The sequence below is a fragment of the Homo sapiens genome, chromosome 5 (genome assembly GCF_000001405.40).
Source record: "Homo sapiens chromosome 5, GRCh38.p14 Primary Assembly".
Taxonomy (NCBI): Eukaryota; Metazoa; Chordata; class Mammalia; order Primates; family Hominidae; genus Homo; species Homo sapiens.
In genome coordinates this window covers 31,399,146-32,498,779 of record NC_000005.10, presented here as the reverse complement: position 1 = coordinate 32,498,779, position 1,099,634 = coordinate 31,399,146, and the positions used below count along the sequence as shown (strand labels likewise).

The window sequence follows — 1,099,634 nt, the reverse complement described above, 5'->3', positions numbered from 1 at the left end:
AGAGGAACTAAAAATAATGATATAGCTTTACTGGGACAGGAGTGTGAGCAAGTTAAATCCTTATCTTTGTGAGCAAGTTAAATCCTTATCTTTCACAAGAGGAAGTCAAGAGATAATGTCTAAAGATGATAAACCAGGAAATAGCAAGCAGTGTAAACATAGTATTTAGACACACAGAGGTAATCACTAAACACTGAAACCAAACTGCTGGATGACAGACTGGGCACAGGCATAGGTGGATACCTCTGTAGAATTTAATTTTTTTTTTTATGTCTCTCCACCTTTTCTATTGGGTTCCATGAATAAAAGATTCTTGTTGTTGTTGTTGTTTGTTTGTTTGAGATGGAGTATCACTCTGTTGCCCTGGCTGGAGTGCATGGTGCAATCTCGGCTCACTGCAACCTCTGTCTCCCAGGTTCAAGACATTCTCATGCCTCAGCCTCCCCAGTAGCTAGGAATACAGGTGCGTGCCACCACACCCAGCTAATTTTTGTATTTTTAGTAGGGATGGGGTTTTACCATGTTGGCCAGGCTGGTTTGAACCCCTGACCTCAAGTGATCCACCTGCTTTGGCTTCCCAAAGTGCTGAGATTACAGGTGTGAGCCGCCACGCCCAGCCTGTTTGTTTTTGAGACGGGGGTCTCATCATGTCACCCAGGTGGGAATACAGTGATGCAATCACAGCTCACTGCAGCCTCAAACTCCTGGGCTCAAGCACTCTTCCCACCGCAACCTCCCAATTAGCTAGGACTACAGGCACACGCCACCATACCCCACTAATTTTTTTTTTTGCTGTAGAGATTGGAGGCAGGCGGCAGTCTCGCTTTGTTGGCTAGGCTGGTCTCAAACTCCTAGCCTCAAGGAATCCTTCTGCCTCCCAGAATGATGGGATTACAGGCATGGGACCACCATGCTCGGCCAAGAAAAAGCTTCTTAAGCTTCTTTTCTTCTCTTTATTCCTTGAAAAACTCATCAATCTAGTCCCTTCTTCCCCCAAAAGCACTAATTTTAAGGGTGTTCACCAAAATTAGGGACGTTCAGTGTATCAAACTGTGTAGGGAAAAACTCTCCTGAAACCATGTTTTTCCTCTACTCTCACACCACAACAATCATCAACACAGAAGATTTCTGTGACCAAATATATGGGGCTTTTTCCCCACACACCAAGCAACGGACACCAGGGAGGGTCTTCTCATTCAGTTCCAACCGTGTCTGCCCAGAGATGGTGTCAGATCCCACAAGCTGAGGACTCAGTCCCTAAGACTGCCTCCTGAACCCCCACTAACACACACCAGTTGCAAGGTCGGCCCTCCAGAACCTCTTACTGACCAGCTTCAAGTTGGGGTTCCCATGACCCCCCTATATGGGTTCAATAAATTTGCTGGAGCGGCTTATAGAACTCAGGGAAACACATTTACTGGTTTATTATTAAGGATATAGTAAAGGATACACGAGAAGAGATGCACAGGGTGAGATATTAGGGAAGCGGCGCAGAGTTTCCATGTCCTCCCTAAGCGCCACCCTCCAGGAACCTCCAGGAGCTCAGCTACCCGGAAGTTCACTGATCCATGTCCTCTTGGGTTTTTACAGAAGCTTCATGACATCAACATTCTTTCCCCCATGGTATAGGGTGGGAGCCCTCTCATGGGAGAGTCTTAAGATCCATCACCTGATCAGGCCGGGTGCAGTGGCTCATGCCTGTAATCCCAGCACTTTGTGAGGCAGAGGTGGGCAGGTCACTTGAGGTCAGGAGTTCGAGACCAGTGTGGCCAACGTGGTGAAACCCCCGTCTCTACTAAAAGTAAAAAAATTAGCCTGGGCATGGTGGTGCATGCCTGTAATCCCAGCTACTTGGGAGACTGAGGCAGGAGAATCACTTGAACCCGAGAAGCAGAGGTTGCAGTGAGCTGAGATCGCGCCACTGCACTCCAGAATGGGTGACAGAGTGAGACGTTGTCTCAAAAATAATAACAATAGTGATGAAGGGGGAAGGGGTTAAATATCTGAAACAGTCTAACAGTGCCTGGTACATGGGGGAAATTCATTAAACATTGATCCAGCACATGAACAAGAGGAACAATGTTCTATTCAAGCTGGAAATCCTTGATACCCTTGTTTCTCTTATTCAATTCAACCTACTCCTATTGATTGTACATTTTCCCTCTCTCTTGAATCAGCCCTTTTCTATCTCCAAGGCTTCTTCCCCATCCCAGTTGCCATTATTTCTCACTTGGACCATGCAGTAGCCCATGGCCAGAATTTCTGTGGGCCTGACCTAAACAGCTTCCTCAACCCCTAGACTAAGGCGGAACAAAACTCAGAAGACAAAAAAAGGACAGCCGGGGACCTATGGAGCAGCATATGAGTTCATTACAGCTAACAAATTTAAAACAACAACAACAAAACCCTGTCTTCCACACTAACCATATTGCATGACTTCATCTAGCATGAAGTTAATCCAGGAAAGTGGCTGTTTCATGTCAAAAACAGGAAGACGGGCTCTGAGGCACTTTTGAGAGAGCTCTAATCTTGGATTTTCAGTGTCAGAAATCAGAGGGAGAATAAAATCTATGAAAGAAAGCCGACGGGAGAAACATAAGATCCAAGATGGAAACTGAGCTGGGACTAACAGATCCTCCAAAGAACCCTACAATTTACAAGGTATTATCAATTCTCCAGAGCAGGAGTCCAGTAGGTTTCATGGGTGTGTGACCTGCACAGTTGCACATTTCTGTACAGAGAAGGGCCCTGCACTTAGTTAACATTTTACAGTCAATATCTTGAAATTCTTAATAATTTTCGAATAAGGGCCCAAATCTTTTTATTTTGCACTGAGCCCTGAAAATTATGTAGCTAGTCCCGGCAAAGAACCTACTGTACGGAACCTGGAAAACAGAAGTTCTAAGTAGTTATTTCGTTTTTCACTTTATGTAAAGTGAATTTCCTTCTTGAAGGAGAGATTTTCTTCCCCTTCTCAAATCACATTGATTTTTTTTTTTTTTTTTTTTGAGACGGAGTCTCGCTCTGTAGCCCAGGCTGGATTGCAGAGGTGCCATCTTGACTCACTGCAACCTCAGCCTCCTGGTCCCCAGTTCAAGCAATTCTCTGGCCTCAGCCTCCCAAGTAGCTGGGGTTACAGAACTGCACCACCATGCCCAGCTAATTTTTGTATTTTTAGTGGAGACGGGGTTTCACCATGTTGGCCAGGCTAGTCTTGAACTCCTGACCTCGTGATCCACCCGCCTTGGCCTCCCAAAGTGCTGGGATTACAGGCGTGAGCCACCACGCCGGCCCTAATCACATTGATTTCACACTGGAGAATAAATTAGAGGAGAACCGGCATGGATGAGTGCCCTGCCCAGATCCCCCTGACACTCAAGGCTACACTCTGAAGGCGGCTCACATCTGACACCCACAAATCCTCTTGAAGACTCTTTTCTGGCCACAGGAAGCTGCTTGGCCTGCAGCTGGGGCAATCCTGAAGTGCTGGAGGGTGAACGCCTGTAGAAGCAACCTTTGGCCAACAAAGAGTTGGTGGTTATGGATCTCAACGTCCTCGATCCTCAGGAAGGATGATGCTCGCAATCATTCTGAGGCACACCCTGCCCAACTCCCAGTGCTTTCCCCAGGAGTGAGCTCCAGCTGCCCATGGGAGAAAGGTGCTTGCTCACTCACCTGCACACTTTACTGGCTTCCCTTACCTCCCCATCTTATTCTCCATTCCCTATTGGAGTTTCCTGCAATTATCTCCTGAATCAGCGATTCATACTTGCACTCAAACCCTCATTTCAGGATACTTCAGCGGGAACCTAAATAAAGACAAGTCATTTCATCAAAGTCCAGGGCAGGGTCAAAGAGTGACATGAATGACAAGCTGTAGACACCTCAGGACTACTTTCTCTTCAGTTGGCATCTGAGCCGGCAAACAGAGTGCCAAAGATATACACGAGGATTCAAGTAGGTGAGGGGATGCATCCTTAGCTCCTCTCTGAGGTGTAGCCATAGAGGTGGGAACGTGCAGGGTGGTCGGGAGCTATGGATTCACTGCCTTTTATACCACTCAGTAAGGGAGAGGCCTAATCAGTGCTCAGGGATCTATCTCCTACCACGTGTGGAAATTCTTTTTTTTTTTTTTTTTTTTTTGAGACAGTCTCACTCTGTCGCCCTGGCTGGAGTGCAGTGGCACGATCTCAGCTCACTGCAACATCCACCTCCTGGGTTCACGAGATTCTCGTGCCTCAGCCTCCTGAGTAGTTGGGATTACAGGTGCGCACCACCATGCCTGGCTAATTTTTTTTTCTTTTTTTTTTTTTTGAGATGGAGTCTCGCTCTGTCACCCAGGCTGGAGTGCAGTGGCATGATCTCGGCTCACTGTAACCTCCACCTCCCGGGTTCAAGACATTTTCCTGCCTCAGCCTCCTGAGTAGCTGGGACTACAGGTGTCCGCCACCACGCCCAGCTAATTTTTTTGTGTTTTTAGTAGAAACGGGGTTTCACCACATTGGCCAGGCTGGTCCTGAACTCCTTACTTTGTGATCCGCCCATCTCGGCCTCCCAAAGTGCTGGGATTACAGGCGTGAGCCACTGCGCCCGGCCAATTTGTTGTATTTTTAGTAGAGACAGGGTTTCGACATGTTGGCCAGGATGATCTCGAACTCCTGGCCTCAGGCAATCTACGCGCCTCTGCCTCCCAAAGTGCTGGGATTACAGGCATGAGCCACCGCGCTCAGCCAGGTGCAGAAATTCTTGCTTTGCTATAATTACATTACATTCGGCAAGTGACAGAAAATCAAGCACGTGGCTTAAACAAGTAGGAAGTAAATTTGCCTTTCACATGACAGATTGGTGATCGAGGGTTGCTATAGCACTCCTTCCAAGTTTTGCTTCACTATGTATGACCTCCATTCCCAAAGTCTCCTCATTCTCCAAAATGACTGCCCATAGTCCAGTCATCTCATCCATGCTCCAGACAGTAGGAAGAAGAAAATAAGGAAGAAAAGCCCACTCTCGGCCTTTAAGGCCCCATAATGGATGATTTTTATATATATATATTCTCCACCGCCTATATCCCAGTGACCAGACTCTAGACTCGTGACTCCACCAAGCTGCAAAGAAGTCTGGGAATTGTATTCATTATTCTGGATGTGTGCCCAGCTAAAAATTGAGTGTTCTGAGCCAGGCACAGTGGTGTATACCTGTAATCCAAGCTACTTGGAAGACTGAGGCAGGAGGATCCCTTGAGCCCAGGAGTTCGAGTCCAGCCTGGGCAACATAGCAAGAGCCTGTCTCTAAAAAAGTAATAATAATATCTAGAGAAGAAGAGAACAGACATTGGGGGCAACTAGCAGTCTCCACCACCCCAACCTCAAATAATTTATTGTGTCCTAGGATGGCCCAGGAAGAACAGTATAATTCCTGCTTGTTCCAGAAAGGTGCTTATATACCCACAACAGCGGCTGGCTCTCATGGAGCCCTGTAAACTGAAATGGGGTAGGCAGACAACCGCAAACAGATGGATGTCTCAAGACATGCCAACCTGAATAGATAATGAACCAGGTCCAGGAATCATCTACTGCCATGGCATATGTGAGTCCTCCTACCACCTCCATAGATGGAACCCAGGGAAAGAAAGGGATGCCAAATTGACTCAGAATGTGCTTGCACTGCCTTAGTGAAATGAGGATTATGGTGGACATTAGGGCTGTTCACAAATGTTCTGACTCTTCTCCTTCTGGGTAGATGGTAGGATTTGCATTTCTCTGCCCCCTTGAAGTTAGATGTGGCCATGTGATATACTTTAGTCAATGACCCATGAGCAGAAGTCAGATGTGTCCTGTCCAGGTTGAAGATTAAGAGCCTGTGATAGTTAATTTTATGTGTCAACTTGGCAAGGCCATGGTACCTAGTTTTTGGTCAAACATCAGTCTAGATGTTGCTGTGAAGGTATTTTGTCCTTGTTCAATTTCTTTTGCTTTATTTCATATTTATTACCTTTGCCTCCCCAAATCAATGTTGTGAAGGCATTTGGATGCCTTCCTTAACATTTAAATCTGTAGACTTTGAGTAAAACAGATTACTCCCCATAATGTGGGTGAGCCTCATCCAGTCAGTTAAAAGCATTAAGAGAAAAAGACTGAGGTATCCTGCGGAAGAAATTCAGCCCCCAGACTGTCTTTGGACTATGGCTACATCAACTCTTCCCTGGGTTTCCAGCCTGTCATCCTGCCCTGCAGATTTCAGACTCGCCAGCCCTGACATTGGCGTGAGCCAATAAGGTCTCTGCCTCTGTCTCTGTCCCTCTCCCTTTGCGTCTCTGTTTCTCTCTGTATCTCTCTTCATGTCTCTCTCTGTCTCTGCAACTCTGTCTCTCTCTCATCATGTTCATTGTTTTTTTTTGAGATAGGATTTTACTATATTCCCCAGGCTGGAGATACATATGTGTAGATAGATAGATAGATAGATAGATAGATAGATAGATAGATAGATAGATAGATAGATAGATAGATGGATGCAGAGACAGAGAGAGACATGAAGAGAGATACAGATAGAGACACAAAGTGAGCACGTGTACAATTCCAGTAAACACACTGTGCATGCAGCCCCTACCAAGTGCTGGCAGGCCGCTGCACATGCGGACAGCCCACCCCAAAGGAAGAATCAGGGGAGAAGTAACGCAAGACCCCAGAAGTATGCCAACATATAAAACCCCAAGTCAAAAGGTCAAACCACGTATTTGATCCCTGAAGTCCCCTGCTTGACCCTCTTCCAAGTGTACTTTCCTTCCTTTCATTCCTGCTCTAAAGCTTTTTAATAAACTTTCACTCCTGCTCTAACACTTGCCTCAGTCTCTCCTTCTGCCTTATGCCCCTTGGTCAAATTTTGTCTTCTGGGGAGGCAAGAATTGAGGTTGCTGCAGACCCCCACCATTACGCCACTGTTAACAGGCTGAAGTGTTCCTCCTGTCTCGGCCTCCCAAAGTGCTGGGATTACAGGCATGAGCCACCACATCTGGCGTGGAATTAATATTCTATCCCCATTCTTCTACCCCTTAAGCTTCCCTGGGCTCTAAAATTACCTCTTTTTCTGAATTCAACAAAAATGTTTCATTTGCTTCTTAGGGTAAAAGATCATAACTATGTAATGAGAGGTAATAAGCAAATCTTCTCCAAGGTCTGAACAAGAGCTCCATTTTCCCAAGGGGATTTGCACTTAAAAAGAAGATCTAAAAACAAAACAAAAATCCCACACGAATCAAGCTGTATTTGGTGAAACTCTAGGAAGTGCGACTAAGGAGTTTTCCCGCACTATGGAAAGTAATTTTTCAGAGGTGCTCTGCAGATAGAATCAACACTGTTGGGCATTGCACTTGGGGTTTCTGGGTGTTTCTAAGTGGCAAAGAGCAGGGAATCCTCAGATTCTCTTCCAGAGTTTCCATTTCTCCATCTAGATGGCTCCCAGCAGTGCTGAGTCCAGCTTCTGTAGCTCCCAGTGGGGCTGAGTCCAGCTTCTGTAGCTCCCAGTGGGGCTGAGTCCAGCTTCTGTAGCTCCCAGTGGGGCTGAGTCCAGCTTCTGTAGCTCCCAGTGGGGCTGAATCCGGCTTCTGTAGCTTCACAGCCTCTCCTGTCCATCCTCAGGCCCAGCTACTGGCTGCTTTGTTTTCCACAGGGCAGCTTCCTGGGCTATGTGACCTTTGTCTCGGGGTAAGGTCCTGCCTGAATCCTGGTGCAGAAATATTATCCCTGGGTGTCACATCTCCCCTCTTGCCTCGCCCCAGGAGGCTTACCTCTAATCTCAAATGTAATGTATAGCCATAAGAAATCAACTAGGGGACCACGTGTGGTGGCTCATGTCTGTAATCCCAGCACTTTGGGAGGCCAAGGCAGGTGGTTCACTGGAGGCCAGGAGTTTGAGACCAGCCTGGGCAACAAGGTGAAACCCCGTCTCTACTAAAAATACAAAAATTAGCCGGGCATGGTGGCGCACACCTGTAATTCCAGCTACTGGGAGGCTGAGGTGGGAGGATCACTTGAGCCCAGGAGGCAGAGTTTAGCTGAGCTGGGATCATGCCACTGTACTCCAGCCTGGGCAACAGAGTGAGACCCTGCCTCAAAAAAGAAAAAAAAAAAGAATAAAGAAATCAACTAGGGAACTTATTAAAAATGCAGATTCAGGATTCCAGATTCTGATTCCTTAGGTTGGGATGCAGGCCAGAAAGCTGCATTTTTACAAGCAGCTCAGATGCAGGCAGGAGGCAGTCTTTACTTGGAGAAATAGTGCAAAGGGAGATGGGGTGAGCTATTAGCATCACCCACTCTCTTAAATCTCCGCTCTTTTCTAGTAAGCTCTGACTCTGTTATTGATGCAGCTGGGCCATCTGCTCACAACCTCAAAACGAAACAAATGAAACCAACAAACAAAAGATGGAATGCTGCTTCTAGGAATTTCTGTGCCATTTTTCTCTTTTCTTTCTGTTTACAAAGGGATGGGCCTTTTTTGTGATGTAGTCTTTAGTGACAAAACTGAGGACAAATGATACCCTCCTCTCCCACTCAGTTTTTGCCATATTTGCAGAAGGCTGATGATGTGGCCTGAAAGTAAACACATAAGAAAGAAGCAGCAGCCAGCTCAAAGAATTATCAAATGAAAGCTAGGACAATCAAGAGTTAAACGCAATTGTTAACGCAGTGACTGTTATAAACTTGGGTTAGAACCAGCAGCCGTAGGGGAGAATCAATAGTCAAAATGACATAATCTATTTGGCCAATTGAAGGGTTCATTTCTATGGCCTCTGGGAAGAGGCACAGAGCCCCCCACACCTGGAAGTAATTATCCCAGCCTGGCCTCCTGCCCAGGCCCAAGTCACTTCTCTGACCGAAATCCATGCGCCCTCTCGTGGTGGAGGTAAAGGACGATAGAAAATTGAGAGTTGTTATATTCTTGCATTTCACCGCTCTTCCATTGGACACCCAGACAGAGCTTTTTTAAGGATCTGCAGGTGCAGAGTCCTCCTCGAAGCTGCAGCAGGACCGTGTGAGGTAAAGAAGCTGCAGCAGGACTGTGTGACAGGTAATAGTGTCCTCGCTCTGGTGGCATCCCCAGATTTAGTCTATGCATGTCAAACATTAGTTGGGTACTTTGATACTTCACAAATGCAGACATTGAGCAGCTGTGCTTAAAAGCACAGTTCTTTCTGGCCCAATTCTATACATTAAACCCAGTCAACCCACCGGTGCATGTCACAGAAAGCAGTGAATAAAAATCAAGCCCCGGCCAGGCCCGGTGGCTCACGCCTGTAATCATAGCACTTTGGGAAGCCGAGGCAGGCGGATTGCCTGAGCTCAGGAGTTCAGGACCAGCCTCGGCAAAATGGTGAAACCCCGTCTCTACTAAAATACAAAAAAAAAAAAAAAAAAAAAAATCAACTCCCAAATTCAGCCTGGCACCCAAACTTCAATCCCAATCCTGCCTGCCCAGCTTCCCCAATCCTATGCGGGGTCTGCTTTTCTAGCCCAACACTCAGCCCTCATTATGGATCCCAGAATCTGCTCCCAGGGCAGGAGCTTTCATTCACCCTGCAGCCCTGGGTTCCACGTGGCTGGCATATCCATCCCTCCTCTCCTACAATCCCAATCAGGGAAAATCTCACAACTCATAACCTGAAAATAATAGAAAAAGACCTCAGAACCTTCAAAAGGGGCTATCCATTAGTCAGACACTCTACTCACACACATGATTTTTTCATTTTTAACTGTAAATTACAGAGACATATTCTACTGTTTTAAAAATTCAAATCCAACATACAGAAGCCATTGTTATTCCTGAACTTTCTATATGTTTTCACATACATAAATGTACTAGAGAAATATTGAGTTTTATTGTTTGTGGAGCTTTTTATTAGCATAAATAGGATGATATTATATCTGTCTTCTTTTTCTTTTACAGCTTGATTTTTTTCTTTATATATAAATATATATAAATATATATATATATTTTAAACAGGATCATGCTCTGTCATTCAGGCTAAAGTGCTGAGGCATGATCATGGCTCACTGCAGCCTTGACCTTCTGGGCTCAAGCAATCCTCCTGCCTCAGCCTCCTAAACTGCTGCAATTACAGGCAGGAGTCACCATGCCCAGCTTACAGCTTGACTTTTTAAATTAACAATAAGATATGTTTTATCAATAAACCTTTCCATGTACATTTCTCTGAAGCCATTTAGTTCTTTTTTTTCTTTTTCAGATGGAGTCTCACTCTGCTGCCAAGGCTGGAGTGCAATGGCATGATCTTGGCTCAATGAAACATCTGCCTCCCGGGTTCAAGCAATTCTCCTGCCTTAGCCTCCCGAGTAGCTGGGATCACAGGCACATGCCACCATGCTCTGCTAAATTTTTTGTGTTTTTAGTAGAGATGAGGTTTCACCATGTTGGCCAGGCTGGTCTTGAACTCCTAACCTCAAGTGATCCACCCACCTCGGCCTACCAAAATGCTGGGATTATAGGAATGAGCCACAGCGCCTGGCCTACTTATTTCTCTTTAACTGCTGCATACTACTCCATAGTGCTTAGAAAGCCAAAATAATACTTTTTTCTGCCTTTCCTAAGTCTGGAATCAATGGAGGAATAAGAAAATGGAGGCAGACAGATATAAATCAAAAGCTGACAGTGTTGTTAACAAGCTGATGGGAAAACATAGTTTAAGGGTGCATCTAGAAGGACTTGCCAATATTTTACCCCTGAACAAATACAGACTTACCTGTTGGGCCACAGGCATCCCTGGACATCCAACATGTGTGTGAAACAGGCTTCAGAGCTTGCCACAGAGCAGGGCAAAGGCCAGAATGATCTCCAAGCAAACATCGTGGAAGACGGCAGGGAAAGAACTGAGCAAAGGTGCCCAGGCCCTTGTACTTAAGTCACCAATCAAGCAAATTAGTCCTCTTCTCATAGAGATGAGTGAGTGGATAAGGAGTGGGAGAGAGAACAGGAGTGTTACTCTAGAATATAACTGAGGCCAGGGAAATGGAGATTCCCCTAAACATTTTCCAGATTTTCAGTCGTGCAACCCTTTCAGCTCAAAAATCTGCCAGAGCACAGCTAACTCCCCCTTCCTCCTGGGAGAAGAGATCAGGCATGTACCAGAACGTTCCTGGCTTCTACATTCATGAATCTATTCCCTCAATACCAGCCACTGCTCTTTTGTAGATCTGTCTCGCGGACAGTTTATATTTTGGCCTCAGCAGACTCTAATATGGGTTAGAGCAGCCCATTAACTTCCAGACCATGATATTACCTAAGCCAAAAATGTGCTCCATATTCTGTTTCCCATCAAAAACATGCCCGGTCATATTGTCCAATGTAACTCACTAAAGGTTATACAATTAAATAAAATGACCGCAAAAAGCTACTCCTTTCAAAAATGCAATACCTAACACAATATAGCCCATATATGAAAAACTCACACCTGGCATCATATTAAATAGTGAAAGACTGAAAACTTTTCTTCTAAGATCAGGAACAAGACAAGGATGCATGTTTTCACCACTTCTGTTCAGTAGAGTACTGGAAGTTCTACCGGACCAATTAGGCAGGAAAAAGAAATAAAAGCCATCCAAATTGGAAAGGATGAAGGCATCTGTTCACAGATGATATAATCTTACACTTAGAAAATGATAAACACTCTACAAAAAAACAGAACTAATAAAATCAGCAACATTGCAGGATACAAAATCGACATACAAAAATCAGTTGCATTCCTGTACATTAACAATAAACAATCCAAAAAAAATTAAAATAATTTCACTTACAATAGCATCACAAAGAATAAAATACTTAGGAAAAAACTTAACCAAAGAGATGAAGCACTTGTATATTGAAAACTACAGCTGGGCATGGTGGCTCATGCCTGTAAGCCACCAGTGAGCAAAGATGGTGTCACTGCACTCCAGCCAGACCTTGTCTCAAAAAAACGAAACAAGGCCCGTGCAGTGGCTCACTCCTGTAATCCCAGTACTATGGGAGACTGAGGCGGGTGGATCACCTAAGGTCAGGAGTTCCAGACCAGCCTGACCAACATAGAGAAACCCCATCTCTACTAAAAAATACAAAATTAGCCAGGTATGGTGGCACATGCCTGTAATCCCAGCTACTCAGGAGGCTGAGGCAGGAGAATCGCTTGAACACGGGAGGAGGAGGTTGCGGTAAGCTGAGATCGTGCCATTGCACTCCAGCCTGGGCAATAAGAGCAAAAATCTGTCCCAAAAAAAAAAAAACAAAAACAAACAAAAAAAACCTACAAAATGTTGCTGAAAGATTTAGATTTAGACATAAATAAGTAGGAAGACATCTCATGGATTGGAAGACTTAATATTGTTAAAATGTCAATATACCCAAAATGATCTACAGACTCAATGCAATCCTTATCAAAAGCCCAATACTGTTTGTTTCCTTGTTTGTTTATTTTTCAGGAAAAGAAAAATCCATCCTAAAATCCCTATGGACTCTCAGAAAACCCCGAATGGCCAAAACAACCTTAAAATAGAAGAATGAAGTTGGAGGTATCAAACTTTCTGATTTTAAATGATAGTAATCGCTGCTACAGTAATCAAGACAGTGTGGTACTGGCACAAAGAGAGACATATAGACCAACAGAATAGAATAGAGAGCACAGATATAAACTGTAAGCCCTGGCCGGGTGCGGTGGCTCACACCTGTAATCCCAGCACTTTGGGAGGCCAAGGTGGCCGGATCACTTGAGGTCAGGAGTTCAAGACCAGCCTGGCCAACATGATGAAACCTCGTCTCTACTAAAAATACAAAAATTAGCTGGGTATGATGGCGTGTGCTGGTAGTCTCAGCTATTCGGGAGGCTGAGATGGGAGAATCACTTGAACCTGGGAAACAGAGGTTGCAATGAGCTGAGATCATACCACTTTACTCCAGCCTGGGTGACAGAGTGAGACCCTGTCTCAAAAAAAAAAAAAAAAAAAGAATTAAAATAAACTGTAAGCCCTTACATACATTAATATAATCAAATGGTTTACAACAAGGATGGGAAGACCATTCAATGGGAAAGGGACAGTCTTCTCAACAAATGGTGCTGGAAAACTGGATATCCATATGCAAAAGATTGAAGTTGGAGCCTTCCCTAACACCATACACAAAAATTAACTCAAAATGGACCAAAGCTCTAAGTGTAACAGATAAAACTATACAGCTCTTAGTAGAAAACACAGGGGGAAAGCTTCATGACATTGAATTTGGCAATGATTTCTTGGATATGACATCAGAAGCACAGGGGCCGGGCGGGGTGGCTCATGCCTATAATCCCAGCACTTTGCGGGGCTGAGACGGGTAGATCACCTAAAGTCAGGAGTTTGAGACCAGCCTGGCCAACATGGTGAAACCCCATCTCTACTAAAAATACAAAAATTAGCTGGGCATGGAGGCACGTGCCTGTAGTCCTAACTACTCAGGAGACTGAGGTGGGAGGATCGCTTAAACCTGGGAGGTGGAGGTTGCGGTGAGCTGAGATCACACCATTGCACTCTAGCCTGGGCAACAAGAGCAAAACTCTTTCTCAAAAAAAAAAAAAAAAAAAAAAAAAAAAGCACAGGTAATGAAAGGAAAAATCAACAAAAGGGAGTATATCAAACTTAAAAACTTCTGTACATCAAGGGTCTCAATTAACAAAGTGAAAAGGTAATATATGGGATGGGAGAAAATACTTATAAATCATCTATCTGATAAGAGATTAATACCTACAATATGTAAGGAACTCCTACAACTCAATAGCAAAAGAACAAACACCTGATTAAAAAATGGACCAAATCCCAGCACTCTGGGAGGCTGAGGCAGGAGGATCACAAGGTCAGGAGATCGAGACCATCCTGGTTAACACAGTGAAACCCCGCCTCTACTAAAAATACAAAAAATTAGCCAGGCGTGGTGGCGGGCACTTGTAGTCCCAGCTACTTGGGAGCCTGAGGCAGGAAAATGGTGTGAACCTAGGACGTGGAGCTTGCAGTGAGCCGAGATCATGCAAAAAATAAATAAATAAATGTAACACAGGAGGCCAGGTGCGGTGGCTCACACCTGTAATCCCAGCACTTTGGGAGGCCAAGGCAAGAGGATCACTTGAGCCCAGGAGTTTGAGATCATCCTGGGCAATGTGGTGAGACCCCGTTTCTACAAAAAAATAAAATATTAGCCAGGTGTGGTAACAGGCGCCTATAGGCCCAGCTACGTGGGAGGTTGAGGTAGGAGGATTTCTTGAGCCCAGGAGACCAGGAGATCAGGGCTGCAGTGAACCATATTTGTGCCACTGCACTCCAGCTTGGGTAACAGAGAAAGACCCTGTCTCAAAAAAAAAAAAAAAAAAAAAAAGACAAAGGACTTCAATAGACCTTTTTCTGAAGTGGATATACAGGGTTGGGCAAGGTGTCTCACAACTGTAATCCCAGCAATTTGGGAGGCCGAGCAGGTGGATCACTTGAGGCCAGGAGTTCAAGACCAGCCTGGCCAACCTAGCAAAACCTCATCTCTACTAACAATACAAAAATTAGCTGGGTGTGGTGACACACACCTATAATCCCAGCTACTCAGAAGGCTGAGGCATGATAATTGTTTGAACCCAGGAGGCAGAGGCTGCAGTAATCCTGCCACTGAACTCCAGCCTGGGAGATAGAGCGAGACTCGGTCTCCAACAAAAAAAAGAAGAAGATATACAGAAGCCAATAAGGACATGAAAAAAATGCTTAACATCACTCACTAATCTTCAGGGAACTGCAAATCAAAATCTTGATGAGATAGCACCTCACACCCATTAGGATGGCTACTTAAAAAACAAACAACAATCAGAATATATATTGACAAGTATGTGGAGAAGTTGGAAACCTTGTGCATTTCCAACTTCTGGTAGGAATGTAAAATGGTGCAGCTAAAATGGAAAAGAGTCTGGGCTCCTCAAAAAATTAAAAATGGAATTACTGGCCAGGTGCGGTGGCTCGCACCTGTAATCCTAGCACTTTGGGAGGCCGAGGCAGGTGGATTGCCTGAGCTCAGCAGTTCGAGACCAGCCTGGGCAACGTGGTGAAATCCTGTCTCTACTAAAATACAAAAAAAAAAAAAAAAAAATAGCTAGACGTGGCGGCTTGCACCTGTAGTCCCAGCTACTCAGGAGGCTGAGGCAGGAGAATCACTTGAACTCAGGAAGTGGAGGTTGCAGTGAGCCGAGATTGCGCCACTGCACTCCAGCCTGATGACAGAGTGAGACTCTGTCTCAAAAAAAAAAAAATTAAAAATGGAATTACCACATGCTCTACCAATTTCACTTCCATGTATATACTCAAAAGAATTAAAAGCATTGATTCAGATTTTTCTTTTTAGACAGAGTTTCACTCCCGTCGCGCAAACTAGAGTGCAGTGGCATGATCTTGGCTCACTCCAGTCTCAACTCTCTGAACTCACGTGATCCTCCCACCTCAGCCTCATGAGTAGCTGGGACTACAGGTGCACGCCACCACATTCAGCTAATTTTTTGTAGTTTTTGTAGAGACGTGTTTATGCCATGTTGCCCAGGCTGGTCTCTAACTCCTGAGCTCAAGTGATCCACCCACTTTGGCCTCCCAAAGCACTGGGATTACAGGCTTCAGTCACCATGTCTGGCCTTGTATGCACATGTTTATAGCAACATTATTTGCAATAGCCAAAAGGTGGAAACAATGCTAATGTTTATTGATAGATGAATGAATAAACAAAATGAAGTTTATGCATACAATGGAATATTATTCAGCCTTAAAAGAGATGGAAATTCTGACAAATTCTACTACATGGATGAGCTTTGAAGACATTATACTAAGTACTAATAAGCCAGATGCCAAAGGACAAATACTGTATGATTCCACTTACATGAGGTACCTAGGATAGTCAAATTCATGGAGACAGTAAGTAGAGTGTTCACTGCCAAGGGCAGGCTGGGGAGAGGAGGAAGGAGAAGTTATCATTTAATGGTCATGGAATTTCAATTTGGAAAGAGGAAAAAAGTTCTGGAGATGGTGGTGATGGTTGCACGGTGTGATGGTTAATTTTACGTGTCAACTTGACTCTGCGCTAAAGGATGCCCAGATAACTGGGTGACATTATTTATGTCTGGGTCTGTGAGGGTGTTTCTGGAAGAGATTCCCAACTGGTGAGTTGGGAATGCAATTGGCTCTCCCAAGTGTGGGTGGGCATCATCCAATTTGTTGAGGGCCTGAAAAAAACAAAAAGCAAGAGGAAAAGTGAGTTCACTTTTTCTGCTTAAGCTGAGACATTCATCTTCTGCCAACATCACTGCACCTGGTTCTCAGGCATTTGGACTCCCATGCATTCTCAGACCTTTGGACTTGGACTGAATTACACCACTCACTTTTCTCGTTCTCCAGCTTGCAGATAGCAGATCGTGGGACTTCTTGGCTCTATCTACCTAGCTACCTACCTATCTATCTATCTATCTATCTATCTAACTCTTTATCTATGATTGTGTTAGTCAGAGTTCTACAGGGAGACAGACCAATAGGAGATAAATATATACATGAGAGGGAACTTATTAGGGGGGGTTGGCTTACATGATTATGGAGGCTGGGAAGCACCACAACAGGCCATCTGCAAGCTGGGGACCCTGGGATGCTGGTAGAGTGGCCCAGAACCAGAGAAGCTAGTGGTGTAACTGGCAGAGGCCAAAGGCCTGAAAACAGTTGTTGTCCAAAGGCAGGAGAGGAAGGGTATGTCCCAGCTCCAGGAGATAGTTCAACATACTTGTCTTTCTCTCTGTTTTTGTTCTCTCTGGGCCCCCAGCAGGTTGGATGGTGCCTGCTCACACTGAAGGCAGATCTTCCCCACCTTGTCCACTCAGACTCACATTGCTAATCTCCTCTTGAAACACCATCACAGACACACCCCAAAATATAATACTTTACCAGGCTTTTTTTTTTTTTTTGAGATAGAGTGTTGCTCTGTCACCCAGGCTGGAGTGCAATGGAGCGATCTTGGCTCACTGAAACCTCTGCCTCTTGGGTTCAAGCAATTCTCATGCCTCAACCTTCCAAGTAGCTGGGATTACAGGCACACACCACCATGCCTGGCTAATTTTTGTGTTTTTAATAGAAACAGGTTTCCCCATGTTGGCCAGGCTGGTCTCGAACTCCTGGCCTCAAGTGATCCAAACACCTCAGCCTCCCAAAGCGCTGGGATTACAGGATTGAGCCACCGCACCCAGTTCTTAGTATTCCTTAATCCAGTCAAGTTGACACCTCAAATTAAGCATCACAATGATACATGTCCTATTGGCTCTGTTTCTCTAGAGAATACTCACTAATACACACAGCAACATGAATGTACTTAATGCTGCTAAACTTGTATGCTTAAAATGATACATTTTATATTACATATGTAACATATTTTACCACAATAAAAAATGCTAATATCTACAACATAAAGATCTGAGTATACTCCCCTTCCTATATGACTATCCCAGAGAAAAATTATTAAGTCCAAAAATTGAATTCCCTTACCTTTATAAATTAAAATTTAAAGGATTAAGTGTCAAAAATATTTAGATAAAATCCAAAACTCTTCCTCTCCAATTTCTTACTATGCTCAGCTTCCGCCTGAGGGTTCTCCAACTTGCATCTGATAGAGTCAACGTATTTCAGCAAAATGCTTTCTCGCTGATGTCCACTGGAATGACTGTAGTTATTTTAAGACCTCAGACACTGAATTTGTTTAACAAGACTCTACGTTCCTCTCTTTTAAAGACTCCAAAGGGCCAGGCACGGCGGCTCATGCCTGTAATCCTAGCACTTTGGGAGGCCGAGGCAGGCAGATCACGAGGTCAGGAGATGAGACCATCCTGGCCAACATGGTGAAATGCCGTCTATACTAAAAATACAAAAAATTAGCTGGGCGTGGTTGTGGGCACCTGTAGTCCCAGCTACTCGGGAGGCTGAGACAGGAGAATGGAATGAACCCGGGAGGCAGAGCTTGCAGTGAGCCAAGATCTCGCCACTGCACTCCAGCCTGGGCAACAGAGCGAGACTCTGTCTCAAATAAATAAATAAATAAATAAATAAATAAATAAATAAATAAAAATTAAATTAAATTTTAAAAAAAGACTCCAAAATAAATAGGATTCACAAGATTGTCATAGCACCAGTCCCATACCTACCGTATTTGGAAACTCAAGCAATCCCAAATCCTACCCCCACACACACACCATGATGTTTCTACATATATAAAACTTAATCTAGAAACGTATGATTACCAAAGATCCAGACCGTGGCATCTGAAAGAAGGAGACTAGGTAGAGAAATCCTTTTATTCCCAGCCCTACAAGAAAGCTGGTTATTCCTTGTCAGCTATCTGGAGATCATAACCTGAAAAACCACATTGGGAAGAACTCCCACCAACAGGTGAATTGGAGAACCAGACATGTAATATATCTAGAAGAAAAATGGCTTCTCCTTTGGAGGGTGGCATTTGAGACATTCCTGCCTTCTTGCAAAGTCACTATGTTTATTTAGGTCAGGCACAGTTGGTTCACACCTGTAATCTCAGCACTTTGGGAGGCCGAGGTGGGCAGATCGCTTGAGGTCAGGAGTTCAAGACCAACCTGGCCAACATGGTGAAACCCTGTCACTATTAAAAATACAAAAAGTTAGCTGGGCATGGCGATATGTGCCTGTAGTCCCGGTTACTTGGGAAGCTGAGACAAGAGAATCGCTTGAACCTGGGAAGTGGAGGTTGCAGTGAGCTGAAATTGCACCAGTGCACTTCAGCCCGGGTGACAGTGTGAGACACTGTCTCAAAAAAAAAAAAAAAAAGGTCACTATGTTTATTTGGTGTTCCCTTCTTCGCCATCCAGTTGATTTCAAACTTTTTATTTTTTTCCTTTTTGAGACAGAGTCTCCCTCTGTTTCCCAGGCTGGAGAGCAGTGGTGCAATCTCAGCTCGCTGCAATCTCTGCCCCCCAAGTTGAAGTGACTCTCCTGCCTCAGCCTCCCGGGTAGCTGGGATTACAGGTGCCCACCACCATGCCAAGCTAATTTTTGTATTTTTAATAGAGACAGGGTTTCACCATGTTAGTCAGCCTGGTCTCGAACTCCTGACCTCAGGTGATCTGCCCGCCTTGGCCTCCCAAAGTGCTGGGATTACAGTTGTGAGCCACCACGCCTGGCCAAACTTCTTAATTTCAATTTCCCCCTTGTGTTCCTGGTCACTCAGTTCTCTGTCTAGTGACATAGCCTCCACATGCTCTCCTAAGCAGACCCTTTTAGCCCTGAGCTCCTCTTGCAGTAGAATTGTTCAGGCCTATGCAAGGCTGAGATTTCACAGAATGCCCCAGGAAAGCCATTCTCACCACCAATGTTCACTGGAAACCACCCTGGGCCTTTGAAATCTGCCTGTTTCCCCCACATTTGTTTCAGCTGGAATCACTCCCGGCCGACTGTGAACTGAAGCATCTCTCGTGATCCTAGAGCCCCACGGAAGGCCTGCATCTCTGCCATCTGTTCTTCCACAAATCCTAGGCTTTCTTCCCTTTTTCACATTTTTCAGTCCCCATATTTGAATTTCAGGTCTTGAATTACTTTCTTCTGCCATGTCTTTTTCTGCATAGTGGAATGATGTGCCTTTGGGGCTCCAAATCCTCCTGTGGCTCCCATGTCCCTCCGGGAAGATTTTAGGCAGTTTTGCCAGCTACTTATGTTGGTTCACTCTCTTCTCTAACTGGTTCACCAGTTCTGAGTGCTTTCACCTCCACCTACCTTTTGCTTTCTGGCCCAGATGTTTACCTTTCTAAAATAATCCTCTGCAATTTATTTTGGGGGGTCCCAGAGAGAGAGACATAAAATCAGTGAGTTCTGGTTTTCCGAAAGTGTTCATTTTCAAACAAACTACAAACAAATAAATTCTAATATGTTCCTGCATCAAGTAATTACATTCTAGGGGTAGGTATTCTCTATTCAAAATATTTAACAAAGCCTAACATGATTTATTATCGTTCTCTCTGGCTCACCTTTAATGTTTCATCTTCCCTAGGCCTCCTCTAAATTCTGTGTATATTTCAGGCATGTTCCCTCAGGGCCAGACCGTTTTCCACCTATAGCCAATAATATTCCCCCAGTAATGTTCTGGTTATGTGGAGGTTTATTTTTCTGATTTTTTTATTATGGTAAAATGCACATAAAAATTAATATTTTAACCATTTTTAAGTGTACACTTCCGTGGCATTAAGTACATTCATATTGTTTTTGGTTTGTGCTTTTTGATTTTGAGACAGGGTCTTGCTCTGTCCTCCAGGCTGGAGTGCAGTGCCACAATCATAGCTCATTGCAGCCTGGACCTCCTGGACCCAAGCAATCCTCCCACCAAAGCCCTCCTGAGTAGCTTGGGCTACAGTCACACCAGCAGGCTGGACTAAGTTTTGTATTTCTTTGTAGAAACAGGGTCTCACCATGTTGTCCAGGCTGGTCTCAAACTCCTGGGCTCAAGGAATCTTCCCTCTTGGTCTCCCAAGGTGCTGGGATTAGAGGTATGAGCCATCATGCCCGGCCCATTCATGTTGTTGTGCAACCATCACCACCATCCATCTTCAAAACTTTTCAATCATCCCAAACAAACTCTGTGCACATTAAACAACAACTCTTCATCTCCCCTTCCCTCTGCTGCGGCCTCTGTCAACCACCATGCTACTCTGTCTTTTTTTTTTTTTTTTGAGATGGAGTTTTTGCTCTGTTGCCCAGGCTGGAGTGCAGTGGCATGATCTCGGCTCACTGTAACCTCTGCCTCCTGGGTTCAAGCGATTCTCCCACCTCACCCTCCCAAGTAGCTGGGATTATAGGTACCCACCACCACACCTGCCTAGTTTTTGTATTTTTAATAGAGGCAGGGTTTCACCATGTTGGCTGGGCTCGTCTCAAACTCCTGACCTCAAGGGGTCTGCTCGCCTCAGCCTCCCAAAGTGCTGGGATTACTGTCGTGAGCCACTGCACCCGGCCTATTCTCTGTCTCTATGACTTTGACTACTCTAGGTACCACATATAGGTGGAATCATACAGTATCTGTCCTTTTGTGTCTGGCTTACTGTATTTAGCATAATGTCTTCAAAGCTCATCTATGTAGTAGCATGTGTCAGAATTTCCTTCCTTTTAAAGGCTTAATAATACTCCATCCTGGTTGTGGGTGGTGGCTTACGCCTGTAATCCCAGCATTTTGGGAGGCCAAGGCAGGAGGATTGCTTGAGCCCAGGAGTTCGAGACCAGCCTGAGCAACACAGTGAGACCCTGTTTCTAAAAAAAAAAATACAAAAATTAGCTAGGTGTGGGGGCACATGCCTATTGTCTTAGCTACTGGGGAGGCTGAGGCAGGACGGTCACTTGAGCCCAGGAGTTTGAGGCTGCAGTGAGCTATGATTGTCCCACTGCACTCCACCCTGGGCAACAGAGACAGATCCTGTCTCTCTAAAAAAAAGAAAAAAAAAATACTCCATCCTGACCTTCTAAATCTATCCCAATGTTCATATGTGATTCCCCAGTTGTTCATTATGGATTCTCCATCTAAAGATTAAAGAGCACCGTTCTCAATAGTTTCCTGGACCTGGCTCCTTCTGGGGAATCCCTTTGATCTGTTGAGATTGTATCTTTCTAAATCTGATTAGATTTCCCTGAGTCCAGGGTAATCTTCCTGATCTGGTAATAACAAGATAATTCCCTTTTCTAATCTCTTCCTTAAAGACTCTTTCTAAAGGAGTGATAGCAAAGAGCACACATAAACAGGAAAGGAGAAACTATTGTGTTGCATAAGAGTAGACATAGACAAATATTCTGAGTCTTTTAGAAAAGATTAAATTACATCCAAGACCCTCTGAATTTTTTTTTTTTTTTTTTTTTTTTTTTTTAGACAGACTCTCACTCTGTCACCCAGGCTGGAGCGCAGTGGCACAATCTCAGCTCACTGCAACCTCTGCCTCCGAGGTTCAAGTGATTCTCCAGCCTCAGCCTCCTGAATAGCTGGGATTACAGGCACCTGCCACCATGCCCAGCTATTTATCTATTTTTAGTAGTGACCGGGTTTCACCATGTTGGCCAGGCTAGTCTGAACTCCTGACCTTAGGTGATCCTCCCGCCTTGGACTCCCAAAGTGCTGGGATTACAGGCGTGAGCCACCACACCCACCTGACTCTTTGATTTTTAAGACGGGTAATAAATTATATATTTTAGAACAATTTTGATTTTTTTTTTTTTTGAGACAGAGCTTCGCTCTTGTTGCCCAGGCTGGAGTGGAATGGCGCGATCTCGGGTCAATGCAACCTCCGCCTCCTGGGTTCAAGCGATTCTCCTGCCTCAGCCTCCCAGGTACCTGGGATTACAGGCATACGCCACCCACTCGGCTAATTTTGTATTTTTTGTGGAGACCGGTTTTCACCATGTTGGTCAGGCTGGTCTCAAACTCCTGACCTCAAGTGATCCACCCACCTTGGCCTCCCAAAGTGCTGGGATTACAGGTGTGAGTCACTGCACCCAGCCTAATTTTGATTTTTTTTTAAGTGCTTAAAATAAAAACACTGTGCTGTGCTACTTGAAGGGACAAATTTCCATTCAAAGGAAGTATCAGTTATGTGTAATCTTCATTCCCCACAATATTGGATAAACTAAGTGTTACCCAAATTCTTAGACATGAAAATAAGTCACCACAGAACCAAGCTCAAAAATGCAGAGCAAGGAAGATCTAATCTTATCTGTAATTTTTAAAAATAGAGACGGGGTCTCACCTGTTGCCCAGGCTGGTCTGAACTCTTGGGTTCAAGTGATCCTCCTGCCTTGTACTCCCAAAGTTCTGGGATTACAGGCATGAACCACCATGCCAGGCCTCATCTTTAATTTTAAACAAACCTGAAAAAGACAGGTGCCTTCTAGTCTCATGTCAGGCCCGGGTGCTGCATTTCACTGCAGAGGTGTGTGGCCCTACAGGTTACAAGCTCTCTGCTCGAGTTCTCAGCCTTGTTGCTTCCTGCCAGGGAGAGATGTTCATGGTCCTGTAATTTGAGCTTCCAAAGGCTCAAATTTAGCCTGAAGGTAAAAATCAAGGAGGCTCAAAATTTTAGCCTGGAAGGTGCAAATCAAGGAATATGTATCAAAGTAATAGGAACAAAGGAACAATCTTCTGCTTCTTGCCCTTACCATTGAGTTTCTCCCTTCTCATTCAAGATGTCGCCATGGTAACTCATGTGTGCCTCCAAACAGCCGTGATGGGCCCCGTGGGAGACTGGATTACTACTCTCAATTTTTCACTCCCTCCCTGTAACAGAATTCAGCATCCACAGCCTTTGCCCCAGACTTTGCAGGGTCCCCCACTGGAGTCCACAGAGCACATTTTCATAACCCACTGATGCTAGTCTTGACTATGTGATTTGTTTGCCAATGGAATTTTTTTTTTTTTTTTTTTTTTGGCAAAGTCTCACTTTGTCACCCAGGCTAGAGTACAGTGGAATGATCTCGGCTCACTGCAACCTCTGACTCCTGGGTTCAAGCAATTCTCCTGCCTCAGCATCCCAAGTAGCTGAGATTACAGGCGCCCACCACCAAGCCCAGCTAATTTTTGTATTTTTTAGTACAGATGAGTTTTCGCCATGTTGTCTAGGCTGGTCTTGAACTCCTGACCTCAGGTGATCCGCCCTCCTCGGCCCACCAAAGTGCTGGGATTACAGGTGTGAGCCACTGCGCTGGGTCTTGCCAATGAAATATTAAAGGATGTCACCCGAGCAGAGGTTTTCAATGAGTTTGCATGGTCTGGGCTGCCTTCTCAAACCTCTGCTAGCTGCCAAGAGAAGCTGCTGGTCCCAGCGTGAGAGCCGTGTGGGGCAGACGTGATCTGGATCCACAGCCTGAAGCAGAACCACCACAGCTGACCTGAACACCTATAGGTGAGATACATAAATGTGGTGTTGATGTTGTAAGTCGCTGAAATTCAGTGTGTTTTTCAAGTAGAATCATTGCAGTAAAACCTGACTGACCCAGCCTCCTTCTTTGGCACGTCCCCAGTGCTTACCGTGCAGCTCCACGTCACTCCAATGGTCACTCCTCACCAGGCATTAACTGTGACTCTTGCTGCCCAAGTTTCCACCCTCCCTGCTGTGGCTGGTGCCCTGTTGGTCACCCCTGTGACATGTCCCGTTTCTCTGGAGTCAGAGGCAAGGTACAGCTCCCCTCTGTTGCTGCTGGAGTGAAATACCTTTTTCCAATCTGGGTTAAACTCTTTGAGGCCATAAAACACAGCTCCCTGTGCTGTTATCTACAGCTCTCAAGCTTGACTGATTCGTTTTTCACTTCAGTAAATGATCCTTCTCCCCAGGAGACTGACACAAGACAACTGGGCCAAAGATCATTTGAGACGCTCCTCAGGGCTACATTCAAACCATATCCCCTACCGACCCAGGAGAGAAAGCTCCCTTGCTGCAGTGAGTGAGGTATTCTAGAATACTGCCAGGAGGAGAAAGGTAAATGTGGGTTATATCCCTCCAGGCCAGCTGACCGGCCCCTGCACCAGGCATCAGGCTCTTTTGAGAAAAGAATCCCAGATGGCCCAAGTGGAAATTCACATGAGCTCCATGGCATAAGCCTACACTCTGGGACTCTACTTAAGATAAGTGGCTGGTAAATGATACGTTTACCTTTCCATTCTCTAGAGAAGATAGTTCTGTATCAAGCGAGTCCTGGAATAGTCATTATCCATTCATCCAACAAATATTCAAATACGGAGCTAAGCACCAGAGACACAAAAGTGAAGGAGGCAAAGTCCTTGCCCTCATGAAGTTTATGTTCCTGGGAGGAGAGTAAGGAAACAGAAAATAAGGAGATAGACATATAAAGACATCATTTTCAGTAGTGATAAGGGTTATTTTAAAATGTAAGGTAGCCAGATGCGGTGGCTCACACCTGTAATCCCAGCACTTTGGGAGGCCTAGGAGGGAGGATCACGAGGTCAGGAGGTTGAGACCATCCTGGCCAACATGGTGAAACCCTGTCTCTACTAAAAACACAAAACATCAGCCAGGCATAGTGGCGGGCCCCTGTAGTCCCAGCTACTCGGGAGACTGAGGCAGGAGAATCACTTGAAACTGGAAGGCGGAGGTTGCAGTGACCCCAGATTGTCCACTCCAGCCTGGACAAAAGAGCAAAACTCCACCTCAAAAAGATAAATAAATAAATAACGTAAACCATGGAAAAAGGCCTCTTTTACGTACAGCAGCGGGAGAATGTCTCTGAGAACCTACGTAGAAAACCCTAAGTAGACACCTGAATCCAAGGACCCCACCATCCCCCTGATTAAGGGACGGAACACACCATAAGAAGTATGAAGAAAGAACAAACTACAATAGGAAGAACAAACACAAGGATCCTGAGACTGGAGTAAAAGTCACAGACCATCATGAATGCCAGTGACTGGAGGAGAAGGAGCCAACAGGAGTCGGAAGCAGCGGGTGGCCAGGGGCCAGCTCACGTAGGGGCCTGTCCGCCACGTAAGGAATTTGAGTTTTGTTTTGTTTTTATTTTATTTTATGAGACAGAGTGTCACTCTGTTACCCAGGCTGGACTGCCGTGGTGTGATCTTGGCTCACTGCAACCTCTGCCTCCCAGGTTTAAACAATCCTCCTACCTCAGTCTCCCAGGCAGCTGGGATTACAGATGTGCGTCACCACGCCTGGCTAATTTTTGTATTTTTAATAGAGACAGGGTTTCACCATGTTGGCCAGGCTGGTCTTGAATTCCTGGCCTCAAGCAATCCCCCAACCTCAACCTCCCAAAGTGCTGGGATTACAGATGTGAGCCACTGCTCCTGGCCTTGTTTTGTTTTTGATTTTTCTTCCTTTCTTTTTTTTTTCTTTTTTTTAGAAATAGAGTCTTACTCTATCACACCCAGGCTAGAGTGCAGTGGTGCCATCATAACTCACTGCAGCCTCCAAATCCTGGGCTCAAGTAATTCTCTCACTCTGGCCTCCCAAGTAGCTGGGCTTACAGGTGTGTGCCACCACACCCAGATACTTTTTCTGTCGAGACAAGGTCTCTCTCTTTTTTTTTTTTTTTTCTGGAGACAAAGTCTCACTCTGTCACCCAGGCTGGAGTATAGTGGCATGATCAAGGATCAAGGCTCACTGCAGCCTCGACCTTCCAGGCTCAAGCAATCCTCCCATCTCAGCTTCCTCAGTAGCTGGGACTACAGGCACACACCACCACACCTGGATAATTTTTGTTTTTTTGTTTTCTGGTTTTAGAGACAGGGTTTCATTATGTTGCCTTGGCTGGTCTTGAACTCTTGGCCTCAAGCAATCCTCCTACCTCAGCCTCCCAAATAGCTAAGATTACAGGCAGGAGCCACTGTGCCTGGCAGGAATTTGAGTTTTCTTAGAGGCGGCTTGTGATCTGATGAATATATTTAAAATCTAATCTACACTGATACAGGGGATGAAGGAGGAGGCAGCAAGACCAGTTAGAAGGTTACTGCAATAGCTTAGATGGGAGATACCAGTGGTTTGGATGAAGTGGTGGTGGTAGAGGTGGTAAGACGTAGTCAGATTTTGGGTATAGTTTGAAGGTAGAATCAACAGGACTTGCTGAGCAATTGGAGGTGATAGGTGAAGAAAAGAATCAAGAATAACTTCCTGGGATGGGCAGACTAAAGTGGGAGTGGCTCTGGCAATCATCCCCCCAGCCTGTTTCACATGGTAACACAGATCCCCCACTGTCATTTATGTAAGAATGTTGTGAGGACAGCTGGATATGCCAGTTGGTGGCAGTCAAGGGACAGTCCAGGCTGGCAGTATAAACCTGGGAATCATTAGCTTTTAGATAAATTTGAAGCTGTGAACCAGGATGAATTCTCAAGGAAGAAAGTGTAGCAAGAGAAGAGAAGGAGCTGAGAACAGATTCTGAGGCATTCCGGTGTGTTTAGAATCCTCCATCTAGAAGATGCCTTCAGACATGTGGGTGGTTCTCCCTTTGGATGTAACAGGGGACCCATGTTCTTGGGAGCAGAGGCCTCAAGGGTCTTGGTGACCCCCTCCAGTTTTTGCATGGGCCCTGGTGTCTGGCCCCTGTTTCTGCAGCAAGGAGTCTCAACTGAGGCTTCAGCTCTAAAGAAACACAGCCAAGTCAGGGCTGAGTTACAGGCAGAGACTCCAAGTAAACTGATAATTCGCTTTGTGTTGTACATGGTTTCACATAAGTTCTGTGGCCAGGAAGTCACTTATGTTGTGTGGGAAGAGCAAAATTGGGATGAAGATTTGTTAGCATTTAAAATTTTCAACTTATCTTTTAAGCAAACTACTAAGTTTTTAAAATAATTCTTTCATGGTTGCTAGGGTAGATATGGTCACTTGCAATCAAACTGTGCTGCCATATCTTAGTTTTTAAAATCTTTCCAATTATGGAGAATGTATAACTTACACAAAAGTAGACCAAATGGTACGATAAGTGCCCCACCCCATATTCATTATCTAACCTCCAAAACCATCAATCCATCAATCCATGGGACAATCCTGCCCCAACCAAACCCTCACCCACTTCTTCTCCTCCCAAACTATTTCGAAGTAAATTTCAGACATGACATCATTTCATCCATGAATATGTGAGTATGTTTCTCTAAAAGACTAGGTATTTTTGGTTTTATTTGTTTGTTTTTAGAAGAAGATCTGGCTATATTGTCCTGGCAGGTCTTGAATTCCTGGGCTCAAACAATCCTCCTGCCTCAGCTCCCAAGTAGCTGGGACTACAGACATGTACCATCATGCCTGGCTAAGATTAGTTTTTAAAACGTAACCACATCCAGGCCTCCCCTGGCCTCAATCCCACCACTTTTAACCCTTGTTTTGAACAGTAAAGGGTACATACAGGCTGGGCACGGTGGCTCACGCCTGTAATCCCAGCATTTTGGGAGGCCGAGGTGGGTGGATCATTTGAGGTCAGGAGTTCGAGACCAGCCTGACCAACATGGCGAAAACCCGTCTCTACTAAAAATAAAAAAATTAGCCCGGCATGGTGGCACACACCCGTAACCTCAGCTGCTTGGGAGGCTGAGGCGTGAGAATCGCTTGAACCTGGGGGCGGAGGCTGCAATGAGCAGCGAGCGCGCCACTGCAGTCCAGCCTGGGTGACAGGGCAAGACTGTCTCAAAAAACAAGCAAACAAACAAACAAACATACAATGGATTATCATTTAGCCTTTAAAATAAGGAGGAAATCCTGCAATATGTTACAACATGAATGAAACTTGAGGATATTATGCTAAGTGAAATTAAGTCAGTCACAGAAGGACAAATACTGCATGATTCCACTGCAGTGGTATTTTTAAATAGTCAAATTCATAGAATCAAAGAGTGGAATGGTGGTTGCCAGGGGCTGGGAGAAGGGAAGTAAGGAGTTGCTAATCAACAAACAGAAAGTTTCAGTTAAGCAAGGTGAATAAGTTCTACAGAACCTGCCACACAATCTTTTCCTTATAGTTAACTGTATTGTACACTTAACAATTTGTTAAAGAGAGTAGATCTCATGTTGTGTTCTTACCACAATAAAATCAAATTTTTTTAAGAATGATTTGCTGGGCCGGGCGTGATGGCTCACGCCTGTAATCCCAGCACTTTGGGAGGCTGAGACGGGTGGATCACCTGAGGTCAGGAGTTTGAGACCAGCCTGGCCAACATGGTGAAACCCCATCTCTACTAAAAATACAAAAATTAGCTGAGCACGGTGGCAGGTGCCTGTAATCCCAGCTACCTGGGAGGCTGAGGCAGGAGAATCGCTTGAACCCAGGAGGCGGAGGTTGCAGTGTGCTGAGATCATGGCATTGCACTCCAGCCAGGGCAACAAGAGCAAGACTCTGTCTCAAAAAAGAAAAAAAAAAAAAGAAGAAGGATTTTCTGTGCAAGTTCACTGTGGGATTCTGAAGGAGTCTATGATTCTCATTAACAGCCTGATGTTAGAATTCCTACATGACACCTCCAAAAGGAAAGTTCAAGATAAATGAAGGCTGTACAAAATCGTGTCTCCACATAATCATGTGCTCACACCCTGACTCTTTGACGCGCCCTCCTGCTCTCCACCCATACAATGTGCCTGTATCTGTCTCCTTCACTTCTGTTGCCTTTTTGATTGTGAGCCCTTGCTCAAAGAGTCTGCTTCAGGGTCTGTGTTTATCTGTCTGGCTTATATGAGAGGTAATGCCAACATTTAAATTGCCAACATTTAAATCCCAGCTCTGTCTCTTTAAATAGCTGTGTTACCTTGGGCAAGTGCCTTAAACTTTCTGTGTGTTAGTTTCCTCATCTGTAAAATGGAGATAGTAATAGTAACTCCCATAATGGAGTTCTTACGAGGATTAAATAAGATGGCACGTGTACAGTGATTAGAACAGACTTGGCACAACAGTAGTTGTTGTTTTTTATTAAAATATATACAAAGCAAAAGTCTCTGTTTCCACTGCTCTATACCCTGTGGAGCTGTTGCAGTCATCAGTGGCCCTGAATTGCAGCCTCTTGGTCTTGTGGCTGTGCATTGCACCTTTTCAGGTAGCTTCCCTGGGAGCACTGGATTTCCACACTGCTAAGCCCCCGGGCTGGTTCCTTATCCATTACACCCAGTTAGTTGGGCACCTTCACTGGGAGAAGAGATGCATAAACCCTTGCCTGTTCCCTGCTCAGCTGTGGGCCCTGAGGTCCTTTCTTGGCAGGCTGAACTGACCTTGAACAAGAAGGGAGGTGCAATAGGCACACCTGAGGCACCACAGTAGGGGTCTGGAATCAGTCAGGTTGCTGGGGGCGTAATGTCTGCTATGCTTGAGCTTCTCAAAACCCTAAGCCACAGGAACGTGCCACCCTCCAAACCTCTAGGTTCTACCTCTGTTTCCCATTCCTGGTCTGGGCCAGGAGTCCTCCGGTCCACAGGCCTGGCTTGTGTTTGACATCTTGCCCTGCTCTCTCTGGCCCAAAGGGTCTCTGCTCAGTCTTCCTCTAAAGGCTTTATTGATCTTCCTTTCACATTTAAATCTACAATCTACCTGAAATTGATCATGTCTCTAGTTTGAATATTCTGCAGAGAATTGAAGTGACAATGATTGGCATTCGTTCATTAGGCAATGGTGTCTGTCCAGACTGTTCCTCCAGGTCCTGCTTTCTCACCCTGAAGAGCTGACTTTGTTCCTGCCCAATTCCAAGCCTGATCTCCCAGCATTCCCACTGAGTCTAGGCTCTCTATGGTCTCCCCTAAAATCTCCTGTTTATCACATCAGCCAGAATTGGTTTCCATTTCTTGCAACCAAAGGTCCCTAATTTTTATACCCTCAGAAAAGTGGATGGCTCAGCTCCAGCTGTTTCGGGTGAAGGTGCTGGAAAGAAAGACCTATTGGGATATCAAAGGAGTAAGTACATAAATTACTATTGGTAAAACTTAATTCGTCATATTTACTTCCTTTGTGCAGAAGACTTGAAACACCCATCCTAAGGCTTTGCTTAGAAATTGGGCAACATGGGTAGCCATGAAGTCATTCATGCTGGAGACACTGGGCATAGGCAGACAAAGGTTGCATGCATGGGGTACTCAGGAACCTGCCAATAGGCTCTAATATATCTTCACAGATTTTAGATTATTTGAAATAAACCAAGTCTTGTTATGACAGAAGCAACGCCCTACCCATACTCGGCCTGCCCCATAATGTCTGAGATGATCAAGGACACCTTTTGTGGACAGAGCCCATTAATCAGGAATCTCAAGCTCTGGAGATCTCTGAGGGAGCATGTGGGGGGAACGTCTGGCTCTCAGGTCTGGGTGACTAGTGACATGTGATTTCACCATTACTAAGATTATCGTAAGCATATCTTTCGTGTCTCTTGCAACCAACATAATTCCCAGGTTGCTACCCAAGCTGAGACTACCGAATCACCCCACGAATAAATGGCAGATGTTGTTTTATTGCCTACTTGGCAGCTGTTATGGACTGAATATTTGTGTCCACTACAATTCATATGTTGAAGCCCTAATCCCAGATGTGATGATAATTGCACATGGAGCCTTTTAGATGTAATTAGGGATCTAGAGCCTTAACCAAAAATGGAACCCCATCAGGCCTTGATCTTGAACTTTTCAACCTCTAGAACTGTGAGAAAATAAATGTCTATCGTTTAAGCCACTCAGTCTATGGGGCTTTGTTATGGCAGCACAAGCTAAGACCATAGCCATCCCCTTTCTTTCCTAACAGCACCCTAATTTGGTAATGGTTGAAACCCCTGGCAACAGAACCCCAGGGATAAATAGTGATTTGTCTAAGGCAATCATCATATTACCTACCATTCCCCTTTTCCAACAACAGGTTTAGGAGTAGGCATGTCAATCAGTTATAGTCAATGAAACCCAAAAGAAAGTTGGCTAGGGATAAAAAGCCATTAAAAGTCCTTTTTCCTCTGCTCCTTGCTCCTTCCTTTCTCTTGTGCAATTGGAACTGCAGCAGCCATCTCATGGCAAAGAGGTAACACATGAGAAGAAGAAAAGCTAATATCCTGATGATTGTGAGGCTGAGAGTGCTTAACAATATTAGTGAGCCATTCAACCAACCTTGGGGCTTCACATTGAATAAGTAATAAATGTTCTTATTGTTCAGCCTTACTAGTCAGCTTTCTATTACTATTTGAAGCTAAATGCAACCTCACTGATATAGGAATGCACCAGACTTCTCCTAGGCAGGCTGATTGCCAAAAGGTATTTATCCAACGTAAGGCTATACCATTTCTCTAGGCCCAAGATACAGCTTCTTGGCAAGTGTGTCCTCCTACATTGGAGGCAGAATGCCCTAAATGGTTAAAAACTCCAGTTTTAGAATCAGAGGCCTGGGTTCAAATCCTGGCTCTTTAGCTTATTAACTATGTGACCCTGAGAATGTTAGTTAACTGCTCTGTGCCTCAATTTCCTCATGAAAACCTCCCCCCCACGCCGCCATGAGACAGAGTTTCGCTCTTGTCGCCCAGGCTGGAATGCAGTGGTGCAATCTCGGCTCACTGCAACCTCCACATCCCGGGTTCAAGCGATTCTCCTGCCTCAGCCTCCCAAGTAGCTGAGATTACAGGAACCCACCACCATACCTAGCTAATTTTCTGTATTTTTAATAGAGATAGGGTTTCACCATGTTGACCAGGCTGGTCTCGAACTCCTGACCTCAGGTGATCCACCCACCTCGGCCTCCCAAAGTGCTGGGATTACAGGTGTAAGCCGCAGCACCCGGCCAAAACCTTATAAACACCAAATGTGTGTTTATCATGGTCTGAGCCTAGAATCCAAGTCAGCATTGACAAACAAACACAAAGTCTATTTGCCACGTTTTAGGAATAATAATAGTACCTACCTTGTAAGGTTGTTCTGAGAATTAAATAACTCCTATAAAATGCATAGCACTGGGTTAGTATATAGCCTAGCATATAATAATCACTCAAATGTTAGCTATATCCCATGACAGAAGATGAGGTACAAGGTCTCCAGTATTTAGTGGACAATAATGTCCAGCATGGATTCCAACCCTTGATTGTACAAATTGAGAAATCAATGGAGCCCTCTGCTCTAGAACATCTTTTTTTCTTTTTTTTTCTTTTTGAGACGGAGTTTCGCTCTCGTTGCCCAGGCTGGAGTGCAATGGCGCGATCTCAGCTCACCCCAATCTCCGCCTCCCAGGTTCAAGCCGATTCTCCTGCCTCAGCCTCCCAAGTGCTGGGATTACAAGCGTGAGCCACCACGCCTGGCCCTTTTTTTTTTTTTTTTTTTTTTCCAGATGGAATCTAACTCACCCAGGCTGGAGTGCAGTAGTGCAATCTCAGCTCACTGCAACCTCCACCTCCTGGGTTCATGTGATTCTCCTGCCTCAGCCTCCCCAGTCACTGAGATTACAGGCACGCACCACCACGCCCAGCTAATTTTTGTATTTTTAATAGAGATGGGGTTTCTCCAGGCCGGTCTTGAACTCCTGACCTCAGGAGATCCTCCCACCTTGGACTCCCAAAGTGCTGGGATTACAGGTGTGAGCTACTGTGCCTGGCCCTGCTCTAGAACATCTGAGGAGTCTTATTTATAAAGGAAGTGAAATCTCAATGCAGAGATAGGAATATAGTTTGAAACATTCAGGCATAATTTCCACCTGTTTGTCCAGGAACATTACCCACATCTTCTGATAGACTCTTGAGGTCAGTCACCAACCACAGAACATCCAAATGTTCATTAAGCTGAGACTCCAGGGAGCCTAATTTGGAACAGATCTATAGTACAATGAGTAGAGAGGCCTTGAAGACGTGAGAGAGTTGGCTCAAATTATCAAGCCCATCAAATTACCTTGATGGCCATGGATCATCTAGGGTTTCATGAATGCAAACATAAATGGCTTACAGCCTGGAAGTTATCCTCTATATTGATGGTTCTTGATCAAAGTGACAGCACCTCCTAGAGGAATGTTGGAAATTTGTGGTGTTATTTTTGGTTGTCACAGAGAGACTACTAGCATTTGATGGTCAGGGGCCATGAGTGTTAGACATCCTACAATGTGCAGGACAGTCTTGTAAGACATTGGATTGTCCTACATCCACCACGACTTTATAATATCAAAATGGACATTCATGTATAAGTAAGATACATTTTTAACAATCTGAACCTAGAATCTAAGTCTGCTTTGACATATAAACACAAAATATTTTTACCTAGTTTTAACATACTCTAGATTTTAAAGGGATGTCATTATTGTATAAATGGAAGGGTGGTTGTACTGTGCTCTGTTTATCACTTTTAGCACAGATTGTTTTACCACTTCAAAAAAATCGCATCATCACTAGGTAATTAAGAGCCTTCTTCAGCCGGGCGCAGTGGCTCACGCCTGTAATCCCAGCACTTTGGGAGGCCAAGGCAGGCAGATCACCTGAGGTCGGAAGTTTGAGACCAGCCTGACCAACATGCAGAAACCCCATGTGTTTTTTTTGAGATGGAGTCTCACTCTGTTTCTCTGTCTCCCAGGCTGGGGTGCAGTGGCGCGATCTCGGCTCACCATAACCTCCGCCTCCTGGGTTCAAGCAATTCTCTTGCCTCAGCCTCCCAAATAACTGGGATTACAGGTGCCTGCCATCATGGCTGGTTAATTTTTATATTTTTAGTAGAGATGGGGTTTCACCTTGTTGGCCAGGCTGGTCTTGAACTCCTGACCTCAAGTGATCCACCTGCCTCAGGCTCCCAAAGTGCTGGGATTACAGGCATAAGCCACCGTGGCTGGCCGGGGCTATTTCTTTTTAAGTAAGCTTTAGGTTGAAGTAAACATACATACAGATAAATATACAAATCATGAGTAGCCATTTAATGAATTTCTATAAATTACCCATTTCTTACTCAATTTATACATTTATAAATTAAATGTTATACCATCTCCTTGGTTGGACCCTAATACTATCATCCCCTTCCCAGCCACTTCCCACCCACTATCCTGACTTAAAACAATAGAGATTAATTTTGCTTAACTAGAACCTCATGTAAATAACCATACATAATTTTTACTTACGTCTGGCTATTTTTTTTTGGCCAAACATTATATTTGCAAGAATCATCCATGCTGTTGCATGTAACAGTAATTCATTCATTTTCGTTGCCAATAATATTCTATTTTATGAAGAGGATATAGCTTATTCATTTGACTATTGATAAATGTATTAAACTATTTTCACACTGCTATAAAGATACTACCTGAGGCCAGGCACAGTGGCTCACGCCTGTAATCTCAGGGAGACCAAGGCCAGCGGGTCACTTGAGGTCAGAAGTTCGAGACCAGCCTGGCCAACGTGGTGAAACCCTGTCTCTAACAAAAATACAAAAATTAGCTTGGTGTGGTGGTGCACGCCCGTAATCCCAGCTGCTCAGGAGGCTGAGACAGGAGAATTGCCTAAACCTGGGAGGCGGAGGTTGTAGTGAGCCGAGATCGCGCCACTGCACTCCAGCCTGGGCAAAGAGGCTCTGTCTTAAAAAAAAAAAAAAAAAGATGCTACCTGAGACTGGGTAATTTAAAAACAAAAGAGGTTTAATTGACTTACAATTCCACACGGTGGGGGAGGCCTCAGGAAACGTACAATTATGGCAGAAATCAACAGGAAGCAAGCACCTTCTTTACAAGGTTGCAGGAGAGAGAGAGAGCTCAGAGGTAAACTGCCACTTTTAAAACCATCAGATCTGGTGAGAACTCCCTCACTATCACAAGAACAGCATGGGGGAAACCACCCCATGATCCAGTCACCTCCCACCAGGTCGCTCCCTCGATACATGGGGATTACAATTTGAGATGAGATTTGGTTGAGGACACAGAGCCAAACCATGTCAATGAACACTTTGGTAGTTTCCAATTTTGGACTAATAGGAATAGTTGCTCCCATGAATATTTGTGTACTTATCCTTTGGTAAACATATATACACATTTCTGAGATAGATCCGAGAATAGAATTGCTGGATTGTATAAGTATGCACTGCTGAGCTTTAATAGACTCTGCCAAACAGTTTTCGAAAGTAGTTGAAACAATTGGCACTCCCACCCTAGTAATGACAGTTCCACTTGTTCCACACTTTTGTATTTAGATATTTAAATGTTTTTTTCTAACACCGTGTCATAAAGAAGCTTGTCTACATGACTTTGAGAAGTTGCTATGTGAAACTACAAAGGTGGGAGTATGGCCACCCCAGCACAGAATTCCTGTTCCACATCATGTCTGAATGTACTCAAGGTTGGGTGCCACTTAGTGGAATTGGTGGCACCAAGGAGAAAGGCCTTGGTTGAGTCACAGCCTAGCCCAGCAGTCAGCTCTGGGGCTCTGCCTCATACAGAGGATGATTCACTCCATGCCCCTCCTGGTAGAAGAAGAGGTTCTTCAAGTGTTCCTTCCCTTCAGCCCAGTCAGGGCAGCTGGAGTAAAGCAGGGCTGACTGTGCACAAGTGGAGGAGTCTGGAGTAGGCAGAGGAAAGGGAAATGAGGGGGCTGTCTGACAGCTAGAAAGCAGATTCAAGGTAGGTGGGAGTGGGGGAAGCTAGGGTACAATGACTATATTTCTAAGACGTATGCAAATCAGATGTACTCAGAACTAGGTTTTTATTGAAAAATTATTCATCATATGGGGAAAATGTTTCCCTAACCATCACAAAAGGGCATATAATGAAAAAATAAAGTCTTTTTTTACCTCTTAGATTCACAGTTCTCCAGGCTGTTTCCCCTAAGACAGGCACAGTCCCTCCAGAAGCAGTCTGTACTTACACAAGCGTAAACACAGGTATCTTCAATAAGTTATTCAACTTCTTTAGGTGTCTTAGTCTATTTTGTACTGTTATAACAGAATATCACAAACTGGCTAATTTATTATAATGAGCAGAAATTTATTGGCTCACAGTTCTGGATGCTGGGAAGTCCAAGATCAAGGTGCTGGCATCTGGTGAGGGGCTTCTTGCTGCGCCATCACATGGTGGAAGGCAGCGTACAAAGAGAAACTGTGTCCTCACAAGTGGCATTAATCTATTTATGAGGGTGGACCCCTCAGGGGGGCTTAAACACCTCCAATTAGGCCCTACATCCCTATACTGTTGCCTTGGGGATTAAGCTTCCAACACATGAGTTTTAGAGGGGACAAAAACTGGGCTTCAGCGTCCTCATCCTTAGAATTATGAGGCTGGGCAGAACGTTTCCCAAACTTACTTGCTGGTAAGACTCATTTGGGAGGACTTGTTTAACATATGATTTCTCCAACCAAAGGCCCTGGGATTCTGATTTAGTGAAAACGCAGTGGGATTTAGGAATTTGTATAATTGGAAGAATCTCTAGGTGACTCTTATTATTAGGAATTTGGAGAATCACTGGATTTAGAGAGTCTCTAACAGTTAAAAATTTTCAAAAGCCTATAATATTCTGCCCTTTAGAAATCCTAATATGATCTTATGTTGTAGAAATCAGAACTAATGAAGAAAGAAGAAAGGTGCCTTTATGGGAGCATAGTAAAATGACTGAAAGCCACCATGTGGGCCCTTTTCCAGTAACAGTGGGGAATGTTGGCACCTCTCCTTGGTCTTGTTGCTTTTGCATGCATGGAAGCTTGTAATTGTGATTTAGTTCGCTCTGATGACATGGACTTAAGGAAAGGGGCATCTTTTCTGGGCAATTCAGTGAAGATTAGAGAGCCTGGATCAGTCGGGAGAGGAATGTATGCGACTTCTTCTGTAAAAGCTGGGAAGTAAATGGAGATGGCTACAGACAACAGAAGGCAGTTAAAGCCTTCCCCAGATGGGTATGACTGGGTTTTAATCCAGATCTCAGCTTGAATGGATAACATGACCCAAACACTTGGAACTTAGGACTAGAAATGTAGCCCCCTACAAAAGGACTTCTTACAGCTGAAGAATCTCTCAAGTAGTGCCAACAATCTCTCAAGAAGATGCGTTCGTTTCCCTACATGGACTGTACCTTTTGTAGGGCCTTCCCTGGCTTGAGTGTGTTTGTGAGCACAGGCACACACGTGTGCATGTGCACATGTGCGTGTCTGTGTATGCAGGCCGTATTAGGCCATTCCTATGTTGCTATAAAGAAATACCTAAGCCTAGGTCATTTATAAAGAAAAGAGGTTTAACTGGCTGATGGTTCTGCGGGCTGTACAACAAGTGTGGTGCTGGCACTTGCTTCTGGTAAGGACATCAGGAAGCTTTCAATCATGGTGGAAGGCAAAGGGGGAGCAGGCATGTCACACAGCAAAAGCAGGAGCAAAAGAGAGAGCAGGGAGGTACCACACAGTTTTAAACAACCAGATTTTGTGATAACTCACCATTGTGAGGACAGTACCAAGCCACTCATGAAGGATCTGTCCCCATGACCCAAACACCTCCCACCAGGCTCCACCTCTGATATGGTTTGGCTCGATGTCCCCACCCAAACCTCATCTTGAATTGTAATCCCAATGTGTCAGGGGGAACCTGGTGGGAGGTGATTAAATCATGGGGCAGTTTCCCCTATGATGTTCTCCTGATAGTGAGGGAGTTATCATGAGATCTGATGGTTTAAAAGTAGTTTCCCCTGCTCTTTCTCTCTGTCCTGCTACATGTAAGACATGCCTTGCTTCCCCTTCCCCTTCCGCCATGATTTTAAGTTTTCTGAGGCCTCTCTAGCCATGTGGAACTGTGAGTCAATTAACCCTCTTTCCTTTATAAATTACCCACTCTCAGACAGTTCTTTATAGCAGAACGAAAATGAACTAATACAGAAAATTGGTACTGGGATAGCACGGTACTGCTATCTTTATAATAACCTGAAAATGTGGAAGCGACTTTGGAACTGGGTAAGAGGCAGAGGTTGGAACAGTTTGGAGGGCTTGGAAGAAGAGAAGAAGATGCGGGAAAGTTTGTAATGTCCTAGAGACTTATTGAATGGTTTTGACCAAAATACTGATAGTGATATGGAAGTCCAGGCTGAGGTGGTCTCAGATGGAGACGAGAAACTTATTGGGAACTGGAGCAAAGGTCACTCTTCCTCTGCTTTAGCAAAGGGACTGGTGGCATTTTGCCCCTTCCCTAGAGGTCTGTGGAACATTGTTTTGTTTTGTTTTGTTTTGAGACAGAGTCTTGCTCTGTTGCCCAGGCTGGAGCACAGTGGTGCAATCTCAGCTAACTGCACACTCAGCTTCCCAGGTTCAAGCTATTCTCCTGCCTCAGCCTCCCGCGTAGCTGGGATTACAGGCGTGCACCACCACACTTGGCTAATTTTTTAAATTTTTAGTAAAGACAGTGTTTTGCCATGTATCAAACTCCTGGCCTCAAGTGATCCACCTGCCTCAGCCTCCCAAATTGCTGGGATTACAGGCATAAGCCACCATGCCCAGCCAAGATCTATGAAACTTTGAACTTAAGAGAGATGATTAGGGTATCTGGCAGAAGAAATTTCTTTTTTCTTTTTTTTTTTTTTGAGATGGGGTTTTGCTCTTGCTGCCCAGGCTGCAGTGCAATGGTATGATCTCAGCTCACTGCAACCTCTGACTCTCAGGTTCAAACGATTCTCCTGTCTCAGCCTCCTGAGTAGCTGGAATTACGGGCACCCATCACTCCACCCTACTAATTTTTTGTATTTTTAGTAGAGATAGGGTTTCACCTTGTTGGTCAGACTGGTCTTGAACTCCTGACCTCAAGTGATCCACCCACTTCAGCCTCCCAAAGTGCTGGGATTACAGGTGTGAGCCACCACTCCCCACCAATTTAGGGTATCTGGCAGAAGAATTTTTAAGCATCAAAGCATTCAAGAGGTAACCTGGCTGATTCTGAAAGCATTCAGTCGTGTGTGTTCACAAAGAGTTTATCTGAAACTGAAACTTATGTTTAAAAGGGAAGCAGAGCATAAATGTTTGGAAAATTTGCAGCATGACCATATGGTAGAAAAGAAAAACCCATTTTTCTGGGAAGAAATTCAAGCCGGCTGCAGAAATTTGCATAAGCAAGGAGGAGCTGAATGTTAATAGCCAAGACAATGGGAAAAAATGTCTCCAGGGCATGTCAGAGACCTTCATAACAGCCCCTCCCATCACATGCCTGGAAGCTTAGGAGGGAAAAATGGTTTCTTGGGCCAGAGCTTGGTCCCGCTGCTCTGTGCAGACTCAGGACTTGGTGCCCTGTGTCCTAGCTGCTCCAGCTCTAGCTGTGGCTAAAAGGGATCAAGGTACAGCTTGGGCTATTGCTTCAGAGGGTACAAGCTCCAAGCCTTGGCAGCTTCCACATGGTATTGGGCCTGCGGGCCTGCAGAAATCAAGAGCTGAGGCTTGGCAGCCGCTGCCTACATTTCAGAGGATTTATGGAAATGTCTGGATGTCCAGGCAGACGTCTGCTGCAGGGGTGAAGCCTTCATGGAGGACCTCTACTAGGGCAATGCAGAGGGAAAATGTGGGATTGGAGCCCCCACATAAAGTCCCCACTGGGGCACTGCCTACTGGAGCTGTGAGGAGAGAGCTACCATCCTGCAGACCCCAGAATGGTAGATCCACCAAAGCTTGCACTGTACACCTGGAAAAGCTGCAGGCACACAATGCCAGCCCATGAAAGCAGCCACAGGGGCTATACCCTGCAGAGCTGCCCAAGACTTTGGGAGCCTACCCCTTGCATCAGGGTGTCCTGGATGTGAGACATGAAGCCAAAGGAGATCATTTCAGAGCTTTAAGATTTTATGACTGCCCCATTGGGTTTTGGAATCGTATGGGGCCTGTGGCCCCTTTGTTTTGGCCAATTTCTCCCATTTGGAACAGGAACATTTACCCAATGCCTGTGCCCCCATTGTCTCTAGGAAGTAGCTAACTTGTTTTTTGTTTTACAGGCTCATAGGTGGAAAAGACTTGCCTTGTCTCAGATGAGACTTTGGACTTTGACTTTTGGGTTAATGCTGGAATGAGTTAAGACTTTGGGGGACTGTTGGGAAGGTATGACTGGTTTTGAAATGTGAAAAGGATATGAGATTTGAGAAGGACCAGAGGTGGAATGATATGGTTTGGCTCTGTGTCCCCAGTCAAACCTCATCTTTAGTTCCCCACATGTTGATGGAGGGACCTGGTGGGAGGTGATTGGATCATGGGGGTGGTTTTCCCCATGCCGTTCTCATGATAGTGAGTGAGTTCCCAGAAAATCTGATGGTTTAAAAGTGGCAGTTTCTCCTGCTGTCTCTCTCCTGTCACCATGTAAGCTGTGCCTTGCTTCCCCTTCGCCTTCCACCATGATTGTAAGTTTCCTGAAGCCTCCCCAGCCATGCAGAACTGTGAGTATATTAAACCTCTTTCCTTTATAAATTACCCAATCTCAGGCAGTTCTTTATAGCAGTGTGAAAACAGACTAATACAACCTCCAACATTGGGGATTACATTTCCACATGAGATTTTGAGGGGACAAACATCCAAACTATTTCACAAGCTAATTTCCACAGTCATTAATGAAAGATCCTTATATTTTTACTTGGTTTTGGTGGTGTTGGGGGAAGGCAGGGTGCAGGCATTAAAGAACCAGCATCTATTTTTTCTGCTATTCCTGACATAAAGAGGAATAAGGGCACTTAATTTAAGTTTATTTTACCAATTTGGGAGTTGTTATTACTCACACTGATCATCAATAATAAATATATATGATGAAATGAAATGGCTTTGGACTGGAAATCAGGTATGTCTTGATGTGGCACTGCCACTAAGGAGCTATGTGACCTTAAGCAAGTCACTTACATCTCTAGACCTGATTCCTTATGTAAATAATGAAAGTGTAGACTAGGTGGTACCTGATTTTGCTTATTCTAAGGTGTGCTTTTTTCACATTTTAATATTTCTGAACTTGGGATGTATCTTATAATCAATGGGTGTCTCACAATTATTATTGGCAGAGTTTTCTTCTTGGCTGCCTTTACAATCTACAGCATATTAGATTCAATTAAATACTGTACTTAGCTCTATGAGTAGCTACATAATAAAGCCTTATGTTTGCACATTAATATAATACTCCGCATCTTCCAATTATGTTCTAAATACTCATTCATGCATTTCTAGAGGACCCCAGGTTGGTGGTTTTCAACTTTGGCTTCCCAGAGAAGATGTGAGCTGACTCTTATAAAGGAAGTGTCACTTACCTGGCAGGCAGAAAGGAATGAACAGAAGACACAAAAGGAGGAAATATGTGGGAAGTCACAAAGATGTAGAAAAACAAGACACATTTGGAAAATGTCAAGTGTCTTGTATGGCTGGACAACAGAGTACACATTGGTAGCTTAGCAGATGAGGCTTTAGGAGGACATAGGAACCAGATTGCAAGGGTTCTGGGTAACATCCTAAGAAGCTTGGATTTTATCCTCAGGGTTAAGGGTGCTGAAGGTTTATCAACAAAGAGGAGATCTATCCGGATTCACATCTGAAGTTCAGGAAAATCACTCTGGTGGTATGGGAGATTGTCATTTAAAAGGGTGAGGGAAGTAAGATGAGTTAAGAGGTTGTTGACATATTCAGACAAGAAACGATGACAGCTTTAACTGACAACCGGTAGGAAAATGAGGGAGAAGAAATGAAGCTGAAAGATATTTGTAGAATGTTGACCAAAGAGATGCAGAATATGAGGGAGGGATCAAGGATGATTTCAAAGTGCAAGCATGGGGCTCACGCCTGTAATCCCATCACTTTGGGAGGTCGAGGTAGGAGGATCACTTGAGCCCAGGAGTTTGAGACCAGCCTGGACAACATAGGGAGACCCTGTCTCTACAAAAAAATTAAAAAATTAGCCGAGCATGGTGGTTGCACCTGTGGTCCCAGCTACTTGGGAGGCTGAGATGGGAGGATGGCTCGACTCTGGGAAGTCAAGGCTGCGGGGAGTCATGTTCACACCACTGCACTGCACTCCACTCCAGCCTGAGTGACAAAGACTGACCCTGTCTCCACAAAAAAAAAAAAAGGGGAAAAAAGAAGTATAATTCCCAGATTTCTGGACTAGCTGCCTAAATGAAAAATAGTGCCATATAAAGTTGGGGGCTTAAGAAGAGAAGAGGGTTTGAAAGGCCAGAGTAGTTATGTTTTGCTTATGTTGATTTTGGGGTGCCTGAGAGAAATATGCAATTGAAGATGTTCACAAAATAAGTGAAAAATAAGTCTAGGTCTCAAAACAAGTTTAACTCTTATGATATCTTTAGGTAAAAAAACTTCTATTTATTTGCTCCTCAAAATCCACTCTCCACCATTCTCCACCCTTCTCTGTGTCCTGGGAGGCTGAATTGTATGCATTACAGACGCTTCTTGTTAAGGTTGGGCAATTTGGAGCCCTGGCAGATCAGAGAGAGAGAGAGAGAGGATAGTCAGCTTGAGGTATTTGTTGTCTCCTGTCTCCCTCCCTTCCAGGTCAACAGCTCCTGTCTGGTGGCCTTCTCCACACAGCTCTCTCGAGTTCCTCAACTTATCCCTTCCCTTGATAGTTTAGGCCAAATTGCCCAATTTGAATATACCTTCTGTTTCCTTTTGGGGTCCTGATTAGTACCCCAGGAGTGGCTAAGGAAGAAGAAATGGAAAAATAAATTGGTTTGCACACATATTTAAGGAGTGCATGGCACTTCACCTTACCCAGGGGAACAGGAACATGAATACTGCCAGGCATGCGATGGTATCACGGTTTCTCATATATGACTGGTGCATGGCATGAGATGAAGCGAAGGGGTAGGACAAGGCATTGGGAAATCAACTGACTCCAACTGAGAAAATACGTGGTCATTCAGAAATCTTCAGTGGCAGTTTTGACGAAGTCCCCCATCTCCTATGAGGTCACAGGGAAAGAATGGCTGAAGACCAACTTTTTAGGGCCTAACGGTTAATGGTAAGAGCTGCAGAGTTTCAGCACTAATTAAAAGCTGAATGTTGATAAGTGTTTAAGTCTAGGACACCAGTGGGGAAAGGGTGGAACCTTGAGACATGGGATGGGATGGGACCTATGGGAAGAGATAATCAAGGCTAAGAACTCTGAACCCAAGTCCCCCACACCACCCTTGGTTGCAGAGCCAGCCTTCCCTGCACAAAAGCCCTTTAATGCTGCATTTTGGGACAGCTGCCTTATAAGCCAATGCCTCTTCTGAGGGCCCACATCTGCACGCCTTATTGCCTCAAGGCACAGGGCTTGGTGGACATCTTTGGATTTTTAAAAAATCCTTCAGCTGGGCACAGTGGCTCATGCCTGTAATACCAGCAGTTTGGGAGGCGGAGGCTGAGGCTGGTGGATCACCTGAGGTCAGGAATGCGAGACCAGCCTGTCAACATGGCGAAACTTCATCTCTACCAAAACTACAAAAATTAGCTGGGCATGGTGACGCATGCCTGTAATCCCAGCTACTTGGGAGGCTGAGGCTGAGGCAGGAGAATAGCTTGAACCTGGGAGATGGGGGTTGCAGTGAGCCGAAATTGCACCATCACACTCCAGCCTGGGCAACAAGAGCTAAACTCCATCTCAAAAAAAAAAAATTTCGTCTCTCCCCTCCCTCTGATCTTTGGATTTTTGAGGTAATATGGACCACATTTGGGCATGCTGCTCTAATCCACTTAGTGGGCAACTCATAAGGCTACTGATTTTGAGTGTAGTCAGTTAAGCAAAGACTCTGAAGCAAGTCCAGGCTGTTATCCCAGCTTCCCTGTAGCTGGGCTTTATAACCGAAGGATACAGTGGTCCTGGAAATGTCTGTGTCAGCCGAAAATGCTATATGTAGCCCCTAGCAAGCCCCAACAGGAAAATCAAACACAAATCCCTAAGGTTTTAGAATTGGAGGACCATGTCTGCCAACGAGTATTCTTCTACCTGAAAAGTAGCTTTTAAGAGGCTCCTGAGCCCTTGTAGAGACTTAACACCTGAATCTGGGACCCCGTGTGCCTATGAAAACTGCCCATCATGAACTGAGTATTCATGAAGGGTAGTTAACTCATGATCCATCAAATCATATAATTAAACATGCACAGTAGCATTCCAAATAGAAGCGATCATGTATGAGACCAGGCTGAAACAGCCCAGAAGGCACCATGAACTATCACAAGCAGGTGGCCCAGAAGCCCACAGTACCTGCTCCTGGTACCTTCCTCCAGCCGTCCTTACGCCCTCATAGGGAGTTCCCTGTGGCCAGTTAATGAAAGAGGCAGACAAGGAGGAATCAAGGACCTGCATCATTGACCAATCTGCATGGCATGTTGGTACGAGCTGAAATTAGAAAACTGCTGCCTTACTGCTCCACTCAAGGGGGCCCTGAAATATAGTGGTAAAGGACCGGGTTAGGGGAGGACACTTTATTATCTACTTCATGTGTAAATACAGGTAGGCTGAGTATGGATCTGTACTTATAAATGGGGACTGGCTGGTGGGTTGTTAGCTGATCAGGACCTGGGAAAGAATTAGGCTAGAAAATTGTGACAATAAGATCTGGAGGGTGGAAAGTACATGAATGGACCTTTCAGAATGGTCACAGAATGTAGAGCTATGTCCCATATATCTTAGGCCCTCAAACCTAAGAATATGTCATCTTACATGGCAGAAGGAACTTCGCAGATGTGATTAAGGATTTGAGCCGGGAAGAGTATCCTAGATTATCCAGGTGGACCCAATGCAATCACAAGGATCCTTTTTTTTTCTCGTTTTTCTTTTTTTCCAAGACATGGTCTCCCTCTGTCACCCAGATAGGAGTGCAGTTGATGCAATCACAGCTCACTGCAGTCTCAAACTCCTAGGCTCAAGCAATCTTCCCACCTCAGTCTCCCACGTAGCTGGGACCACAGGCGCATGCCACCATGCCAGGCTAATTTTTTATTTTTTGTAGAGGCGAGATCTCGTTATGTTGCTCTGGCTGGTCTTGAACTCCTGGGTTTAAGTGATCCTCCCGCCTCAGCCTCCCAAAGTGCTAGGATTACAGGCATGAGCCACAGTGCCTGGCCATAAGGATCCTTATAAGAAGAAGACAGGAGTGTCAGAATCAGAGAGAGATTTGAAGAGGCTATACTGCTAGCTTTAAAGAACAGTTCATGGCTGGGCACGGTGGCTCACACCTGTAATCCCAGCACTTTGGGAGGCCAAGGCGGGTGGATTACCTGAGGTCAGGAGTTCAAGACCAGCCTGACCAACATGGTGAAACCCTGTCTCTACTAAAAATACAAAAAATTAACCGGGCTTGGTGGCAGGCACCTGTAATCCCAGCTACTCAGGAGGCAGAGGTAGGAGAATCGCTTGAAGTTGCAGTGAGCAGAGATTGCGCCACTGCACTCCAGCCTGGGCAACAGAGCAATAGTCCATCTCAAAATAAAATAAAATAAAATAAAAAATAAATAAATAAAAAAGAGTTCATGAGCCAAGGAATGTAGGCAACCTCTATAAGCTGGAAAAAACAAACAGACAAACATGCATCCCTGGGGGCAATTTGTTTTGTTTGTTTGTTTTTTTGAGATGGAGTCACACTCTGTCGCCCAGGCTAGAGTTCAGTGGCACAATCTCGGCCCACTGCAGCCTCACTTCTCGGGTTCAAGCGATTCTCCTTGCCTCAGCCTCCTGAGTAGCTGGGATTACAGGCACCCACCACCATGCCTGGCTAATTTTTGTACTTTTAGTAGAGACGGGGTTTCTTCATGTTGGTCAGGGCTGGTCTTGAACTCCTGACCTCAAGTGATCCACCCCACCCACCTCAGCTTCCCAAAGTGCTGTGATTACAGTGAGTCACCATGCCCGGCCCCTGTTGCCAATTTGATTTTAGCACAGTGAGGCTTCTAAACTACAGAATTGTAAGATAATAAACGTGTAGTTTTAAGCCAGGAATTCTGTGGTGATCTTTTGCAGCAGCGATAAGAAACTGATATACCATGTAAATGCCCATCAGAGAGTGTTCCCAGTGGAGGGGGCACTTCATCAATCAGGTGGGCCGATGACTTGTTTTATAGATGGCAGTCAGCCTTTATTTTTTTTCTCAATTAGCAATAATCGCACTTCAGATAAACCCCATTGTCTATGATGTTGCTGCTGCATAAAGCTGGCCTTTTTTATTTTTTATTTTTATTTTTATTTTTTTATTTTATTTTTTTTTTTTTTTTGAGACGGAGTCTCGCTCTGTCGCCCAGGCTGGAGTGCAGTGGCGCAATCTCTGCTCACTGCAACCTCTGCCTCCTGGGTTCAAGCAATTCTCGTGCCTCAGCCTCCCAAGTAGCTGGGATTACAGGCATGTGCCTCCATGCCTGGCAAATTTTTAGTATTTTTGGTAGAGATGGGGTTTCACCATATTGGTCAGGTTGGTCTCCAACTCCTGGCCTCAAGTGATCTGCCCACCTTGGCCTCGCAAAGTGCTAGGAATACAGGCATGAGCCACCATGCCTGGCCGCAGTCAGCCTTTTAAAAACAATTTTATTTTAAATAGAGACAGGGTCTCACTCTGTTGCCCAGGCTGGTCTTGAACCCCTGGGCTCAAGCGATCCACCCTCCTCGGCCTCCCAAAGCATTGGGATTACAGCTGACACGCCTAGCAACAGTCAGCCTTTTTCCCCAGCCACCTTAGTGCTAGCCTGATGGGCTCATGTACAAAATATGTATTTAGTTTTTTAATCCTCATGTCAAATTATGAGGTTAGTACTATTATTATTTTTTCTGTTTTGTAGATGAGACCAGGGCATGAGAAGGTTAAGTAAATTCGCCAAAGTCATATTGTCAGTAAGTAGTAAAACCAGGATTTGAACATAGGTCATCTGACTCTGGTACTATACTATCCAATATAGTAGCCGCTAGCCATGTACTAGCGGTTTTTAAACTAGGGTTTTTAAAATTAAATTAAATTAAAATGTAGTTGCTGTCATACTAGCCCCATTTCAAGTGTTCAATAGCCACATGTGGCCAGTGGTTACCATATTGCACAGTGCAGAGAGAGAACATTTCTATCTTTGAAGAAAGTTCTATTGGACAGTGTTGATCTAGAGTGTGGGCTTTAAACCAATATGTCCTTCAGCATCTCCCATTGATAATCATATCAAGCTCTAAATCAGGTCACAGTGTGGCTGAGACTCTTCTCCAAGCTGCTAAACAGCGACTCCTATGGCTGCCTTGAGTCCTGTAGGTTCTTCAGGTTCCTATGAATATGTTACTGACACAAAGAAACCCTTATAACATTGGTGTTGGGGGTTCAAGCTTGGTAGCAAATAGCATTTTCTAGAATGTCAAGGGAGCTGCAAGGACTAAAATAGGTTGGCATCTGCATTTGTGGCTGGTACCATGTCAGATGGTACTTGGGGGAGGGGGAAGAAAGATATTAAAGACCTATATCATAAAACCATTACCCTCAAAAAATGGACACAAGACTAATTTCATTCATCCCCAAAATATTTATTAAGTGCATACTGTGTTCTTGGAATGGTTCTCTCTTTTTAATATTTTATTTTTTGAGACAGCATCTCACGCTGTCACTCAGGCTGGAGTGTAGTGGCATGATCTCGGCTCACTCCAACCTCCACCTCCCAGACTCAAGGGATCCTCTTACCTCAGCCTCCTGTAGCTGGGACTACAGGTGCATGCCACCATGACCAGCTAGTTTTTGTATTTTCTGTAGAGACAGGGTTTCACTATGTTGCCCAGGCTGGTCTCGAACTCCTGAGCTCAAGTGATCTGCCCGTCTCGGCTTCCCAAAGTGCTGGGATTACAGGCATGAGCCACCATGCTCGGCCGGAATGGCTCTAGGCATTGGAAATTCATTGGCAGATAAAACAGACATGGTTCCTGACCCTGTGGAGTTCATGTTCTTTCCTGGGGGAAGAGAGATATTGAGTAAGAAATGACCAGTCTGATGAGTGTTACAAAATGGGAACTATAGGATGCCCTGGAATGAAATAATTAAAGAGCCAATAATGTAAGTGCTCTAGGAGTTCATAAATGAAAAATAGCCATGTGCACTAAAACTGGAAACACAAAGGTGACTCTAGTGACCCACCAGTAATAGGACGTGTTCTTACTTTAGGCAAGTGTGAATCTTTACGAGATTTTTAGCAGGGTAATGACATGTTCAGATGTGTTTCAGGGAAGCAGTATGTCGCAGAGGTCAGGCATTCTGGAAACAGGTAGGTATAGTTTAAATCCTGCGTTTGCCACTTATCACCCTTATGAACTCACTTTTACTATCTCTAAATGGGATAATCATGATAGTACCTACCTTGTAGGTTTTTGTAAAGAATAAATGAGACAATGCATTATAATGTACACTGTTATTACTACTACTTTTTTTGTTGTTGTTGTTACAGAGTCTCACTCTGTTGCCCAGGCTGGAGTGCAGTGGCGCGATCTTGGCTCACTGCAACCTCTGCCTCCTGGGTTGGAGCAATTCTCCTGCCTCAACCTCCCGAGTAGCTGGGATTACAGGTGTGCGCCACCATGCCAGGCTAATTTTAGTATTTTTAGTAGAGATGAGGTTTCACCATGTTGGCCAGGCTGGTCTTGAACTCCTGACCTCAGGTGATCCACCCTCCTCAGCCTCCCAGAGCGCGGGGATTACAGGCATGAGCCACCACGCCCAGCCCTATTTATTTATTTTTTTAATCTTAGATCCTTGATCATTGTGTAGAGGACAGATTTGAGAGGATTAGATTACTGGGAAGAGAGACCAATTAGTGGGCTGTTGAAGTCGGCTTGGGCAAGAGATGAACTAGAGTAGTGGTTGTAGAGAGGAAAAGAATTTCAGCTATTCAGAGAGTTTGGGGGAAAAAAGGTATACCAGCAATTCCACTCCTAGGGATATACTCAGGAGAATTGAAAACATCTGTCCACACAAAAACTTGCATATCAGTGTTCATAGTGATGTTATTCATAATAGCCCAATAATGGAAGCATCCCAAACATCCATCAACTTATGAATGAATAAATAAAATGTGGTATATCCAAACAATGGACGATGAAATTTGAAAACATTATGCTAAGTGAAAGAAGCCAGACACAAAAGGCCACATTATTGTATGATTCCATTTATATGTCCAGGATAGACAAATCCATAGAGACACAAAGTAATTTTGTGGTTGTTAGGCATTGGAAGGAGGTAGAAATGGGGAGTGACTGCTAATGGGTACAGGATTTATTATGAGATGATGAAAATGTGCTTACAGTGAGCCAGGCACTGATCTAAGAGCTTTACATCTAGGAAGTCTTTAACCCCTACCAACAATCCCCTGATGAAGATACTACTTTTACCTCTCTATTTACAGAGGAGGAAGAAAAATGAAGCAGAGAGATTGTGGCTGAGGTCACAGAGCAGAAAGTGACAGAGCTGGGATTTGAAGCCAGGTGTGTCCAGCTTTAGAGTCCTTGCTCTTATTCACCTCACTATACTCCTCTTGGTATAGAGTAGCTAGTATGATGTCCTTTCTGGCTAATTTATCCGTATTTTATCAAGGTCTTTCAGGATACCACACCTTGACTCAAAGGTGTGACGGAAGACAACTATTATAGATTTATTTTTGGTGAGTTTAGGGGCTGGCTTTGTCAGGCTAGCTCTACCTTGTGGCTAATTGACTGCCAATGACATTTCCTCTTTTACCTTCAGATCCTAATTGAGGTTCATAATTATGACCCTGAGGCACTACAGGTTCTTGAACTACCTTCTGAATCATGAAAGAAAGATTAAACTGTGCACAGCGTGGTTCATTCATTCCATAAGTACTTATTGGGTGCCTACCAACAGGCACCCAATACTGGCAACCTGCCCTCGTGAAGCTTATAGTTTGATGCGAGAGAGAAATATATATTAATCATATAATCACACAATAAGTATAAGATTGCAACTGTGACAAGGGCAACTAAGAAGAGATGTCTGGTGCTCTGAGAGCATAGCAAGGGTTTGACCCATCAAGGTCACGAGGGGTTGAATGAGTTGCGATCCCCAAGCATGAGGGTAAACCAGGTAAAGGGAAGAAGGGAGAACATTCTAGGCAGGGAGAACATGCAAAGCCCCCTGGTGGGAGGGAGCATGGTGAACAGGAGGCCAAGATAGCTGGGATAGAGTGAATAAGGAGGAAGATGCTGAAAAGGCAGGTGGGCCAGGCCACAGAGTCTCGTGGGCCACATGGAAGAATTTGCTTTATCCTGAGAGATGAAAGCACAGAGGATTTGATCAGATTTGCATACCAAACCAGTTCTGGACATGAAGGATGACAATCCCTATTATAATTGGTTGCTTCTGGTCAAGTATTTCATCTTTAATTGTTGACCCAGAAGACTACGTACAGCCATGTTGCCTAGACCGGGTACTCTAGAACATAAACTCTTCCAGGGCAGAGCCACCTACTTTTGACTTGTAGGTGTGATTTGCACAATGCATTCACTTATTAGAAGGTTGATTTTAAAAGACTGACAATCGGCCTGGCACAGTGGCACACGCCTGTAATCCCAGCACTTTGGGAGGCCAAGTGGGTGGATCACTTGAGGTCAGGACTTTGAGAACAGCCTGGCCAACATGGTGAAACCCTTCTCTACTAAACATACAAAAATTAGCTGGGTGTGGTGGCGCATGCCTGTAGTCCCAGCTACTTGGGAGACTGAGGCAGGAGAATTGCTTGATCTTGAGAGGCGGAGTTTGTAGTGAGCTGAGATCGCGCCATTGCACTCCAGCGTGGGTGACAAAGCAAGACTTTGTCTCAAATAAATAAATAAAAATAAAGAACTGACAATCATCTAGCCTAGTCTTTTTACATGAAAAAGCTAGGCGTTAGGCCAGGCATGGTGGCTCACTCTCACCAGTAATCCCAGCACTTTGGGAGGCCGAAATGAGCAGATCGCCTGAGCTCAGGAATTGGAGACCAGCCTGGGCAATGTGGCAAAACTCCATCTCTACAAAAAATACAAAAATTAGCTGGGCATGGTGGCATGTGCCTGTAGTCCCAGCTACTCAGGAGGCTGAGGTGGGAGGATTGCTTGAGCCCAGGAGGTTGGGGCTGCATTGAGCTGAGATCACAACACTGCACTTAGCCTGGGCGACAGAGTGAAACCCTATCTCAAAACAAAAAAAACTAGATGTCTTACATAAATGCTGCCTCATTTAAACCCCACCAGAGTCCCATCAGGAAGATGTTATTGTTATTCTTGCCGTATGGGTTCAGATAGGTTAAATAACATGTTCAGGTTACTCCACTACTAGATGCCCAGGAAAAATATTCAAGACCCTCCAAAACTCCTTCCTTAAAGGAGCCCAAGTCAAGGGCAAGTAGGTGCGATACTGAAAGGTTGTTCCTACAGGCTGCATCTTTGAGAGTGCTGTTGTAAATAATTTTCACTACTGCCACACCTACTTTGACCCCTAAGAACCAGGGGAGAGGCCCCGTCTTCCTCTTTCTAGTTATGTGCTTGCTCATTGGGGTGTGCCAGTAGCACGCCGGCCTCCAAAGGCCTGCCAAGCAAACAAGCATAAAACTGGCCTACACAGACTCTTTTTAGGCAAGTAATCAACACCTGTCTTTTCTCCTCCAGTTTTATTCAAATAGCCTAGTAACTAATAGAGCCGGTTCATCAAAGCAGTTACAGTCAGTGTCTTGAAGCTTGACTGCTCAATGAAGTTCAAGGCAAAATACCTTTAAAATACAGTTCTAATGTCCTATGTGTAGGAGGTATTTCTTCCTAGCAACATCCTTGGGGCACAAATAACTTTTGCCTGGGAAAACATCAGTATTCTCAAAAATAATGACACTTAACTTTTCTCCAAGGTTCTACATTTTCTCTTTCTGAAATGAGTAACAGGACAAATCAGACAGGTTCTGAGAGCCTGTACTTTTGTAGGAGGCGTGGGGAGCAAGGTTGGCACAAAAAAGAATTGAGGCATTGTTTCTGCTCTGGCACAAGAAAGTAGGACAAAGCCCTGAATTTCATGGGTGGGTTCTGATTCACCCTTTGCATTTCTTTTTTTTCCTTTCCTTTTTTTTTTTTTTTTTAAGACGGAGTCTCGCTCTGTCGCTCAGGCTGGAGTCCAGGGGCGCGATCTCGGCTCACTGCAACCTCTGCTTCCAGGGTTCAAGCGATTCTCCTGCCTCAGCCTTCTGAGTGGCTGGGACTACAGGCGCCCGCCACCACGCCCGGCTTTTTTTTTTTTTCTTTTTTTTTGAGACGGGGTTTCACCATGTTGGCCACTGACCTCACCTCGTGATCCACCCGCCTCGGCCGCCCAAAGTGTTGGGATTACAGGCGTGAGCCACCGCGCCCGGCCAGCATTTCCTTTTAATGTTCATATCCAACAATGAGGAGAGATGAGGAGCAGGGAGTCTGGGGGATGGGCATGGAGAAGGTAAGGAAGAGGTGAAATGCAGGCAGTACATATGTACTTGATGGAAGACACGAAACATAAGGCCAGAGAAACTAGACGATCAGAAGAGGGACTGGAAGAGGAAAGAGAATGGTTGAAAACGAACTGAGAAACTAAAGGGAAGAAAGCGAGGAAACAGAGGGAAAGAGGAAATGCTTACATGGGGGCAAGTACTGTTCTGTCCTTACCACTAAAGATCTGGCACGTGATCTGGTCTCCCTCTCACTTGACTCCAGCCAGACTGATCTTCTTGCTCTTGAACATTCATTCCTTCATCTGGACCCTTCCACTTGCTGCTCTTCCTGCAGGCATCTCCCAGGCCTGTCCTTCCTTCCTTCAAGTGGTCTCCCTAACCACACTCTACATGAAATAGCACCTCCCTTACCCTTATTTTCCTTACTCTGCTTTATTTATGCTTGAAGCTCCAGTCACCATCAGACAGAATTTCTGTGTTTTGGCTACCGGCTGTTGGCTGACATATACCCGCTCCTAGAACGTAAACTCCACGGGAACAGGGACTTTGTTTTGTTCTCTGCCGTATCTCCAGCACCTACAACACTGCCTGACACCCTGCTGGGTGACCGATATACGCCGGATGGCTCAGGGAGTGGGTGCAGGTCGAGGAAAGGGTATAGCAAGAGGTATGTCCGGGAGGGATGTTTAGGGTGTGCTTTTAGTCCAACAGAAAAGCACTCTCCATCCTTTTTCTATTTCTCTCCTCTCCTTCTCCCTCCCTCCGCACTTCAGAGGTTGGGGAAAAGCTGCGGGAAAGCAGGAAATAAGGAAAAATCCTAAATTGCCCAGCTCGAATTCCAATGAAAAATTAATGAGCGAGGAAGACAGGGAGGCAGGGAATAAGTGCACATGCAAAAGTTAAGGAAGCCAGTGGAAAGCAAAGAAAAAGGCGAACAGACGTCACTCTCTCTGGTCACGCTCCCCGACTCCCCAGAGGACAGGCGAGGCGCTTCTGGCACACGCCCCCGTCGCCCCGCGGCCGCGCGGCGTCACCACCACTTCGGAGAAGGCCAGGCCCCTCTTCCCCCGCGGGCTTCCCCGCGCCCGCACCGCCGAGGCCCCGGCACGCGCCCGGGGGAGCCGCGAAGACGGCGGGGACTACAGCTCCCAGGATGCCGAGCACAGGCGCGCCTGCGCAGTGCGGTCGGAGGCGGCGGTCTGTTCTCCGCTGAGGAGGAGCGGGGCAGAGGAGGGAGGCAGCGGGTGAGAGTTCAGAGTTCAGCAGCAGCAGCCCGAGCCCATGATTCCCATATGCCCTGTAGTTTCTTTCACCTATGGTGAGTCTAATGTGGCCCGCGAGGCCTCTGCCCGGCCCCCTCCCTGGCCCCGGGCAGCGGGGAGCCGCGGGGGTTGGGGCAGGCTCCGGGGAGGAGGCGGCGGCCGCCACCCGGGCGTGCGAGTGAGTGAGGGAGTGCGAGGCGGGAGGGGGAGGCGGCGCGGCCGCGGCCTGGGCCCCGCCAGGGCTGCTCTCACGGCGCCTCTCTCTTTCTCTCCCTGCCCTCCCTCGGCGTCTCGGCTCCTCTGTGTCTCTTGTCCCGCCATGGGACCCGACTCTTCGTGCCCGCCGCAGTGCCCAGCCGGCTGGGGGAAGATGCCAAAATGGCGACCGGCAACTACTTTGGATTCACCCACAGCGGGGCGGCGGCGGCGGCGGCTGCGGCCCAATATAGGTAACGGCATCCTGCCTTCTCTCTGTTCGCCCCTTGCTCTCCCCTCGGTCCGGATCCTGTCGATGCGACGCCCCCGCGCCCGTCCCCAGCCATCCCAGAGCCCCGGCCCGCTGCAGGCCTGGCCCGGCCCAGCCCGGCGGCCTCTCCCGCCCCGCCCCGCCCCGCCCCGCCTTGCCCGGCCCGGCCCGGCCCGCGGCGGGGAGCGGCCCCCAGTAGGGGGGAGGTAGAGACGGCGGAGGTGTAGGGACGTGGAGGCCTCAGGGCCCTTCAGCGGCCCCTTAACTAAAATGGCCTCCTGCGGCCGCCGAGCGGAGCCGCCACCGCCGCCCGGCAGGCCCCCCAGTCCCCGCCTCCGCGCGTCCAGCCCCCACCTCCCATCTTCTTCCCACTTGGGGGATGGAGAGGGTGGCTGAAGGGACCTCACGGGGAGTGCCGTGTCGCAGGTCCACTGGCTTCTCGTGCGACGCCTCTCTGCGTCGTCGCCTGGTGCTTCAACCCCCGGAGCCCAGATAACGTGTCGTTGTCTCGGGTACCTTTTCCTCCGCCGTGGGGCTTCTTCCCCAGACGCTCCATCGCTAGCGAGTCCTGCTGACAAACTGCGGGTGTCACTGTGTTCATCGGGTTCCTTTAGTTTTTCCTGCAAGGAGAGAGATTCACATACCAACCACCTGTAAATTGTGTAGTTCTTAGACTGGAAAAGATGTGCGAAGTTTCTAGTGCTGATAAATGAGTGCCCAGCCTTGTTTGAGCTATGGAGTTTAGGCCCCAGGTGGGCCTGTCATTCTCCTTGCGGGGGTCTTTCCCCTGCGGGGAATGGTGGGGAGGGAAGAAGATGCAAGTGAGATTGTACTGAGTCATTGTAATGCACCGGATGAAATCCCTGCTTTAAGGGAAGCTCTCATTTCTGAAGTCTGTAGTTCATTATACATCTTACCAAAGACAAACACAACAGTGGATTGTTAAATTGTTACTTTTGAGTCAATCTGAGACTTTTGATTCAGGCCATAAGCGCACACGGCTCCTGCGTGATATGCTTTTTATGTATGTTAGATGTTGGTTAAACCCAGGCAGTTTTTTTCATTTGATTTACTTCAGGAGGCACGGTGTTTAATGGAAAGGGCATCATTGGGAGCCAGAAGACCCGAGTTCAGTCTCTTTTGCTCTTGATTTTTTTTTTTTGAATAAATAATTTTTCTTAGAGAGAAAGGACCTATGTTGCCCAGGCTGATCTCGAACTCCTGGGCAGAGTCCTGCCTCGGCCTCCCAGAGTGCTAGGATTACCGGCATGAGCCACCACACCTGGCCTCTTTTGCTCTTGATTTTATGACGTTGGGAACATCATATAGTTGGGTTTTCATGTTCATCATCTGTAAAATGAGATGCTGGGCAAACTATCTTTTTGGGCTGAAACTTGTGGTTTTGAGAAACCAAGTTACTGTTTTCCATGGCATCCTAAGATGCCATTTGTTGTAAAAGGTACCATTATTGTATGTAGCACTAAAAAAAAATGCTGCCAGTTAAGACACTGCTTAAGACTCCATTAAGAGATGTCAAAATGTATAAATGTGCATCATATTGGTGAAACTAGATTTTACTAATTGTTGAATGCCATGTGGCATTTTACAAGTGTTTTTTCATGAGGCCTGCATTCCAGAAAAAGCACTGAGATGACAAATTATTACAGCAAAATCTTGGGGGCATTTCAAGTATTAGCAAATCGTTTGCTTATAATTTTTGATAATTAGACAAAAAAAGTTTCAGCTACTTTGATAAAACTTTTTAGGACTTTTAAAAAATTCAACAGCTTTTTGGGGTACAAGTGGTTTTTGGTTACGTGGACTAATTATATAGTGAATTCTGAGATTTTAGTAGGGCTAATAATTTTCAAGGAGAGGAAAAAACCATCTTTTTCTCAGAAGAGATAGCTAATCAGCATCTGTGCCATAAATCTGCTGGCAATTACTAGTATTCCGTCTAGAAAAGATTGTGTTTAACCATTAAAATTTTACTTGTTTTACTCAGGTTTTTTCTGTTTTCCTCATATGGGCTGAGTGATAAGATTTGTTGAATTACTAACTTTATTTACTGTAAAGTGGTGGGTTCTTTGTGGCACTTCTGAAATGTTTTTCCTAAATGCAGACCTACAGATAGAAATGAAGAAAGGAAATGCTGATTTAAAGATAATTAATAATTTTTTGATAAAATATTTATGTGATTGTTTTATCCCAGTATAGGGAACTGTGACAGAATTTCTGTTTCTAATAATTTTTTTTTTGGCCTTGAAACTGAAAAGTTTAAACTGTAACAACAATCCAGGTTACTAAATTGATTAAGTGTACATCTGATGAGAAAAGACTAGTCTTTTGACATTACTTATATTGCTAAAACTTAGGCACTCTTGTACATAAGGCCTTGTATATAAACATAGTACATGAAAAGTGTTTGCATTTAATGGCAAGAAATCAGGCCCAATAATACTGGGAATTTTGGCAAGGAAGATGAATGAATAACATTAATAACAAAAGCACATGCAAAAAGTGTGGTGGTGATGCTAATTTTTCTTCCTGGCTGGAAATAATTATAATGGAACTTTTAGAGATGGAAGACCAAGGTCTACTTTACTAATATTTTTTCAAATTTGAAGATCTCAAACTCAGGAAAATCTTAAGTACAGTTCACGCCTGAAAACATATGCAGTTTTTTTTTTTTTCCAATCAAATTTGGATAGAAAATAGAGTATTCATGGAGGGCCAACTTTTTGTATTCGCAGGTTCCACAGGGCCTACTGTGGGACTTTATGTATGGATTTTTGTATACGTAGCGGTCCTGGAACCAATCCCCTGCTTATATGGAGGGATGACTGTATTTATGTGTGAATGATGTGATTGAATTGCTTCACCTATCATTGAATACAGATAAAGTAAACATCCTACACCTAAATGTAATTCCAGAGGCCAGGCGTGGTGGCTCACGCCTGTAATCCCAGCACATTGGGAGGCTAAGGCGGGTGTATCACCTGAGGTCAGGGGTATGAGATCAGCCTGACCAACATGGCGAAACCCGGTCTCTACTACTAAAAATACAAAAGTTAGCTGGGCATGGTGGCGGGCACCTGTAATCCCAGCTACTCTGGAGGCTGAGGCAGGAGAATCGCTTGAACCGGGGAGGTGGAGGTTGCAGTGAGCCAAGATCGCGCGATTACACTCTGGCTGGGCAACAGAGACAGACTCCGTCTCAAAATAAAATACAATAAAAGTAATTCCAGCTCTTAGTTTTCTTGATTACAGTTCTGTAAGATATTTGATTAAATTTATTTTAGATTTAGACTTTTTAGCTTGTTAATATTTGAGATTCATAATGGCACACTAAAGATCAGATTCTTTAAGATGTAAAGACCTGTAATAATGAATTTGTCAAGTATGGCTACTAGTAACTTGTAGATTAGTTACCACATTTTTCATTTGTGTTCATGCATATTAGACAATTTTGTGGTAAGCGTTTCTCAGTCTTGTGTTCTAAGTCCCATAAACTATGGAATTTTTTTTTTCCTGTTTTGTATTTTTTGTTTTTTTTTTTGTTTTTGAGACAGAGTCTCCTTCTGTCACCCAGGCTGGAGTGCAATGGCACGATCTTGGCTCACTGCAACCTCTGCCTCTCGGGTTCAAGTGATTCTCCTGCCTCAGCCTCCTGAGTAGCTGGGATTACAGGCGTGTGCCACCACGCCTGGCTAGTTTTTGTATTTTTAGTACAGACGAGTTTCACCATGTTGGCCAGGCTGGTCTCAAACTCCCGAACTCCGGTCCTCCGCCCGCCTCAGCCTCCAAAAGTGCTGGGATTACAGGCATGAGCCACCGCGCCCAACCTTGTTTTGCATTTTTTTAAGTCAAGTAAATAATGTCAGTTAAGTATTCGTTTGTATGTGTTTACATGTGTACGTTTCTGATAGCATGTTAATTTGAGGGTGCACAGGATAAAGCAGATTTCAGACATGGTGAAAATGTAAGGATGGCTTCATGGCCAAAAGGGAACTTGGTTAGGTAGATAACCTGTTAAGAGTAGAGTACCTTTTTTGTTTGAGGAAATGCACTTACATAAATCTAGTTTTATTTTTAAATAAATCTTGCGGAGAGAACTATTATGACAGTTCTAAGGACTTTAGGATAGCAAAGAATATGAGGAAAGGTAATTCTCAGTAGAAAAAACTTCCTAATAGTTTCATAGGATCAAAAATCATTTTTTTTAACTTCTTCATTGTCAAAGATAGAGAAGTTCTGATAGGAATTCTTCAGTTTTTGAGGAGAATTCGTGGCATATACATTTATAAAAGCATATGTAATAAACGTTATAAAATAATCCCATTATATCCCACAATTAATGAGACATAACCATTTCTTTGAGGCTTTTTTTTTTTTTTTTTTTTTTTTAAAGACATGGTCTCGCTCTCTCACCCAGGCTGCAGTGTAGTGGTGATCATAGCTCACTGCAGCCTTGAACCCCTGAGCTCAAGTGATCCTCCTGCAATGGGCTTCCAAGGTGCTGGGATTACAGGTGTGAGCCACTACGCCCAGCCTCATTGAGAGTTGTAAACAGCCACTTTTTCTTTATTTATACTTTAGAAAAACCTTGGACATAGCAGTAAGTGGATTTTGACTATTGCTGTACCTTAAGCATCTGCCAGTCAAAAGAAGGCATCTCATCTAATGATTTTGAGATGTCTTAGGGACTTCCGTTCCTAAAGGATGAGATAACTCGGGTAGGGTAACAGTAGCTTGGATAGGCTGATAAGCTAATGAGTTTTCCTTTTTTCCTTTCTCTTTTTTACTTTTTATTTGAAAGTAGTGTTAAGAATATTGTGTCTTGAATTCAGGAAAGAATAAAAGTAACACTAGTAAGGTAGAAAAGGATTAAACACTGAGAAAGTAAAAAAACCAGGTGAACAGGTTTTTGAAACCAACCTTGGTGATGGAAATTTACTGGCTTTACAAGAAAAAGAAATATTGCAACGACTAATAACATCAATCCTTCCATTGTTGAATCAGAGACCTTAGGATGTACACTGCATGGATAAGCTTGAAATAAGATAATTTTCATTCCAAAAGGATTGTTGCTATTACACTGATGATAAAATGGCTATTAGTCTTAATAGAGTAGGGTGAGCCAGAATATCCCTGTATAGAATAGGTATCTGCTTGAGTATGCTTTTGTAAACTGCCTTATAGTACACTATGAACAAAAGGACATAACTTTGGAACTATATAGAGTTTGAATCCCAGCTCCATCCCTTCAGGCACCCTGGCCAAGTATCAGCTTCTCTAAGACTTGGTTTCCTCACCTGACTTGCCTTGAGGTGAAGTTTAAATATAAAATTTTCTAGCCTAGTGCCTGATTATCAATAGGCATTCCTATCAATGCTGTTTCCTGTAGAGATTTAAGTAATAATATTATAAGGGTTTTAGAAGGATTCCTTGGTTAATATCTATCATATATTTATATAGAGAGTTTCATAATCTCACAGTAAAATGTTTTAAAACATTTGGAGTCCTCATTACTAATAGAGAAAGAAGGAAAGTTTCTATTTACAGGTAACATGATTGTTATGCTTGTCAGGCAAGAATATGAGAAGTAATAAGAGTACAGCAAGTTTTCTGGATCTATGATCAGGCAAAGGCCGGGAGCGGTGGCTCATGCCTGTAATCCCTGCACTTTGGGAGGCCGAGGTGGGCAGATCACTTGAGGTTGGGAATTCGAGACCAGCCTGACCAACATGGAGAAACCCCGTCTCTACTAAAACTACAAAATTAGCCAGGCGTGGTGGTGCATGCCTGTAATCCCAGCTACTCGGGAGGCTGAGGCAGGAGAATAGCTTGAATCCAGGAGGTGGAGGTTGCGGTGAGCCAAGATCGCGCCATTGCACTCCAGCCTGGGCGACAAGAGTGAAACTCCGTCTCAAAAAAAAAAAAAAAAAAAAAAAAAAATTTTCAGATAAAATCAGTAGCATTCTTGTTTCATCAATATTGAATTAGATTATTAAATTTCAAATAAGTCCTGTTTATGTATAGCCACCAAATCTATTAAGTAAGCAGGAATAAAACAAATGAAGTATTCAAAACACTTTGAAGAGAAAATACAATAGGATAAAAAAGTCATAAAAGATGACAAAGATGGACTGTGTTCATGAGTGAAAAACCAATGCCATCAAATTATTATCTCCTATATATATTTAGCATTACTCCAATAAAAATCTCATAGGATTTTTGGTATAACTTGATAAAGGGATTTTAATGTATATAGTGAGGAGAGTGTTCAGCTAAAAATATCATGAAAGTCTTGCAGAAATGATAAGGAAGGACTTGTAATATCAGATACCAAAATATTATTAATAGAAAAATGTGGTATTGGTACAGGGATAGACAGATTATTGAGTTAAAATAGAGATCCCAGAGATAGACATGCTTATATAAGCAGTTGGATTAGAGTATATATCTAATATATGTCTGTTTAAATAGATGTATTTGTTAAAAAAAAAATCAGCTACATTTTTACTCAGAGACATAGATCATCAGGTTAATCAGAAGACCATTCAGGCTTATAAATGTTGTAATTGATGAAGTATGTTAGTATTATTTGGATGGATCTTTAGTCTACTTATTAAAGGTTGCTTGACTATTAATTGTCCATGACACCACTCTGTCAGAATACAGGATTAGAGTGATTGTTCTGAGTATATCATTTCTTAGTATTTCATGAAAGCCATGTACAGTACAGCTTTTATTCATACAGAGATAAAATGAATGAAATAAACTTTGGGTTTTTTTTTGTTTTATTTGAATATTAGTCTTGTATACACTTTATATTAAAGTGCATTTGTAGGGAATAATTCACTTATTTAATATTTTATGAGCATCTACAATATGCATAGTCCCTGCTTTCAGGGAGTTTACACTTCTGGGGCATGAGGGTGGAGACAGATGAGTCTACAAATAACTATGCCATTATAATTAAGTTTTAATGAAATACTAAAATGGGAAATTGGAGGATTTTGACTATGGAGTTTGAGGTAGACTTCGTGTTCTTTCATTCTGAAAATCAAGGGAAGGTCATTTTAGACAAAGGAAAAGTATTGAGCCAAGACAAATATCTGGATTGCATGATATAATAGAGACTGGGTTGGCTCTGAAGTCAGACTACCTAAGCTGAATCTGGCTCCTCCTATTACCTGCCATGTGACCTTGGGCAAACAGTCTGTTGTTAGTTTTTTTATCTATAAATTGAAGATAATATTTTCTTTGCCTCATAGGAAAACTGCACATGTAAGAGAAAATGAAATGTCATAAACCGAGTGTACCTGTGTAACTTGCACTTAAATTAAAAACAAAAACAGAACATTATCAGTATCCCAGGAGGTTTTTACATTCTCCATTGTGTTGTTTCGAGGATTCACTATTATTTGTAAGGTGGACCTGGCAGTGACTCACACCTGTAACCCTAGCACTTTGGTAGGCCTAGGCTGGAGGATTTTAATCCCAGGATTTTGAGACTAGCGTGAACAGCAAAGTGAGACTCTGTATTATTAATAAAATGAAGAAAAGAAAACATTATTTGTGAAGTGTTCAGAACAGTATCTGGCATATATTATATCTCTATCAATGTTAGCCATTATTCAGTAGGTGGCTGGTGAATATGGATGAAACTAGAGAAAGTACAGTGCCTGGCATATATCAAGCATTCAGTAGACATGTTTTAAATTATTTATAGAAAAATAAAGAATACAACTATGGGGCCAGGCACGGTGGCTCACGCCTGTATTACCAGCACTTTGGGAGGCTGAGGCGGGCAGATCACAAGGTCAGGAGATCGAGACCATCCTGGCTAACACGGTGAAACCACGTGTCTACTAAAAATAAAAAAAAAAATCAGCCGGGCGTGGTGGTGGGCGCCTGTAGTCCCAGCTACTCGGGAGGCCGAGGCAGGAGAATGGTGTGAACCCAGGAGGCGGAGCTTGCAGTGAGCCGAGATCGCGCCACTGCACTCCAGCCTGGGCGACAGAGCGAGACTCCATCTCAAAAAAAAAAAAAAAAAAAAAAAAAAGAATACAACTGTGGTTACCAACTTTAAGGTAGGACCAGGGAAAGAAAGAAATACTGTGTGAACAGAGAGCCAGGAGAATTTAGGGTCATGAAAACCAAAAGATGATAGCAAGGTCGTCAGCTTTAGAGTTGCTGGATTAGGGATTTAGTACAGTTATCAAGTTACTGGTGTAATTTTAATGAGTAGCCTTTATAAGGAAACTAGAATCTGATCACTTGGAGCTACAGAAAAAAATAGCATAAAATTTTGCTTAAAATAAGTTTGTAGTCTAGTGTTCACATAGATACTTAAGAGCTCCAGAGGTCACATGGGCTTAAAGTATTGGGAAGCACTGTGGTTGAAATCAATCAAATGAAAATAAATTTTTTGAATTCATATTTCTGGGAAAAGCTATAGTATAAAATACACTACTAGTATGGTAGTCAGCATTAAATGGGCAAGGCATGTCTTTGAAAATAGGCTTGAAGAAATATGACCCTTTTTGATGGGAAAAACAATAAAACTGTTTAAACAATAACCATGTAGATGAGAGCAAAGAGTGCTGTGATTTATGAAAGTGGCTTTATAGCTTCTCTTACTTCCCCAATCCTGCCCATTCCCAAACCGTTTTATACTATAAGCATAATGGTCTCTATGAAATGTAAATTTAATCATAACACTCTTCTGTTTAAGTTACTATCAGAATATCTGGTTATCCTAGTTTTATATTTAGAAGTCTGTAATGTTTCACCCACATTTACGAAATTCACACACTTCCGAAAATATTCGTAGTAAGCTTGTAAAAGCTTGACAGTAAAAACTGAATTGACAGAAGGTTAGCTTTTTTCCCATCTCACTCAGTGTGAATATTCATACCTTTCCTTGAAGAAGTGTTAATACATTTGAGAAATGATGAAGGATTTATTTTTCGTGAGTATAAAAAGTTACAGAGGTCGGGTGTTGTGGTTCATGCCTGTAATCCCAGCATTTTGGGAGGCTGATGTGGGTGGATTCCTTGAGCCCAGGAATTGAGGTCACCAGCCTGACCTGAAGCAATCCACTTGCCTCTACAAAAATTAACCCCCCATCATGGTATACACCTGTGGTCCCTGCTCCTCGAGAGGCTGAGGTGGGAGGATCACCGGAGCCTGGGGAGGTCAAGGCTGCAGTGAGCCTTGATTGAGCCACTGCACTCCAGCCTGGGTGACAGAGTGAAACCCTGTCTTTAAAAAAGAAAGAAAGAAAAAGTTACAGAGTACTTCATTTTAATTAATTTATGGTATCCTTCAGGGTTTATTGTACCCAATCAATAGTGAGTTTCTTTTTTGAGTAGTTCTAGTTACAAGGATTGACATTCCATGACTTTTATTTCTTAGAGGCCTTCCAAAGAGCAAAGAAAACATTTCCCTTATTTTTCAAAATGGAATAAAATTCATCCTATCTAGCAAGATTTACATCATGGGATCTTAAACATTTTGCTGTTTTATCATTCTGTGAATTATTTCCTCTATCACGTATTCCCAACTATGTTAAAGACTAATATAATTGGAAAATGGAAGAATGTTGGAATCACCTACAAGGGTGGTACAGTAGTGAAATAACTAGATGATATTGCATTGCCCAAGTATCATATCTTCTTTCAAAAAGCTAGAAAAGAAAGTAGAGACACTAACTTCATAGTTGGCTTTTAGTTTTCCTTCAACACAGTTGAGAATGCAAAATTGTTCATTCTCTGCCCATACCAGCAAAGGAGAAGAAAGTTGACACAGGAAAATGTTTCCCAATTATCAGATAGATCATAAGATGAATGCAAAAAGCACCGCTCTAGACCAATGATAATGTTGAAATTGTATAAGCAGAAAATCTCAGGCTACAAGTCTTCAGCTGATAATGTCCTACATGAATTTTTCAAACTGAAGAATCAATACATAATACATTTCTAAGGATTAAAAAGGAAATATGCCATTCTCATTCAGTTAGTCATTCACTAGAAGGGACTTCGTTTTATAATATTCTGTGAGGAGAACCAGAATATCCTATTTTGCTAAGCAGATACTTGGCAGAATTCTTTCACCTTTTTGTTGTTGTTTTGAGGCAAGGGTTTCGAACTCTAGCCCACGCTGGAGTGCAGTGGCACAATCTTGGCTCACTGCAAACCTCTGCCTCCCAGGCACAGGTGATCCTCCCTCCTCAGCCTCCTAAGTGGGACTACAGGCATGTGCCACCGTGCCCAGCTTATTTTTGTAGAGATGGGGTTTTTGCCATGTTGCCCAGGTTGGTCTCAAGCTCCTGGATTCAAGCGATCCGCCTGCCTTGGCCTCCCAAAGTGCAGGGATTACAGGCCTGAGCCACCGTGCCTGGTGAATTCTTTCATCTTTTGTGAAGTTTGTGCACTAAAATATACTTGATATGGTTCATTAGTGGACAAATGCTGAAAACAGATGCTTTATATAAAAGTGATTGGAAAAAAGTAGTTGGTGTAGAAATGAGTTATTAGATTAAACATTCCAAATCTAAAATTGAAAATGTTTTGCAGGTAGGGAGTAAAGAAGATGGCCATCTCTTTAACAAAATAGGAGCCATCAGACATTTCAGAAAAAATTTTTATGGATTGTATTTTGACCCTGCAAGTGCAGGAAGAAGAACCAGAAGTAATGATGAACCAGATAGAACTTGTTAGAGATATATTTCAAATCTGGAGTCAGCATTTGTGAGGTGGGCATGTTCCAAGTTTGTGCATCAAAATTGAGCAGTTAGCTGTGTTTAGAGAACATGGTCCATATACCTTTGAAGTCAGGGCAATATGGAATAAAAATTCGGGTTTACTATAATTTTTTAATTACTGTAATTCTTATTTATAGAAGTTTCTAATCATTCTTTTTCATTATCCCTTATTTTAATGGAAATTATTTGTTAAATGACTAAAATTAAAATAATTTAAAAGATCCAGTGGACGCAGATGGGAAATGGTGATAGCTGTCTTTCCTGGTGAGTTAAAGATTACAAGAAAATTAACAATTTTCATACGACATTTAACCACCTCGCTCCCCTGTGGTCTACACCATTCTAGTGAGTTGGTAGGAATTGTAGGATAAGCTGTCTTATTCTAGTGTTTAAGAAGAAATCAAGCGGCAGGGCACAGTGGTTCATGTCTATAATCCCTGCACTTTGGGAGGCTGAAGCGGGAGGATCACTTGAAGCTGAGTTTGAGACCAGCCTGGGTAGCATAGCAAGACCTCATCTCTGTTTAAAAAAAAAAAAAACAATTAGCCAGGCATGGTGGAGTACACCTGTGGTCCCAGCTACTTAGAAGACTGAGGTAGGAGGATCACGTGAGCTGGGGATGTTGAGGGTGCAGTGAGCTGTGATTGCACCACTGCACTCCTTCCTGGGTGACAGAGTGAAAAAAATAAAAAGAAGAAATGGAACCTAAATTTAAATTTCTTCTAAAATCTATGGTAATAAAATTATTATTATAATAACATTGCAAAGATAATGGGAGCATGACATTACAACATCAAGAATAAGGAATAGCCAGGTGCTGTGGCTCACACCTGTAATCCCAACACTTTGGGAGGCTGAGGGGAGAGGATTACTTGACCTCAGGAGTTTGAGACCAGCTATATATAAAGAACTCTTAAAACTCAACAAAAGTCAAATAATCCAATTTAAAAATTGGCAGAAGACTTAAATAGAAACTTTACCAAAAATGACATACAAATGGCCAAAAAGCGTATGAAAAGACGCTCAACATCACTGACTACCATAGAAATGCAAATCAAAACCACAATGGGCCATCACCTCACATTTAGTGAGCTATTACCTACATTATAGTAAACCCAATTTTTTATTCCGTATTGCCCTGAAAGGTATATGGACTGTGTTCTCTAAATACAACTAACTGTTCAACTTTGATGCACAAACTTGCAGTGGCGCAATCAAAGTTCACTGTACCCTCAACATCCCCAGCTCAACATAGCGAGACCAGCATCTCTGCGAACAATTACCCGGGTTTGGTGGCAGGTTTCTGTGGTCCCAGCTACTCAGGAGGCTGAGGTGGGTGGATCGCTTGAACCTGGGAGGTTGAGGCTGCAGTGAGCCACGCTTATACCACTGCACTCCAGCCTGGGTGACAAAGTGAGACCCTGTGTCCAAAAAAAAAAAAAAATAGCTGGGCATGCTGGCACACATGCGTAGTCTCAGCTGCTACTCGGGAGGCTGAGGTGGGAAGATCATCTGAGTCTAGTCTGCAGTGAGCCATGATCTTGCCACTGCACTTACTGGGAAACAGTAAACCCTGTTGGGTTAAAAAACAAAAACAAAACAAAAAGAATAAAGTTGCTTTGTCTTTGGGGTGATTCTGTGAGGAAGTTTGTCTTTTTTTTTTTTTTTTCAATGTTATATCTAATTTAAAGACATTTAAATGTCAGTAGTTTCGTAGATACATAAAATGCCACAATTTGTCCTAGAAAAGTCCAACACTGTTGAGCATTAAACTTGGACTAAAGGGAAGGTCAGATTGTGTTTCATGTGCCATGAAAGAGAAAGAAATGTTGTATCTATCAATTACTTTGCTGTTTTACCCAAAATTGAAACATGCACACACACAGTATGTTTTCTAAGGTACGAAAAGCACATTTAATGTGAATAACAGAAGCTGTCTATGTTTTCTTTAGATTTTTCCCACTTCATTCTTTATAACTGCAGAAATACAATATTCTGTTTCCACCTGGTAGTGGTTCCTCTAGAAATTTAACATGAATATTTCACTTAGTCTAAAGTTAGTCATTAGTTTTATTCCCCTAACCAATAGACTTAAAATATTTTAAACTTGATCAGTCCTCCTGATTTTGTGTTCTTGTTATATGATAGCTCAGATTTTTTTAACCCCGTGACCAATTACTGTTGGACACAATTACTTGTTTTATATGGTCAATGATTATTTAAGTTTACCTTCATATTTACCACTCTTTTTGCTCAACATTCATTCATTCTGAGATCATTTTTATTCTTTCTAAAGTAAATCTTTGAGAATTTCCATTAGCGTGGGTCTAAAAAAACAGGTTTTCCTCTTGCTTTCGTTTTTTGAGACAGGGTCTCACTGTGTTGCCCAGGCTGGAGTGCAGTGGTGCAATTTCAGCTCACTGCACCTTCAACCTCCCGGGCTCAAGCAGTCCTCCCACCTCAGCCCCCTGAGTAGCTAGGATTACAGGCACGCCACCATGCCTGGCTAATTTTTGTATTTTTTAGTAGAGACAGAGTTTCACTGTGATGCCCAGGCTGGTCTCAAACTCCTGGACTCAAGAGATCTGCCTGCAATAGCCTCCCAAAGTGCTGGGATTACAGGTGTGAGGCACCACAATCAGCCTGAGAGTTTTTTGGGTTTTTTTTCTTCATCTTAAAATATCTTTGATTCTACCTCCTTGAGTAGTCATCACTTAATCTCTGTAGGCAGTTTTTTCCCTCTGGCTGCTCATAAGAGTTTTTCTTTATCTTTCATGTTTACAGTTTCACTTAGATATATCTTACTGTGAATTCTTCTTTACTAGGGTTTCTTGGGACTCCTGAATCTGAACATTGTTATCTTTCATTAATTTTAGGGAATCTCTTGACATTTTTTTTCTATATTCTTTCCTAGTCTTTCTCTCCATTTGTAATTCCAATTAGATGTAAGTTAACCACTTTTTATTTTATCTTCCAAGTATTTTAATCTCTTTAATGTTTTTCATCTCTTCCTCTCTCTCTGTGCATTCTGGGTAATTTTTACAGATAATTTTCTCATTCACCAGTTTATTGCCAGCCATGTTTAATTAGTTATGCAATAACCTTTCTGAGTTCCTGACTATAAATTTGTCAGATGATTTAGTTTTAAAAGTTCATTTGGTTGTTTTTGACCCATCTTGTTCCTTAGTCTTAGTTTTGACAATCTCTTTTACTTCAAGTGTGCTTAAACATTTTGTATCCAATAATTCTAATGCCTGTGGTCTCAAAAAAATTTTTTTCTTTTAATTCTGTACACTTTTGCTTATATTAGTGTATTTCCCTTGGGTTTTATCGTGATTTTTTTTTTTTTTTTTTTTTTGAAATAGGGTCTCACTCTGTCACCCAGGCTACATCCCAGGCAACATCACCCAGGATTGCGGTGGTGCAGTTGTAGCTCACAGCAGCCTCAACCTCCTGGGTTCAAGCAGTCCTCCTGCCTCAGCCTTCAGGACCCCACCATACCTGGCTAATTAAAACAAAAAAAAATTTTTTTTTAAAGGCAGGGCCTCCCTTTATTACCCAGCCTAGTGTCAAACTCCTAGCCTCAAGTGATTCTCCCCCTTTGACCTCCCAAAATGCCAGGATTACAAGCATGAGCTACTGCGCCTGGCCTCTTAAGATTTTTTTGATTGAGGTTTCCTGTTTGTTGGAATGTTATTTGCAGCATTTACAGAAGAATATGTGTTTTGTGTGACCTGGAAGCACTGTCAGCCTTGAGTTACAGAGGTTAAGTATTTTCGGGTTAGGCTTGCTCAACAGGTAAGTGTAATGCAAATATTCCAAAATCGGAAACTTCTGGTCCCATGCATTTCAGATAATAGATAGTCAGTCTGAATTAAACTAACTTCTTGGTTGGGAATTTGCCTGGTCAGATAATGTGAATTCTAGAGTCCAAACCTAGGGGAAGACTGTCTTGTGCCTAAGAACTGTCAGGAAAGTATTTTCTCTTCTTTACCCACACCTGGCTAATTTTTGTATTTTTTAGTGGAGACAGGGTTTCACCATGTCTTGTGCCTAAGAACTGTCAGGAAAGTCTTTTCTCTTCTTTACCCAGAGCAAGACTGATATAGGAAAAAGTTTCCTTACAGTTCTCCCTTAAAAGATGGAAGAAGAGGCCAGACGCAGTGGCTCAAGCCTGTAATCCCAGCGCTTTGGGAGGCCAAGCCGGGCAGATCACGAGGTCAGGAGATCGAGACCATCCTGGCTAACACGGTGAAACCCCGTCTCTACTAAAAACACAAAAAAATTAGCCGGGCGTGGTGGCGGGCTCCTGTAGTCCCAGCTACTCGGGAGGCTGAGGCAGGAGAATGGCGTGAACCCGGGAGGTGGAGCTTGCAGCTAGCCGAGATCACGCCACTGCACTCCAGCCTGGGCGACAGAGCAAGACTCCGTCTCAAAAAAAAAAAAAAAAAAAAAAAAAAAAGATGTAAGAAGACTTTTTTCTAATTCACCTACTGTGGTGGTTCGTTTGGTAGCCCCAAAGTTGTGAGCTGTTGCTTTCCAATTCTTCCATGTCTCTGCTAACACGGAAAGTGATATTTGTGCAGTAGCTTGCTGTGTAAGCTGAGAGATTGGAGCCTTGAATAAGGGATATTGCAGCTGCAGGCAACAGAATCGGGGCCTCCCTCAGGCCACTCATGCACTGTGCATTCTCCCTGAGAACTAACACCAACATCTGGTGGGACGCTCTGCTTTTATACTACTCAAAGTGTGGTAGGCAGACTGGTGCTGCTCTGTGACTTCTCTTGTTACTGCCTCATAAAAGGTATTTGTAGGATGATGTAAGTCAACCAACTGCTAAACGTACTATAATTGTTTGTTTTTAGACAGAGTCTTCCTCTTCACTCAGGTTGAAGTGTAGTGGTGCAGTCACAGCTCACTGAAGTCTCGAACTCCTCCTAGGCTCAAGTGATCCTCCTGTCTCAGCCTCTTGAGTAGCTGGGACTATAGGCATGTACCTACAGGCTAGACTAATTTCTTTTTTTTTGAGACAGACTCTCTCTGTTGTCCAGGCTGGAGTGCAGTGGCATGATCTCGGCTCACTGCAACCTCCGCCTCCTTGGTTCAAGCGATTCTCCTGCCTCAGCCCCCTGAGTAGCTGGGACTACAGGCATGTGCCACCACGCCTGGCTAATTTTTGTATTTTTAGTAGAGACAGGGTTTCACCATGTTGGCCAGACTGGTCTCGAACTCCTGACTTCAGGTGATCTGCCCACCTCGGCCTCCCACAGTGCCACACAGAGTCGCTGCACTCAGCCACACAGAGGTTTTTAATTTTGGTGTAGTCTCATTTGTCTAATTTTTTGCCTGTGCTTTTGATGTCACATCCAATAAATCATTGCCAAATTTCATGTCATGAAGCTTTTTTCCTTTGTGTTTTCTACTAAGAGTTGTATAGTTTTAGCTGTTACATTTAGATCTTTCATCCATTTTGAGTTAATTTTTGTATATTTTGTAAGGTGAAGCTCCAGCTTTTTTCCTTTTCGTGTGGATATCCAGTTTTCCTAACACCATTTGTTGAGAAGACAACGCACTGAATGGTCTTGGCATCCTTGTCAAAAATTATTTGACTGTATATGCAAGGCTATATATCTGGGTCCTCTATTCTATTTCATTGGTCTATATGTCTGTATGCCAGCACTATACTGTTTTGATTATCATAGTTTGAAATTAGCAAGTGTGAGACTTCCAACTTTGTTCTAATATTTTAAGGTTGTTTTGCTATTAGGGATCTCTTGAGATTCCACAGGAATTTTAGGATAGATTTCTTTTCTGGCAAAAAAAAATCACTGGGATTTTTATAGGAATTTCACTGAATTTTTAGATCACTTTGGGTAGTATTAACATCTTAACAATAGTTTGCCTTCTAATCCGTGAACATGGGATGTCTTTCCATTTATTTGTGTCTTTAAATCTTTCAGCAGTGTTTTGTAGTTTTTAATACACACGTTTTTCACCTTCTTGGCTAGGTTTATTCGTAAGGTTGTTTTCTTTTCTTTTCCTTTTTTTTTTTTTTTTTTTTTTGAGACAGAGTCTTGCTGTGTTGCCCAGACTGGCACGATCACGGCCACCTGCAGCCCTGACCTCCTGGGCTCAGGTGATCCCAGCCACCCAAGTAGCTGGGACTACATGCACGTGTCATCATGCGCCACTAATTGTTTTTTGTATTTTTCGTACAGATGAGGTCTCACTATATTGTCCTCCCAGCTTAGCCTCTGAAAGTGCTAGGATTACAGGCTTGAGCCAGCCACAGTGCCTGGCCCGAGTTTTTTATTCTTTTTGACGCTATTGTAAGTGGAATTGTTTTCTTAATTGCCTGTTTATTGTTAACATATAGGAATGCAACTGATTTTTGTATCCTGTAACTTTGCTTATTTCCTTTATTAGTTCTAACAGTTTTTTGTGGAGTGTTTAGTGTTTTCCATGTATAAAATGATGTCATCTGTGAACAGATGGCTTGATCTTTTTCAATTAGGATGCTTTTTTTTTTTTTTCAGAAAGAGTGTTTCTTTGTCATCCAGGCTGGAGTGCCGTGGCACAATCTCAGCTCACTGCAACCTCCGCCCCCTGGGTTTTCAAGCAATTCCCGTGCTTCAGCCTCCCAAGTAGCTGGGGCTACAGGCACATGCCAGCATGTATGGCTAATTTATTGTAGTTTTATTAGAGACAGGGTTTCACTGTGTTGGCCAGGCTGGTCTCGAACTCCTGGGCTGAAGTGATCCACCTGCCTTGGCCTCCCAAAGTGCTGTGATTACAGGTGTGAGCCACCAGCACCTGGCCTAATTTGGATGCCTTTTATTTTTCCTGCCATATTGCTTTGGCTGGAACTTAAGTACTGTGTTGAATAGAAGCAGTAAAAGCATGCAGCTTTGTCTTCTTCCTGATCTTAGAGGAAAAGCTTTCAGTGTGTCATCGAGTGTGAGGTTAGCTATGGGCTTTTCATAGTTTTTATTATATTGAGGTTATTTCCTTCAATTCCTAGTTGGTTGAGGTTTTTTTTTTTCTTTTTTTAATCATAAAAGGATGTTGACTCTTGTCAAATGCTATTGAGATGATCGCTTGGGTTTTGTCTTCCATTTTATTAATGTGTATTACATTGATTTATATGTTGAACTTGTCACCGTATTTTAAACTGTTAAAGAAAACACAAATGTTGTAGAGAGTAGATGTGATGGTTAAGAGCACATACACACTGGGGCCACACTGCTTAGGTTCTGGCTTTTACTCTGCCACTTACTAGTGATTTCATATCTTGGGTTTAGATTAAACAATTTTCTGCTAGGTTTCTATTAATTATAAACCTTATTTTACTGTAATTAGTAGTTTTTATTAATGAATTAAGCAATTTCATTTTCCTGTTGCGTGACAGAAACTTTTTGCATAAAGGGATAATAAATAGAGACCAAGGAAATAAATGGTGAATAACCATTACAGACTCAAGTTAATGGTCTGCATCATGAAATGAAGATTCTCAAACTTTTGGGTTTCAGGATTCCTGTAGCACTTCTAATTATTCAGAACCCCAGAGTTTTTGTTTATTTGGGTTATATTGGTATTTACTATATTAGAATTAGGCTGGGCACGGTGGCTCATGCCTGTAATCCCAGCACTTTGGGAGGCCAAGGCGGGTGGATCACCTGAGGTCAGGAGTTTGAGACCAGCCTGGCCAACATGGTGAAACCGTGTCTCTACTAAAAATACAAAAATTAGCCAGAAGGTGGCAGCTGCCTGTAATCCCAGCTACTCGGGTGGCTGAGGCAGGGAAAACTGCTTGACCTAGGAGGCGGAGGTTGCAGTGAGCCGAGATTGTGCCACTGCACTCCAGCCTGGGCAACAGAGTGAGACTCCGACTCAAAAAGAAAGAGTAAAAGTATTACACATTAACCAAAAATATGCTTATGAAAAATTAGTTTCAAAAACAGTGAGATGAGAGGCATTGTTTTACATTTTTACAAATCTTTTTAATGTCTTAAATTAAGAATATTCTAAAATTTGCTTTTGCATTCAGACTGTTGCAGTAAATTATTTGGATTAAAATATATGAAGGCAGCCTGGCCTCACACCAGTGTGTAATTAAAAAGAGAACAACCTTGTGTGGACCTCCTGAAAGGGTCTCAGGAACCCTTAGGGGAGTCCCTGGATCACATTGAGAACCACTGTTGTATACAAATTAAAAACTCCCCAGAGACCTTTAAAGCATTCTGGTTTTATTTCTTTTGGTGCTAAGCTCCACATCACTGAATAGTATTCCTCTTTTGCTATTTTGTAACTTATCAACTTTATGCATATATTTTTATTTCCTACAATCACAGTTTAGGACTGTATTGCATATGCTCTCTTCTCATTTCTCCTCTTCCCAAATTCAGACTATTTCTGTTAATTTAGAGAGTATACTCCATTTCTAGTTCCATCAAAGCTAGACAGTATATGAGTACTCTGTAGTTTTTAAAAATTCTTGAAACTCTTGTGTTTCACTCCTTCTCTTTCCCTACTTCACTCCCCAAACTTAATGTATACTCTTATTTATGATAACGTTTACATTATATTCTGTAATCATAGTTTATCTTCTCTAATTTAGATTGATTCTAAAACTTTAAAGCAAAAACTGTTTTATCTTATCAATAGTATTTATTGTGGAGCCTAGTACCATTCTATGATTATGATTTCTAATGTGTTCCATTTTACAATCCTGTACCGCTTATTAGAAAATCTTCCTAGGCTCAAGTTCAAATGGATTTTTTCCTCTTTTATACCATACTGATTGCTCACCTATAAAGTCTTTTATTGGGATCATGCCTTTCTTGAGCAGTTTACATTTCCTGAATTCATTCATTACCTTTTTTCTTTTTCTTTTTTTTTTTTTTTTGAGACGGAGTCTCGCTCTTTCACCCAGGTGAGACTGCAGTGGCGCGCGATCTCGGCTCACTGCAAGCTCCGCCTTCTGGGCTCACGCCATTCTCCTGACTCAACCTCCCGAGTAGCCGGGACTACAGGTGCCCGCCACTGCGCCCAGCTAATGTTTTGTATTTTTAATAGAGACGGGCTTTCACCGTGGTCTCTATCTCCTGACCTCGTGATCCACCCACCTCGGCCTCCCAAAGTGCTGGGATTACAGGCGTGAGCCACCACGCCCAGCCTACCTTTTTTTCTTAATCATGTTGTCATTTCTTAAAATTTGTCTAGGCTCCCTGTCTACTGGCTCTGTGCCGAGTCCTCTGTTTTTCTGGATATCTTTCTCTGAGAGGCTTCTGTCCTTCCCCTAATTCCAATCTATACTCACTTCTCTCTGGGCCTGCTGCCACCACAGCTGCTGACCTAGGCTTTCATCTGTTTGCAGGATCCCATGTTTTCTTGGTTTACTTTTTGTTTTAGCTGGAATATATCTTCATGTAGCTTCCTAAGAAAAGGTTGTAGTAGGTAAACTCCTTCCATCCTTGAGTGGTTAAAAAATCTTTATTCTGCCTCCATAGTTTGGCTGGGTACAAAATTCTACATTAGTAATCATTTTCCCTTGAATTTTGAAGATAATACCTTATCTTCTTGCTTTAGTGTTACCAGTAAGAAGTCTAGTTTTCATTTAGTTGCAGGTGCCCAGTTTTTCCCTCTCTGGAGACAGGATCTTTTTGTCTTGAAAAGTAAAATGCTATGTCTCTAGGTTTGTTTTTTTCACTCTGTTTTGCTCTCTGTGAGCTTTTTGAATTTGAAAACGTGGTTCACGTCAGGAGTGGGAAATTTTATTTCTTAATTTTTTTGATCTTTTTTCTTTTCTGTCATTCCTTCAGGCAGGACATTGGGCCTTCTAGACTTATCCTTTCTTTTGTATTTTTCATATATTTATCTTGTCTATTTCTCAACTTTATCTTCTCTTCTAGGTAGTATAAAGTTCTTGTTTTATAGATACAAATTAGAGTTTTTGAAAATTCTCATCTGTGGCCTTCATATGTTCATTTCCCACATGGTCATTCTTACTTGTTTTGCAGTTTATAGTAGGCTTTCTTCAGACATGTGGTGATTTGTGTTGTCTGTTCATTTTTTAAAAATTTTTTTAAATTTAAAAAAAATTTTTTTTGAGACAGGGGTCTCACTCTGTTGCTCAGGCTTGCAGTGGTATGATCTCAGCTCACTGCAACCTCTGCCTCCTGGGCTCAAGTGATCCTCCTGTCTCAGCCACCCAAATACCTGAGACTACAGATGCATGCCACGACACGCGGCTAATTTTTGTGTTTTTTGTAGTGATGGAGTCTCACTATGTTGCCAAGTCTGGTCTCAAACTCAAGATCCAGCCTTCTTGGCCTCCCAAAGTGCTGGGATTACAGGTATTCCGTGCCCAGCTTGACTGTTATTTTTTTAAGCAGTAAGATTGCCTGGAAGTCTTGAAAGTCTTATTTTTTGTAGTGAGTCCCTGGCTCACTTTTTGTTGTTGTTGATAAGTAGGTAAGGAGCTGGCCATTTCTTGAGTAAGAATATAGAGTGTGTGTACTCTGTAATAATTGCTTACGTGCTTTCTTTTCCTGTTTCTCCTCAGGGAAAGTACTCTTCCATTTATGTCTGATGCTTGAAGTGTTTCTTGGCTTCCTTTTTTTTTTTTTTTTTTTTTTTTGAGACAGGTTTTACTCTGTCATCCAGGCTGGAGTGCAGTGGCACAATCATGGTTCACCGTAGCCTCAACCTCCTCTGCTCAAGCGATCCTCCCACCTCAGCCTCCTGACTAGCTGGGACTACAGGCACACACTACCATGTGTGGCTAATTTTTAAAAAATTTTCTGTAGAGATGTGGTCTTTCTACGTTGCCCAGGCTGGTCTCAAACTCCTGACTTCAAGCAGTCCTGCTGCCTTGGCCTCCCAAAGTGCTGGGATTACTGGTGTGAGCCACCATGCCCAGCCTTCCTCATGCTTTTGGTAGAAGATATGGTTCCAGTCCAGATGATGGTTAGAGACCTGGCTATACAGAGCAGAGTTAGACAATGCCAGGGATGTGTAAATAGCAATTGCTAAATCTGCTGGCATCTTTTTCATATTTCATCTTTTCCTGGGACTGGTGACTGTATAATTTATTGTTCAAACTGAGACATGTAGGAGAGTGAAAAGTACTAAAAGTAATAATTACACCGGCAGTAGGCATTAACCAGAACATATGGTCATTCCTTCTTGAGTCTCATGGACATTTAGGGTGACGATCAGAGGCAGTATAAGTTAAATTGGCTTCCTGGTTGACTCAACATTCCCATCCTATTCCCACCTGCTTTTTGTCTAATAGGACATGTTTTGGGGACAAATACTAGATAAGGAGCAGTGGGATGAATAGAAACAGTCTTTTATATAACCAAAATTACTCTTAGGTGGTTTAGTCTGGATGTATTTAATCTTATCCTGTTAGTAAATGTTAAATACAAGTTTCACAGACCTGTTGTATTTGTATTTTAAATAGTATCTTTTTTTTCAGTTCCAGGAATTTTGGAAAAGTATGACCTGTTACTGGCATTTTCTTACAGATATGGAGTTGTTCCTAGAAAATGTTATTCCCAAACAAGTTTTTCACTGTTTTAATGTAAACTTTTCCTGTCATATTGGCATATATGTAGAAAATGTTAGTTTTATATCAAAATATGGAAACCTCATCCAGATAGAAATTCTATGAGTTTCTTTGGACTCTGTTCTAAGTTTTTTTTGTTTTTTGTTTTTTGTTTTCTTTTTCATATTGGACTGAAATCTGCCACCCTGTAACTTCCAACTATTGGTTCTAGTTCTGTTCTCTGGAGCAGCATGGAGTAAGTGTCTTCTATTAGAAGGCATCTGTCACCTTTTCTAGACTGAATTTCTCCAGGTGTCCTCCCCTTTTTATATGAAATTAAAACCCATATCTCTGACCTTCACATTGATTCCCTTTGGAATCTTACAATCTAATATGAACTTCCTAGTTTATCAGTGTTTTCCCTAATACAGTTAAAATATGATAGCCCCAAATTTTAATTTAATTCTATACTATATTTCTATGTTACTATGCACACCAGTACAGAATACCTTGTACTATAGACCATTAATCAGAGACTGAGTTAATTAGTGCAGCTTCAACATTTTTTTTTTCTTTCTCTTAGCTATTCTTAGTTGTTGGCTCATACTAAAATGTGGTCAGCTAAAACCTATCAGCTAAATAACTGTTGGGGCTCTTCTTTTTTTAGTAGGTGTTTCTGCCTTAGTAATGTGGCTTTACCTTGTGGAATTGAGTGTATTATTCAGAAAACCTAGAACAAGAAATACACTTTTATATGCTAACATCTGTAGGCCTTTGGTTTTAGTGATATAGGCTTTCAGTTTAAAAGTTAAAATAAACATATTCCTGTAAGAACTTTAGCTAGAAATTCATTTGATTGCTGTTTTGGAAAATGTTTTTGTCTCTTTGAGGTTTAAATGTTTTTAATTGCAAAGCATCTGATTTGTGTCTTCTTTTACAAAACATGCTATTATATATTTAAAAGTAACTTTGTATAATGAAATGCTCCCTGTAAGCTGGAAAATGTATCTAAAATAATAGATATTCCATTGTAGGTTTTGTACCCTGGAACAGAACTTCTCAACCCTCAGCACTATTGACATACTTTAAATAATTCTTTGTTATGCACGGCTGTCCTGTGCATTGTAGGATTTGTAACAGCATCCCTGGCCTCTATCCACTGGATGCCAGTAGCTCACATATCACCACCTCCTCTGCAGTTTGGTCATCAAAAATATATGCAGATATGGCCATATGTCCCCTGGGGGAAAAATTCCCCCAGTTGAATACCAACTGTCCTAAAGCAACAGAAGTATTTTTTAATCAGCTGGTCAGTAGTTTCTACCTTAAATTTCTTTCTGTAATTGGGCTAGAATAGAATATTTTTCTTATGGTTTCTTTGTAGAGATTTGTAAAACTGTACAACATAATAAAGAACTTCACATGTAACTAACACTAAAGTTCCTAATTTGGTCAGTTTTTTCTTTTCTTCCTAATACTGTTTTTTATCCTAGTTTTTAATTCCTGTTATGTGATACAATCTATGATCTGAAACGTGTGACTATATAATGTATTGAGATTAAAGAATGAAAATTTAAAAAAAAAAGAATGAAAATTACAGAACAGTAATAAATATGATATTGAATAGGAAGTTTATTGAGTTCAAGTACTTGACCTTTTGTGGTCCGTCATTAAATTACTTGAAAATGTGCTTTTTATTTCAGTTGAATAGCTTTTAATTGAAGTTGGTTAACTCCTGGATATTAAAATTGTATTATATTTATTCTTGTACTCCACAATGTAGCCAGCAGCCAGCTTCGGGTGTAGCCTATTCTCATCCAACTACAGTTGCTAGCTACACTGTCCATCAGGCTCCAGTAGCTGCTCACACAGTTACTGCTGCCTATGCACCAGCAGCCGCCACAGTTGCAGTTGCCAGGCCTGCTCCAGTAGCTGTTGCAGCTGCTGCAACAGCTGCTGCTTATGGAGGCTACCCCACTGCACACACAGCAACTGACTATGGTTATACTCAGAGGCAACAAGAAGCACCACCACCACCACCCCCAGCTACTACACAAAACTACCAGGTAAGAAAACTACTAGTTTTGGTAGCCTGAATGTGCGGGTTTCTTTGTCTTCAGTGTATAATGTAATGCCCTAGCCATTGCTTCTCAAACTTGGGGCTTCCAAAATACACATGTACTGATAGAGAAAAGTAAATGAGTATTCCTTGGTAGTTTGGGACATACCAACCATTAAGGTTCCTTGCCGGCTGGGCGCGGTGGCTCATGCCTGTAATCCCAGCACTTTGAGAGGCCAAGGTGGGTGGATCACCTGAGGTCAGGAGTTCAAGACCAGCGTGTCCAACATGGCGAAACCCCGTCTCTGCTAAAAATACAAAAATTAGCTGGGTGCAGTGGTGCGCACCTGTAGTCCCAGCTACTCAGGAGGCTGAGGCACGAGAATCACTTGAATCCAGGAGGCAGAGGCTGCAGTGAGCCAGGATTATGCCATTGCATTCCAGCCTGGGTGACAGAGCGAGACCCTGTCTCAAGAAAAAAAAAAATTCCTTGCAATGAGCTTTGTATTAATAATCCTTCCTCTCACCCCCCGTCCATTTGACTCTATTATTTATAGCTGTCTGTTAAAAACTTTCACATTAATTGCTAGTTAAATATTTCATTGTTTACCCCAAGTTTGTTTGTTTGTTATTGTTTTAACTGAAGACATAGAAAAGACTTCCCTTGTTTGTACTAGAGCATTATTCATCTGGAACACAGGTATGTCTCCTATTTTGAGAATATTTTGAGAGCAGGACAAACATATTACATATTTTCTTCTTGAAACTTAGCAAAGGTGGAAATTCTGTCCCCTTTACATTTATCCTGTCAAGATGTTCTTTTTTAATACATATTATAACAAAAATTGATCATGCCCTTATTCATCCAGTTGCCTCTTACTCAGTCTTATAGGAATTCTACATTCTCCTTATTATGTTTGAAAACAGTGCTAGATTACTACTTGCTTATTTAAATTAAATTTGGTCCTAATTTCTTTAATCTGTTTTTTTGCTTATTTGCTTTTAGGATCTGTTTTTTAAACTTTGGTCCTTCTGAACTTTCCCTGGTTTTGCTATATTCTTTCTAAAGCATAGAAATTTATGCAGTAAAAAATTGAAATGTAAATCAACAATATTAGTATTTGCTATTAATTTTAGGCAGGTTACTAAATGAAATTCCTTTTGAGGTGTGATTATTTATGCCCAGAGACAGAATATAATAAATTTTGTTGTTTTTAATAGTGTCTGTGAAACCCAGTGTTTTCTGGGCCCTACCTGCTACTTCAGCCATTTCACCTACATACCTTTCTACCCCTCTTTACTTCATGGACTGCCAGAATTCACTCAGCTCACCTTGATCTTTCTTGAAAAAGAAATACTGAAAAGGAGCAATTACAAAGTTTAGTAACACAAGTGTTCTTTTGTAATATTGTAGGATCCATCTTTAAGGCAAAACTTCTGTGACTTTTTTAATAAAATTAATTTTTACTTAAGTATTATTTAGAAATGTTTTGGTGATTGTTCTGATTGTAAAAGTTCAACATGCTGCTTGAAATGCTTTTGATTTTTTTTTTTTCTTTTTTTTTTTTGAGGCAGAATCTCTCTCTGTCGCCCAGGCTGGAGTGCAGTGGCGCAATCTTGGCTCACTGCAACCTCCGCCTCCCGGGTTCATGCCATTCTCCTGCCTCAGCCTCCCGAGTAGCTGGGACTACAGGTGCCTGCCACCATGCCCGGCTAATTTTTTGTATTTTTAGTAGAGACGGGGTCTCACCGTGTTAGCCAGGATGGTCTTTATCTGCTTACCTCATGATCCGCCCGGCTTGGCCTCCCAAAGTGCTGGGATTACAGGCGTGAGCCACCGCACCCAGCCTTGATATTATTTTAATGAAGTACAAAATGAATCTTCTGTGTATTTAATTTGATTCTTTTATGTTTAGGTCTGTCATGAAACTACGTATTTAGTGTTTTGTTTTCCTTTATTGCACTTCTATACAGTAAGTATTTTTTTCCTTCCACTTGTCTCATAGCAAGATTTTCTTTCATTCCTTTTCTTTAGGATTCATACTCATATGTAAGGTCCACAGCTCCTGCTGTAGCTTATGATAGTAAGCAATACTACCAACAACCAACAGCAACTGCTGCTGCTGTAGCTGCCGCTGCCCAACCTCAGCCTTCTGTTGCTGAAACTTACTATCAGACAGGTGGGTTTTCTTAACCTACAGAGTTTCTTTGTAAACTATTGAAGTATATGACTTACTGCGTTTAATGAAGATAAGCTTTTGAGTCCATCTAAACTCATATCACATCATCTTAGGAGGCAGGTTCTAGACCTGTCCTACTAAATGCCTTGGAGTCACAATTCATAATCATGCCTTTCTCTCCTGGAAATGTACTCCATTTCTGGACTTTCAGCCCACAGTCCATTCCTGCTGAAATAAGCTGTGCAAAAGAACCTGTGATGATAACTTCTGAACACATTTTTATCTTTGCCAGAAATGCCCAGAACATATGATACTGCCAACAAACAGCCTTTGTAACCAGTGGAGACCCTTTAATGGGCCCATATTTTTAATTAATCTTTCTCTGATCGCTAATGACAGTTGGTTCTGTTATCAGCCACCAATCATGTTAAATACAGTATGTAGAATGGTTCAAATCTAGGAAGCATTTCGTTTGCAAAGAAACCTGTATATTTACAGACTTTAAAAGATGGATTTTTTTTTTTTTAGAGAGAGACTTGATAATTTTTAAAACAAAGCTTTTGAAAAGTGGGCAGTTCTTGGGGTGGGGGGAGGGAAAGCACTAGGAGATACACCTAATGTAAATGACAAGTTAATGGGTGCAGCACACTAACATGACACATGTATACATATGTAACAAACCTGCATGTTGTGCACATGTACCCTAGAACTTAAAGTATAATAAAAAAAAAAAGAAAAAAAATGGGCACTTCCTTTAATTATTTTTGAAGGGTGTGAGGGTGTGGGTAGAGCGTTGGATTGTAAGAGAGTAGAATTGGCTTCCAGTACTGGCTTTATTGCTAATGTGGGCAAGTGATTTTTTACCTCTCTTATCTCTGTTCTCTTACCTGTAAATGAGGTAGTTGACCCAAATTTCAGTAGGGCCCCTTCTAGTTGTAAGATTTTATGAGTCCCTTAAAAGTGGTTTTAACATGTTTTGAATTATAGTGACTATCTGACTATTCCTGTGGTCTCTTCTCTTTTTTTTTTTTTTGAGACGGAGTTTCACTCTTGTCGCCCAGGCTGGAGTGCAATGGTGCAATCTTGGCTCACCGCAACCTCCACCTCCTGGATTCAAGCGATTCTCCTGCCTCAGCCTCTCAAGTAGCTGGGATTACAGGCATGCGCCACCATGCCCAGCTAATTCTGTATTTTTAGTAGAGACAGGGTTTCTCCATGTTGGTTGGGCTGGCCTTGAACTCCTAACCTCAGGTGATCTGCCCGCTTCGGCCTCCCAAAGTGCTGGGATTACAGGCGTGAGCCACCATGCCCAGCCTTGTGGTCTCTTCTCTATTGATTTCCGTGTATAATAATTTATAGTAAACTTCCTGTTTAATTACCAAGCTTAGGTTGTGCTTGAGTGCTAAATTATCTAAGAGAAGATCTTGATTTAGTCTAACTCTGGTATTGCTGTGACTTGTGTAAGTTGTTTAGCTCTTGGATATTAGTCTCATCTCTGTAAAGTATTATCTTTTTGTGTTACATGGATCAAATTTCATAAGCAGATAAGTTCTACTTGAGTGGCTGAGGTGGGAGGATCACTTGAGTCCAGGAGTTTGAGGTTGCAGTGAGCCATGATCACACCATCATACTTCAGCCTGGGCAACAGAGTGGGACCCTGTCTCAAAAAAAAAAAAGATAAAAGTTCTAATGTACTTTTACTTAACTGAACAAAAAATGAGCTTGGCCCCGTGATTTTGGGCCTTTTTCAGAAATAACATTTATGTGCTTTAGTGATCATTTACAAGTGATTATTAATTTAGTCATAAGGCTTCTAAGACTCTTTCAAAATATACATTGTTTTGAGTATGTCAGAGGCAGCAAAGAAGTTGACAGACATCAGTGGCAGCCATTTAAGAATAGCTGCATTCAAGTTATTGACATTTGAAAAATTATGTAGTACCTTGTTAGATTGTAGTTCACTATGGAAAAATCAGTTAAAATGCAATGAATGGTATATGAACAAGTTTCATATGATTAAACATTGAAGTTTTTACTGTGAATTGAAATATGTACATTGTAACTCATTCTGTCCTGTTTCCAATATTAAGCCTAACTGAAGTAGACTGACTAGTGCGCGCGCGCGCGCGCGCACACACACACACACACACACACACACACACTCCTTTTCAGAAAAGTTTGTTTAGTGGTAGCACTGCTATTTCAGTTAGTTGTAAGTTTTGCCAAAATAATCATTTTGGAAATACATAGAAAGCATTTGGCAGAAGATAGTATATTTATTTGTATATTCTATTCATATTGGTAATAAGAGTTTTATGCCTTTTGCTAAGGAGAAATTGCTGGCATAAAATTTATAGTTAATGATGTTTGTACCTATTCTTTCCAGCTTTTTAAGGATACTGGTACAGTAACTATAGTGGCTTACTCTTCTAATTTTCTGATGTCTCTTTCCTACTTCAGCCCCCAAAGCAGGTTACAGCCAAGGTGCAACTCAGTATACTCAAGCCCAGCAAACTCGACAAGTGACAGCCATAAAACCAGCCACACCAAGTCCAGCTACCACTACTTTCTCCATCTATCCTGTATCCTCCACCGTACAGCCAGTAGCAGCTGCGGCTACTGTGGTGCCATCCTATACTCAGAGTGCTACTTACAGTACCACAGCAGTTACATATTCTGGTAAGACTGATAAACTGTGTTTAAATGAGTAAACAAATTAGGAAGAGACTTAGTAGAAACTATCTTGATTGTCTTTGAAATTACCTTACTCCCAATAATAGGAATTAAATTAATTGATAGACATAAATATAGGTACATAATGTGACTGTTCTGTAAATTGTATGCTTTTTTGGGGGCGTGGGGAGGAGAAGATCTTAGAAGAATATAATATGTTCTTGGGGGTTTTAAGGCTCATTATGAGTCTTGGGCTTAGCATTGCAATTAAAGGAAGTAACACCGAGTTTTCTACAGGATTGTTTACTTTCCTGCTTTTCCAAATGAAATTGAAAACTCAAGGTTAATACTCAGGGAATACCACAGACAAATTATTTCTGTTTATTTTGGCTCTCGAAGAGCTATTTATTATCAGAAATAGTTCATCATGGAAATGTTGGGTAGCCCTTTCTAAACATCCATAAGATGGTGGTTATGTAACACACCTTTTTTGGAAGAACAGAGTACCTTTATTTTCCTTAAATAATTATATATTTCTCCCAGAGAGGTACAATGGCTAAAACCTTTTTGTGTCCACTGCTGTTGCCAATTTCTAGCTGAGGAAGTTTGCATTTTCACAGTGATTAAGATCACACATTGCCTTTTTTGTAGAGACTCAGCTTTTGTATTCCTCCCAGAAGATATGCTGTGAATGACACTCTTTTATTTCTCAGAGATTTCTTATCTCTTACTCTAGGGTGCTAGGGATACAATGATGAATTAGGAATGCACGGAGTGTTTGAGAACTGCAGTTCATTGTGGCTGGAATACAGGATACATGGGGTAAATGTCAGTAGATGAGGCTAGAAGTGCCAGAGTATGTAAAGCCATGTGTGCTCTGCTATGGTGTGTGTCTTTATCTTGTGGGCAGAAAGGGAGCTGCAGAGGCTATATTAAGAAATGGAGCGGTGTGAGCAGATTTGTAAGTTAACCGGACAACCAGGTGGAAATGAATTGAATGAGGAGACATTAACATCTGAGAACTCTGGCTGGAGTGGTGAATGATGAGGACCTGCTCATCATTCACCAGTATGAATGATGGTAGAAAGACATTTTATAATCTATTAAAGGCATAGTACAGGAGATTCCTTATTTAGGAAAGAAATCTTTTGTTAAGATCTCAAGAAAATACTGAATTTATGATTCCTAGATCTGTCATTTAAGATAGATAGGACTTTACTGTCTCTCCCTATTTGGTTGACTAGCTATAATTGTAACTAGGATTATATTACAATGAAATCTGATTAGTCACATTTTTTTTAAATGTCCACATTAGCTTCAACAAAATAGGAAGTACCAGAGTAGCTTTTCCTGTTCATTGTTTCTCTCTTATATGTGCTTCCTTTCCTTTCTCTTTCTCTGGTTGTCTATACAGTATGAAGATAATTTTTATTTACATGAGTAATATATTATTATTTATAAATTAGAAACTATTTTTTTAGAAAGAGAAAAAAAGTTAAACCACTAGATTTCTACTCCTAGACACTAATTGTCATTAACATTTTAGTGCACGTCTCTGTCTACTTTTCTTCCATGGAATATACATGTGTAAATACGGTTTATAAAAATGCATTTGTCTTATACGTGCTATTCTGTAAACTGCTTTATTGTTACTGTGATTGCCTTTCGTGTCACTAAGTATAGATATATACCTCTGATTAATGTTTTTTCCCAACTTTTTATATCAGGTTTTTTTTGTTTTGTTTTGTTTTGTTTTTTGTTTTGTTTTGTTTTGTTTTTTTTGAGATTAAAAGAGTCTCACTCTGTCGCCTCGGCTGGAGTGCAGTGGTACCAGCTTGGCTCACTGCAACCTCTGCCTCTTGGGTTTAAGCGATTCTCCTGCCTCAGCCTCCCAAGTAGCCGGGACTACAAGCGTGCGCCACCACGCCTGGCTAATTTTTGTATTTTTAGTAGAGACAGGGTTTCGCCATGTTGGCAGGCTGGTCTCGAACTCCTAACCTCAAGTGATCCGCCCACCTTGGCCTCCCAGAGTGCTGGGATTACAATACAGGCATGAGCCACCGTGCCCGCCCCAGAAAATTTTAATTCTCCAGAAAAGTGGAAAAAAATAGTTCCAAGAACTATTTTTTATGCCATTCACCTAGGTTCACCAATTATTAATAATTTTTCAAATTTGCTTTATCTCTCCTTTCTCTTAAAGGCTATTTTCAAATGGCTCAGCAATATAAGTTTATAAGCAATATGCTTTACAAGTTGTAGATGACATGGTACTTTGCCCTGAATTCTTCAGAAGGTATTTCCCAAGAATAAGGACATTCTTTTATGTAGCCACAATGGCAACATTATGAAAAGGAATTGAACATGGATACTATACTATCTAATACATAAATTTGTCCAGTTGTCCAAAAATGTATTTAATGGCTGGGCTTTGTATGTATTTGGTGTATGTATGTTTGTGCTTGTGCTTTGTTTTTGAAATTGAGAATCTAGTCAAGGATCATGGATTGTATTTGGTTGCCATTCTTTGTTAGTTTGCTTTAATGTAGAACAGTTCCTTATTTTTATCTTGTCTCTCATGATAGTGATATTTTTGAAGTGTTCAGGCCAGTTGTCTTGTAGAATGTCCCATATCTGGATTTATCTGATGATTTATGTTTAGATTCAGGTAACTTTTTAGACAAGAAAATTACTTGACCAGCCTTCCATTTCATCACATCAGAAGCATGTAATAAGTAATGTTTGTTTATTCCTATTGATGCTGGCTTTACTGGTTAAAGCTGTGCCTATCAGATCTCTCCATTATAAAGATACCTTTTTCCTTTATAATGAACAAGTACTCTGTGGGCCTGTTGCTCAACTGTCTTTCACCCTGTGGTGGTAGATCCTTTGAAAACTGAATGAATTTCTACAGTGGTAGTTGCAAAATCCTTTCACATTGATCCTTAGGCATTCTTCTCTAGAGTTCCCTCCTTCCACTTCTTTTTTTGTTATTACTATGAACTTACTCATTTTTATTCAATGTACAGTCATCCCTGCTATCCATGGGAGATTGGTTCCAGGGCCCCCATTGATACCAAAATTTGTGGATGCTCAAGTCACATATATAAAATGACATAATATTTGCCTTTAACCTACGTACATCCTCTTAAATATGTTAAATTATCTCTAGATTACTTACAGTACCTAATACCATGTAAGTGCTATATATAAATGGTTGTTAAGCTGTACTGAGTTTTGTATTATATTTTCTATTCCCCGCCCCCCCTCAATTTTTTTTTTTTTTTTTGAGACAGCATCTCACTCTGTTGCCCAGGCTGGGGTGCAGTGGCGCAATCTCGACTCACTGCAACCTCTGCCTCCCAGGTTCAACCGATTCTTGTACCTCAGCCTCCCAAGTAGCTGGGGTTACAGGCGTGTACCACCATACCTGGCTCATTTTTGTATTTTTAGTAGAGACGGGGTTTTACCATGGTGGCCAAGCTGGTCTGAAACTCCTGACTTCAGGTTACCCACCTACCTCGGCCTCTCCAAGTGCTGAGATTACAGGCATGAGCCACCGCACCTGCCTCCGAATATTTTCAGTTCATGGTTGATTGAATCCATGGTTGCTGAACCGATGGATACAGAGAGCGACTATATTATAATCTGTTACTCTCATTTCTCTCTTTGAGGCTCACACAGTTTTAAATTTGCCCAGTGAGATCTGCTCAAACCAGCTCCTGAGTCTTTTTGACATATTCTCATTCGTCTTTGAACACATCTTTCCTCTTTGCCACTGAAAGTTATTACAGATACACTTTGAGCTTTCCCTGCCCTAGAGTCACGGTCAGCCATGTCACACAGGAGCCATGATTTCTTATAAATGCCAGTGGTATTTAGAAACCATTCTAATGGCCACAAAGTATTTTATTGTATGGATGTACTATGTTTTAAAGTGTGTATTTGAGGACATTTAGTTGTATATGAGACAGAAACTGGAAACAGCACTAGGTAGAACATCCTTACATGTAAAGATTTGTACATTTGCCCACTTGTTTCCCTAGGATAAATTTCTAGTTCTGGAACAGTTATAAAGTATCTGTTTTTTAAAGACTATGTGATACACAGTCCAGAGTTGCCAAATCAGAGAAACCATTGTTAAGGCTTCTGAGTTCTTTATCTGCAATTTTTGGCAGCTACAATTTTGGTCAGCTGTTCTCTTTATCTTAGTAAAATGAGTTCTAGAGTATTGCTACCTACCAAATGATGACTTGTAGCATGATGAATTTACTACTGAAATGTTAATTTTTTTTGTTTCTGGTATCATACATTTAAAAGCTATATGCCAGCTCTTCTAATATCATAGCTTACTAATTAATTTTTTTTTTGAGACTAGGTCTCATTCCATCACCCAGGCTGGAGTGCAGTGGCACCATCTCAGCTCACTGCAACCTCCACCTCAAGAGATCCTCCCACCTCAGCCTCCCAGGTAGCTGGGACTACAGACGTGAGCCACCATGCCTGGCTAATTTTTTATTTTTGTATTTTTTGTATAGATGGGGTTTTGCCATGTTGCACAGGCTGGTCTCGAACTCCTGAGCTCAAGCAATCTGCCCACCTCCGCCTCTCAAAGTGTTGGGATTACAGATGTGAGCCACCACGCCTGGCCTTGATAATGAAAGTACATTTTTTTTTTTTTTTTTTTTTTTTTTGGAGACAGTGTCTTGCTGTGTCACCCAGGCTTGGAGTAGAGTGGCACAATCCCAGCTCACTGCAACCTCCACCTTCTGCGCTCAAATGATCCATCCTGCCTCGGTGCATGCCACCACACCGGGCTAATTTTTTGTATTTTTAGTTGAGATGGGGTTTCACCACACTGCCTAGGCTGGTCTTGAACTCCTGAGCTCAAGTGTTCCACGAGCCTGACCTAGTAAAAGTACTTTTTAAGTGAAACTATTTTAGTTTTCAAAAACTGTGCTTTTACTTAATTTATAGACACAGATTTCTTTTTTTCTTTTTCTTTGAAACAGGGTCTCATTCTGTCACCCAGGCTGGAGTGTAGTGGCACTATCATCATGGTTTACTGCAGCCTCAGCCTCCTGAGTAGCTGGGACTACAGGCACACCACCACGCTTGGCTAAGCTGGTTTGAGCGGATCCCATTGGGCAAATTTAAAACCATGTGAGCCTCAAAGAGAGAAATGAGAGTAACAGATTATAATATAGTCACTCTCTGTATCCATCGGTTCAGCAACCATGGATTCAATCAACCATGAACTGAAAATATTCGGATGCAGGTGCGGTGGCTCATGCCTGTAATCCCAGCACTTGGAGAGGCCGAGGTAGGTGGGTAACCTGAAGTCAGGAGTTTCAGACCACCCTGGCCACCATGGTAAAACCCCGTCTCTACTAAAAATACAAAAATGAGCCAGGTATGGTGGTACACGCCTGTAATCCCAGCTACTTGGGAGGCTGAGGTACAAGAATCGGTTGAACCTGGGAGGCAGAGGTTGCAGTGAGTCGAGATTGCGCCACTGCACCCCAGCCTGGGCAAAAAAAAAAATGGGGGGGTGGGGCGGTGGAGAATAGAAAATATAATACAAAACTCAGTACAGCTTAACAACCATTTATATAGCACTTACATGGTATTAGGTATTGTAAGTAATCCAGAGATAATTTAATGTATTTAAGAGAACGTTTTAAATTTGAAAGCTGTGGATTTTACTTATAAGCCTACCTGAAAACTGGTAAACTGACCATTTCTAGACTAAGATCTCTGGAAATTTGGTAGACTGCCTATTCACCATATTTCAGTTAAATTTCCTTATTCCTGTAAGTGGTAATGGATGGGCAAAGAGTGATATAAAGCTTGAGAGAGATTCCTAGTTGACAGAAAAGCACAGAAGAACTGCTTACAGAGAATTAAACTTTTTGGTCTCTCAAATGCAGACTGCAATACTGAAAGACTTAGGACCCCCTAACTCCAATATGTCTGTACACATAGGGAAGGAAAAATAAATTGGAATGGTGAGAGCTAAAATGCGTGGAAAACCAGACATATCCAGGAGAAAAGTAGTCAGGCAACTTTTGAGAAAAGCCTTCTTAGACTTTTATGTTAGGCTACTATAGTATATAAAGTTTTAAGATAGAAAGTGTGATAATAGACAAGAAAACATCTGAAATGAAAATAGAAACAGGTAGCTGTATATCAGTGATAAAGCATGTATATGATCAGATAAAATTGAGAAAACAGTTGAGATAATTGCTTAAAACAAAATTTCTATAAACTAATAAACTCTACTGGGCAGTCCTACAAACGTCCTCTATTACTTACGAATGTGATAAAAGAACACAAGCTCACAGCCAAATGTTTTCAAGCTTACAGGCAAAAACATGTATAGTTTAAATTTTACTGTAGAGAAATGCCATAAAATTGTCCAGTTACCAATAATGAAGATGTTTTTAGATTTATTACCAAGTAGGATCATGATTTTTACATAATATCTTTATAACAGATATTTTCCAAATGACTTCAGTTCTTCTATATAGAAACTATACAAATGCCACAGAAATGTAACTTTATGAATTATCTATTAAGAAAATATGAAGCAGAATAAGGACAACAGAGGCCAACAGTGCTGAAAGAATAGTTCTTCTAGTTTTTTTTTTTTTTTTTTTTTTTTAATCAAACGTTCACAATACAGGAAGCAGTATGCCAGACACAGTGTAGTTTTTAGAACAGATCTATAAGGTAAGTATCACTATCCTTAAATATGAGAAAAATTAGGTTTAGAAATTGCAGTATCCTTTAAACACTGATCAAATTTAACCATAAAAATCACCAAGTTAAGCTTAATATTCATAAAATAATCTCTACTTGCACATAGGTAGTGTAAAACTAATAAAAGGCAAGTTTAGTTATAACTTACTACTTAGTTATAAAAATAAAGCATGCACTGAAAGGTGGGCTAAAGATTCTGGAACTCTGTTAAAGGGCATCTTAAATTCTCCTATAACTACTGGCAAACAAATGTACATTTCTTATAAAAAGCATTGTAGGAAAACAGATACAAGGCTGTGTCTGTGTCTGGCCTAGGCAACGTGGCGAAACCCCGTCTCCACGTTCACAGATTAAAAATCTGTAAATCACTGAACATAAGCAACATGTATATATTATATAAACAGCTTGCATAATGTACTTATTCACTGGAGTCTCTGAACAATGGAAATGGGTAGAATTCATACATTTAACCAGAAAACACAATGCTTTTTCATCTTTTGGAAGATGAGAACCAATGTATTGGTCCCTAATTCCTAAATCTTTAACAGTTGTTCTATATTTTCATCTGAACTTCAGTTCCACATCACAAACTTCTGCTAAACTTTATTTACCTTGCCTCCCCAGACTAGCATCTGTCAGCTTCTTGATTCTAGCAGTTGCACAGCCCATCAGTTGATCACTGGGGCTCCAGATTTTAGTGTCACATTTGTATGTTTTCCTCTTCTTTTATCTCTTTTGTCCTCTTAGCTACCAAGCATGTCAAATCTTACTTTCATGAGTTTTTGTTTTTCCTATCTAGTATCCTACTTCAGATTCTTCCTCAAATCCAACACTTCCTAAATTTTGTTCACAGGATTTTATTTGGGGACATATTAGCAGATTCTATAAACAGACAAGTTTGTCAAACACACTATCACATCTCTCCAATTAAACTATAAGGTTCTTCAAGGCAGGGACCAAATTTTACACTGTCTTTATACCTCTATAACACCTGGCATATATTGAGTAAATACTAGTTGATGACTTTCTTAGAAGGAAAATAAGCTTTTTTCTGGTTCTGTGAGATATACGTTTGTAAATATGCACATGTAAATCTATCTTTATTGGCAGGATTAATTTAATTTAAATTTGTAAATTTTAACTTGTCCTTCTATAAGTATGTAACATAATTTTTGTTTGATTTTTATTTGTAAGGTACGTCTTATTCAGGTTATGAAGCAGCAGTGTATTCAGCTGCATCTTCCTACTATCAACAGCAGCAGCAGCAACAGAAGCAGGCAGCAGCAGCAGCTGCTGCTGCTGCTGCAACAGCTGCCTGGACAGGGACCACCTTTACTAAAAAAGCACCATTCCAAAATAAACAACTGAAACCAAAACAGCCTCCCAAACCACCACAGATTCACTATTGTGATGTTTGTAAGATCAGCTGTGCTGGACCACAGGTACTTACGTTGTATGTTTTACCTTGAGTCTTCAGTGGTTATTAAGTGTAGTTGGTATTCTAACTCCTGAGCCTACTAAAAGAGGTTTACATTTTTTCCTGTTAGCTTTTAGCCAGTGCATTTTTTAAGTTACTTGTATTGTGGCATGAGAATTTTCAGGGAAAAAAAAACTGTAAAGATGATTGTGACTGTAAATGATAAATAGGCAAATTGAGCTTTTTTTTCCGGAAAGAGACTTTGTTCTTTAAAACTTAAATTTAGTTTTAAAATTTTGTAGTCAAATTAATTGCGACTTGGGTAAGATTGAATTTTTATTTCGTTGTGTTTTTAGCATCTGTAACTTACTTGCCAAAGCCTTTATTCAAAATTCTTTAACTTAATATAGCAGGTTACTGATAATCTATAATTTTCAGGATTGCATTTCTAATGAGACTGACTTTGATATATACTTTATAGTATGTTAGTTATTTCTGTAATCTCATAAGGGGAGTAGGAACTTCGGGAACAAGGAAGGTGTAAAGAAGTGTCTTTTTCAAAAATACCAATTAGTGAGGCATGTAAATGTAAAACCCTTATTCCTTTTTCGGTATTGTATTGTTTCTGGTTGCTAAACATTAAAACGGGTGATTATGACATGATTCTATTTATTAAAATTAATGGATTCAACTCCCAGCCTTATTATTATGCTTAAGAGTGTCAACTTTTTATATTAAAATTTGATAAACAGCTTGGCAGATAAAAGGCATGTTATTTGGAAACAACCAATTTTGACTCTCTACTAGCTTCTCCAAGTTATATCCATCTCTCATTTGCCCTACCTGTGTAACACGTTTACTTTACTGGATTAGTTTTCTCTACTTCTGAATTTTGGGGGGTATTTTCAGTTTCTAACATTCCCTGAGTTATACCAAATTACAGAACATTTTAATATATGTGGCTAGATATATAAAACCCTCTTTTCCCCTGTTTTGAGTATGGCAGGAAATAGTTTTGTTGTGGATTGCTTGGTTGGCAGGAGGTGACGGGAGGCAGGTGTGGCACAGGTAGGAAATGTTTGCAGGGACCTGGAGTAAACATGAAAGCGAACAAGAATGATGGGCGGTCTTAGTATTTAAGGAGCATTTCCTACTCTATGTTGACTGTTCAGAGGGGTTAGTGTCATGAGTGCCAGACTTGGACATAAGAAATTTATTGATTACCTGGCTTATATGAAAGTATACAGCGTGACGCTTGGGTGATAGATTAACAGCAGCATGTGGAATGAGTGCATATAAGGCTGGCTATTTTTGCTGTGCTGGGTGGTTAACAAAAAGAACAGGCCACAGGTATTTCTGCAAGTCAGTGTCAGTACCTTAAGGGGGTGGTTAATGAGCCTTAGCGAAAAATATCATTGAGATTGAGTTAGAGTTCTAGATGCGTACATAAGAAGGAAAAGAGTAAGTTGATTCAGCTTTTGGGGGCCAAGATTGCAGTCCTGGCTCTGCCACTAGCTATATAACCTTGGGCAATTTAGAGACCTTAACTTCTTTGGGCTTTTATTTCCTCACTTTTCTATAACAGGACTTGCCCTAAATAATTGAGGCTCAGACTGCTTGGTGGAGCTATTTCAGGCCACTGCAGATAATGAAAGGAAAGTCCCATCCAGCTCTGAATTGTATGATGAACATATAATTGTATGCTAATTATTTGTCAGTTTACAACTGTCTTTTAAGAGGCAGTTTTTAAAAAGAGAGTTTGAGACCAGCCTGGGCAACATGGCCAAATCCCATCTTTACCAAAAATATGAAAAATGAGCTACGCATGGTGGCAGGCACCTGTGGTCCCAGCTACTCAGGAGTCTAAGGTGGGAGGATCACATGAGCCTGGGAGGTGGAGATTGCGGTGACCCAAGATTGTGCCACCGCACTGAAGCCTGGGTAACAGAGTGAGACCCATCTCAAAAAAAGAGTAACAGAGGAACCATTTGGTCCTACTCACAAAACTGTCCAGTTGTTCTTACTAATATCCTCTCGTATTAATTAACAGCCTTCCTCAATCATGTGCATTCACAATGATTTTTAATATGTAATTTCACTATTTATTGGCTAATGTAACTATAATACTATTTTTGCTTGCAAGTATATACCATATTGGCCCTCATGTATTTTAAATAAGCATTCATTTAAGGGCCATGGATTCTAATACAGATTCTATGTCAAAATGTATTCTGAATTAGAAAAGTCAGTTTTATAAACATAGCTGTTTGTAAAGAATCTTGTTCCACCATACAGTAACTTTTTCTTTCTTCTAATGGTATAGGCACATCTCCCCCGCCTCATCTTAACCCTGTAACTAAATATAATTTCTTTATGGAATGATCACTGTCTATTATTCTCTGTCCAACATTTATATAAGCAACAAAAGATAAAATTTTTAAAACTGAAAGCCATTGCCTTATATTATGGCTATATATGAAAGTACTTTGTAACTCAGTGTTAGATAATATTCTTGATAAACAAGATACAGAGAACCATAGATATGTCACATATGTAACGAATGCCACATGCCCTTTTTCAACTTAAAAAGTTTGTTTTGGTCTCATTTTTAGATGAGTATTAGAGATTTCTTGAGAATTGAATAATCTTAATGTGTAAAGAAAATTAGTGAAGCAAAATGTTTCCTTTTTATTTGAAACAGACTTATAAAGAACATTTAGAAGGACAGAAACATAAAAAAAAAGAAGCTGCATTGAAAGCCTCACAAAATACCAGCAGCAGCAACAGTTCTACTCGTGGGACTCAAAATCAGCTACGTTGTGAGCTCTGCGATGTGTCTTGTACAGGAGCAGATGCGTATGCTGCCCACATTCGTGGTGCTAAGCATCAGAAAGTAGGTGTTTTTTTCCCACACACCCTTATGCCTTGATTCTGTTATCTTTTACTTTTTCAAAGGGGGTTAGGTAAAGGTAACTTCAAAGTTCGAAAACTTTTAAGTGCATTATAAGCCTTGCTTATGTGCTAATAATACATAAAGGTGACATCAAATAATCATTGCTAAAAGAGGGAAAGACTGGAGACCTGTCTTTAAATTGAACTAAACCATTTATTTCACTAACTGGGAATTGTCATGTGATCATTTTTAATGTAGCCAAGTCTGTTCATCTTTCTCTACCTCAGTTTCCTCACCTAATAGTAGATGGAATATGTATGCATATTTGCTTCACAGAGATTATCTTGAAAGTAATGAGTTTTGTATATGTGTGTATATACAAAAACATATAGCAGAAAAAATACAACAAAGAAAAGCATGGTTTAGATTTTCATTTTATAATGTTCCAGGCAGACTTTTCAAAATCTATTTGAGTTTCCTGACAAATAAGTGTGCTTTTGTTTTATAGGTGGTTAAGTTACACACAAAACTTGGTAAACCCATTCCATCAACAGAACCAAATGTTGTTAGCCAAGCTACTTCTTCAACAGCTGTATCTGCTTCAAAGCCGACTGCCTCTCCTTCAAGCATTGCAGCAAACAATTGTACTGTGAATACGTCATCAGTTGCAACGTCTTCAATGAAGGGTCTTACGACTACAGGAAACTCGTCTCTTAATAGCACATCTAACACTAAAGTATCAGCAGTGCCTACAAATATGGCTGCCAAGAAAACATCTACCCCCAAAATAAATTTTGTTGGCAAGTACTGATATTCTCTGTCCCTGCTGACTCTGTCAAAGTGTTGTTTCTTCTCCATTGCAGCACTAACCCTTCTCCCTGTGTTCTTGGACCTGCCTCCTCCCTTCTCTCTGGGACCTTGTTTCTTCACATATCTGCCTAGTGTGTGTGTATTTTTAATTTTTATTCCATCGTCTACTGGTTTCTTCCCTTCAGCCATACAGATATATCTGTGTCTTCCTCTAGTCATTTAAAAAAAAAAGATCTGCACACACAAAGACCCTTTTCCCATTTCTCTAATCTTAAGGTAACCTGATTGGTTTTTTTTGTTTTTTTTTTTTTCATTTTTGAGACAGAGCCCCACTCTGTCACCGAGGCTGGAGTGCAGTAGCACGATCTTGGCTCACTGCAGCCTCAATTTCCAGGGCTCAAGCGATCCGCCCACCTCAGTCTCCTGAGTAGCTGGGACTATAGCTGTGCTCCATCACACACAGCCAGTTTTTTTTTTTTTTTCTTTTTTTTGGTAGAGATGGGGTTTCACCACATTGCCCAGACTGATCTCGAATTCTCCTGAGCTCAGGTGAGCTGCCTGCCTCAACTTCCAAAGTGCTTGGGTTATAAGCATGCACCACAACGCATGGCCCTGATTTTTTCTCTACGTCTGTACTTCCTACCCAATCCTCAGTCTGCTATAGTGTTTCTACTCTGCCTTTTTCTGAAGCTGCTTTCAGTAGTCACCAAAGACCTAATTGCCAATCCAGTGGCCAGTTTTCAGTTTCATCCTATTGACTCTCCTAATACTTGACACAGTTGACTGCTACACCTTTAGGCTTAAGATACATCTCTGTCTCTCAATTATGTGTCCATCCACCCCTTTCTCAGTTTTCCTTATTGGTTCTCCTGCCTATGTGTTCATTAAATGGTAGTGTTACTAAGATTATAACCCTGGCCCTCGTCTCACTGTCCGCCTCTATTAATGGGTGGTCTCATTCATTCCCATGTGGGCAGTGACTTTTAAAATCTTTCTGGTAAATTCAAAACCCCCACCTGAGTTGGACAGCCACATTTTAAATATTCCCTGGACATCTTTTATATGGCGGTGTGGATGCCTCCCAATGTGTCTCATTCTAACCCATTAATTCATGAGAAGAGTACCATGAAATAATGTCATAAAATTGCAGATTTCTGAAGTGGAAAATCCACTAACATTATTTCTTTGTTTTTATTGCCTTCTCCAGCTGTTTACCTAGTCTTGTTTCTATCTCTATAATATTTCTACAAAAACTTCTTCGTTGCCATTGCCCTTTTTTAGGCCTTAAAAGTCTCTTCCTTGGAGCTTTATTTCTTACTGTACCCAATCTCAACATATTCTCCACACTCTTATTTCATTAAAATACATATCTATTGTGTTAGTCTTCTGCTCAGCAGCCTTCCACTGCAATAGGATAAAATCTGTAGTCCTCATTTGTCATATAAGGCCCATCATTACCTGACCCATGCCTACCTTTCCAGCCTCATAACTCATCCATGCTACCTGTGTAGTAATTCATATTGAATTACTGGCTCTTCCTTGAGTTTACCATAGCCTTTTTCACACCATGTTGCTGTGCTTTTATGTACATGCTATTTTTTTCTTTTTAAACGTCATTCTTTTCTTTCTGACCAGTTCATATTCTTTCAAATCCCAGTTCAAGTGTCACACCCTTTGTGAAACCTTTCCTTACTGGATCATGTTAAAGGGTGGTGGCTCCTTCTAAATTTCCGCAATATTCAGTCCATACTTCTTATAGTGCTTATCACATTGTATTATCGTTATTTGTATCTTCCCATAAATTGGACACTTGAAAGGCAGCTACATTGTCTTCTCTTTACTGTATTACCAGAACTTAGCGCCGTATCCAGATTGTTGTAGATACTTAAGAATATTTTTGAAAGAAAAGTTTAAAAGTAGGAGATTCACAATTAACATGCTATTCTCTTGGACAGTTAGTTGAAGTGTTAAGTTTAATTGATGATAAAAATGAAAGCTATTATTTATAGTCACTTCTACATCAGTTTCTGAGGTTCTTCATACTTTCAGTTTAGAACAATAATAGAAAATCTTTTGTAAATAAGTTAAAGGAAATAAACAGTGATAAAACCTAAATTGGTTCTGTTTCCTTCCCTGGTGGGAAACTTTGTTTGGACTAAGTTTGCAGAGAGACCTAATCATTGAACTTAACTTTTTTTAATTTTTCTAAATTGTAGGGCATGACCTAGATGTTACCCCCAACTTTTTTGGGAGACAGGGTCTGACCAGGCCTGGAGTGCAGTGGTGCGATCTCAGCTCACTGCAGCCTCTACCTCTTAGGCTCAAGCAGTCCTTCCACCTCAGCCCCACAAGTAGCTAGGACTGCAGGCATGCACCATCACATCCAGCTAATTTTTGTAGTGACCAGGTTTTGCCATGTTCCCCCGGCTGGTCTCAAACTTCTAGGCTCAAACTCCTGGGCTCAAGTGATCCTCCCACCTCTGCCTCCCACAGTGCTGGGATCATAGGGCATAAGCCATCACACCCAACTGGAAGTTAGCAGTTTTTAAGGAACAAATACTACTCATTTCAGTCACTTGCCAAGAAACTAGGGCTACAAACATCAATTAGGCTTAGTCCTTACCATTTCAGGTACTTGCTATTCACTTTGAGGGGGGATGAGGAGGGTGTTGGGTGTTCCAAGATGGAAAAGAGAAAAATTCAGAAACGTATTTCACTAATAGGGTAAAAAAGCCAAGTAGTTTATGTAGTTCTTCAAAATTCTCATCTGTTGTATGTCAGTTAGGAGTTTGACTATTAGCAGAAAAGAACTTTATCTGAAGTTTTCGTCTTATCAGGTATATATATTTATACAAAAATAAAATTTTTTTTAACTTTTTGATACTTTTCTAGGTGGTAATAAGCTGCAGTCAACAGGAAATAAAGCAGAAGACATAAAAGGAACCGAATGTGTTAAAAGTACTCCTGTCACTTCTGCTGTGCAGATTCCTGAAGTAAAGCAAGACACAGTGTCAGAACCAGTCACACCTGCATCTCTTGCTGCTTTACAGAGTGATGTGCAGCCAGTGGGCCATGATTATGTGGAAGAGGTAATTGATTTGAGAATACCATTGCTGTGAAATTGGATAAAGGGAAGAAGTGCATTACGAGCATATGTTACGTGTAAAATTAAATATACTTAATTGTATTTTAGATTTAGCTTACTTAAAGAATATTAAAGGAATCTTTGTTATAAGAAAGCATGTCCTTTAAGCCTGCCTAAGTGACATCATAATGATTTTTTTTTTGCTAACTTTTATATTATTTTCCCTGTGTATTGCCACTGTGGTGTGCAAAGTAACTTTCTATTTACTAGCAAGCATTCTTGTAATACATCCTTCAACTATCATAAAACTTTAAAAGTTCTGAGCAGCAAAAATGTTGATAAAGAGAACCAATATATTTATTTTTGAATAGTCAGTTTTGTGATAAAATTAAGTTTGCTGATTTAACAGAATATATTCATTTGGTTTCTCAAGTGGAGTAGAAGACTGTTGCTGTTTTACAGGTAAAGTAAACTCAGTAAAATAAAGGAGTGAAGGGATATCAGAGGGGACTGGATAAATACCTGCTGTTAGCAGAAAGACATACAGTGGCATATGACTACTATTTACTTTGACTTTAGAGCATATATGTTTTTTGAGCTTCAGTGTCGATATCTATAAAATTGGGATATTCCCTAACAAAGTTGTGAAGAGTAGATGAAATAAAGTACCTAGCATGGTGTCTAGCATCTAGGAGAGTTTTTGTTTTTGTTTTTGTTTTTGTTTTTGTTTTTGTTTGAGACAGAGTCTTATTCTGCCACCCAGGCTGGAGTGTAGTGACACAGTCTTGGCTCACTGCAACCTCTGCCTCCTGGGTTCAAGCAATTCTTCTGCCTCAGCCTCCCAAGTAGCTGGGATTACAGGTGCATGCCACCACCCCCAGCTGATTTTTGTATTTTTTTTAGTAGATGGGGTTTCACTATGTTGGCCAGGCTGGTCTCGAACTCCTGACCTCATGATCTGCCTGCCTCGGCCTTCCAAAGTGCTGTGATTACAGGCGTGAGACACTGCGCCTAGCCTAGTAGGTTTTAAATAAATATTTGTTCTTGCATCATTTTTCCTATCAAGAAAAATTATCTATGGATGGCCAGGCACAGTGGCTCACGCCTGTAATTGCAGCACTTTGGGAGGCCGAGGTGGGTGAATCACTTGAGGCCAGAAGTTCAAGGCCAGTAGTTGCGCACACTTGTAATCCCAGCTACTCGGGACGCTGAGGCACAATCACTTGAACCTGGGAGGTGGAGGTTGCAGTGAGCCGAGATCACACAACTGTACTCCAGCCTGGGCAATAGAGTGAGACTCTGTCTCACAAAAAAGAAAAGAAAACAAGAAAAAGAAAAATTGTGTATTGAATTCTTTGTTTACAAGGTGGATAGCTGGGTTATGGAATTTATAATTAGTTCAGAAATAATTCTGACTTTTAAGTTTCATCTCTTAAAGGAGTAAGATTTGATTATCTCAAAAAAAGCTCTCAACCAGAACACCCAATTTTTGATGATACTGTTTAATCCTAAACTTCAGAGAATTACATTCAGAACCTATCTTAAAGCTTGGACAATTTGAACTCAGTATTCATAATAGACTTCATAGTAAGACTCAAGTTTACTTGTCCTCCTATAACTGTTCAGTTAGAAAAAATTTCATCTTAATTTTCCATAAAGTTACATATTATAAAACCTTGAGCTTTGAGAAATTTTGTATACCAAAATAATGCTATTATTCGTCGTTATCTTCATTTTCAAGAACAATACTTGGCCAGCAGCAATTATTCAGTAACTATTAGAAAATTTAAGACATCTAGCTACATTTAAATCTAAATGCTTACATACATACAAAAATATTAAATTGAAAGATAGTGGCCAGGCATGGTGGCTCACGCCTGTAATCCTAGCACTTTGGGAGGCCGAGGCGGGCGGATCACGAGGTCAGGAGATCAAGACCATCCTGGCTAACACGGTGAAACCCCCATCTCTACTAAAAATACAAAATTAGCTGGGCGTGGTGGTGGGCACCTGTAGTCCCAGCTACTCGGAAGGCTGAGGCAGGAGAATGGTGTGAACCCAGGAGGCGGAGCTGGCAGTGAGCCGAGATCGCACCACTGCACTCCAGCCTGAGCGACAGAGCAAGACTCCATCTCAAAAAAAAAAAAAAAAAAAAAAAAAAGATACAAGAGCAAACACATGCTATCACATCTTGCATGCTAAAATTCCAACTTTTCATTCCCATTTCTACAGTTTCTATCCTTTTAAAAAGTAATAGGCCAGGCGCAGTGGCTCATGCCTGTAATCCCAGCACTTTGGGAGGCCAAGGTGGGCGGATCACAAGGAGTTTGAGACCAGCCTGGCCAACATGGTGAAACCCTGTCTCTACTAAAAATACAAAAAACAAATTAGCCGGTCGTGGTGGTGTTACATACCTTTAATCCCAGCTACTTGGGTGGCTGAGGCGGGAGAATCGCTTGAACCCAGGAGGCTGAGGTTGTAGTGAGCTGAGTTCAAACCACTGCACTCCAGCATGGGCGACAGAGCAAGACTCTGTCCTGGGGAAAAAAAAAATGTAATAGACATTGCCACTTCTTTCTAACTGTGTACAACTTCATCAAATAATATGTGGGGGTTTATGAATGATATAATCTTCAACTATGATGATTCTTGAATTTTTTTTCCACACCAAGGTACGAAATGATGAAGGAAAAGTAATTCGGTTCCATTGTAAATTATGCGAGTGCAGCTTTAATGATCCCAATGCTAAGGAGATGCACTTAAAAGGGCGAAGACACAGACTTCAATATAAAGTGAGTAAAATTTCAGCTATTACCTTCTTTAAAACAAAAAACAAAAACAAAAACACCCAGAGCATTCTTTATGTAAAAGAAAGCATCTAAACACAGCTTGCCAAGTCCATGATGTCCCATTCTAAGATTAGCATGTCATGTTGGTAGACTCAGATGGATGTTTGGTTTTTATTTATCCATTTTTAAAATAAAGAAGAATAACATTCTCATCAGTTTTAGTAATTGTGGCAAAAACTGAAGCATTGCCTGGACCAAGCAATCATGTAAAGATAATTAATTCACATAAAATGTTTGAAAAAAGTCTCAACTATTTATCCACCTTCTTTATCTGGTAGAATTCCCACCAAAATGAACTTTGAGATGAGTTGATATGTTGGAAAATCCCTTCACTTATCTTAGCGTAGGAATTCTTCACTGAATACACTTCAAATGTTAAGATAAATCAGATATTGTATTTGAAGTTTTTTTTTTTAATGAGATGGAGTCTCGCTCTGTAGCCAAGGCTGGAGTGCAGTGGCATGATCTCGGCTCACTGCAGCCTCTGCTTCCTGGGTCCCTGTTCAGGCATTTCTCCTGTCTCCGCCTCCCGAGTAGCTGGGATTACAGGCATGCACCCCCATGCCCAGCTAATTTTTGTATTTTTAGTAGAGATGGGGTTTCACCATGTTGGCCAGGTTGGCCTGAACTCCTGACCTCATGATCCGCCCTCCTTGGCCTCCCAAAGTGCTGGGATTACATGCGTGAGCCACCGTGCCTGGCCTGTATTTGAAGTTTTTAACTAGGCTAGATTGATGTACTAGATCCATGTTTTCTGTTTTAAACACGGAGGAGGTGAAAATTAAAACAGTGTAAAAGGGTAGTACTTAAATATGTAAAGAAACTTTTTAACCCCAACATAGACATTTAGAGTCATCTGTTTATAAACAGTTACAGTTGACCCTTGAACAACATGGAGGTCAGGGGCCCCTCACGCAGTCAAAAATTTGCCTGCCTTTTTTTTTTTTTTGAGATAGGGCCTTGCTCTGTTGCCCAGGCTGGAGTACGATGACATGAACATGGCTCACTGCAACCTCCCGGGCTCCAGTGATCCTCCCACCGCAGCCTCCCAAGTAACTGGGACTACAGGCATGTGCCACCATGCCTGGCTAGCTTTTGTATTTTTCTAGAGAACGTTTCACCATGTTGGCCGGGCTAGTCTGAAACTCCTGGCCTCAAGTGATCTGCCTTCCTTGGCCTCCCAAAGTGCTGGGACTCCAGGCTGCTTATAACTTTTGACTCCCTAAAAACTTCTAAAAGCCTACTAATGACCAGAAGCCTTACTGATAACATAAACAGTTATTTTTATGTTAACACATTTTTGGTATGTCATGTATCTCATATATACTGTATTCTTAGAATAAAGTAAGCTAGAGAAGAGAAAATATTATTGAGAAAATATGAAAATCAAAATATTTACTATTCATTAAGTGGAAGTGGGTCATCATATAAAGGTCTTCATCCTCATCATCTTCAAGTTGAGTAGGCTGAGGAAGAAGAGGAGGGGTTGGTCTTACTCTCTCAGGGGTGGCAGAGGGAGAAGAAACTCAGCAGCATAGATGTAAGTGTATTCATATACTTCAAACCCCTGTTGTTCAAGGGTCAAATGTAAAGTAAAATTAAATATCCATTAGTTTTTCTAAGGATTTCATGACTTTTTGTTGGTCAGCACTAAGTTACATACTTTTTACATAATTTTTATTAATGTATTTTGAATCTTTTCTCTGATTTACCTTAATTATATTGATTTTACTCTCTAGTGGGAAACTTGCAACTAAAAGCCTCCGTGATTAAAGAATAAGTGTAATTGTATGATTAAAAATACATGTAGATTGTTTTGGGGCTGCTGTTTTTTAAATGTCTTATTTATATTAATAGAAAAAAGTAAATCCAGATTTGCAAGTAGAAGTAAAGCCTAGTATTCGAGCAAGAAAGATTCAAGAAGAGAAAATGAGGAAGCAAATGCAGAAGGAGGAGTACTGGCGAAGACGAGAAGAAGAGGAGCGTTGGAGAATGGAAATGAGGTAATATCTTTAACTTTTAATAGCCTGGTAAGTGGTTCAGCCTTTCTTAAAAACTTAGCCATTCTGAGCATGTGACTCCCATTCAAAGCAATCCAGATTTATTTACTTCCAATTTTCACTCTTGAGGAAGATCCTAGGTCTAGGAAAGACATGCATTAAAATTGTTACTGGCTATACTAATATTTTACTGTGGCCTTGGTATTAGAGTTATATGTTTAAGTGGCATCTTTTATAAATTAAACATATGAAGAAATAGTTTCATATTATAAATAAGTGCCTCGGTTTCAAACAAGCAAAATAGACATACATTTCCTGATAGAAGTATAAGATTTGATAGATTCTACATGTTAATAATGTCCATAAAGAAACTTTAGTGGCTACAGGGAAGGAGAATTGAGAAAACATATTTCAAATATTTGTTTATATATATATAAAGATACAAATGTTAAGTTTTATTGAAATATAACATATCTTCTAAACTTATACAGTGACAGAGTTGTGTAACAATCACCACAATCAATTTAGAACAGTTCATCACCCTCAAAAGAAATCACGTACCCATTAACAATAATTCCCCATGTGTCCCACATACCTAGTATCTCCCCCAGCCCCAGCCCTGGACAACCTCTAACCTTTCTGTCTCTATAGATTTGCCTATTCTAGAGATTTCATATAAATGGAGTCATATTAGGTTAATGCAAAAGTAATCGCGGTTTGTGCCAGATGACGATTTGAATTAATAAATTCATTTGGTATAAACCGCGATTATTTTTGCATCAACTTACTACAGTCTATGGTCTTTTGTGTCTGGCATCGTTCACTTAGCGTGTTTTCATGGTTCATCCAGATTGTAACATGTTTCAGTATTCCATTGTCTTTTATGACTAAATAATACTGAATAATACATCCTTATGTACCACATTTTGTTTATTCGTTCATTAGTTGATGGACATGCAACTTGTTTCCACATTTTGACTATTATGAGTATTGCTGCTGTGAATATTTTTGTATAACTTTTAAAATACAGTTTTAGCAGAAACATACCATACACGTATTTTCATAATCCACTTTTTTCATTTACATACCTTCAACTTTAAAAACTAAATTCGGATTATTTTGTTTTTCATGAGGACATAGTAATTTTTGTGCATATGTAAAATTTTCTTCATAACCAATCCTTGTTGTTATTGTTTAGATATTTAGGTAGTTTCCAGTGTTTCCTTATTATAGTTATTAATATCTTGACCCTCCTTGAGGCACTTTTTTGTTTCTTTCACCAAGTATGTGAACCTATTGAGGCGATATTACTGCATACATTATCGTTAGTTGCTAATAATAGAATATGGGAAATGGAAATGTTTGAAGGATGCTCACATGTCTGCCTATACTGGATAGCATAACTCAGTGGTTCTCAAACTTTTTGGTCTCAGGATCCTTTATCCTCAATTATCAAGGACTCCAAAGAGTCCTTATGTGGGTTATACCTGTCAAGACTTACTGTATTAAAAATTAAAACTGGCCGGGCACAGTTGCTCATACCTGTAATCCCAACACTTTGGGAGGCTGAGGTGGGTGGATCACCTGAGGTCGGGATTCAAGACCAGCCTGACCAACATGGAGAAATTCCCATCTCTACTAAAAATACAAAATTAGCCGGCGTGGTGGCGCATGCCTGTAATTCCGGCTACTCAGGAGGCTGAGGCAGGAGAATTGCTTGAACCCGGGAAGAGGAGGTTGCGGTGAGGCGAGATCGCGCCATTATACTCCAGCCTGGGCAACAAGAACAAAACTCCGTCTCAAAAAAAAAAAAAAATTTAAAACTAAGAAATTTAAATATTTGTTAATTCATTTTAAAATGACATTTTAATTATTTTTTGAAATATGGTTACATGTATATTTGTTAAAATATTACACGATATATTTAATCAATAAAATACAGTAAAAAAATTATTCCACAGAATAGTGGGAAAAGTTATGCTATTTTACATTTTTGTACATCTCTTTAATGTCTGGTTTTAACAGAAGGCAGCAAGATTCTCATGTTTGCTTTTGTGTTCATATGTGGTGAATAACACATGTTGCCTCTGGATAATTTCACTGTACATTTAGAATGAAAGAGCAAGTAAGTGTCTTTAGTATTTATTATGAAAATAATTTTTTTTTTTAAACAGAGTCTCACTGTGTTGCCGAGGCTGGAGTGCAATGGCACGATCTTGGCTCACTGCACTCTCCACCTCCTGAGTTTAAGTGATTCTCTTGCCTCAGCCTCCCAAGTAGTTGGGATTACAGGCACCTGCCATCACGCCTGGCTAATTTTTGCATTTTTAGTAGGGATGGGCTTTCACCAGGTTGACCAGGCTGGTCTCAAACTCCTGGCCTCAAGTGATCTGCCCGCCTCGGTCTCCCAAAGTGCTGGAATTACATGTATGAGCCACCACGACTGGCCTTATTGTGAAAATAATTTTGACCCCATGGATCTCCTGAAAGGGTCTCCGGGACCACTTGGTGTCCCTGAATTGCACCTGGAGAACCCCTGCTACAGCTTAATAAAATCTCTACCAATTAAATGTGATAGCCATTTTGTTTCAGTTTGAATTGTTTTCATGTTTGGCTATTTATACTTCTTTTGTGGTAAATTGCTTGTTTTTTCTTATGTGTTGATTTGTACAGACGTTTCTTACGTTGTTATTATTAATAATCCTTTTTATGGGTTACCTTTAAATAGTTTTTACTATTATGTATGTGTTGGTTTTAATTTTTACACATTTATCAGTTATGTCCTTTATGAAGTTTCTGCCTTTGTAACATATTGGGAATTCTCTTCTATAGCTAGATTATACAGTGCTTTCCTCTTTCACTGATAATACCAACTATTAAGCATCCACAGTGTGCCAGGAACTGTATTAGGTAGTGAGCACAAATTGGTAAACAATGGATAAAGGTCCCTGCCCTTATTTGACTTAAACGTTGTTAGCAACAACAGTAAACTATTAGAAACTGAAACGAACAGGATTTTCCAGAACGTTTAAGCTGTTTTTATTCATTTTTTCCTCAAAGCCTAAATAACATAGATAGAAGAATGGTTTCTATCAGTCCCTAGTTGGTTAATCCTAAAAAGCACTGCTGGCTGGGCACGGTGACACACTGCCTGTAATCCCAGCACTTTGGGAGGCCAAGGCGGGCAATCAGTTGAGCCCAGGAGTTTGAGACCAGCCTAGGCAACATGACAAGACCCCATCTCTACAAAAAATACGAAAATTAGCTGGGCGTGGTGGTGCACACCTGTATTCCCATCTGCTTGGGGGGCTGAGGTGGGAGGATCACCTGATCATGGGAGGTCAAGGCCACTGCAATGGGTGACAGAGTGGGACTCTGCCAATTTAAGGGAAAAAAAAGCACTGCTTATTCCCAACCTGAGGAAATTGGTAGTTTCTGTAATGGTAGTCAGGAAGCGCACTTCTTTCTTATATGTTAACAGATGACATTAGTAAAACCTTAACCTAATTGTTAACAGAATTTGCTGTAGACACATGGTTTCCCTTGGGAATTATTGGTATCCTAGTTTGAAGTTGAAAATGAGGAAAGAACTGGGAGGGCAGAGGGGAGGAGATGGTAAAAAAAAAAAAAAAAAAAGAGTAGATTTCGCATATGTTGGTCAGTAAAGCAGAGGCTGTACACTAGCTGCCCACATTCTGAGTTCAGCTCAGAGGTGTTATATTTGGTATGCATAGTATTTTGTAATCTGAACCAGCAACCGTGAAGTTTCACAAAAATCCTGATGACCTCAGCAACACAGCCTGTGCAGTAGTCCCTCCTTGTCCAAGGGGGTTACGTTACAAGACCACCAGTGGATACCTAAAATCGCAGGTTGTACCAAACCCTGTATATGCTATATGTTTTCCATCTGATAACGGTGTTAGTTACTAAGCAACTAATAGGCTAGTAGGGTGTATACTGTGTGGACATGCTGGACAAAGGGATGATTCATAGGTGGGATGGAGCTGGACAGCGCAAGATTTCATCACACTGCTCAAAATTGCACAAGATTTAAAACTTACGAATTGTTTCTTTCTGGAACGTTCTTTTCTATATTTGTATACTGTGGTTGACCATAGGTAACTGAAACCACGGCGATGAGAATGGTGGGGACTATTGTATTCCCTTATGGCAACAATTAATAGGAGCTGAGTTGCAGCAGCTGTTATCTCTAGCCAGGACAAGTTCTTTACCATAATTCCCAACACCCTTAATGTGTCCCCAACAGTAAGACTGACTATGACTTGCCATTTATCACTGCCTTGCACTGTTTTTCTTCATAGTAGAGACATAGGAAAGAGCATGTTTCTTTGAGGACATGAAGAAAATTCCCAAATGTTGATCTGTGCACTTCAGGTCATTTACTCACAGTGTTGGCCTGCCTCCTTTAGGTGGCATTGGGTTTCTAATTCATACTTAAAGCAGGAGAGAGGTAAGAAACTGAGGTTTCTGATGCCTGTTCTTTTTACTTTTTCCTCAGGCTGAAATTTTCTGCTTTTCATGCTCTTTTCTCTTTCATTTACTTCGCAATGAAAGCAAACATGGAAAATCAGATACATTTGGGAAGAAATTTTAGCTAGGCTGATGTTGGTGGGGTTTTTTATTGCTTTTTATGTCACTATTGATGCAAGTTCTTGGGCTGTATTTTTCCTCATATGCTTATAATGTCATTCTTTATGTTTCAGACGTTATGAAGAGGACATGTACTGGAGGAGAATGGAGGAAGAACAACATCATTGGGATGATCGCCGCCGAATGCCAGATGGAGGTTATCCTCATGGTCCTCCAGGCCCATTAGGCCTTCTGGGAGTCCGACCAGGCATGCCTCCTCAGCCTCAGGGGCCTGCAGTGAGTGTCCACGTTGGTGATACAAGGGGTGAAAGTTTGACTGGTTCAGCATTAGAAGAAAACAATTTTGGAGGGGCTAATGTTTAGACTTAATAATCTTGTAATCTTGGTAGTTTTTTTGAGACAGAGTCTTGCTCTGTCGCCCAGGCTGGAGTGCAGTGGCGTGATCTCGGCTCACTGCACGTAACGTGCGCTTCCCAGGTTCAAGCAATTCTCCTGCCTCAGCTTTCCAAGTAACTGGGATTACAGGTGCTCACCAACACACTTGGCTAATTTTTGTATTATTAGTAGAGATAGAGTTTCGCCACGTTGGCCAGGCTGGTCTTGAACTCCTGACTTCAGGAGATCCGTCCGCCTGGGCCTCCCAAAATGCTGGGATTATAGGCATGAGCCACCTCACCCAGCTTGATACAAGTTTTTAATCTGATTTAGAATCTTTCCTCCATTTTTTATAGGAAGGGAATATGTTTCCTGTGTCTTCTGTATAAGGACCTCATAGAATTTCTGGGAATCTTTCTTATTTTCGGTATATGCTAAACGGGAACGGAGCTTTTTATGCCAACTGTTCTTTCACATGAGACTCTTGCCTTTGGTTTTCCTTACATGAGCAGGAACAACTAATTTTTTTTCTTGTTTCTTTTCTTATTTTTCCTTTGGAGTGCAGTGGCATGATCATAGCTCACCGAAGCCTCAGCTTCCCGAGTAGCCGGTACACAGGCATGAGCCTCTATACCTGTCAGAAACAACTGATGTTGAAGGCAACTGCTTTGTATTTAGATTTATTCTTACTGGTCTGGGTGCAGTGGCTCATGCCTATAATCCCAGTACTTTAGGAAGACCAAGGTGAAAGGATGGCTTGGTGCTAGAAGTTCAAGACTAGCCTGGGCAACATGGTGAGACCCAGTGTCTATAAAAATTTTTTTTTAATAGAAAGAAATTTATTCTTATTTTTCCATTACCAGTGGCTTAGAATCTTTTTTCCTTCTTCCAGTTTTGACCATCCAAAACCTACTACTTCTAAATTGAGTGAAAGATAAGGGGTAGATAAAATGGTTTTAAGATAAGCCCCAGAGTTGATGTGTTATTAAGACTATAGGAAAAATCTGCATCTTGAGAGATGCAGAAGCTGGGTAAAAGGGACATCTTGTGTAAGTTCAGTCTACCAAAAACAAGATTTGTTTCTCTATAGAGCAGTTACAAGAAAAAAGTAGACTTCTCTTCCTTAACCTGTTCTCTCATTTATCTTTGCTCAGAGGGTTGGCAGTTGTAAGACTTGAATTACTGAAAGCAAAGAAAGTTTCAGAATCACTGGTTTCTAAGGTTGAGTAAAGAGCATTTTCATAGCTTTAGGTTTATATGTATTAGAAATGTTACTTGTTTTGAGGCAAAGTGGGTGTACATGCATGCATGCATGCATACATACATATAGTCTTGATGGTATAACTTTCCATAGTTTGCATTTTCGTTTTTACTGAAATGGAAAAAAGAAGATAAAGGCTTTCTTATTGAAAAGATACAACAAATATGTATAGTTGAAAAATATAATTTGCTTTTGCTCAGGAAACTTTTTTTTAAATTGAGCAACTTTGTTTCTCTGTAGCCCTTACGTCGTCCTGACTCATCTGATGACCGTTATGTAATGACAAAACATGCCACCATTTATCCAACTGAAGAGGAGTTACAGGCAGTTCAGAAAATTGTTTCTATTACTGAACGTGCTTTAAAACTCGTTTCAGACAGTTTGTCTGAACATGAGAAGAACAAGAACAAAGAGGGAGATGATAAGAAAGAGGGAGGTAAAGACAGGTGTGTTTTGAAAGTTATTTACCATGTGTAATTTTGGTTTTTCTTATGTGGACTTCTTACATTTGAAATATAGCTTATGACTGGTAACTCTGGTGTGAGTTCTATGTGTTTTAACCATGCCTGTGTTCGATATTTCATGTATTCTGCAGCTGCTTGCAAAAATAGAAATACACAAGTTCCACGGACACATGTAGTGTCTAACCTCGTAATTGTACTCATTTTAAGTTTATATAAACTATTTTGAGTCTATTTCAAAGCAGCCATTATAGTTTTACAGTTGTACTCAGCTGCTGTTTTTCTGTTCTTATTTGTTTGTTGCTTCTGCCCCACACTCAGTCTTTGTTTTAATAACTATTTCCTTAAAGCACTGACTGTAAAGCATGATTAAGCCTAAGCTTTAGTAATGTCTTTATGTCAAGTTTGCATTATTAGCTGTAACTTTTTATTTTCCTTTTACCATTTGGAAATATTTTTGTATTACATTAAACATAACTCCTATTATTCTGACTTGTGAAATAAGAAACAGAAGTGTTAATGTCCATTGCTTTGCAGTTGTCTTTCTGTAAAGAACTTAGCTCTTTATTATTTTTTTTTTTTATCCACATTGCTTAAATGAAGTATAGTTCTAAAAATGCTGGATGTCTTTCTACTGCGGTTGATGGAAATTTTAATGGCACAAAAGTTATTTCACTTACTATTGTATGTTTACAGAATATCATGCTTCTGGTTAAGCAGAGAAATATCATAATATAATTTTATTTTACTGCAGAGCTTTGAAAGGAGTTTTGCGAGTGGGAGTATTGGCAAAAGGATTACTTCTCCGAGGAGATAGAAATGTCAACCTTGTTTTGCTGTGCTCAGAGAAACCTTCAAAGACATTATTAAGCCGTATTGCAGAAAACCTACCCAAACAGCTTGCTGTAAGTATTATGGAAATGTTCATTTTTACCCCTTGTCTGGTTCAGAAGTTTTTGGCGGGACTGACTGTGCTTCGGTTTAAACCTAAGCCAGCCTTTAAAATTTTGGCTTGACTTTCTGTATTGAGTTTTTTTGTTTGATTGTGCAAACTGATGAAACTATTTTCTACTTCATCTTTTTTAGGTTTTATAGTGATTATATTTGGCATGAAGCCATCTTGCTGATTTATTTAAAAATGTAAAATTGCAGCATATGCCTTCCTTCTCTTGTTCTTTTTCCAAGACTTGAATCATAAGAAGGCAGTTGTTAGGACAAAGTGATTTTTTAAAAAAAAAATCCCATGTGTAGCAAGGTTAAATTTTTTTAATTCATGAATCTCTTGCCTATTTAGTTTAATGCTTTTAATAAAATGTAGTAACTAAAATAGTGTTTCTGATTTTAATTTCCCCAGTTTTATTGTGAATATTTTCAGTTTTCTACATGTTTATAATGGTAGGAAATACTTCTCGTCTCCATCCAGCAAAACATGGCAATGCAAAACTAATAGAGTATTTTATTTGGGTCCTACAAAAACAAACTTTTTTTAAGCTTAAATTTATAAAAATTTTATATATTAGCTTGTCAGAATGACTGAGATTTAAAATAGTGATTCCTTTCATAATTGAGGGTATAAAACTAGCAATTTAATAAAGCATTCTAAATTCAAGGAATCAGCTTTCATTGGTAACATGTATTCTACAGTAGTGAATTAGAACAGTACCTTACTGTAGCAGAGCAACTGATGACAAAAGGGACAATGAAGCACACTATTAAACTTAAAACTGACAACTCTGCACTTACTGTTGCTTGTTTTATATTACCATTATTCCAGATGGGAAATTTTTTATTGTAGATGAGTCTTTTTTTTTAATTATCGGGAGCCAGGAGAATTGGCTGTGTTGTGTGTTTACTTCTTACTCCTGTTGAGGCTGCTAGGGCAATGAAGGGGGAAAATAAAAGGTTTGGAAGCCTTGGAAGAATCATAGAATTTGCGAGAAACATCTTGATCCTAATTGTGGTGCTTAGTAAAACTGCAAACCAAGGAATATATCATAACTAAATAACTAACAACCAGTTAAGCTAAAAGTGGAATACTCTTCAAACCCACCTATATAAGTGGATAAGCAAGTGAAATAAAATTAATTTATAGTTAATTTATACTATAGTAAGTGCTTTATATAGTTGATTCATTTAATCTTCCAGCCACCCTATAGGTTAGGTACAATTATTTTCTCCATCTTACAGAAATAGGTGCAGGATAGTTAAATAATTTGTCTATCATCGCATCACTGTAAAGTATCAGAGCTAGGATTTAAACCTAGATACTATACTGGAAATACTGTATGTAGTTTCTGTAGAGTCTTCATTTGTTCGTATAAAATGGAGCTTATTACCTGTCTACCAAATTACAGCAAATCCTGGTTTTTCTGGATATTGACTGAGACTTTCTGCTCCCTGATAAAATGTGTATTTCACAGAAAATGTACAATATGGGAATAAATTGTAGCTCCTATTAAGGTCAGGTAGCTATTTTAGCTTCATTCAAATTATGCAAATATATGTTATAAATATGGCAGTGTTTCTTTTATCCAAGAATTTATTATCTAAGAGAGATAGACCTATGTACAAATAACTCACAATACAAACAATGGTAAATATTAGTTCAACACAGAATTCTGAAAGTAGGGAGTAAGACTAATAATACTGGCATGTACGGCAGGGCTTCCTAGAAGGAGCAGTATATAATCTGGTCCTCATATAGAATGGTTAGGGTAGTAAGAGAGTGAAAGAGCCATAATGAAAGTGCTTTTGTTTGTTAATACAACAGATCCAATTTGTTTCTTATCATCTTCATTACACAGGTTATAAGCCCTGAGAAGTATGACATAAAATGTGCTGTATCTGAAGCGGCAATAATTTTGAATTCATGTGTGGAACCCAAAATGCAAGTCACTATCACACTGACATCTCCAATTATTCGAGAAGAGAACATGAGGGAAGGAGGTTGGAAAGCCATTAAACTTTCTACTTTCTATTAACTTTTTTTTTCATTTATCTACTCTTTAAGATGGCATTAAGCCCTAGAAGGCAACATGCTGGCATTACACGTGAATTTGATAGATTTGACTTATTTAGCAACCGGTTTTGCCTAAGATAATTTCCCACAGAGTAAATGCTCTTTTTAGTGATGTATTTTTATATAAAACACTATGGTATGATTGATTTTCTTGATTTCTTTCTTTTCTTGCTAACCTCAGATTTCTGGAAAAAAAACTTCAAAATTATTTTTACTGGCATAGTCAATGCATGAAAAAATGGTTTTAAAATGTTGCTAGTGACTAGGGGGACACAACTTTAAGTTGGATTAAGAAGTTTTTGCTCTTGCCTTGTCTTACAAAAAAGACAAGAGTTTTCACAAACAAAATTGGCTAAGTATTCGTAACACATTTTTAAGAGGCATTTTTATACATATATATATAATAATGGATTTGGCTTGTCCTGTGGTAAATATTTCTAGTTCTCTGAGGTTGCTCTTTGGCTTGGAGCACTTTCATAAATGCAGAACATCCTAAAGCAGGAGGATTTGGACATTTGACCCTAATATCACACTTAAGATACTGAAAAATAAACTGTGTAAATGTAGATAGTGAGTCACAGCACAATTCAGGGTTTTTAAACTTAATTTACAACTATAGAATATGAAATCCTGCTGGTGCCAGCAATGTTGCTTTAGGGACTATTCTGTAACATTTTCAAAGCTTCAAAAGCTTTTAAGCTGAAAAGCATGATCAGTGTCTGCAGTATGTTGGTTCTGTTGTTTTATGGGTCAGATAAAATTTACTTTGTTTCCTTTCATGTTTTTATACATCTTGTTGAGTATGGAATAACAGTCTACACTAATATTTCTTTGTGATACAGGTTGAGGAGGAAGAGGGTACTACATACTTAATATTAAAATTCATTTGTATAAAATAGCATCAGTAGTCTCTCAATTACTGTTTCTTTAAATTTGTTTGCTTATAACAAAGCAATTTTTTAAGACACTGGGCTTTTCACAACCCAGGAAAAGAACATTTTACCAAAAATGTCATTGGGAGCTATGTCTAATTTTACATACTTTGCATGTATACCATAATCAGATGATATTTATATCTTAAGCTTTGCATCTTAAATGAGTTTTGTGTAAAGGGTTTTCTTATGTGAACGTGAGTTTCTACTCAAGGTCTGGCCATGGGTGTTGCTGGAGAAACAGTTCCTGAGTCAATCTGGTCAGGTCATATACAGCATATGGGATTTGATAAAACTAATATGATACATTATAAATGTTGCTGTATTTAGTGTAAAATGATAACCATTTAACTTTATTTCAGAATACATTTTGTTCAGTTATATTTAGACTTAATTAAATTTATACAGTATCAAGCCATTTTATTATGTTGTAAAAGTCTAAAGTGAATAGTGTCATATTTGCAGTAAATTATTTGATAACCTATCCCTTCTAAAGGAAACAAAATTATATTTTTGTCTGACCCAGACTTGAGTTAGAATTATTGTTCTGAATTTCATAAATATTATGATGAGGAAAATGGTCAGTCCAAAATGGAAAGATTTTGCTTCAAGACACTGAGCTGAAAAGTTGGATGTGCCAAAGTGTAGAAACACTGATAGTGTTCCTTGCTGCAGATAACTGCAGTAAACCATGTCTTTAGCTTCATTATGAAGATTGCTTCTTTCTTGCTGCAGAATAACGGTATGTATTCTCTCTCACTGCAGCTCCCAGTGCTCTGTGTCTTAAAATCATTTAAAGCCTATAGCTTGCTTTGGGGAGTTAGTACAGGGGTTAAGGAAGGCTTTGCCGGAAGAACAATTGTAAATCATGAGAGTTACTACTTGCGCATTGTGTGGTAGTCTCTTTAATGCATAATGGTCCTTTTTAATACCAAAAATTAATTAATAAAGGAAATGATTACATTGTCCAAATAACTGTTAAACACATGACAGATCTGTTTTATGATACTGTGTTTGACAGTTAAACATTAAGTAAACATTTAATTGACTTTAAGCTTGAAATGTTCAGAATGCTCTAACCCTTGCTACAGAATCTTTTCTGCAGCAAGTTAAGTATTTTGTGTGTTTTTTCCCACCTGTAGCTTATCAGGCCCGGTCCAAAGCCTTCTAGCAGAGGGGATTGATCCTGTCAGGGGTTGCTGCCAAGACATCGGAAGGATTTTTGACCAAGGTTTTCAAAAGCTCAGTGTCACATCTGCCATTTGATAAAGGAGGGATTTTGGATGCAGAGCCTGGCATTTATTGTCCTTTGTGTGGCTGTTTTGTTTGTTTTGTCTTTGTCTCTTCTAGAATTGAGCAGTGTTCACACTAGTTTTTAAATGGTTGAGTGGGTTATATATTTTACATGACCATGTTAATTTGAATTAATATATTCCCATTAACGTTTAATCTTAAAATAGTGTGGACACAGCATGTCTTCTAATTGGTGATTAACCCCTTAAAATCTATGAAATACATTCACATAGAATAAGAATTAGCATTTTGTTTTTATAAATTAACTGATTTTTTTTTGCTTTGTTAACTGGGTGTTAGGCAACAAGTATGATTTTAGCAGAATATAAGGGGTTAATCTACTTGAAATAGAAAATGGGTACAAAAATCCACACTAAATTTAACAAAAATTTTCTACTTATAGCTGTAATTTGTTTTTAAATTGCAATAGGTATTAGCTGGGCGTGGTGGTGAGTGCCTATAATCCCAGCTACTTGGGAGGCTGAGGCAGGAGAATTGCTTGAACCCAGAAGGTGTAGGTTGCAGTGAGCCGAGATCATGCCATTGCACTCTGGCCTGGGCGACAAGAGTGAAACTCCATCTCAAAGAAAAAAAAATTGCAATAGGTGTCTTGGCATCTTTGAATTTATATCATGAATTACAATTTCCAAAGTTATGAATGCTTATGTGCAAAACAAAATTTTCTTGCATATCGGAGGAAATAAAATTGTGAATTAACATTAGAAATTTAGAAACATTTTAGAGATTGCACATTGTCACCTATTTGCATTCTAGCTTTAGCAAATGTAAGTAAATAAGGGACATAGAAAGAGGTTCTTTAGCATGTTATAATACTGCTTTGGGGAAGTCAGCTTTTTCTTTTTTGTGTGTGTGAGGGGTTTGGTTTTGTTTTGCTTTGTTTTTGAGACAGTCACTCTGTCACCCAGGCTGGAGTGCAGCAGCACAATCTCGGCTCACTGCAACCTCCACCTCCCAGGTTCAAGCAATTCTCATGCCTCAGCCTCCCAAGTAGCTGAGGAGCTGGGACCACAGGCATGTGCCACGACACCCAGCTAATTTTTGTATTTTTGAGTAGGAATGGAGTTTCACCATGTTGGCCGGGCTGGTCTCGAACTCCCTACCTCAGATGATCCACCTGCCTCAGCCTCCCAAAGTGCTAGGATTACAGGCATGAGCCACTGCACCTGGCCCTTTTTTCTTTTTTAAAACTTCATAGTTAGCTGTCTCTTGTGTCCCTTTTCTTTATCTATTCCTGACAGAATAGTTCATTTCTTATGTTCAGGTTATTTCTAGGTTCAATAGTTGGTCTTATAAGTTTTGAGAGAACTAATATTTTTGTCTTGATAACTTCTTTTTAGCACCAAATTCCTCTTTTAGTATTTATTCTCAAAATGTCACACAGTTTTCCTTGATTATCTGTCTTTCCTCTAAATGTGTCTTCTGAAGAATCTGTGTCCATCTGATTACTCGAGGAGTAAAAAACTAAGAAAAAGAAACCTTAGAGAATAGAATTCTCTATCAGTTTCAAAATATGTTTTTTATATGTCATCTACTCAAAATAAGAACAAGTTATCCTTTAAGATATCTGAATGCTTATGAGATATGAGTAACTTGACCAGAACTGCAGCTAGTACTCTTAAGATAATTAACTTTTTCATACTTTTATCATGTATTTTTTCGTCCATATTCATTTTATATATTCGATTATTAAACTGTATTCTAAATGCCCCATAATTTCCAAAGGACTATTATATTTAATAGATTATATAATTTTTCTATATTGAGAAAATATTCATACTATTTAAATCACTGAGAGCTGTGAATTAGATTGGAATAATTGCCATTTGCTTACTAATAGCTTGATTAGCAGATTTGCTGTTAATATACACATTTTACAGATGTTTAGATGGATATAAAGATAGCCCTTTGTCTACTTTTATGAATGATATATTAATGTAAAGTTAACTTCTTGTCCTGGTTTAGTTTCATATATTCTCAAGTTTTGTGTAGCTCATTTATGTTTTAATCAGCTTAAAGACCCTACACATCTATCGTCACAGGATCAGCATCTTTTCCACTCTTAATTCTGTTTAACCATACTAGTTCCTATTCGCTGTTCTGCTTGCCTATTGTTTCTCTTTTATCATTTTTTGAAATACTTTATGGGAACTTTAAATTTTAAAGGGCATTTCATACTCTCTGATAACTAAAATTTTCATGCGGAAGGGAGAGCATTAAACTTTTAGAAATGCCTGTTTTGGGCCGGGCGCAGTGGCTCACGCCTGTAATCCTAGCACTTTGGGAGGCCGAGGCGGGTGTATCACTTGAGGTCAGGAGTTAAAAACCAGCCTGGCCAACATGGTGAAACTTCGTCTCTACTAAAAATACAAAAAATTAGCCTGGTGTGGTGGTGCACACCTGTAATCCCAGCTACTTGGGAGGCTGAGACAGGAGAATCGCTTGAACCCAGGAGGCCGAGGTTGCAGTGATCTGAGATCGTGCACTCCAGCCTGGGGGACAGAGTGACACTCCGTCTCAAAAAAAAAAAAAAAAAAAAAAGAAATGCCTGTTTTGGGTTCTTCATTTTTTTCCTATAACTGTAACTATATTGAGCATTCTATATTTATCATCAGTTCTTTGTTATATTAGCTCCAGAATAACTTACGACCATTTAGAGTACTGAACAAACTCAGTAGTTTATTGTACATACTCATTAAGGTGGATTTTTGTGTTCCCTCTTGTCTTGTTGTCTTTGTGCTAGTGCACTGTGTCCAGTAATCTTTCCTTCGGATTTCGTTTTGGTGGGTAGGGTTTATATTTCCAGAAATTGTTTATTATATTACTAAATTAATAAGTTAACCTTTTGTTCCTCATATTGGATTATGTAAATTTATTGAAAATAACTCCGTGGATATATTAAAGTGCCAACAAGCTCTCAAATGGCTCATGTGACACTGATGCTACCTTAAGGAAGTGTCTTGCTCACCTGGTCAAACACCCATTCCTCACTGCATTTTGCCAATTCAATCCATTTTAGATGTAACCTCGGGTATGGTGAAAGACCCACCGGACGTCTTGGACAGGCAAAAATGCCTTGACGCTCTGGCTGCTCTACGCCACGCTAAGTGGTTCCAGGTTCGGAACATCATTTTACTTTTTTCTTGTAGCCTTATGAGAGAAGTAGTTCAGTACAACATGTTTAACTGTGCTTAAACATTTCAAAAGACTGCCCAAGCAATACTATTTTAAATTAAATATCAGAAAATATGTTAACATAGAAAGCTGGGTATGATGATCTGCATATTGCAGTTATTATTAATTTGACAATGAACTTAGGTTTGGGGAGTGTTTTGTAGTTGGGGTTTTTTTATTTTTTATTTTTAGTGGCTATATTTAAAGTTGACTTGTTTAGGAACATCACATGTTTGTGTATATATATTATATTCCATAAGGCTGCAGATTAACTTTGCTTTAAATAATGGAATATGTGTTTAAAGCTTTGTGTATAGTTTTAAGATTTTTTTCCCCCTCTTTCTCTAAGTTAATAAGTGTAGGGAGTGAAAGGTGAGGAAGCAGCTGTTTGGTTTAGTGACTTTGCAGTCATGCAAAGGCACAGAAGGGAAACCAAACAGATTTCCTTAACCTTTCAGTCCCTAGACAAACTTTTTAGCTCTTTACTTTTTCTTTTATTTCTAATGTAGGCAGACTTTTTTTTTTTAAGTTTACTGTTTTAAATGAACACAGGTCAAGGTTCACAGGGGATCAAGAAATATTATTCTTGTATAATCTGTTTACTTTGACCTAAATACCAGCTTTTAAATACTAACCCTGGCATAAAATACTGCTGTAAATGGCAGCTCATTGAATCCAATTTTAAGTGTGATTGTTTTTGTTTTTATCTGAGCTTCCATTGAACGGTGGTATTTTAACTTTTTTTCATCAAGGGATATATTCAGTATTTCTAAGATTAATTCAATTGGTTTTTATGTTGCTCTCAAGGCTAGAGCTAATGGTCTGCAGTCCTGTGTGATTATCATACGCATTCTTCGAGACCTCTGTCAGCGAGTTCCAACTTGGTCTGATTTTCCAAGCTGGGTAAGTAGTACGTAACTGTATGGTGTAAAAACATGTAGGAAATAATTCTGCAGCTTTTATCCTCTCAGTTTACATGTAATTATCAGCCTTATTTGCATTTACTAAATATAGTTTTTCTTTTCTGATGAAAAATCCTGGGGGAGTCTTAGAATGTTTAATTTTCTCAGATGTGACTAATTAAAGAATTTTCATTGATGTTTCTCTTTGTGTGTTTTTTTCTTTTTGCTGTTTTCACAGTGTTTTTTTTTTAATATTACAGCATTTATTAGTTGGCTTTTACATATAATATACAAATGTATAAAGAAGACTTTGAAGAACTGTTAATCTCCTTATGCAGGGACATTTTTTAAAATAATGTATGTGGTTGGGAACTGTAAAAATTCAGAAATACATATTATTCAAAAATAATACAAAAAAAATAGGAGATTCAGTAACGCAGAAAGCTACAAAATAACCAAAAGCCTTCTTATTTAAAGGCAGATTATCTTAACAATCTGCTGTGATTTCTTCTAGGAGAAAAAAATTATACCTATATACAGTATATGTTTCTATCTTTATGTACATTACTGTTTGAAACTTTGATTCCTGAAGAGCAAGGATTCAGATAGACAGGGATTCATCAAAAAATAAAACAACCTATTGACTCCAGAGTTTAATTAATGAGAGTTAATAGGCAAGATTACCTTAGTTCTTTTTTTTTAATCTTTTTTAACAAAAGCATGGCCTTGCTATCACAGTTTAAAACTGTACAATTTAAAACTTTCTTAACAAATCTCATCTTAGAGTTCTTTGAAAAGGCAGTCACATCTGCATTCTTTCTATGGACATGCCGTATTTTATTTAACTTACATTCATTTGATAGACATTTAGGTTTACAATCTTTTGCTATTAAATCCTTATTATACCTCATTGTATATATTGTTGTCAAGCTTTTGAGGGCGGAATAAATTGCTAGGGCTGAAATATCAAGGTTAAAGAACATGTACTAATTGTTCACCAGAAGGTTGGGTCATTGAAAATTTCAAAAAAACTATTAGACTAATTATATTCTTTACACTGTCATAGTTCTGGGATATTATCACACTTCTTAATAGTTAACAATATGATAGGCAAAATATGGTATTCGCCAAGCACAGTGGCTCATGCCTGTAATCCCAACACTTTGGGAGGCCGAGGCGGGCGGATCACTGAGGTCAGGAGTTCGAGACCAGCCTGGCCAACATAGTGAAACCTCGTCTCTACTAATAATACAACAATTAGCTGGGCATGGTGGCGGGCACCTGTAATCCAAGCTACTCGGGAGGCTGAGGCAGGAGAGGAGAATCACTTGAACCCGGGAGGTGGAGGTTGCAGTGAGCCGAGATTGTGCCACTATCTCTAGTCTGGGTGACAGAGTGAGACTTCATCTCAAAAATATATATATATGCTATCTAATTTTTTGTATTTCTTTAATTGCATAATGGTTGGCATTTGTAATTGTTTTTTTCTTAACTGCCAGTTTCTTATTCATCATTTTATTATAGTAATTCTTTTTACAATAATTGGCCTTTACCTGTGTTGGAAATTGTGTTCTCCAGTTTTTCATCTACTTTTCAGCTTTATGATGATTTTTGCTATATGAAAGTTACCACATTTTGCCGGGCACGGTGGCTCACGCCTGTAATTCCAGCACTTTGGGAGGCCGAGGCGGGTGGATCACAAGGTCAGAAGATCAAGACTGCCCTGACCAACATGCACACCTGTAATCCCAGCTACTCAGGAGGCTGAGGCAGGAGAATCGCTTGAACCTGGGAGGCAGAGGTTGCAGTGAGCCGAGATCACGCCACTGCACTCCAGCCTGGCAACAGAGCAAGATTCTGTCTCGAAAGAAAGAGAGAGAGGAGAGAGAGAGAGAGAGAGAAAGAGAAATAAAGAAAGAGAAGGAAAGTTACCACTTTTTTTTTTTTTTTTTTTTTTTTTCAGATGGAGTCTTGCTCTGTTGCCCAGGCTGGAGTGCAGTGGCACGATCTTGGCTCACTGCAAGCTCCGCCTCCCAGGTTCTTGCCATTCTCCTTCCTCAGCCTCCGAGTAGCTGGGACTACAGGCGCCTGCCACCACGCCCGGCTAAATTTTTTGTATTTTTAGTAGAGACAGGGGTTTTTTTTCAGACAGCTTGTCGCCCAGGCTGGAGTGTAGTGGCATGATCTCAGCTCACTGCAGCCTTTGCCTCCCGGGTTCAAGCGATTCTCCTGCCTCCGTTTTCCAAGTAGCTGGGATTACAGGCAGGGGCCACCACGCCCTGCTAATAATTTGTATTTTTGGTAGAGATGGGGTTTCATCATGTTGGTCTCAAACTGCTAACCTTGGGTGATCTGCCCTCCTTGGCCTCCCAAACTGCTGGGATTATAGGCCTGAGCCCCACTGTACCTGGCATTAAATTTTGATTCATTAATTTTTTTTATCATTTCTGGATTTTGTATTTTGACAAATTAGTTCACACCTGCTTTCTTTTTTTTTTCTTTTTTTTTGACACAGAGTCTCGCTCTGTCGCCCAGGCTGGAGTGCAGTGGCAGCTGTAGTACAGTACGGCTATCTCAGCTCACTACACACTACAGGCATGCGCCACCACACCTGGCTAATTTTTGTATATTTTAGTAGAAACGGGGTTTCACCATATTGGCCAAGCTGGTTTCAAACTCCTGACCTTGTGATCCACCCGCCTTGGCCTCCCAAAATGCTGGGATTATAGGCATGAGCCACTGTGCCTGGCACATCTCCTTTGTTTTAGAGCTTTTTTTTCATCGAATTTTATTTTCTATAGATATGTATATGTAAATTTAAATACATAACAAAATTTTTGGTAGGATATATTCTAATTTACAGTAGTGATTATTTCTGAGGAGTGAGAGGAAGAGATGACTAGTATAGAGACCTGTAATGTTTAATTTTTACCAGGATAAATTATACATGTGCATTACTTAAAAACTAATTTAAAACTGGGCATGGTGGCTCATGCCTGTAATCCCAGCACTTTAGGAGGCCGAGGCGGGTGGATCACAAGGTCAAGGAGTTCAAGACCAGCCTGGCCAAGGTGGTGAAACCCCATCTCTACTAAAAACACAAAAAATTAGCCAGGCTTGGTGGCAGACGCCTATAATCCCAGCTACTCGGGAGGCTGAGGCAGGAGAATCACTTGAACTCAGGGCGGAGGTTGCAGTGAGCCGAGATCGTGCCACTGTACTCCAGCCTGGGCGACATAGTGAGACTCCGTCTCAAAAAAAAAAAAAACTAATTTAAAAACTATAAATCGATAGATGAAAGATCAACCGGTCATGGTCTAGTGGCTCATGCCTGTAATCCCATTATTTGAGAGGCCCGAGGCAGGAGGATCGCTTGAGTCCCGGAGTTGGAGACCAGCTTGGGCAACATGGTGAAACCCTTTCTCTAGAAAAGATAGAAAAATTAGCCCGGCATGGTGGCATGTGCTTGTGGTTTCAGCTACTGGAGAGACTGAAGTGGGAAGATCTATTGAGCCCAGGTCAAGTCTACAGTGAGCCATGATTGTGCCATGGCACTCCAGCCTGGGTGACAGAATGAGACCTTATCTCTTTTTTTTTCTTTGAGACATATCTACAAATGATATTTTGCCTTCTTTCCAATACTTGTTTTTCTATTTTAATTAAAAGATAATTCTAGAGTAACAAATACGGAATAAAAGAAATACTGCTTGACATGTATGATACGTTACTGATTGTATTAAAAATGTTTCTGGTCTATAAACTGTATTAAGCATGACGGTATATAGCCTTTTATTTGAGATATTTACTTGTCATGTTGAATTATCAATCTTTTTCCAGTTTAAGTAATTTTTGAATCAGTAACGGAAGTTGAACTTTCATCAATTTTTTAAGTCTTATTAACATGAATGTATAGTTTTTCTCCTTCAACCTTTTAATACTGTGTAAATAGATTTCTTCATTTTGAGCTACCTTTGCATTCTGGGAATGATTCTTCATACATATGAGAATAGTGTTGTAATGAACTCTTAAGTTCTGCTTGCCAATAGTTTGTTTAAGAATTTCTCAGTGACGTGAAACAAATTTTTTATGTTTTGTTTCTGTGCTCTTTGTCAAATTTAGAAGCAGTGATCACTAACTCTGTAAAAATAATTTGGAAGCTTTTCTTTGTTTAAACTCTGAAGCAGTTTTAGTAGCATCAAAACTTTGTTTCTTGTCAGTTTATAAAAATTTATGTGACATCATCACTTCCCAATTCCTTTTAAGGGAATAGTGTTTTCTCAATTTCTCCTATTGTAATTAGTCTCTCTCTGGTGGTTAATTTTGGCAATTTATATTTCCTTTAAAAAAATCAACCCATTCAATAGAGTTATGCTATTTTAGGATTTTTTTTTGCTTGTTTGTTTGTTTGTTTGCTTTTAATTCTTCCTTGTGTCATTGATTAGACTAGCCAGTAAAGTATTTGCCAGATGGGAGCAAAATAATAATGTGGGTGTTTCAGTATTTAGGTGTTTGGAATTTATTAGATTCTTAATAGATTTTAAATACAATAATTTGTAGGCATTGTATAGCTTCAAATTTTATTTATTTATTTATTTATTTAATTATTTATTTTTGAAATGGAGTCTCGCTCTGTACCCCAGCCTGGAGTGCAGCAGTGCTTTCTTGGCTCACTGCAACCTCCATCTCCCAGGTTCAAGCGATTCTCCTGCCTCAGCCTCCCGAGTAGCTAGGATTACAGGCATGCACCACCACGCCTGGCTGATTGTATTTTTAGTAGAGACAGAGTTTCATCATGTTGGCCAGGGTAGTCTAGAACTCCTGACCTCAAGTGATCCGCCCACCTTGGCCTCACAAGTTGCTGGGATTACAGGCGTGAGCCACCGTGCCTGTCCCAAATTTTAAAAATGTATGGAAATACAAGCATTGTACATCATGATCCTGCTTCCTGCTTTCTTAAACTTTGGTCCCCTCTACCCACCCAGGGTGTCCTTGAAGCTATCTCTGTTGTAGTAAGTCCACGTTGTTACTTGTATGAATAGACTCTCAAGACCACTGCATCTGGGCCACTCTTGCAGTCTGGATTTTCAGCACTGCAGATTGGTCCTACCCAGGCCTTCTTTGAGAGAGTCACCCATGCACTTCACAGGGTGTGTTCTTCTTTGAGGGTAGAGAGCCGTAAGAACTGAGAAGAAAAGAGAATGCACAGGTCAAAGGAATTGAAGGAGCATTGGCCATGGCAGGGAAAATGATTGTGAAGAAAGTCAAAAGTGAAAAAAGCTGCTGGCTGATCTTTGAAATCATTTACATATAACAACAAATACATTAGTATTTTGGTACTTTAAAAAAAAACACCAAAATGTCAGTATTTTGACATTTAAAATTCGCTCCTAGTATTGTATTCTTCAGGCAGTGGTTTATCTGTTTTATTGCTTTTTTGTCTCTTCAAAATCAGCTCTATTGTAATCCTCATTAATAACTTATTACCTTATGATTTTACCTTTCTATATTTATTTTCCTTGGGGTTTTCTGTTATTATTTTACAAATTTCTTGAGTTAGATGCTTGATTCATTGATTTATTCTGTAGTTACAGAGGTTTTAAAGCTGCAGTTTAAAGACGAACACAAGAGTTTTGGCTGCATAGGTAATGCTTTGTAATTTGTTTTCATACTATCTTTAAACCAACAGTAGTTTTGAGGGAATTTTATTTCCCCACCCTTTCCCCGAGACAGAGTGTTGCTCTGTCACCCATGCTGGAGTGCAGTGGCTCAACCTGGGGTCACTGCAACCTCCACCTCCCAGGTTCAAGCAATTCTCCTGTGTTAGCATCCTGAGTAGCTGGGATTACAGGCATGCACCACCACGCCTGACTAATTTTTGTATTTTTAGTAGAGATGGGTTTTCACCATGTTGGCCAGGCTGGTCTTGAACTCCTCATCTCATGATCCACCTGCCTCAGCCTCCCAAAGTGCTGGGATTACAGGCGTGAGCCACGGCACCCAGCCAAGGGAATTTTTATATTCTGCACAGTTGAAGGAGGGTTACTTTTGTTTTGGTAAATAATAATTTAGTTTTTATGGCATCGTGATTCGAAAAATGTAGTCTGCTATTTGCAATTTTTGGAATTTAAAGGGTTTTTTTGTTGCCTAATATATGTTCAATTTTTATTAACTATGGTTATTTAAAAGAAGAGATCTGCTCTCAACAAGGTATAATGTATACCTCTTAATTTTTTAACTTCAGTCATTTTGTTCCTTTTTTTGTTTGTTTTGTTTGTTTTTTTGAGACCAAGTCTTGCTGTGTCGCCCAGACTAGAGTGCAGTGGTGTGATCTCAACTCACTGTAACCTCCACCTCCTGGGTTCAAGAGATTTTCCTGCCTCAGCCTTTCAAGTAACTGGGATTACAAGCGCGCGCGCCACCATGTCTGGATAATTTTTGTATTTTTAGTAGAGACGGAGTTTCACCATGTTGGCCAGGTTAGTCTCGAGCTCTTGGCCTCAAGTGATCTGCTCCCCTCGGCCTCCCAAAGTGCTTGGATTGTAGGTGTGAGCCACTGTGCCCAGCCCTCAGCTTCTTATTGAATAGGCTAAGGGTGAGGAAGGAAGATTGATGTTGCTGTCTCTGGTGGCAGAGATGGAAGATAACTCCCATATAAGTGGATCTGTGCAGTTCAAACTCACGTTTTTCAAGGGTCAACCATATAGAGTTCCCACATATCCCCTGCCCTCACACATACACAGCCTCCCCGACACTAGAGTAGTATGTTTGTTACAATTAATGAACCTACATTGACCTGTGACTATCACCCAAAGTCCCTACAGAATATATTTTTATCACTAGTTTTCATGCTATGTTCCACACAAGTACAAAGATGTCATGCAAATCTATTCTCACCTTTTTTGATAACTCTTCTTTTCCTTCCCCTGTGAGATATGATTGGAGGATTGCTTATGAAAAGGAGTAGGATTTGGCTACCTGCAGCCTTGTTAGCAAATGTAGGCTACACTCTCCTGTGTCTTCATCAAATATACTATGGCACTCCAAATGTGATGGATTTTATTGCCACCCCTTCAGTTTCAGGTTTCAATCCAAGAATGGACTCCTAGAGCTTTTGTCTTTGCAGGATTTGCTCCATTTGTTTCCTGAACCTATTTTACCATTTCCTTTCACTAACAATTTATATTCCCCTGAACCAAGAGAGCATTTGGGTATGTGAAGCTAATTTGGGGCTCTATGAAGTTTTTTTTTTTTTCCCTACCTCTAATTCCTTTGGAAGATCTTACCTTTATTTTTTCTTTTATCTGCATTTTAGCCAAATGCATTTATTATTGGAAATAGTTAGATGTGAATGATTACCATTTTTCTGCTCTTTCCTGATTTCCTGATTGCTTCTGTTCTTTCCTGGTTTTCAAAGTCTTCAGGATAGCAAATTCTAGTGTTTTTCTTTTTTCTGGTGAGATAGAAGATGGTCAGATGGAGTTTTTACGTTTAGGAAAATTTCTTCTGAAACTGCTTATAATGTGATTCATTTTACCTTTCTCCAAATTGAAAGTTATTGGTGAAGTTTTTGGGATTTGTTGAATCAGCTGTCATCCCCACCCTCATCTCTGGAGAGCCAAGCTTAAGCAGGGTAAACACTCTGTTCTTAAGGAATGTTCTCTGTCACTGGCCTTTTCCTCTGTTTGATTCAAGCTATTACATTTTTTCCTGAAATGCAGTAGTGTGTATATTCTATCATTTGTTTTTGAGACAGGGTCCTGCTCTGTCATCTAAACTGGAGGGCGATGGAGCAGCCCTGGCTCACTGCAGCTTTGAACTCCTGGGCTCAAGCATTCCTTCTGCCTGAACCTTCCTAGTGCCTGTGATGATAGGCACATGCCACCATACCTGACTAATGTCTTTATTTTTAATAGAGATGAGATCTCACTATGTTGCCCCAGCTGGTCTCGAACTCCTGGGCTCAAGCGATCCTCTTGCCACGGTCTTCCGAAGTGCTGGGATTATAGGCATGAGCCAACATGCCTGGCCCTAATATATTTCTTAATCATGTTTTGGAGGCAAGAGATCTTCAGTTTCTGTCTGTGCTATTGTCATAAACAGGAGTAACTTTTTTTCTGTTATCAAATAAATTTGAAATTCTTATGAACTGTATTATGTTTAATTTTATTTAGCATTCAGATTACTTTGAACAAATCCTTAAGTAACAATGCCTGCTTTTGTGGCCTTTCCTTTGCCACTGCAATGAGGATTGAAAATGGTGTTCTGCCTTCAAATTAGTTGTTCTTCTGTCATGAATCCATGGTGATGAAATAAAATATAGGTAGAGTTCTGTTGTAATGTTGGTCTGATATCAGAATTGCTGTGTGCTATCTAAACCTTTAGAATAGTATAACTGCAGTAACTTATAAAAGGCATGTAATTTTTTTAATGTTTATTATAGACCTAGCACAATGGCTCCTACCTGTAATCCCAGCACTTTAGGAAGCCAAGGTGGGAAGGTCACTTGAGGCCAGGAGTTCAAAACCAGCCTTATTTGTATAGCAAGACCCTATGTCTACAAAAGACAAACTTAAAAATTAGCTGGATGAGATGGCGCACACCTGTAGTCCCAGCTACTCAGGAGGCTGAGGTCAGAGAATCACTTGAGCCCAGGAGGTTGAGGCTGCAGTGAGCTGTGATTGCACCACTGCACTTCACCCTGGGCGACAGGGCAAGACCATGTCTGTCTGTCTGTCTGTCTGCCTGCCTGTCTGTCTGTCTGTCTCTCTCTCTCTCTCTCTCTCTCTCTCTCTCTCTCTCTCTCTCCCCCCACAACACACAATGTTATTATATATTTTATTTCTAGACAGTGTCCTATGATGAGTATTTCAGCAAAAAAATCTGTTATTGTGCTGGGCACAGTGGCCCATTCCTGTAGTCCCAGGTACTCAAGAGACTGAGGCAAGAGGATCTCTTGAGCCCAGGATTTTGAGGCCAGCCTGGGCACATCGTGAGACCCTATCTCAAAAAAAAAAAAAAAAAAAAAATCTGCCACTGTATTGATTAATGTTGAAAACAGTATGCTAAGTGCAAGAATCCAGGCTCAAAAGGTCACATGTTGTGTGATTCCATTTATATGAAATATCAAGAATATATAAATCCATAGAGACAGAGTGCATGTCTCTATGGAAATAGGGATAAGTTGCTTAATGGGTAAGGGGGTTTACTTTGCGGTAATGGAGATGTTTTGGAACTTGATATGGACAACATAGTATAATAATGCTGCTGAATCATTCGTTTTAAAATGTTTCATGTTATCTTTTTTAAGACAGAGTTTCACTCTGTCACTCGGGCTGGAGTGCAGTGGCATGATCATGACTCACTGCAGCCTCGACTTCCCAGGCTTAAGCGATTCTCCTAACTCAGCCTCCCACGTACATAGGACTGTAGGTGCATGCTACCATGCCTGGTTACATTTTTTTTTTTAATTTTTTGTAGAGATAAGGTCTCACTATCTTGCCCAGCCTGGTCTGAAACTCCTGGATCCAAGGGATCCTCCCAACTTGGCCTCCAGAAGTGCTGGGATTATAGGCGTGAGCCACCATTCCTGACCAGTTTTTTGTTTTGTTTTGTTTTGTTTTGTTTTGTTTTAAAGAATGATATATCAAATGTAAAGGAATCATTCTCAAAGAAAGGTGAAGAAAACTGCTATAATTATTCTTCCTGCCCAAATAACAGTTGAAATACGTTAACATTTCTTTTCACGTATTTTACTGGCTTTCAGAGGTATTTGTAAGTAATACAGATTTTAGTGGTGGTGGTTTGTACTAAAAGTTCTCCCGGCTGTTGCTGATAGAACCAACAAAGAGTTCTAAAATGATAGGACACTGACATCTCAGGGCAAAGAACAAACAGTCTCAGCTTACAAAAAAAACAGCAAACGGTACATGAACTAACTCAACATTTAGATACCCCTTAACAAAAATCATCTATTTAACTGTATGCACACCCCTAAATCACTAAAAGCTGTAAGTAAATCTTTTCCCTGCAAGACATGACCATTTTTATTAAGACTTTCATACATTTCACCATATAAAATAAAGTGCTGTGAGTAAATATATTACAAAAATGCAACAACCTGCAAATGGGCTTACAAATCAAAGTCTGTTGTGCATGTGTCAATAGTGATCCATGTCAACTGGACTATGTAAGTGGCTTTTGTATGTACAATTGCCCATTGTTGTGGTATTCATAAAATCCTATTTTAAGAGCATAAACATCTTAATTTGTAAAATGGGAATGATAGTCATATCTACCTTCAGAATGTGATTATAATGGTTAGAATTGGTTAATATATGTGAAGACTTAGAGCATCACTTAGCGAGGATAAGCACTCAGTAAGTGGTAGCTATAATGAAGAGGATAACTGCTACTACTGTTATTTAGCCAGAACTCCTAGTGCTAGAGATTGTTTCCAGTCTGTTACAAATTAAGAGCTGGGCAGAATATTTTTTGTGCTTTTCTTATGTAGTAATAGCCCTATTGTAAATCTTAGTACTGCCATTGCTGGGCTAATTAATGTGTGTCTTTTAAAAATTTGTGGCCAGGTGCAATGGCTCACACCTGTAATCTTAGCACTTTGGGAGGCTGAGATGGGCAGATTACCTGAGGTCAAGAGTTCAAGACCAGCCTGACCGATATGGAGAAACTCCCATCTCTACTAAAAATACAAAATTAGCTGGGCGTGGTGGCTCATGCCCATAATCCCAGCTACTTGGGAGGCGGAGGCAAGAGAACCGCTTGAACCTGGGAGGTGGAGGTTGCGGTGAGCTGAGATCACGCCATTGCAGCCTGGACAACAAGAGTGAAACTCCGTCTCTTGTTGGGGGGGGAAAAAAGTTTTGATGCAGTTTGCCATTTGTGCTTTAAAGGAAGATTTTACTGGTTTACACTCCCACCAGTGAAAGTGCCTGTGTTACTGAAATCTCATCAGGTGGCTTTGTTTTATTTGTTTTACATAGGTCTTTGTCTCTACCAGAGCTAGAAACTAATATTCATGGAAACTAGTTAATGTTTTCTCTCTGGATCACCCATTGATGAAAGATACTTATTGAAACATAGTAGGAAAGAAAACATAAGGGAAAGAAGAAAAAAAAAAGCATTATTTTGATTTCAGAAAGACCTGGGTTCAAATCTCAGCTTTATCACCTAGCTACATGACCTTGGACAAAACTATTTTTAGCTTCTTAAATTTATGGGATTTTTTTTCCATCTTGAATTAAATTATGCATATAAGTGATCATTTAGCATGGTGCCTGCCACTTACTAAGAGTTACTCTTATTATAACTGGAGATGGGATGGGAAAAAATACACTTCATGAGTGTTTTTAAAAAGCAAATAAGGCTGGGTCCAGTGGCTCACGCCTGTAATCTCATCACTTTGGCCTGTAATCTCATCACTTTGGGACACGAAGATGGAAAGATCACTTGAGCCCAGGAGTTCAAGACCAGCTCAGGCAACATAGCAAGACCTCATCTCTACTAAAAATAAAAATTAGCCAAGCATGGTAGTGGGTTCTGTAGTGCCAGCTACTCAGGAGGCTGAGGTCAATCACTTGAGCCTGGGAGGTCAAGGCTACAGTGAGTTATTTATTTATTTATTTATTTATTTACTTTATTTATTTATTTATTTATTATTTTTGAGATGGAGTTTCACTCTTGTCGCCCAGGCTGGAGTGCAGTGGCGTGATCTCAGCTCACCGCAACCTCCGCCTCCCAGGTTCAAGTGATTCTCCTGCCTCAGCCTCCTGAGTAGCTGAGATTACAGGCACCTGCCACCACACCCGGCTAATTTTTTGTGTTTTTGGTAGAGACAGGATTTCGCCATGTTGGGCAGGCTGGTCTCAAACTCCTCACGTCAGGTGATCCACCCACCTTGACCTCCCAAAGTGCTGGGATTACAGACGTGAACCACCACACCCAGCCTGCTACAGTCAGTTATAATCACACCACTGCTTTCCAGTCTAGGAAACAGAGCAAGACCCTGTCTCTCAAAAAATAAATAAAAAGCAAATATTACAGTGGAGTGCAGTGGCATTCACTTGTAGTCTCAGCTACTGGGGAAACTGAGGTATGATTACTTGAGCCCAGGAGTTCAAGCTCGGCTGCAGTGTGCTATGATCGTGCCTGCGAATAACTACTGCACTCCATCCTGGCAACATAGCGAGGGCCTGTCTGTAAAAAAAAAAAAAAAAATTAAAAAATCTTTTAAAGCAAATATTACAATCCTTGATTTTTTTAATCATTTAATATGGGGAGCTTTTTCCATCTCCAGTTATAATAATTCTTAATAAGTTATTCTCTTATATAATTATAGCCTCCAAGACCCTTTACATCAAAACCTGAAGTGTTGTAATCCTTAATTTGATTCTATTTATTTTTGATATTATCTTTTTACTTTTGAATTATATTCTTCTATTTTCATTGCTCTTTTAACTGTAGACATGTGCTTGGAGAATAGCTATGTTCTTTAGAAAATTAATATGTTTTAATTGCTTAGTTCACAGTAAATGGTGTCAGAGGTAGTTGATTAGTTTTATTGTGTGTGTTTAAGTGTATTGACTTTTTTGTGTTCCATAAATAATTGATTTCTTTCTTGACTTTTAATTAATTTCTGCTTTTACCTGCTGGTATAAATCAGAAATGCCTGATTCTTAAAGCCAATCAATAAACAGATTTTGAAAAAGCTTTGAGTTACTTGAAACACATTTTTATGTCTTGACGTACCTGAACTGTAGCTGATTACTTAATGCTCACTTTTCTCATAACATTTGCTAAAAGTACTCAGTAAAAATTTGAGGCATTTATCGAAAGTTACGTATTTTATGACTTCAATTTTGTGTTTTAATCACAACATCAATATTTTGCTAATTATTACTCTTGGTTTATTTTATCACTGAATTGTCAGGATTATTCTCACATTCTTTCCAAAATCATTCCATGTCATCATTTACTAAGTATTTACAAAATTCTGGCTACTTGTACTAGGCAAGTGGGTTCAAGATGAGTAACACTGACCTTATCCTCAAGGGTCTCAAGTCTTTTCGCATCTTAAAATATTCCATACACATGCATATTCCATACATACACATAGAGTTTTCTAGATGACTGAAGCTTGTCCCTTAAAATATTAAAACTTAACTTTAAAATGAAAATCCGTAAAAAATGAAAAATGTCTTGAGGGGCTGTTGCTGTGATGCCTGTAATCCCAAGGCTTTGGGAGGCCAAGGCAGTTGGTTTACATGAGTCCAGGAGTTCAAAACCAGCCTGGACAGCATAGTGAGACCCCATCTCTACAAAAATTAGCCAGGCATGGTGGCTGCGCCTGTTGTCCCAGTCGTACAGCGGCACGACCACAGCTCACTGCAACCTCAAGCTCTTGGGCTCAAGTGATCCTGAGCTGAGGTGGGAGGATCACTTGAGCCCAAGAGCTTGAGGCTGCAGTGAGCCATGGTCATGCCACTGCATTCTAGCCTGGGTGACAGAACAAGACCCTTTCTCAAAATAAAAAAGAATCTTGAACATCTTCCTGCATTCTTCAACGGAATAAACTGAGCTGTCTTAATTTTTTTAATTGTGACTTACATTTATCACTATTAATATTCATTATTTTCAGGTTTTTTCCAATCGTGCTGGAAGCTATCATTTATTTTTCATAGTTGTTAATGTGCGCTATTTCTTTAAATTCTCATCTCTTAAAATGTAAAGAGATTCTGAGAAATGGCCTTGGAGTGAATAGGTTGACGCAGTTTTTACTTCTGATAAATAAGTCCATGAGCTTTTTTAGTGTATAGCCAAAAGTATGGATTCTCACTAATGTCTTTTCAGCTTTCATTATCATCTTAAGGATTTCATAGTGGTTCCAAACTAGTTTCTTTGAATTGCTGTTGGTAGTCTCATTTAAACTTTTAAGTAAAAGCTACAACATGGATAAGCCTTAAATATTATGCTAAGTGAGAGAAGTCAAACACAGAGCCACGTATTACATGATTCCATTTGTATAAAACGTCCATAGTAGGCAAATCTGTAGAAACTGGAAGTGATTTAGGGGTTGCCAAGGGCTAAAAGAAAGGGAGAATGGAGAATGACTACTAGTGGCTATGTGGTTTCTTTTGGAGATCATGAAAATGTTCTGGAATTAGGTAATGGTGATTATTGAACAACTTTGTGAATATACTAAAAACTACTGAATTGTACAGTTTAAAAGGGTGAATCTTACATGTGAATTATATCTCAATTTTTAAAAATCTAAATACAAATTTTTATCATGAGACCCTTCAAAACACCACTCCCTGCATTGGGTTTTTGTTTTGTTTTTTTTGTTTTTTTGTTTGTGAAGAAAGATGGTCTCACTCCATCACTCAGGGTGCTAGAGTGCAATGGCGCAATCTCAGCTTACTGCAGCCAGTAAACGATCCCAGGCTCAAGCGATCCTCCCGCCTCAGTCCCCCAAGTAGCTGGGGCCACCAGCATGTGCCACCACATCCAGCTAATTTTTGGTTTTTTGGGGTTTTTTTTGTAGAGACGGGGTTTTGCCATCTTGCCCAGGCTGGTCTTTAACCCCTGAACTCAGGCAATCTGCCTCCCAAAGTGTTTGGATTACAGACGTGAGCCACTGTGCCCGGCCTATTCCTTAATTTTGAATGTTTTTATATTATATGTAATATTTATTTTCTGTTTTTGTGACTTGTTCTATGTAGCTTTTTCAGTCTTTAAAATTTTTTCAGTCTTTAAAATTTTAGTTTGAAAATGAGTAATTCCTTTGGTAAGCTGTTAAACACATTTTTATGTTGTATTTTTAGGCTATGGAGTTACTAGTAGAGAAAGCAATCAGCAGTGCTTCTAGCCCTCAGAGCCCTGGGGATGCACTGAGAAGAGTTTTTGAATGCATTTCTTCAGGGATTATTCTTAAAGGTAACTCTTACTTTGTTTTTAATGAAGTAAAATGAAGTTTACTCATTTGCTGGTTGAATAATTTTTTTTATAAGTGGACAATGCTAATAATTTCCTCTCCCTGTGGTGATTGCTGTAGGTAGTCCTGGACTTCTGGATCCTTGTGAAAAGGATCCCTTTGATACCTTGGCAACAATGACTGACCAGCAGCGTGAAGACATCACATCCAGTGCACAGGTACTGGTATTCCTAAATTCAGAGCCCTATTGGGTTACTCCATTAAGGTTTTATTTTTCTGTTATTGTCTTAAGGAATATTATAAGTCACTATATAATATTCGTTCTTCTGCTTCTGTAGTAAGCAAGCCCCTAGAAAGGATATTAAAATAGCTTGCCCAAAACTAGATTTCACTAATAGAGTTTAAAATTTTATTATTTAATTATATGGGCATTTCTAAGTAAGTGTATTGTATATTATAAAAATACAGCAATATTTTCAGTGTCTCATTAAATCTGGGTAATAGGTTATGTATCAAGATCAGCAGAAATTCTTATGTCCTCTGGTTGTACAAAAGTAATTTGCTGTGGTGTTTATGGTCATTATTGTTATAATTTAACCTTTCCTGCCACTGTCAAATAAAGTAAATAAAAATGTGGGCTCTGGAGACAGACTCCCTGGATTTGACTACCAACTCTGCCATCTCATCTGTAATATGGATATAAAAGCAGTATCTGTCTCAAACAGGATTGTTGAGAAGATTAAATGAGTTAATATGTGTAACCATCTTAACACCTGGTATATGGAAGGATCTTAAATGTTAGCTAGTATTATCATCTTATTAACCCTATTGAATAATTATGAAAAAGAAAAAACATTGAACCTAATGAATGAATGGAAAAAAATCAACCTAAGATTGGTACAGCTTCCCTTTGTTGATTCCAGAAATGTGCTGAGTAGGGGAAAAAAGCATACTAGCTATGAACAGTAATTCACTCTAAGATGCTTGGGAGTTGTTGGATTTAAGATCTTGATTGGTTATCTTGAATAATTTGGAATTTGAAAGATGTCAGGATCAAAGTAAATTGTTAGGCCAGAAATGGTATTGGGGGAGAGAGAGTAGTAATAGAATATTATGGATATCTTACAGACTCAAAATATGACCAAATTCTTATGCATTCGCTGTTTTTATTTCTTTCATTTTATATTCTAGGGAAGAAGATAGTTGCCTTAAGTGTCTGTTCTTTCTCCCTTTAGTACTTAAAGGAATTAGTTATAAATTTAAGGGAAAAGAAATTCAAAAGGAAACACTTGAAAACTAACAAAATTCATCATTAAGAAGAATGCTTACTTTTCTAAAAATGTGACCTTAAAGAAAGTGGTCTGGTTTTAAGAGGACGTTTAGGAGAACATTTAGAAGTGTTCTTAATAAAAGTGAACGAGTTACACAATATACAATGCATTTATGTAGCACTCATGACGTAATACTTGGATGAGGAGGAAAACAGATTAGTGTTTCCTAGGAGTGTTTAAGGATAGGAAGAAGGAATGGCATGGCTCTAAAGGGGGTCTTTTGGCAACAGAACAGTTACCCATCTTGATTGTGATGGTAGTTACATGACATAAGGCGGCATGTGTGATAAAATTGCATAGAGCTATACACACATGCACACATAAATTAGTGCATATATAACTGGTGAAATCTGAAGTACCAGTGTCAATTTCGGTTAGTTTTTCGGTGGCCTGTAGCGCCCATGTTAATGTCCCTCTTCCTTCCTTTGTCTCTGGAATGATTCCATATTTCCTTCCACAGTGTCTACCTTTATTCTTGTATGCCACTATATGTCTTTTCTCCAGTGATCCTTTTCAAGTTGCTTCTGCCAGATACAGCCTTTGTCATTTATTAAAATTCCTTCCTATAGGTAGGCGTACATAGTTTAACATACCTTTAATAAACAGGCAAAATTTATAGGGTTAATCATCCCTTCCCAAGAAGCAAATGGATTATAAAATAAACCTTTAATCCTCGATGATGATTAAAATTCCAAAATGTCTTTGGGAATGATTTGTATCAATCTTCAAATTTAGTTTGCTGCTAAATAATTGCCAGTAATATGGTAGAATTTTCTCTTCTTGTCAGACCTTAGAAGTACCTACAAACCACATGCAGAACAAGAGATTATAGGGTGCTCACTCAAACCTCAAATGCTATATTGGTTTTACTTACTGGAGTATTCCTTCATTTAGAAACTCATAAAATATTAGCATAGGCTGGGCCGGGTGCAGTGGCTTCCACCTGTAATCCCAGCACTTAAGGAGGTCAAGGCGGGCGGGCCACCTGAGGTCAGGAGTTTGAGACCAACGTGGCAAAACCCTGTGTCTACTAAAAATAAAAGAATTAGCCGGGCGTGGTGGCATGTGAGTGCCTGTAGTCCAGGCTACTTGGGAGACTAAGGCACGAGAATCGCTTAAACCCAGGAGGCACAGGTTGCAGTGAGCCGAAATCGCACCATTGCACTCTAGCCTGGGCAACAGAGTGAGACTCCATCTCAAAAAAAAAAAAAAAAAAGAATAGGCTGATGCTTAGTAAGAATATCTCTGTGGTAAAAATGTATAAATATTCATTATTATATATGAGATATCTTTTGATATTTTCTGTTAATGTAGAAGAAAACACTATTATGTTATCTTTAGGAAGGACCTTTTATAAGTCTCTCTGAATAAAGAATTAGTATATTATGATGATAAATCTTCCTAGTTCTCACCTGGGAAGTTAACAGTCTTATAACTTAAGTGAAGTAGAGAAACGGTACTGGCAAAAGTCCCTAATAATTGTAGATGAAGTAGAATGCTGTATCAAGTCCTGACTACAGATGACTTTGAGACTTTCAGGATTTTCAAAGCAGGTGTATGAGCCAAAATTCTTAGCAACTAGAATTATCTAACTTGGGGGAAAAGTTTTGGAGCAATAAATTCCCATGTGGATGACTAAACCAGTAACTATCCTTTATCTCAAAATCAGAGCAGGGATTTAAAATAGTGTGAACAGCAGTCACTTTGAAAAACAGGTTAGAGCCAGGCACAGTGGCTCACGCCTGTAATCTCAAGACTTTGGGAGGCTGAGGCAAGAGGATTGGTTGAGCCCATGAGTTCAAGAACGACCTGGCAACATAGCATAACCTTATCTCTATAAAAAATTTTTTTAATTAGCTCTGGGCATGGTGGCGTGCACCTGTAATCGCAGCTACTCAGGTGGCTTGAGGTGGGAGGATCACTTAAGCCCAGGAAGTTGAGGGTTCAGTGAGCAATGGCTCATGCCTGTAATCCGAACAGTTTGCGAGGCCGAGGTGGGAGGATCTCTTGAGCCCAGGAGTGCATTACCAGTTTGAGCAACATAGCAAGACCTCATCGCTTAAAAAAAGGAAAAGAGAAACAGGTTAGCAGCTCCTCAGTAAGTTAAACATGGATTGCTGTATGCCTCAGCAACTCTTTGATATCTAGATATATACTTAAGAGAATTGAAAAAAATATGTCCCCACAAAAACTTGTACACAAATATTCAAAACAGCATTATGTGTGATAGTCAAAAAGTAGCAACAACCTAAATGTCCATCAATTGATGAATGGGTGAATAAACAAATACAGTCATACGTTAGAATATTATTCAGCCAGACATTAAAAGAAAGTACTGACACATGCTATGATGTGAATGAACCTTAAAAACTTTATCCTAATTATCTCGTTTATATGAAATATTCATAATAGGCAGTGGTAGTTCTCAGGGCCTAAGGATAGAGGGGTTGGGGAGTAACTGCTGTTGGGCTTGGGGTTTCCACTTAGGGTAATGAAAATGTTCTAGGATAAGATAATAGTGATAGTTGAGTAACTTTGTAAGTATTCTGAAAACTTCTGAATTTTACATTTTAAAGGTGTATATTTTAAAGGTATGTGAATTTTACCAGAAAAAGAGTCCAGTTACATTGAAGGCTATAACTATGTAGAGAAAGTTGCTGTTTAATCAAGTGACTGTAAAATTTCCTTGAATTAGGTTAAGTGGGTATATCCCTAGAAATGGAGGGATAGATTAAATCATGTCTCTGAAGTCCCCCTAGTTTCAAGATTTTAAGAAATCTTTTGAAATTGGTGCCAAAGATATTCTTACATACACATGGTCATGTAGTGAAAGTTTATTTTTATTCATGAAGTAACAAGGAATTTTTCTTTCTTTTTTTTTTTTTTTCCTTAAGACGGAGTCTCGCTCTGTCACCCAGGCTGGAGTGCAAAGGCGCAATCTCAGCTCACCTCCGCCTCCTGAGTTCAAGCGATTTTCCTGCCTCAGCCTCCTGAGTAGCTGGGATTACAGGCATGTGCCACCACCCCCCGGCTACTTTTTGTATTTTTAGTAGAGACGGGGTTTCACCATGTTGGCCAGGCTGGTGTCGAACTCCTGACCTCGTGGTCCACCCACCTTGGTCTCCCAAAGTGCTGGGATTACAGGCGTGAGCCACCGCACCCGGTCAAGGATTTTCTTTCCTAATCATAGTGATTTCAGTCATACACAATGTTTCTATACTGATGCACATTTTTTTGTGTTCTAAGGAAGGAATCTTTTGGCATTGGCTGCTGTTAGGGAGCAACTTAGACTCATTGAAAACCAGCTACAGTATCAGTACATTTTTAAGATTGCACAGTGAATGCCACATTCTTCTGGCTGAAAGTAAACAACCCATTAAATAGATATTAGCATATCTTTAAGCTTTAGGGCAGGGGTATCCAGTCTTTTGGCTTCCCTGGGCCACATTGAAAGAAGAATTGTGTTGGGCCATGCATAAAATACACTGACACTAATGATAGTTGATGGGCTAAAAAGAAAAAAAAAAATCGCAAAAAAATCTCATAATGTTTTAAGAAAGTTTATGAATTTGTATTGGGCCACATTCAACACTGAGGGCCACGGATTGGACAGACTTGCTTTAGGGGTTTTTTGGTTTTATTTTTTTGTTTTTTTGAGACGGTTTCACTGTCACACAGGCTGGAGTGCAGTGGCACCATCTGGGCCCACTGCAGCCTCAACCTCCCCGTCTCACACAATCCTGCCTTAGCCTTGCAAGTAGTTGGAACCACAGATGTGCGACACCATGCCCAGCTAATTATTTGTAGAGACAGGGTCTCCTTATGTTTCCCAGGCTGGGCTCAAGTGATCTTCCCACCTCCACCTCCCAAAGTGCTTAGCCACCATGCCCGGCTAAGCTTTAGAATTTTAATAGATTTTAATAAATTTTAATAAAAGAAAAATGAAGTAAAAGCACAAGATAAGATGATATGATTCAGTGCCAAAGTTTGCCTTCCCTTCCCTTATCTTGGAAAACAGTAGGCTCTTTTTGGCTCTCAGTTCTGCTGATAGTTCGATATGCCCTTCAGCCAAGACGATTAATTAACATTTGGTCTGAACTTCCCCCCTCCCCTTTTTTTTTTAATTTAAAAAAAAAGTTAATTAAAATTTCAGAGGGAGAAGAGGATAGAACTTTAAAAATTGATTTAAATTTTTTTTTTTCTTTGAGACGGAGTCTCGCCGTGTCGCCCAGGCTGGAGTGCAGCCGCCTCCGGGGTTCATGCCATTCTGCCTCTGCCTCCCGAGTAGCTGGGACTATAGGCACCCGCCACCAAGCCCGGCTAATTTTTTGTATTTTTAGTAGAGACGGGGTTTCACCGTGTTAGCCAGGATGGTCTGGATCTCCTGACCTCGTGATGCGCCAGTCTAGGCCTCCCAAAGTGCTAGGATTACAGGCTTGCGCCACCGCGCCCGGCCTTAAATTTTCTTTTTTTATTTTTTGAGACAGTCTCTCTCTGTCACCCAGGCTGGATTGCAATGGCACAATTTTGGCTCACTGCAACCTGTGCCTCCCGGGTTCAAGCGATACTCCTGCCTCAGCCTCCAAAGTAGCTGGGACTACAGGTGCATGCCACCACACCCGGCTAATTTTTCTATTTTTAGTAGAGATGGGGTTACACCATGTTGGCCAGGCTGGTCTCAAACTCCTGACTTAAGCGATCCTTCCACCTTGGCCTTCCAGAGTGCTGAGATTACAGGCATGAGCCATCACATTCAGCCAATTTTAATTTTCATTTGGAATTGGAAATACAAGAGAATTGCTAAGAAAAGTTCAACTCTACCAGATATCAAAACATCCTATAAACCAACAGAAATTTAAACTGTAGTTATGGCACAGAAGTAGACAGATAAACCTTTGGAATGGAAGAACCTTGAAGTAGACCATTAGATATAAGGGAATTAATGTATGACAGACCTGATGCTTCAAATCAGTGGAAAAAGATGAATCATCAGCAAAGTGGTATTGAGATAACTGGCTAATCATCTAAGGAAAAAATTAAGCTATACATACATACAAGTAAATGCCAGCTGACTTAAGGAGCCACACATAAATTATCAAAGTATTAAGAAAAATATAATTTTTACATAGGCAAGATCTTTTTAAGAAGGCTGTAAATACAGGAAGTCATGAAGGATATTATTGGAAATTTCATATGGTATCTTTAAACTTAGGGAAATGAGCCAGCAAAAATATGCTGCACCTCACTGATTGATTAAAAAATACAAGTTGGCTGGCCCTGGTGGCCCACACCTGTAATCCCAGCACTTCGGGAGGCCAAGGCAGGCAGATCTCCGGAGGTCAGGAGTTCAAGACCAGCCTGGCCAACATGGTGAAACCCCATCTCTACTAAAAATACAAAAGTTAGCCTGGCGTGGTGGTATGCACCTGTGATCCCAGCTGCTTTGGAGGCTGAGGCAGGAGAATCACTTGAACCCTAGAGGCGGAGGTTGCAGTAAGCTGAGATCGCGCCACTGCACTCCAACCTGGGCAACAGAGCAAGACTCTGTCTCAAAAAATAAATAAATAAATACAAGTTATAGCCAGTCATGATAGCTCAAGCCTGTAATCCTAGCAGGTGAGCAGAGTTCAAGACCAGCCTGGGCAACATGGCGAAAATACCCCGTCTCTACAGAAAATAGAAAAATGAGCCAGGTGTGTTGGTGTGAGCCTGTGTTCCTGGCTACTCGGGAGGCTGAGTGAGATCTGAGCCCAGGGAGGTCGAGGTTGCAGTGAGTTGTGATGGCACCACTGCACTCCAGCCTGGGCAACAGAGTAAGACCATGTCTCAAAAATGTTGTAAATAACAATTAGATACTGTTTTGCCCATCATACTTGTGAGAATATTTTTCTGTTTATAGTATCCAGAAGGGGGAAGCAGACTTGCATACATATTACTAGTGGATATATTAATCAGTATAAATTTTGGGGAGCTTCATTTGTTAGTACTCATCACTTTTATATGTTCAGCGGTCCCACTGATTAATAAAAGTTCTTTCTCCAGAACTTGTCACATTAAGTGCACAGAAACATCTTAAAACAAGCATTCATTGTAATACAGTAATAAAAATACTTGGAGGCCGGGCGCAGTGGCTCACGCCTGTAATCCCAGAACTTTGGGAGGCCGAGGCGGGCGGATCACGAGGTCAGGAGATCGAGACAATCCTGGCTAACACAGTGAAACCCCGTCTCTACTAAAAATACAAAAAAAAAAAAATTAGCCAGGCGTGGTGGCGGGCACCTGTAGTCCCAGCTACTTGGGAGGCTGAGGCAGGAGAATGGCGTGAACCCGGGAGGCGGAGCTTGCAGTGAGCCAAGCTCGCACCACTGCACTCCAGCCTGGGCAACAGAGCGAGACTCTGTCTCAAAAAACAAAACAAAACAAAAATACTGAAACCAGCCTAGTGTTTACCAGTAGAAAATTAGGTAAATAAGTTTGGTACATCCACATGAGTATAATTACAGTTCTTAAGTTACATACTGTCTACCAAATGCCTAGGAAAGCCATCAGCAACCATTCTGTTAAAGCAGGTAGCTCCCATTTTTCTTTGTTTTCAACATCCTGCTTGTTTCTTTGATGTCACTTCTCATAATTTTTGTAATTTTGTGTGTGTGTTAAAGTTTTTTGGTTTTTTTTTTACTTAATGTTTAAGATAACAAAATGGCATGCACACAGAAAAGCTAGGAAATAAAAACATGAGAACATACAGATTATTTCAGTTGTGAAAGTAATTCCTTTAAATGTTTCTTTCATTACACATGCTTTTTTAGGTTGCATTTGGAGGGAGGTAAATGTAGTAAGTATTACTACTTGGGGTTTTTCAATTAACTCAAAATTCTGACTCTCTTTGTTGCAGTTTGCATTGAGACTCCTTGCATTCCGCCAGATACACAAAGTTCTAGGCATGGATCCATTACCGCAAATGAGCCAACGTTTTAACATCCACAACAACAGGAAACGAAGAAGAGATAGTGATGGAGTTGATGGATTTGAAGCTGAGGGGAAAAAAGACAAAAAAGATTATGATAACTTTTAAAAAGTGTCTGTAAATCTTCAGTGTTAAAAAAACAGATGCCCATTTGTTGGCTGTTTTTCATTCATAATAATGTCTACATTGAAAAATTTATCAAGAATTTAAAGGATTTCATGGAAGAACCAAGTTTTTCTATGATATTAAAAAATGTACAGTGTTAGGTATTATTTGAATGGAAAGACACCCAAAAAAAAAAATGTGCTCCGACTAGGGGGAAAACAGTAGTTCCGATTTTTTCCCATTATTTTTATTTTATTTTCTGGTTGCCCTAGCTTCCCCCCCTATTTTTGTGTCTTTTATTAACTAGTGCATTGTCTTATTAAATCTTCACTGTATTTAATGCAGGATGTGTGCTTCAGTTGCTCTGTGTATTTTGATATTTTAATTTAGAGGTTTTGTTTGCTTTTTGACACTAGTTGTAAGTTACTTTGTTATAGATGGTATCCTTTACCCCTTCTTAATATTTTACAGCAGTACGTTTTTTTGTAACGTGAGACTGCAGAGTTTGTTTTTCTATATGTGAAGGATTACAACACAAAAAGTTATCCTGCCATTCGAGTGCTCAGAACTGAATGTTTCTGCAGATCTTGTGGCATTTGTCTCTAGTGTGATATATAAAGGTGTAATTAAGACAGAGTTCTGTTAATCTAATCAAGTTTGCTGTTAGTTGTGCATTAGCAGTATAAAAGCTAATATATACTATATGGTCTTGCAACAGTTTTAAAGCCTCTGCATAATTGATAATAAAAATGCATGACATTCTTGTTTTTAATAGACTTTTAAAATCATAATTTTAGGTTTAACACGTAGATCTTTGTACAGTTGACTTTTTGACATAGCAAGGCCAAAAATAACTTTCTGAATATTTTTTTCTTGTGTATAAGTGGAAAGGGCATTTTTCACATATAAGTGGGCTAACCAATATTTTCAAAAGAACTTCATCATTGTACAACTAACAACAGTAACTAGCCCTTAATTATGGTGACAGTTCCTTATTGGTGTGTGTGAGATTACTCTAGCAACTATTACAGTATAACACAGATGATCTTCTCCACACACCCCATCACCCAGATAATTTACAGTTCTGTTAACAGTGAGGTTGATAAAGTATTACTGATAAAAAATTATCTAAGGAAAAAAACAGAAAATTATTTGGTGTGGCCATCTTACCTGCTTATGTCTCCTACACAAAGCTAAATATTCTAGCAGTGATGTAATGAAAAATTACATCTTACTGTTGATATATGTATGCTCTGGTACACAGATGTCATTTTGTTGTCACAGCACTACAGTGAAATACACAAAAAATGAAATTCATATAATGACTTAAATGTATTATATGTTAGAATTGACAACATAAACTACTTTTGCTTTGAAATGATGTATGCTTCAGTAAAATCATATTCAAATTTATTGAGTACTGCATCTTGTTATTCCTGACAAATGTTTGTTGTCTAAGCACATAATTTTCAGAAAATTTTGTAATTCAATACTATATTGGCTTAATTTCTTTCTAGGGTCAGAATCTACCCCCAAAGTCTTAGAGGGTCAGAATCTTCCCCCAAAGTCTTAGAGGGCCAGGAAACTGTAGGAGACCACAGGGGAAATAGAACAGGAGACTCAGACTTTTCTCCCAGATTCATCACACACAGATTATCTAATCTAAAAATCTGAAAATTGTCAAAATCTGAAACTTTTTGAGGGCCTACATGACATTCAAAGGAAATGCTCATTGGACCATTTCAGATTTTCAGATTAGGGATACTCAACTGATAGAAATATTCCACAATCCAAAACACTTCTGGTCCCAAGCATTTCAGCTAAGATATGCTCAACCTGTACTGTCTGTTTAACTTGGACAAGGCTTTTTTTCCCTTTGTAAATTTCTCTGGGCCTCATTTTACTCTCCTTTAGAATTTCGTTCCTCAACAATTCTCTTGGAAGAATGCTGGCCTGGCACAATGGCTCACGCCTGTAATCCTAACACTTTTGGAGCCCGAGGCAGGCAGATCTGCTTGAGCTTAGGAGTTTGAGACCAGCCTGGGCAACATGACGAAACCCCGTCTTTACTAAAAATACAAAAATATTGGCTGAGCATGGTAGAACGTGCCTGTAGTCTCAGCTACTCGGGAGGCTGAGGCAGGAGGATTGCTTGAGCCTGGGAGGTCAAGGCTGCAGTGAGATCACACCACTGCACTCCAGCCTGAGTGACAGAGTGAGAGCCTGTCTTTAAAAAAAAAAGGAGGGGAACTGACCTTTACTACACGTTGATTCTGGGCGCCATGCTAGGTCTTTTTATGTACTTTCCCATTTAAAACTATCGTAAGTGAATTGTAGGTAGTATACATCATATTTTTTCGATGAGGAAACGAGCCCAGAATGGCTAAATGAAGATTATACACCTTATGTCACTGTTTAAGTGACAGTTTCAAAGTTCATGGTCAGCACTTTGCCAGGCTGCTTCCTTCACCCTCCAATTATGTACTAAAGATGTTTTCAGCCCATCTGGGACCAAAATTTTGCATTTGGTTTGAGTGTCTTCATCCAAAAATGCAATTGGTACCATTTAAGTTTTTTACTAAAACAATTATTTCTGTATTTTCTACATAGCTTGTTTTCATAGCTGTGGCTAGACCCACATTAGTTATATGAAAGAGTAACTTGGATTGAATATTCCTTAGTATCCTCTGACAGTTCTTTTGTTTGGTTGTTTTGCTTTTTGAGACAGGGTCACGCTCTGTCCCCCAGGCTGGGGTGCAGTAGCACGATCATAGTCACAGCAGCCTCGAACCCCTGAGCTTAAGCAATTCTCCCGCTTAAGCCTCTCAAGTAGCTAGGTCTAGAGGTGTGCGTCACTACACCCAGCTCTTTTTTTGTAGAGATGGAGGCCTTGCTGTATTGCCCAGGCTGGTCTCAAACTTGTGGTCTCAAGCAGTCCTTACCCACCTCGGCCTCCTAAAGCACTGGGTTTACAGGCATGAGCCACCACACCTGGCCTGATTTTTTTGTTGTTGTTTGAGACAGTCTCGCTGTTGTCACCCAGGCTGGAGTTCAGTGGCGCTATCTTGGCTCACTGCAACCTCTGCCTTTCAGGTTCAAGTAATTCTCGTGCCTCGGCCTCCCGAGTAGCTGGTATTACAGACGTGCACCACCACGCCCAGCTAATTTTTGTATTTTTAATAGTGACAGGGTTTTGCCATGTTGGCCAGGCTGGCCTTGTGAACTCCTGGCCTCAAGTGATCCACCTGCCTTGTTCTTCCAAAGTGCTGGGATTACAGGCTGGCCTGATTTTTTTAAGTCAACAATATTGTAAATAATTTTTCTGCTTACTGAAAAAAAGCAGAAGTCTTGTTTTTGCATGGTCATTACATTATTATGTTATGAATTTATAAGCAGTTCCTTTAGAGGAGCCACCATTTTTTGAATTTGACAGAGCCGTTTTATTAAAAAAAAAATTTCCCAGTAAAGGACAAATACTGGCCAGGCACAGTGGCTCACGCCTGTAATCCCAGCACTCTAGGAGGCCGAGGCGGGCAGATCACCTGAGGTCAGAAGTTCAAGTCCAGCCTGGCCATGGTGAAACCCCGTCTCTACTAAAGATACAAAAAATTAGCCGGGCGTGGTGGTGCACACCTGTAATCCCAGCTACTCAGGAGGCTGAGGCAGGAGAATGGCTTAAAACCAAGAGGCGGAGGTTGCAGTGAGCTGAGATCATGCCATTGCACTCCAGCCTGGGCAACAAGAGCAAAACTCCGTCTCAAAAAAAACAACAAAAAAAAGGACGAATATAGGTCATACAAAGATGATAATGTTCATAGCAGTGGTCTGAAACTTGACTGTTCATGAGTCATCTGAGGAACATTCTAAAAGTTAAGATTTCCGGCCAGGCATGGTGGCTCATGTCTGTAATCCTAACAGTTTGGGAGGCCAAGGCAGGCAGATTCCTTGAGCCCAGGAGTTCAAGACTAGCCTGGGCAACGTGGCAAAACCCTGTTCTAAAAAGTTAAGAGTTCTAAATCCTAACTGCAAAGATTCTTATTGAGATAGGCCAGAAAAGCCTGAGAATCTGCAATTTAAGATGACTTTATATTAGGTAATTTACTTGAATGGGTGGTTCATACACATGATATAAAAAAAGTTGACAGGTATAAAGTGATACATAGCATAAAACAAGTATTCTCCTTTACCTTGCCTTCCAATTATGTTACTTCCCTTCCAAGAGATAGTGTCAGCTCTTTGTGTGTCCTTCCACAGATGATCACTGTATGTGTTAGCATGAATGGATGCATCGTGTTTGTTCTTTACAAAAATGATAGCATACCGTGTATGATCTACACCTTGCTGCTTTTTATTTAAGGTATCTTGGAGTCTTGGAGGTTATTATGTATCAGTACACATAGAGAAACTGCATTTTTAACAATCACTATAGGATCATTCCAAATTAGATTTTTTGTTTTTCTTAAATTTTATCTGGGAGACTACGCCATTGCACTCCAGCCTGGGTGACGAGCAAAAATCCATCTCAAAAAAAAAAAAAAAAGCTGGGCACGGTGGCTGATGCCTATAATCAACACTTTGGGAAACTGAGGCAGGTGGGTCTCCTGAGGTCAGGAGTTTGAGACCAGTCTGGCCAATATGATGAAACCCCCTCTCTACTAAAAATACAAAAATTAGCCAGGCATGGTGGTGGGAGCCTGTAATCCCAGCTACTCGGGAGGCTGAGGCAGGAGAACGGTGTGAACCCAGGAAGTGGAGCTTGCAGTAAGCCAAGATCGTGCCACTGCACTCCAGCCTGGGTGACAGCAAGACTCTGTCTCAAAAAAAAAAAAAAAAAAAAAGCCAGGGAGCGGTGGCTCACGCTTGTAATCCCAACAGTTTGGGAGGCTGAGGCGGGCAGGTCACGAGGTCAGGAGTTCGAGACCAGCCTGACCAACATGGTGAAACCCCATCTCTACTAAAGATAGAAAAATTAGCCAGGCATGGTGGCGCGCACCAGTAATGCCAGCTACTCGGAAAGCTGAGGCAGGAGAATCACTTGAACCCAGGAGGTGGAGGTTGCAGTGAGCCAAGATCGCACCACTGCACTCCAGCCTGGGCAACAGGGCGAGACTCCGTCTAAAACAAACAAACAAAAAATGTACATGGTTCTGATACAAATTGTGGATCATGCTTTAATAAATGCTTTATAGCAGTGACCATAATGTACTATACAATGCAAAACTAAACTATATTTTAAATTTAGTATTAAGTGTATTTTGTCATCAGCCAAATCGTGTATATATAGTTATCAGTATGTTAATCGGAATATTAAGCAAATCGTAATATCCCCATTCCCTAAGGAATTTTTTTTTGATACTTCAAGTTTTACGGTACATGTGCACAACATGCAGGTTTGTTACATATATATACATGTGCCATGTTGGTGTGCTGCACCCATTAACTCGTCATTTAACATTAGGTATATCTCCTAATGCTATCCCTCCCCCCTCCCCCCACCCCACAACAGGCCCCGGTGAATTTTATTGATTACCTGTAGTCTCGGTAATTTTAGTCTTCCTTTATCTTGCTTAGTGTAATAATATTGGGTGTAAAATAAAATCTGGAAATATGAAACAGTTATATTACTAACTTAAAGCCTGAATTTTTTTTTTTTTTTTTTTTTTTTGAGACAGAGTTTTGCTCTGTCCCCCAAGCTGGAGTGCAGTGGCACAATCATGGCTCCCTGCAACCTCTACCTCCCAGGTTCAAGCCATTCTGCTTCAGCCTCCCGAGTAGCTGGAATTACAGGCAAGTGCCACCACACCTGGCTAATTTTTGTATTTTTAGTAGAGACAGAGTTTCACCATGTTGTCTAAGCTGCTCTCCATTTCCTGACCTCAAGTGATCTGCCGGCCTTGGCCTCCCGAAGTGCTGGGATTACAGGTGTGAACCACCGCGCCTGGCCTGAAAAATATTTTTTAACATTAATTAAGCTGATTCTATGTTAAATACAAAGCTAATATATTCACCTCATTCTAATATAATCCCAAGTGAGACATGCTATTTAATATTAAAGAAATTGGGTCTTTAGTTTGGAAAGGACTATTCAGTTTAGCAACAAACCTAATGTGAAAGCCTTTTTCTAAAAAAAGGAAGCAACCTATGGAATAAAAGTATGAAATTGATTAAATTTCATAAAATTTAATCAAATACGGAATAAAAGTATGAAAAGATTAAATTGATTGTAGGAACTGATTACTCTAAAAATACATGAAGATTAAGAGTTCAGGCTGAGTACAGTGGCTCACGCCTGTAATGCCAACACTTTGGGAGGCCCCAGTGGGCAGATCACCTGAGGTCAGGAGTTCGAGAACAGCCTGGCCAACATGGTGAAACCCTGTCTCTACTGAAAATACAAAACTTAGCCAGTGTGGTGGTGCATGCCTGTAGGCCCAGCTACTTGGGATGCTGAGGGAAGAGAATCTCTTGAACCTAGGAGGTGGAGGTTGCAGTGAGCCAAGATCATGCCACTGCACTCCAGCCTGGGCAACAGAGCAAGACTCCATCTCAAAAAAAGAAAAAGAAAAATGAGAAAACTTGATGACACAGGGCTTGTGTTTCTACATGGTAACAATTAGCTAAAGCTGAGAGTAGGGGCCACTCCCTTTAGAAGATAAATTTTAGACATAACCTGTTCTGAACAGTTTACCACAGCCTCCATCATTTCCTATTTGTCTACCAGGCTAGCCCTGTTGGCATTTGATTTTATTATATCTCAGACCCCAGACATTTTACCTATGTATTCTTCCAACTTTAACATGGAACCGTATCTGTTAAGTTTGGGAACAATCTCTAGTTATTTTCCATTCTAAATTTTTAAATTCTGTAATCAGGTATTTCCTATACATTAGGATATTTAATGCTCCTCTACTTAATGTAACAGACAGCCACAGAGAAACACTTGCACTTTCTTCACTGATTTTTTTCAAAAGAAATATCAGGAAGAAGGCCTGAAATTTAAGCAAGCTACAGCCTTAAGAAAATCCATCCTTTCATTGGAGAGACCAAATCCATTACCTTCTGAAAATCTCAGTCACGTTGGAGTAGCCTGCCTGTCATCCTGTCTGCTCTCTGGACTAAGAGAAAGAGGTAGAAGAAAGGGCATTGGGAGTTGAAGAAGAAGAAAACATAGATGAGCTAAAAGGAAAATAAGATATTTCTAGATGACAAAATTTCTAATTGTATTGTTACTGGAAAGGGGTCCCAATTTCTTGGATCTCACATGAGAAAGAATTCAGGGCAAGTCCATAGAGTAAGGTGAAAACAAGTTTATTAGGAAAGTAAAGGGATAAAGAATGGCTACTCCATAGGCAGAGCAGCAGCCTGGGCTGCTCAACTGCTTATACTTATTGTTACTTCTTGATTATATGCTAAACAAAGGGTGGATTATTTATGAGTTTTCTGGGAAAGGGGTGGGCAATTCCTGGAACTGAGGGTTTCTCCCATTTTTAGACCATGTAGGGCAACTTCCTGACATTGCCATGGCATTTGTAAACTGTCATGGTGCTGGTAGGAGTGTCTTTAAGCACGTTAATGCATTATAATTAATGTATAATGAGCAGTGAGGATGACCAAAGGTCACTTTCATCACCATCTTTGTTTTGGTAGGATTTGGCCAGCTTCTTTACTGCATGCTGTTTTATCAGCAAAGTCTTTGTTACCTGTATCTTGTGCCAACCTCCTATCTCTTCCTGTGACTACAAATACCTAACCTCCTGAAAATGCAGGCCCATAGGCCCATAGCCTTATTTTACCCAGCTTCTATTCAAGATGGAGTTGCTCTGGTTTGAATGCCTCTGACATATTTTCCCCCTGCCTTTTATAAGAAAACCCTTAATCCTGAGTTCTAGAGGGACAAAGATCCATCTTCTGTAACTTCTTCAGGGTGAGTAAGGGCAATGATATTCCTGGTTAACAAATTAGGGTCTCTTGTATTTGTGGTAGAGAGGCACTCAGTAAGAAAGCATCAGTATGGTGAGGGCCATTCATAACTTTGAGTTCCAACAAAAGGTAATATCTAGAAGATTAATAAGTGTTCAATTTAAGAAAACATTCAGTAAGCTTATCCTGCATTCCTACACAAAGAGTACAACAGCAATATATTCCACAACAGTAAAGCAAAATAAGTAAAATTATCCCAAGTAAACTAAATAGAAGACTTTCCATGAACTGGGCAACTGTTGGAACCAAGCTGATACAGGGTTGCCAGCTGATTCCAATATGTGCCTAGAATTAGAATACTTATCCAGACTTTTTTCACAGTACCCATCCATCTCTCTTGTTTCTTCTAAGCTGTAGCCAAAGATCACTGGTTGGTTCACAGGAATAAGCAGTCGGTCTAAATTGCAGAATAAAAAAAAACTTAAAAAATACTGATGAGACTAGAATCTAATCACAGGTGTACCATTGTTCTTGAAACCTGATTTTTTTCTCTTTCCAGTCTTCCATTTTTACTAAAGACAAATCATACTAAGACCGATTTGCTTGCAAAAATAAGCTTTTTTGAAAAGATAAATCAGGTAGAGAGAAAACAAATATACTCCAAATTTTGTTCATGGGAATATACTTTACTCAATTGTTAAAAGCTGTAAATAGCTCAAAAGAAAAGTTGTCTTGACTCCGAAAAACAAAACAAAGGATTAGCAATATTTTAAGCAAAAGGTCAAAAAAGATTACTTCAGTCTTCCATTAGTTCAGTCCTTGAAGTTAACTCCTGTTGATATTCATGAACATTTCAACTCTCCATGAGAGTCCTGAAAGTTTTTTCCTCTATTCTAGTGTAACAGTCTTCAAAGTTGTCAGGAACCTGCATTCAACAGCACTTGTCAAAGTCCTACAGCTAATTATACACCACCTTTTGAAGAGGATTAAAACAAAACAACAATAGTCTGTGGATGACAAAAACTCTTAGACCAGCCATTATTTAAGCCACAATGGATTAGGAATTTTGGTTACCTCTATGGTACACAATAATTTTACATAACAATTATAATTATTAATAACATACACTATGTCATATCAGAATTATAGGAGTTTCCCATAATTTTGGAACACATACCAATAATGTATTTATACAAATATAGTGCAAAGAAAGCCACCATTTCATATTTGGCAATGCTTCCTATATGATTTTTATACCAAATAAACCAGTTTCAGCTTTGCATTAATGTACTATTAATGTTAAACCCAATTCTTAATAAAACCTTGGCTGGGTGCAGGGGCTCATGCCTGTAATCCCAGCACTTTGGGAGGCCGAGGCAGGCGGATCAACTGAGGTCAGGAGTTCGAGACTAGCTTGGCCAACATGGCAAAACCCCGTCTTTACTAAAAATAGAAAAAAATTAGCTGGGCGTGGCGGTGGGCACCTGTAATCCCAGCTACTCAGGAGGCTGAGACAGGAGAATCTCTTGAACCCGGGAGGCAGAGGTTGCGGTGAGCCAAGATCACGCCATTGTACTCCAGCCTGGGCAACAAGAGTGAAACTCTGTCTCAAAAAACAAACAAACAAAAAACAAAAAACAAAAAAAAACATTAATTTTTCACAAACCTTCAGATTTATCCTAACTTGAAACAATCATTTAACCCTTTAAGCAAAAAAAAAAACCCCACATTCCCATGCCTTCTTAAAATATTTTACTTGGGGTGGGTGCAGTGGCTCATGCCTATAATCCCAGCACTTTGGGAGGCTGAAGCAGGCAGATCATGAGGTCAGGAGATCAAGACCATCCTGGCTAACACGGTGAAACCCCATCTCTACTAAAAATACAAAAAATTAGCCAGGCGTGGTGGCAGGCACCTGTAGTCCCAGCTACTCGGGAGGCTGAGGCAGGAGAATGGCGTGAACCCGGGAGGCGGAGCTTGCAGTGAGCAGAGATCACGCCACTGCACTCCAGCCTGGGCCTGGCTGACACAGCGAGACTCAGTCTCAAAAAATATATATATAGATAGATATAGATAGATAGATGATAGATAGATGATAGATAGATAGATGATAGATAGATAGATAGATAGATAGATAGATAGATAGATATAGATAGATATTTTACCAAAAACACATTTCACTTTTCTTACACACCTTGCATGTAAAACTGTTTTTACTTCCCAAAAATTACTTAAGTCACATGAACTAAAAGACATTGCACCTTTTACTTTTCTGACGAAATATTTGAATTAAGCTCTTCTTATTTTATAAGCCAATTAATCAGCTCTTTCATATATAAACATCACACACAGCACATATAAATAGGTAGAGAGAAGAAGATCCAGTAGTTGTAAGATTTTTCATTTGCCAGTTTCTTTTTTTTTTGAGACGGAGTCTCACTTTGTCACCAGGCTGGAGTGCAATGGCACGATCTTGGCTTACTGCAACTTCCACCTCCCAGGTTCAAGCGATTCTCCTGTCTCAGCCTCTTGAGTAGCTGGGATTACAGGCAAGTGCCAACACGCCCAGCTAATTCTTGTATTTTTAGTAGAGACGGGTTTCACCATGTTGGCCAGGATGGTCTTGATCTTTTGACCTCATGATCTGCCCGCCTTGGCCACCCAAAGAGCTGGGATTACAGGTGTGAGCCACTGAGCTTGACTTTTTTTTTTTTTTTTTTTTTTTCGAGACAGAGTCTTGCTCTGTCCCTAGGCTGGAGTGCAGTGGCACCATCTCAGCTCACTGCAACCTCCACCTCCCAACTTCAAGCGATTCTCACGCCTCAATCTCCTGAGCAGCCGGAATTACAGGCGCTTGCCACCACGCCCAGCTAAATTTTTTTGTTTTTTTTTTTGAGACAGAGTCCTGCTCTGTCTCCAGGCTGGAAAGCAGTAGTGCGATCTCAGCTCACTGCAACCTCCACCTCCCAGGTTCAAGCAATTCTCCTGCCTTAGCCTCCCAAGTAGCTGGGACTACAGGCATGCGCCACTACGCCCAGCTAATTTTTGTATTTTTAGTAGAGATGGGGTTTCACCATGTTGGCCAGGCTGGTCTCAATCTCCTGACCTCGTGACCTGCCCCCGCCTCAGCCTCCCAAAGTGCTAGGATTATAGGCATGAGCCACCAGGCCCAGCCAATTTTCTGTATTTTTAGTAGAGACAAGGTTTCACCACGTTGGCCAGGCTGGTCTCAAACTCCTGGCCTTAAATGATCCACCTGCCTTGGCCTCCCAAAGTGCTAGAATTACAGGTATAAGCCACCTCACCCAGCCTCATTTGCCAGTTTCTTAATTGGATTATGGGCTTCAGGGTAGAGCCCTTGGAGGGAAAGGCCAGGAAAGCATACAGTTTCTATGACAGGCACAGCTGGAAGACAAAAACAGACCCCCAAAATGAAGGGTCCCATTTTTATACTGAATCCTGGATCCCCAAAAGAGAAACGCAACAGAACAAGACAATGCAAAGATTTTACCGTGCATTTCTTTGAGTCTCACTCTGTCGCCCAGGCTGGAGTGCAGTGGCACAACTTCGGCTCACTGCAACCTCCACCTCCCAGGTTCAAGCAATTCTCATGCCTTAGTAACTGAGATTACAGGAACGCACTACCATGCCTGGCTAATTTTTGTATTTTTAGTAGAGATGGCGTTTTACCATGTTGGCCAGGCTGGTCTCCAGCTCTTGACCTCAAGCAATCTGCCTGCCTTGGCTTCCCAAAGTGCTATAATTAACAGGCGTGAGCCACCATGCCTGGCAACTTACATTTCATTGCAAAACAATCTGAAGCCAGTTAGCCCATTCCCCATGGGAGTCTTATCTCTCAGTGTTGGGGTTGGGATATTGCCCTACCTTCCAGGTGGCCAACAGCATGCTTCTCTAATCCAAACGTACAAAGAGCTGAGTATCCTCCCATAACTGCCATTAGCCATCCCCAAAGTATATTTCCTACCTAGCTATTACATATCAAAGCACTCTCATAATGTAAAATAATTTCTGATACCCCCCAAAATAAAAAACGACAGATAATGCAAAGCAAAACAGAACAGAGCCTTAGATTTTGAGAAGGATCTATTCACTTCTAATTCCCGGGATTTCATGAGGAAAACAGATGTTTTTCTCAAAACAGGGTCTGTAGCACCTCCTCTGTTTTTCCCAAGGAGTCCCAGACTGTTACAGCTTGAATAAGCTGACTTTTATCCATAGAGCTCTTAAAAAAAAAAAGTCCTCTTAAATCTCTTATTGCCTGACTTTAGCCAGGCTACACTGCCAATATTTCTGGCTTTTGAATTTTACCAAAAGTAACCTCACAGGTTACAGCATTGGGCAGTTGCCATTGCTCTTCCCAGAAGGGGCTTAGAGCAGCCAATTTTGAGCTTGCAATGACTTTTAACTGCTCAAGATAATCTTTAGAGCTTACTATGACATGAATTCCAAATTTGTGGTCCACTGAATGGCAGAGACCAAAAGAAAGTGCTGCCACATGGTTACAAACTCAAGCCACTCAGAGTGGGGTGAAATGACCTTCTGACCAGGAATTTCAGCATGTGGTCTCTGGGCAAGATCAAAGAGCAGACAATTGCCCTCAGTAATAGAAAAAATAGAGAAAGGGAAAAAAGCATTGCCTGCCGCAGGGTGGGGAAGGCAAGGTCAGAGAAACACCCACCCTCTGCAGCAACGCTGAATCAAAAGTCAGACAGCCACTTGTCACTAGCAAAGAGATCTTCTCCAGCATCCCATTAGCTCTCAAGTTTCCCCCTTTGGGAAGAAAAAGGTTCTCTATGTCCCATGAACCTGCACATGCCTAGTCCCATCACCCATAGGTGTCACTTCCCATTTTTGTCTATAAATCTTCTTCCACCACTTGGCTGTGCTGGAGTCTCTCTGAATCTGCTGTGATTCTGGGGGCTGCTCGATTCGTGAATCATTCATTGCTCAATTAAACTCCCTTAAATTTAATTTGGCTGAATTTTTTCTTTTAACAGATGGTACCAGAAGTGGATAATTACTTGGCTTGGATCCAGTGAGATGCCTCTTACAACTGACTGAATCAGAAAGAAACTGGTGGTAAATGGTAATATTACAGGGGGTGTAAGATTTGACTTTTAAAAATTCACGGGGATGTTTGCGTTCTACCCCTTTGTTTCATTTTTCTTATATGCTCAGGTAGCAAAAAAAAAAAAAATCATTGACTGAGTTAATCAAGGGCACCTGAGAGTAAAGCCAATATTTTAGGTAAAGGTGGGATCCTTAATTTCTGGAAAACTGAGCTCCTTCCAACTTACACGTTAAACACAGAAAACAGCATAGTCTTACAGAAATGATGAAATCTTACTAAAGGTAACTTACAGTGGAACATTCTGAATGAACCACGACAGACTGAAGTACATTTAAAAATGAGGACTCCCAAAAATTAAAATCTGCTAACCTTTTAACTTAGTTACTATCCCCATCTAAAGGAAATAGACTGCAGCACCAACTGACTGACTTTGAATAAGTAATGGGGTACATTTTACCCGAGTAAAGAATGGCACTGGGTTAGAGGCCCTCCGCTCAGTAAAGTCCCTTTTGGTTAAAAATGGGTTAAAGATGACAGAGCCTTGCCAGTTTAATATTTGATGCCTCCATGCAGCCACTTGGGTGGCAACTTGCAAAATTGAGAGGCTTTTGCCTGTGGTTCCATGAGACAGAAAAAATATTATTTTCCTTTGTGTTGCAGCTTGGCCCCCAGGGCCGTGGTGCAGCCAGCAGGTCACTAGGGCCACTTGGGGAAAGGGAACCCGGAAGCCCGACATGTCAGCAAAAGAGTAAAAATTTCTTACCAGTCAGACTGCTGCCTCTCTCTCCCTGTACAAACTGGTTGAATGAATGATAAAAATCATTATCTCCTGTGAAGTTTTGATTAATGAAAAAAGGATTTATGAGGCTACTCTTGAACTATAGCCAATCTGGTAAGCTTTATGTGTCTTCCTATATCGTTCTGTCATAAAGAGGAGTTCTTTTTTTTTTTTTTTTCCAAGATGGAGCCTCGCTCTGTCACCCAGGCTGGAGTGCAGTGGCGCGATCTCAGCTCCCTGCAACCTCCGCCCCCCCGCAGGTTCAAGCGATTCTCCTGCCTCAGCCTCCCGAGTAGCTGGGATAACAGGTGCGCTGTAATTTTTGTATTTTTAGTAGAGATGGGGTTTCACCATCTTGGCCAGGCTGGTCTTGAACTCCTGACCTCATGATCCACCCGCCTTGGCCTCCCAAAGTGCTGGGATTACAGGCGTGAGCCACCGCGTCCAGCCAAGAGGAGTTGTTTAGGATAGAACATGGGCTTAAAACCCCATAAGCCCGCTGCTCAAGATGGCTCAACAAACTGGTTAATAACAAACTTTACTGAAATAAACAAACAAGAAAACTGGATGAGGTCTCCATCTTGTTTTATGTCCTCGGGAATTTGACTTTGTGAGAACATGGCGGTACTTTCTCTTGGTCTCCGCCTTCCAAGGAAGAAGAATTTTAAAGTTCATGTCATAGTTAACTCTAAAAATTACCTTAAGTAGTTAAAAGCCTTTACAAGCTCAAAATTAACTACTCTAGACTCCTTCCGGAAAGGGCAATATAAACCACCCAGTGCTGTAACTCAGTAACTAAGATTTTGTCCTTTCATAGTGACAGCCCAGGTTCAATTCCTGACTTAGAAAATAAGTCCTTTCTTGTTTAATATCTGCATAACCATTACCATTTGTTGATTGTCTTCCCCTTCTGTAACCATCTTGAATTTTCCTTTCTCAGAACACCTGTAAGGTTACTTGGTAAAGTTTAAAAGTCAGAAATATTGGCCATTTGACCTGGCTAAAGTAGGGTAATTTAAAAGAAATTTAAAAGGATTTTTTAAAAAGAGCACTATTGTTAAAAGTCAGCTTAATTAAAAACAGATATTCAAGCCCTAACAGCCTGAGACCCTTTGGGAAAAACAGGAGATGCTAGAGATCCAGTTTTTGGAAAAACCTGTTTTCTTCATGAAATCCCCAAAATTGAAAGTGGATAGACTCCTTTCAAAATCTAAGTCTCTGGTCTGTTTTGTATTACATTATCTGACATTTTTTACTTTTGGGGTTATCAGAAATTACTTTACATTATAAAAGAGATTTGGTGTGTAATAACTAGGTAGCAAATATATTTTTAGGGGTGTCTAATGACAGTTATGGGGAAACACTCAGCTCTACACATTTGTATCAGAGAAACATACTCTTGGCCACCTGAGAAGTATGGAGATGTCTCCACCCCCAGTGAGAATGAGACTCTCATGGGAGATGGACTAATTACAAAATGGATTGATTGGCTTTAGGTTGCCATATAATGAAATACATAGTAGTAACATTACACTGTCTTCTCCAATAGCATTTCGCTTTGTAGGGGGATCCAGGATACAATATGAAAATGAGACCCTTGGCTGGGCACAGTGGCTCACACCTGTAATACCAGCATGTTGGGAGGCTAAGGTGGGAGAATCATGAGGTCAGGAGTTCGAGACCAACCTGACCAACATGGTGAAACCCCATCTCTACTAAAAATACAAAACATTTATCTGGGTATAGTCGTGGGCACCTGTAATGCCAGCTACTTGGGAGACTGAGTCAGGAGAAATGCTTGTACCCAGGAGGCAGAGGTTGCAGTGAGCTGAGATTGCGCCACTGCACTCTAGCCCAGGCGACAGAGTGAGACTCCATCTCAAAAAAAAAAAAAGAGACCCTTAATTTTGGGGATTTGTTTTTGCCCTCCATCTGTGCCTACTTATTAGGCCATAGAAACTACATGCTTTCGTAGCTGTTTCTTCCAAGGACTCTACCCAAAAGCCAGTAATCCAATTAAGAAACTTAAAAATGTAAATGAAAAAATATTACAGCTACTTAATCTTCTTCTGTCTGTGTAGTTATATATGTGTTGTGTGTATAATGTTTATATGAAAGAGCTCTAATTAATTGCCTTAAAGAAAAGTAAGTACGTAAATCAAATATTTTGAAAAAAATAAAAACTATAATGTCTTTTAGTTCACACAACTTTAGTGCTCTTTGGGAAATAAAAACAGCTTTAAAGATTATTGACAAAATAAAAACATTTGATCTAAATTATACAGATTGGATATTAGCTTTACTAAATTCTTTAAGGTCATAAACTGCTTCCTTGACTTTTAAAAATTGTTCAATTTATTTTGGAGTGTTAGATTCTACATAAGGCCTGCAAACATGTGGAATTAACAGTGCTCCCTAACTATACGAAGAAGGTTATAAAGAAAAGAGATTTTATATAAGAAAGACCTTGTATAGTAAATTATTGTCCTAAAATAAAATAACTGGTTATTTAAAAACAGAGATGTTCAGGACAAGTCAAAGTCCAAACATGTCATAGATGGTCTGTGTAAGTCGTGAAAGGATTCATGAAAGGAAATTTGTCCACCAAAAGTAAAAGTTGTTAAGAGTTACCAATAAAACATGTAATTGAGACTGGAGAAATAGGTTCATGCACAAGGTGTGAGAGGAAAGTAAAATATGTTTTTCATAAAAGATTATAAAAAGGCATGAGAATGTAAATTTTTGCCTGATTTAAAGGATGAAAAGATTTTTAAATTAGATAACATAAATCTAAAAGTTGAAGCAAATTGTGGAAAAATTAATCTTGTAAAAAAAATTCTGTGTGCAGCCAGGCGCGGTGGCTCACGCCTGTAATCCCAGCAGTTTGGGAGGCGGAGGTGGGTGGATCACGAGGTCAGGAGATTGAGATCATCCTGGCTAACATGGTGAAACCCCATCTCTACTAAAAATACAAAAAATTAGCTGAGCATAGTGGTAGCTGCCAGTAGTCCCAGCTACTCAGGTGGCTGAGGCAGAAGAATGGCATGAATCCGGGAGGCAGAGCTTGCAGTGAGCTGCGATCACGCCACTGCACTCCAGCCTGGGCAACAGAGCAAGACTCTGTCTCAAAAAAAAAATGTGTGTGTGAACATACTGGCTAAATTTAAAGGGTTATTATTTGGTTTTCCATAAATTGAACATCGAAAAAAAAACACAACAGGGTTTTCTTAAAAACCTGATTTACTCAGCTGGGTGCAATGGCTCATGCCTGTAATCCCAGCACTTTGGGAGGCCAAGACAGGCAGATCACCTGAGGCTGGGAGTTCGAGACCAGCCTGACCAATGTGGAGAAACCCCATCTCTACTAAAAATACAAAATTAGCTGGGCACAGTGGCACATGCCTGTAATCCCAGCTACTCGGGAGGCTGAGGCAGAAGAATCTCTTGAACCTGGGAGGCGGAGGTTGTAGTGAGCCCAGATTGCACCATTGCACTCCAGCCTGGGCAACAAAAGCAAAACTCCATCTCAAAAAAATCTTTCACAAACATTGTAAAGGGTTATAAAAGGTTTATAAAAATCTCACCTCATGGTCAAACTGGTTAAGCATAATATAAAGTGTTTTAAACCTTTAACATCTTTAACAGACTCCCTCAAATCAAATTGCAGCTTCAAAATTGTCTTATCTAACCTCTAACTTTGGGATACTACAGAGGGCCCCAAGACATCCAAAAGAAAGGTAAACAGGATTATTTAACCTACGAAGTTACATGGGAAACATTGTCAAAATAAAAATAATGTTTAACCTTCTTCAGGTTATGTTTTAATGAACAATATTAACATATGTTCCAAAATTGTATGGGATTTCTAAAATTCTAATGTGTCTGAGTATATGCTATCAATCATAATTAGTTATTATGTTAAGTCATCATAGACCACAGAAATAACCAAATTTCCTTGTCAATTGTGTCTTTTTTTTTTTTCTTTTTTTTAAGACGGAGTCTCGCTCTGTCGCCCAGGCTGGTGTGCAGTGGCGCGATCTTGGCTCACTGCAAGCTCCGCCTCCTGGGTTCATGCCATTCTCCTGCCTCAGCCTCCTGAGTAGCTGGGACTACAGGTGCCTGCCACCACACCCAGCTAATTTTTTGTATTTTTTAGTAGAGATAGGGTTTCACCGTGTTAGCCAGGATGGTCTCGATCTCCTGACCTCGTGATCCGCCCGCCTCGGCCTCCCAAAGTGCTGGGATTACAGGTTTGAGCCACCACACCCGGCCTCAATTGTGTCTTTAACTATAACTATCTAAAGTCATTTCCACAGTTAATTGCTTAATACTGATGCAGTTTCTGAAAACTTTACAAACACACAAAATCCCAGAATATGGTGTCTTTTAGGAGATTCAAGAAAAGATAAAAAGGACCCTAAAAACACTCTTAAGTACAGGTTTCTAATAACTTTAGAATCATATCATTTAAACTGGGGAAGAATTCCCGGTTTGATGAAAAGACTGACTGGTTTATAAAACTACTAACCTAAATAGACAAAAATTAATTGAATACCAAGAAAATACTTTACCAGATTTTCATGGTAAATCAACTGATACTGAAATCACTTAAATATACAATTCAATAAACTCCATGGTCTAAGTCAAATTACCCATGATAATCCATCAGTTATCAGTACTATGCACCTAATTTAGAAAAACAACTGGTATTCAAGAAGACCTAAGTCTAATATTAATTAAACATGGACTTATGGAGAACCAAGAAGCCCACCTTGTCTTTCCTGAGTTCTTAAAACTTTTGTTACTAAAAGTTATGCATTCCATGACTCATCATGGAAAAGATTAAATAATCCAAATTAAATATATTGGTGTGGTAACTTATAAATTGCTAAAATAGTTTATAACCAATGTTTGGTTTGTCAAACGCATATTCCTGTGAAGACAGTCAAAGCTTCAGGTACACTCAACTACCTGATGGGTCATTTAAACGTTTATAAAGAGATTTCATTAAATCATCATTTTCAATACATGTTTTCTGATTATATAAAACCTTTCCCATACAAGAGGACTGATGTTATAACACTAAATTATTATGCCACAGTATATTTTCACCAGGTAAAGAAAACTTTTTATGATTCACTGAGGACAATCAACTCCTTCACAATCTAGAACCCAAAGATTGCAAGAAAGACCCTACTTGCCATTGAAGACTAAGCTCTAATTTTTTTATCTTGCCCAAATTCTTATCCAAGGGGTCTGAGGAGTCATGCCCTACAAACCATAAATTCTCATCAGATGGGTTTTATTTAACCCTATATTCATGACTTACTTTCCAACCTGACTCTGGCATTACAAGACAAAGAAGAAAATCAAAATATTGTACCCCAAAACATGTTTCTTTGCCATATCTTGAAATGGCCCTGAAAAGCTGTCCTTTGTGGGGGAAAATTTGCATCTGTAAAGAATCTCTATTAATATAGCTAGATTTTTTTCTTCCAGGCTCTCCCAATCCTAAAGAGATTAACTGAAAGTCTAGCACCTTTTAAAGATCTGAATAGGCAACACTTGTCATCTATTGTCTCTAAGGGCAGCCACTATAAGACTTCAAAAGAACCTTGGTCTTCACAATCTTTTATCTTAACCTGAACGTTTATTTTCTATTGATCCTAGGTCTTTAGACAAACTCGACCAGTTGTTAACCAGAAAATGTTTAAATTTACCTATAGCCTGGAAGCCCCCCGCTTTGAGTTGTCCCACCTTTCTGGATCAAACCAATGTATTTCTTAAATGTATTTAACTGATGTCTCTATGCCTCCCTAAAATGTATGAAACCAAGCTGCTCCCCGACCACCTTGGGTACATGTTCTCAGGACCTCCTGAGGGCTGTGCACAGGCCATGGTCACTCATATTTGGCTCAGAATAAATCTTCTCAAATATTTTACAGAGTTAGACTCTTTTCATTGACACCATCCACACTGCAACAAAACTTCAAGACCTTGAACTTTGAGTTTATAATCTTACAACTGAGAAGAGTCCCTCCACACTCTTGGAACTGTACACCCATTAGAACCCTGAAGGTAAAACTAACCAGGGAAATTTATCCCCAGAAAAAGATGAAATCCTTGATGTGAACAACTTTTCCCAAGATCACAGATCAAGACTTCCACTATCATGAGACTCTTATCTTTGAATACTTTTTCCTTATTTATGCCTCTATAAACAATAGAGATGAAAAGGGGATGTTATGCACACTTATGGGATATACATTTATTTGTAAATGATTTTACAGCCAGCCTTATACACAGATAACCTTATACCTTGACAGATAAAAGATAAAGACCCAAGGTAGGTGAAAAACTTTAATGGTACATACGTTGCCTCATAATCAGTCAGAAACAGAACATTGATTCATTCCTCTTAATCCACATCATCGGTTAAAGATAACATTGCCAAGAGGCCTTCACTCTCCTAAAAATACATCATTTGTTAGGTTCTTTTCCCACGGTTTGGAATAAAAGAAACAATGATTAGAAATCTATCCCTTATGATAGGCTCTATAACGAGTTCTACTGTAAAGACTATAGTTACCCAACAGACTTTAAACTCTCTCGTAAAAATTATGCTAAATTGTAGAATTGACTAAACAGAAAAGTATCTGTACAGCTACTGGCACTTGTGGCCTATAGAGAAATACATCAAATGTAAATTATCAAAATTCAGTTGTAGGGAATTAATGAAAAGACCACTTAAGCGAGTAGACTCTTCATGTAACTCATTCTTCGATCTATTTGATTTTAGCTGGTTTCATTTATAGAGACCCTGAATAAAGAACATACTCCAAACTCTTGGTATTATCCTCCCAATAGTCATAATAATAGTCTCCCTGGTACACTGTATTCTCTCAGAGGCTTTAAATGTTTACATACAGCCATCTCTAAAATGTCAAATTGTCTCTCTTCAACTGGAATGACAAAAACTGAAAGAAGTATACGGCCATGAGGACACTATAACCTATGAATGACATACTGAGATCAGAAATGCAAAATGGTAGTAACTGAGAGTGACGCTAAGGCCCTAAATTGTGGTCACACGCTCACCTAAGTGAGAACCTGACCAAAAAGGGGGAATTTTTAAACAAAATTATGGGAGGCCATTGTTTTGGACTGAACTCATATACTAGACCCCAAACAGACCAAACTAAACAAAAGTGGAGTCACTCATGCTAAACGTGACATAATCAAACTAAAATTTTAAGGAAACACATAAACACTAAACCAGAACACACCAGGTTTTGTTTTTCTTCTAAAAATGGGACCTTCCAACATAGGTAGATACCCTCTACTCAGTCCTTGCTCCTACCTTTGCAAAACTCACTGTTCTGTTTCCCAGTGGGTTTCAAAATCAAATAAATACATTTATGATGGTGATAGTGACATCAATGACTAAAGTTTTAGTCAATCTTTTAAAATTGAGAAAATGACCAAAAGGAGGGAATTGTTAAAGCAAACTAAATATGGCCCGAGAAGGACTCCATTCTTCTATATTTGAGTCCTTGCAGATGTACTGTAACCTAGCTTAATAGACAAGATTGAAAACCTAATTCAGGAGCATGAGCGCTTATAACAATAGCTGAGTCTTGGCCAATCCCAGTGGCCATACTTCAACCACTCATAGACTGCTGCATGTTCAGACTGTGTTCAAATAGGACAAACGCCAACCTGTAACCATTCCAGCTGTTTTTTTGTTTGTTTGGTTTTGGTTTTTTTTTTTTTTTTTGAGGCGGAGTCTCGCTCTGTCACCCAGGCCGGAGTGCAGTGGCGCGATCTCCGTTCACTGCAAGCTCCGTCTTCCGGGTTCATGCCATTCTCCTGCCTCAGCCTCCCAAGTAGCTGGGACTCCAGGTGCCCGCCACCACACCCCACTAATTTTTTGTATTTTTTAGTAGAGACGGGGTTTCACCGTGTTAGCCAGGATGGTCTCGATCTCCTGACCTTGTGATCCGCCCGCCTCGGCCTCCCAAAGTGCTGGGATTACAGGCGTGAGCCACCGTGCCCAGCCCAGTCCAGCTGTTTCTATACTTCACTGTCCATTTCTGTGCATCATTTCCCTTTTATTGTCTATAAATCTTTTTCCACCATTTGGCTGTGCTGGAATCTCTCTGAATCCACTGTAATTCTGGGAGCTGTCCAATTCGCAAATTGTTTTTTGCTCAATTAAACTCTTTTAAATTTAATTCTGCTGAAGTTTTTCTTTTAAAAGTGTACAGAATTATAAATTCATGTGTGTGTGTATATATATATATATATATACTGAAGCATTATTGGCAAGTGTGCAACATTAAAAACAATTGAAATTGTCCCATAAGGACTTTAATGAAATACAGCCCAATCATCTAAATTAATATATAGACCAGTAAGTCAAAAGGAGAGTGCTGGCTGGGTGTGGTGGCTCACACCTGTAATCCCAGCACTTTGGGAGACTAAGGCAGGAGGATCGCTTGAGCCCAGGAGTTTGAGACCAGCCTGGGGGCACAGTGAGATGTCATCTCTTCAAAAATTTTAAAAGTTATCTGGGCATGGGTTTATGAACATATAGTCCTGGTTACTGGGGGACTGAGGTGTGAGGATCCCTTGAGCCCGAGAAGTCGGGGCTGCAGTGAGCCATGATTGTACCACTAAACTCCAGCCTGGATGACAGAGTGAGGCCCTGTATATATATTAATTAATTAATTAATTAAAGGGGAGTGCCTCATTTTTAAATATCATTCCTTTTTCAATCCCTGTTACTCATGAGATGTGTCAACTCCTCAGGAATGTTAGGTCAGGAAAAGACGAAATAACTATGTAGGCGAATAACACATGAAGAAATCTACTTTATAATGTTTGATGAAAAAAAATCAGGTCATAAAACCAGGTGTAGGCTGGGCGCGGTGGCTCGCGCCTGTAATCCCAACACTTTGGGAGGCCGAGGTGGGTGGATCGCTTGAGGTCAGGAGTTTAAGATCAGACTGGCCAACATGGCGAAACCCCGTCTCTATTAAAAATAAAAAAATTAGCCGGGCGTGGTGGCACACACTTGTAATCCCAGCTACTCGGGAGGCTGAGGCAGGAGAATTGCTTGAACCTGGGAGGCAGAGGTTGCAGTGAGCCAAGCTCGCACCACTGCACTCCAGCCTGGATGACAGAGCCAGACTCCATCTCAAAACAAACAAACAAACAACCAAACAAAAAAACAGGTGTAAATCATTATTCTTTTTTGTTTGAATAGACATGAATATACATATAGACCACTCTTCCCCAAAATGTTCTTGTGTTTACCCTGTGTAGTATGATTATGGCTTGTTTTCTTTGGGATTTTGATTTCTATTTGATTAAAATTGCTAATATCTAGTTTCTAGGATTTCTGTAATTATTTTTCCTACTTAATAGTGAATTAATTAATAATTCTTAAATAATGATGACTTAATAATTCTCTTTTTTTTAAAGCTGTAAGCTGGGCACAGTAGTGCATGCCTGTAAGTCCCAGCCATTCGGAAGGTTGAGGCAGAAGGATGGCTTGAGGCCAGGAGTTCAAGACCAGCCTGGGCAACATAGTGAGACATTGTCTCAAAATAAAATATAACATAAACTTTAAATTTAAAAGGCGTAAAACTTATCCTAAGGATAAATTGCAACATGCTTAAGGATAAATTGCAAACTTTTTAGCATGGTATTCAAAGCCCCATCAACTGTGGCTCCAACCCGTCCTTCTTGTCTTGTCTTTGACTTCTCCCTGTGTTATAACCAACAGTAACCTCCAGAGCAAAGTCCTTGCTCTCACCTCCCCACATATATGCATGTCCTGCTTTTTTTCTGAGTTCAGCCTCACAGACCTTTGTGAGATGCTTCTTCTCTGACCGAGTGTGACAGAGTCTTTCCTCTGGGATGGGGAAAGGTGTTGTCTTGGTGACATGAAGAGACCAGTAAAAAAGGAGAACAGAGCTTTCTAAAAATGAATGGATTACTTCTCTGCCCCTACGTTGTTCCAAACTGAGTTTCTCTTGTCATTTTCTTTTCAGTTGATGTCGTCTCACATGAGGTGAGAAAATAAATGGACTCCTCCCGCTCCCCGCCCCCTTTCTGGCTCCCAGTTCAGCTAAGCCATAAAACTTCTTTTCAGACAACTTAAACGTGTGTAAGATATTTGCAGTGTCTGAGGTTGCCTTGTTTGGTGCTGTACTTGGCTGCTCTCAGAACCCGTTCCAGAGGCCAGGTGAATGAATGGTGAATAGACTCCAGTGTTCTGGAGGGAGGTAGGGGGACAGGGAAATGGCTGATCATGAACAACGCCCAAGCAGAAAAGTTAGTCTATAAAATACAGAGATGTTTCTTTGCAGCTTAACAATTTCTATTCCTTATGTTCTCTTTTTTACCTTTGGACAAAAAGGATTTTTAAAAAAATTGTTTGATTACATTTTAACCTTGAGGCAGATGACCTTTACAAATATTAAACAGTGGGCCTTTCACAACCTCCGGGTTCTTTTACAGCCACCTGAACAATAAGCCCTTCAGCTCTTCAGTGAGTAGGAACGGTTAGCCAAGCCCAAAACAGGTCTAACTGCACTTTAAGCAAAGATCCAGTATCCCAGCAGGGAGGCACGCCTGGCCTGTTTTTATTTGAGAAGGTTCTCCCAACCCCTAAGTCAGCAACAGCTTCCTTCTTTCTAAGATCATTAGGCTCCAAACACCAGCAGCCCTCCTCTGCGGAAAAGAGGCGTCTTCTCATTCTTCTTCCAGGTTTTCAAACCCTATTCAGCCCTGAACAAAATTTGGAAGGAAGAGAAGATTGTCTCAGTGTCATCTTCCTTCAACTTGAAGAACAGACAGCCTGGTTGTTCTCACCCTTCCCTGATCAGCTCAGCCCAGCCAGAAATTCTCAGATCTAAACTTCATGCTTTGATCTCAGATAAAATCCAGAAGAACACATTATTTTTATTTGTGATGCGCAGCCTTTGTTTGATTGAATGACATGTAAAGCATTTAATTGTGTCAATCTTAATAATTTGAGACATCAACAAGCTTCTTCATTCCTCCCTCCTGGATGGAGATCATCCCTAAGTCAGATGCCTGAACTTGACCTCTATTATCCTGGAATGAGTCAAGAGAAATTTAAATGGGGAGCACAACAGGTTTTTCTAGCTGCTACTTCCCTCTCCTACATCCCAACTCTCTTCCCTCCCAACATGACCAGGCACACATACACATACACGCACCATGAGGGCTCTGAGCCAGGAGAGAGACAGGTCTGGAAAGAGCGCAGGGAGAAGGAGGTAGTGTCATTCCACTTATCACCTCCCCACAGTTTGCCTGTCATTTGGGGGATATGAGAGAAGAAGGGGCCTGAGTCCTGCACCTCTGTCTGAGAGTTTTGTAGCTGATGGACCTCCTGACCAACTCCCTCGACCCTGCCACACACGCACGCACACACATACTTGCATGCACACACACACACACATGCATACGCATGGTATGGAGTGGTTGAAATGGAGCCATGGTCTTTCCAGGTGCTGCAGAGCTTGTCTCTATGTCTCCCAAGTTTTCCACGGCCCTCAAGTGAGACACAGCAAGTAATTAGGAGAGAGAGCCAAGGTGCAACTGGGAGGCCGCCCAGCAGAGGAAATGAGCACACCGGTTCAAGGACATGGCATAAGCCAGCCAAAGGGTGAGAAAGGACTTAGCTGCATCTCTGAGGAAGCAGCGAGCTGCACGGGAGCAGGAAGGAGTGATGGCAGGCCTGAGTTAGCACCCTCCAAGCCAAGCACCTTCCCTGCCAAGGAATGGACAAGCCCAGCCCTGGGACCCAAGTCAGGGAGATGGGCAACCCCACCCATCCCATCCCAAATAGAGGCTCTGCGCACTCCTAGAGCCTTCAATTCAGCCCAAAGGGGAGAGGGAGGAAAACAGAGAGAGGAGCTGGAAATGAACTGTGACTGGCTCATAAGGCCTGGATTGACAAAGAAAAAGCTCAGAAATAACCACATTCAGTTGCCTACATCAGACCACTTGGCTTAGAATCAAGGTTCAGAAGTTACATGGTCGGAGTAAGTGTCAGGGTGGCACTGACCAGCACTGTGATCCTGGGCGAGTTGTTTTACTTCTCTGGGCCCTGTGACCCCACCTTCAAAATGAGTTTTCTCCCAGCCCTGGGAGTTACAGTTCTATAGCGCCCAGGTGGCCTGCAGCTCAAGCCGAGTTTCCACTCCATGCCTGATGTGGTTGTGGGCCCAGTAAGTGTGCCCAGAGGAGGCCTGGTGACAGAGGGCAGGGAAGGACCAGGCCCAGCCTCCTTTGTCATTTTCCTTTATGCTGTGCAGCTACGTGGGAGAATTTCCCAGTCTGTGCTGAGAATACCTTTCTTGCCACCACTTTTGAAATCGTCCTGTAGAGGGCACAGTGTCCTCGTCCCCGCGGCTCCCATGGTTCAGTCAAGTCCTGAAGGCTTTTCTGTCCATCTGCTGATCTACTCAAAGCACTGAGGACGGCACTTTGGGAACAGGGCATATTGGGGAGCGCAGGAGGGGACTTTGACCGTGAGGAGCTCGCAGTAGCTCTCAAGAAGAAAAGACACGGACCTATACCAGTCAATCCGAGACATATTCACGTGGACAGACTAAGATAGCAAACAGATTCTAGATGCTTAAGAATTCAGAAAGAGGCCGGGCATGGTGGCTCAGGCCTGTAATCCCAGCACTTTGGGAGGCCGAGCCAGGCGGATCACCTGAGGTCAGGAGTTCAAGATCAGCCTAGCCAAAATGGTAAAACCCCATCTCTACAAAAATACAAAAATTAGTCAGGCATGATGGCGAGTGCCTGTAATCCCAGCTACTCGGGAGGCTGAGGCAGGAGAATCGCTTGAACCAGGGAGGCAGAGGTTGCAGTGAGCCGAGATCACGCCACTGCACTCCAGCCTGGGTGACAGAACAAGACTCCATCTCAAAAAAAAAAAAAAAAAAAAAAAAAAGAATTCAGAAAGAGGGCAGGGCGTGGTGGCTCATGCCTGTAATCCCAGCACTTTGGGAGGCTGTGGCGGGTGGATAGCTTGAGGCCAGGAGTTCGAGACCAGCCTGGCCAACATGGCGAAACCCTGTGTCTACTAAAAATACAAAAATTAGCCAGGTATGGTGGTACACATCTGTAATCCCAGCTACCTGGGAGGCTGAGGTGGGAGGATCGCTTAAACCTGGGAGGCGGAGGTTGCAGTGAGCCGAGAACACGCCACTGCACTCTAACCTGGGCAACAGAGCAAGGCTCTGTCTCCAAAAAAAAAAAAGAATTCAGAAAGAGTCTAACTCTAGACCACTTCCAACAGTCTCTAAGGAAGATATTAAAAGAGCTGGTAGCACTGAGAGTAGACATTTGGATGGGATGACTTGGCGACCCACGCCAAGACAGGCAGAAACAGAAAATGGTAAAGTTCTTGGTAAAGGCTCATGTTTTAATGTTAAAATTTAGATTATTTTAATTCCTACTATAAAATGGCTAATATTATCTTATACAACTTTCACCTCAGTTAAAAAAAGCTACACTGAGACAGCAAAAAAAATTAATTTATTTACTGTTGGGGCTAGGAAATAATTCTCATGGCTCAAAATCCAAAAGTTTAAAAAGGGCATTTTTTTTCCAATAATTTCTCCAAACACCCAGTTTCCTTTTGTTTGTTTGTTTGTTTGTTTGTTTGTTTGTTTGTTTGTTTTGAGAGAGAGGCCTACTCCGTCACCCAGGCTGGAGTGCAGTAGTGTGATCTAAGTTCATTGCAACCTCCACCTCCTGGGCTCAAGCAATCCTCCTGCCCCAGCCTCCCAAGTAGCTAGGACTACAGGCATGTGCCACCACGCCAGGCTAATTTTTGTATTTTTTGTAGAGATAGGGTTTCACAATGTTGCCCAGACTAGTCTTGAACTTCTGAGCTCAAGCGATCCACCCACCTCAGCCTCCCAAAGTGTTGGGACTACAGGCATGAGCCGCCGTGGCTGGCCCAGTTTCCCTTTCTTTTCTTTTTTTTTTTTTTTTTTGAGATGGAGTCTCACTCTGTCACCCAGGCTGGAGTGCAGTGGCGCGATCTCGGCTCATTGCAAGCTCTGCCTCCTGGGTTCATACCATTCTCCTGCCTCAGCCTCCCGAGTAGCTGGGACTACAGGCGCCCGCCACCACGCCTGGCTAATTTTTTGTATTTGTAGTGAGACGGGGTTTCACTGTGTTAGCTGGGGTGGTCTCAATCTCCTGACCTCGTGATCTGCCCACCTCGGTCTCCCAAAGTGCTGGGATTACAGGTGTAAGCCACCACGCCTGGCCCCAATTTCCCTTTCTAAAAGCAATGAATGTTATAGTTCCCTTTGTATATATCCAAAGACGTTCTATGCAAATATAAAGAGATAGGTACCACTGTGGGAGGCCGAGGGGGGAGGATCACCTGAGGTTGGGAGTTCAAGACCAGCCTGGCCAACATGGTGAAACCCTGTCTCTACTGAAAAATACAAAAATTAGCTGGGCATGGCGGCATGTGCCTGTAATTCCAGCTACTCAGAAGCTGAAACAGGAGAATCATTTGAACCCGGGAGGTGGAGTTTGCAGTGAGCCAAGATCGTGCCATTGCACTCCAGCCTGGGCAACAGAGTTAGACTCTGTCTCAAAAAAAAAAAAGAAAAAGAAAAAGAAAAAAAGAGATACATGTAGTCTATAATCCACCCGTTTTTACAGATGCATACTGCTCTGCCCCTTGCTTTAATCACTCACTGTATCTTGGCTTTCATATAATATATGTCAACACTCTAAACACGTTATATTTATTAACTCATTCAATCCTGTGAGGTAGTTCCCATTATCATCCTCACAACCACTTTTATAGGTGAGAAAATTGAGGTCCAAGAAGATAAATGCATCATTAAGGGTCACATATTTAGTAACTGGTGGAGGCAGGACTTGAACCTAGGCAGTCTGAGTCCAGAATATCTGCCTCCAACCATGAAACTTTACAACCTTTACACATGTATATCTGTAGGCTAAACTTTTAGAAGTCAAAGCCCTGAGATGGTTTATTTATTTATTTATTTTGGAGACAGAGTCTTGCTCTGTCACCCAGGCTGGAGTGCAGTGGCCCAATCTCAGCTCACTACAACCTCAGCCTCCTGGGTTCAAGCAATTCTCCTGCCTCAGCCTTCCAAGTACCTGGGATTACAGGCACACACCATCATACCTGGCTAATTTTTATGTTGTCCAGGCTGGTCTCAAACTCCTGACCTCAAGTGTTCCCCTCAACCTTGGCCTCCTGAATTGCTGGTATTACAGGCATGAGCCACTGCACCAGGCCGTGAGACAATTTTTGATGTACATTGCAAAATTACCTTTCCTCTTGTCCCATCAGTTGACACTCACACCCTAATGGATGAGAGTCCTCATTTCTGCAGTCCTCACTGAGGACTCACTTAATATTGTAGTGTCAGTGGTTGGTTAGGTGCTCGTGATAAAGGAGACCATCCCTGCTCTTGAGAACTTCCAGTCTTATTAGGAGAGGCTAAGAGGTGAGTCACAGTGACCACTGGTAACCCCTACTTGATGAATAAACCAACCAGGTCATTAACTTGTGCTTTGAAGAAGGCAGAATACAGATCACAAAGAGTAGGCTCCTCAAGTCTCCCACCATGCGACCAGCTTAGGTTGTGTATTTTTTGAAACAGCAAAAAAATGAAAGCAAACAAACAAAAATCAATAAATCACCACAAAGTCTTCCCAGCAGGCCCTCATATTATGACACCACAAGATTAAGAACAATCCAAATGCTTTTTCATCCAGGTCTGCTCCTCACCATCTTCACAGGAGGGCTGAAAGACCCTTTGTTGCAGTAAGAGGCTAAGAAATTTTCTAGTTCCAGTGAAAGAAGAGAGAAGTCTGCAGACACCAGACCATTTGCTAAAGGTGAATTTTGGCAAGAGGCATTTTAGTCCTTGAATATATATACAAATTATATATACATAAAAACAGGTCCTAGTTTGTATCCACTTAAAAGTGCAGGCAGGAGGCCCGGTGCAGTGGCTCACGCCTGTGATCTCAACACTTTGGGAAGCCAAGGCCAACAGATTGCTTGAGCCTAGGAGTTTGAGACTAGCCTGGCCAACATGCTGAAACCCTCTCTCTATAAAAATTAAAAGAAAAGAAAACTGCAGGTCTAACCAGGGTGCTAGAGTTTTGGTTTCTGGTTTTTTTTTTTTTTTTTTTTTTTTTGAGATGGAGTTTCGCTCTTGTTGCCCAGGCTGGAGTGCAATGGCACAATCTCGGCTCACCACAACCTCCACCTCCCAAATTCAAGTGATTCTCCTGTCTCAGCCTCCCGACTAGCTGGGATTACAGGCATGAGCTACCACGCCTGGCTAATTTTTGTATTTTTAGTAGAGACAGGGTTTCTCCATATTGGTCAGGCTGGTCTTGAACTCCTGACCTCAGGTGATCCATCCGCCTCAGTCTCCCAAAGTGCTGGGATTACAGGTGTGAGCCATCACACCTACCTAGAGTTTTAATTCTTGCTTCTGTGCTGAGTCAGTCACTGGCCTCTCTGCGTTTCATCTAATGAATGCCATTTCACTCACTCAGGTGAAAATATTTATTAAATTCCTGCTATGTGCTAAGCACCTGTTAGATACATATGAGTAAGACACACAAATAGGCTGCTTCAAGTGACTCCCAAGAGGAGGAAATGCAACTGGCTATGCTTCAACCATCTGCCACAGTAAAATGCTCCTCGCCACAGCTGGGAGTGTGCTGCTGCCTGTCAGTTTCAGTTGTCTGTGGGAAGAAATGGAGCTGCCTTTGGTCTGGCATACATTTCTACGTGAGCTAAGATTTGTTCCTATTTATAATTCTCCAAGAAAGCTTAGGGAAGCATTAAGAGAAAGAAATGTTCATGAAGTATTTTCTGTAAAGTAAAATATTTCAAAGTCCAGGGGCTTCCATCCGTGTTTATGAATAGATGGAAAATTATTTGACCTCAGCATACAGGAATTTGTCAATCAGTTGGGAGACTCTCCCAAGGAGATTTGACCCCACACCCTAAAGACCAAGTAAAAATATGCTGATAGCTGGAGAACCTTAAAAGCAAGATGGAAAAAAATATAAATAAATAAATAAAAAGCAAGATGGAAGCAGATCTCAGTTTGTCCTCTGTACTCATTCCATTTCTGTTTTTCTTTCTTTCTTTTTTTTTGTGAGACGGAGTCTTACTCTGTCGCCCAGGCTGGAGGGCAGTGGCACGATCTCGGCTCACTGCAAGCTCCGCTTCCCGGGTTCACGCCATTCTCCTGCCTCAGCCTCCCGAGTAGCTGGGACTACAGGCGCCCGCCACCAAGCCCGGCTAATTTTTGGTATTTTTAGTAGAGACAGGGTTTCATCGTGTTAGCCAGGATGGTCTCGATCTCCTGATGTCGTGATCCGCCTGCGTCGGCCTCCCAAAGTGCTGGGATTACAGGCGTGAGCCACCGCGCCTGGCCCCCTTTCTGCTCTGTAAAGAAAGTGTGGGAGCCAGGCGCGGTGGCTCATGCCTGTAATCCCAGCACCTTGGAAGGCTGAAGCAGGTGGAACACTTGAAGTCAGGAGTTCAAGACCAGCCTGGACAATGTAGTGAAACCTCGTCTCTACTAAAAATACAAAAATTAGGGGGGCGTGGTGGCGCATGCCTGTAATCTCGGCTACTCAGGAGGCTGAGGCAGGGGAATGGCTTAAACCCGGGAAGCAGCGGTAGTAGTTAGCGGAGATTGAGATCGCGCTGCCACACTCCAGCCTGGGCGACAGAGCAAGACTCCCTCTCAAATAAAAAAAAAAGAAGGAGAAAAAGAAAAAGAAAAAAGAAAAAAAAAGCGTGGGTTTTCATCACTGCATCAAAACTGATTCTGGAAGTGAAATGGGAAAGTTCCCTTGTCTCCCTCGAAGGGCGTGCGATGGGGGTGTGGCTGTCTCTTTGGTGCCCCACTGCTCAAACCCCTAGGGGGAGCATGCAGATGGGCAGGCTGTGGGGCTCCGACCCCACGACAGTGCCTAGGGCTGAATGCTTACAGCTCCTGAAGCCCTAGTGGGCATGTGTTACAGGGAGCTCCTTTAGTTTAGCCATCCATAAGTGGCTTGTGTAGTCAGCTCAATTAGACCCTCTGCCTTACCGCGAAGACAGAGGGCTTTCTGTATCCTGGGGTTTCTTGCCTTGGTGTACCAGAAGAATCAGATCACACGTAGGCTTGGAGAATGAGCGCAAGGTTTTATTGAGTGGAAATAGCTCTCAGAAGATGGGGGACCCAGAAGGGGATGGAGTGGAAAGGTGGTTTTCCCTGGAGTCAGCCACTCAGTGGCCTGGCCTCTCCTCTGACCGCCTCTGCCAAACTCCGCCTCATTCTGCTGGTTGATGGCTTGCTGGCTTGCCGGTGTCTGTCGGCGTGCTCTTACGCCAATGCGTTCCTCTCAGCGTCCAGCCGCCTATGTCTTCCGCTGGTGTGTTCCTCTCATATCCAGCGCCTTTTTTTTTTCTTTCTTTTTTTGAGACAAGAGTCTCGCTCAGTGGTCCAGGCTGGAGTGCAGTGGCGTGATCTCGGCTCACTGCAACCTCCGCCTCCCGGGTTCAAGCTATTCTCCTGCCTCAGCATCCCGAACAGCTGGGACTACAGGCGCCGGCCACCATGCCCGGCTAAATTTTTTTTTGTATTTTTAGTAAAGTCGGGGTTTCACCACATTGGCCAGACTGGTCGGATCTCCTGACCTTGTGATCTGCCCGCCTGGGCCTCCGAAAGTGCTGGGATTACAGGCACAGGCCGCCACGCCCGGCCGATGTTCATCCACTTATGTGCATGCTCACTAGGGTCTTGGGGTTTTTATAGGCACAGGATGGGGGCGTGGTGGCCAGGGTGGTCTTGGGAAATGCAACATTTGGGCACAAAAACAGAAATGCCTCTCCTTACCTACGTCCATGGGCACAGGCCTGGAGTGGAGCCCTCACCAGCATGCCTTAGTTCATTCCTACTGCTCTACCAAAATGCCTTCGACTGGGAATTTATAAATATTAGATATATTAGAAATTTATTGGCCGGGCGCAGTGGCTCACGCCTGTAATCCCAACACTTTGGGAGGCTGAGGCGGGTGGATCACTTGAGGTCAGGAGTTTGAGACCATCCTGGCCAACATGGTGAAACCCCGTCTCTACTAAAAATACAAAAATTAGCCGGGCGTGGTGGCACGTGCCTGTAATCCCAGCTACTCCGAAGGCTGAGACAGGAGAATCGCTTGAACCCTGGAGGTGGAGGTTGCAGTGAGCTGAGATGGTGCCACTGCACTCCAGCCTGGCGAGAGAGAGAGAGACGCCGTCTCAAAAAAAAAAAGAAAAGAAATTTATTTCCCATTGTTCTGGAAGCTGAAACTCCAAGATCAAGGCGCCAGCAGATTTGGTGTCTGGTAAGGGCTGCTCTGCTTCTGAAACTGGCCCAAATGTCCTATAAAACTGATGTTTATGGTTTCTTTGAATAAACATAGAAATTGATCTTCTCAGTCTGTTTTTTTTTTTTTTTTTTTTTTTTTTTGAGACACGGTATCTCTCTGTTGCCTAGGCTGAAGGCTGAAGTGCTGAAGTGCAGTGGCACGATCATGGCTCATTGCAGCCTTGATCTCTCAGGCTCAAGTGATCCTCCCACCTCAGCCTCCGGAGTAGCCAGGACTACAGGTGTGTGCCACCATGCCTGGCTATTTTTTGTATTTTTCTAGAGAAGGGGTTGTGCCACGTTGTTCGGGCTGGTCTCAAACTCCTGGGCTCAAGGGATCTGCCTGCCTCAGCCTCCCCAAGTGCTGGGATTACAGGCCTGAGCCACAGCATGGCCACATCCTCCCAGTCTTAAAACTTGAGAAAGTTATATTTGTCTTATCTGAGTTCCTTTCTCAGGAAACCAACCATCAGTCCTCCCAGAGAGTAACAAGGAACTGAAACTTACCAGATCACCACCTCTGGACAATGAGATGCCAAACTCCTCACCTGTCATGATTGCCTAACTGACCACTTGCTTCCTCTTAACCAACTTCTCTTTCTTACCCCTCCCTAATTCCTGTTTTCCCACACGTGGTCACATTTTTTTCCCCACTATATAAGCCCCTAATTTTAGTTGGTCAGGGACATGGATTTGAGACTGATCTCCCATCTCCTCGGCTGCAGCACCTGAAAAAGCCTTCTTCCCTGGCAATACTCACGTCTTAGTGATTGACTTTCTGTGCTCCAAGCAACAGAACCTAGACCAAACCCCTGGCATTTTGGTAACACTTCAAGCTGGTGCCTTCTTGCTGTGTCCTCACATGACTGAAGGCAAGGCAACCCTCTGGGTCCTCTTCTATAATGGCATGAATCCCATCCCTGAGGGCTCTGCCATCATGATTTAATCACCTCCTAAAGGCCCAGCTCTTTTTTTTTTTTTTTTTTTTATTGAGACAGAGTTTCACTCTTGTCGCCCAGGCTGGAGTGCAGTGGCGCTATCTCAGCTCACTGCAACCTCTGCCTCCCGGGTTCAAGCGATTCTCCTGCCTCAGCCTCCCTAGTAGCTGGGATTACAGGCGCCTGCCACCACGCCCAGCTAATTTTTGTATTTTTGGGTTGGCCAGGCTGGTCTCAAACTCCTGACCTCAGGTGATCCGCCTGCCTCGGCCTCCCAAAGTGCTGGGATTACAGGTGTGAGCCACTGTGCTGGGCCAGGCCCACCTCTTAATGCTATCATATTGGCAATTAAATTCCAACAAATCAATTTTGGGAAGGACACATTCAGACCATAGCAAAGCAGCTGGCCTTTCAGTCTTTAAAAACTTTCCTCACTTGTTAGCTATAGTTTTCTGGAAGTATATGGATCTAGTAGTAGTGTTGATGGCAGCAGCGGGCCATCTGGAGCAGCCACTGCCATCACACCGGCTGGGACTGGGGGCATTACAGGCAGTGGCGGCAGGAGTGGCTGTGAGAGTGGCAGGACCCCTGTGTCCCTGAGGCAGCCGACTGCACTCCCCCACCCTCAAACAGCCAGGCAGAACCCACTCCCAGGCTCGGAGCCTCCACTGCTCTGGCTCCTGGCCCCGTGTTGCCACTCTCACCTGCCACCACTGTGGCGAGGGTGTGGGAAGGAGGCAGATGGTTCCCAGAGCCCACCCCTAGGAGCACCCACCCGTGCCACAGCCTGCTGCCCACTGGCTGGGGAGCAGCATGGTCGGGTACAGAGGGGCGGGCAGAGAGGGGCCCTAAGGCAGAGCTGGGCCCGGGGTGGTGCTGCACTATAGGGAGCTAGCAGGAGCCAGAAGCAGGCAGGAGCCCCACCCTCCCAGGAGTGGCTGCAGCCACCCAGGTTGCGGCTGCGGACCCAGGCATCTCTGCACTTTTGGCGGGCCCAAGAAGGCCCCCTTTTCCCGTGCAGGTGTCTGCTCCTGCTTCCTGGCCTCTTCCTGTTGTTGGCACACCCTCTGATCATGGGGTGGAGTTGAGGCTGACCATGGGTGCTGTCACAGCCCCGTTGGGTGTGCACACTCTTGAAGCAGCACTGACACACCAGCCCTCTGCCACCTCGGCCCCCTCCAGACTTTGGGTACTGACAAGCATGGGAAAGAGGCCAAGGAAGTGCTGAGAACAGGCCCAGCACTGGCCTGCAGGTGCCCCTTGGCATGAATAGCCTGGGCGCCATGAACAGCAGCAGGAGGCAGGCAGGCTCCTGGGCAGAAGGGGGTGGACCCTGGTGAAGTCCCACCTTCAAACCAGGGAGGGCCTGAAGTCTGGGGGCCAGGCCACCAGGCCCCTGGACCACAGGGGGAACTTGTGGTACTTTTTCCTGGGCCTGCCCATGGCCTACCATGGACCAGTCAGCATGCACTTCCTCTCCTTTGAGGCCCATAAAAATCCCCGGACTCAGCCAGACTCCAGCAGAGGATGGAGAAATGATGGAAAATGACGGGGTGACCAGCTGCAGAGAGAAGCTATTCTCTCTGCTGACAGCTGGACACTCATCAGGACGACCTGCACAGCAGAGAAGAGCTGCCCTGTCTGCTGAGAGCTAAACACTCATCGGGACACCCTGACTATGGAGAGGAGCTGCCCACTGTGGATCTCCTCTGAGCTATTTTATTGCTCAATAAAGCTTCTCTTCGTCTTGCTCACCCTCCACTTGTCTGCGTACCTCATTCTTCCCGGATGCAGGACAAGAACCTGGGACCTGCCAAATGGTGGCGCTAAAATAGCTGTAACACAAACAGGGCTGAACCATGCCCCTTACCATATTGTGGGCCACAAGGAGGAGAGAAGAGAGAAGGAGAGAAGAGCTGTGGCCCTGCAGGGAGCCTAGACCTGGGAGATACCCAAGCCAGGGCTGTGACTCCTGCTTTGGGGCCAGTGGTTCCCGGAGCCTCCAAGCTTCCAGGCACCGCCGCATTCCCTGGTGCTAGCTATGGAAGCTGCTTGCAGTGCACCTGGTTCAGCTGCAGCCTCACAGTGAGCTGGCACCTGGAGCCACCTGCCCCACTGCAGCAGCCAGCATGCCTGACTGTGCACAGTGGCTGGATCCCGTGCTCGCTCACTCACACACCCCTAGCCACTCCTCTCCAGTCTTTTTGAAGGCGGGGGATCGAGGCTGGTAATGCAGGCCTTGAACAGCCTGCCAGGATGAGTGGGCCCAGGGGACCCGAACCAAACTCAGGCAAAGGTGCTACCAGCCACAGAGGCTTCTGGCCAGAAAAGCAACACGCCCGAGGATCTCATAATAGCGTCAAGTTATCAGAATCATCACATTGCAAACTAACCTGACCACAAATGGATGTTGAAAGTCAGGATAAAGTAATTATATAACACAGGATGATTTGAAAGATGGGAAATTTGGTGTCGTGAACTAGAAATTTGAAATCTAGGGCTGGGCATGGTGGCTTACACCTGTAATCCCAGCACTTTGCAAGACAGAGGCAAGAGGATCACTTGAGTCCAGGAGTTTGAGACCAGCCTGGGCAACATAGTGAGACCTCATCTCTATAAAAAAACAAAACAAAAAAAAAAATTAGCTGGGCGTGGTGGCATGTGCCTGTAGTCCCAGCTACTTGAGAGACTGAGACGGGAGGATCTTTACCTGAGCCCAGGAGGCTGATGCTGCAGTGAGCCATGATCGTACCACTGCACTCTAGCTGGGGCAATAGAGTAAGACCTTGTCTCAAAAACAAAAACAGGCTGGGTATAGTGGCTCATGCCTGTAATTCCAGCACTTTGGGAGGCCGAGGCAGGTGGATCATGAGGTCAGGAGGTTGAGATCATCCTGGCTAACACGGTGAAACCCTGTCTCTACTAAAAATACCAAAAATTAGCCGGTCGTGGTGGTGGGCACCTGTAGTCCCAGCTACTCGGGAGGCTGAGGCAGGAGAATGGCGTGAAGCTGGGAGGCGGAGCTTGCAGTGAGCAGAGATTGTGCCACTGCACTCCAGCCTGGGCGACAGAGTGAGACTCCGTCTCAAGAAAAAAAACCAAACAAACGAACAAAACTGTGAAATTAGAAATCTAGTCCAAGGTTTGGGCCAGAAGTTAAAGACAAACAAACAATCAAACTTCTTTCTTTAACCAAGTCCCATAGTTAATTAGCAGGGAGGAGTCACTTTGCTTTTCCTTCTATAATCCCTGAAACTGAGTAAGTTACGTTCTACTTGGTGAGATCATACAGAGGATAGCTATCACCTATTTAGTTCTTGCTGTGTACCAGACATCACCTGAATCAACTTGTTTAATCTTCCGAACAGTCCCTGTGATGGTTAACACTGAGTGTCAACTTGACTGGATTGAAGAATACAAAGTATTGATCCTGGGTGTGTCTTGGGGGTGTTACCAAAGGAGATAACATTTGAGTCAGTGGGCTGGGAAAGGCAGACCCACCCTTAATCTGGATGGGCGAAATCTAGTTAGCTGCCAGCGCAGCTAGCATATAAGCAGGCAGAAAAATGTGAAAAGAGAGACTGGCCTAACCTCCCAGCGTACATCCTTCTCCCTTGCGGGATGCCTCCTGCCCTCGAACATCAGACTCCAAGTTCTTCAGTTTTGGAGCTCCGACTGGCTCTCCTTGCTCCTCAGCCTGCAAGACGGCCTATTGTGGAACCTTGTGATCATGTGAGTTAATACTTAATAAACGCCCTTTATATATAATTACTAAGTATTAACTCACGAGTTAATACTCGTGTATTATATATATACACGTATATATATATATATATATATATATATATATATATATCACATTAGTTCTGTCCCTCTAGAGAACCTAATACAGTCCCCTAACCACCGTGAAGTAGTTATTATTGTTGTTGTCACCCTCATTTTGAGGTGAGGAAATAGAGGCACAGAGAGAGGAAGTTCTTTGCCCAAAGACACAGAGATAAGACAGGGAATAGGCTGGGCTGGCTGCATCATTTGCAGGGTCAAGCACAAAATGAGAATGTGGGGCTCTGGCCAGGGGGTGGGGAAGTCAACTCCCCTTCTCATAGTGGATGGGTGAGCCCTAAGGGATGGCTGCCTCTGCCACCCAGGCCATATTTGGTACCTTGATGGGGGTGGGCGGAAGCCCCTGCCAGTCACTGAGGCACTGCCAACCTAGGGCAGAGACAGCTGCCGCCTTAACCCGGAGACACCAGAGAGGGTCAGGGAGCTGTGCCTCACCCTGATCCTCTGTGAGACAGTGCCCAGGCACCCACCGGGAGGATGGATGGTGACGGCAGCACAGGAAATTCCACCCGCCCACACCTCTGGGCAATGAGACCTGGTTGCTGCCCTGGGTAGAAGTGGGCAGCAGTGTGGAGTTGGCTAGGCAGAACCACAGTGCAGTGGGGTAGCAGGCACCCAGGAGGATAGAGGCAGGGCTGGGAAGTGAGGCTGTGCATGAGCTGAGGCGCCAAGACCCCTTGTGTGTGCCCCATTGCTCATCAACCATTAACCTTCACTTAAAACACAAACTCAAAGATAAAATTACTAAGAAGCTCAAGGCCGGCCAGGTGCAGTGGCTCACACCTGAAATCCCAGCACTTTGGGAGGCTGAGGTGGGTGGATCACGAGGTCAGAAGTTCAAGACCAGCCTGGCCGAGATGGTGCAATCCCGTCTCTACTAAAAATACAAAAATTAGCCAGGCACAGTGGCAGGCACCTGTAATCCCAGCTACTCAGGAGGCTGAGGCAGGAGAATCTCTTGAACCCAGGTGGCAGAGGTTGCAGTGAGCTGAAATCAGGCCACTGCACTCCAGCCTGGGCAACCGAAACTACAAAGGATTAAACCCTAAGTCCCTCGCCCCCCGTTCTTTTTTTTTTTTTTTTTTTTTTTTTTGAGACAGGGTCTTGCTCTGTCACCCAGGCTGGAGTGAGTGGCATAATCATGGGTCACTGCTGCCTCCAGGGCTCAAGTGATCCTCCCACCTCAGCCATCCAAGTAGCTGAGATTGGGACTACAGGTGCACACCACCATGCCAGGCTAATTCTTTGTATTTTTTGTAGAGACTGAGTCTCCCTATGTTGCCCGGTCTGGCTTCAAACTCCTGGACTCAAGTGATCTGCCTGCTTTGACCTCCCAAAGTGCTGAGATTACAGGTGTAATCCCACTGCACCCGGCCTCCAAGCCTTCTTAAGTATGAGATTCTGTGTGACTGCACTAGTTTCATGTCCAAAGAAGCCAGCCTTGGACATAGTCACATTTACTAACAACTATGGTGAAAGGTCATGGAAATTCAAAATACTTTGAAAAGTAAGAAAGGAAACATTTTCTCAGTGTCTAAAAATCTGCCCTGCCATTCTACTTCGAAAAGTGAAGACTGCTGCAAAATATAATGATATTAGTCTTGACAAAGAAAAGTATTCTTTAACACTCCCATGAAGAATATCTTTTTTTATGAAGCCTTACTTTGTAACTATAATAGGTTTGTTGCCCAATGCACTGGACAAGTCAATACACCAAGGCACCAGGTTACAGCAGTGAAAGAGGTTTAATTGTAGGGCTGCTGGATGAGGAGACAGGAGGAAACCTCAAATTCATCTCCCTGAGGAGTCAAGGAGTTTGGGGCTAGGGTTTTTTTGCGGGGGGATGGTTTTTGAGACAGGATTTTGCTTTGTCACCTAGGCTGGAGTGCAGTGACCTATCAGTTCACTGTAACCTCAAACTCCTGGGCTCAAACAATCTTTCCACCTCAACCTCCTGAGTACCTTGTACTACAGGCTTGCACCACCATGCCTGACTAATTTTTTAATGTTTCATAGAGACAGGGCCTCACTATATTGTCTGGGCTGGTCTTGAACTCCTGAACTCAAGTGAGCCTCCTACTTTGGCCTTTAAAAGTGCTGGGATTACAGGTGTGAGCTACTGCACCCTGCCTGGGGCTAGGGTATTTAAGGGTTTTGAAGTGGACCAAAGTGTGGAGATCATCAATTGGTTGAAAAGTGCAGGGTAAAGTCATGAGACAGAGAGATGAAGAAATTGTATTCTCGCACTGATTCGGTTCCTGTGTGTGTGTGGGTGTGTGTGTGTGTGTGTGTGTGTGTGTGTTGGGGCGGGGGCGGTCTTTAAACTGGTTGATGTCGGCTGTTCTGCTGGAACGTAGGATCTGCCTAAGCAATTCTTAAATAAAACCCTTATGATTCCAGAGCCAGAAATCCTACCTATTGAAACAACAGGGATGCAAATGGTCAGTACCTAGTGTTACCTGAAGTTATTAATACAAAGAAGCAGGCCGAACTGCAGCCTGATTAATGCTTAGTTATAACTCTATTTTTGTGCAGAATTCTTCTCAACCTTGTAAGGATGGCCTCAACTTGGACTCCCCAAATAGAATTGACCACACTTTCATTGTGCTCCTTTCTAATTTGTATAATTATAATGTTAAGAACTTGGGATTTCGAATGAGACAAACCCGGGTTGAAATCCCAGCTCTCTCAGTGACTAGTTGTGAGACCTGGGCAAATTACTTGCATCTCTGTTTTGTCACCTGGAAACTGGGATAAGGAAACTCAGAGGCGGCTGCAGCACAGCTATACCAAATATTGGCTTACAGGTGGCAATCTAGCTGGAAACGGAGCTGCAGGACTTGCGTTGAAACTATGTTTGCAAAAGCAAGCACATTTGTTTTCACTAAGATTTTATATTTACTTGGAGTGTATTTGGGAAGGGGGAGCACATGGAGATTAAGAGGGTAAAAATCAAGGTCACCAATGAGAGTACTTAGCACAGTGCCTGACGCCTAAAAAATTAACTGCAAATATTTATGTTTTTTTCCACTAGATTGAATTTCTTAAGAGCTGGATTCTATCTTATTTATCTGCAACTAACAACGCTTGGCACCAAATGTAGAACTGAAATGAATTTTCTTTGCAATCTTGACTAAAAAATGAGGGTTTTATCAATAACTTCGTAGAGTAAATAGAAGTCTCTTAAGGGCTCTTGATATTCTTCCTGTTGGAAACACAAAGAAGGGAAAGGTTTGGAAAAATGAAGTTGACAAAGTCTTTTATTATCAAACGCTCAAACTTATTCCTCACTGCCTTGTTAACACTTGATTTGACACTTTTTTTTTTCTGTTTGAGACACAGTCTTGCTCTGCCACCCAGGCTGGAGTGCAGTGGCGCGATCCTGGCTCACTGCAACCTTGGTTCAAGCGATTCTCGTGCCTCAGCCTCCCGAGTAGCTGGGATTACAGGCGCCCGCCACCACACCAGGCTAATTTTTGTATTTTTAGTAGAGATAGGGTTTCTCCATGTTGGCCAGGCTGGTCTCAAACTCCTGACTTCAGATGATCCACCCGCCTCGGCCTCCCAAAGTGCTGGGATTAGAGGCGTGAGTCATCGTTTGTCTCATTTTTGTTTACATTTAAAATAATAAACCTTGAGGTCGGGCGCGGTGGCTCACGCCTGTAATCCCAGCACTTCGGGAGGCCGAAGCGGGTGGATCATCTGAAGTCAGGAGTTTGAGACCAGCCTGGCCAACATGGTGAAACCCCCGTCTCCATTAAAAATACAAAAATTAGCGGCATGGCGCGGTGGCTCATGCCTCTAATCCCAACACTTTGGGAGGCTGAGGCGGGCGGATCACGAGGTTAGGGGTTTGAGACTAGCCTGGCCAACATGGTGAAACCCCGTCTCTACTAAAAATACAAAAATTAGCCGGGTGTGATGGCAGGCGCCTATAATCCCAGCTACTCGGGAGGCTGAGGCAGGAGAATCGCTTGAACCTGGGAGGCAGAGGTTGCAGTGAGCCTATACTACGCCATTGCACTCAAGCCTGGGCGACAGAACGACACACACACACACACACACACACACACACAAAATTAGCTGGATATAGTGGCGGGCGCCTGTAATCCCAGCTACTCAGGAGGCTGAGGCAAGAGAATCGCTTGAACCTGGGAGACGGAGGTTGCAATGAGCAGAGATCGCGCCATTGCACTCCAGCCTGGGCGACAAGAGCAAAACTCCGTCTCAAAAGTAAATAATAATAAAATAAAAAACCTTGAACGTCATCGCTGTAAGTTGGGAACTCCTATAGCAAGATTCCATACATCCCATTTTTGGACGTTTTATTCCAAAGACACAAGCAAACGGAAGAAAACGACTGCCGTGAACCCCTGCTAACGACAACTTGGTGACTGCAGGATCATTGGACGACGGTTTTATCCTCGCCATCCAATCGTTGGAAAGTCCGGAGAGAACGCTCTCTGGATTGGTTGGAGGAAACATCTCTCCAAGTGCACTCAAGAATGGGTTGGGAGCGGGGTTCGGCCGGCAGCGCCTCGGGCCAATCAGAGAAAGCATGAGGGCGGGCTCTGCCGCAGGAAGGTGGTGAATCTCGGCGGGTCAAACTCTCCTGACGTGATGGGGGGGCGTGGCCTCCAGTTGCGGTCTCCCGGCTCTCTGGGCCCGCGCACGGGATGGGCGGGGCCCACGGGCCTGGGCGGGGCGAGCGGTGTCAGCGGCGGAGCCGGATGCGGGCGGCATCGCGGCGGTCGCGGCCTTGGGGATGGGCGGAGCCCCAGCCGCTAGTGCTGGTGGCCGCCGCTGCTGCCCCAGCTGGAGCCCGAGCCGCCGCCTCTGCGTCCGCGCGTCGCTGCTTCCCAGGGCGGCGGTATGCTGGGGAAAGGAGTAGTCGGCGGTGGCGGCGGCACCAAGGCCCCCAAGCCCTCCTTCGTGTCGTACGTACGCCCTGAGGTGAGGGGGCGCCGCGCAGGCGGGGCGTCGGGCAGGGGCGGCCGGGGCGAGGGGCGCCGGGAGCCCCTTCCTTGCAGCGGGGAGCGCCGCGGAGCGCTTCCTGCCCTTGTGCCGGGCGACGGGGCAGCCAGGCGGGCTGAGGCCGCAGGAGCGCGCTGGGGCCTCCGCGCGGGCCGGAATGGGGACCCCGGCGCAGGCAGGCAGGTGCCTGAGCGCAGGGCCCGAGCGCTGGAGGCTGGTGGAGGGGCCCGAGCCGAGAAGGGATTGCGGCCCGGAACGCCCCTGGGGATTCTGGAGAGGACCTGGGGTTGTGGGCACTGCTGGGAGGGGTAGGGCCGTGGGTCGGAGCCCCCAACGGGGCCTGCTCGGAGCCCGCGTGGGTCCGTCCTGCCTCTGGACTTTCTCAGTGAGCCCAGAAGCCCGCCGGCCTCCGCTGCCTGCGTCTGAGTGCCTCGGGTGCGGCTGGCGGGATGCCCTGCACCTACGTCCGCCTCCCGTCAGCGCTGCGGGGAGAAAAGGGGGTCGGCCTGGCCTCAGCCAGTCTCTGCTTGTCTCTCCCTTGGGAATTCTCCGCTGTCGCTTCTTTCTCCTCATCCCCTCACCATCATCCTTTCCACCCACTTCTTACTCTTCTGAATCTTCAGGTCAAGAAATTTGTTCATTCATTCAGAAAATACTTCTCGAGCTCCTACTGTGTGTCAGGCACTAAGTGCTTGTGATAGACATCAGTGAACAGGACAGAGATCTCTGCATTCCTGGAGCTTATTTGAGGGGGAAAGGAGAAACGGGGTGAATTATAGATAATTAAGTAAATTATACGGTGTAGTAGGAGGTGATAAATATCATGGGAAAGAAAAGAAATCTTTTTCCTCCTCGCAAAGGTGGCATTTGAGCCGAGACTTGAAGATACGAGAGGTCTGAGAGAAGAGTCGTCCAGGTAGAGGGAACAGCCCCCGGGAAGGTCGTGAGGTGGGAGTGTGTCTGAAGGGTTGGCGGAGCGTCAAGGAAGCCAGCATGGCAGAGGCCCATGGACAAGGGGGACAGTCATAGGAGAGGAGGTTAGAGAGATCAGAACTTGTAGGCCTTGCTCAGGGCTTCTTGAGCAATAGTTCTTAATCCAAATGCCTAATGAGAAGCCTTCTTGTTTTGCATCTGTAAAGGTTTTTTTCTGCCCTTCTCTCCAGCAGAAGTGCAGAAGCACCGCCAAATTTGTTGCAGATGTCTTCCCACCTCTGTAATGCAGAAGCACGTGGGCTGTGGATGAGAGATCTGATCAGGGACTGCTTCCGTAAAGACCACCTGGGGCCTGAGGCATTTGCATATGTATCTTTAAATTCAAGATATGTGTGTTTTCTCCAGGGGAAAGTGCTCTTAAAATGGGTCTTATTTTTAGTCCTAGTTGTAAAATACAAACCATTTCCTCTGTTAGCACTTGATGTGGAGTCAGGGTCATCTTAAAGTTTCAGCGGGCTTCCCTTGTGGTATCACATTTAAGCAATGTGGTCAATTTCTCTTTGTGTCTTTTTAAAACATTTAAACATTTAAAAAATTTTTGTGGGTATAGTAGGTGTATATATTTAATGGGATACATGAAATATTTGGGCTGGGCATGGTGGCTGACACCTGTAATCCCAGCACTTTGGGCCGGCTGAGGTGGGTGGATCACCTGAGGTCAGAAGTTGGAGACCAGCCTGGCCAACATGGTGAAACCCTAAAATTAGCCAGGCATGGTGGTGCGCACCTGTAATCCCAGCTACTTGGGAGGCTGAGGCAGGAGAATCGCTTGAACCCAGGAGGCAGAGGTTGCAGTGAGCCGAGATCGCGCCACTGCACTACAGCTTGGGCGACAGAGCGAGACTCCATCTCAAAAAAAAAAAAAAGAAAGAAATCTTTGGATACAGGCATACAATGCATGAATGGGGTATCCATCACTGCAAGCATTTATCCTTCCTTTGTGTTACACACTATCCAATTATACTCTTTAAGTTATTATAAAATATACAATTATTGTTGACTGTAGTCACCCTGTTGTGCTATCACTTACTAGATCTTATTCTAACTGTGTTTTTGTACCCATTAAACATCCCCACTTCCCTTTCCCCTGCTACCCTTCCCAGCTTTTGGTAACCATCATTCTGTCTCCATGAGTTCAAATGTTTTAATTTTTAGCTCCCACAAATAAGTGAGGACGTGCAAAGTTTGTCTTTCTGCGCCTGGCGTAGTTCACTTAACATAATGACCTCCAGTTCTGTTCATTGTTACAAATGACAGGATCTTATTCTTTTTTATGGCTGAATAGTACTCGTGTGTATGTACCACATTTTCTTTATCTATTCATTTGTTGATGATGGACACTTTGGTTGCTTCCAAATCTTGGCTGTGGTGAATAGTGTTGTAATAAACATGGGAGTGCAGATTTCTCTTCCATGTACTGATTTCCTTTCTTCCTTTTTTAGAGACAGGATCTTGCTTTGTCGCTTAGGTTGAAGTACAGTGGCGTGATCACAGCTCACTGTAGCCTCCACCTCCTGTACTCAAGCCATTTTCCCAAGTAGCTGGGACTACAGGTGCATGCCAGAGCACCTGGCTAATTTTAAAATTTTTAGTAGAGGTGATGTCTTGCTGTCTTTGCCCAGGCTGCTCTCAAACTCCTGGGCTCAAGCAATCCTCCTGCCTCAGCCTCCCAAAGTGCTGGGATTGTAGGCGTAAGCCACCGTGCCTGGCCCTGATTTCCTTTCTTTTGGGTGTATACCTAGCAGTGGGCTTGCCGGATCATATGGTGGCTCTATTTTTAGTTTTTGAGGAACCTCCGTACTGTTCTCCACAGTGGTTGTATTGATTTACGTTCCCACCAACAGCGTATGAAGGTTCCCTTCTCTCCACATCCTTACTAGCATTTGTTATTGCTTATCTTTTTTGGATATAAGCCATTTTAACTGGGATGAGATGATATCTCATACTTTTTTTTTTTAACATTTAAGGGTTTGTTAAAAATATGAAACGCTTCACGAATTTGCATGTCATCCTTGCGCAGGGGCCATGCTAATCTTCTCTGTGTCCTTCCAATTTTAGTATATGTGATGCTGAAGCGAGCACTCATTGTAGTTTTGATTTGTATTTCTCTGGTGATCAATGATGTTAAGCACGTTTTCATGTACCTTTTTTTGCCATTTGTATATCTTCTTTTGAGAAATGTCTTTCAGATCTTGTCTCCATTTTTAGGTGGATTATTAGATTTTTTCCTATTGAGTTGTTTGAGCTTCTTACATATTCTTGTTATCCCCTGTCAGATAGATGGTTTGTAAATATTTTCTCTCATTCAGTGGGTTATCTCTTCATTTTGTTGATAGTTTCCTTTGCTGTGAGGAAGCTTTTTAACTTGATGTGATCCCATTTGTCCATTTTTGCTTTGGTTGCCTATGCTTGTCGGGTATTCTTTATGTCTTTTTTTGATAGAACCCTGGTTGAAGTGCAACTGATCTTTAAACTTTTCTCTTCAGGGAAATTAAACTACAAGTGGAAAGTCTTCTGAAATGTGGCCAGAGTTCAAGAATGTTCAAATTCTTCGTCCACCAAGTGCACATGTTGTAATTAGACATGTTTCCCTCTTTGCCCACAGTGCCTGATGTATTTCCTTTGAGGGATAATTAGGGAAGGGGAGTGGTTCAGTCTAAAATAAGCCTGAAGTGGTCACATTTTTCAGATCCTTATAGTTGGCAGCTTTGTTTTCTTGCATTAAAATAATGCTGTGCAGACACTATGCCTCGTTGTTGTAGTCTGACTCTAAACATGTTTTGTAACAGAGGATAAGGCTCTGTCCTAAATTGTGGATGGTTTTTTAAAAGATAAGGGTAAGGCCGGGCGTGGTGGCTCACGCCTGTAATCCCAGCACTTTGGGAGGCCGAGGTGGGTGGATCATGAGGCCAAGAGATCCAGACTATCCTGGCCAACATGGTGAAACCCCGTCTCTACTAAAAATACAAAAATTACCTGGGCGTGGTGGTGTGTGCCTGTAGTTAGTCCCAGTTACTCGGGAGGCTCAGGCAGGAGAATCCCTTGAACCCAGGAGGCAGAGGTTGCAGTGAGCCAAGATCACGCCACTGCATTTCAGCCTGGCGACAGAGTGAGACTCCATCTCAAAAAAAAAAAGAAGATAAAGGTAGGAAGGGGTGAGAAGGCAATGTATTTTTAAGTATATAGGTTTTGCCAGGTAATCATATTACGGGAAATGCAGGTGAGCAACATCGAGGCATGGCTTATGTGCTTCTGAGAGCCCTGGGTCTGGTAACCTTCTCTTGGCTTACCCAGTGGGAGGAGTTCCTCAGGACACTCTTCTGAACTGTTCTCTCCTATTTCCTACACTGCTTTCCCTCATGTTGCCTTTCTCTGAACTGCCTTGGTGTATGTCATGCTGTTGCTTCTTTCTTTTTTTTTTTGAGATGGAGCCTCGTTCTGTCACCCAGGCTGGAGTGCAGTGGCATGAACTTGGCTCACTGCAACCTCCGCCTCCCAGGTTCAGGCGATTCTCCTGCCTCAGCCTCCTGAGTAGCTGGGACTACAGGCGTGCACCACCACACCCAGCTAATGTTTGTATTTTTAGTAGAGATGGGGTTTCACCATATTGGCCAGGCTGGTCTCGAACTCCTGACCTCGTGACCCGCCCACCTTGGCCAACCAAAGTGCTGGGATTACAGGCGTGAGCCACCCCACCCAGCCAACTGTTGCTTATTTCTTCATATGGGTTTTGGTAGCTGGGAAATCTCAGTTTCTTAGACACCTGTTTGTTGGTAGATGACTGAGCTGCCAGAACAACCTTTATACCTTATGATGTAATGATACCTGTACCTGGTGATAAGCTTGTTCTTGGCTAATCAGATAGGTTCAGCAGTGGTGGCCTTCAGTATGCCAGAGAATCTGTCAAGAGTCAGCACTTTGTGGTGGAAACAAAAGTGCTTAACTGGATAAAGTATTTTAAGATTATGCTTTTAAACACGGTGAGCTTATTTTTTTTTCCTCATGATCAGAAAGGACTGGCATCGGACAGCGTAAAATGAGGACGAGTAGTTAACTCTGACTTTTAAAATTGGATTGCTGCCAGAGTAAAATGGATTCTTCTATCCTTGATTATTCTAAATCAGTGAATGTGACAGTTAAAACCATAATTTTGTATATAGGACCATAATTTTGGACCTTTGATTATGTTTTGAAAACTCTGCTCAGGGGATTACATGTTGGTAAAGCTAGTTAAGTGGGCAGCTGATGGCTCTGAAAGTTGAGATGAATAGGAGGGAGGGATCTGGGGCCATCTTGATGGTACCTGATGGCTGGTACCTAAAAACATCGCAGCACCCCCACCCCAGCCCAGCCCCAGACACAGGGTGCAAAGGATGTCGGTGCCTCTGTCGGGGGACCTGCTGGGTGCTGAGCTCTGCTCTAGGGAGGGATATGGTTATAGTTTGGGTACCAAATCCATCTTTCTTGTTAAATAAAACACCTGTTTGAATTATTTCAGAAGCCATAAGCATTCTTTGTAGAAAAATAAAGGTACAGATAAGCGAAAACATTTTTTAAAGAACGATTATAAACATAAACAACTCGGAGTGTATTCTGTACACTTCAAGCAGATATATGTGTAGGTATATATATATTTTAACCAAATTGGGATTAATATTGCTGATCATATTTTGTAATCTGCCTTTTTCACCAAAAATGTATATTGTAAACATCTTTCCATGTCAGTTGCTATCCCACAATGTCATTAAAATTAGACCTTTGAAACTGGCCAGGCAAAATTTAGCTTTCAGAGGGTGGCTGTACTTGTACCCATTTTGTGGGTACAAGGGCTAAAATATACTTTCTAAGAGTTTAGGTCAGTGTTTGACCTGAATGAACTAATAATAGTTAACGGGCACTTATTTGTGGATTTTTAGCTTTGGAAGAGAATTTAAAGATAATATACTCTGCCTCCATTATACTCATCCTCCATCATACAGATGTGCAAACTGAGGCCCTGTAAAGTTTAATATCTTGCCCACGGACACAGTGTTATTGCAGAACAGAGATAAAAACTCTCTCCTACTAGCCAGCAGTGCCAGTGCTAAACCAGGGTCACATGAGCTCAGGAAAGGTTTTATTTACATGTGGGAAGAAAAGTCAAGAGAGATGAAGATTGAGAAGAGTAAAAAATATATATATATGGTGTTAATAGCTATTTTTTTATTTTTTCATTTATCCCTCAGGAAAAAATGTATTCTGTTGCCTAGTTCTTATTTAAGGCCATTTCTTTTGGTCAGGAGAAGTGAATATATGATCCTGTAGTCTTCCCAGAGATATGACTGTGGGTATATACAAAATGAAAATGAATAATTACTAGTATTTATTAGGCACTTCTGTGTTCCAGGAACTACGCATATCTCATTTTCCCCTTTCAACAAGTTTCATGAAGGGAATACTATTATTACCCATCTTTTTTGTTTTTAGATATGGAAACTGAGACTCAGAAGTTGAGTACCTTGTTTAGGGTCATGGAGTTTGTCCCAGGGTTTAAACTAGAGCAGTCTGATCTCGGGGCCCATTCTCTTATTCTTACATTTATGAATGTAAGGAATATTACTAGTGAAACATGCTTATATCATGATTAGCCTTTGTACACTAGAGTACTTCCTTAGTAGTGTTCTCTAGTAGCAATTTCTTTTTTGGCTTTTGCTAGATTGTCAACCAGGTAACTGCTGAGCAGATACAGGGATCTCTTGGTTGTTTTCATCTCTAGAGCTGGTGTTTTTGAAAGATAGAATTAATTAGTTCAGCACATATTTACTCAGCACTTGCGGTATCCCAGATTTTTTTTTTTTTTTGAGACGGAGTTTCACTCTTGTTGCCCAGGCTGGAGTGCAATGGCGCAATCTCGGCTCACCACAGCCTCCGCCTCCCGGGTTCAAGCAATTCTCCTGCCTCAGCCTCCCGAGTAGCTGGGATTAGAGGCATGCACCACTACACTCTGCTAATTTTGTATTTTTAGTAGAGACAGGATTTCTCCACGTTGGTCAGGCTGGTCTCGAACTCCCAACCTCAGGTGATCCACCTGCCTTGGCCTCCCAAAGTGCTGGGATTACAGGCGTGAGCCATCGCGCCCGGCCGCGGTATCCCAGATATTGTTCTAGGTATTGAGTGGGGATACATCAGTTTGCAGAAAAGATGAAATTATTGGGATGATTTTTATTGGACCACTAACTTTGATGTCTTTGGCGGATAGATGATAACAAGAAGAGATTGGCTTGTCTTAAACAGACCTCCTGCCTTAGTCCTAGCGGTAAAGATAACTTTAAAAACAAAGTCTAGATCCTTTGCCTTCTTTTTTTAAGAATTCATAACCTGGCCAGGAGCGGTGGCTCACACGTAGTCTCATCACTTTGGGAGGCCGAGGTGGGTGGATCACAAGGTCAGGAGTTTGAGACCAGCCTGGCCAATATGGTGAAACCCCATCTCTACTAAAAATACAAAAATTAGCCGGGCGTGGTAGCGAACGCCTGTAATTCCAGCTACTCAGGAGGCTGAGGCAGGAGAATCTCTTGAACCGAGGAGGCAGAGGTTGCAGTGAGCCAAGATCGCGCCACTGCATTCCAGCCTGGGCGACAGAGCAAGACCCCGTCTCAAAAAAAAAGAAAGAATTCATAGCCTTTTCTCCATTCTCAACTAATTTTTTAAAATCTCCCAGAACTCACCCAGCTAATTTCTTAATTGCAGAATTTTCTCTTTGAGCGTGGAGGTCATTGGTAGGCCATCAGAAGACATTAAAGGTCTCTCCAGAGATGGTCACTTTCTTAGCTGTGGCTTTAGCCCGATGATCTGTCCAAAGCTTCTGCTTTTTCTCTCCTGCCCGTGCTTCCTGCAGCATCTCCCTGAGTCTTATCCAACACCACACAACTTCTGCAGATGGAGCCTCAGAAAGCATCATGAGGCTCTGTCAAGCAGCACTTCCTGCAGCCTGATCAAACAGCTGCCACATGGACAGCCACTGTCTAAGAGCACATACTTCTGCACCCTACTTCTAGCTCGAACGTTAAAATCAGGGCTACCATCAGAATTTTAGGCTGTGGGGACCCCACACTTAGAAGTTTAAAGTTCTGGATCTTTCTCTAAACATCTTAAACAGGATGTTGGGTGTTCTTCCACATTAAACCACCCTATGTGATGGTGTGCTTTGGAGAAAATTCCATTATCATAAGGGCTAAAAAACTTCCTATTGCTACAAAAAAATGTATACCTTATTATGATAAAGACAATATAGTAAAGTTGCAGAGTTTGGAAGTTAGAAAAATAAAAGTGCCAATGATGGTACCTTAACCAAAGCAATGATTCCATTTATAAGTATGTCTGTGTTTTGTTCGTGAGTGTGTATCTCATATGGTTGCATTTCTTTTCTTTTCTTTTTTTTTTTGGAGACGGAGTCTCACTCTGTCTCCCAGGCTGAGGTGTAATGGCGCGATCTTGGCTCACTGCAACCTCTGCCTCCTGGGTTCAAGCGATTCTCCTGCCTCAGCCTCCCGAGTAGCTGGGACTACAGGCACGTGCCACCACGCCTGGCTGATTTTTGCATTTTTAGTAGAGACAGGGTTTCACTGTGTTAGTCGGGATGGTCTTGATCTCCTGACCTTGTGATCCGCCCGCCTCGGCTCCCAAAGTGCTGGGATTACAGGCGTGAGCTACTGCGCCCGGCCTATGGTTGCATTTGTAATTGTGTAAAAATTTATAGCCTACATGTGGTTGTCATGTGTGAAGATATTATGCTTGATCCATATTGGTAGATTATATAGGTTAAGTTTTTCCAGTAAATACCCACTCTCAGTTTCTCATCAAGTTGTGCTTGTGACTTCTGATGTGTTGTGGTTTTTTTTTTTTTTTTTTTTTTTTGAGATGGCAAAGAGGGCAGTGAGTTTGTAGCCATTGACAAGAGAACATGCAGGTTCTGAAAAGGGCTCAAGCTGAGATCTTGGCTTTGTTAGGATGATGCCCACGGTAGCCACCTGTGGGGGCCTACATGAGGTTTATAAAAAAGCAGTGGTAGACATCCCTGGTAGATGGAGTTTTGATCAACTACAAATTCAGCAACATTGATAAGCCAAAGTTGTCTCAGCCTAGCACCATGAGTTTATTCTCACTGAATCAAGTTTATGATGGATGAGTGCTATGTAAACGTCTTCTAAGCTTTCAAAATGAATCATTTGAAATAAACCTCTTGAGATTGGGAGGCAGGATTGAACTGAAATAATTCTTTTAATCTCTAATCTCCTGTTGGCTTTGGGAGGAGGAATAGGGGAGGTGGAAATAGAGAGGGATTCTGGGGGGGAGTACAGTGCTGGGAGAGATGGAAAGGCCTCAGGGCCTCACCCTTCCTTTATTCCCCTTTGCTTACCTCCCGTATCGCAACTCTAAGGAAAGCAAGAGCTTGTCAGTAGCTCTTCATACTAGCTGTAATGCCAGTTCCTTTAAGCTTCAGTTATATTTCTACCTCGAAAATGGGAATAATGATATGTCCATGTTATATAATAGACATGTATGAACATTTATTAATATCAAATGCCATTATGCATGTAAAGCCCCTAGCACAGGATACTTAGATGTAGTTAACCTTTAAGAGATGTGGGCCATTATTGTTGTTATTCAGAAGTTTCGTCAGAGCCACTTGGATGGCTTCAGAAAGTGCTTAATCATTAATCTTAAGAGTGCATAAATCTTTCCCAGCTAAGGTATTAATAAAAGGGGAGTATTTTGTTGTGATTGTTGCCATGTTGTCATGCCAGGAAAGTTCCTTGTGTGGTAACTCTTTCTTAGAAAATTTTTTGCTATCTCTAAAAGTTTCTTTTCCTTGTTCCTTTATACATTTGCGAATGATTTGGTTATATTTAAAATTCCAATGTAATGAGAACACTTAGTTATTGACTTTTTTCATTATTAACATTTGGCCTTTGACATTTTGCTAGTTTCATTGTGTGGACTTATTTTTCTTCCCTCTTCCCTAATTTTTTTTTTTTTTTTATACGGAGTCTTGCTCTGTCGCCTGGGCTGGAGTGCAGAGTGCATTGGCATGATCTTGGCTCACTGCAACCTCCGCCTGCCGGGTTCAAGCGATTCGCCTGCCTCAGCCTCCCAAGTAGCTGGGATTACAGGCTCGTGCCACCATGCCTGGCTAATTTTTGTATTTTTGGTGGAGACGGGGTTTCACCATGTTGGTCAGGCTGGTCTCGAACTCCTGACCTTGTGATCTACCCACCTCGGCTTCCCAAAGTGCTGGGATTACAGGCGTGAGCCACCGTACCCAGCCCCTCTTTCCTAATTTCTAATGGTCTCTCTTCAAAGGTTAAATTTTGTCCATTTATCACATCTCTTTAGTGGTTCATTTAAGATATGAGTAAATCAAATCAAGTAAAATCATAACTAGCATAAATAAAATCAAATTGTCTCTGAAACTAATACTCTCTTTATTTCAAAGGCAGTTGTAAAACCATGCTGTTTTGATTTCATATTTAAATGCTTTTCCTAAAATAATAGCCATCACTTTTCCCTCTCGTACCCTGTCCTTCATTTCCTATAGGCCTGGCTGGTGCACAGGCTTTCAGAGGTGGCATGCAAAACCTCAGTTGTTTTGGGAAGGGAGGGATTTCAGCCGTAAGATAGGGCTTATGTATAAGTGGGGGCAAGGGAAGCCCTGGCCACAGTGATGAAATATGTTGAAGATGACCTTCCTCTTGTGACAGATTGCCAGCTCCTGTTTCAGACAATGTTTTTTGTTTTTTGTTTTTGTTTTTGTTTTTTTGCTTTTGCTAAGAGTTTTTTTGTTTGTTTTTTATTTTTTGTTTATTTTTATTTTTATTATTATTTTTTGAGATGGAGTAGTCTCTGTCACCCAGGCTGGAGTGCTGTGGCACAATCTCTGCCTCCCAGTTTCAAGCGATTCTTGTGGTATCTCAGCCTCCTGAGTAGCTAGGGTTACAGGGGTGTGCCACCATGCCCGGTTAATTTTTGTATTTTTAGTAGAGACAGGGTTTCGCCATGTTGGCCAGACTGGTCTCAAACTCCTACCCTCAGGTGATCCACCCACCTCGGCCCCCCAAAGTGCTGGGATTACAGGCATGAGCCACTGCGCCCAGCCTTTGCTAAGAGTATTGAAGTATTTGAGAACACTTGAAGTGAATGAGTCCTGTTTTTCAAATAAAAAAATCTATGTTCCTCCAAACATAAAATTGAATCCCTTGAGATCAACTTCCCAATGTGTCCCTGTCCTTGGAAGAAGTAATGATTCTCTTTCACTCTTGGTCTCCCCGTGAATATTTGCCTCCTGTCTATGCAAACCACTGGGAATAGCACTTTCCCTAGGGGGTCAGTCAGTCTGTGGTATTGGGTATCTTGCTAGTTAAAGAAGGGAATCTGGGGTTCAGATCCCAGGGATGAGTTGTTTGGCATCAGCAAGTACCCCTGTTTTATCTCTGAGGGACTCCTGGGCTGGCCTCAGTGTTTATACTTTGTGCCTTCTCCTTTGATGCCCAAATGTATTCTCTTGGCCCCTCTTTTTTCACTCTTTACCTACCTACCTACCTGTCATCTGTCTGCAGCCCCCAGCCCCACCCCAGCTTGCCTAGTTTAGCTTCAAGTTCACTTGCCCTACAAATCTTTTTCTTTCTTTTTTTGAGATGGAGTCTTGCTCTGTTACCCAGCTGCAGTGCAGTGGCGAGATCTCGGCTCACTGCATCCTCCACCTCCCAGGCTCAAGCGATTCTCCTGCCTCAGCCTTCTGAGTAGTTGGGACTACAGGCGCATGCCACCACACCCGGCTAATTTTTGTATTTTTAGTAGAGATGGGGTTTCACCATGTTGGCCAAGCTAATCTTGAACTTCTGACCTCAGGTGATTTACCCGTCTTGGCCTCCCAGAGTGCTGGGATTAGAGGTGTGAGCCACTGTGCCTGGCCCCTACAAATCTCTTTATGCAGCTTTACGTTCTGGAGAAGAGAAGTGGCTGCTTTTTCTCTTTTTGTTTTAATGATCACTTTCTGCTACCTGCTGAATAAAGATGATCTATGCTAAAAGGGTGACAGGAAGAACCTGATGTACCTATAAGTAGTACCTGAGGAGCGCAGTAAGTATGGCAGATGTAATCTGGGTGGCAGACAGAGAGGGGGTATGGGAGCTCTGGGGTGCATGAGAGAGGCCCTCAGTGTGGTGAGGGTGTGGCTGTCTCTGTGTCTGGTCCTGTTACAGAGGAGCAACTGAGGAATAAACCAACCACAGTAGGAGTCTGGGGATGGAAACAAGGTGCCATAGCATTGTGGAAGAGACTTTGATTTTGCAAAGTTCTGATCCAGGCTCAGCCACTTGGTGGTGACCTTAGACATGTAACTTCACCTATCCGAGACTTCCTTTTCTTACCTGTAACGTGAATAGGTGTCTTCCCTGCAGGCTGATTTAGAGGATGAGAAGAAATAAACCATATAAACCCAGCTAAGGACTTGACACATGGCAGATACTCAACAACTGCTAGGTGCTGTTATTATTAATAACTTGAACTGGAAGATTTGTTATTTAAGCAACATTTTTATGTATCTACCATTTGCTAAGCACTATTAAAATTAGGAATGCAAAGAAACAGTCTGTGCACTCAGGAGCTTCACCTTCTCTTGGGGAGATGGCTGGTCACCAGAGTTCTCTGCACAGAGGTCGGAGCTGCCTACTTATGAGGGAGGCATGCCCAAGTGCTCTGGGGGCACAGAGCAAGACCCACTGCAGAACCCAAGGCAGCATCTGGTCTTATGCAAAAGCTGTGTAGGACTTGGAAAGGTCGACATTAAAGCGGGATTTGGTGTGGGGAGGAGGGGGATAATGTAGCAAGCAGGCAAGAGGGGTGTGAAAGGCTCATAGCTGTGTTAGGACTGGGTGACATCTTTCCCCATCTCTTATGTAAGGTGTGTGCACACATGTGTGATGGTGAGAGAGAAGTCTTGAGGAATAGAATCCAAGGGTCGCTGCTCGGACCTGCAGGAGTATCTCCAAGATTCTATGAGGATTCCTTCTTTCTGTGACATGCTGCTGTACCATAGATCAGTCTGGCCCTTAGTGAGCCTGTGGGCACCTCTCATCTGTCCCTGGTTCCTCTTGCCTTCTTCCTGCTCCAAGCCTTTTAACTTCTCCCAGCTCTTCCCCTAACTTAATGTTTATAGAGCAGTTTTGGAGGCGGTGGTAGAAGGGGAGGCACAGATGGCAATGCCATGTGTCTCTGCAGCTGCTGTCAGTCACATCCGTTAGCTTAAATCATAAAGCAGTGACAGCCCCATAACTGCCACCTGACACCTTTTTTCTGGCACTTGTACATATCCCAGCACAACAATCTTTACTTTCAGTATAATGTGGTAGTTAAGAGCATGGCTTTGGTGTCACACAGGGCTTCCTACTTGCTAATGGTGAATTTGGGCTGGGTGTTTAACTTCTCTGAGCCTCAGTTTTCTGATCTGTGAAATGGGAATAAAATAAAAGCCCGTAAGGTTGCTGTTAGTCTTAAGTGATGCAATCTGTGGAAAGCTGTTTACACAGTACCTAGCAGGTAGTGAACATTTATTAAATGTTATTTAGTTGCTATTATTCCTCACCACCCCAGAAGCTGCAGGTATGTGTGTGTGTGTGCGTGTGTGTGTATGTGTATGTGTGTGTGTGTGCGCATTCATGTGTGTGTTCTTTGGGCCACCAGTGCAGGTCCTGATTGTGGCAAGACTTGACCTCATTTCTTTCCAGCATTGTTCTTTTTTTTTTTTTTTTTTTGAGATGGAGTCTCGCTCTGTCGCCTAGGCTGGAGTGCAGTGGCGCGATCTCGGCTCACTGCAAGCTCCGCCTCCCGGGTTCGTGCCATTCTCCTGCCTCAGCCTCCAGAGTAGCTGGGACTACAGACGCCTGCCACCACGCCCAGCTAATTTTTTTTTTTGTATTTTTAGTAGAGACGGGGTTTCACTGTGTTAGCCAGGATGATCTCGATCTCCTGACCTCATGATCCGCCCGCCTCTGCCTCCCAAAGTGCTGGGATTACAGGCGTGAGCCACTGCGCCTGGCCTCAGCATTGTTCTTCTCTGGCACTCTAAGTGTGTGTCTGGAGCCAGGCATGCTGTCCCTCTTATAGGACTGCCATACCCACCATGGGTACCTTTACAGTCTACCTGGAGGGCCTCCCTTCCTGCACAGTTTTCTTTTTCAGTGAGTCGTTTCATGGATTTCCTTTCTGTCCTGTAACAGTATCTTCATCTGTCTCAAGGGCTTCTAGGAGGACTTGGGGTTTGGGCAGTATGTTAAGTCCAGAGCTTGATACCTGCAATTCAGCTTGGCTTCTCTCTCCTTTCAAGTGAGCCTTCCCAGCTTCTGCCAACAGCACCCTTCTTTCCCTAATCACTCATATGCCCAACCAATCACAGCCCCCACTGTGCCCTTTGTGGGGCCCTCTGTGGTGATCCGTCTGTGTTTCCATGGCCACCTTCTGTCTAGCATCTCCTGGTGCATGCAACCACCTACCACAAGAGCTTGACTGGCCTCTCCACTTCCCACTGCTCCCCGTCTGCACCACCCCCAGATGCCCACACACCACAGCCAGCCTTCTGCTGAACGCGGCCTTCATGTTGTCATCTTCCCATTTAAGAGCCCTCCACGCTTCTTGCCCCTTCCACTGATCCAAATCCTAACTAGCTTTCAAGGCACAGCCAAGATCCTGCCTGCTTCTGGTTCTGTTGAAGGAGCATTAGCTTGGATTTGGGAGGCCTCTGCCTCTAGCCATTTCTTTTCTTTGTGACCTTTTGCTTCCTGAGGCAGGTCCTTATCCCATCAAGCTTGCCAACCGTCTTTGGGTGTGGTTCACCGATAATAAGAGAATCAAGCCAGTTAACTGTTTGGTGAGATCAGGTCTGTGGGATCTGAGGCTTATACTGGTATTTGGGTCCTAACATTTATTTTCTAATGTAAGTTTTATTTATTTCTTTCTTTAATAGGGAGAGTTTAATGAGGTATTGGGATTGTTTAAAGGCCTAGTGAATGCCTGGTGAGAGTGATCCTTGCTAAGAATCATAAATGAGTAATGCTTTCACTGCACTTCAAGAAATGATGAGCTGTCAAAACAGAGTGAGGAATTTAGTTTGCATCTTAATGAGCAGATACTCTCTTCCTTCAAAAAAAAAAAAAAAACCTGAGGTCAGGAAAAAAGCAGGGTCTAAATGTGAAGAAAAGGATTTAGAATGGCCAAGTGAATAAGTATTGCTTAGCTGTTGGGGGTAATGAATTGTCCAAGGTCATTGCCTGTTCCCCTGCCCTGGAGACTTGTTACAACTGAAAGAACATTTGTAGGTATTACTTTGTAATAGGAAAAAAGTTGAAGATTTGTGGTTGCCTAGGGTTAGAGGTACAATGTAAACAGAGGGATTGAGTGGGGAATAACAGGTCAGCTTTGGTATGAGGTGCTTTGCCTTAGAATATTCCTTTTGGGATGATGAAAATGATCTAAAATTGATTGTGGTGATGATTGTACAACTATGAATATACTGAATACCATTTCAACACTTTATATTGTTAAACATTATATTAAATACTTTGGTGAATTACATGGTTGGTAAATTATATCTTTTTTTTTTTTTTTTTAGACGGAGTCTCGCTCTGTCACCCAGGCTGGAGTGCAGTGGCGCGATCTCGGCTCACTGCAAGCTCCGCCTCCCAGGTTCACACCATTCTCCTGCCTCAGCCTCCCAAGTAGCTGGGACTACAGGCGCCCGCCATCACGCCCAGCTAATTTTTTGTATTTTTTAGTAGAGACGGGGTTTCACCATGTTAGCCAGGATGGTTTCGATCTCCTGACCTTGTGGTCCGCCCACCTTGGCCTCCCAAAGTGCTGGGATTACAGGCGTGAGCCACCGCGCCCGGCCACTTTTTTTTTTTTTTTTTAAAGAGAATGTTTTCCTCTGTTACCCAGGCTGGAGTGCAGTAACATGATCATAGCTCACTGCAACCTTCAACTCCTGGGCTCAAGGGATCCTCCCACCTCAGCCTACTGAGTAGCTGAGACTACAGGCACGTGTTACTGTTCCTAAGTTTTTTTTTGGTAGGGACAGGTTTCACTGTGTTGCCCAGGCTAGTCTCAAACTCCTGGCCTCAAGCAATCCCCACTCCCCCACCACCTCACCCTTCCAAAGTACTGGGATTACAGGCAAAGTGTAAATCGCCATGCCCAGCCAATTACACCTTTTTTTTTCTCGTTTCTTTTTTTGGAGACAAGGTCTTGCTCTGTTGCCCAGACTGGAATGCAGTGGTGTGATCTCAGCTCACTCCAGCCTCAACCTCCTGGGCTGAAGCAATCTTCCTGCCTTAGCCTCCCAAGTAGCTGGGACTACAGGTACACACAACATGCCCAGGTAATTTTGTTCATTTTTTGTAAAAACAAGGTCTCACTATGTTACCCAGGCTGATCTCGAACTCCTGGGCTCAAGAGATCCTCCCACCCTCGGCCTCCCAAAGTGTTGGGATTACAGACGTTAGCCACTGTGTCTGACCTCAATTATATCTTAATAAAGTGTTTGTTTTTTTTTTTGAGACAGAGTCTTGCCTCATCGTCCAGGCTGGAATGCAATGGCGTGATCTCAGCTAACTGCAATCTCCACCTCCTGGGTTCAAGCAATTCTCCTGCCTCAGCCTCCCTAGTAGCTGGGATTTCAGGCATGTGCCACCATGCCCGGCTAACTTTTTTTTTGTATTTTTAGTAGAGATGGGGTTTCACCATATTGGCCAGGCCGGTCTCGAACTCCTAACATCAGGTGATCTGCCCGCCTTGGCCTCCCAAAATGCTGGGATTACAGGAATGAGCCACCATGCCCAGCCTTAATAAAGCTTTTACAAAGACAGAGTTTAAAGTTCAAAAGTGTAAGCTTGGTGTCAGAATTGATACTGAGTTCTGGCTTTACCATCTATTTAGTTCTGTGAACCTGGGTTTATTATTTAAACCCTTAGTGCTTCATTGGCCTTATCTGTAAAGTGGGGATGAAAATACCATACAGATTGTTGTCAAGATAAGTGACATAGGACATTGAAAGTGGACATAGTAAACTCCTATGACATATTTTTATGTGTTTAATTTAGGCATATATCATTGTGGATAATAGATTCGTAGTCTGAAATGCTCTGTTGAGTTTCCAAGTAGCCCTCTGAAATGAATACAGGTTGAGTATTTCTAATCTGAAAATCCAAAATCCCTTGAGTGTCATGTTTGGATTAAGAATACTCAGCTTGTCCATTTTAGGGCTGAGAACTGATTTGCATAACGCGTAAACAGCAGAATACTGAAAGACCAGGTACCAGGTTGAATTTGTGTATGTGGTTTGTTACCTTGAGACCAGACGTTGTCAGTTAGCCTCTTACTGCATGTCTGCCTCCCTGGCTTCAGATGCTGTTCTCTTGGTTTGTTGTCAGAGTAATTGTTGCTTGTAACTGCCGAAAGTATATAGCTAGTGGAATAGAGCTGTGGTCAGCAGCAAAGCTGCCTCCTGTCATGCTTTCAGAAGCATGGGGAATGAGCCTGCTAGTCAGGCCTGCTCGGAGGGAGCCAAGCCTTCTGGCCAGGAGTGGGGTACCAGCAGCCTTGGGAATCAGCTTCAGGAAACAAATCCTGTTTTGGTTTTTAGCTTCCTACAGCTGGATAGTAGATGGATTCATTCAGTCTTTAGTCTGTATTCTCAGTGAGAAAGCTCCAAATTAAAAGTCTGACCTTGGCTATGCCCCTACTCTATTAGTGAGACCAGAATGTGTTTCTGGAAGCCAGCTAAGGGAAGAATGTGACAATAGTTCGGTGATACTTGGCACTAATACACTTAGGTAGGAATTTTTAATAGAGCAATTTTGTTAATTTCACAAGAGCTATGCATAGGATTGAAGAATATTATCCGGATCAAGAATTATTGTCTCTATGTATGTTTTCATGTGTCCATTCTTTCAGCAGACTTACTGACAATTTACTGTCTTGTCAGGAATTATATGCTAGAAGTTGAGGCTAAAAATCCATAAAGGTACAGCCTCAGCCCTCAGTTTGTATCATTGGTTGGCAAGACAGACAAGGTAAGAGACTCTTGCAGTTCAGCGTGAAAAGTGCTATGCTTGGCCAGGTGCGGTGGCTCACACCTGTAATCTCAGCACTTTGGGAGGCCAAGGTGGGCAGATTACTGGAGGTAAGGAGTTCAAGACCAGCCTAGCCAACGTGGTGAAACCCTGTCTCTACTAAAAAAAAAAATTAACCAGATGTGATGGTGGGCACCAGTAATCCCAGCTACTAAGGAGGCTGAGGAATGAGACTCTTTTGAACCTGGGAGGCAGAAGTTGCAGTGAGCCAAGATTGTGCCACTGAACTCCTGCATGGGGGATAGAGGGAGACTCTGTCTTTAAAAAAAAAAAGGAAAAAAGGAAAAGTGCTGTTCTGGAGGCATATACAGAGTGTGGTTTGGGTATCTAGCAAAGGGGCACCTCAGTGTTCTGATGGAGAGAGTTTTGACCACAGAAAGCCTCACAGGACCTGAACTGTGTGGACAGTGGATTTGACAGTGAGTTGGATGGACAGGAGTGGAGACAGTGGGTTGGGTGGTCCCAGAGGATGCAGTAGGGGCCAGTTGGAGGCAGTGCGACTGGCAGTCGGGAGCATGCGAGCTAGGAAATGATGGTGGCCCAAAGTCAGAGCGACAACAGGAATGGATAGACGTGGGCAATATGGAGCAGAGCACAGGCTGTGAGAGGCAGGGAGTAGGTAAGAGTGACTCTCAGGTTTCTGGTGTGGCCAGCTGGATGGCTGGTCCTGAACCAGAGCTCAGAGCATTAGATTTGGCAAGGGGTGGCGATGAGCTGATTTTGAAATGTCAATTTGAAGGATATGAGGGACATTCTGGTGCAGGTGGCCAGGAGGCTGTTGAGGTGTCCAGGCCTACAGCTCTGAAGGCAGATCTGGAGTGAAGTACCACTTGGGGATCATCAGCCTATACTGTTGAAACACCTTTGAGTGAGAGAGCTCATCCAGGGAACACAGGGTTTGTGAGGAAGTAAGAGGACCCTGCCCAGAAGGGAGACTTGACCAAGAAGAGCCCGAGAAAGTGAGTGTTAGCCTGTATTAGGATTCCCTAGAGGGATAGAACTAATAGGATATATATCTCCTATATATATCTGGAGTTTATTAAGTATTAACTTACATGATCACAGGGTCCCACAACAGGCTGTCTGCAAGTCTGAGGAGCAAGGAGAGCCAGTCAGAGTCTCAAAACTGAAGAACTTGGCGTCTGATGTTTCAGGGCACGAAGCATCCAGCATGGGAGAAAGATGTAGGCTGGGAGGATAGGCCAGTCTCGCCTTTTCACCTTTTTTTTGCCTGCTTTATATTCACTGGTAGCTGATTAGACTGTGCCCACCAGATTAAGAATGGGTCTGCCTTTCCCAGCCCACTGACTCAAATGTCAATTTCCTTTGGCAACACCCTCACAACCACACCCAGGATCAATATTTTGTATCCTTCAATTCAATCAAGTTGACACTCAGTATTAACCATCACAAGTCCACCCCTTGTCAACTTGAACCCATACACATCTCCTGAGATCACACATAATCTTCAAATAAAGACAATAGTAAGGTCATAATTACGCCTAACATAACACAACTATCCTTCATACAACTGGAAACTCACCAATCCCCAACCCAAATACCATTACATAAAGTTAACAATACTTAAATGCTGATATGAAGTCAATAAATCTTATATGATAAAGGAAAAGGAAATAAAACATGTATATATGCACAAACATGTTTTTAACAAAAGAAGGAGGAAATACTCATGACAATTACAGTTCTCATTTCTGCAGCTGGTCACGTGGTCGTAGCTGGTATTGATGACTGCCTTCTTCTACTACTTATTCTGTATTCCCTTTGCCTTCAGCAAACACCTCAGCAGGTCGTGGTTTTTTTTCCCTAGTGGAGTGACCCAAACCTTTATTCCTGAGGGGTCTGGACCATTTGTAGTCCTGCCTGGACTGGGCTGTTGTCGTTTCCCATTGACCTTAATTGCAGGGCATGGTAATACTAAGAGACGCCCTAATGGATCTCCTGTATTCCATGCATACTCTTCCTTACCTCCATTATGGAGAGTAGACTGTTTTCATTTTGATAGTCCAGGTCAGTCACCCCGGCCAACACTGTAACTCCCTTCTTAGCCTATTGACTTAAAGGTAGGAGGGGCCCAAAGTGTCCGGGTAGCAATCTTAACTTCCAGTTTAATGGAATTGTTGTGTCTCCTGGTGGCAGCGTTCCTCCCTCTGGAACTAAGACCTCTAGACCAGCAGAAGATAATGTTGCAGGAACAGGAGGCAAAAATTTTGCTAGTGGATCACTAGGGGTGATGGTGAGTGGTGCCACTTCCACTTCCACCCTTTAATTCCTGGACCCGTGAATCCTGGCTATGGGAGAAACAGTACCATGTATTGAACGCTGATTCAGAGCATACATGGCCTTCTAGAGAACTTTGCCCCAGCCCTGCAAATTATTGTCACCTAGCTGGCATTGTAATTGTGACTTCAAAAGGCTATTACACCATTCTGTCAATCCAGCTGCTTCAGGATGATAGGGAACATGGTAAGACCAGTGAATTCCATGAGTACGAACCCACTGCCGCACTTCTTTAGCCGCAAAGAGAGTGCCTTGGTCAGAGGCAATGCTGTGTGGAATACCATGATGGTGGATAAGGCATTCCGTGAGTCCATGGATGGTAGTCTTGGCAGAAGCATTGTGTGCAGGATAGGCAAACCCATATCCAGAGTGTGTATTGCAGTGAAGACAAACCTCTGCCCTTTCAATGATAGAAGAGGTCCAATATAATCAACCAGCCACCAGGTAGCTGGCTGATCGCCCTGAGGAATGGTGCCATATCGAGGGCTCAGTGTTGGTCACTGCTGCTGGCAAACTGGGCACTCAACAGTGGCCGTAGCCAGGTCAGCCTTGGTGAGTGGAAGTCCATGTTGCTGAGCTGATGCGTAACCTCCATCCCTGCCACCATGGCCATTTCGTTTATGGGCCCATTGTGTGATGACAGAGGTGGCTGGGGGAAGAGTCTGAGTGGTGTCCACAGAACGGGTCACCCTATCTACTTGATTATTAAAATGCTCCTCTGCTGAGGTCACCCATTGCTGAGCACTCACATGAAGATATAAATATCTTCACAGTTTTTGACCACTCAGAGAGGACCATCCATATAACTCTTCCCCAAATTTCTTTGTCACCAATTTTCCAATCATGCTTCTTCCAAGTCCCTGAACATCCAGCCAAACCATTGGCTACAGCCTATGAATCAGTATATAATCGGACATCTGGCCATTTCTCTTTCCATGCAAAATGCACAACCAGGTGCACTGCTCAAAGTTCTGCCCACTGGGAAGGTTTCCCTTCACTGCTGTCCTTCAGGGATGTCCTAGAAAGGATCTGTAGTGCTACAGCTGTCCACTTTTGGTGGTGCCTGCATGTCTTGCAGAACCATCTGTGAACCAGGCCCTAGTTTTCTCTTCCTGTCATCTGATCATAGGGAACTCCCCATGAGGTCATCGGTGCAGGCTGGGGAACAGAAGGTACGGTGGCAGGTGTGGAGACCATGGGCATTTGAGCCACTTCCTCATGTAACTTGTGCCTTCAAGATCTGCTCGAGCCCAGTCATGTGTATACCACTTCCATTTGATGATGGAATGTTGCTGTGCACGACCCACTGTATGGCTAGATGGTCAGAAAGTGCCCAATTCATGATGGGCAGTTCAGGTCGCATGGTGACTTGACCCATAGTCAAACATTCAGTTTCTACCAAAGCCCAGTAACGGGCCAAGAGCTGTCTTTCAAAAGGAGAGTCGTTATCTGCAGAAGATGGCAGGGCCTTGCTCCAAAATCCTGGAGGCCTCCACTGTGATTCACCTATGGGGGCCTGCCAAAGGCTCCAAATGGCATCCCTATCTGCCACTGACACCTCAAGCACTATTGGATCAGCTAGGTTTTGTGGCCCAAGTGGCAGAGCAGCTTGCAAAGCAGCCTGGACTTGTTACAGAGCCATCTCCTTTTCTGGACCCCACTCAATAAATGGGTCACTCAATAAATGGGCTGGAGTAACACACTCAAACGAAGAATATGTTGCCTCCAAAATCCAAATAGGCCCACTAGGCATTGTGCCTCTTTCTTGGTTGTAGGAGGGGCCAAATGTAGCAACTTATCCTTCATCTTAGAAGGAGTATCTCAACAGGCCGCACACCACCGAACCCCTAAAAATTTTACTGAGGTAGAAGTTCCCTAAATTTTAGTTGGATTTAGTTCCCATCCTCTGACATGAAAATGTCTCACCAATAAGTCCATTGTGTTTGTTACTTCTTGGATAATGTCATCAATGTAATGGACCAGTGTGATACCTTGTGGAAGCAAAAAGCGATCAAGGTCTCTTCAAATAAGATTATGACACAAAGCCAGAGAGTTGATATGTCCCTGAGGTAGGACAGTGAAGGTATATTGTTGGTCTTGCCAGCTGAAGGCAAATTGCTTCTGGTGGGCCTCATGGACAGGAATGGAGAAAAAGCCATTTGCCAAGTCAATGGCTGTATACCAGGTACCAGGAGATGTGTTAATTTGCTAAAGCAATGAAACCACATTTGGTACAGCAGCTGCAACTGGAGTCACCTCTTGGTTAGGCTTATGAGAATCCACTGTCATTCTGCAAGATCCATCTTCTGCACAGGCCAAATAGGAGAGTTGAACAGGGATGTGGGAATCACTACCCCTGCGTCTTTCAAGTCCTTGATGGTGGCATTAATCTCTGCAGTCCCTCCAGGGTTGTGATACTGTTTTCGATTTACTATTTTTCTAGGTAGAGGCAGCTCTAACGGCTTCTGTTTAGCCTTTTCCACCATAATAGCCCTCACCCTACCAGTTAGGGAACGAATGTGGGGGTTCTGCCAGTTGCTAAGTATGTCTATGCCAATTATGCATTCTGCCACTGGGGAAATAACAGGATGAGTCTGGGGGCCCACTGGACCCACTGTAAGTCAGACCTGAGCTAAAACTGCATTAATTACCTGACCTCCATAAGCCCCTACTTTAACTGGAGGACCACAGTGACACTTTGGGTACCCCGGAATCATTGTCAGCTCAGAACCAGTGTCCATTAGTCCAAATGTCTGATCATTTCCCTTTCCCCAGTGCACACTTACCCTGGTAGAATGTCAGAGGTCTCCTTGGGGAAGGATGAGAGAAAGATCCACTGCGTAAATTGTTGGTAATGTGGTGGGGTCCTTCCTCAAGGGGACCCGGCCTCCCCTTCCTTCAAGGGGTTCTGGGTCTGTAAACTGGCTCAAGTCTGGAAATTGATTGAGGGGCCGTGATTCTCTGTTTTTATAATTCAAACTAGTCTTTTGTGCATTAGACCTGGAAGTTTTCTGTTTATATAAATTAAGTAGGAATGCAGTAGGCTTCCTATCAGTTTCACTTCTAGGAACAGCATGATTAATTAGCCAATGCCAGAGCTCTACGTGAGTCAGACTATTCTGATTGCTGCTTTGTCTCTACCATCCATTACAGTAGCTACGAACACCTTGTCTTTGACAGTTGAGTGCCGCCACTTGGCCCCTGCCACCTAGGGATCCAGTTATTCCCATTGTATTTAAATTTTGTAGTTGAGTGATTGCAGTTCCCACTGTTAGATTTGACATACAGAGACAAGCAATTACAGGGCTCTTCAAAGATGCAGATGCTGCCCTCACAAATCTGTTTTGCAAAGCATTGGTCAAGGATATATCTTCTGGACCCTCCCAGCTGGGATGAGTAGGTCTAAAGTGCCTAATCCACTCCACCATCCCAATCTCCCTAAGCCTTTGGATCCCTTACTCTACATTAAACCAAGGGAGATCAGGCATTTCCAGCTCACTCATAGTGGGCCATCTTTTAATCCATATTTCAGCTAACCAAGCACATAAACTATTAGAACCTTTTTTAACTCCCCGAGCTGCAACATTAAAAGCAGAGTCCCTACTTAGTGGGCTCAAATCAATAAATTTAGCCTGATCCAACTCTATGTTCCTTCTACCATTATCCTATACCCTTAATATCCATTCCCATGCCTATTCTCCAGATTTCTGTTTATATAAATTAGAGAACTCAAGCAGTTCTTTTCAAGTGTAGCGCACCTCATCACGTGCCACAGTCTCAACCTCACCTCACCTGCTGGGACTTTAGTCCAGTTATAGGTCTAGAAGCAAACAGGGGTGTTGGGGGTGACTCCTGAGGAGAATCAACATTATCTTGCCTGGCAGCTGCCTCAGGGGAGGCCATCAGTGTTGCCTCAGGCAGTGCAGAGTTTATCTCAGACAAAGGTGGAAAGGCTGATGGCAGTATGGGTTAGGGAGGGGATGTTGCCACTACTGGGGATGGGGAAGCTGTTCCTTCTGGCAAAAAAAGTTCATCAGAGTTTACAAGCTCAGTGTCCCCAGCTTCATCAGGGTCCTCCCACACGTTCCCATTCCAAGTTGCAGGGTCCCATTCTTTTCCCATGAATGCCTTCACTTTAACAAAAGACACCTGGCGAGGCTGTGCATGCACCTTTTGTTGCAGGTCAGCCACTCACATGATAAGAGCTTGTATCTGTTTTTCCACAATTTCAGCTCTTTCTCTGCCAGAGATAAGACTCTCACTCAGGACAGTCTTAGCAGATTTGAGGCTCGGTGTCTGCTTCTGAAGGGAGATTCTACCCAGGAGGTAGAATCCCTGAGTTCGTCATTTTCATTCATCACTTTGTCCACTGAACTTAGGAGCAACCAACCAGCTTCATTATGTCCCTTGGTTCTCCACATATGGTCAAAGGTATTATGTATAGAGTCACTAAACTCCTTGCCTCTCATGAGCGATGAATCAGGAGTGTCAAATGTGTTTGTTTTGCATAACTTTCTAAACAGTTCATGCCAAGGACTATCAGTGTTCTCTACTTCCATTATCAGTGGAGGCCTTAGCATTTTTGGGTCTAATCATATTAAGCAGCCAACTCCAGAAACCCCACGACAAATGAAAGAATGCCATCCTTACTATTCTGTTCCTCTAGAACCACTCCTGGTACCAAAATCCGTATTAGGGTTCCTAGATGGACAGAACTAACAGGATGTATGTATGTATGTGTATATATATAAAGGGGAGTTTATTAAATATTAAATTACATGATCACAAGTTCCCACAGTAGTCTGTCTGCAAGCTTGAGGAGCAAGGAGAGCCTGTCAAAGTCTCAAAACTGAAGAACTTGGAGTCTGATGTTTGAGGCCAGGAAACATCCAGCACAGGAGAAAGATGTAGGCTGCGAGGCTAGGCCAGTCTCACCTTTTCATGTTTTTCTGCCTGCCTTATATTCACTGGTAGCTGATTAGATTGGTCCACCAGATTAAGGCTGGGTCTGCCTTTCCCAGCCCACTGACTCAAATGTTAATCTCCTTTGGCAACACTCACAGCCACACCCAAGATCAATATTTTGCATCCTTTAATCAAGTTGACACTCAGTATTAACCATCACATGGCCATTCTGCCTGGAACTAATTTCTGCTCATTTTCAGGTCTCAGTATAAATAACACTTGCTGAGTGCAGCAGTCTTCTTTGACCCTTTCTGAATGCAGTTCAGTGTTTCTAAGTGTTCCCATTGTACCCTGTATTTCCTCTAACATATAGCACATTTCTACCAAGGCTGTCAGACTCCTGTGTTCTCTGAGGACTTAGGTGCTGTGTGTTGTGTTCATTCCTGTGTTTGCTGTGCGTGGAAGAGAGCAGGTGCATAAGAGATGATCATTCAGTGAATAAAAGAGCATGTGAACTCGAGAGGAGCAGTGCCCAGAAGGAGGAGGCATGGTCGGCCAGGGGAGGCAGGTTGGATTGTGGTTGAGAGTACAACCCTCGTCAGATAAACCCTTGTCAGGTAAAGCCTTTCAGGTAAAGGCTTGAGACCCATTTCTTTTAACCTGGCTTACTCTCATTTTCCTCATCTCTAAAATGAAACAATAATAGTAGTTAACTAAGCTCTGAATAATAAATGAGATGATGTGTAGAGACAGAATCTTTTGTAGCCTTCTGGTACTTACAGCACTCATTACTTAGTATTCTAGTTATTTTTTGTCATCTGAATTTCGTGAGGGCAAAAGTCAATCCTTTTTTTTTTTTGAGACAGGGTCTCACTTTGTCGCCCAGGCTGGAGTACAGTGGCACAGTCATGGCTCCCTGCAGCCTCAACTTTCAACCAATCCTCCCATGTCAGCCTCCTGAGTAGCTGGGATAAGTGCATGCCACCACGCCTGGCTAATAAAAGTCAATTCTTATTCATCATTTTATTATTTATTTTTTGGAGACAGAATCTTACTGTCACCCACACTGGAGTGCAGTGGCATAATCACAGCTCACTGCAGCCTCCACCTCCTGAGGTTCAAGGTGATCCACCTACCTCAGCCTCCTGAGTAGCTGGGACTACAGGTACATGCCACCATGCCCTGCTAATTTTTATATTTTTTATAGAAACAGGGCTTCGTCATGTTGCCCAAGCTTGTCTCGAACTTGGGCTCAAGTGAACCACTTGCCTTGGGCCTCCCAGAGTGCTGGGATTATAGACATGAGCCACTGTGCCTGGCCTTATTCATCATTTTATCCTTAGCGTTTGGTACTTAACATGTTCAGGAGCTATTTGTTGAAATGAATTGGTATATATTAGAGATGGGTCATTTTGCAACTCTGAGTAACCAGATACACAACTTAAATATTGACTCAGGCCCATTGGAGACCTGTGATTTTGGGCCACTCCTCAGAAACATAGTTCTGAGAAGCGATTAGGTTGGCAACTTTTTTGATGCTAGACCAGCTGTGTGATATGGGTTCCAGCAGGTGTGTCTCCTTTGGGCCATAAGCTTGCTAAAGAATGGGTGGCAGTTCTCAAATTCTCATCTCTTGTCTGGCCTAGACATTGCCAGAATGGGAGTGCTTCTGGCTCAGCATGGGTGAGGTTCTTAGATAATGTGGGGGTAGACACAGCTGTGGGTTCTGGGAATTGCTGATACTCGCAGTGGGATCCAGAACAGATGTAGCCAGTTTCTTTTGAACTGTAGGGGAAAACTTGCGGAAACTGGAAGACTTATTTTTCATGTCTTCATCTTTTTTTAAAAAATAAAATAAACAAATAAAAAGTAGCCATAACATTGGAGTAAATGTTGAAGTAAGGAATTAACAGTGGCGGGGCAGGGGGCTCACACCTATAATCCCAGCACTTTGGGAGGCCAAGGCAGAAGGATCACTTGAGGCTGTCATGCTTCTGTTCCCTCTTTTTTTTTTTTTTTTTGAAATGGAATCTCGCTCTGTCACCCAGGCTGAAGTGCAGTGGCACATTCTTGGCTCACTGCAACCTCCGTCTCCCAGGTTCAAGGAATTCTCCTGCCTCAGCCTCCCAAGTAGCTGGGATTACTGGTGTGTGCCACCACACCCGGCTAATTTTTGTATTTTTAGTAGAGACGGGGTTTCACCATGTTGGCCAGGCTGGTCTCAAACTCCTGACCTCAAGTGATCCACCTACCTCGGCCTCCCAAAGTGCTGGGATTACAGGCGTGAGCCACTGTGCCTGGCCCATGCTTCTGTTCTAATTGAATTTAAGCCCCACTGAGATATTCTAGTTTAGAAAACCTGGACGTGCTGTGATCCTGGTGCCAGCAGTTTTTGCCTTTCCTTTGTGCCATAATGGCAAGCTTTGTTCAAATTCAAATGGAGCAGCAAGAGGTGGTATACAAAGCACAAAGACCATTTTTAACTGATGCATTTGTTGAAAATTTCCATAATTTTCAGAGTTAGTTTTTTAAGAAAAGTCTGTCAGCCTAACCAGTAGAACCAGTTCTGCTTGAGTATTAAAGAACTATACCTTTTCTACCTTTTTGCTGCACATTGAACATGATAGTTAGTGGAATAAGTGAGGAATGTTACCTCGTGTTTCACAGCTGCAGAAGTAAGGTTGTCAACATCTACTAACTAGGTAGTTGGTAGGGAGTGTCAGAGTTAAAGGCGCAGAGGCTTAAGGGCAACTCTAGACCCTTCTGTAAAACTAGTTTATGGTTTAAGAAGCTCCCACCACCCCAAAGAATAGGGATAGTACACAGGCAGCTCTCACTGGATGCTGATTGAATTGGCTGTTAGATCCTGGGATGTGCTGGGCCTATCTACTGCTCTCTCTGAAAAGGCTTCACAAGTAATAGTCTTTCCATTAAGCTTTAGAGGAATCCTCCGTTTTTCAGTATATTGCAATATGAGTAGAGCATTTGGTGATGCCATCCATATTAGTGGCTAAGCCTAGCTATTGTTTCTTTTCTATTCTTTTTTTTTTTTTTTTTTTTTGAGACAGGGTCTTGTTCTGTCACCCAGGCTGGAGTACAGTGGTGCAATCATAGCTCACTGCAGCCTTGACCTCCCAGGCTGAGGTGATTCTCCCGCCCCAGCCTTCTGAGTAACTGGGACTACAGGCACATGCCACCATGCCTGGCTAATTAAAAAAAAAAAAAATTTTTTTTTGTGGAAATGGGGTTTGGCCATGTTGCCCAGGCTAGTCTCGAATTCTTAAGCTCAAGTGATCCGGTCCATCCACCTTGGCCTCCAACAGTGCTGTGATTACAGGCATAAGCCACCGCGCCTGGCCAAGATTATATACTCTTGAAAGGAAGCAAGAATTGCTCAGGCATACATACCAGTGTTATTCATGGTTAGAGCCTTTCCTGGAGTCCCATTGAACTCTTGAGTCAGTTGGCTTGAAAATTAGAGACTCATGCCTCAGAGGACCCAGTGGAGTGAGTCATAAGAGGTAACACTTTCAGTAGGTGTTGAGGAGCCTCAAGGTTCTTCTCCATGCAGCTGGCCAGTGTCACTTAGGTTGGGTGTAGGTGTCTTTTGTTGTTGTTTTCCCTTTAGCTTCCCTTGGCCTCTCTATAACTCTCATTCGAGGCTTTCCCTGGTCACTTTGTGTTGCTCGCTTTTACCTGGTTTCAGGTGGATCTAGCAGGTACTTCACTGATCATTCTGCCTTGTTTTTCCTTTTTCCTTTCATTCCTTCTTTCCACATGACAGTGTGGCATTGAATAAGAATGCAGACTGGGCCAGGAACGCAGACTGCGCACAGGGTTTGACTTTCACCTGTGCCACATACTAGCAGGGTGTCTTCATCTGTAAAATGGAGACAATCATGGGTATAATAACTCTATTGCAAAGGTTTGCTGTGAGGATTAAATGAGTTAATAAATAAATACAAAGCTTTTTAGACAGTAGCTGGCACTTAGAGCCCAAGAAATGTTTGTTATTATTCACTTCTCAACCTCAGTAAGGGCTGGCCCTGTACCCACTTTGGAAAAAGGAACAGTAGACTTTGGCGTTCACAGATTGGACATCTGTGATGTCTACAGTCCACAAGTGACTCTTGGTCACAGTGTAGTAATTTGTAATGCCACTAAGAAAGAGATTATATTTACTCATTCAATTGTAAAGTTTGGACAGCCTTTAATCACTCACCCAACAAATTTGCCAATGAAAACAACAGCTTATACACATTCAGAATACAGCATGGTTAGGAGTAGGATGCACATAGGGGAATTTCAGGGGAACCCACTCCAAGATCCACATGTAGGACTCAGCACATCCAGATACGGGTGCTCTCGTACCTTGTTGGTATCCACCTCTGCTCTCCTTCATTCAGCTATGTTCATTCTCCTGTGATCAACAAGCAAAGAATGGTAAATCCGTTTTCTCTTAAGAATATTGAAATATATTAGCTCCATATTTGTCAGTTCTTTCTTTGTTTTTCTTGTGGAGTTCAAAAAGCGATTGTGAAATATAGGGATGAAGAGACTACAGACATTGCCAGTGAATACTCTCCGTTCCGTCCTTCCTACCCACCCAAACAGGTAACTTGTGAAAATCAAATTCAAAGAAAAACTCCAATTAAACTTATTTTTGAGGCAAGGATTTCTTTATGATTCTTATTTGTATACCCTGATTTTTTGGAGTCCTCTAGGTTATTTCTCTTCTTGGGACTGGTTTGGATTTTTGTTTGAGGGGGGAAGCAGTTGATAGTGGTGATGATGGTTATTTGTTTTTTACCTGAGTTGATTATCTGTAAGACTTGCATAGTGTATATTTATAATTTTTTTGAAGTGTTAACCAGAAAGGATTAGATACTCATGATGATTTTTATTTTTTATTTTATTTATTTATTTATTTATTTATTTATTTATTTATTTATTTATTTTAGATGGAGTCTTGCTCTGTCGCCCAGGCTGGAGTGCAGTGGCACAATCTCGGCTCACTGTAAGCCCCGCCTCCCGGGCTCACGCCATTCTCCTGCCTCAGCCTCCAGAGTAGCTGGACTACAGGCACCCGCCACCACACCTGGCTAATTTTTGGTATTGTTAGTAGAGACGGGGTTTCACCAGCTAATTTTTTGTATTTTTAGTAGAGACGGGGTTTCACCATGTTAGCCAGGATGATCTCGATCTCCTGACCTCGTGATCCGTCCGCCTCGCCCTCCCAAAGTGCCAGGATTACAGGCATGAGCCACCGCACCCAGCCTGATGCTCGTGATGATTGAGTACAGTGTGGCACCTTAAATTCCAGTGCTCCAGTGGTTATATAGGTTTCTATTCTCAATTTGTTACCACCTTTTAGCAACTTGATCTACTGTCAACAAAATTAGTAGCTGAGAAAGCTTTTTTGTGTGTGCATGCCCAAGCAGGTCCTTCCTCTCGGATGTGGTCTCTTTTTTTTTTTTTTGAGACGGAGTCTCGCACTGTCTCCCAGGCTGGAGTGCAATGGTATGATCTCAGCTCACTGCAGCCTCCACCTCCCAGGTTCAAGTGACTCTCCTGCCTCAGCCTCCTGAGTAGCTGGGATTATAGGCATGCATCACCATGCCTGGCTAATTTTTATATTTTCAGTAGAGACGGGGTTTCAGCACGTTGGTCAGGCTGGTCTCGAACTCCTGACTTTGTGATCCACCCGCCCCAGCCTCCCAGAGTGCTGGGATTACAGGCATGAGCCACCACGCCCGGCCCAGATGTGGTTTCTTAAGAAAGCCATTGGTCTACTTTTTTGGTCTTGCAGAGGGTTCAAAGTGCTTTCTATTGCAAAAGATAAGATGCATAATGACCAGACATAAATCATGGTGTGCTGCTAGAAGATAAATCCTATTAATAGAAAAATGCTATTTCCTTTACCCTGGCTTCAGATATTCCTAATGTAGTTAAAGTCTTACAGATTTAGGGCCAACTTCAGTGTTGCTAATTTCAGGAATTCCTGATCCACAGAAAAAAGAATTGTGAGCCTGAGTAGAGTCAATTTAGTTTAATATGGGAAACAAGATTGGGAGAAAAGTAGAAGTTACTAGTCTCATGTAACAGTTTTTTTTGTTTTTTTTTTTTTTTTAATGATAGAGTCTCCTTCTGTTGCCCAGGCTGGAGTGCAGTGGCACGATCTCAGCTCACTGCAACCTCCACCTCCCGGGTTCAAGCTATTTTCGTGCCTCAGCCTCCCGAGTAGCTGGGATTACAGGCACATGCTGCCGCATCCTGCCAATTTTTGTATTTTCAGTAGAGACGTGGTTTTACCATGTTGGCCAGGCTGTTCTCAAACTCCTGGCCTCAAGTGATCCACCCACCTCAGCCTCCCAAAGTGCTGTGATTACTGGTGTGAGCCACCACACCCTGCCGAGAGATTCTTGAATAATTCCCCTACTCTTTGTTTACTCATGAAAGGAAATCAAGCAGAAGCACAGATCCTGCTACCCCCAACAACTATAACAAATTACATGACCAAGTACCTGTGTCACCGAAGTTATGTATGTATCTCTTAAAGCTCTCATACTAGGTAGTATTGTTTCCATTTTAGTATATCGGAGGAAACTGAAACTGACACTCAGTCAGTTTAAATGACAAGACCAAAGTCACATCTGTGGATGCCAGAGCCATATTTGGACTGTGGCCCCAGGTCGGTATTCTTTCTGTTTTTAGTACATGCACAGAGAAAATATTGGAGAAACATAGAGAAAGACAAAAACTTAAATTATTAGTACTATGCTGTATAAAAAATACAACTTTCTACTTAAAAAAATTTTGTTTTAAGATATACATGGATACCTACCTAATATGTAGATGCAAATTCATTTTTCTCCCTCAGATTTTCTACTTAGCTGGAAAAAAATGAGTATTAAGTGTTCATTCTAGAAAAGTAGGGCAGCTTTTAGGAAATGAAATGTCTGTGTTATGTCCTTTTAGCACTGTGTCAAATGCAATGGAAAGAAATTGTTTTGGAACCTTTAGAGATGTTGCTTCTTAGAGTTTGTCCCTCTGGCTGGATAAAATTAATCTGAGAACAACAATTTCAGTTTTTGATTTAAAGCTGATAGGAGCATTTATAAGCATTTTGACCTATGAGAGCTTCATTGTACCCCCACACACCCTAGTTCTTTTCAAGATCTTTCTGGCAGGGCCCTACCCTTTTTCTACCTCTCCTAAGGTGCCCCAGGATCATCACACATTTGAGATGATGTGCACTCTGAATGTGAACTTGGTAAGAGTCCAAAGAATTGACTTTTCAAGAACCAGTGAAGTAAATACCACCAGGCTGCCTCTCAGCAAGTCCTCAAGAGTGGTAGTTGACTTTAACATCCATGTGCTTTTGTCCTGTATGTCCCCAGCCCCTAGACTGCGGACTGGTACTAGTCTGTGCCAGCACTGCAGGAGTTGAATGTAGGAGTAGGGGGCAGCAAGGATTACCTCCTGAGTTCCACCTCCTGTGGGATCAGTGGCGGCATTAGATTCTTATAGGAGCATGAACCCTATTGTGAACTGCACATGCAAGAGATCCAGGTTGCACGCTCCCTATGAGAATCTAAGTAATGTCTAATGACCTGAGGTAGAACAGTTTCATCCCAAAATCATCCCCTGCCCCCCTGCCAGGTCCGTGGAAAAATTGTCTTCCGTGAAACCAACACCTAGCTCCAAAAGTTTGGGGAATGCTGCTGTGTGTGGCAGATCCTTGAATGTGAAGTAGTTCTCCTAACGGAATTTTTCTTATTTGTTCTGATCAGTTTTGTGGTAAGAGTTTCCTTTACAAGCAATGGATGCTACATTGATTTTCTCTTTTGCAATGGGAAACTGGAGACCATGTTTGTTAGAATTGGTACATAGCAGCGAAGAATGTAGGCTCTGAGTTCAATGGAGCTTGCAGATCCTTGGTTAGTAACTTTTTTTTTTGAGACACGGTTTTGCTCTGTTTCTCAGGCTGGAATGCAGTGGTGCAGTCATGGCTCACTGCAGCCTTGACCTCCTGGCCTCAAGTGATCTTTTCACCTCAGCCTCCCAGGTACCTGGGACTTCAGGTGTGTACTACCATACCTGGATGATTTTTTAATTTTTTTGTTTGTTTGTTTTGTAGAGATGAGTCTCACTCTGTTTCCTAAGCCCGTCTCAAATTCCTGGGCTCAAGCAGTCCTCCCACCTCGGCCTCCCAAAGTGTTGGGATTGTAGGTGTGAGTTGCTGTGCCCAGCCATAACTTACTTTTTTTTTTTTTTTTTTTTTTTTTTTTTTTTTTTTTTTGAGACAGAGTTTCGCTCTTGTTGCCCAGGCCGGAGTGCAAAGGCACAATCTCGGCTCACTGCAACCTCTGCCTCTCGGGTTCAAGTGATTCTCCTGCCTCAGCCTCCCGAGTAGCTGGGATTACAGGCATGCACCAACACCCCGGCTAATTTTGTATTTTTAGTAGAGACGGGGTTTCTCCATGTTGGTCAGGCTGGTCTGGAACTCCTGACCTCAGGTGATCCGTCCACCTCGGCCTCCCAAAGTGCTGGGATTACAGGCGTGAGCCACCACACCTGGCCAAGAATTTTTAAATTACCAAAACAGTCGTAGCTTTTAACATGCAGGAATAGTTCCTCTTGCTTAAGCCCCAGACCAGTACATCAGAATCATCTGGGGAGCTTTTTACAAAATCAGAGAGCCAGCCTGCATCCCTGCACTATAAGTCCGCAGGCTTATGGGTGCCAGAGAGTGTTTAGATAACAAGCTTCCCACGTGATCTGACCACACTGCCTCAGAGGGACTTGGTTTACTGGCATCTTAGTCACCTCCAATTTATACCATGCTCAAAAATGAGTTCTCAGGAAAAGCCCTAACATTCTTCTTCAGCCTCAAGATAGGCTGTACCCAAGTTTCTTCTAATGCCATATTTCAGTCTGAATTAACAAATTCAGAAAATTTCCCACCCAGGGCCTTCTACCAAAGAAAAAAAAAAATCTGATTTTATTTGTTGACAAAACTGGTTGTGTCTTGTAGAATTTTTCACAGTCAGAATTTGACTGATTATATCCCCACTGTATTATTTGACATGTTTCTCTGTCCCAGTGTTTCTGATACATTGGCTGATTGCTGTGGAAGTTCAAGGAGACTGAGGTTAGATATTTTGGCAAGAACACTTCCTGGATGGTGTGGCACACTTTATTAGGAGGCCCATGGTGCCTCTCTTTGTTATGTTAACAGCCATATATGATCATTGCTTTGGTCTATTCATTCATTCATGTTTGTAATTAATTATCTTTGAATATCCCATAAATACTGAGCCCCAAGTAGAGGCATTTGAATATATTTTTACTGAGAAGCAGTGACCCAGAAACTGGCCTTGATTCTCTGTTAGAAATGACTGTATCCCTTGGCACTGTCTTGTGGTTTTAGGTAACTTTGAATGGACAAAGAATGTCCCAGCTCTCTTTACTGAGCCCTGGTGTGCTGTAGATTAGCTGGATCAATACTGACTTGATACATTCATGTTTTCCTATTCTTACCTTTGGGCCTTATTTATGTGTCCATATTCTTTCAAGAACACATCATCTTTTGCTTTCAACCCTTGATCCTCACTGGAAGGAGAGGGGATCATGCTGTGGCGTGTTGTCTCTTTTCTTTCTTTCTTTTTCTTTTTTTTTTGAGACAGAGTCCCACTGTTACCCAGGCTGGAGTGCAGTGGCATAATCTCGGCTCACTGCAGCCTCTGCCTCCCGAATTAAAGTGTTTCTCCTGCCCTAGCCTCCCAAGTAGCTGGGATTACAGGCACTCACTACCATGCCTGGCTAATTTTTGTATTTTTAGTAGAGACGGGGTTTTGCCATGTTGGCCAGGCTGGTTTCGAACTCCTGACCTCAAGTTATCTGCCCATCTCGGCCACCCAAAGTGCTGGAATTACAGGTGTGAGCCACCACGCTGGGCCATCTCTTTTATTTCAGATTCTGTGTTTGAGCAGCCTTGCTTTGCTATGTGACACTTCAAGTTGTTCCTTAGATAAGGAGAGATAAGGAGTGCCCACCTCACCCCCTCTACTTGGGACAGCTACTAGTTATCAGTCCTAAATAATTAGTTTAATACATTAAATATCCATAACTTGGAGTTTTCTGTCTTCCTTTAGTTAGAACACTTCCTGTTTTTAAAAAGTATCTAGCTTGGGCCAGGCATGGTGGCTCACGCCTGTAATCCCAGCACTTTGGGAGGCTGACGCGGGCAGATCACAAGGTCAAGAGATCAAGACTATCCTGACCAACAAGGTGAAACCCCATCTCTACTAAAAATACAAACAATTAGCTGGGCGTGGTGGCACACGCCTGTAGTCCCAGCTACTTGGGAGGCTGAGACAGGAGAATCACTTGAACCTGGGAGGCAGAGGTTGCAGTGAGCTGAGATCGTGCCACTGCACTCCAGCCTGGCAACAGAGTGAGACTCCATCTCAAAAAAAAAAAAAAAAAAAAAAAAAAAAAAAGTAGCTTGTAACATAAACGAAAAGCTCCTGAGGGTATGTGATATTTTAGTGTGTATTCTGAAAGCATGGCTTAATGTTATTCATTTTAAACCCTTAAACAAAGAAAAATATCCTTTGCTCTTCTCTTTTAGGAAATTCACACAAACGAAAAGGAAGTAACAGAGAAGGAAGTAACTCTTCACTTGTTGCCAGGTAACTGTCATGTTAGCATAGTAACTCCTATGCAAGGCAAAGCCAATGATAAATTACATCATCCCTAGCCTTGCTATATTTAAACTCCTTTGTTTTCATCTTCTCACATATAACAGTAATGAATTGAAAAAACATATCAAGGTTTGTAGTTCAATAACTACACACCTGGGTCTGAGTATTACAACATCTGCAAAGAATTTTTCTTGTTTCCTCTTCCCCCAAACTGATGAAAATAAACCTGGAATGTTCTCACTGCTTTCACAAGCAAATGAGGACTTTTTCAGGCCATTCTAATGGCCTCTTCCAGTATGCTGATCCCCAATCTGTAGGGAATTGAGGAAAACAATTCAACTGCTATGGCCTCCCAAGGCAACCATTGGTGGGTGGCTTTACCTCTCAGTCCATACCCACTTGTGCATGTGAGCACGTGTACTGGGGATGCTGGGGTTTACCAGCCTTGGGGCTGCCAGCACTTCGCCCTGCAGTCATTGCGAAGGAGCCTGGATTGGTTAAATATTTTTGAGGTAGAGGACAGTGACTTTAGCTTAAGTTAAGTTTTAGTCATTTCCATGTTCAGGAGTAGTAACTACTTGGTGGTGTATCCTCTCCATATATGGGATATTCTGTGATCCATGTATTTAATTCTTTTTCTACTTTCTTTTTCTTAATTCAAAATAGCTTTTTTAAAATAAGTTCTTTAAGGTACATTTCCCCAAAACAATACAGGCTTTATTCTGTTGCTTTTTATTTTATTCCAGTTTATTGAGGGGATATAAATCTGTGCAAGTTTCTGACTGATCCACGTTATTTGGTAAAAGAATTCTATAACTTTTTTTGATGTTTTTAAATGTCAAAGGCTTTTTTTCTATAGTGATGACTTAAACCTTATCTCCTCTTGTTTTTCTCTTCTTGGTGTTATAGATTCAGAAATTTTATTTTTAGCTTAGCATTATGCATATTCTCCCCCCTCCTGAATTACTTCACAGTCTCATCTAGGTGTGGGTGTGCAGCGGTGAGTTCACAGTTAACTTCTCTGAGCCTAGTTTCACAAACTAGACAAAGATCATTTCTAGCTCCCAACTCTTGTGCTTCTAGACTCTGTGATCTGGTATAAACCAGCTGATTATGGCACAACATGCCATGTTTGCAGAGGGCCTCACCAGGAATGTTGTATTAGCTAGTGCATGCTAATTTCTGGTCGCTAGTACATGAGCATGGGACGGGGCTGGCCTGGTCTTGGGGAGAGCCTCACCATTAAAAGTATTTCACCATTAAAAGTATTGGGAGGTGAAAGCACAGGAAGCCTTGCTTACATGTCTTCCCCCATGGACTTGGCAGAGACACTTTTTCTGGGACTATTTTAAACCCTAATGAGGCCCTGTCTTCATTATTTCCTTCAAACTGTGATCTCTTGAGAGGCTGACCTAGTGACTGAGCCATCTTCCGGTATTTCCTTAGTGTTTCAGCCAGAGGTAATTAACCCCTTGAAAGATGAGAGAACAGCACCATAATATTTGTCCCTTCTGAGTGTCTGAAACTGTTCGTTTTCATATTGAAGGTAGACTAAATAAATTTTGAGCCAAAAAGTAAATTTAAAGACCTTGAAGGAGCTATCAAGTGGGAGATTCCAAGGAGAAGATGGTTATCTGTTGCATGAGAAGAAAAATCCTTTGGGTTTTTTTTGTTGTTGTTGCAAAACATTTATACTTAGTTTTTCATTTCCCCCATAGTCTTCTCTTTTGCCTGCCCCCGTGAGCTCCTCTGCTTCCAGATGGCAGAGAATACTGACCTATTCCCTAATCCTCATCTTTTTGACTGCAAGGAGGGATACTTTCTGTCTCCAGGGGCTGCAGCTTCTCACGTCGGCTGGGTGCTGCAGATGGAGGAGGAGAGGTGACGCATTGAAAGGAAATACGCTTAACTAAGAAAGAGAGGAAACACGTTTTTTCCCCACAAACCTCTGACCTCTGTTTTCCCAGCGTGGAGCCAGAACGAGGGTGGTCATGCTGTGGAAGGCGGCAACACCTCCTGGATCTATGGAAGCTGCCTGGAAGTCCCATGGCCAGGGAGGCACTGTCACTCTCTCTCAGCACTTCCAGTATTAGAAGCTGCCCCCTCTCACAGGAAAGTGGGCTTGGGATCTGCGTTTTTTTAGGGCAGACTGGGGCAAGCCCATCTGTGTTCACTTAGGGTATTGCTTCTATGGAACATCTGCTTGGGTCAAAGTAATGAAAACACTAAGATTTCTGCGTGAAAGTGCAGCTCAGATCATTAGTACCTATTTGGAAATTTCCATTATTCCCAGTGAGAAGATAGAGAAATGTCCTGCACAGAGGTGTATCTGAGCCATTTCAATTTCACTTCTTGGTGGTTTCCACTCTGCCGCATCTTCTCTCTTATGTTTTTGCAGCTCCTGCCATGCTGAAAAGTGTAAAGTTCTAAAGCCCTGTGTTGTATTGTATGTTTGTCCTTATGTAAATAGGGCTGGAAAGCCTTTAGTGTTTGCATATCGTATGTTCCCTGAGAACTCTAAGGAGGACCTGTTTTGGTTTCTACCAGGTGAACAGCTGCTTTGTGAAGCCAGCACAGTACTGAAGTATGTCCAGGAAGATTCCTGTCAGCATGGGGTCTATGGGAGGCTTGTCTGCACAGACTTCAAGATTGCCTTCTTGGGTGATGATGAATCTGCATTGGATAATGATGTATGTATGGGCTGCATTTGGCAGAGTTTGTGGGCAACAGTGTGGTTGTGGTTCCGTTGTCTTTTTTTCCCAGCTTCTCAGTTACTCTACCCCCTAACACACATAAACACAAAGGACAGAAATCCTGAATGTATGAACTGCATTTGGTGAAGTTTGGGGGGAATAGCACAGTTGTAAAATAGCTCTGTTGTCTTTTTTCCCCCAGCTACTCAGTTACTCCACTTCCCATCATCCCCACCCTCCCCACCATCCCACATAAATACACACAAAGGACGGAGTCCTTCTCATCACTGGCCTGCTCTCTGTCGTTCAGGGTCTCCTTTCCGTGGCAGGACCGTTAAGAAATTTCTCACCCGTGCCTCATGTCATACTGGCTTACTTTTGACCTCATGTGTCAACTTTCAATTTTCTTCTGTATTTCAGTGCAATATATATCACTCACTGGAATAACATCTTCCAAATATACTAGTTCCCCACGTTTTCTCTATACTAAGCTCTTCCTTAAACCCAGGAACTGAGTTCAGTAATGAAACCGATGGTGAATGCAGCCTTTGAATTTGGGTTCACTCTGTTTTTGTTTTGTTTTTTATTTTTAATTGTTTTTGAGACAGAGTCTCACTCTGTCATTCAGGTTGGAGTGCTGTGGCGTAGTCGTGGCTCCAGTAATCCTCCCACCTCAGCCTCCTGAGTAGCTAGGACCATAGGCGTGTGACATTCACGCCTGGCTAATTTTGTTATTTTTGGTAGAGGCAGGGTTTTGCCATGTTGCCCATGCTGGTCTCGAAGTTCTGAGCTCAAGAAATCCACCCGCTTTGGCCTCTCAAAGTGCTGGGATTACAGACATGAGCCGCCTCACCCGGCTCACCTTATGTTTAATCTGAACCTAGTAGCAGTAGCCTTGTGAAATTTGTTCCTATTCATGAAGAATGAGCAATCAGGTAAGGAGAGAACTGCCCATACCACTAGGAGAGCACCATATGTTAGTGGAAACCCAACCAAGGCACATCCTGGCCCCAATGTGCCAACTGTCCCAGATCACCCTTGTTTTTTAAACAGCAGCACCAGTACTGCCTCTTCCATCTGGCCTTGGGCTTGGTTCATAGTCCTGTACAAAGAGAGCATTCACCAGAAACTTGAATCTCTTGTTCTTCCTGAAGCTGACTTCAGGTAGCTCTGTCAATCCCCTGTTCACATTTGTGTGGAGAAATGTTAACCTGTACATAACTTCCCCACACTTCTCAAAGTGATTGTGTGTGGCATGGTGGGTTTGCCTAGGAGGGGCCCAGAAATGGCATGTTCTGGACCACGCGCGGTGGCTCTTACCTGTAATCTCAGCACTTTGGGAGGCTGAGGCAGGTGGATTGCTTGAGCTCAGGAGTTCAAAACCAGCCTGGGCAACATGTGGAAATCATGTCTCTAAAAAAACACAAAAATTAGCTAGGAGTGGTGGAGTGTGCCTGTAGTCCCAGCTACTCAGGAGGCTGAGGTGCAAAGTTAGCTTGAGCCTGAGAGGTGGAGGTTGCAGTGAGCCAAGATTGCCCCACTGCACTCCAGCCTAGCCTGAGTGACAGAACTAAACCCTGTCTCAGAATGAATCTCAGGAGCTTTTCTCACATACTTCATCGTCCCTTTTTTAGGAATGTCGCTGCATTTCCCCATTTATTTTTATTTATTTATTTATTTATTTTTGAGACAGAGTCTCGTTCTGTCACCCAGGCTGAAGTGCAGTGGTGCGATCTCGGCTGGCTGCAAGCTCCACCTCCTGGTTTCACGCCATTCTCCTGCCTCAGCCTCCCGAGTAGCTGGGACTACAGGCGCCCACCACCAAGCCTGGCTAATTTTTTGTATTTTTAGTAGAGATGGGGTTTCACCGTGTTAGGCAAGATGGTCTCGATCTCCTGACCTCGTGATCCGCCCGCGTCGGCCTCCCAAAGTGCTGGGATTACAGGTGTGAGCCACTGCACCCGGCCCCCCATTTTTCTTAATATCCAAGTAGAGAATGGTGATTTACTCTGCCTATAAATGTCTAACAGTATGCAGAGGAGTCACAGTTGTTTCCTTTTGAATCTTCTAGGAAACTCAATTTAAGAATAAGGTTATAGGAGAAAATGACATTACACTCCACTGTGTTGATCAGATTTATGGAGGTAAGTATCTGTTTTTCCCTGGGGTGTTGGCAACCTTTGAGAGTATAGGTGATAATGATAATAATATTTTTATGACCATTTATAATTTTTAAAAATTTTTTCACATATATCATCTTGTTTAAATCTGTTTTATAGATGCTAAAATTGAGATGTAAAGTGGTTTATATAAGGTCACTTAGCTAGAGGAGTTTGGACCTGAACTTGGAACCTGTTCTTTTTAATACTTCACACGACACCATTATATGCTAGATGTTGATCAGACTTTTTGATATCAGAGTTAGCTGTGTAGGTTTTACTTTATAGGCTGCTCTGATAAAAAGGTCTGTTGTATTGCATTAAGATGTCTTTTCTGCTGACTAAACAAGCCTCTCCTGCCAAGCCTCTCTCTGTTCCACTTCCGAATGTTTTTGTATTCGGGGCATCTTCAGAAATCATTCAGTGATCATTTATGATGTTCTCCAGACTACTAGGTGCTGAGTGGGTCCACATTCTGGGACAGTAGGGGGTCTCAGCAGGGGTCCTAGCTGTAAACCCAGGAGTTGACTGTCATGAAAGCATGTCTCTAGTCATTTCCCTTTCATCTTTTATAAGCTCAACTTTCAGAGTGGGTTTTCTTTGGGCCACTGGAATCAGTTCTGCCAACAGTGGCCAGTCTGTTCTTGTGCTTACTCCAGAGGAGTGAAGCACGCTGACTGCTCTCAGAGAGCCAGGGCCCCTGCTGGAAGAGATTGGGCTTCCTTTGGCAGTCACTTAAAAGTCAGGCAGCACCTTTCCTCTCATTCTTGGGAAGTATCCCTAGAAGTTGATCATCTACTTCATTTCTTTAGCATTCACTTATTGCTGTGTAACATAATTTCCCTTCCTGATTTCATTGCTGATCTGTAGTGTTTGATGAGAAAAAGAAAACTCTCTTTGGACAACTGAAGAAATACCCTGAGAAGCTCATCATCCACTGCAAAGACCTTCGAGTGTTCCAGTTTTGTCTGAGGTACACAAAGGAAGAGGAAGTCAAAAGGGTAACTAGTTGCATGTGTTTTTAGGTTTTATTTCCCATCAGGTTTTCCCCACTAGCTCTAGTTTTTGCTTACGTTGCATGAAGGTTGAGGGGAGGCTTTCACTCTGTGAACTTGAAATTGGTTGTAATCCCATATTCTTTGATTAGAACGTGAAAAGTAATTTGATAAAGCATGCGTGTGTATCATCTTGGCACATGCTACCTTTAATACTTCAATTCATAATGTTTTTATTCCTGGAGCCACTAAATGGTGGGAGGTGGTAAACCAGGTCAGTAGGCGGTAGGGGAAAATGAAGAAAGGATGAGACAGCTAAAAGTTTATCCCTATTCTCCCACCTCTGACAGTCTTTCCAAAAGACAGTAGTGTTGGAGAATTCCAACTTCTATGAGTAAATGAGTTTACCTCTGGGAGGTAGTAGTTGTGCATGGAAAGGAGGAAGTACACAGGTCAGATGAGCAAAGCCAAATAATCAGACATGCTTTTAGAGACTAAATAAACATAATCTCCTGGTCGCCACAGCAAGTTGAGATATGCAACTAGGTGAACTCAGAAAGTGGTTGTATCAATTTGATGTTTGTTGTAATTTCCAAGATTTTTTTTTCTTTTTTTTTTGAGACCGAGTCTCACTCTGTCACCCCGGCTGAAGTCCAGTGGTATCCAAGATTTCTCTTACTAAGATATTGATCTCAGACTTTTCCCTCTGATGGTATAAATACATCAGGGGAAACCTATCAGGAGGCCTGTTCATGTATACTGTCTTGGCTGCAGTGAGTTTGCACACTTAGTGGTAACTCCTTAATTTCCTTTAAGTAGTGTGGTAGTTCAGTTAGAATAATAAACATAACTGATATCTATTCTGAGCAACAAAAGAGTATAGATATAGAAAATTTCCTGAGAAGGCAGAAACTTCAATTTGAACAATGGTTTTAGTCACTTAACCAAATATACTTTAGTTTCACACGAAACAGCGTGATAGATTGATTTCTTTCCCTTATCTTCCATAAGAAGATCCTAAAGGCCTCAACAATGGATCAGAACAGCTGTGTCTTGGTTATAATCCAATATCAGCTGTAAGTCTTTGACATGTCAGAGTTTTGGAGTATCTGACTTAATGTGGCACTTACGTTTTTTAGCACTTTGCTTTTGAGAAATTAGACTATGTTTTAAAATTTTCCCTAGAAATTCAGAGTTCTTAGAAAACCTGACACACTGGGCTGGGCACGGTGGCCAATGCCTGCAATCTCAGCACTTTGGGAGGCCGAGGTGGGTGGATCACCTGAGGTCAGGAGTTCGAGACCAGCCTGACCAACATGGCGAAACCCTGTCTCTACTAAAAATACAAAAAATTAGCCGGGCGTGGTGGCGCATGCCTATAATCGCAGCTACTCAGGAGGCTGAGGTAGGAGAATCACTTAAACCCAGGAGGTGGAGGTTGCAATGAACAACAAGAGTGAAACTCTGTCTCAATAACAATAATAATAATAATAATAGGCTGGGCAGGATGGTTCATGCCTGTAATTCCAGCACTTTGGGAGGCTGAGGCAGGTAGATCAGTTGAGGTCAGGAGTTCAAGACCAGCCTGGCCAACATAGCGAAACCCCGTCTCTACTAGAAATACAAAGATTAGTCAGGCGTGATGATGCAGGCCTGTAATCCCAGCTACTCTGGAGGCTGAGGCAGGAGAATCGCTTGAACCCAGGAGGCAAAGGTTGCAGTGAGCCAAGATCATGCCACTGCACTGCAGCCTGGGCAGCAGAGAGAGCTGTCTCAGAAAAAAAAAAAAGTTAAAAATAATAAAAATTTTTAAAAAAGAAAGAAAACCTCACAAAATGGTTAGCATCCTGTTGATTTGCCATTATTCCAAAAAGCTAATGTCATAGATACAGATCTCAAATGAGAATTAATATGTTGTCCATTGGAACCCCTTTGGCATGACTAAGAACTTAGACACCTTGACTCTTGTCTTTGTTAGTGTTTATCTGTCAAAACCATAACTATATCCATTGTTCGATTCTTTTTTAGATTGTCAGTGGCATAATTCATCATACCCAGGCTCCTAAACTGCTTAAACGATTATTTCTGTTTTCCTATGCGACTGCTGCACAAAACAATACAGGTAAATATCTTCTGGGTTCTAATTTGAGGGTAAGCAGAAGCCTTCCAATTCCCACCTGAAGCCAGTGGGGGAGAACACATCTATGGGTTGTTTTGTTTTTTCCTGTCTCCTCTACCAATTGGTCACCCCTTGCTTGAGTGATTCATTTAGATATCTACATTTTCTTTCCTGTGATCTTTTTTTTTTTTTTTTAAAGATGGAGTCTCGCTTTGTAGCCCAGGCTGAAGTGCAATGGCATGATTTTGGCCCACTGCAATTTCCGCCTCCCGGGTTCAAGCAATTCTCATGCCTCAGCCTCCTGAATAACTGGGATTACAGGTGCCCACCACCATGCCTGACTAATTTTTGTATTTTTGGTAGAGATGAGGTTTCTCCATGTTGGTCAGGCTGGTTCCAAACTCCTGACCTCAAGTGATCCATCCACCTCGGCCTCCCAAAGTGCTGGGATTACAGGTGTGAGCCACTGGGCCAGGCTTCCTGTGATCTTTGTTTACCTTCTTTTAGGTTTGTTTGCTTGCTTTTTGCAAGGGATTGTTTGATTGGTTGCGTTTTATGAAAGATAAGATCAAGGTCCAGATACAGTTGCTCATGCCTGTGATCCCAGCACTTCAGGAAGCCGAGGTGGGTGGATCACGAGGTCAGGCGATCAAGACCATCCTGGCAACCTGGTGAAACCCTGTCTGTACTAAAAATACAAAAATTAGCTGGGCATGGTGGCGCATGCTTGTAATCCCAGGTACTTGAGAGGCTGAGGCAGGAGAATCGCTTGAACCTGGGAGATGGAGGTTGCAGTGAGCCGAGATCGCACCACTGCACTCCGGCCTGGCAATAGAATGAGACTCCGTCTCAAAAAAAAGAAAAGGAAAAATAAGATTAATATATTATAACTAGGAATGTGAGACTATAGGGAAACAAAATTGAGAAAAGTTTAAAATAACCATGTTTGTCCCTGGGTTTTTCTGTTTAAATATGCTTGATTTTATTTCATAAGACCATAGAGAATTTCTTGCATTCTAGAAAGTTTTTAAACAACCAGAGCATACTTTATAGCAAATATTTTAGGGGAAATGGGACAGTTATACATAAGAAGAGCACATCCAGCAACTAATTTAGTAAGACAAAACTTGAAGTTCCAAATGTTTTTCATTCAGTTTGGTGAAAAAGAGAGCAATCTTTTAAGAACAAAACTGGTCATCTGAATTAGCCATTAACAATGCCTAGCATTGGACATGTTTTCACAGATGTCTGTTTTCTTCCTCTTGTTCTTTCACCTCAGTCTGTTCACTTGGTTCTGTCCATTACTCTTTTTTTTTTTTTTTTTTTCTGAGATGGAGTCTCCCACTGTCGCCCAGGCTGGAGTGCAGTGGCACGATCTTGGCTCACTGCAACCTCCACCTTCCGGGTTCAAGCAATTCTCCCACCTTAGCCTCCCGAGGAGCTGGGATTACAAGCACACACCACCACGCCCGGCTAATTTTTGTATTTTTAGTAGAGACGGGGTTTTACCATGTTGGCCAGGCTGCTCTTGAACTCCTTACCTCAGGTGATCCACGGCCTCGGCCTCCCAAAGTGATGGGATTACAGGTTCAAGGGCCCGTCCGTTACTCTTTTATTTTTCTTCAAGACAGGGTCTTGCTCTGTTGCCCAGGCTAGAGTGCACTGGCGTGATCTTGGCTCACTGCAACTTCTGCCTCCCAGGTTCAAGCAATTCTCCTGCCTCAGCCTCCTGAGTAGCTGGGATTACAGGTGTGCGCCACCATGCCCAGCTAATTTTTTTGTATTTTTAGTAGAGACGGGGTTTCACCATGTTGGCCAGGCTGGTCTCTAACTCCTGATCTCGTGATCCTCCTGCCTTGGCCTCCCAAAGTGCTGGGATTACAGGTATGAGCCAGCTCGCCCGGCTCCATCCATTACTCTTAACATGAAGCTGATGTTTAGTGATCCTGAGTCCTATGTACTTTTTGTCAGGGAAGTGGCAGTTTTTTTTTGTTGTTGTTGGTTGTTTTTTTTTTTTGAGACGACTCTCACACTGTTACCCAGGCTGGAGTGCAGTGGCGGGATCTCGGCTCACTGCAACCTCCACCTCCTGGGTTTAAGTGATTCTCCTGCCTCAGCCTCCTGATTAGCTAGGATTACAGGCGCATGCCACCACATGTGGCTAATTTTTGTATTTTTGGTAGAGACAGGGTTTCACTATGTTGGCCAGGCTGATTTCGAACTCCTGACCTGAAGTGATCTGCCCGCCTTGGCCTCCCAAAGTGCTGGGATTACAGGCATGAGCCACCGTGCCCAGCCTAGCAGTTTCTTTTAAAAAGCACACAAGGCTTTGTCATAAGGCTTTCTGGAAGGCAGAGTTGCTTTGTCACTATCCATTCTTTTAGTAAATATGTATTGACTGCTTGCTGTAAGCCGGGTTCTGTGGGTATATGGAGATAAACAGGACTAAATCCTTGCCCTCAAGAAGCGTAAAGTTAAAAAACAAAACAAAACAAAACAAAAACGTAAAGTCATATAGGAGAGGAAGCTGAGTGATGTGTCCTCTGTGGAGGCGCCCACCCTCTGGGGGAGGGTGGACTATCGAGGGGAAAAGTCTGGGCCTTAGCAGATAGTGGAGCATCTGGTAGGCTTAAAGGAGTATTTTGGGCAGAGGGATTGGCGTGTATAGAGATGTGGCTATCTCAGAGAGCATGCTGCATTTTGGGAGCTATGGTGATTTCATAGAAAAGGTATAGATAGATTTTGGTGTCCATTTGACCTGTGTTCAAATCCTGGCCTTGCTGTTTTCCAGCTGTGTGATCCTGGGGATGACACTTAACTCTGTTAAAATAAGAAAACCTCTGCTTTCTTATTTTAAAAATAGCAGCAATAAGTCTTGTGAGAATTATAAATTGTTAGTGGGTGGCACATAAGGTGCAGTCATTAATTGGGAATTAATTAAGAGTAAAACTGCATATTATTGAGGACAGATTATGCTTAGAGAATTACACTGACATAAAATACACTTCCCAGTAATATTAGGTTGAACATAAAATTTATCCCTTAATTCATTCAGTTTATCTTTGTGAATGACAGATTTTTACTGCAACTATATATACAAGTGCTGATTAACTGGGTGCTGTCTTAGAGTTTGTGGCAATATGACATATACAAATATGACTTGTTGATTGCTATAATTTGTATAAACATTTATTGAGTGCACATTTGCAAAATCATATCTATTTTCAGGAATTCTGATTTTCCTTGTATCCTGATTTTTGTTCTGTACCCAGCATAGGACACTTTCTCGGCCTGCCAACATATGTGGATTAGCATGCCAAAACCCTTACCTTGATCGACCTTGGCAGTTTCATTACCTTCTGGTGGCTTTTTGTGCCAGAGGCCCAGGATATGTATTAATAGCATCTTTTATTCTGGTTTAATTCCACTCTTCTTCTACTTCCTTCCAGCCCTCATTTGTTTTGAGAAGTAAAGGTTATAACTCGTAGATGCTAATTGACCAAATAGCTTTTTCATTGAATAGGGGTTTGTAGAGGTGGGTGTTTCGCAATTTGAATACCTTTAATTATTCCCTGGCTTCATAATTCACAAATGTGTTTTGGTTGGAAGGTCCTAAATGTTTATGACATGGCATTTTAGGGAAGGACTTCCTTGCATTGCCTAGAAGATGGCCTACTGTGGTAAATGGGAATGTTGTTACTACCTTATATCCATGGGGATTTTTTTTTTTTTGGTGGGGTTTGGAGGGGCAGGATTAGAACTTTATGGAAATTTCTTTTATAGTTTCCTGGGTTTGAATCCCAGTTCCATCATTGCCTAGCTTTGTGACGTAGGCAAGTTACTTGACCTTTCTGTGCTATATCTGTAAAATGGAGGAAATGATCTTACCTATTGTATTATCTATTCTATAGGGTTGTGAGGATTGAGTTAATAAAATGTAATATAGGCTGGGTGTGGTGTTGCATACCTGTAATCCCAGCACTTTGGGAGGCCGAGGTGGGTGGATCATGAGGTCAGGAGTTCAAGACCAGCCTGGCCAAAATGGTGAAACCCCGTCTCTACTAAAAATACAAAAATTAGCCAGGCGTGTTGGTGGGTGCCTATAATCCCAGCTATTCAGGAGGCCGAGGCAGGAGAATCGCTTGAACCTGGGAGGCAGAGGTTGCAGTGAGCTGAGATCACGCCGCTGCACTCCAGCCTGGGCGAAAGAGCGAGACTCCGTCTCAAAAAAAAAAAAAAAGTAATATGCTCAGAACAGTACCTGGTACCTAGTAAGTGCTATATAAGCACTATTATCATCATCATTATTCTTATTTTTGCTATGATCTGGTTTTATGAAAAGGAGCTGGGGTAGTTTTTGTAAACCCTTCGTTTTTCCCAGAAGGCTTGGTTTTTTAGATGTGCAAAGACTTGAACTATTTGTGATAGAATTTGTGTATATACTCAAGACTATTGTGGTATATGTATAAATACCCGGCAAGCAGTGCTGTGGCTTGGGAGAAGACCAAGGACACATCTGCTAGGCTGCAAGAGCGGTGCTCCAGGGCATTTTGTCCTAGCAGGTAGTGGCAGGGCCGGGTTGGGGATAGAAGTATGTACCCATAACCATGATTCAGCCTTGGCTAGCAGGCCCTGATCCTCACCATGGCCATCATCTGTTTATGGCCTTCAGGAACCGGTTGTCACACTAGACAAATCCTCTTACAAGCAGTGCATCTTCAAACTGAAGGAGGATTTACATTGAAGATCCTGAGATACTATTCAAATTAGTTGGCCGTCTTATGCACACATTGGCAGGGCTAAAAATATTTTGTCACTTTAGCATTTGTGCCAAGCCTGTCTTTTAGTGCTTCACATGATCTTTTTGTGTTATATAAATTAACTCATGGTCAGATGACTAGAAATGGAGCTATAAATTACTTTTCCAAGGAATGGAACTCAGTTCCTACAATGTAAAAAGACAGCTGGCCTGGCGCGATGGCTCACTCCTGTAATCCCAGCACTTTGGGCACCTGAGGCAGGTGGATCACTTGAGGTCAGGAGTTTGAGGCCAACCTGGCCAACATGGTGAAACCCCGTCTCTACTAAAAATACAAAAATTAGCCATATGTGGTGGTGCGTTCCTGTAGTCCCAGCTACTCATGAGGCTAAGGCGGGAGAATCACTTTAACCTGGCAGGCGGAGGTTGCAGTAAGCCAAGATGGCACCACTGGCCACTGCACTCCAGCAGGGGCAGTAGAGCAAGACTCCATCTCAAAAAAAAAAAAAAAAGAGACTCAGTCATAATTTTGGATTAATGACAAAAAATGGAACAAGGTTAGGATTAAGCAATCAATTCATTCTGCTTGGATAAAAATGGGCTTAGTGGAGGAAACCAAAACCTAAGGAGGGACTTTCACATAATAAAAGCACCAGTGCTTCATGGAAAGATTTTATTGTCTTTTACATTTTGTTCTCTTAGTCACTGATCCCAAGAACCATACCGTAATGTTTGACACACTTAAGGACTGGTGTTGGGAACTGGAACGGACCAAAGGCAACATGAAGTACAAAGCAGTGAGTGTCAACGAAGGCTATAAAGTCTGTGAGAGGTAAGCTTTCCATGCTGGGCACATGCTGTACAATTCACCCATTAAAAGTGTACAGTGTTTTTTAGTATATTCACAGGGTTGTGCAGTCATCACCACAGTCAATTTAGAACATTTTCATCCTCCCAAAAAGAAACTCCATACCCATTGGCTGTCACTCCCCATTTTCCCCGAATACCTCTCTTTCTTCCCCAGTCCTAGACAACCACTAATCTACTTTCTATCACTATAGACTTGCCTGTTGTGAACATTTCATATAAATGGAATCATATCATATGTGATCTTTTATGACTTGGTTCTTTCACTTAGCATGATGTTTTCAAAGTCTGTTTATTTTGCAGCTTGTATCAGAATCTCATTCTTTTTTATTGCCAAGTAATGTTCCATAATGTGGATATAGCACATTTAATTTATCCATCTATTAGTTGATGGACTATTGGATTATTTTCACTTTTTGGCTCTTTGAATAATGTTTTTTGGTTTTTTGTTTTTGTTTTTGTTTTTGTTTGAGACAGGGTCTTGCTCCGACACCTATGCTGCACCATGCTGGAGTGCAGTGGTGCCATCTCGGCTCACTGCAACCTCCGTCTCGGCTCAAGTGATTCTCCCACCTCAGCCTCCTGAGTAGCTGGGACCACAGGCGTGCACCACCATGCCTGTCTAATTTTTCTGCTTTTTGTAGAGATGGGGTTTCACCATGTTGCCCAGGCTGGTTTTGAACTCCTGGGCTCAAGCGATCCTCTCACCTCGGCCTTCCAAACTTCTAGGATTACAGGCATGAGCCATCATGCCTGGCCATGAATAATATTGATATGAACATTCAATTATAAATTTTTGTGTAGATGTATGTTTTTATTTTTCTTGGGTATATTACCTAGAAGTGGACTGCCAGATCCTGTGGAAATTTGTGTTTACCCTTTTGAGGCACTCACAGACTTTTTCACAGAGACTGTTCCATTTTATATTCCTACCAACAGTGTATGAGAGTTTCTTCCTCCACATCAATACTAGCTTTTTATTATGTACTTATTTATTATTCATTTTAAGATGGGGTCTCTCTCTGTCCCCCAGGCTGGAGTGCAGTGGCGTGATCTCGGTCCACTGTAAGCTCCGCCTCCTGGGTTCACGCCATTCTCCTGCCTCAGCCTCCTGAGTAGCTTGGACTACAGGCACCTGCCGCCACGCCTGGCTAATTTTTTGTGTTTTTAGTAGAGACAGGGTTTCACCCTGTTAGCCAGGATGGTCTTGATCTCCTGACCTTGTGATCTGCCCGCCTCGGCCTCCCAAAGTGCTGGGATTACAGGTGTGAGCCATTGCGCCCGGCCTTTTTCTTCCCTTTTATTGAGCACTTCTTTTATTCATTCACCAAAAATTTTTGACTGCCTTCCATTTGCTTGGCAGTGTCCTAGCTATTAGAGATGGCAGCAGTCAACAGGGCACCTGAAAACCTCTGCCCTCTTGGAGCTATCATTCTGGAGGGAGGAAGATGATGGTAGAATAAAGAAGTAAATTATAGCATGTTAATAGATAAGTGCTATGGAGAAAATCAGATCCAGCACATGGTTAGGGAGTGCTGGAGGTGATGGTGGGAGGGTTGGTCAGGAAGGTTTTACATGGTGGAAGTAAGGTTTTGCATGGTGGCTTGTAAGCATAGTCGTAAAGGAAGTGAAAGCTTGAGTCAGAGGACACCCGAGGGAGGAGCATTCCAGGTGGAGGGAGGAGTAAGAGCAAAGGCCTGGGGGAGGAACAGCAAGGTGCCCAGGGATGGGGGAGGAGCAAGCTAGGGAGAGGAGTGGGAGATGATGGGCCCAGAGACTTTGATGGGAGGACAGTGAGAGGGAGGCTGAGTAGAAGCAGACATGATCTGACCTACATGTTTTTTTGAGACTGAGTCTCACTCTGTCACCCAGGCTGAAGTGCAGTGGTGCTATCTCGGCTCACCGCAACCTCTGCCTCCTGGGTTCAAGTGATTCTCCTGCCTCAGCCTCTTGAGTAGCTGGGATTACAGGCGCCTGCCACCACGCCCCACTAATTTTTGTATTTTTAGTAGAGATGGGGTTTCACAATGTTGGCCAGGCTGGTCTTGAACTCCTGACCTCAAGTGATCTGCCTGCCTCAGCCTCCCAAAGTGCTGGGATTACACGCGTGAGCCACTGCGCCTGGCTGACCTACATTTTTAAAGCATGACTGTATAATCTGTTTTCAGAAACTTGAATGTTATCATTTTGGAACATACTCCCTAACACCCTGCTAACAGATTCATACAACTTTGTATTTTTGTAGAGCTCTTTGTATCATGGTTCTGATAGGCCTCTTCAGTAATCAGTTTTGATTCTGATCACTCTCAGTATTTATCAGGTTGCTGCCACTGGTCCCCCTCCCCCCCGCCCTGCAGTGCCTTCACAGTGTGAGCTGTGGTGGCAGTGGGGAAGGGCCTGCCAGGGTCCTGACCCCCACCAAGAACCTCATTGTCAGCCACACCCTGTTCTTTTCTCTTTCCTGGTTTTAAAGCTTGAAAGGATAAAGCTAGCTCTTGCTCAGAAAGAAGTTAGAAACCCCTGCTCCTAGGAGATGATAGTTTGTAATAAGATGTTGATACTAACATAAGTTCCCAGAATTGTTTTTAAAAAAAATCCTGCCACATACTAATCAGTTGGCATTTGCATAGGTGTTAGCATGTCAGAAATATACAGGAAAAGCTGTGGTTTGTTTCACTCCAGACCACTGTAGTCGCTGCTCCGTGGTCTCCCCCATCCACTGGTGCCCCAGCATCCATTCTCCATGTCGCATGCCAAGCAGGCTACTCCACATGCATCTCATGGCACTTGTCCCTGGCTTCAGTGGCTTCCCGCTGTTCTTGGTATAGAACAGAGCCCTCAACAAGCACTCTCAAGGCCCTTCATGGTTTGACTGCAGCTTTGTGTCCCACCCCTCTGGCCATACTGACCTCCCTGCCACAGGTCTTACCCACAGGCTCCTGTCTGGAAGTCCTTTTTGCTTCTAGCTGCACAAGTATAATTAACTCCACTTCATCAGTCGGATCTTACCCCAGGTACCGCTTTTTTTTTTTTTTTTTTTGGGAGACTGAGTCTCACTCTGTCACCCAGGCTGGAGTGCAGTGGTGTGATCTCGGCTCACTGCAACCTCCGCCTCCCAGGTTCAAGCGATTCTCCTGCCTCAGCCTCCCAAGTATCTGGGATTACAGGCATGCGCCACCACGCCCAGCTAATTTTTGTATTTTTGGTAGAGACGGGGTTTCACCATGTTGGCCAGGCTGGTCTTGAACTCCTGACCTCAAGTGATCCGCCTGCCTCAGCCTCCCAAAGTGCTGGGATTACAGGCTTGAGCCACTATGCCCAGCCCCAGGTACCACTTAAGTTGCAAGCTTTCCCAAGGCTAAGTCAGGTGTCCTTGTGAGTTTTCATTGCACTGTCTGCCCCTCTTCACAGCGCTTCCTGCAATGGCAAGTTTGTTGTTATTTTGTATCATCATTTGGTTAATGTGAGTTTCTGCAACCTACAGCTCTGTGAAGTTAAAGGATGCTGTTTTTGCCCATTGTTATGTCCTCAGTGTAACACGGTGGCTGGCTTCTAAGAGGAGCTCAATAAATAGGAGACAGAAGGAAAAGCCCCATTTGTATTTAGAGGGGGACCTGCGTCAGTTTGGGTAAGAACAAGGAACTGTCTACTTCACTTTCCCACAAGGTCAGAGCTGGCTATTCTGGTACCACAGGTCTCTTCCTTCTCTTTTTCATTCTCCTCCTAACAAACCTTTCTCCCATCCCACTTCCCTGTAAACGCATAGGATGGTATGTGGCCCTGTGGAGTGTGTACCACACAGAGGGACCTAGGAGCTGTTGCTGGCACAGGAAGACATTGCTGTTCTGGGAGGTTGTGCCTGAGTAGATACACAATTTTCCATGAGTAAAGTCATCTGGTATTTGCAGGAACTGTTTACTTTGTGTTCTAAGCTCATCTTAATGACTGAAATGACTGCTTTCCAAGGAGGGAGGATTGATTGCTTGTGTCCAATGGGAATGTCACAGTGGGGACTCCATGGAATCCACCTGGAATTAAGTGGTCAGGAGAGGACACCCTCCACACCTCTCACTGACTGCAGTGCTCTTCGTCTCTGTACAGCCTTCTCTGCTCGGTGATGGATGGGATATTTGCCAATACATTTGGTTCTGACTTTTTTTTTTTTTTTTTTTTTTGTGAAAGACCATCTATAAGAAAACTCACCGATGAACTAACAGTGTAAAATATTCAACCTCACTAGTTGGGGAAGACATGGAAATTTTTTAAAACCATGGGGCCCCAGTCCAGCTTTATAGCATGAGCCACTGAGGAAGGAGCTCAGGATCTGGTTTAAACAACTGCACAGATGACTGTCCTGAAAAGGTTGAGAAACAGTGGCCTGTTTGTAAGCTACCATCTAGAGCAGTGCGTCTCCATTTAATGTGTGTCTAATCGCTGGAGGCTCTTGTCTAATATTCAGAATCTGACTCAGTAGGTTGGGGGAGGCTAGAGCGTCTGCAGTCCTCATCAGCTTCCAGGTCATGCTGCTGAAACTGTGAGTAGCAGGATCTTCTGGAACAACAGTGTTCATCCCAACTGCTTACCTGGAGAGCTTTTAAGCTTCTGATTTAATAGTTCTTGGATGGAGCCTGGACATTGGTAATCTTTTAATCTTCCCACTTGATTTGAATGAGCAGCCTGAGTTTAAGAGCAGTTGATCTGCGGAGAGGTTTTTACTTCAATGACTACACCTGAAAAAGGGATGCCTTACCAGTCACCCATTCAGTCAGACTTATAAGAAAATATTTCAAGTACTTCAGAACTTCAGAAGGCAAACATTCTTCACAGTTTTGATGGTTTGAAGTGTCTTAGTGACCATTAGTTTCCAAACCTGGTTTTCTATCACAATCTTATTGGAACTTTTTCTTCATTAATTACTTTTAAGATTTTTTGGTTTTGCATTTTTTTTTTTGAGACAGGGTCTCACTGTGTCACCCAGGCTGGAGTGCAGTGGCACGATCTCTGCTCACTGCAACCTCTACCCCCTGGGCTCAAGCGATTCTTCCACCTCAGTCTCCTGAGTAGCTGGGACCATAGGTGCCCGCCACTATGCTCGGCTCAATTTTTTATATTTTATATGACTACAAAAAACTTATATCTACATTTTATTTATATTTGTATTTTTATATTTTTAGTAGCGAGGGGGATTTTGCCGTGTTGCCCAGGCTGGTCTTGAACTCCTGAACTCAGGTGATATTACAATGTGAGCTACCATGCCCAGTCCAAGTTTTTTGTTGTTGTTTGTTTGTTTGTTTGTTTGTTTGTTTTTTTGAGACAGAGTTTTGCTCTGTTGCCCAGGCTAGAGTAGAGTGGCGCAATCTTGGCTCACTGCAAGCTCCACCTCACAGGTTCAGCGATTCCTCTGCTTCAGCCTCTCGAGTAGCTGGGATTACAGGCACCCGCCACCATGCCCAGCTAACTTTTGTATTTTTAGTAGATTCAAGGTTTCACCATCTTGGCCAGACTGGTCTCAAACTCCTCGCCTCATGATACACCCACCTCAGCCTCCCAAAGTTCTGGGATTATAGGTGTGAGCCACCATGCCCGGCTGATGATTTTTTAAATGCAAAATTTCAAGTAGTATAAAAGGAAAGAAGATATGATGAATTCCCATTTACCCTAAAATACCCAGACTCAACAGTTATCAACTGATGGCCAATTTTGTTTTCTCTATACCCCCACCTGCTTCACCCTCTCTTGGATTATCTTGTTTTAATTTTAATTTTTTAAAGACAGGGTCACCCAGGCTTAAGTGCAGTAGCACAGTGATGGCTCATTGCAGCCTTGAATTCCTGGAGGCTCAAGTGATCCTCCCAAGTAGCTGGGACTACAGGTGTGTGCCACTTCGTCCAGCTAATTTTTTTTAATTTTTTTGTGGAGATGGGGTCTCACTATGTTGCCAAGGCTAGTCTCAAGCTCCTGGCCTCAAGCAGCCCTCCCACCTTGGCCCCCCAAAGTGTTGGGATTATAGGCGTGTGCCACCATGCCTCAGCCTCCCAAAGTGCTGGATTACAGGTGTGAGCCACTGCGTCCAGCCGTGTCTTACAAATTTTTAAACCCTTTCTCTGTCATCTTTTTAATCTTTTTTTAAAAGTAATCAAGATTAAATGAGATTGGTAGGTTTGTTAAATTGCTTCATCTATAGATTTTCAAGCCATCATATTTTTCTTGCAATATGTTGAAGAAACTTGACTGACAGTTTTCCACAGCCTGGGTTTTGATGATCACATCCCCATGGTGATATTTATTTGTTGCCCCATCTCCTATGAACTGATCTACATCACACATGCAGCATGCATACAAATGCCATTGATTATTTTCCATTGTAACTTAACACCATAAGCACCTTATTTCTTGTGAGGCTTTATTTCAAGCTCTTTGAGGGAAAGATGCTTACAGATTCTTATAGCTTCACAGTGATAGAAACTTAGGCAGTTTTCTTGTTAACAGAAACCTACATCTGCTGCCTGAGAGATGATGTCCCCAAGTAATTTTGATCTTTCATTCTACCATGTCCTACTACTTAACAAGTTTGTTCTTTTTAGAGACTAAATTTTCTCCTATAGAAGTTGAAGTCCCAATGCTTGGGTTCAGGTCCCAGCTGCACTGTGTGCTAACTAGTTGTGTAACCAGGGAAGAGTCTTAGCAGAATAGTGTCTCAGTTTCTTTATCTGTAAGATGGAAATAATATTACATATCTCATAGAATTGTTGGGAAGATTAAATCGATAAGTAATGTTCAGTACTTATTGGTAAGTATATTAGATAAGAGGTGTTAAGTAATTAGAACAGTGGTTGGTACACAGTAGCACTTAAATGTTCTTGTCAGAGCACTTGATAAAATGTCTGGGCAGCAAACCTCATAATTACTGTTTTTCCTATTAGTTTAACTGAAAACAACACAGGTGCTTATATGGCTACTATATGAGAACAATACTCCCAATTTCAGAATTCGATGCTTTTAGGTATCATATTTTCCTATCCCCTCATTTTTGAAAGAGGAAACAGACCCAGAGAGGTAGAATAACTTACCTGGGGTTGTACAGAATTGCAGGCAGAGCCACAGTTTGAACTTAGATTCCCCACTGATTTGTCCAGAGTACTTCACGCCACACCGAAAGCAGCAGTTCCTCTGAGCTGGTTCTGAACAGGGAAATATGGTCCCATCTGCTTAACACTCTGCTTGTATTCATCGTATCCATTGAAGTTGAGCTTTCATATTTTGTGAATTAAGTGTTGTACTAAAACTTGATGACATTTCTTTCTTCTAGATTGCCAGCATACTTTGTTGTCCCCACCCCTCTTCCTGAAGAGAATGTGCAGCGCTTTCAGGGTCATGGCATACCAGTAAGTGCATCTGGGAACCCTGAAAGGTGTGGGTTGTGCATTGGTCTATCCTGGCAAAATGATCCTACTGAAAGCCCTTGGCTTTTGTTCTAGAGTTTGTTTTCAGTCCAAGAACAATCCAGAAATATCTTAGGGACTCCCTAGAAGAGTCTGTTAAAGGTCATTGGGACAGAGTTCTAAAGTTTTCACAAATGCACTTGAGTTTTTAGAAGAGACATGAACAGAGCTTTAAGAGGATCATAGATCTGTCTGGTGTTGAAAGCAAGCCCGGTTTAACACTAAGTCATTTTGAACCTGAGCCAAAGCACGCCAAGGGTAGTAGGATTTAAGCTTCTTTTTGGCCCACACTGTTAATCTTTGTATGGGCATGGTGGTGTTTTCTCCCAGAGACAACATGGAGTGCTGCTTAGTTTTCACAGAATAGAGTGGGATTGGAGCCATATTTAATGTGTCACTGATCAAAGAAAGCAAGACTCTGGCAGTTACTCCGGTTTCTAATTGGTGGTTGGGAATTGCCAGGCCTGCAGGGTATTTAGTAAGGAATGAGAATTATAAATAAGTGCTGTGCTGTGTGCACAGCTGGTTCACCAAAAGGGTCACTCCCATATGGGTGGAGGTATGGTTAAGCAGGGTCACGTGCCCAGAAGCCCATGGAGTCCAAGCAGGTAATGAGTATGACCTTGTGGTGAACCAGAGGCCCTCCGCCTGGTCTAGGGGGACATCTCTTCAGTGCTAGGCAGTATATGCCACATGGGAATATGAGCCAAGTGTTGCCAGATGTCCTGATTTTTCAGGAGAAGCCATAGATACAGATTTTTGTTTTGTTTTGTTTTTATTTTTGTTTTTTTTAGACGGAGTTTTGCTCTTGTTGCCCAGGCTGGAGTGCAATGGCCCAATCTCTGCTCACTGCAGCCTCTGCCTCCCAAGTTCAAGCAATTCTCCTGCCTCAGCCTCCCGAGTAACTGGGATTAGAGGCACCCACCACCAGGCCCAGCTAATTTTTTGTGTTTTTAGTAGAGACGGGGTTTCGCCATGTTGACCAGGCTGGTCTCAAACTCCAGGCCTCAGGTGATCCACCCGCCTCGGCCTCCCAAAGTGTTGAGAGCCACCATGCCTGGCCTAGATACAGATCTTTATGTGAGTTTTCCTAATTTCTAAATATATGCCACTGATTCAGATGTTTAAAAGCATGTTTTGGGGACAGAGTTGGTCACAATGAATAAAATTCATAATTTTTAGCTCTTTATTAAGGACATTCTGAAGGGAAACTTTTTATTTTCTGCTGGTGTGGCAGTGAAGAATACAGTGAGCATCAGTACAGTTGGGTGGCCCTGCCTTGATTGGTACTGTCACCAGCAATTTTACCACCACTGCTTTTGTACCAAAAGTCACCACGGTACATATGACAAATTATATCTTAGCGTTATTATGAAAATAGCTGTGGCCTCTCAGACCACCTGAAAGGATCTTGAGACCTCCCAGCGTAGTGTATACTACACTTCGAAAACGGATGCTTTAGAGGAATGAAAATGAGAGTCTCTATCTTTCAGTCTTTCATAGAGGGGTCTGGAAAAGAGGATATGCTCTGTGGGAAGAAACAGAGGTGAACTGTTCACATATGTAGGAATAGGCTGCTTCTCCATCCCTGCAGTATATGAAATGTAGATACTCTGCATTCTAGCCAGGCCTTGGGCCTGAGAAGTAGCAAATATTCTGATAAGATTCGAGTGAGGAGCCTGAGGCATTACTTTGATAGAAACTGTGGGAAATGCAGGGCGTAGTGGCTCACGCCTATAATCCCAGCACGTTGGGAGACCGAGGCAGGCAGATCGCTTGAACCCGGGAGTTTGAGATCAGCCTGGGCGACAAAGCGAGACTCCATCTCTACAAAAAATTTTTTAAAATTAGCCTGGTAAGGTGGCACATGCCCATAGTCCCAGCTACTCTGGCGTCTGAGGTGGGAGGATCCCTTGAGCCAGGAGTTCGAAGCTGCAGTGAACTGTGATCGTGCCACTGCACTGTAGCCTGGGCAACAGAGTAAGACTCTGTCTCAGAAAGAAAAGAAAAGAAAACTGTGAGAACGTGTTCTCACTTCATTAGTTCTTCCCATATTTATACGTCCCAAAAGTTACAGTGGAGTTTGTGTGAATGAACAGCAAAAAAGTATTACACAAGATGGAATTTATACATCTACCCGGGAAACATAGAGCCCTCAATCTCTCTCTCTCTTTCTCCCTCTCTTTTCTTTTAACATAAAATTTTCATTTGACTGGAACATTTAGATCACCAGAAATGGCCTTAAGCAAATTAAAAGGTAATTTATTTTATATTTGGAATCGGTGAAATTATGTACCTTAACCTAGAATACCCAATCCTTTTAAATGTACACAGTACCACTATAGCCTCTTGTTTTTCATTTTCTTTAAGACAGGCTTTCTTAACCTAGGCACTATTGACATTTTAGGCCAGATAATTCTTTGTTGTGGGGGGCTGTTATTGTAGAATATATAGCATCAGCACTGCCAGTAGCATTTTCTGAGGTGCCAGTAGCACCCCTATCCCGTGAGTTGTGACAACCAACAAATATGTCCAGGTATTGCCAAATGTCCCCTCGTGGGTGGGGTGGGGGCACAAAATGCAGGTTGAAAACCCCTGCTTTAGGTGATCTGGACTGTTTTCTGTTTAGCATGTGTCTTCTCTGACTCTTAAGAGACTTACAGAAAATGTGACAACTAGTTGATGTGAGTGTCCGTAAGCCCCTCTCTGGCTTTGTCTTTACCTTGTTCTTCTTTCTCTCATTCCTATTGAACCTACTCATATTTACACTTATTCTCTGTGCTTATTTTTGTTGTTAAGAGATAAGAACATCAAACTGTTTTCTCTTAAACCAGATATTTAAGAGATTTGCAAAAACATAAAACAAAGCCGTTTATCTTCCTATGTGTTTTTGGGTGGAAAATATTATTTACAGTAACAGGTAATTGGTAATTATTGTTTTAAAATGAATTAGTATTTAAAAGTTTCTCAGTTTTAATTTCTAATGTGGTAAATATCAATAGCTATAGCTTATGTAGACACAAGCTCTTCAGGGTCCTCAGTAATTTTTAAGAACATGAAGGGGTCTAAGATCAAAAAGTTTGAGAACCACTGATCTGCAAGATTGCATGTACATACATTTTCTCTAGGACCTGGCATATAAGCACTCAAATCAATAGTAACAGGTAATTTGCAGTAGGTGCATAGGAAGCTAAGATTGAAGAGATAGTTTGGGGCTAGATTATGAACAGTCAATCTTTCATTTCATTCACAGAATCTTTAAAAATTGTGGTAAAATACACATAACATAAAACTTCCCATAGTGACATTTAGTATATTCTCAGTGTTGTGCAAACATTACCACAGTTTGTTCCAGAACATTTCCACATCTCCATGCTGTCTACCCTGGCTTTTCACCCAGTCTGTTCTTCCCTGCCTTCACTTCTTTTCAAGGAAGACCTGTATAATTGGTCAGTTTATTCATGTCCTTGCCGCTATTCTAAAGGCTTTGGCCGCTGTTCTTCAACCCTGAGTATCTTTTTTTTCCTCTGGGACAAATGAATATTGTTATGGATTATTCAAACCAAACAGCAAACTGTGCTTAACGGACCGTGAAAACCACTGGTGATGCTTTGTCCCGCCCAGCAGTATGCTATTTAACTCTTTTTGGTTCCTATATCATTGTTCTCTGCGTGAACAGGTTTTCATCCCTTTAAGTTTTTTGTATCATTCTTGACTCCCAGTGACGACCTTTTCCCTAGTCCAGTGGGATCCAGGACAGCGACAAGAACTCCCTCAGCTTCCTTCTACTCAGCCTCCTGTTGTTTCTCTCTGGGCTCCCGTTTCCTTCATACAGAATCTGGGTCTCTGGGCTCTTGATTGCCTTGTTTGGAGTCCCGTTCCATGGGCCTTCCCTCTTCTATGGTTGCCTTTCCCAAGTCTATTCTGCTATGTCTGTTTTTGAAGACATCCTTCTGTCTCCCTTAACCTGAGGCACTTCCTTCGTAGTCAAGCGGCTGTCTTGTTCTTCCTGTACTGCCAAGTATATTTAAAGAGTCTATACTTGTTTTCTCTACCATTTCTTCTTGTAACATGACTTCTACTCCCCACACACTGTGGACATTTCCCTCCCAGAAGTCCTTACGTCGTGTGCAGCCCCAGTTCCCTACATGACTGCAGTGTTTGACTCTGATGACATTGTCTTTTAAGTTCCTGTCCTGGCCTTGGAAACATTGTACTCCCTTGGCCTGCTGACCTCCTTCATGGTCCTTTCCTGCTTATGCTGCCTTCTGCCTCAGACTGTAGATGTTCTATTAAAGCTCTGTTTTTGACTCTATTAAGAGAGGGACCTTAATCCCAGCACTTTGGGAGGCCGAGGCGGGCGGATCACGAGGTAAAACGGTGAAACCCCGTCTCTACTAAAAATACAAAAAATTAGCCGGGCGTAGTGGCGGGCGCCTGTAGTCCCAGCTACTCGGGAGGCTGAGGCAGGAGAATGGCGTGAACCCGGGAGGCGGAGCTTGCAGTGAGCCGAGATCCCGCCACTGCACTCCAGCCTGGGCGACAGAGCGAGACTCCGTCTCAAAAAAAAAAAAAAAAAAAGAGAGGGACCTTAAAATGTACCGAATAATGAGTAATCCTTTTTTTAAAAAAACAAATAAGATTAACAAACTGTGATTCTTGCCTATGAAGTCACTCATACTAAGAATTCTGGCCCTCACAGTTCCCAGAGAGAAATTGCAGCAACAGAAGACTTTTTGCTAAATTTCTGTGAGAAGCCTCTTTGACCAGGAACTTTGTTTTTTTCTATTTACTGTTTCACGCAGAGAATAGTAAGGGAGTTGGCCCTTCACGCCTCAGATGAGATGAGACAGTTATGATTAGGAGTTATTACATGTGCCCCAGATGGAAAATGAGTTATAGTTGGATATCACCAAGGGACTATGCTTTCTGCCCTTCTGCTCCAGAAGAGGAGATAAAAAGGGTTAAGAACACTTAGTTTCTTAGAACTCACCATCCAGTCATGGCTAAGAGTATCTCCCCCTTTATCCAAGTGAGCTGCGCCAACTAAGGGGGGCACAATTGCCTGGGCACCAAAATTTCACCACCTTAGGCAGAGAGCTGAAAACTGTATGGTGGTTTCTGCACATCGCTTAGCATGGCATTGAGAAAGGGAATGCAAGAACAGCAAAGGGCCCTTTGATTATCTTACGTTCTAACACTTCCACCTCATCATGAATCTTAAAGTGTGGCTTGGCCCCAAGAAAGGAGTTGTTGCTGTTTACAGCAGTTCCTAAAGCAGTTCTGTGTCACTCTGTCCTTGCTCTCTGGCTGGGCTCATCAGCTCCCCCACTGCAGCAGACCATCAGCTCCCATTTCTAGAGTGCCAGGCCTGTTTTCCTCTCATTTTAGGGGCCTCCTGAATATCTCCACATGGAGGTCCTGTTGATGCTAGACACCCAATATGTGCTGATTCCATCACCTTCCCCAGAAATCCCGAACCAGTTCCCCTTTGTGATTTTCTAAGTGTAGTGCACAATATCACCTGGATTGTCATGCCGATCTCTAACTCTCGGTCTACGCCACTGCTAGCATATCCAACACATGGTTTATACCTGGCAGATGAATGGCAAAAAGGTGCTCCCTCTGGGAAGCCGAATTATAAAAGGTCTTTCCTCCAGGTTTATCTTTGAGCCCAGGCCAATGGCTTGGTCAGCAAAGCAAGGGCTGGACCTTAGCCACTCTCAAGCACTTAGCCAGGCCTTTATGCAGGACTCAAAGTCCACAACTGTACTCACCCGTCCAACCAGTCTGTCTTTCTTCTCCATTCTAGCTTCCACTGGCAGATTACTTTGCCCCAAGATCAGTTGTAATCTCCTTTTGTTCCTGAAAAACAAACAAAACCCCCCACTGTAACCTGAAAAAAGCCTGAACACCTTAACCTATTGCCAAAGCAGAAGAAAGCCTAAACAGCCTCACCTGCCACTGTTGGTCACTCGTGTGACTTCTTTCTCCTTGCCTTGTTTTTGTTGTGCCTTGAAATTTCTTTCTTCAGTTATATAATACATTCTACCTTATTTTATATTCCTAAGCTTATTTCCCTTTTGAAACGAAGCTCTGAAGGTAGACACAGTATCTTAGTATCTTTGTGCCCTCTCACAACCTAATGTGGTGCCTTGCATGTCACAAGTCTTGAATTCAGTTATGTCAAATAGCCAACATTCCATTCTTCCTAGTGTGGATTTTCTCTAATGAGAGTTGCCCCCTTTTTGCCATCCATATACAACACAGCCTTTAGAGTCACACTGCAGCTACTTTTGTACAACTTGGGAAAGTCCTTCCATCTCTCCAAGCCTCAGTTTCTTGCTGTTAAGGGGGATAAATAATCATACCCATCACAGAGAGTTACCATAACAATTAAATGAGTTAATTCATGTAAAATACCTGACATGTAATAAGCTGCACTTGAATGATAGCTACTATCCTAATAATAATAATGTTGTTGTTGTCATCATCTGGGTTACCAGCTGATGATAAGTCAAAAGGTATATGTTAGACCATAAGTCTGTGTCTGACTACCTAGACCTGTTTTATTTTTTAAAACTAAATCATTCTTTTTCATTGTGACTAAATACTCCCAGGCTTAATAAAGTTAAGTATGTCCAGCCATTTCATACTGAAGTTACAGATTTCCCTGTATGCATTTAAATGCTAAGCTTATGTGTCCCCTGTTGGGTTGTGTTTATTGTATCTGGTAAAGCTTTATTTGTTTCTACAGATATGGTGTTGGTCCTGCCACAATGGAAGTGCCCTTTTGAAAATGTCAGCACTGCCCAAAGAACAGGATGACGGCATTTTACAAATCCAAAAGAGCTTCTTAGATGGGTCAGTACTAGTTCTACATTTTGTTCTTGTTCAGTTCTTGTTTTCCAAGAAGCAGGGAACAGCTCTTAGTAGTATGTCTATTTCTGTTTACCTACTGGTAGCTTAATGCTAGGGGAATACAACTTAACAGTGATCATTTTGAGTTAATTTGAAAGGAGTCAGTATAACATAATAATTAAGAGTGTCACCTGCGTCGTTTTTAGAGGTGCACGCTAAAGTCTTCAGTGGGGAGGTGACATGATGTCTGTAATGTTAACAGTTGTCAAATTTAGGTCATGGTACATGTCACAATACTATTCTACTTTCTACATGTTTCAAATTAAACAAAACAAAGCAAAAAAAACCCAAAGTAGATGAATTTAAAACAAAAAAGAAGGAATAGACTCAGAGTTACATTGCCTTGGTCCAAATCATGGTTCTATCAGTTTATAAATTGGATGATCTTGGGCCAGGCAGTTTTACTTTATGCACCTCCATTTCCACACCCATTGACTGGGAACAGGAGTCCTGCAGCAATTGCCTGGTAGGTGAAGATTAAATGGGAGAATGCCTACTGAGCCCTTAACACAGATTGTGGCACGTAGTAAATCCTTAAGCAAAATTTGAGTTTGCTCTTCTAATCTCATATTCCTTTTTGATACCTAGAATTTACAAGACCATCCACAGGCCACCCTATGAAATTGTTAAAACGGAAGACCTGTCAAGCAACTTCCTGTCCCTGCAGGAAATCCAGACTGCATACTCTAAATTTAAACAGCTATTTCTGATAGGTGAGAAGAATACTGAGCAAAAACTTTTGTGTTATATGGGGAAAGACATGCCATGCAGATCAGGTGAAAGTTGGTGCCTTTTCCCTGGGTTCCTTACGTTAGTACGCAGAGCCCAGGGCTGTGATGTCATGGAGCCAGGGGTCTGGCTGCCATTACCACACTTCCCTCTCCATCTCTCTCCAGGCTTTCCCTCCCCGCCTCCTTATTGTGGCAGTGATCACACGGCCACCCTCCTCTTCTCCCCTTCCTCAGCATACCATTTGCCCAGTGGTGAGCATTTTGGTTTCTTCCTTTAAAAGTTTTTGAACTATGTAGTATTTATATTTGTTGACTTGCAGTAATTTATAAAGTGAATAATGTTCGTTTTCCTCTGTAGACTTTTTCCCAAAGTGGAAATACTTTAATTTTTTCCCCTGATTGGGAATATACAGTTTCTAACAATATTAAAAGTTCTACCAGAAATGTACAAAGTAGAAAATGAAATATGCCTGTCCCAGCTACCCCCATTTTCCTGCCCAGGCTGCCTACTGGTGCCTCATATTTAACACTGCTCAGTCACTCATTGATTCTCTTCATTCTGGAATGAGTCTTTACGCTCTGAGATTTGTCATGCCTATAGATAACTTTTCCTAACTTGGACATTGTTTTTTGAGACAGGGTGTCACCTCTGTCATCCAGACTGGAGTGCAGTGGCATGATCACAGCTCACTGCAACCTTAAAACTCCCAGGCTCAAGTGATCCTCCCACCTCTGCCTCCCAAGTAGCTGGGATTACAGGCACACACCTCCTCACCTGGCTAATTTTTGCATTTTTTGTAGAGACAGAGTCCCATCATGTTGCCCAGACTGATCTTGAACTCCGGGGCTCAAGCAATCCTCCCACTTTGGCCTTGCAAAGTGCTGGGATTATAGGCATGAGCCGCTGCCTGGACTAACTTGGACTTTTTAGCCTAGCAAATTCTTAACTGTTTTGGGATTCGTTCAGTGACATTTATTGAGTTTCCATTGAACAAGGGGTCTTCAAAAAGTTCATGGAAAATGTATATTATGAAAAAACTACACATGAATTCCAAAACTTTTTTACCCCAAAATAACTCATACTAACTTACTATAACATGCCTGAGCAGGATCTGGTTTGAGGAGCTAAGAAGGGTAAGAAATTAGTTTGAAAACAGGCCCTATTAGAGCAACATGAATTCTGCTGAAATTGAAGCAAAAACAAATATTGAATTTATGGTGAAGCTTGGGTGGAAGAATGGTGAAATTATTGATGCTTTAGAAAACGTTTACGGGGACAGTGCCCCAAAGAAATCAGCAGTTTACAAATGGACAACTCATTTTTAAGAAGGAGCAGATGATGTTGAAGATAAAGCCTGCAGTGGCAAACTGTCCACGTTAATTTGCGAGGAAAAAATTAATCTTGTTTCTGCCCTAATTGAAGAGGACCGACAGCAGAAGAAACAATAGTCAACTCCATAGACATCTCAGTTGGTTCAGCCTACACAATTCTGACTGAAAGGATAAAGTTGAGCAAACCTACTTGCTGGGCGCAGTGGCTCATGCCTGTAATCCAGCACTTTGGGAGGCTGAGACGGGCGGATAACTTGAGTTCAGGAATTTGAGACCAGCCCGGCTAACATGGCGAAACCCATCTCTGCTAAAAATACAAAAATTAGCTGGACGTAGTGGTGGGTGCCTGTAATCCCAGCTACTTGGAGGGGCTGAGGCAGGAAAATGAACCCGAGAGGTGGAGGTTGCTGTGAGCCAAGATCACGCTACTGCTCTCCAGCTTGGGTGACAGAGCAAGACTCCATCTCAAAAAAAAAAAAAACTGTCTACTCAATAGGCACCGAAACCATTGTGCCCAGATCAGCTTCAGATGAGAGCAGAGCTTTCAACAGAAATTTTAAATAAGTGGGATCAAAATCCTGAAGCATTTCTTTGAAGAATTGTAACAGGAGAAGAAACATGGCTTTGCCAGTACAATCCTGAAGACAAAATACAATCAAAGCAATGGCTACCGAGAGGTGGAAGTGGTCCAGCCAGGGCAAAAGCAGATATGTCAAGAGCAAAGGTCATGGCAACAGTTTTTTGTGATGCTCCAGCCATTTTGCTTGTTGACTTTTCTGACCAAAGCACAAAAACATCTGCTTATGAGAGGTTTTTTTTTTTCTGAGACAAATTCTCACTCTGTTGCCCAGGCTGGAGTGCAGTGGTGTGATCTTGGCTCACTGCAACCTCCACCTCCTGGGTTCAAGTGATTCTTGTGCCTCAGCCTCTTGAGTAGCTGGAATTACAGGTGTGCACCACCACACCCGGCTAATATTTGTATTTTTAGTAGAGGCAAGGTTTCACTATGTTGGCCAGACTGGTCTTGAACTCCTTACCTCAAGTGATCTACCCTCCTCGGCCTCCCAAAGTGCTGGGATTATAGGCATGAGCCACCATGCCCAGCCATAAGAGTGTTTTAAGAAAGTTGGCCAACGCTTTTGTAGAAAAATGCCCAGGAAGACTTCATCAGAGGGTCCTTCTCTACTGCTCATTCCTCCTATCAAACAAGGGCAATTTTGCAAGAGTTTTGATGGGAACTCATTAGGCATCTACCTTAAAAGTCTGATTTGGCTTCTTCTGACTTCATTTTCTAATCTTAAAAAATCCTTAAAGGGGGCTGGGCGTAGTAGCTCACGTGTATAATTGCAGCACTTTGGGAGGCCGAGGTGGGCGGATCACCAGAGGTCAGGAATTCAAGACCAGCCTAGCCAACATGGTGAAACCCCATCTCTACTAAAAATACAAAAATTAGCCAGGCATGGTGGTGGGCACCTGTAATGCCAGCTACTCCGGAGGCTGAGACAGAAGAATCGCTTGAACCCGGGAGGCAGAGGTTGCAGTGAGCTGAGATTGTGCCATTGCACATTGCGCTCCAGCCTGGGTGACAAGAGCAAAACTCCATCTCAAAAAAAACACAAAAATCCTTGAAGGGAACACATTTTTTTTTTTCAGTTAATAATGTAAAATAGACTGCAATGACATGGTTAAATTCCCAGGACCCTCAGTTCTTTAGAGGGGGTTGAGAGTGTCTTAAACTTGATGGAGCTTATGTTGAGAAATAAAGTTTATATTTTTTATTTTCATCTTTTAATTCCATGTTTTCACATACTTTTTGAAGTCCCCTTGTATATATTAACTATGCTAGTCGTTGGTGATAAAGAGAAATATAACACCAAGAGCTTATATTCTTGCAGGGGAAACAGCAATGTATGACTCTTAACTCAAACTAAAACATTACAATACATGTTTACTATTTAATCAAGGACACTCATTCTAGTTTTATTTCAGTCACTCAGGACTTTCAGGGATATCTGTCTTTTATTGATTTGAGTTTGCAACTTTTTTTTTCTTTTTTTCTTGAGATGGAGTTCTGTTCTTGTTGCCCAGGCTGGAGTGCAATGGTGCGATCTTAGCTCACTGTAACCTCCGCCACCCTGGTTCAAGCAATTCTCCTGCCTCAGCCTCCCAAGTGGCTGGGATTACAGGCATGGGCCACCACCCCCAGCTAATTTTTTTGTATTTTAGTAGAGACGGGGTTTCTCTGTGTTGGTCAGGCTGGTCTCAAACTTCTGACCTCAGGTGACGCGCCCACCTCCGCCTCCCAAAGTGCAGGGATTACAGGCGTGAGCCACCACATCTGGCCTTTTTTTTTTTTTTTCTTTTCATTTTTTAGAAACAGGGTCTCACTCTGTTGCCAAGGCTAGGGTGCAGTGGCGCCACCATAGCTCACTGCAGCCTCAAACTCCTGGCCTCAAGTGATCTTCCTGCTTCTGGGATTATAGTGCTGGGATTATAGGCATGAGCCACAGCACCCAGCCTGAGTTTGCAGCTTTTAAATATATTGGATTTCTGTAAGATTTAAGGTTCTCTGTTTTATAAGGCATGTAGGAGGAGTCATGTCATGGTATGCTGGGTGGACGAACTTGTGCATTGAGATTCTAATGAAAGTTAAGCCTGACCCTTAGGCTTCCGTGGCATCAGGATGGATCCAGTTGCATTTTCCACTTCTAGAATTAACAGCCTGGATGTCAACTATTTCTGCCTAAAGCATGTTACTCTCTGTCGACCTACAGGATGAACCATGGCTTTGTGTATGCATTGTAGGAATTTCTTATTTCAGCAATAAAGATCTCTTTTTGACCACCACAATCTTCTAGGGGCCTACAGCTCAGAAACCATTTCAGCTGAAGTTTTGAAATGACCCTTACTCAAAATAGAGTCCTGTGCCTGGATTCTGCAGTTTGAGTCAGGACTGTTAATCTGAATGACACAGTTGAGGAGCACAGGATTTTTGTGGCAAGTATGTCAGTGAACAATGACCTGACGTCTTTACTCCTTTTTCTTTTTTCAGATAACAGTACTGAATTTTGGGACACAGATATAAAATGGTTTTCTCTGTTGGAAAGTAGCAGCTGGCTTGACATAATCAGGTATTTCAAACCATTGTTTTACTCATGAATTTTGTAATTGTATAACTCAGGGTAGTAGATCAAACCGACAAATAATTTAACTGTTTGATATTTGACAGTTAAATATTCTTAGATCACATGTTCTACAGCTAGATTTTATATTTGCTACTTATTTCTGTGCACATTTGATAGGAATTTATGAACATGCCACCTGCTTACAAGGAGATGTACTCTACAGACAAGGCATTGAAAAAACACAGAAAGAGTGTGACAACCCAGAATTATTATTGAGGCAGCAGTGCTGGCCTCCAGGGAGGAAACTGAGGGTGAGAACAGGAGTGATACTGACTTTTCACTGAATACCTTTTTTAATCTTGTGTCTTACGCATATATTATCTGTGTTTTTAAAAACCATGATTAATGTCAGTTATTTTTGGTTTGGGAGTTAGGTTGAGAGTTCCAGAAAACAGTTATATTGCCTTTCCTACTTTCTATATTGAATAGCTCTTCTCTGTTGCCATTAAATAGAGGATATGGCAGAGAAAGGTGCAAAACAGAAATGATGATCAGGATGACAGAGTAGCTCTAATGCTAGGCTACATTTCAGGAGGGAGAGCAATGCTTCCTACTGCCTCACACACATTCTCCCTCCATTCTGAAGTGAGTACTGCGGAAAGGAGCCTTGGCCCTCCAGACACTGAACTGTGCTCCAGACATCCTGCTACACGTCTCATAATTTGAATATATAATGGCAGACAGGGATAAATGTTATGGAAGCAAAGAACCCTTCTTTGTGTGGGGTGGGCAGAGAAGGGTGAGCATCTCTAGCCAGATGAAGAGTCGGGGTGTGGGAAGGGAAGGTGGCTGGGGGGTAGGAGAGGACACGTCTGCAAGCAGAAGACAACAGATGTGAAGGCCCCCAGTTATACAAGTCAAAGCTGGGAATAGCGGCAACAGTCGCAAAGGGAATAACGTGTAGAGAGAGACAAAAAGGATTTCTGAGCATATTGGAGCTTTTTAGCCATTCTGATACATTCAGCAGGTCACCTTAAGTAAAGCAATCTGGACATGTCTCACATTCTCCAGGTATGGATTTTTATGAATCTTGCTCACCAGCAGACTCAGGCGTGAGTTTTTAATAAGAATGTCTAGTTTAGAAATTACCTAGGAGCATTTTCACATCAACTTTAGGATTCCCTCCTGAAAATTTTCAGTTTCTAATGGGCAGGAATATATCCCAGTATCTAAATAATGTAAATGGAAGTTCGTTTCTTTTCTAGAGGATTTTAGCGTGGAAAAAAAAAAAATAAGAGAGAAGACTGAAGATCAAGTCAGACTCTCTCTCAACTACGTAGTGTTTGTGTTACCAAGCTCATGAACTAATGCCCCTTTTTCTTGTCTCTTTCCTATTCAGACGTTGCCTGAAAAAAGCAATAGAGATTACAGAATGTATGGAAGCACAAAACATGAATGTTCTTCTTTTAGGTAATATATAGGAAGCACAAAGGATGATTTCCATTTTCCTTCACTTGAGATTCAATTTTTGTATATGTAGCTTTATGTATTTGGAAACAAAAGGAGTGAGTTAGTGTAGAAATCCTTCCTATTCCTTTCTCCCTAACCTTGGAATCCTTTGCCTTGGATTTCAGTGTTAGAGTTTAAAACAAAATTCTTTCACTTTGCACTTGGCAGACCTATTCACAGTCCACAAAGGAATTGTTGGTATCTTTACCAAAGCTCACATTTCTTAATGTTTTGGATTTTGTTTTATATTAACTGAGCTTGGTTAAATTTAAAATCTTTTTAGAATCCCTCTTATATAAAGAGATCCATGGATGACTTGGTTGTTATTTTTATATCTTTGTGGTTGACAACTTTATTCAGTTACCATAGAAACTTGGTGGCCTGTGAGTTCCTTTTCCTCAGTGGGCTTAACTCGCTGTACATGATGCAAACATTCAGAATGTGCGAAAGCAAGTGTGAACCACCATGCAAGGAAGATTGGTGCTGTAACTAGTTACATATGAGCTAAAATATTACCTGCTGTTTAGAAATACTATGTTTCGTTTAGCCCCACACTATAAATTAAGTAGATTGTCTCATGCTTTATACCCCCAAGCTTTTATCATTCTCTGAAACTCTGTAACTGTTGGCCCTGGGTTCTAAGGGCAGCCTGGAAAATGTATCTTTCTGTGGCTTCTGTCCATCTGATATTGGCTGACCGACTTAGATTTGAATACATTTATTGAGCCTCTGCCATGTGCAGGGCTCTGTTCCGCCTTCAAGAAGTTTGCAACCTAATGAGAGAGTTGCCTTAAGTGTGCTATTGAAAAAGACCTAACCAGCCGTGACAGAACAGAGCATTATTTGAGTACTGAGCAACTAGTGAAAAGGGGGAGGGATAAAGATTGGAGGTCTAAGAAACGGAAGGACTCAGGGCCAGAACACATTAATCACAGAGTTGCATAGAGTGAAATTTGAATCTTTGACTGATAGAACTGAGAAATCCTTCACTCCTGGATGGACTACTGAATTGTCTCACCTTGGAAATCTCTTTTAGTCCTTCATTCCATTACCCACAGGAGTATCATTAACACCCTTCAGATCCAAGAAGAAAGAGTTCCTTAAAAATGAAACTTGTGGCTGGACACGGTGGCTCACACCTGTAATCCCAGAATTTTGGGAGGCCAAGGCAGGCAGATCACTTGGGGCCAGGAGTTGGAGACCAGCCTGGCCAACATGACGAAACCCTGTCTCTACTAATAATGCAAAAATTAGTCGGGCTTGGTCCTGTGTGCCTGTAGTCCTGGCTACTCGGGAGGCTGAGGCACAAGAATTGCTTTAATCTGGGAGGCAGAGGTTGCAGTGAGCCAAGATTGTGCCGCTGCACTCCAGCCTGGGTGACAGAGTGAGACTCTGTCTCCAAAAAGAAACTTGTTTTGAAAATTGATAGCACTAGAAGACAAAAATGAAAATCTGTTTCTCTGTAACCCATGTCATCCCATAGTTGAGGCTTGTTTCCTGGAGGGAGAAGTGTAAGCTTGGACCCATAGTGCTCTGTGATTATAGGGGTCAGGATGAAAGAGTTATCACAATATGAGCACCTCCCTAGTTACAATTCATTCCTTTTTTTTTTTTTTTTTGAGACGGAGTCTCCCTCTGTTGTCCAGGCTGGAGTGCAATGGTGCGATCTCAGCTCACGGCAACCTCTGTCTCCCTGGTTCAAGCGATTCTTCTGCCTCAGCCTCCTGAGTAGCTGGGATTACAGGCGTGCACCACCATGCCCAGCTAATTTTTGTATTTTTAGTAGAGACGGGGTTTCACCATGTTGGTCAGACTGGTCTCGAACTCCTGACATCGTGATCCACCCGCCTCGGCCTCCCAAAGTGCTGGGATTACAGGCATGAGCCACCGCGCCCGGCCTACAATTCATTCTTAAGTTTCTCTAACACCAATGATACTAGCACCATCCTCCTCATGGACATTTTTTAAAAACAACTCGAGTTGCACCTATTTTTGTGAAAGGGAAACTATGGGGATGTAGACCCTGACTTTTAGGATCTTAAAACTCTTAAGACAAATGCACGGATAAAGATATGTGGTTCTTTTGCTCTAAGTCATGAATGTTAAACAAGTATGTGAGTGGACTTTTCATCAAATGAGTTTTGGAAAGTGCATGGCAGGTGGGCATGTAGAAGTAGACCAAGGAGAGTTTGTCTCCTAGGATAGGCAGGAGAAGCAGGCACCTCTGTGCCCCTCAAACAGAAAAGGACAGAGCCTTAGAGCTGAAAATAGAAATAATTTTGCTACAGTCAAGAAATATTAAACTTTCTCCAAAGTAGAGTTAGTGGAGGACTTAGGAGTGGAGGAAGGGATGTCTGAGGTGAGTTTGAGAAGCAGCTGAGCCATGAAATAGTGAGTTCAGTGACGGAGGCGTCCACACCCCAGGAGGAGTTCAGTGACGGAGGCTTCCACACCCTAGGAGGGAAGAGCTTTAGTCTTGGCCTGCGGAGCCTGGCAGGTCATCATTATGTGGGTGATTCTCCTGTCTCTGTGTGGCACACCTAGACCCCCACAAGCTGAAAGTAGCTTTGCAGTGCTGCATTTATTTATTCAGTATGCAAATCCACATTTAGTACCAGCGTATGCCAGAACCTGTACTAGACATGCTAGAGCAGTTCATGTCTCAGTCTGAAAACATAACCCTTTGTTATTGGCCCTTGCCTTTAGGGAATAAGAACATGACTGTTAATAGTAGACCTTGGTGTTGGGAATCCTACTTTTAACTGTGCAAGTGAGAGCATTCTGAAACTTTTTAACATTTTATGCCCTCCTTCCTCTTTGCACTGCTGCTGGGGCCTCTCCTAGAGGAGAATGCATCCGACCTCTGCTGTCTCATTTCCTCTCTGGTGCAACTGATGATGGACCCCCACTGCAGAACCAGAATTGGTTTCCAGAGCCTCATCCAAAAGGAGTGGGTCATGGGTGGCCACTGTTTCTTGGATCGCTGCAACCATCTCCGCCAGAACGACAAAGAGGAGGTGAGTTCCCTCACTGCAGACTGTTTCCGTCATAGGGAGAACTACTGAATCTCTTATTTAATACCTGTCATCAGATGTAGTAGGATTGCTGCTTGCAAAGTGTAAGCCAAACAGGTTTGTTAAGAAAACTAGGATCGTTTCATTGTGTGATGACTTTGGATACTTTAAATAATAGTGAAACCTTTCCCAGAGGAAAGAGATATTAACAAGTATGTTCAGAGTTTTCTAAATTGTGTACACCAAGGGTGTATACATATTTCACAGTGGGAATAATATTTATTAATAAGACTTAAATATAAAGTAACTCAGTGAGGGAGACTCCTACCTTTTCTACAAAATTAGTCTTTGCAATAAAAAGATATTCAGGGTGCAGGTTTTCTACAGAAAATATAGGTTGAGCATCCCTTATCTGAAAGTCATGGGACCAGAAGTGTTTCAGATTTCAAATTGTTTTGGATTTTGGAATATTTGCATTCCATTACTGGTTGAGCATCCTTAATCCAAAAATTGGAGGCCTGGCATGGTGGTTTGCACCTGTAATCCCAGCACTTTGGGAGAACAGGAGTTTGAAACCAGCCTGGGCAACATAGACAGACCTCATCTCTACCAAAAATAAAAATAAAATAAAATAAACTGGGCATGGTGATGCCTGACTACAGTCCCAGTTACCAGGGAAGGTGAGGTGAGAGGATTGCTTGAGCCTGGGAGGTCAAAGCTGCAGTGAGCCATGATTGTGCCACTGCACTCCAGCCTGAGTGACAGTGAGACCCTATCTCAAAATAAATAAAGTTTTAGATTTTGGAACTGAATGATTTCAGATTTTCAGAGTCAATTTTTTTTTTTTTTTTTTTTTTTTTGAGACGGAGTCTTGCTCTGTTGCACAGGCTAGAGTGCAGTGGTGCAGTCTCAGCTCACTGCAGCCTCTGCCTCCTGGGTTTAAGCTTATCTCCTGCCTCAGCCTCCCTAGTAATTGGCATTACAGGTGTGCGCTACCATGCCTGGCGAATTTTTTGTATTTTTAGTAGAGATGGGGTTTCGCCATGTTGGCCAGGCTGGTCTTGAACTCCTGACCTCAAGTGACCCACCTGCCTCAGCCTCCCAAAGTGCTGGGATTACAGGCATGAGCCGCCACACCTGGCCATTCAGAGTCAATTTTCCTTGCACATAAACCTTTTTGAAATAAAGCACAGGGGCCAGGCACGGTGGCTCCCACCTGTAATCCCAGGACTTTGGGAGGCCAAGGCAGGTGGGTCACAAGGTCAGGAGGTCGACACCATCCTGGCTAACACGGTGAAACCCCGTCTCTACTAAAAATACAAAAAATTAGCCGGGTGTGGTGGCACATGCCTGTAGTCCCAGCTACTTGGGAGGCTGAGGCAGGAGAATCACTTAAACCCGGGAGGCAGAGGTTGCAGTGAGCCAAGATTGTGCCACTGCATTCCAGCCTGGGTGACAGAATGAGACTCCATCTCCAAAAAAAAAAGAAGAAAGCACAGGGTTATGTTAATGCCATCTGTTACCAGGGCCTTAGTGGTAGCGTGGGTGGGAATGTCCCCATAGCCTCTTCTGCTTCTGTCTGGACTAATCGCTCCAGGCCTGGACCTCCAAGTTCAGGCACAGGAGAGTTAGCATTTTAGGTCACCTGGTGAAAATGAGTCCCCCAGATTGTGGTGTACATGTCTAGATGACAGCTGTACACACTCCCTTGGCTGCCTTATTGATGATTGTTGGAAGGAAAAATGAAAACACACAAACTTTCTTTAATCAACTCACCTGCAGCGCTGACGTATGCTAGCAGTGTTACTTGTGGTTTTTCATACTCCAGGTAGTCAGCATGTCTGTCTGTGGTACAGAACAGCTTGACACAGAATGCTGTGGGCACACAGAGCCATGGCTCCTGATCGTAAGGGCTTGGCAGGTTCCTTGGGTGATCCAGGTCTCTCTCACTGAGCAAGATGGTTTCTTTCAGGCCTGGCCTGTACTTATCTGTGTCCCATTGAGCTGAATAGAAATCACATCTTTCAGTCCTGGAAGGGACTTGAAGAAACTAATTTGAAAGGTTGATGGCATTTACATAACATGGGAGGCAGAGAGAGCTGATACTTTGTGGAGACGAGTATGGTTGTTTTTTTTCTTTTCTTTTCTTTTCTTTTTTTTTTTTTGGAGAAGGAGTTTCGCTCGTGTTGCCCAGGCTGGAGTGCAATGGCACAATCTTGGCTCATTGCCACCTCCTCTTCCTGGGTTCAAGTGATTCTCCTGCCTCAGCCTCTTAAGTAGCTGGGATTACAGGCATTCCCCTCCATTCCCGGCTAATTTTGTATTTTTAGTAGAGACAGGGTTTCACCATGTTGGTCAGGTATCGAACTCTTGACCTCAGGTGATTCACCCATGTCAGCCTCCCAAAATGCTGGGATTACAAGCGTGAGCCACAGCGCCTGGCCTTGTTTTGTTTTTGAGACATGGTCTCTCTCTGTTGCCCAGGCTGGAATACAGTTGCACAGTCATGGCTTACTGCAGTTTCAACCCCCTGGGCTCAAGCAATCCTCCTGCCTCAGCCTTCTGAGTAGCTGGGACTATAGGTGTACACTACCATGCCTAGCTAATTTTTGTATTTTTTGCAGAGATGGGTTTTGCCATGTTGCCCAGGTTGGTCTCAAACTCCCGGGCTCAGGCGATCCATCTGCCTCAGCCTCTCAAAGTGCTGGAAATACACACATGAGCCACTGCGCCTACCCATATGTTTTTGTATATCTTGAGAAAAGGGGGACTGGCAGGCACCATGTCTAATGGGGAAAGAGTCTGAGGTCTAAGAAGAGACCTGATCTGCTGCTGTTCACCCAGCCCTTGGAGAAGTCACTTGTATTTTCTGAGCCTATTGCCCTGCCTATACATTGCAGTTCAAATATTTTCCACTCTATTTAATGATATTATGCATAAAATGAAGTGTGAAATAAAGTTGCTGTACAAATGTTTCTTAGCATCTCAACATGGACATATTGGAGTTTTGAAGGAAAATTGAAAAGAAACATGAGCCCTGTGTGAGACCCTGGGGACCGGCCTCCAGGCATCTCCAATCTTCCCTTTCCTCCTTTGTAAGGGAGAGACTAACATAGCTTCTCTTAGCCCCCTGGCAGGATCACTGGTTAATCAGGGAGGATAAGCGCTTTCTAAATGATAAAGCACACTAGAAACTACTCTCCCTGCTCATCAAGGGCTCGCCTCTGGGAGCTAATAAATGAGGCTTGTGGATTTGTAAAGATGCATTTTGAAAACATTTTGAAACTCACTTTCACTGCTTCTCCCTTGTCTCCCATCCCCGTTGTCTTCTGGGCCCTCACTGCGGGGTGGACAGGAGGCTTCTCCTTCCACGTTGGTCTCCAAGATCAAACCCTGTCAGTTAGTGTGTGGGCAGGTGGGGAATAGAAGTTCCCTCCCACCCCCCGTAACTTTTCATTGACAAAATTCAAAGTAGCACTCATAATTAAGTACATTGTTTGGTAATACAGTACTACTAATGGAAGAATGGAATTTTTTTGGAGGAGATAATATTTTGCTTAATTGGGGTTCTAAGTTAGTGTTTTCTATTATCAGAATCAATTGCAGATGCTCATCTGTAACACTGATCCATAATGAGGTTTTTACATATTTCGTCTTTGAAATGTCTTTGACACAGATAGGCATGTAAATCGCAAGCATGTGATTTCAGTTGAGCATATTTCTCACTTGGGATGGTATGGAGTATTCTGTGTTTCCCAGAGAATGAAGTCCTCAGAAGTGCTTATTCCACAGCTGTTGAGGTGGCTGCCCCCTGAACTCAGGATGGCTTGCTCTGGGCTCTGCCCACCAAGTAACGTATCTTGTTTTCATGCAGGTTCCTGTGTTCCTGCTTTTCCTAGATTGTGTCTGGCAGCTGGTGCACCAGCATCCCCCGGCATTTGAATTCACAGAGACTTACCTGACTGTTTTGTCAGATAGCCTGTATATACCTATTTTTAGCACCTTCTTCTTCAATTCACCTCATCAAAAAGATACTAACATGGTAAGAGTCCCTCTTAGGAACCTGTGTATTAAAGAGGCTTCTTCTCACAAGTAGGATGCAGTAATACTGATGCTACAAATAAAATGGTGCTCACTTGGCAGCACATACACTAAACAAAGTTGGAATAATACAGAGAAGATTAGCATGGCCCCTGCGAGAGGATGACATGCAAACTCATGAGACGTTCCATATTTTAAAAAAGATATTGAACACTAACTACATACCAAGCATTGGTCTAAGAGCTTCTTAGGTATTAATACTTACTCCTTACAGCACCCTATGGCATATGCATTTTTATTATCCTGGAGGAAGCTGAGGCAAAAAAAGGATAAGTAACTCACTCGTGGTCACATGGTAAATATTGGAACTGGAAGCAAGTGTTGAAGCTGGGGAATTAAGCAAAATTCAAAGCTGTCCATTTGAAAGACAGTTAGACCAGATGTCCTCCGATTTTGCCTGATGCCTGGAACTCCTCTGTGAAGAGAATGGGGACCAGCAGATCAGGGAAGCTAGCCTTTTCCTTCCATCTTAACCCTTTTGGCCCTTCCTGGACTGTGCCCCCAATTAGATAATCTCAGTGCTTCTGAGCAGCCTCCTGAGGGCTACAGGCTTTGCTTGAGCTGGGAGGATTACCAAATCCCCCAGTGAAGTAGGAGCAACAGCCCTGCTTTCAGAGCTCAGCCTTGTGACTCACCAGCTTTGTGACCTTGGGCAGTTCAGTTTTCTGAGCCTTGGTTTCCTCAAATGTAAAATTGGAAAAACAACAGTTGCCTCGCGAGGCTGTGGAAGCACCCAGCACAGCGGCTGGCGTGTAGACTGCTGGAAAGGAAGTGTCCTTGTTCTTGCCCTCCTCCCACACCAAAAGCTTGTAGTGAATAACCACAGGTAGCCTCAGCCTTAAATGCCCATGATTATTCATTCTCAGGGCAGAGCAGGAGCATGCTTCCTGGTGCCTGTGTCCAGAAGTATGTGTTTGCCTTCCTCAGCCCTCCCTGGAAAACAGCATGACCTGTGCTTGTTTTGGCAGGGTAGAGAAGGCCAGGATACACAAAGCAAGCCTTTGAATCTGCTCACCGTGTGGGATTGGTCGGTGCAGTTTGAACCCAAAGCCCAGACATTGCTCAAAAACCCTCTTTATGTGGAAAAGCCAAAACTGGACAAAGGCCAACGGAAAGGAATGCGCTTCAAAGTAAGATGTCCACATGTCTAAACCCCCTTCAGCTGCCCAGACCCCGTGCATGTAATGATAAAAGGTACTTACGGATTCTGTCTGCCAGCATTTTCTACCCCTCGAAGCAGTCTGCAGAGTTGAGACTTGTGATGGTCAAATTGTCAAGGGCCATTAGAATCCTTTGCTTTCAGCAAATCACCTTTGCCCTGGTACAACAGGGCCATTTGCCAGATGTCACTGTGGATGCTGCCACCCTGGTCATACTCCATGGAATCGTGCCTCTTGTCCTGCCTGTGTGTGTGTGTGTGTGTGTGTGTTTGTGTGTGTGTGTGTGTTAGTAGAGTAAAAGGAACATTGATTGTGTGGGTTTTACTTGGCCGATACCAGTTCATTTATTATAATAAATAGTAAGACTTTTCTTAATGAGCTGTGCCTGTAAACCACAGGTTGCAAAACTCTGTCAAGGGCTGCAAAGTCTCTGTCACAACTACCCCTCTACTGTTGTAGTACAAAAGAAGCCTTAGTCTGCTCTGCCCTTGGAGTAGCCATTCTTTATTCCTTTACTTGAAAAAAAAAAAAGGAGCCTTAGTAGGTGAACAAGTAGGCATAGCTGTGTTCCAGTGTTTACGAGAACAGGCGCCAGGCCAGATTTGGCCGGAGGGGTGGCCAGTTTGCTGACCTATGCTATGAGCCACAAATGTCAGAAAGTCATTTTAGTTGATAATCCCAAAGTTCCCTAACTGATGAATTATTTAACTGACATTTCCTAGCTCTGTCTCCAGGCCCAGAATTTCTCCCCCACAGAGTCCACAAAGGAGAGAGCAGTGATGGTAAGTCTAAGTCGATGTGTGTCACTGCCTTCTCCATGCCATCCTTATCCTGCCTGATCTGGAGGGCTTCAGAAAGCCTGGCCCTTTCTGGTGTCAGAGTTGGTTCCATTCTAAAGAGGACTGGGGACCTGGGTGAGCCACGGCCAGCAGAGACGATGTTGGCTGCTGAACGACTCAGAATGGCCACTTTGCCCTTTTAGGGGCCGCAGGCCCAGGGTGGAGTTTCCCCTTTCTGGCTGAGCCTCTTCTGCCAGTTTAACCAGAATTGCCCTGAGCCCCAGAACAGCTTGGCCAGAAATTGGTTTTTCTTCAGTGTGTTGTGCCCCCTGGTGGCTGCATGCACATTCTCATGAGAGCTGGATTGGCACCAGAGAAACTGCCCTGTGCCAGAGTGGCAGGGGACCTCAGAGACAGCGAGGACAACGTCTGTTGTGTTACGGGAGGAACCTAAGGCTCCCCCTTCCAATAATGGATTTCATTTCTCTCCTCAGACCTAGCTTTTCTAATCATCTCTTTTCCTTGGGAGATAGGGACAGACAGCCTAAGCTCCAGGAGTTGGCAGGTGGGAAAGGACTGAGCTGAAGGGGTGGAGAATTTCAGGTTGCACTAGCTAAATCACAGTTGGGACGGGGGCGACAAGAAACCTTGAAGCCTTTGGGTAAGAAGACCAGATATCAGGTGGAGCAATGTGTTGAGCGGCCTGGTGGCCTGGGGGAAGTTCTGCAGAGACTCTGAGGAAGCAGGGGCTGAGCAGCATGTGGTGCTGCCGTGCAAATGCCACACGGTGGGGGGGACCCATTCCAGTGTGCAGCCTCGGTGTCAGCCGCAGGCCCGGGCCAGGCTTTGGCCTGCAGAGCTGCTGGCATGTCAGCTGGTCTTGAGTGCTCCCTTTGCTTAGGAGATAGAGAGAAGGGGGCTTCCAGGACCAAGGAGAGCTCAGTAGAGAGCCCAGGCTCTGGAGCCAGACTATTTGAACCACCTTTGGCACTGAGCAGCAGTGCCTTCGGCAGATTGCTTACCTCTGTGCCTTAGTTTCCTTGCTTGTAAAGTGGGGCAATAATAGTGACTTTGAGAATGAGGTGCTCAGTGAATGTGAGTACTGAGCACAGAACCGAGCAGGCAGGAAGCACTGGGTGGTGGTTCAGTGTAGTCCCTGCCCTGCCTGACACATCTTCACGATGGAGAAAAAGAGAGGCCACTGAATCCTGGCCTTCATCTTTCCTGACCCTGGATGGAAAGTCAAATCCTGGTCACCTCCGAGCTGTGGTCTTGTGGATGGTTTTGTTTTCTTTTTAATATTTTTATTGTTATTCCATATTTCATAATAAGGAAATAATTTTCTTTACAATAAAGAATATCTTTTTACAAGGAAGAACCATTGATGGAAATATGTTAGAGAGTTTTAGAGTGAACCTGAAAATTAAGTTGTTATCTCTTCTTACTTCAAATGAACAGTAGCAAAAGAGCTGGACAAACAGCTTCTCCCCACATGTTTTTACTTCTGCTTTGGGCACTGGGGAACCCTCATGACCTTCCGACCACATCCATCTTTTACAACCCTTTTTTTTTTTTTTTTTTTGCGAGCCAGAGTTTTGCTGTCATTGCCCAGGCTGGAGTGCAACGGCGTGATCTCGGCTCACTGCAGCCTCTGCCTCCTGGGTTCAAGCAATTCTCCTCCCTCAGCCTCGGGTGCCCACCACCACACCCTGCTAATTTTTTCTATTTTTAGTGGAGATGGGGTTTTGCCATTTTGGCCAGGTTGAGGTTGGTCTTGAACTCCTGGCCTCAGGTGATCTGCCCGCCTCGGTCTCCCAAAGTGCTAGGATTACAGGCATGAGCTACTGCGCCCAGCCTCAAAACCCTTTCTCAGTGCACCCCCAAATATAATACTCTGCTCTGGCCACAGAGAGAATGACCAAGGGGGGAAATATGAAAATGTGAAAATGCTCTCCCATTTTCTACTCCATGCAGGTTGCCAGACAAGTCTGGTCAGCTTAGCTGGCTCATCACATTTCTTTGCTCTCACCTGCCTGTTTTCTGTATCTAAAAGAATCTTTATGACTTCGGCTTAAACTCCCACTGGATGCCTGATAAGCTGCTATTTCACCCATGTGATAGTATCTTCTGGTAGTTAGCAGTGCCTCCTTGCAGTTGTTCAGAAGATTGTAGTGGTTAACAGCCTTAAAGTTCTCAAAGAAGAAACATCTTTTTCCCTTTAGAACATGAATGGGCCTGACCCACAAGTTCCCCTAAATCATTAAACTATCTTAAGTTAAACAGCTTTTTCAGAAGTGCTTTGTGTCCTGTGGTGCCCCTGTGACAGAGGAGGAGGGCACCAAAAGCTCCTTTCTCTGTGTCCCAGCATGCCTTTCTGCACAGCTGCCACGTGCACCTGCTTCCCCATTTGTTTCTGGTACAGTGTGCACCATGGCAATACACAGGAATACCCCACCTCTGGATGTCACAGCGTGTTAATGAGTGTGCATTCACATGGCAACACTGATGTCTCTTGGAACTTGTTAAAGCAGGGTTATGCTCTTTTTGTTATGGTAACAGCTGTTAACTGTGCCTGTTATGTTAACCAGTGATTTTTATTTGTGTTTTCTCTCAAAGCATCAACGACAACTTTCTTTGCCACTTACACAATCTAAGTCATCTCCCAAAAGAGGATTTTTCAGGGAAGAAACAGATCATTTAATTAAAAACCTTCTGGGCAAGAGAATTAGCAAACTTATTAATTCTTCTGATGAGCTCCAAGACAACTTTCGAGAGTTCTATGACAGCTGGCATAGCAAGTCCACTGACTACCATGGTTTGTTGTTACCGCATATCGAGGGGCCCGAAATCAAAGTCTGGGCCCAGCGCTACCTACGTTGGATTCCAGAAGCCCAAATCCTAGGTGGTGGCCAAGTGGCCACTCTGAGCAAACTCTTGGAAATGATGGAGGAAGTCCAGAGTTTACAAGAGAAGATCGACGAGAGACACCACAGCCAGCAGGCCCCCCAGGCTGAGGCCCCCTGCCTGCTGAGGAACTCTGCCCGCCTCTCGTCTTTGTTTCCTTTCGCTCTGCTCCAGCGACATTCCTCTAAGCCCGTCTTACCCACCAGTGGCTGGAAAGCTTTGGGAGATGAAGACGATTTGGCCAAACGAGAAGATGAGTTCGTGGACCTAGGGGATGTGTGACCTGTTTGTTGAGTGATTGTGAAAGAGGAATGTGGGAGATTGGGACAGCTGATCCCTGGATTTGTGTCACGCTACAGCTCATGCTGGCTGGGTCCTTAGCCCGGCACTCCGTTAGAATAAACCTGGGCCTTCGGGAAAAGAGGTGGCTCTCATTATTTTTCATGATTCTAAAAGACTATGCAATTAAAACCGCATCTGTAGTATTACTAATTGGAAGGAATTATTACTTGACCCGTAATAGGGTTGTGGCCGTTTTCTGATGCCTAAGTATTATACAGAGCCCACAATGGCCAGTTTACTACCAGAAAGGGCTTCAGTAAGATATTCTTGGACTTGATACTTTCTTCAGATCCTCTTTGTGCCAAGATAATTTATCCAGTCATTGGGAATAGTAAGTTTCTGTGTAACCCATCTCAATTATAGAAGCAAGTTCAGCTTTATGTATTTGTATGGGGAGTTGAAGATTCAGATAGAGGTATTAAGATGTGTGGCATTTACTTAAACCATCACATTTTTTTCTTTCTACGCCCCCTTGCCTGTAAAACACCTGGGAAGTTCCACTGGTGTCATCCATCCTGATGCTTCAGACCACCCTCCCTTCTTCACAGACCGTGTCACTTTGCCTGTGGGTGGGGGCTAGCCAGCCACCACCCTCTTTTCTGTGCTGCCAGCCCCAGGTCTTCCTCCGCCTGCTCCACACCACTCGCCGCTGTCCCTCTGCACTCCCTGCCTTGGTGCGTGTAGTCCCAGTGTCTCACTGCCAAACCTCTTGGTTACGCTGCGGGGATCTGTTTCTTTGCCTGAGATCCTTCCTGAGGAGCGTCCATTCCTCTGGAGTCTCTCCTTGTTTGGAACAAATCGCTTCGCCTTTTTCTACTTGCCTGCTGAAGCTTTGGAGCACTTGTGATTGCAGTTTTCTGCCGCAACCCCTGAGCCGAGTTCCTCACATTCTTTTACCTTTATGGACTGATGGGATTGGGTCACTTTTGAATGTGGCTTTCATAGGAAAGCAGCTTAAACATAAATATCAGAAGTGATGATTATCATATGATACCTCAGTGATTTTAAAAGCCATAGAAGAAACTTGACTATGCCTGGTCACCTTCTTGGATCTGCTGTCTAAATGATATATATATGATATATATGTGATATATATATATCATATATATGATATATATATATATATCACATATATATGATATATATATGATATATATATATCACATATATATGATATATATATCATATATATGATATATATTTTTTTTAATGCAGGAAAGTATACTTTGTAAGGAGCAGATTTTTTTGTTCTCAGTGGAACCCTGTCAAATCGCATAAAAGAGGAAAAAAACAAAACTCATTAGAATGTTTTAAATTGAATGTTCGCCTTTTACATATATTTGCTCTTCAGTATGGATCCCAATTTGAATGTTACATGTTCGGAAAAACTTTCAGTTGCTCAAGGGCAATAAGAAAATTTGAGGCCGGGTGTGGTGGCTCACGCCTGTAATCCCAGCACTTTGGGAGGCTCAGGTGGGCGAATTGCTTGAGCCCAGGAGTTCGAGACCAGCCGGGGCAACATGGCAAAACCCTGTCTCTACTAAAAATACAAAAATTAGCTGGGTGTGGTGGTGCATGCCTGTAGTCCCAGCTACTCGGGAGGCTGAGGTGGGAGGATCCCGTGAGCCTGGGAGGTGGAGTTTGCAGTGAGCTAAGATCGTGCCACTGCACTCCGGCCTGGGTGATGGAGCAAGACCTCGTCTCAGAAAATTGGAAACTATTGACTAAGAGAAGTTTCTAGGTTTGCACTGAATTGTCTTTTGTACATACAGTGAATTGTTTTGCTGTTCTCCCCACTCCATATTAATGCAGGAGCCAGGTTGGTCTGTTAGGATGAACAAAGGTTGAGGGGAGGGCAGGATTCGTGCATCTGGGGGCCAAACACATGTTCCGTCTTGATTGCCTTAAGAGTTACTAGCGAGGTCAGTGTTAGGCTTGCAATAGGGATTTTAAAATACACTAACTAGTTCCTTAGCTACCTTCACATACATTCTATAGGCCTTCTTAAATTAGCACTAACCTCCACTTCCTTCTCTGCCCCATTGCCTCCCAAATATGCTATGGAGCTATTTTTGTTACCACGTTATAACGTGAATATTTATACAGTAGCCTCTTCAGGCTTTGTAATTTTCATTCCAAAAATGCCCGGTGTGATGCTTTACACTCTACAAAGTATGGTTTAAAGGCACAAGGTCATGGCCTTTGTCATAGCAGTTGAATGTGCATTGACATATTTTTCTATGATTTTTTAAAATTACAATAGAAAAATAAGCTGTTGTAACGTGTAAGGTCATGACAATTTTTGTATTTATATTTGAAATCAGATTTCTATAACTCGTATTTGTGTACAGAATTCTCAATGGATTTATATATTGTGAAATTTTTATCTGAGATTGGGATGTGGATTATGCTTAACAGTGAGAGCTGAAATGAGACCATTTACTTTGTTTAAAATGCTGTACTGTGCAAGTTTGGAAATGTAAATTAATTTACTGTATATAATATCTTGAGTTTGTTTATACCTCCAAGTTTTTACACTGAAGATAAACTAGCTTTAATTCAAAACTTTTTTTTTCTTTATAAGGGAATAAGCTGTTGAGCTAAACCTGTATACTTGTGCTTTTTATTTTCTGGATGCACAATGAAAGTTTATACTTGTATCTCACTGCATCATATCTGATTGCAGAAATTAAAGCACAATTTACAAGCAATACTGTACTTGGTGTGGTTGGTATAACACATGGAGTAATCCGTTTCATTCTTTCAGGAAATATTGAGCATGTACTGGGTACTTGGCAGGGCCAGTGGGGACAGCAGGGAAGAGTGCAGTTTGCGTTCTTGTGGGGCACAGGGAGGTTTGGTGGTGGGAACCGATAACCAAACAAATATTTATAATAGGTGATTTGCAGTTACATGTATATCACAGCACTATTCACAATAGCAAAGACATGGAATCAACCCAGGTGCCCATCAGTGATGGATTGGATCAGGAAAATGTGGTACATATACACCATGGGATACTATACAGCTATAAAAAAGAATGGAATCACGTCCTTTGCGGCAACATGGATGCAGCTGGAGTCCATTATCCTAAGTGAATTAATGCAGAAACAGAAAACCAAATACTGAATGTTCTCATAAGTGGGAGCTAAACATTGGGTATTGGACGTAAAGATAAGAACAACAGACACGGGACTCAAAATGGGGAGGGAGTCAGGGAAGGGTTGAAAAACCACCTATTGGGTACTGTGTTCACCATTTGAGTGATGGGTTCAATTGAAGCCCAAACTTCAGCATCACGCAATATACCCATGTAATAAACCTGCACATGTACCCTCTGAATCTAAGGTAAAAATAATAAAAAATCTAGCTGACACTGTGGCTCACGCCTGTAATACCAGCACTTTGGGAGGCCGAGGCGGGCGGATCACCTGAAGTGTCGGGAGTTCAAGACCAGCCTGGCAACGTGGTGAAACCCTGTCTCTACTAAAAATACAAAATTAGCTGGGTGTGGTGGCGCATGCCTGTGATCCCAGCTACTTGGGAGGATGAGGCAGGAGAATCGCTTGAACCTGAGAGGTGGAGGTTGCAGTGAGCCAAGATAGCACCACGGCACTCCAGCCTGGGCAACAGAGGAGGGCTCTGTCTGAAAAGAAAAAAAAATCCCAGGTGATGATAAAATGCTGAAGAAAAAATAGGGTGGGGATAGGGTGATTAAAAGAAAAGAGTTTTTAACCCTGAAATTAAATATTATTACCTCTCTGCTTTTTGTGGGGATCTGTAAAATTAGAATTCTGTTACTCTGGAATAAAAATTGCTGGAAGAGATCTGAGTACATTTAAACCATGAAAGATAGAAAAAGGCTTTGTTTTTGCTTTCAGAGAGGTTAAGTGAGCGAGCACAGGGTAAGATGGCTTATGAGAGTAGGATTTGTTTCTAATTCGTTTTAATACTTAACTAGATTGAGACATAGCACTTTGTATGTTCTGAGAAACAAGGCTCATATTTCTTTGACCTTTCCTACCTACAGAGGAGGCTTCCCACTCTGCTGCTTGTCCCCATCCCCCTTTCCTATCTGGCCAGCACACTATGTCCAGAAAGCTAGCTCTGAGACACCCCTGGAATTTAATAAGCTCTCATGGATGCCACGTGCTTTTCAGATGTTTTGCTTCTTTGGTGTTTGTATTAAATTCCCAAGTAGTAGTTGTGACCGTAGAGTTTAGCAGCTTCTCGTCTTATTTTCCACATTTGTTTAGCTCTTGTACTTTTGGTGGACTTAGCTGTCTCTCACTCTTGATTTTGCTTGTTCCTTGATGTCCAGGTGAGGGCATGGAGGGACTTGGGGAGTAAAGAGTGGAATGTTCTCCGTCCAGTGTGAAACAGGGTGGGGGGTCGGCTCCTGTTGGGAACTAGCCCCTGTGCCTTCACGTCCCCTATCATTAAGGGAGTTGGAGGCAGAGGGGGGCCTGTCTATAGCCTGTTTTCTGGCCAGGCGCAGTGGCTCACACCTGTAATCCAGCACTTTGGGAGGCTGATCACAAGGTCAGGAGATCAAGACCATCCTGGCTAACATGGTGAAACCCCGTCTCTACTAAAAATACAAAAAAATTAGCCATGCGTGGTGGTGGGCGCCTGAAATCCCAGCTACTTGGGAGGCTGAGGCAAGAGAATAGCATGAACCTGGGAGGCGGAGCTTGCAGTGAGCAGAGATCACACCACTGCACTCGAGCCTGGGCGACAGAGCGACTCTGTCTCAAAATAAATAAATAAATGAATAAAGCAAGCCTGTTTTCTGAGCCCTTCCTGTGGTCGTGTGCTGGGCTTGTGTCCCACTGTGGCTCTAGATTATTTATAAATGTGTCCCTGGGGCAGGACAATTTGGGGCTGAGCACGCAGGATGCCCCTGCCCTGCTGCAGAGACAAGAGCTATAGAGATGCATGGCCTTATTGGGTCCACCTTCCACACACACATACAACACCCTGAAAAGTACTAGCATGAGGGTGGGAGAGGCAAGACCCTGTTTGTACCGTGGGTTCCAGTGTAACCAGGGATGTGTCCAAGTGCCTACACTTGAGTTTGTTGATAACCAGGCTAGCTGTGGGTAGTGCAAAATCAGTGTTTTAAATATCATGTGTTGAAAAGTAATTTGAGTGGCTTTATGTCTGAAAACAGACATCTCAGCCTGTTTTGTGGTTCAGACCCAGGTTCTTTTCTTTTTAAATCCCCTATTACACTGTCTGCCCTTAGCAATTAAAGGATATAAAGTGTGTTACTATATGAAAATATGCACAGTAAGCTTTTTTCAATATATAATCTGTAGGTTCACACACAGTAAGCTTTTTGGACTTGTTTTTTAAAAACTTCCATTTTGCTAGCCAGTTTCATAAAGGGCTGTCTGGACCTGAATGTTTTTATGAAATCCTGAATGGAGGACTTTTCAAATTGTCTTCGCAGAAGTCTGGGGCCCAGTGAATGTTGTGCTTACTCATCCCCAGCACTGAAAGGGCACAAGTGCATGCCATTCCTGGGAAGGAAAAGAATGCAGATGGATGGCATTTCATCCCTGGACTGACCCTGAGGACTCTGCTTGGAATGCTACTGCAGTAGCCTCCAGGAGAGGATGGAAAAGACCTCTCCTCTCTCCCCAGCTGATGGGGGTGGGGTGGGGGGAAGCAGTAGAGATTGGTGGGGGTGGGGCAGGGGTGGACTGGGAAGGTGCACAAGGGAATGTTCTGGAGTGATGGTAGATGGTAGCATTGTATATCTTTTTTTTTTTTTTTTTTTTTTTGAGACAGAGTCTTGCTCTGTCGCCCAGGCTGGAGTGCAGTGGCACGATCTTGGCTCACTGCAACCTCTGCCTCCCGGGTTCAAGCAATTCTCCCACCTCAGCCTCCCAACTAACTGGGATTACAGGCGCCCACCACCAGGCCCGGCTAATTTTTTTTTTTTTTTGGTATTTTTAGTAGAGACGGGGTTTCACCGTGTTAGCCAGGATGGTCTCGATCTCCTGACCTCGTGATCCGCCCACCTCGGCCTCCCAAAGTGCTGGGATTACAGGCGTGAGCCACCGCGCCTGGCCAAAAAAAAAAAAAAATTTTTTTTTTTTGAGACAGGATCTCATTCTGTTGCCAAGGCTGGTGTGCAGTGGCGTGACCACAGCTCACTACAGCCTTGACTTCCATTTTGTAGAAATGGAATCTCACTATGTTGCCCAGGCCGGTCTTGAACTTCTGAGCTTGAGTGATCCTCCTGCCTTGTCCTCCAAGAGTGGTGGGTTTGGAGGTATGAGCCACCGTGCCTGGTTCTGGCTCTCTGAAGCCAGACTGCCTGAGTCTGAATCCCTGCTTTGCAGCTTACAAACTAGGATAACATCCCTCCATCTCTGTTTCCTCATCAGTAAAATGGCACCATGCCCAGAACCCACCTCACTGGAGAGTTGGAGGTTTAAGGATAAGTGTCTATTATAATGTAAATATTCAATACATGGAGCTATTATTATCTATGTGTGTGGTCATTTACATACATCATGTAAACAGAGGGATGTGTGTGTGTGTGTGCGTGTGTGTGTGTGTGTTTAAACTTAATCTGCACCCCAGGAACAATTAACATTTGAAGTATCCTAAACAGGAACCCAGGTTCCAAAGGTGGCTACATAAGCACTTCAAATGTTTTCAAAATCTATCCCAGAAGGTTTGTTGAACAGCACATGGAATGTTAAAAATCATCTTTCAAAGGTGCAATGAGTGGGTACTTGAGGTATGTGGTTGGCTAGAAATGTCAAAGAGGCCTCACTTTCACACCTAGAGGATATACAAATCCATCAGGCCCAGCAGTATAAACACATCAGAGCAGAGAACGAGGCCTAAAAACCCTCCACATCACCAGACGGACTGCAGGGTTAGCTGGTCCTGCTGTCTCGTAGCATCTTTTTGTTTTTGTTTTGAAACAGGGTCTTACTCTGTCACCCAGGCTGGAGTGCAGTGGCACAGTCATGGCTCACTGCAACCTCCGCCTCCCAGGCTCAAGTGATCCTCCCACCTCAGCCTCCCTGGTGGCTGGGACTACAGGGGCGTGCTACTGTGCCCGGCTAATTTTTGTATTTTTAGTAGAGACAGGGTTTTGCCATATTGCCCAGGCTGGTCTGTAACTCCTGGGCTCAAGTGATCCACCTGCCTCAGCCTTCCAAAGTGCTAGGATTACAGGTGTGAGCCACCACGCCCAGCCTGTATCTAACTTAAGAGTAAAACTTTCATGCAAGGTATTGTGTGGAGGCCTGAGGACACAGAGTGGGAATCCTCCACAAAGTCTAAGAACAGGAAATACGACTATTTTTTTTTCTTTTGAATTTTTAATGACCAAAACAAAGCATCTAAAACCGCAGCTTCTGGAAGAACCACTTGTTCTTGCCTGTCTTATATCTCTCTTCAAACTTGACCTTGGCTTCTCGTGGGGCCTTGCGTTTAAGAGCAGGGTCTCTAAAGACATCCTTATTGATGACAGTTTTGTCTAAGGGAATAAGATACCCACAGAATACCTTGTGGCCATTAGGTGATTGTAGTTATAAACTTTCACAAAAGACTTGATCTTTGACCTCTTGGAGATCTTCTTCTTGCCCATGGCAGCTGTCACTTTGAGGGGATAGCGGTCAATTCCAGCCACCAGAGCATGGCTGAAGGGGCTATCTGAGGTGCCATCATCATTGTTCTTCACAATGATGGCTTTGCGTCCAGCGTAGCCTCCAGCCAGGACAAGCACCACCTTCCCAGGTTTCATGAATTTGCCCATTTTGGCAGCAATCACTCGGGCCTACAGCAAAAAGGCGGAAATTTTGGGCTGTTAACAAAAGTCCAAGGCTCCCGCTGTCATTGTAAAACACCACTGCTGGGGAGGTGGTGGTGATGGAAGCAGGGAGCTATAGCTCTGCCTGCCTCTAACTGCCAGAAGCTACTGACACCAGAAGGACATCACCATTGCCGAATGGCCAAGTTGACTTAGGTCAATCTATGACATCCTACCAGATTTACTGGAAATTCTATCATAATTACATTATAGTTGATTTACTGGATATTCATGGTTATATCTGGGGGCCTCCTTGCTCATTCCTTAGAGCTGTGCGGGAGCCCAGGGCATATGAATTCTGCTGGTGGCCTTCTGTCCACCATGGCTGCTGCCTAGGAGCTCTTTGCCTGAGGTCTATATGTGTTAGTTTGGATTCCCCCAGAAGCAGGCTCTGGATCAAGGATTTGGGTGCAAGTGGTTTATCTGGGCAGTGTTCCCAGGTACCACTGTGAAATGATGGGGAACGGAGAAAGGGAAAACAAAGAATAACAGATACAGTAAGGAACGAGTGATTACTGTGGGCAACTGGGGCCAGCCCCCTGGGGACTCCCGAGAGACCATGTGGAGCATGTTTGGAATAGTCCCACAGAAGAGTGAGGAAGCTGGGGTACTGACAACAACTCCTCTCCCCACTAGTTGAGGGCGGGTTGCTCCTGGGAATCTGTTGGTGTGTGCAGGGACTGCCAGAGATGTGGGCAAGGGACCGCCTACTGCAGTCCATAGGGTCTGCTGGGAGATGGACAGCCTTCCTGCCACAGCAGTTTGGGGACAGCATCTCTGACAAAGCCGCCAAGCCAGGCACCTGGCTGGCTTGGTCTAGCCTAGCCAAGCACACTGTGTAACAATCCCCCACCCAGGGGCCAGGCCTCTGCAACATGCAGTAATGCCCAAATATTTAGCTGCTCATTCAAGGGGGTGGTACATCAAAATAAGAAAACAGCCAGGCGCGGTGGCTCACAACTGTAATCCCAGCACTTTGGGAGGCTGAGGCAGGCAGATCACCTGAGGACAGGAGTTTGAGACCAACCTGGCCAACATGGTGAAACCCTGTATCCACAAAAAATACAAAAATTAGCCGGGCATGGTGGTGGGTACCTATAATCCTAGCTACTTGGGAGGCTGAGACAGGAGAATCGCTTGAATCTGGGAGGCGGAGGTTGCAGTGAGCTAAGATCGTGCCACTGCACTCCAGCCTGGGCAATGAGCTGTCAAAAAAAAAAAAATTCCGTCTCAAAACAAAAAAAAAAATAGTATCATGGCTAGTTCAGGGCCTTGTATTTTTAAAGCAATTGTGTCAACAGGCTATCATTTTTTCAGTCAAGGCAGAATTTTTAAATGTGGGGCTGATAATTTTCGGTTTCCACAAATTCTAAGTAATAGTCTCCCTCTTCTTCTCTGAGGCAGCTACAGTTTCTTACCTGTTTATTTTGAAAGGGATTACAGTGGCTCATGCCTGTAATCCCAGCACTTTGGGAGGCCAAGGCAGGTGGATCACTTGAGGTTGGCAGTTTGAGACCAACCTGGCCAACATGGCAAAACCCCACCTCTACTAAAAAATACAGGTCGTACACAGTGGCTCACGCCTGTAATCCCAGCACTTTGGGAGGCCTAGGCGGGCGGATCACGAGGTCAGGAGATCGAGACCATCCTGCCTAATACGGTGAAACCCCGTCGCTACTAAAAAATACAAAAAAATTAGCCGGGTGTGGTGGCAGCCGCCTGTAGTCCCAGCTGAGGCTGAGGCAGGAGAATGGTGGCAGAGCTTGCAGTGAGCCGAGATTGCATCACTGCACTCCAGCCTGGGCGACAGAGTGAGACTTGTCTCAAAAAATAAAAAATAAAAAAAAATTAGGGGCCGCGCGCAATGGCTCTCGTCTGTAATCCCAGCACCTTGGGAGGCTGAGGCGGGTGGATAACCTGAAGTCAGGAGTTTGAGATCAGCCTGGCCAACATGGTGAAACCCCGTCTCTACTAAAAATATAAAAAGATTAGCCGGGCGTGGTGGTGGGTGTCTTTAATCCCAGCTACTCCGGAGGCTGAAGCAGGAGAATTGCTTGAACCCAGGAGACGGAGGTTGCAGTGAGCCAATATGGTGCCACTGCACTCCAGCCTGGGTGACAGAGTGAGACTCTGTCTCAAAAAAAAAAAAAAAAAATTAGCCAGGCGTGGTGGTGCGTGCCTTCCTGCAGTCCCAGCTACTCAGTTGCAGTGAGCCAGGATTGCACCACTGCACTCCAGCCTGGGCAACACAGCGAGACTCCACTTCCAAAAAAAAAAAATATATATATATATATATATATTAGATTCCCAACATTTAACCATTTTGAACCAATACGACACTGCCAACATTTGACCACTCTTTACTACAAAAATGACATTTTCATGTGGTTCAAATTAAACATATGAATTTGAGGTGGGACTGGGATATTGTTTACACCACATCTCTTTATCTTGCTTTTCTCAGTCTGCATTGTCTCATGGAAATTGCTCTGAATTGAGGTGGAGTTCTAATACATTTATTTATTTATTTATTTATTTTTATTTTTATTTATTTTTTTGCTCTGGCACCCAGGCTGGATTGCAGTGGTACAATCAGGGCTCACTGCAGCCTCAACTTCCCAGGCTCCAGCGATCCTCCTACCTCAGCCTCCTGAATAGCTGGGACTACAGGCGCGCACCAGCACGCCTGGCTCGTTTTAGTATTTTTGGTAGAGACAGGGTTTCACCATGTTGCCCAGGCTGGTCTTGAACTCCTGAGGTCAAGCAATAGCCCCCTCCTCGGCCTCCCAAAGGGCTGGGATCACAGGCGTGAGCCCCCGCGCCCAGCCTCTAGTGCATTTTTCCATAGCTTCTCAAAGGGCACGTGCAGGGAATTGTGACAGTCTTGTCTCAAGCCCATTCCTCACTAATGCTTTCAGCTCCCTCCTACCTCAACAGAAACTGCCTGATTTCTCCCCAGTCCTGCCTGTGCCTCCCCTTTACGAAGGGGAATAATTTTTAGATTCGCAAAGCCTGGGGGCCATGTCTAAATTGCCCTTCCTATTTCTACCAGGGAATCGAGTTTCATCCTGTCTTGGGGCTTCTGGGTATGGGGCTGATTTTCCAGAACTCTTGAAGATTTGACCCACACCGCCCCTTGCCTCACAGGAAATGGCAAAACTAACTAGATGATTATGTGATTCAATCCTTAATGTGGAGTTTTTATAAAATTAAAAAAAAAAAACCCACACAGTGCCTTGAATATACAGAGCACCTCTCCATTCATCTCAGTTCAAGAAGTCCTGCCAAGCCTTTGAAGTACAGTAACATTCTCAAATGTGCACCCCCCGCCCAAAATCGTTCACACTGCAGAACACTATTCAGGAAAGAAATGTTTCGTGATTTTTTTAAAAAAAATGAGTGAAAAGCCAAGAAATTAAACAGCCTCTGTTTATGGCAGGTGGTAAGAAAAATGTAACGTAACACATACCCTTCCCTGCCTTTTGCATAACCAGTTTGATGCATAGTTCTACTGTGCGAGCAGATTCAAAACTTGCTGGTTTTCTTCGTAATAACATAGCACATGCCAGGGAATAAGGGCTCAGTGTGTTCTAGGCACAAGGAGAACTTATTCTGGACTGACTCAAGCAGAAAGAAGCCAAATTGTCAAGACAAAGAGCAGCTTAGACGCGTGAATTCCAGCGCGACAGCCATGGCTGCTCTGTTCAGAGATGTAGTTCTGTGGTTAGGCCCCAACGGCTCGCCTTTTTGGGTATTCCTCTACTTAAATCAGGTGGTTGAAGGTATTCGTGGCTCTCAGAAAGGACAGGCTGGGGAGAGAGAAGTTGTCCCGCAGCTGCAAGTTTCTTTGAGGCCTCTCTTTCCATTTTGGCTGCTGGCCAAATACTCATTTTAACTAGGGACCTACTGTAGGACACAGAAGTGATTGCCCCGGCGTGGTAGCCCTGCTGTCTACTTTTCACTCAGTAAATACATGCTGAAGAAGCTAATTCAGGAGGTTGAATTTAAACCATTAGGTTCGAGATTTGTTATATTATTATAAAAAATCATCTTTAATATTTGTGGATAGAGCCATCACCAGAGATAAAAAGGGCAGTTTGGGCTGGGCATGGTGGCTCATGCCTGTAATTCCAGCACTTTGAGAGGCCGAGTGGGGAGGATTGACGAAGGCCAGGAGTTCGAGACCAGCCTAGGCAACATAGCGGGACCCCCATCGCTACAAAAACAAAAACAAAATTAGCTGGGTGTGGTGGTGCAGGCCTGTAGTCCCAGCTACTCCGGGAACTGTGAGGTGGGAGGACTGCTTGAGTCCAGGAGATCGAGGCTGCAGTGCACAGAGATCGCACCACTGCACTCCAGCCTGGGGGACAAAGCAAAACCCTGTCTCCCAAAATAAAAACCAATAAAAAATAGATAAAAGGGCAGTTTTATTAATAAAGAGGATAGGAAAGAAACTCCTCCCGAGCCCTGCGGATCTAACCGAGCACTGTCAAGGGAGGCTGTGTCTCCTGCTCCTCTCTCCGCACCAGTCCAGGCTCCATGGCCCCATGGCCCACCATTCTCCCGCAGTCCCACCTGTTCCGGGGGAAGTCTCGGCCTCCTTCTCCCCACACCCAGGCCCTATACCTGTGCCCCCCACCCTCCCAATCCCCCCCTCCATTATCCCTCAGGAACCTTTTGCTTTCTATTATGTTCTGTCTCCCAGTCCTTTGGTCTCTACAGACCCCGCCCGTTCAATGTGCCCTGGTCTAGCCTATCTCAAAACAAAATGAATGCCTGGATCCTACCTTCCTCTTCAAGCTACACTCCCCACCCCTATTCCCTGTCTTTATCAGCCTGACAGACTTATTATTTATTTATTTATTTATTTATTTTAAGAATAATCTAGCCAGATGCAGTGCCTCATGCCTGTAATCCCAGCACTTTGGGAGGCTGAGGCTGGTGGATCACTTGAGGTCCGGAGTTCGAGACCAGCCTGGCCAACATGGTGAAACCCTGTCTCCACTAAAAATACAAAATTAGCCAGGTTTAGTGGTGCATGCCTGTAATCTCAGCTACGTGGGAGGCTGAGGCAGGAGAATTGCTTGAACCTAGTGGGTGGAGGTTACAGTGAGCCAAGATTGCGTCACTGCACTCAAGCCTGGGCAATGAGAGTGAAACTCCATCTCAAAAAATAATAATAATAATATTTTTATGTGTTTATTTTTAGAGATGGGGTCTTGCTATGTTGCCCAGGCTGTACTTGAACTCTTGGGCTCAAGGGATCTTCCCAGCCTCCTGAGTAGGTGGGACTACAGACACGCACCATTGCGCCTGGCCAGCCAAACTCCTTAAAGCAGTGGTCCCCAACCTTTCTGGCACCACAGACTGATTTCTCAGAAGACAATATTTCCACAGACCAAGGAGGAGCAGGGGTTGGGTTGGATGGTTTCAGGATGAAACTGTTCCACCTCAGATCATCAGAGAATCATTAGTTAAGATTCTCATAAGGAGCGTGCAACCTAGATCCCTCGCATGCACAGTTGACAATAGGGTTCCCGCTCCTAAGAGAATCTAATGCTGCTGCTGATCCGACAGGAGGCGGAGCTCAGGCAGTAATGCTCCATCACCCTCCCCTCACCTCCTGCTGTGCAGCCCAGTCCCTAATAGGCCACGGGCTGGGGGTGCCTTAAACAGTCACCTTCATTTGGGTTTTCACTGCCCCATGTCACACTCACTTGTCAGTCCACTCCAGGCCACCAAACCCAAAGGACAGTGTTCAGGACAAGTTCTCAGCTTTTCTGTCAATTAGAACTGAGTGTGACAAACCAGGAAGAAGAGAATAGACACGGGAAGGCTCCTGTCAACGTCTGTCAGACCCAGCTTGGCTCCCTCTGTGGCCAGCTCTGTGGGCCACTGCCTTCTTGAACGCCTCTCTTCTCCTGATCTCCATGATCTTGTACTTCCTGGTTTCCTTTCCGTCCCTTTGGCTGCTCCTTCTCGGCCTCCCTGGGAGAATGGTCTTTCTCCTGCCCTCCGTCGGTCTCTGTTCACTCTTTATTTATTTTTTTTTTTTTGAGACAGAGTTTCGCTCTTGTTGCCCAGGCTGTAGTGCAGTGGTGCCATCTCAGGTCACCGCAACCTTTGCCCCCCAGGTTCAAGTGATTCTCTTGCCTCAGCCTCCCAAGTAGCTGGGATTACAGGGATGCGCCACCACACCCAGCTAATTTTGTATTTTTAGTAGAGACAGGGTTTCTCCATGTTGGTCAGGCTGGTCTTGAACTCCCCCCAACCTCAGGTGATCCACCTGCCTCAGCCTCCCAAAGTGCTGGGATTACAGGCGTGAGCCACCCCGCCTGGCTGTGTTCACTCTTAACCCTCTTCCTGGGGGAGGTGGCCTTCATTACCTCGTGTGCACAAATGACCTCTAAATTCTTACCTCCTGCCTATACACAGATGACCAACAAATCTCATCTCCTGCTTCGACCCATATCACAAGACTCAAATGTCTAAAAGCACTGCAAACTCAACACATCCAAAATTAAACTCATTTTATTCTCTCCAAACTGGCTTCTCCTTCAGAACTCTGTGTCTTATAAAATGTGTGTGCCGTTTGCTCAGTTGTCTAAACTAGAGATCTGGGAACTATTCTAGATGTCTTGTTTCCCCTCACTCCCTAGCCCTAATTGACCCCCAAGGTCCACTGAGTCCACCTGCTGCCTGTCTTGAGTCCTTCCACTTCTCTCCATCCCACTGTCACCACCCTGCGCCCTGCCGTCCTGTGCTGTCACCTGGACTCCTCTATCAACTTCTCTGATTGCATCCTTCCTGTTTCTCTCCAATCTGAGCCCCACTTTGCAGCCAGAATCTTTCTAAAATGCCAACCAGATCATGCCACTTACATACAATTCTTTAAGGCCTCTAGTTGCCCTTAGGATAAATGTGACTCCTCAGCCCCTCAGGTCCCAGCCTAATAGGACCCTTCATCACTAGGCCCCTGCCTGCTTCCACATAAGAAAAGCAATGATTAGAAAAAGCTTGAGAAAGGAACCCAAGGATAGAAGCTATGGTGCATTGTTCAGCATCAGTTTTCAGGGAAGTGAAGGGGGTCTCATGGTAAAGCAATGTAATCAGACCTTGGCTTTGACCTTGTACTTTATCTCAACTTTTATATTAACATAATACTAGTTTTATTATAAATATTGTATCTAGTTTATTGCAGCACTATTTATAATAGCAAAGACTTAGAACTAACCCAAATGCCTATCATGATAGACTGGATAAAGAAAATGTGGCACATATACACCATGGAATACTATGCAGCCATGAAAAAGAATGAGATCATCTCCTTTGCAGAGACTTGGATAAAGCTGGAAACCATAATTCTCAAAAAACTAACACAGGAACAGAAAACCAAATACCATGTCATGTTCTCACTCATAAGTGGGAGTTGAACAATGAGAACACATGGACACAGGGAGGGGAACATCATACACTGGGGCCTGTTGGAGGTTGGGGGCAACGGGAGGAAGAGCATTAGGACAAATACCTAATACATGCGGGGCTTAAAACCTAGATGATGGGTTGTTAGGTGCAGCAAACCACCATGGCACATGTGTACCTATGTAACAAACCTGCACATTCTGCACATATATCCCAGAACTTAAAGTAAAATAATAACAATAATAAACAAACAAAAGATTTGGGAACCAAAGAACTAACTGTTGGGACCTTCAAGATGCAGACATTTAATTTTATATGTGTCAATGAAGCATGCATGAAAAAGACAAAGATGAAACAGTGTGTAGTATTAGGAAAAATTGTCAATATGACCCAGGAAAATTCACAAAAAGAAAAGAGAGAAACTGATTATTTGGTTTGTACTGAAGTGGACTAATTATGGGTTATTTATATAAACTGCCAGTCATGTCTAGTTACCCCATGGCAAAACAATGATTATCATTAAACATTAAACCATTAAAAATAAATAAATAAATATTTTATCTATTGAGTACCCCTATTTTATTTATTTGTTTATTTATTCATTTTAAGAGATAGGGTCTTGTCATGTTGGCCAGGGTGGATTCAAAATCCTGGGCTCAAGCAATCCTCCCACCTTGGCCTCCTGAGTAGCTAGGACTATAGGTATAGTCTAGCTATGCACCTGGCCAGCAAAACTTATATTGATGTCGTTTCTCTTGCAGTAAGTATCAAGAGGGGAATTTGAAATACCCATTTTTTGACTAGATATTACATATAATTACTTGAGTATTTTAAAAAGCAGTCCATGAAAGGTGCATAGTACAATGTTGGTCATAGGGAGTGCTTAGTAAACGTTGACTTTTTTTTCTAAAAACTATTTTTATTTCTAGAACTACTTCCTTGTGTTTGGGTAAATGGTAAAGGAGAAAGAAAGAGTGGCTTTTATCAATGATCAGTTTTCAAGGAAATTACATTATGCAAATACTTTATTCTTTATCTCATTTAGTAGAAATCAATATCGCCCCTCCATGTTAGCCATTTTTTCTTTCCTATTAATTACATCACAGATCTTATTCTCAGAAATAGATCAAATCAAACTGAATTTGTCTTTGCACTCATACTACAAGAATACATTTACAAAAATCTCATAAACACAAATCGTCATAATCATAATAATTATATTGTGGGCCAGGCGCAGTGGCTCACGCCTGTAATCCCAGCACTTTGGGAGGCCAAGGTGGGTGGATCACAAGGTCAGGAGTTCGAGACCAGCCTGGCCAACATAGTGAAACCCCATCTCTGCTAAAAAATACAAAAAATAAGCCAGGCGTAGTGGTGGGCACCTGTAATCCCAGCTACTTGGGAGGTTGAGGCAGGAGAATCGCTTGAACCCAGGAGGCAGAGGTTGCAGTGAGCTGAGATTGTGCCATTGCACTCCAGCCCAGGCAATAGTGTGAGACTGTAAAAAAAAATAAAAATAAAATAATAAAAAAATCATATTGTGAGGTATATTAACTGACATAAGAAAATGTCCATAATATTTTCTTTTTTTTACATTAAAAAATGTTTGTGGGTACACAGTAGGTATATATATTTGTGGAGTACATGAGATATTCTTTTTTTTCTTTTTTTTTTTTTTTGAGACAGAGTCTCACTCTGTTGCCCAGGCTGGAGTGCAGTGATGCGATCTCTGCTCACTGCAAGCTCCACCTCCCGAGTTCAAGTGATTCTCCTGCCTCAGCCTCCAGAGTAGCTGGGACTACAGGTGCCCACCACCACGCCCAACTAATTTTTTGTATTTTTAGTAGAGACAGGGTTTCACCGTGTTAGCCAGCATGGTCTCCATCTCCTGACCTCGTGATTCACCCACCTCGGCTTCCCAAAGTGCTGGGATTACAGGCATGAGCCACCGCACACGGCTGAGATGTTCTGATACAGGCATGCAATGTGAAATAAGCACATCATGGAGAATGGGCTATCCATCCCCTCAAACAGTTATCCTTTGTGTTACAAACAATCCAATTAGACTCATTTAAAAATGTGCGATTAAGTTATTATTGGCTATAGTCACCCTGTTGTGCAATCAAATAGTATGTCTTGCCACAATATATTCAGTGAAAAAAGTATGAATTTAAAAATCATGGCCGGATGCTGTGGCTCACACCTGCAATCCTAGCACGTTGGGAGGCCGAGGCGGGTGGATTGCCTGAGCTCAGGAGTTCAAGACCAGCCTGGGCAACACAGTGAAACCCTGTCTCTACTAAAAATACAAAAAATTAGCCAGGCCTGGTGGTGGGCACCTGTAGTCCCAGCTACTTGGGAGGCTGAGGGAGGAGAATTGCTTGAACTCGGGAGGTGGAGGTTGCAGTGAGCCGAGATCATGCCACTGCACTCCAGCACTCCAGCCTGGGCCACAGAGTGAGACTCTGTCTCCAAAAAAAAAAAAAAAAAAAAAGTCAAAATTCTAGTTTAATTTACATAAATGCATGGAAAAGTAGCAGGAAAACATTCCCAAATGTTAAGATAAGTTATCTCAAAGCAATGGATTTATTGGTCATTTTTTTCTCCTTTTTATATATTATTTTATTTTTATTGACACATTAGATGTTCATATATTTGGGGTTATATATATATATATATATATTTATTTATTTGAGTTGGAGTCTCGCTCTGTCACCCAGGCTGGAGTGCAGTGGCTTAATCTCAGCCCACTGCAACCTCTGACTCCCGGTTTCAAGCTATTCTTCTGTTGCAGCTTCCTGAGTAGCTGGGACTACAGGCACCTGCCACCACACCCAGCTAATTTTTGTATTTTTAGTAGAGATGGGGTTCTCCATGTTGGCCAGGCTGGTCTCAAACTCCTGACCTCAAGTGATCCACTCGCCTCAGCCTCCCAAAGTGCTGGGATTACTGGCATGTGCCACCACACTCGGCCTCTTTATATATTTTTTAATTGAACTTTTTCCCTACAATGAACTTGTGAGTTAGCTATTGATTTTTTTCCCTTTGGTTGCGAAAGAGAGAAACCCAAATTGATTGTGCTTTAACCAAAGGGGGAAGTTGTCATAAGGATCCTGTTCTATCTCAGAAACTCAATGACAGGAAATAGCAGGGCCTCCCCAGTTACTGGAACCAGAAATGCAAATGCTGCCTACGTTCTTTCTCCATCTCAGGGGCTCCTCTCAGTTTGTTTACTCTGTTTCCTCCCCACTTTCTCTCTGGATCAGTTTTCTCTGGTCCAAGTGAGGGAAAATGTGCATCCTAAAGCCCCTGACTTAAAAATTTATAACCCTGGGACTTTCAGATCTAAATCTCCAGAGTAAGGATTGAGAGTGTCTCAGCTGGGATAAGTACACAGCCCTGAGGCAGTCACCTGCACACGGGCAGAATCATGGCGCACTGACATGGCGGCTTCCATGGTAATCATGTGTGGTGTGCATGTGCGTGTGTGTACAGAAGAGTACATGTACTGTCCACACACACACACGTACCCCCCACACTATTTACAAAGCAATAGTCTTCACAACAACATGGAACTTTATCAAAATTAGAAAAAAAATCTTTAAAATCTTATAAATTGTGTATAACATTGTAAATCAGCATTTATTTCTACCTCTCATTTTTAAACACCTAAACTCATACTTTTTTTTTTTTTTTGAGATGGAGTCTCTCCCTGTCACCCAGGCTGGAGTGCAGTGGCTCGATCTCAGCTCACTGCAACCTCCACCTCCTGGGTTCAAGTGATCCTCCTGCCTCAGCCTCCCGGGTAGCTGGGATTACAGTTGTGCACCACCATGCCTGGCTAATTTTTCTATTTTTAGTAGAGATAGGTTTCCACCATGTTGGCCAGGCTGGATAATACACTCATTCTTAATTAGTGGTCTCACAAATTCTCTCTACTAGTCACAAAATGTAGAGAGTATCTTCTTCAACCATGTCATTTTAGAGAGGATAAACTCAAGCCCAGAGGGGTGAAATGACTTGCCAAGCCACCCCCCCCAGGGGGTTCACGGAATGTCCTCTCAGCAGTTTTCGTGCCAAGTGCATTTCTTCTCCCCTGCCCAAACCACCCATCCTTCATTCACCCTCTCCACACCGAGCTTGGGCCCCAAGACTATTCAGAACAAAGTCTTGGAAGCACAGTGGACCTGGTGGTCCCACAGCACTGCTGCTCTATTCAGCTGCATTTCCTAGACCTGGACACCCACTGAGTCTCTTCAGTCTCTTTTCATGCATAATTAACTCTAACTCACAGATCATAGGCAGGGCAAAGGTATACCGGAGGGGGGTAGGCATATTCCAAACAAAGGGAGCCTCCTACCTCCAAATGTTACAGATTGTTCATCTGGGAGTCCAAATACCTGAACACATACCTCCACGTATGTATTTTTAGTAGAGATGGGGTTTCTTTTTATTATAACATTTTATTACAACAGGATGGAGACCAGGCGTGGTGGCTCACACCTGTAATCCCAGAACTTTCAGAGGTCAAGGGAGGAGGATCACCTGACCCGGGAGTTTGAGACCAGTCTGGGCAACACAGGGAGATCTCATCTCTACAAAAAATTTAAAAAATAGCTGGGCAAAGTGGTGCATGCCTACAGAACCAGCTACTCAGGAGGCTGAGGCAGGAGGATTGCTTGAGCCCGGGAGGTCAAGGCTGCAGTAAGCTGTGATCACGCCCCTGCACTCCAGCTGGGCAACAGAGCAAGACCCTGCATCAAAGAAAAAACAAACCAGGATGGCAAAAATGCTAATTTTTTTTTTTTTTAATTTATTTTTTTATTGATAATTCTTGGGTGTTTCTCACAGAGGGGGATTTGGCAGGGTCATGGGACAATAGTGGAGGGAAGGTCAGCAGATAAACAAGTGAACAAAGGTCTCTGGTTTTCCTAGGCAGAGGACCCTGCGGCCTTCCACAGTGTTTGTGTCCCTGATTACTTGAGATTAGGGATTGGTGATGACTCTTAACGAGCATGCTGCCTTCAAGCATCTGTTTAACCAAGCACATCTTGCACCGCCCTTAATCCATTTAACCCTGAGTGGACACAGCACATGTTTCAGAGAGCACAGGGTTGGGGGTAAGGTCACAGATCAACAGGATCCCAAGGCAGAGGAATTTTTCTTAGTGCAGAACAAAATGAAAAGTCTCCCATGTCTACTTCTTTCTACACAGACACGGCAACCATCCGATTTCTCAATCTTTTCCCCACCTTTCCCGCCTTTCTATTCCACAAAGCCGCCATTGTCATCATGGCCCGTTCTCAATGAGCTGTTGGGCACACCTCCCAGACGGGGTGGTGGCCGGGCAGAAGGGCTCCTCACTTCCCAGTAGGGGCGGCCGGGCAGAGGCGCCCCTCACCTCCCAGACGGGGCGGCTGGCCGGGCGGGGGGGCTGACCCCCCCACCACCTCCCTCCCGGACGGGGCGGCTGGCCGGGCAGAGCGGCTCCTCACTTCCCAGTAGGGGCGGCCGGGCAGAGGCGCCCCTCACCTCCCGGACGGGGCGGCTGGCCGGGCAGGGGGGCTGACCCCCCCCCCACCTCCCTCCCGGACGGGCGGCTGGCCGGGCGGGGGGCCGACACCCCCACCTCCCTCCCGGACCGGGCGGCTGGCCGGGCAGAGGGGCTCCTCACTTCCCAGTAGGGGCGGCCGGGCAGAGGCGCCCCTCACCTCCCGGACGGGGCGGCTGGCCGGGCAGGGGGGCTGACCCCCCACCACCTCCCTCCCGGACGGGGCGGCTGGCCGGGTGGGGAGCCGACCCCCCCACCTCCCTCCCGGACGGGGCGGCTGGCCGGGCAGGGGGCCGACACCCCCACCTCCCTCCCGGACGGGTCGGCTGGCCGGGCAGAGGGGCTCCTCACTTCCCAGTAGGGGCGGCCGGGCAGAGGCGCCCCTCACCTCCCAGACGGGGCGGCTGGCCGGGCGGAGGGCTGACCCCCCCACCTCCCTCCCGGACGGGGCGGCTGGCCAGGCGGGGGGCTGACCCCCCCACCTCCCTCCCGGACGGGGCGGCTGGCCGGGTGGGGGGGCTGACCCCCCCATCTCCCTCCCGGACGGGGTGGCTGGCCGGGCTGAGGGGCTCCTCACTTCCCAGTAGGGGCGGCCGGGCAGAGGCGCCCCTCACCTCCCGGACGGGGCGGCTGGCCGGGCGGGGGGCTGACCCCCCCACCTCCCTCCCGGACGGCACGGCTGGCCGGGCGGGGGGCTGACCCCCCCACCTCCCTCCCGGATGGGGCGGCTGGCCGGGCGGGGGGCTGACCCCCCCCCACCTCCCTCCCGGACGGGGTGGCTGCCGGGCGGAGACGCTCCTCACTTCCCAGATGGGGTGGCTGCCGGGCGGAGAGGCTCCTCACTTCTCAGACGGGGCAGCTGCCGGGCGGAGGGGCTCCTCACTTCTCAGACGGGGTGGTTGCCAGGCAGAGGGTCTCCTCACTTCTCAGACGGGGCGGCCGGGCAGAGACACTCCTCACCTCCCAGACGGGGTCTCGGCAGGGCAGAGGCGCTCCTCACATCCCAGATGGGGCGGCGGGGCAGAGGCGCTCCCCACATCTCAGACGATGGGCGGCCGGGCAGAGACGCTCCTCACTTCCTAGATGTGATGGCGGCTGGGAAGAGGCGCTCCTCACTTCCTAGATGGGATGGCGGCCGGGCGGAGACGCTCCTCACTTTCCAGACTGGGCAGCCAGGCAGAGGGGCTCCTCACATCCCAGACGATGGGCGGCCAGGCAGAGACACTCCTCACTTCCCAGACGCGGTGGCGGCCGGGCAGAGGCTGCAATCTCGGCACTTTGGGAGGCCAAGGCAGGCGGCTGCTCCAAAAATGCTAATTAACAGGAAGAAAAAAATTACTCGGTAGGGCAGACAGCCTCTAACATGGCTCCCAGGGTTCATGGCTGTGTAATCTTCTCTCCTTGTGTATGGGTGAACCTAGTCACTTGCTTCCAACAAACAGGACATGGCGCAAGTGATTAGATCACAGAAGACTGTGATACCTCTTTCCCTTTTGTGGAGCCCTTGGTTTGAGAAAGGGAAGCTGTCATTTTGTAGAGCTGCCCTATGGAGAAGTCAATGTGGCATGAAAGTGATGTCTCCGGCTGACAGCCATTGAGGGCCTCAGGCCTCCCAATGGCCGCACGAATGAGCTCAGAAATGGATCCTCCCCCATTTGAACAGTGAGCCAGAAACCTGGTCTACAGCCCCACACCAAACCTTGACTGCCGTTTTGTAAGAGATCTGGAGCCAGAGGATCTGGTTAGGCCATCCCGCCTTACAAAAACTGTCCCACAGAAACTGTGAGATCATAAAAATTGTTTGGTTGTTTTAAACTACTAAATTTGGGGGGTAATTTGTTATGTAGAACAGTTGGCTAAAACACTTAGTCAGCAGCCGCCTCACGTTGAGAAGATGTAAATTTCATGAAGGAAGGTTACTTCTTGCTGAGCTGGAGACTAAGCTGAAAGCGAAATTTAAAGTGGAAAGATCTAGCAGAGCTGTGCCTACACATCTGGTGGCAGGTAATTTTGCCACAGTCCTTAGTAGATCACCAAGGGTTTCCTAATACAGAATGTAATCTATTTTTATTTTATTTTTCATGATTCTTTTGGAAACAAGGTTCTTTTTAAGGAAATGGGTGTGCATTGAAAATTATTTTTGTTCTGTCAACAGAATTGTTAAATAAAATATGAGTCACTAGGCATGGTGGCTCACGCCTATAATCCCAGCACTTTGGGAGACTGAGGCGGGAGGATCATTGGAGTCTAGGAGTTCAAGATCATCCCGGCCAACATAGTGAGACCCGTCTGTACAAAAAATAAAATATTAGCTGGCCTGTAGTTATTTCCAGCTATGTGGGAGGCTTCAGCCCAGGGAGGTTGAGTTTGCAGTGCGGCATGATCACACCACTGCACTCGGCATGGGTGACAGAGTGAGATTCTGCCTTAAAAAAAAAAAAAGATTCTGAGCCTATATCTGTAATTGTTTAGGAAAAATGGATTTCCTCCATTTTCAGCTAACACAGATGTTTTTGATCATAGTAGCATATTGTAGTTATCAATAGCATAAACTCGGACCCCAGACTACCTAGGTTCCAATCCTGGCTTTGTGACTTTCTAACTATAACTCTGGGAAATTAATTAATCTCTCTTTACCTCAGTTTCTCCATCTGGAGAATGGGGATAATAGTGGTATGTACCTCATAGGGATTTTATGAGGATAACATGAATTAATACATTTAAAGTTAGCCTGGGCAACGTGGCAAAACCTTGCCTCTACAAAAAATTCAAAAAATTAGCTGGGCGTGGTGGCACACGCCTATAGTTCCAGCTACTCAGGAGGTTGAGGTGGGAGGATTGCTTGAACCCGGGAGGCAGAGGCTGCAGCGAGCTGTGATTGCACCCCTGCACTCCAGCCTGTGCAACAGAGTGAGACCCTGTGTCAAAAAAAAAAAAGCTTCAAACAAAATAGTGTGCAGCATACAGTTAGTGCTATGAGGTTAGCTGCATGTTAGGAGAAGGTCAGAGAGGCACACTGGGTGAACCAGTTTGCAGAATCTACCCTAGGAACACTGCACCATGCGGTGAAAGTTCATGTAGCAAACACCCTCCCTTCCAAGTGCTGGACAGACTAACACCTTAAAGTTTACACAGAAGAGAAACCGTGCTTCCTCTGATTCCAACTTTGGAAAAACTCAGTCATGGGTATTTTAAATAGTTAATGTGGCCAGGGACAGTGGCTCATGCCTGTAATCCCAGCACTTTGGGAGGCCAAGATGGGTAGGTCACCTGAGGTCAGGAGTTCAAGACCAGCCTGGCCAACATGGTAAAACCAGTCTTTACTAAATATACAAAAAAGTTTAGCAGGGCATGGTGGCAGACAGCTGTAATCCTAGCTACTTCGGAGGCTGAGGTAGGAGAATTGCTTGAACCCAGGAGGCGGAGGTTGCAGTGAGTGGAGATCATGCCGTTGCACTCCAGCCTGGGCAACAAAGCAAGATTCTGTCTCAAAAAAAAAAAAAAAAAAAAAAAGTTAATGGATGTGATTTCTTTCCTGTGTAATGCTTTTAATTTGTACACCATCATAAAAGACACTACAAGTATTTTTTGTTTTGTTTTGCTTTGTTTTGTTTTTAAGATGGAGTCTCACTCTGTTGCACAGGCTGGAGTGCAGTGGAGTCATCTCGGCTCCACTGCAACCTCCACCTCCTGGGTTCAAGCGATCCTCCTGCCTCAGCCTCCCAAGTAACTGGGAGTACAGGTGCCCACCATGCCTGGCTAATTTTTGTATTTTTAATAGAGATGGGATTTCTCCATGTTGGCTAGGCTGGTCTTGAACTCCTGACCTCAGGTGATCCACCCACCTCGGCCTCCCAAAGTGCTGAGATTACAGGCGTGAGCTCAGCATAAGGCACTGCAAGTATTAAGAGCAGAGCAGGGCCCTGAAGGACTCCTTGTTCCCTTTCCCCCACCTCCCTTTACTAAAGCTCCTCTGGGAAGAAGAGTCTGTGGAGAGCAGGGCAGAGGCAGAGCCCCTTGCTCCCTGGGACTGCCCCTGAGTCCCCTGAATATGTGCAGAGGAATGTCAGCATTCCTGCCCTGCAACCCATAATGTTGACTTGGGAATCTGAGTAGAGGAGACCTATGTCTCACTCCCCATTGGTAGCCCCCAAAAGAGCACATTTCGTAGAATTCCCCACACACCATGGAAAGGGCTGGTAGGGTAGATGATGGGGTGGCAGGGCCGGGGGGCATATCATAAGAGAAGTCCGAGGTGGTCTAGAGTGGCAGGGGAGAAGAGCAAGATGATGGTTTCCATACCCCCAAGAGTGGTCTGGAGGAGCGGAGAGAGGGTCAAGGAATCCAAAGGGTCTTGTGCAGGACGGGGACACGCAACCGCAAAGGCCAGGAGAGAGCCGCCTTCTACTTTTCTCTCATCTGGTCCTGAGGTCTTCCTCCAGAGAGTGGCTGTAAACTAGCCGAGCCCTGACAGGTCTTCAGGAGATTTGATCACGATGTTTATGATGTGCCTTTTAGGGGACTCCTCTCAATTTTAGCAGCTGACCTGATGCCTGTGTCCAACTCTCTATCAGCTGTCCCTCTCACAGGATAGACTTGTTTATCCTGGCAGACACACTTGCGGCTCTTGTCTGACCTCTGTCCAGTTTATTCCTGCCAAGACCACCACTCCCTAGGAGAGCCCTGGCCGGGAAAGGAGCTGGGTTCTGCGTGGCAGTTAGGTGAGATGTAAAAGCGACATCTCAATGAAACATATGAAATAACAGAAGTAGTTTATGACTTACAGATCCCAGAGGGAAGCGGGTGACTGCCTCACACACAGGGCTAATGGAAGGAGGGTGCTATCTTGGGACATGTGCGCTCCATCAACAAGTGGGGAGCAATAGACAGACAGAGAAACCTGTGGGTTTGGGCTCCAGGATGTTCCTCAGGTGAGTTTCCTGCAGGGAGTTCTACCTGGCAGGTTAACAGCAAGCAGGTGGCAGATCTCCGGAGTCACAATGGGACTGCAGCATATGTACAAAGTGCAGTGCGGGGATCAGTGGGACCAATGAAGTGGGTTGTATCCTGTTGTCCCTGGGAGGGAGTGGTCACCAGGTAGTGGTTGCATAAGGCAGACATCTGGATCCATTGCATTGAGGAACTGGGCAGAGGCAGAAAATGGGAAACTGGCCGGGCGCAGTGGCTCACGCCTGTAATCCCAGCACTTTGGGAAGCCGAGGCGGGCAGATCACGAGGTCAGGAGATCGAGGCCATCCTGGCTAACACGGTGAAACCCTGTCTCTACTAAAAAATACAAAAAAAGTTAGCCGGGCATGGTGGTGGGCGCCTGTAGTACCAGCTACTTGGGAGGCTGAGGCAGGAGAATGGCATGAACCCGGGAGGCAGAGCTTGTAGTGACCTGAGATCAGGCCACTGCACTCCAGCCTGGGTGACAGAACGAGCCTCTGTCTCAAAAAAAAAAAAGAAAATGGGAAACTGTGTCAAGGGTGACTAAACCTTGCCTCTGGTATGGGGAAGTCCACTTGTGTTCAAAATGAATGCAAAGTAAAATTATAGGAATTCACTACAAAGCTCCTTTCTCATGCCACGTCTTAGTATGGTTTAAGAGGATCTCCCCTTAAAGCCTATATGGGACGCTAGAAAGAAGTGGGAAAACCCGGAAATGACTGAAAACATCCTGAATTGACAGTTTCACCCAAATTGACTAAAATTAAGTTTTCATACAAAAGCAGAGTGAAGGCTTTAGATAGAAATTAAAGGCTGGGTGCGGTGGCTCATGCCTATAATCCCAGCACTTTAGGAGGCCGAGGCGGGTGGATCACTTGAGGTTGGGAGTTCGAGACCAACCTGGCCAACATGGTGAAACCCCATCTCTACTAAAAATACAAAAATTAGCTGAGCATGGTGTAGTGTGCCTGTAGTCTCAACTGCTCTGGAGGCTGAGGTGGGAGAATTGCTTGAACCCAGGAGGCGGAGGCTGCAAAGCCGAGATCTTGCCATTGCACTCCAGCCTGGGTGACAGAGCCAGACTCTATCTCAAAAAAAGAAAAATAAATAAATAAAGTCTAATTATAGACACACAAGATTATGTTTTTGCACACCTAACTTTGTATTCTGGATAATAAACTGGCAGGCTTTACTTAGTCATACAAGCTGAAATGTGGTTGGAAAACCATAAATTATACCATGAAATGTTCATTATATAAGAGGTTAAAAAATTCAGATTAGGATTTCTTCCCTAGTTCTATTTGGACCATGTGTGGACTTGGTGCAATGCTGGGTGGATATTTCCCTAAAGTATCATCAGTATTTCTAAACACACATTTCCACCCAACAACTGATCTCATCTACTGGAATGATTTCTCTTGAACTAACATTGGTGTTCATGAAATAAAACAAAAAGTCTTAGTCATAAGTGTAGCTGCTCTTTGGAGGGCAAAATCAAATGGTTGGGAGCAAATAAAAATTAAATTTTAGGCCGGGCATGATTTTGAATAATTCCAAACGTAAAGAAAAGTTGCAAAAATAATAGAGAACTCTCATATAGCCATGATTCAGATTAACCAAATTTTTTTTTTTTTTTTTTTTGAGATGGAGTCTCGCTCTGTCGCCCAGGCTGGAGTGCAGTGGCACAATCTCCGCTCACTGCAAGCTCTGCCTCAAGGGTTCACACCACTCTCTCACCTCAGCCTCCCGAATAGCTGGGACTACAGGTGCTCGCCACCACGCCTGGCTAACTTTGTTTTTGTATTTTTAGTAGAGACGGGGTTTCACCATGTTAGCCAGGATGGTCTCAATCTCCTGACCTCGTGATCTACCTGCATTGACCTCCTAAAGTGCTGGGATTACAGGCATGAGCCACCGCGCCCAGTCCAGATTAACCAACTTTTTTACATTTTGCCACATTTGTTTAATTATTCTCTCTTCTTCCCTCCCTCTGTATTTATTTTTTCCAAACCATTTGAGGTTATAAAGATCATGCCTTTATTATACTCTTAATACTTCAATGTGTAGTTCCTAAGAACAAATATAGTTTCTTACATAATCCAAATACAATTATCAAATCAGAAAATTTAACCTTGATACGTACTTTCACCTACTCTATAATCCATATTCCAATTTTGTCAATTATACCAATAAAGTTCTTTACAGCATCCCCCCAGTCCAAGTTTCAACCAAGGATCACATATATGCCTGAAGGGGTCATGTTTCTCTAATCTTCTTTAATCTGGAATGGTTCTTCAGAATTTCTTTCTCTTTCATGACATTGATATATTTAAAGAACACAAATCGGTTGTTTTATAGAATGTTCTTCAGTTGGGCTTGCCTGGTGTTTCCTCGTGACTTAATTCAGGTTTTTGGTCCCCTGCCAAACTATGAAAAAAGTGATGTTATATTCTTTTCAGGGTACCTGGAGGCACAGTGTGTCAATCTGTCCCTGGGTTAATTTTAGTCACCTGATCCCAGTATTGTCCAGTTTCTTCACTGATAAGTTACTATTTTTCTTTTGCAACTAATAAGTAATCTGTGGAGAGCCACGTTAGGACTGACTAAATATCCTGTCTTTCATCAGACTTTATCTCCCTAGATTTAGCAATCAATGCTATTTCTTGCCCAATTTTTTGCTTTGATGATAGCAAAACAGTGATTTTTCAACTCCATCCCTCCCTCCACATGTATCAATCTAATGTACATCTCACTATAAGGAAAGCCCTCCCTTACTACCTCCATCTATTTATTTACCTACTTATCAGCTGCCTGAATTGATGATTAATTTTTTTTTTTTTTTTTTGAGACGGAGTCTCGCTCTGTTGCCAGGCTGGAGTGCAGTGGCGCGTTCTCGGCTCAGTGCAACCTCTGCCTCCTGGGTTCAAGCGATTCTTCTGCCTCAGCCTCCGAAGTAGCTGGGATTACAGGCATGTGTCACCACGCCCGGCTAATTTTTTTGTATTTTTTTTAGCAGAGATGGGATTTCACGGTGCTGGTCAGGTTAGTCTTGAACTCCTGACCTCGTGATCCACCCGCCTCGGCCTCCCAAAGTGCTGGGATTACAGGTGTGAGTCACCGCGCCTGGCCTGATGATTAATGTTTTATTCAATAAGTTGTAATCCTTTACTGTCCTGATTTATTTTTAGCTCAAAATTATCCCAGACTTGGCCAGCGGGCTCTCCTTCTCCTTCAAACTAGCTCTTGTCCTTTTGACATGTCCCGATATTTTCCTTCCCTTCCCCTTCCTTCTCCTCCCCTCCCCTCCCCTTCCCTCCTTCCCCCCTCCCAACTCCACTCCCCTCCCCTCCCCTCCCTCCCTCCCTCCCTTCCTTGCTTCTTCCTTCCTTCCTTCTCACTTTCTTACTTTCTGGCATATCAGAATGTTCCTGTGTTCCTGGCTAACCTTGTGCTTTTCCTGCCCCAGCCCCGTATCCAGCCATTCTTCCAAGGAGTCCCAATTTTTTTTAAAGATAGAATAGGACTTAGAAAGACATGGGCACACCTCTTGCATTTTAAATGAGGAACTCATTGACCCCCAAAAAACATTGCTCATGATTGAATTGTTGGTATTCTGTCAGGTTAAGATTGTATTTTTCATTTGTTCCAAAATAAAGTAGAAGTATCCCTTGCCATTTCTTCTGAATATAAAAGCAATATATAATCACTATGAAAAATTCAGAAAATAAAAGCTAAGAACATATTAAAAATCACTTGTTGTTCTATCACTTAGAGTTAACCACCTTGAGATATTAATGGTGATGGTCATCATTAGGCAACTGTAATACTTCCCAGTATGAATGCACCAAAAATAATATATTTCACCAAAATACAATTGTTGGATATTCCCAGTTTCTCTGTGTGTGTGTGTGTGTGTGTGTGTGTGTGTGTGTGTGTGTATTTCTTCTGGGTAAAGTCCCAGAAATGTAATTGCTGGGTTAAAAATGTATGCATATTTATAAGCAAAGAAAATGTGCTCAACATTATTAATCATCAAGGAAATGAAAATTAAAACCACAATGAGACAGTGCCTTCATGTTTCCATGAAACATGCTCATAACACTCCACATATTTTATATATTTACACAAATATGTAAAACATGTTTAGCCAGCAATACCAGTTGTCGGCAAGAATGGAGAGCAACGGCTGGGCGCGGTGGCTCACACCTGTAATCCCAGCACTTTGGGAGGCCAAGGCGGGCGGATCACCTGAGGTCAGGAGTTCGAGACCAGCCTGGCCAAAACGGTGAAACCCTATCTCTACTAAATATACAAAAATTAGCCGGGCCTGGTGGCGGGTGCCTGTAATCCCAGCTACTTGGGAGGCTGAGGAAGGAGAATTGCTTGAACCTAGGAGGCAGAGGTTGCAGTGAGCCGAGATCGTGCCCCTGCACTCCAGCCTGGCGACAGAGTGAGACTCCTTCTCAAAAAAAAAAAAAAAAAAAAAAAAGAATGGCGAGCAACTAAAACTCTCTATACCACTGGTAGAATTGTAAGTCCTAATAACCACCTGTAAACACACACACACACACACACACGCACATAACTGAGCTACTTCCATGGAAATAATTTACCTGGGGTAGGAGAAAAACAAAAGTGATAATTGTGGAGTGTTATGAGCATGTTTCATGGAAGGGGACAGGGAGGGAAGTAAAGGATGGTAATAAGTTTCAGAAATGAAAGATGGAGGGACCTCCCTGCTTCCATCACGCCACTTTGTTACTCTCCCTACTTTACTCCTGATGAAATAGCACAGTGGAGAGACCACGGGGGCTGGACACTGGTACTTCATCTTGTCTATTTCAGTCATTTAAATCCCATCAGCCAAAGAACTGATCTCTTCAATCTCATCTTTCTAGATCGTAATTTCATATCATCCCTGTCTTAAGGTTCAACTCTTAGTTCAAATTCTAATAGCCTTTATAGGCTTATTTTTCTATTGCAAACCAAAAACATTCTTTTATTTTTGAAGTTAGGCAATCTGAAAGATGCCTGTCAATGAACACACAAACCACCATTGAAAAGAAACTTTTTGTCTGGGCGTGGTGGCTCACGCCTGTAATCCTAGTATTTTGGGAGGCTGAGGCGGGTGGATTGCCTGAGCTCAGGAGTTCAAAACCAGCCTGGCCAACATGGTGAAACCCCCGTGTCTACTAAAAATACAAAAAACATTAGCCGGGCATGGTAGCGCATGCTTGTAGTCCCAGCTACTCCGGAGGCTGAGGCAGGAGAATTGCTTGTACCGGGGGAGGCGGAGGTTGCAGTGAGCCAAGTTTGCACCAGTGCACTCTAGCCTGGGTGACAGAGGGATACTCCATCTCCAAAAGAAAGAAAATAAACTTTTCTCATGAGGAACAAGTGGGAGATGTCAGGTCAGTGGTAACTGGAATAGAATTGACACCCCAGCCCCTTAAGAGCTTGGTTAAGAGTGGGAGCACATCTCAGACTGGTGGGTGTGTCTTTGATGTAGCTGGAAGAATTGCCACTGTTTTACTAACATGTCAGGTGCAATACAATTCAGTGTGTAAGGCCCATCTGACATTTATGTTCCTCTTTGCCCAGTGATCTGGCCTTTGCAGAAAGCAAACCTACTCATTTCTCCCCTTTCCCCTTTTACTGAGACAAATAAATAAATAAAAATAAAACTGACAGGACAGACCAAAAGGCTGAAAAGAGCTATGATTTCAGACTTAGCTAAGGCTATATTACCTCAAAGTGGGTAACGACCTTTGGAAAAGATATTAAAATTTCCAGGTCATGAGGTACCCATTAGTATAATCAGGCAAAATGTATTAGCAGAGGCTAATAGGATAAAAGAATCAATGATGGGCCGGGCGTGGTGGCTCACGCCTGTAATCCCAGCACTTTTGGAGGCCGAGGCAGTTGAATCATCTGAGGTCCGGAGTTCAAGACCAGCCTGGCCAACATGGTGACATCCCGTCTCTACTAAAAATACAAAAATTAGCCGGGCATGGTGGCATGCACCTGTAAACCCAGCTACTCGGGAGGCTGAGGCAGGAGAATCGCTTGAACCTGGGAGGTGGAGGTTGCAGTGAGCTGGGATCACGTCACTGCACTCCAGCCTGGGCGACAACAGCAAAACTTCGTCTCAAGAAAAAAAAAAAAGAATCAATGATGCTTCCATGTTGTCTCCAGGGTGGCTGTCTATAGTGAGAGATGACTAATTCTAATGGAAACTTTCTACATTTGTGTTATAAGCCTTCCTTTCTTTCATTTTTTTATTTTATTTTTTATTTTTTATTTTTTTGAGATGGAGTCTCGCTCTGTCGCCCAGGCTGGAGTGCAGTGGCACCATCTCAGCTCTCTGCAACCTCTGCTTCCCTGGTTCAAGCAATTCTCCTGCCTCAGCCTCCCGAGCAGCTGGGATAACAGAAGCCTGCCACCACGCCTGGCTAATTTTTGTTATTTTTAGTACAGGCAGGGTTTCACCATGTTGGCCAGGCTGGTCTTGAACTCGCGACCTCAGATCAGCCTGCCTCAGCCTCCCAAAGTGCTGGGGTTACAGGCGTGAGCCACCCCGCCTGGCCTTCTTTTATTTTAAAAGCCTATAATATAACCGAGTATTAACTTTACCCAAGGAACTAAAAATAGTAGAGTTACCAAGAATGGTAAACCTATTTCAAGGCCACTTTCATTAAGAAACTCTTTGGGAGAGTGAAATTGCTTTCCAATTGCTCGTCTCAAATTCTAGGTCTTACTTAACCTCAGCTTCGGAATCTTAATTTTCCTGCCACTAGGGTATTCTGTTTCCTTAGTGAGTAGCCATTCTAAAGTTCCTTAGGAGAAGTCACTAAAGAAACAGTTAAAGGAGGCTGGGAGTGTTGGCTCACACCTGTAATCCCAGCACTTTGGGAGGACGAGGTGGGCGGATCACCTGAGGTCAGGAGTTTGAGACCAGCCTGACCAACATGGTGAAACCCTGTGTCTACTAAAAATACAAAAAAGTTAGCTGGGCGTGGTGGCGGGCGCCTGTAATCCCAACTACTCAGGAAGCTAAGGCAGGAGAATCGCTTGAACCCGGGAGGTGGAGGTTGCAATGAGCCGAGATAGTGCCATTGCACTCCAGCCTGGGAGACAGAGCAAGACTCCATCTCCAAAAAAAGAAAAAAAAAAGAAACAGTTAAAGGCAAAGGAAAAAAGGATGTCAGAGAGTATGTTTCATGTCAGTTGGGGAAATCAAGACATAAGCTGTGGCTGAGCGCAGTGGCTCACACCTGTAATCCCAGCACTTTAAGAGGCCAAGGCAGGTGAATCGCTTGAGTCCAGAAGTTCGAGACCAGCCTGGGCAACATGGTGAAACTCCATCTCTACAAAAAAATGCAAAGATGAGCCAGGGATGGTGGTGCATGCCTATAGTCCCTGGTACTCGGGAGGATGAAGCAGGAGGATCGTTTGAGCCCAGGAGGCAGAGGTTGCTGTGAGAGCCAAGATCACGCCATTGCACACCAGCCTGGGTGGCAGAGTGAGACCCTGTCTCAAAACAAACAAACAAACAAACAAACACAACATAAGCTGCTTTGTTCAATTCATGTTTAATTAATAACATGGAATGTATCTTATAGAAACACTCAGCATGCAGTTGTTTGTAAAAGGGTGTTTATGGCAGAACCACTGGAATAGTGAACATTTTGACATAAGTTAAATGTCCATCGCAACAGAACTGATTAAGTTGTTTATCTATACTGTGGAATACATTTCAGCCACTAAAAAGAGTGAGGTATATGCCATATATCCATGTAACAGAATTGTATTTGTACTCCTTAAATTTACACCAAAAAAGACTGATGTAGAGGTAAATGAACTGATAGGAGGAGATCCCCAATACATAGTTAAGTGGAAAAAGCAACTTGTAGAACAATGTATATGGCATGATCGTTTTACACTAAAAATCTCTATGATATATGTGTAGGTGTACGCATGTAAATGTGCAGAACGGAGGTGGGAAGACTGGGCACCAAACTCCAGTCCTGGTTACTCTGGGGGAAGGAGTGGACATGGCAATGAGGATAAAAGGTGATATATATTTTGCTCTCTAGAATTCATTCTCTTTTTTTTTTTTTTTTTCTGAGACGAAGTCTCACTCTGTTACCCAGGTTGGAGTGCAGTGGCATGATCTCGGCTCACTGCAACCTCCACCTCCTGGGTTCAAGTGATTATCCTGCCTCAGCCTCCCAAGTAGCTGGGATTACAGGCATACACCACCATGCCTGGATAATTTTTGTATTTTTATTAGAGACAGGATTTCACCATGTTGGCCAGGCTGGTCTCAAACTCCTGACCTCAGGTGATCCACCCACCTTGGCCTCCCAAAGTGCTGGGATTGCAGGCGTGAGCCACGGTGCCTGGCCTAGAATTGATTCTTGTTTGAACCTTTTATAAGAATGTGCTCAGGTTACTTGAGTAACTTTTAAAATGTACTTCAGTCTCTGAGCTTGTATACTTGAGTAGCTTTTGAGAGATCGTTTGATGCGTTCAATCCCTCTTGAAGACAAGAAGACTGAATTTATGATGATTTGCTGAACTCCTTGTGTGAATAGCTCCTTGGCATCTGACTCCATCCCATCCTCCTTCAAGAGCTAAGAAACCAAGAGATGATTTCCGTGACAAATCCTCAAATTCACACTTAGGTCACTTAACTAGTTTGATTTTTTTTCCCCTAACCTGACAGGAGGGGGGTTCTCTCCTGGCTCTTGAGAGCAGATATCCTGTCTCCTCTTCATTACTGCTGTGTTAACCTGAGTATTTTTCTTTTTCTTTTCTTTTTTTTTTTTTTTGAGACGGAGTCTCGCTCTGTCACCCAGGCTGGAGTGCAGTGGCGCGATCTCGGCTCACTGCAAGCTCTGCCTCCTGGGTTCACGCCATTCTCCTCCCTCAGCCTCCCGAGTAGCTGGGACCACAGGCGCCCGCCACCACGCCCCGCTAATTTTTTGTACTTTTTAGTAGAGATGGGGTTTCACGGTATTAGCCAGGATGGTCTCGATCTCCTGACCTCGTGATCCACTAACCTCAGCCTCCCAAAGTGCTAGGATTACAGGCGTGAGCCACCGCACCCGGCCTTGTCCATCAGATCTTCTATAGTTTGGTTGAAAATGAATTTTTCCGAAACCCAGAAATACTTGCCTTCAAAAGTAAATGCAAAAAACAGCAACAACACAATTTTTTAGCCTAACTAATCAAGAAGAAACTCTTCAAAAAACCAACCAAATTCAATGTCAAGTTAAGGTTATTTATTAGTTATTTGACATTTTGACTTATTTAAACCTTCTCTTTCATAAGAGAGGGAAAGAGATAGTTAATTATGTCGCATGATCCTATTTATTTATTAAGTGGTGCAAGGTAAAATTTTACTGGGATTTTGAGTAAAATAAGATATTGTAGTAATTACGATTGTTATGTACATAACTATGTCATCTATTAGAATAACTTTGCTGCATCCTCATCTTATCCTATTGGTAGGAAGAAAAAATTCAGTTGAAATCATATTTTACATTTTTAGTAAATCGTATTTTGGTAAAACCCTGCTGCTTTTTCTTATGGTTTAAATATACTCTATTCAGAAGAGCTCTCACTATTCAGTTACAAATTCGTTTGGCACATGTATACATATGTAACTAACCTGCACGTTGTGCACATGTACCCTAAAACTTAAAGTATAATAAAAAAAAAATTCGTTTGGAATACTTTCTGAATTTTCTTAGTGAATTGATGGGGAAAGGTGTTGGCACTGAGAAGGTGACAGAGTGGGAACAAGTGTGGAAGGAGTACTGTCGTGGCAACCCTCAGGAGAGTGTTGTAAAAAGTGCCATTGGGGGCTGAAGAGCTTCCAGAAAGGGGGCTATATAAATGCAAAGTAATAAAACGATCGTATCTTTTAAAGTTGAGCAGGAGATGAGGGGAGACCAGAAAGTCTGCTGTCCTGGTGATATACCTTGAGAGGCGCTCCTCTGCCCTGTGGCAGGTAAAGCAGAGGCACAGAGTGAGCCGTGCTGGCTTCTTTAGGAGCAGAAAACTGCTTAGGAAATTCCACGGTGGCTAGGGACAGTGGCCATGGGCAGCTGGCAGAGAGCCACTCATTACTGACGTAGAGCATTTATGGGAACAAAGCTAAATAAAGTATGGTAACAGTTGGAGAGGGAGATGTTTGGATTGGCACCGGGCCACAGTGAGCAGAGGTGGCGGTAAGTGAGGAAATAGATTAAATGTGTGCATGGAGAAGAAAAGAGGAACCCACACCCACAGAGCAGGGAAACAGGCAAATCGACAGAGACAGAAAGTAGATTAATGTTTGCCTACTGCTGGAGGACCGAGGTGAGGGGCAATGGGAGATGAATGCCAGCGGGTAGGCATTTTTGGGGAGGGAATGATGAAAATGTTCTAAAATTGATTATGGTGATGGTCGCACAAGTTTGTGAGTATACTAAAAACTATTTGTACAATTTAAATAGTGAATTAAATATCAACAGCTGATATTTTGAAACAGTAAATTTAAGGCCGGGTGCAGTGGCTCACGCCTGTAATCCCAGCACTTTGGGAGGCTGAGGTGGGAGGATCACGAGGTCAAGAGATCCAGACTGTCCTGGCCAACATGGTGAAACCCCGTCTCTACTAAAAATACAAAAATTATCTGGACATGGTGGCATGCACCTGTAGTCCCAGCTACTCGGGAGGCTGAGGGAGAAGAATCGCTTGAACTCGGGAGGCGGAGGTTGCAGTGAGCTGAGATCACGCCACTGCACTCCAGCCTGGCAACAGAGCGAGACTCCGTCTAAAAAAACAAAAACAAAAAACCAAAAAACCAAACAAAAAAAAAAGTAAATTTGAATTTGAATATAAATAAAAATATATAGATGTGTAGATTTTTAAAAATTCATGCTGCTTGGAACAAAGTAATACACCTTCTACATGTCCATTACTGCGTCCCTATTCTTACTCTCATATCTTGCAGTTCCTTTTGTTAGTTTCTTTTGTGTCTTTCCAAGATTTTAAAAAATGTATATATAGGCCGGGCGCGGTGGCTCACGCCTGTAATCCCAGCACTTTGGGAGGTCAAGGTGGGTGGATCACAAGGTCAGGAGTTCGAGACCAGCCTGGCCAATATGGTGAAACCTCGTCTCTACTAAAAATACAAAAAAAGTAGCCAGGCGTGGTGGCACATGCCTGTAATCCCAGCTACTTGGGAGACTGAGGCAGGAGAATTGCTTGAATCCAGGAGGCAGAGGTTGCAGTGAGCCGAGATCACACCACTGCACTCCAGCCTGGGTGACAGAGCAAGATTCCATCTCAAAAAAAAAAGATATACATAAACAAATGTGAATATGTACTCTTTTGTTCCCCTCATTCTTACACAAAAGGCAGCACATTATAGAAACTGTTCTGCTTTTTGTCTTTTTCTATGCAATATATGCTAGAGATTGTTCCACGTTAGCACAGAGAAAGCTTTCTCATTCATTTTCAGTGTTCATGGTCTTCCATTGTGTGGATGTTCTACAGTTTATTTAACCAGTCTTCTATTGATGAACCTTTGGGTTATTTTCAATCTTTTATGTCTATAAACAATGCTACAACAATCATGTTGATATGTCATCTCATACACTTTCAGATCAGTCTGGAAGATAAACTCACAGAAGTGAGATTGTTAGTTCAAAAGGTAAATGCATTCGTAATTTTGGTAGATATTATCAAATTGCTCTCCATTTTGCACTTCTACCAGCAATATGTAACAGTTCTGTTTTATCCATACTTTTGTCTACACGGTGTAGTCAAAACTTGCAAAACATGCTATGAGCCAAACTTGTCAATCTAATTGCAGAAATGGGCCAGTCGCAGTGGCTTACGCCTGTAATCCCAGCACTTTGGGAGGCTGAGGCAGGTGGATCACCTGAGGTCAGGAGTTAGAGACCAGCCTGGCCAACATGGCGAAACCCTGTCTCTACTAAAAATACAAAAATTAGCTGGGCATGGTGGCACATGCCTGTAATCCCAGCTGCTCAGGAGGCTGAGGCACGAGAATCACTTGAACCCAGGAGGCGGAAGTTACAGTGAGCCGAGATCACAGCACTGCACTCCTGCTGGGGTGACAGAGCAACACTCTGTCTCCAAAAAAAAAAGCAAAAAAAGAATAAATCTAGCAATATTTAACACTAATATGCAAAGACATCCATAAATAACAGGTGACTGTACATAAGCAAAGATTAATGAACTACTTTTAACAATGATAAACATTAAATACCATTATATTTCTAACCAGTTAGTATATCATTTTGTATACGAAGAATAATATTTTGTGATAGTTATAGGGTAAATCAAAGTGCTCTCAGGTTTGAACTTTGCATAATTCTAGAAAGGAAAAGAGATGGCATCTATTTGTCCACTCATTGAATCTGGGGGTAACTTGGGCTTACTTTGACCAATAGAATGTGGCACAAGTAATACTGTATCACTTCTGAACCCTGCATCTTCTCTTCCTCTTGGAAGCCAGATGCCATTTGAAAAAGACTGGGTCATCCTGCTGAAGACATGTGGCATAGATTATAGCCAACACCAATTCCCATACCTGTGAGTGAGGCCACATCAAACCAACTAGCTCAAGTCAAGCTGCAGTTTGACTACAGTCATATGAGTGACCCCATGAGAGACCATAGGAATAAGCGCAGCCAAATTGCTGAACCACAGCCTAAGAAGCAAATAAAATAGTTGCTGTTTTATTTGAGGGGATGGTTTGTTATACTGCAATAAATAATTATAAAACTGTTTTGGGGAGGAGCTATGAATAGAGAAAAAGATAATGTAAAATAATGAAGGCCGGGCGTGGTGGCTTACGCCTATAATCCCAGCACTTTGAGAGGCCAGGGTGGGCAGGTCATTTGAGGTCAGGAGTTCAAGACAGGCCTGGCCAACATGGTGAAACCTGGTCTCTACTAAAAATTCAAAAGTTAGCCAGGCGTGGTGGCACGTGCCTATAATCCCAGCTGCTCAGGAGGCTGAGGCAGGAGAATCGCTTGAACCTGGGAGGCAGAGGTTGCAGTGAGCCGAGATCACACCACTGCACTCCAGCCTGGGTGACAGGGCGAGACTCTGTCTCAAAAAAAAAAACGTAAAATAAATAATGAAAGATAGGTTTGCTTTTGTTCATTAATATGTTTAATCACATACTCTCCATCTCCATACAGAAAGGATTAAAGGCTGCTCTAGTGGGTAGACCCTAGGGTGACCCCTGTTAATGATACCTGCCTTCTGGCGTTCACTCTTCTTGAGTATGGGATGACAGGTTTCTAACCCACAGAATACAGCAACAGTGATGAGATGTCATTCCTGTGATTTTATTGCGTTATCTGAAACTCCATTGTGCCAGCAGATTCACACTAGGGATTCTCCTTGCCGGCTTGAGTCGGCGGCCATGTTGAAGAAGCCCACATGGCAAAACACTATGGGAAGCCTCTAGAAGCTGAGTGCAGCCTCCAGCCAATAGTCAACAAGAAACACAACCCCTCTACAAGGAAATGAATTCTGCCAATCCAAAGCAAGCTCTGAAGCCAGCTCTCTCCCAGTGGAGCCTTCAAATGAGATGCAACTCAGCTGACATCTGGTATGCAGCTCCTGACTTGCACGGCTGAGGGTCCAGCTACGCTGTGCCTGGACTCCTGGCCCACAGACATGGCGAGATTAGAAACATATGCTATTTGTTACATAACACAGGAAACTAATGTAGCTGCTCGGGATGCTTCAGCATTCAATCCTTTTAAAGGAAAGCAACCTTTATTCGTAGAAGAAAAATGTTTGCTTTGTGAAAAGACAAAGGCATTCTTTTTTTTTTTCTTTTTTTTCTTTTTTTTGAGACAGAGTCTTGCTCTGTCACCCAGGCTGGAACGCGATGGCCCGATCTCGACTCACCACAAGCTCCGCCTCCCGGGTTCACGGCATTCTCCTGCCTCAGCCTCCCAAGTAGCTGGGACTACAGGCGCCCGCCACCACGCCCGGCTAATTTTTAGTATTTTTAGTAGACACGGCGTTTCACCATGTTAGCCAGGATGATCTCCATCTCCTGACCTCGTGATCCGCCCGCCTCGGCCTCGCAAAGTGCTGGGATTACAGGCGTGAGGCACCGCACGGAAGACAAAGGCATTCTACAGCTTTAGAAGGTCATTTCTTTGTTATCACACTCTGATTTATTTAAAATCCAGGACAAGAGAGCATTGATTTTCGAAGCTGACTCAAGGAACTGAGGATAATTTACTTAGGGAACGTGAGGCAGAAAACGAATTAAATGTATATACAGGGCGTGGTGGCTCACGCCTGTAATCCCAGCACTTTGGGAGGCCGAGGCGGGTGGATCACCTGAGGTCAGGAGTTTGAAACCAGCCTGGCTAACATGGTGAAACCCTGTCTCTACTAAAAATACAAAAAATTAGCCAGGTGTGGCGTTGCACGCCTATAATCCTAGCTACTCAGGAGGCTGAGGTGGGAGAATTGCTTGAACCTGGGAGGCGGAGGTTGCAATGAGCCAAGATAACGCCACTACACTCCAGCCTGGGCAACAGAGCGAGACTTCGTTTCAAATAAAATAAAATAAATAAATAAAATGAAATAAAAGTGTATACATAAGCTAGGAGATTTTTCCAGATAACAATGAATAAGCAATTCCATTTCCATTTCCACTGAGCCGAGAAAAAGGGGTTGTCAAGTACAACAGAAGGTAGAGGATCATACATAAACCTGAATTAAACTTCCAGAAGATAGCTTTGGCTAAAACTTCTGGATCACAGGAGAGACCCTTACTAATAAGTTGGGAGATCCCTGATCTTTCTTTGGGTCAATTGCACTCCATATTCTGTGTTATAGAAACTAATAATTAAGGATGTAGCTTAGAAGTTTATAAGACTTCTTTTTGTTTTTTGGAGATGGAGTCTTGCTCTGTGGCCCAGGCTGGAGTGCAATGGCACCGTCTCAGCTCACTGCAACCTCTGCCTTCTGGATTCAAGAGATTCTCCTGCCTCAGCCTCCCAGGTAGCTGGGATTACAGGTGCCCGCCACTATGCCTGGCTAATTTTTGTATTTGTGGTAGAGACGGGGTTTCACCATTTTGCCAGGTTGGTCTTGAACTGCTGACCTCGTGATCCGCCCACCTCGGCCTCCCAAAGTGTTGGGATTACAGGCATGAGCCACTGTGCCCAGCCTAGAAGACTTCTTGATGATCATGGTAGAAAGACTTAAAATTTACCTAGTAAAATCATGAAATCTTGTCTCTAGATTTCTAGGAATAATGAATAGGCAGTTAGAAAAGTTTCAGAGTTGTGAACTGTTTGATCTCTTGAGGGTTCCTTAAACTATATAATTCTGGAATTTGTGTGACAGACTGCTATGTAAACAAATAACTAAAATAATTTTTTTAGTTTATCTAGTCTGTGTATTCCTTTGATATTCGTTTCCTCTCTATAATGCTCAATGAAGGTAAATAAAAACATCATGTTCTGTATTTCTCTCAAATTTTAAATCATTGTACAAACTTATTGGCTAAAAATGTATAGTTTATTATCCTGAAAGTATGTTTGTTTCTTTCACCTCCCTACGAGCAAATCTTGTTCAAAACGTTATAACCTAAAAATGAAAAGCACATATTACAGAAAATATATTTTTAGTCTAAATCTTTTTTACTCAATAATATATTATCTTGGGACATACTCCTAACCAAACCTAATCCAAAGATGCATAATTATTGTTAATAATAGATTAAAATGTAATTTACATACCATGTGATTAACCCCTATAAAGTACAGAATTCAGTTCCTAAGTCTTTAATTCATTTTGAGTTGATTTTTGTATATGGTGTGAGATAAAGGTCTAATTTAATTTTTTTCCATGTGGTTATCTAGTTTTTCCCAACAACATTTATTTAAAACACCATCCTATCTCTATTGTGTATTCTTGGCACCCTTGATAAAGATCAGTTGACTATAAATACACAGATTTATTTTTGGACTCTCTTACTTTGTTATTGGTTTATGTCTGTTTTTATGTCAGTACCATACTGTTTTAATTACTGTAGCTTTGTAATATACTTGAAATCAGAAAGTGTGATACCTCCAGCTTTTTTCTTCATGTTCAGGGTTGCTTTGGCTATTTGGGGTTTTTTGAGAGGTACTTTTGGCCCCATATGAATTTTAGAATTGTTTTTTCCATTTCTATAAACAATTATGTTGGGACTTGGATAAAGATTGTATTGAATCTGTAGATCACTTTGGGTATTATGGATATTTTAACAATATTAATTTTTCCAATCTGTAAACATCTAATGTCTTTCCATTTATCTGTGTCTTTAATTTCATTAACAGGGCCAGGCACAGTGGCTCAGGTATGTAATCCCAGAACTTTGGGAGGCCCAGGCTGGCGGATTGCTTGAGGCCAGGAGTTCGAGACTAGCCTGGCCAACATGGCAAAAAACCCCTCTCTCCTAAAAATACAAAAATTAGCCGGGTGTGGCAGTGCATGCCTGTAATCCCAGCTACTCAGGAGACTGAGGCAAAAGAATTGCTTGAACCTGGGAGGCGAAAGTTGCAGTGAGCCAAGATTGCGCCATAGCACTCCAGCCTGGGCAAAAGAGCAAGACTCAAAAAAAAAAAAAAAATTGGCCAGGCGTGGTGGCTCATACCTGTAATCCCAGCACTTTGGGAGGCTGAGGCAGGTGGATCACAAGGTCAGGAGTTTGAGACCAGCCTGGCCAATATGGTGAAACCCTGTCTTTACTAAAAATACAAAAATTAGCCAGGGGCGTGGTGGTGCACGCCTGTAGTCCCAGCTACTCGGGAGGCTGAGGCAGAAGAATTGCTTGAACTCTGGAGGTGGAGTTTGCAGTGAGCCGAGATCGCGCCACTGCACTCCAGCCTGGGTGACAGAGTGAGACTCCATCTCAAAAATAAATAAATAAATAAATCATTCATTAATGCTTTATAACTTTCAGTGCCTACTTTTAAATTGAGTTGTGTTTATATTATTGAATTGTGGGAGTTCTCTCTTTTTTTTGAGACAGGGACTCAGTCTCATTCTGTTGCCCAGGCTGGAATGCAGTGGCATTTGCTCACTGCAACCTCCACCTCCTGGGCTCTGATGATCCTCCCACCTCAGACTCCCAAGTAGCTGGGATTACAGGCACACACCACCATGTCCAGCTCATTTTTGTATTTTTTGTAGAGACGGGGTTTTGCCATGTTGCCCAGGCTGGTCTCGAACTCCTGGGCTCAAGTGATCCACCTGCCTCAGACTCCCAAAGTGCTAGGATTACAGGCATGAGCCACTGCACCCCACTTCACCCCCCCTTTTTGATGGCTTCCTGTTTTTAGGGGGAAGAGATGCTGCCTGACTTCAAGGCCAGGGTCTTCACTGAAGGTGGTAGGTCTGGGTCTCCTGGAGAAGGCAATAGCTCCCAATCCTTTCCTTTTTTATTATATTTCATTGAAGTTTGTTTCCTCTTTGTATTTTTTGCAGAGATGGGGTTTCACTATGTTGCCTAGGCTGGTCTGGAATTCCTGACCTTAAGCAATCCTTCCACCCCAGCCTCACAAAGTGTTGAGATTACAGGCACCTTACCCAGCCTGTGAGAGCTCGTTATATATTACAGATTCAAATCTGTATTAGGCCATTTTTTGCATTGCTATAAAGAAATACCTAAAATACAGGCTGGGTGTGGTGGCTCACGCCTGTAATCCCAGCTACTTGGGAGGCTAAGGTGGGAGGATAGGTTTAGTCTAGGAGGTAGAGGCTGCAGTGAGCTGAGATTGTGCCTCTGCACTCCAGCTTAGGCAACAAAGCAAGACCCTGTCTCAAAACAAGACAAAAGAAAAAGAAAAAAGGAAATACCTGAGGCTGGGTAATTTATAAAGAAAAGAGGTTTTACTGGCTCACAGTTCTGCAGGCTGTACAAGCATGGCACCGACATCTGCCGGACTTTTGGTGAGGACCTCAGGAAGCTTACAATCATGGTGGAAGGTGAAGGGGGTAGCCAAAGTATCACATGGTGCAAGTGGGAGCAGGGGAGGGAGAAGGGGGAGGTCCCAGACTTTTTTTTTTTTTTTTTTTTTTTTTTTGAGACGGAGTCTCGCTCTGTCGCCCAGGCCGGACTGCGGACTGCAGTGGCGCAATCTCGGCTCACTGCAAGCTCCGCTTCCCGGGTTCACGCCATTCTCCTGCCTCAGCCTCCCGAGTAGCTGGGACTACAGGCGCCCACCACCGCGCCCGGCTAATTTTTTGTATTTTTAGTAGAGACGGGGTTTCACCTTGTTAGCCAGGATGGTCTCGATCTCCTGACCTCATGATCCACCCGCCTCGGCCTCCCAAAGTGCTGGGATTACAGGCGTGAGCCACCACGCCCGGCCGGTCCCAGACTTTTTTAAACAACATATCTCTCATGAACTAACTGAGCAGGAGCACACTTATCACCAAGGGAATGGTGCTGAACCATTTGTGAGGGATCAGCCCCCTGTGATCCAATGGCCTCCCACCAGACCCCACCTCCAACACTGGGAATCAAATTTTAACATGGGATTTGGAGTGGACAAACATGCAAACCATAACAAAGTCCTTTATCAAACATATGATTTATAAAGTTTTTGCCATTACATGGGCTGTCTTTTCATTTTCTTGAGGATATCCTTTGAAGTACATTTTCTTTCTTTCTTCCTTTTTTTTTTTTTTTTTTTTGAGACAGAGTCTTGCTCTGTCGCCCAGGCTGGAGTGCAATGGCACAGTCTTGGCTCACTGCAACCTCCACCTCCCAGGTTCAAGTGATTCTCCTGCCTCAGCCTCCTGAATAGGTGGGATTACAGGCATGTACCACCATGCCCAGCTACTTTTTGTATTTACAGTACAGACGGGGTTTCACCATTTTGGACAGGCTGGTCTCAAACCCCTGACCTCGAGTGATCTGCCCACCTTGGCCTCCCAAAGTGCTGGGATTACAGGTGTGAGCCACCGCACCTGGCCCTAAAGTACATTTTCTTGATGGAGTTCTTTTTTTTTTTTTGAAACGGAGTCTCACTCTGTCGCCCAGGCTAAAGTGCAGTGGCATGATCGCAGCTCGCTGCAACCTCCGCCTCCCGGGTTCAAGCAAGTCTCTACCTCAGCCTCCTGAGTAGCTGGGATTATAGGCTCCCGCCACCACACCCAGCTTATTTTTGTAGTTTTAGTAAAGGCAGGGTTTCACCATCTTGGCCAGGCTGGTCTTGAACTCCTGACCTCGTGATCCACCCACCTTGGCCTCCCAAAGTGCTGGGATTACAGGCGTGAGCCACCACGTCCAGCCTTGATGGAGTTCTTTTAATGATGTCAGATTTATCTCTTTTTTTCTCCTGTTGCTTGTGTTTTTAGTGTCATAGCTAAGAAACCATAGCTAGGCCAGGCGCAGTGGCTCATATCTGTAATCCCAGCACTTTGGGAGGCCGAGATGGGTGGATCACTTGAGGTCAGGAGTTTGAGACCAGACTGGTCAACATAGCGAAACCCTTATCTCTACTAAAAATACAAAAATTAGCCAGGTGTGGTGGCATGTGCCTGTAATCCTAGCTACTCAGGAGGCTGAGGCACGAGAATCACTTGAACCTGGGAGAAGGAGGTTGCAGCAAGCCGAGATCGCGTCACTGCACTCTAGCTTGGGTGGCAGAACGAGGCTCTATCTCAACAACAACAACAACAAAAAAAGAAAGAAAGAAAAGAAACCATAGCTAATTCAAGATCATGCAGATTTACACCTATGTTTTCTTCTGTGTGTTTTATATTTTTAACCCTTACATTTAGATCTTTGATCCATTTTGAGTCAATTTTTGTATATAGTATGAGGTAGGTATTCAACTTTATTCTTTTGTATGTGGATAAATAGTTCTCCCTGACCTTGTTTGTTGCAAAGACTATTCTTTCCCCCATTCAATTGTCTTGGTACCTTTGTTCAAAACCAATTAACCATAATGTGAGGCCGGGCGCGGTGTTTCACGCCTGTAATCCTAGCATTTTGGGAGGCCGAGGCGGGCGGATCACTAGGTCAGGAGATCGAGACCATCCTGGCTAACACAGTGAAACCCTGTTTCTACTAAAAATACAAAAAATTAGCCGGGCGTGGTGGTGGGCGCCTGTAATCCCAGCTACTCAGGAGGCTGAAGCAGGAGAATGGCATGAACCTGGGAGGCGTAGCTTGCAGTAAGCCGAGATCACGCTACTGCGCTCCAGCCTGGGCAACAGAGTGACTCTGTCTCAAAAAACAAACAAACAAACAAAAAACCCATAATGTGAGCATGTATTTCTCTTAACTATTTTTTGTTGTTTTAAAGTCTACTTTGTTTGATATTAGTATAGTCACTCCAGGTATTTTGTGGCTGCTGTTTTTTACCATCTTTTTATTTTCAACTTACTTGTATTTGTGGCATAACAAATTGCTATAAGTTCAGTGGCTTAAAACAACATATGTTTATGATCTCACTTCCACAGGACAGAGTTTGGCATGGCTTATTGGGCCCTCTGCTTAGGGTCTCACGAGGTTGTAATCAAGGTGTTGGCTGGGTTACACTCTCATCTTGACCTAAGGGTTTTCTTCCAAGCTCATCACGTTGTTGGCAGATTTCGGATGCTTGTGATTATAAGAGGAGACCATTAGCTCTTAGAGGCCACCTTTCTCCATAGGCAGTTCACACATGGCTGTTTTCTTCTTGAAGGCCATCAGAAGAGCATCTCAGCTGACTCAAGTCTCCCTTGTTAGGGAAGGGTTAGAGCCTCTTTTAAGGGTCCACCCGATTATGTCAGGCTCATTATGTCAGGCTCATTTAATGTCTTAGTTCATTTTGTGTTGCTATAAGGGAACACCTGAGACTGGGTAATTTATAAAAAAAAGGTTTATTTGGCTCATGACTGATTCTGCTGGCAGGAAGACCACGCATCTGATGAAGTCCTCAGGCTGCTTCCATTCATAGTGGAAAGCAAAGGGGAGTTGGTGTCTGCAGAAATCACGTGGTGAGAGAGGAAGCAAGAGCGAGTGAGAGGGGAGGTGTCAGGCTGTTTTTAGCAACCAGGTCTCACAGGCACTAACAGAATGAGAACTCACTTGCTCTGCCCCCGACACAGAGGGCCTTAGGCCCTCTGTTTGATCCTCCAACATTGAGGATCAAATTTCAAATTTCTTTTCTTTCTTCTTTTTTTTTTTTTTTTTGAGACAGGATCTCACTCTGTTGCCCAGGCTGGAGTGGACTGCAGTGGAATGATTATGGCTCACTGCAACCTTGATGTCCCTGAGCTCGGGTGATCCTCCCATCTCAGCCTCCCAAGTAGCTGGAACTACAGGCACACACCACCATGCCTCACTAATTTTTTGATTTTTTGGTAGAGAGAGGGTTTCACCATGTTGCCCAGGCTGGTCTTGAACTCCTGGGCTCAAGTGATCTGCCCACCTCAGCCTCCCAAAGTGCTGGGATTATAGGCATGAGCCACCGTGCCCAGCCAGAAATCAAATTTTCAACATGAGACTCGGAGGGGACAAACATTCAAACTATAGCACCCAGGAGAGTTTCTCTTTTGATGAACTCAATATGAATTTATTAGGGGCCTTTTTTTTTTGAGATGGAGTCTAGCTCTGTCACCCAGGCCGGAGTGCAGTGGTGCGATCTCAGCTCACTGCAAGCTCTGCCTCCCAGGTTCACGCCATTCTCCTGCCTCAGCCTTCCTAGTAGCTGGGACTACAGGCACCTGCCACCACGCCCGGCTAATTTTTTGTATTTTTAGTAGAGATGAGGTTTCACCGTGTTACCCAGGATGGTCTCAATCTCCTGACCTCGTGATCCGCCAGGCTTGACCTCCCAAAGTGCTGGGATTACAGGCGAGAGCCATCGTGCCCCACCTATTAGGGGACTTAATTACATCTGCAACATTCTTTCACCTTTTGCCACATTCTATTAGTTAAAAGCAAGACAGAAGTTCTGCCCACACTCAGGAAGAAGGGACTAGAGAAAAATGTAAATGCCGGGGATAAGAATCATGGGACTATCTTAAAATTAAGGCTACAATCAACGGACATGGGCCAATGTAGAACTTCTCTGTACAGGCCTTTTATCTGTTTTGATTTTGAAGTACATGAATTTATTACTTACTCAAAAATAAAATAAAATTTAGTCTTTGTATTTGCCTCAGACTTTTATGTCTTTTACCACAAGGACCTCATTGTGTAGTTGTTTTGGCCCTAAAATCATTAAGTTATTATCAGGTCCTGGTTAAGAACATGGACTCCAGAGCCAGGCTGTGTAACCCTGGGCAAAATCTTGAATCTTTCCGTGCCTGTTTCTCTTTTCATAAAATGGGCTAATTACAGTACTCCTAGCTTAGGTCTCTCTTCCCCTTGTTACAAAGTCACCAGTCCCACTCCCATGATAACCCATTAATCCATTAATCTGTAAATGGATTAATCCATTCATGAGGGCAGAACCATCATGACCCAGTCACCTCTTAAAAGCTGTACCTCTCAATACTACTACATTGGGGCTTACATTTCAACATGAGTTTTGGAGGCACAAATATTCAAACCATAGCAACCTGAAAACATTTACAGCCTTCTCTGGAATATATACATGCTTAATAAATATTTGCAGCAGATTTTTTTAAAAAGAAGATTGTTGAAAGCCTCTGGAAGATTTGCTAGTTAGTTCAATAATGCTGCTGTGTTTCAGAATAAAGCTAGTGTGGAAATGTAAAATGATGCAGCCACTCTGGAAAACAATTTCCCAGTTTCCTTTTTTTTTCTCTGTTTTAGATCCAGGTACAGACTGGATCTCAGTTTCTTAAAACAAACAAACAAACAAATTAAACACATATAATTACCATATGATCCAATTGCACTCCTGGGTGTTCATCTCAGAGAAATGAAAACTACATCCAAATAAAAACATAGGCCAGGCGCAGTGGCTCACGCCTGTTATCCCACCACTTTGGGAGACTGAGTAGGCGAATCACTTGAGGTCAGGAGTTCGAGACCAGCCTGGTCAACATGGTGAAACCCCATCTCTACTAAAAACACAAAAATTAGCAAGGCATGGTGGCACGTGCCTGTAATCCTAGCTACTCGGCAGGCTGAGGCAAGAGAATTGCTTGAACCCGGGAAGCGGAGGGTGCGGTGAGCTGAGATCGTGCCACTGCACTCCGGCCTGAGTGACAGAGCAAGACTCAGTCTCAAAACAACAACAACAACAACAAACAAATAAAAACATGTACATGAACGTTCATCGCAGTTTTATTTGTGATAGCCCCAAATTGGAAACAACCGGAAAGTCCTTCAATGGATCCATGGTTAAACAAATATGGTACCTGAGTACCATGAATTACCACTCAGCAATAAAAAGGAACAAACTATTGGTGTATGCAATTTGGACAGATCTCAAGGGAATTATGCAGAGTGAAAAAAGCAAATCTCAAAAGGCTTCATAATGTATGATTCCATTTATATAACATTCTCAAATGACAAAATTATAGATGGAGAACAAAGTAGTGGTTGCCAGGAGTCGGAGATAGAGTCGGGAGAGGGGCTGGAGCTGCCATGACTGTAAAGGGGCAACATGAGGGATCTCTGTGATGATGGAACAATTTTATATCTTTTTTTATTTGTTTATTATGTTTTTTAGAGACAGGATATTACTCTGTGACCTAGGCTGGAGAGCAGTGGCACAGTCAGAGCTTACTGTAGCCTCAAATTCCTGGGCTCAAGTGATCCTCTTGCCTCAGCCTTCCAGGTAGCTGGGACTACAGGCATCGCCACCATGCCTGGCTAATTTTTTTTAAAAAGTCCGTAGGGACGGGGTCTCGCTATGTTGACCAGGCTGGTCTCCAACTCCTGGGCTCAAGCAATCCTCCTGCTTCAGCCTCCCAAAGTGCCGGAATTACAGTTGTGTGCCACCATGCCTGGCTTATTTTTATATGTTGATTGTGGTGGTATTGACACAAATCTACATGTAGTACAATTGCATAGAATGACACACACATAAATCAATGCACATAAAACCCATGAAATCTGAATAATGTCTGTGGATCATACCAATATTAATTTCCTGGTTTTGATAGTGCTATAGTTACATGTTACTACTGGGGGAAACTAAGGGTATACAAGCTCTCTCTGCACTAATTTTGCAATTCCTGTGAATTTATTTCAAATTTTTAAAAATCAGATTTTGAGTCATGATAATAAAGGCTTCTTCTCTCCTTGATTACAAAAGAATTTACCCATAGTTTTCTTCTGGTGCCTTTCATTTTCTAGGCATTTTGAAATTTTTATTGGGTTAAAACAGAAAGACTCTGGGCCGGGTGTGATGGCTCACACTTGTAATCCCAGCACTTTGAGAGGCCGAGGCAGGTGGATCACGAGGTCAAGAGATTGAGACCATCCTGGCCAACATGGTGAAATCCCACCTCTACTAAAAATACAAAAATTAGCTGGGCGTGGTGGCGCGTGCCTGTAGTCCCAGCTACTCAGGAGGCTGAGGCAGGAGAATCACTTGAACCCAGGAGGCAGAGGTTGCATCGAGCCAAGATCGTGCCACTGCACTCCAGCATGGTGACAGAGCAAGACTCCATCTCAAAGCAAAATCAAAACCAAAAAACAACAATAAAAAAAACCCAGAAAGACTCTGTACATAGAACTACCTACACAACAAATTCTCTTGGAAGTTTTATATACTTCTTAAAAGCTTAACTGAAATAAACTCACGCAAACCTGGTCATTGCCCAGCGATCCCTATATCATCCTCTCCTACACAAGCCAGAAGTGGGAGTAATCCTCGACATCTCCGCTCCTTTATGCCCCAACACTCCGTAGTCAGTCTTTCATTGAGTTGTGTCAGTTTAACTTACTAACTATCTCTTGAATACATTCACTTACCACCCTTTCTTCTTCCACTATTGTGGTCGAACTTACCATCAGGTTCTGTAGGACTACTGCAAAAATGAGCTGCTTCTGTATCCTATATCCATGCCTTGGGTATATCCTGCAAGCTTTTCAAAATGCAAATCTGGTAACATCTCTCACCCACCCATCTCCTCTTCCCCCACGGAGGGCATTTAAAAGTACCCTTGATAGCTTCCCATTGAGTTTGGTTGGATAAAGACCAGATTTTGGCCAGGCACGATGGCTCACACCTGTAATCCCTGCACTTCGGGAGGTCAGGGCGGGCGGATCGCTTGAGCCCAAGAGTTCAAGACCTGGGCAACATGGTGAAACCCTGTCTCTACAGAAAAAAACAACACACAAAAAAACAAAAATCAGCAGTGTGGTGGCATGCACCTGTAGTCTCAGCTACTTGGGAGGCTGAGGTGGGAGGATCGCTTGAACCCAGGAGGCAGAGCCAAAATTGCGCCACTGCACTCCAGCCTGGGCAACAGAGCGAGACCCTGTCTAAAAAAAAAAGACCCAAATCTTAAAATGGCCTTAAAATGGACAGCACTGTATGATTTGGACCTTGTCTGTAACTATTGCTTTTGCCATCACTCCCTCCCTCAGCCCAGGTAAAAACTCTTCTACTTGGTTCTCCTCCATCCCATGATCTGTCTTTTGCTACAGGGCCTTTGCATATTTCCTCTCAGGAATGTCCTCTACCTCCAACTTGGTTAACTTCAGTTCATTCTTTGGCTTATGACTTCTTCAGAGCAGCTTTGAGTCCCAGATAAAAACTTAGGTTTCTCACATATATGACAGTACATGATCTCATAGGACTGTATTCCTTCTTTCAAAGCATTTCTACATTTCTACATTAATTAGCATCAGGATTTGCTTAATATCTGTGCCCTTCATTAAACTGTCAGTTTCATGAAAAGTATGGCTATGTCTCTTTTGGCTTAGTATTGTATCTTTATTGCTTATGACAATGCCTGGCATGCAGCAAACATGTAGAAATATACTTGTTTGATACTGAATTAAGGACCAGGGTTCTAATCCAGGTCTGTGATTTTCCAGAAGTGTTAAGTTGGGCAGATTACTTAACTTCTCTGAACTGTTTCTTCATAGGTAAAATGGGCATCTTAATCTGTGTTCCCTAGGAAGCAGGGCCTAAGACAAAGTCTTTTGTGCTTTATTAGGGAGTGCAACAGCTGGGAGCAGAAGCTAGTGGAGGGAAGCGAGGAGTGAAGGGGTCGTTGAGCTTGCTGGAGCTAAATGCTACTGAGAAGTTGTATAAACGATCTCAGGACAGTTCATGTGAGGAAAGAAAGGGGTCCTGTTATCCACCTGCTTGAAGTGCTTACTCTCCCACACTTGTAGGTAGGCATGGAGGTGCTGCCAGACCGCACTGCATGAGATGGTTGCAGTCCATGTGGAGCTGGTCAGCACAGCAGCAGCACCTAACCTGCAGGGTCCTGGTGGGGGTTGCTGGAGACCGCGCCTGGCACATCTCAGCAGGCAATAAACAAACAATCAAGGCCAGGCGCGGTGGCTCATGCCTGTAATCCCGGCACTTTGGGAGGCCGAGGCTGCTGGATTGCCTGAGGTCAGGAGTTCAAGACCAGTCTGGCCAACATGGTGAAACCCCGTCTCTACTAAAAATACAAAAAAATTAGCTGGGCGTGCCAGGCGCGGTGGCTCACGCCTGTAATCCCAGCACTTTGGGAGGCCGAGGCGGGCAGATCACCTGAGGTCAGGAGTTCGAGACCAGCCTGACCAACATGGAGAAACCCCGTCTCTACTAAAAATACAAAATTAGCCAGGCGTGGTGACACATGCCTGTAATCCCAGTTACTCGGGAGGCTGAGGCAGGAGAATCGCTTGAACCTGGGAGGCAGAGGTTGCGGTGAGCCGAGATTGCGCCATTGCACTCCAGCCTGGGCAACAAAACTCCGTCTCAAAAAAATAAATAAATAAATAAATAAATAAATTAGCTGGGCGTGGTGGCATGTGCCTGTAATCCCAGCTACTCGGCAGGCTGAGGCAGGGGAATTGCTTGAACCTGGAGGTGGAGGTTGCAGTGAGCCGAGATCACGCCACTGCACTCCAGCCTGGGCGACAGAATGAGACTCTGTCTCAAAAATAAATAAATAAATAAATAAAAATTTTTTAAAAAGTAACACTCATTGTTGTAATTAGGAATATTCTCATTCCTAAAATTCCTTCTTTTTTCCTTCCTAAAATATCCTTTCTTCCTCTTCCTGTTTTTAAAATATCTCCTTCCTTCCTCCCTCACTTCTTCCCCAGCTGCCCTCCACCCCCACCCATCATGATGGCTGGGGGTGGAGGGCAGCTGGGGAGGAAAAAAGCTGCATAGACTTTCATGACCTGAGAAGTGCCACACAGTCATGTTGGCCACATTCTATTCATTTCAAGAGAGTCACTAAGTCTGGCCCACACTCAGGGGGAGGGAAATTAGGCTTCACATTTTGAGGGGAGGAGTATCAGAGGATTTGTTGGCATTAAAACCTTCAGGAGAGAAAGGAGAACAACTGGGTGAACAGGGGCAGAGCTGGGAGGGAGATTTTCACTACACATATCTTTGTACTCTTTGAACTACATACTTGACTATATTAGTCAAGTAATTTTTTTTTTTTTTTGAGACGGAGTCTCGCTCTGTCACCCAGGCTGGAGTGCAGTGGCGCAATCTCTGCTCACTGCAAGCTCCGCCTCCGGGGTTCACGCCATTCTCCTGCCTCAGCCTCCCGAGTAGCTGGGACTACAGGGGCCCGCCACCACGCCCGGCTAATTTTTTGTATTTTTAGTAGAGACGGGGTTTCACCGTGTTAGCCAGGATGGTCTCGATCTCCTGACCTCCTGATCCGTCCGCCTTGGCCTTCCAAAGTGCTAGGATTACAGGCGTGAGCCAACGCGCCCAGCCAATTTTTTTTTTTTTTTTTTGAGACAGGGTCTTGCTCTGTCTCTCAGGCTGGTGTGCAGTGGCACGATCACCCTCATGGCAGCCTCAAATTCTGGGCTCAAGCGGTTCTCCTGCCTCAGCCTCCCGAAGACCTGGGACTACAGATGTGGGCCACTACTCCTGATTAACTTTTTTCACATAATAAATTAATTACATTTATTTTACAAAGAAATATTTCAAGCTACAACATTTGGTAAAATCAGAAAAGATGAAGAAAAAAGGTCCAAAGAGGGTGTGGGCTGGCGCGGTGGCTCACGCCTGTAATCCCAGCACTTTGGGAGGCCAAGGCCGGCGGATCACGAGGTCAGGTGATCGAGACCATCCTGGCTAACACGGTGAAACCCCGTCTCCACTAAAAATACAAAAAATTAGCCAGGCGTGGTGGCGGGCGCCTGTAGTCCAGCTACTCAGGAGGCTGAGGCAGGAGAATGGCGTGAACCCGGGAGGCAGAGCTTGCAGTGAGCCGAGATTGTGCCACTGCACCCCAGCCTGGGCAACAGAGCAAGACTCCGTCTCAAAAAAAAAAAAAAAAAAAAAAAAAAGAGGGTGTGAATGGGAGAAATTGGTTGAGGTGAAATCGACCTTCACCAAGACAGGTGGGAAAAAGGGAAGGTCTACTTGGTGTGCCCCCTGGACCCTCTCTTCCCTTCATTTAGCACTGTCACTTTCCAGGGCATGGGATGGTAGGCAGCAGCAGTTCTGGATAATGGATTTGTGGAAGAGAAGAATCCATCTAAAGCACTCTTTAGCCACAGCCCATGATCACTTTTTTTAAAAAATTTTTATTTTTTGCTTTGCTGTTGTTCCACTCTGTCCATACATTGTTTAATACAGGATGGCACACAATACCATTCCTGGTTAAATGTTTCACTTAACAAGCGCCACCCTCTACTCCTCCAACTCCTGTCTCAGGTTTGACAGCTATTTTTTTAACCTAATTTGCGCACGCCAAGAGGATTTCACCTAGTAACTACACGGAGAGACATCCGATGCGTACAAAGACGTGGCATGAAACGCTGCAGGTTTATTGTCTCTATAAAAAGATCGTTAAGGTCGAGCGTGCTAACGTGTGCGGTACTAACTGTACTCACTACGCCCTGGTCACTTTATAGCACAAGTCCGAGGCAAGGAAAGAAGTTTTACAAACAAAACTGGTCAACTGTTCTATCTTCTTACTCCTGGAAAACAATAAAGGTCCACTTTCAAACCATTTGGACGCACTTGCTCCTTCTAAAGGGTTAGGGAGTCCCGGCAGATAGCGTACCCCTCCCCGCCCAGCAGCAGAGAGCAAAGTCCTTCCTGCCGATCCTGCAGACCCCGGAGTCCAAATGGGACCCCGTCCACACGACCGCGGAGTCGCCTCCGAAGACGGCGGTGTCTGGGGCGTGGAGGGCACGGCTGGAGGCTGAGTGGGGTCCACCTTCGCGTGGCCCAGGCTCTTCCATTCACGGGGGGCCCCGCCAGGTTCAGGCTCCAGCCCTGGGTAGTGAAGGGGAAACGGGGAACGGAAGGAGGGAGGGCACGTCACGGGAGCAGGACTGCAGGACCGCGGGTCAGGGGGCGCAGGAACGCCAAAGAAAAGACAAGCACCGAGGGCCGGGAAGGGTGTAGGCTGCAGTGGCAGCGGATCCCCGGCCGCCGCTTCCGGCGCCTCCCGGCCCAGCTCTCCCGCGCCGACTCTGCCACATCCTCCGGTGACGTCAGCCGGGGCCGCCATATTGGAAAGGCGCCGCCGCCGCCTCCGCCTTGGAGCTCGGGGTGTTTCGGGGACTGCGGCCACAGGCAGGAAGGCGCTCCTCTCCTGCCCCGCCGACGCCCGGCCAGCCCGCTTCGCCCTGACCTGTTTCCTCATGACTGCCCCCGGCCCTGCTGCCGACGGACGTCGCCCCGGCGTCCGGATTTAACACGGAAACCCGGATCGGAGGCCGCGCGGGGAGGAGGAGGGCGACCCGGTCGGTCCTGCGACCCTCTCGGCCCGGCTCGGCGCCTCGGCGGGAGCCATGACCTCGCTGACCCAGCGCAGCTCCGGCCTGGTGCAGCGGCGCACCGAGGCCTCCCGCAACGCCGCCGACAAGGAGCGGGCGGCGGGCGGCGGCGCCGGCAGCAGCGAGGACGACGCGCAGAGCCGCCGCGACGAGCAGGACGACGACGACAAGGGCGACTCCAAGGAAACGCGGCTGACCCTGATGGAGGAAGTGCTCCTGCTGGGCCTCAAGGACCGCGAGGTGCGGGCGCGGCGGGCTGGGCGGGGGGCGGCGGCGCGGGGCCCGGGCGCCAGGTGAGCTCCAGGTAGGTGCCAGGTGAGCGCCCGAGGCTTCCGGCCCGCGCACCTGCCCTCGCTCCGAAGTCCGCGCCTGGTGGCGCCCAGCTGACGCCGAGCGGTGTCGGAGTTGGTTGACCCCCTGGCGCGGCTGGTGCTTTCTGGATCCTCCCCGTAGAGATGGCTTGGATTTTTCCTTACCCCTTTCACAGTCGCTCCTTTCATTTCGACACCCTGGCAGTTTGTATTTCTTCGTCGCCTTTTTTCCGCGTTTTTAACCCGTGTAGACCCCAGGGTGCAAATCCAACCCGGAGACTGCCCGGGAAACTAACAGCTGGAGCCACCAGCGCCACGAACTCTTTGGGTTTTTGCAGGCTTTAGGACCTGGGAGGGGTGCCCGGATCTGCTTGCTGGGGATGTTTTTTTTTTCTTCTTCTTCAGTTAAAGCTTACTGTTGGGAATTACGAAAAACGTAGGCGAAGTGGTAATAGAGGGAAAAGCTCTTTTACTGAGTAAAGTTAAGTTAAGTTTCTCATGAAACCTCCTGGTAAATGACTTTCTAGGTGAACTTACATTAGGTGAGAGATTATTTTTAGTATCGCTTTTATATTTTATCAGTTGATGAATCTCAAAGTCTTGCCGTCTTAAGAAAGGGCTTTTTCATCGAGTGCTTGAAATGTAGGTTTGTGAGTTGATCAGAGGCCTCAAAGCTTCAGGTGGGTTGAAGTTGCAATAGATAATTCTTTGTATTCTGACTTTGAAAGCGTTTATTTTCACTTCAGTGTCCAAAATTTTCACACACAGAAAAGTTGAAAAAGTGATAGATACATATGCATATATACTCTTTCTAGATTCTATGACGTTTTGCTGTATTTGTTATATTTGCCTACAAAAATGATTATTTATTTATGTGGAGACGGAGTTTCGCTCTTGTTGCCCAGGCTGGAGTGCAATGCCGCGATCTCGGCTTACCGAAATCTCCGCCTCCCGGGTTCAAGCGATTCTCCTGCCTCAGCCTCCTGAGGCAGGCATGCGCCACCATGCCCGGCTAATTTTGTGTTTTTGTTTTGTTTTGTTTTTGAGACGGAGCCTCAGTTTGTCGCCCAGGCTGGAGTGCAGTGGCGCGATCTCCACTCACTGCAAACTCCGCCTCCCGGGTTCAAGCGATTTTCCTGCCTCAGCCTCCCGAGTAGCCGGGACTACAGACGTGCGCCGCCATGCCCAGCTAATTTTCATACCTTTAGTAGAGACGGGGTTTCACCATGTTGGCCAGGATGGTCTCGATCTCTTGACCTAGTGATCCGCCTGCCTCGGCCTCCCAAAGTGCTGAAATTACAAGCTTGAGCCACCGCGCCCAGGCCTGATTTTAAGAAAGTTTTCCAAATTCAGGAAGGTGGGCAAAAAAAAAAAAAAAGTCTTACAAAACAACGTAATCTTTCTTGGTCACTGAAACTTACTAGATATAGGCGAGTTTTATATGGACCGTTTATGGACCTTTCTTATTTAGAAATCTAATGAACTAACGGTTAGCTTGATAGATACGTCTGGGGCATTTGCCATATCTTGGTTTCCCATTTCTCAGGTTTTAATAACAGTAACCTTGAAAAAAGTTGATGTTCCTCTGGCTGTGAAAGGGCTGCTGTACCTGTTTAATTATTGAGTTGTGATGATAAAGCAGGCTGTATGTGCAGTTCCTTGTTCTTTGGATGAAAAAGTAAACTAGGGGTATAGCGTCCTAGTAATGTAATTTTTAGAAAATATTCAACTTTAGGTTTCAAAATTGGAAATCTTGATTATAAACATTTGTCTTTTTTTTTTTCTTTTTTTAGACGGAATCTCGCTCTGTCGCCCAGGCCTGGAGTGCAGTGGCGCCATCTGGGCTCACTGCAACCTCCCCCTCCCGGGTTCAAGCGATTCTCCTGCCTCAGCCTCCCAAGTAGCTGGGATTACAGGCATGCACCACCACGCCCTGCTAATGTTTTTATTTTTAGTAGAGACGGGGTTTCACCATGTTTGTCAGGCTGCTTTTGAACTCCTGACCTCAAGTGATCCACTTGCCTCGGCCTCCCAAAGTGCTGAGATTACAGGTTTGAGCCACCACGCCCGGCCATAAACATTTTTCTTTTTGGACAAAAATAACATTATTATAGACATTTTAGAAAATACAAAAAAAAAGAAAAGCAAAATTAAAACATATTCCTGAGTGAACATTTTGGTTTATAGTTTTTGAGAGTTTTCCGTGTGGATAAAACTCGGTGGAAAACAAAAACCTGAAAAAAAAAAAACTAAAAAATAAGCTTTTGGTGTTCTGAGTCACACTGAGAAATTATAGTGAGGAAATACCTATTTGTTTTTTCAAGTACATGTTACTCTAAATCAAGCTTTTCCAACCCGCGGGCCAAATGTGGCCCAGGATGGCTTTAAATGCGGCCCAACATAAATTGGTAAATTTTCTTAAAACATTATGAAATTTTTTTTGCAATTTTTTTTTTTTAAAGCTCATCAGCTATTGCTAGTGTTAGTGTATTTTATATATGGCCCAAGACAGTTCTTCCAGTGTGGCCCAGGGAAGCCAAAAGGTTGGACACCCTTGCTCTAAATGTTTAAGGTGAAGCATATTAACATGCTGTTTTTCGGTGATTGGGTCTTAAGAAGATAATCTAAATAATTTGTTGAAGTTTAACCATACTCACATAATTTAAACAATTTAAAGTTATTTGGCGGGTAATTGAAACCATGTGTTCTGTTTATTTTGCATCAAGAGTCACTCATTATACTTTGCTAGTCATGGCTAAGGTCCAGATGCTTGCTAGCTTATTGTGAGCATTTCTTCCTGATTTCAGCAACCACATGGGGAAATTTTTTCTCTTTTTTTTTAGGCAAGTCCAGAGAGTTGAGGGGTGGGGTTGAGACTACTGGGATTTTGTATTGCTTTAGGTTTTGGTTTTAGGGATTAGCCTATATATTTTTTCCTTTCATCACATCTTTAAAATTTTTTTTTTTAAGAGATGGAGGTCTCAAGATGTTGCCCAGGCTGCACTCAAACTCCTGGGCTCAAGTGATCCGCCCTGAGTAGCTGGGAATACAAGGTGCATGCCATCAAGCCAACTCATCATGTCTTTACACTCTAATAACCAGCCCTGTCAACTTATCTGTTGGTATGTTTTTCCCTTGGGAGGCTCGCCACCATGTTTTTAACCTATAGTACTCTTTTTAGGAGGCAGGAATTGCTGTCTTACCCTGAGCCCAGGCGTTTATGCTAACTCATTGCTTTAACTGATTTTTACTTCAGCATTTATCTTTTTAATGTCTGGATTCTCCTAAGAACTTTAAAAGCTAAACTTTACATTTAAGCAAATCATTAATGTTGGAAATATTTTATATATGTGAGCTAATAACCTTATGTGAATATACTTGTTAAACCAGTACCTAGAGCAAGAAACAGAAGCCCTAGCCCTCCACTTGAGTATCTTTCCAGTCACTACCCATTCCTCAGGGGTAACCACTGGCTTAATATTAGAATTCAGCATAGATTAATTTTGCCTAGTTTTTTGTACTTTGTGTCTGCTTTTTGTTCAATGTGAGATTCATCCATATCGTGTGAGATTGTCCTTTGTTCTTATTGTCTTACCAATTTATTTTTAACATGTTTATAATCTATAATATTTAAAAAATTACTTTGACATATTCTGAGTCAAGTCTCCCTCTCTTTTTTGCTGAACAGAAGGTTCAGTTTTTGAATAAGCAGATGGTCTGGCTTCAGATTACCTGTTAGGAGTGAGTCTAAAGTCATTGTGATTGATTTTTTTTTTTTTCTTTACACATTTCAGATTTTTTTTTTTTAACCAATGATATTTGTTTTTTGCTTTTATAAAACAGGGATGGCTAGTCCCCTCAGAAGATTTTCATGCTCACTTGGGCAGAGAATCAGTGCATAAGTATTTAAGTAACTCTTTAAAGACCACAGTAAGGATGGCAGATAGTTTACACCTAAATTCAACTGCCAAGTAATTAGCAGTATTTCTTTAATTGACCCAGTGTTTGAGGGGGAGGGACAGCAAAAGTGCCAGGTATTTTCCTTTCCCTGTGTGTGTTTATTCTATAGATGCTTTCCATAGAATATTTTCAGGATGCTTTATTGAGAATTACCACAAATAACTGGTGTCATATATGTTTGAATGTCTTCATTGGTGGCAAATCTTAGTCTTTTAAGGTTAGATTTAATTATTTTCAGTGGCCAAGTATAATTTGGAGTATGCCTATGGAACAGCAGAAGCAGAGAGAGGCTCTATAGTCCTGTCCAAAGTGTATTCTTTGGCTTTTACATATAATTTAAGCCTTCTGAGCTTCAGTGTTTTCATGTATAATGGAAAAGTAGTCATTCCATATGATGGTTCTGATTGTACTGCTGTGGATGTTTATTAACTCCTCCCCAGGTCTTCGCTTTATTTTGTATTACTTTAGGGTTTCCCCATAGTGTGTTGCCTGTTTTTGAGACAGGGTCTTTCTTTGTCACCCAGGCTGGAGTGCAGTGGTGCGATCTTGGCTCACTGCAGCCTCAACCTCTTGGGCTAAAGTGATCCTCCTGCCTCAGCTTCCCGAGGAGCTAGGACCACAGGCACACACCACCATGCCCAGCTAATTAAAAAAAAATTTTTTTTTTATAAAGACAGGGATTTCACCACATGGCTCAGGCTGGTCTTGAACTCCTGGGATCAAGTGATCCTCCCGCTTCAGTCTCCCAAAGTGCAGGTATTAGAGGCATGAGCCACCGCACCTGTTTTTTTTTTTGTTGTTGTGTTTTTTGGTTTTTGTTTTAAGACAGATTGTGCTGTGTCGCCAGGCTAGAGTACAGTGGCGAGATCATAGCTCACTGCAGCCTCGAACTCCTGGCCTCAAGTGATCCTCCCGCCTCAGCCTCCCAAAGTGTTGGGATTACTGCGACCGGCTCTAGGATGCACTCTTGAAGCATATTATTCCCCTGCTGTTTTGTCATGCAGCCAGACTTGTCCAATCATATGTTTTCTTTCAGGGCTTTGGATCTTGAGAGAATAACGAGCTGTAGGGTTTTTTGGAGACCTTTCCAGAGTCATGTCAGCGTGTGGATCAGACTGTTCTTTGGCATGGTTCTTTGAGCTGCTTTCTCTGGTCTGTTGGCACTGTTTTTTTCCAGTCTGATTTTCCAGTCATCTTTCAGTGTTGTGAGTTTCAACAGCCTTCCAGTAAAGTTGCTTTTTAAAGATAGCCAGAGTCAGTTACTAATGTTTCTAATGCTTGTAGACAAGAACTGTAATACAGTAACTTAACTCTATGTCTTGAAAAATAAGTAGGTACTTGAGGTAAATAATATGTAATGGGGTAAAATACTTAAGATTAACCAAAATGATAGAACTGACTTTTGTGTGGCTTTTACACAGGCTCCAAAGATGTTTTCCATTTTTGGAATAAGGTTCCCAAGGTCACTACTTTGAAGTATAATAGTGATGAAGATGTATAACTTAACAAAAATTGTTTTCCTTTCTATACGTGTGGTGATGTCCACCATCTCTACATATCAAATCTGTAAATCAGAAATTCAGTCAACAAGTATTCAGAATTTCCAGATGTGCTGAGTTTTAGTAATTTAAAATATAATAAAGGCTTCTGAGTTTTTAATGAATTTTCGTTGTTTCTAAGACAAATGATATTTCCTTCATATTTTTTGAAGTTTTGAATTTTTATCTATTTTTTTCAGGTGTTTAAACACAGGTATGAGATATACAGGATCTCAGAAATTACTTTTGAAGTTCATTAAACTATTTGATTGTACTTTTTTTCTTTTGAGACAGGGCCTAGCTTTGTCTTCCAGACTGGAGTGTGGTGGTGTGATCATGGCTCATTGCAACCTCGACCTCCTGAACTCAAGCAATCCTCCCTCCTCAGTCTCCTGAATAGCTGGGACTATAGGCGCACCCTATCATGCCCAGCTAATTAAAAAAAAAAATTTTTTTTTGTAGAGACGTGGTCTCACTATGTTGCCTAGTCTCGAACTCCTGGCCTCAAGCAATCTTCCCGCCTTGGCCTCCCAAAGTTCTGGGATTACAGGTGTGAGCCACCACGCCTGGTCTGCTTATTATACCTTTTCAACAAGATTTTATACTGTTGAAATTACTTTTTAGTGCTTTGGGATTCTTTTACAATATGGTCAAAATATTCACTAACTCATCTCATAAGTTATACTAATATTTGATATTTGTTAATTTTGGACTACCTGAGAGTTCTTGTATGGAGCATTTGAATTACGTTTTAGAATTGTATTTTGAAGGCTGGGTGCGGTGGCTCACACCTGTAATCCCAGTACTTTGGGAAGCCGAGGTGGATGGATCACCTGAGGTCAGGAGTTCAAGACAAGCCTGGCCAACATGGTGAACCCCTGTCTCTATTAAAAATATAAAAATTAGCCAGACATGGTGGCGAGCACCTGTAATCCCAGCTACTCGGGAGGCTGAGGCAGGAGAATCACTTGAACCTGAGAGGCGGAGGTTGCAGTGAGCCAAGATTGCGCCACTGCACTCCAGCCTGGGCGACAAGAGTGGAACTCCATCTCAAAAGACAAAACAAAACAAAAGAATTGTATTTTGAAGTTATTTTGATAGATTTTGAAATATTTGGGGGATTTTTTTGATATTTAAAGAAATACACTTTTATAATATCATCTTACATGTAAATCTTAAATACCCTGGAGGCATCAGGCATTATGCTTGTTCTGGTACATAATGTTAAGCTTTTGGCTGTACACTTTTTTATGTCTTTGCAAACTCCCCCCCCCTTCTAACAGCATAACTTTTCTACTGCCATTAATCAGATTAAATAGTATAAAACTATGCTGTAGTCTTTGTTTAGAGGATTTATCTTCATGTTGTGAGTCTCCCTTTGAAGCAGCACAAAAAGACAGTGCTTGTCCTCCTCCTGCTTTTTTTTTTTTTTTAAGATGGAGTCTTGCTTTTATCACTCGGGCTGAAGTGCAATGGCACCGTCTTGGCCCACTGCAACTCCGCCTCCTGGGTTCAAGTGATTCTCCTGCCTCAGCCTCCCAAGTAGCTAGGATTACAGGCGCCTGCCACCATGCCCAGCTAATTTTTGTATTTTTAGTAGAGATGGGGTTTCACCATGTTGGCCAGGCTGGTCTCGAACTCTTGACCTCAAGTGATCCGCCCACCTCGCCTTCCCAAAGGTCTGGGCATGAGCCACTGTGCCCGGCCATGCTGCTGCTTTTTAGTAAGTGTCCTGACAAGTGCCAAAAGTGGAAACCTGGCTTCATTTTGAAATTGATGTTTTTGGCTTCAGGTTTCTCTTATCAAAGCTGGGAAGACTGCAACCTGTTTTAATAGCATTGTACAGTATTACAATGTAATCTAGTACATTTTGAGGTTTTTGACTTAGGTATTACAAATATATTTAGAACATAGGCTATTTCTCTTCCCGTTTGGTAAACCTCTCATCTGCAAAAACACAACTAATATTAAAGTACAGTGTATTGCCAACAAGGATGTTTCTGGTCACTTTTAAGAATAACATTTTAAACAACAACAAAAAAATTTACTTATTTTTAAACTTAATGCATTGTATTTGATTTACATATTCCTTTAATGGAGAAGTTCTTAAATTGGAGTGAACAGAGCTGAGAAACTTTGTGAATTCTCTGCAGTTGTGTGTTTTCTTGGGGAAAGAGGACAGAACTTTCATTAGATACTCAAAGCATTTAGTGAATCAGGAAGGTTAAAAATTACCAAACAGGAACTGTTTGTTTTAGCTTAAGGTTTTCGTCTTTTCTTTTTCCTTCCTGAAAATTAACTACAGAAAATTCCAGGTTTCCAGGGTTGTAGCGAGTTGAATTTTAAGTGATTTGAGATACGAAGTCCACATTTCTGTGGCCTGTCTAGAGGTTCTCATCTTGCTAAATGACATTTAGAAGCAGCATAACTGCTTCTAATCTAGGATTACCACACATCTAGGATTCTAACAGTTTTCATCCATTCATCAAATGTTTACTGAGCACATGCTCTGTGAGAGGCCCTTTACTAAGTACAAATTCACTGAAGAACATGTCTGTCTTCAAGTTCATTCATTTTAGTTCTGTGTGTCAAAGCTCATATAGTAAACTACAAAACTAAATTATGTTGCTGTTCTAGAATTTTTTTTTTTTCTCTTCTGAGACAGAGTCTTGCTCTGTTACCCAGGCTGGAGTGCAGTGGTGCAATCTATGCTCACTTCAACCTCTGCCTCCTGGGTTCAAGCGATTCTCCTGCCTCAACCTTCTGAGTAGCTGGGATTACAGGCACTCACCACCACACAGGGGTACTTTTTGTATTTTTAGTAGAGACAAGGTTTCGCCATGTTGGCCAGGCTGGTCTCAAACTCATGACCTCATGTGATCCACCCACGTTGGCCTCCCAAAGTGCTGGGATTACAGACATGAGCCACCCTGCCTGGCCTGTTCTATAATTTTTTGATGTCATATATTTCAGGCTGGCATTTGGCAGTCACTCAGTACAATGACATTACTCACATTAAGAATACATAATTTACCTAACCCTGGCAGGTGTGGTGGCTCATGCCTATAATCCCAGCACTTTGGGAGGCTGAGGCAAGGGGATTACCTGAGGCAGGGAGTTAGCGACCAGCCTGGCCAACATGGTGAAACTCCATCTCTACTAAAAATACAAAAATTAGCCAGGCAGGGTGGTATGCACCTGAAATCCCAGCTACTCGGGAGGCTGAGGCAGGAGAATCACATGAACCCAGGAGGTGGAGGTTACAGTGAGCTAAGATCATGCCACTGCACTCCAGCCTGGGCAACAGAGCAAGACTATCTCAAAAAAAAAAAAAAAAAAAGAATACATAATTTACCTTATTAAGTAAGCTAATATTATTTATTAAAGTAAATTTACTTATTAAATAAATTTACTTAATACATTTACTGTATTAATTAAGTAGATTACTGGCTTTATTAAGTAAATTATGTATTCCCAGTGTGGTAATGTCATTGCCAAGGGAGTGAAACTTGGTTCTGGGCGTGGTAGTGAAAGAATCGTACTCTTGGCCGGGCGCGGTAGCTCACCCCTGTAATCCCAACACTTTGGGAGTTGAGGCGGGTGGATCACGAGGTCAGGAGATGGAGACCATCCTGGCTAACATGGTGAAAGCCTGTCTGTACTAAAAAAATACAAAGAAATTAGCTTGGCGTGCTGGCGGGCTCCTGTAGTCCCAGCTACTCGGGAGGCTGAGGCAGGAGAATGGCGTGAACCCGGGAGGCGGAGCTTGCAGTGAGCCCATATCGCGCCACTGCACTCCAGCCTGGGCAACAGAGTGAGACTCCGTCTCAAAAAAAAAAAAAGAATCTTACTCCTCTTATGTATAAAAAGGCACACTTACAGTGTACAAACAAATATGTATATTCCATCATATTAAAATTTCATGGGGGAGAAGATAATGAGGAAAAAATCTGGAAGTACTTCTTAAGGGAACAGTGATGAAATAAAGGGTGAGAAACATTGAAATAAGTCACTATGGAAAATTATAAGCTTGTGCTTAGTTGAGGTTTAGAAATCTTTTTCTCTGATAGGAATTTTTATTGCAATAGAATTTGGCTTGTAGTTCAGTAGGAAGAGGAACAATTTTAGCATACTGAACTGCGTGTAGGAACTTATGAGTTAAAGTTTTAAGGTAAAAGTTATTTTTATTGATAATATATAGGCAAACTTTGTATTCCACCACTACCTTCTGGGACAGATTAGAAATTAAGAAACTGTATGTAAAAGTTGCTAATGGTTATTTTTACTCTGGTTTCATTTTCTAGTTCCAGTTTCTTAAATGGAAATGCTAAACAGTTTATACCGTATTAACAAAATAACCTCAGAAATAACACTTAAGAACTTAAATTTCAGTTCAGTCACTGAATGGAGTATACCATTTAATTTTTGTCTATACCATGTTGTGTAGCTAAAGTGAAATTAGAGGTTATTTAGTATTTATATGTTCCGTTTAATCCAAGTATTGAACAGCTTCTCTGTGCCATTCATTCCCTTTGCCAGATGCTGGGGTTACAAAGAAAAAAAATATATATATATATGTATATATTTTTGAGACCAAGTCATGCTCTGTCGCCAGACTGGAGTGCAGTGGCATGATCTTGGCTCATGCAACCTCCTCCTCCTGGGTTCAAGCAATCCTTGTGTCTCAGCCTCCCAAGTAGCTGGGATTACAGGCACATGCCACCATGCCCAGCTAATTTTTGTACTTTTAGTAAAGACGGGGTTTCACCATGTTGGCCAAGCTGGTCTTGAACTCCTGGCCTCCCAAAGTGCTGGGATCACAGATGTGAGCCGCTGTGCCCCCGGCCACAAAGAAAAATTTTTTGCTTTTAAGGAGCATTCAGTCTGCATAGAAGACAGATTTGCGAATGATTTCAATAAAGTGAATTATTAACTTTATCCTGCCTGCCTCTTCTGAGTTACTAACTTTTATGGGAGTATGTGTTAGGTGCAGTAAGGATGTACATAGGGAGGATGCTTTGGATCAGGACCTGCAAGACTGCTGTGTTCTTGACACCTAGCCTTGCCCTTGAGTAGTTGAAAGAATTAGAATAAATATTTTGAATTTTAGAACCTTAGTTTTCTCCTGGGCAAAATGGGCCTACTTTTTTATTTTTTATTTTTGAGACGGAGTCTCGCTCTGTCACCCAGGCTGGAGTGCAGTGGTGCAATCTTGGCTCACTGCAAGCTCTGCCTCCCGGGTTCACGCCATTCTCCTGCCTCAGCCTCCCGAGTAGCTGGGACTACAGGCGCCTGCCACCACACCCGGCTAATTTTTTGTATTTTTGGTAGAGACGGGGTTTCACTGTGTTAGCCAGTATAATCTTGATCTCCTGACCTCGTGATCCGCCCGCCTCTGCCTCCCAAAGTGCTGGGATTACAGGCGTGAGCCACCGCGCCCGGCCATGGGCCTACTTTTGTGTTCTGTCCGAAAGCCTCTAAGTTGTAGGGATCCAATGTGTTGGCATATGTGAGTGCTTTGAAAACCACATGGTGCTGAACAAATGCAAATGGGTAATTACCTAGCCTAGAGAAGTAAGTTAAAGTTTATAGTGGTCTTGACAAGTGACAAGTATTTAATATTTCCATTATTTTTACTATTTCTTGATTCTCTTGCACTTTATATGCTGGGCTTACTGAACGTTTTACTCAAATTCAGATGCTCATCTATGCGTGTATTTTTTTAAAAATTTTAATTTTTTTTTTTTTTGAGACGGAGTCTTGCTCTGTTGCCTAGGCTGGAGTGCAGTGGCCCAATCTCTGCTCACCGCAAGCTCCGCCTCCCGGGTTCATGCCATTCTCCTGCCTCAGCCTCCTGAGTAGCTGGGACTACAGGCGCCTGCCACCACGCCTGGCTAAATTTTTGTATTTTTAGTTGAGACGGGGTTTCATCGTGTTAGCCAGGATGGTCTCTATCTCCTGACCTCGTGATCCGCCCACCTTGGCCTCCCAAAGTGCTGGGATTACAGGCGTGAGCCACCACGCCTGGCCTTAAAAATTTTAATTTTTATGGGCACATAGTAGGTGTATTTATCTCTACCTTTGTTCTGAACCTCTGGTCAGTTTCCTTTTTGTAATTCCTGGCAAAACTGGTTTGGGAAATTTGGAAACTTGAAGTACCACTTGACTTCTGATTTTTATTTTTTTATTTTTTATTTATTTATTTTTCTTTTTTGAGACGGAGTCTCGCTCTGTCGCCCAGGCTGGAGTGCAGTTGTGCGATCTCGGCTCACTGCAAGCTCTGCCTCCCGGGTTCACGCCATTCTCCTGCCTCAGCCTCCCGAGTAGCTAGGACTACAGGCGCCCGTCACCATGCCCTGCTAATTTTTTGTATTTTTAGTAGAGGCGGGGTCTCACCGTGTTAGCCAGGATGGTTTTGATCTCCTGACCTCGTGGTCCGCCCGCCTCTGCCTCCCAAAGTGCTGGGATTACAGGCGTGAGCCACCGTGCCTGGCCCGACTTCTGATTTTTAGGTCAAGCCCAGAGTCTTCCTTAAAGAATCCTTGGGATTGGTTCCATGATTCCTCTTTTCCAGATACTGCTTAGCCTCCAGACGTATCAGTAGCCTCCAAGCCTCCAAAATGACTCCAGTCACAATTAAATAAAATAGCACATGTAAAGTGCCTGATAGTTGGTGCACAATAAATATTAAGTTTCATTACGCCTTGATGCTCCAAATCAGAAAACTCAAAAGGCCTTGACCTCTTCCAGCCCTTGTGGTCAGCAGTTCTCTCCACCTTTCCATATTCTCAGCTTTGGTTTTTTTTTTTTTTTTCCTCAGCTTTGGTTTTTTTTTTTTGAGACAAGGTATGCTCTGTCACCCAGGGTGGAGTCCAGTGGTGTGATCTCTGCTCACTGCAGCCTCAAACTTGCTGGGCTCAGGTGATCCTCCCACCTCAGCCTTCCAAGTAGCCGGGACTACAGGCGTGCGCCACTATACCTGGCTACTTTTTGTATTTTTTGTAGAGATGGGGTTTTGCTGTGTTGCCCAAGTTGGTCTCAAATTCCTGGGCTCAAGTGATCCTCCCTCCTCGTCCTCCCAAAGTGCTGGGATTACAGATGTGAACCACCGGGCCCAGCCTCACCTTATCTTTTTGATGCCACCCAATTTTTTTTTTTTTTTTTTTTTTTTTTTGAGACGGAGTCTCGCTCTGTCACCCAGGCTGGAGTGCAGTGGCGCGATCTCGGCTCACTGCAGGCTCCGCCTCCCAGGTTCACGCCATTCTCCTGCCTCAGCCTCCCGAGTAGCTGGGACTACAGGCACCCGCCACCACGCCTGGCTAATTTTTTGTATTTTTAGTAGCGACGGGGTTTCACTGTGTTAGCCAGGATGGTCTCGATCTCCTGACCTCGTGGTCCGCCCGCCTTGGCCTCCCAAAGTGCTGGGATTACAGGCGTGAGCCACCGCGCCTGGCCCATGATTACTTTTTTAGGTCTTCATGTTTGTGTTAGTGGATCCTTATATGTAAGGCTCTGCCTTTTTCTACCTAGCAGCCAATTCTTAGTTATTTCTTACTGCCTAGTGAGACTCTTCACCTTAATCTAACTTCTTAGTTGCTCTCACATCCTTTTTGCCTACCATTGTATCTCTAGCATCTAGCACAATGCCTAGTATTGCACAAGTGTTTGTCTTTAGAATGAGTGAGGGGACACCATTTTATTTATATCAGTATTATGATAATCACATTGAAATTGTAATTATTATTTCTTCCTTTTCATTCTATGCCTTTGTATATTAGTCATCTTTATCACCTCTGTTTAGTAATGTCTTGGCACTCAGTAGAGTTTATTGAGTTAAAATTATTCTTGAAATATATTACTTCCAGCTGGGTATGATGGCTCATGCCTGTAATCCCAGCACTTTGGGAGACCAAGATAGGAGGATTGCCTGAGTCCAGGAGTTCGAGACCAGCCTGGGCAACACAGCAATACCCTGTCTCTATTTTAATAATAAAAATGTATATTAAACAAATAGAAATTTATTACTTCCAATAATTTTTTTTTCCCCAGAGTCTCATTCTGTCACCCAGGCTAGAGTGCAGTTGTATAATCATAGCTTACTGCAGCCTTGAACTCCTGGGCTCAAGTGATCCTCCCACCTCAGTCTATTTTGAGAATTTAAATAATTACAGTTTTTGCTTTATGCAGCATTATGCCTCAGCCTCCCAAGTGGGAATGATTTTCTGCTTTTAGAAAATAATGCAGAGGCCAGTATCTAATAAATGTTATAGTGACTTGATATAAAACTTACATAGGACTTGTCAAAATGTCCTCAACTTAAAATACTTACCCACAGTATGATGCAGTAGTAAAAGTGCTGTATCTAGAGTCACAGCTCTGGGGCTCGAGGTATCACTGCTCTAGAGTGTGAATGTAGTCATATTTCTTACTTTCTCTAAACCTCAGATTTTTCAAATGTAAAAAGGTGATGATATTTTACTAGGTAATTGTAGAACCTAGATGATAATTTATAAATGGCTTTGCAAACTGAAATGTTATTCTCTTGTATTAAAACCTTCGTGTTTCTTACAGAAGAATAAAGACTGTAGCTTATATTTAGGTCTTACTAACAAGATGCTGTTAAATATACTTTAAAAAACCACTAGTGAAAAACCCTTAAAAATTCATTTGCTTGAGAGGGAGTGTCTGCTCACACTTTGTTTTGTGCTCTCTGCTGTGAAGTGATCAGTGGCAGGTGTGGAAAGAAAAAAGTGATACCAGTCAAGCACCCCAGTCTGAAAATCTGAAATTTGAAATGGTTCCAAAATTTGAAACCTTTTCAGTGCTGACATGATATCACAAGTGGAAGATTCCATACCTGGCACACTTTGTTTCATGCTCAGAACTATTTAAAATATTGTGTAAAATTACATTTGGCTATGTGTATAAGGTATATGTGAAACACAAATGAATTTTGTATTTAGACTTAGGTCCCATCCCTAAGGTATCTCATTATGTATTTGCAAATATTCCAAATCTAGAATCTGAAACACTTCGGGTCCCAAGTACAGGGATACTCAACCTGTACCCTCTTCTGTTTCAGGGGGCTGAAAGGAAGCACACCTAGATCATGCATTAAATAAACAGGTCTTGGAAGGCAAGACAGAAAAGGAGCCAGGGCTTTGGAGCCAGGCAGACCAATTTCATTCCCTGCTTTGCCACTCAGTGCGTGGCAGGTCCTCTGAGCCTCAGTTCCATTATCTTGTGAAATTGGAAGAATAGCACCTACTTTACAAGGTTTCCTAAGAATTAGAAAGAATGTACACTGAATGCTTAACACAGTTTTAACAGCATAGATACTCAGTGTATGGCAGAGTATGACTGTGTGCACTTTAAAAAAGGATTTGGAAGGATACATTCCAAATGTTAATGGAGAGTATCTTGAAGAGGGAATGTGTGAGGGATGGAAGCGGAAGAGAAAGTAGAGACTTTTAATTTTCTGTCATGTATTTCTATTTGAATTTTTTTTGAAAATAAGTGAGAGTACCTGAGAAGTCTGTGTAAGTGGCCAAGAGCACTCCGTTGGAGGAATAGGCAGCAGAAGAGTAACCTGACAAAGAGCCCGAGCAGGAGCTGCCAGAAGAGGGGGATTGTGGAGCCAGCAGGAGGAAGAGTGAGGAGTAGTGGAGATGGACTTGCTGATGATACCTTCGAGTCTGCTGTGAATGGAAAGGAGATAGGGCAGGGTTGGTCCGGGTCTGTCTCTTGTATGATGGTAACTGTGAGAATATTTGAAGGCCAATAGGCAGGTGCTAGTATACATGTTAGAGATTTAAGGTATTTTAGGAGGGCAGGAGTTGTGAACAAAGGGAAGTAGGAGAGAATGGGTAGGATTAGCTTTAGGCAGACTGCACTGTAACGAGACAAAAGAGTGGGTATGTATGAAATTGAGTTTATTGAGTTGGTTTGTTTTTGTGAAGTAATCTGCTGAAAATGAGCTGAGCTTTAGAGGTTTGGGGAGAATGGGGTTTTGAAATATCTGATATGGAGAGTGGTAAGAGCTCTGAGTAGGGAAACTGATTTTGCCGTGTGTGTGTGTGTGTGTGTGTGTGTGTGTGTGTGTGTGTGTATTTTATTTATTTATTTATTTATTTATTTATTTATTTATTTTGAGACAGAGTTTAAAGCTGATTTTGCCCAGTGTGTGTGTGTGTGTGTGTGTGTGTGTGTGTGTGTGTATTTTATTTATTTATTTATTTATTTATTTATTTATTTATTTATTTTGAGACAGAGTTTAGCTCTTGTTACCCAGGCTGGAGTACAATGGCGTGATCTCGGCTCACTGCAACCTCCTCCTCCTGGGTTCAAGCGATTCTTCTGCCTTAGCCTCCCAAGTAGCTGGGATTACAGGCATGCACCACCATGCCCGGCTAATTTTGTATTTTTAGTAGCGATGGGGTTTCACTATATTGGTCAGGCTGGTCTCAAATCTGCTGACCTTAAGTGATCCACCCGCCTTAGCCTCCCAAAGTGCTGGGATTAGAGGCGTGAGCCACTATGCCCAACCCCAGTATCATTAAAGGTTTAGTTTAAGTTGGAGACAGTACATTTATATACTGAGATTTCAATATTTTTTTACATCAGCAGTTCAGAAACACAGGTACAGATATGGAAAAAGTGACAGTTGGATTGATCCGGGGCTGGAGTTTTGCTAGTTGAATGCAGTGGGAAACAATGGATGTGTTTAGGAAACTAGTAAGGGTGTAGTTGAAGGTAGTGTACTCTGGCGTTGTTTGCCCATCTTTGAATTGGGATTGATAATAATAGCACTTAGTTCAGAAGGTTGTTGCGAAGGTTGAAATGAGCTCCCACAGTACTTAGTACTCAGAACAGTGCTTTGCACATGGTATGTGCACAGTAACTTATTGTGCTGGGTGGGGATGAGGGAAAGAACGGAGGAGACTGGTGGGAAAAAGGGAGGAAGGCTGAGGATTGGAATCCCCATAAGGATGATGAAAAGTTACTTGTGGATTGAATTTCCGAGTTGGATTTGGTTCTCATCAAAAGGTTGTGGGTTTAAGGATGCTGATGTCCAAGTTCCCAGGGAGTGGCAGATAAGATCCCTGGTTTTGAGTGAAGACCATGAGAATAGAGGCCCTGAGGGCCCTGGCTGTTACTTCTGTGAAAAAATACATTCTGTGTTACAAATTGCTTAAAAGGGAACTTTTAAAACGTAATCATAACTTGATTACTACCAGTAACTTACACATGTGGATGGCACCCAAATCCAATCATTATTTAGTTACTTTACTGGTTTTGTTATCTGTCTTAGTTTATTTGGGCTGCTGTAAAATACCATAGACCAAGGATCTCTAATCTCCGGGCTATGGACCGGTACTGGTCTGTGGCCTGTTAGGAACTAGGTTGCACAGCAGGAGGTGAGGGGCGGGCAAGCGAGCATTACTGCCTGAGCTCCGCCTCCTGTCAGATCAGCAGCAGCCATTAGATTCTCATAGGAGTATGAACCCTGTTATGAGCTGCGCATGTGATGAGGGATCTAAGGTAGGCGATCCTTATGAGAATTTTAACTAATGCCCGATAGGATCTGAGGTGGAACAGGCTCATCCCAAAACCATCCCCCCCGCCGCTCCAGTCCGTGGAAAAAATTGTCTTTCCTGAAACCAGTCCCTGGCACCAAAAAGGTTGGGACTACCACAATAGACAGTGTGACTTATAAACAACAGATTTTTTTTTTTTTTGAGACAGAATCTCGCTCTGTCACCCAGGCTGGAGTGCAGTGGCGCAGTCTCCATTCACTGCAACCGCTGCCTCCCAGGTTCAAGTGATTCTCTTGCCTCAGCCTCCCAAGTAGCTGGGATTACAGGTGCACACTACCATACCTGGCTCATTTTCTATTTTTACTAGAGACAGGGTTTTATCATGGCTGAGACCACCAGGCTAGTCTCAAACTCCTGACCTCAGGCGATCCGCCCACCTCAGCCTCCCAAAGTGCTGGGATTACAGGCATGAGCTACTGTGCCCAGCTAACAACAGGAATTTATTTCTCACAGTTCTGGAGTCTGGGAAGTTCAAGAACAAGAAATTGGTGAGGGCCTGCTTCCTGGTTGTCTTCTCATTGCATCCTCACATGGCAGAAGGGCATAGGGACTCTCTGGGGCCTCTTTTATAAGGGCACTAATTGCATTCATGAGGCTTCTGCCTTCATGACTTAATGACCTTCCAGAGACCCTGTTGGGGGTTAGAATCTTTTTTTTTTTTTTTTTTTTTTTTTTTTTTTTTTTTTTGAGACAGTGTTTCACTCTTGTTGCCCGGCTGGAGTGCAGTGGCTCAATGTTGGTTCACGGCAACCTCCGCCTCCTGGGTTCAAGCAGTTCTCCTGCCTCAGCCTCCCAAGTAGCTGGGATTACAGGCATGCGCCACCATGCCCCACTAATTTTATATTTTTAGTAGAGACAGGGTTTCTCCATGTTGGTCAGGCTGGTCTCAAACTCCCGACCTCAGGTGATCTGCCTGCCTCGGCCTCCCAAAGTGCTGAGATTATAGGCATGAGCCACCGCTTCCGGCTAGAATCTTAACATGAGAGTTTTGGGGGGACACAAACATGTAGTCTATAGCCTTACTCTTTTGCTAATTAAAAAAATCAGAAAGCTGAGGGCTTTCTTTAGTCATTTGAAATGCTTAAGGGGAGTTTTTGGCTTAGTTTTTTTGGTAACAGCTTTATTGAGATTTAATTGACAATTCACTTATTTAAACAGTACAATCCAGGATTACATGCCTGTAATCCTAGCACTTTGGAGGAGACCAAGGCAGGAGGATTGCTTAAAGCCAGGAATTTGAGACTAGCCTGGACAACGTAGTGAGATCCCATTGCTAAAAAAATAAAAATAAAAAGCCGAGTGTGCTGGTGCCTGCTTATAGTCTCAGCTACTCAGGAGGCTGAGGTGGGCAGATCATTTCAGCCCAGCAGTTCAAGGTTGCAGTGAGCTATGATCAAGCCACTGCACTCTAGCCTGGGTGACAGAATGAAACCCTGTCTTTAAAAAAACAAAGTAAAAGGTAACAATGCAGTGACTTTTAGTGTATTTAGAGTTGTGTATCCATCACCATAATACATTTTAGAACGTTAATTTTTTTTTTTTTTTGAGACAGAGTCTTGCTCTGTCGCCCAGGCGGGATTGCAGTGGTGCGATCTTGGGTCACTGTAACCTCTGTCCACTGCAACCTTTGTCTCTTGGGTTCAAGTGATTCTTCTGTCTTGGCCTACCAAGTAGCTGGGATTACAGGCGCATGCCACCACGCCTGGCTAATTTTTGTATTTTTAGTAGTGACAGGGTTTCACCCTGTTGGCCAGGCTGGTCTCGAACTCCTGACCTCGTGATCTGCCCGCCTTGGCCTCCCAAAGTACTGGGATTACAGGTGTGAGCCACTGCACCCAGCCAAGATGACTTCTTAGATAATCCTATGTGTTTTCATGTTCATTGCATCAGGAGTCATCCAGTGTCTGGTTTTAGAATTTGAAGACCAGTGAGTTCATTTGGTGACAGACCTATCTGCCTGTTGGAAATTTCCCCTACTTTTCATCTAATTTAGGGATTCTTAGCTTGGGGTCACTGTAGAATTCAGGAAACATTTGAGAGGGGAAAAATTAATTTATTTTTAGTGACCTATACCTGAAAGTTAACATCTACATCAACTATAATTGTAGGCCACAAGCCAAAGAAGTATTAATAGTATCTGTGAGTTTGTCACCACTAGAGAGACCAGAGATACTTTCATATCACATCACAGTTATTGCAGATATCTCAGAATACTGTCTTTGCTCACTACTACATTGGAATTATAATAGTTATTAGATCTGCCACTAGAACTTGTTTAATCTGCTAATAAAGCACATATATCACAAATTCATTTTTAATATTTTGATGACTGATTTGGTTTCCTTTATAATCCTGTGCATTTTATGCACTTAAAAGGCAGGATAAACACTTAATTTCATTTTAATTACTAAGTTTTGGGTTAGGAGTTTGTGCCTTAGCTACTTCCAGTGGTATCTAGTGAGGTATGGGCTCTTTTCTTTTTTAAAATTATGACTTGCGGTTTTATATATATTCATTGTGTTTCATTCACTTATATTAATTACTCTTCTTGATGTTTAAATTGTCTCACTTTTAGCCTATGGGAGTTATTTTCTAAGTTGGTTTCAGTGTTCTTTGTGATACAGGTTATTAACCTTTGATAATTTCTTGCTTTTTGGCAAGGCCAACACAATGTCCTGGACTCAACTCGTACATTTCCTGTTTCAGACTTATAATCAGTCATTCCTTCAAGGAATCCTGTTTTCCATCTGGTGGGGAATGGACCACACTCTGGTGTGAGTACACTGGGTGTACTCAGTGTTACTGAGTTGTTACTGCTTGTAGGACTCTTTCGTATACAGAGATAGGATATATTTTCCTCAAGGGACAGAGCTAGCAAACATTTTAGAGGAAAAAAAATCTGTTTACGTGGTTTTTGGTTCAAGTTTAACATTATAGATTTTTATTTAACTTACTGGGTTTTATATTTATCTTTTTTCTTACTGAAAATTTTGGTTCTTCAAATATTTGCATTGGCTTACCGCTTGTATTAAAACAGTTTCAAAATAAAAATGTCAACATTACTACTAATTGACTTGAGTTTGGCTTACAATTTCTTTGTAGTATTTTTATTAAGAATGTGCAGTCAAAATACTGTATTCTAAAGTTAAAATAGCTTTTCTTTGTGGCTCTATCACTAAGTAGTATACGGTTGTTTTCATTCTTCAGGAGTTTTTTTTTTTTTTCTGTTTTCAGTGCATATAATTATATTGCAAGTTATATTCAAAAGTCTCATTTCCATCTTTCTTCTACCTCATTCTTTCCTTCCCCCATTAGTAGTTCTTGAAAAGTTAGAGTTTATCTTTCTGATATTTTGTTAGCAAAACTATACGTATATTCATATCATTGCTCCTCTCCTTCATATACAAGGTAATGGACTACATACACTGTGTGCACCTTGCTTTTTACATGTTATATTCTAAAGATTGTTCTCTATCACTATTACTTAGAAATATTTTATGGTTCTGTAGTATTCCATTATGTGGTAGATATATCTTTGTATATTCATCCAGTCCCTTATTGATGGATTTATGGGTTGTTTCCAAACTTTTGCTCCTACAGATAATATCACAATAACCATATGCATATACTGTTGCATATTTATGGGGCTGTTTCTTCATAGTGGATTCCTTAGAAGTAGAATTGTCAAGTTAAAGGGTAAATCTATGTGTGATTTTTCTAGATCCCCAAATTTCCCTCAGTAAAAGTGGTGTCATTTTGACATTCCCATCATAGTTATGAGAATGCCTGTTTCCCTCATTTTTGCCAACTATGCTGTCAAGCTTTTGGGTTTTTTTTTTGTTTTTGTTTTTGTTTTTTTTTTGAGACTGAGTCTCACTCTCTTGCCCAGGTGGGAGTGCAGTGGTGTGATCCTGGTTCACTGCAACCTTGGCTTCCTGAGTTCAAGCGATTCTCCTGCCTCAGCCTCCTTAATAGCTGGGATTACAGGCACATGCAACCACGCCCAGCTAATTTTTGTATTTTTAGTAGAGACAGCATTTTGCCACGTTGGCCAGGCTGGTCTCGAACTCCTGACCTCAAGTGATCCGCCCGCCTCGCCTCCCGAAGTGCTGGGATTACAGGTGTGAGCCACTGCACCCGGCCAAGCTTTTGGATTTTTGCCGGTCTGATAGGTAAGCATGATTTCATGTAGTTTAAAAAAAAAAAAAAAGGCTGGGGGGGGCAGGCGCGGTGGCTCATACCTGTAATCCCAGCACTTTGGGAGGCTGAGGTGGGCGGATCACGCGGTCAGGAGTTCGAGACCAGCTTGGCCAACGTAGTGAAACCCCATCTGTACTAAAAATAGAATAATTAGCCGGGCATGGTGGCGCACGCCTGTAGTCCCAGCTACTTGGGAGGCTGAGGCAGGAGAATTACTTGAACCTGGGAGGTGGAGGTTGCAATGAGCTGAGATTGTGCCACTGCACTCCAGCCTGGGCAACAGAGTGAGACTCTGTCTCAAAAAGAAAAAAAAAAAGGTAAAATATGCATAACATCAAGTGTACCATTTAAAACATTTTTAAGTGGTACAGTTTAGTGGCATTAAGTAGATTCACACTGTGCCGTCATCACCACTATCCCTCTCCAGAACTTCTCCATCATTTCATACCGAAACTCTATCCATTAAACAATAGCTACTATTTCCTTCTCTCCACAGTCCCTGGGAACCACTGTCTCTATGAATTTGACTATTCTAGGTACCCCATATATGTGGAACCATAGAGTATTTTGTCTTTTCATGACTGGCTAATTTCACTTAGCATAATGTCTTCAGAGTTCATCCATGTTTTGTAGCTATGTATCAGAATTTTACATAGATCTGTGTATCAGAATTTTAATTTTTAAGACTGAATACTGTTTTCTTGTATGCATATACTATATTTATCCAAATTCATGGTTTGTATATACATGTTTTGCCTTTTTTTGAATTAGGTGGGTTTCTTTTTGCTGTTAAGGTCTCATGTATTTTAAATGTATATTTTTATTATGAATGACAAAGCATCTTTTGGTATGTTTTAGCAGTTTCCATTTCTTCTGTGAACTTCATCATCTGTTACCTTTTAAAAAATTGAATATTTCAAAATATATATTTTTTTGAGACAGGATCTTGCTTTGTCACCCGGTTAGAGTGCGTAAGTGCAATTATAGCTCATTGCAGCCTCAACCTCCCAGGCTCAAGTCCTCCCGAGTAGCTAGGTCTACAGGCATGTGCTATCGCACCCAGCTAATTTTAAAACATTTTTTGTAGAGACAGCTCTCGCTGTGTTACCAGGCTGGTCTGAAACTCCTGGCCTAGGTGATCCCCCTGCCTTTGCCTCCCAAAGTGCTGGGATTACGGGTGTAAGCCACTGTGCCTGGCCTCAAAATATTAAAAAAAAAAAAAAAAGCAACTTTATTTTTAGGAACTAATTGTATACTAGAGATTTATCTGTGATATAAGTGACTTTGCTATGATTTTTACCCTGCAAACTTTACCAAAAAAATGGGTAGTCTCTTTTATTGCTCCTAGATTTTGAGAATAGCTGGGAAGTTTTTTCTTTCACTCCCAGATTATAAAGGTTTTCACTCTTATTTTGTCTTCTAGTACTTACGTTATTTCACTTTACATTTCAGCCTCTGATCCATCTGGAATTTATATTGATGTATAATAAGGAATTGATCCAATTATGTTTTTCCTAATGACTATCTGGTTGTCCCAACACGTTTGTTTAAAATGTTCATCTTTCCATGTTACATTGATTTGTGATGACATTTTTATCGTGTACAGATTGAGAATCCCAATTTCGAAAATCTGAAATTGTAAATGCTCTAGTATCTAAAACTTTTTCAGCACCAGCGTGAGAATCAAAGAAAATGCTCATTGGAGCATTTTGGATTTCAGATTTTCGGATTTGGGTATAATGCAAATATTCCAAAATGTGAAAAAAAATCTTAACTCCATAACATTTCCAGTCACAAGCATTTTGGATAAGGGATACTCAATCTGTATTTGATTTCAGTATGTTCTTGGGTTTGTTTCTGGAATTTATTCTGTTGGTCTGTCTATTCATGTGCCAGTGTGACATCATTTTAATTTTAGAGACTTTTAAATCTATTTTAGTATCTAGTAGGACAGCTTTCATTTCTGTTCCCTACATATGTTGCTATCTCCCCAAGTTTTCCTGGCTATTTTTTTTTTTTTTCTTTAGGAACTTTTATTTGTAACTTGTATAGCTCCAGGGAAAATCTGTTGCTATTTTTATTGGGATATTACATTTATTAACTTAGGAAGAACTAATAATAATGCTGAGACTTTGTATATAAGAATGAAATATCTTTCTATTATTCAAGTCTATTTTTAAGTCTTTCAAGAGACTTTAAACTTTTCATATAGGTTTTGCCATGGTATTTTTTGTTCTTTTTGTTGCTGTTGTAAAGGTCTTTTCAATTATATTTTAACTTTTTAGTATTTTAACATGTGTATTTTGTTTGTATATGACAACTGGTGTTTAATTTTATATAATCTGGCTACTTTACTAAACTCCTATCTATAGTAATTTTTCCATTTACTCTTATGAGTTTTTCTAAATATCCAACAATATCACCAGCAAATGCAGTTTTACTACTTTTTTTTTTTTTCTTGAGACAGTTTCACTCTTTTGCCCAGGCTGAAGTGCAGTGGCTCACTGCAGCCTCTGCCTCCCAGGATCTAGCGATTCTCCTGCCTCAGCCTCCCGAGTAGCTGCTATTACAGGCATGAGCCACCACACCTGGCTAATTTTTGTATTTTTAGTAGAGATGGGGTTTTGCCGCCTTGGCCAGGCTGGTCTTGAACTCGTGACCTCAGGTGATCTGCCCGCCTCGGCCTCTTAAAGTGCTGAGATTACAGGCGTGAGCCACAGTGCCCAGCCTTACTACTTCTTTAACAGTTCTTATATCTGTAGATACCTTTTCTTGTCTAGTCTTTTTAATCTGCTTTTACCTGAAGTCACCTTCATTCTCTTGATTAGTTATTTTTGTCAAGAACTTTTTGATTCTTAATTTTTGACATAATCAAAATTTCATGTAAGATTTCAGAAGTGACTTTATAGAATGTTTTTTTGTAACAGCTCTGAGATATGATTCATATGCCATATAATTGTCATTTGAAGTGTACAATTCAAGGTTTTCAGATTTGTACAACCACCACCATAATCAATTTTAGAATATTTTTATCACTTCCAAAAGAAAGCTCATCCCCTTTAGCCATTACCTCTCCCTTTTCCCATTTTGCCAGCCCTGGGCACCCACTGTATTAATTATCTTACTGCATAACAAAACATAGCAGGTTAAAACAACAAACATGCTATTCCGTGTATGTGCCTGTCTGCCTCTCTGTCTCTGTATGTCTTGGTTTGCCTCACATTGCATCCTCTCTCATTTCTACTCTGCATTTGTCTTCTGTTTTCCTTTCTGTTACCTTCATTCTCTGCATTTGTACCCAATGGCCAGTAGCTTCTGAATCCACACAGCCAGTACAGCTCCAGTGCCATGCCCATATAACTGATTCAGTATGGCAAGTTCAGATACTCAGGAGGGAGACTTAATTTGTTCATCCTGGTCCATTTAGATTTGGCAAGTACAATCACCTTTCTTTTTTTCTTTTTTTTTGAGATGGAGTTTCGCTCTTGTTGCCCAGGCTGGGGTGCAGTGGTGCGATCTCAGCTTACTGCAACCTCTGCCTCCCAGGTTCAAGCAGTTCTCCTGCCTCAACCTCCTGAGTAGCTGGGATTACAGGCATGCGCCACCACGCCTGGGTAATTTTGTATTTTGTATTTTTTATTTTTTTTGAGACAGAGTCTTGCTCTCTTGCCCAGGCTGGAGTGCATTGGCGCGATCTCGCCTCACTGCAAGCTCCGCCTCCTGGGGTCACGTTATTCTCCTGCCTCAGCCTCCCGAGTAGCTGGGACTACAGGTGCCCACCACCACGCCCAGCTAATTTTTTATATTTTTAGTAGAGATGGGGTTTCACCGTGTTAGCCAGGATGGTCTCGATCTCCTGACATCGTGATCTGCCCACCTTGGCCTCCCAAAGTGCTGGGATTACAGGCGTGAGCCACCATGTGGACCTGGCCTATATTTCTATTAGAAAGCCATTTCCAAAACATTGGTCACACCAGAATTCAACCTTATATAGAAAATATAGTGTTTTTAGTGATTTCATTTTGAAATATTTTGTACATAAAAACAAAATGAAACTATTTTGAGTACTTTATGCCTATACAGACTACTAGTAACTGAACATTCATATAACGTAGTATGTTTTGTAAAATGTTTAGCGGTTGCAAACTGGTTTGCCAGATATGTTTTGTTTAGTAAAACTTGAGTTGTAATCCTTTCAAAGATGGAAGTAATATATAGAAACGGACGTTTCTGCCCTCTTGAAAAAGATGTGGCAAGAGCAGGCCCACATTTTACATGGCAACAGTTGATAAGGGCTAAGCTGTCTTCCCCAGATAGATGGAAGAGGACATTGTCCAGCTTGCTGCAATCCACACCTGGGTCTCTTTATTCAGTCATGTTCTTTGTACTTTCTAAGTAACTGAGTTTGCAGTCCTCCATCCCCATTCCATTCTAATTGTACATAATTAAGTAATTACTAATTGCCAGGGGTTGTGCTTTATATATATTATTTAATCTTCACAACTTGTTTTATATGAAGAAAACTAGTCTCAGAAATTTAACTATATAGTATGTGGTAGAGCTGGAGTTGATTTGAATCGCCAGGTGTTTGTGCGGTCTGGGCTCTTGAGCACAGTTCTTTACTACTTCACAAATATGTTTTACTTTGTGGTTCATAGTTATTTTCATGGAGAGTTTTTAGTTCTTCTAGTGTTTTGCCTCTGTCAAATTACTGCCACTATCATAACTATTGCCTTTTAAGCTTGAACAACTATAACTATAGTTGATCAGTAAGGAAAACCTTACTTATCTCCTTGCCACGAGTTTTCCTTTACTATATACAGAAAAGCCTAAAGAAAATAAAGATCACCATAATCACCAGACATTACTGCTGCTAAAACTTTTCTTCTAATCTCCCTAAAAAATGGGACTATTTTCTGTCTCTCTACACACACACACACGATTTCATAATAATTTTTCATGTTTTGTAATAACCTCTGCACCAGGATTTCTTTTCTTTTTTTTTTTGTTTGAGATGAAGTCTTGCTCTGTCACCAGGCTAGAGTGCAGTGGTGCAATCTCGGCTCACTGCAGCCTCCGCCTCCTGCACCAGGATTTTTAAAACTGATTTTCATAGAATTGTAATATTCTGTAGGCTGTTAAAAGTATACTGTAAATTAAAATGCTTCAAGGTCAGGAAAGTTTGGGAAGTGCTGAGTTTATTCCCTTTTTTTTGCTTTTAGATTGTTTTTGTGTTTTACTATGATAATGATGTGATCAATATATTTGTACATATATTTTTGTGCACAGTATTTTCTAACTAAAGGCCCATAAGAATTGTGTCAAAGGATGTGAACATTTATAAGTTTTTTTGTAAATACAAACCTATGATATACATACGTATTAATATTTATGTAACTTCAAAATAAGATTACACTTTAGATCAAGCTTGTCCAACCCGTGGCCTGTGGGCCGCAGGTGGCCTACGGCTTTGAATCTGGTCCAGCACAAATTTGTAAACTTTGTTAAAACATGAGGTTTTTTTTTTTGTTTTCTTTAGCTCATCAGCTGTCATTAGTGTTAGTATATTTTATGTGTGGGCCAAGATAATAATTCTTCCAGTATGGCCCAGGGAAGCCAAAAGATTGGACACTCTGCTTTAGATAATATAATTTTTTATCTGTTTCTCATGTAGAATATATATTATGAGCATTTTCCCATGTTGTAAATGTTTTTAATAACATATAAGGAAAATCTTATACTTCCGGTTATATCCCTGTTATGATCTTTATACAAAATATTTTTATTACATTTCATTTTGGGTTACCAACCTTTTGAGTTCCTTCTTAACAAAAAGCTTCTGGGTAAGTAGGCAGTTGAGAGCAGAACAGTAGCTCTTAACTGGAATGGTGAGAACTCTTCTCAGTGTTGGCAGTTTTAGGGGACTTAATAAACAATACCCTTTTCTACCATTCAAATTGAGCCACTTGAAAGAATAAAGGGAATCAGGCAGATGGAGGTCTGGTAGTGTATGGCCCAGCCTACTTGGGGTGTCTCTGTCCTCTCCCATCCTTATATTTTAGAACATAGGAACTAATTATGACTACAGTCATAAGCTGCTTGATGCTGCCAGTTACTAACCTTCCCCACATATTTTATCTTTTTTTTTTTTTTGAGATAGGGTCTTACTCCTGTCATCCAGGCTGGAGTGCAGTGGCATGATCATGGCTCACTGCAGCCTCAAGTTCCTGAGCTCAGGTGATTCTCCCACCTCAGCCTTCCAAGTAGCTGGGACCACAGACGGGTGCCACCATGCCCGGCTAATTTTTGTATTTTTTGTAGAGATGGGGTTTCACCATGTTGCCCAGGGGTCTGGAATTCCTGGGCTCAAGCAATCTGCTTGCCTCTGCCTCCCGAAGTGCTGGGATTACAGGTGTATGTCACTGCGCCTGGCCACCCTATGGTTAATTTTTGATCCTGCTTTTATGACATGGATTTTAGCAGGAGGGTATCAACATACTGTACTTTTCTGTTGTTTGGTGTGTCTTTGTTGGCTTCATTTATCTTTGGAATATTGCTGACGAGTCCCAGAAGCTGTGGTACAGAACTGTCCGTTCCCATTCATCTACTTTCCCATGTGAATCCAATTCTGTTTAAGCATGTGTCTTTCAGCGATGATGCCTAAAGCCATTCACTAAATTTAGATCTCTGAAGTCTGTTACTAAAGACCCCATTTTGCTAATATCTCTGGGTATGCCATTACTCTAGGAGCAATTGAGATTGAGACATATTTTAGTTCTCTGCTGTCAAATGTAAGCCTCCAGGTACTGTTCAGCTGGAGTTTGCAGGCTGTAGGGCTGTTCACGTCCATTATTGCTTTATGAGGTGTTCTCTGTTGTTTACAGTTTGTAGAGGCTCATTTAGGAACTCTGTCTATATGTCCAGGCCAGTCAAAGCCAGATATCTGTAACTTTAATTTCATGTGGAATTCATTCTCAGGCTTCCTAGGGCTTTAATTTCATGGACACAGAAGCCACGCATTTTACCTAACCTCTATAAAGTACTGGTATTATTAGCCACTTTGCTAAATCTCTGGTAATCTTCATTTGATCAGGCCCCGACCCTAAGTTTAAAGTGACTCCCTAAAATCCAGTCAGTGTCTGCTACTTACACCTCACATTTAAATTGATCTCTTAACACTGATGTTTTTGTTTATCCGCTTGTGCCTCCTTTAAATTGTTATTTTCCCAAAGGTCACATTCTCAGAAGTGGTAGCTTGGTGAGGCGAATTTAACTCCTTGTATCAAAAATGAAGTTTGATGGACCTCAATGGTCAGTCATCTTCTGAAACACAAGCTCACTACTCTGGCCTGACAAAGTGCCAGGATTGACCTTGGAAAAGTGCCAGAGGTGAGGGCCAGGCCTTCCTAATCCTGGGCCCTCCATTCTTTAGAGATTCAGTTGGCCTGTTCTCCTACCAAAATTGTGTTACCCTGTTCTGAGCCTTAATGAGAGTTATTTATAGCTTCTGCTGTCTCATGAGAACTGGGTATCTTAAATTGATAGCTGGCAATCCTGCTGGCAAGATTTGTGGCTTTATAATTTGAACAACCCCAGTTGTTTGCTGTTAAAGTGTCCTGACCTCATCTGGTGATGCCTGCTTGACCAGTATCCCAGATCTCTAGATGTCTATCAACCTCCTTATGTCTGGCCGTTCTTCCACTGTGGATGCTGCCCTTACATTCTCTCTTGGGGCCAATCTGATTGTTATACTGTTTATTATTGAGAATTTTAGGCCTATAGCCATCCATTTGTTTGTGGGCGCATGTGTGTTTTTCTAATATCTTCTTACAAAATTAACAGTGTGTGTATTTAAGAGACAATGTCGCACTGTTTTGCCCAGGCTGCAGTGTGTTGGTGTAATTATTGCTCACTGTAGCCTTGAACTCTTGGACACAGTGGTCCTCCTGCCTTAGCTTCCTGGGTAGCTGCGACTACAGGTGTGCAGCACCACACCTAGCTAATTAATTTTTTTTGGTAGAAACAGGATCTCACTATGTTGTCCAGTCTGGTCTCAAACTCCTGGGCTCAAGCCATCGTCTTGGCTCAGCCTCCCAAAGTGCTCGGATTAACCTTGTGGTTTTATCCTAAACAGCAATAAATGAATGGTATTCTAATTCTCTGTGAAGCTAACTTGGCTAGGTTGTCTTTGCCTGAGCTTCTTAACTTGTCCACATAAATAAATCACTATAATCTGGGGTTAACTGAGTATTCCTTGGAGTTTGCAGGGTTCTGAAAGAACCTAATAAACACACAGCTTGGTGAAATGTGAGTTATGTTTCTAAACTTATGACCTCTAAAGTTATTTGTTGTTTGTATGTAAGAATAAGTGGTGGAAAGATAAGCCCCCGAAAATTCTCGATTAGTAATTTATGTTAATTGTATTTTTTCAGTATATTATTATAGAAAGACAGGAAAGGTAAAAGGCACCAAATATGACTTTGGCTGATAATATTTCTGTTTTTTACTCTGAATTCAAGGTAAATTAGCTATTTTGTTTTATTTCTTCTTCTTTTTTTAATAGGGTTACACATCATTTTGGAATGACTGTATATCATCTGGATTACGTGGCTGTATGTTAATTGAATTAGCATTGAGAGGAAGGTTACAACTAGAGGCTTGTGGAATGAGACGTAAAAGTCTATTAACAAGAAAGGTAAGAGGAGTGCTGAGTAACATTCTTTTTAAAGAGGTTGTACTGCTTAAAATGTATGTTTTTACTAGTAGCCTTCAAAAATTAAAGTGGAAGTTGATATTAAAGTTGTCTTTCTTCAATTGTATTTCCATATCTTTTTTGCATTCTTGGTTTCCTGGTTCTTTCACCTACAATGAGTAATGTAATTGATTGTTAAGGTAACCGGCCACTGGATCTTACAAATTCAGAAAGATTCTAGACTTCATTTGCAGCTTTTATTTATTTATTTATTTTTAATTTTATTTTATTATTATTATTTTTTATTGATCATTCTTGGGTGTTTCTCGCAGAGGGGGATTTGGCAGGGTCACAGGACAATAGTGGAGGGAAGGTCAGCAGATAAACAAGTGAACAAAGGTCTCTGGTTTTCCTAGGCAGAGGACCCTGCGGCCTTCCGCAGTGTTTGTGTCCCTGGGTACTTGAGATTAGGGAGTGGTGATGACTCTTAAGGAGCATGCTGCCTTCAAGCATCTGTTTAACAAAGCACATCTTGCACCGCCCTTAATCCATTCAACCCTGAGTGGATACAGCACATGTTTCAGAGAGCACAGGGTTGGGTTTAAGGTCACCGATCAACAGGATCCCAAGGCAGAAGAATTTTTCTTAGTGTAGAACAAAATGAAAAGTCTCCCATGTCTACCTCTTTCTACACAGACACGGCAACCATCCGATTTCTCAATCTTTTCCCCACCTTTCCCCACTTTCTATTCCACAAAACCGCCCTTGTCATCATGGCCCGTTCTCAGTGAGCTGTTGGGTACACCTCCCAGACGGGGTGGTGGCCGGGCAGAGGGGCTCCTCACTTCCCAGTAGGCGCGGCCGGGCAGAGGCGCCCCTCACCTCCCGGACGGGGCGGCTGGCCGGGCGGGGGGCTGACCCCCCCCACCTCCCTCCTGGACGGGGCAGCTGGCCGGACAGAGGGGCTCCTCACTTCCCAGTAGGGGCGGCCGGGCAGAGGCGCCCCTCACCTCCCGGACGGGGCGGCTGGCCAGGCGGGGGGCTGATCCCCCCACCTCCCTCCCGGACGGGGCGGCTGGCCGGGCTTGGGGGCTGACCCCCCCACCTCCCTCCCGGACGGGGCGGCTGGCCGGGCAGGGGGCTGACCCCCCCACCTCCCTCCCGGACAGGGCGGCTGGCCGGGCAGAGTGGCTCCTCACTTCCCAGTAGGGGCGGCCGGGCAGAGGCGCCCCTCACCTCCCGGACGGGGCGGCTGGCTGGGTGGGGGGCTGACCCCCCCACCTCCCTCCCGGACGAGGTGGCTGCCGGGCGGAGACGCTCCTCACTTCCCGGACGGGGTGGCTGCTGGGCGGAGGGGCTCCTCACTTCTCAGACGGGGCGGCTGCCGGGCGGAGGGGCTCCTCACTTCTCAGACGGGGCGGTTGCCAGGCAGAGGGTCTCCTCATTTCTCAGACGGGGCGTCCGGGCAGAGATGCTCCTCACATCCCGGACGGGGCGGCAGGGCAGAGGTGCTCCCCGCATCTCAGACGATGGGCGGCCGGGCAGAGACGCTCCTCACTTCCCAGATGTGATGGCGGCCGGGAAGAGGCGCTCCTCACTTCCTAGATGGGATGGCGGCCGGGCAGAGACGCTCCTCACTTTCCAGACTGGGCAGCCAGGCAGAGGGGCTCCTCACATCCCAGACGATGGGCAGCCAGGCGGAGACGCTCCTCACTTCCCAGACGGGGTGGCGGCCGGGCAGAGGCTGCAGTCTCGGCACTTTGGGAGGCCAAGGCAGGCTGCTGGGAGGTGGAGGTTGTAGCGAGCCGAGATCACGCCACTGCGCTCCAGCCTGGGCACCATTTTGAGCACTGAGTGAACGAGACTCCGTCTGCAATCCCGGCACCTCGGGAGGCCGAGGCTGGCGGATCACTCGCGGTTAGGAGCTGGAGACCAGCCCGGCCAACACAGCGAATCCCCGTCTCCACCAAAAAAATACGAAAACCAGTCAGGCGTGGCGGCGCGCGCCTGCAATCGCAGGCACTCGGCTAGCTGAGGCAGGAGAATCAGGCAGGGAGGTTGCAGTGAGCCGAGATGGCAGCAGTACCGTCCAGCTTTGGCTCGGCATCAGAGGGAGACCGTGGAAAGAGAGGGAGAGGAGGGAGACCGTGGGGAGAGGGAGAGGGAGAGGGAGAGTCATTTGCAGCTTTTAAAAGCCATAATTTTGAAAGACTTGACATTAAAAACTCAGAAGTGTTATTGTGCAATTTACGCATAGGCTATTGATCTTTTCATCAGATTATGAATACTTTTCAGATACCTGTCTGTTGAAGGTCTGTGTAGGTGCTTCTCTTAATAGAGGTAATATTGGCTAGTTTTTAGAAATTTAACTTCAACCTCAATCTCAAATATTTAATACTGTTTTTCTTCCAGTTTGTTGTTGTGTTTCTTGAGCATGGTGTTTCAAAACTAGTTTTTTTCCTAAATCAGTGTCCTAATGAATCTAAAAGTTTTAGATCAGAGCGGAATGCATCTTGATTAATAAGCTATAGAGAATAATAGTTCTGTAGGAAAGAACACCATTCATGTATCTTTTTTTTTTTTTTTTTTGAGACTGAGTCTTGCTCTGTCACCCAGGCTGGAGTGCAGTGGCGTGATCTCGGCTCACTGCAACCTCTGCTTCCCTGGTTCAAGTGATTTACGTGCCTCAGCCTCCCAAGTAGCTGGTACTACAGGCGTGTGCTGCCACACCCAGCTAATTTTTGTATGTTTTGTAGAGATGGGGTTTTGCTATGTTGCCTGGGCTGCTCTCGAACTCCTGGGCTCAAGTGATCCGCTCGCCTTGGGCCTCCCAAAGTGCAAGGATTACAGGCGTGAGCTATCATGCCCAGCCCACTGTTTTCTAGTATACAGAGTTGCGGTAAAGTCTGGTGCCCTTCTGATTTTCTTTTCCTTTTTTTTTTTTTTTTTGGAGACAGAGTCTCACTCCATTGCCTGGGCAGGAGGGTGGTTGGTATGATCTTGGTTCACTGCAACCTCTGCTTTCCAAGTAGCTGGGACTACATAGGTATATGCCACCATGTCTGGCTAATTTTTTTTTTTTTTTTCTGAGACTGAGTGTCACTCTATCACCCAGGCTGGAGTGCAGTTGGTGCCATCTCAGCTCACTGTAACCTCCGCCTCCCTATCAGCCTCAAGCGATTCTCCTGCCTCAGCCTCCCTAGTAGCTGGGACTACAGGCATGCACCACCACACCCGGCTAATTTTTTTTTTTTTTATATGTTTAGTAGAGATGGGGTTTCACCATATTGGTCAGGCTGGTATTGAACTCCTGACCCCAAATGATCCACCTGCCTCCCAAAGTGCTGGGATTATAGGCGTAAGCCACTGTGCCCAGCCTCCTGGCTAATTTTTTTTGTTGTTTTATTTTTGTTAGAGATAAGGTCTTACTTTATTGCCCAGGCTGGTCTTGAACGCTTGGGTTCAAGTGATCCTCGTGCCTTGTCCTCCCAAAGAGCTGGGATTACAGACGTGAGCCACTGTGCCGGGCCTCCTTCTGTTTTTTCAATCTTATTTTTTTTTTTTCCTCTAGAAGCATTTGGGATCTTCTGTTATCCTTGTTGGTTTTCTGAAATTGTACGATATGCCTTAATGTGGGTCATTTTAAATTCATTATGCATTAATTTTTTCAGTCTAGAAATGTGTATATTTTGGTTTTGAAAACTTGTATTTCTGATATCTTTTGCCCTCTTTTTCTAGAACTCTGTAAATTGGATACGGACTTCTTGGCTACTCTTAAAGAGTTGTCTTCTAACCTTTCTGTTGAGATTTTATTGTGACTCTCCTGTTTTTGATTTCCATGAGCTTCCTTTTTAAAAATCGTAGTTTGTTTTATGGATGTAATACCTTCTTTTAGATTTCTGAGGGTATCACACCTCTTTTGAAAATTTCCTTTATCTGTATTATATCTGTTTCTTCAGAGTTCTTATTTTCTCTTTTTGATCTCTTCTGTGTTGGAAGCTTTCTTTCACGTTATCCGTGATTGTCTGTTTATATTTAGGAATGGTTCCCGTCCCCCCAAAAAAAGAAGCTAAATAAAAATGATATGTTTGGATAGAACATATTTATTTGTGAACCACACTTACTACTGAATTTTTGAAAGGAATTTAGAACTAACTCGAGTCATTGAAAAGTTGTAAGCAGAAGCAGTGGAATGCCATGGTAAGATTTGTCTGTTAGAAAGATCAGTGAGGAGAATGGATTGAAAAGGCTAAAACTTGTTTAGGGAAATTAGTTAAGAGGCTTAAATTAATCCAAGTGAAAAACAGCCAGATTAGGCAGACTAGAATATAGTTGTTCCTCAGTATCTGTGGGCGATTGGTTCTAGGACTCCCCTCAAATATCAAAATCTGGATGCTCAAGTTTCTTATATAAAATGTTGTAGTGTTTGCATATAACCTATGCACATCCTCTTCTATACTTTATGTCACCCCCAGATTACTTACAATACCTAATACAATGTAAATGCTGTATAAACAATTGTTATACTGCATTTTAAAATTTGTATTATTTTTCCTGGATATTTTTGATCCTCAATTGGTTGAATCTATAGATATGGAAGGCCGACTATATTGGCAAGATGATGGAGAAAAGTGAAACATTTCAGAAAGATTTAGAGGACAGAACTTCATAAGAAAAAGTGATTCACTATACCCAGGCTCTGGTGTCCCTGACATAAGATCCGTTGCAAACGGATGTGCGTGGGCGAGCTTTGAGGCCAAATTGCAATAAATATAAAGAATGAGTGGGACGTAAGAAGTGGTGGCAATGGCCACCATATTTAGATGTAACTTTTTCTCCTGAGGCTCTGCTTTCTTTATTTTCTTGTGCTCTCTCACCCTTCACTGAAAGCATGGTCTAGAATAGCACTGTTTGATGGAACTTTGATGATGAAAATGATCTGTATGTTCAATATGGTAGCTACTAGCTACATACATCTATGAGCCAGACACTTAAGCACTTGAAGTTTGGCTACTGCACATTGACACATGGTGTTAGTAAAAACATACACTGGATACACTGGATTTTTGGTCTTAGTATGGAAAAATATATTAAGTACCTCAATTTAAAAATACTTATTACATGTTAATATTTTGGTTGTATTTGGTTAAATCAAAATATTAAAATTAATTTTGCCTTTTTTTCTTTTAAAATATAACTACTAGAAAATTTAAGAGCGGGGAGGGATAGCATTAGGAGATATACCTAATGCTAAATGACGAGTTAATGGGTGCAGCACACCAACATGGCTCATGTATATATACGTAACAAACCTGCACGTTGTACACATGTACCCTAAAACTTAAAGTATAATAATAATAAAATAAAATAAAATTGAAGAATAGATTTGTGACTTGTACTGTGGTTTTTATATTTCTGCTGGTCATGATGTCACAGAGATAGATACTGTATGTATATATTTTTAATTTTTTATAAGATTGACAAAGTAAAGGACACTTTGAGGACAAGTTTAAGAGAGGACTCTCAGCATTTTAAAAGTGATGTTAAATTGGTGGGGCACGATGGCTCATGCTTGCAATCCCAGCACTTTGGGAGGCCGAGGTGGACAGATCACAAGGTCAGGAGTTCAAGACCAGCCTGCCCAACTTGATGAAACCCTGTCTCTACTAAAAATACAAAAATTACCCGGATGCGGTGGTGTGCACCTGTAATCCCAGCTATTTGGGAGTCTGAGGCAGGAGAATTGCTTGAACCCTGGAGGCGGAGGTTGCAGTGAGCTGAGATCACGCCATTGCACTCTAGGCTGGGCAACAGAGTGAGACTCCATCTCAAAAAAAAAAAACAAAAAAAACCGTAATGTTAAATTTTATGACATTTAAATAGCTAACATTATAAAATAATACAATACAATGGATTTAATTTTGATATTATGGAATTTTAACTAGAAACTTATAGCTTAGCCAACAACGTGAATGAAGGCTATAGGGTTCTAATACTTGTCTACAGCGGTGTAACATTTTCCCTCCCATCTCTCCCTCTGGATTTTTCCACTTTTAAAATGGATTCTATATCTCAATGTAGCTTTCTGTTTGGAAACAGATTTTTGCTCTTGTCGCCCAGGCTGGAGTGCAAAGGTGCGATCTCAGCTCACTGCAGCCTCCACCTCCTGGGTTCAAGCAATTCTCCTGCCTCAGCCTCCCAAGTAGCTGGGTTTACAGGCATGCGCCACCACACCTGGCTAATTTTTGTATTATTAGTAGAGACCGGGTTTCACCATGTTGGCCAGGCTGGTCTCAAACTCTTGACCTCAGGTGATCCACCCGCCTTGGCCTCCCAAAGTGCTGGGATTATAGGAGTGAGCCACTGCATCCAGCCTCAGTGTAGCTTTTTTTAAAAAAAAGTTGCAGTATTTAAAAAATTTATGTAATCAACGCTATTGATAATTTCTTTAAGCTTTCTGCTAGTCGGGACAATTTTAAAAGAAACCTTTCAGGGCCAGGTGCAGTGGATCATTCCTGTCATCCCAGCACTTTGGGAGGCCGAGGTGGGTGGATTACCTGAGGTCGGGAGTTTGAGACCAGCCTGACCAACATGGAGAAACCCCATCTTTACTAAAAATACAAAATTAGCCAGGCGTGGTGGCACACACCTGTTATTCCAGCTACTTGGAAGGCTGAGGCAGGAGAATTGCTTGTACCGGGGAGGGCAGAGGTTTGCAGTGAGCCGAGATTGCGCCACTGCACTCCAGCCTGGGTGATGAGCAAAACTCCATTTCCAAAAAAGAAAAAAAAGAAACCAAGAAACCTTTCTTACCTCTATAATTTGTTAGCAAGTTTTAATGACATTTGTTTAAAAATTTGTTTCTTCACTGATGTGAAATACCACCTTTATAATATAAGATTGAGTATCCTATATCTGAAATGCTTGGTAACAGAAATGTTTAAGATTTTGGAATTTTCTGGATTTTGGAATATTTGTATTATACTTAAGCATTCCTGACTTCAAAATTTAAAATCCAGAATGTTCCAATGGATGCATGTTGGTGCTCAAAAAGTTTCAGATTTTGAAGGAGTTCGGATTTTCGGATTAGGGACGTTCAGCCTGTACTGAATTCTTAAATATAATTTAGTCTTATTTCTGGGACTAATAATAATGCTTAAATGAATTTCTGGATCACATAGTCCAAGGTTCGGTGATGAGTCAGTGAGTATAAACTGTCCTAGTATGTTGCTTTACTAATTATTGCACAGTAGCTTTTTTTTTTTTTTTTAAGTCGGAGTTTTGCTCTTGTTGCCCAGTCTGGAATGCAGTGGCACAATCTCGGCCCGCTGCAACCTCTGCCTCCTGGGTTCAAGCAATTCTCCTGCCTCAGCCTCCAGAGTAGCTGGGATTACAGGCACCTGCCACCACGCCCAGCTAATTGTTTGTATTTTTAGTAGAGATGGGGTTTCATCATTTTGGCCAGGCTGGTCTTGAACTCCTGACCTCAGGTGATCCACCCGCCTCGGCCTCCCAAGGTGCTGGGATTACAGGAGTGAGCCACCATGCCCGGCCAGTAGCTTGCTTTTCTTTTCTCTTTGAGATAGTCTCACTCTTTCGTCCAGGGTGGAGTGCAGCGGCGTGATCTTGGCTTCCTGCAGCCTCTGCCTCCTGGGTTCAAATGATTCTCCCACCTCAGCTACCCGAGTAGCTGGGATTACAGGCGTGCACCACCACACCTGGCTAATTTTTGTATTTTTAGTAGAGACAGGGTTTTGCCATGTGGGCCGGGCTGGTATCGAATTCCTGGCTTCAAGTGATCTGCTTGCCTCAGCCTCCCCCTGGGATTCAGGCATGAGCTACTGAGTCTAGCCAATTTTCATTCATTATTATATCTAATCTGGTTAGGTTAAATATTGGATTTCCTTAACATAAAAGTAATTTAAAATCTGAACTTTGATACTACATGAAAGCTTGAGGCTTTAAGCATAATGAATTATTTATATAATTGTTTGTTTTTCATTTAATGAGATCAACTCAGAAAAGGCATTCGTGGATCCTTTCATTCTTTTTGCTTTCTTTTTAGGTAATCTGTAAGTCAGATGCTCCAACAGGGGATGTTCTTCTTGATGAAGCTCTGAAGCATGTTAAGGAAACTCAGCCTCCAGAAACGGTCCAGAACTGGATTGAATTACTTAGTGGTAAGCTGCTGTGAATAAACCAAAAACCAACTTCTGTTTAAAAGATTGCGAAGTTTAAATCCTTTTGAAAGGAACCTACACAAAATAGCCAGAAGCTTGTTTAGTTATTTAGGCAAACTTGAAAGTTATCAGTCATAGAGTGGGGAAGTAATGGTTTTTATAAAATTTCATTCTCTTTAACAATACTGAACAGATATAGAATGCGAAGATAATACTCTTAGAGCTCCCATGTTCTTTATCAAAATTACCACATGCTACCTTAATCTGGATAGGCTAGGTTAAGCTGTGGTGGTAACAAACCCCAAAACCTCAGTTGCTTAAAACAACCATTTATTTCTCATTCAGGCTGTAAGTCAGTCACAGGCTACCTCATCCTCACTCTGGCAGCCAGGCAGATGGAGCCACTGCCACCTGGAGCAGTATCAGTCACTATAATAAAAGGAGGAATACCATAGCACATCACTCTGGCTCTTAAGTTTCTGCTTAGAAATGACATGTGGTTCATGTTTCATTGATCAGAGCAAATCACACAATCTCCCCTAACTTCAAGGAGACAGGGAAGTGCAACCTTAGGGAGGAGAACGTGAAAAGTTTGGCTGATAGCATGGAGGACTGTGACGTTTATATTAAAGTTATTTGTGTATTAACATGATGTGAGTTTTCTTACAGATAAGCAGAATTTATAAAAGTCCTATTGGATTATTCTTCTGTCAGTAAAAGAGGTTTTTTTAGGGGTTGGGGGACTAGTCAAGTGAAACAGTGGGAGTGGGAGGGAACAAAAAAATCTAACTTGTGATCAGTTAGCTGTAAATAACTGCTGTACTTGGACCAGCTGATTTTATTTATATGTATACATAAATATTTTTCTTTTTAAGAGACAGGGTCTCACTCTGTTGCCCAGGCTGGAGTGCAGTGGCATGATCCTAACTCACTATAACCTTGAACTAAGTCCTGGACTCAAGTGATCCACAGCCTCTGCCTCAGCCTCTGGAGTAGCTAAGACTACAGGTGTGTGCCACCATGCCTCGCTGAGTTTTTTTTTTTTTTTTTTATTTTATTTTTTGGCCAGGCATGGTGGCTCATTACTGTAATCCCAGTACTTTGGGAGGCTGAGGCGGGTGAATCTCCTGAGCTCAGGAGTTCAAGACCAGCCTGGGCAACCTGGTGAAACCCTGTTTCTACCAAAAAACACAAAAGAATTAGCCAGACATAGTGGCACATGCCTGTGGTCCCAGCTACTTGGAAAGCTGAGGTGGGAGGATCGCTTGAGCCTAGGAGACGGAGGTTGCAGTGAGCCAAGATCATGCCACTGCACTCCAACCTGGGTGACAGAGTGAGACCCCGTCTCAAGAAAAAAAATTTTTTGTAGAGATAGGACCTTGCTGTGTTGCTCAGGCTGGTCTTGAGCTCCTGGCCTCCAGTGGTGCTTCATCAAGGCTTCCTAAAGCCCTGGGACTATAAGCATGAATCACCATGCTCAGTCTATATTTATTTGTTTATTTAAAAATTAAGTACATACACTCCATTTTTAGCTAACGGCAATAATGGGCACTTTACACTTAAGGCAAGGTTCATTATTTTTTCTTATTGGTAAGAACGTAAACGTATTCTTGATAAATTTGCATTTTTGTTGGATAACCCTCTTCTACCTCTGATAATTTTCCTTTTTATCTCATTGAGAGTAACTCTGACTTATACTTTCCCCCCTTTATGCTTATTAGAGTTGTCTTCAGTTGTAATTTCTTTTGCAAGAATCTTTTAAAATTGCTTTGCCCATTTGATGAGGGCTTGTTTGGTTAAAACTAGATTATATTATCAGCAAATTCACTTAATCATCACAAATACCCATCACATTGTCAATGCTGTCTGAGTTAGCCTCCCATGTATGCCTGTCAGTGACATGCAGCCATCTAACAGAGACTCAGGGCATTAATGTCAACTCTATATGTTAAATATTAGTAAACATAATGTTTTAAAATAGAAATAGAACTGCTAATAACGTTTATACTGTGATGGATCATTTTGTACATTGTTTTCAGAGCACTGGCTTAACCAGTCTTTGGATCTTTCTCATGTTGTGCTGCCAGTGTTGGCCCATGACTGCTTCTGGTGTTGCAAATTAGAATTTGTAATTTGGTTCCCAGCTGACCAAAAGAAGGGTTTCTCAAAGTTGTGGTGACTTTTTTTGTTAGATGTGTTACAGTGTTAAAGATTCTTTTTATGGAATGTAGAGTGGGCTTTGCCTTCACTTTCCTGTTACTGAAATGCATCTTACACTTAACCTGTTAAGTAACATTTTGTAAATGAAGCTTATCAATATAAATGCTAACTGAACTTGGTTCTCACCTATGGCTGCTGTTGCACTGTCCCCACTTGATTAAGCAGTGAAAAGATGAGAAGTCTAAAAGCTTTTCTCACAAGTATGTAAACACAGTTAGGATTTTGTAAAGCACTGTCTGTTTGGATTAGAAATTTGGGTAAAATGTGAAACTAATACTTAGCAAGGTTTTTTAAAAAACAATGTCCTGTGAGTTTTAGATTGGCTGTTGATGCCAGAACATTGCCTGTAGCACTTGAGTTGCTTGCTCTTGACATACATTGGGAATGCTGCTGCTTCAGAATAAAGGAAGGGAATCCAGAGTGGGAGAAGGAGGAAAAAGGACTTTTTTTAAAGTTAAAAAAATTAAAAAAAATCTCCTGGCAAATAACATGTAAAAAGAAGAAAATAAAAAATATCTATTTCCCACCTAATTGAAAGTATCAAGATACCAGCTTGCTGATTTTTTAATTGTAGTAAAATATATATAATGTAACTTTTACCATTTTTACCATTTTTAAGCATACAGTTCTTTGGCTAGCTTGCTGATTTTTAGATTTTTAAAAATTTTCTGTTGCTTCAATATAATATGTGGTATCAAACACCAGTTATTGCACCAATAATGACATATGTGCTATGAAATTTAAAATGTGCTCTCAGACTGAAAGAATCTTAAAATCCATTTGGGGAACAGTTTTATACATCTAATAATTTGATAGAACAGATGAGAGTTTGACAGTATGGTTCTCTGAAAGTTCAGTAGTTCAGAGAAAAGAAAAATCCTTGGGAACTTTAGTAGTTACAAGAGGAAGTGGAGCTTAGATTAGGCCTTTGAAGGGTAAGAATGAGATGCAAAGAAAGAAATATACTTGTTCAGAGGGATTCCTTGCCGTGAAGCCAAGGAATGTTTTAATAAAGAACAGTTTCTTTACCTGGGGTGGAGGATACCCAGGGGCTCATTTTATTATTATTTATACTGTACATGTATACATGTTAAAACTCTTGATAAATTTTAAACATTTTCTAATAATTTAAAATTAGTATACATAAGTTTGAGGCAAGTCGAGAGACTACGTATTTTGTTTGTTTTGTTTTGTCTTTGGGACAAAGTCTCGCCATCACCCAGGCTGTAGTGCAGTGGTGCAGTCACAGCTCACTGCAGTCTTGACCTCCCAGGCTCAGTTGATCCTCCTGCCTTAGCCTCCCAAGTAGCTGGGACTACAGGCATGTGCCACCACGCCCAGCTAATTTTTGTATTTTTTTGTAGAGATGGGGTTTCATCATGTTGCCCAGGCTAAGACTACTGTTTAAGAATAGTTTTTAGCTTCTGAAATCTTAAGGCATGGTTGATCAGTTTGGTCACAAGGAATCACTACACTGCCAAATTTATGGCCAAAGCTGCTTTTAGTTTTGTAAGATGATGTCAAGGAAGATAAGTGTTCTTTGCAGTGAAATGATTTAGGTACCTGTCAGCATGTCATTCTCCACCAAAGTGATTGTTGGGCAGTGGACATGAATAATCTTTGAAGAACTTTTCCTCTCCGTATTTACTTCTCACAATTTCCTTTACCAAAAAAAGTAAACTATGAATAGATTCATTACATTTTAAATTTGCTTGTATAACTTGTAAAGTCTTTTCACATATATGGTGAATAATTTAGGGACTGAGGACTAACAGCATGGATCGCAGTAACGTCTTTTAATCTAGAATTCAAGAACTATTCATTTATCAAGCATTTATTTCAAAGTATTTAAAAAGTATTCACTTTTAAAAATTGAAGTAGCTAAATCTTTAGAAGCTAAACTTTTATTGCATCTTCTCCTCAGAAATCCATCTATTGTCTTCCTATCCCACTTATACTGATGTCTTACTTACGCTAAACTCAGGTGTGACTTTATTCTTTTGATTTAGCTTAGTTCTTCGAAAATAAAAGGCAGAAATTCCAGAATACCAAGATACTTTGACCACTTGGTTATTACTTTGTGCCTTTTTTCTATACCACAAATACTATTAAACAACATTTGGGATATTTCCTCACAGTTTTAGCCTTCTGCTCGTGAGATTTCTTTATTTTTCTCTAATACTTGAGGAGATCTGAATAACCGTCTATTTGTTGGAGTGAGCACACGGGGTTTACCCTCTTCCCAGGGAATTGCTACAAGAGAAGATGATAGCTGGGTCCCTTTTTATTGCTTCCTTTGAGTCAGAAATGATTGCCAGTAGGAAGGGCCAGTCATAAGTGGAATACTTTATTTGAAGGTGGTCTGTGTTTAGGCTCTTCTAATTTTTAGTAGAAACATTAAACTGTAAGTTAGTATACTTTGGAATTGGGAAATTTCCACAGGAACTTCTGTAAAATTTACTAAGCATGTATTTCCACTGGTTGCAATATGTAAGTTTTAACTAAGGATAAGGTGAGGATAAACCTTAGCATAAGTTCAGTATAAGAGACAGTAGTCATAAACTATTAATCCCACTTAATTCCCATGAGAAAAAAAAATATTGTAGAACAGCATTAGAGGGATGTGTGTATAGGGGAGGGGGTGTTTTTTTTGGGTGGGGAGTGGAAAGCTGCAAAGAGAAGTTTAACTGTAGATCTCTCAGAATAATTCGTTTCTTGACTTTTTTTTCCCCTCTGTTGTTTGGCAGTAGATGTTGTTTGGCTAAGATGTCTCTGGAGTATAGAATTCCTTCCTATTTGACTTGGGAAGGTAAAATAAAAATGGATAGCTTGGGAGTCATTTATTCTGCTATACTTAGGTTTTGTGACAACATAAACATATTAAGTCAGTGATACCAAATTAGAGTTGATAGGGGATAATACTTCTTTGATAACAACAAATTATTCTTTACATAATTAATTAATCTTAGGATTGAACTGTAGTTTTTTAAATAGGCTTTTATGTAAGTTTGGCTGTTTATTATTTTATGTTGCATTAGTTTAAATTTCCCTAAGTCGTTTAACACAATAGTTACCCAATTCCAGCCTAGTGTCTTAGGCTGCCTAACACCTGCCATTGACATTAGAAAAAGCAAAACTCATACTAGTGAAAGATGCAGCAGTTATTTATTGGTGGGACATTGGGTTTACACAATTATAAAAAAATGGAAGTGGCTGGGTGCGGTGGCTCATGCCTGTAATCCCAGCATTTTGGGAGGCCCAGGTGGGTGGATCACGATGTCAGGAGATCGAGACCATCCTGGCTAACACGGTGAAACCCCATCTCTACTAAAAATACAAAAAATTAGCTGGGCATGGTGGCAGGTGCCTGTAGTCCCAGCTACTTGGGAGGGTGAGGCAGGAGAATGACGTGAACCCAGGAGGCGGAGCTTGCAGTGAGCCCTGATCACACCACCGCACTCCAGCCTGGGCGACAGAGTGAGACTCCGTCTCAAAAAAAAAAAAGGGTGGAAGTTACACACTTTTGAAAGATGTGTGCCTCTACTCCAGGGCTTATTCTATTCTGCTGCCTATGTACTTTGTTGTTTCTTTTGCCTGGAATTCAGGCTTCTCTCCCTTTCGTAGGATGTGGTGAATCCTGCTGGATTTCGAGATTTAGCTTGAAGATTCTTTTTTTCTATAACTTTCCTATGAAATACCCCATAACATTAAACCAGAGTCATTTCTTACTCCTCTAGGCACTTTGTTCATTTTGTTCTTATGGCCCTATTCCCATTTTCTTCTGGCCAGTATAGTTAGTTCTAATATGTAATATATTATGAATGTTATTTTCACTTGATTTTAAATTCCTACAGGGTTAGAAGTATATCCTAATGTTTGTATTCTCAGTACCTAACAGGATTCTTAGAACATTATAAATACTATAAATTCTGCCAGAATGTTTATTCTGCACATGGGCAAATAATAGCTAACATTTACTGAGAGCTTACCATGTGTTAGGCTTCGTTCTAAGAACTTGATATTTAATCCTCGTAATAGCCCTATGAGCTTGATAAATTTGTTACTTTCACTTTATAGATGAGTAAATGGAGAAATAGATTAAGATGACTTGCACTAGGACACTAGGGTTTTTTTGGTTTTGTTTTTTGGGGGTTTTTTTGTTTTTGTTTTTGAGACAGTCTTGTGCTTGTCACCCAGGCTAGAGTGCAGTGGTGCAATCTCGGCTCACTGCAACCTCCGCCTCCCGGGTTCAAGCGATTCTCCTGCCTCAGCCTCCCGAGTAGCTGGGATTACAGCCACCTGCTACCATGCCTGGCTAATTTTTGTATTTTTAGTAGAGACAGGGTTTCACCATCTTGGCTTCCCAAAGTGCTGGGATTACAAGCGTAACCCGCCATGCCTGGCCCCGGCTAACTTTTGTATTTTTTGTAGAGACGGGATTTCACCATGTTGCCCAGGCTGGGACTGTTTCTGTTGACTCCCCCCTTACCCCTAGTTTTAGGTCACTTTTTTGCTGCTTTGCAAGTTTAGTGATTTTTTTTTTTTTTTAACTTCGATGCTGGACAGTGTGAATGTTAAGTGATGAATTTTATGGTCTTTCTTTAAAGAGTGTTGAATTTTGTCTTGGTAGGCAGCTAAGTTACTTGTGGATCAACTTGTTTTTAATTTTTTGTTTTTGTTTTTAAATTGTGAGATGGAGTTTCACTCTTGTTGCCTAGGTTGGAGAGCAATGGCACGATCTCGGCTCACTGCAACCTCTGCCCTCCCCCGGTTTAAATGATTCTCCTGCCTCAGCCGTCCGAGTAGCTGAGATTACAGGCAACTGCCACGATGCCCGGCTAATTTTTTGCAGTTGTAGAAGAGATGGGGTTTCACCATGTTGGCCAGGCTAGTCTCGAACTCCTGACCTCAGGTGATCCACCCGTCTGGGCTACCCACAGTGCTGGGATTACAGGTTTGAGCCACCGCGCCTGGCCGCTTTTAATCTTTATTAGGGCATGTCTAGGGTGGTCTATACTCTAGGACTGGTTTAGCCCTACTACTAAGATGTGAATTTTCTAGTATTCCTTCTGAATGTCCTGGTTTTTAGTGAGGCTTTTGCTCTCTGGCTAGTTGGCAATCACATTTTTCCCAGCTCTACTGAACTCTTAGAATTGTTCACTTTCTGGTAGGTGTTCTTTGCCTAGCTTTGTGGAATTTCTCACCCTAACACATGTAGCTTTAGCTTTCAGCCCAAGACTCAAGGAACACCTTGCAGATTTCTAGACCTCTTTATCTGTGTAGGTCCCCCTTCTCCAGTAGTCTGCTTTGCACACTGCAGCTGCCTTAGCTACCCTGAACTCTGATCTCTGCTGCCTTAACGTGATGGGACTGCTGTGCTCTGCTTGGGTTCTTCCTGCCTGCTCTGCTGCCTGGGACGTGCCTCTAGGTGGTAAGCTTAGGCAGTTGTCAGGCTCACATAGGCTGCACTCAAGTGTCACAGTTCTGGGCTGCTTTTGACTAGTGTCTGAAAACAGTTTTTTCGTATATTTTATGGAGATTTCTAATTACAATGAGAGGGCAGCTTTAGGAATGATTACTTCATCATAGGCCTATGTTGTTTAGTATTAAGTATAGGAAAATAATTGTGTCTCTGTCCAGTTGAATGGTAATATATTTTAAGACAGCAACTTAAAATTTTAAGATAGTCCGCTAGAACTTTCTTTGATGATGAAAATGTTCTGTTCCTGTGGGGTGTAGCCACTGGCCATACGTCACTATTGTATACGTGAAATGTGGCTAGTGCCACTGAAGAGATGAATTTTTAAATTAATTTAAATAGCTCTATGTGGGTAATGGCTCCTGTAATGGACAGTGTGGCTGAAGGTTTTCTCTCAGTATTAGAAAATCTCGACCTTACAACGTTTGCATTTAAAAAAGATGCCTGTGGTTGATCTTTAACATATTCTAATTTAGAAAAATATAGTTTTTTTAAGTATAAAAATAGTTGCATGTTCATTGGAGATCATTTGGAAAATGCAGAAAGCACAAAAAAAGTTGAGCACACATAATCCCAAAGATAAGTAAGATTAATATTTTGGTGTATTTCCTTCCAGTTTTCTATAAAGAAGAACCCACTTTAGTGAAAAATCGTTTGGTTTTATTTTAAATATTTCTCTCTCAAAAGGAAATATGTATGGATGGCAAGGTTAAAATTGTGAAAATTTGTATCCTTCCAGAATTAGCTTTATATTGTTATCAAATAATAGCATGGCCTAAACAGGCTTTCCTACCTCTATAGGCTGTATATGTGTAGCAGTTTCAGGAATAACATATTAATCAGGAAGCTTTTTTTTTTAGTCTATTAGTTGCAGACTGGTGTTTAATAGAAAACTTATTTGGCTATTGGCTGCTTTTTGACTTCAGCTGGAAGGAAGCTCAAACATAATATTTGGCTCATTTCCACATAAGACTAAGGGTTACTGACTCTGGTCTGAAGACTGCTTGCAGTTTAGTCGTCTGAGTGACTCCTGTGGCTGAGGATGTGCTGGGTGCTTAGAATCCAAAGGTCTGGCTAGGCTTAAGGGGTTCATGGTCTAGTTAGGGAGAAAAACATGGCAGATTTTCTTCTGTTTTTCTTGGGGCAAAATCAGATTTTACTGTTTAATAGTACAAAATTTTTGCAAAATTAGCAGATAATACTCATCATTTCTAACTTCTGAAATCTTTTGTTTAGGTGAGACATGGAATCCATTAAAATTGCATTATCAGTTAAGAAATGTACGGGAACGATTAGCTAAAAACCTGGTGGAAAAGGGTGTATTGACAACAGAGAAACAGAACTTCCTACTTTTTGACATGACAACACATCCCCTCACCAATAACAACATTAAGCAGCGCCTCATCAAGAAAGTACAGGAAGCCGTTCTTGACAAATGGGTGAATGACCCTCACCGCATGGACAGGCGCTTGCTGGCCCTCATTTACCTGGCTCATGCCTCGGACGTCCTGGAGAATGCTTTTGCTCCTCTTCTGGACGAGCAGTATGATTTGGCTACCAAGAGAGTGCGGCAGCTTCTCGACTTAGACCCTGAAGTGGAATGTCTGAAGGCCAACACCAATGAGGTTCTGTGGGCGGTGGTGGCGGCGTTCACCAAGTAACTCTGCTCGGGGTGAACCATTCTCCTTTCTCTCAAGTAAACCAGTAGTTTTTCTTCTGTTGACTTCTGGTTTTCTGTAATTTGTACTTTCCCACACTATAATTGGCTTCTGTTTTACAAAATGGTGGGTGGCTTTTTCTTTTTTGTACGTGTACAGGATTCTGCTGGTACGAGAGGCCTTCCTCTTTCTGTTTTTAAAAAAAGTTTTACTGCCATATTGGCATTCCATTCCCTGTTGCCATCCTCACTGTTACCTGTTTTGGGTTTCTGGTCTACTTTGACTTTCAAAGTACCTCCAGCCTCCTCATACGCACAGCTTTTGGATGACCTCAGCTTGAGTTTCTCCATATGTGCATGTACATCTAGCATTCTGCCTACAGTTCAGACAGAAGTCACAAAAAGGCCTTCAACTCACCAAAGGTAAATATCTGTATCTATTAGGACATTTTTTACATAGACTTCAGTTGAGATGTATACTTAGCAAAATTATTTTTAAATTGAAACAGCACAGTAAATACTTAATATAAAATGTCCCTTGGATTTTGCTTCCCATGTAAATCTATTGTATTATTACACTTGTTATAATTTTAACTATAAAGGTCCAATTGTTTCACAGAGCCAGTTTGGGATGGGCTGCATTCCATTTATGCTGTATATAGTTTGAATTATATATAAATTACCCCTTCTTCTGGCCACCCCTGCTCCCATCTTAGTATTTTGCAAGATCTAATCAGTTGTACACCTGGTGCCCCTCGCTTGCTTCAATCATGGTTATTTGATGGCAAAATCGACCTCTTGTCGCTGAAGGAGAGAGAAAAGATGTGTGTCTGATTGGTCCTGGGATTTTTTGAGCTGTGCCATTTATGGTACTCTTTGCCTATGCATCCCCTTGTTAGATTTTTTTTAAATTTTATCTTACTGTTTTTATAATTTCTATTGGGAAGAGGCTTGTGACCAGTACCAATCTTGAGTTTCTTTTTCTGTCCACAAGTAAATTAATATCTGCTCTGAAATGTCATTTATCTACTCACACATTCTTGGGGAAAAAAATCAAATGTCAGTCCTAGCAGATGTTGCATGTAAATTGGTAGCAAGTAATGATTACAACCCAGAGGATTAAGAATTTTGTAACAGAAAGCTCTATGTTTTAATTTTTTATATACAATTAGGATAATTAGCATTGTCAGACTATAAACCTTTGCTTTTTAAAGTTTATTTTTACTATTTCTTTATCACTTTATTGTATCATCACCATTGGTTTCATAATGTAAATACTATATGTTGAACAAATTAAATGTCAAAATTTTTTATTACCATAGTCCATGTTAATAGTGGGGCTTTCAGGTGTTTAGAGATTTTTTTTGTTGTTGTTAACATTCATTGCAAAAGTACTAGATGGTGTATAACTCTAGAGTTGAATTTTAAGGGATTCCCTAATATGTATACTATCTTTTTATCTGAAGTAATAAATAAACAATGATCTTGAAAGTGCCTGAATCAGAGCAAGCATGTCATTTGTGTTTTTGTATTCTCATTTAGTTTTCTTTCAAATGAAATGTTACTTACTGTAGCATTGTAATATTTTAATGCAGGGCTTGGGTTTCTTAAAGGGCCAGATAGTAGATATTTTAGGCTTTGTGAGCCGCCAGCTGTGTCAGTTGCAACTACTGAACTTTACTGAATGAAAACTGTTATAGATAATACAAATAAATAGGTTAGACTGTGTTCCAATAAAACTTTATTTGCAAAAACGGGGCTGGTCAAGGCCCCAGTTTTAATGCATGGAAAAAAGACAGATTTTTCTATCCATTGGAGTAACCTTCTTTACCTTCAAAAATGATACTGCTGGTGGTAACTACATGTAGGAACTATTAAAGTGTCTTCCCATAAAGTAGATATTGGGAAACTGATACCAGTATACTGGAATTTCTTATCGAGTGAAAAGTTCCTGTTTTTCACTTGAGAAGATGTTAGAGGTGAGGTAATAGATTTCTGAGGTATTCACTTCATCAGCAGCATCAGTATTCCCAAGCAAGGGGGAAAAGGACCTCACCTGAACTTCTGTCAGTGTTTGCATTAGACCAGAGTGCACACTTAGCTCTACCTGTGTGCGGCCCCAGCTTCAGTGTGTTTCTATTTCCAGAGGAGGAGAAGAGTAGTAAAATCTCGGGGGGGTTGTAGTGGTGTTATCAAGAACTCTTTGTCCTATGGAATATTGTTGCTTTCAGTCCTCTTGAAAGCAGGAATGATGTGACTCCATGGAAATAAGTATTGTCTGTGTTAAGAGCAGTACTTCCACGGGTTTATGCCACTTTGATTAAAAGCCTTTACATAGATATCTATTGTGTAGAGAAGTAGTAGTTGCTGTTTCTTTTTTGGTGGCTTCATATGTTTTGTAATTGGCTGAGTGTTCCTTAAAATAACCTGATTGGTACAATGTACTAACAGAAGCTTACTAAGCGCATGCTATTTTATATCTCATTTTTACCTCCCCAAATTCCAGTTACTATCTTCACTTTGTGAAGAACAATCTCAGAGGAGAATTCGCTCAGTGTCACATTATCTACTAACTGTTCGAGCTTTTAATGCTAAGGCGATTGAGGAACAGTGATGGCATTCAGCTACAATTGTTTCTTTCTTAATTGGGCACTTCCTTTCCCTGACAGAGACAGAATAGGCATGCAAAATACTCTCATGGCATTGCAAAATAAAAAGATTAAAGAACATCTCTATTCTAATATCTTGGTATAACTTGCATAAATTATCTTTTGGGGATGAAAAAGTTGACCAGTTCTGTGTGTTCTCAAAGCAGAATTGTCTAATGACCAGGAAAGTCCCTGGCCTCCTGAAGCAAGGTTGACCAATGATCTCTGACTCGTTCCACCACTCAGCCGTTCTTACTGTTTGTGAACAGATAGGTACAATACTCTTTCTAAGTGTAGTAAACCGTTGAATTTGGTTATCTCCCAAAAGAAAGAGAAAGGGGCTAGGGCCTGAATGGTTCAGTGACACATGGGACCGACCAGTAAGTAGTGACACCTAGCCTGATACTGTCAAGGGCCCATGGCTGCCAGGTGTGGCTACTCCCACCCAGCAGTTGCAAGTTTATGTGAGGTATTTATGAAGTTTAATTTCCAACTCTGTGGCTTCTCTATCTTGTATTAACTTATATATTGTGAGATAATACTGCTCCATTTCACTTTTGTCCAGATTAAGATGACTGACAAACTGAGGTAGTTCCAATTCATCTCAGCCCATTGGGTCCCAGGATGATATGCTTGACTGTTGTAAATTCTGCACAAATGTCATATATTCTGTAACAGCATCAGTAAAGTGGTGGTATTAATATTCATGACCTTGCGGGCTATCCTTCAAAGGGGTATGGACGGTAACATGGTTTAGTTAAGCCGGTAGTCATACTTTCTCAGCCCAGAATTATATAGATATTTACTCCTGATAGAACAATTGGTGTAGTGTGGCTACCTTATACACTGATGTGCATTTTACTTTTTGCACTTTTTGCACAACTTTATGTTGTGGAGAGATTTCAGGGTAAGTACACATCATTCTTTTGAATGGCTTTGTTGTATAGCTTAGTTAAATCTCCCATTAATGGACATTTAGATGATTCTCATATTTTACATTATTACACTATTGTAGCATACTTTTTTATGTCTTTATTTCTCATTTCTCTAGAAGGATTTAATAGAAATGGATTTGCTCAAATAATATACCTTGAAAATGTAAAAGATAAAGCCAAATTGATTTCTAAGCTTTATGGTAACTTACACTTCTGACAGTAAGGTGAATGCTGGTTTTCCTATACCCTAGCCAATACTGCAGAGCAGTGGTCGCCAACCTTTTTGGCATCAGGGACCAGTTTTGTGGCAGACAGTTTTTCCATGGACCTGGGGTTTGGGGGGTGGTTTCAGGATGAAACTGTTCCACCTCAGATCATCAAGCATTAGTTAGATTAGGTGCACAATAGGGTTCGAGTTCCTATGAGAATCTAATGTGGCTGCTGATCTGACAGGAGGTGGAGCTCAGGTGGTATTGCTCGCTTGCCTGCTGCTCACCTTCTGCTGTGTGGCTTGGTTCTTAACAGACCACCATTACTGGTCCGTGGCCTGGGGGTTGGGGACCCCTCTGTGGAGGATATCATCACTCCTAGTCTATGTTCATTATTGAGGGGTTATCATTTACTGCCTTTTGGTAATTTGTATTTTTCCTGTGAATTACCTGTTCGTGTTCTTTATTCATTTTTCTGAAGGGCATTGATCTTTTTATGTACTGATTCACGAGGACTTAAGCCTATGATGCAGTTGTTTTCCCAGTCTTGGGAGCTGGCAGATGGTAAGTTTTGCTTTTGCTTTCTTTAACATTCAGAAAAGTGTAAGGTGCAGTGCTTGAGCATGCAATTTGTGGAGATCCTTCTTCTAAAGAGATGTCTGGTGGTCAGATTTGATATATATTAACTTTGGGAGGGTATGATCAAATTTAAAAATGGAAAAAGTCGAAATGTCTAGGTTAAGAATATGTATATAAGCATTTCATTAAAAGTTTTTATGATTAAAATATAAATGGAAAATCTCAAATATTTACATTAATTAATTTAAGGCACCCATGTTTACAGCCATTACCCAGGTCAGGAGATAGAACCTTGCCAGCTATACCCTGAAGCTGTTCAAGTCTTTCTCCCAATTACAGTCTTCATAAGAGTAAGTACTGTCCTGACCCAGTGTGAATCTTTAATTGTATTGTTTTGTTTCATTTGATATGTCTTTTAAGTTTTTTTTGAATCTGTAGGTTCTTCCCCCATCTCTCTCTTGTTTTTCCTTTGCAAAATATTTGTTGATGAAATTGGATCATTTGTCCTGCAGAGTTTTCCAAGGTTTGGATTTTGTTGATGGTTTCCACAAGGTGTGATTTAAGGTGTTTGACTTCTACACTGCATTTCCCAAGAATTGGTAATTGGCTCTAGAAGCTTAGATTCAGGTTTGTTTGTGTAGGCAACACTAATCAGTGGTGGTGTATGCTTCCACCAGGAGGCACATAATGTCTCATATTTTCCTTTTGTGATGTTAGCAGCCTTGCTTTTCAATTCTTATTTATTGGGGTTGCAATGTGATATTTTAATAATTCTTTTTTTTTTTTTTTTTTTGAGATGGAATCTCGCTCTGTTGCCCAGGCTGGAGTGCAGTGGCCCGATCTCAGCTCACTGCAAGCTCTGCCTCCCTGCCTCCCAGATTCACGCCATTCTCCTGCCTCAGCCTCCCGAGTAGCTGGGACTACAGGTGCCTGCCACCATGCCCGGCTAATTTTTTGGTATTTTTAGTAGAGATGGGGTTTCACCATGTTAGGATGGTCTCGATCTCCTGACCTTGTGATCTGCCCGCCTCGGCCTCCCAAAATGCTGGGATTACTGGGATTACAGGCGTGAGCCACCGCACCCGGCAATTATTTCTTTTTCTTTTTTTTTTGAGTCAGAGTCTCACTGTGTCGCCCAGATTGGAGTGCAGTGGCGTGATCTCTGGCTCAATACAACCTCCGCCTCCTGGGTTCAAGCAATTCTTATGCCTCAGCCTCCCGAGTAGCTGGGATTACGGGCGCCTGCCACCATGCCCGGTTATTTTTCTATTTTTGTGTTTTTAGTAGAGACAGGGTTTCACCATATTGGCCAGGCTGGTCTCAAACTCCTGACCTTGTGATCCTCCTGCCTCAGCCTCCCAAAGTGCTGGGATTACAGGCTTGAGCCACGGCGCCTGGCCCTCATTATTATTTTTTTTTTTTAGCTAGAATATTTCTATAAAGAGACGTGTTATCTACATTACGTTTTACTATAATTCATAGAGGGAAGGTAGAATAATTCTTACAGTTTATTTACCTATTTTCAAAATACAGCTGATTCCATGGCACCCTCCAAAAATAACTTTAATTTTTAAAGTATTATGAACTTATGGAAACACATTCTGTTTAAATTGACAAATAATAATTGTGTATATTTATGGGTATAATGTAATGTTTTAGTCTTTGTACACATTGGAGATTCAGTCAAGCTTATTAAAATAACCATCACCTTACCAACTTATATTTTTGTGGTAAGAATACTAAAAATAGTCCTTTTTAGCAATTTTGAAACACAATACATTATTAACTGTTGTCACCATGCAATGCAATAGATCACTAAAACTTGATTCCTCTAGTCTGAGACTTTGTATCCTTTGAACAACGTTTGTTTCCCTATCTCTCCCCTTCCCGTCAGTTTCTAGTAACCATTTTTCTACTCTTTTTCTATGAGATTGGCTTTTTTAGATTACACATATAAGCGAGATCTTTTTTTTTTTGTCTTTTTTGTGCCTTATTTCACTTAGTGTAATGGAATAATCATTCTTTTATGTGTTTTGGTCTACAGTTATTAGCCCTATTAATGCTCAAAATGCCCTATCTTTGGCCAGTGGAACTCTCTTCAAGGATCTGGAGTCCTTTTGATAGTTTTAGTAGTCTTTGATAACTTCCTGGTATGGCTCAGATGTTTCAGGTTCATTTTGTATATTTCCTACCCTGTATCTGGAATCATCTATTTTTCCAACAAGCCATGTTTCTTTTAGCATGAAATGGTACTTCGAGACCGTAATTTGGGCTTTCAGAATACTTGTTACTACTGCCTTGGTCATTGCTTCTGGGGGAAAATCTTATGTGTGTTTGTGTGGTGTATGTATGTGTTTATGAAAAGTACCTCACAGAGTTTCAGTGCGGGAAGTTAAAGTGGCAGGGATGGGGCTGGGTGTGGTGGCTTACGCCTGTAATCCCAGCACTTTGGGAGGCCGAGGTGAGTGGATCACCTCAGGTCAGGAGTTCAAGACCAGCCTGACCAACGTGGTAAAACCCCATCTCTACTGAAAATACAAAAATTAGCCGGGTGTGGTGGTGGGTGCCTGTAATTCCAGCTACTTGGAAGGCTGAGGCAGGAGAATTGCTAGAACCCGGGAGGTGGAGGTTGCAGTGAGCTGACATTGCACCATTGCGCTCTAGCCTGGGTGACAGGGCAAGACTCCGTCTCAAAAAACAAACAAAAAGTTGCAGGGATGGATGGTGGTGATTACACAATGTCAGTAGACTTAATGTCACTGAACTGTGTACTTAAAAAATGGTTAAGATGGGCCGTGCGCAGTGGCTCATGCCTGTAATCCCAGCACTTTGAGAGGTTGAGGCGGGTGGATCACAAAGTCAGCAGTTCAAGACCAGCCTGGCCAAGATGGTGAAACCCCGTCTCTACTAAAAATACAAAAATTAGCTGGGCATGGTGGCGGGTGCCTGTAATCCCAGCTACTCGGGAGGCTGAGGCAGAGAATTGCTTGAACCTGGGAGGCAGAGGTTGCAGTGAGCCGAGATTGCGCCACTGCACTCCAGCCTGGGTGACAGAGCAAGACTATCTTAAAAAAAAAAAAAGTTAAGATGGTAAACTCCATGTATATTTTGCCACAATAAAAAATGAAAAATAAAGTGCCTTATGATTTTACATTGACAATTCAGATGGAAATGTATTTATTTATTTTTTTGAGAACAAGATCTCACTCTGTTGCCCAGGCTAGAGTGCAGTGGCCTGATCATGGCTCGTTGCAGTCTCAAACTCCTGGGCTCAAGTGATCCTCCTGCCTCAGCCTCCCAAGTAGCTAGGACTACAAGCATGTGACACCATGCGTGGCTAATTTTTAAATTTTTTGTAGAGATTGAGTCTCACTATATTGCCCAGGCTGTTCTTGAACTCCTGGCCTCAAGTGATCCTCCTGTCTTAGCTTCCCAAAGTGCCGGGATTTTAGGTGTGAGCCACCCCACTCAACCCTCAGATTCAAATTTACAATTTATAGGGTTTTTCTGTCTTCTACTTTTCTATATCAAGAATGATGGAAATTACTGACAATAAAATATCACATAGTTATTCATTTGCTTCCACATAAGACATTCTCAAAATAATAGTATTAGCACTATACCAACAATTTGATTACTTAAAAATGAGTTTTTAATAAGACTTTTTTATATGCTTGCTCCGTTCACCTCCGCCACCACCCTTTTTGTAGTTGGGCTACATCTACATTGTAAGAACATGTAGTCATTATATACTTTAATCTTTTCCTTTTAACCCTTCCTTTAGTCTCAGCTCTTCAGGTAAATACCTATTTAGTGCTCATCACCATTCCCAGTGTCACTGCCTGGCCATCATTTTGATTGCCTTGCTCATTTGTTGTTGGATTCTTCAGAAAGGGTTTGTGAGAATAATAGTCCTGAATTTTTGTATGCTGATGGCAGTTTATCTGCAGCCTTTTATTTGAAAGTCAGTATGTCTGGATAAAATTCTTTTTTTTTGAGTTGGGAGTCTCACTCTGTCGCCCAGGCTGGAGTGCAGTGGCGCGATCTCGGCTCACTGCAACCTCTGCCTCCCAGGTTCAAGCGATTCCCCCGCCTCAGCCTCTAAGTAGCTGGGATTACAGACATGCGCCACCACGCCCGGGTAATTTTTGTATTTTTAGTAGAGACCATGTTTTACCATGTTGGCCAGGCTGGTCTTGAACGCCTGACTTTGTGATCCGCCTGCCTCGGCCTCCCAAAATGCTGGGATTACAGGTGTGAGCCACTGTGCCCGGCCAATAAAATTCTTAAGTCACATTTTCTTTGGGTAACCAAAGTATGTTCTTAGCATAAAGCATTGCTGTCAAACAATACTAGGATTATAATATGATAATGATTTTCTTTCTCTCATAATTGCCTTGCTGTTTTTGCCTGGATGCTCATGGGATATTTTCTCTCCGGTATTTTTCCAATGTTACTAGAGTGTGTTTTTGTCTTGGTTGTTCTGGATCAGTATTCCCAAGTACATGGTGTGATCTTTCAACATGTAGTGTTGACCATTTTTTAATTCTCAATTTCAGGAAAATTAAAATATTTAGTCTTCTGTTCACTTGTTCAGGTTTTCCTTTTGAGGGACTCATTTTCCATCTTTGTGTTTTGCTGGGGTTTTTTCCTCTATTTCTTACTGATGTTTAAACATTTGTCCCCTTTTTCTCTTCTCTTTCTCTGAAGGCATTATTGTGGTTTATTCACTGGAAATGATCTTTCCACATGACTCATCTTTTCTGAAATTATCTTAGATTTTTTTTCCTGAGTTTTAATACCTGATTTCTGAGTCTTTCTGGTTTCGGTTTATATTATTCATATTCCAGGTCATTTTCTTGATATATTTTATTTTAGCTCATTCTTAGGTACTGAGTTATAGTTCTCACTGGTTTTGTGGGCATAGCTTTCTGGTGTGCTTTTGTTGTCTGTAGGGATTATATTTGTTCCTTATACTTTTTTTTTTTTTTTTTTTTTGAGATGGGGTCTCACTCTGTTGCCCAGGCTGCAGTGTAGTAGTGTGGCACAATCATGGCCCACTGCAGGCTTGACTTCCTAGGTTCCAGCGATCCTCCCACCTCAGCCTCTTGAGTAGTTGGGACCATAGGCATGCACCACCAAGCCTGGCTAATTTTTTGGTATTTCTTGTAGAGAAGGGGTCTCGCCATGTTACCCAGGCTAGTCTTGAACTCCTGGACTTAAGCAATCCACCTGCCTCAGCCTCGCAAAGTGCTGGGATTACAGGTGTGAGCCATTGCACTCAGCCTCTTTTTTCTTATAACTACTTTGTATGGGATCTAACCCAAGATTATCTGCTGTTACTCCTTCTTACATGAAATTGCCTTTCCTGTTCTTTTAGAAGAGAAAGACTTGAGTTGGAGTAGCTTAACTTTAGCCTCTCCCTCTTCTGTTTTGTGGAGTGAAAAGACCTGTATCTGCTCCCCTCATATACTTTTAACTGAATCTTATTTTTTATCCTTGCTCTTGTCCTGCTCAGTTTGGATTCTATTTCCCATAGTTTCTCCTTAGCATGGGGTTTTGAGAGTTCATAGCCCGCATCAGCCCTTTCCTCCTTCATCATGGACTTCACACACTTGCCCACTAGGAGAAGATGAAAACTCTTCCACGCCCAGCTGCTGCTGTCCTGCTGGTCCACTGAGCTTTCCTGGTGATTTTGCGAGGTCATGGGGCCATCACATGCTGTGTTGCTTCCTTCTACTTCTCTTGTACAGATGGTGATTTCAAATTGGTCTTGGTGGTGGTGGTGGCATTTCCCCCACACACTTGTATATTTTGGAGTTTGTGGGGATACCTTTGTATCTAGTTTTATTGTGGATGTTTACTGTGTTTTTCTATATTAACTGTGTGTGTGTGTGTGTGTGTGTGTGTGTTGTGTGTTTCCCGGGTGTGTTAGTGGGGATATGGGGAGAATAGAAAACTATGCCAGTGTTCCTGGCATCTTGCTTGAATCCACTGGGATAGCCCCCGGTAGTTTTTAGTTTGTATATAGTCTGGTTAAATTGTGAGTCTATTGCTTTGTAGATTCTGAATTTAGCTTCATGCTTAGAAGAGCTTATTCACTTTATGATTAAAGGAATATATTTAGGTTTTTTGGGATTGTTTTTGTTTTTGTTTCCTTTCTTGCTTTTAAATCTTTGACCCTTCTGGAATTTTATTTTGATGTCAGGGATTTTGTTGCAAATGGACTAGCTTTTTCCTCTCTCCAAAATACCTAGCCAATTTTCTCAACACCAGTTATTGAATATATTGAATAATCGGTGTGTGTGGTGTTTTGTTTTTGCTTTGTTGCTGCTGATTTAAAATGCCCCTTTTTTTTGAATTTGGAATTACTATATATTTGGGTCTGTGTTCTAGTGGTTTGTCTGTCTAGTTCTATAGTAGAGGAGCCAACATTTTAATTATTACAGCTTTCTGATAATATTTTAATACTAGTTCCCCTCTTACTCTGTCTTTTCAAATTTCTTGTGGCTATTTTTGTGTGTTTATCCTACCAGATGAACTTTAGGATAATTTTGTCAGGTTAAAGAATTTGAGATTATGATTGGACTTATAAATTAGCTTGGGGAGAATTGAGATCTTTATAGTATTGAGTCATCCTGTCCAAGAAGCTATACATATATTTACCCCCCTTTTTTTAGTTATCTCTTACATCCCTTAATAGAGTTTTATAATATTTTTAGGTCTTGGCCAGTTCTTGCTAAGAATAAATTTATATTTTCAGTTGCTGGCATTCATAATAGAGTATTTCTCCCATGGTATATTCTAACTGGTTATTATTTATAGAAGAGCTGGTGGTGGCTCACGCCTGTAATCCCAGCACTTTGGAAGGCCGAGGTGGGCGGATCACAAGGTCAGGAGATCGAGACCATCCTGGCCAACATGGTGAAACCCCGTCTCTACTAAAAATACAAAAATTATCTGGGTGTGGTGGCATGTGCCTGTAGTCCCAGCTACTTGGGAGGCCGAGGCAGGAGAATGGCATGAACCCATAAGGTGGAGGTTGCAGTGAGCTGAGATCGCGCCACTGAACTCCAGCCTGGGCAACAAGAGTGAGAGTCCATCTCAAAAAAAAAAAAAAAAAGCTGGCCGGGCACGTTGGCTCACTCCTGTAATCCCAGCACTCTGGGAGGCCAAGGCAGTTGTATCACGAGGTCGGGAGATTGAGACCATCCTGGCTAACATGGTGAAACCCTGTCTCTACTAAAAATACAAAAAATTAGTAGGGCGTGGTGGCAGGCACTTGTAGTCCCAGCTACTCAGGAGGCTGAGGCAGGAGAATGGTGTGAACCTGGGAGGCAGAGCTTGCAGTGAGCCGAGATGGCGCCACTGCACTCCAGCCTGGGCGACAGAGCGAGACTCCGTCTCAAAAGAAAAAAAGAAAAAAGCTGTTGTTTTGGTGAATGTTAATTTTTGTGGCCACCATACTGAATTTTACTATTTTAATAGTTTTTCAATTGGAACTTTTGTGTTTATATGTACCCAAGTTTTGTCATGTGCAAATCATAATACTTTTGCTTTTGTTATTTATAGCTGTTTTTAAGAATTTTACATAATTGGGCCTGGTACAGTGGCTCACACCTGTAATCCCAGCACTTTGGGAGGCTGAGGTGGGAAGATCACCTGAGAGGAGTTCAAGACCAGCAACATAGAGAGGCCCTGTCTCTACAAAAAATAAAATAAAATGTTACCTAGTTATATTGGCTTATACCTCCAGAACATTGCTTTTCAACAATCATACTTTTGAGCATCCTGTGCATGTGTATTCCTGACGAATGGGAATGTTTCTGGAGTTCCTCCATTAGAGCATGATGTAGGCTTTAGTGTCTGTTGACATCATCCATTCATTCAGACAGAGCTTCGCTCATCACCCAGGCTGGAATGCAGTGGCACGATTTCGGCTCACTGCAACCTCCACTTCTCGGGTTCAAGCGATTCTCCTGCCTCAGCCTCCCGATTAGCTGGGATTACAGGCGCATGCCACCACGCCCTGCTGATTTTTGTATTTTTAGTAGAGATGGGGGTTTCACCATGTTGGCCAGGCTGGTCTCAAACTCCTGACCTCAGGTGATCCACCCGCCTCGGCCTCTCAAAGTGCTGGGGTTACAGGTGTGAGCCACTGCACCTGGCCTCTGGACATCTTTCATGAAGATTCTTTTTCTCTTTTGTCCTGTTAATGTAACATACTACATCTATAGATTCTTAATTTCAAAGTGTTCACATATTCCTGGAATTAACATCAATTGTGCATATTTTCTTTAATGTACTGCAGAATTCTATTGGCTAACATTTAATCAGGATTTTTCAAGTTCATCTTCAATGTCACTTAGATGTCTACAATTTTATTTGACTTGTTGCTTCTAATGTGGCTTTGGTTTGGTAAGGTGATTGTTTTAGTTTTACTTCTACCAGATCTGTATTAATCTCATTAAGTTTTCTTACTGCTCTTTTGAACTTGTGCTGCTTAGAAGCCACGTTTACTTAAGTACATTGAGAGTACAAAACAGTTTATATTTAGAATTTTCCCGAGTCATCTTCCAAATTATATATTTACTTCTTTTTTTTTTTTTTTTGAGACAGAGTCTTGCTCTGTCACCAGTCTGGAGTGCAGTGGCGTGATCTCAGCTCACTGCAAGCTCCGCCTCCCAGGTTCAAGTGATTTTCCTGCCTCAGCCTCCTGAGTAGCTGGGACTACAGGCACGTGCCACCATGCCCAGCTAATTTTTGTATTTTTAGTAGAGACGGGTTTCACCATGTTGGCCAGGATGGTCTCGATCTCTTGACCTCGTGATCCACCCGCCTCGGCCTCCCAAAGTGCTGGGATTACAGGCGTGAGCCACCGCGTCCGGCCTCCAAATTATATTTTTATCTGCCTTTTGCATAATTGTATTTCACTCCTTGTATTCTCCTCCCTTCTCTTCACCTGTTCTGAATTCGTAAGTAGGACCCTTGCTGAATTTGATTGTTCAGTGGGGATAAGTGAATTCTACTAAGCCTGCCATTTGCCCAAGATTGATCAGTGGTGGATCCTTTATAGCTCTCTGTGTTTAAGCATTGTTCAAATCGTCTCTTAGGACAAGAGAAGGAAGTTGGGGACTAGCTGATTTTAATCTTTGAGATACCCAGCTGTTTTGAAGGGATCAGGAGGCTGTGTGGAGTGATGGTGGCCATGGCATTTATGGGGTGAGGGCGAGCTGGGGCAGCTAATCTCTTACTGAATCAGTTAACTGCAGGTTCCTGTTTGGTGGGGGCTCCCCTCAAATCTGGCCTGCCACCCCTGACCTCAAGTGATCCTCCTGCCTTGGCCTCCCAAACTACTGGGATTACAGGAGTGAGCCACCGTGCCCAGCCTGGTTTTACATCTTACACATGGTATGTAGTTTTCCATTTCATATAATGGGTTTGTGGCTATTTCCATTTTAAAACTACCAGAGTTTCCCTCTGTATTTGTTCATTTCATTGGGTTTCGAGGAGGGGAATTATGCAAACAAGCACTCTGTCTCCTAGGAAAAAGCTCTACCCAAGTAGGGGCAGGGAACCAATCAGAATTTCAATTTTGGGAAGTATATAGAAAATCAGGCAGGCAACAGCTTGTTACGTCCAGAGAAACTCTGTGGTATTGAATGGGGCCAAAATGATGACAAATGGCTTTCACAGGAGATTTCTAGGTAAAGAACCGGTAAGGACTGGGGATTAGGATGCTGTGACCAGCAGAAACAGACCTGAAGTGGGGAGGGTGCTAGGTGAAGCAGAGTTCCTCCCGTCTGAGGCCAGGTCACATGCTGGGTCCTGTTCTGAGATTCCTGCAAGAGGCCATCTTGCCTTTTTCCTTGCGTTACTGTAGGTTGGTATCTCCATCTTAAAACCAGGGCACCTAAATAAAGTAGATGCTTTTTTTTTGAGATGGAGTCTCGCTGTGTCGCCTAGGCTGGAGTGCAGTGGCACGATCTCTGCTCACTGCAAGCTCCGCCTCCAGGGTTCACGCCATTCTCCTGCCTCAGCCTCCCAAGTAGCTGGGACTACAGGTGCCCGCCATGACGCCCGGCTAATTTTTTTTTTTTTTTTTTTTTTTGTATTTTTAGTAGAGACGGGGTTTCACCGTGTTAGCCAGGGTGGTCTCAATCTCCTGACCTCGTGATCCGCCTGTCTCAGCCTCCCAAAAAGTGCTGGGATTACAGGCATGGGCCGCCACGCCTGGCCAAGTAGATGCTTTTTATTGAGCTCTGTGAGGTAGGATCCCAGATCATCCAAGTAGGAGGGGGAAGGTGAATGGGTAGGGTTTTTGAGAAAAAGAACATTATTGTGAAAAATGAGAGGAAAAACTGACAAGGAAACAAGTGCTGAGTGGCAGCGAGGGTCCAGTTAAGGCTGGAAACTGTGAATTTACAGCAGCAGCGTTCTGTCTAGTTGTGGGATTTTCCTCTAGGAATACGGTTATAGGAACCAAGATGCTGGCTATTTGGAAGGGTCCAGAATCGCCTGGTAAGACACAACAGTGGGGCAAGGGATCTAAGCCTGTGGGCTGGGCAGAGTTTGCTGTGCTACGCTAGGGTTCTGGTCTGAGAAGGGAATGGAAGGGTGGAGTTCTGATAGGGAGAAAACTGTCAAGGGCTTTTTGAAAGTGAAGACGTGGGAGGAAGTGACCAGGAGGCTGGGAGCGTGTGGTAAAAGAGTAGGATGTTCAATTGTAAGAAAGATTTAGAGGTGGAAAAGTTTTGGATTGTGTCAAGATTGTGAGTGTGGCCTGGAAAAGGGTGGCTAATTTGAGTTCTATTGCCTTTGTACCTCTGATGCATTTAGGTGACAATAAACATTTCTCATCTCAATATTACTCTATTATTAACAAACAAACAGCCAAAAGAGAAAAAAAAAATCAAGTAGTAAGCAGAGTGTTTATTTTTTTTAAAATTACTTAAAAAAGGTTGTTTACAGAGATGTGGATTTATATAACTTGGTGACAACATTTTTAAAATGTACAGGCTATTTCATATTATTGCACTTACTCTTTAATATATAAGGCATTTTACTTTACATAAATAAAGGTTAATGTATAATATCATACAAAGTTATGGTGCCAATTAAGTCAACCATCAAATTCAATGAGATGTGTGGGAAGATGGAAATGAAACCCAGCCTACTTTAATCTTCATGGTATATTCTTGCAACTACGGTTTACTTGTTATAACACATATTTATTTACCCTCATAGCTTATTGTGAATGACTGACCAGTTAAAAAAAAAGAAACAATGACAGTTTTAGTAGGACAATACCATTAGTGTTCACTTCAGAAAGTGTGGGAATTTATTAGGCTAATTAGAAATACTAGTCATGCCTTGAACACTGAAGACAAATAAATAGCTTTCTATCTATCTTAGGGTCAAAGACAGTTTAGCTTTTGCTTCTTCCCTTAAATTTCAACTGTTTGTTGGCGAGGGAAACCTTCTGGCAAGATGTAGTAGCAGTGGCTGATGACTTTAGCATAGTGTATGTGGTAAGCCAGAGGTCTACCCTTGTACTCCAGATATGAGGATTAAAAAGACTTGCGGAAGGAGACCATTCCATTTGCTCCACATTGCACAAGAAATTCCTGTCTGTTCACATAGGGCTGTGCGTTTATTAATTAATTATTATTAGGCACAGCTGTAAGAGTGGAGGCGAAAAGCAGTTTTCAGTGTTGTTGACTTGAAATAGTCTTTGATTTAGGCAAGAAAGCAGAAACCACAAAACTGACCCCAGAGACTGAAAAACAATCAATCAATATCTATCAATCAAGCATGCACCTTGCACTGACTTCCTACAGTATTCTACCTGTAACTGTAGTGAAAAGTAGAAGTAAAATCAATAAGACCTTTCTAACTAACTCCTGTACCATATTTTCCTTTGTATTGCCAGTTGATGAGAAATCTGGACTCAGACAAGCCAGCTATTTCTCTCTCATCTGAAGGACCTCTCTAGGCCGACTTCAAAGATGTTTAGTGGGATTGGTCATTCAGAAAAATGATGATGTACAAAGCTGATGGCTAAAGCCCCTCCATGAATCTGGGGGTCACAGCCATAGACCCAAGCTGTAGGTTATTTAAAGAAGTATCTCCAACATAAAATCTTAGTGTCATGCACACAGGTATGGCAAATGCACTCTCCACTCATGTTGTCAGGGCTCAACGGGTTGGTTTGTGCCACTGAAGACGACCTGGCTTGTAACTACATTTCTGCTCCTTTACCTTGACTCACCCTGTTTCTCCTCCTCTTTATGACCCGATGAGAGTTTGGAATTATTTACCTAAGAAAATAAGGTACATCATGAGGAGAGAAAAGCCAGCTATGTGACGACGAACGGAATATCCAATCGGAATAGCTACTGGGAAGCAGCTCATGCCACCAGAGGAGGAGTGGCCAGAGTGAGTTTCCCAAGTAGCGTGAGTCACGACAGTCTTCTGTAGGAAAACATTTTTGGCAAAAGGAGGAAATTGCAAAGCGGGAAAACGAAAACAGCAAAAACTTAAGTCACTGCAGTTGTCATTATACTAGGTCAAGAAAAGAGATCCAATACTTAGAATGTTACATTTCTTAAACATGTTGGGAAAGAGGGAAAAAAACCAACCAGTCTCCTAAAAGGATTCCATTAAGCTCCTCTATTTGGATTGTACATACATTGTCTATAAATCCAAGGACACTTAGAAAGATACTTGATTTCTAAAAATTTAGTTTAAATTCATGGTTGGAGTGCATAAAATTCAGAAATGGAAACCCAGTGACTGACTGACTTGTGATATTTTTGTCTGCTCTTGGACTGACCAGTCTTGAATTCAAGCACTTATCAAGACAGGTTCAAAAACTAGTTGTAAGGTGCTTTTAGATGTTGACCTTTCTGCTCCCTCTAAGCAGTGAAGCTCATGGCTATTTAATACAGCTTATCAGAAGTGCTATTCTGTAAAACAGCCTTATGGCTTACACTTTTGAGATAGAAAATGATCAATACTTCATGGTGATCAATAACCTATTGAGTTGAACTTTGCATACGTACATTATACATTACACTCACTAAAAAATACTCTCAATTAATTATTTTGCTTTTTCCTTTTTGGACAATTCCTGAGCTCAGCCTAACAGGTCATAATTCATTTTTTTAAGTAAGTCTTATTCTCTTTTCAGGGTAACATATACAGACCTACATCTCCTCCTTCCATTGAATGTGCCTAAAAGCATTCTGTCATTTACTTACAAAATCATACAAAATGATTGATTGTCCTCTTAGGTGTGACATTTGTGTCCCCCTCAGACTTTTAGTTCCCTGATCACCAGGATTGGGTATGTTGGGAGAGCTGGCAAGAAGGAAGCAAAGGTCTAGCTAAATGTTTGTTTGTTTCAAATAAAGAAGGGTGTGTCACATCTTGTATCCCCATCAGTAAACATAACATAAAGGTAGGGGACAGGCACTGGAACGAAGGAACCCTCCCGGCCTGGGTGACGCAGGTGGAAGGCTTCTGGAGTTAATTTCATTGCTGTTGCACATACAGTTAAGTCAGGCTTCATGTGTAAGCACAAGCTTGGAGATTTTTATAGTCCGTGTCTGTACCAGTGTTGGCCATTTCAACAACCTGTGGTTTAAAGAAGTCACTCTGATTTGCTAAAGAAAGAAGAGAACTGAGAAAATGATTCTTGTTAAAATTCATGAAGAATTCCTATGCTTTCTAATTAATAACTGCACAGGTCCTTCTGGGACAGACTTCATAATATTCCAGGCATCAAAGTGCATGAGCCCAACCAGAGGTTTCCCATTAATAGCAAGAATTTCATCTCCAGCTTCTATTATTCCAGCTTGTTCAGCCGCACCACCTACGAGAATAAACACAGAATAATTAATAGCTTGGCAGTTTCATAGTATTCAAAAATCCTAAGTAAACTAAAAACTTTTAAGTGATAAAAATATCTAAATAATATATTATTGAATAGAGAAATATTTCTTAGAACACAAAAAGCATATATCCATAAAAGTAAACTGGTCTACAGAAAACAGTGCAACTCTAGCCCTCCTGCCGCCCCTCCAAACATAATCTGTAAGATAAAAATAAACTGACAAGGGGAAGATACTCTCTATGTATTTAATCAACAAATGGTTAACATCCAGACTAAAGAGCTACAAGTCAACAAGAATAACACAAAATAAAGTTGGGGTAAGGAAATCAACAGCTGAACTCCAAACAGCCAGTAAACACAGAAAAGCAGGTTCAACTTTTTTTGTTGTTGTTGAGACGGCCTCACACTGTCACCCAGGCTGGAGTGCAGTGGTACAGTTTTGGCTCGCTGCAGCCTCCGCCTCACTGGGCTCAAGCGATCCTCTCACCTCAGCCTTCAGAGTAGCTGCTACCACAGGCATACACCACCATGCACAGCTTTTTTTTTTATATTTTTGGTAGAGATGGGGTCTTGCCATGTTGCCCAGGCTGTCAGCTTCTAATTGTTAACAGATTCTGGCTGATATATGCAAGTTCTGAGAATCAGTGATTATGTGCTCATTAGTGACCATGGGGACTACTTACTTACAGAGTTTAGCATGTTCACATTATAGCTTTGTCTAGCTTTGTATGAGCTTTGAAAAAAATGCAAGTGTAAACCCTCCATTTACGTTCTCACACATATACTTCTAAAGGTACACCAGCTATGGAGGCATCTTATGGAAAAAAAATGGCATTGAAAGAAAAAGTCCCAAGTGTGAAAAAAATTTTCTCAGAAATTTTGATTAGACCTCAAAAGACTGAGCAGATGTATCGATTTCATCCTAAATTACTGAAAGTCGTTATTGAAATTATTGAAATAAATATTATGTGATAAAAATACAGCTTGGAAGAAATCCAGCCCACACAAGGACAAAAACATTTTCTGTGGTAAATGATAGAGGCAGTTAGTTACATTAGAAGAGAGACCTCACCAATATCAGCCCTGTAGTGGGCCCCAGGAAAATGATTTGGTCCCTAGTCCTTGCTTTTCTTGAGATAGATACATTTTTGGAAGGACCAAAGAACCAATTATATTTGTGTTAACTTAGTACCCAATGTCCTATTCTAGCATATTAACCGAAGGCCTTCAGGTTATGTGAAACAAAAGAATTTTGTGAGTGTTCACCTGGGCTTCAGGACATGGGAGGTTCCAGGCAACCAGAACAGCCTGACGCACACTGAAGGAGCAATCAGACTGGGTTTGGTCTCAAATCTGTGACTTCAGGCAAGTTACAGATTTCTCCAAACTCCAGTTTTCTCATCTGCAAAATGGTGATGATGATATCTGTCTTGTTATCTTACTAGGTTGTTAGAAGGACTGAATGAGATGAAGTAGAGGAAAGTCTTCTAGGACAGGGGTCCTCAACCCTTGGGCCACAGACTGGTGGCAGGAGGGCTGCACAGCAGGTGAGCAGTGGGTGAGTGAGCAAAGCTTCCTCTGTTCACAGCCTCTCACCGTCACTCACACTACCACCTGAGCTCTGCCTCCTGTCAGATCAGCAGCAGCATTAGATTCTCACGTGAGTGTGAACCCTATTGTGAACTGCATATGCGAGGGATCTAGGTTGCATGTTCCTTATGAGAATCTAATGCCTGATGATCTGTCATTGTCTCCCATCACCCCCAGATGGGATGCCTGGTTGCAAGAAAACAAGCTCAGGGCTCCCACAGATTCTACGTGATGGTGAGTTGTATAATTATTTCATTATATATTAAAATGTAATAACAGAAATAAAGTATACAATAAATGTAATGCACCTGAATCATCCTGAAACCATCCCCCACCCAAACCCTCACCATGGAAAAATTGTCTTCCACAAAACCAGTCCCTGGTGCCAAAAAGCTTGGGGACTGCTCCTTTAGGAAACATTCAGTGTTGTACAAAGCAGAGGTTTGCCAGCTTTTGGACTTTTTACACAAGAGAGAAATAAATTCTCTCGTTTAAACCACTGCTATTTTGGATTTCCTATTACATGAGGCCAAACTGAATCTTAACAGATTTGAGCAGGATATGTCTCTCTCTCCATTTACTCATAGATTTTTTAAAATTGTCCTTTAGAAAGCTTTTATGCTTTTTCCCAAAAAGGTCTTGCATAGCTTTTGTTGAACACATTCTTAGGTTCCTTATGCTTACCATGAATTGGTGTCACACAGTGCACAATCTGCATTTGGCTTTTTTTCATTCAACACTGTTTTTGAGCCGGTCCCAGTTAGTATATAGAGAGAGGTGTAATTTATTTTTTCAACTGCTATTTAGCTTTCCTTTAGATGAATATATTTTATTCTGCTACAGATAGAAATTTAAATTGTTTCATAGCTTCCATTTTCGTAAGCACTGCTAAAATTTTCCTTAAAGATTAACCAGTAGATACTTGCACGAGAAAAAAAATGTGTTTTCCTTTCTCCACATCCTTGCCAACACATCATAGTATGAGATTTTTTATTTTTGGCCAACTTGATAGATTAAAAGAATGATTTATAATATTTCTAATTTTCATCCAATACATTTAAGTTTGAGCATCTTCCTGTGTTTCTTGGCCACCTAGGTTTTAACTTCTGTCCATTTGCTATTGCTTTCTTTACCCAAACTTTCTCTCTTGTATTTTTCTTACTGAATTATATAGTTCTTCATATATTCTGGATTGATTGATTGATTGATTGATTGTTTTTTTTTGAGACAAGGTCTCCCTCTGTCACCCAGGCTGGAGTGCTGTGGCACAACCATGGCTCACCACAGCCTCGACCTCCTGGGCTCAAATGATTCTCCCACCTCAGCTCCTGAGTAGCTGGGACTATAGGTGCGTGCCGCCACACCCGAGTAATTTCTGTATTTTTTGTAGAGGTGGAGTCTCGTCATGTGGCCCAGACCGGTCTTGAACTCCTGGGCTCAAGTGATCTGCCCACCTTGGTCTCCAAAGTGCTGGGATTACAGGTGTGAGCCACGGTACCCTGCCTATTCTGGATATCAACCCTTTGTTTATTAAATATATTGTAAATATCTTCTAATCACTTACTTTTGAATTTGCTTATAAATTTTGCCATATAATGAACATTTTATATGTTTTTTTTTTTTTTTTTTTTTTTTTTTTTTAGATGGAGCCTTCTCTGACCCCAGGCTGGAGTGCAGTGGTGTGGTCCTGGCTCACTGCAACCTCCGCCTCCTGGGTTCAAGTGACTCTCCTGCCTCAGCCTCCTGAGTAGCTGGGATTACAGGCATGCACCACAATGCCCAGCTAACATATTTTTAGTAGAGACGGGGTTTCACCATGTTGGCCAGGCTGGTCTCTAACTCCTGACCTCAGGTGGTCCACCCACCTTGGGCTGCTTAGGAGGCTGAGACACCAGATTCACTTGAACCTGGGAGGCAGAGATTGCAGTGAGCAGAGATTGTGACACTGCACTCCAGCCTGGGTGACAGAGCTAGACCCTGTTAAAAAAAAAAAAATTCTTTATTATTCAAATGCTTGTTCTGTAATAACCTTACTCAAAGAAATCAGTCTTGCTATATTGTTTTCTAATGCTTGAGCTTAAAGACACAGGAAAACAAAATGAACAGAAAACCTGTACTCATGAAATTTGTAAATATGAAATACGAGATAAGGTGAATCCTGACCTCAAGTGATTCGCCTGCCTTAGCCTCCCAAAGTGCCGGGATTACAAGCATGAGCCACCATGCCCGGCCAGATAATGACATCTTTAGTCTCACTAGTTTCCAAAGGTGGGATCTGCCGTATCATACTCAGAAATACTTGAATGGCTTTCCCCAAGAACAAAACCACAGGCTTGCACACGAGAGCATCTAAAGCGCTAGTCTGTGGGACTGACAATTTTCTTCTTCTCTATCCATTTCCATAGCAGTTTTCACAGATTTGTGGCCAGATGCTAGAGACAAAGGCTGAGAAGTTGTCCAGGACGTCATATTCTTGCTTTGCTGGAGGCAGATCTGAAGGATGTCATCTCTCCTGTGGCTTCTTCTAGTGTGGGGTCCCGAAGCCTGGCTTCCCCAGCCGATGTGCTGCTTTAGTCAGCGTCTGCCCTGGTCCTTCGGTTCGCAGGCTCACACGCTTTTTTGGGTTGTGTCCCTTTGGACTGCAGAGGCTACGTGTCCTGTGACCAACCACGAAGGCGGCCACTCCCGCTCCCCTCAGGAGTGTCTTAAAATACCTCCATTTTAGCTACCCTATTGAATGACAGGTTAGCTGGGTGCTGGGTTTTCAGGTGATGGACATTTTCCCTCAGTCCTCTGAAGGTGTTGCTGGCTTCAGGCATTGATGCCGCCACTCTGATTGTTGTATGCAGTGAGCAAACTAGAATTTTCTCTTGGCTTTCTAGATTTTCTTCTTTATATTCTGAAACTTTATTATATCAAGGTTTGAATTTTATTTTTTTTGGAGACAGGGTCCTACTCTGTCATCCAGGCTGGAGTGCAATGGTGCAGTCCTGCTCACTGCAGCCTCCAAGTCCAGGGCTGAAGCGATCCTTCTGCCTCAGCCTCCTAAGTAGCTGGGATCACAGGTGTGCACCACTCTGCCTAACAAGGCTTGTTTTTTGTTTGTTTGTTTGTTTTAAATAAATACATTCAGATTGTTTTGCCCCTTGATGAGTTTTTCAGTCTGCATAGTCCTGTCATTTTTTCACTTCTGGAAAATTCTTAGTCATGATTTCTGCAAATATTTCCTCTCATTCTGTTTTTTCCTTCTGGAACTCTTTCATTACCTTTTTGTAGTCATCTCTTTATTTCCCTATACTGCATTTTTTAATGGTTTCTTCTGTTCTGTTTTTACAAATTCTATCTATCTTCACATGGATTTAGTCTATTTTTTACTTTTACTCATTAATTTAAAAATACATTTAACTCCATTTTCACTAATGAGGGTGTATGTGCATTTAGTTTTTACTTTTAAAGAAGCAGGGTCTTGCTCTGCTGTTGAGGCTGGTATTGAACTCCTGGGGCTCAAGCAGTGCAAGGAGCTGAGACTACAGGCATGCGCTACCACACCCAGCTTGCATTTTGTTTTTTTTACATATTTGCTTGCTCCTTCTGAATACCCTCTTCGGTCCTGTTTCATGGGTAACATTCCTGCCTCTGTCATGAATGGGGTGTCCTGTTTTTCGGGTCTGCTGGCAATGGATGTTGCCCTGTACCCTTCGTCTGAGAGCTTTCTGTTGTGAGGGCTCTTATAGTCGAGTTGCCACATGCTTGCCTGAGCCTAGTTCTCCTCCTTCTGCTGCTCTGTCAACTTGAACAGTTAACTTGATGAGTCTGAGGTTTTCTCTTCACCCTGGTACCATAGGTTCACACATAACAGAGACCTGACTCCTGATTTATGCCTGTCTTCTGCTTGCTCCGGGCGTTGGGAGCAGGCAGCCTATCCTGGCTGCCACTCGAGTAACGCAGACCTGTTGTGACCACAGTTTACTGGCAAAAGAGCAGGTCCCAGGCCTCTGCATCACGAGATGCTTCGCTCTGGCTGCCCACAGGGGTGCTGAGCCCCTGCTCCTGGGTGGGCACTGAGTCTGCAGCGCCCCTGCTCCTGGGTGGGCCCCAGCCTGCAGTGCACATTTCTCTGTCATCCTCCGCTTCCTCTGGGCCCCAAGGATGCAGCGCTGCTTACCACAGAGGCTTCATTTCCACTTTTGATCCATAGAGGGGTTTTTTTTTAAGTGTAACTATACATTTTTAAAAGTATTTTTTCCTATTAACACTATAGGTCAAGAGTGGAGAGAGGTTTTGGGATTACTATGCAATTGTAGAAATATCTCAAGGTCATTAACTAGATGGTCATTTAAAGAAACAACAATCCTTAGCTAAGAAGAATTGACCTTGTTATTTGCTGACCTACTTACTCTGTTACATACTGTAACTTTAAATGGGTTTCTGATCTATTTGCAAGTATAATTACATATCAATATTGTTCATACAATTATACTGTTAATATTATTAGTACAATTATGAGTTAATATAAGATTTTGAAAAACCGCCCAAGACCAAAAAATGAATTATGCAAGTTGATAAAGAGATGGATATTTACCAAGCATTTCAATAATATCTATCCCCCATCTTTTTTTTCCCACAAAGGCTATGCTTGGACTGTATTCCTTTCTTGCAGTCTAGCATTTACAAGTGTAGTATTTTAAGTCAATGAGATCTTGGCCAGTATTAAGTACTCCTGACTGGCAAGTCTAGTGATGTTACTTAGTGTGGTGTGTTCACATCAGAGAGAGGGGCCCGGAGTAAGGAACTGCTGCAGTACAGGGGTCAGGGACAGATGCTCTGGGGCCAGACTGCCTGGGCTGGAGCCTGGTTCTGCCACTTACAGCTGTGTGACCCTACGTGCCTCAGTTTCTCCTTTTGTAAAATAGGGATAATGATGACACCCACCCAATAGAGTTGCCACGTGGATGGCATGAGTTAATACATGTCCATACAGAATAAACCTTGTATGTCACAAAGCATTAAAAACAGTTTAGGTTTTTTGATTTCTAAATGGAAGGCATTTTTTTCATTGAGACATCCATGGAAAAATGACAGGTGAGAGAAGGCTGACTGAGTTGTCTAGAACATTACCTTTGTACACTCTTTTAATGACCAAGGGCCCATCTCCCGTCACCGATGATTTTCCCCCATCCAGACTCAGTCCCAGCCCAGCCGAGGTCTTCAGCACTTCAACACACAGAGCATCGTGTACAGCCACACTTCTCCCTGCAGCCGCAGCGTGCACCAAGATGAAAATGACAGGGTTGTTCATCATGCCACATGTCCAAGTCCCCCAGGATGCATCGCCTCCAGCCCCATGTACTTCTGGCACACTCAAGTCCCATCTACCCTGGGGCACTTACTTACTTATAACAGCACTTGAGCCCAGTAGCACTGTTGGCCTCCCAATTCTGGGGCTGCCCTCCTGGCTGTGTTGCTGCTGTACTTGCATCCTTTGTTCTGTGTTTTCTGCAAGCATTGGCAAATGCTTTTATGCCCAAGCAGAAATCCCCAGAAAGCAAAGTGCTCTTGTTAAGCCCCCCACACCGGCTGTGCACTTCTCAGTGAGGACTGAAGTCACACTTGGGGACTCCAAATTTGATTTTCTGCCAACCCTGGCTGCTAATGGCAGCAGCAGATCATCCTCTGGTACCAAGACTTGGCAGCACCAAAATGCCCAGTCTCATGTGAGACTGTTAGAATGGACTCCAAAGCCCCCAGGAACCCAGAGAGCTTCCTGCCTCCCCGCTCCTGCCACTCCTGCTCCTGCAAAGGGAAACCCTGCCCCTGGCTATGGCTGTCTTCACAAACACACTCGCTGCCTCTACTGGCATCTTGCTCCACTGTGAGGAAATGTGTTTCCATGGTGATGCCGGCTCTGTGTGCTGGTTTCGGGATAGTGGGCTGGTTTGAATCAGGATTGTAAACTTGCCTTGTACTTCCCTCCCTTGCCTGCCTACCAGCCAAGGACGTCAGAGTTGACTGCAAAGGCACACTTAGTTAATTGGGAGGCAGAGGAAGGACCACGGATGGATTAAACTGCCTGCTTCCTCTGTTCACTGTTCACTAGGGCTGAAGCCAAGCTAGCATTGTCTCCTTTGGACATAAAGGCCAGTCCATTGTCGTGGTTTAAAGAAGGCCACTCCACAGGGTCTGAAGGACATTTACTAACACTGGGGGGAGCATGATTTTTCAACAGGAAAATGGGTCTATTGCAGTGGCTCGAGTCTGGCTGCATACTGGAGTCACCTGGGAACGTGAAACGGTGTCTGGCCCCCACTGCGGCATTTCTGATTTAATTAAGCTGGGAATTTCCTGGGCATCAGGAATTTAAAAGCGTCCCAGCATCTCTACTGTGCAGCTTACTGCACCGGGCCCCCAGCTGGACGCTGTCAGTGTATGGTAAGGAATATAACTGCATAGGACCGGGTAGACCTGGGTTAGGGAGACTGAAGAACAGGAAACTGAGCGAGGTTAAGCCCTCCAGGCGCTCAGCGTTTGATTGATTGCTCTGCAGGGTCTGCTTCAAGACCAGAGGCCCTGAAGTTGCTGCAGGAATACTGAGTGATTGATTATAAATGACAGAAGGACCATCCAGATCTGAGTTCACGAGGCTTAAAAACTGGCAGCTGTGAGGATGAAGTGGTTTCCTTTGACAGTTTACAAGGATCCCACTGAAAGTCCACCAAGTGGTCGAGACAGTTTTGGGGCAAAGGCAAGCATGACAAGATCTGATGACCAAGGTGTTTCCCTGTATTGAGGAGGGCCTCAGCCCTCTGGAAGAGGGAAAGTGAAATGACACAGAAGGAAGACTGGGGACCATGGAGGCATCTGGACAAGAAGTGTTTCTCATTTGTTAAATGGAATCGGAGCCATTTTCAGCAAGGACTACAAACAGCTCAGGCCACAAGGAAGCCAAGTTGTAGAAAGGAATCCAGCTACCCTTATCAGGGAGAGATGTGGAGAAGGAACAAAAGGCCCCTCCCAGAAGGCACTGCCTAACCCATACCCTCTGCTTTGCCCTCTCGAATAAAAAAAGACGTCACCCCTGAATGCCAAGATGCACGGCACTCCAGACATCTGCAGTACTTAACAGGGCATTAAACAGCTCGCACTGCAGAAACAGACGCTGCACGTGGTTCTGAGGCTCTGAATATGGACGGAACGTAGAAAATCTGTTTCTAAACCTCTTCCAGTGAGTTCTTCTTGGTTGACTAAGGCTGCAATTTCTGTTTTCAGACACAAAATACTCTTGCCCCCTCATTTCCTTCTTTTCTTCTAAACCAGGAAAGAATACAACCTTGCTGTTTCCCAAGGATAAATCTTAGTTCTGGAATTTCTCCTTCAACACTGCTCGCCCCGTCACGTAGTTTCCTGTTTTCCTTACCAGTCCTAACAAGAGGCTGTGAATGTAAGAGATTCCTTCTTAGGACACTTAGGGAAACTGTTCTGCAGTCATTTTAAATCTTCCACAGTACAGCTTGAACTACTGGGGGGATTTTTCTAATTTTCTAATTTTTTTCTAATTTATTTGTAACACTGCTTTTGTAAGCAGCATCCAAACACACTAGACTTCGCTACATTTAATTTTTCAGATCTAGAAGTTAGTTAGCTGTTATTTTCCTTCATGTTCAACCAGAATCTCCTCTTTCTGCAGTAGCTCACAGCCTGCTGGTTGTTGAAATGATCATCTTACCAATGCCAGGCTCCAGGGGGATGGTCTTTCTGGACAGCAAACCCTTCCCATTGGCTGTGGGAGGCTCCTGCCGGGCAGAGGGCCTGGGCTGATCCATCCCTTTCTTGATGACCACGAGGGCATCTTTGTGCAGCTGTGCCTGGTGCAGAACCTTCAGGACATTCCCGTGGGCTAAGCCAGCCAGTGAGGCGCCGTTGACTGACAGAAGGAAATCCCCTCGGTTCATAGTCCCTTCCTGAGAAGCCGCCCCCTGAGAAAACACCCTGTGGACCTGGGATGAGGAAAGGAAAAGGGAACAAAAACCAGATCCACTTACGATTTCCGGTAAAAGGGAGATAGTAACTAACTGCGTATCTGTAGTAAAGGAACCTTCCTTTTTTATTTTTATTTTTTGAGAGGGAGTCTCGCTGTGTCACCCAGGCTGGAGTACAGTGGTGCAATCTCAGCCTCCCGGGTTCAAGCGATTCTCCTGCCTCAGCCTCCTGAGTAGCTGGGATTATAGGCACACACCACTATGCCAAGTTAATTTTTGTATTGTTAGGAGAGACGGACAGGGTTTCACCATGTTGGCCATGCTGGTCTCAAACTCCTGACCTCAGGTGATCCACCCGCCTCGACCTCCCAAAGTGCTGGGATTACAGGCGTGAGCCACCGTGCCGGGTCTTGTAGTAAAGGAACTTTCTAAGGTAGACACTTGCTTTATAAAAAAAAACATACATTCAGTGCGGGGGATGGAACACAAATGTCAATGCCAGTGTCTCCACACATTTTTTTTTAACTCCTTTTTAGTGTCTGACATGGGCCTGGCATCCAGGAGGCAATGGGAATACGAAGATGAATGAGGCCTGGGCTCGTGCAGTGAAGGTGACCCTCTGGATGGTCCTGAAGGCTTTTGAATGATGTAAAATTTTGAGTGACTTTTTGAGACGGGAGTAATTGTATAAACACAAGTTTGGCCAGTTGATTCTAATGTTTTCTACTGCTTAAAATATGGAGGTAAATTATAAGGCTATAGCGAATTGTGTTTATAGGGATTGGAAATGGCCTATACATGTCAGCTCTGTGTTAAAAATGCTTGTCTTTTGTCAACGAAAACCTTACGTACTACTTCTCCCACTTCTCCCTTTTTATGTTGGTAGCTGGGAATGAAATCCAGCAATCTCTGAACCCGCTGATTGGAATTTGTGCCCTGATCACATTCTGAGGCTGCTTGAGGGGGGATTTTCCTGAGAGCCTAATGACTCTGTCACTTACCGTGATTGATTTTGGCTCCACATCTGTCCCTCCTGCCACACTGAATCCCAGACCTGAGCCTTCTTTTCTATTCAAGACTATGAAGCAAACATCTTCTTCATTCTAGTGAAAACAAACAAAAATTATCCTTTGAGCTACAGCTGCAAAAAATTAAGAAAGAAAAACATATCCCCTTGGGCCAGGAGTAAGGAAGCTCTGATGTCAGTCCTCTTGGAGGGGCTTTTCACCACAGGCCCTAAAGGTTCTTTGGCTCTCAGCCAGGCATGGTGGCTCACGCCTGTAATCCCAACACTCTGGGAAGCCAAGGGGGCGGATCTCTTGAGCCCAAGAGTTCGAGTCCAGCCTGGGCAATGTGGCAAAACCCTGTCTCTACAAAAATCAGCCAGGTGTGGTGTTGCACACTTGTAGTCCCAGCTACTCAAGAGGCTGAGGTGGGAGGATTACCTAAGCCCGGAAGGTCACGGCTGCAGTGAGCCATGATCACGCCACTGCACTTCAGCCTGGTTGACAGAGTGAGACCTTGTCTCAAAAAAAAAAAAAAAAAAAAAAAATCATAGTACATAATTTGATCATGATGGGAATCCTTTATTCTGTAATTCTTTAAGTCTACAATTTAGCAAAGCCAGTCCTAGCAACAGCAGAAAGATAAGCGTCAGTGGCAAGAGGCAGGATAAGAGCATATCAAGGCCATGTTTTCTACATCTCCCTCCCCATCATTGGATTTCAGGTACAATTAATTAACTGATGCCAAAAAAATAGCATGGCTAGGCGCAGTGGCTCACGCCTGTAATCCCAGTGCTTTGGGAGGCCAAGGCGGGCGGATCACCTGAGGTCAGGAGTTCGAGACCAGCCTAGTCAACATGGCGAAACCCCGTCTCTACTGAAAAATACAAAAATTAGCCGGGCGTGGTGGCGGACACCTGTAATTCCAGCTACTTGGGAGGCTGAGGCAGGAGAATCGCTTGAACCCAGCGGGCAGAGGTTGCAGTGAGTGGAGATCATGCCAGTTGCACTCCAGCCTGGGTGATGGAGTGAGGCTCTGTCTCAAAAAACCCCCAAAGTTCACTCAAACCAAAACCTAGACTGTCCCGCAGAACTTTTGGGGGAGTTGGGAGGTTGACTTCATGGGCACCTTCAACCATATGTATGCTCACACACGGATTGATGGGGAGAAAGAGGTTGACTAAGCTTTCCAAACAAAAATGGGAATACGGGACCCAGTAAATGGTCTTTGTCCAGCTTCTAGGAGGTAATGTGGTGCTGAAAATAGGAACACTTCTCAGATATTTCAATGTCTTATGGGAGCAAAGAGACAATATTTGAAAATGAGGCCTCCTACGCCGGGTGCGGTGGCTCACGCCTGTAATCCCAGCACTTTGGGAGGCGGAGGCAGGTGGTTCACATGGTCAGGAGATGGAGCCCATCCTGGCTAACACGGTGAAACCCCGTCTCTACTAAAAAAAAAAAAAAAAAAAAGCCGGGCATGGTGGCGGGCACCAGTAGTCCCAGCTACTCGGGAGGCTGAGGCAGGAGAATGGCGTGAACCCAGGAGGTGGAGCTTGCAGTGAGCCGAGATCACGCCACTGCACTCCAGCCTGGGCAACAGAGCGAGACTCCATCTCAAGAAAAGAAAAAAAAAAAGGAGAAGGAAAAAAAAAAAGAAAATGAGGCCCTCCTGCATTCCAGGACAAGTTAAATCACAAAAATTTCAATGTATTCACATTTTTTTCCAGTGGTGTTTAAGGACACAGATATGCTAGAAGCTGACTATTGCGCCAAATTTTGCCTCTGAGAGCCTCAGCACAGTCTCAGGGCGGCCAGATCAACCATCAAGAGCTCTCCAAGGTTTGGGTGTGTTGAAGTCAGGAGGCCAGGGTTTGTTTTCAGCCTCGAAGCCTCGAATCTCTCACAGCACTGCCAAGGACACAGAAAATAGTTTTGTGCAGTTCTATTTTTAGTACCTGCAAACCATACTCATTGGAAAAAGCAAGGCAGGAAGCTTCTAGACTGAGGATGGCAGAGTAAGGATAGCCCTGCTCAACGCTCCTCTCTGAAGACAGTGAGAAAATAAAGGGAAAAGAACGCCGTGTTCTGATATGTAGGAATGATCTTCAAACCAAACCACAACCCTGCCTCGTGGTGAGCGTGAGTAGTAGGGGGTGAGGAAGGCCCTAGAATAAGCCACCCTCGGGCAGCACTGTGGCATGCTGGCCATACTTTGTTTGAGGTTCCTGAAGATGTACATCTTGCTTGTGGTTGGCTGGACAGTCTGGTCTTCTCCTCTGACATTTCATCTAACACTAAAATGTCTGGGGTAAAGGGGGCCTGGCAACGTGTGACCCCACCTGTGCCCCCTTGACTGGTGGTCTCAGAATGAGACTTTCACACATGAAATCCTTCCTTATTGTAATAACAAGTGGGAGGAGGAAGAGAGATGAGGGGCTATTCCCTTTTACTGAAAGCGGAAGTGCTTAGCATCTCAAGACATTTTGTTTTTCTTTCAGAGACAGGGTCTTGCTCTGTCACCCAGGCTGGAGTGCGCTGGCACGATCATAGCTCACTGAGCCTCAAACTACTGGACCCAAGTGATTCTCCTGCTTCAGATTCCCATGTAGGTAGGACTACAGGCATATACCACCACGCCTGGCTAATTTTTTAAATTTAATCTTTTTTTTTTTTTTTTGAGAGATGAGGGGTCTCACTATGTTGATGAGGCTGGTCTCGAACTCCTGGCCTCAGATGATCCTCCTGTCAAGGCATGTCTTAACTGCACAGACCCAAATCAGCGGCTGAGAATCAGAAGGGAGTGGAACCTGAAGGGACTGGTCTCCTTTATTCCAACCTCTCTCCTCGCCTCCTGGCCAACTCCTTACTAGGTGCCAAGGCTGGCTGTTGGCTGAGAAACCACACAGCCCCTCTATATTTGAATTTCTGGAACAGCATTCTTAGATGACTTCAGTGACCCAGGTATACTACCACTAAAGAAACATTCATATTTATTTCTCTAAATAGAAAATATTCATTCATTAGGGTTCAAATCTCTACGTATAGCCCCAAGAAATTGATCTTCAGATTAGTATCCTAGATGTGAACCTGTGGTTTCTTCTGTCAATGTTTATTGTCACAACTGATTTACTGAAAGATTTTATTTGTAATTCCTTGTACTCCAGGGTTCAGATGCTCTTCTACAGGTGACATTTGAACAACACAGGCTCAAACTGTACAGGTCCACTCACACTCAGGGTTTCTTCAGCCTCTTTATCCTTGAGGCAGCAAGACCAACCCCTCCCTCCTTCTCAGGCTACTCAGTGTGAAGATGACAAGGATGAAGCCCTTTATGATGAACCACTTCCACTTAATGAATAGTAAATACACTTTCTCTTATGACTTTTTTTTTTTAATTGAGATGAAGTCTTGCTCTGTCACCCAGGCTGGAATGCAGTGGTGCAATCTTAGCTCATGTCAACCTCTGCCTCCTAAGTTCAAGCAATCCTCTCGCCTTAGCCTCCTGAGTCGCTGAGACTACAGGCACCCACCACCATGTCCAGCTAATTTTTGTATTTTTAGTAGAGACAGGGTTTCACCATATTGGCCAGGCTGGTCTTGAACTCCTGACCTCAAGTGATCTGCCCGCCTTGGCCTCCCAAAGTTCTGAGATTACAGGTGTAAGCCACTGCACCTGGCCTCTTAGGATTTTCTTAATAACGTTCTATTATCTCTAACTTACGTTGTTGTAAGAAGACAGTATATAATACATATAACTGACAAAACTTGTGTTAATTGACTGTTTATGTTATCAGTAAGGTTTCCGGTCAACAGTAGGTTGTTAGTAGTTAAGTTTTTGGGAGAGTTAAAAGTTATATGTGGATTTTCCACTGCTCGAAGGTCAGTGCCCCAACCCTCATGTTGTTCAGGGGTCCACCATATTTCAGGGCAACGGCGGGACTACACCAATGTAACTCTTCTCTCACCAGCAGGTGGCTCCCTTGACTAGTTTATGTCCACAGTTAGGTGGCGAGAGGTATTTCCGAGATGACTAGCTCTGCTTTGAGGACTCTCTGCAAACAAACTCCACACATAGGAGTTAGGAGAATGGTAACTAGTTGCTACTTGGGGGATGAAAACAGCAGTGACACCCATCTGGCACCTGAACATTCAAGACAAGGTCTAGCTTCTGAAGCTGGCTAGCAGCACGTGAGGCCAAAGTCAGACTGAGCTGTGAAACTCGCAACCCAAGGCAGTCCTCCCTCTCCAGGACTCGGGGCGGGCTCTCCTCGGCTGTCTGGGCAGGCAGCACATACCTGGGCACTCACGCGGCCGCAATTCATGTTCCTGAGCTTTCTGTGTTTCACTCACCTCTGATTGTGCTTTCGCTTCCTGAATGAGAGTTAGGATGGTAGATTTCGATCCCACTGACGATAAAACAGACTGTAATCTTTGCTGGTCCCCCGCTGAGACTAGAAGTTGATCCAAACTAAATAATATAAATATATTTGAAGAACATTAAAGAAAAAAGCAATTTCTTCATTTTATAAGAATGCATTTAAAATGATCTCCTTTCTACTATACAAAAGAGAACAGGTATTTTCTGCTCTCTTTTGGTCAAAACTTCCATTCCAAACTAATGGAAGAATAAATCCTGAGTGCTGAACAGAAATGTCATTCACTGCCAATGGCAAGGGGAACTGCTATGAATTCAGAGATCCCCTCAAGAAGTTATGGGACCAATGCTGGAGCTTAACAGGACACTTCTGACATGTTTTAAAATATTCAATACATATGTTCAAGTGAAATATTTTTATTTTTATTGAGATGGAGTCTAGCTCTGTCACCCAGGCTGGAGTGCAGTGGCACGATCTCAGCTCACTGCAACCTCTACCTCCTGGGTTCAAGCTATTCTCGTGCCTCAGCCTCCCGAGTAGTTGGGATCACAGGCACCTGCCACCACGCCTGGCTAATTTTTTATTTTTAGTAGAGATAGGGTTTCACCATATTGGCCAGGCTGGTCTTGAACTCCTGACCTCAAGTGATCCGCCTGCCTTGGTCTCCCAAAGTGCTGGGACTATAGGCCTGAGCCACTGGGCCTGGCTTTTTTTTTTTTTTTTTCGAGATTGAGTCTTACTCTGTTGCCCAGGCTGGAGTGCAGTGACGCGATCTCAGCTCACTGCAACATCAGCCTCCTGGGTTCAAGCGATTCTCCTGCCTCAGCCTCCCAAGTAGGTGGGATTACAGGCGCCTGCCACCATCCCCAGCTAATTTTTGTATTTTTAGTAGAGATGGGGTTTCACCATGTTGGCCAGGCTGGTCTTGAACTCCTCACCTTAAGTGATCTGCCCGGCTCAGCCTCCTAAAGTGCTGGGATTACAGGTGTGAGCCACCACGGCTGGCCTCAAGTGAAATATTTTTAAATATGTTAGAAATTCTCCGTTTAACTCCAGCCACCTCCAAAGTCCAAATTCCCCCGTGCTGTGCTCTCTCTTCCTCTGCATGCCCCTCTCATGTTGCTTTTGCTTAAGTGCCATGTCCTCTAGAAGCCTCTCCTCAGAGCGACACTTTGGTAAACATGTTTCCCTGCAGGCACTTTTATTTTTCCAGCAGTGATATTAAAAACCAAGGGCACTAAAATGGAATGTAGTATCCTGGATCCTGGGACAGAAAAACGATATTAGCAGAATTTATTCAGCAAAATCTGAATGAAGTCTGTAGTTAATGGTATTGCTCCAACATTAATTTCTTACTTTTGACGAATGGACCGTGGTTATGAGAGATGTGAACATTAGGAAGAGTGGGTAAGAAGTGGCCGGGTGCAGTGGCTCACACCTGTAATCCCGGCACTTTGGGAGGCCGAGGCAGGCGGATCACAAGGTTAGGAGTTTGAGACCAGCCTGACCAACATGGTGAAACCCCGTCTCTATTAAAAATACAAAAATTAGCCAGGTGTGGTGGTGCACGCCTGTAATCCCAGCTACTCAGGAGGCTGAGGCAGGAGAATCGCTTGAACCCGGGAGGCAGAGGTTGCAGTGAGCCGAGATCGCGCCATTGCACTCCAGCCTGGGCGACAGAGCGATGCTCCATCTCAAAAAAAAAAAAAAAAAAAAAAAGTAAGTGGGAACTCTGCATTATCTTTGCAACTTTTCTATAAATCTAAAACTATTCCAAAATGAAACAAGTTTATCTGAAATAAAAGTAGTGGGCAGATACTTACTTAACTGACCAGCTTCTTCTAAAAGGCAGATCCTGGGCAGCTTCACCCGTATCACTGGCTGAACTGGGTGTCTCAGCAGCACTGGTTTTAGGGCCACTTCCTCCTGGACAGGCCCTGTTCCCGCCCTTCTCGGGACACGAAACGCCTCCAGCAGGAGGGCCAGGTGACCTCCTGGGGGTGATCTCCAGCTCAGTTTTGAAGAGCACGGCGCTCGGCCCTGCTGAGTAATCCTCGCTGCAGAGCTTGTCAAGGTCAGGCATGCTCAAGGCTCTCAGCTCCTGGAGCTTGGAGCGGGACACGGGCGAGGGCTGCGTGTGGCGTACCGAGGACTTGTTCCTCTTAACAGGAGAAGCCAGGGTCATCGTTGGGGTGGGAATTCCCAAAGGACCAAGTGATTTCTTTAGTTCCGAATCAGAGCCCTTGCTACTGGTCTCTGGTGGGTTCTGCCGAGAGATGGTCAGTGTCATGATTGAGGGAGACTTGGCCATCTGGGGCAGGAGGGTGCCGGCTTCGCTTTGGTTTTCGCTGCAGGAACTCAAGCTGCGTCTCAACAACCTTGCTGCTGCGTCACCTGGGTGGCCCAGGCTCCCGGAAACAATGCTGCCGGAAGACCGCCTCCCAATGGGAGGCTTGGAGCTCACCGACAAAAATGGGGAAGCCCCGGACTTGGCTACAGGCCGGTCAGCATTGGCCAGGTTCTCAAAAGACTTGATCCGCTGCTTCACAGAGAAAAATGAGGTAGATTCATGGGGCCAGTTCTGCTCATAGCAGTAGTGTCGTCTGGTGACTTTGATTTTGTCTGTGACTAGGCAGCTCGTCTCCTGGACTGAAATGATATCCCCTTCATCTGTGGCTGGAAGATTCCTCGATGTGTCCAGCAGCGGCTTTACACTATATATGCCCTGTCCATTAGCCAGGCTGGGAAGACCACCTCTGGATGCCTTTGCCTCGGGGACAACACTGCTTGTCACAGGGACCTGGCTGTCCCGAGAGCGACCCAGGCTGTGTGGGGGGTGACCCTCCCGTCCAAAATGGCTTGAGAACTGGGCTGGCATGGAGTAGGTCCTGGTCGCTGGCCTTGGGGTGAAGTAGAGATGGTCCTCCCCCGAGGGGCCCCCTGGAATGCTGTTTCTGGGCACCCCTCGGGAGTCTGACATCAGGCTTGATTTTCCCTGGGAGTATTCTGCCTTTCTAATGGCTGTTTGAAGGGAGGAGGAGGAGGACGCCAGTTTTGCCATGCTGAATGATCGTGACATTTCCTGCTCTGCCTGGGAGGCATGAGATGGGAGTGAGGATGGATGACTTGTGGATGATTCTGCGACCTGGCGATAGAGCCTGATTTCACTCTTCTCCTGACAGTTGCCCTGGGCCAAGCACCCTCCCCGTCTGTCGCTTTCAGCTGGCTTGTTACCACATACAGTCTCTGACACTGCTTCAGCAGAAATCTCCACGATTTTCAGCTGGTTTGTTCTTTCGAGGCGATCGCTGGCCATTATGTTGCCTCCTTTTTCGCCAGTCGGCCTGGGTTGGGCTGTGTCTGCTGCCACATGGCTGGCCAGGCGCGGCTCACTCTGTCTGTTCCCTGCCACGGACATGCCGTTCCTAGACGCTGCCGGACTCACCGGCCCGGAGTCAGCACGGGGCGCCCTGCCCTCTGCTCTACACTTAGGAGATTTAGGGGTGGTTGGGCAACCTCTGTCGGGTTCAGAGAGGACAGCCATGTGGAACCTGCTCCACATGCCTTGCTCAGGAACAGGCTTGGGAGAGGTCAGGGGCGAGACAAATGTCCTGATGCTCGTGTCAGACACTGAGGGTTTCAGTGGCCCAGAGGTGGCAAGAGGTGGCTTGCTTTCCAGCACACACTGGGGGGACCTGGGGGCAGCTGTGGTGTTTCTGTCAGGGTCCTCGTGGTCGGCTACATGGAGCCGCTGTGACACTGCCTTAGAAAGTGTTTTGTGGGAGGTCTGGGGTGAGATCAAGGGTTTCCTGTGGTCCGTCCCCCCAGCCTTCACAGCATTCGCAGCAGGGGCCTCAGAGTTGACTTTGGCCTTGCCCTTGAGGCTGAGCCTCTTCAGCTTCGGACCACACTTTGCCTTCTGACCATTAGTCAGAAGCATTTCTGCCGGACTCTTCTTAGACAGGTCCTTATTTTCCAGGTTTGTTTTCGGCTGAGGAGGGCTATGAGGCACAGTAACGCCCTTTTTTTGGCTTGAACTCACCATCTGAATCTTGGAGTCGGGACTTCTGGCAGGCATTAGAGGTTGTTCCTTCTCGGTTTTGCTCCTCAAATGTGTGCCTTGGTTATGTTTATTTATTTCTTTAAACCAGGCCATGATGGGCCTCCTAGCGATCATTTTTGGTTTCTGTAGCAAGTCATCCAGGTCTTGACTTTCAGAGATGTGGAGGTTTTCCAAAACAGATTCTCCATTCTTAGGGACATCCACACTGAAGGAGGACAGACTGGCAGCTGCATTAATGCTTGTTTCGTATTGATTCAGGGTTTCGTCATCTAGCAGGTCATGTTCCAAGCCATTTACCATGTTGGGGGAGCTGAGAATGATGGGCGGACTGTGAAAATGCCTGGCTACTTTAGACAGCGGACTGTTTTCCATGGCTGAGCTAGCGCTGGTGACTTCTGTGGTTTCTTCTGCACACGAGGGCCTGTGGTTCTGTGAAGTGCTTATGTCCGCATGAGTTTCATGCTCCTGAGAGCTCATCTCCAAGAGTGATGATGGCTGGGAAGAGTCTGGGCCTGAAGTGTATGAGCCTGGCAAGCAGGCGGCCTTCTCACGGGGACTGGCCACCGACTCTCTCGGAGTGCTGTATTTTAATGACAGAACTTTGGCTGAGGCAGGACAGATGGCAGCCTGGGTGGGAAGATGAGCAGGACTCGAGGGTGGATTGGGGCAGCCACGTGTGGAACAAATCTCAATCTGTTCCTCTTCTGACTCCGAAGGATCTTCCTTGTGCAAAGACACACGGGAACGAGGAGGGGACCAGCCGTCCCTGGCAGAAGCTCGTGGGGCTTCAGTGAGTGACTCAGGGTCAGAAGAAGAATCCTCAGCATCGCCATACATGGATGACAGAGACGGCTCCGTGCTGTCACCCAGGCCTGATAGGGAGGTGCTGTCTTCATGAAAACTGCTAAAATTTCTAGAGTAGTTGCTCAGAAAGTTTTTGTTCACAGTAAAATGTTTGTCGGGATTAATTGAATCTAAAACCGAAGGCTGGGAGGCCCATTGTGGGTAGGCGGGGGCACCAGCAGCCCAGGCCCTCCTCGGGGAGGAGGTCTGGCCCCCCGGGACTGGTTCGGCACGGCAGGAGCTCCCACCTCCAGCCCCGGCTGGTGGGTGGCCCTGAGCACTGCCCTCCTGAGAGCCACTGTCCCCCGTCTGGGAAGACGGAGACCTTGCTGCAGAAGCATCCAGCTCCTTGATGAAGCTGTCAATGTCCGTCACAGGGCTCTCTCTACTCCCCCCTGGGCAGCAGTGCCCCGAGACATGGCCACATGCTTCTTTGGTGTTGTCAGTGGATGGCAGCATGGAGAGGCTGGCCTGCGGTGCCCTTGAGGACACAGAATCTGCTCCCTCCAGCAGGGAAGGCTCCTGGGAGCTTTCAGGTGCATGGATTCCTGTCATTTCCAGAGCCTTACTGTGGTTACCTGGAGCTCCCTGTCTCTGCTCCTGGGATGTGAGGGGGTCTCCTGGCAGGACAGCACCAGCTGGTGTCATTCCCTCTGCTCCAGGTCCCGCTCCCCTGAGGGCAGCCACCCTCCTGGTATTGTGGGGTGTGCTGGTTTCCGATGCTGATCGAGTCTTGCTGTAGTCAGGGGGAGCCGCTGCTTTCTCCCCCGGGGAGGGGCTGCCCTCATGGGGGAGCCTGACTGGAGACCTGGCCTTGCACTTGGTGACCCTGGGCGATGCAGGCTGGCTGGGATTCTCTGGCCGACTGACTTGCCCTGTGTCTACAGAGGTCTTGCTGGGGTCAGGATGAGCGGCCCCCTTCTTCCCTGGGGAAGAGATGAGGTCTGAGGAGCTGTCCAGTTCTACGTGGGGAACGTAAACAGAAGGTACATACACAGGAGAGGTTGTAGGGGAGATAAAAGGGATAATATAAGAAAGCAGCCCCTCAATTATTAAAAACTAGAAAATTATAAACAACCTCAAATATTTTTTTCTTTTTCAGAAAGCTGGGCGTGGTGGCGCATGCTTGTAATCCCAGCACTTTGGGAGGCGGAGGCGGGTGGATCACCTGAGGTCAGGAGTTCGAGACCAGCCTGGCCAACATGGTGAAACCCCATCTCTACTAAAAAAAAAAAAAAAAAAAAAAAAATTAGCTGGGCATGGGGGTGGGCACCTGTAATCCCAGCTACTTGGGAGGCTGAGGCAGGAGAATTGCTTGAACCTGGGAGGTGGAGGTTGCAGTGAGCCGAGAATGTGCCATTGCACTGCAGCCTGGGCAAAAAGAGCGAAACTCCGTCTCAGAAAACAACAACAACAACAACAACAACAAAACGGCGTTCTGTGGCCTAAATGGAGGCCCTTCTTGTCTTCCTGGTTTTCTCTCTAAAATTATAGAGTACCCACATCTAACAAATACCACCCTGCTTTAGACGCTCTAAGAGAACTCAGATTAGCCGGCAGAAGAAACATTTACATCTGCCCATTTTTCTCTCTTTTGGTATTTCTATGATGGCAGATGTTCCTACCACAAAGAAATGATACATTTGATGTGATGGATATGCTGATTACCCTGATTTAATCATTGCACACTTGGGTCTCTTTATGCCATTCACCCTCTGATGGCAAAGCCGCAAGCGTCAGGCTCTTGTTCTATTTGGTTCCCTACTCCTGCGTGGATGCAGCAGGGCCCTCATGGACCTCTCAGTCCCAGTATCTGGCCAGTGGTGTGTGGGTTTGGCTCACACTGGGGGATGTGAATGATGTACTTCAGTGTAAAACAGTCCAAGTGCCGAGCTCAAGAGGCTTCCTTTTTAGTGCAGGGGCTGAGGCTAACTAGGGAAAACATACAGAATACGAAAGCTGGGATACAGGTCTACACCGAGCTCTGGCTGTCTTGACGAATTCAGAGGAGTGGGAGAGTGAGAAGCCAGATTATCCCAGGAAGACTTGACAGAGGAGGTGGGGACATGAATGGGGCTGACAAGGGGAGTTTGGCCAGAGAGTGAGGAGGAGGAAGGTAAGGAAGACAATGGAAGAGTACCGTTAAAATGTCCATACTACCCAAAGTCATCTATAGATTCGGTACAATTCCTACCAAAATTCCAATGACATTTTTTACAGAAATAGAAAAAAAAAAAACAGTTGTAAAATGTGCATGGAACCACAAAGGACTCTGAATAGCCAAGGCAGTTTGAGTGTAAAAAAAACAAAAGACAAAACAAAACAACAACAACACAACAAAAACAGGGCTGGGCATGGTGGCTCACGCCTGTAATCCCAGCACTTTGGGAGGCCAAGGCGGGTGGATCACCTGAGGTCAAGAGTTCGAGACCAGCCTGGCCAACATGGTGAAATTCCCGTCTCTACTAAAAATACAAAAATTAGCTGAGTGTGGTGGCACACGCCTGTAATCCCAGCTACTTGTGAGGCTGAGGCAGGAGAATCGCTTGAACCTGGGAGGTGGAGTTGCAGTGAGCCAAGATCATGCCATTGTATTCCAGCCTGAGTAACAGAGCAAGACTCCGTCTCAAAAAAAAAAAATAATAATAAGGTATTGCATTTATTGAAATAGCTAGAAGAGAGAATTTGGGATGTTCCTACCACAAAGACATGATACATTTGATGTGATGGATATGCTAATTACCCTGATTTAATCATTGCACAATGTATATATGTACTGAAGTACCACTTTGTGCTCCATAAGTATGTACAATTATGTGTCAATTAAAAAAAAAAAAAGGCAGCTGGGCACGGTGGATCACGCCTGTAATCCCAGCACTTTGGGAGGCCAAGGCAGGTGGATCACTTGTCAGGAGTTTGAGACCAGCTTGGCCAACATGGTGAAACCCTATCTCTACGAAAAATACAAAAATTAACCAGGCATGGTGGCATGCACCTGTAATCCCAGCTACTTGGGAGGCTGAGGCACGAGATTCGCTTGAACCCAGGAGGTAGAGGTCAGTGAGCTGAGATTGCACCACTGCCTTCAAGCCTGGGCAACAGAGCAAGACTCTGTCTCAAAAAAAAAAAAAAAAAAAAAAAAAAGGCAACAGAATGAAAGCAGAGAAGCAAGAAAGAGCCTGAAATCTTGGAGGTGGCAGGGCAAGGGGATGTGTGCCAGTGGACAGTGGGAAGTCATCTAGGAGGTGGGTTCCAACAGCCACTCACTCCTGAAAGTGCCTGTTCATAAGGCCCTGCATAGTCTTGGGCTAATCTTCCACCTCAGACACACAGCATCTTGCAACAGGGAAAAAAAATCTGGCATCAGAAAGAACAAAGCTATTTTCTTAGGAACTATGGGTCTGAGGTTGGAGTGAAAAATGAAGTTCCATGAAAGCTCTTGGTTTGAGAATTAAGTCAAACCAACTCTTCCCCAAATATTATGTTCGTTCCACAGCTCTCACATAAAATCATCTTAATTGCATTTTTTTAACCTGCTGACCTTGCTATGTGAATAATTAAGAACTAATTATTAGGACTCAGCCCTGTGCTAAGAGGTTTTCCAATAATTAAGGAGTTAACACTGTGCTAAGAGTTTTGTACACATTTAATTTTCCTCCTAACACTGAGGTATGTCCTGTGACCATCTGCATTGGAAGGATGAGGACGGAGAAACAGCGTGGTTAAGCAATGTGTCTGAGGTCAGAGTTCACAGGTGGCAGAGCCAGCGGTCGCCCCAGGAAGCTGGCTCCACAGCCCATGCTACTGCCTAAACCCTGACTATGTGGCCTCTGTGTGGAGAGCCCTTGGCAATCAAAAGGTTGGATCGTCGAGATCCCCATGGAGACCGTACTAGCTACTAGCTTTCCAGGCCCACTGTGGAAGGCCAGGGGCCTGCCAAGACTCAAAGCCACGTGCTCTTCTCCTTCTCTGCTCAACCTTTTTTGAACTTCCCCTTAAGCATAATGTTCCTGCTTCTGGTGACAGCAAATATGGGCGGTAGTGCGGGTGGTGGTGGGGAGTAGCAATGACACAAAAGGAGGGGATTTAAACTCTGTTTTTAAATTTCATATTCAGGCCGTGGGCGGTGGCTCATGCCTGTAATCCCAGCACTTTGGGATGCTGAGGCCAGGCAGATCACTTGAGGTCAGGAGTTCGAAACCAGCCTGGCCAACATGGGGAAATCCCATCTCTACTAAAAATACAAAAATTAGCCAGGTGTGGTGGTGCACGTCTGTAATCCCAGCTGCTTGGGAGGCTGAGGCAGGAGAACTGCCTGAACCTGGGAGGCGGAGGTTGCAGTGAGCCGAGATCGAGCCACTGTACTCCATCCAGCCTGAGCGACAGAGCAAGAATCCGTCTCAAAAATAAACAAATTTCATATTCGCTCACTGAATAAACCTAAACAGGCAATTCATGTTAGCAATTTGACTTTATTGCAAAGTCTGTAACTTAAAAGGTCTTCATCTGAGGGAGACGAGGTTACACTGAGGCAGCCTTTGGTTGTCACCTTTCAAGACAACCTTTTCTCTGGAAACGTTCGAAATGCCCAATCATGGGAGGAAGGTTGACTCGTTACAGCACATCCGTGGGGTGGAAGGCCCAGCAGCCTCTCCAGGTGATGTCGGGTGTAGAAGAGCCTGCAGGATAGCAGTGCGGTTTCCTAGAGTAGGCTATGGGTGTGCTGACAGCAGAGTGGTCAGTGCGAGGGACAGCCTGCTAGGTCAGGCCCATGGGCTGAGGAGCAGTCTTACTGATGCCAGCAGGCTGCTCAAATATTATTTCGTGTGGATGTATGAGGTTTAAAAAGGTTGTTAGGTACTGGTGACTACCACAGTGGATTTTTTTTTTTTTTTTGGCAAAAAGACAAAAAAAGCACAGGACTATATATTTATTCACACCCATATACGCACAAGACTCAAATGATACAGACCAAAATATTAACAGAGGTTTTTCACTTGGGCTTAGCTGATTTTTATGCTATCTTTCAAAACTTCCCTCTCAATTGTAATTTCTTAAGTTTCTAGAATAAACATGTATCCCGTTCATAACAGAGTTAAACATTTAGTGACAAACAGGGGGCCTGGATTCCCCACACTGCTTCAGTTTCTCACAACAGCTTTGACAGCTTTTCCAACAGCTACCACCTCCTCTCGTTCTGGTTTCCAAGAGCCACCATTTAACAGACAGAGTCAATTGCTGCCAGAAAGCTAAATGGCTCTAAAATCAGACCTCACAATCAACACATCTTGGTCGGCCATTTGCTCCTGTGTTTCTAAAGTTTCTAAAACTTTCTTAGGAAAATCATGTGTGTAGGTATACATACACACATACATACACACACACGTATCTTACTGTGTATCATATACTAGGCAGATATATACACACATATATGTTTCTCTTAGGAAAATCACATACACACACGTAATATAACTTATTCAACATATTAGGTACCAGATTGTGTTCCAAATGCTACACATGAAAATGTCATTGATTCTTCCTCAACAACCCCATGAGGTGTGTAACTTAGGACAACAGTGACTAATCCAAGGTCCCTTCCCTGGTCAAATGTTGGGGCTCAGATCTGAGCCCTGGCAGCCTGCGTATGCCCCTGTGTGCTTAACCACCGTGCAGTGTACGGGTCATTTTGGATTTTTTTTTAATGATAAGGTATTCCTTCTTTGATCACTTATGCATTTTTGGATATTTCAGTTTTAAAAAAGATATGTTTTGGCTAGGCGCAGCGGCTTATGCCTGTAATCCCAGCACTTTGGGAGGCTGAGGTGGGTGGATCACTTGAGGTCAGGAGTTCGAGACCAGCCTGGCCAACATAGTGAATCGCCGTCTCTACTAAAAACACAAAAATTGGCCGAGCGTGGTGGTGGGCGCCTGTAATCCAAGCTACTCAGGAGGCTGAGGCAGGAGAATTGCTTCAACTCTGGAGGCAGAGGTTGCAGTGAGCCAAGATCGCGCCATTGCACTCCAGCCTGGGTGACAGAGGGAGACTCTGTCTCAAAAAAAAAAAAAACAAAGATATGCCAGGCGCGGTGGCTCACGCCTGTAATCCCAGCACTTCGGGAGGCCGAGGTGGGCAGATCACGAGTTCAGGAGATTGAGACCATCCTAACACGGTGAAACCCCATCTCTACTAAAAATACAAAAAAATCAGCTGGGCGTGGTGGCGGACGCCTGTAGTCCCAGCTACTCAGGAGGCTGAGGCAGGAGAATGGCATGAACCTGGGAGGCAGAGCGTACAGTGAGCCAAGATCACACCACTGCACTCCAGCCTGGGCAACAGAGCAAGACTCCGCCACAAAACAAAACAAAACAAAACAAAGACATGTTTTGAAGAACATCCTTCTTACATACTGGAAAGCAGCTATTTGTAATAACACTGGAAGAAGAACTGCTACGAGCACTCAAGTACTCAGCAGGACCAACTGGTCACAGATAGCCTTTTCATTGGGAAGGAGAGAGAAATACCTAAACAAAAGGAGACAGAAGCTCTAAAATCTTTTAGAGATCCGGTAATCGGGTATTTCAGATACACCCCAAAAGCCCTTGAGGGTGCCAGTGTGTCACTGCAACTCGATCAATCCTGACGAGGACCCTTAAAGAATTAAATGGTAACTAATATATTATGTTTTGACATGTTAACTAAATATAGCACATATATCATTGCCTGTTAAATATAATCAGTTCCTGGTCTAGCATTCCTGGCTGCTCAGTGGGTGTAAGGGACACATAGCTGCACCTTTCTCAAGGCTCATTATCTATGGGAAATCCAGAGAGGGCAAGGCAGAAAAGCATCCAAACATCTGCACCCACCGGGGTCAGTACAGTCACAGAGGTGCACAGAGCTCCAGGGAGTACGGGGCTGGGAGACGAAATTCTCTCTACACTATAACACAAGAGAACTTGACATGCAGCAACCCACTTACTTAAGGTACAAACCCGCGGTATTTTTTTTTTTTTTTAAGTTCTGGGATACATGTGCAGGATGCGCAGGTTTGTTACACAGGGAAATGTGTGCCATGGTGGTTTGCTGCACCTATCAACCCGTGACCTAGGTATTAAGCCCTGCATGCATTAGCTATTGATCCTGATGCTCTCCCTCCCCCCACCACCCCATCCGCAACAGGCTCCAGTGTGTGATGTTCCCTTCCCTGTGTCCATGTGTTCTCATTGTTTAGCTCCCACTTATAAGTAAGAACATGTGGTGTTTGGTTTTCTGTTTCTGTGTTAGTTTGCTGAGGATAATGGCTTCCAGCTCCATTCTTGTCCCTGCAAAGGACATGATCTCATTCCTTTTTATGGCTGCATAGTATTCCATAGTGTATATGTACTACATTTTCTAACACTGATGAAAACCTCAGTATTGACAAAAACTGGCCTACCTAGAATAAGAAATTCCTCAGTGGCAAGAAAGGAAAGAATGTACTGCATGAGGTTGCAAATAGGAAATGTTGGTTTAGTGAAAAAAACCAACCCTTTGCTGTCCCTCTTCTATTCCAAAGCAAATCTGGATTCCAAGAAAACTTCCAGAGGACCATTATGTAGAACATGCACTCTTAAAATGTATGAAGATACTGGCCTCAAATGAAGCCTTACTTTGAAAGGTGACATTGAAGGCTGCCTCAATGTAACTTCATCTCCCTCAAATAGAAACCCCTCACCCCCCACTTTTTTTTTTTTTTTTTTTTTTTGAGATGGAGTCTCGCTCTGTTGCCCAGGCTGGAGTGCAGTGGTGTGATCTCAGCTCGCTGCAAGCTCCACCTCCCGGGTTCACACCATTCTCCTGCCTCAGCTTCCTGAGTAGTTGGGACTACAGGTGCCCACCACCACGTCTGGCTAATTTTTTGTATTTTTAGTAGAGATGGGGTTTCACTGTGTTAGCCAGGATGGTCTCGATCTCCTGACCTTGTGATCCGTCCGTCTTGGCCTCCCAAAGTGCTGGGATTACAGGTGTGAGCCACTGCGCCCGGCCAAATAGAACCCTTTTTAACACTCTTTGCAGTAAAGTCAAATTGCTAACAAAAAAATGCTTGTTAGTGTTTGTCCAGCAAGTGAATGTGAACCCGAAAGAGAAACCAGAACCCACAGTAACAGCCTCATCACTAACAAAGGAACAAAGAGCCTCGGATCACAGAACAGAGACATCAGGGGCCTGTATTTTTTCTGTGAGTAGCCATCAGGGTATGGGATAGATATTCTGGGGTTTCACTTTTTTCTTTTTTTTTCTGAGACGGAGTCTCGCTCTTTTTGCCCAGGCTGGAGTGCAATGGCTCGATCTCGGCTCACTGCAACCTCTGCCTCCTGGGTTTAAACGATTCTCCTGCCTCAGCCTCCCAAGTAGCTGGGATTACAGGCGCCCGCCAACATGCCCAGCTAATTTTGTTTTGTATTTTTAGTAGAGACTGGGTTTCACCATGTTGGCCAGGCTGGTCTCGAACTCCTGACCTCGGGGGATCCACCCACCTCAGCCTCCCAAAGTGCTGGGATTACAGGTGTGAGCCACGGCACCCGGCCCACATTTTTATTTTGTAGGACAGCCCTAAAAAGGAAGGCTATCTTTTTTCTGTCTACCACCGTAGTTTGCTAACCAATCAGAAGGCAGGCGCTGAGACAGTAACAACCAGCCGACAGTTGCGGAGGACTGCCGGGACTCCCACAGAGCTCGACAAGTGGGATCACAGTCATCACCAGCCACTGAGAAGAGTGTCCCCTACCCACAGAGTGCAAGTTTAGAATCCAGATTTCCTTTTTTTTTTTTGTTTTTTTTTTGTTTTTTTTTTGAGACAGAGTCTCACTCTGTCCCCCAGGCTGGAGTGCAATGGCACAATCTCAGCTCACTGCAACCTCTGCCTCCTGGGTTCAAGCAATTCTCGTGTCTCAGCCTCCTGAGAAGCTAGGATTACAGGCATGCACCACAACACCCGCTAATTTTTTTATGTTTAGTAGAGGCGAGATTTCACTATGTTGGCCAGGCTGGTCTTGAACTCCTGACCTCAAGTGATCGGCCCCCCCTTGGCATCCCAAAGTGCTGGGATTACAGGCATGATGAGCCACCGCGCCCCACCAGAATCCAAAATTTCAATAAAGGTCTCCACTAACAAGGAAGCAAAGTCACTTAATTCAGTTGATTTTTAAAAATCATGTTTTACAATATTATTTTGTTCAACTACTAGATGATGGGTAGCCAAATTTTACATACACACATACACACCCCACACTTTTTTTTTTTTCCCAGAGATTGGGTCTAGTTCTGTCACCCAGGCTGGAGTGTAGTGGCGTGATCATAGCTCACTGCAGTCTCAAACTCCTAGGTTCAAGTAACCCTCCTGGTCTTAGCCTCCAAAGTATAGCCACATGCCACCACATCTAACTAATTTCCTTTTTTTTTTTTTTTTTTTTTAATTTTTGAGACACAGTTTCACTGTATAGCCCAGGCTGGAGTGCAATGGCATGATCTTGGCTCACTGCAACCTCCACCTCCCGGGTTCAAGCAATTCTACTGCCTCAGCCTCCTGAGTAGCTGGGATTATAAGCGTGCTCCACCATGCCCAGCTAATTTTTTTGTCTTTTTAGTAGAGATGGGGTTTCACCATGTTGGCCAGGCTGGTCTTAAACTCCTGACCTCATGATCTACTTGCCTCAGCTTCCCAAAGTGCTGGGATTACAGGCATGAGCCACTGCACCTGGCACCTAAATAAATACTGAGATAACTTCTGCCTCCACGATGTTACTTAATCTCTCATCAACACTTATGTGTGGTTTTTCAGTATCATTTCACTTGTCCTTTGTGGAGGTTTTTGTTGCCATTTCTCAGTGCATTTGATTTCACGTAGGCAGAGTGCTGTGATTTTGATGGGTGGGAAGTCCTTTTGATTCATCTCATGTCTTGTTGGTGTCACAAAAGGGTAAAAAGGGTCAACTGACTGAAAATGGATGTGTTCAACATGGCATGAAAACGATGAGTTTAGGCACAATGATATAGTAAAGGTGCTAAATGCAGGCAGTATTTAAATGTTAATTTGTGTAAAAGATTTTTCTCCTTAAAAATATCAATTTCCTTTCTTTCTTTTTTCTTTTTTTTTTGACAGAGTCTTGCTCTTGTTGCCCAGGCTGCAGTGCAATGGTGCCACCTTGGCTCACTGCAACCTCCGCCTACCCAGTTCAAGCGATTCTCCTGCCTCAGCCTCCCAAGTAGCTGGGATTAAAGGTGCGCACCACCACGCCCGGCTAATTTTTGTATTTTTAGTAGAGATGGGGTTTCACCATGTTGGCCAGGCTGGTCTCAAACTCCTGACCTCAAGTGGTCCGCCCACCTCGGCCTCCCAGAGTGCTGGGATTACAGGTGTAAGCCACTGCGCCTGGCCTGTATAATGCTTTCATTAGGGTATCTCCCCACCTACTTTAAGATTAACAAATGGGAAAATAATCTTACCAGTCATGGGTTGTTGCCCCAGCTCTGATGCAGCTTTGGGCAGGTTCTCTGTGAGGTGGCTGGCATCCAGATGGGACAGAGCACTGGCTAGTTCACAGCTGGTAGAGACACAAGCATCTCCAGTGGTCAGCTTTCCCAGAGATTCCTGGCACAATGACAACCACAAGCCACTTGAAATAACTTTCAGGCTTTCTGCACCGTAAGATGAGATCATATATAGAGAGCAGAGCTAGTTCAGGAAAAGGCAAAGGGGCCCTGGACTAGGAGCCAGCAGATCCAGATTGTGGGTTTAAGGTCTGCTAGGAATTAAATGGTCATATCATTCTTCCCCAAGCCTCCATTTTTTTCAACTCTAAAATGGGCATAAAACATTCCCAGTCTTACTCATAGAGCTTAAAAGAAGACGATTAAATGAGAACAGTTATAAAAACAGCACATATAAGGCTAGACAGATGTAAGGTATTGTTATTATATTGCATAGAGATATCCAAGACTATAACACTAACTCCTTAGTTTGGTAGTGAGGGAATGAACGAATCTGGATAAACAAAATTGACATTTCATATTTCAAGACTTCACTTTGGCTAAGTGTCCATTACTTTCTCTTCTTCTACCTAACATTCAATGCAATGAAATTCTAAAACTAACAGTTAAATCAGCTTCATGTGAAATTTATCCATTGTGAGTGATAAAGTGGCCCAAAGGTGGCAGCAGAGCACAGAGGTGAAAGGGATAATATGTCTTTCAGCAGCTTTGGTAAGAAATCTTTTCATAAAATGTCAGTTACCAGCTGAGGGAAACCTAGATAGAGTTTAACTCAGTTAATTTTCTATTTATTAGTAACACAAATGTAACATAAAAACAGTAGAGGAGTTTCAGAACTAGACAGAGGTGGTGGGTCATATTGCATTCTGAATGTACTAAGTGCCATTGACTTGTACATTTCAAAATGGTTAATTTCATGTTATATGAATTTCACTTCAATTTAAATCAAGTAGTAAATAAAAACAGAATTTAACTCACGTACCAAAAGAGGAAGGTTTTTTCTTCCAATATTTGAGGACATATACTTTATAGCAATCCATTCTATTTTCTTTCTCAGATATAAATAAAATCAAATTTTGTAACTAAAATTTTTATGAGAAAAATTAGTCTTGTACAAGTTTCAAATGCTGCTCAAAAGTTCATTCTGAGAGTATTAACTTAGAATTACAAAACTCTTATTTTAATAGATATAAATTATTATGAATAAAAACCCTAATTTGCCTTTATACAGTTATCCAAAACTTGTGATTTGTTTTTTTTTTTTTTTTTTTTTCTTGAGACCGAGTCTTGCTCTGTCACCCAGGCTGGAGTACAGTGGCACGATCTCAGCTCACTGCAACCACCACCTCCCGAGTTCAAGAGATTCTCCTGCCTCAGACTCCCGAGTAGCTGGGATTACAGGTGCACACCACCACACCTGACTGATTTTTGTATTTTCAGTAGAGACGGGGTTTTGCCATGTTGGCCAGGCTGGTCTCTAATTCCTGACCTCAGGTGATCCACCTGCCTCAGCATCCCAAAGTGCTGGGATTACAGGCGTGAGCCACTGTGCCCGGCCGATGCTTTTTAAAAGAAGAAATTTACCCAATGGCCAAACATTATATTTTAAAACACAGGTAGTGGTTGGAGGTAAAATATGATATTTGAGGAGAAGGAAAAAAGATGTGCATTTCTATTAAAACAAAAATAAGGTTAAAAAAACGACTTTTGCCTGGTATAGTTTTTATGACTTAGCATTTTCCAGGTCTATTGACATATATGTTTATATAAACCACTTGAACACACATCTATAATAATATGGCTTTATAAGTCATCTCAGATTCTTTGTTCAGCGAGAGAGAGAGAGAAGTTATTTATGTTAAGGAGATTATAAACAACATTGATTTCTCGTACTGTCTCCTTGATAAAGTAGAGGTATATTGAACATTTTTAAAAATGAACAATTTGATATTCTAACATACTCGTAACCAAGTAGTAACATAACCAATATTAACTTGCATTTAATGTGGTACATTATCAATTTCTAAGTGAATGCATTCCTGTTATTCCATATGATACCACAGCAAGGTTATGAGTGGCTATAATTATATATAACCAATGTAGAAATTTGGAAAAATATAAGGATCACTCATAACCTTATCAGCTGGAGGGAATCACTGTTAACATATATTTGATGGTCCCTCCAGCTCTGTGAGATGACCAAGGCAGAGAGCACCAGCCCAGAGAACTAAGCTCAGAAATGTTTAATAACTTGCCCAAGTTGTAACTCGACCAGTGCCAACTAGTCAGCAGTGGAGCTCATGCCAGGCCCATGGTTTTACTTTCCCTGTGCCACACTGCCTTTCCATCATTAGCCACAGGTGCTGTGTACAGGTAAGACAGAGATTCTATAGTATCTTCTGGCCAAATGATCTCATGACTAACCTGCTGATACATTAATAAGCTCCCTAGGCTGGGTGCGGTGGCTCACGCTTGTAATCCCAGCACTTCAGGAGGCCGAGGCAGGTGGATCACCTGAGGCCAGGAGTTCGAGACCAGCCTGACCAATATGGTGAAACCCTGTCTCTACTAAAAAATACAAAAATTAGCCAGGCGTGGTGGTGTGCGCCTGTAGTCCCAGCTCCTCGGGAGGCTGAGACAGGACAATCGCTTGAACCTGGGAGGCGGAGGTTGCAGTGAGCTGAGATTGCGCCACTGCACTCCCGCCTGGGTGACAGAGCGAAACTCCATCTCCAAGAAAAAAAAAAAAAAGGCTTCCAAGCAGTCCAGGTATTTAAGTGACTGACTCTGTTGAAAGATAATTCTCCAGCCATCATCCTTTCCCACTGGCAGCTTACCCATGCTTTACAACAGACTCCATCTTCACTCACACATATTCATGCACTTCCATTCCAAGTAACTAAGAGAAAGTCAGTTACCTTCTCCACAGCTCCACCTGGCTGAAAGCCAGCGACAGTCACTTTGACAGAAGTGGCCTGGACTCTCGAGTCCAGATCGCATGGATCATTGGCTCTGCCAGTCAGGTTCACTGTCTGTGAGCCACTGGGCTTGGCCTCAGCCTCGGATCTCTTGCAGTGGGGGCTTACCCTGGCCACTGGTCTGTGCCTGGAGCCCAGGCCTTCACTTTTCTGCTGGGGGGAACTGGGGCTCCCAGTGTTCGTCGGACTCTGGGTGTCTGTACGGACTGTGTATTCCAATTTGGGTGCGCTACTTGATCCTGACAGTTCCTTCTTCCACCAGCTTCCAGGGCTCCCCTTGGGGGCCTCTGCAGAGTCCGTGAGGTTGGCTGCATAGGACGCAGCATCCACCATGCCCTCTGGGATACTCTCCTCTAAGTCCACTGAGCTACCAAGAAGAGGTGCCGAGATGGCCTTGCTCACCAGTGTTTTCCGGGGTCGTTCCTCTTGGTTGTGGACGTCCATGCCCTTGGAAGAGGAAATTGAGACACGCCTCGGGTCATCCTCTGACAGAGGCCTGATGGGACCCGGGAGGGCCCCTGGGAGTGAAATGCAGTCCCCTTCTCTGTCAAACTCTTCCTCATCACTGGCATCGTTGGCATCGTAGCAGCCTACCTTCCTCTGGCGGAGGAGAGGGTTTCGGAGGGCCTGTGGGCTTCCGGGGAGACTGGCTTGTCTGGCAACTGTCACCTGCTTGTGGAAGAGCCCAGAAGCCCGATGGCTCCCAAGAGTCACGAGGCTGTTGGCTCTGGGTTTTCCAGGCTCCTTGTGAGCTGGTGGAGGTGGGGACAGAAAAGTCAAGTGAAATTGAGCTTCCCACTTGGCCCTGTCTTATCATCTGACCCCATCATTACACATAAGCATTTCCACATTCACTAACACCAGACACACAGCCTCAGCCACTGGACACAAGGCCTAGGCAACATGGCTTCCTGGAGGCTATATGGAGTAGATAGGCGGGCTATCTTTCTCTTTTCCCTACTGACCTACCCCCCCCGCCCTTTTCTTAAACCCCAACCTCTGGATTAACTCAAACGTGTGCTGTTGGAAGACAGAAACTTAATACTTCCACCTCCATGATTATCTAACACATTGTTAGGGTTTAACCTAAATGCTGCTGAGAATTCCTCCATAGAAGGATGCCTGGGGACTGATGACATGTCCCACACACCTGGGCTGCCTTCTTGGCCCCTTGAGGTCCTTCCTTCATCTGCAGAAAGGGAGGCTTGATTGACAGGCACGTGAGTGCTTTTGCAGCATGAACTGTCCTATGTCTTAAAGATACTCTAGAACAATGCCAACCTGAATCTGCAACGATTTTTATATCTTGTTAAATGCAGTGAAAAATTACACGTTTGCACCTTGAAATGTTTCTATAAGAACAGAGCAAACTCATTGATAGCTCCGAATGAGTCAGAGTGGTCGTCGCCTGCCTCTCCTAAAACAAGGGGATTTTCTTCTTCAGATGTTAGAAATTAAGAGGAAACCTCACCAGCAGAAAGAAGTCTGAGAAATCGGTATGGATCATATCAGATTATCATCTCATATTATCTCAAATTGATATATCAATGAGATTAAAAAAAAAACCTTTTGATAATATGTCTCTTATGAGTTCTTAATCTTTAATTTACAGCCTTCTACAAAGAATGAAGCTAGGGCCTGGTGAGGGAAGGGACCTGGAATCTGGCTGGATTCCCTAAAATGTAAGGGCATCAGGTTGCCCATCCTGATTTGATGCCATAAAATTCAAGACTACATTATGTAAAGGGCATTGAAAGGAGGTCTGGTTTAGCCACCATCCACCCCTGACTATAGAATGTGTATCCAGCCCATTTACTGAGTAACTGAGTGGCCAGTCACTAACAGTGGCTGCATTTTCCAAGAGTAAACTCTCAGGGTACAGCATTGTCTAATGGTGCGATCTCAGCTCACTGCAACCTCTGTCTCCCAGGTTCAAGCAATTCTCCCCACTCAGCCTCCCAAGTAGCTGGGATTACAGGCGCGTGCCACCACGCCTGGCTAATTTTTGTATTTTTAGTAGAGATGGGGTTTCACCATGTTAGCCAGGCTGGTCTTGAACTCCTAACCTCAAGTGATCCCCCCGCCTCGGCCTCCCCAAGTGCTAGGATTACAGGCGTGAGCCACCGCGCCCGGCCTGGTCTCCAGCTCTTTTCTCGTATTACAGCGCCAGGGTAGCTAAACCATTGTAGCCGCCAGCACAGAGGTGGAAACCAGTCACTGCTGACTGGAATGCAGAGCCCAGGCCCTCTGGGGCACCCCTGCTTACTGGAGGTGCTGGGAGGCAGGCTGCCCTCCTCCGACGTGCTGCAGCCACTTCCCGGGTGATCCTCGTCCTCAGAACCGGCCACCATGAAGTCTGACAAGGGGCCAGGGACATCGTGGGCAAAGTACTGGGAGAGTTCAGATTCAGAAATAAGGGAGTCCTGTTGAAGAAGAAAACATCCGATAACTAAGAAAACACAGCAGAAGCAGACTTTCAAGGGTTATTACGTCCTATCTTTCCAAGAACACTTCGTTCTAATCAACGGTCACTTGAAATAGCTGTGATAGTAAACACCAACCTCCATGTACCTCAGAACGGCTAAATTGACAACTAATAAATAAAAAGGTGACTGCTGCCAGACAATGTTTTTAGAGACTTTTTGTTTTTGGCTAAATTTTTGGCAATGATCGGAAAAGCCACAGCAGCAACACATCAGCCATCCCAGGAAAAACACTGGGGGGATGCGATGGGAAAGACAAATGTGATTCAAGCCAACCAGTCTAGCCAAATGGTGAACAAAAACCAGGGGAGTTTGAATCCTGCACCCTGACGCACTGAGACTCAGCAAGAGCCTAGCTGAGGAAGATTGCGTGGCCTCCTTAAAGCCCCAAGTCCTGACTCACGCTGCTTTATTATGGAGCAGTTTGAAAACTTATTTTGCAAACTGTAGTTCAGTTCTTTTATTTTGTTGCTCTGTTCTTTTCCTGGATAAGTGTTTAGCAAAAGAAACACACATTTTTGCATCTATTCTCAAATGAGCATTGTTGCGATTTCCTGTATAAAGTGGCAAAAATGACTCATGGGCAGAAACAGGGACTGGGCCCTCCGGCTTGACTTGTGGGCTCCAGGAATTAGTTTGTGGTCCAGCTGAGGGAGGCAGGTAGCAGTTCACCTTGACTCACCTTTTTTGCAAGAGAGGGACTCTTCAAGGGGGTACCTGTTGGAGGGAAAATTCACCATATTGTCAAAACAATAAAGCTCAAGTCACAAATAGGCTCACATCCTTAACTAGAAAAGGAGGCGGCAAACACAGTAAACAAAACTCCCTTTGCTTGATGACGGGCTGCATGCACAGGGTTAGACGTGCATGCAGTCTACCTGCGTACCTGATCCTCATCCCCATCCCATCTGCCATGATGCTTCAAGCCCTAACTCAGATGCTACTACCTGCATGATGATCCCAGTTAGAAGTAATTTCTTCTGAATTTCCAAAGTGTTTTATCCTACCCACACATCAACTTTCATGTACATCATATAATGTATGAGTGGATGTGTCTTGTCTCCCTTCTTCAATCTACAGAGCAGAAATGTTGACTGATCTGACCCCACGGAGCTGGATATTTATTTTCAGACGGAGTTGGACTCTTGTTGCCCAGGCTGGAGTGCAATGGCATGATCTCGGCTCACTGAAACCTCTCCTGTCTCAGCCTCCCGGGTAGCTGGGATTACAGGCATGCGCCACCACATCCGGCTACTTTCGTATTTTTAGCAGAGATGGGGTTTCTCCATGTTGGTCAGGCTGGTCTCGAACTCCAGACTTCAGGTGATCTGCCCGCCTTGGCCTCCCAAAGTGCCGGGATTATAGGCGTGAGCCATGGCGCCCGGCTCCATGGAGCTGGACATTGTACTTCATATCTACTAAGTGTTCGGTGATAATTGCTGAATGGATTGAATTATGAATGAACAAATGAACATCACCCAAGAAACTCATGAAAGAACTGAGAAGATGACTGAATATCTATTTTAGTTTTTAACTGTAGGGTGAAAAGGCTCAGGATTTAAACTATATGCCATGAAGCAGAAGGGACTTTGGGCATGAGGATTACAGCTTAATAAACTCTTTATAAATGATCAAGTGGAAATGCTGGGATTATGAGAGCACAGCTTTCAGGCAGGTCGGGATGATGAACTGGTTGAATAGAAAGCCTATGATGGCTATGTCCACTTCAAATGTATTAATTATGAATGTAAATAATCAGGGTATTTCATGATTGCCAAAAAACCCTATGCTTTCCTTTTCCTCTGACAACTAATAACTTATGTCTCAGTTCCTTTTCCTCCCAGGTAGCAATCTGAACGTCAGTATAATCTCAAGCTCAGAAATGTGTGAAGAGTCCCTTTAGGCTTCCATGCTAAAGGAAACTTTATTTTTAAGACTTGATATGTTTCATATTTTAAATTCATATGAAATTCCTACTATCTCAAGCCTTCTCTGCCTGAAGTTTTCCACTTGAGCGAAATCATGATTTTTGCTACCTCTATTACCCTTTTGAATGGAAACTTTTTAATTCATGTAAAGAAATCTCAGGCTTTTTGGTAGATAATACTCTGCATCTACCAAACTACTGAAATTCTGGGTATCGTTTCCCTTTCATCTTTAGCATTTTGAATGAATCAAGCATATATACATGCAACACTTCTAACTTACCTTTGCAAATTATTTGTAAGTACTATAAGAAGCATGCATGATTAGATCTTTAATGAAGCACATTAAATAACTGCAGAAATCAAAACTAACAGCCAAGAGAAAGCATAGACTGTCTTTGACAGCTACTTTTGCCAAACCTGATAATTACCAAGAATCCAATAATACTGCACTGGGGAGTGCCTGTGGGTGAACTTAATGAGAAACTCTTCTGAATGTTGAATGAAAATGTGAGATTACAGTACCTAAGCCAGGAGAGGAATTGGCCTCTTTGCTCTCCTGATAAGTGCTGCGTGCTATGACTTCATCCATTTCCTGCTCGGAAACCTGATTTTCAGCAGAAAGCAAAGATTAGATGGTTTTATTTATTTATTTCTCCCAATGAAAGTACCTAGGACCAGAGTCAGAGTCAAGTGCAGATAAAGAGGCAAACCACAGGGCCAAGGATTATGACCATCCTCCGAAGCTGTAACTCAGAGCATGTAAGAAGTCCAGCAACACACACATAACAAGACTTTTCAACTGGTGCCCAAGTTCATTAAGCAAAGCATTCAGTGCTATGATTACCAACAACACAGCTGATATCTGCCTCTCCGGAAAACTCACTTCAATTTTTTTTTTTTTTTTTTTTTGAGACAGAGTCTCTCTGTTACCCAAGCTGGAGTGCAGCGTCTTGATCTTGGCTCGCTGCAACCTCCGCCTCCCAGGTTCAAGTGATTCTCCTGCCTCAGCCTCCCAAGTAGCTGGGACTATAGGCGCGCACCACCACGCCTGGCTAATTTTTGTATTTTTAGTAGAGACAGGGTTTCAGTATATTGGTCAGGCTGGTCTTGAACTCCTGACCTTGTGGTCCACCCACCTCGGCCCCCCAAAGTGCTGGGATTACAGGTGTGAGCCACCGCGTCCGGCCTAATTCTTTTTAAGCAATTTTAAACCTACATAAAACATGTAAGAGTAGTGCAAGAGTAGTATACTTTTCACCTAGAATCACTAATTTTTAACATTTTGCCACATTTACATGCATGTCCTCCCTACACAGACACATACACACACACGCACACAGAATTACAGCTTTTTGCTAAACCATTTGTGAGTAAGTTGCAGACATCGTGACCCCTTACCCATAAATATTTCAGCATGGGTCTCTTAGAAACAAAGACATTCTTTTAAATAACCATGATACTATTGTCAAATTCAGGAAATGCAACATTGATGACTGTGTAACATAGATTTCATATTCCAGTTTGACTAAATACTGCATACTGACAGTACTTTTCTAATAGTGTCCTTTGCAAGTACTACTCAAAGTGTGTCTGTAGTCTGGGACTAGCTCACAGAAAGTTTAATGCCAGCCTGTGATGAGATAAGAACTTAACTCCACAATGCAAATTAGCATACGGCTTCATCAAAATCATCATGCTAAGGAAAAAATGTCAGCTGAACTATGTAATAGTGTGCATGGTGACACAATGTTTACATTTTGGTGCAAGCACATCTTGCTGTGGACCTGTAGCAGGCTGCCATGGATCAACTTCTTTGCATAGTGATGTTTTATTACGAAAATTGTTTTTGGCAATCCAGGATCTAGTTGTTGTATGTCTTTAGTCTCCTTTAATCTGAAACAGCTCCCGAATCTTCCTTGGTCTTTCATGGCACTGATATCTTGGAAGAAACCAGGCCAATCCAAACCTTCAATTAGGATCTGTCTGATAGTTTCCTCATGCTTAGATTCAGATTACGCATTTTTTTTTTTGGCAGAAAAAGTACAAGAATGATTTCCTTCTCAGTGCATTCAGAGGCACTAAGGGTCAATGTGTCTTATAATCGGTGATAACTTTGATCTCTTGATTAGGGATGGAATTTGCCAGATTTCTCCACTGGAATTTTTTTCAGTCATTAATGAGTAATCTGTGAAGAAACAGTTTGAGACTATGTAAATATCCCGCTCTCCAATATATTTGTACCCCATGGTTTTGGCATCATTGACTATTATTGCTTAAATCAAGTATGACTATGAAGCTTTCAAAACAGTGCTTCTATAAGTTTTCTATTCCTTCTATATTTATTAGTATCATGGCAGATTCATGGATGTTTTTCTGTTGTTATCCATAACTGTCATTATTCATGGGAAGATTTTTTTAAAAAGCCTGATATATACTGAAATATATTGATTAAAATAGTAAGAAAATGTGGAGTTTCTTTTTTAAAGGTAGGAGTATTTAAAACTTAGAATGGTAATTTTATGTACTAAAATAATATTTGGCATAAGCAATGTTTGGATAAGCATGGCAATTTGTCTTAATAAATATTTCTATATAGAATTCAGCATTATATTTTATCATAACAGGCAAATTATGATGACATTGTGGCCTTTATGTAATGCTTTACGGTAGGCTTCACAGGAAATAAAACATGTACACATACATGCACTCAGGCATATATACTTACACACACACCCCCCTCCACATAGTAGAGAATAATTTTATATAAATGAGTCAGGGAAAATATCAGCTTAAAGAGTGGTTGCTGTTTTTCTTAATACTAGACTTTCAACATTTGCAATTGTTTTTTTTGACTAGGAGAAAAATGGACTTCTATTACTTTCTTCCACTTAACATAAGTTAGAAGCTGCTATCCCAGCAAGTCCAAATCTCAGCCTGACTAGACCTGGAAGGCTTAAGTAACCCAACTGGGCAGCAACCGCTCCAGACATTATGAGAAACAGAAGAAAAGAAATCCTTGTGGTATTTCTCTTGGAATAACAAGAAAACTAAGCAAGCACATACATTCAGTATCAAAATGTACCATTGGCATGAAATGCTGGGCTAAGTGGTACAAAAATACATTAAACATAAAATGGAATCTTAACCAAAAGAAAAATACAGCATGAGGTTACAACTAAGAACACCACGTTTACCTAGGAAGAAACATGAAATCCAGTCAAACAAACACTGGCATTTAACCAAATGCCGGACATAGCTCCAACACTATCACAGACGACCATTTTATTGTGGCTAGAAACATGGATGAACCTGTATGGTCAATGGCATGGCGGCCACCAGATATGATGCTTTGCGCTGAAATGCCATTTGGATGTTTGATTGTATTGGCAAAATAGGCAGGAGTTTTGGAGCTGAGATGAACTAGACCTCTGAACAAATCATGACCCATGTTATGCTGTTATTTTGAAGTCAGACATGCCTTGAAGCCAATGACTGCAAACCACTGAAAACTCAGTTTTCTGTAACATTGCTGACGGATGAATTAGGGCAGCCAGAGGTTACTGGACTGCTTCCCGAGGTGAAAGGAGGTGATGTGGGTGGTAGACTCCAACGGGAGATTCTGGAGGAAGGAGCTGAGAACTGCTTTAGATGCAACCTTCAGGCAAAGAGAGCCAGCAGTGAAACAAAAGAGAACAGATTTTAAGTGAAGATGTCAGAACCACAGAATAGAAAGGAGAAAAATGGGAGGTGACAAGGAGGAAAAAACAGAAAAAGGTGGAAGCAGGACTTGGTTGGTTTGATTGGATTGAGTGACTGATTGATTGACTTGAGATAGAGTCTCGCTCTGTTGCCCAGGCTGGAGTGCAGTGGCGTGATCTTAGCTTACTGCAACCTCTACCTCCCAGGTTCAAGCAATTCTCCTGCCTCAGCCTCCCGAGTAGCTGGGATTATAGGCATGTACCACCACACCTGACAATTTTTTTTGTATTTTTAGTAGAGATGGGGTTTCACCATGTTGGTCTGGGTGGTCTCGAATTCCTGACCTCAAATGATCCACCTGCCTTGGCCTTGCAAAGTGCTCGGATTACACATGTGAGCTACTGCGCCCAGCTGGTACTTGGATTGATTGATTGATTGATTGATTGATTTAGACCAAGTCTTGCTTTTGTCCCCCAGGCTGGAGTGTGATGGTGCGATCTCGGCTCACTGCAACCTCCGCCTCCCAGGTTCAAGCGATTCTCCTGCCTCGGCCCCGAGTAGCTGGGATTACAGGCGCCTGCCACCACGCCCAGCTAATTTTTATATTTTTAGTAGAGACAGGGTTTTACCCATGTTGGCCAGACTGGTCTAGAACTCCTGATCGCAGGCGATCCACCCGCCTTGGCCTCCCAAAGTGCTGGGATTACAGGCGTGAGCCACAGAGCCCGGCCTGGTTTTATATTATTTATTCAAAAAACTCTGGATGCAAGACCTTTCTGAGGATGCATATAGGGAACACAATCTGAAGAAAAGCAGAGTTGCCTTTGCATTAGTCTAACGGCAATTTTGTCCCAGCACTGTTGTTGACATCACATCCCCAGATCAAGACATAGAGCCATAGCTTGATAGCACTAATTTATCCTGGGGAGGACAAGGACCACAAATGAACATCACTGAGTGTCTAAATTGATGCCACCAAGAAATCTCGGATATGGCACATAGAGGGACCCACAAGGTCTCTTGGCATAGACTTCTTACTCTTAAAGTGGTGTACCAGTCCATCAAGCACAGTAGCCTGGGAACATTTAGGATGTAATTAAGCAACACTACAAGGAATACCAAGGTATGCCCATATGACAGGCATGGGTAAGAAGTATTTTTTTTGTTTGTTTTTTGAGACAAAGTCTCGCTGTGTGGCCCAGGCTGGAGTGCAGTGGCACAATCTTGGCTCACTGCAACCTCCACCTCGCAGGTACAAGTGATTTCTCCTTCCTCAGCACTGGAGTAGCTAGGATTACAGGTATGCACCACTACACTGGCTAATTTTTGTATTATTGGTAGATACAGGGTTTTGCCATGTTGGCCAGGCTGGTCTCGAACTCCTGACCTCAAGTGATCTGCCCACCTCGGCCTCCTAAAGTGCTAGGATTACAGGCATGAGCCACTGCACCCGGCCAAGAGGTAATATTCTTAATGAACACTTTGATTTTATTTCTTTACTTTTTTGAGACAAAGTCTTGCTCTGTCACCCAGGCTGGTGTGCAGTGGCACGATCCTGGCTCACTGCAACCTCCATCTCCTGGGTTCAAGTGATTCTCGTGCCACAGCCTCCTGAGTACCTGGGATTACAGGCAGCCGCCAGCACACCCGGCTAATTTTTGTATTTTTAGTAGAGACGTGGTTTTGCTATGTTGGCCAGGCTGGTCTCAAACTCCTGACCTCAAGTGATCCACCCACCTTGGCCTCCCAAAGTGCTAGGACTACAGATGTGAGCGACCGCACCCGCCCTTAGTGAACATTTTGAGTTGCTGAAAGGAAAAGCTAAATTTTCTTAAATACAACTTAACCACAACATTAGAGGTAAGCTAATTTAAAAAGACTTTTACAACAAGCGCTCAAAAGAATAAAAAATAGTGTTAAAAGTGGATTGAGGCCGGGCGTGGTGGCTCATGCTAGTAATCCCAGCACTTTGGGAGGCCAAGGCAGGTGGATCACTTGAGGTTAGGAGTTCGAGACCAGCCTAGCCAACATGGTGAAACCCCATCTCTACTAAAAATACAAAAGATTAGTTGAGCGTGGCAGCGCCCGCCTATAATCCCAGCTACTCGGGAGGCTGAGGCAGGAGAATCACTTGAACCTGGGAGGCAGAGGTTGCTGTGAGCTGAGACTGCACCACTGCACTCCAGCCTGGGCAACTGAGAGAGACTTTGTCTCAAAAAAGAGAAAAAAAAAAAAGTGAATTGAGTTGGTTCCTTCTTTTCCTCTGTGCGTCCAAAAACAAACAAAAAAAAATTGGGTTGAGTTGAGCTTGCTGAAGTGTCCTATGGTTAGCTTCAAAAAGTTAAAGGCAACTGTACAAGTATAGAAGAGATATAACCAAATAACAGCCAAGTCCAACAATGTAGGGACCATGATTATCTGCAACTTCCGTATGGGTCCAAGAGTGTGACGCTGATGCTGAGAAAAAAATTAGTGGGCTCTTAGGCCTTAATTACAGAAGTACTCTGCTCAGGTCAAGGTTGGCTTAGACAGAGGAGGAGCCACTCTTTAAATTGGGTCTTGTCTTTCATCAGTCTAACAACAGTAACATCCTCACACTCTAACAAAATGCTTAACATTCTTGGGGTCATGAATGACTGAGAATTTGATAGAAGCTATTGATTCCGTCCACAATTGCAAATCTATTCCCACATTTGTGTAGTTCGTAATGTCCTGGTAAAGGTCCCGTGAACTTCAGGTTCAGAGTAGGCTGCAAGTTTCTTGAGATACATTCTAATTAATTGTGTATCCCTGGTATGTTGGCACTGCCTGGCACCCAGTAGAAGCTCAATAAATGTTTAGGTAATGAATTTGATATAGGATGAGAATAGATGATCTGAATCGCCCTGGCTGGAGGGAGACAGGGAAGGATAGTCCGTCTGTTGATGCCTGGCAGCCTGCCTGCCTGCTTCACAACCTCCACACCCATCCCAATTCACCCCCAGGGCCTCCTTGGTGCCTCTGCCTCCTGTTCAATACCAGGTTCACATGGGCTGGTGGTACCCAGGCTAAGCAGCTAACATTAGACCTGAAGGATCTTCTCTCTTTCCTTCCAAGTAAAACTTGTAAGTAAGAAAGAGTCATTTAATAAATCATTCTCAGACCGGGCGTGGTGGCTCACATCTATAATCCCATCATCCAGTGGGAGGATCACTTGAGGTCAGGAGTTTGAGACCAGCCTGGCCAACATGGTGAAACCCCGTCTCTACTAAAAATGCAAAAATTAGCTGGGCATGGTGGCGCATGCCTGTAATCCCACCTACTCAGAAGGCTGAGGCGGGAGAATCACTTGAACCCAGGAGGCAGAGGTTGCAGTGAGCCGAGATCACGAAACTGCACCCCAGCCCGGGCTATAGAGCTAGACTCCGTCTCAAATAATAATAATAATAATAATAATAATAATAATATTTCATTCTCAACAGAAGACTATATGGGTATCTTTACAATGATAAAATGTAAGGAGCTGCAGTGACATACTATGTCCGTTGGCTCAAGGCCCCATGTGGTTCCTCTGGTCTCCCGTGGAGCCATCTGTATTAGATAAACCAAAGAAAGAACTCCCACTTTCAGAATGTGTCGTTAGAGGAACAAGCAAAACCAGTATTGGAAAATGTGAATGCACGTTAAATGTCATGGTCAGGAGAATTTCAATACATATTTATGCTGCTTAGGTAGATTACAGAACAATTGTGTGAGTAGTTAATGAAAAGGATCCTGGCATGAATTTAAAAATTTAGTCTTGGCCGGGCACGGTGGCTCGTGCCTATAATTCCAGCACTTTGGGAGGCCAAGGTGTGTGGATGCCTTGAGCTCAGGAGTTCGAGACCAGCCTGGGCAACATGGTGAAACCCCATCTCTACCAAAAATGTAAAAATTAGCCAGGTGTATTGGCACGCACCCATGGTCCCAGCTACTCTGGAGGCTGAGGTGGGAGGATCGCTGGAACCCGGGAAGTCGAGGTTGCAGTGAGCCATGATTGTGCCATTGCACTCCAGCCTGGGTGACAGAGGGAGACCCTGTCTCAAAAAAAAAAAAAAAAAATTTAGTCTTGAGGACTTGATCTATCAGAAAAATAGTATCCTTCATAATTTTGCATAAACTTAACAAATAACTTTTCCATTATAGTTTATTTGAAATGCTGGGCTTTATTTTTTCCCCAACTTTGATGGAAGCAAAATCTACAAAGTAACATTTGCAAATAAGCATTTGGTCTGCAAAGCCAGATTTCATCTTATTTTCATTTATTTGAATTTCAAGATAATCATTTGATAAGATAAACAGGTATTTTTCTGACTCAACAGTTAAATGAACATTAAGAAGGAAACATTCCTCCACAAATGTGAAGACATTTATTTGTCCTTTAAAAGTATCTAACGTGGGGCATGGTGGCTCACACCTTTAATCCCAGCCCGAAGTGGATTGATTGCTTGAGCCCAGGAGTTTGAGAATAGCCTGGGCAACACAGCAAGACCCCATCTCTATTTAAAAAAATATTTTTAAAGTAAACTGAAAAACTTTCTACTCTAGAAATTCTATGGAAACACAGAAACAATTTAAATTAATTAAGTATATTACCCAAGTTTAAGTTAAATTCTAAATAGTTTTCTTTCCAACTATTATGAACAATTTATTTTTATACTTATCTTGACACTTTCTCATTTCTTTTTATTTCTTATTTAAAAAAAATAAAGATGAAGTCTCACTATGTTGCCCAGGCTGGTTTCAAACTTCTGAGCTCAAGTGATCCTCCTGCTTCGGCCTCCCAAAGTGCTAGGATTACCAGTGTGAGTCATCAAGCCTGGCCCTCATTTCTTAATTGAACAAAGTTTAAAATTCACTGAAACTGTTTTAAAAATAAATTAATCATTCAACATTAAACTTAAAGATGAGAGAATTCCCAACATATGGCCCAACAAAAGATGTGGTAAGAAAAGCCTTCTTATCTTGAAACTGACAGGGTCATAGAGATCGTCCAGTCCAAGGCTTGCAGATTCTGTTGTTGCAAAAACCCAAAGAGGTTAAGTATCTCACCAGAGCTCAAAAAGCCAGTACTCAGAACACAGCATTCTTACCTCCCACCAGACAAGTTTCAAATTTACCAGATAACATTGTCAAAATGTTCTAGTAAGATTTTCTAAGACTGTGAAGACAAAGTCCAGATTAGAGATTCATTTCCCACATGAACCACCCGTAGGTTGCCTGCCTATCCCCAGCTGGGAAAACCATCTCACCAAAGAGTATACGATATCCTAGGAAGGTGTATCATCTTCCCACGTTCAGAAGAGGGTGGACCACCTCACCTTTGGATTAGGGTGCCGGCCGATGACAAGGCGAACGGGTCCTGGAGGGCATTTACTCAAGATGGCGTGGACTTTGCTTAAAGCAGCATGGCGGACGTTGACGGAGTTCACTTCCAGGATTTGATCCCCGCGGCTAGGGAGGGCAACAGAATCCACACTCTGTGTTAGCAGCCAGCTTCTTAAAGCTAAAATAGCCTTCTTGCTAGGAGAGGTTTATAATATGAAATCTTTTCTGAATACTTTAAAGAAGCTCATATCTTTTCCCGTTGGCATACATGTAAAAATGCAACACATTCATAAAAACACATTCGATTTTAAGTGGGCAAAGGTCATTATGCATATTTACTGGCATTTTCAGAAACAGCAAAGTCAAATAAAATTGATAATAAGGACAATGATGAAACCTACCATATTTTGAGCATATACTATATGCCAGGCACTGTACAAAGCATGCTGTATAACAAAGCTTTGAGTAAGTAAAATTATTCCCATTGTGCAGATAGGAACACAGGCTCAGAGGGGTCACCCAGATGTCACACACTGTTGAACTAACTCGGGTCCGTCTGACTGTCAACCATCACATGACAGAACCCCTCGACCACCAGCAGTTCTCTCTTCCTACCATCTTGAAATGATTATTATAATATAACTTAAGGAGGAAATAGCTGAGGCTCAAAGGTTACCCAACAATTTGTAAAAACGTTTCAAATTTGAACAAATGAGAAATTGGGGACAAGTTGCCCATTTTGACTGGAAATTACAGGGAGAGAAGTCAGTAGGAGAGAACAAAGACTCTTTATATGGGATTTGAAGAATGTTCATTTGGCAGGCTCCAGACATATGGAATCATTCAAGAAAGAAACATCATCTTGGGATGTCATTAAAGGATTTTTTTCCTTGGGTTCTAAAAGTATATTTTCTTTAATGTACTTTGGATGATTTGCTAAATTTTTTTTCATATGGAAATTTACTCTAATGATTAACTAAAAACATAATATAAGCTATTAACAGGGCCCCAAAATGGCAACCTCAATGAATGCCATTTTGACAATCCCTTAACCACTAAAGGACTTGGAAGTTTACAGGGCAGAAAGATGAAACTGTTAGCACAGGGTGCTTTGTGCAATACACGTACATTCTTGTGACGTTTAGGTGGGCACTGACTCACTGCAATTTCTATATAATAGAACACCTAGATATTTCTTGTGTAAACAGAACGCCCATGTTACAACTCAACTATCTGGATTAAGAAATCAGACACTCAGTGACTTCAGTAAGTAGACACCTAGACATGGCCATTCAACAAGGAATGAAAATGACAGGAAAAGTTTGAGAGAATACTTAATAAGAAATGCCTCCTATTCAAGGGCACAATTTCAGGACTGTTTGGCATCAAGTGATTCTGAACCATTTCAGCAGTTCCAGTATTTCATATGAATTTTATATATGTGAATATAAAATGAAAGAAAATATTGAGCTAATCATAGATATCTGTATAGAGTTGTATCTTGTCAAGTTTCTGAAACTGGACTTCTGAGACCAAATAGAACAAAATAAGCAGGGAAGCCAAGATCTAGAGTTCTCAAATTCAACCAAATTTCATTTATATTAACATTTACATTTTTGGAGATGCTATTAATTGTAGTCTTGGCTACGTTCTTGGAAAGAATTCAAAGCTTCAACATCCCTCAAAGGGAAGTAATAGAACAAATATCACACGTGTATATTTCATATTTATGAACACTCCAGAACCTTACACTATCAGGCAAACAACAAACCTCAGGTTGCTCTCCATCTTGGCCACTGATCCTGGAGCAAGGCTGTGAATGTAGATGCCAGGAGGACTGTTTTCCAGAGCCAAGCAGCAGGCACCAATGCCTAATCCAACTCTTGGCTCTGTGAGAGGCACCATTCAAAGAAAATAAAAACAAAAATTACACAATCACTAGAAAAAATGTGTAACTGATTTGAAACAGAATTAATATCTATTCAGACCAATAACCATTTATTTCTGGTCCAGACTCAGAATGTAAATCCAGCTTTTCCTTGTCAACACTTGCCACTGCTGTTAATAGAATGAGCCCATGGCTAACCTGGGAGCTAGTTACGGACTGAATTATCCGACGGTCAACTCTCTGCTTAGTCTAACTAACCTCCTCACATCTGTTTTTAGAAATAGGCAGGCTATAAGTAACGTTTTTATTCTAGGTACACAAACTCAAGCTTTCTTTTGCTTTTCTTTTTAACACATAATCTCTTGGTTGTTTAATCTTCCATCATGTTTCTAGAGTAGGTGGGGAGGAAAAAGAAACAGGGATGAAAAGCAGTAAGATTTGGTGATCACGCATGAATTCTAGTTACTAGTGTTAACTGTACACTTAACTATAATCTTTTGTTCTTTAAAATTTTATATTAGCCCCAGACTTAAGCTCACCGGTGAATTTTTTTTTTTTTTTTTTTGAGACGGAGTTTTGCTCTTGTTGCCCAGGCTAGAGTGCAGTGGCACGATCTCGGCTCACTGCAACCTCTGCCTCCCGGGTTCGAGCGATTGTCTTGCCTCAGCCTCCCGAGTAGCTGGGATTACAGGCGCTTGCCACCACGCCCAGCTAATTTTTTTTTTTTATTTTTAGTAGAAACGGGGTTTCGCCATGTTGGGGAGGCTGGTCTCAAACTCCTGACCTCAGGTGATCTACCTGCCTCGGCTTCCCAAAGTGCTAGGATTACAGACATGAGCCACTGTGCCTGGCCAGTGATTTTTTTTTTTTTTTTTTTAAACACAAGCCTCTGACCCACAGTGATTCATGGGGAGAGCTTAGAGAGCTCCATGCTACTGGTAACTTCCCTTCACTTTGACTAAAGTGACTAACATCTCTCTACCTGACCTCACTGTCCCATGCAGAGACCACGTGTTGTTGATAGAAGATTGTACCAAAGGAATAATTCATAGAACAACAAGGAAGAATTAAGCTAACAACAGATTCCAAAATGTTATTCAAGAAATGAGACAAAGGTAAGGAATAGCTGCTATCACCTTTGTTGAGTGTTACTTCCATGACGATCCTGTCCTTGGGCCCAGGGGTCTTCCGACCCAGGGATGAAGAACTGCCTTCATCGGAACCTCCCGCTGAGGCTCCCCCACTGGTATTGAAGTTCGGGGAGGCGGATCTGCTCATGTGTGTGGGTGTCGAGCAGGGTGTGAGGCTGGGGCTCACCAACTTTGTGCGTACCGTTAAAACAAATAATCCACTCCGGATTTGCTGAGAAAACAGTGAGGAAAGGTGGGCTGAAACATTTGGAATGTCCTTATATCAAAGGGTTAAAAAAAAAAAACAACTCACCAAACCCAAGCCAGAAGGAAATAAAGAAAGGAAAATAGGATAAAGGAGATCAATAAGAATGTTGTTACCTTAAAGGTATGAATGGCTTCTTGAAATGTCAAGCCCTTTATTGGTATTCCATTTACATCTAGGATTTCATCCCCTAGTGATCAAATGTGAGAATTACATTAACATTAGCCTTTAATTTCCTGGAATTTAACTGCTCAGTCAGACTTATTTTGGGATACCATATGGTCCCTGATTTACTACCACATAAAATAACTTTTATTGTTTAGCTTAGCTCCCAGGAATGTCACAAAATGGGACAATTAATGACAACACATATTCTTTTGCAGTAATTCTGTATTTCAATCTTCAATTAAAATAACTATGGGAAGCATGAAAATCTTATTTTTTTAGCCATTGCCAAGTTTGACAACAGATGTCCTATGTTTCGAAATCAAACTGCAGAAATCTAGTTCAAAGGCGTTCCTCATAGTCATTGTTTAAAAACTTAAACCCACTGGCAATGAGGCATGAACACATACAACATTTGAGAAGTCACTCCTATATTTGTAGAAAGACAAGTTCCCCAAGCACAGAGAATCAGCATGGTGTATGGAAAATGGCTTTAATGATAACAAAAACTTGCTAAAATATTACTGAGCAATGGCAGCCCAGAAACAGTCTTTTTTTTACTAAAAAAAAATTTTTTTTTGAAACAGAGTATTGCTCTGGCTCAGTCACCCAGGCTAGAGTGCGGTGGCGTGACCTCAGCTCACTACAACCTCTGCCTCCCAGGTTCAAACTATTCTCATGCCTCAGCCTCCTGAATAGCTGGGAATACAGGTGCACGCCACCATATATGGCTAATTTTTTTTTGTATCTTTAGTAGAGACAGGGTTTCACCATGTTGGCCAGGCTGGTCTTGAACTCCTGGCCTTGAGTGATCTGCCCGCCTCGGCTTCCCAAAGTGCGGGGATTACAGGTGTGAGCTACTGCTCCCGGCCCAAAAATAATCTTGCTGATGCAGTTCCAGGTTCTCTGTCAGTAAGCTGGCAAGTTTACTATAAGCTTCTATCTCAGAGATGACTGCAGGGTCATGTTAATTTGCCAGGCATGTGCAGGAATATGCTCGCACATGGCCCCCTGCCCCAGCTCTCCTATTATTTTTAACTCTAAGGCGGCACAGTCAGGTCGTTTTTCAAGCTGTTGATAGCGTCTGCTAGGAATATAAAAGAACTTGGACATCCTGTTGACTTATCAGAGCTCGTTTCTGGTTTGCACTCTTGTGACATGGCCTGCTTTTTTGGAATAACAGTTCATCAAAAACACTACAAAGATGCCCCAGAGAGAAGAACAGATGAACTTTGCACAGCATTGCTGTAGAGAAGAGGGACTCTGTACGCCTATAAGAAAGTGCAAAGCAGCATAAGAACACACATTGTCACCTCTCGCAGACAGCCAATCCCAGGAGCACACTGTGTGCACAATTCAAGGAATCCTGTAGATGAGTTACAAAAATGTAGCTGTGCCCCATGCATTTGTTATGTGGCTTCCCCTTAATGCAATTATAGAAGCTATAAAATAAGTGAAGTAATCTCTGTTTAAAAATCTGGCATAACCAATTACTCAATTAGGTGAGGAGGTGGATGTTTTTAGGTTGTTTCCATAGGGGAAAAGGAGCAAATATTAAAATGATTACTCGCACTCTTAAAATGTATGCAAAGTTTTTTAAAGAAGTATCACTCAACAGGTTGAAATCCATTCCAATGACTTACGTTTCTTGTAAATGAACACATATGAAAAAACGCTATTTAGGAGAATCAAGTGCTATTAACCTTTCTTAACTATTGATTTTTTTTCCCCGTTTTGCTCCATTTTACCAGCCTTGCAGGATGAGTTTCAATTAAGTGAACACATGGCACATCCATTATAAAAATGCTCTGTTAGAATTTTATATTGTTCTAAAACTCAACACAAACACCACCTGGGAGTTAACCCTTCCTCTAAGAGACAGAAATAAATATTCTGCCGTGGGAGAATGAAGCCTGGTCATGTCTTATTGTTAGCATACAGGGTTCGATGGTTGCTCTGCCTAAAAAATAGGAGATTCCAATTCATTCTCATCAGTTCCAAAAAAAGAACCCGTATAACACAAAAGCACCTGAAGTTTAGGTCAATTGAACTGAACAGTCACAGCATTTTTGAAGATAACTAAAAATATTCTACTTTAAATATTTCAAGAAGGAAGTATATTAATAAGTGAGAGGAAAAAATCGGGATTCATGCTCTGGTGAATGCTATTTAAAATATGTGCAGGCTAGGTGCTGTAGCTTAGGCCTGTAATCCTAGCACTTTGGGAGGCAGAGGTGGGACATTCACTTGAGGCCAGGAGTTCGAGATCAGCCTGGGTAACATAGTGAGACTCCATCTCTTAAAAAAAAATTTAGCTGGGCACAGTGGTGCACACCTGTGGTCCTGGCTACTTGGGAAGCTTAGGCAGGAGGATCCCTTGTGCCCAGGAGTTTGAGGCTGCAGTGAACTATGATCACACCACTGCACTCCAGCCTGGATGACAGAGCAAGACCCTGCCTCTTAAAGTACAATAAAATAAATATATATATGTATATACCTGTGTGTGTGTTCAGAACTTCTGGGCAATTCTTCTTTATAAAAAGTATATAATCTTAATCCAGATAAACATTTCACAGAAAATATAAAGATATGTATATCTATTCTAGATATTCTATCAAAAGCAGCTATTGTGTCTGTACAGAAAGGAAACTTTGGCCTATTTATATTTTATTTTCTCAAGTAAGGTGGGAAAGTGAATTGAACTTGGAATCACAAAGCTGGGTTTAAATTTCACTTCTGCTCTTTACTAAGGATGGGACAAGTTTCTAGTCACTTAACATTTCTGAGTGTCACTTTTCTGTTTCTAAGATGGTCACTCCAAAATGCCAATTTGACAAGTTTGCAAGGCAGTTAGTGAAATAATTGAATATGTGGAATTGCTTTTTAAGTGTTTAAAGCACTATAAAATGATATATTTAAACATTAAAAAAATTATTTGCAAGGTAGAACTTGGCACCTCAATATTACTTTAATTTGCATTCAGAAGCACTTGTCTAGTATATTCGCATATGGCAAAATGGCAGGTGCTATTGAGAATTAAAAGATGTTCATTTAGGGCCAGACACAGTGGCTCATGCCTGTAATCCTAGCACTTTGTGAGGTTGAGGTGGGCGAATCACTTGAACCCAGGTGTTTGAGACCAGCCTGGGCAACATGGTGGAACCTCGTCTCTACAAAAATATACAAAAATTAGCCAGGCATGACGGTGTGCACCTATAGTCCCAGCTACTCACGAAGCTGAGGTGGGAGGATCACCTGAGCCCAGGGGGTTGAGGCTGCAGTGAGCCATGATCATGCCACTGCACTCCAGCCTGGGTGATAGATTGAGACCCTGTCTCATTAAAAAAAAAAAAAAAAAAAAAAAAAAGATGTTCATTTAGGAACCAGACTATGTGGTGGTTGATTTCTGTAGCAAGATATTAAATATCCACTAATGACCAGGCGCTCTGCTTCCACACCAGCCCTAAGGTAAGAATGGACCCCAAACTCTCAAAATTTTCAGGGAAAGGAACATGATCAGACCAAGTTGACAAGATAGACACTAAAGACCCCAACAGAAGTATTAAGCCACTTTCCACATATTATCTCATGTAATCCTGACAACGACTCTTCAAGGCAGGTGTTAATATTCCAAGTTTACAACTAGGGAAAGTGAAGCTCAGGTTACACTGACTATGCCAGGCAGATTCCGCCGAGGTCTACTAGGTACTGTGGCATTCACTCACATCTTGTGAAGAGGCAGATTCTCATGGGATCAAAGTCACTGTCACTGAGGATACAAGAGGCTTTCCCCTACCTTCTTTAAGTCTTCCGTCCTCTGCAGCTGATCCATTTGGGAAGATGGTCTTGACAAAAATCCCCATCTGTCCACGAATGCAGTCTCGACCTCCAGCAATACTAAAGCCAAGGCCCTAGATCCGAAGCAGATGAGAGTCCAGGTTGACAGTGTGGTATTTAACTGAGGGCATCTTTCCCATTGTAGTATTTAACTGAAGGCATCTGTCCCATTGTAGTATTTAACTGAAGTGCCCTCCCTAACCAGGCCTGGAGTTAAACTAAGCAACTAGCTGCAAACTCAAGTTTGTGTTCTCTTCCTTATTCCCCTCCTCCGATCTATTTACGCTGCACTAGCCATGCATTACATTAAGGGAAAAAGTTTTAGGCAGAAACATACCAAATTGCCAATATTTGACAATCTTTGACCTCCACAAATGGCAATTTCATATGGATCCACTAAATAGCTCTTAAGAGTCATTTCCCACTTACATGCAGGTGCCACATTTGTTTTCTTTTGTTTTAGTCTTTCCATTTTGTATAATATCAAAATGAATATTTTGATTTTTGTGTAATGTCAAGTTATTCATATCATTTCCTTTATGATAATGGCAACGCCATGAAATTCATTCAAAAGGATAACCAAGGGTACTCCCTGAAGCTGCAGGCTCTGCTTTTCTTTCACTGGAGGTAAAAGTTGAGGGTCATTCATTGCACCCTTGGTTCTGGCCCTAGCAGCCAAGTGCTGGTGACTCCTTACATCGTAGGAGCAAAGAGGGCATGGCCATCTCACACTGAGACCTATGGTACAGAATGCCAGGGAATCCACTTGAATCCATACAGAGGCCACTTTAGCGGTCCTTCTTTATACCTGTTACTTTTCATTTCATGTAAAGACAAATAAAAAGTAACCATTTAAAGAACATGTGTGGCTGGGTGCAATGGCTCATGCCTATAATCTCAGTGCTTTGGGAAGTCGAGGTGGGAGCACTGCTTGAGCCCAGGAGTTTAAGACTGCAGTGAGCCATGATTGCACCACTGCACTCCGGCCTGGGCAACAGAGCAAGAACCTGTTTCTAAAAACAAAAACACAAAAACAAATAAAATAAAATAAAACAAAAAATGTGTGCTAAGATTCACCCAGAAGGCAGAACAGTCTGCAGAAAAGAGCTCACCTTGCCTTTTTCTTTGTACAACCCAATGATCGAGATGACGGATGGCCGAATGAGCCTCCAAGGAGATTCCACCTGAGTCGTGCTTAAGGAGCGGGTAGACTTCTTCACAATGTGGTATTCCTAAAAGTCAGCACACGGCAAGGTCAGAGATTACTCTCATTTGTTCTATTGTGGTATCTGGCAGAAAAATACACTCAGACTTTGAAAATCTTAGATGTCTTCAGTACTAGACATTTCTCTCTGGTTCAGTGACTTAAAAAAGTTTCCTATAAATACTATCGCAGGTGCTGGGCACCGTGGCTCATGCCTGTAATCCCAGCACTTTGGGAGGCCAAGGCAGGTGGGTCACCTGAGGTCAGGAGTTTGAGACCAGCCTAGCCAACGTGGTGAAACCCCGGCTCTAATAAAAATACAAAAATTAGCTGGGTGTGGTGGTGGATGCCTGCAGTCCCAGCTACTCAGGAGGCTGAGGCAGGACAATCGCTTGAACCTGGGAGGTGGAGGTTGCAGTGAGCAGAGATTGTGCCACTGCACTCCAGCCTGGGCAACAGAGTGAGACTCCGTCTCAAAAAAACTATCGGAAGAATAGCCCCTACTACAACAGATTGCCATGACTTCTTCCCCCACATAAAGAACTGCTTGGGGATCTTAAGCACCTTGTGTTGCTCTTTCCTTGACCTCATTCCACAGATTCTACATCTGGAATGGAGTCAGGAAGCAGAAACAAGAGGCCTCAGTGATACAGGATGACCACCTGTGGTCGGGCTTTCCCTTGGTAGTCACCCCTGCCTCCATCCCAAGTTCACCATCATGGTTAGAAAGTATCTTGCCATTTTAAGCCTAACTCACTCGATCAAAAACTCAGCAAGCCCTTGTTTCTTATAAAACCCAAACCACAAACCCAGACAACTGTTATTCCACATAAAACATCCCGCTGAGAGACGGCAGCAGCTTCAGTTCTCATCTCTCACATTTGGAAAATAAAGTATTTTCCCATAATGAGCCACACTTTCCCTTCCTGACACGCAGCAGCTCCAATCTCACCCCTTTTTTGTGTCCATCACCCATAATATACACGCGTGTAAGCAGGCTGCGCTCCTTAGAACATAAAGAGATCAAATGACTCTATCACCAAAGCACTTCTATAATCTTGCTCCTTGCTATTCTTCTTAGAATAATAAACTTCTTCACTGATGCAGATATTCTACCTAAGCCAAAAAAATCACTTTATGTTTAATATGAGAAAAGAGACATCGCAAAACAGTTTTATCCTGAATCTCTGTGTATACTACATTCAAACACAAAAATTAGATGTCCCCAGTGATATTTTTGTATTTTTGGCAGCTTAGAACAATTATTATTATTTCTTTTTTGCGGTTTTACAAAATATCTGCCAACAATGTTGGCCTCCCAGACTTTCAATCATTAAAAAAAATGATGTGGGCTTGGCAAGGTTACTGCCCTTTTAATGAAACCATTGCAGTGATGGCCAAACATCGCCTGGGTTTTTCAGTCCTTGAATACGGAGGTTTGTGTGTGAACTCCTAAGGGAACTCTTTCTCTGGTCACCATCTTCAGCAGTACTTCACTCCATCTCTCTTTTGGGAACCAGAAGGAACCAAAGGCCTGTAGGCTTCACCAACCTCTCAGAGAGTTTCCAGGATCTCCTTGAACTTTCTAGACCCGTGCTGTCTAACATGGTAGCCACTTGCCACCTGTAGGTATCTATATTAAAATTAATTAAAATTAAAAATACACCCCCCACTAGCCACTTTTCATGTGCTCAGTAGACATATACGGCTACCATATTGGACGATACAAATAAAAAACATCTCCATCATTGCTGAAAGTTTTACTGGAGAGGTCAAATCTAGATAATACTTATTTATTTATTTTATTTGTTTATTTAAGACAGAGTCTCTCACTCTATCACCTAGGCTGGAATTCAGTGGCGTGATCACAGCTCACTGCAGTCTTGACCTCCTGGGCTCAAGCGATCCTCCCACCTCAGCCTCCCAAGTAACTGGGAACACAGGTATGCACGACCATACCCAGCTAATTAAAAAATTTGTTTTCGTAAAGATAAGGTCTTGCCATGTTGCCCAGGCTGGTCTTGAACTTGGGCTCAGGCAATTCTCTCACCTTGGCCTCCCAAAGTGCTGGGATTACGGGCATGATCCTGGTTGTAGATAATACTTTATAGTGGAGGGAGAGAGACAAAGAAAAAAGAAAGATGAATCCTGGGAGAAAAAGGGCAGAAAATAAAAAGAGGAGACAAAAGAAAGGACAGTTTTCTTGAAAAGAGAGGGAAAAACTCTCCTTTCAAACTTTCTACCCTGGCCTGGGCTTCCCGATCCCTGAAGTGTGGTTAAAAATGGATGTTTCTGGGCTACAAATGCTGTCGGGTTTCCTCAGCAGGTCAGTTAAGAAATTACCTCAACGCTCGATCTGTGGCCATGATGGCTGTAAACCCTCTCTCATCTTTCACACAGCCTGACAAGGCCGGGCACGGTGGCTCACGCCTGTAATCCCAGCACTTTGGGAGGCCGAGGCAGGTGGATCACTTGAGGTCAGGAGTTTGAGACCAGCCTGGCCAACATGATGAAACCCCGTCTCTACTAAAAATACAAAAATGAGCTGGGTGTGGTGGCACACACCTGTAATCCCAGGTACTTGAGAGGCTGAGGCAGAACTGCTTGATCCCGGGAAGTGGAGGTTGCAGTGAGCCAAGGTCGCACCACTGAACTCTAGCCTGGGCAACAGAGTGAGACTCAGTCTCAAAAAATAAAAAATAGAACGACTGACAGGCCATCTTCCAATGTTCTGATCTCCCCTGACTCTGTGGGTCCAACAGGACCATTCTGAGCAGGTCGCAGTCCTGGGCCTGGACAAGTTTGACTGGTCCCATGCCAGTTTTTTCTCTGCTTTTACTCAATGCCCCAATGCCCCTCAAGTTGCCTTTGGGTGAATTCAACCCAAAATGGGCTGATGAGCAATTGTCCCTGAAACATGGGCACTTGTTATTCTCCTGGTCAGATAAAGGGCATCGGAAGCAACAGAAATACTTTATCCTGACACATAATTGACTGATTCGAGCACCTTTAAAGCTTTACAGAGGTTCTGGCATATCACCTTGGGCAAAATACTTAACCCCTTTGAGATTCAGTTGCTCCATCTGTAAATGGGTCATAACACACCAAAAGTAAGGGCCTGCCTCAGATGCCCTGACCCAGGTCCTTTAGAACTCTACCCTCTACAGCTTTCCAAGCATGTGTGGAGGTCGTTGCTGCCACGCCCGTCCTCTATCTCTGCTTCATCATAGGGCTGGGGACAAGCTGCTAACGGTTCCTCTTGAGCCCCTTGGTTAGTGGTGCCAGGACTCAAAGAATACCCCACAGGTTTCTCAGGGACTGAGCCTGCCTTAGCCTTGGTTAGGAGACCACCTGACCGGTTTCTACCAGGTTGAGGATGCTGAGATGGAGGAGCGGCCCTCATGCAGGGCTGTGGAGTCCGGATCTCAGACGGGAGCAGGTTCTGTAACATCAACTTGAGCAGCTAGTGCAGCCCCCCTCTACAGCCCCCCATGACCTTGGCTGCTTGAGTCATTACTGTGTAACAGGTAGGACTCCAGGTGAGCCATGGATGCATGTACAGGCACACACGCACACTCCCTCTCTCATACATGTGCCCATACCCACCCACAGTTGTTACACTGATACAGGCTGCTCCTATTAATCGAGCAGTGCTGGTTCACCACAGACTATGAGACGCCATCGTCTCCTGGCAATTGAAAGCACCTCTAGGTTCCAAAACACACAGTAGGAAGGAGATGAACATTTTGAGATCCAATGAGGGATTTTCCCCCCACTATTTTCAAGTATTAGGCTGACTTCTTTGTAGCCTCTCTGGGTAGACCTCACTTTGCCTGCTGTCTCTCTCTATCCCACTTCTCTAGCCCCAGACACTCCTGGCCTGTATGGATGGGCAGTTCTTCTTAACATGTAAGCCCTTATGGTCTTTGAAAAGATCCACAGCCCTGGTCGGACCTGTGAGGCACTGGAAGAGTCCAGCAGCTGCGGGAGGGAGTGTTTCCGGCCATCTCGGGAGACCTCCAACATCCGGATCCGGGGGTCCCCATTCCGCACCATCAGCTCGTTATATTCTTCAACTGACTCAAGGCGGTGTACACCCCCTTGAGAAAACAGAGGAGAAAACATAGTTTGATATGGGACAAAAAGAATCGTAAGCACATCCAGAGGCATAAACTCATTGTATTTACACCCACCTTCATGGTTTTGAGAAGCCTAGCGTCCAATACACTCAAAGCACAGAGCCTAGCCCATCCTAATAGCAATCTCTGCATAAGCTAGTTACGTGCTGAAGCCATTAGTGTCAGGCTACGAAAAAACTGCCAGTTTTTGAAATGACCAGATTAGATGAGGGGCAATGTAAATGTGTGTTCCCAATAAGATGTAGCTCTGGTGGATAAGGGAATAGTGAGAAGGCTATTAGAATTTTTCCTGATGATGGAGGAATATCATTTTGTGATTGGTATAGTTTCATTGTTGGTGCAGATGTTTTTTTTCCAAGTATAGGCACGACTTTTAAAATAAACTTTTGATTAAAGTATAACAACTTACAGAAATGTGCACAACTCATAAATACACAGTTCAATGAAATTTCATATACCCATAACCAAAACCTAGATCAAGAAGCAGAATATTAACCAGAACCTCAAAAACACCCTTTGTGCTACTAACCATCCTTCACCCAAGGGTAACCATTATCCCAGCTTTTAACATTACAGATTACTTTTATCTGTTTTTAATTTTACATCAATGAATACACACAACACATGCTTTTTGTCTGGCTCCTGTTCTTAGCATTTGTTTATGAGATTCAACCACGGTATTGCATGCCAATAGCCTGTTCATCCCCATTCTGTAGGCTATTCCGTTGTCTAAACACATTCTGTTGTCTAAACATACCACAATTTACTTATCCATTCTATTGTTGGTGGACATTTGGCTTGTGTCTCCAGTTTTAGATCTAGAACAAGGGTCAGCAAAGATTTTTGGCAACACTTTTTGGTATGTTCACTTCTTTTGGTAAAGAGTTGGCAAGCTTTTTGCCATGTTTTTAGGTTTTGTGGGCCACAAATGGCCTTTGTTGCGTATTCTTTTTCTTCTTCTTTTTCTTAACAACCCACTAAAAATGTAGAAAGCATTTCTAGCTTGTGAGCCCTACAAACAAAGCTGTGGACTAGAGCTTGCTGAACCTTGATCTAGAATATCCCATTACTAAATATTCTCTCACATGTCATTAGATATCACCTAGGAGTGGAGTCTCTGGGCTACACTACAAGCATCTGTCCAGCTTTACCCATGCTGTTTCACCAGCACAGGGAAGTTCTAGAATCTCCACATCTTTGTCACACTGGGCAGTGTCAGTCTTTAATTTTGGCTATTCTGGAAAATATGACGGTATTCATTTGTTTTTTTTAAATTGCATTTCACTGATGACTAACGAGATCAAGATTCTTTTCATACATTCATTGGCTGTGTTCCTTTCGTAAAGTTGTAAAGTGCCTGAACAAGTCTTTTGCCCATTTTAAAATTGGATGTCTTTCTTATCGATTTATAGGCATTTTTATTTATTTATTTATTTATTGGTGTTTTCTTTTTATTTTTTTGAGATGGAGTCTCTCTGTTGCCCAGGCTGGAGTGCAGTGGCGCAATTTGCTCACTGCAACCTCCACCTCCCAGGTTCAAGTGATTCTCCTGCCTCAGTTTCCCGAGTAGCTGGGATTACAGGTGCACGCCACCACGCCCAGCTAATTTTTTTATTTTTAGTAGAGATGGGGTTTCACCATGTTGGCCAGGCTGGTCTTGAACTCCTAACTTCAGGTGGTCTACCTGCCTTGGCCTCCCAAAATGCTGGGATTACAGGCATGAGCCATTGCGCCTGGCCCATTTTTTCAAATTTTTAATGTAATTTGAATAAGGGTCTTTTATGGGATCTATGGATTGTAAATATCTTCTCCGTGTCTACGCTTTGCCTGTTCACTGTCTTAATGTATATTTTGAAAAAACAGTTCAAAATTTTAATGTAGTACAGTACGTCTTTTTAAAAACTTCATGGTTTAAAATTTTGTGTTCTTTTAAAGATACTTCTATAGTAACAATTTAGGCTGGGTGCGGTGGCTCATGCCTGTAATCCCAGCACTTTGAGAGGCCGAGGTGGGCCGATCGCCTGAGCTCAGGAATTCGAGACTGCACTGGGCAACATGGTGAAACCCTATCTCTATTAAAATACAAAAAATTAGCTAGGTGTGGTGGGGTGCACCTGTAGTCCCAGCTACTCAGGAGGCTGAGGCCAGAGAATTGCTTGAACCCAGGAGGCTGAGGTTGCAGTGACCTGAGATCGCAACACTGCACTTCAGCTTGGGTTACACTGTGAGAGACTGTCTCAAAAAAACAAAAACAAAAACAAAACTTCTATAGTAACAATTTTAAAGACTTTATCAATACCTAGTCTATATTATGTTATTTTAAAATAATTTAAGGGACATTAATCTTAAGTGATGTATCAACTACATATGAATATAGCTATAATCATATTACAATGTTTATATGATATACAATACCTATCTGCGTGTGTACATGTATATACATATGTGTTTGTGTGTATATACAGATTCCTCATATATCAAGTTCATCACCTAGACTAGGTAATGTTTCATCTGATTACCTAAAATTTCAATTTACCTAAATATTACTCTGAAAGTTTTGCACTGAATAAAACAAGATTATTGTTTTAAAAAGTATTGATGAGTTATTAAAAGTGATAGAAAGTGGGAAGAAAGCTGATACAGTCATATGGCAATGAATGCCATTAAAGGTTTGTTTTTTTTTTAAAGTTAAATATTTATTTTGTGATACAGGTTTTTAAACATATGAAATTGATTTGCAATCAAGACAAATTTTGTTCTTAAAAAGATCATAGGCTGGGCGCGGTGACTCACACCTATAATCCTAGCACTTTGGGAGGCTGAGGCAGGTGGATCACAAGGTCATGAGATCGAGACCATCCTGGCCAACATGGTGAAACCCTATCTCTACTAAAAATACAAAAAAAAAAAACAGCTGGGCGTGGTGGTATATGTGCCTGTAGTCCCAGCTACACGGGAGGCTGAGGCATGAGAATCGCTTGAATCCAGAAGGGGAGGTTGCAGTGAGTTGAGATCACGCCACCGCACTCCAGCCTGGGCAACAGAGCAAGATTCCGTCTTGGGAAAAAAAAAAAAAGAAAGATCACAAATCTAAGATATTAACATAGATAAACTGAAAGTACCAAAATTAAAAGGAAACTCTGCTGACAAAAAAGGGGTATGAAGTAAGGAAAACCCAGGTTAGAATATCAGAAAAATGTTCCATGAAATGAGAGATGATGTTGCTTTAGCCATTTTGGAGCCAGTCTGGGCAAAACCTTAGTGGAAAGAGTTGGAACCTCTACAGGAGCTCTTTAATAATTCATGACTTAATACTAACTCAGGACCAGATTAATCTCTCTTGGCATGCTTACTCATCTGAAAAAGATTTATTAGTAGAAAATTCCTTTTGAGCTGACAGGGAGGCACTTGTCATCAACAGAAGAGAAACCACATACAGTAGCATCTATGCTGATATGTGGATACCAGAGTGATTCATTTTAAGAAAACATGAACTAAATATCCAAGTTTACAGGACAAATTAAGAGCTGATCACATTAAAAATCTGCATGTAAATATCTTTAGAATGAACATATTTCACAGCACTGAATCAAAGCCCAATTCCTTAAGCCTCTTTAATGTGTCTCTAAATTACTTTTCCAGACTTATCTTCCACTATCCACTCTATTCGCTGATCTATCCTGATGCTTGTCAAAGGAGAGATCTGTCCTCTTCTTTCCAAAACTGCGGAGCATGTAAATATCACGTGAAGTTTTACCCAACTTTCCCTGCACCATCATCTCCCACCCAAAAATTCTGCTATGTCCGTTTCCCTAATGACTCTGACAAACTCTGTTGGACTGAAGCATTGCGACTGTCAGAGTCTCTTGGCTTTTTCAAGTGGCTGGGGAGGAAAAGCAGCTGCCAAAAACGTATTGAATTAATTTTTTTCCCATTATCCCTAAGCATCTCTCATTCATTTTGTCCTAAGTCTAGACCGCTGTCCCCTGCTTCCAGTCTACCAAATTCCCCCAGCATACTGCCTCTCTTTATCTTGCATCCTTGAGATCCAGACAGACTTCCACTCCCTGTACCTCTCGTATGTGCCTCATGGTGCCCGTCACTGTGTGTATGTGTGTACTACCTCCCACTGGGACTATAAGCTCTTTAGAAGGCCTTCTGGTTTTTTTTAAGACGGAGTTCTGCTGGTGTTGCCCGGGCTGCAGTGCAGTGGCACAATATCAGCTCACTGAAACCTCCGCTTCCTGGGTTCAAGCGATTCTCCTGTCTCAGCCTCCCGAGTAGCTGCAATTACAGGTACCTGCCGCCATGCCCAGCTGATTTTTGTATTTTTAGTAGAGATGAGGTTTCACCGTGTTGGCCAGGCTGGTCTCGAACTCCTGACCTCAGGTGATCCGCCCACCTCAGCCTCCCAAAGTGCTGGGATTATAGGCATGAGCCACCAAGCCCAGCCTAGAAGGCCTTCCTGTCTGAACCCATTCAAACCCATTCTTCCTCTCTTGAGATGGAAGGAGAACAATAAGAATGAAAATAAAAATGACAATGAACATAATATTAATGATGAGAGTGGTTAGGTCGTGCACGGTGGCTCACATCTGATATCCCAGCACTTTGGGAGGCCAAGGCAGGTGGATCACTTTAGGTCAGGAGTTTGAGACCAGCCTGGCCAACGCAGTGAAACCCCGTCTCTACTAAAAATACAAAATTAGCCAGGCGTGGTAGCCTGCGCGTGTAGTCTCAGCTACTCAAGAGGCTGAGGCGCGAGAATCACTTGTACCTGGGAGGCGGAGGTTGTGGTGAGCTGAGATCACACCACCGTGCTCCAGCCTGGGAGACAAGAACAAAATTCCATCTCAAAAAGAAAAAGAAAAAGAAAATGACAGTGGTAATAACAGTGGCAGCCGCCTCATGGCGAGGGCTTTTTGCTGCCACACCATGGAGTGGTAGTGCCATATGCATTCTTCCAAAGCAACCTTTCAACAAGGCACAGCACCTAGAAGGCACTCATGTTTATTGGCAAAATAAATACAGAACATAACCCTCATTTTACGGATAAAGAAACTGAGATCCAAGAAAGTCACCTGACCCAGGTCATGTAACCAGAGGTGGTGGATGTGGGAACCGACCCTGTTCTGCTGGATTCCTGCATATGCTTCCTCCTCCATGCTACGTTTCCTTGTTGTGGCCTTGAATGTCTGGGAAGGACACAGGAGGAGAGGGTGGCATCCATTTGTGGCAAACAGTGGCCAGCCCTGGAATAGCTACTCAGCCAAATATGCCACTTGTTCTGAATTAAGTAGTAGGAGCAGAGTCAGAGTATCACACATCTGGGAGGCCCTCCAGCGCCCCCTCCCCATATCTGTATTGATAAAGCCCCAGATCGGAGAACAGAATTCTTTTCAAGATTCCCTGGAATAGAATTCTTTTCAAGATTCCCCAGAAGCCAAAGGGCAGGGAAGGAGAATTCTGTCTGGGAGGCAGATCTTTTTCCCGGCATTGACTGAGTGACCTTTGGGATTCTCTGAACTTCTCTGGTCTCATCCATAAAATGAGGAATGTGACCTCGCTGGTTTCAGAGGCCCCTGTATTTCCTCAGAGTTCTGGGCACCTCCCTGGGAGCCCTTTATAAGGTCCTGAACAACTCTGCCAAGATGGACAACAGGAAGGCCTCCTCTGTGCCCTTGTGACTCCCTCGCCCCAAACACAAAGGCCTTAAATGACTTTCTCTTTGTTCTTCCTCAGGGCTGGAAGGGGCTGGTCACCGGCTCCCTTCAGACTTCTCCTTTTCAGCCTCTGGTCATCACCACTCCTTTCGGTCCCCAATCCATGTTGTAACTCGTTCAAGCGTAACACCGCCTAATTATTCTGAGTCATGAGCACAAAATAACTCATTCTGTCAATCACATTCTTTTTTTTCTTTTTCTTTTTAAGATGGAGTCTGGCTCTGTTGCCCAGCTGGAAAGCAGTGGCGCAATCTTGGTTCACTGCAACCTCTGCCTCCTGGGTTCAAGTGATTCTCCTGCCTCAGGTTCCCGAGTAGCTGGGATTATAGGCGCATGCCACCACACCCAACTAATTTTTTTTTTTTTTTTGTATTTTTAGTAGAGATGGGGTTTTGCCATGTTGACCAGGCTCGTCTCGAACTCCTGACCTCAGGTGATCCACCCGCCTCGGCCTCCCAAAGTGCTGGGATTACAGGCGTGAGCCACCATGCCCGGCCAGATGTTTTTTTTTTTTTTAGACAGAGTCTCACTCTGTCGCCCAGGCTGGAGTGCAGTGGTGCAATCTCGGCTCACTGCAAGCTCCGCCTCCTGGATTCATGCCATTCTCCTGCCTCAGCCTCCCGAGTAGCTGGGATTATAGGTGCCTGCCACCATGCCCAGCTAATTTTTTTGTTTTTGTATTTTTAGTAGAGACAGGGTTTCACCGTGTTAGCCAGGATGGTCTCGATCTCCTGAGGGTTTCACCGTGTTAGCCAGGATGGTCTCGATCTCCTGACCTCGTGAGCCGCCCACCTCGGCCTCCCAAAGTGCTGGGATTACAGGCGTGAGCCACCGAGCCCGGCAATTGATGTTTTTTTTTTTTTTTTTTGCTTTCTTTTTCAAATTTATTTACCTATAGTTTTGTTGTTGTTGTTGTTGTTGTTGTTGTTTTAGTATTTATTGATTATTCTTGGGTGTTTCTCGGAGAGGGGGATGTGGCAGGGTCACAGGATAATAGTGGAGAGAAGGTCAGCAGATAAACACGTGAACAAAGGTCTCTGGTTTTCCTAGGCAGAGGTCCCTGTGGCCTTCCGCAGTGTTTGTGTCCCTGGGTACTTGAGATTAGGGAGTGGTGATGACTCTTAACGAGCATGCTGCCTTCAAGCATTTGTTTAACAACAAAGCACATCTTGCACCGCCCTTAATCCATTTAACCCTGAGTTGACACAGCACATGTTTCAGAGAGCACGGGGTTGGGGGTAAGGTTAAAGATTAACAGCATCCCAAGGCAGAAGAATTTTTCTTAGTACAGAACAAAATGGAGTCTCCTATGTCTACTTCTTTCTACACAGACACAGTAAAAATCTGATCTCTCTTTTCCCCACGTTTCCCCCTTTTCTTGATGACAAAACTGCCATCGTCATCATGGCCCGTTCTCGATGGTCGCTGTCTCTTCGGAGCTGTTGGGTACACCTCCCAGATGGGGCAGCCGGGCAGAGATGCTCCTCACTTCCCAGACGGGGCGGCCAGGCAGAGGCGCTCCTCGCTTCCCAGACGATGGGCGGCCGGGCAGAGGCGCTCCCCACCTCCCAGACGGGGCGGCCGGGCAGAGGCGCTCCCCACTTCCCAGACGGGGCGGCCGGGCAGAGGCGCTCCCCACTTCCCAGACGGGGCGGCCGGGCAGAGGCGCTCCCCGCTTCCTAGATGGGGCGGCCGGACAGAGGCGCTCCCCACTTCCCAGACGGGGCGGCTGCTGGGCAGAGGCGCCCCTCACCTCCCAGACGGGGCGGCCGGGCAGAGACGCCCCTCACCTCCCAGACGGGGTGGCCAGGCAGAGGCGCTCCCCATTTCCCAGATGGGGTGGCAGCCGGGCAGAGGTGCTCCTCACATCCCAGACAGGGCGGCCAGGCAGAGGCGCTCTTCACTTCCCAGACGGGGCGGCCGGGCAGAGGCGCTCCTCGCTTCCTAGACAGGGCGGCTGGGCAGAGGTGCTCCCCACTTCCCAGACGGGGTGGCGGCCGGGCAGAGGCACTCCTCACTTCCTCCCAGACGGGGCGGCTGGGCAGAGGCGCTTCTCACTTCCTAGACAGGGCAGCCAGGCAGAGGCTCTCCCCACTTCCCAGATGGGGTGGCAGCCAGGCGGAGGTGCTCCTCACTTCCTCCCAGACGGGGCGGCCGGGCAGAGGCGCTCCCCATTTCCCAGATGGGGTGGCAGGGCAGAGGCGCTCCTCATCTCCCAGACGGGGCAGCCGGGCAGAGGCGCTCCTCATCTCCCAGACGGGGCAGCCGGGCAGAGGCGCTCCCCATTTCCCAGATGGGGCGGCAGGGCAGAGGCGCTCCTCACATCGCAGACGATGGGCAGTCCGGCAGAGACGCTCCTCACTTCCTAGACAGGGTGGCGGCCGGGCAGACGCACTCCTCACTTCCTAGACGGGGCGGCCAGGCAGAGGGGCTCCTCACTTCCTAGACAGGGCAGCTGGGCAGAGGCGCCCCCCACTTCCCAGACGGGGTGGTGGCCGTGCAGAGGCGCTCCTCACATCCCAGACGGGGCAGCCGGGCAGAGGCTCTCCTCACTTCCCAGATGGGGCGGCAGGGCAGAAGCGCTCCTCATCTCCCAGATGGGGCAGCCGGGCAGAGGCACTCCTCACTTCCTCCTAGACTGGGCGGCCAGGCAGAGGTGCTCCTCATTTCCCAGATGGGGTGGCAGGGCAGAAGCGCTCCTCATCTCCCAGATGGGGCGGCCGGGCAGAGGCACTCCTCACTTCCTCCTAGACTGGGCGGCCAGGCAGAGGCGCTCCTCATTTCCCAGATGGGGCGGCCAGGCAGTGGCGCTCCTCACTTCCCATTCGGGCAGCTGGGCAGAGGCGCTCCTCACTTCCTCCCAGATGGGGCCGCCGGGCAGAGGCGCTCCTCACTTCCTCCCAGATGGGGCAGCCGGGCAGAGGCGCTCCTCACTTCCCAGATGGGGCGGCCAGGCAGAGGCGCTCCTCACATCCCAGACGATGGGCAGTCCGGCAGAGACGCTCCTCACTTCCTAGACGGGGTGGCGGCCGGGCAGAGGCACTCCTCACTTCCCAGACGGGGCGGCCGGGCAGAGGCGCTCCTCACATCCCAGACGATGGGCGGCCAGGCAGAGGCTCACTTCCTAGACAGGTTGGCGGCCGGGCAGAGGTGCTCCTCACTTCCCAGACGGGGTGGCCGGGCAGAGGGGCTCCTCACATCCCAGACGATGGGTGGCCAGGCAGAGACGCTGCTCACTTCTTAAGACGGGGTGGCGGGCGGGCAGAGGCTGTAATCTTAGCACTTTGGGAGGCCAAGGCAGGCGGCTGGGAGGTGGAGGTTGTAGCGAGCTGAGATTACGCCACTGCATTCCAGCCTGGGCAACATTGAGCATTGAGTGAGCGAGACTCCGTCTGCAATCCCAGCACCTGGGGAGGCCGAGGCGGGCAGATCACCTGAGGCCAGGAGCTGGAGACCAGCCCGGTCAACGCGGCGAAACCCCGTCTCCACCAAAAATACAAAAACCAATCAGGAGTGGGGGCGCAGTGCCTGGAATCCCAGGCACTCGGCAGGCCGAGGCAGAAGAATCACGGGAGCCTGAGGCAGGGAGGTTGCAGCGAGCCGAGATCATGGCAGTACAGTCCAGGCTCGGCAAGAGAGGGAGACCGTAGAAAGGAGAGAGGGAGAGGGGGAGAGGGGGAGAGAGAGGATGTTTTCTTAAAAACAGGTATTTCACCGTCTTAAACCTGCCATCTTTCTGAGAATAAACTTGGAGCAGTGCGGGCATGCCCTCTCCACCAATCTGGGTGGCCGGAAGGGGACGTGAATGTTTTTTGAACGTTAACGTACTACACATTGTGCTAAATGCTTTAATGTGCATTTCTTAAAAATCTGCTCAGCCTTTCAAAGTCAGGGTGTTCTCCTCTTTTTTCAGGTGAGGGAGTGGAAGTTCAGGGAGATTAAATCATTAGCCTACAGTCACAAGGTAACTCAGGAGCTGAGGGCTAAACCTAGTTCTGCCAGGCTTCAAAACTCTTGCTTTTCCTGCCATACCAGATGACTGTTGTAGGGGGAGCCACGGCTGACTTTCCCACTAAGCCAGCAGGCACAGTGCTGAGGGCCCATGCCACCTTCAGGGACCCATAAAAGTGTTTCCTTTTAAATATCTTTTTAAATAAGCAGAAAAAAAAATAAACGTAATAGTAATGAATAGACACTAATGAATCCAGCTGTATCTTTTGTTTTTTTGTTTTTTGTTATTTTGAGAGGAGTCTTGCTCTGTTGCCAGGCTGGAGTACAGTGGTGTGATCTGGCCTCACTGCAACCTCAGCCTCCTAGGTTCAAGTGATTCCCCTGCCTCAGTCTCCCAAGTAGCTGGGAATACAGGTGTACGCCACCACACCCAGCTAATTTTTGTGTGTGTGTGTATTTTAGTAGAGACGGGGTTTCACCATGTTGGCCAGGATAGCCTTGATCTCCTGACCTCGTGATCTGCCTGCCTCAGCCTCCCAAGTGTTGGGATTACAGGTGTGAGCCACCGCGCCCGGCCTCCAGCTGTATCTTTATACCAACACAGCCATAAAATACTATTTTTACTTTTTTTTTTTTTTTTTTTAATGGAGGAAAAGACCCATCATGTGCCTAAAAAATGCCTTTTGCCAGGCACGGTGGCTCACGCCTATAATCCCAGCACTTTGGGAAGCTGAGGCGGGCGGATCACAAGGTCAGGAGTTCAAGACCAGCCTGGCCAACATGGTGAAACCTTGTCTCCACTAAAAATGCAAAAAAATTAGCCAGGCACGGTGGCGGGCGCTTGTAATCCCAGCTACTCGGGAGTTTGAGGCAGGAGAATTGCTTGAACCCGGGAGGCGGAGGTTGTAGTGAGCCGAGATCATGCCACTGCACTTTAGCCTGGGTGACAGAGCAAGACTCCATCTCAGAAAAAAAAAAAATGCCTTTCATAATGATACACAAAAGTTCTAAGGTGCCTCCTGCACAGAGCCATTGCTTTCAATGCTGACTTTCTCTCTCTGGGCCCAGGCCAGCTGCCGTAAGGAAATGCCCAGGAGATAGAGTCTATTTGCTCCAAAAGCTGCAACTCCATCCCATCTTTCTCCTGCTTATTGAAATGCAGATTTGATATTAACTCCACATTGAAAGGATCATGTGAAATCTGATCGAAGTAAACGAACCAAACATAAGACAGTCATGTTTCAGGACACAGAGACACACAGGAATGTTGACATCCACTTTGTTATGACTCAAAAAAAATGAAATTCACACAGGCAGGAGGCTAAATGCAGTTGTTATGCCTGGGATATGCACCATCCAAGGTAAAAATGATTTTGAGGTTTTAAGGAAGACGGGAGCTCATCCCGGCAATGGCTTCATCTCCCTGCTCCTGAGGCTGAAAACTCATCCTAGACAGGCTGCATCAGGTAGAGCCCCCACCTACCTGAAAGGCGACTCTTGAGCTTGATTTTATTGCTGCCCTGTTTGGGACTTTCCAAGTTCCCCTTGGATTCCTCAGCACCGCACACATCTTGGGGTTCATCTGTCCCAGGCATCTGAAATGCAGAAAGCACAGAGCTGATGGGAGAGCCCAGCCCTGCGATGACTTATGCTGTCCCCCTCCACAATGTTATCTCAAGGCTCAAGGAGCAGCAATACAGGTGTTATGTGAGAAGAAGGACCACGGGATCAAAGCACAGCCCTTCAGATAAGCTGCATTCGCAACGCCTTGCATTGGCCAATTCCTCCTCAGCACGCGTCTCACCGCCCAGCATGGAACCAGGGGCCCCCAGTCCTCCTCAGCACACGTCTCACTGCGCAGCATGGAACCAGGGCCCCCAGGGCCACTTCGTCTTCCATCCTACACCTGAGGACACTTGTTGGTCAGTTACCCAGGTGGTCTCCCAGTGGTCAACGACAAAGCTACAACGCAAGCCCAGGTCTCTTGACCTGTAGGCCAGTGCTTTTTCCCACAATGCAAGTTGCAACAAATATTAAACCAGAAATTCAAACCCAGTTCTAAGGTTTCTAAAATACAGTAAAAATTTGATTTTATGGCAGCTATACATTTTAGTCAACCAAATGTTCTGTGTGCTATGCTCCGGAGTGAGTATTGATCAGACGGCTCCTGGAATCAAGCTCAGCCCCAGGCACCCTGGAGGCGTCGACATGAGGTCAGCCCACACATCTGGAAGTTGTGTGACCCCAGGAGGTGATACACAAAGTCTGATCCCAAGGCTCACTGGGTCCTCCATCCTAGAGAAACCCAACATGCTAAAAACAAAACAAAACCCCCATTTACTAGAGAAGAAAATGAGACACATGCACTTCAGAGTGTTTATAAAAAATTGTGGGGTAAATTTACATGTACAAGACTTTTGAGATACATCAAACAATAAATCTTCCCATTTGAAATTTTATTTTCCTTTGAGGTTCTAGAGGAAAACAGTCTTATATTAAAATAGGTAATATTCTCACTAAGTAAGATATACATACTTAAAAAGGCATATAAGGTATCAAGTAAAGAAAGGTTGATGAGGCCGGGTGCAGTGGCTCATGCCCGGAGGCAGAGGTGGGCGGATCACGAGGTCAGGAGATCGAGACCATCCTGGCTAATGGCTAAAACAGTGAAACCCCGTCTCTACTAAAAATACAAAAAATTAGCCGGGTGTGAAATTAGCCGGGCATGGTGGCGGGTGCCTGTAGTCCCAGCTACTCGAGAGGCTGAGGCAGGAGAACTGATTGAACTCGTGAGGCAGACGTTGCAGTGAGCCGAGATCACGCTACTGCACTCCAGCCTGGGCGACAGAGCGAGACTCTGTCTCAAAACAAACAAACAAACAAAACAAAACAAAACAAAGGTTGATGATGAAAAGATTCCTGGCTTCTCTTAAAGATGCCATTCAGCCTGACAGTTGTCTGGAGTTCATGACTATGAAGTTAAACTCAACTGGCAGGAATCTTCCTCCCAATTGGGGTTGGGAGAAATCAACCTGGTCCTACTTAAAGTGCTTTTTGTATGTATTCAAAAGCTTCTTGATTTGCATTTTCTCTTACCAGTTATCAAAAGGTGATGTAATTATAGTGTCACTTCTCACCCTCAAATTAACAGGTAATGAAAATTATATGTTGTATATTAAATTCAGTATATAGCTGGGTACAGTGGCGGGTGCCTGTAGTCCCAGCTATTCAGGAGGGTGAGACAGGAGGATCACTTGAGCCCAGGAGGTCAACATCAGCAGCCTGGGCAACATCGCAAGACCCTTTCTTTCTCTTAAAAAAAAATTCACCTGAGGTCAGGAGTTCAAGACCAGCCTAGCCAACATGGTGAAACCCTGTCTTTACTAAAAATACAAAAACTAGCTGGGTGTGGTAGCACACACCTGTAATCCCAGCTACTTGGGAGGCTAAGGCTGGAGAATCACTTGAACCTGGGAGGCGCAGGTTGCAGTGAGCCGAGATCACGCCACTGCACTCCATCCTAGGTGACAGAGCTAGACTCCATCTCAAAAAAGAAAAAAAAAAATTCAATACATAAAAACGTATAAAGTAAGCAGTTAGAGTAATTACGTAGGTAATCTCTTTTAAGAAATAATTGTTTATATACAAATTCTGTATACAATATGTAAAGTTTGGAAGATTCCCTCTTCCTCCTCAAGTTCAAGTATCTTTCTGGGTTAGAAACAGGAATAAAAAGGTCTGAGAATGAGGAAACGTAGGCAAAATTGAGAAAGGGGCATTGAGAAAACAAATTAATTCTGACATACAAAACAAAGGTAATAAATCTGTTGCATTCATATTACCTTATCAGGAACTGGCAGGTGTTCAGGTTTAAATTGTGAAGAAAAAGCAGGAACAGAATCTTGAGGGTGATTTTAGAGATTCCCTGGAGGGATGTCTTTCCCAACCCCAAATCCTGACATCAATATGTACACAGAGAAGAAAGAGCCATCTCTGAGACATCCTGAGCTCTGGGCCACATACAAATGGAAGAATCTAGAGAAAAGCCTTAGAGCCTCCCCTTTGCTTGACTTAAAAACTTTATGCAAAGAACCTGTCTCCAGGTTCTTTCCATACTGTCTCCAGACTGTGAACAGCAATTACCAGAGAGTGAGTTAAATTCCTGGTTCCAGCTGGGCGTGATGGCTCACGTCTGTAATCACTTTGGGAAGCGGAGACGGGTGGATCACTTGAGGCCAGGAGTTCAAGACCAGCCCGGCCAACATGGTGAAACCCCACTTCTACAAAGAATACAAAAATTAGCTGTGCATAGTGGCACGTGCCTGTATAATCCCAGCTACTCTGAAGGCTAAGGCACAAGAATAGCTCGAGCCTGGGAGGCAGAGGTTCCAGCGAGCTGAGATTGCGCCACTGCACTCCAGCCTGGGTGACAGAGCGAGACTCTGTGTCAAAAAAAAAAAAAAAAAAAAAATTCCTGGTTCCTTCTGATAATACCACCTGACCCAGGCTATCGACCTTCAGAGTAAGGGATTCCCTGGCTTGTAAGACATTACCGCCTTTGGTGCCTACTAAATGGGTAGCTTATTACACAGTGGCCAAGGTCCCAAACGTTGGAAAGTCTGTCTGAGATGCTCATGCCGAGCAAGGAAAACCATGCCAGCCTATTGTTTCTGGACTTAGGAAGTTTTCTGCATCTGTCTTCTCCTTTATTTTCCCAACACAGCCCCAGGTTTTCATAGGATCAGAGACATTTTGGAGATGATACAAGCACTTCTGAGCACCTGAGAAGGAAAGGAGCCTGCCTGAAAGGTTTCTGGTCATGATAGACAGATTCAGTTTCTATGATCTACAAAATGCCAGTAGGTTTTTTATGTCAAAGAAATCTTATGCTAAAGATGGTATATGTGAGCCAGACGTGGTGGTTCACACCTGTAATCCCAGCACTCTGGAAGGCCGAGGTGGGCAGATTTCTTGAGGCCAGGAGTTCAAGACCAGCCTGGCCAACATGGCGAAACCCCATCTCTACTAAAATACAAAAATTAGCCGGGTGTGGTGGTGAGTGCCTGTAGTCCAAGCTACTTGGGAGGCTGAGGAAGGAGGATTGCTTGAAACCAGGAGGCAGAGGTTGCAGTGAGCCGAGATCGCGCCACTGCATTCCAGCCTGGGCAAAAGAGCGAGGCTCTGTCTCAAAAAAAAAAAAAAGAGAGATGGTGTATGTGGCTACCTAATGCCTGTAGCTAGAGCCAGTAAGAATGGACCTAGAGATATCTCAAAGAGTTGCAAGCAGAGAGCTCTTGCTGTTGAGCAAGGAAGGAGTGACATCTTATTTCAGAACCCACTGAAAGGGTTAGCAGTGGGGAATGAATTTAAATGGAACTGTTTCCTCTTATAACAAAAAACTGTTTTTTCGTTGAGTTTGTTGTGATATTAGACGACTTGTAACTCACTGAACAGGAAGTGGGTTGCTTAGACACATTCATTCCAGATTATGTCAGGAAGTAGCAATATAAAATGCAATTTTGATTACACTTTGACTATTGTCTGAAAATGTCCACACTCTAAGAGAGTCCCTTTTCTGTGTGTGGTTTTGTTCCCAATGCACAGAGCAAACTGTTCTGGAAATGATGTCATTTTAGCTGTTCTGAAACGAAATTTGCAAAATGTTCTCCTGGAAGGCCTTCAGTTCAGCGAAACAGTTGATAAAATCTATTATTCATGAGCAGTTTCTAATTCATGTGTTACAAAACAATGCCATTATTGCTTCTCGGCCTCTTGGCTAACATCAAGTGTAGTACAAAACAATCCCATTATATTAATGGAGTCTCATAGAATTTGCCAATTTCCATGGTAGAGCCTTCCTGTTTGCATCATTTTCCACACCTGTAACATACACAGCACTCAATGAAGAAGCATCTTTAGCATCTGATTTTGTAGAGAGGTAGTGGGGCAGAGTGGTTGAGAATCCGGCCAGCTACCTGGGCACAAATCCTGATTATACCATTTTACTGCAGTTTAGGCACGTCAGTCAACCTCTTTGAACGTCAGTGTCCTCATCTGAAAAATGGGCCTGCATTTGGGAATTAAATAACATAGGTTTCTGACTAAAGGTGGCAGATTTCTCCTGATTTCCCTTTGAAACCACACTAACATGACAGGGAAAATTTTTTTTAGGAAAAGACAGACATAATTTACAAGGATAAAGAAAACAGAAGACAAAAGCAACAAATTCTGGAAACCAGCAAGCTGACAACCACGTGGCAATGGATCTGACTTGAGAAAGCTGAATCCTAAGTGTGGACTGGAGAAGGCTGAACGTTCACACAGAGAACTCCCCCAAAGCTCAGAAGTTGCCAGAAGAGGACCTCTGGAAGTGGGCATGAAGGCGGAAGCAGTGGCCCAAGGAACGACCGAGAGAGTGAAAGTGACCGACGTGGCCACTGATTTACACAGGTCTGATTCCGAGGCAGATTCTCAGGGGCTGAGAATGGCCTAGGGAAACTTTGAGGTGCATCAGAATCAGCAGGAAAGCTAACAAAGAACACAGAGACCAGGCTCATGGAAGAGGAACAGGGCCTGGGCCTCTGGAATTCACCACTGCCCTGGGCCAACAGAACCAGCCTCCAGTGGAACTGGACACGGAACTAAGCTGCGACTTCCCAGTTCTTCCTGCTCTCCCCCACGTTTACTTCAGAAATGAAGAAGAGAAGAAATGAAAGCTTCTCAGCTGTACCTGAGTAGCCCACCAGCCAACAAATAAGGGTGACTGTCATGTTGCTCCCTATTCAGAGTATACATATTTTAATCAGTGATTTATGGAAACTTGTTCTGCTCAATGTATAAACTATAAGCACAGGAGGTGTATGCAGAGTATAATGCAATTTACATGTGCCATAGGCAGCAGCACGGATTGTGCCTGTAACATATTGATCATTGATATCCAAGGCAGTTTTTTCATTATGTGAAATAGGAACAATCGTATTTATGTTTAAAGAGTTAAAAATACCTTGCAATTGTCTTACAGGGTTATCATGAGGGTTAAAAAGAAATTCACTGTGGAGTACCTAATGTGTATCATAAGAATATAGGTAAGGTTTAGTCGAAATTAAAGAAATAAAAAGGCCCAAGCTTTCTCCCCCCAGGTCTCAGGGTGCCTCCAGATTTGATGATTACATAGACTGTAGCTCTAGACTGCAGAGATATACATTTCAACTTCATACCTATGGAAAGTGGCAGATTTCATTAAAGAATAAAGAGAAACCAATGGAGATCCAAAGACATGCCATCTTCTTTGAAGATGGGGAAAAAAGCCCTTTAATAAAATTACTGCAAAACTCACAGCTAAGAAGCCATTTTTAAAGGCATGTGCCTGAAATGCTCAGTTTTTAGAAATCAGGTTTGCGCACAAGAACAAGGAGGATTTGAAAACATGCTCTGGTCCCTGATCAGAATAGGCGTAGTGGAAAAGAGAAAATAAAGAAATACATGATGACTAACTAGAGAAAAAGGGATACTTCCTTAAAAGAGATCTTAGACAACAGACTCCAGAGTCTGATGAGTAACTGGGATTGTGAAGTCCCAGAGCACAGTGATGTATGGAAAAGACTCTTGACGGTTCCTATCTTAAAGGGTCTGTCACAAAAGTAGGGAGATGCTACGTTATTCCTAAATTAGTGGGGGTGACTGGGACCTGAAGAAAGCTACCTGAGAGTCAAAACCACAGGGAAGAGAGTGGAATTCCAGGCCCAGAAAACATGAGACAAATGATTTTAAGACTGCAGAGGAAGAGCTTTGGAAGGATAATCTGGGACAGCTCTCCCAAGAGAGATCAGCATATGCGGACAGACTTGAAGGCAAAACTGCAGGGAAGACCGAGAAGAATGAAAAAAATCCTCAGTAAATTCTAACAGAACACAGTTATCGGTCATTGCTCTGATGAAAGTGGGCCGAGAAATGCATGAAATGAGGGACTCTAAAGGGAGTAAATATGAGAAATACCAAGGGGGTGGGGCCTGGCAGGAGGAGAATAGGCTAGAACTTGATGCTGGCCTGATAGGAGAACATTTCCTAGGTGGAATTAGCTAACGCAGAGCCAGTGGTGGTCAGCATGCATTTGAACAATGGATATTTCACTAAATAGAAGAGTCATTGATTTCATCTCTTTCACAGTGATGGACCCTGTATATTATCTAGATTAGTATGTTAGGAAAAAAGGTCTGAGTCAGAAACAAAGAAACAGTAGAAATACTTTTTAAAAAACACCCAAATTCAGCATGCAAACCTATAAAGAAGAAATGGAACTAATTTAAGCAGCAGGTAAAAAGGAAACTCAATTAAGTCTTTCCCAAAGGGGAAGGATATGAATCACTACAGACATATCCAATTACTGCCCCAAAATATGTAGGAGAAAGCAATGCCACGTGATCCCTGGGACACTCAAAACCTGAGAAAAAACTAATCCCAAGGAAGAGGCGGCAGAGGTATTAGCCCTTACTAGCTCATTAGGGGCACAAGCTCTAGAATCATCAACAGAAGGTCTGGATCATGAATCTGCGGAGGGTGTTTTTCCAGCTCAACAAATGTGGAAGGAGAGATGAAGCTTTCTTCAGTCTAAGCACTTCCATGCCAAGAGGCAGTGGAAATGGAAAATGTGGCCCAGGACTGACTGAACATTCCTGCTTTTAAGAAGGTAGAGCTCCATCAGAGGCACCATCTACACCCAATGCAGCACGCCATGAAGCCCTTTACTTTTATGTCAAAGTGAAAATGCCAGTCAAGAAGCTACTGAATACACACAGAAAGCACTTGAAGTAGGACCGGGTTGATTTCCCTCCAACTCCAGTTGGGAGGAAGATTCCTGCCAATTGGCTTTAAGTTCATGGTCGTGAACTCCAGACAACTGTCAGACTGACTGGCATCTTTAAGAGAAGCCAAGAATCTTTTCCTCATCAACCTGCCTTTTCTTGATATTACTGAGTCTCTCTGGTCTGCCCTATTGGGAGGTAATTCTCCCTGGGTCTCTTGCATTTCTGCATGGCGTGCAAACAGAGACAGAGGCTGTTGTTACATGGAATTATCTGTCTTTCCAGGGATGTTTGTAGAGTGAACAGCCTTGAAAGTTAGATAGTGTCTCAGGAGGAAGGGACAGGTTCCTTCCTCTGGTGCAAAGGTTGGTCAGGTCTGCTTCTAGCCCATCATAAAAGACTGAGGTTGCCTATGGTGAGGGATCCTCAGCTGTGATGCAAATCCACTGCATGTGCACACCCCCGAGCCTGTGTCACCGCCACAGGACTTGCAGGGGAAAGGGGAAATGATGTGAACATAAAGCCCTAAATAAACTGGGGTTAAATCCTAAAAACTGGGATTAGGGAAGCTAAAATCTAGTTGCTGTGCCATGAGTAATAAAAAGTCATTTGTCTCTGACTCAGGAATCTCAAGTCTCCTGCCAGCATCCATGAAACTATAGTGGAAAAGCTTTTTTTTTTTTTTTTTTTTTTTTACAGTTCTTGATACTACCTTTGGCAAATTTAAATAAGGTCCCAAGAACAAAATCTTGCCTAGGACAACTGTCTAGGGACTGGGGTTTGGGTCATCTTTCTAAATGTTAAGGGCGTGGGGACAATGTTTTGATACTATTGAGGGTCCACTTACTTTTTTTTATTTGCATATCACTAAAAAGTAAAGCACATGAGAGACTTGCTGTTGAATGAATTCAGTCTTCTTGGAGCTGGAAAAAACTGTATTTATTCCTGTGGAAAACAGCCCAGGCTGCAGATGCTGAAAAACACAATCTTTTTCCAGCATCCAGCACCAAGGATCTCCTTAACTAAGAATGAGCAAAATAATGGCTGGGCGCGGTGACTCACGCCTGCAATCCCAGCAATTTGGGAGGCCAAGGCAGGCGGATCACTTGAGGTCAGGAGTTCCAGACCAGCCTGGCCAACCTGGTGAAACCCCGTCTCTACTAAAAATACAAAAATTAGCTGGGTGTGGTGGCACATGTCTATAATCCCAGCTACTCGGGAGGCTAAGGCAGGAGAATTCCTTGAATCCGGGAGGCAGAGGTTGCAGTGAGCCAAGGTTGTGCCACTGCACTCCAGCCTGGGCAACAAGAGCGAGACTCTGTCTCAAAAAAAAAAAAAAACAAAAAAAACAAAAAAAAAAAATAGAAGGAGCAAAATAAGAAATAGGAGAGATCAAAGGAGGCCATTAAGGGCTTTGGTTTTTTTTAAACACAAAAAGTCAAGGAAATTTAAGTTGAGATGTTAATTACTTTAGATTTTAAGATCTTTGGATTATGACCTACAAGGGCATTTAATTTATTTGAACATTATTATGTTGACATTTTATATCATTGCAGAACCTCTGAAAAGTTGCACTAGACAATGTGGCTAGAAATAATTTTGGATGAGAAATACCACAGGGACTGAGTTTTAGTTTCTGGCAAATTTCGTCTTCTAGGGGTGGGGGGCAAACCATCATTGCCCATGAGACAGGCCTCTTAGGTCCAAGCTAAATATCCTTAGAAATATCCTGTAACTGTTTCAAAGCATTTGTGAGCTCTCCTGGAACACACTGTGACTAATAGCATGTCGCAATCCTGAGTATCCGCTGTCTTTCTCAGCCAGCTCTTGCAGCCTTACGAACAAACCATGCAAAGCGTGGCTTTTATCTCCAGCTGTTTCCTTTGTGCAAGCTTGCCTAGTCCCAAAGAAAACTTCAGGACTGGTTGCACCCAGTTCTCACCATGTTTTTATGGTTCCCAAGACTTGAAAAAAAAAGAAAAAATCTGCAGATGTGACAGAAGACATCTAAGCTCCAAATCCCCAGGAAGCTCTGTTGGCTCATTCCCCGGTCAGTGTCCATAGGACAGTGGAACGCAGCGATTTCCCTTTCAGGCTTCAGTCACACTAAGATTATTTTTAGGTTGCCAAAGGAAGCTCATTTTCCAAGTCTCTGGGGCAGATGTTTGAGTGACCGAAGGAGAACCAGATGGTCATCAGAGAGGCCTGGGCTGGGAATGAATAACCATTCAGAAAATGGGAATCAGGACAACAATAAATCAGCACAAAGTAGCAAGAAGCCTGCAAGTTACGTGTAGAAATTAAAACAGGAATCTACTGCTACACTCGACCCGCTGCTTTCCAATCAAGAGAGTAACTCAGAACTAAAGAGGAAAACAGCAACACCACAAAGTCAAACTCGTCAACCCTGGGCGTGCTCTGGTACACGCCGGGCATGTGTGCATAGATCAGAGGTTGTCAGATGCAGCTGGGAGTGGGGGGAGCCGCAACTGATGCCCACTGCGACGCTCAGGCTGTGGCTCCGCAAATGAATTAATACTGCCCTTGTTCTAGCTAAGCCCATTTCCAGCTTCCTCCCATTCATCACCCCCAAACAATTTGAATGGGCTTAACACACATTGAGAGTGATTATTTTTATGCGTTGAAATTTAAAGAGATCTCTTGGTTCCTTAGAAAGTTGAGGTAATCACCTTTAAGGGCACAGGAATGTAATCAGTCATTAGCTTGTAACTGACCCTCTTGCAGTGGGTTTGTATGTGTCATGTTCCCAAGAGAGGCTAGTGTCCTCTAGTAACTCTCAGCTCTTTGAAAATAACAGGGGGGCCAGGCATGGTGGCTCACGCCTGTAATTCCAGCACTTTGGGAGGCCGAGGCGGGTGGAGCACCTGAGGTCAGGAGTTCAAGACCAGCCTGGCCAACATGGTGAAACCCCGTCTCTACTAAAAGTACAAAAAATCAGCCGGGCGTGGTGGCACACACCTGTAATCCCAGTTACTCAGGAGGCTGAGGCAGGAGAATTGCTTGAGCCCGGGAGGCAGAGACTGCAGTGAGCCGAGATCGTGCCACTGCACTCCAGCCTGGGCGACAGAGCGAGACTCTGTCTCAAAACAAAAACAAAAAACAAAAACAACAAAAAAAGGAAACAACAGGGGATGTGGAGGTCAAGGAGGAGAATGCATGTGTTCAACCTTAGTACAGATTTCAAATTGAGGTAAGGTAATAACAGGCATCCTCTGGGAAGTGGAACTCTCTCACTCTTGCCATGGTCCCATGACCTAGTGGGTGAGAAAACTATGGGGTCTGGAGCTATTCTTTGGATTTGGGGGCTGGCTACTCAAGGTAGACCCTTGGGTCATTTCTCAGCAGTGTTGGCTACCAGGTTCATTGCATTGGATGTATTTCTGGAAGTAGGACTATGATATGCTTTAAACACCAGAATGACAAAATCAGGTGTGTGTGTGTGTGTGCGTGCGTGCACGTGCACGCATACACATGCATACAGGAAAATCTCAAGACATGTAAAAGGTAGTGGTGGGAAGGCTGTTAAAAAAAGAAAGGCATGTAAAAGAGCCCTAAGAAGTACACAAGGCTGGGCGCAGTTGCTCACGCCTGTCATCTCAGCACTTTGGGAGGCGGAGGCGGGCGGATTGCTTTGAGCCCAGGAGTTCAAGACCAGCCTGGGCAACATCACAAGACCCCGTCTCTACAAAAAATACAAAATCTAGCTGGGTGTGGTGGCACATGCCTGTAGTCTCAGCTACTTGGGAGGCTGAGGTGGAAGAATAGCTTGAGCCCAGAAGATGGAGGTTGTAGTGAGCCAAGATTGTGCCACTGCACTCTAGGCTGGGTGACAGAGCCAGACACTGTTACCAAAAAAAAAAAAAAATAGTAGTCAACAGGACAATTAGCAGGAAAGGAAGCAAGAGGTGAATTGTCAGAAGGGGCCCTGATACAGCAGCAGAGTCAAATCCAATTCAGCAGCAACAGTAAACATACCAGGCTCTTTTTTAGACAAATCTTTCAGAAAATGTGTCATACTCTTACATGGATTATTGTAACAGAAAAAGATTGTTTTAACTGGGCATGCCATTTAGGCAGGTTTTAGGTGAAAAGTAAGACATCGTGGCCTGGGCTTGTTGGCTCACGCCTGCAGTCCCAGCACTCTGGGAGACTGAGGCAGGTGGATCACTTGAGGTCAGGGGTTGAGACCAGCCTGGGCAACATAGTGAAATCTTGTGTCTACTAAAAACACAAAAATTAGCTGGGCATTGTGGAGGGCACCTGTAATCCCAGCTACTAGGGAGGCTGAGGCAAGAGAATCACTTGAAACGGGAGGTGGAGGTTGTAGTGAGCCGAGATCATGCCACTGCCCTCCAGCCTGGGTGACAAGAGTGAGACTGTTTCCAAAAAAAAAAAAAAAAAAAAAAAAAAAAGCATCATGGTTACATTTGGGCTCACTAGTTGTTTTTTGTTTGTTTGTTTGTTTGTTTGTTTGTTTTGTGACAGAGTTTCACTCTTGTTGTCCAGGCTGGAGTGCAATGGCGCGATCTTGGCTCACCACAACCTCCACCTCCCGGGTTCAAGTGATTCTCCTGCCTCAGCCTCCCATGTAGCTGGGATTACAGGCATGTGCCACCACGCTCGGCTAATTTTGTATTTTTAGTAGAGACAGGGTTTCTCCATGTTGGTCAGGCTGGTCTTGAACTCCTGACCTCAGGTGATCCGCCCTCCTCAGCCTCCCAAAGTGCTGGGATTACAGATGTGAGCCACCGCACCCGGCCAGGGCTCACTGTTAAGTTCCAGGCAGCACTCTCTGGCCTTCCGCTGCCTTCCCCAGATCAATATGAGCTCCTTGCTGCTTCTTTCCTTCCTTCTTTTTCCTTCCTTTCTTTCTAGGAATAGTGTTGAGTTCATGGGCTTTGCTGACATATATTTCTAAGGGCAGGCGCTTCTTTAAGATAATCTGTTGGGAAAGCTGAGATGCTGGTGAGCCCACAGGAAGGAGCAAAAAGAGAGGCTGTTCCAGGCTCACAAATGATCACCTACAGCAGGGCTCAGCCAACATGCCTGGGGGCCAAATCTGGCCCAGCACTTGTTTTTGTCAAGTTTTACTGGAACACAGTCATGCCCATTTATTTATTGTTTATGGCTGCTTTCAAAGTACAAAGGCAGAGGTGAGCAGTTGAAACAAAGACTGTTTGGCTAGCAAAGCCTGAAATGCTTATTATGTGGTCCTTCAGTTGTAACTCCTCATCTACAACGGAGCCCCCATCCATGGGGCATATGTGCCAAACCCCACGTTTCTTTCTTTCCTTTTCTTTTTTTTCTTTCTTTTTTTTTTTGAGATGAAGTCTTGCCCTGTCGCCTAGGCTGGAGTTCAATAGCACAATCTTGGCTCACTGCAACCTCCACCTCCCGGATTCATGCGATTCTCCTGCCTCAGCCTCCTGAATAGCTGGGATAACAGGAGTGCACCACCACACCCAGCTAATTTTTGTAGTTTTAGTAGAGACGAGGTTTCGCCATGTTGGCCATATTGGTCTCAAACTCCTGACCTCAGGTAATCTGCCCGCCTTGGCCTCCCGAAGTACTGGGATTACAGGGATGAGCCACCATGCCCGGCCCCGTTAATTGGAACATGTTTCTGTTCACGTCTTCCACCCACAAATCTAATGCCTTTTCCATCTTAGCTAAGCGCTTATGCACTGTGGCTGTAACTTTTGCGGCTTGAGGGATGATGGCAAAACTAGCACAAAATTCTTTTTCCTTCTTCACAGTTTCAAGGATAGAAGATTCATTCTTACCATAGATCTTGCAACCTCAGCATATGACTTTTCCTTCCTTCCTCAAGAAACTTTCCACCAAAAGGAAGCCCTGTATGGCTTCTCTTTGGCTTATCTGCATTGCCAGCATCATTGCTTGCACTACGGGGCAATCATGAAGCAGAATACAACTGCTTGATCACAAGAACCGTGATACCACAATAGTTGATCTGATCATGGAGCTGGCTACGTAGTGACTAACGGGCAGGTAGTGTAGATGGTGTAGATAAACTGGATGAAGGGGTGATTCACGTCCCAGGCGGGACAGAGCAAGACAGCATGAGATTTCACCACTCTCGTCAGAATGGCACACAATTTAAAACTTACGAATTGTTTGTTTCTGGAGTTATATTTTCTGATAGAGGTTTACTGTGGGTAAATGAAACTGCAGGAAGCAAAACTCTGGATAAGGGGGGCTACGGTCTAGGAATAGTTCATACTCTAGCCCTACCCATCTCCCCACTGCCATCTGTACCCAGAGTCGTTATGAAGACTTGAGAATTTTCAGAAAATATGACTTAGTAAGTGAAAGGGAAGGAAGTGACAGAGAGAGACATCTTAGGCAAGAAGCTAGCATGGTATCTCCTCTAAAAGCAACCTTGTCATCCAGGATTCTGTGTAATTTTATCTTAAATTTCATTTTTAAATGATACAGATAAACTCTTTAAGAAGGATTCTCTGTTTAAAATGTACATACTTTGCTAAGTGTCCCAGAATCACTTACCACTGTTTAAATAGGTTTTAAGTCAGATTGCTTTCCTAACAAACACACTGCTTGGAAAAATGGAAAAGGTTGGTTTGTTTTTTGGTCTTTTGGGTTGTTGGTGGTGGTGCAATGAGAGAACGTGGCTTGGAGAAGGAGGAAGGAGAGGCTGTCTGGGAGGGGAGACGGTGGGGACCTCAGTGGAGAGTTCAGACCAGGATGAAAGCTCTGGGCTCCGGGGGCCTGTAAAGACAGCCGGCATCAAGTGAGCAGGAGGGGATGACATGAGGGTTCAAAGGCAAATAGAAACCCATTCAAAATATTGCATAGGGCCAGCCCTGCCTTCAGGAAAAAAGGGAAGGAAACTTTTCATCCTCTCCCTCCATGCCAAGGGGCCCTTGCTCCCAGAAGCCAGCACCCCGACTGGCAGGTGACCTCCCATTGCCTGTCACTCACACGGCTTCCCGCCTCTCCATCCTCATGACCATCACTCCTGCAGCACAGGCTCTGGTTACCTCTCAATGGGACTAGGTACAGCAAAGGCCTCCAAATCCATCTTTTCACCTCCATCCTGCCTTTCTTCAATCCCACTCCTCCTCTGCCACGCTGCTTGAGTAATCTTAAAAACTCTGACCCTGTCACTCAACTGAAAAGCCATCAGTGAGTCACTTTCCTTGCAAAAGAAGTCAAAATTCCATAGTCTGAAACTAGAAGCATGGGCTGAACATTTTGCTCAATAGACTTTGTGGATTTCTGGACAGACTTCAAAATTTCCTATTTGAGGACCACTGTACATGTTATTTTTCTGTTCCAGAATGTCATCAGTTTCTGCAGGTGTTCCTGTGGAAGTCCTATGGAATAGTCAAATGCCACCCATCCATTGAACCCCTACTGATCCCCAGAAGGAATCAGATCTCTTCTCTAGGTCAGTATTGCACATGGCTCCTTGAGGATTCATTATGCTGAAAAGGGGACTATGAAAAGTACAGAAATGGCTGGGTGCGGGGGCTCATACCTATAATCCCAGCACTTTGGGAGGCCGAGGCAGGCAGATTGCCTGAGCTCAGGAGTTCGAGATCAGCCTGGGCAACATGGTGAAACCCCATCTCTACTAAAATACAAAAAAAAAAAAAAATTAGCTGTGAGTGGCGGTGTGCGCCTGTAGTCCCAGCTACTTGGGAGGCTGAGGCAGGAGAATTGCTTGAACCCGGGAGGTAGAGGTTGCACTGAGCAGAGATCATGCCACTGCACTCCAGCCTGGGCAACAGTGAGACTCCATCCCCCAACTCCAAAAAAAAACAAAAAACAAAAAAACAAAAAAACAAAACGAAAAAAGAAGAAGACAAGTACAGAAATAATCATAATTCATTATGGAATATAAAAAATACCATGAGAGAAGAAACAAGACTGGGTCTGCCATCTCTGTATCCCCAAAGCACCCAGCACAGTGCTGAGTGTGGACGGAGATGTCAGGCTGGCCGTCATCCAGCATTGATTCGTACAATGCCTTGGTTGTGGGCACCTGCAGGGTCATGTTATGAACTACTGCAGTTGTATCTGGTATCAGCAGGAAGAGTGCTAGGAAGAATTCCAGATGTCTGCCCCAGGAGCTAAAGAGGAGGGGTAAGTGGGTGACACAAAGGCCACCTTTTTTGCTACTCATAGCTTAAAAGATAATTCCACAGATATTTACTAAGTAGATATATTTGTTTCAAGGGGAAATAAATTTGAATATCCAAACAAAAGCTTTACCAACAAATTTTGGAAAACACCTGCCCATTAACAAACCGGGAGCTGACGTTCTGATTTTAAGTGCTAAAATGTGAGAAACAGGTAAGACTGGCAATCAGAGAAAGGAGAGACTACTGAAGGCGTGGAGGAGTTAGAAAGTCTCTGTCAGGAGGCCAGATGCGGTGGCTCATGCCTATAATCCCAGCACTTTGGGGGGCTGAGGCAGGTGGATCACTTGAGGTCAGGAATTAAAGACCAGCCTGGCCAACATGGTGAAACCCCATCTCTACTAAAAAATACAAAAATCACCCAGGCATGGTGGCAGGTGCCTGTAATCCCAGCTACTCGGGAGGCTGAGGCATGAGAATTGCTTGAAATCAGGAGGCTGAGACAAGAGAATTGCTTAAACCCGGGAGGCAGAGGTTGCAGTGAGCCGAGATCATGCCACAGCACTCCAGCCTGGGTGACAGAGCGAGGCTGTCTCAAAAACAACAACAATTAAAAAAAAAATCAAGGCAAGCAAACAGTAACGGTAGGGGGTGGGGTGAGGAGTTTGTCCTAAATCGCTCCATTTCTTTGTGAAATTTCTGCCCTGGATTCCACAGGGGAACTTCTGACCTCTTGTATTTTGCTTTATTTCTCAGGCTGTGTGCTACCATGTTGCATAAGATGTGGCTAAAAAGAGGAAAATGTAAAAAAAAAAAAAAAAAATTCCAAGTCTTCAATGCACATGAAGTCTTTAAGTAAGGTGGGGTTTTTTTCCCCCCGGCACCCAATGCCCATTTATCTAACTCATCTATGCATCGTCGAAGATCATTTTGTTGGCCAGGTGCAGTGGCTCACTCCTGTAATCCCAGCACTTTGGGAGGCTGAGGTGGGCAGATCACTTGAGGTTAGGAGTTCAAGACCAGCCTGGCCAACATGGTGAAACACTGTTTCTACTAAAAATACAAAAAATTAGCCAGGAATGGTGGTGTGCACCTATAGTCCCAGCTACTTGGGAGGCTGAGGCAGGAGAATCGCTTGAACCTGGGAGGCAGAGGTTGCAGTGAGCCGAGATCGCGCCACTGCACTCCAGCCTGGGTGACAGTGAGACTCTGTCTCAAAAAAAAAAGAAAAAAAAAAAGATCATTTTGTCATTTGCCTATAATCCAGCACAATAACTGAAACTGAAACTAAGTGAGGATCTCCTGTTCCTCTTAAGAGTAAGATTCTGACAGTGCAGCAACATTATCTACATTACAGTCTCAGAAGACACATCTCAAGGATTTTTGTTACCTTAGAGGCTCAGCGAAGCTCATAAACAGAGTTATCCTGAGATACATGATGCAAAAATGAGCCACGTTACCCTGTTCCCACTTCGTGTGGTTATTGCCATAATTTTGTCTATGGCAGAAGAAATTTTTATTTCAGTTTCATTTCTGAACAGCCATCTTCCTTTGAGTCTTAATATATTCTATTTTGGCTGGGCATGGTGGTGGCTCACGCCTGTAATCCCAGCACTTTGGGAGGTCAAGGCAGGCGGATCACGAGGTCAGGAGTTTGAGACCAGCTTGGTCAACATGGTGAAACCTTGTCTCCACTAAAAATACAAAAATTAGCTAGGCATGGAGGTGGAGGTTGCAGTGAGCTGAGATTGTGCCACTGTACTCCAGTCTGGGTGACAGAGGATGACTCTGTCTCAAAAAAAAAAAATTAAATTAAAAAAATATATATATATGTGTGTATATATATATATTCTACTTTACATTTCAGCTTGTGGACCACAGACATAAACCCCTTAAGGACATATAAACTGAAATTAACCAAATAGGAGTGGTACAAATAAGAGGAAAATTTGGAACAGGGGTGAGAAGCCTTCTTGGAACACTAATGAAATGCGCAAAGACAGGAAGAAACTTACCTCCCGTGAGAAAGTCATTACATGACTTCTACATATTATGTTCATAAAAGAAATTAACTTCAGGGCCAAGAAACTTTATTATATGCTCCAATGATTCATATTTTATTTTCATTGAAATCTGAAAGAATTTTTCAAATCCAAAGAACGATAATAAAGTTGATTGCATACTAAGGAAATTTTTTTAACTGTATTTCCTAATGCTCCATGCTATGATGTCAGTCTTTCTAGGCTGAGAAGCCATCAAGCACGCCTAACGTAGACATAAAACAAAACAATCTAAAACACGGTAAGACCTACATACATTCTACTATTTTCCTTCCACACCCCAAGGGATCATCTGGCTTCTCCTCTGGGTGTGCCTATTCTATTATGGAGACCACTGCTCTTTGAGGATCCATGTGAAATACAATATTTGCTTTTCTGGCTGGGAAACGTGGCTCACGCCTGCAATCCCAGTACTTTGGGAGGCTGAGACGGGAGGATTGCTTGAGCCCAGGAGTTTGAGACCAGCCTAGAAAACATAGGGAGACCCCGTCTCTACAAAATATACAAAGAAATTAGCTGGGCATGGTGGCATGCAACTGTAATCCTAGCTACTCAGGAGGCTGAGGTGGGAGGATCTCTTGAGCCCAGGAAGTCAAGGCTGCAGTGAGCCATAATTGTGCCATTGCACTCCAGACTGGGCAACAGAGTGAGACCCTGTCTCAAAAAAAAAAAAAAAAAAAAGCTTTTCTATGCAAATGACATGAGCTGTTTACTTAGAGAACTGCAAACTCCTTAGATAAAAATGCAGCAAGGCCAGGTAGCCAGTTGGAACAGGCCCCTGAGAGTGTGCCACAGGATTCAAACTTCAGCAGTTTTCCAGGCAATTCATCTCGCCCAAGTAACTACTCTTATCTCCTTTCTTCCTCCACCCACTTAAATAATCACTTCATCTTCTTAAATATAAAACCAAACCAAACAAAAACCACCCCCAAATGTAAATCTTATTTTCTCAGACCAGCAATCATTGCAGTCTCGTCTTTCCTATCTTGCTCTGGCAATCCGACATAAGGCATTGAGTTTCAAGCAACCTTTTATACGTCCTGTGCCAGCTGAAGTGTTGCTTAAGGAACGTCTAAGTGAACTGAGACCTACTTGGGAAGTCCCGGGCTGAGGTTGGGGAGAGAGAGAAGTTCAGTTTGGGACAGTGGGGAGAAAATGCACAACTCAGGGAGCTGTGGATTGGCATGTGTGGCCGCCTGCTGCGGGTTGGTGCCGAGAATGAGGCAGTTTCTGCATCAGCAGCTCTGGTCTATATAACAGGAACTGGTGTCTGGGAAGGCAATGAGAACAATGATGTGCAAGCCAGTCTGTGCTCATGAGGATCCGGAGCAGGTTGGGGGATCTGTGCTTCTAAGTTTCCCACGAGCACCACAAACACCTTGGCCTCACTCCCTCTGTCCCTGAACTGCAGAAAATAGGGAGACAGTTGGGGGCCTAAAACCTCCCTTTGTCTCAACGCCGTGCACACAGAGGTCCCTGGGCATCGCCCAGCCCCTAGCTGGGAGACTCTTAGAAGCCTTGCCACTTTCACTTTTTATAATCTCACTGAGCTTCAGAATCACCAGAAACACAGACTCCTGGGCCCTACTCCACTCAGACCTGCCAAGGAGGCCTCTCCAGAGTGCACATGAGCCGGATGCAGGAGTGTGGAAGCTCCCTGCGCCCATTCATGCTTTTGCATAAACAGTGATCCTTCTGCATTTCGGTACAGTCTGTGAACTCCTAGCACTGCATTCATCTCTTTGTCCTGGCTCTTTTTTTCCCCTCACAGCTGCCTTGAGCTATAATGTGACTTTTCCAGGGGAACAAGTTTGCTATCAGTGGAGCCCTGCGGTCTTCCCTCTCATTGTAGATCTCCAGCTTATAAAATGCGAGGTTGGGACCAGTTACTCCCCAAGGTTCCCTGCAGTTCTGACACTTTATGGTTGTTTACCACAACCCACATCTCTGACACTCACAGTTCTGGGCTCTTTGCCCTGGTGCCTTTTTGGTCTTTTCACTTATATCCCACTTATTTCTTCACCAACTCCCCCTGGGATGTTTAATCCTTTGTTTTTGCTGCTGATTCATTAAAAAACCAAGTCCTAAATTCCCTGTAGCTGCTTGCAGGTTTCTAACCTTAACCAAACAAAAAGGAAGAAATCTACTTATCTGTTAATGAGATGCTACCACAAATATCCTATTTTAAGGGAAGGGACACTGTGTTCTCCCATTGTTACACTTCAAAAAATGATGTCTAAATCACTGATATTCTTATCCCAGAGAGAAATTCCCAGAAGGGCATAGCAGAGAGACTTTCTCTCATTTGGGGACAGAAACAAATGTCCACTATGTGCCAAGGCCATTTTAAACTATTTTTTTCTAATTTTTTTTTTTTTTTTGAGACAGGGTCTGGCTCTGTCACTCAGGCTGGAGTGCAGTGGCACCCATCTCGGCTCACTGCCACGTCTGCCTCCGGGGTTCAAGCGATTCTTGTGCCTCAGTCTCCCTCATAGATGGGATTACAGGCGTGAGCCACCACACCTGGCTAATTTTTTTGTATTTTTAGTAGAGATGGAGTTTTGCCGTATTGGCCAGGCTGATCTTGAACTCCTGACCTCAAGTGATCCTCCTGCCTAGGCCTTCCAAAGTGCTGGGGTTACAGGTGTGAGCCACTGTGCCCGGCCCAGGCCATTTTAAATTCATGGTATGCTGGGCAAGACAGTGGAAGGCGACCAAAGCTTACGACGAGAGGTATGCAGGGGGCATTGCGGGATGGTGAGAGGGTACACCAACCATCCCCCATCTGCACATCTGTCCAACCATCCATGTATCTCCATACACACACAGTGACAGTGAGGACCTGGGAGACGCAAGTGAGCAAACCTGACAGGGGCCCTGCCCCCATGGAGCCTCCACCTCATGGAGGATGACATTAAATGAGCTGTCACTTGAATAACAATGTCACTACGATCTGAATTAAGGGCCAGGGAAGACAACATAGGGCACACTGCATGCTGGGGGCCCAGGCAGGTAGGATGTATGGCTCTGGGAAGACTTCCTGGAAGAGGTGAATCCTGAAGTTACATAAATAGCAAGTGGAAGTCCAAAGAGAAGGGCAGACTGTTCTTGACCCAGGGGCAGAGTGGGGAATCCATAAGCAGAGGCTGCTGTGATTGCCCTGGGCTCAGAGAGACTGTGAGCTCAGCCCACACTGCCCATAGAAGCAGCCTAAGTGGTAACCCTCTATCCTCAAGGCCTCAGGGGAAGAACATGCGCTCCCCATAGATGCAGAGCTCCATGCTGGTGTCTTTCAGGATTAACAGTACTACTCCGAAGATCTGCCTTCCAGTCAGACTCCGTGTCTTTCTGTTTTAATGCTAATCACAGGTTTACACCCTTGGTATTCATTGTTCTTTGTATTAGACTCTAAGTTCAATTTGCCAGAAAAAACCAGGTCAACCCCGAAACAAGAGAGAGTTTCCCATCTAGGACACCACGAATCAACCAAAAATGATACATTCAGATGCTGTAACAGAAGTCCTTACTGCCCGGACACATTTGGAAACATTTAGAGCGGACATTTGATCAATTATTCAGTCCAAATAAAACACAAGAGGTCCTCTCCTTTCTTTCCACAGGCCTCATTTCTACACTCGAGGATACTGGCTTTCAGGCTCCCATACCCCTGGCAGTTCCACCAACGAAGAATCAAACACCCATATCAGACTCACAGAATCGGAAGGTCCTGCTTTGCTCTTCTTTCCTTGTAAGAAACAGGTCCCTTATTCCTTCTAAAACCTGAATCGCCCAAAAGTTCTCCAAGATTTTTCCAAACTTGTGATTCCAAAAATGTTAGAACTGATTTGCTTGATGGCAACGGAAGCCGGATACGGGTCTCCTGATTGATGTGCTAAACAAACTCTTCCGAGCTGAGCTTTACAATTGCAGATTTGGCAAAGACAACCATTACTTCCATTTTTTTTTCTTTGTTAAAAATATAAAAAGGGAGACAGGCTCCAACTTAATAAGTATCACCCATTTCACACCCTATTATACTGAAACTCTTCCTCTTCTCTTCAATTTAAAGTTTCTCTCTCAGAAGGCTAGAAAATAGATTTTTCTCATGAAAAATCTCTTTCTTTTTCAAAGACATTATTTACACTTGAGAAAGGACACAAACCTTTTTTGAATAGCCAATAATCACAATGCATGTGCCACTCATTTTATTGGAGATCGTAAACATTTAAGCGACATGCCAGATTCTCATTTAAAATATTGTCACTGCATGGCCAGGCGAGGTGGCTCACTTCTGTAATCCCAGCTATCTGGGAGGCCGAGGTGGGAGGATCGCTTGAGGCCAGGAGTTTGAAACCAGGCTGGGCAACATAGTGACGCCCCATCCCTACAAAAAAAGTACTTAAAAAATTAGCAGGCTGCGGTGGCGTGCACCTGTACTCCCAGCTACTCAGGAGGCTGAGGTGGGAGGATTGCTTGAGCCCAGGAGTTTGAGGTTACAGTGAGCTATGATCACACCACTGCACTTCAGCCTGGGTACCGCCAGAGCAAGACCCTGTCTCTAGAAAAAAAGAAATTGTCGGGCTAGGTGCGGTGGCTACCGACTGTAATCCCAGCACTTTGGGAGGCTGAAGCGGGCAGATCACCTGAGGTCAGGAGTTCAAGACCAGCCTGGCCAACATGGTGAAACCCTATCTCTACTAAAAATACAAAAATCAGCTGGGTGTGGTGGCGGGTGCCTGTAGTGCCAGCTACTCAGGAGGCTGAGGCAGGAGAATTGCTTGAACCCAGGAGGCGGAGGTTGCAGTGAACCGAGATTGCGCCACTACACTCCAGCCTGGGCGACAGAGTGAGACTCCGTCTCAAAAAAAAAAAAAAAAAAAAGAGAGAGATTGAGACTATCCTGGCCAACATGGTGGAACCCCGTTCTCTACTAAAAATACAAAAATTAGGTGGGCATGGTGGCACATGCCTATAGTCCCCAGGAGACTGAGGCGGAAGAATCGCTTAAACCCTGGAGGTGGAGGTTGCAGTGAGCAGAGATTGCGCCACTGCACTCCAGCCTGGTGACAGAGTGAAACTCCATCTCAAAAAAAAAAAAAAAAAAAAAAAAAAAAGAAATTGTCATTGCAGAGCAGAAAATGAAGAGAGATTCGGAGAAGAACTGCCAATCAGGTAGAACAGGGCCATGGGTGGTATGGGGGAAGGGCTAGACTTTGATATTTCTGAGACCAAACTGGCAGTCTTTAATCTTGTGGTGGTGGTGACAGTGGGGGTGAGTCGTGGCAGACGGCGAGCCCTGTCACTGAAGCCAGACCCCACTGAGATGACTGACAATTATGCAAATGATTGTGGGGTTTCACCATCCTGTTCCCATTCTCTTTTTCACTGGCTTCTACTCCTTAAACTTGATATTCACCATATGGTTTTATTCTAAGCATGGATGGAGCTTTCTGAGAGGAAAATCTCATTGCTCTTTATTGTAGCCATTAAAAATAAATCATAAGGGGACGCATGGCAGATCCTCAGCATTTGTATTGCATTTGCTCAGCTTAAGTGCTCGGAGTACACGACGACATACAGGTGCAAAAACAGTCCATGTCTGGCTAGAATTTGGCGGCAGGTTTCATCATCATCATCTGTGAACTAAAAGGCTTTTTGTAACTCAGGTGATTAAAACAGTACCACATTTCTTTAAGTGGTCCTTTCATTTTTAAAAACGCTGAAACAAAGAATCATAGATTGTGAACATATAACTAAAAAAGAAAGAACATTTTTTCAGTAGTTCAGCACCTTTATAAGGCACAGCAGGGCCGACCCTGGTAGACTGTGAAGCCTGGAAAATGTCCTCTCCTGGCTGCCCACACTTCCTGCCCCCTGCAGGGCTCTGTCTCAGGCCTGGTTCCCCTGGGCTGCAACGAGAACTCAAGAGAGGGCTGAGAAATGATGGGTGTTGAGGCTTTGGTGATGGCCAGGCATGAAGCCCGGTTCCACCTCCTCCGTGAGTGCCTTGTGATGGGGGTGGAGCAGAAGGGGAGGGAGGCGGAGGTGGTGTCCCGTCTGGTGCACAAGGGAAGGAGAATTGTCAAAGTAGGATCAGTGCTGGTTTCTCCACCGAAGATAATGGGCTTAGGATCAGTGTATTAAGAGCTTCTGGTGGCATGACGGAGAAACCCAGAAATAGAGCCAGGACAACAGGTACAACGGTGGTGAAATACTGCCGAGAGGCTTAGCTTCCCCTTAAAGGCAACACAAAGCTTCCCAAATCTAGTGTGTTATGACAAAATGCATTGACATTCCCTTGAAGAAACTACAGTAATAAACTCATAAAACAATGTGTGATTAATTGGTAAACTTTTCTAAAGATAATGTTTTTGGTGATGGTGGGAACTGGCCTATCCTACAAGTGTAAATTACTATAATCTCCCCAGAAAAAAACCTTTGACTAAGCAATTTTACTGCTATAAGCCATGTAAGGAAATGTCAAAAAAAAAAAAAAAAGATAACACAGAGAGATATAGGAGCAAAGATGTTCTATACGAAATTACATTTAAAAAAATTTGAATACAAAATGTGAAGTACATTGGTGAAACAAATTACGGCACTTTCATGTTAAGGAATATTAACCATTATAAATCATGTTTCAGAAGACCCTTTAATGACATAGGGATACATTCATGATTATGTCATTAAGACCATAGCGTTTCATAAGCATGTTAATATAAGGTCAATTAAAAATACAAATATGCTTAAAGAAAAAAAATTAGAAAGCCACAGCAAAATGTTATAGATGGCTATCTTTGAATACAGAATTGTTGGTGATTTATCCTGTCTCTAGGATTTTTTTGGTCAAAAACATTTACATAGTAAAACATTACTTTTATACTCGGAAAAACTCATATGAATTATGCATAATTTAAATTATATGTAGTCATTAGAATTATAATAAATTTATTTAAATTGTAAGTTTAAATAATAACTTAAATAAAAATACATTATATAACATGTAATATATTTAATATATGTAATAGGTTATTTATTAGAGCTTCATATACTAGTATTTAGTATATGAAGTTTGAATTAAATAATTCCTTGCAGTTTTTTTGCAGGAGAGTATGACTGAAGAAATTTTTTTGGGCCAGGTGCGGTGGCTCACGCTTGTAATCCTAGCACTTTGGGAGGCTGAGGCAGGTGGATTGCCTGAGCTCAGGAGTTCGAGACCAGCCTGGGCAACACAGTGAAACCTCGTCTCTACTAATGAAAATACAAAAAATTAGCCAAGCGCGGTGGCGTGCGTCTGTAGTCCCAGCTACTCGGGAGGCTGAGGCAGGAGAATTGCTAGAACCCGGGAGACAGAGGTTGCAGCAAGCCAAGATCACGCCACTGCACTACAGTCTGGGCGACAGAGCAAGACTCCGTCTCTAAAAAACAAAAAAAAATAATTTTTTAAAAAATATGCGTGCTTGTAAGCTCTCTACAAAGAGCTGTTATGCTCCGTCAATGGCTTGGAGGCTCAGCAGAGGGGGTGCAGACGTGCTGCAGGGCTGTCCTCGCCGCAGACCCAGGGCTTACTTAGCTTTCCACTGAAAGCTGGCTGAGATGTCTCCGGGCACAACTGCTGAGCAATGAGATCCTGCTCAGTAGGGATGAGCCCTCTAGACTGTGGGAACAGGAGGGGACGAGAGCAATGAGGAACCCCCTGGGCTGGAGAGTTGCTAGTGAAGGATATACAGTAAGGAAAGGTCAGAATGCTGGAGCTGTGCTGGAGCTGAAGTCTGCTGTTGTACCGCCACATCATTTCCCTTCTTGTAACCATGGAAAACAAGGAGCAGAGGGTAACTGCCGTGCCAGCACAGAGCACAGGGAGCCCCTATACTGCCATCCTTCAGAAAACGGTTATAATAAATCTAAAAGCTTATGATGTTTATGATGTGAATGGTACACCCTTACAAGTGACACCTTTGTGCAGTCCACAACCTGCACAACCATGCTTGGTAGCCCTAGGTTTCCAGGAACAAAAAGGAAGACGAAAAGCAACTTTTCCCCCTTTAAATATAGCTTACTGTGGTAAATGAGATGCATCTTTCATCTTCTAAGGCCTTATTCTAAGCAAAGCTGATTTTCCAGTGCTTACCTATGCTGCCTAGGTTCAGGAGAGTGGGAAGGAGGAAGGGGCTCCAAGGGGCAGAGAGAGGGCACCCACCCACCCCACAGCTGTTTAGATGGGGAACAAGGGCTAATAAGAGTTCACACTAAAAATGACACATCTTTCAGATTTGGGACGCAAAGAAGAGACCACAGAGCCTTATATTATTACTATTTTTTGAGACAGGGTCTTGCTCTGTAGCCCAGGTTGGAGAGCAGTGGCATGATCACAGCTCACTGAAGGCTTGACCTCTCAGGCTCAAGTGATCCTCCTGCCTCAGCCTCCTGAGTAGCTGAGACTACAGGCATGCCCCACCACACCTGGCTAATTTTTTTTTTTTTTTGTATTTTTTGTAAAGATGGGGTTTCGTCATGTTGGCCAGGCTGGTCTCCGACTCCTGAGCTCAAGCAATCCACCCACCTTGGCCTCCCAAGGTGCTGGGGTTACAGGCATGAGCCACAGCACCTAGCCTTTTTGTGTTATTTTAACATTCCACTTTGAACCAGAAATCTCTCCATCCAAGTTTAAATTCACTAATAGTAGTTGTCAAACACACCAGCAAGGCATAGCAGCAAAATCCTTGTATATATTATAAAGCATTCTAGAAATTAATATATGCACTGAACTCAATATCCAGTTGTTGTTGTTGTTGTTGTTTTTTTTTTTTTTGAGAGGTTTTTGGAGAGGGAGTCTCGCTCTGTAGCCCAGGCTTGAGTGCAGTGGCGAGATCTCAGCTCACTGCAACCTCTGCCTCCTGGGCTCAAGACGATTCTCTTGCCTCAGCCTCCTGAGTAGCTGGAATTACAGGCATGCACCACCATGCCTGGCTAATTTTTGTATTTTTAGTAGAGACTAGGTTTCATCATGTTGGCCAGGCTGGTCTTGAACTCCTGACCTCAGGTGATCCACCTGCCTCAGCCTCCAAAAGTGCTGGCATTACAGGTGTAAGCCACTGTGCCCAGCCCCCTGGGTTGCTTATCTTGTTTACCATTTCATTTTTTTTCCTTAAAGGAAAAATATCACCCTCACAGATTTTTCTCAGAGATTCCGAGAAAAACATAGAAAGAATGCACTGGTGTCTTTTCCCATCATGGTCTCTATCATACTATCTCAAGCATTTATCCCCTAATCCTGGCGCCCAGGACTTCAGAAAAAAGTAATTCCAACAGAAAGCCAGGAGCACAGAGCCACTTACTGCTCTCTGGACAGAAGAGCTGGTTCCTTCGTCCTCTTCCCCGTCTGCCTCCTGGTCTTCGTTATCAGTCCAGGAGGACACATCTTCTACCGAGCTGGTCAGATCTGGCAAGCTCTTAGATGTTAACCTGAGGAGGTCCTCTGCGGAGTTTTCCTATGGGGACACAATTAAAGGCCCATCCATGAATTACTCCCCAGAACCAAGCAGTTCTTGAAGGCAACCTGGCACAGTCAAGCTACATGCTCCCAAACCAAAGACTACATGGAGTAAATGTTCTGTGTCTGCAAGGTTACCTCAAAGGCCAGGGGTGTGGACCCAATTTAAACCCAAATCCATTTTTTCCCCACAGAGAATGTATGATTCTTAGCTGTTTCTTTTTTTTCTTTTTTCTTTTTTTTGAGACAGTCTTGCTCTGTTGCCCAGGCTGGAGTGCAGTGGCGTGATCTCGGCTCATTGCAACCTCCGCCTCCCGGGTTCAAGTGATTCTCCTGCATCAGCCTCCCAAGTAGCTGGGAATACAGGCATGAGCCACCACACCTGGCATTGTATTTTTAATAGAGATGGGGTTTCACCGTGTTGGTCAGGCTGGTCTCGAACTGCTGACCTCAAGTGATCTACCTGCCTCAGCCTCCCAAAATGCTGGGATTACAGGCGTGAGCCACCACACCCAGCCTTTAGCTCAGTGTTTCTATGGGCAATCCAAGCTCCCTGAATTTAAGATCCCTTTATAAAACAATCATTTTTTTTTTTAATAGACAAGGTCTCATTCTGTCACCCAGGCTGAGTGCAGTGGTGCAATCATAGCTCACTGCAACCTCAAACCTCTGGGCTCAAGTGGCCCTCCTGCCTCAGCCTCATGAGTAGCTGGAAGTACAGGGCATGCACCACCATGCCTGGCTAATTAAAATTTTTTATTTTGTAGACACAAGGTCTCACTATGTTGCCCAGGCTGGTCTCGAACTCCTGGGCTCAAGCCATTCTCCTGCTGTGGCTTCCCAAAGTGCTGGGATTACAGGAGTGAGTCACCGCACCTGGCCCAAGATCCTCTGCTGGCCTCCCCTGGACTGCTTTCAGGATGCTGTCTAAAGAGGTCAGCATCTTTTTTTTATTGATTTTTTAATTTTAATTTTTATTTTTTTGAGACAAGAGTCTCGCTCTGTTGCCCAGGCTGGAGTGCAGTGGCACAATCTCAGCTCACCACAACCTCCACCTCCCCAGTTCAAGCGATTCTCCCACCTCAACTCCCAAGTAGCTGAGACTACAGGCACACGCCACCATGCCTGGCTAATTTTTGTATTTTCAGTAGAGACGGGGTTTTCACTATGTTGGCCAGGCTGGTCTCGAACCCCTGACCTCGTGATCTGCCTGCCTTGGCTTCCCAAAGTGCTGAGATTACAGGCATGAGCCACCGAGCCCGGCTAGATCAGTATCTTTTAGAGCTGCTTCTGCCCCACTCTCCAAACTCATCCCCCTCCTCCTGTCTCCCCACCAACCCACTCTGATGCCATACTGCCTTCCAAACCCTTTGGACTCTTCCTTGCCCACTGCCTTTTCCGCCAGCAGCTCCCTCTGCTGGGACCACCCTTCCTTTCACGACTGAGGCCCACGCGGGCAAGGCTTGAACACCTCTCCTTCCGAAAGCCCACCTGGGTCATCTCAGGAGCCACTCCATTTGCCTCTCCTTTCTTCTCTAAAGTCTTTGACTACTGCTTTCATCCCCTTGCAGTGTGTCTACTTGTATATCTCCCCTGCGTGTCTGAGAATTGCTCCCACCTAACACCATTTCCATTCACTGCTGTGTCCCCAGGCCTAGCCCAGAGCTCACATATCCATGATCTCCTCCTTCCTGCTCCTGTGCTCATTTCCCTAGCATATGCTCATTAGAAAGAGATTCAACTGGCTGGGCGCAGTGGCTCATGCCTGTAATCCTAGCACTTGGGAGGCCGAGGCGGGTGGATCACCTGAGGTCAGGAGTTCAAGACCAGCCTGGCCAACATGGTGAAACCCCATCCGTCTCTACTAAAAATACAAAAATTAGCCAGGTGTGGTGGGCGGGCAACTGTAATCCCAGCTACTTGGGGGACTGAGGCACAAGAATCCCTCGAACCCGGAAGGCGGAAGTTGCAGTCAGCTGAGACTGTAGCCTGGGCAACAACAGCAAAACTCCATCTCCAAAAAAAAGAAAAAAAAAAAAAAAAGAAACAAAAGAGATTAGATTGTTGAATCAAAATGTCAGATAAGGTCTTTTTCAATGAAGGCAGTCCTTGAACAACTTTTAAAGGTCAACAAAAATACATGGAATAAGACTCCATTTATTTATTTATTTATTTATTTATTTATTTATTTTTATTATTTTATAGAGATGGGGTCTCGCTATGTTGACCAGGCTGGTCTCGAACTCCTGGCCTCAAGTAGTCCTCCCATCTCAGCCTCCCGAAGTGTTGGGATTACAGGCATGAGGGACCGCGCCCGGCCCAGACTCCATTTGGATAAGATTCTGAAGGGGCATCGCCAACACACAGCCCTTTGATCTTATGTACAGGTTAAGGCTAGAGTAGGCTGTAAGACGCAGGTGAGATCATGAAGGCCTTGCTGCAAATGCGGACCACACAGGAGCCAGAGCCCTCCGGGGAAATGCCGCAGCACATGAGGGCCAGGGGCCAGGGAGGGGGCTGGGGCTCTAGAGCGAATCCATGGCTCTAGAAAGAGAGCAAGAAGAGCTACCTGTTCTCTCAGTCCTTTGCGTTGGCCATTTCCACAAGGAAGGAAACACACAGAACGTCTTAATCATATTTAATCACATTGCGTGAGGGTTAACAGAAAAGAGGACCAAAAAATAAATGAATGAAACCCATCTTAAACAATGGATGTTACTGAATATTAGCAAGCTGGCATCTAGCGACAGTGATGTTTGTTACTAGTTTCACGTTGGTTCCACCTTCAAAGTACCTGAAGATAATTTGAATCAGTAATTGTGAATCCTATATTGTTAGGCCTTATCTAAGGAAAGGGAAAAAAAAGTGAGTTCAGTCCTCTTCTGTGATGTCAATTCTACTTCTGCTAGATTAACCGAAAAGAGTGTTTTTTTTTTTTTTTTAAATCCCAACTGTGAAGTAAAGGCATAGCAGATACAGGATAGACTACTCTGCGACCATTAAAGATGGTGCTGGGGCTGGGTGTAGTGGCTCATACCCGTAATCCCAGCACTTTGGGAGGCTGTGGCGGGTGGATCAGTTGAGGCCAAGAGGTTAAGACCAGCATGGCAGGCCGGGCGCGGTGGCTCAAGCCTGTAATCCCAGCACTTTGGGAGGCCAAAGCGGGTGGATCACGAGGTCAGGAGATTGAGACCATCCTAGCTAACACAGTGAAACCCCGTCTCTACTAAAAAATACAAAAAAAATTAGCCGGGCGTGGTGGCGGGCGCCTGTAGTCCCTGCTACTCAGGAGGCTGAGGCAGGAGAATGGCGTAAGCCTGGGAGGCGGAGCTTGTAGTGAGCTGAGATGGCGCCACTGCACTCCAGCCTGGGAGACAGAGCGAGACTCCGTCTCAAAAAAAAAAAAAAAAAAAAAAAAAAGACCAGCATGGCTAACATAGTGAAATCCCGTCTCTACTAAAAATATAAACATTAGCCAGATGCGGTGGCACGTGCCTATGGTCCCAGCCACTCAGGAGGCTGAGGCAGAAGAATAGCTTGAACCTAGGAGGCGGAGGTCGCAGTGAGCCAAGATTGTACCACCGCACTGCAGTCTGGGTGACAGAGCGAGACTCTGTCTCAGGAAAAAAAAAAAAAAAAAAAAAAAGGTGTTGAGCCTGGCAGTGGTTCATGCCTGTAATCCCATTACCTTGGGAGTCCTAGGTAGGCAGATCGCTTGAGGGCAGGAGTTTGAGACCAGCCTGAGCAACACAGAGAGAGATTGCCTCTACAAAAAATTGTTTAAATCTGTCTCAAACAAACGAACAGTAGCCATGTATGGTGGCACGTGTCTGTAGTCCCAGTTACTTGGGATGCTAAGATGGGAGGATCACTTGAGCCTCAGGTTTCAGGCTGCAGAGAGCTATATGATTACACCACTCAATTCCAGCCTGGGCAAAAATGCAAGTCCCTGTCTCAAAAAAAAAAAAAAAAAATTGTACTTCCTAACATGGAAAGATTCTTACAGTATGCTACTCAGTGAAAAAGCAGGTTAAAGTAATATGTAATAACTATATTAATAATGTATGTAATAATAAGCTAAAGGTAATAAACTGTGATAACCATAAGGCAAACATTTATCCAGTTCTTGCTATAACCAGCTACACTGCTCAGGGCCCTTGATATCTTTTTTTTTTTTTTTTGAAGTGGAGTCTCACTCTGTCACCCAGGCTGGAGTGCAGTGGCGCGATCTCAGCTCACTGCAACCTCTGCCTCCTGGGTTCAAGCGATTCTCCTGCCTCAGCCTCCCTAGTAGCTGGGATTACAGGTGCACGCCACCATGCCTGGCTAATTTTTGTGTTTTTAGTAGAGACAGGGTTTCACCATGTTGGGCAGGCTGGTCTCGAATCCTGACCTCAAGTGATCTGCCCACCTTGGCCTCCCAAATTGCTGGGATTACAGGTGTGAGCCACTGCACCTGCCCCCTTGATATCTCATTTAATTCTCCTAACATCATCCTCATAAGGTAGTTACTGATTCTCACTGTACAGGGAAGAAAATGGAGAATTAGGAGAGGTAACAACTTGGCCAGGACATGCAGCTTTTAAAGGGCTGTGCTCGATTTAAGTCCAGGTGGGACTGCCTCCAGGGTATATATGCCGTTTCCTTGTATTTGACTCCATTTTACAGAAAACATGTATGTACATGTTGCACACACATACAGATGTTCCCAGCTGGAAGGACACTCCAGTTAATGGATAGTAAGTACTATTGGTGGTATTATGAGAATTTCATCATCTTCTTCTTCTCTGTTTTTTTTTTTTGGGTTGTCTACATTTGATACAATACATATATATTACTTGTTAATAAAAACCAAGAGTGAAAAAAGCAAAAAAGCGAGCAAGAGATCTGTACTGATATATGTTGCTTCCAGGCATATCAAAACTAACTTGTATATTCTGAGTTTATTCATTCAATAAAAACTTCCTAAGCTCCTACTATAAGCAAATAATTTATTTGTGTGGAAACATAAGGCATCCTCTCCACAAGAAAGTAACTGCTGTATTTCCAAAACAATGCCTTAAAGTTTTGCAACAAGGTGACTATTATCCATAATAAGAATAGTTTACATTTTTGTTTTTCTTTATATTCAGCAAGTCAAAAGCTCTCCCCTCCCTCTTCAAGTGTGAAGACAGCAAGGAAGCTTGTGGATTACTTGCTCTTGTTGGATAAAGAAGAGAAACATGTCAAGAGGCACATGAAGGCTGCTATCTTTTTTCTCCTATGTGGATGAGGACCTTGGATGGTGTAGATGAAGTTTAGGAGCAGCAGGCAGCTGCTGTAGCAGTTTAGTGCCTAATTGTAAAATGGAGTGTATTGGAAGAAGAGAAAGGCCTCACTCTTCTGAGGCCTGGGTCAGCTTCAGCACCACAGCTCAGTACAGATGCCCAAGGGCCAATGGATTGAGAACTTGGATGGACACCCATCCTTTGGTTCTGGAATGCTACTCAGCCCCACGAGGACCCAAGCAAGCGTCCCTAAAAGTCAAAGCCTCTAGCAGGAACACATTATCTTTTTCTAATACCATTGGCTCTAGTGTTCTTTATATTTTATTTGCATAAAGGCAGCTTGGTGCACGAGAAGCAGCTTGAACTCTGAAGTCTGGTGGACTCAGGCTAAAACCTGATTCTGGTTTCTACTGCTGTGTGACCTCAGGGCAAGTTAATTAACCACTGGGATTTGTTTGTTTTTGTTTTTTGAGACAGGGTCTTGCTCTGTCACCCAGGCTGGAGTGTAGTGGCATGGCCACGGCTCACTGCAGCCTTGACCTGCTAAACTCAAGCAATCTTCTTGCTTCAGCCTCCCAAGTAGCACGGATTACAGGTGTGTGCTACCATGCATGGCTAATTTTTTGTTTTTTATTTTTGTAGAGAAGAGGTCTCACTATTTTGCCCAGGATGGTTTTGAACTCCTAGACTCAAGAAATCCTCCTCCTTAGCCTCCCAAATTGCTGGGATTACAGGCATGAGCCACCATGCCCAGTCCAACCACTTGGAACTTAATACCATTCACTGAATAAAAAGAACTAAAACCACCTGGCACCCTGTGGGCACCTGGTACATGCAGCGTGCTTTCTTCCTTTAAGTTGGTGTGTCTCACAGGGAGCAGGCATCATCGAGGAACCAGTTTTCCAAGTTTTCAAAGCCCCTTCATTATTTGCTTTACCCATAAGTGGCCCCCCCACCTTTTTTTTTTTTAATCTTACGTTTTGTGTTTCTGGATAACGACTTGACAAAGAAAAGCCATCCCCTTCCCCATTTTCCAAACTAGCAGGAGAGGCTGGATGCAGTGGCTCATGCCTGCAATCCCAGCACTTTGGGAGGCCAAGGTGGGTGGATCACCTGAGGTCAGGAGTTTAAGACCAGCCTGGCCAACATGGCGAAACCCCGTCTCTACTAAAAGTACGAAAATTAGCCAGACGTGGTGGTGGGCACCTGTAATCCCAGCTACTTGGGAGGCTGAGGCAGGAGAATCGCTTGAACTCGGGACGCAGAGGTTGCAGTAAGCCAAGATCACATCATTGCACTCCAGCCTGGGTGACAGGAGTGAGACTCCGTCTCAAAAAACAAAAACAAAAAACAAAAACAAAAACAAAAAAACTAACAAGAGAAGGAAGTCAGCACAAGAAATGCAGGTTTAGCAGTACATGGTGGAATGCTCGTGCAGAAACCCATGTTCTTCAGCACACGATTTTGAGGAGGTGGGCTGTGCAAATGAAACACGCGTTCTCTGCAGACACATGCCTCTGTGTGTGTGTGTGCGTGTGTGTGTATGTGTGGTGTTTGTTTATGATGTGGTGTGTGTGTAGTGTGGTGTGGGGGGGGTGGGTGTGTGTTGGGGGGAGTGTGTAGGGTGTGTGTGGGGGGGGTGTGTGTGTGGAGGAGTGTGTGTGTGGTGTGTGTGGGTGTGTGTGTGGTGTGTGTGTGGTGTGGTGTGTGGTGTGTGTGTGGTGTGGTGGGGGTGTGTGTGTGGGGTGTGTGTGGTGTGGTGTTTGCTGTGGTGTGTGTGTGGTGTGTGTGTGGCATGTGGTGTGTGTGTGGTGTGTGTGTGAAGGTATATGTTGGTGTGTGGGTGTGTGATGTGTGTGGTGTGTGTAGTGTGTGTGTGGTGTATGGTGTGTGGTGTGTGTGTTGGTGGTGTGTGGTGTGTGTGTGGTGTGTGTGTGGCGCGTGGTGTGTTTGTGGGGTGTGTGTGTGGAGTGTATGTTGGTGTGTGGGTGTGTGATGTGTGTGTGGTGTGTGTAGTGTGTGTATGGTATGCATGTGGTATGTGGTGTGTGGTGTGTGTGTTGGTGTGTGGGGTGTGTGTGGTGTGTGTGTGTTGGTGTGTGTGTGGTGTGTGTGTGTTCGTGGTGTGTGAGGTGTGTGTGGTGTGTGTGTGGTGGGGGTGTGTGTTGGTGTGTGTGGTGTGTGTGTGGTATGTGGGGTGTGTGTGTGTTGGTGTGTGGTGTGTGTTGGTATGTATGTGTGGTGTGTGTTGGTGGTTGTGTTGGTGGTGTGTGTGGTTGTGTGTTGGTGTGTGTGGTGTGTGGGGTGTGTGTGTTGGTGTGTGGGGTGTGTGTGTTGGTGTGTGGGGTGTGTGTGTTGGTGGTGTGTGTGGTGTGTGTTGGTGTGTGTGTGGTGTGTGTGTGTAGTATGTGGGGTGTGTGTGTTGGTGGTGTGTTGGTGTGTGTTGGTGTGTGTGTGGTGTGTGTGTGTGGTATGTGTGAGGTGTGTGTGTGTATAAGACCCAAAGATGCTTTCAGGCTCCCACTTCATCTGGCAAAACAATGAACTAGTTTCTCCTTCTCTTGCAGCATTTCCCTCCTTGTGGAATTCACCAGCTGACAGAGAGAATCCCGGGGTTTGTTCTGCCGCCCCATTTCCGGCGAGGGGCTACAGACAGCCCACAGGCAGACGCTCTGGGTGAAGACATGCAGGGAGCGCGATGGACTCAAGAGACACCCCAAGGTGTCCCTTGGTACCTCTGGAAGAGGAAGAAAGGACCTATGAATGGACAGTGGTCTCAACGCCTACCTCCAGGGACTCAGACGCCCCCTCTTCCTGCCAAGTCTTCACCAGAACTCTGTAGATAGATTCTCTTTGGAAGTCTGAGAGTCTAGGTCAAGGGTTTGGGGTAAAAGGTGTAAAGAAAGGAAAGCAGATTTTTTGGATAGCCCAAAATGTTCTTCTAATCTATTTGTTCAATACTCCGAAAATCAGCAATCGATCTTGCAATTCAAGGGGGAAAATATAAAGAGACCTATGACGCCAGGTTTGAAATAACAACAGAGATCATGGAAAAAGGATTCCCCATATTAGCAAGAGCGTCATGCTGCACAGGGCTAAGAGGGTGTGGCCTCATCCTGTCCTTCCCGGCTGGAATTGGAATAAAGCTTCATGGCTCCACTTCACCAGTTCCTCGGTCACATAGCCTCTGCCCTAGTCTCATCAACAGCACATCGGCCTACAGCTAAGACACACGAGAGGTCACTGCCTCCTCTTTCTCACCAGGCCACATAGACGCTGCCCTAGTCTCATCAACAGCACATCGGCTCACAGCTCAGACACACCAGAGGTCAACGCCTCCTCTTTCTTACCACAGTTGTGAAGTCCTGCAGACTAGCCAGTGCTTTAAGAAGGAGATGCTGAGGCTCAGAATTGGGCACTATATTAATGCACTCTAGGGTGGGTGTGAAAGAAGCTCTGGCCTGCCTGGGGCGTCAGGACCTGTGGAGGACCCGTGGAGAAGAGGCGGCAGGGAGACAGGGGACAGACACTGGGCTGGGCGTTAGGGCCCGGGTCCTGGCGCTGCTGATGGCATCATGGCCTCTGCAAGACGGTAGTGGCCACGGAAGCTCTGCCTCACTGTCTCATTTGTAAATTGGCTGGGCAAACAGGATTCACAGCGCCTCCTCCAGCTCCAACACTCAAGAGGCCACAAGTGAGAGCAGAAGCCACAGGCTGCCCTCGGCGGCCCCTGAGCCTCTCTTCCCTTTCCAGCTGCCCAGGCTTCCAAGTCTCCTCTTCAGCTCCTCCTGGAAGAGCTGCCGCTCTCTCTACATTGTCCTTCCTTACCATTCTTACCTTTTCTTTAGCTCTGTTCTTTCCTTTCCATCCCCTAACACTGCAGTCCCTGACCTTTTTGGCACCAGAGACCAGTTTCATGGAAGACAATTTTTCCAAGGATGGTAGGGGCAAGAGGGATGGTTTTGGTATGAAACTGTCCCACCTCAGATGATCAGGCATTAGATTCTCATAAGACGCGTGCAACCTAGATCTGTTGCGTGTGCGGTTCACAATAGGGCTCGCATTCCTATGAGAGTCCAGTGCCGCCGCTGATCTGACAGGAGGCGGAGCTCTCAGGAGGTAACGCTGTCTCACAGGCCACTCACCTACTGCTGCGCAGCCCAGCTCCTAACAGGCCATGGACCAGTGCCCATCCACAGCCCAGGGGCTGGGGACACCTGCCCTAACATATACCTATAAAAACTCTTAAAGGGCCAGGCATGGTGGCTCACGCCTGTAATCCCAGCACTTTGGGAAGCTGAGGCAGGTGCATCACCTGAGGTCAGGAGTTTGAGACCAGCCTGACCAACATGGAGAAACCCCATCTCTATAAAAAATACAAAATTAGCCGGGTGTGATGGCATGTGGCTGTAATCCTAGCTACTTGGGAGGCTGAGGCAGGAGAACTGCTTGAATCCGGAAGGTGGAGGTTGCGGTGAGCCGAGATTGCGCCATTGCACTCCAGACTAGGCAACAAGAGTGAAACTCCGTCTCAAAAAAAACAAAAACAAAAACAAAAACAAAAACAAAAACAAAAACAAACTTCTTAAGGAAAGCCAAGTAACTAACTGCACTTCAGCTAAGGGTCTCCATATAGCGTTGCCCTGTGGAAGCAAGGCTGTTTCAATAGCCCAAGGCAAACGTACAAGTGCACACATGTCTTTGTGTGTGTGTGTGGCATGGGAGGTGGGGCTCAACCCCAACTCACCACTGCCACCATTACGAGTACCAAAAAACAAACACGACCTACCTTGCTGGCCACCACAAGCTGCACCATTCCCGTGGCGGAGCGAAGAATGGCCACTGCTTCCTCGTGGGAGAGCCCGACCAGTAAATGACCATTGATTACCAGCAGCTCATCTCCTAAGGACAGCCTGCCATCCCTGAGGAAAGGGAGATGGGAAAAAGATCCCTTGTCAAGACATTCTGGGCCTGAGAAGGGCCATTTTCTGGAGCTAGGGAGGGTTGTGAGGAGGGACGGTTAAGATTGGGCTAAAGAGGATACTGTGATGGCCAGAGGCAGTTGGGGATGCGATTGTTTATTCATGTGTCCAGATTCCCATCAGAGGATTCCCTCCATGATTTCAGGCAGTGGCTCAGCAATATGCACATTAAGGTCACCGGCCTACCTGGCATCAATGTCAGTGAAACTCCCATCCAGGTGGAGATGTTGATAGAGGAACCAAGACCCCAAGGTTTGAGGAGAGTCGAGTCATTCGTTTCTTAATCCTCCCTGCCATCCTGCCCTGATGACTGAGTCACTGAGCTAAGCTCAGAAACAGCAGAGGTATCCTAAGCCCACCTGCATTCCTTACCTAATGCACTGCACTCCTCTCTTCCCAGGGATGTGACCCTGACCAGATGTCCTCTGGGGCACCTGTGATTCACACTACACTACACGTGTCTCTATCTCCCAACAGAGTTACAGGTCCCAGAGGGTAAAGTCTCTCACTCTCGGCACCTTGTTTTCTTTTTTTTAAAGTATGTTTTTTTGTGTGTGTTTGTTTTTGAGACAGAGTCTTGCTCTGTCATCCAGGCCGGAGTGGAGTGGCACAATCCTGGCTCACTGCAGCCTGGAACTCCTGGGCTCAAGTGATCCTCCTGCCTCAGCCTCCTGAGTACCTAGGACTACAAGTGCGTGCCACCAGGCCTGGTTTCTGCTTCTTTTTCATCCTTGAGTCTCTCCAGCCAAGCTTCATGTACAGAAGGACGAATCAAAACAAACAAACAAAAAAAAAAAACAAATCCCGCCACCCGCCCCCCCCAAAAAAAAGCAATTAAGAAAGGAAAAGAACAAATAAACTGCCTAAACTGCTGTCACTGCAGGTATCAGACCTGGGCTACAAACACGGTGTACACAAACATTTTCTGTTTCTTTCCCTTAAATTAAATTATGCCTGACTCAACTTTCTTCCCATTGGGCTGGCAAGAGACTCAGGTGTCATGGGGACTGCCTCCCCTAGGGAGGGTCAGGGCTTGGCATGGCACACTGTGCCAGAGCACTGGACAGGCCCCTTCAATCGTGGTGAGTCAACAGTTCTGTGGATTCCACCAGAGCCTCCAGTGCTCTGATCTCCCAGGATCCCAAAGGAGCCAGACATGGCTGAATGTGGGATAGGAAAGCTGGTGAGGCAGAGGGACCTCGAGCCTCGGATCCCACCGCATCCTCTAGACCAAGCTTGGCCAACCTGTGGCCTGCATGTGGCCCAGGATGGCTTTGAACATGGCCCAACACAAATTGGTAAACTTTCTTAAAACATGATGAGATTTTTTGGTGATGTTTTTTAAGCTCATCAGCTATCGTTAGTGTTAATGTAGTTTATGTGTAGCCCAAGACAATTCTTCCTCTTCCAATGTGGCCCAGGGAAGCCAAAAGATTGGACTTCTCTGTTCTAAAGGTTCACATCAGCACCTAGGGTGCTGCCATGAAACACATGCACGCCTCCGACACGCCCAGAAGCTCCGTTTGTCTCCAGTCTCTAGGCTCTCCCCTGGCTTTCTTTCAATGAATCAACTGACTTCTCTCTTTCCATCCTTCCCTCCCCTTTCCTTCCTTCAACAGCTTTTCTCTCACTTTCTGTCTCCTTCCTCTAGGGCATGTGCCATTGTCTTTTCTATGAATTTGGGCTTTAACAGGAGACAGGAGACACCAGAGAATTCTGATAGTCTCTGTTTCTGTCCTTCAAAAATTCCTGAAGCAGAGAAATGCTAAGGGCCCCACTAGTTGTTTGGAATGGTGGGAGAAGGGGAATGGGAAGACCACAGAAGAAACAAGCTGGAATCTCAGGAGCTGTGTGGGTGGGCCACTCAGGAGCTGTTTCCTATGGGAGGAGAGGGATTGAGGAATCAAGAACACAATGGTTCAGACCAGTGTCCTGGGCTTACTAATTCAGAATGCCATCAAGACCATCTCCATCCCTTGGGAGGCTGAGATGGATGGATCACGAGGTCAGGAGTTCAAGACCAGCCTGGCCAACACAGTGAAACCCCGTCTCTACTAAAAATACAAAAATTAGCCGGGTATGGTGGCAAGCGCCTGTAGTCCCAGCTACTTGGGAGGTGGAGGCAGAAAAATCACTTGAACCTGGGAGGCGGAGGTTGTGGTGAGCCGAGATCGCGCCACTGCACTTCAGCCTAGGCAACAGAGCGAGACTTCACCTCAAAAAAGAAAAAAAGACCATCCCCACTCCCTTTTCCTATTTCCCTCTTTCATTTCTCTCATCTCCTGTTACTAACTAAAATGCCCCGCTTGTGAATCGTATAGCCCAGAGGCTCAAAGAGACACACACACACAACTCCAGGCTAAGAATGAAATGAAAAGGATGAGACCCAATAGAAATGGCTCAGATGGAAAATAGACAAGAACAGTTCTTTGTAAGTTTATCTCTGGGCACAGGAATTTCCTAATGGCCAACTTGTTAAAGGAAGACTAGAACTTAAGACCTATGATTAATGGGAAACTGTCTATCTGACAGGAGCTCCTCAAAACATATGTCATTTTGGAAGTTAAGTAATGCTCTTTGGAGTAAAAACCACCTAAGGTCTTAATCCTTCAATAATTACTACCACCCAGACAACTAACAATTGCAGTTAATCTTATCTCTACTTTAGTGATTAGCATCCTATTCTGTAATAAAAGAACTGATGAGCATAAAAGACTTTGCTGGTTTGTGCCCTGGTCCTCTTCTTAGTTTTCCATTCTTCAGACTATCTCCAGCTCCTTCAACTGTACCTCATGTGATATCCTTCTGTGTCCCCTCTCAAGCTTGGGCAGGCCAGTACCAGTCTGGTTTGCCACACCCCTCTTAGAATCAGGGTACCTGAGCTGAACACCAAGTTCCGGACTAGATAAAAGATGATCAACTCGCTTATCAACGAAACTCTCCTTTTATATGCCTACTGTATATGTGTGGGCATACAACATACGTACACGCCCCAGCAGGCCTTGCAAATAGTAGACACCCTATGTGCATGGAAGCAATTAGCTAGCAGTCAAGAGCCTGCCTGACATTTTGGGACAGCTACATCCTTCTTACTCAAAATAAACTGTTTTGCACATGCTCTAGCTAAACACCATTCCTCTTCCTACTTCCAGATCATTGTTCAGATTAAAAAATAAGTTTTTGTTTGTTTTTTTGAGACAGAGTCTCTTGCTCTGTCACCCAGACTGGCGTACACTGGCACAGTGATGGCTCACACTGCAGCTTCGATCTCCCGGGCTCAAGTGATCCTCCCACCTGAGTCTCCTGAGTAGCTAGGACTACAGAAGTGTGCCACCATGACCAGCTATTTTGTTCTATTTTATTTTTTAATCGAGACGAAGTCTCACTCTGTTGCCCAGGCTGGAGTGCAGTGATGCGATCTTGGCTCACTGCAATCTCCACAACCTAGGTTCAACCCATTCTCGTGCCTCAGCCTCCCAAGTACCTGGGACTACAGGCACAAGCCATCACACCTGGCTCACGTCTTTGTAAGTTTAGTGGAGATGGGGTTTCACCTGTTGGCCAGGCTGGTCTGGAACTCCTGATCTCAGGTGATCCGCCTCAGCCTCCCAGAGCACCCACATTACAGGCGCACCCAGCTGCTATTTTTTAATTTTTATTTTTTGTAAACACCAGGTCTCACCATGTTGCCCAGGCTGGTCTTAAAATCCTGGGCTCAAGCAATCCTCCTGCTTTGGCCTCCCAAAGTATTGGGATTACAGGCGTGAGCTACTGCGCCTGGCCTACAAAAGAAGTTTTGAGGTATGAATTGTTTTCAGATCGCAAGGAGAAAAATTCACATTTACTTAATTTCCCTTCCACATCTGCACGACAGAGATACATATATCTAAGTATGCCTGAAATCCTGATAGACCTGACAAGTGGAGCCCCAGTGCATGAACTGTGGTCGGACTGAAAACCAATCACTTTCCCGGGTCATTCGTCAAGTCTTACGGGAGTTAAGATCTTAGGAATGCGGTGTTCTACTCAGCAGCATATTCTCAATAAGTAGCCTCATATCATCTCAGCAAGTTAGGATACGTAACATTCACTTGAAACTAAAGCTGCACTATAAAGAGATCCACTCTCTCCTTGTTTTAGAAGATCTTGCAATATCTTCTGCAGTTAGCCACTTCCTGTGCTCAGAGGTGTGTTCAATTCGAACCACTCTTGCCTGGTTTCCTCCTGTGCTCCAGCATAATCTTTATGAACTATAATCGCCAGGGCTTTGAACAAGTGGAAGAGCACCTGCACCAGTGGGGAGGGAGAGGGAAGGAGAGGAGGCAGAGGGATGGGGGAGAGGGGAGAGTTATCTAGTCACCTGTGAGCGGCACCTCCTTCCTTCACTTGAGTGACAACGATAGCGTGAGGTGAGCGCTTTGATCCTCGGCCTCCACTAACCTGAATTCCCAGCCCATCCGATTCTTTGAGCAGCTCCATCTTCCATATTCGGCCAACTTCCTCCTTGGAAGAAAAAGTGAGCACACCATGAAGGAGGTTGACAGACACACGGCATTGACACAGGAGAACGGAGCTGTCACGTCTGGCCGAATATCCATCACTTGTCCACAGATATCACAGATTATCACAGGAGAAAAGAATTCTGCCGATTGGACCCAAGTCTCTGGCTGGCAGTGCTGTCCAATAGAACTTTCTGTGATCATGGAAATGTTCTATATTTGAGCCATCCAAGACGGAGCCACCAGCCACAGGTGGCTATTGAGTGCTTGCGATGTGGCTAGTGGCAACTGGGGAACTGAAATTTGTAACTGAATTGAATTCTAGTTAAATTTCAAGAGCCACCTGTGGCTAATGACTATGCTATGGGCAGCATAGCAAAGTGATTAAATTTCCTGAACAGGGTCCTGTTAGGTGAAGCTGCTTCTGCCTGAAACCCGGATGCCACTGTGCACGTCAACACTGGCTATTTCTGGGGGCCTTTGACTTCTGCACAGCTACTAATTAACAAAGATGAAAGGAAGGCAAAGCTCAGGTCTTGGTGCCAGGAGACTTCAACTAGTTGGAACCTAGCTCTGCCATTTATAACTTATGAAAGCCACCTAATGCTTAAAAGTCTCAGTTTCCTTGCCTCCAAATTGGGAATTTAGTATTTCCAGGTTTGTTCTTAGAATTAAATGAGACATTTGTGCAAATAGGTGGCAGTACAACACCCAGTAAATAAATGTTGATAGGTAACTATATTACTTATATATACACATATAAGCATATTTATGTTAAAAACACCATATTGAGGGCCAGGTGCTTTGGCTCATGCCTGTAATCCCAGCACTTTGAGAGGCCGAGGCAGGTGGATCACCTGAGGTCAGGAGTTTGAGACCAGCCTGGCCAGCATGGTGAAACCCCGTCTCTACAAAAAATACAACAAATTAGCTGGGCATCATGGCAAGTGCCTGTAATCCCAGCTACTCAGGAGGCTGAGGGAGGAGAACCACTTGAACCTAGGAGGTGGAGGTTGTAGTGGGCCAAGATGGTGCCACTGCACTCCAGACAAAGCAAGACTCCATCACCAAAAAAACAAAAAACACCATATTGAATTGAATCTCAAACTTCCTTAAAACATATAAATGAGACGTTTGGTAGAGAAACCAAAACAAAAAATTAATTGATGAATTTGATACCCACTGCCACAGACACTGGGCTGCACGTTCCCTAAATACATTTAAGAAATGCTTCAACCCCTATAAAAATCTTTAAAAAAAAAACAAAAAACAGGCTGGGCGTGGTGGCTCATGCCTGTAATCCCAGCACTTTGAGGAGGCCAAGGTGGGGGGATCACCAGAGGTCAGGAGTTCAAGACCAGCCTGTCCAACATCTCTACTAAAAATATAAAAAAATTAGCCAGGCGTGGTGGTGGGCACCTATAATCCCAGATACTCAGGAGGCTGAGGCAGGAGAATCGCTTGAACCCAGAAGGTGGAGGTTGCAGTGAGCCGAGATCACACCACTGTGCTCCATCCTGGGTGACACAGTGAGACTCCATCCCCCCAACAAACAAAAAAAACAAAAACAATAAATAAATAAATAAACTAATCAATGTCTCTAAGCCATCTGATTGCTGATAGCTTTTCCACCTTGGTTTATCCTCTGCTTGTCTCCTTACTTCACTCCAAGGACACACACATATGCTCACTGCAAAACTGTTGACTTCCCCCAAGTCCTTAGCTATTTAGAGAAATGAAAGCAAAACTTTCCAAAGTGATTTACTTTGGGGTCTCACTTCAGACTCACCCCTGTAGCTCTTTTTAGCCCTAGCTATATGGGCCTGAGTCACAAGACATATGAAACAAAAGCCATCTTCATATGAAACAAATGACATATGATATATGAAACAACATATGAAACAAAAGCCATCTGCTTTTAACATCCATCATGAAAAGTCCAATGGAACCGTTAAGGTACAACATGGACAAAGCCACCATCCCCCTAGAAATAGGCAACCTGCCTGTTCAAGCTGCTTGCAAAGGAGAAAGAATGTGTGGCATTTAGAAAATCTGAAATACACAGTCAGAAACTGAAATGAAACTTTATGCAACAGTAAAAAAAACAGATGTTGGGCAGTCATTGATGTGCAGCAATAGGAATGTCTGGGGAAATTATTAGCAGACAGAGACCTGTTGGATCCCACACTCCTTCGGGTAGCGTGCTGTTCGGTGGGGCTCCGCTATCCCAGGAACAGACGCTGGTGCCAACTGTCTCCTCCATCCCCTGACCACAGTCAAATGAAGCCTGTCTGGCCAAATGTAACTTCAGAAGTCACTGGCTTACCACAGTAGTTCATGAACTTGTCAATGATCTCTATTTCATCCAATCACCTCATTTTGGACTCTATGGTTTTTGGTTTGCTGCCTCTGACCTCTGGAACACCTTTCCCTTCCCCATTCAGAAACATCCTCCCTGGCCTTCGAAGTCTCTCATGGCTCTACTACTTCCAAAAAGCCATCCTTGAGGAGCAGTGCAACCACCAAGATGGCAACTTTCAACACTTCCAATGGGGCCCGATGGCCTAGTGGATACCATTGAAAAGAACAGAATCAGGGATGTGCTGACTGGATGTTGTCCTGGCTTTCTGGGCCTCCCACGCCAGCATAGGGAGCAGCCCTGTGGCGGCCTCACGGCACACGCGAGAGTAGGATGGTGGCTTTTTTTTTTTTTTTCCATGGAAGAGGCACACTTGAGAGAAGGATGCTGGCTGTTTTTTTCCGTGGAAGATATGCTCTGGCTGCTGGGGTCTAGAAGATGAGTGTTTCTTCCTCCCCCAGGACAGAAAAGCTGTGAACCTCTTTCCCAAGAGCAACAAGGACCATTCTTAGAGTCCAGAAATAAGAAAATCTATTTGGGTTTTAGCGCAAATTAGTAAAAACCTATCCATCCCCCTTACTAGTTTACACCACCATTCTTTTCTCCTTTTCCCCTCCTCTTTGTTAAACAAAACATGTAAGTATGGTTAACAAAGGATGTGACAATACTAGGTACATTCCTTTCTAATTTTTAAATACTTTTAGAAGTAGGACATGTGACAAGAAACATGCAAAACGATGTTCATGGGAATACAATATCAGCTCAAATGTATATATATATATACTGACAGAAGAGTTCAAGACACTTTCCATCAAGAGCACCCACATTTCCACTCCACTTGCCTGCCCCCAGCCCCAAACCACAAAACTCGTTAAAAATAAAGTCATGCAAAACACTTAACAAATAAAACTGGCTTCAGAGGGCAGAAATCACTAATCTGTAATACAGCCCCCAACTACACTACTCAAGAAACAGACCTTCTTTTTCACTTTTATCCGATAACATAATTTTTTTTTAATTGAAAGTAGGAGATAGGAGGGGAGTGTCCAAAGAAATTAATGCAAGTTTCCTCACCTTGGAATTTCTGATCATCTAATGAAGGGAGTTCAGAGGACTACAAAGGAAGACACAAGCAACAAGAAGTAAATGTTAGCAGTTTTTTTTGTTGTTGTTTTGTTTTTTTCTTTCGAGACAGGGTCTCACTCTGTCACCTAGGCTGAAGTGCAATGGCACAATCTTGGCTCACTGCAACCTCTGCCTCCTGGGTTCAAGTGATTCTCCTGCCTCAGCCTCCCGAGTAGCTGGGATTACAGGTGCACACCACCACATCCACTCAGCTAATTTTTGTATTATTAGCAGAGACAAGGTTTCACCATATTGGCCAGGCTGGTCTTGAACTCCTGACCACTGGTGATCTGCCCACCTCGGCCTCCCAAAGTGCTGAGATTACAGGCGTGAGCCACCGTGCCGGGCCCACAATTGTCAGTTTTAAAGGTATTTGCCTACAGCAACGTTCAGTAAAAAATAAATCAGTGTCTGATATTTACTAGGCTAAAACTTGTACTGGCCAAAATCTAACAGGCCAACTTAAATATAACGATATTAAGGATATTTCCAACTGCCTCCTTAACAATTCCACTTGGGTATCTGATATACACCTTAGTACAATCAAAACTGGACTTTTTTCCTCTCTTACTCCTGGCTTTCCCATCTCAATGCAAACAGCATTATCCTCTACTCAGGCTAAAGATGATCCACAAGCCAAAAGTCCGTGAAGTATCTTTGATTCCTTCTGTTTAATCTCCCACATCTGAACCACGAGCACCATCTGTAGAGTCTACTTCCGAAATAGATGCCAGATCCACCGACTTTGGCCTTCTCCTCTCCCTAACCTCCCCCGTCAAAGTGACCAGCATCTTTAGCTTGGGTGACCACAATAGCCTCCAGTTTGGTCTCCCTTTTAAATTTCACCTCCTACAATCCATTATCCTCCATCAAACATCCAAGGGGAAGGTTTAAAAAACATAGGCTGTGATGCACTCAGCATAAGCCCTCCAACAACTTCCCACAGGACCGAGAATAAGGTTCAAACTCCAAGGTGGCATATGCGAACCTCTGTAACCAGCCCTGCCCACACCTCCTGAATCATCTCCTGGTGCCCAGTGTCTTTCTCATGGAACACTCTGTCATTCCTGCCTGAGGGCAGATGCTTTGCTGGTTCTTCCCTGGGAACATTCTGCCCCGGATTATGCAGGGCTGCCCTTTTCTGACACTCAATCCTCAGCTCAAACATCGCCTCTTTACTGAGATCTTCCTGCTCTGACACCCAACATCAACCAGCCCCCTGCCCATGACACTGCCCGGCCAGCTTTCACTTCACCCTGTTTTATTTCATTGACTCATCAGCTTCTGACACTGTGATTTGTGGATTTGCTTATTTATTGTTTGTGGTATGCTATAAATGCTGTGAGATAAGAACCTTGTCTGTCTTGTTTACCAACTAGTTCTCTAGCAATTAGAACAGTGTCTACCACATTATAATATCCCATAAATAGCACTGAATGAACAAATATAGAATGTTTATCCGCTAATCTTACAGTTCCATGATGGTCCTTGCGACTGAGGTTAAGAAGCTCACACAGATGGGAGATCTGTCTGTTTGCCAGTGTTCATTGTGTGAACCCTGGTCCAGTTGGAGAGACCGAGTTCTGCAACAGACCCTGTCTAGACAGATGGTTTGGGCATTTGTTTTCTTTTACATTAGCTTAAAGGGCAACAAGACTTTGTCAGCCTATTGAGAAAAAGCCAAACCCTGAAAAACTGGATGCTATGGACTTCTGCACTAATGTTGTTGGAGTGTTACCCTTTCCTGTAAACTGCCAATTACTGCGTGAGTTCACACATGTATCCCTTCACTGAAGCCAACGAAGGGATTTATTTACCAAAACAGGAGCGGTACATTAAAGGGAGCTGTCTCACAGCATTTAAATGACCTCATTACTGCTGGAACCAAAAATAAAACTTTATAACAGCAACTTTGCCCCATATGTGAGAAGACACAATCCAACCAGAATCTTGCTGCCGTAAATACTCCGGCGCTAGTTGCAAACCTTTTCTGAAACCGTTTGCTTACCCCTTCTTATTCAGAATGATCAGTAAGAAATGGGTGAGCATAATGTCAGAGCTGGAAGTCCCTTAGTCATCAGACCAAAATGCTCAGTTTATAGGTGAGAAAACAGAAGGCCAGAGAAAGGCCGCAGCAACCTGAAGGCCACAGTGCTGGGGATGGCAGAACTGAGGCAGGAACTTCAGGGTCCCATCTCCCAGGACTAGTATTCTTGGGGCCTTGATTAATAAATACCTACAAGGCACTGAGCTAAGACGGGAAACAAAGACAAAGAAGGCCCCGCCCTGCACTATTCACAATAGCAAAGATACAGAATCAACCTAAGTGTCTATCAATGGCTGACTGGATAAAGAAAATGTGGTATACACCAGGCCAGGTGTGGTGGCTCATGCCTGTAATCCCGGCACTTTGGGAGGCCGAGGCAGGCAGATCACTAGAGGTCAGGAGCTCGAGGCCAGCCTGGCCAACATGGTAAAACCCCCTCTCTACTAAAAATACAAAAAATTAGCTGGACATGGTGGCGTGTGCCTATAGTCCCAGCTATTTGGGAGGCTGAGGCAGGAGAATTGCTTGAACCCAGGAGGCAGAGGCTGCAGCGAGCCAAGATCGCGCCACTGCACTCCAGCCTGGGTGACGGAGTGAGACTTCGTCTCAAAAAAAAAAAAAAAAAAAGAAAAGAAAATGTGGTATATACCACAGAATACTCCTCAGCCATAAAACAGAATTAAATCATGTCTTTTGCAGCAACATGGATGGAACCAAAGGCCATTACCTTCAGTGAAATAACTCAGGACACAAAGTCAAATACTCCATGTTCTCACTCATAAGTGGGAGGTGAACAATGGCTGTCCGTGCAGAGTGGAATAACAGACACTGGAGACTGGAAAACGGGGAAGCAGGGTGAGAGCTAAAAAATTATCTATCAAGAAAAATGTTCACTATTCAGGTGATGGGCACGTTAAAGCCTGAACTTCATCACTACGTAATATATGTGTTGAAGAAATCTGCACCTCCATCCCCCAAATATATAAAACATTTTTAAAAAATCAAAGGCTTTGCTCTTAAAGTCTACTGGGGACACGATGAGCCAAATGGTAATTGGAATACGTCGGGCTCGGGCATGAATGAAGACCAGCAGAGGGTACCGCAGGAGACCGAAGAGGAGATGGCTAATGACAGAGCAGGCGGCAGGAATGTCACAGAGACCTCCTACAGGAGGGTGTCTTGAGGCTTGGTCCCCTAGGAAAGGTAGAAGCTAAGCGACGTGGGAGAGGGGAGAAGAAACCAGGTAGTGAGCGGAGCACTCGCAAAGGCTCAGAGGTGACACTAAGTATGGTCTTTGAAAAAGCTTGCAGTGAATTCACTCCAAATCAGGGAATAAGAAACTGGATATCAGGGATAGCTTCCAGACGGGGGTTAGTTACCAGAAAGGACAGGCCATGAGAAGCTTGCAACTTTCTGCCCTACCCCCATCTTCTGGAGTCAGGGGAGAAATGCTGGATTTTGAGTTAACAAATGATCATGCCTTCAGGATGAAGCCTTCATACAAATCCCTAGAGTATGAGGTTTGGAGAGCTTCCAGGATGGTGAATACATCCACATGCCAGGAGGGTGAATACATCCACATGCCAGGAGGGTGATGCACCCCCCCCACCCCCATCTCCACAAGGACAGAAGCTCCTGTGCTGGGAACCCTCTGGACCTCGCCTTATGTAATTCTTCATCTGTATTCTTTATTATATAATAAACTGGTAAAGGTAAAAAAGAAAAAAAGAAAGCAGTGAGAGATGGAGGCAGACAGTTAACCAGGAATCAGATAATAAAGGGCCTCAAATGACATCCCAATGTGTTTGGTAACAACCACGAAGGCAAAGTGGACCCACCAAACGGGTTTCAGCTACAGTGTGCGTGTGTGTGCATGCACATGTATGTTGTGCACCTATGTGTATGTGTGTGAGTAATGAGATGTGCTGTTTAGAAAGGTCCCTCTGGTGGCAGTTGGGACAGTGGATGAATGGGATAGGAGTGGGGCGATGTCCCGGGTAGGGGAGTACTGTGACAGCCCAGGGGGCAAAATGAAAGCAGCCTAGCCCTGACCTGAAGTTATGGGAGTAAAGAGAGAGGCAGGTTGAGCTGCAGGATTTCAAAAGGAGCTACAGTTGAGGGGACTTGGTGATTGACCAGACATGGCAGAAGGCAGTGGGCAGTGCTTCAGGTGACTCCAAGATGACCAGCTGTCCCACTCTCCCTAGGACGGAGGGTTTCCCAGGATTTTCAGTGAGAAACCAGGGGAAGTTCTGGACAAACCAGGATGGTTGGTCACCCCCAATGAATCTCATCAAACTTCCAGCTTGGGCAAACTTTGGGGATGGGGAGACCTGGAGCACTGGAGTGGGTTCAGCGGTATGGGAAAATGATGTGCTGAGTTTTAGGCATGATGTGAAATATATCCAAGATGGAGACATCCTGCAGGCAGTTGGCACAAAACTCAGGGGCTCAGGAGAGAGCTGAGGGCTCAGACACAGACTTGGGAGATGTTACCATGTAGGACAATGTGAGTTCACCCAGTGACCAAGGGGGCTTCCTGGAAAAGGACCATCCTCAGGCTGCCTCTGATGCAAACGTGAGGGCTCATCAGGGAGATGTTCTGAGTGTGATGCTCCTTCTGAGTTTTCTACTCGTTTCTGCAGATGCAGATCCAGGAAGCCTGCATGAGGTCTCTGCTGAACCACTTACAGAGGAGGCATAGGAAAAGGGTCTGGTAGTGTACAGGGTAGATTACGATTCCTAGGGAAAGACCACAAATGTACCCATAGACATACCCATGCCAGTCATGAATAAACTTGTCTGCTTGGCAAGTGGTAGGGTTCTTTTTTTGCTATGTGACTACATTTGGTTGTATTCATTTTCAACATGTAGCATTACAAAAATACATTACATTCTATATAAGCAGACTCGCAAAAACTCTCAGAGTAGTAAAGATCTTTGCTAAGAAGATAATGAGGAACTTTGAACTCATGCCTAAAATAGTTTGTCTATGTCCTAGGAGATTGTTTTAGAGGACAAACCCAACTTTGTCTTTTTAAATAGTCATCTGCTTATATATGTATTATTGTGAGTTAATGTTTTATAGAAAATACCATTTTTTAAAAAGAAAAATTTGTTTAAAGAAAATATATTTCCTGTTGCTCTGTTAAGAGGGAACTGGATGGAAAAGGAAAGACTGAGGGTTTATTTTAATGTAACATTGTCTTAGAACAAGTAACAGTCTATGAAAAAGAAGTACCTGACAAACAAAAATGTTCTGAATGATTATGAGCTCTTTTGTCATTTATTAAGTTTTTGCAGCTATATTAAATCATTATAAAGACAGAAATGGAAAAATACTGACATGTTTAATCTCCCATTATTCAAATGGAATGAAATTCCCCCCCGCCCCCCGCAAAGGCTTAAGAGGTAAATAGGCATTTTCTGTTTTTCTCGAAATTCCATTTTAGCAAGACCTTGATCTCTGTCCTGGACTAAAAATAAAAATCCCAAGAACTTAAACAATCTTGTATGAAGGTCTATTGGTTCCAATTTTGGTGCCATCAGAATGTGGGGGAAAGCTGTGAAAATCTACTTTTTGCCAACCCTATCAATCCTGGGCAAATGCACCTAATAAAGATAATTTTATGGTTGAAAAGGGTGCTAAAATATTCGAGGCTGAGAAAATGTGTGGTCCATTCTGATTTACCAAGACAAAAAGTATGACCCGGGGCCAAAAATCAGAATATGAATTATAAACAGTTACAAAGAATGCAAATTCCAGATGGCAAGTCTCCCCTTTCTATAGGCATGCGGCTTTTTAAAAAAAATGCCCTAAAGGCAATGGATCAGTTTGGTTGTTTTCACTCTTTCATTTACACCTCATAGGATGTTTGACCTTGAGCATAAAAACAACGCAAAGGAACTGTGATATGTGTAGTCTTCAAATAGCGACTCCAGAAGTTCAATTTTTTTTTTTTTTTTTTTTTTGAGACAAGAGTTTCGCTCTTGTTGCCCAAGCTGGAGTGCAATGGCGCGATCTTGGCTCACCGCAACCTCCGCCTCCCAGGTTCAAGCAATTCTCCTACCTCAGCCTCCCGAGTAGCTGGGATTACAGGCATGCACCACCATGCCCGGCTAGTTTTGTATTTTTAGTAGAGACGGGGTTTCTCCATGTTGAGGCTGGTCTCGAACTCCTGACCTCAGGTGATCCACCCACCTTGGCCTCCCAAAGTGCTGGGATTACAGGCGTGAGCCACTGCGCCCGGCCAGAAGTTCAATTTTAATTAAATTTATTATTAATAGTATTATTACGTTTAATTAAGGTAAGCAGAGGATGAGTAATCTCTTAAAAGTTTAGCTTTTGTTTGTTTTTGAGACAGTCTCACTCTGTTGACCAGGATGAAGGGTGGTGGTGCGATTCCTGGCTCACGGCAACCTCCACCTGCCAGGTTCAAGTGATTCTTGTGCCTCAGCCTCCTGAGTAGCTAGGATTACAGGCATGTGCAACCATGCCCACCTAAGTTTTGTATTTTTAGTATTTTTGGTTTTGCTATGTTGGCCAGGCTGGTCTTGAACTCCTGGCATTAAGTTATCTACTTGCCTGGGCCTCCCACAGTGCTGGGATTACAGGCCTGAGCCCCTGCACCTGGCCCTTTGTTTTAAAATCATTCCAAATTATTTCCACTGTGTCCTAGGTCAAATGAAGGCCTATTCTTGGGACTATATGTGAGATTCAACCTTCTCCTGGTGCCTTAAACCTTCAAATGATTAAGGGAGCCAATACCCACAACCTTATTTTGTTCACATTAGGCTTTCTGTGTATGCACAATCTAATCATTAGGGAAGAAATCCTATCAAGATAGGGTATGCACTGATAAGAAACACATTATAATATTTTCACTGCCCTTAATTTGGAAGAGGTGTATATTATAATCTTTTTTTTTTTTGTCCTTAATCCTTTTTGGGGGAACTTATAAAATTAGTAGCAAATCATTGATGGAGACATCAACTTTTTTCTTATTCATACATTCTATTTACAAATAATGCCTTCTCTGTGTCCAACTTTATGAAGATCACCCAGCTCCTCAAATGAAGGAACATAATCTCTTGAGAGAGGGGCTATTGTAATTCTTTTCAACCCATTGTACATTTGGCTATAATGGCAGAAATCACACTTACCCCCAGGGCACCATTTCTCAGCAGACAAAACTCAACTTGATACTTCTTTTCTTGTTTTGAGACAGGGTATTGCTCTGTCACCCAGGATGAAGAGCAGTGGTAGAATCTTGGCTCACTGTAACCTCCACCTCCCAGACTCAAGCGATCCTCTCACTCAGGCCCCCAGCTAATTTTTTGTATTTTTGGTAGAGACAGGGTTCCACCATGTTGCCCAGGTTGGTCTCACACTCCTGAGCTCAAGTGATCTACCATCCTTAGCCTCCCAAGATGCTGGGACTACAGTCACAAGCTGCTGGGACTACAGTCACAAGCTGCCGCGCCTGGCCTCAACTTGATACTCCTACGCCCATTTTGATCTTTATAACTTTCTCTTTCATCCCTAAGGGGCATCTCCTGAGTCAGAGAAGAAACCAGTCAGCATCCACGTAGGCAGTTTATCGTTTCAAATGGAGCCTGCAGGAATATCTAAGAAGATTCTTGGAATGAACATGTCTACCCTAAAGAAATGCAATTCTCATAGGACAGAATGTTGGTTATAATGAGGGAGACCATTTGAGGCTAGAAGCTTACCCCTTATCATTCAGAATACACCTAAAGGCAAAGCAGGTGTGGTAACCAACTTTGACCCTCACAGCTGGATTTCATAGTATCAGAGATTGTTGTCAAGCTTCCAAACTTCCCTAGAACTCAGCAATGTAATAACGTGATCCCATGAAAACATCACTAATTTTGAACTGCTAAAAATAAAAGCAGATGCTTCCCTGTGTATTGAATACCCTTCCTGTGTAATACTGAGGCTTAGATGTTTGTGGTGTCAGCTGCCATCAGGAATTCTTGGCCTTGCAGCAGCGATTCCACTGGTGACAGCAGCGATAAATAACGATGCAGTGAAGTACTTTATCTGGACCTCACATGACTCAAATTTTAACACAGAAGGCTTGAGTTTTCCACTTAGGATCACTTGACTAGCTCTTTATTTAAGTAGGATAAAATGACTGGAGCTTTTTTGTCATTCTCCTCTGATCACTTTTCTTAATGCATTTGTTGGCTTCTCAATGCGAGGTCATCTTAGGTATATTTTTTAAACCTTAAAAGCAACTTCAAACAATATTTCTTTCAAAATTCTGGTTCTGAGCCCAGCTTGTATTTCCCGCATGGGCTGGGCTGCAAAAACAAACAAACACACACGATAAATAAAATTCTGGTTCCATAATCAAACCAAACCTTACCCGTGCCAGGCAGTCACTCGATTGGAAGTCCGTCTTCCCACCTTTTGAGAAGCGGCGTTTGTCATTGCTTGTGGTCAGAGGAGCATCTGTCTTTGGAATTCTATGCTCTGTCCCTCTGTCCACTTCTGACCTCTCTAGATGGGGTCCAGCCACCTCCTTGAGAGAATCTGGGCCATTTTCTAGCTGAAAGACATGGCCGTTTCCAAGTTCAGGGTCAGGGCCGTTCTCCAGCTCAGTGCTGGGGTCACTGGACACCTCACAGCCAGCGCTGCCCTTGGATTCTTCAGGGGCCTTGTTGGCAGGAGGCCTGGAGATGACCCCAAACTTTCTGGTTCGTTTCCCCTTTTTCGCAGTTCGGTCACCCAGCTCCAAGGTAGGTGTTTCTCCTGGTTCAGAGCTGTTGCTACTGTTGCCATTATAAGTGGAGTGGGCTTTGTGCTTAAAGCGACGCAGCATGATCAGGTAGATAAAGCCGCCATTCCAGCACTGCTCAGCCAGGTAACTGCAACAGACAGAGAGGTGCCAGTTAGAACCCCACACACCCTTCCTAGACAGCACAGCAGACAGACGCGTTCAAGGGTCCACCCAAGTGACGACCAGTTGGCCGATGGACTGAGGTATTGAGCTTCCTAAAGAGATTCAACACCCAATTCATTCTTTTCATCTATGTAATAATTGATACAAACAATTACCCCCAAACTCCCAAAACAAACACAAAACCCCATGAACTAGAAATGACTAATTTAAGTACCGTAGGATCAGGAGTTGGAGAAGGATTTTTCTAGGAACAGAGCCAATGCTAACATATCATTAAAAAATAAAATTCTTCTTCACTCCAACCATTTCTTGCATCGGAATTATGCTAGGCTCCCATCCATATAGTTCCAATGGAATAAAACTATGAGTCCCCAGGGTAAAGAATGGATAGAGTGGATTAGGGGAAGTATAAAGTTCTGCTCTTAGGAGCAAATAATCAACAGCACAACAATGGGAGCCTATGCCTCACTGAGTAGGGGTAACAGGTAATGACTGGTATTAAAAGCCAACTGATGGCTGGGTGCAGTGGCTCACACCTGTAATCCAGCGCTTTGGGAGGCCAAGTGGGCAGACCACTTGAGTCCAGGGGTTTGAGACCAGCTTGGGTAACATAGCGAAACCCCGTCTCTATTAAAAATACAAAAATTAGTCCGGTGTGGTGGTCCCTGCCTGTAATCCCAGCTACTCGGGAGGCTGAGGTGGGAGGATCACTTGGGCCTGGGAGACAGAGGCTGCAGTGAACCGAGATCACGCCACTGCATTCCAGCCTGGGTGACAGAGTGAGACCCTGTCTCCAAAAACACAAAACAAAACAAACAGGCAACTGGCTAAGTAGGCACTGGTGGCAACAGTACACTGTGTTGAATGAGGATCAGGCTCACGCCTTGGTAACAGTCCCAGTTTAGGCTGATCACAGCACACATGGAGTGTCATTTCCAGTCTGGACATCACATTAGGAGGATCACTGACAATGTGGAAAACACATAGACAAAGAAGGACCAGGACAAAAGGCTGTTGGAGACTGTGTCAACCAGGAACAGTCGGAGGAATAAAGGACGCTCAGCATGGAGAGGGGTCAGGGTCAGTCGCTTTTTCATATATGTGAGGGCTGGCAGGTATTTAGAAGCAGGAAGTAATACAAAGGAGATAAGGTATGTGAAGCATGACATGATAACTGCTCCAGATCTTAAAGAACGATAAGAAAATACAACATCAAATGAAATGAGTAATTAGGGGTATTCGGGACCGGATCATCAAAGCTTGGGCAAAGAAAACCCTTGTGCAAAGTCAGGAAACCAGGCTGGGCTGGACCCTCCACTCATGCTACCTAAGATAAAGCAGCACAAATCCCTGATGAACCCAGGACAACGCCTTCTCCACTGGAATCTTGCCACATTCTACACATCACTCGTTCCCAAGCAAAAGTGTCAACAACCAAATCCTTCACAAATCAGATCTGCTTCTGGACTTCTTATGCTCACGCAGCAAAAGCCTGGGGCTACATGCAATGCTGCCTCTGAAGAAATGATGACTGCAGGTAAACAGACATTAACATGCCTTCTGGGATCTTGTCAGCAGGGAAATCAGACCTGAGAGCTGGGGCAGTCATTACATTACATTGGAAGGAGGCCAGATCATCAAAGTCCTCCTCTCATCTCATAGTGAGCTTTCACTTAGGTAGCAGGCAAGGGAGCGGGAAGGAGAGGTGACCAGATGTGCTTGAAATGCACTAAATTCTGGCCCAAAGGCATATATTCCCCATACCTAATGGTCACGTTAATGGAATGACAGTGACTGTCTAATTAAAGGAGAGAATAATTCTGAATTTTTGCCATAGAATAAAGTGAACAACAACAACAAAAAAGGTGGGGGGTACTCATGACTCAAACATCAACCAAACCTTCTTTGATCCCAGGCTAGAAACCATGGTAGTAAACTTACATGTACAAAAACAGGCAGATAAAAGATACTGTACAGACGCCAGGTCACCGTGCAAAATACAGAGGGACAAAGAGGCATTAAGACCATCCACTAGGCCAGGTGCGGTGGCTCATGCCTGTAATCCTTGCATTTTGGGAGGCCGAGGCAGGAGGATAACCTGAGGTCAGGAGTTCCAGAACAGCCTGGCCAACATGGTGAAACCTCGTCTCTACTAAAAATACAAAAGTTAACCACAGGCATGGTGGTGCGCGGCTGTAGTCTCAGCTACTCAGAAAATTGAGGCACGAGAATCGCTTGAACCCGAAAGGCAGAGGTTGCAGTGAGCTGAGATCGCGCCACTGCACTCCAGCCTGGGCGACAGAGCAAGACTCCATCTCAAACAAACAAACAAACAAACACCATCCACTAGTCTCAAAAATAAAAATTGAACCTGTCTCTCAGCACAATTTTTCTATAACGTATAGATTTCATTTCTTTGCATTGTAAACATTTTTTCCATACTGGAAAAATCCTTGGAGAGGTATAAAATCCTAAAAGTAGGTAGCCAGGTTGTAAGATTTTCTTTCAGAAAAGCACTACTATTTAAATACATGTGCTCAGATGTCAACAAATCAGTGCAGGGCATAAACACAAGACTAGATTGAGAGTGGGATGCCCAAGTCCTCATTCTGGCTTTGACCTAACATTAAAACAATGGCAACAGTTTTCCATCACACCTGACAGCTGGGTCTTCCATTCCATCAACTGATGAACAGATAAACAACTGTTGATATATCCATATAATGGAATATTCTTTGTCAGTAAAAAAGGAATAAATTATATGCTACAACATGGGTGAAACCTGGAAACATTATGCAAAGTGAAAGAAGTCAGACCACAAAAAGCTACATGATTCCATTATATGACATGTCCAGAACAGGCAAATCCATAGAGACAGAAAGATTAGTGCTTGCCAGGAGCTGGGGGAGAGGGGAATTGGGACTCACTGCTAATAGATCCAGGGTTTTGTGGGGGTGAAGGAAATGTTCTGGAATTAGTGGTGACGGTTGCCCAACCCAGCACTAAAACTCACTGAAATGTACACTTTAAAATGGTGAATTTTCTGTTATGTGAATATGTCTCGGTTTTTAAAAAACAGTGAACATAGTATTATTGGGCAAATTTTGTGTTCCTAGTGAATACAGTATTATTATGGGCAAATTTTGAGTTCATTCTTTGAGTAGGTGCCTCATAGACACTATTTACCTAAGAACGGTCTTAACAGAAGATGAAACTGCAGCTTGGAAATATCAATCAGCTTGCCCAAGTTCACATCACTACTGAGCAGCAGATCCAAACCTGCCTGATTCCAAAGCCTATGCTCTGCCCACTGTGCAATTCTTTTTAAGTCACGGTCAACCCTGCACTTTAGTTTCCTCATCTGTAAAGTGAGGGTGTTAAAATGGATCATCTCATTTGTTTTCACATTCTAATAATTGTGAACACTAGTTTCCCAGGAAGAATTCTGGGGATAAGAGGAGCAAGTCATCCCAACAGTATTGATCTGGTGCACAGCACAAAACATAAACCTGGAAAAAATGATTTTTTTTTTTTTTTTTTGAGACAGAGTCTCACTCTGTTGCCCAGGCTGGAGTGCAGTGGCACAATCTCAGCTCACTGCAACCTCCAGCTCCTGGGTTCAAGGGGTTCTCCTGCCTCACCCTCCCGAGTAGCTAGAATTACAGGTGCCCACCACCATGCCCGGCTAATTTTTTTGTATCTTAGTAGAGATGGGGTTTCACCATGTTGTCCATGGTGGACAGGCTGGTCTGGAACTCCTGACCTCAGGTGATCCACCCACCTCAGGCTCCCAAAGTGCTGGGATTACAGGCGTGAGCTACCACTCTTGGCCAGAAATATTCATTTTATCTCCAAGTTGTCTTAGGCCTCTGAAACATTTACGATCATCCTGAAAAAGATTTAGCTCGGAGACAAAATTCATTTAAAATTGCTTTTTGGGAATCTACTTTTTATTAAATACGTTAAATCTCTAAACAACACGATGAGTGGTATGCAGAGACCTTTTCAGTACCAAAAAGTCTGGCCTATTGATTCAGAGTATAAGAACTTAGATATCTTTCTCCCCTGTACTCTCATGGAAGTTCCAAGAAACTTGGAAGGTGCCTGTGACTGAGACAGTATTTTACTTCTTCTGCAGGGTCCATTCTTGGCAAAATGACAAAGCCAAGAGGAGTTTATCTTGAGTTCAGCACCATCTCCCTGTCCTCTCCAGCTTCCTGGCAATAAATAAGACCCTGTCACCTTAAAGAAACTGTATGACAGGTTATTTTATTCCTTCCTGGACACTGAATTTTCTAAGGTCTTCCTGCAGACAAAGGGCAATGAATGAATTACGGATGCTGCAGCAAGCTGGTGAGAGACTTTAAATAGGGGGTATTTTCTTAGAATTCTTTTTTTTTTTTTTGAGATGGAGTCTCGCTCTGTCGCCCAGGCTAGAGGGCAGCGGTGCAATCTTGGCTCACTGCCAACTCCGCCTCCCGGGTTCACACCATTCTCCTGCCTCAGCCTCCTGAACAGCTGGGATTACAGGCACCTGCCACCACACCTGGCTAATTGTACTTTTAGTAGAGACGGGGTTTCACCATGTTAGCCAGGATGGTCTCGATCTCCTGACCTCGTGATCCGCCCACCTCGGCCTCCCAAAGTTCTAGGATTACAGGCGTGAGCCACCATGCCTGGCCATTCTTAGAATTCTTTAAACCACCTTCAACATGAGGCCTCCGCATTCTCCATCCATGTGTATTTAAATGATTTATGTAACTTTTCCAACCCCTTCTGACTATTTCATACATTCAAGTCCCTTTTTCTGTTCAGTAGGATCCTTACCCAGCATTAGAATCATTACAGTAAACTCTGAAGTCAGTATTTGAGAAAGAAATGGAATACAATCATGTCCTCTAGAAAAACAGAAGGCTTCCTCTCCATAAACAGGTATGGTTAGTCTTTCAGATGCTTCTCCATCACATATTTTTTTAATTTGCAATTTTCCTCTGGCATGCAAAATTATTAATTCAATTAAGATTTATTTGACTTTGACCTTTGCAGGATGACTTTAAGACAAATGGAAAGACCACAGTATCCAGAAATGCGGTTCTGAGTTTTAGCCTAGAACTTTCCCTCTGAAATCTATTGTAGTTCTCTTTAAGAGACACAGTCTCACTCTGTTGCCCAGGCTGGAGTGCAGTGGTGTGATTTCAGCTCACTGCAGCCTCCACCTCCCAGGTTCAAGTGATTCTCCTGCCTCAGCCTCCCAAGTAGCTGGGATTACGGGTGCACGCTACCATGCCTGCCTAATTTTTTGTATTTTCAGTAGAGACAGGGTTTTGCCATGTTGGCCAGGCTGGTCTCGAACTCCTGGCCTCAAGTGATCCGCCCGCCTCAGCCTCCCAAAGTGCTGGAATTACAGGAGCGAGGCACTGCGTCTGGCCAGTTGTAGTTCTTTACCTCACCAGGCCTATTCTGGACACATCACGTCCTCCTCCTTTTCCCGCAAAAGGTGCCTTATCTCAAAGAAAGTTTTGAGCAACTCCTCTGTTCCTTGATGCTCTATCATAATTCTGGAGTCTGGGCTCTCCAAGGGTGGGAGTCCTGGGAAGAGGTTGGCGGGTGAGGGTGGGGGCTTAGAACAGCTGGAGGAATAAAGCTGCCTGGAGTTTAAAGACCAAGAAAGACAAGAAAATAGATAAGAGAGGGCCAAATACAGGGAGATGTCAGAAAGCTGAAGACATACACAATTTATCTATGCCGGGATTCTATTAAAAGAGGGCTTGAGGCAGCTGTATAGTTTTGATATTTGACTGTTTTGCCAAAACCTTTGGAAGAAACAATTTCCAGGTACCTCTGAAAATCATCCTGGGCATTCAGCCATCAATTATTAATGCCTGTCACATAGTGTGAACCCATGGCGGGTACTGCCAAGCTGAACCATGGATGTCTATGTGTGCAATTCAAAGTAACTTGGGGCCAGACGCTGTGGCTGACACCTACAATCTCAGAGCTTTTGGAGGCCACGGTAGGAGGGTCGCTTGAGCCCAGGCGTTCAAGACCAGCCTGGGCAACATGGCAGGAAGCTGTCTCTACTTTAAAAAAAAAAAAACAAAACTGGCCAGGCGCGTTGGCTCACGCATGTAATTCCAGCACTTCAGGAGGCCAAGGCGGGTGGATCATGGGGTCAGGAGTTCGAGACCAGCCTGACCAACGTGCTGAAACCCCGTCTCTACTAAAAATACAAAAATTAGCCGGGCGTGGTAGCACGTGCCTGTAATCCCAGCTGCTCAGGAGGCTGAGGCAGGAGAATCGCTTGAACCTGGGAATCGGAGGTTGCAGTGAGCCAAGATGGCACCAGGGCACTCCAGCCTGGGCAACCGAGGGAGACTCTGTCACAAAAAAAAAAAAAAAAAAAAAGAAAGAAGAAAAAAAGGAAAAGAAAGAAACAAAAAAACAAAGTAACTTGTATCACCACCACTGGGCACTGGCTTGTACTACAATGCCATAAACACAAGAGAATTCTGAAGACTTTTCACCAAAGCAGGCACTCTTACTTCATCTGAGTATGTCAGGTCCCTACACAGACAACAGGAGAATAAACACCAACCACAAGGGGATGTTTACAGATGAGTTATTATGACAGGGTCTGAGTTTATAGGACAGTACTAGCTGCTAATAGTCACCTTGTTGGACACACAGGATGGACGGAGAGCAATTAATTGTTTGTGCCCAGGATTTTCCCTCCCCTAAGAAGTAATGGGAGGCTACAAAGCTGTTTGTGGTCTTTTGAAAACCTGCTAAGCCTAATTAACTCAGAGAACTGTCTGATGCTGTAAATCTACAGGTTCCCAGAGAACAACTGGTTGAGAGGAAGTGTTAAATCTATACAGATTAATTTCCCAGGGAAGTCCTAGCTGAGAAATGGGGGCAAGTTTGGACAGCTCCATAAGAGGGATGGGACCCAGGTTGCCAAGGGCACTCTCTCTCAGGTATCGCCTCCCTACTACACTGAATTTCCTCACAGATTCCAAAAGCCTCCCTAGACAGAGTCAAATTGTCCTTAGGGGACTCAAGGTGGAATTTTTTTGGCTGAATACTGTCTAGTAAGAGTGGCTGATATCCCAGCCTGAGCAGCATAGTGAGACTCCATCTCTACAAAAAATTAACAGGTGTGGTGGTGCACACCTGTACTCCCAGCTACTTGGGAGCCTGAGGCGGGAAGATCGCTTGAGCCTAGGAGGTCGAGGCTGCAGTGAGCCATGACTCTGCCACCTCACTCCACCCTTGGTTACAGAGTAAGACCTTGTCTCAAAAAAAAAAAAAATAAATAAAAAAAAAGTGACTGATACCTTCAGTGTGCTCATAATACCTTTCCTGAAGATAATCGATTTCTTTGCTAATAAAGAAAGGGAGAGAGAGCAAGCCAGGGCTTAGGCATATGAGACTTTGAAAACAGGTCAGAGTCTAGGCCTAGGAATAGATGTGACTAGAACAGTGCACTCCAACTGCTCGCTGAAGGAAGAGACTGAGGAAGTCACTACCAACTACTTCTCACCTCCTCTACTCAGCATAAATGGCTGGGGCTGAGCACCGCCTCCCTCCTCTCCCTTATCTGGAATCTAGAGCAGGGAATATGATATGGTTTGGCTGGGTGCCCACCCAAATCTCATCTTGAATTGTAGCTCCCATAATTGCCACATGTCATGGGAGGGACCTGGTGGGAGGTAACTGAATCATAGCAGTGGGTGTTTCCCGTGCTGTTCTCGTGAGAGTGAGTAAGTCTCACGAGATCCGATGGTTTTATAAAGGGAAATTCCCCTGCACATGCTCTCTTGCCTGCTGCCATGTAAGATGTGACTTTGCTCCTCATTTGCCTTCTACCATGATTGTGAGGCCTCCTCAGCCACATGGAACTGTAAGCCCATTAAACTTCTTTCCTCTATAAATCACCCAGTCTCGGGTGTGTCTTTATTAGCAGCGTGAAAAACTAATACAGAATACAAATAAACAAATATGTCTTCTTCATTACAAAATGTGTACATTTAATTATTGTTATCACAAAATTTAAATTGGGAGACACACGCTGAGTGAAGAAATAATTAGGGTAAATATTTATTCGAGATTTTTTTCTGACCAATGATACATTATTAGTCATTCACGCCCAATTCAAATTATCAACTACCAAATCTTGTTACCATTACATAGTTTATTGTTTGTTTCTGAGACACGGTCTCACTATGTCCCTGGAATGCAGTAGCACAATCATGGCTCACTGCAGCCTCAACCTCCCAGGCTCAAGCAATCCTCCTGCCTTGGCCTCCCAAAGTGCTGGCATTACAGGTGTGAGCCACTGCACCCAGACACCACATAGTTTAGCAGTGGAATTTAAGTCACACTCATCTATACACCAAGACAGAGGTCCATACTGCCCTGAAGGAACTGGGGCTTAGGAAGCCAGTGCAAATATGCTGATACTCTGGATACTGCTATTTCTGTCAGTAATGAACGTTTTTCATCTTTGAGCCAGGAGTCTGTCTTCTGCCGACATCCATAAAACTCTGGTGCATTAGCTTGGTAGCTTACGAGTAAAACCATAGTTCTCGATGTATAATGGGAAAATACACAAAATAAGTCAGTTTATAATTGGTCTTTTCCCCAACATTAAGCCTGTAAAAGGAGCTCAATGACATTCTATTCTTGATACCAATGATTAATATAAACCAATACGCATCTTAAAACTCAAACCAATATTGAAAATAATTTTTTTTTTCTTTTTTCTTTTTTGTGAGACAAGATCTCACTCTGTCGCCCAGCCTGAAATGCAGTGCTGCAAGCATAACTCACTGCAGCCAGCTGGGTGCGGTGGCTCAAGCCTGTAATCCCAGCACTTTTGGAGGCCAAGGTGGGCAGATCACCTGAGGTCGGGAGTTAGAGACCAGCCCGGTCAACATGGTGAAACCCCATCTCTACTAAAAATACAAAAATTAGCTGGGCGTGGTAGCGGGTGCCTGTAATCCCAGCTACTTGGGAGGCTGAAACAGGAGAATTGCTTGAGCCCTGGAAGTGGACACTGCAGAGCGCCAAGATGGCACCACTACATTCCAGCCTGGGTGACGGAGTGAGACTCTGTCTCAAAACAAAATGAAACAAAACAAAACAAACCTCATTGCAGTCTTGAACTCTTGGGTTCAAGTGATCCTCCTGCCTCAGCCTCCCAAGTGGCTGTGACTATAGGCGCAGGCCACCACTCCCAGCTAGTTTATTTTTTGTATGATAGAAATGGGGTCTTGCTATGTTGCCCAGGCTGGTCTCAAACTCCTAGCCTCAAGTGATTCTCCTGCCTCGGCCTCCCAAAGTTCTGGGATTACAGGCATGAGTCACTGAGTCCAGCTGAAAATAAACTTCTCTTTAAGAGAGAACAGAGGTAGAATTATATTAAGAGGAGTAAGAAAGAGATAGATATTTTACTCTATGATTGCATAACACTCTAACTAAATTCAGGATACCAGCTTCTAAGGCAGCAGCTACATTTGTGTCAATCAGCATTAAGTGTCCATCCTCCACCTTTCCCTGGTTAAATTCCACCTCTTGGCACTCATTGGACCATTAGCTGCAATATCCCTCTGTGCTGAAGCAGAGGTAGTTCTTTTTCTGTTTACTGCTAAGAGCTCCTAGATTTAAGGAGTACGAAGAGGGAGAACTACAGAAAACACCAGATAAAAAGCAGCTAAATGATATGATCAATGAAAAAAATTATTTTGATCTCCATGCAACAAAGTTTCACTTTCATATTGATCTTGAAAGTTCACATCTCGAACTATCATGAATGACTTAAATTTACACTCTTACAACAAAGTAACTCCACCAATATGATGCACTGCACATTTCAACTCCCATAAAGCATCACAGGAAGGGAATAACAGTATGGCCTTTCTATCACGTAAGCTTACATGAAGATTTGGTTTCCTCAAAGGTTTTCATGCACCTCCTTTCTTTATGAATCAATAAAAGCGTTTTACAGCACCCATACACCTGTTGGAAATAGGAACTCAGAAGCTAAATGAAGCAGAAAATTCTTGATCAACAATGAGAACTGATTTTATAAAACGTACTGCAGAGATACTGGCCCTAAAAAGAGAGAGAATCTCTAGGCTTCTATTTGCCAGTGATTGCATTTCTTTATTAAATTACTGTGAGTGGATCAAGGTTCCTTATAATTCTCTAAGATTTACCTGCAGTCTATACACAATCAAATTAGAACTCTAGACACACAGCTCTACCACACAACTTATCTTGATGAGGTTTGCCACATTTTCCTGGAGGGGTGGTACAACAGGGAGTGGTGGGAGTCAGACTTTGCTGTACATGATTGAGTCAGTCTCACCTCATCAGGGAACTGAGGAACATCAGAACACATATGTAGGAACTCATTTCACTTTTCTTCCTCTTGACATGATGCTATTTTTGTTCATAAAATTACTAGTTGTTCATTACAAATTCACTCACTCATTATTCATTCAAATAGTTACTGAATAACTACTACAAGCCAGGCACTGTTATAGGCATTTGAGGACACAGAAGTGAACCAAGATTCCTGTCTTTGTGGAGCTTACAATCTAGTGGGGCAAACAGACATGATACACCTATTAAAGTAAGCATCCATCTATAAGGTGTGTTAGAAAGTGAGATGGGCTACAAGAAATAGAAAACACTGAAAAGGCTGGGTGCTGTGGCTCACATCTGTAATCCCAGCACTTGGGGAGACTGAGGCGGGTGGATCATTTGAACTCAGGAGTTCAAGATCAGCCTAGGCAACATGGTGAGACCCCATGTCTATAAAAAATACAAAAATTAGGCAGGTGCAGTTGTGTGCACCTCTGGTCCTAGCTACTTGGGAGGCTGAGGCTAGAGAATCGCTTGATCCTGGGAGGCAGAGGCTGTAGTGAACCAAGACTGCGCCATTGCACTCCAGCCTGGGCAATGGGAGTGAAACCCTCAACGAAACACTGAACAGGCTACAAAGGTTCCAGCATGCAAAGGGTTGGAAGTCAGGTTGAAATTTTAAATTCTGCAGTTAGAGTAGCCCCACTGGGAAGAATACATTGAATAAAGACTTGAAGAAGGCAAAGAGTTGGCCGTGCAGCTACCTGGGAGAAGAATGTTCCAGACAGAGGGAACAGCCAGTGTAAAAGTGGTAAACTGGAATCATACCTGCTGTGTTGGAGAAACAGCAAGGAGGCCTTTGTGGCTGAAAAGTAGTGAGTGAGGAGTAATAGGAGTTAAGTTAGGAGAGGTAACAGAGACCCATTTATGCAAAGACTTCTAGGCTGTTGTTAAAGACCTTTGTGCAAATGGGGAGCCACTGAGTTTTGAGCAGAGGAGGAATGTGAAATGTATTATGTTTTAATATGACCCCTTTGTTTCTGTGTTGGGAATAGGTTAGAAGCAGAGACCAGAGAGAATAACATCTACAGGAATTCCAGTGAGGGAAAAGGTGGCTCACTGTAGAATAGCAGTGAAAATGGTAAGAAATGGCCAAAATCATCATCAATTATGAAGCTAGAGACAACAGCTTTTGCTTTTTGATTGGATATGGGATGTGAGGAGTCGAGATGGTACTATGGTTTTAGTGTATGTGTCCCTCCAAAATCCCAGTGTTGGAACTTAAATCCCAATGTGATAGCATTAAGAGGTGAGGCATTTAGGATGTAATTATATCATGGGGCCAGAGGCCTCGTGAATGGGATTAGCTACCTAATAAAAGGACTGGAAGAACTAGCAAGGCCTTTTCTGCTCTTCCATTCTTCCTACTGTAAGAGGACACAGCGTTTATCCCCTCTGGAGGATGGAGCAACAAGGTGCTATCTTGGAAGCAGAGCCCACACCCTTACTAGACACCAAGCTTGCTGGTGCCTTGATCTTGGGCTTCCCAGCCTCCAGAACTGTGAGAAATAAGTTTCTGTTTTCATGAATCACCCAATCTGTGGTATTTTTGTTATAGCAGCACAAATGGACTGAGACAGGTGGTGTCTAGGTATCTGAGCACCTGAAAGGATGGAGTGAGCAGTCATCACCTGAGGCTGTAGAGCAGCTTTCTGGGGAAGGGTCTATCTGACCTATTCTGAATGCATAGATCTATTCAGAAGTTCTGGACACCTTGAGTTTGAGGTGCTCATGTGGTAGTTGTGAGGCAGCTGGATATCTGAATGGATTTGGGAGCAGCAGACTGGTCCGAAGATAAAAGTGTGCAAAGTGTCAGCATGTTGATGGTGAAGTCTCCTGAAGATAAATACCTTTAGGGGGATTTCCTAGGTCAAAGGTCTTACTGGATCATAAGCACATTCAAATTCTTTCATATGTACTGCCAATCTTTCCTTTAGCAAGAGGGTGACAATTTAGAATCCCATCAGTGGTGTCTTAGAGAACCCATGTGTTCCTGAATATTGTCACTCTTTTTTTTTTAATTATTTATTTTTGAGGTGGAGTCTCACTCTGTCACCCAGGCTGGAGTGCAGTGGCGTGATATCGGCTCACTGCATCTTCCACCTCCCAGGTTCAAGCAATTCTCCTGCCTCAGCCTTTGGAGTAGCTGGGATTATAGGCACCCACCATCATGCCCGGTTAATTTTTGTATTTTTAGTAGAGACAAGGTTTCTTCACGTTGGCCAGGCTGGTCTCGAATTCCTGACCTCAAGTGATCTGCTCACCTTAGCTTCCCTAAGTGCTGGGATTACCAGCGGGAGCCACTGTGCTCTTCTGACTCTTTACAATCTTGTCACTCTTGTCGCTCTTTATAATCCTTGCCAGTCTAATAACCAAAATCTACCTCACTTTACTTCAAATCCACAAGTCAGTGATGACTACTGAGGTCAAAATTCTTAGTAGTCATTTGTCTTGAGAATTGCCTATTTTTGCCCTTTGTAAAACTATTTAGTCGGGCCGGGCGCGGTGGCTCACGTCTGTAATCCCAGCACTTTGGGAGGCCGAGGTGGGCGGATCACCTGAGGTCAGGAGTTCGAGACCAGCCTCAACATGGAGAAACCCTGTCTCCACTAAAAATACAAAATTAGCCAGGGGTGGTGGTGCATGCCTATAATCCCAGCTACTCGGGAGGCTGAGGCAGGAGAACTGCTTGAACCCGGGAGGCGGAAGTTGCGGTGAGCCGAGATCACACCACTGCACTCCAGCCTGGGCAACAAGAGCGAAACTCCGTCTCAAAAAATAAATAAATAAATAAATAAACTATTTAGTCTGTGCACCCTCATGCACCAGCACAGTGGCGGCACCACAAAAAAATGCTGGTCCATGAAAAGATCCATTAAAAACAAAAAAAGAGACTCTTTAAAAGATGACTTTACTGAGGCATATCCAACATATATAATTCATCTGTTTCAAAGGTATAATTCAGTGATTTTTAGGAAATTTACCAAGTTGTGTGACCATCACCATAAATCAGTTTAGGACATTTTCATCACTCTAATAAGATCCCTCATGCCCACTTCACAGTTAATGCCCATTCTAATCCCAGCCACCACTTTCTATCTCTAGAGCCACTTACCCCCTACAAAATCTCAATTTGTGAGAACATATCCATTGTTTTTTTTTTTTTTTTTTTTTTTTTTGGAGAGGGGGCCTTGCTCTGTCACCCAGCCTGGAGTACAGTCGTGTAATCTCAGCTCACTGCAACCTCTGCCTCCCAGGCTCAAGCCATTCCCCCACCTCAGCCTCCTGAGTAGCTGGGACTACAGGTGTGCACCACTATGCAATAGCTAATTTTTTGTATTTTTGGTAGAGACAGGGTTTCACCATGTTGCCCAGGCTGGTCTCGAACTCCTGAGCTCAAGCGATCTGCCCACCTCAGCCTCTCAAAGTGCTGAGATTACAGGCATGAGCCATCGTGCCTGGCTGAACATGTCCTTTTGGTGTTATCTTTCTCACTTTCCTTCTCACTTTCCTAACATGCCCCATTACCCTGAAGAGACAGATCTCATAGTCCCGCTAGCATCTCACACATCCCTTCCCCTCACATCAGTCCAGTGAGTATCTACCATTCCATTTAGTTTAGGCCATGAATCCCCTGGTGGCCCCTTCCACCTCCAAAGCATCCTCTCCACATTATTCCCACCATTCCAACGTCACAAATCAACTCCACTTTGTCATCATGCAACCAAGTCTTTCCTCATTAACAAAAGCTCCAAACACTGCTAAAGTAATAGTATATGACATGTTTTCGTTTTTATCTATCCAGGCTGCTGTAACAATTACTGTAGGCTGGGTAGCTTATTAACAACGGAAATTTATTTCTCACAGTTCCGGAGGCTGAAAGTTCAAGATCAAGGTGCAGCAGACTTGACGTGTGGTGAGGGCCACTTCCCATTTCACTGATGGCGCCTTTGTGTTTTGTCTTCATATGGTGGATGAAGTAAAGGAGCTCTCTGGAGTCTGGTTGTTTTTTTTGTTTGTTTGTTTGTTTTTTGAGACAGAATTTCGCTCTTGTTGCCCAGGTTAGAGTGCAGTGGTGCAATCTCGGCTCACCCCAACCTCCCCGCCTCCTGGGTTCAAGCAATTTTCCTGCCTCAACCTCCCTAGTAGCTGGGATTACAGGCATACGCCACCATGCCTAGCTAATTTTGTATTTTTAGTAGAGACAGGGTTTCTCCACGTTGGTCAGGCTGGTCTCGAATTCCCAACCTCAGGAGATCCACCCACCTCAGCCTCCCAAAGTGCTGGGATTATAGGCGTGAGCCACCGTGCCCAGCTTGTTTTTTGTTTTTGAGACACAGTCTCACTCTGTCGCCCAGGCTGGAGCACAGTGGTGCGATCTCGGCTCACTGCAACCTCTGCCTCTCGGGTTCAAGCCATTCTCCTACCTCAACCACCCGAGTAGATGGGATTACAGACATGCACCACCACGCCTGGCTAATTTTCGTATTTTTAGTAGAGATGGGGTTTCACCATGTTGGCCAGGCTGGTCACGAACTGAAGTCTCTTTTATAAGTGCACTAATCCCATTCATGAAGGCACCACCCTCATGATCTAATCACCTCCCCAAGGCCTCACCTCCAAATACTTTTGCATGGGGGATTAGATTTCAATATGTCGATTCCGGGTGGAGAGACCATTCAGTCTATAGCAGTTGTGTATGCTAATATATTCATGTTACCATGCAATCATATCAACTGCATTTTATTTTTTACTTTCTCTATGTATTTGTGTCCAAATCTCTCTACTTTCTTGGCCCAGCTCATGTGCTAATAAGCTTCCAAACCTCCCCTGTGCCCTGCTCCCTGGACCAGCCAAAAACATGTATTTCCTATCACAGGGGGCTTTGCTATGACTTGTCCTTCAGAGCTGAAGATTGCCCAGGGCTGAAAAACAGAAAATCCAGGGCATCCTCCTCCCCAAGTCTTCAGCCCTGCCAGGTGCACTGCCCGTGGCAATTCCTGTGCTTTCCTACACATAGCAGTGCCCTTAGCCTTGCCTTGGAAGAGGCTACTATCAACGCCCAGGGATAACTGAGGGCAGACCGTATCTCAGAGATTATGTCTGATGTATCTTCTAACCTCAAGGCCACCACACCCTGAAAAGTGTGTCAAAGATGATCTAAGGGCTGAGTTGCACACTGCCCCTGCCACATCTCCCATGTTCCTCCACTGTGAGAGCTGCTGGCACATTTGCCATTTCTGCCTGACTTTCTCCAAACCAGCCAAATCCAACAGGTCACAACGGGCCAGTAAGTAATCCTCAAGCCCGCATAGTGCAGCATCCAAAAGGCGGCCACTCTCCTTACCTTCCTCAGAGGTGACTCTAAAAGAAGGCAGATTCCCGTGGGTCCATGTATCTCAGAAGGCACTTGATGCTCCTCACACACAAATTCAAACATTGACGGCATGTCTGTACCCTCCAGTTCCCTTCCCTTTCAAGTGGATCCAGCTCCATCTTGAAACAATTTCCCCAGCTTGCCTCAATTCTTCCCAGCGTCCGCTCCATTCCCTGGGCCAGAGCCTGCTTCCACCTTGTGCCAAGCCTGGTTTCACTTATGTCAAAACAGCTTCCATCAAAATAGTGGGCTTCTTTTCTGAATTTACTTCACAATTTTGAAACCAGCAGAGAAAAGATATTCAAGAAATTGCAAAAATGACTATCCCCATCAACATGTTCTGGCTAAGGTCACGCACTGTTCTCCTGAATCTCTTCTCTACAGTGTACGGAGCATTTTTGAAGATCTGATTTTCTCTTTCTTTTCAGAGGCTCTGTGGCAGGCAGGCTGGTGGGGCCGGCAAGTCCCCTAATCTACGATGGCTCATGCAGACTGGCTTGCTAAGTTCTGTGACCTTCCTCCCCAAGCAAAGGATACTCCTTAGAAGCCAAGTTAGTCGGATATTTTCCCTGTTGTTCATCTGTCTTCACAATTCTTTCGAATTTTTCCTCTTGGTTTATAGGACTTTGATTACAAGAAAACTAAACCAACAGAACCCTGGCCTAGAAAAACGGATAAGCCATGTCTTTACAGATGTTGACAGAGCAACTTTTAAGTCTTGGATTCTGATCAGTGCACTCTTCATGGGTCTGTTGACAACTGAAACTGTGATGGGTTCAATCTCTCTGCGACCCCTGGTTCTCAGTTATATTCAGACAGGAAAATGCAGAGGCATTTGAATTTATCTACTGGGATTTAATTTAAAAATAATGGTAAGTGAAGCATTAAGGAAACCCTAAATTGTTGGATGCACAAACACAAATGTTGAAAATGCAAAGCTTGCTTTTAATGGTATGTTTATTTTAGGAGTTCCAAAAACTAACGTGGGTTTTATAAAAGACATGGGGGGAGGTACAATATTAACTACAGTACCTATAGTCTGTGTACTGTGTTAACTGCACACACACATCAGCTCATTTCAATCTAAAACAACCCTACCAAGGTAGAATTCATAATCTGTCTTTTAAAGGTAAGAAAACTGAGGTTTAAAGAGATTAACTCGCCCAAGGTCAGAAAGCTGAAAACAGTAGAGCTGGGATTCAACTCTGCCTCTGTCTGATTCCCAAAAAACAAAACAAAAACCCTTACCATGACCTTGGGATTCCCTATGCCAAAGTCCCATCCTAATGCTGCTCATCATGACCAGGTTTGGATGAGGAGAAGGGCTGCAGCTTCAAACAACCCAAGGAGGACTTGCCCCACTTTAACTTGATAAAGGATTGCATTTTAAGTGTTTTGGTTGGTGTTTTTTTTTGGAGACGGAGTTTCACTCTTGCCCAGGCTGGAGTGCAATGGTGCGATCCAGGCTCACCGCAACCTCTGCCTCTTGGGTTCAAGTGATTCTCCTGTCTCAGTCTCCCGAGTAGCTGGTATTATAGGTGTGTGTGCCACCATGCCTGGCTAATTTTTTGTATTTTTTAGTAGAGATGGGGTTTCGCCATGTTGGTCAGGCTGGTCTTGAACTCCTGACCTCAGGTGATCCACGTGCCCTGGCCTCCCAAAGTGCTAGGATTACAGGAGTGAACCACTGCGCCCAGCCGAAGTTTCCATTTTTAAAGCAGCTCCAGAAAGCAGTTTCTTGTAAAGCCCTAGCTCTTAGAGCCGGTAACCTTTGATATGCAAATACAGGCCATTAGAAACTGGGTCTACCCAAACATGGCGATTCTCACTGTTGTCTTCTTGCCCTTGCCCCACACGTGCCTGGCAACATATCCCCCCGTGTGTAGAACATCATGGTGCCCTGTATTTGCATATTAAAAGGCTAGGGTGAGAGGGCCAATGTTTTTGCAGGTTACATGAATGACATGTCTGGTCAAACCAATCCCCTGTGCCCTATGCAAATCAGACACTGCCTCCTCCAGCCTCTACACATACCTGGCTGGTTTCCACCCCACTTGGGGGTCTCTTCTTTTGGCTTTGGAGCTCTCCTCCGTCTCTGTATGGGAGAGCCTCTTCCTTCTGCTTTCTCTTTTCTTTCTTGCTTATTAAACTCTCTACCACTCCTTAAAACCACTCCACGTGTGTCCGTGTCGTTTTATCTAATTTGACTGGAGAGGAAGAACCTGGTGTTGCTCCACTCATCGGAGCCCTATCAGTATTAGGTTGGTGCCATTAAAATGGCAAAAAAACTGGCCGGGCGCGGTGGCTCATGCCTGTAATCCCAGCATTTTGGGAAGCGGAGGTGGGCGGATCACGAGGTCAGGAGATCGAGACCATCCTGGCTAACACGGTACAGTGTAAACCCCGTCTCTACTAAAAATACAAAAAAATTAGCCGGGCGTGGTGGCGGGTGCCTGTAGTCCCAGCTCCTCGGGAGGCTGAGGCAGGAGAATGGCGTGAACCCGGGAGGCGGAGCTTGCAGTGAGCCGAGATCGCGCCGCTGCCCTCCAGCCTGGGCGACAGAGCGAGACTCCGCCTCAAAAAATAAAAATAAAAAAAAGGCAAAAACCGCAATTAGTTTTGTACCAACCAAATATTTCCCAAAAAGGAGATGGTGGGAAGTAACAGTCGTCAAAACAGGCTGGTCAGGAATGGACAGGACTTAGCTAATCTGATGTAAAAGAAGATGGTGGAGGCATATTTGGGAAGCCAGGTTGGATGAAAGGCATCCACAAAGATTTCTGTTCAATCTGTGGGCTGGTAGTGGGAAAAAAACAACAAAAAAAGGCCCCTTCCGATTAGGACTCTCTGTCCCTAATACCTAAAAAGCTTTATCCAAATTCATCTGAATATTAACTATCTGGTGCAAGATTATCCTTTGTTCAGGTCTCAGCACTGCCATTTGGGCCCTTGGAAAAGCCATATAACTTCAGAGATGAGTCCCTCAGGCTCATCTACCTACAGGAGGCTTCAATGGGATAATGGACTCAGATGGTGGGATTCCCACCTGCCACACAGTAAATACCAATTACCGTTAGTTCCTTTCTCAGTCAGAAATGTTCTGAGTAATCAGAGGTCAACTAGTTAAACTGGTCTGCTGTGACTGTCCAGGCTGGAAGCCCTGAAAAGTGAACTCACACAGGGTGGTGGGTCCAAACACGTTCTGTGGTAGGAGTGGGACAAAAGGAACTGTAGCCATGTCTGGAAAAAAAGTATCTCTGGAAAAATCAAGTTCACATGAACAGGCAGAGAGTCAGAAATGGACTCTAAAACTCGAGGGCTGGAAAGCTGGGGCAAATGTACCCTAGAGGCAGAGCCCCTGCTGGCCCCTTGAGGCAAAGACGTATTGTGAGGGCTGGGTGGGCCTACATCATGGCATTGAGAAGGATGGGGGTGTGTGTGGGCATGCCTGGGTGCTGGGCATTGGGGGATTGAGCTAGTATAGACCCTAAGCACAGAGTGGGGCTAACTGCAAGCCACGCTCTTCTGCCAGAGAGAGATGAGACAGATGTTTTTCAAAATACAGACCAATGTTGGACTCTTGTTTTGCTTCCCGGTCCATCAGCTGGAGTCTGACTCTTAACTCCCAGGAAAACAGAACGCCTTCTGGCCTGACCTGAACTCCGAGGATGATCCCAGAGGTCCTGGAATTGCCCCAAGACTCAAGGTGGAGCCTGGGAGGCTGCCCATCCCAGCGAGGCTGCGGGATCAGCTGACCCCTGAATATTCTGTAAAACATGCAGGCTAGGCTGCTCCCACGGACACAAGCAACTACCACGAATAAATCAGATGTACGTGTGTGTGTGTGCACAGCCCCCGCCTCTCCCAGCACCCACCCTGTTCTGGCCTACCGGTCAGAAAAGCTGCTTTCTTATCTTCCCTCCATTTGTCACAAATATTTGGGCAAAAGCCCTTCCTTTTGGCTCATCTGCCTCCTTTAAAAGGAAAAAATCAAGTTTTTCCCTTTCCTGAGGCAGGAGTTTCAAAAGCTCTGTTGTGGTAATATTAAATGTTTAAACATATTACAATGCCATTAGTCAGTCAACATTGTGATGGTTTTTAAATGTCAAGAGAAGGTCTCTGCAGACATCAAAGTCCAGCTCTGGGAGAAAATGCCCACAGCATGAATAGCTGGGGCCTCTGCTCTTGTCTGGCCTGACTTCAGAGGTATGAGCAGGTATGGGCTTTTGAGCCACAAACATGTTTTAGAGTACTAGGAACTCACTTCATTACCAAGTGTTCTCAGCAGGAAATAACAGGCAGACAGCACACACTAGACTTGGAACCCTCCTATTTAGAGAAAACGGAAAGCATCCAAAAGCAAAATCAAAGCCAGGGCCTGCATGGAAAAACAAACACCGAGAAAAATTATTTCTTGAACTTCACACCGGGAAGAGTGTGATCTGGAAGAATCTGGAAGGGGACAGAAACAAAAGCATTTGAACAGAGGAGTTCCTTAAATCTCTGGGTGGGGTAGGGAGGAAACCTTGATAAGAGAGTTTTCCCTTGTGGCACTGTTCCCTTGAGACTCACAAATACTCTTCACAGATACAGGGGCATCCCAACTTGTTCTAGCTCCCCAGGCTGGGGTGCAAACCACACTCCTTCTCCGTGCAGATTGGAGCTTTATGCGGGTGGCAGCAGTCCCAGTTCAGGACTTGAGATACACAATTCACCAGATGCTTAACAGGCTCAAAATAGGTTCCAGGGGAGGCCCAGGACACTGCACTGCCAAGGGCAGAGCACCACTCAACCACGGGGTTCTTGCTATTAACACTTCACACCCTGACTCTCTGCAGACATTTCCTCCTAAGAGACTCGTTGCCGCCCTCTGAGACAAGCTCTTCAGGCCTGCTGAGAGTGTCAGGTGAGATTTATTTATTTTCCCTTCCTGTCCAACTTCCCTAAAGGATTTACGTATTGGCACCACCTGTTCTCAAAAGGGACGGCCTCCAGGTACTTTGGGTTTGAGCAAAAGGAGAGGAGTTAAAGGAAAGACTGCTAAAAGTCAGAAATGACTTAAAGGAAAGAGAAGTTAAGATACACAAGCAGATCTGTGGAAAATGTCAACACTATTTCTTAAGAGAAGAGCTGAAAAAGGGGGTTCTTTAAATCATCAGGCACAAAGTTTATAAGGTCCAATTTCATTGGGAACATCTTCAAAAAACAAATGTGTGGCTAAGTCTAAAGGACCCTTACAAGGCCCTTTCATATGGCTAAAGTTCCAAATCAGAGACTATTGATACCCTGTCTAAAGAAAATTTGTTTTTAAAATTTAGATGACCCAATTCTCTCTCTACCTGGAGCCAGGGTGGTGGATAGAAGGTGGGAGGGAAAGGGTAAAAAAAAGCAGCTGAGACTAGGCTTGGTGGTTCCTGCCTGTAATCCCAGAATCTGGGAGGCCAAGGTGGGCGCAGCCTAGCCAACATAGTGAAACTTTGTCTCTACTAAAAATACAGAAATTAGCCAGGCGTGGTGGTGGATGCCTATAATCCCAGCTAGTTAGGAGGCTGAGGCAGGAGAATCCCTTGAAACCGGAGGCAGAGACTGCAGTGAGCCGAGATTGCGCCACCACACTCCAGCCTGGGCGACAGAGCAAGACATCGTCTCAAAAAAACAAACAAACAAAACAAAGCAACTGAGAGGAAGAACAAATAAGAAAAGTGAGCTTCCTTATGCTATTCTTTTCTTAAATCTCAATAGGATCAATGAATGAAGCTGTATTGTATTTTATTTTTTGAGACAGGATTTCACTCTGTTGCCCAGGTTGGAGTGTATGGTGTGATCACAGCTCACTGCAGCCTCGACCTCCTGAGCTCAAGGGATCCTCTCACTTCAGCTTCCCTAGTAGCTGAGACTACAGGTGCACACCATCATGCCTGGCTAATTTTTTTTTTTTTTTTTGTAGAGACGGAGTTTCGCCATGTTTCCCCAGCTGCCCTCAAACGCCTGGTCTCAAAGTGAACTGCCAGCCTCGGCCTCCCAAAGCGCTGGGATTACAGGCAAAGGAGCTGTATTTTAAATGCCCTGCCTCAGATTTCAAGGCAATGTAGACATCCCTCAGACAACACAAAATCCAACCATTGATCTTTTCCCTGCTTTGTGGGACATGAAGGCTGAATAAAGAAAACACATAACTCCCCCAGCCTGCATCCCCAAAAGGGGAATTCCTGATAAGGCAGTCAATAGCAGACCTAGAAGGGGGTCAGTCTTGTGCTGAGGAGCAGATTTTCTCTGAAAAATTAAAGTGATGTTATAAAGAGAATATGGTTCAAAAATTGAGTGATGGCATTGGGCTCAGTGCTGGTACAAAGCAATGAATAAGTCAGTCGGTCCCTACACCCTCACAGAGTTTACAGTCAATATGTAATTCATTAAAAGAATTATACACATTTGTTAACAAAATTATACTTTATATAAAATATTACATAGCATAAAATATTAAATAGAATGTACAAAATATATAATATAAATTTACATTACGTAAATGAAAAAAACAACACTAATTATATGAAGAATGCTTCAACAGAAGCACGGGTTACTTCAGAAGCTTATAAAAGGGGGACTGGCTTGCTTTGGGGGTAGATGTGGATAGCAAGGTTTTCCTTAGGAAGTGGCAGTGGTTCGTGGTCCAGCAGGAGTTAGCTAAGCTGGGAGGAGGTGAAGGCACAGGATCTAGGTGGAGGAGAGAGGAGAGTGGGTTAGGACTATGAATTCTAACTCTGCCTCCAACTGGAAATGGAGGAGTAGAAAGCATCTGGGTTGGCCGGGCACCGTGGATCATGCCTGTAATCCCAGCATTTTGGAAGGCCGAGGCGGCAGACCACCTGAGGTCAGGAGTTCGAGACCAGCCTGACCAACTGTGTCTACTGAAAATACAAAATTAGCCGGGCGTGGTGTAGTGGTGTAATCCTGTAATCCCAGCTACTCAGGAGGCTGAGGCAGAAGAATCTTCTTGAACCTGGGGGGTGGAGGTTGTGGTGAGCCGAGATCGCGCCATGGCACTCCAGCCTGGGCAACAAGAGTGAAACTTCGTCAAAAAGAAAGAAGGAAGGAAAGAAGGAAGGAAAGGAAGGAAAGAAAAGGAAGGAAGGAAAGAAAAGAAAGCAAGCAAGCATCTAGGTTGAACAGCACCCCTCCTAAAATTCCTGTCCACCTGAAACCTCAGAATGTGACCTTGTTTGGAAACAGGGTCTTTGAAGATATAATTAGTTAAGGATCAAGAGGAGATCATCCTGGATTAGGGCAGCCCCTAAATCCAATGAGTGTGTCTTGATAAGAGAAAAGGACAGGCAGAGATAGAAAAAGGTGATGTGAAGATGGAGGTAGAGACTGAGGGATGTGTCTACCAGCCGAGAAATGCCAGGAATGCCTCCAACCACTAGAAACTGAGAGAGAGGTATGGCCAAGTGGGTTTCTCCCTCAAAGCCTCCATAAGGAACCAACCTTGCTGACCACTTGACTTCAGACTTCAAGTCTCTAGAACTGTCAGAGAATACTTTGTATTGTTTTAAGCCATCCAATTTGTGGTGGTTTGCTATGGCTGTCCTAGAAAGGTAACATAGGCTTCTTCCCTCGCTTTAGATTTTTCCAAGCTTTATTGACTCTTGAACTTTCACAACAGGCCAGGTGCAGTGGCTCATGCCCGTAATCCCAGCACTTTGAGAGGTCGAGGTGGGAAGATCTCCTGAGGTCAGGAGTTCGTGGCCAACATGGTGAAACCTTGTCTCTACTAAAAATACAAAAATTAACTGGGAGTGGTGGTGCATGCCTGTAATCCCAGGTACTTGGGAGGCTGAGGTAGAAGAACTGCTTGAACCCAAGAGAAGGAGGTTGCAGTGAGCTGAGATCATGCCACTGCACTCCAGCCTGGACAACAGAGTGAGACTCTGTCTCAAAAACAAACAAACTTTTCACAATAAGTGGTCTTGTACAACCCTAAGACCTGTTAAAAATAACATATTGCATGATTATATAACAAAGTCATTTTAAGTTAATATATTATTTTATATATATATATAAATATATATATTAAAGTGCTTTGCCAGGCGCAGTGGCTCATGCCTGTAATCCCAGCACTTTGGGAGGCTGAGGAGGGCGGATCACAAGGTCAGTAGTTGAAGACCAGCCTGGCCAATATGGTGAAACCCTGTTGCTACTAAAAATACAAAAATTAGCCGGGCATGGTGGCACACGCTTGTAGTCCCAGCTACTTGGGAGGCTAAGGCAGAAGAATCTCTTCAACCTGGGAGGCGGAGGTTGCAGAGAGCTGAGATCACGCCACTGCACTCCAGCCTGGGTGACAGAGCGAGACTCCATCTCAATCAATCAATCAATCGAGTGCTTTAAAGGCCGGGTGGCTCACGCCTGTAATCCCAGCATTTTGGGAGGCCAAGGCAGGAGGATCGCTTGAGGTCAGGAGTTTGAGAAGAGGCTGGGCTACAAAATGAGATCACCATCTATACAAAAGATGTTATTTAAAAAATTAGCTGGGTGCTGTGGCATCCATCTGTAGCACCAGCTACTTGGAAGGCTGAGGTGGGAGGATTGCTTGAGCCTAGGAGGTCGAGGCTGCAGTGAGCTGTGATTGCACCACTGCTCTCCAGCCTGGGTGAAAGAGCAAGATCCTATGACGGGGGCGGGGTGGAGTACTTTAAAACTTGTCTTTAAAACTAATAATAAATAAAATGCAGTACAGTCCTTAACAATATCAAGATAAGCCAGCTGTGGTGGCTCACACCTGTAATCCCGGCACTTTGGGGAGGCTGAGGCAGGTGGATCACTTGAGGTCAGGAGTTCGACACCAGCCTGGCCAACATGATGAAACCCCATCTCTACTAAAAATACAAAAATTAGCTAGGCGCAGTGGCAGGCACCTGTAATCCCAGCTACTCAGGAGGCTGAGACAGGAGAATCGCTTGAACCCAGGAGGCAGAGGTTGCAGTGACCTGAGACTGCACCACTGCACTCCAGCCTGGGCAAAAGAGTGAGACTCCGTCTCAAAAAAAAAAAACAAAAAGCAAACAAAAATATCAAGATAATTTCCTCTATTTCACAAATGATGCCTGCCATTTCATTTACTTCAGATTAATACGTAAGACCAAAGATGAGCTACTAAAATGTAAATATATATCACTTAAACATATTAAATGTGTACATTTTTAAAATTCTAAGAAAAATTACCTATGTGTTATGACATGAATAATATGGAAGCCCTGCTGCTTTAATTCTCGGACATTTGTAAATTTTGGATTTAAATGGTATAAAATTTCTGGGTTTGTTTTTAAAATTATGATGTTTGGTGTCTAGGTGGCAAGATGAAAGAGATTTCCAGCTGTGACTTGTAATCACACTGCCTCAATGTATATACTGCAAGGATGAATAGCCTTTACCTCAACAAACAGCAGTTACATTGGACAGAACAACAAGAGATTGCTCCTGTATAAATATTTTGATCGGATGACTCCAACTTGAAGGTCTGGTGGAAGTCATCTTGAGGAGAACACAGAGAATCATCACTGTTATGCTCATTAATTTGAATCATCAGTGTCCATGAAGCCTTTTGTCCTAACCAATGGTTCTCTTACGGGAATAATAAACCAAGATGTTATGATACCAAGCTGGAGAAACCACTTAAGGCCATATAATGGGCAACCCCCTGGTCTCCAGAGGCTAGAGTTGATCACCTGAGGGATGACCTGGATATCTGGGTCATAACATCCACTGTTCTCCCACTTAGTACCGGCTTCTGATTCTCAAACCTTTCTATTTCAGAGGGAAAATGTTTAAGCAATTATTTTCTGATTTTCGGTAATGCGTGTTAAGTTGACTCGTTCATGTATGAATGTTACCCTGGTCAGCCCCGTAACACCCCAGGCACTGGTCTGTGATGTGCAACCTCCTGACCGAGTGTGGGCTCTTGTGCTAGATTAAATTCCTAGAGCTTGAACCACTGCGTGACTGGCGATGTCCTCCTGGGGAAAGGAGCCAATAGGCATTAAGTGTGCTGTCATTTCAGCTGGTCTCCTCACTAAACACACTGCAGAGATTATTTTTTAAAAAGGTAAACAGAGCCAGGCATGGTGGCTCATGCCCGTAGTTCCAACTACTCAGGAGGCTGAGGTGAAAGGAAACCCTTAGCCCAGGAGTTCCAGGCTGGTGAAGATCATCTTGAGAACATAGAGAATCAGAACTGTTTTGCACCTAATTAATTTGACTCATCAGTGTCCCTTATACCTTTTGTCTTAACCAGTGATCTCCTATAGGTATAGTAAAAACTAAGATGTTACAGGAGTTCGAGGCTACAGCGAGGTATGATCGTGTCACTGCACTTTAGCCTGGGTGACAGAGAAAGACCCCATCTCTAAAAAAAGAAATAAAAATAAAAGGCAAACCTAATGGAGATGTCAAAGTCATCTATCCATGCTTCACGCAGGTTGCTTAAAGGAACCTAAGCTTTGGGAGGAAATCAGTTTCCTCTTTGTCCCTTTTTTTTTTTTTTTTTTTTTTTTTTTGAGATGGAGTCTTGCTCTGTTGCCCAGGCTGGAGTGCAGTGGCGCAATCTTGGCTCACTGCCACCTCCGCCTCCCTGGTTCAAGCGATTCTTCTGCCTCAGCCTCCCGAATAGCTGTGACTACAGGCATGTGCCACCACACCCGGCTAATTTTTGTATTTTTATTTTATTTATTTATATTTATTTATTTATTTTATTTATTTTTTTTTTTTTGAGACAGAGTCTCACTCTGTCGCCCAGGCTGGAGTGCAGTGGTGAGATCTCGGCTCGCTGCAAGCTCTGTCTCCCGGGTTCACGCCATTCTCCTGCCTCAGCCTCCCGAGTAGCTGGGACTAACATCTCCTCTTTCATTATGATTTTGAGTTTCCTCTCAATGTTTAGGTAGTCTAGCTAAACTTTATCTTTTCAAAAAAAAAAAAAAAACTCTTAGTTTCATTGATCTTTTCTGTTGTTTTTCACCCAACATTGGTGCACCGAAACATATAAAGCAAATATTAACGGAACGGAAGAAAGAAATAAGCAGCAGTACAGTAGGAGACTTCAATACCCCACTTTGAACAATGGATAGATCATTCTGACAAAATCAATAAGCAAACAGTGGACTTGAACAGTACTATAGAGCAAGGGACCTAACAGACAAATATCTAGAACATTCCATCCAACAGCAGCAGAATACAGTTTTTTCATGTGCACATGGGACATTCTCCAGGATAGATATGTTGGGCTACAAAGGAAGTCTTAACAATTTATGAAGACTGAAGTCACATCAAGTATCTCTTCCAACCACAATGGTATAAAACTACAAATAATAGGAAGAAAATGGAAAAACTCACAAATATGTGGAAATTAATACATTCCTGAACAATCAATGGGTCAAAGAATCAAAAAGGAAATTTTAAAAATATCTTGAGAAAAGTGAAAATGGAAACCCAACATACCCAAACTTCGACACAGCAAAAGCAGTTCTAAGAGGCAAGTTTATAGCAATAAGTGCCTAAATTAAGAAAAAATTAAGACTGCAAATAACCTAACTTTTGATCTGAAAGAACTAGAGAAGAAAAAAAAAAAAAAAAAAAGAACAGAGCCCAAAGTTAGCAGAAGGAAGAAAATCATAAAGGTCAGGGAAAGATAAATGAGAGACTAGGAAACAACACAAAGGGCCGGGCATGGTGGCTGACGCCTGTAATCCCAGCACTTTGGGAGGCCGAGGTGGGGCAGATCACCTGAGGTCGGGAGTTCAAGACCAGCCTGGCCAACATGGTAAAACCCCGTCTCTACTAAAAATACAAAAATTAGCTGGGCGTGGTGGTGCATGCCTGTAATCCCAGCTACCCAGGAGGCTGAGGCAGGAGAATTGCTGGAATCTGGGAGGCAGAAGATGCAGTGAGCCGAGATCATGCCACTGCACTGCAGCCTGGGAGACAGAGCAAGACTTCGTCTCGAAAAAACAAAACAAAACAAAAAAAAAAACCCACCAAAGATGGAGGCCAACCAACATCCTTCTTTTCTTGCCAACCTTCTAATCTAGCATTCTAGAGGGTCACATGTGAATCATCCCAATGTCAGCGCATAGGCTCAGCTAGAAAGAAGCCTGTTCCAAAAAAGAAAGAAGACAGGGAAAGTTCTCAGAAACATCTGTATACCATTCTCGGCTCCTTGGTCCATTTCTTCCCAGCTCCTAGAGACAGGTCCTCTCTAGACGTTCCACAGGGTACGGGGCTTGGGGATGCTCCAGTGCTCAACCCCGGCGGGGATATGATTACACTCAATTTGGCACTTGAGAGAAAACTTTCTCAAATTGTTCCCTAGTGGTTGTTTTTTTTGAGACAGAGTCTCTCTCTGTCCCCCAGGCTGGAGTGCAATGGCGCGATCTCGGCTCACTGCAACCTTCGCCTCCCGGGTTTCAAGCGATTCTCCTGCCCCAGCTTCCCGAGCAGCTAGGATTACAGGCATGCACCACCACGCCCGGCTAATTTTGTTTTTCTTTGTATTTTTAGTAGAGACGGGGTTTCACCATGTTAGCCAGGATGGTCTCGATCTCCTGACCTCGTGATCCGCCTGCCTCGGTCTCCCAAAGTGGTAGGATTACAGGTGTGAGTCACTGTGCCCAGCCCCTCTTAGTGGTTTTTATGGGAACATAATGTCAAACAAGACTGTGTACACCTTGAAGAGGGTTCATGGTACTTTTGTAACCTCGTGTCCCTGACTCTTCCAAAGCCAATAGTCACAATGCATTTAATAATATAATTAAATCTTTTACCCTCTGCACTGAGCAGTAATGAGGAATGGCAGAAAAAAGCAGGGTATCAACCACAACAACAAATTGGCAATGCTATTCAAACCATAAGAAAATTTTACAAAAACACATTTAGACATGGAGACACATTTTCTAAATATGAATCACTGTGAGGAAAGCAGTTTAAAAATAATAATAGCTTCTATAATTTATGAGTGTTAACCATGGTTTATGTACTACGGCAAGAACGTTGAGGAAATCATGCAATCATGCAATTTGTAAATACATTCTTGTAAAAAACAAAAAACAAAACTCATGTGGTGGAGAAGCAGACTGAGTAAAATGTCCAAGTTACTCCTTCACACCACTCGCAAAACCATTCCTGTCACTTTTTTTTTTTAAGAGACAGGGACAGTGTCTCACTCTGTTGCCCAGGCTGGAAGGCAGTGGCACGATCATATCACACTATAACCTTGAACTCCTGAACTCAAGTGATCCTTCTGTCTCCGCCTCCAGAGCAGCTAGGACTATAACCTAGAGACACCATGCCTGGCTAATTAAAAACAAATTTTTTTAGCCAGGTGCGATGGCTCACACCTGTAATCCCAGCACTTTGGGAGGCCGAGGTGGGCGGATGATGAGGTCAAGAGATCAAGACCACCCTGGCCAACATGGTGAAACCCATCTCTACTAAAAATACAAAAATTAGCTGGGTATGGTGGCACATGCCTGTAGTCCCAGCTACTCGGGAGGCTGAGGCAGAATTGCTTCAACCTGGGAGGCAGAGGTTGCGGTGAGCCGAGATTGTGCCACTGCACTCCAGCCTGGCAACAGATTGAGACTGTCTCAAAAAAAAAAAAAAATTTTTTTTTTAAGAGACAGGGTCTTGCTATGTTGCCCAGGCTGATCTTGAACTCCTGGGCTCAAGCAATCCTCTCATCTTGGTCTCCTAAAGTGTAGGGATTACAAGTGAGAGCCACCATGCCAGGTCTCAACTTTTATTTTTTGTGATGTATTAGCACACATCGGTTTAGTTTATCTTTTCCTTTATGACTTCCTGCACTGATAGTCTTACTTCAGGAGGCTTAGCCACTCTAGATAATAAAAATATCCTATTTTCTTCTAATATTTTCACAGATTTTATGTTTAGCTATTTTTATCTCATCTGGAATTTTGTGTGTAGGATTTAACTTTATACTTTTTTCCCAAAGTTTTAGGCAATTATTTCAATACAATTTACTAAACAGACTGTCTTTCATCTTCTGCTTTTGAAATACTTCCTCTCCATATATAAAATTTCCTGTCCCATATGGGCCAATTTGGGATTCCCTATTCTGTTCCACTGATCTGTGTGTCAGTTCCTATGCCACACTCTTTTAATTACTAGAACTTTAAAGTACAGTTTGCTGTCTGGTGAGAACCCCTCTTTATTCTTATTTTTCTTTCTTTTTTTTTTTTTTTTTTGAGATGGAGTCTCACTCTGTCTTGCCCATGCTGGAGTACAGTGGCACGATCATGACTCACTGCAGCCTCTGCCTCCCAGGTTCAAGCAATTCTCCTGTCTCTGCCTACCAAGTAGCTGGGACTACAGGTGTGCACCACCACACCTGGCTAATTTTGTATTTTAGTAGAGACAGGGTTTCACCATGTTGGCCAGGCTGGTCTCTAATTCCTGACCTCAGGTGATCCACCTGCCTTGGCCTCCCAAAGTGCTGGGATTACAGGCATGAGCCACCGTGCCTGGGCTGCTATTCTTATTTTTCAAATATTTCTTATTCACTCACTTTCCCCTCTTTTATATGAATTTTAGTTGATTTGTTCAAGTTCCAAATAAATTCTTTTTCAGATTTGATGGAAACTGTATTTATTTATAGATAGGAAAGGAAGACAGTAGAATCTGGTGTCCTTAAAAGAATGTCTGCAGGGTCCATTTATTAGCTACAGGAACTATGGTTGTAGATACATAATCTGAGCTACTGTTCTTTACTTAAGAATGCAATAAGTTAAGGTTGGCCCCATTAATAAGCAAACAAATAATTCACTTAGCCAGCCCCAGTGGTCACTTTTGAATCTTTAAAGTACATTTTTATGCTGTAATCAGCATCCCAAAAGTTTTCAACTGAGGTTCTGAAATCCAAGATTTTCTTCTAATGTTACTTTTACCAGATCATAAATCAAAGGGATACAGAGATTACAAATTCAGACATTCCCATCACATAATTATTTCAAATCACTGTCTGCTATGATATCCCTTTCTCCACTCTAACCTGCATTTCAGAATGCAGTGTTTATGATGTATCTCTTGGCATGGATATCTCAAAATTATGACCACAGACAGTGGAACAAGTCCAACTTTAAACTGAAAACAGTACTTAAAAAGAGTTTAATTCTGGCATCCCTATTTATGTAATAATTACAATTTAATAAAGACATAAAATAGTGACAGATTTTCTTTAGAGATACTGACCAGATCTTTCTTTAAACAGAACAAAACCCAAAAAGGTTTAAACCTGTTTCAAAGTGTAATGAGAGAGAGAAATAAGATCTGTATTCAAAATAGACAAAAATCTAAGACAAAAACAAAAAATAGACAAAAATCTAGTGCTGACGCTTGCGGGCAAAGAAAAAGAAAACATACATACTCTTTTTCAAATACTTTACTTTTCATACTTTTTTTCCAAAGCTTTAGGAGATGACAATCTAGCATGACTGGAATGCAGTGATCACATACAAGAGCAAAAGTTTCTTTGTCCAATTCACCGTATTTTTCTGAGAGAAAGGGCACAAAACCTCTCTTTCATGAGACACTACGCGAACTTCTACCTGATGTAACAGCACGTTCTAAGAGCAAACAGATAAACCAACTGTGGCACATGTATACAAAGGAATACTATTCAGCAATTAAAAGGAATGGATTACTGAAACATGAAACAACATGGATGACTCAATCCATTATGCTAAGTGAAAGAAGATTCAAATAGCTACAAACTGTATGATTCTGCTGTGGACTCAATGTTTGTGTCTCCCCAAATTCTTATGTTGAAACTTAATCCCCAATGTGATAGTATTAAGAGGTCGAGCCTTTGAGAGGTCATTAGGCCATGAGATTAGAGAACCTCGTGAATGAGAGTAGAACCCTTACATAAGAAGCCTGAAGGCCAGGTGCAGTGGCTCAACCCTGTAGATCCACTATTTTGAGAGGCTGAGGCAGGAGGATCACTGGAACCCAGGAGTTTGAGTTCATTCTGGGCAACAAAGTGAGACCCTGTTTCTTAAAAAAATTTAAAAATTAGCTGGGTGTGGTGCTGTACACGTGTAATCCCGGCTACCAGGGAGGCTGTGGGTGGGAGGATCACTTGAGCACGGGAGGTTGAGACTGCAGTGAGCTGTGATGGCGCCACTGCTCTCCAGTTTGGGAGACAGAGTGAGACTGGATCTCAAAAAAGAAAAGAAAAGAAAGAACAAGCCTGAGGGAGCTTATCTGCCCCTTCCACCATGTGCAGGTACAGCAAGAAGGTGCCATCTATGAGGAACAGGACCCACACCAGACACTGAATCTGCCGGTGCCTTGATCTTGGACTTTGCAGCCTCCAGAACTGTGAGCAATAAATTTCTGTTGTTTATCAACAACCCAGTCTAAGGTATTTTTTAATAGACATCCAAGCAGACTAAGATTCCATTTATATGACATCCTGAAAAAGGCAAAATAGGAAGAGAGTATATATCATGGTTGCCAGAGACTGGGGATTAGGAAAAAGATGACTATGGGGGATACTTTCAAGGGTGAGGAAATGGTTCTCTGTCTTGAGTGTGGTGGTAATTCACAAGACTTGTGTTTGCCACAATTTACAGACTGGTACAACTAAAGAGGTCTTCCTTTAGCTTCTTACTTTAGTATAATATCTCAATTTTGTACTGTGAATGTAACTCCATTTAATTTCTTCTGGAATTGGGGAAAATTTATCATGATGAAGAGTAAACAAATTATATCTCAATAAACCTGACTTAATAATAATAAAAAAATACTCAACTCAAAATGCAAACCAATCCTCACCCTGTCTTCCCATACCATCTTCTATCCAACAAGAGCACGTCAGTTATTTGCTTAGGAATGAGGATCCACTTAATGAAAATAAAGTATATAAAATCCAGCCTTCCTCATTGGTTAGAGCTTTTCATTTTTCCAGCAATCTACAACTCACCTTCTCAGTCCTTCCACAGGGCCATGGGGAGATTCTCTCAAGCAAACCAAGTTAACAGCGTAGAATGCTAGTGCCAGGATCATGGGCCCAGGCTCGTGGATCAGAATCTGATCCCACAGGATATTCTGAACAAGTCTACATAGTTTCAGGCACAACCTATGGGGTCTCATAGATGGTCAACTTAAGTTCATGACAGAGCCAACTACAAAGGCACTGCAATCTTTGACTGCATTAAGAGAAGTCAACTGTCCACATCACCGGAGGAGGTAATAAGCCTCTTCTGGATAAGACTGCATATAGAGAATCTGATGCAGTTCTGGCATTAAAATTTAAAAATGGCAGCCGGGCATGGTGGCTCACGCCTGTAATCCCAGCACTTTGGGAGGCCAAGGTGGGAGGATCACAAGGTCAGGAGTTTGAGACCAGCCTGGCCAACATGGTGAAACGCCATCTCTACTAAAAATTAAAAAAAAAAAAAAAAAATTAGCTGGTGTGGTAGCGCATGCCTGTAATCCCAGCTACTTGGGAGGCTGAGGCAGGATAATTGCTTGAACCCGGGAGGCAGAGGTTGCAGTGAGCTGAGATCGCACCACCACACTCCAGCCTGAGCGACAGAGCAAGATTCCGTCTTGTTAAAAAAAAAAAAAAAAAAAGCTAAAAATGGCAATGCTATCTTACGATGAGCAGCTGAAGAGACTAAGGTGCTTAACCCCGAAGAACACAATCTGGGTGGAGGATGGGGTATGGGATAGGATATGATGGTTTCATACAAAAAATATATGAACAAGAAGAATGGGGTAGACCACTTCAGGGTGCCACAGGTAACAGAACTAGTACCAATGAGAAAAAGATTAAAGGGCAGAAGATATTTGGTATCTGTGAGCTTTCCAAAATTCTGTCACTAAATTTCTTTCCTGCTTAAATGAGCCAGAATTGTTTTCTGTTGCATATCTCAAACTCCAGTTGTTAGAAGTGCATGAATTTGGGGAACTGGGGTTTGAAGTGCTATTTTACATTGTCCTTGGGTCACACATGAGGATGAAGTTCTTAGAAAGTTGCATACTTCCTAACGTTGGTTGCACGTGAAGAACTTAAAAAAAAAATGAGATTCTCTATCTTCCTTCTACTGCTCCAAGATTCTGTAATAATAAATCTAGGGATGGGAGTGGGGGTGAGAAGAAGCCAGCCAGGAACACTATTTTTTTTTTTTTTTTTTTTTTTTTTGAGACAGAGTCTCACTCTGTCACCCAGGCAGAAGGGCAGTGGCTCCATCTCAGCTCAGTGCAACCTCCGCCTCCTGGGTTCAAGCAATTCTCCTGCCTCAGCCTCCGAGTAGCTGGGATTACAGGCGCTTGCCACTACTCCCAGCTAATTTTTGTATTTTTAGTAAAGATAGGGTTTCACCATGTTGGCCAGGCTGGTCTTCAACTCCTAACCTCAGGCGATCCACCCTCCTTGGCCTCCCAAAGTGCTGGGATTACAGGCATGAGCCACCACACCCAGCCTAAAACAATTTATATATATAAGTGGTTCTCTCACCTACTCCACCCAACCATTCAAAGCTGGGACTGTTACAGAATCACATGACCTCAGAGCCAGAAGTACCCTCCAGGAAGCACAGGCCATTTACATCATATCATTAAATCACATACTCCTTTTATTAGAATTTCTCGTATTTTATTTTTCTCTTTTTATACCTTATGTCTGCAAATCTGTATGTTTTCTTTAAGCAACTCTATGGAGACCTCGTTGGTACTTAAGATCATTAAGGTTAATTATTATACCACAGACTGAGTTCTGTTGTTCTCAAGCTCTATCATTTCCAGGGGAGGAAAAGAAAGCTTTATCTGTTCTAGGGATATCTCTTTGCTGGAACAGTTGCAGAAACTCTTTACAGATATTAAAATCTGTCTGGTTCTTAATCTAGTCTGGAAAACAAGGTCGAAAAGCCTGCCATTCTCAAAATGACAAATCTTGGAGCATCTGCACCATCTACGGCAGCAGCAGAGGTATCAAAGACAGCCCTCGCCCCTGAGCAGACAAAAAAACATCCTCTGACTTACATGTCCCAGCTTGCTCGCCCAAACAACTCCGAACTCTGGAGCATAGCTGGAAAGCCACCACAAAAAGGGCAGAGGGTGTGAAATGATTCACTAATGGGCCATTAGAGCTACTTCAGGAAATTCAGAAGTGATGTACTTCTATGGAAATCCTGACTCCTCCCAAGTAACCTTTCATTGGGTTATAATAAAGTATTTCTTCCACCTGTACTGATTCTGTTTGGAGCCACTCAGCAGACATGTAAAATCTCTGGAGATAATATATAATAGGGATGATGATAATGAGACCACCCTTAAAGTTTATATAATGCTTGGCACTTTCTTTCCCAAAGCCCTTCACATACATTGTTCGCTTGGCCTTCCTTCCCTCTCTTTCCCTCCCCTACTTCTCTCTCTCTTTCTCTCTCTCACTGTCCCCATCCACCACCCCCCACCAACAGACGCATAGACCAGGTCACACTCTATCCTCCAGGCTGGAATGCAGTGGTGCCAACTTGGCTCACTGCAACCTCCACCTCCCAGGTTTAAGCGATTTTCCAGCCCCAACCTCCTGAGTAGCTGGGACCACAGGCTTGTGCCACCACGCCCAGCTAATTTTTGCATTTTTAAAAAATTTTTAAGCTGGTCTTGAATTCCTGGGCTCAAGCAATCTAACTGCTTCAGCTTCCCAAACTGCTGGGATTACAGGAATGAGCCACCACACCTGGCTTATGTTTCATTTGATTTTCATATCAACTTTGTAAGGGAGGTAGCACAGATAGATTTATCTTTATTTTATAGACGGTGAAGTTGAGGCACTGAAGGATGAAATGGTTTACTGAAGAGGCGGGGCACCTGGGGCATTCCAGGGGCCTGTCAGCTGTGGAAGCATCAGGATGGTTGACGTCACTCAAGTTTTAGTCTAGAACTGAGAAAGGATGCTCAGGTTAAATTTGTTTCTGTACCCTGCATACATGGGCATTTCATCATGGCCATTCTAACGCGACAGCCCAGAAACAAGGCCCCCGGGGCTTAGAATAGTGGATTTCATCAACAACCAGAGAGTACACATAGAACCTGGTCTTTGTAGACTCTGGTCTTTGTAGATCCAATGTACCTTTGTATATTGTCCCTCTAAACCGAGGGGCACCCTTGATACCAGTTAGCCCGTTCTTTCTTGAGGCCTTAGTTTCCTCATCCATAAAATCAGGGCTCTGAGTCTGGGATACCAGGTCTACAGTGGTGGTTTCCAAATTTGACTGATCAAAAGAACCATCTTAGCCGGAAATGGTGGCCCATGCTTGTAATCCCAACACTTTGGGAGGGAGAAGTGAGAGGATCTCTTGAGGCCAGGAGTTCAAAACCAGCCTGGGCAATGTCGTTAAGACCCATGTCTCTACAAAAAATATTTTTAAAAACTAGCCAGTGGTGGTGTGTATCTGTACTCGCAGCTACTTGGGAAACAAATGAAAATAAGGTGGGAGGATTGCTTGAGCCCAGAAGTTCAAGGTTACAGTGAGCTATCATTGCACCAGTGCACTCCAACCTGGGCAACAGAGCGATACCGTTTCTTAACAAAAAACAAAACGAAACAAAAAGAATAATCTATGGAGCCTTTCCTTTGAAGAAAAAAAGGACTGCTTTGTAAAATGACAGTTGTTCGGTAAAGATTTAAGCAAACAAGTATAAATAAGGGACCTCCTAATCATCTATCACTCACTGGTGGTAGGACAGCAGTGCCATAAAAACATTCTGACATGGCGGCGGGGAGCACAATCCAAGGAATTCCTCTATTCCCAAGGAATGTTTTACAAATATGACTCTAGACCCCACCCAGACCCGCCGGAGGGCCCAACAATCTGTATTTCCTGAAATGCCTCATGAGATGCAGTCAGGTTCACACAATAGATTTTGGGAACCAAGAACACAGATAATTAATAGGGACTCTTCCTGCAGAGACTGGTATAAAATAGCATGTTTGGCCAGGCGCAGTGACTCACGTCTATAATCCCAGAACTTTGGGAGGCCGAGGCAGGCAGAGCACTTGAGGTCAGGAGTTCAAGGCCAGTCTGGCCAACATGGTGAAACCCCATCTCTACTAAAAATGCAAGAATTAACCAGGTGTGGTGGCGCACGCCTGTAGTCCTAGCTACTCAAGAGGTTGAGGCAGGAGAATCCCTTGAACCTGAGAGGCAGAGGTTGCAGTGCGCCGGGATCGTGCCACTGCACTCCAGCCTGGGTGACAGAGGGAGACTCCATCTCAAAAAGAGAAACAAAAACAAATGAAAATAAAACAGCATGTTTGCCAGGGAGAATTCTTCCAGTCATGAGGTGCCACCTGTGCTTCCTCAAGGCTAAGATGAACACTCTTGGGGCTACAGAGAGTTTACCTCAAGAGTAGAAATAGAAAGAGGAAAAAAGGAAGAGTAGGAATAGCAGAAATAGTAAGGATCACCCTATAATGGCTGTGCACCTGTCCCCATCCTAATGCCCATCTCCTTAAAGACTCTTCCTGGGGGAGGAGACCCAGGAAGCACCTGGATCCAAGCCAGGGAAGACGATGTGGTCTCAGGCAGGTAGAGTCTGAAACTATGAAAGCTGCGGCAGAACACCCTAGGGGGTTCCCATAGGGAAGAGAACAAGGGGGAAAAACAGGGTTGAGGGAGAGTTTCTCAAGGGAATCTAGTAAAGCCAAACCCAAAGACAGAATTTTGGTGTGGTTCAGCCCTCTACATTAACGGGGACGCTGTATCTAGAATCCTAGAACATTCCTTAAGACATATTCCACATGATGTTCTCATAGTCAACCACCTCTCTCCCCAGAAGATAGGACCGAGATAGCAGAAACAAACAAGAGATGGCAATAACATCTTTGGCCAGTGGAAGAATCCCTCCTTCACTAGGAATCAATAACCTGGCTTTGGAATGCTCAATGCCAGTCTCCTGGGAATTTGATTAGCATGAGTCAGTTTCCAGGCCGCTGACAACCTCTGATAAACACACAAAATTGGATTTCTGTTTATAAGCGCCACCCTGTGAAGCCACCAGTTGGCCTGTGACATAAGTGGTTTGACCAAGGCCAAAAGCACACCATTAGGGCATAGTCGGTCAGATCTCGGGGTTCTGGAGCTGCTTGGGCTGCGGAAGTACAGGGACATTTTTACTCCCTGATACTCTGCCAAAGGACCTTTCTCTCACTTGCAAACATCCATGAAAATCTTACAAAGATATACAACTTGCATCATCCAATGACACACTTAATAAATCTCCCTTCTGGAAAGAAGAAAGCCATATACACAATCCTCCTGAGCGCAGAGCATCTGGTCCGCACACATGTATGGGATCAGATGGTAATCTGCCCTCTTCTGCACCCAGCAGGGCTGAGGTAATTGGCTACAGGCAAGCAGCTGCTGCGCACGGCTCAGCTCACAGCTCACCTGGTGCACATGGGCCATGAGGCCAGGAAGCGGCCCCTCCAAGGCGCAGCTGCAGCTGCTTCCCAGGGAATGCACACCATGAGAGAGTCACCTGGGGACACACGTGCACACGCTGCCACCCCACCCTCCACCTTGGCAGCCTCTCCCAGAGCCTGAGCTTCCACCTAATTAACACCCCAACAGGGCAGTTACTCTGGGATCTAAAGGAGGCAACATACACACTTGGAAGCAGGCGAAGTCTGTCTTCTGGGATTTTCCCACATTTCCTCTCCTGGAACATCTCTTCTCACAACCACATGTTGGAATACTTAAGCTACCTACAACTAAGATTTATCAAAATTATAGGAAGTGAGTTTGGAAAACAGAGGTTCTTATCTGAATTGCTGTAGGCTACAGCCTGGCTATTCTGAATTTGTTTGAATTTGTTAGAAAAGCAGAGGTCTCAGGCCCCACTCCAGGCCTACAGCATTTTATCAAGATCCCCCAGTCACCTGGGGAGAGGCTAGAACATACCACGCTGTCCTGGGCTCTTATTTTTTCCCCAGTAAATGAAGATCTAAGTAAATATCAAATGGTAGCCCTTAAGACAGGGTTCCTTTTCTTCCTTCTCTCATTATTTTGTGCCATAGACTCTCTGGCTACCTGGTAAAGTTTCAAAAATTATATTTTAAATGTATAAAATGCATAGGATTACAAAGAAAACCAATTATCTGGAAAAACAATACCCTAAATGTTTAAAGATTTGTAATGTAGTAACCTGCATGTGCTTGTTACACTGAATTCAAAGATCTAGCAACATAGTTGCTAAACAGACTAACTGACATATTCTCAAAGTAGTAATGACTGTAGATGATATTGGGATTTATCTGCTACAAATAATGAATATCATTTGTGCTGGTGACAAAGACATAAGGACTGCTAATACTACTGTCCTTTGTTGCCTACATCCATTATTGAAGGAAATACCAAATTTGAGCTACAGTTCAGTTTTCTTCCCTTCTAGGTTCACAGTCCCTCTGAAATCTACTAATAGAATCCAGGTTAAGATAGACAGATGTTTAAAGATCCTGCGCAAAAGGAATAAAGAGAGTGTTGTGCCCTATATCTGTCTGTCTCTCTGTCTGATTTAGTTTGAGGACAAGCTGGTCAAATCACTTCCTTCTCTGATAGCGACTGCATTTGCCTCGTCGGCTTCTTTGTGTCTTGTGGCTTCTACGTAGCTAAGCACGCAAGTGTTTAATACGTCCTTTGGATTAAACCCTCTAGGTTGGGTTCTAAATATTTCTGAAGCAGAAATATTACATTCCGAATGTACATTCCCATGTTACATTCTGAATACCATTACACAGGGTAACTAAAATAACCCCGCTTTTTAGGATGCGCCTTCTTCATCTGGGTGGGTCCTACCATACCAATGTGGATTTACTACAAACTACTGATGCTGAGTTCTGAACGGTTCCCCCAGCTCTGCCAGAGTGCCTAGGGCAGGCTTCTGTCTCCTGGATCATAAGCACCTTTTCAGGGTAGTTTTCTTGCCAAGAATAAGCAACACTTCCCACAGCCGTGTCAACTGTGGTTCTCAAAATAAGATCCATTTTCAGGAAAAGCCAAAATCGATTTTGTCTCTGATTTTTTTTTTTTTGGAGACACAGTCTTGCTCTGTTGCCCAGGCTGGAGTGCAGTGGCACAATCTCGACTCACTGCAACCACCGCCTCCCATGTTCAAGAGATTCTCCTGCCTCAGCCTCAGGAGTAGCTGGGATTACAGGCACGTGCCACCACGCCCAGCTGATTTTTGTATTTTTGGTAGAGACGGGATTTCACCATGTTGGCCAGGCTGGTCTCGAACTCCTGACCTCAGGTGATCCACCCGCCTTGGGCTCCCAAAGTGCTGGGATTACAGGCGTGAGTCACCGTGCCCGGCCTTGTCTCTGTATTTCAAAACTACACATCCGAAGCATCTTAGACTGTTCTGTAGGCTATTTTCCCCTCACATCAACCCAAGTGCCATGAAAGCAAAATGGAACTGAGCACATCAACCTTGGGGAGTTCATCTGACACTGGTTTGAACTCTCACCGAAAAGTAGTCACGACACCATGAGGCATTTCTCTAACAAAAACAAACCATGTGAATGTGTTTGGACCACATGTTTACAAAAGAGAAGGCAGATCTACAAACTGAGACGCAGTCTTACATAAAGAGTTTTGTTTGGCCGGGTGCAGTGGCTCACGCCTATAATCTCAGTACATTGCGAAGCTGAGGCGGGAGGATTACTTGAGCCCAGGTGTTCAAGGTTACAGCAAGTTAGGATCGAACCACTGCATGCCAGTTTGGGCAATAGAGTGAAACTTTGTATCTTTAAAAAAAAGTTTTGCTCAAAAAGAGCCATGTCTCCAGGTCCATGTGAGTGCCATGAAATAATTACATTTCTCCCTCCCTGACACACACACACACACACACATGCCCATAAGCACACAAAGGATAGCACTCACACTTAGCTTCTCTTTATCTAGGTTTGGTCACCCAAAAAATACATCTCTAAACCTTGCAGTCTGAACATTCTAAGACTAGTCAGTTGCATTATCATCTTGACCTAGTTCTCCACCTATCTTGGTTCCAGGGCTAATCATGTTAGATACGGCCATAAAAAAGAAAATAGGTTGAAAGCAGAGGAAACCTCACAGATTTCAGAGTCAATCTGTGGATAACAAGAGTCTATCATAGTAAATCACAGAGTAAAAACGATTTTAAAAATCAGTGCTATATCATTCACTGTGATGTGGCCTAGAATAGTGACTAACTTGCAAGGTTTGAGATCCTGGCTTCAAGACTGCTTAGGTTTTAGAGTGACCCAGAGGTTGTTTCTGGAGTAGATGAAGAACCCACAGAATTAAAAAACAAAACACATACTAAAACTGACAGCAGATTCTATCCCCATTTTGAAATCCCAGTGGCAACAAATGTAATGAATGAAGCCACCAGAGACTATAGCGAAGACTGATGTTTCTTCTACTGAAATGGCTGAATCCATTCACTTTTAAGATGAGAAGTTAAATTTCTATTACCCTAACAAACTCGTTACAAATGTCTAATTAGACACAGGCATAAGAGCATCTAATGTCTCAGCAGTATGAAAACAGCAGGATTTTCATCACACAAAGTTTGGATGGGCCAGTGGGACCCCAATAACATCCTCAAACGCCAAGTTGTCCCCAAGTACGTACATTTCACAGCTTCAGCATTTCATTCTAACATTCCTTGACTCACTTGAGGGATAAACTGAAGTCAAGCAAGTTCTAGCCTGTAAAACAGATTGTGCAAAGGACTTAGCTTTACAAATCCAAACTGCATCCTTTATTTTTGCCACCTTCTTTCCTGCAGCACTTAGATGTAATTTTCTGTTTCCCCTCCAGGTCTTTATTGCTCCCCTGCCAAAACTGTCTTGCATCTGTTACAATAAAATATCTTTGATATTTTCCAAAGCCAGCAGCTTACTGCCAAAAGTCAAGCCTCTATCCCATGGGCAGTCGTCTGGGAACTGAAGTCAAAGTGTTGCAAACTCATGGCGAAGGTGGAATTTGGCAACTCAAAGATGGGGCTCCTTGGAAAGCAGATCCTCCTCTTGCTGGTGGAAGTGGCCAGCAAGAGAAAATATGAACACTTTTGCCAAAGGGTCAGAAATGTTGGTGCAAAAGGCAAGAGCAAAAGGTTGCTATTCCATTAAAGAGCACCATGATGAATTCTGGGATTTGTGCCATTCAAATGAAGACCAGCTCCACTACCCTTGGATCTCCTGCCACTCACCTCATGGCTTGTGGTCTTCTATTTTTGTTATGATTTGTGTGGAAATCTAAATTGTTCACTGCAGAACCACTTTTTTTTTGGTGGGGGGGCATGGGGATGGGAAGGAGAGTTTGTAAGAATTTTAAGTTTTTGTTAAAAGGGCAAGCCTTGGAAAAACACAATACATAAACACAAGAACATTTATCTGCCCTTCACTGGGAGTCATCTGCACTGATGTTCTGCCCCTGCGGTCTCAGGTGTCTCACTGAAATAGAGACTTTTTACCAAACGGATTCTCAAGGGCCACTTCGTGCCTTCCTCAGATTCACCTTCCTCTGCCAATTTCCAACTTGGTTTCCATCTTCTAATTTGGGAAGTGTTGAAATGAGAAAGGCAAAGAGATGGTCTGGGTGTATGTGGCTTTAGGCTACCTGACAACCCCCAAACCTCAAAATTACCAAAAATACAGACTATAGGGTGATCCTTCTCTTCTACCAATGAGTCACTTTTGGTCTCTTTAAGGACCAAGTTCCTCTGCTGCATGTAAAATATAGTTGGGTTGATTCTACAGGAAGAGATCCTGAAAGAAAGGGAAGGCAGATCTAGAGTCCCAAGTCAACAGCTGTCATGGCCTGACTCGTGGTACAGGGACCTCATGGTGCAGGGCTGACAATGTGCCCTGCTGAGGCCATCTGTGGAGTCACAGTGTGGCTATCCAGTGAGGCACCCATGTGCTTAACGAAGGCAATCTGGGCAGATGGGCCTACAAGGGACAGCAAAGACAACAGAAGAAGTCACAAAGGGGTATGCCCTGCTGCAAGGAACAGTTGCCATGTCCATGGAGGGAGAATGTTGCTATCTTGTTCCCCCGTCACCAAGGAAAGGCAGGGCTCCAGTCGGGATCTCCATGGCATGAGGGACCTTGTGCTCCACCCCCAGTGCCACCGTAGGTAATGTGAAGAACTCATGTTTGGAAGTGAGAGACTATATCACCTACAAAAGCTCTTAAGAGGGGCACAGCTTGTATGTAAACACAAAGCCACAGAAAGGAATCCTCTGCTGGCCACTGAGCCACGAAATTATTGATTCCCTTTTATAGACATGGTCACAAGTTTTCTTGAATTCAGAATCATAACTTTTATTTTGTCTGGCTGTTCCTCTCCTCTAGGTTTATACACTTTGTGCATATATGCAGACGTCTGGCTTGGTCTTTGATTCTATTCACCATAAGGAAAAAAATGATAAATAGATGTCTGATTCCAGCCTTGTTTCCATAGCCAAAGGGAGATGACAGATGCTTCAGCTTTGGGCTGGACACTCAGCCCTCACAACATTGTATAGATGAGTTGGCTTGTTAAGGGCTGCTCATGGCTTGCACGCCAAAGTGACTAGACTTTGGTGGTTTCTGTCTCTTTAGGAGCCAGCTTGGTTGCATGGCTCAGAAGCAAAAAGGTCCCACGTGCTACCATGTGGTACCAGGTAGTTTTAGAATTCTGACACACACTGCCTACCCATGCAGAGGAAGAGGTTACTCACCCTCCAGCCTGAGCCTTCTGGGAACCCAAAGCCAACCCTTCACCCCACAGCCCGCCTCACTGCATCTGGCCACACAGCACCACTCCCTCTTGGGCAAGCCTAATACATTTTCTCACGTGCTGATTCCTAACTGCCCCTTGGCCTGGGGAGTCCAGACCTCAGTCTGGTTGGTTTCCAGTTGAGTTTCAGCAGTTACGCAAATCAGGTTTCTGACTGTGTCTGAAATTCCAGTGCATACAGGAACAGCAGGTTGCTTAATCTCTAAATTCAGAGCCAACCCCTTTTCTAAATACGAAAGTGCTGCCCAGCTCCCATGGTAGATTAAAGGACCCACCCCTCCCAGCTCTGACAACCTGGCTCATCAAGCGTACAGGCGCCATCTTGTTTTCCAGGCCCTACCTCTGGTGGGGCGCCATACTTTTCATATTTTCATCCTTCCTCACTTGTTTTGTCAAACTGGGCCCCACCCCCATTCTTCTCTACTGACAACATCCAATTTCCAAATATAGGAGGAAAGATGGTTGAAATGTCCCGGTAGTAAACAACAATCTCCTGTGAGATGCTTTCCTGTGTTTCTGCAATGGACAAAAAGCTACTTACACAAGATGGCTCCATACCGAGGCCTGAAGTTTCGACACAAGTTAAACATGAACAAGGTCACCAGATTTTCCTCTTCCTTTATTAGAAATGACATAACAATGAAATACTGTGCTGGGTAGAGGAGCACTGCATGTTCAGAGGTAAGGTTGGAGGGCCTACAGTAAGCTTTCTTAGAGGGCAATAAAGAAACATTGTTCTAAATATGAGAAAACATGGTATTCAGCTGTCTTTTTTTTATAATTGCAAAAAACATCTTTTTTTTTTCCAAAGTGGCAACACCAAATGCTCTCAGATTGTGGAAGTCTAGCCAGCATTCAGTATGCAAAAGAGAAAGAAGTGAATGACTTGTGTGAATTACCAGAGTTTTGGTCCCCAATGGGTTCTTCCAGTAGGGCACACAGTCAATACATGGCTGGACTCATAGGTGTCTTTTCCAGCAGGTTCATAAACCAGGAAAGAGGGTGAAAATCCAACCACAGGCACATAGTTCATCTAATATTTCTTTACTATTGTTGGGACCCTGCAGAAAAGCTTCAACTTCCTAACTCCTGAATCTACCCATTTGGAGGCGATGGCACCAATACAGACTAAGAAACTAAAATCAGTTTCCCAAACAAGAGCCCATTCAAATTGCTGAGGGCTTAACTTGCTGCATCAACCCACTGATCACATTATTCACCAATGATATTAAAAAATCAACAGGTCAAGGTGGAGTGCTGGGAGCAGTGGCTCACACCTGTAATCCTAGCACTTTGGGAGGCCGAGGTGGGCAGATCACTTGAGGTCAAAAGTTTGACACCAATCTGGCCAACAGAGTGAAACTCTGTCTCTAAATGGGGGCGGAAATCAACAGACCAACCAGCAAACCAGCAAATGTTTTTTTCTAAAGATCGGATAGGCTTTGTGGGTCACTATCTCTGTCCTATATTCTTCTTTGTTTCTTCAACTCTTCAAAACATAAAACACATTCTTAGCTCCCAGGCCATACAAAAACAGGCTAGGGCAGTCTGGATTTGCCTAAGGGCCATAGCTTGCTGAACACCGCTTCCAGCAGGAACCCTGGGAAGGAACCTGTCCCCAACACAGCTTCTAAGTCACTGCAGATAGCACCTGGGACAGATCAGTCTGAAGGATGGGAGACAAAGGGGACACACACAACAGGTGAACAGTAGGCAAGAAAGGACAAGAGTTGGGGTGGCGACGGTAGGAACATGGGGTGAAAAAGTTTTCTAAAAGACCACAGGAGGTGCCGTTCCTCCTCCCATAGAAGGCTAGCTGTGTAATGCTGAGAAATCACACGGAAAGAGAGACTAGCAATGATGTGTGGGCTTGCTTGACTAAACACAGCCATCCCCCAGCCCTCCAGGACTAAAATGCAAAGCCACAAAACGTGGCCACCACGGCATGAGGATGACCACAGCATGAGGATGCCAGCCAGGCAGTAAGCAGTAACCCAAGCAGCTCCCAATTTTGCCTTTTCAGACACACCCCTGTGGCTACGGGGCATTCTCCAAACCTCAACGCAAACAGTTCCAGGATTCAGGCTGGGCTATTCTACCGAAACAAAATTCTCCACCTACCTCTGACGTTCTTCTCAGGCTGACCACACGCACCATTTCTATCCAACCTCCTCCATGTTAGCCCAATCCCCCAACACCCTGGCCACTTCATTAGTGAGGGAAAACATGTCAGATCATCCCAGTGCCCAGGAGAAGCAAGGCCTAGAAATGATTCAGAACCTGGGGCTGGAGATGATCTTTATTCTGTTCTACTTCTCTTATCACAAGCCCCAAACCTTGACAACGGAAGGAACACCCTGAGACTCGGCTACAATCATGGGAATCAAAAATCAGTTTTAAAATTATCCTTGCATGTGGCTGCCACCCATGGTCCTCCCCATTTATTTTCTACTTCTGAGTGTGAAACGTCACTGTGACAGTTTCCAACCCTCTGCACTCCCCCCACTCCATGACAAATATTCAGGATTCACACTTCACTTTCACACTGCTTTCCAATCCCTTGACTTAGAAGCCGAGCAGAGGCAGCCTGCCTTAATGGAGAAAACATTAGTGCATTCGGGCTTCACTCTGGATCCCAGTCAATTTCTGGATATTTCACAGCTGTTATACATCCACCTCCTTTCTTACAAAAGCCAGCAAAAATTAGTGAGCACCTCGTTGGCTCTGAAATATGAAAATGGAGCCACAGTCAAGCCTGAAAATCGGTTTCTGGTTGACTCCCTTCAAAGTATTTGTTCTAAAACACAGTGTCTGCAGTTCATTTATCATCTGCCAATTTTTAAATGAGTTTAAATTAAAAAAGCTTCAATGCTGCATGCTTTTTTTCTTTTTTTTTTTTTAAAGCAACTCTCAGAATAAAACTGTCATTTGGTCATCACACTAGTAACTGAGAGAACTCTTGCTTGGGCAGATATCAGCACAATTCAAGCTGAGTCTTTTATGTTATTATTACCTGCTCATCTCTCATATAATTAAAAAATAATAAACCCTTGGAAGACCTGTAAGTTGTGTTCAGAGAGAAAATGTGATTCTCTTCACCACTCAGGTCTCCCGTCCTACCTGCTTTATGAGCTGGTCAGGTGAGCGTGCTCTGCTGTGCTTCAGCAGCCTCTGGAATGGGACAGACTCCAAAGTTGGTTGTGCTTCACTTCCCTTCTCCATTCAGGTCTTTAAAGTCCTGGGTTATTAACTATCAACAAAAATACAAGCTGCGCCATGCGTGCTCCAACTTCCTGCCAGCTCCCCATGCTCTGTGGAGCTGAGGAGCAGATTCTCTCTCTCTCCTCCCGGCTTCACCTCCTGAGCTCCAGAGCCCCACCCACCCACAGCACTCAGATCATTTTTCATTTATGAATGCATCCAGCCACGCTGTGTTTGTAAGAGAAGGAGCCAATCCTTGCCCTGCCAGTGTATTGGAACCAGGCTGCTATAAACGGTTCTAATTTTCCAGGAGTATGGGGGGAAATCATATCCCAGCAGACATCATGCATGGCTTCCTCCTGCAGGTATCTGCAGATCAGCTCTTCCATCACCAAAGGACGCACACTTGGCCACGGACCACAGCTGCTTCATTCTACAGACTGCCAGGGAGGAGGACTGAAGATTTCAGGCAGGAGAAAACCAAAATACTATCAAAATGTGTACTTCACATAACTAAAAATGTGAAGCTAGGATGATCAGTGAAGAAACTTTCCACTCAGTGACCTGATATTTCACAATACATTTAATCTGTCTTGCACTTATTAAAGGGCCAGATTTTTTTTTAAATTGCATCCAAATGCAAACAAAAATCAAGGGGTTAAATTATTTTATAAAGAAGTCTGTTGGGAAATAAAAGCCATTTGTCTTGATGACACCAAATTTACAACTTTTCTACTCCGACTAAGCTTCCAACTTCCATTGTAGACAAGTACTAGCAAAACCAGAAATTATCAGTCAGCCCTTGAGTTGCTGAAAAAATCCTCAACTTTTAAACACAATATGATTTTTCTAAGGTTTTATCAGGAAATAGAATGTTAAAAAATAGGCTTCCCTAAACCAACACACATATATAGTAGTTTCTATTATGGGTAAAATTTGCCTTGTTTTACAGCTGAAGCCAAAGGGGTCTTTCATGATCCAACAGCCAGAGACAAAGATTCCAAAAACCTTTGGTGCAGGTATAAAAATGTACATGTGCAACTTAAATGGGAATGACATTTTATTATTCCAATACTCACAAGGTCCTTTGTTAGCTATACTTGTAAGGAACAAAATAGGAGCAAACATCCTCTGTTTACTTCTTGCAGCCATTCTATTTTCTTTCTTTTTTTTTTTTTGAGACAGGGTCTGGCTCTGTTGCCCAGGTGGGAGTGCAGTGGAGTAATCTCGGCCCACTGCAACCTCCATCTTCCGGGTTCAAGAGATTCTCCTGCCTCAACCTCCTGGAGTAGCTGGGATTACAGGCGCCCGCCACCATGCCCAGATATTTTTTGTATTTTTAGTAGAGATGGGGTTTCACCATGTTGGTCAAGCTGGTCTCAAACTCCTGGTCTCAAGTGATCTGCCCATCTCGGCCTCCCAAAGTTCTGGGATTACAGGTGTGAGCCACCACTGCTGGCCAGATTTTTGGTGTTTTTTAGTATATTCATTTATTTTAGAGTTTTATCCAGTATAAATTTTTCCCCTAGGAGCCTTGTATTGACATAACCTAGTTCCAGTCACAGTGAGACATTTTTGAAATTGCTTCTAAATTTTCCATGTATTAAAAAACTGGTGGTCTAGTATCCGGACTTAAGTCTTTTTTTTTTTTTTTTTTTAATTAGATGGTTCAAATGTCTCCTAAACAGAAAATGCTATACATTTTCTCATGTGCTCCAAATGGATTCTAGCCATCCCAATACCCTAACACATTCTTGAAAACAAAAACAGGATCCGCCTTTTACTGATGAGATAAAGAAGACAGAAAGTCACTAGTATATATGATGTTTCCCTGGTGCGGCAGAGAAAGAACTAATGGGAGGATTAGTTCCTAGTCTCCAAACACCAGCAGGGAGCCCCAGGCAAGTCCACATTTTTTGTGTGCATTCAAGAGGCCTGAAAGTTGATCGTGTGGGTAACTTCCTGGAACTCACCTTCCTAGTTCAGGAAAGCGTGGACTCCTGCTCACAGTTCAAGCTAAGGAGAAGGAAGTCTGCTCTTTAGCTTTTTTTTCTTTTAAAAGAAGTGAGGGAAAAAGATTAAAATTGCCTTGGCCTGTGACCAAACTGCAGTCCTAACAAGAGGTAAAATTTGCCTATAAAATATTCCTGACAGTATTAGTTGGTGACATCTGCCAAAAATCTATGGTAAAACCAGTTATCCTGCCTCTCTTTGTCCCATTCTCTCAACGAAGGGTGGATAATATATAACATATAGTTTTGCTTTAAGGGGAATTACTGCTACATTTACTCACAAAACGAGCCACGTAGCATACACCAGAATTCAGCAAGTACACAAGCCACCTAACCGACCCAAGTTTCTGAATTGCATTATCCATGACAGGCATCTGGGGCTCTGCCTTCTTCGTGTCCACCTTGGTTCCTTGGTCACTGGGCTTAGGAGACCACTGTGCACTCACTGTCCATCACCCGGGAGGGACCCTGAAGATCACTGAGTTCTACTTTCTCATTGCGTTCGTGTGGAAACAGAGGCCCACAGGAACATGAGGAAGCTTTCCAACATCACAGGGCACATTAGTGGAAGTACTGAGGTTACAACGTAAATCTTCCTGATTCAAACTCTAAGATGGTGCCAAGGGGACAAGGTGTGGATCTTTGTAGGCAGGGGCTCAGTAATGGCTGTCCAGCGGGTCACAAAGCCCAGCCTAGGGACACACCTAAGATTCTCCCAGAAGCTAAAACAGAAAGGTAACAAAGAGGGCAATCCCAGAAATCCCCAGCAGGAGTCGATCATACAGCAAAAGCCAAGGGACACCCCAGGTATAAACCCAAGAACCGAAAGCAGACACACGAATGGATATTCACACCCTCGATATTTGTAGCAGCACTGTCCACTCAATAACCAAAAGGTGGAAGCCATCTAAGCATCCACTGATGGATGAATGGATACAGAAAATGTGATACATATGTACAATGGAATACTATTCAGCCGTAAAAAGGAAGGAAATTCTGACACATGCTACTACTTGGATGAGTTTTGAAAAGAAACTATGCTGGCCGGGCGCAGTGGCTCATGGCCTGTAATCCTAGCACTTTGGGAGACCGAGGTGGGTGGATCACTTGAGGTCAGGAGTTCGAGACCAGCCTGGCCAACATGGTGAAACCCCGTCTCTACTAAAAATACAAAAATTGGCCAGGCGTGGTGGCACACATCTGTAATCCCAGCTACTCGGGAGGATGAGGCATGAGAATCACTTGAACCCTGGAGGCAGAGGTTGCAGTGAGCCGAGATTGCACCATAGCACTCCAGCCTGGGCAACAAGAGCGAAACTCTGTCTTAAAAACAAGAAAAAAAAAAAAAGGACACTATGCTAAGTGAAATAAGCCAGTTATAAAAGGACAAACCCTATATGATTTTAATCGTATGAGGCACTCAGAATAGTAAAATTCACAGAGACAGAAAGTAGAATGGTGGTTGCCAGGGGCTGGGGAGAGGAGGAATGGGAAGTTACTGCTTAATGGATCCAGAGTTTCAGTTTTGCAAGAGGAAAAGCCTTCTGGAGATGGATAGTGGTGATGGTTACACAACAGTGTGAATGTACTTAATGCCACAAAACTATACATTTAAATTTATTAAAATGAGAACTTTTATATTAAGTGTGTGAAGTCAATGGAGCCTGGATTTTCTTTCTTTCTTTCTTTCTTTCTTTCTTTTTTTGAGGCAGAGTCTTGCTCTGTCGCCCAGGCTGGAGTGCAGTGGTGCAATCTTGGCTCACTGCAGCCTCCGCCTCCTGGGTTCCAGCGATTCTCCTGCCTCAGCCTCCCGGGTACCTGGGATTACAGGCACACGCCACCACGCCTAGCTAATTTTTGTATTTTTAGTAGAGACGGAGTTTCACCATGTTGGCCAGGCTGGTCTCGAACTCCTGACCTCAGGTGATCTGCCTGCCTCGGCCTCCTAAAGTACAAGGATTACAGGCATGAGCCACTGCACCCGGTTTGGTTTTCTTTACATTTTCTCATTGGCCAGTTCTATGGCTATCATGCTTCATATGCTTGATGTCACAAAATGAAAAGACCATAAAATGCAATTCATAAATGGTCTTAAAAACAACAGGAAGCACTAACATTTCCTTCTCCCCTTTTCCCATCCCCCAGTCAAAAATCACACACAGAAAGTTATGAAAGCAAACAAGGTTTGTTTTCCTGCCCCTTGATGGGAGATGATAATGTCAGCACTGATGGGGAACACCCTGCCAATTGTGCAAGCGGGGAGGACCTTGGCCTGCAAATTTGGGGAGGCAGCTCCCTTCCAACTTCTGCCATTAATGGAAAGGGTTCAGAATCACACCTGAGAAAGCTCCGTGCGGCTGTGGCCCACCCCTCCCCTCCCATCCAGCCCTCCTGGAGTTCACACACCCTCAACTCACACAACGCCGGCAGCATACACTGACACCATCATGCTCTGGGGCCTTCATTGTATACAGATCTGTTTCTTAGCTGTCAAATCTGTCCCATGAGCCATAAGCCTCTAGTGGACAGAGCTGCCTCCAGCTCTCTGGCCCCCTTTTCAGTCTCATTCCTCCTGCCAGGCCAGGGTGGGCCTTGGAGGGGTACCAGCTTCTTCGTTCCTCCCTCCTGTCACCTGGATTATCCCATCTACTTCCATAGCTACAGCAACCAAGTAAGAGCCACCAGCTCCTCAATCTCCATCTCTCTTCTGAGCTCAGACCCTCAACTCCTGCCCAGCTGCAGCTGGGTGTCCTGCAGCCACCTCAAACTCAGCCTGCCCTAAAAAATCTACTATGCGGCCAGGCACAGCGCCTCACGCCTGTAATTCCAGTACTTTGGGAGGTCAAGGCAGGTGGATCACTTGATGTCAGGAGTTCGAAACCAGTCTGGCCAACATGGTGAAACCCCGTCTCTACTAAAAATACAAAAATTAGCCAGGCATAGTGGTGTACGCCTGTCATCCCAGCTACTCAGGAGGCTGAGGCAGGTGGATCACTTGATGTCAGGCGTTCGAAACCAGCCTGGCCAACATGGTGAAACCCCATCTCTACTAAAAATACAAAAATTAGCCAGGTGTGGTGGTACGTGCCTGTAATCCCAGCTACTCAAGAGGCTGAGACAGGAGAATTGCTTGAACCCAGGAGGCAGAGGTTGCAGTGAGCTGAGATCGCGCCACTATACCCCAGCCTGGGCAAAAGAGTGAGACCCTGCCTCAAATAAACAATCCCATTATGCTCTCCCTCAGACAGGTTCCCCCTCCTGTATCTCCTCTTCCAACTCATGCCAATGAGTTCCCTGTCACTGAAGCACAACTGAGTCGCCCTTGGCTCCTCTCTCCCCTCCACCCTTGCTGGTAGGTCCTGTCAACTCCACTTCTTCAGTCTCTCTCACTCCTGACCTCAAGTGATCCACTAGCCTTGGCCTCCCAAAGTACTGGGATTACAGGCCTGAGCCACCGCGTCTGGTCGCATAGTGGGTTTTTTAGGGCATGCCAAGTTTGAGGTCCCCTTCTGCTGTACTGAGTCACACCTTAGGGCCTTGACTCTAGACTACTCTCACCTCCTCAGTTGTCTACCCCTAAAGTATATCCTGCACACAGAGGTATCCAGTGGCAAATACATAACATCTGCTTGAAACACTCAAATAATTTCTCGTTGTCCAAAGGATAACGCCTAAACACCTTGATGCGTATTTGAGACCATTCTTCATCTATTCCTGTGTTATTCAGGCTTTTGTGTCACTATAGGGAAATACCTGGCCGGACGCGGTGGCTCACGCCTGTAATCCCAGCACTTTGGGAGGCCGAGGCGGGCGGATCACGAGGTCAGGAGATCGAGACCATCCTGGCTAACATGGTGAAACCCCATGAAACTCTACTAAAAATACAAAAAAATTAGCCGGGCGTGGTGTAGTCCCAGCTACTTGGGAGACTGAGGCAGGAGAATGGCGTGAACCCGGGAGGCAGAGCTTGCAGTAAGCGGAGATCATGCCACTGCACCCCAGCCTGGGCGACAGAGCGAGACTGTCTCCAAAAAAAAAAAAAAAAAAAAAAAAAAAAGAATACCTGAGACTGGGTAATGTACAAAGAAAAGAGGTTTAACTGGCACACTGTTCTGCAGGTTGTACAGGAAGCATGGTACCTGTACCTGCCTGGCTTCTCGGGAGGCCTCAGAATGCTTTCACTCGTGGCAGAAGGCAAAAAGGGAGCAGAAGCAGGCACTTCACATGGCACGAGGAGAGCTAGAGGGGAGAGGTCCCAGACCTTTGCACAACCTGACCTCGCATTAACTAAGCAAGAACTCACTTATCACCAAAGGGTTGGAGCTCAGCCATTCACGGGGGATCCTCCCCCATGATCCAGTCACCTCCTACCAGGCCCCAGCCCCCAGCGTTGGAAATCCCATTTCAACAGGAGACTTGGAGGGGACAAACATGCAAACTATATCAATGCCTGCATCATGAAACCCACAGATAGTCATGCTAGCCGCTGCTTTTTTTTTTCAGCCTCCCGAGTAGCTGGGATTACACATGTCCAGCACCACACCCGGCTGATTTTTCTGTATTTTCTGTAGAGACGGGGTTTCACTGTGTTGGCCAGGCTGGTTTCAAACTCCCGACCTCAGGTGATCCACCCGCCTCAGCCTCCCAAAGTGCTGGGATTACAGGCGTGAGCCACTGCGCCTGGCCTTCCACTGCTCTTTTTCATGTATCTGTGCTTTCACATATGCCAGTGGTTCTCAACTGGGGAAGATATTGCCCCACAGGAGACATTTAGCACTGTCCGCAGATATTTTAAACTGTCACAACTAGGATGGGTGGGGCATTGCTGCTGGCATCTAGTGGCAGAGGCCAGAGATGCAGCTAAACATTTGATGGTATGCAAGACAGTCCTCCCACAAAGAATGATCTGTAGCACACAGCATGACACAGGTTCTTAGAAGGTTATACTGCATTTATTATTACCATGATTGCTTTCATTCTATGGGCTGCAAGCATAAATGCTGACAGGGGGCAGAAAATTAAATGAATCAGAGAAGCAGGTTGGACAAAATCAACAGCAGACGCTGAGTCTGGAGCCAACATGCCCTTTCTAAAGCATTCAGATTCAAAACTCCACGACGCTGAGCACAGCCATGCAGCAGGTGGATGGGTCACAGCTTCTACGAGGCTCCCAAGCAAGGGTGGGGGACAGTTTGTTTCTGGTACTTATTTCATTGCAAGTATGGATCAATATTCATTGAAAAGTTCCCTCTTAAATCTCCTTTCAGAGCCCAGCATACTCCTAAGTTCTAGTAAGTAAATGGAAAAATAGGGCAAAACTCTCAACTTAGATCCTTAATATTCCCTCTTATATCTCCTTTCAGAGTCCAGCATACTCCTAAGTTCTGGTAAGTAAATGGAAACATAGGGCAAAACTCTCAACTCAGATCCTTGATAAAGTTTTCCTGTGCTTCTGAATTTTCTTTTCAAGGGTTCTTTTCTTGGCCCGGCATCGTGGCTCAGGCCTGTAATCCCAACACTTTGGGAAGTCGAGGTGGATCATCTGGGGTCAGGAGTTCAAGACCAGCTTGGCCAACATGGTGAAACCCCATCTCTACTAAAAATACAAAAATTAGCCAGGTGTGGTGGCACATGCCTGTAATCCCAGCTACTCAGGAGGCTGAGGCAGGAGAACCCCTTGAACCTGGGAGGCGGAGGTTGCAGTGAGCCAAGATCGAGCCATTGCACTCCAGCCTGGATGACAGAGCAAGACTCTGACTCAAAAAAAAAAAATTCTTTGTAATTTTTCTAATGACCTTAATCTAGTTTTTCCAAAAATACATTCTATATTTTGGGAAATGCTCTATGAAAGAAGGAGATGCTCTATGAAAGAATGCTCCTTAACTCTGTGGTCAAATGGGTTTGAGAAGTATTTACCAGCACCTTGAGAGGCCAAGGCAGGTGGATCACCTGAGGTCAGCAGAAGTGTTTACTAGCTATTCCTTTAACTGGTGTGACCAAATCTTACTTTATCAAATGGTTCCCACCCCATCTTTTTATAGTGAAATATTTTAATATTTAGGGAAGCAGTGCTTTGAAGACTTTGTGAAATACTCAAGCACTCTCCTTGGCTGTCTGATTTGCACTCCCCTTCAGCAGAGGGCCATCTCAGTTTAAACTTCCATTTGTGTGCAGAGAAGTCCCAGCTCATCCTAACTCAGTCCCCATCCCTCAGGCAGAGACCTGTTCTTTCCTCCTTACATATTCTCAGTGAGGGTAGGCATACTGAAATGGCCTGGTTTTCTTCAAGAAGGAGCCATCTTGGTGAAGATGGAGGAAGGCAATGAGTCACCCTGTGAAATGGGGGTATAGCTGGAGAGCAAGTGCATGTCGGTGTGGCCCAGTGACTTGGGTCCTAGACAAGGACACACATCTCTTAGGCCCATGGGTCACCTCTGGCTAGTTTATAGAATCAAGGTCCATTAATGACTATTAGGTCCATTGAAAAAGATAAGCATAGATCTTCTGGAGCTAGATGGAAAAGGGCCAGTCACTTCGGGCAAGGAGAGTCTAACTTCAAAGTAGCAGGAGGCCAGGTGCGGTGGATCATGCTTGTAATCCCAGCACTTTGGGAGGCTAAGGCAGGTGGACCACCTGAGCTCAGGAGTTTAAGACCAGCCTGGCCAACATGGTGAAACCCCGTCTCTACTAAAAAATACAAAAATTAGCTGGGTGTGGTAGCAGGCACCTGTAATCCCAGCTACTCGGGAGGCTGAAGCAGGAGAATCACTTGAGCCTGGGAGGCGAAGGCTGCAGTGAGCGAGATAGTGCCACTGCACTCCAGCCTGGGTGACAGAGTGAGACACTGTCTCAAACAAACAAACAAACAAAAAAACACCCAAAAAAGAAAGTAGCAGAAGGTTTTTATGACTACCAAACAATCAGACACATTCTACCAGAAAGAGCTGGACCAGCCCTGCCCTCACTTTTTTTCTCTCCCATGATGCAACATGGTACTATGTTTTATTATTTTACATTTAATTTTTTAAAATTTCTACTTTTGTTTTAGATCCAGGGGTATATATGCCGGTTGGTTACCTGGGTATATTGTATGATGCTGAGGTATAGAGTACAACTGATCCTGTCACCCAGGTACTAAGCATGGTACCCAATAGTTACGTTTTTCAACCCTGGGCCCTGACCCCCTCTAGTAGTCTCCAGCATCTATTGTTGCCATATTTATGTCTATGAATACCCAATGTTTAGCTCCCACTTGTGAGAATAATATGCGGTATTTAGTTTTCTGTTCCTGTGTTAATTTGCTTAGGATGATGGCCTCCAGCCGCGTCCATGTTGCTGCAAAAGACATGATTTCATTTTTTTTATGACTGTGTCGTATTTCATGGTGTATATATATATCACACTTTGTTTATCCAATCTAGCATTAATGGGCACATAGGTTCATTCCATGGCTTTGCCATTGTGACTAGTGCTGAGATGAACATACAAGTGCATGTGTCTTTTTGACAGGATGATTTGTTTTCTTTCAGGTATATACCTAGTATAGAATTGCTGGGTTGAATGGTAGTTCTGTTTTAAGTTCTTTGAGAAATCTCCAAACAGCTTTCCACAGTGGTCAAACTAACTTACATTCACACCAACAGTGTATAAGCATTCACTTTTCTCCAAAGCCTCCCCAGCGTCTGTTATTTTTTAGCTTTTAATTTTCTTTTTTTTTTTTTTTTTTTCAGATGCAGTTTCTACCTTGTTGCCCAGGCTGGAGTGCAGTGGTGCCATCTCGGCTCACTGCAACCCCTGCCTCCCGGGTCCAAGCAATTCTCCTGCCTCAGCCTCTGGAGTAGCCGGGAGTACAGGCTTGCACCACCACGCCTGGCTAATTTTGTATTTTTAGTAGAGATGGGGTTTTGCCATGTTGGCCGCTGGTCTCGAACTCCTGACCTCAGGTGATCCGCCCGCCTCAGCCTTCCAAAGTGCTGGGATTACAGGCGTGAGCCATCATGCCTGGCCTGGCTTTTAATTTTTTTTTTTTTTTAAGTGACAGGGTCTTGCTCCGTTGCCCAGGCTGGGGCACAGTGGCACAATCATAGCTCTCTTCAGCTTCAAACTCCTGGGCTCAAGGGATCCCCTGCCACAGCTTCCTAAGTAGCTGGATTATAGGAACATGCCACTATGCCTGGCTAATTTTTTTTACTTTCTGTCGAGACAGGGTCTTGCTATGCGTTTCCTAGGCTGGTCTTGAACTCTTGGCCTCAAATGATCCTCCCACCTCAGCCTCCAAAAAATGCTAGGATTATAGGCATGAGGCACTTGACTTCATAAATAACTGCCATTGGTGTGAGATGGTATCTCATGGTGGTTTTAATTTGCACTTTTCTGGTGATAAGCAATGTTGAGCATTTTTTCATGTTTGCTGGCCACTTGTATGTCTTCCCTGAGAAATGTCTTTTCCTGTCTTTGGCCCACTTTGTAAATGGGTTATCTTTTTTTTTTTTGCTTGTTGGCTAGTTTAAGTTTCTTATAGATTCTAGTATTAGACCTTTGTTGGAAACAGAGTTTGCAAATATTTTATCCCATTCCGTGGGTTGTCTGTTTACTCTGTGGATAATTTCTTTTGCTGTGCAAAAGCTCTTTACTTAGGTCTTACTTGTCAATTTTTGTTTTTGTTGTGTCTGCTTTTGAGGACTTAGCCATCAATTCTTTTCCAAGGCCGATGTCCAGAATGATGTTTCCTAGGTTTTCTTCTAGGATTCTTACTGTTTGAGGTCTTACATTTAAATCTTTAGTCCATGATGAGTTAATTTTTGAAGATGGTAAAAGGTAGGGGTCCAGTTTCATTCTTCTGCATATGGCTAACCAGATATCCCAGCACCATTTATTAAACAGACAGTCCTTTCCTCATTTTTTTTTTGTTAACTTTGTGGAAGATCAGACGGCTATAGATGTGTGGCTTTATTTCTGGGTTCTCTATTTTGTTCCATTGGTTTGTGTGCCTGTTTTCGTACCAGTACCGTGCTGTTTTAGTTATTATAGACTTATGTATAGTCTGAAGGCAGGTAATGTGATGCTTCTGACTTTGTTCTTTTTACTTAGGATGACTTTCCATGGCCTCACTTAAAGGCATTTGTGCCTCCTTAGCCCCTTAGGCCCTCCTGCCGGTCATTGCAGGACATAGATAACTGTTCAGTCCCAATTTTCCAGCCTGGCTTGTCAGTCCAATCAATCCTTTGAGTTAGGGGTAGTTTCTTTCTTCACAGAAATGGAGACAATTTTGGTTTTGGAAACTCAATCCAGCTCCACCAGGACTTGAACTTATTCCCAGGAATCCTGCCACAAACATGAAGACCCTCAGGCACAGGCTCCAAGTGTTGGTGACAACACACACTCTACTAGGCAGAAGGAATAAGGAATTTTCTGGGCCAATATCACCAGCCAATTTCAGCTCAAGAATTCTGTCTAATGCCTCAAGGCTCTGGGAGCTCTAAGAAATCAATTTTGCTAAGAATCCCTAAAGATATTTCTCTAAATCTTTGGGGTATGATCCTGCTGGTGTCCATGAGATTGGCTACGTCTCAAGACCAGAATCAGACAAATAATTAACAAGCGTCTCCTCTAAGCACATGCGCCACATAAACTTGCTGGGAAGATGAAGAGTATCCAGATGAAAAGATTCCCACCACTACGAGGCAACACACGCCAAACGTGAAGTGATGGATAAAGGCAGTGAGGACTCCAGCGTTTCCACAGGGACCTATCACCATGGGCTGGGGGAATCAGGAGCGATTTTTCAGAAGAAGTGCGTCTTCAGGAAAGCCTCAAAGCTGGTTTCTTACTCTTGACATTGGCCCAAGTTCCAAGCTTCTCCCCATCATGGACAAAAGGAAAGTGGGCTACTCCTCACAGTAGCTGTACCTGGAGACAATTACATTCTAGCACAGTCCACCTAATTGGCACCGCACAGCAGGGAGAACAAGCCAAATGGCAGGCTTGCGGAACAGGCATTCTGGGAAGGACGGCAGCCAAGTGGGTTTGGGTTCAGACTGCTGCCTATGCTACTTGGAGCATATTAACTGGACCAGCAGACCAAAGGCCCATCGCAATTCCACTAAGACTGTGGGGAGAGCTTGGAACTGTGGGGAGAGTTTGGAAGCTCCAACTCTTTGTATTTTATCTTTACTGCACTGAATTGTCATTGTCAGTGAAAGCACTGCCATTCATTTGGTTTTCAGAAACTCAAGGCGATGTGGCTGTTTCCTCCCTAATGACTCCCCTGAGTGTGGTGCATCTTAACGCCACCGAGTGTGGAGGTGCAGCCCAGGTGGGTCAGAAGCAGGAGACACGACTCTAGTGTTCTTCTCATTTGACAGGGGAATAAGCTTGAAGCTTGACTCTCACCAGTGTGCCGAAGTGGTCAAGGGCAGTCACTGATGTTGTGCTTGTCCAGGCACCTGTACAGAGTGTGCATTCAACAAATACCCCATGCCACTGTGACTTACTGCAAGTGTATTTTATTTTTATTTTTTTAACATTGTTAAAAACATTTATTCTGATACATTCTATCATAAGTTAGTACAAGTTCCACTCTGCTACAGGTTCATCTGTGAAGAGCCTTGTGCCATCCAACTAGTGACTGAATGATGTCCCATCTCTTATCCGAGCCAGAGCACACATCTTTCATGCTGTCCACTGATTGCCTCCAAATCCAGAAGACCAAATAATCCTTTATCCCCAAAGTAGGCTCAGAACAGTTGGTTCAGACATTCCAGGATCTGCACCCCTCTTAAATCCCAGGTAAATCACAAGAGGGATAAAGCCCAAGTGGATGGCAAACTGGCCCCCGTTGAAGAGCTGCTGCAGTCTCTGCTTGGCCTCTTTGCTCAGCTTCACCATGGCGATGGCCGTGTGGCACAGGGAGGACCCCTTACAGCAACCACCGCATCGGGAATCCGAAAGGGAGAAGTTATTTTTATTTTTACTTATCTATTTATTTATTGAGATGGAGTTTCACTCTTGTTGCCCAGGCTGGAGTGCAATGGCACGATCTCAGCTCACTGCAACCTCTGCCCCCTGAGTAGCTGGGATTACAGGTGCCCACCACCAAGCCTGGCTAATTTTTTGCATTTTTAGTATAGACGGGGGTTTCACCATGTTGGCCAGGCTGGTCTTGAACTCCTGACCTCAGGTGATCCACCTGCCTCGGCCTCCCAAAGTGCTGGGATTTCAGGCATGAGCCACCACGCCCGGCCTGCAAGCGCATTTTTGAAGGGCTAGTGAAGAGCTGGGCGTGGTGGCTCAGGGGCTATAATGCCAGCACTTTGCGAGGTCAAGGTGGGTGGATTGCTAGAGGTCAGGAGTTCAAGACCAGCCTGGCCAACATGGTAAAATCCCATGTCTAACTAAAAATACAAAAATCGGCTGGGCCTGGAGGTGCATGCCTACGGTCCCAGCTACTCAGGAGGCTGAGGCAGGAGAGTCACTTGAGCCCGGAGGGGGGGGCGGGGCAGAGGTTACAGCAAACCCAGATCAAGCCACTGCCCTCCAGCCTGGTAGACAGAGTAAGACTCCATCTCAAAAAACAAAACAAAACAAAAGGCTAGTGAAGCTTCTTTGAACTGGAAAGGTGTGTCTTTCAGAGTAGTTACCGTGGCTAATCAACCCCTTCCTTCCTTGTCTCCCTCTGCTCTTCCATAAGCTTAACAGTAGCAACGTTCAGTTCCCAGTGATGCTCAGTTTTAAAAATTTACTGCATTCAGGGTGTAATTTCCAGATCTCAAAATAATTCCTCTTAAAAACAAAACAAAAACAAAAAACAGACCCTTAAGCTTACTAAGTCTCCATTATGATAAAAAAAATATACATATAAGTCTTTCTTATTCAAGTGGGGAAGATTAAGAGCGTAGCCTGTGGAGGGAAGAAATCTATCAAAAACCACATTACGCTCAATGACATGTTTGGGCTCAGAGCTGTACTTTCAAGGTATTTCTCATCTTTACCATGAAGAATCCTCTCTTGGAATTACGTCCATTCTGTGGTAGTAGGAACTTGACTCACAAAACCACAGCTTTCCGAAACATTGGCAAGGAAGTTGGGTCATATATGGAAATTTCTTTCTATGAGCCTCTAAACAATCAGTTATTTGTTTCCCCTTTTTTTTCCCACAAGAAGAATTTTCTCTAAATAATTGGAGGAGATTTCCCATGGGAATCAGGCAATGGTGACTTCCAGGTCTTAAACTCTATCTAAAACAGTTTGAAAACAAAAGACACAAGAATGTGGCTGGCTGGCCTGTAACAATGCAAATTCTGGTAGTAACAACAACAGCCAAAGTGTGGAACTTCTAGTACTTCTAGTACCTCAGAGGAGGGCGGGCACTAGGGCAAAGCCTCTCTGGTTTGTATTTAACTAAGAAAGTGTAATCCTCCCAGCACTGACCAACTAAAGCTTAAATTTTCTATGACCTATGAAAAAAAGTTTGCAAAAAGCCTTCATAATCTAAGTAGCAAGAATATCAGACTCTGTAAGAAAAGATATTCGGCTCAAGAGCTTCAAAAAAAAAATTTTTTTTTTGAGATGGGGTCTCACTCTGTCACCCAGGTGGGAGTGCAGTGGCACAATCTTGGTTCACTGCAACTTCTGCCTCACAAGCTCAAGCGATCCTCCTGCCTCAGCCTCCTGAGTACCCGGGACCGCAGGGGCAGACCAGCACACCCAGCTAATTTTTTTTTTTGTATTTTTGGAAGAGACAGGGTTTCACTATGCTGCCTAGGCTGGTCTCGAACTCCTAAGCTCAAGTGATCCACTTGCCTTGGCCTCCCGAAGTGCTGGGATTACAGGCGTGAGCCACTGCACCCGGCCTTAAGAGCTTCAAGTTTTTTTTTACCTGTACAACCATTTGAGCATAGTTCACACATGAATTTCAGCGTGCCCACAGAAGGCTAAATGCTTCATAGAGCACTGTACATTAATGGCAGAGAATATTGAGGATTTTAAATCACAGATGGAGGAGAGTTGGGATTCAAATTCCCAACCAAATCAGATCTGCCTGATAACAAATCCTATGTTCTTTCTTCTCTGGCACCAGGCTTTGACCATGTCCCGTTTGTCACAGAGGATCTAAGTGAGTCCTCCATGAAACCTCTTAAGGGGGACAGAATGTTTTGTGAAAAGACAGTGAGCACACAGATGTTTACAGCAGCTTCATTCATAATTGCCAAAACTTGGAAATGACCAAGATGTCCTTGAGTAAGTGACTAGATAAACCGCGGCACACGCAGACAACGGAGTATTACATGACACTGAAAAGAAATGAGCTACTAAGGAACGAAGACATGAAGGAAACTTAAAGGCATGTTACTAAGTGAAAGCAGCCAATCTGAAGGGGCCATCTGTGGTATGATTCCAACTATATGACATTCTGGAAACGGCAAAATTATGGAGACAGTAAGAAGATCCCTGGGTGCCAAGTGTTGGAGGGAAAAAGGGAAAAATGGGCACAGAGGATTTTTAGGGCAGTGAAACTTCTCTGTATGATAATGATGGATACATGTCATTATACATTTGGTGTGTCATTATACACACCACCACGCCTGGTTCGTTTAAAAAAAAAATTGTTTTTTAGAGACAGGTTTTACTATATTTCCCAGGCTGGTCTCAAATTCCTGGCCTCAAGTGATCTTCCTGTCTCAGTCTTCCCTATAGCCCAGATTACAGGTGTAAGCCAGAGTGCCTGGACTTTTTTTTTTTTTTTTTTAAATATATAACACCAAGAGCGAACCCTAATGTACACTGTGGACATTGGGTGATTATAAGATGTCAATGGAGGTTCATCAATTTTAACAAATGCACCACCCCAGTGGGGGGGGGGGGCGTTGATCATGGGGGAGGCTGTACATGTGTGGGAAAAGGAGATATATAGGAAATCTCTATCTTTCGCTCAGAAAAAATTATTTATTTATTTATTTTTATTTATTTTTGAAACCGGGTCTCACTCTGTTACCAAGGCTGGAGTGCAGTGGCGCGCTCATAGCCCACTATAGCCTCAACTTCCTGGGATCCAGCAATTCTCCCACCTTAGCCCCCCGAGTAGCTGGGATTATAGGTGCGTGCCACTATGCCTGGCTAACTTTTGTATTTCTGGTAGAGACGTGGTTTTGTCACGTTGCCCAGGCTGGTCTCGAACTACTGAGCTCAAGAAGGCCACTTTAGCCTCCCAAAACCCCTGGCCAGAAAAAACTTAAAAGGCTAGGTCTTGCTCTGTCACCCAGGCCAGAATGCAGTGGCACAGTCATAGCTCACTGCAGCCTCAAAGACCTTGGCTCAAGCAGTCCTCCTGCCTCATCCTCCCAGGCAGCCGAAACTACAGGCACACACCACCACGCCTGGTTCATAAAAAAAAAAATTGTTTTTTAGAGACAGGTTTTACTATATTTCCCAGGTGGCTGGTCTCAAACTCCTGGCCTCAAGTGATCTTCCTGTCTCATTCTCCCCGATAACCCGGATTACAGGTGTGAGCCACTGTGCCTGGCCTTTTTTTTTTTCCTTTTTTTTTTCTTTATCAATTTTGCTTTGAACTTAAAACTGCTCTAAAAAAATTAAGTCTTAAGAGAGAGACGGCCGGGCGCTGTGGCTCACACCTGAATCCCAGCACTCTGGGTTGCCGAGGCAGGCAGATCACCTGAGGTCAGGAGTTTGAGACCAGCCTGGCCAACATGGTGAAACCCTGTCTCTACCAAAAATACAAAAATTAGCTGGGCGTGGTGGCGTGTGCCTGTAATCCTAGCTACTAGGGAGGCTGAGGCAGGAGAATCGCTTGAACCTGGGAGACAGAGGGTGCAGTGAGCCAAGATCGTACCGCCGCACTCTAGCCTAGGCGAGACTCCGTCTCAAAAAAAAAAAAAAGACAAGACAATGAGCTTCAGTTAAACAACTATGGGGCTAAACTTAGCATTCCTGCTCACTAGCCATATGAATAATAACTGAATCTTTCAATGCCTCAGTTTCCTCATATGAAAATGTGCAATGTAGCTGCAGAGGTTTTGCTAAAATCAAGAGACAGTGCTTTAGATCATCTCAGTGCCGGCCACAGTGGGCATTTGTCAAGCTGTGGTTACAGCGACTCTCCAGTAAAACCTACTCACTCCTCCACCAGTTTCTTCACATTTCAATCTTTCTGCTGTTTTGGCTTATTTACATCACTAACCAAATTATACATAGCTTGTCCTGGTGTAATTGAAAGTGACAAAGGGGAAAGTGGGAAATGAAAACAGAGAGCTCAGTGCACAGCCGTGGTGAAAGACTCAGAAGTCAGCACTCAGCGGTTCCCAAAGGGGCTGCCAGCTCCAATCAGGCCACTAGTTACTTGACAAGAGCAGGAAGCCAGGAACCACATGCCACCCAGGATTCCCCTGGAAAAGCTACACAAAACACCCACTCTTGGAGTAGCACAGAAAAGCCTCCTGGTCATCTTGCTGGCTAAGTGCCGGTGCCATCAATGAGATCTTGGGGGTCCACTCAGGAGGGAACTGCACTTCCCTCCTCAGGAGCACTGTAACCTTCATCTTTTTTATTTTCCAAATTATTTCCTGGCTAGGGATGAGCCAAGTCTAATGGAAGATAAAAGAATTGTAATGATTAAGGCTACCCTAAAAATCAAAAGAGAAGCTTAAACTAGCATGATTAACCATACTACTTAAAAAGAAAGGTTATCCCTGAGACAGTCAGAACACCAGGTGTCTTTTTCTGTCCTTTCCATTTGCTGACTATAATAAACCTCAAAGGAGAATTCTGAAATGCCCAAAATGATGCCCATGAATGATTTCCAGATGGTTCTTTCTCTATCTTCACTTTTCAATCCCAGGAACTCTGTTCACCCTAGTTGGTTCTGTGTCATATGTAAGGAATTGACATTTCCAATGGAACATGCCAGTGACCTTTCACCCAGCTCAGTGCCTTTCCTTTCCCCAAGGGACTCCTCTTCAGTCTTGATATGGTTTGGATTTGTGTCCCCGCCCAAATCTTATGTAAATTTTAATCCCCATTGTTGGAGGAGGGACCTGGTGGGAGGTGACAGGATCATGGGGGTGGATCTCCCCCTTGCTCTTCTCATGATAGTGAGTTCTCATGAAATCTGGTTGTTTAAAAGTGTGAGGCACCTCTCCCCTTGCTCTCTGGCTCCTGTTCCGGCCATTTAAGATGTGCCTGCTTCCCCTTCACCTTCTGCCATGACTGTAAGTGTCCTGAGGCCTCCCCAGAAGCAGAAGCCTGGCCGGGCACGGTGGCTCACCTGAGGTCACGAGTTTGAGACCAGCCTGGCCAACTTGGTGAAACTCCATCTCTACTAAAAATACAAAATTAGCTGGGTGTAGGGGCACACGCCTGTAGTCCCATCTACTCAGGAGGCTGAGACAGAATTGATTGAACCTGGGAGGCAGAGGCTGCAGTGAGCCGAGATCGCGCCATTGCACTCCAGCCTGGGCGACAGAGCGAAGACTCTGTCTCTAAAAAATAAAAATAAAAAAACCAGAAGCCTGTACAGCCTGCAGAACTGTGGGCCAATTAAACCTCTTTTCTTTATAAATTACCCAGCTTCAGGTATGTCTTTAGAGTAGTGTGAGAACAGACTAATACAAGTCTCACAGGCACCTCTACTCTGAGCTCTTGGGAAATCCTTCCAGAATTTCTTTATTTCTATACATCCTTCAATGGAAAGGGATATTTAATGTTTATTTTTGAGAAAGGGTCTCACTCTGTCACCCAAGCTGGAGTGCAGTGGTGTGAACATGGCTCACTGCAGCCTCAACCTCCTGGGCTCAAGTGATGCTCCTGCCTCAGCCTCCTCAGTAGCTGGGACTGCAGGCACCCATGGCAGGGTAAGTTCTGTATTTTTTGTAGCAACAGGGTTTTGCCATGTTGCCCAGGCTGGCCTCAAGCAATCCTCCCACCTTGGCCTCCCAAAGTGCTGGGATTATAGACGTGAGCCACTGCACCCATCCAGATCTCACTTTTTATTTCCTTCTTAACTCTCCTTGGCCACAAGTTTACAATATTCTCTGACAAGTGTCAGATGCAATAATCGTCCCAATCCTGTGGCTCCCAAGGGTTTTCTGGATCCAGTGCAAACTCCTGAATGTGGCCACTAAACACTTCAACTGGCTCACCCTGTTTTCCTTGCCAGCTCCATCTGGTTTCCTCCATCTTGTGTGGCAAGATACTGTGTCCCCACCCTTGTTTAAGAGGTAGTGCCTGTCCCTCATCAACCTCCTTCCACTCATGCCAGCCTAAGTTCCCCACATTTGCACATGGTTTTATGGAGTTTATAAACAGTTTCACACAAACTGGGCCTGTCATGATGACAGTTAGCACAGGGCTCTCACTAAAACCAGAAGGATGCTGGTAGGAGGCTCACACTCACTCAAGTGAACTGTCCCATCAAGCCTGTAAGCCCCCTCCCTTCCCCAGGCATCTGGACACTAATTTTTACCTCTAGCTAGATGAAATGCCCTTGCCCAGGAACAGCTATGCAAGGAGGTTTTGTACTGGCTCTATGCAGAGCACAAGGCCTCCAAAGAGAATCAGGAACACCCAGGGATCCATGAAGAAAACAGCTGAACACGTGCAACGTCACAGTCTTGCAAAAGTGACACTCGAGCCAGGGCAAGCCCAATCTAAAAATAGATGCACCTGAATTGGGACATCAGAAGGTGCCAGAAGGCATAAGAACACCACACCTAACTCACCTGGCCTCACTTGCTGGGCTGGGACAGCCAGCGCTCCGGGTATGAGGCAACAAAAAGATGAACAGGCACTGTCATTCAACCCTTGCTCAAGGGCAATCGGGGACCCAGTGGGAGTAGAACCAGGCCTCTACACCTGACTGTGGGTACGCAAGGGCACCCTCCCCTGGAGGGGTTGAGCCTGCTCTACGCAATGCAACTGAAGTAGGGAAGGCAACCCTTGGATACAGCCAACTGTCTCTGAATGACACCGAGGGAGATGAGCCTGCTCCGGGCAGGGCAACCAAAGCCACCAACACAGACACCAATGCCTTCTTCCAGGATGGACTAATGATGAAGGCTTTTTATTTTGTAAACACAGTGTTCTGCAGCTAGAAAATGTCTGGGAGAAAAAACAAGATGGAAAAATAAATTCCAGCGTTAAAAACAAAACAAAACAAACAAAAAACAGTTGTTTACCCTCTACAGATTCAGTCTTTAGACTTTATGAGCACCTACAATCATCAGGAACACATATGGGGCCCCTATCCAACATTCTCTCTCCCACTGTCCCCCCAACACACATATAAGCTGACACTTGGAGTCCCTGCCAAGCCAATCTCCAATAAATTCTTAAAAACAAAAGGCTCCCAATAAAAGATTTCGGAACAAAGCTCCGCTCTGTAGGTACACTGTAAAAAGGAAGTTTTTCCCCATGGACAGAATGAAATCAAGACTGGGCTCAGATAGAAAGGCCAAGTGGATATTAACCTGTCTACATACTACTGGTCCTTTCATCTGTTTTTCAAAAACAGACCTGAAAAGAGTAATATTTGTCTCTACGAAGAGTTAAGTGTTTGAAAAAAAAATTAACACATACACACAAATCAGAATTCCCTTCTCTCACATCCTGGGCCCTGGGTCTTTGAAACTCTCTGGCCTGTATATAGAGCAAATGGTAAGCTTGCCCGCCTTCAGGGTGTTTTCTCCCAAACCCAGAAATGCCCTTCTCCTGGGGACACAGCAGGGCTTTCCTGGAGAGTTTGCCTGCTTCTAGGCTGAAATGTCTGGACGCAAGACAAAGATGGTTCTTTCAGTCAAGAGCCCAGAGGACAAGTAGCAAGGAATAGAGGAGACTCCTGGCCTCAGGGTTTGCTGTCTCTGTGGAGAACAGCCCCTAGCACAGAAGGTCCATAACTGGTTAACTGAGGAATGAGCAGAATCTGGGGGCCACGAGGCTGAATCTGATAGGAAGGGCCAAGTGTAGATGCCACGGGCTCATCATTTTTTTGCCTGGATGTCACAGCGGCAATCTAATAACGTGGGGATTTCAAGTGAGGGATGCTTCTCCAATTGGAAAGTAGGCATCAGGAGGGTAGGTGGCATCTGGTCCCAGTATTCCTTTGCAGCATTGCACAGTTCTGGAAACACCCAACATACTCTGTTTAGAAAGTAACGGTATCCAATGAAGACCCCCTACAGCTTCTAAAAGAAATAGGAATTCAACTCCAAAACTTTGCCTCTCTCACAGGGACAACTAGGTACACGTTTTCACCACTTCAGGCTTTCCCCACCCCCTACATTTTGCTGAACTTAACCTCTGTATACACTAGTCCCCGCCAGGCTCACTGTAAATATTTCATGCTACCTCCACTCCTGTATGAGCACATGTCAGAATTACTGCGGCTGCTAAGCCTGAATTTAGGTTTGCTTCACCAGCTTTCTATGTCAATTCTGTGTTAAGAAGTGGTCCTATACACAGCATAGCCTCAATTTCAATAGAACACCACCTGGAACAAAAACAGTCTTTGTCACTGAATTATTGTCTCCGTTTCATCATCTAAGAAAATGGCACTAGCAATGGCACCAGATTTCATTGGAGTACCCTTTCTCACATTGACATCTGTCCTCTGAAAGTTTCAAAGTTGTCCTCTGAGACATGTTCTATCTACTCCTAAATTTTTCCTTTTCAAAATGAGATCCCTGTGTTAGGATCAGAATCTTTTTTTTCTGTTTTTGAGATGGAGTCTCACTCTGTCACCCAGGCTGGAGTGCAGTGGTGCAATCTCGGCTCACTGCAACCTCCGCCTCCTGGGTTCAAGCAATTCTCTGCCTCAGCCTCCCGAGTAGCTGAGATTAAGGTGCCCACCACCATGCCTGGCTGATTTTTGTATTTTTAGTAGAGACGGGGTTTCACTGTCTTGGCCAGGCTGGTCTTGAACTCCTGACCTCGTGATCCACCCGCCTCAGCCCCCCAAAGTATTGGGATTACGGGCGTGAGCCACCGCGCCCGGCCAGGATCAGAATCTTGAGTATGACTTACTGGAATGACAATGCAATAAACTTTATTTAGTCATTTTAATTTTGAAAAAACCTCCAAGTTTTAATGTTTTGGAGCCGTGTAGGCATGTGCCACTTGAGCAGAGAATTTCATTAGCTGTTTAATTCTGGGATCACATGGCACTGGAAAAGTTCATTGGGGCACACTGTAGTTGGGTTGGTAGCCACTGAAGAGTTACAGACACTGACATTCCTGTCACCCAGAGGCAGGGAGTGACATCTGGCTCTAGCTTTTAGCAGTAGAGAGTGTGTGCTGGGGGTAGGGGAGAGGTTGGAGAATGACACAGTTAAAATGCAAATGTTCCTCCGCTTGCTGCTAAATGAACCTGAAGGAAAATTAATACATAAATTGCAAGCCTCTGGCAAAATCAAGACTTCAAGATTACCAGAAAAATGCAAACTAAAATCCTTCACGACTCTACTTCTAATATTGTGTAAGCTCTAAACCCCGGCCATAGTGAACAATGGTGTTAAAGAAACAGATTTGGTTTTTCCCCCTTCAACTTTGACCTGCTTATTCACCTGATGATTTCAACTATCCATGCGATTACCACACTAAGAAAGACAGAAACCCACACTGGCAGCAAGAGCCATGACGAACAGCCCCACCCAGTAGGTTCATGGCTTCTAGAAATGCCCAGAAGTTAACATTATAATAGTATGAATCAGACACTGCATCCAGAGTTTGTACATTTCATATAGTAACTCTTAGGGTCTTAGCCTTCGTATTTTTCAATTGTACAAACTAGATAATTAATCAGAGATATGAATTCAATTTGCCTGAAGTCCTCAGTAATGCAGACCATGGGCTAAATCTTAGCTTTGTGTTTCTTTCCCTTTGATACTATTCTTTTTTTTTTTTTCCCCAAGGAAGTTTCACTCTGTCGTCCAGGCTGGAGTGCAGGGGCATGATCTCAGCTCACTGCAACCTCTACCTCCCAGGTTCAAGCAATTGTTGTGCCTCAGCCTCCTGAGTGGCTGGGACTACAGGCATGTGCCACCACGCCCAGGGTTTTGCCATATTGGCCAGGCTGGTCTTGAACTCCTGACCTCAAGCAATCCACCCGCCTCAGCCTTCCAAAGTGCTGGGATTACAAGCATGAGCCACCACATCTGGCCTGATACTATTCTTCTAATCAACAGTATTTTCTTCAAGTCTCCTTTATTTTCAGATCTTGGGCCTACATGTGATGCTTTTCTCAAAGGCAACTGAAAACCTGTACCCTAAAAGAAGGATGCAATGTTTTTCATATAAAAAAAGACGCTAAACTTTTGTTCACTGGGTACATTTGTTATCCTTGCACTCAGCATGTGGGACCCAGCAGATGAAAGCCCGAACTTCAGAGAGAAACGTGGGAATGGAAGGTTATGTTCCTCACCCTATGAACTCCAAATAGTATACCAGACTTCAGAAGAAAGCCTTCCTCCACTAAAACAAAACATAATTTCAGAAAGTACCATCATGCTAGAGAGACACCTCCATGGAGTGGGTTTCCTTTGAGTGGTTGAGCTGTTTTTTCATTTTGGACCCTCACGTTAGTCCCACTGTTAGCCATATCGGCTACAGGAGGAGAAACAGAACAAGGCGAACCTTCTCTAGCGTGTCAATTGCGGGGTTTGGTTACACTTAGACAAGCACAGAAATGTCAATCAATTCAGTCTGTATCCACCAAAGCACTAGAGAATGAGGCACAAATGGGACACCCATCTGCTATGGTCTGAATCTTTGTGTTCCTCCAAAATTGGAGGAACCCCCTTGGGGGTTAGGATTTTAGCATACAAATTTTGGGAGGCCCATCTCAGCCTCCAAGGTATGATATTAGGAGGTGGGGCCTTTGGGAAGCGATAAGGTCATGAAAGAGGAGCGCTCATGAGTGGGATTAGTGTCCTTATGAAAGATACCCTAGAGAACTGCCTGGCCTCTTCCACCATATGAAGACCCAGCAAGAAGGCACCGTCTATGAACCAGAAAGCAGACCCTCACCAGACACTGAATCAGCTAATACCTGGATCTTGGACTTCCCAGCCTCTAGACTATGGGAAATAAGTTTGTTACTTATAAGCCGTCTCATTTATGGTATTTGTTATAGTAGACCAAATGGACTAAGACACTGTCTGGTCTTTTGTGTAGTAGAGCCAAGGCTGGGGCTGGGGCTGGGGCCGGGGCCAGGGTGGATTAAGTACGGCAGACACTGTAGACTGATTCACTCAATCCCCATTTAGCAGAAAATGTGAAACAACCATACCCCATTGCAGCCAGAGTTGCAGGCGTGTGAGCTTATTTCTACCAATCAGAAGCATCCCAGTATAACCTGGATGCAGTGTGAGTGACAGAGGCGGCAAGGGTCACCCATTGTGATCCAGGCCTTCTGAGGAGCATGGCAGAAGAGAAGCGCAGTCCTGGCATTCATCCCCTCAGCTCCTGGGGACTCAGCAGCCAGCGGAGGCAGCATGATTTTTCTGCTAGAACAGACTCATGGTATGGTTTGGCTCTTTTCCTGGCTCCATCACATCCAAGCCTGATTCTTGGTTCTTCCCAGAACTTCTGTGAACCACCTAACCAACAACCGTTAACACATCCCTTTCTGCTTAAACTAGCTACAGGAATTTCTGTTGTTTGCAGCCAGAAGTCCTGCCAGACTCGGCAAGAAAACAGAGAAACGAAAGGAAGCGGGAAGGACTGTAGGAGTCAGCTGACAGGGGCGATGCAGTGGCCACGTGCTCCAAGTCAGGGGCTTCTGAACCCAGTTCTGTATGCCCAGTGAAGCCACATGGTGGCATCCACAGAACAGAAGCTTTAGCGATGGCTCCACAAAGGGTGAGTCTCAACTCTACTGCCCCAGGCTCTGTATTGTGCTGGACAAGTTTCTCATATTATCTGAGCCTGAATTGATTCATCTACAAAACTAGAACAATGCTACTTTCCTTATAGAGTTTCAGAGAAAATAGGTAATATGTCAACAGCCTAGTACAGTGCCTAGTGACCAGCAGTTGTTTCAGAAATAGTGTAACTATCCCATCAAATCATCACAAATTGATTTGGCTTACATACCATACATGTCAAAATATAAGGTTATATTTTCTCTTCTCTAACATTATTATAAAAGAGGAAGTTGTTACATATTTGAGTCTGTACAAATTATATTATGAACCTCTTTCAATTATATTAATTTGGATGACAAATTACTATTGGGAGAAGACACAATTATCTCATATCAATGGGAATTTTAGATGCTTAAACAGAACTGGTTTAAAATAAAGGGGGGAAATCAATTTAATATTAAATTTAAAAATTATGCCTAGGGGAGATAATCTCACCATTTTAAGTGCTATATTTTCTTGTAGCAGAGTAGCATGGCGGTTAAAAGCAGGAACTGGCTGGGCGTGGTGGCTCATGCCTGTAATCCCGGCACTTTGGGAGCCTGAGGCAGATGGATAGCTTGAGGTCAGGAGTTCGAGACCAGCCTGGCCAACATGGTGAAACCCTGTCTCTACTAAAAATACAAAAAAAAAAAGGCTGGGTGTGGTAGCTCATGCTTGTAATCCCAACACTTTGGGAGGCCGAGGTGGGTGAATCACGAGGTCAGGAGTCCGAGACTAGCCTGGCCAACATGGTGAAACCCCATCTCTACTAAAAATACAAAAAAATTAGTTTGGGGTAGTGGTGAGTGCCTGTAATCCCAGTTACTCAGGAGGCTGAGGCAAGAGAATCGCTTGAACCCAGGAGGCGGAATTTGCGCAACTGCACTCCAGCCCAGTTGACAGAGTGAGACTCTGTCTCAAAAAAAAAAAAAAGAAAGGAAAAGAAAAAATAAAAATTAGCCAGGCATGGTGGTGGGGCATCTGTAATCCCAGATGCTTGGGAGGCTGAGTCATGAGAATCGCTTGAACCTAGGAGGCAGAGGTTGCAGTGAGGCCAGGTCACACCATTGTACTCCAGCCTGGGCGACAGAGCAAGACTAAGTCTCCAAAAAAAAAAAAAAAAAAATGCAGGAACTCTGGAGCTCCACAGCTGGGTTTGAATCTTGACTCTGCCTTTCATGAACTATGTGACTTTGAGCGCATAGGTAAGTTATTTGACCTTTCTGAACCTTAGTTCCCTGAATAAAGTGAGATAAGGTATCAATCTCACAGATTTCTCTGCATAAACGAGTTAATACATGTAAGGCACCGATGACAGTATTTGGCACGTAGTAAACGCATCCATAAACGTAAGCTATTTTCAATTATAGGATGAAGGGATGAAGGTATGGAGGAACTGTGGCAGGGTTATATGAATACTTGTGGTCTTGGATAAAATGTCCAGTGACAGCACCGTACATGAATATAAATATTACAGTCTTTCAAATAATAAAGATGGAACGCAATACACCCTTAAAACTGACTCAGCTGACTCAAAATTTGGCTCTGATTATTTGAATAAATTTGCTTCATAAACTATATGAGTGGGAAAAGGAATATTCAAAATTAATGTCATTTAAATTTTAAATGTGATTTTAATTATATATGTGAATATTAGAGCTATACATGACTATTTCATGTATATCACTGTATTATTAGTAGTAAACTGAATTGTTATCCTTTTAGTATACTAAATATAGTATTTCGTGTATATTAATGTTGGCCAAAAACCTTTTTGTAGCTCTTGTTTATTATGTATGGGGTTTATATTCTACTGTATGCGGTAAAAGAAAATGTTCTTCTCTTTTTTTAATCAGCGTAGAAAATTCAAACTGTTATCAAAAAGCATCTTAACCACATGTCCCTGCTCCCCAAATTAATGCCCTTATGATCTCTTTTGCTTAGATTTGTTGAGTTTAAATGCATTTTATTTTTAGACAAACTACATGACGTGCTTTTCTTAAAACAATGCCTCCATTCCAAATAAAGCATGGTCGAAATAAATGAAGAGCTCAAGATGACATCATTCCCATTTTCTTAAGTCCTGTTGTTGTGTGGATGACAAGCTGCAGTCAGTTACGATGACAGGTGATACATCCAAAGCAACTGCCAAATTTGTTAACATTTTCCCATTTCTAAATCATCCTCAAAGAAAATCACATATGGAGTCACACCATCCTTCCAGTAGTCCAGTAAAGCAACCATGCCACCTGGATTCATGGTTTCCCCAATACAGAAAGAACTGGTAGCTTTTTGTTTGTTTTGAGACAGAGTCTTGCTCTGTTACCCAGGCTGGAGTGCAGTAATCTCAGCTCATTGCAGCCTCCGCCTCCCGGGTTCAGCAATTCTCCCACCTCAGCCTCCCAAGTAGCTGGGATTACAGGTGTGCACCAACCACAGCCAGCTAATTTTCTGTATTTTTGGTAGGGACAGGGTCTCACTATGTTGCCAAGGCTGGTCTCAAACTCCTGAGCTCAAGTGATCCTCCCGCCTCAGCCTCCCAAAGTGCTGGGATTATAGGCGTGAGCCACCACGCCCGGCCAGAACTGGTCGTTTTTGAAATTACTAAGGATGTGCTTGACATGATTGCAAGGGGCTCTGCAGCCCCTGTCATAAAAGGTTTTACTCTTTCTGGTCTCTGTTCTTCAAGTTTGTCTTTGATATCACGTAACCTTTGATGTATTTCTTGTAGGCTTCTCTGGTGAAGCTAGTTTCCTGAAAGTGATGGTTCATGACAGTATCAACACCAGCCATTACTGTGCTTTCCGTGCCCTCGCCCTCGGGGCCTTCAGCGGAGGCATTTCCACCAATGAGCGAGTCATCAGTGTTACCCTCTCTCCTACAGACCATCTTCGCCTCCACTTCCACGCACAGCCAGTCTGAGATCTCCCGGATCTCGTGAACACACCTGATCATGGCTGACAAGGTCCCAGTAGATAATCATGATGGCGGCCGATGGCAGCTAAAGGGAGACGACCAGTGGCGCTGCCTTCTAGGAGCCCGGAGCTTGGAGCTGCGCTCATGGGGAGCGGGGGCGGGGCCTTGCTTAAATTTCAAACAAAAAAAGGATCAAACCAAAAATAAAAGAAAATAGAGGGAAATGTAGACTATCTTTGTGCATTTTAAATATACATAAAATCTCCAACATGGATAAAGATGTTATTCGATTCTATTTACTACCTGATCCTTTTCTTTCTTTTTTTTTTTTTTTTTTTTTTTTTTGAGACGGAGCCTGGCTCTGTCACCCAGGCTAGAGTGCAATGGCAGGATCTCGGCTCACTGAAGCCTCCGCCTCCCGGGTTCAAGCAATTCTCCTGCCTCGGCCTCCTGAGTAGCTGGGATTACAGGCATCCACCACCATGCCTGGCTAATTTTTGTATTTTTAGTAAAGACGGGGTTTCACCATATTGGCCAGGCTGGTCTCGAACTCCTGACTTCGTAATCTGCCCGCCTCAGCCTCCCACAGTGCTGGGATTACAGGCATAAGCCACCGGGCCCAGCCACCTGATCCTTTTCTTATGCCTTCATTTAATTGGGAGATCCTTTTCTTATGCCTTCACGTAACTGGGAGTGGGGGGTGGGGATTAAGGAATAAAATCCAACTAAAATAGCAAGACTTTCTTCATAAGGCATGAAACATTAAACATATAAAATATTGTATTTCACAGTGTCCTCTCTCATCTGTATTTCATGGGAAATAGATGGATGAATTCAGCCTGATAATCCACTACATGTAGCTATTAGTGGGTCTCTTGAAGGAAAGGCACAATAACCCAGATGGGTGTATTAACCAGAGCTTTTATGTCATTTATGACTAATACTATGAACTGTGTCCCCTCTCAAAATACACATGTTAGAGCCCTAATCCCCAATGTGATAAGGGCTTCGGGAGGTAATTAGGTTTCAGTGAGGTCAAGGAAGGGACCCCATGAAGGGATTAGTACCCTTATAAGAAGAGATGCCAGACAGCTTGCTTCCTTGCTTTCCCTGCCATGTGAAGACACAGTGAGAAGACAGCCATCTACAACCCAGGAAGAGAGCCCTCACCAGAAACCAACCATGCTGCTGGTACTTTCGTCTTTCCAGCCTCCAGAACTGTGAGAAAATAAATGTCTATCATTTCAGCCATGCAGTATTTTATCATGGCACCCTGCACAAAGACAGGTAAGGAGTATGGCCACTTAAAACATTAAGAAGTCATCATAACCAAACTGTCAACAAAACAATCATCCACTATAACAAGACAAATCCCTTTGTGTTGATCTTTTTCTCAGTTCTCAATTATCAGCTTGGGCTAACCAAGCATTCTACCCAGAATTAGATGGATAATACAACTTTCAAAGTTTAGACATAAGCTTTAATCTAATTCTTATTGGATATGAGCCCATCCAAAGGTGGAAAATATGTTCAAATATTCTATTCTAGATATTGTAAGTAGTCTCTTTTGTTTTTTCTTTTTTTTGAGACAGAGTCTTGCTCTGTTGCCCAGGCTGGAGTGCAGTGGCACACTTTTGGCCCACTGGAACTTCCGCCTGCTGGGTTCAAGCTATTCTCCTGCCTTATCCTCCCAACCAGCTGGGACTACAGGCACGTGCCACCATGCCCGGCTAATTTTTGTATTTTTAGTAGAGACGGGGTTTCACCATGTTGGCCAGGCAGGTCTGGAACTCCTGACCTCAGATGATCTGCCCGCCTCAGCTTCCCAAAGTGTGAGGATTACAGGGGTGAGCCACTGCACCCGGCTATAAATAGTCTCTTAATAGATTTCCTACATCATTGATAAAAACCAAACTAAGGCCGCGCATGGTGGCTGACACCTGTAATCCTCACACTATGGGAGGCTGAGACGGGCTGATTGCTTGAGCCCAGGAGTTCAAGACTAGTCTGGGTAACATGGCGAAACCCCGTCTCTACCAAAAATACAAAAACTGAGGTGGGAGGATCACCTGAGCCTGGGGAGGTCAGGGTTACCACTGCACTCCAGCCTCTGCAACAGGGTGAGACCCCATCTCAAAAACAACAACAACAACAACAACAAAATCAGCGAACATTTGGACATCGGTAACATGAAGTATATTTTACTTGTGTGGTATCTCAGTTAAAATTACTTCAATTTCAGGCCAGGTGTGGTGGCACGCACCTGTAGTCCCAGCTACTCGGGAGGCTGAGGCGGGAGAATGACATGAACCCGGGAGGCAGAGCTTGTAGTAAGCCGAGACGGTGCCACTGCACTCCAGCCTGGGCAACAGAGCGAGACTCTGTCTCAAAAAAATAATAATAAAAATAAAAATAAATAAAAATAAAATAACCTCAATTTCACTCTTAGCAACACATACACACACTTAAAAACCAAGAACCACCACTGAAGTTAGGCAAGAATGGGGGAGGGGAGCTGATATAAAATAGTGATGTGTAAGTGCACTCTACCAAGGAAAGATGATAACAATAAGCAAACTCCCTACCCGTCCAAAGTCCAATAACAAAAGTTATCAGCTTCTAGCACATGAGCCATGGCCTCCAGGCTCTGAATGGGTTGTTTCAAGCCTTTCAAAATGAAAAGTTATAAATCAGTGTTGACAGAAATCCATATCCTCAGAAGGTACCCAATACCTGAATAAATCCACTCTTACTCTGGGAAGTTCTTAGCGGGAAGGTTAACTCTGTAGTGAGAAAATACTTTCCTGACCAAGAAGATACACAGAGCTAGCATGAAGCTATATTTAATGTTTGACCAGGGGTCTGCTGGGTTGGAAAATGTGAACATCTTCCAGTGGTAAACTGAACTCCACCCCAGAGGGGAAAAATGCAGGCCAAGAACACGGAGGAAGATTACACTAACTGGCTTAGAAGAGGAAGAAAAGCAACCCCAGCATCCTCAGGTTGCAGGTAGAGAAGGGGAAAAAGAGACTATCAAACCACTTCAGCTTAAACTAGAACACCTGCAAGGCAGTAGAAAGGTTTGCTATGCATTGCTTCAACCACTAAAAAAGAAGAAAGGGACACTGATCAAAACACAAATTTGGCCAAGTGCGGTGGCTCACGCCTGTAATCCCAGCACTTTGGGAGGCTGAGGAGGGCGGTGGATCACCTGAGGCCAGGAGTTTGAGACCAGCCTGGCCAACATGGTGAAACCTCCTCTCTACTAAGAAAGAAAAAAAAATACAAAAAATTAGCCGGGCGTGGTGGTGAGTGCCTGTAATCCCAGCTACTCCAGAGGCTGAGGTAGGAGAATTGCTTGAACCCAGGAGACGGAGGTTGCAGTGGGCTAAGATCGGGCCACTGCACTCCGGCCTGGGTGACAGAGCAAGACTCTGTCTCCAAAAAGCAAAAGAACAAAACACACACACACACAAATTCACTCCCTCTGGTAAAAGTAGACTCACTTGCATAATTTTATAGGCGAATTTGAAACACAAGCAGCAACATTTAGATGTGCTGCTTTTTTCCTAATGCTTAATTATAACCTCAGCCTTATTCGATGTAATTGCGCCCAGAATTCTGTATCTGTACCTTTCCAATAATATTCACCATCACTACTAATTTTTAAAAAAGACATATTGGCCGGGCGCAGTGGCTCATGCCTGTAATCCCTACTAAAAATACAAAAAAATTAGCTGGGTGTGGTGGTGGGCGCCTGTAGTCCCAGCTACTTGGGAGGCTGAGGGAGGAGAATGGTGTGAACCCAGGAGGCGGAGCTTGCAGTGAGCCGAGATCGTGCCACTGCACTCCAGCCTGCGCGACAGAGCGAGACTCTGTCTCAAAAAAATAAATAAATAAAAGACATATTAACAAGTATTGATTTCCAGTGACTCAAGTTTTCACATCTCAGCATCTAAGTTATGATAATAGCAATATTAATTGTTTTCTCAGGCAATGTATTGGAATGTTTATAAATACTGGTTCATTTAAAAGGCCCTGGGAAGATAAGAGATCTATTTTCTTGGCTTCATCCATGACCAGCCTCGCCCACAGCAAGTGCTCATTAAATGTTTGTTTATTGAATGACTGTTGACTAAATAAACTTTTCCTTGATTTTTAACATTTGTGGCTGATTTCACTATGTTAACCTTCAGCAACTTGTAATTTGTAGATGTAGTAAGTTCTTATTAATTGAGCTTATAAGAAGTGGCATAACTTAATGTTGAATAAATCTCATGATAAAGACTTATTGGTTATTTTGCTGGTTTGGTTTTGTTTGTATTTTGGCTAATTGAAACACATACAGTTGAAAGAAATACACTGCTTTAAAATACTAAAAAAAAAAAAAAAAAGTGGCTGGGTGCAATGGCTCATGCCTGTAATCCCAGCACTTTGGCACTTTGGGAGGCTGAGACAGGCAGATCACCTGAGGTCAGGAGTTAGAGACCAGCCTGACCAACACCGTGAAACCCCGTCTCTACTAAAAATACAAAAATTTCCTGCGCATGGTGGCGGGCACCTGTAATCCCAGCTACTCGGGAGGCTGAGGCAGAAGAATTGCGTGAACCCAGGAGGCAGAGGTTGCAGTAAGCAGAGATCACGCCATTACACTCCAGCCTGGGCAACAAAAACAAAATTCCGTCTCAAAAAGAAAAAAACAAAAACAAAAAATGTTTTTCACTAATTTACAATGACTTTTCCTTTCTTTTTCTTTTTTCTTTCTTTTTTTTTTTTTTTTTTTGAGACAGGGTCTCACTCTTATTGCACAGGCTAGAGTACAGTGGCGTGATCTTGGCTCACTGCATCATCTCTCAGGCTCAGGTGATTCTCCCATCTCAGCTTCCTGGGTAGCTGGGGCTACAGGCATGTGCCACCCTGCCCAGCTAATTTTTTGTATTTTTAGTAGAGACAGGGTCTCACTATGTTGCCCAGGTCGGTCTCAAACTCCTGGGCTCAAGCAATCTTCCCACCATGGCCTCCCAAAGTGTTTGGATTATAGGTGTCAGCCACCATGCCCGACCTTTCCTATTCTTTCTACCCCTAGATTACATAATAATATTTTTTTATTTTAATTTTAATTTTATTTTTTTTTGAGATGGAGTCTCACTTTGTTGCCCAGGCTGGAGTGCAGTGGTGTGATCTCAGCTCACTGGAACCTCTGCCTCCCGGGTTCAAGCGATTTTCCCGCCTCAGCCTCCCAAGTAGACGGGATTACAGGCATGCAGTACCACGCCCGGCTAATTTTTTGTATATAGGAAAGACAGGGTTTCACCATGTTGGTCAGGCTGGTCTCGAACTCCTGACCTCAGGTGATCCACCCACCTCCGCCTCCCAAAATGTAATTTTTACTTTCAAGTTGTAGGACTTTTTTTTTTCCCTCCTGCATGCAAATCCCTTATCATATATATTATTTGCAGAACATTTCTTTCCATCTTTTTCATAAATGGTGCTGGAACAATGAGAAATTGACATGCAAAGAAATAAAGCCCTTAATAAAATTTTAAGTTTTTGTTTGTTTGTTTGAGATGGAGTCTCACTGTCATCCAGGCTGGAGTGCAGTGGCGTGATCTGGCTCACTGCAACCTCCGCCTCCTAGGTTCAAGCGATTCTCCTATGTCAGCCTCCCGAGTAGCTGGGATTACAGGCACGTGCCACTGCACCCGGCTAATTTTTGTATTTATTTTTTTTAGTAGAGACGGGGTTTCACCATGTTGGCCATGTACTAAAAATACAAAAATTAGCAGGCATGGTGGTGCATGCCTGTAATCCCAGCTACTCGGGAGGCTGAGGCTGGAGAATTGCTCAAACCTGGGAGGAGGAGGTTGCAGTGAGCTGAAATTGCACCCCTGCCTTCCAGCCTGGGCGACAGAATGAGAATCTGTCTGAAAAAAAAAAAAAGAAAAAAAAGTATCCAAATCAAACCCTTTAACAATTCAATAATAAGCAGACAATCCAACTGAGTAACAGGCTAAAGATCTGAATAGATGTTTCTCCAAAGAAGATATACAAAAATGGACAACAAACCCAGGAAAAGATGTGCAACATCATTAGTCATCAGGGAAACGCAAACCAAAACCACAGTGAGATACCACTTTATACACACTAGATTGGCTATAATTTTTTAAAAGGACATAACAACAAGTGTTGGTGAGGATGTACAGAAACTGAAACCCTCATGCATTGTTGGTAGGAATGTAAAATTGTGCAGTAACGTTGGAAAAGTTTAGCAGTTCTTCAAAATGTTAAACATGGAATTACCATATGACCCAGCAATTCCACTCTTAGGTATATACCCATGAGAAACGAAAACATTATGTCCACACAAATCTCGTACATGAATGTTCGTAGCAGTATTATTTACGATAGCCAAAATGTGAAAACAACCCCAATATCGATCACCTGGTGAATAGATAACATTGGACTACCATTTGGTGATAAAAAGAAACAAAGTAGTGACAGATGTCACATGTGTATGAACACTGAAAATGTGCTAAGTGAAAGAAGCCAGTCACAAAAGACCACATAGATTTCATTTACATGAAGTGTCCAGAAAAGGAAATTTATAGAGATAGCAAATCAAAGAGTGGTTGACAGGGGCTGAGGAGTTTGTAGGGGAAGTGAGGAGTGACTGCTAATGGATGGAGGGTTTCTTTTAGGGGTGATTAAAATGTTCTAAAAGTAGATAATGTGATGTCTACAGATCTGCTTGAATTTACTTAAAAACTATTTATTGTAAATTTTAAATGCATTAAATGTGTAATAATGTAATCTCAATAAAACCGTTTTTTAAAAAAACCTCCTAGGAGGACAGATGTAAGTGTGTGGACTCCCCAGCAGTGTATGTCCCCTCACAAAGGTACTGAAAATTGTTTGAGGGGAAGTATTCATTTCTCCAATTTGAAACAGACAACAATCAAGATTCACAAAAGCTAACTTAAAGTCACCTTTCTTCTTCTTTTTTTTTTTTTTTGAGACAGTCTCGCTCTGTCACCCAGGCTGGAGTGCAGTGGCATGATCTTGGCTCACTGCAACCTCCACCTCCCAGGTTTAAGCGATTCTTGCGCCTCAGCCTCCTGGGTAGGTGGGATTACAGGCACATGCCACCACGCCTGGCTAATTTTTGTATTTTTAGTAGAGATGGAGTTTCACCATGTTGTTCACGCTGGTCTCAAACTCCTGACCTTAAGTGAACTGCCCGCCTCAGCCTCCCAAAGTGCTGGGATTACAGGCATGAGCCACCATGCCCGGCCAAAGTCACCTGTTTTTATAGCTGTTAGCCTAAATGTGTATTTAAAATGCTTGGCAAGTATAATAGAAAGTTCTTAGAAAGGTCAGCTCTTGCCTCCAACTCCCCTTCCCCTTTTCTAAACTGGCAACACACTAGTGTTCAGAGAAAACCAGAAAAATTAAGTTATTTCTTAATGAGTTGTAAGTATTTGTCCGGGAAGATTTAGGAAACTCACTTTTAGTAGAAAATTTATCAGCAAAATCCTTTAAGCATTTTCGATGGGGTTTTCCTCCTCCTCATCACACACACCCACAGAAACCTTGGGGCCTGGCAACAACTAACAAGCAAGTCTATTACACAGATAAACAAAAATTCAAGGAAGGAAAACTAGCTGTTCCTCGGGGTGATAATCTAGAGATGGCTTCAGGACTTCTGGAGGCTCGCATATTTTTCTATCTTCAGCCTCCCAAGAAATAACTGAAGAGCATTTTACATGAAATCACCTAATTATGGTCCCCAGGCTCATTGCCTCTCGGCAGGGCCTTGCTTCCTCAGGTCAAGGCAGACAGATGCTCAACAACAGGACCCAAGCAGAGTGTGGGAAGGACTGGCCAGATCCTGCAGGAGCCTTTGACATGACCCCTTTTCCCTTCTTAAGAAAACCTAGCCTCGGGCAGCCTGGAGCTGATCCTTGTTCCAGGCCCGAAGTCCCTCCCCTATCCCCTTCAGGTAAGGAAGGCTGGCTGACTTTCATCAGCCATCAACAGTGAGCTCTTCACAATTTGGTCTACATGTAAATAGCTTTCTATATAGTAAGGATAACAGTCAGCAAATCCATTAACAGATTCAGCCAAGATCACATCTATTTACAAGTGTTTCTTGACTGCCTGACACAACCCCAGGACTACGGAAAGCTGGTACACAGCGCTACCTACACCTCCCTGGAATCTCCAACTGAGAGAAGGAACCAGAGGGGATACATGTGAGGATACACCACCATCCACCCCAATGCTCACCCTCTGCCATTCTCAAAATCCTGGTGACACCGTTCACTACGTCATTTGCTGTGTGCCACCTGCCAGGCATTATGTCAGCGCCTCTATATGCATTCTTCCATTCTAGTCCGGCAACAAATCTCAGTGTTATTCTTCTCAATTGACAGAAAAACACCTTAGTCTGTTCAAGCTGCCGTAACACTATAAACTAGGTGGCTTATAAATAACAGAAATTTATTCTGGAGGCTGGCAAGCCCAAGATCAAGGCCCCGGCGGGTTGAGTGTCAACAGTCACTTTCTGGTTCACAGATGGTGTCTTCTGACTGCGTCCTTACATGGTAGAAGGGGCAAATGAGCTCTCTTGGGCCTCTTTTATGAAGGCACTAATCCCATTCATGAGGGCTCTAATTTGATGATGATTTGATGACCTAATCAGCTCCCAAAAGGCCCCACTTCCCAATACCACCACCTTGAGGGTTAGGATTTCAACATATGAATTAGGGGGCACATAAACATTCGATCATAGTAAACACATTCAGTGAAAATAAGTAACTCATCCAAGGCCACACAGCTAACACACATGGTAGAGCTGTGATGGGACACCACATCCTTGAAGCCAAATCACAGAAGACAGAAGGTGCCAATACTGAGACTGTGCTGTCAGCAGGAAGCTCACCTTCCAGGACAATGCTAGAAGTCCAGAGCTTTCCCTTGTGAAAAGAGAGGCTCCAGCCCGGCGCACTGGCTCATGCCTGTAATCCCAGCAGTTTGGGAGGATGAGGTGGGCGGATCACTTGCGGTCAGGCGTTCGAGACCAGCCTGGTCAACATGGTGAAACCCCATCTCTACTAAAAATACAAAAAAACTAGCTGGGCATGGTAACACGTGCCTGTAATCCCAGCTATGTGGGAGGCTGAGGTAGGAGAATCACTTGAACCCAGGAGGCGGATGTTGCTGTGATCATGCCAGGATCATGCCACTGCGCTCCAGCCTGGGCGACAGAGCAAAACTCCATCTCAAAACAAACAAACAAAGAGGCCAGGCGCGGTGGTTCACACCTGTAATCCCAGCACTTTGGGAGGCCGAGGCAGGCAGATCATGAGGTCAGGAGATTGAAACCATCCTGGCTAACATGGTGAAACCCCGTCTATACTAAAATACAAAAAAAATAGCTGGGGGTGGTGGCGGGCGCCTATAGTCCCAGCTACTCGGGAGGCTGAGGCAGGAGAATGGCGTGTACCCAGGAGGTGGAGCTTGCAGTGAGCCGAGATCGCCACTGCACTCCAGCCTGGGTGACAGAGCGAGACTCCGTCTCAAACAAACAAAGAAAAAAAACAAAAAAAAAAAAAAAAAAGAAGAGAGGCTCCATCTATCCTTAAGAAGGATCCCAAAGCCGTCCTGGATGACCTGTCTGGTGAGTTCCCACATATTTGAAGGAAACTGCCCCCCAGAGCTAGGAAAGGTTTGGCTGGAAAAGGGTTGGCTCAGGAAGCTCTCAGCATCCACACACTATGTGCAAGCATCACTTTGCCATGTGACAGGGGAGCACAGTTCACACCAAACAACGCACACCAGTGGTACTGCGCCTCTAAGGACAGCCAGTCCAGAGCTTACAGACAATCAGGGGTGGAAGGTGGGAAGCTGCCTTCAAAGGAAAAGGCAGTAGAGCAGCTGTCAGAAAAGCTTTCTGCACCAAATCCCTGAAGCACTCACTTTCACTCAACAGCTGCAACAGGAGTGCCCTGGGCGTGTCAGCATTTTATTTAAGCCATCTCTTGTCCTTTGTCCGTCCCTGGCAACTGGCTGGAGGAGCCTAATCTACCAGTGCTCCTTCCTAATGTCCTGAAGCCTAGCTTTACAGCTGTATATCCACTTTTATCACTGGCCATTTATTATGTGCAGTTACCTGATAAAGTGGTAGAAGCAGATAATCCTACAGAGGCAAGAATGGTCTAACAGATTTGAAGCAAGCCAGCTCTGGATCCGACCATACTCTGTACTTTTGGTATAATTCATATGAGTTCATCACTAAACAAAATGCCTGTAATATAGTTGGCTCCAGGGAGGAGACAAATGATGAGTGTCCACCCTCTAGACGGGGAGAGAAAAGATACACAAAACTGGCTGGGTGCGGTGGCTCATGCCTGTAATCCCAGCACTTTGGGAGGCCAAGGTGGTCAGATCACCTGAGGTCAGGAGTTTTGAGACCAGGCTGGCCAACACGGTGAAACCCAGCCAAAAAATAAAAATACAAAAAAATTAGCCAGATGTGATGGCAGGCACCTGTAATCCCAGCTACTCAGGAGGCTGAGGCAGGAGAATTGCTTGAACCTGGGAGGTAGAGGTTGCAGTGAGCTGAGATTTCACCACTGCACCCCAGCCTGGACAACAGAGACAGACTCCGTCTCAAAAAAAAAAAGCCAACAGTCAAACAAAATGAGACCTTATATCATCTGCATGTTTCATGTTTCATATGCGTCTCTTCTGTACTTAACTAGACTGATTTGTTGGTTGTTGGAAACTTTCTGCATGCTACTTCTTTTTCTGCCCTATCCCCAGAAAAAGAGAATATTTTCACATCAATAGGAAGCACTCAGTGATGCTGGGGGACAGAGAGATTCAACTCCAGTGACAACTGGGATCTCAAGTGCAACTTCGGCCAGTGATTCTTCCGAACACACATCACTTGCGACTTATATTTGAACATCAGACAACACAGGGAATAACAGAGGTGTGTACAACACTCTGAGGGCTGAGAGGACAAAGGGATCATACTGGCTGGCTAGTTAAGTTCCACAGAGAAGATGAAAACCAGTCCAGGCTGTCCACAGACTCTAGGAGCAGAACACAATTTTCACACTGTGGTAAGAGATACTCGAGGTTTACTTTCTCAGGAATATCTTCCCCATCAGCCTGACATACTCCTGGTGCCCTAAATTTCAAGATTTGAGTTAGTTCACTGATTTAGGTGCTAATTCAAAAAGTATTTTTAAATATAAATATGTTTCTGCAGCAGGAAAAAAAATAGTTTAACCTTTTATTTTTCACGAGTGATGTATAGACACATTTTAAAGAAAAAAAAAAACTCACCAGATCCCCACCCTACATCCAGAGATCTCATTTGAGTAACATTTAAGAAAATAAAATGATTTTATTGCGCTTTCAGCTGTAAAGTATTGCTATAAAAGAAGTTTTCTTTGTAACTGGTTTTTGAGACAGAGTCTGTCACCTAGGCTGGAGTGCAATGGCACAATCATGGCTCACTGCAGCCTTGACCTCCCAGGCTCAAGCAATCCTCCCACCTCAGCCTCCCAAGTAGCTGGAACCACAGGTGCATGGCACCATGCCTGGCTAATTTTTAAATTTTTTTGTAGAGACTGGGTCTATGTTGCCAGAGCTGGTCTCGAACTCCTGAACTCAAGCAATATTCCCACCTTGGCCTCTGGTGAAGTGCTGTGATTACAGCCATGAGCCATAGCACTCAGCCAGTAAAATAAGATTATTGTAACACACACAATTTTAAAAATTCGTATGTATCTCTAAAGACTCAGAAACCCTTGTTTGAGAAACAGAACTTTAACCTGTTTAACAGTCTCTCTGGATTTAATATCCAGCCCTTAGCACAGGGCTTGGCACATAGCAGCAGTTCACTAAACTTTTTCTGAGCGGATGAATTCTATCTGGGGAAAGGAGCTGGGTAAAGTCCAAGGTTTAAAACATTGCTGAGGTGGGTGAGCCCAAGACCTAGGCACTAAACTGTGACCCTAGGTAGGTGGATATTTCACACACACACATACACACACACACACACACACACACACACACACACACACACACACGAGAGTATCAAATAGGAATCTGATGAGGCAATAAAGTCACCTAGGATGAGCTAACTCTGCCAGCAGTTACCCCCAAGAAACCAGCTGACATGGACTCTCAAGTCTCTACCCCACCTCACAGTTACATGCCTAGAGTAGTGTATTTATTTTTTACCTTTCCGTCACAATACCTGGGAGGTGTCAGAGAGGGTCACGTGCAAGCATGGTCCAATGGAGAATGCCAGGATCTGAAGTCAGCCAGCTCTGGATCCTACTGTTCCCAAGTCTGTGTCCTTGGGCACAATTCTTAAAATTCCAACCTGCAGCTTCCACATGGGCAAAGTGGAACAAATCGCTATTGCATAGTGTGGCTGGGGGGGTTACAGTGAGAATGTATGAAAAAGCCCTGGCACATCGCTGGAGCTTAGTAAAGCCAGTTCCCCAACAGAGGCTGAAACATGGCACCTATTATCTACAGCCATGAAGAAAGGACAGAGGCAGGGTGGGGAAAAGGCTACGCTGCTCAGGCATCAACATAATAACACTGTCTTTTGGAAGGGGTGGGAGCAGACAGAGGGAGGAAGGGAAAAGGTAGAGGCGCCTTCATGAGGGAGGTATGTGTATTTTGTGGCTGAGTGAAAAAACGAGGAAGGGGATTTACAATATGTTCATGTAAGGCTCTGGGCAGAATTTAAAGTCACTCTATCAGCTCAGCCAAATGAGAAGATCCTCTTTCTGACAAATCCCAACAGAAGACATGTCAGTGAGCTAAAAGTATCTTGGTATCTTCTTCCATCTGGGCTGCTATCACAAAATATCATAGGCTGGGTAGCTTATGAACAGTAGAAATGTATTTCTCACAGTTCTGGGGCCAGGAAGGCCAAGATCAAGGTACTGGCAGTACCTGGTGAGAGGTCATTCATAGATGGCTGTCTTCCAGCTGTATCCTCACATGACAGAGGAGATAAGGAGTCTTTCTCAGGCCTCATTCATAATGGCACTCATCCCATTCATGAGAGCTCTACCCTCCAACCTAAGTGCCTCCAAAAAGCCCCACCTCCTGATACCCTCAACCTTCAGGGTTAGGATTTCAACAAATGGACTGTAGGGGGACAAAAACATTCAGTCCATTGCACTTGGCAAAAGAAAGAAAGGGCGGCCAGGCACGGTGGCTCACGCCTGTAATCCTAGCACTTTGGGAGGCCGAGGAGGGCAGATCACGAGGTTAGGAGTTTGAGACCAGCCTGGCCAACATGGTGAAATCCCGTCTCTACTAAAAATACAAAAATTAGGTGGGCGTGGTGGCGGGTGCCTGTAATCCCAGCTACTCGGGAGGCTGAGGCAGAACAATCAGCTGAACCCAGGAGGCGGAGGTTGCGGTGAGCCGAGATCATGCTATGGCAACTCCAGCCTGGGCCATGGGGTGAGACTCCATCAAGGGAAGGGAAGGGAAGGGAAAGGGAAAGGAGAGCAAGACTGGGACAAGATTGAGAAAATGAGGTAACAAACTCCAGAATAACTGTCTAGCACTTGAACAACCCTTTGGTTCCCCTTCTGGGGCATTTCCCTCGTGCAGCATTGGGCTGAGGATACAGCCATACTTACGACATTATCTTTCAACCCTTCAGGTCACACCAGCTCACCCCAAACTTAATTTTAGACTATAGAAAAACCAGAATAAAATGAAGTCAGGACACACGCTAATTATAACCATGTTATAAGTGTACATGCGGACAGGGGTCTGGAAGCGCTTGGAAAAGCAAAATATACTTGGTATGTACTGAGTGGTGGGATTGAAGAGAATTTTCCCTTTAAAGATTATTTTTTTAAAGTAATTCTGATCTTAAATTAGTGCAATACATAAAAGCTGGAAGGGAAAAAAACATCAAGAACGGCCCTATCTCCTTGATGTCACTCAGCCCACAGCAGGAAAATCTGGACTGAGACCACTGTTGAAATCCTACACCCCACCGTGCCAGGCTTCCAGTCCATTCAAGAGTACACCAGATGCAGCTGCAGCTGCAGCTGTGGCCAGAGCTTAGGGGAATGAAAGGTTGAAGACTAAATGTCTTTTGGTCGAAACTTCAGTGCAAATTCCACTAATATAGAGCACCCTTAAAATGCAATGTGCTGGCCGAGCACGGTGGCTCACGTCTGTAACCCCAGCACTTTGGGAGGCTGAGATGAGTGGATCACCTGTGGTCAGGAGTTCAAGACCAGCCTAGCCAACATGGTGAAACCCTGTCTCTAATAAAAATCCAAAAAAAAAAAAAAAAAAAAAAAAAAGCTGGGCGTGGTGGCGCATGCCTGTAATCCCAGCTACTCGGGAAGGTGAGGCAGGAGAATCACTTGAACCCGGGAGGTGGAGGTTGCAGTGAGCCAAGATTGCACCATTGCACTTCAGCCTGGGCTACAAGAGTGAAACTCCGTCTCAAAATAAATAAATAAATAAATAAATAAATAAATGTGCTGATTATCAGACCAAACCCAGGAATTTCTGTACAACTTCATGTGAACAAATGTCTAAGCCAATTTTTTCTAACTAGTCTGAAATTTTTAGTAACTGTAGCACACAGACACATACATACACAATCCCTGCTGAGAAACTAAACAGTCCCCAGTATAAGAAGAATAGAATAAGAGCCTACACAAGGTGATTTATACTTTAAGACAGACTTAGACATAGCTGATCGCTACATTTATTCCACCGGAAAATCTCTTTATACTCATGGAAATTCATTATCCACCTGTTTTTTTTGTCTTTTTGTTTGTTTTGAGACAGAGTCTCGCTCTGTCACCCAGGCTGGACTGCAGTGATGCAATCTCAGCTCACTGTAACCTCTGCCTCCCAGGTTCAAGTGATTCTCGTGCCTCAGCCCTCCTGAGTAGCTGGGACTACAAGTGTGGACCACCACGTGTGGCTAATTTTTGTTTTTTGTAGAGACGGGTTTTCACCATGTTGCCCAGGCTGGTCTTGAACTCCTGGGGTCAAGCAATCCGCCCACCTTGGTCTCCCAAAGTGCTGAGATTACAGGCACGAGCCACCGCGCCCAGCCAGGTTTTTGTTTTTAAATGCGAACCACAATCAATGGCAGGCTAAGCAGTAACGTGGGGACAGGATGGTCTCAAGGACTGCTGCTATCTATGGTCTTCACCAAGATGTGATTCTGCCAAGGCCTACACAAACAACCCTCACAAGGGCAAGGGCGAAAGGTCCTGGTCAGTGGGTACAAGTTTAATAGTTTCAAGATTATCCAAAAAAATATTCTTTCTTGGAGAAATAAGCCAAGACAGGAAAAAGAAAAGCTTAGTTTTTGTCTGCTTCCCTCTAGGAAAACCCTCCCTTGCCCTCTCCATTGCTCCTCCCACGCCACACTTTGTTCACACCTGTTTCAGCACCCATGCTGTAGCACTGCGTGTGTCTACACACCTGTCTCCACCGTCAGGCTGTGAGCTCCATAAGAAACTAGGCCCAGCTGGGCACAGTGGCACACACCTGTAATCCCAGCACTTTAGGAGGCCGAGGCAGGAGGACTGCTGGAGCCCAGAAGTTCAAAACCAGCCTTAGCAACATAGTGAGACCCCCCCCGCCCACCCACAATACAAAAAATTAGCCGGGTGTGGTGGTGCACACCTGTTGACCTAGCTACTCGGGAGGATGAGGTGGGAGGATCACTTGAGTCCGGGATGTCGAGGCTGCAGTGAGCTGTGGTCTCGCCACTGCACTCCAGCCTGGGTGACAGGGCAAGACTCCCCTACACCACCCCCGCCACAAAAGAAACTAGGCCCACTACACCTGTGTACCCCAAACTCAGGCACAGCCTGGCACACAGTAGATGCCCAACCTGCCCTGTTGTTCTTGGATCATCCTGGTTTAAACTGGTTATCCCAGCCTAATTATCAGTGCTCTCCTTCACTCTCAGAGGTGCCCTGTGTGTGCAATAAATCCTATGATCACCCTGTCAGTAAACAGTAAATACATCTTGCTCTTGGTTTATGAGTCTTATTTTTAAGATCATGTCCTTTGACCTGCTGTGGTTATTGCTGGTCAGCAGAGCAATAGGTACATTAGGGAGCTGGGTAGATAGACCTTGAGGAGAAGGTAATCCAGAAATTAGTTTTGTTAAGAGTTTGGGGCCAGGCACAGTGTCTCATGCCTGTAATCCCAGCACTTTGGGAGGCTGAGGCAGGAGAAATGCTTGAACCCCAGGAGTTCAAGGCCAGCCTGGGCATCATTATGAGACATCTCTACAAAAAATAAAAAAAATTAGCCAGGCATGGTGGTGCACACCTGTGGTCACAGCTACTCAGGAGGCTGAGGCAGAAGGATTGTCAGAGCCTGGGAGGTTGAAGCTGCAGTGAGCTATGATCGCACTACTGCAGTCCAGCCTGGGCAACAGGGTGAGACCCTGTCCCCCCGCAAAAAAAAAGAAGGCATGACTGGTAGAGGTAGCTTGGATTTGTCACAGCAGATTTCCTAACTATCTCATTAACCCTTTGGTAACAGTATCAGTCTTCACTCTCCTTGGCTCCACTGAGCACACTGGCATGATCTGGGCACAGGGTGAGGCTGGCAATGGCTAAAATGTATTGGGAGCAGTGGGGAAAGCTCTGCTCGGATTGACAGCGTTGGTGAGCATTCACCATTCCACCCTGGACCTCCCTGCCTCGGTGGCTCAGTACCCTGCCCACAATGCCACTTCTCCAGTGCCCTTAGAAATGGAAAAACCGGCCGGGCATGGTGGCTCATGCCTGTAATCCCAACACTTTGGGAGGCAGAGGCGGGCGGATCACCTGAGATCAGGAGTTCGAGATCAGCCTGACCAACATGGAGAAACCTCGTCTCTACTAAAAATACAAAATTAGCTGGGCGTGGTGGCACATGCCTATAATCCCAGCTGTAAGGGAGGCTGAGGGAGGAGAATCACTTGAACCTGGGAGGCGAAGTTGCGGTGAGCCGAGACCATGCCACTGCATTCCAGCCTGGGCAACAAGAATGAAACTTTGTCTCAAAAAATAAATAAAAATAAAAATACAAAAATTAGCCGGGCATGGTGGCACATGTCTATAGCCCCAGCTACTCAGGAGGCTGAGGCAGGAGAATCACTTGAATCCAGGAGGCTGAGATGGCAGTGAGCCGAGATCGCGCCATTGCACTCCAGCCTGGGCGACAGAGCGAGACTCCGTCTCAAAAAAAAAAAAAAAAAAAAAAAAAAAGGAAAAACCCCTGAGCTTTGCTTACAATCCTCCAGGATGAGAGGAAGCAGCGAGAATGAGAAGGTGAGGTTGGAGCTGGAGCCAATTAAGGCACTCAGCTCAGGGTTCTGGTTGATACGGTGCGGCAAGGGGCGTGTTAATACGGTTGCCAGACGCACTGACAGCATCGGAATTATCCAAGTGGATGCCATTTGTCCTGGGGTCTGGCCTTTTTACAGGGTATGAAAGATAGACTAGGACCACAAGTCTCCACAGGTCCTTCTCTGCTTCTAATTGCCACAGACAGGGCCATGCAAAGGCGGCCAAGAGGGAGGGGAGTTACTGTTTCCACCTGTCTGGCCTGTTTCCTCTGGTTCCAGAGAAACTCCTCCTTGGATTTAGGGGCCCACAGGGACTTCCCAACTCTCGCCACTCATTAAGCCTGTTTGATTTAAAAGGAGAAGATTAAATACACAGCCCACAGCCAAGATTCCAGATGTTAAGCCAGCCTTCTCTTTGTGGTTGGGGTCCCCTGCTAAGTAGTACTAGCAATTAACATCTAAAGCTGGGTTCTGAGGGGCTGGAGTCAGGGAAGAAGGGGCCCTGGCTCTAGGCCCGGCTCGGCTGTTTTTATTAGTCCACGATCTGAACCATTCATTTGGTTTCTTCATTTTTCCCTACCGGGAATCGACCCTCTACCAAACCTCTGTCCCTTGTGAGCAGGCTGTGAAAATCAAAGGGGGTTAAAGAGTTATTTTGCAAAAGTATTAAAAAGCCACCACAGAACTGCGCTGTCCAATACCATACACCCTCACCACATGCTGCTATTTAAACCTAATTAAAATGAAAAATTCAATTCTTGGGTCATGTGCGTCACATTTCACACGTGGCTAGTGGCTGCCGTATTGGCCACCTCACAGAAAGAACACCGCCATCGCCCATTAAGTTTTATTGGACAGTGCTGCTCCACAGCTTCTCTTGGATTTCTCTCCACAAAAAAAAAAAAAAAAAAATCACAAAAAAGAACAACCCAGCCTTGTCAATGCTCAGGAGGGCAATGTTTCTTACGGTTTTGTTTGTTTGTTTTGGTGGGGGTGGGGGGGTGTTTGTTTTTGCTTTTGGAGGGGGGACAGTGTCTCACTCTGTCGCCCAGGCTGGAGTGCAGTGACACTATCTGGGCTCACTGCAACCTCTGCCCCCCCGGGTTCAAGCAATTCTCCTGCCTCAATCTCCCGAGTAGCTGAGATTACAAGGTGTGCACTACCACACCCGGCTAATTTTTGTACATTTAGTAGAGACGGGGGTTTCACCATGTTGGCCAAGCTGGTCTCGAACTCCTGACCTCAAAAGATCTGCCCACCTCAGCCTCCCAGAAGTATTGGGATTACAAGCGTGAGCCACTGCACCCGGCCCCCGTGTGTCTTAATGCCTCCAAGAAGAGGAGTCCCTTACTCGGACACAGTAAGGCCACCACCAGGCCCTCTTTCAAATTCTAGAAAGATGACACTTAAAGCAAGTGTTGGCGAGTAAAGGGCTTTTCCCCCTTGGCTCCCACTGCCTTTATACTCAGATGGCCCTTTCAGACCTAATCTATTATTTACACAGTCCTACTTTTAAGAGAATGCATTTCAAACATTTTCTCAACAGGAGTGTGAGGTCTGTGCAAAGCCAGGGTCCAGGACAACCAATCACTTCCCTCCTGTTGGCCTGACAGGCCTTTCTGAACAGCACCAGAAAATGGCCAACTTGAACTATTTAACAAAACAAAAGGACACAGTCCTCCCCTGGCCAAGTGTTAAAAGCATTCCAAAAGAAAAGGCCGAAACAGAAGCTCCTCCCCTCCAATCTGTTCCTCATCTGTCCAGGGATTTATTGGCTCTCGCACTAAATTAATCAATTGCCAAAAGAGAGCTAAAACCACGGCTCCAATGTAAATACTTCTTGGTAACAATCCCTCAGCGTGACACTTCAGATTTCAAGTGGCTGGGTGGCCTTCCAAACGCCTCATTAAATAGCAACTTTATAGCATTAAGAGGAAAAGGCTCTGGGATTTTCTGTACAAATGTATAAATCAATCTTTTCAAAGACAAACAACAGAACAACCCGCAAAACATACGTGATAGGGGAGGGGGCTCGGGGAGGAGCATCAAGAAACTGAGGAAGGAGAAACTGAAGCCGACGGAGGTTGGTCTAAAGTTTCTCCTGGCTCTGGGCATGAGGGTATCTTGACTGGGAACATTTCCATTCCATCCAACATGAGTTTTTCCCATTATCGAATGGGACCACTCTCCCGATGGTGAGATCCCATGCCCTGTATCATCCCAGACTGACTTCCTATCCCTCAGAGCATTTATCAAAGATTTCCAACTCACAGGCAGTTAAAATCAGTCAAGCTTACGGACTTCTCTCAGGGAATGATTTAGTGTTAAGAAAAACTACATCCTCAACAGTTGGTTATTGATTACCCTCTGTGTTTAGGACATAGTAAGGGTTAGAAAAACACATTCTCCTCTCTCCCTCAAATAATTTCACATGCCTTGTAGAGTATAAACCACCTCATTAACAGCCAAGCCTACAAAGACACCACTGCCTCACAAATCGGAGTACGTAGCCCTGACCAATCCAATCCCATTTTCTTTTTAGAAAACCTTCAATGGGGCCGGGTGCGGTGGCTCACACCTGTAATCCCAGCACTTTGGGAGGCGGAGGCAGGCAGATCACCTGAGGTCAGGAGTTTGAGACCAGCCTGGCCAACATGGTGAAACCCCATCTCTACTACAAATACAAAAATTAAGCCAAGCATGGCGGCACGCCTGTAATCCCAGCTACTCAGGAGGCTGAGGCAGGAGAATTACTTGAACCCAGTAGGCGGAAGTTGCAGTGAGCTGAGATCATAGCACTGCACTCCAGCCTGGGTGACAGAGGGAGGGAAGGAAGGGAAGGAAGGAAGGAAAGAGAAAAGAGAAGAGAAGAAAAGAGGAAAGAAGAGAAAATAAAAAAGAAAAAGAAAAGGAAACAAAACAAGAAAGGAAGGCAGGCAGGCAAAGCTTCTATGGGCAATATCTGCGCCATCCAAATTCCACTGCTGTAAATGGCCCAAAACAGCTGCACCCCTGGAACCCAGGCTCGAAAAATAGGGTTGTATCCCTCTGATGTGCCCAAATGCCCATCGTATGTTGGAAGTTAACAATGCTGAACAACTCCCACTCCCTCCCCGACTCTCGCCACTCTTCGGCTAAGCAGCCTTTCAAAGCTATGTGTAACTGTCCCCCCACAGACCAATCCATTTTATTTTTCCTTTAGAAAAAGTGCTGTTCCCCCCCTCCCCCGCACATAAAACTGATGACTGAAAGCAAAGCGTAGGACAGTTTTGAGACACAGGGCATGCACAGGCAACCCTCAGTATTTGAGCCTGTGTCATTCTTGACACTGTCCCCCTAACTGGCAGTTCTCTGTACAGCTATGCGAAATTTTGTCAGATTCCTACAGAAAAATCAGCCCTATTGTTCCAACAGAACAACGGACAATTGATAATCAGGACAGTGAGAGGAGAGAAGCAGACTCTGCAGATCTCAGGAATGGCACTTCTCTGCTGTAAAAATGGTTCCTATTGGAAAAGCTGCCAACCTCCTAGCTCTCCTCCATCCTCAACACTGCTTTCTCCATCTCAAAAAGCAAAATGAAACAAAATTAAGCCTGTGGATGAAAGTGCACACCACTCTCAGGCTCCGAATGTGGTCTCTCCACTGACACCCAAAGTCCTTCCAGAGAGGGTGACCCAGGACACCAAAAGTGCTCCAAGCATTTCTGAAGCAAGAGTCACTTTCCTAACACAATTCCCACTCTGTCACTGCCTCTCCATTCACACTACATATCGATTTTGTGTGTGTATGTGTGTTTGTGTGTGCGTGTGTAAAATCTGCTTTTCCCCTAGAGCCTACCAAGTGTGTACTTAAAAATATCCACTACGTTGTAGGATTTTCAGAACTCATTGAACTGGTCAACATACAGAAATCCACAGTAAGAATGAGCCCAGCCCATAGCAAACATTAAGGAAGCAAGCACAGAAGGAACAGCCCAGTCCAACTATGCATGGCACAGCCTGGCACTGGTTCTTGCACCCAGGCGGCATTCAAGAGATAAGTACAGAGACCAGGCGTGGTGGCTCACGCCTACAATTCCAGCACTTCAGGAGGCCGAGGCAGGCGGATCACCTGAGGTCAGGAGTTTAAGACCAGCCTGGCCAATGTGGTGAAACCCCGTCTCTACTAAAAATACAAAAAAATAGCTGGGTGTGGTGGCAGGCGCCTGTAGTGCCAGCTACTCGGGAGGCTGAGGCAGGAGAATGGCGTGAACCCGGGAGGCGGAGTTTGCAGTGAGCCGAGATCGCACCACTGCACTCCAGCCTGAGCGACAGAGCAAGACTCCGTCTCAAAAAAAAAAAAAGAGACAGAGACAAGTGCAGAATCTACCTGATGCAGAAGTGCCTCTGGGCTCTACCTGTAACAGTCACTGGGTCCTCCAATAAGACCTCAATTCCACCCTGGGCCGTGGCTGAGGGCCCACACATCTCAGCATCCTTCACAAAAGCAGTTTCCATCAGGGAGTTTCCTGGTCTCCTGACAACCCACAGTTCTCAGAAGGGTGGAGGGGCAAAGGGAGGAATTTCTCCAGCGGGCAGAACCTCAGCAGAGAGGAGAGAGGAGAGAGGAAGGGAGTCCGGGCAGCAAGCTCAGCAAGCTGGGAGGAAGAAGGAGTGGCAGGGAAGGAAGGGGCCAAGGGGAGGCACATAAACAACTTGGCACTAGCAAACTCAACCAAAGCTTGGAGTCGCTGCCAGCCTGAGAGTTCACCCAATGCAGCAACATGCTCTAAACAAATGCATTGTTAATTGTGGAAGATATGCACTGATCTGTTTTTTCAGTGTGTTATTCAAACTGTATAGACAATGGCTGGGCACAGTGGCTCACGCCTGTAACCTCAGCACTTTGGGAGGCCAAGACAGGCGGATCAACTAAGGTCAGGAGTTACAGACCAGCCTGGCCAACATGGTGAAACCCTGTCTCTACTAAAAATACAAAATTAGCCAGGTGTGGTGGTGGGTGCCTGTAATCCCAGCTACTTGGGAGGCTGATGCAGGAGAATCACTTGAACCCGGGAGGCAGAGGCTGCAGTGAGCCACTGCACTCCAGCCTGGAGAAAAAGAGAAATTATTTTAAAAAAAAAAACCAAAAAACTAACTCAAAAACAACAAACAAAAAAACCAAAAACAAACTATACGGATAATGCTTAATCTCCTCCCTAATTCTACTCTCTTTTCCCAAGATAATTGCTGTTTTCTGGTTTTCATGTCAACCTTCTGGACACAGCATTTATCTAATGCTATATTCGTATAGAAAAAAAATCATCACTTGACTTAATGGCTACATAGTGTACTTATGCTATACTATGTTTCTCTTTCCTTAGTGATATGTTTTATTATTTTTCTTTTTTTACATTTGTGGCTGATTAGGGAGAGATGTTTTAGAGATCACTACATCCATATAAAAAAATGCACTTCCTTCTTTGAAATTGCCACATAGTATTCTGTAATGTGGACTTACATATTTTATTCATTCTTTTGATAAATGTTTAGTTTTCATTTGTCCCCATTTCAAACACTTCTGGAGTGAATATGTGTTCAGATGCAAGTACTTCTTTAGAACACAATTCTAGAAGTACAATTTCTGGGTCAAAGAATATGTACAATTTTAACAGATGACAAAATACCTGTGACGTGTCTCACTCTGACAGTATACAAAGACCCGAACTCTACCCTGCTTGCTTCTATCATTCTTAATTTTTTACCTAAGCCTAACCTTAATTCTAACATTGTCTAAATTGGATAGTAAAGAGTAGTATTAAAAAAAAAAATCCCACTGCTTTGATTGGCATTTCTCTGATTACCTAACAGCTCAAGCATTTTTTTCTTTTTCTTTTTTTTTTTTTTTGCCGTTTGCACTTTTTCTTCTGGGAGTTGCCATTTCATACACTCCACCCGTTTTTCTTCTGGGTATTTTACTCATTAACTTACACATTTTTATGTATTCACTTAATCCATCATCTATTCTGTTTTGTACGTTTCTCTTGGTCTATCACTTTAAAACTTTACTTATGGCATCGTCCCACAAACAATGTGGTAGCTTCCTATTAACAATATAGTGGCCGGCCAGGCACAGTGGCTCATACCTATAATCCCAGCACTTTGGGAGGCTGAGGTGGGTGGATCATTTGAGGCCAAGAGTTTGAAACCAGCCTGGCCAACATGGCAAAACTCTATCTCTACTAAAAATAAAAAAATTAGCCAGGAGTGGTGGTGGATGGCAAAACCCCATCTGTACTAAAAACACAAAAATTAGCCAGGAATGGTGGCGGGCACTTGTAGTCCCAGTACTTGACAGCCTGAGGCAGGAGAATCGCCTAAACCTGGGAGATGGAGGTTGCAGTGAGCCGAGATCGCGCCATTGCACTCCAGCCTGGGTGACAGAGCAAGACTCTGCTTCAAAACAAAAAAAAACACAATACAATGACGTCCAAATTGTTGTCAACAGTAGAATCCTTTCTGGAGTGCAGTGGAATCCCAAACAGCAGACAACAGCAGACCTGCCCTGGCTGAGGCTGAATGGGCATCCTAGGGTCTCACCAATTCCTCTATCTTGATTCCAAAGTGTTTCTCAGAGCTTCTAAGAGCAGAATTTGAAACCACAGATTCAGTCCAATTCCCTCATGTAACAAATGAAGAAATCTAGGATAAAAGCCACCAGAGGGATAAGCCTAAGGCCTCCTAACAGAAACAAGATCGGCCAGACCTAAGGTCTCTGTTACGTGTCTGTGAACCCAACCCAGGATGTATGTATGTATGTATGTATGTATGTATGCATGCATGCAGTTATTTTTGAGATGGAGTCTCGCTCTGTTGCCCAAGCTGGAGTGCAATGGAGCAATCTCAGCTCACTGCAACCTCAGCCTCCTGGGTTCAAGCGATTCTCCGGCCTCAGCCTCCTGAGTAGTTGGGATTACAGGCACCTGCTACCACACCCAGCTAATTTTTGTATTTTTAGTACAGATGGGATTTCACCACATTGGCCAGGCTGGACTCAAGCTCCTGACCTCAGGTGATCTGTCCTCTTCGGCCTCCCAAAGTGCTGGGATAACATGCGGGAGCCACCGCGCCCGGCCTTAACACAGGATTTAAATTATAGAGAATAGGGCCAGGCACTGTGGCCCACGCCTGTAATCTCAGCACTTTGGGAGGTGAGATAGGCAGATCGGTTGAAGCCAGGAGTTCCAGACCATCCTGGCCAACACAGCGAAACCTCACCCCTACTAAAAATACAAAAATTAGCCCCGCATGGTGGCAGGCACCTGTAATCCCAGCTACTCAAAAGGCTGAGGCATGAGAGGTGGAAGTTGCAATGAGCCGAGATTAAGCCACTGCACTCCAGCCTGGGTGACAGAGTGAGAATCTGTCTCAAAAAAAAAAAAAAAAATTACAGAGGATTGGTTAATTCAAATTTGATCTGAAAACAAAACTCAGCAACTTAGCATCTGATTCATGTACTTTTCTTTCAAAGAAAAAGTAGCATGCTGGCCAGACACGGTGGCTCATGCCTGTAGTCCCAGCTCTCTGGGAGGTCGAGGTGGGCAGATTACCTGAGGTCAGGAGTTTGAGACCAGCCTGGCCAACTTGGCAAAACCCCATCTCTACTAAAAATACAAAAACTAAACCGGCCTGGTGGTACACACCTGTAATCCCAGCTACTCAGGAGGCTGAGGCAGGAGAATCGTTTGAACCCAGTAGGCAGAAGCTAAAGTGAGCTGAGATTGTGCCACTGCACTCCAGCCTGGGCGACAGAGTGAGACTCCATCTCAAAAAAAAAAAAAAAAAAAAAAGGTAGCATGCTAATAAACTCATAATTTCACTCAAAACTCATTTTAATGAATATTTATCATGACTGTCTAGTTATTAATGCATTAACTTCCTGTCTCTCCCCATCACAATATAAGCTCCCTGAGAGCAGGGAATTCTTATCTGTCCTTCTTTCTTATGCCCCCTGGGCCTTTTTTTTTTTTTTTTTTTTTTTTTGAGACAGAGTCTGTCACCCAGGATGGAATGCAGTGGCAGGATCTTGGCTCACTGCAACCTCTGCCTCCAGGGTTCAAGCGATTCTCGTGCCTCAGCCTCCCATGTAGCTGGGATTACAGACACTCACAATCAGGCTCAGCTAACTTTTGTTATTTTTAGCGGAGACTGGCTTTCACCATGTTGGCTAGGCTGGTCTCCAACTCCTGGCCTCAAGTGATCCGCCCACCTCGGCCTCCCAAAGTGCTGGGATTTTAGATGTGAGCCACTGTATCTGGCCCAGACCTGGGCCTTTTAAATTGTAGGTTTCAATAAATATTTGCTAAATAACTTCAACCATTACCTCCAAAACTATTCACTACAGCTAAAAGCAAGCCTAAAATGATCCAATTTACTTATTTTTAAAAATTTCAACTGCATTTATTAATGTAACCTTTGCTAGAATAGCTGGTCCATTCGTGAATGGTCTGAAAAGTGGAAGGCAGGCAGAAATCTCAGGGTCTGGATAATAATCCACATGGAATAAGTGAGAGCAATACTGCTGAAAACACCCTCTCCTCCCTCTCCCCTTCTTTATGGAACTGTCCAGGCTTCTAATTATTATCCCTGTGTTTTACAGGAATTTGGTACTTGAGGGGCCCTTTATAAAAATCCCAGGAGAGATGGGGCAGCCTCGATCAGTTGTGTTTTGGTCTGAGGTCCTTTTCTCTTGCCTGCTATTCTTCTAACTCCAACTGTGGGAACTTAAGGAGGTGAGCCACTTATGGGATCTAAGTCTGAGCTTCCTCCTCTGTTAAGAGGACACAGCAATAGGCCTTATGCTTCATAACAGTGGAAAGGATTAGTGTCGATGTATGCATGTGGCTTAGCGTAATGCCACACAAATGGAATCACTAGAGTTTATCAGTTATGATGGTCCATTAAGCTGTCAACTTTTAGGATGGGTTTTTACACACCCAGAATAACGGGATGGAGTCAAACTAAGCACTATTAAATATAAGGAAATGGGGCTGGGCACAGTGGCTCTCACCTGTAATCCCAGCACTTTGGGAGACCGAGGTGGGTGGATCACTTGAGGTCAGGAGTTCGAGACCAGCCTGGCCAACGTGGAGAAACCCCGTCTCTACTAAAAAGTACCAAAGGAATTAGCCAGGCATGGTGATGCATGCGTGTAGTCCCAGCTACTCGGGAGGCTGAGGCAGGAGAATCACTTAAACCCAGGAGGCGGAGATGCAGTGAGCTGAGATCGTGCCACTGCACTCCAGCCTGAGTGACAGAGTGAGACACCATCTCAAAAAAAAATGTGTGTGTATATATATATGTGTGTGTATTGTATTATGTATATGCATGCCCCGGCACAGTGGCTCACGCCTGTAATTCCAGCACTCTGGGAAGCTGAGGTGGGTGGATCGCCTGAGGTCAGGAGTTTGAGACCAGTCTGGCCAACATGGTGAAACCCCGTCTCTACTAAATACAATAAAATTTGCCAGGCATGGTAGCATGGGCCTGTAGTGCCAGCTACTGGGGAGGCTGAGGCAGGAGAATGGCTTAAATCTGGGAGGCAGAGGTTGCAGTGAGCTGAGATCGCACCATTGCACTCCAACTCCAGCCTGGGCAATAAGAGCAAAACTCCATCTCAAAAAAAAAAAAAATATATACACACACACACACACACACACACACACACACACACACACACATATATATGGAAATGGGATGAGACAAGTCAGTGTCATTAAAAACACATTCCTGGGAGACTAACCCTAATTTACAAAGCAAGTCAAATCCAATCATAATGGCAACTATTAGATGTAGGTCTTAGAACTCCTAGACCACAGAGAAAAAGATTTATGAACAGCTTTCAGTTAAATGCCAACCTGCTGATCAGAGATCCCAGTTCTAAACCATAGCCAGAAAGCTACCTTTCAGCCAGGCGTGGTGGCATATGCCTGTAATCCCAGCATTTTGGGAGGCCTAGGCGGGCGTATCACAAGGTCAGGAGTTCGAGACCAGGCTGGCCAACGTGGTGAAACCCCGTCTCTACTAAAAATACAGAAATTAGCCGGGCATGGTGGTAGGCGCCTGTAATCCCAGCTACTCGGGAGGCTGAGGCAGGAGAATCGCTTGAACCTGGGAGGCGGAGGTTGCAGTGCGCCGAGATTGCACCATTGCACTCCAGCCTGGGTGACAAGAGCGAGACTTCATCTCAAAAAAAAAAAAAAAAAAAAAAAAAAAGAAAAAAAAAAGAAAGCTACCTTTCTACTCTGTGTCTGAGGTTATAAGAGCTCATGTTTACCCGACTTGGCTGCCAGGATATTTACAGCTTCCATTTGGCCCCCTTGAAATCAAAAAGAATGTGTTCTGGCCCAGACCCACCACTCCAGGGAACAATAACTATTTCATACATTGGTATTTAGTACAGAGCTATGAATGCCCAACAGCCAATCAAAATAGGGTTCCTGCAGATCAGATTTTGATCTCTGCAAATGAGGATAAAAGCTAAAGCCAACTCTGGAAAAGCAAGAAAGAGAAAACATTCTGTTCATAGAATTTTGAACGAGCTTACTTCTATCCATTCATACAGAGGACTATTGAAGCAGCGATGAAATGCCCTATATACAGCAGAATGTTGAGACATGGGCAATCCACGTGGCATGGAATCTTGATATGCCCTCAAGGATTTGAATAATAATTTAATCATCTGTGTCTTCAAATTAGCCAAATTTGAAAAATCTTAATGGAGTTTCATATAAAGCATAAAACAAAATGTCCATCATTGCTCTCGTCTTTTAAAGGCAGGTATTGGCCGGGTGCAGTGGCTCACGCCTGTAATCCCAAGCACTTTGGGAGGCCAAGGTGGGTGGATCACGAGGTGAGGAGTTCAAGGCCAGCTTGGCCAACATGGTGAAACCCCATCTCTACTAAAAAAAAATACAAAAAGTAGCCAGGCGTGGTGGTGGTGGTGGGCGCCTGTCATCCCAGCTACTTGGGAGGCTGAGGCAGGAGAATTGCTTGAACCTGGGAGGCGGAGGTTGTGGTGAGCTGAGATCGTGCCATTGCACTCCAACCTGGGCAACAAGAGCAAGAATCCGTGTTAAAAAAAAAAAAAAAAAAAGGCAGGTATTGCTAAGAAAACTGTAAGCAGTTTAGCAGAGCCAAAATCAGATCTAGTGATTAAATCACAGGTCAGTTTGGTCACTGAAGGCACTTTTTTTTTCAATTCCAGAAATAAACATTTTTTCCTCTATCTAACAAAGACCCTGAAGATAATGAGAAAAGCTAAGAAGAAAACGTTTTAAAATCTGCCTTGGAAGGGAAAAAATTCTCCAATCCTTATAAATCTCTGAAGGCTGCTGCACAGGAAAGAAAAAGGAAGGACAAGGCAATAGAAATGTAGGCACGAAACACCAACCAGCGGACAAACTGAGTTTGCCTCTTGCTGAAACCGATTTGACCATTCATAAGAATGCTAGATGCTCTGCAAATCCTGCTAAAAGGAGACTCAGCAAACAGCTATCAGAATAACTTACAGTTACTCTCAATCTTAGCCTTTATTCTCTAAAAAAAAATAGTGTGTGTGACAACTTGCTGGGGTCATACCTGAAGAGAAACGTCCATTTTTTTTTTTTTTTTCCTTTTTGAGACAGAGTCTCGCTCTGTCGCCCAGGCTGGAGTGCAATGGCACGATCTATGCTCACTGCAAGCTCGGCCTCCCAGGTTCACGCCATTCTCCAGGCTCAGTCTCCCAAGTAGGTGGGACTACAGGCGCCCGCCACCACGCCCGGCTAATTTTTTCTATTTTTAGTAGAGACAGGATTTCACCGTGTTAGCCAGGATGGTCTCGATCTCTTGACCTCGTGATCCGCCCGCCTCGGCCTCCCAAAGTGCTGGGATTACAGACGTGAGCCACCGTGCCCGGCCCGAGAAACGTCCATTCTTAACATCCATTTAAGCATTCCACCACTGACAGTAATTAGAATATAAACGGGTGGCCACCCCCAGTGAATGACCATATCAATGTCCTGGTCCAACTGCTGATCCACCTACATGGTTGGACAGTGCCGTGTCTATGCAGTTAGTTAGCTAATGGAGGAAGGGTAGACAATAACAGATATTTAAACACTGGGTTAGCCATTTTCTAACAAATTGCAAAATAAGCCGAGGTCGGCCCGGCGCGGTGGCTCACGCCTGTAATCCCAGCACTTTGGGAGGCCGAGGCAGGCGGATCACGAAGTCAGGAGATCGAGACCATCCTGGCTAACACAGTGAAACCCCGTCTCTACTAAAAATACAAAAAAATTAGCTGGGCGAGGTGGCGGGCGCCTGTAGTCCCAGCTACTCAGGAGGCTGAGGCAGGAGAATGGCGTGAACCCCGGGGGGCGGAGCCTGCAGTGAGCCGAGATCGCGCCACTGCACTCCAGCCTGGGCGACAGCGAGACTCCGTCTCAAAAAAAAAAAAAAAAAAAAAAAAGCCGAGGTCATCTGACCACCAAAGAAAAGGACCTGTACGTGTCCATGCTCTTCTCCAGGTATCCTTCATTTGTGGTCCCTCTAAGCAAGAGGCCCAGAAACTTCAGAGCAAGCTATGCCATTCATGGTCTTGGGCTTGTCTATGTTCTTCTGAAGTTCAGAAAAAGAGAATAGTGCTTTTAAAGGCACATTCTAGTAAAATAGGCTGGTTGATGGGAGCACTGGGAAGGGATGGATCCAGTTGTCAGGGACCAAGAAAAAAGCCCCTGGGGAAGGCATGGAGCAGAGGGCATCTCCAGTGGATGAAGTGGCCCAGGATAGCGCTCCCAGGCTTGCTCTGCTATCTGTCACACATTTCAGTTACCACCAACCATAAGCAATCTGAGCATGTGAGGTGCTAGGGTGCTTGTTGAGCTTATCAATTACAGTCATGGTATTTTTCTCCTTGTCTCAAAAAATAAAATGCAAACCACTTCAAATCTCTGCATTCTGATTTATCACTCTATGAAAATACTAGGACTAGACCTAATTAATACAGAGTTGTAAGATACCTTCATAAACAAAAATAGTCCAGGCGTGGTGGCTCACGCCTGTAATCCCAGCACTTTGGGAGGCCAAGGTGGGTGGATCACCTGAAGTCAGCAGTTCGAGACCAGCCTGGCCAATATGGTGAAACCCCATCTCTACTAAAAATACAAAATTAGCCAGGTGCGATGGTGTGCACCTGTAATCCCAGCTGCTCGGGAGGGTGAGGTAGGATAATCACTTGAACCCGGGAGGGAGAGGTTGCAGTGAGCCAAGATCATGCCACTGCATTTCAGCCTGGGCAAAAAGAGCAAAACTCTGTCTCAAAATAAATAAATAAATAAATAAATAAATAGACCTTTCAGCAAAGTTTCTCAAGCAAATTTCTGTGAAGCAATTTTCCTTTTGACCTGCATTAGGGATACCAGGCGTGACCTTACCAGAAGTGATATGACAATGAACAAAGTACAGCATTTTAAAACAAATTATGAAAGAGAAAAGACTGACTTTCTGGGCCAGGCATGGTGTCTCATGCCTGTAATCCTATCACTTTGAGAGGCCGAGGGAGACAGATAACTTGAGCTCAGGAGTTCAAGTCCAGCCTGGGCAATGCAGCAAGATCCCATCTCTACCAAAAATCCAAAAAATATTAGCTCAGCGTGGTGGTATGCACCTGTGGTCCCAGCTACTTGGGAGGCTGAAGTGGGAGAATCGCTTGAGCCCGAGAGACCAAGGTTGCAGTAAGCCGAGATTGCACCGCTGCACTCCAGCCTGGGTGACAGAGAGAGAACCCATCTCAAAACAAACAAACAAACAAACAAAAAAACAACTTTCTGATAAAGTACTAATGAATCTAAACTGTTAATAATCCTATGCTACTCAGAAGGTTTAACACAGCTGAAATTTTAAAATGCAGTAATGCTATTATAGAGTAACAATCATCATTTATCAGCAGCTTAAACCAGGCAGGACACATGCAGTAACTCATTGAATCATCACAACCTCCCATGAGTAGATATTTTAATATCCCCATTTTATAGATAAACCTGAGGCACAGATAGTTTCCAAGGCATGCAAATGTGAAAATGCTAGAACCTGGGCAGTCTCAGAACCCAGTGGTTTGAAAAGCTGCACAGACACTGAAATTTTTTAAGGAGTGAATTTGAGGCCATACCTGGTCACCACCCAGAACTGGGGCTCCATTGCTTTCATCTTTATGTCGCTTGGCACATAGCCTGACTCCAGAGTCAATGCCCTGTGTTATATTATACTCAGGGAAATTTATGTAATTGTGGATGACATTGTAATTACAGAGTTTATATTTCAAAATAGTATTGAAGACCTGCAGACAGTTGATTACATTTAATTATCAAGACCAACCTCCAAACAATTAGAATAGGAGGATGCTGCAAGATCACTGGAAACAAAAACCCAAATTCAGGCCAGGTACGGTGGCTCGCGCCTGTAATCTCAGCACTGGGGAAGCCGAGGTGGGTGGATCACTTGAAGTCAGGAGTTTGAGACCAGCCTGACCAACATGGTGAAACCCTGTCTCTACTAAAAACACAAAAATTAGCCAGGCATGAGGGCATGCACCTATAACACCAGGTACTTGGGAGGCTGAGGCAGGAGAGTCGCTTGAACCCAAGAGGCAGAGGTTGCAATGAGCTGAAATCACACCACTGCACTCCAGCCTGGGCAATAGAGTGAGACTGTCTTTAAAAAAAAAAAAAAGAAAAAAAATTCAAATTCAAAAATCAAGCGCATTCCTTTACACTAGCAATAACCAAATAGAGAATGCAATACTAAGAAAAAACACTGGCTGGTATAGTAACCAAAACTAGAAAGTACATAGACACAAGTCTAAAAGAAACTTTAATAAGAAATCATAAAACTTTATTGAAGGATACAAAAGAATATTTGGATTAATGAAGTGATAAACCTTATTTATGGAGAAGAGAAGACAACATTTTAAAGATGTCAATATTTCCCAATTAATAACTTCAGTGAAATTCCAGTAAGTCTCTCAACAAGAATTTTTAGGAAACTTGAAAAATATTTTAATGTTTATAGGGGAAGAACTGAGAATAAGACAACTGTGAAAAAGGAGTATGAAAGGATGGACTCATTCTATCAAATATTAAAACACATTAGATAACTATAGTAATTAGCATAACATTGATGCAGGAATAGACAAATTATCAGAAGAGAATAAAGAACCGTAACACTGACCTATATATTTTTAGGGACTATATATGTGAGGCAAGACCATGTTAATCACTGCACTGGATTTTTAATTGATTTGGGGTGTGTGTATATATATAATCCCAAATAGATTATATTTAAATATATATTAAATTTATATGCTTATATTTTAAAAATATATTAAATTTGTATATATTTAAACATATATTTTTAAAATATATATATATATTTTTTTTTTTTTTGAACAGGGTCTCACTCTGTCACCTAGGCTGGAGTGCAGTAGTGTGATCTCGGCTCACTGCAACCTCCACCTCCCAGGTTCAAGCAATTCTCCCATCTCAGCCTCCTAAGTCGCCAGGATTACAGGCATGAGCGACCACGCCCAGCTAATTTTTTTGTATTTTTAGTAGAGACAGGGTTTCGCCATGTTGGCCAGGCTGGTCTCGAAATCCTGGCCTCAAGTGATCGGTCTGCCTCGGCCTCCCAAAGTGCTGGGATTACAGGCATAAGCCACCATGCCTGGCCTTGAAATATATTTTTAATTCATCTTAAATTTGTTTTTCCCTTCAGAGGGAAGATCTAATTATATATTTTCCACATGAAAGCCAAAAAAGCCCTAAATATGAAAAATTACTGGAAGAAAGATATAGAGGATGTAGAGAATTTTCTTAAAACAAAACAGCAAAGGCAGTTAAAATGAATGACTCCATGGACATGGCCAGATCTCAAAAGGAAAAAATAAGCAGCATAAAAAGCAAGACGTGATACATTAATACTATTTATGTCAACTAAAATACACATAAAAATGCACATGCTTATCTATAAACAGTACATAGCATTTAAACATCAAAACTTAGACTGGAAGGATATGCACTAAACTGGAATGGAATGGAGCTGGGGTTTCCCAGGGTTAAAGGGGACTTCTGTTATAATTTTGTTGTTGTTGTTGTTTAAACAAAGACTAAAAGCAAATATGACAAAATATTCATGACCATTAAATCTGAGTGGCAGACATATAGATGTTTGCTAGATTCTGTTTTGCATTTTATCTTTTTTTTTTTTTTTTAAGATAGAGTCGTGTTCTGCTGCCCAGACTGGAGTGTAGTGGCACGATCTCAGCTCACTGCAACCTCTGCCTTCTTGGTTCAAGCAATTCTCCTGCCTCAGCCTTCCAAGTAGCTGGGACTATAGGCATGTGCCACCACACCCGACTAATTTTTTTACTTTTAGTAGAGATGGGGTTTCACCATGTTGGCCAGGCTGGTCTTGAACTCCCAACCTCAGGTGATCCACCTGCCCTGGCCTCCCAAAGTGCTGGGATTACAGGTGTGAGCCACCACACCTGGCTGCATTTTCTCTTTCAAGTTTTGAAAAGAATTCTAAAAATGCATATGTTAAATCTAGTATTTCTTCATCAACTTTCAGTATTTTATTTATAATCCCATCCTTGCTTCAAAACACGTAACATAAACAGGGCAGACAAATAAATGGTTACTGATCTCACCTGTGATGATTGATTTTTATGTGCCAATGTGGCCAGGCTATAGTGCCCAAGTTGTTTGGTCAAGCAGCAATCTAGATGTCACTGTGAAGGTATTTTTTAGCAGTGATTAATATTTAAACCAGTAAACTCTGAGTCCATAATGTGAGTGGGCTTCATCCAATTAGCTGAAGACCTTAACAGAAAAGATTGAGGTTTCTTGAAGCAGATGGAATTGTCCCCTCAAGACTACCATGTAGAAACCCTGCCTGAGTATCCAGCCTGCCTGGCCTGCACCCAATTAAGACTCAAAGACTGCACCCAGGCACAGTGGCTCACGCCTGTAATCCCAGCACTTTGGAAGGCCAAAGTGGGCGGGTCACCTGAGGTTAGGAGTTCAACCAGTCTGACCAACACAGAGAAACCCCATCTCTACTAAAAATACAAACTTAGCTGGGCATGGTGATGCATGCCTGTACTCCCAGCTACTCAGGAGGCTAAGGCAGGAGAATGGCTTGAACCTGGGAGGTGGAGGTTGCCGTGAGCCGAGATCACACCATTGCACTCCAGCCTGGGCAACAAGAGCGGAACTCTGTCAAAAAAAAAAGACTCAAGACTGCAATGTCAGCTCTTATCAGAATTTCTGGCCGGGTGCAGTGGCTCATGCCTGTAATCCCAGCACTTTGGGAGGCCAAGGCAGGCGGATCGCTTTGAGCCCAGGAATTTGAAACCAGCCTGGGCAACATAGCAAGACCCTGGCTTTATTAAATAAATAAATAAATAAATAAATAAATAAATAAATAAATAAATAAAAAGAATTTTCAATCTTCTAGCTGGCCCTGCAGATTTGGGACTTGTCATCCTCCACAATCATGTGAGCTGTGAACCAATTTTTTTTTTTTCTTTTGGTGAGACAAGGCTTCACTCTGTCACCCAAACTGGAGTACAGCAGTGGCTCTATCATGACTCACTGCAGCCTTCACCTCCTGGGCTCAGGTAATCCTCCTACCTCAGCCTCCTGAGTAGCTGCGACTACAGGCACATGCTACCATGCCCAGCTAATTTTTAAATTTTTTGTAGAGATGGGGTCTCATTATGTTGCCCAGGCTGGTTCTCAAACTCCTGGCTCAAGCAATTCTCCTGCCTCAGTCTCCCAAAGTGCTAGGATCTGTGACCAAATTTCTTAAATCTCAATTGCTCTCAGGATCTCTCTATATACATATATATATGTACACACATATATACATATGTAGTCATGCTTTGCTTAATGATAGGGATATGTTCTGAGAAATGTGTCGTCAAGTAATTGTCATTGTGTAAAAATCACGCAGTGTACTTACACAAAACTAGATTATTTATATATTTTTTCATATGGAAAACCAAATGTCTCAGCACCATTACTATCAATCATCTCCCCTACTAGTCCTGCAACGCCAATATCAAGTGCCATTAGCAGGTTTTTTTGTATATGTTCCATTATAGTCATATGGGACCATCATCGTATATGCAATCCACTGGTTACTGAAACGTTATTATTCAGTGCATGACTGTACACACACACATACACACACGTATGTAGATATATGTCTGTATGTGTGTGCATATATATCCTCTCAGTTCTGTTTCTCTGTAGAACCCTGACTAATATGCCGATGTTTCAAGTTTGGGGGCAGCCATGGTTTCTCCACAACTAAATGGCTACAATAAATACAATGTTCGTAACAATGTAAAGGGCAGAAAAGCCTGCCTTGGGGGAGGAAGGAGCAATGACAGGCCAGTTAACATAGACACAGTGGGTCTAAACATATATTGTGTTTGTTTTCAAGGAAAGTGTATCTCATGAAAAGATAAACTTCTTCAGCCAGGTGGCCTCTTGTTGGATGTGTGTTTCCTAGTGGCAATCTCCCTGTCTGCCTGTGACTACTTATTGGCAAGATGCTTTCTAGGGAATGCATGTCCACACTCCCATGGAGGCAGATGAAGAAGAGCTAGAGAAGTGACCTGTGTCCTTCCTGTACCCATGATTTTTCCCCAGGGAAATTCTCCGTGTTTGTTTCACCAAAACCTCAAGTTGACCGACCCTGAGATGGAGCACTCTCTAGACTGCCCTACCACCTTCTATGGCTGGGCTCTCTGCTTTGCCCACAAGTTGTCAGCAGCCTCAGGTGGGCTGGTTACACACACACACACACACACACACACACCACTCACCTTAATCTGCTCAACACAACTCCAAATACCACACATGCCCTGATATGAAGTGACTCCCAAAGATAAGTTGGTACCCCTTTTCCTAGTGTAGATCCCTTGATTTCAAAGAAAATATATTTGAGTCATTTTAATATTCTGCTTTTTTAGCCAGGCATGGTGGCTCACACCTGTAATCCCAACACTTTAGGAGACCGAGGAGGGTTGATAACTTGAGCCCAGGAGGTTGAGGCTGCCATGAGCTGTGTTCGCACCACTGCACTCCAGCCTGGGTGACAGAGCAAGACTCTGATTCAAAACAAAAACAAAAACAAATACAAACAAAAAACCCTGTATTTATGTTCATTTTATTTTGGCTTGACTGTTGCAAATGATGAAAGCTCAAGTACGGGCCAGGCACAGTGGCTCATGCCTGTAATCCCAGCACTTTGGGAGGCTGAGGCAGGTGGATCACTTGAGGTCAGGAGTTCAAGACCAGCCTGGCCAACATGGCGAAACCCAGTCTACTAAAAATACAAAAATTAGCCGGGCATGGTGGCACACGCCTGTAATCCCAGCTACTCAGGAGGCTGAGGCAGGAGAATCACTTGACCCAGGAGGCGGACGTTGCACTGAGCCGAGATCATGTCACCGCACTCCAGCCTGGATGACAGAGCGAGACTGTCTCAACAACAAAAAAAGCTCAAGCAAGAAACGAGAATGAAGGTATGGAAGCAATGATTCAAGATGACAATATATATTATTAAAATACTTCTTGACATGCACTTTCTATAAAATTGGGGCGAATTAAAGACTTCTCCATTAGATCAAAAGGCTATTCCAAATACAGGTGATCCTCTACTATCCCAATTAGGTGACAGCTGAAAACGTTTTGGGGGCAATTTGATTAGATAAATGTGAATGAAAGAATCTATATTATTAGATGCAAATATCCCATTTACAATATTAAAATATGATACACTTAAGATCTAAGGTATTAAGAGTAACGCATATACACTTGTATATTATATACATGAATATGTAAACATTATATAAATTAATGCTAACTTAGAAAGATTTCTGGTTTCTTCCCAACTCTCGCTCTCACACTTTAAGAAAACATTTATTTAAAGTCTACAGTGGCATTGGCATTTTTACACCACTTCCTGTGATTACAGCTACATTTTGAGTTTTCCAGAACATATCTTCTTCACTTTGATCTAAGTTATTTGAATAAGGTTCTTAACTTGTTCCTTTTTTTTTTTTTTTTTGAGACAGAGTCTCGATCTGTCGCATAGGCTGGAGTGCAGTGGTGTGATTTCCACTCACTGCAACCTCCACCTCCTGGGTTCAAGCAATTCTCCTGCCTCAGCCTCCTGAGTAGCTGGGATTACAGGTGCCCACCACCATGCCCGGCTAATTTTTGTATTTTTAGTAGAAATGGGGGTTTCACCATGTTGGCCAGGCTGGTCTCGAACTCCTGACCTCAGGTGATCCACCCACCTCGCCCTCCCAAAGTGCTGGGATTATACGCGTGAGCCACCACGCCTGGCCAACTTGTTCCATTTTTAAATGATCTTTAAAAAAGACTTGTTTACAAAGAAACCTGACACTTGCTACTGTGAGGTCAGATGCTCTGGGATATTACTAGATTTTTTAAACCACCCTCTTCCTTTTTAAAAATATGATTTCCTTAGCTGACCTCTAAAGCATCCAAACCAGCACTGACTGAGGTCATTTCAAGGTAATGTGTGTTCTCTAAATAATACTTCATTCAAAACAAAATAATTGCAAGACGCTCCCACAGTGTGAGAAAATTTATAGAGACTTAAATATAAGGCAACTGTCTCATTTCTGATAACTTTTTGCAGGGGCCGGGGTGGACTCTACACCTTATATGTGGGCATATGTGGTAAGCTATATAACTTATTTTCCACATTTTCTCTCAAATGCCCTTTTCCCTCAGCAGGTGACTCAGACGGTATGGTACTAAGTCCTGAGTAGAATTCCCCAAGCTAGAGCTAGGGAACTCCGGAGGAATCCAAAGTGTTGGGTCCCAAGAACACAGAAACAGGTGCCTCTCCCACAGGACAGCATGGCCAACATGATGAGGTCAGCTGGCAGGGTCAGTGGCTTTCTGTCTTCCCTTTCTCTTCTTTTTTAAAAAATAATTTGCACACTTGTGGTATGATGCCTTTAAGGGTGGTGGGAGAGTATCGCCGGAGAGGCTCCTGAGCAGCTGTGAGGGCACGAATCCTCCCAGACGCCATCACCACCTTCTACAGGGGGTCAGACCCACCCCTCTCTCTGCCCTCAGATGCCCGAGCCGACAGCAGGAATTAAGACTGTGAGCTCGGCTGCAGCACTGCTAGAAGGCACTGCCAATAGCAATAAGAGCCAGAGAGGGCTGTAAGAGACGGAGAATTTTCTGGAACATCCTGAAGAAAGGCGTAATACCTTGGGATCTTCAAGGGAGTCCCCGTCACTACCTATTTCAGTGACTGAAGTGGAAAGGACAATGGACAATATTCCAAGCTATAAAAGGTGCTCATCGCAGTCAATACATTTCTTTTTTCTTTTGTTTTTTTTTTCTTTTGAGACAGAGTCTCGCTCTGTCGCCCAGGCTGGAGTGCAGTGGCGTGATCTTGGCTCACTGCAACCTCCGCCTCCCAGGTTCACGGCCATTCTCCTGCCTCAGCCTCCCAAGTAGCTGGGACTACAGGCGCCCGCCACCACGCCCGGCTAATTTTTGTATGCAGCCAATACATTTCTGTTCCAAGGGGTGGGGGAGGCAGAAAAAAAGAGATGGACTGTGCTGATGAACACACGTCACAGGGACAGTGAGTCAGGAAGAAGAGGAAGCCCAAGCGGTGAGGGCTGAGGAGCGTGGCTGGAATTTACCTACAGACAGCACAGGTTCCTCCCGCACAGCTGACCAAGTCCAGCCTCTCACCAGTAGAAGTAAATGGATTTGTCCTGAAGGAAGATACAGACAAAGCATGTCTGGAACTTTGATAGTTACAACATGAAAGATGGGGATTTGCCTCTTTCTCTTTGGGATTTTCTCCATTAAGAAAACTGACCTTTGGCTGGGTATGGTGGCTCATGTCTGTAATCCCAGAACTTTGGGAGGCCGAAGCAGGCAGATCATTTGAGGCCAGGAGTTCAAGACCAGCCTGTGCAACATGGCAAAGCCTCATCTCTGCTAAAAATACAAAAATTAGCCAGGAGTGGTGGCGCACGCCTGTAGTTCCAGCTACTCTGGAGGCTGAGGCAGGAAAATCTGCTTGAACCCGGGAGGCGGTGGTTCCAGTGAGCTGACATCGTGCCACTGCACTCCAGCCTGGGTGAAAGAGCAAGACTCTGTCTCAAAAACAAACAAAAAAACTCACCTTTAACGCAAGCCTCATTTTATGAATGAGCAAAGTAATTCAAGAATGTTAACAATTGGCTCCAAAGTGACAAAACCCATTAGAAAAAGCAGCAGCAGCAAACCCAGAACAAGGGGCCCAGGAGTTAAGTTTTATTAAGGGCATCCACGGTCGGCATAGTAATGAACACTACGCGCAGTCCCTCACCCACTCCATCCTCACCATGAACCTATGAGGGAGTGACAAACTTTATCCTTGCTTTATTGTTGAGAAAAGCAAGACAGGTATGCTAACTAGCTTTTCCCAAACTCACGCGGGACAGCTGCATTTATTTATTTATTTTGAGATGGAGTCTCGCTCTGTCGTCCAGGCTGGAGTGCAGGTGGCGCGATCTTGGCTTACTGCAACCTCCACCTCCCAGGCCCAAGCGATTCTCCTGCCTCAGCCTCCTGAGTAGCTGAGATTAAAGGCACACGCCAGCACACCCAGCTAATTTTTGTAGTTTTAGTAGAGACAGGGTTTCACCATGTTGGCTAGGCTGGCCTTGAACTGCTGACCCTCGTGATCCACCCACCTCAGCCTCCCAAAGTGCTGGGATTACAGGCATGAGCCACCGCGCCCGGCCAACAGCTGCTTTTAGAACAATATTCCTTCACTGAGATGGTTTGTGTGTGGGGTCAGACAGAGGTGACCATGTGACATACCACTTACCTATGCAACACAGGGTATGTCAAGGCCCTTCTGAGCCTCAGGCCCAGATCTGCAAAATGATAACCCTCAGTTATCTAGGTGTGAGATCCCCCAGTTAAAACTCCCAGCACAAATCCTGACAAATAGCAGGCACTCAGTAAAGGTCACCAGCTCCCCCTGCCCTGCTCTGCCCCGCCCCTCCCCGCCCCACCCCACACCTGCTGCCTTCCTTTCCCTAATCTTCCTGAACCTTTGTCTGATAGTTACGGGTAGGGATTTATCAGGACTCTGGCTGACACACATATGTAGAAGAATATAACACGTGGAGGGCGGAACACTCAGTAACTAGGATTCACCTCATCACACACAGACCTCAGCTTGCTCTCAGGCAGTCTAATTTGCTTTGCGTCTCTTCATTAAGGAAAGGCTTTTTCTTGTCCATCTGAATCCAACTTGAAGCTGTAGATTTAGTGGAGCCAAAATATTTTGATTTTGTAGGGAACACCTGATACCCTGGTCCTTGAACTAAATATAGACCCGTGAAGGGCCAAACCAGAAGCAGCACCGATCTCCGTGTAGCAGCAAAGGCCTCCCAGAGAAAGGCTCTGCCAGCAGCCCTCACCTGGCCTGAAGGAAACCACTTCTTCTGCAGATGAGGCTGAGGCTCTGGCTCCAAAAACCACACAACTTTTAACTAACTCACCCAGCCCAACCCCAGCACCTCATATACCCACATAAAATGCTGCTCTGAAGTTTAAAGGTGGAGAGATGCTCCAGAGCAGCAGTGGGCTGGTCTGGATAGCCCCCAACTGTATACACTGGGGCTGCGCTGAAGTCTAGGTTGGAATCTGCTGTCTGCATCCCATTAGGTTTTTTTATGAGCTCAAGAGCATGACTTTCTGGTTTGCATTTGCAGCCAGAGGGAAGCAATAAAGAGCAGCAGAGAAGCTTTTTAAAGGATACCTGGTGGAGGTTAGTTGCACCAGAAAGCACCCAGGAAACGACCAGGTGGTGTAACCAGAGCAAAATGAGGAAAGAACTCCAGGCAGAGTCAAGGCATGGAGGTCTGCTACCATCCACGGCATTTACTGTGCTCCAGACAAAGCCCTGAACCTTTTGGGCTGAACTTCACCTTCGAAGGATGAAGCTGGATTAGACATGCTCTGAGATCCCTTCTAGCTAGAAAATTCTATTATTTCAGTTCCTTAAGGAACCCCTGACTCTGAAAAACATGACAGCTAATTGCTAGCAGTGTGTTGCCTGTAACTGGCACTCAGTAATTGCTTACTGCACGAATGAACTGACACTGATAAGGACACAAATCAAAGTTATGAAAATTCACTAATAGTCACAGATATGATACCCGCATACAGACTAGAATCCAAAACGTTGGGTCCCAAGAACACAGCAACAGAAACAGGTGCCTCTCCCACAGGACAGCATGGCCAACATGAGGTCAGCTGGCAGGGTCAGCAGCTTTCTGTCTTCCCTTTCTCTTCTTTTTTAAAAAATAATTTGCACACTTGTGGTATGATGCCTTTAAGGGTGGTGGGAGAGTATCGTCGGGGAGGCTCCTAAGCAGCTGTGAGGGCACGAATCCTCCCAGACGCCATCACCACCTTCTGCAGGGGGTCATACCCACCCTCTCTCTGCCCTCAGATGCCCGGGCCGACAGCAGGAATTAAGAGTCTGAGCTCAGCTGCAGCACTACTAGAAGGCACTGCCAACAGCACTAACAGGAAACACACACAGGGCTTTGATATGTATGTTATTATTCTACTTCAAGAGTTGCCATCCTGAGGCTGGGTGCGGTGGCTCATGCCTGTAATCCCAACAATTTCAGAGGCCGAGGCAGGCCGACTGCTTGAGTTCAGGAGTTCGAAACAAGCCTGGACAACATGGCAAAACCCCATCTTCATAAAAAAGACAAAAATTAGCCAGGTGTGACGGCCCCCGCCTGCAGTCCCAGCTCGTGAGGCTGAGGTGGGAGAACTGCTTGAGCCAGAGAGGCGGAGGTTGCAGTGAGCTCTCATTGTGCCACTGTACTCCAGCCTGGGCAACAGTGAGACCCTATCTCAAAAAAAAACCAAAATCAAGAACAAAACAAGACAAAAACAAAAACAAGAGTTGCCATCCTGGTAAACCCAGGGGATTAAAAAAAAAAAAAAGGGCAGGTGCGGTGGCTCACGCCTGTAATCCCAGCATTTTGGGAGGGCGAGGCGGGCAGATCACGAGGTCAGGAGATCGAGACCATCCTGGCTAACACGGTGAAACCCAGCCTCTACTAAAAATACAAAAAATTAGCCGGGCGTGGTGGTGGGCGCCTGTAATCTCAGCTACTTGGGAGGCTGAGGCAGGAGAATGGGGCACCCGGGAGGCGGAGCTTGCAGTGAGACGAGATTGCGCCACTGAACTCCAGCCTGGGCCACAGAGCAAGACTCCATCTCAAAAAAAAAAAAAAAAAAAAAAAAAAAAAAGTTGCCAGTAGACACAGATTACAGGCTAACACCTGTAATCCCAGCACTTTGGGAACCTGAGGCAGGAGGATTGTTTGAGCCTAGGAGTTCATGACCAGCCTGGGCAACACAGGGAGACCCCATCTCTACAAAAAAATAAAAATGAGCTGGGTGAGGTGGTGTACACCTGTGGTCCCAACTACTTGGGAGGTTCAGGTGGCAGGATCACTTGGGCCTGAGAGGTCGAGGCTGCAGTGAGCTGTGATGGCGCCACTGCACACCAGCCTGGGACAAAGAGCAAGACCTTGTCTCAAAAAAAGCCAAAAACAAAACAAAACAAAAACAACAACAAAAAAGAGTTGCCAATTGTTGTAACCTCTATGTTAAACAGTGTAAGACATTGGAGGGAGAAGGCTGAATCATTTTCCTCCTCCCCCAGGACTCATAATCTATTGGAAAAGGACAGAATAGACACAAGAATAAGATGACAAATCTCAGCTGGGCGCGATGGTTCACGCCTGTAATCCCAGCACTTTGGGAGGCTGAGGCGGGCGGATCACGAGGTCAGGAGATCGAGACCATCCTGGCTAACAAGGTGAAACCCCGTCTCTACTAAAAATACAAAAATTAGCCAGGCGTGGTGGCGGGCGCCTGTAGTCCCAGCTACTCGGGGGGCTGAGGCAGGAGAACAGCATGAACCCAGGAGGCGGAGCTTGAAGTGAGCCGAGATTACGCCACTGCACACTAGCCTGGGCGACAGAGCGAGACTCCGTCTCAAAAAAAAAAAAAAAAAAAAAAAAAAAGACAAATCTCATACAAGATACAATTCGACTGGGCACTGTGGCTCATGCCTATAATCCCAGCACTTTGGTAGTCTGAGGTGAGATCACCTGAGGTCAGGAGTTTGAGACCAGCCTGGCCAATATGGTGAAACCCTGTGTCTACTAATACAAAAATTAGCCAGGCGTGGTGGTTCATGCCTGTAATCCCAGCTACTCGGGAGGCTGATGCAGGAGAATCACTTGAACCTGGGAGGCAGAGGTTGCAGTGAGCTGAGATTGTGCCATTGCACTCCAGCCTGGGCGACAAGAGCGAAACTCCGTCTCCAAAAAAAAAAAAGGATGCAATTCAAATTCAGATGTAGTAAACGTAACTGGCATTTTAGAGCCAAGCATGACAATTAAGATTATATATGAGAAAGAAATGGACATAGACTATCAGTCAGAGTCCAGCAGGAAACAGAAGGCACACTAAAAAAGGTTTCGCTGGAGACTGTTTTAGGCAGGGACTGTTTACAGAGGTGCAGACCGGAGACAGGCAGAGTGCAGCACCCTGGGGCTAGCAACAACAGAAGGGAAACTGCTAGGACCTCTAGGTCTGAAGAGCATGGGAAGGAAGCAGCATTATCAGACTATGCAGGAGCTGGAGCTAGGAAAGTGCCTCAAGCGCTTAGAAGAAATCAGCCATCGTCAGAAGCCCAGCAAGGTTAGGGGGACTGCTAGGGAGATAAATACCCAGATGCTCTTTCCTCCTCCTCTGATCCCCTGCCAGTGCCTCCCATTGGCTGAACCCAACCAGAAACAGAAAAAGCAAGGAGTCCAGATGCTGCAGTTCACAGACACAATCCTCTTAGTACAGAGGAAGAAAGAGAATGAATTGGGGGCGGGGGAAGAAATGACAACACATACACAACTGTAAGTTACGCTCACATGCATATATATATCTGTTATGTATTTGGGACAAATGTCTTATGACTTTTTTTAAAAAATTATTTGTTCTACAAAAGGTCTTCACCATAGGATTAATCTAAATGGAAACATCAAGGTCTTCTAGCATATCTCAGATGTAAGTTACAAAAACAGAAATTTCTTTATGTGTAAACTTCCACGGAATGCTTATATTGTCTAAGGAATGGTATACTTACAGAGGGACTGACAAGTGAAACTGTTAAGACAACAGCCCACTAACCAGACAAAATTGTCTCTAACAGTTTTCCGTCATCCCCTATCCCCACAAGCTCACCAATTTCCAGAGATAAAACCAACTCCAAACTTTGCACCCTAATGCATTTTTCCACTTACATTTTCTATCAGTTGGCAATTAAAACAAGCATCTCAGAGGTCAGCAGAAAGTCCTAACAAATCGAAGAGACAGGTATATAATCTCTAGATTCAAAAGTGTAATAAGACATGTGAGAAGAAACCACCTGGAAAACCACGCTAGGCAGGCACCACTTCAGGGATGCACATTTCAAGTGGCAATTCCCTGCCAACTAATGCTTAACAGGAACCCCTGGGAAAAGCTACAAAAATATCAGTGCTTCCAAAATGCCATCTACTTTTGTGCTGAGTTCGGCTGCTGGCAATGGCAATCTGGAACTGGGATGATTAGGGCCTCTGAGAAGGTTAGGGGTCAAGAAGATGGAGAAGAAACAGAACAGTCAAAAAAAAGGTCTCATGGCCGGGCGCAGTGGCTCATGGCTGTAAGCCCAGCACTTTGGGAGGTCGAGGCAGGCAGAATCACTTGCAGTCAGGAGTTCGAGACCAGCCTGACCAACATGGTGAAACTCCGTCTCTACTAAAAAATAAAAATCAAAATTGGCTGGGCGCCATGGCTCACGCCTGTAATCCCAGCAGGCGTGGGATTGCCACGCCTTGGGAGGCCGAGGCAGGCAGATCACAAGCTCAGGAGTTTGAGACCAGCCTGGCCAACATGGTGAAACCCTGTCTCTATCAAAAATACAAAAAAATTAGCTGGGCGTAGCGGCGCGTGCCTGTAATCCCAGCTACTTAGGAGGCTGAGGCAGAAGAATCACTGAACCCGGGAGGCAGAGGTTGCAATGAGCCGAGATCAGGCCACTGCACTCCAGCCTGGGCGAAAGAGCAACACTCCATCTTGGAAAAAAAATATAAAAATTAGCTGGGTCTGGTGGCACATGCCTGTAATCCCAGCTACTATGGAGGCTGAGGTAGGAGAATTGCTTGAACCTGGGAGGCAGAGGTTGCAGTGAGCCAAGATTGCACTACTGCACTCCAGCCTGGGGATCAGAGTGAAACTCCTTCTCAAAAAAAAAAAAAAAGAAAAGAAAAGGTGCCATGGTTGTCTCCCAATTAATGACCGCATGTCTCAGATATTCTAGCCCATACTACTTAAATGTCCAGTCCTGGGGATATAGGTGTGCAAATTATGGTCCTTCAACTCAATGGGAAAATATGCTGCCATTAAAATTAATGAGTCTGGGCCTGGCATGGTGGCTCATGCCTGTAATTCCAGCACTTTGGGAGGCCGAGACGGGTGGATCATCTGAGGTCAGGAGTTTGAGACCAGCCTGGCCAACATGGCAAAACCCATCTCTACTAAAAATAAAAAAATTAGCCGGGTGTGGTGGAGCACACCTGTAGTCTCAGCTACTTGGGAGGCTGAGGCAGGAGAATCGTTGGAACCCTGGGGTGGATGTTGGGGTGAGCTGAGATTGTGCCACTGCACTCCAGCCTAGGCAACAGAGCGAGACTCCATCTCAAAAAAAAAAAAAAAAAAAAAACCCAAAAAAAAAACATTGAGTCTATTAACATGAGCAATCCTTGTGTTGTTCATTCACAATAATGTTTGAATACCAATTGTATATCACAGATGGTGTAGGGTGTTCAGGATATAATGATGAACTATATAGTATAAGGCATACATTTATATAGTATAGAACAGGCTTTGAAGGCCTTCCATTCATAAAAATAGAGTACATCATTGCTACTTGAGTCAGACCGGAAAATACAGGAACAAACAGGGTACTTTCTCCTGTATTCTGGTCTTCCTGACACCACCAAGCACTTCCGGAGCTTGTTTCATCTTCAAAACTTCCCAAAGTCTGGGAGGCACAAAGGGTGGAAGACGGAAGAAACCATACCAAGTCTGCAGGCAGACCTTTCAGCCTCCACAGTCCTAGGAGGGAGTGAAAACTAGTGCTTGGCTTTTCACAAGCAGAAGCATGAAGTGTCTTCAGTGCTGTGTCATTTAAAAGCAGTCCTCACTTCAGTGACAGCCCAGGATGTTTGCTCCCTGGGTTCAGCCGGCAATCTCCAAAGCAAGGAACTCCCCCTTTTCCCCAAATGTCTCAATAGTTATTCCTTCCTTTGAAGTTGGAAGAAAGAATAAAATTACTTTCATCTGCCTAGAAAATAGAGTAGAGAGGAATTCTACTTGGAATCAGAATGAGAATCAGAAGAGGAATCGGGCAGCTCAAATCTGAGTGAGCCCACGGTCTGCCTCAACTCTTTTTGGAGATAAGCGATGCATAAATAAATCTCCACCTGTATCACTTTGGCAGCAAATGATATCAAACCCTGACTCAAAGTGGCTTAAACAGGGAGAAAATTAATCATCTCACATGCCAGGAAGTGCAGAGGAAGGGTGGGGCTCTGAGCTGTGCTTCTCTGGGACCTGCTACTTACTCTCTCCTGCACAGTGGCTGCATCCTAAGGCTGGAGACAAGATGCCTATGCCAGTTTACACAGCAACACAGGGAGAAAGCAAAAGGGCCATCTATTTTGCGTCTTTTTCTTGGTAGTGGGCATACCTTCCCTAGAAACTCCACGACAGACTTTCCTTTACTCTTTATTGCTTAGCCTTTGATAGCGAGCTCTTTCCTATGCTTGTCTCTGGGGCATGGAATGGAGATATGTGACCTGAATGGGCTAATCATCTCAGAGAACAATGCTTCCATGTCCACCTGACCACACCACCACGCAATGGGCTGCTACTGAGGGCCAAAGAAGGAAATGGACATATTTCAAAGTTAATGTGCTGTACAGTTATCCACACAGACAGAACCCTGATAAGTCATAGCATCAAATATGTTCAGAAATGCCTTCTGCCCAATACTCCGTACAGAAGCAGCAGCATAATGATCCAATGAAGAAGACGCTACCATGCCAACAGGAATGACCAACAGCCACCATTCTTCAGCGGCTGGTTTTTAATGACTACTGCTGAGATGAAAGTTCGATGTAGCCTACCTGAAATGTGGCCCCGAGTGGGCACCTGCAACAGAAGGAGAAACTGAGAGGAGGGTTCTGGGGCAAAGTTGGGACATCAGGCAGGGAGACTCATTTGCCAGTAAACACAATGGTCTGACATGAGTGAGGGTAAAGGGAGGATTGCTAGCCTCTCAAAGATACAGAGAACAGGAGAAACAATGATTGCAACACAATTTTGGAAGCTGGAATGTAGACAAACTAGTGGTAACTTAGCAGGTGGGAGAAAGTGAAAACCTAGCACAGCAGTGTGGAAAGCCAGTTTGGGATTTATGCCCTAGAGCGCCTCTGGAATTGGGGGCAACATGCACTGAGGCGGAAGGGACCCTAAATCACCTTGGCCCTAGGTACCAAGTGAAGGCTGAAATTCTGCAATCTGTGTGCTCTGCTGTGTCTCGGCAACTCTGGACTCAGTGACACCAGGTATAGCTGAGGCAGGGGCGAAAAAACAGGTGAATAAGACAGTCATCATACCAAATAGTTAGACTTCAAGTCTCCTTCTCATCTGGTTCCCAGAACACTGCAGCCAACCAACTCCCCTCAGTGTAGGGGATTTCTCTTCACCCAGTTTCTCCAGAGAACAAAGACTTTCCACTATCAGGTGTGAATCCTCCAATGAAACCACCAATGAGCTAATCCTACAGCAGAGGTCCTCTGTGCTAGCCGCAGATTTCAATCACCTGAGAGCTTTTAATACTGGCAACTACCCGGGGCCCCAGCAAGAGTGTATGTCATTCAGTTACTCAGCAAATATTACATGTATGGAAAGGTTAGTGTGTGCCAGGCATTGTTCTAGATTCTGAGACATTGTTCTATGCCTCCTTCTTAGTAAGAAGGAACTATTCTTGGGTATATTTCATCTATGTAGACCTTCCAGTTAGCTTTTTAGTGAGTGATCAGTCAAGGATCATCAGACATTTGAAGAAAGCCTTTAATGTGGAAGTGATTAAAAACCAAAAGCAAACAAACAAACAAAAAACTAGCAATCAGAGGAAACAAAGAGTGCAGGGAGTAGAGAAATGCTTCAAAGATAGCTGTAATTGAGATCTACAGAGAATTGAGAAGCTTTTCATCCAAGAAACAGTAACAGGAGGTTATAAAAAGAAAATTTCAGATATTTTTAAGGCTTTCTTGGGAATTACAAATATGATGACAGACATAAAAACTGAACATATGGGTTGGAAGACAAAAATGAGGAAATTTCCCAGGAAGTAGAAATGTTTTTTTTAAAAGGAGATAGAAAGTATAAGAAAAAGGGTAATGTAACCACCCAACAGGTTCATTTTGCCTGCTGCCCAGATAGAGCCAATTTATCAAGACAGGGGAATTGCAATAGAGAAGGTTTAATTGACACAGAGCCAGCCAAGAGAATGGGGGGTTTTATGACTCAAATCAGTCTCTCTGAAAATTTGAAGGCTATGTTTTTTTAAGGATAGTTTGGGGGAGGGAGTGGCTAGGGAATGGGTGCTGCTGATTGGTTGGGGATTCAATCATAGGGGTGTGGAAAATGGTCCTCATGCTGAGTCCACTTCTGGGTGGGGCCACAGGACCACTTGGCAGGTCTAGGTGAAGCCACTAGTTGTCAGAAATGCAAAAACCTTGGCTGGGCTCGGGGGCTCACATCTGTAATCCCAGCACTTTGGGAGGCTGAGGCGGATCACTTCAGGTCAGGAGTTCAAGGCCAGCCTGGGCAACATGGTGAAACCCCGACTCTACTAAAGATACAAAAATTAGCTGGGCAAGGTGATGCATGCCTGTGGTCCCAGCTACTTGGGAGGCTGAGGCACAAGAATCACTTGAACCCGGGAGGCAGAGGTTGCAGTGAGTTGAAATCATGCCACTACACTCCAGCCTGGGCAACAGAGGGAGACTCCATCTCATAAAGAGGAAGGGAGGAAGGGAGGGAGGGAGGGATGAAGGAAGGAAAAGAGAAATGCAAAAACCTGAAAAGACATCTCAAAAGGCCAACCTTAGGTTCTACAATAGTGATGTTATCAAGCTGCAAATCTTATGGCTAATTTGTTAGTCCTACAAAGGCAGTCTGGTCCCCAGGCAATAAGGAGATTTGTTTTGGGAAAGGGCTGTAATCATCTTTGTTTCAAAGTTAAACTATAAACTAAGTTCCTCCCAAAGTTAGTTTGGCCTACACTCAGGAATGAATCAGGACAACCTGGAGGTTAGAAGCAAGATGGAGTCAGATCACATCTCTTTCACTATCATAGCTGTACTAATTTTTGCAAAGGAGGTTTAAGTAAGAAAATTCGAGAGTCAATCCATGCGGGTCTCCTTCCAATTAACTGGGTGTCCCAGAGGAGAAGGAAGGAATTTTTTTGTTTTTAAACTCTAGGAAACTGGCTGGGCACGGTGGCTCATGCCTATAATCCCAGCACTTTGGGAGGCCAAGATGGGCGGATCACCTGAAGTCAGGAGTTCGAGACCAGCCTGGCCAACATGGTGAAACCCCGCCTCTACTAAAAACACACAAAAAAAGGCCAGGTGCGGTGGCTCACACCTGTAATCCTAGCACTGTGGGAGGCCAAGACGGGCAGATCACCTGAGTTCAGGAGTTCGAGACCAGCCTAGCCAACACAGTGAAATCCCGTCTCTACTAAAAATACAAAAATTAGCTGGGTGTGGTGGTGCATGCCTGTAGTCCGAATTACTCGGGGTGTGAGGCAGGAGAATCACTTGAACCCGGGAGACAGGGGTTGCAGTGAGCTGAGATCGCACCACTGCACTCCAGCCTGGGTGACAACGAGACTCCATCTCCAAAATAAATAAATAAAAATAAAAATACACACACACGAAACCAACAAAACTCTAGCAAACTGTTCAGAATGGAAGGGCAGAGTTTCTAGATTGAGAAAGCCCACTGGAAGCCTAGTAAAATGGATGGGAAAAGACTCACACCAAGTCTTACAATGAAACTTCATGACAACAGAGAGAATATTAGAGGATGACGAGGAAATCCTAAGAACTTTCAGGAGGGGATATCCATTCAAAGCATAAGCCTTTAGAATGACACCACACATCTCAATGGCAATTCTGAAATCTAGAAAAGCAATGCTTTCTAACTTCTGAGAGAAAGGGATTTCCAACCTAGAGTTCCTACTCCATGCAACCTATGTCAACCTTGGAGGATCTCAAAAAACTTGCCTCCCATGTCCTCTTTCTCAGGAACTTCTGGAAGGTGTATTTTACCAGCAAAAGAATGTAAAGAAAAAGGAAGACATGGGGTCTAAAACACACGGGATGCTACATGAGAAATCAGCAAAATAAATTCTCATAATAACAGTGAGAGGAGACCCCACAATGATGGATGTGCAACTGGCCTCAAGAGCGGCAAGCGGAGGAGGACAGAGTTCTCATGAGGGAGGGACCCAGTGGGCAGTATGTACTTGCTAACTAGAAATAAGTGCAAAGAGTTGAAAATGGTTGTCTCTGGGGCACAGAAGTGGAAGTTGAGGCTGAGTGTGGTGACTCACGCCTATGATCCCAGCACTTTGGGAGGCTGAGGCAGGAGGTTTGCTGAGGCAGCCCAAGAGTTTGAGACCAGCCAGGGCAACATAACAAGACCACGCCTCTAGAAAAGACAAAGAACTGGAAGTTGGTAAGAGGTAAGGTGAGTGAGTACTGTCCCTAGTTATAAGCCTTGTAGACATATTTGACTTTTTAAAGTTATATATATATATATATATATATATATAGTTTTGATAAGGAGGGAAGCTCACGCTATAAGTCTGATTCCGGAATGAAAATCCAGTAAAATCAGGAAGCACCCACCCTCTGGAGGGCAGAGCAACAAGCACTTGGCCAAACCTCTGGGAAACAGAAGACGATGAAGAAGGCAAAAGGGGAGAGCAGGTAAGCGACCTTGATGTCCCAGGAAACAGTGCAATGGACTCACCATTCTCTTCAACGACACCATCCCTAAGTGTGACAGAGATTAGCAGGAACAGAGGCTCAAGGGAAGCGCTACTACGTGCCAGGTGCGCCGCTGGGAAATTTAGGGACGTGAGGAGGCAGAAAGGCAGTTTGGTGACTTTGCTGCTCTTAGACCATCTTTCCTTCACTCTAGATAAGAGGGAGGCTGGCAATTACACCCAGCAATGCAGGCTCAGAGAGGGTGAGGGCCCAGATAAGCCTTAAATTCACTTCGATTCCGAACCCCATCACTTTCCCTTTCTTGTTTCTTTTGTTTGTGGCCCGCTCTGAGAACTCTTTTTCTTCCTTAAGACCTGACACAGGCCTCTTTCCCCAGAGGCCATCCTGTCTGTGAGTCCTGCAGCTGCACCCAGGGGCCTTGGGTTTGACTGAAGATCCTGGATTAACTGTGGGTGGGTCCCGTATCCTCTCAACTCCATTAACATCTCAGCAAAAGGAGCCACGGAGGCCTACAGGTTAGCATTCAATGGCCAGATTAGCAGCTGGGGACGAGATGAGGCCCTTGCAATTCACCTGCAAAGTTGAATTGAGAGTTACAAAACAGTGTAAGAGTGCAAACTCTGAAAATATTATTTTGTATGTATTTAAAGATATGTCTATATTATTTAGAGTTTATTATATCCCCTTATGATACCAAACTCAGCCTGGCCTATTTCTATGAAAAGCATTTGTTTACTGTTTACATTCACAGTCTTTTTCTCCCAGACATGGTTCCCAGGATGACAGCTGTAGTTACCGCCTTCTTTCCCTCCATCTCATGAGACAAGACTGACTTCATTTCACTTCTGGTGTTTATCAACTACCTAGTAGAGAGGAGCTACAGGACAGAAAATGCCATTCTCTTTCCAAACATCCTGCATCTTTAAATATCTTTGATTTGTGGATCCTATGATCAAAACATTTTGGGAATCAGTGGTGGGGCTGTTGTCCAAGCAGGCTGTTTAGTAATTTGGGGGCAAAGATCTGTCTCCAAATGCCATCACGACTTCTTGTGAAATCATCCACAGTTCCCGCGGGTAGAGAAAGCAGCTTTGCTCCGTCTCAGTCATTCTGCTGCTAGCGAGGGATGGGGGACAGTATGACAGATTTCCCGGGCTGCTGCCATGCCCCCCGCCCCTACCGGGGCTTCAACGGCACAGGCCCCAAGGTTCTGAAACCGCCGTGGCTCCGGAACCCCCTATTACCTGTCCCCTCTGGGCACCCCTTCCCTGCCCGTCACACACAGCCGGGGCGCCTCCTTCCGTCCAGCCATTGACAAACCAGCTCCAAGTCACTTACTCCTCCCGAGGAACACAAACCGTCTCTCAACACGCAAATCCCCCACTTTAAAAACAACACACCCCAGTGATCCGGGAGACGAGAAGGGCAGACGCTTAGGTGGCCGCTCCGCGCCTCCGAGGCTGTGGCTAAATCTCCACATTTGTGGATTCAGCCCCAGTCTGCACCCGACCTGGATCAGATCAGAAAACCTGAGGCTTTCGCCTGAGAAGCCGATTTCCTACCTCCAGTTCTGAAGTCACCTTCGGAGGGTTCCTCTCCGGAGCTCCTGGGAGTCTCCGCCGGCAGCAGCTGGGCGCCGGGTAATCCGCTCGCCAGGCCGGTCTCCGCGCCCCCGGGGCAGCTCATTAGCCTAATCACCTGCAGGCGGCCCGGGGGCCTGGGGCGGCTGCCAGCTGCCCTCCTGGAACGCGGCTCCTGCAGGACTTCCCGAAGGCTGCTCTCCGCCGGCTCCAGGTCTGTGGGAGGACCCCCCCCTCCTCCCTCCGCGCCGCGGTGGAGGAGGTTAGGAAAAGCCTGTAATGCAATCCTAAACTCGGCTCGCCACTCCCCTGCTCACTTGTCAAAACCCCACGGCATTCCAAGATCCCCTCCCCGGTCACTCCCCTCGCCGGGAAAAGGAAACCGCCCTGGGGAGGATTTCAGGGAGTTTGGGGCTTCTCATCCAGACACCTTTGTTTACACCGAGGGCTCAGGAGCTTCCTGGGGCAAACCTGGAGCAGGTTAGAGGAAAAAGCGCCCTACCCTAGACCCTCGTTTGCACCAAAAGTTCTCCCTCCGAGCCATTGCAAGAAGCTCCACCTTCCCACATCAATTCACTTCATGACCACTCCGTTTCATAATCCGCGGCAGCCTGAGTTCTTACAGGGGTGGAGCCCCCAGCTAAAATCACAACCATCGTATGGGGCAGGATGTCAGGGAACTTTCCAGAAATCCCCGGTCAGAGCCTTTCGGCTGGAGTAACCAAAGTTAACACCGCTGAATTACAATCGCCGGTGACTGCACGACTGAAGCATTTCCTTTATACCTTCTCCCGCTCCCCTACCCCTCCCACCTTCTGTGGGGTTCAGTCAACAAGCCCTCCCCCAGGAGGCCTGAGTGGGCCTGGGCCCTGCAGCCATCGCTCCAGCTGCAAACTGATGAGGAAGCCCGACCCACGAGGCCGAATTGTTTACATCACACCCACTGAGGCTTCCTGTCTTAAATTAATGGGAACACAAATAAGACAGGAAAAGAGTGTTTGCTTTTCTTAAAGCAGGGGAGGGGGGCTGGCAGCGGGAGGGGGAGTCACCCCACATTTCATTGCTTTTCAAAACTTCAGCTGTATTCTCTTCCATTTTTCCACTCCTGACACTTGTTGAAAAGTAAAAGCGTCACTGGTGCCAAACCTCAAGCCTTTATGGAACGTCTGCTCAAAACACATTTCACCTGGCTTCAAAAGGCACCCAGGGTGGAGCTCCCAGGGACCTGAGCTAGAGGAATGGAGAGCTCCTGAGGTTGATGGCACCAATCTCAGTGCAAACAAACTCACTCAAGCCCTGGGCCTCCCTCCCGGGACTTGCACAGGCAGGCACACACTCCACTCCTTGGGGTTCAGGTTAAGTCACACCCCAGTCCCACTCCACCCCTCTGGCTCTAAGCTCTGGTTGTGGGCATCCAGCAGCCCCTAAAAGTAAATGAGCTTTGCAACGGACAGATCTGGTGGAATTCGAAGCAATTAATTATAATGGAGGAGGCAAAAGAAAGCTTCAATTCCAGTACCATTACTGCCACCGGAATGGGTAATTAAAGCCCAGGAGGGGCCAACCCATGTCAAGCCTGGGCTGGAAATCTGCCCACTCTCAGAAGCAGCCCCAGAGCACATAGTAAATAATTATCATCATTACCAGTCCTGGAATTACCCCTAGTTGCTTCATTCAGGTGGGCACAACAGCCAACCCAGAAACAGGCAAGGAGTGTCAGGTCATGGTATTCCTCCTTCGGAAGAACCAAAAGGAAACAGAACCCCAGGATAAGATTTATTTCAAGAAGTTTTGGGTACTGCAACCAACAATACCTCATGGAGTTTAGGAGAACACTACATGTGCCCAGTGAGAACAAGCTTTGTAGACCAGTCCTCCAAACATCGCAATTCCTGGGTCAAAGCAAATTAGGCTGATGATTTCAGAAAAAACCAAGGGTATTAGAATTCTCTAACACAAAGTGTCTGGCTTACACATATTATAAGGGTCTCAGTGAATGCTGGCTCCACCCCCTTCCCTTTTCCCACTCTTCTGCCAGGAAGTGGTAGTCTTTCATTAGCATCCTATAAGTTTTATGGGAATTAAGTTCAAATTGAATAATTTTCTAATAATAATTTGAGAAGTGCTCCTTTGCTTCCTTTCTGAGTGTTTTTTCCACAACAGTTTCCCAATGTTTTAGCTTCTTTCTCCACTCCTTCAATCCAGGTACATAATTGATGATGTGTACATCAATGCTGTTTAAAGTAAATGTATGGGCCAGGCGCAGTGGCTCACGCCTGTAATCCCAACACTTTGGGAGGTCGAGGTGGGTGGATCACTTTTGGTCAGGAGTTCGAGACCAGCCTGACCAACATGGTGAAACCCCATCTCTGCTAAAAATACAAAAATTAGCTGAGTGTGGTGGTGGGCACCTGTAATCCCAGCTACTTGGGAGGCTGAGGCAGGAGAATTGCTTAAACCCGGAAGGCAGAGGTTGCAGTGAGCCGAGATCCCATCACTGCACTCCAGCCTGGGCTACAGAGTGAGACTCCAACTCAAAAACATAAAATAAATACATAATAAAGTCCAGGCACGTGGTGGCTCATGCCTGTAATCCTAGCACTTTGGGAGGCCAAGGTAGTTGGATCACTTGAGGTCAGAAGTTTGAGAGCAGCCTGGCCAACATGGTGAAACCCCATCTCTATTAAAAATACAAAAATCAGCCAGGCGTGATGGCACGCGCCTGTGGTCCCAGCTACTCTACTTGGGAGGCTGAGGAAAGAGAATAGCTTGAACCCAGGAGGTAGAGGTTGCAGTGAGCCCGGACTGCGCCACTGCACTCCAGCCTGGGCGACACAGCAATGCTCAGTCTCAAAAATAAATAAAATAAATAAATAATAAAAATAAATGTATGGTTTTAAGTATAATGCAAAGAAATATTCTGCCCCCATCCTCATCTTTGTTGCCTCAGCTCAGTCTGGGGCACGTAAGTGCTGGGAATTGAAAATGGGACCACACGGCAGACACGGTGGCTCACGCCTGTGATTCCAGCACTTTGGGAGGCCGAGGCAGGCGGATCACGAGGTCAGGAGCTCAAGACCAGCCTGCCCAACATGGTGAAACCCCGTCTCTACTGAAAACATAAAAATTAGCCAGGTGTGGTGGTGGGTACTTGTAATCCCAGCTACTCAGGAGGCTGAGGCACGAGAATCACTTCAACCCAGGAGGCGGAGGTTGCAGTGAGCCGAGATCCCACCACTGCACTTCAGCCTGGGCAAGAGAGCAAGACTCTATCTCAGGGGAAAAAAAAAAATGTGACCACATCTGCCTAATACCTTAATTTCAGGAAAGCTTTTGCATCCATATGCCATTCTCATCAGCAGGCCAGAAAGATATGATCTGGTGCGTCTTTTCCCTAACTGAGGTTTCACTGCTGACTGGAAAAGAGATCAATGGCCCAGTAAACAAAGGGGTGCTTAGCATGTGGTCTACGATTTTGTCTTGGGTCTGGTTTAAATAATACTTGAAATTGCTATATGCATACCCAGAGTCTACAAATAACATTAATTTGAGTGGGAACTGCTGATACGTTAACAGAATCCAAAGTAGCTTCCACACATTAAGGAAATGGTTCATTAAAAACAGTTTAGAGTTCAGCATGATGGCTGATTTCAAAGTGGTATCCTCAGGGGTGATGATCAAAATGACAGGCACAAATGGGGCTTAATGTCTAGATTCAAGAAAAACTGACAAAGAGGTGAGGATCACAGCAGATCATGCATTTAATAGGAATCTGCATATTGCACTGATAAGAAATAGGCAATGCAGTGCTGGGGTGAATTCACGCTGGTGGGAGTTTGACAGGAAAAGGAAGTGCCCCCCTTCTCCCTACCCCATAATAAAGAATTTGACAGCAGACAGACTCTTACTGGTGGGTTGTGGGGGGTGGGGGTATGTCCAATCTGATGCCTCTTATTTTAAGGAAGATGTGGAGACACTGGAAAGGTTCCAAAGGAGAACCTAAATGATTAAAGAGACAGAAAATAGAACTTATGAGGGGAAGTTAAAGGATTTGGAGTTGTTTAGTCTAGAGTGAAAAAAAAGTGCCTAAAGGCAAACTTAACAGCCTTTTCCTACTTGAAGGGTTATTATAAAGAGGATACCGACCAGCTGTTCATCATCTCTACAGAGGACATAAGAGGTAAGAGACTCAAAATACAACTTTAGAATTTGGGAGGCCAGGCACAGTGGCTCACACCTGTAATCCTAGCACTTTGGAAGACCAAGGCGGGTGGAACACGAGGTCAGGAGATCAAGACCATCCTGGCTAACACGGCGAAACTCCGTCTCTACTAAAAATACAAAAAATTAGCCAGGCATGGTGGCATGCACCTGTAGTCCCAGCTACTCGGGAGGCTGAGACAGAAGAATCGCTTGAACCCAGGAGGCGGAGGTTGCAGTGAGACGAGATGGCGCCACTGTACTCCAGCCTGGGTGAAAGAGCAAGACTCCGTCTCAAAAAAAAAAAAAAAAAAAAGAATTTGGGTACAATGTAAAGACGACTTGCTTAATGCTAATGGTAACTGACTTCACCTTAGAATAGTCTCATCTGATAACACTGTGCAATCTCCATCTATCAGACTCCATCCTAAGTGATAGTTTTGCATGTTTAAGCAGAAGTGAGGCTAGAAAACGCCTTCTATTCCCTTCTAGAACTATAGCGTTCCACTGTTATTCCATCATATGTGGGAGTAAAGATCCTGAACCCCTGTGTTCCCTAACTCACAAACAAGGTGCCATGAGAATGTAATGTTCTCTCAAAACATCGGACCTTTGTTTTCCTTATTGGGATGGGCATCGCTAAAAATATGCCCAACTGTGGACATTAACTAGATGATAAGTATATATATGTGTGTGTGTGTGTGTGTATATATATATATATATACTTATATATATACACATATATACTTATATATACATATATACTTATATATATACTTATATATACATATATACACATATATACTTATATATATACACACACATATATACACGTATATATACTTATATATACACGTATATATACTTATATATACACATATATATACTTATATATACACGTATATATATATACGTGTATATATGAGTATATACGTGTGTGTGTATATATATATATGTGTATATATATATATGTATATATATATATGTGTATATATATATATGTATATATATATATGTGTATATATATATATGTATATATATATATGTATATATATATATGTGTATATATATATATATATGTATATATATATGAGAGAGAGAGAGAGAGAGATGGAGTCTCACTCCATCACCCAAGTTGGAGGGCAGTGGCGCAATCTCGGCTTACTGCAACCTCTGCCTCCCGGGTTCAAGCAATTCTCCTGCCTCAGCCTCCATAGTAGCTGGGATTACAGGCGCACGCCACCACACCTGGCTAATTTTTGTATTTTTAATAGAGACAGAGTTTCACCATGTTGGTCAGGCAGATCTCGAACTCCTGACCTCAAGTAATCCACCCACCTCCGCCTCCCAAAGTGCTAGGATTACAGGCGTGAGCCACCTCGCCCAGCCTGGTAAGTGTATTTCATAGCTTCGCTCCTGTTCTGTGTACGGGACGTATTGCTTTTTAATGTGTTTAAATAATTAGTTGATGATGATAATGATAATAATAGCTATGACTTATTAAGCTCTTACTATAATTATATTGGGCACTGTGCTAAGTACTTTATTTAGATTATCTCATTTTTTTGCAGTAGCCCTGTGAAGTGGGTATAATTATTAGTCTTATTCTAACACAAGGAAACTGAGTCACAAAGAGGTTAAGTAACACGGCTAATAAATGCTGGAGTCCTAATTCAAACCCATTTGGTCTGACTCAAAAGGGTGTGCGTAATCATTACACCACTGCCTCTTATCATTAGGTATTTTTAGCTATTCAGAGGGAGGAAACACTGCAAAAAGAAGCATTCATGCTTATTGGCCAAACTGACTGAAAAGCAAGCTGTACACAGGTTTACATTGCCTGGGGAAATAATCATCTTTTCCCAGCAAAACAGAGGAAAGGAAGGACCAAGTTCATTTTCTGAGATGGAGTCTCGCTCTGTCGCCCAGGCTGGAGTGCAGTGGCAAGATCTCGGCTCACTGCAAGCTCCACCTCCTGGGTTCACGCCATTCTCCTGCCTCAGCCTCCCTAGTACCTGGGACTACAGGCGCCTGCCACCACGCCTGGCTAATTTTTTGTATTTTTAGTAGAGACGGGGTTTCACCGTGTTAGCCAGGATGTTCTCAATCTCCTGATCTCGTGATCTGCCCACCTAGACCTCCCAAAGTGCTGGGATTACAGGTGTGAGCCACCGTGCCCGGCCCATTTTCTTTTTTCTTTTTTTTTGACAGTCTCACTCTGTCGCCCAGGCTGGAGTGCAATGGCACGATCTTGGCTCACTGCAACCTCTGCCTCCCGGGTTCAAGCAATTCTCCTGCCACAGCCTCCTGAGTAGCTGGGATTACAGGTGCCCACCACCACACCTGGCTGGTTTTTGTATTTTTAGTAGAGACGGGGTTTCACCATGTTGGCCAGGCTGGTCTCAAACTCCTGACCTCAGGTGATCTGCCCACCTCAGCCTCCCAAAGTGCTGGGATTACAGGCGTGAGCCACGGCGCCAGGCCCCAAGTTCACTTTCTGATAGGGAGGGTGCATTGCTATCTCCCACAAAGCTGAAGAATTCAAATCAAGGTTCACCTTTATACATTTAATTATTCAGCTGTAATCTAACTTTGCATATAGTAGGTTTGACTGTGGAATGAATGAATACAAATGCTTCTTGACTGTGATGCCTTAAGACACATGAACTGAAATGAGGTTTTCCAGCATGGTGGTCAAGGCTCTGGTCGGTCATTTCCTGTTTCCTTTTCTTCAGCTGCTTAGTAAATAAGTTGATTGTCTTTATCTGAAAAATCTTCATAGAAAATTGTTTGGTTTAGGTCTTAGTAGCCCGCTCCTGAGCTCTGAGGAAGCTTGCCTACTTTTGAGCTACCTGATCTTTCTTCTGGGCAAGGGACATTTTGGGATAGTTCCACCTCTGCTTTTCAACTTCTTTCTTAGGCTTCTTCTCATAGATTGGATTCTCTTGCATAGCAGCATGAGCCTTCTTATACATCCCCATCATGTCTGGAGTTATGCTGTTCTTTATGTATTGAGAGAATGGTTTCTGGTAAGCATCTTCATCTTCCATTAGGTAACGCATGTAATCTGCAACATTCTGACACGTGATGTGCTTCCAATGCATTAACTTCTGCATTAAGTTCCTTGCTTTCAGAATCATAACCAGGGAATCGTCTGGTACTGCAAGGGATAGACAAGCCTCCATTCACAGCTTCCTTCAGGGCCTCCAAAACTGTATTGTCAGTGGTAGTTCTGGCAAGGCCTGCATCCAAATAGCAGGTAAAGGCACCGGGCTGGCCATCAATGCTTTCCACATTGTATTCATCTCCAGTCACCACCACTTGGCATTCCTAGATCTTGCCCATGCCAAACCTACTGAAAAGCCTCCGAGCCAGCAGCAGGCCAGTACAATATGCTGCAGCAGAATTTGTCAGCCAACCTTCACACCAAATTTTGGCAGTGTGTGCATAAGCTGTGCAGACTATCATATCCCCTTCTACATGGGCATACGCAATCTGACAAATGATATCTCTGTTACGCGAACTCTCATCCTGTATTTGGGTGTGTTGTACTTATTTTTATCCTCTATCACCAAGCGTTTCTTAGCATAGTAATCGGTTTTACCCTCTTGTCGTCTTCTAAATTTCATTTTGTATCTTTTAAAGTAGGCCTTATTCCTGACAACTTTAACAAACCCCACCCTACAGAACAGAGACTCATGTCACAGCTCAGCACAGACCTCTGGCTTGTCATTTCTGTGGGCTTCTTATCAGATGTCCCCAAAGAGCCTTACAATAATCCAATGTTTCCTTCAATTCAGTATCTATGAGACAGCATATGGATGGGTCACATATTTCCCCAATGTCAACTACTTTTAGATCAAGACAAGATTTTTAACGAGGTTTATTGAGTGCTGTTGTATATCAACAATAGATGATTCATGAGTGAAACAGACAGCAAAATGATTTTTAGAAAGGCAAGTGAACCAGACACAAACAAAAAATAAAAAGCCTTGATCCAAATTACTCTAAAGGACAGATATTTTCCCATTAGGACAATTTATCCTAAATCTGTAAACAGAGAGGGGCATAATTATACAAGTGTTTGCTAACAGATCTAAACCTTATGCAGCTGTAAAAAGCTGAAGAAAGGAAGAAAGCGGAAATTCCCAGGAGAAGATCCCCGACCACATCCAGGGCCACCAGCTCTCCACAAACACAAGGCCCAGCAGTGGCACCAAGCAAAGCATGAGAAGAAACCTCAGGATTCTGACACAATCCACAAATATAACTTTGAATTGTCCTGAAACTAAACAATGACAATTCTATCCAATCAACTTTCAGCTGACACACAGACGGGGTGGTGACTTATTGGTGTTCCAGATGTAGTTAATGGAAACATGATGCCCAGAATTAAAAAGGTATTCAGTAAATGTTGATTGAATGGATGGATGAGTGAATGACGTCTGAACAGATGCCCATGTCTCTTTCCCTCTTCGCAGCTCTGTTGGGAAGATGTCCTCAATGCTTCAAACCTGGCCAGGCGTGGTGGCTCACGCCTCTAATCCCAGCACTTTGGGAGGCCGAGGTGGGCAGATCACCTGAAGTCAGGAGTTCAAGACCAGCCTGGCCAACATGGTGAAACCTTGTCTCTACTAAAAATACAAAAAATTAGCTGGGTGCAGTGGTGCACGCCTGTAATCCCAGCTACTCGGGAGGCTGAGGCAGGAGAATCACTTGAACCCGGGATGCGGAGGTTGCAGTGAGGCGAGATTGCGCCACTGCACTCAAGCCTGGGCAACAGAGTGAGACTCCGTCTCAAAGAAAAAAACCAACCAACCAAACAAACAAAATGCTTCAAACCCAAAGCCACCACAGAGGGGCTGAACCATTTGACATAGTTCCCCAGGAACAGAACAGTTCATGGAACCGGAGAATGGTTTCTGATCCAAAGATATACTAATTTGTGATCTTCCAGTGCACACAGGAAGGGGGATTGTGGTGCCTCTGGAACATCTTTGCAGGTCTTGATTCAAAAGCTGCCATTATTTACAATATAGATTCTAAACTCTATTTGAAGTCCAACAGAACCAAGTACTAAGTAGCTAGCATGTATTGAACACATACAGGATGCCAAGACCTGTTGTAAGCCTTTTATGTATTAGGTCATTAAATCCCTATTACAATCTTAGAATATGTACTATTATTACAGCAACCCATTTTACAGGCAATGAAACTGGACAAGATTATCTAAGTAGCTCATGGTCACACAACTAATAAGTAGAGGAGCTGGATCTGAGAGTCTACCTGGAACCAGTGCTTACTCTTAATTGCTACCCAATGCTATCTGTCCGGATCTTACTTCCTGCCACTTCTCTGCACAAACTCACTGTTTGCCCACAAATATGCAAAGAACATTCTAATCTGTGCAGGACACGTTCCCTGACTTCCCTCCCACTGTTAGCTCTCTCTTCTGAGTGCTCACATCACTCATTCTCCAGGGAACACACTGAAACTTACTTGGTTCACATCACACCTCTCCAGATAGCTCTGAAGTTCCTTTGGTGTTGGAACTGTGTGTTATATGGCAGTGTGGAGACGTAGTGGAATAAGAAAGACCTAGGTTTAAAGTTCAAATCCCATAATGATTATCCGTGAGATTCTGGGTAAGTCATTTGACATTTCCTGTCCTTATATTTAAACCGTCTACCTTAAAGGCTTGTTGAGGAGGAGAGGCTGAGTGTCTAGGATGATGCCTGATATTGTAAGCCAGTGATTCTCAATCAGGTATTTTACACACCCTTCCCCTATCCCCGCAGGGACATTTGGCAATGTCTGGAGATGTTTGATAGTCCGATTGCTTACTGGCATCTGACGGAGAGAGAGAAAGAATTCTTCTCATCTCCCATTCTTCTGACGTGGTAACAATATCTTCTTCCATTTCTACCTTTCACAGTCTCGAAAACATGAATAATTTGTGCTCAGTTGTATATGATAAAAGAAACTTGTTTCTTGTTTAAAGAAACTTGTTCCCACTCACAGAGGTCTTCTGCTTTGACCTATCCCTGAGAACTGGGCATTGGGCAACGTAAACTCAGAAGCAGAAAATCAATTACAGCCATTGCTCACCTCTAGGCGGGGCCCACACCCAGCCCTGCCAGATGGTTTTATAATAGTGAGTGCTGTGTTACCATGAAGGGCCTTCTATAAAGGAGAGTTGAAGCTGGATAGTATCCCAGAGACTGTTCCTTTCCCCAGCAAACCTTCATCTAGCAGGGGCTGGTGCCTTTCCTTACACAGGTTTATACTAACACTGCCAGATAAAATATAGGCGACCCAGTTAAATTTGAATCACAGATGAAAAATGAGTAATTATTTTACTCTAAGTAGATCCCAAAAATCACATGGAATTTTTCATTTGCTAAATCTGACAATCTTATTTTATAACAACCAAGTCCTTACCACTTGGTCTTGACAAAAATCATTTCTATACTCAGTAATACGTAAATATATGGAAAACAAAACATATGCACATTGTTAAAAATCGAGAAGCTTGAAGATATTCCTTTATGGTCTCTGTTTCTCACTCTGATGGACATCTGCTTCCAAGAATAGGTTTCTAATCATTTTCTTTATAGCTGACTTGAAGTCCCTCACCTTTGCCTAACATCTCTCACTCCATTTATAATTATCTTCTCATGATCATTCTTTTTGCATCATTAAGTTCAACCACTTTGACCCTTCTTCTCTTCCCAAGCAATTACCATTCAATTGAGTGTTTCACCTTGACTTGCTCTCTTACAATGATATATCAAAATGTCTCCTCTTTACAAGTCAATGAACCACATTCAGGAAACACTGAATTGAGGGTAGGTAGCTCCCTCAATTCTTCCAAATTGACCTCAAGGATCAGATGCCCCTTCCTAATTATTCCATGTTCTCCAACTCTAGGAAATCCTCCAGAAAAGCAACTTTAGGACTCCAGCCTCAGTTCTGATCTTATCTGGTCCACCACCATTCTCCATCAGCTGAAAAACCTCCTAGTTGGGAAAAGCAAAGGACCAGATAGAACCTTGAATAATTTTCTCACAAATGAAAAACGTGGCTTCCTCTCCAGGCTTTAGGGGACATCTCAAAAGCCACGTTGTTTACATGTGGCGCTGTACAAAGGGCCCACCTCACTTTAACCCCAAGGAGGGTGGAGTTTAGCCCATTTATAAATGCAGTCTGCGGGGAAAGGGTATGAAGGGGAGCTGTGACCCTGTTAGGACTACTTTCCAGTTTACACATGGAGCAGTGTGGGGGAGACTCGGAATCAGGGTAGCAAGCAAGATCTGGTGGAAACTCGGGCAGGCTGGTTAATGTGGAATGAAGGACATGATGATATCAAGAAAAAGTTGTTAATGACTGGACGTGGTGGCTCATGCCTGTAATCCCCAGCACTTAGGGAGGCTAAGGCAGGCGGACACTTGAGGTCAGGAATTTGAGACCAGCCTGGCCAACATGGTGAAACCCCATCTCTACTAAAAAATACAAAAATTAGCCAGACATTGTGGCGGGAACCTGTAATCCCAGCTACTTGGGAGGCTGAGGCAGAGAGCTGCTTGAACTCAGGAGGTGGAGGTTGCAGTGAGCCGAAATTGTGCCACTGCACTCCAGCCTGGGTGACACAGCAAGACTCCATCTAAAAAAAAAAAAAAGAAAGAAAAAGTTGTTGTTAATATGCCCAGGGTGGGAAAACACTTTGAATTACCAGAGTCATGAAGAATGTCATTAAAAACAAGGGTGATAGGCTGGGCACGGTAGCTCACGCCTATAATCCCAGCATTTTGGGAGGCCAAGGCGGGTGGATCACCTGAGGTCAGGAGTTCGAGACCAGCCTGACCAACGTGGTGAAACCCTGTTTCTACTAAAAATACAAAATTAGCCGGGTGTGGTGGTGCATGCCTGTAATCGCAGCTACTCGGGAGGCTGAGACAGGAGAATCACTTGAACCCAGGAGGCAGAGGTGGCAGTGAGCCAAGATCGCACCATTGCACTCCAGCCTGGGCAACAAAAGCAAAACTCCATCTCAAAAAAGAAAAAAGAAAAAACAAAACAACAACAACAAAAAACATGGGTGGTAAAAAAACAAAAACTTTCATTATTATTGGTTTATAGTAACTAGTAATGAAAGTATTAGTAATTAGTCATAAAAGTATCAGTACATAGTCACAAAAGACTTCTATAACTTCTTAAACTCCTGTCACATTGTTAGTATTATCATCACTTTTATCTGGCTATCACTTCATCCCACAAAGAAGGAATGATAGATATTATTTTACCCACTCCGCAAGCAATGAAACTGTGAAAAGGATATGGGAACTTCCAGGAACCCAGGTTTCTTGACTTCTGGTCCAGGGGCCTTCCCTGCCTAGCAGATAGCAGTTGCTCTATTAGGAACCAGCCAGATTCGAGCCAGGAAACTGCTTTCAGACTTAACCCAGTGCCTTTGGAAGGCTGTGTGGTTGACTGGGGATGGGCTGTGTCAGAATGAGCGGCCGGGTGAGAAGAACAGAGCCGTGGAGCCAGGAGGCCTGGATTTAGATCTCAGCCCTCCTTTACCAGCCTGGATTCTCTCGTCTGTAACTGGGGATAATGACAATTACCTCGCAGAGGTGTTGTGAGCTAGAATGAACTGGCACATAACTGTAAGTGTGCATAAACATTATATTAACAATGACTGTAATTGTAGGTTCAGGATTCTAACTTGAAGAGTTCAAATATATGCAAATCCCCGCTAAGACAGGGATGAAATGGAGGAGAACTGGTAGTTTTTCAAAGCTACAAAAAGGCTTATCAAGCTATATGTGTTTTTAAAGTGACAAGAGAAAGTTACAAATTAACGGCTCACCTTCATTAAGTGTTCATGGGGTGTCAGTACTTGTAATAAGCCTTCACATGCAGATCCTCATTTAATCTTTCATCGCCTTAGGAGTTAGGTATTATTCTTTTTTTTTTTGAGATGGAGTCTTGCTCTGTTACCCAGGCTGGAGTGCAATGGCATGATCTCGGCTTACTGCAACCTCCACCTCCCAGGTTCAAGCGATTCTCCTGCCTCAGCCTCCCGAGTAGCTGGGACTACAGGCATGCGCCACCATACCTGGCTAATTTTTGTATTTTTAGTAGAGATGGGGTTTCACCATATTGGCTAGGCTGGTCTCGAACTCCTGACCTCATGATCGGCCTGCCTCAGCCTCCTAAAGTGCTGGGATTACAGGTGTGAGCCACCGCACCTAGCCAGGTATTGTTCTTTTTTTTTGAGACAAGTCTCACTCTGTCGCCAGGCTGGAGTGCAGTGGTGCAATTTTGGCTCACTGCAACCTCCGCCTCCTGGATTCAAGTGATTCTCCTGTCTCAACCTCCAGAGTAGCTGGGACTACAGGCGCCCGCCACCATGTCTGGCTAATTTTTGTATTTTCAGTTGAGACGGGGTTTCACCATGTTAGCCAGGATGGTCTCGATCTCTTGATCTCGTGATCTGCCCACCTGGGCCTCCCAAAGTGCTGGGATTTCAAGTGTGAGCCACCATGCCTGGCTGAGTATTGTTCTTAATTCCATTTTACAGTTAGGGAAAGCCTGGCTTAGTGGGGTTAAGAAATAACCCAAGGTCACACATTTGGTAAGTGGTAGAATCAGGACTCATTAAGTTCATACCCACAGATGTGTGTAGCCCACGCATTCTTGTAGATGTGTGTGTTTATGTGTGTGTGTGTGTGTGTGTACACATGTGCACAGAGAAAGTTCAGGACAAAATAGACCAGATATTAGTAATATCCCACCACTGGATGATGGGATGACAAGTAATATTTACTTTCTTCTTTATGCCTTACTGAACTCAGTAGTAGTGCTTTTATAATTTAAATGTTTTTCCTTTTGATAACATACTTTAAAACGTAAACCAAAATGAGGCTTCAAAAATATAATGAGTGGAACCGCCATCCTCCAGTAATTCGCCAAAATGAGAAACACAAAGAGAAAGAGGAGAGACACCCAGTATGTTCTCCAGGCCTTTAAGAAAACATGGAGTTATTCCTTTGTCCATGTATATGTGAATCTATAAGAAAGGTGATATTGTAGACATCAAGGGAATGGGTACTGTTCAAAAAGGAACGCCCCACAGGTGTCACCATGGCAAAACGGGAAGAGTCTACAATGTTCCCCAGCATGCTGTTGGCATTGTTGTAAACAAACAAGTTAAGGGCAAGATTCTTGCCAAGAGAATTAATGTGCATATTGAGCACATTAAGCACTCTAAGAGCCAAGACAGCTTCCTGAAACGCGTGAGGAAAATGATCAGAAAAAGAAAGAAGCCTATCAGAAAGGTACCTGGGTTCAACTGAAGTGCCAGCCTGCTCCACGCAGAGAAGCACATTTTGTGAGAACCAGTGGGAAGGAGCCTGAGCTGCTGGAACCCATTCCCTATGAATTCATGGCAAAATAGCTACTGTTAAAAAAAAAAAGACCTCTGGACTATAAACAAATATATATATATATATATATATATATATATATATATATATATATATATATATAATGAAAATGACTACTCTTTGAATGAGTGTGGGGGATAGGAGATATAAATAGCATTTGCAAGGCCCATTGTAATTAAACTTTCAGGTTTCTTCCCCCCCAGTCAAAGAAACCTTCAGAATAAAATGAGGTGGTTTTTTTGTTTTGTTTTGTTTTGTTTTGTTTTGTTTTGAAACAGGGTCTCACCCAGGCTCGAGTGCATTGGCATGATCACGGCTCACCGCAGTCTCAAGCTGCCTGCTTCCCTGGGCTCAGGTGATCCTCACACCTCAGCATTCTGAGTAGCTGGGAGTACAGGTGCATGCCACCATGCCTGGCTAATTTCTGTATTTTTTGGTAGATACAGGGTTTACTAGTCCATTCTCTGCTGCTTTAAAGAACTGCCTGGGACTGGGTAGTTTATAAAGGGAAGAGGTTTAATTGGCTCACAGTTCCACGTGGCTGGGGAGGCCACAGGAAACTTAACAATCATGGCAGAAGGGGAAGCAAACGTGTCCTTCTTCACATGATGGCAGGAAGGAGAAGTGCTGAGCAAAGAGGGAAAAGCCCCTTGTAAAACCATCAGATCTTGTGAGAACTCACTGTCATGAGAACAGCAGCATGAGGTTAACTGCCCCCATTATTCAATTACCTCCAACCAGGTCCCTCCCACTCCGCATGGGGATTATAGGAACTGCAATTCAAGATGAGATTTGGGTGGGGACAGAGCCAAACCACATCATGGGGTTTTGCCATGTTGCTCAGACTGGTCTTGAACCTGTAATGCTCAAGCGATCTGCCCACCTCAGCCTACCAAAGTGCTGGGATTACAGTCGTGGGCCACCATGTCCAGCCCAAGCTTCTTGAAAATAAAGATTATATTCCATCTCCCTTCTACCTAAAACCTCAGGTTTCTGTCTCTTAGGCAGATCTCAGTTCTAAACCTTAAATGTGCTCATGAACCAAATATTTGCCAGTTATTTATTCTATAATAACACCAATGAGTTCTTAAAATCTGTTTTTTTTTCTTTTACCACATTTTCCCTTGACATGATTATTTATAACTTATGTGCAAACTCCTTTCTCTTCTGTGGTCATTACAGAGGATAAAATGATAAATATCACTAAAGCAAACATTCTTCTTACTGTTTGCTTTGAACTCCGAAGTCTTCTTCAAGGAGCACTACAAAGATAAATTAAGATTTTGCACCCCCTGTCAACAAAACTTGTCTTCAAAGATGACCTCTGGAGGGGAGTAAAAGAATTGAAAGCAAACTGAAGGAACTCAAAAGCGATGACCTTTTCCTGTCTTTCTGCAGTTAACAACAATGCAGGGATGGCAGGAGAGGGCAACCTGTACGCAGAACAGGCACCCAAATCTCTTTCTGGTGAGAGCTTCTGGGGTCCCTGCAGGACAGATGATCTGGAGGGCAGGAGGGACACGTGCTGAGATGCCACATGGGAGAATAGGGGATGCAGAGGCTGAGCCCTCTCTCCCAACCCATTAGAGAGACTTCAGATGATGAAGATGAAGAAACTCTCACAACAGGATTGATGTGGAGGTCAGCTAAGCCAGGTGTCCAGAATGTGTTCACAGACCTGGCCTCTTGGGAATGCCCCAGACCTGGAATTCTCCGTGGCTTGCCTAGATGCCCTGACTGTGCTATAACGTGAGAGTGGCAGGGAGGTTTTAGAGTTACATTTATATGGATATCAGCCTACTCTACTAAGTCAATGAAAAACTACCACTGAAAACCATGGCCTTGTGAAGAAAATAACGATGACTTGTTTGCCTAGCCTTTGTTCTATTTAATTTATTTTCACAGAACAATGCCTCCAGATCAGCTTTTGAAAACTCACCTGCAAATTGACATGACTGTTTACCTGTTTGAATTTGGGTGAGTTTCTTTCTCAAAGTAGAAAACGAAGGTTAATTATCAAAATCTTTTAGACTGTGATTCCAGAGATGAGAGGCTGTTTGTGCTGCTGAGCCACGTGATTATATGGATCTCTTTGAGGAGCATTTCTAGCTCCATGGATTTCTGGGGATTAAAATATACCTTGCTGGGGTATGGTGGCTCATGCCTGTAATCCCAGCACTTTGGGAGGCTGAGGCAGGCAGATCATTTGAGGTCAGGACTTCAAGACCAGCCTGGCCAACAGGGCAAAACCCCATCTCTAATAAAAATACAAAAATTAGCTGGGTGTGATGGAGGGCACCTGTAATTCCAGCTACTTGGGAGGCTGAGGTGGGAGAATTGCTTGAACCCTGGAGGCGGAGGTTACAGTGAGCTGAGATCATGCCACTGCACTCCAACAGTGGACCCTGGGGTCCATAAAGTATAAACACAGGATATAATTTTTAATATAATTTTATTTTTTACAGATTGAAGATCTCACAGAATTTTGTGTATTTTACCTGTTTCCAAACTTTACAGATACCATGTGTATATACATTTTCTTGCTCTTTTTTAGCTGTTCATCTTAGTTTCTTTAGTCTTACTTCATTTACTTTTTGCTTTTTATTTTTGAGACAAGGTCTCACTGTGTCACTCACCCAGGCCAAAGGGCAGTGGTGCGATCTCAGCTCACTGCAGCCTCTACCTATTGGGCTCAGGTGATCCTCACAACTCAGCCTCACAAGCAGCTGGCACTACAGGCACACACCATCATGCCCGGCTAATTTTTATTTTTTTGAGATGGAGTCTCACTCTTGTCACCCAGGCTGGAGTACAGTGACACAATCTCGGCTCACTGCAACCTCTGCCTCCCAAGTTCAAGTGATTCTCCTGCCTCAGCCTCCCGAGTAGCTCGGATTACAGGCATGGACCACCATGCCTGGGTAATTTTTTGTATTTTTAGTAGAAACAGGGTTTCACCAGGTTGGCCAGGCTGGTCTCAAACTCCTGACCTCAAATGATCTGCCCACCTCGGCCTCCCAAAGTGCTGGGACTACAGGCATGAGCCACTGTGCCTGGCCTCATATTCTTTATGATCGTTTAAAAATATAAAACCATTCTCAGCTGGCAGGTGGGAGTTTGCTGTTCCCTGGCAAGAAGGCTCCAGCAAGTCCAGAGGCCTAGCTGCTTGTCGTGACTCTGCTCCCCCTGGTACCCAAAGGGAGTCTCTTCACCTACTGGGCTTGGAGCTTCTCGTCAGCAAAGTGTGTGTATGAGACTAGTTCACCTTCAAGAATGCACAGCACAGGTGTGGAGAGTCTGCATTTTGTGGGGAGGGATCCAGGCTGATATTCTCATTGAGAATTCAATATAGAATCTTATTACACAGCAGGAATTAACTCAAGTACACCTTTCCTCTTCTTCCAGAAGTGGATTAGTCTACATGATTTATTTATTTATTTTTAATTTCTTTCTTTCTTTCTTTCTTTCTTTCTTTCTTTCTTTTAAGACAGTCTCGCTCAGTTGCCCAGGCTGGAATGCAATGGCGTGATCTTGGCTCACTGCAACCTCCACCTCCTGGATTTAAACAATTCTCTCATCTCAGCCTCCAGAGTAGCTGGGATTACAGGCACCCACCATCATGCCCAGCTAATTTTTGTATTTTTGTAGAGACTGGGTTTCATCATGTTGGCCAGGCTGGTCTTGAACTCCTGACCTCAGGTGATCCACCCACCTGGGCCTCCCAAAGTCCTGGGATTACAGGCATAAACCACCTCGCCCAGCCTACATAATTTATTTTACTAATCCTGGACAGATGACGTACCCTTTTCTAAACAAAATTTCTAGAGGGAATCATAAAAAACCTTTGCCTACCTCTCTGCTTTTGTCATTAGAGCATCATCTCTAGGAGAGGTTGTAAAAGAAAGGAGGATTTAGATCAAGTTGGGGACATTTGTAAAAATCATGGATTTTTCCCTCAAAAACAATAAAATTGGCAAGGCGCAGTGGCTCACACCTATAATCCTAGCACTTTGGGAGGCCGAGGCAGGTGGCTCACTTGAGGTCAGGAGTTTGAAATCAGCCTGACCAACACAGCAAAACCCCGTCTTTACAATACAAAAATTAGCCAGGTGTGGTGGTGCACATCTGTAATCCCAGCTACTTGGGAGGCTGAGGCAAGAGAATTGCCTGAACCCTGGAGGTGGAGGTTGCAGTGAGCCAAGATCATGCCACTCCACTGCACTCCAGCCTGGGCCACAGATCAAGACTCTGTCTCAAAAAAAAAAAAAAAAGCCAATAAAATTACTATTGGTTTATAGAGAAAACATTGAAACAAGCTTACACAAATACCATTACTGTGCTGTTTTTTAATAAAGATACATTTCACTCTATTTCAAAACATCTAAGTCAGACTGGTAAATTGGGAGCACCAACGCAGAATCCTTTTTGCAAACATAGCAGATTTAAAAAGCACTTAACACATAATACTTCTATTTATTTTTAGGTGGACAATCATGGACATTCCAAATTGAGACCCACAAGGGTTTATGACTACATTGTCAATGAGTGATGAGCCTGCTGGAAATAATAGGACTGATTCAGGACCAGTGAAAGAAGATACACAAACCCAAGACGTGCATTTTCAGAAGGAACGCTTATGTCACTCAACAAACATTTGTTGAGTTTTCACTAGGTGTTAGGTGCTGTGCTAGTTAGAGATGCTGACCCTACCCAAGACAATGAAGATCTCATTTTCTCAGTCCAATTGATGAAAAGTTAAACATCAGCTCTAGAAATCAAGACTGAGAAGATGAGTTCATGTAACTGTCCCTAGATGAATTCTTATCTTCTTGGTCAGTAAGGCAGGGTCCTTGAAGCTAAAAGATACATTTTTTTTTTTTTTGAGATGGAGTGTCACTATTGTTGCCCAGGCTGGAGTGCAGTGGCGCGATCTTGGCTCACTGCAATCTCTGCTTCCCAGGTTCAAGCGATTCTCCTGCCTCAGCCTCCTAAGTAGCTGGAATTACAGGTGTCCGCCACCACGCCTGGCTAATTTTGTATTTTTAGTAAAGACAGGTTTCATCATGTTGGCCAGGCTGGTCTCGAACTCCTGACCTCAAGTGATTCACCTGCGTCGGCCTCCCAAGTGCTGAGATTACAGGTGTGAGCCACTGCTCCTGGCCCTAAAAGAAACACTTTTGAAAACATTAAATAGAACAGCACAGCACATAGAAGAAAGGTGTGGAAGATATTCGAGGGATAATAACTTGCAGTGATCTCATCTCAATGATGCCCACACATCAGTGACCACCTTTCAGCTCCACTACCTTTGGATTATGTACACGAGAAGAAGTCAGCACAGCAGTGATTTGAAGTGTCTTCCTCTAACATACAGAATGTTTTTTCTTTGCCTCAAAATCATCTAAGAGGTGAATCCACTTCACGAGGCTATCAAAGTTTTGAAACACTAGCACATATTTCTCAAAAGCAAATATTCCTGAAGAGTTCATGTTTCTTGCTTTTTGATCACTCCTTATTTAGACCAACTAAAGATCAAATGAGATAAATCTCTTTACATATATATAAAGAGATTTTATATATATATCTAGTTATATATATACAAATATATATATTTTTATTATACTTTATGTTCTAGGGTACATGTGCACAACATGCAGGTTTGTTACATATGTATACATGTGCCATGTTGGTGTGCTGCACCCATCAACTTGTCATTTGCATTAGGTATATCTCCCAATGCCATCCCTCCCCCTTCCCCCCACCCCACAACAGGCCCCGGTGTGCAATGCTCCAAGTAAGATAAATCTCTTAAAGGTATGTTCCCTAATCACTGATTTTTTTTTTCCTCCACAAGCTGAGGTCATCTACCACCTGTGGGGCTTGAAATACCAAAATGAAAAAACTTCCCCAGGAATGAGCACCAAACAAAATTTGCTGGGTAGCAGAAAGGTATGTGCAAAGACTTTCACTGTTAAGCAACAGTTTAGATCCTTTTCTCTATCTTCTATTTCTGTTGCATAGTTCAAATTTTGGGGGGAAGAGTGTTCATAAATTCAAGAAACTTTTTGCCACTTCATCTTTAAGCTGATGTCTAGTTGTCATGAAATCAACCATATTAATTTCCAGGAACCCTCTTCAGGCAGAAGCTCTTCACTAAAAGGGTTATTAGTTAAAAATGGAGAATATGGGCATATCCTGTTCCATATCTTCAAACCTGGAATTGGCGGTCAGCTAGCAGTGGAGGAGAGCAGGGCAGGTGCTCCAACTGGACACAGGCTTGTTGAGCTGTGGGGTCCCTTAAAGAAGGAGTCAGAGGGTAGGGGAACCCTTTTTGGTTGTTTCCTCCTCTTGGCAACAAAACCTGGCTTAGCTTCCAGTGCTTCTTGTTCTTGAAGTTCCTTTGTATTAAACAGAATTCATCATCCAAGAAAATGGCCTATAAATGTCCAGCCATTGCATCAAATTCTGCATCAGAGGAGGAAGAGTGGACACCCCATAGAACTTTCTCCTCTGAGGCATCCCTCATCTCTGGCATGGTGGCATCCTGGTGGCTAACCTGGCCTCTCAACCACCCTGCACTGCCCAGCAGGCACAGGGTACAGGTTGATGGGCCAAGGAAGCCTCATGATGTCACCATGGCCATAGTCCCCACCAGGGGAGTCGGAGCCTAGGTCACTGCTGCTCTCAAGGTCCCAGTTGAGGTTGTCACCAGATTGTCTCAGCCTTCAGGATAAACGGTAGAAAGCTCTGCCCTAAAGGTTTTACAGAGGTCTCTAGAGGGCCCAGGTAATTGAAATGGATTCACATTTCCATCTCCACCTTTGTTTGTTTCTTTTTTCTTTTCTTTTCTTTTTTTTTTTTTTTGAGACAGGGTCTCATTTTGTTGCCCAGGCTGGAGTGCAATGGCGCAATCTCGGCTCACTGCAACTGGCTCATGCCTGTAATCCCAGCACTTTGGGAGGCCAAGGTGGGCGGATTACGAGCTCAGGAGATCAAGGCCATTCTTTTTTTTTTTTTTTTTCTTTTTTTTTTGAGACAGGGTCTCACTCTGTTGCCCAGGCTACAGTGCAGTGGCACCATCTCAGTTCACTGCAACCTCTGCCTTCCAGACTCAAGTAATCCTCCTGCCTTAGCTTCCTCAGTAGCTGGGACTACAGGCATGTGCCACTACATCTGGCTAATTTTTGTATTTTTTGTAGAGACGTGGTTTTGCCATGTCTCCCAGGCTTTCTCAAACTCCTGGACTCAAGCAATCTGCCTACCTCAGCCTCCCAAAGCACCGGGATTACAGGCATGAGTCACCAGGCCCAGCCTCCACCTTTGTTTCTAGTGGCCACTTTTAAGATATTAGCAACAAGTGTCTTAACCTTTTAATGACATTTGTCTCATTTTTCCAGAGTTTTGGAAGGAAGCTAAGTACTTTCTTATTAATCAACCAGGCACAGACAGTGGCTACCGACTGTGCTAACAGTGTTAATGACACTGTGGCAGTGGGTTGGTCAGGCCTGCTCATGGGACTTGTGGAACGAGGGAAAACCTCCTTAAAGACACCAATGTGTTCCCCAAGGCCTTGGCCACCTGTGACCCCAAACTTTTCCTCACACACTAGGTTTGTACTTAACTGCACATCTTTTTACTGTGGTAAAATATACATAAAATAAAATTGACCATTTTAATTTTTTTTGAGACAGAGTCTCGCTCTGTCACCCAGGCTGGAGTGCAGTGGCGCGATCTCGGCTCACTGCAACCTCCGCCTCCTGGGCTCAAGTGATTCTCCTGCCTCAGCCTCCTGAGTAGCTGGGTTTACAGGCGCCCGCCACCGTGCCTGGCTTATTTTTGTATTTTCAGTAGAGACGGGGTTTCACCGTGTTGGCCAGACTGGTCTCAAATTCCTCACCTCAGGTGATCTGCCTGCCTGGGTCCCCCAAAAGTGCTGGGATTAATGGCATGAGCCACCGCGCCCGACCCATTTTTATTATTTTTAAAAATCCTTGAGCAGGAGCCATGTTCATCTTCTCTGTATTGTTCCAATTTTAGTATAGGTGATGCCAAAGCAAGCACCCTTTTTAATTATTTTAAGCAAGCACCCTTTTGAATGATTTTCAAGTGTACAGTTGAGTGTCAATAAATACATTCATGTTGTTGTGCAACCATCACCACTACCCGTCTCCAGGGCTTTTTCATCACACCAGGCTGAAACTTTACATCCACTAATAACTCTCCATTCGTCCCTTCTCCCGACCTCTGGTAACTTCCATTTCATTTTCTGTTTCTATGAATTTGACTATTCTAGGACCCTTACATAAATGGAATCACGCCAGGCTCATGCCTGTAATCCAAACACTTTGGGAGGCCAAGGTGGGAGGATCACTTGAGTCTACAAGTTGGAGACCAGCGTGGGCAACATAGTGAGACTCCATCTCTAAAACAAACAAACAAAAAACAAAACAAAAACCTACTAAAAGTCAGAATTGATTTTTAATCATTTTATTAGTTACTTTGAGTCACTTATCTTTGCCCAAAATTTTCACTCCATTTATACTTTTCCCCACCCCATCGTTATTCTTTTTTTTTTTTTTTTTTTTTTTGAAACAGTCTCACTCTGTCACCCAGGCTGGAGTGCAGTGGGGCAATCTTGGCTCACTGCAACCTCCACCTCCCAGGTACAAGTGATTCTCCTGCCTTAGCCTCTTGAGTAGCTGGGACTACAGGTGAGCGCCACCACGCCCAGCTAATTTTTTTTTTTTTTTTCTGAGATGGAGTCTTGCTCTGTCGCCAAGCTGGAGTGCAGTGGCGCAATCTCGGCTCACTGCAACCTCCGCCTCCCAGGTTCAAGCAATTCTCCTGCCTCAGCCTCCCAAGTAGCTGGGACTACAGGCACACACCACCATGCCCAGCTAATTTTTGTATTTTTTAGTAGAGACGGGGTTTCACCATGTTAGCCAGGATGGTCTTGATATCTTGACCTTGTGAACCACCCGCCTCGGCCTCCCAAAGTGCTGGGATTATAGGCGTGAGCCACCACAGCCGGCCAATTTTTGTATTTTTAGTGGAGACGGGGTTTCACCATGTTGGCCAGGATGGTCTTGATCTCTTGACCTCGTGATCCACCCGCCTCGGCCTCCCAAAGTGCTGGGATTACAGGTGTGAACCACTGCACCCGGCCAATTTTTGTATTTTTAGTAGAGATGGGGTTTCACCATGTTGGCCACGATGGTCTCGATTTCTTGACTTCGTGATCCACTGCCTCAGCCTCCCAAAGTGCTGGGATTACAGGCGTGAGCCACTGCCCCTGGCCCCATGGTTATTCTTTGTACCATTAAGTTCAACCACTGTGACCTCTTTACATTTCCCAAGCAATTACTTTCAAATGTCCATATCACTGTGACTTACTATATCTAGCTTAATCCTCCATCAGAACATCTCCTTTTCTACCAGGTAATGATCTCTGATAAGGAAAAGCACTAACAGGGAACTGGGTCTCCACACTTCGTAAACTGCCCAAGAAGTCTTCCATCCTCCCTTGCTTTCCCACTGGGTGAATTCCTCAGAAGAAGCAACTTCAGAATGTCACTGCTTGCTGTCTGAGCTGTGCCACAATGCCTCTGAATTAGCCTGAGAAGCCTTGGTCAGGAAAAGCAAAGAAATCAGAATTGCAGGATAAGGCTTCTCCCAAAAGACTCTCAAGAAGTGTCCTTTCTATCTGTACAGATCAGAGTGTTTGGACACTGTGCAGAAGTCTCATGAAAAAACATGTAACTTTATCCTGAAGACATCTCAGCTTCCCTTTTTATGTGGATGATCAAGGGTGTCTGCAAGTCTGGGAAAAAGGGATAGAGGAGAATTAACAGCCAATACTCCAGGGCCTGGCTTACTGATAGGGAAATGGCTGTGATGACAGAGGAATCTGGGGAGGCAGGAGGAGCTTGACAGAAACAAATGGATGTCCCAAATAGGCTAGTTCATAATTTTTTAAAAGTTGAATATTAAAAAAATAAAACATACAAGTTAAAAATGCCATCAGAGCCAGGTGCAGTGGCTCACGCCTGTAATCCCAGCACTTTGGGAGGCCAAGACGGGCAGATCACGAGGTCAGGAGATCAAGACCATCCTGGCTAACACGGTGAAACCCCGTCTCTACTAAAAATACAAAAAAAAAAAAAAAAATTAGCTGGGCGTGGTGGTGGGCGCCTGTAGTCCCAGCTACTCGGGAGGCTGAGGCAGGAGAATGGCGTGAACCCGGGAGGCGGAGCTTGCAGTGAGCCGAGATCGCTCCACTGCACTCCAGCCTGGGCGGCAGAGCGAAACTTCGTCTCAAAAAAAAAAAAAAAGCCATTGGATTAAATGTATTAAGGGAGTGGTTTGGAGGGAAAATGTGAACAAGTAGAATGAAACAGTTGGAAAAAATCAGAATGGTACTAGACAAGAAAGTTTTTTGTTTCTTGTTTCTTTGAGATGGAGTCTCGCTCTGTCACCCAGGCTACAGTGCAGTGGCATGATCTTGGTTCACTGCAACCTCTGACTCCTAGGTTCAAGCGACCCTCTTGCCTCAGCCTCCAGAGCAGCTGGGATTACAGGCACCTACCACCACACTCGGCTAATTTTTTGTATTTTTAGTACAGACAGGGTTTCACCATGTTGGCCAGGTTGAACTCCTGACCTCAAGTGATCCACTCACCTTGGCTTCCGAAAGTGCTGGAATTACAGGCATGAGCCACCACACCCAGCCATAGATAGGAAAGTTCTTACAGCTATTGGATACCACTTTACTTTGGTAAAGGGGGGTTAGTAACTGGTAAGAGGTAAGAAGGAGGGCTCTGACATACTAGTTAAGTTCTGTTTCTCAGTTTGGGTGATGGTTAATATAAAAATTCACTAAGCTGGGCTGGGTGTGGTGGTTCATGCCTGTAATCCTGGCACTTTGGGAGGCCGAGGCGGGTGGATCATCTGAGGTCAGGAGTTTGAGACCAGCCATGCCAACATGGTGAAACCCTGTTTTTACTAAAAATACAAAAATTAGCGAGGTGTGGTGCCTGCAATCCCATCTACTCTGCTGAGACAGGAGAATAGCTTGCACCTGGGAGGTAGAGGTTGCAGTGAGCTGAGATCATGCCACTGCACTCCAGCCTTGGCAACAGAGCAAGACTGTCTCAAAAAAAAAAAAAATTCACTAAGCTGAATACTTTTGATATGTGCCTTTACGTATATCGTATTTCAAAGATAAGTTTACTGGAAAAAGCCCTTCTGGAATGATAAAAATAAAGACCTCCAAAAATCCACACCTCTATAAGAGTAACAAAAACACTAGAAAAAATGACCAAAATCAACTTTTTCAGAACTCTGGAAGTTAGCCAAAAGCTTGAAACATCACTAGCAGCCACTGAGGCAGAACAAGTTTGGAAGCCCCCAAAAACTCTATCTTCACAGAATTGTTATTACTTGACCTGTCCAACAGCTCTCTGAAAGGCTCCATTTTCAAGGTTTCTCCTTACTTGACTTGATTCAGAGCTGATGCTGCAAAAGTAGCCTTGTCCCTAGGTTATTTGTTGAAAACAATCCATGGCAATTGTTTAATATGTGCAGCTGCCTGAGAAAATATCTGCAAATCATATATCTGCTAAGGAACTTGTATCTAGGCTATATAAAGAATTCTTACAACTCAATGTAAAAGTGGGTAAAGAATTAAAATAGATATTTCTAGCTGGGCATGGTGGCTCATGCTTATAATCCTAGTGCTTTCTAAGGCTGAGGCATGAAGATGGCTTGAGGCCAGGAGTTTGAGACCAGTATGGGAAACACAGCAAGACCCTGTCTCTACAAAAAAATTTTTTACAAAATTAGCCAGGTGTAGTGGCGTATGCCTGTAGTCCTGGCTATTCAGGAGAATAAGGTGGGAGGATTGCTGGAGCCCAGGAGGTTGAGGCTACAGTGAGCCTCTGCACTGCACTCATGCCACTGCACTCCAGGCTGGGTGGCAGCGGAAGACCCTGTCTTAAAAAATAAAATAAATAGACATCTCTCCAAAGATATACAAAGGTTCAAAAACACATGAAAAGGTGTTCAACATGATTAATCATTAGAGAATACAAATCAAAGTCACAGTGAGATACAGCTTCACACCCACTAGGATGGCTGGTCTCATAAAGACAGGTCACAAGTGTTGGCAGGAATGTGGAGAAATTAGAACCCTTATACACTGCTGGTGGGGATGTAAAATAGTCCTGAGAAACAATTTGGAGATTTCTCAAAAAGTTACACATAGAGTTACTATATCATCATCAATTCCATTCTTACATATATATCCAACAGAACTGAAAACATACTCACACAAAAGCTTGTACACCAATGTTCACAGCATGATTCATAATAGTCAAAAAGTGGAAATGACCCAAATGTCCACAAATGGATGGATGGTTAAACAAATGTGGTTAAACATATGGAATACTATTTGGCAATATAACAAAGTAAAGTTCTGAATCATACTGAAACACAGATGAGCACTGAAGTCATTACACTTTCAGTACAGAAGACCATGTACTGAAATATCTGGAATAGGTAAATCTATAGGAACAGAAAGTAGGTTTCCAGGGGCTTGGAGAAGCGGAGTATGGAGAATCCCTGTAATAGGTATGTGTCTTCTTTTTGGAAGGATAAAAACGTCCTAAAATTAGATATTGGTGATATTCAATGCTGTGAATCTATAAAACCACTCAATTGTACATTTTAAAGGATAAATTTTATAGTAGGTGAACATCTCAGTAAAGCCATTTTAAAATTATTTTTATTTTTTTATTTATTTATTTTTTTTGAGACAGAGTCTTGCTCTATCACCCAGGCTGGAGTGCAGTGGCGTGATCTCAGCTCACTGCAACCTCTGCCTCTCAGTTCAAGCAATTCTCCTGCCTCAGCCTCCTGAGTAGCTGAGATTACAGGCGCATGCCACCATACCCAGCTAATTTTTGTATTTTTAGTAGAGACGGGGTGTTACCATGTTGGCCAGGCTAGTCTCGAACTCCTGATCTCAAGTGATCCACCCACCTCAGCCTCCCAAGGTGTTGGGATTACAGGCATGAGCCACCACACCCAGCCTCAGGAAAGCTATTATATAACAAGAAAGCTTACTTTAAAAATTCCTTCATATCGTTATTAATCACAATTACGCCTACAAGGATAAGTCAGTTTTCCAAGGCACGGATAAAGGCCCCAGAAAACCAGGGACTTTATATGTTTTATAGAAGAGTATTTCCCCAATATGCAGTTCCAGAGCTGAAACAGTAGGTGGTCAGTAAATATCCTTAAATGAATAAATATAGATTAAGAAAGTGTTCAGAACCCAGATTTTCTGATTCCCGGTTCACCCCTCCATAGTGGGGAAGTGGCAAGACAGTGACCTCATGAATAAAGAGCAAGGTTCCCTGGCCAGGATGCCACTTACAGAATTGTTGCTGCCTACAGGAAGGTTACGCTCCTTTCTGGGGAATGGACGTGCTGTCTATAGGGACAGACACACTATTTGGCATATGGGTAGCAATTGACAGAGCATCCCAGCAAAAAAAGACTCAGGTCTTGGAGGCAGGTCACCCCGGCTCGATTCCAGGCTCTGTCTCTTAATAGATGGGTTTATCCAATCTTTCTCAGCCTATATTTCCTCATCTGTGAATGCAGGTAATAATACTCGCCTCTTACCTCATAGGGATGTTGTAAGAAGTAAATGAGAAGCATATACCTAATGCATGTGGCTCATTTGGGTAATATCTGATAAATGTTTTAATTTACATTGATAATATCGAATAAACAGGTTTCATATATCTTTTTTTTTTTTTTGAGACAGAGTCTTGTTCTGTCACCCGGGCTGGAGTGCAGTGGCGTGATCTCGGCTCACTGCAACCTCTGCCTTCCGAGTTCAAGTGATTCTCCTGCCTCAGCCTCCCAAGTAGCTGGGAATACAGGTGCGTGCCACCACAGCTGGCTAATTTTTTTTGTATTTTTAGTAGAGACAGGGTTTCACCATGTTGGTCAGGCTGGTCTTGAACTCCTGACCTCAAATGATCCACCCGCCTCGGCTTCCCAAAGTGCTGAGATTACAGACATGAACCACCGTGGCTGGCCTCAAATATCTTGTAAAAAATAAAAGGGAGACAGGTCAGTGGTTGTTTTCAGACTTTGCAGGGAACTGTTACCTGAAAAGGTTTGGAGCCTCACTCCTACCCTCCCCACCACGGTGGCATTGAGCAAGGTAGAGAACAAAAACTTCTTCCCTGTGGAGCAGCTCCCACTCCCTAGCAGCCCACAGCCGGGCATGAAACCAACACGATTATCTTGGGGGCATGGATAAAAGGCAGGAGACAGGAAACATTTTGCCTCACCTTGAGAGAGAAGAGGGACCCAGATATTTATACCCCCGTACCAAATATCTTTTCCCCTCTGTGTTGCAATGGTGCTACATTTGTTGTTTTTCTAATTAAAAAGGAGTACATTGAGGGGCAACTGAACTTGAACTGGTTCGCATCAGGAGCTGTAAACTCAGTCTTCCTGTTCATTAAAAGAGGAAAAAAAAAAAGCTTTCCTTTTGCTTGACACCTGTTAATAGCATGCCTGTGGAAACAAGTAACCATGCTCGAAAACAATCTCCAATTGCTGGATGGAAACAGCCGTTGTGATTGTTTAAGATACAATATACGTAAAGCAAGCAGCACCGTGGTTAGCATGTTGTTGGTACTCAGGAAATGGTAACTATTATTTCAAACACCTTTTCCTTAAATGCTCTGCTGGTGTAGTGCTCACTACCGTGGAATAAACTTAACTGAATAGTGCCCTCCAGAGGCCACTGGGAATTCAACTGTGCTGACAGTTGAAAAAAGGTCTGGAAAAAGACTACAAATACCATTTAATTGTCTTGTACATTGATGTGGAGTCAGCACCAGAGCCCGGTGTCCCAGGATGTATTAGAACATGACCGACTGTCTGATTTGTCACCCACAGCAGCCTTTCTTTGGCTAGGGCTTATTTGTTTGCAAAGGACACTTATGAGGACATGGAGATCTTGGGGAAACAAGTCCAGCTAGGCACTGTGGGAACTGGTGCTGGAAACTGCCAGCCCCTGGAAGGTACTGTCCCATCCCTTTTTCTGGGGACACTGTCTTTCATCCCTGTCCTTTTCTGCATGTCCACTCTGTGTTCCTCTAAAGAAACCAGCTTCCTCTTGACGTCTGCCATTCTGTAACTGTAGTACGGGCATGTGGCTCTGACTCTTTCTGGACATGAATCCAGATGTGGTTCCGTTTGGTGTTCCAGCTCATCCCACACAGCAAAGCAGCGTGGTCTCTCACTGGCTTGATTCCAGATTTTCAGGAGATTAAACTGGTTGTCAGTCAAGTCTAATGGCTGGGTTTAGTCTATCTATCCCTGGTGGGTGGCCAGGAGGTGGAGGTGGGGATGCGTGGGCGTGTGTAGGGAGACAGGGCCAGTGTCATGTGATACTAAACAAATTTAGCACATATGGAACTGCAGGAAGGGCGAGCATGTCAAAGGGTCTGTTTTTCTACAAACACGGAGCTAGTATTAATAGAGCTTTACCATGTGCCATGCACTGTCCTAAGAACTTTCTAAGCATCATTTCATTTAATCCTAAAAACCTCCTATGATATTTGATCCTGCAATCGTTCCCTCTGAAGTAACTGCTGATAACAATGTTTGTGTATCTTTCCATAATTTTCCTAACGCATTTTATTCCCATTTTAAAATGAGGGAACTAAAGCTTAGAAAGTTTAAGCCAAGATTTAAGCCAAGACAGTCTGATTCTTTTTTTTTTTTTTCAGGTTAGACAGGTAATGCACTGACATTGCAACAAGGTTTGAGGGTGGCACATCTCACACACGGCCGTGAACACCCAGTCATCATACTCACGAACTACAAAAGGATCAAGGCAGGCTGATTCTAAAGCCAGGATGTTAAACACTCACCCCACCTTCCTCCCAGTGTAGCCCCTATGGCATGGTAGATAATTTGGCTATGCAGAAAAAACATCAAATTTGGTCTGGTTCTCAGGGAGGTTATAATCTGGTTAAGGAAGGCAAGATTTATACATGCAAAACAATGAGTAAATGACAGGAGAGGGATCAAGTACTAAATTGCATGTTGCCATTATATTTGTTTTCTATTGCTACGTAACAAATTACCACAAATGTAGAAGCTTTGGAGCAATACCCATTTATTAGCTCACGGTTCTGTAGGTAAGAATACAGCTATGGCATGGCTGGGCTTGTGTTGACTGGAGCTGCCAACAATCTCATCTGGGGCTCAGGGACCTTTTTGAAGGAGTTAAAATATGCTATCCTGGAATACTGATTATTTAAGTTAAAGGCACTTGAAAAACAGCAGGTGCAAAAAGATCACTTTGACCTTCATGCTGTTTCTTAAAATCAGAAGATTAAATTCCCATGTGAAAGACGCCCTCCCTATACTAGTAAGATGCAACATCCTTGCCATCAAGGACGAGAAAGTTGAGGTCAAGGAAATTCTGTACAAACAAGCCTTTCTCTTCCTAGCTATTTTCCTACCCTATTTACTATCCTAGTGCAAGCCCCTTCGCCTTACACATGTTCACAGTTTACTATTGCGTCCAATCCAGAATGGAAGAAACTGACAATAACTGCTTCTTTGGGTCTTCATTATTTTAGGAGGACTCCTGTAAAACATCTGTAAAGAAATGTGTATGCTTTTTTCCTGTAATCTATCTTATCTCAATTCTCAGGACCGTAAGAGGATGGAGGTGGTTTTCCTGCTCCTATATCTTCCAAGCTCACCGCTTGATGGCAGAGTTCAATTCTTTGTGGTTGTAGGCCTGAGGTATCTTTTTCCTGTGAGTTGCCAATCAGGGACTGCTTTCAGTTCCTAGAGGTTGCACTTCTCCATCTGCAGTTGACAGTGGAGGTTATTTGCTTTCCTCTAGGTCAGCTGGAGTATTTTTCTGAGTGTTACTTCTGTTACCGGCCAAACTTTCTGCTTTGTTTGTTTTGCTTGTTTGTGTTTTGAGACAGAGTCTCACTCTGTCTCCCAGGATGGAGTGCAATGGCGCGATCTTGGCTCACTGCAACCTCCGCCTCCTGGGTCCAAATGATTCTTGTGCCTCAGCCTCCCAAGTAGTTGGGATTACAGGTGCACGCCACCATACCAAGCTAATTTTTTTCTATTTTTAGTAAAGACAGGTTTCACCATGCCTTGGCCCAGCTGGTCTTGATCTCCTGACCTCGTGATCTACCTGCCTTGGCCTCCCAAAGTGCTGGGATTACAGGCGTGAGCCACAAAAGATGCTTGCTTTTTTTTTTTTTTTTTTTTTTTTTTTTGCCACGTCTACTGCGAGAATGAAGACCATTCTCAGCAATCAGACTGTCAACATTCCAGAAAATGTCAATATTACTCTAAAGGGATGCACAGTTATTGTGAAGGGCCCCAGAGGAACCCTGCGGAGGGACTTCAATCACATCAACGTAGAACTCAGTCTTCTCGGAAAGAAAAAAAAGAGGCCCCGGGTTGACAAATGGTGGGGTAACAGAAAGGAGCTGGCCACCGTTCAGACTATTTGTAGTTATGCACAGAACATGATCAAGGGTGTCACACTGGGCTTCCGTTACAAGATGAGGTCTGTGTATGTGCACTTCCCCATCAACATCATTATCCAGGAGAATTGGTCTTCTGTTGAAATCTGAAATTTCTTGGGTGAAAAATACATCTGCAGGATTTGGATGAGGCCAGGTGTTCCTTGTTCAGTATCTCAAACTCAGAAAGATGAATTAATCCTTGAAGGAAATGACATTGAGCTTGTTTCAAATTCAGTGGCTTTGATTCAGCAAGCCACAAGGTTAAAAACAAGGATATCAGGAAATTTTTGGATGGTATCTATGTCTCTGAAAAAACGAACCATTCAGGAGGCTGATTAATAAGATCTAAGAGTTGTCCAGCTACAGAAACAAGATGCCGGATGCTTCCTAAGACCTATATGTGATATTTAAATGATGCAATAAAAGACCTATTGATTTGGGAAAAAAAAAACTATAAAAAAATTAGCCAGGTGTGGTGGTGTGCACCTGTAGTCCTAGCTACTTGGGGGGCTGAGGTGGGAGGATCACTTGAGCACAAGACGTTGCAGTGAGCTGAGATCATGCCACTGCACTCCAGCCTGGGTGACAAAGTGAGACGCTCTCTCAAAAAAAAAAAAAAAAAAAAAAAGATTGCGTGAAAAAAAGTTTGTGTATGTACACATATAAATCATAATAAATCATCCCATTACTGGGTATATACCCAAAGGATTATAACTCATTCTACTATAAAGACACATGTACACATATGTTTATTGCAGCACTATTTACAATAGCAAAGACTTGGAACCAGCCCAAATGCCCATCAATGATAGACTGGATAAAGAAAATGTGGCACATATACACCACGGAATACTATGCAGCCATAAAAAACGATGAGTTCATGTCCTTTGCAGGGACATGGATGAAACTAGAAACCATCATTCTCAGCAAACTAACACAGAAACAGAAAACCAAACACCGCATGTTCTCACTCATAAGTGGGAGTTGAACAATGAGAACACACGGACACAGGGAGGAGAACATCACACACTGGGGCCTATTGGGGGATGGGGGTAAGGGGAGGGAGAGCATAGGACAAATAGCTAATGCATGTGGGGCTTAAAACCTAGATGACGGCTTGATGGGCGCAGCAAACCACAATGACACATGTATACCTATGTAACAAATCTACACATTCTGCACCCATATCCCAGAACTTAAAGTGTAATAAAAAAAAATCATGGCCGGGCACAGTGGCTCACGCCTGTAACCCCAGCACTTTGGGAGGCCGAGGCGGGTAGATCACGAGGTCAAAAGATCGAGACCATCCTGGCCAACATGGTGAAACCCCGTCTCTACTAAAAATACAAAAATTAGCTGAGTGTGGTGGTGCACGCCTGTAGTCCCAGCTACTCAGGAGGCTGAGGCAGGAAAATCACTTGAACCTGGGAGACGGAGGTTGCAGTGAGCCAAGATCGCGCCATTGCACTTCAGCCTTGCGACAGAGTGAGACTCCATCTCAAAAAAAAAAAATAATAATAATAACTCAAACCTCACAAACTGAGAAAAATTAATGATTACATGGTATTTAGATAATCAGATAGTAATTTACAAAAAATTAGATTTATAATTTCCATCAAAATAAATGCCCATTAAATTTAAATTTAAATTTTAAAGATAAATTTAAAAATGTAATCACTAAAATTGGTAGAAGAGAGTTGTGGGTCTTTGGGAAAATGACATCATCCTAAGATCTGAAGAAGTGAAAAGATGATTATAAAAGAAAAAAATCAGACTTGCCTCAGAGACAGTTAAAACTTCCATATAGTAATAACAACATTTAAAAGATTAAGGAGAATTTTAACCACATGGGGTAAAAAGATTAAGATCTATAATATTTAAATGCATATCCAGTGCTGCAGATGAGGGCCCCAAGAGATAATGGACAAAGGACATGAATAGATTGTTTAGATGACAAGTAAAATAAAATAGAAAAAAAAAAATTAGGGCAAAATGGCCAAACTTCCTGATCAAATAAGTGCAAATTAAAACTACAAAATGAGCCATATTTCAATTAAGAAAACATAAATTTAAATTATAATACCCAACCTGGAAATGCTTCTGGCACTCTGGCATTCATACATTATTGGTAGGGGTGTAATTTGGTAAAATAATTTGTATAAAACAATTTGGCAAAAATGTCCTTTGATTTAATACCTTCACTCCATGAAATTTGTCCTAAAAGGATGGTTCAAAAGGAAAAAAAATAGTCAAGATCACAAGCATTTTAAGCAGCACATATACTAAAATTGGAACGATACAGAGAAGATTAGCATGGCCCTTGCCCAAGGATGAAAAAATAAAAATTAAAAAAAAGTTAAAAAAAAATAAATGCCGTGTTAACACTGACAGACTGGCAAGGACAGAAAGAACATGCTTACCTAAATTATCAGTGATGATTATACCTATCAAGACCACTTAATAAGGAGGAACGTGTTCAAATGTGTTAAGTGAAAAAGTGTAGTCACACCAGACCAATCTGGTTCCACTTTTATGTAAAAACATGGAGAGCTGTTTTTCGTTTGCCATGGTCCCTCAAGTCATGTGACCTCAGCATGCCTAGATGAACCAAGCCTGCAACCACAGGAAGAACCTAAGTGCTTGGGCTGAGGAGTGGGATGGAATTAAGAAGGGGACACTGTATGGCAGGATCCAGAATCCAATCAGATTGAGCTCTGGCATTACCCCATGGCCACATCCAGTCATATCAAGTATCCCAGCATCACCTCATTGCAAGATCCAATCAGGTTACACCTCATTACCGGACCCAGCCCCCAGCTTGGGGAGGCACCGCATTGGGAGCTATCCCTGGTATTCTCCTTACTTGACTTGTTGCAAGGAATAAAATCCCTTGCCAAATCCTCCTTCACTGTCATCATCAGGCTGTCACCTGTCAAGTGACTGAACCCACCCATTGTGTGGGTAAGAAAAGGATAATAGAGAATTCTGCACGTAGTATGATTCAAAGTAATTCCTGTGGTGTTTGTGAAGCTGCGAGAAAAACAGCACTTTTGTATATTGTCACTGGGGATACAAACTAGTATAATCTCTTGGGGAAAGCAATTTGCAATAGGAGTAACACATTTAAAATGTGATTCATTTGAGGATCCCACTTCTACGAATGTATCCATTACATATACTCATACATATACACAGACATATGAACATAAAATGTATTGCAGAATTCTTTTTTTTTTTTTTTTTGAGACAGAGTCTTGCTCTGTCCCCCAGGCTGGAGTGCAGTGGCATGATCTCGGCTCACTGCAACCTCAGCCTCCCAGGTTCGAACGACTCTCCTGTCTCAGCCTCCTGAGTAGCTGGGATTACAGGTGTACATCACCACTCGCAGCTAATTTTTGTATTTTTAGTAGAGACGGGGTTTTACCATATTAGTCAGGCTGGTCTTCAACTCCTGACCTCAGGTGATCCACCCACCTCAGCCTCACAAAGTGCTGGGATTACAAGTGTGGGCCACCACACCCAGCCCAGAATTCTGGACACAGCAAAAAAGACTATACAGTAAAAACACCCACCAGTTGGTCACTGATCAAATAAATCACATGAGGAACCTCCAGTGGGATACTATACAGCTGTTAAAAAGAATGAGAGACAAAGTGACATGTTCTGATTTGAAACAAGTGCTAAGATGGGTTTTTAAGATTTTTTAAGAAGGTTAAGATTCAGAATAGTGTGGACCATGTGCCCCATTGTGTAAAAAAGACATTAACAGAGTACTTGTAGATGCTTAGAGAATCCTTGGAAAGATACTGGTAACAGAGTGAGGCTCAGGGTATAGCTGGTTGTAGTGACAAAAGAATGGAGGTCTGAACTGAGGAAACTTTTCACTCACTGTCCTTCCATTCTATCTCATGCACATGGTAAAACAATCTTTTCCAATGAAAAGAATCAACAAAGGCAGTCTGAAAATATATATATTGCAAATGAACATAGATTAGAAGGAAACAAAAAATTATATCTGTTGAGTTAGCATGATAGAGCTGTAGGCACATGGTCACAGACTAGATCTTAACATAAAAAAATTAAATTAATGGAGAATTAGTGTAGGCGAATCACAAGTTGTTCTTTTCTTTAAAATGCTGTTTTAATGTTGCCATTGAAATAAATAAAAATTAGTGTGGGAGGAGAGACGGGGTATCTGAGGAATTAAGTGATAGAATTATAAATATGTTGTTCTAAAATGAATAAACAGGAGAAGAACGAGCCACAGAGAGCTTGCAAATGGTCCAGGGAGCAAGCAGTCAGCAAGAGGTGCCAGTGCATCTGTGCCTGGTAGGGTAGCTGGCCAGGACACACTGACTCCTCTCCTTGGGAACTCAAGGGTCAGACCTAGAGAACAAGAGAGGAGAAACTAGGGTGAAGTTAGAAGGTCTGGTTTGCAGATCCCAAAGAAAACCAGTTCTCTGGGGAGGATGGGTGGCAGGCACAGGGTGGATGAGAGACATCTAGATCCTGTAGATCTCAAAAGAGACACCTTCCCTAGGAGGACAGGGCTAAACTCTCTACTTGTGAGATGACTACTTTCGAAATTTTGATTTTTCATGCCTGTCAGTAAAAAACGAAAATTGAGAGGCTGGGTGTGGTGGCTCACGCCTATAATCGCAACACTTTGGAAGGCTGAGGAAGGTGGATTGCTTGAGCCCAGGAGTTCAACACCAGCCTTGGTAACATAGCGAAACCCCATCTCTAAAAAAAAACACAAAACATTAGCCAGGCCTTGTGACACGCACCTGTAGTCCCAGCTACTCGTGAGGCTGAGGTGGGAGGATCACCTGAGTCCGGGAAGTTGAGGCTGCGGTGAGCCGTGATCGTGCCATTGCACTCCAGCTTGAGTGACAGACACAGACCTTGTCTAAAAAAAAAAAAAAAAAAAAAAATTGGCCAGGTGCAGTGGCTCATGCCAGTAATCCCAGTACTTCGGGAGGCCAAGGCAGGCGGATCACCTGAGGTCATGAATTAAAGGCCAGCCTTACGAACATGGTGAAATCCTGTCTCTACCAAAAATACAAAAATTAGCCAGACTTGGTGGTGTGTGCCAGTAGTCCCAGCTACCTGGGAGGCTGAGGCAGGATAGTTGCTTGAACCCGGGAGGCAGAGGCTGCAGTGAGCCGAGATTGCACCACTGCATTCCAGCCTGGGTGAGACAGTGAGACTCTGTCTCAAAAAATATATAGATAGATAGATAGATGGATAAATATATTTAACCTGAAGTGCTTAATATTTTAAAAGCTATGTAGTTAAATATACTTCAAGATTTTCAAAAACTTGGTTTAACATTTTGGGATGTGATAAGCCAGAAGTATAGCTTCAAGTAATTTCATAACAAATGGGTGCTACTTTTTTTTTTTCTGAGATGGAGTCTTGCTCTGTTGCCCAGGCTGGAGTGCAGTGGTGCAGTCGCAGCTCACTGCAGCCTCTGCCTCTGGATTCAAGGGATCCTCCCACCTCAGCCTCCCAAGTAGCTGGGATTACAGGGATCCACCACCACGGCCGGCTAATTTTTGCATTTTTAGTAGAGACAGGGTTTCACCACGTTGGCCAGGCTGTTCTTGAACTCCTGACCTCAAGTAATCTGCCCACCTCAGCCTCCCAAAGTGCTGGGATTACAGGTGTGAGCCACCACACCAGGTTGGATGTTGCTTTTTTTTTTTTTTTTTGAGACGGAGTCTCACTCTGTCGCCCAGGCTGGAGTGCAGTGGCGCGATCTCGGCTCACCGCAAGCTCCACCTCCTGGGTTCACGCCATTCTCCTGCCTCAGCCTCTTGAGTAGCTGGGACTACAGGCACCCGTCACCATGCCCGGCTAATGTTTTTTTGTATTTTTAGTAGACACGGGGTTTCACCCTGCTAGCCAGGATGGTCTCGATCTCCTAACCTCGTGATCCGTCTGCCTCGGCCTCCCAAAGTGCTGGGATTACAGGCGTGAGCCATGGCGCCCAGCCTGGATGCTGCTTTTAACAGCTGCCATAGCTGAAGATACCTCACAAGGATACATAGATTCAAATGGAAGAAATATGTTAGTGGCATTGATTATGATTTAATCAATCATAATAGTCATTTTCCAACCCTATCCACCACCTGTGCTTTGGTTTTGGTTGAAATTGTGCATTGATTTTGTCAAATTTTTCTTGCAAACTCTGAAGCTACTGTACTTTTAATAGTTTTTAACATATAGCTCCTCTAAAATTCTTTGGAAGATTTAAAAATATAAAATTTTGTTCTCAAGATTTTAAAGATGCATCTGAAACTTTTTGTTGGCAAATGTTAACATTTTTGTAAAAAAAAAGAAAAGTCATATCACTATGGAAACATTTCCTAATATCCATCTTGAAAATGCCCTTTGCATAGCATGACTTTCTTTCGAAAAGTAGTTATTTTCTTATTTATTGTTACAACACCATCTTTACCTTGGAGAGACATGTTTGTCCTTGCAAAAATAGCCTCCAGGGAGGCCACTGGGAACTACTGTACTTGGCTTCAGAGATAAGGTCCTCAAATTTGAATCACTTGTCTTTTTCGTAGAAGAAAAATCCCAGTCATCTTTTTTTTTTTTTTTGAGATGGAGTCTCGCTCTGTCGCCCAGGCTGGAGTGCAGTGGCGCGATCTCGGCTCACTGCAAGCTCCGCCTCCCGGGTTCATGCCATTCTCCTGCCTCAGCCTCCCGAGTAGCTGGGACTACAGGCGCCTGCCACCATGCCCAGCTAATTTTTTGTATTTTTAGTAGAGACAGGGTTTCACTGTGTTAGCCAGGATGGTCTTGATCTCCTGACCTCGTGATCTGCCTACCTCAGCCTCCCAAAATGTTGGGATTACAGGCATGAGCCACTGCGCCCGGCCCAATCCCAGTCATGTTTAAGTTCTATTACTCTAATAAATGCTTTGTTTAGAAATAAACATCAAACCTCTATGTAGTAAGATATTTTCATCATCATTCCCTGAAATAGGCCAAGAGGATGAAATGGCTGAATAAATTTCATGCTCTTGGCCTATTTTTGTAACCTTACCTAAATTTAAAAAAAAAATTTATTTACACATTTAAGTTTTTACAAAATTTTCAGGGTTCATGTGATTATTTAATACATTCATATGTAAACCGAAAATAAAATTCTAAGCCCTCCAACTGACTAAGTGAACCCTGCTTCTTGGTCAAGGGGATTCCAAAGTAAACCTGAGAAACTGGTTCAGGCCATGACAGGCAAAAAGGCGCAGGACATGCCTCATTATATTCTCTTCCCTTAGGAATTCAGGCACAACAGACCAGCGTTAACATTAAGATAGAGACTTCAAGACAGACAAAACAGACTCTTTGTAGCAGTGAGACACCAGATGCTGACCTGACTCTAGTATAGCATCACATGACAGACAGCAGGCACTGAAAGAAATTGAAGCATTTTATTCCAAAATATATCTCTTTGACATATTTTGAAACAGCCCTGCAAAGCTGTCTCTTGTGGGGAAAATCTACATTCTATACAGGATCCCCTTCCTTTCCCAGGTCTTTTGCTGATCCAGGAGAGATTTAACTAAGAGTCTAGCACCTTTTACAGTCTGATGAGACATCTGCCACCTATTCTTTTTTTTTTTTTTTTTTTTTTTTTGAGACAGAGTTTTGCTCTTGTTGCCTAGGCTGGAGTGCAGTGGCGCGATCTTAGCTCACTGAAACCTCTGCCTCCTGGGTTCAAGTGATTCTCTCGCCTCAGCCTCCTGAGTAGCTGGGATTATAGGTGCCTGCCACCACATCCAGTTCATTTTCTTGTATTTTTAGTAGAGATGGGGTTTCATCATGTTGGCCAGGCTGGTCTCAAACTCCTGATCTCAGGTGATCCACCCACTTTAGCCTCCTGAAGTGTAGGGATTATAGGCATGAGCCACCGCCCCCGGCCTTGCCATCTATTCTCTCCGAAGCCTGCTACCTGGAGGCTTCTTCTACATAGGAAGAACTTTGGCCTGCACAACCGCCTATCTTAACCCATACGCTCCTTTCTATTGATTCCAGGTCTTTTTTTCTTTCCTTCTTTCTTTTTTTTTTAGATGGAGTCTCGCTGTCACCCAGGCAGGAGTGCAGTGGCACAATCTTGGCTCACTGCAACCTCTGACTCCCAGGTTCAAGCGATTCTTGTGCCTCAGTCTCCCAAGTTGCTGGGATTACAGGCACCCACCACCTCGCTTGGCTGTTTTTTTTTAGTAGAGACGAGGTTTCACCATGTTGGCCTGGCTGGTCTCGAACTCCTGACCTCAGGTGATCCACCTGCCTTGGCCTCCCAAAGTCCTGGGATTACACGTGTAAGCCACGACACCAGGGCTAATTCCATGTCTTTAGATAATAACTCTTTCAACCAATTGTCAATCAGAAAATCTTTGAATCCACCTTTGACCTGGAAGGCTGTCCCCAAGTTGATTGGTGTCTGCTTGTAACTTCTGTCCCCTTAAAAGGTGTAAAATCAGGCTGTAACCTACCTACCTTGGGTACATGTTTTCAGGACCTTTTGAGATTATGTCTCAGGCCTTGGTCACTCATATTTGGCTCAGAATAAAACTCTAAATATTTTACAAAGTTTGACTCTTTTCATCAACATATAATTTGTAAAACTCAAATCAGTGTAATTGGGATATCCTGAATTCCTTTTTATTCTAGTTAAAGCTACTGTTACCTGATATAATTTTCCCATAAACCATTGTTTTAACTAACAAAGGCATTGAATTGTGAAAAATACATCTTTTCTGGTACCTCTTTCTTTTAGTGACCTCACAAATAAATAGGTCTATTTCATTATTGAAACAGACACAAGCAAATATTCTTTTTTAAAAATCTTTTTTATTTAAAAAAGTTTTTACAAAAATAGAGATGGGGTTTCACCACGTTGACTTGGCTGTTATCAAACTCTTGGGCTCAAGTGATCTGCCCACCTTGGCCTCCCAAAGTGCTCGGATTATAGGCATGAGCCACCGTGCCTGGCCAGAATCAAGCAAATACTCTTAATTGGAACATGTGTGAAACAGCAGTACTTAAGTCCAACTGCACAGCAGATCTCCCCCACTACACTCTTTCTTTGAAACTTCAGCAATATTTCTGTGCATCTTCCACATCTGTGGATCTGTGCATCGGAATTTGCTGACAAAACCGTGCGTTTTATTTTGCAGCTATATTGTTTTCCATGTATTATTTTAGCTATTTTGACCACATCAGGAAGGCTGTTTTTCTACTGGTATGTAGCTTTTTACCTTAAGCAATTATGTTTTTAAAAACCCTCAAAACAGGCTCTTAAATATTCAGTTTGCTAAAATCCTGGACTAGATTTAGTAATACGTAATTTTAAACACTGCTAAAACATTTTAAACTATTTGTATTCACGTTGTGAATATTTAGATTTTTTTTTTTTTTTTTTTTTTTTTTGAGACGGAGTCTCGCTCTGTCGCCCAGGCTGGAGTACAGTGGTGCAATCTCCCCTCACTGCAAGCTCCACCTCCCGGGTTCACGCCATTCTCCTGCCTCAGCCTCCCGAGTAGCTGGGACTATAGACGCCTGCCACCATGCCCGGCTAATTTTTTGTATTTTTAGTAGAGACGGGGTTTCACCGTGTTAGCCAGGATGGTCTCCATCTCCTGACCTCGTGATCCACCTGCCTTGGCCTCCCAAAGTGCTGGCATTACAGGCGTGAGCCACCGCACCTGGCCGTGAATACTTAGATTTTAAATATCTTGCTAATTATAATGGTCTGATGTCGTCAAGTATTACCGTAAGGCACAATCTATGCTTAGGATGAGGTTTTTCTTTAATGCTAGTGGTTGTAAGTTTATATTTCACATAGTCCCCTGATGAATTTTATGTTTTTGTCTGACTTCTCAGTCTACATAGATTGTCACTGTTTTACTTCATAACTAGCACATGGTAGCAGGAAGAAAAGTGTTAACCCAGTCATTTCTTATTGTTTGCTTACACCTGCATTAATTGTAGTATTTTTAGGCCAGGAGCAGTGGCTCACTCCTGTAATACCAGCACTTCGGGAGGCTGGGATAGGAGGATCCCTTGAGGCCAAGAATTTGAGAACAGCCTGGACAACATAGTGAGACCCTCATCTCTGTATATTAAAAATAAAAATAAGAAATTTCTTTAGTTTTTCTGCCCATTTGGTAAAGGTTAACTCAGTTAAAACAAAATAATTTAATCCATAAACCCACTTCATCAGGTGAGCCTACATAAACTCCAGTCCCTTGACATAAGCCCAAAGTGGATTAAACAGGCCAGGCACCATGGTTCACACCTGTAGTCTCAGCTACTTGAGAGGCTGAGATAGGTGGATTGCTTGAGCCCAGGAGTTCAAGGCTGCAGTGAGCTTTGATTGTGTGACTGCACTTCAGCCTGGGGGACAGAAAAAAAAAAGAGGGTTGTATATCAACCAGTGAGGGGGCCTTTGTGGACCTTCTCCCCTTCCCTCAGCATATGTCATGGACTACACAGAAAATGGGACTCTCTGACATTCGATTGAACAAGGAAGCCAGTGTCAATCCATATCTAAATTATTGGTCAAACTCAATTTTTTTTAAAGATAAAAAATTTCTTGGGATACTGATAATTTTTCCTCTTACGCATGGATCTTTTCAGGCTTCTCACCTTAGCAACCACCATTCTAGAGCATGAACCATTTTCTGGTGACTTCTATGTAAGTTCTTTCTGCCCATTACACTGGTTCAGATGAGGACTTCACAGGAGTGGATATCTGGACTAAATAAAACCCTTGAGTCAGGGAAAAACCCAGACTTGCCATGGAATTTAACAGAGACATGTACTTAACAGAGCTTGAATTTTTATTTATTTATTTATTTATTTATTTATTTATTTATTTATTTATTTTTGAGACAGAGTCTCACTCTCTTGCCCAGACTGGAGTGCAGTGGCACGATCTCAGCTCACTGCAACTTCCACCTCTTGGGTTCAAGCAATTTTCCTGCCTCAGCCTCCCAAGTAGCTGGGATTACAGGCACGCACCACCACGCCTGGCTAAATTTTGTATTTTTAGTAGAGATGGGGTTTCACCGTGTTGGCCAGGTTGGTCTCCAACTCCTGACCTCAAGTGATCCACCTGCCTTGGCCTCCAAAAGTGCTGAGATTACAGGCATGAGCCACCCTGCCTGGCTAGAGCTTGAAAATTTAAGGCTATCCACTCCCCTCGACCCCATAATAGTTCAGGCCTCCTTTCAGGAATATTTGTGAAGATACATTTGTGATCCCAAGGTCAAAATTTCTTAATAAATCCCAGCCCCATTTAAACTGATCAACCTTATAGTCCAGCCTAAGGGCTGGGGAGACATGCACTTCAGCTATGGAACTAGCCCAGCCTTCCTCCCCAAAAGGACATGGCTAAATTTAAGTCAAAGAGACATTGCAAATGATAGAATCATCTTTCCTTTGGTGAACAAAGAGCCCTGAGGGATGAGTCAGCTATTACACCATCACTGCAGCCCTGGCATCCAAGTTTCTGTGACTCAAAGATAAGAGATCCATACAATTCAACATTGTTGCTCCATATAATTCAACATTGTTATTCCAAGTTATCAAAAAAGCCACTAGTAAGGCCAGGTCTGTAACACCAGCACTTTGGGAGGCCGAGGTGGGTGGATCACTTGAGGTCAAGAGTTCGAGACCAGCCTGGCCAACATGGTGAAGCCCTGTCTTTACTTAAAATACAAAAAATTAGCCGGGCATGGTGTGCACCTGTAGTCCCAGCTGCTTCAGAGCTGGAGGCAGAAGAATTGCTTGAAGCCGGGAGGCGGAGGTTGCATTGAGCCAACCAAGATCGTGCCATTGTGCTCTGTCCAGCCTAGGCGACAGCGAGACTCTGTCTCAAAAAAATAAAAAATGAAAAGGCCACTAGTATCAGAGCTTCAGAACATTTTAAACAAACTCTCATCCTCAAAATCTTTGGAGAAAGATCACATCTCAAAGAAGAATCCCATGAAGAAATCTATATAACTGTTTACAAGCTTTGTTTCATTTTACATTGTACAAGAGTTATATATTTGGGTCCTTAAATAGCAGATATTGTTGTCCTCCAGCAAGAGGTCACCTTTTGATATTGGTGCCCTCCAACACCAGAAGATGCAAGTGCAAGTCTGTTCATTTCTGTACTTGGCAAACCCAGGTGGAATGGGAGTGAAGTTCATAGGAACGGCTCACCTACTCATTGCAGTTGGTTACCTGCCTCTGCTTCCACAGTAACTAAGAAAGGGCCAAGGGCCAAAACAGGTGCCAAAGCCTGAAGTTCAAAAATCTCTGGAGGCGGCTGGTCGTGGTGGCTCAAGCCTGTAATCCCAGCACTTTGGGAGGCCAAGGTGGGCGGATCACAAGGTCAGGAGATCCAGACCATCCTGGGTAACACAGTGAAACCCCGTCTCTACTAAAAAATATACAAAAATTTAGTGAGGCGTGGTGGTGGGCACCTGTAGTCCCAGCTACTCGGGAGGCTGAGGCAGGAGAATTGCATGAACCCGGGAGGCGGAGGTTGCAGTGAGCGGAGATCGCGCCACTGCACTCCAGCCTGGGCGACAGAGTAAGACTCCGTCTCAAAAAAAAAAAAAAAAATCTCTGGAGAAGAAAAGAAAAAGTCATTTTGAGGGCATATGGTGCTCAAAACGAGAGAATAAAAATGTTCATAACGTATTTAGTACCCGGACAGAAAAGATAAAGTAGAAGTCAGGATTGCTGAAAATGGCCCAGGGGTGCCTATAGATAGACGGGTATGAAGTTGGACCAGTAACACTATAACCACACTAAGATGCTTTTATCTTTCTTCTCTGTATGGTTTACAATTACCATTACAATTCCCGAAAGTAGTGCTAAGAGTTTAAAAGCGAGTGTCTTATGTAGGTATTTGGGTTTTCCATCTTCCATGGCTCAAGTTAATCACCCAGGGGCTGTGCTGCCCCCATTCAGAAAGGTTGTGACCAGGGTACCAGAGGAGGAGCAGGTCACTGGGATAAAATTAAAGAGCATCTCTGGATCTGGCTCTGAAACCTCAATCCTCTTTAAATGATGGAAAGTCGCTCTTTTTATGGAATCTCTTCCCTCATAAAAACAAGTGGACCCTGAAAAGCAGCTGTGCATGTGGCTTTCAACAATGATCTGTGGGCTGCGACGGAGGGTGTGGCCAAGTTTGCCAGTTTTCTGAAAGAACTCACCCCACTGGCCATTGTAGTGTTGGAAATTGTCTTGCTGCTCACGCTTTCCTTAAAAGGCTTCTGATTCCAGAACAGAGTTAGAGAAACTGGGGACGAATAACTCCCCTCTGTCATCCATCACGAAGAGCTGAGCACAGGCGGATTTCTCAGATCAGCTCCTCATTCATTAGTGCGACTCCTGAGGGCCGAGGCTGTGTGTGTGAAGGGACTCGAATGGGGCACCTCCCAGGGCCACAGGAAAAAACACCAGTCACAGACAGGAGAGGATAGCTCAGATGTTGCCATTCAAGAGAGAGCTCTGAAGGCTGAAAACATCAGCCAAACAGCACGGCGGTGAAACACACACAGCCTGTGAATAATAAACTGGACTGGGGCTCCCAGCACTTTCTCTCACTGTGCTGGATTTCAACCACAAGATGGCAGGCGACGGCCCTCAGATCCTCACAGCTTGTCAGATGGCACTCCCAAGAGGTGAGGAAAGCAAGCTCCCACTGTCCTCTCCAATGGCCATCGCCACACTCTTAGGAGGCAGCTATAAGCTACACTCTTGTTGAGATGGAAGGTTCTAGATGTAACTATCCATTTTCAGAACAGGTAAAAACATAGATTTTCTATGTTTTTATGTAAATAATAAACTGTTAAAAAACCATCCTAATTTCATTAGTTATTTTTATTATTTTTTTTTTTTTGAGATGGAGTCTTGCTCTGTTGCCCAGGCTGGAGTGCAGTGGTGTGATCTCGGCTCACTGCAACCTCCGCCTCCCAGTTCAAGCGATTCTCCTGCCTCAGCCTCCTGAGTAGCAGGAACTACAGGTGTGTGTGCCACCATGCCCAGCTAATTTTTTGTATTTCTAGTAGAGATGGGGTTTCACTATGTTGGCCAGGCTGGTCTCAAACTCCTGACCTCAAGTGATCCACCCGCCTCAGCCTCCCCAAGTGCTGGCATTACAGGCATGAGCCACTATGCCCAGCCTCATTAGTTGTTATTTATGATGTTAAAGAAAACATTCTAGAATTTGAGTCAGAGTGCATGAATTCTAGGCGTCACTCTTCTCTAAGATGATACTTGACCCCAGGAAACCACCTCCTGAAGCCTCAGTTTCCACCTTGGTAGAGTGAGAAAACAGGACTTGGATGAACCCTGGGATACCTTCCAGAAACCAAGTCCTGGAGTGAAACAGCACGTGGAGACAGCAGTCTGAAAGGAATGAAGCGGGTCACGAACAAACAGTCCGTAATGCTTCACTTACACTTCATCCTTGGGGAATGGGCTGTTCCACATGGCAGGTTTTCCACATAATTGAATTTTAAATGCTGAAACTTGTTTTCGTTTTAACCGGTAAGGGAAATCTTTCTAAAGTGTATTACATGCTTCTCTGGCTTTTTAAACAGCAAGCTGAGTATAATTTCACCTTTCCTTAATGTCTCTAAGTCATGGTGATGACGACCTCTTACTATATATCCAGTCCTGCACAGAGCGTCAGGCACCTTTGAGCATATTCAGGTAGGCAGGACCCTTATGCTAAATGGCCCCAGAGACTACAGTATCAAGCTACAATTGGCAATTCTTTCTCTCTACCATCTCCTACCTACATCACTACCTGCAGTCATTTTTCCAAGTAACACCTTCTAGCAGCCTCTTGACACTGTTTAAAATCTGCTATAATGCAGACAGAACTCAAGGTTGCCATGGGTAACCAGAGCCTAAGCTTGCAACAACCCTAAATTTAATTTTACATGCAAGTTCAAGGCAGCGGGTACTGTGCTGAAGGTGACTTCTGACCAGGGCTGACATTCCACTGGTCCTCACAGCATGTCATACTTCCGTACCAATTGGCCTGTCGCCCTGAGCCCCCCAGCCCCCTCCTGCCAGCCCAGCATCCTGGCCCCTCTTCTAGGACCACACAGACTTCTCACACTCCCGGAACTCAAAGGTGCTGTCAGGCCCTGCAGGCTCCGGGACCCGGTTCTTGCATCCGCCAGCATCCCTTCCAAATGGGGGTCCCCATGCCACGCCACTCGCTCAATATTGGAATGGACCCCAGTGTCTGGACCAAAGATTATTCTTTGTCTTCCCTGTGGAGTGAACAGGCAGAGTTTGAGGCTCTTCTCTCTCCCTCAAACTCAAAGGGCTTTTCTCAGATGCATGCTGTGCTCTGGGTCCACGTTGCCTGAGGCTGACTGGGTGGGGTGTTACAAGTTACCTCTGGCTGAACAGCTACCATGTGCCAGATGCTGTATTCAGTACATTAGGTAAATCATCTGTCATCCACTCAACAACCCCTTTAGGGAAGTAGCAGCAACAGCCTGTGGCTGAGGTCACCTGCCCCCATCACACACCCACTAAGTAGGTCCAAAAGCCTGACACACCTCTCTCCGAGGCCCGCATTCTTTGCACTGTGCTCTGCTCACGTTTATTACTGTACAAAGATGGCCGGGTGCAGTGGCTCATGCCTGTAATCCCAGCACTTTGGGAGGCTGAGATGGGTGGATCACCTGAGGTCAGAGGTTCAAGACCAGTCTGGCCAACATGGTGAAACCCCGTCTCTACTAAAAATACAAAAAATTAGCCAGGCATAATGGCAGGCACTTGTAATCCCAGCTACTCAAGAGGCTGAGGCAGCAGAATCACTTAAACCCGGGAGGTGGAGGTTGCAGTGAGTCGAGATCGCGCCGTTGCACTCCAGCCTGGGCAACAAGAGTGAAACTCCGTCTTAAAAAAAAAAAAAAAAAAAACAAAGACGCCCAAAGTTTACATTCTGCAAAAATGCGTTTTAAGCGAAAAGACTTTTACTTTTCAGAAAAGACATTTGTTTCTGTTTTGGTGTGTGGGTTTTGTTTTAATTAATTCCATATTTTGCGACCAATTTGGAACAATCTGTCCTTAGGGAACAGATCTGGTTTACTTATAGAAAGCTAGGAAGTGACTGGCGTTACAAAGTATTCCTTTGTAGGAATGAATCTAGAAAACCTTCCCAGTTCTCCCTGCACCAAACAAGTAAGTAGAACATTCCAGAAAGTCCCCAGAGTGGATGTGATGGAGCTCACAAACAAAAACTTTCCTCCATGAGTTATCAGCTGTGCCTTCAAGATGGGGCAGGTGACATCAAACACCATGAATACTCCCCTTCCCAGAAAGTTCTCTAGAAGTTCCCACCAGGACAAAGCTGCTAACACTCAAAAGAATGAAGGCTTCCTAGGATTACTAGGCATCAGGAGTGCCAGCCAGTGAAAAGGTAGGAATCAGGAACGGGGTCTGTAATTTGGAGGCAGTCACAGGTTTAGGCTCTAAAGCGGGTCTGGGGTACAGAAGTTCTGTCAAACCCATGGCCTTGAATTTTTTGTTCTTTCTCAAAGGATGGACATTCCAAATCGACCCTAAACTAATTTTTGAAGTAAGCAAATCATGACCTCATCTTCCACATACTGTAACTGCTCCTTTCACAGTTAACACACACATGGTTCTCAGAGTGTCCTCATCAAAAAACATCCACAGTGCTCTAAAGTGTCCAGTGTCGGGGAGGAAATCATCCGAAAAATGGACTCCTATAAGGTGACAGGGACAAAATGTCACCTGTACTAGTAGTTTTCTAGGGCGACCACAAACCAGGAGGCTTAAGCAACAGGGATTTACTGTGTCACGGTTTTAGAGGTGAGACGCTGGAGCTCAAGGTGTCAGCAGAGCCAAGCTCCCCTAGTTTGGAGAGGCTAGGAAAGGGTTTGTACCAAGCCTCTCTCCCAGCTTCTGGTCGTTCCTTGGCTTTCAGCAGCATAACTCCAATCACACATGGTGTTACTCCTGTGTTGAGTCTGTGACCGAATTTGCCCTTTTTATAAAGACAACAGTTATCCTGGAATAGGGGCCAACCTACTCCACTAGGACCTCATCTTAACTAATTATTCCTGCAATGATCCTATTTCTAAATAAGGTCATATTCTGGGGGCTAGGACTTCAACAGATGAATTTTGGGGGGACATAATTCAACCCATAACATCATCTAAGGTAGTTTTGAATTCAAAATCAAACTCCTGACAGGGAGCAGAAGAGATTGCAAGAGAGTCCTTCATACGACAGCTGTATATGCTAGTGTGGACCATTTATCACGCTGGCAGGTAAGTTGGTGTGTTGACCCCTGAAACCCACTGCTTACAATTAAGAGTGAACAGGCAACCATCAACCGAGGAACCATTTGCTGGGAGGCAGAGGGGTACACTGGGGTCTGTCCAGAACTCTAATTTCTACTTACCACTTTTTAAGACAAAACTCACATAGGTAGGTGGGAAAATTTAGCACTGAAGGAAACAGTCAGTCACAAAGACTGAAAAGGAACACTTGAGAACATTCAAAACACTTTCAACTCCCTACTACCTAAATTGCAAAGTGCTTCTAGTCCCAAAGCTCTGGCTAGAGCTAAGTTTGCCAAAAGGAGTCTATATTACAATTGGGCTTCCTTTTATTTTATTTATTTTGAGACAGAGTCTTGCTCTGTTGCCCAGGCTGGAGTGCAATGGCGGCACAATCTAGGCTCACTGCAACATCCACCTCCTGGGTTCAAGTGATTCTCCTGCCTAAGCCTCCCGAGTAGCTGGGATTACAGGCATGCATCACCACACCTGGCTAATTTTTTGTATTTGTAGTAGAGGCAGGGTTTCGCCATGTTGGCCAGGCTGGTCTCAAACTCCTGACTTCAGCTGACCAACCCGCCTCGGCCTCCCAAAGTGCTGGGATTATAGGCATGAGCCACCACGCCTGACCGGGCTTCCTTGTACAAGATGAGGCAGGGGGCTTGTTTTCCTTGTCAGTTTGGGCAGGTAGAAAAGAAACCTTATAGTTTGTTCTTCATAAGTCATTTTCTTCCCTGGTGTCTGTGATTATACTGAGGAGGTATTTTGTGAAGATGTAAACCATCCATGAAATTATGCATCAGATCGCACAAGGACCAAAGTACAGATCTGGTGCAGAAGTTGAGGTAGTATCGCACAAGGACCAAAGTACAGATCTGGTGCAGAAGTTGAGGTCGTACAATGCAGTGGTTAGGAATACAGACAATGGAGCCAGAAGGACTTGGGTTCAAATCTAATTTTGCCTCTTACTTAGGTGACCGTGGGGAAGTGATATTCAGCCAAGGTTTCTCATCAAAGGCTGTCCTTTATGGAATTGTGGTCGCTATTAAATGAGACAGTGGCTGGCAGACATCCTCTACGGTAGAAACTGCTCAATAAATGGTACTTCTTGTAATTATTCAAGAGAAGTAGGGAGTGAAAAATCAAGCTAGTCTGTCTTGTTAACTCCTTGATTGTTATAAGGCAATAGGAGCACAGGACTTGAGGATTCCTTGCCTCATTACTTGATTCAATTTCAAGCTCTCTTTCATGAAGACCAAGTAATAGGTGTTGGCCTTCCCTTTCTCCTACCACTACATCTCAGTGGCTTCAGGATACACCCTCTTTCACCTGGCTTTTCATCGTCTAGCACACACACGGCTGCTTCAACACAGAAAGGAACTTCAAAGTCATGACTGCTGACCACTAAACAAGATTTTACTTCCTCAGCTGTGAAAGGTTTCCAGAAGCCCAGCGTTTTCATTATATGTTCTTATTTTCTGTATCTTTTTTTTTTTTTTGGACGCAGGGTCTTGCTGTGTTGCCCAGGCTAGAGTACAGTGGTGCAAACATGGCTCACTGCAGCCTCGATCGACCTCCTGGGCTTAAGCAATCCTCCCACCTCAGCCTCTCGAGTAGCTGGGACTACAGGTGTGCACCACCATGCCCAGCTAATTAAAAAAAATTTTTTTATAGAGATGGGGACTTGCCATGTTGCCCAGGCTGGTCTTGAACCCCTGGGCTCAAGCAATCTTGCCATCTCGGCCTCCCAAAGTGCTGAAATTACAGGCGTCAGCTACCTTGCCCCTATTTTCTGTATTCTTGATGCTCTGAGATTTGGAGTCTTGAACATCGACAGGCTGCCCCTCCCAGGGGTGGCTGATTCCTAAAGATAGCAAAGGACTCCCTTGTGAGTAGAGCTTTAACATACAAACCAACCAACCCAGAGCCATACCCAATTATCTCCTTTATCAAACTCACACACCAAGCCAATATTCTCCCTGCCTCAAATCACTCCAGGGCCAGACACCGGGACAACTAAGGACCATATAGTCCGGAGCCTACTGAAATTATTCAAACTATCCAATCCTAAGCACACTCAGCCACCTACCCTGCCTCCTCTGTTCCTTCCCATGAAAACCTCAATAAAGCCTATGGAGCCCCATGGGTGCAGTGACTCACACCTGTAATCCTAACACTTTTGGAGGATGAGGTGGGAGGATCACTTGAGGCCAGGAGTTTGAGACCAGCCTGGGCAACATAGTAAGATACCATCTCTACAAAAAAAAAAAAAAAAAAAAAAGCCAGATGCAGTGGTGCACACCTGCAGACACAGTTACTAGAGAAGCTAAGGTGGGAGGATCCTTTGAGCCCAGGAGTTCAAGGCTGCAGTGAGCTATGACTGTGGCTCTGCACTCCAGCCTGGGTGATAAGAGTAAGACGCTGTCTGCAAAAAAAAAAAATAAAATAAAATAAAATAAAGGCTCTGGGCCATGCTCTCCTCTCTCTTCTCTGCCTCCTCACTGACCCCTGCACTTCCCTGTGTAGCCCTATGTGGTGTGGCGTGCCTCCTGTTTCTACAGATCTGAGACTTCGTGACAGCCATTTCCATGTGTGCGCGTCTTTTTTTTTTTTTTTTTTTTTTGAGACAGAGTCTTGCTCTGTCGCCCAGGCTGGAGTGCAGTGGCGCAATCTCGGCTCACTGCAAGCTCCGCCTCCTGGGTTCAGGCCATTCTCCTGCCTCAGCCTCCCAAGTAGCTGGGACTACAGGCACCCGCCACCACGCCCGGCTAATTTTTTGTGTTTTTAGTAGACACGGGGTTTCACCATGTTAGCCACGATGGTCCCGATCTCCTGACCTTGTGATCTGCCCGCCTCGGCCTCCCAAAGTGCTGGGATTACAGGCGTGAGCCACGGCGCACGGCTCATGTGTACATCTTTTACCATATCTGATTAAAACAAATCTCAGGTATGTTATAGAACAGCCAGTTGTAACAATTAACGAATCCCACTGGTCTATTCCCTGACATTTTCTCCTATTCCTATTTCCTAAGCTCCTCAGCTTCAGCTATTTGAGTCCAGATACCAAGAGGTCACACCCATCCAAGCATTTCTTTCGGAGTGCCCATAAGTGGAGTGTTGCACCGAATAGGACATTTGGCTGGGAGTCAGAGACGGAGCCTGAGCCTCGGCTCTGCCAGTTATCACTGCGGCATCCCAGGAACACCACTAAACCTCTATGGGCTTCTGGAACAATAACACTAGCTCAGATAGATAAAAAAGTGTCTCACAGATTCACCCCTAGTATTTTAGCATAGGCAGCTACAGTGAACCTCCCTCCCACCCCAATACCACCATCCCAACAAACTTACCTAGGGTCCCAAAGCTAGTTGCTAGAAGACCTTGGAGAGAACCTGGAATCCCAAACCCAGTCCACTGCTCCCTCCATCACACCACATGTGATCCTTCTTCAGAGCTTCAATAAAGATTCCAGTTCTATGTTCCACCTTCTGTCATGACCCTGGCCCATCACCTTCTATTCCTCTTAATCTTTCTTTGCAAAACTGGGCATCATCCTGTCACTCCCCCAACAAGTAAATGAAAATATCAAGGAATCCTCCATTGGTAGCTGGAAAGTCATCTCATCCCAGGGGTAGATAGGTTCTTAGAGGCTGGGAAAGAAAACTTTGCCTCCTAAAGACTCCAGCAACCTCCCAAACACTCTCCATTATGGTAGTAATGATGATATTAATACATATAGACTACTACTTACTAGACATAGTGCTGAGCCCTTTATATGTACTATTTAATCATTTAGTTATTGGCATCAACAGTCTTATGATTCCCATTTCACACATGGGGCATCTGAGGCTAAGAGGTACAATTTTCCCAAGATCAACCAGCTAGTAAAGGGAACCCAAGGAGGCAGCCCCAGTTATCTGTTCTGGAGCTGGAGCTCCTGACTACTTCGTCCTCCTGCTGGATGTCCCCTCCCTGATCTTCCTTCTACCTCTCTATCCAAATCAGCTTCTTTCCAACCAGATAGCTGCAAACGGTAGGGGCTCTTAGGGACCACTTTCAAAGAACTATCTCCAGCTCCATGGCAATCCCCACTTCTAACCCTGGACCCAGCCTCCAGGAAGCTGAGTCACTTTTTCAGCTCCCTGCAGCATCTTGAGCCTGGTGGTGGTCAGCGTTGCTCCTTTTCTGAGAACAATCTCTAATCCCAAATAAAATCATTTCATCCCTCCTTGAAAATGAGTGGCTTTTCCCAGTAACGGCCAGTCAGGCACCTAGCCATTGGCTAAAAGCATCTCTGCAGTTGAAGGGGCAAACCAAAGGAAATACTGGTGAGAGTGTCTACTGCATAAGTCCTCACACCTGTGAGCCAGCTCTGTGCTACTTCCTTTCCATGTACTGGATCATTTGAATTTGGACCATGTTGTATGTGCCCAATGACTGCTTGTTGACCCTCCACATCCAATCTCCATTCTTCTCCACCCTGCACTTTGCACCAGGGCACTGACACATATAGACAAATCAATGGACTCCCCTGCCCCTGGCTGGTTTCCACTGATGGGAGGCTCTGACACTGGAGGGAGGATGAAGATTAAGGTCAAGGTATTTCTGCTCTGGTTCTCTCCTTGCAGAGTCTCCTTGGGTGAGCTGTCTCCATCATCCAAAGGTCACTACGTTTCTCAAGGTGGCCTTCTCTCCATGATTCTCTCCTTCTAGGACATAGGAGCCTTACTCCCAGGAGCCCCTGAAAGCTTGACAAAATTCATGGATCTCACTCAGAATATCCTCAAATTCTCTTTCCCAGTCTCTTTCCTATATACCTATCATTAAAACCCTGATGTGTAGTGAAGGGTTAACTCACCAGGGGTGGGGTATTGAGACCATGTGCATTCCAAAGAAAGGACTGGCTCCTGGGAGATAAGATCTAACCCCTCAGAATATCCTGCTTGACAAGAGTGTCTTTGTATACCTGGGGGTGTTTGGCCTTGCCAGAGAGTTTATGCTAAGAATGTGACTTAATGGTAGAAGACTTGGGTCATGTGGCATTAGTTTGACCTCTGGAGGGACTGGAGAGGAGTAGCTAAGCTCAGCCACACAGGTACTCCATGTTTACATGACCCACCCCCAAGAAAAAACCTTGGACACCAAGATTTGAGTGAGTGTCCCTGGTTGGCGTCAAACATCATTGCTGGGAGAACTGAGCACCGTCTGCACAACTCCACTGGGAGAGACAACTGGAAGCTTGTGCCTGGTCTCCACGGACTCTACTCTCTGTGTCTTTTACATTTGCTGATGTTTATCTGTGTCCTTTCGGTGTAATGAACTGAAACTAGAAATATGACTGCTTTTCTGAGTTTGTGAGTCCTAGTTAATCACTGAACCTGAGAACGGTCTTGGGGCCCTTGGGGTCTTGTTCCCTGATTCACCTGGGAAACACCAAGACAGTCCAATAACTTAATATGGTGGTGGGTGGCCGTGTGGGTAGAAAACAGAAATATGCTCGAGAGTATTCAATGCATTCAGATAAGATCAAAGTGGATCTTCCAGGGTGGGGCTTCTGGACTGTGAGTCTGGGAGCCTCACGGTTGCTGGGACTAAGGTGATATGGGATAGGCAGATGAAAACACATCCAAGACCCAACCTTTGGTGCTCCAGTTGAAGATGTGATGCTGCGTTGAATGGATGAGGGGGTTTAAATGAGACATTTCTTATGCCATCAGCTTCTTATTGGCAGGATTCATAAACCTCTGCAGCTGCAGATCTGGGAACCACCAGGTTCCCGTGTCCAGCCCCTGTGCCAGCAGGCATTCCCCCTACTTACCTGGCCCCACTGACATCAACTCCAACCATCAGCTGCCCATTCAGTGAGAGGATCTCATCCCGCAGTCGGACCTTCCCACTCTTCCCTGCTGGGCTGTTCTTCCTCAGCTCTGTCACCCAGATGCAGCCCACATCCAGCACAGGACCCTGGTGGGTTTTCCTCTTCTTGCCCCCCCTGCGCTTTTCACCATAGTCCCCGAAAACAGGGATGTTCCCAAAACTCAGGCCCACAGTCTCTGTGTCCCCCAGCTCCTTGGTGAGGTACACAGTACAGATCTCCATTTCGGGGGGGCTGTGATCAGGTGGGACCGTACTCTCATCCACAGCAAAGTTCAGCTGGATGTACTCCTGCAGCTTCTGGATGGCCGCCTGGCAGAGCCGCTGCTCCGGCCCATCCCCACCTTCCTGCAGGCTGTTCTGCAGCCACTGGTAGAGGAGGGGCAGGTGCAGCACGGCATTGTCCTGGGTGATGGGCATGGTGCTCACTCCCAGACACCAGCATCATCAGAGGTCTTGCTCCTGGGGGCCAGACCCCACAGGGCCCCACGTCCCCTGGGGTCCCTGGCCATCATCAGCTTTGCCTGTGTTCATGTTCAGGCTGGCAGATGAGCCTAGGGACACCTACTCGAGACTATGCTGTTTGCCTTGGCAGGAGGAAGCTAGGACCCAATTAGAACAACTGTGGAACAATGGCACTGGAGTGCTCAATGAGGGAAGGAAGGAAGTGTCTAACAAGTCCCTGCCAGGTTCATTTCACAGCAGGACCCATGCAAATGACACAGGAATGGAGGATCCCTCCAGCAGTGGCCGTGTGTCCTTCCCTGGGCTCATTCACACCTGGGAGAGGAAGAGGAAAACACAAAAAGCTCCAGTTACAACAGTGAGCCTTCTCACCTAGAAAACATAGCCTCCTGTGTTACAGAAGGACCATGTGTACTTTCCAGGCACCAAGCACAAACCCAGAACCTAACGCTTCCCCATTCCCCCGTGTGGCTACCTCCATGCTGTATGGACACTCCCTTCTCTCAGACAGACGCCTCTGGAACACTGGCCTTCTCCAGGAAGTTTCCTGGATCAGCAGAGAAACCAGATGACTTGGCCAAGACAACCCTCACCAACATACTATCAAACTCACACCCAACCAGGAGGCTGTGTGACAAGACCCTGTGGAAGGCTGTGGAAGGATCTGCATATATTTAAAATCTTACACTCCTAAAAAAAGAAAATCTATGTTGATTTGCCTTGGTCAGCCCAGCTGTACACACAGGAAGGCTCTCCATTCCAGAAATCTGTTCTGACAACACTACCCAGAGAAGAAAGATCCGATCAACACCATGGAGAGATCCCGCCTCCGTCCCAGGGCAACACCATTCCTAAACTTCGCCATCCTGTAGATTCAGAGGGAAGTCTGGCTCTTTGCAGCCCAGGTTTTAGTATCATCTCTACATTTCCTTTGGTAAATGGTTAAAACTGACTTATTTTCAGGCCAACCTAAAAGCCATCCCCTCCAGAGGAATGTTTCTCCAAATGCCTGGGCGAGAAGACAGGTGCCTTCTTTGCCTTGCTTTTAAACACATTGAATACAGTGGTGACACCAGTCAGCAGACAGCAGGGCCAGCGGCTCCCACCAGAGCTAAAGCCTCACACTCCCTCTGAATTCTGCACGGTGCCTGGTACATATTAAGTCCCCAGTGAAAGGTTAATTCAATTCTACTGCCAACTCGCCTTCTCCACCAAAGAAAAATTTCACCTCCATTCTCCATAAACATAGAAAAGTGATCCCTTTCACGCTCTTCTCTGAACTTCACTTTCTCCCAGAGAAAATCAATATAAACCGTGCCATCCAACGTGGAAAACATTCTCCAGCCTTCTCAGGAAGTGATTTAACAAGGAACAATAATGCATGGGAGAGGTGTCAGAAGCCATGTCAATAATAAATGACCTTATTACTCAGTAACCAAAAAGAAATTTCCAATATAGCGTGCTTTGCGTTTCCAAAGAACTTGAGTGCCAGCTATTAATTGGTTCCAAATAAATCAAAAGCTTAGCAAATATCATCTATATAATCACATGGTTGTTAAAAAGAAATGCAAGGCTGGGCGCGGTGGCTCACACCTGTAATCCCAGCACTTTGGGAGGGTTAGGCGGGAGGATCGCAAGGTCAGGAGTTCGAGACCAGTCTGGCCAACATGGTGAAACCCCATCTCTACTAAAAATACAAAAATTAGCTCGGTGTGGTGGCAGGCGCCTGTAATCCCAGGCGTGTGTAATCCCAGACAGGGTTTCACTCTGTTGGCCAGGCTGATCACTGTCTTATTCATCAATATATTCACTACTCCAGCACAGCACCTACCACATCGTAGACTCCTAATAATTTATAAGACATTTTAAAAGATCCTTTACATTACAATTTTAACAGCCTGTGATTCAGGATGTTAGTCACAGTTGAGATGGCTCCATACATATAAAAACAGTAAATATCAGGCTGGGCACAGTGGCTCACGCCTGTAATCCCAGCACTTTGGGAGGCCGAGGCGGGCGGATCACAAGGTCAGGAGATCAAGACCATCCTGGCTAACACAGTGAAAGCCCGTCTCTACTAAAAAAAAAAAAAAAAAAAAAAAAAAAAAATTAGCTGGGTGTGGTGGCGGGCGCCTGTGGTGCCAGCTACTCGGGAGGCTGAGGCAGGAGAATGGCGTGAACCCGGGAAGCGGAGCTTGCAGTGAGCCGAGATCTCGCCACTGCACTCCAGCCTGGGCGACAGAGCCAGACTCCGTCTCAAAAAAAAAAACAAAAAAACAAAAAACAAACAAAAAAAACCCCGTAAATATCTTGGTCAAGATGCTCTTTAAATAAGTCTGATTGAGGAAAACCAAACTGAAGAGTAGTAGGAAATGTTTTCCTGGTGTCGATTTGCACTCATTTGATTCATTCAGCAAGTATTTATCGAACATTTATCAAGTCCTTGAACTTGGCACTGGTTGTATACCAGCAATAAGGCAAATTCCTTGCCCTGTAGGAATTCATAGTCTAGTGGGGAGATACATAAATAAACGGAAATTAGTGTGTAATAGGTCTGCGATAACACCTCTCCCGCTCCCCTTCCGTTTCGTGGGGATGGTCCAGAGCTTGACATCTCACCCACGCTGGGACAATCAGGGTTCTTCCCCGAGACCTCAGTACTGCGACTCTGAAAGAGTCCTAGTTTCTACCCTGTGGCAGGAGTCATAGCTTTTGAACTAACGAACTTTTGAACGATTCTATCTCCTGTGGGGATTGAGTAGCAAAGAAAGTCATCCTGCTAAGAAATAGAGAAGTTGATCGGTGGCGGGCAGAAGCGCAGGACCGGGAGAGAGCGCCCCTGGGTTCCCCACAGCTTTCCCGTCCTCACTTTCCGCCATCCTGGACGGGGCTGCATTGCTGCCCTCGCCCTAACCAGAAAGACAGCATCGATCCTTACAATAAATTACATTGTAAAATTTTGACGACTTTAAAATGAAAGAAAAAAGGTAAAGCAAAATGAACCTAAACAAAACTTTAAATGAAAATAAACTTTACCTTGAGTTGTTTTCCACTCTTTGCAACTCGAGTTGTTAATTACTACTTTGGAAGTTAGTGAAGCTGATTGGCTCAGCTCGGATCTGATGTCCAATCACTGTTGGCCAAGAGGGTGGGGCCACAGGATAGCAACAGGGCCACTGAGAGCCCACCCTCAGGCCCTAGAAGAGGGTGGGAGGGATGGACAGGGAAGCAGTTTTCAGAAGAGGAAAAATTGTTGGAAATACACGGACACCCTCAAAGACACTTAGTCTTATTCTTAGGTGTCCATGGGCTACACAGCCTTTCAATCCCATACCTATAATTGAGGGCTTTCCAGTAATCCTTCCAGTCCTTTATTCTATCAACCCATTTGCCTGGGATTTTTCTATAAACAAGGGAAGTAGAAGCATCAATATCCACTCGCGATGATTTGAGATGATTCAGGGCGTAAGAAAAGACAGAGATGTTGCAATGCTATGAAAAGTGTGGTTGTTCCACAAGATCCAATAAAACACTCCAGTGTGCAAAACATTGACTCAGGGAAGATACAGAACAGAAATCTGCAGTTAGAAATACTGACCTCCCTGGATGGCTAGTCTGTGCAAAGGCCTACAAGCTTCCCATCCTGAAGATCAATCCATCTCAACAGTGAGCACAATTTTTGGACATGGAGGTTCACTGCAACAGCCCAGTCCATTTTTGTGTATCATAAATAATTCTCCAATTAGATTGCCATCTCAAGCAAATAGCTGTGATAATTTAAATTAATTTTGAATCGCTTGAAGCTGCTAGCCTTAGCATTCAAAATAAATGCTTCTGTTACTGAGATAATTTACTGATATGGTGTTAAAATCTACCAACTTTCTTGGATCCTGTCTCAGCTAAGCCATGCATTCTCAGTAGGTGACTTTACTCACAAGGGGGTGAAAATTAGTTGAGGGAGGCAAAAAAAGTCTTAGATGCTCTAATGGTTAGCAGATCCTCCTCCTCCTACCAAAGCTCGATCCTACCCAACAAAATCTTATTCCTTAGTATTTATTTTCTCATGTTACAGAGAAGTTAAATTTAATCTTTCTCCAGGCAGGGATGTGAGGACAATAAAAGGGTTGAGAACCAATGAACTAACTGAAGCTAATCATCTTCTATAGGCCTAGGGTCACCCGAAATTCAGAGCCTAGATCCTTAACGTGGCTGGGGGTATAAAAGGATCCTCTGGTTTATCTAGACCTTGCCTTAAAATCAGATTCACACCGGGCTGTCATGTACTAGCTCTCCCTTCCAGATGTCCTGGATTCTAGACGTTCTCCTATTCTGACCTCTGCTAAATTCCAAGTTCTTCGACCTTCACCTAATCTTCCTATGCTCTTCTCACTTTTAGAAAATGCTATCATTTTAAAAGGAAACTAACTTTGTAAACACCTGCTATGTACCCACAAAAATTAAAAATAAAAAAAAATTTTTTAAAAGAAACCAACTATGGGCTGGGCGTAGTGGTTCATACCTGTAATCCCAGAACTTTGGGAGGCCCAGGCGGGCAGATCACCTGAGGTCAGGAGTTTGAGAGCAGCCTGTCCAACATGGTGAAACCCCTGATCTCTACTAAACAAAATACAAAAAATTAGCCGGGAGTGGTGGTGGGCGCCCGTAGTCCCAGCTACTCGGGAGGCTGAGGCAGGAGAATGGTGTGAACCCGGGAGGCGGAGCTTGCAGTGAGCCGAGATCGTGCCACTGCACTCCAGCCTGGGCGACAGAGCAAGACTCCTCCATCTCAAAAAAAAAAAAAAAAAAAAAAGAAAGAAAGAAACCAACTATGATTAAATATCTACTATTAATTCATTCAACAAATGTTGATTGAGTGTCTATCATGTGCTGGGTCCTGAACAAAACAATGTCCCAGAAAGCTTCTTGAAGCCTGTGTTCTGAAGATGGTGAATTATTAAACAAATGCAAAACACTATGACGTCAGATGGTGACAGTACTGTGATGGTAACTATGGTAATGTCAGAGGATAGCGAGAAGGTGACATTTGAGAGATTGAAATTGTGCCCCAAAGAATTAAAGAAACCAATAACAGAAATTTTTGTGTTGGTAGGATGACAGATTTTTTTTTTAAATTAGTAACTTGCTGAAAACTAAAACTCCCTGCACATGAGCTGTAAGAACTGGCTGAAATTGCTTCAAACTAATATGGCCACCTGGAGTTTGCACAGAATGAGCACGCTGAAATCACAGCCTGAATTTCCACATTTCATACTAACTCCGCCCAAATTTGCACACATGACCCATGAGTTAGCACGAAGAGACAACTGTGCGTGCCCAAGGGACTTTCCAGACCTCCCGTTTCCTTCAACTTTCAATATAAAGCTTTTTAAAAATTTTTTGAGACAGTTTCACTCTGTTGCCCATGCTGGAGTGCAATGGCGCGATCTGGGCTCACTGCAACCTCCGCCTCCCGGTTTCAAGCGATTCTCAGCCTCAGTCTCCCAAGTAGCTGCGCTTACAGGCGCAGGCCACCATGCCCAGCTAATTTTTTGTATTTTTAGTAGAGATGGGGTTTTGTCATGTTGGCCAGGCTGGTCTCGAACTCCTGATCTCAAGTGATTCGCCCGCCTCAGCCTCCCAAAGTGCTGGGATTACAGGTATGAGCCACTGCATCCAGCCATTATAAAGCTTTTCTAGTGCATGGGGCAGTCAGCCTCTCTTGCTCAATAACAAGTCCTGAATGAAGTGAGACACTGAGCCACAAGAATATCTGTGGGAAGGTTGTTCTGGGCAGAGGGAACTGCAGGTGCAAAGGCCCTGGGGTAAAGACTTGCCTGGCTGCCCGAGGATGAAAGAGGAAAGATGTAGCTACAGAAGAAATGAGGGGGAAGTGCCCCCACTCTGCTAGGAGCTTCCTTGTTTTCTTCTTCTGTTCCCCCACCCCCCACCCCACAATCCTCACAACCACCTTATAAAACAAGGATGTCTGGCCCTATTTTATCAACATTGGCTAATGTTTTCTGAGCATAACTGTGTGTGAGACACTGTTCTAAATAAGCACCTTTGGCCGGGCCCCAGTGGCTCACGCCTGTAATCCCAGCACTTTGGGAGGCCAAGGTGGGCGGATCACCTGAGGTCAGGAGTTCGAGAGCAGCCTGGCCAACATGGTGAAACCCCATCTCTACTAAAAATACAAAATTAGCTGGTTGTGGAGGCGCACACCTGTAATCCCAGCTACTAGGGAGGCTGAGGCAGGAGAATTGCTTGAACCGGGGAGGTGGAGGCTGCAGTGACCTGAGATCACACCACTGCACTCCAGCCTGGGCAAGACAGAATGAGAGTCTGTCTCAAATATAATAATAATAATAAAATTAAATTAAATAAGCACCTTCCATGGATTACCTTATTTAACTGCTACAGTGGTGCTGCAGGGAGACACTGTTAGTATTCCCCCTTTTATAGGCCCAGATAAATAATGGAATCAAAGGTTGGGTGCAGTGGCTCATGCCTGTAATCCCAGCACTTTGGGAAGCTGAGGTGGGCGGATCACCTGAGGTCAGAAACTCGAGATCAGCCTGGGCAACACGGTGAAACCCCGTCTCCACTAAAATACAAAATTAGCTGGGCATGGTGGCATGCACCTGTAATCCCAGCTTCTTCGGGAGGCTGGGGCATGAGAATTGCTTGAACTCCGGAGGCAGAGGTTGCAGTGAGCTGAGACTGTGCCACTGCACTCCAGCCTGGGCCACAGAGTGAGACTCTGTCTAAAAAAACAAAACAAAACAAACCATAATAATAGAATCAAAGTGGCGAACTAACATACCCAAGGTCTCACAGTTCATAAGTAACAGAGCCAGAACTAGAACCCAGACCCATTGGACTTGGCCTTGCTCCTTGTACATCAGCCTGCTGCCTGCCTGCTTCTGATGACCTTGCCCCCCTGAACTATACCTGACTTAACCAGGCCAGCACCCAGCCTGGTGGTCCCTGCTCCTCAGCCACGGATGGGCCTCATATGATAAACATGTAGTTTGTGTCAGAAGCGTGTGGCTCTCTACCTGATATTCATTCTCTCTTCCTTTATTTTGTTGGGAGTGGCAATGAATTAAACTAAAATGCAGTCTCTCTTGCAGGTATGGATAGCTATACAACATAGTTCTGGCCAATGGGATGAAAGTGGAAATTGTTGGGTAGGGTTACACCAACATTCCTTTAGGGAAGAGCAGAAATTAGAGGAAAAATAAACCCCTGTGTCGTTAAGTCGCTGTTATGTGGATTTTTACCAGTCCAACCAATTATCTGAATTACACCCCAAACACAGAATTCAGTGCCTGGAAGTTGGGGGAACTGAAAGTAACAGAACCTATAATGTGGAATTGGATGAGCAGGAGGGGTCAGGAAGCAGACGTTAAGGACTTGAAAGTTGCGGACTGGAAAGTGTTGACCCTAGCTGTTCAATGTGAAGTATCTGGTCAAATTGCCTACTGCTGAATGTTGCAAAGTCATTTACATGTTGACTGAGGTTGTGGAGCTAGGAAAAATGGTAAGAAAAATTTAGAATATTGGTAGGTGCTTTTTCTTTTTTAACCTTTTTTTTTTTTTTTTTTTTTTTTGAGACGGAGTTTCTCTCTTGTTGCCCAGGCTGGAGTGCAATGGCACGATCTCGGCTCACCATAGCCTCCACCTCTTGGGTTCAAGCAATTCTCCTGCCTTAGCCTCCCAAGTAGCTGGGATTACAGGCATGCGCCACCACACTTGGCTAATTTTGTATTTTTAGTAGAGGCGGGGTTTCTCCATGTTGGTCAGGCTGGTCTCGAACTCCTGACCTCAGGTGATCTGCCCGCGTCGGCCTCCCAAAGTGCTGGGATTACAGGCGTGAGCCACTGCGCCTGGCCAATAGGTGCTTTTTCACTCTCAGCAAAGTCTACAGCTCCCCAACTCAGTAAGCAATCAGAGATAAAGAGAACTATCACTTTGCTTAGAAAGGCCCTCTTGACATTGAGTCTGCAATCTAAATTGCCTGGGAAGCCCACATTATGGACCCTTGCAGGGTTACAAAAATCAGCTTTATCAGAAGCAGATAAGTGGTGTCCTACTAGCCGGAGTTTGTAAGTCTGCTGGCAAAAATGTGATTACCCAGCAGAAACCACGGTTTCAACTGTTCTCAGCAGCATACATTAAGTAGCATACATTAAGTTAAAATTCAGGCTGGGCGCGGTGGCTCATGCCTGTAATCCCAGCACTTTGGGAGGCCGACGCGGGCGGATCACGAGGTCAGGAGATCAAGACCATCTTGGCTAACACGGTGAAATCCCGTCTCTACTAAAAATACAAAAAATTAGCTGGGTGCGGTGGTGGGTGCCTGTAATCCCAGCTATTCAGGAGGCTGAGGCAGGAGAATGGCATGAACCCAGGAGGCGGAGCTTGCAGTGAGCCGAGATCGTGCCACTGCAGTCCGGCCTGAGCGAAAGAGCGAGACTCTGTCTCAAAAAAAAAAAAAAAAAAAAAAAAATTAGAGAGATAGGTGCGGATTCTAAGTTAAAAAGTAAAGGATTCAAATCATAAGGAATTGACCAGAAACACACAGACTAGATACCTTAAAAAAAACTCCAGCCCTGGTCCACAACAGCCTGGGATGCTTAAATCTCTACAGCAACCTTGCAACTCTTCCTCTCCCTCTTTCTCACCTGCAACTGACACCAACAAGTAAGGCTTCAAAAAATGTTCAGCCCCCAGAAAAGGTGTCCTTCCTGTGCCCATCACAAAAGTGGCCATGGTGGACAGTGAATGAAGAATGACCTCCCGGGGCCAGGAGCGGTGGCTCACGCCTGTAATCCCAGCACTTTGGGAGGCCGAGGTGGGAGGATCACCTGAGGTCAAGAGACTGAGACAATCCTGGCCAACGTGGTGAAACCCTGTCTCTACTAAAAATACAAAAATTAGCTGGGCATGGTGGCGGGTGCCTGTAGTCCTAGCTACTCGGGAGGCTGAGGCAGGAGACTCAGGAGGTGGAGGTTGCAGTGAGCCGAGATTGCACCACTGCACTCCAGCCTGGTGACAGAGCGAGACTCCATCTCAAACAAACAAACAAACAAAAAAGACCTCCCAGTAAGAGGCAAGGGCCATGGAAGGCCATAAACAAGGAGTTCCTTCCACCAGAGCAAGGGGTGGCCAGAGTGAGGACCCTTGCTATTCTTGGCCAGAAGGATTTGGTCATAGCTATGGACAGTGACCACGATATTTTCCATCTCTTCTTTTATAAATGGAATTTTTTTTTGTTGTTTGGAGAAGGAGTTTCGCTCTTGTTGCCCACACTGGAATGCAGTGGTGCAATCTCAGCTCACTGCAACCTCCACCTTCCAGGTTCAAGTGATTTTCTTGCCTCAGCCTCCCAAGCAGCTGGGATTACAGGCGCCCGCCACCACACCCGGCTAGTTTTGTATTTTTAGTAGAGATGGGGTTTCACCACGTTGGCCAGGCTGGTCTCAAACTCCTGACTCGGATGCCTCGGCCTCCCAAAGTGCTGGCGTTATAGGCATGAGCCACCACGCCCAGCCCGGAAGTTTTTATTGTACTTATTTTATACCTTTTCCAGTATTGTATTTTGGGGGTACCAAAGATTGCTCACAAGGAGCCCTATCTAGCACTGATGGAGAAGACCACATAACACCCAGAAGTCTGGGGCTCTAGTCTGGAAATGCTACCTGGATGAGGCTTGGGTGCCACCTCCCTTGGCCTATGCCTTGAATGGAAAGAAGGGTATGTCTCAGTAACCAAAGAAGGGGACTGTGGCAGAGAATTCTAGTTCCCTACAGAGTATCCTGCTCGCTTTTTCCTTACTAACAGAAACCCACCTATGTTCGAGGAGCAAGTGCCCAGCCAAAAAGCCATTTCTTAATGCACCTTCAGAGAGGAGTGGACATAAGATACAGTCCTGGCTCATGAAGTTTTTGGGAGAGGCATCCAGGGAGGCTCCTTTCATATAGGGTCTCTTTTTCCTTTTTCTTGCTTAGAATGCATATGTGATGGCTGGAGCTTTAGCAACCATCTTGTGACCTTGAGCAGCTATACCAGCCCCAGACATCCTACCTCCAGACTTCTTATTACATGAGAGAAAAACAGGCACCTATCTTGTCTAAGCCCTGTTAATTAGATATTCTGTTATAGCTGAATAAAATCCTTAGTGAATATATTGCTTTCATTCACTTTTCACCCTCAGATTCAAGGCCCTGAACATAATCCTGAGTCCTTCAACTTCAGTCCTGCTACTTTTCCAGTTAGCAGTTATTACTGAGTTCCTGCCTCGATTTGAGGGTTGCCAAAAAATACAGAGCATGTGTCTGCCCCTTAAAAAGGTGAAAGCACACATAAACTTAACCAGTGATACATTAGCATAGTTGTGCAGTCCCAGGTGTCTCACACAAACATACAACTGATTGAGAAACAGTGCAAATACAAACTACTGAGACTCCCTTAAGTCAGCTTAGGTTTTGGGAGAGCTAATTTTATTTTATTTATTTAATTTATTTATTTATTTTGAGACAGAGTCTCACTTTGTCACCCAGGCTGGAGTGCAGTGGCACGATCTCGGCTCACTGCACTCTCCGCCTCCCAGGTTCACGCCATTCTCCTGCCTCAGCTTCCCCGAGCAGCTGGGACTACAGGCGCCCGCCACCACACCCGGCTAATTTTTTGTATTTTTAGTAGAGACGGGGTTTCACCATGTTAGCCAGGATGGTCTCGATCTCCTGAACTCGTGATCCGCCCGCCTTGGCCTCCCAAAGTGCTGGGATTACAGGCGTGAGCCACTGTGCCCGGCCTTTTTTATTTTTGAGACGAAGTTTTACTCTTGTTGCCCAGGCTGGAGTACAATGGCACGATATCAGCTCACTGCAACCTCCACCTCCTGGGTTCAATCAATTCTCCTGCCTCAGCCTCCTGAGTAGCTGGGATTACAGGCACCCACTATCATGCCCAGCTAATTTTTGTATTTTTAGTAGAGAGAGGGTTTCACCATATTGGCCGGGCTGGTCTGGAACTCCTGACCTCAGGTGATCCACCCGCCTTGGCCTCCCAAAGTGCTGGGATTATAGGCATGAACCACGGCGCCCGGCCTGGGAGAGCTAATTTGTATCTGCCTACATGGCTGACTCTACACTAGATGAAGGGCTGTGCGTATGAGGCAGAGAATTTGATCTATCCTTTTATGCAACAAGGGTTGATTCTGCCAGGCACTGCGCTAGGCTAGAAAAGAAAAGATGAACAGCCTGTGGAGGCTGCGGTCCACTGGAGAAAGAGACCATAAAATAAACAGCAACAATAAAATGCGTAAAGACCCATGGAAGGTGCACTTGGGAGCATAGGATGGATTCTGAGAAGTGAGGCTTTCCAAGGTCAATGCTGAGGTTTTAGGGGATGAGAGAGGTGTTTCCATATATTAATAAATTATAGAAGGTAAGAACCTAGAAGGAACCTCAGGGATTACCTCCTCCAGCCTTCAATTTTATAGATGAGAGAAATGAACATCAAGGCAGGCCCAAGATCCTTCAATTTCTGGGTTTGATGACCTTTGAAGAATAGGAAAAAGAAAAAAAAAATGAATGAAATGGAAAAGGATAACCTGGCAGCTATTTTGAGACTCTATTACCTGAAGATATTATATGTCCTATGGACTATCTGTCCATATAAAAATGGGAATGAGTAGAAATTGCAGGTAGACTCATGAATATTGAAGGCCAAAAAACCCTAATGAATATTAGAAGTTATTTCTGTTCCCTACCTACTTCTAAAATATATTTGCTGTGGCTTCAACTGTGAGCTCTGCGGTTTAAGACTGTTTACTCAGGATGTCAGGATTTGGCCAGTTCTGGGTTAATAATATTTCTAGAGTTTAGATATCTCAATTCTAAAAGAGCATACTAATTGAGGAAAGAGGGCATTTACGAGGCAATGTGCATATTTGTACAATGGCAGTTCAATGCTTTGAAACAGTTGCTATCTACTGAATAGGTAATTGACTGAGAACAGTCAGGGCTTCTGTGTTAGCAGCAAGAGAGCCATGAGGTCACTGTGACTGCCCATTACCTTCTGATCATCCTGTCCATGTGGTATGGATCGGGCAGCCATGATACTACCAACCCACTCATTCACAACCCAGTAGATCACATCATCCACATATAGCATTATCACATATTCTTTAATTACACCAGAGTGATTTTTTTTAAAAACAGGATAGATATTTTACAAATCCTTTCATACCAAGTGTGCTGTTAGATGCTTCTGGTGTTTAGACTTTTGAGTACATAATCTATTTACTGTATTTAAATTCTTAGCATGTAACTACTCAGGATCTGACCTCATCATTAATTAACAATGATTCAAATATTTATAAGAGCCAGTAATACACTCTGCCACTAGCTAGCTGTACGGCCCCAGGCAAGTCATGTAAAATCTCTGAGCCTCAGTTTCCTTACCTGCCAAATGAGGTGGTTTTACTAAGTTTCTTTCCAGCTCTGGCATTCCCCCTACACCCCCCCAAATCTTGGAGCTAAGTTAGCGAGGCAGGGATGAAGTAGCTGGCCTCATTAGGAAGCATATACACAACCATGGAAGTTTTGAACTGCAGAGGAGATAGGCTAAATTGCTTTATCAGACTTTGAGTATCTGCCAAGACAAAGGAGGAGAGGAGCCCCAGGGGTGGTTTTATATTTATGTGCTTATAACCTTATCCCAGCTTTTCCAGAATACAAGAAGAAATATATCCTACTGAATAAAAGCTCTTTGGAACAGCAATAGAACCAAGGTTTCAAGAAGTGGGGAAGAACTTGCCTGGGGGGTGGGGTACAATAGGAAATCTGGGGTTTCCACTGAGGCCCCACAGCCTCTTGAATTTGGCAAGAGCCTAAACTGTGCGGAGACTGAGCTCCACCCTCTCCCTTCCCTGGACTGCTCGCCTGCTTGCTTGCAGGAGCTAGGGCTGGAGTGCCTGATGCAGAGAATGAATTCTCAGAGGAAACCAAAAGATCACGGAGCACAAAGGTTCAACCTTATGTCAACTGAGAAGCTCCCCCATTTCCCAGGCCTTGCTGTGGGAAAGGCCTCAGACAATGAGAAGGAAAGTCAAAGTCCATGGGAGTGAGAGGAACAAGAATCCTCAGCTGACCTCTTTCAGTCAGGAACTCAGAATTCAGAAGGAAAGATTTCGGAGGAGGTAGGCGAATATACTAACCCCGAGTCCCTCCATGACCCCTTTGCTACTCATGTGCCATCATGGCCCTTAATAGGGTGGGAGAGAAGTGATGTGGAGCGACTGTAAGAAGACGTGAGATAGCATAAATGGAGAGGAACTAGGACGAAAACCACCGAACCTTGGGGCGAGGTCTGGGGAAATGATGAGGTTGGATCCACCGTCACTCTAGATCCTGCTGTGGTAGGGGCATGTGCACAGTTAAAAGACAGGGCTGGGCAGGGTGCAGTAGCTCATGCCTGTAATCCTAGCACTTTGGGAGGCTGAGGCAGGAGGATCACTTGAGCCCAGGAATTCAAGAGCAGCCGGGGCAACATGGCGAGACCCTGTGTCTAGAAAAGATTGAAAAATTAGCTGGGTCTGGTGCTGCACACCTGTGGTTCCAGCTACCCGGGAGGCTGACATGGCAGGATCTCTTGAGCCCAGTAGTTTAAGGCTGCAGTGAGAGATATGCTCATACCACCGCACTCCAGCCTGGGTGACAGAGTGAGACCCTGTCTCAATATATTTATATATGTATGTATATATATATAATATATATGACATATATATGGGAAATATATATTTATATATATAAATATATAATATATATGACATATATATATGGGCTGGGAAAGGTCACTGCCAGGGAGGTGCCACAAGGTGACCCTGACCTTGGTGAACTTCCTACCATCCATGTCTTCAGGTTCTAAGGCTCGGAAACATGAATTCTGTCAGCACATTGCAAGGGCATCTATTTCTCATGTGTAAACATACAGTTACCAGCAAGAAAGCTCATTCATTCATTTTCAATTGGAAAGACAATTACTAAGTGGGCAGGATGTTTGCATCCACGTAATCAATGCATGCTTACCCTGAAGGCAGGATGCTGCAAAGGCAAACTTGGACTAAGGAGACCCAGGTGAGTACAGGAAGGGCTCTAGCTCAGGTAGCTTCAGGCACTCCCTCTCCCACACTGTAGTTGAGGCTTTGCAAAGGAAATTGTCTACTTAGCCAAGACTCCCCACTACTAGAAAACATTAGAAAAGTCATGACTACCTTTTTTTTTTTTGAGACGGCATCTCGCTGTGTCGCCCAAGCTGGAGTGCAGTGGTGCAATCTCGGCTCACTGCAACCTCCACCTCCCGGGTTCAAGCGATTCTTCTGCCTCAGCCTCCCGAGTAGCTGGGATTACAGGCATGTGCCACCACGCCTGGCTAATTTTTGTATTTTTAGTAGAGACAGGGTTTCACCATATTGGCCAGGCTGGTCTTGAACTCCTGACCTCGTGATCCACCTGCCTTGGTCTCCCAAAGTGCTGGGATTACAGGCGTGAGCCACCACGCCTAGCCTCAGGCATCACTAACTTCTTACTCTTAGAGTTTTTGTCCCTGTTTTGCACTGACCACCCCCCTTCTATTCATACCCACTTTCTCCAAAGTGCACATTATGACATCAATAAGTAATGATTTCTGATCTCTGAATTACAAGCACAATCCGATTTCAGTCCATCCTCCACAAGATCACTGTGATTTGATGTTTGTTTTCTACGTGCATTCAAGGACAATGTCTTACCTTGGAAACTTGGAGACTGGCTATCCAACCCTGTATGTTGTATTTACTAGTTTAATTCTCAAAATAAAAACTTGACTTCCTTATGTCTAAGTTCGGGGCTGCGAAGAAGGGACCTCACTATTGCCCCAGGTCCCGAGGACACCTCTGGATTTAGTGTAACTACAGGAGCTAGCAAAGTGGCCATGTGGGGCACTCACAGGCAGTTTTGATGCGCTCAGAATGGTGTCTGTGAATGCCTGCAGGAGGTGAGGACGGGAGGGACAGAACTAAAGTCACAAGCAAAGCCGGGATTTCATGTTCTTTTTTCCACTCTTGACCTGGAGCCCTACCGAGGAGCCTTATGCTCTGAATTTCCAGACAGCTCCTGCATTTCCCAGAGCCCTGAGGCCCTGTGGCAGCGTCCCAGTGCCACAGATGAGGGAACAGATTGAGAGGGGACCGGAGACTCAGTGACAGTCAGAGCACTATGTGTCCATGACGTCACTCGGCAAAAACTCCCTGCAGATTGGAAGGCAGGTTCTCATCCATTAAGCAAAGCCTTTCTCCAGGAAATTGGAAGCGGGAAAAAAATAAAACTTCTTTGTATTAGAGACAACATAGGCACAAGGGCACATCTCCACAGGGGAAATGTAGACGGTTGGGTACATTTAGGACAGGAGTCTAATGTTTCCATTGCTGAGGCCTCAGAGGGAGGTGCTATAGGAAATAGACACTCTCAGGCACGCTGCCGATCTGGGGAATTACCAAGATTAGCAAAATGGCCATTACCTGCCACCCACCAGGTTCCACTGAAGCATTTCCAACATACTTTAAGCACCCTGGTTGGACGACTCCAAGTTCAGTATCAATCTCTTTGTGATGCTGAGCACGCAGACTGTGCCAAGTGAGACACTAAAGAAACTATGTGAAAATAACCGAAGACTTGTTCTCAACTTGAAATCTCAAGTCTTCTCGCCTGAGGAGGTGATTAAAAACTTGGCCTCCTTCCCCGATGCGGATGCTCTAGCCCCCTGCCTGGCAAGCTCAGGTGCTCTCCTGCCCAGTCCTGTCCTCATCCTTCCCTCCCGTGTTCTCCAAGGCTCTCTCCATGACACCTTCCACCCAAGTCCTTTCCCACGAGTCTTAAGACCAGAAAAAAAAATGGAAAGAAAGACGCGTGCATGCTTCTGGTGTTCCCAAGTTCCACAAGATAAACACTGGTTAAGCCAGTGAGGAATGACTCCTCAGGCAGAAATCATTCATTCATCCAGCAAATATTTATTGAGTGCAATAAATCAAGTTTAAACCAACTTTATCTAAAATAAAGTTTAAACCAACTTCATCTAAAATAAAGTTTAAACCAACTTTAAATAAAAGTCCTCACCTTTGGGAACTTAAAATTTAAAGTGGTGGCCAGGCACGGTGGCTCACGCCTGTAATCCCAGCACTTTGTGGGGCTGAGGCAGGCTGATCACTTGAGATCAGGAGTTCAAAAGCAGCCTGGCCAACATGGTGAAACCCCGTCTCTACTAAAAATACAAAAATTACCCGGGTGTGGTGGCGGGCACCTGTAATCACAGCTACTCGGGAGGCTGAGGCAGGAGAGTTGCTTGAACCTGGGAGGCAGAGATTGTGGTAAGCCGAGATCGTGCCACTTCACTCCAGCCTGGGTGATAGCGCAACACTCTTTCTCAAAAAAAAAAAAAAAAAAAAAAAATCTAAAGTGGTCTTTCCAAGCCAGCCTGAACCCCAGAATCATCTGGGCTTCTTAAAGATACGCTAGATCCAGATCCAATCCTTAGAGATTCTGATTCCCAAGACCTGGGGGTGGTGGTAGCGAGCAGATACCTGTACTTGTAATGAGTGTTTTGGGTAACTGGTATAACATGGTCCTGGAAACTATTGATCAATTAGAACAAGAGGTGCCAACTCCTGCATGACTGAGACTGGGACCACAGGAAGAAGGTTAATTTTAACATCCTAATGTCTCCGGAGACTCCTCATTTCCCACCCATGTAGGGTTGTAAGATTCAGCAAATAAGAATGTATAGCTCCCAGTTAAAAATGAATTTCTGAAAACAAGAAATAATGTTTTAATATAAGTATGCTCCAAATATTGTAGTATATCTTAATGTAGGTATGTCCCATGTAATAGTTGGGACATATTTATACTAAAATATTATTCATTGTTTATCTGAAATTCAAATTAAACTGTCTGGTATTTTATATGGCAACCCTACTCTACCCCACCCCAAAATGAAGCTCTCAGAGTCTGTGACCTGCATGTCTGTCTGCCTTTGTGACATATGGAATCCCAGCCGGCACCCCTACCCTGCCTCAACAGGCCTTTCACTTCTTCCTGAATGCAGATAGCACCCATGGGCCACGGCCACCCACACTGTGCCGGCATAGAGTGAATGAGTCAGACCTGGGATCACAGCTCATCACCTGACTTGGAGGAACTTCTCTTCCTGGCCCCCCTGTTATCTCAGGCTCTGGTCTCATATGCCCAAATCTGCTCCTCACAGCCCAGCTGCCTTCCCTAAATGCCTCTATTCGCCCAAACCCTGTAAATAGTAGTCCCCTCTGGCCAACTGACCTCCTGAAATAGGCACTGACAAAATGAGACGTCTGTCTCACATTATACAACTGTGTTATAAGGATGAAAGAAGATCAGGAACAGAAAGAAAAGGTCAGAAATAGAAAAATGTTTGAAGTAATTACAAGAAGTAATCCACCAGTGATTTTCAAATCATGATCCTAGGACTACGTACAGCATTTAAACACAGCTGCTCTGATTCTATTAGTTTCATTTGCTTATGCTTCTGGGTAAGACTTTATTTGAATGAATTTAAGCAGCTAACACATTGAAGTATAGAGTTGGCGACCACTTCTAAGAGATGCTCACAATGGCCTATGGAGAACACTGTGCACTGTATACCCACCACTTCCTCCCTTTTTACCCCCTAACAGAAGCCTGGGTTTTTGTTTGTTGTTGTTGTTGCTTTTTTGAGATGGAGTCTGGCTCTGTCGCCCAGGCTGGAGTGCAGTGGCACAATCTCAGCTCACTGCAACCTCCAACTCCTGGGTTCAAGCGATTCTCCTGCCTCAGCCTCATGAGTAGCTGGGATTACAGACGTGCACCACCACACCCAGCTAATTTTTGTATTTTTAGTAGAGACAGGGTTTTACCACGTTGGCCAGGCTGGCCTTGAACTCCTGACCTCAAGTGATCTGCCCACTTCAGTCTCCCAAAGTGCTGGGATTACAGGTGTGAGCCACTGGGCTCAGCCTGAATCCCAGTTTTTGTGTAAGGATTCAACCATCCTCCTCCACCCATCAGGGGCCTCAGCTTTAAAGAAGGGCCTAACTGATCGGTGGTGTAAGTGACATCCTCCCCTTGCAGCAGGGTTTCAGGAATGAGCAGGTGACCCAACACTGGGAAATGAGACATGAGGTGACGCCTTCTAGAATCTTCTGGAGAATGTTGCCTTGCTCCTAAGACAAAGTGCTGAGATGTGATAGTCTCTCTTCTTCCTCTGGATGTTATCAGCTCTCAGTGACACGCCTGGAACTGCTGCTGCTACCCTGCTCCAGCCTAAATGAAGCTTAATCCTGGGGATCACAGAGTGAGAGGGAAAATGAGATTGGGACCCTGAGGACACCGCGGAACCACTGAATATCCTTCCTGCTGAAGCCGGTTTGGGGTGGGTTTTTGTAACCAGCCTCTTGAAAACATCCTGTTATATGTGTGCTTCTGTGCTTGGAGCTGTATATTAAAAGGAAATGTCTAAGACAGACATGCAAATTTAAACTTCTGAGATTCGCAGCAATAAAAGTGGATCTACCTGTCTTTATTTCTATCCCAGAGGGCAGAAATGTGCTCATCATTATTTCTCTATAGACACTGGCTTTCGCTTTTCTTTGACTTCGAATAAAAATGCTCTACTTTAATGTTCGTTGATGAAATATCAAAAATAAACTTACTCCTCCTTCTGGCAAAACCTCCATATTTAAACATTCTCAGAACCACAAGAAAAAGCACAAGGTGTTTGAACTGCCTTGTGAACTTAACTTTGGAACACAAGCAAAGGCAGAGGCTGAAGCCCCCCCGGCATCCTTAAGGCGCAGAATCCCACAGCCCATGGATAGATTCCTGTGCCGACTCCACCCCCCACCCCACTCTCACGTGCTTGACTTTTCCTGCCGCCTTCCCCTCCAGTGACTATTGAGCTCGTCCCCAGGCTCCAAGGGTAGAACTCCCACTCTGCAAACTTTCTACCAATGCTGCTTCTCCCATTTCATGCAGTTCCATAAACCCATTAAGTCAACTCTTCAGAAGAGGGCTGGAGGCTTGACTCTGGACTATTGACTCTGGAAAAGTGAGCTTGCTTCTCAGGGCTTCTAAGGGGTACAGTAAAGCCACCAGAAACTGGCGACGTCTTCAATCCTCTAGCGAAGACACAACTAAAGCAGTGAATGGCTCCAGTTCAGGAGTGCTTATTCCAGCACAGCAAGACAGAAACACAGCCAAAGTGGGCAAGAAAATACAATACAGATTAATCATGGACACTAATAAAAACGAACACGTGAAGCTGCCAAGGAGATGAGAACAGGCATACCAAACTGAGGCCAATTCATTCCCTAAATATTTACTGAGTGCCCACTACCCCGTGCCAGGCATTACCACAAATTGCTAAAAATACAAACTGAACAGGTTCTGTTTTTGGCTTCAAGAGATTCCCAATTTTTGGCCGGGCGCGGTGGCTCACACCTGCAATCCCAGCACTTTGGGAGGCCGAGGCAGGCGGATCACGAGGTCAGGAGATCGAGACCATCCTGGCTAACATGGTGAAACCCCGTCTCTACTAAAAATACAAAAAGTTAGCCGGGCGTGGTGGCGGGCGCCTGTAGTCCCAGCTACTCGGGAGGCTGAGGCAGGAGAATGGCGTGATCCGGGAGGTGGAGCTTGCAGGGAGCCGAGATTGCGCCACTGCACTCCAGCCTGGGCGACCAGCAAGACTCCATCTCAAAAAAAAAAAAAAAAAAAAGAGATTCACAATTTTCCTAGGGACAGCTACATAAATAACGTTAAAGGATGGCAGAATTCACTAGGTGGAATTGGGGGTGATAGAAGTCATTTACACAAGCCCAGTCCTGTGGAATCCTGAAGGTAAACATGCAGGTGGTATGTTGATGCAACAGGCAAGGAGGGCTGGTGTGGAGGGTGTGCGCAGTGCAGGGTGTGTGCAGTGGTGGGGCTGGGAGTTAGTGTACAGGTGTAGTTTGGGGCAGAGTGCACATGGAGTTTGACTTCTGTCACATAGGTAATGGGTTTTGGTTATTGGTGGTTTAATTTTTTTTAAGCAAGAGAGAGATATAACCAGATTTGTGGTTTCATTTTAGAAAAGTATATGAGAAAATGTTTGCCATAATATGTGAGGAGAAAGTAGGTTACAAAGTAGTTTTGTTTTCATTTTTAAAAATGAAATTGATATGCAAAGTCTTTGAAGGATATTCACTAAAATGACGGTTTTCATCTCAGGAAAGGAGATCTATGAGTGGTTTTTCACCTTTAAATATCTAGATCTTCTAAATGCTTGTGAACATTTATTACTTTACTGATTTAAAAACACCATGTGGCTGGGTGCGGTGGCTCACACCTGTAATCCCAGTGTGTCCGGAATTGGTGGGTTCTTGGTCTCACTGACTTCAACAATGAAGCCGCGGACCCTCCCGGTGAGTGTTAAAGTTCCTAAAGACGGTATGTCCGGAATTTGTTCCTTCTGACGTTCGGACGTGTTCGGAGTTTCTTCCTGCTGGTGGGTTCATGGTCTCGCTGGCTTCAGGAGTGAAGCTGCAGACCTTCATGGTGAGTGTTACAGCTCTTAAGGCGGCACATCTGGAGTTGTTCGTTCCTCCCGTCCAGAGTTGTTCATTCCTCCCAGTGGGTTCCTGGTCTCGCTGGCCTCAGGAGTGAAGCTGCAGACCTTCGCGGTGAGTGTTACAGCTCATAAAGGCAGTGCAGACCCAAAGAGTGAGCAGCAGCAAGATTTATTACAAAGAGCGAAAGAACAAAGCTTCCACAGTGTGGAAGGGGACCCGAGCCTCTTGCCACTGCTGGCTGGGACAACCTGCTTTTATTCCCTTACCTGGCCCCACCCACATCCTGCTGAATGGTCCATTTTACAGAGAGCTGATTGGTCCGTTTTGACAGGGTGCTCACTGGTGTGTTTACAATCCCTGAGCTAGACACAGAGTGCTGATTGGTGTATTTACAATCCTCCAGCTAGACGTAAAAGTTCCCCAAGTCCCCACTAGATTAGCTAGACACAGAGCACTGATTGGTGCATTTACAAACCTTTAGCTAGACACAGAATGCTGATTGGTGCGTTTACAATCCCCGAGCTAGACACAGAGTGCTCACTGGTACATTTATAATCCTACAGCTAGACATAAAAGTTCTCCAAGTCCCCACCAGATTAGCTAGACACAGAGCACTGATTGGTGTGTTTATAAACCTTTAGCTAGACACAGAGTGTTGATTGGTGAATTTACAATCCTTTAGCTAGACATAAAAGTTCTCCAAGTCCCCACCAGATTAGCTAGATACAGAGTGCTGATTGGTGCATCCACCAACCCCAAGCTAGACACAGAGTGTTGATTGGTGCATTTACAATCCTTTAGCTAGACATAAAAGTTCTCCAAGTCCCCACCAGATTAGCTAGATACAGAGTGCCGATTGGTGCATCCACAAACCCTGAGCTAGACACAGAGTGCTGATTGGTGCATATACAATCCTCTGGCTAGGCATAAAAGTTCTCCAAGTCCCCACCTGACTCAGGAGCCCAGCTGGCTTCATCTAGTGGATCCCGCGTGGGGGCCATAAGGGCAGAGCTGCCCGCCAGTCCCATGCCACGCACCTGCACCCCTCAGCCCTTGGATGGTCGATGGGCCCAGGCGCCACGGAGCAGGGGGCGGCGCCCGTCGGGGAGGCTCCGGACACGTGGGAGCCCACGGGGTGGGGTGGGGCGAGGGGAGGGGGGCTCAGGCATGGCGGGCTGCAGGTTCGGAGCCCTGCACCGCAGGGAGGCGGCTGAGGCCTGGCGAGAATTCAAGCACAGTGCGGGCGGGCCAGCAGTGCTGGGGGACCTGGCGCCCCCTCTGCAGCTGCTGGCCTGGGTGCTAAGCCCCTCACTGCCCGGGGCCAGTGGCACCTGCCAGCCACTCCGAGTGCGGGCCTGCCGAGCCCGTGCCCACCCGGAACTCACGCTGCCCCGCGAGCGCCAGTGCACAGCCCCGGTTCCTGGCCGCACCTCTCCCTCCACACCTCCCAGCAAGCAGAGGGAGCCGGCTCCAGGCTCGGCCAGCCCAGAGAGGGGCTCCCACAGTGCAGCGGTGGGCTGAAGGGCTCCTCAAGTGTGGCCAGAGCGAACGCCTGAGGCCGAGGAGGTGCTGAGAGTGAGTGAGGGCCGCCAGCACGTTGTCACCCCTCACTAGCATTTTGGGAGGCCAAGGCAGGCAGATCACCTGAGACCAGGGATTCAAGACCAGCCTGGCCAACATGGTGAAACCCTGTCTCTACCAAGAATACAAAAAAAAAATTAACCAAGCAGGGTAGGGTGGCGTGCATCTGCAGTCCCAGCTACTCGGGAAGCTGAGGCAGGAGAATAGCTTGAACCTAGGAGGTGGAGGTTACAGTGAGCCAAGACTGCACTACTGCACTCCAGCCTGGGCGACAGAGCAAGACTCCGTCTCAAAATAAATAAATAAATAAATAAATAAATAAATAAATAAAATAAAAAATAAGGCCAGGCGTGGTGGTTCATGCCTGTAATCTCAGCACTTTGGGAGGATGAAGCAGGCAGATCACGAGGTCAGGAGTTCGAGACCAGCCTGGCCAACATAAGTAACCTGTCTCTACTAAAAATGAATAAATAAATAAATAAATAAATAAATAAATAAATAAATAAAATAAAAACACAATGTATGGGGAGTAGGGTAGGGACCCGAAAGGATGTCTGTGCACTGAGTGAGACCACAGGGCAGGGAGGCAGTTGGAGGACTGTTCCTCATAGCTCAGATGGGATCCAGTGACTGCCTGGATAGGGGAGTGGCAATGGGATGGTGGGGGAAGGGGCTGGCATCTTGGACAATTTCAGAGGCACAGTTAACTGGTCTTGGTGACCACTTGGAATGAGGTTAGTGGGGAAGGGGATAGAGAAGAGGAGGAGTCCAAGATGACCTAGGGAACGGCAGAGACCTAGGGGCTCCGCCAGTGAAGGCCCCTTATTCACACAGGCCTTGTCCTTTGCCTCTTACACTCCAGGAATCTGAGCTTGGCACTCTTGTCAGGACTCCAAACCAGACTTCTTGCCTTTCTGTTCCATTGGCTAGCTTCAGACCTAGTGGGAATGGCCAAGGCTTTCCTTCTTACTGTGACAGTGGACTGCCCCTCCCCCATGTCCACCTAACGCATGCTGGCCACACTCATGAAGCCTTAGTCAAAAACTCCCCATCTAAATCCACAGGGCCCGGGAGAGCCAGGTTTGTTACCGGAAGCTCACAAAGCTCAGCCTCTTTTAAAGCAATTAAAAGCCCAGTGTGGGAGACCTTTGGCACCAAGTTTTTCCACCTACTAGGCTCTCAGCACAGATCTAACAGTCCACCAGCGTTGGAAGGCCAACACGTTACCCTGGAGCCAAGTGGGAGATGACTACACACACACACACACACACACACACACACACACACACACACGCTCTGTGAGTGCAGCTCTCCACTCCCTCTTCCCCTTCCAATTTCCCAAAGCTCCCATTCAACAAGGAAAACATGGATCTGATTATGAGGTTTGACTTGGGCCAAACAGTTGCAGCCCTACTCTCATCAGGCAGACTGGAGTAGGGACAAATTTCCATCAGAAAGGCCAAGGGAAATGAGTGACAAGTATAGAACTGAGCTGGCTGGGCCAAGGAGAAGGAGCTGCAAAGGAGAAAATTGTCTCTATTACGTCAAATCCGTCCTCAGATAATGAACTGCCAAGCCGCCACATGCTTCTGCAGCATCACATTAATCTTTTTTTTTTTTTCAATTACATCTCTATTCCAGCCACCTAATAAAAAAGTGTGGATCCACTCCCCACTCAGACAAGGATCTATGGAACATGAGAAACAGGCAAATTCTAACTAGAGGACAGTATTTACAATCGGTTCCAGATTCCCAAAGGAAAACAATTTTGACTCAAATAAGTAATTTGAGAAAGACAACTTTTGAAAAGTTTAGGCATGAAGACGTTTGTACTATAGCGTGAGGAAGAAAGGCTAATTAGAAAACAAAATGTAGTTGGCAGCCTGCTGGAGTTGGCTCTCGATGTTTCCCAAGAGCTGATTGTTAAAATTTCAGGAAGTTTGCAAGCTGGTTGACATCATGTTGATACTTTGAAACCAGCCATGGTGGGAGTGTTTACACCACAGAAATTGGCAAATGCTACAAATCAGGATGGCCCCTCCCTGCCAGCCATTTGTTAAACATTTAACAGCACACTAAGGAGTATGATCCCTTTCCATTTTTAAAGTTCTATTTATATACACATTGGTGTATGTGTAAAAAGTCAGGAAGTAAAATAGCTAAAACATTAAAACACTAACTGTTTTCATTCTGGGTGGTAAGACTAACAAGCAGTTTTTTGGTTTTTGTTTTTTTTTTGAGAGGGAGTTTTGCTCTTGTTTCACAGGCTGGAGTGCAAAGGTGGTGTGATCTTGGCTCACTGCAACCTCTGCCTCCCAGGTTCAAGCGATTCTCCTACCTCAGCCTCCCAAATAGCTGGGATTACAGGCGTGCACCACCACACCCGGCTACTTTTTTTGTATTTTTAGTCGAGATAGGGTTTCACCATGTTGGTCAGGCTGGTCTCGAACTCCTGACCTCACGTGATCTGCCTGCCTCAGTCTCCCAAAGTGCTGTGATTACAGGTATGAGCCACCACACCTAGCCACTAACAAGTAGTTTTTATCTTCTTTGTTTTCTTTTTTCTACAGTGAACCTGTATTCTCTGCACAATGATCAACTTTTTGGCAAAGGGGGTGGTTTCTTTCCCTTCTGAGCTCTGATTCACACCTTTCCTCATCTTTCTTTTATCTACTCCTGCCCTGGCCTCCCAGGTTTTTACCCTCTGTGTAGGGTGGTGCTCAAATCTGAACTACCCACCTACCCACAGGTCAAGTAGAACTCTGGGAAATAAGAACGGGTGAGCAGATGCCAGGCTCCAGGAAGACACAGCCCCAGCTCAGCCCACACCAGGCTTAGGGCTGGGGTGAGCTGGCTTCTGGACCTCTGCTCTGGGCATAAAGCTGTTATTGGTGATTTAACAAAGGAGGGATGAACAGCTGGGGAGAATAGGAGTCACTGCCCAGGTCACCCTGGGACTCTGTGGCTGGAACACCATTCCTCTAGGTGTCGACATCGGTTTTCACCAGCTGCATGCTAGCTATTCCTGATGTCTGTAAAGCGGGTAGATCACTCTCAACACTCTTCCATCTATGATCTCACTGTATCCTTGCCATGATTGGGTGCTCTCCCAATTTAACAAATATGTAAACACGGTCCCAGAGAGCCCAAGTGACTTGTCTAAAGTCACACAGCCAGGAGCTGAGCTGGGACAATAATCCAGGTATTAATACTGAATTTCAGGCTTTTTTTCCACTAGACTGTCTCCCTCTCTCTGTCTCTCTCTCTTTCTAGGTAGATAAATCAATATATCTAAATAAATATTTTTTGAGACAGAGTCTTGCTCTGTCACCTAAGCTGCAGCGCTGTGGCATGGCCTTGGTTCACTGTAACCTCTGCCTCTTGGATTCAAGCGATTCTCCTGCCTCAGCCTCCAAGTAGCTGGGACTATAGACATGCGCCACCATGCTTCACTAATTTTTTTTTTTTTTTTTGTATTTTTAGTAGAGACAGGGTTTTGCCATGTTGGCCAGGCTGGTCTCGGGCTCCTGACCTCAAGTGTTCCACCAGCCTTGGCCTCCCAAAGGGCTGGGATTACAGGCATGAGCCACCGCGTCTGCCTTTCACTAGACTATATTGAATACATCATAAGACCCCAAATTTCTTGCTGAATAGTTAGAATGAAACTTGAGCTCCCATTGTCTCATGATTAAATAAGTCTAGGAGCTTTTTTGAGTAAAGGAAAGGGGCTACTAGCCCCAAGTTGACTTGGTTTTGGAACCAGTTTATGGTCTCTGCAGGAAAGTAAATAAAATTCTATCTTGTTTTTTCCTACTTCCTACATGCTCCCTGTACCAACGACTTTTGACTGTCGGGTGAATGTTGGTGTTACAGACATGTTGCTTCTCAATGGCTTTCACTTCCTAATCCCATAGACTGTGACTCTCAAGAACTACATGTTGCCTCCAAAGTCCTCTGTCTCACATGAACATGAGAAAGCCGGGACAGGAGGGGCTTTCTGACACTCCATGGAACCTTCTCAAGCAGACAGTGAGCAACACGTGTGTCTATACCATATAGTCCAGCTTCAATCAATGGTCTCCTTGCTCCAGTTACTCAGTTGAGCTGCAGAAACTTCTGGTTGGTCTGTGATTGATGGAAAGGCCTGATTCTGTGCAGATGTAATTCTTCTAAAAACAGGAGGTGCCCTCCAGGCACAAATGTCTAGGAAACCATGAAAATAAAAAGGCAGCACTGATTCCAAAGTCTTGTTGACCAAACTTTTAAGATAGAAATTTAAAATTTATCCATTCTAGTATATTCTAATGTTGCGTCTGGAAGGTCAAGGAACCACCTAGATCCGTAAGACAGGGGCCAAGTGGTTGGAGTTGAGGTGCCAGTTAGAAACAAATGCTTGTTCCTTGGTGCCAAAAAGGAGAACTAGCACTCAAAGAATTTTCTCAGGAAGGCAATTTTACTTCCACAGAAGGGTGCAACTCGCGGATGGGGCAATGGCGAGAGCACACCTGAACAACAGAGGGGAAGGGGTTCTTATTCCTGATGCAGGTAGCCCCTACTGCTGTGTTGTTCTCCTGTTGGCTAGGGTTGGACCACACAGTCTAAGCTAATTCCTATTGGCTATTTTAAAGAGAGCAAGGGTATGACCCAGAGTGGCGGGGTGAGCAGTTTGGCAGGAAAGACGGTTATAGAACAGGTAACTGAAGGTGACTTAGGTCAGAGCAGGTGACCAGGATGAGTTAGGATGGAGCTGGTGACCCGGGAAACAGATGTGAACTACTGATTAAAACTGGTGGAAAAGGTTGTTTACTCAAACTACGAGGAAGTTAAACTTCAAAATGGAGGACAAAGAACTGAACATTCTGACATACTGATTGTTTGAAGAGAAATTTAGAACTCACTATATCCATCATGCCCAATCCTGCTCCTCTCCCCACCCCCACACCAACCAGATGGGGCTTCTCCACCTTCATTGATTTACACATTGTGATTCCATATCAAAAATCTTAGTTTAAGAAAGGGTTCCAGTGCCTAAAAAGTAGTATATTTGAAAATCTCTCATCTAATCTAATTATCTCATTTAATAGGTTAAAAAAATTGAGGCCTAAGAAGGGAAAAGTCACCCAGGCAGTGAGTGAAGGAGCCAGGCCTGCCCACTAACTACATCCAATCACTCTTGCGTCAACTGTCCTTTACTAACCACACCCAATCACTCTTGCATCAACCGTCCTTTAACTTGCCAGGCAGTTAACCTTGGCCTCATGCAATCTTCCTGTCCTTCTGGTCTATCACACTGTTCTTGTTCTTGCTGATGAGTAAGTGATTGTTTTCAATTTGGGTCTGGGCTTCAGTACCTACACTGGCCTCCTTTTTGAGTTAGACCTCCTGTTCCTGGACCCTGGCCAATCCAACAGCAGACCTGCCAGACCTCATCTTAACTCCATACCCTCTGTCTCCCCCAACCACACAAATCTACACAGTGCACACACAATGCAAATCTACATAGATCTTGGTGGCCCTGAAAACTTCGAAAACACTCCCATCAGCCCAGGATGTAATAGACTTTAATAAACCCAGTGCCCCATGCATAGTAGGCACTGACTCAGTGTTACTAATGGTGCTGATGATAAGCTTAGGGATGACAGGTAGCATGCACAAGATAAATACCAAAGTATACTGCAACATCCACACAGACTGAGATCTCCCCTAGCTCTGAATAGTTACATGAATATTAAAATAGTCACAGACAGTCCCTGTATCACTCTTGATTTCCTGTTTTGTCAAATAGAAAGTAGCAGAACTATATCTGTTGTCACAGAGGTTCCCAATTTATAAACAGCAAATACATTAGACTCAAAGCTCATCCTGGGGCAGTTTCATTAAATCATGCTTATTTGCACATCCAAAGGATTTTCCCTTCATAAATTGCATCACGGTAGTCTTTCCATAAATAGCAAGCTTCCCTAATGATTCAACCATACATGCTTCTTTAGCAAAAAAAGCACACACATTTTCAAGACTACAACTCCTGCAAAACCTGAGGGGCACTTAAATGAAAAATAGAAGGGAAAAAAAAAGTAAAAAGACAGAAGATAAGACCTAGAGCTGAGGCCATTCATGGCATCTTGATTTTTTTTTTTCTAAATTTGAGGCTCTAAGAGAGCTGGAGCCACAGCAGAGAAACTGCCCTGGTTTGGTGCTTTGCACATAAAGCATCCCTCTGAACCCCAGTGTGTAGAGCTCTCCCAGCCGCTGGTTTCCATTTACATCAGGCTATTCTGGGGTGGCCATAGCTTGCTAGTAGCATCTCCTTCCAGGAATCTGGCCTGGACCAGGAAATCTCACAACCCTAAAGACCAACGGAATTAGAACATACTCTGGGTCCCCGGAGTATTGTAGTCCTGTTAATAATTCCTGACCCCACTGACAGCCAATGGCAGCCAATGAACTGGAAACTGGGGGTGACTCAGGGGTGACCTGGGATGGCAGCTACTCAGGATGAATTCTGCAACCTCAGACAAGCCCTCCAAATACTCTCTTCCAATCCAAAAGCCTGCCATTCAGCTGCAAATGAATTCTCTCTGAAGCACATATGGGGAATCCTATTCAATTGGTTCCGTCAGTTCCCGTTGTCTGGCAGTATCTCTGAGCCCAGCCCTGGGAGATTTTCTTTAAACCTGTGGGAGACCCGAGTGTGTGAGGATGGTGTCAGATCTCAAAACTCTGACACCATCGGTTTGGCTTAAGAAGCTGTGGTAGAACTAAATTATCTGACATTTTCTTCTTCATCCTCTTTTATTTTTCCTCCACAAACAGAACAAGCTCCAAATGTGACCTACTTTCCCTTTCTTTGTGATTATGCAGAACTCACAAAGCTTTTTCTTCAGCCTGACTAATATTTCCAGTGACATGCTTTTCATCTTTCGGAAAAGAAGAGTCTGCCTCAGGCTGCCAGAGAATCTAAGTGTTGGTGAGATGACCGAAGAGGACAGATGAGTTACAAAGACTTCACTTGGGGACTCATAAGACACTTTGACCTAGCACAAGAAAAAAACAAAACAAAACAATAACAAAATCCAGATTCCACCTCTTGAAAGTAATTAGCATTTAGTCTGAAAGTTTTCATCAACAAGAATACCATCAAGATGGTGTTGATGAGCTAAGTGACTCTGAAGTTCCTCACCACAACCCAAGTCCTGTAACTCTAGACTCTGTGGCCTCGGCCTGGAACCCTGCCACCCTCCAAAACCCACTCAGGCACTTCCAAATTCTGCATTTTGCATTAAAAATTAATTGACTTCTTCCAACTCTTCAGTGACTCAGAACACAACAGCGTTTCAAAGTATCAGGAGAAACAATTTAAAAATAAAAGCCAAGCACCTAGCTTAGGAGGAAACCGGGCTCTTTTAGGCAAAATTCAGCTGGTCTTGACTTTCCTCCACTATTTTTACCTTGGAGGCTGTGCATTTTTAAAACGTCTGATCTGCTGTCCTTTTCCCGACATTGAAATCCCAAATTACAATTCGTAATCGGGAAACATTTGCTTGGTGACTTTAGAAATGTCCCTGCTGGCCAGAAATTCTGGCACTAGGATTTTGAGCCAAAGCTTCTCTTTTATCCTCAGTGAGGTGAAACAGGTCCTGCTAAATGTTTACCAGACAAATTGCTCAAAACAGAAACAGACTTGCAACCTTGGGATCCAACTGCATTTGCTTCGATCCAGGTTTGTTCAGCTTCATGCCACCTTCGGGCTATCTGGTCAGTACGGACCTACACACAAGCCACATGGCTTGAAGGGTCTGGAAAAATCACTGTGTCCCAGTGGGGCTCTCCGGCTGCATCTGCCCTCGGCAATGCAGGGATGTGGATCTCCAGCGTCCTGAGCATCGTCTCCCCTGCAAACCGAATTCCATCCCCACTGCTGTTAAGTAGTTCAGTTCATTCACTCATTCATTCTGGACGAATTTACTGACACCTGGGGGCAGCATGGGCAACATGCAGGTGATGGAAACAGACATTGTCCCCACCTTTAGGAAATTTGTGAGGGTGATGAGAAAGACAAGGATTCCCAGTATTACCACAGCGAAGTTGGAGCGCTATTGGTTCTCAGCCTCTGCCTGTCCCTATTCCTACATGTGATCCCCTTACCCCTCCACCGCTGTCCCTGCTCCAGTGCCGCTAGAAATCTCTGGTGCAATCATGACATGAGGCAGGGATCACTGAAGAGCTGCTCAATGTCATACCCTTCGACCAGGCATCAGTTCAGCCTCATCACTGCTGAAGTCCTGATCTTGTGTCTCAGTTTTTTTTTTTTTTTTTTGAGACAGAGTCTCGCTCTGTTGCCCAGCTGGAGTGCAGTGGCACAATATTGGCTCACTGCAACCTCCGCCTCCTGGGTTCAAGCAATTCTCTTGCTTCAGCCTCCCAAGTAGCTGGGACTACAGGTACGTGCCACCATGCCCAGCTAATTTTTTGTATTTTTAGTAGAGACGGGGTTTCACTATGTTGGCCAGGCTAGTCTCAAACTCCTGACCTTGTGATCCACCCACCTCAGGCTCCCAAAGTGCTGGGATTACAGACATGAGCCACTGAGCCTGGCCTTTTGTCTCGGTTCTAATCCCTGAAGCCTCATCTATCTCTAGTTCCCACTGCAGCATCCAGAATATCGCCCTGTCCCTTGGGCTGATGGCTGGAGTGTGTTGCAAGCTGCCTGCTCGCCTGCCTTTCACGGAGTTCCCAGCCTTTGGAGACTCTGGTGCCAACTGTTTGCCTGAACCACAGCGTGCTGTTGCTAAACCTCTTTGACGTGAGACTTTGCCTACCCCACCTCACTGGAGAGACCTAACTCCAGGTCCCAGTTCTGTGTAGTTGGTGCCTCTCATCCTCTTGCCATTGGCTGGGCCAAGCCTCTAGATGTGGTGACAATCCTGGAAGGAAGAGCTGACCTCACAGGTGGAAAGCCTGGCTGGTAAAAAAGACACTGTTCCAAAGGAATGATCTGGTTGTTCCCAATTTATCACTTTGCTTTCAAGTATGTTACCAAAAAATATTTGGCAAGGAATAGGCCAATTCAAAATTGGACAAAGTGAAAATGACTAAATAGCAGTTGGCAGAAGAGGCCTGAATAAATCCTTTTAAGGAGTATGGATCAAGGAGAGACTAGGGACAGGCCAGGAACCTTGTTCTCAGGCTCAAAGGAGGCCATGCATGGAAACTGAGGGGCCTGGGCAATTGCTTCAAGTCTGCAGGCCCCATCAATATTGCAGAGGAGATGGCCATCTGAAAACTTTACATAGTCTCCATCTTACGTTGACGGACTGATCTTTTATAAAATGTGGTCAGAAATGGGTCAATTACCTCAAAAATCATCCTGTAAAGGAGAAATGACTACAAGATATGAGTCATCTGGTTTGAAACATCAACAGAAAAATGAAGGTCTTGGAAATGAGGAACAGGTATACAGCAGCAAAACATGTGATACTGAAAAACAGTTCCAAGAGCTGCCTTCCTGAAACGGGTGACCATTGGCAGACACATCTGAGAACTGCCGTCTACCACATGGTCTTCTTCAAGGCATCATTCCTGTTGAAGTCTCTGAGAAGTCCTGTATGGTTAAAAGCTGTTTAAGGGGTTGGGCGTGGTGGCTCACGCCTGTAATCCCAGCACTTTGGGAGGCCGAGGTGGGTGGATCACTTGAGTTCAGGAGTTGGAGCCCAGCCTGGCCAACAGGGTGAAACCCCGTCTCTACGAAAAATACAAAAATTAGCTGGGCATGGTGGCGGGCACCTGTAATCCCAGCTACTCGGGAGGCTACGGCAGGAGAATCGCTTGAACCCAGAGGGCAGAGGTTGCAGTGAGCCAAGATCTCGCCACTGCACTCCAGTCTCCACTGAGACACAGTGAGACTCTGTCTCAAAAAAAAAAAAAAAAAAAGGCTGGGTGCAGTTGCTCACACCTGTAATCCCCCAGCACTTTGGGAGGCAGGTGGGTGGATCACCTGAGGTCAGGAGTTGGAGAACAGCCTGCCCAACATGATGAAACCCAGTCTCTACTAAAAATATAAAAATTAGCTGGGTGTGTGGTGGGCACTTTAATTGCAGCTACTCAGGAGGCTGAGGCAGGAGAATCACTTGAACCCAGGAGGCAGAGGTTGCAGTGAGCTGAGATGCGCCATTGCACTCCAGCCTGGGAGACAAGAGCGAAACTCTGTCTCAAAAAAAAAAAAAAATTCTGCTTAAGGTTTAAAAAAGAACTTATGAATCTTATGTAGGTTGGGTGCTGTGGCTCACACCTGTAATCCCAGCACTTTGGGAGGCTGAGGCGGGCAGATGTCTTAAGCCCAAGAGTTAGAGGCCAGCCTAGGCAACATGGTGAAACCCCATCTCTACTAAAAATTCAAAAAAATTATGCAGGGATGGTGGCATACACTTGTAGTCCCACCTACTCGGGGATGATGGGGCTGAGGTGGGAGGATCATCTGAGGCTATAGAGGTCAAGGTTGTAGTGAGCCATGATCCCGCACCACTGCACTCCAGCCTAGGCGGCAGAGTGAGACACCATCTCAAAAAATAAAATAAGATAAAATGAATACAATAATAAAAAAGAAACTTATTTGACCATGGACTTCTTTTTTTATATTAGCATCTTCAAATATGGACATCTGAGTTTCACACTGTAGAAAACAATACTATAAAGGGAATACTTTTGTTTGTTTTTTCCTGACATAAAGCAGTGTCCAGCAAAAACCAATCAGGCAGAATTTTTGTTTGTTTGTTTGTTTTGAGACAGGGTCTCACTCTGTTGCCTAGGCTGGAGTGCAATACCCTGATCACTGCTCACTGCAGCCTCAGCCTCCTGGGCTCAGGTAATTCTTCCACCCCAGCCCCCTGAGTAGCTGGGACTACAGGTGTGCACCACCATGCCCAGCTAATTTTTGTAATTTTTTGTAGAGATAGGGTTTTGCCATGTTGCCCAGGCTGGTCTTGAACCCTTGAACCCTTGGTTCAAGTGATCCACCTGCCTCAGTCTCCCAAAGTGCTAGGATTACAAGCATGAGCCACCACGCCTGGTCTCAGAATCTTAATTTACCATTTTAAAATCTAAGCAGCAGCTCACGACTAGCCACATATTCAAAGATTCGTCTACCTTGGTCTTCTTTCTTACCCATTGACTCTTGAGGCCCTGCAAAGGTCCCATCCAGCTAGGGAAGTGGTGACCACTTTTCATGGGGCCCCAGGACACACAGCATGCTGTCAGCAAACTGACCAACACAGAACTAAATCACAGTGATGTCTTCCGGCCTCAGGGATGCGCCTCTGCTAGTTTGGAGATGGTTTGGGGACAACTAATTGCTTTTCAGCTCAGGCTACACAGCTTTCTCACTTCCATTATTCCCCAGAGCCATATTTTCCCGAGCTACATTTTTCAGATAATAGAGCCAGAGGAAGACAGAAAGAGAGAGAGAACAGGGGCGGGCAGGAAATTGATTTTTATCTTCATTAGAAGTTTTAGAAGTTAAGTTACCATCTTCAAAATCCTTCACTTAAAACAATAAGCAGTCCTTTCCCAATGGTAGCTTTTGGGCTTCAAGTTGAAGGTTGAGGCTGCAAACTAGAGGGAAGTGTGGTCACCGATGTTCTGGGAGGGAGGAAGAGCATCCTCCAGCGAGGAGTACATGTAGTTTCCTCTCCAGAGCTCTGACAATCTGGTTACCATTAGCAGTGGTGTTGAAGGAATGCCAGTGGTCCTCTGATGTGGCAGTGGATGAGGTCTGGGTTATAACTAGAGAGGGGGCTCCAGGAGAGAGTGCCATCAGCAATGGGCCTGAGAACCCCAATTTAGTCTCTGTCCTCTTCCTTTGGGTAATTCTTTTTTTTTTTTTCTTGAGACGCAGTCTTGCTCTGTGGCCCAGGCTGGAGTGCAGTAGCGTGATCTCGGCTCACTGCAAACTCCACCTCCCGGGTTCAAGCAATTCTCGTGCCTTAGCCTCCCGAGTAGCTGGGATTACAAGCATGTACCACCACGCCCAGAGAGTTTTTGTATTTTTAGTAGATACAGGGTTTTTCCGTGTTGGCCAGGCCGGTCTCGAACTCCTGACCTCAAATGATCCGCCTATCTTGGCCTCCCAAAGTGCTGGGATAACAGGTGTGAGCCACTGTGCCCGGCCCCTTTGGGCAATTCTGAAGCAATGGTAACAACCTTGCCAAGGCGATTCAGGAAAACTGGGCATCAGGGCATTTGCCAAAGGAACACATGATGAAAAACGGGAAGAGGAGGAAGACCCAGAACATGAGTCTGAGACAGCATGAAGTGGACATTGGAAAATACTGACATGGGAAAACTTTTTTTCAGGGAGGAGAGAATTCCTAGAAGAGGAAACAAAAGTCCTTTCTGCCATCAGATTTCCCGAACACTCCTAAAGAAGATGAAGAAAGTTTTGTTTGTTGTTCAAATCTTTAATGTGTACAGGAGGGCAGGAGGGGCTTTGACTCGAGGTTGCCCTACTTCTTAGAGGCAAATATTCCAGAAGTTCCAGGAGAGTTTTTGGACATCTGATCTAGAGGCAAATCCTCTAAGGGTTTATTTTCTATCCCTGATTCCTGAAGGTTTGAGAGGAAAAGTAAAGATGAAGGGGCGTGAAGGACGAAAACAGGAAATTAGCACTCTGAATCCCTCTAGAAAGACTATCATCTGGAGCTTCCAAATTGTTTTCACATCTGAAGGAAGGAAAATTCCATCTCTTTTACTTTGAGGGGTCAGAATCATGCTTTACTTTATCATGAGAAATGATGGGCTGATGCCGTGAAGGGAATGAGTGTGGATGGAAGCGTGTAAAAAGTTTCAGGTTCCCTGAGTCCCCGAGTTCCTCCTGAGCAGGATTGGGTGGACATCCGTGACGGGCAGCAGGTGCCCTCTCCTGCAGTTCTGCAGCTTGTCTTCCAGAGGAATTCCACGGCCAGACCATCCCATTCGTATATAATAAATAACCTTCTGGGCTTAGCTATTTTGGTGCCTTCAGTCAAGTCAGAGCCCGAGCTCACTACTCTCAGAGATTAAAGGTCTACACTATGACTTTTTTTTTTTTTTTTTTAATCAGAGGGCTCCCTCCTCTCCTTTACTTTCAAATTCTTTGTATTTTCAGATCCTTTGAAGACTGCTTGCAGTTGGCCATTTCCAGCTTGATGTCAGATGACCAGCTTTGATGAGGCTGGTGAAGCGCTCACCTGAGGTATAGGAGCCTCTGGTTTCTGGATTTTTCACAAAGAGAACTGGTCTGCATGGTGCTGAGTCACTGTCTCCATGCCAGGAAAGAGGGTCTGGGGCTACCTCTTCTGCTTTCTTGATGACGTCACAACCTCTCAGTCTCTTCTTCTCAATGTTCCACGTTCTCAACTTCAAATTATATGTAAGAACACATACGCATCATTCAAATTCCAGTGATGAATTTGCCAAAGTGGTTCCTTCCTTCCATTGTGGCTCGTAAACATCATTCTGTCCTTGCGGTAGGTGGTTATTTTGTTGAGGTTCATGAGTTTCTTTATTTCTTGTGGGTCTGTTCTAAACAAGAAACTGCACACACGCAAGGACAGAGGCTCATGGCTGAGGTAGACAGTGTGCCGCATGCTGGGGACTGGCTAGGGGAAAGGGTTTTCTTAGGATACTGTCATCCTGACCGCCTGATACCGGAGGCCCTAGGGACTGTGGCCCCTGGCAGGGAGGTGCTCTGTGGGCAGGAGCTGGGGGCCTGCTGATGCTGGCAAGGTTCACTGATGCTAAGAGCTCCTGAGGGCTAGACTCAGAGCCCTGCAGCTTCCAAAAACACAGATAATGACATCTCAGTCACTGCCCTCACAAACCAGTAACTCTTAATCAAACGAAAAAGGCATTTCCGATTTCTAGTAACTCCCTAAAGTGCTTTAAAAAATCACATTCTTAATTAACCACTCTACTGAGCTCCACCTTGATTTCAAGTCCAGTGATTCCCAGTTTGCTCATTGCTGAGGGGAAGTGTGTGGTGGAGGGGTCGGGGGCAGAAGAAGGGGCCAAAAATGCCTATAAATGTCAGGCCAAGTTGAAACAGCGGAAGGCAGCACTCCACAGGGGAAGGACACTAGAGACAGCAGACTGGATTACCTCTCAAATCCAACTCCCAATTTACAATATCCTCCCTCCCCAATCCTCAGATTACTTAATGGTTCCATCTAATGAGCTTTGATTTATGGCCAATTATTGCACTCAGCCCACTGTACTCAACAGCCGCCATGACACATGGCTTCCATGGAAGTTGATGCACAGCTGTGAACTGCTTCAAGTGTCAAACAGTCACACTGAAGGGAAGGCAAGGCCTGTGCTAGCATAAGAAGTGCCCATAGGAGCCAGGAGTGGTGACTCATGCCTGTAATCCCAGCACTTTGGGAGGCTGAGGCAGGCGGATCACCTGAGGTTAGGAGTTTGAGACTAGCCTGACCAACATGGTGAAACCCCATCTCTACCAAAAATACAAAAAGTAGGCGAGCGTGGTGGCTCATGCCTGTAATCCCAGCTACTTGGGAGGCTGAGGAAGGAGAATCGCTTGAACCCAGGAGGTGGAGGTTGTAGTGAGCTGAAATCGTGCCATTGCACTCACTCCAGCCTGGGCTACAAGAGTGAAACTTGGTCTCAAAACAACAACAACAACAACAACAACAAACAAAACCAAGTGCCCGTATCTCAGCTGTGGTTTCTGACCTTTTGGAAGGTAAACTGATGATATGGTTTGGATCTGTGTCCCAGCCCAAATCTCATGTTGAATTATAATCCCCAGTGTTGGAGGTGGAGCCTGGTAGGAGGGGATTAGACCAAGAGGGTGGAGTTCGCATGAATGGTTTAGCACCATTTCCTCCTTGGTACTGCAGAGTGAGTTCTCACCAGATCTGGTTGTTTAAAAGTGTGTGGCACCTTCCCCACCCTTCCTCCTGCATTAGCCATGTGAGGTGCTGGCTTCTCCTTCACCCTCCGCCATAATTGTAAGTTTTCTGTGGTCCCTCCCAGACGCCAGCATTATGCTTCCTGTACAGCCTACGGAACTGTGAGCCAATTAACCCTCTTTTTTTTTTTTTTTGAGATGTAGTTTTGCTCTGTCACCCAGGCTGGAGTGCAGCGGTGTGATCTTGGCTCACTGCAACCTCCACCTTCTGGGTTCAAGCGATTCTCCTGTCTCAGCCTCTCAAGTAGCTGGGATTACAGGCACCCACTACCATGCCCAGCTACTTTTTGTATTTTTAGTAGACATGGGCTTTCACCATGTTGGCCAGGCTGGTCTTGAACTCCCAATCTCAGGTGATCCGCCCACCTTGGCCTCCCAAAGTGCTGGGGTTATAGGCATGAGCCACTGTGCCTGGCCTAACCTTCTTTTCTTTATAAATTACCCAGTCTCAGGTATTTCCTCATAGCAATGTGAGACTGGACTATAATACAGTCTCATTTTTTTTCCCCCGAGAATACCAACATTCTCCTAATTATTCAAATTTCTTAGTGTCGTCTTTACTTTTAACTTTCTCCTTTTCCTTTATCCCCCAAGCCCTATGTCTTTGCTTTGGAACATTTCTCACGTTATCTTTTTATTTCTCTACTCCCGCTGCTACCATCCCATTTGGAAGAATCTGGATCCTCCCTTTCTCTCATCCTGCAGTCAGTCACCAAACTAATATTCCAGACTAAAACGCTGCTGCCCTTGTTATTTTTCCGTTTGGGTGACTTTTCACTGTGGTTGCTTTCCCATGTTATCTCCCTAAATGAAGAACCTACAACATCGCATTTGAATTTTCCATCCTGATATTCAAGACTCTTTACAGTTCAACCCCCACCTTTCCAACCTACAGCTCTTACACAGCACCACTCCCGTCACCACCACCCCTACTATGTGCCCCTCCCCACACGGAGTGAACACATTCCCACCTAGAGCTTCCGCCTGACTGTTGACTTCTAGAATGCTCTTCCTCCCTCCTCTACTCTTCCACTCAACAAATGTTTGCTTATTTATTTATTTATTATTTTTTTGAGACAGGGTCTCGCTCTCATCGCCCAGGCTGGAGTGCAGTGGCGTGATCTCGGGTCACTGCAACCTCTGCCTCGTGGGCTCAAGCAATTCTCCCACCTCAGCCTCCCAAGTAGCTGGGATTACAGGCATACACCACCGCATCTGGCTAATTTTGTATTTGTCATAGAGATGGGGGTTTCACCATGTTGGCTAGACTGGTCTTGAACTCCTGGTTTCAAGCGATCCGCCCGACTTGGCCTCTCAAAGTGCTGGGATTACAGGCATAAGCCACCACGCCTGGCCTCTCACTTAACAAATATTTATTGCAGTGACTCTGTGCTGGGGACTAAGTGCTTAGGATACATGAGTGGACAACATAAAGATCTCTCCCTGAGGATGCTGCCTTTCTATTGCTCTACAATCCACACCCATACCATTCTTTGAAATCTACCTCGAATCCCACTTTCTCCCAAAGATCTCCATGATAACCTAGGCATGTCTAATTTCTTCCTTATTTTTATAGTTCATGGTGCTTACTGTTGGCACTGTACACCTATGCTCACAATTTTATACTGCCTTGAATTGTTTTCTGATTATTCCTCTAGGCTTAGTTTCATGCAACTCCTGAAATTATTTCATGCCAGAAACTATGTTTGGTTCATTGTTGTTCAAGCACCTAGCATGCTGTCAGCACATTTCCTGAGAATCATGCTGAGTGCCCTGTAGATGCTCAGTAAATATGTGTTTTAATGCAATTGTGCCTGAGTTCAACATAAGAGCCATCAACGCAATGGCCACTTTATTAATTAAGGACAACTCTCCTCCCACTCTGGGTCTGCTTCCTTAAAGAGGTGCCAGCAAACACTCCCCACTCCTCCTCCCATCTGCTTTACCGGGAGCAGAACCTGAAGCTGCACCCCTGAGCTGCTCTGCAAATGCAGAGTCCTGAGGTTGGAAGATGCTGTGTAAACCATATCTCCTTTTGGAAATTCATAATACATGTATTCATTTTTGATGATCTTTTATCTGAAGGCATCAGAATGAATGACAAAGACACAGTCTTTGCTCTTACCAAACACACCCTATTAAGAGTTCTGAGGCCAGGCGCAGTGGCTCATGCCTGTAATCCCAACGCTTTGGGAGGCCGAGGTGAGAGGATCGCCTGAGGTCAGGAGTTTGAGACCAGCCTGGCCAACATGGTGAAACCCGTCTCTACTAAAAATACAAAAATTGACCAGGAGTGGTGGCATGCATCTGTAATCCCAGCTACTCAGGAGGCTGATGCAGGAGAATCGCTTGAACCTGGGAGGCAGAGGTTGCAGTGAGCTGATCTCAGCTGAGATCACACCACTGCACTCCAGCCTGGGCAACGGAGTGAGTCTCAAAAAAAAAAAAAAAAAAATAGTTCTGAGAAGTCCCTTGGCAAGGAGGTTTTGGGTATGTGTATCTGTGTTTTCCCAAACCATTCCCACCTCCCACTTTTGGAGAATCACCTAACAATGTTCCATGGGCCACATGTTGGCCTCTGACTACAGCGCCAGCAAATCAGGCTAAAGCAAAATTTAGGATGAAAGAGTAAAGAACTTATCTTTTAATTTCATACTAGGAAACTGCACTCCCCCCGAAGCCTCGAAGAGCCGGGTGTGTGTGCACTACCAGCTGTTCAAATGCATCCTTTTACAAACACTCTGTGGTTCTGAGCAGGGTGGTCACAATACACTTCAATCCTGCAGTAGCTAGTTCACGCTGTTCCTCCCCAGCTCCCAGAAATAACAACAATGGGAGGAGGTGGAGGAGGGGGTGGGCACGGCAAGGGGAGGTGGGGGCCGATGATGAGAAGTGCTGGCGTGGGGGAGCTCACCACTCCTGGGTTCTAAGAGTCTTGCTTATGGGGTTAAAATTGGGGCAGAGCTAATGGCTCATCCAGTGTGAGGACCTGTTGGAAATGGAGGTGGAAGAGGAGGAGGGAGTGGGAAACACAGCCAAGCAGGACCAGGAACACAGTGTAGCCAGGGAACGCATGTGGAGGCGGGTGCGGAACAGCAGGATGCTTTCTCTAACACTTTTTTTGCTCTACCATTTTGCTTTCAAAGCAGAGGCCATACACTTTCCATACTTTGGGAGGAAATGGGTAGATTCTGAAATGGACACATCTACCCACCTGGGGTGCTTTCTCCACCCTTCAAACTCTGGAGAATGAAGATGGAAGGGGCCAGGTTAAGATGAGGATGGAGGAAAGGGAGGGAGGAGGACTCTTCCAAGGAACACATCTTGGGAAACTCAAAATCAGAGGCATTTCTAAGTCCCTTCCTGCTTGAAGGTAATGCATGATTAAGGGTTTGTACCAGGCAGGCATGTGTAGGGCCCGAGCGTGAGAGTAGAATCTTCCGGGGCCCATCGGCCCAGTCATGTCCCTCCTCCCCTCTTAGTGCTTTCAGCCTAGAACCTGCGCCCACACCACATGTGCTGTCTGTCCCCCAGGGTAGGGCCTGGACGTGCTCCTTTGTGGTCCATTTCCAGGCCCCACATGCATCTGCTGAGCTCTGGGGCGCCCTTCATGGAGGCACCTCCCTGGCCTGTAAGGCTGCCCAACCCTCATTCCATCTCCAGTGCCATCGGCACTCTTTCCAGCAGTCACTGGGCACGACTTCCAAGGTGCTTTGAAGCATTCATGGACTGAACAAGATTTGTTGAGCCCCTGCTAAGTATCAGGCTCAGAGAAGACACAAAATACAAATGAGTTAAGGTCCAGGCTCTTGAAAAGTTTAGAATCCAGTGCGGTCCAGGGCAGGAGGAGGCATGCCCTGAGAGAGGCACCTGAAAAACCCTGGGAGCTCTTGGACGGAGCTGCCAGCGCCTGTCAGGCGAGACGTACAAAACAGATGAGCCCCGGCCTGGGCAGGGACTGCTGTGGGCAGAAGGGACCAGACATGTGGAATGAATTAGGGAGACAGACAAGAGCTGGAATTAACAGTGCAATAAAAACAAGAGTTAATTCACCCTCAGAAGCCAGAGCACTTTATAGGGCATGAAGCTGGGCTGGGCCCACAGAAAAACAATAGCCCAGCACAGCTGGTGCGGGTGGCTTTGCGGGGAGGGAAGGGGATAGAGTTGGTGTTGACCTCACAGGTGGCAAATGACAGCCTGGACAGGGAAGGTGTCTCCAGTGTTTTGACTTGTCCTGAGCCCATAACAAAACCACCTGTGACCATTCTCTTTCACTTAAGACTCTTTAAGAATGTGCTGAGCTATTCAGGAGCGTCACCTCAGCCAATTAGCCAGCGTCACCTCAGCCAATTAGCCACACTAGCCACTGAGCACTTCCATTCACATATTCTTTTTTTTTTTTTTGAGGCAGAGTCTCGCTCTGTCTCCCAGGCTGGAGTGCACTGGCGCAATCTCGGCTCACTGCAAGCTCCGCCTCTCAGGTTTATGCCATTCTCCTGCCTCAGCCTCTTGAGTAGCTGGGACTACAGGTGTCCGCCACCACGCCCGGCTAATTTTTTTGTATTTTTCTTAGAGATGGGGTTTCACCGTGTTAGCCAGGATGGTCTTGATCTCCTGACCTCATGATCTGCTCGCCTCGGCCTCCCAAAGTGCTGGGATTACCGGCGTGAGCCACCGTGCCTGGCCTTTTATTTGTTTGTTTGTTTTAAATGAGAAGAGGACTCATCTGTCATCCAGTTTGGAGTGCAGTAGTGCGGTCATAGCTCACTGCAGCCTGGAGCTCCTGGGCTCAAGCAATCCTCCTGTCTCGGCCTCCTGAGTAGCTGGGATTATAGGCATGCACCACCATGCCCAGCTAATTTTTAAAAATGTTTTGTAGAGACAGGGTCTTGCTATGTTGCTTAGACTGGTCTCAAACTCCTGGCCTCACGTGATCCTCCCACTGCATCCTCCCAAAGTGCTGGGATTACAGGCATGAACCGCCCGACCCAGCCACATATTCTTAATATGCTGTAACTACAGGCCCTGGCCAACTGTGGACACAAAATTAAATTCCAAAATGTATATAGTGGTGTTTTTGCTTTGTTTCTTTATTCATATTTGCTTAATTAACTGGATTCCTCATAGCACTGTCTCTTCCAATGCCTGCCCTAGGGCTTGTGTGTCTTTTGCATGGCGCCCAGCAGGGCCAACTTAGAAGAAATTGGGCCTTCCCCACATGTAAGGCAGTGCAGGTGTCCAGTGGTGCCTGGCAGGGCTGTGGATACTGAGCCAGCACAGTGTCGCCCAGACCATCTCTGCCAGGGTCCCAGCTGTCACACTGCCACCACCTTTACCCAGCTCCTATGTTCATCCCCCTGTTCACTCTGTGGGGTGCCCAGGATCCTATAATCCATTCTCTTTCTGCTCTGAGTATCCAGAGGAGGTCTGGTATCCACCAAGCACTAGAGTGTCCCCATAGCTCCCCCAGCCACAGGCCCACAGTGGCCACAGGACTTCTTGTGGGCCCAAGGACATGGCTGATGAGTGCTGCTAGGAGGTCTTGCCAAGCTCCTCTATCCCTTCCTTTTATTTAATTACTCACAAATATGAATGAATAAGAATACGCATTGGTAGTGCTGGGAATGTGGTGCTGAACAAACTAGAAATGGTCCTTATCCTCAGAGAGAAGACAGCTTCTGGATCTTTCTCTGAGTGCACACTGGCCTTTAGGAAAAGTCTGACGTTTTCTAAGCCACCTTCACTCCAGGCCGCATCTCAAGCATCTCTTATGTTAGAGGTGAGTGCATGACCTGGAGCCAGGCACAGGCACCCCCGGGTCCTGGAGGGGCCGGGGCTTCTGCGTTTCCCCGTTCCATCCTTTCTGAGTGCTGTCCTTGCCTTCCTCATCATGACTGACCTTTCGGGTGTCCCATTCCTCTACAGGCCAGGCATTTCTGGAGGTCTAAATTGCAGCCCTTCACACATCAGTGGTCAGCACATTTTCAAGCCTTTTAAAGACATCTGAAGGCAGTTTTCTGTAGCAAATACCGAGACCCAATAACACTAGGAGTTGGAGTCAATGAGGGCTGTTGTCTATTGCCAAGGCCACGTCTAACTCTTAAGAGCAGTAAATACATAGCCTTTTACTCCGCTGCTTGGCCCCGCTCCTCCTCTCTCCTGCCCACTCATGACATAGCCCAGCCAGGCCACGTTCATCAGCTGTTAATAGCTGCCATTTAGAAGCTTTTATTCCATTTCACAGAGAGATGAGCAAATTTTGTTTCAGGAAAAGAGGGGCATGTTTTCCCTTATCAATGAATCTATTACTTATGTTAGATTCAGTCCTTTTTAAAGATGTTTACTTTGAGGAAACAAAAGCTGCAAAAAAAAAAAAAAAGACACACCACCTAAAGATTAAAAAAAAATTAAGTGATCTAGATAGCTAACGTTTACTGATGCGTGGAGTTGGAGCCTCCAGGAACAAAGCGTACTCATTCGAGGAGAGAGAGAAGCAGAATACAGCCATCTGATTAGCTTTGTTGTAGGTGACATTTGTACAAAATGGGATATCCTACGCCAACTACCTTCAAACTGTGCAAGCGCCACCGCCCCCCACCCCGAAATGCCGGTTAAAATGGCCATTGCCGACTTCCAAGCCCAAAGAAACCTCTTCAGGCTTAATGTTTCTGTTTTTACCCCTACCCATTCTTCCCATGTTATAATTTGCTCCCATCCATAACAGAAACAAAAAAACATCCAGAAACAGGGGTCGAAGCAAAGGCAGCTCAGAAACCAGCAAAATTAGGAGCTGTTTGTCATCGGTGGGGAACCAGACCACGAGTTCTGAGCATCTGCGGTTTGTCCAGAGGGTGGACCCTGGGAAACCTACACAAGGCGGCCATCAGTCGGCCACGGGTTGCTGCTGCCCTGTCATTGCCTGTGCTGCCTGTAATTTTCAAGCAGGATGCCCCACATCACACAACATCAACATCCTTCTCTGCGCTTTTTATAACATCAATGTTGAGTTTTTGCTGAACAAGCCCTCACTTGTCCAAGCCTCAGTTAGTCTGTTGTATAACATATGTAGATTGGTATTTTTATTGACTTTTGAAACACACCAAATGTTGTTCTAGGAGGAGTTTCATGTCATTTCACAGAAACACTTAGGTTATGCATTGCAAGCACCGGAAGGGACTTTCGTGGTCCTGTAATTTAACCTACTTATCTAGCCAGTGTGGAAATGAGGCCAGGAGAAGTGAGTGAGTATCTGATCTAAGTATACACAGATCTTTCCAGAAAGAGTCACAATCAAAATTCAGGCTCTCTGACTTCTGAACCAGAGCTTTTTTTACTCAAGGAGACCAAAGAAAAGACTTAATCTTTTAAAGGCATGCTCTACTGGCTGTAAGAAAAAAGGAGAGAAAATTACTTAAAATACACAAAGAAGCTGGAAGCCTGATGATAGCCAATTAAGTTAATACACCCTCCTAATTAAACCTTCTCCACAGAAACCAAATTGTGGAATTTGAGTTCCTTGCGTCTCTTCCAATAGAATCCCTAATGAGCCGTGGGGAGACCCAAAGGTGAAGGAGAGGAAAAAGACAACCGAGAGCCTCGAAAATTCAGCCTCAGACCCTTCATGCCTGGGGCACAAAGGGATGCCCATCATCCGCCCTCTCCTCCGACGGCCCATGGCTACAGGGGGGCATCTGATCTCTCATCCCTGTGGTTCCATATCAGGATGGGGTGGGGGTGCACAGGTCCCTCAGCTGTCCCCTCCTGAAGAGGGCGCGAGGATCAATGAGTGACTGGTTGCCAAGGGCTGCAGGCAGAGGCTGCAAGGCACCACGTTGAGCCCAACATCATTATTATTAAACCTACAATTTAAACTCAATTATACTTTACAGAAGGCTGCAGCCTCCATTTAAACCACTCCTGGAGGAAAAGAAAAAGCCTGTGATACAGAGTTCAAGGCAAACTAGAGAAGCATTTATGCCACATGAAGCTGGGATTCGGGCTTACAATAATGATAGTAACCCTGGGGTTCTTACTCAGAGGGAAGCAGAACAATGGGATGCTAATGCTGGAGAATAAAAACAAGATGCAGACATCCTCCTTGTAGGAGAAGCATCTAGATGTCCTGGAGATTTTGAAATAAGTTTATTTATCTTCCTCAGCGGGAGAAGGCCTAACACCTCTGTGAGGTCTCAAACTGGTAACAGGGCTTTCCCAGTGATGCTGCCTGAAAAGAAAAGAATGGAATCACTTGCTAACATCTAGAAATCAGGATGTCCACGCAAAAAGACTTAATTTGCAGCCTCTCTCGAAAAATCTATTATCCAGCAATACTGTGGGTTATCTGGAGCCAAACTTCGCTGTTTGTTTGTTTGTTTGTTTATTTATTTATTTATTTGAGACAGAGTCTCACTCTGTTGCCCAGGCTGGAATGCAGTAGTGCAACCTCAGCCCACTGCAACCTCCACCTCCCTGGATTCAAGCAATTCTTGTGCCTCAGCCTCCTGAGTAGCTGAGACTACAGGTGCGTGCCACTATGCCCAGCTAATTTTTGTATTTGTAGAGATAGGGTTTTGCCATGTTGGCTAGGCTGGTCTTGAACTCGTGACCTAAAGTGATCCGCCCTGCTGGCAACTTTAGATGAATGAATGGGGCACAGGCTCTCTTATTTACCCCAGTCTCCACCACTCCCTATTGCCTCCTGGCATAGAAAACCTGCATCCGTGCCCCTCATCATGCACGTATGCTTTTGTCTTGTGCTTTTGCTTAAAGAGCGTTATGAAGAAAGTGAAATCTGTCTTACAATGGTACCTCTATAAAAATTTTTCTTATATTTATCTCACTTCATTTATTTATGTTATCCACCTGATACCTCATAGACATTTAATTATTTGATTTCTAATCAAAATTTCCTTCAGGAGACAAGTGTCCTACAGCAGCTGCTGAAAATACCAATCATAAGGAAAGTCCATTTTAATTCAAATAATAATCATCAAGTGCCTACTAGGGTCAAGAGGCTGTGCTGGCCTTGGAGGAGGGGTTCAAGGATAACTAAGGCCCATGGCTTTCACTGTGAGCATTTCAGCTCAGAAGACTGGGTATGATCGTTGAGAAGATGTTGGCATAAGAAAGGCACCAACCACTATGGGGTTCAGAGGAGGAAGCAACCACATCTGGCTGAGACATCAGGAAAACCATATCTAAGAAATAGTATTTGAAACAGGCTTCAAAGAAGGGGTGATATCTTGACAAGTAAATAAGAAAATCAAGAGAAACCTGCTCAAGGACAAGCATGGTGGCTCATGCCTATAATCCCAGCACTTTGGAAGGCTGAGGTATCAGCATCAGTTGAGCTCAGGAGTTCGAGACCAGCCTGAGCAACATAAGGAGACTCCATCTCTGGGGGGGAAAAAAAAACGCCTATTTTATTTTATTTATTTATTTATTTTTGAGACAGAGTGACCCTGTGTTGCCCAGGCTGGAGTGCAGTGGCACGATCTCAGCTCACTGAAACCTCTGCCTCCCAGGTTCAAGAGATTCTCCTGCCTCAGCCTCCCGAGTAGCTGCGACTACAGGTGTCCACCACCACGTCTGGCTAATTTTTGTATTTTTAGTAGAGATGGGATTTCACCATGTTGGCCAGCCTGGTCTTGAACTCTTGACCTCAGGTGATTCGCCTGCCCTGGCCTCCCAAAGCGCTGGGATTACAGGCATGAGCCACCGTGCCCAGCCTCAACAAAAAAATTTTAAAAACTAGCCGGGCATGGTGGCACATACCTGTACTCCTGGCTACTTGGGAGGTTGAGGTAGGAGGATCACTTGAGTCCAGGAGGTCGAGGTTGAAGTGAGCTATGACTACACCACTGCACTCCAGCCTAAGTGATTGATAAAGCAAGACCTTGTCTCAGAAAAAAAAAAAAAAAAACAAACCCAAAACAATAAAACAAACAAACAAAAAATACAAAGAGAGAGAGAGAAATCTGCTCGAGAGAAAATGAGGAGAGTATGTACAAAGGCAGAGAAGCATTGGGGTGCAGGGAACAGTGAGAAATCCTCCCTCAAAGATGGTTAAACTTGGAAAGGGAGGAGTTAGGCAGTTGAACTTCTGGATTCTGTTCCCACCTCCTCCCCCAGCCCAGCTTCAAAGAGGCAGAGGCGGCATCTTAACTACCTGATGACAGCTGAGTGATGCAGAAAGGCCACCCTCACAAAAATCTCATGCCTCAAGAGCACCCAAACCACCTCTCCCAGGATGCTGATGCCAAGGAACTGGGGGGCAGGCTCAGTGTTACCGATCCACAGTCCTGGCTGCTCATGTCCCCGGTATTTAATGCAGCACCAGCTGGGACCCAGGTCCCTGCTAGGGGTATACCTCATTATGAGGCATGGATCCTGCTTTCATCCAAAGGAAACTTACAAGCAGGAAATTAGCAAACACATGGGCTTACCATCATCTTTCCACGCAATTCCTGATATAAAAGCCTTAGAGTTCAGACTTGGCTCCCCACCTTATCCATCCTCAAAACCCAGTCTCTCACCTTCAAAATGCATCGTGGGTCCAAAGTCTTTTCATTGGCTTCATTGCTGTCATCATAGCACAAGCCCCCATCATTTCCCACCTAGACCTCTTAATTGCAAGGTCCCCTGCAAGGGCCTCTTAACTGATCTCCTTGCTCCTGCTCTAACCCCCATCGCCTATTCTCCACACTGGAGAAACGGTCAATTTAATCATGCCACTCTCTTTTTTTTTTTTTTTGGAGATGTACTTTCGCTCTTGTCACCCAGGCCGGAGTGCAATGGTGTGATCTTGGCTCACTGCAATCTCCGCCTCCCGGGTTCAAACGATTCTCCTGCTTCGGCCTCCGAGTAGCTGAGACTACAGGCGCGTGCCACCACGCCCAGGTACTTTTGTATTTTTAGTAGAGACAGGGTTTCACCACATTGGCCAGGCTGGTCTCAAACTCCTGACCTCAGGTGATCCACCTGCCTTGGCCTCCCAAAGTGCTAGGATTACAGGTATGAGCCACCGTGCCTGGCCCATGCTTCTCTTACTCAAAACCACCAAATGGCATCCCTTCATACCTAGCATGAAATCTGAAGTCTTCACCGTGGCTTTCAAAGTGCTGCGTAACATTACCCCTGACTACTTCTTCCCCACAACCCACCCTACTCACTCCACTCCAGCCACAGTCAATCAGGTATTTACTGAGCGCCTGCCAAGTGCCCGGCAGCCCCTCTCACTGGTGGGAATGCACCAGGAACAGTGGCCCCTTGCTCTGTCTTGAATACAGGAAAAGTGCCCCTGCCTCAGGCCCTTTGCAGTTGCTGTTCCCTCTGCCTGAAACTATCCGTGGATCTGCCCGTCACAGCACCCACTCGGACCTTCCCAAATATCCTCCCTGGAGCGGCGCCCCTCAGGACCACACTCCTCACCCTCGCGGCACCCATCCTTGGCGGACCCTCGTGTTACACATGCACTTGCACATTGTGTTCATGCTTTGTCTCCTCTCCTCTACCTCCACGGGGACAGGGTTCCTGTTTGTTTTGTTCGCTGTAGCGTTCCTGCATCTGGTGAGCGTTCGGTACATGACAACTGCTTGCTATTTACTGCATGACTGAAATAAGAGCTAATCTGTAGGGCCCTGCCCAAAGGAGCTAACAGAACTCAGAAAGGAGGATGTACAGGGGAGCTGAAGCAGGCAAGAGGGAGCTGGGGGACACAATGGGCTCCAAAGGCCACTGGTGGTGGAGATCAAGTCGGACAAGAGTGAGGACTTTCTCAAGTGGAGAAAAGCCATGACTGGAAGCGTAGGATTTGGCATGGCAGGCGCTAGAGATGGCAAACTGGCCCATGTGACCCTAAAGTCAGTTCCTGGGGATTCCTGGCAGATGATGATGAAGTTGGACAAGAAGGGCAGGATAAGCTGCTGTGGGCTTCAAAGGGCTGATTGTTTAAAAAATCATTTGCATCTCCAGAAATCCTGATTCCGCAGTCCTGGATGGCCCCAGGTTTCGGAGCCACTGTACAGAGGACCCTGCAAGCCCAAAGATAAACAACATCATGGCGGGATGCCAGTTTTCTAAGGAACACTGTCTTTCTCCTTATCCCCACTGAGAGCCTCACCGGGAAGGGGAAGCCACGCGCGGCTCACCTGGGGGAAGGAGTGGTCCTGTGGGATGGGAAAAGCCTGTGGAGCAACCCAGGAACACTTGGGGAGAGCATAATGGAGTGCAGCTGAGCACCAGGAAGGTGAAGACAGTACAATCACACCGTCACAGCCGGGTGCGGAGGCTCATGCCTGTAATCCCAGCACTTTGGGAGGCCAAGGCAGGCAGATCACAAGGTCAGGAGTTCGAGACCAGCCTGGCCAACATGGTGAAACGCTGTCTCTACTGAAAATACAAAAATTAGCCAGGCATGGTGGCGGGCGCCCGTAATCCCAGCTACTCGGGAAGCTGAGGCAGGAGAATCACTTGAACCTGGAAGGCTGAGGTTGCAGTGAGCTGAGATCATGCCACTGCACTCCAGCCTGGGTGAAAGAGCAAAACTCCATCTCAAAAAAAAAAAAAAAAAATCACACAGTGACCTTCTGCACTCTTGAATCAGCTAGGCACAATGGAGACAGACGTCTACCCCAGATTTACTGCCATGCTAATCACTTAACCCCTCTGAGCTTCATTTTCTTATTTACTCACCAATACAAGGCATGGAAAACAAACAAGTATCTGTGGGCCTATGCTGTGTCACTGATCTAGGGCAAAAGATGCACAGGTGAAATATCCTTCCTGCCTCTCAAGGCATGTTCAATGCTACCAGGAGACAGATAAGCAGGGAAACAACTTTAAAACAATAAGCCCTACCTCACAGTATTGCAAAATGTAAGAAGTGAATACAAATTAAGGCCCCCCCCCATGAAATAGAGAGTTAATGAAGTTCTTTGATCTTGCTAGCTTAGGGCTGCTCCTAATTTTAGTGAGTGCTGACAAGGGACTGGAGAACTCCAAGGTCAGGGTTATTCCAGTGCTACTCCAGGCCTGAGAACCAGTGCTCTGGAGGACCAGTGCTAGGCAGAGACACAGAACAGGGCAATCCACCCACATCACACACTCCCAGGTGCAACAAGCCCAGCCCCACTGGAATTGCAATGCCCAGGTAACCTAAAATCTGTCATTGCAATGTGAAGATAACCTCACACCTGGAACTGCAAATGCACAGATAACCTAAAACCTTTTCCGAGTCTTTGGTTTCAAACTCCACCCCAACCAAGCGTGTGATCAGAGCTGCTGACAAGCAGCAAACTGGAGAGATTTAAATTTCATCTCCTTTTAATTTTCCCACCCACCCCTTGCCAGGAATGCCTACATGCAGGGAACAGCCTTTCCCAGAAGGATGGCCAGAAGGCAGGCAGCAGGAGAGAAACCCCACAGCTTCTGCTGCTGGGGGCGTCAGAAAGACCCATCCTGCCTTCTCTGAAGAGGAGCCTGAAGGTTCAATGAGAGCAGCTTGGGTTTGGGCTGTTGGAATTATGTGCTATGTTTTGAAAGGGGGATATTGTCTCTGAAACAGCTTGATGACCACTGATTTGGTTCCCCCAGCCACTTTACAGATGAAGAATGGGGAGTGGCTGGGGAAATGACATGTCCATAGTCATACAAATAATTTGTGAGCAAGTCGGGTCTAGAATCCAAGGCTTCTGACTCCAACGCTCTCATCTCCTGTTGGCAAATAGATGTGACAACAACAGCAAAACAAAAAAATGAATATGTCGTGGTAGGTCAAGGATATTATTTGTCTGATCAAATATCTTGTTGCTCAGTCTGGGAAATGGAGCTAGCACTCTCGAGTGGCTTGTCTGAGCAAGGCCAACACATGAACCAGGAAGACAGCCAACTAGACATTTCCAGAATGTACCTTTGCTGGCAAGGGCCAGCCACCCATGGTATCATTTTAAATTTGTGACTTCAGTTCCACATAGCCTGAACTTTTTCATGGTAATCTAAGGAATGAGGACCTTCTTGGGAACACAAGTAGATCCAGAGTTTTAACAGAGAAAAAACAATCACATACCTTGGGAATCCCAACTCTCATGCTCCGTCAACAGGTCTATGGGCCATGCTTGAGCACTCTGCCATGTGGTACAGAATGCTGGCTGGCAGGTTCCTGGGGCAGGATTATGGGGCTGGAGTATTGGGGAGCTAGCTCTCTGAGGTCCAGTGGCACAGCAATTCACACCACAGGGAGTGGGAAGGCGACCTGGGCATTTGGAAAACAACTCCTTGAGCACGGTACAAGGATTGGATGGTTCTGCCACCAGGCGGAGCAGAAGTCAGTGTTGGACATGCCCGGGAAGCTGGCCAGAGCCCCCAAGCCATGGAACTCTTACTGTGAACTCCTTCACACAAACATGGAGGACAAAAGGAGGTGGATGCTTGGGTCACTCACTGTCAGATTGGCGAGTTGAGACTGATGGTATTCAGGACACACTACCCCAAAACACAGCACCTTGTCACCTGAAAAAACAGCAGAAGCAGGGAGGCCACTCTTAACTTCTCCTTGCTGTCCCTACATTCAGAGGAAAGGAGCATCCTATCACTGAAGACACAGGGACACAGAGAAGAATCTGAACAAATAGGCCTTGCTAGGTTCCCTCCGCTCCATTTCCTACCATTAGATCATACCCCCTTTGTCCAATTCTATTTCTCCATGACTATCCATGCTTCACGAAAGCCAAGCACAAAAAACTTACACGTTTACTATTTCTTTGGGTCTTCATTTCCAAAGGCTCTCATGACCTGTAAAACTTTTAAAAAAATTATTTATTTTGAGATGGAGTCTTGCTCTGTCACCCAGGCTGGAGTGCAATGGTGCCATCTTGGCTCACTGCAACCTCTGCCTCCCAGGTTCAAACGATTCTCCTGCCTCAGCCTCCCGAGTAGCTGGGATTACAGGCATCCGCCACCACACCCAGCTAATTTTTGTATTTTCAGTAGAGACGGGGTTTTACTATGTTGGTCAGGCTGGTCTCGAACTCCTGACCTCATGCTCCCCAACGCCTCAGCCTCCCAAAGTGCTGAGATTACAGGCGTGAGCCACCACGCCCAGCGCATGACCTACAAAACTTATATGAAATAAAACTGTATGCTTTTCTCTTGTTAACCTGTCTTTCGTTACAGGGACTCCTGCCACGAACCTAGTGATGGGTAAGGAAATAAATCTTTCCTCCTCTTTGGGAAGAAATCAAAGGGTTCCCTGGAAAGAGTGCAGAGCACAGTGGAAAAGCCTTGCCCAAGTGGCCTCTGAAACTCGGGGTGAGGACACACAGAACACCTTTCCATTTGAGGATTATTTGCAATGAACCAAGTGTCATAGGTACTTGTTTGCTCCTGTTGTCCTTGGATAATAGCACCCCTTTTACTCTCAAGTATCCTAATTTTATGAAAAATCACTGGTCACCGTGCCCTTTGTAACATATTTTTGCCAGGGCGATGATTTAAAATTCTATTTTTGAGCACAATCCCTTGTGTATACCAAGAATGACAAACAGTTGGCACACCAATCCACTCCCACTTCTGCACCCACGATGGACATTGTTAATGGATCACAGCTCTGTTTCCTGCTGATCCTAGACAAAGCCATAGAATCTTCTCAAAATAATTCAGACAGCCAAGAAAAGGAGTCAATGCAAAAATTGACATTGATTTGCCCTCGCTGGTCTATACCTCATCTGTTCAGGAAGCTACTCAAAAGGACTTCAACTTCCTGAGGCCATGAAGGCAGAGCCATAAAAATGCTGCCCTGGTTGAACCTGGGCATTTGTCTTGGCCAAAGCCAAGATTATTCTCTCATTTCTTTAGGGATTGGCAGTGACTTCTGCCCAGGATGCCCAGAATCCAACCAACAGTCTCTGACTTCCAATCAGACCAAACCAGCTAGAGCTCCACAGTTCTATTTAGAGCCCTATACTTGGTTGCTTCTGCTGCTCTCAGAAACAATCTATGCAGTGGCTTGCTATAATGCTAGGCCCTCCACTTGGCTCTATGGATCAAGTTTCGCTAGGTTATTTTGTGTCCCTCTCAGATTCTGGCTATAGTAGAAGGCACAATTCAGACCAATTCTGCTGAAATTTAACATTCTGCTTCCTAGAACAGACCCATTATTTCTTAATATTAGCAAAAAAAAAAAAAAAAATCATTTACATGAGTTAGGAAACACCTTACCACAAAATGACAAGATGATCACTGAACATTCACTAAGATAGGACGCAGTGACCTAATACAACTAGAAATAGAAGAAATTTGACCTTACAAAGAAGTCTTCACCTCCAAAGAGGGGAAGATGCTAAAACAGGAAGGCTAAAAGGCTAATGGAATGCTTTTTGCAAAAATGGACGACTCTAATGAGCATGTTGGTATTGAAAGGTGAGAGGGAGCGTGAAAGCATGAGCGAAGGTGATTTGGGCTTCACAGTTAGTGAGACCTGGGCAAGGATGTCTCTCCAGGGCGTGTGTGAGAGCTTCTTGGAGGACAAAGACTTCCCACATCCACTTGAATCCATTTATTTTTATCAAAAAATACTTATTGAGCACCTACTGTGTATCAGACACTATTCTAGATGCTGGGGATAAAACAATGTACAAAATAAACGGAACTAAAACTCTCTACACACACGTACCCACACATACGAAGAGGTGTGACCAGTGTTTTTATCTGGATGGTGGTGTTATTGGTCTTTATACCCCTTTGGGTCCATCCACATAGTCTATTTTTTCTACAATAAACACAAATTTCTTTATTAATATGAAAAATATTGCTTAAAAACTAAACATTAAAAAGAAGGCACTGAGACACAAGAGAGAAGGCAGTGGGTATCTCAGGGACACTTGGTGTTTATTTTTTATTTTATTTATTTATTTATTTATTTTTTTTGAGACGGAGTCTCCCTCTGTCGCCCAGGCTGGAGTGCAATGGCGCGATCTCGGCTCACTGCAAGCTCCGCCTCCCAGGTTCATGCCATTCTCCTGCCTCAGCCTCCTGAGTAGCTGGGATTACAGGTGCCCACCACCACGCCCGGCTAATTTTTTTTTGTATTTTTAGTAGAGGCGGGGTTTCACCATGTTAGCCAGGATGGTCTCAATCTCCTGACCTCAAGATCCGCCCGCCTCAGCTTCCCAAAGTGCTAGGATTACAGGCGTCAGCCACTGCACCTGGCCACACAGAGCTTCTTATCCTAGCAGAGGGAAAATTCTTTTTAGCATGATTAAGCTATTCAGTTGTTCACTAAAACCTTCTGAAATAATTTGACTATATCCTTGGACTCAATAATTATGCATGCAAAAAAGGAGAAAGAGAATACAGTGTTTTTACAGTGAGATTCTTTCCTGTTCAACCATGAAGGGGAAAAATCTTTCTTCTTTTTTTTTTCAGAATTCAAATCGAGCTAATATTGGAGAATACATGTCAAAAAAGATTATATAATTCTTTCAAATGATATCAATATCAAAAGGCACTTTAAACAACTCGTTTTCTTTTTTCTTTTCCTTCTTTTTTTTGGAAGTGAATTAAGACCCTCTCTTGGATACCAGCTGTGAAAGAACGGACTTTTTTTACCTAGTAAGGATGTGACAGACCTGCTCCTGACCCTTCTTTGTTAGTGGCCAGTAAATATACGCAAGGCAAAGTCCCACCCTAGTTTTGAAAAAAGCCAAACTAACAACTCTGCCCAATTTCAAGGAACCGATATAATTTTCAGTACATGAGTGTGATTTAGAAATGGAAACAACATCAGAGCAGGGTTAAATCAACAACCAAGCCATAGACCTTAAAAGGACCAGACTTCATGGTTCAATGATGCCAAGAAAAAGATTCCACCTATAAACTCTTTAGAAAGTAACCACCTCAGAAAGTTCCAGACAAACCAGTTCTGCTTTGCAGATCAGCCCTGTATAAAGCTCTTACCACATTAGTAAGAAGTTACTTGTGCTTTGGTTACAAACAGGCACAATTAAAGGGAAGAAAAGGAAAGACTAGGACAGAAAACTCTATATTTGATGCCGCCTGAGCCAATTAGCTGAGTCTAGAATTCTTTATTTCATTTTCTCACCTACTAGCCTCTCAAAATGCACAGTCATTGTCTGGATTAGCAAACTACACATCATGCATACCTGGTCTTTCAGTTTCTTCCGTGGGGCATGTTTCTTCCATTTCTTTCATATCTGAGGCACCAATATCCTAGCTGAGAATCTGACAGAGAGTGGGCACCCTCTCAGTGGTTGCTGGGGATAGATGGACGAATGAATGGATGAACTGAAGGATGAAGGAACAGGTGAAAGATTTGTCCTAAAAGAACCTGGATGCCATAGGCCTGCCTTCAAAAGAGCCATTCCCCTATTTCTAGCGATGATTTAAACTATTCATTCCATGAGCAATTTATTTATTATTTTCAATATGCTAGGCATCATGCAAGATACAATAGCATAAAAATATGACAGACTTCCACTGTACCAGAAAAGAAAATACAAGCAACGACAAGCAGTAGAATATAGGCCAGGCACAGTGGCTCACGTCTGTAGTCCCAGCACTTTGGGAGGCCGAGATGGGTGGATCGCTTGAGCCCTGGGCAACATGGCGAATACCTATCTCTACAAAAAAATACAAAGATTGGCCGGGCATGGTGGCGCATGCCTGTAATCCCAGCCATTGGGGATGCTGAGGCTGGAGGATCACCTGAGCCCGGGAAGGTTGAGGCTTCAGTGAGCCATGATTGTGCCACTGCACTCCAGCCTGGGCAGCAGAGTAAGACCCTGTATCAAAAAAAAAAAAAAGAAAAAAGAATATAACCTAATATGAAAATACATGACATACTCAACACTAAAGAGATTCAGAGTAGGTCAAAATCAATGTATGTATGGCAGAATTCAGCAGGGGAAAAGAGTACTAATGCTATTCATATAACATCCTCCAAAGGTGAAGATGGACTGGCTAATCAGAAAGAATATTTGGAAAAGTTTCTGAATTCACTTAGAAGCTCAATTTTCTATCTAGCACTACCAAATAACACATAGCAGAAAAAGTACTAGGTTGACAAACAGAAGAAACAATAATCTTCATTTAATTCACATCTTCCAGCAGTAGTTGGTAAGCCAAATGCTTTTAGAGACCAAGCAGGTAACTGATCAAAGCCCTTTGTGTACCAGGGCTTGTTCTAAGTGTATCACAAGCATTTTTCCTAGTCCTTGCTACAGTCCTCTGGGAAGACACGAATATTATTCCACTTTACAGATGAAGAAACAGAGGCCCTAGCAAGTTATGGCTCTGCAAGTTTACTAGGTTGGCCAAAGTCAAACAACCAGCAAATGCTAGAGCAGAGACTCAGGGCAGGAAGCTCTGAATCCACAGCCTCAGCTGTTCAAGACCACCATCCCCTGGGGTAGAAACAGTGGTGGGGGAATGGGGTGGGGAGGGGGGGAGTTGGGGGAGGGGGTTGCTGAGGGTTGGGTTCCCCTAATAGTGATGGGCTCCAACTGGGCTCCAACAGATTAGAGCCATGCCAGAATGTCAGGGCCCGGGGAAATGAAAAAAAAAAAAAAAAGTCACACTTTCAAACATAATATCTCTTAATTTTCAAATATTTACAACCATTTCAGTCTTTAATAAAAAATAAAAAGTAACCACTGTGCAAACTCAACAAAACCATCCACATCAAGCTCAGCCCACGTGCTTCCAAGAGGCAACCTTTACCTTACACTTTGCCAAGAATTATTTCACCTGTGTTGTTTCACTTTTCGCAATAACCCCGTGAAGAAAGTAGGATGACTTCTTATGTGTGGCTACAGAATCCATGAAGGATTAGAAGACTAATGTAATAGAAGACTGCAATGACAGGGTTAAGTCCCATTTAGAAAAGATAATTGACTTTCCTGTACCTATTCATAAGAAGAGGGCCTCAATTCAAAGTCCCCAAAGTGGGGAAGCAATCAAGGCTGGACTTTAGTTCCACCACATTGGTCAGAGACCTCCACTATGCAGTTTTCTGGAGGAAAGGCTGCCCTTTGATTTACAGGTTGTTTCCTTTTCCCTAGAAAATGAAGCCATCTCTAGGCAGGGTCCTGGGTTAAGATTTCACTAGTCAATGCACCTTGTACTTATGAATATGTGTTTGAAGGAATGAACCAGATTCTTTCCAAAGAGCAGTTTTCAGTAGGAGAGAGTTGCAGGCAGCATGAGAGTATGCACGGGGGGGTTGGGGAGCCCTGTGCAGGGAGAACAAACACCAAGACAGAAGCAAAGGCACAAGTGTTTGGCTGCTTCACAGTTTTGCCTAGAACTGGCAGTGGTGGGTCCATTCCTCTTCCAAGAGACTTGGCAATGAGAGGAACTCAGAGTACATAATGGTTTCCCCAAGGCTCTCAGCTAGTAAGAGAGGGAAGTTTGGATGAGAACTCTGGTATTCTGACTCCAAGTTCAGCTTTTACTTGTATTTTACTAGAGTCCAGTCCCTTGTTTATTGCACAGACTAGAACTCAGACCTGCTGTGATCTTGCAGGCTTCAGGTTCTAATTCACCATGGAGCTATGGATGCACAAGTAACAAACGTCTAAAAAAAAATTCTGGGAGGAGCCTTTTTAAAAAAAAAAAAAAATCTTGGCTTTAAACTGAATCAATTTTCATTGCCAAAAATTGGGGGAAATAGAGAAATGCATAAAGAAAATAAAGTCACCCACAATCTCACCAACCAGAAACCACCACAATTTTGAGTTATTTCTTCAATCTTTTTCTGAAGTGTGTGTGTGTGTGTGTGTGTGTGTGTACACACTATTGTACAAGATCTGACTATAAGTGCAATTTTAAAGCTTGTACAAGGGGTCTTCAAAAAGTACATGGGAGATGTATATTATTAAAAATTATGCATGGATTTCAAACAATTTTTTGCCCCCAAATAGACTTCTACTAGCATGTTAAAACATGTCTGAACAGGATGTAGTTTGAGGCACTAAGAAGGATAAGACATCAGTTTGAAAAACCCTGTTAGAAACATGAGTTCTGCTAAAGTTGAAATAAGAACAAACATCTAATTCATGGTAAAGCTTGAGTGGAAGAATGGTGAAATCATTGATGCTTTACAAAAGTTTACGAGGACAATGCCCCAAAGAAATGAGCAGTTTACAAATAGATAACTCATTTTTAAGAAGGGATGAAACAATGCTGAAGATGAAGCCTGCAGTGGTGAACCATGCACACCAATTTGCAAGGGAAAAAATTCATCTTGTTCTTGCCCTAATTGAAGAGGACCAAGAGTTAACACCACAAACAATAGCCAAGATCATAGACTTCTCAATTGGTTCAGCTTATACAGCTCTGACTGAAAAATTAAAGTTGAGCAAACTCTCCAGTCAGTGGGTACCAAAACCCTTAAGCCCAGGTCAGCTGCAGACAACAGCAGATTTTTTTTTTTTTTTTTTTTTTTTTTTTTTTTTTGAGACGGAGTCTTGCTCTGTCACCCAGGCTGGAGTGCAGTGGCAAGATCTCGGCTCACTGCAAGCTCCGCCTCCCGGGTTCACGCCATTCTCATGCCTCAGCCTCCTGAGTAGCTGGGACTACAGGCGCCTGCCACCATGCCCAGCTAATTTTTTTTTTTTGATTTTTAGTAGAGATGGGGTTTCACCATGTTAGCCAGGATGGTCTCGATCTCCTAACCTTGTGATCTGCCCGCCTCGGCCTCCCAAAGTGCTGGGATTACAGGCTTGAGCCACCGCACCCAGCCAACAGCAGAATTTTCAATGGAAATTTTACACATGTAGGATCAAGATCCTGAAGCATTTCTTTGAAGAATCGCAACAGGAGAAGAAACATGGCTTTACCAGTACAATCCTGAAGACAAAGCACAATCAAAGCAATGGCTACCGAGAGGTGGAAGTGGTCCAGCCAAAGCAAAAGCAGATGGGTCAAGAGAAAAGATGGGAACAGATTTTTGGGATGTTCCAGGCATTTGTTTGTTAACTTTCTGAAAGGCCAAAGAACAATAACATCTGCTTACTATGAGAGTATTTTGAGAAAGTTGGCCAAAGCTTTAGCACAAAACCACCCAGGAAAGCTTCACCAGAGTCCTTCATCACCACAATAATGCTCCTCTTCTTTCCTCTCATCAAAGAAGGGCAATTTTGTGAGAGTTTCAATGGAAAATCATTAGGCATCCACCCTACAGTTCTGATTTGGCTCCTTCTGACTTCTTGTTTCCTAATCTTAAAAATACCTTTAGAGGGCATCCATGTTTCTTCATTTGATAATACACTGAAAAGCTGTGACATGGTTAAATATCCAAGACCTTCAGCTCTTTAGGGAGGAATTAAATGGCTGGTATCATGGCTTACAATAGTGTCTTGAATTTGATGGAGTTCCTGTTGGGAAATAAAGTTTATCTTTTTTTTATTTTTATCTTTTAATCCCATTTTCTGCTAACTTTTTGAAGTCTCCTCATATCTTCCCTTCTTTTATCTTAAACATTTTATCATATAATTATCATTCTTCAAAGACTGACATTTTAATAACTATATAATACTACAACAAATGGATCAACATAATTTATTCTGCTAATTCTATTGTTGAGAATTTAGGTTATGGCCCATTTTTTTTTGCTACCATAAATGATGCTCTGATGAATAAAAAATTGTCTTTATTTCCTATTAGTTCTGCAGGATGTATTTAAAGACAACGAATCATGTGTTGACAGGGCATGCATTTTGAGACTCTTTGCACATATTGCACACATGCCTTCCAAAAAAGGCAGTAGCCACTTACATTAAAATTGTGCATATTTGGCCCGGTGTGGTGGCTCACGCCTGTAATCCCAGCACATTGGGAGGCCAAGGTGGGTGGATCACTTGAGGTCAGGAGTTCAAGACCAGCCTGGCCAACATGGTGAAACCCCATCACTACTAAAAATACAAAAATTAGTCAGGTATGGTGGCACACACCTGTAGTCCCAGCTACTCAGGAGGCTGAGGCAGGAGAATTGCTTCAACCCAGGAAGCGGAGGTTGCAGTGAGCGGAGATGGTGCCACTGCACTCCAGCCTGAGCGACAGAGCAAGACTGTGTCTGAAAAAAAAAAAAATCTATATATATTTAAAAATCCTGTATTTGCCCCTTAGTCTTCCTTAACTTCAGAAACAACCACTTTTCTAAAGAGATGGGGCTCCCTCTCCTTGTGTATCGCTAAACGATACTTAGGCAATAACTGCAGCTGTGTTCTTCCCAATGAAGCTTTTATTTCATTTCATTTCATTTCATTTATTTTTGACTAGAAATAAACATGCAACATTTTCTAAAAGAGGCAAAAATGCACTTGATTGTTTTCAAAGAGCCTCTGGTGAGTGGGCTGTTGTGAAGTCCCATGAAACGGATGAATCTATCCCCATCATATAAGTCAAGATGAACAGGCTTGAAGGAGAAGCATTCCATTTGAAATGGCAGCAATAGTTTGGCAATAGAATGGCCAAAATGCCCATTAGCTGTTTGTCAGGAATATTTTTAGAAAGTGCAGAACAAGGCTGTAAGAAGAACTGGCGCTATAGTGTCACCCTCTCCCCAGGAATCTGCCTGCAGCCTTCTGAAGCCAGCCTGGAACCAGCTGTGCTCTCTGCACCGACAAACCCAGCACCCACACAAGCCAGACAACCCTAAAAGCACAACCAAGCAACAATACACGGCTGGCCACCCAGAAGCCCCTCCAAGGATCATCAAGATTTCCACTCACTGCAGGTGAAGAATTTCCGTTATCAGACTGGGCAGTTGTGAGAAAGTCTGAGGTTAAAGCTGAGGACTCCATGTGTGGTGAGGTGCGCTATCATTTTCTCAGCTCTCTGGAACGAAACGATTCTGGGAAAAATTCCCATGATCTGAATACATTGTAGATTTCATATCTTGTGATCTCTCGAACATTCCAAAAATGTAATTTTCACTGCTACCCTTCAGGTCTGTTGTCTTCCATGGTGATTGAAGCTTGCACTTAGGCAGACCTGGGTGGCCCTGAGCAGGTTACTTCACATCTCTGAGCCTCAGTTTCCTCATCAGAAAAGTAGGGCTAGTAGCAATGTCTGTTTCATACGGTTCTTATGAGAATTAATGAAATAATCCACATAAGCACTGTGCAGGACACCTGCTCTATAAAGAGCCCGGAACAAGTGCTTATTTCATTCTAAGTAGTCATGATACAGTTTTAAAGCAGATTTATCCAGCTAGAAATTATTGGCACATTTTCCTTCTGGATACTACTGCTCTCCAGCCTCCCCACCAGAGGAAGGAGAAGAAAGGAGATGAAACCTCAAGAGGACATCTGCATTATTTTAGCCACTCCGATAAGCCACATACAGGAGGAGGAATTTGTAACAACAGCTAAAAGTGAAGTTATTGAATGACCTATGGCCATTCTGGTCCCCATTTAGCATCTCTTGAGGATATGTACATTAGTGTGAACGCTGTACAGTAGCAGGACTGGCCTCAGATCCTTTCCCTATAAGAAGTAGACTGCTCTGGCCGGGCGCGGTAGCTCACGCCTGTAATCCCAGCACTTTGGGAGGCCAAGGCGGGCGGATCACGAGGTCAGGAGATCAAGACCATCCTGGCTAACACGGTGAAACCCCATCTCTACTAAAAATACAACAAATTAGCTGGGCGTGGTGGTGGGCGCCTGTAGTCCCAGCTACTCAGGAGGCTGAGGCAGGAGAATGGCGTGAACCTGAGAGGCGGAGCTTGCAGTGAGCCGAGATGGCGCCACTGCACTCCAGCCTGGGAGACAGCGAGACTCCATCTCAAAAAAAAAAAAAAAAAAAAAAAAAGAAGTAGACTGCTCTGACATTCCATAAAATGGCTGCATCCACCCCAGTGCTAAGGTGTAAGTGGGCATATTAGGTCATTCTTGCATTGCTATAAAGAAATACTTGAGTCTGGGTAACTTATAAAGAAAAGAGGTTTAATTGGCTCATGATTCTGCAGGCTGTATAGGAAGCATAGTGCTGGCATCTGCTTCTGGGGAGGCCTCATGGTGGAAGGCGAAGTGGGAGCAAGCACGTCCCATGGTGAAAATGGGAGTAAGGGAAAGAGAATTGGGGGGAGGTGCCACACACATTTAAACCACCAGATCTCAGATCCTGTGTGAACTCCGAGTGAGAGCTCACTTATCACCAAGGAGATGGCCCAAGTCATTCATGATAGATCTGCCCCCATGATCCAAACACCTCCCAGCAGGCCCCACCTCCAACATTGGGGATTTGGGCTGGGACAAATATCCACACTATCAGTGGCCATACCTTCAGGTTAGGCAGCACCATAGATCTGAGGTCTAACCTTATTCTGCCACTGATTTGGCAAGCCACTTCCCCTCGCCAATAAAATAAGGCAATTAACCAGTGCTCATCTCTAAACTTTTCAGTATTATAAGAATATGTAGTTCCATCTGCATAAACAGTTTTAAGATCTAAAATATTTATTCCTGTAGATTTAGTGAAATGTTTTCTTTGTTCACATTAGCGTGGGCAAATGGGTCAAGAAGGTAGAATGATAAATTGAAACAAGATTATGGGCTGTTGGTAGACTTGTGGATTCAGTGCAGAAAACCTGCATCAAACTAGGTCAAGCCAACAGGTCCTTATTGAGTGGCTTTCACAGCCGAGCCTGTAACAGATCCTCATACACTGCCGTAGCACCCACGAGCCCTGTGCAGACTTCCAGGCAGAACGCGAGCAGTGACAGGAAGATAAGCCAAAAATAAGGAAGCCTATTGATTATTTTAATGATATTCTTTTTTATGTTTACTGACAAAGTTGCCTCAAGTCATCAAATATTTTATTGAAGAATATTTTCCACCCAGTGAATAGCTGAAAACTGCATAGCAAAACACAAGATACTGTTAGCATTACCTCCGTTTTAGATGATTTTTATTTACTGCATCCCTCTGCCCCCAGATAGGACCACCTTAACAGCTGTATTCTGAAAACTGTCACCTTAGAATTCCTTTGTGCTCTATATAATTTGGAGTTTTTTTTGTTTTGTTTTGTTTTTTAAGACAGATTCTCACTCTATCCCGCAGGCTGGAGTGCAGTGGTGCGATATTGGCTCACTGCAACCTCTGCCTTCCGGGTTCAAGCAATTCTCTTGCCTCAGCCTCCCGAGTAGCTGGGACTACAGGCGCATGCTACCGTGCCCAGCTAATTTTTGTATTTTTAGTAGAGACGGGGTTTCACCATGTTGGCCAGGATGATCTCGATCTCTTGACCTCGTGATCTGCCCGCCTTGGCCTCCCAATGTGCTGGGATTACAGGGGTGAGCCACTGAGCCCGGGTGCATATCAGGCTAATTTTTGTATTTTTAGTAGAGATGGGGTTTCGCCATGTTTGCCAAGCTGGTCTCGAACTCCTGACCTCAGGTGATCCACCCCACCTTGGCCTCCCAAAGTGCTGGGATTACAGGCATGAGCCACTGCACCCAGCCTGGAATATTTTAAAATACAGAGTTTACAAATGGGTCATGGAAGGTCATTATTGGGCTCTTCTTGGTTAGCTTTACCAGATGGTAAGCTCCCATCAAGCTACATACTCTCATCTCTTACACTTTTATCTTACAGATTTTAAAAAAGCATCGAGATCCAACTACCAGGAGAATAGGAGGCAGCAGTGACCCAGTGACAGCACGAAGTGCCCCCACCACACCATCCCAAATAAACACACTAGGCAAAAATAGTGCGTGAGCTGTGCGAACACAATTTCAGAACCAGCCCCTTCAGCTCATCCCTCCAACCCACCAGCTACTTCTGAAGCCCTCCCCTTCTCCTGCACTCTCCCACCAATCTTGAGCTGCCATCATATCCACGCTCCACGGCTCATGAAGAGGCTGAGAGATGCAGTGGAGGGTTCAACGCTGGGCAAGTATATTAGCAGTTCCAACTGACCTGACCGAGAAATGAATCTCTTTATGTAGTCAGAACCTTGAAGCCAAGGGATAGCAACCATTCTGAAGGGCAGAGACAGACAAAGGAATTTACTGATGCATGTAAACAAAAAATCCTCGAGGAATTGTGATATTGTCATTTACAATGAGAAATACATATTTGCTCTTCGTTGCTGGCATAGCTCCTAAAACGCTTGAAGTCTCTGAAATGATAAATGTTTTTTCTTATGCTAATGAGATGACTGGTGGCTGAGGGCTCCTGGATAGCTGTAGGATGGGGGCTGGTTTTCAGGGAAACCAATCTCGTGATTGGGTACTTTCAGCCCCATTTCCCAAACTCTGGGGAGGGGAGAGGGGCTGAAGCTGGAGTTGGTCACCAATGGTCAATGAAGCCAAAGGTCAATCAAGCCTCATAATGAGGCCTCTATAAAAACCCAAAATGGGCTAGGCATGGTGGTTCATGCCTGTAATCCCAGCACTTTGGGAGGCTGAGGTGGGTGGATCACCTGAGGTCACGAGTTCGAGACCAGCCTGGCCAACATGGTGAAACCCTGTCCCTACTAAAAATACAAAATTAGCTGGGTGTGGTGGCGGGTGCCCGTAATCCCAGCTACTCAAGGGGCTGAGGCAGGAGAATCGCTTGAACCCGGGAGGCAGAGGCTGCAGTAAGCTGAGATCACATCACTGCACTCCAGCCTGGGAGACAGAGCGAGACTCCATCTCAAAAAACAAAACAAAACAACAACAACAACAAAATGACAGGGTCTGGAGTACTTCCAGATTGCTGAACATTCAGAGGTTTTTTTAGGAGAGTGGAACACCCCGAGAGGGTATGGAAGTCCTGCACCCTTTCCCCCATACCTCGCCCTATGCATCTCTTCATCTGGCTGTTCATCTGTATCCTTTATCCTATCTTTCACTGGACAATAAACTGTAAACATAAGTATTTCCCTGAGTTCTGTGAGCCATTGCAGCAAATTATGGAACCCAAGAAGGGGGTTTTGGAAATTCTGATTTTACAGCTGGTCAGTCAGAAGTACTGGCGAAAACCTGGGACTTCATATTGGTATCTGAAATGGGAAAAGTCTTTGGGAGACTGTGCGCTTAACCTGTGAGGTCTGATGGTAACTCCAGGTAGACAGTGTCAGAATTGAATTAAATTGCAAGACACCTAGTTGGTGCCCACTGGAGAATTCATGTGTATGAAGAAATCCCCATATCTGGTTACAGAAGTGTTCTGTGTTGTGTTGAGTGAGAGGATAGTAGGAGAAAACAGTTTGGATCTTCCTGCATTACAGGAACGGCGATAGCTCTCAACACAGCTGGATCTGCATATACTGTCACCAGGAATCGCGACTTTTCTGAATGTACTGGCTTCGTTCCCAGTTGGCACTCTGCACATGGGAGTAAAGACGGCCACCAGAAGGCAAAGCTTCTATCGTACCAGCTTGGAAACCCCAGCTGAGAGCATGTGCCTCTTTCACACTGGTTCCAGAAAAAGTCCCAGAATAGACTCATTGTCTGACTTGGATCATGTGCCTATCACTTAGCCAGTCCCTGAGTTTTCTGCCTGCTCCTGGGACCAGAGTGTGGGTCAGACCACACGCAGCACGTGGATTGAGAGTGAGAAAGAATGAGCTCCAAAGCAAGAGAACGGGGGAAAGATGCCAGAAAGACAGAAACGAAAGATATCCCCAAAGCACAAGCCTTAGCTGTCAACCATTTGAACCCCCAGGATTTTTTCATCCTCAGTTTGATGCATGCTAAATACGGTTTGAAATTCTGTTAAATCACAAAGCGTTGTTCCCATCAAGAATTGGAACATCACCAGCACCCCAGGGCAGCCCCTGTACTCCCTTCCAGGCACTATCCACTGGAAGGTAACCCACCCCGAATTCTAACAGCACAGGTAAGTTTGGCCTGTTCTGATACTTCACATAAATGGAATCACGGCTTGTACTATATTGTGATTGTGCCCTTTTCTGTGTGCATATTATAATTCAATAAAAAGTTTATTTAAAAAGCTGCTCCCGGCCGGGCGCGGTGGCTCACGCCTATAATCCTAGCACTTTGGGAGGCCGAGGCAGGCGCATCACCTGAGGTCAGAAGTTCAAGATCAGTCTGGCCAACATGGCGAAACCCTGTCTCTACTAAAAATACAAAAATTAGCGGAGCGTGGTGGCTCCTGCCTGTAATCCCAGCTCCTCAGGAGGCTAAGGCAGGAGAATTGCTTGAACCTAGGAGGCAGAGATTGCAGTGAGCTGAGATCATACCACTCCACTCCAGTCTGGGTGACAGAGTGAGGCTCTGTCTCAAAAAGTAAAATAAAAATAAAAAGCTGCTCCTGATATTTTCCCTACTCTATGAACATCATAAATTATGGAACTTTCAAGGACCTTCTCAGCTCTCTTAGAAATGGCCTTCTCCAAGGAAACAATCTCTTAGATAGCAAATTCTTTCAAGCATCTGCAGTAAACCACAGGTGGCCAAGTTCACAGGCAGTGGGGCCCATGTGAGGGACCTGCCATGTTTTTTGGCCTCCCACCTCCTTCTGCTCAGCCTTCTGGCCTGGGCTCCATCCTCTTAGAGGTGGGCATTTGAGAAAACATCTCCCTGTGCCGGTCTTTGCATCTGAGGTCAAAGGTGAGCAGAGAACAACCATCAATCAGGCAACAGTTTGCTAGCAAACCTGCAAAAAGCTCATGGATAGGACAAAGAGATGACATCATTGAGTCACCTCAAAATGTGGTCAGGGACCCCTCAGTAATGAAAGTTACAAACTCTTACCCCACCTCTCCACACTGAAGCTCATCTGTGGATAAGCCCTAAGAGTCCATGGATTCCAGGTTTAAAAAAGCTTCTCTGTAGGGCAGAACTAGGGCAAGCCATCAGGTCAGGCTAGCTATAGACAGGATAGCCAGGCTTGGGAGGTAAGGCGCCCCTCCTCTGCTCCAGAATTACGCATGTAGAGGATGAGGGGCCTCTACAAGGTTTGTTCCAGACAGACTTCCTGTGATGGGTGAGAAGACAGATTACATGATTTTTAAGGTTCTTTCTAATGCTCAGATTTCATGATCCTAGCAAAGCTCCTCTAATGGCCCTAATGGCAGCCCAGGAGCTAAACCACTGAAACCAACGCTGAGCCCTCAAAAAGGTAAACACAGAATAACCATATGACTGAGCAATTCCACTCTTAAGTATATGCCCCAATGAACTGATAAGTTATTCAAACAAATACTCAGCATGGATGTTCATAGTAACAAAACAGTGTTGACAGTAGTCAAAAGGTAGAAACAGCCCAAATGTTCATCAACAGATGAATGGATACACAAAATGTGGTGCATCCACATGATAGAATACTATTTGGCCATATAAAGAAATGAAGGTTGGGATACGTGCTACAACACAGACGACAACATTATGCTAAGCGTAAGAAGCCAGACACAGAAGGTCACAGAATACATATAAGTGGAATAATACACAGAAGGTTGTATTATTTCACTTATATAAACCATCCCGAAGAGTTATATCCATAGACACAGGGTTCAGCTTAGTGGTTGCCAAGAGCTGCAGAGGGGCCAATAGCGAGTGACCGCTTAATGGATACAGGGTCTCTTTTGAGGGATGATGAAAATGTTTTGGAATTACACAGACAGTTGCACAACATTGCGGACATACTAAATGCCACTGAATTGTACACTTTAAAATGGTTAATTTTACCTCAATTTAAAAAAATATAAATAAAACCAATCCTGAGTAAGCAGGCTCTGTGCTGCGCTGGGTACCATGGTTGCCTGGTAAATATGGGAGCCCTATCATTCTGGGCCTCTTAACCTCTTAACCACAGCCGTTTCCTGGATTTGGAAATGTAAAACAAAGCAAAACAACATCAACAAAAATACCAGACACCCTGAAAAGGCTCTTTAGCCTCTGAATACCCAAACTGCAGGCTGGAAACAGGAGAGGTAGAAATAAATTAACCACTTGCAAGTCAAAAGGCCAAGCAATTTAGGCTTGCAAATACCTTGGGAGCTCAAACAGAGGCATGAGAAGTATTTTCGCTTTAACTAGAAATTAAGCAAAGAAATTCATTTTGGACCAATTATGACACATACAACCTTGAGAAGACACAATAATATTTAAAGGCCTCAAAATCAATTATTTCATTTAGGCAGATTCAGCAACTGGCTTGGCCAAGAGAACTATCACCCAAATATCCACCCTTTGATTCCTTGAATCAAAGCTTCTTTTTCCTCTTAAACCAATAATGTATCAAATGTTTTAAAATGTAAATAATTTCACCATCCATCTCATGATAAAGCTGGTGACTTTCTCATTTTGAGACTCATTCCAAGACCGTCCTGAAAATACTGATCCCCTAGGTCTGTTGTGTGGGAGGACTCTGTAGCTATTCACCTAGTAGAGATTTCTCCTCCACCCCAACTCCCTTACACACACACACACACACCACACACACACACACACACACACACACACACACACACAAACTCCTGGTGGCTTGGTTTCCTGGAGTATTTATTTATTCCTTGGCTGACTTGTCCTTATGGCGGAGTGGAGGCTGGAGGGCCGACCCTCTCCTGTGGCCCATCTTAACAGAGATACAATTCCTTGCAAAATCACATGTACTCTGCCTCTCATAGACAATACAGTTAGGTCCTGTGGAAATAGTAATTGATGTGTGCATGATGTGGCAATACTGACTCAAGTACTGTTTTAACAGCTGCTCCTCATGGGCTCTAAAATTAGAGGGCAACAAGAAATCATTCACTCCTGGAGCTAACCTACCTACAAGACAGAATTTCCACCCCTTAAGAAGCACGAAGAGTTTTTACTCCTCAAACACTAAATCTTGCTAGAAGTACATAGGAGTCAGGAAAATTAAACAGCAAATAGTTATTAATAACTAACTCTGGGCTGGGCGCAGTGGCTCACACCTGTAATCCCAGCACTTTGGGAGGCTGAGTCAGGCAGATCACCTGAGGTCAGGAGTTCAAGACCAGCCTGGCCAACATGGCGAAACCCTGTCTCTACTAAAAATACAAAAATTAGCTGGGCGTGGTGGCATGTGCCTGTAATCCCAGCTACTCAGAAGGCCGAGACAGGAGAATTGCTTGAACCCAGGAGACAGAGGTTGCAGTTAGCCGAGATCGCACCACTGCCCTCCAGCCTGGGTGACAGAGCAAGATTCAGTCTCAAAACAAAACAAAACAAAACAAAACAAAACAACAGAAGTAACTCTAGGTATGACTCTTGAGATACAAAGAATCACAAGATACACTCTCTGTCCTCTTGGAGTCTGTCAGTTCTTTGGGTAGAAAAGTCATGTATATCATAAACAGATACACTCATTTTGTAAAAACAACCCTCAGGTAAAAAGATTGTTCTGAAGTTGGTGGATGGACAAAAAAAGCTAAGGACAGTCCTCTAACTCCTAACCTCACATTCCTTCCAGGGTAGTAGAAAAAAGGCAGGTCTAGAAAGTAGAACACTCTGAGTTCAAACACCATTCCCACCCTATACAGGCAGTGTGATCTGAGCAACATACTAAGTCTTTCCAAATCTCACTTTTCCATCTGTAAAGTGGGCATGGTGCCACCTATTTTGCAGGGTGATTGTGAGGATCATGTAAGATTTCTATCTCTCGGCCGGGCACGGTGGCTCATGCCTGTAATCCCAGCACTTTGGGAGGCCGAGGCGGGTGGATCACCTGAGGTCAGGAGTTTGAGACCAGCCTAACCAACATGGTGAAACCCCGTCGCTACTAAAAATACAAAAATTAGCCGGGTGTAGTGGCGGGCACCTGTAATCCCAGCTACTCGGGAGGCTAAGAACTGCCTGAATCCAGGAGGCGGAGGTTGCAGTTAGCCGAGATCGCACCATTGCACTCCAGCCTGGGCAACAAGACTGAAACTCTGTCTCAAAAAAAAAAAAAAAAAAAAAGATTTCGATCACTTTCATGTAAGGCTATGTATCTCATTTGATTAATACATATACTAATAGACCATAGAAGATGCACATTGCGGCCGGGCGCGGTGGCTCAGCCTGTAATCCCAGCTACTCTGGTGGCTGAGGCACAAGAATCGCCTGAACCCAGGAGGCACAGGTTGCAGTGAGTTGTGATTGTGCCACTGCACTCCGGCCTAGGTGACAGAGAGAGAGAGAGACTCTGTCTCAAATAAAATAAAATAAAATAAACAAGATGCACATTGCATAATAGGTATAATAAAAATACCACATGGAATAGAAATTAATCAATAATGATGCATAAAATAGCTATGAATAGGACGCCAACTTTGTTGCATACATCATTTCAATCCTCCCAACAACTCTCTTAGTCATTTTATAAATGAAATATCATTTCATGGCCATTGCAACAAATGTCCGTGGGTAAACAAATCTGTGCAACCAAGAAGCATGTAACTCTCTGAATTTTCCTAGGCTAGATCAAAGCTATAACGAAGCATCAGATCGAATGTGGTCACTATCATCTTTGCCCCACCACCATTAGCACTCGCAAGGAGCATCCAAAATCAAGTGCCCTTCAACATCTAGACAGCCAGATGACTTGCATAAGAGCATTTGGGTTTTACATTCAGCTTAAAATACGCCACTCCTTCTCCTTTTCTCCTCTTCCAAATTCTTTTTTTTAATGTAACAAGGATTTATTCACAGGAATACATGTAAGTAGAGAAAAATACTCTCCTTAGGGCAGCATTTCTCAAGGGGTGTGTGTGTGATTTTGCTCCCAGGGGGACATTTGGCAATATCTGGAGACATACTCAGTGGTCATGTGTGTCTGTGTAATGGGGACATGGGGGAGTGCTGTGCTATTGGCATCTAGTGCATAGAGGCCAGAAGATGCTGCCAAGTCCCTCACCCCAGCCAAACAAAGAATCACCCCACCCAAAATGTCAATAATGCTGAGAAATCATGCTTTAGAATCAGAGAAGAAATTTTCGACTTCTTTGCAACTATAGCACATGCCCATAGGTGGTCAGCGACGGTCTTCTGCCTGATCTTTTTTTTTTTTTTTTTTTGAGACAGAGTCTGGCTCTGTGGCCCAGGCTGGAGTGCAGTGGTGCGATCTTGGCTCACTGCAAGCTCTGCCTCCTGGATTCACACCATTCTCCTGCCTCAGCCTCCTGAGTAGCTGGGACTACAGGGGCCCACACCACACCCGGCAAAATTTTTTGTATTTTTAGTAGAGACGGGGTTTCACCGTGTTAGCCAAGACGGTCTCGCATCTCCTGACCTCGTGATCCGCCCGCCTCGGCCTCCGGAAGTGTTGGGTTTACAGGTGAAGCCACCGCGCCCGGCCTTTCTTTTTTTTTTTTTTTTGAGATTGAGCTTTGCTACTTGTTGCCCAGGTTGGAGTGCAATGGCACGATCTCGGCTCACTGCAACCTCTGCCTCCCGGGCTCAAACGATTCTCCTGCCTCAGCCTCCTGAGGAGCTGGGATTACAGGTGCCCACCACCATGTCCGGCTAATTGTTTGTATTTTTAGTAGAGACATGGTTTCACCATGTTGACCATGGCTGGTCTCAACTCAGGTGATGCGCCCGCCTCGGCCTCCCAAAGTGCTGGGATTACAGGCGTGAGCCACCGCGCCCGGCCATGTGACCTTATAGCAAGAGCCCAGCTTCATTATATGCAGGCTGGTATATTTGCAGTGGGAGGTAGTATTGGAGGAAAGAAGAATTTCAACCAACCCCACTCTCACAGTGGCCCAAAAGGCATCTCACCAAGATGAAGAAATACAGTCCAAGTCAAGCAGCCATCAAGCTCATGCCTATTCTTGGCAAGGAATTTCTCACTTGGCTCTTCAGATAGCTTGGATATTTGTTCCTGCTGAAATCTCATATTAAAATGTAATCCCCAGCGCTGGAGGTGGGGCCTGGTGGGAGGTGTTTGGACGGTGGGGGTGGATCGCTCATGGCTTGGTGCTGTCTTCGTGATAGTGAGTGAGCTCTTCTTGCAAGATCTGGTCGTTTAAAATTGTGTGGCACCCCCACCCTTTCTCTCTCTCGCATGCTCCTGCCATGTGAAGTGCCTGCTTCCGCTTCACCTTCTGCCATGAGTAAAGGCCTCCCTGAGGCCCCCCAGAAGCTGAGCAGATGTTGGCACCATGCTTCCTGTAAAGCCTGCAGAACTACAAGGCAATTAAACCTCTTTTCTTTATAATTTACCCGGTCTTAGGTATTTCTTTATAGCAATGGGACAACGGCCTATTACAGCTCCTTACTATCTGAATGGTAGATAGCTTTCTGGGCCAAACTTGTGCTCTAGAACACAGTGGAGTGTACAGGTCAAAGCCTCAAATAGGATGGTCTTCCCCAGGTCTAAGCCCAGGCCGGCCCTGCCCACCCTCTGTCCTCCTGCAATCCTCCCAGATCTGCTGAGGGGTACAAAAACTTTGTCCAGGCAACTTTGATCTGGGTTTCTCATCTTCAAGTTGATCCTCCTCTTCCCAAATGAAACCTACGCGTGCTGGGTAATATACTTTTTTTTGGAGATGGAGTTTCGCTCTTGTCTCCCAGGCTGAAGTGCAATGGCACAATCTTGGCTTACTGCAACGTCCACCTCTTGGGTTCAAGTGATTCTCCTGCCTCAGCCTCCTGAGTAGCTGGGATTACAAGCATGCATCACCACACCCAGCTAATTTTTGTATTTTTAGGAGAGACAGGGTTTCACCATGATGGCCAGGCTGGTCTTGAACTCCTGACCTCAGGTGATCTGCCTGCCTTGGCCTCCCAAAGCGGTGGGATTATAGGCGTGAGCCACCGCGCCCGGCCCATGCTGGGTAATATACTACTACTGTACGCATAAAAAGGTGGCAACGGCATGTGCAAGCATCACTCCCTGGCCCTGGAAGTTAACTCAGAGCAGGCACTTCTCCTCACAATCTACAGATAAGGAAAGGCAGGCTCAGGACGGAGTGAGTTTCCCCAAGTTACACAGCCAAGGGGAGGCAGTAGGGCTCCAGAGCTGTGCTCCTGCCTTCTCGGTTCAGCACGCTTTCTACTCCATTATGCATCTGCAGGGAAGACCCAGGAGTATCCAAGACTGCCTATTTCATCATCTGTTACGCATGCGGCAGAGAGTGGAGACCCAGGCAGCTGGAGGAACGGCCCTGTGAGAAGAGATTGTATAGTCCTAGAAAAAGACCAACTGGAAGACCACGGCGTAGCAGAAGCCATTCCGGCAATGAGAGATTCAAACACCAAAGTGGATCTTTTTCAAGATCTAAATCCAAATCAAGATCACGGTCCAAGTCCCAGCCCAAGAAAGAAATGAAGGCTAAATCACGTTGCAGGCCTGCATCTCATACCAAAACTAGAGGCATCTCTAAAAACAGATTCCAAAGCACATTACAAGTCTGGCTCAAGATATGAAAAGGAATCAAGGAAAAAAGGACCACCTAGATCCAAATCTCAGTCAAGATCATAGTCTAGGTCTAGGTCAAAATCTAGATCAAGGTCTTGGACTAGTCCTAAGTCCAGTGGCCCCTGGTAGTATAAACCATGATCATTTTTAGACATGGATCATTCATTTACTCATAGTTTTATTTACTTAAATTATCAGGAATACAATGTTGCAATGATGCTTAAAAAACACTTGTTAGTTTTCCCTGTATCAGGCAATGGTTATAATTAAAACAATATGCTGTTGAGAAGCCACTCTTTTTTTTTTTTTTTTTTTTGAGATGGAGTTTTGCTCTCGTCCCCCAGGCTGGAGTGCAATGGCATGATCTTGGCTCACCACAACCTCCGCCTCTCGGGTTCAAGTGATTCTCCTGCCTCAGCCTCCCAAGTAGCTGGGATTACAGGCGTGTGCCACCACGCCTGGCTAATTTTTTTTTGTTGTATTTTTAGTAGAGATGGGGTTTCTCCATGTTGGTCAGGCTGGTCTCGAACTCTTGACCACAGGTGATCCATCCGCCTTAGCCCCCCAGAATGCTGGGATTACAGATGTGAGCCACCGTGCCTGGCTGAGAAGCCACTCTTAGGAGTCCAGTTTGTTTAATGTCATGGACAGCTACCAATTTGTGGTGTCTCTGTATATTTCTATAAAAATTCTCATGTTTTATGCTTGAAGTATTTGGTGAAAAGATGTTAGTTGACCATAATTTGCAACACTGTCTTATTAAAAATAAACTTTCATATTCATATTTGGTAGAACCGCTAACCTAGAAATGTAGCTTGCTAATAAGACAGAATGATACAAAAGTGAGGTGGTAGCCACAGTACAACACTGACTGGCCAGATGCATTTAGGTTCAGGGTGGACCTTTATGTCTTGTCAAGATGTCTAGGCCCATGATCATTATTTATGATGCAGCGTGGATTTGTTTTTTTGTTAACCCCACTGTCTTGGGGAATGATGCCAACTGGGTTACACAGTATTTTCAGGGAGTTTTTTTTTTTTTTTTTTTTTTTTGAGACGGAATTTCACTCTTGTTGCCCAGGCTGGAGTGCAATGGCACGATCTCGGCTCACTGCAAACTCCACCTCCCGGGTTCAAGCGATTCTCCTGCCTCAGTCTTCAGAGTAGCTGGGATTACAGGTATGCGCCACCATGGCCAGCCAATTTTTGTATTTTTAGTAGAGACGGGGTTTCTCCATGTTGGTCAGCTGGTCTCGAATTCCCAACCTCAGGTGATCCGCCCATCTCGGCCTCCCAAAGTGCTGGGATTACAGGCGTGAGCCACTGCGCCCGGCCTTTTAGGGAGATGGAGTCTTTGACTGAAACATGGAGACTTCATGACTTTTTTCTGGTTCCCATGAAGATTTGGAACATAGAAAACATCACAAAAGCTCACCTTAAAATTTGAGCAGGTTGATGATGGCCAAAAGGATTGTAAGGGGAAAATAATGTTCCTATGAAGTTACGCTAAAGTTTAAGGAGTATTGTTGACCATAATATTGCTTAGTTTTTTTACAGCTGTTAGAAGCAAGTAAATTGTTTCAAAGTAGGTTCTGTGTGTGTGTGTGCACTGTGTAAAAGAATTGAAATTTTGATGTTTACAGCACTTGGCCTGTGCATTTATATCAAAATTTCCTGCCTCTTCATGAGAGAGGCTTGCCTTTCACACCTCAGTTTATTCAAAAAGAGGCAAGTTGAGGGCTGGGCACGGTGGCTAACACCTGTAATCCCAGCACTTTGGGAGGTCGAGGTGGGCGGATCGCCTGAGATCAGGAGTTCGAGACCAGCCTGGCCAACATGGTGAAACCCCGTCTCTACTAAAAATACAAAAATTAGCCAGGCGTGGTGGTGGGCGCCTGTAATCCCAGCTGCTCGGGAGGCTGAGGCAGGAGAATCACTTGAACTGGGGAGGCGGAGGTTGCACTGAGCCAAGATCGCGCCATTGCACTCCAGCCTGGGTGACAAGAGCGAGACTTCGTCTCAAAAAATAATAAAAATAATAATAATAATAAAATAAGAGGCAAGTTGAAAGACAACACTCTCACTCTAGGTGATTCTGTGGTGCTATGAAATTTAAAATAATTTTGGAAAAAGGATCAGTCAGTTTTAAGCAAGAGTCACATCTTTTGAGTTTTTGGTTATCAGTGTAATACCTGACTAAAAATAAACAAGTAATACCTTTAACCATTGATAATTTCTAGTATTTCTCTGAAAGATTGTTTTGGGGACAAAAGTGACTTGACATGTCCAATCTCATTCCAGAAAAAAAAAACAAAACAAAAAACTAGCATCTTAAAAAATCTCAGATTGCTTGCTTACAGAAATAAGTAAGAATTATCATGGAGAAATGATTCTTTTTAAAGGATTATTTTTTTCAGTTTTGGTGTTAGTAATCTAGGCTTCGCCTGTAAAGAACAAAACAATGGTTTTTAAATACTGTTTGCGGAATGTGTTTAAAGGATTGACTCTAGAATCTTTGTATATTTGAGAGTATTTCTAACTTTCATTTCTTTACTGTTTTCAGTTAATGTTCATGTTCTGCTATGCAATCATTTATATGCACGTTTCTTTAGATTTTCCTGGATGTATAGTTTAAACAACAAAAAGTCTATTTAAAACTGTGGCAGTGGGCCAGGCACGGTGTCTCACGCCTGTAATCCCAGCACTTTGGGAGGTTGAGGAGGGTGGATCACCTGAGGTCAGGAGTTCACGACCAGCCTGGACAACATGGTGAAACCCATCCCTACTAAAAATACAAGAATTAGCCAGGTGTGGTGGTGGGCACCTGTAATCCCAGCTACTTGGGCAGCTGAGCAGGAGAATCGCTTGAGCCCGGGAGGCAGAGGTTGCAGTGAGCTGAGATTGCGCCACAGCATTCCAGCCTGGGCAACAGAATGAGATTCTGTCTCAAAAAAAAAACAACAAAAAAACAACCCACAAAAAACTGTAGCAGTAGTTTGCAGTTCTAGCAAAGAGGAAAGTTGTGGGGTTAAACTTTGTATTTTCTTTCTTGCAGAAGCTTCTAAAAAGGCATTTTTATATGTTCTTTTTAACAAATCTTGTGTACAACTTTTAAAACATCAATGTTTGGATCAAAACAAGACCCAGCTTATTTTCTGCTTGCTGTAAATTAAGAAAACATGCTGTAATAAAAACAAAATGAAGGGGAAAAACATAAAAGATAAGAAGAAATCAGCTGTACAGAGTGGAGAGGGTGGGAGGGTTCCAGGGGAGGGGGCAGGCTGTCCGTCCAGGCAGTGGGAGAGCTCCTGAGCCAGGAACCCAAGGGCGTGCTTGAGGAATGGCTTGAAGGTTAGTGTGGCCAGCCAGCCAAGGTGAGAGGGAGGAGCAGAGTGTGCGGTGTGGTGAGGGGCTGCCTCATGCAAGGCCTTGAATTTTGTCTAAGAGCAATGGGAAACCAGCACTGGAAAGTTTTATGCAAAAGAGACATTTTTGTTGTGAAATATTTGGCTACAGTGAGAACGGTCTAGAGAAAAGCAATGTGAGGTTGTCTAGGCTGGAGGGAGCAGCCTTGCTTGGGGATGGAAGCAGTGCACCTGGGGAGAAGAAGACATTCAAGATGATGTTGAGCTCGAGCAGACAGGGCTTGCTGATGGATAGCTTGTGGGGTGAGAGAGGGAGGAACGAAGGCTGGGCTATGTGTCTGAGTTAAGCCAATTACTAAGGGATGCAATTTATGGAGATGAGGAAATCCAGAGGAGAAACAGATTTAGGGGGAAGTAGAGTCCCATATACCAGCTCTGTAAACCGATCTCCGCCATTAAAATATCCTCATTCTCAGCCTCCTCATTATTAATAAATATTTATTGACCAAACACAACTGCAAGGCACTGCTAAGACTCATTTTTTTTTTTGAGACAGCTAAGCCTCATTTTTTTTAAGAATCTAAGATAGGGAAGGCAGAAAAAAATTGCAAAGCATTAGGCATAATTTAATTGCATTTGAGGTTGGTTACTTTTTTAAAGATAGCCCATAAATATATACATGCTAGTTATGGAGCGACTTGTACGTTTCACTTTATCCTTTCCTTTCCTTATTAGTTTCCTAATACTTTTTCTAAAAAAAAAAAAAAAAAAAAAGAGGCAGTTATTTGGTGTCAGGCTTTGCATTTCTAAAAAGCCCCTCTGAAAAGGCACTGTATATTTCCTACTGGAAGCCCTAACCTGTTAGGACATCTGAAGAAAACAGAGTTGGGAGTGAGAAGGACACAAGCAAAGCCAACTATGTGGACAGCCCTATGAGGGGAGGGCCTGAGCACTTTCCAGGCAGTTCTCACACGGGTTCTCTCCAATCTATCTTTTCTTCTGGCTTCATCTGTTTCCATTTTCCTAATCTGGCATACTCACTGTGGAGGCACCTTAAAGTCAGACAGTGAGGGTCCTTGTTCTTATTTAACTCTAAGCTGCTCCTCTCTTGCTTCATCCATCAGGATGTGCTCAGTCATCCATCACCTCCTCCAGGAAGCCTTCCCTGACCACGCCAGTCTGTTAACAACTCCCTTACTGGTCTTCACTGTTGGGGCTCAGAAAATAACCCAAAATGAAAGCATAGGAAGCAGCGCACTCCAACCTCCTCCTGCCTTGTTGTCTCTGCCTCTCTCGTTTTCCCCCACCAGCCCAAGGCTACCCACAGAAACTAGAATGACTTTTCCCCAAGGTGGTTCATAGAAACCAGAACCCCTATTCTTCAAAGCCAGCCATAAAACCTAAAAATATTACCCTAACTCCCACCTTCTCCCCAACCTTTGTGTAAAAACTGTCCATAAAGAAACTATCTGACCTATCTTGTTTGATTGTAGGTCATAAGACTCCCCTTCCAGAGAGGGTCCTGCCCCATCCCCAGGAGGAAAGAACACTGCACAGAGAGGCCAAGTAGAAGTTACACAGATAGGACTTGCTAGGTTTCCCCACTCAGTCAATTCATGCTAGATCATATGCTTTTTGTCCAATCATATTTCTTCATGGCGGTCCAAACTTTGTTAAACCTAAGCATGAAAATGGACACTTTCCCCTGTATCTTTGGGTCTTCATTCTGAAGGCTCCCGTGTCACATAAAACTATGGTGAAATAAATTTGTATTCTTTTCCTCCTATTAATCTGCCCTTTGTCAGCTGATTTGCAGTGAATCTTCAGAGGCAAAGGGGAAGTTTCCCTATATCATCATGACATAAGCATACCTCGAGTATAGCATTTTTTTCACTATGTTGTGATGTTTCTGAATGTATGTCTGTTTATTCCATTAGACTGGGAGCTTAGAATGGATACCTGCTATGCTTTTTGGTTACTCATTGCCTTTCCACATTCTATTTGCAGAAGTTCCCTTCTTCTGATTCTGCACATCTTTAAGGCAGATGCCAGAAACTTGCTTTCCCAGCTGCCCTTGCAGCTAAGATGTAGACACGTGATCTGGGCTCTGCCAATTAGAAGAGAGAGAGGTGGAGAAGCAATTGTCTTCTGGAAGCCATTTTGTCAAAGGCAGTTACAGACACCCAACTTCAGGAGACAACAGCTGAGCAGGTTAAAGTAGTGTCTTGTACTCAGCATCCAGCATTGGTGCCAGGGCACTGATATGAGTGAAAGATCTCCACTGGGGCAGCGCATTGCCTGGACTGGCTGCTTTGCTTCCAGGCCAATTCTGCCTCTGCTGGAGCTGCTTTAATAAATAACCTCTTTGCTTAAACCAACTAGAGTTGATTCTGTGTTTTGCAACTAAAATTCTTAACTGGTAACTGAGGTCCTCAAGGCAGAGATCGAGTTTCATTTACTTCTCTATCACTAGTCTCTAGCAAAATGTTATGCATATTCAAGGGCCTCAATCAATTATTGCTGATTAAATGACTAAATGAAAAAAAAATGGATGGAGAAGCTAGACTGTAAATGATTAGCTTCTCAAGTCCTCTTTCTTTCAGTAATCATTGAAAAGTACTATTTGTTCCCTAAATCTTCTAATTAGAGAAGACACAGGGATTTTGCTTCCCTTAATGATTCTCCAACTATGTTCCTTTGGAATACTAGTGATGTTTCTATTGCTAAAACTGAATAATAGTGAGTTTTTCCAAATATATAGAAATAATTTATTTAGTACAAGGAGTTTTGTCAGTTTCAAGCTGTCACTCAGAAACTTTAAAACTCTGGCACCTGCTACTGTTTTGTCGGCAAGTTCAGTGGATGAAAAAATAATTGTGCAAGTAAGCAAGTATTATAGCAAAAACTCAAAACCTCTAGTCTGCTTAGTTCCACAGTTTTCCCCTTTTCTGTGCCCATTCTGTTTGCTGGAATTTTACCTAATAGATTGCACACTTCACACAGCATCCTATTTTCCGCTAGTAAAGTTGCTCCTAGATCATATAGTGGAATCCAATGACTCAACATTTTATTGAATAGACACCATTGACTCACAAATTATTGGCCACCTGAATATTTGTGAGAACACCAATTCAAAGGCCTTCCTAACACCGTGCTACCCTTTTGTTACAAGCTGAATTGTGACCCCTGCCACAAATTCATATGTTGAAACTAACTTCTAGTACCTCAGAATGTGACTGTATTTAGAGATAGTGTCTTTAAAGAGGTCACTGAGTTAACATGAGGCGGTTAGGCAGGGTGCTGTGGCTCACACCTGTAATCCCAGTACTTTGGGAGGCCAAGGCAGACGGATCACAAGGTCAGGAGATGGAGACCATCCTGGCTAACGTGGTGAAACCCTGTCTCTAACTAAAATACAAAAAATTACCTGGGTGTGGTGGCATGCGCCTGTAATTCCAGCTACTCGGGAGGCTGAGACAGGAGAATGACTTGAACCCAAGAGGTGGAGGTTGCAGTGAGCCGAGATCGTGCTACTGCACTCCAGCCTGGAGACAGAGCAAGACTCCATCTCAAAAAAAAAAAAAAAAAAAAAAAAATGAGGCTGTTACAGTGGGCCCTAATCCAACCTAACTAGTGGCTTTATAAGAAGAGGAGATTAGGACACAGAGAGAGATACCAGGGATGCGTAAGCACAGAAGCAGACACAGCAAGAAGGTGGCCATCTGCAAGACAAGGAAACAGGCCTCAGAAGAAACCAAACCTGCCAACACCTTGATCTTGGACTTCCAACCTCCAGAACTGTGGGATAATAAATGTCTGTTGTTCAGCCACACGGCCTGTGGTACTTTGTTATGGCAGCCCAGGCAGACTAAGATGCCTTTCTTTCAGGCCTCCCAGCCTCAAATTGGAGCCTGCAGACTCAGACCATGCAACCTGGACTGGAGCTTCTGGCTACCAAACCTTCTTCCCCCAGGCCCATCTGCCTCTTGCCTCAGTTTATTCTCCACACCCTGGGCTGGGAAGATGGAAGATCAAATTACAGCCCTGCACTGGGAAACACACAGGGTTGTCCTCCATAAATCAGCAGATTCCCAACTCACCAACCCCACTGGGAAGTCACTCCTTGACACACGCATCCTGCCCTCCTTAGCGTCTTACCTTCCTTCCTCTGCTCTTTTACAGCACCAAAACCAGCGAAAAGAGTGACCTTTAAATTCCATTAATGCAAGAATGAGTTATAGGGAGGAGCTGACAGGACTGTCAAACCAGACCCCTTCAGAAGGCCCCAAGGGAAATTAGGAGAAGGAGAGGCGAGGAAAAGAGGCAAAGAGGAGCTGGGAGGGGCCGAGCCAAACTGTCTACCACAAATTTGTCCCTGGGACTTGTGCTGGCTCCAGGCTCCTTCCAGAGACAGTGGTTTCCAGGGACGACAGAGCATCTGAAGCAAGACTCCCTGGGTGGCAAAGCCCCCGGAAGGGCTCCCGCCTTCCCTCCTGCACTGTCCCCTCCCAGATGCCCACCAGCAGCTGGTGACAGCTGCTCTGAGTTAGTGCTCAGGCTCTGCGTGGCACAGAGGACAACGGAATGGGGACGTCCCACTCTAACCAGGCCTCTAGGAGGGGCTGGTGGAGGACAGCCACATGGCATCTCTCATTACTGTCAGTGGAGATGGAGAAGAGACAAATTCAGGGACAGCTTCACAAGGTAGAATGCACCAAACTTGAAGGCTGGGGAGGTTAAGGGGGAGGGAGGCAGGGACAAGCGAGGTGCTAAGGTCACTCAAGTTCTGGCTTAAGTGGCCAGGTAAGCTACTGGCACCTTTCTCTGGTAGCAAAGACCCTAGGACAAGTAGGTTTGGACATGACTGTGGCTTTTAATAGGGCAATGATTGTGTTATAATAAATATATGTATGCATCTCTTTCCCAGGCTAGACTGCATTCTCCTTGAGGGCAGAGACAGCGATTTAGGCACATCTATGTATTCCAGTCACAAGTTTGAAGCATTCATTCAGCACTTATGGAACAAACATTAACTGAGGGCCTCCACACACCCAGGACTAGCTCCAATACCACACTGGGTCTAGACTCGCAAAGGCCAGACACAACGGGCACTCAATACACGCTGTCTCTTGGATAAATATTTTAAAGGATGATCTATTGACTCTTTTTTTTAATTTTCTTTATTCTTAATGTTTTGGCATCTGGGGCCTTGTTGACTGGGGAGAGACTTCCTCTTCTAGAGCTAGCCAATTCTTAGAGATAAAAAACCACTTACCTTTGTACACCTTTCATATGTTAACCGATCAATCAAGAGGCCTTCCTATCCCCTCTCACCGCCACCCCACCCCAACAACCTCTTTGAACTCTCACACAGGGCCCCCTGCCCTAATCATCCAGGGCCAGGTATTAAACCACTAGGGACAGCCCCTGCACCCCAAAGGCCACTAAAATTATTCAAACTTGCCAATTCTATTTTTTATATTTTTCCGAGACTGAGTCACCCTCTGTCACCCAGCCTGGAGTGCAGTGGCACAATCTCAGCTCACTGCAACCTCTACCTCCTGGATTCAAGCAACTGTCCTGCCTCAGGCTCCCGAGTAGCTGGGACTACAGGTGCCCACCACCACACCCGGCTAATTTTTGTATTTTTAGTAGAGACAGGGTTTCACCATGTTGGCCAGGCTAGTCTCGAACTCCTGACCTCAAGTGATCAGCCCGCCTTGGCCTCCCAAAGTGCTGGCATTACAGGTGTGAACCACCGCGCCTGGCCTACAACAAACTGCCAATTCTAAACCTGCTTACCCTGCCTTGCCCATTCCTTGCCTCAAAAACCACAATAAAGACATTTCCCCACACTTTCCCCTCAATTTCCTTCTGCCTCCTGACCCAGTGTGTCCAGGTGTGGCCCCGTGTGGCATTCTGGGCCTCTGTTTCTAAGGATCTGTGAGTATAAGCTTCTTTCTTCATGATAGCCATTTCCATGTCTGTGTCTCTTACCATACCTGATTAAAACAGATCCCGGGTACATTTTAAAACAGATGGCTGAATGTGAATAAGCATTCAGTAACTGTAAATTAACAACTCATTCCTTCCAAGCAGTGCAAAGTACATCCTCTTCAAAAGAGAGAAAAGAGGCGTTGGTTCTATCTGTCATTATGTTGAAATTGAATGGAAGTGAGAGAGAAAGCTAGTTTTGGGAGAAGATGGGCCAAATTCACATATAGGCAGTCCCTAATCTACTGTGAGATCATGGATTTGGGGCAAGAATGAAGAGCAAAGAAATAGCAGAAGAGGGGCCTTCTCCATATACCCTGTAGAGCTTTGCACGGGCTGAGAGAATGCAGGAAGATTCAGTCAACATTTGCTACATCAACGTCAAGAATCAACCTTTTCAGGAATGACTTCACAAAAGCCATGTAAACAAACAAAGAGATGAAGGAATCAGCTCTTTTATGGTATTTATTTCTTAATGGTGGCATCAGAAACTCCCGTTAGTCCAGAATGATGAAATGAGATCGTGGGTACACAAAGCATGTGGCACAGTGGCTGGTATCAACAAATTATACTTGAATGCTCAACAAATTATACTTGTTACTGCTGTTGTTCTTAGCAATTGGTAAAATGGAGTCTGTGACTAAGTGGCTTTTCTAGTGAACAACTTTTAGGGGACCAGCTACCAAAAAGTCAATAAAATTAATTCATCTGACATTGTGGCTGAGCCACATACAATTTTATCTTCCTTTGATGATTCTGAATTTACTTTAAGATGTCATCCAGCTTCTAGTATGTCATAAATAACATTAATTGCCTCTGTATCTTAATGATCACAAAATAGATCCTGATTTATTTGGTTCCGGGATGTGCACAAGGAAACTCAGTGGGGATGCTGGATGACCCATAGAATCACTGGACCAGAAAGAAGCATGACTTTCCCATGGGGCATCCAAAAACCTATGAACCTTCCCAGGTATGTCAGCCATGTGTGTTTGTCTCCAGGGAAGAACCAATCTAATCTTGAAGAATTAGTTTCTTCAAGAAACTTCTTGTATAAAGCCCTCTCTACTACAAAGCCCTCTCTACCAGAGACCGGAGAGGAACAGACAGAAATCAGATATCTAAGAGTCCTGCCCAAAATGAAGATGTTGACTTTTCCCACCTTGCCCTATCAACCCATGGACCAACCCAGGTTCCACAGAACCAGGCATTTTCTTTCTTTCTTTTTTTTTTTTTTTTAGACAGAGTGTCGCTCTGTTGCCTAGGCTGGAGTGCAGTGGCGAGATCTCGGCTCACTGTAAGCTCCGCCTCCAGGGTTCACTCCATTCTCCTGCCTCAGCCTCCCGAGTAGCTGAGACTACAGGCGCCCACCACCACTCCTGGCTAATTTTTTTGTACTTTTAGTAGAGACGGGGTTTCACCGTGTTAACCAGGATGGTCTCAATCTCCTGACCTCGTAATCTGCCCGTCTCAGCCTCCCAAAGTACTAGGATTACAGGCGTGAGCAACTGCGCCTGGCCCCAGGCATTTTATTTCTTAGAAATAAAGTAACATAAATTATGTGTCTGTTTCTTCACATTTGTCTCTAGGGACTTTATATGCCCAAACAGATGAACTCAAATAGAGCAGTACATGACTCAAAGGAATTCTGCCAAATCCACTTTCTCAGTTTTGAGTTGCAGATATGGGATTATAAGCACCGGATAAACATTAGCTCTCCAGCAACACAAAGAAACAAAACCTTTCCTTGGACGGTATGAGGTTGCATAACAGGGATGCTTGATCACCTGTTCCCATTCCCATAACACCTCCAAAAGTTTCTCCTACCTCCTCAATGACACTATTTCCCTTTCTGGAGTCTTTAAACATCCCCCATCCATCTACCAGAATATTGATAGAAGCATCTACATGATCATTCAAACAACAAGGACTGTGGAAGCCGAGACACAAGCGGAACCCACAGATACAGCATTAGGAATCACTCATGCATCAGCCCTGGTTGCCTGACAACCTCAATCAGAACCAGCCTCTGGGGGTACCTGACCCACAGTTCTGCTTCAGCCCTAGCTGGCCACCCTTATGTCCAATCCAGGCAAACTTTCCTGGAAAAACTTACTGAGCCAACCTAGTGGCTACAAACCTATTTCCATCACTGATGCCTGTTTGCAGGGAAAGACAAATTCAATAGGTTCAAATCTTCTCCTGATGCTTGTCTTTAGTCACTGTGATTAAAGAGAAATGCCAGTGTACTTACTGAGTATCAGAAGGATGGATACCATCTTAGTCCATTTGTGATGCTATAAAGGAATACCTGAGGCTGGGTGATTTATAAAGAAAAGATGTTTATTTGGCCCATGGTTCTGCAGGCTGTACAAGAAGCATGGTGCTGGCATCTGCATCTGGTGAGCATCTCAAGATGCTTCTGCTCATGGTAAAATGGAAAGTGGAGTGGCCATGCGTGGTGGCTCACACCTGTAATCCCAGCGCTTTGGGAGGCCAAGGCAGGTGGATCACCTGAGGTCAGGTGTTTGAGACCAGCCTAGCCAACATGGTGAAACCCTGTCTCTATTAAAAATACAAAATTAGCTGTGTGTGGTGGCACACGCCTGTAGTCCCAGCTACTTAGGAGGGGAGGGAGGTGCCAGGCTCTTTTTAACAATCAGCTCCCACAGGAACTAATAGAGGAAGAACTCACTCATTACCACAAGGACAGCACCAAGCCATTCATGACGGATGTACCTGCATGACCCCAACACCTCCAGTTAGGCCCAACGTTAGGGATCAGATTTCAACATGAGATTTGCAGGGCTCAAATATCCAAACCATAGCAGATACCAAGATGTATTCTTGATTTCAATGATCAAGCAGCCTAACTGGGAATAATTAGTATGCAGATGAAAAGATAATTAACAATGCACAGTAGTATCTCATGGTGGAAAATCACTTAGCCCAAGGTTATAGAAATCCAGAAGCTAGGGTCGTCCAGCAGAGCGTAGAGAAGGAGGCAGACCTCTAAGGCCAGGCAGGCTGCAGGCAGTCGCTGAGAAGGAAGCCAGCCCTGCAAACAGGGCATTTGGGAAAACACATGGCAAATGTTGAGACCAATGAATATACCTGTCTCCCTTCTGGTGAGACCAGAGCATGGTCAGACCCAGGTATGGAATAAATCTAAATGACACAAGGCCACTCTTCAATTCCATACCCAAGAGAAACATGACCAATACATTATGGCACTGAAGCTTGACAAAGTCTCAGAATCCTTCTCAACACTGTGGTCCAGGCAGCCATAGTCAGAGTTAGCAGATCACCGGGTCAGAATTATTTACTACAGAATGCAAGGAACAAAGAAGGCTCATGTTGGGTACATCTCACTCCTGCAGTCAGGAGTTTTGATCTTCTGGCACAGTTAGGCTGACACCCTTGCACACGCAAAGACCCTCTGGCATCATTACCCTCCATTGCCCTTAACGCGACCCCAGGCTCCAAATCCTTTTCCAGCTTTACCCCTGAAGACAGCTGCCTTCAATTCCTGCGCTTTTCTGTGCACACGTCACTTCCCTGTTGAGAGGTAAAGTGTATTCCTCCACTCCTTTCAATCCGAGCTGCTCTGTGACTGCTCGGCCAATGGAATATGGCAAAAATGCACCGTGCCATGTGGGTCCTAACCTTTAGAAGAATTAGCAGCTTTGCTTACTCTCTCTGGGGAGCCATGAGCTGCCATGTAAGAAATCTAGTGACCCCACTCAAGAGACCACCTGGAGAGACTGGATGGAAAAGGAGAGGCCCTGTGACTATAGGGAGAGGGAGAGAGGGGGAGAGAGAGAGAGAGAGAGAGAGAGAGAGAGGCAGGCCCAGCCATCCCAGTGCCCCAGCTGAACCCAGTCGTCCAGCTCTTCATTGCCAAGGTCTCTGACCCAAGAGCAAAACATTCCTAGGGCTTCTCGACCAGCCCAGACATGAGCTGAATCCGAGTCAACGCCGTGTGAGGCAGGGAACTGCCCCACCAAATTCTCCCCAAATTCCTGGCCCAAATAATCATAAGCAATAAAATAACTGTTCTCTTCAGCCGCTGAGTTTGGCATGGGTTCTACTGCAGCAACAGATAACCAGGATGATCTGTTCACGGGACCCACTCCAAGGCAACTACAAGTGCTCCTCAGGGCTCTGGGTTCTTACCCTGATCCCTATAAGTACCCTGGCCTTACCACGTCCAACCCGAATCAGGGACCTGCATCCTGGACCAAGACGCCACACTTCTGATCACCCACAGCCTGGGCCTCAGCTCACCACCAATTTCCCTCCTTTAAGCTGACATGTACAATTTCTCAAGAACTCAAGTTAATTACTGACTTCCAGACTCAAAGATTCCAAGTGTTGTCTATTTGTTATTCTATTTTTAAGGAATACAAAGGGCAAACTCCCCCTCCTTCTGAGGCTGGTGACTTCGAGAGCTGCAGCCAGTGACTGGTTCAGATTTACAAAGACAAGCCTGCAGGCCTGCTGCAGATAACCCTCGCCCTGCTCCAGCCACGGGCAATCGTGGATCGGGGAGGGGCTTGTCCTGCTGAAGTTTGCCATGGCCCTACACTTCACAGGTTCCATCTGGCTCATTTTATAGATGAGGAAACTGAGGCTTGTCGATGAAGCGTGGCTAGTTCAGGGTCACAGAGGAAGTGGGTGGAGACTGCAGCAAACACCCACCCTGAGTCACAGTTCAGGAGTGACTGCTACCTCCCTCCACCTCTCTGCACTGACAGCTCCAGGGAAATGCTTCTTTTGCACACGCTCCAGCTTGTGCGTGTCCTTTAAAGTCCCCTTGGCTTAAGCCACATGTGCAGTCAAGCATAGACTTGCTTATGCTTTGGGGTCTTTATGCAGGAGTTCACTGAAAAGCTCACCCTAGGCAAGAGCAAAGAGACCCTTTCCTCTGTTTTTAACTTTCCTTCCCATCCCCTGTCACACATACACACAGTAGCTCGGGGCACAGTACATGTTCTGGTTTAGTAGTGTGCACATGGACCCTCTGCCCTTTAATTAGGTTGGACTGCAAATTCTGGTGCAAAGCCATTAGGAATGAGCCTTGCTGGTTTTGTCTTAGGAAAAAGGGCAGTCCAGATCCCTTGACCAATATCCATCCATGATGAACATCTGGCGTGGACCCTGGTGTCTAGAAATGCCTTTAGCTGTCTGACCCCAGCTTGAATGCTAAGGCTTGGAGGCATCCCAGAGAGACTCGGCAGCTGGGAAGAGGTCCTCAAACAACAGTTACTGTCACAAGGCGTGAATGGAAATTGTTGCAACATATACTTTTTTGTGTGTGTCTTTTTTCTTTTTACAACATGTACGTTTTATTTTAAATGAAGCCTTCCTCCCTGCCAGACACTGTACTAGGTGCTTTGCAAATAGGTTATCACCTTTAATTCCCATAACAACCTAATGAGGTAGCCTCTCATATCTCTACTCTTTTTTTTTTTTTTTTCAAGACGGAGTTTTGCTCTTGTCGCCCAGGCTGGAGTGCAATGGCGCGATCCCGGCTCACTGCAACCTCCACCTCCCAGGTTCAAGCGATTCTCCTGCCTCAGCCTCTGAGTAGCTAGGATTACAGGCATGTGCCACCACATCCAGCTAATTTTGTATTTTTAGTAGAGACAGGGTTTCACCATGTTGGCCAGGCTGGTCTCAAACTCCTAACCTGAGGTGATCCACCCGCCTCGGCCTCCCGAAGTGCTGAGATTACAGGCATGAGCCACCACGCCTGGCCATATCTCTATTCCTTATAGATGAGGAAACTAGGGGTCAAAGAAGCCAGAAACAAGCTCAAGGTGACCAGTAAGCTGCAGAGCCGGAATTTGGATAGAAGTTCAGCCAACTCCAAAATCCATGTTCCGCATGGATTTTGCACTAATAATGACGCTGATTTATTGAAACTTTATTTAATACCACAAACCTGCACTAATTTACTTAAACTTACCTCCACATCATTCACTAGTGTAATTCATGTCAAATACGCAAAACTGTCACCCATGTGACAGTCTCAGAGTGCTACTGGGATCACAGAAATACAGTCCAGCAACCAAAAAGGGAGTTCGAGTAGTTCATGCTCTTTACATGCATTTTTCAAACCAAATTTCGTGGACCAGTTATTTTTCTTTGAATTCCCTTTTACCTCTAAGCCACTTCCTTCACAGGTTCTTCACTTTTCAACATTTAGCCCCAAATCTCCTCCCCAACATAGGAACAGAGTCAGGGGCGAGCAGCCGCTCCCCTGTGCACACTCTCCAAAAGTGGCTCCTTTTCAACCAGTTTTTAGAGAAATGTGTTGATGTGACTTTCTTTTTTTTGAGATGGAGTCTCACTCTGTTGCCCAGGCTGAAGTGCAGTGGCGTGATCTTGGCTCACTGCAATCTCTGCCTCCCAGGTTCAAGCGATTTTCCTGCCTCAGCCTCCCGAGTAGCTGGGATTACAGGCGTGTGCCACCATGCCAGGTTAATGTGTGTATTTTTAGTAGAGACAGGGTTTCACCATGTTGGCCAGGTTGGTCTTGAACTCCTGGCCTCAGATGACACACCTGCCTTGGCCTCCCAAAGTGTTGGGATTACAGGCGTGGGCCATCGCACCCAGCCGACATGACTTAATGGCCTTGGAAAAGATACTGAAGGAAGCTTGGTAAAGGCAAAGCCCTAGAGTTGTCGGGGGAGGTGCTTCTTTTGAACCCACATTTCCCTATCATTTAAGTTGTGCTGAAGAGAAAATTGGCCCAGGACAAACCCTAGCTCTCACCTTTTCTCTCACCTTTTATTTTATTTTTTTTCCTGAGACAGGGTCTTAGTCTGTCACCCAGGCTGCAGTGCAGTGCCATAAGGCTCACTGTAGCCTTGACCTCCTGGGCTCAAACTATCCTCCTGCCTCAGCCTCCATGTAGCTGGGATCACAGGCATGCACCACCATGCCCAGCTGATTTTTTGCTTTTCTGTAGAGATGGGGGTCTCATTTCGTTGCCCAAGCTGGTCTTGAACTCCTGAGCTCAAGCAATCCTCCTGCCTCAGCCTCCCAAAGTGCTAAGCCACAGCAACTGGCCTTATTATTATAATCTTTAAAAATAACTGCTGAAGGCCAGGTGTGGTGGCTTATGCCTGTAATCCCAGCACTTTGGAAGGCTGAGGTGGGCGGATCATGAGGACAGCAGTTCGAAACCAGCCTGGCCAACATGGTGAAACCCCGTCTCTACTAAAAATACAAAAATTAGCCAGGCGTGGTGGTGCGTGCCTGTAATCCCAGCTACTCGGGAGGCTGAGGCAGGAGAATCGCTTGAACCCGGGAGGCGGAGGTTGCAGTGAGCCAAGACTACACCACTCCTCTCCAGCCTGGGCGACAGAGTGAGACTCCATCTAAAAAAATTAAAAAAAAAAAAAAAACAAAACACATTTGCTGAGGACTACCCAGGCCATCAAGATCCAAGTTGCAAAGAAAAGACAACATACTGGGCTTCCCTTAATGGGTTATCAGAAAAGCACACAGTTAGTTCTGAGCTGAAGGTGACCCCAAATTGACTTTGGCCCAATACCATGTGAAAGTCTAGTCTCAGACCATCGTGTTGCACAATTCTAGAGGGCTCCATTCATGATGTAGACTGGGTGAATTTTACTTCCCTGAATTGGTCAGTGCATAATGTACATGGTGGCCCAACTTTACAAATAAATCATGATTTTCAGAAATAGCATTTCCTCTTAGGACAAAACAGAAGCATCAATTTCTCCTTGAAATAACTCTGAGACCTTTGGAGGATCTTCAGTGGATGCAAAGTGAAAAAAGAAAGAAAGAGCTTTGGGGGCTACAGAAGTCAGTTGAAAAAGAATAAGCATAATTTAAGCCCAGAAGACAGCTAAAGAAAAACAAACGGCCAGGCTCCTGCCACGTGGCCCCTCTTCTAGGACACTGGTTTCCCATGGGCCATTTATGGTTGGGACCAGATGCTGTAAATGAGGGGTATGCAGTGACCACTGCTGTCCCCCCACCATCTATTCCCGTGATGTCCAATTTTAATTTATAATTGTGGGTGAGTCATATATGTGCTCAGAGGCGGGCAGGGAAGGGCCAGAAAGGGCCAGGGACTTAGATAAATAGGCTGCAAAAGATACAGTGAAAACGCCAGACCAAAATTGAAGAGACTGGACTTGATTGGTTCAACTACATGGGTATGCCCTTCCTGCCTCCCCCAACCTAGTATTATTACGTATCTCTTGAGAATGAGGGCCCGGGAGCTGCTGTTACTATCAAGGTGGGAGTAAGACAGCTCTCATATATTTTGGGACGGAAAAGGAGCATCTCAGAATTGGTTGTTTCAAGTCTCTTCTAAAACTGAACATCCTGGCTGGGCATGGTGGCTCATGCCTGTAATCCCAGCATTTTGGGAGGCTGAGGCGGAAGGATCACTTGAGGCCAGGAGTTCGAGACCAGCCTGGGCAACATAGGGAAACTCTTGTCTCTAAAAATAATACAAAAATTACCTGGTCATGGTGGTGGGTGCCTGTAGTCTCAGCTACTCAGGAGGCTGAGACAGGAGGATCACTTGAACACAGGAGTTGATGCTACAGTGAAGTATGACTGCATCACTGCACTGCAGCCTGGGCAACAGAGTGAGGCCCCGATAAAAAAAGCAAGTTCACTTTTGCAGTAGCTCCACGTGGGTGTGGCTCTATCTTTCTATACAGACTGTATTACTCATATTAGCCATAATGAAATACTGCAGACTGGGTGACTTGTTGCAGAAATTTACTTCCTCCATAGTCCTGAAGGCTTAAAGTCCAAGATAAAGGTGCTGCCAGGGCTAGCTTCTGGTGAGGCGGCTCCTCCTGGCTTGTCACTTCCTGCTGTGCCTTTCTTCTGTGCGTGAGCAGAAAGAGAGCAAGCACTGGTTTCTCTACCTCTTCTTCTAAGGACACCAGTCCTTTTTTATTTTTTATTTAATTAATTAATTAATTAATTAATTTATTTATTAAACTTTAAGTTCTAGGGTACACGTGCACAACATGCAGGTTTGTTACATATGTATACATGTGCCATGTTGGTGTGCTGCACCCATTAACTCGTCATTTACATTAGGTATATCTCCTAATGCTATCCCTCCCCCCTCCCCCCACCCCATGACAGGCCCCGGTGAGTGATGTCCCCCTTCCTGTGTCCAAGTGTTCTCATTGTTCAATTCCCACCTATGAGTGAGAACATGTGGTGTTTGCTTTCTTGAAGGACACCAGTCTTACTGGATGAGGGCCCCACCCTTAAGATCTCATTTAACTTTAATTACCTCCTTAAAAGCCCTACCTCCAAACATGGTCATGCTGGGGGTTAAGGCTTCAACACATGAATTTGTAGAGGGGCAGGTATAATTGAGTTCAAAACAGAGGTTATAGGTCTAGGAAGGAAATGACAGGATTGCTTTTTTTTTTTTTTTTTTGAGATGGAATCTCGCTCTGTTGCCAGGCTGGAGTGCAGTGGCACGATCTCAGCTCACTGCAACCTCCACCTCCCAGGTTCAAGCGATTCTCCTGCCTCAGCCTCCCAAGTAGCTGGGATTACAGGCGCCCGCCATCACACCCAGCTAATTTTTGTATTTGTAATAGAGACGGGGTTTCACCATGTTGGCTAGGATGGTCTCGATCTCCTGACCTCATGATCCACCTGCCTCAGCCTCCCAAAGTGCTGGGATAACAGGTGTGAGCCACTGCATCCGGCCTGCTTTTGCTTTTAAATAACTCTGCCCAGGCTCTCTCTGGTAGCTGCTCACCGTGCTCCTGGCCCCAGTCAAGAGGCTCCTCCCCACTCACCACATGCCTACCTGCTGAACTGTGCTTCTCCGCCTCCCCTGCACACCAGCCCCTACTGCCCATACCAGTCCTGCCCCCTTCAATAGATCCCCATCTCTCCCAGATGTAACCTGGCCAAAACCTGTCCCCACTGCCTGCTAAACCTGTTCCTTATTCGTAAACTGAGGTCTTTGCTGAACCTATTACTCCATGTGCTTTGTCTACAAGGAAGCTCAGAGTCAAAACTACATCTGGCCACTAGCAATGTACACAGGACCATACAGCCAACATCTTGGCCACCTCATTCATTCATTCAACAAATATTTATTGAATACCTACTACATTCAGCCGTTAATCCAGTTGTGTGGGATCCATCAGTGAATAAAACCAGCAAATAATCCTTCCCCTTATAGAGGATTTTTGGTGGTGGTGTTGTTATTTTGAGATGGAGTCTCGCTCTGTGGCCCAGGCTGAAGTACAGTGGTATAATCTTGGCTCACTGCAACCTCCGCCTCCCAGGTTCAAGCAGTTCTCCCTGCCTCAGCCTCCTGAGTACCTGGGATTACAGGCACCCACCACCACGCCCAGGTAAATTTTGTATTTTTCAGTAGAGATAGGGTTTCGCCATGTTGGCCAGGCTGGTCTTGAACTCCTCACCTCAGGTGATCCACCCAACTCAGCCTCCCAAAGTGCTGGGATTATAGGCGTAAGCCACCATGCCCGGCCCCTCTCATAGAGTTTACATTCTTCCTATCCTATTCTTCTTGTTCATACTTTCTCTTTGCCCTGATTTCTTCCATTTCTAAAATATTTATTGTCCTGTGTCTATTTCAGTCATATTGTATTTGACAGTATTTCCAATCTTATTTTATTATACAAATCTATAACTTATGGTACTGTATATTTTTCGTAAGGGTCTAATTGCCTTTAACAATAATTAGATGGAGTTACTGTAAGAAATAAATTAGATGATATGTATAAAATACCAAGCACATTGTAGGAGCTCAATACAAGGTAGTTTTCTGTCTTTTTAAATCCTAGATATTTAAGACCAACCTCAAATTCTATCTCTTTCTAGGAGTCTTTAATGGCACCAGAAAATGCAAGGATTTTCTCTTCGTTTTCTATCTTCTTAGTACAAATTCATCCAGCATGTTGACACCCTGTTATCGTCTTTCATAAATTATTCTCTAATTCTGTCCCGTGTGTGTATCAGGCTTCCTTGGGAGTAGACGGTAAACTTCTGGAGGGAACAGAGCCAGTAGAGTGAGTGTGAGTGTGTATGTGTGTGTGTGTGTGTGTGTGTGTGTGTGTGTGTATACATGTATTTTTTGAGATGGAGTCTCACTCTGTCGCCCAGGCTGGATTGCAGTGGCACAGTCTCGGCTCACTGCAACCTTCGCCTCCTGAGTTCCACTGATTCTCCTGCCTCAGCCTCCCAAGTAGCTGGGACTACAGGCATATGCCACCACACCTGGCTAATTTTTGTATTTTTAGTAGAGACGGGGTTTTACCACGTTGGCCAGGTTGGTCTCGAACTTCCAGCCTCAAATGACCCGCCCACCTCGGCCTTCCAAAGTGTTGGGATTATAAGCGTGAGCCACCGCACCCAGCCAATATTCGTAATTTGCACAATATAATCCAGGTTTCTGTAAGAGCCGAAGTAATGTGCATTCTTTGATTCTTACTCTCTATTTTATTTTTAAGATCTGGCCCTCTTTGCCAAACAATACCAGTTTTCTTAATTTAGGTGAGGGGAGTTCTGCATGTAAAAGGGAATTTGATTTCCATTGCTAGAACACATTCATCATTTAGCATGGGGAAAAAGGCAATGATAGTTCCAACAAAAGAAACATTTCATGTAATTCAGAGCAAAGGGCAAGAATATTACAGTATTTTCTATAATAGGAAAAATCTGCAGTCAAAATATTTGATGAAAAGAGCACTAGTTAAGTCAACTGTGGCGTGTCCACTGGATGGATGCACTTATTATTTTAAAGAAACACATTTTGAAGGGTCCTTACTGAAATGAGAAGGTACACACAGTGTGCTGTTTGTTGTGGGAAAGGCAGTATATGAAATGTAGACTATGATTCCAGTGTTATAGACATTCTATTTACATATATACATACACACAGGAGAAAAAGATTTAGAAGAAATGTCTTAGAAATGAACAGTATTGGCCCGATGCAGTGGCTCATGCCTGTAATCTTGGCACTTTGGGAGGCTGAGGTTGGCAGATCGCTTGAGCCCAAGAGTTTGAAACCAGCCTAGGCAACATGGTGAAACCCTGTCTCTACCAAAAATACAAAAATTAGCTGGACATGACAGTGCATTCCTGTAGTCTCAGCTACCAAGGAGGCTAAGGAGGGAGGACTGCTTGAGCCTGGAAGGTTGAGGTTGCAATGATCTATGATCGTGCCACTGCACTCCAGCCTGGGTGATACAGCAAGATCAAGAAAGAAAGGAAGGAAAGAAGGAAGGGAAGGAAGGGAAGGAAGGAAAGAAAGGAAAGAAAGAGAGAGAGAGAGAGAGAAAGAGAGAGAAAGAGAGAGAGAGAGGAGAGAGAGAGAGAAAAAGGAAAGAAATTGAGCAGTATCTATGGGGGTAAAATTATTTATGAAAATTTACTTTATGTTTATACAGTGATTTCTTTTACAATCAGGAAAAAAGAACACATACTGTGTTGAAAGCTGAAGTCAAATAAGGACCTCTAGGCATCACTTTGGGGACAGGCGCTGCATTGGGCAATGTGAGAATGACCAGTTATCCTGCTTGGGGTCTGGCTTTTACCCCAGGTCCTAGCATGCAGAAAGTATTCCCTTAAGTCAGAGGGACACATTTCTTTTTCTTTTTTTAATTAAAGTTCTGGGATACATGTGCAGAACGTGCAGGTTTATTACATCGGCATGCATGTGCCATGGGTTTGCTGCACCCATCAACCCGTCATCTAGGTTTAAGCCCCGCATGCGTTAGGTATTTGTCCTAATGCTCTCCCTCCCCTTCCCCCCGACCCCCCGACAGGTCCCGGTGTGTGATGTTCCCCTCCCTGTGTCCATGTGTTCTCATTGTTTAACTCCCACTTATTAGTGAGAACATGCGGTGTTTGGTTTTCTGTTCCTGTGTTAGCTTGCTGAGAATGATGGTTTCCAGCTTCATCCATGTCCCTGCCAAGGGCATGAACTCATTCTTTTTTATGGCTGCATAGTATTCTATGGTGTATATGTGCCACATTTTCTTTATCCAGTCTACCATCAATGGGCATTTGGGTTGGTTTCCCTAAAGCACTCTGTAATTCAGGCTTTCCACAAAATCTAATGGCCGCTCTTTACAATTAAGGCAAAAGCTTCTCTGAAAATAAAAACAAGTGCTTTGTTCTTCCCATTCAGAGAGCATGAAGCCCAGTGCTCTTCTATGTATGAGTGGAGCTGAGAAGACCAGCTGGTGACCAGTGGTCATTCCCAAGAACAAACAGGGAGGGCCACAGGAAGGAAAGCAAATGTGAGGGCAGAGGCCATCCTCAGTCAGGCCCTCTCCCCTGCCCCGGCAGACTGAAGATGGAATTCATAGCTCCCTGATTCCCCCAGCCAGCAGCCATGGCAGTATTTTTAACAAGGCATAAAACTTGCAATTCTATTAAAAACACATGTCTCTTGTTTCAAAGGACTGTTAGCAACAGCCACTGGTAGTCAGTAAACACACTATCAACCAGGGAACACACTCATTCGACTCTGAGTCTCAAATGCTGAGTATTATATGTTTTACAAAGAAACACTGGGTCTTCTGGCTGGAAGAAATTTCGAGATAATCTTGGCCTATCTCTCCGACTTCTAGAGACTGTTTAACCTGCTTGAAAACACTAACCTTTCCTATTCTTAACCATTTTGCAAAGAAAAGAGAGAAGATCAGTAGGGCAGACTTTTTAAAGGCAGGGTAGGGGGAAGGAACCGCAGAGTGGGCAAAGTGGAACCTGAGGTCTGGAAGGCCGACTTCTGCCCTTAGATCCATCATCGTCAATGCATGTCCTTGGGAACTGTATGGGCACCTTTAAAATAAAGGGAGAATCGGACTGGTTGAACTCTCAGGTCCAAGGCCGAAGGTAGGGAACTTGAGCCCTGCTATGTCAAACCCAGCTTTAAATCTCTTTCACCGCTTAACAGCTATAGTAGTTTAACTTGTCTAAGACTTAGTTTTGCCATCTGCACAGCAAAGGAAAACAATGATGCCTCCCTCATGGGATGGCTTAAAGATTATATGAGACAAAGAAAAAAAATGCCACTAACAAAGGGCTTGGCACATAAAACTCCATAACTCTCACCCCCTCTCTACTCCCAAGAGTGCTGCCATGAGCCCATGAGAAAGTAAATATGAAGAACAAATGAGCCAGGGTTGGGGATGTTGGGGATAGAGAGACAGCCAGCAAATCACTGAGAACTGACTGTGTATCTATAAGCGGCAGTTTCTTCAGGAACACAGGCCATGTGGCTGCTTAGAAGCCAGTTCCATGCACACAGATTATCAGGCATTTAATTGTTTCCCCTCAAATCCTGATGTCTGAGGTGGAGGGGAAAGCAGGGAGGGAACCTCCAGATCAGATATTTTAGACTCCAGGAAAGGAAACAGAAAGCTCTATTTATCTGGGCTCCCCAGCTTGCTAATTAACTTACGGACTGGAAACTATTCTCGTGTGTCGGCGCCTGCACATCTTCTCGTTATTAGGGAAACATCTGCTCATTATCCCCATGGTTTCCGAATGTGAGAGAAAACCAGAGTTGCGTTCCCAGATGCAAATGTGTGGCATCAAAGCTGCCTCGGGGACTGGTCGCCCCATGCACAGTGTGGGGCTTCGGGAGATTAGAGGTAGTGGATTAGAACAGGCAGTGGGTTTTCTAAATAAGACAGGAAGAAGGCTTTAGGATGTGGAAGGGATAGTGAGCAAAAAGACACCTGTGTGTATAGCTAGACGTCTCCCATTGAATAGGTCAGGAAAAAGGACTTCTCAGCCAGGCGCAGTGGCTCACACCTGTAATCCGAGCACTTTGGGAGGCTGAGGTGGGTAGATCAATTGAGTTCAGGAGTTCAAGACCAGCGCGGGCAACATGGCATGTCTTTACAAAAAATACAAAAAAATTAGCTGGGCATGGTGGCACACGCATGGAAGCCCGGCTATTTAGGGGGCTGAGGTGGGAGGACAACTTGAACCCAGGAGGTGGAGGTTGCAGTGGGCTGAGACTGCGCTACTGCACCCCAGCCTGGGTAATAGAGCGAGACTCTGCCTCAAAAAAAAATATATATATATTTTCCAGGCCTGCCCCCTTTCCATATAAAATTCAGATTTTAGCCATGGAACAAATATTCATGGAGGATCCGCTGTGTGCTCAGCACTGGGTCTGTACAACAGCTCAACCCTGGAGAATGGAGACTCAGGTGTCAGACGGCAAGTGGCTCCAGCACTGGAAGCACACCTGTCCCCCCTTGGGCACAGCCAGAGGCAGCCTGTCCTTCAGCTGATGACTGTGTCCTACGGACAGAGGGACTGGGAAGAAGACAGCCCCCCAGGAGATGGGAGCCCACTTTCAGAGACGTCTAGCTCCTGACATTCGGAAGAACTCCCTTCTTTTTCCCCTCCCAAGCTAAGGTCACCAAGTCTCCTGGTCTACCCAGGTCTGAAAGGTTTCCTGGGATGTGGGACCCTCCTATGCTAATGCCATGGCAGTCCTGACAAACTAGGATGAGCTGGTCACCTTAAAATGTCCTATCCTTCTTCCCTTTTCCTCCTCAGCCATGTAATGGCTTCACCCTTCCCTCACTGGGAAACTATTATCAAACAGCTTAACATTTTTCCATGCCTCAGTTTCTGTATCTGCAAAAGGGAAAGGCTATAAGACTTTCTTTCACAGGGATGTTGGGGATCTTAGCAGGCAGGGCCTTGCAGGGAATGCGGCAACCCTGGCCTGAACAAACTGCACACAAGGATGAGACAGGGGCCACCTAAGCAGGACATGGGTGGAGGAGAAAGGAAGCAGGGATATAGGAAGGGAACAAAGGGAGAGGGGATGAAAGCAAAGACCTCCAACTCCTCATCAACCACTGGAAATCATCTCTTTAACACACGCATCCCAAGCTCATCCTCCACCAACTGCTGGCCAGCCCTTTCCTCACCCCACCTCCTCCTCAGCCTCCACCTCTGTCTCTCCTCCCTCCTGCCTCCTGAAAGGCCCCACCATACACTCCTGGCCCCGAAATCAGGCATTATCATCTTGGCTTTCTTCCTCTTCTACTCCCTCTAGGCCTAACTTGCCTTCTCATCATATGGTGTCCTCCTCCCAATCTCTCTCACATCTCGTGTCCCCCAATCCATTCCCACGGCCTCTGCCTGGCTCTCATTCGAGCCAAATCACCTGTGCACTGCAACAGACTCCTGTCTCCATCTGTCCCACTCCAGGCTGGCTTCCACTCTTGAAGCCAAAGTGTGGTCCTTCTAACTCACAGAGCTGATCCTTAAGATTCTTCAAGGGTTCCCCAAGCTTTCAGGATGGCATTCAGACTCTTTAGTTAAATCTCCCAACCTCCTTTCTTCTTTTCTTTTTAAATAAAATAGAGGGCCAAGTGCGGTGGCTCATGCCTGTAATACCAGGAGTTTGAGACCAGCCTGGCCAACATGGTGAAACCCTATCTCTACTAAAATACCAAAAAAAAAACAAAAAAAAAACAAACAAAAAAAAACAGCCAGGCATGGTAGTATGCCTGGAATCCCAGCTACTCAGGAGGCTGAGGCATGAGAACTGCTTGAACCCGGGAGGTGGAGATTGCAGTGAGCCAAGATCACACCACTACACTCCAGTCTGGGTGACAGAATGAGACTCTGTCTCAAAAAATAATAATAATAAAACAAATAAATAAACAAGTTAGAGATGGGGTTTTGCCATGTTGCCCAGGCTGATCTCGAACTCCTGGGCTCAAGTGATCCACCTGCTTCAGCCTCCCAAAGCGCTGGGATTACAGGCATGAGCCACCATGCCTGGCCTCAACCTCCTTTCTAATCTGGCACTTCTGAGCTCCCCAGACCATGTCTTTGCCTCTCACTCCTAGCCTCAATTTTAGCCATAATGAACCACAGGTACTTTCCTGAACAGTCTGTGCTGCTTCGTGCCTCTGCCTTCAACATTCAGCTCAAAAATTCCTTCCTCTGGGAAGCCATTCCTTAGCCCACCCCTCGCCCACCACCTTCTTGAGATTTTTCTGATTTAGATGCTCCTCTTTTTCCCTGCCCCAGTACCCTGCACCACTGCACTTACCACAATGAACGGGACGGGTTGGGTACGTGTCTTTCTTCCCTACCAGAATATAAAATCAGTGAAGACAGGGTCTTCACAAATACTAGACTCCCTATCCCTAATGGCAGCTCAGGGCTTGCAGCGTATTACAAATATCTGTTTAACAAATGGAGGAAAACTAGCAGCCTTGTCCACGCACAACAATACCAAACCCCAAAGCAGGTTCATGGCCAGGGTCAGATCTTCTCCACTGCTGACGGAATAGAAAATACTCTAGGCAAAGACACATCCTCTGCCTGCCATTCCAGCCCTGCCACAAACCACAGCAGGGAAGACGGATGGGGTCACAAACCAGGTGGCTCTGAAGGCAGATGACCTCAGGCTGCCGCCCGAATCTGCAGGTACTTCCTTGTGCAGGTACTTCCTCGTGTAACCTTGGGGCCACCTACTTAATTCCTGGGCCTTGGCGTCCTCATTTATAATATAAGGAAAATAATAACACACATCATGATATTGTGATGAGGAGTAAATGGAATGATGTATGTAAAACATTTAGCACTTTGCGGACATTCAGCGCTGGTTCCACCCAGCCTTCTCTTTTTCTTTTTTTTTTTTTTTGAGACAGAGTCTCGCTCTGTCGCCCAGGCTGGAGTGCAGTGGCACAATCTCGGCTCACTGCAAGCTCCACCTCCTGGGTTCCCGCCATTCTCCTGCCTCAGCCTCCCGAGTAGCTGGGACTACAGGCGCCCGCTACCACGCCTGGCTAATTTTTTTTTGTATTTTTTAGTAGAGATGGGGTTTCACCGTGTTAACCAGGATGGTCTTGATCTCTTGACCTCGTGATCCGCCCACCTCGGCCTCCCAAAGTGCTGGGATTACAGGCGTGAGCCACCGCACCCGGCCTTCTCTTTTTCAATATTGCCAGAACAGAGGCAGAACCTAGTAAAATTCGTATTCACAATGCACTCAGGCAGCTCCTGCTGGGTGAGATTCAATCTAAGAAATAAGGAAGGGGCCGGGTGCGGTGGCTCACGCCTGTAATCTCAGCACTTTGGGAGGCTGAGGCAGGATCATGAGGTCAAGAGATCGAGACCGTCCTGGCCAACATGGTGAAACCCCGTCTCTACTAAAAAATACAAAAAAAAAATTAGCTGGGTGCGGTGGCACGCAACTGTAGTCCCAGCTACTTGGGAGGCTGAGGCAGAAGAATCACTTGAACCTGGGAGATGAAGGTTGCAGCGAGCCAAGATCGCGCCACTGCACTCCAGCCTGGTGACAGAGAGAGACTCTGTCTAAAAAAAAATGATAAAAAATGATAATAATAATAATAATAAAGAAATAAGGAAGGAGGTAGAGACTTGCTTTCTGGACTGCAGCCCAGAGGCGCTCAGCCACTGCCAGGGCATCCCAACCAGACCCAAAGGTCTCGTGGCTTCTTGGCTTGAAGGGAGGTTGTATTACTGAGCACAGTAATCTCAGAGGTCTCCTGGTACCATGGAGCAGCTGGAGGGGCTTCGTGCCAATGTCCTCTGCCCCTGCCCTGCTGGTTCAGGGCCAGAGGAACAGATTGGGCAGTGGGCTCCTCCTCACTTTGGAAATCACTATTTTCTGCAAAGAGACACAGAAGAAAGTCTAAAAGAGAACATGAGGACATGTCAACAGTAAGTGGTTATCTCCAGGGGCAAGATTCCAGGTGATTTTTAAATCTTCTTTATGTTCTTTCCGATTTTCTTTTTCTTTCTCTTTTTTATTTGGAGATGGAGTCTCACTCTGTTACCCAGGCTGGAGTGCAGTGGCACGATCTCAGCTGACTGCAACCTCTGCTTCCAGGGTTCAAGTGATTCTCATGCCTAAGCCTTCTGAGTAGCTGGAATTACAGGTGCCCGCCACCACGCCTGGCTAATTTTTGTATTTTTAGTAGAGACGGGGTTTCACCATGTTGGCCAGGCTGGTCTCAAACTCCTGACCTCTGGTGATCCACCCACCTTGGCCTCCCAAAGTCCTGGGATTACAGGTGTGAGCCGCCACGCTCAGCTGTGTTCTTTCCTATTTTCTAAACTTTCTACAGTGAATGCTTCTATGGTCTGAAAACAGGCATAAGGCCCATATTATACTTAATAAAGGACCAGTTTCTCTGGCCTTTCTCAGGCTGAGAGCAGGCTGGCCCCCAGGCGAGTTATGCCCCTATGAGCACAATTAAATTGTAACATCCCGTCCTGTTCTGAAGTCTCTGGCAGTGGAAACTCAGAACTCTGTGGCCTGGGATTCAAGGAGGCTGCAATGACCCTGGAACCTTCAGATGAACAAGCAGAACCACTAAAGCCTTTGAGAGGTGAACTGAACGATGACTGTCTCTCCAACATAGGATGGAGGCTCATTCAGCGTACCTAAAGCTGTCCCTATTGGTCAGTGCTTGTAGGGGAGAAGGGCCTAGAGTTGGAAATTGTAAAGAGGAGAAAGGGGTTGAGGTTAAGAGACTTCACTGTGTGGCCAAAGGACAGGTTTCTAGGGAAATGTATCCTTTTTGAAAGACAGCAAGGGAGAGAACCATTGCAACTTGCCGAAGCCCCTCAAGTCTCTTGTGAAGCGTATTTTCAGCTCAATTAAGGAGAGGTGGCCAGGCACAGTGGCTCACACCGTAATCCCAACACTTTGGGAGGCCAAGACTTGTAGATCACTTGAGGCCAGGAGTTTGAGATCAGCCTGGCAATAGCGTGAGACCTCTACCCCCATCTCTACAAAAAAAACAAACCATTAGCTGAGTGTGGTGGTGTGTGCCTGTAGTCCCAGCTGAAGAGGCTGAAGCAGGAGAATTGCTTGAGCCAGGAGTCTGAGGCTGCAGTAAGCTATGATTGTGCCACTGCACTACAACCTGGGGGACAGAGTGAGACCCTATCTCTCAAAACAAAAAAAGGTGTGGAAGAACTCCTCCCATAGTAAAACCCCCTTTCCTGCACCCAGACTTTGTTGTTTCATTCATTCGCTCACTCATTCATTCATTCATCAGTCACTGATTGAACCCCTCTAGGTGCAGATGTTACATCCCATCCACATGCTGTATGATTAACTGGGACCTTTCTCTCACTATTCCCATCACCACCAATGCTCGAGGAAATCTTAAGGAGTAATAGTGGTGGGGCATTTGTTTTGCTCAGTGGGTGTACAAGCTGAGGGGGGCACTGGAATGCTGGAAGTCTTAAAGAGGCTATGGAAATAGAGAAGGGTGAAAAAAAGATAAGACAGCTGGCAAAAGAGGAGAACTTTGGGGAAGAGAATCAAAAGATGCCTAAGGTAGAATTTTGAAGACGTTATGCACCTCTGTCTCCCTCGCCATGTCTTCAGAAAAACAGACACCCTTCCCCAAAGGCTTCTGAAGTTGAACTGGGTAGGAACCATGGAAGTGCTACATTCTGCTCTCAAGATAGAAGGCAGGTGAGAACAAAGGCTGACCAAGGAGACCCAATCAGATCTTTATTACACCCAAATAAAAAGAGGCTGCCCCTGCCTGGGGGTTCATGGTGCAGCGGAAGGACGCCCTGTAAATAAGCCAGCCCCTAAGGTGGTGTGCACCAAGAAGGGAGCTGAGAGGGCCTTGGGCACAAAATTTCAGGAGCATCAGAAAACTCAGTCTTCAGGACGACTCATATTTCAATGCAGCTTTTGACAAAATCCAAGTTAGTACAAAAATGCATGATGAACAAACTGTCAATATTTTCAATAAAAACTGGATTTGAGAACAGGACTGGGATTACACTGAAGTAAGTGAAACTGAGCTGTACAAGTGTGAGGTCAGATTCTGTCTTGATTTCAAACATAAATATTCAGTTCAACCTAGATTTTCTGGCATTAATTTTTATTTTTTGAAATGTGGCATCAAAATATCATTGACTTTGATGACTGAGGTTTTGGCAGCCCCCAAAATCTAGATCTCCTCAGCAGCCCTGAGCCGGGGGCACCCAGGAACGGGCAGACCAAAATGTTTCTCTGAAGACACAGTATTCAAGGTGGACTTGGAAGAATCAGCAGGATGGGCTGCTCTGCCTATGGAGTAGCCGTTCTTTATTCCTTTACTTTCTTTTTTTTTTTTAATTTGGAGACGGAGTCTCGCTCTGTCACCCAGGCTGGAGTGCAGTGGTGCGATCTCGGCTCACTGCAACCTCCGCCTCCTGGGTTCAAGCAATTCTCCTGCCGCAGCCTCCTGAGTAGCTGAGATTATAGGCACACGCCACCACGCCTGGCTAATTTTTGTATTTTCAGTAGAGACGAGGTGTCACCATATTGGTCAGGCTGGTCTCGAAGTCCTAATCTCAGTTGATCCGCCCACCTTGGCCTCACAAAGTGCTGGGATTACAGGCGTGAGCCACTGCACCCAGCCTATTCCTTTACTTTCTTAATAAACTTGCTTTCACAAAAAAAAAATAAATAAATAAAATAAAATAAAATCCAGGATGTAACATATGAAAAAAAAAAAAGGCATTTATTGTAAAGGCAATCTAGGCCAAGGCCCAGCCTGTATAGGGACTGGAAGGACAGAGTGTGTTTGGGGAAAGACGCAGCCACAGTGCATACCTGGAGTGCCCAGTCCCATTTCCTCTCCAAGGCCTCCTTCCTCACAGGTGCTGAGGCTTCAGCATCTCGTGAAGCATCTCCTACACACCAGGTAGTGTGGATTCAAAAACACGAGAAAATGTAGAGATACAATCACTACCCACAAAGAGCTCATGTAAAGCCAAGACACCCTATGGCTGAAGACAGCCAAACCTGTGGTTGTTTCCAGCTTTTAACATTCTGCAAGCATTGTTTTTTGTTTTTTTGTTTGTTTTTTGAGATGGAGTCTCACTCTGTTGCCCAGGCTACAGTACAGTGACGCAATCTTGGCTCACTGCAACCTCCGCCTCTTGGGTTCAAATGATTCTCCCACCTCAGCCTCCCAAGTAGCTGGGATTACAGGCACTGGCCACCACGCCCGGCTAATTTTTGTATTTTTAGTAGAGATGGGGTTTCACCATGTTGGCCAGGCTGGTCTTGGAACTCCTGGCCTCAAGTGATCTGCCCACCATGGCCTCCCAAAGTGCTGGGATTGCCACCGCACCCGGCCTACAAGCACTGTTTTGTTCCTGACATTCTAAATGCTAACATGATTACGAAGCATTTTATTTAGGAGTGGCGTACATTCTACCATTGTCTTTAAAAACAATATTCAATCCTGGGCAGTTATGACGCAGTTAATGATGATCCATTTCAAAAAGGGCTTTGACATATGAAATCCCTTTTGCTCCTCCTCAGCCTGGGAAGCAGGAAGGAGTTAGTTCTCTCATGTCTCATTTTCCAGGTGAGAAATCTGAAATTCAGCATTTAAGCAACTTCCTCAAAGTTTTCTGACCATAAGGGCAGAGCTGGCACTAGAATCCAAGTCTCCCAGCTCCTGAATAGAGACTGACGGTCCCTTCATTAACTACATATGGGGAATATGCCAGCGAACTGGAGAGCAATTTCCTCCCAGTTACATCTAAACTTTGCTAACAAAGTAACTCCTGGCTTCAAGCTGATCTCTGGAAGCCACGAGTGCACACAGACACTTTGGGCTTGACTCTGAGCTCCCTGCTGGGGATGACAGGAGACTGTACAGCCCCAAAGCTTCATCACTGAAGGAGACAGAAAAAAAAAAGTGCTTTTCGGCCAGGCGCGGTAGCTCACGCCTATAATCCCAGCACTTTGGAAGGCCGAGGTGGGCAGATCACGAGGTCAGGAGTTCCGGACCAGCCTGGCCAATATGATGACACCCCGTCTTTACTAAAAATACAGAAATTAGCCTGGTGTGGTGGTGCACACCTGTAGTCCCAGCTACTCAGGAGGCTGAGACCGAAGAATCGCTTAAATCCGGGAGGCGGAGGTTGCAGTGAGCCGAGATCGTACCACTGCACTTCAGCCTGGGCAACAGAGTGAGACTCCGTCTCAAAAAAAAAAAAAAAAAAAGTGCTTTCCCACTATCCTCCTGCCCCCACCCCCAGACTGTCCTCTTTTCCCTGTCCTCCCACCCCCACACCCAGACTCTTCACCACTCTTAGCTCCGAGCTTGCAGAGGCCCCAGAAACCTCACATCCAATCATGAGCAGCGCAGCAGGCCCCTGCCAGGCTGCGTCCTTCCAATCAGGGACTTCACTTTGCACACCAAGGTCCTTGCCAGATCCAAACGCTCCCTCTTCCCAGCCTGAAGTTAGAAAACAAACAAGCCGCTTAACCTAAGCCAAGCAGCAGCCATAACAACAGCAGCATTCACAGCTGAGCAGGAACGCCGGCCCTCATGGTGGTCTGGGAAAGACGCCGATTCCCCTGACCCGGACAGAGGCTGCGGGTCCTCCCGGAGGCCTGGACAGCAGCCGGCAGCCAGTTGGATGCGATCACTGGATCATGAGCTGCATCACAGCTCCTCTCAGGTGCTGGCAACGGGCCCTGGCCTGCCCTGCATGTACAAGAAGGCCTGTTGGAAATATCATCATGCTTGAGCCCTCACACTGTCCACGTCCCTCAGCTGGCCTAGGAATGGCACAATGCCTCTGTGTCCTGGCTGCCGTGAGCTGGTCCAAGGGCCTGACAATGCTGGAGACAGAAGGTCATGAGGATGTCAGAGCTAGGGAAGCAGGGGACTGTCCAGAAGGCAAGGGAAGGGTTGGAAAATGAGTCAGGCTGAGAGGTGACAGCCTGCTGGCAGCCCTCACAGCCCTCGCTCGCTCTCGGCACCTCCTCTGCCTGGGCTCCCACTTTGGCGGCACTTGAGGAGCCCTTCAGCCCGCCGCTACACTGTGGGAGCCCCTTTCTGGGCTGGCCAAGGCCGGAGCTAGCTCCCTCAGCTTTCAGGGAGGTTTGGAGGGAGAGGCGCGGGCGGGAACCGGGGCCGCGCCCGGTGCTTGCGGGCCAGCGCAAGTTCCGAGTGGGCGTAGGCTCCGCGGACCCCGCACTCGCCCGGCCGGCCCCACCGGCCCCGGGCAGTGAGAAGCTTAGCACCTGGGCCAGCAGCTGCTGTGCTCAATTTCTCGCCGGGCCTTAGCTGCCTTCCCGCGAGCAGGGCTCGGGACCTGCAGCCCGCCATGCCTGAGCCTCCCCTCCACTCCGTGGGCTCCTGTGCCACCCGAGCCTCCCCAATGAGCGCCACCCCGTGCTCCACTGCGCCCAGTCCCATCGACCACCCAAGGGCTGAGGAATGCGGGTGCAGGGCACAGGACTGGCAGGCAGCTCCACCTGCAGCCCTGGTGTGGGATCCACTGGGTGAAGCCAGCTGGGCTCCTGAGTCTGGTGGGGACGTGGAGAACCTTTATGTCTAGCTAAGGGATTCTAAATACACCAATCAGCACTCTGTATCTAGCTCAAGGTTTGTAAACACACCAATCAGCACCCTGTGTCTAGCTCAGGGTTTGTGAATGCACCAATCCACATTCCCTATCTAGTACTCTGGTGGGGCCTTGGAGAACCTTTGTGTCAACACTCTGTATCTAGCTAATCTGATGGGGACATGGAGAACCTTTGTGTCTAGCTCAGGGATTGTAAATGCTCCAATCAGTGCCCTGTCAAAACAGACCACTGGGCTCTACCAATCAGCAGGGGCCAGATAAGAGAATAAAAGCAGGTGGCGCCAGATAAGAGAATAAAAGCAGGTGGCGCCAGATAAGAGAATAAAAGCAGGTGGCGCCAGATAAGAGAATAAAAGCAGGTGGCGCCAGATAAGAGAATAAAAGCAGGTGGCGCCAGGTAAGAGAATAAAAGCAGGCTGCCCCAGCCAGCAGTGGCAACCTGTTCGGGCCCCCTTCCACTCTACGGGAGCTTTGTTCTTTCGCTCTGTGCAATAAATCTTGCTACTGCTCACTCTTTGGGTCCACACTGCCTTTATGAGCTGTAACACTCACCGCGAAGGTCTGCAGCTTCACTCCTGAAGCCAGCGAGACCACGAGCCCACCGGGAGGAACGAACAACTCCAGACGCGCCGCCTTAAGAGCTGTAACACTCACCGCGAAGGTCTGCAGCTTCACTCCTGAGCCAGCGACACCACGAACCCACCAGAAGGAAGAAACTCCGAATGCATCCGAACGTCAGAAGGAACAAACTCAGGACATGCCAACTTTAAGAACTGTAACACTCACCATGAGGGTCCGCGGCTTCATTCTTGAAGTCAGTGAGACCAAGAACCCACCAATTCTGGACACAAGGCCAGAGCCTAGGCTCCTCTGTGGTGCCACTGCTGTCCATGCCCTACACTCCTGCTAGACTCGCCCGTACTTTTTACTGCTTTGTGTTGGTATTGGCAGTGGCATCATGGTCATCATCATCATCATCATGGGTAGCATTCACTGAGTGTAGTGGGCTGGACAGTGGCCCCCCAAAAAAATATGTTTGCATCCTAATTCCCAGAACCTGTGAATGTTACATTATTTGGAAAAAGTTTTTGCAAATGTGCTTCAGAATCTTGAAAGGAGGTGCTTGTCCTGGATTATCCAGGCGGGCCCTAAATGCAATGAATGACACGGATTCTTAGGAGACAGGCAGAGGGAGGATACATGGAGATACAAAGAGGAGAAGATACAGAGAAGAGGAGGGGCAACATGGCCGCAGAGGCAGACACTAGAGTGATCTGGCCACAGCTAAGGAACAGGGATGGCCACCAGAGCTGGAAGATGCAAAGACAGTCTCAAAAGCAGCGTGTCTCTGCTAAAGCTTTTATTTTAGACTTTGGGCCTCCAGAACTGGGAAACAGATGTCTGTTGGTTGAAGTCGCCCAGTTTATGGAAATTTGTCATTGCAGCTCCAGGACACAAATGCCCAGGACACCATCCTGACCATCATCCTCGTCATCTGCCATGGCCCTTCCTAAGCACATCCTGAGCATGCACAGCACATTCCAGGCACCAGACACTTGGCAAGGCTGTCCAACAACTCCACAAGTTGTTTTCACTTAACAGAGGAGCAAACCGAAGTTTAGTGAGGAATTGGCCAGGGTGGTTTGGACCCAGAAGAAATGCAACCCTCTAAGGGTGCTATCTCCAAGTAGAAGACCAAAAAGCACTTTGACAGTGTCTCCCTTATTTGCAACCACCTTAGGGATTTGCACATAGGAGTTGATCTTGCTTTTGATCCCAAATGATCTTTTTACCAGACTTGTCTCTGAGACTTGGCTCTTTGTAAAAGTCAGGGAATGAGTAACTGTGGGGACAGGACACGCCGTTTCAAATGACCCAAGTAGCGGTTTTGATGAGTTTGCCAGCGCCAGATAGCTCACATGGGCCTATGGGAATTTCTCTTTCTCCTTCCTAAGGAAGGACTTTGAAGCCAAGACCCCACCCAGAGACCCTTCAGCATTGACTATCAGAGCAGAAAAATATCAGAGTACTTTTGCCTTCTTTTTGAACAGAAATTATGGGAAACTGGATTCACAAGGAGAACATCATAACCTTCCAGAAGTTTCCCTGGCCCAGAGGGCAGTGCACCAGAGAAGAGTCTTGAACCCTCTTTGGGAACAGAGAAGAGAATCTTAAAGGTCAGGGTTAGCTCCACCCAGGACTCTAAGGATACAATCAGCCATGACAAGCCTCAGTAGAATCCAGACCAAATGGCTGGAACTTTAGGGACTAAATCTAACACCAATATTCTTAACTTATTAGACATATCACATACATATGAAGGGCTAGTTGACTTAACACATAGTTTTGCTCGTACAGCAATACCTTGTGGGCAGGCTGGGCGTGGTGGCTCACACCTGTAATCTCAGCACTTTGGAGGCCAAGGCGGGCAGATCTCCTGAGGTCAGGAGTTTGAGACCAGCCTGGCCAATGTGGTGAAACCCCGTCTCGACTTAAAAAAAAAAAAAAAAAAAATATATATATATATATATGTATATGTATATATATGTGTATATGTATGTATGTGTATATGTATATGTATGTATATATATGTATATATGTATACACACACACACACACACACACACAAACATTAGCCAGGCATGCTGGCAAGTGCCTGTAATCCCAGCTACTCAGGAGGCTGAGGCAGGAGAACTGCCTGAACCCAGGAGGTGGAGGTTGTAGCGAGTCAAGATCACTCCACTGCCCTCCAGCCTGAGTGACAAGAGCGAAACTCTATCTAAATAAAAACCCCCCAAAAAACAAGAAAACAAAAAACCTTGTGGATACATGTGGCTTCATCTGGAAATAGGGTCTGGACAAGTCCATCCTGAATCCCACAGATGCTAGGCCATTGAGCTCCCAGCTCTTGGCCAGCCTCCATATACAGGGCAACATCCTTGATGCTGCTGCTTGGGAAATGCTAATTACCCCCAGGGGAGCCTGGAAAGGAAACAAAAACCAAAAGAGTCGTTTTGGCCTGTTGTGACCTGGCTGACCACCCCCTGCTTGGGGAAACCCAATGCTCTCAAGCAGAGCAAATATTAAGTCAACTCTGCAGTATATTCATTCACTCTTCATTGAGGAGAAAAGGAAGGGAGGGGACGCAGGAGGTAATCAGCACCTCCAAGGTGGTTCTCCTCAGCTTTCTGGAGTGAGAAGACAGCCTGGTGAGCAATCCCCTCAGCACCCCAGGACCCAGATATGTGTGTGTGCACATGTGCTCACGTGTGTGTGCAGCCTGCACCATATCCGTCACCTACCCTGAGTCACCTCGTAGGACAATGGGTTGGAAGCTCAGCACCTGACCCCGTGGGTTTTGCCACAGAGGGGGAAAGAATGATAAGGAGCAATAAGAAGCCAAGGTGCTGGTTTGCTCTTCGTGCTTACAGCTGGAGACTGTAAAGCCTGGGTCAACTAATTCAGTGGAAGCCAATCTGAAAAGAAGTGGACCAGCCCTATTTATCTCTTTAAGAACTCCTCAGAGGACTTGGTTAGTCTCACCAGGGCCTTTACTTTCATAGGTCCACAGTTTCTATCTGCAACTCCAGATCCAAAAAGCTTTGACAACTGAGTTTTTTTTTTCTTTTGTAAGACATCTGACAGCAAAACTTTGCCTGATCTCAACCACCCTGAGGCCATTTATCATCTTTATTTATCCTACTCTTGTAATAGTTCCACTTTTGGCTGCTGAGATATTAATTTATTTGCGAGGTGCTACACTAGACCCCACTGGATATGTTACGTAACACAGTATATATACTGCTTGACCTTTCTAAAGATTCAAAAAAAGCTGAGTTCTAAAACAGCTCAGGCCCTGAGGATTTCCAATAGGAAATTGTGTTCCAAGGTTAAATATTGCTATGGCCTGAACTGTGTCCCCTGGAATTCATATGCTTAAGCCCTAACCCACCATGTGACTGCACTGGAGGCAGGGACAAGAAGAAGGTGATTAAGGTTAAATGAGGTCATGAGAGTGGGACCCTGATCCAATAGAACTAGTGCCCTCATAGGAAGAGGAAGAGACATCAGCGCGCTCTCTCTGCCACGTGAGGACACAGTGAGAAGAGAAGGTGGCAAACCGAGAAGGCCCTCGCTAGAACCCGGCCGTGTTGGCACACTGATCTCAGATGTCCAGCCTCCAGAACTATGACAAAATACTTTTCTGTTATTTAAGACACTCAGTCTATGGTATTTTGTTATGGCATAACAAATCAATATAGATTTTGGTACCAAGAAGTGGGGTGCTGCTGTAACAGATACCAAAATATATGGAAGCAGTTTTGGAACTGGGTAGTAATGGGCAGAGGCTAGAAGAGTTTGGAGGTGCATGCTAGAAAAAGCCTAGATCGACGTAAACTGAATAACATCAATATGGATGTTAAAGATCATTCTGGTGAGGTCTCAGACAGAAATCAGAACTATGTTACTGGAAACTGGAGGAAAGGCCATGTTTGTCATAACATGGCAAAGTGCATCTGTAATTTTTTAGGTACTATGGGTTTATTTTTTAAAAATAGATAATAAAGTGGCAGAGAACTTGGCAGAAATGTGTTTTGTTATGGAAGCCTGAGTGGACTCATATACACTCTTGCATTTCTCTGCCAGACTTGGTCCATCAGCTCCTGGGAGCCTTTACTGATTAACCTGACTTTGGTATGAACACTCCCATACTCTGAAATTCTTTCTGGAAACTTGTTTATGTAGCTTGGATTTACTGATGAACTTTTTTTATATCTATGAGTGTATCATTTTGCCTCTTTTTATGTCCCACCCCAGATGAATAAAATTCCCTCTGGTGTCTATAACAGCCTCGTTGGGGTCCTCTTTAGGCTCACAGCACCAACTCCACAGCCCTGCACGCATGGCAGGTGAGCAGAGATTCCGAGTGGTTAGGCACTTGCCAACCTTGTTCCAGAACCCTCCAAAGAGGTATGAAAAGCCTAGGAAAGTCTAGAAACAAAGACAATTCAATAAGGTAGCAGATTATGAAATTAACATATGAAAACAGTTAATTGTAATATATGCAAAAATAAGTTTGAAAAATATAATGGAAAACCATATCCCTATTTTCAATAGAAACTAAAAATATTGTAAAAGATTTGATACATAGATACATCAAAACTTTGATATATGGATATTCGGTAAGAAATATATATATTGGCCAGGCACGGTGGCTCACGCCTGTAATCCCAGCACTTTGGGAGGCCGAGGCAGGCGGATGACTAGAGGTCAGGAGTTCGAGACTAGCCTGGCCAACATGGCGAAACCCTGTCTCTACTAAAAATACAAAAAAATTCAGCCAGGTGTGGTGGTGGGTGCCTGTAATCCCAGCTACCTGGAAGGCTGTGGCAGGAGAATCGCTTGAACCTGGAGGTGGAGGTTGCAGTGAGCCAAGATCACGCCATTGCCCTCCAGCCTGGGCAACAGAGTGAGACTCCGTCTCAGAAAGAAAAAAAAAAGAAAACTTTTTTTATATATTAAAATATGTATATAGATATTCAATAAGAAACATGCCTAACCTATTAGAAAATAACTTAAAAACTATCAATGAAGAAATATGAAATTTTTGTATTATAATGGTATTATGGCTATTTTTTTTTTTGAGACGGAGACTCGCTCTGTCGCCCAGGCTAGAGTACAGTGGCACAATCTCGGCTCACTGCAACCTCTGCCTCCCAGGTTCAAGTGATTCTCCTGCCTCAGCCTCCCGAGTAGCTGGGACTACTACCTGGGTAGTAGGGTAGGGTAGTAGGGTAGCTGGGACCATACCTGGCTGATTTTTGTATTTTTATTAGAGACAGGGTTTCACCATGTTGGCCAGGCTGATCTCGAACTCCTGACCTGTGATCCGCCCACCTTGGCCTCCCAAAGTGCTGGGATTACAGGTGTGAGCCACTGCACCTGACCTTATGGCTATTTTTTAAAAGTCTTCATCTTTCATAAATACATAGTAAAAACACTGACAGATAAATGACGATGTCTGGGATTTGTTTGAAAATAATATGGGCTGGGTGCGGTGACTCACACCTGTAATCCCACTGTGGGAAGCCAAGGCAGGTGGATTGCTTGATCCCAGGAGTTTGAGACCAGCCTTGGCAACATGGTGAAACCTCGTTTTTACAAAAAATACAAAAATTAGCCAGGCATGGTGGTGCACATCTGAAGTCCCAGCTACTCGGAAGGCTAAGGTGGGAGGAATGCTTCAGCCCAGGAGGCAGAGGTTGCAGTGAGCTGAGAAAACACCATTGCACTCCAGCCTGGGCGACAGAGTAAGACCCTGTCTCAAAAAATAATAATAATAAAATAAATGCGAAGGGTAGTGGGTATGCATGCGGACGAGGCAGCATGGGCTGATGGTGTAGAAGCTGTGTGATAGATACAAGAAGGTTCATTTTACTCTTTTCACAACTTTTGTGTATGTTCTCAGTTTTCCATATTACAAAGTTCTTTTAAAAAACCTGTTGAGGAACTGGAAGAAAATGTTAAGAGAAAAGTCTAGCTTGCTTTTAAATAAAAAGGTTCAATGATTTTTTTTTTACTTCAAATTAATCTATAAACTCAATGTAAACCCAATTAAAATACCAACAAGGAGTATTTTTAGAAAGCTCCTCTGGAAAAATAACCATAATAGCCAGCAAAATTAGGAAAGAGAAGGGGGTCAAGCGGGTAGGGCAGAGAACGCCTGCTCTTACAAGCATTGAAACTTATAAAGCTACAATAATGAAAGGAATTTAGTAATGGAGAACAAACAGAGAGGGCAATGGTGCAACATGAAATTCCAGAAATAGGCTCCAGTGCCTGCTAGGTGCCAGGCACTATTCAACATGTTGAATAATTGGCACCAAGCAAAACAGATAAAGATTCTACCCTTAAATAAGTAAATAAATAAGAACATCTACATAGTGCCAAGTGTTTTAGAGAAAATAAAGCAAGACAATGAGATAAAGGGCAACGGGGGTGACATGAGTTGAGACCTAAAAACTAGCATAACACAGATGATCTAGGACAAGGGAAAAGCATTCTAGGCAAAGGAAGAGGCAAGAGCAAGACCCTAAGGTTGAAATGAGTTCACACATCACGAAACAAAAAGCAGGTTGTGGGTAACAGAGAAGAGGCAAGGAAGATAGGCAGGGGCTAGATTATATAAACCTTGCAGTGGCTGGTGAGGACTATGAATTCTATTCTAATTGAGATGGAAAACACTTTAAAGGGTTTTAGTTTGCAGAGCGATGTATCTGTTTAACATCTAAAAAAAAAAAAAACTGCTCTAGCTACTATGTAGACAGAGGGTTCTATACCAACAAGAATATTCTGGAAATGCACTTCCAGTTTGCAATGGTCTACCCAAGAGGTGATGTTGGGATAAAAGAGGTAGAAGTGACAGGAATGGTGACAAGTGGTCTGGTTTGAAATATGGCTTTAACACAGTGCCAGTATACTGATGGCTTAGAAGTGGAGAAAAAGAAAGGAATCCAGGATGACTCCCATTGCTTTGGTCAAAGTAACTGGGTAGATGATGGCACCATCAATCAAGAAAGAGAAGATGAGCAGGGGCCATGGGACAGTAAATCAAGGACTCTACTGTCATATCCATCCATCACTTGAGACACCTATCAGACACCCAAGTAGGACTGTCAGTAGGCAGGTGGCTGCTACAGGAGGATGGAGCTCACCTGTAAATTTGTACGGGGGCATCAGCAAAAGATACAATGAAGACAGCATTTCAGATCTACAGGGAAAATAGATCTGTAGGGATCCTTTGATAACTGGTGTTGAGGCAATTGCCTTTGCTTTTGGGGAAAAACACTCAAGTTCCCAAATAACTTCCAAATGGATCAAAAATTAAAAAAAAAATACTGGTGAGTCTATGTGGCAAATGGCTCTCCCACACTCTTGGTGGGAGTGTAAATTTGTGCAACCTTTCTTAGGGACAATATGGCACTGGGTATCAAATTTAAAATACATATTGACTTTGTTCCAGTAATCCTACTACTTGGATTAATTTATTCAACAGATATACATACGAGAATTTCCTGGGATGTAGGTACAAGGATGTCCGCTGCAGACTCTTTGCAGTAAAAAATTAGAAACAAGCAAAGCCTGCCTCAACAGCAGACTGGTTAAATAAATTATCAAACGTCCATAAGACAGACTACTTTGCAGAGGATACAAAAAATGCAGGAAACCTTTATGAGCTGATATCAAACTATCTCCCAGGCACGTTATGTGAAAAATTAGCAAACAGAACTTCTTGTGCTTTATTATCCTTCTATGTAAATGTATGAGTGTCCATGTACAAAGTCTTTTGATTTTCATCTTTTATCATTCCCAAAGTAGTTTGAATTTTGTAACCATGTACATATTTTCCATTTAAAAAAACCAGTAGGGACTATTTGAACGGTGAAATTATGGGTCACCTTTTTGTTTTCTTTATACTTCTTGGAATGTATTTTTTTAAAGCACCCTTACAAATATTACTAGAAAATAAAACTTCAAAGAATATGATCCCACATCCCCACTAAGACTGTGGACAAATCACTTTAAATCTACAGGACAATCTTATGACCTTCTTTTCTAATTCGTTTTCTTTTCTTTCTTTCTTTTTTTTTTTTTTTTTTAACATTCTGATCTCACTGAGATTTTGTACCTTCAGGCTCTGTTGGAAGCAGCCTGTACCCAAAGCCAAGCTGTAAAAGTTGCAGGGGAGCCACAGAGCTGCCAAGGAGGGTGTTTAATGAGCAAAACTTAAGGGCCGAATGCAAATTACTAGCAAACACCAGATGGCAGGGGTCAGGGGGAGATGGCCTCAAAGAGATAAAGTCAGAGTACTGGTCAGGTCCAGAGAAAAATGACTCCCATCTGACTTGGGGGCGGTGAGAGTGTCACGGGGTTCACACAGCTGGTGTGCACACTCCCCATGATCGGGAGAAGGGGTCTTTCTGCGTAAGCTTATGGCTGGAAAGTCAGGGGAAAGGGAGGGGTGGAGGATACAAAAGGTACAAGGTAGCTTGTGGTGGAAATGGAGCGTCTTGGTCTACGTAAAAATTCACCTGCAGGGCTTTTGAGGGTTAGCTGTCCTGAAATCCCAAAATGTGTAAACCATGTACACACACACACACACACACACACACACACACACACACACACACACACAGCCGAAAGACTGAGAATGCGCTAGTTCTATTTAATCTTGGAGGAGAAAATTAACAGAGTTCAATTAAACCATTATTAAGAACTTTAAATGGGGATTAGTGCTTATTTTCACATTTCTTTAACCTTTAAAATTACACTCTTATTTAAATACAAAGTTAATAGTATTGGATTGTGCTGGCCTTATTTGTTGTAATGAAGCCTTGTTCTTAATTGGAAAGCAAGAATGTACCATTCCACTTCTCCCAATTAACCACCTTTATTGGAAGCCAGGCTTCCGGAAACACAAAGCTATCAACTAAGGCACCGACATTCTCCCGGGGGACAGTTTGCCCTAACCACGGACTTGAAAGAAAGAAAACTGTTCATATTGGCCTTGCACACCCAAACTTAAAACAGACCACAGACACGAGAGTGTCCAATTCAAACACTGACCCCTGCCTAAGCCCCTCTGCGAAGCTTGTGTAGTAGCTCTCCCCCTCCCCGTGGGTCCTCCAGGAAACACACAGCAGCTGCTTCAGACCATCATTGCTACCCTCGCTCTCGCCTCTAGTTTAACCAGCCCCAGTTCCTTTAAACTCGCCACTTGGGTCTAATTTTCCAATCATATAATTATATCTATCTATGCGTCTTAGGGAGAAGAAAGAATGCGATGTTCCAAAAAAAATTACAGCCCTCTTTTGGTCCTATACTATGCATTTTCCGCTTCTGGTAAGGAATCTAAGCTATGCCACTACAATATATTTAGTTGGAGTAAACTCCTCTCCAGCATTCCTTCTTTTAAACGTATTATTCCTTTCTTAGGAGAAACTAGCTCAAGGGAGCTGGGGGTATTTAAATGGAGTCTCTATGGTCACCAAAAGCATCACATGCCCTGAGAGCAAACACAGTTGCTAAAATCAGCTTGTCAGTATCTTCAAACTCTCATTTAACTTGTCTTAAGGTAAACTTTTTATTATAAGAACTAACTTTTGAGAAGTTTTATAGTTTCGAAAACTCTTCCACATAGCATTTTGTGATCCAATATGGTAGGAGAGGTGTTGACAGGAAGATAGACATAGACACATACGCACATATTATATATATTATATTATACATATATAATGTGTATATGTATATGAGGAACCTATACATATGTATAGGCTCACGCCTGTAATCCTAGCACTTTGAGAGGCCGAGGTTGGTGGATTACTTGAGGTCAGGAGTTCAAGACCAGCCAGACCAACATGGCGAAACCTCGTCTCTACTAAAAATACAAAGAATTAGCTGGGTATGGTGACACATGCCTGTAATCCCAGCTGCTCGGGAAGCTGAGGCATGAGAATTGCTTGAACCTGGGAGGCGGGGGTTGCAGTGAGCCGAGATTGTGCCACTGGACTCCAGCCAGGACAACAAGGTGAGACTCTGTCTCAACAAAACAAAGTAAAAACAAAAACAAATAAAACATGTTATAAGTATTGATGAATCAACAGTCATAAGCCTTTAATGTTCATTACATGTTGAAAGAAAAAAACAGTAATTTTCCATCCAAGTTGCAGCCCCATATTCAGAAGCATTTAGTGATATCTGGCAATGGTCTCCATTCATGGAAAAAGCAAAATTATTTGCATATATGGTGGGAATTATTTTACAGGTGTTGACTTGAGGACAAGAAAGTTGGGTGGGGGTAGGTGGGGGGATCTTGGGAAGGAATTCAGATCTGGCCAGTCCCCAGAATGGGTGTCCACAGTCAGCAATTGTCCGAGGGGCAAGGCCGTATAGGGAAGCACAAGCTAGATCTGCGGCCGTTGCTGTGGGGCAGGCATCTCTCAGAGCTGCAGGGAAAAAGCTGCTGGGCTGGGCAGAGGTTCCGTGCACCCACAACAGGAAGCATCTACAAATCCAGCAGGGCCTGGCGCCCGGTCAGGGATTTCAAGGACAAGCCGGCATCATTTCCAGAGGGCAGTGGAATAATTAAGCTCGCACGTCCTGACGAGAAGGCTGGCAGGTCTGGCTGCAGAGCCACAACAAGCCTGTTTCTGGCTGCCTGAAATGTGTTCACCACCAGGGTCTGGCCACAGAAACGGGAGCCACATGCAGGTCGATTCCAGCCCCTCAAGGCAGCAGAGGAAGACTTAGCTTCCTGAGGCTGGCATAAATGAGGAGTATTTTTTTTTTAAATTGGCTTCCCAAGTGCGAAGTTCCTCCTCAAATCTTAGGAGGCTGAATCCCACAGCCAGCCATCCTCACCTCTCATTAGCAGTTGGTCTCGGAAATTTTATTTGAGCCCAGAACCCTTCTAATTTCCTCTCTGATCAGATAGATGGATGGAAGTCTTTCTTTTGCAATGTCTACCAAGCAAAAGTTTGCCATTTCCCCACCGGCTCCATCCTTCCATCTGACAAGAGCCTTTCTGTGAAGGGAAGCTTAGAGTCACCATCAGACTTGTCCCCTAGGACCCAGGCAGATCCTTGTGACAATCAGCCGAGGGCCTTGTCCTCCCCGAGCCCACCGTCCATTCAGTTTTCTGGTGACACCTACTCCATCCATGAATGAATTAAAGAGCAAATGAATGAGTGAGGACTTGACAAGACTTCTCAATCATTTCATGAATGCGAGGCATTATAAATATAAAATAATTCCATATCAGATATCCAAGAAAAATGCTCTAGAAGATGCATTTAAACCTTTTGGAGCTAAACATTTTGAGGACTGTGGTGTTCGAAGATTTGACAAAATTCTACAAACTGTGTGCTTTTATGTAAGTTTAGGCATTCCACAGACACTTGGAAGGTGAGTTTAATAACCCTAGGTTTACATAGTCTCAATACTACAGGATCTAAGAAACTTAACCTCCAGGGGGAACCTTCAAAAATCTGATATTCAGGCCAGGCATGGTGGCTCATGCCTGTAATCCCAGCACTTTTGGGAGGCTGAGGCTGGAAGATCACTTGAGGTCAGGAGTTTGGGACCAGCCTGGCCAGCATGGCAAAACCCTGTCTCTACTAAAAAAAGACAAAACTTAGCCGGGCGTGGTGGTGCACATCTGTAATCCCAGCTACTAGGGAGGCTGAGGCAGGAGAATCACTTGAACTTGGGAGGTTGAGGTTGCAGTAAGCCAAGATGGCACCACTGCACTCCAGCCTGGGCAACAGCAAGACCCTGTCTCGAAAATAAATAAAAATAAAACAAAAATAAAAAATGCAACTCAACACAACACACCACAACACAGTACAACAAGAAGCATCTTTTCAGATCACAATGCCCCACAAGATACCTGCAGGGAAACTCAGTGTCCTCCTCAGAGACCACGCCTTTCAACCCACTTTTTAAAATCCTCAGCTTTGGAGAGGGAACCTTTTGAAAACATAAGCTACTGGAAATATTTTTATGCAGAAGCTGCTTCGCAAAAGCGAAAGAATATTTTGCTTTCCATAAGGAAGCCTGGAATCTGTGCCAATCCAGCATGGATCTTTCAGTCAAGGGCAGGGAAAAGAACAGGCACCTGTCAATTCATCTTACTATGAAGATAACACCCTGAGAAGTGTCTCCCACAAAACAGAGAGCCTTTCTCCTTGGTCAGTTCAGTGGAGGGGGGCTCTGTAGTCAGAGGCCACTATCCTGCCCATACCGCCCTTCCCCAAATAGTCCGGCAGGGAAAATTTTTTTGACATCACGAAGTGTCTAAAAGAAAAAAAGTAGTTGAGTGGGGAGAATTACCTAATGAGGTGGGACCCTAGCTATTTTTCCCTTTGACATAATTAAAAAGGGGGGAAAAAAAAGAAATATAGGCTGGGCATGGTGGCTGTTGTCTGTAATCCCAGCACTTCGGGAGGCCAAGGTGGGCAGATTGCTTGAGGCTAGGAGTTCAAGACCAGCCTGGCCAACATAGTGAAATCCTGTCTCTACAAAAAATACAAAAATTAGCCAGGTGTGGTGGCGAGCACCTATAGTCCCAGACACTCGAGAGGCTGAGGTGGGAAGATGGCTTGGGCCCAGGAGGCAGTGAGCCGAGATTGTGCCACTGTACTCCAACCTGGGCGACAGAGAGAAACCCTGTCTCATAAATAAATAAATTAATTAAGAAATTCCACTGAAAACACCCAGGCTGTAGGGGGTGCTGTGATGAATCACCCTAGAGACTGACGTCCCCAGGCTCCAGACGTCCCCCACCAGAACTGACTGTCCCCAGGCTCCAGCTGTCCCTGAGAACTGACTGTCCCCAGGCTCCAGACGTCCCCCACCAGAACTGACTGTCCCCAGGCTCCAGAAGTAGCACCACAAGGCTCTCAGGTGCCAGCTCTCTCAGGGAATTCCCCTCAGCGGCTGCTGCTTCCAACGTAGGGACATAGAGCCTTGGATCTCAGATCACAACTCTCAAGGGCTGTGCTAGCCCAGAGCTCTGGGGTGAGTGGGAGTAGGCTGAGTCCTTGGCGGATGCACTGCAGCTGGTCTCATCACATGGGTACTGGCCAGGAGCTTCCTCCAGGGTATTCTCACTAGAAGCTGGCTTCCCCAGGAATCCAACCTGCAACACACAAGGCCTGCCCTAGGGAAATGCTCGCTGACCATCTGTCCCCCATGTCTGGAGTCCTTATAAAGACCTTTACTGATGTATAATTGACATGTAATAAACCACACATATTTAAAGCATACAGGTTTGCTAACTTTTAACCTATGAAACCATCTTTACATATGGTTATATATAAAACCATCATTATCCATGAAACCATCTTTACAACTAAGATAACGGACATACTCATTAGCCCCCAAAGTCCCTCCCTTCCCTTGGTCCTCCCCCCTTCCTCCTCTGCTGCTGTCCTACCATCCCCATTCGACCCCCTAAACGTTGGTCTGCTTTCTACCCCTAAAGATCAGCGTGCCTTTTCTAGAATTTTATTATATATAAGTGCATTTATGCCGTATGTACTCTTTTTTGTCTTGCTTCTTTCACTCAGCATAATGATCCTGAGATTCATCCACATTGTTGCATGTGTCAATAGCTCATTTCTTTTTATCACTAAATAGTACTCCATCACATGGATATACCTCCTTTTTTTTTTTTTTTTTTTTTTTTTTTTAAGACGGAGTCTCGCTCTGTCGCCCAGGCTGGAGTGCAGTGGCGCAATCTCGGCTCACTGCAAGCTCCGCCTCCGGGGTTCACGCCATTCTCCTGCCTCAGCCTCCCAAGCAGCTGGGACCACAGGCGCCCGCCACCACGCCCGGCTAATTTTTTGTATTTTTAGTAGAGACGGGGTTTCACCGTGCTAGCCAGGATGGTCTCGATCTCCTGACCTCGTGATCCGCCCGCCTCGGCCTCCCAAAGTGCCGGGATTACAGGCGTGAGCCACTGCGCCCGGCCGGATATACCTCCTTTTTAAACAAATAAAAATTTTTTTTAGAGACAGGGTCTCACTCTCGAATGGTTTTGTCCCAGAAGCTCCCCTGAAACCCAGTGCAAGGCTAGGGAGGGCAGGACACAATAATCCGCTGTCATTCCCCACCGCCTCGGCTTGACAGTAATGCAACCCTTCCTGGCAACTGAAGCTTTCAAAGCTTTCAGCTCTTATCAGCCATGAACCACTTTTCATTTTGGTTGTTTTTCCCCAAGCAGGGCCTTGCTCCTAGGTAGATTCATCCTTTTTTCATAGGGCTGACCCTATCGAGGGGACACAAAGGCCTACAACAAGGGAGTGAGTTAAGTCACCTGGCAGGGGAAGGAATAGGATCCGCCATGTCTCTGGCCTTGGGGAAAGCAGTCCTCAAAGCCAAACCCCCCTTTTTAAAAATCTCCTCTGGGGAAGCCGTATGCCTTAGACGAGTCACTTGAAATTGTTCTACAGGGCCGGCCGTGGTAGCTCACACCTGTAATCCCAGCACTTTGGGAGGCCGAGGCGGGCAGATCACCTGACATCAGGAGCTGGAGACCAGCCTGGCCAACATGGTGAACCCTGTCTCTACTAAAAATACAAAAATTAGCAGGGCGTGGTGGTGGATGCCTGTAATCCCAGCTACTCGGGAGGCTGAGGGAGGGAGAATCGCTTGGACCCAGGAGGCGGAGGTTACAGTGAACCAAGATCATGCCATGGGTGACAGAGCGAGACTCTGTCTCAAAAAAAAAAAAAAAAGAGAAAGCAAAGAAATTGTTCTACAAGTCCCTTTCTTTTGCTGTTATATTTCTGCTCATCTTCCTACAATGTCTCTTCCTGCCCTCCCCACAATCTCCATCATACCCCAATCTCTCTGGCCTTCAAGTCTATTTCAAGTGCATGCTGCCTCTCTCAGTCCCTCTCGTCCACTTGTCACTCCTTCTGACCTCTGAGGCCTTCGGTGTATGTGTCAGAACAAGAGTGCTGTCCATTGAATCCTGTGCATTCTGTCTTTTCAAGTAGGTTAAGACCTATGAGTGCTTGAAATACAGGGATCATACTGGACACTTTTGTTTATTTCACCCTCTGCGCTGTGGATTTACACTGAGTGATTAATGAGCTCTTGTTAAATGAATAAATAAATACATGAATAAATGAATGAATGAATGAAAAAAGCTTAAGGCTAACTCATGGCCAGTCCAATGTTTGTTCAAAGGATAAACTTAAGAGTATAAAATAGGCATTTTCCTTTCCTGTGATGAATTGGGAACACATAGAGCGCTCAACTAAGTTTTTATGGGTAAGGAATTCAAAGTTCTTCAAGGAGGCTGGGCACGGTGGCTCACGCCTGTAATCCCAACACTTTGGGAGGCCTAAGAGGGCAGATTGCTTGAGCCCAGGAGTTTGAGGCTAGCCGGGGCCACATGGTAGAACAGTGTCTCTACCAAAAATAGAAAAATTAGCTGGGCATGGTGGTGCGTGCCCATAGTCCCATCCCAGCTACTTGCAAGGCCGAGGTTGGAGGATCACTTGAGCCCAGGAGGTGGACGTTGCTGTGAGCCAAGATCACTCCATTGCACTCCAGTCTGGGTGACAGAGTGGGAGCCCGTCTAAAAATAAAAAAATAAAAAAGTCCTTCAAGGGATAAGAATGCTGATAAGGACTGATAGAATGTAAGACATCGATTGGGCCACGTGATTCTGGAGTGCAAGGCCTTAGTGGAAAGGGCACCTATTCTGGAACAACTGCTTTTCTGGCTTGTTTCTTTCTTGGAGCATTTTTTCTATTCCATGCAAAGTGCTTAGTACAATGCCTAGATCAAAATCATTGCTACTATTATTATTATTATCCCTTTGATAGGATTGGCAGCCAACGCAGACAGGGCCTGAGCAGCCCTGAGCTGGGCAGCTGAGGCCATCTTACCAAAGGCCTTTCCACAAGCTTTGCTTCCTGCTGGTGGGCATGGCCAGCACAGCCTTTCCTTCCTACTGTAAGATCCAGAACTCAGGGCAGACTTGGAAAATGGGTGGGAGCGGGGAGAAGGAGCCCACGAGCCTACCAGCTTTGGGGCTTCAGCCTACCTCCAACACTGACGCAAAGAGCTGCACAATGAGAGCAAAAGTGCCCAGAAATAAATGGTCCCACTTGCCAGCCAATGCCCTCTGTGGACCCTGTTATCTATCATCTTTTAGAGGATTGGCTGATAGGAGACAGGATCTGAGGGTTTCTGGGTCCCCCAGCCAAATATTTTCTTACTCTAAGCTCTGTTCTCATCCTTTCCATCCTCTCTCCTCAGATCCCATCCACTCCACAGCACCCGGTTCCCACATACAGGGTGGTTAGCACAGAACAGGGATCTGGTGCCTTCTGGGGCTTCGTGATCCCACAGTCCCACACTTGAGTCCTCCACCCCCCTGGGTCAGAGGACAATGTGCCTCTCCTTCTCTCTGCCCTCATTTGTAACACCGAGGCAACAACAGCCCCCACCTGGAAGGGCGGTCACATTGATTACATGAAATAATGGAAAATAGAGCTCACAGTACCATACCCGCCACAAAGAGCAGCCATTCATGTTTTATGACTCCCAAGTGTTTCATTTGTCCCCAGACTTGTTCCCTCTCCAACTTACACATTTCCATAAAAGGTCCCATCATCACTCTCAGTCGCCCAGATTCAGAGGCATCCAGTCAGCCACAAAATTCTATCTTGTCCTCCCTCCCCTCCTACAGCCACCACCCAAGACCAGACTGCTCTCATCTTGCGCCTTCACTGTTCTAATTGCCCAATTCAGCGGTTTCTAGACATCTGGCTTTCACAGGCCAATAAACATTTTACAAATTATTTTTGGAACCAAACTATTTCTAAGTGTTTTTGGTTTTGGCTAATAAAGATACTAAATAAATATCATTGAGAAACACCATACTCTCATTAATGACAAGACAGTTCAAGTTCCTCCAAAGGAGAAAGGCCATAAGTGTAGCATAAAGCTCTGTTCTTTAAAGTGAGTAATTAGCTTACTCATTAGTCACTCTCTTGACTCGATTTTTCTCATTTCTCACTAGACTGAAACTTCACTGCTGACCGGTACCTGTCTTTTCACAGACTGTATTTGAAGCCTGTTGGTCTAAGCCATCTTCCTGACTGGCTTAGTCCACTTGGGCTGCTATCACAAAGTACTGTAGACTGGGTGGCTTATCAACAACCGAAATGTATTTCTCATGGTTCTGGAGGCTGGGAAGTCCAATATCAAGGCTCAGGCAGATTCAGTTCTTGTTGAGGGCTCTCCTCCTGGTTATGACCTCAATGGTGAAGAGAGAGAGGAACCAAGCTCTCTGGTAACTCTTTTCTCTTTTTTTTGATACGGAGTCTTGCTCTGTTGCCCAGGCTGGAGTACAGTGGCGTGATCTCAGCTCACTGCAAACTCTGCCTCCCGGGTTCAAGTGATTCTCCTGCCTCAGCCTCCCGAGTAGCTGGGATTACAGGTGTGCACCACCACACCCAGCTAATTTTTGTATTTTTAGTAGAGACAAGGTTTCACCATGTTGGCCAGGCTGGTCTTGAACTCCTGACCTCAGATGATCCACCTGCCTCTGCCTCCCAGAGTGCTGGGATTACAGGTGTGAGCCACTGCACCCTGCCTAGTATCTCTTCTTATAAGGGGAGTAATCCCATTGTGAGGGCTCTATCTTCGAGACCTAATTACCTCCCAGAGTCCCCAGCTCGTAATACCATCCCATTGATGACTGAGGTTCCAACATATAAAGTTGGGGGACAAAATCATTCAGTTTGTAGCACTAACTAATCCCCATCTGCTCTATCCCACACCAATCTTTCCCCAACTCACCTCATGCACACACACCCTTCCTATGGGAAAACCAAGGAGCCATAACCTCTTGTTCTAGGTAGGACTTATCAAACATGGCATCCCAGGTCCAGGCAGGTGACTTGTCCCAAAGTAACAGCTGGCATTTTGGAGCTCGCAGTGCATTCCCCCATACAAACATGAAATGGGGAAGACTCCCTCACATCAACACATACATACTCACTCTGTATTGTGCAGAGTACAGAACTGTCCTGTGCAGGGCGGGCCTGTCCTCACAGCCCCACAGAACCAGTGGTCAGAGGGAAGCGTGTCGCTCTGGAAAAGAGCCCACGTTCCCACCTGAGATGTCCCAGGGGAGCCCTGCCACTGACTTTTAGAGGTCAGCTGCCCCTTCCCCTTTCCTCACACCTGAGTACCTTCCGTACAGGAGCTCTACAGGGCAGTAGCCACTTTTCTTTCCCCGTAGTATCTCAAACCTTCTCACTAAACCATGGAAAAAAGGTCTCCTAAGAATGTTTCCTATTCCCAATAAGGAAACAATGGCTAAAAATAACAATGGGCAAAGTGACAGCATTTCTAGAAGTCTACAAAGTGTTTCGTTATCAGAATAATTCCTGGGGTTCAGTGTTATGTAAAGGGAGCCCCCGCTCTGTCCAACCCCATATGCCTTAGGCCCTTCATGTTCCATAATTGCTTCTTCTTTGTCTCTGAGAACCACCTGCTCACCCTACTGCACAGAGACAATTTCCTCTAAACCTCCTAGAATTTCAGGTTGGCAGACCTGTGCCTGTCACTGTCCATAAGGAAGGTGCCCTTCCTCCTATTTTCCTCTTTAGAAATTCTGAGTAAAGAAAAAATACTAGACTCCAAAGTGGGTTATTTGGGTACTGAGAGGGCCCGAGAGATCCTTATGCACCCTGAAGGAACACTGACTTCCTGTCGCTTTTGAAAGGAAGGCTAGCTTCTCCCTGGACAAGTGGGGCAGGAGGCCCTGGGCTGGAGGTGGGGTTGGCAGGGGAAGAGAAGCAGCAGCCATGGATTCCATTAGCCTGGGGGAATCAGAGGGAACTAGAGGGACTGGCCAAATCCCACACTGGCAGGTACACCTTTGAGCCTTTGGGTCCAGCCAAAGCATACCACCCACTGGAGTGTAGATTGCTGCTCCTCAGAGGGTGACCCACCAATTGGCTGTAGCAGCTTTGGCGAGGAGGGCAACAGAAATGCAGACTCTCAGGCCCCTCCCCAGACTTACCGATTGGAATCTGCATTTTAACAAGACCCCCAGGTGATTCCTACATACATTCAAGTCTGAGAAGCAGTATTCCAGAACATCTAGGACAGTCGTTCTCGAGGTGGAGTGATTTTGCCTCCTAGGGTATGCCTGGCAATGTCTGGAGACATTTTTGGTCATCACTATTGGGAGGTGCTAATGGCACCTAGTGGGTAGAGGTCAAGGATGCTGCTAAACCTCCTACTGTCCATGGGCAGCTCCCACAACAATTATCCATCCTCAGGCATCAGAATTGCTAATGCTGAGAATCCCCTGATCTAGGTGAAAACATCCAGGAGAGAACTGAGGAGAGGTCCTAGAGCTCCACCCCTCCAGGTGAGGACTGCAGACCAGCAGCTTCAGCAGAGAGGCAAGCCCTTTAAATGCAAAGCTTCAGACCTGACCGCATAACTACAGACTCAGAGCCTTTGCAGGGGTGGGCCCCAGGAATCGGTGTTGAACGAGCTCTCCATGTGATCTGCATGCAGGCTTTCTGGTTTCTCGAATTTTGCATTGAGAAGCATTAGTGGAGGCCGCGGGTGCCTGGCCTTGGATAGTCATCAGGAAACTCAGGCTCAGCCAGGCTGGCCACTTGCCCAAGATTTCACAGCAGGAGCAACCATGATCTGAATGTGAAGGAGGGCCGCACTAGTGCATGTGGGGGGCCGTGGGACTGGCACCAGGCTCTTCGAGACACAACTTCAAGGACAATGGCTTAGAGGTTGTGCCGCTGCTATGAGCACAGCACGCCAGCTCCCAGTCCTGATGCTGACCACAGGAGTGTCCTGACATGACATTGCACAGGAAAAGAAGCCTTCAAAGCTCTCAGACAACAAATGCCAGCAACCATGGACACAGCGTTACACACACTATGCCCTAGCAGTGAGAATAAGGAAGACGTTGATAACAGGGAACTATTTTCAATCTGCTCTTACCCTTTCTATGTCACCTCCTCTGGAAAGCCCTCCTTAATGCCCCTGATGAAATCATCATCTCTTTTTGGTTGTACTCCATTCCTTGCACTTATCTTCCCATTGTCTGACTGTACTGTGACTGACTTCTGTGAATCCTCCTGGCCCACAGGACTGAGAGTTCCTCGAGAGTAGGAATGGATTGTAGCAGACATCGTGGTCCTAGCTCCCAAGCCACCCTGCCTGGATCACCTAAGGACAGTTCTGCCTCTCTCCCTGGGGGTGCTCTCAGGCCTGGGAGGTACCAAGGAATCGTGCCCCCAAAAGCAACCTGCACCCAATGAAGGAATAAGGGTGGGAGTTGATAGGTAACCCTGAGTCCAGGGGTCTTGGTGGGGCAATTCTGAGATGTGTTCCACATAGACTCTTAGCGATCCACAGAGGGCTTGAGCCCTGGCTGTCACCGCAGTTGCCTCATGAGCACACCCTTTGTCAGCTCTCTCCCTTTTCTGTTACCTCCCTCTTCCTCCTCATTTCTGTACCCAAGCAAACTTCCTACCCCAAATCCTCATCTCAAGGTCTGCTTTAAAAGAAACGCAAACTGGCCGGGCGCGGTGGCTCACGTCTGTAATCCCAGCACTTTGGGAGGCTGAGGCGGGCGGATCACGAGGTCAGGAATTCGACACCAGCATGACCAACATGGTGAAACCCCGTCTCTACTAAAAAATACATTTAAAAAATTAGCCGGGCGTGGTGGCGGGTGCCTGTAATCCCAGCTACTCGGGAGGCTGAGGCAGGAGCATCGTTTGAACCCGGGAGGCGGAGGTTGCAGTGAGCTGAGATCGCGCCACTGCACTCCAGCCTGGGCGACAGGGCGAGACTCCATCTCATAAAATAAAATAAAATAAAATAAACGCAAACTAAGACAAGTATTTTGCTCAGTGCTGAACCCCCAATGTTTAGCTACCTCCTGGGCACAGTAAATCTTCACCAAAAGTATTTGTGGAAGTCAAACTAAAGTCCTGATATGACTGAAAAATCCAAAACCAGCAGCAACCAAAACACTGGCAAAAACCCCACTGATGGCCTGAGCAGTGTGAGCCAGAAGGATGTATGTACATTTCTTCTCCTTGAGTTTAGGTTCAAACACCCTGAAAACAATGCCTCCTAACTACAGGAACAACTGAATTGCTAAGCATCAGGGAGGAAAAGGGGTGAGCTTAGCAGTTAGGAGTGCCCGCTCTGCAATCCAGAAGAGCAAGGCTCAGATTCCTCACCCGCTGCTTCCTAAGCTCCTTGCGTTTCAGTTTTATCACCTGTAAAATGGGAACATTAATAGTGCCTGCTTGCAGGGTCGTGGAGAGGATTTAATGAGATCCAGGATTTATTAAAAGGTTTAGTATAGTCCTGGCTCAGAGTAAACACTCAGCAAATGTTCTCAACATTATTATTACTATTATTATTATTTTACGGCCCATTTAAGACAGCCTTCATGTTTCTTCGGGTGATAGATGGTAGCAGAGCAGATAGATGGTAACAGACACTCAACAAACAGTTCTTGTAAGCATCAGCAAAGTAAGCATCCAAGAGTAGAATGTAAAAAGCCTGTAAAGCCTCTTCTTTTACAAATGCTCCTAATAATTTTTCCTGTTGATTGATCCCACCTCTGTTACTGTGAACTTTGGAAAGCCATTCAATCTATGTGAAGTCCTGCAAGTCCTATCAGTAAAACTTAGTATTAGATAATGTTAAGGCCCCTTGCAGGCTTCACTTTGAGATGAAATAACTCCCAGGAAAGTGTGGCAAGAGCCAATCCACACGGGAGATGAGGCCAGGACAGGGGGCAGCCAGGAAGCAGAGTTTCTCCCTACCATTGACATTAGGGGCTGGATAGATCTTATTTTTTTTTTTTTTTTTTTTTTGAGACAGGGTCTCACTCTGTCACCCAGGCTGGAGCGTAGAGGCACAATCATAGCTCACTGCAGCCTCAAACTCCTGGGCTCCAGTGATCCTCCTGCCTCAGCCTCCCAAGTGGCTGGGACTACAGATGCATGCAACTACCCCTGCCTAATTTTTAAAATTTTTTTGTAGAGGTGGTCTTGCTATGCTGCCCAGGCTGGTCCTGGCCTCAAGTGTTCCTCCCTCCTGGGTCTCCCAGACAGGTGGGATTACAGGCATAAAGCAACACGCATGGCCTGGATAATTATTTGTTAAGAGAGGACGTCCTGTGCACTGTTAGATGTTTAGCACCCCCAGGGACACCAAAAATGTCTCCAGACATTGCCAGTGTCCCCTGGGGCAAAGTCACCCATCGCAGAGAACCCCAGTAATGGAGGTTTGCTTTTACCAGTGACCCACAGATAGGATCCAGCCCTGAGGTCCAGCCCCAGCCCCACTTGGGAGTGGAGGTCAATGCTACTCCCTTGCCTTGGTTTGTCTATTTTAATTTTTATTAAAACAACAAAAACAACACCACCAAGAAACTCCTGGGATGCTGTTTCTACATTTTTTCCCCTCTTATTCTTCATTATTTACTGCACTTCATTAAAAAGCAGGCCCTTTGGAAATAACCAAGCATTCATTGCAGATTTTGAATTATTTTGTTTTCCCTAGTCTATCATTAGCCATATTTGCCCACAAATAAGATTAATGTTTTTAAAGCTCATCTACTTGCAACCCCAAAACATAATCCCCTCCTGGGTTATTACTATCCGTTTATGACGTTAGGAACAGCAGGAGACCGCAACTCCAAAACCCAAATGATCCTGACATGCAAATATGTCATGAAAAACACAAGGCAAAAGATTTCAAAGGATTTATTAGCAACAGAGCTGCTGTTAACCAGCCAGATCCAAGGATTTATTTGGGCAATGGTCAAAGTTGCTCTATGGGACAATGAGACCTGAAGTTCTCTGCAGAAAAGTCAGAACACTCTCACAAGCCAGACACTTGCCCGGTGGTGGGCAGCCCCGTGGTTCTAAGGAACAGAAAGGAGTGGTTTGGTCTTCCACCAACTTCCATTGGCTTTCTCTGAACAGGGGCCACAAGGCTGTTTGTGTTCATCAATTCCTTCCTTTTCACCGAAAAGCAAATTCCTGTAAGATTGGAAAGCAGACCTCCATCTCTGCACGCATTCACCAACACAATGAAAAAAGGCAGTTTGGGCCAAGTGCAGCGGCCCACGCCTGTAATCCCAGTACTTTGGAAGGCAGAGGTGGGCAGATCACAAAGTCAGGAGTTCAAGACCAGCCTGGCCAATATGGTGAAACCCCCGTCTTTACTAAAAATACAAAAAGTAGCCGGGCGTAGTGGTGGGCGCCTGTAGTCCCAGCTACTTGGGAGGCTGAGGCAGGAGAATCGCTTGAACTCAGGAGATGGAGGTTGCAGTGAGCCGAAATCACGCCACTGCACTCCAGCCTGGGCGAGAGATCGAGATTCCATCTCAAAAAAAAAAAAAAAAAAAAAAAAGGAAAAAAAAAAGGCAGTTTGTTCTCTGCAGACTTCCCCTCTACCTTCCTGAGCAGGGCCCAGCAACATTGCCCCACTGCCTCCTGCCTTCTGGTGAGCAGGGGTCAGGGAGCCCATGACTACGCCTTCAGGAGTGAGCTGTTGAGGGGCAGGATCGCTGCAATGAAGGGGAGTCCAGGTAAAGGCACGTCCCATTCCATCACCGTGGGCACTGCTGCTTTCCCTGCTCAGGGCCCTTGCACTGGCTGTTCCTTCTTGGTGGCCCTCCTGCCCTGGAATCTGTGCCTGCCTGATTCATTCTTATAGCTCAGGCCTCTCCTCATTGTCACTTTCTCAGAGCAGCCTTCCCAGCCCCCACTATCCAGCAAGGTCCCCTCCATCCCTCCGTAGTCCCTTAACCTGCCTCATTTTTCTTCCGGAAGCACCTAGTTCCACCTGAAGTTTTATTGCACATTCTCTGGTTTCTGTTTCGTGTCTGTCCTCCCACCTCCTAGAATGTGGGTGCTGAGTAGGCTAGGCGTTTTGAGTGTCTCACTCACCCCTGTATCCCTAGTGTCTAGAAGAAGGGGACCAGGCACACAGCAGGCAGCAGGTACTCTTTTTTTTTTTTTTTTTTTTTTGAGACGGAGTCTTGCTCTGTCACTCAGGTTAGAGTGCAGTGGCGCGATCTCAGCTCACTGCAAGCTCCGTCTCCTGGGTTCAAGCCATTCTCCTGCCTCAGCCTCCTGAGTAGCTGGGACTACAGGCGCCCACCACCACGCCCAGCTAGTTTTTTGTATTTTTAGTAGAGACGGGGTTTCACCGTGTTAGCCAGGATGGTCTCGATCTCCTGACCTCGTGATCCGCCCACCTCGGCCTCCCAAAGTGCTGGGATTACAGGCGTGAGCCACCGCGCCTGGCTGGCACACAGCAGGTACTCTATCAATATTTGGTGAATGAGTGAATGTTTGGGCTTGGGCTAAGAAGTCACAAGAAACACTGAGGACCACCCACAGGCTGAGAGTCTGAGGGTTCCTGAATGGCTGCTAATCAAGAACTGGTCTATCTGATCTTAAAGACGGACCCCATATCTTGGATATTTTGCCTTCAGTTTCTGCATTTATCATTACGCTCACAGTGAAATTACTCTCTTATGGTATACAGGCCCAGCGCGTGGCCTCAGAAAACCATGCTTTCAGACTGGAGCGTAGAATAAGAGAAACCGACTGTATTCTGTCCCAATGGGGTTAGCTCAGTCCCCTTCCTAAACCATTCTGCCAAGTTTGTTTCTGAGCACCCAGCTCATGGTTCTATTTTTAGGGAACTCTAATGGTAACCTAAACAGTAGAAGCAACCATCGCCTTGTAAATGCAGGATCAGCAAGCCCCTTGCATGTATGAACTTGTCAAAATAATCGCAAAAGGCGCTTTCCCTTGAGATCATCAGAAATAATTAGTAAGAAAATATTTTTTTAATAAGGAGATAAGCTCGGCTGCAGGAGAAATATGCTCATTTCTCGTATTTAAAAATTAAAACCCCATGCTCCTTTACAAGATCCTGGGGCTGTTGGAACTGGAAGATGCATTCCATGATTGTTCTGACCCTAGAGGAGTCTACTTTCCCTCCACCTTCTGCTCCAAGACTGAGGCTGGCTGGATAACCATGTCCTTCTCCTCCCTGGTCAAAGAGGATGTTTCCCTAGGAAGGGCCCTGCCTCGATCTCGATGTCCCACTCCTCAACTGGCATTTGAAAATTTGTACCATTTATTCCCTAGAAATAAACCCTCAGAAACAACTCATAAAACCCACTTGTAGAAATGTAGGTTCCTGAACTGATGTGATCTGGGAGCCCACGCTGCCTCTCCACCTCCAAAGGGCTGGAGTTCTCCCCTCTAAGCTATTGGAAAATTGAACGTGTGAATGAATGAGGTCCCGTCCTCACTTCCCTATCACCTTATGGCTCCCCTGCCTCTCTTTTCTCTAGAGGCTGAAGTTTATGTGTGTAAAACTTCCATCTGATTAGCAGACATGCCTTTTCATGGGCTCTTGGATTAGTCTTTTTTCACACTGATACAAAGAACTACCTGAGACTGGGCAATTTATAAAGAGAACAGCTTTAATTAGTTCACAGTTCCGCGTGGCTGGGAAGGCCTCAGGAAACTTACAATCATGGCAGAAGGTGAAGAGCAAGCAGGAACCTTTTCACAAGGCAGCAGGAAAGGGAGGGGGGGGAGGGGGAACTTCCAAACACTTTTAAACCATCGGATCTCATGAGAACTCCCTCACTATCACAAGAACAGCATGGGGGAAACCGCCCCCATGATCCAATCACCTGCCCCCAGGTACCTCCCTGGACACATAGGGATTACGATTTGAGATGAGATTTGGGTGGGGACACAGAGCCAAACCGTATCAGCTTTCAAACCCCAATAAATAAAAATCGCCTTTCTTTGCCTCCATAAAAGACCAGAACACAAGCTGAATTTGTGGGTCCAGGAAAGGCTTCTTGGGGGAATGCTTTCCACGCTTGTCCCTGATGGAATACTGCACTAGCCACAGGAAGGGCAAGGTGAAGTGGGAGAAAAATTCCAGGGACAGGAAAGAGCAGGTGCAATGGTGTGAGAGATACACACGGGGAAGAGGCAGGCTGGAGAGGTGAAATCAAGCTCAGGAGGAGAAGAGGGGAAATAAGGAACAATGTGTGATGACTCCCCGCACCAAATCCAGGTTAGGTGCCTCTCTTACCCGCCTGGGTGGTATCCCAAGTGCACCCCCTGCAGTAAAGTACTTATCAGACAGTAGCAGAAATAGCAGGCAAACACCACAATTCCATATATTCCCCCTTCATAGTGTAGACTCCTTGCGGGCTACCTTTTCCAGCTCCCTTTGCATCTGAGCAGGGCTATTTGGTTAGTTCTTGCTAATGAGATGTGAGAGGACGTGAGGTGTTTCACTCCAACCCAAGGCACTTCAGAAGTAGATGCACCTTCTCGCCACCATCTCCTCCCTTCCACCAGTTGGGGGCAGAGTACTCGCAGCCCTAGGACATTGGTGGGGACACAAGATGGAGAGAATCTGAGTCCCTGAATCACCATGTGGAGGAGAGCCACCTGCTGACCAAGGATGAGTGAGATCATGAGAAATCTGGGCTATTTTTCTTGAGGACTTTTTCTTTCCTCTTCCAATTTTCTTTTGTGGTTTTCGGCTCTGTATGACACCCATGCTGGGGAACAGAACCTTGAAACGGTTGTTCCTAGGATGGTCTCTGCCGTCGTATGAATCACAAGACAGCCGGGGCAGGTTTGGCTGTGAACCATTTGTGGCTTTGGTGTAGAAATTTAGTGTGTGTGTGCATGTATTTCTGTGTGTGTGTATGTGTGTGTACGCATGCATGCGCCTGTGTGTGTGTGTGTGTGTGTGTGTGTATGCATGCATGCGCATGTGTCTGTGTATGAGTGTGATGGCCCTGGCCTGTATAAGATTTCTGCTTCCTGGGATTTGAGCCCTGCACTAGGCTGTTTGTGAGAGAGAAATGATTTTTTGTTATGTTAAGCCGTTAAAACTTGGAGGTTTCAGCTGGGTGCGGTGGTGCGTGTCGGTAATCCTGACTACTCAGGAGGCTGAGGTGGGAGGACTGCTTGAGACCAGGAGTTCAAGACCAGCCTAGGCAACACAGCAAGACCCCCATCTCAAAAAAACAAAACAAAACAAAACTTGGAGGTTTAATTGTCACAGCAATAGCAACTATCATTACCCTAATACACAGGCTAGGTAATATTTACTTATTCAATTGTAGATAATGTTCTCTAGACAGTAAGAGACCCCTCTATATCATCACCGCCTAGTAAAAGCTGGATATTAAGTGAACATTTGTTGAATAAAAATAGTCCATTGGTTAGAAAAAGGGCTCAAATCCTAGTAAGCAGTAATCTTCTTACTTTGCCATACGCCATCACACTCACACACAGATACATGTGCAAGCACACACTTGTGCCCGCATACACACACACACACACACACACCCTAAACTTCCACACCAAAGCCACAAACGGTTCAGGGCCAAGCCTGCCCCAGCTGTCTTGTGATTCATACGACAGCAGTGACCATCCTAGGAACAACCCTTTCAAGGTTCTGTTCCCCAGCATGGGTATCACACGGAGCCAAATACCGCAAAAGAAAATTGGAAGAGGAAAGAAAAAGTCATCAAGAAAAATAGCCCAGATTTCTCATGATCTCACCCGTGAGTCAGATTTGCATTTGGGATAACAACTAACCAAGTAGACCAGAACAGTCTGTCTGCAAGATGTGGGCCTGCCAATTTCAACAGCACAGAGAAGGCACGCTTCTTAAACTGGCTTAAAAGGACAAATCTAGTACACTTGTTTATTTTTTTTTCTTAAAAAAATGCCAAGGTAAAACAACCTCCTGTTTAAAAGTAGTTCTATAATTACCTTTTAAACACTGAATGCCAAGTACCTGTATCTTGCCATTTGGGGCAGTGGGGAAAAGTCCTACCAAACGGTCTTCACTGTGTGACCCTTAGAAAGCCACCTCAGCTCTCTGGGTTGAGATTTGTTCATTTATAACATACAAGATTAGAATAGACAATCTCTAAAGTTGGAGGAAGAAATCATCATCAGTGGAAGGGAAACTGAATTTTTCATGCCTTGCAAGTCTTTTACTATTAATGGAACTTATTCCTAACAGAAACAGGATATTTTTTATGGGTAGCTTAATTTAGATCAATTTGTTCATCTAAGACAGAAAGTGAGGTCCAAGGCATTGTGGACGTGAATGGATCTTTAGTAGTGAGGGGCAGGAAAGGGATGATTGTTTTCATGTGAGAGGTGGTGCCGTGGCCTGAATGTCCGTGTCCCACCCTGCAACCCCAAATTCATATGCTGAAATCCTAACCTCCATAGTGATAGCATTAGAAGGTGGGGCCTTGGCCAGGTGAGGTGGCTCACACCTGTAATCCCAGCACTTTGGGAGGCCACAGCGGGTGGATCACAAGGTCAGGAGATCAAGACCATCCTGGCTAACACGGTGAAACCCCGTCTCTACTAAAAATGCAAAAAAATTAGCTGGGCGTGGTGGTGGGCGCCTGTAGTCCCAGCTACCCGGGAGGCTGAGGCAGGAGAATGGCGTGAACCTGGGAGGCGGAGCATGCAGTGAGCTGAGATTGCGCCACTGCACTCCATCCTGGGCTACAGAGCCAGACTCCGTCTCAAAAAAAGAAAGGGGATCCAAGAGAGCTGCCTTGCCTCTTGCCCCATGTGAGGATGCAGCTAGAAGGCACCATCCCTGCCTGGGAGCAAACCCATCCCAGACTCCAAATCTGCTGGTGCCTTGATCTCAGACTTTCCAGCCTCTGGAGCTGCAAGAAATAAATTTTATTTTGTATTTTATTTATAAGCCACTGAGTTTATGGAATTTTTGTTATAGTGGCCCAAAAGGACTAAGACAGGCAGCATGTGGATTCTGGAGCTCCAACTGTGTGTCAGGACGTTTTCTTCTTTTACAGATAAAAGAGGCTTTAGGAATTATTTATTTATTTATTTATTTGAGATGGAGTTTCATCCTTGTCGCCCAGGCTAGAGTGCAATGGCGTGATGTCAGCCCACTGCAACCTCTGCCTCCCGGGTTCAAGTGATTCTCCTTCCTCAGACTCCCAAATAGCTGGGATTATAGGCATGCACCACCACGCCCAGCTAATTTTTGTATTTTTAGTAGAGACGGGGTTTCACCATGTTGGCCAGGCTGGTCACGAACTCCTAACCTCAGGTGATCTGCCCACCTCAGACTCCTAAAGTGCTAGGATTATAGAGGTGAGCCACCACGCCCAGCCGACTTTAGGAATTATTAACTGCAACTGCTTCCTTCTAAGGGTGAGGAAACTAGGACCTCAAGAGGCCAGCTACCTCACCCAGGATGACGTGTCTGGACTACAGCTGAGAGTGTTGGTGTCTGGGCCACCCAGGAGTCTTTTCACTCTCCCATCATCTTCCCCTGCCTGCACCTTGTACAGTTACGACATTTACCTTTTTGCCCCTGAATATCTCTGATGAAAAAAAAAGAAAAAAAAAAAAAACCAAGGGAGGAACTACTTATTTCTATCTATCTTTAGCCTTGGGGATTATTGCTGGATTTCATTTACTCAAACTGTCCCTAATCCTCAAGCCCAAAGGCTAAGAAACTCTCTGAATAGTCACGTAACAAAGTTAGGATCAGGTGCAAGATGGAAAAGTGATCACATACTTTAGAGCGTGTAAGAGGAGAAGAGAGGATAAGTTCTCCTTAGTGTTTCAAGAGTGTCAGCTAATGGGTGCTATAAAAATAACCACTCACAGGTTATCTGCAAGTTGAGTCTCTACAGCTTGGGTTTCAGATTCTTGGCTCGGCTGTCCCCTTGGACTCCTTTCCTCCCACCTGGTGACTGTCCCAAGCTGATTCCTCCCTGTTTTGATGCGTATCTGCTGTTTTAATCAGTCCTCTGCTTCCTACCGGGACAATGTGTCAGAGGCAAAAGTTAAAATAAGGTAAATATTTGCTTACATATTCTTCCTATACCTCAAGCCAATTCCCCTGTAATGTATGACATCTTTTCTGTTGAGTTTGTAAAATAAAACCCAGGACTGACCTCCTCAGCATGAGCCACACAACAGGCTGCTATTTTAGCAGCAGCTCAGAACCTCCGAAGCCAGGACCTGCATTTAATTAAAAGCCATACTAAGCAAATGGAAGAGCTAACCCTTTCTCATTTGTTTCTTTCCAAGCCTCTGCAAACTGGAGGTGGTGGCTTATGAAGAAAATTGCACTTGGATACAAGAATTACTTCTTATAGGCCCGTCACAGTGGCTCATGCCTGTTATCCCAGCACTTTGGGAGGTCAAGGTGGGATGATCATTTGAGGCCAGGAGTTCAAGACCAGGCTGGACAATATAGCAAGACCCCATCTCCACAAAACAAAACAAAACAAAAAATTCACTGGGCATAGTGACACATGCCTGTAGTTAGTCTAAGCTACTCAGGAGGCTGAGGGGGGAGGACTGCTTGAGCTCAAGAGTTTAAAGCTGTAGTGAGCTATAATCACACCATTGCACTCCAGCCTGGGCAGCAGAGACTCTGATATGGTTTAGCTTTGTCCCCACCCAAATCTCATCTTGAATTGTAGTTCCCATAATCCCCATGTGTCATGGGAGGGACTCAGTGGGAGGTAATTTAATCATGGCAGCAGTTACCCCCATGCTGCTGTTCTCATGATAGTGAGTGAGTTCTCTCAAGAGCTGTTAGTTTTATAAGGGGCTTTCCCCTCTTTGCTCGGCACTTCTCTCTCCTGCCACCTTGTGAAGAAGGACATGTTTGCTTCCCCTTCTGCCTTGATTGTAAATTTCCTGAGGCCTTCCCAGCCATGCGGAACTGAGAGTCAATTAAACCTCTTTCCTTTATAAATTACCCAATCTCAGGTATTTCTTCATAGCAGTGTGAGAATGGACTAACACAGACCCCATCTCTAAAAAATTTTTTTATAAAAAAATTTTTAAAAGAATTACTTGTTATAACAATAAAGTATCCATAGAAATGGAGAGGAAGAATAACATGCCAATAGATATGGGGACATATTTAAGGAGAACTTGGGCTCCAAATTTATTTAATCTATGAATCAAAGAATTGCTCCTTTCTATTATCCCTAAAGGTTGAATTGTGCCAATGAGGATATGCAGATGATTCCAATCTATTGAATTGAAATTTGTCTGTAACACCAAGTGGAAAGCAGTGGCTTACCAAAAACAGTGGACTGTGGGGACACCAGGTCTCCTTTAAAAGTCTGACTACCCAGCTGGGTCACCTTAGGAAAATTACCTGATCCTCTGAGCTTTTGGTTCTTCTCAATTCGATAGGGCTAATAATCTATTAGGGAGCTTAAATGAAATGATGTCGACAAAGTATGCAGGATGGGCTTATTAGCTGCTGAATTAAACCTCAAAGTTGGTATCAGCATTTGAAGCCACCCAGCTCAATCTTGTAACATCGGTCCTCCAACCTCTGCCGCAGGAAAAGGAAACTTACAACCTCCCAAGGCACTCCACACCAGTTGGAGACAGGTACAACAGATAGAAAAATTTGCCCAGCATAGGGCTGTATGTCTTTCCCTTAACTTCAATGCTTTGGCCCTTATTCTGGCTTCCAGACCAGAAATGAGAATAAGTCTTAGCAGTCCTATACAAGAAAAGCCACTGAAATAGTTTATCCAATGGATAGTGGTTGCAAACTCCCCATGTACAAGTATACAGAGCCATAGAGAGGTGAGGGATGAGTCTGAGTGTCTTGTCTCGGGGGCTAGTTGAGTGGGGGTGACACTGACCAAGCTGGGGAGCAGAGGAAGAGGTTTATATGGGGAAAATGGTGAGCTTGGCTTGGGACATTGTTACTCTGGAGTAGCTGAGGGTCAACCAGATGGAGATGGCGGGTAGACACTTGGATGTGTGAGTCAGTGCTCAGGAGGAGGGTTGGGTCTAAAGGTACAGATCTGGAAGTGATCAGTACATAGGTGGTGACTGAAGTTGAAGATGTGGCTCAAATTGCCAGAGGGTGAGATGAGAACCTTTGTTTAAGAGGCAAAGTATGAAACCAATCAAAAAAGTAGAGGGAGAATAAAGGTTTTGCAAAAGTAAATTAAAGGGCTCCATGGAGAGGAGCTCAGAGAGACTGAGATTAAGTATTATTTAAAGAGGTAGGAGAAAAGCAGTGTCTGAGAAGTGGTGTCAGAGAAGCCAGGAGAATAGAGTTTCATAAAAGAGCAGTGCCAACCAAAGTCAGTATGGAAAAGATTCACTGGGAGGCAGGGGAAGAGGACCACGGGTGAACACGGCGAGGGCATTTCAAGGAAGAACTGGGAGCAAAATCAAACTACACCATCCATTGTGGAATTAATGAGAGATTTAAGAAGTGAAAACAGGCCAGGCGTGGTGGCTCACGCCTGTAATCCCAGCACTTTGGGATGATGAGGCGGGCGGATCACGAGGTCAGGAATTCAAGACCAGCCTGGCCAACATGGTGAAACCCCGTCTCTACTAAAGATACAAAAACTTAGCTGGGCGTGGTGGCGTGTGCCTGTAATCCCAGCTACTCAGGAGGCTGGGACAGGAGAATCGCTTGAACCCAGGAGGCAGAGGTTGCAGTGAGACGAGACTGCGCCACTGCACTCCAGCCTGGGCGACAGAGTGAGACTCCGTCTCAAAAAAAAAAAAAAGTGAAAACAGCCCACATAGACCAAATTTTCAAATCATGGGGTTGTTAAGGATATAAAGACAAAGAGGTATTAGTTAAAGAAGGGGGAGGTTTAAACATGGTGGAGAGGAAACACAGACACAGAGAGGTTAACGGCAGAAAAGAAAGTATACTGATCAAATATGATCGTTACAGGCAAGAGAGGAGACACGCTCCTGAGCTCCTGGGGAAATCTTTGATAAAAGGAGGGAAATTTTCTCAGAAGCAGGAAGGAAAGAGCGCAGGCTGGAGGTGGAAATAGATCCTTTGTAAGTGAGGGAACAGGATGAACGGAGTTTCCGCTGATCATCCTCTGTGAAGAAAATATGAAGATTCCTTGCTGAGAGGGAGGGAGGAGACAGGGAGGTCAAAGTTTGAAGGGGAGGGGAAGAGTTAGAATAGACCCTGGGGTGACTGGGGCCCTGAAGACTGTCCGTCCACCTGTCTGCCAGCCTGTGGATCTGATGAGCTTAGAGACCATTATTCTGCGATTGCACCAATCCAAACAGCTGGGTGATTATTTTTTCTTTCATAGAAATGCTTAGCAGCTAGCACATAGGGGCAGAAAATGCCAGTGGTTGAACTTATTTTGTGTAGAGAATTTGTTGGGTGGGGGCAACTAAAGGAAAAAAGATAGGACGGTTAGAGTATTGGCAAAGAAGCAGATAAAGCGATGGTTCCTAGGGGTATGGGCTGGAAAGAGTAGGACTTGGAAGGCAGCTATTATCTTTCCTGTACATCTCTTCTACTAATGCCTCCTTTGCGGGTGTTGCCGGGAGCAGCACACAATAGTCAAGATGTGCAGGACTAGCGCCGAGGTCAACACTCTGTCCCTGGCCTCCTCAAACCTGGAATTTGCTCTTATTTCAGAGTCACATCCCAGTGCTGATGCACATGGATCACACGGTCTCATGACCTGCCTCCATGTTTTACACAAAGGCTGCTGTTAAAACAGGCTCCTGACCATCCCATAAAAAATGCAGGTGGTTTTTTTCAGATTCAAGTGCAGGACCTTCACTTGAGCCCCTTGGCTGACTTTTGCAAGGCTTGGCCTTTCCTGTAAGCCTATTTAGATTCTGATTCTGGTGTGAAATGAGGTCACTGTGTTTCCCAGATCTGGGTCATAAGCAAATGGGATAAATATGTCATCCACGTCTGTATTCAAATCGTTGATAAAAATGTTGAACAGGAGCAGGATAAAGCCAACGGTAGAGCTGTGCAGGACTCACTCTGGAACTTTCTCTCTGGATGAACACCTGTCCGCCATCCACTGTCCAGGCATTCAAGGGTCAGCTGCAAATCACCACATGCTGCTACTGTCCAGTCCACATAGCACCATCTTGCCCTCAAAGACATTGCACAGGACCATCCAAACACCTTGCTGAAAAGGCCAGATAGGCTACATCAACAGCTTTCCCATGATGTACAGGTCTAGTAACCTTATCCCCTTTGGATAAAAACACAATGTGCTTTTCTTTGCTGTTTCTTGTACATCTACGACCAGATGGAGATCGGTTTATGACATTTTCCAGCTTTATGACATTTCCTGTCTCAGTATGACATCACTCCCTCCACCCCCGAGCTGAGGGCTACAAAGAGCCACAAAGATGTTAAGAACTTCATTTCTAAACCCTCCTCCTTCTCCAGTGTATCGGGTTACCTGATCTCCCAGGCTGTTGAGGTGAAGAATGTCAACTTGATAATAAGACTACAATAGAAAAGCCACTACTTCTAATGGAGAGAGAGGGGCCCTATAAAGCAGCCCCTTTGCTCTGTCTTGGAGCTTCCTCTTAGAGCCCCTAAAAGGCAGTTAAAATTTTATTACTTTGAATCTGATTTAGAAAACAAAGCCAAAAGAGATTGTATCTGAGCTTTCTTGAATACATCATTTTCAAACATGGTACTGAAACCTTGGGATTTTAAATCTTAAAAGCTAAGTATTCAGTTGCTTTAAAAAATCATAAAATGAGAATGCTACAGATCAGCGATAAACCAGAGGGGACGATGCCAAGGTGTTTACGCTGAGTGACATCCCTTCCCCTCGGCAATGGTGCTTAGACGCTGTCAATACATTAAACAAGAATAGTCGAACCAATCCATCAACATCCCTTTACTGACTGCTGCTGGGGACACAGAGAGGTGAAAGAGATGGCTGAGTGCCCTTGGAGAGGTTCCAGCTGAGTCTGGGAGGGAAGGGAAAAAAGAAGACACCTCCATCAAAAGGTTCACCAACAAAGCAACATGTGCTAGGTAGCAAGTAAAAATGCCAGGTGTTCCGGGGGAGGCTGCCAGCCAGGGAAGGCGGGGAAGGCTTTTCAAAGGGAATGAGACTTTCCCTGGGCATTCAGAGATGGACAGAATTTAAGTAGTGGGCAGGTGGGCAGGTGAACATTCTGGGTGGGAGTATGGAATACATGCGCATAGCCCATTTGAGCAAATGAAGTTTATAATTAGCCAGATTCAAACCCCCTCTCTCTCTTTGAACGTAGAGACAAAAGTCGGATGCTCAACTGGGAAATTAACAAAGAACACACTCGACTCTGCAGCATGGGGTCTATGCCTGTGCATCGAAGTTCAGCCTAGGTTTCATAAATGGAAGAATGTCCACTCCAACCACTCTAATGAGATGATCCAATTTAAACCCTAATATGCTATCACACACAACACAAACTTCCTTTCTACCATCCACTGCAATTTAAGTTTTGAGACTAATGGATTTTCTAAGAATGCAACAACATATGCCACAGAGGCAAAGTCCTTAAAAGGAGAAAAACAACAGAGTTCAGATCTGGAAGGCAGTGGTTTGCAATGCTGGCTTCACTTTAGAATCACCTGGGGAGTCTTCAAAAAATACCAGTGCTTGGGCTATACCTCATACCAATTAAATCACCCTCCCTGGGGCATCAGTGTTTAAATGAAAAATACCAATGATTCTGATTCACTTTCTCGACAAGTATTTTCTGAGTGCCTGCTATAAGCCAAGTATTGTTCTAAGTGTTGATGATACATCAATGAACCAAATAGACACCACCTTCTAAAAAAAAAAAAATACCCTCATAGATTTTACATGGTAATGGCGAGAAGCAGGCAGAGAAGCAAATTACGTCAGTAAAATATATGATATATTAAAAAACTAGGCCGGGCGCAGTGGCTCGTGCCTGTAATCCCCGCGCTTTGGGAGGCCAGGAGGGCAGATCATGAGGTCAGGAGTTCAAGACCAGCCTGACCAACATGGTGAAACCCCGTCTCTACTAAAAATACAGAAAATTAGCTGGGCGTGGTGGTGTGCATCTGTAATCTCAGCTACTCAGGAGGCTGAGGCAGGAGAATCGCTTGAACCCGGGAGGCAGAGGTTGCAGTGAGCTGAGATTGCGCCACTGCACTCCAGCCTGGGTGACAGAGTGAGACTCTGTCTCAAAACAAAAACAAAAACAAAACAAAAATCTGATAATGTGCAATGGAGAAAATAAAGCTGAGAAGAGGGATATGAAGCCATGGGCTAGTGTAGGGTAGCACGGAAGACTCCACTGATGGTGACATTTGAATCAGACCTGAAGGAAGTGAGGGAGAGTCTGCTACATGAAGGAAGAGCATTCCAGGCAGAGGGAATAGCAGGTGCAATGGCCCTGGGACAGATGCAAGAGATGAAATCAGAACAGGAAGGGCAAGGGGAGGGGAGAACCCACCAAGGGTCTGGTGGGCTATGTAATGAGTTTTACTTTTCCTCTGAGTGAGATGGGAAGCTCCTGGGAAGGTTTGGGCAGAGAACTGACAGGATATGATTTCCATGTTACTAGAATCTTTCTGCCTGCTCTGTTGAGAATAGACTATGAGGAGGAAAGGGAACAACAGCAACTGGGAGATTCCTAAAATAGCCCAATTGAGAGATGAGTGTAGCTTCCATGAGGGGAGAAGTGAGGAGCAATGCCTGTATTCTAAAGAATGATTTTTAAAGAGCGAACAAGAGATGAAGCATCTGGAAGGGGCAGGGTGGGAATCAGAATTCAGTTTCAGATGTTAAAGTTTGAGATGACCCTTCAGCAGGAGGGTCAAGTAGATAATTATACATGCAAGGAGTACAGGATGGAGATAAGATCGGTGGGAGTTCTCGGCTTACGGATAACATTTAAAGCCATCAGGATGACAGACATCGCAGACAGGAATCACAGAGAGAAAAGACAGGAAGTGCAACCATTGAGTCCTGGGCCCTCCAGCATTATTAAGAGGTCAGGAGGAAGAGGAGGCAGCCTAGAAACCTAGGAAGGAATGCTCCTGCGGCACCAGGAGGAACACCTGAAGAGTGTGGTATCCAGAGAGCCAAGGTAAGGAGTGTTTCAATGATAAGGGAGGGATGACCTGTGTGTGTGTCAAATGCTTTGAGGGATCAAGTAAAAGGCTCAGAATTGATCCTTGGCATGGATGTCATTCACAACAACGATAGGAGCAGTTTCTAATGTGCATTGGCGTGGAGAACCACTTCTCTATGGGGTCATGTTCTGGACTCAGCTTAAAACATATATTGGGGCCAGGCGCGGTGGCCCACGCCTGTAATCCCAGCACTTTGGGAGGCCAACGTGGGCGTATCACAAGGTCAGGAGATCGAGACCATACTGGCTAACACGGTGAAACCCCGTCTCTACTAAAAATATAAAAAATTAGCTGAGTGTGGTGGCGGGCGCCTGTAATCCCAGCTACTCGGGAGGCTGAGGCAGGAGAATCGCTTGAACCTGGGAGGTGGAGGTTGCAGTGAGCTGAGATCGCGCCACTGCACTCCAGCCTGAGTGACAGAGTGAGACTCTGTCTCAAACAAACAAACAAAAAACATATACTGAATGTCTGTCTTCCCTACTAGAATCTAAGGGGGTACCACATAGTAGGTGTCAAATAAAGATCTGATTTACTGAATGAATGAATTGGGCTGCACGTGTGACAGTTTATGAAATCATCTAAAATGATCAGTGTGTAAAGTGAAATCTTTCCATTTGAAAAGAAAACTGGTGATGTTAGGATAATTCTTAAGATGCTTTCATCAGAAGATTCATCTTCCCATACATCCTAAGTCATAACTAGCGCTGCCTCAGAGGTCCTCCCTCTCACATTAGATTATATGTTTTTGAAGGACAGGACTATTTCAGACTATGGGGATCTTCATGGATTCCTTATAAGTAGGACCTGACGTATAACCCAGGTTCTTCTCTCCCACCCAGACGTGCCAATCTGATGCTAATCTCACTCATTAAAAAACCTTCATGAAGGGCCTATTATAGTACACGCACTGCACTAGGTACTTGAGTCACAGCATCAAACAGGATATAGTCTGTGCCTGGAAGAACCTTCCAGTCTAGTGTTTCTGCCCCACAGCTGATATCAACTGATAAAAGAACTGCAGCTTCACTTTGGACTAGTTTGCATCCTCAACCAAACTCACAGGTGATGGAGTACAGTGTTACATGGCTCCAGATTCACTCGGTCCTAGATATACATATCTATCAGCAAATATGCCACGGGAGATCCCAGCCAGTTCCAAGTCACCAGCAAAAGTGAGGTTCAGGAGGCTCACCGTGTTTTTTTGTTTGTTTTTTGGTCTTTTTTTTTGAGATGAAGTCTCACTCTGTCACCCAGGGTGGCATTCAATGGCACGATCTCGGCTCACTGAAACCTCCGCCTCCCAGGTTCAAGCGATTCTCCCACCTCAGCCTCCCAAGCAGCTGAGACTACAGGCGTGTACCACCATGCCCAGCTACTTTTCTGTATTTTTAGCAGAAGTGGGGTTTCACCATGTTGGCCAGGCTGGTCTCGAACTCCTGACCTCAAGTGATCCGCCTGCCTTGGCCTCCCAAAGTGCTGGGATTACAGGCGTGAGCCACTGCGCCTGGCCACTATGTTCTTGAAGCAATGTTTTCACCATTTTTCCTCCCTCTGGTCCGGAAGACAGCCAAACAATTTGATGCAATTGATAATTCAAGGCAAACTGAATTTTATTTTTATTCCCTGTACTGAGAATATGAAGTATATATATCTTTTCTCTATGTGGCATGTGCTAAATAAACATTAGTTGGATGAAAAAAGGAAAAAAGTTGATTTGGGGGCAGTGAGGACAAAGTATAAGCACTCGGAAAGAAATGAGTGTCATGTTGAGAAGATAATACTACCTCCTTCAAATGTTTGCTGAGCTTTCATAGTTTCCAGTGGCTTTATGGAAAGCACCCATCTCCTATCTGCAGGACCGCCATTGTTGGCAAACCTTACATGCTATGCTAAGATGAAGATGGGGAGGAGCAGTTGAGAAAGAGTTATTTAAAATATCAAGTCCAGACCCAGGGCGGTGGCTCACACCTGTAATCCTGTCACTTTGGGAAGCCAAGGCGGAAGGATCACTTGAGCTCAGGAGTTCAAGACCAGCCTGGGTAACATGGCAAGACACTGTCTCTAAAACAAACAAACAAACAAACAAACAAAAAACAAAAAAAAACCCAGGCCAGACGCAGTGGCTCATGCCTATTATCCTAACATCTTGGGAGGCCAAGGCGAGCGGATCACAAGGTCGGGAGTTCGAGACCAGCCTGGCCAACATGGTGAAACCCTGTCTCTACTAAAAAAAAAAAAAAAAAATACAAAAATTAGCCGGGCATGGTGGTGCGCACCTATAATCCCAGCTATTCAGGAGGCTGAGACAGGAAAATTGCTTGAACCCAGAGAGGGTGGAAGTTCCAGTGAGCCAAGATTGCATCACTACACTCCAGCCTGGGTGACAGAGCAAGACACCATCTCAAAACAAACAAACAAACAAAAACAAACAAACAAAAAAATTAGCCAGGCATGGTGGTGCATACTATAGTCCCAGCTACTCAGGAGGCTGAGGTGGGAGAATCACTTGAGCCTGGGAGGTTGAGGCTGCAGTGAGCCGAGATCATGCCACTGCACTCCAGCCTGGGCAACAGAGGGAGATCTTATCTCAAAAAAATAAATAAATAAATAAATAAAGCAAGTCCAACTATCCTAGCGCACAACTTTCAGCACAGATTTTAACCAACGGAAATCCAGAAGCACATCTTGCTCCAACAAATGAGAACTGTGGTGGGTGGTGACATTCCCCATGAGAACAGCACATACAATTCTTCCCAGGCTCCACTGTGACTACCCACCTGCATGTTAGCAGGAACAATGAGCAGCTCCTCTTTGGTTTATGCTAAAAATAAAGAGTACTACCAATGAGTGACACCTTACATGCACAATCCTCGGGCAAAGTTCTGGTTACCATAGCAAATCCCACTCATGACAGCAGAGGTGAAGTGCATGATACATCAAATGGCCAGAGTTCTACCTTTCTGCAGGAGAGCAGCTATATTTGCCAGATACACTAAAAATTAGCCACTATAGACCTTTCTATGAATAAAAGCCCAACCTACAGTTACGGGTCTTGGACATCCTCACAATTACTGTTTGCCCGAAATAGTAGTATTTTGTCCAAGTTTACTTACGGGATGCTGATGTAATTCTCAAGATAGAAGTTATTTTTAAAAGGAGGTCCAACAACAGGGAAAGAGATGAATAGGTGATTTCTCATTCTCCCTAGTCTGCAAACTTTGAGCCCTACACCTGGCAAGAACCTGTCCTTTGTCTTCTTTCATGACTGGCTCAAAGCTAGTGACCAAGAAATGGACCAGTCTTTTAGCAAGACTCAATGGAGAGGTTCTCGCTAATAGCCAATCTGAAAATGGAGTCCATGCTCTCACCCTAGGGCTCTTATCAGCTAGGAAGAAACGCGGAGGCCGAAAAGACCAAACTACATAAAAGTCTTCATGTGTAAGGAACATCAGGAGGAGGAAGACCTCAGAGCTTTTTCTGATTACAGAAAAATTCTACCTTTGCATATAAGGACTCAACCTGGTCATCTCTGCCTTCCCTTTAAGGGTTCAAAGAAGAGGGTTTAAACCATCAAGTTGCAAGAAAGATCAGAAAAAGTCTTGAGCCTGAAACTCCTAAAGTGGAGAAGAAGAGAAATGAACTTCTTAGCTTCTCAAGATTAAGTCCCAGGCCAACTTTTCAGAGAAGTAGTACACTGGGAATCTGGGTGAGTATATTTCTTCCCTGTGTGTTAACAATCTGTGTCCTGGGTTTATGAGCGGGAAAATGAATTAGTAAACTCAGGGCTCTGTAGAGACTTTAGGGATCCCAGGCAGTTCCTGCTTCTCAGAGATTCTGTATGGAATCGTGGTTGGGAATAGGGGCTTAGTAGACAGAGAGATCTGGATTCAAATTCTTGCTCCAACTCTTAATAGATATGCAACCTCAGTCAAGTCACTTAGCCTTTCCAAGCCTCTGTTTCCTCATCTGAAAAATAAGGATAACTGGGAACAGTGCCTGAAATGCTTTAAGTGCTTGACTTGTTCAACAGACATTTATTGAGTGTCTATTGGATAATTCATTTTCCTGCTCATAAACCCAGGACACAGATTGTTAACACAGGGAAGAAATATACTCACTCAGATTATTAACAGAGGGAAGAAATATACTCACTCAGATTCCCAATGTACTATTTCTCTAGTTGGCCTGGGACTTAATCTTGAGACACTAAGAATATCATTTCTTTTTCTCTACTTTGAGGCTCAAGATTTTTTCCGATTTGCCCTGAGACTTAATTTTTTTTTTTTTTTTTTTTTTTTTTTGAGACGGAGTCTCACTCTGTCGCCCAGGCTGGAGTGCAGTGGTGTGATCTCGGCTTACTGCAACCTCCGCCTCCCGGGTTCAAGCGGTTCTCCTGCCTCAGCCTCCTGAGTAGCTGGGACTATAGGCGCGCGCCACCATGCCTGGCTAATTTTTATATTTTTAGTAGAGACGCGGTTTCACCATATTGACCAGGCTGGTCTGGTCTTGGACTCCTGACCTCGTGATCTGCCTGCCTTGGCCTCCCAGAGTGCTGGGATTACAGGCATGCGCTGCCGCGCCCAGCCGAGACTTGATATTTTAAACCCTCTTCCTTGAAACCTTAAAGGAAAGGCAGAAATAGGAACTATTTTCAGCATGTGAGATACACAAACTAGTTCTTTGCTTTAATGGAGCGTATGATCCAACAGCTAAGACAGATAATAAATGAATAAATCAAATATTTTATTTCAAACAGGAGTCATGTGATAGAGTACCTGGGGGTGGTCCTGTTTCCTGTTAGATCATATGTTCTTGTGAAGATCTGGGGGAAGATGTTTCCAAGCAGAAAAAGAGCTCTGATATGGGACGGAACTTGGTGTGTTCCAAAACTGAAAGAAGTACAGCATGTCAGGCATGGAGTGAGGGCAATGAGTGCTAAGAGAAGGAGTCATAGGAGAGGTGGACTGGGGCAAGGAGCCTGAATCACACTGAAATGGCAACGAGAAATGTCCAGTTTTAAGCCAGGGAGTGATACGACTTGTGTTTTTAAACGACCCCTCTGGCCGGGCACAGTGGCTCATGTCTGTAATCCCAGAACTCTGGGAGGCCAAAGCGGGTGGACCGCTTGGGCCCAGGAGTTTGAGACCAGCCTGCACGACACAGTGAGACCCCATCTCTTAAAAAAACAAACAAAAAAACCCCTCTGGGTTGGGGGGCAGGAGGGATGAATAGGAGTCAGAGCACAGAAGATTTTTAGGCCAGTGAAACTACTCATATAATATAATGGTGGATACATGACATTACACATTATCCAAACCCATGACATTATACATTTATCCAAACCCATAGAATGTAAGAGTGAACCCCTAAGGTAAACTATGGACTCGAGGGATAACGATGTTCCAACACAGGTTCATCGACTGTAACAAATGAACTATGTGGTGAAGGATGTTGATGAGAGTGGAGGCTCTGCATGTGTAGGGGCAAGAGGTATACAGGAAATCTCTGTAATTTCTTCTCAATTTGGCTGTGAACCTAAAATTGCTATATTAAAAAAAAAAAAGTCTTAAAAAAATAAAAGACCCCTCTGGCTGCTCGGAGGAAAAGGACTGGGGTCAAGGGTGTCCTCAGGTGGCCCGGTTAGAAGATGACTGCAGCATGGGTCCAGGGGTGAGATGGCAGTGATTTTAACAAGGGCGGCTGCTGTGGAGGCGGGAGAACAAGGTGGAGGCTGGAGGTGGGGCCAACAGGACTTATTCCTGGATTTGGATACAGAGTGTCGGGAAAAGAGAATGAAGAGTGGTTTCTAGTTTTGGGAATGAGCCTTTGGGTGGATGGTGGTGCCATTTACTGAGACGGGAGGAGGAGAAGGAAAGAACTAGCTTGAAAGAGACATATCAAGGATTGCATTTTGTTGTGTTAGGTTAGAGATCCCTATAACGCCCCCACTGGAATGGTAAGGGGGCAGTGGGGCACATGAGTCTGGAACACAGCAGAGAAATCAAGGCTATGGACATAAATTTGGAAGGCAGAAGTGCATAAATGGTAGGCAATGCCTCGAGATAGTTGAGCTCTCCCTAGAATAGCCAAAAAAGAGGATCCAAGGACGAGTCCCAGGTCAAGAGCATAAAACAATGAATATCAGTTGTTGTTACTATTTTCAGTACATTGAGAAGGAGAATGTTGGCCAACTACTGTTACCAGCATCTTTTCATCCATCTATTTCCCCAGCCATGCTGCCCTCCATTCATACCGTGAACAATCACGGAGCACATTTACTAAAAGGCAAAAGAGAGTAGTGGTCCATATGCAAGCTCTAGAGCCAGGCTGCTGTGTGTAAATTCCAATTCTACCAACTCCTGGCTGTGCAACCTCAGAGAATTCCGTAACCACAATGTATCACCATTTTTCCATCACAAAAGGGGTTGTACTGTGTTGAATAGTAGCTCCCCAAAAGATATACCCACATCCCAAAACCTGCAAATGTGTCCTCATTTGGCAAAAGTGTCTCTGCAGATGTAATTAAATTAAAAATCTCAAGTTGGAATCATCCTGAATTATTTGGGTAGCCCTAACTCCAATGACAAATGTCCTTATAAATGAGACACACAAAGTAGAGACATGCAGACAAGAGAGAAGACACAGACACACAGACAAAGCAACGTGAAGACAAAGGCATAGACTGGGCTGAAGCAGTGCAAGGAATGTCCACAGCTCCCAGAAGCTGCAAGAGGCAGGGAAGGATTCTCCCCTAGAGCTTCCAGAAGGAGCACGGCCCTGTCAACACCTTGATTTCAGACTTCGGACCTGTGAAGAGGATACTGTGAGAGGATAAATTTCAGTTGTTTTAAGACAACAAGTTTGTGCTAATTTCTGACGGCAGCCCCAGGAAATGAATATGGGGTAATAACAGTATGTACCTCATCAGATTATGAGAACTGAATGAGCTGTATGTGGCAAGTGTCTAGAACAGTGCCTGCCAAATAGTGAACATTCAAATAATTTTAATTTTTACCCATGTACTAGGCATTGTACTGGATCCTGAAGAGTACAGGGGAAGAGGCAGTCTTCAGAGATCCTCAAGATAAAGACGGAGCCTGGGAAGCTGAGCAGGTGAGGGATCAGAAGGCGGGAAGTGTGCTCAGGGGCCGTGTGCATCTCCCAGGTGCCAAAAATAGTGGACTGCAGCTCCACAGCTGCCACCAATAAAGAAATCAATAAGCCTGACATCTGCTTAGGTTTTTAAAGATGAGCAGTAAGTCCAGAGAGGAGTTAATGCAATTCTTTCCAGTACCTTCCTCTCCTTGTGCCATCTCACTGCCTGCTCTCTCTTGGGAATCCACGCTGATGGGGACACTCGGAGCACATTTTCTGGAGACAGCTGTCCCTTCTTTCGGCCTAATGATACTGGGAATTAAGGTGGCCAGGGCGGGGTAGGAGTGGAGAGTGGGCAGTGGCAAACTGTGGAGGAAAGCTATGCCAATTTTGTATGCTGAGTGGTTTTGTAATAATATTTGCATGGCTGCTTTAGCCTTGGAAGTGAATTCTCTTCATCAGGAGACCCATATAGCACAATCTAGTTTTACCCAAATCTCCATAAAACACACTGTGCCAGAAAGAGGGTGTTGGGCGGGTGGTGGGGGGTGTTCAACTGAAAACACAGCTGAAATCAGACATTTTATAAGTGTCCATTGGCCAACACACAAAAATGTAGAGTTTATTGACATCTTGCTTTATTAAACAGAAAAAGAAAAAGAAACCTTCGTGCTCTTGGAGAGAGTGTATGATTCCATTTGATCACCTGCAAGCAAACATAAGCAGTGTCAGGAGCTACTTAGTGTTCATGACGTGGAGGGGTCAGGTTCCTGAAGACATTTGTGGTGGCTCAGTCCCTGGAATTCCTCAGGGGTAAGGGGCATTACTAGGTGTTCAAACTTGTACCCACCAACCCAAGATATTATGGCTACCCCAAAATACACTTGCCTCTCCAGTCTCCAGAAACAGAGTCTTCTGGAATACTGGAATTACAGTAACATCCCAGGACGTGTAAACAGGACAAGCCAGGTTCACCTTAGACAGGCATCGGAAACATGCTGGCCTTTGGTGAAAGGGACAAAAGAGTTGGTGTTTATTTTCTTCCGCCTAGGTATCCTGAGATCTCCCTAGGAGTGACAGTAGTGAGAAGGCCCCCCCGCAGTGCAAAGCTCCCTGACACCCTCTCTCCTCCCACCAGCTGCCTGGGGATGCCCGGAGGCCTCCCATGTAAGGCAGCCCAGTTCCCCACCCCCTTCCCCCTACTGAGTACACTGAGATCCAAACTTACCATCTCTCCCACCCTCCTCCCAGTACAACTCCCACTGCCTGAGCTGGCAGGTCCCAGCCAGGGAATTGACTTTGGGGTAGCCACAGCACAAAGCGTGCCCCTGCTCACGGTAGGAATACTAATTCTACACTATATGAGTGCTGCCTTTATTTTTAGCCAAGCAGGATGATGGCTGTCCTGAGGCCAGGACAACAGGGTCTGTTGTGTTAACTTGGATGATAAAGTCTAGGGCTTGTAAAGCCAAGTACTAGAGGTGTCCAAGTGTTGGTAAAAATGAGACCAGCCGGGCACAGCGGCTCACGCCTGTAATCTCAGCACCTCGGGAGGCCAAGGCAGGCGGATCACAAGATCAAGAGATCAAGACCATCCTGGCCAACATGGTGAAACCACGTCTCTACTAAAAATACAAAAATTAGCTGGGTGTGGTGGCACGCACCTGTAGTCCCAGCTACTCAGGAGGCTGAGGGAGGAGAATCACTTGAACCTGGGAGGCAGAGGTTGCAGTGAGCCAAGATCGCGCCACTGCACTCCAGGCAGGGCGACAGAGCAAGACTCCGTCTCAAAAAAAAAAAAAAAAAAAAAGAGACCAAGAGTAACCCCTCTGAAATCCATTTCGACTCCTGCTAAAACACCTCAAAGAACCAGTCTGGGGCATCACTGTGTTAAGGGCCAAATATGCCATGGACGCCCCTTCCTCAGGAAGCTGTTAAAACCATAGATCCTTAACTGGAATGAGCTAAGTTTATTCCTCCCTGAAGGCAAGAGATTGGATAATGCCCTTTCAAGGACTTGCAGATCCTTAAGAATTTGTGATTTTTTAAATCCTCCTGTGGATATCTAGGCATTTCAGGCTGCTTCTTAGACTTAAAAGACAACAAAACTTCCCCCATCTCCTTGCTATTATTTCATTCAGAGCTCGCAACAATTGTGTGTGCAAAATTAATCCTCTGTGCTGTGAAGTCGGTTCCCCCAATGCTGCTTCTCCAAAACCTCTTCAGGCCTCCTACCTAGAGGGCTTGATGAGCCCCAGAAACACTGTATATAAAAACATATAATCCAAGAATAACTTTGTCAACCAGGTGTTCAATGCTATCTGGTTTCATTCAATGGCTTCATAAAGAGAGTTGAGAATCTTAAGTTTCTGATTTTCTGGAAGTTCATAGACCACTCATTATTCACTCAGAACGCATTCTGGTAGGGAATGCATGCATGGAGCAGCCAGAACTTTCAGAATGGAGACTGTTTGCTGGCCCCATCAAGAGTGTGGGGTGAACACACTACTGGCATTGGAGAGAAGCCACGGCCGGGGGTAGGCCTCTTCCTGGAGCTGGAGAGGCTTAAAAGACAAATGTGTCTTCTCCGCATGCTTAGTGTCTTAACAAACCATCTCTCGGCTCAGCCGCCTTATCAGACCACAAAAGGCCTCTTCAACTATTAAGTTTTCAAATTGTAAATGCTCCCAGTGTCTTCTTGAACACATTTGTAAATAGAAGGCAGAACTCTTTAGCTCTCAGACAATCAGACTGAATCAGATGACCTACCTGGCTTCAAACACTCCCCGCTAGAACCCATGGGAAATGTATTCTTTTCCAATTCCATCTTTTCTCTATTTCTAAAGTATGGATAATAGGAGATCAAGATTGTCAAATTTCTAGATACCATAAAAAGATCTATCCTTTTATATGCAACCGATGCATAGGTCCAAATCTAGACATAGACCATCCGGTTGGAAAATAAGGAATAATTTCAGAAAATTTTCCAGATAATTCTATACTTTAATTTCCTTAAAAAACATTCTTCAATGCCTATAATCCCAGCACTTTGGGAGGCTGAGGTGGGTGGATCGCTTGAGCCCAGGAGTTTGATACCAGCCTGGGCAACATGGTAAAACCCCATCTCTACAAAAAATTTTTAAAAAATAATAAATTAGCCAGGTGCGGTGGTGTCTGTAGTCCCAGCTTCCCAGCTACTTGGGAGGCTGAGGTGGAAGGATCACTGGAGCCGGGGAGGTCAAGGCTGCTGTGAGCCGTGGTCATGCCACTGCAGCCTGGGTGACAGAGTGAGACCCTGTCTCAAAAAAAAAAAAAATTATTCACATTTTCCCCAATTTCATTTAATTTGGCACATATCTACTTAGTGTTTAGTAAGTCAAATGCTCCTTTTCTTTCCCGCTTCACTAATAAGTGAGACTGTTTTTTCATCTTTTCAACTATAATCAAAGACCCATTAATAAAACCAAGGGGGATTGCAGATTTTTAATTCTTCCTCAGCCACCTGCATCTTGGCCAACACCACTGCTATTGAAAGACAAGAGTTCCCCAGATCAAGCAACTGTGTTTTGTGACTCTAGTTCTGGTTGTCTAATGGGGCAAGTTCTCTGTTTTTCTGGGCCTTAGCTTCCTCAAATGCAGGTGTTACCGAGTGTGAGTGCATGATGCCCTTCCAAACCATGGAGGACAGAGGAGACTGTCCAGCCTCTTCCTGCCTTGCACCTGGTAACTGGATCTTTGCAAAAGAGAGGGACATTAAATTTAGACGCAGCACTGCAACAAGCCAATGGATTAAAAGGCAGAAATCTTGAAGGATTTGTCAAGGTGCAAACAGGGAGACCCAACTGCTCAGAGTAGTCCAAAACTTTTCATCCACAGCTGAAAGAAAGCTTCAGGCAAGTCTGCTAAAAACTCCTGCCTTCTCCATTCCACTGGGCTCTCACTGACTTTGGTGAGAGGTTTATGCATTTCTGGACACACTGTTCGAAAGGACCCCCTATACAGCAGATGCGGTCATGGAGGGCCTTCCAAACACACCTTAGTACCTCTTTCGATTCCTCCTAAGAACAACCCTGTGAAGTAGCGACTGCATCAATTTTATACATGAGCAAATGGAGGCTTCAACATTTCTAATCATCTGGCCCAGCAGGAAGTTCTCTGCACTGCTAGGATTCCAGCCAAAGCCTCTGACCCCAACTCAGGAGTCCTTCCTTTCCCTCCTGGCTGCCTCCACTGGTGCCAGGTGCCGGGTTTGCTTCCCCTGGCAGGCAGCAGTACCGCAGCCCTTTCCTCCAGGCCCCAGCTTCACGAAGTGACCCCAGGTCTCAGCAAATGCCTCCCCTGTTTTCCTCATTCTCTCCAGGGCCTCACCAACCTCTGCTTCCCTCTGGCCTTCCAGAGAAGGCAGATGCCAGGATTGTTCTTTCCCTGCACTTGCTCACCTCTTCCAGCCCAAACACCCCTGATCTAGCTTCTCTACTCTCTCCCACATCTCTTTTGTTTACCAAACATGCCTGGGAGGGAGAATGGAGGGACTCTCATGAATAAACCCTCCTTCAATGCTACAACCTCCTCAAAATACTGTGGATTATTTTCAAACAGCACACTTCTGGATCCAGTGTCTATACCTGCAGTTTCACTGTCTTGGCAATCATTGTCTCCTTCTTCCCTTGCAGCCTGGCTTCATGAACACCCCTTGCAGACACTGTTCTATCAGTGGCCTTTTCCTATCATCCTTCTGGGGATGGGCGTCTCTGAGACATCCCTGCCTCTCCACTTGTCTGCTAACCTCTCTCATGGGCTTGTCTGCATAGCTCTTCCTGTCCTTGAAACTCAACTCTGACCTCAGCATCCTCCCTGGTGCTGCGGGGATGTGTCTGAGGGCAGAAGAAAGAAGCTGAAAACTTGAGTCTCTAAGTCTGTCTTCTTAAAGAGATTCAGCCTCTCTTTGGATTTGCTCCTGACCTTTTGTGGGTTCATCTTTGGAATTTGTCCCCTTGTGGATGGTGCAGTAGGAGAGACCTTCCAACAGAGATGCCCCCACCACCATGGTCCGAGTCACTTAGGCCCACATGATCAAAGGCAAGGGGGTATCCACAGCTCTGTGTTATCTTGTTCAGCTCACCAGGCCTGGAGCCTCTGGGAGAGGGTTTCCACAACACCCTACAGTATGATCAGCCGGGGGTAGTGGGGTCTGGGGTGTTCCCTCTGCCTCTTTTCCTGTCTAACCTGAGGAAGTTGATTAGCAACTGTTCCAGGCCTTATCTGGGTATGAAAAAAATAAGGCCCTAAAGAAACACACCCAGGGCAGCATGGTGAGTGTGCTAAAGGGTTGTGTAGGAGCAGAACGAGGGGCCAGGTTGGGCGCAGTGACTCATGCCTCTAATTCCAGCACGTTGGGAGACCAAGACACCAGGATCACTTGAGCCCAGGAGTTCGAGACCAGCATAAGCAACATGGTGAAACCCATCTCCACAAAAAACACAAAAATTATCTGGTTGTGGTAACACACACCTGTGATCCCAGTTACTCAGGAGGCTGAGGTGGGAGGATTGCTTGAGTCTGGGCAACAATGAGACCCAGTCTCAAAAAAAAAAAATATCTCACACATCTCCCTACTATCTGGAGAACTAAGTTCCTCTGAGTCCTTAGTTCCTCTGAGTCCTTAGTTCCTCTGAGTCCTTAGCACTGAGTCCTAACTCAGGATCAACCTCTCGACTTCTACCTAAGAGCTCCTCCACAAAGCCTTTCAGATCCTCTCTGGCAAAAGTGACTTCTTTTTCCTCCATACTCCCAAAATGTTTTATTTGGACCACTCTTCAGGTACTTTACTCACTTAATTATCTCTTCACTCCTTCATCCAATAAACACATGGCGTCTACTACATGCAGCATGTGCACTGGTCTGCACCATAGTGCTTAGCAGGCTTCTCTCCCTTCTCCTGCTGGACAGAAACTGACAAACTGACAGCAGCGAGGGAGCATCTTTCATCTAAGCATATCCTGGAACCTCGAAGCCTCCTCAGCCTCCAGCACAGCAAACCACAGGTATTCCAAAAATAAAATGATTGAAATGAACAGAGAAATTATCATAAGTTTCCTTAAATAGTAAACTGCCATAAAGTACATGCAAAATCAATTTCAGCGATAGATTTAAAGTATAATTCAATATTTTTCCAGGAGCATATTAACTATGTCAAGGTAGGTACATTTATATACTTTACATGGTTCTGATTTTTCCTCTCCTAGCACCTGCCACCCCCCTACTCCTACACCTAACCCCCGCAACACACACACTCACTCACACAACTAGGTGGTTATTATAGGAGCAGAAGCTCTGGGCCCATCCTAATGGAAGAAGGAATTCATGAAGCCAGAACCACCACCTACAGCCAGGGGTGTGTTCTGAGACATTCTCTTCTGCCCCCACAAGCAGCACTCCCACTTCACACCTGCCAACCTGTACCTATCTGGCCACCACCCAGAAGTCACAACCCACAAAAGCTGGCCCAGTAGAGATGCCAGGCCCCTAAAGCCCTCCAGTGTTCAGAGACCCCACTGGAGAACAGGCCCTGAAGGTCCAGGGGGTCTCTCTGCAAGGACAGATCAGGGCATCACTTACTGCAGCCACTCAGCAACCACTTCCAGTAGTTTCATTGCGATTTGTCAAGGCAAACATATCCACCTACCCTACCTTTGGTGGAGGCAAGAGGTTAGGCCAGCTGCAGGGGACAGACTCAGACTCAGCTCCATCCCCCAACACTGCCCAACGGCCAGTCCCAGGGCAGGTCTGGAGCTCTGGAATGCCCTCGTGCCTGCCATTCCAGTCTCTGCGACCAGCCCATGCCAGACCTTGTCCTCTTCCCACTCCAGTGTCCCTTATCAAGGTCTCTGCATAGATTTGGGCTGCCGAGGACAGCTTCTGGCAAACTCCTGCCAGGGGTCCTGGACCCTCCTGCTGCTGAATTCAGCCTTGCGCTTTAATGGATTTTCCAAATAGCGGGGACCACAGGCAGCTCAAAGACTTAAAACACAAACGCAAACCCGAGGGAGGGAGAGAGGAACAGAGGGAGGGAGAAACCAGATTTTAGGAGAAACTCGACTTCAGAGAGAGAGCAGGATTTCCCTATCACTATGTTCCCCATCTCCCCGGCAGACGCCAATAACCGGCCCTAAGATGCCCTTGATCTTTGCGCGCCCCCTGCATTCCCTCGCCCCGCGTCTAACGTCTCATCTGGGCAAAGAGGCGGGGGTTGAGAGATGAAACAAGCCCGAGGGAGGATGGTCCCCAAGACATTACCTGAGGCCGGAGTACCTGAGTACCTCCACTCCTGTCGGAGGAAGGGACCAGAAGACGGCCCAGGGATGGGGACCCGGGATGCGCGCCCGAGCAGGAGGTCCCGGCCCTGTCTTGAGTACCCCCGGCAGTGCGTCTCCGGTTGTCCCGCTGTCTCGGTCCCGCTCTGTCTAGCCCCCTCCCCTGGGCTGCGCCCTCCCCGTCCCCGGCCGGATGCTAGAGGAGTTTGCGCCGCCCAACGTGGGACCCCGGTTCGGCGTCCTCACTCCCCGCCCTGCCAGGGCTGGGATTCCCGCACCCGGATTTGTAGCTAAACTTTCCTGGGCACACACGGTCTCGGGGGTGCCGGGCCTCCCCCATCCCCTGCCCACCCGGAGCCGCGCGTCCCGGCTGCAGCGGGACGGTCGCTTCACCTGCTCGCGGCTTGGCCGAGGCTCCCGCGGCTTCCTCGCGCGTCCAGACCCAGGCGCCGCCCGGCGGGTCCCCGCGCAGCTGCCGCCACCGCGGCCACCACCGGTGCCGCCGCCGCGCCTGCCCCGAGCTGCAGAGCCGCGGTTCGCCGGCAGCCGCGGGAGGCGCAATCCCGGTGCCTTGGGTTCGGCCTGCGGCTCCTCGGCTGCCTGCAGCCGCCGCCCCGCCGCGTCCCGCTGCCCGGGGCCGGCACGCACCGGCGCTGGGGTCCGCTCCTCGCCTCGCTGCGCAGGGGATCCGCCGAGCCTCCAGGATGGGCGGGGATTCCCTCCCCCTGGTTGATTCGAGGGGCGGGAACTCCCTTCCCCGAGTGACAGGGACGGGGGGCGGGGATTCCCCTGCAGGAATAACAAGGTGGGCGGGGATTTCCCCGAGCGAGCCCCGCCGCGGGCAAGGCGTCTCTCTGGGTGAGCCAGGAGTCCTGGTGCGCCCGCTTCAGAAACCTGGGGATCGTGGGAGGAAGGCATCCAGGGAGATGGCTGCTCCGAATCTCCATACAGGCGGGGCTTAGGGCGCCATCTAGGTGGAACAGAGCGAGCTAGGGGACGTGAAGTTGCCTCTGCATAGCACTTTACACAGCAAAGAGAAAAATGTCAGTTACCTTATCAAAGAATGGGGCGGAGGGGCCACAGGAGATGGGGGAAGAGCTAACCACTCACCCCAAGCTACCCTTAGCCTCTGGTCCTTGGGATACCAAAGGTAATTTAGCACTGGTACGAGGATTTCGGGGAGAGGGGACCTCTTGGCACCTCAGAGCTGCTTAATCCCCCAGTTAAGCCCCTGGGGGGGAATCCCATGGCCCTGGGGTGGTGGTTTTGGTCCCATGAGCACTAGCCACGAGCTCCTGCCGAGTGGACTGTGAGAGCTAATGCCAGCCGCCCTTGGCTCCCGTCCAGGTCACTCGAGGAACCGAGCCTCAGGCTTTTGGGATCCTTCATTCCGGTGGATTTTCAGGAAGGCCTTCAAATATTTTTGGTTCTTTTTTTGTCATCCTTGTCATTCTGCCTACCAAAGGGAGAGGATGATAAGAACATAATAGGAAGACTGCACAGCTCTGCAAATTAAGCTCTCTTAAGAGGAAAAAGCTGGTCTTTTTCAAGTGCTGGCAGATAAGAGTAAAAACATATGAAAAATTGCAAAACCTGGGATAATGAATAGTTGAATAATGCTTTTGACATTTTCTACAGAACAGTAATTGGAAATCTTTGCTTTCGGGGGGATGGGGATGGGACAGGGCAGGCCCCAGCTGCAGTTCTGCCCAGCAAGGCAATAAACTCTGGCCTCTCCGAAAAGCAGGCAGACATAAATCACCTGCGCAGACCGGACAGCGCTGTCCCACCACACCAGAGACCAGAGTGGGCCCAAGGCATTTGGAGGTGGTATTGTCCTCAGGGGCTGGGGTGGAGAAGTTCTTGATTTCAGCTGTTCTTCAGCTTTTATAATTACCAGGCCATTGAGATCAATGCTTGCACAAATCCAAGCATCGTATATGACAAGCTGGGCACTCAGGCACTCAGAGCTTCTCTTCCTATGTGTAAATAGAGAAAACACCTACCATGCAGGATTGCTGGAACTAGCAGTAACACAGCTATTCAGCACAGCACTTAGGAGGTGCTCAATGAAATGGTAACCATTATCAATGAAAGGTATCATTGGGACACTACAAAAAAATCCTTCTAGAAGGATCAAACAGGGCTGGTGCTTTCTGTTTTTTCCACAATCCCAGGCCCATCTTCCACCACTCTGTCCCGTGTTTTCTCAGCCTCTGTACCCAGCACATACCTTGGGCCTACCTCCCTCAGCACCAATGAAAAGTTTGCTGAATCAATGAATATGCAAATAAATGTATCACTCAAACTGTAGTCACTGCTATTTCTTATCCACTCCATCCCCAACTCTTTCATTCCAGCCATGTACTCCTAATCTGTAAATTCTGTTTCCTCTGCCAGAGTGACATTCTCACTCTCCTGTGTCTGCTGAAATCCCAAGGAGGTAAATGTCATCTCTACTGGAAAGGCTTCTCTGATCATCAGAACAAACATCACGTTTCCTCTGCCTTGTTAATTGCTGCAATGGTAGCACTTTATGCAAATTGCTCATCTAACCCTTGTCAGGTGTATTATGTTGTAGGAATTATGGCGTTTTGTCTCACATATTTCTAGCTTGTGAGTTCTTGGAGGTAAGAGAACTTAAAGCTTATTGTTTGTGTTCCCAAAGCCTAGGGTGGCATGGTGTCCGACCCAATAGCCACTCAATAAATATTTGCTGAATTAAAATGAATTGTTAGGTATATACATGTATGTTATATGTGGCATATATTATGTATAAATACAATATATACAGATGTATTTTATAATCTGTCTCCTTCAGACATGGCCCTGCTGACCTGCTTTAAATACTTCGTTTCAATCACTTTTCAGCTGATATTTTCCAGATATTTTTGGCAAGTTCTTATCTGCTAATAATAGCTCAATTCACAGAGGTCAATCAAATGCATGGAAATTTTGTTTTGCCCTTGCAGTCTTGTCAATTTGGAAAGCTGACAACTGAGGGCATTTATTTTCCAATGTTTGAAGATCAAAATGTAAATCCTTTTTGCCCCCTTGTTAAACATTTAGTCACAGATTAGTATTTCTATCAAAGTTGCCATTTTAATTTAGTGCTCATAATATATGTGATGTGGAGGAGGAGGAGGCTGTATATAGAATATCTAAGACTTCAGAGCAAAGGAAGATTAAAATGATAAACAAAGAAAAAATGTGTGATCCCAAGCTATATCAGTGACAGAATGTAGCGTGGTTTAGGTGAGTCCAAGTAGATTCTCATGGATTGCAGTGCCATGTGGTTTACTTCTGAGCTTTCTCCCTCTATGAAGAAAAATCTACAGACCAGGCAGCTGAAACTAAAACTGGAGGTTTGCTTACCAACTCTTGAAAAGACTGCTTTCCATCTTTCCGCCTCAGCTGCTCTTCCAAGTAAATTTCAAGGGAGGAGAAGTAGCCTTAGTCAACAACTGGCTCAATTCCCTTTCTCCTCCCAGCCTCTGTGGGTTCATTTTATCTCCAAAACAGATTCTAGCTTCCTGTTTACCTAGCGAATTACCCTTTTTTCTTTCTTCCACAAATTCCTGGCCACTAACTCTTCCATTCATGACCTCACGCTAGAACGAGCCATCTCCTGGCCAAGAAAGGGGCTTAAAAAGAACAAATGAGGCCAAGTGCCCTGGCTCATGCCTGTAATCCCAGCACTTTGGAAGGCCGAGAGGGGCGGATCACTTGAGGTCAGGAGTTCGAGACCAGCCTGGCCAACAGGGTGAAACCCAGCTTCTGCTAAAAATGCAAAAGTTAGCTGGGCATGATAGCGGGCGCCTGTAATCCCAGCTACTGGGGAGGCTGAGGCAGGAGAATTGCTTGAGCCTGGGAGGTGAAGTTTGCAGTAAGCCAAGATCACGCCACTGTACTCCTCTCTGGGAGTCAGAGCAAGACTCCGTCTCAAAGAAAAAGAACAAATGAGTGACGATGGTAGTAAAACATTAAGTCAGTGGATCTCAGTCTGGACTACACTTAAGGATTCCCAGAAGTTTGAAAATTTAAAAAACTCCAGACTCACCCCCTGAGATCACTATATACTTGGTCTTTGGGGAGCCCCTGGATGCCCCTTAACCAGAACCCCAGTGATTGTAATTTGGGTGGCCCACACAGGATAACTTGGAGAAACACTGAAGTAGAGTGACATGACAGCTGAGAGGGTGCCCAAGGTCACATTCCAGTACTTGGTCATAGTACTGTAGAGATAAGACTTTATTTTAAACATTGATAAAAATGTTGTAATATTTATCCCGTCTCAGATGAAATATTTTATTTAGCCAAAACACAAAAAAGGACCTGCATTTGATGCATACTGGTTTTTTTCTTTTTCTTTCTTTCTTTCTTTTTTTTTTTTTTTGAGATGAAGTGTCGCTCTTTTTGCCCAGGCTGGAGTGCAATGGCGCGATCTTGGCTCCCTGCAACCTCTGCCTCCTGGGTTCAAGTGATTCTCCTGCCTCAGCCTCCTGAGTACTTGGGATTACAGGTGCCCACCACCACCCCCAGCTAATTTTTGTATTTTTAGTAGAGACAGGGTTCCACCATGTTGGCCAGGCTGGTCTCAAACTCCTGACCTCAGGTGATCCGCCTGCCTCGGCCTCCCAAAGTGCTGGGATTACAGGCGTGAGCCACTGCACCCAGCCCATACTGTCTTAAAATATATATTTAGGGGAAAGGTTTAAGTAAGCACTTTTCATCCACGTACATTGAAAATGAGTTTCACTGTATCCATGAGCGTGACGTTGGATTTTATGCAAATGTGTTTTATTGTTTCCAGTGTGGTCTAATAATACTGCACGTGAAGAATTTGTAATTTTCTCCTGGGCTTCCCCTTACAAGCCAACCCATTATTTTATATCTTTGTCTCTCAGCCTTCCATTTGTACTATTGAAGCATTGGTTGCCACGGTAATTTTTTTATACAATTTTTGGCAGAAAAAACTGAATTACAAACTAGTAACTACAGACCACGTATGACTTTCACAATTTATATAGATGATTCAATCATTTTGCAATAGGGTAGAGTGTAGTGTTTATCCAAGTAGATTCTTTTGGACTGTGGTGGGATTTGATTTACCTTTGAGTTTACTTGCTTAACACACATTAAGACACCAGCAAGACAGGCCTGGCGTGGTGGCTCACGCCTGTAATCCCAGCACTTTGAGAGGCCGAGCTGAGTGGATCACCTGAGGTCAGGAGTTCAAGACCAGCCTGGCCAACATGGCGAAACCTCATCTCTACTAAAAATATAAAAATTAGCTGGGTGTGGTGGCAGGTGCCTGTAATCCCAGCTACTCAGGAGACTGAGATAGGAGAATCGCTTGAACCTGAGAGGCAGAGGTTGCAGTGAGCCAAGATCGCACCACTGCCCTCCAGCCTGGGAGACACAGCAAGACTCCATCTCAAAAAAAAAAAGACACTAGCAAAACAAACCTACTAAAAAAAAAGATAGAAAGACAGAGGTTCAGTTTTGATTAGCATAACCAGTACTCTGCTATCAGTATATCTAAAGAGAGCTGTTTTAGTTATACACACACATAGGTTTTGTTTTATACTTGGCCTTTGTCTTTATTTTGGTTTACACAAGAGACAGGACATGGCACTGAGTCTTCTTGGGGCTTGCAGCTTCTGTCACCCAGGCACAGTAGTGCCCCCCGCAAAGTTGGGAAGCTTGGGTTCTCCCCCATTCCCTGTTCCCTGGATGTTAGAATTCAGTCAAATCACCGTGTATCCAAATTTGTAGACCACAGGATTTAGGTAAGCTATTTGCACAACACATTCTCATCCCTAATTCCTATCTCCCCTGCTGATCATTCTTGTTCTGTTCTGCATTACTTACTTATGGAAAGGGATTATTTTAAGTCAATCACATGCTATTTTTACTCCTTCATCAGATACTTCTACTTCCAGATATTTTCCACTGAATAATCTCAAAAAAAGTAATTATAAAAATAAATTATATTTCTTATGTATCTATTCCATTTTCTTTGGGTTTTTTTTTGTTGTTGTTGGTTTGTTTGTTTTTTGAGACAGGTTCTTACTCTGTCACCCAGGCTGGAGTGCAGTGGCATGATCATGGCTCACTGCAGCCTCAACCTCCCAGGCTCAAGCGATCCTCCCACCTCAGCCGCCCAAGTAGTTGGGACTGCAGGTGCATCCCACCACTCTTAGCTAATTTTTTATTATTTGTAGAGAAGGGATCTCACTATGTTGCCAAGGCTGGTCTTGAACTCTTGGACTCAAGCAATCCTCCTGCCTTGGCTTTCCAAAGTGCTGGGACTACAGACGTGAGCCACCACACCCTGCCATTTTTAAAATTTTTTTAAAATTGTACTTCTTCACTCCTCTTTGTATCTTTTTACCTCTCTTAGCACCTGCCTTTATTGGTAGAGCTAACATGAACATGGAACTAAAAGTCAGCTTAATGATACCCAGCCCAAAAAGCAACAGAGACCCAGTGCTGTGTTCTGTGACCAATCACAATAACACAGTAAAATTTGAGTAACATTGGGCACCTTTCTGTAATAATACCTATCTCTAAAAGTCTATTACGATCTTGGGTCCACAGCAAGATCATAAATGGGAAAGTACTTTGGAAAAATTTAAAGGTCTCTTCAAATGAGAGAATGTGAGAGCAACAGCTCTTGGAATGACAATTTGTCCTAAAATGTACATGAATAAGATGGTTTACATTTCATCTCAATGTACAGCAAGAATTACCAAGTGTGGTTGATGAGGCCATTGATAAATCATCATTCACAAGTTATTTGCATGAAGTATGAATTAGTGAGCCAAACAAGAAATGCATTTTACATCTCTGCTGTACTCAAGAGCACCGGTCAATGAAATCCACAGAAAGTGCAACCTTGGGGAAAATGCTAGAGGAGACTTGAAAAAGCCAGATTTGGTAAAAGCAAAGTCTTTGTCCATTTGAAGATATATAGGAATGTTTATTATTATTTTGGTTTTAGTAAATGCTGACAACCACCTCCTCTCTAATTGCCCATTGGAATGGTCTCCCAATTGAGCTATTTCTTGAAAAAAACCTAGCCAATAGTGCTCTTGGTTGGCCTTTATTTAAGTCACAGGGTCACTCTCATTTCTAGTTAACAGAATGCCACAAAAAATGTTGCAATGCCCATTTTCTCTATTTGTTGATTTTTTGTGTGAATCATCTTTTCTGCTTTCCTGTGTGCTTATCAACCAGGCAAATAGCCCAAACTGCTTTTAAATAATTTGCTATTGTAATTTACCTAATCAGACCACCTGGAAATAAAGAAAGGAGAAACCAGAGAATGAAGGCCACTCCGAAGATGACAAGATCCCAGAATTCTAGAGCCCAAAGGAGACATCGTAGGAATCACGTTGCCCAGGTTGGTTCTGTGGCTTGCCTAGGAAGCACTCTTCATGGGGACACAGCATGTATTTTAGAAAGGTGGCGAAGAAAGACCCTGTGGGATCAGGTGACCTTTCTTTCTGCCCATCATTTTGGCCATGCTAATTCTATCTCTTGCATAATATCCAATGCCTGGTTTTCACAGTCAAGATGCCACGTCTCAGGACAGTGGGCTCTGAAGATGGAGACTGACTTCAAGGACTAATGTCATTCCTGTTCCCTGTCATTGAAGGGTGCACATGTATCTCTGCTTTATGCCCTGGTAGAGGAAATATTCTCCAATAAAGGTAGCAGACTTATAAATTAATTCCTTATGATAAATTCCAAATGCTCCTCAAAGAATGATGTTTTTCTTATTAAAGTCTTATGTGATGTGTACTATCAGTCAGGATGTCATGGGGCTTATCAATATTGTATCTCTGCATGAATCTGAAAGATAGTGCTTTTAGAGATCAAGAGAGTCCACAGAAAATGCAGTAATGTGGAATGGCATATAGCAAAGTTTGAGAATTATTCTAGACACATAATTTTTTTTTTCTAACAAGGGCTCACAATCTACTAAAAAAAAAGGTACTTTTTTTCCTGGAATTGTTAATTGACAAACCTTTATGTAAAATCAAAGTGAATAGTCCCATAGACACCACTTCATATTACAGTTCTTTGCTGGGTCAGAACCAGGGCAAGGCAAGAGAGGTGCTAGGGCACAAAATTTAAGGAGGCACCCACTTTCAGAGTCAGCCCTGAGAGTGGGTGCACAACACTGAGAATGAATGCCTTCTTAACATTTTTTAAAATTGATATATCATAGTTGTATATACTTGGGGGGTACACGTCATATTTTCATACCTGTGTGCAATGTGTAATGATCAAATCAGGGTAAATGGGATATCGATCACTGCAAACATTTCTCTTTTCTTTATGTTGAGAACAACATAATTATTGTAGCTATTTTGAAATACACAATAAATTATTGTTAACTATAATTTCTCTACCCTGCTGTCAAATACTGGAACTTATTCCTTCCATCTCACTGTCCTTCAAATTTTCCCTAGCTTCCTCTCTTGCATAACCCTATCCCTGGTCCTGGTTCTCTGACAGAGCACTTAGAATGCAGAAGACATCCTGAAAGGTCTGGGCGCTGATCAGCAGAGGGGAGCATAGCAATAGTGATTGACAGCACAGAGATCAGCCTGGGCTTTGCCAGTGACTGTGGGCTTGACCTTGGGCAGGCTGGATCCAGACACAGAACCCCATGATGCCATGCTGCGGCTGCCTGCCCTGCCCACCTCCCTCCTTCCCTCGTGAATGACCACATACAGGCCACCGAGCAACACGCAGCTGTCAACACTGCACAGATGATTCGCAGAGGCAGGTCTGGCAGCACTGTACACATGCTTTCTAATTTCTACACCTCAATGGAGTGCTGGTAGGCGGAGTGCTCAGCAGCCTCCAAGAGACATTGAAAATGTTTTCATTGGTCCATGCCTGCTGTACGCCTTGCTTCTGCACCGTCTGCCTTGTTCTCATCCCCATAATGCTCTGTCTCGACCTTGATGCAGTTTCCTCTCCCTCACTGCCTCCCAAACCCCTGCACCAACTAGCACTCCCTCGCTGTAATTAACACGTACCCATTTCCTCTTCCTTCCCATCTCTAGATCTTCATCCTTCAATGAAGACATGGCCTCCCCTGCAGCTCTCTCTAGTTAGTCTGTTTATTTGATCACAATACACATTACCTTATAACTCAAGGTCAGGAGTGGTGTGAGGGACTCCCATGCCCATATATTCCATGGCCTCTCATTTCCATCACTTTCTTATCTAAATTCTCTTGTGCTTTGGTTGCATCTACTTGGAGAACTGCAATCCAGGATGAAACCTGCCCTCCCTGGGCTTGTACCTTGAAGTTAAAGCACTGATGGAAAAAAAATATGTACCTGGGTAAATGGTGAATTCCTGGTTGCCTATCTCAACTGGCTCTCAACAATGTCCAGGAACCATTTCTCTAATCAACCCATTCCCCCATGTATGCAATAAGTATATCAAACCTTCTGCATAGTGTAAAATTTCTGACTCCTCTTGTATTACCTTTTTACTACCCTCTTCTTAACTGAAGATGACCTTATTTTAAAATGCCCAGATAAAAGTTATCAGATAGGAACCCCTTAACTTTCTACCTCCAGGTTAGTAGGTATTCCCTGAATAAGCACCCACCTCCCTTGTTTTTTTGTTTGTTTGTTTTTGAGATGGAGTCTCACTCTGTCACCTAGGCTGGCGTGCAACAACGTGATCTTGGCTTACTGCAACCTCTGCCTCCCGGGCTCAAGCGACCACCTCCCTATTCCTTCCTGGAGATGGCATCTCTCCACTTAGATATTCCACAGATGCTTCAAACTACTGAAGTACAAACTGAATTCATGAACTTTCCCCCCCAAAATCTATCCCTTATTGTTAGCCATTCCAGTAAAGAGGGTCCTAATACTCCGAGCTGTCCAAACCAAAAGTCTCAGTGTCCCTCACGTCTCATATCCAAAAAGTGCATCCTATCAGTTCTTTCTCAAGTACTTGCTGGTTAAACCTCTCTGGTCCAAGCTACCTTCATCTTTTATTTACAGCAGAGGTTGGTGAACTTCTGCTATAAATGAAAGTTTTTTCTTTAATTTTTGTTTCAAAACAAAGCTTTTTTTTTCCAGCAAACAAGTTTTTTTTTGTTTGTTTGTTTGTTTGTTTTTGAGATGGGGTCTCGTTTTGTCACCCAGGCTGGAGTACAGTGGCGCTATCTCGGCTCACTGCAGCCTCCGCCTCCCAGGTTCCAGTGATTCTCCTCCCTCAGCCTCCCAGGTAGCTGGGATTACAGGCCTGCATCACCATGCCCAGCTAATTTTTGTATTTTTAGTAGAGACGGGGTTTCACCATATTGGCCAGGCTGGTCTCAGACCCCTGACCTCAGGTGATCTGCCTGCCTCGGCCTCCCAAAGTGCTATGATAACAGGAGTGAGCCACCGCACTGGGCCAGCAAACAAGTTTTATTGGAATGTAGCTGTGCTCATTCATTTATGGACTGTCTATGGCTGCATGCACTCTAAGAGCAGAGTTGAGTAGTTGCAACAGAGTCCATGAGGCCCATAAAGCTGAAAATATTTACTAGCTTTTCCTTTACAGGAGAAGTTGCAAGAACGTCCTGAATGCATCGTGCACCAAACCTTGTACTCTGTTCTCACACATCTTTTTAAAACGTCTTATCACCATCCTCGGAAACTCATCAGAGCACAAACATCACGCTCGGGATAAAATGCAGTGTCCCTAGTCCAGCCTGCAAGGCTCCACATGAGTAGCCCTGTGTCTACCTCTCCACCCTCAGCTTGTATGTATACTCCTTGCTCGCCTAGTCCAACAGTGCTAGAGTGCTGTCTGCCTTTCCATCCCTCCAGTGCACTGTGCTCTTCCACACCACAGAACTGGGAATACTTTGTTTCTTTTGCCTTGGAGGCTCTTTTTTCTTTCTCACTTGTCCCTCATCCAATTCCTACTTAGTCTTTAGGACCCTGGTTAAACCTCACTTCCTCCAGGAAGCCTTCTATTTCTCTCAGATTAGGTTAGGTGCCCTGTTTCAGAGCACTACGTACTTCTATTTCATTTTTATTTATTTATCTATTTTGAGACGGAGTTTCACTCTTGTTGCCCAGGCTGGAGTGCAATGACACGATCTCGGCTCACCGCAACCTCTGCCTCCCAGGTTTAAGCAATTCTCCTGCCTCAGCCTCCCGAGTAGCTGGGATTACAGGTGTGCGCCACCACGCCTGGCTAATTTTGTATTTTTAGTAGAGATGGGGTTTCTCCATGTTGGTCAGGCTGGTCTCGAACTCCCGACCTCAGGTGATCCTACTGCCTTGGCCTCCCAAAGTGCTGGGATTACAGGTGTGAGCTACCGTGCCCGGCCTATTTGTTTATTTATTTTACAGGCAGGGTCTTAGGCTGGAGTGCAGTGGCACAGTCATAGCTCACTGCAGCCTTGAACTCCTAGGCTCAAGGGATTCCCCTGACTCATTATCCCAAGTAGCTAGAACTACAGGCACACATCACCACACCCAGTTAATTTCTTTTAAAATTTTTTTTATAGAGACTGGGTCTCACTATGTCATCCAGGCTGGTCTTGAGCTCTTGGGCTCAAGCAATCCTCATATTGGCCTCCCAAAGTACTGGGATTACAGGTGTGAGCCACTGCCTTGGGCATGAACTTTTATTATTTATTTATTTAGAGACAGGGGTCTTACTCTGTTGTCTAGGCTGGAGTGCAGTGGCATGATCATGGCTCACTGCAATCTTGACTGGCTGGGCTCAAGTGATCCTCCCACCTCAGCCTCCCAAGTTGCTGGGACTACAGGCACACACCACCACGCCCGGCTAATTTTTGTGTTTTTTGTAGAGACAGGGTTTTCACCATGTTGCCCAGGCTGGTCACGAACTCCTGGGCTCAAGTGATCCACCACCTTGGCCACCGAAAGTGCTGGGATTATAGATGAGAGTCACCATTCCTGGCTTGCACTTTTATTTTAAAGCTCTTATCTCAAATGCTCTTAATTTTTTGAAATGATTTGTTTAATACTTGCTTGTGTGGTTAGACTGAAGACTTCATGATAGAAAAATCTTTGTTTATCTGATTCAGAAAAGTAATCTTCAGTACCTGACACACAGCCTGGCACAAGACAGATACTCAGAAAATATTTATTGAATAAATGGATGATTGGCAATAACATTATAGGGTTGTGGTGAGGATAATGGGAGGAAATATACACATTCAATTTAGTTAATTGCTTAGTCCTGGCAAAAGTAGAGAACATTTATATTTTTAATGACAATGATGATGATGATGCCCTGACTTCGAATTACTTCTGGATTTCTTGATTTGGCAAAAAACTGAGGACCAATAATGCATTTTATTCTTGTAACACAGAGTGTGAGTTGTTCTTCAATTGATTTCTTCTCTTTGGCCATCTATAACAGGCATAATTGGCTTTTCATAGTGTGAGACCTTAAAAAAAAGTATCCAAGCCCAGGAGCCTAAAATCATAATAACGCGTGGCTCTTCTGTGGAGTGGTTTCTGCTAGCCCTCTATTCTCTACCCTGCTGTATGTCCTAGGAGGCTGACATCCTGTTATGTTCCTTTGACATCTGCCTTCTGGTTGGGTTTGACCAATGGGTACCACCGGCGAGAGATTGGAGGAAGGAGAGCAAGGAGAAAATATTAATCTTCTCCCACCTCTCCCCCACTCTGGGCTGCAGGTTGACAGTGACTGCCCCACTACCTAAGGTCATAGCTCCTACCGGGAGGCTCCTTAACCTGCCACTCTCCCGGGCCCTCCCTCTGCAGGTACTCCTTCCTCTTGCTTGTGCTAGCCTGTGGGAGTTACAGCTCCCTGCCCTCGCTAGATGTGGCAGGCTCCATTATCGCTTTGATTTCTCCTAATTTGTCCACACCTTTGCCAATTAAACTCTTCAATTATCCCGGCTTAAGTGTGCACACTGTTCTCAGATAGAACCCTGACTCATACAATTCCATCACCTAAATAAATATAATGAAAATATTTCAAGAGGCGCTTGCTGCTTCTGTAGATCTCTCTGGTAGTCTGAGTACGTCTGCAAGCTTAGTTAATGTCACATGAGGTTAGGTGCCATTATTCCCATTTCTCAGTAGGCCAAAGGAGTCTGGAAGCAATCTGAGGCATGAACCCATGCTTCCAGAGGCTGGCAGTGGCAAAGTCGGAGCTGCTCCTCCTCTCCGAACCCTACCCACTGAGCTCAGAGCTACATCATGGCTACTTCCCTCTAAAAGGACCACCCACCAAAAGCTGGAGAGCTGGGACCCCAGATAAATCATCCTTGATGATAAAGCCCTCTGCAGTGAGTCTAATCCAGGTGAACTCCAAAGCTCAGAGCTCAGGAGTGTGCAGCTGGCTCTGTGCCCCAATTTAGAGCAGGTCTGGGAAGCATTCCCAGATGGCTCCTGGATGTCATTGCTTTTTCTGGCTGCGTTCCTGGGGGAAGTGGGAAAACACACCTAGGTCTCCTAGCTGCAAACCCAAGCAAAGAGCACATTGTCATATCTTTAGCAAATGATAACACACAAAACACAGACAGCCAAAGAACTAGAGAGAGACATATCCACCCAGCTGAACCGATTCACTCTTTAGAGCCAAGAGACAGCCAGTGTGGAAGGTCCTCTATCCTCCCAACGAATCAATTCTCTGTCTTAAAAGCAACTGTCCAAGGCTTCAGGCAAATCACAGACAACCCATCACTCTATTGTGTATCTCAATTTCCCTCTCTGAAAAAATGGAGTTCTACCCATTGGCAGAAAGGTGAGCAATCACCCATTAAGGTGAGCAAAAATCTCCACAAGCCTCAATTTAAGAACCTCAAATGCAAAACTAATGTTGTTATATCTCCTTTATTAGGCAGGGGGTAGGTCCCACACAGAGGCAGTATGAGTTGTAATTAAGGGCATGGACTCTAAAGCCAGACTGCCTGTATTTGAATTCTAAGTCGGCTAGCAACTAGCTGTGTGATCTTGGAAAAGTAATGTAACCTCTCTGTGCCTCTGTTTTCTTATCTGTAAAATAGGAATGATGATCATGTCTACCTCATAGGGTTGACATGAAGATTAAATGATTTATTATAAGGAAAGCACTTTGAACATGCCTAGTATGTGGTAAAGACTGTGTAAGTCATTCAGTAACATAGTGATTTTAGTAATTATTCATGTATCTTTAGATAGACTTATCTGGAATGTTGATCAGTTTTTTTTTTAACATTTTTTGGCTGTAGCCCAAATAACTTCTGGGATGAAATAACAGATCCTCTGTGCTAGCACTGCCAATTATTAGATCAAGGGAATTTGGCTTGTGTCTTCGCTGTCATCAGGAAAAGAATATAACTGGATGCTGATAATTGGAAAAGCACATTCTGGTCCATGGCCTCAGCCTGGCAGCTAATCAGTTATGCCCAAAGAATAAGGTGAAGCACCAGGTGGCCTTACCTACAGGCCTGATGCAGTGAAGAGAGGCCTTTTAAGCAGACATCCCTCACTGCTGACTGAAGGCCTAGTGTGATTCCCCATCCATCATACACAAAGGTCTTTTCACTTAGGCATCCGTCCCACGAGCAAATGCATCTTTGCACTCCTAACAGGCTGAATTACTGTGTGCTCTTCCCTCTGTCCTCTTCTTCAATTTCCCATTTCAAATCAATGACCCACCCAGCTTTCTATAAGCAAGTTTTGGTTTTTCTCTACTGGCTTTCTTTCTCTCTTTCTTTTCTTTTTCTTTTTCCTTTTTTTTTTTTTTTTTGAGATGGAGTCTCACTCTGTTGCCCAGGCTGGAGTGCAGTGGTGCCATCTTGGCTCACTGCAACCTCTGCCTCCTGGGTTCAAGTGATTCTCCTGCCTCAGCCTCAGCTGGGATTACAGGTGTGGGCCACCACACCCAGCTAATTTTTGTGTTTTCAGTAGAGACGGGGTTTCGCCATGATGGCCAGACTGGTCTCGAACTCCTGGCCTCAAGTGATCCGCAAACCTCGGCCTCGCAAAGTGCTGGGATTACAGGTGTGAGCCACAGTGCCCAGCCACTCACTGGCTTTCAACTACAACACAAGGCCTCCAGGTCTGAGGAGGAGCTCAGTGTCTTCAGCAATCCTCCTCTTAGGGTAGTCCTGATCATCTGATATTCTTAATGAAAACACTTTGGTTCCCCAGAGAACAGTCAAGAGTCCTTAAGAGTGGCTGTCCTTTCATATCTTAGTACTAATTGCTAATTTTTATTGAGCATTTATTATGTTCTAGGCACTATGCCAAATACTTTATATAAAATTCACATTTAATTCTCACAATAGTCCTATGAAATAGGCACAAGAGTTCACTATCCAAGTCCTTAGAACAGTGCTGTCCTATAGAAATATAATGCGAGCCACAAATTTGGGCTACAGATGTAATTCTGAGTTTTCTAGTAGCCACATTATAAACAGTAAAAAGAAACAAGGAAACCTAATTTAATTTTTTTAGAGACAGGGTCTGGCTCCATTGCCCAGGCTGGAGTGCAGTGGCATGATCATTAATTTTAGTAATATATTTTGCTTAACCAAACACACCTTAAAAACTGGCATTTAAATATGCAATCAATATAAAATTATTAATAAGCTATTTTACATTCATTTTTTGTACTAAGTCTTCAAAATCCAAATTTCAATGAACATAATGTAGAAGGCTGGGCAGAGTGGCTCAATCCTATAATCCCAGCAGGCCTCTTGCCTTGGGAGGCCAAGGCAGGAGGATTGTTTGAGCCCAGTTCAGTACTAGCCTGAACAACATAGCCTGTCTCTACAAAAAAATGAAAAATTAGCCAGGGTGGTGACACACACCTGTAGTCTTAGCTACTTGGGAGGCTAAGGTGGGAGGATCACTTAAGCCCAGGAGTTTGAGACTGCAGTAAGCTATGATTATGCCACTGCACTCCAGCCTGAGTGACAGAGTGACACCCTGTCTCTAAACAAAAGAAAACAAAACAAACACCAACAACAAAACAATGTAGAAGGAATGAGGGAAATGGATAGAAAACCACCATTTGTCAAACACCATGGTAATAACTGTTGCATCCAAGGTCCACCCATGCATTACAAGCAACAATTATTACTGTGGTGTCTGGCATGTTCTATTTCCCTCATTACCTTTACATTTATTAATTAGAGAATGAAAATTTAAGGAAAAATAGGATACGTACCTACTTTATACTCTCAAAGTATCTTTCTCAAGATATTCATTAATTACAAAGAGAAAAACAGTAACTTTACAGTGGAGAAACCCAGCAGACAGTTAACCTCATCAATGGTAAAACATAGCAACACCACGTGCCTCCAGACAGGATGCACAGAGAAGGACACATCACTTCTGTGGTCTTACAAAAAATCTGTCACCTCAGTCTAGTCATGGGAACATTTCAGAAATACCCACATGGAGAGACAGTGTACAAAACAACTGGCCCGTAGTCTTCCAAAATGCCAAAGTCAGGAAGGATAAGGAAGGCCTGGGGAGCTGTCACAGATTGAGAGAGACAAGGAGACAAAACTCAACACAACGTGGGATCCTGGATTGGATCTTGAAACAGAAAAAGCATGTTAGTGTCACAATGGATGTGATTCAAATAAGGCCTGTAGTTCAGATAAAAATTATGTACCAGTGGCCAGGCGCAATGGCTCATGCTTACATCCTAGCAGGTTGGGAGGCTAAGGTGGGAGGATTGCTTGAGTCCAGGAGTTCGAGACCAGCCTGTGCAATATAGTGAGAATTCATCTCTACAAAAAATTAGCCAGGCATGGTAACATGCGGCTGGCATGGGGGGATTGTTTGCGCCTGGGAGGTGGTGAGCCGAGATTGTGCCACTGCACTTCAGCCTGGGCAATGGAGTGAGACTCTGTTTCAAAAAAAAAAAAAAAATTATGTGCCAGTGTTAATGTCCTGGGCTTGATCATTGTTCTCTGGTTATGAAAATTGTTACCATTTAGGGCATCTGGGAAAAGAGTATACAGGAACTGTACTGTTTTTGCGGGTTTCTGTAAGTCTAAAACTACTTCAAAATAAAAAGTAGAAAAACAATGCAATGCAAATAAAATGCAAATTGATTACAAAGTATCTTTGCAATTACTTCCAAAGATGTGGAAGTCTAGGAAGTTGATAAAAGCATTGAAGTATTGCTAGAAATGCATGAAAAAAAACATTAACAAACTAGGTAAAACAGTTCACTTTTAGAGAAGAGAAATCAACAAGGATGGTAACAGGCTGTGGGTTTCCAAAAAAACAATGATTTAAATGTCGAAAAATTATGAGAGATCCTTGGAAAAATGAATGATGCTCTCTAATGTTTGCCAAGAACTTTCTGCTAGAAAATCATAGACAAAGTGAAGGCTGTTGTATCATGCTATCGTATAATTTTAGTTTAAAAATTATGCCAAAAAATCCACATGAGATTTATTTTTATTCATTCTAAGAATGAGCACATAGTTGCAATTATAATCTGTGTTCTACTGGATGAGATGAAATGTTATTTTTATAATTTATAGCTTCATTTTTCATTAAAAGAAAAAAGCCTCACTTGAAATTTTAATCCATCTTAAATGGCTTGACTTTAATTGCTCTATTCCAGCCTCAGAAACCAGACCCTCAAGTCCATGCTCTTAACCACTGCACTATTTCTGTCCCAAAGAAGGACTTCCCTTTGTTTCCATTACCTCTAAGTCACCCAAAACAAGTTACATGCCCTTTGTGAGGCCAAGGCACCCTGGAATGTCTTTTGTTGTTGTTGTTGTTGTTGAGGAGACAGAGTTTCACTCTTGTTGCCCAGGTTGGAGTGCAGTGGCGCAATCTCGGCTCACTGCAAACTCCGCCTCCCGGGTTCAAGCGCTTCTCCTGCCTCAGTCTCCCAAGTAGCTGGGATTACAGGCACGCGCCACCACACGCAGCTAATTTTTGTATTTTTAGTAGAGACGGGGTTTCACCATCTTAGCCAGGCTGGTCTTGAACTCCTGACCTCCTGATCCACCCACCTCAGCCTCCCATAGTGCTAGGATTACAGGCATGAGCCACCACGCCCGGCCCTGTGATATCAATTATTAAAGTGCACTATGAAAAGTTACCAGTCCAGCCCTGATCCTGATCACAGGTGATGTTGGGAGGTTACTTTGGAGACAGACAGAGAGATAAAACAGGGCATTTTCTTCACATGCACATCCTGGCACATGGAAGCTGGGTGGTAAAAGAATTCATTCAGACTCATCTTTATCCCAAAATGGCCCTCTAAACAATAGAAAACTGGCAATCTTCTAGTAACCTGTGGTATTGACAGTTTGAGAGATGTCATACAAAGATGTCATACAAGAAAACCCAATGTCAGGAACCTGGACAGCAGGGAGTGACTCCCTGCGTATTATGAAGTCAAAAACTGTCTGTTGATCCCAGGCAAGCTAAAATCCTGGCAGGCCACTCTCCTTCTAACCATATTGCCATTGCTTCCATTACCAAGGAAAACAAGACACAGAGAGACAGGGTGGGGAAGACCTTTCTGGCCCCCACGGTTCTCTAAACTCTCTTATTTGTTTGTTTTTGAGACGGAATCTTGCTCTGTTGCCCAGGTCACAGTGCAGTGGCATGATCTCAGCTCACTCTCACTGCAGCTGCTGCCTCTTGGGTTCAAGCAATTCTCGTGCCTCAGCCTCCTGAGTAGCTGGGATTACAGGTGCGTGCACCACCACGCCCAGCTAATTTTTGTTTTTATTTTTATTTGTTTGAGATGGAGTTTCACTCTTGTTGCCTAGGCTGGAGTGCAATGGCACGATCTTGGCTCACTGCAACCTCTGCCTCCCTGGTTCAAGTCTTCTGAGTAGCTGGGATTACAGGTGCCCACCATCACGCCTGGCTAATTTTTGTATTTTTAGTAGAGACGGGGTTTCGCCATGTTGGCCAGGCTGGTCTCGAACTCCTGACCTCAGGTGATCCACCCGCCTCGGCCTCCCAAAGTGCTGGGATTACAAGTGTGAGCCACCGCACCCGGGCTAATTTTTGTATTTTTAGTGGAGCCAGGGTTTCACCACATTGGCCAGGCTGGTCTCAAACTCCTGACCTTAAGTGATCTGCCTGCCTCAGCCTCCCAAAGTGCTGGGATTACAGGCGTGAGACACCGTGCCTGGCCTCTTTGTTAATTCTTTACAGTGCTTCTAGAGAGTTCCTTTTTCTGAGTGTCCTGGCCGCTAGTCCTCAGGTTCCACAGTGCAGTGAATACTGCCATGCACTGCTTTCTGTGATCTCGCTTTTCAGGGATAACGCTCAGGTGTCAGCCCTCTGTGGGAATTACCTTAGCTAAAAAGAGCTGCCTTGCCCAAGGACACACCCCGCTTCCTAAGGCACAATAGAGATCCAGGCCCCTGCCTGCCCTAGCTCAGGAAGAGTTGTCCCAGAGTTATCCCAGCTTCTGAGTTCCCCGGAAGGTTAGCTGAGACCTCTGCTGAGACCGCATCACAGACCAACTCCTCCCTCTGCCCAGTTCTGCTTCCTTCCCCACCTTCCACGGATGTTGATCCCAGCAGCACTCCCTGATCAACTTACCACATGCAAATCTCCATCTCAGAGTCCACTTCTTAGAGGGCTCAGCTCAGGACACACTCCCTTCTCCATTTACCATCTCTACCACCTGCCATGAAGGCCCACTTTTTCCCAGCCGCTCTTGGTGTTTTCTCTCTACATGGACTTCCTGGCCTCACTGACACTGGGTCCTTGGTCATTTTGATCTTCAGTTCCCAATTAAAAGTTCCCCTCCCTCTATGTGTGTGATTAGCCACTTCATTCTGCCAAAGGAAGAAAGATCCAGCCTGGCATCACTATGTCCCACCTCCACCTGAAGCTTCCCAGCGGCCTGGCAGAGTTGGGCTGTGGGCTGGGAAGGAATAACGCCAAGGTGAACGTCTATCTCTCTAGTAGCTGAATCCATCCCAGAACTCCCAGCTTACTAGGAGGGGATTTCCCATCTTTAATCATTCCTGAGCCAAAGGTTATACACAGGCCAGGTGCGGTGGCTCACACCTATAATCCCAGCACTTTGGGAAGCCGAGGCAGGTGGATCATTTGAGGTCAGGAGTTCGAGACCAGCCTGGCCAACATGGTAAAACCCCGTCTCTACTAAAAATACAAAAATCAGCCAGGCATGGTGGTGCACGCCTGTAATCCCAGCTACTCGGGAGGCTGAGGCAGGAGTATCGCATGAACCCGGGAGGCAGAGGTTGCAGTGAGCCAAGATGGCACCACTGCGCTCCAGCCTGGGCAACAGAACAAGACTCTGTCTCAAAACAAAGCAAAACAAAACAAAACAAAAAAACAAAGGTTATGCACAGCCTTAGGCAGCTTCCATTGTATATCTTTGGCCAAGACCTGTTGCTACCTACCTGGGCAGCCATGTTAGGTTGGCACAGGAAGCCAAGTGGCACAAATCCTCTGTACTTGCCCACATGTGAAAAAAGCAGTTTCTAGCACCTAGAGAGGCATCCGAGTAGAATCAAGTGACAACTGTGCTGACTTTGTAAGAATCAACTTTTTATTTATTATTTTGAGATGGATCTCGGCTCGCTGCAACCTCCGCCTCCCGGGTTCAAGCGATTCTCCTGCCTCAGCCTCCTGAGTAGCTGGGACTACAGGCACCCACCACCATGCCTGGCTAATTTTTTGCATTTTTAGTAGAGACAGGGTTTCACTATGTTGGCCAGGCTGGTCTCAAACTCCTGATCTCAAGTGATTCGCCTGCCTTGGCCTCCCAAAGTGCTGGGATTACAGGCATGAGCCACCGTGCCCCGCAGAGAATCAACTTTTAATAAGAATAGAAGAGCGCAAACAGGGGCCAGAGAGAGGCAGGACCCAGAGGCTCTTCACAGGGTGTGAAAACTCTGAGAAAAGAAATGACTGCATGAAAGCGGGGCGGGGGCGGGGTGGTGCTGAGGTCAAACAACAGGAGGAGATAGGCTGCCATGAGCAGAGAAGGGAGGGGAGGGCAGCCTCTGAGCAAGGAGGTGGGGAAGCAAATGCTGTAGCTGGATCGCCCAGGGGAACAGGGGATTGAAGTTGGGAGGAAGATCAAGTGTGAGCTAGGTCAGGTGGTTCAGTAAACCAAAGCCACAGACCCTGGGCACAGAACAGAGTTCCTTTTTCTCTCCCGAGCCTCTGAGGAATTCTGCTAGGTGTGGGCAACTCCTCAGAGGCACCCAAAAAACAAAGAGCTCCACAGCTCTTCCGAACTCAGAACAAGGTGCTGCTGTGAACAGCCTAAGCCCTGCGCCAGCTCCCTGTGGCTCCCGACTGGAGGAGGCATCAGGAGTTGACAACACAAGGTGCCCTGCCTGTCACTCTGGTTTCCCATGGCTGGAAACGAGGGCATCTCACACTCCTTGCTGGGATGAGAGGACCCCTGTGTATTTTCCCTGTGAGATATTCAAAGATGAGTCCAGCCTCTTTGCCAGCCCCATGCCTGGGAACAGCTTGTTATCCTATGAGTATCTTCCCCACAACTACCGACCCAGACCAATAGGTAAAGCCCAGCCTGTCACAATAATCCCAGTTTTTCATTGTTTTGTTTTGTTTTCAAGAAATAACCTTGAGTTTTCCTTGCTCCTACTCTCTGGTATAGCTGCCTAGAGAGAGGAATACTGGAAGCAGCCTAGGCTAATGGCCTTTTAGTGCAATTACAGATGTAGACAGCCAGCCAGTTTCACTAATGTTGTAGGGGCTGCGCGACCCAGGGGCACACGCTAACGCCACATCTCACTCTGCCCACATCACAAGGCAGGGCTTCCTGGCTTTCACAACGCACTGGGGTTTGTTGTTGTGTTTTTGTGGCTAGGTGCCTTACAATGTTCAAATGACAGTGATTTTCACAGGATCTTCCCACAGTGGTTTATATGTGCACCTGGGGTCTTGACCAAGGCTCATGCTTTTGCTATTAATTAAAAATCAAAGCTCCCTGAAGGAAATCTACTGATCCAGAAATTAAGATAAGCACAGTGAGATTTTTTTTTTTTTTTTTTTTTGAGACAGAGTCTCGCTCTGTTGCCCAGGCTGGAGTGCAGTGGCACCATCTCCACTCACTGCAAGCTCCGCCTCCCGGGTTCACGCCATTCTCCTGCCTCAGCCTCCTGAGTAGCTGGGACTACAGGCACCCGCCACCACGCTCGGCTAATTTTTTGTATTTTTAGTAGAGACGGGGTTTCACCATGTTCGCCAGGATGGTCTCAAACTCCTGACCTCAGGTGATCTGCCCGCCTCGGCCTCCCAAAGTGCTGGGATTACAGGCGTGAGCCACCACGCCCAGCCTGAGATTTTTTTTAAGCATAATTTCTCCTTCCACTTATCTATTTTCTAGCAGTCCTTCAAAAGGCTTTCCATGCCCATAGAATCCACTGAAGAGTTCCAGTGGGGATTTGAGAGGAAAAGAAGAGGAAAAACAATGACTCGTGCTAGAATGCTCAAGCCAATCATTGTGAGCTGCTAGTAGTTGCTAAGAACTGTTGTAGTTTGAAGATACAAATGGTAATGCTGCAACAACAAAAATAATTTTTTATTATTAAAAAATTAGGAAGTCAAATTGTCTCTATTTGCAGATGACATGATTGTACATTTAGAAAACCCCATCGTCTCAGTCCAAAATCTCCTTAAGCTGATAGGCAACTTCAGCAAAGTCTCAGGATACAAAATCTATGTGCAAAAATCACAAGCATTCCTATACACCATTAACAGACAAACAGAGAGCCAAATCATGAGTGAACTCCCATTCACAACTGCTACAAGGAGAATAAAATACCTAGGAATCCAACTTACAAGGGATGTGAAGGACCTCTTCAAGGAGAACTACAAACCACTGCTTGAGGAAATAAAAGAGGACACAAACAAATGGAAGAACATTCCATGCTCATGGATAGGAGGAATCAATATTGTGAAAATGACCATACTATAAAATACCAAAGTAATTTATAGATTCAATGCTAACCCCATCAAGCTACCACTGAATTTCTTCACAGAATTGGAAAAAACTACTTTAAACTTCATATGGAACCAAAAAAGAACCTGCATAGCCAAGATAATCCTAAGCAAAAAGAACAAAGCTGGAGGCATCACGCTACCTTACTTCAAACTATACTACAAGGCTACAGTAACCAAAACAGCATGGTACTGGTACCAAAACAGATATATAGACCAATGGAACAGAACAGAGGCCTCAGAAATAACACTACACATCTACAACCATCTGATCTTTCAACAAACCTGACAAAAACGAGCAATGGGGAAAGGATCCCCTATTTAATAAATGGTGTTGGGAAAACTGACTAGCCATATGCAGAAAGCTGAAACTGGATCCCTTCCTTACACCTTATACAAAAATTAACTCAAGATGGATTAAAGACTTATATGTTAGACCTAAAACTATAAAAACCTTAGAAGAAAACCTAGGCAATACCATTCAGGACATAGGGATGGGCAAAGACTTCATGACTAAAACACCAAAAGCAATGGCAACAAAAGCCAAAATAGACAAATGGGATCTAATTAAACTAAAGAGCTTCTGCACAGTGAAAGAAACCATCATTAGAGTTAACAGGCAACCTACAGAATGGGAGAAAATTTTTGCAATCTATCCATCTGACAAAGGGCTAATATCCAGAATCTACAAAGAACTTAAACAAATTTACAAGAAAAAACAAAACAAACAACCCCAACAAAAAATGGGTGAAGGATATGAACAGATACTTCTCAAAAGAAGACATTTATGCAGCCAACAGACACATGAAAAAATGCTCATCATCACTGGCCATCAGAGAAATGCAAATCAAAACCACAATGAGATACCATCTCACACCAGTTAGAATGGTGATCATTAAAAAGTCAGGAAACAACAGATGCTGGAGAGGATGTGGAGAAATAGGAACACTTTTACACTGTTGGGAGTGTAAACTAGTTCAACCATTGTGGAAGACAGTGATTCTTCAAGGATCTAGAACTAGAAGTAAGATTTGACCCAGCAATCCCATTACTGGGTATATACCCAAAGGATTAGAAATCATTCTACTATAAAGACACATGCATACACACATATGTTTACTGCAGCACTGTTCAAAATAGCAAAGTCTTGGAACCAACCCAAATGCCCATCAATGATAGACTGGATAAAGAAAATGTGGCACATATACACCGTGGAATACTATGCAGCCATAAAAAGGATGAGTTCCTGTCCTTTGCAGGGACATGGATGAAACTGGAAACCATCATTCTCAGCAAAGTAACACAAGAAGAAAAAGCCTAACACCACATGTTCTCACTCATAAGTGGGAGTTGAACAATGAGAACACATGGACGCAGGGCCAGGAACATCACACACCGAGGCCTGTTGGGGGGTGGGGGGCTAGCAGAGGAATGGAATTAGGAGAAATACCTAATGTAAATGATGAGTTGATGGGTATAGCATACCAACATGGCACATGTATACCTATGTAACAAACCTGCACGTTGTGCACATGTACCCCAGAACTTAAAGTATAATAAAAAAAAATAAAAAAAAAAAAATAAAATAAACATTTAGCCCTTAAAAAAAAAAACTGTGTGGTTGCAATGGCTCACGCCTATAATCCCAGCACTTTGGGAGACCACTTTGGAAAGGATTGCTTGAGGCCAGGAGTTTGAGACCAGCCTGAGCAACATGGAGAGACCCTGTCTCAAAAAAAAAAAAAAAAAAAAAAATGCTGGGTGTGGTGGTGCACACCTAGTCCCAGCTACTTGGGAGGCTGAGGCAGGAGCGCTTGAGCCCAAAAGTTCGAGGGTGCAGTGAGCTTTGATTGCCTACAGGCACACACTACCACAGCAGACTTAAAACAGTTTTTAAAAAGAATTATTGATGTCACGTAAGAGGTGTGTGTGTCAGAGATACCATCTTGAAGCTAGAGACTGCCTAAGCACTCTTAGCAACTTGGAATTTGGCCCATGTTTCAACTTTTCTCCCAGAGTAACTTCCGGCTTATACAGGGCAAAACTGGGTTAATGGTACAGGCATATTTTATTGCGACAGCTTGGCAGTTAGTGGTCTAGGACTAGGTAGCAATGTAGAGCAGCAAATTAAAAAGTGAAGTTTGATGTGACATAGAATGGGGAATTCTCCCTGCTTCTGCGAGCTCTTTCCGTAAATGCGGTATCCCTCGCTGAATTCATTTGGCAGAGCTGGTGTTGCAGACACTCCCACAGCCTCCAGGGTGGGCTCTCCCAAAAGACAGAGGGGGATGTCTGACTCCCAGGCCCATCCATAAACGCACACACAAGCAGCCCACTGTAAATGGAGGAACTTCTGGAGACCTTGCTCTCTCATCTTACATTTACAGTAAGGCCCTTGGGACTGAGTAAACAAAGCCAAATTTCCAAATGAATGGAAACTTACTCAGTGGACTTCCTTCATTTCCTGCGTGGCTGCCAGTACTTGGGCAGTGATGAGACCAGTCACAATTACTCTCCTCTGGTTAAAAAGGAAAGCAACTCTGCCTCCTGCCCCAATGTCCAAGGAAGGAGACGTCTTGAGCTGGCAAAATGTGGGTCAACCCATAGAGTGCCAACAGCTGAGGCCTGGATTGTGTGAGCTCAGTAGCAAGGCCAGCTCTCTCTTTTATGCCCTGGCAACATTTCAAGGTCTTTACTCAAACACCTGTCAGGTGCCTTGTATGTGCCAGGCACTGTGCTAGAAACTAGGGGGCATATACTAAGACAGTGTAAGTCCTGACTCTGCAAGAGGGCAGAGAATAGCCTGAGATGCAAGCATGAAACTCTTCCATACCAAAGGGTAGCTCAGTTGGCTGCCATGGCAGTAGCCACAGATCCAGTACAGAACCAGCCATGTTACCTAATGGACCTTGGGGTTGGACTTCCTTATTGCTCACTTCCATGGAACATTGTAGAACTATGGAGAGCTGGGGTCCTGGATCTGTCCTCAGCTGCACATTGAATGTGTGGCCATGAGTAAAATCCCTCAGCCTCCATGAGTCATAGGTTCCTTATCTATAAAAAGAGGGTAAAGGGCCAGGCACGGTGGCTCACACCTGTAATCCCAGCACTTTGGGGGGCCACCACACTCAGCTAATTTTTTAATTTCTTGTAGAGATGAAGTCTCACTATATTGCCCAGGGTGGTCCCAAATGCCTAAGCTTAAGTATTCCTCCCACTTCAGCCTCAAAAATTGCTGGGAATTTGGAGCCACCACACCCGTGCCAAATTATCTCTCTTCTTGCCCCTCTCGTAATGGGAATTCATGCTTACTTCCTCAGATAGCAAGCATGAGGAGTACAGATCCTCATGGTAGATTTTCACCTGAGTTAGCAGAGAGCTGAACTTACAGACTGAATAAGGGTATCTTCTTACATTTTCTCTCAGCCACAAATATGTCTGCCTCAGCACAAAGATGAAAAATTACACATTTTTAGCTCTTTCAGTGTTGTTTTGTTTTAGTGCTTATATTTAGGGGTGACTTAACACTGTCACAGTGTGTGATCTATTTTCCATCTCTGGGGCATAGGGTGCAGCTCAAAAGAAAGGTGTTTGCAGTTCCTAACAACATGATCCGACCATGATCTAACAACATGAGATTTAAAACAAGTACAACTTTATTTCTTTTTTTTTTTGAGACAGAGTTTCACTCTTGTCGTCCAGACTGGAGTGCGATGGCGCAATCTCGGCTCACCGCAACTTCCACCCGCTGGGTTCAAGCGATTCTCCTGTCTCAGCCTCCTGAGTAGCTGGGATTACAGGTGTGCACCACCATGCCCGGCTAATTTTGTATTTTTTAGTAGAGACGGGGTTTCTCCATGTTGGTCAGCCTGGTCTCAAACTCCCAACCTCAGGTGATCCACCCGCCTCGGCCTCCCAAAGTGCTGGGATTATAGGCATGAGCCACAGTGCCCGGCCTTACAACTTTAAATACTATAAATCATTTCTTCTTAACCATCAGGCCACAACTTATCCAAATGAATCTTTTCCTTCCAGAAATATCTGAAGGAAAAAAATTTAAAGTTGTTTTTAAAATATTCTGAAAAGGACTCATCCAAGAAAATTATTTTAAAGTTTGTCAAGTTGAAAGTACAAATTTAAGTGTATCTGTTAAAAGCAGTTGCTGGCCGGGCATGGTGGCTCACGCCTGTAATCCCAGCACTTTGGGAGGCCAAGACAGGCAGATCATTTGGGGTAAGGAGTTTGAGACCAGTCTGGCCAACACGGTGAAACCCCATCTGTACAAAAAATACAAAAAATTACCCAGGAATGGTAGTGCACGGCTATAATTCCAGCTACTTGGGAGGCTGAGGCAGGAGAATTGCATGAATCCAGGAAGCAGAGGTTGCAGAGAGCTGAGATCGTGCTACTGCACTCCAGCCTGGGTGACACAGTGAGACTCTGTCTCAAAAAAAAAAAAAAAAAAAAACGCAAAACAAAACAGTAGTTGCCTTATTTTATTCTTCCATATCATATACATCCCTACCTATTCTTAATACAGTGAGGTGAATACAGCAGGTCTTCAAATAATGTTATTTCATTCAACGTTGTTTCATTATAATGTCCATAAGAAGAAAAATGGATTCCTGGTTGAGGCCACTGTCTGTCTGGAGTTTGCACGTTCTCCCCATGTCTGTGTGACTTTTCTCCGGGTACTCCGGTTTCCCCCACATCTGACAGTTGTGAAAGTGAGTGAACTGGCATGTCTAGATGGTCCCAGTCAGGATGTAGGTGTGAGTGAGCCCTGTGATGGGATGGCGTCCTATCCAGGCTGGTGCTCCTCTTGGACCCTGAGCTGCCGGGAGATGCTCTAGCCACCTGTGACCCCAAACTGGAATAAGCGATGATCTTACTTGTTTTTATCATCTTTCTTAAATGTTTGTATAGCTCACATTTATTTCAGTATTTAAAATTAGAAGTGTTTTGGTCTTTTTTTAGACGTTTGGGCCTGGTGCAGTGGCTTACTCTTGTAATCCCAATACTTTGGGAGGCAGAGGAGAGAGGATCGCTTGAGGGCAGGAGTTTGAGACCAACCTGGGCAGTGGCTTACTCTTGTAATCCCAATACTTTGGGAGGCAGAGGAGAGAGGATCGCTTGAGGGCAGGAGTTTGAGACCAACCTGGGCAGCACAGTGAGACCTTATCTCTACAAAAAACTAAAAAATTAGCCAGATGTGGCTGTGTGAGCCTGTAGTCCTATCTACTCTGGAGGCTGAAATGGGAGAATCACCTGAGCCCAGAAGGTTGAGGCTGCAGTGAGCCGTGATCATGCCACTGCACTCCAGCCTGGGCAACAGAATGAGACGCCGTCTTAAAAAAAGAAATTTGGTAATGTTTTTGTTACCAGAAATATGTCGTAGCAACTTAATTCTTGTTTATATCAATTAGCCTAGGGTAAAATTAGTTTCATTATTCATCATTTCACTTAAAGTTGCAGTTTCTAAGAACCTAGCAACTACATTATATGAGGACTTACTATATTCAAAATATTCAACAATTGGTACAGCGAGTACACCCAGCCATCAAAACACACCTAGCCTAAATGTGGTACCAGGGCATGCTGGTTGAATACTGGGCAGAAAAACAGATAACAGGATTCACATGCCTTGTCTGGGGATATTTAAAGCTTAGTGCTACATGTGAAAGACAAGTTCTACCTTTGAGAACTCTCAATCCTAGACAACGTGATAACACTAGATGAACTGTGGCAGGGACAAGACCACTCAGGGAACAAACAGTTCCTAGCAAGAGTTCTTGCTGTCCAGCTGAGAAAAAGTAAAGGACTTAGGATATTCTCAGTTAGTAAAGATTTGTTTAAGGCCGGGTGCAGTGGCTCACACCTGTAATCCCAGCTCTTTGGGAGTCTAAGGTAGGCGGATCACCTGAGGTCAGGAATTGGAGACCAGCCTCGCTAACATGGCAAAACCCTGTCTCTATTAAAAATTAAAAAATTAGCCAGGGGTGGTGGTGGGTGCCTGTAATCCCAGCTCCTCGGGAGTCCGAGGCAGAAGAATTGCTTGAACCCTGGAAGCAGAGGTTACAGTGAGCCGAGGTCGCACTACTTCACTCCAGCCTGGGCGAAAGGGAAAGATTCCATCTCAAAAAAAAAAAAAAAAAAATTATTTAAGCTTCTTACCTCACCCATATTTTATAATTACAGCTGATAGCACTGGTTTTATGTTTGGCTTATTGTTTATTTGTTTGTTTCTGAGAGGGAGTCTCGACTTGTCACCCAGGCTGGAGTGCAGTGGTGTGATCTCAGCTCACTGCAACCTCCGCCTCCCGGGTTCAAGCAATTCTCTGCCTCAGCCCCCCGAGTAGCTGGGATTACAGGCGCCGGCCACCACGCCCTGCTAATTTTTTTGTATTTTTAGTAGAGATGGGGTTTCACCATCTTGGCCAGCCTGGTCATGAACTCCTGACCTTGTGATCCACCCACCTTGGCCTCCCAAAGTGTTGGGATTACAGGCGTGAGCTACCGTGCCCAGCCAATAGCACTGGTTTTCATACTATGGATACAAACATGACTATTCACCCATGGCCAAGTTTACCTAACATGAATAATGTCACTTAGCAATTTAGCCAAAACCCAGGGTTTTGCTTCTGTTTCTTGAATTATATTTGTGTAAACTTGCTCAATGGATCTAGCTGCATTTTGTGCCATTCCATGTCACTGCTCCTCACAATAAACCAGTCAGCTCCCCACTTGCTATTTCAAAAGACAAGTCCACGGAACTGCTCCTGACAGTCCTCCTTTGCCATGTGCCACTCCACATTGCCAGTATCACCCTCTCTTGTCTAGCCAAAATGATAGGCTCACCTATTTGGTGTTTTATATCTCTGACATTTCTGGGTTTTAAGACTTTAGTTCCCATTCACTACTTAGTTCTCTCCTGGCCTTATTTCAGGTTCTTCCTTCAGCTGGTTTCAGTCTATGTGCAGGAGGTTTAAGGGCCATTTCAATCCAGGATGATGACCAAGATTTAAACCAGGATTGTGCAGCCTTAGACTGAACATACACCAAAATACCCCCTATTCTTGTTGCTCTTTATCTCTGTTGCAAACTCAACATCAAGTCAAAGAGGACTTATTTTCCACAATCTCCACCTATGTGTATTTATGTCATCCCCTCAATGTTGTACCTCCTCATATTGTAATTATCTGTTCACACATAGGATTCCCCTTTAAGAATATGAAATCCTCAAGAGAGGGTCTGTACTTTGTGGATATTTTCCCCCATCACCTAACACCGAACCTGGTGTGTCATATAAATTATAAATGCAGATAGATGTAAGCACATGTGTTTATGAGAGAGATGCAAGTGACGATGGTACTTATTTTGTGCAAGTCATTCATTGATGATGGTGAACCCATAGATCTGGCTGACATTACCAAAAAAAAAAAAAAAAAAAAAAAAGCCAGGCACAGTGGCTCACGCCTATAATCCTAGCACTTTGGGAGACCAAGGCGGGTGGATTGCCTGAGGTCAGGAGTTTGAGACCAGTCTGGGCAACACGGTGAAACCCTGTCTCTACTAAAGTACAAAAACTTAGCGGGGCGTGGTGGCACACGCCTGTAATTCCAGCTACTCGGGAGGCTGAGACAGGAGAATCACTTGAACCTGAGAGGCGGAAGTTGCAGTGAGCTGAAATCGCGCCACTGCACTCTAGCCTGGGCAATAGAGCAAGACTCTGTCGCAAAAAAAAAAAAAAAAGTAGCTCATACTTCAAATAAGATTAGAGAACCAAAGTTTCTAATATAAAAGGAGACTAGCAGCAAAACTCCAGAATTAAGTTCCTTAGTAATGACACCTTGACACTATCAGAGACACATAACCATGTCAGACATAAGGACTCCAGTATTAACTGCATCCCAGAAGCAGCCTCAGCCTTTATCATGATCCTAAGAGCCACATAGAGACTATAAAATATTCAATGAAATTTATACCACCGACAAAAAATACATTAACTTGTTAGGCCATTTTAAAATTTAGTCCATATGTCCCTGAGGAATTTATTAACAGTTCATGACTAGAGAAGACTCCCAGGCACCAAGCCATTCCATTTTCTTTTTTTTTTTTCTTTGAGACAGAGTCTCTCTCTGTCCCCCAGGCTGGAGTACAGTGGTGCGATCTCAGCTCACTGCAATCTCCACCTCCCAGGTTCAAGCGATTCTCCTGCCTCAGCCTCCTGAGTAGCTGGGATTACAGGCGCCCACCACCACGCCTGGCTAATTTTTGTATTTTTAGTAGAGACGAGGTTTTGCCATGTTGCCTAGGCTGCTCTCGAACTCCTGGCCTCATGTGATCCGCCTGCCTTGGCCTCCCAAAGTGCTGCGATTACAGGTGTGAGCCACCGTGCAGCATCACCCTTACTCCTATCCTGTGCCCTGCAGCTATTTCTCACTCATCTTGGTCTTACCTTAATCAGGATCTCCATAAAGATGTATTATATTAAGCGGTTCTTATTATCCAATGGTGTTTTCTCCTATATCATTTTATGATTTCTTTTTGTACTTTAAAGTCTTCTTTTAAATTTAAGATGCTCTGCTTCCCAAGAATCCAGATTTTTGTACAAATTTAAAAGTGTACACTTAACCCCAAGGCCTGAAGCCCTTAACTTTAGGGCTCTACCTGTCTTGTCTATCTTTATAGATTGTTATCCTCCAGAATATAGTTTGAATAGGAGTCAGATATATGCATTGGCTGTGACTAATGGCTGTGTGGAATGCTACTCTAGTTAGATGGTGTTAGAAGGTCACTGCTGGGTAGAGGAGAGTCACATCTACATCTAGCCATGGTCAGATCAAAACTCATCACTAGGAAAGGTGCACTTTTTGACGAAGAGAACACTTCTTTGCTGTTAGCCATTGCTGCTTTTCTCACCTTCCTTTTAACCATTAGGTTACTTTACATACACCAAACAACATGTTTTAACCTAATTATAGCTATTGTATTAAGGGAAATTCCATGTAATTAAAGGGGAAATGTAGACCAAAAACTAGGGTAATATGCATACCTGGGAATATCCCTTGGAAGCTGCCCAAGCCAATTTTTAACCTTGATTCCATGAATCAAAATACAAAAAGCAGAGTGATTGGCATTTAGAAAGCACTGGGTAAATATTTATCCAGTGATTGCACAAATCCTTTTTTTACTTTAAAAATATCTCCACGTTTACTAATTAATTTGCATTAAATGAGGCATTCTTCTTCTTTTTTTTTTTTTTTAAACACAGGGTCTCCCTGTGTTGCTGACGCTGGAGTGCAGTGGCGCAATCATAGCTCACCGCAGCCCAGAACTCCTGGGCCCAAGCAATCCTCCTGCCTCAGCCTCCGGAAGTTCTGGGATTATAGATGTGAGCCACTGTGCCTGCCCAGCCAGCATTACTGCTTCTAAGGGGAAAAATCCTTGTGAACTTTAGAAATGTTGTATTCTGTATTAATAATTACCAGTTCTTGGCCAAGTGCAGTTGTTCACGCCTGTAATCCCAGCACTTTTGGAGGCTGAGACAGGTAGATTGCTTGAGGCCAGAAGTTTGAGACCAACCTGGCCAACACAGTGAAACCCTATCTCTACTGAAAAAAAATACAAAAATTAGCCAGGTGTAGTGGTGCACACCTGTAATCCCAGCTACCAGACACTAGAGTGGCTGAGGCACAATAATCGCTTGAACCCAGAAGGCAGAGGTTGCAGTGAGCTGAGATGGCACCACTGCACTGCGGCTTGGACAACAGAACAAGACCCTGTCTCAGACAAAAAAAAAAAAAACCACAAAAAACAAAAGCAAAAAAACAAAAAAAAAATTAGCAGACCTTGAAATATCAGAGTCCCACAAGAATGGCTTAAAAGGTCTATAAAGTTCTCTTGATATTCATATATAATCTCTATACCTGTGTCCAGTACAGGAGCCACGAGCCACATGTGGCTACTTAGCACTTGAAATGTGGCTAGTGCAACTAAGGACTGAACTTTAAATTGTATTTAAATTTAAGTAGCCAAATGTGGCTAGTGCCTTCCAATATTGGAAAGCATAGCTCTATAAAAATAGGATGAGAAAAACAAAATTTGAAACAGGAAAATGTTTAAAGGCATTCCTATAGTCCTTCACCATTTTTTCTCTTCCATGGGACAGTTTGTTCACTTGTCTTCCGACTTCCCTTACTGAGATCTTTTTTTTTTTTTTTGAGACAGAGTTTCGCTCTTGTTGCCCAGGCTAGAGTGCAATGGCATGATCTTGGCTCACCACAACCTCTGCCTCCTGGGTTCAAGCAATTCTCCTGCCTCACCCTCCCAAGTAGCTGGGATTACAGGCATGCACCACCATGCCCGGTTAATTTTGTATTTTTAGTAGAGACGGGGTTTCTCCATGTTGGTCAGGCTGGTCTCAAACTCCCGACCTCAGGTGATCCGCCTGCCTCAGCCTCCCAAAGTGCTGGGATTACAGGCGTGAGCCACCGTGCCTGGCCTTACTGAGATCATTTTTAAGTTTTATAGTTTTAATGATGGTAAATGCTGTTTCATCCACCGGTTCTTTGCTTTTGTGAGTCTTAATCTTGGCTGTGCCTCAGCCTCACCCCCAGAGATTCTATTCAGCAAGTCTGGGGAGGGGACTGGGCATCTGTGTTTTTTAAGCTCCACAGATGATTCTGATCTGCAGCCAGGCTTGGGAACAACTACTTTACACCAGAGACCCAAACCAGCAGCCCTTGGGCCAAACACACCCTCAAAACATATGTTCATCCCACACAGTGTTGTAAAATGTTTTGAATTAGATGCCAACTTCTGCACATTGTAATTTTTTATCCCAAAAAAAAAATGGTGTTGAGTAAAGGCTGCCCCCTTCAGATGCAGCATAAATTCTTTAATTCAATACTACTTGCCTACCTCATAAGGGCCCCGCTTCCCAATAGGCATTTGAGTTTGAGATCCCTTTCTTATTCCATGTCTATATAATACCTGCCAAAGCAGAAAGCAATTGCTTTATATCAATGCACTATTCCTAGGTATACGAACTGTTTCATCAATGGGACTGCCTAGAGTTATCTCGTCAGGGTGAGGAATATCACCCAACCATCATGTAAAACCCCTGAATAAATATGATGGAAGTCTCAAAAGGAGAATGGGTTATAATCCAGAATCATGAGACTACTCCTGTTCAGGGACAAATCATTATTTTCAGCAAAAATGTTGTCTCACTTTTTATTTTATTTATTTAGAGATGGAATTTTGCTCTTGCTGCCAAGGAGTGCAGTGGCATGATTTCTGCTCACTGCAACCTCCACCTCCCAGGTTCAAGTGATTCTCCTGCCTCGCCCTCCCAAGTAGCTGGGATTACAGGCATGCACCACCACGCCCGGTTAATTTTGTATTTTTAGTAGAGACGGAGTTTCTCCATGTTGGCCAGACTGGTCTTGAACTCTTGACCTCAAGTGATCTGCCCACCTCAGCCTCCCAAAGTCCTGGGATTACAGGCGTGAGCCACCACACCTGGCTATTTTCTTATACTCCAAACTCTCTTACATAAAGTACTGTAAGGCCAGCCAATAAGACTGTCAGGAAGGGTATCTTTGTTACATATTTTATTCCCATTTTGCGGAAAAAAAAAAAAAAGCTTTTTCTAGTTTCTCATCCTTCACCCATGTTTTCCTTCAATATATTTATATTCAGCCATGGTTCTTAACATTAAAAAGAGCTGATCACATTTGTGTATCTTTCCTCTCTCTTGAGATTCCTCTGTAATGACAGCTAATGAATGAAAAGTATATAAGCCAAAATAATGAAATAAAAGGTACACAGGTCATCGGCTGAGGAAAACTTGATAGAGGAGTGCTCATTGATTTAGAAGCAGAGGAAGGCATAGTGTTTGAGTATTTATGGGAACAATAGCTTTTTTCCCAGAAAAACTGCATGCATGCCAAACATTTTGCAATCAATTTTTGGAGTTTCCCAGCCTCTGTGTCCCATCTATTGATTCCTGGTTAAAAAACAAAAACAAAACACCACTAGCTTGAAAGAGGACACACTGTTTGACAGATAGTTTTACTGGATACAGTGCACCAAAATGTTAGCCACAGCTTTTTAAAGCGGGGCATACTTTTTAGATAAAATATTATAATAGATCTTTTGTGTCAATAAAGGGGAAAGCAGCCTGGCATACCATTAGGCTTTAAGTAAAATACAAGGAATAAATTGTCTCACTTCCAGGAGCAAGTTAAACTAAGCATCATCTAGAATTTGTGACTGAAGGCACAGTGGATTTCTCAGCATACAATAGATAAATCAATGGCATTTGAATTTTTAAACAAACCCTTAGAGACATCCACGACAGGGCTGAGACATTTCCTGAAATTGCGCTCATAGAAACAGTTGCTTGACACCTTAACCTGGTCTGTTCCACTAAGGCAGAGCTGACTCCTTTGCTCTTGAGTTTTTTTCCCTGAGTGGCAGTTGGTTCCCTCACTGAGGTGATAAATTAGGAGTCACCTTAAGGCATGAAACATGCAATATGAAACAATATTATTTGCTAAATGGAAATTCCTGCATTTCTGTTCTAATCTATTTCTACATATGACAGGCATCAAAGGTAAAGTGAATAATTTTTTTCTTCATAAGATGGCTTAACGTTTTCTATTTCAACCACTTTATATTACTGAGAATGTTTAGGCTTTTCACACTTCTTGATTCCCCCCCAAGTAATGCAACAGATATTTTTAGAATCTTCATATACCGATATTCTCCTTTTGTCCCCTGCAGAGGCTCTCTCAGCTCTGCTCAGGGCCCTGAGAGGATATCTCCCAGGCTTTCTTTTCTTTCTTTCTTTCTTTTTTTTTTTTTTTGAGACAGAGTCTCGCTCCTGTCACCCTGGCTGGAGTGCAGTGGTATGATCTCAGCTCACTGCAACCTCCGCCTGCCAGATTCAAGTGATTCTCTTGCCTCAGCCTCCCGAGTAGCTGGGATTACAGGTGCCCACCACCACGCCTGGCTAATTTTTGTATTTTTAATAGAGACAGGGTTTCACCATGTTGTCCAGGCTAGTCTTAACTCCTGACCTCAGGTGATCCGCCCACCTCAGCCTCCCAAAGTACTGGGATTACAGGCGTGAGCCACTGTGCCCAGCATCCCAGGCTTTCTTGACAACTGGCTTCCAGTAGCCAATGGGATACCCTAGCAGGAGATCAGAAGGTGGGAGAAGAGAAACATATGGGTTATTTGTTCCCCTCTTCCTCTCTGTTTTGGTGTTAGGCCTCTGATAGTAGTGACACCTCTCCACAACTATCGATTCTGCTGGATGGCACCTTCCCATCTCCAGCTCTCACCAGACTCCAGGAATTCTATTTCCTCCCCGCTGTCTCCTTTGCCCTTCATGTGGTCATGGCTACCCTTGCTTGCTAGCCTCTGGGTGTCTCCATAACCTTTGTTGGTTCCTTTATCCATATCTCTGAAAAAAATTCCCTTACTAAAGTCCTGTCTTTGGAACTAGTTGAAGTGAAGCCTGCTTTCTGCTGGGATCATGGCTGACACACTTCATCTCTCTTTATTTCAAACAAGTAAGACTAGTGAAGCAGAAAAAAGAGGGGAGAAAATGGCTTGAGGAAGAGAAAGGAACAGTGTGGTTTTAAAAGGCAACACTTAACAAGAAAACAATTGAGTAAAACCCATCAAAAAGAAAATGCTCTTTTCTTTGCAATGGACCCCCTAGTAAGATGTCACTCAGTAAAGTGGTCATCAACCTACTCTTTTGAGCTTTGCTTTTACCAAAGAAGTCCAGTCTTGATGAGCTTTATCACTCCTTGTCATCTTTTACTTGTTCATTTCAAAGCAAAAAGGGAACTTATATTGACTGAACATATTATATGTGCTCATAACTCTTGACAATACTTGAGGTGTTATGAATTGCGTTTTAAAGTGGAGGAAACTGAGGCTCTTGAGAGATCCAATAATTTGCTCCAAATCATATAACTAGCAGGTAGTAAAGCCAGAATGAATAACTTAGCATATATGCTTTCATACAGAATATTGCTTTCGTTAAAGTATTTCTCTTTGACTGCAATCTTAAGACACTATGGGCTTAAGACACTTAAGACACTATGGGCGCGGTGGCTCATGCTTATAATCCCAGCACTTTGGGAGGCCAAGGCGGGCAGATCATTTGAGGTCAGGAGTCTGAGATGAGCCTGACCAACATGGTGAAACCATGTCTCTACTAAAAATACAAAAAAAATTAGCCGGGTTTGATGGCACATGACTGTAGTCCCAGCTACTCGGGAGGATGAGGCAGGAGAATTGCTTGAACCCAGGAGACAAAGGTGGCAGTGAGCCAAGATTGTGCCACTGCACTCCAGCCTGGGAGACAGAGTGAGACTCTGTCTCAAAAAACAAAAACAAAAAACACGCTATGACCCTCTACAAAAAGATCTTATTGTTTCTAAATATTTTTGATGAAAAATAGTTGATCCACTTGTTTATTTTTTGTCTCTTTTGAGACTCCTCTGTAATGACAGCTAATGAAAGGAAAATATGTAAGCCCAAATGATGATATAAAGGGTAGAAGGGCTATCAGTTGATGAACACCAAAGGAGTGGTTGTTGATGTAGAGTGAGAGGTAGGCATATCTTAAAGGGTTTCCAGAGGAAATTATGGGCAAAAAGGAAGATTATTTGAGTGATAGAACCCTGAAGAACTTTGGGAGCAAAGAGTGGACATGCATTGGTGGACAAGAGTAAGAAGTGGGGCTGAAAACAGAACTGATGTAAAAACAGATATCTAGTGTCCCTGATTATCTGTACAAATGTACATATTTTTTAAAGCGAGGTATTGAACAGATAATTGGGAAGTCTAGGTTTGTTATTGTGGCTTGTCACTTTTTCTTCTTTGCTGTAGGATGATCAAGAAGAAACAAGACTATTATTCTTCCCATCTCTACCCCAACTCTCTCTTCCTCTCTCAGAAGGACAGCAGCAAGGTTATCTACCAGGTAGGCAAGAAATTACAGGTTCCTCCTCTAGAGAAATTAAATAGTCATAGAGAAAAGACCTCCACATTTTGGCCTTTGGGAGTTCCCTGAGATAATGGTCATTGCCCACACCTGATCACTCTCGACACACTTGTTCACAAACACAGCTCTCAGCTTTTTTTTTTTTTTTTTTTTTTTTTTTTTTTTGAGACAGAGTCTTGCTCTGTCGCCCAGGCTGGAGTGCAGTGGCACGATCTCGGCTCCACTTCCCGGGTTCATGCCACTCTCCCGCCTCAGCCTCCCGAGTAGCCGGGACCACAGGCGCCCGCCACCAAGCCCAGCCAATTCTTCTGTATTTTTAGCAGAGACAGGGCTTCACCATGTTAGCCAGGATGGTCTTGATCTCCTAACCTCGTGATCCGCCCGCCTCGGCCTCCCAAAGTGCTGGGATTACAGGCGTGAGCCACCGCGCCCGGCCAGCTCTCAGCTTTTCTGTGTCCCATTCTCAAATATAAATGAACTTAAGAGTATTCAAATAACAACAACAAAAACATCAGGAAAATAAAAATTAGACGGCAGAAATGAAAATCTCAATAGTAAAGTAGAGGGTATAGTTAGGGAATCCAAAACCAGAGCAAAGTGGCAAATAATTGGACAATAAGAGAGAAAACATAAGAAATTAGATGCTCAATCCAGGAAGCCTGACAACTAATTAATAGGAGTGCCAGAAAGAGAACAGAAAAGACTGGTGGAGAAAAGTATTAATAAAATAACGTAAGAGAATTTTTCAGAGCTGAAGAACATGAGCCTTTTCTCAAAAAGAACTTTTTGGTATCTAGCCCAATGAGTAAAAGACAAATGAACAAACAAACAAATATCCCACAAGGCCAGGCACGATGGCTCACGCCTGTAATCCCAGCACTTTGGGAAGCCAAGGCAGGAGGATTGCTTGAGCACAGGAGTTCGAGACCAGCCTGGGCAACATAGTGAAACCCTGTCTCTACAAAAAATACAAAAACTTAGCTAGGCGTGGTGGCACATTCCTGTAGTCCCAGCTACCCGGGAGGCTGAGGTAGACGAATCACCTGAGCCCAAGAGATCGAAGCTGCCATGGGCCATCCTCATGCCACTGCACTCCAGCCTTGGTGACAGAGTGAGACGCCGTCTCAAAAAAAAAAAAAAAAAAAAAATTCCCATCAAATAACATAAACCAGTGACAACAAAGGACTTATTATTACAAAATTTCAAACCCTAGGGATAAACAGAAGTCTCTAAAAGCTCTGGTAGGAGTGGAGAAATAGAGTGGAGACAGAAAACTAATGAATAGAAGATTGTGAATAAGAATGGCATCAAACTTCTCATGGAAATAGAAGGTAGAAGATAATGGAGATATACCTTCAAATTTCCAAGGGAAAGTTATTTTTTGTTTAACCAAGAATTACATATTTAGCCAAATTTGCTATCAAGTAAAAGGGTAGAAAAGAGACATTTTTACACATACAAGTCTTCAAAAAATGTACCTCCTGTGAAATTAAATAATTCAAACTTAAAGCTGTTGGACATTTGAATTATTCTGAGCTTCAAGTGGAGGGTGGCTATGTAGTCTGAGTCACGCAGCATGCAGCTGCAACTTCTGCCTTGTTTTCTTGTAAATGATTAAGAAGACCAAATGGCCTCAGACATGAGACCCCCTCAGATCACTACCTCCCTCATGGAGCAATAGAGTAATCTTCCTTGGGATGTAGCAATCTGTAACCAATCAAATTGCTCTCATATACGGAACGGTCTTGTAAGGAAAATGCTGTAATCTGCTAAAATTTCTCTGTTTCTGCCTATATAAGTGAAACCTTAACTTTTTTTTTTTTTTTTTTTTTGAGACAGAGTCTTGCTCTGTCGCCAGGCTGGATGGAGTTCAGTGGCGCGATCTTAGCTCACTGCAACCTCCACCTCCCAGGTTCAAGTGATTCTCCTGCCTCAGCCTCCCAAGTAGCTGGGACTACTAGTGCATGCCACCACACTAGGCTAATTTTTGTATTTTTAGTAGAGATGGGCTTTCACCATGTTGGACAGGATGGTCTCGATCTCTTGACCTCATGATCCACCCGCCTCGGCGTCCCAAAGTGCTGGGATTACAGGCTTGAGCCACCGCGCCTGGCCTGAAACCTTAACTTCTCCACTTTGGAATTCTGACCTTGTTTGTTTGTAGTCACTGGTTCCCGTGCGGCCATCCTCAAGGCTTGTGTTTGAATAGACTATGTACAAATTTATATTTTCTGTATCTCATTACTTAAGGTTGACATTTTGGCGACCATGATGGGACTTGAAGCAGAACTTCAGCAATCCTCATCGCTTTGTCAACAACTTGAGCCTTGGTACCAGCACAAATGATTTTCATTTTCCTGACTTCACAGGCTATGCAAATCTCTGGTAAGGCCCCTTTCAAGTTTGAGTTCTCCTGGATTGGTTGAGGATGCAGACTTTATTTGCATTACACACATTCCTAACTCAATGGGGTTGGAACTGAAGTTCTACAACAAGGTAGGAGTTTGGTTTGTTATTCTCTAGAGATTCTGATAATTGCAGATTTGTGATTTTCACTTTTCTCTGAGCTTAAGGTTTTATTTGGAACTACTGCTTGGAGTTTTCCAACCTTTTCTCTTGTACCAAATTTTGGTTAGGGAGAAAACAGTTTCTCTCTGAAAAGAGGAAGTGAATCTCTGTGGCTTAAGCGAAAATTTTATAAACTTTAGAGCTGGTCAGATTCTGAAGCTTGGTTCAATTGACAAATCTAAGCTTTTTTTTTTTTTTTTGAGTGACAATATTACAAAAGGCTCTCTATGAGGACAAGATAAGTCCTGAGGATAAGAGACATTGTCTTTCCCAGCCAAAAGGCACCTTTAGTGAGTAAGGTCTTGAGGGAGTGTTGGAGCTTATCGCTCATGACATAAACTGTTCTAAAGGGAATCCCTTCAGAAGAATATATGGGGAACTTTGCTTAATCCTGTGAGCACACATACAAGTTGATCACCTAGTGCCTTAAGCACTCAAGTCTCTTGGGACCACCAAGACACATAAACGAGAAGAACTGACTCCAGGGTGATACTTTGAAGAGCTATTCCCACAATCAGCACACTCAATCCAAAACACCTCCCACTAGGTCTTTTTGGTCATTCAAAAGTAAAGTCTAAATTCTGAGCAATCATACTTCTAAAACTGAGTCTTCTTCCTTATGGAGAGATCCACCCTTAGAAACATCAGCTAGATTCATTTTTAATATTTATGGCACTTTTATATGCAAATATTTAGAAAAATGGTCTCACATAACTCACAATGACCAAATGAGCCAAATTATAATGGCCAAATGGGGGTAACTTTTAAGTACCTAACCTAGTTTGCACACTCAATTAGAAAAAGCTGGCACTAAAATAAAATAAAGCAACTGGCAGATTGATTTTCAGTGGTACTTGGAAGCTTCAAAAGAGGTTCTGATAAAATCATTTCTTTGCAAGAAGAAAACAAAAGTGCCTAAAACAATTTTTTTTTTTTGAGACGGAGTCTCGCTCTGTTGCCCAGACTGGAGTGCAGTGGCGTGATCTCTGCTCACTGCAAACAAACTCTGCCTCCCGGGTTCCCGCCATTCTCCTGCCTCAGCCTCCCAAGTAGCTGGGACTACAGGTGCCCGCCACCGCGCCCGGCTAAATTTTTTGTATTTTTTAGTAGAGATGGGGTTTCACCGTGTTAGCCAGGATAGTCTCGATCTCCTGACCTTGTGATCAGCCCGCCTCGGCCTCCCAAAGTGCTGGGATTATAGGCGTGAGCCACCGCACCCGGCCCTAAAACAATTTTTAAATTGAAAAAGACTGCTGAAATTTCTCCTTCTTCAGCTCTTCTTTCTCTTTTGTCAAAACTTCTTTGTTTGGACTTACCTTCCCTCTCTCCTCACCCCTCCCTCCCTCCTTCCCTCTTCCTTTCCTCCTTTCCTCCTTTCCTCCCTTCCTCCCTTCCTTCCTTCCTTCACCTCTGCCTCCTCCTTCTGCTGTTCTGACTCCATTTTGGGAATACCCTATGTCTAGTAGAGGAGAATCTGCCTTGGTTTAAAGAATTCCTGGATCCTCTTCAGGACCGCTACTGGATTTGCTAGAGAATTTGTTTTGTTTTTGAGACAGGGTCTTGCTGTGTCACTCAGGCTGGAGTGCAGTGGTGTAATCTCGCTTCACTGCAACCTCCACCTCCTGGGCTCAAATGATCCTCCCACCTCAACCTACCAAGTAGCTGGGATTACAGGCATGCACCACGATGCCTGGTTAATTTGCTAGAGAATTTGTATATGTGCTGCCGAAGTGAGCACAATTTGCTAGAGAATTTGAATTAAACATTCACACTTATAATCCTAGATTTTCTGATTTATTTCAGTTGGTTCACATTTAGTGTTACAAAGTAAAGCCAGGCTGGGCATGTGGCTCACGCCTGTAATCCCAGCACTTTGGGAGGCTGAGGCAGGTGGTTCACGAGGTCAGGAGATCGAGACCATCCTGGCTAACATGATGAAACCCTGTCTCTACTAAAAATACAAAAAATTAGCCGGGCGTGGTCGTGGACGCCTGTAGTCTCAGCTACTCAGGAGGCTGAGGCAGGAGAATGGTGTGAACCTGGGAGGCAGAGCTTCCAGTGAGCAGAGATCGCTCCACTGCACTCCAGCCTGGGTGACAAAGCAAGACTCCGTCTCAAAAAAAAAAAAAAAAAAAAGAAATTAAAGCCGAAGATTAGATAGCAAAGGCAAGTTGGAGAAATCCTTTAGAGGATCATGAATGGGTCTGCAATACCGCCAAAGTTTTACTAGCCACTATTCCCTTTGGTTTCTAAAGATTGGAACAAAATACAACAATGCAAATAAAATATTGATAAGGCCGTAATGTCATACTATGAAAAATTTGAAAAACATTTAAATAATATTCAGGCTTATCAGAAGAAAGTTATACTAATCACCAAAATGATATTCTCCTTAACTCAAGCTTTGTAAGTGGATTAGGTGAAGAATTGGCAGTTATAACAAAAAGACAATGCCCTATTTGGGGTACCTCTCAAACTCATGATCTAGTTAATTTTGCTGATCAAATGTCCTGTACCCTAACCCAGAAATAAAAGGAAAGGGAAGTTAAGCAGGGAGGAAAAGCAAATAAGATCACGAGTTTACAATTAAAACAATTGTCCAACCAATTTGTAACCCCTAAACAGCCTAAAAAGTTCCCAAACTGACCCAATCCCCTGCTTTGCAATTACTGCAAAAAGCCTGAATATTTCAAAATGGATTGTAGAAAACTAAAATGGAAATGACAGCAACAGGTCAAAGAAAAAGAATAAGGATGCTCTGAGGAAACCAAATGGACCTTTTCTTACCTCCTTATAAATACCTTAGGGAAGGTTAGAATTAATTTAAATGGAGACCAAACACAAACTCTTAATGACACTGTGGCTACATTATCAGTGATATATCTCACCTTATTACGAGGTTACATTCCTCAGAGTAAAAAACCAATACAAATCATGGGTGAAACAAATACTCCTGTATCACTATATCAATTTCAACCTATAGTTTTTCAGTTAGCTCCCCTAGAGGGAACCTAACATGTCTTCCTCTCTGCCCCCTCAGCCTCCAACCGTCTGATAGGGAGAGATTTCCTAGAGTTATATAATACTCACATATCTTTCTTTCAAAAGGGGGGAGGCCGGGTCCGGTGACTCATGCCTGTACTCCCAGCACTTTGGGAGGCTGAGGCTGGCAAATCATGAGGTCAGGAGATTGAGACAGTCCTGGACAACGTGGTGAAACCCTGTCTCTACTAAAAATACAAAAATTAGCCAGACGTGGTGGCATGCGCCTGTAATCCCAGCTACTCAGGAGGCTGAGGCAGAAAAATCGCTTGAACCTGGGAAGGGGAGGTTGCAGTGAGCTGAGATCGTGCCACTGCACTCCAGCCTGGTGACAGAGCAAGATTCCATCTCAAACGAAAAGGAGGTGGGGATGTATTTAGAATTAGAAGATAAAATAGAATTATTAGGTCCAAAATTTTCTCAAATTCTGATGCTTTTAAATCACAACTAGCAATTAATATTGTCATGAAGGAAAGTAGATTGTTAAATAATGAAGAATTATGTAACAAGAGCTGTTAAAAATAGTACTTGAGTGCTTCCTTCAGCAGCTCATATAATAAAATTGGGATGACAGCGAAGATTAGCATGGCCCCTGCATGAAGATGATATGCAAATTCATGAAATGTTCCATATTTTATATTAATAAAAGTTTTTTTTAAAGATTAAAACTAGTACTTGATCAATTGTGGTCAAAATTCTCCACCAATATTGGAAAAATTATCTTAGCTGCCCCAATTAAAATTCAAATAAATCCATCAAAACCTTTTCCAAACCTTAAACAATATTCTCCAAGATCAGAGGCATAGGAAGGGATAAGACCTATTGGATTATATGAAAAGAGGGTTGATTATTTTTTATAGAAGCTCATACTCCAAACAGTAGAGGGTGGAGATTTGCACAGAATCTGAGGGCAATTAATAACATAGTAATTCCTCACATCCAATGGTTACCAAACCTGCATACGTGTTGACTGCCATCTCAACTGAAGGTGTGTTCTTTACTGTAAGAGACCTATGTAGCTCATTCTTCAGCATTCCTGTGGATAAAGATAATCAATTTCTCTTTACCTTCACTTGGGAAGATAGACAATACACATGAACAGTTATGCCTCAGGGATATACTGAGAGTACAACTTATTTTTCATAAATATTAATAGCAGACCTTTCAGATGTTGACTTCCTTAAGAAATGCACCTTGATACAGTATGGAGACAATTTACTTCTCTGCTCAGGAGATAAACAAACCTCCATAGAGGATGGAATTTATTTATTACAATGATTAGTTTCAAAGGAACACAAAGCCTCAAAGAAAAAACTTCAATTCTGTCAAAAACAAGTAAGATATTTAAGTTACCTAATATCAAAGGAAAGCCTCTTTATCAATTCAGCTAGAATAAAAGGAATATTGGGCTGGGTGCGTTGGCTCACACCTGTAATTCCAGCACTTTGGGAGGCCGAGGCAGGTGGATCACGAGGTCAGGAGTTCAAGACTCAGCCTGGCCAAGATGGTGAAACCCTGTCTCTACTAAAAATACAAAAATTAGCTGAGCGTGGTGGCAGGCACCTGTAATCCCAACTACTCGGGAGGCTGAGGCTTGCACCCAGGGGGCGGAGGTTGCAGTGAGCTGAGATTGCGCCACTGCACTCCAGCCTGGGTGACAGAGTGAGACTCCTTCTCAAAAAAAAAAAAAAAAAAAAAAGAATAAAAGGAATATTGGCCTTCCCTACCCCCAAAACTAAGAAACAACTGAGAGAATTTTGGGAGTTAACAGGATACTGAGGAAACTGAATTCCAAACTTCTCCTTAAAAACTCAACCTTTATATACTCTTTTTAAATAAGGTAAACTAGATCCCCTGGAATGAACAGAGGAAAATCAGTTCACATTGGAAATTTTTGTTTTTTTTTGAGACAGAGTCTTGCTGTTGCCCAGGCTGGAGGGCAGTGATGTGATCTCAGCTCACTGCAGCCTCCACCTCCTGGATTCAAGTGATTCTCCTGCTTCAGCCTCCCAGGTAGTTGGGATTACAAGTGCATGCCACCACACCTGGCTAATTTTTGTATTTTTAGTACAGATGGGGTTTCACCATGTTGGCCAGGCTGGTCTCAAACTCCTGACCTCGGGTGCTGGGATTACAGGGGTGAGCCACCACCCCTGGCTAACACTGGAAGAAATTTAAGAGTCTTATAGATGCCCCAGTGTTAGGTTATCTGAATTGTAACATTTCATTTTCATTGTTTGTTCATGAACTGCCTTAGGCATTCTGACTCAAAAACATGGAGATCAAAATAGACTTGTAGGATACTATAGTCAACAACTGGACCCCGCAGCTAAAGAACTGCAACCTTGCATGACAGCAATAACCGCTACTGTCCCTACAGCGACCAAACAAACAGTGATAGGATCTCCCCTCAGTCTTCATTCCACATTCTGTGGAAGCACTTCTCAACTTGCACCACATTTAACACTATTCAGTTAGTAGACTGGCTTCTCATAAAAAGTTCTTCTTTCTGCTCCCCAATCAATCTCCAGATGTAAAAGTCTAAATTTTTCTAAATTCAACTGCCCCTGCCTTCAGATGAAACACCATGATTGCATAATCTTAACCAACCAGCTCCTCTCCTAGGATGGACCTGCAAGAAACCCTCCTTACTAATGCTGATGTTATTTGGTTTGCGGATGGATCTTACTTAAAGGGTAGATCTGAAATTTACCATGCAGGTGATGCTATAGTATCCTTGACTGAGGAAATAGAAAATGCTTATCTTCCAGGAGAGACCTCAGCTCAAAAAGCAAAGTTAATAGCATTAATTAAAACCTGTCAATTGGCAAAAGGAACAACTGCTAATATATATATATACAAATAGCTGATAGGCTTTTAGAGTAGCTCATTACTTTGGAATGCTATGGAAATAAAGATGATTTTTAACCTCTTCTGGTCAGTCCACAAAAAATAGACACCTTATTTCAGAATTATTGGAAGCTATATTATTGCCCAAATTATTACCCTTTGTCAAGTTTCCATGCCATTCAAAGTCAAATATTTCATAAAGCAAAGGAAATCAATTAGCAGATAGTACAGCAAAAAGGGCTGTACTAAGCGCATCTGAACAAGAAAACCCATTTTAGCTTTTAAGAAAGCACTTGATTTTGATATAAAATTAGCTCAATCCAAAGCTCCAAAAACAGAACAAGAAAATTGGGTAAGTAAAGGGGGAATGTACTTCTCTGAGACTGGGCTATGATATGGACCAAATGGTCTACTTATGCTTCCAACCAAATTACAGTTATCTTTCTTAACTCATGTGCATGATTTAACTCATTGGAGCCCTGATAAGATGATTGCTTGAGAGAAACAAGATTATTAGAAATCTCCAACTGTTGCTCATAAGATATATAATTGCTGCCACATCTGTCCAAAACATAATCCAGGGAAACCTTTACATAGTTCTCCGGGTCATTTTCCTTTACCAGAAAGCCTAATTGAGGTATGGCAACTAGATTTTATTCAGCTACCACCATTACAAGAATATAAGTAGGTTCTAGTAACGGTTTGTATGTTTTGTCGTAGGGTGGAAGTATTTCTATGCAGAAGAGCAACAGCCTTTGTGATAAGTAAAATTCTTTTAGAAAAAAATTATCGCAACATGGGTAGTCCCTTTACAACTTCACAGTGACAGTGGACAGATGTGCTCATTTTACTGGACAAATAATCCAGTCAGCATGTAAAATCTTGCTCATTCTCCAATGTTTCCATTGTGCCTATCACCCCCAGTCACCTGGGACAGGGAAATGCACACACAGAATCACCAAAACTCAACTGGCAAAAATTAACCGAGGTTTTAAAAATTCCTTTGGCCAAGGCCGGGTGCAGTGGTTCATGCCTGTAATCCCAGCACTTTGGGAGGCCGAGGCGAGCGGATCACCTGAGGTCGGGAGTTCGAGACCAGCCTGATCAACATGGAGAAACCCCATCTCTACTAAAAATACAAAATTAGCTGGGCGTGGGAGCGCATGCCTGTAATCCCAGCTACTTGGCAGGCTGAGGCAGGAGAATTGCTTGAACTTTGGAGGCAGAGGTTGCGGTGAGCCGAGTTCATGCCATTGCACTCCAGCCTGGGCAACGAGAGCAAAACTCCATCTAAAAAAAAAAAAAAAACAGAGAAATTCCTTTGGCCAAAAGCTCTTCCATTGGCTTTGCTTAACCTAAGATTGACCCTTTTTGGTAAATGTCAGTTGTCTCCATTTGAAATTATTACAGTCACACCTATTAAATTGTCTCTAGGAAACCGTGAATCTATGATATTAAAAGGGGATATGTTCTATTATTGCAGTAGCCTTATAAGGCAGCTAACTAAAAACTGTAAGTTAGTAAAAGACTCTTTCCACACTGAGCTCCCAGGAGACAAAAAAACGCAAGGACCATGGACTTCAACCAGGAGATTTTGTTGATTGGAAACGCTACTTTTAAAGGACTCTTACCAATCGAGGTGGAAGGAATCTTATCAGGTGCCCCAAAAATTCTTGTGCCAACCAATGATTCCTGGATATACATCACCATGTAAAGAAAGCCATTTTGCCAATTTGGACTTCATCTCAAACCAGTGAGCTAAAATGGAAATTCTCCAGAACCAACAAGAACAAGAAAAAGATGACATCTGAGGTAGTCAGCTTTCCCAAGACACTGGACAAGGCCCGTATCTCTAAATGAATATTTAATTTTATTAAACTCATTTACTGCCGGAAAATGTTTAATGTTAATGATGACTAATAGATGGAGAAGGTGTTCACTTGCAAGTTCTCACCAAATTTCTTTCTTTCTTTTTTTTCTTTCTTTTTTTTTTTTTTTTTCGAGATGGAGTCTCACTCTGTCACCCAGGCTGGAGTTTGGTGGCACGATCTCGGCTCGCTGCAACCTCTGCCTCCCAGGTTCAAGCAATTCTTCTGCCTCAGTCTCCTGAGTACCTGGGACTACAGGCACCCACCACCATGCCCAGCTAATTTTTGTATTATTATTAGAGACAGGGTTTCGCCATGTTGGCCAGGCTGGTCTCGAACTCCTGACCTCGTAATCTGCCTGTCTTGGCCTCCCAAAGTGCTAGGATTACAGGTGTGAGCCACTGTGCCCCACCTATCAAATTTCTTTCTTTTCATTCCTAGTTCTTATGTTTTGCTGCTACTGTCACAAGCTATTGTCCATGAAGCAAACCTCTTCTTGGAGTAGGCTCAGGACAACGCAAATGGATTACAGAAAACACTTGTTGGGTGTGTGGTCTTATGCCCTTTTCTGGTGGTTTTGGCTTAACATGGTGGATATCTCCTTTCCAAGAACAAAATTGGATAGAATGTCAGAAATATATCCACAAAAATTAGCTGGGCATGGTGGCAGGTGCCTATAATCCCCACTACACAGGTGGCTGAGGCAGGAGAATTTCTTGAATCTGGGAACCAGAGGCTGCAGTCAGCCAAGATCATGCCACTGCACTCCAGCCTGGGCAACAGAGCAAGAAAAAGAAAGAAAGAAATATATCTGTATTTCTCAAGAATACTCATTGGTGCTTAACACTAGCATGACTAGAAATGATAAGTATCACTGGCCTTTTAATAAATTTTTTTTTTTGAGACAGAGTTTTGTTCTTGTCTCCCAGGCTGGAGTGCAATGGCGCGATCTTGTCTCACTGCAACTTCTGCCTCCCATGCTCAAGCGATTCTTGTGCCTCAGCCTCCTGAGTAGCTGGGATTACAGGCACGTTCCACCACACCTGGATAATTTTTGTATTTTTAGTAGAGACAGGGTTTCACCAGGTTGGCCAGGCTGGTCTCAAACTCCTGACCTCAGGTGATCTGCCTGCCTCGGCCTCCCAAAGTGCTGGGATTACAGGTGTGAGCCACCGTGCCCGGCCAATAATTTTTTTTTTTTTTTTTTTGAGAAGTAGTCTCACTCTGTCGCCCAGGCTGGAGTGCAGTGGCATGATCTTGGCTCACTGAAACCTCCATCTCCTGGGCTCAGTCTACAGGCGGCCACCAGCACACTCGGCTAATTTTTGTATTTTTAGTAGAGACAGGGTTTCACCATGTTGGCCAGGCTGGTCTCAAACTCCTGACCTCAAGTGATCCGCCCACCTTGGCCTCCCAAAGTGCTGGGATTACAGGCATGAGCCACTATGTCCGGGCCTTTTTAATAATATTTTATAGGAGGCTGAGGCAGGCACATCACTTGAAGTCAGGAGTTCGGGACTAGCCTGGCCAACATGGTGAAACCCCATCTCCACTGAAAATATAGAAAGAAAAAAAAATTAGCCAGGTGTGGTCGTGCATGCCTGTAATCCTAGCTACTCCAGAGGCTGAGGTAGGATAATTGCTTGAACCCAGGAGGTGGAGGTTGCAGTGAGAGGAGATTACACCACTGCACTCCAGCCTGGGTGACAGAGCCAGACTCTGTCTTAAAACAAAACAAAACAAAACAAAACAAAACAAAACACTAAAAGCAAAGGAGCAAAGGACATAGGGACATAGGAAGGCTTTTCAGAAAAAGAGGCCAGTTCATTAGCTTTATTGCTGGTACTGCTCAAAATGAGAGGTAAGACAACTCAATTTCAAGAAAGTATAACGCAAATTTGGGATGGTTTTATCTGGCTTACTCCCTATTCAGTCAGCTCAGTCAGCTTGCCCCTAAATGTTGAGAATGAAAGAATTACACCAAGGATACACAGCCCAGTAGTACAAGAGATATGGGATGGATACTCAAGGAACAGTGCATCCACACCATTATATTACACAGTATTGATTGACACGCCACTGAAGGGGCACAGGTATTTACTGGTGTTATATACAGTAAGTTCCTCTTCAAAGAGTCAGCTTGTTCAGCTTCCTTGCTCCTTGTTCTCTATTTTCAAGCCTAATTTCCTCATTCTTTGTACCTCTCCTTGCCCCTAGTTATGGTAAATAACCTTCCCGCCAGCCCTAATCTGTAATTCACATCTATCCCCTCAACTACCCATTCTGCAATTGTCCTTCCCACCAAAACATCCTTCCACCTTTACTGTGCCCTAACATGACCAAACATGCCTTGTACTGTAACAAACAGCCTCTCCCTTCCCACCTAATTAGCCCTGTTCAATTTTAAACAGTAGCCAACCGGGTCAGCTTAGATAGTGTGGTCTGACTCCAGTCAGTGGGGAAAGGACACAGCTACAGGAGCTGCTGCGTTAGAGATAAAAACCCCTGCCCTATCCCACTCAGTGTGCTCTTGTGACCATGCCAGGCGCAAGTGACACCTTTCTGCAGAGGTAAATTCACTTGCTGAGAAAGCTTTTTGCCGGAGGGCTGATTCTTTGCAGCACTGAGCATTTATTTCCAACACTGGCTAGCTCCAAACTGGACATCTTGACTATGTGGCATCAAACTATGGCCATGGTTACTCCCAGGATGATTAGAGCAGTGTTCTTTGCATTATGCCTGGGCACAAGATTGCATAATTTACAGTCTTGTAAATTACAAAGCCTGCAAATCTTCTTCATTTATAATCTTATTGGGTTTGTTCTGTATTTCATTGGTATGATCAATTAGCTTCCATCTTTCTGCCACAATGGGGTATTGAAGAGGTCCTTTGGCATGTAAAGGCCTTAACCAATTACACAAAAAAGACATTAAATGATAGTTTCATGATTATCTTGTTATTAAACAATAAAGTTTCTCTTATGAGAAAGGCTGCATTGTTCAGGTGCAGTGGCTCATGCCTGTAACCCTGAAACAGGAGGTAGAAAGAAATTATTTAGATAGTAAGGGCAACAGAGTTCTTGGTGGAATTTCCCTTTTAACAAAAAGCAGCCACAAAATTATTTCTTTTCTAACAAAGAGCAGCCTGAAAAAATCAAGCTGCAGACACAGATAAGCAAGCTGGAAGCTTGCACAGGAGAATGCCGGCCAGCTGTGCCAATAGAAAAGGGCTACCTGGCAGCCAGGTATGTTCAACATGGAGGCCCCATCTTTCCTTTTCTTTGTCACCACGTGTATAGTAAAAAGGTAGGCAACAAAGCGTGGCGCGGTGGCTCATGCCTGTAATCCCAGCACTTTGGAAGGCCGAGGTGGGTGGATCACAAGGTCAGGAGATCAAGACCATTCTGGCTAACATGGTGAAACCCGGTCTCTATTAAAAATGCAAAAAATTAGCCAGGCGTGGTGGCAGGCGCCTGTAGTCCCAGCTACTCGGGAGGCTGAGGCAGGAGAATGGCATGAACCCGGGAGGTGGAGCTTGCAGTGAGCCGAGATCATGCCACTGCTCTCCAGCCTGGGTGACAGAGCCAGACTCTGTCTCAAAAAAAAAAAAAAAGGAAAAAAAAAAAAGGTAGGCAACATGGCAATGGCTGGGTAGAGAACCCATCTGCATCATAAAAGATTAGGGTGGGGCAGCCAGCTTCATCAGGGTGTTATGCAAACATCACACCTAGTCCTAACCAGTTCTTTGTGTGCCATGCAAATGGCGCAATGGCCTGGCCTATCTTTCGTGCCCTATGTAAATCAGACACCGCCTCCTCAAACCCATCTATAAATCCTTCTGCATTTTCATGGTGGTAGCAGAAACCCATTCAGGATCCCTCTGTCTGCAGAAGAGAGAGCTATTCTCTCTTTCGCCTATTGAACCTCCACTCTTAACTTCACTCTTTGTGTGTGTGCGTCCTAGTTTTCCATGGTTATCGGACAACAAACCTCCCGTATTATCCCAGGAAAACAACACCACTTCAAATCCCAGCACTTTGGTAGACTGAGGTGGGCGAGTCACTTGAGGCCAGGAATTCCAGACCAGCCTGGCCAACATGGTGAAACCCTGTCTCTACTAAAAATACAAAAATTAGCTGGGTGTGGTGGCGTGCGCCTGTAGTCCCAGCTACTCAGGAGGCTGAGGCAGGAGAATTGTTTGAGCCTGGGAGGTGGAGGTTGCAGTGAGCTGAAATTGCACCACTGTACTCCAGCCTGGGCAAGAGAATGAGACTGTTTCAAAAAAAAAAAAGAAAGGCTGCATTACAGAACCATATGGCTTTAAAGATACTCACTGTATCCCCTGTGATAATACACGGGGAACCCATGTTATCATAAAGACGAAGTGTTGTGTTTCTGTTCTGGAAGAATCAGATAACATCATTAAATTAATGGCTGACATGAAAACCTAAATAACTAAACTTTAAGATCCTACACCCACTCTAAATGATTGGCCAAGAAGCAGGTTTAGATCTTGGGGAACTTTGCCACAGAAGCTCTTATGCGTTCTTGGAATTATAAGCATTTGTTGTGTTTTGTTCTGTTTTTGTCTGTATTACTTCTGTGGCATTTGTTTGCAATGGAGTCAACATACAACTGAAAAAACTAAAATAATGGTTGCTCAAAGAATTGCATTAATTGAATATGCAACTATGTAGCCTGACTCAGGTCACAAAATCACTTCCTTCATGTTGCTTTAAATTCAGCCTACACCCCAACAGTTTTGTTGTTGTTGTTGTTTTTGAGATGGAGTCTCACTCTGTCTCCTGGGCTGGACTGCAGTGGCGCAATCTCGACTCACTGCAATCTCTGCCTCCCCAGTTCAAGTGATTCTCCTGCTTCAGACTCCTGAGTACCTGAGATTACAGGCGCACGCCACCACACCTGGCTAATTTTTATATTTTTAGTAGAGACGAGGTTTTGCCATGTTGGCCAGGCCAGTCTCGAACTCCTGACCTCAGGTGATCTACCCACCTCAGCCTCCCACAGTGCTGGGATTACAGGCATGAGCCACTGCCCCGCCACCCCAACAGTTTTATTGCCTGACAAATTCCTCCTGCCATGGGATATGACACTCTAGGAATGAGCCCACCCAGCAACACAGGACTAAGCTCCTGAACTTAAAAGGAACCAAAACCATCATCTATGATGGTTTCTTCAAAAGATCGATGAAAAGAGGGAAATGTGAAATTAAACAATTCAAACTTAAAGCTGTTGGAACTTTAAATTATTCTGAGCCTTGAGAGGAATGTGGCTATGTGGCCTGAGTCATGCCGCATGCAGCTGCAACTTCTGCCTTTTTTCTTCTGTAAATAATTAGGAAGATTAAATATCACCAGAGAAAAGACCCTCTCACTACTCCTTCTCACAGAGTATAAAGTAATCTGCCTTGGAATGTAACAATCCATAACCAATCAAATCACTGTAATGCATGCACTGGTCTTTTAAGGAAAATGTAATCTGCTAAAATTTCTCTGTCTCTGCATGTATTAGTGAAACCTTAACTTCTCCACTCCGGAATGCTGATCCTGTTAGTTTGGAGTCAGTGTTCCCGGGTGGTCATCCTTAAGCCTTGCATTCAAACAAACTCTGCTCTTCATCATATTTTCTGAATCTCATTATTTAAGGTTGACACTCCCAATCGCCTTTCTTAGAAAGCTGTTTAAGGATGTGTCCAAGCATTCACATATATGCACATACACTCACACACACACACACACACACACACTGTCACACATAAAAAAAACTAAATTAAGAGGAAGATACTGGGATTTTGGAATACATGGGATTGAAGAAACAGAGGATCCAAGAGAGGCAAAAAGAATTTCCCAGGTGATGGGAAATGGAAGTTCCAATACAACAATTAAGCAACAAACCCACAGTGGAACCATCCAGATTGGAATAGGAACATGGGGGCACTAGGAAGAGTCTGGAACTGAAGCAGGGCAGACAGTGATGTAATTCTTTAATTATCTGACATGTTTTGTATAAAGTTTAATTGAAAATCATTTTACAGAGCTGTTGAGGGTGTGGAAATAGTCAGCTGTCCAAAGAAAATTAAGAAACTGTCTTTAAATTAGGCAATCATTAACCCCAGAAAAAACCAAGTTGCATAAGGAAGGATATATAATCATGCTACTAGGCTCAGAAGTAAACTGCATACTACATATACATAGAAAAAATTATAAAAACACTGAATATAAATTTTACAGATATTTGAGATTTTGGCCAGGCGCAATGGCTTATGCTTGTAATCCCAGCACTTTGGGAGGCTGAGGCAGGTGCATCACTTGAGGTCATGAGTTCGAGACCAACCTGACCATTATGGCAAAACCCTGCCTTTACTAAAAATACAAAAATTAGCTGGGCATGGTGGCACATGTCTGTAATCCCAGCTACTGAGGAGGCTGAAGCATAAGAATCACTTGAACCTGGGAGGCAGAGGTTGCAGTGAGCCGAGATTGTGCCACTGCACTCCAGCCTGGGTGACAGAGCAAGACTCTGTCTCAAAAAATAAGTAAATAAAATACAAATAAATAAATAATAGATATTTGAGATTTTATTTTTTGGGGAAGGTGGTGAAAGGAAAAGAAAAGATATAAGTAAGCTAAAATCCTCATTACTCCTAACTGGAAATCAATGGATATGTCTACTGAGATGAACCAAGAGACAACAACAGTATGTACACATTACTTAGAAATAAAAAAGTAAAATCAGTGAAAACAACTTACAAAAATTGAAATTAGTTACTGGTGAATGGTGGCAGTAGGATAGTGAAGAGAAGGGGCTATTTTGTAAAAATCAGTTTTCGTAATCTTTGATTTTTTTTGAGACAGAGTCTCACTCTATCACCCAGGCTGGAGTGCAGTGGCACGATCTCGGCTCACTGCAACCTCCACCTCCTGGGTTCAAGTGATTCTTCTGCCTCAGCCTCCAGAGTAGCTGGGATTACAGGTGCACACCACCACGCCCGGCTAATTTTTGTATTTTTAGTAGAGATGGGGTTTCGCCATATTGGCCAGGCTGGTCTCGAACTCCTGACTTCAGGTGATCTGCCCACCTTGGCCTCCCAAAGTGCTGGGATTACAGGCGTGAGCCACCGCATTGATCAATCTTTGATTTTTCATACTATTCAAGTATAGCACTTTGATAAAAAATAAAAGTTGATTAAAAATAATAATTACAGTTATTTTATATGATGCAAAACTTTATAGTTGAAATTATACAATATCACAAAATCAGAATTTTGAATTATAGCATTAATGTTCAGTTTAACACATGTAAAATTTTATTTAATCATATGAGTTATTACCACAAAGAAGACATGATTTGGCAAAGCCATTTTGCACTTTGTGATATGCTTTGTAAAACTGGAGTTTTTAAATTGTGGTAATTAATTCATGAAGGGTTAAGGATTTTATTTCTGCTTTCTGAGGTTTATTAATATTTAAAGCCTGGATATGTATTTGAAGCATAAAGAACTTTATCAAATTAAAGAGTGGCAAATCATTCCCCTTTGAAGAAAAATATTACAATTTGCATTCAAATTCCTTCCTTATCTTTTTTAAAGAGGAAAGGCAGCATTAATTTTAGGTCTCATTATATTTACCATCCAAGAGTTTGCAAATGGAAATTATATCGAAATGATAAATGTAATTCTGTTTATGCTTTTCCTGGATTAAACATATATGCACATACACATATATATATTTTTTATTTCTTTGAGATGGAGTCTCGCTCTGGTGCCCAGGCTGGAGTGCAGTGGCGCGATCTTGGCTCACTGCAACCTCCACCTCCTGGGTTCAAGCAATTCTTGTGCCTCAGCCTCCTGAGAAGCTGGGATTACAGGCACCGTGCCTGGCTAATTTTTGTATTTTTAGTAGAGACGGGGCTTCTCCACATTGGCCAGGCTGGCCTTGAACTCCTGACTTCAGGTGGTCTGCCTGCCTCAGCCTCCCAAAGTGCTGGGATTTCAGGTGTGAGCCATCACACCTGGCCACACACCCATATTTAAATGTTAAGAAATCAGCAGCAGTTATTTTACCCATCTGCAGTCTGAGTCTGATGATACGACAGCCTTCTCTCCCTCCCCTTTCCCTTTCCCTTCCTTTCCTTTCCTTTCCTTTCCTTCCTCCTTTCCTTTTTCCTTTTTCCTTTCTCCTCTCCTCTCTTTTCCTCCTATTTATTCCCAATATTGGCTTGGTACTGGGAATATAAAAAAGGATAAAGTATTACCCTTTATCTACAGAAATTATAATCTGGTGCCACTGTACACACTGTACACAACTAAATATAAAACAATTTGAACACAGCGAGAACTGATTCCTATGAAGGAATCAGAATTTACAAGATATCTGGAGACAGAGTACATTGCGTTGGGGCTCAGAACGTACCACACCAAATATGACTGTAAGAGACCAGAATATGCCACCCCAAAATATGCCTCCTTGGCATGTTGCTTATTTTGAGCTGGTTATTTTGAGAAAGTGCAGACACAGGAGTATTTCTGAAAAGTTACCCTTTAAAAAAAAAATTTACATCTTTAAAGGCAGTCTCCATTTGTAACAGTGTCTCTCTCTGCACCAGGGAAAAAGGAAGAGTAAATCAGTAGAGACTCATAACCAATGGAGAAGGCTTACATTTAAATCTGCACAAAAAACCTTACCTTCGTTTTATGGTGTTTTCCAGACCTTTCCCCAAACCCTTCTTTCTTTTTTTCCCGGAATGATGATATTTAAGCTTGAAGTTTAAATGCTTCTTTTGAGATCCACTCTAAATATTGACACATTTCTCAGAGTTTCCTCCCAAATATACATGAGGCATATACGGTAATAAACTGTTTGTTTTTCTCATGTTAATCTCTCTTTTGTTAGAGGTAGTCCCAATTAAGACCTATTAAGGGTAGAGAGAAAATTATTTTTCCATCCCTGCAACTGGGAAGAAGTCTCTGAAGCGGACACTTTTTCACTTTGGCTTGGAGGGCGTGACAGGCAACAGGAGAGGGCTTAATGCAGAGGGGCACAAAGTACCCCAGGGCACAGGTAGGTACTGTGCAAGCCCCTGCATCCAGGGAGGTGGGTGACTTCTGGTCCACTGTGGACCTGACCACACTCTCCCCCAAGATCACTCACAGACACTGGGAGGAGAGTAGGAAGCCTAGGGGTGTTGGGTTAGAACTGGAAACACCTGGGTCGGGGGCAGGGCGGACTGCACGTAATCATGTAATGAGGAATGGCTGTTCATTTCTAGCATAAAAGAGAATGCATTGCAAGCACATTTAAAGAAATGAGTGCTCTATGAATAGTGCTAAATTAAAAATTCTTGGACAAAAGGATGTTCTTCAAGTTCCAGATTATTCAGAAACAAATTTATATGTGCAAACTGGACATGAGCTATTCTTTCATTCAACTGTTATTTATCGGGTGCAGGCTATGGGATGCTGTCAGCATTCAAGGCACTGGGAACCAAAAAAGTTCTTACCCTTGTGTCATATTCTAGTGACACCTATTCAGTTTTAGTTCATCTTTCTAGATTAAAAACACACACACACACACACAACAATTGTCAGAAACCAACTTAAAGATTTGTCAAGACTAATTTAAGTGACTGACCAACAATAGTCAAAAAACTTAGATGCATATGTAATGGGATGTTTTTTAACATTCTTCTTATTAAAAGAAAATTGCATCATTGCCTTTATAGTAATATGTTAAGATCATAAAACTGAAAAGCGCTCCTTTGATAAATCTGGTAGTCTAGGGCCACCTGGTGTCCAAACTATTTAATTACGTTATTTAGCAAAGAAAAAAGAATACTTTTTTTTTTTCTGGTATGATTCCACTTATGGGATGTCCAGACAGGCAAATCCATAGAAACAGAAAGCAGGACAGTGCTTTACTCTTTTAAACTTGAAATTCCCTAATTAAAAGAAGATATTCCCACAATTAAAGATTAGAACTTAAAATATATTAGCCAGGTGTGGTGGCATGCACCTGTTAAGGAACAAAGATTCTGTATTAGTTTCCTATTGCTGCTGTAAAAAATTATCACTAACTTGGTGGTTTAATGCAATACAAGTTTATTACTTTACAATTCTAGGGTCATATGTTCATAATGGGTCTCTAAAATCAAGGTGTCAGCAGGGCTCTGTTCCTTCTAAAGGCCGTAGAGGAGGATCCATGTCTTTCCCCTTTCTACCATCTAGAGGCTGCCTGAATTCTTTGGCGGGCAGTCCCCTACTGTCTTCAGAGCCAGTGATGACTGCTGAGTCTTTTCCATGATGCACCCCCTCTGACGCTACCTCTGGGCCCACCTGGATGATCCAGGCTACTCTCCCCATCTCAAAGTCAGTGGATTTTTTTTCTTTTAACAGAGATGGGGGTCTTGCTGTGTTGCCAGGTTGGTCTCAAACTCCTGAGCTCAAGCAATCCTCCCTCCTTGGCCTCCCAGAGTGCTGGGATTATAGGCATAAGCCACTGCACCTGGTCGTCAGTGGATTTCTTAGTTGCATCTGCAAACTTAATTCTCCCTTGCCCTATAACATAACCTATTCACAGGTTTTGGAGATTTGGATGAGGCCCTCTTTGGGGAAAAGACATTTTTTGCCTATCATAGAGTCCATTAGTTTTTTCTGGAGGCAAATATGCTACTTTTTAAGTTTCAGTTAAATGGGAAAGACATTAAACTGTTTCTCTGTCCCTATTTGTAACTTGGAATCGATGAACAGGAAGAGAAACATTGCTTCTGCCAATGCCTGTAAAATTAACCAAGGGTTTAAAAATCCCCACAGTGAATTTTTATTTATGCTTTCTTTACTAATCTTAGCTAGAAAAACCCAAACTAAATATTAAAAAATGTTGATCTTAAATTAATTCAAGTTGACAAAGACAGGTGTAAGCCCAAATACTGCTTGATAGTACACGAAACATACAAGTAGAAGGTTTTGTTTGTTTGTTTGTTTGTTTACTGGGCAAAATGGTTTTATCTGCAAACTAGTTAGAATGAAGCTCACAAAAATGGAAAAATAGGGACCTCTGAAGGGGATAAAGAAGGAGAAAAGAGGAAGATAACGGGGGTCTGTTTTTTACCTGTACCTCTTCATCACAGTAGCAGGTGAACACCCTGCATATATTGGTCATTGGCCAGCAAGAGCAAGAGTGACCCTCCATACCCAGGAGATTTGAATGGGTTGCTCCTGAAGTGGCCTTCAGAGTGAGGATGATAAACACTGTCCTTCTCTTTTCTGTGAATGTAGGCAGTGTATGCCCATCTAACTTCAATGGAAAATCAGCCAGAAAAAGCGCTTGGATTTTCAATAGTGCTGCCCTGCCTTTTCTGGAATGTCATATATAAGGGGCTATGGTAAGGGGACATCAGTATTATCTAGGTAGAATGAGAAAAAAGAGAATTGAATTATTCAAAGTAATTGAATCATTTTAGAATATTCAACTATTAATAATAATTGAGTATTCAATTATTTCTGTTATAAAAATGCTTTAGCAACTGTTAATAGTGCTGATAGTAGTAAAGAGAGTCTTTCCAGGACCTATGTAAGGCTTTTCTCCAGTTTGAGGAAGCCTTCATGAAAACATTACCTCCAAGAACCTCCTTAAAGTTATGTATTAATTAAAATTTAATAATTTTAATTAATAAATTTAGTAATTAACAATAAGTATAACAATAATTATTTAAAATAATTTAATTAAATATTTAATAATTAAAATTATTAAAGTATTTTAATAAATAGCAGTCATTAAATTGCTAGCTTAAGTCTTGGCAGTATGTGTTATATAGTTTTCATTGTAGAGGTTTTACATGTCTTTTGTTAAAGTTTTTCCTAAGTATTTCGTAAATTTTAATGCTTTTAAAAATGGTAATGCCGGCTGGGCGTGGTGGCTTACACCTGTAATCCCAGCACTTTTGGGAGGCTGAAGCGGGTGGATCACAAGCTCAGGAGATCGAGACCATCCTGGCTAACACGGTGAAACCCCATCTCTACTAAAAAATACAAAAAAATTAGCCAGGCGTGGTGGTGGGCGCCTGTAGTCCCAGCTACTCCGGAGGTTGAGGCAGGAGAATGGCGTGAACCCGGGAGGCGGAGCTTGCAGTGAGCCGAGATCGAGCCATTGCACTCCAGCCTGGGCGACATAACGAAACTCCGTCTCAAAAAAAAAAAAAAAAAAAAAAAAAAAAAAAGGTAATGCCTACCTGGCCCTTTGGAAAATTAAAAAAAGAAAAGAAAAAAATGGTAATGGTTTTATTTATTCCTTTCCAATATGTATGACTTTATTTTTCTTACCTTTTTACACTGGTAAGACCTCCAGTATAATATTGAATAACGGTGGGGAAAGTGAACATTCTTGCTTTGTTCACAGCCATAAGGGAAAGGTAGTCAATATTTCACCATTAAGTATGCTATTATCTTTAGGTTTTTTCCTAGATGACTTTTATCAAGAAGTTCCCTTCTGGTCTTAGTTTACTAAGAGATTTTCATTTTTAAATCATGATGGCTATTATTGAATTTTGTCACAGGCATTTTGTTGCATTTATTGAGATGATCATATGATTTTTCTCCTTTATTCTGTTAGTGTGACAAATAGCAACAATTGATTTTCAAGTGTTAAAGCAACTTTGCATCCCTAAAGTAAACCCCACTTAGTCACAATGTATTATCCTTCCTTTTCATGTATTGCTCCTTTCAACACTCTATTTTCCCTTCCCTTCCCCTCCCTCCCTCCCTCCCTCCCTGCCTCCCTCCCACCTTTCTTTCTTTCTTTCTTTCTTTCTTTCTTTCTTTCTTTCTTTCTTTCTTTCTTTCTTTCTTCCTTCCTTCCTCCCTTCCTTTTCTTTCTTTCTTTTCTTTCTTTCCTTCTTTCTCTCTTTCTCTCTCTCTCTTCCTTTCTCCTTCCTTCCTTTCTTCCTTTCTTTCTCTCTCCTTCTTCTCTTTCTCCTCCTCCTTCTCCTTCTCCTCCTTCTCCTTCTCCTTCTCCTTCTCCTTCTCCTTCTCCTTCTTCTTCTTCTTCTTCCTCTCTCTCTCTCTGTTTTCAGACAGGGTCTCACTCTGTTGCCCAGGCTGGAGTGCAGTAGCGTGATCATGGCTCACTGCAGCCTTGACCTCCTGGGCTCAAGCAATCCTCCCACTTCAGCTTCCCAAACTGCTGGGATTACAGGTGTGAGCCACTGGGCCTGGCCCAGAAACTATTTTCTAAAGGAGTCTGTGGCCGGGAGCGTGGCTTACGCCTGTAAGGAGACTGAGGCAGGAGAATTGCTTGAACCTGGGAAGCGGAGGTTGCAGTGAGCCAAGATTGCGCCACTGCATTCCAGCCTGGGTGACAGAAGGAGACTCTGTCTCAAAAAAAAAAAAAAAAAAAAAAAAAAGGAGTTTGTGTAAGATTAGTATTATTTCTTCCTTAAATGTTTGGGAGAATTCCCAAGGGAAACCATCTGGGTCTTCAGTTTTCTTTGAGGGATGGCTTTCAATTCTCAATTCAACTTTTAAAATTAATATATTCAGATTTTCAATTTTTTTTTTTGCATCAGTTTGGTAAATTGTGTTTTTCAAGAAACTCCTTTCGTCTGATTTGTCACGTTTATCAGCATAAAGTTACTGCCGCAGGCTTTGTGGTGATCTCCCCTCCTTCTGTTTGAGCTTGGGAATGTATGCTTTCCCTCTTTTCTGGAGCATTCTCAAAGTCTCCCATGGCAGTGTCCTTTTTCCTAGGCAGGGCAAAAAGGATGATCTTCTTTCAGTTATGGAGAGGCCAGCACCCTCTTCCCCTTTCTTCTATTTGTCATCATCCACAAACCCCTGCACGCTCATAGATAAGACAGACACTATCTGGGAGATCCCTCATTTTCCCCATAATAGGTTCCCTAAAATGTTTTTTGGACACGAGAATGTATAGACTTTGGGGGATGTGGACAAAACAGACAAATACCAACTTATAATTACTATTACTATGATTATACATATGTGCTTTAAATCAAATTATAGTGTTACTATATAAAAACACACACATATTTATACTCTATATAAACACAGCATGTACCATTTTAGCCATTTTTAAGTGTACAATTCAGTGGCATTAAGTACATTCACAATGCCATGCAACCATCGCCACTCCCCATTTCTGGAACTTGTTTTTTTTTCTTTGAGACAGAGTCTTGCTTTGTCACCCAGGCTGGAGTGCAGTGGTGTGATCTCTGCTCACTGCAGCCTCTGCCTCCCGGGTTCAAGTGATTCTCCTGTCTCAGCCTCCGGAATAGCTGTGATTACAGTCGTGTGCCACCACACCTGGCTAATTTTTGTGTTTTCAGTAGAGACGGGGTTATACCATGTTGGCCAGGCTGATCTCGAACTCCTGACCTCAGGTGATCCACCCATCTCTGCCTTCCAAAGTGCCAGGATTACAGGCATGGGCCACTGTGCCTGGCAGATTTCTGGAATTTTTAAATCATTCCAAACAGAAATTCTATACTCATTAAACAATAACTTCCCATTGCTCACTCCCCACAGCCCCCCGCTAGGCTTTATCTACTTTCTGACTCTATCAATTTGCCTACTATAGGTACCTCATTAGTGTTTTCATGCTGCTAATAAAGACATACCCGAGACTGGGTAATTTATAAAGGAAAGAGGTTTAATCGGCTTGCAGTTCCACATGGCTGGGGAGGCCTCACAATCATGCGGAAGGCAAAGGAGGAGCAAAGATATGTCTGCAAAGACACGGCAGCAGGTGAGAGAGAGTGTGCTTGGGAACTCCCATTTATAAAACCATCAGATTTCATAAGACTTACTCATTATCATGAGAACAGCAGTAAAAACCCACCCCCATGATTCCATTACGTCCCATTGGGTCCCTCCCATGATACGTGGGAATTATGGGAGCTACAATTCAAGATCAGATTTGGGTGGGGACACAGCCAAACCATATCATATACCTATTATAGGTACCTCATATTATAGGTACTTCATACAATATTTGTCCTTTTGTGTTTGGCTTATTTCACTTAGCATATGCTTTTACAGTTCATCCATGTTGTAGCCTATCAGAATTTAATTCCTTCTTGTGGCTGAATAATATCCCATCATATATATATATATATATATATATATATACACACACACACACACCACATTTTATTCATTCATTCATCTGTGATGGACACTTGGTTTGTTTCCACATTCTGAATATTGTGAATAATGCTTCAATTCTTTCGGGTATATATGTAAGAGTAGAATTGCTGGACCATATGGTAATTCCATGTTTAACTTTTTGAGAAGCTGCCAGACTTTTTTGCACAGAAGCTGTACCATTTTACATTCCCATCAGTAATTCATGAAAGTTCCAGTTTCTTCATATTCTTGCCAACACTCCTCATTTTCTGCTTTTTTGATAATAGCCATCCTAATGTGTTTGAAGTTATATCTCATTGTAGTTTTGACTTGCATTTCCCTAATGATTTATGAGGCTGAGCATATTTTCATGTATTTATTGGCCAGTTATATAGAGACGTCTATTCAAGACATTTGCCCATTTTTGAATTGTTTCTTTTTTGTTGTTGAGTTGTAGGAGCTATTTATATATTCTTTTATTTATTTATTTATTTATTTTTGAGACGGAGTCTTGCTCTGTCGCCCAGCCTGGAGTGCAGTGGTGCGATCTCGGCTCACTGCAACCTCTGCCTCCCGGGTTCATGCCATTCTCCTGCCTCAGCCTCCTGAGTACCTGGGACTACAGGCACCCGCCACCACGCCCAGCTAACTTTTTTGTATTTTTAGTAGAGACGGGGTTTCACCATGTTAGCCAGGATGGTCTCGATCTCCTGACCTTGTGATCTACAGTTATTTAAGGTGGATTAGCTCCTATGAGATTGAAAGTAGAGAAATTAGGTCAGTATGCTGTGGAAACTATATTGGTTCATCTGCAAAATTGCCCAGCATGTAATATTTTGTGCTGTCAAGAAAGAGCAGCAGGATGCAAGCACATGAGCACAGCTGAATACCCCAAATACAAAGGAGTACAGTATTGAAACCAGTGCACTTTCTCTCCATGCCCTCCTTTTTCCTTTTGAAATAATTTTCCGAATTATTGCAAAAATAGCACAAAGAGTTCACATATGCCTTTCTCCCAGCTTCTTCCAATTTTAACTTACACAATTATCAAAACCAGAAAATAACATTGGTACCATACTATTAACCAGACTTTACATATCACCAGTTTCCTCCCTTAAAGCCCCTTGTCTGTTTCAGGATCCAATCCAGGATCCCATGTTGCTAAATCATGCATCTCCTTAGTCTCCTCCAATCGGTGAGAGTTCCTCAGTCTTTCCTTGTCTTTCATGACCTAATGATTACTTTGCAGAATGTCTCAATTTGGATTCCTCTGATGATTTCTCATGATTAGATTGAGATTATGCATTTTTGGTAAGATTACCCCAGAAGTGATGTTGTGTCATGTCAGCACACAATGACATCAATGAGACTCATTACTGGTGATGTTAACCTTGATAATTTGGTTACTGTGGTTTCTCAATAACGTTCTGCACGAAATGTCTTCTGTAAATGATAAATATCTCAGAGAGATACTTTGATACTGTGAAATATCCTGTTTCTCCTCCAATATTCATGACCGATTTTAGCATCCATCAGATGAATCATGCCTGCAACAATTATGGTGGTGTCTGCCTAGTAATTTTGTATTTCTATTATTCCTTCTATGTTTTAAAATTAGAATTATTTGTAAGGAATAAATACCCTGTTTCTCCCATTTATTTATTTATTCAATCACTTATTTGTATCAGTGTGGACTCATGGAAATTTATTTTATTCTGAGCTAAAATCCAATACTATTTTAATTTGGTTGCGCCAGTTGTTCCAGCTTTGTCCATTGAGAGCTCTCCTTCACATTAGTTCCTGTGTCTTCTCAACATGCTTCCATCCTTTCAAGCACCTCCTTATTTTCTAGTGCAATAACCTATTCCAGGCTCATTTTGCATTTTGCAAAGGAGACTTGGTTCCTTTCACAGGAGAATGGTGTTTGGAGCTCATGACCTAGGATCTAGGTATGCTTATAGCCATTGGAGTACCATTGCCTTTAGGCACTCTTAGCAGACAGAGCTAGGACATTTATGTATGTATACTAACTCATACATATACACACATCTAAATGTAAAGGTGTGTGTATGTGTATATTTGATATATTAAAAACAATTATTTTGGACTGGGCACAATGATTCATGCCTATAATCCCAGCACTTTAGGAGGCCGAAGTGGTGTTGATAGCTGATGTGATAACTTGGTTCTTGTCTTCTTCGTTTAAAAGAATTTAAGCAAGAGACACACAGCAAAAGAAGTGCAGCATAGAGTCATTTATTGCAAAAGAAAAAGAATATTTTGAAAGTTAGGTACAGAATAGGCAGTACACCGAGAGAGAGGATTCAGGGCGGGCTGCTCATAAGGATGAGACAGCAGGCACTGGCGCTAGGGAGACTACTTTATGGGAGTCTCCCATGATTATTCATAAGGAGTTGGAAAGAGGTGTTGCTAGTAAGCATGTACTAGGGGGTCCTCTGGGTGCATGTGCGCAGTAACTGTACATGCTTGTTCATATGTTGCATGTCTCATTAGCATCTTAAATCTCCACCCGGGGTGTGTTTTTTTACTGTTATAATGAGCAAAGGGTCAGTTTGAGGATGGGTAAAATCCAAATATGCATGCGCTCTAGAAGGGAAAGTCCCTGCTGAAGACAGCTTTGCTTGAGTGAGCCCAGTGCAAATGCTGAGGCTTACTGTGTTGACTGTATGCTCACCATGGTTGTTTGTCCCGAGAACGTGGTCAATTCCTTGACTACCAGTCCTGCCTCAGTGGGAGGATTGCTTGAGGCCAGGAGTTCGAGACCAGCTTGGGCACATAGCAAGACCCCATCTTTATAAAAATAATAAATACAAAATGTAAAAAAAAATGATCGTAATACTGATATATCTGATTCCAGTTTAACACAAGGCTCTTTCTAGCCATCTCCCTTTCCCTCCTTGTAACTTATTTGTTTGAGAGACACATGGCTCTTATATATAATGTTCATTTATTTATTCAATGCTAGTATATACACAGAGTATTTATTGAATTGCTAATCCATAGCCCTATGATAAATTAATTTACTAACTAGTGTACAATTTTTGTGGTTTTTTTTTTTTTTTTTGATACGGAGTCTTGCTCTGTCGCCCAGGTTGGAGTGCAGTGGCGCAATCTCGGCTCACTGCAACCTTCACCTCCCGGATTCAAGCAATTCTCCTGCCTCAGCCTCCCAAATAACTGGGACTATAGCCGTGTGCCACCACACCTGGCTAATTTTTGTGTTTTTAGTAGAGACAGGGTTTCACTATGTTGGCCAGGCTGGTCTCGAACTCCTGACCTCAGGTGATCCACCCACTTCGGCCTCCCAAAGTGCTGGGATTACAGGTGTAAGCCACCACGGCCAGCCAAGTACAGTATTTGTAAATAGTTCATTTTGCCATTAGCTTTTCAGTATCCAGGCAAAATACTGTTTTTCAAAGTTACTTAATTATTTTCTTCCCCATCCCCTTCTGTATGGTCATGAGTCACTTGTAGTATATTTAATTTGTTCAGTCATTACTACTTCCTTCCCTTCTCTGTAACTCCTTTCGAATTTCTCCATTTTTCACCCCTTTGCTACCCATACCCTGTAGGTAAACAATCTCTTTAGTTTATGTTTCTGTATATTTTTTGCACAAATAAGAAATCTGTTCTCTTATACTCCCTTCTTCATTTTTGTTTTCCTTTTTTTTTTTAGAGAGATTGGGTCTTACTACATTGCCCAGGTTGGCGTTGAACTCCCGGGCTCAAGAAATCCTCCTGCCTGGGCTCCCAAATCTCTAGGATTACAGGCCTGAGCCACCGTGCCTGGCTCCTCCCACCCCCACCCCCACCCCCACTTCTTTTTTACATGAAGGGTAGCATGCTATAGTGACTCTTTTTTTCTTTTTTTCTTTTTTCTTTTTGAGACTGAGTTCACTTTTGTTGCCCAGGCTGTAGTGCAATGGAACGATCTTTGTTCACCACAGCCTCCGCCTCCCGGGTTCAAGCGATTCTCCTGCATCAGCCTCCCGAGTAGCTGGGATTACAGGCACCCGCTACCACGCCCAGCTAATTATTTGTATTTTAGTAGAGACGAGGGTTTCACCATGTTGCCCAGGCTAGTCGCGAACTCCTGAGCTCAGGCAATCCGCCCGCCTCAGCCTCCCAAAGTGCCTGGGATTACAGGCGTGAGCCACCGCGCCCGGCATAGTTAACTCTTTCATACTTTGCATTTTTTCACACCCTCTTCTTCCTGTTTGCTCATTTCGGTCACATGCTCTGTGTCGGCTGTGCAAAATACTGTTTCCACCATCTTTGTGCATTTTGTTTTTGTTGTACATCCCAGAAGCCCCAATTCCTTACTACACATTCTTCCATCAAGCTACTTTCAGCTCTTTTTTTTTAAAGGTAAGATTCTATACTTACTGTAGTATTTTTCTATTAAGAGTTTACTGTGTTGCTTATTATTATGCTAGTATTTCTTACAGGGTTCTGCTTTTAAAGAATTCTCATTATAAAACTGTATAGGCTTTGAGTGGCCTGCTTCAACACTTTTCCCCCATAAGCCCTGTTATTTTTAGTGTGCAAGTTTGCAGAAGATAAGTCTTTTATAGAAAGCTGTTTAGTAGCAGAAATGCCTGTTATCAGTAGTTTCATCATCACTTTTTGAGTCTTTTAACACATTTCAAGAGGCCATCATCTTCAAGTCCATCTAAATTTTCAAGAGAGTACAAATTTGTATGTGATGATATTGCTGGAAATTTTGTTCTGAGCCAAGTACTCATATATCGCTCATTATCTACAAAACAACCACTTACTGTTTCTCCTTTCAGCGATCTCTGTGAATGGCTTATTTATAATATCTTGCAATTGTGAAGCCATCTTCTAGGAATAATTAGTAAATCTGTGTGAATTTCTTTACCTCCTTTTTATCAATTCCATCCTACAAAGCATGCAAAGTTGTTCAAACTCATATAATTGAGCAAATTCAAACCAGGATGCTACTGCTTGATAAGCAGTGGGTGATGGCCAGATTCTTTGTCTCTGGAAAGTCTTCGCCAGGTGCAAAAGAGGATCGACTGCTAAAGGAGCTTCTCAAAGCTCATGAGGATGATGCTAGTGCAGTGCTTTTAAACCTTAATGTGCATACAGATTACCCAAGGATCTTGTTGAAATGTAGACTTTGGTTTTAGTAAGTTTGGGAGGGGCTTGCAATTCTGTCTTTCTAACCAGTGCTCAGGTGATGCTGATGCTCCAGGTTTATGGAGCCCTCTTTGATAAGGAAGATTATAGATTTTTACTAAGAGTTGAGATCAGCATTCAATAGAATATTCTGAAATACTGGAAGGGCTTTATGTCTGTACTGCCCAATACAGTGGCCACAGGCCATGTGTGGATACTGAGCACTTGAATTATGGCTAGTGAGACCAGGAGCTGAATTTTAAATTAAATTTAAATTAATTTGAGTGTAAATGAAAATAGCTACATACAGTTAGTGGCTATCACCCTGAACAGTGAATATCCTTTAAAATAAAAAATATATATATACATGTATATAAGATGGGTGCCGTGGCTCATGCCTGTAACCCCAGCACTTTCAGAGACTGAGGTGGGCAGATGCTTGAACCCGAGATTTCAAGACCAGCCTGGCAACATGGTGAAACCCCATCTCTACAAAATACAGAAATAAAAAAGTAGCCAGGGATGGGGGCCTGCCCCTGCAGTCCCAGCAATCTGGGAGGCTGAGGTGGGAGGATCACCTGAGCCCAGAGAGGTTGAGGCTGTAGGTCGTGCCACTGCTCTCCAGCCTGGGTGACAGAGTAAGACCCTATCTCAAAAAATAAAATAAAGTTAAATAAAATAAAATAATATGTGTGTGTGTCTGTGTGTGTGTGTGTATGTATGTGTGTGTGTGTGTGTGTATATATATATGTGTGTGTATATATATATATATATATATATATATATATATATATATATATAAAATTATGTTCAGGGGCAAAGGGAACTTTATTTCCACCCTCTGAAGGTTTGATAATTTTAGTCTCTGGAATAAATTGGACAGTAGACAGATCAACAGGAGAAAAGGCGTACAGATTGATTATGTGCATATGCATGGGAGTCCCACAAACTATGAGACTCAAAGAAGGACCAGATGGCTGAAGCTTAAATAGCATTTTGGGCTACAGAAAGAAATAGTAGTTTGGGGTTTCCAGGGGCGGGGAGGTGGCATCAAATTATGGAAGGTTAAGGTTGAAAATGTCTGGCAGAGGTTTTCTTGTAATGCAGATAGTCTTCCAGGTAGCAGTCTTCGAAAGAATACTTTAGGCCTGTGTTTAGGCTCCTTTCCTGTGAGTTAATCTTCCCTGTTCAATGAGATTATAGGGAGGGACTCACAATTGTATTCCTTCTAGAGCAACTTCAGAGAAAGCCATACTCTGGCGCTTCGGGAGGGAAGGAGGGGAGACAGACCTTGATTTTCCTTTAGTGAAAAGCACTCAGCATGCCGAAGCACCATACTTTGGGGCATCAGTTTCTGAGCCCCAACACTTGTGTATGTAAGTACCTGTACAAACATATAATATAGTTTTTGAGGTCTTTATATTTTCATAAATGCAATGCTATTGAACACATTCTAAACTTTGCTATATTATGTATTGGTAAATGTTCAGGTTATTGTCCACTTTTTTTCAACTACAAACTATACAGAAAAAAATCTTTGTGCATGCCACCTCAAATACATATTTGTGTATTTCCATAGGATAGATACTGAGAAATGGAATCACTGGGTCACTGAGAATAGTTACTATTTTGAGTTACTGCCAAGTTGCTTTTCAGAGAAGCTGAAGTAATTTATTCCAGTTTTAGTAGGAAAGTACCATTTCTCCACATTCTTGATTAGTATTACCAACATTTTTTAATGCTTTGCCAGTTATATGGTGAGAAGTTACATCTTACTTTAATTTACATGTCTGTACATGACTAGGGAGAATAAAATTTATTTCTTTGTTTACTGATCATTTATATTTTCTCTTCTGTGACTTGACAGTTCACCTTGTCTGTTCATTTTTCTGCTGAGTTGTCTTATTCTTATATATATCCAAATTAAAATTTTTTGTTATATGTTATATTTATTTCTAGTTTGCACTTTTTTTAATACTTATATTTTAAGTTTGCTTATGCCTTTAGGTTTTTACAGAAGGTTTAAATTTAGACATGGTTATGCAAATCTCTTCCCTTGCAACTTTCCTTAATTCAGGCTTTTCTGCCCCAGAGTCATAAACACAGTCTCCTATGTTTTTATATAATACTTTTATAATCTTACTGAGATATATAATCCATATGCAATTGATTTTTATTAAGTGTGAGTTAGAGACCAACCTTTTTTTCTCTAAATGCATGGCCAATTCTCCCAATACTATTTCTTGAGTAGTCCAGCCTTTCACCACTGATAAATTTCAACCTTTATTAGATATTAAATTCCTATGTATGTGGAAACCTTTTTCTGAAGTCTTCATTGTGTTTCATTAATTTTGTCTGTTTATTCATGCATCAATATGACATTTTAAACAATATTAAACACATGCTTTGATATCTGCCAGGGCAAGTTTCTCCCATTTTTTCCTCCTAAAATTGTCTAAGCTATGCATACACGCATACACTTCTAGCCTTACTTATGAATTCTTGAATTAGCTAGCCAAATTGTATGCTAAAGACTGTTGGGTTATTTTGGGGATTACATTTTACATATCAACTTGCAGAGAGCTGGCTTTTTTTTTTTTTTTTTTTGGACAGTCTCTCTCTTTTGCTTAGGCTGGAGTACAGTGGCATGATCTCTGCTCACTGCAACTTCCACCACCCAGGTTCAAGTGATCCTCCCACCTCAAGCTCTCCAGTAGCTGGGACTACAAGCATGCACCACCACACCCAGCTAATTTTTTTTTTTTTTTTGAGATGGAGTTTCACTCTTGTTGCCCAGGCTGGAGTGCAATGGCATGATCTTGGCTCACTGCAACCTCTGCCACCCAGTTTCAAATGATTCTCTTGCCTCAGCCTCCTGAGTAGCTGGGATTACAGGTGTGTGCCACCATGCCGAGCTAATTTTGTATTTTTATTAGAGATGGGGTTTCACCATGTTGGCCAGGCTGGTCTTGAATTCCTGACCTCAAAGTGATCCACCTGCCTCGGCCTCCCAAAATGCTGGGATCACAGGCGTGAGCCACCACACCCGGCCTAATTTTTGTATTTTTTGTAGAGAAAGGGTCTCACCATGTTACCCAAGCTGGTCTCAAACTCCTGGGCGCAAGTGATCCTTCTGCCTTGGCCTCCCAAAGTGCTGGGATTATAGGCATGAGCCCCTGCACCCAGCTTGGCATGTTAAAATACTGAAATTTATCGTCTATAACCAATAATGTTCTTAATTTTGGATTTCTTCTACATCTCATAAAGTTTACATTTTTCCTTGTAAAGATCTTCTATATTTATTATTTAGGTTCTGTTGTGAATTCTTTTCCATTACATTTTCCATCTATTGCTATTTGTATTAGTCTGTTTTCACACTGCCATGGAGAAATACCTGAGACTGGGTATTTTATAAAAGAAAGAGGTTTAATTGACTCACGGTCTCACATTGTTGGGGAGGCCTTGGGAAACTTACAATCATGGCAGAAAGCAAAGGAGAAGCAGGCACCTTCTTTACAGGATGACAGGACAGAGTGAGTGCTGAGCAAAGGGCACTCTTAAGCCCCTTACCATCAGATCTCATGAGAACTCACTATCATAAGAACAGCATGAGGATAACCACCCCCATGATTCAATTACCTCCTATGACAACTACCTGGGTCCCTCCTATGACACACGGGGATTATGGGAACTACAATTCGAGATGCGATTTGGGTGGGGACACAGCCAAACCATATCACTGGTGTATCACAAAACTACTAATTTATGAATGTCCATCTGCTATCTAAGCCACCTTGTTGAACTTTGTTGTTATTTGTAAGTTTTCATCATATTAGTTTCATAATCTATCATGTGGTAGATTAATCATACCCTGGAGCCTCCCCCTCTTATCTCAAATCCCTAGGAATGACAGAAAAGTTATAAGAAAAATAAAATACATCCTTGCCTCCTAGAACACACAAAAAAGAAAAAAAAAGAAAAAGAAAATACATAGTGGCATCCTGTATATACTATTAATCATTTTATATTTTCTCTTCCTCCTGGTGGAATTTTCAATATCAGTACACAGAGAGGAGCCCCCTTCTGTGGTGGTAAGGGTACCACCATATGGATGTCTGATAACTTAACCAGTCCCTGTTGAAAGACCTTCCTCCCCAGTCTTTTACTGTCACAATGAAAATCCTTGTATAAAAGTCTTGCAATTGCCTGATGGGTTCTTCCTGCCTGCTGCACAGACAAATGCAATTCACTGAGACTGTGGTACTGCAGTAAAGAAAGTTTAATGCAAGGCCAATGATATGGTTTGCCTGTGTCTCCACCCAAATCTCATCTTGAATTGTAGTTCCCATAATCCCCACATATCATGGGAGGGACCCAGTGGGAGGTATTGAAACATGGAGGTGATTACCCTCATGCTGTTCTCATGATAGTGAGTGAGTTCTCATGAAATCTGATGGTTTTATAAGGGGCTTTTCCCCTTTTGCTCAGCACTTCTCCATCCTGCTGCCCTGTGAAGAAGGTGCCTTCTCCTCTATCGCCTTCCACCATGGTTGTAAGTTTCCTGAGGCCTTCCCAGCCATGCGGAACTGTGAGCCAATTAAACTTCTTTTCTTTATAAATTACGCAGTCTCAAGTATTTCTTCATAGCAGTGTGAGAATGGACTAATACAGAAGAGAGTAGGGTGCTGCTATAAAGATACTCAAAAATGGGGAAGTGAATTTGGAACTGGGTAACAGGCAGAGGTTGGAACAGTTTGGAGGGCTCAGAAGACAGGAAAATGTGGGTAAGTTTGGAACTTCCTAGACTTGTTGAATGGTTTTGACCAAAATGTTGATAGTGATGTGGACAATGAAGTCCAGGCTGAGGTGGTCTCAGATAGAGATGATGAACTTATTGGGAACTGCAGCAAAGGTGACTCTTGCTATGCTTTGGCAAAGAGACTGGTGGCATTTTGCCCCTACCCTAGAGATCTGTGGAACTTTGAACTTGAGAGAGATAATTTAGGGTATCTGATAGAAGAAATTTCTAAGCAGCAAAACATTCAAGAGGAAACAGAGCATAAAAGTTTGGAAAGTTTGCAGCCTGAAGATGCGATAGAGAAGAAAAACACATTTTCTGGGGAGAAATTCAAGCAGGCTGCAGAAATTTGCATAAGTAATGAGGAGCTGAATGTTAATAGCAAAGACAATGCAGGAAATGTCTCCAGGGCAGGTCAGAGATCTTTGTGGCAGCCCTCTCATCACAGGCCCAGCGGCCTAGGAGGGAAAAATTGTGTTGTAGGCCTGGGCCAGGGCCCCCCTGCTCTGTGTAGCCTCAGGACATGGTGCCCTGCATCCCAGCTGCTTTAGCTCCAGCTGTGGCTAAAAGGGGCCAATGTACAGCTCATGCCATTGCTTTGGAGGGTGCAAGCCCCAAGCCTTGGTGGCTTACATGTGGTGTTGGGCCTGCGGGTGCACAGAAGTCAAAAATTGAGGTTTAGGAACCTCTGCCTAGATTTCAGAGGATGTATGGAAATGCCTGGATATCCAGGCAGAAGTTTGCTGCAGGGATGGAGCCTCCATGGAGAACCTCTGCTAGGGCAGTGCAGAAAGGAAATGTGGGGTTGGCTCCCCAACACAGAGTCCCCACTGGAGCACTGCCTACTGGAGCTGAGAGAAGAGGGCCACTGTCTTCCAGACCCCAGAGTGGTAGATCCACCAACAGCTTGTACTGAGCACCTGGAAAAGCCACAGATAATCAATGCCAGCCGATGAAAGCAGCCAGGAGGGGAGCTGTACTCTGCAAAGCCACAGGGACAGAGCTGCCCAAGGCCATGGGAGCCCACCTCTTGCATCAGCATGACCTGGATAGGAGACATGGAGTCAAAGGAGATTTTTTCAGAGCTTTAATTACTGCCTCGTTGGATTTCAGACTTGCATGGGGCCTGTAGCCCCTTTGTTTTGGACAATTTATCCCATTTGGAATGGGTATATTTACCCAATGCCTGTACCCCCATTTTATCTAGGAAGTAATTAACTTGTTTTCAATTTTACAGGCTCAAAGGTGGAAGGGACTTGCCTTGTCTTGGGTGAGACTTTGAACTTGGATTTTTGGGTTAATGCTGGAATGAGCTAAGACTTTGGGGGACTGTTGGAAAGGCATAATTGTGTGTGTGTGTGTGTGTGTGTGTATGTGTGTGTGTGTGTGTTTGAGACAGAGTTTCCCTCTGTCACCCGGGCTGGAGTGCAGTGGTGCAGTCTTGGCTCACTGCAAACTCCACCTCTTGGGTTCAAGCAATTCTCCTGCCTCAGCCTCCTGAGTAGCTGGGATTACAGGCATGTGCCACCACACCCAGCTGATTTTTGTATTTTTAGTAGAAATGGGGTTTCACCATTTAGCCAGGCTGGTCTTGAACTCCTGACCTCAGGTGATCCACCTGCCTTGGCCTCCCAAAATGCTGGGATTACAGATATGAGCCACCGTGCCCGGCTGCATAATTGTGTTTTGAAATGTGAGGAGATGAGATTTAGGAGGGGCCAGGGGCAGAATGACATAGCTTGGCTGTGTCCCCACCCAAATCTCATCTTGAATTGTAGTTCCCATCATCCCCACGTGTTGTGGGAGGGACCCAGTGGGAGGTAATTGAATCATGGGGGCTGTTACCCCCATGCTGTTCTTGTGATAGTGAGTGAGTTCTCACAAGACCTGATGGTTTTATAAGGGGCTTCCGCCCCTTTTCTTGGTACTTCTTCCTGCCGCCCTTTGAAAAAGGTGCCTTTCTTCCCCTTTGTCTTCCACTATGATTGTAAGTTTACTGAGGCCTTCCCAGTCATGCAGAACTGTGAGTCAATTAAACCTCTTTTCTTTATAAACTACCCAGTCTTGGGTATTTCTTCATAGCAATGTGAGACCAGACTAATGCAGCTAAGCAGAAGAACTGGAGTTATCACTCAAATCGGTGTCCTCAAAGGCTTGAAGATTAGGGTTTTTGAGAGATACTTTGATGGGCAGGGAACTAGGGAATGGATGCTACTGATTGGTTGGGGATGCAATCATAGGGGTGTGGAAAATGGTCCTTTTGCACTGAGCCTTCTTCTGGGTGTGGGGCCACAGGACTGGTTGAGTCATAGGTCACGAGTCTGGATGGGGTCAGTTGCCAGAATGCAAAAGTCTGAAAAGCATCTCAAAAGACCAGTCTTGGGGCCGGGTGCAGTGGCTCATGCCTGTAATCTTAGCACTTTGGGAGGCTGAGGCAGGTGGATCACCTGAGGTCAGGAGTTCGAGACCAGCCTGGCCAATATGATGAAACTCCATTTCTACTAAAAATATAAAAATTAGTTGGGTGTGGTAGCAGGTACCTGTAATCCCAGCTACTTGGGAGGCTAAGGCAGGAGAATTGCTTGAACCTAGGAGGTGGAGGTTGCAGTGAGCTGAGATTGTGCTACTGTACTTCAGCCTAGGCGACAGAGCTCGCTCCATCTCAAAAAAAAAAAAAAAAAAAAGCCAGTCTTGGGTTCTACAATAGTGTTGTTATCTATAGGAGCAATTGAGGAAGTCACAAACCTTGTGACCTCTGGCCACACGACTCCTGAGCAGTAGGGGATTATAAAAACTATGCCCACATTTTAGCAGAATTCTGTCCCCTCCCATAATGCTAATTTCGTGGCCTTTCATTAGTTTTTGGTCCCTGAGCAAGGAGGAGGTTAGTTGTAGGGAGGGACTATTATCATCCTTGCTTCCAAGTTAAGCTGTAAACTAAATTCCTCTCATGGTTAGCTTGGCCTACACTCAGGAATGAGCAAAAACAGCCTGTGAGGCTAGAAGCAAGACGGAGCCAGGCATGTCACGTTTCTCTCATTGTCAGAATCTTTGCAAAGGTGGTGTCAGTCTTTGCACAAGTATCTGCAGGATAAATTCCTAGAAGTGAAATTCCTAAAATCTGAATTTAAAAGTGTATGCAGTATACTTCAATGTTAATAGCTACCACCAAAGTGCCCTCTGGAGGCTGTACCAATATGTATTTTTAACAATAATATATCAGCATGCTTGTTTTCCCACACCTTCAGGAACACACTCGGTTTAAAACTGCCAGAAAGGAATACAGAAATGGCCTCTCAATTCTTGCTATAGCAGATGCTGCAGATGTCCCATCCAGTATTTCCATCTCCCTTCCAAGTTTACCTGCAGAGGATGGTTACTGCCCATCCTGACAGCATCCAATATGTGTCTGTATCTTTCTGCTTCTTTTCCTGAGTCATTTTGAGGTGTCACAGGAACTTGCTTAGCCCATCCAAGGGTGGGCTTCCCAGGGTGGCTGGGAATTAACAGCCTATCAGCTTCTCAGAGACAACCCTCAACCAAAGAGGAAAGAGAACCAACGGATAAATGTGCAAAATTCCCATGTCTCAGCAGGCAATTCTGAAGCATGTTCCTGCCAATTCTTCTGGGGATCCTAGTGAAATTGAGCTCTTGTTGGCTAAAGCAGTAATCTTGTTAGTACATCCTTTAATCACTTTGCTACCTTCCTTATCTCATTTCCCCACTCCTTCACTTCTTGCTATCACCTCTCAAATAAACTACATTCACCCAGATCCTTGCCTTAATGTCTGCTTTTGGGGAAACCTAAACTAAGACGGATGGTACTAGAGCTGGTCCTATAAAGGAGACCCTCAGAATGGGATATGAGAATTTGCTCATGCCCCGGTCAGGAGCAACAAGAACCTCACTGCTGGTCTAAGTGGGGGAAGTGATAGCCCATGGCTTAGCATGTTTACTAAGAATTTCACCAATGATTGTTTAGGATGAGGTACAGGCAGAAGGGGAAGCACTCGGCTAGGGAAGGATTGTGGAGGTGGCTGACTTTTGTAAACTTTTCTGGAGTCCTTGAAGAGAATAGCACAGAGAACAGCAGGTAAGCCAATTATCAACTCAGGGCATGCTATGAAAGCCAAAGGCTTTCATGGCCAACTTTAATTAGATCCTCATCTCTTGTTGCAGGAGTGCAGAGTATGATGCATATTAGACTCAGAATATAATCATAAAAATGTCAGCACTGCAACGGATGCCAAATTCACAGCCAGGGCAGATGTCCTATGTTAACTTCAGGGCCCAGAAAGGGAAGCAGTAGGACTGTGAAACCTGGAATGGTCATGCTACACAATCTTGAATCCCATATTCATTTGAATCTTCAAAAAACAAAAGAAAAAAAAAGAAAAGAAAAAAACATGCTGGCTCTGGTGGTTAATGCCTGTAATCCCAGCATTTTAGGAGGCTAAGGTGGGAGGTTCAGTTGAGCCCAGGAGTTAGAGACCAGCTTGGGGAACACAGTGAGACCCCATCTCTACAAAAAAAAAAAAAAAAAAAAAAAATTAGCTGGGTGTGGTGGCACGCACCTGCGATCCCAGCTACTTGGGAGGCCGAGATGCAAGGATTGCTTGAGCCTGGGAGGTGGAGGCTGCAGTGAGCTGTGATGATGACACCACTCCAGCCTGGGTGACAGAGTGAAATCTTGTCTCAAACAAACAAAAAACCAAGCATGCTTATTTATTAAGAATCTTTCCTTTTCTCCTGTGATCTAGAAAGTTTCCTTCCTTCTTTTCTTTTTCACTTTATTAAAATTTGATTCAATTGTAATTAATTTGTTGTAAGGAGTAAATTGGGAATGCAACTTCCTAACTCATCTTTCCCCACTGATATAAAATGCCACCTGGATTGTATACCAAATTCCGTATGTACTTGGGTCTTGTGGGAGAGAAAGCTAGGTGTTCTCCAAACCTGCTCTTTCTTCCATCTGGGCATACAACCGGTTACGTTTCCCAGGTTTCCTGCAGTTAGGAACTGATAGGCCTGGCAGATAAAAGCCTCCCAAAAGATGCCCCATCCTCTTTGCCTTCTTGCTAGGTGGATTAGAGATATTCTCTAAGAAAACCTTGAAAACCACATGTTAAGGATGGGAAAGCCAAAGATGCAAAGAGCCTGAGTCCAGAATCCTTGTGAAGAGGAAAGTCTGCTGAGCAGAAACACATTCTGGACTTCATGAAAATGAGAAATAAACTTGCACTTTGTATGAGACATTAGTTACTTTTTATTAAATCAGATGTCCTTACTCTAATATAGGTCTATTTCTGGACCTTATTCTGTTTCATTCGTCAGTTTCTCTGCTCATATGCCCATACTATGCTGTTTTAATTTACATAGTTTCATAATGTATTTTAGTACTTAGTAGGAGTTAATAACTTCATTCGTTTTTCACAATTTTTTTGGGTTCTCCTTGCATGATCATTTTTCCGTATGAATGTTAGAATCAGCTTCACTGGTTAAAATAAAACCTCCTTTGGTATGTTTATGGAAATTATAAACATTAGAATTTGATATAAGAAGCAGTGACACCTTTATAATATTGAATCGTCTTATATAAGCACTATTATTCTCTTCATAGATGGTCATGTCTTCATTTTTATTCTTTAGTAATATTATAAAGTTTTATTTGTATAGGTGGTAATAATTTTTTATTTTGTTTACTAATAGTTTTTTTTGAAGTTATGGTATTATAAATAGGATCTTTTTTCTATAATATTTTATAACTGGCTGTTGCTTATACAGGAAGCCTACAAGGATGCTGTGTTACCTGTTTTAGCATGATGTCAAATAAAAATGAAATGACCAGTCGGACATCCAAGAAAAACGTCTAAAAGCAAAACAAATCTTAAGTTTAAAAATGTTTACACTGTATAGCAGAAAAACAGACTGCATTCAGAGAAGGCATGTTGTTCTAGGTTAATTCACAATGGTCAGAGTTGCCCTCCTTTTTGATTAGAATTCCAAAGAGCTGCTATTTTATAAACTGTCCATACTATTTAACGAGCAAGCACTGTTGAGCTGGGGTTTGAGGAAGCACAAGAAACATCACCATTCTCTCCTGTTTCTACTAACTCAGAAATAGGCGCAGGCCTTCAGGCAGATGGATATATCACTATTACTGATGAAACTGATATTAGAGAACATGGCTTATGTCTGTGGCAACAGCTAGCTTCTTAACACTGCATTGAGACAGACTTTGTCATCCACTGGCAGCATGGGACAACTGTAAGCCTCTCCCATGGAGCCCGTCCTTACAAACCAAAGGCATGGAAAGGCAAAACAGAACATATATTTCTATAAGAAGGCATCTTGTAATTCTCTTCTTTCATTTTTCCTCACTCAGGAAGGAGTAAAAGGGCAGAGCAAGGCAGGACTGTAACAGAAGTTACCTCGAAATGGAAGTAAGTATCAGAAGTGAGAATAACTGTCACTCCTTTAATGGCAAAACAATATATATTTAGGGATCAAAAGTTCATACAGTTTTTGGATATATCAAATGTTAGATTTTGAATGTTAGGCAGGAATTTAAACTATATGTATTTTTAGGTCATGCTTACACATGCATTGTGGAACATGGTTCTTATCAGGCCTTACCGTAAGAACACAAAACAGATCACAAAACTACTGGGAAAATAACACAATTTGCCTTGGACTTCTTTTGTTTATAACACAGTTGTTCTATGGACACAATCATTATATTACAAGTATTTTTCTTTTAGCTGTTCTGGATTCTTGTATTCAGTACACTTAATCCTTGGTAAGTGTTCATCCTTGCATTAATGCATTTGTTTAATGTGCTCTCAAAGACGGCATGTTCATAATAGGATGTATAATATAGAGCAGATAATAAGGCTTATCACCACCGAGCCTCCAGTGACCATCACAATTTTTCAGTATTTATTAATTCATTATACATGTTTAGAGGCCTTATGGTGTGACAGGGACCATGCCAGAGACTGGAGCAACAAAAATGTATAAGGATGCACTCAAGGAGCTCATGGACAGATGGGGAGGGCAGAAATAGCTCACTGAAGTGCATTGACAGAGCATAGTTGTCCTGTAGGAACGCAAGCTGGGCCTTGAATCGTGCCTAAATCAAGGGACTCTGACACTTTAAGTTGTCCAACTTTATACAACTTGTAACGGGCAGAGGAAATACTTGGACTTAGACTGATTCCAAAGCCACCAATACTTCAGGTGCCACTTTGTGATGATGCTGCCCCTCATTATACCTGCTCCAGATGGGGCAATGCTGCAGAGGGCAGATGGTGTGGCTGTGCAGTTCTCAGAGTAATTTGCCCAAAAAGCTGGCCTTTGGGCCTAGCGCTAACCCTGACTTCAGCCTCCCTCCTTGAGTCATCAGCGTCAGCTGATGGGTTGTGATCTTATTAAGCCAAGCTGACAAAGGCATTCCCCCTTTCTCTAATGATCCCATTTTCCTTACCACTCAATAAGCTGAGGTTCATCTTTGGTCAGGCTGAGGCCCAGGTGAAGGAAATGCTTGGGAGTGGTTTGGGAAATACTGGTGAACTGGGTGGAGGTACCCACTTTACCCCACCTCCCTGTCACGCTTCGGCTGATTCATGAGGGATTTGTTGTTGTTATTTCAAGTTGCCTGTAAATCAGCTGTACCAAAAATGGTGAGGATAACCCTAGATTCTATGAAGGCAATTCGTAAGTCCAGGGGTAGCAACTTCCAAACACTGTCTACATCAAAAATTTGGCATCACAAATCTGAGTTTTATCTGCAAGCATGCAGAAGGGAAAGTATAAAGAAGCTGGAGCAAGCTTTGACTTCTTTGACCCTTGTAATTGCACGAGAGTATAAGATTTAAAATTGTGAATAAATGAATGCTTGCACCAACTGAAAGACAAAAGTTTTAAATTATCAGTAACTGCCTAAAGTGATCTCTTCCTTCCTTATGGGCAAGAACCCACCTTTTTTGAATAGACCTCTAACCTTGAAATTCTGTTATTCACAGATATATGATGGGGGCTGATAGGCGGTTGAAAATAATCAGTATTTGGAGAATTATGAGAAGAGCAGCCGAGACTGGAGCAGCCACCACAGGATATTCTCATTTGGGCTGAGTTTGGAAACAACAGCCAATGTTTACTAAATGATTCCAGTGCTGAGGGCTTTATATGTATTTTTCTTCATAATGTCCTGAGGAGTTAAGTTCTTTTTTTTTTTTTTTTTTGAGACGGAGTCTCGCTCTGTCACCCAGGCCAGAGTGCAATGGCGCGATCTCGGCTCGCTGCAACCTCTGCCTCCTGGGTTCAAGCGATTCTCCTGCCTCAGCCTCCTGAGTAGCTAGGATTACAGGTGCCCGCTACCATGCCCGGCCAATTTTTTTGTATTTTTAGTAGAGATGGGGTTTCACTATGTTGGCCAGGCTGTTCTCGAACTCCTGACCTCGTGATCTGCCTGCCTCAGCCTCCCAAAGTGCTGGGATTACAGGCGTGAGACACCGCGCCTGGCTGAGTTAAGTTCTCTTCTTGTAAAAGGGGAGCTGAGGCTTAAGAGAGGTCACAGAGCTCACACATGGGGAAGGGAACACTGGAGTCAGGTGGTTGGCCCCTGGAACCCACATTCTTACCACGTTCTCCTGCATTCAGTCATGGAACTTCTCACTCAGCTCAATTTTGGCATGAGTCACCTCAAATGGGGTGCAGGGGCTTTTTTTTTTTTTGAGATGGAGTCTCGCTGTCGCCCAGGCTGGAGGGCAGTGGCGCGATCTCGACTCACTGCAAGCTCCGCCTCCCGGGTTCGCGCCATTCTCCTGCCTCAGCCTCCTGAGTAGCTGGGACTACAGGCACCCGCCACCACGCCCGGCTAATTTTTTTGTATTTTTAGTAGAGACGGGGTTTCACCATGTTAGCCTGGATGGTCTGGATCTCCTGACCTCGTGATCCGCCCGCCTCGGTCTGCCAAAGTGCTGGGATTACAGGCGTGAGCCACCGCGCCCGGCCACAGGGGCTTCTAAATAGTGCTAATAGCTGACAGGCTTCAGAGCTCTGCTTGCTGTCAAGGAACGTTTGAAGTTAGCAAAATGGTAGAGATGCTGTAGTTGGAGGCTGGCTGACTATTCAATGAAGGCCCTCCAAGAAAGTAAAAATGTGCCATCTCAGCCTTGTTTTAGCCTCCATCACAGAACTCCTGTTTCTGAATTACAGGAATCAAACTGACAAGATATTAATGTATAGAATGCCAATTTACTAATTTGCAATGTTAAGATAGACCCTCCTAGTGAGTGACCAGAATGTTCACTGTTCAGAGAACTGTATTCTAAGAACCAAGGTTTGTGGGAATCTCCTTAGTTATTATAACTTCATTTGTGAATGCAAATGAGAATAAAGGGAAAGGATGGTGCTGATGTCTGGAATCCCAGGGTGCAGCTAGAACTGCAAAAGCAAGAGGCAGCCTAAGACCAATTAGTGCAGAAACAAGCACTGCAACTGCAACAAAAGTGCTACCACTGAAGTCGACACAGCAGAGCAGGACAATGAGTGTTTATAAAACTGACCCTCACTTTCATGTGAAGCCTAAAAAAAGAGTCAAACGTACAGAGCTACAGAATAAAACACTGGTTCCAACAGGCAGTGGAGAGGAGAAAATGGGTAATGTAGGTCAAAGAATGCAAAGTGGCTGACAGCCAAGATGAGCAAGCCTAGAGGACTACAGTTAATAATGCTGCAGTTCACTCAGGATTTTACTAAGAGATTTTAGGTGCTCTTATCACACATAAACATATACACACACACACACAAAGGGCAACTATGTGAGAAGTGGATATGTTGATTTACTATAGTAACCTTTTTACTATGTATATCAAAACATCATGTCGTACATCTTAAATGTTTACAATAGGCCGGGCACAGTGGCTGACGCCTGTAATCCTAGCACTTTGGGAGGCTGAGGCGGGTGGATCACGAAGTCAAGAGATCGAGACCATCCTGGCCAACATGGTGAAACCCTGTCTCTACTAAAAATCCAAAAATTAGCCGGGCGTGGTGGCATGCACCTGTAGTCCCAGCTACTTGGGAGGCTGAGGCAGAATTGCATGAACCCGGGAGGCGGAGCTTGCACTGAGCCGAGATTGCACCACTTCACTCCAACCTGGCGACAGAGTGAGACTCCGTCTCAAAAAAAAAAAAAAAAAATTACAATAAAAAATGCTGATTCTCAGCAAAGTATCACTATACTTTGAGAAGGCAAGACTGTATGTCAAGCATTTCTGAAAGATGTCAAACAAAAACTCCTGAAGTTTCACTGAAGTGCTCTCTCTTGAGATGTATGGTGAATGAGAGAATCTTGTACTGAGAAACACACCACTGACTATAAACTACTGGCAGTATGATGAATTTACTACCAGCAAGCCAGGGCCACTGCTGCGAAAACAAAGTCAAGACTAGGAGAGATTATCATAAAAAGAGTGAAGGAGGCCAGGCATGGTGGCTCACGCCTGTTATCCCAGCACTTCGGGAGGCTGAGGCAGGAGGATTGCTTGAGCCCAGGAGTTTGGGACCAGCCTGAGCAACATAGTGAGACTTCATGTCTACAAAATAATAATAATAAAAAGCCTAGCATGGTGGCACACACCTGTAGTCCCAGCTACTTGGGAGGCTGAGGTAGGAGGATCGCTTGAGCCCAGGAGGTTGAAGCTGCACTGAGCCAAGATCACACTACCGCATTCCAGCCTGGGCAACACAGCGAGACCCTACCTCAAAAAAAAAAAAAAAAAAAAAAAGTGTGAAGGACATTGACTAAGAGCTCCTTGAGAAGCTAGAACACATAAAGACCCGTGCCTATAGGAAATATTTCTTTCTTTTTTTTTTTTGGAGACAGAGTCTGTCTCCGTCGCCCAGGCTGGAGTGCAGTGGTGCGATCTTGGCTCACTGCAAGCTCCGCCTCCTGGGCTTCCGCCATTCTCCTGCCTCAGCCTCCGGAGTAGCTGGGACTACGGGTGCTTGCCTACACGCCTGGAGAATTTTTTTTTTTTTTGTATTTTTGGTGGAGACGGGGTTTCACCGTGTTAACCAGTATGGTCTCGATCTCCTAACCTCGTGATCCGCCCACCTCGGTCTCCCAAAGTGCTGGGATTACAGGCGTGAGCCACCGCGCATGGCCAACTATAGGAAATGTTTCTAAAGAGATCTAAAATTGACAGTCAAAAGGTTATTATGAAAGGCTGGACTTAAATTTTTTCCCCGTAGATACTAGGAAATACACAACTTATTAAGTTAAAGTCTACGCTTACACTTAAGTCACATTTTTTAAAAAGCCACTAAAATCCCATGCTTTAATGATATTAGTACACAATTCAAAACACTGTACCACGGTATCCCCTCACTGGTACTCAGAACACAAATGAAACACATCTTGATAAAGTAAATACCTTCCTATTTGGAATGTGCAAGACATAATTTACTAAGTTGATTCTTTTCAACTATTAGGGACTGAATTTTATTCTCAAAGAGATGATCACAGAACATGAGAATTAAACAAACCTTCCTATAAAAGAAATGGATGCTTTTATTCAACCTGAGTTAAAACCACAATGAATCATATCAGAGTTCATGGGAATCATAATAAATGACTAGTAAACCACTCACAAAATCAAAGCTATCAACATACTAGGATCACACACATTAATTAGTGCTATAGTTCAAAACATACCCTTTAACTTATTTAGCACGCAAAATAATCATAAAAGTAATGTCTATAAGCTCTAACCAAAAATTTTAAAAATTAAAAATAGCACAATTCTACAATTCTGATTTTACCAAGAAAATAAACCTTTTTTGGCACATATTATCCTATGAAAATGGAAAGCTGAGTCAGGCTGCTCTGCTTTTCACAGCACAAATAAGCATTCATGCTATCAGACTTGGGAAATTAACTCGGTGACAAAAATTCACTGGAAAATAGAATCCTTGGAAAAATGGGGTCAGGTGCCATCCACTGTGAGGCAATGATAATGTGTGTCCTTCGTTATTAGCACAAAGTTAGGCAGCACACTATAATTTTAGCTACATGCAACTCTATAGGAACACATGTGGGTAAGGCCTGAAAGTTACAAGCAAGAGTGAAAAGAACTGCTGTGTTGGGACTGAGGAATGATGGGTGTTTGTTTTTCTTTAAATGTCATTTCACCTTTTAAAGGAAAATAAATCAAGTAGGTAGGTAAAAATTACTGAACTAAAGAGATACTAAAGATCAGAAGACTGGCCAATTGAGAAAATCAAGTTTCATGATTAAGAGTGACTCAGGAAGGATGTCTTAGTTATGAGGGGGGTGGTGGAAGACAGTTTATATCTTTGGGTATTTATGGCAGGTCAGAATTAAAGATTTAACTTTTTCCCTTACTCTTTACATAAAAAGCTGGTTTATCTGAAAAAAGTATCAATCTAGACTTGGCAATAAAGTGGCACTTAGGCACTATATTATTGATATCTACAATGACCTCCTGGATGCACAAGAGACCCTGAAGGGCTTTTTTGATCAGCAAAACAAAAACAGAAAAGCAAAAAACAGTTAATTTTTGTTTGGTCAAGTTTACTCAACCAGACCACCTTGATACCAACAATGCTGGAGAGCATTTGGCAAGAGCAGGGCCACAATGCCAAATTCCTTGGAAAGGTAGACTTCCTATGATACTTTCATGGATTGGCAAATTTGTGGGGTTTTTTTGGTAGTAGCTTTTGAGAATGTTAGTTTCTGGCTGGGGTAGTGACTTACATCTGTAATCCCAGCACTTCGGGAGGCGAAGGCAGGTGGATTGCTTGTGCCCAGGAGTTTGAGACCAGCCTGGGTAACATGGTGAGACCCCATCTCTATTTTTATAAAATTAAAAAAAAAAAAAAAGATAGAGAATGTTACTTTCCTATAAAGCCATGATACCCTAAGTACTAAGACATGTCTGTTGTTGTCCTTTCCTTCATAACATTTCTCATAACCCGTAATTTACTTCTCATCTGTCTCCCCTAAAAGGGCAGGGGCCTTGTCTATTCTGTTCATTACCATATACCCAGCACTTAATAATGTCTGGTACATGTAAGTGTTCAACAAATATTAGTTGAATGAATAAATGAAGTATGAATGAATCTCATACAGCTCAACAGACCTGGGGGAAAAGTGAAGACAAACAAACAAACAAACAAAAAAAAAAACAAAACCCTAAAAAATACTTAAGGAAGACAGATAAGCAACAGTTCTATCAGTTGGGGTTATGAGACTTGATGCCAAAAAATTTACCATCATTCACAACTGACAATGGTTGTTCAGAGATTCAAAATATCTGAAAGATTTCAACTGAAAGTTAATATAAAACAGTGTTCTCTGGAAGACTCATGTACAAATAAGTTAATTAAGGGCCTGTTACTAAACCAAGATACAACAGGAGCCTAATGTTTTGTTTGTTTCAAGATGGAGGAGACTCTGCTGCATACACTTGGAGGTCTAGATTTCCATAGAGGGCACGTAGCATATTGAGGACCTTTTCTTGAATAGTGTCAACTTGGTCAGAAGGACAGTAATCATCCAGACTTGACCTAGAACCAACAGAAAGAGAAAGAAGAAAAATACACATAGGATAAAATCATACTGTGAGGAAAAGCTGCATGTGTTCATTTCAATGTAAAACAGAAATTAAGGTGTGCTGAACTTTGGATTAATATCAATTGAAAGCTAGTGAAGGTTTACCCCATGTTAGTCACCTTACATAAATTATGTTCTTTAATTTTCACAGCAACTCTATGAAATAGGCACAATTACTATCCCTTTAAAGAAATCTGAAAGAGATTAACCTGTGCAAGGTGACATGCGGTGTGTGCCTTAATGCTTGATTGCTAGACCATTGTTTGCCTGAAAGTGAGATGTTGCTTGGGAATACAGGGGCTTATTATCTTAGCGATGGAACATCTTTTATTATGTGTGTGCTAGGGCTAGAAATGATGAGGGTCGAGGTTTTCCAACTGATAAAAGGATCCTATTTCTAAAAATGATTTGTTAACTACAAAATTATAAAGGATCCATGGCTTGGTCCAAAATGAAATGTGGCGATGTGCTGGTGTTGGATTTACTTTCCTAGGCAGTAGGAAGCAGAAAAGAGCAAAGTAGGTTGGGGCAGATATCTGTATTTTGGGAGTCTTTCCAGAACTTACCAACTGCAACCTGAGTTGCACTGGGCAGTTACAATGCTGCTGCCAGTTACAACTGGATTAACCAGTGTCTCCTGGTTCCGGATAAGGGTGAATAAAGCCTTCTAGAGGACAGAGTGAGAAGAGCAGCACAGAAATCTTTATAGAAGAACTGGAATTAGTTATCTGGCCTACTCCTTAGTACAAGTATTTCAAACCTAAAGAGATAATCTGTAAGACCACTGATAAACTCATTTTACGCTCTAGTGACCAGGTTATTTACCTACAGAGATTGTATTAGTTTCCTACTGCTGCTATAAAAAATCACCACAAACTTAGTAGCTTAAAGCAACACTAATTTATTATATAGTTTTGGAGGTCAGAAGTCCTAAAATAAAGGTGCTGACAGGGCTGCATTCTTTTTGTAAGATCCCAGGGATAATCTGTCCCCTGGCCTTTTCTAGCTTCTAAAGGCTGCCTGTGTTCCTTAGCTTGTGGCCTCCACCTTCAAAGCCCGAAGTGTAGAATTTTCGAATCACTCTCTCTGATTCTGACCCTCCTGCCTTTCTCTTCTAATGACCCTTGTGATTACACTGGGCCCACCTGATAAATCCAGGATAATCTCATCTCAAAATCCTTGAGTTAATCACACTGCGAATTTCCTTTTGCCATATAATGTAACATATTCACAGGTTCCAGAGATTAGGATGTGCACATCTCTGATTTGCCATTATTCTGCTGAACACACTTACCTTGCAATTGTCACAAGAGTAGGATTTGGTAAATTTTTCAGCAAATAATGCACAGATTGAATAAGACACTCTATTTCTTGTTCTGTGCTGATATGGTGAGGAAGTTCTGAATAATCGCAGGTTAAACCAGCCTGGTGAACCTGAAAATAAGACAATTAAAAATTACACTGTATGACAGTTGTTTTTATAAGCTTCTTTAATCATTAATGGCCTTATTGACAAATCTTTACTTTTATTGATACATAAAAGATGTGCATATTTTCAGGGTACATGTGATTCATAATAGCATATAAAGATCAAATCAGGGTAACTGGGATATCCAACACCTTAAATATGAAAAACTTTTAATTTTTAATATTTTTATGCATTGGGATTATTTTTTCCTTAACAGTTTCTATGTCATAAAAGTTATCTGCTCTCTGAAGTGTTGGTAGAACTCGCCTATATGCCTGTCTGGGCCAGATGCCTCTTTTTAGAATAATTCTTTAACTACTTCATTGGGCTTGGGTCAATTTTGGTAATTCACATTTTCTATCAAATTATCCATTTCATCTAGATTCTAAAAAGTTGAGGCCAGGCGTGGTAGCTCATGCCTGTAATCCCAGCACTTTGGGAGGCTGAGACAGGCGGATCACCTGAGGTCGGGAGTTGGAGACCAGCCTGACCAACATGGAGAAACCCCGTCTCTACTAAAAATACAAAATTAGCCGGGCGTGGTGGCACATGCCTATAATCCCAGCTTCTCCTGCTAAGGCAGGAGAATCACTTGAACACGGGAGGCAGAGGTTACAGTGAGCCAAGATCGTGCCATTGCACTCCAGCCTGGGCAACAAGAGCGAAACTCCGTCTCAAAAAGAAAAAAAAAAATTGTACATATTCTTATCTCATTTTTAACACATTATTTTACTTACTTTTTAAATATTAATATGTGCACCTAGTACTACATTCAAAGCTTTGAGAGGATACAAGAGAAAATATTTATCCTACCTTATTTAACCAAACTGTTTTCTTGTGTATCCTTTATGTATAACCATAAGCTACTGCTATCTACCTATGTGTTTTAAATTTGAATGGAATATGTTCTAGTCTTAGCACTACACTAAACTTGCCTGAAAGTTAGAAGTGGCTCACATGCTACCATTCTGCAACCTTAACTTTAATGTTTTGAAAACTGGAACTTAACTATGTCATAGTTTTGCCTAGAGTACGCAAGTGCAAAGTATGAAAAAACACACTAATCAAATATTTTATTGGAGGCTTTGGATACACATCAACAATTTAACTGGCAATGATCAGTCAGTGTGATAAAAGGATGAATTCTGGATGTTCATTTTGCCAAAATGATAAAACTATTTAGCGTTCTATCTCTGCAGCTGTAGGGCATATCATAATGGATTACATAATCTGTGACTGAGCCCTAGCCATTCCCTGCCCCCCAAAAAACATCAAACCCACCCAACGAAAAAAACCCAGATGCAATGTAATGATTAAAGCAGACCTGCCTGCAGACATATTTGATAATATTGTATGAATTCAAAGCATTTTCTTTCTCTTTTTAAATTTGACACAAAGTCTCACTCTGTTGCCCAGGCTGGAGTCCAATGGCAGGATCTCAACTCATTGTAACCACCCAGGCTCAAGCAATCCTCCTGCCTCAGCCTCTCAAGTAGCTGGGACTACAGGTGTGCACCACCACACCTGGCTAATTTTTGTATTTTTTGTAGAGATGGGGTTTTGCCATGTTGCCCAGGCTGGTCTCAAATTCCTGGGCTCAAGCGATTTACCTGCCTTGGCCTCCCAAAGTGCTGGGATTACAGGTATGAGCCACTGCTCCTGGCCTCAAAACATTTTCAAACCTTAAGTATCTTATAACGATCTTCTTAATTACCATTTTTAAAAAGTGTAAGTCTTGGAAGTGTTTATTCAGGGCAATTTGAATATATGCTCCCAGGGGAAAAAAAAAAAAGTTAAACAAAAAAGTTTAAGTCTTGGATTTGCTTAGGTTTCACCAAAATATTCTTTTGCTTTGCTCATTATATGGTTTGGCTGTATCTCCACCCAAATCTCACCTTGAATTGTAACTCCCACAATTTCCATGTGTCATGGGAGAAACCTGGTGGGAGGTGACTGTGGGGGTGGGTCTTTCCTGCACTGTTCTCATGATAGCGAATGAGTATCAGGAGATCTGACAGTTTTATTTATTTACTTTTTTTGAGACAGAGTTTCACTCTTTTTGCCCAGGCTGGAGTACAATGGCATGATCTTGGCTCACTGCAAACTCCACCTCCTGGGTTCAAGCGATTCTCTTGCCTCAGCCTCCCGAGTAGCTGGGATTACAGGGATGCGCCACCACGCCCGGCTAATTTTGTGTTTTTCATAGAGATGGGGTTTCTCCATGCTGGTCAGGCTGGTCTCGAACTCCCGATCTCAGGTGATCTGCTCGCTTCGGCCTCCCAAAATGCTGGGATTACAGATGTGAGCCACTATGCCCGGCTGGAGATCTGATGGTTTTAAAAACACAAGTCTCGCTGCACAAGCTCTCTCTTCTTGTCTGCTGCCATGTGAGATGTGCCTTTCACCTTCTGCCATGATTGTGAGGCCTCTCCAATCATGTGGAACACTAAGTCCATTAAATCTCTTTCTTTTGTAAATTGCCCAGTCTTGGGTATGTCTTTATCAGCAGCGTGAAAACAGACTAATACAGTAAATTGGTACCAGTAGAGTGGAGCACTGTTGAAAAGATACCTGAAAATGTGGAAGCAACTTTGGAACTGGCAGAGGTTGGAACAGTTTGGAGGGCTCAGAAGAAGGCAGGGAAATGTTGGACAGTTTGGAACTTCCTAGAGACTTGTTGAATGGCTTGGACCAAAATGCTGATAATGACATGGACAATGAAATCCAGGCTGAGGTGGTCTCAGATGGAGATGAAGAACTTGCTGGGAACTGGAACAAAGGTGACTCTTGTTATATTTTAGCAAAGAGACTGGTGGCATTTTGCCCCTGCCCTAGAGATGTGTGGAACTTTGAAGTTGAGAGATGATTTAGCATATCTGGTGGAAGAAACTGCCAAGCAGCAAAGCATTCAAGAGGTGACATGGGTGCTGTTAAAGGCATCCAGTTTTTTTTTTTTTTGAAATGGAGTCTCGCTCTGTCACCCAAGCTGGAGTGCAGTGGTACCATCTCGGCTCACTGCAGCCTTTGCCTCTCAGGTTCAAGCGATTCTCTGCCTTAACCTCCTGAGTAGCTAGGATTACAGGTGTGCACTGCCACACCCAGCTAAGTTTTGTATTTTTAGTAGAGACGGGGTTTCAACATGTTGGCCAGGTTGGTCTTGAACTCCTGGCCTCAAATGATCCGCCAGCCTTGGCCTCCCAAAGTGCTGGGATTATAGGCGTGAACCACTGTGCCTGGCCAAGGCATTCAGTTTTAAGAGAGAAACAGGGCATAAAAGTTTGGAAAATTTGCAGCCTGACAATGTTAAAGAAAAGAAAATTCCATTTTTTGAGGAGAAATTCAAGCTGGCTGCAGAAATTTGCATAAGTAACGAGGAGCCAAATGTTAATCCCCAAGACAATAGGGAAAATGTATCTGGGGCATGTCAGAGACCTTTGCGGTAGCCCCTCCCATCACAGGCCTGAAGATTTAGGAGGAAAAAATTGTTCCATGGGCAGGGCCCAGGGTCCCAGTGCTGTGTACAGCCTAGGGACTTGGTGTCCTGTGTCTCAGCCATTCCAGCCATGGCTAAAAGGGGCCAACATAGAGCTCGGGCTGTGGTTTCAGAGGATGGCCTTGGCAGCTTCCTTGTGGTGTTGATCAAGCCTGTGAGTGCACAGAAGTCAAGAATTGAGGTTTGGGAACCTCTGCCCAGATTTCAGAAGATGTATGGAAACACCTGGATGCCCAGGCAGAAGTTTGCTGCAGGGGCAGGCCCCTCATGGAGAACCCCTGCTAGGGCAGTGTGGAAGGGAAATGTGGGGTCGGATCCCCACTGAGAGTCCCTAGGGGCACTGCCTAGTGGAGCTGTGAGAAGAGGGCCACTGTCCGTCCTCCAGATCCCAGAATGGTAGATCCACTGACAGCTTGTACTGTGTGCCTGGAAAAGCTGCAGACACTCAACACCAGCTCATGAAAACAGCCAGGAGGGAGGTTGTATCCCGCAAAGCCACAGGGGCAGAACTGCCCAAGACAATGCGAACCCACCTCTTGCATCAGCGTGACCTGGATGTGAGACATGGAGTCAAAGACGATCGTTTTGGAGCTTTAAGATTTGACTGCCCTGATGGACTTCAGACTTGCACTGCCCCTTTGGGCCAATTCCTCCCATTTAGAACGGTTGTATTTACCCAATTCTTGTACATCCATTGTATCTAGGAAGTAACTAACTTGCTTTTGATTTTACAGGCTCATAGGTGGAAGGGACTTGCCTTGTCTCAGATGAGATGTTGGACTGTGGACTTTTGAGTTAATGCTGAAATAAGTTAAGACTTTGAGGGACTGTTGGGAAGGCAGGATTGGTTTTGAAATTCGAGAACAGGAGATTTGGGAGGGGCTAAGGATGGAATGATATGGTGTGGCTGTGTCCCCATCCAAATCTCATCTTGAATTGTAACCCCCACAATTCCCACATGTAGTGGGAGGAAGCCGATGGGAGGTGATTGAATTGTAGGGGTGGGTCTTTCCTGTGCTGTTCTCATGATAGTGAATGAGTCTCACGAGATCTCACAGTTTTAAAAACAAAAGTCTCCCTGCACAAGCTCTCTCTCTTGTCTGCCACCATGTGAGACCTGCCTTTCACCTTCCGCCATGACTATGAGGTCTCCCCAATCATATGGAACTGTAAGTCCATTAAATCTCTTTTGTAAATTGCCCAGTCTCAGGTATGTCTTTATCAGCAGTGTGAAAATAGACATCTCTTATTTTAAAGAGTACCAGCAAATTCTTATAAATTCAATCAATACTTAAATCAATACTTCAACTTTAGTCAAACACAGTGGTCTGACTGTATTCCATAAGTAAATAAAATATGCAAACCCAGCTTACTGAAGTAAGAGAAAGACCACACTAAGAGGAAGGAGACTTGGAAGTCTTAGCCCTGGCATCAAATCTGAGAAAAGTCACTTGAACATTTTAAGCTATAGCTTTCTCATCTCAAGTACCAGGTCAAATGGGAAAATATATGCTTCAAAGACTGCAAAATGATATACAAATAAATTATGACTAAAAGTATCTTTGGCCATAGCATTCAGATACCTGTTGACAAACAGCTAACACATTTAAAATGTGCTAGTCACAGCTCTCTCTTTTTTCTTTGTCTTGTGGTTTTTACAAACGGAAAAGTTTTTAAATAGGGAGGAAAAGAAGGAAGGCAGAAGGCAGTATAAATACTCATCAATAAAAAATGGACCATTTTAGAAATTGTGTACTTTTCTTTTGTCTGGTGAAGAGAGATCCGACCACAGACAAAATTACAAAAAACACACAGGACTTTTGCTTCATACATAAAATTGAGAAAAAAAAGTTTTTCCTGGAAGACTTTTCCAGGAAAACAGTATTCTGTTTCAACGTATGTATTTTTTTCACTCATTTCTTTTCTTAATAATTGTTTCAGACTTCACAGGAACACAAACAAAAACGAACCACTTTAACAAAAAGGAAATTCTTCTACCCAGAAAATTGTCTTTACAAAGGGTCAATTTTACACATTAATATAAAATATTTACCATTTCATAGTCTGGTACTTCCATCCGTTTTTTCAAACTCTGTACAAGGGGAACTAGTGATTCCATTCTGGAAAAAAGCCATCCCACTCAATTAAACATCACAACCACCACAACTAAAATGATAATAGCAAATTATACATTATACTAACATTTACCATAATAACATGCTTCATATGGCACTTGGGAAATAAAAGATAAAGCTGTTCAAATATCTTAAAATATTAAGAAATAAATGTTTCCTGTTTTCTTACCCAAAAGATTACACATTGTGTTAAAGACTAAAAGTGAGCATTCAAGAAAATGAGATTTCTTCTTCAAAAATGGGAAGTTCTACTGACTTTAAAAATTATTTTGAGGCCAGGTGCGGTGGCTCATGCCTATAATCCCAGCACTTTGGGAGGCCGAGGCGGGCGGATCACTTGAAGTCAGGAGTTCGAGACCAGCCTGGCCAATGTGGTGAAACCCTGTCTCGACTAAAAATACAAAATTAGCCAGGTGTGGTGGTGCATGCCTGTAATCCCAGCTATTCGGGAGGCTGAGGCAGGAGAATTGCTTGAACCCAGGAGGCGGAGTTTGCAGTGAGCTGAGGCCGCACCATTGCACTCCAGCCAGGGTGACAAGAGTGAAACTGTCTCAAAAAAAAAAAAAATTATTTTGATTAGCAAGAAAACTAAGTGTTTTTAGCACACTGTGATGAAAAAAGGCTGTTTCCTGAAAGCTAAAAAAAAAAAAAAAAAATTAAGGACACGTTTATTTGTATATACAATTATTATTACTATTGAGACAGGATCTCACTACCACCCAGGCTACAGGGCAGTGGTGTGATCATGGCTCACTGCAGCCTCGAACTCCTGGGCTTAAGGAATCTCCCACTTCAGCCTCCCGAGTAGCTGGGACTATAAGTGAACACCACCACACCCAACTAATTTTAAAATCTTTTTGTAGAGATAGGGTCTTGCTATGTTGCCCAGACTGGTCTTAACTCTTGGCCTCAAGTAAGCCTTCCACCTTAGCCTCCCAAGTGTTGGGATTTTACAGGTGTGAACCCAGGCCTAGCCAGTAAATACAATTATAATCGGAAAAATCCTACATCATCTGATATAACATTGATGCATTTTTTTTTTTTTTGAGACAAGAGTCTCACTCTGTTGCCCAGGCTGGAGTGCAGTGGCACGATCTCGGCTCACTGCAAGCTCCGCCTTCCAGGTTCACGCCATTCTCCTGCCTCAGCCTCCCAAGTAGCTGGGACTACAGGTGCCCGCCACCACGCCCGGCTAATTTTTTTTATTTTTTAGTAGAGACGGGGTTTCACCGTGTTAGCCAGGATGGTTTCGATCTCCTGACCTCATGATCCGCCCGCCTTGGCCTCCCAAAGTGCTGGGATTACAGGCGTGAGCCATCGCGCCCGGCCACATTGATGCTTTTAAGGTATTAAGTTTAGGTGGACCTTTTGGAAGCTCTGATTGGCTAATGCTTCTAGTGTTTTAATTCCTCCTCCACAAATATTCACGAATTTGCTGGGAGTAAAAAAAGAAAGAAAAAAGGAGGCATGGAGGCCTGCCTGCTTGCCCACTTGTCCTGTTACTTTTTCCTTTTAATTAATGACATTTTCTAGGCTTCTGGACCCTAAACACCCACCTCACTTCCCTAGACATAGCGAAGCCTCCATGCCGAGGGTCTGGCTCTTTAGGGTCATGGTTGGTTTGGGGAGACTTTTCTTTCAGTGTCATCTACTTTTCCTTTATGCTATTTTTTTTCTCCCTTCAATACCAAGCACAGTCTAAACTCACTACTGTTGCAGTCTCATCATATTTTCAAGTCTGTGATAGAACTCTCTGCTGGTGATGAGGAGCTAACTGGGCATGCTCAGTAGGCAGAGTGGGTTTCAGTGGAAGTCTGTGGGCTGGACTTAGGATTCCAAGGTTTCCAGGCCTATTTTGTTGTTGTTGAAGTTTTAAACTTAGCTTGAGACTTCATGAAATAACAAAATAATAGGTATTTTTCAGTATTTCTAGGAAGACTCCTGTCCTGTGACTTATTTTTCTATCTCCCTCTTCTATCATTTCAAAAAACAGGGAATCATTTTAGAACCCTATACTGAAGAGGAAAAAGCATTAACTGATTTTTTTTTCTTTCTTTTTTTGAGACAGGGTCTCCCTCTGTCACCCAGGCTGGAGAGCAGTGGTGCGATCTCAGCTCACTGCAGCCTTGACCTCCCAGGCTCAAGTGATCCTCCCACCTCAGCCTCCCAAGTAGCTGGGGCCGCAGGTGCATGCCACCATGCCTGGCTAATTTTTTGTATTTTTTTGTAGAGACAGGATTTCACCATGTCACCCAGGCTGGTCTCGAACTCCTGAGCTCAGGCGATCTGCCCACCTTGGCCTCCCAAAGTGCTCAGATTACAGAGGTGAGCCACCACGCCCGGCCATTAACTGATGTTAAAGTGCCTAATCAATACTTACTGATGTGATTAATATTACTGTGAATTATTCTTCCACATCACTGCTTTGTTAGTGTCAATAATTAAAGCTTTATGATGTTTACATTTTAGGGATGTTTCTGAATATTTTAAGTAAAAATTACAATGAGTATTTTGAATAGATAATACGTGCACATAGCAAAAGAAGTAATTTCTCACTCATATACTTCATCATTTAGCCATAGAATTCCTCTCCCCAGAGGCAACCACTGTTTCAGCTTTTTCCATATTCTTCTAGAGATCTGCTGAATTATTTTTAATAACCAAAACATGACAAATCTTAGTGGCTGTTCATGTTCTGGCCTAAAGTACTATTGATTCTAATTTCCCGTTTTATCTTGCTACCTTACAACTGATTTTCTTTTGTTTACACCAGAGAGAATAATATGACAGTTCGTGGGAGATTAGTTTTAAAATAAGCTAGTTCTGGTTTTCCTATGCTCATGGGGACAAAAAGTTTGTCTGATGGTTTTATTTTAGTTTTCTGGCTGTTTGAGATTACATGATTTAAGAATTATTTTAGAGAAAAATCACTGTAATATTTATGTCAATATTCTTTCACTCCAGCTTCAATACCAAAGGCTTTCACTCAAAAAGAACTTCTCTCTCCATTCTTTCAAGGTGATATGAACAGCCAGTCAAATAAATTACCTGATGGAGAATCTAGCCTTCAAATACTGCTCCTTCACGTCAAGAGATTGAAAATACCCTTCCACTTGTGTTTGGGTTTTCCTTAAAAGAAGCTAAGTTTTCGCTTTTTTTTTTTGAGACGGAGTCTCAGAAAAAGTCCAGTCTCCACAGGCTGGAGTGCAGTGATGCAATCTCGGCTCACTGCAAGCTCCGCCTCCCGGATTCACGCCATTTTCCTGCCTCAGTCTCCCGAGTAGCTGGGACTACAGGCGCCCACCACTATGCCCGGCTAATTTTTTTTTTTTTTTGGTATTTTTAGTAGAGACTGGGTTTCTCCGTGTTGGCCAGGATGGTCTCGATCTCCTAACCTCATGATCCGCCCGCCTCAGCCTCCCAAAGTGCTGGGATTACAGGCGTGAGCCACCACGCCCAGCCAAATTTTTGCATTGTAATTTACTTGTCAAGTAATTTACTTTTCTGTTGTTAGGTTAGTATTTCTTTCTTACTCTACTTAGAACAGGGAATGCCTATGTACTACTCATCTTTAATTCTCTTTAAGACCTTGTATAGTATCTCATATTTAGGGGCAGCTACCATACAAAGACTAAAAACATGCCCACTTACTATGTGACTTGGGGCAATTTACTTAACCTTGGTTTCCTCATCTATAAAATTGACATAATAATAATAAAACCATAAGACTGTTGTAAGGAGTACATGAGATAAGGCAAGGAAAAATCTTAGATAAAGGGTACACAGAAAACACTCAATAATGTCTACTATTGTTAGTAAATGTGTTGAAATTTAATACTAATTCTTTTTTTTCTCTCTTTTTTGAGACAAGTCTCTGTCACCCAGGGTAGAGTGCAGTGGCATGATCACAGCCCACTACAGCCTCAAACTCCTTGGCCCAAGCAATCCTCCCACTTCAGCCTCCCAAGTAGCTGGGAGCAGTGGCTGTAGTGGCTACAGGTAGGTGCCACCATATCTGGCTAATTAAAAAACCTTTTTTTAGAGACAGGGTCTTGTTACATTACCCAGGCTGGTCTGGAACTCCTGGCCTCAAGTGGTCCTCTCCTGCCTCAGTGTCCCAAGTAGCTGAATACTACTTTTTTAAAAGCAATGTATCTTGCAAATTTAGGAACATATCTAGGACTGAAAGTTAGTAGAGTTGGGGGAAAAAAATGTTTGAGAGTCTTACCCAGGGTTTGAAGCCCATCTCTGTACCGTTTCTTCATCATCACCATCACACAAATCAGCGAAAGTGGCTTCTAAATCCTCTAATTGATGAATTCGAGTATCAACAATATCTACCAAATCTTCCTTTAAATACATTGAAAAGCTGAGATTATATAGTTATTCTTTCAAAAAACAAGCAACATCCCATTACAAAAAAAACTTGGCTCTATTAGTTAAAACATAATTTTCAAGTACTAACCATGGGCTTCGCCAATACACACACACACACACACACACACACACACACACACACACACACTTTGAGCAGTCTTTGAGATCACTGTGGTAATTTGCAAGATATTATTAGTTATATGATAAATGAATAAAACCCCAAAGAAACAAATGGAGGATACCTCTGTTAGGTTGGTGCCAGGTTTCTTAAATTGGTACAGCTCTTGTAAGATTTTGTACTCTTCCTGGAAAACAAAACAAAAAATCCACATACCAGAAAAAAAAAAGTTAAAATTTTTTAATGATATGCTTTAAGGAAGAGACAACCTTCCTTGTGATACAAGAACATCTTAGATAATTATTTAAAGGTATGTATGGGAGAATCAGGCAAAATGTATACTTTAGATTTTTATTGTAATAATTTTATTGTAAATATTGTAAAATTTTGTTTTATTGTAAATATCACTTCTTCAAGGCAACTCTATCCAGCTGGGCATGGTACTACTATGTAAAAATTACCTAAGGAAGCATACTTGGTGGCTAATGGGTCACGAGATGAAAATATTTTAAATAATATTCTGCTATATAAATGCCATGTCCTAGGATCTAAACAGACTTAGCTGTTTACAGGAAATATACATATCTTTAATAACAACAACAAAGAACTCCCTATGTTCACTTTGCAGCCATTTCTCTAACAACAGAAGAGATCTCTGAAGTACAAAGGCAATACTGGAGGTAGAATGTCAAAGACATAGAACCTCGGTCAGGAGGCACCACACAAGGGGAGAAAGAGGCTTGCTATACAAACTTTGTAGGATAATGTTTCCCCTTGTTTAGCACAGCTACATGGATCCATTATATAGGTGGGTACACCTGGCCCCAGTAATCCTATTTAGGAGTATTCTCAGGAAAAGGTTATACCCAAGGGCTAAAATTCATTAAGCACAATGTTGTGGCATATCTTCAGTGCTTTATTCATTATAACAATCCTGAGTTGGGTATGATTATTATTCTGATTTGATACTTGAAGAAACTATGGGTCGGAAAGGTTAAGTAATTTTCCTAAGATCATATAGCTAATAAGCAGTAGAGTTAACAACAGAACTTAACTCCCCTAACTTTTGAACATGCTTCTTTTTTATGAGATGGGGTCTCGCTGTCACCCAGGCTGGAGTGCAGGGGTGCGATCACGACTCACTGCAGCCTTGACCTCCCAGGCTCAAGTGATCCTCCCATCTCAGCCTCCTGAGTAGCTGGACCACAGGCACGTGCCACTATGCCTGGCTAAATTAAAAAAAAAATTTTTTTTTAATAGAGATGGGGTCTTGCTACGTTGCCTACGCTGTTCTCAAACTCCTTGGCTCAAGTGGTCCTCCTGCTTTGGCCTCCCAAAGTGCTGGGATTATACGCATGAGCCACCATGCCCAGCCTGAACATGCTCTTAAGAAAAAAAAAAAGATGAACATCTGTCTTTCCTAATGATATTTAAAAAATTGCTACTAAATAATAAAGTTTAATATATGCTTTTTAAAAAGTCCATTGTACCAAAGGGTATTTAGGCTATACAAATCCTTGTGTTCCCAGGTTTCCTAATAGCACTCTAAAAGGAATAACTGCCACTGAATTCCTTATGTAACCTTCTAGAAACTTTCATTACAAATATTTATTACAAATATTTAGGTGAGTAATCAGGCACATCACTGTTTAAGGAATAATCTGTTACACAGGATTTATATATAGAATATCGCTGGAAAGATACACAAGAAACTGATCACAGTATTTGTTTCTGAAGCAAAGAACTGAGGGAATGGGGATAAGAGAGTGCTGTTTTTCAATGTACACTTGTCCCTTGGTATCCGTGGGGGATTGGTTCTGGGACCTCCTGTGGATACCAAAATCTGTGGATGCTCAAGTCCCTGACATAAAATAGTGTAGTATTTGCATATAACATATGCATACCCTCTCATATACTTTAAGTCATCTCTAAATTACTTGTGGTATCTAATACAGTGTAAATCCTATGTAAATAGTTGTTATACTGTATTGTTTTTTATTTGTATTATTTTTTACTCTTGTATTGTTATTTCTAGTTGTTTTTTATTTTTTCTGAATATTTCCTATCTGTGGCTGGTTAAATCCAGGAATACAGAACCCACGGATACAGAGGGCTGACTGTATATACCTGTACTGTATGACTTAATTTTTATCCATCACCCATGTATACATTACCCCAATTAATAAATGCAAAATAATGAATACTATCTAGAGCAGGAGTTGGCAATCCACAGCCTATAGCCTGTTTGTGTATGGCCCTCAAGTTAAGAATGGTATATACAACTTTAAAAGGTTTAGAAAACAACAGAAAAGGGTATTAGTAGAGAATGTGAACCCCAAAGCCTAAAATAATTGCTAGCTGGCTGTTTAAAGAGTTTGCTGGTTCCTCATCTAGAGAAAAGCCATACAATTCTCAAGATCTATGTGTTAAAAACACAATTATTTACCTGAGTGAACATTTCTTTGAAGGGATTCTTGACTGAAAAAAAATCCAAGTCAATATCTAAAACAAATGCCTTCCCTTTCTTCAAAATTTCCAGAATTTCCCCAGTGCTGGCAGCAGTCTGGCATTCCTGATTTTCAGAAGAACATGAACATGATGGTTCTAGGCAAGTCTGGTCACTTCTCTGTGTTGCTGTGTCCTTTTCCAGTCCTTCTGAAGAAGAGTCACAGTTAGTAGAGGCAGTGTTTTCCGAATCTTCCAGGGCTAGCTTTGGTTTCTTAGCAGAAGACACTGCATCGTTTTCTTCTTGATTGTTACAGAGTTTATAAGGTTTTACCATAATTACATCCAATTGTAAAGGTTTTTGGTTCTCTAGCTGGTCTTCAGGTACATACAGACCATCACTTAGGAAATAATGATCTGTACTTGTAACCCTGAATCAGAGGAAAAAACGATTTTTAAGAAGAATGGGCAAATCAGTTGACATTTCACTATGGTATGGCAGAAATATAAGAACGGACCTATTTGACAAAAACTGAGAGCAGTCTCTAGTATTTATACTTCCTGTTCTTCTGTAGAAATAGCATTCCTCAAATTCTTAGCTGGACACACAGCTGCCCCATATAAAGACTACATTTCAGTCTGCCTTGCAGCCTGGTGTGGCCATGTGATTAAATTAAGGCCGGTGGTTGTGAATGGAAGAAAAGCATGCAGAGCTTTGTTCTCCTGTTCCCTGCTGACTGGCATATGAACACAGAGGTGGCAAGCCACCCTGGACTATAAGGACAGGGGCAATATTCTAGAGACGGTGGTGCAAAAAGGTAGAAGGAACTAGGGTTCCCCAAACTCTAGAGCTGCCACATAGGCCTGGACTGTGTACAGTGAATTCTAATATAAGAATAAACTCTCTTGTTTAAGCCAGTGTTCCTTTGTTCTCTCTCATACCAGCTGAATCTTTATCCAAAAAATCATTGAAGAGAAAAATTTCATCTGGAAATAATTTCTCTTAATAGAAACTCCCCCTGACATATTTTAGAGCTTTGTTAATTTCTATATAACCATAATATTCTCAGTATGAAAGGTGACTTGGTAAATACTTCAAACAGTGAAGCCAAATACTTCTTCTAGAGGCATGCCTTACCCACCTAAAATCATGGTTAATATTTATTTCCCACTTGACCTCTCCCAGCATACACAGCTATAAACTGTAAAAGCTATTTTCCAAAAATAGATTAATGACATAGTAAAACTAATGTCCAAGCTTATTAAAACTGTACAACCCTAAGATGAAGCTGTATCCCCCAACCTAAATTAATATTCTTTTTAATAACAGCAGTTCTCCCATGTTCCTATCATACAAACATGCAAGTATTTGTCAAACTGCACACCAACATGTATATGTGTCTCTTCCATACATTTTTACTTGCAGGATTAACCAAAGTCATGAATCAAAATCTTCCAAAATTGTTAATCACACGTGGAGTTTCAAATGTCTGTGTCAGATTGCTGAAAATTATTTGATTTTGTAGGTTAAATCAGGCCTACTCACTGAAGTACTCAATAAAAACCCTACTACTATTTCACATATACCAGTAGTATGTACAATATTTATATGCTGAGTCTTAATTATTTCTTTTGAATTATATCTGAAATAAATACAATTTTCATATATCACAACAAAGCTATTTGTGCAAACGACAAGATTATATACTACAAAAGTTAATTGTATCATTAAGAATAAATTAGAAATAAAGTATCATTTTCAATGAGGAAGACTATCTGATTTTCAACGTATTACCATTTCACTCCATTATCCTTAAGGTTCTAGAAAGTTATGGCTATACTGTTTAAAATATTTATCCCATCACAAGAGAATTTTAAAGTCAAGAACATATTGATATTTCTGAAAGTATTATAGTATCACAAGATACACAAAACATTGTTAAATAGCTTATACAATAAAAACAGTTGCATATTTATCTCAAGTCAGAGGATACTGTAATTTACTTTAGATTAAGTACTTATCTGAAACTAATTATATTATAAAGAAAATTAAAGCCCCAAATCTACTTATTCAGCAGTTGGATTTATAAAAAAATCAAAGTGAGATAATTTTGCCCTTTCACTGCTAATTACTGTTTTTTTGTTTGTTTGTTTTTTGTTTTGTTTTTGAGACAGAGTCTCACTCTGTTGCCCAGGCTGGAGTACAGTGGCACGATCTCAGCTCACTGCAAGCTCTGTCTCCTGGGTTCACGCCATTCTCCTGCCTCAGCCTCCTGAGTAGCTGGGACTACAGGCGCCTGCCACCACGCCCGGCTAATTTGTTTTTGTATTTTTAGTAGAGACGGTGTTTCACCATGTTAGCCAGGATGATCTCGATCTCTTGACCTCGTCTTCTGCCCACCTCGGCCTCCCAAAGTGCTGGGATTACAGGCGTGAGCCACTGCGGCAAATTCAGCAGACAACAGTTATACTGACAGGAAACAGTAAAATGTACTACTGAATGTATAAATCTATAAGATACTTCAATGGCTTAAGGAGTTAATCACCAATGAAGCCCAAATTCCGGAGGATAATGATCACATTCAAAATCTAATTTGACCAGCAACTAAATATAAATGGTACATGAAGAATATCAAGAGACTTAAAAGTTTGTTCTTCGTGTTTTGAGAACTCTTTGGAGAAGTCGAGGCTTAATCTGACCCTATTTGTGTGCAGAGACTTATGAAGTTATTATAGGAATCCAAAATAAGATAGAAACATTCAATCACTTCCATATTCACAAATATGAGGAAATTACCTGATTGTTGTGGTAGAAGTGTCTTTGCCTACTAAAAAGTGGTGTCTGCCCTCTCTGATCTGCTGAGCCCATGTGGGATGAAACCATATTACATGTGAAAAATGGCCAGCATAAACTGCAGGCATAATCCAATTTTCAATACTTAATTCTCTGGAAAAGAAACATAGAGACAACATTAAAACTTTTATTTTTATTTTTTCCCAAGTGTAATTTTATCCACAACATTTTAAGACCACAGGTCTCAAAGTGTGGTCCCTAGAGTGGTTCCTGAGACTTTTTCAGGGACATCACTATTACAAAACTATTTTCATGAAAATACTAAGGCATTATTTCCTGTTTTCATTTACTGACATTTGCAAAGATGGTGCAAAGGCACTGGTGGGTTGATGTTCCAACATTAATTAAGGCAGCAGCACCAAACTGTTAGTAGTTACTATATTCTTCATTACCAACCACTGCCAAAATAAATAAATAAATAAATATAAAAGTGTCATTCGAGAACATCTTGATTTTATTAAATTTCCATCCTGAGTATACATTTTTAAATATTATGTGTGGCAAAATGAGAAATGCACAGAAAGCTCTCCTGCTACATAGTTTGAAGCATAACAGTTGTCTCAAGGAAAAGCACTTGTGATTGAACTTTGAGGTGAACACCATTTATCTTGAAAGGAGTGGTCAAGAAACTATGGTTATTCACACTTGATACTGAATTGCTGAATTCTACATTTCAAATAAGCTTTAATAAACTACTACTTTTCAAGTTTTGGCGCACTATCAAAGAATATTCACAATTATCTAAAAAGGCTATCAAAATATTCTTTCCTTTTCCAATTACATGCCTGTGAAAGCCTGAATCTTCATCATATATTTCAACCAAAACAGCATATGGCAATGGACTAAATGCAGAAATAGACGTGAGAATCCAATGGTCTCTATAAAGGCAAATATTAAAAGGATTAAACATTGGCTAGGCTGTTTTTGTAAACAAAGTTTTTTTGGTTTGTTTCTTTTAAGAGATGGGGTCTGGTTATGTTGCCCAGTCTGGAGTGCAGCAGCTATCCACAGGCTTTGATCACAGCCTGGAACTGCTGGCCTCAAGTGATCTTCCCACCTTAGCTTCCTGAGTAGCTGGGACTACAGGCTCATCCACCATGCCCAGCTTGTAAATAAAGCTTTATTGGAACACAGCTACTGTCATTTGTTTACACAGTGCTTGTGATTGCTTTCACACTACAAAGGCAAAGATTAATAGTTGCAACAGAGACCATATAGCCAGCAAACCTAAAATATTTGCTAATCTGGCTCTTTAAGAAAGTTGTCAACACTTGTTCTAAATAAAATGAAAAAGACAAAAAGACAAACAAAAAACCCCCAAACCCATGAGTTTAGCAAAGTCTATTTCCTATAATTGCTTATTATCTACTGCAAATTGTACTTCAAACACAAAAGACCATAAATAAAATCACATATTACCCAAAGAGTGTTTCCTTATCAAACACGGTGTCTGCTGGCATATTCACAGGAATAAGGAGGTCTGGATGTGAGTCGAAATGTAAAAAACTTACATTACTGGCAGGAAGATGCTTTGAGCCTATGGCCCGGTATATAAAGGGTAGAACCTGTAAAAGACACAGGCACACAATAAGAATTAACACTGAAACCATGAGCACACACTCAACTGCAGACTGAAAAACAATGCTAAATAATGCACATAATTGAAAGCATACTATGTTGCTGTAAAGTGGAAAAACATAAAATTTGTTTACTGTAGATGGTGCAGATGATAATCTCAAGCATTACTTTGTCCTCAGAACTTCCAACCTGCATCTCCAGCGGCCTTCCTGCTGCCCCCTTGAACTCAACAGGTCATGTGGGGAAACAGACCAGGACTGGGGCTCAGGAACAAACTACCGCTTAATGCCTGTTCTAACATTAACTAGGTGTTCAAGGTACCCTAGGTCTCAAAGTATTCTTTTTTTTCCTTTAAAAAGGGATAGGGGCTTGTCAGTTGCCCAGCCTGGAAAGCAGTGGTGTGATCATGGCTCACTGCAGCCTTGGACTCCTGGGTTCACACGATCCTCCCACCTCAGTCTCCTGAGTAGCTGGGATTACAGGCACGCACCACTACGCCCAGCTAATTTTTTCACTTCTATTTTTGTAGAGATGGGATTTCGCTCTGCTGTCCAGGCTGGTTAGGGTCTTTTTGGTACACTTAGAATGGTGGGGTTGGGCTAGGTGGTCTATAAAGGCCATTTCTCCTCTTACATCTTCTCTAATTCTAGGTTTAATACCTAATTTGAAAGCACCGTCTAACCTAGGCTTTCTCATTCTCTCAAGGTCATAGACACTATATCCAGGTCCTGAGAAACCTATCTTCCTCTCCTATTAGCTGTCACCAACAGTAAATCCCTCTTCTTTTTTAACGTCCAGAGAACTGCCTCCCATCCCAAGCCTACTGATGCTACTTTAAAACATATTTATTAGATCCATGGGCCTCCTTTGTTGACTTGGAAAAGTCTAGATTAAGACACCAATTTGGCTACTGTAAATCAGCACGGCCATAAACATGGAAACCCCTTTTAGTGTTTATCTATGCAGGGCACCGTGTTAAATTTTTTTTTTTTTTTACGCAATATGGGCCGTGCGCAGTAGCTCACGCCTGCAATCCCAGCACTTTGGGAGGCCGGCGGGGGCCGATCACGTGAGGTCAGACTTTCAGACCATCCTGGCTAACGTGGCGAAGCCCCGTCTCTACTAAAAATACAAAAATTAGCTGGGTACGGTGATGCGTGCCTGTGATCCCAGCTACTCAGGAGGCTGAGACAGAAGAATCGCTCGAACCCAGGAGGCGGAGGTTGCAGTGAGCCGAGATCGCGCCACTGCACTCCAGTCTGGGTAACAGAGAGAGACTCCGTCTCAAAAAAGAAAAAAAAAAGATTTTTAAACACAGTATGCACACAATAATACTCCTAAGAGCCCTGTGAGTCCTACGATTACTGTCCCCATTTCAGATCAGAGCCCACGTTCCAAGCATAAAGCCTCCCATCTAAACAGCAGGGCTGTGGTGGCGATTCCAGGAGATACTTGGAAGCCAGAGTTAACTGCAGGTTAAGAACACAGGGCTCTGCAGCCAGACTGTCCGGTTTCGAATCCCGATGCCACCTTTTGTTTGGTTCTGGGATTTGGGGGCAAACCGAGGTAAATAAGTTGCCCCGACTCGTAGGAAGCGCCCATAAATGTCAGTTCTCATTCTTCCTAGTTAGCTGTTTTGGGGTCCTCTCCACAGCAACGGAATAGGGCAGTTTAACTCTGGTTAACTCTCTGGCCTCCGATGCTAAGGTTGCGCCCTCTGCTTGGCCCTCTGAGCGTCAGGGCTTCCGCTGATTCTGCCCCAGAGCCCTGTTGCCGTCCGCTCACCTCCTGATGATCCTCCACCACCCACACTGGGAGCTTGGGGTAACGCCGGAGACCAGCGCGCCCTCCCGCGGAGTCACTCATGTTTTTGCGCCCGTCAGTTTTGCAGTAAAGCGGTGGCAGCTGGAGAAGACCCGGGAAAGCCGGCGCCTCATCCCGGCCAGCTCTCTCCGGGCGGAAGCGCTCCCTCACCCGGTTGCGTTTTCGGATTGGAGGACGTAGGGGGAGGGGGCGCGGGCTCCAAAGGGTCTTTTGCTGACGATTGGTCTAGACGTCCATCGCTTTCGTTGACGCGCCAATCACCGCGCACAAGGCCCTGCGGTGGGCTGAAGAGTTTTCCCTCCCTTGGCCCAGCTTTCTCAGGTTTGCTTTTTAATTCCCTCGGTTTCCTGTTCCGGAGGCGCGGGCGGTGCCACTGTCTTGGTACCTGCGGTAGTAGCCTGGCTTTGCTCTGACGGCGATCTCGCGGCCCGAGAGCCTTTTATAGGTAAAAGGGGTACCTTGCAAGTGTTAGAAGAGAGTTTCCGAGTGTCAGGATTTAAACGGGGCTGGAGTCTCCGGGGCTGGGGTGAAAAGCGTCCGGGAATTGGGGTCGGGCAGCCCCACTTCAGATCTGCAGCTAAGGGCAAAAGAGCGACGCTAGGCCTGGATCCCGCAAATAAGTGGAAGTGAAAAAGGAGACCTTTCATTCATTTGTGGAGCACACACTATGGTCCAGGCCTGGGGCCGCCCGGCTCTCGGAGGGGAGTGAGATCCTGAGCTCAGCGCCTGCCTCGTGGGGCGTACCGTCTGGCGGGAGATGCAAACAGTAAATGTGCAGTTATGGATCAGGATGAAGGTGACTGCCCTGCAGATCCACCTGGGGAAAGAGGGAGTTCTCAATAAAAATGTAGTCACACTTTAAAATTCTTTTTACATGCACTGACGTTCTGGCCGTGTTAACTATTCAAGACAGCTCCTTCAGTGTCTCTGTTTCCAAACCGCAACCGAGAAGAGACAGACGGAGAAAAGAGAGTTACTTTTCCAGGTGCAGTGAATTCCTTGACTTTTGAATTAAAGTCTGCATCCACAACACAGCCGGACTATGCCTTCAATAGGTCAATTTCATGATTAGTATTTTTAGATTTTCTAACTACTGAAACATCCATGAGGATCTGGCAGTGAATGTTCAGCTCTTGTTACACACTGTACAAGAGTGTTCGTGACCCTGACTTTTGCCCACCTCTAGGTGCGGCACACACCTTTGTGTTCCCCTAAGCCCTGCACATACCTCTTTTTTGTGTGTTTATTGCATTATTTTGTATTTTTAAAACACTTACTTGTACGTGGGTTCTGAGTTCCTTGAATCCTACAGGCTGTGTGTCTTATTATCTCTGAGTCTACAGGGCCTGGGACAGTGCTTCCCATTTATGGGCTCATTAAATATTGCATGACTCAGTGAAAAGGCCTGCTTTCTGTTGCGGAGGTACATGGAAGGGAAATGTACAGTAGCAACATGGAAACATACTATTGGTGAGAGAGTAAACATTTATTGACCACCTACTGTGTGTAGGTTGCTTTTCCCGGGGATGTGAAGGATACAGAAATGACTGTGAATCAACCCATATCATCAAGGAGCTGATAATCTAGTGGAAGAGTTAGACGTGTGCATACTTCACTATGATATGAGGCAGTCTCTGGTAAGTGCTGTAAAAGGATTAAGTATAGACTAAGTCTAGAGGGAATGGGATTACCTAAGGGAATCAGGAAGGGCTTCATAGAGGAGGTGGCATTTAAGATTGATAGATGGATAGAAAATCACTGGGCAGATTCATACGTTGGGAGATTTTTTTTTTTTTTTTTTTTTGAGCTAGAGTTTCGCTCTTGTTGCCCAGGCTGGAGTGCAATGGCGCGATCTGAACTCACTGCAACCTCTGCCTAGGGTGGGAGATTTTAGAGAGGAGAACGGGAGCAAAGAACTAGCTGGTTCTTTGTACTCGAATGGTAATCTGTTGGGAAAACATGGGGTAGTAGGGTCTTTCTGGGGAAGGTACTGGAGAACAAGCCTGGGTCCAGAGTCAATAGAGCCTTAAATGCCAAGCACAGAGGTTGAACTTGATTCTGTTGGCAGTGAGTAGCCTATGGTGGCAGGAGCACCTGTCCGGGCCCCAGGTTTATCATGAGGGTACTGGACTGGATAATAGTAATAAGGAGTCAGGCGCAGTGACTCACGCCTGTAGTTCCAGCTATTTTGGAGGCTGAGGTGAGAGGATTGCTTGAGCCCAGGAGTAAGAGACAGCAGTGAGCTATGATTGCACCACTGCACTCCAGCTTAGGGACAGAGTAGACTTTGTGTCTTAAAAAAAAAATCAGATATTATTTGGTGCCTATTATTTATTAAGCACACTGACTGCTAGCATAATCTGAAATTATTTTCATGAGCCATTTGAAAGTCTACATAGTAAAGTTCTATTGATGAGACTTTTAGAAAGACTTTCAGAAAATGTTTCTATGTTACAGCTTTTTGTACTCAATATTTATGTGAGTTTTTAAAAAATGTTTTGCTGAAGTTCAAGTATTTGGAAAATCATTCATGTTTACAGTGTTTTTATGTGGGAGGAACTGAGAATGAAAATTAAGAATCATTAACTGGTGTGTTAACAAGATTCTGGTTATGTTTGAATTTGAATGCTGGTCTCACTGTGATTTTTGTGTTTGGTCTATGCCTACATGGTTTGTTTTTTTTTTTGTTTTTTTTTTTTTGTTTGTTTTTTTGAGACTGTCGCCCAGGCTGGAATGCAGTGGCGCCATCTCGGCTCACTGCAAGCTCTGCCTCCCAGGTTCATGTCATTCTCCTGCCTCAGCCTCCCGAGTAGCTGGGACTACAGGCGCCCACCACCACGCCCGGCTAAGTTTTTGTATTTTTAGTAGAGACAGGATTTCACTGTGTTAGCCAGGATGGTCTCCACCTCCTGCCCTCGTGATCCACCTGCCTCGACCTCCCAAAGTGCTGGGATTACAGGCGTGAACTACCATGCCCGGCCTATGCCTACCTGTTTTTACCATGAAGGAAACGAGAGTATGAAGGGGGAGAGGGGAAATGATATTTTTCCCAAGTCTTTTAACAAATTAGAGATGATCTATGCCTATAAGTCTTTTTAGCTGCTGATAGTTTTGAGTTGGCAAAACTAGTAATAATGACATTTTAAAATTTAAGGACATTAAAAATTTAGTTGGAAACTTTAACACAGTTCAACATGCTTTTAATTTTGTTTGTAGGCTAAGTGTATTGGAAACTACAAAATTAGTGTTATGGTAATTGCAGAAATATTTTGTAGCATTGGCAGTTTGGGAAACATGTTTATGTCTGTTTTATTCTTTCTGTTTTTTAGAGCTTATATTCTCTGTGGAAGATGTGACATATCCAGGCGGAACATCATGATGCAGGGAAACACATGGTGAGTGCCGTGATGGGAATGGCAATAGTTTGGGAGAACCGAGAGAGGAGCAGACATTGGTGCTGGGCTATAGAGGGTGGAAAGGATTTAGATACATGGGGAGAGGGGATAATGTGCTCATTCTTTCAACAGTGGGCACAATACAATAGAGGGCCATGCCCAGGGCTGGGAAGCCAGACCAGAACAGTTAATAGAAATCCCAGAGCGCTGCCCTGACAGCGCTTGCAGTTCCGAGGTGCAGGCAGACATTAAAGGTGGAATTAGGTCCTTAGAAGGTGGATTGTAATTATTGTAGGACCTGCTAAGAAGCAGCACAGAGTGTTGTGAGAGCAAGGAACCTAACAAAGCCCTAGGGTCAGTGACAGTGGTTGTAGAAAGGCCAGCAAGGATATTATTATAATAGCCATGTAAGAGGTGATGATGTGAAGTAGATGAATTCAGGAAATATTTATGAAGCAGAAACAATTGGATTTTTTGTTTATTTTTTATTAAGGGATAGTTGCCATATAAGTGACAGCAATTTTAAAGTAAATTTTTAGCTAAGGATGGGGGGTGAGGGAGGACAAGTCAGATGATTCCCTGTTACATGTCTTAAGGACTATTAATGGTGTCATTTATTGAGATAGGAAATACTAGGAAAAGAGCAAATGTTTGTCTTGGAGGGCAAGGTCATTAATTCCTTTTAGCATATGTTATGTTGAATTTGTTGGTCCAGGTCAGTGAGACACTCAAGGAGAGAGATGGGGTTGGTAATTGGCAGTGTGGGTCTGGAGCTCAGAAGTTGTGGGCTAAAGGTGTAACTTGGGAGTTTCTGACAGATTGATGTCAATTGAAGCAGTGCAGGTGAGTAGCATCACTTTGGAAGAGAGAGTGAGCAGAGTGCCTGGGCTAGACCCCTGAGGAATACCAGACGGTTAAAGGCCCCCTAGCAGAGAAGAAGCTGGTATGGGAGACTGCCAGGAGGAACAGCCAGAGAAGTAGGAAGGCCACAGTGAAGGCATCATGTCAGGAAGCCAAGAAACGCATCCATGGGGGTGGGGGCTGGGGAGGCAACTGGACTGATTGCTGCACAGAGATCAAGCAAGGTGATTGAAAATGACCTTTGGTTTTCAAGACAAGGTGGGCACTGATCATGTCACTTATTGGAGAGGTGGTGGAAGCTGAAGTCGGATTAGAGTGAGTTAGAAGTATATACACTTTTGTCTTAGCTTGGGCTGCCATGACTAAATGCTATAGACTGGGTAACTTAAACAGTAAACATTTATTTCTCACAGTTCTGGAGGCTGGCAGTCTGAGATCAGGGTACCAGCACAGCCAGGTTTCTGATGCATGCCCTCCTCCTGCCTTGCAGGTGGCTGCCTTCTTGTTGTAGTCTCACCTGGTAAGGGGTGGGTGGCAGGGATTTCTTTTCTCTTTCTCTCTTCATAAGGGTACTAATCCCATCATAATTACCTCTCAGAGTCCCCACTTCCATATAGCATCACATCAGCGTTATGATTTCATCAGCAGGAATTTTGGGATGGACACAAACATTCGGTCTGTAGCAACGTTTTCAGGTCATTTGACTGTAAAGGGGAGGACAAAGAAGGGGCAAAGTCAAGGGAGACCTGGAGGCCAAGGAAAGTACTTTATGTTGGAATAGACCTGAGCACTTTCAAATGCTGATGTGAAGGGTCTGGTATCAGGGAGAGGTGGAGGATTGCAGAGGGGGGGTGGTAATCCCAAATCTGCATTTGGAGATGGGAGTGGGGGCTGGGGAGGCAAGCCCCCTTGATCTTGTGAGGTCAAGATCAGAGGGGAACTTGAGCAAAGGCATGACAGCAAATGGTGAACAATGGGATGTTGAATTGGTCATTTTGGAAGTGGAGCAGCTTTAAGGAATGGTCGGTCCAGGGACTAAACATGGCAGTGGGCTGGGTGGCCAAGAAAGGGGAAGAGGAGTTTATTGAGCATGAGGGTTTCAGATGTTAGCAGGAACCCAGTATTAAATGGGTGGCCTATTCCAGTGGCTTGACTAGGGGGTCTTTGAGTTGCTCATCAAGATGGTCAGGCATTTATGAAACCCTGTTTACATAGTAAGAATTATTTTTTAAAAAAACTTTTCCCTTTTTCTTTTCTGCCATGAAGTCACAGAATGTCGTTCCACCCGGGACGAGGGTGTCCCCGAGGACGAGGAGGACATGGAGCCAGACCCTCAGCACCATCCTTTAGGCCCCAAAATCTGAGGCTGCTTCACCCTCAGCAGCCTCCTGTGCAATATCAATATGAACCTCCAAGTGCCCCTTCCACCACTTTCTCAAACTCTCCAGCCCCCAATTTTCTCCCTCCACGACCAGACTTTGTACCCTTCCCCCCACCCATGCCTCCGTCAGCGCAAGGCCCTCTTCCCCCCTGCCCAATCAGGCCGCCTTTCCCCAACCACCAGATGAGGCACCCCTTCCCAGTTCCTCCTTGTTTTCCTCCCATGCCACCACCAATGCCTTGTCCTAATAACCCCCCAGTCCCTGGGGCACCTCCTGGACAAGGCACTTTCCCCTTCATGATGCCCCCTCCCTCCATGCCTCATCCCCCGCCCCCTCCAGTCATGCCGCAGCAGGTTAATTATCAGTACCCTCCGGGCTATTCTCACCACAACTTCCCACCTCCCAGTTTTAATAGTTTCCAGAACAACCCTAGTTCTTTCCTGCCCAGTGCTAATAACAGCAGTAGTCCTCATTTCAGACATCTCCCTCCATACCCACTCCCAAAGGCTCCCAGTGAGAGAAGGTCCCCAGAAAGGCTGAAACACTATGATGACCACAGGCACCGAGATCACAGTCATGGGCGAGGTGAGAGGCATCGGTCCCTGGATCGGCGGGAGCGAGGCCGCAGTCCCGACAGGAGAAGACAAGACAGCCGGTACAGATCTGATTATGACCGAGGGAGAACACCATCTCGCCACCGCAGCTACGAACGGAGCAGGTAAACCGCTTGTGTGTAGTTCTTTAATGAACTGCAGAGGCCCAGGCACGGTCATTCTCCATTTATGACAACCAAACCAAAAGGATCCAGTAGGGCATCTTGATTTATGTAAGGAAAGGAAGCACATTTTGGACTCTGTTTTCAAGAGGAAGAAACAACTGACAAATAAGTTGATGTCAGAAAAAAATTGCTTTTAAAAAGCATTCCAAATATATCAGTGTAGATTCATTTCAGTGAATATAAGACTTTTACTCTGCATAATACAGTTGACATTTTAATGATGATCCCATGAGATGAAAGATCTTGTATTTTTTGTGTTATCATAGATTAAATTATGTTCAATGTGATCATCATATCAGGTTATAGCATTTGAGTTTTTTTGGAACTGGCGATCTGCGTGTTAATAAAGAATCAAATTAGTTAACAGGAAGGACTTTCTGAGTTTTAGGATAAGTAGAAATTTATTGTACATTGTTGCCTTCTTGGTTGGTTTCTTTGTAAAACGAAGTAAGATTATTTACACATTATGAAAGTTAGTTTTCAAAATATCTTTTTTTTTTTTTTTTTTTTTTTTTGTGACAGAATCTCGCTATGTTGCCCAGGCAGGAGTGCAATGGCGAGATCTCAGCTCACTGCAACCTCCACCTCCTGGGTTCAAGCAATTCTCTCACCTCAGCCTCCCAAGTAGCTGGGATTACAGGTGCACGTGACCACACTCGGCTAATTTTTTTTTTTTTTTTTTTTTTTTTGAGATGAAGTCTTGCTTTGTTGCCTAGGCTGGAGTGCAGTGGCGCAGTCTCGGCTCACTACAACCTCTGCCTCTGGGTTCAAGTGATTCTCCTGCCTCAGCCTCCTGAGTAGCTGGGATTACAGGCGTGCACCACCACGCCCAGCTACTTTTTGTATTTTTAGTAGAGACGGGGTTTTGCCATGTTAGGCAGGCTAGTCTCGAACTCCTGACCTCAGGTGATCAGCCCCCCTCGGCCTCCCAAAGTGCTGGGATTACAGGTGTGAGCCACTGCGCCTGGCCTAATTTTTGTATTTTTAGTAGAGACGGGGTTTTACCATGTTGGCCAGGCTGGTCTTGACCTCCTGAACTCAAGTGATCCACTCACCTCGGCCTCCTTAAGTGTTGGGATTACAGATGTGAGCCACCATGCCTGGCCTAAAATTGCTTTTAATCTGATTTTGTTGCATTGAAATGGATTCTTACTGAAGAAAGTTGTATTTTAAAAATACTGTTTCATTCTATATTACATTTCTTTTTTCAAAAGATCAAATAGGTATAAATATGAGAGAAATAATGTTTCAAGGAGGCATTTCTAAAACTGGGATTCTAGCTGGGCTTACAGAAATACTCTGAAGTTATATGCAACTTTTTTGTGTGTGTGTTTTTCTAGAAGGAAACTTACATCAGGTTCTCAAAGAAGGAGGGTGTGAGTCTGTTATCCCAAAAGCCTGAGAACCATTGGTTTATATGGAAAAATAAAAGACACATATCAATTGTGCTAATGTTTATTTATGCCTCAGTGAACCCTTACACTGATGAAGATTTGAGATCTTCTGTTGTCAAGCTAATTACGGTGCTTCTCTTTCTTTCCCCAGTAGTGTACTTACCTTCGTTGTCTTGTGGAACTTTTGTGCTAAAAGTGTTTGAGCTCCCCAGACCAAGTCACTTCACTCTGGGTTTGCAGAGAGCTGGTCTTGGTTCTTGTTGCTCTGCAGCTGATTTAGGAACCAGTTCACATCTGTTTCCACATTTTTCTCATGGCTCTATCAATTTGGTTCTGACTGAACATTTTGCCAGTAAATTAAATGATAGTGGTCATTCTCTGCACTGAAGAGAGGGATTAGTGCTCAGAAGGTTCAGAAGGAAAATGCTTTGTTGCCTCTCCCTGGTGGCCTGGTAGAAGATAGAAGGGAATGTGTTACTTGTAGGGATGACTCATTTCTGGTGGGCCAAAGCTGAGTGAGAGTTGGTAGACTTTAAAAATCTTTTCAGCATGAACTACTGTTTCTGGTCAATATTCTGTGATGGACTAGTTGGCAAAGGCATAGGCATGTGATAGTTTTTTTTTTGTTGTTTTTTTTTTTTTTTTTTTGGAGACAAAGTTTTGCTTTTGTTCCCCAGGCTGGAGTGTGATGGCGCGATCTCGGCTCACTGCAACCTCTGCCTCCCGGGTTCAAGCGATTCTCCTGTCTCAGCCTCCTGAGTAGCTGGGATTACAGGCACCTGCCACCAAGCCCGGCTAATTTTTGTATTTTTAGTAGAGATGGGGTTTCACCATGTTGGTCAGGCTGGTCTCGAACTCCTGACCTCAGGTGATCTGCCTGCCTCAGCCTCCTAAAGTGCTGGGATTACATGTGTGAGCCACCGCTCCTGGCTGGCATGTGATAGTTAATGTTACAGTTTTATAGTGCAAATGTTAACTGGAAAGAGTAAATAGTTTGTAAATAGTTTTCTTCAGACTCTAAAGTAATTGTTAATAATTTTGCTTCTGGGAAAACATTTTGCAGCAAACATTCTAGATAGTGTTGTATTTCCGCCTCTGTTTTGATATGCTATAATTAGAGGAGTTGTCAGGGCTCTGCTGTAAATCCTAAATTTTTCCATCAAGGCTTCAACTTGGAGTTATGTATTTGTTTGAAGAAACTCAGATGTCCTGTGAATTGCGGATCTCAGTAAAATCAAGTGTCGTAAGAATTACTTCTAACCTGATTTATCCTAAACCACACTCCTTTACTATGAGGATCTATATCTTTCTAAAACGGGCTTTATTTATATTCGAGTTGTTTTATAATGTGCTTGGGGCATTTGCTCTGGAGCTGCCTAGTGGCATAGCTACATTATAATTGGCTCCCTTTGGGATATTAATTAGGTGGAATGTCAGTCATCTGTCTTATATGGCATGCTTCTGTGAAACAAACATGGAGCACATGAAGTCCTAATATAACTTCTAGAAGTATATTTGGAAAACTGAAACTTCATAAATTTGCATTGTGTTAAGTTTATGCAAATTCTATAGTCTGTTTTCTTGTTGCCCCTCCCCTGCTTCTTGGGGTAAGTGAATCTATCCTTTTACAAATTCTGTGTTCCCTATTTTTCTCTGCCTCCAAAATGTGGTTGAATAACAATTGCAAGATTGTCTTAGGGTGGACTGTTTTTAGAAAAGGTCTGTGAAAAAGTGGATATATGTATTTGTTGTCATGAAAAATGAAAGTTACTCCAGGGATAAGGAAAGAAATTGCTACAGGCAGATGTAGTGCACCAAGCACACTGTTGAGCAGAGTGGTAAGGATGTGTGCCCTGGGCTTCACCTAGCTAGGGAGTGCTACCACGCAAGAATTCTCATGGCTGACCTTGTGACAGTAAATGTGTAGCTACTGGAGAACTACCCTAATGTACCTAAGGAATATCTTAATGTTTGCAAACAAGGAAGAATCTTGGGAAAAGTAACACAAACATAGCTTTTCTTGCTTTAAAAGAATTTGTCTTAATAGTGTTACTAATGTGATTTATATCCAAATTGGTCTTTTCAAGTCCTACCCACTCAGAGGTACCAGTCATCATTAGAAGTGTTATTCTTAAATGCAAAATTCTATTGGCTATATGGTAAAAAAAAATATATTAGAAATATCCTCTAATTAGAGTTTTTATTTGGAAATGTACGCAATTATTTTTTTCAACAGCCGTGCCATTACAAATTACATATATCTTTGACATGTGGCATGGTTCACTAATTTCTATACAATAACTAAGATTTACTGCCCAAATGTAAACTCTGATTTTAGAAGTGTATGAGATGAAGAATGTAGAATCCAAATCTCTGGCTGCTTTATTTGGGATAGCTGGTATATATCTGAGGATTGTATATATATCAGAAACATTATTCAAAGGAGTCTTCCTTTAGAACAGGGGAATCTTTAAGTGGAAAGCAATTTCTATTTTAATACCTAAGCACTCACCGATCTCTGTCAGTTTTGTAAGTTCTATTTTCAATGTATTGACATTTCTGTTTGGTGATAGGTTGGGGGATATTTTTGAGTTCAAACATTTTAATGGTCTTCTTTCTGGACTCAGGTTAATATAGCATTTTATTTTTCCTGTTCTAAGATTGGAAGGTTACTTCCTTTAGACTTGTAGTTCTGATTCAGACACACTAGAGTTCAGATTTCTCTTCTAGGTCCTCATTGTTAAATAGGCTCAAAAGCTATTAATATTATTAAACCCCAGTTTTACATTGGAAGGTTTTAAAAATTCCTCATCTATTTTTTTTTACATTAAGTAAGCCCAACATCTCTATTTAGTTTTTTTTCCAGATGAAAAATAGCATTCAAGTGACTTAGTCATGGCCTCATGGCAGGTTAGTGATAGCTAGATCTACAACTCAAGCCTATAAGCCATAAGCATTAAGAGCTCTTTCATTATAGAACCTTGTCCTAATTTTCACTATAAAAGCTTTATAATTTACATTTATTTGATAGGTAAAATAGAGCATTTTTTAGAAATCAATAGGATGTGGAGTTCTTTAGAGTTTTCCCTCTAGGTTAAATAACCAAGGATTGGCTGATTGCAAGGTTTTAAGGGAAGATTAGGATAAAATTCCCATTATTGCGTAGCATCATGTATGACTTCTTTCTTTAAAGAAAACTGCAAAAATTCTCCAAGTTAGTTAACTTCTGTAAAGTGAAAAGCTCCTTTATCCTCTAATAAATTAAGAAGGCATAAAAATGTCCCCCAGTGAACAGTGCCTGAAAAATTCCTAGATGTGGTCCATTTATTTACAAGATGAATTCAGTGAAAAGAGATGGTGTTTTTGAGTCTTTCTGTTGAAAACAGCTCTGTGTATTAATTCCTTTAAGAGAGCGAGAACGGGAGAGACACAGGCATCGAGACAACCGAAGATCACCATCTCTGGAAAGGTCCTACAAAAAAGAGTATAAGAGATCTGGAAGGTAAGCAAGGAGTTGACACTGAAAGAAGTCATAGGATTATCTCCTTGAATTCAGATTTTGTGCTTGTATGGAGCAACAGCCAAGTCTTCATAATGGCCTCAGAGTCTGTCCAAGATGACCTGTGAAAAGCTAAAGCAGACTGTAATTTAAAAGACTTTACTTTCAAGATGCATTGATTATGCACAAGGAAAATCTTGATAAATTTCCAAAAATTAGAAATTATACAGACCACTTTTTCTGACCACAGTGCTATAAAACTATACATTAATCATTTTAAAAAACCTTGGAAATTCATAATTATGCTCTTAAATTTACATGTTTCAGAAAAAAAGAGCAAAACTGCAGTCATATTTTCATTAGAAAATGACATTGAGATTGCTATCACCCAAAACTTAAAGGGTGTAATCAATTCTATATCCCGAAGTAAAATTTTGTGGTCTTACATTAATATGATGGTAATGAAGAACAGCACTCTAGAATCTGACAGATTCGGGGTCAGTTATTAGCTCTCCCAATTTTATTACTGGGCAAAGTTATCAGTGTCTTCGTTTGTAAAATAAGGACAGTTATATGTACCTTCTTGAGTGATAAGGGGTCATTGAGATAATGCATGTCAAACACTTAGAACTGGGCCTGAAGTAAGTGCCAAATAAATGGTAACTATGTATATAATTATTATCTGAGCACTTGGCTATAGAAATTGGTGGAGCTTAAGAAAAGCAGAAAAAGGGATTTAAAGATAAATTAATGAAATGGAAATAGAACTACAGTGATATAACTATATTGTAAGTAAATGCAAATACAATTTTTAAAGTGGGAAATAAAAGAAAAATCTACATAACATTAGGTTTGAGAAAGTGTATTGTTACAGGAATGAAAAGAAATTAAAAAATTTAAAACCGTTTAAAAAATTAACTTGAATGTGATGGGTTGATTTCTAAGAAAACAAAAATAATTTCACACAAGAAGCAGAAAACTTTAATAGGTCAATAACTCGAAAAATGGAAAAAGCTTACTTTGCACCACCTCTAAAAAAAGCTTTAAAGTGGTCTTGAACACTAAAAAAAGATGGAAGGAAAGCTCAGCTCATTCTGTAGTAGCAGGAAAAACCAGATGGCAAAACCTAACCAAGGGAAAAAAAATGACACAAAAACGACACAGCAATCTCTCTTACAAATATGGATATAAAAACACGAATTAGGATATTAGCAAATGTTTTCAGTAGTTTGTTAAAATAACAGATAGAGTTTATTCCAAGACTGCATGGATAGAAAAGTTAATATTAGAAAATCTGTATTGTATGTGTCAAAATCTGTAGGGTTATCTCAGTACTTACCTTTTAGGTATTTAAACTAAAATCAGCATCCATATGTGAGTAAAAACTAGTAAACTAGAAATATTAACAGTTGTCTTTAACATGATGAAGAATGGTAGCTCACGATGAACCTGATGGATACCATCCCCAAAGAGTCAAATGTGGTGTTGAAACCTGCAGGCCTTTCCCATACAAATTTGAAAAAAGGCAAGGAGGCCCCATTGCTTATCGTTGTTACTGAATATCCTTGTGATACAATCAACATGGTAATTAAAAACATGGTGTTTTTGTGTGTCCCGGGTATTGTACTGGTATGGGTGATATAGGCATTAACAAAGGCCCCCACTTAATAGGAAAAGGAAAGTTAAGTGCTGTAAGTGCGTTTGATAGGACACTTACATGTTGCTCTGGATTAGATGAGATTAATTAGGAAGGATGAAATGCCATGGGTTAGATGGGATTAATTAGGAAAGATGACAAGAGGGCCTGAGGAGGAGGAGAGGAGACAGGAGAAAAGCCAGAGTATTGTGTCAGTGGACATCATTGAGGACCTATTTGAGGTGGATGATTTTTAATGTATAAGTGCTGGAAATAGCCTCGGTTTAATGGTTTCTTCTCTAATGCCTGGTAGCTTGCAGAGAAGGTAGACTTGAATTCTGTAAGTTCTGACTAACGCAGCAGAAAATAAAAATTAGAAATGGAAATACTGTGAGGGGGAAAATTTACCAGTTTGCACTGTGGCATATTGGTAAGAAGAAACATTGGGAGTTTGGATTTTGAATTTTGGAGTGCCTGAGACACTTACCTAAAAAAGATCTTTTGTTTCTGTGTTGAAATGCCCTTCTCAAAGTGTTAAAAAAAATATTAACTGATGTTCACAACAACTGACCCTGACCATTCATTACATCATTCACAACGCCTGCTTAAAAGGATGGGTGAGGATGTCTTTTGCCTGTGTTTCTTGGCAATAAAACATTTGGTGGAATTTCTTTTTAGAACATGATGAAATGTCTGTATCAACCATATTAGCATTTAACTACCACTTTTAGCTTTATCGTATTAGGCAAGTGACTGATTTTCAAAGCTGTTGCCTCCTTTGTAGGGGATGTTAATATCTGCCTCCTAGGCTTGCTGTCAGGATTAAATGTGAAATGTCAGTAAAGTGCTTAGCAGGGTGCCAGCCTCAGAGTAAGCACCAAAACAAACCAAAAAGAGTCCCTAGGAGCTAAGAGTTGCCGTTATTACCTGACAGTATTTTAACAGCCTTTTAAGTAAAAAGGACTACCTGGTTAGAAAATGTAATGCAAAGACAAATTAAAATTCACTATGGAAAGTTATTAACAAATAATTTAAGCATCTTGTAATGCATAGGACCAATGGGAAGAAAACTATAAAATGTAGCTGATGACAAAGAAGGTGATGTAATAAAAGGAAGGTATGTCCTTTTCCCGTAGTGGATGACCATGTCGTAAAAATACCAGTTTTCTTCACAATATAGTCACGTACCACATGGCATTTCAGTGACAGACTGTATACAATGTTGGTCCCAAAGATTATAATACCTTATTTTTTTACTGGACCTTTTCTATGTTCAAATATGTCTAGTTACATAAATATTTACCACTGTGTTACAGTTGCCCACAGCATTCAGTGCAGTCACATGTTGTACAGGTTTGTAGCCTAGTAGCAACAGGCTATACCGCCTGTCCGAGGTGTGTAGTAGGCTATACCATCTAAGTTTGTGTAGGCACACTGTGATGTTTGTACAGTGATGAAATCACCTAAGGACTCATTTCTTAGACTATATCTCTGTTGTTGTTAGTGACATATGACTGTAATCTATAATTTTAACGTAACTTCAGTTAAAGTACTTTTTCTTTTTTTTTTAGTTATTAAAAATGTAAAAAGAGATGGGGATCTCGCTATGTTGCCCAGGTTCGTCTTTGAACGACTGGCCTCAAGTGATCCTCCTACCCCGGCCTCCCAAAGTGCTAGGATTACAGGCATGAGCCACCATACCTGACCCTAAGTACTGGCTTTAGGACTTCATAATGACTCTTTAATTTTTCCTTGGGATAGAAGTTAGGATAATGAAGAAAAATAGTAATGCAAGGATACTTACTCTGGAAGTATTAAAGGTTCTGGAAATATATAATAATTTTAAAAATTTGATATAGGTTAAATAGATCATTGAAACAACTACAGAGCAACATTCAAGAATATGTATTACGTACATCTAATAAATATGTAAAGTTACATGTGATAAAGAATATGTTTTTTTCAAATCAGAGGAGAAACTGGCAATTGGTGAGCCATTTGGAGGAAAAATTGAGATTAGATTTCTGCCTTACACCTTGGAGAGAGAGAATTAAAAATTGTGTTAAAAGTAACTGATGAAAATATAAAATCTTTTTTTAACCTTGGGATAGGAAATGGCTTCCAAGCATACTAAGGCAGGAAGCATAAAAAGATCTCTAGATTTGACTTTATAAAAGTTGTATGTAGCAGCAAACAGATTTCAAAGCAAGAAACTGGAAACGGTTACAATGCATATGACAGAGGGAGGACAGTTATCTTAATGAAAACTGTTTCAACCAATTAAAGACTCTAATCATAATTTTAAAAAATTTGCATAGCCTGTGACCAGAATGTTCACAAAAGACTTAAGCATGAAACATATTCATTTCAATATTGATAAAATACTTCAAATTAAATTATATGAAAATACTGTTTCATCAGAATGGCAAAGATTAAAAATAACCATAGTGACAGGATGTGTGGAAATGGGAACTCTTATGTGGTTTTGATGGTAGTCTAAACGAGTACTGCCTAACTAGAGAGAAGCCTTAAAAAGTATGCATTTGGGAAAGAATCTGACAAGTGTGCAAAGAACACAAATGTGTTCATGATAGCATTGTTTATGGTGGAAGAGAAGTAAATGTTAACCTAAATGACTATTATTAGTTTTGTTAAATTATGGTATATACATATAAAAGAATAATAATGTACCTATTAAAAATGCTCCAAATATATAATTATTGAAATAGGTGTTCCTGATTTACTACTGAATGAGAAGGTCAGGCTATAACATTAAAACATTTATGAAATATAGTGATTTTCTCTGAGTGGTGTTATGTGTGGTTTTTATGTTTGTGCTTTATTTTTTCTACAGCGAACATACATTGACAGTAATTTTTCTGGTAACAAAACTAATGATGCGTATTGTAATGTCTGGAAGTTATATAAATAATATGTATAATCTTTCTAATCCTCCCAAAGTATACATACCTACACACATATATATACATACAGACTTTCCCTGTTAGAAAATTACAAGTTAGTGGTAGAGTTAATGAGAATACTTATTACTTTGATCTGGATGTAAACTTACATGGATAGTAGTAACTTTGTTAGTGGAGCTGTGAAGGCTACCAGGTGATCTTACAAAGCAGTTTTTCTACTTAGCTGGATTCTCAAGGTCTCTGTGTTCTACCTAAATTTCTTGGGCTTAAATTAAAATCTACCCTGTAGGTTTTGTTGTTATTGTTGTTTTGAGACAGCATTTTGCTCTGTTGCCCAGGCTGGAGTGCGTGGTGCAATCATAGCTCACTGCAGCCTCAGCCTTCCAGGCTCACGTGATCCTCCCACCTCAGCCTCCTGAGTAGCTGGGACTACAGGTGTGCACCAACATGCCTGGCTAATTTTTGTATTTCTTGTAGAGACAGGGTTTCACCATGTTACCCAGGCTGGTCTGGAACCCCTGGGCTTAAGTGATCCTCCCGCCTCGGCCTTCCAAAGTGCTGGGATTACAGATGTGAGCCACCACGCCCAGCTGACCCTATAGGTTTTTCCCTCCAAGTACATCCATAGGATGGGTCTTTGCAGATTTCAAGCCCCAGGAAGTCAGGGAGATGGAGTTGTTTTTTCATCTTTCTTTATTGACTGAGTTAATATTAATATCTGTGAGGACCAACATTAGGCAAAGTGTTGGTTCACCAAGTAGTAATGCCCAAGACTGGGGTTCCAGAGACAGTTAGGGATGACATAAGTGGTTCACTCTCGGATTATAATTATAGTCCTCAGGCCAAATTTATGGCCATATTGAGACCCTGTTTTGTGAAGTCTTAAAATCTTTTTTTCCTGGCAAAGACAGATGTGGAGGATTCAAAACTGGTATTCTCATTGCTGAAATTGTCCATATGTGGACATTTCCAAACATTTTGCAAATATCTTTTTCTTTTAGGAGTTACGGTTTATCGGTTGTTCCTGAACCTGCTGGATGCACACCAGAATTACCTGGGGAGATTATTAAAAATACAGATTCTTGGGCCCCACCCCTGGAGATTGTGAATCAGTAAGTAGATCTGGGGTGGGGCCTGGGAATTTGTATTTTTAAACAAGTAAACTTCAGGTGATTCTGATGCCACCAGACTGGTATTTGGGAGTCACTGGTTTAACAAAAGTACACACGGTGATTTGGCATGGTATTCATATTTTAGGTGAAAAATGCACCAAATAGGTGAAATAGAATAGTTTTTACAGTGGAAGAGTATTTTTAATAATTAACCTCCTTTGCCCTCTTTTGAAGTCGCTCCCCAAGTAGGGAGAAGAAGAGAGCTCGTTGGGAGGAAGAAAAAGACCGTTGGAGTGACAACCAGAGTTCTGGCAAAGACAAGAACTATACCTCAATCAAGGAAAAAGAGCCCGAGGAGACCATGCCTGACAAGAATGAGGAGGAAGAAGAAGAACTTCTTAAGCCTGTGTGGATTCGATGCACTCATTCAGAAAACTACTACTCCAGTGACCCCATGGATCAGGTGGTAGGTCTGAAGTAGCAGACAAGCTGTAGACTAGGGCTTCTCGGCGTTGTCACTATTGGCCTTTGGGGCTGGATAAATTCTTGATTGTGGGGACTGCCCTATGCATTGTAGGATGTTTAGCGGCATCTCTGGGCTCTACCTGTTAGATGCCAGTAGTACCCCTCCCCAGTTGTGGTTACCGAAAATGTCTTCAAATATTGCCAAATGTCCCCTGGGGGGAAAAGATCACCCCCAGTTGAGAATCACTGTTACAGACAAAAGCCGTTTTAAAAAGCTAAAAGCCAAGAGTGCAGTAGGTTAATTAAAATATCTTTTTATAATGCATTTTTATTTATTTATTTTTGAGACAGGGTCTCGCTCTGTCACCCAGGCTGGAGTGCAGTGGCACCATCGTGGCTCACTGCAGCCTTGATCTTCCAGGCTCAAGTGATTCTCCCACTTCAGCCTCCTGAGTAGCTGGAACTACGGGGCACGTGCCACCATGACTGGCTAATTTTTTTTTATTTTTTAGTAGAGATGAGGTCATACTATGTTGCCCACTCTGGTCTCGAACTCCTGAGCTCAAGCAATCCTCCTGCCTTGGCCTCCCAAAGTGCTGGGATTACAGGTGTGAGCCACTGTGCCCAGCCTATTCTACATTTTTAATGATACTGGTAGTCTCAGTACTGGTGGTTTCATAAGCTTTCACATGTAACTAGTTTATGCAGTTTGTAGTGTGTATGTGTATGTGTGTGTGTGTGTGTGTGTGTGTGTGTGTGTTTTCTCCAAAATGAAAAATAAGGAAGAATTTGAGTTTGTCTCTTCGAAGTGTATCCTTGACCAAAAGAGCACCAACCCTACGAAGTTGCCCATGCATATTGGCTAGTTTTGCAGAAAGGGAGAGCCATTGTCACCCTTAATGGGCTGGAGGGAGGACTCCTAGAGCACATGCTGCCAGGGCCGGGGCGCCTGTGGTGCTACAGCCGGCGTGCTCATTGCCATGACAGACTCCACCACTATTTCTACATGCTCACTTCTCTTTTCTTTCTTCCATCTCCATTTTATTTTCTGTCACTGTCACCTTTTTGCTCTCTCTTCCCCTCTTCCCCCTAGGCGTTATGCCTCCATCCTGTTAGGCATATTTGCCACAGAGTAGGCATGTTGTAATGTTCATTGATTAAATGAATGAGTGGACATCTCATTCATTTAATTAATGAACTCGTGCAGATTTCGGGCATGAAAAGTTGCAGATGTTAGATTTAGTGTATGGGATTAGATAAGAGATAAGAGAGAGTTGTGTTATTTGGAATTTTGTGAAAATAGCTTCTATTTGGACTCGTATCTGTGGGGAGCTTGAAAGGAGATTTCTGTGTTTTTGGAAACAAAGGATTTGAGAAGTCTCTCATAGTGGTGTGATATTTTATTTGATAAATTAGAGCAGGCTTTTAAGTCATAGTTGATGTGGTACAGGGAAGGGAAAGCTCACATACTGTGCACTTTACGGTGCCTGAATGTTATTCCATGCTTCTCATGTTGTCTTAGTTGACCCTGAAAACACCCCTGGCAAGAAGGTGGTTCTGTCCGTTAGAAATGCTGCTAGGAGTAATAACACCTGACTAAGTGGGACTTAAACAAGCTGGGTTTGTTCTTCTCATAATAAGGTACCTGGAGGGAGGCCATGGCTGGTGTTCACTGAGTGGCTCAGTGATGGCAGGCCCTGCTGTCTTCCTGAGCATCTTCCACAGTTGCAGGATGATGCAGGACTAGCAGGCCTCAGGTCCTTACACACCCGCATCCTCACACGCAGGATGCAGAGGGCATGTTGGGTGAGCATTCTTCTAGTGTCTTGCCCGAGCTCTCCTTTCATCCCTTGACTCCCCTTCCATCCCTTTACCAGAGCCATGTGACATGCCTACCCCAGGGATTCATTTTTCCTTACTGCCATGACAGAGTTCCACAAATGGCATGGCTTGAAACCGCACACATTTGTCATCTCACAGCTTGGGAGGTCAGAAGTCCAGCATGGGCCTCACTGGCTCCATCAGGATGTCAGCAGGTCTGTGCTCCTTTATGGAGGCTCTGGAGAAAATCTGTTTTCTTGCTCATTCAGGTTGCTGGCAGAGTTCAGTTGCTTGTGTCTGGAGGACAGAGGACCTTGTGTCCTTGTTGGCTGTCAGGTGTGGGCACTTCTTGGTTCCTCCAGGCCATGTGCATTCCTTGACTTGTGGATCCCTTCCTCTGTCTTCGAAGCCAGCAATGGTGGTCGAGTCCTTCTCGTGTTTTGAATATCTCTTGCCTCTTTTTCTGTTGTATCTCTGACCCCTGTTGGCAAAGGTTCCCTGATTTTAAGGATTCCTGTTCTAAGATTGGGTCCACCCAGCTGCAAATCCTTTTTGCCATGTAAGTTAACATATATATTTAATTTCTGGGGATTAGGACATGGACATCTTTGGGAGGGGCTGGTGGCTCAGCCTACCTTCCCAGAGATCAGGAGTTCTCTTCTCCAAATCTTACAGAATCCTGCTTCTATTAGGAAGAAGGGAAGAATGGCTGCCATAGGTGTTATTATTCTTAAAACAATAAAGATGAAGACACTGAAGTTCAGGGAGTTTAAACAGGCAGGGCTGGTTGTTTTTTATTACATCGTTATGAGTATATTAAAACTCCAGTGTAGGAGGAAGACTGATAAACTCAAAAGGCTGACATTTGCCTTTGAGTTTTGTCGTCTGTGTGGTGCAGAGAAGGTGGTGAGAATGTCAAAGCTATACCGGCATCGCCACTCCCAACAATGAGATGGGGCCTGAATTATCCCCTCTTCTGGGTACCAGATTTTATGATTTGCCTTAATTTTACATTTGACAGGTCTGGTTTTTACATTTTAAGGCTACTAAGTCAGAGTGTGGAGATGTAAAGTGATTTTCAACCTGGAAATTGAGTGAGGAAAAGTGGAAAATTTTCTCTAGGAATCTGTTGCAGAGTCCCGTGTTTGTGGTATGTGTTTGTGTGTGTGTGAGAGAGAGTGTGTGCATGTTTATGTCCTCGTGTTTAAGGCATGAGAGTGTGTGTGTGTGTGTGTGCGTGTGTGTGAGAGAGAGAGAGAGGGGATATATAGGATATTTCTTATTGCTCGATGGATTGATATAGGAGAAGATAGGTTATCAGTGATTTTCAGTAGGAAGTGTACATTCCCTATGAGGGTATTTGATGTCAGTTGTCATGATTCTCTGAGGGTCATGATTTTTTAAAAAATGTCATATTAATAGGGCATAGATGAACTGTTCTAATGTTTCTTTTCTGTTTTTTTTTTTTTAGATGAGGTCTCTCTATGTCACCCAGGCTAGAGTATAGTGGCACAGTCATAGTCATAGCTCACTGCATCCTCCAACTCTTGGGCTCAAACAGTTCTCCTGCCTTAGCCTCCCAGGTAGCACAGGCACACACCACCTGGCTAATTTTTTTCTTTTTCATAGAGGTGGGGTCTTGCTATGTTGCCCAGGCTGGTCTTGAACTCCTGGCCTCGAGCAATCCTCCTGCCTCTGCCTCCCAAAGTTGCTAGGATTACAGGCGTGAGCCAGCACGCCTGGCCTGTTCTAATGTTTCTGAATGTTGGCAAGGCACATTTACCTGAAGACTGTGTCAGCGATAAGTGTGTGTTTGATTCAGAGTATGATTGCCAGTACTTGAGCATTTTGTTTTTAAATGTTTGTTAAATTTAGGGTTGAAAAATAGCATCTTGCTGTTAAAAATGCTTTGATTACCTGTGAGATCTTACATATCTTTGATATGATCGTTATTGATATAGTTCCTAATATTGATCCTTTATTTTTAAAAGGGAGATTCTACAGTGGTTGGAACGAGTAGGCTTCGTGACTTATATGACAAATTTGAGGAGGAGTTGGGGAGCAGGCAAGAAAAGGCCAAAGCTGCTCGGCCTCCGTGGGAACCTCCAAAGACGAAGCTCGATGAAGATTTAGGTGAGTCAGAGTCACTAACTAGCCTGAGACCCTTGCGATTATAGCTTCATTCCTAAATTTTGGGGAAATACCCTTGAGAGTCCCACATTGAGATTTCTTCTTTTTCATTTTATTTTTCTTAATTACAGTCAGTAAGATACATAGCAGTAGAACTTCCTTCTTTTTGATCGTATTTTTCCTTAGTTCATTTGGCAGAATACAGCAGCGATCTCATTTGCAAGGCATGCTAACAAGGGTGCCCCTTGGAGAGTTGTCCAGTCAGAAGAGTTCAGCATCTTTCCGAGAGCAGGAGCCCATGCCCCCTGCCTCTCATGAGGACAGGTGTCCTTCCTTGGCCCTCTCCTTTGCCAGGTGCGCCTGGTTTGATGAGGGAAACAGCGACTGTACCCCAGCTCTGTTTGAAGGTTTCTCTCCACTTGTGTAGACAGTTTGCATAGCTTTTTCATAAGGTGGTCTATTTTTTCATGTGTATGTTCTGAGGTTCCAAGTAGGTTGTGAGATCTTTGAGAATGGAAATTGCTTTTTATCACTTTGTATCCTTAGCCCCTAACAGAATGCCATGCACAGATGAGACATTCAGTGTGCATTTAGCTACATGTTCTCTCTAGCTCTTATCTGCCCACCTCCATTACATCCCACACGCTGAGAGGCAGTTATCCATACTGGGCAAAGACACCTGAGTTGGGAGTTGGATGGCTTGGGTTTGAATCCCTGCTCTACCACCTACTTGATATGTGACCTTGGGCCACAGGTTAATCTCCTTAGATTTTTCCCATTTGTAAAATAGGGATGACAGTAGACAGTAGCATCTATCTCATGCAGTACATGTAAATACAACTCCATGTTGGATTTCATTATGCTACTACTATGTTAATCTCTTATAGGATTAATTTATTTTAAAAATTAATTATTTTTCTTTTTGTGGAGATGGAATCTCACTATGTAGGATTAATCTAACTTCTAGGTCTGTTTTTTTTTTTTTTCAAATTGTGGTAAAATATAAGTAATACAAAATTTACCATCTTAACTATTTTTAAGCGTACAGTTCAATAGGGTTCAACATGACCTTGTTTGCAACCAGTCTCCAGAACTGTTTTCCTTTTATAAAACTGAAACTCTGGACCTGTTAAGGAATAACTCCCCAGACCCCAGTTCCCCCGTTCCCTTATTACTACTATGCTACTTTCTTCCTCTATGAATTTGACTCTCAGGCATCTCATATATGTGGAATCATGTAGTATTTGTCTTTTTGTGACTGGCATATTTCAGTTAGCATAAGTCTGTGTCTGTTTTTATTCAGTCACTTTAAGGACTAACACCTTCTCTTGCTGTTATTGAGGGAAAAGAAATGTCAAGTCTTTGGTCTTGCATTCCCAGCCTTCGCTGTGGCATTCCCAGCACTCCCAGCCCCTAACCTCCCAGTGTTTTTCCGTGTGGCCCGCGCTCTAGCTAGTCCACTGTGTTCTTAGCTCCACGCTTTTGCCTACGATGCTCCCTCTTCATTCCTTTCTTCTTTTCTCCTCCTTATCATGCTTCTCCCATCCTGTTGCAGTGCCTGGGTCACATGTGCTCCTTCTTTGAAATTATCACCAGCCTTTCTGGATCCCAGTGAAACTGCCCTTTTATGGATCATTACATAGCTTAAGTGTTAAACTACGTACTACTACTATGGTTTTTCATTTTATCTGACATTGCTCATCAAGTCTTACTTTCTCTCTAAAGATCTTTATTTTCTTTGCTTCCCCAACTAGATTGTGACTTAGCATTATGGGCTATATTTTTTTTTTATGGTGTTGCTTAGTAGAGTATTTGGTGTAGAGTAGGCCTTTAAGTATTTTCTAGAAGAATAAAGAACTCTTCTTACCTTTAGAGGTTTAGGTCATTTGGAAGCCTCCACAAAAACCAGTTTGTCAGCCGGGTGCGGTGGCTCATGCCTATAATCCCAGCACTTTAGGAGGCCGAGACGGGTGTTTCACCTGAGGTCAGGAGTTCGAGACCAGCCTGGTCAACATGGCAAAATCCTGTCTCTACTAAAAACACAAAAAATAGCTGGGTGTGGTGGCAGGCGCCTGTAATCCCAGCTACTCGGGAGGCTAAGGCAGGAGAATCACTTGAACTCGGGAGGTGGAGTTTGCAGTGAGCTGAGATCGCGCACTGCACTCCAGCCTGGGTGACAGAGCGAGACTCCAACTCAGGGAAAAAAAAAAACCAGTTTGTTAATTCCATCAATTTCTGTATTTTTCTCCCAACCCCTGTTAGAGAGTTCCAGTGAATCCGAGTGTGAGTCTGATGAGGACAGCACCTGTTCTAGCAGCTCAGACTCTGAAGTTTTTGACGTTATTGCAGAAATCAAACGCAAAAAGGCCCACCCTGACCGACTTCATGATGAACTTTGGTACAACGATCCAGGCCAGGTGCGTGTTTTTATGCCCTTGCTGTGAAGGTTGCAAACCCAGACATAACGGTTATTGCTCTGGGCTCAGAAGATACATGTTGCCTAGTATTGAAACTGAATTTTACTGTCAGGGTTTTGTCCTTCAGAGCTATTTCTTTTCAGCTTCAGGTTAGTTCCAAAGCATAAGCACCAGAGCAGCTGTCCCTTGAATCATTTTTGATGATGTTTGTAAATTCCATGTTGGGGAGAGGAGTAATGGCCCTGCCTCATTAAATTGCAGTAGATGGAAGGAGACACATGGTAGGATGAGGAGAGAGAACTTGGAGGTCTTTTTAGAAGTAGTTCACCTGGAAGGTATCTTGCTGCAAAATAGTAAATAAGTCCTATAAGATTTCTTTTTTTTAGTTGGTAACAGTCACAAGTTCTCTTCCTTGTTAAGCATGTTTGAGCTAAAAACATAATAGGTGGACATAATTATTTTTATTTTTAATTACTGTCTTAATATGAAGTAATACATAATAAAATTAGCATTGTTAAAAAAGATTTGTGTCACACAGATATATAATACATACAAAAATTATATCTTTAATGCATGTAAAGTTAGGAAGCTAAGGCATATCTGTAAAAAGATAATTTAAAATTTATATTTTGTGAGTAAATTTATAACATTCTATATTAATTAAAATGCTTTTCTCCTGGTTCTTGTTAGATGACAGCTATCCATCTTTTTTTTATAGAACGTCTGGCAGAAATGTATTTTGTGTGTTCCTTTTACTCTTTGGAATTGAGCAGAAATGTTTGCAGAACTGCCAATGCATTTTAAAACTTGGTTTTCTTTTTAAACAGCTTTGTTGAGTTATAATTTACATATGATACAATTGTACTTCAAATTTATAATCCAGCATTTTTTAGTATATTCATGGGGTTGCACAACTATCCCTACAATTGAATTTTAGAACATTTTTTGTCCCCCGTAAAATAAACTTCCTCCATATATGGGTTTTTTTGTTTTTTTGTTTTTTTTGAGACCTGGTCTCACACTGTTGCCCCGGCTGGAGTGCACTGGCGCAATAACGGCTCACTGGAACCTTGACTTCCCAGGCCAAACCTGCTTCAGCCTCCCAAGTATCTAGGACTATAGGGGCGTCCCACTATGCCTGGCTAGTTTTTTTTTTTTTTTTGAGACAGAGTTTCGCTCTTATTGCCTAGGCTTGAGTGCAATGGCGATCTTGGCTCACTGCAACCTCTGCCTCCTGGGTTCAAGTGATTCTCCTGCCTCAGCCTCCTGAGTAGCTGGGAGTATAGGCATGCGCCTCCACGCCTGGCCAATTTTGTATTTTTAGTAGAGATAGGGTTTCTCCATGTTGATCAGGCTGGTCTCGAACTCCCGACCTCAGGTGATCCACCTGGCTCAGCCTTCCAAAGTGCTGGGATTACAGGTGTGAGCCACTGCGCCTGGCCTGCCTAGGTAGTTTTAAAAAATTATTTGTAGAGATGAGGTCTCGCTATGTTGCCCAGGCTGGTCTCAAACTCCTAGGCTCAAGCAGTCCTCCTGCCTCAGCCTCCCAAAGTGTTGGGATTACGGGCATGAGCCACTGCGCCTGGCCCTCTAGTCTTTTTACTTGACTGTTGTTTCCTGTTTCGCAAGAAGCCTCTACACTGATTTCCGTGGATACCTGTTTCTATCAGAAATTCAACAGTGCTTTGTAAACAGTCTTTCTAATGCTGTTTAGTGTTATTGGTTTTGTGTCCTCTGTATAGTTGAGCCTTGTGAAGGGCTGAATATGTAGGATCCCAGACCTTGGTAAAAGGCAAGCATGTAGGATGTCTCTGCTTCCCTGGAGATCCGTGAACACTAAGTTAATTTTTTATATTTTTCATCACAACAAGTCATGACTGGCATTAAGAGTGTGTTATAACTTTTTTTTTGTCTTTTTTTTTTTTGAGACGGAGTCTCAAAAAAACTCCTGCTCTGTTGCCCAGGCTGGAGTTGGAGTGCAGTGGTGTAATCTCAGCTCACTGCAACTTCCACCTCCCAGGTTCAAGCGATTCTCCTGCCTTAGCCTCCCCAGTGGCTGTGACTACAGGCTTGCACCACCACGCCCAGCTAATTTTTGTATTTTTAGTAGAGATGAGGTTTCACCCTGTTGGCTAGGCTGTTCTCGAACTCCTGACCTCAAGTGATCTGCCTGCCTCGGCCTCCCAAAGTGCTGGGATTACAGGCATGAGCTATTGCACCTGGCCTTAGGAGTGTGTTATAAGTTTTTTTTTTTTTTTGAGACGGGGTCTCACTCTGTCGCCCAGGCTGGAGTGCCGTGGTACAATCTCAGCTCGCTGCAAGCTCTGCATATCTGGTTCAAGCAATTCTCCCTGCCTCAGCCTCATGAGTAGCTGGGATTACAGGCGCCCACCACCATGCCCAGTTAATTTTTGTATTTTTTAGTAGAGATGGGGTTTTGCCATGTTGGCCAGGCTGGTCTTGAACTCTTGACCTCAGGTGATCCGTCCGCCTCAGCATCCCAAAGTGCTGGGATTACAGGCGTGTGCCACTGCGCACAGCTGTGTTACAACTTTTGATGAAATCCTGTTACGTCTCTTATTTGCCAGCTGTTACTTTAGATAATATCTTAACATAATATTTCTTTTTGGTAGCGATATTATTCCTCTGCTGTACCACCTGGATCTTTAGATTTCCCAAGAGGCTAAAGAAAGGTATAGCTTTTTACTTTAATACTTTTTTTTTCAAAAAGTCTTATTGACTTTTATATTTTAATTGGACATAATGAGTTATAAATCTCCATAACTTTAAAGAAATATGTGTGTGTATATATGTATACGTATATTTTTTCTTTTAAGGCTAGTCAAGTGAAGAAGCAGTGGGAGTGGAGAAGAAACGAAGAAATCTGTAACTGGCTGTGATCAATTACTTGTAAAATCCATTACACTCTGACCAGCCTATATTTTTAAATTATTACAAAAAAAGGGAAATGGAAATTCATTTTCCCTATCTGAGCTCTGGTCTTGTTTTTGATTCAGTATTACCATCTATACCAGAGGAACTCATGAACCTGGCTTGTGAGGCCCTTCAGATTTTGATCTTAGTTCTGCTTCTTTTGGTCTTTTCCCCCACATAAATGGTCCATTTTATTTAGACGGGTCTTGTGGCCCAGAGCATGATGTGGACCTTCTGCCTTCTCTCCTTTTCTCATGCATGCTGGTGCCTCTTGTGGAGCAGCCATTTTGTTTTCTTGTCCATCTCATCTGTTTGACGCCCCAGCATTACCTACTTTTAAGTGATTTTTTTTTCTTTTAAATTATGAAGCACATCATATATATGTTGTTCTCCTGTCTAGAACAGATATTCATTGAGCACACGGACCCGGTGCTCTTTATCATCCCCGTGCTTAGCACTCATCCGTTCCAGAGGTTTTGAAGAATTGCTTGCCTATGGAGCCTTGTGGGCGGAGTTCGTGGCACTAAAACAAATTCAGAGAAAGAGATGTAATCTAACCTGAGCAGTGTGGGAAGTTCTTCTGGCTTTAGTAGCATTTTCTTCTCTCTGCTAGTGAGGTACCTTACAGTTTCTCTTTTTGAAACATTGAATCCGCAGGTCACCTTCAAAACACTCTATGTGTTCCTCCAGGATATAAAATTTGCTTTTGTGAAAGAGTCATTTTTCTTGAGATAAGAAATAGGGAAACAAAAGTGTCCTGGGAATTGGTAGAAGAAGATGGGGGCAAACAGTGTGCTGACATTGATATTTTCTGCTTGGCTGCACAAATAACTCAGGAATGTGGTGTTGTCACACGGTTTCCCTTTATCAGACAATATAGACAGTTTGCAGCTTTATTGGTTTTGGAACATCCGTTTAATCTTCTAACCGTGACAGCCTCTCAGAGCTTCAGCGCTCATGACATTAAAACCCACGCATTTTCGGAGGCATCACCGTGCATGGTGTGGATTTTTCCCTCCAATAAAAACGAATTACATTGTGTTTCTGACAGATGAATGATGGACCACTCTGCAAATGCAGCGCAAAGGCAAGACGCACAGGAATTAGGCACAGCATTTATCCTGGAGAAGAGGTAACTGGTTTGGGTTATTATGTTTGTAAATGCTGAGAAGCCAGAAGTAGACAGATGTTGTTGCTGTTCTTTCCCCCATAAATGAAATAATACCATCAAAATTCTCTTCATATTCCCTAATAGTCTCTTACTGATAATTGCAGAGGAAAGCACTTGGGTTTTGGGAGCGCAGTGGGGAATGTTCTCAAGGAAACTTTAACAAAAGTTTTAGTCGTTTTATTATTTAAAATAGGCATGGTGTGTTTGATATGGTTTCCCATTTCAAGTATTCTTCAGCTGCACATATTATAGTTTTATGTTTCATCATAAGTGGCTATGAATGGCCCTGGAGCGACGCTCTTAGTAAAGTGCTTTGAAGTGCATGTCTTCTCTCTCTGTTAGTCTGTCCTTTCCACCAAACTGAATATATATTGACTATTTTACCTGCGTCTCTGCCCTTGGTTTATCAGGGACCCTCTAATAAGTTTAACTGAATAGGTAGAACACTTTTACATTGCAGAGTCATATATAACTATCCCTTTCAATTATTGTCCCTCATTTGTTCCCTTTATCTTTTATTTTTATAAGCTATTTTTATTAATCCCAAGCTCCTCACTTTATAATTCAGTGCATTGTATTTAAACATAGTATATGTAAAACCTTAATTTCTATTTAAAACTTGTTTGAGGGCTCAACAATAATGGGAATAAAGACTATGAGATGGTGCCTGATAATTTGAAATACTTGCATCACTTCTGCTCATTTGTCTTTGAAAGTTGGCAAGTGTAGCGAGGAATTGTGGGACAAGGTGGCATCTTGTGAGCGTTTGTGCACATGCCTCAGGTTGGGAGCTCTGAGATGTTGACGAGGGATCAACACCTGTGACAGGAAAAGAGCAGAGGTGGGAACTATTCACCTGTGATGTGGGTCTGATCAGGCCTGGCTTGTCAGAATTTTTGTGTGTTGTGCTGGAATGGCTGTCATAACCCCATCTCTCTCAGTCCCCAGAGCAAAGTACCCCAGGAAGGGCACAACCTTGGGAGAGGGGGCTCTGCAGCTGAGGTTGACCCTGAAGGAGCCAATAGCTACAGGCTGTGTGCTGACTACACAGTGCACATTTGGACAGCAGGCCCTTCCTTGAAGGGAGACTAGATGGGCAGTGGTGCCAGCTAGGGACCTGTAGGCAGGAAAGGCAGGTGACAGTTTGGTCTCCTGGAGGAATGGTCCCATTTTGGGGGCTCAGCATGAGTCATTGTATCTGGCTAGTTGGATGTTTGGCAGTGGAAGTTAGCTTAATTATATAGCTTAGCCTTGATAAGCGGGATCCATGCTGTTGGGCTCATGTGAAGCCTCCTCTCTGCTACTGTGGTCACTTCATTCATGTGCCCCTCCTGTTGCTCTGGGGTGGCTAAGGACAGAGGGTGGCTGACACCAACTGCCCCAGTCATTTTGTCTGCTTGGTACCCTGGTACCTCTTCCATGGTGGCTGCTGTCTGATGGACCTCCATGTGTGAGATAGAGCTCGTCATGCTCCCTTCCATTTGTGCACCTTCAAGTCTCTACCCCAAGACCTTCTCATCCATCATCTTCCAATCTTTTTTCTTCTAGGCCCCTGACCAGCAAGCATGGTCACTTGCTTCTGACCAGGAGTCCATCTATATTCTAACTTCAGGCCACTTCTCTTTCCACACAAAGTGGATGACCAGGTACACTGCCTGAAACTCCACCCGCTGGGAGAGATTTCCCCACAGCGCTATCTCTCAGAGCCATCCCAGAGTGAGGCTGTAGTGCCATCTGTTTTCGGTTCAGCCACTCTTGCCAACTGACCCATTTGTAAACCAAGCTTGGGCTTTTTCCTCTGCTTTCATCCATACATCCTTAGTCATCAGCTGAGGGAGGGGAGCTGGTGCAACAGTGGTGGAGCTGTGGGGATCCGGGCCATCTGCCCAGGCAGCTTGTTTGTGCTCTTGGCTCCTGGGTATGCTTGACTCTGGCAGTACCACTCCTGCCTTATGATGGATTGTTGCTGATGCTGTATTGCCTGGTGGGATTGACAGAATTTAGCCTATGATGGGTGGTTCTGGCCACATGTGTATCTGGTATCTCTTGGCCAGGCCTTACATATCTATCAGGGCCCAGTAGCACATCTGGAGTATTTTTTCAAAGGCACATAATTCTTCACTATAGATGGCAGGTCTTGCTTCAGAACGTCAGGGACCAGCATTGTGATTCTCCCAATGTGGCCTGCAACAGATTCCTTTTGGCAACTTTTCCCACCAACATTATAGGATCTGCCGAAACATATGGCCCCAGCAGCAGGGCTGCTTGTACTCTAGCCTGGAACAGCTGAGGCCATTTCTCACATGGGCTGTCCTCAGTGCGGGCAGCTGTTGATGCTGTTTGTGCCACTGTGTAAGCAGGTTGGAACAATGTTTCTAAATGTGCATTCTTTTGCCTCCTGAGCCTGAAAAGGCCCACTTAGGTGTTGTGCTTTCTTCATTGTAGGAGGTGGAAGATGCAATAATTGTCTTTTACTTTGGAGGGGATGTCTTGGCATTCCCCAGACCACTGGACTCCTAAAAATTGTGTGGCTGCGGCAGGCCCCTGAATCTTTGTAGGGTTTATCTCACATCCACTGCGGTGCATGCATTTTACCAAGGTCTCTAGCCTGATCATCGTAATGTCAGAGGTGTAATGGAGCAGTGTGAGGTTCTACAGCATGCCCCGACCGTCGGGAGCTCTTTGGTATTATGAGTGGGTGGGAGCACTGGGGCAAAACTATAACTATAAATGTCTGTGAACCATTCTGATCCTCATTTCTGATTGGGATAGAAAATAACCCATTCACCAAATCAGTTGCCATGTACTTTATATCTGCTCTAGCTAAACTACAACACCTGGCCCGGCAGCTACAATCAGAGTTCCTGCTTGGTTAAGTTTGTGGTAGTTTGCAGTCATCCTTCAGGTCTTCAGGGGCCAGACAGGTGAATTAATTGGAGATAGGACCGGTACCATCTCCCCTATATCCTTCAGATCCTTAAGGGTGGCACTTACCTCTTCCATCCCCACAGTGCAATATTGGTTTTGATGCCTGGGTTGACGGGGGTGGTGGTAATTTCGTTTCTGCTTGGCTTTCCCATTAGGATAGCTCTTATTCCACATGTCAAGGACCCAGTGTTGAGTAGCACGTTGGGTCTGCCAAGAATGTCAATTCTAGTGTACATTCAAGGACCAGGGGAAGGACCACTGGGTAGATCTGTGATTCAGTAGACCCACTGTAAGTCAGACCTTGACCAAGATCCATTTATTACCTTGGCCTCATATTCTCTACTCTAACTGGGGCACCACAGTGATGTATCCAGTCTCCAAGTATCAATGATGATTCAGATACTGCATCTAACATGGCTTGAACTGTCTGCTATTCCTCTTTTCCCAGTGTACAGCTCCCCAGGTAAATGGCCATAAGCCCCTTTGGGGAATGACAGGGCTGTTATTTTGTTACAGGATCCTTCCTCCTGGGATCTGGCCACCTCTTCAGTCGGTGGATTTCAGTCCAAAAAACATGATCACGTCTGGAACTGGGCAAGGAATAGTGTGACTATTTATTGGAATCACCTGCCTTCAGTGTCTTGGTTATCCATTCTTGGTTTCTTATGTTCGTACAAACTAAGTAGTACTCTTACTGGTTACCCACTTATTTTGTACCGAAGGACACCATGTTCTATTAACTATTTCCATGACTCTTTGTGGGTCAGACCCCTTTGGCTGCTACTTTGGCCTGGCTTCCAGCACTTAGTCCTATCACCTGGCATCTCTTGTTTCAGGATTCTGTCATCCCTATTACTGCTGGTGAGCTCTGCTCTCTGACCACTTTTGTAGTCAGCCCTGGCCTGCAGAGGAGGCTACCACTGATCTTCCTGATGATGTTTGTGCTCCTGTCACCTGCACATTTGTTTTGGTGTGTCCTCTGGGGCTTCCCATGCAACATGATTATTTGGCATATTTTCCAGCTGTAGATACTTTATCCATTCTAACTTCCTTGAGTCCTTGAATTCCTTCCTCCACTGTCTACCACGGCAATTCCGGTATTTCAGCTTTGCTCAGCGTGGGCCGTTGCTTCTTCATGCTTTTAGGAGCCATGCTGGTAGGGAGTTCTCAACATACCCTGGTGGTGTTGTATCCTGAGTGCCCCAGGTCAATCTACTCTTCCCTAAACAATTTTATGTTCTGGCCCTGTTGATCAAAGCTCTCATCATCAGGTCCTCTGCAGACTTCTCTGGCTGTTGCCACATGCTAGTTAGTTCCTGCAATTCTTTTGAAATATAATCTGTTTCCTTCCAGCACCTCCCCAGTTGGGGCCCTGAAATGACCCCAATTATAGGTATTGGCCAGGAGGGGAGACTGGTTGAGGGGTGTGTGAAGGGGGATAGTGTTGCCTTGCAGGTTCTTCCATTGTCTTCTGGTACAAGTGAGTGGTTGCTCTTAATTGGGAGGGATGTGCCATCTCTGCAGTCAGATGATTTAGAGGAATCTGGGGAGTCAAAACATAAATGTCCCCATTTCAGGTTTCCTGGGCCCTGACTGTGGCTAATTTTCTTTGAGGCTTGGCCCCTCTCACAGGTAAGCCTTAGGCTTGGTCCTGCCTTGCTGTGACCTCCCACTGTAGGTAGTGAGAGTTTCTTCTGGCTTTCACATCTGGTTTCTAATAGTCTTTTCTCCTCCTCTGCTGTTATACTTCTGTAGTGTAGTGGTTCTCTAAGTGAAGGCTCCCAACTGAGACTCATAAAGCTTCACCTGGGAACTTGTTAGAAAGGCAGATTCTTACCCCATCCCAGCCACTGAATCAGAAACTGGGAGTGGGGAACAAGCAGTCTGAGATTTAACCAGCCCTCCAGGTGATTTCTGGGCAGACTAAGGTTTGGGGACTATGGTAGAGCATCACTGGTGCTTAGCGACAGCCATCCATCCCTGAAGGATCATAGCCATTGTTCTTATAGCTATCATTTTCTCCACAGTCTTAAACACCTGGGTGTTTGGCTTGCTTCCGGTGTACAGCTTCTAATTCACCATCTTTAAAGTTTAGTTGCCCTGCCATCTGGTGCCAGGGGCTGTCTGTGTTCCACTTACCACCAGTGATGGCATCTTCATTGCTTGTTGAGAGGCGATTGAGCTCCAAAACACCATCTTATTTGCTGTTTTATTGGGTCACTCCTAGTACCAACAGCCTCATCTTGGGTTCTCTAGAAGCAGATGCTAAGATGGAGTTTTGGGTGCATGATGTTTATTAGGAATCAACACCTGTGAAAGGAAGAGGGTGGAAGCAGGATTGGACAGAAGGATTGGCTGAACTGTGAGTGAGGCCCACCAAAGCTGCATTCAGCCTGGGGGTGATCTGTGGAATGCATATTGCCCGTTTGAGTTGGGCTGAAATGGCTGGGCCTTTATACCTCTGCCTTGCTCAGTACCTGATGTGGACCGTGCCTGAGGTCAGAGGATGGAGATCTGCAGTGGAGAGAGATCCTGAAGGAGCTTATAGCTGGAAGCTCCTTGCTGTCTGTGCCCTCCACAGCCAGGCAGCAAGTCCCTCCTTGAACGTGGGTCTGCGTGGCACAGCCCCATGTCTATCACAGGTGCACCCAATGATGCCATCACAACTGATGCTGTCACAGCACACTTCTTGTGCTGGCTTTGTTTGCCTTTTCTCGTCTTTTTTTTTTTTGATACAGAGTTTTGTCTTGTTGCCCGGGCTGGAGTGAAATGGTGTGATTTCGGCTCACCGCAATCTCCACCTCCCGGGTTCAAGTGATTCTCCTGCCTCAGCCTCCCAAGTAGCTGGGATTGCAGGCGTGCATCACCACGCCTGGCTAATTTTGTATTTTTAGTAGAGATGGGGTTTCTCCATGTTGGTCAGGCTGGTCTTGAACTCCCGACCTCAGGCGATCTGCCCACCTTGGCCTCCCAAAGTGCTGGGATTACAGGCATGAGCCACCGTGCCTGGCCAGCCTTTTCCCGTCTTAAGATCCATGCATATACTGTTCCACCACCTCTCATGCTTTCTTCATTTCTGACCTTTTCGATTTTTACTCAGCATATTTATTCCTTCTAGCTTTTTAAATTTCCTATTAACACTCACTGCTGTTAGTTCTCAGATTAATTTCCCCACTTTTTTTTTCAGTTTATTCATAAGTATAACCAAAGGTCAGTTATTGTGTTATTTTACAAGTAAAAGGAAGATGGTCATAGGATTCTAGATCTAGAAAGATCCTTAAATCTTGTAGTCTGAACCCCCTCTGGAGTATACTGTAAGTGGCATATTGTGGCTGTAAGATTAAGGGTAGCCATAACTTCATTCAGGTGTCTCACAGGGCTGATACTCCATGTCAGCAGTGTTGTCCGTGTCAGCCTGTGTCAGCAGTCTACAACCTAGCCTGGAGATTTCCAGGAGACAAGGCCACCTAGGCACAGATGCAGCTTTCATAAGTCTTAAAACAAAGTTTCCCCTTACAAGAATAGTTTAAACTCCTTTTAGAAAAGAGACACCTGGTAACTGACCTGGACTGAATACAGGTATAAGCAAAGGAGAAGGATCCTCCAAACTTGAGAATGGTCTCTGGATGAAGACCCTCCTGGTGACTTGGTCATCTAAGTCCCTGGCTATATCTGGCCTGCGTCTGCTGTTCGTCTTGTAAGAGAATAAGCAGAATAAACTGCTTGAGCATCAGTTGGTGACTAAGACTTATCTTTGAGGAGAATCAGATGGAAAGGGAGAAGTCCCTCCTGAAAGAGCTGGTTAATTAGGTCCACTCAAAACACCCCAGCCACCAACACGACAGCTGGGGATGGTGATGGGATTTGCATAAGCAGGTGAGTAATGGCACTCATTTCTATGAGAGAATCATGAGAGAGTGAATGGGAGCTATCTCTGATCCAGCTACTGGGTGAGCCCTATGGACTGTTCCACAGTGGGACTGGCAGTTTTTATTCTGCTTTCTGGCCAATTGCTACCTTCTGTGTGCACTTTGTACCTCTGTTATGGAAATTGCCACCAGGCACATGCCAAAATTATTCTTAAGATCCTTCCAGGCCCATAGTAAGGGGGGACAGGCTCCCAAGTGGAGGAGGACTGTCTGGATGTCAGGGATGCCCTTGGCTTCAAGAGTTGACTGCCGGCTGGCGTGTCTCCAGCCCTTGCTGTGCCAGAGGAGCATCTTGGCCTGAAGGATCCTGGGATTGTGACACCATAGGCCAGGAAGTCTTAGGTCAGGTTTATCTGCAGAAAGCCTCTCTGTTGTTGTCTGCCAGTGGGGGAATTAGAAGATGATCCCCTGCAAGTCTGTACAATCACTGAAGGGCACATTATCCTCTCTGCACTCCTGATGGGACTGCGCAGCTTCTCCAGGGATGTGCTCTACCCTCAGATGCCTGCTGGGTGCCACGTACCCCAGTCACATGGGCTCAGCTCAGAGTCGCATCACTTGGCCTGGCTGATCCGTAGGCCTTCAAGCTGTGGAATGATGATCCCGAGTGCACGGGGTTACCATTGGTTGCACTACAGGCATTACCAGTCACCACCTGGGTCATGGTTAGGACAGTGGCTGTCACCTCCACAACCTGCTCAGATGAGGAGGCATGCCCCAGACACCATGGAAGTCTGCAAATAGGTTTACCCTTTGTCAAGGCCAGAAATTTAGAGCTTCCTCAAAGACCTGATGCAGGGACTCAGTGAGAAAGTTGTCACTGGCTGTACTGTGTGTATCACACAGGAACTGGACTGTAACTCACAGACTGAAAAATGTAACAGTCGGTAGCTATCTCCAAAGATGGTAAGATCTCTCATGACTTCAACACCCAGTCAAGGTTATCCAGGGAGCACAACTTGATGGGGCTGTGGGCATAGAGCAGGCAGCCATAAGCTGTCCCTGTCCTCTGCTGCAGTGGCTGTTTATGGCTTGGAGAATAGCACACCTCAGCATGAACGTCCCCATCAAGGGCTGAAAGTAGCTGGTGTAAAGTTCAGGAAGGAACATTTAAGCATGTTTCAGTGGGTTTATGCAGCTGCCACCTCCATGGGACTGGGGCACCGCTGGGAGAGCCCTGTATAGGCCACCTTGCAGCCAGATGTTTATGGTTTTCTTTTTGTTTTTGTTTTGAGACAAGGTCTCCCTCTGTCACCCAGGCTGGAGTGCAGTTGTGCAATCTTGGCTCACTGGAACTTCTGCCTCCTGGGCTCAAGTGATCTCCTGCCTCAACCTCCTGAGTAGCTGGGACCACAGGCATGCACCACCACACCAGGCTAATTTTTGTAAAGACAGGGTTTTGCCTTGTTGCCCAGGCTGGTCTTGAACTCCTGGGCTTAAGCAATCCTCCCACCTTGGCCTCCTAAAGTGCTATGATTACAGGCATGAACCACTGTGCCTGGCCCTACTTTACAGTTGTTTTTAAGGTGAGTCCCATCACAGGCCAAACAAGCTCTCTTGGTCTCCGAAGTTAATCAGGCTCTGTGGGCCCTTGCCATGCTGGAAAATGCCAAGACACAACCACCACCCAACCAAGTGTTTCCAGCTGCAGCTCACACCTCTCCCAGCCCCAACTTGGCACCTTGTAGCCAGAGGTTCAGACACCTGGCATCGCTCTCCTTGGCCTCCCCAGGCCCATCACCCACAGGACAAGACCCTGTCCAGCTGTCTGCAACAAGGGCAGAGCTACTTCTACTGGCAGCTGCAATAAAGGGGACTCCCAAATGGGCCCATCTCCGGCAAGCCTCATGAGTTCCTTCAGACCCTCCTTACAACTGACGTGGCCTGCTCACCCACCGACCCAGATGGAAGAACACCAAGTCTTCATCAAGGCCACCTATGTGTACTAGCAGTCCAGTGGGTGTCCCTCTGGTACCCTCATGGATGATAATTGCTCATTTACCAAGTTCATGGTATTTTGGAGGCCCCAAAACCTCAGACATTTGCGGCCTTATTGGTCATCCTTGCTTCACCAGCACCTGAGGAAGCGGCTGAGAGCTGGAGACTGGCCAGCCCTTTTTTATTGGTCTAGGTATGGCAAAGCCAATACTGTTCTTTCCTACCAGTCTGTGAAGGAACAGACATAAAACCTGTTTTGTTAGATGTGAATCTAGGAAATACAATATATTTTTAAGTAAAAGTACTCTTGCTTTACTTGTAAACTGATTTTCGTTTTTTTCCCCTCAGGCCATCAAGCCCTGTCGTCCTATGACCAACAATGCTGGCAGACTTTTCCACTACCGGATCACAGTCTCCCCGCCTACGAACTTTTTAGTAAGTTTCTAAAGAATCACATGCATATCATTTAAAATGTAAATAGAGTAAAATGTGAATAGGCTAAAGTTATTGATTCTGTTCTCAAATGTTCTTACTTTGAAAAATATTTTATTTTTATGTTGACAAATTGGCCTTTCTCACGATGACGTTTCTTTCAGCTTCCTCTTCACTATACTGCTATATCTTTTTTTCATTAAATATTGTTGGCATCACTTAATAGCCAAATTCATAATAGCCAACAATGTTGGAGCTATGGAGTGGGAAGAAAATATAGAACACTTCCACATTTCTTGAAAATTAGTGAATGGTGGCCGGGCGCGGTGGCTCACGCCTGTAATACCAGCACTTTGGGAGGCCGAGGTGGGCAGATCACAAGGTCAGGAGATCGAGACCGTCCTGGCTAACACGGTGAAACCCCATCTCTACTAAAAATACAAAAAATTAGCCGGGCATGGTGGCGGGCACCTGTAGTCCCAGCTACTCGGGAGGCTGAGGCAGGAGAATGGCGTGAACCCAGGAGGCAGAGCCGAGATCGCACCACTTTACTCCAGCCTGGGCGACAGTGTGAGACTGTCTCAAAAAAAAAAATTTTTTTTTGAAGAAATGCCAAACTGTTTCCAAAGTGGCTGTACCATTTTTGCTCATTATTTTTTTCTTTTTTCAGAGGTGAGATCTCACTTTGTTGCCCAGGCTGAATTTGAACTCCGGTCTCAAGTGATCCTCTTGCCTCACCCTCCCAAGTAGCTGGGATTACAGGCATGTGCCACTATGCCTGGCTTTCTTTTCCTTTTATTTAATTTAGACCATCTTTGTGAAGTTTTTCAAATATAAATTAACAATAATATTGGCAAAACAAATAATAGATATTTCGATATTCTTTTGCTCCCCCTCTTTCCAAGTTGTTCTTAATAGATAATGTTTAAACGAATGAAATCTAATATCTGTGTTAGAAATATGTCTTATAGGTCATCAGTCTTAATAATTACTGCCATATTTAGCATTTAAGGTTAAAAATGGCTGGGCCTGGTGGCTCATGCCTGTAATCCCAGCACTTTGGGAGGCCGAGGCGAGTGGATCACCTGAAGTCAGGAGTTTGAGACCAGCCTAGTAGGGATGGTGGAACCCCATCTCTACTAAAATACAAAAATTAGCCTGGCATAGTGGTGCACGCCTGTAATCCCAGCTACTTAGGAGGCTGAGGCACGATAATTGTTGGAAGCTGGGAGGCAGAGTCTGTAGTGAGCCAAGATCATGCCACTGCACTCCAGCCTGGGGAAGAGAGTGAGACTTCATCTCAAACACACACACACACACACACACACACACACACACACACACACACACAATGGTGGGTTATAAGAATGGCATAAGGAATAGAGGGCTTCATGCTTAGATTGATATATGTATTATTTAGTTACAAATCCAATTTTCAGGGAATTAAGGCCTTTGAACTTGTGTGGGAATTGATTTGTTGCAGTGTTTGGTTGGTTGACTTCTTGGAGAGGCTGGGAATAGAGCTATGAGGGGTTGACCTTCTGGCACCAAGAGGCCTTTGAGAGACTTCTAGGCTGTTGCTAGTCTCCACTTTATGATGCTGAGTCTTTTTCCACTTTGCATTTGAGTCAGCTGTGTTATTACCTTGCTCCTGTTAGGACTTCTGTTAGTTCAGAAACATAGTTCATTAAGAACAGAACTGGTAGTATTGTGAGATTAAATAAACAAGTTCCCAGAAAATGAAGCTTAATATAGCCTTTTATTTATTTATGGCACCCATAATATTACATCATTCATTGTCTAAGTACGTAAATATTATACTTACTATCTGAAGCCGGATAATTTCATGTAAAATTAAACTTTGTATAAAGTTCTCCCTGGTGTCTGAAAGGAAGTCCTTATGTTCTATTGGTTACTTTCTGTCCTGATGGATTTCTGCATATGCAACTCATGTCATTTATTTAATTTGGGGTTCGTGTTTCTGTTTGCTTTTAGACTGACAGGCCAACTGTTATAGAATACGATGATCACGAGTATATCTTTGAAGGATTTTCTATGTTTGCACATGCCCCCCTGACCAATGTAAGTATGTGCCAGTTGGCTGCTTTTCTCTTTCCTTGTACCTCCTTCATCCCTTCTTTCCAAAAGTCAAAACATTTCCTGTCATCTGCCTCCTAAGAAACATTTCCTCTGCATCCCTCTGTATTGTAAATGAGCTGCAGGAAGTCTGCAGCAGTGCATCAGGTGGCATTGTGACATCTGTGCTAATGAGTCACGGGTTCGGTCTGCATTAAATGGTGTAAGTAAACAAGTGTCAGAGTAACATTTTGAGAGTGTGAAAGATTGGAAAAGGAGGATAAACTGTGGAGTAATGTGTTAAAGCTATTTTGGGTTGGTTGTCCTTCAAAAGAAAGTTTTAAGGAGAAGCCATTGTTTAGTCTCTGAGCAAAAGAAACAGAGCTTATTCAGAACGTTTGGAGCCTGAATTCATGAAATAGATTTTCTGCTTTTGAATCCCAGGAATATGTCTTCAAGACACTTTGACATATGGATTCATGATATTTTTATACAGGTATTAAGTCTGCTTTGTTGGTAATTGGTTCAAATGGAAGTTCCTGATCCATGAGTCAAAATCTTTCCATCTCCATGCTCACAGTCCCAGGAATTGTCTTTCTTACTTCATATTGCAGTTGGATGTAGAGTGAATTGGCTGGCAGTGGCACAGGAACAGATGTGTGGCAGTGTACTTGACCCAGTACAGATGCTGTTGTAGAACTTACTGAATTGTAGCTATTGTATATCCACATCAAATAGAATGTTCTTTAACCTCTTCTGGTTTGGTTACGTGAAATTACATCTGCAATTTGAAAAATTATTTTAGTACTGTTTACTTCACAGATGAAATTCTGTTCCATTGGAGAGTACAGTTAAGACTCAAATCTTTGCCTTAGCTTAGCCCTTTTTGTCATTCTTTTTTTCTATGTAAGTAGATATGATTCCATAGCAGTGATGCTAATTTAGGACAAATTGTTTTCCTAATGAGATTTTCTTTATTTCACAGTATTTTTTATCCTAGAGAATTTTCTTTGAGAAGATGATTACATTGTAATGTAAAAATAAAATCATTTCATAATATATATTACATTTTTCTTCGGGGGGACCATCTGTTCACTAATGTAGAAAAGCAATAATATGGGCTGGGTGCGGTGGCTCACGCCTGTAATCCCAGCACTTTGGGAGGTCGAGGTAGGCAGATCACTTGAGGTCAGGAGTTCAAGACCAGCTTGGCCAACATGGCGAAACCCCGTCTCTACTAAAAATACAAAATTAGCTGGGCATGGTGGTGTGCGTCTGTAAACCCAGCTACTTGAGAGGTTGAGGCACAAGAATCATTTGAACCTGGGAGGCAGAAGTTTCAGTGAGCCGAGATCATGCTGCTGCACTCCAGCCTGGGCAGAAGAGTGAAACTATGTCTCAAATAAATAAATAAATATAGAAAAGCAATAGTATTAGGCCATTCTTAAATAATCTTTATGGAAAGGTACTAAGAGGTTTCTGAATTTTCATGATTTCTTTGCATTTTTTTTTTTCAAGTGTCACAAACTTTGAAACCCTTTGTTACACCGAATCTCATAGCCTTAGAGTTGATTACTCTCCACCCCCCACCATCTACTGCCTGTCTCTTTTTTCCCCACAGAGGGCTTATAAATACACAGAATTTAGTTAGCGTGAAAATACTTAAAACTATTCTTCCTCTTATTTCTTGATTCCCTAGAAGTAATATACATCTTATTTTGACTTTTAGGATCACCTTAAACAAAGAAGGATAGCAGTGTGGCTTTAGAGAGACCAGGGTTTAAAATTAGTGATAGCTCTGTGATTTGACATTTCAATCTTTATAAGCTTTGGCTTTCTCATCTGTAAGATTAGGGTATTAGTGGGAACAATCTCATTGGCTTTTGTGAAAAATAAATAAGATGGCACATGAAAAGTGTTTACCATGGTGTTTGGCACATAATAAATACTGGCACCTCTCTCTTTGGAAAGGATTTCAGACAGAGCTGGGTTTGAATCTTTCTTTGAATCCTTTTTTTTTTTTTTTTAACCTTGGACAAGTGAATTCTTTGAACTTCATTAATGATAGCAATGCTTGGGGTTTTAGTGAGAATCAGACATAATTTTTTTAAAATGTGGACTTTTTTAAAAAAAATAGTAGTTTTAGGTTTACAGCAAAAGTGAGTAGAAAACATCATTTTTAAAAACATCCCCCAGCACAAGGTTTGGCCTGAGAGGCCACTGTTGCTAAATTAGTCACAGTCGTTACTGTCATTATAAAACAAAAGGACAGAAAAAATTCCTGGCTTCAGCATATATTTTATGTAAATGTTCAAGTTCTCGGTGAGAACTTTATTCTATGACAAACCCTATCATTTGTATTAGAGATGTTGATAAAAATAGAGTTTTAAGCTGACTGTTGTGCAGTTCATAGGAATTAGATCCATCAAAGGCCTCTTGAATTTGAAATAGCCTCCTAAGGAAAAGAATTGTTAAATTGCTTTACCAATCTGATTCCTTTTCTTGCTAGAGAGAGAATGTCAGTAAGCATGTCATGCAAATGATGGTAATGACAGAATCTCCACCAAATCTAGTTCTATAAGTTCTCTTAAGGTCTTGAATTGAAGTGGATTGAAAGCCTTGTTGGCTGAGTATAGAGCATTCTGGGAGAATTTTACCTTTTTATGTAGTACATTTGTTATTGTAATACCTGATGTTAAGAGCTCTGACAACTTATCTGAAGTTTTAAAGATATGTGTATTTGCCAGGTGCAGTGGCTCACACCTGTAATCCTGGCACTAAGGCAAGGGAATTGCTTGAGGCCAGGAGTTCAAGACGGCCTGGGCAACTTAGGGGGACCTCATCTCTACAAAAAAATAAAAATATTAGCTGGGTGTGGTAATGCCTGTCTGTAGTCCCAGCTACTCTGGAAGCTAATGCGGGAGGATCACTTCAGCCCAGGAATTTGAAGCTGCAGTGAGCTGATTGCCCCACTGAACTCCAGCTTGGTTGACAGAGCTAGACCCTGTCTCTTAAAAAAAAAAAAAAAAAGGAAAAGGGCCAGGTGCAGTGACTTACACCTGTAATCCCAGCACTTTGGGAGGCTGAGGCGGGCAGATCACCTGAGGTCAGGAGTTTGAGACCAGCCTGGCCAATATAGTGAAACCCTGTCTCTACCAAAAATACACAAATTAGCTGGGTGTGGTGGCGGGCACCTGTAATCCCAGCTACTCGGGAGGCTGAGGCAGAATTGCTTGAACCCAAGAGGCGGAGTTTGCAGTGAGTCAAGATCGCGTCACCGCACTCCAGCCTGGGCGACAAGAGCGAAACTCCGCGTCAAAAAAAGAAAAAGAAAAAAAATGTAAGGTATATGTATGAGTTACACCGTATTTTGTCGTATTCTCAAAAGCACAGGAGAACCCCTGGATCATTTCCCTCCCACTTTAGTTGGCTTCCCATTTGCAGTGGACTCGCTGACTCCTGGATTTGGTCAATCAGTGTGTGGAAGTAGTAGAGTTAGAAGATGGAGGTTTGGAGAGTTTTTTAGTTTTTTGAGTTTTTTTGCTAGGGTGAGATAGGAGTATAAGTCAGTATAGGATGTTCTTTTAAGTATTCAAACATGATGGTAGTCATTTATATTATTTGATGGCATTTGTTGGGAGGTATTTTGGTGATCTTTGAAGTTACACAGTTTCTTGGTTGACCATTGTGTAGCAAAATAACAAGCTCTTCTTGACACTTAGAGAGAGATTACAGTTTGAATAGATGAGGAGATCCTGCCTTTCCAAATTTGTGTGTCTGAGAAGGGCTCTGGTGGTATGGATGGAAGCCCAAAAGAAAATAAAGTATATACAAAGAGAAGAGGTCAGAGAAGGAATTCCAAGAAGTGATTTTACTTAAAATGAAATGGAGAAAGGACTGTACGTGCATAAATCATCTAGCAGAGTGCTTTTTCCTATGATAGCAAGGAAGAAAGTTTGCACATTTGCTTTCTGCCTATCTCTTGAGAATTCCCAACAGCTCTGGTTGTTTTCTCTCCTGTTTACTCTCTGAGTAGTTCATTTCCACCCATGCATATTCTGATCCCCACCAGATCAATATTAATAGCTGTGACATGTACCTCTGTATTAATACTCCACTCTCACATTTTAGATTGCCTTTTGAAATGAACCTCCTCGATGTTTCCTCAGATACTTTACCCTCAACCTGTGTGAAACTAGACTCGTCATCTTCCCTGCATATTGAATTTGAGGTACTAAGGGGACACCCTCCTGAATTAAGTGACCTAGTTGGTCACTTACGCCAGAAACCCAGAAATGATCCTCAATTCTTTCTTCACTCTTCCTCCCACATCAGAATGGTCACTGTATATTTCAGTAATATCTCCTGTGTTTAAAATTTTTCTCTTCCTTTCCAGTCTTCCCTTCATTTGGCTCCTGGACTATTGCATTAGACTTCAGTCTGGTCTTCTTTGTTCCCTTACAAGCCATTCCCACACTGTTTCCACAGTGTCTCATCTGAAATGTAAATGATGATAATCTGTAACTTAAAGTACTTGAATGATTTCTCGTTGCCATATATCCATAAGCCCTGACCTTAACATGGTTTGTAAGGGCTACATAATAGAGTTCATATTTTCCTCTCTAGATCATCTGGCATCTCTCTCTCTCCACGCACTTCTATCTGAACTGTGAAATTACTACTTCTTTCCTCAGCTCCCTTTCCTCCATTTTTCTAGAAGCTAAACACCTGCTCTGCCTCAACTTTTTCTAGATGACCTGGAAAATTCCTCCCCATCTTTTTTTTTTTTTTTTTTTTTTGGTGATAGAGTTTTGCTCTTTTGCCCAGGCTGGAGTGAAGTGGCATGATCTTGGTTCACTGCAACCTCCAACTCCCGGGTTCAAGTGATTCTTCTGCCTCAGCCTCCCAAGTAGCTGGGATTATAGACGCCACCACGCCCAGCTAATTTTTGTATTTTTAGTAGAGACGGGGTTTCACCATGTTGGCCAGGCTGTTCTTGAACTCCTGAACTCAGTTGATCCACGCTGCTCAGCCTCCCAAAGTGCTAGGATTACAGGCATAAGCCACCGTGCCCGGCCCCTCCTCATCTTTGAAGACAACTCATATGTTACCTCCTCTTTGGTTCTTTTATACTTTATACTTTTTTTGTTGCTTGTTTGTTTTTTAATTGAACTTAGAAGTTACATTGCATTGTATTCTTTTTGTATTTACTTACATGCCTTTCTTCTTACACATCTTTACCTCTTAAGATAGGACCCGTAGCTTATTTTAGAGTACCTATGAACCTAATATAGTTGTTAGCAAAGAATAGGTATTTTAAAAATACATTGAATCATGCAAAATTTTGTAACTCTTAAATATTTTTAAATGATTATAAGAACAAAGTAGAACTTAAAAATGATAATGGCTATTATGAATTTCACTCAAATTAACCACTATTCTTTAGAATAAAAAGGAAAAGCCCCCAAGAACTAAACTTTGTATCTGAGAAAAGGATTTCCAGTAGATGGCATTATAAGACTATTTTTCTGTTTTTCTTACCATCCCTTTCACTGATAGAATTAAAATTTGTTTCTTTCTGATTGCTGTGGTTTATGAAAATGATTACATCTGTATAAAATCATCTTATGGACAGATTAAGCAGCCAGAAAAACTCAGTTAACGCGTCTCTGGGACTTCTGGGTCTGTTATTTTCCCCAGCTAGCCAGCCAATTCTCTGCAGTAATCTCCCTCCCTTTTTCATTCTTTAATTCATTCAAAAATATATTTACGGAAAACCTGTTATGTGTAGGCAGTAGGCAATTGTCTGATGATACATTGGTAAAGTAAGATAGATGTGGATTTATTTTATGCTGAGCCTTCCTTCATTTTCACATGTATCTTGAGTATTAGAACAGGTAATGAGAGGGGTATACTCTAGTGGCTAAGAGCTGGAGTCTAGAGAAAGACTTCGCAGTTCACCAAGCTACCTGTTATCTTAGGCATGGTACCTGATGACTCTTCTGCCTTAGCTTCCTGCACTGTTCAGTGGACATGGTAGCCAAACCCATGTTATAGGGATGTTGTGATGGTTACATGAATGAATATTGTGAAGCATTTGGGACACTGCCTGGCTCAAAAAATGTTAGCTATTATTATTTTTATTATCATTTGTTATTATTATATTTATTACCACAATTGCCTTTGCTTAAGAGCCAGATGGGCAGCATGAATTGGGTGTTTTCAGTGACCTATGAATCCATAATTGATGAGTTATCACCCTACTATCCCTGATCTGCCTAAGGAGCCAGAGATTCTAAAATATTTTAAAAACTTGAGAAACAGAAATGTTTATGGTTATGGTTTTATTAATTCTTTAGAGGTGATACTTGTGGTTTTAATGGGTTCTTGTCATGTTTGTGTTGCTGCTGCTAATACTGTTAATTAAGCACCACATTATGCAGGTTTCTTGGCGAGGCCAGGCCAGCTGGGTTCTTGTCATTAAAATCCAGCAGTTGTGGTCAAGCTTCATGTGCAGTGTTGTTAGCCGCTGAGATGAAGGTGAAGCCTTCTCATTTGGTTCATGGCCTTTTGGGTCAGGTAACAAACGTGTATAATATGAGCCTGCAGGGAGACGTTGGGGAACTGAACCTCACTTCTTTTTATTGCAGATTCCACTGTGTAAAGTAATTAGATTCAACATAGACTACACGATTCATTTCATTGAAGAGATGATGCCGGAGGTAAGGGAAAAGATTGTGTGTGGTTTGATGTAGTTTGCTCTTTTGCTTGTTCCATACTACTATTTTAAAGCATTGAACTTGGCCAGATCTGGCTTTTGCCAGGAATATCTCTAAAGTATCATATTCACTGTTGAAAGAGTCAGTGAAATGTAGCTCTAGTATCAAGGTTAAAATTCAGGCCAATTTTCAACTTGTTGACCTGTTTTTATACCCCTTTCTCCTTGTGTTACGTCTGCTGATATTAACTTTACATCTGTTTCTAGTTTCTTTTACGTAGGGGACAGATTTTGGTTACTGGCCATTATCAGAGGGGAAATTGGAATAGTGAAACAATCTGATAGCTGTTGTAATAATCTTATTCGTTATCTCCAATGACAAGATCAATGCTTGGTTCATTTTTCTTCCCATATATTTACATATTTTTCCTAATTGTTTTTCATTGCGAGTGCTCAACAGCAGATTTATCTCAATATATGCAAGAGATTTAAAATTCCAAAGGAAGATTAATGTGAATCTCAGAATGATTCATAGTCTGATCTTGAATTTAGTGGTGTCAACAAATCATACTAAGAAATAACAACTAGACAGCAAACAAGCTTGTGCACTTAACATTGTGTTGGAGTCAGGGTCAATTTCCGGAGCCCCTGGCTCTGCTTGCAAACCTTGTTTAATGGGACAGCTCTGTCATGGGCAGGGAGTGTGGAGGGGGAAATTGATCGGCATCACATGTGTGCCTAGTTGGCACCTGTTTCATTCTGAGCAAGTGTTGTTTATTGTACCTTCCTTTCAAAAAGAATTAAAGAAAAAGAACCACCCCTTCATTCTCCTGCTTTAGAAGGGTTTTTTTTTTTTTTTAACTTCCTTTTGGTTTTTAAGGTCATATGCCTTCATTTGCTATTGTAAAAGTTTATGACTTCTGGCGTGATCTCACGCAGGGTGATTTATGAACTCCGAGCAAAACAAGTAGGAGGAAGAATTATGAGATAAGTCTCACTTGCAAATATATCTGTTTAGCTTGTTTACAGGAGAAATTTTGGTGCAGAGTTGTATAATTTTCTTAGCCCTTTATTTGCATTCATTACTTTTTGAACTTTTTGGGTACACAGGACCTCTGTTTTTTGGTAACTCCATGACAATTATGCTGGATGTATGGGGCGGGGGTGGGGGACAAGCCTATCAGGTGCATATGTATAATCTGAATTAACAAAACATCCTCAGAAGATTCTGACACAGTTTATAATTGAATTAGAAAAATATATTAATATAAGTGAGACTTTACTTTTTGAATTTCTTATTTTATTTGTATACTGAGAAGGGCTAAGTTGACATTAAGGAATCCTAGTGGCATTATTGTCTATTTCATTTCCATCTGAAACTAGCGATCAGTGGCCAAACTCTTCAGGAAACTATATGGTCTTAGTATAGTTTTAACAGACACTTTTAAAGACACTTGACAAGAACAAGTTGAACCTTCAGTTAATGTATATTTTGCCAAACTACAGTAATTTAATTTTGGTTTATTTTTCAGAATTTTTGTGTGAAAGGGCTTGAACTCTTTTCACTGTTCCTATTCAGAGATATTTTGGAATTATATGACTGGAATCTTAAAGGTAAGTAATAGGATTTAAAGAAGAGAGTAGTGTTTATGGAAGAACATTATGGTATATGTGAAAACTCTTATAAAAGTTGTAGGGAGATAGTTGAAATTTCTCTTATTTTTTAAATACCCAGAGAAAAGTGTTATTCACAGGAATGCTTGTTATCATTTGACATGAATAAGTTTCTATGGATTTTACTTTATACAGTTTGACAGGGCTTATTATTAGCTGGTAGCGGCTTGAAGATGGTACCAGTTATTATGTGTAGCTACCTTGATATATGTGTACCTGGGAAATTACCATTAGTTAATATTTTAAATCTAGTAAACTTTGCTGTAATAAATCTTCTAAGATGCAAAACTTTGGTTAGTCATTAAAACACACACATGCACACACGCAGACACTTAGAGTGAACTAGATAGATTCAAAGACTTGATGCTTGGTTCTTGGATAGTAGCTTACTTTTTTGGAAGTATCCGTATTCTTTTTTTTTTTTTTTTTTTTTTTTTTTTGAGACGGAGTCTCGCTCTGTCGCCCAGGCCGGACTGCGGACTGCAGTGGCGCAATCTCGGCTCACTGCAAGCTCCGCTTCCCGGGTTCACGCCATTCTCCTGCCTCAGCCTCCCGAGTAGCTGGGACTACAGGCGCCCACCACTACGCCCGGCTAATTTTTTTTTGTATTTTTAGTAGAGACGGGATTTCTCTGTGTTAGCCAGGTTGGTCTCGATATCCTGACCTCGTGATCCGCCTGCCTCGGCCTCCCAAAGTGCTGGGATTACAGGCGTGAGCCACTGCGCCCAGCGGTTGGAAGTATCCGTATTCTAGCAAACAGTTACTTATTTATTGGTGAATGGCTTTTCAAACTGATAGCATTTCTCAACATTTTTTTTTTAGTGTAGTGATTAAAATGGGAAAGAATGAACACATAGTCACATTATATCATGCAGTAATTCAATTATAATAAGTCTTGATAGTTTTGAATTTTAAAAATAATTTTACTGTATGTATTTGCTACTTGGGGCTTTCATCCTCTTCTTGCCTTCCTGTAGTCTCCTCATTGCAGTCTTCCTTGGGTGCTTGTGGCAGTTACCAATGATTGATTTAGCCACTGAGGAGGAGTGGCAGGAGGTGGTGGTAATTTTTATGCCTCTACTTCTGGTGGTAGTTTTTGTGGTTATCATAAATCTTAGAAATTAAGTTGCAGTGCTTGTTTTTTAAGACTGAGTTTTCTTTTTTTTTTTTTTTTCTCATTTGTTTGCTTCAGGTCCTTTGTTTGAAGACAGCCCTCCCTGCTGCCCAAGATTTCATTTCATGCCACGTTTTGTAAGATTTCTTCCAGGTAAATCTTCTGGCTTGTCAGTGACCTGGTGAGATAGTGCATCTGAAAATAAGCTTGCCATTTTCCTTTCAGTCTTCAGGGACAACTTTCCCACCTTCGATACTGTTAATTATCTACTTCTCAGGTTAGGCACGGAAATGTAAAATTATACATGTGGATTTATATCCCTGCATAAATTATGGTAGTCCAAATTAGATGAACAATGGAAGAACAGATTTATAAATTTTAGAAATCTACTTGACAAAATATCATGCGGGTGTGTTAATGTGGAGAAATGATTGTGGCTTAAAAAATGCATATGGCTAATTGGAAAACAATAAAAAAATTTAAATGCAATATGATTATAACTGCTGAAAAAATTACTGTAATAATAGTTACATTAAGGTAGTAGGATTATAGTGATTTTTTCTTATCTTTTGACATGTGCTTGAATTCATTTTACAGTGAAAAAAAGGTATAAAATAATTTTTTCTCCCAATAAAATATAGGGAAATATATGACAGTTTTTTAAAGCAATATTTTAACTGTTTTCTAATTTTTTAAAAAGAATCCACCTGTAATATTTGGCATTATATTTAGTGTTTTTAAAAATGCTTGGAGTCAGTTTAGTGACATGTACCTATAGTCTCAGCTATTTGGGAGGCTGAGAAGGAAGGATCGCTTGAGCCCAGTGAGGGTTTGAGACCAGCTTGAGCAACATGGCAAGGCCCTATCTCTAAAAATTAAAAAAAAAAAAAAAGTATTTTTAATGAAATCTTTTGGTTGCCTTTTTGTTTGCAAATCTTTCTCCTTGAGGCTTCTGGCACCCTATTCCCACTCCTTCTTTATTTATTTCCTAGTCAATTACCTGCTTTATCAAATGCTGTGAAACCTGGCTTACAGTTTCCTCTCTCCACAAGGTTCTGTTACCAGCCTGGTGAACTTCACTTACCATTCTACCCTGAGCTATATAATTATTTGACTTTTTCTACTGTAAGGATTGTCACCACTCAGCCGCTTAATCTTAAGATAAAACCTTGGACCATGCCACCAACCTACATTAATTTCTCCCTAGAATTTGACTCCATTATCTCACTTTCTGGTGACATCCTTCAGTCTAGCCTCTCATGTCCCTATTGCCTTTGCATCTACTTGGATCTTCCCTCTTCTCCTTATGTATGGCTACTTTCCTTTGCCTTCCCCACCAGGTCCTGTGCTCTGATGTTTACCCTGTCAGTTCTAGCTGTCTTAGCTGCCTGTATGGCCATCATCTCCGAGTTAATGTCATCAATCCAACTGCTTGCCTTTTCTTCTATATATGGGCCACTCAGTAATACTGAAGAGTAAAACATAGCTGCTGCTATAAATCTGTGGTCTATAATCTTGGTTGGGGAGCTTTTCTTCGTGTAACCTTTCCACCCAATATCAGCAGTTAAAGAATTTCAGTGCTGTGTTTGTGCTGTCCTCCTTATGCCTCCTGTCTTCCCATGGGCAGAAGCCCCTGTCTCCCTTGGGCAGGAGCCCTTGTCTCCCTCATGCCTGAGAGCCCTGCAGTGAGCCTGTCGGAGTCTGGCTTCCTCCAGTGCCCTTGTCCATTCACAGCCAAGTTTTGCTTCAGTGCCAGACCCTCTCTAACTGTCCCTAGCCCACTGTAGCTGCCGATGCCAGAGGCAGCCTCCTACAGACCAAGTGCAGAGCATGTGCCTCAGTGTTAGTCTCTTCCCTGCTCTGGTGCCTGGGTGCTCCTTACTTTCCTCCTGTCTCTTTGACTCCTCTTGTGTGGCTTTAGTTTCTTGTCTACTCTGTCTGGTTTAGATTTTTCTCAAGATTTTTTCCTGATACTCTTTCCTCAGTCCAGGCAGTCAAAATGGCTTAGTTTATTTTAGGTTAGCATTACTCAGATTTTTAGTATTACTGTTCATGTTTATTTTGTTTAGAAATGCATTCAAAGGCTTTTCTCCTTTTTATATCTGGTTTTGTTTTATTGAGATGCCGTTTCTTCTCTTCTGGTGAATGAATCTTTTGATTTTAGAATGGAGCTTCAACAGTAAACTTATTAGAAAATGGTGTTAGAGTGAATTTGCTGAAAAGCCTTTTCCTTTCTATATCTACTTTCCTGTAGGCGTTTTATGACCAAACAGATGTCTGAGAGAAAGTGGGCAGTTTTAAAATCACCTTAAAGAAAAATCTGCTGTTGGATATTTACTTTGTGAGATTTCAACTCTCACGTAACTATGTGGGGATAACATTTAGGTTGTCATAAAGAAAAAGGTCTATTGATTTGTTTTTAAACAGGGTTTACCTTTTCATTAGACTCCCCTTTGAAAATATACATACTAAGAAGACCCCGAAGGATACAGAAAAATACCTGATGTATAAAATGCATTTTGGTATTAGATAGGAAATTACGGTTGATTTGTTATTCATAATGTGACTTTGTTAAAGATCTTTTAGAAAATGGTGAATTAAAAAAAAACATTTTGATATATATTTTCATTTTTTTCTGTGCAGAAGGGTTTTTTTTACGTAGTTGTCATCTACTAGTATATGATTTGCATCTATTTTTTAATAATTCATTGAGCAGATGGATATTTTTAAAGATTGTGATATATAGTGCCAAATTTCTTGTCAAAAGAATAACATCAGTTTGTGCTGCCATGAAAAATGCATTATTATTCATTTTTAGCATTTTGCCTTTCCCATCTTCCTTCTCTCCTTTCTTTCTTCCTTTTAAAAAATTTCAGTGGTGAGTTCCATGAGGCTGAAGAGTAAACATTTGTCTGTCTTGTTGTATCACTAGTGCTAACATACTTCATGGCACATAGCAGGGACGCAGTAAATGCTTGTTTACTGATTTTATTTAATTGGTCATAATAATGCCTTATCTAAGTATTCATGTTTTTGGTTACTAGTGAGTGTGCTTTTCAAATAGTCTTTGGTATTATCTCTCATTTTTATAAAGTAAACTTTTGGTTGAACTATAACATAAATACTGAAAAGTGCATGGATCATGAATATAGGACCTTAGTGAGTTTTTACAAAGTGAATATGACCATCCACCCAGCACCCAGATCAAGATTAGTAGCTTCCAAGAACCCCCTTCGGACCCCTTTCCAGTCGCTGCTGAGACCCTCAAGGGTAACCGCTATTCTGACTTGAAACACCATGTATTAGTTTTACCTGTTTTTGAACTATAAAAACTAGAATTTTATATTCTGTTTTGCTTCTGTCTTTTGTTTAATGTATTTCAGAATCATATCCTGTTGCACTTAACTGTAGTTGGCTCATTCTCACTACTATATAGTATTATATGGGATGACTAAATTAAAATAAACCTATCTATGATTAATGGACATTTGAGTATTTTCAGTATATATATATATATATATATATATACTGACATTGCCAATAGAAAAACGGGCAAAAGACTTGAATGAGCACTTTAAAAAAAACACTATCTAGGTACCTAATAAATATATGAAATAGTGCTCCATTTTATTAGTCATTAGGAGAATGCAAATTAAAATCACAATGTGATACTTCTGAACACACATCAGAATGGCTAAATTGACAAAGAAAAAATAAATGCCAAGTGGTGAGAATGTGAAATAACTTGAATTTTCATACACTGTTAATGAGAAGGTAAAACAGTACAGTCACTTTGGAGAACTGAAAGTGTCTACAAAGCTTAATATACACACAGCCAGAATTCCACCTGGTATGGTATATATGTAACAGAAAAATATGTATATATGCTCACTAAACAACACGTACATGTCTTTGGTGAACGTACATATGCTATTCAAATATACAGATACAGATATATAGTGAATATATGTTATATATAGTGAATATAGAACATGAATATAAATGTCATGAATATATATATATCTAATACCTTCTCTGTAGATTGCTTTTTGATCTTCTTGATGATTTTTGTTGAATAGAAATTCTTAATTTTTATGTAGTCCAATTTATAGATATATATTCCTTTATGATTAGAGCTTTTTGTATCATATTTATGAAATTTTCGCCTACCCTAAAGTCAAGATACTCACTTATATTTTCTTCACTTTCAGAGCTGTAATCAGTCTTGAATTTGTTTTCACAATTCGTATGAGATATGGGTCAAAACTCAGTATTTTCAACGTGGGTATCCAATTGACCCAGCACCATTTATTGAAAAGAACAATTTCTTTCTTTAGAAAATTGAAGTGTTGCTTTTGCTTTTGATTGAGTTGACTCTGTGTGTATGTGTGTGTATACAAACAATACAAAAGTATGTAAAGTAAAAACAGTGAACACTTCCTTCTGAACATGTGAAAATGGGTAAATGCTGTAAATGGCTTGATTTGTATTGTTTTAACTGCTTTAAGGAGAATTATGCTTTTTTTCTTCAAGTGGAATAACAATATGTTACACAACTTCCTTTTTTTTTTAAACTCAGATACTTCAGGCATTCTCTGTACTGTAAATGCTTTGCTTCATTCTTTGATGCATACTTAGCATTTTATAGTATGGATGGACATTAATTTGTTTATAATTCCTATGGTGACAAATATTCTGGAGTTCTCCATTGTTTCCCCATTTTGTATAAATGCTTCAGAAATAGTCTGTGTCTATCCTGTTGCATTTGTTTGTTTCTGTAAGGTAGAGTTCTAGTAGTGAAATTATGTGTTAAGATAGTATGTACATTTTAAATTCAGAATGATGTTGGCCAAGTTTTCTCTAGAAAGGACATACCAATTTGTAGTTCTGACCAACAGTACTCTTTCTGACCAACAGAAAGTACTCTTTTTCTATACACCTGCCAATACTGGATGTTACTAGTCTTTTTTTTGAGACAGAGTCTCACTCTTCTCACCCAGGGTGGAGTGCGGTGGTGCCATCTCGGCTCACTGCAACCTCTGCCTCCCGGGTTCAAGCGATTCTCTTGCCTCAGCCTCCCAAGTTGCTGAGATTACAGGGACCTGCCACCATGCCTGGCTAATTTTTGTATTTTTAGTAGAGACAGGGGTTTGCCATGTTGGTCAGGCTGGTCTCGAACTCCTGACCTCAGGTCTGCCCGCCTCAGCCTCCTAAAGTGCTAGGATTAAAGGCGTGAGCCATCACACCTGGCCAGGATGTTACTAGTCTTTTACAGTTTAGTCCAAGCTTGTCCAACCCACAGCCCATGGGCCACATATGGCCCAGGACGGCTTTGAATGTGGCCCATCACAAATTCGTAAACTTTCGTAAAACATTTTGAGTTTTTTTTGGATTTTTCTTTTTAATCTCATCAGCTGTCGTTAGTGTCAGTGTATTTTATGTGTGGCCCAAGACAATTCTTCCACTGTGGCCCAGGGAAGCTGAAAGATTGGACATTCCTGGTTTAGTCCATCTGATAAGCGAAAAGTCTGATGTTACTATTTGCATGTTTCTTGAACTTCTTTGAGAATGAGTAACTTTCCGCATTTTTCAGGTATTTTATGGTTTTCTCATTCTGACTTGCTTTTTGTTTATGTCAGTTTATTATAATATCTAACTGAAAATTCAAGTTTTATAAGTCATCATCATATTTCTCTAATTCTTCAGTTTATCCCTTTTGAAGATAGCTGTCCCAGTTGCTTTATACAACTTTACCCAAAAGTAAGCTTGATAGTTTAAACCAAGGATTATTCAATGTTGACCAGTTTACCAGAAACCAAATCATAGAGCAATCAGTTTATTGAGATTTAAAATTTTTTCTCAAATTTTTGTTTCTTTCCTATCCCACTCTCTACCTTTGGTCGCAAAATAGTTGATATGAACTAGACTGAGTATAAGGTTTTATTCTGAGTGTAACTGGGGCAAAGGTAGGTCGTGATTCAAGATAGTGAGATCACACTTAGGGGAAAGCCTACTCATTGCTTATATTACTGCCCTAGTAAAGCATTGCAAATCCTGAATCAGTTTTGCAAATTGACTGTCTAGAAAATTGATTCTTTGAAATTGCCCCATCTGGAGCAGTAGTTCTCAGGTGTGGCTGGCAGGGGGCCAGGAGGTGGGAGAGTATTGCAAAATTTCCAGGAGGCAAGTGTAGTTTGCAAAACCATCTATTAGTACCACAACTTAATATACATTTGGAAAATTTAGAAAAGACTTGTTAATACGTATTTTAGAAAATAAGATTATTAGGATGTCTCAGCAGGAATATCCAGAAGACACAGAAACGCAGTCATACAGTTACTGTCAGTGTAGAGAAAGGGGATAATATTTTTGTATTTCTTAAAGTTGAGTACTAACAGTTGAGAAATACTCTTATAAGCAGCCATATTCTTAATACAGATTCTCTAACAAATTACCCCCTCCCCAAATAACCATATAAATAATCAAGCAATATAAACTGAGAGAATTGGGTCTCTAAGAAACAGTTTATAAAGTCTGTCAGTTCATTAATGACTGTCCAGATTCATTCCCTGAAACACAAACTCCAGTTCTTCCCGAATAATGAGCTGTTGTCACAGTTCCAGTCCCAGAGTTGGCGGAATTCCTGCTAACCTTAGCTTACCCGCTCTCATTTCTCATTTATATCATGTCCTATTTATTTCAGCCAACAAGATAAAAATTACTTCCTAGCCCTCAGTGACATGGCTCCATAAATCCCCAACATAAACAAGTGGCAAGGCAGACAAACCAAAAGAGCCAATTCATTAACATTAGTGAATTCATGGCAGCCTGAGTGCGAGTGGCCAAGTTATTAGTCTGCTTTAGAAAGTCATTCCACAAATGTTTATGGAGTGTCTTTTTGCCAGGCTGGGTGTGAGAGATATAGCCCATGCCCTGTGGGCTCTGGCAGGAGTCTCTAATTTATGGATCTCCTCTTACCTTTCCATGGAAATCGAGCCCCAAAACCAGACAGGGAGCAGAGTCTCAATCCCCCTTCCTTGAGATACCTTTCACCTCAGGTTATCTGCCCTGAGTTTCTACTTTTTTACAGTGGTAAATAAAATCTCTTTAAGGTTTAGTTGCCATTTAAAATATTTAGCAGATTTCAACATGGATTTGTGGTTTCTCCTTCAGTGTTGTTAACTTTGCACCTGATGTGTGTATATGTATATTTTTAATTATGTCTTGTTTCTATGCTGCTATGTGACTCGCTTCTGCCTCATCATTAGCGTTGTACCTAAATAAGAAGGTGGATAACTGGCATTCTTATAAGCACCTTGTGATCTTCTTTCTTTCTTTCTTTGATAGAGAGTCTCACCCTGTCACTCAGGCTGGAGTGCAGTGGCACAGTCTCGGCTTACAGCAATCCCTGCCTCCCAGATTCAAGCGATTCTCCTGCCCCAGCCTCCTGAGTAGCTGGGATTACAGGAGTCTGCCACCATGACTGGCTGATTTTTGTATTTTTAATAGAGACAGGGTTTTGCCACGTTGGCCAGGGTGGTCTCGAACTCCTGACCTCAGGTGATCCACCCACCTTGGCCTCCCAAAGTGCTGGGATTACAGGCGTGAGCTACCCCACCCGGCCAATGGCCTTATTTCTTAATCTAGTTGTGCCTTTCCTAAATTGGACAGTATCTATACTAATCATTTTCTACAGAAATGAAGCCTTTAAGTGAGTCTTGGTTTGTAGTCTTAAGTATTCCTCTCTCCCACTAGCTCTTTTAAAAGTCTTTTCACATTAAATTTGCTCTCCCCAGTCCATTTCCCTTTTATCTGAAGTGCCATGGAGTCAGGCAGCTGTAAATGTATGTGTGGAGATTGTAGTGCTGTTTTATATACCTGGACCTGTGTATATTTACTCCCTCCGTCATCCTCCTCTCCCTCCATGAAAATATGAATCTTTTTTCTAATTCTTACACAAAGCAACATTCTGCTCCTTCTTACGGTATTTTAGACCCCTATTGTGTCCTTAAAGTCCCTGGTACTCTTAAGTAATCTCACCAAGTATAGGCATTATAAGCCAAAAACTATTTTCTTCTTTCCTTAGTTCCTAGTGAACCTAGTTAGTGTGGCAGTTCTTTCCAAGGTTCTCTAGGTTTCCTTTATTCCTGCTGTTCTGTGTGTATGCATGTGAAGTGTATAGACAACGTATTCTGGCATTAGAATTTTCTCATCCACCTGTTCACCTCAGTCCCCTTAGAAAATTGGTGATTATCATGGACTCAGACTGAGAGACAGGTATTGTGGGTTTGCTGGGCTCCTTAGCAAAGAGAGGAACATTACTGATTGAGGAACACATGTCACAAGCAGGTGGATTGGAATGTGTTTTTATTATTTTATTTTATTTTTTGAGACAGGGTCTTACTTTGTTCTCCAGGTTGGAGTGAAGTGGCACAGTTACGGCTCACTGCAGCCTCAACCTTCAGGGCTCAGGTGATCCTCCCACCTCAGCCTCCTGAGCAGCTGGGACCACCAGTGTGTACCACCATGCCTGGCTAATTTTTGTATTTTTTTGTAGAGAGGGGTTTTGCCATGCTGCCCAGGCTAGCCTTGAACTCCTGAGCTCAAGCAGTCTGCTCACCTTGGCCCCTCAAAGTGCTGGGATTACAGGCGTGAGCCACCATGCCCAGGTGGAAATGTGTTTTGAGACTGACTTGGAGAAATATGCCCCTAGCTATGTGTCTTCGATTGAACTGTACTAACAAAAACATTATAGATTGGTGGCTTAGACAACAAACACTTATTTCTCACAGTCCTGGAGGCTGGTAGTCTGAGATCAGGGCATCATCGTGGTTGGGTTGTTGATGAAGGTCCTCTTACTGTTTCACAGCCAGCCATCTTCTTATATCCTCACCTGGTGGATAAAAGAGAGAGGAAGCAAGCTCTTTCATGTTTCTTGTAAGGGCACTAATCCCATTTATGAGGGCTCTACCTTCATGACCTTATTACCTCTGAAGGCCCCACCTCCTAATATCATCATACTGGGGGTTAAGATTTTAATATATGGCTGGGTGCCGTGGCTCACACTGTAATCCCAGCACTTTGGGAGGCTAAGGTGGGAGGGCCATTTGATCCCAGGAATTGGAGAACAGCCTGGGCAACATAATTAGACCCTGTCTCTACAAAAAAATTAAAAAAGTAGCCAGGCCTGGTGGCACAAGCCTGTAGTCCCAGCTACTTGGGATGCTGAGATGGGAGGATTGCCTGAGCCCAGGAGGTTGAGGCTGCGATGAGCCGTGATGGCATCACTGCACTCCAGCCTGGATGACAGAGACCCTGAATCAAAAAGAAAAAAGAAAAAAAAAGGACTTTAATATATGAAATTTGGGGGAACACAAACATTGAGTCCATAACACTATGGAAGTTAGCTTATTACTGATGACTTTTGCATTTAAGGCAGTTGCTTTGTAATGAGGCATAAAAAAAAGTCACTGCTACGAATTAGTAGATATAACATATCTTAATGTGGGTTGATGTATTTTGTGACTTTGTCACTTCTTGGACAATCATTATTATTTTTTAGAAGCACAGTGTCTTTAGAACTTTGATTAAAAGAACTTTATTTTCTGAGTGTTATCTACAAAGATTCATTTAGGAACCATTGTGATCAATCATTATTAGCCTATGTGCTTCCTGAGCGCCTAGAGCTTGTGGCATTTTTTTCCCTAGTGATACTGACATGGGACCACTCACAGTGCATGGCACATATGGTGAAAAACATGCTCCCATCTCAGAGTCAACTCCAGAGCTCTTAATGAGCGGTAAAGCTTTGTAAGATCTGACTTCCCTGCTGCCTCTCTCACATTCTTCTGACTTCACACCATCCACAGTGGCCTCTTTGCAGTTCCTAGGCACAACAGTTCCACTCCACCTTAGGGCATTTGCTCTTTCTTCTCCTCTTCCAGACTGCTGCATGGTAGCCTCCCTTGCTCCTTTCAAGTTTTGCCTACGTGAAACCTCTTAGAAGATTCCTTTCTTATCCATCCTTTTAGATACAACTCTAGTTCCTTGTCCTGTTTGATTCTTCTTTGTAGCACTCACCTCAACCTGATCTTTTATGTAGCTCTTTTATATTGTCTCTTTCTACTGCAGTAGAAGCTTCAGGAAGGCAAGGCTTTGGCTGTTTCCATCATTGCTGTGTTCTCAGGGCCTAGAACGGTGGCTGTTACATAAAAGGCACTCAATAAATATTTGTTGAATGAATGAATATTTGGATGAATGAGTGAATGCATGCCTACATATATATTGGCTGTAGAACAGCAATGTGGTCTAGTTCCAGAGTAACATCTCAGATGGAGGAACACAGCTCACACAGAAATGTTGATATTTTCTCTCTTTTCTCTCAGACATGCAGTCTTGTTTAAGTTCTTAGCCCACAGCAATTCACATTAAACTTGTTTAGTGCACCAGACTCAAACTGGGTGCCACTAATTCCTCTGACCAAGGAGGACACTCTCTTTTGTGCCATCCCATTGCTGCCATCTTGTGCTCTTTGTCCCTTTCTTTCTCCCTGAAGTGTTTGGTCCTGTACTACTGTTCATAGCCTATCTCATAACCTGGGAGAGGGTAATGATTGTCCTCTTCAGGGCTCTTGTCCTTTGTTTGGTTGGGTGTAGGCAAAGAAAAGAGATATAAAATGGTTGCCCATGTTGGTCCAGAAGTTAAGTCCAAAGAGAAGGCAGAAGCCTGTGGACCCCACATTAATGCCCAAATGAAGTGGATGTCTTTAGTTCATCAAATACTAGATTAATTGGCTTTTTCCAAGGTACTTGAATGATGCCCTTTGTTATTTTTATCCCCTGTACTTGGTGCTATATGCTTCTGTAGGCCTCAGAGCACTTGGTTTTTTTTCCATGTACTAACTCCATAATGATCTTCCATGATATTAGCACAGGCTCTTTAGCTCTGTTCATCATGGCAGGTGCAGCACATTAGCACCAAAAAATTAGACCATAATGCAACAACAGCTTATTGAAGACATCCATAAATATCTCACAAAAGCTTAGAATTTCCTTAAGACAGTAACATCACTTCTAAAGAGCTTTCATCTGTTACCTCAGAAAGAATGATAAAATATTTAAGACCTAACATGGTTCTGTATATTATAAACTATGGTTATTTATGCTAGGTGGCTTTAAATTTATTTAGATAGGCACCTTTTTTATATTCATACCTCACAAATGGAGCCTTTTATCATTTATAATGTTGTTGTTGCCAATTTAGTAAATGAGATGGTTTATGAGCACTGTTCATCAATGAAACAAATGGCTTTCATATTATTTGGCACCTGGTTAAACAGTGTAAATTTTACATTACCTTTTTGTATGTGCTCTTTTTCCTCCATTGTCTTGTTTTTTTCCTTATTCAGTTGTTGATTTGCTGTAAGTTGAGTAGCCTTATTTTTCCCCTTCTCTCCACTCCCATTCCCACCCAAGATGGAGGAAAGGAAGTGCTGTCCATGCACCAGATTCTCCTGTACTTGTTAAGGTGCAGCAAAGCCCTGGTGCCTGAGGAGGAGATTGCCAATATGCTTCAGTGGGAGGAGCTGGAGTGGCAGAAATATGCAGAAGAATGCAAAGGCATGATTGTTACCAACCCTGGGACGGTATGTTCTGGTGTCTGTATATTCAGAGGCTGGAGGACCTTCTTTTCCAGATCTGAATGTTTCATGAAAACAGTAACAGCACATTTTAAAAGTTTTAGGTAGTCACTGCTCTTGTCCTTGGATAATTTTTCCTTTAAATATTTAGTAAATAAGAAAATATTACAATTTAGGCATATTTGGTCGTAAATTCACCTAATTTAGTAAATTTATTCTACCTGAAGATAGGTACATTTTTAAGGCTTTTGACGCATGTTGCAGATTGCTTTCCAGAAGGGCTGTAAAATTTGTACTCTGGGAGCATATGAGAGCAACCATATCTTCATGCTGGTTATACTAAGGGAATTTGATGAGAGTTGGGGGGCGGGAAATGTCTTAGTTCAGTTTTGTATTTATTTTGATTTCTAAATGTTTATTGCCCATTCATGTTTTCTTTTGTTAATTGCTTGTTAATATCCTTTGATCTTTTTTGTAGCCTTCTTTTTTATTGATCCTCCGCCATAATTATTATAAATATTTTACATTTCTTTGGGTGCTACTTAAGTTTTTTGTTTTAAAATTAGCTTTTAATATTCAATTTTAGAAGTAAAAAATGCAAACATTAAAAGGATATAATTAAAAGAAAACTAGTTCTTATATAAAGACATAACATTTTCTTTATATCAATTTTTTTCTTCTAAATTAGTGTTACTGTTTCATAAAATAGTTATATGTTGGCATCTTATAAGGATAAAATTTTATAGAAATGAAGAATTAAAATATTTCCGTGAAAATAAATGGAATAATCTACTTAACAAAGCTGTTGTTTTCCAAAAAGCTGCCAATTGCTTAATAGCTTTGATTCATAAACTAAAAACTCTGGATCTACTTTTTGTAGCATGACAGTAACATCTGCACAAACAAAATGTTGCTATTTGCAAATAAAACATTCTGGCTAGTATGGATTCTTTTAAACAAATCCAGAAAGTAAAATTGTTTAATAAAAATATGTTTAAACATAAAACATGTTTAAAACCAGAAAATCGTATAATTTTTACTGTTATACTGTTAAGCCACATAATTATTAAAGTAACTTTAAAAGAAATATGTAAGTAATAACACTCTCAGAGTAAGACTGTGAATTCTATTTTTATTCTTAAAACAGTTGCATATATTGATATTCCCTCTGTCACTTTTCATGCTGAGTCAGAGGATGGGGCGGTGGTGGTGGCAGATGTCCAGTTTCAGCTGGGTGGTTCCACTTGGAGAGTTCCATGTTCTGTGGTAGACACGGGGGGAGCACGTTCACCCTGGACTTCCTTCCATGGTATAGTTACGTTTTCCTGAAATCTAGAATCAGCTGGAGAGTTTAAAAAAAAACTTAAGGATACCCTGGCTTAAGGATATAGCTACCTTATATACTCCAGGCAGTGAGGCCCAGTTTTCTGTAGTTAAAAAAAAATCCTCAAACGTTTGATTTTCTCACTGCTTGTTTTTGAGCCAGTGGCATAGATGAAGTTTATGATCACCATGATCATCATTCAACTAATTTGTCAAGGGACTACTATATGAGCCAGGTGCTAGTGAAGTTATATGTTAGGCTGGCACAAAAGTAGTTGCGGGGGTCTGCCATACCGCAACTATTTTTGCACCAAACTAATGTATGATGCTTGCCCAGGTGAAAACCCAAAGACCACTAACATATGAAAGGAGTCTTTGATGAATGGTTGAGCCAATGGATGCATCAGGAAAGCCTCTCATTTTAGGAGCTATCACTGGGATAGGCTTGCCAGGGGTGCTTCCTAAACAGTAAGATCTCTGAGGAATTGAGAAATTGTAGAAATTATTGGCATGATTAACTGTGCATCCTTGAGATGCTGTAAAGCCAGTATTAACAACATGAAGTCAGACCTAGTCAGTATGAAAGATTTTTATTGGAAGTTTCAGTGTCAGGCTTAGGAATGTGTTGAAGTTAATTCTTTTATACTGTTTATCTGAAGATATGCTTAAAGGAGGAAAAAAATCTTGAGAATTCAGTATTATGAAAACATCCTACTGAGAAGTGTGCAAGTTACTCATACGACAAGGTAGACACCACACTACATTTCATCCTCTGTAGGACTTGCTTTGAAAGATTGCAAAATGGCAAGAATATTGGGAAATTTATTAAAAATTTCAAGCCATTATGGTCACTTTAAATACTATATTGCTGCAGAACTTAAAAGAATTAATCTTCCAAGGAATACTTTTGTCATTAGTGACTTTTGTCATTTTTTATTCTTAAACAAAGATGGCATAATAAATGTTATAGGGTGTAGCCAAAGTCTAGAATATATTTCATTTCCTGCTCCCTCAACCCCTGCCATAAATTTAGAGATACTATAGATATTTTAAATCACTGTTTCCTGTGTTGGTACCATGGCATGGTGTTTAAAATCACAGAAACATGAATAATTCAATAGCATTCTATTCCACAGTTCGCATTCTAAAAATGTATCCTGCTGTTTTGTTGTACAAAATAATGAAAGTAATTCTTTGACCTTAAATAGCACGTTGCTACTGTTGATGGGCATTTAAATAATTTTATAATGGATTACATGTGAACAAAATATTTTCCATTTTCAAATTTTGAGAGCAGAGACCAACTTTTCAAGAAGCTAGTGACATTTTGTTTGTTAAATGACACTTAAAAAGTTTGAGGGGTTTTTTTTTTGTTTTGTTTTGTTTTTTGAGACAGAGTCTCACTCTGTTGCCCAGGCTGGAGCACAGTGGTGCGATCTCAGCTCACTACAACCTCCGCCTCCCGGGTTCAAGTGATTCTCCTGCCTCAGCCCCCTGAGTAGCTGGGACTACAGGTGTGCGCCACCACGCCCGGCTAATTTTTGTATTTTTAGTAGAGATGGGGTTTCACTATGTTGGCCAGGCTGGTCTCGAACTCCTGACCTCGTGATCCACCCGCCTTGGCCTCCCAAAGGTTTGAGTGTTTTAAGTAATGTGGGTGAATTCACCCAAGTTTATCCCTTTTGTCACCTCATTGAATATTTGTCAGATGGCTGGCTGGTATCACAGTTGTAGGTAGAGTGACCAGTTTGTCCCAGTTGCTGAGAGATTTCCTGGTTTTAGCATTGAAATTCCTCTGTCCCAGGGAAACCAGGCAGCCAACCAGACTCTAATTGTTGGGCATTGTTGTGGGACAGAATGAAGATTATTGGCCTCTGTGTGAATCAGTTTTAACAGCCTTAGCCTCCAAAGCAACTGAGCCGCAGACTCTACAGTGTGCTAGTGAAAACTGAATCTCTAATTGAGACTGTCCTGAGAGGTGATTATAAGGAAGGAGGTTGCTGAAACCTGTTCTCTGTGATTTTACCATCTTTTCATAAATTTAAGCTTTCAAGATGAAAGCCATTTCACAAATGATCCAGAAGGAATGAGCCATTCACTTCTTCCTTTATTAGACATGAAGAAAAAAATATGAGGCTCTCTGTTAAAATACACAAATGTCCTACATGGACATAATAAAAGAAGCTTAACTATTTGGCCTTTGCACCACTATACTTTCTAACTTAAAGATGTAGAATTAAAGGAATACATAAGATCCACTGAGAACAAGTGAGGGAAAAAACTTAAATAGAGGCATCTGTGCATTCTGAAATGTGAAATTAAAGCAGAAGAGGCTCTGCCTGTGATGTGGAATCCTTCCCCTGTGCCTTCAGAGAGGTTAAGGAAAAGTTATATCTGACTAGGTGTCCTTTTAAAAGTTTAATTTTTAAAGGTTTCTATGTGGACTGCAAAAAAGGACAAAATCATTGTTCATTATGCCAAATGGCATAGGCTCATTTACAAGGATGACATTATAGTTTTTAGATAGTATAGCTGCTGTAATTAAAGGGTTTTAAATGACCTTTTCCCTTTGGGGACAAGGCTTTCCTGGAAAAAAGTCCGATTTATTCCTTCCCTACTTAGGTTAAAGTCAATACATAAAGACTTCTTATGGGAATAAATGGCTTTGATTTTTCTCTCTAGAAACCAAGCTCTGTCCGTATCGATCAACTGGATCGTGAACAGTTCAACCCCGATGTGATTACTTTTCCGATTATCGTCCACTTTGGGATACGCCCTGCACAGTTGAGTTATGCAGGAGACCCACAGTAAGATATTTCTCAGTGTTTGTCTTAGCCAATTTCACCTTCTACTAACAGCCAAATTAGCAGAGAAATACCCTTTAGTGGATGTTTCCTTTTTAAAAATTAAGACCTGAAATGAGCCATACTTCCAATTTAGATTACCCAAATGAAACAATTGTGGTAGCTCCTGAAGAATTATTTTCTGTACATATTTGAGTGCAAGAAACTATTATTCAATAGAATATTTTTGGCAAACTTGGTCAACATAAGTCCTTGTATGTTTTTAAACTTTAAGGAACTTTTTCTTTATTCATCCTTATAATAATAATTATTATTTTTTATTTTTTCAGTGCCCTCTAGAGGAAAGTAGCACATATTGGTTCCTAGCACTGCCGAATTTATGCAGAGTTCTCTTTTTGGGGGCATCTTAAGAGTTCAAGATCACATGCAAAGTCAAGGTTGTGTTGGAAGTAGGAGCCGTGACTTCTGACTCTTAGGATTGATGTAACTTTCCACGTTTTGATTTTTCCAACTGGCATGTTAGTGTTTTCTGGGAGAAGATTTAGGATGTGTGGGAATGGAGATAGTACCATTAGATTCTTCGGGACTGTTTGGATTTCCTACCTTGCTAAACACACAAACAGCTTCCTGACTTATTTTTTTTTTTTTTTTAAAAAGGATTCATAGTGGGAGAAAAGGGCATGGGAGATTTTCAATTCATAAATACAGTTCTGGCTGACATATATTAGAAGAGGCTAAAGGGTTTTGTTCTTTTTTTTCCCCCTTTGGATAAAAGTATGAAGCAGTGAACCAGGCACTGTGTAAGTACTTCTTTCTTTCCTCCATTCTCTTAAAAAAAAAAAAAAAAGTTTTCAAAAAAGGAGAGGCCCAGCTAAGGCCAAGAAAGGAACAGTTTTAATGTGACAGAAAATCTTTGGAAAATCCCTTCTTGTCAGAAAAATGTTAGTAGAATGTGATGAGGCTCTCGTGGACTCTCAGATGGCAGGACTGTGAATTGATAAAGGACTGCATATTCGCTTCATTTCCAGGACGCTTTGACAGTATCCTTTAGACTGGTCTAGGTTATCACTTATTTGGCTGCAACAAATATGCTTATATTGTCATGGTAAATACAAATTGGTATACACCATTAGTCTTTTATCCTCTCCAGTGGACAAATGGATACAGCTATGTAGCTTGGGTTTTGGCACAAATGGGGTTCTCTATTCTAATACTCTTCAACTTATATTTGGTATAAGTAGTTCAGCAACTGACAGTCTCCCTAAGGAAGGGGTCTTTCTTTCAACAAATATCAGAAAGTGTATATTTAAATAAAATCTGTTATTTTCAAGAGGTAACAGTGAGAAACAGGATGATTCCTTTGGTTGAGGTGTTTTTGTGTCTTTGGAATTCTTTCCAGAGATTCATTCATATAGTCACACCTCATTTCCAACTGAAATAAGCAATAATCAACTTAATCACCAGGTTCCAGTTGACTCTTGTCCATCCTGACTCTCAGCCTCAAAGTCATAGCCTTCCTTAGAATGATGGCTTTCTGCCATTAAGAATAATCAAAAGAATGTAATGTATGATTTGAAGAGGCCTCTTAAAATAACTGGTTTTGTTGCATTTTAGGTTTACCTCCTCTTTACCTGAGATGTTTGCCTGTCCTTTTCCTTAGGTACCAAAAACTGTGGAAGAGTTATGTGAAACTTCGCCACCTCCTAGCAAATAGTCCCAAAGTCAAACAAACTGACAAACAGAAGCTGGCACAGAGGGAGGTCTGTATCAAACTCCATTCCTTGGTGATTAACGATGATGTGCTTCAGGTTTATTTCGTGATTGTTGTATCACACTATACTTCTGGTACAAGATGGAAAAATATTTTTTTAAAAAAATCATACTTTACCCTCCTCCCCCCATTATTATACGAATTGATTTTAAAAAATCTTTTAATATTTAAGAGAGCCTTTTTATCCCTGTATTAGTCTGTTTTGCATTCCTCTAAAGGAATACCTGAGACTGGGTAATTTATAAAGAAAAGAGGTTTATTTGGTGCACGTTTCTGCAGGCTGTACAAGAAGCATGGCACCAGCATCTGCTTGGCTTTTGGGGAGGCCTCAGGATGCTTTTAATCATGGTAGAAGGTGGATGGGGAGCAGGCACGTCATATGACAGAAGAGGGAGGAAGAGAGGGAGGAGGGAGGTCCCAGACTCTCTTTAACAAGCAGATCTCACATGAACTCATTACTGTGGGGAAGGCACCAAGCTATTCTTGAGGGATCCACCCATGACGCAAAAACCTCCCACCAGGCCCCATCTCTCACATTGGGTATCATATTTCAATGTGAAATTTGGAGGGGCCAAAACATCCTAACTGTATCAATCCCTAAAATGCCAGTTTCTTAATGGATTATTACCACTGGGAATCAAACATATCTTTTATAGATATTAAAGCTTAAATTTGTTGAATCAGCCTTTTATCTTTAATTTGGTTGCACATTATACAACATTGGGCCTTACTCAGATTTCTTGGTCTTAAAGTTGGAAAAGATTGTCTTCCATTGGTCTGCCAGTTTAGTATGGTAAACTTATTTTGTAAGGTTTCATATCCCAAATTCCATATTTCCTTACTAATGGGTAGTATTATCCCTGTAATCCAGGATAACTTACGTTTTAGTTTTAATTATAAGAATAAACGGTTTCAGTATCAACATAGATTATTGTCTCAGGGAGGTTTTATTCTGCTGGGGTTGTGTAAGAGCAAGGCTTTGAAGCTGGAAAAAGTGTTTGAATTCTGGCTTTGTCACTTACTGTGATTTAGGCCAATCAGCCTGTTTATAAAGGAGGGAACTAAGGTTGAGAGGCTGACTGAAGTGTTCCTCCGTTGGTGCACTCAAGGAAAAAGGTAGTTCCATGAACTTCTGAAATACGCCATTTAATGGGCCTCTTGTGCTATTTGGCCTGTAAAAGGAACTTAATCAATAGTGGGGGTGGGGGTGGTTCCTGTTATTATGAATTCCTATGAGATTTTGATTCAGTTGCATGCATGCAAATATACAATTATTTTTACAATTATTTGAAGGGCCGTGAAAGGGAAGAGTTAGTTCCTAATCATGTCTCACAGGTGATATTTTGGATCATAGTCTTTTTTTATATAAAGTATGCCATTGTAGCAAGAGTTTTTATAAGGGTTTGCAAGTTAGAAGGCAACTATTAGAATTATGTGGGTCGCAGGTTAATTTGCTTTCTTTCTTAGAGGTAAATACTTAACATGAGGCTTGATAAAAATTTTACATGCTCATTTCAAATCCCAAACCACATTTTGCTTCCTTTATCAATGAAAGGGCATATTTTGTTCAAAAATACCAGAATGGTAGATTTGGTTTAGAGTTTTTCTTATCTAGTTGCCAAGAAAGGCTGGGCTGTGTTATACCCCAAGCTTTGAGCATTCCAGCCTCCATTTTAAAGAAAATATTGTAATTTTGTATGAAGAGGTTTGAGTATCTGAATGTAGGGGTAATATTAAATGAATCCAACTTATTTTCTAATGCTTGATGTTTGGCTTACTATTGCTTTATAGCAGTTGTGTTACTCATCATAATGAATTCTTTTCTAGGAAGCCCTCCAAAAAATACGGCAGAAGAATACAATGAGACGAGAAGTAACGGTGGAGCTAAGTAGCCAAGGATTCTGGAAAACTGGCATCCGTTCTGATGTCTGTCAGGTGGGGAGACTTCTGAGGACACAGTTATGCCCATACTTTTCTTCCTTTAAAACAAATCTGGTACTGAGGGTTTCTTAATTGAGAATGTTCTTTAGAAAATACTACCTTGAGACTAAATGGAATATCAACTATAAATTGTTTTCTATTATTTGGATTTTGTTTTTGTTGTCTGTTTTGATGCTGGTGTGTGTGTGTATGTTGTATTTGTGGGTGCTGGGGCAGGGAGAAGCTTACTTAGTAGTGTTCAGTTCAGTGTCTTCTCTTTGGATAAAGGTAAGTCTGTCCTCATGCATCTGCTCATGCATCTGCCTGTTTGCAGCACATGTATAGGTGCTTATACAAAAGAGATAATCCAGCAGCCATACAAGCAGACTCGTAAAGTGTATGTTTTCTAGACTGATGACTCAAATTTACATTGCAATTTATATTGCAGAGAACTGAAGGCATTAATGAACAGAATCAGTGTATACTTCATATTTGAACCAAATGATAATATATTTTCCCTGGGTGAACGCAATAGAGTAACATTTCTGCTATATGTAACTGACTGACTAATAAGCATTTTTGTTTTTCCTATGGGTGGAATTTATATGTGATTAAAGATCCCCTAAACCAACATATTCTGTTTTTTCACTTGATTCTTTTGTCACAATTGATATTGGATGAAGTCCATGAGAATTACAGTAAAGGAAATGAGTACTCAGGCTATGGTTAGGTAATGCAGTTTGCTGTGTTCAGCCTTTTGGAAGAATACTTCCAGGCTTCCATTTATCTGTTTCGATGGTAGCATGTGTTGCAGTAAGTTCAAGCAGCTTACTCTTAGCTCTTCTTAGTGTTCATTTCATCATAATGAATTTTTTAAAAAATCAGTGTTGGCTTTTAATTATTATATTGACTAGCAGGGTTTAAAAGTATTGCTACACAATTTATTTACTAAGTGACGTCCAAAGCTAACTATTTTTGCATTAAGATGAACTGCTATTGGTGTAATATTGCCCTATTTTCAGGGTAATCATCTACAGTGGTAGCCAGCTATTTTCACCAAGTCTACAATTATTTTACCGATTGACAAATATCTTATGACTGTCAGTACTTTCAGATGAATATTTTACTTCCATTGATTCTCTCTCAGGGCCATTTGAAGCCGTATCACCTGGTTTTTCTGTTTGTCAGTGTTTCCCCAAAACCAATGTAATGTCATCCAAAGGTGGACATCATCAGACCAGTGAGCAGAATCCTAGACAGTTTGCTCCAAATCTGATGATCTCAGTGATAAGTCAGAGTTGATTGTCTAAGAGATCATAAAACTGTTGAGCATTAAGAACTAGAAGGCGCCTTCCAGACCTTCTAGTTAGTAGTTTTGAACTTGTGTTTTTGGTTAACTTCAAAGTATTTTTTTTTCATACAAAACCCTTCTAGAGCCATTATTTGTAAAAAGATAAAGAATAACTGCCTGATTGACTAGTGGGAGATGGGAGTGGAGACAGTATCCTGTTTTACTTGATTTCTCCCCCACCTCCTGTAGCAGTCCCTAAGGCCACTGAATACAGTATCTTTTTTTTTTTTTTCTGAAGCATTGAGCCTTTTTTTTTCTTTTTGTGAAGCAAACAAGAGTGCTGAATTATCTGTTCCAGTACAGTTTTGTATTCTTCAGCTATATCACAAATGTCCTTCCTCTACCCTCAGCTAGTTGAGAAGCAGCTGGAGGAGTAAGTGATCTTGTCTCTTGCTGTGTGATATGCTATATTCTGTTTCGAGGTTGGTAGGCAAAAGGACTCACTCAGTTTCCTTGCCTAACTGGTGGAAGAAAAGGGATCCCGATTAAACTCCTGCAAAGGTGAATGCTTTATGATCTAATAACCGTTCCTCCCTCTGTAGAACTCTCACTCTTCCAGAGAGAACTGCCATCTGTTTAGAAGCCATGCTTCCATTCTCTGGTCCTCTGAATGGAAGTCTTTTTAAGATTTTGATAAAATTACTCATATGTAAATGACTTGATAAAGCATGTAAATTGTTGCCTATGAGTTCATATACTGAATACAGAAGGAATTGCTTTATGGTTTGTAAAGAAATGTCTGCATATAAATGAATGAAAATGAGCCAGCAAGCTACCTGAGAAGTCCATAGAAGCGGAAGAGAAGGAAATGCCACTTACACAGTGGCAACATGGGGGCTGAGAGTGAACTATTAAAACCAAAAAACCCTGTACTTTGGTGAAATAGTACCTTACACACCAAAATCAAATTATCCTGGATGCATTATTTAGCTGTCAAGGTTAGATGAACAGATGAAGTATCTGTTTATTTTGACATATTAAATATTATTTCACCATCAGTGAATATTCTTGGGGTTGTGAAAGTAAATTGTTAACCTTCATTGAACTTAAAACATCAACATATGGAAATTTGGAGGTGTTCATCAACTCATTCATGACACGGGAGCAACCTAGTTCAAACTTAAAAAAAAAAAAAACCTTACAGTAAGGTTTAGGGGAATATGATTTAGGGGAAAACGGCAAAAGTAAACTAGTGTAGTTGACTTTGGGCTCAAAATAAGTATTTTTGCAACAAATATTTTCATTATGTTTATGTATACCTTTCCTTGTTCCAGAATGAACTGGAACTGGTAACTGTTTGAAGTGGTAACTGTTTTTATGAATGTGGGAATAAATAAACCACTGACTATGCAAGCCATGGGCTAGTCATTTGAAACTCCCTTGACTCTTCTCACTGAGCTTTCTCTTAGTCTGTCCTATTGCATATTAATGGTCAGAAAGTCTTCCTTTCTACAGATACATCTTACAGAAAATCTTTGACAAGTAGAGAACTTCTGGGTACATTTTAACTAAGAGTTTTTGCCACAGTTGATACGTTAGCTCTTCCTGGAATTTTTATGTTTTAAAATTCTCAGGTATTTTACATGCATCACACAAAGGTTCTGAACAGTTGCCCTTAAATTATCGATGTTTGCCATATATTTTGTTTGAATTTTTTTAACCTTGAAATTCCTTCAGTGGCAGCAAAGCCATTCCCTCTAGTTTTGTTGTAAAGAAATCAGATAAAATGTTTTATCATGTAGCATTAATGACCAAACATCTATGAATATATTTTGGAAGCTGTTTTGGTCGTATTTTTAGGATAGGGTAGTCTTTTTACGTCCTTAATAAATGTTTAGTCCAGTGCAGGTTTGTCTAGTCACAAGTCGTATATGCTAACATTTTTTATTGTTTATTTGGCCTTTACTTTGTTCTTAACATAAAGATTTTAATGAATGTTTAATAAAACCTGTAATTTTTTGAGAAAGGGACCAACAGTGTTTTTGTTGTTGTTTTTTGCCAGTAGAATTGGCTGTGGCTTACAATGATATTTAATTTCTTATATTAGAATAAATGTTTTCTTTTGTGTTTTCCTCACATAAGCTGGTGGCATATCATAATGCAGTTTAAAACCTCCAAAATAAAAGCATTTAGTATTTTTGGTAATGAAGAATAAAAATCTAATTGACTGGGAAATAGCAGTTAAGTGAATTTATACACTGAATACTTTGAATAATTTTATGATTATTCAAAGTCTTTGAACAGATAGGCTCATAATTTTTACAAGAAAGGATTTATTTAAAATCCTTGGTAGTTTTTCCTCTGTGTTTGGTAGTTCATTGATATAGAACCTACTGTTTTTTAGTAATAATTGCTAGTAGGTTGCTAGTGAAAGCCTTGAGATGCTATCTGGTTTCTGCAGGAGACGAAACCATTGCGTTAAATCTGAGATGGAGTGACCTCAGTACCAGCATCTCCCTCTGGAAGTACATTTTCCCCAACCAGAGAAGCTACCAAGGATTGTTAGGAGATTAGAAAATTCTACCTGGTGCCCCAGCCAATGTTAAGAGGATTGAAAACCTAGGGGTGGGTGCTATAACTTGTAATTATATGTGAACCGAATGTGGACCTGTCACTATGTTTGTAGATAAATTGTTGAAGAATTTTTTCTGTGTTGCTGCTTGTTAGAGTGAATTCTGGGTAATATGGAAGAAAAAGGAATCAAAACCTGAATCTGAGTCTAAAAAATTCAGCATAATGACTCAGAAGAGGAAGAAAAGCAACATGCTGCAGTAAGACCTGTATTTTTTAAGAATAGGGTTTCACACACTGAGGTTAAATTGGTATCTTCTGTAGAGGGAGGCACCTGGACCCTATGCTATACTGAGAAGGTGGTCCATGGAAATCAATAAACTGACTCAGAAGACATGAAAAAAGGAGCAAAGAATTTGCACCATCACAGTCGCATCACCAGTAGGAGACTCATGCCAAATGCGGAGACATTGTAACTTCTTAAGGAAAAAAAAAGGAAGCACAGGTGCCTGGAGAACTGTTGGCCTTTGAGGAAAGCTGAGTTGTGGTGGTTGGTATTTGTATTGAGTGGACAGAGAGCTGTATTTGGACTAATTAATGAATATGCTGTCTTCCTAGAGTGGCCATCTGGAATGGGATGGAAGGCTGCCATGCATTATCAAACTATCTGATTCTCTTGCTCAATGATTTGTCAAGGAATGACTCAACAGTGAAAAGTAACATCTCTAGAGATTCAGAGACTTTGGACAGCAAGTTGAAGGATGTATTTTCTAAATTAGATCTTGTAGCGGGGGAAGGAGGAATGTCTGGGAGGGCAATGGCTTCATAGTTATTGTTAACAAAGGAATTTTGATTTTTAGTCTGTATGAGATACTTGATTTTTTAATTGGAGCGTAGTGCTGCTTGTGAAGAAAGGAAAGATTTGTTTAAAGGCTAACTGACCTGAGAGAGATTTTTTTTTTTTTTTTTTTTTTAAGACATGGGAGTCTTGCTGTGTTGCCCAGGCTGGAATCCAGTGGCTATTTGCAGGTGCAATAATAGTGCACTCTGGCCTTTTTGCATTGGACTCCTGGGCTTAAGCAACCCTCCTGCTTCAGCCTCCTATAGCTGGAACTACAGGTGCATGTCACCTCATCTGGCTAGTATTATATTTTATTAGGAATAATTTAAAACATACAAGATGCAAGAGAAAAGTATAATGAACTCTGAACTATCACTTAGCTTCAACTGTTTTCAGAAGCATTTCTGTAATATCATCAAATACCTAGTCAATGTTTACATTTTTCTCATTGTCTGTTAAATTTATTTTAGTCTGTTTGAATTTGGATCCATGTGAAATCTATACATTGTGATTAGTTGATGTTGTTTAAGTCTCTTTAATCTGTAGGTTCTCACTCCATTTCTCCTTTTTTTCCCTTGCAAACATTTGTTGTTGAAGAAATTGGATTATGTGTCCTGTAGAGTTCCTACAGTGTAGTCTGAGTTTTGCTGATTGCAACTTTCTGGTGTCATTTACCAGGTACTTCTGCCCCTTGTGTTTCCTATAAATTGGTAGTTAGATCTAAAACTGCACTGCCCAGTATCACTGGTTGCATGTGGCTATTTAAATTTAAATTAATTAAATGAAATTAAAAATTCTGCCTCTCAGTTGCCCTCACCACACTTTGAGTGCTCAGTAGACACATGTGGCTACTGCCCATTACAACAGCACAGATAATAGGATATTTCCATCATCATAGAGTGTTCTGTTGAATAGCACTGACCAGATTTAAGTTCAGTTTTTTTGCAAGATATTTTCATAGCTGGTGGTGAGGACTCTCTTTATTTGTACGTGACATTATTGGTCACTGATGGATCGTTATGTAGACCCAGGGTCTGCCAAAATGATATTCAAATTCTGTCTTTCTTCATTTATTACTTAAAATACTTTTGGAAAAGGATCTTTTCCTCATCAACTATTTGATTACCCTGAGATGAAGATCCTGTGGGACAGCACCAAAAATTACTCATTTGATTTATTCCATAACATACAACAAGTAGTCCCAGATTAGCAATTTAACAGCACCACCACCAATATGGTGATGGAAAATAGTTGCTTGTTTGTTTGGGAGTACAGATGGTCTTTGACTTACAATGGGGTTACATCCCAGTAAACCCGTAAACCCAGAGTAGGTTGAAAATATCATAAGATCATAAGTTGAATTTTCAGTTTATGATAGGTTTATTGGGACACAGCATATCATCAGTCAAGAAGCATACTGAATTAATATTGTTTACATGTCATTGTAAAGTCAAAAAATCGTAAGTCTTACCATTGTAAGTTGGGGACTGTCTGTGTTCATTTTTGTCTTTGATTATCTATAGCTGTATCTCACTGGGGATTTACACTCAATTTTCTGTATCCCGTGGTTATGCCACAAACTGGATACACAGAATTCATTTGTTTCATTTTACTTTTGATTTTAAGAGTTCCATTGACTGACTGACAGATTGATTGAGTCAGGGTCTTGCTGTGTCACCTAGGCTGGAGTACAGTGACACTGCGATCATGGCTCACTACAGCCTTGAACTTCTAGGCCCAACACATCCTCCCACCTCAGCCTCCCAAGTAGCTGGGACCACAGGCATGTGCCACCATGCCTGGCTAATTTTTCAATTTTTTGTAGAGATGGGGTCTAGTTTTGTTGCCCAGGCTCGTCTCAAACTCCTAGGTTCAAGTGATCCTCTTGCCTCGGCCACCCAGAGTGCTGGGATTACAGACATGAGCCACTGTGCCTGGCCTAGGTTCCTTTTAAAAATGAAAGATTGTTTTATAATTATGTAAAATGTTTACATGACTCTGCAATCAGATTTACAGGGTCAAGTGTACTTTTTTTAAGTCTAACTTCTATCTCTGTTGCTTGTATCCTTTTCTTGCCACCCACCCCGGACAGGTAACTATCTTTTAAAAATGGCTTGACCTGGCTACGCACGCAGTGGCTCACGCCTGTAATCCCAGCATTTTGGGAGGCCGAGGTGGGCAGATCACCTGAGGTCAGTAGTTCGAGACCAGCCTGGCCAACATGGTGAAACGCTGTCTCTACTAAAAATACAAAAAATTAGCCGGGAGTGGTGGTGTGTGCCTGTAGTCCCAGCTACCTGGGAGGCTGAGGCAGGAGAATAGCTTGAACCCAAGAGGCAGAGGTTGCAATGAGCCGAGATCACGCCACTGAACTCCAGCCTGGGAAACAGAGTAAGACTCCATAAAAAAAAAAAAAAAAAAAAAGGCTTAATTTCCTATTTTTATGAAAGCAAATATATATGTGTTTTTCTTTGTTTTCCTCTTTCTTGTATGAATGGTGGTATCTTACACTTTTCTCTACTGAGATTTTGTTCACTTAACAATGTGTCTGGACCAGGTGTGATGGCTCAGACCTTAAATTCCAGTGCTTTGGAAGGTCAAGGCAGGAGGATTGCAAACTTAGCCAGGTGTGGTGGTGCACACCTGTTGTCCTAGCCACTAAGGAGGCTGATGTGGAAGGATCACTTGAGCCCAGGAGTTTGGGGCTGCAGTGAGCTATGATTGTACTACTGTACTCCAGCATGGGCGACAGAGTGAAACCCTGTCTCTAAAAAACAAAACCAAACCACAACAACAACAAAACCATGTGTCTGGGAGATCACTCTGTAGTAATATATAGAGCTTATTGATATGTTTGGCTTTCTGTCTGTCAAACAGTTTTATGTTAGTGGTTACTATGAAATCCATTATATTGGCTTTGTTTTTTCCTCTTCATATCCTTTGTATTCGGGAAGGCTTGTATTTTTATTCTAATGATTACCTTTATACTGACAACTTTATAGTATAATTACATTTCTCCCTTACTTCTCTTCCTCTCTCTGTGTGTGTGTGTCTGTGTGTGTGTGTGTGTGTGTGTGTGTGTGTATCTTGTTGTCTTTTAGTAAAAATAGCTTCTCTCTGCTTCTTCCCATAATCCTCTCTCTCACCTGGCACCTAATTTGAAGTGATATCCTTTTGTTGCAAGTTAATAAGGCAGACAGCAACCTCATCCTACTCTTTATGTATTTCTTATTCTCCCCTTGTTTTCTGATGGTTGTACTAATCAATGTTAGAATGTTTAATTATTTCTTATATTGACTCACTTGTGATTATCTACCAATAAAAATATATTTGCAAGTAATCATCAGATCATGTCATTATCAATCTCCCACCTCCCCTTTTTTGTTTGTCTGAAGCTCATTTTCTAAAACATTCCTCAAGAAGGGCTTATAGAAACAGTGGTCCTTGAGTTTCTGCATGTTCCTCACAGTTTGCCTGTGGCCTTTGTTTTAACGGTCAGTTTGGCTGGATATAAAATCTGTGGATCCCATTTTCTTTCTTTAATATTTTAAATACATTCTCATTGTTTTCTGGCATAAAACATTGCTGTCAAAAGTATAACAATATGGTCAGGTACAGGTACTCACAACTGTAATCCCAGCACTTTGGGAGGCCAAGGCAAGTGCATCACCTGAGCTCAGGAGTTCGAGACCAGCCTGGGCAACATGGCGAAACCCTGTCTCTACAAAAAATACAAAAAATTAGCTGGGTGTGGTGGTGCACACCTGTGGTCCCAGCTACTTGGGAGGCTGAGGTGGGAGGATCACTTGAGCCTGGGAGATGGAGGTTGCAGTGAGCCGAGATAGTGCCACTGCACTCCAAACTGGGTAACAGAGTGAGACCCCGTCTCAAAAAAAAAAAAAAAAAGTGTGATAACAATATGAGTTTAAGTGACTTGGTCCTTTTATCTGAGTGCCCAAAGGATTTTTTCTTTTTCTTTAGAAACCAATAGTTTACTAGAATATGTCTCAGCTCTTGTCTCAGCTCTTTTCAGTTAATTTTTTCAGGTATGCTGTATATACTTTCAGTATATACTTTCAAGTTGTCTTTTATCTCAGGAAATTTTCTTTTTCTTGTATTACACGTTTCATTATTTTCTATTATTTTGATTTTTAAAGTACTCCACTTATATGCATCTTGTATTTTCTTTGCTTCTCTTCTGGATCTATCATGTTCTCTCGAATTCTTCATTCAAGAAGTAGTAATTACTTCTTGCATCTTATATCTTCTTATAAGATATATGCATCTTATATCTTTTTTGCTTCTCTTCTGGATCTGTCATTTTCTCTTGAAGTCTTCATTTCTATTTTTCAAAAGCACTATTCATTGGGCTGATATGATTTTGTGTTCCTTCTTGTTTAATCTTGAAATGCTTATCTCCTTTTATGTTTCTTTTTCCTGAGTTTTGTCACTTCTTTTCAAATCTTCCTTTCCTCTAATCTCATTTCTGAATTTATGTAATATTTATTTGTAATTTTTGTTAATCCTTCTATTGTTTTAGTAATTTCTTTTCTTATTTCGAAGGTTATTGGTATGTTTCTCTGGAATTTTTTTTTTTTTTTTTTTTTTGAGACAGAGTCTCTCTCTGTCGCCCAGGCTGGAGTGCAGTGGCACGATCTCGGCTCACTGCAAGCTCCGCCTCCTGGGTTCACGCCATTCTCCTGCCTCAGCCTCCCGAGTAGCAGGGACTACAGGCGCCCATCACCACACCCGGCTAATTTTTTGTGTTTTTAGTAGAGACGGGGTCTCACCATGTTAGCCAGGATGATCTCGATCTCCTGACCTCGTGATCCAACTGTCTCGGCCTCCCACAGTGCTGGGATTACAGGTGTGAACCACTGTGCCGGGCCTCTGGAATGTTTTTATTATCAGCAAGGATGTTATTCTACTCCTCTTCTTAGAAAAATCTTTGAATGGGATTTGATCGTGATTCTTTTCTGTTGCTGTTTAAGAAACTTAAAAATTAAATAAACCAAATGAAATAGTTTCCTGTACTTTTAGAAAGGAGGTATAAGCCAGGATAGTTTTTCATGGTTCTGGAGCTCCTCCTCCTGTTATTTTTGCAGTGATAAAAGAAATAATATGGCTTCACACTAAAATCTGCCCCCTCTGCTTTTGTCTGGGCCTCCTCTCTTTTGCCTTTCGTTTCCCTCTCTTGCGAAATGTGGCTTTCACTCCCAACACTTTCTCCTGGTTGTAGGGCTTCTACCTTGCAGGGAGCTTCAGTTTTTGTTTTTTTGTGTTTTCAGTGTTTGTAGGTCCCAGGTGTCTTAAGCATAGTTAAACTGTCCTCCCGTATTCACTCAGTGAATTAGATTCGGCAGAGCTCTCTCCAGTTTGGGTTATTTGCGGTGAACATGTGTTGTTAATTTTGAGTTTCTTCCATTATCAGGGCCTGTGCCTCTCTTCTCTCACACAGATGCTGAGACATAGCTCTTTCTCCTCATACACTCTTATTTAGGGACTCAAGAGGGTGCCTTGTCATTTAGTTTTTATGTAGATAATATTCATTGGTCTTTCATTTTGCTAGTCTAGTTGCTCTATTTTTATGGGAGAATTTGAGGGTTTTTTTTTTTTTTTAATTAAAGCAGTTGGCAGACATAAAGATGCCAGACATAAAGATGATTGTATTTTTATATTGCAAAGATTGATACTTTTAAAAACTGAGTTAGAAATTTAAAGTCTTGTAGGTAACATTGAGACTTGATGTCTGGGATTCAAGATGGACACGGGTCATCTATACCCTTCCAAGGTACTCACGAAAGGGTTATTTGGAAGGAGAAACAGGCTTTGTTTGGAGCAGGTTTAGAGGAAGTGGTTAAGGGATTCAAAGCTGTTTTACATGAGAAAAGGTTAAAGGAAGCAAGGAAGTAAAGTGTAGGTTAGCTAAAACAAGATGTGGAAAGCCTGCCATTAAATGCATTTTGTTTCTGAGTAGAACTAGGATTAAAGGGATAAAACTTCCAAAGATACAGATTTGGGCTTAAAGTTAATAGTAATTTTCGGGCCTGGCGCAGTGGCTCACACCTATGTAATCTTAGCACTTTGGGAGGCTGAGACAGGCTGATCCCTTGAGCCCAGGAGTTTAAGACCAACCTGGGCAACATGGCGAAACCTCATTTTTACAAAAAAACACAGATATTAGCAGAGTGTGGTGCTGCATGCCTGTAGTCCCAGCTACTGGGGTTTGGTGGCTGAGGTGGGAGGATCTCTTGAGCCTGGAAGGTCGAGGCTGCAGTGAGTTGTGATTGTGTCACTGCACTCTAGCCTGGGTGACAGAGTGAGACCCTGTCTCAAAAATAAAGGTAATTTTTTAATAATCAGCAAACTCTAAAGAGGGTTTTATTTTCCTGACAGGCAGCGATTCATCTCTCATAGGAAATATTAAAAAAGTAAACAATTCACCAGGTTGAGTTCATGCTTTAGAAAGGCAGTTGCACTGAATAGTCTTCATGTCCTAACCCATGTCCTATCCACCTTGAGTTTTTAGCATCAACTCTTGAGCTTCCTGCAGTTTAAATGTCTGGAAAACTATTAGACTTTGGTTGTGCATGTTGTTTCCATATTGTTGTGTTTATCAGCACAGCACTTATAAAAGCAAAGTGGATAAAGTGCCGATAATTCAAATCCTAATGGCATATTTCTAGCTTTAATGGCAAAAACAATGTCTTTACCTTTTCTGTCTTCCACACATATTGTAAGGCCTTACACGTGGAGGTGCTCAATTATATACTTACTGAATTGAACTGGCAAGAAAGATTTTTTTGTTGATTAGAGATCCTATTTGGTAGAATGAATCTTTCTTTATAAGTTAATAACATAACTAATTTCTATAGTTTCAAGCAAATCCATTTTCATGTATTTTTAAACAATACCAGCTTAAAACACTTCAAAGACTGAAATAATATAAAGCATATGTCAATCATTCTGTGGGCTGGGTCCATCCTCCAGGTTCTGATGAATAAGAATGACTCCTTACATTCTCTTGTGTTCTTGCGAAATAGTATTAAGGAAAAGAAAAAGATATGACTTCCATGAAATTATCTCCCAATAAGGAATTTATAGCCAAATGAAAAGGGATTGAAGGAAAAATTTAAATTCTGTGTCCTTGGGTACCTTAACTATACTGGTGGCTTTATAAAAATTGTCTTCAGAATGTTAGATCATTAAATGTCAAACTTAGGGTGGCATATCTGGTTGAGAAGCTCTTCAAGGATAGTCGTGGGCTTTAGGGGTTTGTGAACCCATTAAACTTGTGTACAACTTTTGCATGTTTGTGCACAGGGACATTTTTCTGGGGAAAGAGTCATTTTCCTTGGATTCCCAAAAATATCTTGACCCTAAAAAAGTTTCAGAATGAATGAATCCTAATCCATTCCCTTTTAATTAAAGATAGACAAGGAGGCACAGAAATGCATGTGACTTACTCGAAGCTACCCTGCTGAATACTGATAGAACCAGGGCTATTCCTAATGGAATGAGGGCTAACAGGCCTTGTTCTAAGAAGATTTTTGTATTTCCTCTTTTAATCCTTTTAGCTATCCTCGGAAGTAGGTATATTTATTATTCTCATTGTGCGGGTGAGGAAACTGAGGCAGAGAGGTAAGATAACTTGCCCCAGGTCACACAGTGAATGAGTGGCAGAGCAGGATTTAGACCCAGGCATTCTGATTCTAGAGACTATATACTCTTAACAGCTACAGTCTCTCACAGAGGATTCTCCAGAATGCCATGCAGCCAATAAGCTGTTTCAGGACTTAGTGAGATGGAATTTGGAATGTGAAAATGGTTCTGGCTTGTTGTAAAATAAATGAAGTGACTTTATAAGTTTTTATAAAGTTAAACATATTGAATTTTTTTTTTCCTAGCATGCAATGATGCTACCTGTTCTGACCCATCATATCCGCTACCACCAATGCCTAATGCATTTGGACAAGTTGATAGGATATACTTTCCAAGATCGTTGTCTGTTGCAGGTAAGAATTATTCTCCTGTAAACTCACATAATAACAAGATAGGAGTAATTCATCTTGCAGGTCACAAATGGTACATTGGGTTCTCTATCCTGGGATGTGACAAGGATTGTTAGAAACATAGTTCTCTCCATTGCTCTACCCTGGTTGCCTCTGCTGCTTTCCAGCCCATTCTCTTACATTTATGTGAGACCGTCCCTAAAGAAATTGACTAAAACTAAAATTTGTCAACTCTGAGTACCTTATTCCGACTTTTCCTCCTTTATGGCTCTCCTTTCCAGGTGCTGAGTATTCTAACTTCTCTGAAAGATGTAGATTTTTTTTTTCTTTTCTGGTACAGAGTTTCGCTCTTGTTTCCCAGGCTGGAGTGCAATGGCGTGATCTCGGCCCACTGCAACCTCCGCCTCCTGGGTTCAAGCGATTCTCCTGCCTCAGGCTCCTGAGTAGCTGGAATTACAGGCGCCCGCCACCATGCCTGGCTAATTTTGGTATTTTTAGTAGAGACGGGCTTTTGCCATGTTGGCCAGGCTGGTCTCGAACTTCTGACCTCAGGTGATGTGCCTGCCTTGGCCTCCCAAAATGCTGGGATTACAGGTGTGAGCCACCACGCCCAGCCTAAAGATGTGGATTTTTATGTTTGTTTGCAGAAGAGGGCTTGCGTCAGAGATCTGGAAATTCGTTTTTTGTTTGTTTTGGCCACTTTAAAATTTTTTTCAATAGATTTAGGGGTACAAGTGGTTTTTGACTACATGGATGAATTGTATAGTGGTGAAGTCTGGGCTTACCTGTCACCTGAGTAGTGTACATTACACCTAATAGGTAGTTTTTCATCCCTCACCCCCCTCCCAACACTCCCCATCTGAGTCTCCAGTGTCCGTTATACCACTCTGTATGCCCCTGGGTACCCATAGCTTAGCTTCCACTTGTGAGTGAGAATATGCGGTATTTGGTTTTCTGTTTCTGAGTTAATTAACTTAGGATAATGGCCTGTAGTTCCAACTGAGTTGCTGCAAAATACATTATTTCATTCTTTTTATTGCTGGGTAGTATTCCATGGTATATGTATACCACGTTTTCTTTATCCACTCATCCGTTGATAGGCACTTAGGTTGATTCCATATCTTTGCAATTGTGAATTGTGCTGCAATAAGCATAGAAGTGCAGGTGTCTTTTTGATATAATGACTTCTTTTTCTTTGGGTAGATACACAGTAGTGGGAGGACCGAATCAAGTGTTAGATCCACTTTTAGTTTCTTGAGAAATCTCCATACTGTTTTTCCTAGAGGTTATACTAATTTATGTAGTTTATATAAAGTTCAGTGTATTATAAGCCTTCCCTTTTCACTGCATCACACCAACACCTGCTGTTTTTTGATTTTTTAATAATGGCCATTCTCTCTGGGGTAAAGTGGTAAGTGGTATCTCCTTGTGGTTTTAATTTGCATTTCCCTAATGATTAGTGATGTTGAACATTCTTTCATGTTTGTTGGCCATTTGTATATCTTCTTTTGAAAAATGTTTGTTCATGTCATTTGCCCACTTTTTAATGGGATTATTATTGTTATTATTTTTTCTTGCTGATTTGTTTTAGTTCCTTGTAGATTCTGGATATTAGTCCTTTGTTGGATATATAGTATGCAAGTATTTTCTGCCATTCTGAAGGTTGTCTGTTTACAGATACTTGGGGAGATAAGATGGAAAGATCAGGGCTTAGAATTCAACTGGATAGACAGCTCCCTTTCCTGCTTAATTTGGGATGATACAAAGATGGTGCTCCCATGCTGAGTTTTTGTTTTGTTTTTGTTTTTTGAGACAGGGTCTCCCTCTGTCATCCAGGCTAGAGTGCAGTGGCATGATCATAGCTCACTGCAGCCTCGACCTCCTGGGCTCAAGTGATCCTCCCACCTCAGCCTCTTGAGTAGCTGGGACTCCAGTCAGGTGCCACCACACCAGCCTAATTTTTTATTTTTTGTAGAGATGGCGTCTCACTGTGTTGCCCAGGCTAGTCTTGATCTCCTGGGCTAAAGTGGTCCCTCCACCTTAGGATTACAGGCGTGAGCCACTGCACCCAGTTTATGCTGTTTTAAAGACTGAACTTATTTCATTGAAATTTTAGCTGGCCATGACTCATCCAAGTCATCATTTAAATTTTGGAATGAATCCTGATCATGCCAGGAATTCATTATCTAACTGTGGAATTCGGCAGCCCAAATACGGAGACAGAAAAGTTCATCACATGCACATGCGGAAGAAAGGTATGTCTGGATGATTTTAAGATGTGAATCTCCTATTTTGGCCTGTGTTTTCTGTTGTAAATTATTTCGCCTCTAGGAATGGTTCCCTGGGTGACTCTTTCACCGTCTCATATTCTAGTGCTTACTGACTCTTTTTTTTTTTTTTTGAGACAGGGTCTCACTCTGTCACCCAGGCTGGAGTGCAGTGGCACGATCTCAGCTCACTGCAAACTTTGCCTCCTGGGTTCAAGTGATTCTCCTGTGTTAGCCTCCCAAATAGCTGGGATTACAGGCATGTGCCACCATACTTGGCTAGTTTTTTTGTATTTTTATTAGAGACAGGGTTTTGCCATGTTGGCCAGGCTGGTCTTGAACTCCTGACCTCAAGTGATCTATCCGCCTCTGCCTCCCAAAGTGCTGAAGTTACAGACCTGAGCCACTGTGCCTGGCCCCACAGACTCTTTTATAATACTTACTTTGAGCAAGAACTATAATAAGGGTTGATGAGTTTTTTAGAGAAATTTCTTTTTCCTATCCAGTGTTTTAAATAATTGTTTATCACACTTTTAGACAGGTAGATTCCAAACCTTTTAAAATCACATTGAGATGAGATAATTTTTTTCTACTGTAATATGATGGTCCTATAATTCTTCTATCCGTATTTACTTGTGTATTTGTTTTTTATTTTAAATAGGGATTAACACCTTGATAAATATCATGTCACGCCTTGGCCAAGATGACCCAACTCCCTCGAGGTAAAGTTGATTTTTAATAAACAACCTGATTGATATATAATTCACGTACTATACAGTTTACTCATTTAAAGCATACAATTCAGTGGTTTTTAGTATGTTCACAAAATTGTGTATCCATGGCCATCATCTAATTTTGCAACATTGACATTACCCCAAAGAGAAACCCTGTACTCATTAGTAATCTCTTCCCATGTTCCTTAGCCTGCCCAATCCTAGGCAACCACCAATTTATTTTCAACCTCTATGGATTTGTCTCTTCTGAACATTTTATATGAAAGGCATCATATAAATCAGTTCTTTGTGATTGTCTTCTTTTACTTAGCATGTTTTCAGGATTTGTCCATAGTATAGTATGTGTCAATACTTCATTGTTTTTATTGCTAAATAATATTCCATGATATGGGCATATCATATTTTATGTATCTGTTCATCAGTTAATGGGCACATGGATTGTTTCCACTTTTTGGCTGGTGAATAATGCTGCTTTGAATATTTGTGTACAGATTTTGTTTGGACATATATTTTGATTTTGCTTGGGTATATACTTAGGAGTAGAATTGCTGGGTCATATGGTAACTCTGTTTAACCTTTTAAGGAACTGCCAGACTGTTTTCTGAAGTGGCTGTACCATTTTATATTCCCAGCAGCAATATAGCAGGGATCCAATGTCTTCACATTTTTGTCAACACTTGTTATTGTCTGTCTTTTTTATTCTAGCCCTTCTATTCTAGTGAATATGAAGTATTATCTCATTATGGTTTTGATTTGCCTTTCCCTCAGGGCTCATGAAATTGAGCATCTTTTCATGTGCTTATTGACTATTTGTTCATCTTCTTCAGAGAAATATCTATTCAGATCCTTTTCCCATTTTTAATTGGGTTATTCTAAATTATTGAGTTATAGTAGTTTTTAAATATATTCTCAGATACAAATTCCTTATCAGATTTGCAAAAATTTTTTTCATTCTGTGAATTGTCTTTTCTCTCTCTTGATGACGTCCTTTGCAGTACTAAACTTTTGATGAAGTTTTAGCTATTCTGAGTTTATTGCATTTCCACACGAATTTTTGGATTAGCTTGTCAATTTCTGCAAATAAGTCAGTGGGGATTTTGATAGGCATTATGTTGATTCTGTAGATCAATTTGGGAATCATTACCATCTTTTTAAAAAATGTTTATTTAAAGTGCAGTTTGTTACATAGGTAAACTTGTGTCATGGGGGTTTGTTGTACAGATTTTTTATCACCCAAGTATTAAGCCTAATAGCTATTAGTTATTATTCCTTATCCTCTCCCTCCTTTTGTTCTCCACCTTCCGAAAGGCCCTAGTGTGTGTTGTTCTCCTCTATGTGTCCATGTAACCTGTGGTATTTGGTTTTCTGTTCCTGTGTTAGTTTGCTAAGGATAATGGCCTCCAGCTCTATCCATGTCCCTGCAAAGGACATGATCTCATTCGCTTTTATGGCTGCATAGTATTCCATGGTGTGTAAGTACCACATTTTTTTTTTCGAGACAGTATCTCATTCTGCTGCCCAGGCTGCGGTGCAGTGGCATGATCTCAGCTCACTGCAACCTCCGCCTCCTGGGTTCAAGCGATTCTCACGCCTCAGACACCTGAGTAGCTGGGATTACAGGTGTGCGCCAGCATGCCTGGCTAATTTTTATATTTTTGGTAGAGACGAGGTTTCGCCATGTTGGCCAGGCTGGTCTCCAACTCCTGGCCTCAAGTTATCCATCTGCCTTGGGCTCCCAAAGTGCTGGGATTACAGGCCTGAGTCACCGTGCCTGGCCCCACATTTTCTTTATGTAGTCTATCACTGAAGGGCATTTAGGTTGATGATTACCATCTTAACCTTTTTTTTTTTTTTTTTTAAATAGAGACAGGGCTCTTGCTATGTTGCCCAGGCTTACCATCTTAATCTTAAGTTTTCTGATTCATAAACTTGGATGTCTTTCCATTTATCTGTCTTTTTAAATTTTTTCAATAATGTTTTATAGTTTTCAGAGTATACATTTTACACATCTTTTGCAAAATTTATTCTGAAGTATGTTATTCTTTTTTGTGCTGTTATAAATGGAATCTTTTTTTTTTTTTTTTTTTTGAGACAGAGTCTCGCTCTGTCGCCCAGGCTGGAGTGCAGTGGTACGATCTCGGCTCACTGCAAACTCTACCTCCCGGGTTCACGCCATTCTCCCGCCTCAGCCTACCGAGTAGCTGGGACTACAGGCGCCCGCCACCACACCCGGCTAATTTTTTTGTATTTTTAGTAGAGACAGGGTCTCACTGTGTTAACCAGGGTGGTCTTGATGTCCTGACCTTGTGATCCGCCCGCCTTGGCCTCCCAAAGTGCTGGGATTACAGGCGTGAGCCACCACGCCCGGCCTGGAATTATTTTCTGAATTTCATTTTCAGGTTGTTCATTGCAAGTGTTTGGAAATACAGTCAATTTTTGTGTATTGGTTTTATGACCTCCAACCTTGTTGCTCCTGTTCATTAGGTCTAATAGTCTTTTAGTGGATTCCTTAGGATTTTGTTATTTTTGAAATAATATCATCTACAAATAGCAGTAGTTTTACTTCTTCCCGTGTAATCCTTTTAATTTCATTTTCTTAACTTAGTTCCCCTAGCTAGAGCCTCCAGTACAATACTGAATAGAAGTATTGAGAGCAGATCTTTGTCTTCCTAATCTCAGTAGGAAGCATTCAGTCTTTCACTATTGAGGAAGATGTTAGCTGTTGGGTTTTTATAGATGCTTTTTATCAGAGTAAAGAAGGTCTCTTCTAATCTTAGTTTGCTGAGTGTTTTTATCATGAAATGGTGTTGAATTTTGTCACATGCTTTTTCTGTAGCTATTAACATAATCATGTCATTTTATTCTTTTATTCTAATTGATTTGGGGTGATAAGCCAACCTGGCTTTCCTGGGATGCCTCCCACTTGATTGTGGTGTCTCATTCTTCTCATGTGCTGCTGTATTCAGTTTGGTAGTATTTTGCTTAAGATTTGTGTGTCTGTATTCACAAGAGATACTTGTTTGTAGTTTTCTTTTCCCGTGATGTTTTGTCTAGTTTCATTATAATGGTAATACTGGCCTCATATAACGAGTTGGAAAGTTTTGTACGTTAGCTTTTCTTATTGAATTTCCTGGTTTTATGAGATACCTTCCCATATTGATATTCTCATTTATGTGTGGTCTTGAGGCCTTTGAAGAATCTGGGAATGGAATGGCCTAGGTCTGTATAAACTCATTAACACAGTTTGACAACTGAATGGAAGCAAATGCTTAATGGCTGATGAGGCTCTGGGGTTGCTTGCAAGGAGGATTATCTTTGTGTGTGAGGTACAGCAGGTTCTATTTGGAAAGCCAGTAGAGGAAACTGCTTGAGGGTGGCTTTGTTTTTAAGATGGGGAGTTGGAAAGTGGAATAGCTATGCTTATCATTCTGGGGATCCAGACTGAGATTGATTAAAGGTGGGCAGAGTTGGGCTGGAAGTGACAGAAAATCGAGGCAATTACTTCAGCTGCCCACTGGCCTCCACAAAAATTGCCAGCAATGGCTGACACGGCTTCCTTTTCCAATATCTCCTTCATATATCAGGTTTTTAAAAAATTGACTTGCCTTGAGTTGTTCTCTTTTGAGGTTATCAGAAACCAAACCTCTTCAATCAAGAGGTAAAAAGAAAAGCAGGACAGAGCTTTAAAATTCTTGTTTGAAAATGATCATATGCCCATATACCTCACTATGATGTTCTGTGAGAGTCTAAGATCAGAAAAGAATGAATTAAAACAGCCCTTAATCACACCCTCGGGGATGGTGTGACCATGGTTTTATTTTACCCTGCTACATTGTAAAGTCTGTATTTTAATAAGTAGAATTCTATATACCCATAGCCCTCTAACATGGCTGCATGAACACCATAGACATGTACTTTTCAATGATGAAAATCTGGGTTTAAATCATCTTTGTCTCATCTTCCCCTACCGCAGTTGTTGGTATGTAAATTGTCTTTTGATAATGTCATTTGAACCCCATGATTTATGTTTTCTTTTGCTCTGTTACAAAGTAGTGGCTTTCTTACCGTGGCAGAAGGGATGATACCTGAGAAACTGTGTGATGTTTGAATTTACCATTTTGAAAATGATATTATTGACAGAGAATAAACAAATAATCTCTCTTGTCCTTTGACATTTGGCCTTTGCTGCTTGTGTTGAGAGCCTCTTTCCTTGAATATGATCTTTTTGCTGATGCAGAGTTGACCCCAAGTGTCTGTTCAGAAAGAGCCTCTTGGCCTTGACTGCCAGGATCTGCTGCTAGTTGACTGCTATCAGCTATCAGTCCACAGCTGGGCACAGCTTCTCACAGGGACTGACCCAAGTAAGACAGAGCTACTTACCTGGGTTGTCAAACATACCCTGTCCCTTCCCCGTGTGCTGATCGTCATTGTAAAACTTCCTCTGTCGTGCCCATGTAACCTTGTAATATCCTGCTCAAATCCTGCTGGTATTTGTTTTATGGAACGTATTCTTGTTCTTATGTGCACCCATAATTGTGTTATGGGGCTATTTTTCTTTACTGGACTGTAAGATTTTGAAGGGCTATGGTCCTACCCATGTTTTTTCTCCCTGTTCTTTGTAACTAGTGCCTTTCACAGAACAGGTACTCAGTAAATAAGTATTAAAGGAAGGAATGCCATTCGTCACACTACTTTTATCCCAGGCTATTTACTTATTGACTAGAAATAGGGCAGCGGGGGGATCAAGAAGGGTTACGGTCAGCAGTTTAAATGGCTGGGTAGTATCTTTCTTAATCTCAGTTGGGATGGGCTAGGGTTTACAAAAAAGGCATGAAGCCTTAAAATTAATAAATAATTCTTGATAGCCTGGCTGCCCATGAAAACTACAAAATAATTAACTTTTATGATGCTGTTATCTCAAGCAAATATGCCACCCATAATTTTTAAAATGTCACTGTTTAACCACCTAAATCTGAGCTGAATAGTTATATTTAATTCATTCATGCAAATTGTGATGAACTGTTAGCACAAAAAGGGTGTCTGAAGGATTAGGCATTTGGTGGATTCAAGTAATCGACGTATTATCAGTAAGACCCTTGGGAAGGAGGGACCAGAAGAGTAGCAATGGAACAAAGGGGAAAACCAAGCTGCCTTGGTTTGATTTGATTTTTTTTTTCTTTTGGAGAGTCATTGCTACATATAATGCATAAAAATCTCAGCCAGGTGTGGTGGCTCACACCTGTAATCCCAGCACTTTGGGAGGCCGAGGTGGGTGGATCACCTGAGGTCAGGAGTTCAAGTCCAGCCTGGCCAACATGATGAAACCCTCTCTACTAAAAACACAAAAATCAGCGAGACATGGTGGTGGCCTCCTGTAATCCCAGCTACTCGGGTGGCTGAGGCAGGAGAATCACTTGAACCCAGGAGGTGGAGGTTGCAGTGAGCCAAGATCATGCGACAGAGTGAGACTCTGTCTCAAAAAAAAAAAAAAATCTATCGGACCAACAGAGACACATATGGACTATTTGTTAATGTCTCTATATTTAAGGAAATGGCAGTTGCAAGTATATTTTGCATTAAAAGCACAATAATATATATTAAATATATGTAAATTCCATCACCCTAAATGCTTCAAGTTAAATTCCCAAGTCCAGTAGATCTGAGATCTACTGGATCTCAGATCTCCTGGGTCTGTGGCCTGTCCTCCCTACAAGTGTCCAGGCAGATGCAGTGAGGTGAAGGAATCCTAAGTTGGGTAGAAGTTCCCACTGACCTCCAAGGCACCCTCTAGCCCTACTCTGTGAGTCACTGCTTGAGGCTTGGGATGCCAGAGTGCGAAAGATTCTGTGTACCCTCACTGGATTTGGCCTATCCCAAGATGGCTTTCCTTGGAGTGAATGGCACCTTACAGTACTTACTGTTACAGGGAGACGGTTGTGTTTTATAAAGTGCATTGAATTCCTCAGACAAAATGTGCTGTATAAATGTTACAGTTAATCTAGATTTCATAATGCCTCTGTTGATTCACTTCTTAAAAACAAATGGAGTGTTTACTGCTCAGTAAACATCTCATCTTGGATCCTGCTAGTATTTATAAAGAGGGTGATTAAAGAAAGTCTAAACAATGAAAGAAGGAACAAAAGATTTGCTACTGCTGTGAGGACTAGCAGCCCACTCTTCCCATTTTTCCAGATAAACCGTTGGCTTAGGAATTGTAGAGTATAATAATAAACTAAAGTGGTATTTAATCCCCATTCTTATTTATGGCTTATTGCCAGAGTTTAGTCATAATGTAGATACAGAAAAACATATGTTGGATTTGGGCAAATTATTTAATAAATGGCAGACTCTCTGTTGAATAAATCTGTTTAGAACCATGACCTTGTATTTCAACAAAATGAATAATAATCCAACTTTGTGGTTATTAAAACCTTAGATGTAGTTTTTGTCTCCATGAAAGTTTATAAAAGAAATTAAGGTAAAACTTATGCCAATATGACTTCAGTTAAAATAGTATATGACTTCAAGCATATACTAAATATGACTTATTGTCATGTTTGACTAAATGTCTTATTATTCTTTAAAAATGCATTAGACATCCAAATATGGTTTGTCCCCAGCTCCTTTGTCCCCAGTTTCTTGCTTTCCATGTGAAGATTTTTCTGTATAGTACTTTGCACTATTAGGAAGAAGATAAAGCCTGTGCCACAGAAAATGCATTTTTATTTTACTGGCTCATGAAAAAGAATTTATTTCTTAAAACTCACTATTTCTTTCTTATTTCTATCCTTACCAGGACAGCAGCTTAATAGGTTTCTTGAAATTGCAGGAGGACTTAGGAGTTAACATTGTCTTACCATTAAATCATGCCTCTATTCCTTGATGTTTTCTCCAAGAATGATGGCAGATGCTTTTGAAGTTCTGGTGTATTTGACAGAAAGCAAAATCTCAGTATTGAAAAGTTTTGAAAATTTTTTTTGTTAATATAATGTGTCATACTCCACTGTGGAACTTTTGAGTCACTCTTGGCTAGTGGAGTAGCGACAAAAAAAAGTCCTTTAAAGTCTAGCATATATTTGGTAAAAATAAGAAAAGTTTGTCTTAGGACCTACTACTTTTTTTTTGAGACATGGTCTCCCACTGTCATCCAGGCTGGAGTGCAATGGTACAATCATAACTCACCGCAGCTTTGACCTCCCAGGCTCAAGTGATCCTCCTACCTCAGCCTCCAGAGTAGCTGAGACTACAGGCACGTGCCACCACACCCAGCTCATTTTTAAAATTTTTTGTACAGACAAGGTCTTACTTTGTTGCCTAGGCTGGTCTTGAACGTCTGGCCTAAGCTGTCTCCCACCTCAGTCTCCCAAAGGATTACAGGCATGAGCCACACCTGGCCTGCCCTTTTTTTTTTTTTAAACTAAATTATGAGATTATGAATTTGTCAGCTAGACATGAATGTATTTTCTCTTTCTCTCTCTCTTTTTTTCATTTCCCATTATTGGCTATTACAGTTGAGTATCCTTTATCTGAAATGCTTGGGACCAGCAGTGTTTCAGATTATTTTTGGATTTTGGAATATTTGCATATAGTGAGATATCTTGGGGATAGGACCCAATTCTAACTGAAATTCATTTATATTTCATATATATCTCATACATAAGAAATATATATAAGATGGCCTTGAAATCGCCTTGAAAACCAGATGGGTTTAGACTCACATAGCCTGAAGGTAATTTTATACAATATTATTAATACTTTTGTATAGACAAAGTTATGATTGCAAGCTGTCACATAAGGTCAGGTGTGGAACTTTCCACTTGTGCCATCATATTGACACTGAAGAGTTTCAAATTTTGGAACACTTTGGATTTTGGGTTATGGTTGCTTAACCTGTAATTGCTTTCCAGAGTGATGTTTTCACATAAATTAAAGGCCATAAATTGAAAGGAGGGTTCAGAATCACTTATTCATTGTTCACAACCTAGCAGATTTTTCCTATTACCTTTTATTTCCTGTAAAATTCCAAAATGTGGAGGAATAGTAGGGTAGAAGAATAAACTTACTAATGCGATAAGTGAAATGATAGCAGTTGTGCTTAAATTTCTAAGTAGATGATTTTGTAGCTAAGAATAATTTACAAATATTTTAAATTTTCTACTATATATGGAAACTATAGGGATACTTTAAATATGGAAATTAAACTGGCACACATGAAACAGAATAATACAGATATGATCTAATTTTGTTGTAAACGAAGTGATAAGTGTTGAAGTTTTATGGAAATGAGGGTGGGATGGTGGGAGTTAGCCCGCACCCCTGGCAGCTCCAGTACTTAGGGTCGGCCTCCCAGTTGACTGTAGGAATGAGTGCAGTTTGGGAGAGGTAGCAGGGAAGGGAGAGGGGATGGTGTGTGCATGGTACAGTTGTGCAGGTTGATCAACATGGACTTGAAAGTTGCTAGTTGATAAAAGAGGGGTGGGTATGATGAAACTAGATAAAGAATGGCCTTGAAAGCCAGATGGGTTGAGACTCGACAGGCAGCTGTTGAATTATTTGGGGAGATGTGGGTTGGTGTCAGAGAGATTTAAGAAAGCCCCTGTAGTTAGTGAGGCCAGCTTCTGCTCATGCCCAAGCCTGTCCTTTGCTGTCTTTGCTCAGGCCCCATGGGCTCTGCGTGTCCTCCTTCCCTCCTCAGTGCATCCCTTTGGTTTTTCTCCCCTTGTACATCCCCAAACTCATATTTTCTCTTTCAGCAGCCAGCCTTGAAATAGACATTAAGGTTCTTTTCATATTTAGTCATCCCTCCCCATCCTTCCAACACCTCTAGTGAGTGCATAAAACCAAAGATAGTACATAACCCTTTATGTACTATGTTTTTTCCTACACATACGTACCTATTATGAAGTTTAAGTTATAAGTTACACACAGTAAGAGATTAACAGCAACAATAATAGAATAGTTATAACAACATGCTGTCTGTACACCAAACCCCATGATATGCAGCTTACCTATGTAACAAACCTGCACAGGTACCCCTGAACCTAAAATAAAAGTAAAAAGTAAATAAATAACAGTATGCCAGCATCATGACTCTTGTGCTTTGCGACCATTATTAAGTAAAATAAGGATGACTTGAACATAGGCACTGAGATACTATGACAATCGATCTGGTAGCCCACATGGCTACTAAGTGACAGCATAGAGATACTAGAAAAAGGGATTATCCCAGGTGGAATAGGGTGGGACAGCACAGGATTTTACCATATGTTGAAGAACAGCATGCAATTTAAAACTTATGACTTGTTTATTTCTGAAATTTTCCACTTAATATTTTTAGATTGTGGTTGGCCAGGGGTAACTGAAACAGTGGAAGGTGAAACCATGGGTATGGGAGGGCTGTTGTACAATTCCATACAACTTATCATTTCTCCAGCCTACTGTACTCCCATGCAGGTTTGTCTCCACCACTTCACAGATAGCCTATCAAGGGCCTCAGTGACTTCACAGGACTGAATTAGTGGTCTGTTCTCATCTGACTTGAATCTAAGCAACATTGGGCATGGCTTACCACTTCTCTCTTGAAACACATTCTTCCCTATGGCTGGAGGATACCATGCTGTCCTTGAGGACAGCATACTGGCTTCGTTTTCCTCCTACCTCCCTGGCCAGGTCTTCTTTTCTGGCTTCCCTCCTGCTTGACTTCTCAACTTCGGCACTCCCTGGGTTCGTTCCTGGGAACTTTTTTTCCCTCTGGCTGCATCCTCTCAAGTGGTGTCATATAATTCATCACCTGAAATTCTGTCTAACATTGACTAACCCTAAAGATTCATTAGCAACTGTGTCCTAGCCCATGAGCAGTAGGTTAATATGTAGCACTCTACTGGATCTCTCCATTTGGATATTTGATGGGCACTTTGAAGTTAACATGTCCAAAATGCACCTCTTGCTTTTCCCCAAAACCTGCTTTCCTTTTGGTCCTCCCCTCCACAGTAAACGGCACCACTCCTCACAAGCTACTTAAGCTAAAGCCTAGCCATTGACCTTCATTCTTTTCTTTCACTTAGCTTCCAAATCCCAGCGCCAGCTATCAATACTTATTTTCAGCTGTGTCTCCAAAATGCATCCCAAATGTGACTGTTTCCCTCCTCTCCACTGTGACCTCCCCAGCCTAAGCCTCCCATGCAGGAAAGTCTCCTTGCATCTGCTGCAGCCTCTCCACAGTGCTTCTCTGTCCTGCACTCAGTGTCTACACAGCAGCCAGTGTGGCCTGTTGAAAACCTAAATCACTTCATGTCATGTCTGTGCTCAACCAACGGGGCAGTGAGAGAAGCACATTAGTACTGAGAGAGGGTGCTCCATTGGCTTCACTGAGACACAGGAGGAGGTTTTCCGTGGGCCACCTTCTTGGTCATTTCAGCCTTGTATGTGAACATGAGAAAATAACAGCCTGTGGGATATGACTTCATCATATAATTAAAGTCTAAATAAAGTGTGATCTGTGCACTGAGGGAGAAGTATTAATTTTGATGAGGGGCATCGGGCAGGGCTTCATAAAGAAGATAACATTTTTGCTAGGCCTTGAGGGGTGAGTAGATTTTCAGTGTGGCTCATTGTATGCGAGAGAGTGGAAGGCTCTAGGGTGGCAGGGAGCTTGGCCTGAAGAGGCACACTGAGTGTCTTAAGTGATGCCTCTTTCAGAGAGTGCCAGGCAGTTTTGGAGCAGGGCCCAATGAGTAGATAGGATAGGGTAGGAGTGGGTAATGAGACTGAAAACGTAGATTACACTTATTTTGAAGGACTTCAGATGCTGGGTTGAGTTTAGAGTTGGAGTGATGGGGAACTGTCTTTAGGACATTGTATCAAAATAGATTTTTCAGTGGTCAGAAAATCCACTGAAGGCATTCTTCTTTATGTCTTCTACCTGATAGTAGTATGGAAATACTCACGATTGTTAGTGAGATATCACCTTGAAGGCTGTGGTTCCCAGGGGAAGGAAGCCCCCTGGTAGAAAGCCTGACCCCCGTGATATGAAGGAATGCACCCCTCCTTCCCATTAGGCAGGTGCCAGATGCCTCTAGGCTAAGATGGTGGTCTGTGCTCTTAATTATGAGGAATAGGGAAGGTGGTTTGATTACTAAAGGAGCTAACCCTCATGTGTTCTTTTCTTGCGGGGGTGGGTGGGTGGGGGGGAGTGTTAATATGCTGTATTAAGTAACCTTTTTAATTCCTATTGTAGGATTAACCACAATGAACGGTTGGAATTCCTGGGTGATGCTGTTGTTGAATTTCTGACCAGGTAATTAGGCTTTTTTGTTTTTTACAATTCCTCAATAATTACATTTTATAGGTAACATACTTATTACATTGCTTTCTTTGTAATTAGCCAAATAAGGCATTGATACACCGTGTATTTTATCTCTTTTGTAGAGCTTAGAAGCCACATGTCTGTGGCCCTTGCCCTGATAACTGGCACTCACTGATGCTGTAATGAGTGAGATTACAAGATGAAAGGCTGGTGTCTCTGTCCTGTCAAGTATATGTTAAAGTTGCTTACAGCCACAAGAGATCAGCTTGCCTTGGTCTAGATGCTTCAGAGCTTATGTTCAATTTGTAAAGAAAGGGATGATATTTTAAAATGTCATTTCATCTTCTAGGATTTGTCTTTGATCCCTTTCTTACTCTTTCTGATCTCAAGGGAAGTAAAGCTTACAAGTAATTTTAATGACCAGATTTTCTAGTGTGTGTGTGTGTGTGTGTGTGTGTGTGTGTGTGTGTGTGTGTGTGTGTGTGTGTTTCTCTCCAGAAGTGTTTTAGGATCCTTAATTTGAAAGTACGGGTAGGACGCTAGGCGCGGTGGCTCACGCCTGGAATCCCAGCACTTTGGGAGGCCAAGGCGGGTGGATCACCTGAGGTCAGGAGTTCAAGACCAGCCTGGCCAACATGGCGAAACCACATCTCTACTAAAAATTCAAAAATTAGCCAGGTGTGATGGTGCATGCCTGTAGTCCCAGCTACCTGGGAGTCTGAGGCAGGAGAATCACTTGAACCTGGGAGGTGGAGGTTGCATTGAGCTGAGATTATGCCACAACACTTTAGCCTGGGTGACAGAGTGAGACTCTGTCTCAAAAAAAAAAAAAAAAAGGAATAGGGGCAGGAAAGTGTTTTGCTTTTCTATACTGACACAATTTCTCTTTTAAAGGGAGACAATACATGCTTCTCTTGGAACTCTCTTGAGCTGTTTTTATTCTCTTTAGGTTATTTCTTTTCACAAGATGGACATAATCAGGAGAAGGGACTCCTCTCTCCAGGGGCCACACGTAACACAGCCCAAGGAAAAGCATTTGTTTCACTCCCAATTTTTAGTATTAATGTGTTTGCTCTTAGAGTGTGTAACTGATTATTCTGCTCTTTGTTGTCATCAGATTTCAGAGAAATCTTTTAACAGAAATAAATGTGAAAATACAAGTGAATGGTGCTGTCTGGGTTTTAGCACATTCAGATATACTGTTCTTACCATTTAACTTTCAAAGACTTTAATCAGATCCTTTAGTTTGATTCACCTGATATCCATTGCACAGCTACTGTGTGCCAGCCCTGTTTCTGTGACTCAGAGCCACAGACAGAATGTCGTGATGCATATTTATTCATGTACTTCTTTTTTTTTTTGTAGCGTCCATTTGTACTATTTGTTTCCTAGTCTGGAAGAAGGAGGATTAGCAACCTATCGGACTGCCATTGTTCAGAATCAGCACCTTGCCATGCTAGCAAAGGTATAGAAGACATCTGCAGCATTTGTAGTTACGTCTGACATGCTCTTCTGCGGTCCATGCATAATTTTGCATTTGAATAAGTAACTCGTTAGGATATATTAGGAGTGTTAATATTTTACAGACCAGGAAGTATTTTTTGTTGGGTTTTAAGGATCCAGTCTTATTAGTTCTGTTACCTTTGTGAGTTTCACCAGCAGCTAATGAACTCCACAGTGAGGTAACTTGAGAACAGATGAAGAAAAATTTGACAGATGTGCATGAACAGAGTTAAACATTTGGGGAAAAGGAACATGGGAACAAAGCAAAAGAAATGAAATATACTGTCTTTTCCCTTTGTGTAGTATTTCTGTAGTACATTTGTTTTTAATTTACATTAACAAGCCAAATGATAGCTTTGAACAGAATATTACAGACCATTTTTTATCCACTAGGGGTACTTTCTACACCTTTGAGAATCCCCCAAATCACAAATCCTATTAAGATTTAGGGTTTAGGCTGTTCCCCTAGCCTCATTGACTTAGCTCAGTGACTAACAGAACCTTTTCATAATTCAGATAAATGTGATCTGATTTGATGTTTCCATCTCCATATTATGTCTTATTATAATAAATCATGGCTGATAAGAACATTCCAGTCCACACTCCTCCTCTTACAAACAGGTGGCCATGGACAAATTGACAAATTGTTGTTCTCTTCTCCAAGCCTCTGCTTTCTCGTCTGTAAAATGGAAATGACATTAGCCCTTGGCACACAGCCTGGTTGTGAGAATTAAATGAGATTATGAGTTTTAATGATGTCATTTATAAAGTGCTACGCATAATACTTGTTTATAGTAATTACACAAAGATGTTAATAATTTTGTAGGGGCTGTTTTTATTGATGCTACCCATGTTCTTGTGATAAATCCTTACATTTTTATAGACTTCTGGGTTTATTTAATAGTAGGCAGAATGGTGGCTCTTAAATCCCCAAGCACTGAGGATCCACTGGCAAAACTTTTGTGGGTTTTGCCTAAAGTAATTTGTATCTTTTCTTCATTTTGATATGAAAGTTTGATTTTGATAGAAAGAGTAGATAAAGCCCATCCTAGCTTTATGACTGGTTTCTTAATTTGATCTTGCCAAGGCATTAATTATATTCAAAATGTGGTTAATTTTAGCTTATGTGTTAGCAATAACACATTGTTTTATTTTATGTGATAACATCATCATTGTAGCTACAGTGGTAGGCTTTGAACTGGTTTTAGTGGCATTTGAGAAAGTAAATATTGATGTCTTAATGAAAACCTGTAAGCAACCAGGTAAGCCAACTTGGTTTTAGCAGGCTCACAATGAATGAAATTTCACAACTCTATGTAAAACTGCTTAAGTGTTTGGTTGATTTAATTGTCACAATGCTTCCTGATCATTCACATAAATGCCACTGGAAATACATATTAATAAGTAGGTAGTCACTCCATTCCTTATTGTTTTTAGTTTTGGATGTAATGGAATGGCATAATTATTTTTCAAACACTTGTAGGGAGGATATTTACAAAGTGTGGGGAATTGCCGTAGCATGAAAACAGAAGCTATTATATAACCCATTGGGTGCTGTACAAAGCCATGACTAATGACAGAGGTGGCTAGTTTCTCCCTTCAGGGATTTCTATGTGGTCTTCTTCCACCAAGCCCAAGGCTTGCCATTCCCATAGTACTCAACACCCATTGGCTGCAGCAGAAGGCTGTGGCAGTCCCACCTTTCTTCTGTATAGACCAGTAGTCCTTAACCATTTGGAAGGGAAGGGAATTGATGGAGAATTGTTGACCCCTTTGAGAATCTAATGAAAGCTCTAGGTCACCTTCCAGACTAATGAACATTTTAAAACATAAACAGTAGCACACCACTCTATCCTTTTTAAAAGTTGTACTAATACCGGGCGTGGTGGCTTATGCCTGTAATCCCAGCATGATTACAGGAGGTAAGCCGAGGCAGGCAGATCACGAGGTCAGGAGATCAAGACCATCCTGGCTAACATGGTGAAACCCCATCTCTACTAAAAAATACAAAAAAATTAGCCAGGCGTGGTGGCAGGCGCCTGTAGTCCCGGCTACTCGGGAGGCTGAGGCAGGAGAATGGCGTGAACCCTGGAGGCAGAGCTTGCAGTGAGCCTAGATTGTGCCACTGCACTCCAGCCTGGGCAACAGAGCAAGACTCCTTCTCAAAGAAAAAAAAAAGAAGTTGTGCTAATGCGTGCATGGAAAAATAAGAATATAGAGTAGAGACTAGAAGAAGTCAGGAAATTCACATCACAGCACTCCAGAATACAGTAGATGTTTATAAGATAAAATATGGCTTGCGGTCTGCTTGCAAGCAGGGCTCCAGAGATAGCAAACAATTAAATTTTCCCAGTGAAGTTGTGAAACAGATGAAATTTACATATTCTAGTATAAACTCTTGCACTTTGGGATCAATTTTTAAAAAGAGATATTTTCTGCTATTGCATTTGCGGTAGTCAAAACTCATTTGAGTATATTTTATAATCACAAATTTCAAACAGTATAAAATACTACAGCATATATGTCTTATTTTTATTGTCTTTGTGTTTTTCCAATATGAATAAATATGGATATTTAAGATACATACTGAGACACACAGAATCTATGTCTTTTGTCTGAGGACTGGTGGAACTCATATTGTCCTAGGCTGTTCATTGACTTGTGATTTGTTCCATGTTATGTGGCATGTTATTGCTTAGTATTTATTGAATTGAATTACATGGTAATGGAAATGGATTTATTGCATATTTATGCAATGTTTGTAGCTTTCTTTTTTATGGAAAGAATTATGATTTCCATTTATTCAATCTCAGGAGTTGCATAAAAAATATTCTTTCACATTGTGTCTAGTTCTAAAAGGCTGGAATTGATTTGTATGTTGTAATGCCATGGGATAAGAAATAAGCAGCCACAGAGATCAAAGTAAAGGAAAACTATGAGTAAGATAGTGAAATGAATCCAGAGGTAAAGTTAGTATACACTGACGTATTCATCAGCCCTACACCTACAACTGGGCTACAAATTTGGCTCTAAACTCTTCTGAGGCCAAATCAGAAAAGGAAACACAATTCACTACAAATGCTATTTTCAGAGCCCTTAAGATCAATCCAATTCATTGCTTAGAAGGTCTCAGTGAACCCACAGAGAGATGAGTATGGAAACCTCATGAGGGGGACACAAGTGCAGAGGGGTCCCCAAATCGTCACAACAAATAAAAATAAAGATTTAGAAGTGTAAGGCATTTTGAAGTCTTCTGAGGGTCCTCACTTACTCTACCACATAAAAATCTATTTTGGGCCAGGCGTGGTGGCTCACACCTGTAATCCCAGCACTTTGGGAGGCTGAGGTGGCTGGATCACCTAAGGTCAGGAGTTTGAGACCAGCCTGGCCAACATGGTGAAACCCCATCTCTACTAAAAATACAGAAATTAGCTGGGTGTGGTGGCAGGTGCCTGTAGTCCCATCTACTCGGGTGGGTGAGGCAGGAGAATCGCTTGAACCCAAGAGTTGGAGGTTGCAGTAAGCCAAGATCATACCACTGCACTCCAGCCTGGGCGACAGAGCCAGATTCCGTCTCAAAAAAAAAAAAAAATCTGTTTTGTATGGTGCTGACATTGTCAGTACCACATGACTTGAGTCAAAGACGTAAAATTGACTTTCAGAAGTTTGTGTTAGGTTTGTAATTCTCTCCCTAGGCATATTGGATGAACCCAGGGGCTTGTAGCAGAGTCTTATTCCAGCCTGGGCTAGTGCTTGATCTGAACTTGGAATTGGAAAGTTCAGATCTGATCAATTCTGAACCCTACTTGAACTATTGGAGTTTGTAGAAGCCTGTTTGGGAAAGAATTGAGTTAGTGAAAACTGAGCTGTATGTATAGGACTTCTAATGAATGTTAAACTAAACTCTCTCTTAATATATTCATGGATTTGTAACCATTACGCTGCCCCCATCTCGTCTCCGCACCAACTCTCTGCAAGAGATGCTGAGTTACTATAGTTAAGATTTTGGCAAACTCTTTCTTACGTTTTGTCATTGTGAATTTTGTAGAAACTTGAACTGGATCGATTTATGCTGTATGCTCACGGGCCTGACCTTTGTAGAGAATCGGACCTTCGACATGCAATGGCCAATTGTTTTGAAGCGTTAATAGGTAATTTCTCTCTTCTTCAAGAAGTCTACTTTCTTGCATGTCTAAACAGTCTGGAGAGCACATAAAATTTAGTGTGGAAACTTGGGACAGAATTACTTGTTCCCAAAGCACATGAGGTTCCTAGGACGACACCTACCACCTTATATTATAGTTATTTCAGTTCCTTCAGAGCAGTGAACATGCCTCTTTTTTTTTTTTTTTTTTTTTTTGCATTCTACTGCCTGAATTGGTGTCTGGTGTCTGATGTCATGTAGATGGTTAGTATTTAATGAATTGAAATGAGGTGAGTTAATATGGAGATGGATTACTTTCCAGATTTGATTCAGGATCACATACATAAACAAACAGATTAGGTTGCTGAGAGACTCCAGTGTTGCTTTTGATTAAACTATTTGTAAGATTTCTGTTTTAAACATCTTGAGAACACCACATCTTTTAAGCCCCACCCAGGGTTTGAGTCTGTATAACTGTTATTGATTCACTTGAAGCAAGACTGATGTTGACATTTCACTCCTCACTCAGGCACTTTACTTCCTTGGCTTCTTTTTGACTGTAACCAGAATACAATTAGCCATTGGTACAGGAAAGTTATGAAGAGTTAATTAGCTGGCGACTGCAAGTTTGTATGCTTTACAATGAAATGTTACAGTAGATTGACAACTTGATTTTTTTTTAAAGTAAATGATCAAGTACATTTTAGCTTTCAAAGGGCTTTGTTCTTACCATTTTTGCCCTCTTCCTTTGAAAATGAATATAAAAGCTTCCCATTGTAGTTTCATGCTGATGATAGTGGGAAGAGAATGTTTAATAATTATCCACAGTCTTTTCACAGCTATGTCTGTTTTTCACAAATATGTCTATTTTCAAAGAATTTGTCACATGGAATTACTTTGCTCTGTACACATAATATTTTTGACAGTTGGTGTTACCATTGCCTCCAGAACCAGCCAGACATGATTCAATTTCCTGTTCCATCATTTATCAGATCTGTGTCTTTGGCAAGCTACCTAATCTCTTTGATCCTCAGTTTCCTCATCTGTGAGCCTGTGAGATGGAGATAGTATCACTTACCTTGCAGAGTTGTCATAATGATCTTAATATCTGATTCTGGCAGCATCCAATCCAGAGCAAAGCTCTACTTCCTTAAGCTGTCCCCCCAAATCAACTAATATGAGCCTAAATCCTGTAAGTCTTTTCTAACATCCTCCTACTGAGGTACCCCATGAAAGTGAAGATAAGAATGTGGAAATGCTTTGCATGGTACCCAGGACATAAGTGTTTCCCAAACCACAACAGCTGCTACCACTGTTACTCTGACTATCATTGTTACAATTATCAATAAATAATGAATGTCTTTAGTTGTCAAAAGCCCTGGTAACTAAGTGCCTTAACATTTTACATGGAAAAGTAGCCTTTCTGAAGACAAGTGTAAACATTTGATTTCAAGAAAATATGAGTACTCCATTGTAATTGATACCCAGTTAAAATGTTACCATAGTACTTCCTGGTTATGATTCATTAATGTGTTTGCCTAATGCTTAATTATTCCAAATTAAAGGTAAAGCTTCCCCTGATATTTTGTTTGCAGATGCCTTCATTGATCTAGACTCGGGTTTTGTCTATCAGGTTTTTTTTTCCTTAGGTATCTATATACATTTGATCTGAAACGTATACTATAAATGCATAAAATAAAACAGAACATTTGCTTTACTAAAGTCAAGTATTTGTGCATTGCTCCCTTAGTAAGGTTTATACCTTTACCCTTCATAATAGTTGATATTTGGCCTCTTTTACTTACAATATTAGATTTAGATGTTAGTAAATTGAATTTCATATTATTTCAGTCTAATTTGTAATGCAAAGGATAGCAAAAAGGGGAAATGTCACCTTTAAGACAATTGCTTCTGAACATGTTGATTTGTTTTCTGTGAGTAGTTTTTGGCTTGCGTTTTTGCTTTATTATAGAGATATGTCATTTTCTTTGACTGTTGATGGAGACTCTCTTTTGGCATTCTCTGTTTTTCATCTAGGAGCTGTTTACTTGGAGGGAAGCCTGGAGGAAGCCAAGCAGTTATTTGGACGCTTGCTCTTTAATGATCCGGTATTTCTATGGAATCATTTGATTTTTTTTGTTATATATTATTACAGAATATTTTATTTCAGCTGGTCTTTGTAATTTGAAGAGAATATAGGAGAAACAAAATAGTCAGATCTACCATAGATGGGACATTTCAATACACCAAAATGGCTTATTCAACTCTTGCAGATGGAAAGTTCCATGGACCTTTACACAAGGAGTTTTTCTTTGGCCTGAACCTGTCTTTCCTCATGGTCACTTATAAATTAAATATGAATACAAATATAATAGGACTTCGCTTCATTTTGAAGTGTCTTGAAGCTAATTATGATTTTATATTTTAGAATCATTGGGTATCTACCCCATGCAGGCTTAGTTGAAGTGATAGCCTTTTGGCTTTTCTGTGTATGATTTGTTTTTATGTAAATTATGTAGACTAGATAAATGTTTATTTATTTTTAAATGTCAGTTCATAGGGAGTTTCTGATAGGGCTATGGATAAAGAGTATGAAAGTACTTTTTTAAAAGCAAATTGTAGTTTAAGAAAAAATGATAGATTCTAAAATAGTTTCTGTTGTTACTTAAATATTAAGCTATTAATATTGCCAGAGACACCTTTTTAATCCTGCATGTAATAGAGTACACTGGATGCTTTCTGCACCAAAACAAGTCAATTTAACATTTAAAGGGGGAAGCAACTCTGTATTCCAAATTGAAATGTCATTATAATTGAATGAAATAGCCCTCATGGAGCAATAAAGAACACGGGAAGCCAGTTTTAAGCCTCTGTGAAACCTTCAGCTTAAATGGCTGTCAGACGTTATTACTGTATTACTTTGGGTAGTTTTTTTAAAAAAGGATCAATAGTTTTGGAAAATATGACCTGGACAATGTTCATATCTGAGAATTTGATTTTTGTATTTGTTTTTCTAGAGATATGTGATGATTTTTATGGATGAATTTCCTCCTTATGGGAAGATTATCTACAGATGCTCTGTGTCCCCCATTTTTGTCCTGCACATATAAACACATGTGCATCTTGATTTGCATCTGTATCAGATGGTGTGTGTTTTAAGACCTTTTCTCAAATCTTAAATTTTCTTTGTTCTGGCCTTCACCTTTTGTGGGTCATTTCAGCAACCTCTTTGCTCTCTTTCCTTCCTGCAGTCTTGTCTGTGTGTCCCCCAGCACCCTTTAGACTCCTTCCCCCACCCCCACCTCCTCCCTGTCCTCTTCTCCCATCTTACCTGCATCCCCCAATCCACTGTGTTCTGTTGTTCTGTTTTGCTGCAGTTTTCTACTTGTCTTCTTTAATTGCATCAGTCTGTGTTTAGATTCTTTTCTCTTTAAACTGCCTCTCTCCCAGTTGTCTACTTAGTGAGCTTATCTTGTGTTTCCAGTACCTAGTGCAATGCTGGCATGTGCAGCGTTTAATACAGATTTGTTAGAAGAGTGAAGTGAATAAATGACTGGATTAAAAGCAGAGTGTGAACATTATCTTACAAACAGGGTGGTTGAGATTCAGAATTTGTTTTAGTGTGTCTTTTGTGAAACTGCATAAGGCTCACAATGTATGGGTTTTCCTCTTTAGCATTTTGAAGTACACAAACTTGGACACTGACTCATTTGACATCTCCATATTGGTTTCCACCTATTAGTTGTAGCATGTGAGAGATGTTAGTGAACCAATGTACTTCTTTTTTGAATAAGGCATCATGAAAGCCTAATTAGCCAAAGACAGCCAGGGACAAACCTGTAGGCAACAAAGTCAGGTTGATTGGCTGTGTTGTGGGGGTGGAGAGAGACATCCTTTGTGAGGCCTGGGCTGGTGCTGAATAATTCTTAGGAGGTTCTTGGCTGTGGCCAGTTTAGGAGCAGCAAGAGATTACTTTGGGATTGGGTGCCGTCCCAAGGCAAGGGCAGCTTGGCGATTAAGTATCTGCGGTGATCCTTAGTCAGAGGGTCATAATGGCATTTTACAGCAGCTGCAAGACCTTGAGGAAAACATTGTTTCCTGTTCACTTTGCTGCTGGCTTTATCTGTGTCTGTCTTCTCAGCCCTGTAAACAGCAGGGCTGTTTTTTTCTTTTTCACCCTCAACTGAGTTTTACTCTTTCAGCCCCAGTTTTGCTGGTTTTGTATTTTGGTCTTTGTGTAACCCTTCAAGTTTGACCCAGTACATTCAGATCCATTGTTTCATTTTGATTATGTTAATGGCCCGCTTAGAAAGCTAGAGTGGTGTTAATGTGATTTTTCCTATGCCCCTGCTTTCCACACCTTTTCTCTTTACACAGCTGTCCCAGTACCTCTGACTCAGGCCTTTTCTCTGGAGCTGCAGAAACTGGAAAAAGTGTCTTTTCAAGTTGCCTCTGGGCACCTCACAGGTGTTTCACAGATACCTCATTTCAACATGTGTAACATTGAACCCATCACTTTTAACCCCCAAATGTGTTCCTCCTTCCTTATTTTTATCTTCTAAACCAGAAACCTTAGGATTTATTTTTGTCCCTAAGCTTTCTTCTCCTCTTATCTGATCGATTGCAAGAGTCTATCAATTCTGACCCTAATATTTCTTGAATTGCTACCCTACTGCTTTCATTTTTGTCCTCCTCATTTCTCACTTGAACTCTAACCGGCTGCCATCCCCCACCGCTCCAGTCCATCATTCATACCACATTTCTTCTTTTCAATATGCAGATTTGGTTAGGGCCTTTCTTGCTTAAAATCTTTGGTTACAGCCTCCCAAGCTCTATATACTACATAACGTAGCATTTAATAGTTTTCATAATCTGTCAGCCGTTTTTTTAATCCCTCTTTGTGCCATTCACTAGGAATCACCTTTTTGTGCCTATGTACTTTAAGACTTATTATTTGTATGTTTCTGGTGCCCCGTTTTTGATTCTCACTCTCTACTGATTTGCCAAAATCTTCATATTCTCAGGACACATCTGAAGAATCATCTCCTCTTTGAAGCTTTATCTGACACCTCCAGGCAGTTTTCCTAACACTTATATGTATATATCTCATTATTATGAGACTTACCACAATGTATTAAAGTGCACTTATTTACCTTCATTCTTTCTCACTAGGCCTCTTTAGGACAGAGTTAGGTATTCAGTAAAAACATGTTGCATGAACAAATGACCTGATCAGAATATTTTCCAGAAGAGCCAGCTAAAGGTAGAGACCTTGCCTAAGGTCCTTGAGCTAATAAATGGTAGCACTGGGGTTCCAGTCTAGATCTTTTCAGTATATTTCCCCTGACACCAAGGTGCAGCAGAACCCTATCTCGGTGTCTATGGGGTAGATGAAAGGAAATGGACAGGTGCATTAGTCTGGTCATGGGGTGTTATGCTATTACACCAAGATGGGTGGCAGCAGACATGAAAGGAGGAATCACAGTCTTGTTTCGGTATAAGACATGAAGGTGATAGAAGAAAGGTGAATCAAGATCCCTGGGAATTTTGAGCCTTGGAGACTGGGGTTGGTTGGAAGAAATAGCTCTTTATCATTGTTGTTGTTGTCATCATTATTAATAGTAGTACTTTCTATGGGCCAGCTCTGGGTTTAATACTTTGAGTGCATTGCTCAGGGTGTTTGTCAGAGAACAGCTTGAGTAGGTCCTACAATTATCTTTGTCTTAAGCTTGAGGACATGGAAGCTTAGGTTAAGTCACTTGCCAAGATGGAATCAGGATTGGACCCAGGCAGCCTGACTCCTAAGCCTGCCGTCTTCTGTAACAGATGCTCTAGTTTAAGGAGAAAGGTGAAAAGTTATCATTTGATCATGTTCCATATGGAGTAATAGGTGCCCATGTGCTATTTAGAGTTATGGACTGGGAGCTTAGGTAAGAGGTCAGTGCTGCAGCAGAAGTGAATGAGTAATCCAAACTGAAGTAGTAAAGCACTGGAAATAGTGGAATTCTCCAGTGGAAATGGTAATGAATAGGTCAGGCAAGGGCCCGAAGTTTGATAAATGTCCACTTAGGGTGAAAGGAGGAAGAAAAAAAGCATTGAGAGAAAGTTGTAAGAAGGTAAGAACAATCAATATAATTTGCACTACCGAGATTTCAAAGGAAAGATTTCTGAATTGGTTAAGAGAAGTCCTTTAAAGTGCCCCAAAGAAAGTTTGATGTTTAAATGCTTTTAAAAAATATTATTTAAAAAACCCTGAGTGTATTTTATTAAGATATCAGTTGTGCAAGAAATATTAGGTATTTTACTTTTATTACCCTGTGTGTTACAAGTGGTACTAAATTTTCCTATACTTCTTCCCCTCTAAAAAAAAACTTAAATATTTTTTCCTCTTAAGGAATTTTTTTTGTTATTTATTTCAGAAATCTAATATCAAGGTCGGGAAGTAAATTCAGTCAGAGGCTCCCTAGAGTCTGAAACTAAAGGAAAAACACTTTAGTCCTGAGGAAGTTCTCATTATAACCTCTAGATTTAAGTCAGTGGATAAAGTAATATACTAGGGGTTTCCATAAAATTCACTCATTCCAGTAGTTCAAGTGAACATTTGTAATGACCCACTGTAAAAGCATGATCTCATAAACATAAGATCTTATGAAGACGACATGGGGCGTTTTCCACTCCATCTTAAAATAGCTCATATGATAATGAATTAGTGCCTAAAATGAAGGACATTTGAAATGAGTTTTAATTACAAAAGGCACAGCTGATGCACATTTCTGGACAATGGTAAGAAAAAAATATGATTAAAAGAGCAGCTTAGTGCAGTGTATTAAGTTAACCAAATATGTAACTTAGTTTTAAAAGGTGTCTGACTTCTGGGACTAGAGGAGGCTCTTTTCCCCCGTAGCTTAATAGGCTAATTAGAGTCACTACAGGCGGTTTGAGTGGTGAATACACTTAAAAAAAAAATTAGTTTGCCAGCACTGTTGAATTTGCCATAAGTGGAGTCAGTGTCTGAAATAGTTCCGTATTTCAAATAATGACATTTTATTTAGTACTCTAGAGTGCGTTAAATGGCTCCCTTGAGCATTAAAGGCATCACTCCATTTTCCAGGACCTGCGCGAAGTCTGGCTCAATTATCCTCTCCACCCACTCCAAGTAAGTATGACCTCCCTGTCTGCAGTGAGCTTTATAACTCCAGCTATTCATGTTACTTTCCTTTGCCTTTTTTTCCTTCCCCACTTTTATCTTTTGATTCTCTTCGGTGGCATTGTGCCTTTAAGCTGAGGTGTCAGACCTGGAAAACTTTGGAACAATAGGAGAATGAACCCATGCATTGTGTTTATGTGGTCTGGAATAGGGTAGGGGGAGCATTGGGAGTCATCTTCCCTCAGTGAGGAAGGAAGAGCTACTGTGTAGTTATGGATGCCCCACCACCACCAAAAGGTGATATTGAAAGCATAAAATGTTGACTCCAGTATATCTACACACTTGCTTTTGCAGGGAAAGTGTTAATAGTATGGAAGCGAGTCTGAGCATACTAAAAAAGTAGAACAAATACTAAATTAACATTGTTAACGTATGATCTAATCTGGATCTTAGAAATTGAAAGCTTCAATTCAGAGTGTATAAAACCTGTAAATTAAAAAATTAGTATAGTGTGATAGCTTTTCACTCAAGATTTTGGAATTTAAAAGCTCTACATATGGTGGTGGCACCTATTTCCCCAGATGGTTTAAGAATTCTTACTATTCTTTGCCTTTATTTCTGTTTTACTTTGGGATATATGCATATATGTAAACATCATATGTATCCTCATATACTTATTTTTATATATGTATATAAAATAAATGTAAGAAGTGGTTGAACTCTCATAAGAGGCTTTACAGTAAGAAATGACATTAATTCAGAGTACTTTAAAAATATTTTATTAATACATGAGTGCCCAAAGTTGTTGCAAATGTTCATTTTAATCACACTTTTCATATTTGCTCTCTACCAGTTGTTAAAGGCTCATTGTTGGAGCACCACCTGTCTAGTGGTATAATAATCTCCAATGTACATTGAACTCTGTTTTAATGATGCTCATTGCCAAAATAAGTTGGTCCCTAGAAAACACAGTAGTAAATTACTTTAATGCAGTAGTTTTTAAAGGGCAGACCCAGACCAGCAGCATCTGCATCACCTGGGAACATGTCAGGAAGACGGATTCCCAGTCTTGATTCCAGACATAGGAAATCAGTAATCTTGGGGGCAGGACCCAGCTGACTGCTGCGTTTAACATGCATGCTGGAGTTTGAGAACCATTGTTTTACTAGATATATATATTTTCTACCAGCTGTTCTTCAGCTCGAATCTCCTTGGAGAGTTAGTATAATACTTGGGATTTTGAACTATCTGTGTACAGTACTTGGCCTTGAAATTTGATAGAAGATTGGAAAATATTATTTGAACCTTCTTTAAATATTAGATTTGTTTGCCATTCAAAGAAATGAGAAACGAGCTTCCATGCTTTATTGGCATTTCAGAAATTTCTGCTCATGGGAGAAGGAATTTTACAAAACACTGTCCTAGAATTGATCATTGCACTTACAACCAAAAATGAAAAAATGATTTTTATTTATTTCTATTTTCCTGTAGCTACAAGAGCCAAATACTGATCGACAACTTATTGAAACTTCTCCAGTTCTACAAAAACTTACTGAGTTTGAAGAAGCAATTGGAGTAATTTTTACTCATGTTCGACTTCTGGCAAGGGCATTCACATTGAGAACTGTGGGATTTAACCATCTGACCCTGTGAGTTAAAAGTTCTCATGTAGTCCCAATGTGACCATTTAGATGAGGCAGTCCCAGACCTTTGGAGCATGCCCTTCGAAGGAATTGGGATTTCAAATATATTTCCAGGAAAGTCACATTGTGAGATGGGTGAGCAGACAGACCTCAGTGTGGACCTGGGGTTATGCTCCAATCCAATGTTGTTGGTTCCATTGTCATGCATCTTGGTTTCTCTGTTAAGTTTTAGGAGAAGTGTGAAGGAAGTATAAACTTTTTCCCAGCAGGACAGATACTAAATATTTTAGGTTTTGTGGGCCATGTGGCCTGTGTGCAGTGATTCGACTCTGCCATAGTAGCATCAAAGCAGCCATCGATGAAATGCAAATGAGTGAACATGGCTGTGTTCCAGTAAAACTTTATTCTTAGAAACAGTCCGTGGGCTGGATTTGGCTCTCTGACCCCTGCTCTAGATGAATGATTTGAAGGTGAGCTAGTGAAACAATTAAGAAAATAAGCAAAATTTTACTTCTTTGGGGTTGTTTTTTGTTCATTTTTTTACTCCCCTCTTCCAAACCAAATATTTCCAACTCTCTTTAACCTGTAAAGATGAAAGATTCTTATCATAGATTTTTTTTTGTTTTAAAATTTGGATTCCAGCTTTGAATAATGGAGTATGTTATTTCTTTTTCTTTTTCTTTCTTTCTTTCTTTTTTTTTTCTGACAGATCTCACTCTGTTGCGAAGGCTGGAATGCAGTGGCATGATTACGGCTCACTGCAGCCCTTGACCTTCAGGGCTCAAGCACTCTTCCTGCCTCAGCCTCCTGAGTAGCTGGGGACTATAGGCGTGTGCTACCATGCCTGGCTAATTTATATACACACACACACACACGGCTAATTTTTATATATATATATTTTTTTTTTTTTTTTTTTTTTTTGTAGAGATGGGGTTTCTTCATGTTGCCAGGCTGGTCTCAAACTCCTGGGCTCAAGTGATCCACCTGCCTCAGCCTCACAAAGCACTGGGATTAGAGGCATGAGCCACTGCAGCCGGCCAGAGTATATATTTCAATAAATTTAGCAAAGAAAAGTCTTGGACCTGTTTGCTTTCTTTCAAGATTGTTGTTTGTATTATGCTTGATTTTTCAATTTATGCTCTTCAGCTTCTGACCAGGCAGTGTTTACCAGTCTTTATTTTGGCAATCGTTTAATCCTTAGATAATATTCACTTTATTCTTCTTTAAAACTCAGCCTATATTAACTCAGATCTCTTCTCAATCGAGGGGCCTTAGGGAATTGTATTTGGTTTTGTGCTTTAAAACAAAATGAACACATTGTCTTTTTAAGTCATTCCTTTTTTAAAATTCTGGGTGTTTTTTTGGAAATCCATAAATGGTTATTGATTTCTTTACTTTGATGTTTCTTTTTCCAGAGGCCACAATCAGAGAATGGAATTCCTAGGTGACTCCATAATGCAACTGGTAGCCACAGAGTACTTATTCATTCATTTCCCAGATCATCATGAAGGACACTTAACTGTGAGTTGGTTAAATCACTTCCTCCAATAAGATTGCTGTAAAGCAGAGTGAAGATTAGAGGGGTCAAATATATATCTATGTAATTAATTTCTTACTCTTAGTGACTTTAGCTTATCATTGGCTTTGTTCATTTCATTGTGCAAATTGTATACAAAGCACATATGCAATGAGAGCTCATTTTATACTCCTTTATTTACTGACTGCCTACTCTGTGCAAAATATTGAGCTAGGCCTCATGGAAGGAACAAAGATAAGTTGACACCAAGTCTGTTTACAAGGAGCTTAAAAATTATTAGAGGAGATTAAAGCTTAAATAAATAACCACAAAATAAACACTGTATATATATCATGAGTTTATACATGTAGATACACACTATAGAAAGCTTAAGTTACTATAACTAAATGCAAGGTAGAACATGTTAAATATTATAAAGAAGCCTAGGTAAATTGCTGTACTTGTGCAGTTTAGGAAAATACGAGGTTTCTTCTATCTGTGGAGTTCAAAGAAGGCTTCATGGGTATAATGATGTTTGAGCCTTTAAAGATAGTTAGGATTTAGCCATTGGGATTTGGTGGGAAGAAATGTCTATGCAAGGGCAGTACACACACTGGGACTGCAGAACGAAAAGGCATGGCATAAAAAAAATGAGAAGACTGAGAGGCAGTAGGGACTTAGTTTGGTTAGACCATGGCAGAGTTGAAAGGGAGTTACAGAGACAGGTTTGATTTATAAACAAAGTGAAATGGTCCCTATGCCTCTTATTTTGGTTTCATTTTATAAAACTTTTGTGAGCTTTTTTATTTGTTGCGTACTGTTTTTACTCTGTGAAACCAATCAATAATATCCTGAAATGGTGAACAAAACATCCAGAAGGAGGTCATGATGATCTCTTAAGGCACAATGAGTAACCTTTGAGAAGTCCCTTGAGGACTGGACATTGAGAAAGCAAATACTTTATTGGGCAAAGAAAAATACTGGTACACTGCAAGATACTTAGTGCAGTCTGTCTTTAGTATGTTGAAGCAAATAACAAGTCTTTCAAACTTTGCATCTCTACAGTTTTTATGTGTGTTCTGCTTTGAATAGAATTGGATTTTATCTTTGTAACCGTGAGTGAGCCCTGGAAATAGTTTATGTGAGACATAAATATTGGAACTAGAGAGAATATGGTGACTTGGCTGTTTAGATGTCATTTTTCAGTGGAATTTCTAAGCCTAGCATTCACTCACTCGATGAGTATCTCTTGAGTTCCATCATAAGTGCTGAGGAATCAGCAGTACTCTTTTTTTATATTAAGTTTGATTACCATTTAAAGTTAACAGTTTTTAGGTGGACAAGAAAGTGTCTTTTTCATGACTTAATATTAAATTCATAAACTATAAACATTTTTGAGAAATGAACTATAGTATCTTACTGTTCATTAGAAAAACAATAAATTGCATGTTCAATATCCTCTGACACTTCATACGTGTCAGAGTATCTGGTTGGCCCGAGAAATGGCCAAACCAACTAAATAGTTTGAAATAGTAATTCATCTTAGGGCCCTATAGAGGCCACTTTTGAAAATGTTTGCTTTAAATACACACATTTCCCCTGGTATTCCTACAAAATTAATTGTGAACGCTAGGATCTTATAGAGATGGGAAGTTTATTGTTTCCCACCTGCTCACCGTGTACATTTTCCCTCCCACCCCACTCCCCCACCCCCAGCATTGAACAGTACGGAAACCAAAACTCAGAAAGGCATGAGTCCTGTCCATGATCTAGAGAAAGGTAAAACTAGGACTAGATGAGAGACTCTAGTTCTGTGTTCTTTCCAAAGTCACTTCAATGCCAGAAGTGTAGTTTTATCCAAAATGTATTTAACAGCCCTGCTGTCTTAATATTAGAAAGTTTTTGACTAGCTTATTACAGTGATGTTGACAAATGATAAAATTATGTGAAGGCTTTTTGAATTATATTCACAGAACGCTTTGGTAGAAATTAGCAGGACCAGCAGATCTGCGGGCAAGACAAAGACAAAGAATAAGCTAAATGCAGATTCTAACAGATACCAACTCCCATTAGCATTAACATGGCTGCTCCCTCCTCCTTCTTGAAACACAAGCTTTGTTGGCTTCTGTCACGGTGCACTTTCCTGGGTTTCCTCTTACCTCTTTAGCTACTCTTTCTCAGCCTACTTTGCAGACACATCTTAGTCTCACAGCTAATAAACAGTCCATGTCTAAAATGCTCACTCTTAGGCCATGTTCTCTTTTTAATAGAGTCTCTCCTACCAGTCTTTTCAATGTGTGTCATCAGTTTCATCTTACCGGCAGATGACTTCTAAACTGATCTCTTCAGTCCTGTCTCCCTTCTGAGTTCCAGCCCTAGCTGCCTTCTCAACATCTCAACATGTGTAAGACTGAATTTGTAGTCTCCTGCCTGGGTCCTCGTCCAGTATTCCCTGAGTAATTGAATGGCAGCACCACCCATTCAGTGTTGCATGTCAGAAACCTAGGAGACATCTTGAATGCCTCTCTCTATCTCCCTTTTCTGTATCCCAGTCCATTCACAAGCCCTGACAGTGTTATTCCTCAAGTATTTCTTGAATTTATCCTCTTCCTTATGAGCTTTTTTCTGTCACCCACATCCTCCCTAGCTGCCTTACTCACCTGGACCACTGCAGTTTAATTTCTGCATAACTATTGATACGTTACAAGGGCCAGGTATGGTGGTTCATGCCTGTAATCCCAGCACTTTGGGAGGCCAACCTGGGAGGATTGCTTGAGCCCAGGAGTTTAAGACCAGCCTGTGCAACATAATGAGACTCCATCTCTACAATAAAATAAAAAACTAGCTTGGTAGAGTGGCATGCATTTGTAGCCCCAGTTACTTGGGAGGCTGAAGTGGGAGGATCGCTTGAGCCCAGGAGCTGTGGTTGCACCACTGCACTCCAGGCTGGGCAACAGAGCAAGACTCTCCTCTCTCTGTCTCTCTCTCTCTCTGTGTCTCTCTCTCTCTGTCTCCCTCTCTCTCTCTCTCTCTGTGACACACACACACACACACACACCACACACACATAGAGTTACAGTGTGATTGATAGAGACCCAGTTGAAAGAAGTGATGTTTATTAAATTGCAAAGGATAGGAATCTGAAGGTTGTGTTCATGCAAAACATAAGGCAATGCAGCATCTTCCCGTGAGAGGAGTGGGCTGCTGGAGTCCCCAGGTGTCTCCTGGATGTATCCTAATATTTGAAAAGCCTGCCTTTGCTGTTCTTACGGGCATTTTTGAACTCTGAGAGATGGACAGCCTCTCAGGCAGAAATCCTTCAAGAGGCCCAGATCTCAGGCCTTTGTGAAGTCATTTTTGCAGCTTCCTACCCTGGTCTTCCTATGTCAACTCATGCCCCTGCCCAATCCATTTTACATGCTGTAGTCAAAGGAGTCTCTTCACAACAAATCTACGCTGGCCTTTCATCTACAGTGACTACACTGTGACGACACCAGCCATTCATCTTCAGTCCCATTTGGTTGTTTCTCTTCCTCTCTCCACCTCTTAACATTGGAGTGGCCCAGTTCTCAGTCGTCAGACCTCCTCTCTGTCAACTTCTGCTCCGTAAGTGATCTCATTCTGTCTCATGGCTTTGAATACATCTTTACACTACTTCCTAATTTGTGTCTTTGGCCTTTTCCCTTTCCTTTTTCTTGTACATTTGTTTAAGTTCTGTGTAGATTCTGACCACTTTTATGGTTATCACCCGGTCTGAGCCACTGCAGTCCAGATTATTAGCTATAACCTCCCAAGTGATTCATACCCCGCGCCCCAGTCAATTTTCAGCACATCTAGAGGGATCATTTTTAAAGAGAAGCCGGATTACATTCCTCTTCTGCACAAAACCTCCCAAACCTTCCCATCTCAAGAGTAAAAGACAATGTTGTTACAGTCACCTTATATGAACTGGCTCCCTGTCTCTGTTTTTCATAAGACTCTTCACATTGGCCTGTATGCCAGTTCCTGCAGGACACTAAGCAAGCCCTTGCCTCAGGGCCTTTGCAGTGCATTTTATCTGGCTGCAGTATTGTTCTCCTGGTAATCTATACGGCCAAATCGCTCACCTCCTTCAGGTCTCTGTTCAGATGTCATCTTATCAATAAGGCCTTCCTTAACCTACCCTGAATAAATAGGCAACCACTTCCCCTTGTCCCTAGCACACCTCCTCAGCCTGGAACCTCTCATGCCTTTCTCCTCCTTAGCATATAGTATGTAATGTACTTGTTTACTATCTGTCTTCTCCAATCAGAGTGTAAACTCCATGAAGGCCAGGGTTTTTGTTTGTTTTCTCCATTCCTGATTCCTTGGTCCCTGGGAAGTACCTGGCATATCAGTGCTCAGCAAGTATGCTTTGACTGAATGATCATCCTATCCCAGCTTAACTCTCTACAGTTGCTCTTCAGATAGTTTCTAAAGAACAGGCAAAGCCCTGGGTGGTCTGGCCTTGCCCGCCTGCCCAGCCTCGTACCACAGGCTCTTGTTCTCACTCTGCACCTCTGCACTGAGCTGCTATTTGCATTTCTCCAGGCCTCCTCCTGCCAGCAGGCCTTTGTGTATGCTCTTCCTCTCCCTGGAAGCTGTTCTGTTCTAGCCCTTACTTTTATGTGCCTGGTATCTTCTACTCTTCCTTTAGATGTCCTTTCTGGTGTGACTTCTGGATGCGGGAAACTTTCCCTGACCACCCTTACCCATCCCGCCCCCGCATCAAAATTCTGTGTTGTTTTCCTTCCTGGCCTTTACCTCAGTTTGCCTACCCCAATGGACTAGAAGTTCTTTGAGAGCATGTTTTTGTTCATCACTGTATGCTCAGCAGTGCCTGGCATATGATAGGCCCTCAGTATATCTTTGCTAAATAAATAGAAGAGTGACAACTGTGCAGTCAGCTAAGTCAAGAGGGAAGAGGCAGTGGCACTGGAGGGAAGTGGACTGTTGCTTTATATATAAGGGAAGAAGCGGAAGGCTTACTTATGAGTGTCTAAGGATTAAAATTAATTTAAAATTTGGAGAGGATTACTTATTGCAGTTGCATTGGTTGGGGGATGGCAAATGATTCATTATTGTGATTAAAGAGCACACAGCTACAGTAATTCACATTGGGAGGCATTAATTAGCTTTGAGCCATTCCCTTGCACACTTAAAGGGAATAAGGACAATTGAGCAAATGTAATATGGCTTTCAAGTTTTGAATGCTGATGGGGAAAAACATTCTGTTCTGTAAGTTGGCTATTCAAAAGGCCTACTCGGGAAGGAGTGTTAGGCTTATCCAATTGTTCTAGGATAACCGAGTTTGCATTGGGCTATAGAGGGAAGTTCTGTTTCATATGCTGAAGTTTTTAGTTTTTAGGTTGGTGTATGCAGTAGGGTCAAGGTATAAATTGTGAGAACACCTCAAATTAAGTGTTTACACAGGCCAGGATGCCTGTAATGTAACCCTTGGAAATCTTAAGCCATAGGAGTTTTCTCCTCTGTATCATTCTTCTTTCTTAGCCTTTACTCTTTGCTAAAAATAGTTGCTAATCTCCGTGCCTGCTGTGTTCAAGGCACTGTACCCAATGGTGGCATGCACTATAGCGGTGATGAACCTACAGTTTTTGTTTGTTTTTAATGATTTGGGATAATGGGAAAGAGAGCAAGGATTACAGATAAAAAGCTCAAGAACCAGTGATCTAATCCTGCCCTGATGCTTCCACACAGCACTGAGCATAAATCATTCAGACAAACAGGTATTTTATCTAAAAGATCTCGTTGAGAAGATAGATTACACAGCCTCCTGTATGAGGATTTCTGTCACTGACATAATTTGGCTCTTTGTATCTGACCTGTATTTGCCTGCTAGCATTTATGTACCTTTTCTTTAGTTATCACAGGAAATGGAGACCATCTGGCGACCACTCTTGTTATAATAGAGCTGTGTGGCATATTATTGTCACTTTCAATAGTATATTCTGCTTTCACCCCGTGTTCTTATATTAAGCCCTCAAAATAATAAATCACAGTCTGCTTAATTTACACTAGGTGTCCCTCTTTGGTAGCTCATCCCCCAGCTGTGGTTTTTCCCTTCAGATTCAAGAGTGAAATTGGGAACTTGAAGGAAGATTGTCAATATGTATGTTTTATTTAAACGAATAAATCTTTTTCTTATGAAAGTTTAAAGTAATGATGAAAGACTGCTATGCTGGCATAATAGAAAACATCCTGGATTCTCAATACCAGAGTTTGAGATCTGGGATATTTACATTGGTCTCTGACATTGCACCAGGAATTCAGCAGTCCTTTCCTCAGGTTTACAGAGAGCTTTAATTATAGTCTTCTTAGTCATTTCTGGTGATTTCAAATTAAACTTTGTCTTTTTGGAAGTATTTTTTTTAAAGTTGTTGATGACAGGTTAGCACCTGGTAAAATGGGGAATTTTGAGGACAGTGAGTGGACAGGACGGGTATCCAAAACATTTTACATTGAAAACAAATTCAGAGGAATTCTTAGAATTTTCTAGAACCTTTTCCCATAACTGAAGAGCAAACATATTTTGTCGAATTATGATGATGCTGTTGTGAATAACACAGCAACAGCTAACATTTCTGTTGTGTTTATCATATGCCAGTCATTGTAGTTAGATTATATGTCATCCACTCTAATTCTCAAAACAATCGTGAGAGCTAGGTACTACATTCTCCATTTTATAGATGAGGAAACTGAGGCTCAGAGATATTTAATAACTTAGACAGGTTCACTTAACTAGGAAGTGCCAGAGCCACAATTTGAACCCAGGTAACTTGGTGCTAAATCTTTTGCTTTTTGCTATCTCTAACACGAGGCATTGTTTGCAAAATAGTCTGATAACTGTCTTCTGCTCAATTGGGTGCTTAATGTTTATTTTCTAGATTTCCACTAAAATATATAAATAGATATTTCCCCTTTGTAAAATAGTAATTTATAACATCACCATCTACAGGCTTTTCAACTTCATGTCTTGATGTCATTTAAATCCTTCCGCCAAAACAATCTTTCTAAAATAAAAAAAAAATTACCTCACAACTGCCCCCATTTGATATCTTTTGGGATTCCCCTTCCCCTACAGGAAAGTGCAGTCTTCTTCACATCACCTGCCAGCCTCACTGCATCAGCTCTCCTCCCTTGGCTCTGATTTCCCCTCCAGGTCCACCCAGTGGTCACCTTGCTGTGTAATGGCCCCTTGCATTTGCCATAGCTGCTCTCTCTTCCTTGGAAACCCTTTCCCACCCTTCTCTCACTGGCTGACTCAGTCTTTTTCACTTCTGATTCTGTGTTCATCAGAATCCACCTACATCAATCTTTTCAAAAGTTAGATCTCTAGAAATGTTGATTCGTTGGTTCTTGAAAGAAGCCTGGGCACCAGCTTTTCAGAAGCACCTTATGATTCTGGTGTTACAGCCAGGTAAATGAGGCCCTGAAATGCTTTTACTCAAATGTCAGCCCTCCTCCAGGAGGCCTCCCTGGAAAGCTGAGGTCTAGAGGAGCACCTGCATGTATCTGCAGTCTCTGTGCTGGCACTGCAGCCACCACAGTGCATTGCAACAGCCGGTCTGCACGTGGCTTCTGAGGAGGGTGTCAGTTCCTGAGGGCAGCAGCAGCACGTTGCTCCTCTCAGGATCTTCAGCTGTCAGCACGGGGCCTGGCATGTAATTGGTCTGCACCCACTGGTGCACTGAACTGCCATAACCTCAGGTTTTCTTTCTTGCTGATACCCCTGGGTCATGTTCTTTGGCAAATAACATGATTCATTATGAAGTAGAGTTCAGCAAAGGACAAGGATGAAAGTTGTCATTTAGAGAACTGCCATTCAGACTTTCTTGTCTAGGTAAAGAGCAAGGTCTTCTCTCTTTTCAACTCATTTTCTAAATTTAAACTGACGATGAGAATATGGATGATGTGTAGCTTCCTTCTCCCCCACTGATTTTTGGTTCAGGCTCTGGGTTTTTGGCAAGAACTTACAGATCTCACTTATTATTGGCCACCCTTCTGCTTTAAGACCTGTCAGGGCTTGTCTGAAATAAAACTGGAAGCACTTCTGATTCCATCCTCACTGCTTTCCTCCTTCACCGTCAGACAGCATTACTGTATAGCACTGAGTGAGGGGCCCTGACACTGGAAGGTGGCAGGTGGGGCCTGGCCGCCAGTGAGGTATCATCATTTGTGTGTGCTCATGTGTGCGTTGGGCTTGTTGTATCTGAGGCATGAACATTCCATATACACGGCTTAAAGAGTTTTCTTCCCATACCGAAAGCATATATTCGGAGAGGACCCAACTTATTCAGCATAGCCTTGTTCCCATAGTAGCCATCCTATTCCCCCACAGCCTCTACTTTAGGAAAGCTCCCCGTCCCCATATGAAATCCAAACCAAAAAAGATATATCACTTTCAGCTCAATTATTCCATAATTACAAGATATTAGGCTAGTGGGCTCTTTATTGGTTGGGTCTTATATTAATGTTATATGCTAGCCTTGTAATTTTGAGCTCCTCTATGGATGTTAATTTTAGTGAAACTCTATATTGAAGAAAAGATGGGACTAAGGGGGAGACAGGAGGAGGAAAGAAAGCAGAGACAGGCAAAGAATCATAGCCTGAAATTCAACAGCAAGCATGGCTTATGAAGATCAAGTTATATTTTTGCTTCATGAATCATTGTCAGACAAATTAAGAACATATTGTTTCTTATTTATCTATTGTCAAGGATTCACTATCAGACACTAAGAATAAATCTTGATTTTCATAAGCTCTGTTGACACCATGGAGCCACAGAGCATAAAACTTGCATCTAATAAAGAAAGTGCAACATGGAACAGCAGGGAGTGGAATACCAGCACAACTCACAGCTGCTTCCTGTTCCTCGTCCCTGTTTTCAGGAATGTTTCTTAGCAGGAAGTTTTTTAATAGACCGAGAATTTGTTATATGTATTCTAAGAAAAGTTGTAGTTGTAGATGCATTACTCTCCCAAATCTTAGAGATCAGGGATGATTATGTTCCATTTTTGTTTGGTGAGTTCCCATCTTTGTATGTACCTCCTTGCTCCCGGCTGTCCTCCTCTCCTCTTCCCTAGTGAGTGGTTAATGAGTGTTAATGCCTAAACCATACTTGTTTTATGGACACTTCTATAATGGATTCGTTGCATAATTTTCATGCAGTGTATAGTGTTACTAGTTGGAAATTCTTGGAGGACTCTTAGCTGTCTGATGAAATTCCTAGTAGAAATTTTTGTTTTGAATTCCTAAAGTTGAAATATGAAAATTATATTTTAATTTGATTAGAGACAAAGGATACCAGTATGGGCTGGGCGCAGTGGCTCACGCCTGTAATCCCAACACTTTGAAAGGTCAAGGTGGGTGGATCACTTGAGCTCTGGAGTTCGAGACCAGCCTAGGCAACATGGTGAAACCCTGTCTCTACAAAAAATACAAAAATTAGCTGGGCATGTTGGCAGGTGCCTATAGTCACAGCTACTCGGGAGGCTGAGGTGGGAGGATAGCTTGAGTCCAGAAGGTGGAGGTTGCAGTGAGCCAAGATGGTGCACCACTGCACTCCAGCCTAGGCAACAGAGCAAGAGCCTGTCTCAAAAAAAAGGATATCAGTATGAAAAACTGAGACTCAAGCTAGATACCATAAATCTTTAAAATAATAATAAAATAAAAATGTAAATAAATAATTTAAATCTTTTCATAGTATTTACTTAAACCTCACTTAAGTCCTATAATATCAAAATTAGCATCAGTGCCGTGAAACTTGAAGCTTATTTTAGACTTAAAAAAAAATCCTTTAAAATTAATGTACAGTGACAAAAAGCAGGCCGTTTGCCTGGTCAGGGGTTGGGAAGGATTCACTGCATGGAGATGCTGGGAATTTGTTTGGAGTGATAAAAATGTACATGTTTTTCAAAACTCATCTAACTGTGCACTGAAAATGGGTGCATTTTATTGAATGTAAGTTACACTTTAATAAAATTGATTTTAACACTCTTAATGCTTCCTTATTTTGTAGCATTAAACTTATTAGAAACTATGACCTTAAATCTTATTATACATCCCCCCTCCCCCACCACAGCCCTGCCCCAATGCTCCTAAAGAAGTAAATGAGCCATTTATGTCAGTAAGGTAAAAATCCAGGATAGTAGAGTGGAGTACGTTATTAAGGAGAAGGTAAATGGGCATGGAGCATATCACTGTCATCTGGGTGATGGTTGAGGCCATAGACCTCACTTATTTTGGTGTCCCTGTCAGTGACAGCCTCTCAGGCTAGTTGGGTCCAACCCAGGAATAAGAGAGGTCAAAAGTGAAATGTGTTCTCAATGTACCGCCATTCCTTTTGGGCAGTTGTTGCGAAGCTCTTTGGTGAATAATAGAACTCAGGCCAAGGTAGCGGAGGAGCTGGGCATGCAGGAGTACGCCATAACCAACGACAAGACCAAGAGGCCTGTGGCGCTTCGCACCAAGACCTTGGCGGACCTTTTGGAATGTGAGTGCCACACACTTTTCTCTCAACCTCCAGGTTCAGAGTTTAAGTCCAAGTAACCGTATTTGTCCTCCTCCTCATTATTATTATGTTCTGGCTAAAGAAACCTTGTTTGCTATTTTAATTTTTTATGCTTTTTACCAAAGCTTTTCTGAAGGAAAATAATTTGAAACTAAGACATGTGAATAATGAATTTTTATGTTCAATCTATGTTCAGTGGTACCCCCAACACATACCCCTCCATCCTAACACTCAGCTACCACATCCCTTTGTGTGAAACAGTAATAGAATATGAAGATCAGTTGTTGTAAATCAGAGCCTTTTTGCCACCCAGCAGCCTTCATATAGGGGCACAGAAGAAAGAAGGGTAATTTATTCACTAAATACTGAAACTATTATTCATTGTTTTGAATGAGTGCAAAGCTCTGCGGACAAATGTCGTCTTTTGCAGTTTCCGATATGGTCTGGCAGCATTGTAAATAATCCTATTATAGTTAACGAAAGGATTATACACATAGTTGTATTGTTTGTATTACTTCAAAATAAGTGGGCCATTCACTGAGCCTTAGAACTTTTTTTTTAATGTTACGGTATTTTTGACAATGGGAATTATATTCAAGTATCAAAGTCTACCATGCAAAACTAGCTTATTTACAAAGTGCAAAGGCATTCTGACTAAGGAACTTAAAAGAACTTCTTTTTCAATGAAAGAAAAGTAATTTAAAGATGAAAATCACATAAAAATTAAACAGAGAGATCATTCTTTTTTTTTTTTTTAGCTCAATGAAAGCTATTTTTATTCCTTCTTTTGAAAATGCACCATTTGTTTGCTTTGTCAAGGTACCTTTAAATGAAGTCATCCTAGGGGGTCACCATTTATTAATGCAAAATTTGACATATTGTTGTCATTAAGATCAGTATTAAGTTTTTCTCTTTTTGGGCAGATTGAATCTATAAATTACCCCATTTCTGTTCATTAAATTTAACATAGAATCCTTAAAAACAGGGGATCTCAGGATTGGTGTTGAAAATGGCAAGACCCAAGAATGTGCGTATTCTGGCATCATATCTAATCTTCAAGTAATATTTTGACTTATTTGATGTGAACAGGGTTGGGTGCTCAGCATTTTTTCCCTGATATACAGCGGCATTCTGTGTACCTTTTAAGCTATTCCTTTAGCCCTTAGCTAAATGCAGTTTGGTGTTTGTACTCTATGATTTGCATCTTACACATCTCTTGCTGCTTCTGATATTAATGATAAAAAGTGGGGGAAGATGAAATGGTAGCACTGAAAAATAAAGAGGGCCTGGAAGTTGAAACTATTACTAAAATTTTGCTTAAAGGTCTAGGTCTCTTACTCTTTCTGATAGATGGCAGTGATTGTGGTTTATTTTAAAGTATTCTTTTTTCCCCAGCATTTATTGCAGCGCTGTACATTGATAAGGATTTGGAATATGTTCATACTTTCATGAATGTCTGCTTCTTTCCACGATTGAAAGTAAGCTCATATAAAGTTTGAATTAGTGGTCTGCTTTATGTTTGGTGATTCCAGAACCCATTACTAAATAGTTTTGGGGGACTTCCACAGGAGTTCATTTTGAATCAGGATTGGAATGACCCCAAATCCCAGCTTCAGCAGTGTTGCTTGACACTTAGGACAGAAGGAAAAGAGCCAGACATTCCTCTGTACAAGTAAGTACTTGTTGCCTGCAGGCCATTGGTTGGATCCAGCATGCCTAAAATTGACTTTCCATGTGCCTTGAAGAATGAGTCATTGTGGGGTGATCATGACAGGAGCCCAGGATTGAGACTTCTTGGCTGTTAGTGTGACTTTGGGCCCCACAGGGAAACTCACTGGGGCTCTCACTCTTAGCTGTAATAAGTGGGTCCCACTCCATTATCTCAATGTTCTCTCCCATTTCTAAAAATCTCTGTGAACTACTGCCTGGGAGGGAGACCAACTAAGATTATGAGATTAAAAAGAAAATTTGGATTCAGTGGTTTTTATATACATTTTTATATTTGTCTTCTTGCTTGTAACTTCTGCTGGGCTGTGCATCCAGATGAGAAGATCATGTATGATTATTTGTAGCGATATTTGGGTACCTCTCTGCACTTTCCCTGAACCCCTATTGGCTTCAACTTGGAACTTTTCTTCTCAGAATGTGTGTCAAAAGCCATCATGTACTTTGAATATCTTTATCCTTTGAGTGGTAGCCAAAAGTCATTAAAAAGGAATGTAGGTGAGTAATGGGTCACTACACCACTTAATACCCGTTTTGATGAAAACAGGAGGTTCAGCTCTGAAGTAGAGTAATTATCTTGAGACACACATAGGTTGATTAAGAAGATGCTTTCAAAGTGGAATTACAAAATGAAAGGATTATTGAAATAGGTGGGTTGCATCTCAAGGTATTGTCTGGGTACATGATTTTAAGGATGTTTAAAGATTGTTTCAAAACTGTTTCACCCCATGTGGATGCATACACGGTTGCAAGCACACACATCTGTGTGTGTGTTCTGTATGGAGTAAAAGCTCCCCTTTGGACTTTCTCAAATTTCAAAATACACAAGGAAAAACATTAGACTGGCAGTTGGGAATTTTCAATCCTTTCGCATGTTTTTATTTAACAGTCACAACACTTTATAGGCCTTTTTGCTAAAGAGAAACTAAGGCCAGAAGAAGAGGTTGAGTCACCCCACAGCAAGCTACTATAAATTACACCAAGAAGTTGTCACTGCTAAACCATATTTCCTTTATTTATTGGGGGAAAAAAGCCCCAAATGTTTAGAAATAGCACTTTATTATGTGCCTAATAAGCATAATGAATATCCAAACTGTATTCTATGAAAGGCTCATAGCATTTCCTCATCAGAGTGATAATTAAGGTTCAATAAATAAAATGAGGATGCTAAACTTTCCATAGCAAAGGCATGATTACTGTAATAGTACTACCTTCAAGAAGCCACTCGTGCACATTCATCCCATGGAGCGTACGAACACAAAGGAAATTGCTATGCTCCCTTCTCATAAATCCCCCAAATGAAAGTACAAGATGAGTTTGCTCATTTTATCAAGATCATGGGGTTGTTTTACATGGTTTTTTTTAAGATTACTATGTTCATTCCATTATCTTTGTTGGCTACTTTTAATTTCCCTTTTCCATGAAGTTATTAGTTTTACTGCATTTGAAATCTGCACCATGTCATTAAAATCCCAAGTACCTGGAGCTTTGTTTTTTTGGCGATTGTGTTGTGTACTTGGCATTATAGCGTACCTTTCAAGTGATCTCAGATGTTTCAGAAATTAAATACATTTTCTGATCTTTTAGATAAGATACAGACATTAGAAAGAATCCATAAAGGATGTGAAAGCATTCAGATGTGGCTTGAAGTGTATTACCCCAATATTTATTGTTTTAGGCTGTGATTAGCACTGAAAACCAATAGACAGGAGCTCTTAACTTTTCATGATAAAAGTTTGTGAATATGCACACTTAGAAATTCTTTGAAAATATTTTACACTTCACTGTTAGCCTTTTGATGTTATTTATATTACTTTGGGAAGAAATATTAAAATACAATGCAGAATTTTTAAAAATTTCTATTTCAAATGCTCTCGATATTTGTCGGATTAGCAAATCAAAAACTTAACTCTTTTTACCTTTCTGCCATTTTCACATTTCCTGTTATTTTACTTAACTCTGTCTAGGCACTAAGTACATGGTTTTCCTCATAGTTACATAGTAACCATGACAAATAACACTTTACCATAATAAATGTTCTTTCCTTTCCCTTTCAGGACTCTGCAGACAGTGGGCCCATCCCATGCCCGAACCTACACTGTGGCTGTTTATTTCAAGGGAGAAAGAATAGGCTGTGGGAAAGGACCAAGGTATGAGAAGAGAATACCTGGAATTGCTTTGAATGAACATCCTGTGTGTCTAATTCCCTAGCTGCTATCTCCAAACTCAGTCATCTGTCTTTTTTAACTCAGAGAATAAAATGTTCAAGAGTAGTAGCAAAGTGAATTCCAGGAATTAATGTCCCCACATTAATTGTCTCAAAGCCGAGCCCTGGACCATGGGAATACCATTGTGTAAGGGGGCTTTAGCTATCTTGAGAAAACCATATTACCTGGCAAGAAGGTCTGCCTAGTTTTAGTTACCCAGAGCACACTTTGATGCAAGCTGTGTGTGTAAGATGTGTCATGTCGCACATGACACGACCATTAGACTTTTATTTATTTTTTTTTTTGGAGACAGAGTCTCACTTTGTCACCTAGTCTGGGGTACAGTGGCATGATCTCCATTCACTGCAACCTCTAATTGTGCCTTGGCTACTCGAGAAGCTAGTATTACAGGCATGTGCCACCATGCCTGCTAATTTTTGTGTTTTTAGTAGAGACAGGGTTTTACCATGTTGGCCAAGCTGGTCTCGAACTTCTGACCTCAAGTGGTCCCAACCCCCCCTCAGCCTCCCAAAGTGCTGGGATTTTAGGTATGAGTTCACTGTGTCCAGCTCTGTTAGACATTCGATTTACTACTACTCACCTGAGCTGTATGGAAACGCTAGCATCTTTAGGTGAAAAGAATTATGTATATTATCACCTTTCTTTGAACTCTCCAGTCTGTATCTTAAACTGAGAAATGATTTGAAACCTGTCTGTATTTTTTTTTATTCTTTTCCTCTTTAAACTTTACAGTGAGGGTATTCAAACTTAAGTATGAAATACTTCAGACCTAACATAAATGGAAGGCATTTTATTGCAGTATTAAAGTGTGGAGTGAATAACTTAAGTAGGCTTTGTGCAAATCAATGACATTTCTGCATGCTCTTGTGTATATTCCTATCTGTGCAATTCAGTGTGTGACACTGTAAGTAATCAGAGGAGATTTTATGCACTGAACGTGAAAATCAGCCTGAAAGATTTGTAGCCATACCTTGCATTTTTTGAAAAAAAAAAAAAAAAAAAAAAAAGAATCTTGAAATTAAAGTATGTCTTACTTTATTTTATTTAATAGTATTCAGCAAGCGGAAATGGGAGCAGCAATGGATGCGCTTGAAAAATGTAAGCCTGTTTTTTTTTCTATAATTATGTTCATAATGTAATGAGTGTTTTATGGAAAGGAAATGAGGAAGGAGAAAAATGGTAAGTATTGATAAAATGTGATCTTGTTTTCTTCAGAATTATTCTTTACACAGAGAATATAGTAGAATGTGAGACATTCTAAAATGGGCTTATATTTAAAAATAAAAGTATTCCTGAGTGCTTTTTGATTTGCAGTTTCCTTTTTTGCTTAGAGTCCTAATCTCAGCGCGGGTGACCTGTGTGAACTGCCTGCTGTGTTTTCTTTCTTTTTTTTTTTTTTGAGATGGAGTTTCGCTGTTGTTGCCCAGGCTGGAGTGCAGTGGCACAATCTTGGCTCACTGCAACCTCTGCCTCCCCGGTCCAGGTGTCAGGTGATTCTCCTGCCTCAGCCTCCCCAGTAGCTGGGATTACAGGTGCCTCCTACCACACCCAGCTAAATTTTTGTATTTTTAGTAGAGATGGGGTTTCACCATATTGGCCCGGCTGGTCTGGAACTCCTAACCTCAGATGATCCACCCACCTGGGCCTCCAAAAGTGCTGGGATTACAGGCATGAGCCACTGCACCCGGCCTGTGTTTTCTTTCATACATTTCTCTATTCTCTAAAATCTTGTAACAGAAAAGTATACGTGTGAAGGTTTTCTGTTTTTTGTTTTGGCCATTGTTTTATTAAATGGGCTGTTATTACATACTTCTCTGTACCTTTTTTTGCTCAATAATGTATCATGAGCAGCCCTGCAGATTATAGAAAACAGCTCCAATTCATTCTTAGTGGCTGCATAATATTTCCTGCTGTAGGTGTGCAATATTTTATTCAGCCTTTTTATTATTGGTGGACATTTTTTTTTAAATCATTATCACCAATAAATGTTATATATTGGTGCTTTTTAGTTCTGTGGAATAGGTTCCCAGGAGTGGGATGCGTGGGTTGAAGAAACTTCAATTACATGATTGACCTTGTAGGAAACTGCATAGTCTTTTGTAAACTGAAGGCTTAAGTGCAAGGGATTTTTCTTCTGAGGTCTGTTGTGCTGCACAGCAGAACCTGTGGGCGCAACATGACAGTGCAATTCTATTATGCTTCAAGTACCCTGCTAAATGAGGTAGGAGACAGCAAAATGCGGGAAGCTAAAAGTGAAGAGGCCCAGAATCCTCAGGCATGGGAGAGATTCCAGGAAAGGCAAGCAGGCCAACAGCCAAGTGGAAATCAGCAAAGTTTCCTGTTCAGGGGCAGGGAGTTTAGTGGGAGCAGACGCTGATGCTGCCAGGGTCCAGCATCCATGGATTCTTCACTGAGAGTTTTAAGCTGGCTATTAGGAACTTCATCCATTGTACATATAAATTTGCAATCAGAGTGAAATAAAAGTGAGATTCCATTTTTTGTTTGTTTTCAACTATAAAACAGTACTGGAGAGATCACCTATTCTGAGACAGGCCTGCATATCCATACTGGTAGGAGTGAGTTGTTTAAACTACTGGAAAGCAATTTGGCAGTATGTAGCAGTTCCTTAAAGAAGTTCATACCCTTGGTAGGCCAAGTTGGAAGACAAAAAATTAAAAAAAAAAAAAAAATTAGCCAGGCTTGGTGGCATGCACTTATAGTGCTAGCTACTTGGAAGGCTGAGGCCAGAGGATCACTTGAGCCCAGGGGTTCGAGGCTGCAGTGAGCTATGGTCATGCCACTGCACTCCAGCCTGTCTCTTCCCCTCCCCGCCAAAAAAAGTTTATACCATGAGAATCATGACAACTTGATTTATAGTAGCAGATAAAAAAAACCTATGTGTTTTAGAGTAGGAAAATGTTTAATAAATTGTGGTATATCCCAGGGGTTAGGAAACATTTGCTGTAAAGGGCCGGATAGTAGGCATTTTAGACTTCCCAGACCATATAATCTCTGTCGCAATTCTCCAACTCTGCCATTGCAGCCCACTGGCCTGGATAGTGTGCAAACTAATGGATGTGTCTATTTAATGGGTGTGTCTGTCTGCCAATAAAAATTTATAAAAACAGATAGATAGCTGTATTTGGCCTGTGGATAGTAGTTTACCAACCCTTGCTATACCCAAATGTTGTATGCATTACAGTAATGGTTTTAAAAACTAATGATATGGGAAAATGCTTATACTAGAATAAGTGAAAAAAAGTATACCCATGAATACATACCTATATTGTACTTTCCCAATGAGTAATGATTTTAAATGTTCAAGTGTCTAGGTGTATGTGTGTGTGTGTATATATATGTATATATGTATGTATATACACATTTACATTGCATATATATGTAGTACAACTTCATAGGAAAAGGGCTATAAGGATATATTTTTAAAGTTTTATCAATAGTTAAATGTGAATTTTGTTTTTCAAATGCAAATTTGATTTTACAGTAGAGTTTATTCCGGAAATAGAGTTCATTTTGTAGAAACTTGCTTTACAGCTTAGTGGGGTTTGTTTATTTTTGAAAAAAGTAGTTATATTTGAAACCTACATAAGGAATCAATTTGATCAGTTCAGGAATAGGATTTTATTACTGTTTTATTTCCAAAATACAGATGTCATGTTCTTTTTTTGTTTAAAATCAATCTCTGGGCCGGGCATGGTGGCTCATGCCTTTAATCCCAGCACTTTGGGAGGCCGAGGCAGGAGGCCAGGAGTTTGAGACCAGCCTGGCCAGCATGGCGAAACCCCATCTCGACTAAAAATACAAAAATTAGCCGGTTGTGGTGGCACACGCCTGTAATCCCAGCTACTTGGGAGGCAGAGGCAGAGAATTGCTTGAACCTGGGAGGTGGAGGCTGCAGTGAGCTGAGGGACTGCGCTCCAGCGAGATTCCATCTCTAAATAAATAAATAAATAATAAATAAATAAAATCAATCTCTGACCCCCAGACATACCAGGTCTTTGCTGATTCCCCACCTGTCTTTCAGATGCTTTTCCTACCACCCTGTCCCTTCTTCAACCTGGTGTAAGGATGGTATACTATATAATTAAGAGGGAAAAAAGAATTTAGGATCTATTATATGGTCATCTCCCCTTATCCATGGGGGTACCTGACCCCAGTGGATGCCTAAAGCTGCAGATAAAACTGAACATTATATAGACTATATTTTTTCCTACACATGCAAAATTTAATTGAAAGAGGAAATTTAATTTACAAATCAGGCACAGAAAAAGATTAACAATAATTAAATAAAATTGAACAATAATATACTATAATGAAAGTTGTGTGAATGTACTCTTGATTGTATGCTGTGCCTTCTCTGTCTTTCAGAATGTTATTGTACATTACTCGCCTATTTTTGGCCCATGGTTGATCATGTGTAAATGAAACCATGGAGAGCGAGATCACTGATGAGGGGCCTGCTGTATATGTAGATCCACTTCACTACGCATTGTCCTTAAAGCAAACAAATGAACTTGCCCCCAAGCATGCCATGCTCGCCCACATCTTGGATTCTTCATGTGTTTGAAACATGAGGTTATGTGTCCGCTTTAACCCAATAAGTTTTCTACTTGAGTTACTTTTGCAAATACAGCTTTGGGCCTGTCATCATAAACCTAAAAATTAATTATCAGACATAATGACTTGGAACGTGGCCCCTTTTTGTCCACCTGATCTTTCTTTGCTCTTTTCTGAATCTTTAATTCTTGGTAAATAATGGTGTGATAATATCATTTGTTTGAAGTTTTTAGTTTGAGCTTTTCAAAAACTGTGACTCCATTTTACTGTATCCTTTCATCTCTCCCAGAAAGTCACCTGTTGCTAGGAGAGTGATGCTAAAGCACCTGCTTGGTAACATTCCCAAGCCACACGTCTGTGTTTTGGCATTTCTGTATGTTCGGTGCCTGCTATACCCAAGTTCACATCAGATACTGAAATTTACAATCAGGGGCACTCATCCAGACTTCCATTATGTTTTTGAGTGATGAAAGAATAAGGGAAGAAAACAGTTTTCTATCTTGTGCCTTATAAAATACAATTATACACATTTCATATGCACGTATATTTGTATGTGTATATGTTTAGTTGCATTATTCTTTGCACTAGATTATTAAATATAATTTTATTAAATATAAAATATATTTCCTTGTGTCAGATAATTTTCCCCAGATGGCCCATCAGAAGCGGTTCATCGAACGGAAGTACAGACAAGAGTTAAAAGAAATGAGGTGGGAAAGAGAGCATCAAGAGAGAGAGCCAGATGAGACTGAAGACATCAAGAAATAAAGGAGGGCATGCAAGTGTGGAGTATTTACTTGCTCAGTAACTGTGACTGTTGTCTATTGAGACCTAGCCTAGTTTTCCTGCAGACAATGAATGAAGTGTGCTCATTGAAATAAAATACAGAGTCAAATCGCTATTGTTGTTTTAATGATCTGTTTTTAGCTGGATGGTCTTTATTACAAAGTATTAGATTTTTCTTCTATTTAACGGAAAACTTGACTTTGGTGAATGTGCATTACTTCCTTTTATTTTGCTCTTTAAATAATAAAATTCAAGAAGCATATTCTATGTGGAATAGATCCTGTTTTTCCATCTGTGTCCCAGATTGTGACCCTAGACTTTCAATTGACAAGTAAAAAATTGACTTTACTAGACATTTTGACTGTGCTCTAGTAACATCTATCCTTTTTCAAATCTCTGGATTTTTAAGTAGATTGTTCAGCTTTCATCCGGTGGCTGTTCATCAAGTTATCAGCTGCAAATATTGAACTTACCTCTCTCTAAGCAGTGAGTGTTTTGTAGAAGGAATCCGTTTAACAATTAATTGGCTAATGGGAGAAGGGGAAAGACTGATATTCAAGTCATACAGATTCTTTGAATCATTAGAATAGGAGAGAAATCATGATTCTAAGCCAGGCCACACTTTAAACCAAGTGCTCTCACCCTGGGGTTAGTGGAACCTTTAAGAAGTTAATGAACAGACTTCAAGGAAGTCAAAAACCTCCCAATACTATATTCAATTTTCTGTGTGTGTTTGAGATTTGAGAGGGCATGGGGAGCAGGAAGGAGGAGGGTTTATAGCTTTTATCAGCCTCTCTAAGTGGGCCCTGCAGTAAAAGGCTAACATGACATTCAAAGACATAACATTTTAAAAAAAGTTATTCCAAACTAAACATCACTGGTTTCTTATTAATAAAGGCAAAACTTCTTTGTAAAACAAATCTGTTTCATTCATCATTTCAGCAAATATATAGTGAGTGCTTCCTATGTATCAGACACTGTTCTAGCCTTTGGGGCTATAGCAGTGAACAGAACAAACAAAACCCCTGGTCCTTGAGGAGCTTGGGTGCTAGTGCAGGTATACCCACAACAGACCAAGAGCCCAATGGCAAGAAATAAAGCAGGAACTTGTGGGTGCAGTTTTCAATGAGGTGTTTGAGGAGTTCTCCCTAAAAGGGTATTATTTAAGATGGGAAAGAGGAGAGGAAGTGAACGCTTCAGGTATCTGGGAGTGTTTCTTATATAAATATTAAATATTACATATGTATTATCAAACATTTGAAAAATGGGCCAGGCACGGTGGCTTATGCCTGTAATCCCAGCCCTTTGGGAGGCTGAGGCAGGCAGATCACTTTAGGTCAGGAGTTCGAGACCAGCCTGGCCAGCATGGTGGAACCCCATCTCTACTAAAAGTACAAAAATTACCCAGGCATGGTGGCGGGCGCCTGTAATCCCAGCTACTCTGGGGGCTGAGGCATGAGAATCGCTTGAACCTGGGAGGCAGAGGTTGCAGTGAGCCAAGATCGCGCCACTGCACTCCAGCCTGGGTGATAGAGCAAGACTCAGTCTCAAAAACATAAAAATTAAAATAAAAATTGAAAAACACATTACTTTTATTAGCAGGAGAAAGAAACAAATGTTGCTTAGAAACTATTATGGAAAAAGTAGAAAGCATAAGCAGAAAGATAAATAAATCACTCATGATTCCATCACCCAGATAATTTTTATGTCCTGTTGGACTGTCTTTGTACTTAAATACACACATGCATTCATGTGTTTTAACAACAGGATACCATACATATGGTTTCCATAGCCTTTCTAACTTTTTAAAATATGAATATCTTTGAGCGACAAATTCACATTTACATAATATAGTTGTTGATGGCTACATAGTAATGCACATCTTATATACCAATGGTAGATATATATATTAACCAATCTCATCAAAGATGTGTAGGTTGTAAGCAATTTATTGTCATAGTGCTGCCACATACCTTTTTGAGGGTGTGTATACACACACAAACACACACACACACACACACACACACACACATGCACATTGGAGAGAGATACTTCTCCAGGATGTCTTCATTTGCTAATCATAAAAATGTAAGGTGGTGCCTTTAAAAAAAAAACTTGTCCTGATGCCCTTCCTCCCCACCAGTGATGCCAGGAGACAAGTGAGGAGGGAGAAGAGAGCTTATTTCTTTTTGTTTTTTTTTTTTTTTGAGACAGAGTCTTGGTTTGTCACCCAGTCTGGAGTGCAGTGGCGTGATCTCAGCTCACTGC

At 43.4% G+C, this 1,099,634-nt stretch overlaps 7 protein-coding genes, 2 long non-coding RNA genes, 3 other non-coding genes and 10 pseudogenes across 34 annotated transcripts, besides 62 other annotated features; 12 read left to right on the top strand and 10 right to left on the bottom strand.

Moving 5' to 3' along the window:
• Nucleotides 53,738-54,427: a silencer, noted in NCBI's record as "silent region_15958". NCBI's record gives its function as "represses an Ori minimal core promoter by ATAC-STARR-seq in GM12878 lymphoblastoid cells {active_cell/tissue: GM12878}" and the evidence as "EXISTENCE:reporter gene assay evidence [ECO:0000049][PMID:35858748]".
• On the top strand, nt 54,040-144,430 carry ZFR (zinc finger RNA binding protein). 2 transcript variants are annotated; one of them, NM_016107.5, is made up of 20 exons: nt 54,040-54,158; nt 54,452-54,551; nt 78,677-78,959; nt 80,988-81,132; nt 83,593-83,811; nt 91,759-92,006; nt 94,683-94,874; nt 95,383-95,674; nt 98,577-98,773; nt 101,442-101,561; nt 103,476-103,621; nt 108,343-108,505; nt 110,106-110,311; nt 111,081-111,231; nt 113,131-113,272; nt 118,608-118,705; nt 119,570-119,665; nt 134,505-134,616; nt 134,735-134,832; nt 142,841-144,430. In NM_016107.5, the coding sequence occupies exons 1-20, from the start codon at nt 54,122-54,124 to the stop codon at nt 143,018-143,020; spliced, it is 3,225 nt and encodes a 1,074-aa protein (NP_057191.2). In that variant the 5' UTR covers nt 54,040-54,121; the 3' UTR covers nt 143,021-144,430. The 2 variants fall into 2 exon arrangements, 1 of the variants encoding a protein (NP_057191.2); NR_144318.2 differs by lacking the exon at nt 118,608-118,705.
• Nucleotides 54,389-54,946: an enhancer, noted in NCBI's record as "H3K27ac hESC enhancer chr5:32443940-32444497 (GRCh37/hg19 assembly coordinates)". NCBI's record gives its function as "activates a minimal SCP1, AML or CMV promoter by ChIP-STARR-seq in naive H9 embryonic stem cells {active_cell/tissue: H9 hESC(naive)}" and the evidence as "EXISTENCE:reporter gene assay evidence [ECO:0000049][PMID:30033119]".
• Nucleotides 54,389-54,997: a biological region, named in NCBI's record as "H3K27ac hESC enhancer GRCh37_chr5:32443940-32444497".
• Nucleotides 54,658-54,997: a silencer, noted in NCBI's record as "silent region_15957". NCBI's record gives its function as "represses an Ori minimal core promoter by ATAC-STARR-seq in GM12878 lymphoblastoid cells {active_cell/tissue: GM12878}" and the evidence as "EXISTENCE:reporter gene assay evidence [ECO:0000049][PMID:35858748]".
• On the top strand, nt 104,305-104,402 carry MIR579 (microRNA 579). The gene has a single exon (NR_030305.1). It is a non-coding gene; the product is annotated as a microRNA 579 (primary transcript).
• Nucleotides 122,498-122,715: a silencer, noted in NCBI's record as "fragment chr5:32376171-32376388 (GRCh37/hg19 assembly coordinates)". NCBI's record gives its function as "represses an EF-1alpha promoter that drives an FKBP-Casp9 reporter gene in an ReSE screen in K562 erythroleukemia cells {active_cell/tissue: K562}" and the evidence as "EXISTENCE:reporter gene assay evidence [ECO:0000049][PMID:32094911]".
• Nucleotides 125,837-126,040: a silencer, noted in NCBI's record as "fragment chr5:32372846-32373049 (GRCh37/hg19 assembly coordinates)". NCBI's record gives its function as "represses an EF-1alpha promoter that drives an FKBP-Casp9 reporter gene in an ReSE screen in phorbol 12-myristate 13-acetate-treated (for megakaryocytic differentiation) K562 erythroleukemia cells {active_cell/tissue: K562(+PMA)}" and the evidence as "EXISTENCE:reporter gene assay evidence [ECO:0000049][PMID:32094911]".
• Nucleotides 158,671-158,871: a silencer, noted in NCBI's record as "peak5220 fragment used in MPRA reporter construct". NCBI's record gives its function as "represses an SCP1 promoter by STARR-seq MPRAs in K562 erythroleukemia cells {active_cell/tissue: K562}" and the evidence as "EXISTENCE:reporter gene assay evidence [ECO:0000049][PMID:32103011]".
• Nucleotides 185,373-185,422: an enhancer, noted in NCBI's record as "active region_22444". NCBI's record gives its function as "activates an Ori minimal core promoter by ATAC-STARR-seq in GM12878 lymphoblastoid cells {active_cell/tissue: GM12878}" and the evidence as "EXISTENCE:reporter gene assay evidence [ECO:0000049][PMID:35858748]".
• Nucleotides 185,513-186,302: a silencer, noted in NCBI's record as "silent region_15956". NCBI's record gives its function as "represses an Ori minimal core promoter by ATAC-STARR-seq in GM12878 lymphoblastoid cells {active_cell/tissue: GM12878}" and the evidence as "EXISTENCE:reporter gene assay evidence [ECO:0000049][PMID:35858748]".
• Nucleotides 185,841-271,773, top strand: MTMR12 (myotubularin related protein 12). 3 transcript variants are annotated; one of them, NM_001040446.3, is made up of 16 exons: nt 185,841-186,022; nt 222,038-222,098; nt 224,658-224,800; nt 226,875-226,947; nt 227,833-227,963; nt 229,986-230,079; nt 235,538-235,667; nt 243,012-243,087; nt 249,902-250,008; nt 250,654-250,778; nt 255,181-255,259; nt 256,653-256,723; nt 259,607-259,779; nt 263,651-263,818; nt 264,846-265,007; nt 268,433-271,773. In NM_001040446.3, the coding sequence occupies exons 1-16, from the start codon at nt 185,942-185,944 to the stop codon at nt 269,000-269,002; spliced, it is 2,244 nt and encodes a 747-aa protein (NP_001035536.1). In that variant the 5' UTR covers nt 185,841-185,941; the 3' UTR covers nt 269,003-271,773. The 3 variants fall into 3 exon arrangements, with proteins under 3 accessions (NP_001035536.1, NP_001281272.1, NP_001281273.1); NM_001294343.2 differs by lacking the exon at nt 264,846-265,007; NM_001294344.2 differs by lacking the exons at nt 263,651-263,818; nt 264,846-265,007.
• Nucleotides 186,373-186,512: a silencer, noted in NCBI's record as "silent region_15955". NCBI's record gives its function as "represses an Ori minimal core promoter by ATAC-STARR-seq in GM12878 lymphoblastoid cells {active_cell/tissue: GM12878}" and the evidence as "EXISTENCE:reporter gene assay evidence [ECO:0000049][PMID:35858748]".
• Nucleotides 188,638-188,798: a silencer, noted in NCBI's record as "fragment chr5:32310088-32310248 (GRCh37/hg19 assembly coordinates)". NCBI's record gives its function as "represses an EF-1alpha promoter that drives an FKBP-Casp9 reporter gene in an ReSE screen in phorbol 12-myristate 13-acetate-treated (for megakaryocytic differentiation) K562 erythroleukemia cells {active_cell/tissue: K562(+PMA)}" and the evidence as "EXISTENCE:reporter gene assay evidence [ECO:0000049][PMID:32094911]".
• RNU6-378P (RNA, U6 small nuclear 378, pseudogene) lies at nt 189,013-189,118 on the bottom strand (annotated as a pseudogene).
• Nucleotides 200,425-200,554: an enhancer, noted in NCBI's record as "active region_22443". NCBI's record gives its function as "activates an Ori minimal core promoter by ATAC-STARR-seq in GM12878 lymphoblastoid cells {active_cell/tissue: GM12878}" and the evidence as "EXISTENCE:reporter gene assay evidence [ECO:0000049][PMID:35858748]".
• Nucleotides 200,615-200,704: an enhancer, noted in NCBI's record as "active region_22442". NCBI's record gives its function as "activates an Ori minimal core promoter by ATAC-STARR-seq in GM12878 lymphoblastoid cells {active_cell/tissue: GM12878}" and the evidence as "EXISTENCE:reporter gene assay evidence [ECO:0000049][PMID:35858748]".
• Nucleotides 207,487-207,706: an enhancer, noted in NCBI's record as "active region_22441". NCBI's record gives its function as "activates an Ori minimal core promoter by ATAC-STARR-seq in GM12878 lymphoblastoid cells {active_cell/tissue: GM12878}" and the evidence as "EXISTENCE:reporter gene assay evidence [ECO:0000049][PMID:35858748]".
• Nucleotides 217,935-218,044: an enhancer, noted in NCBI's record as "active region_22440". NCBI's record gives its function as "activates an Ori minimal core promoter by ATAC-STARR-seq in GM12878 lymphoblastoid cells {active_cell/tissue: GM12878}" and the evidence as "EXISTENCE:reporter gene assay evidence [ECO:0000049][PMID:35858748]".
• Nucleotides 218,065-218,114: an enhancer, noted in NCBI's record as "active region_22439". NCBI's record gives its function as "activates an Ori minimal core promoter by ATAC-STARR-seq in GM12878 lymphoblastoid cells {active_cell/tissue: GM12878}" and the evidence as "EXISTENCE:reporter gene assay evidence [ECO:0000049][PMID:35858748]".
• Nucleotides 237,361-237,460: an enhancer, noted in NCBI's record as "active region_22438". NCBI's record gives its function as "activates an Ori minimal core promoter by ATAC-STARR-seq in GM12878 lymphoblastoid cells {active_cell/tissue: GM12878}" and the evidence as "EXISTENCE:reporter gene assay evidence [ECO:0000049][PMID:35858748]".
• Nucleotides 263,905-264,013, top strand: RNU6-1079P (RNA, U6 small nuclear 1079, pseudogene; annotated as a pseudogene).
• Nucleotides 264,731-265,202: an enhancer, noted in NCBI's record as "MTMR12 eExon fragment used in the reporter construct". NCBI's record gives its function as "activates a pGL4.23 vector minimal promoter by reporter assays in HepG2 cells and mouse liver" and the evidence as "EXISTENCE:reporter gene assay evidence [ECO:0000049][PMID:25340400]".
• Nucleotides 266,056-266,600: an enhancer, noted in NCBI's record as "H3K4me1 hESC enhancer chr5:32232286-32232830 (GRCh37/hg19 assembly coordinates)". NCBI's record gives its function as "activates a minimal SCP1, AML or CMV promoter by ChIP-STARR-seq in primed H9 embryonic stem cells {active_cell/tissue: H9 hESC(primed)}" and the evidence as "EXISTENCE:reporter gene assay evidence [ECO:0000049][PMID:30033119]".
• Nucleotides 266,601-267,146: an enhancer, noted in NCBI's record as "H3K4me1 hESC enhancer chr5:32231740-32232285 (GRCh37/hg19 assembly coordinates)". NCBI's record gives its function as "activates a minimal SCP1, AML or CMV promoter by ChIP-STARR-seq in primed H9 embryonic stem cells {active_cell/tissue: H9 hESC(primed)}" and the evidence as "EXISTENCE:reporter gene assay evidence [ECO:0000049][PMID:30033119]".
• Nucleotides 274,483-274,777: a silencer, noted in NCBI's record as "tiled region #2864; K562 Repressive non-DNase unmatched - State 23:Low". NCBI's record gives its function as "represses a minimal TATA promoter and a strong SV40 promoter by Sharpr-MPRA in K562 cells {active_cell/tissue: K562}" and the evidence as "EXISTENCE:reporter gene assay evidence [ECO:0000049][PMID:27701403]".
• On the bottom strand, nt 276,394-276,883 carry RPL27P10 (ribosomal protein L27 pseudogene 10; annotated as a pseudogene).
• Nucleotides 287,016-287,175: a silencer, noted in NCBI's record as "silent region_15954". NCBI's record gives its function as "represses an Ori minimal core promoter by ATAC-STARR-seq in GM12878 lymphoblastoid cells {active_cell/tissue: GM12878}" and the evidence as "EXISTENCE:reporter gene assay evidence [ECO:0000049][PMID:35858748]".
• Nucleotides 324,461-374,064, top strand: GOLPH3 (golgi phosphoprotein 3). The gene is made up of 4 exons (NM_022130.4): nt 324,461-324,970; nt 354,900-355,031; nt 363,094-363,208; nt 372,144-374,064. The coding sequence occupies exons 1-4, from the start codon at nt 324,746-324,748 to the stop codon at nt 372,566-372,568; spliced, it is 897 nt and encodes a 298-aa protein (NP_071413.1). The 5' UTR covers nt 324,461-324,745; the 3' UTR covers nt 372,569-374,064.
• Nucleotides 324,568-325,177: a silencer, noted in NCBI's record as "silent region_15953". NCBI's record gives its function as "represses an Ori minimal core promoter by ATAC-STARR-seq in GM12878 lymphoblastoid cells {active_cell/tissue: GM12878}" and the evidence as "EXISTENCE:reporter gene assay evidence [ECO:0000049][PMID:35858748]".
• Nucleotides 371,937-373,136: an enhancer, noted in NCBI's record as "CDK7 strongly-dependent group 2 enhancer chr5:32125750-32126949 (GRCh37/hg19 assembly coordinates)". NCBI's record gives its function as "activates an origin of replication core promoter dependent on BRD2, BRD4, P300/CBP, MED14 and CDK7 cofactors, with strong dependence on CDK7, by STARR-seq in HCT116 cells {active_cell/tissue: HCT116}" and the evidence as "EXISTENCE:reporter gene assay evidence [ECO:0000049][PMID:35650434]".
• PDZD2 (PDZ domain containing 2) lies at nt 387,848-859,649 on the bottom strand. 8 transcript variants are annotated; one of them, XM_011513992.3, is made up of 27 exons: nt 786,689-786,741; nt 711,062-711,143; nt 699,056-699,891; nt 515,124-515,625; nt 503,062-503,204; nt 498,509-498,641; nt 488,298-488,450; nt 461,438-461,549; nt 450,096-450,241; nt 446,050-446,169; nt 444,897-445,011; nt 441,052-441,125; nt 440,677-440,902; nt 439,424-439,541; nt 437,646-437,778; nt 429,130-429,211; nt 427,362-427,396; nt 426,463-426,619; nt 424,137-424,948; nt 421,174-421,318; nt 407,605-411,649; nt 405,756-405,873; nt 401,400-401,501; nt 400,146-400,416; nt 397,817-397,918; nt 397,541-397,675; nt 387,848-390,811 (listed from the first exon to the last, which is right to left on the bottom strand). In XM_011513992.3, exons 3-27 carry the CDS (start codon nt 699,529-699,531, stop codon nt 390,645-390,647), a joined length of 8,622 nt encoding a protein of 2,873 aa, XP_011512294.1. In that variant the 5' UTR covers nt 699,532-699,891; nt 711,062-711,143; nt 786,689-786,741; the 3' UTR covers nt 387,848-390,644. The 8 variants fall into 8 exon arrangements, with proteins under 8 accessions (XP_011512294.1, XP_011512296.1, XP_005248326.1 ...); XM_011513994.3 differs by having other exon boundaries at nt 407,605-411,613; XM_005248269.5 differs by lacking the exons at nt 711,062-711,143; nt 786,689-786,741 and adding an exon at nt 859,343-859,649.
• Nucleotides 390,589-405,169, top strand: LOC105374711 (uncharacterized). 3 transcript variants are annotated; one of them, XR_007058716.1, is made up of 4 exons: nt 390,589-392,492; nt 392,600-392,656; nt 394,828-400,469; nt 400,935-405,169. It is a non-coding gene; the product is annotated as an uncharacterized LOC105374711 (long non-coding RNA). The 3 variants fall into 3 exon arrangements; XR_007058715.1 differs by having other exon boundaries at nt 390,810-392,492; nt 394,831-400,469; XR_925897.3 differs by lacking the exons at nt 390,589-392,492; nt 392,600-392,656 and having other exon boundaries at nt 394,065-400,469.
• Nucleotides 399,877-401,076: an enhancer, noted in NCBI's record as "CDK7 strongly-dependent group 2 enhancer chr5:32097810-32099009 (GRCh37/hg19 assembly coordinates)". NCBI's record gives its function as "activates an origin of replication core promoter dependent on BRD2, BRD4, P300/CBP, MED14 and CDK7 cofactors, with strong dependence on CDK7, by STARR-seq in HCT116 cells {active_cell/tissue: HCT116}" and the evidence as "EXISTENCE:reporter gene assay evidence [ECO:0000049][PMID:35650434]".
• Nucleotides 405,150-405,649: an enhancer, noted in NCBI's record as "H3K4me1 hESC enhancer chr5:32093237-32093736 (GRCh37/hg19 assembly coordinates)". NCBI's record gives its function as "activates a minimal SCP1, AML or CMV promoter by ChIP-STARR-seq in naive H9 embryonic stem cells {active_cell/tissue: H9 hESC(naive)}" and the evidence as "EXISTENCE:reporter gene assay evidence [ECO:0000049][PMID:30033119]".
• Nucleotides 405,442-405,501: an enhancer, noted in NCBI's record as "active region_22437". NCBI's record gives its function as "activates an Ori minimal core promoter by ATAC-STARR-seq in GM12878 lymphoblastoid cells {active_cell/tissue: GM12878}" and the evidence as "EXISTENCE:reporter gene assay evidence [ECO:0000049][PMID:35858748]".
• Nucleotides 405,650-406,151: an enhancer, noted in NCBI's record as "H3K4me1 hESC enhancer chr5:32092735-32093236 (GRCh37/hg19 assembly coordinates)". NCBI's record gives its function as "activates a minimal SCP1, AML or CMV promoter by ChIP-STARR-seq in naive H9 embryonic stem cells {active_cell/tissue: H9 hESC(naive)}" and the evidence as "EXISTENCE:reporter gene assay evidence [ECO:0000049][PMID:30033119]".
• Nucleotides 405,954-406,123: an enhancer, noted in NCBI's record as "experimental_84522 CRE fragment used in MPRA reporter constructs". NCBI's record gives its function as "activates a minimal promoter by MPRAs in K562 erythroleukemia cells, with activity observed for both the introgressed and non-introgressed 5:32092848 variant alleles {active_cell/tissue: K562}" and the evidence as "EXISTENCE:reporter gene assay evidence [ECO:0000049][PMID:34662402]".
• Nucleotides 456,871-457,403: an enhancer, noted in NCBI's record as "NANOG hESC enhancer chr5:32041483-32042015 (GRCh37/hg19 assembly coordinates)". NCBI's record gives its function as "activates a minimal SCP1, AML or CMV promoter by ChIP-STARR-seq in primed H9 embryonic stem cells {active_cell/tissue: H9 hESC(primed)}" and the evidence as "EXISTENCE:reporter gene assay evidence [ECO:0000049][PMID:30033119]".
• Nucleotides 471,246-471,747: an enhancer, noted in NCBI's record as "H3K4me1 hESC enhancer chr5:32027139-32027640 (GRCh37/hg19 assembly coordinates)". NCBI's record gives its function as "activates a minimal SCP1, AML or CMV promoter by ChIP-STARR-seq in primed H9 embryonic stem cells {active_cell/tissue: H9 hESC(primed)}" and the evidence as "EXISTENCE:reporter gene assay evidence [ECO:0000049][PMID:30033119]".
• Nucleotides 478,256-478,365: an enhancer, noted in NCBI's record as "active region_22436". NCBI's record gives its function as "activates an Ori minimal core promoter by ATAC-STARR-seq in GM12878 lymphoblastoid cells {active_cell/tissue: GM12878}" and the evidence as "EXISTENCE:reporter gene assay evidence [ECO:0000049][PMID:35858748]".
• Nucleotides 478,386-478,435: an enhancer, noted in NCBI's record as "active region_22435". NCBI's record gives its function as "activates an Ori minimal core promoter by ATAC-STARR-seq in GM12878 lymphoblastoid cells {active_cell/tissue: GM12878}" and the evidence as "EXISTENCE:reporter gene assay evidence [ECO:0000049][PMID:35858748]".
• Nucleotides 481,214-481,713: an enhancer, noted in NCBI's record as "H3K4me1 hESC enhancer chr5:32017173-32017672 (GRCh37/hg19 assembly coordinates)". NCBI's record gives its function as "activates a minimal SCP1, AML or CMV promoter by ChIP-STARR-seq in primed H9 embryonic stem cells {active_cell/tissue: H9 hESC(primed)}" and the evidence as "EXISTENCE:reporter gene assay evidence [ECO:0000049][PMID:30033119]".
• Nucleotides 481,714-482,215: an enhancer, noted in NCBI's record as "H3K4me1 hESC enhancer chr5:32016671-32017172 (GRCh37/hg19 assembly coordinates)". NCBI's record gives its function as "activates a minimal SCP1, AML or CMV promoter by ChIP-STARR-seq in primed H9 embryonic stem cells {active_cell/tissue: H9 hESC(primed)}" and the evidence as "EXISTENCE:reporter gene assay evidence [ECO:0000049][PMID:30033119]".
• Nucleotides 533,037-533,538: an enhancer, noted in NCBI's record as "NANOG hESC enhancer chr5:31965348-31965849 (GRCh37/hg19 assembly coordinates)". NCBI's record gives its function as "activates a minimal SCP1, AML or CMV promoter by ChIP-STARR-seq in primed H9 embryonic stem cells {active_cell/tissue: H9 hESC(primed)}" and the evidence as "EXISTENCE:reporter gene assay evidence [ECO:0000049][PMID:30033119]".
• Nucleotides 562,621-562,678, top strand: MIR4279 (microRNA 4279). The gene has a single exon (NR_036241.1). It is a non-coding gene; the product is annotated as a microRNA 4279 (primary transcript).
• LOC107986346 (mitochondrial import receptor subunit TOM7 homolog) lies at nt 575,041-575,483 on the bottom strand. Its single transcript, XM_047417968.1, has one exon. The coding sequence runs from the start codon at nt 575,411-575,413 to the stop codon at nt 575,246-575,248; it is 168 nt and encodes a 55-aa protein (XP_047273924.1). The 5' UTR covers nt 575,414-575,483; the 3' UTR covers nt 575,041-575,245.
• Nucleotides 575,326-575,825: an enhancer, noted in NCBI's record as "H3K4me1 hESC enhancer chr5:31923061-31923560 (GRCh37/hg19 assembly coordinates)". NCBI's record gives its function as "activates a minimal SCP1, AML or CMV promoter by ChIP-STARR-seq in primed H9 embryonic stem cells {active_cell/tissue: H9 hESC(primed)}" and the evidence as "EXISTENCE:reporter gene assay evidence [ECO:0000049][PMID:30033119]".
• Nucleotides 589,597-590,419, bottom strand: TPT1P5 (TPT1 pseudogene 5; annotated as a pseudogene).
• Nucleotides 605,394-605,895: an enhancer, noted in NCBI's record as "H3K4me1 hESC enhancer chr5:31892991-31893492 (GRCh37/hg19 assembly coordinates)". NCBI's record gives its function as "activates a minimal SCP1, AML or CMV promoter by ChIP-STARR-seq in naive H9 embryonic stem cells {active_cell/tissue: H9 hESC(naive)}" and the evidence as "EXISTENCE:reporter gene assay evidence [ECO:0000049][PMID:30033119]".
• Nucleotides 608,581-609,082: an enhancer, noted in NCBI's record as "NANOG-H3K27ac hESC enhancer chr5:31889804-31890305 (GRCh37/hg19 assembly coordinates)". NCBI's record gives its function as "activates a minimal SCP1, AML or CMV promoter by ChIP-STARR-seq in naive H9 embryonic stem cells {active_cell/tissue: H9 hESC(naive)}" and the evidence as "EXISTENCE:reporter gene assay evidence [ECO:0000049][PMID:30033119]".
• Nucleotides 609,083-609,585: an enhancer, noted in NCBI's record as "NANOG-H3K27ac hESC enhancer chr5:31889301-31889803 (GRCh37/hg19 assembly coordinates)". NCBI's record gives its function as "activates a minimal SCP1, AML or CMV promoter by ChIP-STARR-seq in naive H9 embryonic stem cells {active_cell/tissue: H9 hESC(naive)}" and the evidence as "EXISTENCE:reporter gene assay evidence [ECO:0000049][PMID:30033119]".
• Nucleotides 619,145-620,102: an enhancer, noted in NCBI's record as "H3K4me1 hESC enhancer chr5:31878784-31879741 (GRCh37/hg19 assembly coordinates)". NCBI's record gives its function as "activates a minimal SCP1, AML or CMV promoter by ChIP-STARR-seq in naive H9 embryonic stem cells {active_cell/tissue: H9 hESC(naive)}" and the evidence as "EXISTENCE:reporter gene assay evidence [ECO:0000049][PMID:30033119]".
• Nucleotides 621,191-621,692: an enhancer, noted in NCBI's record as "OCT4 hESC enhancer chr5:31877194-31877695 (GRCh37/hg19 assembly coordinates)". NCBI's record gives its function as "activates a minimal SCP1, AML or CMV promoter by ChIP-STARR-seq in primed H9 embryonic stem cells {active_cell/tissue: H9 hESC(primed)}" and the evidence as "EXISTENCE:reporter gene assay evidence [ECO:0000049][PMID:30033119]".
• Nucleotides 636,805-643,924, bottom strand: LOC124900953 (uncharacterized). 2 transcript variants are annotated; one of them, XR_007058717.1, is made up of 2 exons: nt 643,612-643,924; nt 636,805-642,622 (listed from the first exon to the last, which is right to left on the bottom strand). It is a non-coding gene; the product is annotated as an uncharacterized LOC124900953 (long non-coding RNA). The 2 variants fall into 2 exon arrangements; XR_007058718.1 differs by having other exon boundaries at nt 642,793-643,691.
• Nucleotides 644,104-644,776: an enhancer, noted in NCBI's record as "H3K27ac-H3K4me1 hESC enhancer chr5:31854110-31854782 (GRCh37/hg19 assembly coordinates)". NCBI's record gives its function as "activates a minimal SCP1, AML or CMV promoter by ChIP-STARR-seq in primed H9 embryonic stem cells {active_cell/tissue: H9 hESC(primed)}" and the evidence as "EXISTENCE:reporter gene assay evidence [ECO:0000049][PMID:30033119]".
• Nucleotides 644,777-645,450: an enhancer, noted in NCBI's record as "H3K4me1 hESC enhancer chr5:31853436-31854109 (GRCh37/hg19 assembly coordinates)". NCBI's record gives its function as "activates a minimal SCP1, AML or CMV promoter by ChIP-STARR-seq in naive H9 embryonic stem cells {active_cell/tissue: H9 hESC(naive)}" and the evidence as "EXISTENCE:reporter gene assay evidence [ECO:0000049][PMID:30033119]".
• Nucleotides 650,563-651,550, bottom strand: RPL5P14 (ribosomal protein L5 pseudogene 14; annotated as a pseudogene).
• Nucleotides 657,779-658,323, top strand: RPL21P56 (ribosomal protein L21 pseudogene 56; annotated as a pseudogene).
• RNU6-760P (RNA, U6 small nuclear 760, pseudogene) lies at nt 666,245-666,341 on the bottom strand (annotated as a pseudogene).
• LOC124901200 (small nucleolar RNA U13) lies at nt 674,098-674,201 on the bottom strand. Its single transcript, XR_007059164.1, has one exon. It is a non-coding gene; the product is annotated as a small nucleolar RNA U13 (small nucleolar RNA).
• Nucleotides 675,616-676,320, top strand: RPL9P17 (ribosomal protein L9 pseudogene 17; annotated as a pseudogene).
• On the top strand, nt 678,151-678,220 carry RNU6-358P (RNA, U6 small nuclear 358, pseudogene; annotated as a pseudogene).
• Nucleotides 699,513-700,014: an enhancer, noted in NCBI's record as "H3K4me1 hESC enhancer chr5:31798873-31799374 (GRCh37/hg19 assembly coordinates)". NCBI's record gives its function as "activates a minimal SCP1, AML or CMV promoter by ChIP-STARR-seq in primed H9 embryonic stem cells {active_cell/tissue: H9 hESC(primed)}" and the evidence as "EXISTENCE:reporter gene assay evidence [ECO:0000049][PMID:30033119]".
• Nucleotides 718,376-718,655: a silencer, noted in NCBI's record as "fragment chr5:31780232-31780511 (GRCh37/hg19 assembly coordinates)". NCBI's record gives its function as "represses an EF-1alpha promoter that drives an FKBP-Casp9 reporter gene in an ReSE screen in HepG2 liver carcinoma cells {active_cell/tissue: HepG2}" and the evidence as "EXISTENCE:reporter gene assay evidence [ECO:0000049][PMID:32094911]".
• Nucleotides 727,267-727,316: an enhancer, noted in NCBI's record as "active region_22434". NCBI's record gives its function as "activates an Ori minimal core promoter by ATAC-STARR-seq in GM12878 lymphoblastoid cells {active_cell/tissue: GM12878}" and the evidence as "EXISTENCE:reporter gene assay evidence [ECO:0000049][PMID:35858748]".
• Nucleotides 744,612-745,145: an enhancer, noted in NCBI's record as "OCT4-NANOG hESC enhancer chr5:31753742-31754275 (GRCh37/hg19 assembly coordinates)". NCBI's record gives its function as "activates a minimal SCP1, AML or CMV promoter by ChIP-STARR-seq in naive H9 embryonic stem cells {active_cell/tissue: H9 hESC(naive)}" and the evidence as "EXISTENCE:reporter gene assay evidence [ECO:0000049][PMID:30033119]".
• Nucleotides 781,578-782,100: an enhancer, noted in NCBI's record as "OCT4-NANOG hESC enhancer chr5:31716787-31717309 (GRCh37/hg19 assembly coordinates)". NCBI's record gives its function as "activates a minimal SCP1, AML or CMV promoter by ChIP-STARR-seq in naive H9 embryonic stem cells {active_cell/tissue: H9 hESC(naive)}" and the evidence as "EXISTENCE:reporter gene assay evidence [ECO:0000049][PMID:30033119]".
• Nucleotides 817,518-818,035: an enhancer, noted in NCBI's record as "H3K4me1 hESC enhancer chr5:31680852-31681369 (GRCh37/hg19 assembly coordinates)". NCBI's record gives its function as "activates a minimal SCP1, AML or CMV promoter by ChIP-STARR-seq in primed H9 embryonic stem cells {active_cell/tissue: H9 hESC(primed)}" and the evidence as "EXISTENCE:reporter gene assay evidence [ECO:0000049][PMID:30033119]".
• Nucleotides 818,036-818,554: an enhancer, noted in NCBI's record as "H3K4me1 hESC enhancer chr5:31680333-31680851 (GRCh37/hg19 assembly coordinates)". NCBI's record gives its function as "activates a minimal SCP1, AML or CMV promoter by ChIP-STARR-seq in primed H9 embryonic stem cells {active_cell/tissue: H9 hESC(primed)}" and the evidence as "EXISTENCE:reporter gene assay evidence [ECO:0000049][PMID:30033119]".
• Nucleotides 859,346-859,695: a silencer, noted in NCBI's record as "silent region_15952". NCBI's record gives its function as "represses an Ori minimal core promoter by ATAC-STARR-seq in GM12878 lymphoblastoid cells {active_cell/tissue: GM12878}" and the evidence as "EXISTENCE:reporter gene assay evidence [ECO:0000049][PMID:35858748]".
• Nucleotides 880,530-880,710: a silencer, noted in NCBI's record as "fragment chr5:31618177-31618357 (GRCh37/hg19 assembly coordinates)". NCBI's record gives its function as "represses an EF-1alpha promoter that drives an FKBP-Casp9 reporter gene in an ReSE screen in phorbol 12-myristate 13-acetate-treated (for megakaryocytic differentiation) K562 erythroleukemia cells {active_cell/tissue: K562(+PMA)}" and the evidence as "EXISTENCE:reporter gene assay evidence [ECO:0000049][PMID:32094911]".
• RNU6-363P (RNA, U6 small nuclear 363, pseudogene) lies at nt 903,111-903,215 on the top strand (annotated as a pseudogene).
• C5orf22 (chromosome 5 open reading frame 22) lies at nt 943,727-966,479 on the bottom strand. Of its 8 annotated transcripts, XM_017009607.2 has the most exons (11): nt 966,307-966,479; nt 964,363-964,508; nt 963,729-963,821; nt 962,887-963,036; nt 960,091-960,520; nt 957,769-957,831; nt 957,378-957,499; nt 953,068-953,134; nt 950,093-950,290; nt 947,348-947,487; nt 943,727-946,007 (listed from the first exon to the last, which is right to left on the bottom strand). In XM_017009607.2, the coding sequence occupies exons 1-11, from the start codon at nt 966,385-966,387 to the stop codon at nt 945,878-945,880; spliced, it is 1,620 nt and encodes a 539-aa protein (XP_016865096.1). In that variant the 5' UTR covers nt 966,388-966,479; the 3' UTR covers nt 943,727-945,877. The 8 variants fall into 8 exon arrangements, 7 of the variants coding, with proteins under 7 accessions (XP_016865096.1, XP_011512364.1, XP_016865097.1 ...); XM_011514062.4 differs by lacking the exon at nt 950,093-950,290; XM_017009608.3 differs by lacking the exon at nt 963,729-963,821.
• Nucleotides 966,258-966,307: an enhancer, noted in NCBI's record as "active region_22433". NCBI's record gives its function as "activates an Ori minimal core promoter by ATAC-STARR-seq in GM12878 lymphoblastoid cells {active_cell/tissue: GM12878}" and the evidence as "EXISTENCE:reporter gene assay evidence [ECO:0000049][PMID:35858748]".
• Nucleotides 966,358-966,407: an enhancer, noted in NCBI's record as "active region_22432". NCBI's record gives its function as "activates an Ori minimal core promoter by ATAC-STARR-seq in GM12878 lymphoblastoid cells {active_cell/tissue: GM12878}" and the evidence as "EXISTENCE:reporter gene assay evidence [ECO:0000049][PMID:35858748]".
• Nucleotides 966,438-966,607: an enhancer, noted in NCBI's record as "active region_22431". NCBI's record gives its function as "activates an Ori minimal core promoter by ATAC-STARR-seq in GM12878 lymphoblastoid cells {active_cell/tissue: GM12878}" and the evidence as "EXISTENCE:reporter gene assay evidence [ECO:0000049][PMID:35858748]".
• On the top strand, nt 966,687-1,098,286 carry DROSHA (drosha ribonuclease III). 3 transcript variants are annotated; one of them, NM_001382508.1, is made up of 36 exons: nt 966,687-966,790; nt 967,255-967,330; nt 967,856-967,982; nt 969,675-969,740; nt 971,868-972,701; nt 977,565-977,657; nt 983,216-983,326; nt 983,561-983,792; nt 987,604-987,745; nt 990,005-990,159; nt 994,145-994,225; nt 1,003,408-1,003,494; nt 1,005,487-1,005,573; nt 1,012,218-1,012,289; nt 1,013,818-1,013,899; nt 1,015,152-1,015,226; nt 1,026,548-1,026,717; nt 1,030,717-1,030,841; nt 1,032,499-1,032,598; nt 1,034,437-1,034,544; nt 1,047,140-1,047,247; nt 1,049,361-1,049,499; nt 1,050,173-1,050,233; nt 1,061,482-1,061,541; nt 1,062,916-1,063,015; nt 1,067,102-1,067,204; nt 1,069,235-1,069,305; nt 1,074,309-1,074,353; nt 1,075,836-1,075,993; nt 1,077,403-1,077,508; nt 1,087,893-1,088,034; nt 1,089,448-1,089,530; nt 1,089,621-1,089,724; nt 1,091,835-1,091,927; nt 1,093,057-1,093,103; nt 1,097,218-1,098,286. In NM_001382508.1, the coding sequence occupies exons 4-36, from the start codon at nt 969,721-969,723 to the stop codon at nt 1,097,346-1,097,348; spliced, it is 4,125 nt and encodes a 1,374-aa protein (NP_001369437.1). In that variant the 5' UTR covers nt 966,687-966,790; nt 967,255-967,330; nt 967,856-967,982; nt 969,675-969,720; the 3' UTR covers nt 1,097,349-1,098,286. The 3 variants fall into 3 exon arrangements, with proteins under 3 accessions (NP_001369437.1, NP_037367.3, NP_001093882.1); NM_013235.5 differs by lacking the exon at nt 967,255-967,330; NM_001100412.2 differs by lacking the exon at nt 983,216-983,326.
• Nucleotides 976,433-976,602: an enhancer, noted in NCBI's record as "experimental_84483 CRE fragment used in MPRA reporter constructs". NCBI's record gives its function as "activates a minimal promoter by MPRAs in K562 erythroleukemia cells, with activity observed for both the introgressed and non-introgressed 5:31522370 variant alleles {active_cell/tissue: K562}" and the evidence as "EXISTENCE:reporter gene assay evidence [ECO:0000049][PMID:34662402]".
• Nucleotides 1,004,667-1,005,167: an enhancer, noted in NCBI's record as "H3K27ac hESC enhancer chr5:31493720-31494220 (GRCh37/hg19 assembly coordinates)". NCBI's record gives its function as "activates a minimal SCP1, AML or CMV promoter by ChIP-STARR-seq in naive H9 embryonic stem cells {active_cell/tissue: H9 hESC(naive)}" and the evidence as "EXISTENCE:reporter gene assay evidence [ECO:0000049][PMID:30033119]".
• Nucleotides 1,005,564-1,005,858: a silencer, noted in NCBI's record as "tiled region #6191; HepG2 Repressive non-DNase unmatched - State 15:Elon". NCBI's record gives its function as "represses a minimal TATA promoter and a strong SV40 promoter by Sharpr-MPRA in HepG2 cells {active_cell/tissue: HepG2}" and the evidence as "EXISTENCE:reporter gene assay evidence [ECO:0000049][PMID:27701403]".
• Nucleotides 1,031,063-1,031,232: an enhancer, noted in NCBI's record as "experimental_84469 CRE fragment used in MPRA reporter constructs". NCBI's record gives its function as "activates a minimal promoter by MPRAs in K562 erythroleukemia cells, with activity observed for both the introgressed and non-introgressed 5:31467740 variant alleles {active_cell/tissue: K562}" and the evidence as "EXISTENCE:reporter gene assay evidence [ECO:0000049][PMID:34662402]".
• Nucleotides 1,045,375-1,045,919: an enhancer, noted in NCBI's record as "NANOG-H3K27ac hESC enhancer chr5:31452968-31453512 (GRCh37/hg19 assembly coordinates)". NCBI's record gives its function as "activates a minimal SCP1, AML or CMV promoter by ChIP-STARR-seq in primed H9 embryonic stem cells {active_cell/tissue: H9 hESC(primed)}" and the evidence as "EXISTENCE:reporter gene assay evidence [ECO:0000049][PMID:30033119]".
• Nucleotides 1,071,244-1,071,770: an enhancer, noted in NCBI's record as "NANOG hESC enhancer chr5:31427117-31427643 (GRCh37/hg19 assembly coordinates)". NCBI's record gives its function as "activates a minimal SCP1, AML or CMV promoter by ChIP-STARR-seq in primed H9 embryonic stem cells {active_cell/tissue: H9 hESC(primed)}" and the evidence as "EXISTENCE:reporter gene assay evidence [ECO:0000049][PMID:30033119]".

What these genes read in the sequence shown, in the direction of transcription:
- ZFR (NM_016107.5), top strand. Translation starts at nt 54,122, where the DNA reads ATGATTCCCATATGCCCTGTAGTTTCTTTCACCTATG. An exon ending in TGTAGTTTCTTTCACCTATG is followed by an intron (nt 54,159 to 54,451) that starts GTGAGTCTAATG and finishes TGCCCGCCGCAG; the next exon opens with TGCCCAGCCGGCTGGGGGAA. An exon ending in TCAGCTGTGCTGGACCACAG is followed by an intron (nt 92,007 to 94,682) that starts GTACTTACGTTG and finishes TATTTGAAACAG; the next exon opens with ACTTATAAAGAACATTTAGA.
- MTMR12 (NM_001040446.3), top strand. Translation starts at nt 185,942, where the DNA reads ATGCTGGGGAAAGGAGTAGTCGGCGGTGGCGGCGGCACCAAGGCCCCC. An exon ending in TGTCGTACGTACGCCCTGAG is followed by an intron (nt 186,023 to 222,037) that starts GTGAGGGGGCGC and finishes CTTCTCTTTTAG; the next exon opens with GAAATTCACACAAACGAAAA. An exon ending in CATGAATGTTCTTCTTTTAG is followed by an intron (nt 256,724 to 259,606) that starts GTAATATATAGG and finishes GGCCTCTCCTAG; the next exon opens with AGGAGAATGCATCCGACCTC.
- GOLPH3 (NM_022130.4), top strand. Translation starts at nt 324,746, where the DNA reads ATGACCTCGCTGACCCAGCGCAGCTCCGGCCTGGTGCAGCGGCGCACC. An exon ending in AAAGTCTATTAACAAGAAAG is followed by an intron (nt 355,032 to 363,093) that starts GTAAGAGGAGTG and finishes CTTTCTTTTTAG; the next exon opens with GTAATCTGTAAGTCAGATGC. An exon ending in CTGGATTGAATTACTTAGTG is followed by an intron (nt 363,209 to 372,143) that starts GTAAGCTGCTGT and finishes TCTTTTGTTTAG; the next exon opens with GTGAGACATGGAATCCATTA.
- LOC107986346 (XM_047417968.1), bottom strand. Translation starts at nt 575,413, where the DNA reads ATGGTGAAGCTGAGCAAAGAGGCCAAGCAGAGACTGCAGCAGCTCTTC.
- PDZD2 (XM_005248269.5), bottom strand. Translation starts at nt 699,531, where the DNA reads ATGCCCATCACCCAGGACAATGCCGTGCTGCACCTGCCCCTCCTCTAC. An exon ending in GCTCAAGAGTCGCCTTTCAG is followed by an intron (nt 450,242 to 461,437) that starts GTAGGTGGGGGC and finishes TGTTTTCTCAAG; the next exon opens with GGGGTGTACACCGCCTTGAG. An exon ending in GGGGCAACAACCCATGACTG is followed by an intron (nt 411,650 to 421,173) that starts GTAAGATTATTT and finishes TTCCCCACGTAG; the next exon opens with AACTGGACAGCTCCTCAGAC.
- C5orf22 (XM_017009607.2), bottom strand. Translation starts at nt 966,387, where the DNA reads ATGAGTGACTCCGCGGGAGGGCGCGCTGGTCTCCGGCGTTACCCCAAG. An exon ending in ACTTCTACCACAACAATCAG is followed by an intron (nt 960,521 to 962,886) that starts GTAATTTCCTCA and finishes CCTCTGATTCAG; the next exon opens with GGTTACAAGTACAGATCATT. An exon ending in ACTCTTGTGACAATTGCAAG is followed by an intron (nt 946,008 to 947,347) that starts GTAAGTGTGTTC and finishes TGTTGGTTCTAG; the next exon opens with GTCAAGTCTGGATGATTACT.
- DROSHA (NM_013235.5), top strand. Translation starts at nt 969,721, where the DNA reads ATGATGCAGGGAAACACATG. An exon ending in GCATTTATCCTGGAGAAGAG is followed by an intron (nt 994,226 to 1,003,407) that starts GTAACTGGTTTG and finishes TTTTCCCCTCAG; the next exon opens with GCCATCAAGCCCTGTCGTCC. An exon ending in CCAGACATTCCTCTGTACAA is followed by an intron (nt 1,089,725 to 1,091,834) that starts GTAAGTACTTGT and finishes TTTCCCTTTCAG; the next exon opens with GACTCTGCAGACAGTGGGCC.